The sequence below is a fragment of the Cydia amplana genome, chromosome Z (genome assembly GCF_948474715.1).
Source record: "Cydia amplana chromosome Z, ilCydAmpl1.1, whole genome shotgun sequence".
Taxonomy (NCBI): domain Eukaryota; kingdom Metazoa; phylum Arthropoda; class Insecta; order Lepidoptera; family Tortricidae; genus Cydia; species Cydia amplana.
The window spans coordinates 27,736,292-28,885,822 of NC_086096.1; the positions used below are offsets into that span (position 1 = coordinate 27,736,292).

General features: G+C 37.6%; 46 protein-coding genes, 3 long non-coding RNA genes and 1 other non-coding gene across 65 annotated transcripts; 26 read left to right on the forward strand and 24 right to left on the reverse strand.

Moving 5' to 3' along the window:
• Positions 1-5,691: 5,691 nt before the first annotated feature.
• LOC134661406 (filamin-C) lies at positions 5,692-108,210 on the forward strand. 3 transcript variants are annotated; one of them, XM_063517474.1, is made up of 54 exons: positions 5,692-5,873; positions 31,676-31,973; positions 32,065-32,245; positions 33,116-33,215; positions 34,542-34,684; positions 34,809-35,032; positions 35,142-35,283; positions 35,494-35,657; positions 38,076-38,251; positions 38,773-38,885; positions 39,972-40,153; positions 40,459-40,701; positions 40,845-40,965; positions 41,045-41,465; positions 42,055-42,227; positions 43,516-43,606; positions 44,057-44,222; positions 44,895-45,073; positions 47,070-47,161; positions 55,346-55,522; positions 75,023-75,162; positions 76,126-76,251; positions 76,812-76,932; positions 78,122-78,195; positions 79,831-79,987; positions 82,389-82,597; positions 83,271-83,450; positions 83,524-83,598; positions 84,408-84,567; positions 85,569-85,717; positions 86,202-86,274; positions 87,167-87,334; positions 87,991-88,160; positions 88,589-88,681; positions 88,941-89,085; positions 89,207-89,292; positions 90,690-90,882; positions 92,449-92,670; positions 93,260-93,423; positions 93,777-93,927; positions 94,041-94,289; positions 94,817-95,037; positions 95,574-95,781; positions 96,724-96,852; positions 97,411-97,575; positions 98,411-98,568; positions 101,383-101,565; positions 102,600-102,744; positions 103,462-103,677; positions 104,168-104,341; positions 104,928-105,103; positions 105,777-105,938; positions 106,775-106,954; positions 107,977-108,210. In XM_063517474.1, the coding sequence occupies exons 2-54, from the start codon at positions 31,758-31,760 to the stop codon at positions 108,112-108,114; spliced, it is 8,664 nt and encodes a 2,887-aa protein (XP_063373544.1). In that variant the 5' UTR covers positions 5,692-5,873; positions 31,676-31,757; the 3' UTR covers positions 108,115-108,210. The 3 variants fall into 3 exon arrangements, with proteins under 3 accessions (XP_063373544.1, XP_063373545.1, XP_063373546.1); XM_063517475.1 differs by having other exon boundaries at positions 44,898-45,073; XM_063517476.1 differs by lacking the exon at positions 55,346-55,522.
• Positions 108,211-109,464: 1,254 nt separating this feature from the next.
• Positions 109,465-111,633, reverse strand: LOC134661434 (uncharacterized). Its single transcript, XM_063517529.1, has 3 exons — positions 111,506-111,633; positions 110,042-110,236; positions 109,465-109,654 (listed from the first exon to the last, which is right to left on the reverse strand). The coding sequence occupies exons 1-3, from the start codon at positions 111,585-111,587 to the stop codon at positions 109,497-109,499; spliced, it is 435 nt and encodes a 144-aa protein (XP_063373599.1). The 5' UTR covers positions 111,588-111,633; the 3' UTR covers positions 109,465-109,496.
• Positions 111,634-114,791: 3,158 nt separating this feature from the next.
• LOC134660671 (uncharacterized) lies at positions 114,792-119,123 on the forward strand. Its single transcript, XM_063516448.1, has 6 exons — positions 114,792-114,855; positions 115,291-115,453; positions 115,766-115,902; positions 116,110-116,173; positions 116,823-116,931; positions 118,957-119,123. The coding sequence occupies exons 1-6, from the start codon at positions 114,792-114,794 to the stop codon at positions 119,104-119,106; spliced, it is 687 nt and encodes a 228-aa protein (XP_063372518.1). The 3' UTR covers positions 119,107-119,123.
• Positions 119,124-120,434: 1,311 nt separating this feature from the next.
• On the forward strand, positions 120,435-125,811 carry LOC134661439 (uncharacterized). Its single transcript, XM_063517533.1, has 6 exons — positions 120,435-120,516; positions 120,725-120,920; positions 122,390-122,520; positions 123,897-123,960; positions 124,424-124,541; positions 125,591-125,811. Exons 1-6 carry the CDS (start codon positions 120,435-120,437, stop codon positions 125,783-125,785), a joined length of 786 nt encoding a protein of 261 aa, XP_063373603.1. The 3' UTR covers positions 125,786-125,811.
• A 3,767-nt stretch (positions 125,812-129,578) lies between these two features.
• Positions 129,579-146,033, forward strand: LOC134660879 (ATP-dependent RNA helicase bel). Its single transcript, XM_063516723.1, has 14 exons — positions 129,579-129,817; positions 130,578-130,674; positions 132,382-132,561; positions 135,917-136,221; positions 136,930-137,073; positions 138,684-138,895; positions 139,395-139,520; positions 140,095-140,449; positions 140,899-141,025; positions 141,641-141,793; positions 142,276-142,471; positions 143,931-144,121; positions 145,292-145,813; positions 145,944-146,033. The coding sequence occupies exons 1-13, from the start codon at positions 129,773-129,775 to the stop codon at positions 145,399-145,401; spliced, it is 2,241 nt and encodes a 746-aa protein (XP_063372793.1). The 5' UTR covers positions 129,579-129,772; the 3' UTR covers positions 145,402-145,813; positions 145,944-146,033.
• A 4,096-nt stretch (positions 146,034-150,129) lies between these two features.
• Positions 150,130-289,161, reverse strand: LOC134660672 (protein PFC0760c-like). The gene is made up of 8 exons (XM_063516449.1): positions 289,150-289,161; positions 285,945-286,065; positions 284,546-285,471; positions 283,558-284,454; positions 277,043-277,414; positions 274,760-275,515; positions 273,909-274,528; positions 150,130-150,140 (listed from the first exon to the last, which is right to left on the reverse strand). The coding sequence occupies exons 1-7, from the start codon at positions 289,159-289,161 to the stop codon at positions 274,130-274,132; spliced, it is 3,483 nt and encodes a 1,160-aa protein (XP_063372519.1). The 3' UTR covers positions 150,130-150,140; positions 273,909-274,129.
• LOC134661428 (zinc finger protein ZIC 4) lies at positions 196,095-229,231 on the forward strand. The gene is made up of 3 exons (XM_063517516.1): positions 196,095-197,107; positions 205,111-205,938; positions 228,090-229,231. Exons 2-3 carry the CDS (start codon positions 205,236-205,238, stop codon positions 228,722-228,724), a joined length of 1,338 nt encoding a protein of 445 aa, XP_063373586.1. The 5' UTR covers positions 196,095-197,107; positions 205,111-205,235; the 3' UTR covers positions 228,725-229,231.
• LOC134661921 (uncharacterized) lies at positions 260,454-261,611 on the forward strand. The gene has a single exon (XM_063518169.1). It carries the CDS (start codon positions 260,454-260,456, stop codon positions 261,579-261,581), a length of 1,128 nt encoding a protein of 375 aa, XP_063374239.1. The 3' UTR covers positions 261,582-261,611.
• A 2,002-nt stretch (positions 289,162-291,163) lies between the features above and the next one.
• On the forward strand, positions 291,164-295,615 carry LOC134661426 (UDP-glucuronic acid decarboxylase 1). Its single transcript, XM_063517514.1, has 9 exons — positions 291,164-291,372; positions 291,536-291,855; positions 292,206-292,385; positions 292,482-292,587; positions 292,665-292,778; positions 293,377-293,564; positions 293,841-293,973; positions 294,753-294,889; positions 295,369-295,615. Exons 1-9 carry the CDS (start codon positions 291,312-291,314, stop codon positions 295,483-295,485), a joined length of 1,356 nt encoding a protein of 451 aa, XP_063373584.1. The 5' UTR covers positions 291,164-291,311; the 3' UTR covers positions 295,486-295,615.
• On the reverse strand, positions 294,074-674,549 carry LOC134661441 (uncharacterized). The gene is made up of 3 exons (XR_010097955.1): positions 674,537-674,549; positions 450,382-450,396; positions 294,074-294,198 (listed from the first exon to the last, which is right to left on the reverse strand). It is a non-coding gene; the product is annotated as an uncharacterized LOC134661441 (long non-coding RNA).
• LOC134661801 (beta-1,3-galactosyltransferase 6) lies at positions 300,734-302,917 on the reverse strand. Its single transcript, XM_063517993.1, has 3 exons — positions 302,144-302,917; positions 301,269-301,459; positions 300,734-301,138 (listed from the first exon to the last, which is right to left on the reverse strand). Exons 1-3 carry the CDS (start codon positions 302,777-302,779, stop codon positions 300,808-300,810), a joined length of 1,158 nt encoding a protein of 385 aa, XP_063374063.1. The 5' UTR covers positions 302,780-302,917; the 3' UTR covers positions 300,734-300,807.
• Positions 306,293-350,370, forward strand: LOC134661408 (ATP-binding cassette subfamily C member 4-like). The gene is made up of 27 exons (XM_063517480.1): positions 306,293-306,679; positions 306,846-306,932; positions 307,588-307,673; positions 308,532-308,688; positions 318,614-318,824; positions 320,763-320,985; positions 324,441-324,597; positions 328,436-328,638; positions 329,463-329,711; positions 331,991-332,150; positions 333,349-333,491; positions 334,431-334,583; positions 335,291-335,484; positions 336,127-336,321; positions 337,185-337,393; positions 338,928-339,064; positions 339,968-340,194; positions 340,843-340,993; positions 342,582-342,708; positions 343,932-344,035; positions 344,408-344,531; positions 344,946-345,185; positions 346,383-346,569; positions 347,811-347,983; positions 348,338-348,437; positions 349,034-349,174; positions 349,980-350,370. Exons 2-27 carry the CDS (start codon positions 306,856-306,858, stop codon positions 350,025-350,027), a joined length of 4,176 nt encoding a protein of 1,391 aa, XP_063373550.1. The 5' UTR covers positions 306,293-306,679; positions 306,846-306,855; the 3' UTR covers positions 350,028-350,370.
• On the reverse strand, positions 357,812-403,379 carry LOC134661422 (single Ig IL-1-related receptor-like). Its single transcript, XM_063517504.1, has 11 exons — positions 403,189-403,379; positions 396,280-396,485; positions 371,182-371,363; positions 368,812-368,907; positions 368,500-368,608; positions 364,152-364,285; positions 362,306-362,488; positions 359,490-359,630; positions 358,918-359,063; positions 358,146-358,322; positions 357,812-357,978 (listed from the first exon to the last, which is right to left on the reverse strand). Exons 2-11 carry the CDS (start codon positions 396,471-396,473, stop codon positions 357,898-357,900), a joined length of 1,443 nt encoding a protein of 480 aa, XP_063373574.1. The 5' UTR covers positions 396,474-396,485; positions 403,189-403,379; the 3' UTR covers positions 357,812-357,897.
• On the reverse strand, positions 404,762-412,472 carry LOC134661637 (uncharacterized). The gene is made up of 6 exons (XM_063517784.1): positions 412,440-412,472; positions 412,183-412,325; positions 411,689-411,794; positions 406,435-406,611; positions 405,802-405,933; positions 404,762-404,980 (listed from the first exon to the last, which is right to left on the reverse strand). Exons 1-6 carry the CDS (start codon positions 412,470-412,472, stop codon positions 404,777-404,779), a joined length of 795 nt encoding a protein of 264 aa, XP_063373854.1. The 3' UTR covers positions 404,762-404,776.
• LOC134661442 (uncharacterized) lies at positions 413,165-423,770 on the reverse strand. The gene is made up of 3 exons (XR_010097956.1): positions 423,659-423,770; positions 420,371-420,441; positions 413,165-413,249 (listed from the first exon to the last, which is right to left on the reverse strand). It is a non-coding gene; the product is annotated as an uncharacterized LOC134661442 (long non-coding RNA).
• LOC134661433 (diuretic hormone 45) lies at positions 427,315-493,369 on the reverse strand. Of its 2 annotated transcripts, none has more exons than XM_063517527.1 (6): positions 492,949-493,368; positions 447,940-447,987; positions 438,523-438,642; positions 436,878-436,967; positions 427,865-428,051; positions 427,315-427,544 (listed from the first exon to the last, which is right to left on the reverse strand). In XM_063517527.1, the coding sequence occupies exons 2-6, from the start codon at positions 447,940-447,942 to the stop codon at positions 427,504-427,506; spliced, it is 441 nt and encodes a 146-aa protein (XP_063373597.1). In that variant the 5' UTR covers positions 447,943-447,987; positions 492,949-493,368; the 3' UTR covers positions 427,315-427,503. The 2 variants fall into 2 exon arrangements, with proteins under 2 accessions (XP_063373597.1, XP_063373598.1); XM_063517528.1 differs by lacking the exons at positions 427,315-427,544; positions 427,865-428,051 and adding exons at positions 433,851-434,054; positions 434,164-434,302 and having other exon boundaries at positions 492,949-493,369.
• LOC134661639 (uncharacterized) lies at positions 512,991-513,966 on the reverse strand. The gene is made up of 2 exons (XM_063517786.1): positions 513,548-513,966; positions 512,991-513,459 (listed from the first exon to the last, which is right to left on the reverse strand). The coding sequence occupies exons 1-2, from the start codon at positions 513,946-513,948 to the stop codon at positions 512,991-512,993; spliced, it is 870 nt and encodes a 289-aa protein (XP_063373856.1). The 5' UTR covers positions 513,949-513,966.
• On the forward strand, positions 520,438-530,410 carry LOC134660754 (integrator complex subunit 14). The gene is made up of 10 exons (XM_063516538.1): positions 520,438-520,684; positions 520,757-520,911; positions 521,122-521,257; positions 521,625-521,734; positions 522,517-522,709; positions 523,165-523,262; positions 523,546-523,641; positions 524,428-524,614; positions 529,457-529,605; positions 530,105-530,410. The coding sequence occupies exons 1-10, from the start codon at positions 520,498-520,500 to the stop codon at positions 530,339-530,341; spliced, it is 1,548 nt and encodes a 515-aa protein (XP_063372608.1). The 5' UTR covers positions 520,438-520,497; the 3' UTR covers positions 530,342-530,410.
• LOC134661003 (protein O-mannosyl-transferase TMTC4) lies at positions 531,583-538,475 on the forward strand. Of its 2 annotated transcripts, XM_063516897.1 has the most exons (11): positions 531,583-531,982; positions 532,061-532,442; positions 532,521-532,769; positions 533,053-533,255; positions 533,451-533,628; positions 533,777-533,994; positions 534,346-534,453; positions 534,966-535,107; positions 536,576-536,690; positions 537,419-537,607; positions 538,306-538,475. In XM_063516897.1, exons 1-11 carry the CDS (start codon positions 531,711-531,713, stop codon positions 538,437-538,439), a joined length of 2,190 nt encoding a protein of 729 aa, XP_063372967.1. In that variant the 5' UTR covers positions 531,583-531,710; the 3' UTR covers positions 538,440-538,475. The 2 variants fall into 2 exon arrangements, with proteins under 2 accessions (XP_063372967.1, XP_063372969.1); XM_063516899.1 differs by lacking the exon at positions 537,419-537,607.
• LOC134661642 (zinc finger CCHC domain-containing protein 24-like) lies at positions 539,769-541,976 on the forward strand. Its single transcript, XM_063517790.1, has 3 exons — positions 539,769-540,025; positions 540,360-540,599; positions 541,848-541,976. The coding sequence occupies exons 1-3, from the start codon at positions 540,005-540,007 to the stop codon at positions 541,974-541,976; spliced, it is 390 nt and encodes a 129-aa protein (XP_063373860.1). The 5' UTR covers positions 539,769-540,004.
• LOC134661420 (uncharacterized) lies at positions 546,532-554,434 on the reverse strand. The gene is made up of 8 exons (XM_063517503.1): positions 554,186-554,434; positions 553,796-553,916; positions 552,380-553,109; positions 551,251-551,453; positions 550,596-550,705; positions 549,871-550,077; positions 549,327-549,553; positions 546,532-546,801 (listed from the first exon to the last, which is right to left on the reverse strand). The coding sequence occupies exons 1-8, from the start codon at positions 554,303-554,305 to the stop codon at positions 546,570-546,572; spliced, it is 1,950 nt and encodes a 649-aa protein (XP_063373573.1). The 5' UTR covers positions 554,306-554,434; the 3' UTR covers positions 546,532-546,569.
• LOC134660984 (decapping and exoribonuclease protein-like) lies at positions 568,133-570,559 on the forward strand. Its single transcript, XM_063516872.1, has 4 exons — positions 568,133-568,688; positions 568,907-569,171; positions 569,474-569,612; positions 570,260-570,559. The coding sequence occupies exons 1-4, from the start codon at positions 568,202-568,204 to the stop codon at positions 570,521-570,523; spliced, it is 1,155 nt and encodes a 384-aa protein (XP_063372942.1). The 5' UTR covers positions 568,133-568,201; the 3' UTR covers positions 570,524-570,559.
• LOC134661412 (uncharacterized) lies at positions 578,796-592,595 on the reverse strand. 3 transcript variants are annotated; one of them, XM_063517487.1, is made up of 9 exons: positions 592,190-592,595; positions 590,369-590,515; positions 589,891-589,986; positions 588,882-588,998; positions 585,770-585,845; positions 585,232-585,295; positions 583,552-583,662; positions 582,485-582,543; positions 578,796-582,328 (listed from the first exon to the last, which is right to left on the reverse strand). In XM_063517487.1, the coding sequence occupies exons 1-9, from the start codon at positions 592,471-592,473 to the stop codon at positions 579,167-579,169; spliced, it is 4,116 nt and encodes a 1,371-aa protein (XP_063373557.1). In that variant the 5' UTR covers positions 592,474-592,595; the 3' UTR covers positions 578,796-579,166. The 3 variants fall into 3 exon arrangements, with proteins under 3 accessions (XP_063373557.1, XP_063373554.1, XP_063373556.1); XM_063517484.1 differs by lacking the exons at positions 583,552-583,662; positions 585,232-585,295; positions 585,770-585,845; ... (2 more) ...; positions 590,369-590,515; positions 592,190-592,595 and adding an exon at positions 583,096-583,197 and having other exon boundaries at positions 582,485-582,549; XM_063517486.1 differs by lacking the exons at positions 583,552-583,662; positions 585,232-585,295; positions 585,770-585,845; ... (2 more) ...; positions 590,369-590,515; positions 592,190-592,595 and adding an exon at positions 582,944-583,045 and having other exon boundaries at positions 582,485-582,549.
• LOC134661645 (zinc finger protein Xfin-like) lies at positions 595,850-604,347 on the forward strand. Its single transcript, XM_063517792.1, has 4 exons — positions 595,850-595,938; positions 600,704-600,832; positions 600,937-602,855; positions 604,318-604,347. The coding sequence occupies exons 1-4, from the start codon at positions 595,923-595,925 to the stop codon at positions 604,345-604,347; spliced, it is 2,094 nt and encodes a 697-aa protein (XP_063373862.1). The 5' UTR covers positions 595,850-595,922.
• On the forward strand, positions 617,329-627,005 carry LOC134661413 (exostosin-3). The gene is made up of 10 exons (XM_063517488.1): positions 617,329-617,563; positions 618,821-618,946; positions 620,057-620,568; positions 620,655-620,960; positions 621,040-622,048; positions 622,601-622,803; positions 623,079-623,180; positions 623,928-624,102; positions 625,137-625,241; positions 626,875-627,005. Exons 1-10 carry the CDS (start codon positions 617,444-617,446, stop codon positions 626,977-626,979), a joined length of 2,763 nt encoding a protein of 920 aa, XP_063373558.1. The 5' UTR covers positions 617,329-617,443; the 3' UTR covers positions 626,980-627,005.
• LOC134661438 (aquaporin AQPcic) lies at positions 634,410-676,898 on the reverse strand. The gene is made up of 7 exons (XM_063517532.1): positions 676,755-676,898; positions 655,679-655,777; positions 650,812-650,933; positions 642,203-642,472; positions 638,186-638,350; positions 637,730-637,855; positions 634,410-634,527 (listed from the first exon to the last, which is right to left on the reverse strand). Exons 2-7 carry the CDS (start codon positions 655,764-655,766, stop codon positions 634,486-634,488), a joined length of 813 nt encoding a protein of 270 aa, XP_063373602.1. The 5' UTR covers positions 655,767-655,777; positions 676,755-676,898; the 3' UTR covers positions 634,410-634,485.
• LOC134661963 (U6 spliceosomal RNA) lies at positions 645,377-645,480 on the forward strand. Its single transcript, XR_010098008.1, has one exon. It is a non-coding gene; the product is annotated as a U6 spliceosomal RNA (small nuclear RNA).
• A 2,582-nt stretch (positions 676,899-679,480) lies between the features above and the next one.
• LOC134660673 (protein suppressor of hairy wing-like) lies at positions 679,481-697,406 on the reverse strand. The gene is made up of 28 exons (XM_063516450.1): positions 697,070-697,406; positions 695,602-695,772; positions 695,349-695,480; positions 695,032-695,110; positions 694,451-694,628; positions 693,738-693,861; positions 693,509-693,648; positions 693,085-693,167; positions 692,759-692,870; positions 692,176-692,390; positions 691,920-692,023; positions 691,583-691,661; positions 690,982-691,037; positions 690,818-690,866; positions 687,428-687,561; positions 686,424-686,487; positions 685,569-685,678; positions 685,367-685,456; positions 684,568-684,990; positions 684,017-684,117; positions 683,857-683,935; positions 683,086-683,219; positions 682,651-682,792; positions 682,245-682,319; positions 681,534-681,594; positions 681,173-681,285; positions 680,303-680,387; positions 679,481-679,806 (listed from the first exon to the last, which is right to left on the reverse strand). Exons 1-28 carry the CDS (start codon positions 697,217-697,219, stop codon positions 679,748-679,750), a joined length of 3,342 nt encoding a protein of 1,113 aa, XP_063372520.1. The 5' UTR covers positions 697,220-697,406; the 3' UTR covers positions 679,481-679,747.
• A 3,281-nt stretch (positions 697,407-700,687) lies between these two features.
• LOC134661060 (multiple C2 and transmembrane domain-containing protein-like) lies at positions 700,688-708,948 on the forward strand. Its single transcript, XM_063516959.1, has 14 exons — positions 700,688-700,920; positions 701,052-701,148; positions 701,274-701,410; positions 701,491-701,637; positions 702,094-702,265; positions 702,528-702,691; positions 703,043-703,262; positions 703,502-703,647; positions 705,383-705,528; positions 706,409-706,476; positions 707,157-707,260; positions 707,784-707,893; positions 708,135-708,232; positions 708,820-708,948. Exons 1-14 carry the CDS (start codon positions 700,802-700,804, stop codon positions 708,946-708,948), a joined length of 1,857 nt encoding a protein of 618 aa, XP_063373029.1. The 5' UTR covers positions 700,688-700,801.
• A 309-nt stretch (positions 708,949-709,257) lies between these two features.
• Positions 709,258-741,715, reverse strand: LOC134661418 (multiple C2 and transmembrane domain-containing protein-like). 4 transcript variants are annotated; one of them, XM_063517501.1, is made up of 14 exons: positions 741,509-741,715; positions 733,780-733,912; positions 731,027-731,160; positions 729,949-730,092; positions 728,580-728,763; positions 715,326-715,522; positions 714,516-714,735; positions 713,368-713,513; positions 712,648-712,793; positions 712,174-712,244; positions 710,998-711,101; positions 710,282-710,391; positions 709,849-709,946; positions 709,258-709,533 (listed from the first exon to the last, which is right to left on the reverse strand). In XM_063517501.1, exons 2-14 carry the CDS (start codon positions 733,882-733,884, stop codon positions 709,462-709,464), a joined length of 1,731 nt encoding a protein of 576 aa, XP_063373571.1. In that variant the 5' UTR covers positions 733,885-733,912; positions 741,509-741,715; the 3' UTR covers positions 709,258-709,461. The 4 variants fall into 4 exon arrangements, with proteins under 4 accessions (XP_063373571.1, XP_063373569.1, XP_063373567.1 ...); XM_063517499.1 differs by lacking the exon at positions 741,509-741,715 and adding an exon at positions 740,832-741,188 and having other exon boundaries at positions 709,258-709,530; XM_063517497.1 differs by lacking the exon at positions 741,509-741,715 and adding an exon at positions 740,832-741,188.
• Positions 741,716-749,362: 7,647 nt separating this feature from the next.
• Positions 749,363-750,366, reverse strand: LOC134661876 (neuronal membrane glycoprotein M6-b). The gene has a single exon (XM_063518101.1). The coding sequence runs from the start codon at positions 750,255-750,257 to the stop codon at positions 749,514-749,516; it is 744 nt and encodes a 247-aa protein (XP_063374171.1). The 5' UTR covers positions 750,258-750,366; the 3' UTR covers positions 749,363-749,513.
• Positions 750,367-750,873: 507 nt separating this feature from the next.
• Positions 750,874-756,353, forward strand: LOC134660609 (probable Golgi SNAP receptor complex member 2). Its single transcript, XM_063516377.1, has 4 exons — positions 750,874-751,079; positions 751,663-751,768; positions 753,604-753,787; positions 756,139-756,353. The coding sequence occupies exons 1-4, from the start codon at positions 750,946-750,948 to the stop codon at positions 756,345-756,347; spliced, it is 633 nt and encodes a 210-aa protein (XP_063372447.1). The 5' UTR covers positions 750,874-750,945; the 3' UTR covers positions 756,348-756,353.
• Positions 756,354-760,257: 3,904 nt separating this feature from the next.
• LOC134661414 (EF-hand domain-containing protein 1-like) lies at positions 760,258-809,780 on the reverse strand. Its single transcript, XM_063517489.1, has 16 exons — positions 809,707-809,780; positions 808,128-808,316; positions 805,051-805,267; positions 800,196-800,351; positions 780,224-780,387; positions 778,149-778,245; positions 776,831-776,918; positions 774,534-774,684; positions 769,649-769,718; positions 769,042-769,158; positions 767,181-767,403; positions 766,741-766,901; positions 765,772-765,980; positions 765,266-765,473; positions 763,332-763,484; positions 760,258-760,593 (listed from the first exon to the last, which is right to left on the reverse strand). Exons 2-16 carry the CDS (start codon positions 808,313-808,315, stop codon positions 760,318-760,320), a joined length of 2,478 nt encoding a protein of 825 aa, XP_063373559.1. The 5' UTR covers position 808,316; positions 809,707-809,780; the 3' UTR covers positions 760,258-760,317.
• LOC134661920 (microsomal glutathione S-transferase 1) lies at positions 789,109-789,732 on the forward strand. Its single transcript, XM_063518167.1, has one exon. It carries the CDS (start codon positions 789,283-789,285, stop codon positions 789,730-789,732), a length of 450 nt encoding a protein of 149 aa, XP_063374237.1. The 5' UTR covers positions 789,109-789,282.
• A 2,538-nt stretch (positions 809,781-812,318) lies between the features above and the next one.
• On the forward strand, positions 812,319-953,702 carry LOC134661417 (uncharacterized). The gene is made up of 10 exons (XM_063517496.1): positions 812,319-812,541; positions 812,668-812,890; positions 823,025-823,158; positions 825,713-825,914; positions 826,446-826,577; positions 826,945-827,219; positions 920,966-921,140; positions 922,021-922,136; positions 926,443-926,557; positions 953,181-953,702. Exons 1-10 carry the CDS (start codon positions 812,326-812,328, stop codon positions 953,684-953,686), a joined length of 2,094 nt encoding a protein of 697 aa, XP_063373566.1. The 5' UTR covers positions 812,319-812,325; the 3' UTR covers positions 953,687-953,702.
• LOC134661440 (uncharacterized) lies at positions 817,639-947,840 on the reverse strand. Its single transcript, XR_010097954.1, has 2 exons — positions 947,713-947,840; positions 817,639-817,790 (listed from the first exon to the last, which is right to left on the reverse strand). It is a non-coding gene; the product is annotated as an uncharacterized LOC134661440 (long non-coding RNA).
• Positions 841,558-912,822, reverse strand: LOC134661429 (CD82 antigen-like). Of its 6 annotated transcripts, XM_063517519.1 has the most exons (5): positions 912,345-912,820; positions 885,623-885,694; positions 867,231-867,271; positions 844,900-844,992; positions 841,558-843,150 (listed from the first exon to the last, which is right to left on the reverse strand). In XM_063517519.1, exon 5 carries the CDS (start codon positions 843,078-843,080, stop codon positions 841,968-841,970), a length of 1,113 nt encoding a protein of 370 aa, XP_063373589.1. In that variant the 5' UTR covers positions 843,081-843,150; positions 844,900-844,992; positions 867,231-867,271; positions 885,623-885,694; positions 912,345-912,820; the 3' UTR covers positions 841,558-841,967. The 6 variants fall into 6 exon arrangements, with proteins under 6 accessions (XP_063373589.1, XP_063373587.1, XP_063373590.1 ...); XM_063517517.1 differs by lacking the exon at positions 844,900-844,992 and having other exon boundaries at positions 912,345-912,822; XM_063517520.1 differs by lacking the exon at positions 885,623-885,694.
• Positions 930,060-934,009, reverse strand: LOC134661431 (uncharacterized). The gene is made up of 5 exons (XM_063517524.1): positions 933,809-934,009; positions 933,106-933,314; positions 932,416-932,611; positions 931,464-931,592; positions 930,060-930,236 (listed from the first exon to the last, which is right to left on the reverse strand). Exons 1-5 carry the CDS (start codon positions 933,840-933,842, stop codon positions 930,073-930,075), a joined length of 732 nt encoding a protein of 243 aa, XP_063373594.1. The 5' UTR covers positions 933,843-934,009; the 3' UTR covers positions 930,060-930,072.
• Positions 937,053-950,008, reverse strand: LOC134661432 (uncharacterized). Of its 2 annotated transcripts, none has more exons than XM_063517526.1 (6): positions 949,809-950,008; positions 939,471-939,623; positions 938,450-938,589; positions 937,800-937,955; positions 937,631-937,717; positions 937,053-937,229 (listed from the first exon to the last, which is right to left on the reverse strand). In XM_063517526.1, the coding sequence occupies exons 2-6, from the start codon at positions 939,602-939,604 to the stop codon at positions 937,078-937,080; spliced, it is 669 nt and encodes a 222-aa protein (XP_063373596.1). In that variant the 5' UTR covers positions 939,605-939,623; positions 949,809-950,008; the 3' UTR covers positions 937,053-937,077. The 2 variants fall into 2 exon arrangements, with proteins under 2 accessions (XP_063373596.1, XP_063373595.1); XM_063517525.1 differs by having other exon boundaries at positions 939,471-939,609; positions 949,805-950,008.
• Positions 953,703-954,850: 1,148 nt separating the features above from the next.
• LOC134661884 (uncharacterized) lies at positions 954,851-956,230 on the reverse strand. The gene is made up of 3 exons (XM_063518110.1): positions 955,994-956,230; positions 955,456-955,731; positions 954,851-955,188 (listed from the first exon to the last, which is right to left on the reverse strand). Exons 1-3 carry the CDS (start codon positions 956,133-956,135, stop codon positions 954,920-954,922), a joined length of 687 nt encoding a protein of 228 aa, XP_063374180.1. The 5' UTR covers positions 956,136-956,230; the 3' UTR covers positions 954,851-954,919.
• Positions 956,231-960,752: 4,522 nt separating this feature from the next.
• LOC134660969 (transcription termination factor 5, mitochondrial-like) lies at positions 960,753-962,377 on the forward strand. Its single transcript, XM_063516854.1, has one exon. It carries the CDS (start codon positions 960,790-960,792, stop codon positions 962,374-962,376), a length of 1,587 nt encoding a protein of 528 aa, XP_063372924.1. The 5' UTR covers positions 960,753-960,789; the 3' UTR covers position 962,377.
• A 4,888-nt stretch (positions 962,378-967,265) lies between these two features.
• On the forward strand, positions 967,266-999,706 carry LOC134661425 (succinate--CoA ligase [ADP-forming] subunit beta, mitochondrial). The gene is made up of 11 exons (XM_063517513.1): positions 967,266-967,284; positions 984,460-984,551; positions 989,362-989,550; positions 990,056-990,126; positions 992,500-992,662; positions 993,006-993,146; positions 993,814-993,940; positions 994,215-994,358; positions 996,545-996,672; positions 998,524-998,676; positions 999,269-999,706. Exons 2-11 carry the CDS (start codon positions 984,486-984,488, stop codon positions 999,446-999,448), a joined length of 1,362 nt encoding a protein of 453 aa, XP_063373583.1. The 5' UTR covers positions 967,266-967,284; positions 984,460-984,485; the 3' UTR covers positions 999,449-999,706.
• A 3,317-nt stretch (positions 999,707-1,003,023) lies between these two features.
• Positions 1,003,024-1,031,147, reverse strand: LOC134661435 (AP-3 complex subunit delta). The gene is made up of 18 exons (XM_063517530.1): positions 1,030,922-1,031,147; positions 1,030,744-1,030,839; positions 1,030,017-1,030,286; positions 1,029,495-1,029,624; positions 1,028,962-1,029,101; positions 1,027,977-1,028,050; positions 1,026,659-1,026,807; positions 1,026,437-1,026,582; positions 1,025,349-1,025,550; positions 1,024,599-1,024,770; positions 1,023,660-1,023,825; positions 1,022,080-1,022,249; positions 1,020,801-1,020,965; positions 1,013,229-1,013,370; positions 1,011,291-1,011,420; positions 1,008,613-1,008,865; positions 1,004,032-1,004,402; positions 1,003,024-1,003,317 (listed from the first exon to the last, which is right to left on the reverse strand). The coding sequence occupies exons 1-18, from the start codon at positions 1,031,015-1,031,017 to the stop codon at positions 1,003,247-1,003,249; spliced, it is 2,943 nt and encodes a 980-aa protein (XP_063373600.1). The 5' UTR covers positions 1,031,018-1,031,147; the 3' UTR covers positions 1,003,024-1,003,246.
• A 2,514-nt stretch (positions 1,031,148-1,033,661) lies between these two features.
• LOC134661797 (COMM domain-containing protein 2-like) lies at positions 1,033,662-1,040,240 on the forward strand. Its single transcript, XM_063517987.1, has 5 exons — positions 1,033,662-1,033,786; positions 1,034,147-1,034,224; positions 1,034,370-1,034,452; positions 1,039,650-1,039,823; positions 1,039,908-1,040,240. The coding sequence occupies exons 1-5, from the start codon at positions 1,033,720-1,033,722 to the stop codon at positions 1,040,217-1,040,219; spliced, it is 714 nt and encodes a 237-aa protein (XP_063374057.1). The 5' UTR covers positions 1,033,662-1,033,719; the 3' UTR covers positions 1,040,220-1,040,240.
• Positions 1,040,241-1,043,683: 3,443 nt separating this feature from the next.
• Positions 1,043,684-1,082,224, forward strand: LOC134661411 (ATP-binding cassette subfamily C member 4-like). The gene is made up of 25 exons (XM_063517483.1): positions 1,043,684-1,044,178; positions 1,053,424-1,053,669; positions 1,054,254-1,054,461; positions 1,055,061-1,055,286; positions 1,056,782-1,056,938; positions 1,058,364-1,058,613; positions 1,059,189-1,059,434; positions 1,059,874-1,060,041; positions 1,062,624-1,062,761; positions 1,067,483-1,067,650; positions 1,070,312-1,070,449; positions 1,070,852-1,070,939; positions 1,072,277-1,072,409; positions 1,073,023-1,073,235; positions 1,074,216-1,074,405; positions 1,076,013-1,076,149; positions 1,077,693-1,077,833; positions 1,078,235-1,078,335; positions 1,078,850-1,079,007; positions 1,079,686-1,079,823; positions 1,080,305-1,080,427; positions 1,080,589-1,080,711; positions 1,081,223-1,081,383; positions 1,081,495-1,081,600; positions 1,082,008-1,082,224. Exons 1-25 carry the CDS (start codon positions 1,044,105-1,044,107, stop codon positions 1,082,200-1,082,202), a joined length of 4,026 nt encoding a protein of 1,341 aa, XP_063373553.1. The 5' UTR covers positions 1,043,684-1,044,104; the 3' UTR covers positions 1,082,203-1,082,224.
• A 4,332-nt stretch (positions 1,082,225-1,086,556) lies between these two features.
• On the reverse strand, positions 1,086,557-1,088,011 carry LOC134661816 (DNA replication complex GINS protein SLD5). The gene is made up of 2 exons (XM_063518010.1): positions 1,087,361-1,088,011; positions 1,086,557-1,086,680 (listed from the first exon to the last, which is right to left on the reverse strand). Exons 1-2 carry the CDS (start codon positions 1,087,935-1,087,937, stop codon positions 1,086,607-1,086,609), a joined length of 651 nt encoding a protein of 216 aa, XP_063374080.1. The 5' UTR covers positions 1,087,938-1,088,011; the 3' UTR covers positions 1,086,557-1,086,606.
• Positions 1,088,012-1,094,578: 6,567 nt separating this feature from the next.
• LOC134661505 (opsin-1) lies at positions 1,094,579-1,098,481 on the forward strand. Its single transcript, XM_063517621.1, has 9 exons — positions 1,094,579-1,094,736; positions 1,095,636-1,095,784; positions 1,095,989-1,096,109; positions 1,096,214-1,096,331; positions 1,096,464-1,096,677; positions 1,096,762-1,096,909; positions 1,097,180-1,097,290; positions 1,097,538-1,097,704; positions 1,097,897-1,098,481. Exons 2-9 carry the CDS (start codon positions 1,095,657-1,095,659, stop codon positions 1,098,021-1,098,023), a joined length of 1,134 nt encoding a protein of 377 aa, XP_063373691.1. The 5' UTR covers positions 1,094,579-1,094,736; positions 1,095,636-1,095,656; the 3' UTR covers positions 1,098,024-1,098,481.
• A 1,936-nt stretch (positions 1,098,482-1,100,417) lies between these two features.
• On the forward strand, positions 1,100,418-1,107,574 carry LOC134660869 (cilium assembly protein DZIP1L). Its single transcript, XM_063516713.1, has 9 exons — positions 1,100,418-1,100,598; positions 1,101,286-1,101,353; positions 1,102,085-1,102,252; positions 1,102,563-1,103,306; positions 1,103,412-1,103,666; positions 1,103,787-1,104,253; positions 1,104,715-1,104,865; positions 1,105,153-1,106,090; positions 1,107,202-1,107,574. The coding sequence occupies exons 1-9, from the start codon at positions 1,100,484-1,100,486 to the stop codon at positions 1,107,569-1,107,571; spliced, it is 3,276 nt and encodes a 1,091-aa protein (XP_063372783.1). The 5' UTR covers positions 1,100,418-1,100,483; the 3' UTR covers positions 1,107,572-1,107,574.
• Positions 1,107,575-1,108,334: 760 nt separating this feature from the next.
• Positions 1,108,335-1,111,906, reverse strand: LOC134661519 (large ribosomal subunit protein uL2). The gene is made up of 6 exons (XM_063517636.1): positions 1,111,832-1,111,906; positions 1,111,529-1,111,678; positions 1,109,955-1,110,111; positions 1,109,482-1,109,685; positions 1,108,901-1,109,059; positions 1,108,335-1,108,493 (listed from the first exon to the last, which is right to left on the reverse strand). Exons 2-6 carry the CDS (start codon positions 1,111,664-1,111,666, stop codon positions 1,108,378-1,108,380), a joined length of 774 nt encoding a protein of 257 aa, XP_063373706.1. The 5' UTR covers positions 1,111,667-1,111,678; positions 1,111,832-1,111,906; the 3' UTR covers positions 1,108,335-1,108,377.
• A 2,592-nt stretch (positions 1,111,907-1,114,498) lies between these two features.
• On the forward strand, positions 1,114,499-1,141,153 carry LOC134661497 (cryptochrome-1-like). Its single transcript, XM_063517607.1, has 10 exons — positions 1,114,499-1,114,628; positions 1,128,037-1,128,280; positions 1,129,134-1,129,385; positions 1,131,172-1,131,356; positions 1,132,824-1,132,995; positions 1,133,855-1,134,080; positions 1,134,899-1,135,039; positions 1,137,950-1,138,101; positions 1,140,192-1,140,394; positions 1,140,779-1,141,153. Exons 2-10 carry the CDS (start codon positions 1,128,060-1,128,062, stop codon positions 1,141,090-1,141,092), a joined length of 1,866 nt encoding a protein of 621 aa, XP_063373677.1. The 5' UTR covers positions 1,114,499-1,114,628; positions 1,128,037-1,128,059; the 3' UTR covers positions 1,141,093-1,141,153.
• Positions 1,141,154-1,149,531: the final 8,378 nt, after the last annotated feature.

The window sequence follows — 1,149,531 nt, forward strand, 5'->3', positions numbered from 1 at the left end:
GTTATAAAACATTAAATTCACTGGTGAGACCTGCCCTTATGATCTTTACCTTATCCAATGTGAGACATGATAATTGTCATATGTAAAGAAAATATAGAAATATTATTACCCCCTCTTTTAGTACTAAATAGCATCTAAGTAATGTATGATATATAAATATAAAGCCTCCATAAAAGAAAGAAGACATGTGAATGGTTACTAAAATACCTTGTACTTTCTTGTTACTTGTCTAAGATACGTAAGACAAGGTTTTAAGACATTATGATGCCATATCTGAATTGGATGTGCTTGAATCCAGCAGGTAGATTACAAAATCTTGCATATCACCTACATAGTGGTATTTTATTCGAGATACCGAAGGTACTTTTACTCAATCCTGAAAAAAAATTACATATAAAAAAGTATACATAAAATGGCAAGTATCAAGACTATTTGTCAGTTATTTTAAAGATCATGAATGACCTGCGTATTTATGAAGACAAAGTTACTTAGGGGCAAGGGGGCTTATTAAATAGGTAATTATTTAATATTTAATACAACATGAAATACCCGTGAATAGCGGAAACACGTTCCACGAGTTTTTGTAAGTCGATAGTCGACTTTTAGCCGTTTTCTTTCCGCTGACAAAACCGAACAATGTAGAATATAATTTTCCTGTGGTTTTATGTACGGCTTTATCGTGTTTTGAAAATATTTTATACATAATTAAAACTTGCGATTTTTGTTAATAAAAATATACAATGACAGAAGCTTGTTTACTTTTTACAAGACAGGTGTCAAAGGTTTGATTGCCATATAAAATTGAAAATGTTAGTTCCCGTTTCTGCCACGATATTATACTACTCTTTGGCCACGACTCTTCTCTTTCCGCACAGGCACAGACTCTACCACGGATTTAGAGTTAATAAACTGGATCGAGTACATTGACCAAAAAGTGTGTCCACATGAGAAGTCAAACTAGAGCCCTGCATCTCGTTCTAATTAGGGTGACCATAAGACATCTGTATGTGGGATATTAGGATAACATGGAATATATCAGTAGGGTGTGTCATTTTCTAAATAAAGTGAAATTTTAAGTGGTCAGGTTTTTTTTTCATTTGTAGTCGGCCTCTTTCGCACTCACTCATGGTATGTTCATAAAGGTAGGCTTCCCTTTTGTCCACTTCAGTTTTTTTTAAGTATAAGCGTCATTGAAGATCTGTTTAGCAAATATGACGTTTTTTTAAAAGTTGGTGCCTTTTTTCTATTGACGGAAATGTGTCCTACCTATAAAGAATCGATGTCATATATAAACAGTTTAACACACCTAACAAAATATTATGTATAAATGAGAGTCTGTAATGTTTAAGGAGTTAAGCACTTTGGTTTTAAATTTTGGTAATTGAAGGGATGTTTACAAAAACAACATACCTGACTACACTGGTTGACACCTGAAACGATTAACAATGTTCTTAAAAAAGTGTTAACCGGTCTAAGCAGTTATGTTGTTTTTGTAAACATCCCTTCAATTATTCTACAACAAATCTTAAATTAAACATGCCGAAATAAAGACATAAGGTACCTATTATGTTAAACTTACTTTTACATTACCTACGTTAATAATAACTAATAAGAATTCTGTGAGACCGATTCAAAACGTGCCGACATCATAGTCACCCTAATGAGTTTGACAATGTTGTCTTGTATTTTTATAGTAAAATGTAATAATTGTGGCTTTCTTGTGAAACAATATTCCACAATTAGCAATTATTTCACTCCAACAACCTTTAACACAACATTTCTTCACAATTTTTAAGAAATTTCGCATTCACGTGTTTTGAAGAAATGTCATCAAGTTGGGGATACCAATTAATATTTAAAGTTACTACAACTTCTACCATACTAAAATTTATTTTTTTTTTTGCTGTGTATGCGCTTGGTTTAATCAGTTAATAATATTGGCATCATAATTATTTACAAATTACTTAAAAGATATCAGAACTGTAGTCTGAATATAGCACTAAAATTGTATAAGAAGGTAATTAAATTCAGTAGTTTATTGATATAATTTCTACCATAAAGGTATCTTTTTAACATTGGCAACATGTGCGAGTGAGACACAGGGCTCGGGTTTTTCTATCTCAAGTGGACCGTTTTCTCTAGTCTGGTACGAACAACTTTCTGTCTCGGTGATAAGGTTCAAATTAGTATGGCAAAAAAAGTGACAACTCGCTCCAGTTTAAAAAATATAACTTCATGGTAGGGCCAAAATAGTATTTTAGTATTCATAATAATTCGCGAACCTTTATATGTATGTAACAATTTCAAATTTATTCCGGTATTAAACAAGGCATTTATATTTAGTAAGTACCTAATTATAAAAGATTCTAACTACCTATTTAATCATCCGTTATCAGAAATAAAAAATGTGAATGCTATAGGTACTAAAAGTGCTCCTAATTCATATGCCTGTAAGTACGAGTAAGAACGTTGAGGTTTGATAAGTAAAATTTAAAGCACAGAATATACCTAGGTATGTGTAATAGTTTCATAGTAGTATGTACCTAGAAACATCGTGATATAGGAATAGTTTTCGTTAGTTATTGTAACAATAATTGAACCGCAGTAGAACGTTACTTTAACTGCTATTTTGAAATAGCCTCACGAGTTACGAAAGTTCAGAATGACCAAAATAAAATAAAACGTGTATGAAATATATGAAATCAATATTTGAATTATTTGCTAAAAAGTAGTAGAAATAGAAGATACTAAAAGTAGCGTTTTGAAAACCTCGTGCATACACAATATTTCGAGTGTCTGCGTTTGGATAGGCAAGCTTTGTATATTTCGCTTTACGTAACAATTGTTCGCAACAAAAGCAGCCAACGAACAAGAGAGGCCCTGATGAACTCAGAATTGAAACTAAAAACACTTTTTAAATCACACATATAATACAATAGGGACACATAATCCTTTATATATTTACATTATTATGTATATTCTAAAATAATCCTATTAACGTACTCACTTATTGAGAAAGGGAGATAAATTATTTTTATGGTAGGTAAGGAAAGTAATATTATTGCCCAGATGTAACACAGAAAAAATCAAATAATTCAGAGGAAGATTGTTTAAAGTTATTGCTATGTTGATCTCGAAACTCTAATAAAGTGTATACTTGGTCAACCAGATCTTGACTGTAGAAAAAGGCGGCAAATTTGAAAAATGTAGGCGCGAAAGGATTTCGTCCCATAGAAAATTTGAATTTCACGCCTTTTTTTACTGACAAGATTTGGTTGACCAGCTTTACCTACCTAGTTTTATTTTGATCCTTTAATTTTTTTTAGGGTTCCGTACCCAAAGGGTAAAAACGGGACCCTATTACTAAGACTCCGCTGTCCGTCCGTCCGTCCGTCCGTCCGTCTGTCACCAGGCTGTATCTCACGAACCGTGATAGCTAGACAGTTGAAATTTTCACAAATGATGTATTTCTGTTGCCGCTATAACAACAAATACTAAAAACAGAATAAAATAAAGATTTAAGTGGGGCTCCCATACAACAAACGTGATTTTTGACCGAAGTTAAGCAACGTCGGGCGGGGTCAGTACTTGGATGGGTGACCGTTTTTTTGCTTGTTTTGCTCTATTTTTTGTTGATGGTGCGGAACCCTCCGTGCGCGAGTCCGACTCGCACTTGGCCGGTTTTTTTCATATTTCAGTAAGTAGTTTTTTCTTATAGTTAAGTAGGTACATCTTTCTATGATTATTATTTAAAAAATCGAATTTTGAATCCAATGCGAAGAGAACTGGGTTAGATATGGAATGTCCAAGTAAATTTGTTTCTATTCAAACTATTTATGTAGATGTATATAGGTAGTGTAGGTAAGCTAATTGAATAAGTTAATAAAATTCCTTTCAAATAGTTTTTTCCACTTTTTCGGTATTTTTCTTTTTAGGTTAAAAGTTTGAATTTACTGTTACTTATTTCTTCTATAAAACAAATCAATACCTACACAAAATCCCTTTATTACTCATTTATTTAAAAAGGGCTACTTATCACTAATTTTATTCTTTAAAAAAGTACCCAGTCGATTGTACGATTACCTACAGTACACACAGACAATACATTTCCACATTTTCCGCCAACTCCATTACGCGTTTCAATTAATTAAATTTCTGACGTCTGTATTGAAATCCGCTACATCCAAACGAGGATTCAAAATGCTCGAGGTACACTGAAGTTGTCATAAGATGCACCATGGAGCACTCAACAGAAATTTTCTTGTCCTTCCTACCATAAAAGGGCTTTAAGTATAGATTAAAAACGTGGCTCATGAGCGAAGTGTTCTATGATTATGGCGAATACTTTAACCTAATCAATAATAATATAAGTAATTTACAAAACATAATGTACAGAATGTACCCAGTATCCCGACATGACTTGTAACTTTTTGTTATTAATAAAATATTTGTAATTGTATTTGTATTAAAATACCTTCAACTACTAGCCTACTTGCCTTCAACTTTTAAATATTTATCACTTTAGGAAAATTAAATGTTCTTATAAGGAGTAAGGATTCGTAGATTACAGTTGCAACAGTTCCCCAATTTATCATTAATTAGGTACAGTTACATGAGGTATATACCTATTTATGTATGTAGTAAAATGCGATTTATATTTCATTACTAGCAAAGTTATAGAAAACGATAATAACCGCAAAGTATGTTTAGATAAATTGGCCAAATAAACCTATTTGGTTCTCGAAGTAATAAAATATGGAAATGTAAACTTGGCAGCACCTGTGGCCCGTAGGCCAAATGACGTCGAGACGCAACTCATCCATTCAAATTTATTCACAGGGTGAAGCGCCGTGCCGAGGGCTTCCTGACCGTGGTAGTGCGTGCAGCACTGCTCGGGAATGCAACCATTAGAGACAAAACACGATACGATATAGGTATTATGAACTCATCCATTTACTTTTTACATTATACGACATGTCAAATACCTAAGTACGTATCTACTTCATCCAGCCTAGCAGGTAAGGGATTCTTATTAATCTTATTATTGACAAAAATAAAATTAGCGTACCTATAACTTTTGATGTGGTTACGCCGACACAACCCGCATGAAATTAAACCTTGTGTGACCCTGGAATCCAATTTAACTCTTCCGCAGATAGCAAACACGCGTTTGCTAAGGGTTGCATATTCGTAATTAATGCCCCCATAAATTACCAACTAATTTTCCTACCTCCTTACTTTCGGTTGGCACAAGTGGCACAACAAACATTAATAAGTTGTATTTTGAAAGAAGACTCAGATGTGTGATGTTCGTAAGCTATCTTTGGACGTGTCTACTATTTTTCTTTATTGGTCCTTCAAGTAAATATTCTAGCTGGTACATGGGTAGTATATCCAGTATACCTACATCTACCTGTTACATCATGCATCATCATGCATAGTTAATTAGATCTTAGCAGACGTGAGTATATTGAGTTAGTTTACTAACTCACACTTGGTAATTGTCATTTACCTACTCTGGTATTGCAAGAAATTCATGGGACCATATGGTCGCTGTGGCCATCAACCATGTCCAAAGACTTAAATGGACAGTTTGTCGTTACAGTTGGAATGGGTCGGCGTGGCGGCGCCGGGGCAGCCTTGCGCCGTGCGTGGTGGGGGGGCACTCCCGCGCAACTCGCGCAACCTGCTGCCTCCGCGGTCCGCGCCTCCAGTGCCTCGCTCGCGACCAAGGCGAATGATTATGTTCACTAACCATTCAACAACTGACAACTCTTTGAGCAAATACTAAATAAAACACACCAACAAATTGTGAAGTCTAGTGAAGTGTTAATGTTATACCAGTGACGCAACAATGGAAGTAAATAAACGAGGTAAACCGTGTAATAGTATGTAACGTATATATTTCATAATTAGTATAACCATCAAGGACGGCTATCGATTTGTTTCTAATAATTACCGAGATATACGCATTTAGAATTATAAAATATATGTACATAATATAAAATAAATAGAGCCGGTTTCGTAATAGTCATGTCACACTGTGAATTAAGTAAAAAAAGTTGCGTACGAGTAAACCAAAATAGTAGAGTAGGGACGACTGGGACGAGTGTATCACTCAATCCTTACTTGGTCAGACTCCGACCTTTTCCGAGAAATGGAGTTGACTAAGAGTATAAAGCGTGAAGTAATAATCTATGACATCATTCCATGACAAGTTCGCACTCCACCCACAACACACGTGCATTAAGGTTATGTTCCCCAAACAGGCTCTGTTATGCATCTGAAGCATGTTTCCATATCTATGTCATGTATGTGATATTAAAATGCCAGATTGATATGCCAAACGTAAAATAAATGTGGCCACCTTAAACTAAACAGCGTAGGTACTCAGTTTTGTTTCAGTTCATAAATTATGAGACATATTATGTACATGAAAATATACAATACGTTGTTAAAATATAAATTATGTATGTAGTAGGTGCTTTCATATTGGAAAGTCCCTTAATAATGTTTCGGCTCTAGGACGTCATAAAGAAAATGGAAAATATAGGTGACTATACATATTAATACACACACGGTTTAAAAAATATCCCTTCTTCGTCAATCGGGTAAAATACACTTAGATGCGTCGATCTTTTGATAAGTCTACTAATCAAATAAAAGGAAAAATGAATAAAGCAACGGAAATTAAAGAATGGCCTCACAGGACGTACATTTGGTTTGTTTATTATGTACCTAAGTACCTAAGTAGTATAATAAACATCCCATACCAATACATACCAATTATCAGTGCGTCGGTGTTGCACACGATTGATTTTACAATCGTGGAAGGGGGTGCGCGAGAATGACATCCAACCCAATGCCACAATGTCAAATTTCATTCGAGAATTGATCTCCTACAGTAGGGCTATGATGGTCGACTGTATAAATGATATAGTTGTATAAATGATGATAAAACTGACATTTTATCCAGTTCTTATTGATTTGTCGTCTTTTCCACTTTTGACAGCGATAGTCGTTAAACGATTAACTGCATAACATGCTCGTTGGATAATATGTCACTTGTCTACTTTTCCAACTTAAACTTAGTTGATAAGTGGATAAGTTAAATGATATAAAAGTCACTTGTCTAGATTTATACATTTTTATAACATTCATACCGTTTTGTCCACTTTGACAGCGATAGATGGTAAATGGCTACGTTTGTTGGATAGTTAGACATATAGTCGATTTTTGACGGCTAGCCTTTGATTAATTTATCGTGGTGCTCACTGTAGGGCTATGATGGCCAGCTCTTTATCATTTGTCACCATGGCTGTCACGTTCTAACAAATATGTAAGTGCGAAAGTGACGCATAGCATGACAGATGATAAAAATACGACCATGATAGCTGGTCTGGGCACGATAAGGACGATAAGGTGCTCTCATGGTATAGAAGTGGTGAAAAATACAATTTTTAGGGCTCACTCGTGCGTCTGTCTGTCCGTCTGTCACAGCCTATTTTCACGGAAACGACTAGACCAATTAAGTTGAAATTTAGTACACATATGTAAATTAGTGACCCCTCACCCAAAGACGGACATGGCTTCCTCGCGTTGTCCCGGAATTTTGCCACAGCTCATGGGAGCCTGGGCAGCTTGGCAGCTAATCCCAGGAACTGGCGTGGGCACTAGTTTTTACGAGAGCGACTGCCATCTGACCTTCCAACCCAGAGGGTAAACTAGGCCCGTATTGTGGGATTAGTCCGGTTTCCTCACGATGTTTTCCTTCTCCGAAAAGGGACTGGTAAATATCAAACGATATTTCGTACATAAGTTCCGAAAAACTCATTGGTACGAGCCGGGGTTTGTACCCGCGACCTCTGGATTACAAGTCGCACGCTCTTACCGCTAGGCTACCAGCGATTTTTTTAAGTACAATAAATAGGTTAGAAGTTATTTAAGAAAATAGCCAATAAATTACCCCCTCCCCCCACCTTTATCTCCGAAATTACTGGGTCTAAAATTTTGGACTCGCACTTGGCCGGTATAGTTTTTTTTTTCAAATATAATATATACTATTTGAACTCCATTTGTAATTCATATAAGAATATCATTACATTTATTATTTGTAGGGATGGCAAAGATATCATTTCTTCTTGGCAGCTGCTGCCATGTAAGAAAAGCATCAACAAAGAAAAATTCAACGACGTGCCATAAGGGATACATGGAACCCTTTTGATATGCCCAACGAGGAGTTCCGGCACATATATAGAGTGCTCAAAGACTTGGCACTCTATTTGTGTGCCGACCTAGACGCCGACCTCAAACTCAACATGGCGACGGATTGCCGGCACATCTTAAAGTACTTAATTAAAGATATAATGTAGCACTGAGGACGTCACTTTCTGAGAACGCCACTTTCTGAGGACGTCACATTTGGAGTTCGTCACTTTTTTAGCATAGGTACGATTTAACAGTATAAAATACCAGCACGAAAGATGTATGTAATGCCAGCAACCAGATTACCTGTTCGACATACGGTCGCTTTTGTATCCTACATACATACCAACACCAATCTCTGTTTGCCTTACGCCTGACTGGTAGAGAATTCCATTTGGCAAAACGTCCTATGTTTCGTGCAATAAAGTGAAAATAGAGAGATTAATAATAATAAAAAAACAATCTAATTATGTTTAAATCAGAGTATTTAATTCAGAATACTTAAAAACTACAAGCACCAAAACATTTAGCCACAGATTGGAGTTAGGCCGGAAACAGCTTCGATTCCATACACATAAGGGCGCGTGTACAGTTGTACACGGTGCTGCCTCCGCGCCGCCGCCGCTCCTTCGCGCTATGTACACGAGACGCGTAAAACCCGCGGCGGCGGCGCGGCAGCGGACTATACTTGTCTCGTGTACATAGCGCGAAGGTGCAGCGGCGGCGCAGCGGCGGCGCGGCGGCGGGCTTTACGCGTCTCGTGTACATAGCGCGAAGGTGCGGCGGCGGCGCGGCGGCGGCGCGGAGGCGGCACCGTGTACACGCGCCCTAAATGTTTCGCACAGTAGGAACCATGATTTTATCATACGCCGCTGTGATTAGCTCGTGAAGGGGTCAGACTGTACGAAAGGGGAGGCTGGGACTTAGAATTTTTTTTGACAAAGTGGTATCATTATGACACTATTTTTAAATGATTGTAATGTGTAGATCACGTCAAAATAAGCATCTTTTATTGGAAAAACTTTTCTCTAAAATAAAAAATGGCCGAGTTAGACGCGACCAAAGATTGATGTTTTTAAAGGGAGCTGGGACTTGTAAAATTGTATTATTATAAAAACGTCGGTTCTGGCGCTTCGCCGGCCGCTGCCGCGGCACGCTCGCTTCGCTCGCTCGGCTCGCGCGCTGTATGGTCGCATTTCTACCTAACACTCCTCCTCGCTTCGCTCGTCGTCGTACCTACTCCGACCTGCCTTAAAAGCCTGGCCTGCCTTAAGCTCTATCTCCGCCATTTTCAGTTTTAGTAAAAAGTTTTCCAAGTAAAAGTTGCTTATTTCGATGTGTTCTATACATTAAAATCATTTAAAATATATGTCATAATGACACCACTCTCAATGAAAAAGTCCCAGCTCCCTTTAAAAATATCAATCTTTGGAGGCGTCTAACTCAGCCATTTTTTATTTTAGAGAAAAGTTTTTCCAATAAAAGATGCTTATTTTGACGTGATATACACATTACAATCATTTAAAAATAGTGTCATAATGACACCACTTTGTCAAAAAAAATCTAAGTCCCAGCCCCCCCTTTGCTACAGTCCAACCCGTGAAGGTATCACGGCAAGCTCGCTGACACCAGTTGAAGGTCATTCCAACATATTTACATTTAATTAAACGGACTGTCGCCCCTTTTGTGACAACATATTCTTCAGCATACCGCGTCTTCTGTCATGTCTCCATAAACTCTGTTAGTCTTTTTTATCTGCGTATAAAATCAGCTCTTGCAGTTTTTTTTTTCAGACAATATTTCCTCTCGTGTCACCTGTGGAGAATAGGCGTCCAAGGACTTTTTCTTCATAGCGTTGCCGAATTTCAGAATATATGTTCAGCCATCAATCACTTCTGCGTATGGAGTGATCCATACTCTCATAGTTCTCATGTTCTGCATATATTTAATGCAATTTATTTGTTTGTTTTCTTCCTATAGGTATAGGTTACGCAATGAATTTTTAAATTAATATTACATTGTACTTTTAGCCTGACTGACAATGAAAATCTATTTGACATCGCTGATTTTTTTTCTATAGATGGTCAACCAAACCTTGTCAGTAGAAAAAGGCGCGAAATTCAAATTTTCTATGGGACGATATCCCTTCGCGCCTACATTTTTAAAATTTGCCGCCTTTTTCCTCTGACAAGATCTGGTTGACCAAGTATATTTAAAATGCGAAACTACAAATAGGTTATATCGTTTGTCAAAGCACTGTCTCATTTCAAACATAGACAGAGAGAGTCATACGTCATACTATCTTTGTCTTACACTAGTACTAGCACCCAAAAGAAAAGGATGAGTATAGTTTGTATTGTTCTTATTTAATGACAAATTGGTTTGACCAACTATACTTACAAGAATGCACTTCGTTTTTCTGGTAAAATCCGACGTAATCGCGTAATAGAAAATGACAGCGTCGTACTAATTTAGTTGCAATCCAACCACAGACTTGTCATTCTCGCGCTCGCGCTTGACAGACAGCTGAAGTGTGCGAAAGGGAAGCCATCACGTATATGAACATCGCATGAGTGCGAAAGAGTCAGACTACAAATGAGAAAACGTGACCATTTTTAGGGTTCCGTAGCCAAATGGCAAAAAACGGAACCCTTATAGATTCGTCATGTCTGTCTCTCTGTCTGTCCGTCTGTCCGTCTGTCTGTCCGTCCGTATGTCACAGCCACTTTTCTCCGAAACTATAAGAACTATACTGATGAAACTTGGTAAGTAGATGTATTCTGTAAACCGCATTAAGATTTTCACACAAAAATAGGAAAAAAAAACAATAAATTTTTGGGGTTCCCCATACTTCGAACTGAAACTCAAAAATATTTTTTTTATCAAACCCATACGTGTGGGGTATCTATGGATAGGTCTTCAAAAATGATATTGAGGTTTCTAATATCATTTTTTTCTAAACTGAATAGTTTGCGCGAGAGACACTTCCAAAGTGGTAAAATGTGTGTCCCCCCCCCCCCCCCCTAACTTCTAAAATAAGAGAATGATAAAACTAAAAAAAATATATGATGTACATTACCATGTAAACTTCCACCGAAAATTGGTTTGAACGAGATCTAGTAAGTAGTTTTTTTTATACGTCATAAATCGCCTAAATACGGAACCCTTCATGGGCGAGTCCGACTCGCAATTGGCCGCTTTTTTTGAGTTTGACGACGGCCGCGGACGGCCAAGAGCGTATCACCGTAATTTTCAATTTGAAAAATATACACAAATTCGGAAGAAAACTATTTGATAAAGTAATACAATGAAGATAGTGTCTTGTAGTGTACCGGATTTCAGTGTCACGGGGCCAAATAAACCTAGCAAATACTCATTTCAGAGGAATAATGATATTCCGAGCGAAATTTTCTTAACGATATTTTGTCAAATTAACAGCATAAAAAGTGTAAGAAGCCGGTTTATACAGTTGATTATAAGTTTTTCTTCCTTTGTGTGCTAATATTTTATCATATTACTCAATAATTTAAAATATTTTGTGTAAAAACATAATAAACTGTTACTTTACGAGGGCTTGACAAAATGTTCAGATGACAGTATCGATAACTTGTCGGTATATTAATAACTATGTAATCATTTCTTCACAAGACATAATTAAGATATTAACCTTTATAACCGACTTCAAATAATAACGATTGTTATACCCTTTTTGAAGGTGCAGATGATTAGCAGTAAATCTAAACTTCACTTTCTATTCTAACGATTTTCGATTCGAGGTTTGTACCACCCTGTATAGAGTAGTTAATAGAGTCAGACCGAGAAAAGTCTGCAGCGATTTTGATAGCCCACGCAGTGCAAGCGTCATTTTAAACGTCAAACTTCTATGAATTTATGACGGGTAAATATAGCTGGTCAACCAAATCTTGTCAGTAAAAAAAGGCGCGAAATTCAAATTTTCTGTGGAACGATATCCCTTCACGCCTACATTTTTCAAATTTGCCGCCTTTTTCTACTGTCAAGATCTGGTTGACCAAGTATAACACTTGCACTGCGTGGGCTATCAATATCGCTGCATACTTTACGAGTAGCAAGGACCTAGGACCGCCTTAGATTGCGATGGACAGTCTTTGCATCAGGAAAAATCCGGAGCGGGGGTCAAGGCCCCTTTCAAACAGGCGAGGTCCCAGCTCCCGGAGCATCCCGAAGTCTCGACACCGAGGGAGACGAATAAATACCCGCTCAGCGCCGAGTATTTATCTTTTTAGGGTTTCAGGAAAAACGGGACCCTATTACTAAGACTCCGCTGTCCGTTAGTCTGTCTGTCTATTTAGATGATATATTTCTGTTGCCAACAACAAATAATAAGTACTAACAACAAAATAAAATAAATATTTAAGTGGAGCTCCCATACAACAAACGTGATTTTGTTGCCGTTTTTTGCGTACCTAATGGTACGGAACCCTTCGTGCGCGAGTCCGACTCGCACTTGGCCGGTTTTTAAGAGACGCCGCATGCTCAGCAGCCGCTCCTGCCGACCGCATTGTACGACTAAGATGCGGGGCGGCAAAAGTACTGACGCACGTGGCGTCCCACAGGAAGCACTTACTTCTTTCCCACGGCACCAGGGTCTAGCCGTCAGGCCTTATGCCGTCCGATCGGCTAAAGCCTGGCGGCTGAAGCATACATGGGATATTAGGTAACTCTGACAATAAGGCTCTCCTAACGATGTCATTAAGAACATGGTGCCGTGGGAACCTCCCAGCGCAACGGCAGCAGCTCAAGACATGGTGGCCGTTGCTCCCCACAGTGGAACCGTAGATGCATTGGTGGGGTTGGCATAATTTAGTTGATTTTGACAGATGGTTTGACGTATAAAATTAACCGTATTTGAGGTTAATAAGGTCTACTGTCCTTAAAATTTTGTATGAATTTACAAGCAAATATGAGCCTTCGTTAATTAAGTATTGCAGCCGGTTCTACCTTAATTCGATAAGGTAGCTTATTTCAAAGACTATAAACTCTAAGTACTTAGAAATAAAGCTTCAAAAGCTTTAACCGTGGATAACTTTTAACTATCAACGTCACATGTGGATAAGTGGTGATAGGATGTCATTCATTAAAATACGCTTTAAGTAAACTTGTTTAGAATTGATTTTTCGAAAGCTCAAACCACGGATGATTTTTATCAGTCAATGGCAAAAGTAGATAAGTGGTGGAATGTGATTAAGTAATCTATTCTTTAAAATAGGCCTTAAGTCATCGAGATTAAAATTGATTTTTCAAAAGCTCAAATCATGTCACGCTATCATTAGTCACTTGTACTTTATCCTCGCGTCTTTTTACCCAATTTAATCACTTATCAGGTATTTCACATATCACGCAATAAATGATTAATGATTTGGTGACAAAGCATCATAGCCCTCCTGGTGCCTTGCTCAACAGATAGATATTTAATGATTCTGAATTGGCACTGGCAGCCAATGGGCTGTAAATATTTAATGTTTTCCTTGAATGCTTTTCAATTTATTTCTCTCCTATATCAGTCACGGCGCTCAGTGAGCTTCTGCAAATGCGGATAATTCATGTAGGTATGTACTTGTAGAACACATCGTTAAGTGGTTAAAATGCTGGAAGGCTTTAGAAATTACAATGTAATGTCCATGTACCATGTACCTACCATCACTACCATGCACCTCCGGTAATTATTGAACATTTTATACATTTCATCTTCAATGAGATCAAGTCACATCTTAATTAATTAAACCTATAGAGGCGTTTGAGCTTTTTCCTCAATCAAGATTCCACTGTTATACCTTTACGATATTTCGCAAACGTTTTACCAAAGTCAAACCTAAATTTGTTCAAATAAAAGTTCTTAATGTTGTCTAATGAAATTGAAAAAACAACGTGATTTGATATAGCTACACGGGCATGTGCACAGTGCACACACCGGCGCGGGCAGCTCCAGCTGGGTGCAAATGTTTCTACATGAGCGACTCCGCGCGTTATCGGAATCGCTGGAGCACAAAGCCAGTCGTTAGGTAACGACTTGTTAAAATTATATTAATTTGAAAAGACACGTAGACGTAAAAGCTATTATTTAGGTACAGTCAGCGTCAAATACTTTGTAGCCACCAAAGTAGCCAAATAGTTCGGTACACCATATATTTAGTATGGTGTACCGAACTATTTGGCCACTTTGACTGCTACAAAGTATTTGATGCTGACTGTACACGATAATTTTTGGCTGTGGGCTACCGTTTACGAGTTATTTACGAAAAACAAAAAAAACACCTTAGAACAAATTAGAAGTAAATTTCCCATTTTACTATATTTTGAAATATTGATCCTAGCGGAACAGTGTACTGAATCTTTTTTGTAGGAAATTTAATGTAGATTAATTATGTAATAGTTTTTTTGCTACGAGCCACCGTTTAAGAGTTATTTACGAAAAAGTATAAAAAAGCGGCCAAGTGCGAGTCGGACTCGCCCATGAAGGGTTCCGTATTTAGGCGATTTATGACGTATAAAAAATAACTACTTACTAGATCTCGTTCAAACCAATTTTCGGTGGAAGTTTACATGGTAATGTACATCATATTTTTTTTTTAGTTTTATCATTCTCTTATTTTAGAAGTTACGGGGGGGGGGGACACACATTTTACCACTTTGGAAGTGTCTCTCGCGCAAACTATTCAGTTTAAAAAAAAATGATATTAGAAACCTCAATATCATTATTGAAGACCTATCCATAGATACCCCACACGTATGGGTTTAATGAAAAAAAAAATTTTGAGTTTCAGTTCGAAGTATGGGGAACCCCAAAAATTTATTGTTTTTTTTCTATTTTTGTGTGAAAATCTTAATGCGGTTCACAGAATACATCTTCTTACCAAGTTTCAACAGTATAGTTCTTATAGTTTCGGAGAAAAGTGGCTGTGACATACGGACGGACAGACAGACGGACAGACAGACAAACATGACGAATCTATAAGGGTTCCGTTTTTTGCCATTTGGCTACGGAACCCTAAAAAGGGACTTTAAAACCTCCCCCTACCCGTTAGTTTCACCCCTATCCCCCGGTACTTTTGTTTAATACACCCATGCTAAAATTTGCTTATAAACGATTGGCAATGTTTGGTGTTCGTTTAGAGTGTACTTATTACGTTACTTATTAAGAGTAAGTTAAGGTAATTTAGCTAGTTAATTACAAAATTCCTATAGGCATGAGAAATACTTAGTGACAAGTCACAAACAACTTAACGTGTTCAACATAATTGAGTTGTTATTATGTAATTGGTATCCACAAATCACTACACCTTATAAAATAAAGTCCTCTGCCGCATCTGTCTGTATGTCTGTATGTTCGCGATAAGCTCAAAAACTGCTGAACGGATTTTCATGCGGTTTTCGCCTCTCAATAGAGTGATTCTTGAGGAAGGTTTATTGGGTGTATACTTAATTTGTTAAGGTTTTGTGTAAGCCGTGCGAAGACGGGGCAGGTCACTAGTTATTAAAGAAGGAACTGATGGATGGCCTAATTTTATCGTGTAGGTACACGCTTTAGATCACGGTCCAATTTTTCAATTTGAATCGCTCGATTGTGTCACACGAAAATCTGTAGAACACGATTAAATGCAATTTTTTGAAATACGAGTGATATAAACCACTCGTATTTCAAAAAATTTTATAAATATTTTTATCTCTCCATCCTCGATTCGCTTTGTATTTCTATCGCAAATCTCAAATATTATTCCCCACGTAACCACCAAGTAAAACAAACTGCTATACCTACCTACCATAAAAGTGGGTTTGATTAAACAAAATATTGAATAATAACAATTACAATCCATCTTTTGTGTGTAATCTTATTTTGGAGTAGTACTTAGTTGCGTACATTGTTTCTGAGCGCGCAGCGCCCACATATCTAGAGCATGCGGATATGATGGCTTTGTCACCTCCAGATGCTATTAGTGACGCCTGAAATAATACGACACCCAACCCAGGATTGTTTAGATTAGAAGTGTTCGTATATCCGATACAACTGTTCTCAGGTGTTGCTACAATGTTTAATGTTATCGTTAGTTTGTTAAGGGACTACGGCGGGTTAGCGGAGGTACCTACATATTTTAAAGGAGCGGTAACGCGCATGTGATAACCTACCCCGGGAGTTGCAAGCGTACACGTTAAGTTCTGAATATCAAGCAAGCTGAATAATTGTTTACCACCTATCATATAGATATTTAGAAATGGTTAGCTATTAATTCAAACATTAATTACGGAGTTAACGCCGAACGTCAATAAATATCACTTTATCACATAAATATTGCACCCGTAACTAGTAGCCATCAATAAGCAACGTAGTGCATGAATATAGAGCGGCTAGTACAAGCGCTGGATCCGAAGTATGATGGATGACCGGACCGGGCCGGCACCGGCAGGTTGTCCCTCCCGAGACTGGGGCGCGAGGGGACTTTGCGGCTGATAGCTCTAATCGATCACGAGCTCCAGGTGAACAACGATTCTATGTCACTTTAGATTGGTCTTCAATACATACACAATTGAATTTTAAATTAGTTTACTTGATGTCAGTTTGAAAGTTGCTAGTTGTTGTATTCAATGCAATAAGTTAAATACGAGTATTTTCTTTAGAGAGTTAATTTTAGTTACATGGTTGAAGTAACGTTAACACTTTGGTACCTACCTATTTACATTATGTGTGTAAATCCAATACGGGCAAATTTTTAACAGTGGTTAGCATAGGACCTAAGAAGTATATTGAGATAGATTTTGCTTAGAAATAAAATGAAAATTTTCACCATACAAAATAATTCGGCCCGCAATGTAATACACCACACAAGTTACGGGATACGAGCTTTTTAAAGTAGGTAACTGTCAACGCTTGCTGGCAAGTTGGCAGTTACTAAAAAGCTCGTATCTCGTAATGTCATGTCATCTTAAATGTTTCTAGTACATTGCTGCTCGGTAAATTAAAAACAATCACGGGGTCATAATTAAGTATAACTTATAAAATACTTCTTAATTAATGATTATATGGATACATTTTACTTCCGGTTTAATTTATTGCCCGTATTCGACATACACACTGAACTTACTCTTTACAAGCTTCAACTTTAATTTCCTTTTCATCTTTCCCGGTCCTAGCACACTCAAATCTTGCAAATTGACTCGCATCCCAGTTTCCTATTGAGCTGATATTTTGTATGACCTAGTAACATTGGTAACAATGCAATGTCATTGTTACTCAACATTAAGCTGGTCTGATGACGGAGAGGGTGCAAGGAACTCTGTAATTAATCAACACAACCTCATCGAATTTGGGCTCGGTTAAGGTCGTCAATAACAGCTTCAATCAATAATAAAAAAATTACCTACACTACCTACAGCCTTGTTTATACGCTTATAACACGCTTTTATTATCAATGTCATTACTTGTGATTAAGTTAATAACGAACTAACTAACAATGATACTAGCGCTGGCGGTTCGCCAAAAAACGCTGCAAATGGTGTTAGAGATATGAAAATCGGTACGTTTGATCTTTAGGACATTTAAAACAATTTGACCCGAAGCACCAACAAATAAAAAAAAACCAGAGGAGTTATGACGTCATCTTTTTTTTGTATGGAATAAAAAAATATATTTAGAAACCTATCGTGTGTCGTATTAAACGAAAGGGCTTTCTGATCCGATTCTAAAAATATATCATATCATAAAATTCCAGTAGTTTTTTTTTAATTATAATAAAAAATAAAAATGATTTTCAAAACATACTAAGTTTGGGCTTCTCCAGATACAATACCGTTCCATATTTTTTTGTAAAATATACCTCAAATTATACCTAGTATCCTCATATCTAATTCTAATAAAGCAATTTTGAAAATATTTTCATTTAGTATTTTTTTAATTTTACAAAGTGTAATAATACCCCTGCCGAATTACTCAATACGAGTATAATGTCATTCGGGTAAAATAAGAGTATTGAAACTTGGTTTACATGTTCCTTTGGTAATATCTAATCTTTAAGTAAGAAAAAGTTCTGATGAGTGGGGGGTGGAGAACTCGGGGAAAGGGGGGGCGGGTCGTTAAAGGTGAGTATTTTCAGTTAATTATTACATAGACAATTGTTACTACGACTTATAGATTCCGAGATATAAGCGACTTCCTGAAAAAAACCATTATATATTAGCCCTTAAATGCATATTGTTGCCAAATGTCTACAAAGCATTAGACGGCTCACAGATTAAGGGTTAAACAAATTCTATTTGTTCCTGTATATTATTTCAATAGTAAAAACTAATAAATTTTCCGAATTATTACATAAATTTACGCAGTATTTTAATTTATAAAAATTACATTTGTTTATAGACGAAATGTCGGAAAACTTGGAAAAACCTGGAAGTTGATGATTTTTAGTATGTGATTTTGGGCAGATTTTTCGGGGTTTGTAATTATTTTATATTTACAAACTTTATCATAGGAACATCATAAATAGTGTACCTTTCTGACGGAAGTTAAGATTTTTCCTATACTCTTTACTAATAGCTATATATTTCCAAAAATATGATTTAGCCTATGCAACTTTTAACACTGATTTCGCAGTGAAAATCGATGATGATCGATGATATAATTTTTTTTACTATTTGTCCTAGAAACGGCAAACAGTTATGTGATACATATATTAATTTCGGGCAAAAAGAAAAAATCATGCATTTAAGGGTTAATTATAATATTATGCTTTCTTTTTAAATATTTAATTGAGAGATTCATAGATCACACTTTGTTAAATTAAAAAATATAAAAAATACTAAATGTAAATATTTTCATAATTGCTTTATTAGGGTTAGATATGATGATATTAGCTGTAATTTGAGTTATATTTTACAAAAAAATATTGAACAATACCGTTCAATCTGGAGAAGCCCAAACTTGGTATGTATTGAAAATTATTTTTATTATAATAAAAAAAAAATGACTGATATATTTAGTAGGTATTGGTAGGTAGTTTTTGCGACTTTTTGACTCACTTATTAGAGTTATTAGGTAAATAAACGATTTGTATTTTGTATTTGTAATATGTAGTAATTGTATAGATTACTGTTATTTGTGTGGATAAGCATCACTTATTGTTGATCTTAGTGTAATTTATTAATTAGCTACTCACTGTTTTTCATTGTAAATTCAAATAAACTAACGAAACTTTAGGTCTAAACTTAAAAAAAAATGTATTCTCTTTTTTGTAAAAGACTGTTTGTTTCTGAAATAAATAAATAAAAAAAAAAATATTTTTAGAATCGCCTCAGAAAGCCCTTTCGTTTAATGCCACACACGATAGGTTTCTAAACAAAACTTTTCTAATTCCATGGAATTAAAAAATGTTCATACCCTTAACATCATTTGCAGCATTTTACTGATTTTCGCGGTGTACCGCCAGCGCTGTACTAATATTTCATAACATCGCTTAAATTGTCAGATTTTTAACACGCTTTTATTAGGTCGACCTGTATGTAACTATGTAATGGAATCTTGCAAGTTAAATTTGATCCACTTCCCGGTTTCCGATTGAGCTGAAACTTTGCATACTCATGTAAGTCGGGTGACAATGCAATATTATGGTACCATAGAGCTGATCTGATGATGGAGACAGGAGGTGGCCATAGGAACTCTGTGATGAAATAACGCAACCTAATTGTGTTAGGGGTTTTTAGAATTGTCTCGATGAGTATTAGTTGTCTGTCGTAAGAAAAGTACAGTTAGCGATAAAAGCTCTTCTAATCAGTGAAGATTAATCGAACTTGAAGTGTAAACAAGCGCTCTAAATGCTTTGTATTACAATCAGGTGTATGGCGGGATTACTAGATCACGTAACATTCCGCAGGCTTGCTATAAGTTTATTCAAATGAATACCGACGTGGGCGGCTAGCTCCTCATTATCACCATCGCTCAATAACACTGCCCACGGTCATTTCCCATCCGTCTCGCACTCCAATCAACTGTTGTACTTATACACTGACACCTAGATATAGGTACACGTGAACGATCGTCATTGCACTTTGGTAAACACTATGTAACATTGCACGATCATGTTATAATTTATTAAGCGGTGGATGTAATTACTTCACTTTAATGGCACAGCATTCATGTTGCGACTGCTTGAATGCGAATTCACATTTATACCTATCCTGTGGTGATTAGCTGGAAATAGTGGATTTCCACTAGTTCCTTAGATTTCTAAGAAAGGAAAATTGCGCCGAGTTTAGTTTATTTTCGTTCCCACCTTTGGAGTGGTTTTTAAATGAATGCTTACCTACTATACACCTCCTTAGTGACTAAGTACTTACTTAAAATTGAGTTATAAAGCTTCTTCGTCAAGGACGTCTCATACAATCACGGACTTTACTCTTAGGGTTCACTTTACTTCATACTGTTATATAGTACAGTAGAGTCCGGTTATAACGACGCCCAAGGGACCGCTGATATTACGTCGTACTAACCGGACGTCGTATTAAACGAACTGCCAATTTTAATTTATTTTTTAATCAAAATAAATAGGTACATCATTTTGTATTATACGACACTTCTACGACAATCAAAGAAAAAAAAACATTACAATTAAAATATTTATTTACGTTAGTATTACAACACTTTGTCTTAAATGCAGAGACTTGTGTGTTTAGAAGAAGCCACTTTTGTAGGTACGCGTACTCACTCATCATCCGCAAATTACTCAAATCCCGTAAAATAAAAAGTCGTAATTCTTAGATGACAATCGTACATCGACAATCAAAAAATAAATAAGTAATTTGTCAAACTGTTTTTATCGCGGACTGTTTACTTTTGTTTCAACAAGCAACTTATTTATACTCAATTGAGACAATTCTTACAAAAGTATAAAAGTATGATTTCTTACAAACCCAAACTCAATTAGGATGCGTTGTTTTATCATTATCACACAGTTCCGATGGCCATCTCCTGTGTCCATCAACAGATCAGCTCGAAGGTACCAAAATATTGCATTCTCACCCAACTTACATAATTATGTATGTGAAGTTTAAGCTCAATTGAATAATGGGAATTGGGTTTTATTTAGTTTGCAAGATTACGAAAAGTCACATGACTATTTCATCTTGCTGCGTATAGGCATAGAAAGGGGGGAGGGGAGTTGGGTGCGCGGGACGGAGTAAGCTTCTTACCAACAATTTATTTGTAAAAACTACGTCGCTCGTCGTTGTAACCGGACTTGACGGACGGATTTTGTGTCAATTTCCGTCGTTAAAAGCGGTCGGTCGTTATAAGCGGAGTCGTAATAAACGGTTGTACTTTCATGTTGTTATATGCGAAGTCGTACTAACCGGACTCTACTGTATTTACATTTTAGGTTATTGACAACCAAATTAACTTGAACCCTAAATGGATCAACAATTAAAGCCTGTGACCTACCTATACTAAAGGCTGGCAGTCGGCTCTTTGATATTATACCTTAAGTAATAAATTAATAATATATCTTACGTCCTCGATCGAACCCCATAATCCCTTCATAATCAGCATTATGCGAATAGCGATGTCTTTTAGCTTAACTTATATGCTTATATTTAACAGATACCTACTTAGATACAATTATATATACAAAAAACAAGATAAGTAGGTAACTATCTGCCAATATAACAGACAACGTAGTAAATAGGTAAACTTGTACTATAACGTAAACATGCCATTTTAACAATGCGTTATGTATTAATAACCAGTCTGCCTTCAAAGACTAGTTCGTTACAAGGCAAAGATGAAATCCTCCAGTGACATTACCTACATATTTACGAGTAGGTACGTAATATGATTCAACTTACTTAACAATCTTGATCATAGGGACTTTACGACGTAGGGCCGTTTTTAGGTTTCCGTATTTCGTGTTCATTTCGTAGGTAGGTATTAAAAATGTAAGCCCGATCTATTTAGAATTGTTAAGAAGCAAGTCTTTTACATTTTTATAATTTTTATTAGAAAAAACGCTAACCTATTACAAAAACCAGCCAAGTGCGAGTCGGACTCGCGTTCCAAGGGTTCCGTACATTACACAATTTTTAACAATATGGTTTTTTTTAATGAAAAGGGAGTAAAATATTTTTTGCTAAACTATTTATCTTAAAATTATAAAAAAAATATTTGAGATGAATGAAATGAAATGAGCTCTTTCATTTGATATGTAACACGATATAGTTGTATTGCTGTTTTACCCCAAAATACCACCTACCAGAGGGCTCCATATTTAAAATTCATTTTTTTACGTTACATGTATTTTTAACAATATGTTTTTTTAATGATAAGTGAGTAAATAGTAGATTGTTAACCAAGGGGTGAAATGTACTCATTTCTGCCGAGGCAGTAGCTCGAACGCAGTGAGAGCGCCAATAGTCCGAGGCTGAAATGATGCCTTTCACCTGAGTTAAACACTCTACTTTTCATTTCGAATACGAAGAAAGTAAAATGCATGTGTTTTTTAAAAACATGAGTAAATATAAATTTTCATAGTATTTCTTGAGGGTACTTTCAATTAACAATTTAGCCAAACGGATCGTTATTTATGGAATGCGGAGTTAAATATCAGAATGGAAATTGTATAACAAATCCCTTTATTAAACCCAAATTTCAATTGCCCATTGTAATTTTTTGTTAAATCGTACTTGGAACGTAAAATGCTCTAGTGCAGAAACGTATCATTTTCTGCACACCTTAGAACAACAATGACCCTCTTTCAGAGCACGAGAAATGAAAATGTCTTTAAAAAACCCGTAGGGGTCGGATTAAAAACTAAGTACTTAAGTCCGACTCACGCTTGACTGCACATTTCTAATAGGTTTTCCTGTCATCTATAGGTAAAGAACTATTTAGTGTATTTTTTTCAAAATTTTAGACCAAGTAGTTTCAGAGATAAAGGGGGGGAATGGTAATTTTTTGCCTATTTTCTTGAATAACTGCGAAACTATTTATCTTAACATTATAAATAAAATATACTTGAGATTCTCAAAATGAGATCTTTCATTTGATATGTAACACGATATAGTTTGAAAAACTTTATTTTTTAATTTGCTCTTTTACCCCCCAAAAGTGGCTCCCATATTTAAAATTCATTTGTTTACGTTACATGTCCGTCTTTGGGTCATAAACTTACATATGTGTACCAAATTTCAACTTAATTGGTCCAGTAGTTTCGGAGAAAATAGGCTGTGACAGACGGACGGACAGACGCACGAGTGATCCTATAAGGGTTCCGGTTTTTCCTTTTGAGGTACGAAACCCTAAAAATTAAGTAAGTACCTTTAAAAAAAGACTAACCGTCTTATGAGCTGATATGTTTGAAGTCGGTGCCAAGCCAACCCTTAAAAGTATCAACACACTGTTGAACTGAATGCCGACCGAAAAGCTTAATTTTTATTCCATTTTTAACCGACTTCCAAATCTAAAAGGAGGAGGTTATCAATTCGGTTGTTTTTTTTTATTTTTTATGTTTGTTACTTCATATCTCCGTTATTACTGGACCGATTTTGAAAATTCTTTTTTTCATTGTACGTATATGCATACAGATTGGTCCCGTTTTTGTCAAAACTCAGTTCTGATGATAGGATCCATGAGGAATCGAGGGAACTCCTCAAATCTTAAAGGCATACATATAGTAATTTTTGTGTTTTTATCAACAAATCAAGCATATACATTCAAAAAAGTGACCTTTGATGAAGTGGAACTGCTGATGATTATCTGAACGGAACTCTTCAACGACGCATAGTATACGTTTGACGATTTGTCCTCTTCGTTATGTTTGTTAAGCAAGTTAAGTTTTTAAGCCACATTTTTGTCAAGCTCGAGTTCTGATGATGGGATCCATGAGGAATCGAGGGAACTCCTCAAATCTTAAAGGCATGCGTATAGAGATTTTTGTATTTTCATCAAAAAATTAAGCAACTTCATTAAAAACTGTCGCATTTGATGCAGTGGAACTGCTGATGATGATCAGAATGGAACTCTTCAACGATGCATAGTTCACGTTTGGCGATTTGTCCTCTTCGTTATATTTGTTAAGCAGGTTAAGTAAGTAAGTAAATACACTTTATTCCACCACAAAGAAAAATACAATAACAGATTTACAGTGTAAATAAAGGTAGCAACAGGCGGTCTTATCGCTGTAAGCGATCTCTTCCAGACAACCTTGGGGTAGCAGGATATAAAGAAGCTGAAGTGCTGAAGTGGTGGAGTATGTACACCAGAAGACCGGCTATACGCTGAGGGTGTTCCAGCTTCGATCGCGCCACTACGTGCACTTCAACTCGTTTGTGGTGCGCGTGCCGCGACCGCTGCAGGGGACCATCGAGTGCGCCGACTTCTGGCCGAAGGGTGTCGTGTTTCGGAGGTTCCGGGGCAAACTGTCGAATCCGACACAAGACCAGGCGATTCAACGGAGCCACGCCGTTTTGTCGCCTAAATAGTGTTTAGTTTTTTAAGTTTATATAAAATGCATATATATGTTAGTCTGTAAGGTATTTGTAGTGGGCCTTGTTGCCTGATTTAAAATGTAAAATAAATAAATAAATAAAGAACAGAAAACTTTTAAAACAGGTAGAGCACGAAATAAATTACAGGAATAAGAAGATTACACATTCGATCATATACTATTATATAAATATGTACCAATAGGTACAACCAAATAGGTTAATAAATATCACATACATATATAAATACATACAAAAATACAAACACAATATATATATATAAATATATACACAGCGGCACATTAAGGAAGAGATAAGTAATGATTCTTTAGAAGGTTTTTAAAGCTTTGGAGAGTTTTAGCACACCTAATGTCTAACGGCAGACTGTTCCACAGACGAACAGCTCGAAACGTAAAGGAGTCATTATAAAATTTCGTAGAAGAAGGAGGGGGAACTAGTTGATATTTCCGTGAAGGCCTGACGGAGGAGAGATAACTAAAACGTTCTTTAAGGTATGAAGGAGTAGCGGGGTTGAAAAGAATGCTATAGAGAAGACCTAATATATGAGAATTACGTCGAAGACGTATAGGGAGCCACTTGAGCTGGGCACGAAAGTTGGAAACATGGTCAAATTTACGCAGGTCAAATATAAATCTGATACAAAGATTTTGAAGGCGTTCAAGTTTACTAAGCTGGTCTTCATTAAGATCCAGATAACAGGTGTCGGCATAATCTAATATAGGCATAAGAAGCGATTGTGATAGCGCAATTTTGGTGGCGAAAGGCAAGAAGTTACGTAGTCGGCGAAGTGCACCCATTGATGCAAACATCCTCCTGCTTACCTCGCTAATCTGAGGGATCCAAGATAAAGTGCAGTCTATTATGATCCCGAGATTTTTTACCTGTTTAGCAAATGGAATATGGACACCATCAAACGTAATGGAAGGTAGCACAGAAAAATCAATCCTAGGAATAAGTTTAGAGCTACCCACAATTATCGTTTGGGTTTTAGTTGGGTTGACTAAAAGTCCGTAACGCCTACTCCAATCCGAAATGTTACCCAAGTCACGATGTACGCAGTTGATAATCATAGGTAGATCGCTAATGGTGCCTTGAGAGTAAATTTGTAGGTCATCGGCATAAAGGTGGTATGAGGAAGAAAGATTACTAGTAATTGAGTTTATAAAAATAGAAAAAAGAAGAGGAGACAACACGCCACCCTGCGGAACGCCGGCCAGCGTGCTGCACCACGAAGAACAGAGAGAATCAACTTTTACGCGTTGCCGACGACCTTTTAAATAACTACTAAACCAATCAATCACTGCAGGAGATATATTAAAAGAACGCAGAATTCCGAGCAGAACGTCAAAATCAACCGTGTTGAAAGCGTTACTAAAATCCAACAGCGATAACACGGTGACCTTTCTGTTGTCCATTCCTGCTCGGATGTCGTCGGTAATTTTTACGAGTGCGGTAGCCGTACCATGGCCCGTTCGGAAGCCGGACTGGAAAGGATTCAAGAGCTCATGTCTATTTAAGAAAGATGTTAACTGATGATGTACAAGGCGCTCAAGGACTTTGGAAAGGAAAGGGAGGATAGAAATTGGGCGATAGTCAGAGAAAGAGGAAGGATTTGACTTTTTCGGAAGGGGAATGACGTCAGCGTCTTTCCAAAGTGAAGGAAAAATTTTACAGGAAATTGAGTGGTTCAGGATGTGGGTAATAACAGGTACAAGGACTTAAGTGGGTTAGGCTAGTAGTTAGAGAAGTCGGTTTTTTTCTATTAAAGATTATTAGTTTTATGTTTTTGTTATGCGTGTCCGAGACTCATTGCTCTCTGGCCAACCAGTCATGTCAATAAACAGTTTTGGGCTTCGGGTAGGTACGTTTTAAGTTTCAAGATCTGGATCTGGATCAATCATTATAGGAACTGGACCTTGACAAAAATATATAGTACCTAAGAATGTTCCTTTAAATCATACTTGCTGAACAAACCACCAAACGAGAAGTACGCGTTATTGAAGAGTACCGTTCTGGTCGTCATCAGCAGTTCTACTTCATAAAATGGCACTTTTTTTTAATGCAAATGCTTGGTTTGTTAATAATACAAGATTCGCTATCCTATTTCCCTATAAGATTGAGAAATTTCATCAATTCCTCATGGATCTCATTATCAGAACTGGGTTGGACAAAAATTAAATCAACTTGGAACTATATATACTGTCAAACAAAACCAAATCGATTTAGAAATGACGGATTTCTCAGGTATCATACATACTTACAAAAAATACGGCCACATTGGTGGAGCAGGTTACCAATTTTAATGCCGGTATAAAAACATAAAAAAAACGCAAAAACGTCGTACATACTTACAAAAGTTAACAATGACATAATTACTAGGTATGTATATTAAAATAGAGGTGACGTTACGTCAGCTGGGCAATGTTGAGCTAGCAAATAGGCAACCCACGACACGTTCAAATGTAACATTTACATTAACGCAGCACCGACTTATTTAACGTGGCTCAGCCCACACTGCTTGAAATGTACTGCAGGTTGCATGTTGCAGGTGCCAGCATGCACATATGTAAACGATTGATTTGCCATTGTAAAAAAATATTATAATTAAGTAGGTAATTCTAAAATAAATAGAGTACAACTTTGTGTGCCGAAAACTACTGTCCTACTACGAGTATCTACAGTACCTACGTTTACTCAATAAATTTGTTGCATTCATACTGTAGATTAGTTATCTAGGTTTTATTATTTCGGACTCACATCAGAAAATCTTGAGCCTATAGGTTTTAACATGTATTTTTCATATAAAGAGGTCGTTAATATTTACACAGACTCCTAGCCTAGTCAGCACTCTACCCTGACCGTGCCTACGAAGCAGGAGGTCCCGGGTTCGACTTCTGGTAAACGCATTTATTCGTGTGTTTTTAACAAATTTTTGTTCCTGAGTTATGGAGTTTTCTTTGTATATGTTTAAATATAAGTAATAGGTATATCTATTATCTATATCCTATTCTAGTACCTACAACACAAGCCTCATTGAGCTTACTGTGGGAGTAGGTCGATCTGCGTAAAATTGTTCTACAATATTTATGCCCTATAATATTTATTTTTAAGATTTATCCAAACCCCGGTACGGCGCCATTGTGGAAGTTTGGAAGTGTGGAAGTTAAATTGTTTAACTACTCAAAAAGCACACTTATCAAATTTAAATTGGTACATACATTCTAAAATGACCTTAGAATACGTTGAGAAGTTGAGAAGCAGGGGGTGAGCGGTACCCGCCGTCTCATTAGCGCGTCCCGCAATTGAAGAATATGACATTTTATACTGAAGTTAGTAATTGCAGCGGTGGCTTCTCTCGCGGCATTCTTGCAAAGAGTAGCCAACACACGCAGCTCATTAACACACCTCTGAGACAAACGAGACTTGCCACGTCCGCACCAACTAAATACACCAACTACATTCTTACCCTACTTACCTTTTCCATGGCATATTGCATGCTGAAACCTTTACAGCGACACAGATTTCGACTGATTAATTTAACTGTCGGTGTTGCAGATAATTGTTATGCAGGCGCCGAGAGTAATTTACCTGCTATTATTTATCGCAAATTGGCTCAGAGTTTCTCAGGCACGTACACATGTTTTATGCTCAAAAATAAAGTTAATCCCGCTAGTTATTATTTTATTGCCTCGAGGATACGAAAATGAACGAACAGGAGTGCTCGTGTGAAATTCTATTTCAATTTACCTTATAAGTATTGTCAATAAATAATAGTACATTACGATACAAGTGCGAAAAGTAGGATATTCGCAACGAGTGGCGATAAATTAAAACACGACCGAAGGGAGTGTTTTAAATCGACACATGACAATATATTTAATCAATTTATAGTTAAGTATTTATTTTTGCAATACAACACATTTACTAGCAACACATTTGAAGTTAGGTAAATCATATTTTTGCGGATATACTTTAAACAAATAGTTTTCATGCACTTATTGACTGCATTTAGGAATAAAGGAACTATTGGATTTGTACCGTTTTGGCAACACATTGTTGGATTAAATGAAACTTTAAACATTTGAAATTTATAGTGTTAACACAACATTTTGCATTTACAATAATACAAAGAGATTTCACTTACATAATGTACTTATTTAATAGGCGTATTACGTGTTATACCATTCTCAATACTAACCTATTTCCAGTGATGCCGTTTGATATATAGGGATCAAATTCCTTACCTTCTTTTATACCCGTATCTTCTAAAGTCGTTGTTAGAAATGATTGTGTACTGAAATGCCACAAGGGTTTCCATATCAAAGAGACTTTATACCTCGTTTTTTATCATTAGAAAAAGACTACACGATTTTAACGTGTATCTTTATTGAAAACCACTTTTGAATAATAAGCCACAGCAAATATGTAATAATTATAATTAAGTATGTATACATAACATAGGTATATGTTCATTTACATTCTTTTGGCATAAGTAATAGTTAAGTACAATTTTTTTAATTGTTTTTAATAAAAGGACATGTCAAGATCGTGTAGTCTTTTCTAATGCTATAAAACGGGGTATAGTACTATTTCGAGCGCCCACAAAGGGGTATAACAAAAACTGGATCCTAACATTTTGATTAGTTTTCTGTCGTATAGGTACATAAAATGGCGTTGAGTTTTTTTGGTGCAACCCTATGGTATGGGGTGGCGTTTGTAAAGTAGGTATGTATTTCAAAGAAAATGGGGGCCTTGAATACATATGATATACCTAGTCAATATTTACGAAAATGCTCGCTCCAGTAGGTAGTCAAAAGAAATGTAGGTATCAACGTGTTTTTATTATACTTAATTTTATTACCTACTTAGATATATTAAGAATACTTTTATTAATAATAAAACTACAGTAATTAAAGGAGAACTTTTGCGCCCATTTTAATAAACTCAGTGTAGATTACAAATATTTAATGTGGTTTAAGTAGTGTCCGACCGAAACATGTTTTTTTGCCGAAACCGAAACCGAACCCGAATGTTCGGCTTTGGCTCTAGTTTCGGCCGAAACCGAAACCGAAACCGAAACTTTTGTAGACTTGTTAAAATCGTTGAAAAAATGTCATAAAACCGCTTTTACACACATATTATGGGGCTGTCAACACCCAAAGTCCTTGAAATTGATGTTACTTAAGCAGTTTTTTATGAAAATTACTAGAGTTAGGCCAAGATAATTCTGCAACGATTTTGATAAGTTGATAACACACGCAGTGCAAGTGTTATTTTAAACGTCAAAACTTCTATGAAATTATGACGTATAAATAAAATTTGCACTAGTTGCACTGCGTATGCTATTAAAATCATTGCAGAATTTTCTTGGTCTAACTCTATTCATTCACCAGTCAAACTAACATGTAGACACAGGGTCAACCAAAAACGCGAGCGCAGCGAGCGCGAAATTTTTTGTTAACAATATCGCAAGGCCGGGTACCGATCTTCACCTGGGCCGAAAAGTCCGAAGTGCCCCATTGAGGCGAACTTTCAAGTCAAAGCCGTGCTTAAGGCTTCAGGATAAGTAGTTGAGCACAGACTCCAACCAATGTCCATTGTATTCAAAAGCGAGACCGCAGGCCGAGCATGGCGCAGCGAGGCCAAAGGCTAAGCTGAAGTAGAGGACATGTGGAACACAAACCAATGGTAAATTGAGGTAAAAAGTGAGGCTAGTTTTATTATTATTATCTTGCCCAGGGCCCAGTAACATGCGACAGTGCTATCTCATTCACTTATAGGTATTGACAGCCTTTAAGCCTGCGTCAACCGTCCAGTGGCGCCCTCATTAGTGAAATTGTGTTTTATAATAAACCAATTAATGTCTGTACCTAATATACATGAATCAGTATATGTAGGTATTAATATTGTTGTCCTACTTATTCCCCAACTTTTGGTCTTTGTCCGAAGTACCATTTCGTAAGTTTCGGCCCGGCCGAAAGGTTCGGCCGTTTTTTGGCCGAAACCGAAACTACAGCCGAAACATGATTTTTTGGCCGAAACTGGCCGAAACCGAAACCGAAACCGAACCTTCGGTCGGACACTAGGTTTAAGTTTCATTAGTGGTTCCACTTCCATTATGTTTTCCATATACCTACACAGAGTATTTTTCTTAGATTCCTTTCGAATCCAGTAACTTTGTCGAAATTTGTAACGGGGCTCTTTTGCGTCAAATCTGGTAGTTCTGATTTTTTGCAGACTTATTTATGATGTTGGCCCAATAAATAATCCAAGTTTGTGACTTCGAGCGCCGAACGCAACTTTGTCAAACATAAAAAAAAACACGAAAATTTAGATTTTTTCTTAATTTTGGTTATTATATTATAACCCTAAAGGACTAGTTTTTGATAGTAATTTTTCAGCGCGTATTTAAAGTAGACTAAATTTGCTACAACACGACACTATAATTGTCTCTGTAGATCTAATAGTTTCCGAGATAAAGCCTTTAATAATTTATATATTTTTGAAATTGATTAAGTCGTAGACTAAGTGAGTGCAATGAGTATGCACTTTTGTCTCAGGCGATGCCGCTTGGCACGATTGTTCCTAAAGTTAAACCAAGCTGATTTGGCCCTTTTATATAAAGGAAACGCACGGATCATGAGCCACGACACTGGCCACGACTGACATACATTTTATTGGAACATCTGAATTCAAAAAAATAGCTCTAATAGCGAACTACTATACAGACCATAGAGTATAAAATACATTGAAACCTATTTGGTATTCATTCAAGCACAACACGCCACAACACCCCCACTAATACTATAAATACCCTATCAACCAACAAATCTAAATAAACATTTAACACAAGACACAAACCTAACCTTTCCACGAAAATTAAGCGCTTTAATACTACTTTAATACTGAATCTGCAAATATGTATATCTAAACATATAATATTTTGTTTCAGTTGACAACGAAATATAGTCCCAAAGACCAAAATGTAACTTAAGTTATGATACATCGTATTTAGTAAGTTGGATTAAATCGAGATGGAAGGGGTGCGAGTGACGCACCAGGGTGTGCGTGCGCACTCGGCAGAGGGGTCGGCCGGCCGGATCACGCAGGCGGGCCTGGCGGCGCGGAGCCCTGAGGGCACCGCTGCCAAGGGAATGCCCATCAAGGGTCATGAGGATCTTTGGGTCGAAATTCAAGCAAACACGTTTAAAAACTGGGTCAACGAAACATTAAAACCGATGGATATAAAGGTAATTATGACAATTCGCGTGCATAAATCCTAGTAAGCACATAAAACGTATGAATGGTTTCACTTACCTAGTATTATGTTTGTGGTGCCAGGTAGCAGACTTAGTGGAAGACCTACGAGACGGTACAGTTTTGTGTGCGTTAGTGGAAGCGTTACAAGGCCGGCGGCTGAAAGGCTGGAGCCCGAACCCTTCCAACCAGCATCACAAATTGGATAACGTCACTACTGCTTTGCATGCCATCGAGGACGATGGTGTTAAGCTGGTTAATATAGGTTAGTATCAGTCATACACAAGTTATCTATGTGTAGTCTCAGGGGTTTGAAAAGCTGCTACACCCCGGCGTCATCCCGTGGATATGATAAACTCTACTACTCTTTAAGTCCATAAAACTTTAAAAAAAAAAGGCGCTCGTACTGATTTTATCTCCGTTTTATCTACATTTGAAAGAAAGAAAGAAAGAAAGAAAGAAAATACATTTATTTATGACACACAGATGATAAAAACTTGTTGACACATATACAATGTATATATTATATAAGATAAAGTGCAAATGCCATAAAAGGGTCACAACTCAGCATGTAGCTGGCAAAGCCAGCGCTGTTCTTCCGTTGTGACCCAGGTGTACGCCGTTCGACGACGAGGCGGCTATGCTTCAATTAACTAATTAATAACTAGATCTATAACTATACCTAAAACATAAAAATTAAACTAAACTATTACATAAAAATTAAACTAAACTATTAATACACTGCATTTGACTGTACAAAACTGCTTATTATACATATTAAATACTCGGTTATAATGTTGCCAACCAGAAAGGTAACTAACTGTCGTCCTATAACTTCCTCTATGTGCCTCTTAACACAGGTATTTGTTACTTAAAAAGAGGCGCAAACACTTACAACTGTATAAGTAATTCCTAAACCGAATAAACACTTTTTCATTTTTCATAACCTCTTTTGCTTAGGTATCCGATTGACGTCTTATAGCCAGCATTGAAGTTATCAGGAAATCTCCTACTAGCACTTTATTAAATATTAAATTGCAGTAATTATACAGCTCGATGGGACTCATTTGAACCACTGTATCATGTGAGACTGATTTTGTGCACTGGCTAATAAATGGCTGCTATTTTGTTTTAGGTAATGTGGACATCGTGAACGGAAATTTGAAGCTTATTTTAGGTTTGATTTGGTCTCTCATAGTGCGATACCAAATTGGACGCAGTAAATTCCCACCAAGGTGAGATCTATGATCTATATAACTTAATTATGTTTTGTGTCAAAAATTCATCTGGAAACGGTAGGCAGTGCCTTTTTGTCTCGCCTTGGCGGAGGCACAGCCATGGCCACAGAAATATCTTTGATAAAAAATTTTGCGTCTAACAGAAATGTTTAATCAGTCAGCAATAATTATAATATAGTATAATAATTATGTCAGCAAAACAGTACAACCTTATTTGTCATGCAGAAAGTATGCAACTCTATCAAGAATTAAGTACAGGGCCAACATATGTTTAAGTATGTTAATTCTACAGATATAATTTGTGTCAATTTGAGACAAAGTGTAATTACCATCATATTTTACATATATATTATCAATATTAGAGAGTCGTATATACTGTTTTAACCGATCTGACTCTAAGAAAGCTGCAGCCCGTCCATCACCCTTGTGTATGAAAGCGCATGCCGCGCAAATGGAGAGGCTGAGCCGAAGCCTACTAAAAGCTTAAGTTGCGGAGGTTATATGCATCCATACTGTGAGTCGGATCTAAACTCCCAAGCGCCTCCCGCTTTGCAAAAATTCTCAAACTCTAGGGATTCGACGTGGACGGACTAACATAGGGATTAATATAGACATTTCAAACAAGACAGAAAGAGCCATAAATTACCTACTTTAGCAATTCAACTACCACATTCAATACGGATTTTCCAAACAAAATGCTAACCAGTTTATTTTATCTGCTGAATTATTGTAAAATATTGCTGATCAAATTATTATTTTGTATATATATACTCGAACTTACAAGTAAATAATTGCATACAATCCATATTAAAGCAGACGGGCGTTTTTGTCAAATATGTAAATATTATTAAATAAAATGCGGCATGGCTTTTACTTATTGGTAGATTTTTTGGTTCCATCTTATAATTAACGTCTGACCTAAATTTTAGTTTATTCTGTACATAGTTGAATAAAATCTTATGACTCAAAGCTGACTAACAACACTGAGTGACAATGAGTCTTGTTTTTGTATTTATTTCTGCAACTGAATAATATTAAAATACTACGTCACTTCATGCAAGACCGACCTATATATTCGTATTTTTTTAGAAATACTCGGTCCGGTAACACCGCCTGATCCCATCTTAGATGGCAAGAGAACCTTTATAAAATCCTATTTTTATGCGGAATCTTAAAGGCATCCAATTGTCTCGAAAGGAATAATGTCTCACGGCTGCGTGAGTTTCCTTGTTTATTTTCATTTGTTGTTTTGCTCTTAATAGCGAACAACATAGTACTTGCTGTGCTCTGTCTTTATTTACGTTACCTGTTACTTTACCGTAGAAAATTGATGCTATCGTGGCTGCAAGCTGCTCTGCCCGAGTGCCGAGTCAACAACTTGACTACGGATTGGAACAGTGGTGTGCTGCTGTCGGCTCTTTTAGATAACTGCAAGCCTGGTATTTTCCCGCACTGGAGAGAGTTAAGTGAGTATCTAAATTTGAGGTAACTTTGAGTATAAGTAAGTTTATTTAGAGAATTAATTAGTACATAAAATAAATTATTTACAAGGTTAAATTGCTAATATTACTTTGTGTGCTCAACAACCAGACCGCCACGAAGCTGTAGAGAACTGTCGCCGCGCAATGAAATTAGCTCACCGGGAGTTCGAAGTTCCCATGGTGCTAGAGCCGGAATATTTAGCTTCACCGTGGTTGGACGAACTCTCTGGCATGACTTACTTATCTTACTTTATGAAACCAAATGGACCCGGATATCGATCTACTTTGGATTGGGTTAATTCGCGATTGGAAAGGGGCATTACCAATTTCACCGTAAGTATTCACTTTTTATTTAATAGGTATTTTCTATATTCAACTCAACAACTACTATATTGTAATACATTTTCGCATTTAAGTATAATAACTTCGTTTTTTTTTTCAGACGGATTGGAATGACGGGCGTGTAGCGAACGAATTAGTGCGGTCAATGGGGGGACCGGCCCCGCCACTGAGCCGGTTGAGGCGCGACCCGGCGAGGTGGGAGGAAAACAACCAACAAGCCATTGATGCAGCAGTAAAAATTGGTAATTTTATGAAATGCGCTACACACACATTAAAAATATACATACATTATACGTACCTACATAAGAATACTCGCTGTTCATTTAAATTACTACCTATTTATACTTCTTGCCCTGCATGAATAGCAGGATCCTTTTATAGAAATAAATGTAATCGGTGAAACACTCGACAGCAACAGGTCTGCACTAAGTCGATATGTATATGTTTTACAGGCGTTCAACCAGTTTTATCAGCCCGTGATATGAGCCAAAGCGACGTTGAGCACCTGGGGGTTATGGCGTGGGCGAACCAGTTCCGAAACGTGGCGCCGCGACCGCCGGTCCACGACATGCTGCGCGTGGCGCTCGACTCCACCTCGGGCCGCGTCGGTGAACCTGTCAGTACCCAATCTAACAACTCAAAGATGCCAGCCAGGAGCGGCACCTTTAATAATATGTCACTGATACGTCATTCATTCATGAAGTACCTACTTAGGGCGGCATGTATTGCAACCCTATGAGGTACAGAACGTTACGGCCCAAAGCATCTGTAATTTTCTGGATGCAACGGGCATTAGTAATGAACTTTAAAGGGCCGTCACAATAGATCAATACTTGGTCGACGTGACACTCAAAGGCCCGATACCACCCCAATAATAAATACGTCATTCATCATTATAGGCCAATCAAATTAGATCCAAAAAAAACCTTTTGAGTAATTATTTCCCAGCAAGATGGAAATCGTTTTAATAGTTTGATAATTCCGAGTTTGCCCAGGAGGTGTGCATAATTAGCGCAGGAGTGTGCGCAATATTACAACGACAAAGGCACAATTTTCTTGTTTTGCCCATACTTCAAGATGTGATCTCAGTGACCGTGACGTCACGTTCACTTATCGTTTTGTTAAGTGCGTTTCGCGAGTGAAGTACGACTGTCGGAATTTGACTATAATTTCTGACTTTTGTGTTGCTTTAATGCAATGTATGTATCCCGTATAGACATTTGATCCTAAAAACAACGATTGATACCATAAAAGATAATTAGTTATGTAGCCTATTGATTGTATTGTAACCCAGGGAGGAAAATGGGGACTTCGTTTTGTATGGAGATGCGGTCTTCCACTATCGTCTTCATTATCATTGTGTGCTCTCACATCGAACCATTCGAACCTGTTACAAGTTTATAAGTCATTTAACCTGGTTTATTTAGAAGGCAGTGGGCACGTTAAGCAGTGCAACAATATTATCCCTTAACAAACGAATACCTACTGTACATTTTCTAATCAAAGAAGATAACAATGATTTGGAATCTTGGATCTACCTAAACCAAACACTTTGATTTTTAAATAGGATGGGTCGGGGTAAGTTGAAAACAGGGGTAAGTTAAAAAGTGGTCCGTAATTCCTGTAATATTTTTATTGTAAATGTTGAGTTTTTAACTTACAGTATTTCAATATCTCGCAGTCTGTTTTGGTTGAAAACTTATTTTTAGAGGGTATTTTATTTTCTTTTTCTTTCTTAAACGAACTGGTATCGATGAAATAGGAATGTGTGCTGCACATTTTTTAAACACAAACCTTTGTATATTGTTGTACGGTGGTACCATTGCAACACTGCTCATCTGCTCACTCATCAAAACCACCTTACCCTATGCACCTTATAGTATAACGTTCCCTTTTCTTGGCAAATAAAAAAAAATTGTGAGGTCAAACCTCGTTTGCGCCTGATAGAGGAAAAAGCTCTTAGAAAAAAATACAAAAAAAACGATGTATAATTATGTATCTTGTAATGTAAGATAAATTGCCAAGAAAAGGATTAACGGCATATTCTACTAGCGTAGCAGGTGTACCTAATTGATTTTTTATTATCCTACCTCTACAAGTATTTACTTATATTAAAAGGTACTTAAATTAAAACAGCAGAAACAATTATATTTCATATCAAGAAAACCCAAAAATAAATACTCTTCACTCTGAGATCTGCCATGAATAGATTGTTGCCTGTATGTACAGTTTCATAAAATAATCCCGCCAAGTTTCGCATGCAGAGTGAATTGTGCGCTTTACAACTTTATTTACTTAGGTTGTTCACTATGCACTTAAATCATTTTATTTCTGTCATTGTAGACGAAATAAGTGCAGGGAGAAGTGTTTCGTTCCGCTTTTAATACTGTAATAACGGCATGATTATTCATAGTGTTATGATGTATCTAACTTAAAAGAATCGATGTATATAAAAAAATACAATTTTAAATAACGTCTAGATTCATGGTACTTATTAAATTGCACATAATTTTGTAATTGTTCTTTAAAATGTCCATTTAATGTAATGATGCCACATAACAATTTATGACTTAATTACGTAGGTGGATATTGTCCGTATTAAAGTAACTGATACTAGGTACCTATATTAATGTGAACTAAAGGCTGGCATCAACGCCTTCTCTATATTTTTTATAGAAATACCTAAAGTAATGAATAGCTAGAATTTAACTTCGGTAGATTAGGTACGTAAGTATATAGATACTATAGACGTACGACCCAGTACTTACGTGAGGACCTACCGCCAACATCAAAAACCGAAAAACGTTATCTGCGTCTCTTTCACTCGAATATGCAAGAGCGATAGAGATGCAAATTACGATTTATCAAATTTACGATTATAATTATAAGTAAAATCGGATGGAGATCAGAAGAAACAATCCAACGTTACTTACAGAGCTCGGGGTTCAAACCAGTATGCCATCAAGTGTTCAGTCAATCATGACTCATAAAATAATGAATAGGTACTATATCTTAAGTTTTTTTTTGGTTACAGACCTACATAAAAATAGAGAGTATTTCGAACGAGATTTCCACTTCGGATGTGAAGGTGACGATAGTGAACCCCCTGGAGCAGGAGTCACGCATGCAGATGGACTCGCGGGGAGCCGGCGAGTTCGTGCCCGAGCACGCGGGCATGCACGAAATTGTGCTCACCGTCGACGACATAAGGTTCCAAACTGTGATTAACTTGAATTAAAGTAAATAGAAAACTCGATAGGGGTCGGGATATCGGCTAGAATGCGATTTGATCCGCTTATTGGATTGCAACACCAGGGCACTACTTTTCGAAAGGCACATGCCTTGTATTTCAATATTTTCCACAAGTGTAGGTGTGTTTCATGTACCTACCCGACTGTATAACTATTGTTACAAAGAGCGGGGGCGGGGTGGAGTGTCCCACAAGCGTATAGTTTGCAAAAACAAGTATATATGTATAATGTAATGAGATAGTAATTTCGTTTTTCAAAGGCTGTGTAAGTACCTATCTGTTTTACACTTGTAGCTTGTTACTTGCCACTAAATAATTAAAGAGTCTATAAATACTTTTATAAACGTCAAGAATTTGAACAATCGCTAATTTAAATTGGGAGAAAAGGTATATCTTGAGTCACTAATTGCAGCAGCTACATATAATTTCTATATTTTAAATTATAAAATAATTTAGAAATAATATTTAGGCAAATTTTTAGGGTTGACGGACGGTACTTCTTCAGAGTACTGCCCAGGCTGGTGACCGTGCCTCCTCCAGGGATGGCGCCGTGCGCTGTTGGCAGCATCGTGGAGGTGCTCGTCAGCGCTACAGGTATACGAGTACACAATATAAGTGTTCCAACACATGTTCCATCAAAAGTTTTAAAGCCTAAAAGCTTTGCGACGACTAAAAAAAACATCGTAGACAGAGAAGTTGTCATGCGAGTGATGTTCATAATTATCTGTGCACAACTTTATTATTAAGGTGCAGTGGGTTCGGCCAGCACAGTTATAAAAAAAACTTTATCAAAATTATTTTTTTGACATGACGCACCATGATATTAAAATATGTTTTACAGTACATATGGGGCTACTTTTCCGCACTAGTGCGTAAAATAGAACTTTTCATGCGTATGTCGAAACTTTAAAGTGCCATATGTACTGTAAAACGTTGTTCGATACACGTGCGAATAGGTAATTCGCAACTCGTGTCGATTTAAAACACTCCCTTCGGTCGTGTTTTAATTTATCGCCACTCGTTTCGAATTTCCTCTTTTTCGCACTTATATCGAAAATAACTATTTTTAAATATATACGTAGTTGACAATTGTAGCTTGTCACGTAATTTTTTTGGAAGCTGTATCTCCGCGAGAAGTAGCAAAAAAAAATTAAGCGAAAAATAAAACTCCTTTTTTTCATGAAGGTCAGTACAAATATGCATTTTTAACCCCATTATATCCTCCTCAATTCTGAATTAATTAGATTTAACTCGCATGCATGGTTTAGCTAAAATAAAAGTTGAAAAATGACCTTGTTTTTTTTTACATTATTGCAAATAAATCTGAAAAAGATATTATAGGCATACATTATTCTTAGGTTCAGCCACTACTCCACCTAAAAGTATAACCAAATCCCTCGTGGGGGCCAGTCTTATTAGCTTAGCTTGCTAGACCCTTTGCGTGGTCACGGTTTAGCGTAAGCGGTAGCCTCCGTTTCACCTTGCTGACAGTTGTCATCTGACTATGACAATTCACCGTACACTGTTGGTCCAAAAAAATATAAACATTGACCGTTGTTAGTAGCATTTAAACAATTCCAGAAATGTACAAGAAATTATCAATGTTTGTTGCTGTACAAGCGATTTCTGGCCGCTGTGCTACTGGCAGTGCTGATCTACCTGTAATATATAACTTTATAGGAGCTCCACGGCGAGAGGATATAGACGTGACGGCGCATTCACCGAGCGGGCGCGCTTTGGCGCTGGAGCCGCGACACCCGCCGCCGTCGGCCCCCGGCACCACAGCCTCCAGTGCCACCTTTCAGCCAGACGAAGCTGGCATTTGGACCATTGCTATTACGTACAAAGGAGATCATATTCAAGTGAGGCGAAAATATTTCCTAATTATGTTAAAGTTACCTATAGTTCTTAATAATCATTCGACACTGCTACTCCTCAATCCATCCACAATCAGCCATCTGCACGCTTAGAAAGAAATCGGCTGCCCTAACCACCCCCAAGGTTATGATGTTGAATGTCTGAATTGAAATGTACAGTCAGCAGCAATAGTTGCTAAGCGGGCGAGGTGTTCAAAATGTACTTGACTCTATTTTATTGTTAAGAGAATAAGAGAGCTTCAAGGTAATTTCTGCTGCTGACTGTTTGATACCTTTTGTTTGATATTTAGGGAGGCCCTTTCACATGTGACGTGTTCGAGCCGGGCGGTGTGCGACTGAGCCCAGGCGCGCTGGAGGGCGCGGAGCCTCTCAAGCCGCACTCGTTCGAGCTCGACACCAGCGGCTGCGGCGCGCGCGGTGACCTGCAACTTGACATCGTCCACGATAAACGCAGCGTCATGTGCGCTCTCGAGAAGCTCTCTGCTACCAAGTATCGCGCTACGTTCATGCCAAAAGCTCCAGGAAAACATAGGGTAAGCAAATAACATAAGTAGGGTAAAATTATACTTGGGTTAGTTAGTTTAGTACTGTGAGAAATGATTATGGAAATAGCAATTAATGATATTATAAAAAATATTCAATGTTGGTTTAATTAATATTGATAAACCTGTTGCAGCTATATATTTACTTTAACGGCTACGACGTCCACGGCTCTCCGCACATGTTCCGAGTAGGTTCGCGTTCTAAGAAACCACGGGATAGCGCGAGTCCTTCCTACGCAAGGATCTCAAGCCCAGGTAATGAATTGTGTTTCAGTTCAAAGTAAGCGTTGATAATTAAATGCGATACTATCTATTACCCTTTTTCTTATTTTAGTTTCCAGAATAAGATCCGAAAGCCCTCTCAACAGTTATAACTTCTACGAAAAAAACGCAACAAAACACAACACCAGTTCATTTGACCGTCGCGAAGAAAGACGCGATTCGACAGACTACTACAAGGCTTCCTTTAGCCCGGACGTTAAAGAGAAGAGCTACGATGTAGTAGATTCTGCATACTCAACATCTAGAAATATGAGAAAAGACAGTAGGTATGAAACGGAAAGTCCGAAAAATAGAACAACAAGCCCAATAACAACGAAGCACCTTGGAAATGGGTCTCGACTTGATGTGAACAGGTCAGCTAGTCCGTATCGAGCCACGAGCCCATACCGCGCCGCGAGCCCCATCGGGCGCACGGCCAGTCCACTGGTGAGGAAGGACAGTCCGCTTGACCGCACTTCCAGTCCGATTAACAGGTGCGATGTTTTGTAATTAAAATTGGATACTGCGTTATGCAGATTCCCCTATACTATATGAATATTCATGTAGATTACTTTAAGACTAGTGTCTAAAGGATTATCCACGTGAAGCAGGACGAGGCTCCTCGTAGTTCTAGACCCAATTTGACACGAGAAACTGACGAAAGAACTGTTTTCTTCTTAGAGGATATAACCAAACGGAGTAGCCATTAAAAGGCGGCCAATGGTCACGTTTATCTGACATGGCTATTTTTACGTTACGTACATTTGAAGTGCCCCTCCCCCGCAAAAATCGGCAGACTGTTTTGTACAGAAAATTATAAACATCAAGGCGTCTCCGGTTGGTTATATCCTCTAAGGAGTCCTTAGATTGAGTCTTTGACTATGTAAACCTACTATGATGAACTATTTAAAAAGTACCTATAAGTAGCATGCATTGGTATAAATTGATTTATTTAAAAAAAAAATCTTTTCGCTAGTTGCATTCAAACAATTCGTAAACTATAGAGTATTATAAAATTTGTGGAATTTGAAAAATATTGTATAAAATATTGTGTAAATAACTTTATATTATTTTGTGCATTAGAGTGAATAGTCCAACGGAGCATTACAGCCCAGTGTCGACCACTAAACGTGTGGTGGAAAAGCGAAGCAACTACAAGATGTATAGCTCCTACAGTGGCTCACAAGACAACCTGGATCAAAGCAGCCCTTTTTCCTCGCTGGATGCTGACCGCCCGAGAAGATTAGGCAGCCCAAGTATGCATTGTATATAGTATATAATATATACACCTGTCTTTATAATATGTATGTGGTAGCACTTTATTTTAGCCATTTCGATATGCCCGCAGAGATGCTCATTCGACCCATTTATATCGGTTTTGGTATATAAAAATATACAAAAGAAATATTTGAGCTCGAATATGCAAGTGTGATAGAGAGGTAAATAGATAACCAAATTTCGTTTTCAGATTTTTTGGTACGCCCTCGGCTTTCCAAATAATTCAGTTTTGGAATTTTAAGGTGTTTTTTTCCGTATGAAGTAAAATTTATTTCTTAAGAATGTGTTTACATTTCTAAAGATATGGACATTCAGGCTCAAGGAAAAACATAAGGGGTTAATGTTTGATAATAATGATAATGTAACCTTCAAAGCCGTTAAAGCTACGCTGTACGGCGTAACAGGCATAACAGTACTGGTTACCAAACTTGGTTAAGTGACGTAAGGGTGTTGCGGTCAGCTCGCTAAATGAACTAACTGACCGCGGCCGCAACTGCGCTGCATTCGGAACGGCAGGAACGGCTCGTTGTCTACGTCCATTCATGTTCACAATCAAATTCAACTCGGTACACTGAACCTACTAACTATTCATGACTTTCATGAGCTCCGAGCCACATACCTATAATTTCCATAAATTCCATAAGTGATCTTTTGACCATTTATTTTAGAAACGTTGTTTATTCGTGCATGCTCATCTTATTGAAATATATATTAATATTAAAGTACGAATAAACCTAACTTTATTAATTTTCAATTTATATATTTATAATCATTTAGATAACATTTTTGTTTTTTGGTAAATCATTTTGGCGGATGAACATAGATGATTTTTTAGCAAATATGTAGGTTGTAGAATTTGTACATAATTAATTTTAGTGTCCAACAGTCTACACCTTTCCCGTGTTGGTCAGCATGAGACTAAAGTCTAACACCATTGATCCAAGGGAAGTATGTTCAGAAGTACATATTCTGGCAGAAGTACAAGGCTGGGCTGATTTTGGTTAAAAGCCGCCTTCTGTTTAAATAACCGTTTAGTTACCATTTCATTAGAGTTAGACCGAGGTTAATCTGCAACAGTTTTGACAGCATACATAGTGGAAGTGTTATTTATACGTCATAATATCACAGAAGTTTGACGTTTAAAATAACACTTGCACTGCGTGTTCTACCAAAATTGATATAGACTTATTTCGGCCTGACTCTACCTTCTTTTCGAGTTACATCGGATATATTTAAAAAATCTTAATATAACAAAAAATCCTTTAGGTTCAGGAGATCCTGGAGGGAGATCGTACCATACAAGAAGAGATTCATGGGATTCACTTGAGAAAACCAGACAAATGCTCAGTGATAACAGGTAAGGTTTCGGGGAGGAATTAAATGTAAAAATAAGAGTTTCAACTAGTTTATTTTTAAAAATGAACACTCCTGCATCGCATGGTGTGCCATCGATTACATCCAAACTCTTTTGTTGATGTTTTATATGAGGGAAATTCCCAGTCAAGTTATAATAATTATAACACCCACAGACAAGACATCCTCTAGACTGAGCATAACGCTACCCCCTCTGCCACTTATACGGTAGTTATACTCCATCTTCGAGTCAATCCCGTGCCGTGATTGGTCCGTGTCTTTGAACGGACCAATCACGGCACGGGATGCGCTCACCTCGTCCCCCCGCACCCCCGTATTTTTGGCAGCATCGGTTTCATGAAATAATTGCTCTAAACTCAGTCTAGAGGATTCCTAGTCTATGATAACACCATACCGCAGGCACCATGTATATTATAAACCGTTTTTTTTACAGCCTGGAGCCGGTTGGTCCATCGGAGCGGTACGCCAGACCGAGTACGCTGGAGCGCGAGACCAAGCGCAACACGCAACTGAACAAGTTCGGTGACATGTCGCGCAGCTCGTTCAACAGACAGCTCGACCGACTTGCCGACGACGAATCCGATTCGTACACGTCTCGAGTGAGTGACATTTATAAAGTACTATAAATCTTGAACATTACCTATTACTATACCAAGACAAACATTGCCTGCCGTAAAAAACACTAATTATCTAGACCAAAGCTGTCTGTAATGGATTGGATTTTTGAAACGGAATTTATGCGGCATTTTACTGGTCTGTTTTTTACTTTAGTTTTTTTTAGAAAAATAACTATAACAAATAAAATTCCTTCGAAATAGAATTTGAACGATACATAAGACACCGGTTTTAATTAAGTAAATTGTTTAGAAACAATAATAATGTATAAAAATAAATTGACGGCCATAGCAGGAAAATGCCGTTGGTATTGCTTTTTATTAGTTGGTTGGAGAATATATTTGTAATGGAAGTTTAATGGTATTAAAGGCATCAGCTAAAAGTCAATAATTTATTATCATTATTAATTAGAGTTTGAAAGTGTGTATGAGAAGATGTAGGAGAATAAGTAAGTTTATATTTTATTAAATTATCACACTTTTAATAGAATTATATTTCTTCGAGCAAAACTTGGAGCGATCCCTGGCACCTGCATGAGAAAAGCATCGATAATTATTTTTTTATATATTAAGAACTTTCTACCTATTGCTTAATTTTGCCCCCTAAAATCCGATGTCTGATGATGGCGCTAATAATGTGCAACAATCGTCTTGCAGCAGGAATTCAAGCGCGAAGTACGGGAGAGCACGTACGTCGCGCGCGACTCTTCCTACAGCAGTGTGGAAGACAAGCAACAACAACAACAACAACAGCAGTCTTTTTTATCCAATAGGCCCCCCCGCGACCCTACCGGGGGGGCCCGCTCTGAAACCGATGCGGCACACGCTCGTTTCAGGTGAGCGCTGATGATACTCATACTTAACGGTGCCTTCTCTACTAATGCTATAGCCTCCTAAGGCCCACACATCCAAATTAAAAATCCAAAATTTGCTACTGAAATTTGAGGTTTACTAATGAATGGGCCAAAAACGTATTCCAAAGTATCACATCCCAAACAATGTTTCCCAAATTATCATTTCCCAAAAAAATGTTTGGCAAAACAACTTATCGCAATTTTTCAGTTAGCAATAGTCTTTTTTGGCAAGTTATTGTTTAGCAAATAATTACTTGGTCAAGTTTCATTTTACCAAGTATTATTTAGTCAAATGTATCATTAAGGATAACTTACATGTCCCAAAATATTACATGGCATACAATTTACATACCAATAGAGGGCCTGCAGTATTTTTATTTTTGCTTTCATTTGAAATACTTTATCATTTTGGTTATATTTTACGCAAACGGATGTATTTTGTTGAACCATGAACATATCTGCAATAATATTTTAGAATTATATAAGGACCTAAAATAAAAATTAAGGAATTAAGATTCGGTAATCAATGGGATTGGCCGGTCAAAGTATTTAACAGATGGCGCCAGCATAGATTGCTTTGTCAATCCCTAGAATTGTGTCAAATTCTTGTTTTTTATATAGAATTTTATGCCCTAGATGCCAGCCCTTTAAGCCAAATCTCATAGAACTCAACTAGAGAAGGGGCAAGCCCTGGCAAGCTATGATGGTGCCATCTATGCAAACCATTGACAGTTGCCAATCCCATTCAGTGTAGTGTAACTGGTAAAGCGGTATCCAGACGGGATGATCAAATCCACGGAAGAAAGAAAGAGCGCGCCGTTCGATCGATTTGATCAGAAATGAAATTGACTTGATTTTGACATTTTGATGATTAAAAATTTAATAAACATAGTAATTTTTTTGGTACTGCATTGTACCTACTATAACTTCCAATCTGCATTACACAGAACTGTGATTTTTTGTATTATTTCCAGTCAGAATCACGAGCTCTTTCGACCCTAATACGAGTAAAAAGTGGCCCCAAAATTTCATACAAATGCACCAAAAACTTGTGGACATTTTTTCTCAGTAAGAATGGAGAAAGCTACTACTGATACTGAGTAGAAATATTATATACTTAAATTCAAAATTCTAACAGAACGAATTTAGGTTCAAATTTAAATAGAGATGCCTATTTGCCAAATTTGCGAAGTGACAATTTGAGCAAACATCTTTTTGGAATATAATATTAGCCAATAAAAAACGTTTGCTAAATAAGTTTTTGTCCTAATGACATTTGACAAAGTAAAATCATGCCAAATGATAATTTGACCAAACAAGGTATATGCGAAGTGTAACTTTGCTAAAGGTTCCTTTGGGAAATGAAACTATTGCGATAAGTTTGTTGGGAAGTGAAATTTGGCGAAATGTATTTGGGCCAAACGGAAGTACACCGAAATTTGAACCTATATTCTAGGAAATAGAGTTAATTTTGCGCTGTTGGAAAATTGAACGAAATAAAGCAAAAGCGACTCTCATATGAACATAGACATGCCCAAAATAGCAGTCTTAAATATAACTCGTCCAAACAAAATATTACCCTTTTTTAAGAAAACGTACTTCAAATAGTACTACATAAAATATATTATTATTCCTTATGTACTTATGCGCTAGCAACTTAGGTATATAATGTAACCTTGGCTGTCTGTCTAAAGTTAGGTACAGTTATTTATGTACTAATTCACGCTTAAGCCGCCAAACCGATTTCGAATTTACCTAGATGAAATTTGGTAGGTACATATGGAGATATCTTGAGGCCTGAGGAAAGACATAGGACAGTTTTTATCAAACATCATCATCTCACGAAGTCGCAGAAACTTGTGTACTATAAAATAACAACCATTTAACATTTGACTCTTAGTCGTCTTGTAATTTTAGTATAAATAAAAAGGTACTTAATGATTTTACTTATTTAGAACATAACGATATTTTGTTGCAGACCAATTGAAAGGGAAAACAATAGAGGAGCTCAAGAAATTCAAGTACAACCAACACTCAATGGAACAGTCGATAGATTAATAGAGTTTATCGGTAGGTAAATAAAAAAATGCGGTCAACGTTACAATTTACAATCATACTAATATGTGTTATTGTATTATCTCTTGTCCATTAATAATTAACATAAAAAGAGGTATATTGATTCACGTATACACGGTCGGTTTGGCGTCGAGAGTCGAGACCCTCGGTCAAGCGGCTAGTAGACGTCACCGGTGAGAAAAGAGCTGGCACCTTCCTCGCTTAACGCATAAGCATTGCATTTTAGCGGGGAAATGCTGCCAGCATCCTCGGCACCATGACTCATGAGCCAACTTTAGAAATCGATTTTTAGTTTCATATGATTCCTATTTAAGTTTTTTAATTTGTTTACATAATAATATTAGTTATTAATTTTACTTTATATGGTTTATTAAATAAATTTTGACGCAGGGTTATGTGATAATGATAATAGATACCTATACAGTACAGGGTGTTTCAGGAGACATGCTATCGCTACGACAACGAAATGCTTTGTGTCTCTCTATAACTCTTCCATATTAGTGCGACAGTGACAGTTACATTTCGATCGCTAAGGATCGTAAGCGATTATTGTCATGTTGGCTACGCGGCCAGCAATATAATTGTGCGCGTACGATAGAGATAGGAACAGATAGGACAATGTACAAAATTCGTGATAAGCGTCCTTTCTTTAAAGCGTCTTCGTGTAACCTCCCACTACCTACTTACTTACTTACCATAATATAAACACCCTCTTTAGATTTACCCTTAGAATATGGCCATGTGATTTAGTCGTGATCGTCTAGTCTAGCGTTAGGACCCCTCGAAGTGAACCGCGGTACCCTAAGTTCTTTAATGAGTATCAGCTAAATTTTGGACTCTGATTTTACTTACAATTACCTGGACTTTAGGAAAAATATATTACAATATTGAAAGCGCGTTTTGTTATGATGTTAACGAATAACTTACTAGAATAATTTATTAAAATACAGAAATAGTACCAAAAGTTACCAGAATTTATTATTGTAATGTAAATGGAGTTATATTTTACTTGAAGTGATATTATTTAGGTAAATGCAGCATATATGATAATATGAATATAAAAGAAATATATTTGTTATAATGAGTTTAAAAATGGGGTTGGTAAAAGCCTGCTACAATCTATTAAGCCTCCGGGATAACATATGAGTAGCACTCCTGGGGTAAGCCCATTTACACCCTAGCATTTAATATTATTATCTACCAGCTTCTATTCGAAATATGCTACCCATACGCTCGATGCAGGATTGGGGGCTCCTAGTCCAATCAGCAAGGTCAATTGGAACTCCTACCCTACCTCTTTAACCAGACGGGCTATGACCAACACTTCGGAACCTATGCGTGCCTAGATGACTATGAAGAGAAGTGTCAAAGTATCCATCAGTCATCAAAATTACTATTCTTTTTTATTTCAAAAGCTAGGGATGCGAATCCCATTTCCATTCCCCAGGACTAAAATATAAACTGTATTTCTAGTTTTTTAGAAGTATGAACGAAGTACTAAGTTTATTTGTTAAACTATATACTAAATTTTATGAGACTGAAATATCAAGATGAGCATTATTTCACTCAAAATATCCTTCGGATTACTCTTGCCTGCCAAAGGTTCCCTAAAACAGCTAGTCGTCGATTTTCTATCTCCGAATAGACTGTGTTCCTAATCCCAACTTGATATTTATGATTTTATTGTGTAAATACCTTAGAAACATGATTGTAATACTCAGTACCTCGTCTTTACACCAGAAAACCAGAATTTCATAAATAAAAATAGAGATAAGATTTTACGTTAATTATTTTCCCCAAATAATTTAAATATTGGAAGATCTAAGCAATTCAAACCCTATACCTATTTACGCACAATTTTAGTATAGCGAGACCGTAGTTGAAGTCCCTTAAAAAGAGAAATACATCAATTTTACAGACCAAGACTAGAACGAACCCTAAATTCCGAATAATTAGTGTGTGAATTTACCCTAAACCTACCCTTGTCCCTACTCTAGTATAACCAAAGCACAGTTCGTACTTACCATCGACCTGGCACTTTGGAATATACGCAAGTGTATCCCTACTAAGAAGCTGTAAGAGTTCGGCGAGCGATTCCGAGAATGCAACCTAACAGCTCGTGGACTTGTCTCCCCCCATGGCGGGTTGCACAGAGGCAGGGTGGCAACATGGGTAAGACAGGGCCCTATTATGTATATAAGTGGTATAAATAAATATATTTAATATACGAAGCCTCCAAATACTGTAGATTTCAAATGGGCCCAGATTACTCCGGATGATGCGCACGTGACATCCCCATTATTCATCTAACAGCTGGACATTGGAGAGCTAAGGAGGGAGACGTTTTTCACCTTCTATGTTGGTAAAGAGAAGGTGCCAAGATAACCCTCATCTTGGAGCAAAAATACTCCTAGACAGCTCACATTTAACACCGCAAGGGGTGAGCGGTCCAGTCGGACAAACAGTCAGTCCAAACAATGATCTGGTTTTAAACTATATAGCAAAAGACCCCATAGTAAAACACTAAAAATAACTAGGTTCAATTTTTACGAACCAAACTACTCACAAAATCAAACTAACTAAACACAGAAGTGAAATTCCCTTAAACACCGCTATCTAAGTTCAGTTTTATGACGATATTGTCCCCACAAAACCAAACACAGACACGCTTTCCAAGCCCCTGTTATGCAACGATATTGTCCCTGCATAACGTGACGGCACTTAGAAAACACAGTGTAGAAAACTTCACTATAACACCACACAGTAGCAAAGAATCCCCGCAATAGCCCAAGTTCAGTTTTACGACGATATTGTCCCCGTAAAACTAAACACAGACACGCTTTCCAAGTCCCTGCTATGCAACGATATTGTCCCTGCATAACGTGGCGGCACTTAGAAAAACACTGCGTAGGAAACTTCACTATATTTAAATCCCGTACACGGTAACAAAGAATCTCCACAAAAGTCTAAGATCAGCTTTACGACGATATTGTCCCCGTAAAACCAAACACAGACACCATTTCCACGTTTAAATTCACCAGGATAATTCCCGGCAAAAACAAACATAGTAACAGTAGTAGAGGAACTTTGCTCACCGAATATTTAAACGCCCGAGAACCAGAGTCACTGCTATCCGATGGTTGAAGAATGAATGAATACCGGCGGTCCGCTCCTGCCTTTTATACTCTTTTACTGGCGACATACTGGCGACATAATGGCGACATAATGGCGACATACTGGCGACATACTGGCGACATACTGGCGACATACTGGCGACATACTGGCGACATACTGGCGACATACTGGCGACATACTGGCGACATACTGGCGACATAACGGCGACATACTGGCGACATACTGGCGACATAACGGCGACATACTGGCGACATAACGGCGACATAACGGCGACATAATGGCGACATACTGGCGACATACTGGCGACATAATGGCGACATACTGGCGACTGGCGACATACTGGCGACTGGCGACATAATGGCGACATAATGGCGACATAATGGCGACATAATGGCGACATAATGGCGACATACTGGCGACATACTGGCGACATACTGGCGACATACTGGCGACATACTGGCGACTGGCGACATAACGGCGACACAATGGCGACATACTGGCGACATAACGGCGACATAATGGCGACATACTGGCGACACAATGGCGACATAACGGCGACACACTGGCGACACAATGGCGACATAATGGCGACATACTGGCGACTGGCGACATAATGGCGACATACTGGCGACTGGCGACATAATGGCGACATAACGGCGACATAACGGCGACATAATGGCGACATAACGGCGACATAATGGCGACATACTGGCGACACAACGGCGACATATTGGCGACATAATGGCGACACAATGGCGACACAATGGCGACATAACGGCGACATAACGGCGACATAACGGCGACATACTGGCGACATACTGGCGACCTAATGGCGACATACTGGCGACTGGCGACATACTGGCGACATACTGGCGACTGGCGACATAATGGCGACATACTGGCGACACAACGGCGACATAACGGCGACATAACGGCGACATAATGGCGACATACTGGCGACACAACGGCGACATAATGGCGACATAACGGCGACATAATGGCGACATAACGGCGACATAATGAGACAAACATTAATCAGAAAGTACCAGGATACCATGACTGAGGAAGAGGTCATTTGCCCCGTACCTATTAGCGATATGCAACCGACGACCAGTGATTTATTAAGACAAATGTTTACCAAAAGTACCAGGCTACCATAACCGAGGAAGAGGTCAAAAGTCGTAAAGTTCGATGCTACCAAGATCTATACCTTTCACGCTTGCGTCTTAGAGAAAGACGGAGATATTCTCAATGACGTCTACGCACACATTCACAGGCAATAATCGGGTAGTCAGTTTGAGTAGACTAAATTATAATAAAAGGGAACGCTTTATGGCCCCTCTACACGCACGAACCTGCAAGTATTATTTTACTTTGACATACTTTTAGTTTCTTTCCGAAAAACACTCCTGTGTGGAAGTATTTTACGTTTATTAGTAGCAAACATACTCAAAACATAGCGGGAAGTTTAAAATCTTAGGCGTTTTGGACTGTTTGTATTAACTCTGTACTAGGAGTTCAGACTTCAATACGACCGAACGTCACGCTGTCAATGTCACTGTCATTCTAATGCCAAAAGTTCACATATTTGGGTTAGTTTCAACTTGTAACGGTTATTTTACGCAAGTTATTAATCTAAATAGCAAAAAATTTATAGTGGGTTATATATTTAATGAAACCACAAGTGGTGAAATACGAAACGTGCACTTCAAGTTGTAATTGTGACATTATTCATTGGAATCATGCATGAAATACGCGACTGAAAGGGATTTTAGTATTCAAGGTATTTCTTTCTAGTTTGTGTGTTTTGTAATGAACAAATTAGGTTAATACTAGGTATGTAATAGGCATACGACCAGTCACATTCGTCAATTAGGTATTAAACCAAAAACAAAAAGTTAAAAAACGAGATAAATTGTTTTACTTATCTACGATCGTGAACGATCCATTAACATAATTTACTGAGTTTAGTTTAGTCCTGCTCATGTCTCGTAAGCAACCTGTATGCAGTGATCATCGTTACACAGACATAGGCGAAAAAATATCTTTTAAAAAAAAAGGGAACCGCCTTCAAAAAACCAACCCACTGAAAAGTACAAAATAATTTTTATATGGCACCCCTTTACGTGTCCAGTCCCTATCCCGTCGTAAAGCAACTTTTTGCCAAAAAGTAATTAATACCTAATAATAAGAAACTTAATAATCATCCGGGTAATTAATTACTTAGTTTTTGAAGTCGGTGCCAAACCAAAATTTTTGAGAACCGATATTTTAGACAACGAAGAACGCTGCACTTACTTGCATTATAAAGACATACTTAGTTTACTCATTAATTTAGTTCTTGTAGGTACTACGTACTCGTATTTTTGTTTCTGATTGGTAGTAAAGAATGTTTTTGTTGGTTTGGCACCGCCTTCAAAAACTAAGTAATTACGCCTTCAAAAATTAAGAAACACTTTTCTGAAAACCGCATCAAAATCGGTTCAGCCAAACGCGAGATAATCGCGAACAAATATACATACATACATACATACATACATACGGGTCAAACTGAGAACCTCCTTTTTTTTTTGAAGGCGGTTAAAAATAACTGGGACCGTATTTTCTTTTTCTTTTTTCATGTCCCAACTTACTTAATAAAATATCAGTGTCGCACTTGAGCAATCAAAACTTTATTGTTCCATATAAATACAAATATTTCAATAATTCAAAATAATAAAGCAGTGAATAGACGGTAACAATATATCTCCTGTTTGTTGTTCATATTTTCTTGGAAACGTTATCCTGAGTGCTCTATTATTCTGTCATCCTCGGAAAAGGGATCGCTTAAGCGTGCAATTGTATATTTAACAAAACAGTTTCTCAAATATTTGCTTAAATATTATCATTCATTATGATTTTTCTGTACCTATATACGTATCGTATACTTATGCTTTTAATAATTTTCGGTGTTTATAATCACCTGTAGTAATATAATCTTAGAAGTTCCTTGTGAAATAAGATAGATATATAGCTAAAATAATATTTTAAACTAGAGTTAAATAGAAATGAGAACAAAATAATTAAACTATATAATCCTGATATAATCATTAAAATTTAGAACTATAATACATTTTAAAATAAACTTATAAATAAAAATGTTCCCCAGGTCGCCGTCATACGTTATGGTGCCCAGAAAGCTGGCAGCGTTACCTTTTTGGATGGCCAGGGCTATAACCGCGAAAATCAAAGTTCGTCAATTGCGGGCATTTTTCTCTGTCACTCTAATTACGTCTTAATGAAAGTAAAAGAGAGAGCCCCGCAATTTGCGAAATTCGGTTTTCGCGGTAGACCCCAGGCTTATCCTCTGGCCGAGGTAGTTGCCAGCCCTCCGGTCACCTGAGGTATATGAATGTTCCTGTGTAATGTTTTGACGATAGTGACATTAAACCAATATATAGGTAGGATAGGTTCGTCAGGTTGCTTTAGATGCCCGAAGGGCAAACGGCCCAGAAATAGGAGCCCCGCGTAGCGGGGCTCCGTCGACTCAGGGAACGGGTCAAAGATTTTCACGTTTCACGATATGCCTAGGAATTTCACGATATGCCTGATCTTACGATCGGCCGCCGACATCTATAAGGCGTTTACAATTTTAATATTTTCCGTAATATACCTACCTACCTAATGTTTTGATAACACTTGCTAGAAAGTCAGTATAGTGTAAGCCAATATCAATATTACCTACTAGTAATCTAAATTGACTAATCTTACATAGTATTTATAAATATTGGTTCACCATTTCTTTTATATTTGGCATAAAATCACTACACTTTTATTGTAACGTAAAACTTTTTGTTGTTGCGTTAGACAGCAGAAGAGAATACTAAAGTCACTCGTTTAGTTTTCGCTTTTATTAAATGTACGCTGCTCCATAGAGTTTTCCTTCCATTTTAAACAATGTGGTTATTTTCTGCAGCGTCGCGAATGTCGCGATGTCTGTGAGGGTGGAACGCTGGTTCAATTTCCGCGCTATGCTAATGTTTGCATGCAAAATAGCCTTGCAGACTTCGTTACCTGTCGATATATTAATGCAAATAGGTAGGTATACTTATTTGAGCAAAACTATTTGCTTGTAGAATTAACGAATTGCTAACTAATTAATTGCTTGTGATATTACAGGATGTTTCGATCGAATCTGCCTAGCCGATGTGTTAATGTAAGGGGAAATTAGGCTCAGATTTATCTGCCGGAGATCAGCCCGCAGACACATCTGTGGCTCATTTCCGCCATACATTGGCAGATTTGTTCGCTAGACGCTTTGCCAAGCAGATTGTGATCTATACCTACTTACATTCGCAGCGTAGGGCAGATTCGAGCTAAAGGTTGAAAAGGTTCACAATTATAATTACATAAGCCTTTCATTCGTTCGGTTAAATCTACTCAAAATAGTAAATATACTAAATATTTCATTTAATACAAGTAATTTCATAAATATACCTATTATTAAATGATAGGCAATTTTTATCCAAGGAATTAAATATTCATTTACTTAGGTACTCACGCAGCTTACCAATACCAATACCAATACCAATAGAATGATTGTTTTGAGAATATAATTTAACTGCCTAATAATTTAAACCTTAATTATTAGTAAATTGTAATATCTAAGTATAATATTTCCACGTCTGTAGGCAATATCAGTAATTTAACATACCTACAGCATAAATAATGGAGTTGGTTGATATAATAACATACAATATCTCTGTAATAATTTTCTATCAGTTGTCAGTTATGCTCCGGTTAAGAATTGCGTTGCATATATAAGTACTTACGTGTATAATAAAATAACCATCTGTATGGGGTCTGTACATCATTCGCAAGGTTTTAAAAATATTTAAAGGTGTTGTTACAACTTTTGTGGACTAGGTATCTAGCAAGTACCTAGTTGATGATTTTTGGAAATAATCGATTATAAAGTCATAAACATGTACCTATCTTTAACTGAAAGCTGGTAACTATCAGCAAGAGTATCATGCATAGTAGAAGGTTTATCTTGAATTGAAGTGGACTGCGCGGAGGCCGGGCCGGGGCACCTGGAGCTAGAGGTCCGCGGCGCGGACGGCGCGTTGGTGGCCAGCTCGGTGCGCGCGCTGGGCACGCGCCGGTACGCGGCCGCGTTCACGCCGCGCAACCCCGCGCTGCACACTGTCGCTATCACCTTCAACGACCAACACGTGCCCGGTAAGTTGTATGCTAAGTCAAGTAGATCTTGTCAGTAGAAAAAGGCGGCAAATTTGAAAAATGTAGGCTCGAAAGGATATCGACTCATAGAAAATTTGAATTTCGCGCCTTTTTTTACTGACATGATTTGCTTGACCAGCTATATGTACCTTGCTACAAATTACATGCGATTTACGATCCATTGCGGCATTTGATAGATCGATTGAATTCGTTGCAAGGTCTGTGGAACCCAATATATATGTCAATTTGAGTTAACAGCAATAATACTGGTGCAATGGAAATCAAGTTTCGGTGTTTAGATACCACAGACAAGACATCCTCCAGACTGAGCATAGTAGCTCTACCCCCTCTGCCACAATATACGGTACTTTTACTCCATTTTCGAGTCGAAAGTATCTTTGTGTGACGTCCGTGTCTTTGAACGGACCAATCACGGCACGGGACCTCGCTCACCTCGTCCCCCGCACCCCAGTATTTTTGGCAGCATCGGTTTCACGAAATAATTGCTCTAAACTCCGTCTAGAGGATTCCTAGTCTATGTTAGATACCTACATCCTTTAGCTTGAAATGTTCTGTTTCAAAGCTGCTGACGGCTATAGTTTCTAATAGCCTCAAAGCAACAAAAAAAAATACAAAAAGTGCCTACTGACGGTTCTGTATAAAATAGAGACAGATACCTAGTACATATATAAACCGGTACCAACAACAACAACTTTTACGTGGTTGTGTATTAGGTATCTTGTTATATTAGAATGCGTTAAATAGTAGGATCGTCCTTTCGATAACATCATCTTTGTAGTACCTACTTTATGTTTCAAATATTTAAATATACCTATATAGTAAGCTAACACAAGCTTCTGTGTGACCCCGAAATATGCTCTGTTGTCAGCTCTATAAATATGATTTCCGTAATTTCGTTATAGTCTGCTGAGTCTCGAACGATTTCACGACGTTTGTCACCTGAAACGATTGTTTCGTATTGGCTGGGTACAGGATGCAGAAGTAGGTACTATATCGACATTCGAAGGTATTTTATCATCAACAGTAAATATTGCTGAACAATGCGAGTGATCGGTTCGAATATAAATATGTCAAAACTGCATGTAGGTAGATAATTTGGAATTTTATACCCACTCTACAGGATGTTGTATTTTAAATCCGTTAACTTCGGCGTACGGCTAAGTTGGTACATTTATGGAAACTAAATGGCATAGTTCGTTTTCTTTAATTCGGGTATTTTTTATTTTATTTCTTATACTAATTAATTAAATGCTCCATCTAACCGCTGTTGTGAAACATGCAATAAAAGAAACTCAACCAAACCATTAAAAGCTATGACATTTCAATGATTCTTTATTTCCGTTTTTTAAGTAAAGTATTTAAAAAAAATTGTCTACTGATTTCAAGAGACAACAATTATATATTGTACGAGTATGTAAATGTTTTCAGGACAAACAAAACTTGAATGTAAATATTGTGGGATGCAATTAAACAAACAGTTTTAAAAACCCAAACTTATAATTGTCACCGAAAATATGAATTACGAGCGCATATTATTCGGTTTTATCCTGCTCTTCTGTAATACCTATATTTGGAAATGTGTTACAATCCCATCCCAGTACAGTATGCATAAAAGCCCAACCCCAAAATGTATGCACCTTTTTTCATAACATCTTTTGCCTAGCTAACAGAAGATTAGGTATGTCATGAAAAATAGGATGGTCATTTGAAATGCATTGAATTGACTGATTGAATAGGTAAATACTAGGTAAATATAGGTAAATACTTTAATCTCATATCACCCCAATCTCAAGAGGGTAAATTTTATAATTGAGCTTATTTACTATCCAAACAATTCGTCATTAACTGAATTTCGAATCAGCCTGTATTATGATTATGCGATATTATCGCACGTTGGTGTTAAATGATGGCAGGATTCGGATAATTTCAAATTTGTTCAATGACGATATTAAATATTTTCAGGTACTCATTTTGAATTTTAACGTAAGTAATGCCTTATCATTCAGTTATTATAATAATATAAAGTCAGCAGTTTTTATTTAGAATCTAAATAAAAACTCTAAATTTTAGATCTTGTTTATTCATCGTTCTTAATTCGTTGTAATTTTGGTTCATATTAGACTAGCTCCTGTCCGGAACAAAAATCTAACAAAAATGCTCACCCATCTTATATATATACCTTTAATCGAGCATTTCTTGTATATTTATTTATATATATATTTCGGGGATCTCGGAAACGGTTCTAACGATTTCGATGAAATTTGCTATATGGGGGTTTTCGGCGGCGAAAAATCTATCTACTTACTAGGTCTTATATCTGGGAAAACGCGCATTTTTGAATTTTTATATTATGTTTTCCGAGCAAAGCTCGGTCTCCCAGATATTGTTTATTATTCAATACGTTGCATAAATATATTTTCACCTTAGCAGCTCGAACAAGGGTACTTTGCTACTTAAAAACAGTGTACCCTTAAAAACAGTTAAGTACCCTTGTTCGAGATGCTGAGGTGAAAATTTAATTGTTGGTATATCTTAAGAAAACATGAGTGAATAGAGGTAAGTGATGAAGAAGGAATACATTTTTTGGGTTACATGTTCTCACTGCTGAGGTGTAAAGTTTTGTGAACTACACGAGATCAAAGTTATTTACATCTCGTGCGCTTTTGAGTCCCTTACTACGCTCAAGATTCTAAATTAGATTATTATAGAATATTTCGCTTGCACGGGACTCAAAATAAGCACTCGAAGAAATATCAAACTTTGATCTCTTGTTGTACAAATAACTATTTCCAATATGTCAATATCCATGGAGGAAAATGAGGATTACTTTTGTATGGAGAAGCGTTCGTCCACTATCCTTTTAACTACTAATAGCATTAACCCATTAGTAATAAAAGTATGTAAGGTCAATGTGGCTTATTCCGTCATTAGGGCTTTTAGTTTCAGCAATCAAAAGCAAATAGGATTTTTTCCTACGATTGAAAATCAAAGAAATATACGCTCGTGGACGGAATAGTCCCTATGACGGAATTAGCCATATTGACCTTCCTCTTCAAGAAAAACATTTTATTTGAAGTCATACAAATAGTGACAATTTATGGAGACAAAAAATATTTTTAGCTGTACAACAAAATTTCCAGCTATATTTTTTGCATGTAGATTGTACCTACTATTGGAACAATTAATATTTAACGATTAGTTCAACGAATACCTACGAGAGAGTGAGGCCAAATCTTCGTTTAGTCTAAGTACGAAAGCGTATAGAAAGTGGACGATGTGTTTCCATGGAGCGTGTAATTCGGCATGATTACAGCCGTTCTCTAGAACACCATTAAGTGCCGCCGGGTCAACCGCGCCGGCGTGCATGAAAGTGTCAAGTGCGTTTAGCTACAACTTTCTTCGATTCTAAGTTTAGTCCCAGTATGTTCGTGTTCTTCTCTCACTCTCACTGAGCGTAAGCGTGAGCGAGATGGATGTGCGTGGTCAAATTTTTGAATTTTAATTTTATGTGTTTTTTTATATTAAAAAAAGTAATCACTGAGTTCCCTCAATCATAATATTGCTCATTTAAAAAATAATTTTCAAAATTACTTTTAACTTTTTATGCAAAATTGATCATATTTTTTTAAAGCGCATTTTAGACCTATGTTCCTTTTTTTTTAGAGTTAAAAACTCAGGATGCGAATCGCTGAAGTCCCTAGAGAAAGGCGTCAACAATATTGTGATAAAAAAAACTCCGACTTTTCAAAAACTCCGTTCTCTGAACCTACTGCACCACTGGATGACGGCTGCTAATCGATATACGTGCATGTAGGCAAATACATTATTCTTCATACATGCCGCTTGCAAGTTGTTTCCTGATTTTTTGTAACGAACGCAGTCTTGTCTTTATTATTAGAATACTAGCTTCTGCTAAGCAGTTTAAACGCGAAGAGGTAACAGACAGACAGAGTGACTTTATTTTCATTTATAATATTAATACCTACAAGTAGGGATTATAATTATTAGGTTTCGGTAGCACGGGAGAGACTTGCCCTCAGTCAGGCTTAACTTGTTTCATAATTTATCTTAAAATAAAAACTAATTAAAGCTCAAGGCCTCAGATGAATAAATGTATTTTAGTCATCTGAGGCCTTGAGCTTTACATGGCTTTACTTAGTTTTTATTTTTGTATAAAGGTACATTTGTTTGTCAATGTCTTGACTATATTTAATCTTTATGTTTTAGTAGGTAGATTAGAATCTAATTTGTAAGTTCTAACCTGAGTAGAATTAGGGTTTTCGAATTTGTTGACCTCTTACTCTACGAAATGTTGGTGTCATCGGTAACTATGCAGCCTAAGTATATCTACATTTGGCCACCCCTTACTTAGTGATATCTTCAACACGAAGATCTTCTCTTTTAACGGCGTTACCTGTGGAGTGGAGATACTCTGAGTTTTCATGGCTGCAAGTTCACCGATACTTACACTCGGGAAAATCAATTGACACCCATATCCAAAATGCTTTGCGATGTAGTGCAATCCTTCACTAATTGTTAGTATCCAAGCATCTGAGTAAAGAACACAAAGATACGGGGTTTAATTTACATTGAACACTTCATACCGTTAGTATTGATAACCAAATTAGCTTGAACCTTAGATGGATCAACAACAGTCTGTGACCGTAACCAACTTTATAGAAAACTGCAAATTAGGTACTTTAATCGGTTAACCGTTTTAGTGACTAATGAGAACATGTGTACCTCATCCGACATATTTATAAACATCTCGGTACGGTTACTAAGGGTTCATAAGCGTGAAGGTATATATATATAGTACCTACTAATGAGCCCAATATGCTAAATTATCTACTTCAAGAGTTTTACAACTAAGAATCGGTGACGAAGCAATATTGTGCAGATACTTCCAGTGTTTGAACACTTTGAACTGAATCGTGAACCGTAACTAACTCCGATGAAGGCTTGCGTTGCTGTATAATTATGAGGTCACCTCATTTCGACGTAGGCGTGCCTGCGTTCACGCGAAATCGCTTCATCTCATGCCTACAACTGAGAAAAACTCGCTACAAATGCGGCAACTCAATATTATTTATTATTTTAGACCTGCTGCTTAATATTTACGTTACTATCAAAACGAATATGTTAAATCTCTGTGCTAGATACACTATGTTTCATGTTAATCAACATTTCATACATAAAGCAGGTAACTAGGCACTGTACATCTGTCTTTTTCTTTCGTAGACCGGATGAATGAACATTAACATCTCGCCGTCTCATTTTATGTTAGTGAAAGGGGCATTGTAGGTACTAAGTGGGTAAAAATATTACCGAAAAAAAATGATGCACCTTATTCTTGTCGTGGCCCTTTTTTGCATGGATCTTATTTGTACCTGTTAGATATATTTTATTATAGAGTAGCTTAACGTTATCAGGGGAAAATTCCTGAGGAAGTTGATTAAATAAAGTATGTAGGTACCTACTCAAATGCTTAACTTGTCCTAGGTATAGAAATATTTAGCTAGGTACATGCCTACTGTAATAATATAGGTAAACTAGTAACCCAGTAACTAATAAGTAACTATATGTCCTAATTGCCAGTTATTTCTAAGTGAAAACATCCGCTCATATAATCTTTTTGTCTATTTACAAAACCAAATTCTTATAGAGCGGAAAACGTGTCAAATCATCGATTGTTTTACTGTCGGTACACCTAGGTTCTCGAATTCCATGCCGCCATTTTGAATACCATAGTGACGTCACGGCGCTGGGCGCGGGCGAGCCGTCGCCTGCCAGTGCGCACCGCACATCAGGTCGGGCTCGCGTTCAAACGAGGCGATGCCTTCTCGCCACCAAAATGCAATACCGTCGCATTATCTACCGCGTACGTGCTAATTCACATTAAACAAGACGTAACACTTAGTGCCTCTCTGCTCTTCACCTAAGAACAGTTGAGCTGTTATTTACGTCAAATTTCCACTGGATAAAAAAAAACGTTATAGTGTAGTGAGTGTTATTGTTGTGATTTCTTTTTTGACGGCAGTACAGTAGGGCACGGGCATTGGACTAGATTGTCGCTGGCAAGGGAGCCCGTATCCGTTTTTCCGGAGGTCCGAACGCCCTCGATAAGTGAGTGTTTTGCATGCATTACCTTGTTAGATTCGTTTAGTATTCATCATACCTGAGTGTGGGTGCGACACGTCATAACCTTTGCCTTGCCTTTTATAGTTGCTATCGCATTAAAGTTAAGCTTTTGTCGTCGTTGGGTGCCTGCGTATTACATCCATAAGTTTCTAAACTTAAGCCTAGGAACAGAAATACTGTTGGATTCAGTTGAAGTATACGATCCAATTTGAAATGAAATTTAAGTTTTCCCTTGGCTATCCTAGATGTAGGGTATAGTCGCGCACCAGTGCGCTCAAACAAAGCGCAGACGTGCGTTGAACTCTTTTGCACATAAGGGCAGCGCTCACGCACACCCAACCCACCCCAATAGAACCGTAGCGAACGAAAACCTCCTTTAATGCCAGTAGCTAATGACTAATGTCACGTGATTATCTGATAACGGATATAAAATCTTTTTTTTATTTAATCGTTCGATAGTTCTAATGTTGCGTGACTGGCGACTAAAATGGCCATAGAAAAGAACAGCTATAAAATGAGGTCGATCTAATTGTAAGTTAAATAATAAGTTAAATAACTATGCTAACGCTTTAGGCATGTACGAGTATGGCTAAGATACACGGTTCCCTAGCATTCACTGAAGCGTCCAAATCATTCAATCCTGTCTGTAGGTACTCTATGAAGTAGTATTGTCCAATACTGGTAATGAGAAAATGTTATTAGATATTGCAAAGTAGGTATTTTAAATTACGAAACTTGCTTAATTCGTTTCGAAGCTCGTGCAATTTTAACGTATACAGGGTGTCCCAAGAAGTAGTGATATACTGAAGCTGGGAGGTAGAGGACCTAGAGGGCTATCTGAATCACCCCCATGTATGTTCCGCGATTTTTCGTATTTTCGGAGTTATGATTTTTTTTAATTTTTCACCTATCGCCGAGTACGATGAGATTTTTATTTATGGTGACGTGAATTATTGCGGTAGATGCTTGATTTTTTTTGTATGCTACGCTGATAGATAGGCCAATTCAGTATGGTAACATTTACTATCGTTAGATCTTTGAATGGAATTAAAAAAAAAATCCCAAGAAAGATAAAATTACCCAGTATGTTCACAACTTCAAGGGCGCTTAGAAAAATAAAACATACTGGGTAATTTTATCTTTCTTGGCATTAAATTTTTTTTTAATTCTATTCAGAGATCTAACGATAGTAAATGTTACCATACTGAATTGGCCTATCTATCAGCTTAGCACACAAAAAAAATCAAGCATCTACCACAATAATTCACGTCACCATAAATAAAAATCTCATCGTACTCGGCGATAGGTGAAAAATTAAAAAAAATCATAACTCCGAAAATACGAAAAATCGCGGAACATACATGGGGGTGATTCAGATAGCCCTCTAGGTCCTCTACCTCCCAGCTTCAGTATATCACTACTTCTTGGGACACCCTGTATATTAATTTAGTTTGATTACCTATGTTACGAATACCTATCTATTGAGTAACGTAGTTAATAAATGGCATATTATAACAGCGGTAATAAATGTGTGAATTATTTATGTATCCGTCTTATCTTTTTTTTTAAATGAAGCAGTGAAAGCACCTAAGCGATTTCGTTGCGGACGGAAATAGCCAAAATGGTATTTACTTAGTTACAACACGAATACTTTCTCGTTATGCAATATGACTGAATACCATGAGATACTCGCGTGCACATCATATATATGTTACTGAGAAGTGGATGAGCTGCCATGGTACTCTCACCTGGCGCACCGGCGCGGAGTCAAGGGCTCTCTAGGGGACTAGCTAGGAGCTCACTGTGACTAGGGCTTGCAATTCGAATATTCGAATATTCGAATTTGTCGAATATTCGACCTGTTTTGATATTCGAATATTCGGCCGCTCAGGTTTCGAATATTCGAATATTTTTTATTACTATAAAAAAATCTATGTCATCCGCTGTAGTTACAGTTTCTGTGTGTTTTACGGGTATTTACAGGGAAATTAGGAACGGTAGGTACCCAAATACGAAGGAAATGATATTTTTACTGTATTCCTCTCGATAGACTTCGTGAATACAGTGAAACCTACCTCAATTTAAAAGAAAACGAAATCAAAAGGTATGTTATTTTTACGGTGCGTAAGTTTTAAGTTAAAGGGTCATTCTGTATATTCAGTACAAGCGTACGTTAAGCGAATTTTTGAAGTCTAAACCTTGCCACTTATCGCAATTCTCAAATTTAATCATACCAAACCTGCCCAACTTGGTAATCTAACCATGCACCTTTAGCTGACGAATAATCCACCCAGTACTCACTCAACTAACTTTTCCCCTTAAATATTCCAATATTATTATAATTAGCCGGCCATTAGGAATAATAACTTGCCAAAACAAATAAAGTCAATAAAGATTCAAAATACAATGAAATTAAAGGCCTTTTTACAGGCCTCTGAGTGACAAGTTAATTTAAATCGGAAAATAATTACCTACTAAAAAATATCTTACATACCTAGGTGTTTGGATGGTTAAAGTTATATTATTTCACGCAACGACGCATTTATAATAAGTTTTATCAAGAAATATTAAATACGTCTAATTTTGGCGTTTTACTTGTTTTTATAAATGTGGGCATCTTATAAATAGTAGGATGATAAAATCTAGTCAATTAAGTGGATTTCTGCCAAATATCCTTAGTTTTAGCAATATGTGAAAAAAGCTTTTGAACAAAACGATAATAAACCGATTTCTCGTTCCTTTTCTTATTTTTTATAATATTCGAATAAATATTCGAATACGTCGTCAGAAAAAGTCGAATATTCGAATATCTGAAAGTTTCGAATATTTACAAGCCCTAACTGTGACTCAAACACTGTTAAAATACCATGCACTTGAATTTCCGAATGCAAGAATTTCCCAAAACAGTAAATATATTATTAGGCATTTGGGTTTCGCCAAGTTTCGCTAATAAAATTGTATAGAATGTACTTTGCGCCATTTTCCGCCGAGGTAATAGGTGCCTTAAAAAGGGGTGATTAGGGGCAAAACTGACATTCAAACCTCGATAACATTTTATTTTTACATATGCAAACGGAATGGTGTATATAATAAGTGTTCCGGACGTTTGTATTTTAGTTTTTATTTTATTTTGGGTAGTTCCATTTCATATCTTTGGCGATAAACAGGAAACAATTTCATACAAAGGTGATTTTCGAAGATTGTTGGATCGATTTTTTTTATTATGAGTATTACTATAGCTCCATTTTAAATTAGAATACATTATTTTTGTAGCAGTAGCTTTAAAATCCCATCTCACTCCCCTTTCATCCCTTCTCTCCCCATTCATAACCCAACTCTCCCCGCGAACCCTACTCATCCCATTTTACGGTAGCTAAAAAATATATTAAATCACAATCAGATACTAATAACTAGGTATATAGGTACCTTAAACTGTTATAAAACTAATATGTTGTGTGCTCCTGGACACAACATATTAGTTTTAATAGCACGAGGTGGCGACAAAATTAAATTAAAATAAAAGTATGGTTGTACAATGTAGGTATATCAACGTGTAGGTAATTATTTTATTAACCAACTACAAGATTTCCCAGAAGGCGGTACCTACTCATATTTGTCGGTTTTTTTAAATGTAAGCTCATTAGTTTCCATAATACCGCTGTACCGATTTAGAAAATTATTTTATTCCTTGAAATAATTGGTCCCAGTTGGTCCCATTGTCAACAAGTCGAGATCTGATAATGGAATTTCGAAGAAGTCGAAATAACTCTTCCGATGTTAATGGCAATTCTATATTGATTTTTGTTACCAACTTGTTCATTTGCTCTTGGGAAGTGGCATTTAGTAGAAGGTACCTAAGTCCTCAGCAGGAAGACTATAATGATGACTGTGTTGTGATTTAAAAAAATTGTTAAGTACAGGTTATTAGTAACCACCGATGGTAACTTGCAAAAGATTAGTGCATATAATAAGGTGACATGACCTTACAAAGCAATTTAGAATGTACAGATAGGAGTGGGACAAAATCACTCTCAAGTACGAATACCTACATACTTTAAGACGACATGTATTGTGCAGTAACGAGCATATGCTATTAGTACTAGTAGTAGATGTTGGGTTAGTAAAGTAGAGGGGTAACTATGTGCAGTCAACCAATTGGAACTTAGGCCTTCTTGGTTGACTGTACAATACTGTACATACCGTAAACTCCTTTATTGTACAGGTACACCTAGGTATGTTTCCATTGTTTTTTTAATGGGATTAAAATCATTTTGATTTCAAATGTACCTATTACTTATGTACCTACATGTGTTTAGTACCTAAGTACTCGCAACAATCGATTTGTGTAAGATTACCTAACCCATAATGTTTATTTGTTTCATAACAATGTGACCCGTATTAATTACTCTTGAGTACCTACAATATGTGTCAAAAAATATTTTAAGTAACATCGTTCGGAACTAGTCGCATATCCCGAGTACCCGTGCATGGGTATAACTCTAATGAGTCCTCTCTAAACGACTAATGAAATGAAATGAAACGAAATGAAATCGTGTATTCACAAACTAACTCACTAATGAAGAAGTCACAGTTGACAAGGTGGGCTCAGTAACTGTCACTGCACTGGTTATTATTTTATCCTACCTATTTATATTTATTTTCGTTCTTAAAATAGGTTACCTATTTATAATATTGATATATATTATTTATATGTAACAAACGAAATATACAGATACATACACAGTATACACACCTACTGACATAAATACTGGCAAATAATAATAATAAATTACTATTCATCAACGTGATTAGCATATAGATTACGTATTACGTATTGTCTTATCAATCACTGATGTGTGTGCAGAAATGGACAGATCAGAATCAAAATTCTTCCTGCAGATTTTGAATTAGTTTAAAGTTCTGAAAATTAGTGTATCCAAGCAACATAGTACCTATAGGTATTGATGTTTTAGCCGAATTACAACATACAAACATATTTTTTAATTTCATAATGATATTTTCACCACACTAACTGGTAGGGGCTCTAATTGGTTATTACTAATCAAGTTTACTTTTATTGCTTATAATTATGTCAAATATTGTTTAACATATAATTAAGCAATAAAAATAAATTATAAACGTCAGTATTTTAAAAGTAAAACTCATGTATACCTACTCGGTTCGTATGAATTAGTGACACAATAAAACAAAAGCTATAACTCCCTTAGCTTTTTTTTTTCACAATCCATAACTCCTTAGGGAAAAATATAAGCCTTTGTACTTCAGTATACCTGCATGAAATAAGTTCTTTTTCTTCTTTCTCCCTCTTTCTCAAATGTTTATTTTGTGCAACTGTAACCATACTGCTTAGGGTCCACTAAAATATATATCTATGAGATCTATGACATCTGGGTCTAAATTAAATATTACCATATAGTTGTATGTAAAGTAAACACTGCATGGAGGCATATTATTCCATATAGGATCGCGGCAGCATGCACAACTTGCGAGAACGAGTTGAATGCTGCAGTGCGTCAGCTTTCGAAACACCGGAGAAAAAACGGGTTTTAATTTGCCAAGATTCTGCAATTCCGCGCTTGGTTGGTACTTTTATTTTATTTTTATACATATAGGTACTTTTAACTACTAGTTTTGCCTGAAATTTTGTACCCGTTCATAATTAAATGTTGCGTAAACAAGCAAATTGAACCCCGACAGCGTAATAAGTACATTATTTAAGTGAGATCTTTCAATCGAACCTCGATAGCACGAATCTGAAGGGAAACGCCAAAAAGTTCGTGTTAACGAGTTTTCGTCGGCTTAGGTCATCAAAGCGTTGTAAAATAATTGGAAGGTAAGTAGTGTAAGAGTACCTATGCCATTTGTTTTGGTAACACAATGTATGTAATGTAGACTAAATTCTGTAAAAAATATGTTTATGCAAGAGGTGTCAATCGATTCAATTGTATGAATCAGATGACAAAGGCTACAGGTTCAATCTTCATATTTTACAAACCATTTGCTGACCACCAACTTCTCTGACCTTCACCATTTAACAACTGTAAGTTGCCCGGATCTACTGACAAAAACAGTATGGCAAACTAACTAGAGTTTCATTACTTTATAATGTGTAGGTACCTATATTCTTTATTCGGCGCCAGCTCTCCGTCTACAATAGCTATGCCTACAGATCAAGTCCATAGTAAATTCAGATTGAACCAATCATGAAATGCAAAAACCGCCCGATGCAATTTGGTTCGGTCATGTGTTATATTTTGTTTCCTATATTTTTTAATTTTAATAAGAAATTATATTATTTTGTTGTTGTTGTTGTTATTTATATTTACAACATGTACTAAGTAAATACATACCACCAGCTATAAACCAACTCATTTAATTAAAAAAAGTAAGTTTTACGGTAAATAGTGCATTTCATTGAGATAACTAAGTTGATTACGCACTGAATACAAATGATCACCTTTAAATTGGCGGCGTTTCACAAAAATAAAACATAAGTTGCGTTTTAAATATAAAGCTCATTATGAATCACTGTTTGTCTCTGTTTTCATTAATTAATATGTCTGTTAGAAAAAAAGTCAAACAGCGAACATTTTGCTATGTGCATAAAACGTAAAACTGAAATACGAAAATACTAGTAGTTGAACGGAAATACTTTCTAGACCTTTTCCACGCCGTGTCAAACACAAAAGCTGTCACTCAGACGCCACATCATTGAAGTGTCAAAACTGAAGTTGAACTTTATGTATATGCATGTAGGTCGATGTTGCTCTGTGGTTTGTGACCGATTAATCGGTCTTTGGCGTTGAACCTACGGTGCGGTGCGGATATATCGGTCATTGGCGTCCAAAAGGTTAACCAACCTATTTCTCAGAATGGTTTGTAATTACCATACAATATCCTAAATCTTCTTTAAAACGATAGTGGGCGACCGCTTCTCCATACAAACATAGTCCCCATTTTCCTCCCTAAATATTGAGTTTTTTTTCACATTTATCTTCTTCGGTTTTTTGATTATTATAAGATTTAGGAGTTAAAAATAAATTCCAAACAATTTTTTGAAAGCTGATTGTTCAAGTAATATAATTTCCATGATTTTTATGTAAGTAGGGTTGTTTTCTGCAGCCTAAAATACTGACAGATTTGCAATTTACCGAATATCAAACAAATTCCTTAATCTAACGAATGTTACATATAGTACCAATCCAAATGTATCAACCATTTTGTCATTCCTAAGCTGTAAAGCCTCTGGCAACCGCACGGCCTAGTCGGACCCGGAATGAGCTCTGCTTTTAGCTTATGCTATCACTGTAGGTATTCACCTACAAGCCATTAAGATGAGTCACGCTACCTAGGCCTCAAAGTGTATTTATAGGGCAAATGTATGTAAATACTGAAATGACGCTAGAATAGTTTTGTTGAAGAGCTACACAAAACATTGCCGCTTGGTCCTAAAAACATACAATTGGAGAGAGTGGATTGGCCTATTTACTCTAGGTAGCGCTGAAGAGACGACGACGGAGTGGTCAAACAGTCGTGCCACTCGTGACATCCGCCCTCCACGTCGGCATTAGGCAATCGGAAACTACCGACTCTTGCGTTATAAAGCACCCATTGTCTGATATTTTACAATTAAATGAAGCTAAGCTATTGTAACTAAGCCAATTGATTGGTTACCTACTTACTTCATTAATTTGTTAATGGGCGGATCGCTTTTTTTGTCACTCGTTACCGTTGGTTCGTTCTCCGGGAATAGACCAGGGTCATTCATTGAGCCCAGATTTTATAGGATTCAAATAAACTTTTTACATTATAAACAATTTTACTCCCACTGAGGAGTTTAATAGACAGGAAATTTAAAACCAGTAGAGATTTTCATAATAACTCCGTCTCTACATATATGTACCTACTTGTTCCTCGCGTTATCCCGGCATTTTGCCACGGCTCAGGGGAACCTGGGCTCCGCTTGACAACTAATCCCCAGAATTGACGTAGGCACTAGTTTTTACGAAAGTGACAGCCCTCTGACCTTCCAACCCAGAGGGGAAACTAACCCTTAATATGGTACAGTTTCCTCACGATGTTTTTCTTCACCGAAAAGCAACTGGTAAATATCAAATAATATTTCGTGCATAAGTTCCGAAAAACTCATTAATTCGTACGAGCCGGGGTTTGAACCCGCGACCTCCGGATTGAAAGTCGCACGCGTTATATGCGTTCACTGCGCACGCTCTTACCGCTAGGCTACCAGCGCTTCTATATATGTACCTATATATTCTTATGTTTATAAAAACTTGTGCATAAACATAAAGGAACAGGGGGTCGTCTGAATGCTCGGCCAATTCAGAGTGGGTGTAAAGCCAGAGTTATTAGTAGAAGGAAGCAAAAGACATTTCAGTTGGATTTTTCTACGTAATAGGTATCTGTAGCACATAGATGCAAGCAAAGCATTATCACAGTTGCAGATAGGTATGGATTAAGTAATTACAAGTAATCATGTTAGTTCAAACAACGACAATTCCGCAGAATGTGGAATTTTTAGATTGAATACAAAGTTGAAAAACGATTCACCCTGACCAAATAGGGTACCTATATGCTACAAATAGTTTTCTATTTCAGCTTGGATTGGAAAACGTTGATAACTCTATGCTTGGGATTTGAGTTTTCATTTTCCTGTGTTATAGCAACCTGAAGTTCAAATTCATTCATTCATTATTTCTTACTTTTTTTGACAAAAAAAACTACCTGTAAGTGGATATATTTATGCATGTAGGTGCCTACCTTTTATCAAACATTTTTAAAATGGGTTAAGAAATGAATTAGTTAACAAATAATATATTTTATAAAAATTTAAAAAACTTATAACAACTTAATTAAGAACTTCCTTCATTTGAAATTTTGAAGACTATTAAAAAATTATGTTTAAAATGTCTGCACATGAGAAAGTTACACATGATTACATTACGATACCGATACCTCTAGGCATGTTGATAGGTATAGGTATTTATTATGGCATAACTGGTTTTTAGTTGGTGCGTTAGAAAAGAATGCGGTTAATACTCGTATTTATCAAGTTTAGGTAGCATAGGGAGGTGCAAATAATCGCGATAAAGCAACATTTCGTGGCCAATGGCCATGCATTGCGGTATTGCGATAACCTATACACAGATAAACACCTACCATTATAAAATTACTAGATACTTATATTTTCAGAAATCTATTTAGCTCAGAAATACACTATGAATAACTGATTGCGATATTTTGCGAGATGAACATAAATATCTATAGGTCAAACTGATCATGTTCTACTATGGAAACAACCCCGAAATAACGAATATTAATTGCCTGTTTCATACATTTTGGCAGGTCAGATGTCAATATTTTCTTTGGAGAGTCAATATTTTTTCGCAATTTGGGTTGGTCCCTGGTAAAACTTGCTCTGTGAGACCTCGTAAAATATTGCAGGTTATCAAAGAACATCATGTACCTACATATACAAGTCTTGTATAATTATCATTTTTTTACTTTTATTTCGTTAATCTTATAATATAAAATATCTAATACTTCCTCGTGCACTTACGCTCAGTTTAAGTAAGTATACTTTCTATGTAAAGTTACGGAATATAAAGTTCGATGTACCTTTACATAAGTGATGGTACCGATGATAATTTGTAAAACTTTTATGTAACTGTATCAAAACTATAATTGATTTGCAGAAATAATATTGCTCTATAATAAAACTGATAATTTAGTCTTCCGACACTATCAGGTTGCTTTTTACGTAGTATCCGTAATTATAGGTTATACTAGTAGGAGCTACTCTGGGTATACATACATCGTGTATGAGGCTTCTTCCTGTTAATAATTCCAATAGTCTAATTTCCGCTAAAAAAATATTACCTACGAAGTAGTTACCTATCTAGTTACAAACTCTCCCGTCTAATATTTTCGTTTGAAAGGAAGAATTTATGTAGGTACCTACTTTATTTTTATATTCTAATAAAATAAAAATTTAAACGTAAACAAACGTACACATTACAAGGGTGCGTCATAAAAACATGCTTCTATGATGATCGATCGATAAGGCCTCGGTCTCTCGTTATCCCAATTGGACCCAAACAAGCGCTCATTGTTTTCTCTGTGATCCATTTTAAATTAAATTACATGTATTAATGAAGGGTACAACTGTACGTTGTTGCGTTTTAATTTGTGCTCGTAATGAATGTTGAAATATTCCAGTGGCTATTCATATTAGGTGTGATTCCGTGGCTCGATATTTGGAAATTGTATGCGTCTGTAGCTATGTTGTAATTAGATGTCGAGCGGTGCCATACCTAAGTATTATGAACGTTTAGGTCGATCCGAACCATTAATTGGCTGGTATGGTACTTATGGTACCGTTTTCGAGTCCCCGAGTAGCGAGGCGGCGATGGTAACGGGCAGGGCACCGGACAGGTGCAGTCGCTCACGCCCAACCTGTTCGGCCCAGCGCATATCTAATCTACGCTATAACTGTGTTTTCCGACTGTAAATATCATCACGTTATTACGCCCCTTGATCTCTAACCTTATAGTAAATAACTATCCAAAAATTACAATTACAGCCAGTGTTTAAACTCTTCGGGTGTGAAATCGCTATTGCATTCTCTTAATATTTATGACCATTATATCGGGAGGAATACAACGAAGGACTTACGGGAATTGTTTAGGCTACGTACTTTATTTTTCACTAAACACCTTAATATTTCTAACCGTGTCTGAGATATACAGTTTGTTAAACATTCGTGCAAATATCTGAATGTTTCAACCCTAATAGCCAGTAGATCCTATTGAATGAACGATATATGACATAATAATATCAATTTAAAAATGTTAATAATTTTGTAGGGTTGTCACTGATATATATGGTTTTTGGAGAACTGTAAAAAAAATTGTCTGGCAGTAGATGTGTTAATTTAATACAATGGTTAATCTTCCACCTGTATCAAAATCTTCCGAGCTCGTCCTATTAGATACAGAAGTTAACATTTTAATCCAATACTTAACATTATACATGTAGCCCTTTAGCGTTTGCGTCCAATCCGGTACTATTGATTGTGGCAGACTTGTTTAACATGTTGACCCAATGAATTATCCAAATTTGTGACCTCGAGCGCCGAACGCAACTTTACCAAAAATCGAAAATTTTGTTTTTTTATTTTATTTGGGCGATTATAACCCTAAAGGACTAGTTTTTGATAATACTGTTTTTAAAGTAGACTAAATTTGGTACAATTCGAGATTATAAATTGTCTCTGTAGATCTAATAGTTTCCAAAATAAGGCCTTTCAAAATGTATAATTTTTTCGAACTTGAATTCGTTGGCTAGGTGCAGTGAGTAGGTAATTGAGTAGGCATATACACTTTTGTCTCAGGCGATGCCGCTTGGCACGTTTGTTCCTAAGGTCAAACAAAGCTGATTTGGCCCGGTAGCCACGAGATGAGCCCCCTAAAAAGGGGGGAAAGGGTAGGCTCCATAGGTCCAATCTATGCTATATTTCTTCCTGCTACTATTTATAAACCTCAGAAACATGCAATCCATCTTTATATTTTGTAATTCGTCCTTGTATTTAACAAGCTTTCCCTTTAATTGATTGACATTTAACAATTATAATTATCATAAAACAAAACGAGCACTCAGAAATTAATTGCTTTAAATAAGCGGCCTTCAAATGAATTCTATAACGCGCGAGCCAATCATTAAGGTGTTTACCTAATTAGCGATTATTTCTAAAATATGATGACTTTTGCAATGGGATCCACATTTTTGCTCAAGTCCTAAGTCCTAAGTTAATACCTACCTATTATGAAATGTAAGGTTGCCCCCTGAACAAAGAGGTTGAAAATTTAAGAGCAATTCACTTATTGCCTTTTCCTTTTTTTAGTACTTAAATATTGTAGGTAAGTACCTACGTAATTAAAACTGCTCACCTACACAAAGTATCTGTACAAGTCCCAACGTAACATGAAATGAATAACTCAGTACCTAACTGGTTCGTATTTAGATTCCACGCACTAAATATTCCTAAACCCGTTACACCTCATTCTTCTAATCTAACCTGTATCGCCGTTGTAACATAAGAAATATGTATGTACCTACATACTTAAATTTACCACACAAGTAGTAAACATTACCGTGCCCTATCAATAGATTATTTTATGTTGAACGCCCGAACGATATTATTATGATAATAACATCCATTGAACGGTATTGAACGTCGTATAAGTTCAAATAACCTAAAATAAATCTACTAGCTTAGAGATTACACTAAATAAATAGGTCCATACTTATGTAGATACACAGTGTAATAATTTTAGTACATAGTTCTATGAGGCGTAGTAGGTTTATTAGAGGTAGGTAGGTACTATTCCTTCGAGTAAAATTATTGCGGTAGTCAGTGACATAGACAAATGCTTCATTGGCCGCGCAAGGTAGCTCTGCTACATTGATTGTCAATTAATCGCACGCACATCTTGACTATGCTAATTAATCTTGGCTTAGATAGACTAGCTGCCGATATTTAAATTAATATGGATTAGTTGAACCAAAGCTTGTCTCTGGTTGAACCTACTTTGTGTATCCGTAATTTGAAAGCCAATAGCGTGAGTTGCACATACTTAGATCCAAATTTAATTTTCCTGTCCCCAATATTTTGTTGAAATTTGGAACGTAATGTATATTGTAAACAAACATTTTTCAAGAGGGTTATAGTTAAAAATTTATTTTATTATATTTTATATATATAATATATCATAAAACTTAAGAACTAAAACCCGTTATATCATCTGACTGATGAGAGTGATGAGGTTCAAAATAGATTGTCCACAAATATTACCTACAGCTTCTGTCTTTCCGTGCTCCATCTCGAACTCCCGAAAACCCATTATATACTTCCTCTATGTCCACCTAAGAGTCTTAGACGAACTGTTCTTGGCAGCAACTCCCCCATTCCTAGTACTATTATTTATTCTGTGCCGCGGTTATGTAAGAATTCTTAATGCATGTAGTGATCATATACTACACGGATATACACTTTAATTCGCTAAGTAAATTCAAAAAACGAGTAGTAGGTACATAATTGTCTATCCATCCACAACTAGTACATACCTATATTGAAACAATGGTACTTAGTAAATAGAAAGTAGTAACATTGCATTATATATCTAGTTATGTATTAAGTTTTAATTTTTCGGATCTTTTTTGTTTTTTCTTGGTATGAAATGCCATGCCATGAAATTAATTTAACATATTTATTTATAAAGGTAAATATTTTAATTCCAGGGTCCCCGTGGAAAGTAGAGGTTATGGCCGGCCCAGCGGGCGGCGGCGGGGGCGAGCCCACCAGACTCATCCCCGCAAGAGTTCCCGCTGTATTTGAAATATCCACCTCGCCTGGTGCCGCCGCTTTCAGCAAAACCGAGGTAAATACATTCACGTTTTGTGGATTGGTGGCGCATATGTGACTAGGCGTTAGTGTAAGGCCTGAGTGGACGCCCGAAGCGGAGCGTTCGGCGGGGCGTGCAGCATGGCGTCGGGCTCACAAGTGATTTGAGCAGCGTGCACTATGGCCGCTACTATACGCTTGCATTTGTTTAACATGCACGCCGCACGCCCCGCCCCGCTGCACGCTCGAGCGTCCACTCAGGCCTTACACTTTACGTCGTTCCACAAAGCATACTAGGACAGTCGTGTAATCGCAAATGTGACCGACTGTTTGAGGCGTGCGATAATAAGCATAATAAGCAGAAGATCGTGGGTTCACATCCCGGCGTGCACAAACGAGATACTCGTTAATTCAAGTGAGGTGAAAGTAGGTACCATTGCATTTTCGGCAAAGAAAAACAAGGTGTACATATGCATTTAAATCTCTAGATAAAAAAATTGTGGGCATCTGATAGGTTTGTTTCTAGTTCTAAACGTGGCATCTCGTTTTTGATAATGCTGGTTATATTAAAATCGTGATTTCAGTTACCTAATCAACACTAACTATGCATAATGCTCATATGGATTGAAATACATGAAGTCGCCGTTAAACTTAAGCTATCCGGTTAAACTGCAGGGATTGATTAAACAATTCCCTGGGTAGCGGCGCCGCTGGCTGAATGGTAGGTAGTGGATGAATCCCTTCGTGTAACTGATCACATCGATTACATGCTGTTGTTCGCAACGGCAACACCGACCGTTTAATAAACGGAACTAACTGTGCGTTCAGAGACAATCATTGTGGGCTCCTTTAAAATCCTATGCAATTATCGGATGGGATTTCCTATACGTCAAAGAGATATACATATTAAAGAGCAATGAAAACGGGTCATTTCATACCCAATTTTCCAAACAAAGTAACTCGTTTCTTTGACTGAAAATTAAAATGTGTTTTTATGTAGGTCGAGGTGTCGGTGACAGCCCCGTCGCGCCGGCCGGTGACCGCCCGAGTGCTGGACGTCTCGGAGCGCCCCGGCGTCTACAGAATAGAGTTCACGCCCGAAGAAGTCGGCACTCACCTTATTGATGTAAACATCTTTGAGTACTCACGGCGTTATTCATAAACGTCTTCTAAGTTAATCAGCTGATGATCGTCGTTTGTCCCTCTCTATGGCACAACGACAGATAGGGACAAACGATGATCATCAACTGATTAAGTTAGCAGCCGTTTATGAATAACGCCATTATAATATGATGCAAAGAAGAGATGTAGTGATTGTCGTTATTTGTCGTCTCTGATAACAGTCACTCAGTCACTTTCTTTATGACCCTATTAGTCATTAAAAACTGTGAACTTCATTTACAAATAACCTCTTTAGGGGTCGAATCTCTGAAAATTATATGTTAGAACACGTGTACAAAATGTGGAACTCATGGCCTCTTTCGGATTTTATACCCATTTGAACGGGTTCGATTCCCTTCCCGGCTAGGTGTGACATTCGGACGGTATTGTATTTTTATTGTTATTCTTTTAAATTTGCATAATAAACGATATCGTAGTTCTGTACAGCAGATTTACCTATCCCATATTGTTCCCAAAACTACCCGAAGACCCTATATCTAATATTATAAACTTTGTATTGTACAGGTAGCTATTGCAGGGGACAAATTGGCCGCGGGTCCTTTGGTGGCAAAGGTATACGATGCTAGTCTCATCAAGGTCACGGACATCGGGAATGCTGTAGTCGGCCAACAATCACAGTTCAGAGGTAGGTACATATAGTTTGGCCAGGGACTGTCTCATTTCAAACATAGATAAAGTGAATCATACTGTTGTCTTACGCTAGTACCAGCACCCAAAAAATGGAATGAGTAGGGGAAGTCCGGGCATAGTGAACACCTTTACCTTTAACTTGACATACCTAACAGAAAAATTTAACGAGGAAGAAATGAAAAATGTATCAATAATAAGTCTTTATTTAATAATCTTTTAATTTAAAACAACACTAGCCTCCTGTTTAATAGTTGCTTCAATTTTGAACAAAACTTAAAATAAGATATTTTATTCCCTTTGCCCAGGGTGCCGGGCAAAGTGAAACAGCCCCCCGGGCAAAGCAAATATTACTCATAAAATCTTAGTGAACTTAATAACTAAGTGAAAATTAATCAACATAAGATCATTTCAATAATATTAATTAGAAACAGCTGTCACAAGTAACTTTTGATATATTTTCACTGATTTCATAAGCATACACGGCATAAGCATGGGTCTTCACGGCATTTCTGAAGACATTTTAACACAGCGAATCCACGTTCTGATAGCCATTTCCAAGACGTCTGTTAGCCAGGAGCCATTATCGATCTTTTTTTGATATTTATATATCATCTGTAACAATTTATTATCATAAAAAAAATTACCTAATAAATTCAAAGTGAACACGCTATCCGCTTTGCCTGATCCACTTTGCCCATTCAATCAGTTAAAGAAATTAAGAATAATAAAAAAAATAACCGTTGGATTGTTTTAAAAGAAATGCGTTGTAAAAGGAAGATACTTTAATAAGCAATAGAAGCACCTTGAATTAAAATTCGAGATAATTACTGTGACAAAATAACATACAATGTACTTATCTTTCAAAATCTAATATTTTGCACTAAAAACACATTTTGATTCGTCACCGACGATGCTCACAGCGACCGCTCCCTGTGACGCTTGCCGCTCATAGAGCGAAGGATCCTGAACATCATATAGGAGCGTGGTGCGAGTGTAGTCGAATAGTTTAGGATTGGGAGCCCGAATTCGCTTTGCCTGGGGTGTTCGCTTTACCCGGACTTCCCCTACCTATAGTTTTTTTTTACTTACTGACAAATTGGGTGTGCGACTATAATTTTTATTTCGTCTTTACGGATCTTGATTTAAAGTTACAGAGATATGTATTAAATACGTTTTATTTTCAGTGGACGCTAGTGCTGCAGGCGAAGGCCAGTTAGAAATTTCAATAAATGAAGGGGAAGTGCCTAACCACGTACAGGTAAGCTATTGCTTAATTGCCTACCGTAATTCGGGGTGAGTAGGTTTCGCGGGGGGAGTTGGCTTGCGAATCCAGAATTTCTTTTTTGAATTTGATTATATTTTTAGACATATTTTTTCTTCTTTTCGCAACACTAAGCTCCCAAATCATACAATTTTGAAACACAAATTCACTCTCAAAGTTGTGAGCGTCAGGATGACAGGACCATGATGGCTATTTATAACGAGTGTTACTCCAAGATTTAGTACCTATTTAGTATTTAAGTGAGTATTTCCCTCAAGTTGTTGTGGTCAAAAATGTAGTGTGTCACTCGGTAGAAACATTGTTTAAACCTTGCATCCTCATGCCTTGAAATCCTCGCAATGCTCAAGATTCCACTTTCAAACCACTCACTACGCTCGTGGTTCATTTTGGATTGGCCAAACAACGTAAAGTAAATGTTGTAGTCAAAAATATTAACTTTTGAACAAACTTTTAGGCCCGGTTCACATTGACTGGCTGCACCACTGTGCACATAGAAAGTTTATTCTAGCTGTAACTTTTTTACGTTAAGTCGAAATTAAATAAGAAGAATAATTATGAAAAGTACTAAATAGGTACTAAATCTTTGTCAAAAGATGGATTCGATATAACGCCTACAAATAGGGGAACTGGACTTGGTCCTGTCAACCTGACGAGAATGGCTGGCCACTTTATTTTCAATATTTCTCGATTTCTATTGAGGTACTAAATATTTGATGTCAGGTACCAAATAGTACTAAATAAGTACTAAATCTTGGAGTAACACTCGTTATAAATAGCCATCATGGTCCTGTCATCCTGACGCTCACAAAGTTGATGCTCGAAATCGGCGGATTTTTAGTTGATTTTAACTTTGATTTTAAGTCATGTTTACCAAAGTAAGTGTTCATATACTATTCGGATATCGTTTATATACTTACATGGCTTATTGGAAACAGAAAAACATATGTTATATTTTCTTTATTTGTAATGGTTTTAACATAGAAAACAATCCAACCGCATTTGATGATTTTTATGGGGTGAGTAGGTTTGTACTGTGGGGTGAGTTGGCTCGACAACGGGGACAGTTGGCTCACGAATGGGGAGAGTTGGTGTTACGAACGGGGTGTACCGGCTTGGTAGAGGGGTGAGATGGCGTTCGTAGTTCAGGGTTGTCGATTTACATAAGTAGTCAAAAGTGTCTTACATTATAATGAAATGGTAAATATTATTAATAGTAGGCAAAACCAGCCTAGGTTTTGCCTACTATTATGCATTTTTCGTAGAAACTATGCAATGTAGCAACAAACTATCATTGACAAAATAAAATTCATACCTCCGGAACACTTTTTTTGTATATGTCACCGTAAAATTGTAAACACTCGTCATATTATAATCTCACTAGTTACATTATAAACTGACGGTAGGGAGATTATAATCTAACCTAACCTAACCTACGTTAGATTATAAACTAACGGGTTCACAATCTTACGGTGTCATATATAAATCAATGTGCCACATATAAAAATAAACTTTTATCTAGGTTTGAACTTCGATTTCGCGCCAACTCACCCCGAATTACGGTATTAAAATAATGTTAATGAAATAAAATCTGACCAACCTTACCTTTTTCAGGTGGTAGGTGGCGGACGTTGCCTCGTATTTTGGAGACCTGAAACACCAACGCCTCACAGAGTAGATATAAAATTCAATGGCGAACCGGTGCCATCATCGCCGTTCATTTTCAATGTAGCGCCAGCACAAAGAGTCACCATTGACACCTCACAAGTTGGTGAGTAGGAAATTCATTGAAAAATAAAAATATTAAGTATATCAGTGGCGGCGCATTGAAAACATTCGTAGGCAAACTAGAGCTAATTTGACATTTCTTCGATTTATTTTGTTCAGGAAAAGTGCTCTGCTTTTCAATTATCAGTCGGTCGGAATCAAGCTCTATGAAACTGCAACTTATGTAATTAATAGAATATAATTTCCGTAAAAACAAATAACAAAATGTGTCAGGGGTCTTCCGGTGTGGTTTCGTCTGTATCGCGGGTGTCAGTTAAACAGTTAAAATACCTACCTATTTATTAACTATTAAGGTAGGTACCTACAGTCAAGTGTAAAAATATGTGTGCGCACTATACACACGTTATACTCAAAAATATGTCCCATTATCCCATAGCTCTTATAAGTTCTTATGTATGTCAACGAGTTAAGAACTATGGGACATATTTTTGAGTAAGTTATATTGCACCCATATCTTTACACTTAGCTGTAGGTACATAAGTAGGAAGTTAAACCTTTTTTTTTACAAGCGGACACGTCTGCGAGCTTTAAGTTCGTTTTATTGCTGGAGGTATTAAAACTAAAGTACTATATCCAAACTATCTTCTGTTTCTTTTCTGCACAATACTGAATTTAAAATCTATTATCAGATTTAGAATGTCTTTTTGAGAAAGGAGTAAAATTTATATCTACATACTTAGGTTATATTCTCTCGTAAACAAGTTATAATAATCTTTATGATGTTGAAACGCTATTCTTACAAGGAAAGGAGTGAGCTGAGAAGTTATATAATCTTTTTATATGGAAGTATAGGTACTTACGTTATTATACCTATAGCGTAAAAGCTAGCATGACATACGATCAGCCAACTAGGTAAATGAGTCTAGTGAGTTAAATATTACTCATTTTGCACGTTATCTATAGGTAGATAATACATTGCGTAATTTAAATATTGATGTTTTATATTAAGCCTAATATTATAATATTAGATAAACAAGCTTACATTATTTCAATTCATAGAAAGTACCTAGATGTAGGTAATTACAACGGGTACGCAGCATAGCAGGCAAAATATTCAAAACAATTTGAAATGAAATGAACTCCATCTTAATTAGGTACGTTTCCCGCCATTGCTAACTTTTTCATTGATTAGTGTTACCAACTTGTACAATATCGATATAAGCGCGTTCAAGTTTAATTATTTCATAGCATTTTCATAGTAATTTGCTGTGAGTTTCAGGCAATGTGCTGAATGCTTGGGTTTTATCAGCCATTAAAGTCGTAACACACTACCACACAACACCAAGGTCGCGGTGCGGTGCTGTAGTGTGTTACGGCTTTAATGGCTGATACTAAACCCATGCAAATAGCAGATTGCCTGCAACTCACAGCAAATTACTATGGAAAATGCAATTACCTACTGCATTACAATTCATCATGCACTAATATTCTATAGCGCTTCAATTTGCATAGTGAATGGCGTGTAATAAGCGTAACTATACTTGGTCAACCAGATCTTGACAGTAGAAAAAGGCGGCAAATTTGAAAAATGTAGGCGCGAAGGGATATCGTCACATAGAAAATTTGAATTTCGCGACTTTTTTTACTGACAAAATTTGGTTGACCAGCTATATATAATATGTAGCACATTAGCGCATCGTGGACTAAAATGTGAGAAACGCATGTGAAACGTCATTGTCACACAGCTGTCATTTTTGTTGTCAATCAATTGTCAAACGACTCTAACAAAACATAGAAGGTAGCATCCTAGATCCTTATACTAGATTCATGTAAATAACAAAATCAATTTGCTCGTTTCCTAATTGATTCATGATTCCTTTCTTGTTCCTTTCCTTCACCGATATATTCATAATTTATTGGTGTCGATAGTCAAGTTTTGTTTTGTAAATAATTATGGTACACCGTGTTGTGCATGACCTCGGTAAATTTGCCAGGTAAGATGCTTGCTTTAGGACTACGAGGCGACAACTCATTTTATTTAGTTTTTCTTTAAGTCGCTAAGTTACTTATTACACTTATTAGGGATCCCTAAACCGGCAGCAATTTCGTGGTGGAATAGTAGTTTGATGAATGATGAATCAGTACCTACAATTAAATATAAGGAAGATAGACAATTATGGTACAAATCTAATACCTTTAAACGAGCAATTCTTGTTTATATATATATTTCGGGGATCTCGGAAACGGCTCTAACGATTTCGATGAAATTTGCTATATGGGGGTTTTCGGGGGCGAAAAATCGATCTAGCTAGGTCTTACCTCTGGGAAAACGCGCATTTTCGAGTTTTTATATGTTTTCCGAGCGAAGCTCGGTCACCCAGATATTAAACGTTATCGGAATCGGCTCAGCTAAATTCCATTTTCGTACTAATCTTATGTTGTAGAACTGATCCCTGTTGGCGAAGTGGCATCATGCTCTGTGCGCGTGGAAGGCTCAGCTGGGGGAGAGCTAATAGTGACGGTTCGCGGTCCGCGGGCCGAAGTGCCTGTGCGGCTCACTGGTGACGCAGTCTCTGGGCTACTAGCTAGCTTTACCCCGCGACATGTGGGCCCGCATACCTTGACTGCACATTATAATAACCAGCCAGTGCCTGTAAGTACCTACTTCCTAAAACATTAACCTGTCATATCCCAAGGGCTCAAATATGAGCCGTAAATAAATTTTCCAGATTTCCCACGATTTTCAAAACCTCCCACTTCAACTCCCAGTGGCTCAAATGGGAGCCATACTGGGAGACAACAACAAAATTAGTTTTCAGGTCGCAGGATCGGGCAGGTTAATTATTGTTGATGACATTATTCATAATTTGTTGTCAAATTTAACAAGCCATTGATACTGAGAATAAGAATAAATTTGTTTATAATAACAAAGGAATACAGTAGCATGCTCAAAAGGTGTCCGGTAAGCCCCAAACTAGGCCGAGCCTGTATCTTGGGACTTGGGAAAAAAGTAAGTTACAGATGACACATTGGATAAACTAAACCTAACTTAAAACTGTTTGAATACCTTTCTGTCTTTTAGATAGAGACAAAATTTACAGAGGTTTGCTAAGTTGTATGAATAAGGGGCAGAAGCATAACATGAACTTAATCTAGCCATGGGTGTAGTTGCATCTGTGAGGTCGATTTGAACCACAAACTTTTTGGTGAAGGATAACATCATGAGGAAACCTACATACATATACGCGATGAAATTCAAAGGTGTGTGTGAAGTTCCCAATACTGTTGTTTTTAAATATGGTTATAGAGGTAATGGTTGTTAACAGGGTACCCCATTCATCTGTAAAGCCTATGACGGCAAGTTAGTGAGTGTGAATGGAGGGTCATCAGCTCGCGTTGGTGTCCCAGTTCAGCTAGCTGTGGACGCAGCCCAAGCGGGAGAGGGCAACTTGGAGATCACTGTTGCCGCTCGAGGATTGAACATACCTACCCAAGTACACCCGCAGGTATGTTTCTGCACTCTCATTGTTTATGATGGCTTTGATGATTTGAAATAATAATGTTTTTTCTTTGTTTTAGGGCAATGCTAGATTTACAGTTTCGTTTACTCCAACTGAGGCTTGTGACCATGTAGTTAATGTCTCTTTTAATAAGGTATGTATGTGTGGGCATTCAATTACAGTATCAATTTATATAATCATAATCACACAAACAAAAATTAACTTCACAGGAACCTAACCTAAGTCAATTATATTTTGTATTTAAGTCTTTTCACTTCACCTTATAAAACAAAGTCCCCTGCCGCGTCTGTCTGTTTGTGTATGTTCGCGATTAACGCGAAAACTACTGAACGGATTTTCATGCGGTTTTCACCTATCAATAGAGTGATTCTTGAGGAAGGTTTAGGTCTATATTTTTTAAGGTTTCGTGTAACCCGTGCGTAGCCGAGGCGGTTCGCTAGTATATTATGAAGCCCAAAACTAAATTATGTCCAAAAACAAAAGAAACTTAAAACATTTTTAGTGAAGTAACGGTAATGATAGAATTATACATCTGATGTAATGCATGTTGTTTATTTATGTTTCATTAAAACAATGGCAAAGCAAGATGAAATTTAAGAATAATAAAATTAAAGTATCACAGATATAATAATTCAGCAGACATGCCACATGTATCTTTAGATTCTATACCAAATATATGAAAGCATAATACACGATTTTAACATAGCTTGTTGTTAAAAATTGCTAGCTAGCACGGAAGTAAGTTGTTTGTATTAAGTGCTTACAGTCAATTGGGCATTGCTGTGCGCGCGTCTAATTAAAACATGGACATTCTTCACATTCAAGAATACAATTCTGCTTACAATACACAATTACACATCTCTTGCATTACAACCTCTGTGTCTCAGCCTTTATAAACGCGTGTTTGGTTTAAATAATCGCCTGTATGGTCGGTCGGTGTAGATGCGAGTGCCGGGCTGCCCACTGATCGTGGAGGTGTCGGAGGGGAGCGGCGGCGGGGCCCGCGTGACCCTGCCCGGGCCCGCGCCGCTGCACCAGCCCGCCGCGCTCACGCTGCACCACCCCAGCGCCACGCTCGACCAGATAGAGGTCAATGTTGAGGGTCAGTACCTACTTCATCCCCACAGTGCACACTATACACGGTAGTCATCACGTAATCGGCTAGCTTTTCCGAATTCGTTGCCGAACACCAATGCTATAATGGCTAGTCTCGCTACTCTTTGTTTAGTGATATTTTAGTCAAATTCGATGCTAAAGTCTATTTTTTTATTCGGTAGACTAAAATGACATTTCATAGTATGAAATGACGTTTTATGTTCATACTATGAACTGTCATTTCAGTCTACCGAATAAAAAAATAGACTTTAAATAATGGTAATTTATTTTGGCACTAACATCTTGTTAAGGCGCAAACTTTTATTACATAAATTTATTCTGCTGACTTCTTGGAAGATCACCTTAAGTAATTAATTTAAATGGTAGAAAATAAATCAGAGGTGGTTAGAATGTATGGCTTATAATTAGATGATATGTCCGATATCTCGTGTCACACTATTAGTGTTTCTTTTTCCTTAACGATCATGTTACGCTTCAAACTGTTTGGTTATCTTTTTGCAGGCCTGTTTAAATATAAATGAAAGAATAAATAAGAAAACTTATCATTTGGATCATCTTCTGACTCAAACAAAACGGAATTTCGCTCCGAGGGGAAATATTCAGAATAAACTTAAGATGCTTTGCAGTACTAACAACCTAAGTCCAACCACCTCTTAACTCCGCATTATGTGTTTATTATTATCACTAATCAATTAACCCGCTTCATAATTCGATAAGCACATTCTATTTAAAGTATACATTAAGAATAAATAAAATATAAGTAGTCAAAGTTAAAAGTTAGGTCGTAGTAACCATAAAAGACCTATAAGAAGTATTGATTTACAGCATCTTTAAATAACCTGATGCCGTTATAAATACATTGTAACAATCATTGTCGAAAAAGCTCATCCGCTTCGCCCTAACTCTTAACACGGTAGGAGGGAAGATGAGAGGGGGGTAGAGAGGGAGTTAGGGCGAGGCGTTGAGCTGAGCGGTGCGGGGGCGCAGGTCCGAACGGCGCGTCGGTGCCGGCGGCGGTGGCGGCGGCGGGCGCCGGCGTGTTCCGCGCCGAGTTCGTGCCGCGCGCCGTCGGCGAGCACCGCCTCAACGTGCTCGTCGACTCCACGCCCATCCCGGCCAGCCCATTCCACTTAAAGGTAACTAAGCCCTTTAAATTATTCGAAGATAATCCAATGAAACACCAATAATCATTCGGAAATGATTAAGGCCCACTAGCACCATTGCACTAACCCGGGATTAACCAGTTAAACCTGGAGTTACCATGGTTACCAGTACAATTTGACACCAGGTTAACGGTTTAACGGGTTAATCCCGGATTTGTGTGGTGGTGCAAGTGGGCCTAATAGGATATAAATAAATGTTATTATGATCCACAAATGTAAACAATACAATCCACAATGCTTTTTACTGTGCAGTTACAGTCAGCAATACTATTTGCTTACAATTTTTTATGCACGGGTACCTTTTCTCTGCAGCTGTCTGATGTACATCCTGTTGGTGTTTTTTTTTATAATAATATTTTCATTAATTCCAATATTTATCCATAACATGTTTGGAAATGTTCACGATTGTTCCGTTACCTTTCTATTCTCGTATGCATTGCTAAACTACCCTTCACAGGTGTACGACGTAACAGCTATAAGAGTAAAAGACGTCGCGCATGGAACAGTCGGAAAACCTGTCACATTTTTAGGTAAGTTTTTTGTATTAGTAGTAATAATCAGACTATTACCGTAGAGCTACAAATTCTACCGTAAGTACCGTGACTGCTAACAATAGGGACGTTGACATGAATCGCGAATATATAATATGTTATGTTTTTACCATAGCAGGGAATATTAGAACGCGGAAAATCATATTTTGCAAGTGTAAATATCTGTAATAAATTAATTAAAAATAATCAAAAGTATTTAAAATAATGCCCAGTATCACGTGACTGCAAACGCCAATCGGAGCGCGTGACGTAATCACATTGGAATCACCAAAGACAAGTTATAAAACCTGCCCAAGTGTCTACAGATTATCGTACCGAAACGCGATCTTGGTGCGGTGCGGCGCACGAATCGATAGTGTGTAAGGTGGTGCGTTAAGGACGCAGCTATAAGTTAGAGCGAGAAAGAAGGTCGCTGTCCGATGCGGTAGTGTGTTAAGGCTTTAAAAAAAATTGTCAGTTGCCATATAAAGAATTTAAAAAAATTACTGACAGCAGTTTGTTTAAAACGCCGTTACGTCATCAAGGTCACGTGACAGTTTGGAGCGTTTAGGCGCGAAATTTAAACACGAAACTTATTATACATGTTTTCTTATTCAAAATTAATGAATATATTTTTTTAATATTTTTTTCTGTAATTATTACGTGTCTATCTACAAAATGAAACCAGTTCCAAAAAATTGTCAACATCCGTATTGTAGCCGCTTTCACGTAATTATAAAAACTGGAATTTTCAAAGTCCATATCGGCGACACCGGTCCAATGGCCTTCATGTCAAAAAACTTTTTTCTTTTAAATCCACTTGACAAAAAAAAAGAGTGGGTATCGTATTGTTTATATTTCATATTTGTATTCAATGAGACTATTCGTGCAGTGGAGACAATGGCAGCGGGCCCGGGCAATCTGGAGGTGACGGTGAACGGCGGCCGCGTGCCGACGGCGGCCGCCGCGCAGGGAGCCCACACGTACGCCATCAGCTTCACCCCGCGCGACCCGCGCCCGCACACCGTCGAGCTGCGTTTCAACGGTGACCATGTCCCTGGTTAGTCTTACTAAGTACCTATAACTTTCGATGCATTGGGTTATGTGTCACCCAGGGCCTGGAGGGCCGACCGCGGGCGCAGAATGCGCTCACTTAGGGTCGGTTGCACCAAACTGTTCGTATCGTTAAAGAGTTCCGTATATTTTTATGTATGGAAAGTTTCATAATAAAGCGCCGGGGCGCGCCGGCTGACGTGGATCAGTCTGTCAAATGTGGTTGGTGCAACTGGCCCTTATTCCATCAGCTTCCTCCACGCGAGCTTTTGCGCTTCAACAGTGACAACTTCCCGGGTCAGTAGATAAGAAGGTATATTATTGGGAGCAGAAGGAATCCGGAGGTCAGTTCGTGATTACGAATCGTAATCTTAACCTACAAGTAAAACAATTGATGATTTATAGTGTCTTACCTTATGTTTATTTTCTATATAATTTTAATCGTTTTTAGTTTCACTGATGCCGCAGTGTACTTGAGACTTCAGAATCGTTGTTAAGTATGCAATTCGTCACTAGACCAGAACGCGTCAATCACCTGCTGAGCTACTAAAAAAGCCATATTCCAATCAAACCTGTCAAACTGTGAAATGCTAATTCCTGACAGCCCTCAATGAATCGGCAACATTGTTGTCAAGTTATTGAGGCCGATTTTTACATCAACAGGCAGTCCGTTCGTGTGCCACGTGTCGGCGCCGGCGCGCGTGATCGGCGCGGGCTCGAGCGAGTCGCCCGACAAGGTGTCGGTGGGCGACGCGTACACGTTCAGCGTGGACTCGCCGGCCTCGCCGCAGGTGGACGTGCTGGGGCCGGCGCGCCGCCCCGTGCCCGTGCAGGTTAGTTAGTCGTCCGATAATCCTGATCGAAAGCGCGGAGCAAGTACCAGGGCCTCATGAGTTACGAGAAGGTGCGTTGACCAACCGGCCGGGGGCGCGGGGCGCGGGGTCGGGTCGCGTAAGAGTATGAATGTATCGCGGCTGCTCGCGCATCTTAGCTGTATACTTTTGGTTTTTTTACCTACATATATGATTCTTCTACTAGTTTTAAGTATTTTTTTTGTTGACTCGTAGAAAAAGTATTGTATACAATAGTGATATAATCAAGCTTTTCAATCTCGTACCTTACTTAGGCAACTCAGCAAGCTTCGTTGCCTAAACACGATACTCGACTGAAAAGCTCTCCATTATATCACGATTGTATAAAATACTATTTTCTACAGTTCTGCTACAAATCTGCTCTGCTATTACCGTTTTTGGTGTTTTAGGTGTCTGCTGAAGAAACTGTTGGTGAAAACGAACCTAGCAAAAGATACACCATCTCGTTTGTTCCGGTTGATGTCGGCGACCACAGTATCGAGGTGAGATTCTATCCTATCCTTTTTTGACCCAGGACTTTCGTTTTAGTATGTACTTTAATTTTAATAGATGTCCATAGATCGAAGAACGAAAACAGAATTTTCAATATTAGTGCAATATATCTATCATAATATTTACGATCTAGCTATACTCTAGTCAGGAAACATTAATACATAAGCATTTACTTAACATAATTAAGAAATCCTTCACATGGCGGCCCTACCAGAACATCCCGCATCACAGTGCTATTGGGTGTTGTAGGTCCGAGCCGGCGCAATGGGCGGGCACGTGGAGGGCAGCCCCTTCCTGGTGAAGGCGTACAGCGCGTCGCGGGTCGCCGTCACCGACATCGCGCCGGGCGTTGTCGGCCGCCCCGTCTCTTTCACCATCAACGCTTCTCATGCCGGTATGCAATCCGCTTTTACTAAATTAACAGTGTATATCCAAAACTGTGCTTGTTAGCAAACTCAGTAAAAATAAGAATGACGAATAATTTTGATATATTGAATATCATGTTTAATTTCTAGGTGCTGGCAACTTGGAAATAATCGTAGCCGTAAACGGCAGGAACGTTCCAAATTTTGTTCAGAGCGAAGGGAACGCTAGATTTAAGGTAAAATATGTTATTTTTAGTTGATACATTTTCCAACCATGAGCCACCTCGACAGAGAAACATTATTCAGTTTATTGTAATATTTATTTATCGCAAGGGAAAACTGCACTCTTCTTGTCTTCGACCAGCCTTAAGACCATCACTGTCAGCTACTCGATAGGCGTGTTCATTATTCATAAATACCTTTCACAACATTATAACTATTAAGCTACAAGAGTAGCGCTAGCAGCGAATGCGTTAAATATTGCTTAACTACGCAGATTGATGTGTCACTGAACTATTCTAGTTAGTAAGTGCCGGTTGCATTGTTTTCTATAATCGTAATCATATTCGCTAAACTTCAATGTAGAGGAAATGTCACAACCCTGCTTAGTAAAGCTTTGGATTCCTCCGAAAACGGTGCCGTCATATTACGGCCGCTATATAGCGTTGACTGACGTCACTAGAACGTTGTCTATGTAAACAAGATGGCGCGGTTTCCTAGACGGCGTTACGTTACGTTGATTGTCAACGTAACACAATAGGTGCCGTCATATGACGGCCGTCATATAGCGGCAGCAAAAGACGGCCGTCTTTACGGTGGCGACATGTGGAAAGTACCACGGCATCATAACACACCGTCATCCACCAAGGTCAAAGCGGCAAATTTGAAAAATGTAGGCGCGATGGGATAACGTCCCATAGAAAATTTGAATTTCGCGCCTTTTCCTACTGACAAGATTTGCTTGATAATCTATAATTTACTTGGAGGATGAAATATCATCAGAAGAGGAAAATAATCGTAGTACGGAATCATTTATTCAAATCTCGTGTCATTTATTCAAAATGGCGTCACCGCTATCTAATAAAACGTTCACGAAACTATCGACAAGGTCATGACGGCCGTCATCTTACGTTACGTTGACAATCAACGTAACGTAACGCCGTCTAGGAAACCGCGCCATCTTGTTTACATAGACAACGTTCTAGTGACGTCAGTCAACGCTATATAGCGGCCGTAATATGACGGCACCGTTTTCGGAGGAATCCAAAGCTTTAACGAGTGCTTTGATTGTGGTTAATGCAACCAAACCTTTACAATATCGACTACCGTAGGCTCAAAGGGCTTAACGGACAAAACGCGATTTTTCTGGAGAGCCAAAACACAGTTTTTTTTTTGAGAAAAAAATCATAACTTTTTTGTTTGTTTCAATAAACTGATGCCTCTATGTGGCTTATTCTTAACTTTTTGAGCTCTTTTAAACTGATTGCTTGAACTTATAATACAATGCTTAGTTACGAAAATAGCATGTCCGTTACGCCAAACAACACGAGCGTTTTTAAGAAGGGCGTCTCTTACGCCTCTTTTTTTTATGGATTATCTTATTATTATACTTATTTTACTTGGTGTCGTTCAGGTGAACTTCAAGCCGTCGGAGGCGGCGCCGCACACCCTGTCAGTCCGGTTCAACGGACACGCCGTGCCCGGCTCGCCGTTCACGTGCCCGGTGTCGGCGCCGGCCGCCGCCGCCGACGCGCGCGCCTCCGGCCCCGGCCTCGCCTCGACGCCGCGCGGCGAACCCGCCGAAATACACCTCACCGGCTTCCACAGTGAGTATATGAATCACGAAGAAATCGTTGAGACATTTGCCACGGTTCATAGAGCAGGACAAAATGCATAGAGGTTGGAAGAACCTCTTCTCTGGCGAAATTAGCCAGTTCACGCGGTACTCGAACTACGTAAGGCAAGTAGCTTAACATTTCTCCATTACGAATGTGTTTATTCATTTAGACTTCATGTTTTGAAATAGTTATTACGATGTTATACTTCCAACATATTGATTGATTGATGTGTTGTTGTGACTTGTATAGATAAAGCATTTACTTGAATATATATAATTAACGCTCAACACATCTTTCACTCCCAACATACTGATATGATCATATCACTATTGTTTATTAATATACGTTACGTTGTATGCATTTGCGAGAGTGACTATACGTGTGCTCACATACATTATTTAAAATGCCCTGCTATTTACTATTCATATTCTCACATTACATCTATAACTTTCTAGCCGTGTTTTCAAGCTATGCCTAAGCGAATTTTAAAATGCCTTTCTATATTTGTAACTATGTGTCACAGAATCCACCGTTTAGTTTTATACTAAGCTGCCATGCGTGCTCCTGTTCCTTTTGAGGCAAGATCAATATCATATACCAAGTCATCACTTCACTTTGAGAGGCAGTGTTTGACCGCATTAAAAATATGGTAAAATATTACAATGCAAGAGACGGAATTTCCAAGCCTGTGCCAGGTCTCAAAAGCGAAATAATTACTTATTTTTTGCGTTAACGTTATCGTTAGTCTTACCGAAATATAGTTTATTAGAATTTGTCATTTGCCAAATTGTCTGAACTCTGCATCAAAATTTGGCTGGTGCTCACGCGAAATTATTAGCAAATGAGGGATAATCAAGCGGCCAATATGAGCCGGTATAACCTCCTAACGTGAAAATGCCGCTAAAATTCAAATGGTATTCAATCAATCAACCATTGAAGCAGTGCATTCAATAAAGCAAATTCTGTAAACAGCGAATAAACGAGAAATTAAATAACGCAATCGGTATCTCCAAAATGTTCTGCCTAAATTCAGCGGCATACAGTCAGCAGCAGAACTTGCTAAGCGGGCGAGGTGTTCAAAATGAATTTGACGCGACTTTATTGTTAAGAGAATAAGAGTGTGTCCAGGTAATTTTGAACACCTCACCCGCTTAGCAACTTCTGCTGCTGACTGTACAGTGATACCGTATCTACCTTCGTGCTTCACATAGACAAGACATCCTCTAGGCTGAGCATAGTAACGCTACCGCCTCTGCCACTAAATACGGTAGTTTTACTCCATCTTCGAGTCAGTGTCAGAATCCCGTGCCGTGATTGGTTCGTGTCTTTGAACGGACCAATCACGGCACGGGATTCGCTCACCTCGTCCCCCCGCACCCCCGTATTTTTGGCAGCATCGGTTTCATGAAATAATTGCTCTAAACTCCGTCTAGAGGATTCCTAGTCTATGGTGCTTCATTTGTCTCCTCATACACGACAGTTTAAACAACAGACTTTTCATAGATCAAAGCATTCTTAATAACCGAATAATGCATGAGACGAGCTTGCTTATAGCCGGCGAGCCGACGGTCTACGTGTCGGGGCCGGGCGGCAGCGTGGTGCGCGCGCGGCTGTCGGCGCTGGGCGACGGGCGGTACGCGGCGGCCTACACGCCCGAGGCCGTGGGCCGCCACAGCGTGCAAGTGTCGTGCGCGGGCCGCCACGTGCCCGGCTCGCCCTTCACGTGCAACGTGTACGACGTGCGTCGCGTGCGCGTCACCGGCCTGGGGCCAGGAGGTATGTTGGCAAGTGAGTTTAGGTCGGTGAGTAGTTTACACACCCGAGTCTGTAGGCTGCCGCAGCGTGCAGATGTCGCGCGCGGCGTAATGTAATGTAAGGTCTAGTCAAGTGGCGAGAAGACTACTCTTCTTATTTCATTTAAAAGCCAACCATTATTTATGAACGGATTTTTGCAGGCAACCCTATACTAGTTTATTCGCTATAAAATTGCCATCGTTTTGATATATTTTTCAAGTGGTTAAATTAGCGCAATTATTAATATCGACTTACCTGTTTGTACACGGCTGCCAGATAATAGCGAGCAGAAAAAGATAAGCTACTTCACTGATGCATATTGTGTATTTTGTCATTCGGTTAACAAGTCAGAGCAATATTATTTATTAGTACTTAGAAATTGCCATGAACATATTAGTATACGATACCCTATTAGTAGAAGTTCAGAAACATATTTTATTTGATAAAATATAATTTACATCCGGTTAACAGGTCAGTGAACGTCGACATTACTTGGCATCCTCTACTACAACGGTCCTGACCAAATGAAAAAGCTAACTTGGAATTTTTAAAGCGTTGTTATACTTTACAGAACTAGAAGGCACCCTCGAAGGACTCAGCTTAGAAGAAGGGGCAGAAGAGGAGCGTGGAGTGGAAGTCGGCAAGGCGGTCACATTCAGCGTGGACGCGGCCGGCGCGGGCGAGGGCACGCTGGAGCTCGTCGTGTCCACGCCGTCCACGACTGTCAAGGCGGAGGTCAGTTACAGAGGAGCCCGGAGTGGGAGTCGGCAAGGCGGTCACATTCAGCGTGGACGCGGCCGGCGCGGGCGAGGGCACGCTGGAGCTCGTCGTGTCCACGCCGTCCACGACCGTCAAGGCTGAGGTCAGTTACAGAGGAGCCCGGAGTGGGAGTCGGCAAGGCGGTCACGCTCGAGCTCATCGTCTTTTGTTGTATCTTAAATGTAAGATGTACTAGCGAACATGGACGCAAAATTTGAACCCTTATTTGATACACTTATAAAAGTTAGAAATGTTAATAGTTGGCTTGCTTAATAGTTGTCTTTGGCGCAGGTTTATGTAAAATTCTAACTCTAATGCTATGTTTTTAGGTGGTGGCAGTAGCGCGTGGTCTATACGACGTGACATTCGTTCCGGTGTCCAGAGAGCCTCACCGCGTGTCCGTCACGTTCAACGAGCAGCCGGTGCCGGGCAGCCCGTTCGTGTGTCGCGTCAGCGAGCCGCACACCTACGTGCAGATCGGTACGATACCTGAAGCCAAGCTGAAATTTGTGAAGCATACAATATAAATGAAGTTCTTTGCTGCTAGGTACCTAAACAGATCCAACTGAATGAAAATACGCATCAACTTACAGGCGGCATCGCGACAGTGGAAGTGGACGAGAATCTGTCAGACGTGGAGGTGGTGTCGCCGACGGGCGCGCGCGTCGCCGAGGCGCAGATCGAAGACGCAGGGCTGGTCACCTTCCCCGCTAACCGGGTGGGAAGGTACTTGGTGCGGAGCTCGAGGGGCCCGGTGGCGGAGGTGGAAGCCCTGGACGCTAACGCCGTCAAGGTGCTGTCTATTGGGGACGCTGTTGCTCACAAACCTGCCATACTCACAGGTAAGGCGAGCGACTAGAATAGGGTATTTGACTTAGTCGAATCAGTTTCTTTTTTAGAACTGTCAAAACGACTTGCCAATTAATATAATATAAGATAATATTTATTCATTTAAAACTTATGCTAATTTGATTGATACAATGGTAATTATCCAATTTATGCTTATTATTATATAATTTTTTATGCAATTTATGCTTAATATTAATTGATATGGAATTTATATGAAACATACACAATGACGTCACGGTCAAGTTACCTACTCTTTACTTACTTACTATATTATTTAACAGTGTACTTCTCTGTTTATCTTGGGCAAAAATGGTTTCCTGTGTCCGGCTGTTCTTTTCTACAGGTCGCACATCTCAACTTATTCTCGTTAAGTTTTCTGAGCAGTTTCAATAATTGTATAGATTTTTCAAAATGGCAGAGCCATGGGGCCACTAGTAAATATATCTATTAAGTTACGACGATGGTCTATCGTCTATAATAAAACTATCAGCGTAGAGTTAACATAAGGCAAACGTTCCAGTGAGCACAACGAACGCGGGTGCGGGCCGTCTCTCGGGGCGCGTGACGTGCGGCGGGCAGACGGTGCCGCACTCGATGCGGCGGCGCGGCGGCGGCCGGCAGGAGCTGGTGTGGCACCCGGCGCGCGCCGCGCCGCACCGCCTGTCGCTGCTGTGGAGCGGCGCGCCCGTCTCCCGGGAGCCGCTCGTCATCGACGTGCTGCCTGCCAGCCATGGACAAGAGGTACCGTGTTCTTGGCATTGTGATAAAGCGTCCGCATCTAAGGGTTGCCACTAACATCCGTTTTAGTGTAAGGCCTGAGTGGACGCTCGAAGCGGAGCGTTCGGCGGGGCGTGCAGCGTGGCGTCGCCGTTATTAACGATGCTCCGATATAAATACAATGCCGCGCGACGCTGTGCGGCGTAAGCGCCATCTACAATAAGGTCCCTTTTCATAGATAATGCCCCATTTATAGGTATATATATTTTGCGGATCTCGGAAACGGCTCTAACGATTTCGATGAAATTTGCTATATATCGGGGGCGAAAAATCGATCTAGCTAGGTCTTATCTCTGGGAAAACGCGCATTATTGAGTTTTAATATTATGTAAGCAAAGCAGAAAAGCTCGGTTTGCCAATATTTGTCTTTAAATTCACTTTGTCTTGAAATAAAATATAAATCTCGCAAAATGAGGGGGCAAACTATGCTTGTACTCTCTACTAGACTCTCACGATCTGTTTTATCGCTCTAATGCACTGAGTAAATTTTATCTATGCAGGTATCAGCATCCGGGCTTGGGCTATACCAGGCGCAGGTTGGCCGCGTGGCGTCATTCAGCATAGACACGCTGGGGCGGCCGGCGCGCGAGTTCGACGTGGTCGTGTCCGGGCCCGGCTCGCGCGCGCTGCCCGTCCGCTGCTACCAGACCAAGTCGGGGCTGCTGCAAGCGGAGTACACCATCACCGAAGTCGGCCAGAGCACGATAGGTACATAACTAAGATCTCAGGCCGTGTGGTCACATCATACAGTATAGACACACTGGGTCAGCGCATGCTGCGAAATTACGTGATCCCGTGAATGGATGAGAAACTATTTATGTTCGTAGGTCGTAGGTCACATACCTATAGGGCGATTTATAGTCATATAAGCATTTATAGTCACGATCATGGTCTAATAAAACATGGTCTTCTCTTCCCAGAGTGTCACAGGCCTACGTCACAATAACATTGCCACTTTATTTCAACATAACATGTTACATGGGTACATTATATATATGGTTAATAAGTTAAAATATTTCTTTATAATTTTCATTTATATGTATTTTATCCTAAATTTTACAGTAACACGTCATTTTTAATTATTCGTTAGCAATACCTTCCGATTCACGATAGAAATTTCAGACGTTCGGGTAATTCTGTTTACACTACTGGCAACACAGGATAGCGCTGTCACATTTGACAATCCGCCATTTTGTCCCTGACCGTCATCCTTGTCGAACGCGTGTTAATTGTTATTTCCTTCTCGCTCAGTGTCAGCAGTCGCAGTGTTTTAAACTTTTCACGTCGTAAGCTTGGTAATTAATGTTTTGTTACGAAAATGGTTGGCTGTTCTATTCGGAACTGTAAGAGTAGGAGTGAAAAGGGCAGTATAGATTTGTTTTATTTTACTATGTTTCTACATGAATAACTTAAAATTAATGCCGTTAAAATAATTTTCACCGATGGTTAAAATTCTCCCACATTTTAAAGTTTGAGAACCTGAAAATAGCATGATGACGTAGGCCTGTGACAGTTAGGTCATTCGCGAATCTCGGAAGAGAGTACCAGGCGGAGTATATTATTATACCATGGTCACGATTATTGTTACAAAACAGGCAATGACGACAAAAGTTGATGAGTCTAATAATGACCCTTTTGTAACATTCACAGAGGTCCTCCACTTGTCGAAGCCCGTCACTGGCAGCCCGTACACGTGCGAGTCCTTCGACCCCAACAAGGTCATCATGTCGGGGCTGCCCACGGGGAACATCATCACGCAGACGCCCGTCAACTTCACAGGTCAGTTATGTTCATTTATACTCTACTTATTTATGACCGAGGCTCCTTTGTAGCAGGGATGTTGCGTATATCCGCAACCGCGGAACTTCCGCATTATTTTCAACATCCGCATCTGCATCCGCATCCGCATAAAATCGATGCGGAACTTATGCGGTTGCGGACGTCGAACAAGTCGGTACAGGAACGTCTTAGCGGCGGCGTAAGTGCTAGGTAATTTCGTTATTACCTATAACGAAATCGTTTAGATCCAGAAAAGTCGGCCAAGTAACTGTTTATTAAATATAACGCACCTATATTCTTGCTCAAATACTAAAAGTTTCGTTTTTTTTTTAATTAAAAAAAATACTGAAAATGTAATATTTGACGTTTTCTGAGCTAATCTTGACATCCGCATCCGCGGATGTGAGCCTCTAAATATCCGCATCCGCATCCGTATCCGCGGATGTCAAAAAATCTGCATCCGCAACATCCCTGCTTTGTAGTTAACCGATTAAATTATATGGTGGCTATACCAATTCCTGATGTAAATGCCTAATTTCTTGATAACTTTCCTGACAGTGGACACAAAGGAAGCCGGCGTAGGCGAGCTGGAAGTGGTCTGCGAAGCCATGGGCGAGAAACGGGTCCGCATCCCCGTAGACATCCGCGAGGACGGACACACGTACCGCGTGCGGCTGCGGGCCACCGTGCCCGCGCACTACCGCATCTACGTCCACTACGGAGGTAGGTTAGATACAGGAAGGCTACAGCCAGCTGGAGGTAGTCTGCGATGCTATGATCGAGCAGTGCGTCCGCATCTCCGTGGACATCCACACGCGTGGACACACGTACCGCGTGCGGCTGCGCACCACCGTGCCCGCGCACTACCGCATCTACGTCCACTACAGAGGTAGGTTAGAGACAGGAAGGCTACAGCCAGCTGGAGGTAGTCTGCGATGCTATGATCGAGCAGCGCGTCCGCATCTCCGTGGACATCAACACGCGTGGACACACGTACCGCGTGCGGCTGCGCACCACCGTGCCCGCGCACTACCGCATCTACGTCCACTACGGAGGTAGGTTAGAGACAGGAAGGCTACAGCCAGCTGGAGGTAGTCTGCGATGCTATGATCGAGCAGCGCGTCCGCATCTCCGTGGACATCCACACGCGTGGACACACGTACCGCGTGCGGCTGCGCGCGACCGTGCCCGCGCACTACCGCATCTACGTCCACTACGGAGGTAGGTTAGAGACAGGAAGGCTACAACCAGCTGGAGGTAGTCTGCGATGCTATGATCGAGCAGTGCGTCCGCATCTCCCACACGCATGGACACGTACCGCAAATCGCAATCGGATCGTGGATAAATCTTGCGGGTTAGGATTCCAGCCTCCAAGGAAAAGTTTTCTGTTATTTTTACCACTAATCCATCAAACCCCACCGCCTCATCGGGTCAGCAAAGAGCCGATAATTCAGTACTAAATTCTACGTTCGTTAAACTTCAAGTTTTTCGCTAGCCGATATCTCGCACCACTCGGTTCTCTGTTTAAAATCAAGCACTTATAAGTTTTATGTCGCAGGTGCGCCGGTCGCTGGCAGCCCTGTGTCGCTGGGCGTGCTGAGCGGGCGCAGCAGCGGCGCGGCGCGCTGCGCGGGCACCGGGCTCGCGCACGCGCACGTCGGCAAGGAGGCCGCCTTCACCATCCACTGCGCCGACCACGCCGCTCCCACCGTGCAGGTGAGTCGTGGCATAGAGAAATATAATAAGACAAGAGTGCTCACTGCATACATCAGTTCAGACTATTAATTTCAGTGTCTACATCTAGCATCGAGTAGCGGAACTATCAGTACTGCTACTTGACAATAGATGTAGCACCGACCGGAAAGTCTTATCACAACAGCATAAGACTTTCCGGCCGGTGCTACATCTATTGTCAAGTAGCAGTACTGATAGTTCCGCTACTCGATGCTAGATGCTAATAGTCTTTTTCGTACTAAAACTGATGTATGGAGTGAGCACTCTATGTATTTTTTTCTCTGTGGTCGTGGCAACGATCTTATTCTATGTGTATAGGCCATGCGAATTAGAATGCACTCCAGTCGGCTGGCCTGGCCGAGTTTCATGCTGGAGTATTGTCGGCTAAGCTAGGTTTAGCGAACCAGCCACAAATCTATTAGTCCGATTTCCACACGCACCTCAGATCAGGTTGAATCAGGCTGAGTTCAAGCCCGGTTGCGGCAACGGTCTTGGAATTTTCCCAAGCTATCTTCCCACTTTATACCCTGATCGGATAGAAATAGAACCTAAGTCATGATATAAAAGCAAATTAGAGACGCTAATGAAACGATTGATGACTAATTGACTTTGTAAAATTGCAAACACAAGGTTTGCAAATATGGAGTTTAATATTATGTATTTACAAAGACGCAAACAGGATCATTTTTTTTTATTGAGAAACAAACAGTCTTATAATAAACATAAAAGCAACTTAGCTAATAGCTACAAATTGATTTATTTATAGACCTATAGTTCCCTAATCTACAAATTGTATCGAGGTACAATTAAAAAAATAATAAAAAAGTGTAACCTTATAGTTGTACATAACAAATGAGTGAACAAGAGAAGATACTCAAATCATATCTGTCGTTGTGTACTATTTATAGCAGATATGGTAATCTCGTATCAAAACTAGAGATATCCTGGATATCATTATTTATCGGTGTCAATAACAGAACAAGTAACTGTAATTAAGTTTTGCTTATTGTATTTCAATCCCAATATTTTGACCTATCAAATAAGTCGGTGCAACGATGTTCGATAGGGTAGCACTTGACAAATCTTAGCAGAAAACGATCATTTACTCTACACCGACGTCGATTGTTAAAAGGAGACAAATTTTATGAAGTAAACCCACCACGAACCGCGACGCGTAAAGCGACCACGGCTAAACCTTAACAAGTCATACACTTAAATTTTCCTCAAGAATCACTCTATTGATAGGTGAAAACCGCATGAAAATCCGATCAGTTTAATGAGTTTATCGCGAAAAGACAGACAGTGTAGTGAGACGTATTAGTCCGATCAACATCGGAGTTAGGAGTTCAGAGTAAGTGAGCCTTTGTTATTGCTCCCCGCTATTGTTCGAATACTTTTCCTGTTAAGTTTGGTGGTTTCATTTTGCTAACGCGATTTATATTTAATCGATTTATATCAGACATAAGTCCATCGAGATTAGTAATATTGCATCGGGGGGAAACTAGAAGTCAACAAACTATGCGAATACAACCGAATTTTTACAAAATATTAGTACATATCTAGATATCGAGTCGCTAGATCACAGATGCTGCTTAAATCATCTGTAAAGATGTACACGGCTTGATGACGATGGCAATATTTACAAAAGGCTGTTACTGCAATGCGATTTTCTTTTGTTTTGGCACCACGAATTAACTGCAGTGTGTGCTGTAAACAAACAGGGGCGTATTAATTTCCGATATTATTTACATGAGTTTTTGCTATCGCGAGTTACTTTATTGTTTTTCTCAAAAATGGACGGCAAAGTCGACGTTGCCGGTTAAAAAATAGGTCGCGAAGTGCGTAGTTTATGGTCATTCAAAAAATTAAAAAGTTAAAAACATTGCAGTCTCGATTTCGGGACTGCAATGTCGCATACAAATTCCATTATTTAACGAGTTCCAAACTTTTTAAAACTTCAAATGGCCATATCAAATGAAGGCATAGGTCCCTTAAACAGCCAAACAGATGATCCGCACTTATTATTATAAAGCCTATAACAGACTATCGCACCGCACCGCGACCTTGGAGCGTCGCACCCATAAGTGAGAGCGAGAAACAGATATCTCTTTCTCGCTCTCACTTATGGGTGCGACGCTCCAAGGTCGCGGTGCGGTGCGATAGTCTGTTACAGGCTTAATGTTGGTACCGCGACTATTTAGGTGTCTCAAATATAGCTGGTCAACCAAATCTTGTCAGTAAAAAAAGGCGCGAAATTCAAATTTTCTATGGGACGATATCCCTTCGCGCCTACATTTTTCAAATTTGCCGCCTTTTTCTACTGTCAAGATCTGGTTGACCAAATATAGGTTGGCGTATTTTCAGCAGAAAAATACACTTCTTTTTTTTTAAAAGGCGGCAAGCTAATTTTTTTAATGGTTGTATTTATTTCTGTGAAAATTAATGGAAAATTAGAACGTTGCTTCTGTAAGTTCTGTAAAATATTTCTATTTCTTGCACCATTTTTGAGAAAAGCACTATATATGACTCGGCTGGAAGGCTACTTGCTGGCTTCGGATTCAATTAAACGGACTCCCAAGGTCGTCCGTTTAAAACGAATCCTCAGCCTGCAAGTAGCTACTTCCGAACCTCGACAATAATGTACTATTTCTTCTCATCATACATGTAGTCCCTCGGACGTGATATTGCACACGCGATTATTTACATTATAAATGAAGAGTCCCCCAGGGGCTTAGAGGCCTTTTACATTGTCAAGTGCTGGAAATCGAGGGATTAACTGTTTTTATTTGTACACAGGTTGAGAAGCTAACCGAAGGTAAGGACGAGGACGCTGAGTCGTCCGGCCTGCTCGAGTGTCGCGTGGTGGCGGGCGCGCCGCGCGAGTGGCTCTGCGCCTACATCCCGCTGGTCGTCGGCCTCTACGAAGTGCGGATATTCACCGCCACCGGACCCTTGCCCGGCAGCCCCTTCTCTGTCAAAGTATGTTTACTATAGCTGGTCAACCAAATCTTGTCAGTAAAAAAAGGCGCGAAATTCAAATTTTCTATGGGATGATATCCTTTCGCGCCTACATTTTTCAAATTTGCCGCCTTTTTCTACTGTCAAGATCTGGTTGACCAAGTATATATAATACATTCACGTTGTATTGAATAAGTTTTTCATTTATTCATGCAGATATACTTATCACAGTTATTTGTACTAAGAATCACTGGATTTATAGTCCGAACAATCATGAATTGATTGCAATAATAACAGATTCGTTAAAAAGGACACAAACTGGTAGCAAACACATATCAAACATTTAATTACTATGCGCGAAAATCATTGACATATATATATCTCAGGACTAGCCTTACGGGCAATAAGAATGGGGCCAGTACAGCGGCGTGAAAACGCTGCAACGCGATTGGTTGATGAGTTCGCATCGCACGCGCGCGGCCGCGCGATTGGTCGCAACTAGTTGCGTTAGACTACACGATAGGCTCGAATTCGTGAGTAACACCGCTGAACTAGTACCATTTTTAGTGCACGTAAGGCCAGTCTTGAGAAAATAGTTTGTTTCTTAGTGGGTGGTAAGGTCATAGAGAAAAAAATACATAGAGTGCTCACTCCATACATCAGTTTTAGTACCAAAAAGACTATTAGCATCTAGCATCGAGTAGCGGAACTATCAGTACTGCTACTTGACAATAGATGTAGCACCGACCGGAAAGTCTTATGCTGTTGAGATAAGACTTTCCGGTCGGTGCTACATCTATTGTCAAGTAGCAGTACTAATAGTTCCGCTACTCGATGCTACATGTAGACACTGAAATTAATAGTCTGAACAGATGTATGGAGTGAGCACTCTTGTCTTATTATATTTCTCTATGGTAAGATATAAAAATCGGTAAATAAACCCTGTTAACACGTTTCTAGCGTCTCGCTTTGAAATTAAAGTTGAGACCCCATGACTTCTGCAACTTGAAATACGAGTATAACAGCAATACTTAGCGTGGCGACTATTTGTACAGGTCATAGACACATCCGCGATCGTGCCAGTGGGTGGGTGGGGCGCGGACAGCTCGGGCCGCGTGCGCGCGCCGTCCAAGCTCGTGCTCGACACCAGCAACGCGGGCCCCGGCACGCTGGAGTGCTTGCTGGCTGGCCGACACCAACGTGAGTACCTACACAGGCTGTCGCGTTCAGTACGGATCAAAAAGCAAAGGATAGAGGACCTCGTGATGCCGATTTGACCCCTTATGTACAGTCACACCTCGGACACGATCAAATGTATGAAACAAACGCGTTCCTACGCACACAGCCTAAGCTCGTGTAGGTGAACGCGAACCATGCTTGTGTGAGTGAGATAAGACATTGTAGGGTAACTGTGAGGTAACCGAGACCGGGTCTCAGCGGGTGGGCGGCACTTTCAACGGGAGGCAGGGTGCGTCCATACTGTATGCTAGTACTCTTTATTATACTGTGGTACAGTCAGCAGCAGAAGTTGTGAGTGTAGCAGAACTTAAGAGAATAAGTGCGTGTCAAGGTAATTTTGAACACCTCGCCTGCTTAGTAACCTCTGCTGCTAACTGTATGTCGAGCAAAAATGTATAGTTTCGGAAGAATCAATATTTGGCTCCATGCACTGATAAACAATCAGCTGTTTTCAGTCAAGTCAGTAGATTATTTATCGCCTCCTGTCGATTAGTTTGTAAGGGCATATTCGACTTACAATCACACTTTTTGAAATAATCAAGTCGCTAAAATTTTGATTGTATGCTTCACAAAAACACAAATGATTCGTCTGAAATCATTAAAATTCCCTAAACTTTATTTTCATTACAACCTCTTCAGCTTTTGTTGCACGTGATTTTCACTAATGAAATATTTCAGGCGTGGAGACAGTGTCGGGTCGGGCCGTAGTGACTCTAACGGCAGCCGAAGGCGTGAGCGGCGAGCAGGAGCTAGAGCTGACGTACAACGGCGCGTTGGTGGGCGGAGCGCCGCGGCGCGCGCTGGTCGCCTCGGGGAACACGGCGGACCGCGTCACGCTCGCGGGCCGCGGGCTGGCGCACGCCGCGCCGCATACTCCCGCCGTCTTCACTGTTGGTGAGTATCTAATCCAAACCTATTAGCACTACTATTTTACAGCCACGGGATTTTAATACCGGGATAAAAGGAGTAAAAATGTAACTAAACCAACTATACTTCGTTTTTAATAGCATTAGAAAAAAGGTAAACAATCTTGATGTGTCTTTTAATTGAAAAACATGTTTTAAAAATAAGTCACGGCAAATATGTAACAATTATGAATCTAATACGATCATTTATATTCTTCTGCTTTCATAAGTATAAGTTACTGATTTAAAAAAAAGCGTTTTTCATTTAAAAGACTAGTCAAGATCGCTTACCTTCTTTCTAATGCTAAAAAAACGAACTATAGAGAGAATGGATGACGATGAACGTATAGATGAACGGCGTCGACCGGTTGCACGTATGCCCTTGCCCGTACTAAAGCTATCTCAGCAGTTTCAGTACATTATAGAACTCAACCTGCAGTCAACACTGATAGTGTTGCCTTAAAATGATTCTGTTTCAGATGGTAGCGCGGCCGGCCCAGGCGCCCCAGAGGCGTCACTAACGTCGGCCGAGGGCGAGAACGTGCCGGTGGCGCTGGTGGCGGCCGGGCCGGGGCTCTGGCGCGCCAGCTACACGCCGCGCCGCGCCGGCGACCACCAGCTGAGGGTCACCTGGGCGGGTCGGCTCGTCAAAGGTATAGTCAATGCAAAAACAAAGTTTAGCACACAGGGGCCGAAGATATCTTGAGAGGTTTCGAGCCGTAAGCGTACCGTTTAGGGTTTTCTAATATTTTTTAGACGAACAAGACTTAGTTTTATAACTTTGGCCCCATTTTTAAAGGACGAGTTCAGATTCACATTTATTTTAAGGTAGATGTTATTCTATTTATTTGTATAATTTAAATAGAACACATATCTTAAAGTGTAGACTAATACCATAGAGAAATATAGTAAGACGAGAGTGCTCACTCCATACATCAGTTCAGACTATTAATTTCAGTGTCTACATCTAGTATCGAGTAGCGGAACTATCAGTACTGCTACTTGACAATAGATGTAGCACCGACCGGAAACTCTTATCTCAACAGCATAAGACTTTCCGGTCGGTGCTACATCTATTGTCAAGTAGCTGTACTGATAGTTCCGCTACTCGATGCTAGATGCTAATAGTCTTTTTGATACTAAAACTGATGTATGGAGTGAGCACTCTATGTATTTTTTTCTCTATGCTAATACTGATGTATTTCTTGGATTGTGATGGATATAAATCTATTGATACAGGTTGTCCGTTGACGGTGAATGTGACAGCGGGGTCGGAGAGCGGCGACGCGTCCCGCGTGGTGTGCTCCGGCGCGGGGCTGGCGGGCGGCGTGGTGGGCCGCGAGATCCGCTCCTGGATCGACACCCGCCGCGCGGGTCCGGGGGAACTCACGGCGCACTGCACCGGCCCCAACAAGGTGGGTACTGAACGTCCACGGTGGACTTGAGGGCAGGCTCATCACATACAAAACTGTCATACTCCTTGTAAGGACTCGCCTTAATTTTCCCGTGCGTATTTTACTATGTGGCATCAATGTAACTAATACTAAAACCTTAATAGTAGTTTATGCAACAGTGATATAATAAGGGTTCTTAAAATTCAAGGGTCGAAGTTACAAAACGAGACGTAGTCGAGTTTTGTAAAAAAAGACCCGAGAATTTTAAGAACCAATTATGAGCTGTTGCATACATTACTTTTTCTATGACAGCTGCAGCAAAAAAAAAAAAAAAGAGTTATTATTAAAAAAAAAGAGTTATTATTTAAAAAAAAGAGTTATTATTTAAAAAAAATTGAGTTATTATTGTAAATGAAAACATACCTCTTTCAATCAAGATGATCGGAACTTGTATCTTTAAAAAAAATAAAGCAGTTGTATTATACTCATAAGATGACTGCTAGCAGTCATCTTATGAGCCTATAGACAAAGCATTCAAATGACATTGCTTTAGATATCACTGTCAGTCATTTAATTGACACATTTAAGTGCTGGAGTAGAAAAAGTACTTTACGTAAATTGTCTAATATACCTATCTCTTATTTGAATCAATAAATACAAATCACAGCATTGTTCACATTGTGTTCTCGTCCAGGTGGCGTACTGCGAGTTGTACGAGCACGGCGACGGCACGTTCACGCTGAACGTGAAGCCGGCTGAAGCGGGCCGGCACGTGCTCAGCGTGCAGTTCGCCGGCGACCACGTGCCCGGCTCGCCGTTCGTGCTCAAGGTCGCCGGAGCGCCCGACCCCTCCAAGGTACGCACTAGTAACCCCCTCAGCATACAAACTCCCAGGCAGTGGAGCTCACTTGAAACCACCGTAGAAATATTCCCTTATTCATTTATATTAGTCCTTCAACATCGGCATAGGAGTAAGTAGGTTGTCAAGATGAGTGATTCACTAGCTCACTAAAAGGTCATGGACGCTAGTATGGCGACGTGGGAGGACCATTTTAGTTAGGGCACTTGCTGTACCTAATAGACTTTTCATAATAGGGTACATGACTAATTTTCATTTATGGGATCAATCGATCGGGTTTGTTTTTAGGATCAAATGTCTATATGGGACCCATTGCATTAAAGTAACACAAGTCAGAAATTGTAGTCAAAGGCCGACAGTTGCACTTCACTCGCGAAACGCCCTATACAAAACGACAAGGGAACGTGACGTCAAGGTCTCTGGGAGCCCATCTTGTAGTATGGACAAAACAAGAAAATTGAGTTTTTGTCGGTGAAATATTGCGTTTATGTATATAGTTGCAATACAATATTTTTTTGGCTGAAATGTAAGAAATCGAATGGTATCCTTACTTTTATCGTTCTGGAAGTTAAAAAAAACTTAAATTTTGAAACTTTCAGGTCCTGTATTTTTGTAATTATTCAATATTTTATTTTAATATCCACATTATTGTGATAAATTGCTCGTTTGCTATCTAGTTTACTAGATTTCGTTATAAAATCCAACATGTGTCATCGTCCCTATACCTGGGATATTTCGTTACCTACTGATACAGAATATTGAAAGAAATTTATTGCATATTATGCTTCTTAAGTAGTTCTGAAGTAAGCAACAATACGTGTTGTGACTGTCAGGTCCGCGTGTACGGACCGGGCGTGGAGCCGGGCGTGCTGGCGACGTTCCAGTCGCGGTTCCTGTGCGACACGCGCGGCGCCGGCGCAGGCCAGCTCACGGTGCGCGTGCGCGGCCCCAAGGGCGCCTTCCGCGTCGAGATGCAGCGCGAGAGTCAGAAGGACCGCACTATTCTCTGCAAGGTGAGTCCATGAGCACGGTGGAGTAAACAATCTAAACTTATGGCCGCTTTACAGCTTTCCAAAATCAGGTGACTAAAGTAATTGAGATACAGGAATACATCAATTTATAATTCAAAAATATATTCGTCAAGGGCTCTTTCACAATACAACATTTACAGTGACATCATACATTGATATGAAAAATGACAACTATGTATGTGATGTACAAGTATGTACTTGATGACAGTGCATTTTGAGCAGATCAGATTTTTTTATTGCTCAATTGGAGGAAGATATCTTAAAAAACATTTGGATACCTTCCCAGAAATATCCAGCTATACATATAAACAATGTCGCTGGAAGTTTGTGCTCCAAACTTAAAAACCAACCCGAATAATGTCACACTTTACGTTGTCGAAGTCAAATATTCAGGATGATAACACCGATGGCGGCACTTTCAAAAAACACACGTGTTTATTAAGATCGGTTTTCCTAGGATAGCGGTGCCGTCATATAGCGGCCGTCTCCATTATTATAATACGGCTAAATATGGATGTCGTAGTATTTGTATGGAGACGGCCGCTATATGACGGCACCGCAATCGGAGGAAACCAAAGCTTTAACCAGTAGATTTACGAGTGGTGCCACGTGGCACGAGTGCAATTATTGATATTACGCCACCACTGTGACTTGTGAACTACAGCCAACTAAGTCAATTGAGTATCATTTTGTTTTATGTTGTTGAATGTTTTACTTGTAGTATAGATTAGTAGATGTAGGAAGTCGAAAATTTTCAAACCATAATGCAAACCGACCAGCAGCGATAAAGCGAAGAGCGATTGACTATTTTCGTACACATCAAAGAATGTTCAGATGTAGTTCTCATGTAAATTAAATTAATATATGAGAACTCTTGATCACTGATCGACAGGTGTTCACACACCAAGAAACAACACTTTCACTACTCACTGGTCACCGCCAGTCGGGCACATGAAGTGCAAAGTCGACCGGCCCTTTAATATAGTATCTTTTTCCTTGTTCAGTTCTCCCCCACGGAACCTGGCGACTACCGAGTGGAGGTGCGGTGGGCGGGCCGCCACGTGCCCGGCTCGCCCTTCCCCGTCATGATCTTCGATACGCAAGAGGAACTCCGTCGGTACATACAGGCCAACAGCGCTTGACACACCACCCAACCCACTAACTCAACCCATACGATTACGTAGCTTAAGCGTTCATATTATTATAATGTTTAAATAATATATAACGAATGAAATTTACTCGAGTTATTAATTTGCTATCGCGACATCGCGTTGAATGGCCGTTTAGTCTCGCTTGTTTATCTTGTAGCTTTTAGAAGATGCGGCTGAAACTGATATCGAGATCGACTACCTTTTGCTAGTCGTCTGGCTAGTATCACTAGTGTTATTGTAGTAAAATGACAAAATACTTACAATGATATTAATGAGTACTTTATATCCGTCCAATTCATTTTAATTCCAATTAGTATTTTAAGCCATAAAGACATTTATATTTCGATTTTATATTTTACCCATATGGTCCCCGGTGGATAAGAGTTTTAATCGTTTTTATATAGTTTTTACTTACAAGTGGCAAGCGACCAGTAAAAGGTCAGTTATATCAGTTATATGATCAAAAATATGAATTTTAATTAAATGACAATAAAATTTATTGTGCTATGACAGGTGTCAGAGGGGATAACTTTTCAACTGCGGGGGACCATAGTTTCTTAACTCTAACACTTAAATTCTAAATGATAGGTATAAAAAAAAAGATTGCATAATAGATTTGTTTATTGTTAATATTTAATTTATTAATGGTAGCTAGTAGTAATACAAACATTTAACTTGATGTAACTAACGAAAGTATTTGTTTATTGTTATAGCCAGGCCGCGCGCGTTGTACGCTCTTGCTCGGCCGGCTAATCTACTGATCAGTTCAGTTACTAATTTGTTAATAAATGAAACTTAATTACATTTTTTGTGTTTGGCTTTTCTTATTCCCTTAACTCTCTAGTATGTCATAAAAAACATATTTCAAATTAAAAAAAAAGACAAAAAGAAAATGTTAACTTTAACAGCTGTCAATAGAGTCGAATATTTTAACGGCCATATATGGCTTTGTATGCACGAGAGGCTGAATAAAATCAAAAATTCACTTGATTCGATTAATTCAAAGGCCCAAATTAGATAGAAAGGTACGTATAAAAGGGCTGTACCATGCTGGTGTCTTGAGTAACAAAATTAGCCTTACGTTGCTAAATGCTAACTAGGCGAGAAATACTTCATAATTACGGGATAATATAACATACTGGGCAAAGTAGGTCACTATAGTTCATTTTTGGAAGGGATATTTGCCTATTGATCATAACATAAATCAAAAGATATCGTTTTAATCTAATAAAACACTCAAAGCTAAGCTTTAAAATTAGGTACACTAGAAAGTTCACGATAGTAGTAATACAACTCTGGCAATATTAGGCAGTGACGTGCGTCACCAATGTGCCGCTATACCGGACACAGTATATCATTGCACCAATGGGGGCCTACCCTTCCGGCTTGAACCGGAACACGACGCTCCGGCGGTCCGGGAGCGGCTCGCGCGCGCCCAGCTGCGCGCGCAACGCGTCAAGGCTCTGCCACAGCTGTTGCATCTGCCCGTATATGATCACCTCTAGCCGCTGGATCGAGCTGTGCAGCTCTCCTGTGAAAAATATTTCTAGTTTAAAAAAAAGTAAAAGCAACTTTTTTTTAAAAAAGCGTAGAAAAGTTTTTTTACAGTTATCTTCAAATTGTAAAACTATTCTTAAATGTGTACCTAATAATAGAGTCGGACAAATGTAATTCTGCATGGCACTTGCAACGACAAAGGGAGGCAATCTCATCACTAATGTTAAATTTCTATGAAAATATGACGTTATTAATGACACTCACTTTGTTCTAATCAAATCGGTGCAAAGTTAGCTTTGCCGGACACATTTAGGTACGGTGTGTCTATCCTTATCAACGTCATCACCATCAGTTATAAAGTTATATAATATATAAAAGCTCGAGTAAACATGCGCCCATGTTACAAGTGAGCGCATCTTACTTGAAGTAACGACTCCATGCAGCCTCCTGGTGATAGTAGCGTTGGCGGTGGCGTTCACCTCCAGCGTCCTCACCGAGCACATGGCGCGCGCCTCCTCGCGCGGCCCGCTGCCGTGGTACGTCCCGTTCCACACCTCCACGTAGGGCTTCGCCATCTCGTGCCCATTACTGACCGTGTACCGCGGCCCACGCGCTGCTGAGAATAATAATTGTTACATGTAATATACAACTCAACATGGGCATTTCATTAACGACGCGGACGTGATATGTGTAGAATTACATAAGCCAGGATCATCTTTGATCAATACGCTACCTGCCAGCTGTATTGTGTAAGAACGTACTGTGTACCTATTGGCTAATGCAGCGGTCGGCAACCCGCGGCCCTGTCCTGTCACTTGCGGCCCGCGAGCCTCCCAGGCTATTTTGTATGTAATATTGACAAACGACAATGTCTGATAAAGTCATAAATATTAACAAAGTGCGGCCCGCGTCAACTTCGTTAATTACTATTTGGCCCTTGGCTGCTAAAAGGTTGCCGACCGCTGGGCTAATGGGTATGTGCGAAGTACGGTGTGGTGGGGGAAACACCAACGCTCGGGATGAAAAATATGTGAACTTTCATGGGACGACGTCTTCATAATATTTGACGACTGTGCAAATGCAATTTTCTCATTTCTTTAAAAAGTTATGCGGTGAAAATTATATTTATTACTTATGGTACTTAACGGCACCATGTCAGTTATGAAACATTTAAACGAAAAAATGTTTTTTTTTAAGTGGCGCTTTAAAAGTTGAATGTCCTATTCGTCTTTTATGTTTTCGACGTGATTTATGAAATATATCTACTGCGATTGGTTTGAACATACCTAATGTAAATACTTGTTAACTTTAGAAAAGTTTGAGAATGGCATAAAAACTTAAGTTAGGTACTTTAGTTATTAAGGACTCTAAGATATTTAGGTACAGGTGTATTCCTAATCGGAGCGGAGGCTTAAAAATTATCATCTTGCCCTATATCTTGATGACATTTCGGGCTATATACTGATATACCTACCTACATACCTATCTGATAGCGACTTTACCTTAAAAGTTAAAAACGGGTTTCCCATAGTGTGTAAACTACCCAAATAGTTGGCCCTGTAAATGTCAGTTATATGTAGTCCCCTATTGCTATTTAGTCCCCATATTAACTCATATATGTAGGTAGTAGGAAAATCACCAGCGAGATCTAGGGTACGTCAATGCACCAGCGCTGTTAGGGCCGAAAGGACCAATCATTGCCGGTGGCCAACATTAGAAAGTACCTATATAGCCCTATGTAAAAATAATTCTGTGTAGGTATGATGGTTACTTAAAACGGTTAATTTCAAAAGTTGCATAGCCAAAGTTAGCAATTAAGTAAGTCAAGTAATTATAGGTGTTCCCGAAGTAAACACATAAACCTAGATATGACGAAGATACTTACAGTGTGGGTAAACTGGAGCTGTGTCGAGATGACTCACCAAAATGACAATAATTGCACTAGAATACAGAACAGCCCGCCACATCTTAGTTTAATTTATTCATATATTATTTTCACTATGACCTTAAAACATTATTTTGTTTCTTGATCCCCTAATCTTCCATATTAGGTAGGTACTTAGATACATAAATCAATTCCGATAACTTATTATTGATTTATTTTATCACTAGTTTACGATCTCTATCTTCACTATTCAATTTATAAGATTTAGGTAATTATTTTATTTGTGAAAAGATTAGATATAGACGAGATTGTATCATACTGCGCGCGTCGCAAGCGGTCTGTATAGTGTGTATGGCAAAGGTTACAGCGGGACACAAACTGGATGTATTCAGATCGATGGAGAGACTAATATAAGTGGCACGTTGGTGCTGGCGATACACTGCCTAATGTTGTGCAAAATACTTGCCTAACCTTCCAAATGTAGGCCCGCGAACAACAACTACGGCCTGCTAATTATGACCAAACATTGACCAAAGTACCTACAGTATTCATTCATACCCTGCATTATTTGGTCAAACATAAGCATAAGATACAACTTCAACTGAAATGTTACTAATTCTTATTACCTTTAGATATTCAAACCAAAATAATTATGTATTAAGGTCTTTTAATTGCAATGGGATTCGATAATATGCAATTTTTGTAAATATATCTCGCAAAAACTTGAGCGTAGTATTTAGTTACAAGCCTAAGAAAACTAGGTAGTTAAAGTACAAGTACAATTTTCAAGTTCCAAGATGAGCTGGATCGGTTATAGAGTTAAGGAGTGATTATAGCGGGTTCTTGGAGCTCATGTACAAAATATCATTTGATATTTTCTTAATTTTTGAAGTGAAAACTTCTTTAGCGGCGCTGGGCACTTTTTGAGGTGGGGAAAAAATTATAAATTCGAGACAGCGTAAGGCGATCACGTGACCGTAAGGGGCGTAAGGTGGCCACTCATAATTTAGATGGCATTTAAATCAATAACTAAAGAAAAACTCAATGTTGTTTGACATTTATGTTGCGGACTCCTTTTCAAGACTTACCTATGTTCAAATAATTTGACGTTGTCATGGCAGTGTGTAAATAAACATGTCAATGAAAAAGTGTGATCTTATTTGAGAATGATAATAATATATAATAAATAAATAGAATACCTCCGGTAAACGTATGTATCGTGTTACCGGGCATCGGTAACATAGTGAGATGAGTTTTCACTTCTATCGGCACTCCCGGAGTTCAACCGTTGTTGCTTGTTTTTTATTCCTGGTTTGGAAGGTCTGATCGTTGATGGCAAATAACGCTCTCGCAAATAACAGCGCCTGTGCTAATTCTTGTGATTAGGTTGCCTAAACGGACCCCAGGCTCCTCTAGAATGCAACGGGGAAAGTGATAAGATATAGAGAAGGATAAAAAAAGGTACCTATTGATGGTGGCTAAACAATATTGTTATTATTTAATGCGAAGCATAACAGGCAAAAAAAATCATCCACCGTGACTACAGCCTCTTGATAATAGTTTAATAAAATATTTAAACCCTCTATGTTTGAAGTATGGTTACCGAACTTTTAATGTATACGGCTATAATGGTTATAATATGTTGCGTTTCGAAGATATGTTCAATAGACACATTTATCAGAAGAGACGCAATTATCCCGGTTGACCTAAATATTTTTGTAAGTATGTAATGTGCGAACTCCGTAGTTTACATGACTAATTGAAATGAGCAAAAAAGTTAGCAAGTGTGACGAAAATATTAAAACCCGACTAATTAGGTACCAACAGCAATTCCATAATCCTTTTGGTTTCTTCGTACACACTTCGAAACCTAACAGTATCTACTATAATAATTAATAACACTGTGGTTAGGTGTAAGTACCTTTTTGTAAGTATAGAGCAGTTACTCATCTGTTTGTACATGAGGTAATACCAGTAGTTGTAAACGATGAGGTTCATGGCCTTTACGAAAATAGTCTAACTGTCGGCAAGTACTAACGGCATGGTTTGGCATACATACATCAACGCGGATTCACCAGATGGTGTTCGTATTATTAGTTGTCGGCTTGCTTACAACTATGTAGTTTCAACAGCATATTTAGATGTCATCCTGGGGTGGCTTTCAATGGAATCGAGAAAAATATATAATTTTATACAGGCAGCCTCTAATTGTCAGCTTTTGTACTTACATACTGATTCATTTTGTTACGCTCCACTTAAGGAGCAGTCAGTGTGACCTGTTGAACCGTCTATGACCGCGGATTGTGATAATCGATTTTCGTAGTAATTAAACCATGCGTTTTCACTAAATTCTATGAACCTATACTTAGTTTGTGTTACAGAACTTGTCGTCGAAGCTCTACATCTAGTATCAACAAAAGGTTTACGTACTAAACGAATGTTTTATTCACAAGTTCCTTTTTAGAGTAAACAATAGCCCATCTAGCCATCCTGAAATGATAATACATATATGTATAGCTGAGACAAGTCGACCAACCTGGTGAATCCATGGTCTGAGGCGCGCCCGTGTCTACAAAAGGCATACCTCCACACAATGAAATTTTATCTTCGATCTATATAAATGTGTCAAGGTCCATCTGAATACCTTGTGATAGCTACAGCCGTTGTTGAATTCGTATTCATTTATATTGCATCTATTCAGAGGTATGGGAAAACGTTGACTGAAAAGATCGGTAAGTCCGACTGCAGCTAATTGATTAAGGGCCACTTGCACCATCCCACTAACCCGGGGTTAACCGCTTAAACCGTTAACCCATTGTCAAATTGTACTGGTAACCATGGTTACCCCAGGTTGAACCGGTTAACCCCGGGTTAGTCGAATGGTGCAAGTGGCCCTAAGTACCTATGTAGTTAACTTTACTAAATCTAAATAATTAGGTACATCAAAGTTTCAACTTTGGATTTTAAAAACTTATATTACCTACGTATTCAGATATGGTAGAGCTGCACTAAGAAAAAGTTGTTTTGTTGGTCTCATAGGTTTCTCATTTTTATTTGCAATTAATTGGGTAAAAATAGGTATTTACCTAGCGTGTATGTACCTAGATGTTGCTAATACGTTTACCTACACTAATGTGGATACAAACTGATAATGAAATCCTGGTTTCGTAACTTCACGATAACGCTAACCTTATTGTTGATCGTTAAACCATATATATTAAACCTTAGGTAAACCGAGTCATATCTTAATAACTGCTTCTAGTGAAATCAATAGTACCTATTAATAATGAACGCTGTGTTTTTGTTTTCATTTCTCGCCTTGGCGGTAAATATCGTCAACGGCAACAAAGGTTTGTAAAAAGTTCACTTCACACATTCTACATTGTATAACTATGTAGGTATTAATTTATGTAATTATTTGCAGCCTATTTCTGAGCTTATTAAAAGTTTGTGTTCAAGCTTGTCTGTCATTGATTTATTAGGTAGGTGGATTGGCCTTTGTGCCTAAGATCGTCGAACTCTTATAATTTATTTTAAGAGGTATGTCAGGATCGTAGCAAATGGAAATCCGTGGTATGTATGTATGTTATTTTACAATAACTAAGTAGGAGAGGTTACTGTTCTAATTTCCAGTGTCATTCAGATTCATATGGTTACACCTATCTATTATATTTACTTTACTCTTTGCACCTAACTATATACAAACGTTACGTTCTATATTTACTTACTGGTAAACTCTACTTTGGCCAACATTTGTATTTTGTAGTCTTACAAATTTATTTCAGAATTATCATCAGCGGTTAGTGATCGAGTGCTAGAAATTGCCGCGCACCCATTGTCCATCATTAAAAGTAGGAAAAACGCAAGAGATGGTTACCCAGTACCGCCGTCTATGGACGCAATCAATTTCGAAACCCAACATGTGGATTTGTGCGGACCAATTTTATGGTGAATATATTAAAATACAATTATTTACAAAAAAGTCGGTACTTACACTTAAACGGCGTAATTGAAAACAAATTTCGAATTTCAGGACAAAATGCAATTATGGGGTTATTGTATCTATTTCGTTGTTTCTCGAATACGATTAGTCGGAGCGCCTTCTATGTTACATTTTATTTCCAAGTAGCTTAGGTTTATATCACTTATATTTACGTTGTTTAAAAAAAGAACTCAAATAGATACAATAACCCATTACTTGCATGTATCCCGGTTGATCTTACCTATACAGTAGGTAGTAAACTTATCTATTTATTGCAGCATCAGCGCGAATCTTACTAATGGGTCCGTCACTGGTTTGTCTGAATACGAGATCATCAAGTCGGACCTGATCTCGGACGGAGTGACACTTCAAATTGATATAGATATCAAGTTCCCTAAACTGCAATTGGACGCAGGTGAAGTTAAACTACAATTACAATTGTATTTATTTTGTTAGCTTTCTAATATCGTATTCGCTTATTTAGAATAATAATATTTAGGTAAGTACCTACCTCAGGCAACCTCAGGTAATAAAAATGATATTATTGCACAATTAGTAACCTTTTTCTTGATATCGTCACATATATATTTCAAGACTAAAGTAGAACATTGTTTTTGGACAGATTACTATACCATGACGGGAAATATTATGGAAGTCTTACCATTATCTGGTGAAGGAAAGTTGCTGTAAGTTTTTTTTTTAATTCCTTTGACACGTAGGTATTTAATGAATATATATAAAAGAACCGATAAGGGACACTTTGTAGAGTCGAAGAAATAAACCGTTTTATGTACTATGACTGATTTTGCTATACTATGACTGTTACTTCACACGGTCGCCTGGCAGCTGTTTATCTGTGGAGTTCAAAGTAGCAGGCAAGTAAAGGGAAAGTAAAACCCTTCAGGGCTGAAATGCTATAATTAAAATAATCTGAACTGTAATAGATATCATATGCTAAAGAAAAAGTGACCAAGCCCTCTGGTTCGAACCGGCGTCTTCAGCTTACGCGGCTTCTTGACCACTAGACCAACCACTAACCAGCCATCCCACCCGGTCACTTTATTTTTAGATGGTATATGGCATCTATTTCAGTTAATGATTTATAAATGTACCTATTACTAAATGGTAGTGTGCATGACTACTTAAAACACAAATCCAAAAATATTTATTAAAATACTTAATTTGATTTGTTCCCTAGTTAGTTGTAATAAACTGTTTATTTAAACCGTTTGGATAAATAACTGTTTAAACTTGGATGTCAGGAATAACAATTTGTGAGTAGATATTGATCACTGACCATGAGCTGCATTTTAACTACCTAACTATGTGTTGCAGTTTCCAAACAACGGATTTAAGAATATGGAGTAAAATTGTACTGCATGTGGCAGACTATACGTCTATTGAAAGCTTCGAGAACTCTGGTTTCAGTATTAACAGTATTTTGGTAAGTATAGTGACTAGTTCTTATTATCACACGGTTCTTGTTTTATGTCTGAAAATCTACATTGTAGAGGCTTGTTCAGGAACAAGAAACTCAAGAAAGACGCGAAAATAATGTTTACATTTTCCCATCCTTACGAGTCACGAGAGACGTCATTACGAGTTCCTTTGGCTACCTTCCGAATGCATCATCAGACCAGCTCCATGATAGCATATTATTGCATTGTCATCGGAAATACGGAAGTAGGTAGGCCAAATTTCAGCTTAAGCAGACACCTGGATTGAACCAAATAAACCAAACTATATACAAATATACGCGGTGAAGCTTAATAAAAGTGTGTAAAGAATTGTTTTATTCTAGTTTGAAATTTTACACTGTAAATTCATAAACGTGTCTAAAATTTATTATCATGTGGATTTTAATCATCCACATGTGTCGTTGTTCTGCCGGTAGGTATTCTTATTTCAATGATCGTTTATGTTTGCCACAGCAGCTGTGATTTAATCGCTATACACGTCAAAAATAAGCTTCTTTGTCTTATCCGATTGATTAGTAGTAACCACTTACTACATACAATTTTATCACCTATTAAAATGCGAGTCAGAAATCAGTGATTTATTTGTAAGAATGATGTATACGTACAGTAACTGTTACATACTTACCTACAGTTATTACCTACTTATTTAGAATACTATAGGTGGGTACCGGGGACAATTGAAACACTTTATAGATGTAGTGCATAATTGTTGTCTGTCGTATTTTCTCGGGGTTTTCAATGTCAGTGTTTTTTGTACCGAGACTTACTGAAATAGCAAGACACGTTCGTACATTTCCGTGCAAATACGATGGAAAATAATTATGCACTACTGTATGTTACATGGCCTGTAGGTAATAACTATTATATTTTTAGTTAGAATGATATGCGCCTATGTAATCAAAGGTTATTTATATATGTAGTTCTTAAAAAATAAAATGAAATATCAAAGGCCCATTACCTAATGATAGGGAATTAATGAGAATGTGGGAGAGTGGTTTAATTGACCCCAGAATTGGAATTTTAACTGTTAAATATATAGCAGCTATCAAAATCGTCATTTTTAAAATAACAAAGACAGGAAGAAACCGAAACGGTCACAGATGGGAAGGATTAATTCCCATTTGTCCCCGCCGACCACAGATGGGAATATGGATCCTTCCCATTTGTGCCCGGCGGGGGCAGATGGGAATAGGTACCTAATACACCTGAAATTGACAACCGGCATCATGGGCGGGACAGCAATATATTTATGCGCGTGCAATAAAGATAGCAACAAGCGGGGGTCGATGTACGAAAATTTATCTGGAAAGCGTCTCTGCATTAAATATAAGTAACCTAGTCAAACCGACCGTTTTTACGTTTTTGATTGTACTTTAATTTAGTTGGTTTTACGTATATACTCGTATTATACCTACCTATGAGTTACTTACAATCACAAATCATCACAAACATAATATCTATTTAATACCTACTAATTCGTAATGACAAGTTTGTTCGGAGCTTGCTGTCTTGCTGATGTAGTTTTTACCATCAGCGTGTATCGTGGGATAGGTACGCGCCACAGACAAGACATCCTCTAGACTGAGCATAGTAACGCTACCCCCTCTGCCACTTATACGGAAGTTTTACTCCATCTTCGAGTCAATCCCGTGCCGTAATTGGTCCGTGTCTTTGAACGGACCAATCACGGCACGGGATTCGCTCACCTCGTCCCCCCGCACCCCCGTATTTTTGGCAGCATCGGTTTCATGAAATAATTGCTCTAAATTCAGTCTAGAGGATTCCTAGTCTATGGTACGCGCCATCTCCAATTTTGTTCTACATACCTAATAGCCAGTCCGATTTACTATAGGTACATATATTTCCTCTGAAGTGGCCCTTTAATTTGATCTATGGGTGGGTCTATGATCCGGTTTTTTGGAGCGAGGCCTATGGAGATGCTAAGATGTGTTTGCTCACACAATCCAACATTATTTACTGTTGTATTTCAGAGTGACACTGAATTCGATTGTAACATAGACGGAGTGTTCAACGCGATGGTAGGCGAGCTGCTGGCCGACCACCTCAATCGGTTCAACGGAGCTATCGCCGCGCAGTGCGCCGCTTTACTTAAAGAACTCATCAATTCAATGCTTAATTAAGTTGACTTGAATATGGTTCTTTTTACAAGCTTTTTTCAGTAAGTGTAGGTCAAATAACGAAAGCTAATGTAAAGTTAGCTTCTTGACGTTATGAAAGACCGGTGATAATGAAAAACAATGATTATCGACATTATCGTGTTCTTTGTTTTATTTTTGTATCACACTCTCGCATTTATATATACAGTATGTATCAGAACGAAAGGCCAAGAAAGAGACCCATTAATGTTTAAGTTATACTGAGCAACTTTTACTATGGGACCAACCCCGAAAACGCGGAAAAAAAATTGGATGTTTCATACATTTTGCTGATATGATGTTTGAAATTTCCTATGGGAGAGTTACTTTTTTTTTCGCGATTACGGGGTTGGTCCCATAGTAAAAGTTGCTCAGTATTACTTAAACATTAATGGGTCTCTTTCTTGGCCTTTCGTTCTGATACATACTGTATAATAACAGTATTTTAAGACAATAAATCGTTTACCTTAATGCTTTTTATTTCTATTGCCTAGGTACCTGTCCCTAAAAGTTATAGCACCCGCAGTAAATAAAGCGCGAATCTCTATAATCAAAGTTATAAGTTATAAAATACCATAATCTAAAGGGGTCCGCCGGACGGTATCAGCCTGTCAGTTGTTCGGAACTGTCAAATTTTTGTTCTAACTGACAGGCCGATACTGTCCGGCGGACTGTTAATCAGTGGGCCCCTTAAGAAAGGCCTTAGGAAAGGCGTACTTGCCGATAAATTAGGTAGGTACCTATAAAGATAACATAAGACCTATTCGCTAACAGACCCACAGTCTTGATTGATCGACGCATAATATGAATCGATTATCAACGATGATTATCGCATTACCTGATGCCTGTGTGAGGGCTCTTCCTAAATCCAACACGGCAGGAGATCAGTTCGCCAACTATCAGCGACAGGAACAGGTGTGTATAATAAAATGTACTTAATAATATTTTGACTACCTATCGTAAAACCACCTGTAATTCTGAAGAGCAAATATTCATTGATTGAACAAGAGTGATTCGAGTTTGGACTTGGCCCGTATAGTTGATTGACTTGGGCTATAAATGTGAGGTTTGCGTACCTTCTTACGATATTGAGATCCAAAAGAATACTATCAGCTAGGCAAGGATTACATAGGTAGTAATTTTTCTACCTACTGACTACGCCATCTTGGTTCTTTGTGGCTTGCCATTTAGTAACTGTTCTCTCCCCTTAAGTGGAGTTTGGTGATCTAAAATGATGAACTTCTTACACGACGCACTACCAAAATAAAACAGTAAACTGCATAACCAAGACACATCAACTTTACATTTCCAGAATGAAGTTGCTAGGAGTTTTGCTACTGTGTGCCGTCGTGGTAGCGGTGCCGACCGCCGTAGAAAAGATCGACCCCGGCTTCGGTAAATGGACCTTATATTTATATTTTAAGATATTGTTATACGCACGACAAATATCCCAGTGCTTCCCGATAATTGGCAACTTTAGATTAAAATTCATTGGAAGTGGACACTATCTAAGTTTTAATTATTGGCGAAGTGAAAAGCACTATTAAACACATCGTGTAAGTATACGTTAATTGTGTTGAATATATTTATTTCAACTTTACAGATATTTCCGACAATGGGCTTACGGACTCCGAGAGGCTCTCCGCAGGAGTTGAATTCCTTATCAACCAGTTGATCCGTCAGCTATTCAACTATATCCGTCTCATCATCAACAATGGATCCGCAATCTTTGGCATTCCACCTCTAGACCCCTTATTCTTGGAGGAATTCCACGTATACCTTCCATTGGGACTCATCAAGTAAGTCTGCTTGGAGAGCGTATTAACTCCACCGGTTGTACCTAACAGCACCGAAAAAGACTACTCACGGGACCGTTTTGTGTTGCTAAAATTGCGTTTTTAAAAAGAGGGAGCAAAATACGATTTTGTTGATAACGTAAAACAAAATGACCCAAAAGCGTTTTCACATTTCCCGATCCGATATCGGATGGAAGTAAAGTGAAAGACATACGTGTTTTTCTGTTCTGTATTTATTATTTATTCATTCAAAATGATATTGGTAAGTATAACGCAATAATGACTGACTTGATGACATATGGCACTCTCCTGCAGCTGTTTTTCTCATAGGCGCCTTCCGACATTCGATATCGGAAAGGCGCTTACAATAATTTCAGCCATATCGGAGCCCTCAGTCAGCTGTCGGACCGATAAAATATAGCCTCAAATGTTTGTGTGCATACGAGTATGTGCAGAGATAATGTCTGTTGTACCTAGTGTGCGTTACCGGTATAGACCGTTAATGACGGCGCCCCGCGGCCTGACTACGCGGATGTTAATAGGAACCTACATCCGATATAAACTGGACAATGTGGAAACGCTATAAAAGTGACATTTAAATTATAATTTCACTGAAACGTGCGCAAATTTCTAAATTAGAATAATTTGTTTGTGGTTCAAAATTAGCTCCCGAAAAATAACTTACTCGGGTCTCATGATGACCAAATACTTAAAAAACTATTTTTTGTTTTGAAGTTATAATGTAGATTATCAATTTGATTGATTGTTAATTGTAGTAGTTTACACGGCAAGTTTATCAGCATTCCTTGATTAATATACCTACCTACAGGTGGAAATTTTAATCGTGAATGAATTGTTTTTTCGTAGCTTCTTAATTTACGAGAATAACCTTAATTATAAGTATGACTTTTTAATAAATATCAAATTAAAGAAATGTGATTTTACCTAGTGCGTCATATAAAGCTTTACAGGAGTGTGGTTTTGGTTCACGATTTAATAATCACCTGTGCAATGTAGGTAGATAGGTACATATATGTATATCAATTGCATATCTACTAATTGCGTAGGTATCAGTATCATTAGCTCATTACTGATTTTATCATTATGGTATGCAAATCTGTAAAGCAATACTAATAGTAAGTATATAGGTACCTACGTGCCTAATATAAAACAATGAAACTAATAATAATAATGAAATAAGCCTACAGAGCGACTGACTTTACACATATACTTACAGAGTATTCTTTACTGCATGCAGTCTACTACAATAACATCTGCCGCATCTAATTAGTACCTACAGCTTTGTAAACTGTTATTAAGCCCTAATATATAGGTAATAATATTGTAGGTATACAATATATAGGTAATATTGTCCAGGTTCACCATGGACGGGAGAAGATACAGGTTGTTAAAAAAACGTATTATAACGGAGTAATTTTATGTAGGTATTGAATTATTTGTTTCAATTGTAGCCTTGACCTGGTGCTGAAGAACGCCTTGATGAGTGGTGTCGGCGGGTTCGTGGTGCACACCAGCACCTTCACGCCCTCGGAACTGTCCTTCGCGGTGGACATCTCTGTACCCAGCATTGTGGTCGAAGCCGGTGAGCATTTTTCTACTCTTAGGGCAGATTAGGGCTCATTTGGTGCGAGAACTCGCATGCGTTTCATTACATTGCGTCATTTGATCGGTCGGCTGAATTGTTGTAACATCAATGGTCCGCAATGTAACTAAAATCGTATGCGAGTTCGCGCGCCGTCTAAATCAGCCCTAGTCTATTTTGCTGAGCGAATTTAGTCATGGACCACTATTTTTTTTTTTTCATCTAGCTACTCGATTACATATTTAATTAAATGTACATTTTCTGAAATAACTTATTTCTAGTCATACAATTTAGCCTTTGCCTCGCAAAGCAAATAAATACTGAGTAATAGCCACTAGTTGTTAAGTTAGTCGGGTTAATTGTTACCCACCAAGCACTGTGGTGGGTAGCATCGATTACCTCTACCCCTCTACCGATTTGACGTGGCACTTAGGACTTCTTACAAGTAGGCAGAAATGAAAAATGGGACAGTGACAAGGACAAACAATAATAGCAGTTGTCTCTGCTACTCCTACTGAAAATTTCATAAGACCATCTAGTTCGCTATCTCCCCCCTCCTCCATTGTCGCCTTTATAATACCTACTGTTGCTCTGAGCTTTGCCTTTAATGCCTTGCGTCAAATACTGCAAAATGACGGACCATTTTTTCTACCCCACCACGCATAATCACCGAATGTTACCGTGAAAAACTTATTAAATCGTTTATCGTATTGCCATTCTCACGCAATAAAGTTAAGATAATACCTATACTCATTTTCCAATGTTTCATTCGGTTGCTATGTGTGCTGCTGACAGATTAGTATTTTAATTGTATTTAATGATTTGTTATTTAATTGTATACTGTATTTGATATGGGCTTATTTTTGTATTCATTGTTTTTTTTCGCGCAAGTTTATTGTATTAAAACATTGTATGTAATACGGGAGATAGATGGTACCCAAACTATTTAACCCGAGGGCCACGACTAGGCCTCCGTTTCCGGAAAAAGATACCTTTCTAATTTAAAGTGCGTTAACTAGGTATAACCATGTATACCTACTAATAGATCTTACCAAATTTTGTCATTTTTTTACCAAAACCCCGTAACTAGAACTACCAAACAATAAGTCTGATACATTTTCTGACATACGAGTATTAAGTATATTCTCGTACCATCACGCCCCATGTGATTTAACACCCACTTTTAGACATAAAACTGTCAGGACAGTTTTTTATCTCGACTCTGTTTATTCCTGTGTGTGATTCCATACATTAATTATCGTTCCTGTAGGTAGGTACCTTATGATTGTTTTATAATTATTTGAAATTATTTGACTTAAGTACCTATATAAATATATTTTCTTCAAATTTTAATATTTTTTCCTTTATATTCCCAGAGAATTACGATTTGGTTGGAGATCTGTTAACTGCTATTCCTTTGTACGGAAATGGCAAAGCAAGGTAAATACATAATACATTTTATACTATTTAAAGCATTTGTAACTTAACGTCTTTCCTGTAGACAGTGTAGACATTAGAAGCGCTTTAAAGCTTGGATTTTAGTTGACCTCATATTAAGCATAAATGATTTATCAACTTATACATATGAATATGAACGATAAAAATATAATATAATTAAGTATACATGCATGTATAACAAAAGCAAAACATTAATAAGTAGATTTTTCATAAATAACTGGACATTCACAGTAATTATTCGATTTATTAGTTTCCCTTGCAAAATAGGTAGTTACATCTCATTAGTCATTATAGCCAAGCGAAGACCCTTACAGCATAAGTACCTAAATATGCAAAACTTGCTTGTTCACATATACCTATGTTAGTGAAAATCGAGGAACGTTTGCCTTTTAATTTTGTGCTTTTTTTCCTTTCCTTCCTTTAAAGTTTTTTTTCTTTTTTTCAGATTCCAAATTGATGGTTTCCGCTTCCGTGGAACGTTGATTCTGAAGCAATCGGAGGACGGCCAGTCGGTGCTAGTCGACAAAGTCATCAACTCTGCTTACGAGATTCCTTATTTCAAGGTAACTGATTGAAATAAACACCATCGTTATAAGTACACTGGTATACATACGGTACGTAGAAGTTTCTTGATATTTACAATTACCTATGATTTTAAGTATCTATGATAAAATTAATATGTTACGGGTAATGTTATAAGGTTAATTTAAATCAAGTTTACCCTGGTATAACTAGTATTACCCGAGCCATTTGGGTAAAGTCCGAAAATTTAAACAACATTAATCTGTATTCGGCGTTTACCCGTACACATCTAGGTCTACCCAACACTGGCTGGGTGATGTTAGGTGTTGTATAATCACTCCCAGGTAAACTTAAGTATACACACATTTGTCCGTAATCTCAATTAACTTGTTAGGATATTTCAGGCGACGTCAATATTATAGACGTTGTTAGACCGAACGTAACATTTAAGTATACCTAACTATACCTATGGTTTTTGGTGAACCGCAAGTTCTCAGATCGAGGCGAACTACTATTCACTTGTCACTACACATATACATACCAACGCACACATATCCAACGCGATCACAATATGACCAAAAGTTGCACAATGAGCCACAGAACACCACATTGATGCGGAAAAGCATTTTTGGAATGGCAACCAGAATATATAATAAAATTCCTGATTGTTTAAAAACATTACCACTATCACAATTTAAAAAACAACTGACTGCACTATTAATCGAAAAATGTTATTATAAAATAAGCGATTTGAATGAAAATTAAATGCATGTATAAATTTTATTTCTTAAGTATAATTATATCTTAATTTTTGTCATATGTTCTAATGATTAATATTTAATTTACAAATTGTAAATTTTGAAATAATGCATGGTTTATGTTTATAAGTAGTATAGTATTTGTACGCCACTATTGGCAGAGCATGGTGAGGCTACCAAACTATAATGTAAGACCATTCATTGTACCTGTGTTTTCACAAATAAAGAATCTCTCTCTCTCTCTCTCTCTCTCTCTCTCACTTGAACTGTTTCGTCCGCGCATTTTTTAAGCTAATGCCTGGTAAAAAAACTGACTAATATTTCATTTTCAGTCCGAGCTGACCGGCGTGATCGGAGGCGGTAACATCGACCAGGTAGTGAACGCCATGCTCGAGGACGTGATCGTCGACTACGCCAACCGCTTCCAGGGCGCCATCGCCGCCGCCGTGTCGGTCGCGGTCCCGGCGGTCGCCAACCCCGTGCTCTCGACGCTCGACACCTGGAAATTCATCGATAGATTCGTCTAACCTTTCTGCTGCTCTTCAATAAGACAAGTTGTCATTGACGTATAATATCTAAGGACGGGCTAATGGGGCACTAAAAATCGTACTAGTTCAGCGGTGTTACTCACGAATTCCAGCCAATCGTGCAGTCTAACGCAACTAGTTGCGACCAATAGCGCGCGTAATGCGAACTCGTCAACCAATCGCGCGCGTGTTGAAAACTCATCAACCAATCGCGTTGTAGCGGTTTCACACCGCTGTACTGGCCCCTGTCATGCCTCATTTTTATTGCCCGTAAAGCCAGTCCCTAGATATCTATGTTAATGCAAGTTGTGCACATGCAATTCAGCTAGATTTACTGTTTTATGAGACTAATGTCGTGACAAAGCACGTTATGTTTTCACGTTATGTTTTTAAACGTTAAGTTGAAACGAACTGTACCTACAATAAACCACACAAATAAATCGTAGTTTTATTTCCCTACATAACGAGTAAATAAATCTGTCTAAATATATAAGGCCAATAAAATTAGATTTGTGTCAAACAAACAAATCATGTCATGAAAGGTCGAGAGCAACCTAGAGGGGAAACTAGGTCTTATTAGGATTACTCCATCCGGTTTTGTCTTTACGACTACATTGGTTTTGTTCGAATATGCAAGAGCCAAGAGAGGCAGATAAAAAATCGATTTTTCGATTAGTCCGGTTCGAACACTTCGAAACTGTGATCTCTGGTTGGGAAAATACACTGGAATATAAGCTTGTATAGACGATCAATAACTCGTTTTTAATGTAGGTTCAAGTACCTACTTGAACTGCTGACACAAATAATTAGGTAAAATCACTAAGTTCCGTCCGCGTAGGCGGCGGAAGCTTGCGCTTGGCCAAACTTGAAGCTACGCCGATAAACCACAATTTAGTATAAATCTAAACGAGACCCAAACAACCGTGTTTTGAAATGACGCGATTTGAATTTTTCGTTCTGTTTTTGTTCATGGCCGCAGTTTGCTGTCGGTCACATCCCATTGAAAGCCCCGAAAACTCTGGAGGTATCTTCAGCATGTGGTCGGAAGATTCGCCGAGGATAAGGTTTCAAGATTGTCCCGAAGGCCTTCTACGCGATTACAGCGGAGTCTGCCGCGAAGTCTGGCAGTGACGACGATATGGCAGTTCCAGCAGATGCTAACGCAAGCAACAGCGTCCCTTTGTAAACGACCCAAGTGTTTTAAATCTTTAAGGCTAAATTTGACAATTTATTGTAGGTAAATCAATAAAACAAAGATATGAATTGATCGGTTGTTTACATTATTTATAATATCTGGGTGACCGAGCTTCGCTCGGAAAACATATAATAACTCGGAAATGCGCGTTTTCCCAGAGATAAGACCTAGCTAGATCGATTTTTCGCCCCCGAAAACCCCTATATACCAAATTTCATCGAAATCGTTAGAGCCGTTTCCGAGATCCCCGAAATATATATATATATATATATATATATATATATATATATATATATATATATATATATATATATATATATATATATATATATATATATATATAAATAAATAAACAAGAATTGCTCGTTTAAAGGTATTAGATAGATAGATAGATTTAACCGAATAGGTAAGGTATGTAAATAGGTAGGTAACTGTTTTGATTAATATCGGATTATAAGATTTTTTTTACTTACCTTAATTAATAAAAAAAAATCACTTTGTTTTGATTGCCAAAAATATTCAATTTCTATTTTTACACTGAAACTAGGTACAAAATTTCAATTGTGTAACAAAGTTTTTATGTATAGTTCGTTTTTTTAGCATTAGAAAAAAGGTAAACAATCTTGATGTGTCTTTTATTAAAAAACATGTTTTAGGTACAAATAAGTCACGGCAAATATGGAACAATTATGAATCTAATACGATTATTTATATTCTTCTGCTTTCATAAGTATAAGTTACTGATTTTTAAAAAGCCTTTTTCAATTAAAAAATATGTCAAGATCGCTTACCTTTTTTCTAATGCTAAAAAAAACGAACTATAGGTAGGCCCACACTGTTAACTGACAGTTCGTAAACCTTATTACCGAAGACATAAGGTCCACCGATGGACAATTAAGAGTGTTGCTGTTTGTATCTGTGTCCTGTTAATTATGACGTGCGGCATCCAGTCATGGAACGGAAAACTGAAGGCTTACCGCGAACCACGTTCGACGTGTTGCCTCTCTGTCGTACTTCTAAATTCGTACGTAAGTGTGACAGGGAGGCAACACGTCGAACGTGGTTCGCGGTAGGCCCTCTGCTCGATTACCGTATTCTACCGTATTCGGCACGACGGTAAGTTTAGTACCGACTACAAAGAGTACAGGGGAAGAAATTGCTATCGGAGACCACATACTCGTAAATGTGGAAAACGAAAACCGTAACTTGAGATGACAACCTGTGGCCTATTTTATAAAGCTACAAGTTACAATTTACAAGCGGAAGTCTCGTTCTAACACATAGGGTTAAATTGTAACTTGTAGCTTTATAAAATAGGCCACTGATGGAAGCACCCTCTGTACAGGATGTTTCCTGTAACAGGAGCAATAAATTAAACAGTAGGCTATACTCCTCAAACTGACCAACATTTGTTCAGCAACTTTTAAAAATAACTTATGTAATGATTTTTATTACACTTTAAAGTTTATTCTAAGACGCAATGTACTGCGAATTTTGTTATGTTTAAAGCGTGACAAGCAACGTCAAAGTGTTTTTAATTACTTGCTCGTGTTACAGGCAACACCCTGTATATACCGTACCTAAAGTAACTTACGTATGATAACAATAACAATATTTTTATTCATATTTTATTATGTTTAGCACGAACGTTACAGTTCTACTAGGCAGTGATACTGATATAGATTTCTGATTATGTCAATGGGAGCCTGGGGTCCGCTTAGCGACTAATCCCAAGATTGGGCGTAGGCGCTAGTGTTTACGAAAGCGAATGCCATCTGACCTTCTAATCCAGAGGGGAAACTATAGGCCTTATATTGGGATTAGTCCGGTATCCTTACGAAATTTTCCTTCACCAAAATGCGACTGGTAAATGTCAAATGCTATATCATATCGTACAACATAAGTTCCGAAAACTCATTGGTACGAGCCGAGGTTTGAACCTGCAACCTCCGGATTGAAAGTTGCACGCTCTTACTTAGCGCAACTTAGCGCTAGCGCTAGGCAACTAGCGCACCTAGATAGGTATTCCACCTGTCCAATTTCTTAGTCCAATGTGCATTGCGTCTCGCTCTCTCACTAAGCAAAATGTGAGACGCAAATACACATTGGACAAAGAAATTGGATAGATGGAATACCAACCTTACGTACGCATTACAGTCGCTTTTCGCTGCTAAAGCGACATCTATTGTTGGATAACCTGTACGTTCTGATTTACCGCGTCATACGTTGCTAAAACGACATCTATTGTCTGATAGTAAAACTATAAACGGAAATGAACAACTCTTTCGGTAAAGCAGTTTTCGTAACGATAATGTTGCCACATTATAAAGATACCCTATTCGTGGTAAAAAAAATGATTCTCTATTTCCTGGTAAGTGGGGTATATTTTTAATAATTATATTTTTTTCTATTACACTTATGACAGCGAATAAAAAGTAAAGAAAAATATACAGGTTCATGTCTTATTTATTAACTTCTAAGCTTTATTTTGTATCTTTACAGAAATGATAGAATATTGCGATATAAAATAGCGTCTACTTAAACGGGCTATTAGGAAATTGGGGAAAACACAATTTTATATGGAAACATCGTTGAGAGTGAATGATCCTTTTATAATTCCGTCAATTTCGTGAAGAACAATAACTGCGAATAAAAAGTGATTTCGGGAAATAAATTAGTAGCCTTTTCATGTGATTTTGTGAACTTGTGTTGGTGCAAAATTAATTGTAGACTGTATTTGTATAGTATTTTTCGAGCAAAGTTCCCAAAAAAACGTACCGCTTGGTAGTAATATGAGTAATGTTACCAACCAAAATGGAACAGGTCTAGAGCAGCAGGTCGGTACCTCGTGTGTACTTTGTATTGATTTTTCTTTCTATTTGATTATGTACTTATTACTGACTTGAGCTTAAAATAATCTATACATAATTCTCATAAGGAGCCTCATTCATGGTGAGGTTTACATGTCTTGCTATGGGAATGAGTAACTCGATTCTACTTTACGTGTCCCGCTAGCGATAACCAACATGGCGACCTCCTAAGGGAGCGTTTGATTTAATTTGCAGACAGCGAATCGGTGATAGGTTTTGGTCATTTTCTCACGATACGCACTATAAGTTATAGCAACTGCCTTGTAAAACATATTTTACCCTGAGGTCATTGTTACGTATATTGCATGTCATGGTGGGAAAGTACAGCTATAATTTCGCTCGAGTTCATGAAGTATTTCGACACTATTTTTGATTATATCATGGTTTACGTGATAGCACACTATTGACTTTAAATCAATTTTGTTGTCAGAATAATTTACCTGACACCTCGGCGCGCGAGTTTGTCCCACTAGTGACTAGTCTCATTACTTCTTGAGTGGGCAGTTTGTATTGCTTGAGCGTCACATACCTATCTATCAGGATATCAACTAAATTGTTATTACAGAGTGCTAACATTACTAGTAGGAACTGTATTATGTGAATTGTATAGTTATACATTGGTAGTCACACTTGTCCAATGGGTCACACTTAAGGACTACTACTCAAGGAGTCTTTAATTTGAAAAGTATATATAAAGGAGCATTCATTTGATGGTTGTTATTTACAGCTTGCTGGTCTGGACTTGCAGGCTCAGGCTCCTAAGAGTGCTGGCCGCTATATTCCCCCGCATCTGCGCAGGCAGTTGCAGGCCACCCCTCCTCAAGGTAAGGAACATCCACTAAACTTGTGGAAGGTAGGTGCTTTTAGATTTGGTGGCTGGCTTAACACAAGCTAAGATAAGCAATGCTGCTCATTGCATAGTCACAGTGGTTCTCACTTAGCTACTTCTTATTAGTTCAAATGATTTTAAAACAAACTGACTCCATTGTGTGATCTTTCTATAACATACTTGTACTGTGCTGTGCATATAATTTTATTAGATTAAGCTTTTGATTACTTGGTTAGCCGTACCTATGTTCATTGCACTTACTGATGCTGACATGTGCTTGATTTGTCTATGAAAAAGCAATATGCATTAGAGTACCTATCTCATTTTTTATGAAAAGGATGTTTTAATGACTTCTTCAGCTCATTTATGTCTCTTGAGTTGATATAAGCTTAATGGTTACCTTATTGAGATATGTCTGTGTATCACATCCTGACACTACAATAGGTATTGGATTGGATTATTGGTATGGCAAGGGTTGGGCAGTATTTGAATTACTTGTATTTGAAACACATATTTTGTATTTGGAAAACTACTTTGACAAGCTTTTGTATTTGGTATTACAAATACTGCACTCACATGTATGTAGTATTTTGTATTTCAAATACTTCAAGCTTCGAAACACATATCCACAGAATACATTTTATTCAATTCTGTAATCCTAAAACTTTTTCTTAATATAGTGGACGAGGGCATATACAATGCAATGGCTACCAGAATTCTGCTACATCGGGGTCTGGAAAAAGTTACTATAGTAGTTTATAAACTACCTTACGATTATTAGTGTAGAATTTATAACAAGAATGATGACAATGTATCGTCTCTGCCGATTCTGATATATACAGACAACGTCTATGGTAGAATAAGAATTTCAGCTTTTTAATGATAAGGGAAAAGAAGTCCTTGAACACTATCAGGATTTGCACTTCATAACTTACCAGCTTGTGCTGCTCTGCTCCAGCCAAGATACAATTTTCATTGGCTGATTATATTATATAGTTCGACTTCTGGGGCGAACTTATCTGACAATAGCCAGGGATATAAGTGTTTAGGAAAGACGGGTTGTAAAAAAATTGAATGATTAAAAAAAAAATTTTTTAAACATATTTTGCATTTGAAATACATTATTTTGAACACTGTAATTTGTTTTTTAAATACACGTCACCAAAGTAGTTTGTATTTTGTATTTCAAATACTTTTAAAAATACTTGTAAAAATGTATTTTGTAATTTGTATTTGAAATACGGGGAAGCCAGCATTTTGCCCAACCCTAGGCACTATTAAAGCATTACTATTTTTATCCACAACCTCCTAGCTGTGTTATAATTTGCTTTTTTAATTTGACTCAAAAAATTACAAGTGATGTTAGAAATGGAATAGGAAATATATATGTATATATAATTTCATATATTACATTTTATATTGTGATAGGATCATTAAAAAATAGTTCAGTATGTTTATCATTGATAATACTATTGATGTTCCTATTACTCAAAATTGAATATTCTGGGATAGACTTTTCAAGATTAGTTGTTCAGCAAGTAGTTAGATTATATCTTACTTCCTGGATGTATCATCAATGATCATTACCAAATTTCATATTTGTGAAGTAAAATTTACTTGTGCTAAAGTACAATGTGATGATGACTCCAGTTGCTAAGGTAATTTTTAGACCTAGTATAACATGAGCTTAACTTGTGTTCAGGGGAAGAGTCTAAGCGTTCAAGCTTAGACAGCCACCAAAGCGAGTCGAGGGACACCCGTTCATCATTCGGAGGCAACTCTAGAGGCTACGACCGTGGTGGTCGGCGCGACGACCGCGAGCGTGACCGCGACCGTGACTACGATCGCGGCTACGATTCGCGATACCCGCGCAGGGACCGCGGTAATACTAGCTTATTCTCTTTGTCTACATAGACTCCTCTACCTCATACATGATATATCTAGTTCTCAGTCTCCTGTTAAAACCAGTCTTTATAGGTAATTTATAATTGAACTATATTTTTGTGGCATTTTAAATTGCTGAAAGGATAATATATTTTCAATGAAGTTAATGACTCTTTAAAAATAACATTATTTTACACAAGTATTTATTCAAGTTTTCTAGTACTATGGTGACGAAAGAATATTAGACCAAGGTTCTTTACTTTATATTTGTAATGCTTACAGCTATTTCATAGTTTCCTGTGGTCTCCACAACACGCTAGGTATTAATGTTAGGTTCCGATAGTTCAAAAGTTGTTATCTCACTTGACTTTTGACCCTCGCTCCAATAAGACAACATAACTGTCAAACAATAATTGAATCTTCCACTGATAGGAGGCAGGAGATCACTTCAGTTTACAGCATGATTAGATCTTTGTTACTTATTTAGCTAATATAATTTTAAAAAGTCATTACATAGTACAAAGTGACACAAATTACTTGTAATCAACCATTTTTTTGCAAGAAATGCATGAAATATTTTCTTTTTGTCTTAAAAAAGTATAATGTTTAATTTTGTCTAGGTACTTATTTTATTCGCAGATTAAGTAAGGTATACAATGAGAATTAAAAAACGTGTTTATTCAGTAATATATAACAATCCGATAATTTTCCATTTTACCAGCAGAATGAAAAAATTTCCTTGAATCGTAAAATGATCTTTGATTTTTTTTATGCGTCTATCTCTTACTAAGGGGTATAATTAAATCCTGCTTTCTTTTTTAAAGCAACAATTTTATTGTAATCACTTTTACCCCACCGATTTTTATATCAACAATTTTATCTCACTATGTCATTTGTTGATGTGATCGACGCCAAGACCAGCCAAGCGAAGCGTAAGGGCACACCTACCTTTACTCGAAGTGCAAGGGCACTACCTACCTTTACTCAAAGCGCAAGGGCACTACCTACCTTTACTCAAAGTGCAAGGGCACTACCTACCTTTACTCAAAGTGCAAGGGCACTACCTACCTTTACTCGAAGCGCTTTCCTCGTTTTTTGAACCCCCTCTTGTGGGTTTGGATTATACCAGATAAGTACACAAAATTATGTCAATGTGGATATGATGTCAATAGTGGACTTATTAAACAAAAAGTTTCAACTGAGATATTATTGATATCTAAAAAACAATTTTGTCACTGACTCATTCACTGATGATCATCAAAATTCTTAGGGTACTTCTTGAAGTCCTATAAAGCTGAAATTTGGTATATAAGCTAGTATTAGTACACAAATTATAACAAAAAATCCGAAAACATGGAACTTATACCACCCAACCCCTTAAACTATAGGATGGAAGTTTGTATGACACTTCGCCAAATTTAGATGCTAGAGGTCTGAAAATTGATATAGGGACTCCTTGTTATAAACCAATGTGTTCCATGAACTCTGCTATGGACAGATAAAAGATTTCACTATGATAATCTATAAGTGTGTTTTTTTCACTGTGGAACCGTTAGTGGGTTATACATGTGCTCTCTGGAATAAAATATAATATCTATATCTATTTATTTATTTAAAAACTGCTTATTTACACTGAATTTAGTATCTATCAGAAAATTTGACAGGCCTGACGTATCTAAGAGCCGAGCTGTACTATTGGTTACTGCCATATGGAGTGGGGTGTAATGGATTACATACTAATATATAAATAAATGGCTTGGGTTTGCACTGGATTTCGGTTTCATGCACACAAGACAACAGTGGCTCAGTCTCTAATTTTAAATTTGCTTTCTAGTCATTTAAGCTGCCTGTAGGCAAATAGATTAACGAACTTATTTTTATACACTAATTATGCTACACACAAAGGAAGCTTTGCGAAATAATTATGTAAATAATGTATGTGAAAATGATGATTTTTTTTCAAGTTATTTTGCTTATCACTAGCAATGTATTTGTTGGTGTGCCACGTCTGTCTGTGTGTCATACAGTCACTTCATATTCCCCTATTCTTAAAAGCAAGTAAAGTCTATTTTTTTATTCGGTAGACTGAAATGACAGTTAATTGTATGGACATGAAATGTCATTTCATACTATTAACTGTCATTTCAGTCTACCGAATAAAAAAATAGACTAGTAAGGCATTTTTTTTGTGTTTAATGAAAGAATTGCCATCCTGCTTGTTTTCTTATGTCAGACAATTATTTCTATAAATGTAAGCATTGCTTGTTTGTCATTTTTGTATACTGATTGTTCTATGGCTTGCAATACTGAACTATTTCATGAAAAAAGTGACATGGAAGAGTTTCATACAAATTTGGCGTGTTTGGGATATTTAAAAAAACCAGGCGTAAGTTTTACGCACTGACACAACTGAGATCCAATTATATTAAATTTGATATGATTCATTTTAATAATATATGACATACACTTTCGGAGATTGCGTGGAAATAATTCACAATACACTGGCTTATAAAAAAAATTAAAATGTTTACAAGTTTCTTAGCCTAATTGAATTTTACAAGGCAATTTGTGAAAAGTGATTTCGCACTGTTGTTGTTAAAAGTTCGTTATCACGAATTATAGAATGGACTACTGTCATGGTGTTACTCATTCCTCATGTTATTTCCATTAGAATTTAAGTATACAAAAAAGTATACAAATTCTGGCATGATCAACTTTTAACTCTGAAAATACGGCTACGTCATTTGGTAAAAAAACTTGCATTATGGGATTGATGGGTGAAAAATCATATGTCACTTAAAATGGATAACCGTGGATATCAAAGTCTATTTTTTTATTCGGTAGACTGAAATGACAGTTCATAGTATGAACATAAAATGTCATTTCATACTATGAAATGTCATTTTAGTCTACCGAATAAAAAAATAGACTTTAGGTAACTATTATTTATAGAACACTAATGATTCGACGGACGACAATGTGAAATATGTCGAGCATACGAAGTTTCCTAAACACGTTTTCTAAGTGAACTTGAAAACGTGCCAATATTTTAGAAAGGTGCCACAAAACTGCCGTTAAGCATCTCGCAATGGAGTAAACTTTAACTTGATTTAACATTGTTATATACATTATTAAAAACATGAATAACAAAAATAACAAAGTTACTAAACATAAGTTTTTATTTATTGTGTGAAGTTTTTATGTTTTCTTTGAGCCAACACAAATAATGGACCATTAAAATTGAACGCAAGTTCTTGAATGCAAGGCTTCACGTTAAAATATGTAGTGTATCTTGTAAACTTGTAAAGCATATGAATTGTTTTGAATTTGACTGAATCATCGTCGTTGTTTAGGTCGTGATCCGGGATATCAAAATGGCGAGTCAGATCGCTTCAGTGAGAACGACAGATGGGGCTCCGCGTCCGGCGGCGGCGGCGGGCGCGGCGGCAGCGCCGGCGGCGGGCGCGAGCGCGGCATGGAGCGCGACGTGCGCCGCGACGAGGACTTCAACGAGCCGCCGCAGCCGCGCAACGACCGCTGGAAGGAGCCGGAGCCGCGCGCGGAGGACCGCGGCAATTCGCGCTGGGCCTCCGACGATGTCCGCCGCACGAGCACTCGCAGGGGGGATGAGGTAAATCCTCATCATCATCTTCCTCGCGTTGTCCCGGCATTTTGCCACGGCTCATGGGAGCCTGGGGTCCGCTTGGCAACTAATCCCAGTAATTGGCGTGGGCACTCGTTTTACGAAAGCGACTGCCATCTGACCTTCCAACCCAGAGGGTAAACTAGGCCCGTATTGGGATTAGTCCGGTTTCCTCACGATGTTTTCCTTCACCGAAAAGCGACTGGTAAATATCAAATGATATTTCGTACATAAGTTCCGAAAAACTCATTGGTACGAGCCGGGGTTCGAACCCGCGACCTCCGGATTGCAAGTCGCACGCTCTTACCGCTAGGCCACCAGCGCTTAATGAGGGATGAGGTAAATCCTGCACCTGCGATATTTCCTTTTGTAACGTAACAATTGATTGTTGAGAAATAAATCGAACCTCGGATTTACCAGTTTCTAAGACTATTTTATGTGTAAATAATTCATTACCACTTCTAAAATGGCTGAATATATGTTACCATTGACAGTTCTAAATGTTTGCAAACATTAACCCGACTATGGATTTGTTTCGTACAGAATCCACCCAGGCCACGTGTATGAATGTTACAATTCATAAAACAATGTTAAAATCATACAAATGCTGCCTTCAAACTCCAGTCAAGCTGCTAGAGATATTTATTTGACTCCCTAGTCGTTATCGTCACGGTAGTTATGATCTTAATGTATGTATTATACATTACATGATGTGTTGTACAGAATGACTGGACGGTCCCGCTACCTCGCGACGAGCGGCAGGAGCTGGAGCTGTTTGGCACGGGCAATACCGGGATCAACTTCTCCAAGTACGAGGATATCCCGGTCGAGGCCAGCGGTGACCGCGTGCCGGAATTCATTACTAGCGTAAGTTATTCACAACACTTTCATCATGTATGGTATGATATATTCAAGAATTTGCTGTGCATATTTTCATTTAATTAGGTACCTTTAACCCATTGAACGCTTTATGTCATAAACACAAACATCACTCAAACGCCAAGATCTCAGGCGCAACCAATGTAAACCTTACTCGAAAAACAGCGTCTGCCATAACACCTGTAGTTGTCCGTGGCGCTGTGGGCACGACTAGTAACGACTAGATGTTCTTGGCGTTCAGGAGGTTAACGGCCAGTTAGCGGTTATCACAAAACTGACAGTCAATGTCATCAGCCATAAATTTCCATAAGTTACTATAAAGTATTACCGTATTGGGTGTAGCTAGTGAGTTGAGTGTAGTATTGGTATGTTCTAATATCCATTATTAATATTATGTAACCAACAAAGTGTCACCTCGTGTGGTCAATACATAGTTTTAAATAGTTCATAGTCATATCACCATCTGACGACCAGGATACCTCCTACTTATTGCATCCATTAATATAAATCTCTTGTTTATATAAATGAATTTTATAGAGATCAGTTCTTTAGTGAAACTTGATAGTCAAGTAATCACATTCCTTCTATGTAAAGTTGTAAACTGAGCAATATTAAAAACGATGTTAGCATTATTTGATGCCATTCTCTATGTAGGTTATGCTCTAAATAGAAAACATGATATACATATACACATGTATAATCTTATCTGGGTTGATGGCTCCATGTCTAGTACCTACTTAGTGATAGATAAGTCTGGGCTACTTTTATTGATTATGGCCTCTTCGTCTACGAGGAATAATGATGATTGATAAAAACTACCCTGTGTCCTTTCCCGGGCCTTAAACTATCTCCATCCCATATTTTATCTATTACTGGTCAGCGATTTAAGCGTGAAAAGGTAACAGACAGACAGAGGTTTTTGTAATCTGCCTCCAGTGCCCCACTTGAAAAAACAAATTAAAATATTTTCTGAAAATAATTTAATGTGTTCTAATACTTCTAATAGAGGTGTTTGTATTATTAATAGGGATTCCTGCAAAATATTACCATCAGGTGCAAACCACCAAGAATAAATTTCAAATACAAATTATTTCTTCTATAATTAGGCTTAATGTCAGCTCTTTTACAACATGTTAAGCTTATAATTAATGATTAAAATCAATCATAATACAATCAATCAAATCAATATACTTACGTTACATAATAAACATCATCTATCAGACAATTTTAGTACACAAAAAGGTAACTTATTGTAAATAACTGACACACAGTTGTCCTGGAATGGTTTATTTATTTTATTTTTTTGTATTAAAGCTATCGCCTATCAGTAATGGATATCAGTATATACTTTAAACAAGTGCATTTTTTTCCAAATTTACGATATATTTTCATAAATATACTGAGGTAACAGTGAGCATGTCTTTAAATATAAAGAAACACGTGACCCTAAACTGTAAAAGCTACGTCTGCGATTTTGTAAAATAGGTCACAGCAAGTCTTGAGTCTTACCTACAATATATAAAGTACAGACTCCTATCGTTATTACGTCTACTCTGTATCTTTCTAAAATAATGTATTAATAAATGTATATGTGACAGTTCGAGGATGTTAACCTGACGGAAATCATGCGGTCGAACATAAGCCTCGCCCGCTACGACAAGCCCACGCCGGTGCAGAAGTACGCGATCCCGATCGTGCTCGGGCACCGGGACGTGATGGCCTGCGCGCAGACCGGCTCCGGCAAGACGGCCGCCTTCCTCGTGCCCATACTCAACCAGATGTACGAGGCGGGACCGGTCAAGCATATGGGGTCAGTACAAACAACACTAGTATCCTGTACCATACACTTCTAATAACGAATGGAAATGCTTTCCCCACAACTGTAATAACTAATAACAAACAAATCCACATTTATGTTTCTAGATATGAGCATCTAAAATAATGCGTGTATAGAAGTGGACGTAACAAATAGAAATAATACAATGATTACATTTAAAATTTTGCTATAGGTATGCTCTTCAAATTTCGCTTCAAACATGAATTTCACTTTGCGCACAAGTGGCAATAAAAACTTTGTGCCAGTGAATAGGTACAAAATCAATTTCCTCTACGTTTTGGGACGGAAAGTCCAAAGATAGACAAGCCAAGTGGACTTTCCTCTAAGTGTACCAAGAGAACATAAACTAATTTAATGTAATTTTTGCTGCTGCTTAACTTTAATTCTCATCAAGTGTCATTTCAATGTTTTGTCCAAAATATTCATTCACTGCCTGCTGTTGCTGTTTGTTAATTAGCAGTGTGTGTTCCAGACCTTACAATCGACGCAAGCAGTACCCGCTGGGGCTGGTGCTGGCGCCCACTCGAGAGCTCGCTACCCAGATTTTCGATGAAGCACGGAAGTTCGCATACCGCTCCCGTGTGCGCCCTTGTGTGGTGTACGTATCATCTCTACGTTTTGACAAAATTTTCTATACAGGGTGGAAAGATAAGTCGGGCCCTGGAGGGAAACTACCTTAAATCCTTAAGCTGGCTCATTTTACTTAAAGGAGATATTCCTTTATTTTTAAAAAGAAACAAAACTGCATTCAAAGATTTTCTAAAACTCGCTTGCCTCGCCCGGGACTCGAACCGACTAAAAATTCCAAAAAATAAAAACTCGCAATTTTATTCTACTAGTCGATACAGTGATAACATTTCTCCAAGAAACATTAGGTCTTAAACTCGTCTGTCGTACAAAATATCCATAAAATCTAATATTTAGTACTCAAGATTTTTTTAGACAAGCCAAATTGAAGAAAAAAAGAAAAATACTTTGAATGCAGTTTTGTTTCTTTTTAAAAATAAATAATAAAAATAAAATGTCTCCTTTAAGTAAAATGAGCCAGCTTAAGGATTTAAGGTAGTTTCCCTCCAGGGACCGACTTATCTTTCCACCCTGTATATCGATAAGTTTTAATGCTTAGACTTGCATATTTCATATTGTAATTTAACGGTTCAATTGTAAATTAGGTATGGTGGGTCACCGATCCACGAACAGTTCCGCGAGCTGGAGCGCGGTTGCCACTTGCTGGTAGCGACGCCCGGGCGCCTGGTGGACATGTTGGCGCGCGGCCGCGTCGCGCTCGACCACTGCCGCCATCTTGTACTCGACGAGGCCGATCGCATGCTGGACATGGGCTTCGAGCCCCAGATCCGCAAGATCGTCGAGTGCCACACCATGCCGAAGACCGGCGAGCGCCAGACTCTCATGTTCTCAGCCACCTTCCCCAAGCAGATACAAGTGCTGGCGCAGGACTTCTTGAGCAACTACGTCTTCTTAGCGGTCGGACGAGTCGGTTCCACTTCTGAGAACATTACCCAGAAGGTCAGTAAACTTGTCTAGAAAAATGTATCAAGTGTTAATTAAATAAGCTATGAATGATATGTTTATATTCAAAATTTGAATAATATTGAATGTGGGTGTCATTCAATCGGTAATGTGTACGTGCCCTGATGCAGTGGAGTTCATGTAGTTATTTATACACACATATTTTGTTTATTCTAATATACATTTAACACATGTAAATGAAACGACTTTTTAATCTAATTTATTTGGATCGTATAATAAATTTGCATTAGAGTGTTATTGTTGAAAATATGAACTTTTAAAAAACGTTGTCCAAATCATCTCGAAGAAAAAATGTCAGTACATTGCCAGAGCCGTGTTGCTTTATGTGTTATTAATGTATAAAATTCACCGTACTACGAGTAGGTTAACAGCTCCAGCATTAGCTGTCTAAACACATTGTACAAGTACATTTCGTATTGTCACAGGTGGTCTGGGTGGAAGAGTCACAAAAGCGCTCGTTCTTACTGGACTTGCTGAACGCTTCTAACTTGCTGAAACGTTCCCGCCCCGAGGAGGATCAACTCACGCTGGTGTTTGTTGAAACTAAGAAAGGTACGGTTTTTTTTATTTTGTTTGAGTCATGTTTTACAATTTTATCTACATCTGTGAATGCTGGGGCGAATAGAATAAGTGGATGAAAGTATGTGTTGTTTTGGGAATTTAAATGGGTAACGTAATAGGCTACATGACTCATTTTTTTTTATGGTATGAATCGATCGGGTTTGTTTTAGGATCAAATGTCTATATGGGACCCATTGCATTAAAGTAACACAAAAGTCAGAAATTGTAGTCAAAGTCCGACAGTCGCCCTTCACTCGCGAAACGCCCTATACAAAACGGCCAGAGGCCGTGACGTCATCGCCCATCTTGTAATATGGACAAAACAAGAAAATTGCGTTTTTGTCGGTGAAATATTGCGTTTATGTATATAGTTGCTATACAATATTTTTTTGGATGAAATGTAAGGAATCGAATGGTACCCTTACTTTTATCGTTTTTGGAAGTTAAAAAAAACTTAAAGTTTTGAAACTTTCAGGTCCTGTAATTTTGTAATTTTTCAATATTTTATTTTAATATCCACATTATTGTGATAAATTGCTCGTTTGCTATCTATTTTACTAGATTTTGTTATAAAATTCAACATGTGTCATCATCCCTATTGTGCAGGAGCGGATCAACTGGAGGAATACTTGGACAGCGACGGGTACCCGGTGACGTCGATCCACGGCGACCGCACGCAGCGCGAGCGCGAGGAGGCGCTGCGCCGCTTCCGCACCGGCCAGACGCCCATCCTCGTCGCCACCGCCGTGGCCGCTAGAGGTCACCCACCGCACAATACTATTGCCCTTTACATTGCATTGCTCTAAGCTACACCATGGCTATTTCCTTTGATCTTTCTAGACTAGATAATCGTTTTTGTATATTGTTATTGGTCGTAACGATAATCCTACAAGATTTTTCAGAACAACCATTTCATTAGCATGCACAAAAATTGGCTTTAGACTAACATAAATATCAGTTTTACGTGTAATTAAAATATGCAATTTAAAACACCTAATTACTTGCATCTGCTAATTAGCCTTAAAACTTGGCATCCAATAGTATAAAGAGCAACTAGGATATTCATATACTATCCAAGTTAGTAATATAGAAAGAAAGCCCATGTTCACAGGCCGCTATTGACCTATGGTTTTGTCTCCTTCCACCTTATTATCAACTCTAAAGGAATAAGTCCTCAGGTATGTATGCATGCGTTATATAATATAAAAATGGACCGAGTTAAATGAACGTTTGGATGCCAGGTCTGGACATACCTCACGTGCGTCACGTGATCAACTTCGACTTGCCGTCCGACGTGGAAGAGTACGTGCACCGCATCGGGCGTACCGGCCGCATGGGAAACCTGGGCGTGGCGACTTCCTTCTTCAACGACTCCAACCGCGGCCTGGCGCGCGACCTCGTCGAACTGTTGGTGGAGGCCAAGCAGGATGTACCCAAGTAAATTTACTTCCAGTTATGTTTAACTAAGCTCAAGCGTAAGCACGGCATCTCTCATCATTTTCCTCGCGTTGTCCCGGCATTTTGCCACGGCTCATGGGAGCCTGGGGTCCGCTTGGCCACTAATCCCAGTTATTGGCGTGGGCACTAGTTTTTACGAAAGCGACTGCCATCTGACCTTCCAACCCAGAGAGTAAACTAGGCCCGTATTGGGATTAGTCCGGTTTCCTCATGATGTTTTCCTTCACCGAAAAGCGACTGGTAAATATCAAATGATATGATACCTACTTATAAACAATATAATACAATACAAATCTAAAAATTACTAATGTCTAAGCACGGCATCTCTAAATATACGTTTACAATTATTCTAACAAGACAAAAAATACATGGACTGTGCATCCGAAATTAGATACTAGTTTAATTCTGCTGTCGAACAAAATTACCATAGTTAATAGTAGCCAGAAAATACGATTCACACGCGGAAATTGTACTAGATTTTGCATTGCGCTATACGTTTATTATTATATAGAAGGTAAGCTCATGACGTGTCTTTTATATTGAAAAATAAGTCACAAAAAATATGTTACAATTATACATGTTTTTTTTATGACCTGCAAAATTTTACGATGTAAATAAATATGTAGATCATACTGAGCAACAATCACTATGGAATCAGTCTCAAGATCTCTAAAAAAAATTACTCCCATGGAAAATATTAACATCGGACCAGCCAAAATGTATAAAACAGCCAATTTTTTTTTCGTGATTTCGGGGTTCGTCCCATAGTAAAAGTTTCTCAATATAATCTATATATTCAAATCCTAAAATATTGCAGGTTGTTAATCACTACATAGTATACATATAACCTACTGCCCCTATGTATGCTTAGATCTTTAAAACTATGCAATGGATTTGATGCGGTTTTTTTTTAAATAGAGTGATTCAAGAGGAAGGTTTATGTATAATTTGTTAACTCGTGCGAAGCCGGGGTTGGTCGCTAGTAAATAATAAAACACTGTAGAGACTATGATTGTTTACATTATTTTGATTTCATAACTTCATTAGTAAATAGTTAATGTTGTTTAAAAAGTGTTTTTCAATATAAAATCACGTCAAGATTGCTTACCCTTGTTCTAATGCTTAAATACCTTTAAACGAGCAATTCTTGTTTATATATATATATATATTTCGGGGATCTCGGAAACGGCTCTAACGATTTCGATGAAATTTGCTATATGGGTGTTTTCGGGGGCGAAAAATCGATCTAGCTAGGTCCTTTCTCTGGGAAAACGCGCATTTTCGAGTTTTGTCACCCAGATATTGCTTAAATAAACGAAGTATAGTAAATATCTAGTCTACATTTTACTTTGTCAGATTGTATTTGTACTAATAAACAGTGGTGTTTTCTTTAACAAATATTGAATCTTCAATGGCTAAAGCGTTTAAACAATAACAGTTGGCTAACGAGCACCGCAGCCGACGGGCGCCTGGGCAGCAGCGGGCGGCGCGCCGGCAGCCGCTCGGGCGGCGGCGGCGGCGGCGGCGGCCGCTTCAGCAGCGCCGGCGGCAGCGGCTTCGGAGCCCGGGACTTCCGTACACAGTCGCGCCAGCCGCCGAGGAGTGCTGGAGCATCATCTATCGGCTCTGGTAAGTTCATCGCTCGTCCTTTCACTTCTATTCTTCAAATTGAAAAGTATTACTTACAGATGCACCAATGACCTTTGACCATAGACTAGGAATCCTCTAGACTGAGTTTAGAGCAATTATTTCATGAAACCGATGCTGCCAAAAATACGGGGGTGCGGGGGGACGAGGTGAGCGAATCCCGTGCCGTGATTGGTCCGTTCAAAGACACGGACCAATCACGGCACGGGATTGACTCGAAGATGGAGTAAAACTACCGTATAAGTGGCAGAGGGGGTAGCGTTACTATGCTCAGTCTAGAGGATGTCTGTGCCTTTGACAGACTGATCAATTATTGAACTATGTAATAGGGTACATAATCGTTTTGACAGTTCGAAAAAGAAACTGATTTGACTAGTAGTCGAATACCCTATTTCTCATATATTAAAATTTAGCGAACGTTTTAACGGTGACAGACAGTTTGGTGCAACCGACCCTCTGTCACCAGTGACCCGATTTTTAAACTTAAAAGCATGAAGGTTACTGACGTTGTGTGAGCGACGTCATTACCTTGTTTTACCCGATGATGGAACAGACGGGTGAGATTCAAAACGAGCGGTAACATATACTGTTATAATATGGCGTTTAAATTAGTTTGCCATTTATTGAATATGTGCATCATGTTAAATGTCAGCACAAAGGATAAATGTGTGTTTTGTCACAGAATAACTAATAGTACTACCGTACAGAAAATTCACTCCTTCACAAAAGTCAGATTAGGTATAAAATTACACCTATATCGCCGCCTGTGAGCAAAATTGAAACTTATAACCGCGCACGAACCGTGAATCTCCTTTGCGCGCCGCAGTTTTATGACCGAGTTGTGAGTGTCGGCACGGGGTTATCACTTGACAAGTTTTTATACCTATACCCACTGATTTATAATTTTAAGATAAATATGTAGGAATTACAAACGTTGATTATGTAAACATACATATTTTATCCGGAGATAGTATGCCTGAATCTCACGGAAGTAAGTTTCGAAGCCATTGTGTATTTTCAATTTTGCGCGAGCGCCGCGTGACAAGACTATCGTGCGCGCCGAGCGGCAGCCCACTGCCATACGCCTGTCCGATGGGCGCGCCGGCCAAATGTACCTAAACTGCGGAGTGACACCCCCCTGGTTTTGTGCAGGTTTTGGATATGGAGGCGGCGGCGGTTCGTACGGCGGCAACTACGGCGGGTCATACGGCGGCGGCGGCGCCGGCGCCGGCAGCGGCGGCCCCGACTGGTGGGACTCGTAAGCGCGCCCGTCGCCTCGCACCCACCCTGGACGCGTCCGCCATCGCTCATCACTAACCTTAAGGGTCACCACCATCTTACCTAACATTCGCGAACATTCAGATTCATGCGGATTTTGGATCTAGAACAGCGGATAATAACAACGCAATAATGAGATATATTATTTCCAACACCTTTTATTTAGTAAAGGTACTTGATTTCCCTAATATCAATCATGCCTGTCTCTTTCAAGTGCTCTGGCAGCACACATAAAAGATGTGCAAAACATATTGTAACATAATTATTTATTGTGTGTGTGACAGGGCAATGCAAGAAACTTATTCTGCCTTATGAAATAATATAGAATTATTTTACATGGGAAACAATCTACAACACACCCTATTAGTGGAAATCAAATATTTAATAATATAGCTGGTCAACCAAATCTTGTCAGTAAAAAAAGGCGCGAAATACAAATTTTCTATGGGACGCGATCTCTTCGCGCCTACTGTTTTCAATATTTGCCGGCTTTTTCTACTGTCAAGATCTGGTTGACCAAGTATAGCAATAAAATTTACAAATAAATACATATTTATGTCATCATGTTTATTACTTAAGTAGTTATCAAGCGATAAAACGTTTGCCGTTAGAAAAACAGATTTTACTTAAATCTGTTAGGTGGACGCGGAGGCGGCGGTAGGGATGCCTCTTAAAAGTCTTACAATTCAGTAGACTGAATTGACTACGTTTACGTGTGACATGACAGGATGGAGTGCGGTGCGAGTGTGAATTGGCGGTGTAAAAGCGAGCGGCCGCGAGCTCTGAATCTCAGGCGCGCTGCTCGCGGCCGCTGCCGCGGGCTGCAGTGTGGCCCGCCACTCCCGCTAGCAGCTTACTGACAAACAGCCCTGACAATCCCCACTATACATCATATTTACACTTCTCTTGCAATATCGTTATTATGCTGAAGCGGGCAGGTTATATAATAAATTGGCGGGTTACATTGCAACCTCCCTCGTAATTACTGTTCTTAATATTAACATTATTTTGCGTGGGCATACTGATACCTGTGAATCATTCGCGTATAGACCCTGCGTAACACTGGATGAAATCGGTGGACGTAATTAAGGATCACTTTTTGTTCCGTCATTTCATATTTTCTTATGCCACGTTATGATATCCATGGATACATGCATTTTTTTTTAAGATCATAAATTCAAATGGTGTAGTAATTCTCATTATTATATCATATGTTAACCTGTCAGAGATTGATGATTTTTATTTTAAATTGATGTATTTTATTGTATACCTATTTAACTTATTTGAAATCTGATCAATGGAACAGTTAAGATCAGAACAATTTATTTATTTGACTTTTGTTAATTATGTGTATTGTGGAAATCTTGAATGATGTAATAATGTATTTTCAATTATCTATTTTCTGACAGTCTCATTGCTGGCACGCTCCTAACACAACTTTTGAGGCATTTACGCACCCTAAAATCGATGTAGCTAATGTTTCAGTAGATTTAGAAATTGAGAAGTACCGATACAGTATAATAAGTAATATTAATTAAAATTTGTCTGTAGAACTCCCATATGTAATATCTGTCATCAAAGTGGTCTATAATTTGAATGTGAATTTATCAATAAAAAAATAAGAATCAAATTACATTGTTTTAATCTCTTTTACTTTATACACTCGGCGTCACGGAAATCGCACACCCACTGATTTTTGTTTCAAACGAATATAGCTCTTATCATATGTATTATACCCTATCAATATTAATATCATTTAAAAGCACAATTAATAAGCTTTAAAACATGAATAAAGCATTTTCGGAAAAAATAATAATAATCACGAAATTATGCCGTTCTGAAAGAACACCTAGAATACGCGTTGTAAGGGTCGCTAGTTGCGTTACCTTGGATAGGTTTAAAAGGGGGGGTAAAAGTGTGATATGGGTCATTCGGCATCCAGAGTTCACAGGGGTCATCCCGGAACAGCTGGAGAAAGAAGACACTCCAAGAAAATGGATACCACGGAAGCAGTAGCAGCTCAAGCAGTAGCCCTGGTGGATTTAGGAATGACGCAGTCTGCGGTTGCTCGGCAGCTCAACATAAGCCGTTTCCGAGTTCTACGAGCAGTTCAGCGATTCCAGAGGACTAGAAACTTCACCAGGAAGCCTGGACCCCGAGGACAACGCTGCACTTCCGAGAGATACGACCGCTTTATTGTGTCGACGTGTTTGCGGGACTGTTTCTCCGACGCTGTCCAGCTGCAGCAGGAGCGACCAGCAGTTCGGAGAACGGTGGTGAGCGTCTCTACAGTAAGGAGAAGGTTGCGGGAGAAGAAGATCATGCCCCATAGAGCGGCTACGGGTCCCAAATTGACGGCAGAGCTTCGGCGAATCAGACGTTAATTTGCTCGCGAACACAAGGATTGGACGGTCGACCAATGAAAGGATATCCTCTTCTCCGGTGAGACCAGGGTGTGTCTTTTCTGCAACGATAGGCGCAGAAGAGGGTACAGGAGGCAAGGGAAATGTTATTCACAGACCTGTCTTGAAGAAACCGTCGGATACGGAGGAGGATCCTGTATGTTTTGGGGTGGCATTTCCCTCGCCGGCAAAACCGAGCTCGTTTGTGTTTCCGGCACCGGTGGTGGTCGAGGCCAGAAATCCATGACTGCTCATCGGTACATCACAGAGATCCTGGAGGATCATGTGGTTCCATACGCCGAATTTGTCGGTCCTGGGTTCACATTCATGCAGGATAACGCCCGCTCCCACACAGCGTTGATTGTTCGGGACCACCTTGATCAGGTTGGGATCACCGTTATGCAGTGGCCAGCAAGGAGTCTGGACCTGGATCCCATAAAACACCTTTGGGATCAGCTAAAACGGAAGGCGCGGTCACGTGATCCTGCACCTGCGACCCCTGGAACACCTTCGAGATGCCGTCATTGAGGAGTGGGATGCTATTCCTCAAGAGCACATCGTGACTCTCGTGAGGTCCATGAAGGCTCACATGGAGGCAGTAATTAAGGCCACAAGGGGCAACACTAGGTTTTAAGTTTAGTTTTAAGCATTTGTATTGCAATATTTGTTGATTTTATTGTGTTTTAATTTGTTGATTTTTTTGCATGAATATACCATTTTTATTTCTTATTAAAAAATATGCCTTTTTTTTACTTTTTACGAACTTTTGCATTGTTTTTAAATGAAGGATTAAATTCTCTTTAAAATGAACCCACACGCTCATACTTTACCTTCAACAACATAAGGTTTATAACGGCTTGAAACAAAAATCCGTGGGTGTGCGATTTCCGTGACGCCGAGTGTACTTTGTTTTATAGGTGTGGGTACCCTAAATCGCGTTACAGACGCAGCGTTGTATGCATATATAAAGTCTATTTTTTTATTCGGTAGACTAAAATGACATTTCATAGTATGAAATGACATTTTATGTTCATACTATGAACTGTCATTTCAGTCTACCGAATAAGAAATGGACTTTTCAGTAAAAAAGGCGCGACTATCAACTTTTCTATGGGACGATATCCTTTAGCTCCTAAATTTTTAAAATTTGCCGCCTTTTTCTACTGACAAGATTGACCAAATATATTTGATAACATTAAAGCTTTGGTTTCCTCCGATAGCGGCCGTCTCCATACAAATACTACGACATCCATATTTAGCCGTATTATTTAGTAAGGAGACGGCCGCTATATGACGGCACCGCTATTCTAAGAAAACCGATCTTAACAGTTACGTCTCAGGCCTCCTACTAACAAGCGCTTTTTCAACGCGCGTTAAAAAAGCGTTTGAGTCCGTCCTCACGCTAAATTCGATTTAACGACCAACGCTTAAAGTTGAAATTCCAACAACGCTTGATAAAAAGCGCTACCGCCATCGTGTGAATAAATACACGTTTCCATTTGTGTCATTCAAACGCTTTATTAACGCGCGTTGAAAAAGCGCTCGTGAGAATGAGGCCTCACTCTCTCAATCGTGAGACGCAAAATAATACACATTGGACCGGCACCCTGGGACGTGAGCGCGGCAAACTCATTCCGTTGATCGCATGCGCCTACTGGTACGATCACAAAACCGAGGGCTATCTTATCTATGTTCGTTTTTTTTAGCATTAGAAAGAAGGTAAGCGAAACTATAACTAACTACCATATTTTGATATTTAATATGCGCAATTTTATACTATGTTACATATTTATTTTTTCAAAAATATTCATTTAGATCAACAATGTGAAAACAAGTTATTTGTTTATAGTATTTGATGCAACCGTTGTTTAAGAGAGGTCAAAAAAGGCGAGTGGCGTGAGTAACAATTTGAGGCGAAGCCGAAAATTGTTAATAAAGACGCCACGAGTATTTTTTGACTCAGTTAAACAACGTTGCATACAATACTTTTTTCACCTCAGCAGCTCGAACAAGGGATCTTTGCTACTTAAAAACAGTGAGCAAAATGCGATTTTAAAACTAAATTGTTGGTATATCTTAAGAAAACATGAGTGAATAGGTAAGTGATGAAGATGGAATACATTTTTTGGGTTCTCTAATATGTTCTCACTGCTGAGGTGAAAAGTTTTGTGAACTACACGAGATCAAAGTTATTTACATCTCGTGCGCTTTTGAGTCCCTTACTACGCTCAAGATTCTAAATTAGATTCACTCGCTACGCTCGTAGTATAGAATCTTTCGCTTGCACGGGACTCAAAATAAGCACTCGAAGAAATATCAAACTTTGATCTCTTGGTGTACAAATAACTATTCTACAACCAAACACTTTGAAATAAAATTGTAAAAACAAATATCAGGCGTGTCTCACTCCGCGATTTCGTCGCTTTGCTACAGGTAGCTTTTTAGCTACCTGTAGCAAAGCATCATACCTGTAGCATCCGTTCGGCCCCAATTTTGGGGAAAGCCATAAGCCGCGCGTGGCGCTGTCGCCACCTAGCGGCCATATCTGTGCTGATCGTAACAGACGCGTTTTGTTAGAGAGTGAGTCTTCTGTACTTAGTACTATTATTTATTCTGTGCAAATATTTTTAATTCAAGAAGTAGCAAAAATGGAGGGTACGGGCGGGAAAAGAATGAAAGAAATTAAAAAAAAAACATGTCTATGGTTTACTTATTTTTCAGAGATGACATTTTTAAAATAAGGTTGGCAACACTGTATTTCATTCAATATTTTTTAAGTGGTCATTACACGAAGTATCGTAAAATCGCCAAAAGGATACTGCGTGTATGCACAAATTAAGTCTTGTCTTAACAACTATAAGGTAGGGTTTTAAACACGAATCTAGTATTAAACTGGATTAGGAATGAGTGGTGGGGATAACTGAGAGAACGGGATAGTCTTATGTATCTTTCAGTAGGAGTAGCAGCGAAAGCGCTATTGCTGTTTGTCCTTGTCACAGTGTCACTTTTTTTTATTCCCCACCGTAAAATATATCCCTCGTCGTACTCTATATATGACACCGTAAGATTGTGTAAAACAAGCGGAAGTTGCTTTCTAATAAAAGGAATTGAAAAGAGACACTTGTAGGTATTCTATTCTGACTGAGCCTTGACTGAGCACAGTAGCAATCTAGGTAGTCCTGTATTACGTACCCACCTAGAGTCTGTTCGGAAAGAGAAGAGTCGTGGAATGTGTTGGGCTCCATACATTCTATGACTCTACACATTATCAAATACATTAAATATGTTAACGTTAATATTGATGAAAGGAAGGAAGGATTAGTTTGTGTTACAAGGGATCAAAATATCTCAGGACTGGCCTTCCGGGCAATAAGAATGAAGCATGAATGGAGCCAGTACAGCGGTGTGAAAACGCTGTAACTGTAACGCGATTGGTCGCAACTAGTTGCGTTATGGCTCCTCTACACGATGGGCCAGCGCCGGCCACTCCAAGGGACGCAGCCATGCGGTAGAATGAGATAGCAATATCACTTGCTCCCTCTAACGCATAAATGCGTCCCTTGGAGTGGCCGGCGCTGGCCCATCGTTAACATCGTTTAGAGGAGCCATTAGACTACACGATTGGCTCGAATTCGTGAGTGACACCACTGAACTAGTACCATTTTTAATGCACGTAGGCCCGTCCTGAGATATCAATCAGTCAATGATCAAAATGATATATTTCCGTCAAGGGCGTACATTGAATCCAGCCGATTCCCTGAATGACGCGATGGATTCTCAAGTAGAATCCTGAGCGTAATGAGGGATTCAAGTTTTAACGCCCAAGACGAAATAATTTTGATACCGTGTGACACATACTGCTTTTCACATCAACTATGAGGAAAATAAAAAAATCTTAGTGTTGACACAATCTGATGCTTAAACAGATTATTTAAGCTAAAAAAATAATGTGCAAAAAAATGTAAAAATAGTGTGCTAGAACAGAAAAGTGTTACTTGGATCCCTCCTAGCAGGGAGGAAAAGTGCCACTTTGATCCCTCCTAGCAGGGAAGAAAAAGCTCTTTTCTGAATAGGAGGTGTGAAAAAGCTCTTTACCGAATAGGTGGTGTGAAAAGTACATAGTACATACCTACCGATATATATTGTTGATACCTCCTAAACGAGGTAGGTTGTACAGTCACCTGCAATAATATGTTACCAGAGCGCCTACCGCGAACCACGTTCGACGTGTTGCCTCTCTGTCGCACTTGTAAATTCGTACGTAAGTCTGACAGGGAGGTAACACGTCGAACGTGGTTCGCGGTAGGCCCTCTGTGCCGGATTAACCAATAAGCAAAACAAGCACGTGCTTAGGGCACCACGTCTAGGGGGGCACCAAAAACGTAGGCAAAAAAACGCACCTCAGGCTGCATTAGCATTGCAGTCTTAGTGGAGTATGTAGTAACGGGTTGGCTTAAAGTAATGAGAATTTTTATTTTCAAACACATCAATAAAAACTCAATTGCTAGGTTTAAGGATTTTGATATGGTAAACTCAATCGTGTTTTATGTTTTAATTTAATATTATAATATTGCAAAAGGTCCCGCATCTTCGATTTTTCTTAGCTTACTTTTCACCGTTAGCATCATACTTTGGACGACATTCAAAAAGAGATTTCGAGGGCAGTGGTCAGAGACTCGTGGGGTCCAGCAATAAATGCCGACATGTATCAACGTGTTCTGCTTACCTATAAGTTCGCCAGTTCATTACTAAGTATCATTCTGATGGTAAATATATATTTTGGCCTGATTTAGCTAGCTCTCACTACGCCACGAGCACACAAAACTGGTTGAAAGGCCATGGCATACATTTCGTACCAAAGGACGCCAACCCTCCGAACGTCCCTAAAGCTAGACCGATCGAAGATTTCTGGGCAATCTTGAGTAGACACGTGTATAGTGATGGCTGGTAAATCATCGCAACAGTTGAAACGAAGGATACAAAGTCAATTTAAAAAAATTGACTTTAATGTCGTCCAAAGTATGATGCTAACGGTGAAAAGTAAGCTAAGAAAAATCGAAGATGCGGGACCTTTTGCAATATTATAGTATTAAATTAAAACATAAAACACGATTGAGTTTACCATATTAAAATCCTTAAACCTATTGAGTTTTTATTGATGTTTTTGAAAATAAAAATTCTCATTACTTTAACCCAACCCGTTATGTACCTACAATATGAAACTTTTTGTATGTGTAGAAGTACCCATCTAATAACGAAGGGTTGTTGGAGTAAGAGAGTGAGAGCACGTATAAGAACGTCTTCATCGTAGGCATTTGATTTGACCATACACGGAGGCCCTCAAGCTCATGGCCAAAAAATCTTGTCGTCAAAGTGTTATAAGGGGCCCCGCAAACCCGAAAACTAAAAGCATCCTATCAAGTCGCGCTTTCAAGTGATGCCAAAGAGCGAGCACTAGGAGAGTCGTGATTACATAGATTATAGATTCGTTTTCAAGCCACTCTTTTGCAGTTCGGCGTTATGTCTATGCGAGGCCTTCCACCTCACGCCAAAGTCGATTTTCTGCCTCAAATTACACTTGGGCTTGATCCAAATCCAAGCTTTCCTCTCTAGCAGCTGGGCTTTCTGGCTAGCTCACATTTCGCCATTGGTTGTAAGTATGATAACGTGCCGCGGTCGGACGCTACGCTCGGGACGTCCAGCTTTATGCGGATCTAGGTCTTCGGCCTCGTCCAGTAAAAATGTACAATAGTCTATCGAATTGCGTTTTTTCTATCGAAAAAATTTCGCGCTCGCTACGCTCGCGTCTTTAATATCATTTTAAAGGTACTAGCGACCCGCCCCGGATTCGCACGAGTTAACAAATATACATAAACCTTCCTTTTGTCTCCCTCCAACAAAATCCGTTGCGTAGTTTTAAAGATCTAAGCATACATAGGGACAGACAGACAGCGGGAAGCTATTTTGTTTTATACTATGTAGTGCAGCCAACTTTGAGGGGTGACATTCGGATGGCGACTGCAGCAGCATTCCTGTTGCAAAGTTACTGCTGCAGCACTGTCAATTTCCGTGATAAAATGATGTGACGGATTGAAAATGACCGTCACTCAATTTACCAAAAAAATTCAATGTAATCTTGATGACCCTAGGGAGAGGGGGCACCATGGTCTAGAAATGCTTAGGGCACCAAAATATCTTAATCCGGCACTGTATGTTACACAACTGAACGACCTCCCGGACGCCATTAGAACCGGTGAAACATACATGTACGCCGACGATGTGGCCGTCGTTGTGAGCGCCCCGACGTACGACGATCTCGAGAGGAAGCTAGGCTTGACCGCCGCAGCAGTATCTAATTGGTTCACAAATAATGGCCTGATCTTAAACACAAAAAAAACGCACCATATACATTTCGATCTCTCTGGGCGGCAGAATAGGAACTTGTCAGTGTCGATCAATGGCGACCTCATTGATCAAGTCTCAAACGTAGCATTTTTGGGGTTTGAGCTTGATAAGGGCCTGACTTGGAGTCACCAAATCGACAAAGTATGCAACAAAGTCGCAACGGCATGCTTCCTATTAAAACGGCTGGCGCGATTTCTCCCGAGGGAAATCGTTCGATCTTGCTACTTCGCGACGGTGCATGCGCACCTCCAATACGGAGTCGAGCTGTGGGCAACAGCTGCCGGTTGGGACAGGGTCTTTCGACTCCAAAAACGCGCAATAAGAGCCATAGCGCGCGTCCCCCAAACGGGCTCAGCGAGAGTAGCGAGACCCCATTTTAAATCGTTAGGCATTTTAACATTGCCTTCACTTTTAATCCTGCAAATGGCAGTAACTACGCGAGAAGAGGTAGATGCGACACCCGGGATCACTAATGCGGCTACGCGCAGGTACGCGACCCGCAGCACTCACGCTGGAAAGTTGCCCCTTGTGTCCCATAGACTCGCAAAATCCAAAAAACTTACGAACGTCATGGGTCGTAAGGTTCTCAACCACCTACCGGCTGACATTACTGCTGCACCAAGTGCACCTATATTCAAATCAAAGCTCAAAAAATGGCTTCTCGAACAGGCGTTCTACGACCATAGGGAGTTATTCTCTAGTACATAATTGTAAGACGCTCGAATAATAACTATGTAATTTGTATATCTTAATGTTGACATGTAATTGAATACTACCAATAAAATGAATATGAATAATATGAATATGAATATGTTACCCTCCTCAATAAGTACGTACCAATATTTTGTTATTTTTATTAATTCATGCTAAGGTATTAGTTATTGGTTTTACAAGGGGCAAAGTTGTTGTTTAACGGCTCGTGCTAATATTGATACTCGAGCCAGCGAAAGATTCCAAAATTGAACCACGAGCGCAGCGAGTGGTTCGTAAAATGGTATCTTAGGCGTTGCGAGGGTTAAACAAATTTTGCCACCGAGTGAAACACAAAATTTTTCACCACACCAACACGATGTAAATAATAACTGTTAAATAAAATCAAAGCAAATCAATTCAAAATGAATGGTTATATATTTAAACACCTTCCGAATTCTCTGAAAAACTTAGAAAATCCCAAATTATTCCAAAACAAGTTAAAAATATTCCTTATTAATAAGTGCTATTATAGTGTGAAAGACTACTTCAACGAAAAACATGATTAAAATGATCTCATAATATGTACCTACCTAATGAAAATTGTAAATATTTGTAATTGTTAAGCTAGTAGTTATTAAGTTAACTGTAGTATAGGTATAATATGTTGCTGTGTCCTTACAGGGCGTCACTTAAACTAACCCAATAATATGTACCACCTGTATAACTGGTTTGTGATATGCAATAAATGATTCTATTCTATTCTATTCTAAAATATTTATCATTAAAAATCATCATTTAAAAGTCAATTCTACCAGCCAATATAAGGAATCAACTCAAAATTTGCATTTGATTATTTGCCCCACATGTGGATAAAATGCAACTTTCTCAATCAGTTTTTGAACAATCAAAGAGAGCCTTTACCAGCCCGTGTGGTGAAAACAATCTATATTCAACCGCTTAAGAAACACAAGATTAATACCAAATGACACTCTTTATTGCATTATATTAACCTATAGTTAAACAGGATGAATACTACTAAGGCAAGTACTATATTTAATCATTAACTAATTCATTTATTAAATAAAACATGTAAGCAACCTCAGCACATTATAACATAATTTAAGTAGCTACTTTACTATTAATAATGGATACGCAAAGCAAAAGGCAACATTTAGCTAATTAATACATATACCTAATCAGGGTAAGCAATACTTATGTCTACAACTCGACGTCCGGTTGGCAAGAGAGAGCTCCGTTGCAGCGACAAGGTTTATATAAACGACGATGATGTGACGTCACCGGAACAGGCATTGACGCCGTTCGTGTTGCCAGCACTGGAACTGGCTGTGTTGCTGCTTGAAACAAACTCGGCGACTACACGCTTTTATGAAAGTACCTATGTAGGTATCTATTTACACAACACTATGTTGAAGTTATCGGAAATGTATCCATACTTACACTGAGATAGGTAAGGTACGGTATACCTATAACCCGTCTACAACTTTCAGTTAAATAGGCCTAAACCACAGACAGAGCTGAGATGTCTTTCAAATTTCGTTATTATTAATTTATCTCATCGATTACGTCGAGTAATGGCCAACGGCTTATTGAATGCGTCTTTTTGTGGCGCCTTTTTATTTGGAGATCGCGTCTAGAGCGAGCGGGTCCCCGCCGCGAAGGCATCCACGGAATGCCTAAAAGGTGACTCGTGGATAAATTACGGACATTTCTTCCATTTTAACGATTCCCTTTATTATTTAATTTATTTTTATTGTATGTTACACATTCGGCTTGTAACAATGTTTGTTTTTGGGTCTCATTAGCATAAGACTCATGCTGTGGCCGAAAAAAATGAAGACGCAGCCATTTTGATTTCTCGATAGGTTTTCTTATGACGGGTGTTTTTCGTTAAAGAACTTCACGTGTCTAATAATAAAGGAGATAGCAGGATGTCTCAATTCCGGAGTCATTTGTCGGGTTTTTATCGCGTCTCGCTTGTGACATTATAAAACAATTAATTTATTATCGCTCTGGGAGATGATTTCGATCAGTTTATCGGCGGCGCGCGCTGTTGGACGTTAATAGTTTTATGTAAGAGGTAATTTTTATTAATTGGCCATTGATAGAGTGTTCAGTCGCAAGTGCTCGTTTAAATACTGTCATGCGGGAACGGTCAATACATATAAAATACGAGATGCCCATCAGATACGAAGCACATCTGCAATTTCCGTGAGAATCTTAGCATTTCGTCGGCTTTTATTCCCTAAAATAGTTAAATGTTTTATCAGATAAAAGAGAATTACATACAATTTATTTTAAAAGTCATACTAATCGTTATTAGTTTACCTACTTAATTGTATTCTCGTTTTAAATTTAGATGTTATTATGATTTAATTCAATCATTCATAGGTAGGTAGTCAATCATTCATTGAAATTTAAACAAATGTAACTTTAGGTTTTTAATGGGTAATATTTATCTTGTAAATTTACTTTCAATATAAGTAATAAATAATCAGTTCCAGTTTATAAAACAAACGAAATAGAGCAAAGACATTTTTTGTATAAAACCCTTAATTTAACTGTATTTTTTTAACTAAGCTACATTCCTATTATAAAAGTACAAATTAAGTTTAAAATGAGCGTGACTACGTTTGTATGGAGAATCGAGCTTGATGTGGTCTCTTAATTATTGGGAATTGGTTAGTGTCCGACCGAAGGTTCGGTTTCGGTTTCGGCCAGTTTCGGCCAAAAAATCATGTTTCGGCCGTAGTTTCGGTTCGGCCAAAAAACGGAACCTTTCGGCCGGGCCGAAACATACGCAATGGTACTTCGTTCTATGAAACTAAACTATGTGACAAAGATCAAACGTTGTGGAACAAGTAGGACAACAATATTAATGCATATACTGATTTATGTATACAGAAATTAATCGGTTTATTATTAAACACAGTTCCACTAATGATGGGGCCACTGAACGGTCGACGCAGTCTTAAAAGGCTGTCAATACCTAAAACGCGCACATTGTCTAATCGTATCGTAGTAAATGAGATAGCACTGTCGCATGTTACTGGGCCTGGGCAAGGGAATAATAAGAAAACTCATCATCTTCCTCGCGTCATCCCAGCATTTTGGCCACGGCTCATGAGAGCATGGGGTCCACTTGACAACTAATCTCAAGAATTTGCGTCGGCAGTAGTTTTTACGAAAGCGACTGCCATCAGACTGACCTTCCAATCCAGAGGGTAAACTAGGCTTTATCGGGCTAGTCCGGCTTCCTTAATAGTAAATATCAAATGATATTTCGTACATAAGTTCCGTGAAACTCATTGGTACGAGCCGGTGTTTGTAGTAAACACTACAAACACCGGCAGGCGGCGGTTTAGGTACAAACGTAACCTTTGGATTGAAAGTCGCACGCTCTTACTCACCGCTAGGCTACCAGCGCTCAGGGAATAATAAGAAAACTATTGAAATAAAAATAAATGTTTAGGTATAAGTAAATGTTTTGACAAATTGATTTTAATTTCAGACACATAAGTCAAGAAATAAAGACATTAGAACCGTTTAATGGTGATTTTAAGACCAATCTTTACAATTATTTTCTATACGTATCGAGCCGATGTCGTTCAATCATGTATCGAGTGCGGCCACGGTCTTAAAATATAATAAATATTAACATAGGTATAAATATATTTTTTGCTTTACTAAATCAAATAGTTTTTCTTAAAAGGGGCTACCTGCGGTTTTCATCGATTTTTGACAAGTTTTGAATCGTATCTCCTACTTTTGCACTACAGATAGATTTTTATAAGACAAACGGTTATCGGTTCTTCAATCTTTATCTCCATTATTGTCTACGGGATTTTGAAAGAATTTTATACTATTTTATGTTTTTTTTAAACATTGTGTAAAATAACACTTTTTTCGTATCTAGATTGCTGTGAAGGATATTACTTATACGAAATCTACATATTTGGGTTCATCATTGACGTGTCGTAAAAAGTGTCTAGGGTTTTAATTTTAAACGAATTAACACAAAAGTTATGGCCAGAAAACCAGTTTTTTGGCCATAAATTGTTCAACTTTGATGCCAAATATCTCGAAGGCAATTAAATGAACTTTTAAGTAAATATGGAATACTATATTGCTTAAAGCCGTTGCTGTTAATATGATAAGCTACAAAAAACATAAGAAAACTAAGGGATTCAGATCGAAAATCATTGGCGTGGCGGAGCCCCTTAAGTAACATCAATATCAAGGACATTGGGTGTTGACAGCCCCTTAATATGAGTTTAAATTAAAAGCGGTTTCATGACATTTTTTCAACGATTTTAACAAGTCTTCCAAAGTTTCGGTTTCGGTTTCGGCTGAAACTAGAGCCAAAGCCGAACATTCGGTTTCGGCAAAAAAACATGTTTCGGTCGGACACTAAATTGGTATTCTAGCTTAATGCTTAAATATTTAAGACTACATATTTTGTATTTTATTTATTTAACAGGTAGGGTGATTCATAAAAATTAAACTTTTCTACGTAAAAGTGCTAAATAATCTCTGCTACAAAAAAATGTGTATTTTTTAGAATTTTATTACGTTTTAGGGGCTTCTATTGTATTAACATATTTACGTTTAGGTATCTTAAATTTTTCAATATCATTTTATTTAGGTAACAAAATTCGCGTGCTTAGAAATTACCTACTTGTAAATTACATGCAGGTACTTAGTTACTAATATGTAGTTGACATAAATTAGGCCTATGTTAAACCTAATCAAAAATAAACTGTTAACGAAACATATACCTAGTATGTACTTAACAGATTTATCTGTTGGACCACCATATGCCAGTAACTAAGTATAAACAATAGGTACACACAATAATATAATGCATAAAATACTGTTGTTATTTACAACATCAGTAATAATGACCCAGGCCATGCCCAGGCCTGCCTTTTGTTATAAAATAGAATAGACAATAAGTCCTTGTCCCTAAATTGCGTTACTTTGGGATTTGGATGAGTTTTAATTTATGACCGAAAATAAATTAATTAATGTTGTAGGGCTGTCAATTAAATGAATTACTTTTTATAGGTTCCCGGACGTAGGTAACGTTATACAGGGTTTGCTCTAAATTTTAGGGTTGGCAATTATAAATGGAAAATAATGTGTGCCAAATGGCCACCTTTAGCTGTATGGCAGATGTGAACTCTTTTCATCGCGTTTTTTTCATATCACATTTTCGCAATATAAAAAAACAAAAATTTTTATGGAAATGGGAGGCAGATGCAATTTTAAAGTCTTAATTTTTATTCAAACTAAGTAATTACAAATGGTTATTTATAAAGTGGCAAGTGTCAACTGTTTTGTAAGTGAAGATGTATAGATTCTGTTTTGTTTGTAATTTTTTTTTGTTAGGTACCTTAAAGAGGAGTTAGAAAGTAATTTATGGTCTCATTTGTTACAACTATGCAGCCTTACGGAGGTGGCACTTATGTCCCATAGCACTGGATCATTACGAAATCTATTCCAACAATGGCGTATGCGCACAGTGCATAAAGGACATTTTGCTTTAGTTAGACAGTGTCATTTTCAAAACAGTTATTGACAGTGCGGGCTTGTGGTATTCAAACGCCTATTATAACGCGTAAATTGTGTTTCGTAAACAAGACATCGGGTGCATTCATTGTTCTACATTGTCCTTATTTTGGTGACATTGTCCCTTTCAGTGATGCACCCAACAAAAGGTTCTGCTACATTTTTAGCCGAGCGTAGCCAATTTTGAGTGACAGTTCCTGTAAATTCCTATAAATGATTGAATGGGTGTTGTTCTTGTATTGTTTTTTAAGTCAAGAGGTATAAATCAAGTGTTCAAGCATAAAGCGAAAAATACCCGGGTATTTACCTAATTTAGGATTGGCGTAAATAATTAGGTACATTACTGGTAAAAGTTTATATTACAGTAAACGCTAACATTTATTAAAATAAAATGCAATGTGGATAAAGCAGCCAATCAGACAGCAACCTTCGCTCAAACACGACTAGGAATAATGGAACACAGTGGTGTTCCATTCCAAATCCAACGTTGCGTTTCCAGAACTTTTATGAGTTGCGTAACAAGAATTACAAAGAAAACGTACATATAGTGATATAGCTAACCGTGATTATAGGTAGATAGATAGGTATGCGGTCCTTAAAACAGTTCCAATGGTCTTCCATCAGTAAGGCCTACTTGCACCATTTCACTAACCCGGGGTTAACCGGTTAAACCTGGAGTTACCATGTTTACCAGTACAATTTGACACTCGGTTAACGGTTTAATCGCTTAACTCCGGGTTTGTGAGATGGTGCAAGTGGGCCTAAGTCATGGATCCCCTGATGTGGAAGGTAGAGAATGCCTGGCTTAACGAGTGGCAATCCAATAACCGCCAACCAACTTCTTCGAACTAAGCCCCCGTACAAGACCTCCAGGTTTCACTACCCAACGACGTGTCTGCTGCCTGCTGAACCGCTTCAGAACTGACGTGGGCAACTCCGCATACCACAGGAACAAATGGGGATGGTGTGAGTCGGCGGCATGCGTATGTGGAAAACCGGAACAAACAATCCGTCACATGGTGCTAGAATGCCCCAACACCAAATTCGGTGGCAACATTGAAGAGCTCAAGACCTTGACTGGGAAAGACGTGAATTATTTTAAGAGCTCTAGCTTTAAATTTTAATTTTATAACGCAGTGACATGTACTTATAAGTAGATAAATGCCATACGATAAATAAATAAAATAAATAAGTAGTTTCGCTTCACCAAATAGTGCTTTGCTCTTGGAAACTTAGACTTACAACACGAGTTAATATAAATAATAGCCATAATTATTAACTAGGTATGGGTTATCTGGGTTAGTTTACGTATCTGTAATTATACTAATTATCCATCTTAATTCACAATTTAATTAAATAATCCCGCTCGCTACTCGTAGTAGGTAGATATTAACGCTTTATCACGACACCAACTGTTAAATTAATTAAACTGGCTTAGTTTTAGATGAGCCTATTAAAGTATTTTTAAAAGGTTCATTACTTCGCTGAAATACCGCAATGTTATGTAGGTACATGAAATCTGACCCCTCTGCCTTACAGCTAATTTAGTGAGTAGCTATTATTTTTTTACGGGCTATCGTATGAAGTGCACCCGCTATTTTTAAGATTACTTGGAATAGATAATATGGCTTTGCTACCGCGCCCGACAAATACCACAGTTTATTATCTAGAGTAGGTTTTTATTTTTTACATAAAACATATTATTATGAGTGTCATAAATGCTATAAAAAATTAAAACCTTCCCAGTAGGTACCTCATCGTCGTTACGAGTTACATCCACTAATTGTAGGGTATATAGTACCCAATGTAACAATAGTTACTTTATACTTGTCGTAGTCGTAGGTAATTAGGCTTACTAACCACGTCCGTTAAAGGCCTGGGACGCTGCAGGAGCCCTATTATAAAGATGTGATAAAGATGACCTAGGTAACGCAATTTTTTGACTCTATTTGACAGAATGTATCCAATTCTTCCGTTCCTCGTAATAGAAGTAGGTATTTAGAGTAAAAATTAAACCAGTCTTAAAACACACACAACTCTAGATACCTACTTAGGTACTTCTTACCTACGGAAAATCTTTCGGATTTCGGTTCAGAGGGCCTACGCGAAAACCGAAGTGCGCAAATTGCGGGCATCTTTTCTGTAACTCTAATTAAAGCTTAATTGGAGTAAAGGAAAGAGACGCCAGCAATTTGCGAACTTCGGTTTTCGTGGTTATAGTCCTTTGCTTTGCAGGATAATTTCAAAGGTAAGTACTAGTTGGGTCTGAATTACAAATGGTAACCAACCACATTGGCAGAGCGACGAGCATTTTTTAAATAATTGATTTTAGGATTCTGTATTTATTGATCTTCATGGCTTTGTATGGAAAGTTTTTTAATTAGGCCCTATTTTTTAATTAACCTATGGTTGCCGAATCAATAAATTAAACCTTAAAATTACATATAATCATATCATCATAATATTTTTATTCATGATACCTAGATTATTCTTACAGAACACTTTCTAGTTCCATATAAATATCTAAATAATTACACATTATGTTAAAAAGGTTGACTTCGATACGCTCCCGTTAAGTAGATCGAACCAAAAACCCGTTCATCTGAATTGCGGCACTCGATCTACATTCCCGAACCCCCCATGGGCTCTTTTTGCTAAACAGCGTGCGGCGCGCGCGTGCGGCGGCGACGCGACGTGTGGTCGCCCACCGCCGCGACTCGTCAACGATCCTTCACCCATCACACGAGCCACGGCGACAACACGACGACCTCACCGCAGCCGCCCTAACGGATTCGTCGCCATTCACATCCTTTGCAACGCTAATCAAGAATGTCCACGGGTGTTATTCCGATGAACCTTAGTCGAGGCGAACAGGAGGGCCTCTCTCGAAAAACTCGCTCTTGCCTATTCGAGACACAGGCATCCGTCACAGACTCAGACCAAGTTAAGTTTGCTTTTACTTGGCAGCTGCTTGCCAGGGACAGTATACTAGCACAACAGCAGCGCTGTAATATTTAACATAACTAACGTCAGTCCTACAAGAAATTATAAAAATTAAACAAAATTGCACTAAAAGCGAATCATAATGGCATAAAGTAGTTGTCTTGTCATAACAATAAAAATGTTGTGAGTTTTTATAAACATGGTTTTTATTTTAAGATACCTATAAACAATACAATACAATACAAATCTAAAAATTACTAATGTCTTAACCTAAACTAGCAACTAACAGAACAAAAACTATTCACTGAAAACTGAAATAGATGTCATATATTAAAGAAAAAGTGACGAAGCCTTCCAGTGGTGAAGGCCGGATCCACCACCACTGACCACTGACGGACCACTGGAGGGAGTGGAGGGCTTCGTCACTTTTTCTTTAATATATGACATCTATTTCAGTTTATAGGTATCGTAAAATAAAACCATGTTTATAAAAACTCACACACTATTTCAGTTTATAATTTATATATTTATAGTAGGGTGACTACTTAAAAAACACAAATCAAAATATTCAAACAATAGTTTGATTTGTTCCCAAAGTTGTGTTTAAGATACCTACTTTTATGTGTAACTCTATAACTGTATATTGTGCCTAACTATAGGTACTAAGGTATATCAGCACAAGACATTATTTAAAAAGATTTTAGTTCAATAAATACTGGCCCATTATAATCTAATAATACCTATTTGTTATTAGCTATCCATTCATATGTTCGTATAAAGTTAATAATGGGTACCAAAATCAATTGAGAACCAGTTTGTAATATACATATAAGAGTGTAGCGGCAGTTATATGATCGTGTAGGTAGGAGGTGCCGGGCGCGGCCACGCCCAGCGTCGCCTCTACATGCTATGTACCTACAAATGTGGTACATAGTCTCATGTATATTATGTGATTAATGATTATACTTGTTAAAAGCTTTTAATTTCACATGAGTAGTTACTCTTTGTTTAACGTACAACTGTAGGTATTAGCTGCAGTACTACATGTGTTCAACTCGTAGGATACCTACGGATAAAACACAAGACGTTGTTATTGGTATAAATAAAATGTAATTAAGTATAGCATCTTATTCAATCTTACACGTACGGCTATTGAAACGGAATAGGAACGAAAAAGCCTACCTTACCTATATTAAACTTTCAAAGGAGACGTAGATTTACAGAGGAATTGAAACAAAAATATTTACGATCAAAAAACGGGTACCTATCTTAATTTGGGTAATAGTTACTTCGTATCATTTAAGATTTACTTGCTAGTTTACCGAGCACGGGCGAGTCAAATGCTAACAGCTAAACGGACTAAAGGACGTTAAACTTTAAAGATGTCCTTGTGGTCTGCAGGAAAACAAGAAGATTTGAGAACAGTGTGGGAATGCCGCCGGGACAGTAACCTGCAGCTCCAACTCCAGGGAATTGGGCTGAATAAACGCGACACGTGATTGACAGCCCGCCTGCTTCCAGCCGGGCGTCCCTACACTACATCTACATCGACATGACTAATAGCAAAAACAAAAACCAAGCCGACTATGACTACCTAAACATAATTATAGTTATTCCTATGATAAAATAAAGGCATCTAATTACTGTCTAGATACTCTAGATTGCCAAACTTTTGGCCAGATTGCAACCATGATAGACATAATGTACGAACCAGTAAAATAATGTGATATCTGTTAACCTGTACTTACTTATTTGCAGGAACTATGTGCAAAATAGAGCCATATGTGGATCTTATGTGCACGTAGGTAGGTACCTACTCTGCGTTTGTCGTTTGAATATATTTAGACGTGAATATAGATGAGAGGCGGGAAAGACAATAAAGACATGATATACACATACTTCAACTATAGATACCTACCAGGATGTAGCATCAATTCTCGGTTCTCACATGTTTACCTACTTACAATATTGTGATAGGTACATACAACTTTTAGTCATTGGCAAATAGGTGGTGTTAAGAAAATAGAAAAGCAAAATACATAAAGCTTACCTTTTTAATATCTATGTGAAAATAGGATACTGACAGCTCGGTCTAATAGATGGGCCGCTGTGGTTAATAAATTGCCGAGATGCAGTATTTATGATTGCAATTACTGGCCTTTGTGCTATAGCTGCTACCCCATAGACCTTTAGCTACACAAGAAAAGAAAATGTAGTAAATTATTAGGAGTTGTATTTATATCACGCTACAGAGATACGGTACATAATTGCAACATTTGATAGAAGTAAAATGTGGTACGTTAATATTTAGGCGAACACAAATTGAGATGCTTATCCTCCGAATCGTAGTGCTTTCCCGGTTACCTACATTTCTAAAAGGCCCTCTTTACAATGCTAATAATGCTCTAATGCTATGAATTAGCGTAGACGCTAGTTTTTGGGCATTTCTATATTTAAACTTGCATTTTAGATTTTGGAATTTATATATTATTTCTCATTCAGAATCACGAGCTCTTTCGAGCCTGGAGGCCGATTTTTGAAATTCGACCGCTCGATTTCGTGTATTTTGTTCAGTAATATCTCCACTACTAGGCATGTAAATTCTACTAATAGAATCAAAAACTAGTGGTCAATACCACTAAATTCACAATTTATATCGCTCGTATTTCAAAAATCAGCATCTCGCCGTTTTCCACCGATTTTCGAGTGACGAAATCGAGCGATCGAAATTCAAAAATCGGCCCCCTGATACGAGAAAAACCTGTTCCCTAAATTTCTTACATTTGTACTGAAAACGTACACCAAACAATTTAGGGACATTTTGTTTTCTTTGTTAAAATGGAAAGAGCTCTTGAGTAATTCGCATTCATATAAAAAAGTTTACAACTTTAAATAGAAATGCTGACTTTCCAACTCAGAGGGAAAACAAGGCCTTACTGAGGTTAGTTCGGTTTTATCAAGTTTACATTTACCAAAGAGCAACTGGTACAAATACAGTATTCCGAGGACCTTATGTGTACCCGTTTCCCGGCCGAGTCTAGCCTACCACCTATCCTATACCTATACATAAAATAAAATATAGGTATGTAGTAAAAAATTGGTTTAAGTACTACATTAGATTGAATGCTCCATAGTGAACAAATATTTACTAACCTCACAGCTCATTTACACGTAAATAAACTAGGTATACATATGTAGAGGCATGACAGAACGAGCTACACACCTATTAAAATAAAAGTACCTACTTAACCATCCGCTTGAAACAAATGACATCTCCTTTTCAACCCCACTATAGAATGATAGTTGCGATAATAAACTAGGATTAATTGACCATTTGGCCTCACAATGTCGCCGAACAACTGCGGAAACAGAACATTATTGCCTTCATAAATAACATGAATGAAACTTCGTTTATGAGCAGATAATGCTCCATTTATAGAAATTTACTTCTATATACTTACTAATATGGATGTTCTTTGGTCGGTCATAAAAACTAGGTAATCCTTTGGAAAAAATGTAAATAGATACATCTAGGAGTAAATGAAACGTATCAGGTAGGTAGGTATGAAAACGTAACATTTAGGTAACCAAGGAAATCAGAAATTTTATTTCTTTATGTTACACTTTGCAGTGCATACTTGCACAGTAAATATATTATGTACAAATTAAAGGCAATCTTAAGATATACAAATAAAATAAATATCGATAATATTAATGCAATAATTTAAAAAGATCATCTTAATATATATGATTTAGCTTCTTGTATAAATAAATAAATATTTGGGGACAATTTTACACAGATCCTCCTAGCCCCAAACTAAGCAAAGCTTGTACTATGGTTTCTAGGCGACAATATACCAACCTACGTCTATACATACTTAGGTATATACATAGAAAACACCCATGACTCAGGAACAAATATCTGTGTTCATCACACAAATTTACCGGGATTCGAACCCGGAACCATCGGCTTTATAGGCAGGGTCACTACCCACTAGGACAGACCGGTCATCGTCGCTGTAATAGGTACATACTATTGTACCCTGTGCTGTATATACCCAATAGTAGATTGTACAACAAGGGCATAAAGTGACCCATTTTTACCCGAGGCAATTTTGCCCTTGTTGTACACTCTGCTTTTTCACGGCAATTTACACCACGAAATTGTCGTAAAGCGAAAGAACATAATACATAACCAATTCCCGCCAACTTTTTTTTTTAATTTTCAACATATGATCAGAGTTTTAGACGCTAGGTTTTCTGCCAAGTCATACATTTCGGAGCATTTTTGAACGATAATCGACTCCTATTTTATGTGATTTACTAAATTTAGTGATAGAAAATACGGATTTCTAATAAATTGTAGCAAAAATAAAATAATATAACAAGTTTTGTCATCTAAACAATTTTATTGCTCAGTAAAATTGTGCAATATGTTTTAACTGTTTGGCTGTTGAGAGTTGAGACCGATTACCTTAGTCTTAGAAGAAAATTTTACTTTTATGCTCTAGAGCATAAAATGCGATTTTGTGTCGTCTACGCACGACATAAAGGTGCACTTTTTGAGCATGAAAAGTGAAAAAGTAAAAATCATTGATTGGAAAAAATAACGTACACAGATAATACAATGGAGGCTGATGGCGCCAGCATAGGTTTTCCTGTCAATTCCTAGAATTTGTAAACATCTTGTTTTTTTTTTGGGATTTTAAGCTAAATCTCATAGAACAAAACTTGAGACGGGAAACCTATTCTGGCGCCATCTATGAAAGTTTAGGATAGTTGCCAACACTATTATAAAAGTAGGTACGTTCATTCGAACAAGTAAAAAAAAAGTTTTACACTGTCCCAAAACTGCGTGGTTTCCAAAATACTTTATTGTGTATGTGCCAGGTGTATTTTAATTCAAATAAGAAGTTAATCACAAGTAGGTACCTACATGTATCAAGTACATACATATAACTATAACTGATCTGCTGAACTGAGCAGGCGCTAAGCAAAATGTATAGAATATTATCACGTAGAAGAAGGGTTCCCTCGCTTTTTTTTGGTTCTTGTAAAACTTAGCTTTACTATATATAATTAATTTAACACACAATATTATTATTTTAATAACATAAGGTTTGATATTTGTGATATTTATTTATGCATTGGGTCGGGCACCCCCCGCTGATGCCGCTGCGCTTGGCCATTTGTCGAAGCTGCTTTTTATTATATCCACCAAAACCTAAAATAATTTACTACCTGATGCTGATGTAACATAGTTAGAGACAATCGCAAGTAAATTGAAGAGCGACGTATTATTCAAGCATGTTTTAATGATTAACCTTGCCTGTTACTTGTTTTCTTCATGTTTTTAGGGTTCCGTACCCAAAGGGTAAAAAACGGGACCCTATTGCTAAGAATCCGCTGTCCAGTGTCTGTCTATCTGTCACCAGGCTGTATCTCATGAACCGTGATAACTAGGCAGTTGACATTTTCACAGATGATGTATTTCTGTTGCCGCTATAGGGTCGTTCTCGCATTTCGTGCAAATCGGTGTTTTCGGAAATTTACCAAAAATGTGGTGGCGTTTTCGAATATCTGTTAATGCAAGGTTGTAACATAGGGCCTAAAGTATATGTATCTCCAATGAACAATTCTAAAAAAGTTAGTATTTTCTTTATATGTACAATTAACACCCAATTTTTTCATTCATCTCTATATGTAACGCGTGAAGATATAACTTTGACCTACATTTTAACCTTAAGATACTACAAATAGAAAATTCGTTGTTTGTGCAATAAATGACTTATTTAGTTATGTTTTAAATCGTATAATATTAGAAGCTAGAAATAAATAATAAAAACTATACAGCCTTATAAGTGTATGGTTCAAGTAATTTCTTCATTACCGACGCGAGAAATAGATTAGCTATATTTTGCTACATAGCGAGGGTATATAGCGCCTACCGCCGATGCAACACATTGTTCGTCAGTCAGTTGGCCGCATGATCTCGTAGCGGATGCCCGTGTGCCACTGTTAGCGAAAATATATACGATCTCTCGGGTCGGGAAGGAGTGTGGTTCTCGATAGTCTTCATCGCCATCGCGTGATTTATACAGTAAGTAGCAAGTGTACATTATTATAATTATACGTAATGAAGTGTTTTAGTGTCGCCTTTCAGATGGTTTATTCTGCAAAATTAAGGTCTGATGCCAACTGATGTAGGCGACAAAAACTTCCAAAACTTCATTCATATCGGTTTCATTCACTTCTTTTCCTTCCAATTTTACTGGGGAAGGTAATGAATGACTTAAGAAGGTAATGATAATATATTCGAGGCAGTGCATTTAATGAAAAGAGGCTTAGTAATTATAAATACTACGCTGTTATAAACATTTAAAACTGTATATGATAATAGGGGAGCCTTTGTAGTCTAAGATGGTCGACCTTCACCGATATGTCTGACGGATGAAACTTACATATTATGAAAGAAAATATGTTCCTGAACATAAATAAATAGGGTTGCTTAAAGAAATATGGTCAAGACTATTTTTAATTATTTTTTGAAAAAAAATTTTTTTTTTCAAATTTCACCGATCTGTCTGACAAACAAAATAAGTTCCAATGGAAAGTATACAACTTGTACAATATAAATCAACTAGGTTGCCTATCTTTTCCCGGTCACTATTATGTGGTTATAGGGTTGCTTGCGAAAATCCGATCACAAATAAGGGTTGCCAGGCTTTTAAATAAAATAAGAAGGGAAGACTTTTAGCGATAACTCATAAACGGCTTAACTTATCAAGTTTGCTTTAATTTTGTTTGAATGAGTTTATTAAGCACTATTTTTATGATTTTTTTTTCATATTTTTGGATCGATTTTTCAAAAGTTAGAAGGAATAACCGTTTTTTGTTCTTTCTAAATTATTATTTCCGAAATGATTCACTTTATCAAAAAATGTTGTTTGCAAACTCCTATTTATTTTTAAAGACCTATCCAACGACACCCCACACTATAGGGTTAAAACGATAAAAATAAATTACATAGGTACAAAACGCGAATGATTTAAATATATTTTGTCTATGCTAATTTTTGAAAATTTGAAAACTACGTTTTATGTGATATGGTGCGCAGATGTTCAAACCGACTTAACAAACACTTGGGGTTGACAATCTCGACTTATAATGATGATAAGTAAATGGTAAATGTACCATCTAGCTTGAACATTATAAGTTGAGATTGTCAACCCCAAGTGTATGTTAAGTCGGTTTGATCATCTCCACAGTGCTTAAGACACATGTTTTTAATATTGTCGATTTTAATTGGTGTTAATTTTCTTGAAATACAGTTTTTTTATGTTCGATTTCATAAGTTTGTTTCATTACCGTCCACAGATAAAATTACCATCTCGGCCGATTTCATTACCAGCGCGTAGTTCATTACCAGTAGCCTTATTAAATGAAAAGTAATAAGGTTACAAAGGTGCCTTTAGCAGAAAAATGTTAATAAATGAATCCACAAATTGACGAAACCCAAAAGTTTACCATTTAAAAGAAAAATTACAAATCGAGAGAATCTCACCGATTTGCACGAAATGAGAGAATGATCCTATAACAACAAATACATGCTAAAAACTGAATATAATAAATATTTAAGTGCCCCACTCACACAAGTCCCATACAACAAACGTGATGTTTTTGCCATTTTTTGCGTAATGGTACGGGACCCTTCGTGCGCGAGTCCGACTCGCGCTTGGCCGGTTTTTTCTACCTATTAATTATTTTTATAAATACGAGAAGGTAAGTAATTTCTTAAATAAAACGAATTAAATTGAAAATAAATTAACAGATTTTTCTTCGAGAATAATCTTTAATACAGAAAAACTGTCATCATAAACCAACCATTAAATGATGAAAACTGACCCCTTTGCATCCAAATGTCTACGCATACCCATAACCAGTGCAAATTTTCAAAACTATATAAAAAGACTATTTAAAGTAAAATTATAAAGCTATTTGTTTTTTCTATTCGTACAAGCGCATGCTCAAAAGCGATTGTTTGCCGCTAACTACAAATGACAGCGCCCGTTCAAAGGGCGAGAGTCAGTGCGCCCGCGCCGCGCTGCGCGCTATAGATTTAACGGCACATTTGGCGACTGCAGAACATGGTGGGTCCTTAGCAGAACCCTGCGGGGAAAATGGCGGGGTTCCCTGGACACCCGCGAGCACCAAACAATGCGCCGCAGCGATTCAGCCGTAATACAGACGTAAGTACGGCCACCCATTTACGCTTTACAAATCAAACAAATTATATTTGTCGAAAGTCATGTTTTTTTATTCAGACGGTTTGTGTAATTATAGTTATTTCTTATTTAGTACTCGCAAACGCTGGACTGAGTAAATACTACTTAGGTACTGAATATGTACTTCCTTATCCCTAATATTCGGTAAATAACTCAAAAAATTTGCCCGAACACGAACAGTGTCTGATGAGTTATAAGCTGAATAAGCATGTTTTATACCTTGTTAGGGTACAATTGAAATAACAATAAGATGGACCATATTGAAGAGCACCGTGCAGGCGAGGAAACCTTCGTTGTCATCATTGAACCGTTGCTCAATGTTAATTAGCCATTTTCGCTACAACGCCTCTTTAAGCAGTCAATCACGGCCTCCCAAATGCAATATAAGTAGGTATGTAAGTCTGTATCATTAGTTTTTGATTTGAATTTTGAATGATACCGTAGAGTTTCCTATCTTCACCTGGGTTTTGACACTTTTCCTAAAAAATCTCTCAAATTTTAAAGCATTTTAATCCGTTAAGGCGAAAAAACGTTTTTTAGTGTTCCTAATTATCAGTATTCACAATTGAAACTTTGAATTTCATTGGTTAAGTTGGTAAAAAATGGCCTCAAAGGCAATAGGCGATGTTTGGGTATTTTTCCCAATCTTCGCCTACGGCATGCTTTACCGCTAATAATACACTTTTCTGTGACTAACACATGTTAAGTCGTATCTATTTGGAATGTGCTACTATACTATGAACCTTAATTACACCATACTAGCCATATTTTAAAAAAACGGTGTAGTAGGCGAAGTTTGGTAACAGTCTGAAGTTGGTTTCATACATTTTCTATAACGAAGCTAGGGCTGCCAAAAATTAACCAACATGCCAAATAAAGGGGAGTAATGGTTTATAAGTAAAAAAATTATAATTTTTAACAAAAATATTTAATATTTAAACCTGGCTCGCTGAGCAACTTCTGTTGCTGACTGTACAAAAATATTTAAATTTGGAAACAAGTAATGCCATCCACCACCAATAGGGTATTTGACTACTAGTCAAATCAGTTTCTTTTTTCGAACTGTCAAAACGATTTTGCTACTATGGGGTTTATTATGTAACATTAGCATGTGACGTCACAATCAAGTTACCTATTGTTTATAGTTTTATACCGGTTTTAAAATATAAATTGTGTCTAAAAAATAACTGCTGTCTAAAGTCTATTTTTTTATTCGGTAGACTGAAATGACAGTTAATAGTATGAACATGAAATGTCATTTCATACTATTAACTGTCATTTCAGTCTACCGAATAAAAAAATAGACTTTACGTTTCTCTATTAACCTTATGATGCTTTATTTCATGCATGGTGTAAAATAATTTATTTGAAATACTTACAGTCAAATACTTTATTAATGTGGTAAAACAAATTTGACAACCCTAGGGGTAGGCGAAATTTGGCAACAAGATGGACGCAAAGTACCTTCACCAATGTTTTATCCAATTGTGACTTCTAAACGTAAGCTAGCCATTAAATAATAGTTTCATATGAAAAAGAAATAGTTATAGTATATAATCATGTAAAGAGTTTAACATTACCTGGTCTGTATCACTGTTAAAAACCGAAGTTCAAACACTGGCTTAAAAAACGTGTGGTCGGCGTCGCGAAAAAACCTCACTGAACGTAAACTGTGTGAAGTTAGCCGCAGATTGTTCGAAGAATGTTGACACCCGTAAAAAATACTTTGTATTTAGTAGTTTTATGTAAGGCTTACATTAGAAACATTTTGTTAATGGCAACTTTTGTCAAAGTAGGCGAAAATAGGGAGCCCAGGCAAAGATACGAAACTCTACGGTATCTCATTCGACATTCCGACACCCCGAGTTGTTACTTTAATCCGGCCATACCGGGCTTAGTAACCTTGCTAATCACATGGAGTGTTACCTGCTCAGTCTGAAATAGGTACCTAAGGCAGCTACTGACAATGACTCCTACTACTACTACTATAAATAGACGTCCGTGTCCGTCCCCGTCCTAGTACAAGTCATGTTTAAACTTAACTAAAACTTATGTCAGTAGAGTTGCCATCAGTGTGTCAGCCTGTCAGCATCTATTGGGCATTAGCACGTACGTCAGCACTAAGGTAAACGACCTTATAGAATATTTTGATCGTAAGAGGTTGCAACACTTGCAACTGTTACTAATTGGGTACTTAAATAATGATAAATATGTCAGGCGTCCACGTGAGTCTAAGTAATAATGCTGTGATAAGAGCATATTTAAGCGACCGAAAGCGATCGAGTGCCCACTGAAAAGTAAATGAGCACGCTCAGGAGTCGTACAAAGCGCGGAATGATTCCCAAGCACATGGCAGCAAGCAGCTCTCGAGCACACGTGACTGCTGTTCTCGCCGACCATTGTATGAGGTTCTCGAGCGTCGACTCTAGCGGAACGAACATATGGAGTGCACTCTTGACTTGTCGGAGCCCTTAAATATTACTAGTCTATTGGCTCGTGCTAAGTATGTAACTCAACTAAGTAATTTAATACATCCTTAATATTGAATTACGGATATAAGTATTTTATAGGGTTCCGTTCCTAAAAAGGAAAAACGGAACCATTATAGGATTAGTATGTCTGTCAGTCATAGCCAATTTGCTCCGAAACTAGTATTGGACCGATTGAGGTGAAATTTGGTATAAAACATCCATATTTGGTCGGTGGTGCAAAAATGGTGGCTCGTGAAATAAGAATAAAAAAAAAACAAATTACGATTTTTACTATAAAACTCCCGTGAGACTCGAACATATTAAAAAATATTTTAAACACTACACGCACACGCCGCAGTACACGTCGCGTAAAGCCCCCTTGACCAGTAAAGGCGGTGCTCCATGAGGAAGATCCTCGAAAAGTGGATCGAAGCATGCAGAGCGTTTTCGACTTAATAATACATGAGTTACATCTTACATCTTAATTTTACATCTTGCGAAAACTATATCGTGGGCCATATGAAATGAGAAGTCTCATTGTGTCAATCTCATTTCTTTTTATACAAAGATAATTCTGAAGAAGAGTTTTATTTCAAATACCTACTAGAAAATAAGTTATTTCCAATTGATTACTACAGGATAACCTACCTATACAGGATAACATATGAAAGCCAAGCAGAGTAGAAACTTGGTTAATTTTTTTCGAAAGTCTAAACTTATGTGTAGTACCTACTTATCTACTAAGTATAATGAAAAGTTTAAATGTATTTTACATTATTGATATTATTAATTAAAAAGTACGTAAAACGACAATAAAAAATATTTATGAAACTAATTAAACTGAAGTTCCGAATGAAACGAGCTATGATTTTACGACCATTATATCTACACAGTTGAAGGCATGAGATATACTTAAAATGATTTTCGATGATGTAAATCCTTATGTTAATAACACTCGTCAACGCAGGGCCTCGTGAGAAGAATTAACCGTCCTCTATTGAGTTCGTTCAATACGCACCGAGTCAAAAGTCAGGGGTATATGAATATAACATATTGTTTGATTTTATGCGCAACAATAAAAGAATCGGTGGATAATTATACGCTTGAACAATACGCGTCGCCGAGTTGACTTCAATGCCTCGCGCCGATTACAAAAATTCCAATGCGCATTAGCCCTCTTTGCAGTTCTAGTTTTTAAAGGTTTTAAGTGTAGAGAGCGCGAGCGCAAGAAAATCGCCGCATCCCGGGGGTCCGTGCACTTCCGTTTGGTTTCGGGTTTCCGAGCAGTGGTATTGTTTTGCGCGCCAAGGGTGGTACGCGCGCCGCGGCTGCGTGTCGCGCGATGTTTCGCTGGGCTCTGCTGTCATCAACTCATCATACCTTTAGTAATGTTTTCATTTCATATCGGATATTGTTTCATTATCTGTGTATTGGAAAGGGTTTTAAGAAAATTTAAACTACCTAGTAACAAGTAATTACTAAATGGGTAGAAAGCATTTTTCGCGATAGCTATGAAATGTTATTATGATTATTGTGAAATAATTTGCCATTCTATTTATTTGTCTTATTTTAAATCGTCATCGTCGATCAAGTAGCTACTGCCGCTCGTACAATCCCCTCGTTCATCAGCGCCATTGTGGTTCCCTAATAACAGTCATTTGGGGAATAATCGTCATTCTTTTAGCGCTGGGGCAAAGCAGAGCGTTGAAAAGCACATTGTTCAACACGATACCTGTGGGAAAAGACGTTGACAACGTTGATCTTATTTTCTAAATCAATATGTTTTTTCTGAATTATCGAATAATTATAGTGAACTTCAACATGATAAGAGCAATCCACTTAGGCACGATCTGGAGACAAATGGGCTTTTTCTAAAATAAATATCGGAAACCCGATTCTTTAAAATCTGGACATTCTTGGGCTCATTCTACTCAGAATCGACAGCACTCTCCATCCTACCATTAAAAAAAGATGTCCCAAAATGTCCATTCCATTACGTCAAGTTTTTAGTATGAGAAATTTTGTATGTACAATTTTCATAAAAAATTTTGGGACATTTTTTTTTATCACCAGGATTGAATATGCTAGTGATTCTGAGTTGAAAGAACCCAAAAACACCAGGATCTGGGAGAATCAGGTTTTCAATATTTATTTTAGAAAACGCCCAAATATAAAAACCGGCTAAGAGCATGTCGAGCCATGCTCAGTGTACGGTTTGTTAGTTACTTTTCTGACCCAAGAGGCTAAACTTAAGTATGTCGGCGGCCGATCGTAAGATCAGGCAGGCAGATCGCAAAAATGTGTTGTTCCTGTGTAATGTTTTGACGGAAGTCACATTAAACCAATAGATAGGTAGGATAGGTTGGTTCAGATGCCCCGAAGGGCAAAGGGCCGAGACAAAGATTTTCACGTTTCACGATACGCCTAGGAATTTCACGAACTGCCTGATATTACGATCGACCGCCGACATATATAAGTGCATTTTACAAATGGCTGAAGGCTGTCCATCGCAATTCAACGCGGTAACGCAGCGAATGTGATGGGCACCTTTGCGCCAGGGGTAGCGCGAGGAGGCCTCTTTCAGTAGTCTTTATATTCCTTGTTTTATTTTAGATATATTTAGGGTTGTTAGTTTTAATTTAGTATTATTCATAGATGTATTTAGTTCATAAGTTATTTGTCTTTTTACTGTCTTTTTCAATAAATTATTTTTTTTTACCAATGTTATGGTAAATATAATAAATATAATGTTATTAGTAATTACCTAAATCAATCCCAATATAACGTATTAATCTATATATATAAATGCAAGAGTCCTGACTGACTGACTGACTGACTGACTGACTGATTCATCAACGCAGAACCGAAACTACAAAAGCTAGAAAGTTGAAATTTGCAAACTAGGTTGCATTTGTAAAGTGTACAAGAGATAAGAAGCGATTTTGAAAAATTCAACCCCTAAGGGGGTTAAAAAGGGGATGAAAGGTTGTATAGGGTTCAAGTTTTAGTTTAAGCTAGGAATTTGAAACTTTGTGAAAATGTATTATATTAAAAAACAAGAAAACTCATTTCAGCGTTTTCGAAAATTCATCCCCCAAGGTGGTGAAAAAGGGGTTGAAAGTTTGTATGGAGATCAAATATTTTTGAGAGTGTGTGACTTTAAACTTTGTATATGGGTATATTATTATAAGATAGGAAAAGTAATTTCAGCGTTTTTGAAAATTCATCCCCTAACAGGGTTAAAAAGGGGATGAAACTTTGTCTTGGGGTGCAAGTTTTATTTTAAGCTAGGACCTTGAAACTTTGCAAAAAAGTATTAAATTAAAAAACAAGAAAACAAATTTCAGCGTTTTTAAAAATTCATCCCCCGAGGTGGTGAAAGAGGGGTTGAAAGTTTGTACGGAGATCAAATATTATTGAGAGTGCGGGACTTGAGTCTTTGTATAAAGCCATATTATTAAAACTTAAGAAAAGTAATTTCAGCGTTTTGAAAAATTCATCCCTTAAAAGGGTTAAAAAGGGGATGAAAGGTTGTATGGGGTTCAAGATTTATTTTAAGCTAGGAATTTGAAACTTTGTAAAAATGTATTATATTAAAAAAATAAGAAAACTAATTTCAGCGTTTTCGAAAATGTCCCCCAAGGTGGTGAAAAAGGGGTTGAAAGTTTGTATGGAGATCAAATATTTTTGTGAGTGTGTGACTTTAAACTTTGTATATGGGTATATAATTATAAGAGAGGAAAAGTAATTTCAGCGTTTTTGAAAATTCATCCCCTAACAAGGTTAAAAAGGGGTTGAAAGTTTGAATCCACTACAAATGCTTTGAAACTTCTTAGAAAGGCATAATAGCCGATTGCAAAAAAAGGAATTGCGACGTTTTAGGAAATTCAACCCCTGAGGGGGTAAAAAAGGGAATGAAACTTTGTCTTGGGGTGTAAATTTTATTTTAAGATAGGACCTTGAAACTTCGCAAAAAGGTATTAAATTAAAAAAACAACAAAACAAATTTCAGTGTTTTTAAAAGTTCATCCCCCGAGGTGGTGAAAAAGGGGTTGAAAGTTTGTACGGAGATCAAATATTTTTAGAGTGCGGGACTTGAATCTTTATATAAAGCCATATTATTAATTCTCAAGAAAAGTAATTTCAGCGTTTTCAAAAATTCATCCCTTAAAAGGGTTAAAAAGGGATTGAAAGATTGTACAGGGTTTAAATTTTATTTTAAGCTACGAATTTGTAACTTCGTAAAAAGTTATTTCATTAAAAGAGAAGAAAACTAATGTTAGCGTTTTTCAAAATTCAACATTTAAGGTGGTGAAAAGGGGGTTGAAAATTTGTATGGAAGTCAATATTTTTTGTAAGTACGGGACTTGAATCTTTGTATAATGACATATTATTAGAATACGAGAAAAGTAATTTCAGCGTTTTTAAAAATTCATACCCTATAAGGGTCCAAAAGGGGTTGAAAGTTTGTATAGGGTTCAAATTTTATTTAAAGCTAGGAACTTGAAACTTCGTAAAAAGGTATTTTATTAAAAAAAAACCTATTCAGCGTTTTTAAAAATTCATCCCCCGAGGAGGTGAAAAAGGGGTTGAAAGTTTGTATGGAGATCAAATATTTTTGAGAGTGCGAGACTTCAATCTCTGTACAACGCCATAGTATTAGAACACAAGAAATCTTATTTCAGCGTTTTTAAAAATTCATCCCATAACAGGGTTAAAAAGGGGTTGAAAGATTGTATAGGTTTTAATTTTATTTAAAGCTAGGAACTTGAAGCTTCGTAAAAAGGTATTTTATTAAGAGAAAAGAAAACTAATTTCAGAGTCTTTGATAATTCATCCCCCGAGGTGGTGAAGGGGGTCGAAAATTTGTATGGAACACAAATATTTATTGGAGTGCGGGACTTGAATCGTTGTATAAAGGCATATTATTACAATACAAGAAAAGTAATTTCAGCGTTTTTAAGAATTCATCCCCTAAAAGTTTAAACAGCCAGCCTATTATGCATAGCTTTATCCATCTTTATCCACGTGATAAAATAACTGTCACTGTTTAACACCGTGGGAAAGAAAGTGACGGACACCGTTTTATCACGCTGTCACGTAGACAAGAACGACCATCATATCCGTACAGGGGTTGAGAGTTGGTAGAGGGTTCAAATTTTATTTAAAGCTAGGAACTTCAAACTTCGTAAATAGGTAGTTAGGTAGTAGGTTTTATTAAATAGTGGACTTGAAAATCTTCTGGGGGTTGAGAGAGATTATATCGAGATTATCGAGAACAATTTTATTCAGTTAGGGGCTCGAAACTTTGTAGCCAGGTTGTGAAAGACAAATCTCATGCGTTGTATAATAATTAACAAATGATTAACCGTCCCTACTGCTATCTTTTGCTGCATAATGTTCTAAGCTAATGTAGAATTTATAACCACCAATATACAAATCCACGCGTACGAAGTCGCGGGCAACAGCTAGTATTTACACGGATACAAATTGATATAACAATAGTAGTTTGTGTTACAAGGGATCAAAATGATATATTTCCGTCAAGGGCGTACATTGAATCCTGAATGAAGTCTAAAGTACGGATATGATGGTCGTTCTTGTCTACGTGACAGCGTGATAAAACGGTGTCCGTCAATTTCTTTCCCACGGTGTTAAACAGTGACAGTTATTTTATCACGTGGATAAAGATGGATAAAGCTATCCATAATAGGCTGGCTGAGCGTAATGAGGGATTCAAATGTTAACGCCCAAGACGAAATAATTTTGATACCGTGTGACACATACTGCTTTTCAGATCAACTATGAGGAAAATAAAAATAAAATCTTAGTGTTGACACAATCTGATGCTTAAACAGATTATTTAAGCTAAAAAAATAATGTGCAAAAATGTAAAAATAGTGTGCTTGAACAGAAAAGTGCCACTTTGATCCCTCCTAGCAGGGAAGAAATAGTTATTTGTACAACAAGAGATCAAAGTTTGATATTTCTTCGAGTGCTTATTTTGAGTCGCGTGCAAAATCACATTTTGCTCATTTTGTCCTACTCAGTGAGCAAAATGCGATTTTGCTCACTGTTTTAAGTAGCAAAGTACCCTTGTTCGAGCTGCTGAGGTGAAAAAGCTCTTTTCTGAATAGGTGAAAAGTTAATAGTTATAGGCCGCCCGTATTGAAAGCGAGGACCTACAACTATAACAATAGTAGAAAAAAAATATAATGTATTAAGTAGATGTTCATTTAATTACTGGATTATCCATGAAAATACAGCGGAAACTAGATAAGTGGGATCTCAAGGGTCAAGCAAATTTGTCTCACTTAAAGAGGTTTTCCACTTACCCAGGGTTTCAGTATTAGCCAGGTATAAATAAATTTCTGTCTCATTTACAGAGGGTTCCATTAATAGAGGTGATAATTTTTAGAGTCTCTTTAAATAAAATTGAATTTATTTTTGAATAATTTTACAAAGGATGGATTTTATCACCATTTTTTATAGTGTTAATTTTTTTTGTTTTCATATTACTTACTTATCAAGACAAGAGCATCAGTTTCAATAGTTTTAACTACTAAAACTAACATAATAAAACTTAATGACGTTAAGACACAATAAACCAAATGCGGAATTTGTGGGTGGACTAAGAATTAGTAAATAAACGAAAATTATCACACTACTACTAACTAGGTTACTAGTTTAACAGTTTCAAGTACCTAGACTTATTTAGATTAACGGCGTCGCAGTCAACGAGATTACAAGGCCTTTTGGCAAGGATTTTTGAACAATATTGTAGGTACCTATGTGAAAACAGAGTTATGATTATACTCAAGATTTCTATGCTCTCACTGCACGGGAAGATGGGAGAGTTTTATTAAATTACCGCTTTCACAAATTATGTGGAAATAATAATTTGGATGGCGGCGCGCGGAGGCGGCGCTGCGGGTGGCTGCACTTTTAATTAAACCCTAAATTATTGTTCACCTTCATTAATTCTTGTGCTCCTGGTCCCTTACTAATGAGTTTGTACTTTTTGTACTGGACTCTTGTGGTGGGACTCTCCCAAACAACGCCACACAGTTGTATCGGGTCGCAGTTATCCTGGACTCACCAGAAAAACTCATACTCCCGCGCCAACCGACTTTATCTACATTTTAGGTCTTTAGGCCCATATTTAAATCTGTTTCCATAAATTTGCAGTTGTTCATTCCTAATTTTCTTAACGCCGCTATAAGTACTATACCTATTACTGTTGCCAATAATTACTTAACTATTACTTTATTTATTCTAGGGTAATAGGTACCTACAGGTAGTTGTGGGCGAACCGGGAAAACAAATATTCCAGGAATTAAATATTATTTTAACTTGCAGAAGGTGACTCGGCACTTACTAGAGGTCTACACTAGTTACTCAAGTACGAATAGTACCAATTAATTAATTGCCAATATTACCTATTTCCAACTAAGTATTAGACCGTAAACACAATCCAAGCCGAATTCCTCAAAGATAGGCAGAATGGCGGTAAACTACTTATTTGCAGCACGCGACGCGGCTGTATTTCATCGAATTTTCTTTGGTTATTTATTTATTTAAGGGTCATGTAATAAATTGCGTTAAGTGGGGGCGGCCGGAGCCCCGCCGGGCTCGGCGGGGGCGCCCATAACGCCGGGAAAAACGCGCCCGGCCTGTAAGTGCCTTCTACAACAATGCTCCGCGGGCTAGTATGACACCCAGCCTTACATACACGCGTCTTCACCCGTCAGCGATTCCTTGAACAACCCACTACCCCTGTTTGCCTCGAGAAAGTAACTGAAGGCGATGTAGCTACCTTAGGCTCGTTTTGTCACACATGCACCGGTGGCCAAGTCATGGCCGAACTGTCAAACTTGGCGTTCAGCATAACTCCTTATATGACACTTTACCTTCATTCAGTTTCTAGGCCTCCTGTTTGTTGGCGATAACGATGTCGTTGAAAAGCTTGAACACACACCCAGCTTTGGCCAAATCGGTATAGGTACCTACTAAAAAGCTTTAACCCCTGTTAGATATTTGGACAAACGAATAGTTTGTATATTAGGTAAAAATTTCTTGTGTTAGTTCTACTAATAACTCCATGCCGGGGGCATGTGGGCGGGCGCGGGCGGGGCCTCCTTATTAACGCTTCCGCGTTTATCAATAACTGCCGTATTTTTCTTTATAATCACCATTACACGCACACATATTGTAGAGAAAGCGTTTATTAACTAAAACTTTGATTTCCAACCTCCTCAGGGTACGTAAGCGAGGATATATTTTCATGAGCTATGATTTAAGATATACTTGATATAAGATATACTTAAGGTATTTGATCCTTGAGGTGCTTCTTACTGTGAGTTACTAATCCTTTGTGAATTCTTAAGCAGTACAAAATGCGTAAATACACCCCGTGAACTACGAGTTATGACAATTATCAAAATGTATAGTTTCTAATCAATACTTCCGATATACATCTAATTCGTCAAGAGATGTGTGCGATATTGGGACCCCTCTAGAACAGCTCAATAGCACTGATTGACGAGATCTTGATAAGACGTGAGCCCCTTCAGGACTTCACCGTTGCGTAAGTAAGTAGGTATATGTGAGTACGTTTTACTGATCACCTTTGATTCTGATTGCGCCCTTTGTTGATACAAAATTATGATTATTTCGCAAAATTATTCACCACTCACATTAAAAGGTTCAATAACATTCTAACAAGAAGTGATTGCACGCCGCCGCCGTCGAACCACCGGCGTTACGCACACTCACACGAGCTTAAGCTATCTAATTATTATTTTACACTTCGTTAAATATGAGGTATGTCAGATATGCGAGTAGGTATGTTTTTTTAAGTAATTAGTACTTTTATGTGCACTGCGATTAAGGTAAACGTACTGGTGCTCGACGCGGTCCCAGTACATGTCATCTTGAAACTTAAGTCATTGTCAGTAGAGGTGACAGCAGGGTGTCATCTATTGGGCATTACCATGTCGAGCACTAGTACGTTTACCTTACTGTGAAACACTTAAAACTGAAACATAATAGGTTGCAACAATGCATTGCGTTGTTTTATTACAGAGGTCCCGTGGTTATCTTATCTTGCGTCTTCGTTTTCAGAGAGAAAAATTGAAATTACGTTATCTGTGACACGGCGTCGGAAATCAATTTAAAATTAAAATTGTATTGTCATCCATCAAAGTACGTACTTATTCCAAACTTTAGCTTAATCAGGTAACAGTGGAACCAGAGTTATAACATTATATAAATTTTCTACTAATATCGAAATTTACACCAGAGTCCTCGTCAAGAAAATCTACAAAACAGAGGACCTACCGTTAATATCGAAAAACGTTATCTGCCTCTCTGTCGATCAATTATGCAAGAGCGGTAGAGAGGCAGGGGGCCGATTTTTGAATTTCGACCACTCGATTTCGTGTATCTCGTTAATTAATATCTCCACTACTAGGCATTTAAATTCTACTAATAGAATTGAAATCGAGTAGTCAATACCAATAGATTCCAAATTTCGATCGCTCGTATTTAAAAAAATTAGCATTTCGCCGTTTTCCACCGATTTTCGAGTGACGAAATCGAGCGATCGAAATTCAAAAATCGGCCCCCTGATGACGGTTTTCAAATTTTCGATGTTGGCAGTAGGCTTGTGTCGAGGCGTTTAGATACGATACGAGTCGTCTTCTGTACTTTAATTGCAATTTTCCAAATAAAGGAAAAATTGGAATTGCTTAATTGCTTTCTGAACGTAACAACATCCACGTAACAGTTACGTAGTCGATGTAAGGTACGTTGCCTGTAGGTTGGTAGGTACCTACCGAAGCAGTCAATTTAGTCACAGTACGAGTTTTTTAAACCTGCAGTAAAGTACAAGATCGTTTTTCAAGCGATTGGTCTATTTTGAAAATAGAAGCAATTTGCCGCATTGGATTTGTGGCGGTGCGGCGACTTTGATCGGTTTTTGTAGGCGGTTACGCGGCGCGATTGGTCGTGGTCGTGGCCGCGGTCGCAGACTAGTTCAATTACTTGTTTTGTACTCGAGGCCCTTGGGCAAGAGATGTACCTATATACTCTTGTAGCCCAACAAGGACAAGGCGTAGAACTGTAAAGTTCACATCGCTTATCGAGCCTAGACGAGTGATGCTCTCAAGGCGATTAACCACTTCATAAAACTTAGCATAATTACCTCTTAGTTAAATTTTATCCATTTCCATCAACGAACACAAATGTCAAAATTACAGAAAGGGACAAACGATTAAGGGCGGTTTCAGACTGGCGTATTTTTCTGCGCGTAATATACGTCGGCGATATGAGCTTACACGCGCGTTCGCGTACGCTCGGATAACACGCTAGTCTGAAACCGCCCTAAGTAGATAGGCCCGGCTATATTATGGAAGTGTACCTAACCTGCGTTTAGAGTTGTTAATTTGAGCCTAAGTGTAGCTTTCTTTTCACAAAAACGCTTTTGTGTCTTTGATGTTTACTTACATGTTTACATTATGAATATGAACCTCCAGGTCTGTTTATAAATATGTATTTTTGTAGGTGATACGACTGTTACACGTGGTAGGGCAGTGTTTGAGATGGGCTGTGTAGTTAGGTACCTAACTATGCAAGATAAAAAAACACCAGACAAAACCTGAATCACGTACACTGTGCCGCGTTGCTAAGAAGTTCTAGCTTATTGTATTAAAACAGTTGCCAAGTTACAGTATGTCTTAACTTTTGTAATCATCCGTTTCGTAAAGTTTTCAGCAGTAAGTGTAAATATTAGTCCTTCCAGAACTTTTGTCCGGTTCAGTTTTCACAGTCACCATCACCAACAAAATCTACCACCACCCACCACCACCATTAGTCAAAATCACCCACACCTTTATTTTTATTAAAAGGTACACAATTGAAATACTTACTACTTATGTGAAAATTTACAGATGTAGACGATGTAGTGCATAATTGTTTACCGTCGCTATCAAAATGTTAGATGTTGTTAGGTATTCAAATCGTGCCGACCTTTGTTAGTTAGTAAAGGAACATTACCGTAATAACGGTTATTTACACGTTACTCATTGTCACTTGTTGTCAAAAATTAAACCAACTCCTACAAATTCGTTTTCAATTTCATTACAATCAAGTGGGAACACCTACCTACTGCAATTAATTAAAAATAGTTGGGATCTAAGCAAAAAGGACAGTACAATCGTCATCGTTTTACACCGGAACCCGTTTCGAATTGGTCTATTTCCATTTGGTTTTTGCTGCGGCATGTGGCACCACCGGCGTGCTCTCGATCTCTTATTATTAATAACCTTCTTTTATGCTAGACACACTTCTATCGATCGGTTTGATTAAAATATCTAAATAATAGAACAACATAATGATATCATTTATATAAAAGCCGAGCGCCGACTCCACAACTGTCTCTACTCTCCGCCACAAAATGGCGGTCAATTCATAGCCTGTAAGTTGAGCAACAAATAACGAGACAATAGTTATTTATAGGTACCTACTCACGTTTTATATATAGCTATAGCTATATGTAATTAATAGTGGATTAGGTAAAAAAACAATCTTAACATTAGGTACTTAATCGATCGCAAATGTAAGATTATCGTGAATTATTCAGAGACATTTATAAACCGTTCGTTAGCGTGGAAATCAATAGCGAGCTAAGTTTAATAATGTTAATTGCTTTGCGCACTACCTGGTATTGGAATAATAAGAGTTCATTAAAGCGCACGCACGGGCGCGCCCGGTCCGTGGATCATGCGCCGGCGGCGAGCGACGTGTATAAATTGCTCAATTGGGTCTGGAGCAAATGGCACATTAAATTATTATCGCTCACCATGTAGGTACAGTGGACGCTGGTAGTACTGAGCTGCTGTGTCTCTGTACCGTTACCCACGTGCACTCGTATAGTTTATGCACGGGCAACGTTCGTTGTACGTACGTACCGGGCTTCTTGAGTACGCGTTCCCAGAAACACCACGGGAGTTGACACACGTATTGGCGGCGGTTACATGATGAATTGTAAGGCAGAATTTATCCAAACAACATATTATATGGGTTTATTTTGAAACAAGCACAGTAATTGTAGATTTTTGATTATTTAATAAAATTGGATTAAGGAGATAACTAATAAAAAACCGGCCAAGTGCGAGTCGGACTCGCGTTCCAAGGGTTCCGTACATTACACAATTTTTAACAATATGTTTTTTTTTTTTAATGAAAAGGGAGTAAAATGTTTTTAAAAAAGCGGCCAAGTGCGAGTCGGACTCGCCCATGAAGGGTTCCGTATTTAGGCGATTTATGACGTATAAAAAAAAACTACTTACTAGATCTCGTTCAAACCAATTTTCGGTGGAAGTTTACATGGTAATGTACATCATATATTTTTTTTAGTTTTATCATTCTCTTATTTTAGAAGTTACAGGGGGGGGGACACACATTTTACCACTTTGGAAGTGTCTCTCGCGCAAACTATTCAGTTTAGAAAAAAATGATATTAGGAACCTCAATATCATTTTTGAAGACCTATCCATAGATACCCCACACGTATGGGTTTAATGAAAAAAAAATTTTTGAGTTTCAGTTCGAAGTATGGGGAACCCCAAAAATTTATTGTTTTTTTTCTATTTTTGTGTGAAAATCTTAATGCGGTTCACAGAATACATCCACTTACCAAGTTTCAACAGTATAGTTCTTATAGTTTCGGAGAAAAGTGGCTGTGACATACGGACGGACAGACAGACGGACAGACGGACAGACGGACAGACGGACAGACAGACAGACAGACAGACAGACATGACGAATCTATAAGGGTTCCGTTTTTTGCCATTTGGCTACGGAACCCTAAAAACCCATCAAAAACTGCACATTTCGAATAGGTTTTCCTGTCATCTTCAGGTAAACTTAGTAGTTTCAGAGATAAAGGGGGGGGGGGGGGATGGTCATTTTATGCTTATTTTCTTGAATAACTGCTAAACTATTTATCTTAAAATTATAAAAAAAATATTTGAGATGAATGAAATGAAATGATGAGATGAAATGAGCTCTTTCATTTGATATGTAACACGATATAGTTACATTGCTGTTTTACCCCCAAAAGTGGCCTCCATATTTAAAATTCATTTTTTTACGTTATATATGTATTTTTAACAATATGTTTTTTTAATGATATTGATAAGTGAGTAAATAGTAGATTGTTAACCAAGGGGTGAAAGGCACTCATTTCTGCCGAGGCAGTAGCTCGAACGCAGTGAGAGCGCCAATAGTCCGAGGCTGAAATGATGCCTTTCACCTGAGTTAAACACTCTACTTTTCATTTCGAATACGAGGAAAGTAAAATGCATGTGTTTTTTAAAAACATGAGTAGGTAAATATAAATTTTCATAGTATTTCTTGAGGGTACTTTCAATTAACAATTTAGCCAAACGGATCGTTATTTATGGAATGCGGAGTTAAATATCAGAATGGAAATTGTATAACAAATCCATTTAAACCCAAATTTCAATTGCCCATTGTAATTTTTTTTTAAATCGTACTTGGAACGTAAAATGCTCTAGTGCAGGAACGTATCATTTTCTGCACACCTTAGAACAACAATGATCCTCTTTCAGAGCACGAGAAATCAAAATGTCTTTAAAAAACCCGTAGGGGTCGGATCAAAAACTAAGTACTTAAGTCCGACTCACGCTTGACTGCACATTTCTAATAGGTTTTCCTGTCATGTATAGGTAAAGAACTATTTAGTGTATTTTTTCCAAAATTTTAGACCCAGTAGTTTCAGAGATAAAGGGGGGGAATGGTCATTTCTTGCCTATTTTCTTGAATAACTGCTAAACTATTTATCTTAAAATTATAAATAAAATATACTTGAGATTCTCAAAATTAGCTCTTTCATTTGATATGTAACACGATATAGTTTGTAAAACTTTATTTTTTAATTTGCTCTTTTACCCACCAAAAGTGGCTTCCATATTTAAAATTCATTTGTTTACGTTACATGTCCGTCTTTGTCTCACAAACTTACATATGTGTGCCAAATTTCAACTTAATTGGTCCAGTAGTTTAGAGAAAATAGGCTGCGACAGACGGACGGACAGACAGACGCACGAGTGATCCTATAAGGGTTCCGTTTTTTCCTTTTGAGGTACGGAACCCTAAAAAAGCGACTTGTATCGTAATTTCCTTGCAGATGTTTTAGTATGTTACTATGGAATGAGTAACGTTTCTACCGCACTCTACAATACAGTAGAAACGTTACCTACGATTCCGAATCTAATTTTAATCGCAACAAAAAATCGATCGCATTCGATTGTGTCGGCGAGCTCATAGGAATCGATATCAATAGTCATGGGATTGCTCTGATGGATTTCTTTCTAAGGATCGAATTAATTGTGCCTGTTAGAGAAAGGGGCAGAGGTGAACAGGTACCAAGGTTTTTTTCCGAAAGGTGCCGCATGTTGTTTTCAGTATGACGATTTGGAATTTTCAGTGACTGTTTATAATTTACTAGATTATCACTATTACAAAGGTCTCAGCTAAAATGTGCTTTATTGTGTAAATTGCTTTAATGAATCTGCCTCTGGTTGGCTCATAAGTTACTATGAACCCAAACCAAAAATGTCTGTAAATATTCTGATTTTAATAATAAGCCACGAATTAGATCTGGATCAGGATCGGATCTATAAGTGTCAAAAGCGACGTTTTTCGTTGAAGAAATGTCACTTTTGATAACGTAATATTTTTCAAATTTAAAAAGTAAAAAAAATAAAAAATTAATACTTTAAGAAGTGGATCTAATTCTAATTCCTAAAAACGTAGAATGCATCAACCAGGAATAATATATAACTTTATGATTATACTACATATAATATTGAACCTTTATACTGTAGAAAACTGTGCTACTATTACTACTAACTACTAAGTTGCTATTGCTATTAAAATATTCGTGACTTGTTTTTAAAATTAGAATACTACAGTTAGTTTTAATTTCGCTTGTGTTCTTGGTCACGTATTTAGATTTAGTAAATAGAAATAACAATTGCCAATAAAAAACAAAACCTCCAATATAGGTACCTACCTAAACAACATTTTCTTTGTTTTTAATTTTTAGGGCGGCATTCGAACTTTAAGAATTAAATGTTGTTACATGGTATTGATTTAACAATTCTCGCATCGTTTCACGAAAGACGAAGGTAGACTGGCGCTTGACTGGCGCTGTAAAATAATGGTATTCAAAACTGATTTATGGTTTCAGTTTAAGTTTCTCACTAGTTCAACGTACACAGTTTGCATACCTACATGGAAACCGACTTGGCAACACGTGTGGTCGCATTTGCCCAAACTAATTTGAGGATATGTAAATAATCACTAAACTGCTGAACTGAAAAAGGATAAAGGTGAGTTTGGTAACGAGTTTCCAGTTTTCCAAACAGTGACACTGAGTATAAAATTATTACTTAATAGACTACTAGATACTTAGAACTATTCTAATAGAATCAAATTTAGTATCGTGCGATTTAAATACTTTTCTAACTTTTACCAAGTCAATGAACCAAATAATTGTTTCGCACGATCCGATACACAATAGTCCGGGATGAAATCAGAGCGTGATGCTGTGATAGTACATGGTTGGCTGCGCCCAGCAGTCAACGCCTCTCGGCCACTTCACGATCTAACTGTTTACTAAGAAAAAAGAGGAAAACATTAAGAACCGCCTTTGCCGTGTCCTATGATAGTAATTTAGTAGTGAATAATTACCTACTGAGGACAAAAACATCTGCCGAAAAATGTTACTCACACGAAATCGCGGGTCGTTGCTATTTTAATTTGCTAGAAGTTTAACAGACTAAGCAATTGATGATAAATTAAGCATTATTTTATAATTTTCATAATGCATTTTCGACACTCGTAGTAGCAATCTACGAGTACCGTAAAACGGGGTGAGTAGGTTTCACGGTTATGAATGGGGAGAGAAGGTTTGAGACGGGGTGAGAAGGGATTTTAAGGCTACTGCTACAAAAATAATGTATTCCAATTTAAAATGGAGCTATAGTAATACGCATGATAAAAAAAATCGAACCAACAATCTTCCAAAATCACCTTTGTATGAAAACCCCTCTCACCCCAAATACGAGGCTCTACGGGGTGAGGTGGGTTTTCCTCTTTATCGTCAAAGTTATGAAATGGAACTACCCAAAATAAAATTAAAACTAAAATACAAACGTCCGGAACACTTATTACATTCAGTTTTTATATGTAAAAATAAAATGTTATCGAGGTTTGAATTTCAGTTTTGACCCTACTCACCCCATTTTACGGTACTACGCACCTAAGCTACTACTCGTAAGCTCGTAACCTTGTAAATTTCTGTAATCGACAATCACAACACTCTAGCTTTAATCTTTAAATTCTCTCCTTCAACACTTTTTCAATATGTATGTCTTATGAACTTTTACTTATTAAAATACCAAACGTCACACGTTTAAATATACTGGTCATTTAAATCGGGTGTTAATCTGCAGAAAACCTCATCAGCATGCAGAATCAGAGTGCTTAATCACAGCGTTGCAGGGACGATTATCCTCAACCGTCTCATTATGACAAGTTGATATGGATACAAGCTTGGAATACTGACATTACACGTAGTGTACTAGGGTGTTGCCATAGAGAAATATAGTAAGACAAGAGTGCTCACTCCATACATCAGTTCAGACTATTAATTTCAGTGTCTACATCTAGCATCGAGTAGCGGAACTATCAGTACTTGACAATAGATGTAGCACCGACCGGAAAGTCTTATCTCAACAGCATAAGACTTTCCGGTCGGTGCTACATCTATTGTCAAGTAGCAGTACTGATAGTTCCGCTACTCGATGCTAGATGCTAATAGTCTTTTTGGTACTAAAACTGATGTATGGAGTGAGCACTCTATGTATTTTTTCTCTATGGTGTTGCTTATTTCGTCGAACTTAAAATATTATGTCTCACCAGCTTAATTTATTCTATTTGACTAAAAAACAAATTTGGATTTTTTTCAGAATTTTCAATTACGTTTTAGGGGTTGCTACCGAATTTTTAAAATTTGGGCCCTCCATACAAGATTATTTATTTTTCTCGTTTTTTTTATGAGACAACAGGTCAGGGTGTATTAATGTGCAGTTTAACATAAAATAATACCACTATTTTTTTAAAGCTTATTATGCGTGTTGTAGGCGTTCTAAATATTGATTCAGCAGCACTGCGCACTCCTAAAACAGGAATAAAAATTATTTAAAAATATATATTAGTATTGAATTACATATAAATAGCTTCCATATACTTTGTTGACTCACTGTCTCACTAAAAAAAAACCAAAAAAAAAATCATCATGTATGAAGGATCCAAATTTTCTAAATTCGGCAGCGACCCCTATAACGAAATTAAAAATTCTGAAACAAATCCACATTTGTTTTTTAGTGAAAGAGAACAATTTAAGGGGGTGAGATATAGAAAATTTCAATTTCGACGAACCTTTCAGATGTGCAAGTTGCAGAAGGAAAAGTTTAAAAAAGTTTAAAAAAGTAAAAAGAAGGAAAAAAAGGGAAAGTTTTCAGAAATTTCTTGAATACATATTTCACAGAAATATAAAATAAAATTCATTCCATGATTCGGAAACTTTCAATCCCCATAAAAAAATTGAGAAGTTTCTAAAACTTTCCCATTTGGAAAATTTCCCAATTTTGGAAAGTTACCTTTGGCACATCAGTCCCCTATACCGTACCAGCCATACCGTATAGCTCCGATTCGACTGCCAAAGATAAGAAAGTGATTTACAGTCGGCATCAATCGTAGGAGACAAAACATAGTACATATCTGCTACCACCCTCTTTTTTACAAATAGGTATATGTTTCATAATAAGACAAATTTTCTCATATATATAACGTGTTGTTAGATTTACTTTGATTGTTGTTGTAATGCGACAAGTTATGAATTTGTATTTTAACTTAGCAGCTATAATAAACTTTGCTCCTTGAAAACAGTGAGTATAAAATTTTGCTGCGAGTGTGAAAGCAAACTGGGTCATACACATCTTATAGTATGCTTACCTAACTTGTTCGCATCTTTCCTGTAGACATCGCAAAGTTAACGGCAACTAAAGCAAATTTTTACGCTTTACCCTTACATGCGGAATATATTTCTTCAGTACTTGAGACTCAAATAAGAAAAACGGGATATATCGGGACCAGAGTCGTTAACTTTTTTTGTATTGTCCTAAGTGACCTTTTTCTAAAATGTGTTTGACCCAACTACCTTAAAATTAGATTGTTACGAATTGATATCTCTATGGGATTTATTATATTCCAGTTTCGAGTCTTTCGACTCCAACTCTGATCGGAATCCGACTGGGACTGCTACACTAGCACGGGACTTCGATTGAGTGAGTGTTGGTGGGAGTCAGACTGGTAATAGAAGTAAGTGAGTGAGGTAATGGGACCGGTGGTGGCAGTGTAACAGGTGGTGTCGTGGTGGGAACGGTACAGTGTAATTGGTGTTAAAAGATAGATTGGCGGTGGGTTATAAATGGTGGGATCGGGAGTGGAAAGGGGACTGTGTCTGTGACTCGAAATGTCAAATTTGTATTGATTTTCCGTACCTAATTAGAGGACTTAATTTCGTCCATATTTCCTTTTAATGTCTTTTCACTGCTGATCTGAAACTCGTATGAAAAAACGTTGGTCTCGTTTTTTGAACCTCTCTGTCGCGCCTTAGTGACATTCGCAACGCTCGAAATTAGATATTACACGAGCGAAACGCAGTTATAGTATCTTTCGTTAGCTATTATATTATTTACATTTTTTATTATTTATTTAATATCAATTAACATAACTATTACCTGTATGTCACTATTTAATCTATTCACCAAGAATTTTACAAGATTAAGTAGTAGATTGTGCACTACAGAAAAATTGTATCGAGGTATACTTAGTGTGCTGCCGTCTGCACTCATCCCAAGAGTTCCAATACATAGGTAAATATTTAAGTGTTTATGAAAATCTGTTCGAGCCAAATTAGACAAATAACGAAGTATATATCGGAAGTTTAGTTAATCAGGTTAATTTCTGACTTGATTGTTAATGTAAAAGCAACCATGCAAAGATTAAAATAAAGTTTACATTAGAATGCAACGTGTGTTTGGTTTGGAGGGTAAGTAGAGCATTTTTTAATTTAATATTATATTGCTTTGAACCAAAGCGCCATCTGGTGGGCCGCACGTAACACAGAGATGCCCCGTGGAGGCATTGTGTGCGATCATTTGTAGCATCACTCCCAAAACACACCCAAATAAATAATAACGTTATTTATTTTAATGAAATACCTACCCCAATTCATAAAACTGACGAGGGAGCTTTTGTATAAATGTTTAAAAATGGTTACCGTTATTTTATTTCAGGTATGTAGGTATATGCACTTATAGGTAGTCATTCGATTTTTTAATATGTCCGAATTGTAAGAGTAAAATTCACACTCATACATATAGGTACATTTATCTTTTTGTATACCCACAGTTCTCCTTAATGGCAAGGAGTTGGATAAAATTGTGATCTATAAGTTAACAATGTTAACATCCTACATATTTAGGTAGTAGTTTTTTTGGTTAGAAAAATTGCTTGCCATGGACTACAAATATAATATTCCACGCTCGCATTTGTAGAGCCATAAGAGCATGTCACATATTTTTGCGAGCTTCGAAGAGTAACATATTAGATACCTATTGCAGGTGACTGTACATAATAAACAATAAAAAATATCGGTACGTTTACCATTATTTTTTCTTAATTCATGAATAACTCAATCATTTAAATAAATCACGAGGTTTAATCGCAAAGAAATCCAATAAAATAATCTGCTACAAAAAATGGATTCATGGCCACCACTAATCAGAGGTTGTTAAAAAACTTATTGCGTGAGCGAAATAAAGGCTCGGTGAAAATATATTAAATTAATCACAAGCCTGTTCGTGCGGACGATAAAATAAAATAAAAATAAGGTTTGCGCGCGAGTGGGCCGCACCTCGCGCCGTGCGGAGCGGCGCGGGCGCCGCGTGGCCAATGGAGCCCGCGCGGGGGCGTGCCCTCGCGCACTACCACGTGGAATGCCTCTTTTTACTTAATAATTACAAACTAGGATCGGAATGTCAAATTATTTTAAGAGCGCCATATTCAGCCATAGTCCGCTCAGAATGTTAATTGGCCGTGGGATAATGTTTAAAACCAATTATAATGCAAATACCTAATATTCTTATGATTTCAGTCTTTCACTTACATATTATACTGAATATAACTGTGGATTCTAAACAGTTTACTTAATTTTTACTGTTCCGTTTACTAGGGTAGGACAGACGTCCTTAATGTCCAACGTAACAAAATATTGTTGTTTACAAGATGTCTATAGTTCGTTTTCTTTTGCATTAGAAAGAAGATAAGCGATCTTGACGTCTCTTTTAATTGAAAAACGCTTTTCAAAAATTAGTAGCTATTACTTATGAAACCAAAAGAATGTAAAATCGTATATTATTCATAATTGTTACATATTTGCCGTTACTTATTTTTCAAAAGTATTTTTCAATAAAAAGACACGTCAATATTGTTTACCTTTTTTCTAATGCTAAAAAAAAACGAACTATAGTCCGTTTCAGTGACACAATGGACCATATTACAAAGTAATAAGAAAGATACCTATTACGTAAATATCACTGAGCATAGAACCGGATTATTTCACCGGAATATTCACCGATGTCGTTTTCCTTCTATAATTGAAAAAAGTGTTATGTTTAATCTGGCTGTTCGGAAGAAGCACCCAGTTATCTCTGGTGCTCACACTGTTCCAGAGCATACAATGTTACGTTACCATGTGACCATGACTTCCAATTTTGTATTGCATTGCATAGGAAATCGAGTAATAGGTACCTACGGAGTAGAAATATTTTTATTTCCGCTCTATCATGTCAATAATTTTCAATTGCATTCAACTTTAAACTAAAAGGTTTACTTAATAGGTACATTAAAAAGTTTTTCATGTTATCGACGACGATTTGAACATTGATAAATTTTCAAATTGTCGTCTATAACAAAAAAAAAGTAGGTTTTATCATATTTAACAATTTATAACATTTTGAACCATGTCAAAATTACGCAGCTGTGTATCTTAAGGTGACAGTCCATTTCCAACCGCAGCTGCACTACTGTTCATTTTACTAGGTACCTAAGGAAATTGACAGTAACAGCGACGCGTTCAGTACCAGCCAGCCTATTATGGATAGCTTTATCCATCTTTATCCACGTGATAAAATAACTGTCACTGTTTAACACCGTGGGAAAGAAAGTGACGGACACCGTTTTATCACGCTGTCACGTAGACAAGAACGACCATCATATCCGTACAGTAGTGCTTTAATAAATACTTTCGCATGCCTAAATACCTACATATACTTCTTTGACTTTGTTTCTTATTCTCATTTCAATTTCGTTTGCATGTTCAGTGAAAATGCGAATTTATCTGCTTAGTGCTACAATTACCTCTGGCTGCCTTATTATAATATGTTACAGATTTACAAGTACCTACCTACTGTATTAGGTTTTTATTTTGTGGAACGTTGTGTGAAAGTGGAATTTGTGAATATGATAATTATTAATTAAGTATTAAAACAGTTTTAGGTAAATCTGATTCGTCTTGTTTAAACAGTTAGGTCGATAAAAATGGGTTAAGAGATACTAGGAGCAGCATCACATGCAAACTACCTGATGAATATCTTTAATTATTAATATTCGCTTGTTTTGCTTTAAAATCCAGTTTGTGGCTGTACTAAATCTCTAGGTTGACATGAAATTATCTCGGGTTTTATTTTAGATCCCATGGGTTCTCTTTTCCGATCTTTTACCTACTAAATCATCATAAGTAATAATAACCTCTCCATAGTTTCGGGTGTTATTTATGAAGCAAAATAATACCTATAATTTAGTAGGAAAATGGCGCACGGAGAAAAACTATCCACCTCTAAGCGCGACACGCGCTCGCAGCGTGACGCGATTAAATTAAAAGCGACTACATGTGTTTTCCTTCCCACAGGAAAATACATTAGCCAGAGCATTTCCCGGCGTCTTCTCTCTTTGTCCCACCAAAGCCTTCGACGCTCCGCTAGAAAGAACGCTCGACATGGCGCCCTCGAAAGCTAACGGGGAGCTTTCAACGTAAATCTGATAAAGCAAACACATTACGACACAAACACAAAGAAAATTTCTTCTCAATACTATCGTTATAAGCTCAACGTGGATCGTCTGGCTCTTTCGCGCACGCAGAATAACTATGAACAGAGGGAGGCGGATATAACTTACCGGTTACAACTGCGGAGCGGGCGTCATTGGATGAAAAAGTTTACGCTGTACCGCCCTCCTCACCGCGTGCAGGGTAGCTGGGCCCGTTTCGTTTACAAAATATTTTCTTAGAAACAGTAAGTCGCCTGGGCCGAGGGGCGGCGACGCGGGTGCCCGCAGTCATGCTGAGAGCCTCAGCGGAGTCGGTGGACACACGTCGCGAAGCTTTTCATCTTTACCAAAAAAAATTGCTCGGTTACAAACACTCTACCGAACTGATGCTACTGATTACACCTCATTTCATCACGGAATGCGGCTGTGAAATCAAAACAAAAATTTTATAACAACGCGTCAACCAACCACTGTGATCAATGTTCTAATTTCTTGGAGATACTGAAAAATATTTTCTATGTAGATATAGATTCAGTGAAGTGCTCTGAATATATTTTCGTGTGCTAACCGACAAACTACTATTTGTGATTTTACTTACGTGATTGTTGAAACGAAGACTGACTGAACATTATTCAAGTAAGATTTTACATATATATTTTATACATAAGTAGGTATACATTTTTAATTTGTTAAATGTTGACACAAAATTTCAAGAGGTCAAAGCGCTGTGCCTTTCTCGCGAATATTTTCGTTTTTACAGGGATATAGATATAGTTTTAATTGTGTATAAGATGCAATACGCAATGTACCATATTGCGTATTGCATCTTATACACAATTAAAACAATATCCAATAAGGGGCTAATACCTATTTATTTGGTTGTCGATGTAATGTTCGTCAGTTTTGTATAAATACTTATTGGTGGGTAGGTAGAGCTCCTCGTTCTGTGGTCTTTTGGTTAAAGAAATTTCACTTTTGACACTGACAGATCGGTATCGTATCGCCGTGATATTGCAAAAGCATTGTTCGAATCGGGCCGTCTGTAAATATTGTACTGTTTTAAGAAAAGACCTACCACATCAACATTTTTGTTACCTAGTAGAAGAAAATTGTAGAATATAGGTACCTAGGCATCTACTTGCTGTTCAGTTAAATATATAAATAAGTATCTGATAATAATCTCAGTGCTTCACTTTATACTTCCATATAAACTTCCATAAGTGGGAAAGGATGCACTGGGATTAATAAATATCAAAACAATATCATATTTGTACTTTTGTAGATATAATTGTCCCGTAGATGTAGGTGTTATCCGCATGCTAGAGTTAACTGATGTAACTGCTCCTCCTTTTTTGAAGTCGCAACAAAAATACTGTCTAATTTATAGACGTAGAGATTTTTCTAGCACGAATGTCATGTTGTTAGTGCTTGTCAAAATAATAAGTGTTTGGCAAAAATTTCATTTTTGGTACAAGCTTTTATCGCTGACTGTACTTTTCTTACGACAGACAACTAATACTCATCGAGACAATTGTAAAAACCCTTAACACAATTAGGTTGCATTGTTTCATCACAGAGTTCCTATGGCCACCTCCTGTCTCCATCATCAGATCAGCTCGATGGTACCATAATATTGCATTGTCATCCGACTTACATGTGTATGCAAAATTTCAGCTCAATCGGAAACCGGAAAGTGGATCAAATTTAACTTGCAAGATTCCATTACATAGTTCGTTACATACAGGTTGACCTAATAAAAGCTTGTTAAAAACATAGACAATCCTGTTATTGATAAGTACCCATTCAGCGGTCACTTATTTTTACGTAATTTTTGATCAAATGTTCTTCCATTTTATCAATCCCATTGTAAAAGATTGCTCTTTTTAGCATAAGCGGCAGGGTCAAACCGTATATATTTTCCTTTAAAACGTCCATCTTCAAATAATCAATATGAAATTGTTTTTAAAGTATGAAATGGGTACGTAAAGTATTAATAATGTGAGTTTTGTTATTCTTGTTCATTTATTTCTAAATGTGGTCTTTGTATATGACACTTAATTATAAGATAGGTATCGATAAACTAAATATCGGAAGGAATTAAGTCACTAGCGTTGCCTCGTTCGTGCTAGAAAAATCCTATGTCTGTAATTTACATTATATAGCTTAGACGAAAATCATACAGGAGTCCCTGATCTATGTCGTAAAATTAAAAGAGTAGTTTTGTGTTGTTTAGGTATAGTTACATAAATGATAGGCGTGGAATTCTATTCTATATCGTTAAAAGCAGTTCTTTTTCTAGCTTTTATTTATTATTCGTTTCTTAGAATCATTCTTAAATTAATTAGAATTACAATCAATTGCATTAACGTTTAATGGTTTTTTTTTTCATAAACTAATGCAATACATATTAATGTTACTATTGCTTCTTAAATTGGACATGAAAATTATGATTATGAATTATACTATACGGATATAGGTAGGTACCTATAGACCCAACATGCAATTATTATGCGTCAATTCGACCATATAGTCTGTGCGGAAAGAGAAGAGTTGTGGAATGTATTGGGCCCCATATATTCTACGACTCTTCTCTTTCCGCACAGACTCTACAAAGAAAGAGTAAAATCCAAAGTAGTCTACACAATTATGAAATTTAACTTAACATACATACATAAATATTACAATAAATCTTGTATGCCTAAGTTGTCAGTACATTTACACAAGCACATGGAAGTAAATAAGATTAAGTTAAAAGTAGGTAAAGAAAAAAGTTAGGAATTGAGTTTATTTAATTTTTATGTGTCAAATAATAGTCCAAGTATTTTAAAACATAGCCATCGTCAATAACGTCATATTTGTATTTTTTGAAAGATATATATATTGTCAAGCTGGTCAACGGTTTGATCTAGGTATATTTAAATAATAGGAGCGTCTGCCCGCGACTACGTCCGCTTAGGATGATGAAGATGATAAGTAAAAAATATCCTAAGTCCTTCCTCGGGTCACAAACTATATCCATACCAAATTTCATCTAAATCAGTTCAGCGGTTTAGGCGTAGGTACAGACAGACAAGAGTTACTTTCGCATTTATAATATTAATAGGTACTTACGGACTAAGTGGGGATATACTTCCAACAATTTTAATAATAGAAAAGGGGCTCATTAGAAACTAATATATAATGGAGACTATATCTAATTTCTTATTTATATTTTCTAATTTGTATTTTCACCGACAAATCAGCCAAGCATTAAGCAAACAGTAAGGTTCTTCAAATCATGATGATATCATGGGTGTTTTCTATGTATTTATCTATATAAGTATGTATATCGTCGCTTAGCACCCATAGTACATGCTTTGTTCAGTTTGGGGCTAGGTTTATCTGTGTAAGATGTCCCCTAATATTTATATTTACTTAATATTTATTTATACCTAACAGCTAATTCTTTCTTTAGCAGCTGCAACCGCGCCAGGGTTGGCAATTGGCATTCGGTTCGACAGTGTGTTGATGCTTTTAAGGTTTAGCTTGGCACCGACTTCAAACATATCAGTTGCTAGCGCGTATAAAAGGGGTTTTGAAGTCGCTTTAAGTTTTTAATTATATTTACTACATTTTGAGAGCCAGCGTGATCCTATTCTCTACTAATCTTACACCGTCCCATTATGGTCCCATATCCCAGTCCGTCTTTTTAGCATTAGCAAAAAAGTAAGCGATCTTGATGTGTATTTTGATAAAAAAAACAACCGTTTGCACTCCGGGAGTGCCGACAGAAGTGAAAACTCAATGACTAGTCCAAAATGTCTGCAACATTATGTATAATTGACCCATCCTCCTTCCCATTGAAAAACTTTAGTTCCGAAATTGCTGGTCAGTGAGCTTAAATTTGTAGAAATTGTAAAGTTACCTTGCATGGTCGTGATATTTTGAGTTTTATTCACCAGTACTAGAGTTCACTTTTGTTAGCAATTTCATCAAGATATAGCTTTATTGAATTATATTTGAGTGATATAAAGTTAGAATGTAACTATGAGATCCTCGTATTTCAGCCCGTACAAGATTAGAACATTGAGCTTTATTGCTTAAAAAAAAGTCCAGTTTTAAATAATTGACCTGATTATGATACGTTACCATGACTTCTTTGGTGAATAAAAACGAAACAGCAGGCTCAGGCATACATTTTCGCCGCGCGGTAGAAAGAGAAGGTTACGTCTTACGCCTTACGGTCACGTGACACCTGTTACGAGTTTAACATTTTTTCCCCATCACAAAAAGTGCACAGCGCCGCTAAAGAAGTTTTCATTCCAAAAACACTTTTATAAAATAAGTTACAGCAAATACTTGTGTAACAATTATAAATCATATACGATATTTACGTTATTTTGCTTTCATAAGTAATATAAATTAATTTTTAAAAAGCGTTTTTCAATCATTTTCAATAAAAAGACACGTCAATATTGCTTACCTTTTTTCTAATGCAAAAAAAACGAACTATAATAACTATAGGGGGTTATATTGGCAAAAAAACAAATAATTTTACGGCAGATGATATGCTCCTAAATAATATATGAAGTAGGTACCTTGAACCCTGTAGGTAATATACTTAAATATATACATATACCTATACCTACCTACATGCAAATAATACTACTGGCATAAAGTGAAAAAATAAAAATCAGTCAATTTAATGTGAAGAAATATCACACGAAAATGTGTGATAATAAGAGTCCTTTATGCTCGACTACAAATAAACATCATATATACTGCACGTAATATTATATTATTTTTAAATACCATAGAGTCTGTGCGGAAAGATAAGAGTCGTGAAATGTATTGGCCCCATACATTCCACGACTCTTCTCTTTCCGCACAGACTCTAGTAGGTAAAAGAAGTATGTCAAAGTGTCAAAGAACTCAGTAAAGCTGCAATGCAAAAGTATTAACAATAACATAAATCCAACTTATATGTATAGAGCAAACCTTTTAAACTGATAAATATTGCACCTCTATCTCAAAACGACTATCCTAATAAGATTAAAGGTAATTCTCAAAAACAGCCATAAAAAGCGTGTAGCAGATGCAGAGTAGGTACCTACTTACCTAATAGAAACTCGAAAGTTGTTCCAAATATCTTTTATGTAACGGACCATAAGGTATAAAATGCCATGGGAATTGATTTAACGTCAGCAAATGTCATATTTTTAGTAATCCTATTCCTGCATGTCTTTCTGTAAAGATCTGTCAACCCGTTGCTTTGTGATGAAGCGGCCACACGGCAGGGAGCCTCGCAGATAATGTACAGATTAGATGGAGATCTGAACGGAGTGACATTGTTTAAGCGAGCCAGGTATGGCCGCGCCGATGCCTGCGCCGCTGAGTGTTTCAAACAATGCATAAACAAGATTATTTCGGAATCAGCAGATTTAGAGTTTGCCGTTAGCAAAAAAATCCGGGTAAACAAAGAGATTAACTGTTGCGGTATTTAAAACTGGAGGTTAATTATATAACAAAGGTCTCAAACGGTACTGCGTCTAAGGCATTAATGGTATACTTATTTATGCCAAAAAAAAATAGTCTGAATTAGACCACTTTTAATATTGATGTTTTCCAATTGGCTGCCTTTTCAGTGCTTTTAAAAACTGGAATTGTATAGAACTTAATCACTGTTATTTCTAGGAAAATAACTAAAAACTAAACTAAACTAAACTAGAAAATATTTTTTATATTTTGGTAGCTATAGGTACTAAGGTGTAGGTACCAAGTGGAAAGCCCCACCTTTAAGATTTCTTGGCGTAGAAAACCCATCGATTGCTAATCTTTTACATTTTGATGGATTAAAATGAGACATGTCCCTATAACGGGGAGTACGGAGCGCAATCAAATATATACAATATTTATTATACAATAAATAACATGATGTTGAAATTGTGCAAAATACTAAGCTATCAAAGTAAAGTGACACGACTTAATTTAACTCGCGAAAATCTAAGCTAGTCGTGCAAATCTTGGCGTTAATATTATACTTAATTGAGCATATAGATAGATACGAATGATTATTACGAATATTCGTATTCATCACCACTAATTTTTGATTAGTAAATTACCTACATATGGACGATATTTAGAGTGCAGGCACATTTATTAAAATTGATTTATTTAATTAAGAGCCGCAGCATACTCGTATCTCTGCCTGTAGCGATAGCGGTTCGCGAAAAAACGCTGCAAATGGTGTTAAAGGTCTGAAAATCGGTACGATTGATCTTTAGGACATTTGAAACAATTTGACCCGAAGCACCAACAAATAAAAAAAAAACGGGAGGAGTTATGACGTCATCTCTTTTTTGTATGAATTAAAAAAAATGTTTAGAAACCTATCGTGTGTGGTATTAAACGAAAGGGCTTTCTGAGCCGATTCCAAAAATATATCTTCTCCAGATACAATACCGTACAATATTTTTTTGTAAAATATACCTCAAAAATCTGTCTAATATCCTCATATCTAATCATAATAAATCAATTTAGAAAATATTTACATTTAGTATTTTTTACATTTAGAATTTCTCGGTGTACCGCCAGCGCTACTGTAATTAGATTATGTAGCTTCACATGAATGAGTGAATGAATGAATAAAGCTTTATTAATTCCATACAGATTGATTACAGCGAAAAATATAACAATTTTTAACCTTACATGCTATAGTATTCATCAATTTCAGTATATTGGAATGAATATATAATTAATAAGATGTAAGTACAATTAAAAAATCATGTGGATAGAATAATAAAATAAAAAATTATATAATTTAAATATGTCAACAGCATGCAATAAATTCATTATTATTAATAATATTTGATATTCTGTGTGGACCCCCTTCGGAAAAAAGCTTTAGATACCAATGTTAAAAAAATACAGCGAATTAAAGTTTTTCATACAAAACTTGTTTTTGCTCTATTTTATTTGTTTTATAAGCTGAAGCTATATAAACTAATTACACGCATATATATATATATATATATATACCTCATGCCATTGTATGTGCAAAGTTTCATTAGTTGTATTACAATCCAACTCGTAGTTTTAAAATAAGAACGAAACTTATTTGTATGGGAAAGTCAAATTCGGCCGAGCATGCTGCGGACTCATAAGGTTTACCAACTAAGTATTATTTAATTAGCAAACTTGAGGTCTTTCTCTAGTAACTTCATCGATTAAAAATCAGTTTGCTTTACTTTCGCTCAATGAAATCACGAACATAGGTCTAAAACGCACCTTAAACAAACAAGTAAAACAAAATAAAATATAATTTGTAACAATTTTTGCACAAAAGCTAAAAATATGAAAATTGCATCTAAAAATGCGTAAAATTCCTATATATTGGCTTCTGCCAAAAATAAATCAAATCTTTAAAAACACACTTAAATTATTGCCGTTTTTAATTTTACCTATACATTAAAAGTTACAAGACGATACGGCGGCTAGTAAGAAATCGCCGACTTGCAAGATTTTATTACAATTGTTTGTTACATGACACAAGTTAAACAATACCTACATACATACTACATATTTGCTACTGTGTTATTAGCAACATGATAAAAAAATTAAACTGCTGCAGGAATATCTAATTAACTAGATTTACCAAAGATCAGACATTGAACTCCCTAGACTTTCTAGAGTTTCTACTCTATTTTATGTACTACCTATTCATAATGTTTTGTATCAGAATAGTAAACATACATAAAGTATTTTGGTATTAATGATGTGTTTGTGAATGTGAATGAACCTCGATAATTCACACTTTCTGGACACGGAGAAAATTATACAATTAGTTTAGATCGTGTACGAATTTCTCTGCTTACAAATCATCCGTAGATAGCCTGGTGTTTCGAGCGCGCGCACACATGCGCCACGCAGACAGGTACGCGTGTACAAATACATACGCCTTGCCAAGGAAGGCACTGCACTTTGGATGCCGTGCCACTCCACAAACAGGTTTAATCATTCGTCTATATAGGTATATTAATAAACTATCGATGCCAACGTGCCATAAAAGAGATTGGAGCCAGACCTAACAAATAAACTAAAATTAAATATACACGAACACAATCGAAATTTTTGTCTCAGACGTATAAAAATGTCGTATAAATTCACCCACAGTTTAATTTAATGTCCACGAGTACCTGCCCTGCCTCACATTTTTATTATAAGTTTTCGATGTTATAGGTGTCCAAAACATTATTATTTTTTGAATACGATTTGTGGTCGCCAGAGGGATACGGTCACGGACCATTTAGGCATCTCTCTACCTACCTGCCAGCCTATTATGGATAGCTTTATCCATCTTTATCCACGTGATAAAATAACTGTCACTGTTTAACACCGTGGGAAAGAAAGTGACGGACACCGTTTTATCACGCTGTCACGTAGACAAGAACGACCATCATATCCGTACTGTACGACATTAACAGAGTTCAAAGTGTCCAATGAGTATTAGCCGAACTATGTATTTTCATATTATTTTATTCATATTATCAATTTTATGTTAATAAAAACGTTATGAATAATTACAATTTAAATTATATTTTGACTAAATAGGCCATTGTAGACTGCAACAGAATTAACAGATCTAAATGTTTCTTCAACAGGAAAGCAAGATCACGAGAAAATTTGACGACGAAACAGAGGCACACCTAAATAAAGTGAAGTGGAGAAGCGTCGCTGTCGACGCTGTTAAAGACCGAGGCTCCAGCGGGGAATACCCGCCGCGTGGATGGTGGCGGGTGAATGGGGCTATGCGCCGGCGTCGGCCACCCCCGCCATGAACGCCTTCCTCGAAACGAACCACGCGCACCTGGCGTCCTACGGGCTGAAGATGTCACCGCAGCCGGCTTGCGGCGTGGGCCCGCAGCATCGGGCCGCCGCACCGCACCCGCCGCCGCACCACCCACCGCACTACCAGCCCTACCCGCTGCATTCCTACCAGCCTGGCTACCTGCGCGAGTACGGGGGCTGCGGAGAACTGTTTCCGCAGCAGCCACTCGAGCAAAGTTGGGATTGGCGTGGCGACATGCACTACCAGGGCGGCGCCCCGCCGCTTGTGCCTCACGCGCATGCCCATGCTCCACACGCCTTTTTGCGCTACGTGCGCGCTCCTCCGAGGCGCGACATGCGCTGCCAGTGGCTCGACCCCGAGCAACCGCCCCCGCGAAAGTTGTGCAACAAACTCTTCTCGAGCATGCACGAAATCGTGACGCATCTTACAGTTGAACATGTCGGTGGACCTGAGTGCACGACGCACGCCTGCTTCTGGCAAGGTTGCTCGAGGAACGGTCGCCCGTTCAAAGCGAAATATAAGTTGGTGAACCACATACGCGTGCACACTGGCGAGAAACCCTTCCCTTGCCCGTTTCCCGGCTGCGGAAAAGTGTTTGCCCGATCTGAAAATCTCAAGATACATAAACGAACACATACCGGTAAGTGTCAAATAGATTATATACTAGTATTTAACGTAAATAACTAAAATTATTTATCTATGTAATGAGAATAACAAAAATCATTTATTCATCTCTCGTCAAAACGAAGGTCAATTATACGTACCTATCATAACCAACTTCAGCATCATTCGTACCAGCAGAGTGTTTATAGATCTGCGGAAACATTTCGATTCTTATTAATGCATAATGATCCGCCTCCTGCGGCTGCCGATTGCCGCCCGTGGTCTAACAGACGCCCACTATTACGACTGTTACGAACACGAAGCGCATCATCACAATGCCTCTAGTCGACACAATGACACCAAACAACAACCTCGTATCAAAGAAGATCCTTGTAACTCGATCTAATCGCAAACACCATTTCTAACGGCGTCATGTAAGGCCTGAACCGTCGACTTGTGAAGTCCGTTTCTCGGTAAGGACAAAAACCGTTCAAGCCAGGCACCATTTTTCAATTCATTACAAAAGTCGAAAGATTCATCTGAACTGTGTAATGTAAGATACTTAAAAAAAACTATCATAAATTAAAATGTCCAGTTCCGTCGACTCCTTCTCTGGCGTTTGTCTCTCTCGCGCACTATAGTGTGGTATTGTTGTAAGGTATTGGTAGTTAACTTTAAAATATCGATTTTAAAGGAATAGGTCTAGGAATTTGAATGGCCAGATGGTTTTATTCTTTTTTTTTTTTGGTCATCGTTGTTCAGCGTTGCGTTGAGACTTTTGTCCCGTGCCCCCGTACGCTATTATCTCATACGGGTCTCTGAATAGAATAGACCTTTTTGTGGGGAGATTTTGAAGAATTGTTTTATGTTGTGCCATAAATTTGGCTCTAAGGCTGGTAAACTGGAAGTCTACTGTCATTATACTTTTAATTACTTCACAACAAATACCAGGGTTTTTAAATATAATATTATTATATATTATAATTATGACATTTTTAACTTCTTTGATTAAAATTATAAGTTAATAATTAGCGTTTCGCTTCAAACATATTTTAATCCGTAGCATCGAAACGTATCATAATGTCAAAGCAAATAAGAATGTTTCAAATATCGGTGTTATCGGATAATATCTGGAACCGTCGCCGGCGGCTGCCCCGGCCGCGACCGGTGTGCGTGCGCGTAAGTAACTGATACTTTTATTAGGAACGCATTTTAGCCGTAAAGTGATACCTTATGTTTAAAATCAGTAGCGAGTCATCCGGGAACCTTCTGAATTTCCTCTTTATTTCAAGTAGTAAATCCCTTAATTAACTTTTAAATATTCAAAGTGAGTCTTGTTTTGATCTCGGGTTATAAATAAGTAGCTATCCGGGTCCGGGAATAAATGGAATAACCTATAAAATATATTATCGTAGGTAAATTAGTTAGGAGATCTAATTTGATAACATTGTGAATGCTATGGCGAGTGATTAATTGATTATTTAAAACTGCAATGAAGCTGTGCGTGACCTACTTATTTTTGGTAGAATTACATACCTACATACATAATAGTCTTAATACGTGAAATATCATGTTTAAATTAATTAGTTGTTGGTATTACCTACCCAAAAGGGTTTCAAAACCGCTATGCGAGTTGTTTTGGATTTCAACTGTTTAATGCCTTTAAATGAAATACTAAATTTTGTCTTTTTTACCAGGCATTGGTCTTAAATTCTGCACTTCCATGCTTAAGGGGAAACTTAGTCGCCTTATAGTCGCAGGGTGAAAGTGTTGAAATACGGCGATTGCTGAAACGAAAGGCGCGCTGTGCGAGACCGCAATGCGCTTGAACTAGACTGTCCCAAACCCACGCCGCGATAAGAGCAGGTTGGAGGAAAGTAGATATAGAGCGAAGAGTTATCCATATTTCCGGAAGACTGTGACTTCGAAAAACATCTTCACGAAAAGGCGTGCTTCAGTCACAAGAGACAAGCGAGAGGCACATTGCTTGAAATGCAAAGGTACGTAGAGTATCTTTGACGTAACTTTTCATTGCTACTAGCGAACGTATATTATTTTGTGTTTAAACGTGGTTACAGAGTCTTTGGCATTAACTCTAAACAATATGCTCATTTTTATGACCAGAGATGAATAATTGATTAAGACATTTTAATAAGTACTTTGTTTATATTTAAGGTTTAGATGCATTATGTCTTAAACTAGCAGACTTATTTATCATTATGTTACGGATCATAACATTACCTCATTAATAGTCGAGTTTCTAAGAATGGCTCATGAAAATATACAATAATTAGGTAGTATACAAAGTATTAGACATGAATTAGAGTTTAGGAATGAAGAGGCCGCGAGCACTCGGCTCGCGTCAAACTGCCGCCGGCAAAGCTGCGAGCTGCGGCCCGGGCCCGCCCACCGGAGCCGATTACTTCATCTTACTAATAGCTTGTTACAAATCTATTAACACCTTTGCAATTAATAATTCCCACACGTTACACGGTAAAATTGATAAGTATCGTCAATCAGTTTTCTGTATATTTAGGTATCTAGCAAACTCGTTAAGAGAATTTGCCCTGAATTTCATTCGATGTCCGAAGTAAAAATATGTTAAATAATTTACTCTAAAATTACCTACATATTCAATCTGTTGTGAATAAAAAGTTGAAGAAACTACGCATTGTTATCACTCCAGACATCACCTAGAGACGCGTCAGCACGGCGGATAGGGTGAGCGTTCAACACCATAATGATGATATGATTTCGACGAAGACGTCCCCCGACTATCAAATGCAGTGCTGGCTAATATGCCGTATAAAATGACGCTTTCAAAATATTTTGCAAACAATGCGGAACCCTTCCCGGCCGCCCCTGTGGTTGCGTGCATTGTGCGCGCACGTCGAGTGCAGCTCTTAACATCCGTTTATTGCTAACTAAACACGCTTATGTTCATTCTACCAATACGACCATTGACAATACTAATCTGCAACTGGGTACTTAGCGACTTTGATTCAGATTTTAAACATGCATTCCTTGAATGAAAGAAAAGTCTTATTTTTAAGCTACTAGTGACCCGTAGATAAACCTTAAAACTGGCATTGATATTATAATAATAAAGCACAATTATAAAATTATAATTAAATTAGTATTTTTATTAAAAATAACATTAGGTACATTAGTTGTATTACAGCCTAACTTATCTATAAAATAAAACTAAATTAAAACTAAGAATTGATACTTAATAAAACTAACATATATCTAAAATAATTGGCCCCTTTGGCACAAATAAAATGTATAATTAAATATAGTACAGTACTCAAATTAAGACTACTTACCTACATACTTTTATCCCTTCATACTTTAGATTTTCCTGAAGAAAGTTATAGAATAATATTGAACACATACCTACTGAAGTTGTCTAAGCAACAATATAGCACATTATAATGACAATGCACTAACCCTATAAAGTTGGCTTGAATAAAAGGTGTTTATGTGCGTCCACCATCTGCGCCGGATTGTTAAAATGTATAAAAAATCTCCCGTACAATAAGGTCGCGTATGTGTGCGTAACGCTGTATGAGAGTCCCTTTTTGTCACTGGATAAGTCCTGGCCAATAATGTCATCACCATTTTTCAACACTTCATAATAATAAAACAGCGTATGTAAGAAATTAGGTATTTTCACTACGCTCGAACAATTTAAAATATTATAGGTAGGTATGGACTCATTCAATATTAAAATTTGATTATAAGTAGGTATACACAAATAATTTTTCATCACAATTGCGCAGTAAGCGTGCTATTTCACGCAAGTGCAGTTAAAGTCCATTTTACTCCCACGGGAGTTATAGCTTGTTTTTTAATTCTGTCACTAACTCATACGAACCAAGTAGGTTCTAAGTAAAATACTTGTTAAAAGAAAAGATATAAAACAAGTTTTACTTCCAAAATACTTACGTTTTTAATTTAATTGTTTTGTTTGTATTTAAAAATATTTAATTTGATTAAATTATATTTTAATAGCCGATAAAATATATATATATAATTTTCAATCGTGGCTGAATGCATGGATGAATGGGTCCGTGCCTTCAATGCCCAACCAGCCAAAAACTGACAATATGGCGGACGAATGTCTGAACACTCTGAATGTATTTAAGAATTATTTTGCTTCAAATTTAGTTTTTTCTTTGCAAGTGAGATGAAAAACACTGTGTAAACTCCGGGGGTAAATATTGCAAACTCGAGTCTTTAATGTGAATTCTGCTGGCGTGAATTTATAGACATCGTTTGCAAAATTTTACTTACCCCGTTGCACAATGTACCTACTATTTCAGTTCAAATTTATTTATTCATATAATCCTAGTCAGATGTACAAAGTAGAGTTATTTTATTGTATGCCTTGTTTTGACAGTTGAGCTAGCTGATGGTGTAGGTAACTGTAATTGTCAAATCAAACTTTTGCGCTTGACATCTTAGAGCGGGATTCAAACTTTAAAAATCAGAACATGATTTGATTTATTTTTATTACATACAGCGCACCTAGATGTATGAAGAGATTTTTAAAGTTAGATGTCGCTCCTAGGGACTGCAAATCGCTAGTTCAGTTACCAAACTAATAAGGCGTTTATTTAGGTACCTACAACTATTTACAAAACTAATCTTTGTGCGTCCTACTATTCATTTGTCGATGTTGTCATATAATAACAAAACATCGTTTTAAGGCTTAGGTATGTAGATTTTTAATCAAAGAATTTTCTTAAGCGTCAGTGAACTATTAACGTGTAATGTAAACGGTTGATCGCACCTAATTTGTAAGGAAGGTATATTAAACCTTATCTTACCAAAAAAATATTTTAAGTGCCCGTGAAAAAACAAGCGATTATCTCATGGGCGTGGTTGGCCGTCACCCGTCAGCAACAACATTTTAACCCTCAGCACACATGCTTACGACAATTGCCTCATACTCGCAGCACACATGCACATGAACCTTACACATGCACAATGCACACACTGATCACTTGCTACCCCAAAACACACTACTCACTTACCAGACAATAAATGCGTTAAGCGCTTTAATTTTTACCCGACTACGACAAAGCATTTAAAGATCGTTATGATTTAAATTATCCTTCGTACTCAGTGAGAATTGCAATAACGTCTGTTTTTGAAAATAGAGATGGGTACCTAATTATATAATACATTACTTACATTAGGTATAAAAATAAAACGAACAGTGTCCTGGATCCAGCTTTGATAGGTTAAATTTACACCTAATAAAAAAACGTGTTTAAGCAGACGAGCAAGTTTCAGAAATGTAACAACATTCCTGTTTCAGCAGACTTGAAAAACATTTTTATTTCTTTTAAGAAATTCGCTAAATGTCAAAGAGATGGTGCGAACAGCGCTGCGGAGCGCGCGTAAAAACGTCTCCGGCGTGATGCTAAAGGCGGCGCATTCGGAGCTCGCGATCGATCCAAAGCTGTCTCACATCGGCGAGCATCGCATACCATCGGATAGGATACGAATCTTGCATCACTAATGTGATTCGAGCAATTAGTAAATTACAAAGTCGTGTCGGTAAAAACTTACCTGCAATTTCATGAAAAACTCCACTGTCAGTCTACGTTATGAATTGCATAACTACGAGTACATGTAATTAATCTGGTCATACGAAGGGCCATTTTGATTAATAATTAAATCTACTTATATCCCTGTCTATATGTGGGCTTGACGAGTTGCTGTAACCATTTCTTGCTTGCCCATCTCAGGCTACCTAACTTGCTGGATTTTCTTGTGATTGCCACCCGCGTCGAACTAAGACTTATGAATCATAAATCAGTTAATCTCGAATACTTAATGAGAGGAATTAAAAACTGTTTTTAAATGCAATATCGCGAGGTCTCAAGAAGGAAAATTCGTGATAGTTGGTAATACTAGGTATACCTTCCTACCTATCTCAGAACCGCTTGTTTTAGTAGTTTATTTTATACGAGGGGCGTTCAAAATATTCTCGGTATTGATATCTTACGACCTCTTCTAAAATTTCTTTCGTTACTGGCCGCTAAGGTTTATTCATTGACATTAAAAAAAAAGTATAATTCGAACCGAGATGGTCTTTTGTTTTTCTGCAATTGCTGAACAAACATGAACATCATGTGCGAATTGACAATGTTAACTAAATTAGAACATCGATGCGTGATAAAATTCTTGACAAAACAGGGTAAAAATCAAAAAACCATAAAAGAGGAAATGGATTGTGTTTACCGTGAGTCTGCTCCTTCTTTATCTACCATTCAAAAGTGGTCAAGCGAGTTTAAACGCGGAAGGGAGAGTATTGAAGATGACCCTAGACCTGGCCGGCCTGTAGTAGCTACTTCACAAGAAAATATTGATAAAGTGGAAAAACTTATATTGGAAGATGGTCGAGTGAAGGTAAAATCTATAGCACAAGTAACCAATCTCTCTATTGGTACCGTACATGATATTATACATGACCATCTTAATATGTCAAAAGTAAGTGCAAGATGGGTTCCGCGAATGCTGACTCGGCTTCAAAAAGACATGCGTGTAGCTTGTTGTTCCGATTTTATTGACCTGTGCGGTGAAAATCCTGATGAGGTGCTGCAAAGAATAGTTACTGGAGATGAAACCTGGGTTCATCATTATGACCCAGAGAGTAAACAAGAGTCCATGCAGTGGCACATTAAGGGTTCAGCTCATCCCAAGAAGTTCAAGGTCATCCCTTCAGCTGGCAAGGTCATGGCCACGATATTTTGGGATTGTGAAGGAGTATTACTAATCGATTATAAAGAAAAAGGTGTAAATATCACAGGACAGTACTACGCTAACATTCTACGTCAATTAAAGGATGTAATTAAAGAAAAGAGGCGAGGAAAGTTAACCAAAGGTATTCTGCTTCTGCATGACAACGCCCCCGTCCATACTGCTCATATTGCCAAGGCAGCTATTGTTGAATGTGGGTTTAAAACTGTTACTCACCCACCGTATAGTCCGGACTTAGCCCTCAGCGACTTCTTTTTGCTCCCCAATCTTAAAAAGGATCTGCGTGGAAATAAATTTTCTGACGATGAAGCATTGAAGGCGGCAGTGGAGGAGCATTTTTACACGAAAGATAAAAAATATTTTTACGAGGGATTAAAAAAAATAATTGATCGATCTTTTAAGTGTATGAACATAGGGGGGGAGTATATTGAAAAATAAAAATATCAAACTTTTCGTACTTGTTTGTTTTCATTCTCATACCGAGAATATTTTGAACACCCCTCGTAGGTACGTTATTAACAGCCCGCCATATCTAATATTACGTATTTCTAAAAAAAAAGCGTTTGGCCAAAATTGTTAAGGGATCTTTGAGTGTGATACAGTATCTTTCAAATCTAGCGAGGAAACATGTACCTACATTCTTAAGTCCATATAAATGTTAATTCTAGTCGCAAAGCGCAAATGGTCCGGGCAGACCCATTCGTCATACAACCGCTATTGAAAATACGTAGTTAAAAATATTTCAATCTACATGTTATATAAAACTTAATTAACTATGAGCAAAAAATCATATTTTTATATGCATACTTAATTTGATTTACAAATAATTTTATTCTTGGCTTGTAACAAATTTAATTTTAAATATCCGTTAGGTACTGCTTAGGACGGAGTCAGCTATCACTCTCTTTACGCCTGCGTTTAATGACATCCTTTACGAACAAGTGTGATGAAAAATGTATTTGCTACAAAGATTGAGCCCCGCACGGCAAGCCTGTACGGGGACTGCATAAATTGTTCGAGGTTGCAATCTAACAATGCTTTCAAAACCGCGGGATGCACCGAACGGCCCATGCTTCCTACGCTGCCTCGCCCTTTCTATCTTATTACTTATTACTAACATTTCTTTAGACACTTTACTACCTATGTTCGTATTTGAAGATGACTGAGAAAGACCTTGCCTAGGCTAAATTTATTCTAATCTCATTTATTGGAAATACTATTTTCATTCCTTTAATTTAAAGCATACTAATTGCTGTTTGAGTGTGCGCTGAGCACGAAAATGCTTATGCTTATGTTCATCTTGTGTTACGGCGGTGTTGTAAGTTTCCTTGCCTACTGTTATTTAGTTTCATCATTAAATTAAATGAGCTATCAGCCGTTTTCAATGCATCAAGAAAAACTTTGCTCTTTGAGGTTCCTAACTGTGCGAAATTCTTTCGTCTTGTAGGGCAACGGCGGAGGGTCTCACTGCATCATTCATGCGTTTTTTAGCCAACACCTTGTCGCTATCAATATGTATGGAAGTGAGTGATGTTGCCGACAGGCAGCCTTACGTCCTCGCCTGACTAATCTGCGCGCCATATTTACTTTGCTATGCTCAGAGCACGCACTAGGAACATAGCTAGCGAGCACTCACCTTGTTGCGGTTTCTTTTCATTCATCAGAATAGTTGCAATATTCAACTAAATTTGCTAGTGCCGCAATCATTGTACCATCTTGGCCATTTTCAACTCGATGGGATAATAAATAGGTACCTAGGTAATATGTATAGCAGTTAATTCATGCGTTTTTTTAAACGCGCAACTGTGCAACGCGCAATCTTCGAAAACAATCACTGTTTACGCAATACATTCTTGTAGGCGATTTTTATGCAGGATAGTTAACATTTTCAATAAAATTATAAATTACTAGTACACTATTTTTAAGGATGCATTAATATAATTCATAATATAATATGCCATTCCTTAATTGTTACAAAGAGCACCAATCTCAATGTCTTAAACATTTAGGTTATGTTTAACCTGTTCTACTGTATCTTCCTCTTTAGGTTCTGGTAGGTATCTTTGAACCGCAGACATGTATACTTTGTAAACTATCTTATGTTACTGGGGTAGGTATGTGTGATAATACAACACATGCAGAGACCGCCAACCCATCGATCGACCACCATTGTGTTCAAAACACTCGGAATGAGAATTCTTCACATTTACACCACATCCCAAAAACTTCTGATCGTAGTGACAAGAAATGGATAAGAATCGAATCGAATGCTTAAACGGAGAGCAATAAGAAAACAAACATTTACATTCAACACAAAACAACTAGTACCTATTTTGTCAAACTCGTATAAATTTATCACAAAATCTATTTTTGGAACAATAGATACTTTTACTTTAAATCGTTATACACATTAAGAACCAACAACTCTATCTACCGGTCAATATACATACTATAATAATGATAAGTACAAATGATTGTGAAACGAATCCACACCTAATTAAATGGTAGTGTCGAAGTTGAACGCATAATGTCCGAAACATTTAAGTTATGTCGAGAATGCCGGGCGCGCCTCACGAAATGACAACCAAATAAAGCAAATAAAAAAAAACAAAACCTGCTATTAATATTCGTTAGAAATATTGGTTTGTCCCAAAAATGCGCCTGGGGGCTGAAACTCGAGCCCGCGTGGGAACAGAGAGGACACGCCGCCGGCTACGGCCAAATTGTTGTATCACTGGGACAATTTATTAGTCCAAATAAGTCAAACTTAAAACTTATTTCCTTTGTAATTTATGAATATTACGAGTAAATTATATTGTCCATAAATGAGTCATAATTTTTCGCATTAATCCCCCTTGAAACATCGCGATCGAGTAGTTGACCCATGACCGTTATTAAAACCGTGTCCACTTTATGGATAGCCGTTAATCCATCTCGCCCATAGTTCATATAGAGACATGGGTCCTGCTTGCCAGGAAACTTGATAGATACACACCAATTTACCATCAAGAAAACTTTGTGCCTATATATTAAAATATAGGTATTATAATCGTAGCATTCTGCATACTAATTCATGAAATTAACGCATTCTCAAATCAATTGGGTAATCAATTAATCTACCTAGGCTCACTTTATTTATCAAAAACTGATGAGATACCTAGTTACATTTTATCCACAAGAGTGGCAAAGTTATTCTATACAAATTTTGAGTTGTTTCCTTATGTTGGCTGGTGGAATTGATGTTTAAGTAGGTAATGATTTTGAATTTGATTTGTAATGTTTTACAGATATTATTTTCCTTGCGATGTGTCTGGTGATATATTTCGTGTTTAACTCGGTCGGTAGCAACCCTCTTACCTTGAAACTCTCGCAACGCTCAAGATTACACTTTTGGAATTTTGGAATCTTTCGCTTGCTCGGTTACCAAGCACGAGGAGTTAAACCACAAATTAAATAAATCAACAAATACAGATACGAGTAACTATTATGCTATCTATAATCAAGAAGCATTTATATTTTTATTGGTTATACAAAAAATCATATTTAAGTACATAGCTCATTTTTAGGTTGGGTGCAGGTAGAGACCTACCTTACATACATGTTACTGTTACACTAGGTACTATTAGGTACATATAGAAGAGAGATTTTTACGTCTTAAGAAGTGATAAAAGTCCCCTGGAAACTACATACACATAAAGGGAAACCGTTACATCGTAATAAATAAGCAGAATAACTAGGGAGTGTTGTTAGTCACATACTCGTATTATGTGTGTAGTTGGGTCGGGCCTCATCGGCGAACGTGCCCGTTCGTCTTCGACGCAGATGCCAACACCGAGATAAGCTATCGAAGATCTCGCGACACGCAGCCGCCGCTCTGGGCGCCTCTCTGACCCCTCCATCTACTCCGTACTCGGTACCACAAGCTTTGCTTTGCTTTTCTAACATGTTTAGCACTGCAAATTCACTGGAAATTCCTAGTGCCAGTTCAAATCTACTTAAGTAATAACAATTTTTTTTAAATGAGGTACTTTTAATTGTACAGTAAATTAGTAGTACTCACAATACTAATTTAATAATGTCAGCTGCAGGTATATGTTTCGACGAATAATTTGCGGTTGTTCTATGTCGTCAAAGAACCTGTCATTGGAGTGACGTATGGAAGGGGCCTTCCCACGAATTTACGTCGAGGGCGGGTGTCCGTAGGTAGGTAGACAAAAATACGTACCTACCTACGCAGAGACAGTAGGTAACCCAAAAATGTGATCTATTAGTAATACAATCAATTCAACAAGTTATTTGTTATTATAAATATACGAGTACGATACCTAATTGTATTATTACTTGTGATATTTTTTCCCCGTGAGAGCCTCGATGATGGCGGTTAGGCCTGTCAGAACGCTTGACGGCGGATTGACGAGCATGCCAGAATTTTAGAGATGTTTTGTACTTATTCTCGCAGGTGCCTCGTACAATATTGTTTATCTACCAAACAAAATTATATAGTCACAAAAGGCATTTAAGCAGTTAGTTTTCGATTCGTTGGGGATATAAATAAGTGAAAATAAATGAACGAGTTAAAATACAGTAGACTTACTAAAAGTAGTAGAATTATCAAAACCGCGACTAACCGGTTCCTACAACTTGAACCGCGGACACGTAGCAACTGCATAATCAACTGGACGGAGTTCTACTGGTGCGCCGTGGCGGAAGTGATCTGTAAGCGTTAGCGTTGTGATTTGCGATGTGAACAGCGCGGGTCACACGGCGCACTCTCCGTGAACCAGCCCGGGCCGCGCCGTGTGCTGTGACTGAAAAGGAAATCCACCTACCTATCCGGTCTCTAGCCAGCTTCTTCTGCCTCGTAATACGACTCTAAAATCAAAAAGAATGATAATACCTCAAAGTTTTAGTTGTACGGACTTTAATTGGTTTTTCATATAAGGAAGGAACGACCGCCGTCCTTCTTCGTACGTAGTACGTTTTAATTTTAATTTATCAGCCTGATATGACTGTGCAGTTTGCGGGCTGCGTTGTTGTTGGTACATTTACTATTATATTTTTATTGGGATGCTTTTGTATGAGTTGGCAGATATTTATCGGGTATCGGAACATTATTCGGTCTGCTCATAATCGTCCGCATAAAGCACCTTGTCACACGGTCGTTGGGCGCCGAATGCGCCGGCCCGACCCCGCGTATTCTTTTTGTATTCTCAGGACGAGGGCCCTTATTCTCTGAGAAGTGGAAAAAATGAAGATATTAATATATCTTTCTAATTCGAAATACGTTTCGGATAAAAGGAAGATCATAAATCATTAGGCAGTACGAAATATCTTTTAAATATGCAACGAGAACTCACTTTTCTGAGAAGCGTCCTCGTTCATGCACTTGACTTGACAAATCGTTGCGGAGTGGTGCACTTGGTGCAGGGTTGTAAATCGATAAACAATGAAACCTATTGCGAGTACAAAGTGGCCGTCCAGGCCACGCTGCGCCGCGCCGCCCGCGCCGCGGCGCGCCGTTGTCAGCGCGGCCATGTCTGCTCGAAGGGGTCCACTGTCCGCAAACGACCAGTCATTGTCTGCTCATTAGCCGCCTGTCTATTAGAGATTGAATTAACTCGGATATGCTCCATTATGTGCTATCAAATAACTGATAAAACAATACTTATTATATTCCAATTCAGATAAATTATTAAATTCGTCAGTGTAATCGTCGATGGCTTTAGCCTTTTTTCTTTCGGACGCTATCTTGTACACATATTGGAACTTTACATAAATCATGGTATGGAAATAGTGTCAACCTATCCGCAATTAAAATTATAAAGAAGAGACTTTTTGGAGGTAAATTTTTAGGGTTCCGTAGCCAAATGGCAAAAAACGGAACCCTTATAGATTCGTCATGTCTGTCTGTCTGTCTGTCTGTCCGTCTGTCCGTCTGTCTGTCCGTCCGTATGTCACAGCCACTTTTCTCCGAAACTATAAGAACTATACTGTTGAAACTTGGTAAGTAGATGTATTCTGTGAACCGCATTAAGATTTTCACACAAAAATAGAAAAAAAACAATAAATTTTTGGGGTTCCCCATACTTCGAACTGAAACTCAAAATTTTTTTTTTCATCAAACCCATACGTGTGGGGTAGGTATCTATGGATAGGTCTTCAAAAATGATATTGAGGTTTCTAATATCATTTTTTTCTAAACTGAATAGTTTGCGCGAGAGACACTTCCAAAGTGGTAAAATGTGTGTCCCCCCCCCCCCCCCCCTGCAACTTCTAAAATAAGAGAATGATAAAACTAAAAAAAATATATGATGTACATTACCATGTAAACTTCCACCGAAAATTGGTTTGAACGAGATCTAGTAAGTAGTTTTTTTTTATACGTCATAAATCGCCTAAATACGGAACCCTTCATGGGCGAGTCCGACTCGCACTTGGCCGCTTTTTTTTCACCACACCAACTAATATTAACTTTATTCTTCAAAAACTGGTGAGAAAGTTGTATTTTATCCACAAGTGTGGGTAAGTAATTTGATGCAAATTTTGAATTGTTTCCTTGTGTTTTGAATGATAAATATTTAGTAAAGTTTGGTTTGTAATGTTTTACAGTTAATATTTTCCCCGCTACGCTCGTGGTTTAATTTTGGAATTTTTCGCTATCTCGGGGTGGGGTATCAATATTAGCTCGAGGGGTTAAACAACAATTTGGCCCCATGTATAACTAATAACTACATATTAATATTTCAGTTAAAAGTTTAAAACATATTACGTCTTACTGGGTTATTTATCAAATGCTCTTTGGACTCACATATCTTAACTATATATTTTTTTCAGTTTCTATTCATTGCCACTGTAATATAGCCAATAAATTGTTGTGAATTATGTACTTTCTTTTATAAATGGTCATATGTACGAGGGGCGTTCAATAAAAAGTGAGAATGAGTATGTTATATACAACTTTTATTAAATGTTATTTTATTTTTCGACATAGTCAGCTTTTAGCATAATACGTACACTTAGTATATCTTTTTTCTAAACTTAATATTCCATTTCTAAAAAAGGTTTTATCTTGAGTACTTAAAAAATCTTGTACTGCAGCGACTACCGCGTCGTCGTCTTCAAATTTCTTGCCTCTTAGGTATTTCTTCAATCTCGGAAATAGGTAGAAATCACTAGGGGCGAGGTCTGGTGAATACGGAGGATGCTTAAGGATATCGAACCCAGCATCACGTATTGCAGCCATTGCAACGGCGGACTTGTGTGCCGGTGCATTGTCCTGATGGAACAACACAATTTTCGAGAGTTTACCTCGCCGTTTTTCACGGATCTCATTGCGCAATGTTGCTATTTGTTTGGCATATAAAGAGCCCGTAATAGTGGCTCCATGCTCGAGATACTCAATCACTACGACCCCTTTACCATCCCAAAAAACAGAGCCCATGACCTTATCGGCAGATGGGCCCACATTGAATTTCTTCGGAGTTGGAGATGATGGCCTTTTCCATGTCATAGACTGCAGTTTCGTTTCAGGGTCGTAATGATGGAGCCATGTTTCGTCCATTGTTATAAATCGCGCCAAAAAAAGTTCCCGGTCTTGCTGTATCAGGTCCAAAGCTTCTTGACAAATCTCGACTCTAGTTTGTTTTTGCGTGTCAGTAAGCATTCTGGGTACCCAACGCGCTGATACCTTTTTCATACCCAAGCGTTCATGTAAAATATTATGCACGCTCCCCGTTGAAATCTTTACATTTTCAGCAATAAAACGAACCGTGACACGACGATCCGCCAAAACTAAGTTTTCGACTTTTTTCACAATTTCTTCAGTTACTGCTGTAGTAGGGCGTCCGGAGCGGGGGTCATCCATGGTCGATGTTCTTCCACGTCTAAATTCGGCGCACCAACGTGTAACTGTCGAATACGGAGGAGCATTAGACCTTAAAGTGTCCCGTAAATCTAAATTGACTTGGTCCGTAGAAAAATTTTTCAAACACAAGTATTTTATAACGGCGCGCAGTTCAATTTTCTCCATTTTCGCTAACGTACTCAACAGCATCGCAAAGAAATCGCCGTATTTTTTTTTAAAACAAAAAACAGTTAGTTTTTTTTTCATGGCAATCAGCTAGGTAGATTAGCTTTACCGGCCAGTATTTACTTTCCTAATATTTAAAGAGTTTGCATCTCATTCTCATTATATATTGAACGCCCCTCGTAGGTACCTATGTTTCATTGTTCGTCGATACTCTGGTTTCTGTGTGTTAATGCAGAAAGCAGAATATCGACGAACATCGATCATAGGTGTGACGCAAATACTGAACAGCAGTTACCTAGTGGAACGAGTAGCAGCTACAGAACTTGACACCCAGTAACACGCGTTTGTTTTTGTTTACACTCACCTCAAACCATTTACCACAATTTGGGTGCAAAGGCCGAATGGCTCAGGTTTCCTTTGCCCGTGCTATTTCTAAAAAGCTTGTTTTCTCAGCAGAGCGCTCTTAAGTAGCGATTTGTAATCCAACACCACGGAGTAATTTTGGCTAGGCAATGTGCCAACTGTTATTTTATTACGTACTCCTGAATTTCGTAAACCATATAGATCCAAAACAGATTTATTATATCTACCTACATTTCTCAAAAAAACGTTTTTTTTATTATAAAAGTAATATGAATAATAATACTCCAAAATCGATAATAATGTTACAAAAAGTGTCTCCTGCGGGTGATACAGCCGTTTAAGATAAACATCTGACCTTAAAACCCGTGTCCCGACATGGCACGCAACGAATTCACGACGCGCATTCCCTTCGTGTGTCTTCTGTTTTTATTTTGCCACTTTATAGATGCACCATCTGATAGGTGTAAAATCTTAGTATTTGTAAGACTGATTTATACGGTACAATCGAACGGCAATATATTTTATAGCTCCAAAAAACCTATAAATAGTTATGGTAGGTAGTATAATGTAGGTACGTATAACATAACATACAATGATAAGTGTGTTGGTAAAAAACCATCTCGCACGGTCGGTGGCGCGTGCGCCGATAAGCCATCTCACTCTAATAGGATTTGTCGTGCATCCTTTTTCTTGTCATCCTCGAGATAAGACGCCCGATTAGTAATTAGATGGGTGACACATGTTTTGGCCTCTTTTATCGCGGTATTTAACTCATTAATTTAATGTTTTGTATTGAGCTTGTTTTGTTTTGAACCCAAATGAGATCATTATACCACTTTTTGGTTGACCTACAAAATTATCATACCTGTTGGTTGGAATGTAAAAAAATGAATTCCAAGTTTCAGCTTGGATTTAAGATTCGGTTTTACAATACAAAAATATTTTGAGACGATGTGCTGAATGAAAGAAAGGAAGTATCAATCCATTCACAAAAGTTGTCGAATGTGAGATCAATTCAATGAATACGTATACGAACTGTTACTAATATTGCGGTAAGGGCAGGTCTAAAAAGCCCTATTATCGGTGCGTTAACAGACACTTGAGATTAGCATCTGTGCCTCCTCAACGCGATCTTCGAGTTTCAAACACAATACCGAGGATTACAACCGAAGAGGCTTATTTGTAAACATGACAAAGAAAACTACGGGCATTGTTGCATAGTGCGGTCACACTAATCGAGCTGTGCGCATTGGTAACGTGTTTATAGAATGTAGCTCTCATACGATTCGGTGAGCTCATTTCACATTTTATTTATCAATGAGCATGCGCGGAAAGCTGTCATCCGTGCATTTCTAATAGCTCCAATAAGGCTATTATATTATTTTCAAAAGACGATTTCTGTTACACTTTATCGCTATCTTATCTATCTATATATATAAATGCAAGTGTCCTGACTGACTGACTGACTGACTGACTGACTGACTGATTCATCAACGCAGAGCCGAAACTACAAAAGCTAGAAAGTTGAAATTTGCACACTAGGTTGCATTTATAAAGTGTACAAGAGATAAGAAGCGATTTTGAAAAATTCAACCCCTAAGGGGGTTAAAAAGGGGATGAAAGGTTGTATGGGGTACAAGTTTTATTTTAAGCTAGGAATTTGAAACTTTGTAAAAATGTATTATATTAAAAAACAAGAAAACTAATTTCAGCGTTTTTGAAAATTCATCCCCCAAGGTGGTGAAAAAGAGGTTGAAAATTTGTATGGAGATCAAATATTTTTGTGAGTGTGGGACTTGAAACTTTGTATATGGGGATATTATTATAAGACAAGAAAAGTGATTGCAGCGTTTTTGAAAATTCATCCCCTAACAGGGTTAAAAAGGGGTTGAAAGATTGAATCCATTACAAATGCTTTGAAACTTCTTAGAAAGGCATAATAGCCGATTAAAAAATAAAGTAATTGCGACGTTTTTGGAAATTCAACCCCTAAGGGGGTTAAAAGGGGATGAAAGTTCGTCTTGGGGTGCAAATTTCATTTTAAGCTAGGAACTTGAAACTTTGCAAATAGATATTAAATTTAAATACAAGAAAACTAATTTCAGCGTTTTTGAAAATTCATCCCCTAAGGTGGTGAAAAAAGGGTTGAAAGTTTGTATGGATATCAAACATTTTTTCGAGCGCGGGACTTGAATCTTTGTATTTGGGGATATTATTAAAAGACAGGAAAAGTAATTTCAGCGTTTTGTAAAATTCATCCCCTAACAGGGTTAAAAAGAGGTTGAAAGTTTGTATGTGGTTCAAATTTTATTTTAAGCTAGGTACTTGAAAGTTCGTAAAAAGATATAATATTAAAATACAAGAAAACTAATTTCTGCGTTTTTGAAAATTCATCCCGTAAGGAGGTAAAAAAGGGGTTGAAAGTTTGTATGGATATCAAACATTTTTTCGAACGCGGGACTTGAATGTTTGTATTTGGGGATATTATTAAAAGACAGGAAAAGTAATTTCAGCGTTTTGTAAAATTCATCCCCTAACAGGGTTAAAAAGGGGTTGAAAGTTTGAATCCATAACAAATACGTTTTTGGAAATTCAACCCCTAAGGGGTTAAAAAGGGGATGAAAGTTCGTCTTGGGGTGCAAATTTCATTTTAAGCTAGGAACTTGAAACTTTTCAAATAGATATTAAATTTAAATACAAGAAAACTAATTTCAGCGTTTTTGAAAATTCATCCCCTAAGGTGGTGAAAAAAGGGTTGAAAGTTTGTATGGATATCAAACATATTTTCGAGCGCGGGACTTGAATCTTTGTATTTGGGGATATTATTAAAAGACAGGAAAAGTAATTTCAGCGTTTTGTAAAATTCATCCCCTAACAGGGTTAAAAAGAGGTTGAAAGTTTGTATGTGGTTCAAATTTTATTTTAAGCTAGGTACTTGAAAGTTCGTAAAAAGATATATTACTAAAATACAAGAAAACTAATTTCTGCGTTTTTAAAAATTCATCCCGTAAGGTGGTAAAAAAGGGGTTGAAAGTTTGTATGGATATCAAACTTTTTTTCGAACGCGGGACTTGAATGTTTGTATTTGGGGATATTATTAAAAGATAGGAAAAGTAATTTCAGCGTTTTGTAAAATTCATCCCCTAACAGGGTTAAAAAGGGGGTGAAAGTTTGCATCCATAACAAATGCTTTTGTTGCAAATACGTTTTTGGAAATTCAACCCCTAAGGGGGTTAAAAAGGGGATGAAAGTTCGTCTTGGGGTGCAAATTTCATTTTAAGCTAGGAACTTGAAACTTTGCAAATAGATATTAAATTTAAATACAAGAAAACTAATTTCAGCGTTTTTGAAAATTCATCCCCTAAGGTGGTGAAAAAAGGGTTGAAAGTTTGTATGGATATCAAACATTTTTTCGAGCGCGGGACTTGAATCTTTGTATTTGGGGATATTATTAAAAGACAGGAAGAGTAATTTCAGCGTTTTGTAAAATTCATCCCTTAACAGGGTTAAAAAGAGGTTGAAAGTTTGTATGTGGTTCAAATTTTATTTTAAGCTAGGTACTTGAAAGTTCGTAAAAAGATATAATATTAAAATACAAGAAAACAAATTTCTGCGTTTTTGAAAATTCATCCCGTAAGGTGGTAAAAAAGGGATTGAAAGTTTGTATGGATATCAAACATTTTTTCGAACGCAGGACTTGAATGTTTGTATTTGGGGATATTATTAAAAGACAGGAAAATTAATTTCAGCGTTTTGTAAAATTCATCCCCTAACAGGGTTAAAAAGGGGTTGAAAGTTTGAATCCATAACAAATGCTTTGAAACTTCTTAGAAAGGCATAATAGCCGATTACAAAATAAAGTAATTGCAACGTTTTTGGAAATTCAACCCCTAAGGGATTTAAAAAGGGGATGAAAGTTCGTCTTGGGGTGCAAATTTTATTTTAAGGTAGGAACTTGAAAATTTGCAAAAAGATATTAAATTTAAACACAAGAAAACTAATTTCAGCGTTTTTGAAAATTCTTCCCCTAAGGTGACGAGAAAGGGGTTGAAAGTTTGTATGGATATCAAAAATTTTTTTGAGCGCGGGACTTGAATCTTTGTATTTGGGGATATTATTAGAAGACAATACAAGTAATTTCAGCGTTTTGTTAAATTCGTCCCCTAACAGGTTTAAAAAGGGGTTGAAAGTTTGTACAGGGTACAAATTTTATTTTAAGCTAGGAACTTGAAACTTCATAAAAAGGTATTATTTTAAAACGGAAAAAATAATAATTTCCGCGTTCTTGAAAATTTATATCTCAAGGTGCTGAAAAAGGGGTTGAAAGTTTGTATGGAGTTCAAACATTTTTGTGAGAACGGGCTTGAATCTTTGTAAAGAGGCATATTATTACAATACAAGAAAAGTAATTTCAGCGTTTTTTAAAATTCATCCCCTAAAATGGTTTAAAAGGGGTTGAAAGTTTATATAGGGTTTAAATTTTATTTACTTCAAACTTAAGGTAGTTAGGTAAATAGAATACATGAAAATCTTCTAAGGGGTTTGAGAGGGATTATGTCGAGAACAATTTTATTTAGTTAGGGGCTAGAAACTTCGTAGGTTGTGAAAGACAAGTCTCATGCGTTGTATAATATTAATAATTAACAAATGATTAACCGTCCTACTGCAATATTTTGCTGCATAATGTTCTAAGCTAATGTAGAATATATAACCACCAATATACAAATCCACGCGTACGAAGTCGCGGGCAACAGCTACGAGTAGTCTATATATATAAATGCAAGTGTCCTGACTGACTGACTGATTCATCAACGCAGAGCCGAAACTACAAAAGCTAGAAAGTTGAAATTTGCACACCAGGTTGCATTTATAAAGTGTACAAGAGATAAGAAGCGATTTTGAAAAATTCAACATTCCTAAGGGGGTTAAAAAGGGGATGAAAGGTTGTATGGGGTACAAGTTTTATTTTGAGCTACGAATTTGAAAGTTCGTAAAAAGATATATTATTAAAATACAAGAATATTAATTTCAGCGTTTTGGAAAATTCATCCCCTAAGGTGGTGAAAAAGGGGTTGAAAGTTTGTATGGAAATTAAAAAAAATGTCGAGCGCGGGACTTGAAACTTTGTATATGGGGATATTATTATAAGACAGGAAAAGTAATTTCAGCGTTTTTGAAAATTCATCCCCTCACAGGGTTAAAAAGGGGTAGAAAGTTTGAATCCATTACAAATGCATTGAAACTTCTAAGAAAGGCATAATAGCCGATTACAAAAAAAAGTGATTGCGACGTTTTAGGAAATTCAACCCCTAAGGGGGTTAAAAACGGGATGAAAGTTTGTCTTGGGGTTCAAATTTTATTGTAAGCTAGGAACTTGAAACTTCGTAAAAAGGTATTATAATAAAAGGGAAGAAAACTAATTTCAGCGTTTTTGAAAATTCATCCCCCAAGGTGGTGAAAAAGGGGTTGAAATTTTGTATGCACATCAAATATTTTTTCGAGTGCGGGACTTGAATCTTTGTATAAGGGCATATTATAAGAATACAAGAAAAGTCATTTCAGCGTTTTTGAAAATTCATCCCCCAAGGTGAAAATAGGGGTTGAAAGTTTGTATGGAGATCAAACATTCTTTCGAGTGCGGGACTTGAATCTTTGCATAAAGACATATTATTAGAATACACGAAAAGTAATTTCAGCGTTTTTGAAAATTCATCCCCTAGGTGGTGAAAAAGGGGTTGTAAGTTTGTATGCACGTCAAATATTTTTTTGAGTGCGGGACTTGATTCTTTGTATAAGGGCATATTATAACAATACAATAAAACTGATTTCAGCGTTTTTAAAAATTCATCCCTTAAAAGGATTAAATAGGGGTTGAAAGTTTGTATGGAGATCAAACATTTTTTTGTGTGCGGGACTTGAATCTTTATATAAAGGCATATTATTAGAATACCAGAAAAGTAATTTCGGTATTTTTCAAAATTCATCCTTCAAGTTGGTAAAGAAGGGGTTGAAAATTTGTATGGAGGTCAAACATTTATTTGAGTGAAGGACTTGAATCGTTGTATAAAGGCATATTATTAGAATTCATGAAAAGTAATTTCAGCTTCTTTAAAAATTCATCCCCTAAAAGGTTTAAGAAGGGGTTGAAAGTTGGTAGAGAGTTCAAATTGTATTTAAAGCTAGGAACTTCAAACTTCGTAAATAGGTAGTTAGATAGTAGGTTTTACTAAATAGTGGACTTGAAAATATGCTGGGGGTTGAGCGGGATTATATCGAGAACAATTTTATTCAGTTAGGGGCTTGAAACTTCGTAGCCAGGTTGTGTATAATAATTAACAAATGATTAACAGTCCCTACTGCTATCTTTTGCTGCATAATGTTCTAAGCTTATGTAGAATATATAACCACCAATATACAAATCCACGCGTACGAAGTCGCGGGCAACAGCTAGTTCCATATAATAGGACATTTTAGGTTTTACGGTAATACTGAATGTATTGAAACTTACAGTTAAAATTGAGGCACTACCTGGACTTTTGTCTACTCACCTGTTGGATTAATTACGTATGAATAAGTGTATTAGAGATAATTAAACAGTTTTTCAGAGAAAAAACACCATTCTATCTAGGTGAAAAATTATAAATTTATACTGATACCCTTTCTTAGTCAGCGAGGTTCAACCCTGGCTTTTTTGGTCCATGCTTTTGTGTAGAAATTGATTTATAGCAACGTTAAGTATTTTCACGCAATTTTTGTCAAATGTTTATTTATTCTCATAAACTACAAATAACGCGCTAATCTGGTTATTGATGGCGTGATTAGACATCTGCACAGAGGGCTACTTTCTTAAGTTAAAAGATGCGAAACTGGCTCGATTAATAAATAAATATTAATATTTTTATGTTCGAATAAAGAAACATTTTACGCTGCGTAACGTTAATCTAAATGTAATACAAAATCAATTTCACATGAATCACGTAGGTCACTTCAAAATATAACACCATTTTTTTCTTTGTTAACAGGTGAAAAGCCGTTCAAATGTGAATACGCTGGTTGCGATCGTCGATTCGCAAACTCTTCCGACAGAAAAAAGCATTCGCACGTGCATACGTCTGACAAACCGTACAACTGTCGTGTGCACGGCTGCGACAAGTCCTACACACACCCGTCGTCGCTGCGCAAGCATATGAAGGTTCACGGCGCGGCCGGAGACGCGTCGCCGCGCTACGACAGCGACGGCGACGACTCCTCGTCCGCGGGGAGCGTCAGCGTCACGGCCGGCGCCAGCAGCCCCCCGGCGCCGCTGCCGCCTCCGCCCGCGACTGCGCCCGCGCCGATGCCGCCGCACCACCCGCCCCACCACGCTTCGATAGCAGACAAACTCGAGAGCCTCAACAATAAGTACCTCAATCCTCACGATCAGAAACCTTACGAACGACCACCCGCACCGCCTCACCACAATCAAGCCCCACATCTCACTAATATCGGAGGCAACGGCGTAATGGACAATAAACTCGGTTTTGGTGGGCACTGGAGCCAATTTCAGCAACCGGCTCCCGCAATGCCGCATGGAGTACCTGACTGGTGGTGTCCCACTCAGGAGACCTACCACCACCACCACTTAATGCATCACTCAGGTGCTGCCGCTGCCTACTGACAGCATCGCACTTAGGGAACTCTTCACTCGACGATCAACTCACGCACTCTTCTATGGCGAGAATCAAAATAAACATTTATTTATAGGAAATGTTACTTAAAAACACTTTCGTTTGCGCCACTACGATTATTTGATCCATTTATGCTATGTTGAGTCAATATGAAATAATTTATTTATTAACGTGGAATGAAAAGTTTCCTAAGGCGCCTTTAGATGTTTTAATTGTAGTGCACTCTACGCTTATATTAATTGTATTAGTCTGACCGGTGTAACACTTATTCTAAATAAACTTCTTATATTTGCACTATTACCTATCTTTGCTGGTTGCGCTACTTGCGCTACAATTTGCTATTGCCCGTAAAGCGCGTATGTAAATGATGGGGATTGAAGAGCTATTAGAAAATTTGAATAATCGGTTGTTTGTTTTAAAACAACGAATTAGAATGATTACGGTGAACACTGTAATTTAATGTGTTATATCACGTTTTGAAATGTTATTTTATGAGCACCATACGTCCATTCCTGACATTTTCTGCTCGCGTCCCTCTGGCAGTACAGGAAGCTTTACCTATATAAAAATACTAATTTCAATATCACAAACTGCAAATTACTCAATTGCCTCGTTGACCGTGATTTAAAACAGCCTTTTAGAGAAATAAGAAGCGATGTACAAACTGTTCTGTTATTAATTCTGTGAATAAATGACTTTATTGATTGTTAAAAAGTGTTCGCGGTAACGTCGTATCTACAGATTTTCAGGGAACTCGTAATAATTAAATAAACATGAAATAACATAAATTGAGCAGCGAGGCCAAAGCACCGAAGTCCATTAAGACTACGATTTGTAGTATTTAAATTTTGTGTACATTTTTTACTTTAGGATAATTAGCGTCATGTAAAATATATAGATTAAGATGAATGCCCAGTGATAATAGGTATAAGCAATTGATTTTAAAATAAGTTATCAGTGTCTTTGCTATTGAATTGTGCTATCCACTTCTGAACTTTACGATTATAGCTATACTTATATAAAAATATTGATGTATCTATTTTTTCACATACTGACATATTATAAAAAGGCAAAACCTATTTATATTGCATATAAATGACTGAAAGAGCACCATGTATTCTAAGTTATTTTAAGAGGATATTGTTGAATGCCTTTTCTACAGCCGTGTAAATAGCAGACTTTTAAAAGTAATAAAAAATCGTATTTGAATTCTAAAAGGATTTTTTTTTCTTTGTTACCAGCAACACGCGCGATAACGTCAGAGACAAACACCTCCTGCAGGCTAGCATGATGCACTGGGCCCAAGACAGAGCGGCCTGGAGGGCACTGGTGAAGAGTGTCCACATACATCACGTCCCCCTTGTACAGTACTATTTTAAAAACGAAAATATAAAACCAACAGAAAGACACGTAATATTCGATGCAAAGGTAAAAATCTTCTATTTTCCTGAGTCTGCAAATAAATAGTTACTTGCATATTTACATCGTGTCAGAACTATACATATAGGTAGGTAGGTACCTACCTTACCTGACTTTAAAGCACTATAAGATTGATCATTCGGGATACGAAATCTAAAATGGAAATCCAATTCTCGCGATGATTTCGATCGGATTCCGATCAAAAAACCTAACTCCGTGACGATACTCACAATAAAACACCACCGTTACAAAACGATGAACAATCATATTCCAAAAGAGAATTGAATTTATCATTGAGAAGGAATGAGAGAAGAAAATGATAAATGATGTGAAGCGTATAAGAGGGCGCGAGTGCGAGCGAGACGTCATATTCGAATCGACTTTACTGTCCGCGGAGATGATTTATAGTTTCTCAACAGGGATTGGCCGATTCAGTACTTAAAAGATTTATAGATCCTTATGGTGCAAGCGCGGTAGGAGCTTTTTCTTATTATAAATCTCACTCCCGCGCATGTACTTTGCAATTGCCTCTTTAAATGTCTGAGGTAGAAATTAAAAAATATGTTAATATATTGCCTGGAACCTGGAGCTTTCGTCGCGGAGCCGAGCTGCGTCCGCGCATAACTGCCATACAACTTACTAGTACATAGGTAGGCACTAGTAAATATTCAAGACGGACAACCTCCACACAACACGTACTTCTTTATTACTAGACTACCTATAATAATAACATAAGTAGGTATAGGTTAGTTTTGTTTCAGTTTGTATTAAATATTATTTTTCATGTTAATTCTTTAAACAGATGTCAAATATTAAACTTGACACACTTCCCGGTTGGGTCAAATACATTAAAAAAAAACACTTCTCTGGACGATACAATAAAGTTAACGAATATCTTTTTTATTAGTCAGTCTCAAAGTCTCAACTGGAAAAATGTGTCTCGTCTGTAAGAGTGCGATGCCAACAAAAAAGACCACTATAAAATGAGTATGACCTGGTTGCTAGCTGATATTTATTGGTAGCTAAATACGTCAATTAAGTGTAGGTAAATTCAAAGTTACTGTTAAGCCCCAGTAGGTTCGTGTTCTTCTCTCATTCTCACTTAGCGTAAGCGTGAGCGAGATCGAGACCGCGGATATCATTTTTTTGAATTTTAATTTGTCGTAAGTACATATTAATAAAAAATAAGTTATTAGCAAAATATCATTTTTGATACAAGCTTTTATCGCTGACTGTACTTTTCTTTTCTTTCCATAGGCAACTCGAACAATCGAGACAATTCTAACAACCCCAAACACAATTAGTGTACGTTGTTTTATAACTGAGGAAACAGAGTTCCCATGGCCACCTCCTGTCTCCATCATCAGATCAGCTCCATGTCATCATAATACATATTGTATTGTTTTTTTTATCCGTATTTAATTTACATACGTATGCCAAATTTCAGCTCAATCGGAAATAGGGAAGTGGGTCAAATTCAGTTTCCAAGATTTGACCCACACTAACTAACATGCATCTTTAGGTTTATAAAAATAGGGCAAGTTTAATAAAAGCTTGCAAAGAAGTAATGGATGAGTTCCCTCAAAAATAAAATTGCGCATTTTTAGAAGCAAGTTTCATATTTTTAGCTTAAGTGCATGAATTGTTAAAAATTTTTTTAGTGTATTTAAGAGGTAAGTATTATGTTATTTTTTTATTTCGAGCGATTCGAATCGCTGTAGTACCTAGCTAGAGAAAGGCCGCAAGATTGCTAATTAGACCGTATTGTGATCTAAACGCTACGACTTTTCAAAAACTTCTTTCTCTGAGCCTACTGACAATGAGACCGAAGGACTACATATCAAACTCATTAAGTTTCTGGACTTTCTGGTACTACACTGAAGGAAGCCGAAAACCGAACAAAGTAAAAGCTGCAAAGTAGATAAAAATTGCATACTTAGAAATCTTAAATATAAAGTAGTCGATAGTTGACGACAGATGGAGTCTATAACTATCATTGGCCTTAGCGTCTAATGCAGACGATTTATGGTGTCGGTTTTACACCTAGAGAAATACCCTATTACACCGCCTGGGACGAAATTAAGGAAACGCAGGGAGGCCCAGCACCTGCATTACCCTCTCGGCTTCACTGTCTTATCCCACAGTAAAGGCGAGCCAATACGTGTGGAAACAGGTCGGCTGCAGGAATCTGCCGCTTATTTCAGGTTGGACCTACTCGCGCCTTACGGAAACTCCATTCCGGGTTTTATTTTGGAGTATCCTTCTCCTAGATGGATTGCAAACCAATGCTAAGAGGACGACCATCTCCCCTGTAACGAAATACCTTCTACGCAATACGCAATCTACATTACAATAGTTAATCTATTGTTGCCCTACGTGTTTTCATCTACTTTGTTGTGTTTGCATTATGTGGAAAATCGGGTTTACGTATAAAAGCATGTTTGACAAAAACTTGCTTATAATTCATTGCATCTATTTAGGCATCAGTCAACGTTTAGTTTATTACTTTAGAGGATCATCTAAAGCGGCGGCAAAGTATGATCGCAGGTCGGCGTGCCTCCCCGGCAGATAAGATCTGCAGCCTGCCACTGACACCTGACTCCGCCCATTGCAACCCTCGACAGGGACCCTTTTTGTTTACACGTCGACGTCTCAAAATGTACAAGTAGTACCTACTTACTGTCTACTACATAATAAGCTTTTAATACACCTATAGAGAGCCAAAACAAAAGCGAGCAAAGCGTACCTAAGTAAACTACCTATATCTTGTATTTTCAGAATATTGACTGCCAAAATAAATGTTTAAAATAAACAAAATTCGACTTAACATATTCAATAACTACCTAAAATAATACAATAAAATAATATAACACACATATGTAATTAGTAGACATTAAAAAAAATCCAAATTCAACCTAGTTTGTAAAATAACTATACGTGATACTATATATGACATGTACTATTAGCTACTGGGACTGACTGTATTGTAAACAGGTAGGAAAAACAGAAACGTAATGAAATATGTTAAATTATCAAGCAATCAATCAAGCGCCTTCCGAATTAATGTAGACACAATCAACGCTACGTAAAAACTTAATCTATGCCATCGCCAGAATGAAAATTGCAAATGAACATTGACGAGGTGCAAAAAAGAATGTATGATAAAACACAATAGAGTTGGAAATTCTAATACACCCAACCCGGGCGGTCGTTTTTAGAGTGGGCCCGATCTGTAAGGTCTGAAATCTTTATTTATTAGAATGAGAAAATATAAAACTGGAGCGTTTTATGCCCGTCGTATTGTTATTGGCAGGCGACAAAAAATCGGACAACTAGAATGTTTATTACGCAGCTATAAAGCAGAAAATCGAATTATAACGGCTGGTTCATTTGCATAACTTCGTATTTGTGCCTTTCGAACACGATCAATTAAATATAGATATTCTTCCCTATTAAATTAAACATCAATATTACGGGTTTTCGGTTTTTTGCAAAGTAGGTAATTTGTGACAGAACGGTACCTATGCTATATCTTATCTTATCTTGTAGTTTTACTAATTTCCATTCCTAACACTGGCACCAAAAAGCATGTCGATCGTGTTCAGAATTTCAATGTTTAGGAGCGGAAGCACGATAATCAGTTAGGTACTTATTGTAAAAGAATGCCGCGTACTTACACGTGTCAGACCAATCAACGGGGTCTCGACAACCTTCTCGCCTAAAGTGGAGTTCAATTGGAAAAACAAATAATATAAACAAATTATGACAGATATTGTTAGCATTTCATAACCTTAACATTTTACGATGGTTATTTTCATTGAAATATTAATAATCAACATAATATTTTCATCATCGATCACGCGGCCGCGGTAGGCCTAAGAAGCGCTGGCTGGACGTCGTGACAGCGGACATGCAAGAGAACAATCTCACACCTAAGGATGCCGAAGACCGGGCAAAGTGGAGAAGACTGAGCAGCAAAGCGGACCCTGGCGCTAGGCCGGGGAAACGCTAGGTTGAAGAAGAAGTAGAAGATAATATTTTAAGTACCTATATAAACTGTCGATAAAATCATGGTTGTCCACAAAAAGTGCGAGATTACGCAGGCATGAAGGGGTTTGTCTACATTATTTGTCTTGTCTATTAAACAGTTGAAATCCACTTTAGGACGATTATTAAACAGTTGATAATTAAACCCTAAGGTTCATTAAGAAACTTGCATCATTGTCTTCTTGCCAGTAAAATAATTTAGTACCACTGAAAATCCACAATATAGCGAAGGCCAAATGTAATTTAAATAGTCACTATTAGTTAACAATGTATTTTTTTTTCTGGAATTTACTGTTCAAACGTTATCTCAAGTGAAAAGTCTGAAAAGTAAGGAATCCAGAAAAATTGCGATTAGGGTCTGAATATTAAGACGACCCCGAAACCGCCTTTCCATACAAACGTAGGCCCCATTTTCCTTACTAGATAGAGTTAGGAGTATTTAAAAAAAATTATGGAACTGTTTTTCGCTCCTAACTTTTATAATGATTAAAAAAACGAAAAGAAATCAAACGGCCCGACCGTTTTAAATGTATTTTAGTCATAGCTTCATAGCTATAAAAAAATAAAATATATTTATATATATATATATATATATATATATATATAAAATACATTAAATTATGTAAAAATATTTTCCATAATGTCAACATCCAGGGAGGAAAATAATGACTAAATAGGTACGTTTGTATGGAGAATAGATCGTCCCCTTTCCTCTTAAAGCATTCGTTGACATCGTTGATCGAACTAGCTAACACTGATAGTTTCGCGCATCACGCTATTGTTTTCCTGCCGCGACAACTATCTTGAGGACCTCTTTCTTTGTCTAAAATATAAAAATAAACGAACTGTGGTAGATAGATAAAAATTTGCCTGTTGTATGTACATAGTATGGTAGCAAAAGCAATTAAAATTATCAATAATTATGTAGCAATATTGTCAATATTGAAGACACAGGGGACAATTAATCAGGTGGGATATACTTTTTGCGAGTGAGCAAATAGGTACCTACTCATAGAGAGTTCGCGCATCCGTACTTCGTTTTTTAGATCTCACGATGTAGGGGGCACTTTTCGCTTGCGTAGGGGGTATAATTCACACAAATCTTTATTTTTCTTTGTGTTCTCGTGAGGGAGAGTGTTCTCGCCTCCCGCGGGGCCCTGATGATGAGTTACGACCGCGAGCAGCAGCCGGAACGAGGAAGTCACCCCTCCCGTCAGCCCGCCCCGCTTCCGATACCAATCGCCGGCCGACGACTATCACACTGCTCTACTATTTCATAATTTATTGACAAACTCAAACCTATTGGAAACCTCTCACGCGCGAGGGTGCCGTTGTGAGTCCTCCTGATTATTCAACACTTAACGTGCACGCCTTCTAAATGTTTCCATAACAAAACGTTATGTTTGGCACGTTGCTTACGAAGACAAAACAATATTGATTGGACATCTTTACCAAACAAAATCTAAATATCCCGCAGGTCCCTAATATACATCAGAGATGTAAAAGGTCATCCTACCAAGTCCTACTTTTTATGTCTCATTGCTCAAACTAAGAAATATTTAAGTTCAAAGGCGCAGAATTATCAGTCTAATTTAATTTATTTGACATTGTTAGATCAACCAGAGTTCTCATGAATCTTTCTGGTTCAACATTTTTAAACTGCTAATCCGTAGCTACTTTGAAATATCCTGGCAGCAATTACAAGGTAAGTAAATACCTAAAAACTAGATAGATGAGACCGGTACATTTTTTATTTATTTATTTATACAAAAGGTACATGATTACAAACAAACATAATCATATTATCGCCAAACTGTAACCAGTTTGTTGCCGAAAGAAACGTGTGAAGATAAGATATCAGGTCCTCCATATTCAAAACAACAGGGAATACCTATGTTCAGTTTGAACGCTGACTTCGATACCTCAATATGCGCCGCCGTCAGCTATCATCCTCACGTTACCACACTAAGTGTTCATAAGTGCATGTCGACACGATTCGGGGTTGGAAACGTACTTACTTCTGCAATGAACAATATTCATAAATAACCCCGGCAACAATGCGAGGAGTCGGCACGTGGCTCGGCGCCAGCACGTGCCTCCCAGCCCCGATGCCACATTTTAATTATTATTTGCCATAAGAACGATATCCGTTGAACCACTTATCATAAAGGACCTAGTGTCTAAAAATATTGAGCTACCGATGTGTAGATAGAACGATTAATGCCCAATTTACCACATTAAGAATTAGCAAGGCCTTCTAGCAAGTAAAAACATGCATCGTAATACATAAGAAGCATCGCTGATACAGAAAATTGTAAATAAGTATTAAAGGTAAATCAGTTTTGAATATTTAAATGGGAGCATTTGTGTGACCAAACAGAAGCAGACAACCTTTATTAGCCTTAAACGAATAAACTCCTCGTCTCGGATAAAGCAAAAAACTATATTGGACAACTTATACTTACCTAATAGAATGTAAAATTGTAACATTTTGACTTGCACAAATATACAGAGCAGTTTTACCTACAATTCTGAAGGAAACTAAGTCATGTTAAATCAATAACGCAAAGTTATGTAATTTAGTCCATTTCTATTCCATACCCAAGGAATGACATTAAAATTGCCCGATCGTAGGGAAAGAACTGTGTTTAAAAATTAAAATCCCAATTACCTACCTCAGTTTATACGTTACGACATACAAAGAGAAAATGTTAAATAGTATTAGGTATCTTATATCTTGTATCATTCCGTAAATTAGTACGTCACCTGCGAATGATAGTTATGATTCAGTGGGGAAGACGAAATTTAAATTGATTATTAATCAAATGATTATTAACTACGGAATACCGAGGATTAACGACCTAAAAATTTTTCATGTGAATAATAATTAGAGGCAAAATAATCGAATATGAAAATTGATTGTATCCTCGTATACATTATAAGAAAGTAATACATAAACATCTGTAAAGGAACGAGCTAACATCATTCTTCCTCCACCTTACAGAATAACACTGAGGTGACTGAGGTATTGTAGGCATTGACAAAAAAATCTCAAAATTTATGATAATTCATTAGGTTACAATTGTATCTGTAACAGCCAGAGCCACAGCAACACAAATTGGGTTTCGGCATAATAACTTTACAAGGCAAGTGCTTATTCTCTAGGAATGTATTAGCAACGTGTTCCTGGTGGTGAGCACTTTGGTTGCCAAAGCTGCACTGATGCACTGGGTTAAAGATTAGGGATCTTCGTTTGTCTTTCTTTGAATCTGCCAATATAATCATTCCTCTTATAAGGGTGTAGACAACGTGTCTAATCTAAGATTCGTTTATCAGGAGACTGTGGATATGTACTGTATGTAGAAATGTTTGCCACTGTCGTGGTATAAACATAATAGAATTAAGGGGCCCTTTGACTTGTGGTTACGTAAAACAATTTACCAAAGTTTTATTAAATAACAAAAAATCGTATTGTTTATTGTGGCCTCTGTTAATTACAACTCGGGCTCCCCTATTCATATCCGAAACATTATTTAACTCGTTTAGCTTGTTCATATTCGCGTACGATTTCAGATCTAAATAAATACATTTGGATCCCCCTACGCTGCGCTAACCCGCAGTCACAGTCACCATATGTAAACATTGGTTAAGCCAAGTGTAAGTAAAAACTTATTCGATGGAAAATGATTTAATGGTCGGCGCAATGAGACGGGAGCGTAATACGAGGGTGTTTTATTTCCTATTCGTATAAAGATAAAACTAGTTTATTGACCGTTGCCGTACTCAAGCCATTTTTTTAAAGATTTGTTTAAAGAAATCTTAGGTAATGTTAACGTTCCCAATTAGACAAATTGTATTTTTAATTAAGGCAATTTTGTAGGTGCACCACGATTATGCTTTTGCTTACCTATCGCATATAAACGTCCCTTCTAACATTGCGCGATAAACAAAGATGGCTCCTTTCAAAATAATGGTTGCAATATATTTTGACGTTTTTAAGAAATCAACAGCTCATATTCAAATAAAAACGGGAAACCAGTGCCCCCGTCAAGTCGAGCAAAACAAAGAGGCGCGGCTGTACCATCCTTTTCTCGAAGCCATTCAGGGTATTTTCAACCTCCTGTAATTTTGTGTTTGTGCTGGCCCTTACCCACACAAAAGGCTTACTCATCCTCTTATGTGTTTTGCTCAAACTGCATATAATTAGCTATGTTCAATCAAGATTCTTTTAAATAGTTGACGATTATTCTTATTATGTATCCAATACCATTCCATTTCATTCCATTTTATGTATTAAAAAGATAAAGATGTCTAATAGACTAATATTGACATGGTTTTAAAATAGGCAAGTTGGTGCAAATCGAGTTATGAGTACACCTCCCGACCCATCAGTAGGTATGTACTGACTAACCTCAAAACTTTATTGTCGTAGAACTGCGTTGCCAGACTTGCACCTTTTTACTTACTTACATGTAATCCGCATGTAATATTTTTTGAAGGCTTTATACCGTTTTTTTTTAACAAGGAGCAACTATAAAATATCAGACAATATTTTGTGCATTAGGGCGTTTTTTTTTTGTAGTCCCAAACACTTTTTTTTCAAATTTGGAATTTTTTATGTTATTTCTACTCAGAATCACGAGCTCTTTCTATCCTAATAGGAGAAAAAAACTGTCCTAAGGTTTTTATTTCCATTTCGTCACCATTTTTCATAGACTTTGTATGGTGGTCGCGTAATGGAAAAATCGAAAAATGTATGGAAATTTTGGGACACTTTTTTTCTCCTATTAGGATAGAAAGAGCTCGTGATTCTGAGTAGAAATAACATTAAAAATCCCAAATTTGAAAAAAAAGTGTTTGGGACAACAAAATAAAACGCCCATTAATATTCCTAAAAAGTCATTGGTACGAGCTGGAGGTTCATACCTACATTACCTACAACCTCCGACTTTTAAGCCGCACGCCTAACCTATCAGCTACCTGTAGATACTTACATGGACAAAAAGTTACATTAAATGTAGTTAACGCATTTCGCTACCACTGTACATAAACATCAGAACCTATTCTGACCTACCACGTATTATTACCGTAAGTCACACTGGAAAATCAGTTTAATCTTGGATTTATTCCGCAACAATACGGTAAACAATTGAATGAGTTTTCTAACGTCAGTTACGTTTACTGGGGTATGCTTTAGTGGGACAGAATTCGAGCGTCTTAGTTTCGACCCTTGACCCCGATACCGTTATCACACCGATGACCCGACGTAACTCGTGGCTGCGATATTAGGCACGTCGCGAAACCGTCAATAATATGTATGCATTCGATTTCTAGCGATTAAGCAATTGGATATTTTTTTAATACAGCAAACTTTCTAATATTATATAAAGTAATCGTTACTATTTGACAATGGAATATATATCTTTGCTACTGTAAAAAGTTCAACATTAATTCCTATACCTATACCTACCTAGCCAAGGACACTTTAACTGGAATTGTCGGCTTTACAATACCTAAGCTAAAGCTTAAATAGACACGTAATATGTGTGTATTTACGTTTTAGTGATGGAATTAGTAATACATATTATGCAAGTGTATCGAAATCAAAAGCCGTTTAAACCATAGAGAAAAAATACATAGAGTGCTCACTCCATACATCAGTTTTAGTACCAAAAAGACTATTAGCATCTAGCATCGAGTAGCGGAACTATCAGTACTGCTACTTGACAATAGATGTAGCACCGACCGGAAAGTCTTATGCTGTTGAGATAAGACTTTCCGGTCGGTGCTACATCTATTGTCAAGTAGCAGTACTGATAGTTCCGCTACTCGATGCTAGATGTAGACACTGAAATTAATAGTCTGAACTGATGTATGGAGTGAGCAATCTTGTCTTACTATATTTCTCTATGGTTTAAACTGACGGTAGGTACTAAACAAACATCACATTTCCCTATCCCAAGCCTCTTATTTAACCCCGGCGCCGCGATGGATGACTAATGATGTAGTATTATAATGATCTACATGCCTCATTTATCCGTCCCGCCATGCGCCTGCGTCTCCTAAATTTACAAGCCCATGCTTTTTTAAATCATGCCGAAGACGAGCTAAGACGTTTTAATGGATATTTCGACAATCGAGGTACGTTTCTTGTAGATGGTAGTACCTACCTTATATCTTGCTAACGAGGCATCTGTATTTACCTCTCTATCTATACCTACCTATTTTATATATATATATATATATTAGCAAGCTTTACACCCACCAACTTATAAATAGGTAGTAACGTTATTCCATCTGAAAATTACCTAAGGTCCCTCTAAATTAGATTATAGGTAGGTACCTAGTGTACCTACATGACAATCAAAAGTACACGGAAAGCTTTTCGTGCAATATTGAATCAACTTAATCTAAGGCCCGAATTACAGATTAATAATTGTTAAGTGTGAGTTCATACATATGCTACTAAACGCAAGTAGTAAATGTATGCACTCATACTTAACAAATCAACACTAATCAATGTGTAGATCGGGCCTAATACAAATATGCTAAAAAATTAGGCTATACTTAATAAGGCGCCAGTCATGAGTTGAAGGTTACCTACCTACATTCAAAGCGTCTCCAGTTCCACAATATGACAAATAACATTAAAAATAAAACTACACGAATACCAACATAAAATAAAAATGTCAAAAATTTAAATTAAGGATTAAAATATTTAAATTTAGTGCGAGCGAGTCCCGCTCGCGCCCGGCCGGCGTTCGCCGGGCTGGCCGGCCGGCCGTTGCGGCGCGGGGCGCGCTGCTGTGGAGACCGACTCTTCACTTGCGTCTGCAAATTCAGGGTGCTTCCTGTAACAGGAGCAATAAATTAAACTGTAGGTTGTACTCCTAAAACTGACCAACATTTGTTCAGCAACTTTTGAAAATAACTCATGTTTTGATTTTTATTACACTTTAAAGTTTATTCTAAGACGCAATGTATTGCAAATTTTGTTATGTTTAAAGCGTGACAAGCAACGTCAAACACACTGATGTCAGCGTACATTGAAGGCAATATTTATTTTGTATGAAAAAGAGGAAGTCTAAAGAATTCATAATTTTTAAAAGTTGCTGAACCAATGTTGGTCGGTTTGAGGAGTACAGCCTTCAGTTTAATTTATTGCTCCTGTTACAGGAAGCACCCTGTATACTTGACTTTACAAAAAATAAAAAATAAACCATCGTAAAACGTCGAAATGTTTGCAGTTACTATTCTTTACAGTCAAGGCTTTCTTTTTTATTCGAGGCCTAAATATATCATGAAATTAAATTGATAACAAAATACTTCTGCTAAAGAGTGCCATTTTTGTTGTAAATCATTAATAAAACTGTTTCCGTTTTAAAAAACCCATTATCTTAAAACGCCCACTTTTCACGTCGCGCTGACCATTTAGACCCAAACGCGTTCCATATTTAGCCAACACGGCCGAATACTATAAATTAATGGAGTGTACTGTATTTTAAATATTTGAAAGCATTATACTGTTTAGAAAAAAATCAAAATATCCACCCCAAATAATATATTACTTAAAATAAATAATACAATCATAAAGTAGTTATAAATGTAGTGTTTATAAAACGTGATCGTCGTTTTATGGTCCATATAATATCTGGGATGGACGGACCGTCAGCCGAGAGGCGCGACGGAGCCGGCCAGGCGAGGAGTTAGGCGATTTGTATTAATTAACAGGTTGGGATGCCAAAACTATTTGTTCCAATCCAATATTTCCTTTAGTCATCTTCACCAAACATGCACATATTTAAGTACCTACATTTTATATTCGTAGATGGGTAACAAGTTTCCAATGTTATATTGACGTTTCGATTCCAACGTACCTAAATAATGAGTGAGGTAAGTACTTTGTAATTAAAGTGCTTTCTCTTGCCACTTTTAAATCAAGTGTTATTGTACCTATTCCTATACATAATTGATGTCACGAATATTTACTTCTGTGACTGGACTTATTTATAAGCTAATTTTTATAAGTAATTCGGTTTAGCTGTAAGTAGTTACGGGTATTTAAAGACGACAATTCAATCCCATCAATAAGTTCAACACTAATCAAATGTAAAGATGAGCAGAACGTCTTATGAAATTCTTTCTAAAAGGAGGTGTGTTATGGTAGCATAGCATCGCCGTCAGGTAGCCGCCGAGGGCTGCGCCTGACAACTTATAATTCGCGCCCTCCGCCCTGCAGCCTGCAATCACCGCACGTGTGAACTCGACAGGCGACCTTTGTACCTTAAATGGTAAGTACAGACAAGTTAAAAGCTGTCTTCAACAGCCGTAATATAGGAATGGGAAGGAAATTACTTATAGTGGTCCCCATCTTAACAAGATTGCTACAGTTGAGAGCAATGAAAATGGGTCACAGTATATGAAAATGTCCACACCTATAATGTGACCTATTTTGATTTCTCTTGATTGAACGTCGAGTATTTTACGACACGACCATCTTACATTATACGTGTTCCTAGGAGCAACACAGGTAAAGGTCTTGCTTTCTAACTCACAAGAACCGAGTAAATAAATAAACTTTCTTCGTCTGTTCGAAAATGTGTAATTAGGTACATTATTCACTTGACTAGAAAACTAGTCCACTCAATGTGGGTACATGATAATTTGCTTATTCACCCTATCGGGTACTTAGGTAATGTAGACTCTTGGTTCCATAGTTTGAATAATAAATAATTTCATTTTACGAGTATAGTTAGTTATAATTAGATAGGTACTTTACTCAGTTTTTATTGAAAGCACACGTGATAAAACTGATAAACAACAACCATGACAGATGCTTTCATTCAATTCGATTCTTAATACCAGCCGCCTTAAAATTATTAAGTATTAAGCGAGTTTGAACTTATAAATAATATTTTTTTTGATACCTCCAATACAACTTATTATTTATTAAGTAAGGAATCTGATGTATGAAGTGAGCACTATAATCTAATCTTATATTTGTTTCGATAGGCTATACAGCGCTTAGGATATAACTAAATTCAACTGTCAAGTTCAATCTTGGAATTGCACTGTATCAATTGAGCTACACTTTGTTTTCTCGGTTAATAAATTGAACCTGCCGATCAAGTTCACTAAAGGTGTCACGTAGTAATATTATAATAATACTTAGTAAGTACCTACCTATACACTGCACAATTTGCAGAGCTATGTTGGTAAGCTAGTAACAACATTATAATATGATCTAAAATAATTTAAGCAAATTGTATGGTAACATGAAATTAAAAAGATAAAATATTTAATTCATTGAATTCTTTAAAAAAATCTAACATTAATTTTTTTTCGAGTAGTATGTATCATCAATAAACTCCTGCAGCTTCTACGCCATTTTTTTTTAATTACTTGAAGAAAATATTGGTACGTGGCATATAGATAAATTACTGCAACGGCTAATGATTCCACGTCCATCTTGGAAACCAGATAGATCACAACTGAACGTCGCCATCGTGTATTTGCGTTCCAACCATCGCATGGCCATATCGCTGGCTCAGCGCTGGGCCATCGTGTAAAGGAGCCATTAGGGACATTCAAGGTCCAAACGGCACCAGGGTTACGTGATCTAGTAACTAAGTTGGGATGAAAGCAAAAGGGCTGTCACGTGAGAAAAGTGAGAGAGGGTGGTATCGATTGCCACGCCCACCCGCTGGGCGGTTGCCTAGCAACCGGCACGCTACCTCCGCCCGCCCTTCCGACAAATGTCTTGCGCCCAGACCGATTTTCAGTGATACTGCCGCTCACAGCATATCCGTGTTGGACAACCTTAAATACTACTAATCAAGTAATGGAACTAAACCAAATGGACATAATCAAGTTATTGTTTTTGCGCAATATTTAAATATGTATAATTCCTGTACGTGAGGTTGCAAAGGTGAGGTTTGAAAATTAAGGAACGTAATACGCGACATCTCTACATTTATTCGTGGATTGGTGGTTTAATCTGATGGAGCGTCCAGGGCGGAAAAATCTATATATATAAACGTGAAAGACCTGACTGACTAACTTAAATCAACGCACAGCCCAAACCGCTGGGACTAGAAAGTCCAAACTTGGCAAGTAGGTTCCTTATAAGGTCTAGGGGTCCACTAAGAAAGGATTTTTCAAAATTCAAAATTCAAATTCAATTCATCCTCTAAAGGGGTGCAAAATTAAAAAAACTCTCCTGTGCGTGCGAAGCCGCGGGCAAAAGCTAGTATAACAATATATTTTCTAATTAAGTGCTTTTTTTAATAATGTAAATATAGGTAACTTTATGTTTATAGCTACGTCTATTTATTTGGCACGCTGTAGAGCCGAAACGTCTTGAAGTGTTAAAGCCAGAGCACACCGGCTGCATGTGCGTAAACGTGCACTTGCGCGTTGTAATATATAAATCTTTAAGAGATACGGTACACCACTTGCGTAACGTGTGCGTTCACGTCTCCAACATTCTAGCGAGCGTACTCGAGCACATCTACGCAGCCGCTGTGCTCTGTCCTTTATATAAGCATCGTGAAAATCGCCACGGGAATGACAAACGCTTGGGTAAGGAAACAGTATTTTTAGGTTTATTAGTCAAAAGGGAACCTTTATAGTATCTTTAAAGCAATTTTTAATTCTACAATTAAATATCGAATATTCTACTTTGAGTAGGTAATTAAATAAGGCCTACATAAATATCAAAGAAATATGTTAGATACCTATACACAAATGGTCAATGATTATCAATATCAATACATATGAAATAAACACTATTAAAAAAATATTTTATATATTTGTGTTAACCCTTAAATGCATAGTGTTGCCAAATGTCTACAAAGCATTAGACAGCTCACAGATTAAGGGTTAAACAAATTCTATTTGTTCCTGTATATTATTTCAATAGTAAAACCAGAGTAAAACTAATAAATTTTCCGAATTATTACATAAATTTACGCAGTATTTTAATTTATAAAAATTACATTTGTTTATAGATAGAAATGTCGGAAAACTTGGAAAAACCTGGAAGTTGATGATTTTATAGTATGTCATTTTGGGCAGATTTTTCGGGGTTTGTAATTATTTTATATTTACAAACGATATCATAGGAACATCATAAATAGTGTACCTTTCTGATGGCAGTTAAGATTTTTCCTATACCCCTTACTAATAGCTTTATATTTCCAGAAATATGATTTAGCCTATGCAACTTTTAACACTGATTTCGCAGTGAAAATCGATGATATATATTTTTTTACCATTTTTCCTAGGAACGGCAAACAATTATGTGATACATATATTAATTTCAGGCAAAAACAAAAAACCGGCCAAGTGCGAGTCGGACTCGCGCACGGAGGGTTCCGCACCATCAACAAAAAATAATAATAATAATCTTTATTCACTTAAAACCTAACACAGTACAGAAAGTCGATATTATGCTAGATACAGAAAGCTTATAATTAGGTTTGTGACAGTTTCACCAGAGTCGAGCCTTTGTCTCCCGAACTAGGTCAGAGCCTGTGACTCGGGAGTCAGCGATTCCTCCGCGCAAAATAGAGCAAAACAAGCAAAAAAACGGTCACCCAACCAAGTACTGACCCCACCCGACGTTGCTTAACTTCGGTCAAAAATCACGTTTGCTGTATGGGAGCCCCACTTAAATCTTTATTTTATTCTGTTTTTAGTATTTGTTGTTATAGCGGCAACAGAAATACATCATCTGTGAAAATTTCAACTGTCTAGCTATCACGGTTCGTGAGATACAGCCTGGTGACAGACGGACGGACGGACGGACGGACGGACGGACGGACGGACGGACGGACGGACGGACGGACGGACGGACGGACAGCGGAGTCTTAGTAATAGGGTCCCGTTTTTACCCTTTGGGTACGGAACCCTAAAAATCATGCATTTAAGGGTTAAAACATTTCATGTTAGTAATCGTAATTGCAGTTTAACTTTAATAAGAGCATTGGCAGAGCGTAATAAATGTAATTTTTAAATCGGTTTTGCGAGTTCGAATCGAGTGTATTGTATTTAAATTGTAGTTTAGTTTCTTACCTAATTAAAATATATAAAACAATACAGAAACTTAGAAAATTAACTCTGCAAGTGACATTGACACATGGACACTATTTAAAATTTGTGTTTAACTTATTATAGTTACAGAGCGAGGGACAAAATGGCAAGGGGCGGAACTTAATTTAAGGAAGGCAGCCTGTAATGAATTGTAAGCTGAAGTTAATAAAGGGCGCTCTGGCTGGGGCATACTGAGGCGGAGTAGGTACCTCTACCTCCGCTCTACGTCTAACATTCTCGTCTGGCCGGTCAGTTCCGTCACCTTCCAAGCACATTGTCTCGCGTGAACCAGTTTAATTTGAGATTCTAATCATATAAGGTTCTTACAGGCCTGTACATCATTCTATACTGGTTAGCCTGAGATTTAATTTGCAAAGCGATGTAGTACTATCTTTCAAAGGTTAAGTAAAGAATATAAGCGAAGGCTTTTTGATTAAGAAAATGACAACAAATTGTATTTTCTTTAAATTGTGGATGTAGACGTGGATTAATTAATTAGGTAAGTACCTATTGAATTACCTACTTGGTTCTTTTAGGACTTATAAGTAGGGATACCTATGAGTGTAGGTATAGAATTAAAGAAATAAGACTTATTCGTTTCTAGGACTACATTCATTTTATAGATTACTGATTTATATTGATTTTGGTTATTTTGTTTCAAATAAAATATTCTACACTTCATTTGTTTTTTGCCTCGGAAACCCACACGCAGTTATTTATGTTCGTTTTATATCTTTAGAGGCATCTCTGTGACGATCGCCTTTTGTCGCAGGAGCCGCTGTTTTTTAGCGCCAAAAAAACAATGTTGGTGGTTAAAGGGAGCCGTTGATTGCACTGTTCTGCTAGATCGTAATGCGCGCGGATTTCTTTGTAGATCCCATCTCTATAGCTCGCCTACTCTTTGATCTGCAAGCACTATTGGTTGCCGGTGAGTTATGGTAATCACTTCGTATTGGAAGTTGTTATTAGTTTTTCTGTAGTTTTATAGCTAGTCTTTAAAAATTAATAGTTAGAAGCATTTTTATTCTAGCATATGTAGTTATAAGTACCGGTTAGGTAGGTTTATGATAGATATACCTATCGTATAAACGTTTTACTTTTTTTTTCGTTAAGTTAAGTAAAGTCGGTGTCCGCTCCTGTACTTATAATATTTGTCTATTAAGTACTTAAAGTGAAAAAGTTTTAAAGTAATTACCTATTCATAAAAAAAATCTACATTAGTAAGTACTAAATATGAATAGCCCTATTTACGTTTCGTGTAGGTAAACGAAATAGGTACCTTAATTAGTACACATTATGCAGGCCTATAAATATAAATATTACAAAAGATAAAAATCTCTAAAACACATTCCTTAGATAGACATATATTACACACCTATCATATTAGAATTATACCCTATAATTTAATTTTCGAAATGGCGTACGCAAACAAAAACTCATGCCGGGTGTTGTCAGGTGAAAAAAACCGGTCGCACATTTCATTTTTTCCTTTTTTTTCCCGAGTTAACCCGAGCTAGTGGTCCGGATTATATTAAAAAGATGAGGTTTATTCTAAGAAGAACTATCATAATTCACAAGAGATCGGTCGTGGAAGTAATTATGATAAATAGATTCACCTATCGTTCGGACGTCGATATCAAGAACAGTAATAATGATGGTTGCATATTAATGAGTCGGTATACGATCATGCGTTATATGTATTGCCATGGCTTTGCCGACTTATCTACTACCAATTCTTCTATAAGGCGATGTCCTTTGAATTAACGGTTATGGATATTTACAAGTACGAAAACTATTTTCTGATAATTAATTTTTAGCAGGCAAATTCGGTTACTATATGTAGGCATTTGATTACTCATGTTAGTAATCAAGTTAGTAAATAAATTATGAAGTAATTACAAAATCAAGATATGTGTTACTGAATGTGTAATAAAAAATATAAATATGATTCCCACGACCCACAAGAGGCGCCTCGACACGGCGGTGGCGTGACGGATCGCTGTATGACCACCACCACCTTATCCGTCAATATCTGACACCATTATCTATTTTCGTCTTTTTTAGGACGTAAAGTGATTTTATTCCAATAAATATATAACAAACAAGAAAAAGGAAATTCTACTGGTTATTATCCTATTATATTTTACAAATATTCATACATGTAACCTAATCCAGAACCAGCATGTGTAAGCATTCTAAGATTAATAGATAGGTATATCAGTTTTTTGCCGAAGGGAGTTTAATGCTCTTTGGGATTATTAGAGAGCCGTAAACTGGACTTAGGTCTTAAACCAAAACATAGAAAATGTTTACCGAGACCGACTTAATATTTCAAGTCGAAAAGTAGGTAAGGACACCATTTGGAAGTTTTGCGCTGATCCATTGCGCTAACCAGTACCTATTTGTGGAAATCGTGAGCCTAAGCTTGTGCCCACAACCGCCCGTTAATGTAAGTACTGAATTCATTAGAACAGTCTAACCTAAAATGATGTTATAATCAAACCGTTATCTGAAGGCACAGCACAGGTGGCGCAACGGGTGTTTTGCATTTCACAAAAGCACAGGCATAAAGGTCCATCTCCAACAATAGCCTCACTCCACTTCTAAGCGCCGAAGCGACAGATGCAACAATGCACCCACGAATGATTAATTGTACACAACTATTAAATTTTACATATACGAATAAAAAACGACAAAAACTGAACTCAAGTTTTTGCCTTTTGTTTATTGCGACGACGCCAACATGTCTGCACTAAAAACGGCTCGAATTCGAAGAATGAATATTAATTATATTTTGTCTTACTCATGCATTCCATTTTCGAGACCGATATGATCTATAGATCTGATCTACGAGTCTATCGATCATGTGCATTGTAATCGGAAATTATCGAAGTTGTACCTTTTTGCGGATAATGTTTGACGTGGACGGACTGGTGATGAATAATTGAGAACATTTATTTTAAGAACATTATTATCATATTGAGTGATTATGAGAAAATCGTCTTTATAACGTATAATATCAATGTAGGCTACGGCTATCATTTGTTTATTGCTTAATATGCAGACGATATCTAAATATTAAATAAAGTTGAATAGAAAAAAAGGCTTTATTAGTAACTAATTAACTTTTGGTAATATTTCATCTGCCGGGATTGCATGACGCGAGACAAAAAACGAAAGGTCGGATTGACCGCGCCAAAACCAAAACGCTGTGTCCAAAACAAATAAAACTTAAACAAAAAATGAAGCCGGTTAATAAGCTGGATGACATTTGGGAATTCGAAAAATTCATTTAAACCATTATTAATAGCGTGCTTGAAGTAGGTTCCATGTGATTATTAAAATGAGAAGACAGCGATTCTATGTTTGAGAGATAGACAAAGCATTTTTAATTACAGCACCCGACAAGCCGAGTCGCGTTCGCACGTCCATGCACCGCGCGGGCCCTACTATATACGCCCTACCACGGCTCTACAAAATGCTCAACGTTAGCCCACTCGATTGTAATGTTTTGGTTACCCACCTCCTTGTTTTATTGCTCCGACAAGACTCTTCATAAATGTTGGCCATGCAATATGCTTATTTCATTTTTAAGTTCTGTTGCTTCTTCGTTACAAGCCTCGGATGGCGTGATAGCAAATAATTTTATAAGGACCTTTAACAATATGTCAAGCCGTTTCTTACCCCCTTTTTTCTTGTTTTCACTCATAAGTTTACATTGTTCGATTTCGAGCCAGACGTGGCTTTGAGACGATATTTTTAAAAATTTCTTATTATGTAAAAAAACACAAAGCGGGTTCTTTATGCATTTCGGGGCTACATTTGTTATTATGGGAGAATGATAATGTGATTATTGTTTTGCGAACTTCGGGATGATTGATAGTCGAATGTCACGGATAATGAAGTGTTTTAGGAGCCGGAGCCTTGCCTTTTGGGCTTTTGAAATGATTGTCGTTAGTTAGGTAAAGAGTTTTTTTAATATTTTACTGTGTTTGGTAACATAACGGATTCCTATTTATGTATAATCATTTTACTTTGAGGATGACTTGATTAGATTAACTTTTAGGTACTTACAGTCAAAGTACCTTGTCACCCATTGTGTACTTGTGTACCCATTTCGTACGTTGTCACTGTGGTAATCGCTAGAGACTTCATACAATTGTTACTGTGACAAAGAATCTTTTATAGGAAAAAACTATCGATTCCTATTGTATGTTTAAGGATATTTATTCAAAGAGAACCTATTATGTATTAAATACCTAATTAGAATGAGAGTGAGTGAAGTACTATCCCGTAACTTATGGATAAATTATAAGCCTAACTGATTGTATTTGAAAGCAATTGGGCTTGTTGTAGAAATAGGTAGAGCTAGGAACACCGCGATACAATCGCTCGTTTGCCGCCACAATGTGCCGCGCGGGACAATGCTGCACAAATTAATCTAATGCCATTAGGCGTGATTTTAATTTGAATCGATACGCTCTCGCTTGAGAACACGTTGTCTTTTTCTGTTTATGGTATTTCGTCAATTGCCGTTTGTTGTTGTTGGAGTGGCGTGATGATCGGATTGATTGTGAATCAATTCGGCCATTGTCCAAAATCAATTCTACAAGATTTTAAATATACCAGTTATGGCAGAGATAAGACATTTAGGGAGTAGGTAATATCCAGCATACATCTCAAACAGCCAACTAAAATTCGGCTTGACGACACTGCCATGCCACACCTATACCTACTTACCTCACTATTTTGAAAAGCCTTTATTCGCACGACCAAACAATTATAAAAAAAATATTTACCTTGCGTTGTTTGATTTTAAATGAAGTGGTCAGTCCCTGTCCCTTTTCAATTTTCGTAGAAAATAAAAAGGAATTCCATGTGAGTAGGCGGCGCTGCCCCGCCCCGGCGCTCCGACCCACTCATTATCCACTTAGTCCTATCACTTCTGTATGCAACTCCTAATATTAATTGGCACCATTGCAAATTAAAAAAAAAACACAAATATACTTATTATTATTAGTTTTAAAACTGCACGCAAATGATGACGATAACCAACGCCAGGCCCATCACCAAGGCGCAAAAACTAAAATCTAAGCCTACAACTATCGAGAGACAAATAAATATTGTTATTTGATGTAATTGAATAAAGTTTAAAAAGGGGTGGGAAACAAGATTGTTTGCAGGATTGTTTTCCTCGTTCTGTGTGAGAACATAAAATGTAACCACCCTAATCAAGTTACAGGCCCCTGCTCCGCGAATGTGATGTCTCTTGGGAGACATTTGTTCAATAAGTAAGTGACTACGATGATGGTAGTACGTAGGAAAAAATTTTGCTAATTAATCGAATACACACATAGGGAAAATATACGAGTGACTGGTACATAACAGTCAAACGGCCAGTGGTTTTTATTCGGCAAATACAACTTGTATGAATAGGAACTAAAATTCTAACAATGTTATCTCATCTCATATCGAAGGAGTATCTCTAGCTTTTTAATAACTGGGTTAACAAATATTTCACTAACACCACACCACAGTGCCACCTATTTAGTCAAAACTTATCTACGAGTAAGAAACAATCAAACCAAACAAATGCACTAAAAAACAAAGTCTATTTCTCTAAATTCATATACGTAAATTTGGGAATTTAAAAAAACCTATCAGAAGTCTGAATTTGATAAATTTTTTGTAACCAATATGTGTTGTTATATGTACATATAACAACATTGTATTTGCTAAATTTAAATAACCACAAGGTTAACTGGCCCGCGTTTGAAAAATAAAACGGTTAACTCTCTTATGTTTCAGTAATTTTAAATAAAGTCGTCTTGATTAAAAAATATAGAATTTATGTGACAGTAAATCTTTACTCCCAATAAAGTCGGCTTATCTGTTCACCCTTGCAGTAATCAATGTCTAATTCAGTATTCGCAGCTTACGATAATGATTAACGACAAGCTTTATTAATTCGATCTACTGGGATTAGAGGCTCACACAGTGGTGAAGGGTAGGCAGAAAAAACAAACGCATTTTGCAAGGGATACCTCGTCGGGGCGCTTGCCGACCTCACTCTCAGCTAGGGTTGCCTAGCTAGCATTTTATTTTACTTATCTGCCGTAAAAATATCTAGTTTATATTCCGTTTAATTTTTCAGTTCACAATGCAGTTTAATTCACAAAATCGAAATACATAGTTGCTGACGCGCCTGTGATTGAGTCACCGAAGAACCACGATGTTACTAATCATGATGATCAGTAATTAGCAGAAATACCTTTTCTACTTTTTTTAATAATATATTATAATCTATATATATAAATGCAAGTGTCCTGACTGACTGACTGATTCATCAACGCAGAGCCGAAACTACAAAAGCTAGAAAGTTGAAATTTGCACACTAGGTTGCATTTATAAAGTGTACAAGAGATAAGAAGCGATTTTGAAAAGTTCAACCCCTAAGTGGGTTAAAAAGGGGATGAAAGGTACAAGTTTTATTTTAAGCTACGAATTTGAAAGTTTGTAAAAAGATATATTATTAAAATACAAGAATACTAATTTCAGCGTTTTGGAAAATTCATCCCCTAAGGTGGTAAAAAAGGGGTTGAAAATTTGTATGGAGGTCAAACATTTATTTGAGTGCGGGACTTGAATCGTTGTATAAAGGCATATTATTAGAATTAATGAAAAGTAATTTCAGCTTCTTTAAAAATTCATCCCCTAAAAGGTTTAAGAAGGGGTTGAAAGTTGGTAGAGAGTTCAAATTGTATTTAAAGCTAGGAACTTCAAACTTCGTAAATAGGTAGTTAGGTAGTAGGTTTTACTAAATAGTGGACTTGAAAATATGCTGGGGGTTGAGAGGGATTATATCGAGAACAATTTTATTCAGTTAGGGGCTTGAAACTTCGTAGCCAGGTTGTGTATAATAATTAACAAATGATTAACAGTCCCTACTGCTATCTTTTGCTGCATAATGTTCTAAGCTTATGTAGAATATATAACCACCAATATACAAATCCACGCGTACGAAGTCGCGGGCAACAGCTAGTTTTACATATTTATATAATTTCTGTAGAACTTTAACGTCCTAATGTTTAATACGTAAGTATGAAAAAAGAATGGGTAATATTATATTACTATACAAAGTAGTCCTACCTAGCTATAAAAGAATACTTGCTACCCTTTATAGGGTGCCATGTGATTCTATATGTTTTTATTGTACCAACTATGTACCATGGCAAAGTTCGCAATAAACGATTTCTGATTTCTGAAACACTGGAACAATTAGAAGGTACCTACTCGTAATAGTCGGATTACTCATACTGGTTTAAGTATAAGGTACGTAATTTTGCTTTTGACCCACCTACTTTGTATAACACTAAGTTTAGGACCTAAGTGCTAGCAGCTTGTAAAGAAAATACTTAAAAGTATAAGTTGTTAATTGCTGTTCGGAACTTACGGTCACACTACGGTACGGTAAGAATACAACACAATTTGACATTATATGGAGTGCAACTTGCGGAAATCAACAAGAAAAGGTGAGCACGTGTGATATTAAATACAGTTCAATGATTAATTTATTGGTTGACTAGGAGTAGTATGTGTACTAATATCATTAAATTGCCTGTCACATTTACATGTGAATACAAATTGTCATGGAATTACATCATCTAAATGAAATTAGCCTTTGTTTGAATTAATTGATTTACATCTAGACGAATACAATATAGCATAAAATACCTGGTGTAGTGGTAAAATACAACAAGGTATGCTCAAGATAATTAGATACGAGATAATAGTTATTTGTACAACAAGTGATCAAAGTTTGATATTTCTTCGAGTGCTTATTTTGAGTCCCGTGCAAGCGAAAGATTCTATAATAGATTCACGAGCGTAGCGAGTGAATCTAATTTAGAATCTTGAGCGTAGTAAGGGACTCAAAAGCGCACGAGATGTAAATAACTTTGATCTCGTGTAGTACACAACATTTTTCACCTCAGCGCAGTGAGAACATACCTATTATACAACTTGAAAAATGTAATCCTTCTTCATCACTTAATACCTGCACTCATGTTTTCTTAAGATATACAAACAATTAAGTTTAATTACCGCAATGGAACACAAAAACAAAACGTAATAATAAATTCCAGTAAAATAATATAGAAATAACAAACATTAACTGACACTTCAATCGACCATTTTTTTTTTTGTAAAAAAAATCTTTGTAAGATACGGTCCGAATTGCGGATACGTACTATTTGTCAACTATGGTAGAAATTCTTAAAAGTAAAATAATTAATTTTGCGTGATGATCTGTGTATTTTTTGAGTTCGTTATTTTAATTGTACAATAAAATACCTAAAATATCGTATTTTATCAGTTTTTATCAAATCTTAAACTTTATTTTTATTTATTAATTATTAAGAATTCATACTCGTACGTGGTTTGGAACGATGCGGTCTGAAGTTTTTCGGGGGTCTATTATAAACCGTGAATATACTGTTGAATGTCGTTTTAACTTTTTTTGTCTGTTTCTTTTTGCTAACAGTGTGAAAGGGACAGAGATAATAGAACCCAAGTATTTCGATCTTTTATTAGACCCCGCATGTTGAAATGACATTTGACTATAAAGGTCACTTGAATGTCATTTTGTCTCACTCAGTGAGCAAAATCGCATTTTGCTCACTGTTTTTAAGAATCAAAGTACCCTTGTTCGAGCTGCTGAGGTGAAAACGTTATTTACTGTAAGTCTACGTAACTATGTATGTAAATGAAATGACAACCCGCTCATTTGTAGCAAATTTAATATGATAACAATATGATAAAATAAATATTTATTACTCTTTGCGATTATCCGCTTTATCTAAGGTAATCCACCACAACACACACTTATATTGATAAATGACAACATGACATAAAGTAATTGAATTAGAATTTTGCCATTAAACTTTAAAATAAAAAAATTGAGATCAATTTCTCATACTTGCGGTTTTCATGTAAGCTGCTTGCACCTAAGTAAAAAGAGCCCTGTATAATATAAATGATAGTTGACACCCCTGCGGGTAAAAGTCTTGTGTCAACAAACGGGGGTATCGCAGACTGCCTCGAGGGATGCGTTTGTTTTTAATAAACGCTTTTATTTAACAATAATGTGATCAGTGATCGTCACTCTCCGACCACGCACACACGCGACGTCACCACCAATGCCCCTATATTCATTACATGTTCTACAAAGTAATCAGTCTTAGTCTCAACCTTACAATAAATAAACATCATGCATCAGCTTACACAAATCGACCTGGTACAACTTTAAGCTCAATAAAGGCTTCTGTTGTGGGTCTTAGAGTAAGATATACATACCTATAGGTATGTATACTATGTCTACTTAACTGACAGTAACTGATAAACCTGGAATAGGTATTCATTTTGTACACACAATAAAAAAATAGAACAGTTTTTTTTTCGAAAATCGCGCTAGCCTTTATTATGTGCTTAATGATGTGCATACTCGTATAACCGTTTTCCGCCTGCAACCCGCTGCAAGCCATTTGGCTTATGCCCCCAAAGTTATAAAATGTTGATGGTAGACATTTAAATTAGACTCGCTTTTGCTCGTGCCAAATTACATAAATAATTCCACTAAATTATGTTTCAACTCGTACGGAGGAATCATAAAAAACAACAATATAGTAAGAAAGCAAATAAGAGGATAAAGACTTGCTACTATCAAACTGAGCTACTATTAACACAGCTGACAAGCTACTTGAAAATGTCAAAATTGATACGTATAATCAAGTATATAATATATGTCAATAGTTAGATTAGGTACTTAGTAAGTCATGAACGTTTATCGCATAGTACAGTTTGGCTCAAAATCTTAAAAACTCTACTTACAAATTTTACATTAGATTAAAATTGTATACTATTTTTAAAGGCTTCATTCATACCGTAGGCGTCATAATGTTTGGCCCAAACTAGTTTAAACTCTCATTGGTCAAAATTTTTTAACTTTTAGCTGATGCCATTTATACCATTGAACTTTTGTTTAAATTTTCTTTTCCGACTCGTGGTTATTTTCTCAAAGTGCCACTTGCACCATTCCACTAACCCTGGGTTAGCAGAGTTTACCCTGGAGTTACCATGGTTACCAGTACAATTTGACACTGAGTTAACGCTTTAACCGCTTAACCTTGGGTTAGTGGGATGGTGCAAGTGGCCCTAAGCAACTAGAAAAATAGCAATGACAGAGTCATTTTCCTGCTAATTGTAAGACCGTCACTTTCCTCATATATCTTTCTCTTTCACTCCATCATATTCTTGGTCCAAGTTATTTTAATTAATTATTTATCATCATCATTCAAATTTCGAAGGTGTTTCTTATGTCATAGTTTATTTTCTCAAAATTAAAGAAAAAGCCGACCAGAAAAATGACGCAAAAATTTCATTACAAAACTACACCCAGCGATATATGATTTAACTAAATACAATACATATTAGAAAATTATTCATACCTACATACATTCTGGAAACCGGTGTGAAAGATCTGTAACAATCGATTTTTTAAATTATCAAATAGTCGACCAAATGGGGTTTGTAAAAATTGTTGTTGGTTAAGGTACATTATATCATAAAGAACATTAAAACTAGCTACAGGTAGTATAGGATAAGCAAAGAAAATTTAATTACTCGTAATAGATTTAAAAAAATCATGAATGAGCTCATTTTTTTATAACTGGGACTGATTACGATTGTCATAACATTTTTTAAAGCAGTAGAATCTTTTATGTAGTAGGTACGTACATATTTAACTATTAATAATACCGGCAGTTATTTAAGTGGATTAAAATGTAATATACAGTTAAAGACTGAAATGATTGTAAATTTTATTAGTAAGTAAGTTAGTATTTTATAACTAATAGCAGCAACAGAGGGCATTTAAAGCTAGTATCTTTAAATTTAGTGACCGTATTCGCGTTTATTCATTAACGAGTAACGTTATCGAATGTATAAAATTATTAATAATAACTAGGAACATTAGTAGGTGTACTTTACTTAAATTTCTATAACAGTTGTGACATTGACTGTACGCTTGAAACTGTAGCACAGCCAAGCATAGTGATCAATCGCTATCTGCTCGTGTCCCACACAGTCGCGGCCGGTGAGGCACTTCAACTACATACGTGCAGTAAGTAATTGCGTAAATGCCTCTGTCATGTTCAATTAATTCGGAAACTAGTTTCCTAGGCATCTAACAATAATTACACACTCCTGCATAATTAGTACCATAGTAACTTGTCCATAAATAGCAGATAGATTTGTATATGTCTGAGTAAATTGAGTTTAGTCCGTGGTAATTGCGTGTAGTTTCTGTACGAAAAAGCGTGCGCCGGTGCGCCCTTGCAATTGACCTTGATTTAAAAACACGAAAAGAAGAATTAGAAACAAAAGATTAAACAAAAGATACTCATTAACTTGTTGACTGTGCCCAGAATTTGAAAATGGTGATATAAAATAAATAACTGAATAGGTATAGCCTGACCAGTAATATATGATAATTGTCAAGAGGGCGCTGTTATTCTCATGTATAGGGTGACAATTCAGTGTAGTATGAAAAAATTAGTTCCAGTGAAATTCCGCAACATGGCGCACCCTCAATAGATCCTGGTTCACCTATAGTTAAGTAGGTAGGTTTTATCAAGCTGAAATTAGATAAATATTTAAATTATGATTTATGATACTACTGTTGTAAAATAGATATCGCTATGATATTATATTAGATTTAATTTCCTACATTTTACCTTTAAATCTACAAATATCATCAAAAAATAAATAGGTAATAAAATAACGTAGGTTCCTACCTACTTAGGTAGGCACGTCTACAGATTTTCCATCATTGAAATGCCTTCTAAACGTAAACTAACTTATATACGAATTAGTAGAAAAAATTGGTCAAGAGCATGTCGGGCCATGCTCAGTGTGGGGTTCCGTAGTTACCATTCTGTCAGAATAAAGCTAAACGGGGGCTATTAGCAAGTATTATAATCATGTACATTACAAGCAAAAGGGAGTACTTTCGCAACACTTTGTACGTATTTTTACTAACAATAAGAAGAGAAGAGAAGACTTTTTGCAATAACTCAAAAAGGGTTAGACCGATTATGTTCGCTATAGTTTTCATTTAAAGTACCTATTTATTGAGTTTTTGTTTAACGATCTTTTTCATATCTCTTGGACCCATATTTCAAAAGTTAGAGGGGCCGGACACATCATATTTACTTTATCAAAAAGTGTTTGTTGAAGATCCTTGTTCATTTTGAAAGACCTATCCAACGATGCCCCACACTATTGGGTTTAAGCAAAAAATCAAAATCAAAAAAACCATTTTGTATGGGATTTTGTACCCAAAAAAATGTCGACTTATCCTCCTAAGGCCCAGCCATACAAATGAAAAATCCAAAATTTGACACTGAAATACCTATAGCTACCTATACCTATACCTATAGTGCGGGGAATACAGTTGATTTTATTTTGTTTGAAAATTGAACGAAACAAAACAAACGCAACTCTGTTGCAATTGAATATGATTAAAATTTAATTGTACTGAATAAGTCTAGGTAGGACCTTGGGCCTTACGAGGTTAAGTTGAAACGACACTGTGGCTAGTAATTTAACGAGATCTTTATTGCATTGAAATAAGGCCACCGAATTGCCTCTGACAAGTGTGAATAGTGTGATTACCTATTTAAACAAACACAGATGTGACGACAAGGATTATTGTTCGTACTACAGTACTAACAACAGAATAACTAGTAGTTCGCCCCGAACTGAGAACTCGCGTTTCGTATAGAACTGTATTTTAAAAATGGTAAATTAAAAATATATATAATATATATTCATATTCATATTCATATAAATGTGTAAGCCGGGCACTTTCATTTGATAAATAACAAACTCGACCATACTTTCTTGTAAAAAAATTGACCAGAATAGCAAGACCCCTCTCAAATTGCTTTTTAGCCTTCTAAGCTCTTCTAGCTCAATAACCCCGTGATCGAGCCTGCTCATAATTTAATGACTAAAATATAATGCCCACAACTACACGTTTACCGAATTTCATTTAAATTAGAACAAATTTACTTAAGTTATTGTGTATCAAACTATCCTGTGATAGTTCAGCTTAAAAACATCGAAATGCCGGGACGTGCCCCTAGCCAGCCGCGTGTCCCAAGTCGAATGTAAGAACTTCGCTTCGCTTCGCTCGCTCGTTTAATAAGAACTTCGCTTCGCTTCGCTCGCTCGTTCAATAAAATACGAAACAAATTAAAAAATTAAATTGTTCGCAGTACTCCATCTGCACAGCCATACTTGTAGTAGGTAGGTAATTCTGTAAACACTGTCTAAGAAGTGAATACCTACCTACATAAGTATGTATTTAGGCTTTAATTTACTATGAGTCTAAGTCAAGGCTTCGTGGTTAGGCCGCAATGCGCCCACATATGTACAGTACATTACCTATGTAATTAACCTAAGTAGGTATACTAGATATGTACCTATATAAGTTGTTCATTATGACCTACATATTTCACCTCTCATAAATGATCTTACTGCTATTTATTTAAAAAAAATGTGTCTTGGGTAGTTTAGATTCTAATTATAAAAATAATCTAGTTCAATCTACTTATTTGTACGGATTACGGAAATAATACCTAAACTTGTAATATTGTAGATTCATCACATAACATTGTTTATTTTTTTATTACTTGCTAATCATATACCTATATACTTATATAGGTAGGTACTTAAAATAAATAATAAACCGGTTAAATGAGTGCCGCGCACCGGGATCCTTTTTCTAACTAGTTCTAACTAGGTACCATACATTTTATCTTAATCATATCTTTTCACTTTTGGCTTCATTTGCATCGTTCTAAACTCTTGCTTACCTAAGCATGTACCTTCATAGACATAGCAGTATATCGACTTAGAATACTTTAGACCTGATCTTTTCGGAAGTTTTCTGTGATTATATCAAACGTTCTTGACGGATCTCGTAGTCAACTATTGCAATTAATAATTTGGTTTTACTAAATTATTTGATAGAGTTATTTAACGATAATCTTTATTACCAACCAATAACTACCTTTATTTTCCAACAGATCGGCCAGGATGAAAGCGACTGGTGGCAGAATATTGCTAGTGATAACCGTCCTGCTCGTCATCACGCTCTGCGTCACGGCTGCGGGATTAATGAAATCAGTATCTAACGCGAAGCGTAGCCCAGACTCATGCCACCCTCTGGTGATCGCCCACCGAGGAGCCAGCGGCTACGTGCCCGAACACACACTCGCCGCCTACGGCCTAGCCATCATGATGGGTGCTGACTACGTCGAACCCGACGTTGTCATGACAAAAGATGGACACCTAGTGGCTAGGCATGACAATGAATTGGGTCTCACTACAGATGTTAGTCAGCGCTCTGAGTTTGCCGACCGACATCGAACTCAAAATGTAGATGGAAGTGAATTGACAGGTTGGTTTACCGAAGACTTTACTCTCGATGAACTTAAGACTTTGCGAGCCATTGAACGTATACCTCAGAACCGACCTGGCAATGCACGAATGGATCGTTCATTTGACATTCCTACTGTCCAGGAAATTATTGACTTAGTGAAAAGCTTGGAAATAAGTCAACGCCGAACCATCGGTATTTATCCTGAAATCAAGCACAGCACTCACTTCCAGCGACTGGGACTAGCAATGGAAGCACCCCTTGTGCAACTTCTACACAACAATGGGTATGAAGGACGTGATGATCCTATATATATACAATCATTTGAAGTGAATAACTTGAAGGAGCTTAAAAAGATTACTGACCTCCGGCTTCTTCAGCTTTACAGCAGCGACAAATCTTCCCAACCTTTTGATCATGCTACAATAGGTACCAATCTCACTTATGGCACAATGGCTACAGCAGAAGGACTAAAAGATGTAGCGTCGTACGCATATGCCGTCGGTCCCGACAAGAGTTACATCATTCCACGCGACGAAAACGACAACCTTGGTACCACAACTACGTTCGTGACTGACGCCCATGCGGCAGGTTTGAAGGTGCATCCTTACACGTTTCGTGCTGAAAATCCTTTCCTGCCAGCTGAGTTTCGTAGCAGCGAACAATCTGATTCAGCTATTGGTAACTTTAAGGGAGAGATTAGCGCTTTTCTGGCGGCAGGTATAGACGGCCTCTTTGCTGACCAGCCTGACATACCCGCTCGGATGCGAGGACCATGTCTATAAAAGCTAATTCCTAAAGAGTAAGATATGGATAATAATTAATATAGATATGCACATTAGAATTTTATAATTGCTTATTTACTTTTCGGACCATTTGACTATGGAACTCTCTCCCTGCACCCTGTTGAGTTAAGACGTTCTCAATCTATTACCTCCTTCAAATCAAACCTTAAGGAATACTATCTTTCCCTACCTTAGTTTTATTTTTATAATAATTGACACTGTTGTTTCTTTATTTAATATAGTTTTGATGTATGTATGTATGTCTAGATGTAGGTATGTTTATGGTTATCCGTATTTAAGTATGTTTATCTTTATTAATGTTTTGTGTTGTTTAGTTATATTCAATTCGACTTTTCATATTTTTTCTTTGCGCCACCTACCGTATATTCTAATTCTTTTGTCTCCGATACCCAAAGGTTGTCTGGAAGAGATCGCTCTTAAGCGATAAGACCGCCTGTTGTTACCTCTATTGTCTTTGTTTATGTTATTGTACATTTATTGTAAACTACGTGTATGTGAGGTGTGCAATAAAGAGTATTGTATTGTATTGTATTAACTTGGTTTTTCACTGTAGGCAGGTACAAGATCAGGCGCTTACAGCCATCTCCTCTATCCTAAGCCTCTATCACTCCATTATTGCAAGGGCAAATTGACACAAGCGAAATTAAGTAATGATTTAAAGAAGATACTTTAATACTTTCATTTTGTGAAGATATGTACTCATCCCTATTTAATATTATAAATGCGAAAGTAACTTTGTCTGTCTCTGTGTTACCTCTTGACGCTTAAACCGCTGAACCAACTTAGATGAAATTTGGTATCAACTATCAAACTCCTCAAACTGACCAACATTTGTTCATCGACTTTTAAGTGTTTCGATTTTTAGTACACTTTAAAGTATATTCTAGACGTAATGTACCTATTGCGAATTTATGTTTAAAGCGTGACAAGCAACGTCAAACACACTGATGTCAGCATACATTGAAGGCAATATTTATTTTGTATGAAAAAGAGGAAGTCTAAAGGATTCATAATTTTTAAAGGTTGCTGAACAAATGTTGGTCAGTTTGAGGAGTACAGCCTTTAGTTTAATTTATTGCTCCTGTTACAGGAAGCACCCTGTATTCCTACCCGTAAAATAAAAAATACATTCTATACCTTCGGGTCAAACACCATTTTAGAAAAAGGTCACTTATTTGGACAATACGATTAAATTTAACAACTCTCCCGTTTCTCTTATTTGACTCTAAACTACCCACTGAAAAAATGTATTCCCCTTATAAAAGAGCAGCGTAAAAATTAGCTTCAGATTCCCTAAACTTTGCGATGTCTACAGGAAACACGCGAACGAATTAACCATAGGTATACAATATAAAAGGTGCATGACCATGACCCATACCTTACGTTACCCGAAAGTTACCTTAGGAATCTTTTTTTTTAATGTATTTAGAACACAAACATTCATAATAAACATATTACATATGTAGTACACAATGTACAGAAACTGAGAGGTGATACAAACAGACCTGGAGGTTCATTAACCTTTTGGACGCCGTGTCAAACACAAAAGCTGTCTCTCAGACGCCACGTCACCGAAGTGTCAAAACTGAAATTGAACTTTATGCATATGCACCTAGGTCTATGTTGCTCTGTGGTCTATGACCGATTAATACGTCTTTGGCGTTGGACCTGCGGTGCGTATATATCGGTCATTGGCGTCCAAAAGGTTAAACACAATATTAATAAAATAAAAAGGTAGATAAGAACAACGTAGTAATTAATTTAAGAATACATAACTAAGCACACAATCAAGGAACAATGAAAACGGGCCACGCTGTGTAGTAATTGCCACACAAACAGACCCATCCCCAATGCCCCTGAGTGTGCAGTAATAATATATGTCGAAATATATTAAATTGCTACAGTTAGGAATTAGGTACTAAAAGAGTTTACGTCTCACAAGCATTTTTAGACTAGACAAGGAATTATTAAAAGGATCAATATCGAACAAATGTTTATTATAGAAACTGGGGACTCGTCTGAAAAAGGTATGTCTAGCATAGTTCTTACGAGAAAAGCTCAGACTGCCGTATTCGAACTTCAAGATATTCACAAGAGACGACACGTACTAAATCCATTCTAGATACGTTATAGTTTAGATTTCAACTAGTTCTCTTTTGCAGCGCAATTCGGGCAACCAATGTCACTTTTACGATAGATCGTGTTAGATATCTATTAAGATATCTATTAGATGTGAATTAGATCTCTAAGTAATATCTTGTGGAAAACGTTCAAGAGTATCTCTAGAATCGCGGAAATGTCAAGTTTGACAGGTTAGATCTTAAACATATCGTTATCATATCTTGGCGATGTCTAAAAGATATCTAATAGATGTCTATTACAAAATCCGAATAGGGCCCCTAATCTTAATAATTTCGGTTTAACGTAAATTGTAAGTACCTAGGTAGTATTAATTAAGATACACATACATAGTTATAATTAGATGAGTGCCTTAAATTGTAGGTATACGAAAGTTAAGAAATTGAATGAAAGTGTTGAATTAAAAAGTATTATAAAACAATAAAATTAGTTATTATTTTAAGGTCGTTTATAATACATAATTAACCTTTTAACCGCCAGCAATTTTTGATAGAGCGTGCTTGTGTCGCCACCGACAGTAAAGGTGACAGTCACAGTCACATCTGTTCATTTTACTATGGAAATTGACAGTAACAGCGACGCGTTCAGTACCAATAGTGCAGCTGCGGTCAGAAATGGAATGTTACCCTAATTGTACCACGCAGAGTAAAGTTGGCATAGTTACGGGAGTTATAAATGTGCTGTAAAAACCAAATCAGATCTTTGTCTTATTTATCACTTATCAGACTGTGGCGAAATGAGCTGGATATGTAATGTGTTATATATCAGACTCTGGCGGTTAAAGGGTTAATAAATATTAGAAAATCAGAATACCTATAGTTCTTTTTTTAACCGACTTCCAAATCTGAAATCCTCTTCCGGTTATCAATTCGGTTGTAAGTAGGTATAGCTGGTCAAGCAAATCTTGTCAGTAAAAAGCGGCCAAGTGCGAGTCGAACTCGCCCATGAAGGGTTCCGTATTTAGGCGATTTATGACGTATAAAAAAAGCTACTTACTAGATCTCGTTCAAACCAATTTTCGGTGGAAGTTTACATGGTAATGTACATCATATATTTTTTTTAGTTTTATCATTCTCTTATTTTAGAAGTTACAGGGGGGGGACACACATTTTACCACTTTGGAAGTGTCTCTCGCGCAAACTATTCAGTTTAGAAAAAAATAATATTAGAAACCTCAATATCATTTTTGAAGACCTATGCATAGATACCCCACACGTATGGGTTTGATAAAAAAAAAATTTTGAGTTTCAGTTCGAAGTATGGGGAACCCCAAAAATTTTTTTTTTTTTCTATTTTTCTGTGAAAATCTTAATGCGGTTTACAGAATACATCTACTTACCAAGTTTCAACAGTATAGTTCTTATAGTTTCGGAGAAAAGTGGCTGTGACATACGGACGGACAGACAGACGGACAGACGGACAGACAGACAGACAGACATGACGAATCTATAAGGGTTCCGTTTTTTGCCATTTGGCTACGGAACCCTAAAAAGCCGCAAAATTCAAATTTTCTATGGGACGAAATCCTTTCGCGCCTACATTTTTCGAATTTGCCGCCTTTTTCTAATGACAAGGTCTGCTTGACCAAGTATATGGTTTATAGGTGTTTGTGTTTTTTTTGTTATAGGTGTTTTTTTCTTATCTTTTTATTAAAAATCACCATTGAAAAATAAGTCATACAGCAAATAAGGCCCACTTGCACCATTCCACTAACCCGGGGTTAAGCGATTAAACCGTTAACCCAGTGTGAAATTGTACTGGTAAGCATGGTAACTCCAGGTTTAACCGGTTAACCCCGGGTTACTAAATGGGTTTGTTCCTGGTTCGTCGTATTCCAGTTTCGTCGTATTCCTGTTTCGTCGGATTCCTGATTCGTCGAAATGTGCTAAAAATGCTAGAAAAAGTACGATCACTGGTGATTACATTAAATCTTCATATTTAGGTAGTAAATACTGGTTTACTGCACGACATATTTAATTATATGTATATAATTCCCACGAAACAAGAATACGACGAATCAGGAATCCGACGAAACAGGAATACGACGAAACAGGAATACGACGAACCAGGAACAAACCACTAAATGGTGCAAGTGGCCCTAAGTATGTTAGAATTATAAATCATAATTATACGATCTTTTACATTCATAATAAGTAATATAAACTATTTTTTAAAGCGTTTTTCAATATTTTTAAATAAAAAGACACGTCAAGATTGTCTTCTTTCTAATGCTAAAAAAATAACAATGTACCTTAAGTATATTCGTATTTAATTTTTTTTTATATGTATAATGGATAGTTTCACTCACTATGTGAAACCGCTTGATAATTTTTGTTCAACCATGATTCAATATACTTAATACCTATAATAAATTATTGTGTTGAATGTTGAATGCATGGGGCATTCAAAAGTGTTGGGTAGGTGACGCGTATGGCAGCTTCCTTACTCTTGAGTTGTGAACTTGTGAATGATTCACAAGTTGTAAATGCAATGTTATGAAAAACTTCTCATGATGATTCTGATAAGGAATAAAACCGGCCAAGTGCGAGTCGAACTCGCGCACGAAGGGTTCCGTACCATAACGAAAACGGCAAAAAAATCATGGGTGTTGTATGGGAGCCCCACTTAAAATATTAATTATTCTGTATTTGTTGTTATAGCGGCAACAGAAATACATATTACGGTTCATGAGATACAGCCTGAGGGGCTACCGCGAAAGCCGAAATTCGCAAATTGCGGGGATCTTTCTCATTTACTCCAATGAAGGCGTAATTAGAGTGACAGAGAAAAATGCCCGCAATTTGCGAATTTCGATTTTCGCGGTTATAGCCCTAGTGACAGACAGACGGACAGTGGAGTCTTAGTAATATGGTCCCGTTTTTACCCCTTTTTGGGTACGGAACCCTAAAAAGTAGAAGGAATTTTTTTTACGTTCGCACCATGTTCGCATCTTCGCTCGCATTTGATCAAACCAAAAGTTCGCAAATTACCGGCAACTTTCTCTGTCAATCTAATTACCCAACACCAGCGCCACCTTTCGAATAGTGTCTTCTATGCTTGCTTTTAGCTTGTACAACAGTTGCTAGACATAAAATAAAGATGACACCTTTATTTAACACCACTGTCACCACTGAAGCCATTCATTTTTTTAGTTTACAACACTAGCACAAACACAGAACCAGAACAGAGCCGTCAAGCTTTGGATTCCTCCGAAAACGGTGCCGTGTGCCGTCATATGACGGCCGTCATATAGCGGCCGCAAAAGACGGCCGTCTTTACGGTGGCGACATGTGGAAAGTACCACGGCGTCATAACACACCGTCATCCACCAAGGTCAAAGCGGCAAATTTGAAAAATGTAGGCGCGATGGGATAACGTCCCATAGAAAATTTTAATTTCGCGCCTTTTCCTACTGACAAGATTTGCTTGATCATCTATAATTTACTTGGAGGATGAAATATCATCAGAAGAGGAAAATAATCGTAGTACGGAATCATTTATTCAAATCTCGTGTCATTTATTCAAAATGGCGTCACCGCTATCTAATAAAACGTTCACGAAACTATCGACACCGTCATGACGGCCGTCATCTTACGTTACGTTGACAATCAACGTAACGTAACGCCGTCTAGGAAACCGCGCCATCTTGTTTACATAGACAACGTTCTAGTGACGTCAGTCAACGCTATATAGCGGCCGTAATATGACGGCACCGTTTTCGGAGGAATCCAAAGCTTCAGAGCCAGAGAGAATCACTTCGTTCGTTCTTTGGTCTATTTCGTCTACATATTTTGCTTTCTTTAGCACAGAGGGCCTCCCGCGAACTACGTTCGACGTGTTGCCTCTCTGTCGCACTTGTGAATTCGTACGTAAGTTTTACCTTTACTATACAAAATTGTCTGCAAATGGCAACATTGAATGAGCGAAAAAAGGAAATGTTTTTTTTTGTCTTGAGTTGTTCCGTTCCGTCATGAGGGCATGGCATGAGGAATTAGCGTATCGCCGGTCAGTTTCCTAATTCGTCAATTTTGCTGATTCAACAGTTTAATGATTAGACTGTTTCTTAATTCGCCAATTTCCTTTTTTGCCAGTTTCACTAAATTGTCAGAGCCCCTATTAAGCCAGTTTCTTGAGTCGCAAACTTCCTTATTCCTCAATTATCTTAAGTTGTCAGTTTTGCTATTTCGTCATTTTCCTAATCCGTTACTTTCCTTGTTCATCTGATACTTTAGTTTGTCAGTTTTCCCATCTCATCATGTTTATGATTTGCTACTTTTTTGGGGTTCCGTAGTAAACTAGGAACCCAGCTGTTTTTAAGGCGATCTTAAGGCGATACAAGACATATTTTTGTACTCAGCTAAAAGTCACGAAATGTAAGTTGAAACATCAATGAAGCATCAATAGGTTCATCTTTTGATTCTGCATCAAGCCTTGGTCTCTTGCTACTTGCCACACGACCCTGAAATCACCTTTAATTTTTAAATACCCGAAACACGACTATAAGACCCTGGCAACTAGTGAAACTGGCGAATATAGAAACCGATTATCTAGGGGAAATGACCATTTGACCAAACTGACGCAACTTTCCTTATGTGCTAATTAAATTAGCACATAAGGAAACTAGCAAATCTACGAAACTGAAGCCTAGCAAAACTGGCGAAAGAGTAAACTGAAGGTTTAGGAAAATGACCCACTAGCGAAATTGTCAACCTAGTGAAAATGACCAGAAGGTAAACTGTTGAATCAGCAAAATTGACGAATTAGGAAACTCAAACGTCAAATTGGTGTGAAACATATGAACAGTGCAAAGATTATCAGGAAAAATATTGAAATCAGTGCAGTGGCGTAGCTAGAGGATATGGCACCCGGGACAGGCACCAAATTTGCGCCCCCCCCCCCCCCCCCTCCCCAAACGAAATGAACTAACGAAAATACTTTTTACTTATTAAAGTTTACTTTTGATTTAGACAAATAAGTAAGTGTTTTTTTAGTCCATCGGTGGCTAACAAGCTTACGACTCACCTGATGGTAAGCGGTTACCGCATCCTATGGACGTCTACACTCCAGGGGCGTTACATGCGCGTTGCCGACCATTTTAAAACTTATACACTTCTTTTTTGGATATCTCCTTAGACTTGATGATTCAATATCGCTTGTAAGTTTGGGATCGTAGACTATTCATAGCGCGCCTTTGGACTGATTTGAAGGGACCAAGGTGGCATCTAGGTGCTCCTGCCCAAAGGTGACAGCAGTACTCATTATATGGGATCTGTCCATGGTCGTACGCAGCATTTTTTAAGGGGTGGGGCAGAAGTAGGGGAGGCTGGGGACGTTGTAACAGGGTACGGTTGAAAAAGAGATTCTTAGCTTATGGTCAGAGACCAGGGTGGGACAACTGCCCCACCTTGCCCCACCGTGGGTACGCCTATGGATCTGTCTGCCCCAGAGTAAAGTATCGCCTCCCTTTATTGAGCACACAGAGTCTTTTGGATACGAGCGCAGCCTACCCAGCAACGTTGCTACGAAATGATTGGACGTCACTGATGGAGATGTCAACACCGAGGCTCCCAATACTCCCTGACGTGGGAAGAATTGAGCCTTGAAAATGAGGTTTTATTAGCGGTAAGTAAACGCGCAAAATTGAGCCTTGGTGGGATTGAATTGGACTAAATTCTCCCGATCCCACACCGAAACTCTGGATAGAATGATTAGAATGCTCTCAATACCTGACACGCACGGCATGAGTTATACAGGTTGGTCCAAGCCTTGCCGTCCAAAATTTTTTTTTAGATTCCTCACGCTGTGGGCTATCAGAATATGTAGGTATGTTAGCCGACTTTTCGTAGTTTTCGAATTATGATTTTTATTTTTATTACTTTTAACTTTTGTTGAGAAATTCCGGGGTGAAGCAATTATTTATTAAAAAAAACTATTGAATTTTTTTGAATATTTCTTTCTGTAACATAATCCTTCACAAACGGCGCAGTTGCTAAAAAAAATCAGCATCCTCACTTGGCTGAGTTGGGAAAAAAAGACAAAGTTTTACGTTGAAGCACGTCAAGCTTAGATGTTGCCCTTACCTAAATAAATAAAAAATACAAGCGATTTCGAGGACTTTTCGTTATTTTAGAAACCGCTAGACCCTACGTTTTTATAAAAGGTCAAAAAGTGATACTTAATAGTCATAATTTGTCAGAGTCGCCGGTCAAAGGAACTGAGGTGGAAAGCTTCCAAATTAGTAATTCATTACAAAAATCCTCTTTTGTTATTTCTACTATTATTTAAATTATTTTATGGGGTCACTTCCCCATCGCTATTTTATGTTATCAGTGCAAATACCACGAACAATTATTAGAAGGCATAAAAGTAACGCAAAGCTTCACCCCGGAATTTCTTAACAAAAGTTAAAAGTTAAACTCGAAAACTACGAAAAATCGGCCCCATATATATATGGGGTATATTCTGATAACCAACGACGAGGATTCTAAAAAAAATTATGGACGTCAAGGTTTGGACCACCGTGTATACAGGGTGGCTAAAAAATAACTGCATTTCCGTTGCCAGGGAGGTTTTGCGATTATACTGAGCAATTTATACTATGAGATCAACCCCTAAGTCGCGAAAAAAAAATTTGACTGTTTCCTACATTTTGGCTGGTCCATTTTCTATGGGAGGTCTTTTGCCGATTTTGGCGCCCCCCCCTTAGACGGCGCCCGGGGCACGTGATGTCAATAATTATGATGTCAATATTATTAACTGATTAAACCAAACATGCGCACAACAAATAAAGCATTTAAATTTAACATGGTAGAAATTGTAGTAACATTGAATATGAATTGGTATCCCAAACTTTTCGTGTATTTTCAAAATACGTAAATGGCGCCGCTCAGAATTTATTCGTAAAATATTTAAAAAAAATGGTTAAAAAAATGTTGTGTGAGGGGTTGTAGAAGTGAAAGCTATGCTGATTGTTGAATATCTTTTCACAGGTAAGTCACAATTATTCAATTTTACGATAAAAATACAAAACGATATTGTCAAACTCATTAGGGTGACTATGATGGCGGCACGATGTGGATCGATCTTGCAGAATTATTATTACGTACTTAATGTAAAAAAAGTTTACATAAATAGGTATATCTTTATTTCGGCATGTTTAATTATTTGAGTGACGTAATGAGAGCTATATAATTGCCAAAATTTAAATCCAAAGTCCTTAAACATTACAGATTCATATTTATGTGATTTAAACATACTTAATATTTAATTACTGAAACGTTGGTTCAAACTATTTACATATATGTAATCGATTCTATATAGACTGAATACACATTTCCGTCTGTAGACAAGGCGGCAAATTTGAAAATTTTGTTGCAATAACAGATCTACGATGAGTACGATGGCGCTTACGCTTAATGAATAGCTGAAGTGTGCAAAAGGGAAGCCATCACGTATATGAACACACCATGAGTATGATATTGATAGTGATAGGTAGTTTGTAAAATTATTAAGAGCATAAATAGTGAACCAAAAGGGCCCTCCACACCCGTGCGCGATTCGCGGCGCGAAGCCGCGATTTACGCACATAGTCTAGAGGGGGCTAAAGAGAATTTAGAATTCTCTTTGATCTAACTCTAATATGCTTATCTTAGGCCCACTTGCACCATCCCACTAACCCGGGGTTACGTGGTTAAACCGTTAACCAAGTGTCAAATTGTACTGGTAACCATGGTAGCTCCAAGTTTAACCGGTTAAACCCGGGTTAGTGTAATGGTGCAAGTGGGCCTTAGTGACAAGCGCCTTAGTTAAAAACTGTAATAGACGGGCATACCGGTCCACGACCCTGGATATCTGTCTCGCTCTCACATATAGCTGTGTTTTTAATGGACGTACGGCGGACCACCTTCGTCACAATTATAGCTGGTCAACCAAATTTTGTCATTAAAAAAAGGCGCGAAATTCAAATTTTCTATGGGACGATATCCCTTCGCGCCTAAATTTTTCAAATTTGCCGCCCTTTTTCTACTGTCAAGATCTGGTTGACCAAGTATAACAATGATCGCGATCCAATACGCTCATCCCATCTGTAACAGCTTTTATAACTGACTTACTTAATTAAAGTGGTATCCAGACGGGACTGATCAAATCAGTCGATTTGATCAGGAAATTTGCATTCCATAGATAATCACTATGAAAATTGGCATTTATGTGTCTGCACCTGCTGATTCGATCGGAGAATTTCATCAGATTGGCGAAAAATTGTCTTGTCTGGATACCACTTTAGTAAGGTTGTGTGAAGCGTTTTACAGAAGAGAAAAAAATCTATATCCATCCCTTTTCTGGAGCATTTATACTAGCATAGGGAAAAGACAGTATGATTCTCTACGACTATGCACGAATGAGAATAAATTTTGGCCAAACTATACATTTAAACTTATCCTAATATCCCACATACATATGACTTATGGTCACCCTAATTAGAACGAGATGCAAGGCTCTGGTTTGACTTCTCATGTGGACACACTTTTTGGCCCGTGTACTCGATCCAGTTTATTCTCTAGGTCCGTGCATGAGTGACAATGATAAATAATAACAAACGTCAAATTTGGCATTTGCCAGTGTTACCAGCCTCTTTCGTTTTAAATCATCTCCAAACGTCACCGATAATCGCATGCCATTTGTAGTACATTGAGGTATTTGATCGAATCGTTGAAGGCACATCACATGCGTTAAGCGCTTTACAAACTTTACTTAATTCAGTAACGTTAGGGACGGTGCAATATGTAAATATCTCTACCGTGTCTAACGTATAGTTGTCTCCCTGTCGTCAGTTACTGAGACGTGTCCAGACGAGAACATTATTTCGCCAATCTGATTAAATTGTGTGATCAAATCAGGACGTGCGGACGCAAACGCCAAATTTGGCTCGCCGATTTCAATCCGATTATGACCAATATTAACCGATAAAATGGGGTGCGGACGCAAGAATACCAATTTGTGACGCTAGTATTTTCGTTTCGAAGCATTTTTTAACTTTGAGGGCTCAAATATCACCATAAGTCTTAAATTGGAGATTGACGCCAATTATTATCCTGATCAAATCGGTCGATTTGCCCAGCCCGTCTGGACACAGCTATAACCAGTTAAAAAAAACCGTTGCTGAAAAGGTAAAATTAATAAAAATACAAGTAGCGTACAAATCATTTTATTACAAACAAAAAATAAATAAATAGGGAGTTATCGTCGTAATCTAATTAAGTGAGGCTAATCAGAAAATAAATAAAATAGTAATTATTGCACTTATAAGAAAATAAATAAAATAACATGATTAGGGTTTGCAATCCGGATCCGAAATGTATGAAATTATCCGGATCTGGATCCGGATCCGCGGATATTCCCATACATTTCGGAACCGTCGTGCAAACCCTAAACATGATCCAAATAAATCTAAAAATGAAATACACTAAAATTGAAATCGTTAAAAATAAAACTTATCATAAAAAGTACATTTAAAATTGTCCCTGCCTAAAAATCTGCTATTTTTTAGTCTCGTGTGGCGTCTCTGAAACTTTAAAATGATGTGATTTTGAAAAATTGTATCGTCTCTCAAGAACCATAAATAAAATTATAAAAACATTGTGTGATATAAAACAAACTAAGTAGACTAAAACGATAAAATGAATTAGATTTAAGTAAAATAAACTTATAATATTTTTACGCAATAAACTTACAAAAACTATTTTACACATTTATAAAGTAGGTACTTGGAGATAGACAAAGAAATGTCTTCAGAGATTTTGACAGCACCCGCAGTGCAGGCGTAAACCTTTAAGGCCTGTGCACACCGGCTGCGTGTGCGTGACGTGCACTGTTGGATGTTGGAGCCGCACACGCACACGTCACGCAAGCGGTGTGCCGTCTCTCATAAGGATCTGTATACTACAACGCCGCACGCGCACGTGCACGTCACGCACACGCAGCCGGTGTGCACAGGACTTTATACGTCTATTTTAAACGTCAAATTTCTATGAAATTATGACGAATAACACCTGCACTGCGTGTGCCGTCAAAATCTCTGCACACTTTTCTTGGTCTAACTCTATACTGCTATGAAAAACATTTTCACCGCACCAACTCGAAGCAACTATTAAATGTAAAATATCAAACAAAATCAAACCAAATCAAATCCAAATGAATGTTATTAAATATTTATCATCCAAAATCATCATTTAAAAGTAAATTCAACCAGCAAACATAGGAAAACAACTCAAAATTTGCATTTGATTACTTTGCCTCACATGTGAATAAAATGCAACTTTGCTATCAGTTTTTGAAGTGCAAAGTAAGCCTTTCCGAGCTGGTGTGGTGAAAAAACATTTATCGTTGAACTATGCATATCTATGCCATATCAGATTACGATGCCTCCAACCCCTGACATGCTCTTCTCTGTTTTGGGCACAGTTCGGCACTTTGCAATCGCATACCATACACCGCAGCGTACCTGTCGCTGTAACTTCATATGGATGTTCAATTTTGGTACCAACGATTGTATCAATCTTTTTTATCGCACCTACAGCATTAGTTACATTTTTATCATTAGATACTCGATCGCCATCTTGAATCTCACTATCGGGTTTCTCAGTTGTGACTTCTTTTTTACTTATTTCAGTCTTGCTGGTGTAGAGATCTTTTTTTATAGTGTGAAGTAGGACCCGCTTGTGTTTATCCAGGTTTTCGTTTTTAATCTTCAAGTTGCATAGAATGCAATGGCGGTACGATTCGTCTATCTAAAAATATATAACAAATATTAGTGATGCACAGATTTAAAATATTTCATTTTACTATTGTGGAAGTACCTAACTAGATAATGGAATGGGTAAATAAATGGACGGAAACTACATTTGCTAATTTCTTTCGAGTTTTTTATAATCATAAATCTTTCTTTTTTCGATCAATTGTGTAGATTATATCAAACTGCTTAAAATACTACAAAATACATAAGAATTAAAATGCATTACCTTTCTTAGATAATGTTGATCATTTCCTAAGTCTACGACTCTACGCATATGTTTTGGATCGTATTTGTGTACCTCAGCCTCTTCGAAATTTAAAATGCAATCACAAACTATGCAGTTCAATCTTCCGCCGTAGTTCGTCCTATCAAAACTGTGAAAATGATCACTGTAAATACCTATTATTTCATCATTCATCATTATACGTATCACGTTTGACCTTTCGTTGAACTCGAAATGACATTTGCTATCTATAAATTTACGAAGTTCATTTCCATAATCTTTTGTATCATGTTCATGATGATCGTTAGTTTCAAATTTTTTTACTGTGTTGATTAGGTCATAGGGGCTGGTGCAATTTTCTATCACAACTTTAGCTTCGACAGTTTCTACATTGTTAGTAGCTAGAACGTTCTGATCTTTCGTTAATTGAATACTATTAGGTTCGTCAGCGCTTATAGTGCTTATGTTAACTTGGTTGATTTCAACATTATCAACATTTAACTCTTGATCCGCATCATGATTTTCGGAATGACAATCAGATTCATAATCCTTGATTGATTGATTGATTACTGAGGGGCTGTGTTGTATTTCGGTGCCGTCTCTTGCAATGACGTCTTCATCTTCAATAACTTTTGTAGTAGTGCTCCTAGTAAACAATCTTTTACCAAATTTATGAGAAAATAACTCCTTGTGTGTTGCCACGTTTATGTTTTCAATTTTCAAATTGCACAAAATACAGTGGCTGTGTGTTTCGTTGATCTGAAAATTAAATTTTACTATTATGTTTTTGATTTGTAACTTGTAAGGAGTTTAGTTTTTTACATTCTAAATTTACTCAATCTACTTATCTTAAATGTCTCAAGACCTGGGTGATATTTAAAATTTATATTGTTATTTAAAATATAATAATTTTGTTGCGAGTAGGTACACCTAGGTATAAAAAATTACATTTATCTTAAAAAACTAAAAACACTCGACGTATCAATAAAATCTATTACCGTAGAGTTTCCTATCTTCACCTGGGTTTTGACACTTTTCCTAAAAAATCTCTCAAATTTGAAAGCATTTTAATCCGTTAAGGCGAAAAAACGTTTTTTAGTGTTCCTAACTATCAGTATTCACAATTGAAACTTTGAATTTCATTGGTTAAGTTGGTAAAAAATGGCCTCAAAGGCAATAGGCGATGTTTGGGTATTTTTCCCAATCTTCGCCTACGGCATGCTTTACCGCTAATAATACACTTTTCTGTGACTAACACATGTTAAGTCGTATCTATTTGGAATGTGCTACTATACTATGAACCTTAATTACACCAGACTAGCCATATTTTAAAAAAACGGTGTAGTAGGCGAAGTTTGGTAACAGTCTGAAGTTGGTTTCATACATTTTCTATAACGAAGCTAGGGCTGCCAAAAATTAACCAACATGCCAAATAAAGGGGAGTAATGGTTTATAAGTAAAAAAATATAATTTTTAACAAAAATATTTAATATTTAAACCTGGCTCGCTAAGCAACTTCTGTTGCTGACTGTACAAAAATATTTAAATTTGGAAACAAGTAATGCCATCCACCACCAATAGGGTATTTGACTACTAGTCAAATCAGTTTCTTTTTTCGAACTGTCAAAACGATTTTGCTACTATGGGGTTTATTATGTAACATTAGCATGTGACGTCACAATCAAGTTACCTATTGTTTATAGTTTTATACCGGTTTTAAAATATAAATTGTGTCTAAAAAATAACTGCTGTCTACGTTTCTCTATTAACCTTATGATGCTTTATTTCATGCATGGTGTAAAATAATTTATTTGAAATACTTACAGTCAAATACCCTATTAATGTGGTAAAACAAATTTGACAACCCTAGGGGTAGGCGAAATTTGGCAACAAGATGGACGCAAAGTACCTTCACCAATGTTTTATCCAATTGTGACTTCTAAACGTAAGCTAGCCATTAAATAATAGTTTCATATGAAAAAGAAATAGTTATAGTATATAATCATGTAAAGAGTTTAACATTACCTGGTCTGTATCACTGTTAAAAACCGAAGTTCAAACACTGGCTTAAAAAAACGTGTGGTCGGCGTCGCGAAAAAACCTCACTGAACGTAAACTGTGTGAAGTTAGCCGCAGATTGTTCGAAGAATGTTAACACCCGTAAAAAATACTTTGTATTTAGTAGTTTTATGTAAGGCTTACATTAGAAACATTTTGTTAATGGCAACTTTTGTCAAAGTAGGCGAAAATAGGGAGCCCAGGCAAAGATACGAAACTCTACGGTACCTCTCTGATATAATGGCCATCTTCTCCTAAGTTCGCGATTTTCTGCATATGTTTCGAATCAAATTTATGATCATCACCATGTTCTTCATCGAAAACCGAATCGCAAACCATACATTTTATTGTGCCTTTGTCGCTCAGTCTGTTATAACCGTGAAAACGGTCACTATACGTTTTTAAAATACTGCCTTTTATTTTTATTTGAGCCATAATATAAGTTTCTTTGAATTCGAAAGAGTCTTTATCGTCTATATATTTGCGTAGTTCTTCTGCATATTGCTGTGAGTCATATTTTACTATATTTTTCTTTATTTCCTCTTGTTTGCTTTCTATGTTGTCTTCTTCCGGTTCTGTTGTTAGTTGTTCGATTTTTGCCTGTGCAATAATTAAAATGTATTGTATTAGAAACTTATTCCAATTATTGATAGTATGTTTGACACCTCTACTCGTATTACTAGTAATGCTTTTGGGACAGTGTTAAGCACTTTGATATATACGTTACTTTAAGTATTTATTAGGCAAAACTATGCCCTCCCATCCCGAAGGCCGTATAATTCTTTTCCAAGCGATATCATAGATGGCGCTATATGTCACAATGGACGATAACGAAATTTTTATCCTACAGATTAAGATGGATTAAGAGACATTTAAAGTGTCATAAATTAGAAACATTATAAATGAAATATAAACATTAATAACAACACGAATTCAATGCATTAATTTTCAAAATTTGAAATCACAATTATATCGCGACTGACTACGTTATGAGCAACAGCGCAGGACAGTTATGTGGCGCAGCGCAGGGCAGTTGTCACTAGTGACAATATTCAATATTACTTCGACAGCTAGATGGAGCCACCACGATACTAATATGTGAAGTTTGATTTAGAATAATTACATTTGAGTTATATATTACGAAATTTTGTACAAAATTTTAAAAAAATAGATCGGTCAATAAACATGCCTTATCTAAATGAGTACCTATTTTAAAGTAGGCCTGACGTTAAAATATAAATTATAAAACTCGTAGGGCGATGTCTTTCAAAACAAATGAATGCTTTGTTTTTAAACATAATGCAAGTTTTTATTTCGCTTGATGTCCAAATCAAACGCGCATTTTACTCCTTTATTGACCGAAGCGTTTGCGAAGGTCTCCGTTTTAACTCGGGCCAAATTACGTATGAGGAGAACGTACTCCTCGGTGTAATTCTCAACCGATTCTCATCAAATTTTGTTACCAGATTCTAGGATAAAATAGTTTTTTTTTCGATCCGATTATTTCTAAATTGCGGAAACAAATATGTAGTCGTATCAATATCATAAGAGCTTTTCTTTTCTTTTTGAGATATAGTTTACAGTGCTTGGCAAAAATCTAGAAATGTTGTAATGGTGTAGGCAGTATTTAGATATGTATTGTAGGTTTTTACTCGAGAATAAGTAGCCAAATTTCGTCAAATTAGCTTAAGTGCTATCATGGCGCAGTTTGCAAACAGTTGCTTTGATGCATGGAGGGGCGAAGTTCGATCCCCAGTAAAGTATGCGGCTAACTTTTTGTAAAATTTTACACTTAAATTTTGTATTATTATTTGTGACGTTATTTATGAAAAGGGACCTTATTGTCGATGGCGCTTACGCCATTATTAACGATCCTCCGATGTAAATACAATGCCGCGCGACGCTGTGCGGCGTAAGCGCCATCGACAATAAGGTCCCTTTTCATAGATAATGCCCCATTTGTGCAAAGTACGGGCTAAACGTATTCGTTTCATTTTTCCAATCTTTTATTTAACTTTTTGATAATTTGTGACGTTATCTATGAAAAGGGACCTTATTGTCGATGGCGCTTACGCCATTATTAACGATCCTCCGATGTAAATACAATGCCGCCGACGCTGTGCGGCGTAAGCGCCATCGACAATAAGGTATCTTTTCATAGATAATGACCAATTTGTGAAAAGTACGGGCTAAACGTATTCGTTTCATTTTTCCAATCTTTTATTTAACTTTTTGTTAATTTGTGACGTTATCTATGAAAAGGGACCTTATTGTCGATGCCGCTTACGCCATTATTAACGATGCTCCGATGTAAATACAATGCCGCGTGACGCTGTGCGGCGTAAGCGCCATCGACAATAAAGTCCCTTTTCATAGATAATGCCCCATTTACTTTTTCTAAATAATTCTAAACGGCGTACCCATATATTTTTAGGGTTCCGTAGCCAAATGGCAAAAAACGGAACCCTTATAGATTCGTCATGTCTGTCTGTCTGTCTGTCTGTCCGTCTGTCTGTCCGTCTGTCTGTCCGTCTGTCTGTCCGTCCGTATGTCACAGCCACTTTTCTCCGAAACTATAAGAACTATACTGTTGAAACTTGGTAAGTAGATGTATTCTGTGAACCGCATTAAGATTTTCACACAAAAATAGAAAAAAAAAACAATAAATTTTTGGGGTTCCCCATACTTCGAACTGAAACTCAAAATTTTTTTTTTCATCAAACCCATACGTGTGGGGTATCTATGGATAGGTCTTCAAAAATGATATTGAGGTTTCTAATATCATTTTTTTCTAAACTGAATAGTTTGCGCGAGAGACACTTCCAAAGTGGTAAAATGTGTGTCCCCCCCCCCCCTGTAACTTCTAAAATAAGAGAATGATAAAACTAAAAAAAATATATAATGTACATTACCATGTAAACTTCCACCGAAAATTGGTTTGAACGAGATCTAGCAAGTAGTTTTTTTTTAATACGTCATAAATCGCCTAAATACGGAACCCTTCATGGGCGAGTCCGACTCGCACTTGGCCGCTTTTATTTATTCAGTTTTAAGCTATGCTCGCGAGGTCTACAGCTCACAGCGCCACTAGTTTATTAATTTCCTTAAGTTGTCAATGAGGATCGGCTTAAACCGCGAAAATCAAAGTTTGTTAACTTCATGAGTTAGAACAAACTAAAATTGACAGCGATTTTGATAGCACAGACAGACTGTGCAAGTGTTTTTTTAATTTCACAATTTAATAGAAGTTTGAAGTTTAAAATAACATTAATATGTAGCTTGGTATGACTCATTCAACTATCTCTGTCACTCGAATTACGACTTTAGTAAAAGATAAAGATGCCCAAACTTCGTAATATGGGGCATTATCTATGAAAAGGGACCTTATTTTCGATGGCGCTTACGCTGCACAGCGTCGCGCGGCATTGTATTTACATCGGAGCATCGTTAATAATGGCGTAAGCGCCATCGACAATAAGGTCCCTTTTCATCATAGATAACGTCACATATTCGGTGTTCGCGGGTCACGGGGCCTGCCTAGTCAAATTTTTGTTGACGGACAGACTCCGAAAATACTGCACTCATGACTACGATGGGTACCTAGTATGGGGGTGGTCATGATTTGGGCATGGACTGGCCACGGTGTGACATGGGCGTTAGCCTTGAAAAAAATGCCACCTAGGTGCAGGGATCGGAACCGGTTTTTTGCAAAAACCTAGAAATAACCATATTTTTTGAATTATTTTATACTCGAAATGTAGGACTCAGTTGTGTTTTTAGGTTACGACTTCGTATTATTAGATTGCCCAATTAGAAATGAAGTAATTAGCAAAGAACGAAAAAATACCGTTTCCGTTCCCATACAAAAAATACCGGTATCCGATCCCTGCCTAGGTGTTTGTATTTCCAATGCAAGGTCATGACCGCCACGACCGGTCAAAAGTCGATGTTCCGCTTCTAAACTGAACACAGTACGCATTTGCAAACTTGAATTGACGACACGGCGTGTTATATCTATAGGTTTGTATTTATTTTTAATTTAATACGAGTATGTCCTCAATTGCTTATTCGATTTCAAATAGTTCGGAACTTCGTATGCGCAGCGTCTCAAGGCCGCACAGCGACGTGCACGCACACACACAGATTTCTAAGGTGCGTCGTACGTGTGCTTAGGAAAACTACCATACAACTAGGTACATAGGCGTGAACTCCACAGTCATTCGTGCCGTCCTCTTACAGCATGCACGGTTTGAAACTGCTCACCGTGAGTCGGTTAAGGTGGGATCAGACGGTTCACTCGGATGAATGTTCACTTGAGTGAATGTTTCATTTTCCTTTCATTCCACGTTCACACGGCTGCTGGAAAGATTATTAATTTTTTTCTTTTCTTTCACTATGGCGTCGAATGAAGTTGTGGGTCTTGGTATAAGTTTAATTTGTGATCATTTAATAAAGATTTTTTACACAGATTGAGTATAGTAGGTACTTTTCAAACTCGATGGGTAGGGTGACAGGCTTAGAGGATATAATCAAACGGAGACGCCTTGTCTGTAATTTTCTGTACAAAACAGTCTGCCGATTTTTGCGGGGGAGGGGAACGTCAAATGTATGCGTAACGTAAAAATAGCCATGTCAGATAAACGTCAGTCCATACATTGTGTATTTTTTTTTTAATACCACATAGGTGGCAAACAAGCATACGGGCCGCCTGATAGTAAGCAGTCACCGTAGCCTATGGACGCCTGCAACTCCAGAGGTGTTACATGCGCGTTGCCGACCTTTTTTTAAAAACCTGTACACTCCTTTTTTGAAGAACCCCATATCGCCGTATGACCGTTGGCCGCCTATTTTCGACAGAGGGGAAAGCTTGTTAATGGCTACTGCGTTTAGTTGTATCCTCCAAGGTGACAGGTATCATCTCCGTATGATTTAAAACCTAATAACCCCAAATCTCGTAATTTTTATTTCAAATATTTATAATATAACAAACGCATTAATGATTGGCTATAACCACCCTTTGTTACATAAGTAATACTGCCCTGCTAAGCCGAAAAGCGCTATCTCAAAAGAAAATTCATTGCTAACTTATACTCTAGTTTCTATAGCTGAGAATTCCATTTTCAAAATCATTTGTTTTTGAGATAGCGCTACTTGGCTTAGGAGGGCAGAATATAGGTATTTGTTTGATAAAATATATAGAAATGAGATACATGATACATACTTACAAGATTAGAAGAACTTTTCCGTGGGATGCACACACTGCTTAAAAATTCTGCATGTTTCAAAAAATGTTTTCTTAGGTACAGTCAGCAACAGAAGTTGCTAAGCGGGCGAGGCGTTCATAATTACCTTGACGCGCTCTTATTCCATTAACAATAAAGTCGCGTCAAGATTATTTTGAACACCTCGCTCGCTTAGCAACTATTGCTGCTGACTGTACATGATAGAAGTACGGCTACCATTGACTTTTACGCCACCGACTGCGTGAACTCGATCGCACCAATACATCAATGCGAGTGCGAGCGAGATAGACTGCGATCGACTTCATGCAGTCGCTAGCGTACCTAAACATCAAATGCCAACTCATGATAGCCGTAGCGAATATGCTACAAACCTTTTGGTAGCTAAACAAAAAAAATGAAATGATTCCTTACAAAATACCTACTCCTTCCTGTCCTACATACATGGTCTTTTTTATTTCATAAATCATAATAAATCTAAGACAATACCGCGTAGTATATCTCTAAAGTCTATTTTTTTATTCGGTAGACTAAAATGACATTTCAAAGTATGAAATGACATTTTATGTTCATACTATGAACTGTCATTTCAGTCTACCGAATAAAAAAATAGACTTTAGAGTGTAGGTACTAAAATAAATTTAGATTTTAATATGTGCATACTTTTTACTTTCGATTTTATTTAATGGACGTTTCAAATATATTGTTTCGGCGCGACCTTGGGCCTTGGGCCTCTCAAGGCCATGTGCTCGGCAATGCAACGCTTAGCGCCAAGAATTATTATTAAAACAGATCATACCGCAATCGTTCATTCTGCCCTAACGTAAAGCGTAGGTACCTACTAGATACCTTCAAACCAGCATAAGAGTCCTCTTTGATTATGCATTATTATTGTGTATCTCAAAGTCACACTTATACTGGTTTACTCGAACGCTCGTCGTGCTGAAGCAAGGTAAGCGATAAGAATACGACCTGTGATTTGTAAAGAAACTTTGACGCCTTCGCCTATACTATATAGTAGGTACCCATTAGAACTTCTATTTACAATACAAAAAATGTAACAAAAGAATTAAAAAGTCAAATTGATTTCATAATTGTAAATTATTATAATAATATGTAAATAAATTTTAATTTTGTCGCCGATGTCTGAAACGCCATCTAGTAATGATTGACCTTAAAAATGAATGTGATGTGTAGGTTTTGTTCGCGAAAGCTACAACAGATGTCGCAAGAGAGGTGTTTTGACGCCGTTTGAACACATGTTTGTCGTAAGAGTTTTATAAGCTCCGTGTGGCTCCATGCGCCATCTAGTTTGTTACTGTGAACTAAAAAATAGCGTACAAGTATTTGCTACTTAGGACGGTGCGTGTTTTTACTATGGGATTGGGTATCTGGCAAAACCAACATGTGGACAAAAAAAAATGTCTTCTCCCTTTAATATGCTGATCTATCACTTGTTGTTGTGAGAGCAGCATCATTGGCTTTAGTTTGAGAAGTACTTACCATAATATTGTTAGTGATGCCATCTGTTAATTTCACAATGTCAATGAGCTCATCCTCCCAGCTACCTTCGGAGTCTTCATTTTCATTGTATTCCTTCGAGTTATTATCAAATGCTTCATTTTCGTTGCATGTCTCTAGATTATAATTAAGCTCTTCATTTTCACTGTAGTCCTTTGAGTTATTATCAGATTCTTCTTTTATATTGTGTTCGTCCAAGTTATCACTGAGTTCATTGTTATCGTGGTTCTCTTGTTCTCTGTCTGATCCTAGTCTGTCATGGGGTTCATTTTCAGAGTATTGCTCCAGATTATGTATGGGTTCTTCATTGTCACTGTAATCCTCTTCATTATCACCAAGTTCCTCAGTTTCGCTATATTCCTTTGCATTATTATCAGGATCTTCATCTTCACTGTATTCCTCAACGAGTTCTTTCAGACAAGCATTACATTTTTCATGATTACAGTATTCCTGCAAGTTATCATTTGGTTCTTCATTTTCACTGTGTTCTTCCAGGTTATCTTCGAGTTCTTCATCTTCACTGTGTTCCTCGAATAACATTTTGAGTTCGTTATTTTCACAGTATTTCTCCATGCTATCATCGGCTTCTCCATTTTCACTATATTCCTCCGAGTTATCATGGCCACCGACTATAAAGTATTCATCAAGGCTATATTTTTTACTGTATTCCTCATAATAGTCGAGTTCCTCGTTTTCAATGAGTGCTTCCAGTTTTACATTGCACACTTCGGCTTCTCTGTGTTCGTTGATAATACCAGAACGAGTTTTCGTGTACAAATATTCTTTTACGTTGTGAGTAGCTGATTGACTGTGTGATTCCAAGTCTATGTTTTGTATTTTTAGATTACATAGAATACAATGACTGTAGAATTCGTTTATCTGAAAAATATTTATTTAACATATGTTACGACACAACAAAATGTTAATTCTGTTTGGATCATAATTAAATATTAAAATATAAATATGTTACCTGTCTTATGTAATGTCCATCGTTTCCCAAGTTAGCAACTCGACGCACATGTTCCAAATCATATTTATGATCTTCAGCGTCTTTATCATTGAGAACGCAATCGCACACTATGCAGTGTAAACTGCCATCGTCGCACGTTCTGTCATAGCTGTGATAATGATCACTATCAATGTTGTTTATTATATACTCGTTTAACTTTATACTAATTTTAACTAACTCCTTATACTCAAATGAATTTTTATCATTTATAAATTTGCGTAACTTTTCTCCATAATCATCTTTTTCGTGTCTCAAAATATGTTCCTTACTTGTTTTTTCTTCAATTTTGTTGTTTGTGTAGATATTTTCAGCGATGTTAACTGTAACATTATCTTCACTAGATTTCTCTGAATTATCATTGACTTCACAATTTTTGTCAATTACTTTTCCCTCTTGTTCTACTAACTCTTCTATTACTTCAATTGGTTGACTGTTGTTATCTAAATCGTCATTATTTTTATCGTTTCCCTCTATTTGATTAGTATTTACTTCATCCTGTTTATGATCGTTAATTTTGCTGTTATTACTTACATTTGTTTGTTTACAATGTATCTCAATAAATTTAGATTCATTATGATCTTGAACGTATGCTTTCATCAGATCCCATAGCAAGCTATCAAGCATTACAGCGACTCGATGTTCATTTGTCTTTTCGTGGTCCTCATCAGTCTCCTTCGAGCAGTTTACGCAGAAACGTGCACATGGTTTAGTAGTGTATGTTGGGGGGAGAGCGGAGATGAACGCACGCATTCGTTCCGCCGCTACGCTCGCTATGCGAATGTTCGCTTGATGTTTTTGGCTCGCGGCGTGCTCGCTCGCGAACGCTGCCGGTACCTCGATCGCACATATGTGGCACGTGTAGAGGATAGGGGGCTCTGGCACTGTAACTTAAGATATTAAATAATATATTATTTATTCGTAAAGCAAATCAGAGGTATTTAATTAGTAATGTACCAATGAAACAGAAGGCCCTTTTTGCCTGATTGACCTCTTGACAGATAATAATAACACTGGGCGGACACGCCATACATCAAAAATCATTTGCGTTTATATGTGTGCACGGCACGTCTGTACACGCGTCATTGTGTATGTGTGGGTAAGTCGCTTTACTGAGAGTACGCCAGAAGTCCGCCAGATTCACATCGCGGGGCGAGGTAATGCGAGTCGGGGCGCGGCGGTGCGTGGCCGTTCTGTATGATTATACTATTACTTATTCTGTGGTAATAATTAAATATAAATGATATTGTCCTATCCAGATCTTCACTTAATAGTATTTTAGGTCACAAAGGTGTTAAGTAACTTCCGTATCATTGAACCCATGAGTTTCAGTTTGTATGACTACTAGGTCCTCAATGCATACCTTCAGATGTTGCAGTCTTCATCACTTGGAACTGGTAGATTTCTTTCTTCAAAAAGTTGTTGTATGTGTGTGTGCGCCGCAGAGGCAGCAGCGACAGATCCACATCATCCAGGCTTGTCACCTGCAATAATATTTTTTTAGTTTTGTTAATTACCTATATTAAATTATAATATTAATAACATTTATATATGAGAAAGTTAATAGTCTTTTTTTTAGGTAGTACTAAACGGTGAAAGTGGACAAACGCTCCGAATCTGCATTTTCATAAAAAATTGTCCCCATTTTCCTCCCTAGATATTTATAAATTGTTTTCTCTCCTACATTTTATAGCAAGCATAAAATAAAATAAAAGTCAAACGAAAAGGCTTAACTATTTTTAAAATACAACAAATTGTGTAAATTGTTTTTTCACAATGTTAATATCCAGAGAGGAAAATGAGGACTATGTTTGTATGGAGGACCTGTTGTCCCCTTTCCCCTTAAGGTTGAGTGCATTGCATTTACATCTAAAGCAGGTATATATTGTTAAGTATGCACAATAAGTTGTAATACTTACCTACTTGTTTATATAACCCAGGCACTAAAATGATAGTAACAAAAAAATTCAAATTTAACTCTGTCTGCTACGGCATGGCTAAACAACTGAACCACTTTTGATAAAATTTGGTGATGAAAAATCAAAAATGATGGCCCAGAAATGTGCATAGGCTACCTATTTTCGATAGACAATGAACAGCTAGTTATGTATAAAACTGTCAAACATTCGAATGTTTAGGGTACTATTTATTACTTTTATTTTATTTTATGAACCTAGCAAATAAAGCATTAACCCTCTTTGTTACTACAACATTTTAGAGGAATCTTTGTTCATGTACAGGATTTTGACTCTTGGAGACCCTATACATAATAATGGATAATTTGATTAACTACTATATATTGTAATCTTTTAGTTATGACACTTAGAGACATTTACATCTCTAAATAATTTTAGATTATAGTTTTTGTATCTTTGTGATTTTTTTTTCAATACTATTGTTATTGCGTTTTTTGTAATTCGACATTTAGAGACTTTATACATCTCTATGTTAGTTTGATTTGATATTTACGGCTTAGTTGTATTTTATAATTGTTGATGTGTTTTTTTTTTGCTGTATGTAAATTCCATATTGACGTGTAAAAGTGCCCTTGTGGCCTATTTGCTGAATAAATGTTGATATTTGATGTAGCTCTCATGAAAAATCACGAAGTTGCATGGCTGTGCAGGGCATGCCTTACAAATACACATGTCCTATGTCCTATACCTTTAAACGAGCAATTCTTGTATATGTCTATACACCGTGTTTTTATTGAATTCCGTTAACTTCGGGGTATGGTTAAGTACGTTTAAGAGAACTAAACGGCATAGTTAATTTAAAAAAGAAAATTTTTTTTGATTTTTTTACAAAAAAAATAAGTTTAAAAACTAATTAAATGTAGCATATAGCGTTGTTGTAACACGGGCTTTACATTTAACTCAAGCAAACAATTGAAATCTGTGACATATCAATGTCATTTCGAACATCGACCGACCGAGATTGTACTTAAGTTTAGTAGCAAATGTATGAACTCATTCTAAACACTAATCAATATGTAAACCGGCCCTAAGGCAAGTGTACACGCTTGTAGAGGCCTTATAGGAAAAAAATAAATTATTGATTATCTCCGAAATGGAGTTAATTAGAATATCGGTGTCTTTGAGAAAGTTACTTGATTTAAGCTCAGGAATGCACCCTTGAAATTAACGGAAATAAAAAAAAACACGGTGTATATTTCGGGGATCTCGGAACCGGCTCCAACGATTTCGATAAAATGATCAAATTTGCTATAATGGGGGGTTTTCGCGGGCGAAAAATCGATCTAGCTAGGTCTTATCTCTGGGAAAACTAGCATATTTAAGTTTTTATTTGTTTTCCGAGCAAAGCTTGGTCTCTCAGATATTAATATTACAAACTGACGTATTCTAGAAAGAGTACCTATTTCGTAATTTTAGTAAAATATATTACGAAAATGTTTAAATTCAATCGAGTAACATCATATTATGTTTTATGCTCAAATTATTGTTAAATTCGTTTAGTATTAATTCAGTGGTACTCTGAAAATATCATCTAACTAAAGTATTTTATAAACGATTTCCAGAGAAATAAAAATAAAATACTACCTTACTCAACTAAAATTAAGCTATTAAATAAAACACACTGATGAGTGTGTTTATTCTACTTACTTTGTGCAGAAACATATGAAGATACCTTTTGGTTTATATTTTCTTGTTACACATAAATAATACAATTACTAAATAAAACAAAAGAAGATTGCACAGTGCTCGACCGGTAATCTAATTTGATTTTGAAGTTAGCTGAGATTTTGACCCTGATTACGAACATGACAGATAACGGTGACATTTGCTAATGTTGCCATACTTTGGTAGTAAATCTACCAAAGAGCTATATTTTCTACTAAGTATTAAATAATTAATTTTGCACTATTTTGCATTTGATAATATTGGGGTAATTTTTACCTATATGGTATCCCCGGGTTTGTGACGTCATCTATGTCTATCCCTAGCTTTGGATTCCTCCGAAAACGGTGCCGTCATATTACGGCCGCTATATAGCGTTGACTGACGTCACTAGAACGTTGTCTATGTAAACAAGATGGCGCGGTTACCTAGACGGCGTTACGTTACGTTGACTGTCAACGTAACGTAAGATGACGGCCGTCATGACCTTGTCGATAGTTTCGTGAACGTTTTATTAGATAGCGGTGACGCCATTTTGAATAAATGACACGAGATTTGAATAAATGATTCCGTACTACGATTATTTTCCTCTTCTGATGATATTTCATCCTCCAAGTAAATTATAGATGATCAAGCAAATCTTGTCAGTAGGAAAAGGCGCGAAATTCAAATTTTCTATGGGGCGTTATCCCATCGCGCCTACTGTTTTCAAATTTGCCGCTTTGACCTTGGTGGATGACGGTGTGTTATGACGCCGTGGTACTTTCCACATGTCGCCACCGTAAAGACGGCCGTCTTTTGCTGCCGCTATATGACGGCCGTCATATGACGGCACCGTTTTCGGAGGAATCCAAAGCTTTACGGGGGCACGCGGTAGGCCACATCTATAGAAATACTACCATCTATGTTCATATCAGTCAATTCTCTCACTCTCCCAGTCATCATTCATTTTCATCAGTCAGTCTGACAAATATACTGGGTAAACCAAATCTTGTCAGTAAATAGGAACAAAAAACCTATACTCATCCTTTTCTTTTGGGTGCTAGTACTAGTACCTCTCAGATCCCAGTGGCTCATATATGAGTCGGAATTTTATTATAAGGCGTTGAGAAGTCCTGGGAAACGAGGGATTAAGACAGATAATATGATTCTCTCTGTCTATGTTTGAAATCAAACAGACCTTTGACACACTATATGAGCGTTATCCAAAAAAAGTGTACATGTCAAAGCGATGGGCGAGTCGAGTTATCTGATTCGAATAATTCGAATCAGCCTACAGATGAGTTGATTCGAATCAAGACTATTGGCAATTCGAATCAACTCGACCACTAGCTAGGTAACTCGGCGAATGAATCGCCAACTCGCGGAGCCGAGTCAACGCTATCACACTGCTACTAAGGCCATTCAAAAATAAACCTTAATACCGTAGCCTGAAGGCTCTTTTTACAACAACTGCCGCTCGATTCGCCCTCTCAACTCGAGTTGGTACTATGACCATTCAAAAATAAACCTTAACTCCGTAACCCGTAGGTTCTTTTTACAACAACTGCCGCTTGATTCGCCATCCCAAGTATCCCAACTCGAGTTCACTGCTAGTATGGCCATTCAAAAATAAACCTTAATTCCGTGCCCTGAAGGTTCTTTTTACAACAACTGCCGAGTAACTCGCCGTCTCAACTCGCTCCGCGCCTGTGCCTGTGACCTTGTCGCGAACCACGCGAATCGTCGAGTCGAGTCAACTCGATTTTGAATTCGAATCAGCGGCCGAATCAATTCGAATGATTCGAATTGAAAAAAAGTGGACTCGTCACATCGCTATTCATGTCTTCAAAATATTGACTTCTTGAGCTCATTTTACTCAGAATCATTTGTACATTCACGCCTCATACATGAAAAAATGTGTCCCATTTGGTATGAAAAAAAAATTTCCAGTGCGTCACGTTCATACAAATAAAAAAAATTTCATACAAGAATGTGACGATCAGGAAAGGAAATTTTTGGACACATTTTTTTATGTATGAGGGGTGAATGTACAAATGATTCTGAGTAAAATGAGCCCAAGAAGTCAATATTTTGAAGACATGAATGAAATGTACACTTTTTTTGGAAAACGCTCATACAGGGTGGCCAAATTAGAGGTAAACAACTTTTTTTGCCGCCATTTTATTTTGGCGGTAAATATGACAGTTATTGCATGAAAATTAGTTTGTGTAGATACGGCAAATTTATTATGGAGCGTTTTACGACGGAACAACGTGTTTTAATCATTAAAAACAATAGAAACATTAAAAATAACGTTTCCTGGTCGATTAATTTCGAGAAACGGTGACATTGACTGGCCCCCAAGATCGCCTGATTTAACAGCTCCTGACTTTTTTCTGTGGGGCTATCTAAAGGGACGTGTCTATGCTAATAGGCCAACGAACCTTCAGCAATTAAAACAAAATATTTGAAACACTGTCGCTGAGATAACGCCAGTAATGTGTGAAAAAGTGATGAAAAACGCGATGAAAAGGGTTCGCATCTGCCATGCTGCTAGAGGTGGACATTTGTCTGACATTATTTTCCATGTGTAATTGCTGACCCTACATATTATATTTAACAAAGAATACTTAATATTTTTTATGTTTTATAGAATAAAATTTCAAAAATAAAGTGTATACCTCTTATTTGGCCACCCTGTATCATTATCGTATTATACTTGGTCAACCAGATCTTGACAGTAGAAAAAGGCGGCTAATTTGAAAAATGTAGGCGCGAAGGGATATCGTCCCATAGAAAATTTGAATTTCGCGCCTTTTTTACTGACAAGATTTGGTTAACCAGCTATATAATTCCGTTTCCCCGTTTTACTAGTCTGGCTGAATGCGCCAGGAGCGCGATGCCATATAAAGAAAAAAAAAACGTATTGTAATGTGTGTTATGTGTGTGACGTTTCTATTTCGGTCTACTACTCTACTCACTGTTTGCTGAACATTTGCTGATGTAAATTCAGTAGAACAGTGATTATAAGCTCTTTGGCATTCTGTATTTGTTTTTCAACATTCAGCCGAAATGTGAGCACCAAGAATTATAGAATATTCCTTTCAGATATGTTAAGGCAATCTTTAAAATTCAGAAAGACAATAACCATAATATGTATCTTGTCTTTACGTAAGTACACATGTTTTTTTAATGTTTCTATGATAAGGTGCGATGTTGCACTAAATAGCTGTGATACTAGAATATTCTACTCTACCGGTATTAGCCACCCGTTTTGTATCTTCTAATTAAATAATTATGCACAGTACCTATCACAGACCACGTCTTTTTTCAGTGTTTTTACTATTTCTAATTCTTACGAAAGATAAATATGAAGAAGGGACACGCAAAGATAACCAAAGACTAATTGTCAATTCACCAGAAATAACTTATGCCCAGATAAAAAAAATACCAGTTAGATTTGAGAATACAAACATGGAGAATCCAAAACCAATACAATCTAATGAGGCAGAGGACAGTACAAAGCGTCAACTGCAGGAAGCGCAGGCTAGAATAGAACAATTAGAGAAGAAAATTGCTATATTAGAGGGAAGGGTACCACAAAAATATCCTGAAGTAAAATACTTGGGTTACAAAGAGAGAAGGCGCATTTTGGTAAGTTCTGCCCACCTTAACTTGGATGCACCTTTTGACGATAGCTTCAGGGAGAAACAAACTTGCATTTAACACCTTTTTAACTGACTGTAGGACAGGCTGTCCGACAGGCAAACCATTTAGAGTCTGGCCGACCTAACTGCATAGCATTTGCAATGACAAAGTGTGGCAATGTCATCATTGATGTCAAATTTCTATGAAAAGATGATGATTATAATGACACTGTGCTATTCAAGTTGGTGCAAAGTCTTAGTCGGACTAACAAATTACTTGGTAGCTGAACAATGGATATTAAAATAATTTAAAATTAACTCACTACTACTTGACCTCTCACTGCATTTTCATTTCAGGTAACAGGTGGAGCTGGTTTTGTAGGGTCCCACCTAGTAGATATTCTTATGATGCAAGGCCATGAAGTAATAGTTGTTGACAATTTTTTTACTGGTCGCAAGCGCAATGTTGAGCATTGGTTTGGCCATCGCAACTTTGAAATGATTCACCATGACATAATCAACCCGCTGTATGTGGAGGTATTTATTCTAAACCATTAGGCCGTAGCAAATCAAATCAGTTAGATGTAATAATAATATTATAACTGTTGTTTTATAATTCTTCTTTTATTTTAGGCTGATGAAATATACCACTTAGCTAGTCCTGCCAGTCCACCTCACTATATGCAAAATCCTGTGAAGACAATTAAAACGAATACATTAGGGACTATTAATATGTTAGGTGGGTGTCAAGAAATATATTTATTTAGAGAACTTACCTATGGAGTACTTGTTAATATTTTTATTTTGTTATTACAGGGCTAGCACGCAGAGTTGGAGCAAAAATTTTAATAGCTAGTACTTCTGAAGTATATGGTGATCCAATGGTTCATCCTCAACCAGAGTCATATTGGGGCCATGTCAATCCAATAGGTAAATATATTAAAATCAAGCATTTTTCTATACCCTCTAATCGCACCAACTCAAGAATAAAATTATATATGTATAAGCCATTACTTATGTGTCGATTTCTAGTCAAAGGTCCCACTTTGGTCACAGGGCGGACATGCCATACATCAAAAATCATTTGCGTTTATATGTGTGCGCGGCACGTCTGTACACGCGTCATTGTGTATGTGTGGATAAGTTGCTATACTGTGAGGACGCCAGAAGTCCGCCAGATTCACGTCGCACGTCGCGGCCAGTCGCGGGGCGAGGTAATGCGAGTCGGGGCAGGGTGGTGCGTGGCCGTTCTGTATGGTAATACTATTACTTATTCTGTGCTTTGGTGCTTACCATAAGGACGAGATTTGCTGGTATCTTTATACGAATAACCAACAAGCAACAAAGTGGGACTTTTTGCTTACATATGTATACAGTTAAAGTTGGTAAATTGAGTAGGTATATTTTGTAACATTCTATACAAACAATCTATACCTATGTTTTCATTGGGGTTGACTATACTGAATGTGTTTTATTTATTATGATTGGTAATATAAGATAATAATTTCTAATAACACTTATGTTTTAGGGCCAAGAGCGTGTTACGATGAAGGCAAAAGGGTTGCAGAAACATTAGCTTATTCGTATGCAAAACAGGAAAATGTATCCGTCAGAGTTGCCAGAATCTTTAACACCTATGGACCAAGAATGCATGTGTCAGATGGGCGTGTGGTGTCTAATTTTATCATGCAAGCACTACAAAACTTAACTATCACAGTAAGTTTGTTAATGTACCCAATTATCCCAAGGCAGTAACACATTGCCATATTCGCCAAAATACATACATATATGTATATTTTATCTCTCTTTATCTATTTTATTTTTTGGTTGCACAATAATAGACCAGTCCAGGCTGTCCAGGTCACAATCACATTGAAACATCAGATTTAGAGTTAAAACTAATAAAAAGAATGGAACAGAATCTCATTACTCTGGTGAAAATAAAGCATTTTTTTAAATATTTCTTAGACTGATTTACTAAATATATTTCAGGTATATGGCAATGGAAAGCAAACCAGATCATTTTGCTATGTCTCAGATCTTGTAAATGGTCTACTGTCACTAATGGCATCGAGTTATACTCTGCCTGTTAATATAGGAAATCCAGTGGAGCATACAATAGAAGGTATTTCAATGTGGTTCTAACCAGCCAATGACTCACTTTTCCCAGTAGTTGCCACTGGTAACAACTTGGTGGTAACTAGTGGGAAAAACCCAACTCTTTTTTAGGGTTCCGTAGTCAACTAGGAACCCTTATAGTTTCGCCATGTCCGTCTGTCCGAGGCTTTGCTCCGTGATCCTTAGTGCTAGAAAGCAGCAATTTGGCATGGATATATAAATTAAATTAAAACTATAGCGAACAAGATCACTCTAGCCATTTTTGAGTTAATACAAAAAGTCTTCTCTTAGAAAAAAATCGTACAAAGCGCTGCGAAAGTACTCCCTTTTGCTTGCAATGTACATGATGCTAATAGGCCCCGTTTAGCCTATTCTGAAAAAATAGTAACTACGGAACCCTACACTGAGCATGTCCCGACATGCTCTTGGCCAATTTGTTTCCTATATGACGATGGTGGCACGCAGGCAAACGGGTAGTGCACATTGTTTTATAAGAACCTGCTTTGAATTGTACCGGGTCTTTCGCCACCAACATGATATATTTTTCTAGAGCTTTTATTTAATTACAAAGAAAATTAGAAAAAAATATATATGTGCAGAGAAGCGCCTCAACAATATCTCGCCCGTGAGTCGTGAGATAGGCTACCCATCCCCGTCCCTCTCTAATTAATACCGTTAGAAAGACGGATCCTGTCGCGGCGCTCCTGTCCTAAGCGTACTGTGTCCAGTAGAAACTCGTAACGTATCGTGTCGGGCCTCGGCAAGTGATTATTATTTATGTTCTAGAATTTGCTATGATCATAAAGAACATAGTGCCCGGGTGCCGTAGCACAGTGTCAACAGGCGCGGCTGTGGAGGACGACCCGCAGCGACGGCGACCTGACATTACCCTCGCTGAAATGCAGCTTCATTGGTCTCCTAAGGTTCGTAGCTTTAATTATGAATAAAAAAAACCACAAGGTTCCGCCGCTTGATGATGATATGTAACTACGTATGACCAACTCAACTTGATGCAGTGTATACGGAGTGATGTCGTGTCATATCCTCTTACAAACATCAGTTAAATATTGTCACGTAAGTCAAAAGCATGGATAGGGACAAACGATTATCAACGGTTTGTTTTTGGCAAACGTTTATGACCCATGGTCATTAGGCCGCGGAGTGGAAGCTAGCGGGCACCGGGGCCATGAACGGTCATCATCCACTTCTCCCCGTTAGCCTTATTTTGCAGCGTACCTAAAACTTCTCTATTTGATTATTTCATTTCTATAAGTTGTAAAGTACCTTCTCTGTTGGTCGTATAGGTCACAGGGGTAATAATATTGAAGTGTTTGTGTGGCAATATTAGGAAGGTAAACACTGATTTAGGGTGACACATTCTTAATTGTTCTTAATTTTACAGGTTTCCCTAGAGGAAGGATTACAGAGAACAATCGACTATTTTAGAGAAGAATTGTCGAGAACAACTTTTTATAACAATCAAACATATATGGACACTAAAATTAAAGGTTCTCATTAAGACATACATTAAGTATATGGAATGGATTTAGTTATGGATTTTTGTAAATGTGATATTAAACTATTGACTGTACAATGTTTCACATGTTGTGTTTTTTTAATTATTCAATAAAATAAAATATCATATGGTTTTACGATCGTTTTATTGTTTTCAATTTCTTCTTATAAATAAGTATAGTTGCAAGTTAATATTGACTAGAAGTTATGTTTGGGTGCGAACTCCGAGGAATTCTCGGGCTAAGGGAGTGGGGTAGGTATGCGCATGCGCAACATCCTTGTAAGTAAAATCCGGAAGCTGGGGCCAGATTATTTAACGGGGAGAATGTTCGCACACGAAATATTGATTATTAAAAGAAAATCTCTCCCAGGGGACACATCATTTTTTTTATTAAATTCGATTTAGAAAGAGAATAATTCAATAAAACAAAATTGTAAATAAATGATTTTGAATAAACGAAATTTAAGGATAATGCAAATAGAAATGACATATTTGCAATGAGTATTTCATATTATATGACAATGATTCAGTAAATAAATGAATACCAATAAAAAACATCTTTAGCCTCATAATTTCTGGTTGTGACGTTTATTTGGTTAAAGGCTGGCCCGATGATGCTTTGGGCTATATCAACATTGTGGGACATTGTTTCACCAATGTTCTTAATGCTTTAGGAACAGAAAAAAGACAAACTGGGTCCTGAATTACTAAGCCTCTATTATCGCATGTGTTATGCGCATTCAACAAGCTTTCCACATTGTGATTGCGCCATCACTCGTAGCATGCAAGAGTGCTAAGTGATAAGAATAATCTTAGGAGGGCAAACAGCTATAGCAAAAACTAACGTAAAAAAAAATCTAGTTAAGGACTTGTAATAAGTCTGAAGTTAATTGATTTCATTGTATTACGACAATTACCATGAAAGTGTGTTACGTATGCTATAAACTTCTGTGTGCATTTTTATTAAGTACAAAAAATACCATTTACAATAATTGAATCAATTTTATAATTACAGATTCTATATGTCAATTACAAAGAGATGTATCCACTTTTTCACCTTACTGCCTTGTAATAAGGTGAAAAAGTGGATACATCTCTTTGTAGTCGACCCTACAACCTTTTTGTAATTCATTGTTAATCCAACTGTCAATGTATAAAATGTAGAGCCGTGTGCTCGTTTGCCACCGATGGTATAAAAAAAGGTTTAAAGCAATTAACACATTGAGTGCCGGGAACCCACTCGGCGGGTTCTCTGTTTATAGTAGCTTTCCTCTATAAAGCGGGAACACGCTGGGATTGGCTACGAGCGTAGCGCCACGAAAATATTGGCATAATAGAATGCGAAAACTTTGGCAGTGAATGATGAATAAATGATGTTAAAATTATGATTCCCTATAGCATTAGCACAGTCAATCCTCAAAAAAATTAAAAATAAACAAAAATAAAACCAAAATAAAATAACTTAATATAATATCTTTTTTAAAAAAAGGGAACCGCCTTCAAAAAACCAACCCACTGAAAAGTACAAAATAATTTTTATATGGCACCCCTTTACGTGTCCAGTCCCTATCCCGTCGTAAAGCAAATTTTTGCCAAAAAGTAATTAATATCTAATAATAAGAAAATTAATAATCATCCGGGTAATTACTTAGTTTTTGAAGTCGGTGCCAAACCAAAATTTTTGAGAACCGATATTTTAGACAACGAAGAATGCTGCACTTACTTGCATTATAAAGACATACTTAGTTTACTCATTAATTTAGTTTTTGTAGGTACTACGTACTCGTATTTTTTTTCTGATTGGTAGTAAAGATTGTTTTTGTTGGTTTGGCACCGCCTTCAAAAACTAAGTAATTACCCGGATGATTATCATTTTTCTTATTATTAGGTATTAATTACTTTTTGGCAAAAATTTGCTTTACGACGGGATAGGGACTGGACACGTAAAGGGGTGCCATATAAAAATTATTTTGTACTTTTCAGTGGGTTGGTTTTTTGAAGGCGGTTCCCTTTTTTTAAAAAAGATATTATATTAAGTTATTTTATTTTGGTTTTATTTTTGTTTATTTTTAATTTTTTAATTCTTTTTTATTTATTTTATTTTATTTTTTACTTTTTAGTGATAGGTAGGTACTTCATTTATTTTAGGTTTTGGGCTAAAATATGTTTGTTAGGCTCTCCATTTAATATTGGGCTAGTAACTACCTACTAATGTTGGTGATGACCTAACTCGACGATAATCGCGACACAACATAATATGACGTTTTGGTGCTAAACGATTTGTATGTATATTCCTCCCACTCCCATTCCCAGTCCCAGTCCGAGTCTGCCTCCCACTCCCACTCCCACTATTTTATCTAAATCGGTTTCAGCAACTTAAATTTGTTGGTAGGTATACGGATAGCATGGCCACCTACGGGGTCCAATTGGTTTTTCAAACCATCCATGTACTGTACACTAAAACCTTCTGCAGAATGTAACACTTTTCTGAAAACCGCATCAAAATCGGTTCAACCAAACGCAAGATAATCACGAACAAACATACATACATACATACATACGGGTCAAACTGAGAACGTCCTTTTTTTAAAGGCAGTTAGAAAAAAGTTTATCGACCCACCTAGTGGAACTCTGCAACATAGGCACACGACGACAAGTCGGTTAACCAAAACAAAGTGTGCCTATGATGCACCAAACCTGAGTTCCACTAGGTACAGCAAGGGTTCAGCGTCAGCTTTATCTTGGGTACTGCTCTCCCAAGTGCTCATCAAGATGTGACGGATGACCAAAATAGCGTGGGCCTATGTTGCACCAAACCTGAGTTCCACTAGGTACAGCAAGGGTTTAGCATCAGCTCTATCTTGGGTACTGCTCTCCCAAGTGCTCATCAAGATGTGACGGATGACCAAAATAGCGTGGGCCTATGTTGCACCAAGCCTGAGTTCCACTAGGTACAGCCAGGGTTCAGCATCAGCTCTATTTCGGGTACTGCTCTCCCAAGTGCTCATCAAGATGTGACGGATGACCTAAATAGCGTGGGCCTATGTTGCACCAAACCTGAGTTCCACTGGGTACAGCCAGGGTTCAGCATCAGCTCTATCTTGGGTACTGCTCTCCCAAGTGCTCATCAAGATATGACGGATGACCAAAATCGCGTGGGCCTATGTTGCACCAAACCTGAGTTCCACTAGGTACAGCCAGGGTTCAGCATCAGCTCTATTTCGTGTACTGCTCTCCCAAGTGCTCATCAAGATGTGACGGATGACCTAAATAGCGTGGGCCTATGTTGTACCAAACCTGAGTTCCACTGGGTACAGCCAGGGTTCAGCATCAGCTCTATCTTGGGTACTGCTCTCCCAAGTGCTGATCAAGATGTGACGCAGGACCAAAATAGCGTGGGCCTATGTCCACCAAACCTGAGTTCCACTAGGTACAGCCAGGGTTCAGCATCAGCTCTATTTCGAGTACTGCTCTCCCAAGTGCTCATCAAGATGTGACGGATGGCCAAAATAGCGTGGGCCTATGGTGCACCAAACCTGAGTTCCACTGGGTACAGCAAGGGTTCAGCATCAGCTCTGTCTTGGATACTGCTCTCCCAAGTGCTCATCAAGATGTGACAAATGACCAAAATCGCGTGGGCCTATGTTGCACCAAACCTGAGTTCCACTAGGTACAGCCAGGGTTCAGCATCAGCTCTATCTTGGGTACTGCTCTCCCAAGTGCTCATCAAGATGTGACGTATGACCAAAATCGCGTGGGCCTATGTTGCACCAAACCTGAGTTCCACTAGGTACAGCCAGGGTTCAGCATCAGCTCTATCTTGGGTACTGCTCTCCCAAGTGCTCATCAAGGCGTGTCGGATGACCAAAACAGCGTGAGCCTATGTTGCATCAAACCTGAGTTCCACTGGGTACAGCCAGGGTTCAGCATCAGCTCAGATCTATGTATACTAAAACCTTCTCCAGAATGTAAGAAACACTTTTCCGAAAACCGCATCAAAATCGGTTCAGCCAAACGCGAGATAATCGCGAACAAATATACATACATACATACATACGGGTCAAACTGAGAACCTCCTTTTTTTTTGAAGGCGGTTAAAAACACAATAGGTTGAAGTGATAATAAATATGCTTTTGTTTATTCAAAGAAGTTTTTGTTTATACATAATATTTTATAATTAAACGGTCTGATATGTATACCCATAACCAAATTACAGCTTTATAATAGTATTTATTAGCCCAATACTCCTATACATTGGAGAAACAAATATAACAAAACTAAGGATTCCTTTAGTTAATTGTTGACTACAGAACTCTAAAATGGGAAGCTGGCAATAATTCTAAGGTTGAACATTTTTGCTTGCGAGTACATAACGTGTCTTACTTCTTATTGAATACTAGCTGAGGTACCCGGCTTCGCTCAGAGAGTAGACATGTGACTGTGTGGTAGTTGCAAAAATTAAATGGCGCCCAATATTCCAGAGTTCACAACATTCGAGAGTGTTCTGGAACATTCGACAACACTCCAGAATGTTCTTAAATGTTGTGGAATGCTCTCGAATACTGTCGAACGCTCTGGAGTGTTCTAGAAATGTCTAGAGGGCGAAATTATCTACCCTTATATCTTCAAAAGCACTACCCTCCAGGTAAAAACAGGAACCTTCTTCATGGAAATATATTCCAGAATATTCTGGGATGTTCTCGAACATTCGAACCTCACGACGGACCCTATAAAAAGCCTTCGAATGGTCCAGAATATTCCAGAACATTCGAAAGTGCTCTGGAATGTTCCACAATGATCTAGGCTGTTCTCAAACATTTGAAAACATTCCAGAATATTCTGAAATACTGTGGAATGCTCTCGAATTTCCCCGAATGTTCTGGACTGTTCTAGAAATGTCTAGCCTCCGAGACCCGAGACACCACCCCAAGTACAAATTTTTGAAGGTATACATATGTTTCACGATCGATTCTGAACTTTCGTCTATTAAGTTAAGGTTCAATATTCAATAACAATATGACTGCTTCTAAGTCTGGGTGTGGGCAAAACTTTCAGCCCTTATATCTTCAAAAGCACACGCTTCAGGTAAAAACGGGAAACTTCTTCATGGACGGGAGATAGAGGGCTACCACACCATATAACTTCATCGATCGTATCGGGGCTCATTTCTGAGTTTTAGCGGCACGCACATTGTACACTTTCTTTTATAATATATATTGATTATCAGTATCAATTGGAGTAGTAAAAAAATATACCTTTGTTCAGACTTTTTGAATCTTCAGAATCTGGAACTTAATGCTAAGAAATATTTGACTAGTTGATCCTTCACGTTTTCATGTTGCCAGGAATATTTTCTTTATTCCTGTTAAACAAATGATGAAGTGAATTACAACATTGACTAGGGCGTGAGTTCCACTTATATTCATAGGCGCCTCTTTCTACAGTTTCAGTTTTGCACAGGTTTTCTCCTTTTGAGTCCACCAAAGCTTTGTACATCTGAAACATATCTTGAGTAGTCTGTTTATGTCTTACTAACATATGATTTAGGCATCCTCGTGAAATCCATTCGGTGTCAAATCTAACATCATGAACTCTGTTGATTCCATCCAACGGCGCTGTCCAAACTCCCATTGATATATCTTCTGATCGATATGAACTGAAAAAGGCAATTTAATGAGATTAGTACCAATTATTTATCTGGATTTATACAAAAATAGCAACTATTTTAGTTAGGTATTACACTTAAGTAACTTGTTAATCAACTATTAAATTTATTATTTATTTACCTTAGAAAGTCTGTGTTTATGGCAATAAAGTCTATGATGTTGCGAGAAACAACATAACCGCCCCCAAGTGCATATGGCAGATAGTTGTCACACAAGAACCAGTCTTGTTCCTGCCATTTGCCTTTCACTTGGACACGAGCATGCCCATTGAAATATCCCCAATATAGGCCGCAATATTGGGTCATACTTGGCTGGAGAAAGAATATTTCATTAGTATCACATAGTTGGTTGGCAGGGGCCGCGGGCTACAGATAGACAATGTTAGTAAAACACACGGGGTTTTTCGCTCAGCCTTATTTACTTGAATTTGTATTTATTTCTAATCAATAGACATAACTGCTTAATGAACTTGGTTCTTTATCAATGACGGATACGTAAAAATGTTCTGGCTAAGGTAGATAATCAGTAATGTAATGACCCTCTGGAAATCTCCCTGTTGATAATAGGTACCTTGTACCCAGAAACCTTTTGTAGAAAACAAGCCCCTTCCCTTTAATTGGTTCTCATGATATTCACAGCTCTTCTTTGAAAGTCTATTTGCAATTTTGCTGCATTATGTCAAGCTAAAAGTGATGGAATTCTAGTTATTATTTTCAAATTAATTAATATTTATTTTAGGTACCTTGAATGTTAACTAATTTATAATTTTGCATTGTATTCTAATCAAGTGGTTAACAAATCTTCAAATGGAACAGCTACTTTTTTTTTCAGCTTCATATAATTATGTCGTTCATTTTTTTTGCACTACACCCAATGAGTTCCTGAAAAAGAAGAACCCCTAACTCAACCAGATATCATGACAAAATCTTTAAGTAATTTTAAGGGTGAACCTGAGCAGTGAAATCTTGTTAAATAACAGTGAATCTTCTTCTTACCTTGACTTGGCTGGAGACATATGTTTTGAGAGTATATGAATTCATCTGAGGAGCAAAAGCTTCCAAATCTTTTACAATTAGGTCCACTCTAACAAAGGAGTCATCATCACATTTAATAATATACTTTAGATTCTTTACATTCTCATGGAACCATAGAAAAGATAGTTTCATTTTCATAGCCAAATTTTCATATTTGTCAGTCAGGTTATCCAACAAAACCATATCATTACTTCTGGCACTTTCTGCTTTTAAAATGTTTAACTTTTCAGTGCTTAATCCTTTAATGCCAACTACAAAGTACACTTTGATGAAATCATGGTTGCTCCGCTTTTCAGTCCAACTGTGGTTCCACTTGTATAATCTCTCTCCATTTTCGACAAATATATTGGACACAAAGCTTGCCCAGGTGGTACGAATAACATTGCGCCGTTCCTCGTTCAAAGGGCTGGTTAAAACAAGCACCGCGTACTCTATACCACTAGTCGCACCTTGCCGTGCAGACACTGGCGTTACAGTATTCACAGCATTAGCACAGTCAATCCTCAAAAAACACAATGCTATTCCACAACCAATACAAAAGAAAAATATACTAACGCGTATCATACTCTTATGCCTTTTGATAAATATTGCCACCATTATAATACTTGTTCAATATAGTTGATGCTCAACCAAAAAATATATTTTCTCTATCAAGAACTGGCGTAATTCAAATGAATAATCCCAATTTCAACTCAAAATATCTCGTCGCTCTGTTGGTGTTGATACGACATGCCATTGTCATTGACTTGACTCATTGTCACGAATGTGGGAGCCACTAATACACAACCAAATAATGCTCAACCAAGAATGTACAGCCCAATAATTGGCGACCATGATGGACGCGGATTATTGGGCTGTACATTCCTGGGTTGAGCATTCTCGGTCCGCGCAAGTTTGGTCCGGGGCGATAATACGAAGCCACTATTTTCACAGGGCAATAATGTACGACCCCATAATTCGCGTCCACTAATTTGAGTCCCTTGGCTTTCAATTATTGGGCTGAACATTATTGGTGCAGGTTGAGAAAGCCCGACCCAATAATGTACGACCCAATAATTGGAAGCAAAAACCAGAGACATTCTTTTTTTTAAGGGAGCTGTCAAAATTAGTAGCGACCATGAAGTTATAGTAGCGACGTTCTGACATGAGCTCTTGACAGCTCAAAAATAATCGGTTTTTCCAGTGACATCTATCAGTGACATTGACAGTATTGAGTTGACACTTGTTGCTTAAGTTGCTTTACAATTTCTGTATATTTTTTTTTTATTCACTGAGAGTTTTGATTCACTGAGAGTTTTGATTCATTGAGAGTTTTGATTCATTGAGAGTTTTGATTTATTGATTTGAGTTTGAGATTTATTGATTTGAGTTTCGATTTATTGATTTGAGTTTCGATTTATTGATTTGAGTTTCGATTTATTGATTTGAGTTTCGATTTATTGATTTGAGTTTCGATTTATTGATTTGAGTTTCGATTTATTGATTTTATTTTCGATTTATTGATTTTATTTTCGATTTATTGATTTGAGTTTCGATTTATTGATTTGAGTTTCGGTTTATTGATTTGAGTTTCGGTTTATTGATTTGAGTTTCGATTTATTGATTTGAGTTTCGATTTATTGATTTGAGTTTCGATTTATTGATTTGAGTTTCGATTTATTGATTTTATTTTCGATTTATTGAATTTATTTTCGATTTATTGATTTTATTTTCGATTTATTTATTTGAGTTTCGATTTATTGATTTGAGTTACGGTTTATTGATTTGAGTTTCGGTTTATTGATTTGAGTTTCGATTTATTGATTTGAGTTTCGATTTATTGATTTTCGATTTATTGATTTGAGTTCCGATTTATTGATTTGAGTTTCGATTTGTTGATTTGAGTTCCGATTTATTGATTTGAGTTTCGATTTGTTGATTTGAGTTTCGATTTGTTGATTTGAGATTCGATTTGTTGATTTGAGATTCGATTTGTTGATTTGAGATTAGATTTATTGATTTGAGATTAGATTTGTTGATTTGAGATTAGATTTGTTGATTTGAGATTAGATTTGTTGATTTGAGATTAGATTTGTTGATTTGAGATTCGATTTGTTGATTTGAGATTCGATTTGTTGATTTGCGATTCGATTTGTTGATTTGAGATTCAATTTATTTGATTTGAGATTTGATTTATTTGATTTGAGATTTGATTTGTTGATTTGAGATTCGATTTATTTGATTTGAGATTCGATTTATTTGATTTGAGATTCGATTTATTTGATTTGAGATTCGATTTATTTGATTTGAGATTCGATTTATTTGATTTGAGATTCGATTTATTTGATTTGAGATTCGATTTATTTGATTTGTGATTTGATTGGAGATTCGATTTATTTGATTTGAGATTCGATTTATTTGATTGGAGATTTGATTTATTTGATTGGAGATTTGATTTATTTGATTCGAGATTTGATTTATTGGGTTCGAGATTTAATTTATTGGGAAATTATTTTACAAATAAGTACCTACTTAAGCTATAGAGTCTATAGAAGATACCTACCTACTTAGGTAGGTACAAATATAAGTTTTAATTGTCAAACTAGCATTAGAACTGGCCATATAAAAGCATAGCGTAAAATAACCACGAGCAAGATAAGTTGCAATAAGTAATTACAATATTCTGTTTATGCGTTTCATTCCGACGAGTGACTGCGAGACATTTTAAAAGGTCATATCTCCCTGCAGTAAACGCAGTGATTACGCCGTTTTATAAACCGTGCAATAATTCAATACCACCTACGTAGCTTGTAACCACCCTTGCAACTTGCAACTATCGTAAACATAAAAACAATTGGTATTAAAGTACTTGTATTGAGATTATTGAGAATGTCTACCTACTTTTCCTATATCTATCGGAAGAGCAAAAACGGTATGTTTTATTAGTTTTGTTGTTTCTGTATTCATCCATACTAAGTTGTGTTATTTGTTCGTGACGAAGACATTTCTTTCGGATACAATTTTAGCATATTCGAGCGCGCGGCGACGCGACGTGCGTGCGTGAGCGCGCGTGGCAACACTGGCAACCAACTGGCTTGGTGGAATCGATTTTCACAAACAGCGATTCGCGCACGAGTGTAGAGGGGGTTTAAGCAGGCCTATGGAACTCTCCGCGCGAGCTCGGTTTTATACCTACTAATCCGTTCCCGTTCACGGTAGAAAAGCAAGCTCCACAGTCGCGTTCGCGGCTTGGTGCCGCGATTCACGTACATAGTCTGGAGGGGGCTTTAGACTAGTATTATTTGAGGTTACTGACAAAAGTTGTTTGCCAGACTATATTATCTGTGTCCCTGCACTCTTTTCATCTTTCAATCTTTTCTAAGGCTAAAGCTTTGGATTCCTCCGAAAACGGTGCCGTCATATGACGGCCGCTATATAGCGTTGACTGACGTCACTAGAACGTTGTCTATGTAAACAAGATGGCGCGGTTTCCTAGACGGCGTTACGTTACGTTGATTGCCAACGTAACGTAAGATGACGGCACCGTTTTCGGAGGAATCCAAAGCTTTAACGTAAGATGACGGCCGTCATGACCTTGTCGATAGTTTCGTGAACGTTTTATTAGATAGCGGTGACGCCATTTTGAATAAATGACACGAGATTTGAATAAATGATTCCGTACTCCGTTAATTTTCTCTTCTGATGATATTTCATCCTCCAAGTAAATTATAGATGATCAAGCAAATCTTGTCAGTAGGAAAAGGCGCGAAATTCAAATTTTCTATGGGACGTTATCCCATCGCGCCTACATTTTTCAAATTTCCCGCTTTGACCTTGGTGGATGACGGTGTGTTATGACGCCGTGGTACTTTCCACATGTCGCCACCGTAAAGACGGCCGTCTTTTGCTGCCGCTATATGACGGCCGTCATATGACGGCACCGTTTTCGGAGGAATCCAAAGCTTTAGAGCTTTAGCCTGTCCAGATGGACGAAAAAAAAACAATCTTTTCTTTCATTCATTCATTCACTAATGCCGAATCGAATATTGCCGATTGCCGGTCTTTGCCTTGCCGGTCGGTCGCCGGTCGCCTACAGATCTACTCTCCTGTCTCTCCTTCATTCATTTCATTCGGGTCGTGTCGTGTGTAGTGGTTATTTTCTATCTGTTCAGCCGTCACGTCAAAAATTGTCGGTGATGATCTCTTGCGCTTAGTATTATTTATTTTATTACTGTTCTTTTATTTCATTATTTCCTGTGATTAATTTTCTGTTCCCACCTACAAAACCTTGTCTTTATAATAAACCAAGAGTACGGTTATATCTCATTTATATATCACAATATTTAACAGTTTATTTTTGGGGTGTCTTGTAGGTAGTTGTAATTCATAATTACTCCTGATTTGTGACTTATTATTTAATGCTAGTTATATAGTGGCATTTAATCGCAACTATGTCTGTTCTACAATCCTGAAGCTATACAGCTCATGTTTCTAGTATCAGCTGACGAAAGTCGTTCAGTAAGTATTTATAACTTTCAAACATGCATACTTACTACTAATATTTAAATAACACGATTAAACGAAACGGCAAACGTTAGTTAATGTAGTTTATGATTGCATTATATAATTGTTTATTCTGAAGTAATATTTCATAACACAGTAATATTTCGTGAATTATATTTAGGCAAGTAAACATGGAATCAACAAAGAAAAAGTCTCGTCCTGCACACCCCAGGGCACAAGCGAATCCACTATCAGCTCTCACATTTGGGTAAGTGTTCTGATTTTGTATTCATTTCCTATTTTTTTTGCAAAGAGAAAACTGTAGAGTAGACAACATTTGTAAAATTTCTAACAAGTAATGGCCGCTATATGTAAGTTCTCTTTAAACCTACTTCTTGCATTGGGTTTGTATTTCTTACAAACATCTTTTATTTATTTTAATTGCAAATGCAGCTTATTTATTCCAATCAAGCTAAATTTAACTTTTATTTTGCTTAGAGTCTGCCCTCGCAAATAATAGTTTCAGAGTGAATTTTTTCATGGCTTTTGCCTTTGAATAAAATGTGTAAAAAATTCAATATAAAAAATAAAATTTTGCATTAGCACCCTCTTAAACACAGTCCATCCCTTGTCATTGGTGAATACTTAAAACTACCTGTAAGCAAGTTCTACCATATTGATATTGCTATATTATTGTTGTATATCAGCGGTCGGCAACCTTTTAGCAGCCAAGGGCCACATAGTAGTTAACGAAGTTGACACGGGCCGCACTTTGTTAATATTTATGACTTTATCAGACATTGTCGTTTGTCAATATTACATACAAAATAGCCAGGGAGGCTCGCGGGCCGCAAGTGACAGGCTCACGGGCCGCGGGTTGCTGACCGCTGTAGTATATTATAATTATGTAATGACTGTTTTAGATGGACGTTACCTATTTTTTGGAGGGGCTTGAAACAGGAAATGGAAGAGGAACACCTATATGAACCCTTAAAAGAACACGCATCAGGTACCTTATGATGTCCATTATTTATCATGAATATTTTAAGCTTTTCAGACTGATATGTAAAGTTCCTGCCTATTGTATTTTGTGGACACATAGAGTATAACCCTATAACAATAAGGGTAACTGTTGCACAATATACTATCTTACCCTGAAATCAGTCCTCAGCAGACTTATTTGATGTTTGTCTATGGTAAATGAAGGTTCCTAAGCTTAAACCTGACATACTTTAAATAGGTTGTGAATTTCAATGTCCATAGCAAATTATATGAATGACTGTTCAGAGAAGTAAAATATGATAGAAACTTTATAATCAATACTCATATGTAGCTTTATGTTATGTTCAGCTCACATAAAATTGGTATTGAATTTCACATCTCTTGAGTATGTCCTAAGAAGAATAGAATAGAATAGTTTTTTATTCGTAAACACACAGACAATACACATAATTACACAAAAAGAACATAATGAAAAAAAAAAACATACAACCGAATTGATAACCTCCTTTGAGATTTGGAAGTCGGTTAATAAAGTGCCACGAAATGGCCCCATCTCAGCATCCTAAGATTCCTAACACTCCTAAGAGTATAGAAAACACTAAACACCTATATGTATGTACCTGTAGTCATATTATCACTAATTTGCTATACTTAGACCAAAAGCAGCAACAATAGTCATTACCATCGCTCATAGTGTTCACTCCCGTTGGCTTGCCCATTTTTTGAACAGTTTGGTACTCTATTAGGTATTTAAAATTAAAAAAAAAAAAGAGTAGGTTTGACTTATTTGTGTGATGCCAGTTAGTCCAATTTTATTTATTTAACTTAAATGTGTAACACATATTAATGATCGGACTGTTTCTAGGTCCCCTTGGCGACAAATTTGCTCGCCTTTGGGAGGAGGAGGTGGCTCGCGCCGGTACCAAGCGCACGCCGAGCCTCCTCCGAGTCATACTGAGAGCATACGCCGTGAGATGCATGCTGTACGGATTGGTGCTGCTTTTTATGGAATGTGGCATACGGTAAGATATTTGATATTTGATGAAAGAAGCGCCTGGCGTCTGTTGGCTCGTTGGGTGGATGACGTTCGAAGTATCGCGGGGCACTTTTGGATGTGACTAGCACAGGACCGGGACAAGTGGCGAACAAGAAGAGAGGCCTATGCTCAGCAGTGGGCGACCGAAGGCTAAAATGATGATGATATTAATGATGATTTGATATTTCAGTATGACGAATTTATTATTTCCTGTTTAAATAAGGTTTTCAGTCTAAATTTGTTAAGAGATTTTGTATGATACAATTTGTGTGCGTATTTTTTAAGAAATTGTCAGGTAAATCATATTTCAAGTTTTGTCCATATTCACCCCAGTTGACGGTACATCAACTAATAATGTTGAACAACAATCAAACATGATACGCTGGAATTGTTTCCACGACTTTTTGTGTAGCGGTCGCAATGGAGACCTTTAGATTCCTTACAGACTATCACCCACAGAATCCGCAGTTCGGCATTATGTAGCGATTGCAAAAACTCGCTTTCATCAGATAGAGACTTATTTACTTGTGAAATACCAAGCCGCACTCCGTTCTATTATGTTTTGAATATTTTAATTAACATTCGAAATTAGTCTTTTTATACCAATTTTTTTATTAGCGTGTTAGTGTGTGATAATCTGTGCAATACCCCATCCTTCTAACCGTGTATTCGAATTTTACAACTCTAGCCAGATATCGTGAAATCGATAAATCGCTCAAGTAGCTCTGTGCTTGGTACCTACCTGTAGATGACCTGAGCGTTTTGTTACGTAGAAACTGTCACCAACAGCTATTTGACGTCAATACAACAGACTGGAAACAAAAGGCTTTTTTTTTACATTTAAGAGTTTACCCGATTACGGCAAAGCAAAACGGGGGTTATGATTTTGACCGATATTTTATTACCTGGCGAGACCCTGTCGTAATCCATGTAATAAGGATACTTTACAGTACATAGATGGTGCTACTTCCTCGCACTAGTGCGGGAATAAGCACTTTCCTAGCCTATGTCGAAAATTTAAAGGGCCATATGTCAGTAAAACGTACGATAGTCGATACACGTGCGAATAGGAAATTCGCAACGAGTGGTGATAATATAAAACACGACCGAAGGGAGTTTTCATTTTGTGGAGTTTTGAGATTTAATACTTTCCGCACTTGTATCGTAAATAACTATTTTAGTACCTCTGGGCGAACTTGTAAAACATACGACAAACATACGTCTCCCATATTTTCGTGTTTTTCATACAGTTATTAATAGCTTCGGTTAGAAAAATCAGGACACTTGTAATTCCAGACAATTGAGCATCAGCTTAATCTACAGGTCTCAATGAAAAGACTTATTATAGGTATTATCACTTCCGACAATGATGCCAGATGATTGTATAATTTTACGGATTCTCTGTATGTCTCCATTTCCAAGCACTCATGTCGGTGCTCGTTGACAGCGAATCCGGTTCGAAATTCGATTATGTTCGACTTTTACGCGGACAAAGTCTCAGACAGAGGCTAAGATATTTTCAATAATTATTTTTAACCTGCCTTTGCCTGCACTTTTTTGAGGGATCGTGTTACTAATGTTCGATGTATCGATCTGGAACTCGAGAAGGTAATGGCTTTGTCTAAGCTAAGACCTTTGTCTTGCCTGTCACAATTTCTTTATTTCTTTGACAATATTTCTTAAATCGACGTACTCCCAAACTATATAAGCAAAGGTTGCGTTAGGGTACCGTCGCCACCAGATATATCTGAAGGTGATTGTACCAACTAAGGCGTAGGTACCTATCAAGCCACAAGTATATACCTACTCGATAAATATTGTATTGATTGTGATAGAGAACATCCCTCGAACTAATTTAAATTCTTGTTTCTCAATTGACCATGATTAGTTATCTCACAGATTGCCAATAAGCTTTATCAATGACGAATAGGAGCACAATCACTGATCTCTGGCTCGTCACTATTCATTATAGTCATCGAGCACGTGCACCGCCAATAGAGCTTTGCGTATTACGCGTATTATGGGCCTTATAATAGTTATTATAGTGCAAGCTAGCGTTAAGGTTATGGGATCTGTCACTTGAAGAAGTGATAGACTAAGAACAATAAACGGAGTTATTAGCAGCCCAACCGGAAGAGTGAAACTCCTATTACGCGCTGTTATACATCTCGAGGTCACATACTGGTGCACCCGAGTCGTACCGCACGTGCTACTCGAAATGTTCTACAGTAAACTGTCAGCAGACGGTTTTTACTACTTTTTACGACCATAGTAGACATACCCATGTAGGTACATATATATAGTACATACTATACACTACACTATACCCATTAATTGGATACTTAGGTATATGTGTCTAACTAGACATTGTAACTAATTTAAATGTGTCTTTTACTTTTTGTGACGTCTATATTGGTGCGGCCTGGAAGAGGGTTAAACCAAGATTTATGATGAATTCTTATTATCATGAATTCTTTCGTAAAAATATAGAAAAGGAAAATTTAAATCCACTAAAATATAAGTAGGTAACCTTAATCATAAAATATAGATTTATGGATATCAAAACCCGCTCATTTTAATAAACACACGCCCGCCAACGTTATTTTACTAACTAATAATTTTAAATTTCTGAATACCAGTTTACGAGATATCTTTTTGATATCGGCGACTGCTAGACTAGACAAGATGTTTTTATGTATACGAAAATATCAAGTTCATTGATTGATAATTGTTCATAATTAATCGTTGAACTGCTCATATTGCCTAAAGTAGCGAATAACAATGTTATTGATATTTTGTGTCAGTGTTATTGTCCCTTTAACGGACAGATGGCGAAGGTGAAACTGTTGCGAAACTTTAATCTGACGTAGGTTTACTTAGCACATACCAGATAGCTACTAGTATTGAGCAGTTTTAGGTAATGCTAATACGGTCATGTCGTTCTTTATGTCTTGTTTTTACCGAGAAACTGCACTCTCGATTAATTAAGACGAAATATAGTTTTCTAAAGTGGATTCTAAATGTAATCTAAATCTAAGTTTTCTATGTCCTAATTTGTCAAAAGGATATAAAAATCAAAGCGGCCAAGTGCGAGTCGGACTCGGCCATGAAGGGTTCCGTATTTAGGAGATTTTGACGTATTAAAAAAAACGACTACTTACTAGATCTCGTTCAAACCAATTTTCGGTGGAAGTTTACATGGTAATGTACATCATATATTTTTTTTAGTTTTATCATTCTCTTATTTTAGAAGTTACAGGGGGGGGGGGACACATTTTACCACTTTGGAAGTGTCTCTCGCGCAAACTATTCAGTTTAGAAAAAAATTATATTAGAAACCTCAATATCATTTTTGAAGACCTTATCCATAGATCTTGGAGGATACAACTAAACGGAGTAGCCATTAACAGGCTTTCCCCTCTGTCGAAAATAGGCGGCCAACGGTCATACACAATGTATGGACTGACGTTTATCTGACATGGCTATTTTTACGTTACGCATACATTTGACGTTCCCCTCCCCCGCAAAAATCGGCAGACTGTTTTGTACAGAAAATTACAGATATGGCGTCTCCGTTTGATTATATCCTCCAAGCCATAGATACCCCACACGTATGGGTTCGATGAAAAAATTTTTTTTGAGTTTCAGTTCTAAGTATGGGCAACCCCCAAAATTAATTGTTTTTTTTTTCTATTTTAGTGTGAAAATCTTAATGCGGTTCACAGAATACATCTACTTACCAAGTTTCAACATTATAGTTCTTATAGTTTCGGAAAAAAGTGGCTGTGACATACGGACGGACAGACAGACGGACAGACGGACGGACAGACAGACAGACAGACAGACATGACGAATCCATAAGGGTTCCGTTTTTTGCCATTTGGCTACGGAACTCAGACCGTGGTGCCCATCTTCCACCACCAATACTCCACAACGGCAACGATGGGCCTCACACACCCTTGCCCCCAACCTGAGAGCCGCTGAAATTCTCAAAGAATCGTTGTCTAAGAGCGTCCCAAGCTGCGGCGAAGGCAAGGCATGTAACCACGCTCCAGACTCTGGTCGCTCAAGGGCTCCCAAATATATGTCACGGTCATGACAATTGCAATTATACACTACACTGTTTCCATACTTTACAATTTATCTACTCACCTTATAGTTTCGGTAATGTTAAAATTGAGAGTTCGAATAGGTAGCTAGACTTTTTTTTCTGAGCAGGCTTAGTGGAAAATATAAAAAAATGTGAGTGAAGTTCCGAATTTATTTTCGGAATATTGATACAAGTGCTCCAAATCGGTATGCAATTGTAAGAATGTATAATGTTTCACGCAATGGGTTATCATAGAATCATTTCACTTTTATAAAGTTAGAATTTTAGTAATTTCAAATATAAACAGTTGAAAGGGGAGTGTTTCCTAGAAGTAAACTATTCTTTTAAGACAAAAGGGGACTAAGTCACGTGCTCACGTGACCGCTACTCCATAGAAAAAGTATTCCATATTGTCCTCTCTTACACAGGACATTCTTACACAGATCGACTAAGTCCCACAGTAAGCTCAAGAAGGCTCTCTGGATAGTAAAATTATAGAAAACATTTTTACGCCATATATGAACCAAAGCTATGCCCCTTCGTTTGATTTTTTAATTATTATAAGTGTTAGGAGCTTTAAATTATTTGTATGGATTTGTTTTTTGCTGGGATCCAGGGAGCAACCGGGGACAACGTTTACATGTGGAGAAGCGGTTGCCCACGAATCCCACGATCCTTTTAACATTAAAATTCTCACAATTGCACACAGCCGGAAGGACTATCGATTCCATACGATAAGTGAGATAAGATGGGTGTTTCTGAACTATGAAAACTTGTTTTACGAGTTTTTCGGGAAATGATGGATTTTCATTTGCCTTCCTTACTAGAGGTATCATCGGTGGAGCTTCGTTAGTAAGAAAAAAATATTACTCGTAACATTGATAAATTTGGTACTCTTTCTCCGCGATGACATTGCCACTGTGGTACGTCTTGTTAGTTGTATGTATTTTTTGTTATATTCACGTTGTTATCTAACCAATAACAATTGACAACCTGCACCGAGGTCGGTCATATATGTACTTGCTCTGCTTCGGTATGAAGCGGTCGTAATTAATAATAGGATCAGATGACTGATGTGTGATGACAGTGATGCTGATTACTGAATAAAACCGCATCGTTTTGTATCAACTATATTATTTATCTTGCACAACGCGACGCAATCAGAACAAAATTTCCCATCGGATGCTGTGTTTATTTAGTGATTACTCAGTTAGGGCTTGGCGTATTATATGTATAGGTACAGTAAGTGTGATACATACATAGACTGCATAATTGTGTCCGACCGAGATCGCGCACGTGCGCTTTCAGGCCGAAGGGCAAGCTGCACAAAGGCGCGATATACCTACCCTTTATATTCCTTCGATATAGCGACTCTTTATACCATTTGACGATTAGAAGTAGCTATCATTCATATTGTAAATAACTACTATGACTTTTGAGTAGGTATATAACAAATTATACAAGTTTTAATTTGTTTGTGTTATGTTAAAACTACGTATGTACTTTTTGTGTCATTGATATTACAAAGCAGCTTGATTAACATTGGATATTGGATCACACGTGCAGCTCAATAGATGAATCGAGAATAACTTATGTTATCTGTGTCAGCATCAGCTCAGACTTTGATCTCGTGTGAGTAAATATTTTTTCGTTCCGCTCTCTTTGTCATGTAAGTCATAATTATTATAATACTTCAATATCGTATAATGTATATCTAAAATACGAGTAGGTATATAACACTCTTACATACTAAGTCTGAAACGCCAAATCGATTTCGAACAAATGATATAATTATTTATGTTGAAGTTGTAAATCTCAGCACAAGCTCAAGGTTAGGCTAACCGTTGCAAACCAGGCCATTGTCAACTAGCTATGGGCAGACTACATGGTACACATCAGAGATGTTGCGGATGCAGATTTTTTGACATCCGGGGATGCGGATATTTAAAGGCTCACATCCGCGGATGCGGATGTCAAAATTAGGTACTTAGAAAACGTCAAATATTACATTTTTAGTATTTTTTTATTAAAAAAAAACGAAACGTCTAGTATTTGAGCAAGAATATAGGTGAGTTATATTTAATAAACAGTAACTTGGCCGACTTTTCTGGATCTAAACGATTTCGTTATAGGTAATGACGAAATTACCTAGCACTTACTCCGCCGCTAAGACGTTCCTGTACTGACTTGTTCGACATCCACATCCGCATAAGCTCCGCATCGATTTTATGCGGATGCAGATGCGGATGCGGATGTTCGCAACATCCCTGGTACACATATCTAGTAGCATTAGGTAATTCCGGGACAGTTACTTGTACGTATAGCTCTACCGCTTAAATCAGTTACGAGGTGATTATGTTTGAATTGTGGTTAAAATATTGACTGCGTGTGACTGAAGTATTATGCTTAGTAGGTACCTACTTACGTAAAAAGAAATCGTTAGAGCCGTTTCCTAGATCCCCGAAATATATGTATAAATATAAGTAGGTATAAACATACAAGAATTACTCGTTTATAGTATGAGATAATAAAAGTATCGAAAGGTATTTTACATGTTCGCTGCGACTTCACGTACGCCTCTCAAATGTCCAAAACATGTCGTTTCGTGTCCGGGAAATGTGAGATACTTACATCAAAATAAATGCGATTTCCGATGTAGATATAGAACTCTAATAACATTAGAGGTTCATGTTGGTGAAATAAAATAAAAACATTGGATAAAAAACCACGAGTATTAAAAACAGATCAATCAATGTCTACATTGCAGTGTTTGATAAGGTGATCTAATACGCTAATAAAACAATCATTTAAACCTACTTGAGTACCTAGTCGGTCACTGGTTATCACCGGTTACGGGGTTATCTATTATTATGTCATACTCAGATTACTCAGGTGACTTTTATCAGTCACGAAGCAGCGACCTTCAGGTGTAATACACAACTACAGACTTGATTGAATACGCGTCATGCTCGGCGACGTATTTTTTAAGTAACTGTAATTTACCAGAATTAATTGAAAGGTAACGAGCAAGTACATTTACGCTAATGTTGATGTTCGGAAAAGGGAACATCTTATCCAAGAAAATATTTTATAATGCAAGTATTTATAGTCTGTGCAAAAAGAGAAGAGTCGTGAAATGTATGGGATCTAATACATTCTACGACTCTTCTCTTTCCCCACAGACTCTATCTAACGAACACTGCGTTACCATGGTAATAAAAAAAACAACGGGTTGCACTCCGGGAGTGCCGACAGAAGTGAAAACTCAATGACTAGTCCAAAATGTCTGCAGCACTATGTATAAATGACCCATCCTCCTTTATATTGAAAAACTTCAGTTCCGAAATTGCTGGCCAGTGAGCGTAAATTTGTATAGCGTTTATTGTTTAAAATTCGAATAGAAATTGTAATAGTACATTATTGTCGAGGTTCGGAAGTAGTTACTTGCTGGCTGAGGATTCGTTTTAAACGGACGACCTTGGGAGTCCGTTTAATTGAATCCGAAGCCAGCAAGTAGCCTTCCAGCCGAGTCATATATATTGCTTTTCTCAAAAATGGTGCAAGAAATAGAAATATTTTACAGAAGCAACGTTCTAATTTTCACAGAAAAAAGTAAAACCATTAAAAAGATTTGCTTGCCGCCTTTAAAAAAAAAAAAGAAGTGTATTTTTCTGCTGAAAATACGCCAACGTATTTGAGACACCTAAATAGTCGCGGTACCAACATTATAATAATAAGTGCTGATCATCTGTTTGGCTGTTTAATGGACCTATGCCTTCATTTGATATGGCCATTTAAAGTTTTAAAAAGTTTGGAACTCGTTAAATAATGGAATTTGTATGCAACATTGCAGTCCCGAAATCGAGACTGCAATGTTTTTAACTTTTTAATTTTTTGAATGACCATTAACTATGCACTTCGCGACCTATTTTTTAATCGGCAACGTCGACTTTGCCGTCCATTTTGAGAAAAGTTACCTTGCAGACCTCGCATCTAAATATATTTGGTCATGATATTTTGAGTTTTATTCACCAGTACTAGAGTTCACTTTTATTAGCGATTTCATCAAGATGTAGCTTTATTGAATTAAATTTCAGTGATATAAAGTTAGAATTTAACTGTGAGATCCTCGTATTTCAGCCCGTACAAGATTAGAACCTTTTTCATGTAATGTCATTGAGTTTTTCTTTATTGATTTAAATGCCATCTAAATGAGTGGCCATCTAAACCTTAGATGCCTCAGATCGCCTCACGCTGTCTCGAGTTTATCATTTTTTCCCCACCTCAAAAAGTGCCCAGCACCGCTAAAGAAGTTTTCACTTCAAAAAATACGAGTAGGTATACATTATTTAGTTTTCTTAATAATCATGCATGTAAAATGTTTATTTGAATATCGCCAAGATAATTAAATCGCCATATTTGTAGGAGCGTACTAAAATGTGTATAACTAAGAAAGCGATGGTTGACTGGAATCCCAGAGTAGCAAGTTCGAGGATTGCCTGAGGCAAATAATTGTAATTTCCTTCTAGTATTTCACACATTGCGTATTTAGAATACATAATTATATAATTGGTCAGATACAATGCCTTTAATTTGATGGTAGGATGCAGCAGCCGTTGATGCTGAAGCGACTTCTCAGCGTCTATGAGCATGCGCCTCCTCGTACTATGTCAGACCGGTCCGAGAAGTGAGCACACATTAGGTACTTCGGTAGATCTATATATTAGACATAGATTTCAACTACGTTTAGTTTGGGGTATAAGGCTTATTTGCATTGTTAGATTTTGAAAAAGTATTTGATATTAGTTCTTGTCAAATCACATCTACATTAACATAACAGATAAAACATTTGACGTCTATTATTTATGAACGAGCCTAATTATTAGGCTTTAGTATTTCATTTCATGTATGATATTGATCATTTTGTATTAGAAACTACTTTATTAACTACGCACGAAAATGCATGCGGTTTACCTACGTTATAGAAGTAGATTTATTTGATGAATGTTTATTACAATTTCATTGTTGTAATCGCTCCTCACTATACATAGTATATAGTTTTACTATTTATAAACAAAATTCAGATGTTTATGCCTGATCTCCTGCTTTTCTCTTTTTGCACATTTTTTTGACGCTGCGGCGATGACTCGTTATTTTCTTAATATCAAGTTCTCGTCCGTGTACTATTAAATATAATTTATTCTTGAAAGTTTCCAACTGTAACCGAGCAGCCCAGCACCCGGTAGCATTTTGCATTGAATGAGTTAGCTTAGTCACTAAGCTACACTACTTACTTACACTAAGCCTTAGTGTAATGCCATGCAACTTACTATTTCTATAGGTACTATAAGATTGATTGGCCTAAAATAACAACAGTAACCACACAGTTGGCTCGACTACCTAATTTTTTTTACAGTCAATACGTCTTTGTAACGCGCGTCATTAGACATTTTTGTGATAAGTAACCCTTAATGTTACAGATTCTGTATACAACTGAAAATATACTGTAATGAATTTTCAATTTCAGAACCATCTACATTTTCACTTATCTTCAGATATTAGCAAAAATATGACCTAAGTCTTTGAAATTTTGAGTTTATAAACTCTCCTGTAAAATCCTATTTTGCTTAAAACCGCGAGCGCAAAATTGTATGGAAGTCCTTTTGTTATTGAAGGTGTGTTGTACAGTCACGCTCCGACATTCGCTTCGCTAAAGTATTATGGAAGAACCAATTTAGTTAGGACCCTAAATGGCGTAACAATCGCGGAGCGTGATAGTACAACGCGCGGCATGTTTTGTTGGAACCGTCGCTTTTGACAGGCTCGCGCAGCCAGTGTTCCTCGGCAAGCTGGTGGACTTCTACTCGGCGAGGACGGACGAGCCCGTGTCACTGAACGAGGCGTACTGGTACGCCGGGGCCGTGGTGATGTGCTCGGCGCTCAACGTACTCGTCGTGCACTCCTACATGATGGCCATATTGCACATGGGCATGAAGTTCCGGGTTGCCTGCTGCTCTCTCATATATCGAAAGGTAAGGTCATGCATTTGAGGTCGACGTTCTTTTATGTTAAATCACACTTGCATAATATTCAGCTAAAATTGCGAATACACGCGCGCTTAGTTCATTCCTTCCATTGAATATAGTTGTGACGTCAGGTATAGTTTAAAATCAATTTTAATTGTCTTTGTAACACTGAGATATTCATTGCAACGCTCGAATCACCTGTTTATGGTCAAAGGATGAATTATATAATTTTCACATGTTTTGTTTGTTATCAAATGTTATAAATAACTTTTAATGCAATAGTTTCTTATGACCTTCGAGTCAAATCTTGTATTTTCATAATCACAGACAATAACTACGAGGCCGAAAATGACACAGAAGCAGGTATCCTAACGTGACAGTGATTGTTCGAGATTATATTTTAACACTTTGTTTTTATTAAGCAGGTACGTCTGCAAGCGATACTACATCGATTTTAAATTAAATGAGTGATGGAAATAAATAACCGCTTCGGCCAAGATTCGAACTTGTGACCTTTGGAACACTGGTCCAATCGCTCCTAACTAACTGAGAGAAGTGTGCGAATTTATCCGTTCCTTCCTTTTGTTTACACGCTTCAGGGAGGCGCATAGCATACCAACTGACCGACACCGGATAGACCGGTGTTCCAAAAGGTTGCAAGTTCGAGTCTTGCCCGAAGCGGAAAATATATCCTTTATTTTTAAAATTTCGAGTGTTTATTTGTCTCGTTAAAACCAATCGACACGTTGGCAGTTTATAAACCTTTTGTGCACCGAAATAAAGTCTACCAATGATCAGTTAAGTGCTCCGTTTGTAAATTTACTTAAGTTATTAAATGCGGGTTTTCCTCAACGCCACGGTGTCAGCAGCCGTGTGTTACCTATTTAGCAAAGACATTCTTGCCTATGCGTCATACAATAGAAATAATAGATCGACGATTTTTAAATAGGTATCACTTAGGTTGTGTTAATGTGTTTAGTATGATATTTTAGAATGTTTAGCAAAAATAATTAATGATCAGGGGGCCGATTTTTGAATTTCGATCACTCGATTTCGTGTATTTCGTTCAGTAATATCTCCACTACTACGCATATAAATTCTACTAATCTAATACCTTTAAACGAGCAATTCTTGTTCATTTATTTATTTATATATATATATATATTTCGGGGATCTCGGAAACGGCTCTAACGATTTCGATGAAATTTGCTATATGGGGGTTTTTGGGGGCGAAAAATCGACCTAGCTAGGTCTTATCTCTGGGAAAACGCGCATTCTCGAGTATTTTTATGTCTTCCGAGCGAAGCTCGGTCACCCAGATATTAGAATTGAAAACGAGTGGTCAATACCACTCGATTCCAAATTTCTATCACTCTTATTTAAAAAATTTGCATTTCGCCGTTTTCCACCGATTTTCGAGTGACCAAATCGAGCGATCGAAATTCAAAAATCGGCCCCCAGAAGTACCTATAACAAAAGCATTACATTTTCTTGCCCAATTTTAATGGCCCGCTGTGAACTTATAGGTACATACATATTACGGGTTTCGTCAAAATTTCTAGCTAGTCGTGTTTTTTTTTCAATCGTCAATTAACTTAACATTAAACTATCATTGGCACGTTATAAAAAAAAAAACAAAAAAACAACAATAAGTTTGAAAAACTAACCTGACTACAGCTTTTTCTTCAGGTGTTTATTTAGTCACCTGCAATAATTTACTGCAGGTAAATTATTGCAGGTGACTAAATAAACACCCTGTATGGTATCCGGTAGAATTTGTTTAAAATGTATCCTATGGCACTTTATTCATCAAAAGTTCTCCTGACTCGAAATATTAAAAATTGAAATCTAATCAGTTTTGCTGCACCCCAGTAAAACAACACCATTTGAAATGTTCACAGTTTTAAATATAAGAAGTTTATTACTAGCTGTATGTTGTTTCAGTCGCTCAGACTGTCAAAGACGGCTCTCGGCGAAACGACGGTCGGCCAAGTGGTGAATCTGCTCTCGAACGACGTGAACCGCTTCGACGTGGCCGTGATATTCTTGCACTATCTGTGGATAGGGCCGCTGGCCACGGTCATCATCACCTACCTTATGTGGCAGGAGATCAGCTGGGCGGCGGTCGTCGGCGTCGGGTTCATGTTGGCGTTCATACCTCTGCAAGGTAACACATTTATTAGGTAGTACCTTCATTTGAACTCTGTGAAATGATACATACATCTTATCCTTGTTGAGTTAAGCGGTATCCAGACGAGCTGGGCAAATCGACCGATTTGATCAGGAAAATAATTGGCGCCAATCTCATCTATTAATCACCAATTTGCATTCCATAGATACCAGTTTCACCATAGATAAAAGGTTCATACTATAATGATCGGCAGATATGCTACAAACCTGAATGCAAATTAAACATACATACGCAATATTTATTTAACGAATATACTACTGAATCACGTTGACTTAAAAAGTTAAAATTGAAAAAGTATACCAAATATCTATATTTCTCATCAACGTTTTTCAGACATCATTTAACATTATTGGAAACATCAAACTAAATAGAACATGTTTATATAGGTGAATGGTGTGATATTTCAGCCTTGCATTCGTAAACGTAGTGTCGTAGTGATATTATGTTAACAGGTACGTTGGCATTATTGCTCGGCATCGATATTATGTCCGGGCATACTTGTTCATGTTCACACGCGTTTATATACGCCAGGCTGAGCTCCTTTACTTATACGGAAATATTAATTCATTTTTAAGTACATATATTCAAATACTTACTTTCTAATATACTTACTACAGTTTGGTTGCCCAATTTAACTGTAATTAGTATATGAGATGTAAAAAAACAGCTCAAGTTCTTGTAACGTACGCTAAGATGTTCCATGAAAGTTCTCGTGGTTATATAATATGTGCAAAAATTTTCAACTAATTAAATGTGTAAGCATAAGTCACGAAATGTTATATTACCACTTTTTACCTTTGATTTTTCATGATATCTTAAACAAGCTAAAATCTAAAACGTACTTATTCGAATCAAAATTGTTCTGCTACTGCAATCTTAAATTTTTTATGAACTTTTCAAAAGGACCAAAAGGAGAAGCCTGTTATATGTAGGGTAAATGTGGGATAGTTGCCATATTTTTTGAAAAAGGTAAATAAAATACAGAAGATAAGCATTTACAAATCTTATAACACAGTGTTAGTTTGTATACTCATTAATAAACAATATTTTCAAGGTAGTTTGATATTATTTGTTTAAATTTTATATTAAAGGAAAAAATGGAAAAATTACGCTTCCGGCAGGACTTGAACCCGCAACCTCCGCAATAACGCTCGCAGACGTAATCTGCATGTTTAAAAAATTGATTATTTGTTTAGTTATAAACAAAATAAAAAGGTCCTTCGGACGGGGATAGATGCCAACTGTAAGGGTTAGATGCCGCGATGATATTTTGACTCGTGGGATAGTATACAAATAAAACGAATAATATCAAGCTACTTTGAAAATATTGTTTATTAATGAGTATACAAACTAACACTGTGTTATAAGATTTTTAAATGCTTATCTTCTGTATTTTATTCACCTTTTTCAAAAAGTATGGCAACTATCCCACATTTACCCTAATTTGTCGCGACGTAAAATAGTTTTTCGCAATAAATCACAATACGTCCATTTTAGCGAAGTGTTCGTCATTAACCAGAAGGAGGAAAGGAGTAAGTTTACAAATAAAAAAAGAATTGCAAGCGTTGAATTCGCACAAGTCGCTATATGCAAAGGGTATAGCCGGGTAAGCATGGCCAAACTGCCCTTATCGAAAAAAACAATTTCCTTTTACTGGATTATTAACCTATATATAAGTAGTGCTTTCACCAAATATTAAGCCTCAAATGCTTCAGATTTAAATAAAAAATGCAAAAAAAGAAAATCATTTTTATTTTATTACAGCCAAATTACTAATCCGATTTCTTTGTAATTTGGGTATGTTGTAAATACAATTAAGGTCGCTTTCTGAAAAAATTAATATTGAATTATCTCTTAAAATAATAGTAAAAAATTTACATGAAAATCTTCAGAAAAATAAAAAAAATACATGCGAGATAGCGACAGTTATCAAATTTACATATTTCATGTAGAATTTAATAATGTTTAACATATATTTTTTTCAAAAATTAAAATCGGGATTAACAGTGTTAAAAACTCGAATTTGTAACATCCCATAATACCTTCTCTTCATACAAAATAACTTGTGCGTTATACTAGAAAGGAATATTCCCAACGCAATTTGAATTTAGAACGCGACTTATTTTGCTGAGCGCGGACCTTAAACTCCGTGGCTGTATGCGGCTAGGGCGAACGGCATTCAGAGATTTAAAAAAAAGCGCGGGAACAGGAAAATAGGCACGATACAGAGCGTTAACGATTGAAAAATGTCTGTTCCTTTGATGAATAAAATACGTCACATTCTAAATTCAAATTCGTAAAGACTGCGTTCACAATATACTTCATTCGTTTATGACTACTTAGCTTTGCTTGTATGAAGAGAGAGTATGATGGGATGTTACAAATTCGAGTTTTTCACACTGTTAATCCCGATTTTAATTTTTGAAAAAAATATGTGTTAAACATTATTAAATTCTACATAAAATATGTAAATTTGATAACTGTCGCTATCTCGCACGTATTTTTTTTATTTTTCTGAAAATTTTCATCTTAATTTTTTACTATTATTTTAAGAGATAATTCAATATTTTTTTTTTTCAGAAAGCGACCTTAATTATATATACAACATACACAAATTACAAAGAAATCGGATTAGTACTTTGGCTGTAATAAAATAAAAATGATTTTACTTTTTTTGCATTTTTTTTTTAAATCTGAAGCATTTGAGGCTTAATATTTGGTGAAAACACTACTTATATATAGGTTAATAATCCAGTAAAAGGAAATTGTTTTATTCGCTAAGGGCAGTTTGGCCATGCTTACCCGGCTATACCCTTTGGGCATCTATCCCTCTATGGCAGCGGTCGGCAACCTTTTAGCAGCCAAAGGGCCAACATAGTAGTTAACGAAGTTGACGCGGGCCGCACTTTGTTAATATTTATGACTAGACTAGACACTGTCGTTTCTCAGTATTACATACAAAATTGCCAGGGAGGCTCGCGGGCCGCAAGTGACAGGTTCACGGGCCGCATGCGGCCCGAAGGTCGCGGGTTGCCGACCGCTGCTCTATAGCATCTATCCCACATTTACCCTATATAGTGTTTGTCGGAATGCGACATCACTGGTAAAATATTCCATCCGTCCATCGGATTCGCACAGCAAAATTCAACATTATTTCGGTGAGATAGTCACTTTTCACCCAAGTATTCATGTCGTTTATAAAGCAGCGAACGTTTGATAATATGTAACTTGCAATATTCATGAATCATTACACCCTTTGACCGCCAAGGACGGCCACCGACGCGCACGTTTACAGTTTTATATTAACCTTTTCCAATTCTGATTAGGTTTACGACGGCGCGTTATAACAGACGTGGCGTTCAATGAATATGTCTGGTATGGAAGTGTCAAATAATTTAAATGTGATGATTAACAAGTCGCGTTTATTGTAGCATGGCTGGGCAAGAGGACGTCGGTGCTCCGGCTGAAAACGGCGCTGCGCACGGACGAGCGCGTGCGGCTGATGAACGAGATCCTCTCCGGCATCCAGGTCATCAAGATGTACACCTGGGAGAAGCCGTTCGCGGATCTCGTCGCTAAGGCCAGGAAGTACGTAAATTACACCACACTCTGATACAGATGATGTGCAGGTTGGGGAAAATGGCCAAAGAATAGAAATGTTCCTAGATTTTTTATGAAAACCAACGTAAGTTATACATATTTTGGGAATGGAACGTTAAAACTAAAGATGCCCCGAATAGTGGTTTTGGCCGAATACCGAATATTCGGCCACTCTCTCAGCCGAATACCGAATATTCGGCATGAGATGCGAACATTGTGAGTCACAATTATTATGAAAACTGTTCTCCAACAAAGCACAACGTTTGCTAAGATATATTTTTTGTAAAACAGAACTAATGAATGATGAATGTAGTTAGAGTCAATCAAATCAGACCCATGATAAAAATAAAATATTTCATAATCAACAAACGCTTAAAAAAGGGTCTTCCTATTTAACAACTTCAAATTTTTCTATTTAGTTAGGGGCAACAGATATTCGGTATTCGGCCGAATAGTAGGCAACATTCGGCCGAATACCGAATATTCGGCAAAATGGCCGAATAGGCCGAATACCAAATAGTTGCCGAATATTCGTGGCATCTCTAGTTAAAACTCTACGGAAGTTTCCGAAATTTTCCTTTGTTTAAATTTCTTAATTTTGGAAACTGCCACACCACATCACATACTCGGGCAACTGGATGGACGATGGGACGCACTATAATTTGGCACAAGCATTTTTGTACTGAATATGCTTGTGCCGCACACTAGTGGAATCCCTCCTCCAGGGGTTTGGTGGCGAACAAGCCACGATTTTAATCTTACAAAATCCACCGAATAAGTAAAAATACATTCATGTATTTAGTCTTTCAATTACCTATGGTATCAACAAAAATTCGCATTAATGATGTAGATTCATTGTAATGTCACATCACAGGTTGTATTTTTAGGGTTCCGTACCTCAAAAGGAAAAAACGGAACCCTAATAGGATCACTCGTCTGTCTATCTGTCCGTCTGTCACAGCCTATTTTCTCCGAAACTACTGGACCAATTAAGTTGAAATTTGGTACATATATGTAAGTTTGTGACCCAAAGATGGACGTGTAACGTAAATAAATTAATTTTAAATATGGAGGCCATTTTTGGGGGGTAAACGAGAAAATTAAAAAATAAAGTTTCTCTAACTATATCGTGTTACATATCAAATGAAAGAGCTCACTATAAGAATCTTAAATGTATTTTTTTATAATTTTAGGTAAATAGTTTAGCGGTTATTCAAGAAAATAGGCAAAAAATGACCATTCCCCCCCCCCTCCCCCTTATCTCCGAAACTACGGGGTCTAAAATTTTGAAAAAAATACACAACATAGTTCTTTACCTATAGATGACAGGAAAACCTATTAGAAATGTGCAGTCAAGCGTGAGTCGAACTTAATTACTTAGTCTTTGACCCTACCCCTACGGGGTTTTTTTTTATGTTTTCTCCGAAACTACTGGACCAATTAAGGTGCAAATTGGTACACATATGCAAGTTTGTGACTCAAAGACGGCCATGTAACGCAAACAAATGAATTTTAAACATGGGAGCCACTTTTGGGGTGCAAATGGGAAACTTAAAAAATAAAGTTTTTCAAACTATATCTTGTTACATATCAAATGAAAGAGCTCATTGTGAGTAACTCAAAAATTTTTTTCGGTTATTTTAGGATAAATAGTTTAGCAGTTATTCAAGAAAATAGTCAAAAAATTACCATTCCCCCCCTTATCTCCGAAACTACTGGGTCTAAAATTTTGAAAAATATACACAAAATAGTTCTATACCTATAGATGACAGGAAAACCTATTAGAAATGTGCAGTCAAGCGGGAGTCGGACTTAATGGACGGAACCCTTAGAACGCGAGTCCGACTCGCACTTGGCCGGTTTTTCTATTGATTTAAGTGGTTAAGAAAATAACCTATTGTGTGCGTAATCATATCTATGTACTCATGATTCACGATAACGAGGGAAAGTACGACATAAGACCAAGTTTATCTGGGTTCCCATGACCTGTAGCGAATATGTATATTTTGGGTGTGCTTACAAATCAAGTATATAATTTGGCTGGTACAATAGATATAATAAATAAATAATAATAAATAAATAAATAAATATTATGGGACAATCTTACACAAATCGACCTAGCCCCACGGTAAGCTCATAAGGCTTGTGTTGTGGGTACTAGACGACGATATATATAATAATATAGATACATATAAGTACTTATTATTATTATTATAGCCTTTTTTTATTCCTTAAAAATGTACATTTAGTTACACATAATATAATATAAGTACTTAAATACATAGAAAACATCCATAACTAAGGAACAAATATTTGTGATGAACACACAAATAAATGCCCTTACCGGGATTCGAACCCGGGACCTCCAGCTTCGTAGGCAGGGTCACTACCGACTAGGCTACGGAGGCCGTTTAATATGACAGCATATCAATAGGTGTGCGAGCCCGAGTCTATATTGCTACATAATTCTTTTTTTTTAATTTATGACATAATTTATGTAGAAAAATACAATCTGTAGGATTATTATAAGGTCACAGACAGGTACATTTATTTGTTCTATTATGTGCCGAACCTACCCAAACGCTTTTGTTGAGGACTATGCTCTTATCGCACAATGGGAGGAAGCTCGTGGTAATTTACATTTAATGCTCTCAAATATGGGGCATTATCTATGAAAAGGGACCTTATTGTCGATGGCGCTTACGCCGCACAGCGTCGCGTGGCATTGTATTTATATCGCAGCATCGTTAATAATGGCGTAAGCGCCATCGACAATAAGGTCCCTTTTCATAGATAACGTCACAAATGTTATTGAAATCTTTACTAAGTAAAAAGTTTTCGCTATCAGTACGACTTTCTAGGAATGTAATTTATAATATATTATTATAACGAACCTTTTATCGATTATAGTTCTGTACCTGCTAAGCGCAATAGAATGGACATAATAAAGTTATCTATCCAATATACGGCTTAAAAAAAAGAATTATTTTCTAATCTAAACGTTGAAACCGACTTCAGTTTAGTTTTCTCGTAAATAACTGCACTATTTTCATAATCTCTGTGTACGTGTTTTATATGGTTGTTCGTTAATGAATGCTGTTGGAAGCCGGGCAAGAGATAAAACAAATCCTCGCGACAACTTTTCGTTCTTATTAGGAATAAAAACTAGATTTGATGTTAGTGTTAGTGTATAAAATACTAGCGAGATTAATCATAAAATCAGGATCCTAATTGGAATAAGCGCATTCTAATTTTATACTAGGATCTTGTTTTATACACTGAAACTAACAAAAAATCTAGGTTTTCTGGTCGGTGCGCGTCTATCACTAACAACTTCTGAGATATTTTCACTTGCACGAGATTGTGAGCTGTGAATTCTGATCTATTATTATTTATGTACGCGTGTACAGGATAGGACATAATTTCCACATTGTCATTAATTTTTGTATTATGTAATTTGCTAAAATGCGCTTCCCATTAAATAGATGTCAAGTGTATAGGGCACACTGTTTGTTTTTAGGGTTCCGTACCCAAAGGGTAAAAAGCGGGACTTTATTACTAAGACTTCGCTGTCCGTCCATCCGTCCGTCTGTCACCAGGCTGTATCTCATGAACCGCGATAGCTAGACAGTTGAATTTTCACAAATGATGTATCTCTGTTGCCGCAATAACAACAAATACTAAAAATAAAATAAATATTTAAGGGGGGCTACCATACAACAAACAAGATTTTTTGCTCTATTTTTTGTTGATGGTGCGGAACCCTCCGTGCGCGAGTCCGACTCGCACTTGGCCGGTTTTTTTAAATATTAGTTGTTTTCCGCAGGCAGGAGATAAAACAGATCCGCGCCACGTCCTACATCCGCGGCGTGCTGACCTCGTTCACGATGTTCACCACCCGCATCTGCCTGTTCTGCTCGATCCTGGCCTTCGTGCTGGAGAACAACGTGATCTCCGCCAAGCAGGTGTTCGTCGTCAGCAGCTTCTACAACATCCTGCGGCAGACCATGACCGTGTTCTTCCCGCAAGGTAGGCAACACGAGACCAAACTATTTACGTTACCATTCATTTTTAGGGTTCCGTAGCCAAATGGCAAAAAACGGAACCCTTATAGATTCGTCATGTCTGTCTGTCTGTCTGTCCGTCTGTCCGTCTGTCTGTCCGTCCGTATGTCACAGCCACTTTTCTCCGAAACTAAGAACTATACTGTTGAAACTTGGTAAGTAGATGTATTCTGTGAACCGCATTAAGATTTTCAGACAAAAATAGAAAAAAAAACAATAAATTTTTGGGGTTCCCCATACTTCGAACTGAAACTCAAAATAATTTTTTCATCAAACCCATACGTGTGGGGTATCTATGGATAGGTCTTCAAAAATGATATTGAGGTTTCTAATATCATTTTTTTCTAAACTGAATAGTTTGCGCGAGAGACACTTCCAAAGTGGTAAAATGTGTCCCCCCCCCTGTAACTTCTAAAATAAGAGAATGATAAAACTAAAAAAAATATATGATGTACATTACCATGTAAACTTCCACCGAAAATTGGTTTGAACGAGATCTAGTAAGTAGTTTTTTTTAATACGTCATAAATCGCCTAAATACGGAACCCTTCATGGGCGAGTCCGACTCGCACTTGGCCGCTTTTTTTAAGGTGTCTAAATGTTACTTAAATTTTCTACAATTCGGGCATTAAAAAAAATTACTAGGTATGTACCAGTCTTGAAATAGAATTTACGAAAAACAAATACGAATAACCCAAAGTTAATTGTCTGACATTAATGTTAGTGACAATAGTGAACCACTTAATATTCGGTAAAAATTTGTATTAATGCTTATTTTTTATGTTGTAGGCATCGCTCAAGTAGCAGAAGCAACTGTGTCAATTAAAAGACTTCAAAACTTTATGCTCTATGAGGATACAAGCAAACCAGTCCCTACTCTGAGTGATATACAAACTTCAACAAAACCTAAAATCAAAGTGCTGGATGAGCCAATGGAAACACCAACCACTCCGACTAAATCTGGGTTAGATATGCCACGAGACAAACCCTCGGACGAGTCGAGCGAAACAAAAAAGTCAGATGAAGCCAAAGGCAACGGTAAGCTAAATAATATGTTATCGATATTTAATAATATTGATACGAGTGAGACTACCGTGGGTATCAGTTTAATTAAGTAAATGTAACTTTTGTTACCCAAGTACCCATAGTAGGGGAGCCCAAGAGGGGATTTTTGTGTTTACTCGAGCGCGTCAGATTAAGATATGACTGATATCTTGCTACCCCGTGTAGTCTACCTTTACCCCTTTTAGCCATCTATGTTGAGCCCTTGGTTGGTGGGGGGTTCAACAAATTGTTAAGCAGATTGTGGATTTGGTCATATTAACGCTATAATTGTGCTATTACTAAATCTGATAATTATTTGCACGCATTTCCTCAATCTGACGGTTACAATGTAACAATTAGGCGTCAAACTTGTGTTCGTCAGATTAAGAAAATGCCTACAAATAAGTGTTATAATAAGTTATAGAAAAAATATAGTATTGTCGTGGACAAAAACGACCAAACCCACAAACTGCTTAAAGATTTTTTAACCCTCCACCAACCTCCCGAAATTTAAAAAAAAAAATTGTAGACGCTTTCCGGCTCGTTAGAAAAAAAACTTTATATAACTTTTTTTCTTCTTATTACCTAATATTTCGATTCCAATAGGTCTACGACGCTCGAGTAAGTACACATTTAGCATCGTCGGCTCCCCAACTATAGATAACGCATCCTCAAAACATTGTGTTGCAATGCACCCGAAACTGATTACTACATCAAAACACTACCCAGCGGTCAAACTCGCCTACTTTCTTTATATGACGAATATAACCTCAATTCATTAAATTTTTCATCGACTTTCAAACACAATGTTGTGTAAAAGTAGTGTTTAATGTATTGTTCGTTCATTGAAAAATGCGCTTTGTTTTAAAATGTTGTGAGACTCAGTAAATTCTCAATACGTTGTTTTGTTCTGATATAAAATGACTGTGACAAGCTGTAATGGGCTGCTAAAGCTTTGGATTCCTCCGAAAACGGTGCCGTCATATGACGGCCGTCATATAGCGGCAGCAAAAGACGGCCGTCTTTACGGTGGCGACATGTGGAAAGTACCACGGCGTCATAACACACCGTCATTCACCAAGGTCAAAGCGGCAAATTTGAAAAATGTAGGCGCGATGGGATAACGTCCCATAGAAAATTTGAATTTCGCGCCTTTTCCTACTGACAAGATTTGCTTGATCATCTATAATTTACTTGGAGGATGAAATATCATCAGAAGAGGAAAATAATCGTAGTACGGAATCATTTATTCAAATCTCGTGTCATTTATTCAAAATGGCGTCACCGCTATCTAATAAAACGTTCACGAAACTATCGACAAGGTCATGACGGCCGTCATCTTACGTTACGTTGACAATCAACGTAACGTAACGCCGTCTAGGAAACCGCGCCATCTTGTTTACATAGACAACGTTCTAGTGACGTCAGTCAACGCTATATAGCGGCCGTAATATGACGGCACCGTTTTTGGAGGAATCCAAAGCTTTAGTGCTAAACGTCGAAGGGAAATGCAACCAATAGATGGTCTTAAGCTTTGGATTCCTCCGAAAACGGTGCCGTCATATTACGGCCGCTATATAGCGTTTACTGACGTCACTAGAACGTTGTCTATGTAAACAAGATGGCGCGGTTTCCTAGACGGCGTTCTACGACGCGGCGCGGCGGCGTTCGATGACGGCCGTCATGACGGTGTCGATAGTTTCGTGAACGTTTTATTAGATAGCGGTGACGCCATTTTGAATAAATGATTCTGTACTAAGATTATTTTCCTCTTCTGATGATATTTCATCCTCCAAGTAAATTATAGATGATCAAGCAAATCTTGTCAGTAGGAAAAGGCGCGAAATTCAAATTTTCTATGGGACGTTATCCCATCGCGCCTACATTTTTCAAATTTGCCGTTTTGACCTTGGTGAATGACGGTGTGTTATGACGCCGTGGTACTTTCCACATGTCGCCACCGTAAAGACTGCCGTCTTTTGCGGCCGCTATATGACGGCCGTCATATGACGGCACCGTTTTCGGAGGAATCCAAAGCTTTAGTGTATATGAAACGCACACACGACGTCACGTTCAAATTAAATTCTCCTTCTACATTTAGTTATAATTAAACATATATATATTTATACAGTCAACAACCCTATTGGACTTATGTGCTTATTGTGTCTTTTTTCTTTTTCCTTGTTTGTTTTATTTTATTACTGTGTTTTGCGACAATAAATGACTTTTATTTTATTTTATTTTTATTTTTAAATGTTTGTTTGTTCGGACAGGGCGGTCGGCGGCCCCGCTGGAGTCGGGCGAGGAGGAGGACGCGGAGCTGGAGCGCTCGGAGGGCGCGGGCGTGCGGCTGCAGCACGCCACGGCCAAGTGGGTCGCCGCGCACCACGAGAACACGCTCACCGACCTCAGCCTCACCATCAAGCCCGGCAAGTAAGTGCCATGCAGTTGGCCGGAGAGGGGGCCGATACAATAGGGATGTCGACACATGTTGAATTTTATAACAAAATCTAGTAAAATAGATAGCAAACGAGCAATTTATCACAATAATGTGGATATTAAAATAAAATATTGAAAAATTACAAAAATACAGGACCTGAAACTTTCAAAATTTAAGTTTTTTTTTAACTTCCAAAAACGATAAAAGTAAGGGTACCATTCGATTCCTTACATTTCACCAAAAAAAATATTGTATAGCAACTATATACATAAACGCAATATTTCACCGACAAAAACGCAATTTTCTTGTTTTGTCCATACTACAACGTGGGCGATGACGTCACGGCCTCTGGCCGTTTTGTATAGGGCGTTTCGCGAGTGAAGTGCGACTGTCGGACTTTGACTACAATTTCTGACTTTTGTGCTACTTTAATGCAATGGGTCCCATATAGATATTTGATCCTAAAAACAAACCCGATCGATTGATACCATAAAAAAAATTAGTCATGTAGCCTATTCTCTTCTAAACGCACTTTTATTGAGGAGCAAGGCTAACGGATTTTTATAACCGCGGACCTCAACCCTGCAATAAATGCTTGTATAGGTTGTAACCAAAAATAGTGGGGATCCGTATAAATAAGGGCACTGTTTTTGTTACAATCTGTATAATTCACTTTGTGCCTGAAATGACCTGTGAGATTGTAGAGTTGAAGGTTGCATATCAAATGTGATATACAATTTTTTTTTCGTCGATGTGGGAATGCTGTTACGCATCGTCCCCCTGGCCCCAAGGTGGGCCCATTATGGGGGGTATGTGGGACTCTCACCTCCCAGCTCTTTTCAATTGTGAAAAGAGGGGAGGAGCCTACCCATTAAACCCACACCGGCGTTTCCCACAATATGCCATTTGGGGAGGCGCCCTGGGATCGCGAACATGCTACCAGGAAAACGCCCCCCCGGTATCCCGGGCTGGCTTCCGCCGGGGCACCCGCATCTGAGGGGGCAGGGTCAGAAACGTGTGACACCATGCAGTGTGGGCCATCTACCCACTGGCCCTACGGGGGAAGTTGGCGCGCAGCAGCTGCCTACTGCGCTCATCTTCTTCCTCTACGTCTGCGCCTGCGCGTCTACGTCTTCCTCGCGCAGAACAATAATGGACCTTCTGTTGATATCGGGCGATGGTTTGTTTCAGACTGATCGCGGTGATCGGGCCGGTGGGCGCGGGCAAGTCCTCCCTGCTGCACGTGCTGCTGCGCGAGCTGCCGCTCGTGTCCGGCTCCGTGCACCTCGGCGGCTCCGTGTCCTACGCGGGACAGGAGCCGTGGCTGTTCGCTGGTAACTATTTCTAAATTGCACTACAACGTTTGGTTTACATTTTTAGGGTTCCGTTCCGTAGCCAAATGGCAAAAAACGGAACCCTTATAGATTCGTCATGTCTGTCTGTCTGTCTGTCCGTGTATGTCACAGTCACTTTTCTCCGAAACTATAAGAACTATACTGTTGAAACTTGGTAAGTAGATGTATTCTGTGAACCGCATTAAGATTTTCACACAAAAATAGAAAAAAAAACAATAAATTTTTGGGGTTCCCTATACTTAGAACTGAAACTCAAATTTTTTTTTTTCATCAAACCTATACGTGTGGGGTATCTATGGATAGGTCTTCAAAAATGATATTGAGGTTTCTAATATCATTTTTTTCTAAACTGAATAGTTTGCGCGAGAGACACTTCCAAAGTGGTAAAATGTGTGTCCCCCCCCCTGTAACTTCTAAAATAACAGAATGATAAAACTAAAAAAATATATGATGTACATTACCGTGTAAACTTCCACCGAAAATTGGTTTGAACGAGATCTAGTAAGTAGTTTTTTTTAATACGTCATAAATCGCCTAAATACGGAACCCTTCATGGGCGAGTCCGACTCGCACTTGGCCGCTTTTTTTATATTCATTTTCCTTTATTCATAAGAAGAAAACTTAGGTTAGGATTTTTACAATATACACATAAAATTAAAATATAAAAACACAAAACAATATAAAAAATATATAAACAATAATGTGGTGTTTTGATACTAATACGAAAAAAAGCTTCTTACTGTGATAAAAATGATATGCAAGAAAATTTGGAGGCACTTTTTTATTCGTTTAGTTTAATACGAGCAAAACGTAATTCTAAGTAAAGAACTTGGTGAGCGCAGACATTGTAAACATGAAGAATAAAAAATATCCAAAAAAGAGTGATAATTAATTTATTGTAATAATTGTTGTTGTTAGGCAGCGTGAGACAGAACATCCTGTTCGGGCAGCCGATGGACCGGCCGCGGTACAACACGGTGGTGCGGCGCTGCGCGCTCGACCGGGACTTCTCGCTGCTGCCGCACGGCGACAAGACCGTCGTGGGCGAGCGCGGCGTCAGCCTCAGCGGAGGTCGGTCTTACCCCTTTACAAACCAGAATAATTCTTAACCAACATATGTAACCCTATAAATAGGGATGTTGACATGAATCGCGAATATATAGCATGTTATGTTTTTACCATAGCAGGGAATATTAGAACGCGGAAAATCATATTTTGCAAGTGTAAATATGCGTAATAAATTAATTAAAAATAATCAAAAGTATTTAAAATAATGCCCAGTATCACGTGACTGCAAACGCCAATCGGAGCGCGTGACGTAATCACAGTGGAATCACCAAAGACAAGTTATAAAACCTGCCTAAGTGTCTACAGATTATCGTACCGAAACGCGATCTTGGTGCGGTGCGGCGCACGAATCGATAGTGTGTAAGGTGGTGCGTTAAGGACGCAGCTATAAGTTAGAGCGAGAAAGAAGGTCGCTGTCCAATGCGGTAGTGTGTTAAGGCTTTAAAAAAAATTGTCTATTGCCATATAAAGAATTTAAAAAATGACTGACAGCAGTTTGTTTAAAACGCCGTTACGTCATCAAGGTCACATGACAGTTTGGAGCGTTTAGGCGCGAAATTTAAACACGAAACTTATACATGTTTTTTTATTCAAAATTAATGAATATATTTTTTTAATATTTTTTTCTGTAATTATTACGTGTCTATCTACAAAATGAAACCAGTTCCAAAAAATTGTCAACATCCCTATTAATCCACGGTTCGTTACAGGCCAACGTGCCCGTATCTCCCTAGCGCGCGCCGTATACAAGCGCGCCGACATCTACTTGCTGGACGACCCGCTGTCGGCGGTGGACGCGCACGTGGGCCGACATCTGTTCGAGTCCTGCCTCGTCGGCTATCTGCGACACGCCACGCGAGTGCTTGTCACACACCAACTGATGTTTCTCAGAGACGTTGATCAGGTAATAGTGGGATAATTGACCATCGAAAGATCCTAGTTACGTCTGATCACTTAGTTCTTTTGATGACTGATTTATATTTGCTAGCGAGGATATTGGCGCGGGTTCCACTTCTTATGTTGTACCTAGACCTGGCTATCGTGCCGCGAATGTACATGTTTATGAAATTCTCTCAAACTGACCGTGTGGGTTACTTGGTCCTGTACCAATACGTTACGAAAGGATAATTATCAATGATAGTTATCTTGATTTTTATGCCTGATAATTATCGATTTGATAATAACCTAAAATTTTAACCCTAAAATATAAAAAACGACCCCCTTTTTATTTTTTTCTATCAAAGAATTCAAAGAAAATAAATATAGCCCATCCATACCTGGCATAATTATCCGATATTTATCGGGTAATTATCTTGATAATTTCGAACCCTGACTTGGTAAGAGGTGCAACTCTGCAACGTGCCTATGCGCTAGCTAAATCGCGTTTTAGCGGCGTATTCGCATCTAGACGCACGTTGTTAAATCACTCAATGCGTCCTAAAGATACAGCCTCAGCCTAGTTTAGTACTTATTGAAACTGCTGTGTGATGATAGCATTATTATTAATCTTATTTAGCTGTGAATAAACTTACATGAATATTTCCAGATTATAATATTGAAGAACGGCGCCATCGCCGCGGCGGGCAGCTTCGAGACGCTGAGCGCGTCGGGGCTGGACTTCGCGACGCTGCTGGCGCGCGGCGAGGAGGAGGAGCGGCCCGCGCCCGAGCACGCGCCCGCGCACGACATCGAGGACTCGCCGCGCGGCAGCTTCCGCAAGCGACAGATGAGCATACACTCCGTAAGTTTCATGTCCAACTACTTAAAAAAAAATCTTTATTTCGGAAAATTAAAAATTCCATACAATATTGTTAGTAATACATTACAGTTACATGTTTAGTAAGTACAATAAAATTAATCATTAACATAACACAACATTTTGACAATGAGATCAAGATTTATAATAAAATTAATTGGAATCATGAATATGTAATAAATAAGGAAAATAAAATTGACTAGAATTGAATTTAAGGATGTCACAACATTGTTATGCATATAAATAATGATTTCATGTCAAAAGTACAAATAGAAATAAACAAATGTCCTAAAATAAAAATAAAAATATTAAAATATGGCGATAACTTATCAATTAATAACTTTAAGTGGTCATGCCAAGTGCTACGTCAAGTAAGTAACGGACGTGAATCCATTGGTTACTGCCAAGTCTGTGCAAAGTTACCGCGGCTGAAGTCTGTTCTTTCGTACTATACTGGTTACCAAAGTTAAATTAGGAAACAGAAAAGGAAATTTAATAGGTACCTACTTAAAAAACAAACATTTTTTGTACAGGATATGCTCACTCACATGCTCCGACAAGTCCACAGGCCTAGTCGCTGTGAATCAAATACTGAATGTCAGATTGTTGGCAGTCCTCAACTATGCTTTTCTCCAGAAACTTCCTGCCTCGCAAAGCTAAACTGTGGAATGAACTGTCGCCTGCGGTATTTCCGGACCGATGCGACCTACAATAAAAGATCGTACTCCCATCTTAAACGCCGGCAACGCACTTACAACCCCTATGGTGTTCTCCATGAGCGGCTTACCATTAGGCGATCTGTCTGCTCGTTCGCCTCCTACATCATAAAAAAATCGTTTTTATTTTAGGTCAGCTCCGTGGATAATCTGACAGCGACAGCGCCGCCGGAAAGCGGGCGCGAGGAAGCCGAGATGCGGTCGGCGGGCGCGGTGTCGGCGAAGGTGTACGGCGCGTACCTGGGCGCGAGCGGCCACGCGCTGCTCGTCGCGCTGATGGTGCTCGTGGCGGTGCTGGCGCAGCTGTTCGGCTCCGGCTCCGATTGGTGGACCAGCTACTGGTAACTAGATAGATAGATAGATACAAACCAAGATACAAGATAGATAGATAGATGGAAAACCATCATCATCCTCCTCGCGTTGTCCCGGCATTTTGCCACGGCTCATGGGAGCCTGGGGTCCGCTTGGCAACTAATCCCAGTAATTGGCGTGGGCACTAGTTTTTACGAAAGCGACTGCCATCTGACCTTCCAACCCAGAGGGTAAACTAGGCCCGTATTGGGATCAGTCCGGTTTCCTCACGATGTTTTCCTTCACCGAAAAGCGACTGGTAAATATCAAATGATATTTCGTACATAAGTTCCGAAAAACTCATTGGTACGAGCCGGGGTTCGAACCCGCGACCTCCGGATTGCAAGTCGCACGCTCTTACCGCTAGGCCACCAACGCTTTTTCGATAGATGGAAAACCATATCGTGACAAAAAAAATTGAACTTATGATAAGAATAAAACTAAAACTTATGTCTAAGTACTATACTAAACTAATTACTAACTAACTACATACTAGGTTTGTTTTTTTTTTGTCACGACTGTGTAGTCGCGAAAAGGCGCCGACTCAGCATGTGCTGCAGCATTGCTGCCACAGCGCTGGTATTCTGCCGGGACCTAGCAGTGCGCGCGCAGACTCACGGTATCAACAACAACCACCAGTGACAAAAATTACTAAAAAGTTATAGAGAAGCGTTATACAAAGAAAAATGGAGAAAACACCTGCTTCTTCTTCTTCTGCCGTGCCTTATCCCTTTATTTGGGGTCGGCCCTCCTCGTTTTACGGCGCCGAGACAGTCGGTCTTGGGTTGTCTGCTTGTCCAGTTGAGCTCGTTCAAGATCATTAGCAACGGTTGTCCACCACGTGGCGGGCGGTCGCCCTCTACCTCTCTTTTTATCCGGGATAGCCAGGGCCTTCTTTACTGCGTTGTTTTCGTCCCGTCGCATTACATGACCGTACCATCGCATACGACTTTCCACCATCTTATCCACTATGGGAGCAACTTTAAAAGAACTTCGGATATATTCATTCCGCACTCTGTCCAATCTTGTTACTCCGGCTGCCGACCGTAGCATTCTCATTTCAGTCGTGTGCATCTTGTTCATGCTGCTTTTTGACGGCCCAGCACTCGCTACCATACATCATGGCTGGTCTTACTGCCGTTTTGTAGACTTTGACCTTCAGCCGAATCGGCATTTTGGCATACTGGTAACTAACCTGCTCCAAGTATATTATAAGGCCAAATGAATATTAACTGAAATGGGTTTGATTCTCTAAACCTGCGGCATAATTCTGTAAACCCACTCAACACTGAATCGCACTACAAAATATCCTTGTCTTAATCACTATAAAGCTTATAGTTTTAGTCTGCCATCTTGCGTAAAACACATCATCTTGTCTGAGGGCGTTCTAAATCTAAGTATGTTTACCGAACTGTGGTCTATCAGCTTTTTATTCAATACGATGATAGTAGTTCAGTTCAGTCAAACTAAATACAAAACATTATTTAAGTCGCATAGTTTTATAATAACTTGGCATGTGTTCAGGGTTAAAATGGAGGAACTGGAGGGAAACCCCGGCCTAAAACTTGCAGCAACCAACACGACTCTCGAGCGGATGATCGAAGATGTTCAGTTTGGGAACGGGCCGCTCAGTCGATACAACTGTATCTATATCTACACTGGTAAGTTTCCTAAGCTAACTGAAATAGATTTTCAAAAATAGTCATACTTGTGAATTTGTGTCAAGATGTTTTGATTACAAAACGAACGGCAATATCAGATAGTCGATACTCTTACATATTTATGATGATGATGATAGATAAATAAAAACTATAGCGGTTATCACACTGCTCCGCACTTCGGAGCGACGTCCGGAGCTGCGGTTTATTTGTACTGTAGAATCTTGATTTGTATCTGACACCGTAAGATTGTGTGATCTTATTGTACAATTTAACGTAGGTTACGTTAGTTTATAATCTCCCTACCGTCAGTTTATAATTTAACTAGCGAGATTATAATATGACAAGTGTTTACAATTTTACGGTGAAATATCCATAATCAGCGTGGCGTAACACACTGGCTCCACATCCCGTGCGAAGGTGCGAACCGCACGACGGTTCGCACTTTCGAACGGAGATGCGGTGCGGTCCGCAGGGTATGCCACACCGAGCTCCGTAGTACCGTACGGATTCTTAATAAACGCGATTCGTCGCGCACCGCAGCTCCGGACGAAGATACGGAGTAAATCACACCACCGTATCATCGTTGTCGCACGTGAGTTCGTCACTTTGCATTTCGAAACCAATTGCGGCGGCAGTGTGATAACCGCCTACGACTTAGAGGATATAACCAAACGGAGTAGCCATTAGCAGGCATTCCCCTCTGTCGAAAATAGGCGGCCAATGGTCATACACTATCTCTATCTGTCATGGCTATTTTTACGTTACGCATACATTTGACGTGCCTCTCTCGAGCAAAAATCGGCAGACTTTTTTGTATAGAAAATTACAGACAAGGCGTCTCCGTTTGGTTATATCCTCTAAGGCCTATGATGATGATATATAATATACCGGAGTTACTTTCAGGTATGGTGATCGCGTTGGTAGTGATATCGCTGCTCCGCTCGTTCATGTTCTTCTCGATGGCGATGCGCGCGTCGACCCGGCTGCACAACAAGATGTTCTCGGCGATCACGCGCGCGCCCATGCGCTTCTTCCACGTGAACCCCTCGGGCAGGATCCTCAACCGGTTCTCTAAGGACATGGGGGCCGTGGACGAGGTGCTGCCCGCTGCGCTGCTCGATGTACTTCAGGTGGGTTCGATTAATGACATTATTTTTTGTAGCAGCAGTTCTCCGTTATGGGGGCATTTTATTTAAAGTTGTCCCCTATTTTATTTTTAATTTGTGAATTTCTATGTTATTTCTACTCAGAATTACGAGCTCTTTCTATCCTAATAGGGGGGAAAAAAATCCCAAGGTTTTTATTTCCATTTGTCACCATTTTTCATAGACTTTGTATAGCGGTCACGGAATGGAAAGATCAAAAAATGTATGGAAATTTTTGGACACTTTTTTTCTCCTATTAAGATCGGTTTTCCTAGGATAGCGGTGCCGTCATATATCGGCCGTCTCCATACTAAATAATACGGCTAAATATGGATGTCGTAGTATTTGTATGGAGACGGCCGCTATATGACGGCACCGCTTTCGGAAGAAACCAAAGCTTTAGGATCAAAAGAGCTCGTGATTCTGAGTAGAAATAACATAAGAAATCCCAAATTTGAAAGAAAAATCTGTAGGGGACAAACTTTAAATAAAATGGCCCTATGCCGTTATATTTTACGAATTTACGGGTCACTTTGTGTCTATTTGACTTCAGCACTTATTTGTACTGCGCACACAAATATTAACTTGTCATTCTGTTTCTTTTAATTCTCAATTGTTATCTTATTCGTGTAGATTGGTCTGTCGTTGATTGGTATCGTGGTGGTGGTGGCCGTGGTGAACTACTGGCTGCTGCTGCCGACGCTGGTGATCGGGCTCGTGTTCTACGGGCTGCGCATCGTCTACATCGCCTCCTCGCGCAGCATCAAGCGCCTCGAGGGTGTGAGTGAGTCATCTCTGAGACGCCGCTCATTACTATACTGTGTCAATGTTGAACATCAAACTACAGGCACCAACTCGTATTACACTAACTTAACCATTATCACCTGACAATGACAATTTCCTGTCCAATTCTGGGCCTGTAACTAATGCTATAGTTCGTTTTTTTTTAGCATTAGAAAGAACTTGAAAGAAGGTAAGCAATTTTGATTTTTTTTTTCGTTTCGTATTCAATTTTTTTTTCGTGTCTTTTAAACACGTTTTAAAAATCAATAACTTATGAAAGCAGAAGACTATAAAAGATCGTATTAGATTCATAATTGTTACATATTTACCGTAACTTATTTTTAAAATGTGTTTTTCAATTAAAAGCACATCAAGATTGTTTACCATATTTCTAATGCTAAAAAAACGAACGTAACGAACATTGAAGACGGTACCTATCTTCAATGTTGACTTGTTGAACTAGCAAAGTAATTGAAGGGATGTTTACAAAAACGACATAACTGCTTAGAGCGGTTGACACTTTTTTAAGAACATTGTTAATCGTTTCAGGTGTAAACCATTGTAGTCAGTTATGTTGTTTTTGTAAACATCTCTTCAATTGGATTGTAATTGTCATTGTTAGCATGGTGAATAAGGGGCAAGCCAAGATATCGTGTAGCTGCTCTACACTATGTGATGTGTTGTGAACTTGATAACACGCAACTTAACGTTAACGCAGACTACTGCCACTAAGTTGACGATCCTCTAAAGTTCTCGTCTCGATATTCATTTCATGGTATTACGTCAATACGCTTCTGCCCTAACATAAGCACGGCTTCGATAGCCAAACTACTTATATTTTAAACCTGACGACTGCTATTTTATACATTAGTTTATAGATACTTCATCGGGTATCTATAAGCGTTTTTACAATCGCACAATAACATGCTACTTATATTTTCTCAAAAATGGACTGCAAAGTCGACGTTGCCGGTTAAAAAATTGGTCGCGAAGTGCGTAGTTTATGGTCAGTCAAAAAATTAAAAAGTTAAAAACATTGCAGTCTCGATTTCGGGACTGCAATGTTGCATACAAATTCCATTATTTAACGAGTTCCAAACTTTTTAAAAGTTGAAATGGCCATATCAAATGAAGGCATAGGTCCAATGAAACAGCCAAACAGATGATCAGCACTTATTATTATAATGTTGGTACCGTGACTATTTAGGTGTCTCAAATAGGTTGGCGTATTTTCAGCAGAAAAATACACTTCTTTTTTTTTAAAGGCGGTAAAGCAAATATAATGGTTTTACTTTTTTCTGTGATAATTAGACCGTTGCTCCGGTAAATAATTTCTATTTCTTGCACCATTTTTGAGAAAAGCACTATATATGACTCGGCTGGAAGGCTACTTGCTGGCTTCGGATTTAATTAAACGGACTCCCAAGGTCGTCCGTTTAAAACGAATCCTCAGCCAGCAAGTAGCTACTTCCGAACCTCGACAATAATGTACTATTCTATCCTCATATTATTAAGCAATGAGTCCGCAAAAGACGTATCGTACGTACTTTGGTTACGCGCGAACATTCTACAGTAGCGTTCCTCCCCAGCTCGAAGCCCGGTGTTCTCGCACCTCAACGCGTCGCTCCAGGGCATCACCACCATCCGCGCGTTCGGCGCGCAAGAAGCGCTCGTGCGCGAGTTCGACAACCACCAGGACCTGCACAGTTCCGCCTGGTGAGTACAATGGCGGGCCGCTCCTGCAACTCATCTCAACGCGTCGCTCCAGGGCATCACCACCATCCGCGTGTTCGGCGCGCAAGAAGCGCTCGTGCGCGAGTTCGACAACCACCAGGACCTGCACAGTTCCGCCTGGTGAGTACAATGGCGGGCCGCTCCTGCAACTCACCTCAACGCGTCGCTCCAGGGCATCACCACCATCCGCGTGTTCGGCGCGCAAGAAGCGCTCGTGCGCGAGTTCGACAACCACAAGGACCTGCACAGTTCCGCCTGGTGAGTACAATGGCGGGCCGCTCTTGCAACTGAGGAGTGTCTTTTCAAAAGGGTTTATTTTTTCTGGGAATCTATTTCTAAATTGGACCTTAAGTTTTCTTGAGCAAGGTTCTCTCTAGAAGTACCGCTAAGAAAAAAATAAACCCTTTTGAAAAGACACTCCTCAACTCTACTCAACGCGCCGCTTCACCCGTAGTATCGTCGTGGCTCATACAGGCATGTATGGGCCAGTTTATTAAAAATTGTACAGTCGTCGTATCAAAGACGTTGTACAAACCGTCATATCTGGTTTCTTAAACCGTATAAGAACCGGAATAGGTCATTGCGATTACCTGCGTAAAAAATGGGGCTGGACTGACGCTGAGAAATGCGATTGCGGAGACCCTAAACAAACTGTGCAGCACATGGTTTTCGAATGCCCCATAACCAAGTATGACGGGCCGCCCATGGATTTCAAAGACCTCACGAGCGACGCTATCGACTATGTACTTACGGAATGCTAAATTTAAGTTATGATTTGCATGTTAATACTTAAAAACACAGTGTATAATGCCATACTATAAATAAATAAATACTACACTTTTAGATTTGGGAATTGTTATGTTATTTCTACTCAGAATCATGAGCTCTTTCGATCTTAATAGAAGAAAAAAGTGTCCTATAATTTCCATAAATTTTACGTTCTTGCCATTCCGCTATCGTCATACAAATTCTATGAAAAACGGTGACGGTATGGAATAAAAAATCTTGGGATACTTATTTCTCAGGTCCAAAGAGCTTCGTGATTCCGAGTAGAAATAAAACAAAAATTCTCAAATCTGAAAAAGTGTAGTGTACAAATTCTAATAAAATGACCCGTATGTAGTCAGGCAAAAACAGCGAAACTGTCTACTGCATGCAGTTTTCCAGTATTTATACTTAGTGAATGCTATGTGTTTATTTCGCAGGTACTTATTCATCGCAACTTCCCGTGCGTTTGGATTCTGGCTGGACCTTGTGTGTGTCGTATACATCGCCATCGTTACTCTCAGCTTCCTCGTTCTTAATTCAGGTAGTATCTATACAATGTTAACATTATATTAGTGTTATTTAAAAACTTAATTCGGTGCCTTGTACAATGTAAGGTACAGTCACCTGTAATAATATGTAACTCTTCGAAGGCCGCAAAAATATGTGATACGCTTTTACGTCTGTACACATAACATCATGTCAGAATTTTTTGCGCCCTCGTTGTGTTACATATTACATCATATTATGCTATTCTAATGTATGAACTGCTCGAGACACTGTTTGCAAGTCTAGCGAACGCTTGAATGGACGCGTTTAAGGCACTGGCCGAATTTCAACACCTGGCGAAAGTTCGTAAAAAATATTAGCAATGTGTACCTAGTATCAACAATAATGTATTCTGTTTTGTACACAGTTGGCCAATTTAGCGGTGGTGACGTAGGTCTCGCTATAACGCAGGCTATAAGCTTGACTGGTATGTTCCAATGGGGCATGAGGCAATCTACTGAATTGGAAAATCAGATGACCAGTGTGGAAAGGTAAATATACATCTAACATCTGCTTAAATATATGAAGTGTCTTTAGTATTTATTTAGTATTTAAACATGTGTTACGTAACAAAAATATTATTACACGGTTTAAAACGCTTAAAACTAATTAAACTAAAACATAACTGAATGTAAAAAAACCTCCCCTAACTCACCCGCTTCCGGGAAACTCCCCAAAATGCTGGCCTGTCTGTAATTAAAAAAATACATTTGTTGTGTTGATATGTTACAACTGGGAACCAATTCGTCTGTTCGTTCATCTATTTGCCTCAATAAAATATGTAAGAGCAATAAACAGAAAGGCAAATAGACGACCAAAGTTAGGGCTTCTAATATTTTACTGAGACAGAGACATCGTCATGACAAGAAAAGAAGTGTTTGAGCAAAGCATTGTTATTTGCGTAGAGTGGACGAGTACTCAAAGATAGAGTCGGAGCCGCCGTTGGTGTCTGAAGGCAGCCGCAAGCCTCCGCCCTCGTGGCCCGAGGCGGGGCGCGTGGAGTTCCGGCACATGTTCCTGTACTACACGCCGGGCGAGCCGCCGGTGCTGCGCGACCTCACGCTCACCATCCAGCCGCGCGAGAAGGTCGGCATCGTCGGCCGCACCGGCGCCGGCAAGTCCTCGCTCATCAACGCCCTCTTCAGGTAACTTTAAAGAAATATAAATATTAAGAAATGTCAACTAAGCATTGGCAGACAATCCAATCTCAAGGCCAAAGAGTAAAGACCGAATTCTGAAAGATTTTTTTTTATTGAAAAAGACGGTAAAAAGACAAATATATATATAACTTATGAACCTAAATATATCTAATCTAATTAAAACTAACAACCCTAAATATATCTAAAATAAAACAAGGAATAAAAAAACTACTGAAAGAGGGCTCCATGCGCTACCTCCGGCGCAAAGGTGCCCATCACTAGCTGCGTTACCGCGTTGAATTGCGATGGATAGTTTAGCATACCTATGCAATACTGCTAGACTCTTTCCTAATTCTAAATATTGTAGATTATTGACTGAATTGTAAATTATATCTTTCTCGACATTATTTAATCCTAAAAATATTGTAATTGACTGAATTTGTAAGTTTTATCCTTCTTGACATTGTATCTGTTTGCATGTTTTTCTTTTGTTTTTCTGTAATGTATATATGTTTCTAGTGTGTAAGCGAATTGGTGTAGTACTGTAAGCTTTCACTGTATAAAATAAATAAATATAAAATATAAATATAGCCTAAAGAGTAAGAGTAAAGTACCTAAGTATAATAAGTTGTAAGTAAGGTACTCAATAGGCGTCCAAAGTGTTAAGAAACTTTCAACTTTTTTTGTTACACACGGTGTTCGTGGTATGTGTCCTTGCGCTCGTACATCACTACATCTTATAAAACAAAGTCCCCACTGCCTCTGTCTGCCTGTATGCTCGCGATAAACTCAAAAAGTACTGAACGGATTTTCATGCGGTTTTCTCCTATCAATAGTGATAGGTTTAGGTGTAAAATTTGTTAAGGTTTACCCGTGCGAAGCGTGTCTGCGAATTCAGTGTATGTTTATAGTTCGTTTTTTTAGCATTAGAAATAAGGTAAACAATCTTGATGTGTCTTTTAATTGAAAAACACATTTTAAAAATAAGTTACGGCAAATATGTAACAATTAAGAATCTAATACGATCATTTTTATTCTTCTGCTTTCATAAGTAATAGTTACCTACTGATTTTTAAAAAGCGTTTTTCTATTAAAAGACATGTCAAGATCGCTTACCTTCTTTCAAGTTCTTTCTAATGCTAAAAAAACGAACTATAGTGTATGTTAGATTGTTTAGTCTGTGAGCTTGTCAAATCGCTACAGGCTGGCGACGATAGAAGGCGAGATAATAATCGACGGGCGCGAGACCTCCGCCCTGGGTCTGCACGAGCTGCGCAGCCGCATCTCCATCATCCCGCAGGAGCCGGTGCTGTTCTCGGGCACCATGCGGCACAACCTGGACCCCTTCGACGAGTACCCCGACCACGTGCTGTGGCGGGCCCTAGAGGAGGTATGCGAGCGAGTGTTCAACGGCAAGGGCGTCCATTAATAGGCTACATGACAAATTTTCATTTATGGTATTAATCGATCGGGTTTGTTTTTAGGATCAAATGTCTATATGGGAATTGCATTAAAGTAACACAAAAGTCAGAAATTGTAGTCAAAGGCCGACAGTCGCACTTCACTCGCGAAACGCCCTAAACAAAACTATAAGGGAACGTGACGTCAAGGTCTCTGGGAGACCATTCTTGTAGTATGGACAAAACAAGAAAATTGCGTTTTTGTCGGTGAAATATTGCGTTTATGTATATAGTTGCTGTACAATATTTTTTTGGATGAAATGTAAGGAATCGAATGGTACCCTTAATTTTATCGTTTTTGGAAGTTAAAAAAAACCTAAATTTCAAAACTGTATTTTTGTAATTTTTTAATATTTTATTTTAATATCCACATTATTGTGATAAATTGCTCGTTTGCTATCTAATTTACTAGATTTTGTTATAAAATTCAACATGTGTCATCATCCCTATTACTTGAGGGGATTTTGAGGATTACTTCATGGTATTTCCACCACCTGAGATTTAATGAGATTCGGCTTGATCCCTCCCCCGAAGCCCTCACGTAATTAATGGACGCCCCCCAACACTCGCATATATTATGTATTCTTATTTCTTGCAATTCAGGTGACAGTCTCGCTGCGGTGACATACTCGTACGTGCCGTATGCACATTATAAAACTCATCACTTTTACTATGAACAGTCGCCATCAGATATAGCGGAGCGGCCAACGTGTTCACAAATATATGACAAAACCTCTATTATAAGAAGTATGTTTAATATTAATATTTCAGTAAAAACAACCCTTGTGGAGTCTGTGCGGAAAGAGAAGACTCGTAGAATGTATTGGATCCCATACATTTCACGACTCTTCTCTTTCCGCACAGACTTTAAAAATGTTATAAGTACGTATATATAAAAGGTTAACTATAATTATCAATACATATTATAAAACAAAGTCCCCTGCCGCGTCTGTCGTTCTATGTTCGCCATAAACTCAAAAACTACTGTACGGATTTTCATGCTCACCTATTAATAGAGTGATTCTTGAGGAAGGTTTTGGTGTATAATTTGTAAAAGTTTTGTGTAAATGAATTGTCAATATCAAGCGACAAATTGTCATTGTGGTGAAACGGGCCCGAGTTCATGTAGACGCGACAGCCTTTAAAGTGTTATTGCATGTCTACCGTCCAGGTGGAGTTGAAGGAAGCGGTGATGGAGCTCGCGGCGGGGCTCAGCTCGCACATGTCGGAGGGCGGCGGCAACTTCTCCGTGGGGCAGCGGCAGCTGGTGTGCCTGGCGCGCGCCGTGGTGCGCCGCAACCGCCTGCTAGTGCTCGACGAGGCTACAGCCAACGTCGACCCGCAGTAAACATCGGTTTTCCTAGGATAGCGGTGCCGTCATATAGTGGCCGTCTCCATACTAAATAATACGGCTAAATATGGATGTCGTAGTATTTGTATGGAGACGGCCGCTATATGACGGCACCGCTTTCGGAGGAAACCAAAGCTTAACTAATCTAACAGTAAAAAACATGTGCAAAGTTTTTTTACATGTTGATAAAAAAATATTAAGCGATTAATATAATAAGATAAAGATAATATATTATCTTATTTATTCATTTAAAACGTATGCTAATTTGATTGATACAATGGTAATTATCCAATTTATGCTTAAATGCTAGTACATTCGATTCTAACTTAAAATATGTCTATTTTCAGGACGGATGCGCTGATTCAAACAACAATAAGAAACAAATTTGCCGATTGCACTGTACTTACCATTGCCCATCGATTACATACAGTTATGGACTCTGATAAGGTAAGATCTTAATAGCAGCCACTTTGATCTTGCTAAGTGTGTAACTTGAGCATAAATCAGGGATCAGATACCGTTCTTCTTTTTATACAGATTGATTTGTGTTTTTTTTCGATATCTTGGTTGTTAATGTTAATTTTAGGATTATGTTTGGCTAATCTGATACTTCGTTCTGTCCCTTTTTGCTATTTAGTAATACCGGTAAAGATCGGTTTTCCTAGGATAGCGGTGCCGTCATATAGCGGCCGTCTCCATACTAAATAATACGGCTAAATATGGATATCGTAGTATTTGTATGGTGACAGCCGCTTTATAACGGCACCGCTATCGGAAGAAACCAAAGCTTAACGATTCCTCTAATTCGAATTACCCATTTTATACGTAACAAAAATACGTTTTCGTCTGGAAGATCGGACTAGTATTTTTGGATAAAATAGATTGATTGTTCTCTATCATTTCTGTTGCTCTAGGGAGCTCAAGAGTAAAATCGTGATATACCTAACTTGTATCAAACTTATGTTCTTTTTCACCAGACTTGCGCCGATTATCATCCGACATATTTCTTAAATTGTGTTGTAATGTAGTGTTAACGTGCGCAGGTTCTGGTGATGGACGCGGGTCAGATGGTGGAGTTCGATCATCCGCACGTGCTACTGGAGCGCCCGGGCGGCGTGCTGCGCGGGATGGTCGACCAGACGGGGCGCGCCATGGCCGACACGCTGGCCAGGATCGCTGAACAGGCAAGTTACCTGACGTACCCTACAACCATTAGATCACCACAACTACCAGATGGAGCTGTAAAGCTATGGTTTACTAGGATAGCGTTGCGGCCGTAATACAGTGGTGAAATGACGTCACTAGAACAATCTCTAAGTGCCAGTTGCACCATCCGCACTTGACAGACTGATCAATGTCACCCGGCGCGCCGCGGCGGTTTACTATGAAACTTTCCATACAATAAAATTTGGTGAGCTCTTTAACGATGACAAACAGTTTGATGCAACCGGCCCTATGTAAACAAAACGGCGCGGTTTCCTAGAGGGCGGCGATTGAAGGAAAATTAGTTTTTCATCCGTAATATTACGTGCCGCTATATGACGGCACCGTTATCCTAGGAAACCAGAGCTTAAGACAACTCGCAGACATTCATATTTAGGTGCTCCTGAGCTAATTTAGTTCACGCACAATCTGTATTCCTTTAAATTAAAATATCTACAGGTAATGGAGTTAAGCAGCTGAGGCGGTCGGCAAATATGTGAAATTTTTAACTAAAAGGTACTACATTGTCGGTTGTCGTTAAGGTTGGTTCCAAGTTAAAGCTTTATGGAAATAGCGTCTTATTGACAACTGACAATAAGTGCCCTTTTGGTTGAAAACGGCACATAACATACGTAACACAATTCTGTTAGCAATGAGTTAGACTGGTTGCCCACATACGCGTACATACTTATACATACTTTAGCGTCGTGTATATTACAATGAATCTGGTAATGACTGAACAAGTTTTGCTGATAACATGCTTATTATTTTATTTGTTTGTTACAGTCTTATAGTAAAAAGCAACGATCGTCTACTACGAGTGGCGCCGAGTGATCTAGACAAATATTATATTAGATTATTGAAATCAATGTACACAAACGTTCCTATGTTTGAATTAGTATCCATAAACTTAATATAGGTACTTAACAAGGATCTGATCTAGTATCAAGTATATTGCGACCAAGCACGCAACCTTGTCTAAGTAGCCAAGATAGGTACTTAATCTTAAATTATCACAGATTCTCTCAACTACGTCCATAATTTATGAAGCCAGTTATTTTTATATATTTCAAGAACTATGTTTAAGAGTAGTTTAATTGATTAGTGTGTATTTGTTAATTTTATAATCGACATGATTCATCCTATATTTAATACCAAATAATTAAGTAGGTGTCAATTCTGTGTTATATTGTTTAAACAGATTTACCATACGAATAAGTACTAGTGCGGTAGACCGCGCGCTGAAAGCGCGAACAGATTTTAACAAATACTAAGCAGAGGTTTGTAGGTACATAACAAAAAAAAACGATTTATTTTACCATCTCATTCATTAAATATGTTTTTTTAAGGTCAATACTTAATTGATCAAGCAAATGTGTGTAACATACTTTCATGGTAAAACTGTACAAGTTAATGAATTTACTATATTAAACGAAATCGAATATTGAAAGATCTGTCTAGAAGGAGAGTAGGGAATTATATTACTTATAAGGGTGTGTATGACATTTACCGCCGCTTGCACCATTCACTAACCCGGGGTTAACCGGCTAAATCATTAAAGGCTTATGGTACTGGTGGTTTAACCGGCCAGGCCAGGTTTAACCGGTTAACCCCGGGTTAGTGAATGGTGCAAGTGGCCCTTAGAATTATGAGCTAACTTACGAAACATTTTTTGTAGTGTATATAGTCGAGGTGCTATTATACTTTCTACGTACTTAATGTATAAGTAAAAGGTAATATAGCCGGGTAAGCATGGGCAAACTGCCCTTAGCGAAAAAAACAATTTCCTTTTACTGGATTATTAACCTATGTATATGTAGTGCTTTCACCAAATATTAAGCCTCAAATGCTACAGATTAAAAAAAATGCAAAAAAAGAAAAATCATTTTTATTTTATTACAGCCAAAGTACTAATCCGATTTCTTTGTAATTTGTGTATGTTGTATATATAATTAAGGTCGATTTCTGAAAAAATAAAAATTGAATTATCTCTTAAAATAATAGTAAAAAATTGAGATGAAAATTTTCAGAAAAATAAAAAAAAATACGTGCGAGATAGCGACAGTTTTCAAATGTACATATTTTATGTAGAATTTAATAATGTTTAACATATATTTTTTTCAAAAATTAAAATCGGGATTAACAGTGTGAAAAACTCGAATTTGTAACATCCCATAATACTCTCTCTTCATACAAGCAAAGCTAAGTAGTCATAAACGAATGAAGTATATTGTGAACGCAGTCTTTACGAATTTGAATTTAGAATGTGACGTATTTTATTTATTCATCAAAGGAACAGACATTTTTCAATCGTTAACGCTCTGTCACTGACAATCCAACCTCTAGATTGAGCTTAGGCCAATTATTTCATGACACCGATGCTGCCAAAAATAAGGGGGTGCGGGGTGACGAGGTGAGCGAATCCCGTGCCGTGATTGGACCGTTCAAAGACACGGACTAATCACGGCACGGGATTGACTCGAAGATGGAGTAACGCTACCGTATCCGTATGTGTGGCAGAGGGGGTAGCGCGACTATGCTATGTCTAGAGGTTGGATTGTATGTGCGCTCTGTATAAAATTCGTGCCTATTTTTCTGTTCCCCCGCTTTTTTTTTTAAATCTCTGAATGCCGTTGGCCCTAGCCGCATACAGCCACGGAGTTTAAGGTCCGCGCTCAGCAAAATAAGTCGCGTTCTAAATTCAAATTGCGTTAGGAATATAACTTTCTAGTATAACGTACAAGTTATTTTGTATGAAGAGAAGGTATTATGGGATGTTACAAATTCGAGTTTTTAACATTGTTAATCCCGATTTTAATTTTTGAAAAAAAATATATGTTTAACATTATTAAATTCTACATGAAATATGTAAATTTGATAACTGTCGCTATCTCGCATGTATTTTTTTTATTTTTCTGAAAATTTTCATCTCAATTTTTTACTATTTATTTTAAGAGATAATTCAATATTATTTTTTTCAGAAAGCGACCTTAATTGTATATACAACATACCCAAATTACAAAGAAATCGGATTAGTACTTAAATTATTTTTCTTTTTTTGCATTTTTTTTTTAAATCTGAAGCATTTGAGGCTTAATATTTGGTGAAAGCACTACATATACATAGGTTAATAATCCAGTAAAAGGAAATTGTTTTTTTCTCTAAGGGCAGTTTGGCCATGCTTACCCGGCTATACCCTTTGTATTGCGATGTTGGTAGGAATGGTGACGCGACGGATTATATGGTTGCTGTTGTGCGCCTCATTGCTCACAAGTGTACTTGATAACGATTTCTAAATAGAACATACAAAGTATGTCATTTGAAGTATTTGGTGTTAATGCCATAAATGGTGCCCATTTTATATTTTTACACTAATGCTAAAGTCGGTGATAATTTAAAAGGAACATTATTTTTTCCTGGTTCTTAAATGATAATGAAATTATATGAAATACTGTGCCTGTTATAATTATTATATTATATAATATTTATTAAATATGAATTAAATGCAGTTTTTATGTACCAATACATATTCTTTAATTTGATTCTGAAATAAATGCAAATTGTGAGATTCTTGTCCAATCACGAACATAAATCTTAACTCGCCCAAAAATCGGAATAATCCCAGTACACCTTACTAACTTTCCACTGCAATTTCGTTAGGCCTACCATACAAAATTTTGCTAAGTTCGTTTGAACTTTGTTGTCTAAGTAATTTGTTAGAAAAAGCAATAAAACAAAAGAAATGCTACTTGATATTACAAATTTATAATGTAAAATGAGGGTAGAAATGACTAATTGTATCTTAGACTGAACCTTCAAATCGATGGTTTTGTATTGGGAATATGCCCGATTAACTTTCTCTTAACGTTTATGCAATCACTTAATTAAACTTAAGAAAAAAGTGTGTTCTAAATGCGTCCGTAACAGCAAACATTTTGTATGGCCTCCCGTCTGGTAACTAAAAGAAAAGCGTACCTAATAGCAGTAGCGGCCAATCAGATCCTAAAATAGCATTTTCAAGAATTGATTTCCAGCAAGCTGGAAATAATTGTAATACTTTTATTTGGACCTAAATGCGATTCTGAGTTTGCTCCAACCCAGGAGGTGTGCATACATTTTGAGAGCCTTGGGAGATAGATTTTATTAATTATCAATTTTCATCATTTCTATCGGACGTACCATTTTCGATCGAATTTCATCTCGCATTGTTCATTCGCAGTTTTGTTGTAACTTCAACCGGTTTTCTAATACATAATAATATAAAACTACAAAATGGGACACAAATGTAGGACTGCCTGCCTACTTGACAAGTTACTTCCCCTTAAAAAATTTTTTACCTGCACTAGTGCGTGCCAAGTTGTATGCTTTCTTTCGGTTGGGACTGTTCTTTGAGCTCATGAGTCGGAATAAACTGTCTGTCTGTAACTTGTAAATTTTTTGGTGAAACAATTAAAATAAAACACCATTCATGAATATTTGGACATCTTTATTTGTGAAATACTGATGTTTAATACATTGATTCTGTGTAGTTCTATCAGTCCATAAGAGCATGAGGCGGAAACAAATTGGAAAAAATAAGCCCAAGCATTTTCGCCGGCTAGATATTATGATTATAATTTAATTGCTATTTTCCCGCCAGAAACCTACTCGGAACGAAGGAATTTATTTTTCCTTTGATTACCCAATACTCGATGTATATATTACTTTTTTAATTTACCCGCTCGAACCTAACAATTTATAACGAGTTCAAGCTGTGCCAGCTGTTTCGTACAGTCGCCATCAGATATATCGGAGCGGCCAAGGGGCTCACACATATCTGAACACGCCTCTATTGTCAGAGGTTAGAGAGCGTGTTCAGGTATTGTGAACACTTTGGCTGCTCCGATATATCTTCTTGGGGACACCTGGGATTTCTTTTTTCCGTTTTTACCCACCTCTTGCTCGTTAGAAGGGGACAAGCAACGATACACATTAAATTCATATTGATAGATTGGGATTGGTGTTTAGAATGTACTGTCTCTAAGGAGTTGTAGGTATGATTATTATTTTTCAAAAAGACCATTTACGAATTATCGTAGTAAACAATAGCTATTTGCTTCTTTCGTAGTCTAAAACCGCCAGCCACCTAAGTAGCTGGAAAATCCTTAAAGGGTCAGTTTCTAACATCAAGTATACATGTTATCTATTACCGAAATTACAATTAATAGGTAAAATAGCAATCCTAAATACTTAGATGTATATACTTACATTATATGTATAAAGTGGATAATGATTAGACATAAATCATTATACCCAATATATACATACATAAGCCACCCGTTAACAAATGTGACAAAATAATTGTTAAGCAAGGGATGAAAGGCACTCATTTCTGCCGAGGTAGTTTGGGGCTGGAACTGGAACGCAGTGAGAGCCAATATTCCGAGGCTGAAATGATGCCTTTCACCCGAGTTAAACACTCTTCTTTTCATTTCGAATACGAGGAAAGTAAAATGCATGTGTTTTTTAGGGTTCCATAGCCAAATGGCAAAAAACGGAACCCTTATGGATTCGTCATGTCTGTCTGTCTGTCTGTCTGTCTGTCTGTCCGTCCGTCCGTATGTCACAGCCACTTTTTTCCGAAACTATAAGACCTATACTGTTGAAACTTGGTAAGTACTTAGATGTATTCTGTGAACCGCATTAAGATTTTCACACAAAAATAGAAAAAAAAATTTTATCGGTGTTCCCCATACTTAGAACTGAAACTCAAATTTTTTATTCATCAAACCCATACGTGTGGGGTATCTATGGATAGGTCTTCAAAAATGATATTGAGGTTTTTAATATAATTTTTTTCTAAACTGAATAGTTTGCGCGAGAGACACTTCCAAAGTGGTAAAATGTGTCCCCCCCCCTGTAACTTCTAAAATAAGAGAATGATAAAACTAAAAAAAATATATGATGTACATTACCATGCAAACTTCCACCGAAAATTGGTTTGAACGAGATCTAGTAAGTCTTTTTTTTTAATACGTCATAATCCCCTAAATACGGAACCCTTCATGGGCGAGTCCGACTCGCACTTGGCCGCTTTTTTTAAACATGACTAAGTATAACATTTTATAATTAATCTTGGGGGTACTTTCAATTAACAATTTAGGCAAAAGTATTGTTATTTATGGAATGGGAAGTTAAATCACAGAATGGAAATTGTATAACAAAGCCATTTAAACCCAAATTTCAACTGCATATCGTATAAAAATTATAAAATCGTACTTGGAACCTAAAATGCTCTAGTGCAGAAACGTATCATTTTCTGCACACCTTTTAGAACTCTTTCAGAGCATGAGAAATGAAAACAATAAAACTTCGCTTCGGTTAGTATCGTTACATACGTATCTAATTTAAATAACTATAACAAAAATAACGTTTTACGACACAAATAACGTCTTAAGTACAATAAAATTGGCCTCGTTTTTTTTCAGGAGATATAAAATAGGTACTGATCTGATTGTGCAAAGGAATTTAACACAACTGAATAGTTTTGAGCAATTACATAGCATTTGTTTTATACCTCCTGTAACAAAACGAGTTCAATTGTACCTACTGTAAGACTTAATGTTTATAGTTATTAGTTATTTAGTACAAGTACCTATACACATGTTCCAGCGTAAATTAGTTTAAATTTAGGTATTATTATCACAGGCCCCAATCCGAGGGTTAATACATATACCGACTATAAATAAAATGAAGGCAAACGTTCTAAGATCGTTGCATTACAATTGTGTAAGTTGTGAACGGGCCACTGAATGTTACCCTGTGATAGCTCAAATTCAGTCTTTTATTAAGTTCTAAATCGCGTGGCACATTTCAGTTCTTAGAAATTATGAAAACAATGTAAAATTTCATACTTATCCGTTGTATATCATATAGATATTGTAATTAATAATGTAAATCTCCAAATATTTTGGCACATTATAACATTTCTATTATATCGCTAATATATTATACACAAGTGTTTAACCTTTTCGCCGCCACGTCAATGAAGTATAATAAAGTGTGATCAACGCCATTACAAAAGTTGCACGTAGACAACCCGTATAAGGGCGTTTTTTTTTGTTGTCCCCTACACTTTTTTTTCAAATTTGGGATATTTTATGTTATTTCTACTCAGAATCACGAGCTCTTTCTATCCTAATAGGAGAAAAAAAGTGTCCTAAGGTTTTTATTTCCATTACGTCACCATTTTTCATAGACTTTGTATGGCGGTCGCGGAATGGAAAGATGGAAAAATGTATGGAAATTTTGGGACACTTTTTTTCTCCTATTAGGATAAAAAGAGCTCGTGATTCTGAGTAGAAATAACTTAAAAAATCCCAAATTTGAAAAAAAAGTGTAGGGGACATCAAAAACAAAACGCCCATAACATATCAAGTAGTACAAAATGTAGGTAGGTAACTAGGTACTGACTTTATATCAAGTCATTGGCGGCGGAAACGTTAGGTACATCAACATTAAGATTACTTAGAGATCTTTGAAAACTACTTATACAATCAGAGCGACAAAGTGGAGCTCAGTCCAACTGTATTTAGGTACTGTAAGTATATTAGTTTGCAAACACTACAGAAAGATAAACTTAATTAAATGCAATTTTTCCATAGGTCACCACATTAATTTAGTATTTCACAACTTAGGTACCTACAATGAACATGACCGAAGGCTCTAGCCGCGCATGGCCTATCAGCAGCCATTATACTTTAGGATAAATTATAAAGACGGTTTGATTAATTAAACAATAAATTAATTACTTAAATACTTCTTACGATTTACCTTAAACGCAACACCAATAACTTTCAGAAAGCAGAGATGCGTTATCATCTTATACGTAAGACTAAAGGGCTTGAAATTAAAATTATTTTACATTTTAAATAGGTACATTCACGAGCAATGAACATTAGGTCAGGCCCCTATTTCACCACGCCGACATTTGTCAGTGACATATGTCGAGTGACAATTGTCAAGTGACAGGTGACAAGTGACAACTTCGTAAACTGTTTTTGTATAGAAGTGCTTATAAACATGACAGGCATTTAGTTACAATTGTCCATCTTTCATTTAATGACAATGATTTGGTGAAACAAGAGTAGTTTTTATAAGTCGACATATTTGTCAATTTGTCGGTAATTCTTCACAAGAGATCGTTAATTGCTTTCGATGTGCCGTGTTGTCATCACTAACATGATATTGATTGAGATCCCATCTGTGTCCCGACCCCATCTAATGCAGCGTACACCTACATTGTTTCACAAAATAATTGTCATTAAATTTAAGATGGACAATTGTACCAAACTACCTGTCATGTTTATATGAAGTTCTATACAAAACAATTTACGAAATTGTCATCTGTCACCTGTCACTTGACAATTGTCACTCGACATATGTCACTGACAAATGTCGGCGTGGTGAAACAAAGGTCTGTCATTTTTTTGACAATTGTCGTACCTGTCAGCTTGGTGAAATAGGGGCCAGCTCGTATTGGACATTTTGTAATTACCCGTTTTCTTTGCTCATTAATGTATTTGTGATTGTGACTATTTGATATGATTATTTCTATTTGATAATAAGCTTACAGTCTTAAATTGTGTTAATTGTAGCGATAGTTTCGAAGGTCGAAGCCACCCCAACTCGAAGCTTGCTGGGAATCCGTTTATGTCTCGTTAGTTTACACCACGAGAGCTGTGAGACTACCGGATCGGGAATTCGTATTGTCGTCAGTATCAGCCGGGATCAGATTCTGGCCAGTCTGTAGAATATTAATGAAAACATAAAAATCAAACCACAGTGGTCGTTTTAATTCGCATTGGCTTCGTTTATTAGTTTCCGCCCGCCAATGGTGTCGTGACAGGTTGGTGGGAAAATCGCAATGACAACAAGTACTAGGGTTTGTTATAGAGACGTGCAAATACTGACGTGTTGCGGGGAGGCGGGCGCCGGCGACGAGGGCGGCGGCAGGGGCAGCGCGAGCCGCAGCTGGGTCCAGAACTCGCGGTCCTGCAGACTGCGCCACGGGATCAGCCGCGTGCGTCGCAAGATATTCACCAAAGGTTCTCCTGAATCTTTGGCTTCGCGTTTCAGGTCCGGCAGGTCCTGTCAATGTAATGTTTGAGAATATAATGTTTATCTTTAATAATTTTTTATTATATTTAACTGAATTAAAAAAAAATACATGACATGACAGTAAACAGCATACGTACCTACTTTACTCTTTGGTAATCAGTAGGTATTAATCATCGTCATCTTTGATATAAAAGCGGAAAAGTTTTAAGGTAAAATATAAAAAATAGTATAAGTACCTACTTATAAATATTATATTTATTTATTTATTTTCCACACTTAGAATTATTTTTAGCATGCGAACCTAAGACTAGTGTAACTAACTATTAATAAAAAATACCTATCTAAAGTTTGTCGTTACGTCTTGACTTGGCCAATAAACCTGGGACCTGAGACCTAACAAGCGACCGCAGTTGGGCCGTAAACTTTTATACCTATTCCTGTCGATTTGAGTCTTTTATACCTATTCCTGTCGGTTTTAGCGAGCATTTCGCAAATGACGCTCTAGCAACGCAAACGCGCGTTATACATAATTTATACGAGGGATTTATTATAAATTGGACATTAATAAAACAATATGTAAAACGGATCCGTATCAATGTGGTAACCGGGCCACCAGTGATCATACCTGTAGCAGCACGACGACGGGGGGCATGGGCAGCGCGCGCAGCTGGCGCAGCGACGTGAGCAGCTGCGCGGGCGAGTACTGCGCAGGCGACAGCACGGCGACCAGCGCCCGGCAGCGCGCGCACCCGCTCTCCAGCTCATGGTACCCTTCATTTAACATGCTATTTTACTAGAAACCAACCAGGTTGTTTTATGTTATATCATGTAATAGCGGCTTTTCATGATATGACTAGGAATTTAATGATCTAGCGGTCGTTCGGCCGCCGACATATACAAAAAAAAACTCATCTTGGGATATTTCGAGAAAGACGAATATGTAGTACGAATTGAATGTACCTATAGTTTACATTGAATAAATAACGTATGAGATGCCAAAAAAACTGTTTATAAGGAAAATTTAACAAATAATAATGATTAAAACTGTTATATTAGCAACATGTATTGAGTCTTAACTTGATCTGTTTGTCTAATTACCTAATTAGAAATCTTATTAGTATTTGCTACGTACTGATCCAAGAAGTTATAAAAGTCAATATAATAATGCTGTTCCGTCGTACGGTGCGCGTAACTCACAATTGTCAGGCTCGGTGGGCACTTGCACGCCATGCACGCGGTACTTATACTTGTGTTGAAGCGTCGGCAGCAGCGCGCCGCGCACCAGCTCCCGGTCCACGGGCGTCCAGCACACCAGCACGTCGAACTCCTTGCCCAGCACTACACATTTTTTTTAAATATATAAACGTGAAATACCTAGGCAGTTCATTGCCGCTGTGCTCAAGTAAATCTATGTACCTACTTAGAATAGAGAAATAAGCAATAGAGTGCTCACTCGATACATAGATAATTCCATTTATATCAGAAAGGTTGAAGGCGTATTAAGTTTTAAGTGAGTTTAATACTAATTAATACTACCTATAAGTTTTACCAAACCACCCATACATATAGGTACAACTTTAGTAAGTATAGCCATGTAATGGAGTGAGCACCTAAGCGTACCGTCACCCCGGTTTACTGTATTTTTTTAATAACATTTATAACTAATAGTATGCAGGTACACAAAATAACACATCGGGCATATCACACACACAACATTACACAGAACGTTTAAAATGACTTTGATAACACACAAATTATGACACAGCAAAAGGTACCACTGTGTTGGTAGTCAATGTTGCGGAGCCTATTCGATTCAAAATTTTCGCGTTCGGTAATTTGCCTTGCCACTCAAAAGAGTGTCTAAATATCCCGGAGTGACAGTTTTCAACAAGTTTGTTAATGAGTAATAATTAAAAAAAAAACGATTAAGAATTAATGCCCTTGGAAGTAAAATTAGTTATTATTAGCACAGAGATATAAGCTAAGAATGCTCACGATGCTCACTCCATAGATGGATAAAAACCTATTTATAATAAGTTTTAAGTCAGCTTTTAAAAAATTAAAAAGTAAAGCCTGACCAGGATTTAGGATCACACGCCATGCGCCACCTACAAAGTATAGTACCTACTTTTTGCTTAAGTATTAACATTTAATTTAACTTTAATAAATAGTTTACCCATGCATAGAGTTGGTTACATATGTATTTTAGGGAAAATACATTGCCCGAAACCGAAGGATGATCAATTGATCAGTTAAATAAATAGTAAAGCATTTACTAGTAAACACAGTTGCGCAAGGTTCTCCAAGGTTGCATTTTTTATATAGGGATGCCGTTTACCTACGTCTGACTTGTTCTAAGAAACTCATTTGTATACCTATTTTCCGTGTATGGGGCTTCTCGTGAAGCAGTTTAACTGCTCGAATTTAACGCTTTTATCATACATTTACATATGTAATTTTATAAGGTACCTATACTCTGAACAAACCATAATTTAGAAAAACAGGTATAACCGACACAAAAAAGCCGTAGTTACCCCTGCATATTTTAGTCTAATCTAAATGACACTACGTTCGTTAAAATTTGTCTACAATTTTAGTTGTAAGGGTTCTAGGGTGCCTAACCAAGGTGACAATCGATTGCACTACTATAACGAAACGCTCTGTCTCTTTATCACTCTTCCATATTAGTGCGACAGTGACAGTTGCGTTTCTTTCGTTACGGACCGTAAACGAGTGGCATGTTGGCGAAGCACTCAGGACGTTAATTACCTTTGCACCTACTAAGAAAGTGTGTGTGTAAAATAGTGTACCTATATCGTCTAATCTTTACCACCCTCTCTTCTTCGGTTAAAACAGTATACTTATATATTTTTTTGCTCAACCTGTAATAAAGGCAGGTAGATAGTACCCCATTGTTACGAGAATATGGCAGTTAATTTTATAGCTCAATTGTTATTGAAGTGTTTGTAGTTTGTAGGTATGTTCCGTTCCGGACAGCGGCAGCCGGTGCGCTTTCGCGAACCTCCTACACCTTCGCCGTTGTTTCAAGACAGGGCCTTTTAATCATCATCTATTCTTTGAAATCCGGTTCACATTAAAGATTTTGCGTTTTATAAATATCTCCATTTTGATTGTTTAGGAATAAACAATTCAGAATATAGACGGTTTATAATTTCCTGAATTTCGCGCTCTATAGGTAGAGGTATAAGTTGGTTACATTCGGTTTGCAACTGCAGCATTAGTTACGTGGTCGGGGTCGCTGTCAATCTCGCATTTTGTAATCACGACAGTTAGCCGGAAACGACAGCAACGCAGTTTATCAATAACAGTAAGATTGTTTTAAGAAGTTTTTGAGGACGTCTTTAGAATTGAACTGTAAACCTGATATAGTCGTCGGGTACCGAGATAGTTACGTATTTATACTATAAAGATATAAAATGCCTTTCACTATGAAGCAGTCACAGCAGTAGACAATGAGCGGACAGTGCACTACGACCAAAAAACATGTCCTCGGATATGATGATCTCTTTCAGACTTTAAATAAATGATATTGTTCAATTTTGATTAGCAAAAAGTACCCAACTTAGTAGATACTACCTAGCTTTCCTTGCTTCCGCTTTAGGTGTACTTCTGTGGTCTCACCCGGAACTGAGCCATCAAGGAAGTGACAGTCATGTTTAAAGATAATGGATTTACATTTATTTTTCTGCGATAGAAAATTAGAAGGAGCTGGTTTCATACTATTTGGAAAGCTTTAGATAAATGAATAAGTAGATGAAGTACTCGGCCTTTTTGTAAGTCAACACTGGCCATGCCAATCTGACCCATGCTTACGTATTTGTTAAGGTGCAATAGGTAAAATCCTGGTTTTGCTGTAATCCTTTAAAAAGGAAGGCAGTACTGTAGATTTTCGTTGACATAATAGGAATGCCGTTTTAAGTGACTAGCAAACGAGGTACTCTTATCATGGTATAGGTAAACAATCACATGAAAAAAATTGGTATAAGAATGACCTCGCGCTCTCTGTGCCGGCGTGGTGGCTAGAGCGCGTGCGCGACGTGCTAGCAGCCGCAGGCGAGGCGTGCAGCGCCGGTGCAGCGCGGCCGCGGCCAGCGCCACGCACGCCAGCGCGCCGCCGCCCAGCGCCAGCGCGCGCCACGGCACCGACTCTACATGCCATAGCTCTTCCGGCGGCACTGCAACAATACTCATTGTAAGTATATCTACCTATATTATCTAGGCACATCTGAATGCATGGTATTATGATAGGTAACCAGTGTATGCAACGAACTTTAACGAATACGAATAGTAGCTCTCTATGATTAAGGTACAAACTTATCTAACTTTGCAGTAGTCCTATAACACCTATGGTATTAACCAACTGCATTGTCATCAAAGAAGTATATATATACTTACAGTTGTACAGTTTTCGGATTTTTTCTTTACTTGTGCTACTTAGCGCTACCCCACATCTAGCGTCTTTCGAGCGTCGGCGTCTCGTCGGCGTCTACAACTCTATGGCCCTGCTCGACGCAACGTCGACGCAACTGCGCAGCGACGTCATTTTCCATAGCGCTGACCGACGCCGACGCCCGAAAGACGCCAGATAGACCAAAGATTTCAAAAGTAAAGTCTTAGGGTCGTTCATATATCATTCCGACCGAATTCTGAATCGATTCGTGTACCTGGGTGGAATGCTACAATGCGATTGGTTGACGAGTTCGCATATTACATTTATTATTAATATAATACCACGCAATGAAATTGTGACTAGCTTTATTTTTTCATGAAAAAGAGCCTCTTTAGTTTTATTTTACCATTTCGACGTAAGTATAGGTAGGTATGTATAATTATCAAAAACGAAAACGCAATATCGGGATACTTAGTATGCTTCAGAGTAATAGTAAGCTTAAACATTTCGTTATGCCTTATACTTAGCTTAAATATTCGCACGGCCAATTTTCGAAATGTACAAGAAAATACATTCGCAATGCATTACAAATAACAATTAACGATTTTTTAACCCTCCATCAACCTCCCGAAATTAAAAAAAATTGTAGAGGCTTTCCGGTTCGCTGCAAAAAAAAAACTTTATATATTTAACTTTTTTTTTCTTATCAAGTTATCATCTAATATTTCGATTCCAATAGGTCTGTACGACGCTCGAGTAAGTACACATTTAGCATCGTCGGCTCCCCATCTAAAATGATTAATTCGCTGAATTGCTATACTTATAAACAAAATAATAAAATGAATATTATCGATCTAGCTTTCACTATACCTACCTACCCACTCCGCTTCCAGTATGTATATTCACTTCCATAATATAGGTACTAGGTACTTATTATTTAAGAGTTTAGACAGTACCTGCCTAGGTGTCCTAGGTAAATTTGTCTACACCGTGAGCCATTATAATAATACCTAACGTGCTTTTCTACTTAATAGTGGCAAACAAGAAAATATTATCTTACCTAGATTTTGGATGACAAAAACGAATAAATAATCACAAGTCACAACCATTTGATTCCTACTTCTAAATTTCTAATGTCGGAAAGAAGAAAACTGGCTTATGTCAGTTGGGAATATTATTTATGAGTTTTTTTAAACGTGTCAATCGATTCTACTTTCAGTGACATTCTAATGTTTGATTTCTACCCTTTGTCTGACGTACTAGTTAAACTTCGTTCGGTACCTAGTGCGTTCACCGCGATTAGATAAAAACGGCCCTTAAATTGCGCGTGACGCGTAAGTATAAAACGATATGTATTTGCTAAACGTACTTTTTTTTCTCAAGTGGGAAAACATCAAGATGAGATGCAACCGGTAAATGTGGATTATGCCTGAAGCAGTCGTGCTTACGGGGAGGGCTGACGACGACGAACGAGCGCACCGGCACGTTGTTGCTGTGCACGACGCACACGAACTTGCCGTAGTCGGCCGGCGACACGCGATCCACCATCAAGTACGATCCGTAGATGTTCGGCACGTCCTCCCTGATACAAACATACTTTATTTATATATGACAAAAATATACCTGCACGAGGAACCAGATAAAGTATTCTAAAAAATAAGTAATCATTAATTAAATCAATTAATTTTAATGTAGTACCTATTTTGTAAGTAGGTGCCTTATAACTCTTTATATCCTTACATGCTTGAAGAGCTCCTCATTCCGGGCGAAATAAATACGAAATCCTAATTCGTTCCAATAATACCTACTTGCATATTAATATTCCACTGAGTTACAACAATACCATACGTTTTCGTAACTCAGATGAAGTTGTTGTAGAACATACGATGAAATGGCGCGAATGTTGTACAGAATAGGGAACACTATCTAACCACCAAATTTTTATCAAAATCTAAGGAAAAATTAAATTAGACAACAAATAAAAAAAAGCCCTTAACTCAAATCAATCAAAATCTGGGGGCACGGCCGTGCCCCCGCCAAGACGACACAAAGGGCAAAAGGCAGTGCATAAGTATATTCATTATTCGTCGGCAAGGGTCGGAACCGGTTTTTGCTTCATACAAAAATATCGGTATTACTCGTATTACGTTCTTTTTCGTTCATTTATTTATTATTTCATTTTTAATGGGACAATCTAATAATACGAAGTTGTTACATAAATACAATCATGATTGAGTCATACGTAAGAAGCATACAATAATTAAAAATATTGGTCTATTTGGGGTTTTCATAAAAACCAAATCGTTGGATACAAAATCCGGTACTTCTCGCTTGCGCTGTTTATTAAAATGTATGTTTGCGCTATTGATTGCTTATTATGTCGCACGCACTCGCATAATTGTGATATACTTATATACCTATTATTGAAACGCGGCCGGGACTGACAAATGCAAATTGAGTCGATACTCGATACAAATTGTACTGTTTTCCTCACAGCATCGCATCCGCAGCGTTTATCTATATATATAAATGCACGTGTCCTGACTGATTGACTGACTGACTGACTGACTGACTGACTGACTCATCAACGCAGAGCCGAAACTACAAATGCGGGAAGGTTGAAATTTGCACACTAGGTTGAATTTATAAAGTGTACAAGAGCTAAGAAGCGATTTTGAAAAATTCAACCCCTAAGGGGGTTAAAAAGGGGATGAAAGGTTGTATGGGGTACAAGTTTTATTTTAAGCTAGGAATTTTAAACTTTGTAAAAATGTATTATATTAAAAAACAAGAAAACTAATTTCAGCGTTTTTGAAAATTCATCCCCCAAGGTGGTGAAAAAGGGGTTGAAAGTTTCTATGGAGATTAAATATTTTTGTGAGTGTGGGACTTGAAACTTTGTATATGGGGATATTATTATATGACAGGAAAAGTAATTTCAGCGTTTTTGAAAATTCATCCCCCAACAGGGTTAAAAAGGGGTTGAAAATTTGAATCCATTACAAATGCTTTGAAACTTCTTAGAAAGGCATAATAGCCGATTACAAAAAAAAGTAATTGCAACGTTTTTGGAAATTCAACCCCTAAGGGGGTTAAAAAGGGGATGAAAGTTCGTCATAGGGTGCAAAGTTTATTTTAATCTAGGAACTTGAAACTTTGCTAAACGCTATTAAATTAAAGTACAAGAAAACTAATTTCAGCGTTTTTGAAAATTCATCCCGTAAGGTGGTGGAAAAGGGGTTGAAAGTTTGTATGGATATCAAACATTTTTTCGAGCGCGGGACTTGAATCTTTTTATTTGGGGATATTATTAGAAGACAGGAAAAGTAATTTCAGCGTTTTGTAAAATTCATCCCCTAACAGGGTTAAAAAGGGGTTGAAAGTTCGTATAGGGTTCAGATTTTATTTTAATCTAGGAACTTGAAACTTTGCAAAACGCTATTAAATTAAAGTACAAGAAAACTAATTTCAGCGTTTTCGAAAATTCATCCCCCAAGGTGGTGAAAAAGGGGTTGAAAGTTTGTATGGAGCACTAATATTTTTGTGAGTGTGTGACTTTAAACTTTGTATATGGGTATATTATTATAAGACAGGAAAAGCAATTTCAGCGTTTTTGAAAATTCATCCCCTAACAGGGTTAAAAAGGGGTTGAAAGTTTGAATCCATTACAAATGCTTTGAAACTTCTTAGAAAGGCATAATAGCCGATTACAAAAAAAAGTAATTGCGACGTTTTAGGAAATTCAACCCCTAAGGGGTAAAAAAGGGGATGAAACTTTGTCTTGGGGTGCAAATTTTATTTTAAGCTAGGACTTTGAAACTTTGCAAAAAGGTGTTAAATTAAAAAACAAGAAAACTAATTTCAGTGTTTGTAAAAATTCATCCCCCCAGGTGGTGAAAAAGGGGTTGAAAGTTTGTATGGAGATCAAATATTATTGAGAGTGCGGGACTTGAGTCTTTGTATAAAGCCATATTATTAAAACTCAAGAAAAGTAATTTCAGCGTTTTTTAAAAATTCATCCCTTAAAAGGGTTAAAAAGGGGATGAAAGGTTGTATGGGGTTCAAGATTTATTTTAAGCTAGGAATTTGAAACTTTGTAAAAATGTATTATATTAAAAAATAAGAAAACTAATTTCAGCGTTTTCGAAAATTCATCCCCCAAGGTGGTGAAAAAGGGGTTGAAAGTTTGTATGGAGATCAAATATTTTTGTGAGTGTGTGACTTTAAACTTTGTATATGAGTATATTATTATAAGACAGGAAAAGTAATTTCAGCGTTTTTAAAAATTCATCCCCGAACAGGGTTAAAAAGGGGTTGAAATTTTGAATCCATTACAAATGCTTTAAAACTTTAGAAAGGCATAATAGCCGATTGCAAAAAAAAGGAATTGCGAATTTTAGGAACTTCAACCCCTAAGGGGGTAAAAAAGGGGATGAAACTTTGTCTTGGGGTGCAAATTTTATTTTAAGCTAGGACCTTGAAACTTCGCAAAAAGGTATTAAATTAAAAAACAACAAAACAAATTTCAGTGTTTTTAAAAATTCATCCCCCGAGGTGGTGAAAAAGGGATTGAAAATTTGTACGAAGATCAAATATTTTTTAGAGTGCGGGACTTGAATCTTTGTATAAAACCATATTATTAATTATCAAGAAAAGTAATATCAGCGTTTTCAAAAATTCATCCCTTAAAAGGGATATAAAGGGGTTGAAAGATTGTATAGGGTTTAAATTTTATTTTAAGCTACGAATTTGTAACTTCGTAAAAAGTTATTTCATTAAAAGAGAAGAAAACTAATGTTAGCGTTTTTCAAAATTCAACATTTAAGGTGGTGAAAAAGGGGTTGAAAATTTGTATGGAGGTCAATATTTTTTGTAAGTACGGGACTTGAATCTTTGTATAATGACATATTATTAGAATACGATAAAAGTAATTTCAGCGTTTTTAAAAATTCATCCCATAACAGGGTTAAAAAGGGGTTGAAAGATTGTATAGGTTATAATTTTATTTACAGCTAGGAACTTGAAGCTTCGTAAAAAGGTATTTTATTGAGAGAAAAGAAAACTAATTTCAGAGTCTTTGATAAGTCATCCCCCAAGGTGGTGAAGGGGGTCGAAAATTTGTATGGAACCCAAATATTTATTGGAGTGCGGGACTTGAATCGTTGTATAAAGGCATATTATTACAATACAAGAAAAGTAATCTCAGCGTTTTTAAAAATTCATCCCCTAAAAGTTTAAACAGGGGTTGAGAGTTGGTAGAGGGTTCAAATTTTATTTAAAGCTAGGAACTTCAAACTTCGTAAATAGGTAGTTAGGTAGTAGGTTTTATTAAAAAGTGGACTTGAAAATCTTCTGGGGGTTGAGAGAGATTATATCGAGATTATCGAGTACAATTTTATTCAGTTAGGGGCTTGAAACTTCGTAGCCAGGTTGTGAAAGACAAATCTTATGCGTTGTATAATAATTAACAAATGATTAACCGTCCCTACTGCTATCTTTTGCTGCATAATGTTCTAAGCTAATGTAGAATTTATAACCACCAATATACAAATCCACGCGTACGAAGTCGCGGGCAACAGCTAGTTGGGATATATTGGGATGTTTCCACTAATGAATGCTGTTATCTCTATTATTTAATAACTACACGTACTGTACATACTCCGTTTATGAGCATTTGATTGTGTTTTGTTGCTTTCATACTAAAAAAGTAACAACAGAGTAATTAAATTCGCTATGCTTAGTTTTTAATAATTGGCTATAACCTTATAGTTTAACAAAAATCGTTATCATACTTACCGAGATGTGTTTATTTCTTTTTGAGTGGGCAGCAAGTCCCCTTCGGTCCCATTCGGCCAAACTCTCTTCCATTTCAAATCGCTGACTGCATCGGCCAGATGAGTCCTTTCTGTGAGTGAAATTTTTTGTAAGTACATACCAATATTTCTATAAATAAGTAGGTACCTAATGGTAGTAGTTAATCGCAGACATTGTTTTCGTGGGCTTTTAACGATGTTTTTACTGAAATGGGCGATGAATTTCGTAAGTAAATTCTATACAAAATCTTGCATAGTACTTATCCAACCAAGTGCTGAAAACGGGGTGACTTACCAACCAGAGCTTCACAGAACAGGCGAAGAGGTGCGCCCTCTTCAACCGACTGATCTTGGCTCACATACATTGTTCTTGGAGCATTAGTAACTTTACCTATGGATGAAAACAAAACATTATATGTCTTAAATACGCAACGGATTACTCAGGCTTTACTAAGAAATAGCAATTTTTGTAAAAATATAATATGTAGATATGCATTTGTGAAGGCGAACATTTATTTCCATTGGATCTACTTCCAAGCAATTGTTTTCAATAAGTAATGAATGCAGGTTATTCAACGTATTGATAGGCGAACACTCACTCCAATAAACGTCAACGACATTATGACTATGATTTAAAGAAATCTAATGAGGTGACACCTACATAAGTAATTATAAACAGAAGAGATCTGAGTCATAAGAAATTCCTGTCATTTACGAAGTCAACGGATTGGATTCTTGTTAGAGGAAAGGGGACGGCCGCTTCTCCATACAAACGTAGTCCCCATTTTCCTCTTTGGATACTGACATTATGGAAAATATTTTTTCAATCATTTGATGTAGGTATATTAACCATAGCTATGCCGTTTAGACGACAACGGTTTCACTCACTTGAATTTTTAGTCGCTATCCATATCCATAGCGAGTTACCATACCATAGAGTTGTCGTCTAAACAGTTTAAAATATGTCTCACGAAAGTTTAATATCGATCATAGCTATGCCCCTACGTTTGACTTGTTTCGCTTCTTAGAAAGTTTAATATCGATCCTAGCTATGCCCCTACATTTGACTTTTTTCGCTTCTTTAACTGTATATCCAGAGAGAAAAATGAGGACTACGTTTGTATGAAAAGATGATTTCGCTCGGGTCCTCCACTTGTGTTGGATGGATGGATGGAGTTACCACTCTTTCTTTACTCACTTGTATATTTCTCTATGCCTATATGAACGTCTCTAAATGGAACCGACTTTTATTTTCCCCGTTTTCTTTTTACTAGTTTTAGCATAATACTTATAGGTGGGTATACTTACGGGTCGCTATGACAGTGATAAGGATAGCATGAAAAACAAAACAAAATACCTTTATAGGTAACTATCCATTTTACGAGCATTACTGGGACAAAATATTTATATCAAGTCATTGTTCATATCATATTATATTACACACGGAGTTTAGTTTGAGGCTTTCATATTTTTAGGGTTCCGTACCAAAAATGAACAAGAGGAAACTTTATGGTGCACTCTGTCCGTCTGTCCGTTCGTCTAATTAAATTAAAATTAACGTGGAATAGTCCTGAACAACGCTAACCCTAACATTTAAAGTATTATTTGTTTATTTTATTTTTATTAACTTTTATTATATCAATGTCTAGATACTAGATCAAAGGTGGGGTATATGTTTATGAAGGAAAATATGAAAAAAAGCGGCCAAGTGCGAGTCGGACTCGCCCATGAAGGGTTCCGTATTTAGGCGATTTATGACGTATAAAAAAACTACTTACTAGATCTCGTTCAAACCAATTTTCGGTGGAAGTTTACATGGTAATGTACATCATATATTTTTTTTAGTTTTATCATTCTCTTATTTTAGAAGTTACAGGGGGGGGGGGGGGACACACATTTTACCACTTTGGAAGTGTCTCTCGCGCAAACTATTCAGTTTAGAAAAAAATGATATTAGAAACCTCAATATCATTTTTGAAGACCTATCCATAGATACCCCACACGTATGGGTTTGTTGAAAAAATTTTTTTGAGTTTCAGTTCGAAGTATGGGGAACCCCAAAAATTTATTGTTTTTTTTCTATTTCTGTGTGAAAATATTAATGCGGTTTACAGAATACATCTACTTACCAAGTTTCAACAGTATAGTTCTTATAGTTTCGGAGAAAAGTGGCTGTGACATACGGACGGACAGACAGACGGACAGACGGACAGACAGACAGACAGACATGACGAATCTATAAGGGTTCCGTTTTTTGCATTTGGCTACGGAACCCTAAAAATACCATTCATACTACTGGTCAAAAACCTTTCCAGCTTATAGTTACATGAAATAATTGAACATTTGTACAGAACCCTCGGTACGCGAGTTAAACGAACTCGCACTTGACCGGTTTTTTTTTTAAACTGGATGCGGTTGGACCTCAACCTCACAAGTGTAACGTATGCTGCCTTTGCAATGCTGTAGGTACTTACTGAAGATCTGGGCGATGAGATGGTCCTGCGTGTGGGTCTGGTTGGAGACGCGACAGACGTACTCGCCGGAGTCGGAGCGCGACGCGCGCCGCACGTACAGCGTCTAGTTGCCCGCCTCGGGGTACAGTATGAGGTTGGACAATCCCGCTGGCCATGGGTACCGTATGCTGTCTTTGCAATGCTGTACTTACTGAAGATCTGCAGGGCGATGAGATGGTCCTGCGTGTGGGTCTGGTTGGAGACGCGGCAGACGTACTCGCCGGAGTCGGAGCGCGACGCGCGCCGCACGTACAGCGTCTGGTTGCCGGCCTCGGGGTACAGGATGAGGTTGGACAACCCCGCCGGCCATGGGTACGGTATGCCGTCTTTGAACCTAAACCATAACGTTATGTTACAATATTATTTTTGGCAAAAATATGCATTAATAAAAATGACTAAAAGACATAGACAGGAATATAAAACTAAAACTAACTACAATTAAAATAACTAAAACTAAAAATTAAAAATACCTATCAAAACCCTCGGGAGGGTGCCCAATACACAGGCAGCGTTCTCGCGTTATATTTTGGTTTTATCCGATTTCGTTACGTAAAATTTCATAGGTCGTTAAAATTATTTCATATCAACAAATTACATCAACTGACAGGTTTCATACGCTCGATTGACTGTCTCATATTATATAAATACATATACTCTTTGTCACATACTGGATGGTGATCCTAAGGTTGATGGTATACTATATGGTTGACGGCAATTACACAAATGTCAAAAATGTAGAGGTTTGATTAAACATGAGGGATGGAGCTTCGGCGGGATTTGACGACGCATATAAGGAGAATTTTTACAAGCTGGTGTGGAAATAGTACATTACGATACAAGTGCGAAAAGTAGGAAATACGCAACGAGTGGCGATAACTTAAAACACAACCAAAAGGGAGTGTTTTATATGGACACGAATTGTGAGTTAGGTACCTATTCGCACGTGTTATACCACGTTGTACAGTAGGTACATAAACATACATAGCACTTTAAATTTTCGACATAGGCAAGGCATATAAAGTGCTAATTACGGATTACCGCACTAGTCCGGTAAAGTAGCACCATATGTACCGTATTTAGTAACTATATAGTCCGTTAATAAAACAAGAAAGAGAGCTATGAAGTCATCCTGTGAGCAGTTCTATTTACATTGTGGTCCGCCAGCCGCCGCCGTCTGCTTGGATCCCCGAAATGACGCGAACCGGTCTTTGACCCACATAACGAGGGCGCAGCGGACTGCACTGCCGGTGCCGCCATTCTTGCTAAACGTAAGTCGACTGGCTGAAGGGAATTCAAAGCGCAAAAGCACATAGCGAATACGGAGTATCTGGTTGATGAATTCTATTAATTTATTTTTTACTCAACGCAAATTAATCAAATTAATGTCAGGTTTTTAACTTCCTTCCTTATTATAGTTAATATCTGGGAGACCGAGCTTTGCTCGGAAAACACATTAAAACTCAAAAATGTGCGTTTTCCAGAGATAAGACTTAGCTAGATCGATTTTTCGCTCCCGAAAACCCCTATGGAAATGGCTCTAACGATTTCGATTAAATTTGCTATAAATTTCATCGAAATCGTTAGAGCCATTTCCGAGATCCTCAGAATATGTGCACATATACATATAAATAAATAAATATACAAGAATTGCTCTTTTAAAGGTATAATATTAGACCGCGCTATTGCGAATAAGTATCGCAATATTTAACGAAACCATACCTAAATATAACAACAATTCGTAATGAATAATGATATTAAACCTGATTTTTGAACCCGTTAACCACTTAACCGTTAACTTTGAAACTGTAGTTGCTGAGCCCTCATGTGGTCTTAATCTTAATACCTACTAAGTATAGGTACTTAAGACGAAAGGGGACCGAAATTCTGAATCAACAACACAAACTAGGGATAAGTGAAAACAGAAAAGCAAGCGTGAGTGCACATTGTTATTATCAACTAAAGAGATGTGGCCACGGCGCAGGCCCGCGCGCCGCGTCCCGGAACACCCAGGTGCGCTTCGCTGTTATGGGCAAAGAATCCCGCGATGCGGCTCAGGAACCCGCCATCGCCCAGTTCGCAGCGCCAGCCGACATCTGTAAAACCTGATTCTACGTATAATAACGGTTTTCCAATCTACATTTTTTCTCAACGGATTTGAAAGGTTGAGGCAAGTTGAGGGTAAAAGAAAGTATAGATGATCTATTAGTTACAAATCCACGACCGTCCACGTACGACGAATATAACCACTAGAACTATGTTTGTAATTAAATCGCTTTCAGTACGGATCAAACGAAGGCCAATGACGAGGACCTTAAGGTTACCTTAGCTTTTAAAAGCTACCGATTTGATTTACATACTTTCAGAGAAAATTAATTTATAAGTTGGCACGATCGAGGGTCAAAGCGGCGCAGGACATCTCCATGTGCCGCTGCGTAACGTGTTTTGACATTTTGCTGGGACATCAGTTGGCCGCGACCATGACCAGTGAAACCTGTGTCGAAACGTCGGTATATAAAGGTAATTGAATAAATTTCGCGTTAGACCCGTCTATAAATGTGAGTTAATGTGTTCAAAATGCGAAGGTTTTAAATATTATACTTAGTTTTTACTAATTATTCAAAATTAATTTTAGATAAAACTAGTTTTCACGGTATTCTACCGCTTTGCGGGCCTATAGGCATTATATTGTTTATAAAATCCAATGCCACGTGCTCATCTTCGAGAAATATACTTTCTCGTTCAATAGTTAACAACAATCTCAATATTTATTAAAAATGTCCACTAAGTAGGTATATAACTGCTGTTGCTAGGTTGCTACAGACAGTGCGAATAACAATACTCAATTGACATTCGTTGCTCGATCGCCGCCAATTGTTGGCACTATGTGAAATGGCAAGTGCAGAAGAATGTATTATAGGTATGTATACAATGCCTTATATTATAACCATGCGTTGCGATGCATACTAAATGTGAGCGAGGGACGCTGAGCGTCGTGAACATATGTGCTTACAATTCGGTATCTAGCAAAAATAATATACCTAACCACTAGAAACGTTCCGTGTTTCCATTAGGACATTTTTGCTAAATTGTTTATTATAGGTACCAAAGAACTCATATTCTTTGTATAGATGGGTACAACTACATAGAATGTATTAGGTCTCGTGCATTATAGCGAAGACGGAGCGCGTGTGTGTGTCCGCTCCGCACACTGCGCGGAGCCGGTCCGCGGTCAGATCTGAGGCATGGATATCTTCCCGCTAATCGGTCCATATATCGACAGCAACTGCAATTAGGCTTCCCAGAGCTACTAATTGCTGCGTGAGTAGTGTAATCATATGATTTACCATGTTAGTTATAGCCAACGACTTAGGTGTGAATTTAAATTTTTATCATTTTAATGTATACCTACATTTAAATAGTTTCTGTGTTTCAACTATATATTCTGTATATAGTTGATGGACGTCTAATGTTGTTACATTTATTGATAATATTTTGAAAATCTCAATACCTGAATGATGATTTATTGACGGCTTTCAGGGTTAGTAAATCAATGAAGCTCATAATTTTGAAAACAATCGCTCCGCTTATTTTTTGTTGTAGGTAAGTATCCCGAAAAGTGACAAAAGCACTCTTAAGTCTAAACATTGCTATTAATAGGCTATCGGAATAACGAATCCTCGAATCGAGTTAAAAATAAGTAGGGACTAAAAATACCATTCATGTTAAAAGAGTACATGACGAGACATTTCAGTGCGATACCTTATAGGTCCCCATGAAATTTTTTGTACAATATGACTATACCAGCATCGTTTAGCGTGCGTGAAATATGAAAAACGAGTGATACTTACTCAATAATACGTTCAGAATACGTCATGAGCTAGATTTTCTGTACGGCGATCAGGCAAGAAACTTGCATGTCAACTTACCTGGCTAGGTGGTTTTCCAATCGCTTATTGAGCTCTCGATTCGCGTAAACCAGTTTAAAGCCGGGGACACACTTATCCCACCGGGGAAACATACTTGTCATACGCAACGCAACGCATGACAAGTATGTTTCTAAGCATACAACTTTCAGGGTTCAGATTAATGCATTGCATACGTTGCGTACGTGGGATAAGTGTGTCCTGCCTTAAGTGTGCCATCGGCATCCATAACAATTACAGGTATTCGAAGATCATACTTTACTGTTTTATCTTTTATTTTACTTTATCGCCGAGGCGTGTAGTAGTTTCTCGAAGCAGAGAAAACGTTTGCATGTAGCCTTGAATTAGGATAATTCCCCTGCACCGCCCGCTAGAGACGACCACTTATTATAATGAACAATGACAGCACCGACAAAAAGCTCATGTAAATAAAATTGCACACACGGCATTATCATTATTAAATAACTAAAGAATAAGTACTTAATTGTACGGTTTATGGCTTAGTCTTACGTTTCAACAGATTTACATGTCATGTTAATTGCAAGTTGAGTATTTTCTTAGTTATTATCCTAGTAGTTTAGAGCATAAAGGTGCTTGTACACTATTTGGCTACGGCATTATATTTACTTAGTAGGTAATTCATTTCGTTTCGTTTGTGTTAAACATTATTTTAGATTCCAATACTTATTTATAGTTCCACGTTACGCTACGTATTTAGTAAATTAGTTATAAAATAGTGGAACAGTTTGTGGACGTGTGCTGGCTACACGGCGAGAATGCGTCACTGTCGCGGAGGTCTCGGAAAGATGATTAAATATTGGTTTTAAGTTTAAGTCGTGGGCGAGCGCACGCGGACACGGGCCTGTGTTGATATTCACGATGAGGACCATTACGACGTGCCCAGACACTGCAACTCGACTCGACGGTTCTCAAAATCGATTCCATCCCCACTATGTAATGCGACGGCACGGCATGGAGATGCGCTTTGTGATAAGTTTCAAACAAATGGACATGTCGTTTTGATATGCTCCGCACATTGATATCGGCGGTCGATGGCTCTTAGGATGATTTTGACTTAGGTACTGTAAGGTTAAATAAACGTTTTATTATTCTTGGTATTAAAATGGGCCGTAGCTTTAGCAAAACATCGGAATAGTTTAAAAATATTGTTATACTGCGAAATCGTTTTTTTTAATCAAATCAAATATGTATTTTATCTACTTTTTTTTTTCTCTTTATAAAATACATTTAATTTACACTTCAAAAATATAGGTAGTTAACTGATTAAACCTACAAATTATAAACTAAAATAAACCTAAGAATGAGTAAAAGTAACTTAACAAATAAAATATCACCCCTCACTCTGATTGTCTCCCGGATCAAATGTGCCAAAAATACTGGCCGCATTACCCCGCTGAATGGCCAGTGATATATGTTGGACAAGGAAAGAACCAGAGCGAGGGTCACAGCCCCTATCCGTTAAACGTCGCCCTATATCCTTAATAAAGGCTTTGGCCTCGGCACACCAAGGCCCCGCCGTCTCGACGGCAACCGGGACGAAATCGTACACTTGTTCAAGGTTCGCGTACTTGCTGTGCTTCAACCTAGCAGCACTTTCAGCCGCTGCACCTGCCTTGTTCACCGTGCGCGCGAGATGAGTGGGTGCAAAAGTACTCACACACGTGGCATCCCAAAGCAAGCTGCGGCCCTTCGCCCAAGGAACAAGTGTAAGACCATCCGGTCTCTTACCGTCCAAACGACTTAGGCCCTGGGGCTCCATGATACATGGGACGTTCGCCGACACCAAAGCTCGCCTTATTAACTCATTGATGGCACAGTGCCTAGGTATCCTACCCACACACCGTAAGCAGCTTAGCCCGTGGTGTCCATACGTCTCCACCATTACCCCGCACTTACACTGATGTGGCTCGCACACCCATTTTATCTACTTGCATAATTGTATTAAGTAGGTATGATGTGCTAGCTTCGAATTGCGATAAGTGGCAAGGTTTAGACTTCAAATGGTACGCTTGTACTGAATAAACAGGATAACCCTTTGACTTAAAACTTACGCACCGTAAAAATAACATACTTTTTGATTTCATTTTCCTTCAAATTGAGTTACTTAGGTTTCACTGTATTCACGAAGTCTATCGAGAGAAATACAGTAAAAATATTATTTCCTTCGCATTTGGGTACCTACCGTTCGTCATTCACTGTAAATACCCGGAAAACACACAGAAACTGTAACTACATCGGATGAAATATTTTTTTATAGCAATAAAAAATATTCGAATATACGTAACCTGAGCGGCCGAGCCGAATATTCGAATATCAAAACAGGTCGAATATTCGACATATTCGAATTGCAAGCCCTATGTATCGGGTTGCGTTGTCAATGAGGTTGTGGATCATAAGTATCTAATTACTCTAATTAGCTACCAAACGCCCAAGTGGTTTAATATTGTTAATGACTTAATGGTACTCTTGGAGTCGAGTCTGGGTAAGTATCGAGTTGCATTCGCCAAAGTCTGATATAGCTCGGCTCGGTAGTCTTCGGCATACTGACTGAATCATTCGAAGTTAGTAGGTATCGTTGCTTAGCGCTACTGGAATTCCGAGTATCCTCAGAAGAAGTAAGTATTACCCCTTTTATTCCTTGTAGCATTTGTGTTCTTAAACATTTGTAAATGCACTTCTACATCTAGTTGAGGAATTACTACATTGACTTGATATTGATTGGTATTAAGACAGTAATTTACATATTTTATAGACAACAATAAATACAACCGTGTGTTGACGCTTTTAAGATTTAACTTATTGGCACCGACTATAGATACATATATCAGTTGCCGGCGTTGCCGCGCATAAATATAAAAGGATAATATTTTATTTTAGGTACAGAAATTTACAAACTTATAAATAGGTAAATATAAAAAATAAGGGAATATGCTATTAGGCCATAGGTACCCGGCTAAATGTGCCTAGAACGCTGGAGTCCACCTGGCGTTTCCTCTTTGGACGGCTAGCGAAATACGCTGCATTAAATATGCGCCGGACCTGGGAGCCGATTTTTGAAATTCGACTGCTCGATTTCGTGTATTTCGTTCAGTAATATCTCCAATAGTAGGCATGTAAATTCTTCTAATAGAATTGAAAACGAGTGTCAATAGCACTAGATTCCCAATTTATATCGCTCGTATTTCAAAAATCAGCATTTCGCCGTTTTCCACCGATTTTCGAGTGACGAAATCGAGCGATCGAAATTCAAAAATTGGCCCCCTGGGGTCGCCGCTTTTCTCTCGTAGGCGTTGACCTAACTTTCTTATAAATTTTATACTTTTTGATTTCTATTCTTTAAAAAAAGGTATTATCGCACCCTAGAAGCGCTGGTGGCCTAGCGGTAAGAGCGTGCGACTTGCAATCCGGAAGTCGCGGGTTCGAACCCCGGCTCGTACCAATGAGTTTTTCGGAACTTATGTACGAAATATCATTTGATATTTACCAGTCGCTTTTCGGTGAAGGAAAACATCGTGAGGAAACCGGACTAATCCCAATACGGGCCTAGTTTACCCTCTGGGTTGAAAGGTCAGATGGCAGTCGCTTTCGTAAAACTAGTGCCCACGCCAATTACTGCGATTAGTTGCCAAGCGGACCCCAGGCTCCCATGAGCCGTGGCAAAATGCCGGGACAACGCGAGGAAGAAGAAGAAGATCGCACCCTGGCTGCTGTCATATGCACAAAATTACAACTAAAGTATAATAAAAGCATTTCAAAAACTTATTCTTATTTAAGTAATAAAGCCATCTAGTTTAAGATTTTCAAACCTTTTTTAAGGACACAAAATGCTTCACTTAGGGCCGATACAGACGGACTGCAATCCGACTGCAATTTGTATATGGGAACTGCACGCCACGTCGTCTGCGACGTCGGCGTGCAGTTCCCATATAAGTTGCAGTCCGTCTGTACCAGCCCTTATGCTTTAAATCTTTTGTGGTTAAGATAAGTGCAGTCAGTCATGTCCAGTTTTAGGTTTTGAAATTATAAACAGCAGTAACCGTGCTTAGTTTTCATACGCAAATATTTAAAATGAAAGAATAATATCTATATAGAGGTACGAGTATAATGTCTTCTACAGCATTTGTAATGGAGGATATCAGTTATTTCTTTATTTACTAGACTGTGGTATCATTAATCCGTTCATGACTTTGACAACGGCATTTAACAAATAACAAGGTAGCCATAAATATACAAAACCATCCAGCCATCCAACCATCTAGAACTTAATAAAAAACGCCATGCATGTCCCAACACCGATTAATGTTGAGCTCCTTTAGCTATAGATGTTCGTGTTCAGGTAGGGCGATGACGGCATTCGACATTCTTTTATTGCTCTACCTATTTGTTTTAGAGTTAGAGATTCATATGTTCAAAAATGGTTCAAAATAATACCATTATGCTTAGTTGGACCTGTAGTTCCCGATTTTTATATACGGATATAAAAACAAGCTACGTACTTACCTAAGTACCTACCTATTATGGTGATGTATGCTAAATGAAAATACAAAGGTACATATACCTATGTAATATGATGTATGTATATATATCGAAAGTATCTAACAGTTTGCAATAATAACACTTTAAACTGGGTACATTTGAAATCGCACGCCTACAACGAAGGTCCATTAAGAAAGTAGGTAGGAGTAGGAGTCTTAAAATAGGTAAACAGTACTCTAACTGCCTTTGTTGTTGTGCACGAGATAACATTTATCAAGGGAAAGGACAAGGGGTATAACTTAATAGCCTAGCTAATGGACTGATACTAGGTACTGAAGCGTATGAGGTATGAGTTACCATCGATCGACCTGATACCTAGGTATACCTATCTACAAGTCTGATAGGCATGGAAATTTATGGAATCCCAAATAACATAGCTTAATTTGTATTTTATGCTGAAGGATGAGTTGCAAGTCTTTTTTCTGTCCGGATTTCAAGAAATCCCTCGGGCACAACACAACGCCTGAACGCATTCTGGGTCCGCCGCCGAATTCCATACAAATTAGTTATAATCGTGATCGCATCATCCAATCCACGTTTCCCACGTTTTAACCACGACCACATATTATGGGTTCGGTTAGGTTTTGCCATAATGGGAGTCTTAATTTATCGTGTCAAGTTGGATCTCACTTGGACTCTCGTGTTAGCCCCTTGTCTTACTTTCCGGAGTCAAATAGGGCCCCTGACATCCTATCTTGTTCCATTAGCTTAGCACCCGTTCTACCTCGGACAGCGGACACGTTTGACACATTGATCGTTGACAAGACAAACAAGTCTTAGGTATTTTTCTAATCTATAGACGATGTTGACAAGCCACAGATTATTTAAGTTTCTCTTACTTCCACTCTAACTAAGATGCGGGCTTCATGGCTAAAGAAATAACTTCTTTCCGAATCATTTTTGGTTTTGATTCTTTTATTGTGCAAGCTGTGGTGGCCGAGTGGATATGATGTCCGACTTTCAATCTGGAGGTCGCGGTTTCAAATCCTGGCTCGTACCAATGAGTTTTTCGGAACTTATGTACGAAATATCATTTGATATTTACCACTAGCTTTTCGGTGAAGGAAAACATCGTGAGGAAACCTGCATACATCTGCGAAGAAATTCAAAGGTGTATGTGAAGTCCCCAATCCGCATTGGGCTAGCGTGGGGACTATAGCCCAAGCCCTCTCGCGCATGAGAGGAGGCCTGTGCCCAGAAGTGGGACGCATATAGGCTCACATTATTATTTTCATTATTATTGTGCAACTTCAAGTAAATCTGACAGATAGCATAAAATTAAAGTTCGCTACATTACGCTACATGAATTTGTTTATTTAAATGTTCTGTCACACTCCGTGCTTTCACTCACTTATGGCCCCGACAGACGACCAGCGCAGCGGGAAGCACCATGCTGAGTTTATATTCTATGTTATTAGTTGGCTTTTTCTACTGTTTTTCATTTACTTTTTGCATGTTTGCCACGAATAAATAGTTTCTATTTCTATAATTAGGTGATAATAGCCGGTCAAACTACTTTGTCAGTAGAAAATAGCGCTTAATTCAAATTTTCTAAGGGGTTTACCCATAGAAATGATTATATTTTTTCATCAGATTCCCAGAATTATCAAACCAATACCGAACTTACATCCTGCACGAGTGCAAGTAGTTTCGTTTTTTCCCCCCCTCAAATTCGTACCAAACCAAGAATGGAAATTTTCGTAAATCACTTAAATCAGATTGATTGTCATTTTAATATTAGTAAATTAAGCCGAGTGTAAAATACGAAACACGATCTAGAAAATCAGGAGTTATGGTCAGATTTCCATGCATGGTTTCAGGCATACTTATTTAATTGCTATATATTACGATATAAACTGACACGGCTGTTCATCATCGTCGTGTAATAACTTTCATTGTTCTCACAGCAGCCGGTTCATTGTAGCGAGTTGGGGCGAATGGAACATGGAGGAAGGGCAGCGGCGACGAACAAAGCACCTTCCTGGAACCGGCACAATACAGGTTCGCGGCGACGTGCGATACCTTAGCAGATACCGGCGCGGCGCGGCCAGGTACTTACCGCGCGCACGATCACCTTTTGTCAACCGCTCGGCCCACCGACCACATCGTGCTATGACCTGTACCGTACCTCTATAATTATATATATAACAGTAGGGCTATGATGGTCGACTGTATAAATGATATAGTTGTATAAATGATGATAAAACTGACATTTTATCCAGTTCTTATTGATTTGTCGTCTTTTCCACTTTTGACAGCGATAGTCGTTAAACGATTAACTGCATAACATGCTCGTTGGATAATATGTCACTTGTCTACTTTTCCAACTTAAACTTAGTTGATAAGTGGATAAGTTAAATGATATAAAAGTCACTTGTCTAGATTTATACATTTTTATAACATTCATACCGTTTTGTCCACTTTGACAGCGATAGATGGTAAATGGCTACGTTTGTTGGATAGTTAGACATATATAGTCCGTCAACCAAATCTTGTCAGTAGCAATGTAAAGCAAACTGAAGTAGGGCAACACTCAAAGAGCAGTATTGCGCTAAGAAAAGCAGCAATGTACATCGAACCAAAAGATTTTTTTTTTCCGCTGAGCGCGCCCTGCGTACGTCAATTCAAATTGTCACTCGCGGTTTATTGAAAAAAATTAAAACATGGACGGACAATTTAAAAGCGATGTTAAAACAATGTTAATCAAAATGATGAACAAATTTGAAGATATCAAAAACAACTCTCTATCGTAGTGCTTATATTCTATTTGTTCCCTATCTATGTCTTCTAAGTTTACTAAAATAAAATCATATCAAAATGCAGATAATTAGATAGTGCATATATTTGTTATTTACAATATAATATGCCACTTGATAATGTAAATTAGTGTACTGTTCTGGATGAATATGACATACCTGTGTATTTTTTTTGATTGGTATATATTGTACAATATACATATTAAAAATAAAACAACTGATATTTGGGTGTTTATTTAATTTAAAGGTAAATAAGATAAGGGTCACTTTTCGACTTGGTTGCGTTGTACACGTACATAAACCGCCATAGGTAAGTATTGTCTGAAGAGATACTACCTACTACGAACGCCTTATATTGGGCAAGATTTAATCCTGCAACAAACATGTATGGATTAGGTAGATATTGCGAAAGAACGGCGATATAATCAAGGCTCTTAATACTGTTTAAAAGGTTTACCTTTGTAAATAGTCACAACCGATTGCTGAAAATATTAGACATGTGGGCCTATGGGCGGTTTCCAGGACACAATTTATGGTCTTGTTGGATAGATTTAGGCATACGTTTTAATTTTATTTATGCCTTTTAACCCTAAAACAAAAAAACTGAACACAATCTTAAAAGTTCGAAAGAGTTCTTCCAGTACTTGTTTGTTTGTTTCAGTAATGTTTACCATCAACGAGCATGATTGTACATTGTAGGCCCCTTAGCTTTGCTTATTCTTATTTAATGTATTGGTATTTAATGGTGACAGCAGAAATATCTCTTGAAACAGAAACGATTCAGAATGAAAACCAAATGAAAACAAATAAGGTGACGGCTGTCATTCACGATCCACATTCCACAGATAAAACACAGATGACACGCGTTTTGGAATTATTTGAACACAGTGTTGCTAACCCGCGATTTTTCAAATTTGCCGCCTTTTACTACTGACAAGATTTGGTTGACGGACTTTAGTCGATTTTTGACGGCTAGCCTTTGATTAATTTATCGTGGTGCTCACTGGGCACGATAAGGACGATAAGGTGCTCTCATGGTATAGAAGTGGTGAAAAATACAATTTTTAGGGCTCACTCGTGCGTCTGTCTGTCCGTCTGTCACAGCCTATTTTCACGGAAACGACTAGACCAATTAAGTTGAAATTTAGTACACATATGTAAATTAGTGACCCCTCACCCAAAGACGGACATGGCTTCCTCGCGTTGTCCCGGAATTTTGCCACAGCTCATGGGAGCCTGGGCAGCTTGGCAGCTAATCCCAGGAACTGGCGTGGGCACTAGTTTTTACGAGAGCGACTGCCATCTGACCTTCCAACCCAGAGGGTAAACTAGGCCCGTATTGTGGGATTAGTCCGGTTTCCTCACGATGTTTTCCTTCTCCGAAAAGGGACTGGTAAATATCAAATGATATTTCGTACATAAGTTCCGAAAAACTCATTGGTACGAGCCGGGGTTTGAACCCGCGACCTCTGGATTACAAGTCGCACGCTCTTACCGCTAGGCTACCAGCGATTTTTTTAAGTACAATAAATAGGTTAGAAGTTATTTAAGAAAATAGCCAATAAATTACCCCCTCCCCCCCACCTTTATCTCCGAAATTACTGGGTCTAAAATTTTGGACTCGCACTTGGCCGGTATAGTTTTTTTTTTCAAATATAATATATACTATTTGAACTCCATTTGTAATTCATATAAGAATATCATTACATTATTTGTAGGGATGGCAAAGATATCATTTCTTCTTGGCAGCTGCTGCCATGTAAGAAAAGCATCAACAAAGAAAAATTCAACGACGTGCCATAAGGGATACATGGAACCCTTTTGATATGCCCAACGAGGAGTTTCGGCACATATATAGAGTGCTCAAAGACTTGGCACTCTATTTGTGTGCCGACCTAGACGCCGACCTCAAACTCAACATGGCGACGGATTGCCGGCACATCTTAAAGTACTTAATTAAAGATATAATGTAGCACTGAGGACGTCACTTTCTGAGAACGCCACTTTCTGAGGACGTCACATTTGGAGTTCGTCACTTTTTTAGCATAGGTACGATTTAACAGTATAAAATACCAGCACGAAAGATGTATGTAATGCCAGCAACCAGATTACCTGTTCGACATACGGTCGCTTTTGTATCCTACATACATACCAACACCAATCTCTGTTTGCCTTACGCCTGACTGGTAGAGAATTCCATTTGGCAAAACGTCCTATGTTTCGTGCAATAAAGTGAAAATAGAGAGATTAATAATAATAAAAAAACAATCTAATTATGTTTAAATCAGAGTATTTAATTCAGAATACTTAAAAACTACAAGCACCAAAACATTTAGCCACAGATTGGAGTTAGGCCGGAAACAGCTTCGATTCCATACACATAAGGGCGCGTGTACACTAGGGTGGAGCGAAATCCAAAATTCTTGAATATATAGTCCGTCAACCAAATCTTGTCAGTAGCAATGTAAAGCAAACTAAAGTAGGGCAACACTCAAAGAGCAGTATTGCGCTAAGAAAAGCAGCAATGTACATCGAACCAAAAGATTTTTTTTTCGCTGAGCGCGCCCTGCGTACGTCAATTCAAATTGTCACTCGCGGTTTATTGAAAAAATTTGGAAAAAATTTGAAACATGTACGGACAATTTAAAAGCGATGTTAAAACAATGTTAATCAAAATGATGAACAAATTAGAAGATATCAAAAACAACTCCCTATCGTAGTGCTTATATTCTCTTTGTTCCCTATCTGTCTTCTAAGTTTACTAAAATAAAATCATATCAAAATGCAGATAGTTAGATAGTGCATATATTTGTTATTTACAATATAATATGCCACTTGTTAATGTAAATTAGTGTACTCTTCTGGATGAAAATGACATACCTGTGTAATTTTTTTGATTGGTATATATTGTACAATATACATATTAAAAATAAAACAACTGATATTTGGGTGTTTATTTAATTTAAAGGTAAATAAGATAAGGGTCACTTTAGCTTACACTATAATTCAGGTCATTAATTGAAAAAATATAATGAAGTTACCAATGTTACCGGGCGGGTCACTTCAACCAAGCATAATACTCTGTAGTAATCTATTTCATCTTAAGCATAAAACAGATTTGTTTCAAAATGTGTAATTTAAGTTTTCAAACATATGGAATTACTCTAAGTCTTCTCTATGAAATATATAACTTAAATTAACTTACAACAAAGATTTTGAGGTATTAACTGTTTTTAGTTTACCTAAAGTAAAGTAATTTGTCTAATTTAAAAATTAAGTACCTTGGTACCTATTTTATTTCATGACTTTTATTGAACAAACAGGTATGTACAGCGACTTAAAACTTCTTTTAAATAGATACATCCCTACTTCAGCAAGTATAAACTAGGATTTCCCATAGGCAGTCCCATAGGTACAAATGTGCAGTAACGGAGTGCGTGAATCAAATCAGCCTACATAATCTATTTTCTTGATTAACATAATGACAACTTTTACAAGAATAACCTGTTCCATTGCTCTCAATATTTTTGTTACATTTTTAAATAATAAGTTTATTTTTCGACTTGGTTGCGTTGTACACGTACATAAACCGCCATAGGTAAGTATTGTCTGAAGAGATACTACCTACTACGAACGCCTTATATTGGGCAAGATTTAATCCTGCAACAAACATGTATGGATTAGGTAGATATTGCGAAAGAACGGCGATATAATCAAGGCTCTTAATACTGTTTAAAAGGTTTACCTTTGTAAATAGTCACAACTGATTGCTGTAAATATTAGACAATTTATGGTCTTGTTGGATAGATTTAGGCATACGTTTTAATTTTATTTATGCCTTTTAACCCTAAAACAAAAAAACTGAACATAATCTTAAAAGTTCGAAAGAGTTCTTCCAGTACTTGTCATAACCTCAATTTTTAGTAATGTTTACCATCAACGAGCATGATTGTACATTGTAGGCCCCTTAGCTTTGCTTATTCTTATTTAATGTATTGGTATTTAATGGTGACAGCAGAAATATCTCTTGAAACAGAAACGATTCAGAATGAAAACCAAATGAAAACAAATAAGGTGACGGCTGTCATTCACGATCCACATTCCACAGATAAAACACAGATGACACGCGTTTTGGAATTATTCGAACACAGTGTTGCTAACCCGCGATTTTTCAAATTTGCCGCCTTTTACTACTGACAAGATTTGGTTGACGGACTTTAGCAATGGAACCCCTCTAAAAGGATGTCTAATTTTTTATTATTTAAGGGAAAAATAATAAATAAAATATTGGTATATACTTTTAGCCCTCTACTATTCGATTATATATAGCAATATATGTATATTTTTAATAAATTTAATTTATGCTTATTTTTTTATAACAAGTTTTATTCATTAAATAACATCTTTTTGTTACAGATATACTCGATTCCTATACTTATTTTTGTTTATAACGTATATTTTGATGACATGGTAAAACCACGTAAATAGAGGTTTTATGGAAAAGTCCCTTTAACCCAGATATTGTGCACAAATTGCAGTTTACAACTTATTACAGAAACGTGAAAACTATTTTGAACGTGATAAGATAATAAAAATACTACTAGTAAAAGTAAATATATGCCTAACATACGTGTGAACATGACCCAAAAAGGGCGTAAGCGACGCCGAAGGGCAAAATTTGACGCTCATTTAAACATATAAGTAACCCATTTTTTGCAGTAAAATGATACTTTTCGTAATCAATAACACCGTTACTTTGGCAAAAGAACGTCTAAAAAAATAACTCATATAATTTTTTTACACTGTAGCAATTTCCTTGTTTTGCATGAAATTGCTGTTTAATATGAAAGTTTGAAATTTTATTATTTCATAAATATTTAAAAAAGGCACAAAATTTTGGTAATAACTTATTAAACGCTTATAAAGTATTATATAATTTCAATAAAATGTACACATATTAGTGAAATAGTATATTTAAATAATTGATGAGAATTTACCTTTATTAATTTCTTTAGCGGCTGGGTAGAGGGCTAAAAGTAGTGTTTATTTTGAAACTTGATATAATCACTATAATCTACATGACAAACTGCAACTTTTTGTACCGGTTCCACATTGATAATCAAATTTTTATTTTTCCCATACAACGACGCTCCACCCTAGTGTACACGGTGCTGCCTCCGCGCCGCCGCCGCTCCTTCGCGCTATGTACACGAGACGCGTAAAACCCGCGGCGGCGGCGCGGCAGCGGACTATACTTGTCTCGTGTACATAGCGCGAAGGTGCAGCGGCGGCGCAGCGGCGGCGCGGCGGCGGGCTTTACGCGTCTCGTGTACATAGCGCGAAGGTGCGGCGGCGGCGCGGCGGCGGCGCGGCGGCGGCGCGGAGGCGGCACCGTGTACACGCGCCCTAAATGTTTCGCACAGTAGGAACCATGATTTTATCATACGCCGCTGTGAAGGTATCACGGCAAGCTCGCTGACACCAGTTGAAGGTCATTCCAACATATTTACATTTAATTAAACGGACTGTCGCCCCTTTTGTGACAACATATTCTTCAGCATACCGCGTCTTCTGTCATGTCTCCATAAACTCTAACGTCTTTTTTATCTGCGTATAAAATCAGCTCTTGCAGTTTTTTTTTCAGACAATATTTCCTCTCGTGTCACCTGTGGAGAATAGGCGTCCAAGGATTTTTTCTTCATAGCGTTGCCGAATTTCAGAATATATGTTCAGCCATCAATCACTTCTGCGTATGGAGTGATCCATACTCTCATAGTTCTCATGTTCTGCATATATTTAATGCAATTTATTTGTTTGTTTTCTTCCTATAGGTATAGGTTACGCAATGAATTTTTAAATTAATATTACATTGTACTTTTAGCCTGACTGACAATGAAAATCTATCATGTCGCCGATTTGACACATAGATATAATATATTTAAAGATGAAGCCTAAGCCATCTGTCACCGTAGCCTCACACACACAGCCAAATGTTATGTACGATTAACAATGAGTAACCAGAGGCATGTGGCCATGTCGATAAAGTCATATCGATAAACTATACGGCCTTTTTTACAATTAAAATTTTACTTGAAAGGATTTTAACTACCTAAAATGAACAGATAAGTAACCATTATAGCATAACTCTATATACAGTGTGTAAATCCAAAACGGGCGATAAGTTAAACCAGATATATAGCTCAACCAAATCTTGTCAGTAAAAAAAAGCGCGAAATTCAAATTTTCTATGGGACGATATCCCTTCGCGCCTACATTTTTCAAATTTGCCGCCTTTTTCTACTGTCAAGATCTGGTTGACCAAGTATAGAATTTATCCTTGTAAACATTAATTTAGAAGTATTTTTAAGTTATTTTTAATTATGACCCCGTTATAATTATTTGAATTGTATAAAGGAGGCATGGAAAGCCATGGAGGCATGTATATAAAAGTTACATTAAAACCAAATAAAATATGTTTTTCGCAATAATTGAGTTTATTATTATTTTATAAAATATTAATTATCCATTAGCATTTCCAGGGTGTTTATTTTTAGTGAAGATATCGAAGCTTCAATTAATCGCTATTCCGTTCCGCTGCGTAGAGAATATCGATATATAACATGATTAAAATCGACAAGTCCACATCCCTAAAAACGTGCAATAAACCCACACATACACATTTTAACGCACACTTACAAAGTTTGCCCACCACCAAAATGGCTACGGTTTGACGGATAAATTTTGTACTGAGAAATGAGAACGTTGGGGCCTTGATTTGACATCGCTGATTTTTTTTCTATAGATGGTCAACCAAACCTTGTCAGTAGAAAAAGGCGCGAAATTCAAATTTTCTATGGGACGATATCCCTTCGCGCCTACATTTTTCAAATTTGCCGCCTTTTTCCTCTGACAAGATCTGGTTGACCAAGTATATTTAAAATGCGAAACTACAAATAGGTTATATCGTTTGTCAAAGCACTGTCTCATTTCAAACATAGACAGAGAGAGTCATACTTCATACTATCTTTGTCTTACACTAGTACTAGCACCCAAAAGAAAAGGATGAGTATAGTTTGTATTGTTCTTATTTAATGACAAATTGGTTTGACCAACTATACTTACAAGAATGCACTTCGTTTTTCTGGTAAAATCCGACGTAATCGCGTAATAGAAAATGACAGCGTCGTACTAATTTAGTTGCAATCCAACCACAGACTTGTCATTCTCGCGCTCGCGCTTGACAGACAGCTGAAGTGTGCGAAAGGGAAGCCATCACGTATATGAACATCGCATGAGTGCGAAAAAGTCAGACTACAAATGAGAAAACGTGACCATTTTTAGGGTTCCGTAGCCAAATGGCAAAAAACGGAACCCTTATAGATTCGTCATGTCTGTCTCTCTGTCTGTCCGTCTGTCCGTCTGTCTGTCCGTCCGTATGTCACAGCCACTTTTCTCCGAAACTATAAGAACTATACTGATGAAACTTGGTAAGTAGATGTATTCTGTAAACCGCATTAAGATTTTCACACAAAAATAGAAAAAAAAACAATACATTTTTGGGGTTCCCCATACTTCGAACTGAAAATCAAAAATTTTTTTTTCATCAAACCCATACGTGTGGGGTATCTATGGATAGGTCTTCAAAAATTATGATATTGAGGTTTCTAATATAATTTTTTTCTAAACTGAATAGTTTGCGCGAGAGACACTTCCAAAGTGGTAAAATGTGTGTCTGTAACTTCTAAAATAAGAGAATGATAAAACTAAAAAAAATATATGAAGTACATTACCATGTAAACTTCCACCGAAAATTGGTTTGAACGAGATCTAGTAAGTAGTTTTTTTTATACGTCATAAATCGCCTAAATACGGAACCCTTCATGGGCGAGTCCGACTCTTGAGTCTTGTAGTGTACCGGATTTCAGTGTCACGGGGCCAAATAAACCTAGCAAATACTCATTTCAGAGGAATAATGATATTCCGAGCGAAATTTTCTTAACGATATTTTGTCAAATTAACAGCATAAAAAGTGTAAGAAGCCGGTTTATACAGTTGATTATAAGTTTTTCTTCCTTTGTGTGCTAATATTTTATCATATTACTCAATAATTTAAAATATTTTGTGTAAAAACATAATAAACTGTTACTTTACGCTAGGGCTTGACAAAATGTTCAGATGACAGTATCGATAACTTGTCGGTATATTAATAACTATGTAATCATTTCTTCACAAGACATAATTAAGATATTAACCTTTATAACCGACTTCAAATAATAACGATTGTTATACCCTTTTTGAAGGTGCAGATGATTAGCAGTAAATCTAAACTTCACTTTCTAACACAGTAAGAGTTAGACTAAGATAAGGCTGTAACGATTTTGATAGCACACGCAGTGCAGGTGTTATTTTATACATCATAATGTCGTAGAATTGTAACGTTTAAAATAACACATTTAAAAAAGTAGTCGATAAAGCAATCAAACACCGACAGATTATGAATATGTTGTAACATGACATCACTATTTTTGATCTCACATAGACAATTTACGCACACACTTGCATTTCATTTTTGGTCGCACTTTTGAAGATTGACAGTTGTTCTTGTCTATTCTAATTCTATGAATCCAACACTCAAATTATACAGGATGGTCTATACCACAACGTTCAAATTTTTTTTTTTTAGTTTCCTCATATATCGTGGGCAGGCGATTCTCAGAGATGACGTTCGGTGCCTGACTTCGGTGCCGAATTTTATTTTATACTTCTTTCATACACAACTTTATTTCCTAAAATCTAGCCTTAATATAAAAAAATATTGGTAGTAGCCCACGTAGTGATAAAATAAAAAAAAAATCTTGGACATCGAGGTTTGTACCACCCTGTATAGAGTAGTTAATAGAGTCAGACCGAGAAAAGTCTGCAGCGATTTTGATAGCCCACGCAGTGCAAGCGTCATTTTAAACGTCAAACTTCTATGAATTTATGACGGGTAAATATAGCTGGTCAACCAAATCTTGTCAGTAAAAAAAGGCGCGAAATTCAAATTTTCTATGGAACGATATCCCTTCACGCCTACATTTTTCAAATTTGCCGCCTTTTTCTACTGTCAAGATCTGGTTGACCAAGTATAACACTTGCACTGCGTGGGCTATCAATATCGCTGCATACTTTACGAGTAGCAAGGACCTAGGACCGCCTTAGATTGCGATGGACAGTCTTTGCATCAGGAAAAATCCGGAGCGGGGGTCAAGGCCCCTTCAAACAGGCGAGGTCCCAGCTCCCGGAGCATCCCGAAGTCTCGACACCGAGGGAGACGAATAAATACCCGCTCAGCGCCGAGTATTTATCTTTTTAGGGTTTCAGGAAAAACGGGACCCTATTACTAAGACTCCGCTGTCCGTTGGTCTGTCTGTCTATTTAGATGATATATTTCTGTTGCCAACAACAAATAATAAGTACTAACAACAAAATAAAATAAATATTTAAGTGGAGCTCCCATACAACAAACGTGATTTTGTTGCCGTTTTTTGCGTACCTAATGGTACGGAACCCTTCGTGCGCGAGTCCGACTCGCACTTGGCCGGTTTTTAAGAGACGCCGCATGCTCAGCAGCCGCTCCTGCCGACCGCATTGTACGAATAAGATGCGGGGCGGCAAAAGTACTGACGCACGTGGCGTCCCACAGGAAGCACTTACTTCTTTCCCACGGCACCAGGGTCTAGCCGTCAGGCCTTATGCCGTCCGATCGGCTAAAGCCTGGCGGCTGAAGCATACATGGGATATTAGGTAACTCTGACAATAAGGCTCTCCTAACGATGTCATTAAGAACATGGTGCCGTGGGAACCTCCCAGCGCAACGGCAGCAGCTCAAGACATGGTGGCCGTTACTCCCCACAGTGGAACCGTAGATGCATTGGTGGGGTTGGCATAATTTCGTTGATTTTGACAGATGGTTTAACGTATAAAATTCACCGTATTTGAGGTTAATAAGGTCTACTGTCCTTAAAATTTTGTATGAATTTACAAGCAAATATGAGCCTTCGTTAATTAAGTATTGCAGCCGGTTCTACCTTAATTCGATAAGGTAGCTTATTTCAAAGACTATAAACTCTAAGTACTTAGAAATAAAGCTTCAAAAGCTTTAACCGTGGATAACTTTTAACTATCAACGTCACATGTGGATAAGTGGTGATAGGATGTCATTCATTAAAATACGCTTTAAGTAAACTTGTTTAGAATTGATTTTTCAAAAGCTCAAACCACGGATGATTTTTATCAGTCAATGGCAAAAGTAGATAAGTGGTGGAATGTGATTAAGTAATCTATTCTTTAAAATAGGCCTTAAGTCATCGAGATTAAAATTGATTTTTCAAAAGCTCAAATCATGTCACGCTATCATTAGTCACTTGTACTTTATCCTCGCGTCTTTTTACCCAATTTAATCACTTATCAGGTATTTCACATATCACGCAATAAATGATTAATGATTTGGTGACAAAGCATCATAGCCCTCCGGGTCTAGTACCTATACATTTCATTCGATAACGTAACGTAGCGAACGTGTTTGCGGTCAGTCTCATATTAAAACAATGAGTGTTTATTTTGTGTCAGTAGGTAAACTAACAAATAAGTACCTACGTTTACATTTCGTATTATTTATCCTAGTTTGCGCGAGTAGGTATAAGTTACTAGTATTACGTAAGCATGATACTTAAGTCACTTACTACAGGTTTGACTGGTGCGTAACATGAAAAAAACGCTTCGAAAATATACATATCGCTATCACAAATTGAAACCAAGATGCTCACAAATGTTGACCACAACTATTGTCAAGGCGGAAGACTGCATATGTAAATATTTTTGAGCGCCTTGGCCGCTGGATACATCTGATGGCGTGATTGGCGATTGTTATCGAGTAGTTGGCGATTATTTTGCTTTACGGACATATTCTGGCCTGTTAAATATGAATACGGTGATGAACGACTGCAATCGCTCGGATAGCGACGAGGCTCGCATAAAATATTTTACCAGCATATGCCGTCATTGCTATTTCCGCCCTCAGGCTTCGCGTTGGGCGTGTCATGCTCGGTGTGTATTGTGCACCGAATATATTAATATGTATGCATTTGGTACATTTTACGGAATAATTTAACGACATGATAAAAAACCGCCCCGCCTATCCTATTCAGCTGCGTTGTTTGATTGACGTTCCAATTAATTCGTTACATTCCCTGAACTCGGTCTCTAACATGAAAATTCAAGTGAAATCCAACTATGACATCAAAAAAAGCCTAATAATTCTACGGTACCTACTCTATAAATTCTATAATATCTGTTGGACGCGGCGAGCTGGTATTGATGTTATATACATGCGCCCAGTGTCTAAATACTTGTCTTTTAGCATACATAACTACTTAAGGTGGAGAAATATAGGTATATGTTAGTGTTGTGTTCATATACCACTTGGATCTATATTTTTTTATCATTGTACCTATATTATTTATACCAGCCAGCCTATTATGGATAGCTTTATCCATCTTTATCCACGTGATAAAATAACTGTCACTGTTTAACACCGAGGGAAAGAAAGTGACGGACACCGTTTTATCACGCTGTCACGTAGACAAGAACGACCATCATATCCGTACAGGGCACGTTACAAAGTTAACGTCAAGCAGTATAAGTACCCTAGCAGTCCTAGCACCAGAATCTTCGAGCTGCCATGAATCAAACACACTTTCTAGAGAGTCAAACCATTGAAAATACACTTCATAGTTAGCGACAATTTATATTTCTTAAGCAGCATAAGTTACACAGAATGACGTAAGAAAAGCAGTTAAAAAGTTAGCCTGGGTCAATCGTGAGCGATCTTCTGTCCCATTAGGTGTTTAATTCTGATTGCCCGACAAGTGTCGGGTAAACACGAACACTAAGAGATTTCGTTTTTGTTATTAAAGTTAATTAAATACCTAAAGAGGAATATTTACTGTTGATTTTAGTACTTAGTTTAAAGTGTAAAGTACGATAATTTTCCTTTCCTAAGAAGCTATTATAGTTAACCTACAAATATTATCTTTTAATTTATTCCAAAACTCCCTTAGGTATTCGTAATTACCATTACCCCGCCTTCCCCTACGTATGTGTCTGTCTGTTACCTCTGCACTCTTAAACCGCTAAACCGATTTAGGTAGATGAAATTTAGTATGAAGATAGTTTAAGGCCCGGGGAAGGACAAAGGATAGTTTTTAGGGTTCCGTACCCAAAGGGTAAAAACGGGACCCTATTACTAAGACTCCGCTGTCCGTCCGTCCGCCCGTCCGTCCGTCCGTCCGTCTGTCACCAGGCTGTATCTCACGAACCGTGATAGCTAGACAATTGAAATTTTCACAGATGATGTATTTCTGTTGCCGCTATAACAACAAATACTAAAAACAGAATAAAATAAAGATTTAAGTGGGGCTCCCATACAACAAACGTGATTTTTGACCGAAGTTAAGCAACGTCGGGCGGGGTCAGTACTTGGATGGGTGACCGTTTTTTTGCTTGTTTTGCTCTATTTTTTGTTGATGGTGCGGAACCCTCCGTGCGCGAGTCCGACTCGCACTTGGCCGGTTTTTATCAATTATCATCATCACTCTACTCTACACAGACGAAGTCGCGGGCATTAGTTAGTGTACTATGTATATTTTTAGTTTCGTATGTAGGAAACAAAGCGTGGGTCAGCCCGGACACTACGTACGGGAATGTGCATAATAATACATCTGCAGATTATTATCGGTAGCTACCTACAAGTAGGTAATACCTATGTGGATATGACGGGCGCGGCGCTCGCAGCGGGCTCCTTCCGAGAATTGCTCGCACTTATTACCGCGCCTTACATCTGCCGAATACGTCATATCTAATCATCGGAATGATTCTCTGCAAGTCTAACATTGCAGATTATGAAAATAAAACAGGTTATACTATGTATGGCCATTTATAATAATAAACTGTTTACAAATACTTTAATATAACATCTCTACTAGTTAGAGGTTGGGTTGGAACAATACCTACCACTTAAAATGCTTAAATTGAGGTTAGTTATAGTAATCAACACCCGCGACTTTTTAATATATCCAACTTACACACAGTATTTAAGATAGGACGTACGAGTACCTACGCAGAACAACAACAAATGTTGTTTCTTCTGTTCACGTTTGTACAAATTTAGTTTTGGGCTCTACCTTTATTTTGGGAAACAATGATTTTGCGTTAGGTATTTTCATTTCGTTAAAATACCGTAAAACGGGGTGAGTAGGTTTCGCGGGGAGAGGTGGGTTATGAATGGGGAGAGAAGGTTTGAGAGGGGGGTGAGAAGGGATTTTAAGACTACTGCTACAAAAATAATGTATTCCAATTTAAAATAATAAAAAACCTAAAACTCATAATAAAAAAAATCGATCCAACAATCTTCCAAAATCACCTTTGTATGAAAACCCCTCTCACCCCAAATACGAGGCACTACGGGGTGAGGTGGGTTTTCCTAAAATACAAACGCCCGGAACACTTATTATATACACCATTCAGTTTTCATATATAAAAACAAAATGTTATCGAGGTTTTAATTTCAGTTTTGACCCTACTCACCCCATTTTACGGTATAAATATAGTTTGCGTTTACATACTTTGTTTACAAAATCGTGTTTGCATTGTTTACCTAAATGGATCCCATATCGTTCTTCTAAAATTTCTAAACAATCCGTACTTGGAAGGCCTACTTAACAGTCCATGGGTGAATTTGATGTTATATTATGGAAAATAATTATTTAGAGTCTATGCGTAAAGAGAAGAGTCGTGGAATGTATGGGGTCCAATGCCCAATACCTGCCAATACATTCCAAGACGCTTCTCTTTCCGAACAGACTCTAACTATGCTCCCAACATTGTTGCCATCAATATGTACATGCAACACTTAGGTATATGTATACATACTAGCTAATATAATTAATGTAAATTACAAGCAGCAACTGCTTACCATTCGATGCTTCGGTATCCTTTCACGCAGCAGTGGATGCTTTTAAACTGGCCCTGGAAGCCGTACTCGAGCGGGACCGGTTCCTTAGTGAACTGCATGTAGGTGGTGTTGGAGGGGATGAGGTGCAGGGAGCAGAGGTCCGCGGCGGCGGCGGCGCGCGCGCCTGCCACCACCACCAGCACCAGCAGCAGCATGCGACCAGACACCTGCGGAAAACAGCGACCGATTATTACTATTAGTCAGTATTTTTGAAATCAATTAACCTAAAAGTCGAAAGTGCATTTACTCTGTTTCTTCTAAAGTGAGTTGCACAAGTCAAATAGGTCATATAATATAAATAAAATGTCTAAAAACCACCGCCAGATATCCATCTTTATGCGTCGGCGGTTAAAAAGTATTAGTTAATACCTACTTAAGTAACAAAGGAAGTTAATAAGGCTTATTACTCTGATTTTCCCGCGTGATTCCCGTTCCCATGGAATCTCACAAAATACTATTTCACGTCACTCCTCTCCGTACAAGGTACGCTCCACTCCACATCACTTCGCGCGAATTGGATATTTATGATTGATAAGGATTACTGTTGACATCAGCGCAATAAAAACAAACCGTCCAGCGAGTCCGATAATCTACCAGTACAGTAGGTACCTACACTTGAATTTACGAGAACACGAAACAGCATATACAGGGTGACACTTAAGACGTGTTACAAAATATGTTTTTCGAACTCATTTTCCTTGTGTTATAAGCCCCTGCTAGGTCTCCTGTTGTTAAAGTAAGCATTAACATTAACATCATTGGTTTAATTTTTTATTTTATCTCTAATTTTTAGGTTCAGTATGGTAATGATAATGTACAAAAGAATGTCACTGCACTCAAGAGCAACAAAAACGGTCTCCTTCTATGAGAATCACCATAAAAAGTTACCCATTTTCATTGCTTTCGAGTGTACATCATATGAGTGTAGTTTTATGTTTTAAATGTTAGAATTAGTTAACATGACAAATAGGTGCCACACGACAGTGTGTCCACACTTCGAGATTTTAATTAATTATTTTGTTAGAAAATTACTAAAAATAATTTTGATTAACTTTAATAACTGAGTTAGTGCATCGTGTTCTCGATCTTCAATTAAGTCAGAATTACTTATTTTGTATTACGTCTTGGGTGTCACCCTGTAGGTAGGTATTTTGGTAGGTCTAGTACTTGTATCATTAACTCTAAATATCTTTAGATTTGAAATTTAAAATAAATCTATCGGTGGATAATATAGGTACGCGGCTGAATGCCATACCATATGAAACAATAAACAGCAATAGGTGTGTTGCAAGCAAATGAAAATAACGCAGTTTGGTAATAATTTGATTTATATCTTGATAATGAAATTTTGCGTCTTATTACCCTCACGACAACTGCCGCGATTGCGGTAGCTGCAGTGTTTTTAGTATATTTATTTTGCGAACTACATTTTAAAACATTTATTGGTAGCAAAGCTGTAGGTGGGTTAGTTGGGTAGGTACCTACATGAGACTAGGTTCAACAACATAAACAAGCATGACCTAAACGGGTTGTAAAACAAGAACTTAATCGTGTTCCGCGACAGCCTGCGCAATTTTTGCAATTACCGACCGACAGACGGCACACAGTAGGTATCTGACCACATTTTGCAGTTTCCCCGCGAGCGCTGATTGCCTTCTCGGAAGCGCCGTTGCAATTGCATCAACCGCGAGTGCGCCTCGCCGCACTCCTTCCACTAAAGATTGCAATGGGGGGGCAGAGAACTACTAGAGTTAAGTGGTCATATATATTACATATTGGAATATAGATAACTAATAGTTTCATATCCATATTACTTTCTCACTTTCCACAGACAGGTTAGCTTTTCTCACAGACTAACCTTTAGCTCCCTCCTGCTAGTCCTGCTCTTGAACGACTTCAAGCTGCTGTTTAAGGCCGCTGCTAGACATGCTGTGTTTGTCCATACACATCGTTGCACCAGAGAATCTAATTTACTTAGACTCTCTGGCTACAAATGCTACAATCCTACCTACACGTATTAAATATTGCACGTGCAGGCACGTAAGTACTTTAAAACGGCTTTTACCCAGGTTAAGGTTAGGGTACCTATGGTACAGACAGCATCAATACTCATAGAGTAGCGGATGAAACTACGCGTCAAAAGGTATCTCCTGTTATCTAATTGGCTTCACAGAAACAGATCAGATATCTCTATATGTTAATTAATTAGAATGCGGTAGATACATTGACATAGATATCTAGGGACTGGCTTTACGGGCAATAATAATGAGGTATGACAAGGGCCAGTACAGCGGTGTGAAATCGCTACAACGCGATTGGTTGATGAGTTCTCATCACGCGCGCGATTGGTTGATGAGTTCGCATTACGCGCGCTATTGGTCGCAACTAGTCGCGTTAGACTGCACGATTGGCTGGAATTCGTGGGTAGCACCGCTGAACTAGTACGATGTTTAGTGCCCCATTAGCCCTTCGTAGTCCATACGTCAATGGGTAGATAAATGTGACCGCACACCGTAGATATATCACTACACCACATAAAAAATAAAGACCCTCGCCGCGACCGTCTCGCCGACTCGAAAGCGACTGAACGGATTTTAAATTTTTAATGCAGTTTCACCTATACATGTATCAATAGGTGATTCTTAATCTTGAGTGTAGATATAAAATAAAATATTAAGGTTGTTAAATAGGTACTATATCTGCCTCTTGAACTTGTAAAACTATTTTTTTAAGGTTCACCGATAGTTATTACATTGAAACTTAGGTACGTCTATAACGTGCTGAATGTATAACTAGTTCATTACGTACTGGCGTACGTAAACACCAACAACAACATAGTCAATAACAATGTCGGCACATTTGAATTTGAACACCTGATTATTGTAGAATAAGGAGCAAAGCGCAACCATATCGACTGGTAAAAATATGGAATTAAAACTAAATAGTTAATATAGTAACTATCTAGTGCAAAAATGTCTAATTTTGGTCAGAGAGTCAAAGTGAATATGAAACCTGTTACTGGGTATATATTTATTGAGTAAATTGCTCGAGCGTGGTACCAGAGACCAGAGGGAGTTCGGCGCTGGGGGCGAGACATTGGTTTGATAGCAAAAAGAAAAATAGCAATTAGCTTTTGGCGTGTTGTTCTATTCGCTTTTATTACTAGTAACGTAAGTACGGCGTACGACCACAACTGAGATTCCGTTAACCTTGTTGCATAGACAAAGGCGCTCGGTGAGATTCAGTTACGAGTGTTGGTCACAGACGGAGAGATAATACCTATACCAAAAGATATCTTATAGCGAGTCTTATAGCGAGGCATCTTACGATATATTTTACGTAATACCATTTAACAGAGTCTACACCCGAAGCTATGTTTTGGTATATTACGATATTTTATAACTTACAGTAAGGCTATAGAAATGTCAACAGGCGGGTATTGACCATTGGGACGAAAATCTATATGGAACGCGCCTCTTCTTTAGTACTTACCGTAAAATAGGGTGAGTAGGGTTCGCGGGGAGGGTTGGGTTATGAATGGGGAGAGAAGGGATGATAGGGGGGTGAGATGGGATTTTATAAGGCTACTGCTACAAAAATAATGTATTCCAATTTAAAATGGAGCTATAGTAATATTCATAATAAAAAAAATCGATCCAACAATCTTCCAAAATCACCTTTGTATGAAATCCCATCTCACCCCAAATACGAGGGACTACGGGTTGAGGTGGGATTTCCTGTTTATCGTCAAAGTTATGAAAAGGAACTACCCAAAATAAAATAAAAACTAAAATACAAACGTCCGGAACACTTTATTATATACACCATTCAGTTTGCATATGTAAAAATAAAATGTTATCGAGGTTTGAATGTAAGTTTTGCGCCTACTCACCCCATTTTACGGTAAGTACATGGTTAGTACAAAGGTAGGTACATAACTGGCAAAAACGCAACTTCACGCGGGCACTGACCCGACTCCCCTGCCGTTGACGTCGGGCGCAGTAGGAACGAAGTTCGGAAAAAAATGCTGCAGAACTGCAGTTTTTAAAATTAGTTGCCTTATTGCATAAAATACTGAAAGCTTTGTATTTCACAAAACGGGTGCGCTAAAACAATACTAGATTATATACGTATTTTATTATAATAGTTCTTACAACACAGTACCTATAAGAACCTAAAATACAAAAAAAACTTGTATTAGGTAAATGCTAATATTTTAACACATCGCACTAGGCTAGACTTCCTTTTGGAAGTTAGAGGCAGTTTTTGTTTGCAAGTCGTGACAATCCGGTCTTCATACAATGGTTGCATTATCACCCGTTGTCGAAAAATATAAAATAAAATCAAACAGTTGAATCAATAAGGTTATCTTAATTGTTTGAGTTCCGTACCCAAAGGGTAAAGGGACTCTTTTTGCTATTACTAAGACTCCACTCATCCACTGTCCGTCTGTCTGTCACCAGGCTGTATGTCAAGAAACCGTGATAGCTACCGTGTTAGCGTAGTTGAAAATTTCACAGATTATGTATTTCTGTTGTCGCTATAACAACAAATACTAAAAAGTACGGATCCCTCGGTGGGCGAGTCCGACTCACACTTGTCCGGTTTTTTACAGCCCACAACAATTTGATTGAGTATACAGTAGATAGTTTAAAAATAGAATGGATTTTTCAATAACTGATGATTTGTGATGCGTGGTATTCGCCATCAGATATATCGGAGCCGGCAGGGTGCTCACAAATATCTGTACATGCCTCTATTTATTTATTCTGTTACTTATTTCTTTCCAATTTGTTTGTTTTATTGTCATTGTTAATTATTTAAATGTTGTGTACTTTCCGTGCTTCACTCGCCCTTGGCCCCGACGGAAGACCAGCGTTGGCCCATCCAGGCTAACACCATTCTGAGTCGGGACCATTTCGTGGTTATTTACATGTCATGTTGGAAATGATATGTGTTGTAATGTTAAGTGTAAGTTTTATTTTTGTTCCCCTGTTTTATCTGTTATATCTTTATTGCCACGAATAAACTATTTTTATTCTATTCTATTTATTGGCAATGCATTAAGAGTGCGTGTTTTGAGTACTTTTGAGCACCTCGGTCGGACGCTCCGATATAGGTATCTGATGGAACTGCAAGACAAAATTACACTAGGTAATGTTTTCATTAGGTAAAGTTGAGTTCATAAATAGGTATTATGTACCTAATACCTACCTATTTATTTTTCACTTTATTGCAATGGATTAGGTGAAGAAATGTATACATATTTTTGAACTCGACTGTACTGTACCAGAATATAGGTAAGTGTCTGGGACACGGTGGCACGCCCTCGCTAAGTAAAAAAAACCATTTACCAGTGCACATAACGTTAAAATCAGACTGCTTGAATTAGACAGATAATTAATGTGATCGGTGGAAAAATAAAGGCTAGGTATTAGAGTAACGCCTAACATGATCCAAAATTGACCAATTTACTACGGAAGAGACAGAATAAGATGTTTTTTAAAGTGATCGTTAGTCATTTTGTTCTGCTAGCGCTAGCGGTTCGCCACAAAACGCTGCAAATGGTGTTAAAGGTATGAAAATCGGTACGATTGATCTTTAGGACATTTGAAACAATTTGACCCGAAGCACCAAGTGATTAGACTGGTCAACGTGATTGCGAATCGTTATAATTTATTTGTTATGAAAATTAAAGTACATTATCCTTTTCATGGTTCTCATGTACATTTTGTCAAAAAAAATTAGGCACACTACATAGCTACATTTTATTGTTTTTGCAACGGCACGATGCGCTGAGCCAACTTTCCACCTCACGTTGCTTAACTTCCCTATGTAGGTCCTTGTAAGAAATAACAAGTACTAAATTACAATGAGAGAAGGGGCCCGGCCCGACTGGTTGTTGACATCGGCAAAAAATCCTATTAGGTGAGACAAGTTAGAACAAGTTCAATCTCCATACGGTCTCCTAACCTAAACGGTACGTCGGTAGTAGCCCTGTCTACTAAGCAGGAGGTCCCGAGACCGAATCCTTGTAGGGGCATTTATTTGTGTGTTTGTCTGAGTTAAGGATGTTCTCTATGTAAGTACTTACATAGGTACCTAATTCTAACTTATTTAGCAGACTACATACACATGCAACAGTAAGTTCTAACATATAATTCAACAAAAAAAAACGCTCACTTCGGTTACAATTTAAGTTTGTTAAGCTGTAACAATCTTAGAATACCTACTAGAACCCAATATTATACCCGGCTGCGCATAGTTAGACCGGGCTGTATTTTTGACGTATTATCTTGTGATTTATGATTACTGCATAGATTTTAATGACTGAGGAATGTATCAATTTATGTTAAAGATAGGCTAGGTTTTTTTCTATAAAAATGAAAATGGCTGCCGTAAAGTTTATAAGGATAGGTAGGTATAGTACGTAAAAAAACAACAACATGAGTAGGTAATTTTTTTTACATTCTCACAATCTTTTTTAAGGATTTTGAAATTTAACATATAGGTAAGTTACATTTGAAAATTAATGTTAAGTAGGTACCTAAAATGTTAAGAAGGTAGCTAAAAATTGAGTAGGTAATTACTCTTTTAATTATATTTTAATTTATTTATAAAATACGTTGTAATTTAGGTAGTTGATAATAATAAAAGAACTTGGTTTGGACCAAGGCATTGTTGTTATACACGTACATGTAAGAAAATATTAATAAGAAACATTTTGCTAGATATTAATCAAAACCACAAATTTGGGTAATACTTATTAAAGGAATCAGAACTAACATTGATTACCTATATTATCCAGTTAAGATTAAGAATCAGCAGTTAGTCTGCAAATAACCGTGCCAGTTAAAGTTTTCAACTTACCTCACTCAGACTTCTAAGAATGTTGATTTCTAAAGACGAACACGGGTTTAGTCCAAAATATTTGTACACAGTCAATGCAGATAACAAGATCTTGTGAATACACGGAACTAACCGTCTAATTTAATGTGCAACTTGGCCGGCGTCTTCCGTGCAACCGGCGCGTCATATTAGCACCGAGAGCGGAACTGGACTGACTCAGACTCCGTGTGAGTGACTCGACTCGACACTCGACACTCGACTCTGCGACTGTGACTCAAACTTAAGTATTCGCTGTTTGTCGTCATCAGCGCGCTTGCAGTTGCTTTTCACTTGCATGTTGCGGCTTGATTTTATATCCCTCAAACTAAGTGACAGTTCGAGTGCTCCTATTTCTCCGACCTAACTGTCATTTTCATACAAGGACAGTATTTTAGTATTTAACATGTAAAACACCGTCTACCCACACAACACCCGGCATGAACCAATGACCAAATCATGAAGCTAATCATAATCAACCTAATTCACAAAATTGTTTCTTGACAAATAAAGATTTGATGATTGATGAAAGATTTAAATTGTAAATTAATTGTAAATAGGTCTGATTTATTTAGATCATGATGTAACATTCAGACACAATTGTATTATTGTTAATGAATAAATGAAATGAAATTCCTAACTGCTAGTAGGTAAATAGTAGCTATCAAATTGTAGATTCAAACGCAGTTCAGTAAAAAGATGTCATACTTATATAAACAAAAGAAAAAGTGGCACATGCCTTCAGTGCTGGGGCTGGGATCGATCTTCTGCATTCGCGGCAAGTTCAGTAAGTTCAGTTCAATGATGTAATTTTGTTCTCATCCGCCCGTGGCTGCGTCTCGCTCGGGCTATAGGCTAGATGACTAATTTTCATTTATCGTATCAATCAATCAGGTTTGTTTTTAGGATCAAATGTCTATATGGGACCCATTGCATTAAAGCAATACAAAAGTCAAAAATGATAGTCAAACTCCGACAGTCGTACTTCACTCGCGAAACGCCTCTAACAAATCGCTATGTGAACGTGACGTCAGGTTCACTGAGAGCGCATATTGAAGTATGAACAAAACAAGAAAATTGCATTTTTGTCGGTAAAATATTGCGTTTATGTATATAATTGCAATACAATCTTTTTTTGAATAAAATGTGAGGAATCGAATGGTATCCTTACTTATTTCGTTTTTGTAAGTTAAAAAAAAAACTTAAATTTTGAAACTTTCAGGTGCTGTATTTTTGTATTATTTCCATATATTTTTTAAATATCGACAATATTGTGATAAATTGCTCATTTGATATCTATTTTACTAGATTTTGTTATAAAATTCAACATATGTCATCATCCTTATTACATGTAGCCTATGACAAGTACGAGGCTTCGAGATAAATGCACGCGCGAATGATAACTAAATTACATAATTAAGATATCATTTTTGATATCACGGTGTACGTTCGAATGGGCCTTATGCTTTATACCATACTACCTAAATCTAAAGTTCAAATAAGCCTCTCTACGTTACTAAAATGGATTATGTAGTAGGTATGATAATAGAAACATTACAATGTGAGCACAATTTTATTTCTTCTTGGTCTTCGGTTGCTGTTTCTTGGCGTTCTTCAAATGTTTGAAGGGTCCGAGCGCTCGGCGCACCATGACGCCGCGCCACCACGACTGCGCGCGAGTGGCGGCACAGCGCAGGCGTTCCTCGCGCGCCAGCCGGGCCGCGCGCTCGCGCTTGAAAGTCAGCCAGCCGCGCATCTCGCCCTCATGAAGGTCGTACTGGAAGCAGGTAGGTACCAGAGACTGGTAAGTAAAGCTAAGCTTAGACAAAGCCAGTAACTCTGGCGCTAGTCCTCAGACAAGCCAGCACTGGCGCGAATACACAAGTGCTCTAGTTTATTCCTGCCAGTACTAGTAGCCAGCGCTGGCTTATCTTGAAATACTGTTTCTCGAGACCAATAACAAGCCAGCACTGGCTTCGTGTAAACCTAGCTTAAGACACGTGTTTAGGTAGGTTCAGGCAAAGGTTAGTTTAGGAGTGTCTTTTAAAAGGACTTATGTCTCTATGAAAACCATACAAAAATAAGCCCTTTTGAAAAGACACTCTTCAGTTGATACAACATATCGCCACGGCTACTAATACTATTATACCAATTACGTTTGTTAGAGTCTTGTCCGTAGAGTGCGGAAAGAGAAGAGTCGTGAAATGAGTGGGATCCCAATCCCATACATTCTACGACTCTTCTCTTTCCGCACAGACTCTAAGCGGGTGCCAAACCACTTTGGCCACCTAGATTGTCTAAAGATTTAATTAATCTTCGATCTTTGATTTAAAAGTAAAACAGTCTGACAGATTGTTTAAATAGGATACATTAAAGATGAGGGAAAATGTTAAAAACATCTAGAAAGAAACACTATTAATGGAACAGACAACACGTACTTTTATGTACATGGTGCCATTTGTGCCTACACTGCCTACTTACTCCCGATATTACAAGTTTCCATAAGCTATAGAAACCGATCACGATTATTTAAAGAGGTATTTGAAATCGCCGTTATCGATAAGTACCTAACGACTACCTATCTACCTATTTACTTACTAAATTTTGTAGTTGTTCCCTGCACTTAATAGCCTCCATGTACACATCTCGTATGTTTGCTAACTTTTCATTTATCTTGGCTAAATCATCAGAATATCGGATTCGCCAATAATCAGAAACCTCTTCACGTTCCTGTAATAGAATAGAAATAAAAGAGTTAATTATTTAGCTATGGACTATATACTAGGAGCAAACCGAAAGTTTTTAGACTAGGGAAAACTGTCCCAATTATAACTTCACTCTTTATTTTAGTGCGTGCTTTAACTCTTTTTGATCACGTGTACAATTTTTTATTAGGATAGGATCACCGTGAAACACACACGGCTCATTCTCCCAAAGCCCTTTTTGTATGGCGATTTTAGGTCCTCACAGATTATGTATGATAGGGTGTCCAATACCCATCAGGATTTCATTAGGTGGTGGGTAGCGTAGACAATTCTGTATAGGTACTGGCTGTCGTTGGACTCGTTGGCGAGACGCAAACAGGCTGTCGCCAAAGCGAAAGCGTGTTGTCAGTGACAACTTGTCACCCAGGCGTAGCCGTGCCTACATCTCCGAGACACCTGGTTGACGGCGAGCCGAGGAGGTTGACCCGGTGCTGATATTTTAAGTGTGCTCCAACCCAATTCCAACCTTTATTTGCAAGAGAAACGCCTTGACCAGCTCGTTGTGCACGCGCTCCTCGTGGCCGGGACTCGGCGCCGGCGCCGGCGCGAGCGGTCGCTGCCACCGCGTCTCCGCCGCCTCGGCGCGCGCGTTTAGCCATTTTTCGGCGTAGCGCAGTCGTGTGCTCGCGTTGAGAAGATCATCCTGAAATTAGTACCTAATAAAATAAAGCTTTATACTAAAATTTATATTGAAAGCCTTCCCGGAAAGAGTTTATTAATTTAAGTACAAATACTAGTTTGCATTGTCTGCGTTTTCTAAAATAAATATTGAAAACCCGATTCTCACGGATCCTGGCGATAAAAAAAATGTCCCAAAAATTTGTATGAAAATTGTACCTACATTCCACTACGTCACGTCCATGCAAGTGAAAATTTTTCTCATAATAAAACGTGACGTAATGGAATGGACATTTTGGGACATCTTTTTTTTTAATGGAAGGGTGGAGAGTGCTGTCGATTCTGAGTAGAATGAGCCCAAGAATGTTCCGGTTTGGAAGAATCAGGTTTTCGATATTTATTTTAGAAAAAGCCCAACCACGTTATGTACGTTGTGTTATACGTACACTCTAAGTAGACTCCCAAGTTTTACGTCGAGTATGGCGGTGACATACATTTCCGCTGAAAAGAGTGCCAAGACTGCAAAAATTGCTTAGACAAACTAAGCAAATTATACAGGATGTATGAAAAATAGTGGGGATCCGTTTATGGGCATATGGGCATATTCTCAGTATCATGTTCTGATTTGGAAACAGTAGAAGAAAAATTGTATGGACCCGTAAAAACTTTTTTCTAGGGGGCAGGTCGTCCAAGTGGCCGACCCTTCATTCAATAGCCAAAAATTTTCGCGTCAAAACATTTTTTCTTCTACTTTTTCCTCATCGGATTACGATACCGAATATGCACCTTACTTACACGGATCTCCACTATTTTTGTTACATCCTCTATGTTTTGTTTTTCACACAGCTTGGAAACGATGACAGCTGTTATATTTATATAATTTTGCGTCTTAAAAGGAAAGTGTCCCGACCGATGTGATATATTGTTAGAATCGCCTCAAAAAGCCCTTTCGTATGATACCACACACGATAGGTTTTTAAACATTTTTTTAAAATTCAATATATGTACAATGCAAGCATCGCACATTTCTCGCGTCAGCATTAAATACAATGACTTTATAATAATTGCTGTATTTGCGATTACGCCATACATCGATTTATGAATTAGTTTACGTTTATACGTGCTCCTAGCTAGTACTTACTTATATACCTTGGTTATCAATAAATACATATACCGAAATCAGTGTTTCCATCAAGATTGCAATCAACCATCAAGAATCATATCAACTCAGATGTACGACCCGTACATCTTTTGGTCCTTCAAAGTTATCAGTGACTGTGACAGTGATTTCGTCCAAACGGCCTCCCACAAGCGGGTCTCACCGTGCGGATTGAACAGGCGCTGTGAGTCATCCAGAGCCTGATTATATTCATTGTCATCGGAGAACAGCATCAGTTCATCATCGAAGATATCAAGATTATCAAGAGACGTCTACTATCAAGCCAAGTAAGAGGAATCTCGAACTTGAAAGATCATCATTATCAGTGCTGCAGCAATTATCATCAATTTTAAATCAGGAAATCAGTATCATTATCAAACATCAAATATCAGTGGCCACAGTATTGTCAATTATTTGTTGATTAATACTTATTATTATTATCAATATCTACTCAACTACCTATCAATAAATCAAGATGAGTTCGGAAAAGGAAATGGAAGCGATTCGCAATGATCAAAATCAGCTCATGGCCAATATGAACAGGCTATTTGAGAACTACAAAAAAGATGGTCCAAGCCGACGAACTGAGTCTAACATCAATAACAAGTTGACCGGCCTCGACGGATTCTGGCAAGAGTTTCAAAGCAATCATGCAAGGCTGGTAGCATTCCAGAACGAGGATTGCACTTATTATGCCGAAAAGACTTATAACAAAACCAAAACCTTCTACGAATCAGCTAGGTCTGTATTGCTAGATCATTTGGAAACAGCTAAAAGCGCTCCTCTAACAACGAGACCTAGGCCAATCTCACAGAAACCGGCAGAACACCCTTCGTCAGCAATGCCCAATTGGGCCGAAGAAAAAACAAAAAGTGAAGAAGTGCACCCTGGGCCATCAAATCACCAGAGCCGTGCCGTCCCTCAAGACCAACAATCTGAGAATCAAGAAAAGACGGCCACCCGGGCTCCAGTCAATACAGGGTTCGCAATTCCACCTATTTTTAATTTCACCGAACAACCAAGCCTCGATGCTGCCAAGTTGTCAGAGAAGATGAGAAAACAACAGAGCAACTTCAAGGCCTTCGCGCATACTTTACAAAACTTTCAACCAACACATAAACAACATCGAGATAAGCCTTAACAAACAGGCCACCGAAATTCAAGAATCAACTCAAATTAATGAAATCACCGTGTCATCAATCATCGCTAATAACATACTCGTGAACCTGAAAAGCATACAAGACACTTTATTGGACACCATGGCTAACGTCATTTATGGCAAATTCAACGTTCACCTCTTGACACCACAACAGTTGAAAGATGAGCTGAATATCATAGCCGGGCAGATGCCAAATGATTTGACTCTACCCTGCGAAAACATCAACACCGATCTACCTAAACTATATCAATTAATGAAGGTGCGAACAAAAATGACCCGCCAGTACCTTATCTTCGAAATCAAGATTCCCTTAGTATTTCAAGATGTGTACGAACTCTTCAAATTAATATCAATTCCACGTCAAGTTGGAAAAAATATGATCAAAATACGACCTATAGCAGATCAAGTGGCTATAAATATCAAAAAAGAATCGTATATACCTATGTTGGATGAAACCGTAAATAAATGCTCGCACTACGATTCTAATACTCTTATTTGTACGCTACAAGGTCCAATTTATCAACTAAAGTCTGACTCACACCTTTGCATTGCCGATCAAGTTTCAAACGAGTGCTCAGCTGACTCTGACACTTGCCACAACATATGGACGGAACTAAGCACTATGAATACATACCTATTCTTTTGTTGTGACGAATGTACTGCGAGAATCATATGCGGACAGGAAGTCAAGGCCGAGCATCTAAATAAGTCAGGAATCATAACCCTTCAAACAGAGTGCGTGTTAAATGGAGACGCCTTTACCATATTTCCACAGAAGAAACTTTCGAACGACATCAAAACACAAGCAACCGTTGTTAAGTTCGACGTGCCCTCCATAAACAACGTTATAAACTTAACAGTACCAGTCTTACAAGGCGAATCAGATGCTCTTGAAAGAAATGACAAATATTTCAAGGTCATCAAAGACCAAATCGAACACATGAAGAACGAGGGAGCGCTATCAGACAGAATCAACTACCACGACGTGCATCACTACACAGTAATCTATGTGGTCATGGGCATCGTCATCGTGTTAGCAGCGCTGTACGTGCGCCGCTGCATTCGACGCCGCCAACTCGTCGCGCGCCTCACCCCTTCGTTCGCCGCCGCCGCCGCCCCCCGGGAGAGCGGTCGCAGACCAACCTCGATGTCATCCACATCGCGCAGCTCCATCCCATCAGCGACCGAGCACAACCACAGTGGACAACCCCCTGAGAGACAAGATCATCGCGTCGCGGCAACTGCACTCAACTCTACCTCTATGTTTAGGGGATTTACTTCTATCAAATAATTTAATTCAACTTAGATATCATTTGATTCAGTTTCAAATTATCTCACTATAACAATCAGTTTTATATAAAAATATCTTAGCATCTCTTATCAACTTCTCATCTCCTGGCCGGGAATATGTACAATGCAAGCATCGCACATTTCTCGCGTCAGCATTAAATACAATGACTTTATAATAATTGCTGTATTTGCGATTACGCCATACATCGATTTATGAATTAGTTTACGTTTATACGTGCTCCTAGCTAGTACTTACTTATATACCTTGGTTATCAATAAATACATATACCGAAATCAGTGTTTCCATCAAGATTGCAATCAACCATCAAGAATCATATCAACTCAGATGTACGACCCGTACAATATAAAAAAAGATGACGTCATAACTCCGCTCGTTTTTTACGGTTCCGTACCCAAAGGGTAAAAACGGGACCCTATTACTAAGACTCCGCTGTCCGTCCGTCCGTCCGTCCGTCCGTCCGTCCGTCTATCACCACGCTGTATCTCACGAACCGTGATAGCTAGACAGTTGAAATTGCTGTATAGAAATTTGTTTACAGGGGGTCAACTATCTCTGCAGCTGGCTGTACCTAGAGCAGTCGTATTTTATAACACTATTCGAAGAAAGCTGTCTTGGAAATAACAACCTTGTAATGTTTATTACTATGGATAAGCCCGTGTACGACGGATTTAGGTTCTTACATGATTTCTAGGGTCATAAATATGTGCACGTTATTTATACAAAGAAAAATTAAATCAATCATTTAAACTAATCACCGTCCGTTGAAATAGGCCAAGTTCTATACACATATGAGTAGTTTAACCAAGTAACGAAGAAGGGAGGGTACGCAATATTTTGAGTGTTGCAAATATGTGTATACGTATGTACATCTTTGACACAACTATTTTGAATATTTAATCGTCTCAGTTGTGTAAGTGAAATATGAAGGATCTGTAGAGAAATATTTAATATAGGATTCCCACCACTGCACCGAAGCGCTACCTATTCAAATTCAACCATTTTTAAGCTAGTACAAAAAGAGAAAGATCATAAGACCGTATGTTATATTTACCTGGGTCATATGCAGATTCTAAAACAAAAGTTGTCACTCCTGTAGGTAACAACTTGTATGGATAATAGTTAACTGCTTTAAATGTAGATAAGGGTTCTATAGCTTTTGGCTTTATAGCCCTTAACTTTGGGAATCTACAGGAAAAACGTGTGTGTGAAAACCGCATGAAAATTCGCTCAGTGGTTTTTGAGTTTATCGCGAATATACATACCTACATACAGACGTGGTGGGGGACTTTGTTTTATAAAGTGATATAGGTAAGCAGATATTTGATATGATAAAAAATAAACCTACAATAAAATAACTGTAATAAATAAGGCTATGATATGGCTGGTCCACTTAAAGATATCAAGGATCTGCTCGACGTAGACTGCAGAGTAAGCTTATATAACAGATTTTCTTGTTATAAATTTGATCTTACTTTCAGTTTGTCTCGGAGAAATGCAACTTTGCAAGCCGCGCTGCGAAGTTCTTGCACAAATTGAATTTCCATCGATTTCAGTTCCCCGGTAATGGCTTCTCTTTTTCTGGGAAGGAAAATGAACGCGTTACACTGAGCTGTTCATTAAAGACCTGCGCCATGAAACGGAAACGTTCGGCTTATTTGATTTTGACGTGAATGCGTCGCGCTCAGGGCATGATCTGTTTGCTAGTGTGAGTGCCGAGAGCCGAGAGCCCAATCCAACCGAATCAATTAGGAAAGTAAATACGATTTGTATTTGTATATGCCTATCCTTTTTACACTTTTTAGGAGGCCGGTATTTTTTTCACGGAATGTTAGAACGTTACCAAAGAAAAATCTAATACCGATTTTTTGTTAAATGTAGTACCTACCTACATATTTTACTCTACCAGACTATGTCACTTTCATTTCACTGTCTCTCAGCTCTCTTTATATGTAATACCAGGGCTTACTGTCGCAGGCTGTCGTGCGCTAGGGTCGCGGCGGCGGCCGCGTCCCCCCGCTGGCGCAGCGCCTGCACGGCGCGCCGGAGCGCCCGGCACCGCCCGCCCTCCACCAGCTCCACCAACCCCTTCGTTACCATTTCCCTCACCACCTCACTTTATTCAGAGAGAAGAAATTAAGCGATTAAACTAAGATTAAATGTTGACCTAATAGAATTAGAGGTAATAATTGCAAGTATTGTAACTGTGGCTTTGTAAATATTTACTCCTTCAAAATTACTTAATTTCCACATATGCATCTCAATTCTCAAATAACTATTCTCAAACGTACAAAAAAAGGTGGATAAAGATAGATTTATTTGTTTACCTAATACTGTTAATGTAATGGAGAGGTAAAACGTATTTTTTAAATCCCCATTATTATAATGTGTACCTACCTAATAATGTAATGTAATAATAATAAAGATTTAAGATAATAATAAACTAAGAAGATAAATAAATAAAGAGCATAAAGATTTATGGTAACTTGCTTTCCGAGAAAATGCAAGAGTTACCTACTACCGTTACTGTTAAATAAATATGTATTTCTTCTTCTTCTTCTTCTTCTACCTATAAAAAATTTTAATCGTTAAATCATTATATGTAGTTGTGCCCTGTAATCGTTTAAGAATTCCCTATTTTTTTCCAGAATCCCATCATTACATTTTAACCTGACGACAATGTAATGGAATCAACATCTAAAAAAAATCCGACGGTTCCATTAAAAATAAGAGCTACGCGATCAGTTTTGTGCAGAGCTCTAAAAAAATAGATTTTTCCGCATCGGCCCAGCCATCTAAGAGAAATCGGAGGACATACAAAAACCAAAGATATCGTCGAAGTGAGAACCTCCTCCTTAGAAATATTGTCGGTTAAATATATACCCTGTGAAACATGTAAGGAAGATTGTTATGTATTCAGAGACATCTACTAGCACATGCGGGTGACTGACCGATCTAAAACGAGCTTTTTGTGTTGCGCCTTCTCGCGTCCGTCGCAGTAGCTCCAGTACCGACTGCGAAGCTCGGAGCTGCCCTCTGAAAACAGACCGTCAGATGGCGCTAAGAGACTCTGGTCCGGAAATATCACGTAGATGTCGTTGTTGATCCGGAATAGCGTATCGGTTAAAAACAGTAAGTGAAAAGTTCTTAGATAATTAAATAACGAGTCTGCAAACCTTACGTCATATTACTTTTAATTAGAGATGGACCGAGTATGAAGTTTGCCGATTAGCCGAATGTTCGGTTAATAATCTTACCGAACCGAATATTCGGCCGAATTATTCGGTTCATGTCTATCATTCTAAAAAACCGTTTGAAAACGCTTCAATTAATGAATCGCTTTCTAGGGAATTCCCTATATAGAAACAAACGTGTCAAAATGCCAAGCGATTCTCCAAAAATAACCAAAATATCATATGGATTCACCATAATTCATCATGTGTTTTAATAACAACGGGAAAACGTAACCTGATGGATGAGAGTCCTTAAAAGTCCTGGAGGAGCTTACATTTTAGAGTGTTGCAACAAGACAAACATAATAAAATGAAATGACGAATATTCGGCACTTTAACCGAATAATTGAGAAATTCGTGTTTTTTCGAAAAAAGCGGACAAAGTTGGCTAGTTTTACTGTACATAAATTATATTGAAATTTGGTTAGGGTAGGGTATACTCTAGCACAACCATTTCTACACAAATAGGTATATTCAGAATTAGAAAACTAATTTGGTGTTTACAACTTTACAGGCGTGTATTTACTGAAATTAATTGCCGGGTTAAGGAATGGATTTAATTCATTTTATCAGTTAAATAAAATAGGTTTATTTTCATGTTTCTACATTTACTCATTTTCATAAAATCACTTATCGAAACAACAAAATTATCATCAATCAAGCTCATTTAACCACTTCATTCTTATTGTTTTTTTATTAGTACATATCAGTGACAAAGCGATGTTATGTAAACATCAAGCTTTCTTGACCATGCAGACCGAAGGTGGCCATAGGAACTCTGTAATATTATATTACTAAAAGTTTGGGCTCGTTATAAAGATCTTGGTTAAAAAGTAGGATGACGGAGAGAGAAGTAGGTACAGTCGGAAATAAATACTGAAATGGTTGTATCGAAAAACTGGAAGAGTGCGGATCGAACCAGCTAAATTGGACGATTCCAGACTTTCCAAAATTATTATTTTTATTATTTTTTTATTTGCGAAAAACTCTTGCGGGCTTACAGGTGACCCCAAGACGCTCACAATATAAAATTACCATACAAACAATGTCAAGTTATCTAATAAATACCTACATGCAATAACACATGAAATAAAACCGAAGAAAATACTCGATAAGAAAATTATATATAAAATTAAATTAAAGGAACCGTAAAATGCGCCTACTTTGCTCCTTGTTGAGTAACTATGCTCCAATTTAAAAAATGACTTATCCTTTATTATATCCAACCATGATATTTCTATATTATTATTTATATATCTATATAAATTGTATATATCTTTTGAATTGCTACTTTAGTCATAAAATTAATCTCTTTTCTTGGCGGGGTCTATTAATTTGGCGCACAATGGGGTGATTCGCACCTCTAAGTGAACTAATAGGTAGGATCAAAAATACCCCCAACAATGAGTATGTTATGCCCCGTATTCAAAGCTTCGTTTTATATAAAACAACATTTCATAAAGTTGATTTTCCGATGAAATATGTCACATGAGATGTTTTTCTTCATATTCAGTTTGTCTGAATATTTAAATGAGGAACAGTTTAATTAAATGACGCCAGTTTACAGGTGAATTAAATGTGAAATTACAATTAAATTAAATACAACAAATAACAGGGGAATAAATATGAAATTAAAATACTTAAAGAAATACAATAAAATTAAAATTAAAATGAATGTCAATTTAGCATCGCAAGAACATAATTATAATTTACAATGAACGGACTAAAAGGTTTGCAATGCAATCCGGAGATCGCGGGTTCGAACCCTGGCTCGTACCAATGAGTTTTTCGGAACTTATGTACGAAATGTTTTTTGATATTTACTTACCAGTCACTTTTCGGTGAAGGAAAACATCGTGAGGAAACCGGACTAATCCCAACACGGGCCTAGTTTATCCTCTGGGTTGGAAGGTCAGATGGCAGTCGCTTTCGTAAAAACTAGTGCCTACGCCAATTCCTGGGATTAGTTGCCAAGCGGACCCCAGGCTCTCATGAGCCGTGGCAAAATGCCGGGACAACGCGAGGAAGATGATGAACGGACTAAAAGGTTTGCAAATTGAAATATTATTATTATTATTTGTATCTCCTTGGATATCACGGGCCTGTAATCCCGGTTTTTTGATAGGCTTGCGTGGGGACACAGATCCAACACGTAGAGGCCCCTTGGAGAGCTTTTATGTCATGTAGAACGCCTGCTGGAACCCGTTCACAGGTGCAACAATAGACACCCATGAACCGGTCTCAGCAGGCATTGGGACTATTGTAGAAAAAGAGAACAGTATACCGGTCTATGGATTGAAGTTTGGGTGGACTATGAGACTGGGTTATTACAAAGACGTACGGACACCTGCCATAACAATGTTAGTACACGTTATCGAGGCAGGTGGTGACTTGCCGCGCACTAGATGGGCCCCTGAAACAGCCGTCGCGAAGACGACCAGGAGCAACATCGGTGTGAGCGGCTCAGGGGTGTCGAGAGGTGTGCGCCGCTTTCTACCCAGTGGCTGTTAACAGCCACTGTGCCAACTCGCGTCTTATGCATCTTTCACTTCCACCCCTGGAGCATATAGCTCTAACGACTCCTCTCTGGACGGCCAATTAAGGAAAGCCAGAGCTAAGAGTCGGGTCCCCTTGGGGCCACTCCGACCGACGAAGAAAGACACGCCGGAGACGGAGACCCTGACCGACTCTCGGGAGCACTCGGGTCCGTGGGGTCGTTACTCCCCAACAGCTCGCCACAAGCTGCCCTTTATTATTATTGTACGAATGAGAGGCTAATTTATTTGTCAGATTATTTTTATTGTTAGATTATTTTCTCGCCTGTTGAACAACTGTAGTCTAATATGATAGTCTGTTGTGTCTATGTTGGACAAATAAATAATTTTGTATTTTTTTCTATTTTCCGTACCTAGATCTGAATGATTGACTCTCTCTGATGATTGATTGGCTCTCTGAATGATTTAATCTTCGCGGCCTAGATTCAGACTGACATAACTTACATTCTGAATAAATTATTTATTATCAATGTTTATAATTCCAAAGTCAGGAGTGTGGCCCACGGAGACTTGAAAATGAATAAGAATTAAATGAGTGTCCAATTTTAATCAGTGGAATTTCGTAAACATATGAGACACAGCACTACGAAATGCCATTACTGTGCCATCACGACAAAATCAAATTAATTTCAACACCCATAAAAACTAGACCGCTTTTTATCTTTAGCGGATAAATTTTATTAATTACTGAACTAATTTTGGAAAATTTGGCACGTGGAAAGCGTAAGCCAAGAAATTAAACTTTATCTTTCGTGCTCTATTTGAATTCCGCGCAGGAACAGCAACTTTGTTACCATCTCATTATTATTCTTTTTAGGGTTTCGTATCCGTGGGTTTATCCGTTAAAAGCTCAAGATTTGTTAGGTACGGTCCGACACGCACTTGCATAGATTATAAAGCAAAAAAGCAAGCAAGGTGCAAACCAATACTTGGCAGGTATCCCGGATCTATGTATATCCATGTACCTTGTGTAAATACAGTTGCATTTTAAATTATAGTACCTACAAACACATAAGTGACATAAGAATGCAGATGCACACCTAGCGGGCATTGAAATTGCAACCTTCATTCCTCGTCGCATCATGTCGTCAATGAATTGGCCCTTGAGCGTTTTTTCATTGTCCGATCTGACATCGGATAATCCGATATGACTACAAAGAAGCAAGTGCCTTTTTTTGTACATTTAATTATCGTTTGTATTCTCTATAGCAGCTGATTTTCTTCAAAGGTCATCCGACATCCGAAGCTCTAAAAAAACATTAAATACTAGTTAGTATTCGTCAGAATACCTGTAACAAATATCTCGACAAAGACATTGAAAATGTTTTTTTGAGTAGGTATGCAATTAGGAGCCCGTTATCGATTTTAGAGCCAAAATGTAAAATTGATAGATTTAGTCGTTGAAATTGTACTCCTTTTGTTACGTAATATCTAAATAACAAGTATTGGTTTCTATTAGCACGTCTTCTCATCTTGCGTTTTAATAATGAGGTCTCGAGCGTGCGTTACCGGTAATATACATGTATAACGAGAAGGGGCAGTTTTTAAAAATTCATCAAACAATTGTGAAAATGGCAAAACGTACTGACCACAAATATCCCGCCAACTGTTAAATTGACAATCACTAGAAACAGTTATGCCAATTTAAAAACCAAACATCTAAAAAAAAAACACCCGTTACATCATTTTTTATAATTTACCACTATAATAATTTATTACGTTTTGCCATTTTCACAATGAATAGACTTACTCCAGAACAACGATTGCAAATTGTGCAAATTTATTTTGAAAATCAAAATCACCATCAATTTATTGCGGGAAACATTCGATGAGCACATAATTTCCCGTAATGGACCTGTGAACTGGCCTCCACGATCGTGTGATCTCACACCTATGGATTACTTTCTTTGGGGATATGTGAAATCACAGGTCTACGCAGATAACTTTGGACCACTTGGAAGCCAACATTCGCCGAGTTATTGCCAATATACGGCCCCAGTTGCTCGAAAAAGTGGCGCCCATATGCCCGAAATCATTTTTAAGAACTAATGGCATAAGAATATCTCTTAAATAAAACCAATACCATAATAATAAAATTTATTTTTACGTGTTTTATTTAATTTTGAATTTTTATACCTTTAAAAAACACCCTTTATAAGAACAGTTTCAGGAAATGTTGTAGATTGTTTAAGTATCAAAATTACGTTGAAATTAAGTCGATTTTCACGAAAAATGTTCACTTGTTTTGAAGTAATTTCTGGTGAAAATTGATTTCTTGTTTTGAAGTAATTTCTGGTGAAAATTGATTTCGTCTAACTTTCATTTACTCTTGTTCAATATCATATAACAAAAATGTAGTCTATGAAAGTTGGAGTACCTATAGGATACTTATGTGTAATACAATATTACCATTTTTAGCAGTCCAAACTTTACGATCAACTAAATCAGTGCTTTACGCGCGTTTACCTAAACGTCCCTCAGAAAAAAAAATCCTTACTAATTTAGTGAGGCAGTTTAAAAAAAAAATCTGTACAAATGCAAGATAAGAAGACGTGGTAATAGATACCAGTACTTGTTATTTCTATTACGTAATAAAAGGTGGACAATTTCATCGACTAAATCTATCAATTCTACATTTTTGCGACTAAAATCGATACCGCGGCCTCTTAATTGCTAAGCCAAAAGTAAGTACCTAAGTATCTACGGCGTGTGAAATGAAATGCCGTATTTGGCCTGGCCTAAAGTTATCCTGAAATTGAATTGAAAAAACACGATGAAGCCAGTAAGGAGGGCGGGGAGGGGAGGGTTAGTGTAATTAACTCGTCAAATTGAGATATCTGTTTTCCATCTCGACGTAATAATCAGACTACTCTGGGCTGTCAGAAACTGGTGCGGGGGTAGGATGGCCGAATACATCTATAGTGAAATATACTGGGTCAACCAAATCTTGTCAGTAAATAGGAACAAAAAACTTACTCATCCTTTTCTTTTGTGTGCTACTACTAGTGTAAGACAAAGATAGTATGATTCTCTCTGTCTATGTTTGAAATCAAACAGACCTTTTACACACTATATGAACTACCTTCCTGTTTATTTATCACTATCATCGTTGTCCTAGCGTTGTCCCGGCATTTTAGGCTCGTTTAGGGAGTATGGAGTCCGCATGGCAAACAAAAACCAAGAATTGGCACCGGCACTTGTTTACCCAGAAGGAAAAGTCTGCCTCATTGAGAATGGTCCGGTTCCCTCACGATAATTTCCTGTTTAATTATAACTGTGCCAAACATTAGGTACCTATGTGATCTGTATCAGTCGCTCGATATAGGTACGAGTACGTAGGTACCTAATGTCAATGATAAGTACCACTTGAATCAAAAACAGCAATTGCTCAAAGCACTTCGCTTAGACCTCTGTACCTACGTTTTTTTACTACGACTATTATGCTCAAGTTTTTACTAGTGTACCATAATAAACTGGAAACGTAACTTGTGTCATGTCATAGTTTTTCATTTTGTAATGCATGTTTGCAACTTTGATCTCGTTTCATTAGCTGCTAATAGTGACAAAAGTGATGTTAATTGTTAAAAACCTTTGCAGGGTCTCCGGTATTTACGGTCCTTTTGGGATTAAGTACACTTTCTGAGTCCAAAATATATATATATATTCTGATTCTTTCACAATTGCACTTGCACATTTTAATAGTGAGTCCCTGCTGTATGCTAATATCAAAAGGAAAAGAGCATAAGTACCTATGTATTATAGGTATTTGTTTTACAAGGACATCAGATCTTGATAAATTCAGAAATTGAAAGTGTAATACGATCTTTACAGTTTAATTTGTAAACTGTCACTTCTTCTTCTTCAACAAGAACAGTTTGGGATTAAGTATTCCTTATGTGGAAGCAACTTTAATATTATGTAGGCTTGTAGCAGATAATTAATAATGTAATTAACGAACGTCTATGTTCTAATAGTTCGGAACTGATTCAAACGCATGTCATACTAGGGATATTGATACAGCTTATATTAAGTGTCTCCACGGCCCAATTCGAACTATGCTTATAAGATGGCACACCGACACGATACCGAACTGTCTGAAATGTCACTTTTGACACTGACAGATCGAGATCACTGACTGTCACGGTTTACCATCAGACGAGCGAAAACCGATGTAGTACATATTAAAAAATGCCTCTCTGTCGCACTTGTAAATTCGTACGTAAGTGTGACAGGGAGGCAACACGTCGAACTCGTGGTTTCTCTCTCTCGTCATAGTCGTGGCGTTGGATATCCGACAATAATATCAGTGATTATCACTTAGGTAGGTAGGTATGCTTCATTTTAGTAAGTATGTAGGTACTATACTAACCTTGTATCCGAAGCTGCAATAGAGTCACTTCCAGCGCCAGAGCAAAAAGCAGTGCGTCCATATTACTAATCCTGGACAAAATACCATTTAAATGTATAACATGTAAGTATTGGTTTTTAGTATTACCACACGAATGAAGTCGTGCCACTCAATTACGAGTAATATAGCGACACATATACAATTTTACATATATTACACAACATGCTCTTTATCGTTTTTTAAATAATATATGCCGAATAATTGTATACCCAACATTGTATCCATAAAATGTACCGAAAGCCTAAACAAGTATTAGCTTCTATGTTTTGTGAGTATTCTCATAATCCCTTTATGTGGCCGACCCTTTCGTCTTTTGCTTTACCTTCTCCCACTCAAACCCTACTACCAACACAAATAATGCATTTATGAACACGAATGTCATCAACAACCTGAAATTCGAAACACTAAGCGGAAAAAAAAACATTTAATTTGTAGGGCAGTTACCAATTTTCAATGATCACGGAGCAAAGCCGCTGAAAGTCGGACATGGCGAATCTATGGTTATGTAGCATAATTTCTAAAATCAAATTTCCTAAGTACGAAATTCCTAAAGATACATGTCCTACGGTTAATCAACCTACTATTTAAATGTCTAAAGTACAATACTGCTAGTGCACGAAAATACTAACGATCTTTTTTCCTACGTTCAGTTGACCTAAGTTTAAAATGTATAAACTGCGAAATTTCTATTGACATTTGTCCTACGTTTAGCTGACCTTAGCTTAAAGAGTCAAACGTACGCAACTTTATTTTCAATAAACTTCCTTTACAACTTAACTAGACGGAGCCCCGCTTCGCAGGGCTCCTATTTCTGAGTAGTTTGCCCTTCGGGCATCTGAAGCTACCTAACGAACTTAACCTACCTACCTCCCTACGCTTTTTCCACCAAAGTGTACTGTTTTCACGGACGTCACACTAAACTAAATCAATAGGTAGGTAGGTTAGGTTCGTTAGGTAGCTTCAGATGCCCGAAGGGCAAACCGCCCAGAAATAGGAGCCCCGCGTAGCGGGGCTCCGTCAACTTAGGGTAAGAAGGAAATGTTCTCGGAAATATTGATTTTCAATATATTGTCATTAGGCTTTTTGAACGTAGCTATTTTGAGCACTAGACATATTGACTTTCAAAGTATTGTCCTTAGGTATTGTGTACAAAGGAATATTGATTTTCGAAAATGAGATCGTTCGATTAAAAGTGTATTAGGACATGCGTCTTTAGGAATTTCGTACATTAGACATTTTGATTTTCGATGTTCTGTTTTAGGAATTTCGTACTTAGGAAATGTGATTTTAGAAATTACCTATGCTATATAACCGAATCTATAAGGGTTCCTATCCTATCCTATAATTGAATAAGAAAATTAGTTAATACAATAATTTAATGATTTAGGTAATAATTCTCAGTTTTTTTTTAATGTTTTTTTTTTTAATTAATTACCGACAATCTACTCACAAAGTGACTGTGCCAGAGTGTAGATACCTATCGGAATCAGTGCATCAACTTTTGCATACTCCATGCATCATGTTTTAATTACTTTATTAATTATTTTATAAAATAATGATAAGTCCCATAATGGGAACAAAGTTGAATAAGAATTAAAATTATTAAAATTTTGAGGACTTAGAGAATTAGCTATATAATACAGTACATTACATATATTATAGCAACACAACCTAATGGTTCCGGGATCTTTCGCTTGGCAGCTGGGCATGCAGCACGGTACAAGGTTATATTTACAATGCACGGCAGGCGCAAGCAATACATACATGTTTGTATGTACATATTTAAAATCCATACTATACTATAGTTATGATGTTAATGATAATGTTAGCTTGAAATCATAAAATGCAATAGAGCGAGATAGGGAGATCAATAACCTTGTATATGTCTCATTCTATCATACACCTTGCAGGACCGCTGTGTAAAATCGTGCGAATACTGCTCATATAATCAGACTATGTATACAATTTTTTTAAAGGTTTACATGTGTAAAAAAGCATCGTAGATACTTACAGTTTTCGTTATAGGTTATTTTTTTGCTTTTATTATTTTTTGTTTTCAACATTAACCAAGGAGGGACGATGATTGTTTTTGATGTTAAATCCGAGTGATATTGTTGATGCTTAAATAATTGTTATTTCCTCGCATGTTTAGAGCAAAGCAGCAATTATTAGTGGATTTGTCGTATTATGTCGGAAAATCGCTCTATTAGGTACTATAATACGTGCATTGTATTTTTAGAGTATGTGCGGAAAGAGAAGAGTCGTGGAATGTATTGGGCCCCATACATTCCACGAATCTTCTCTTTCCTCCTAGATTTTTACCCACCCAGGAAAAGAAAATGTTTTCTGTTAATAGGTAAGTACCTAAATTTTCTCTTTAAATGTCCCATCATATCGAATATCGTGACCAACACTGTAGTTTTGCAGATCATCCCACACACCTGTCAGGCAGCGGACGATATGAAATGGCTAAGTCCGTGTAGGTATATCAGATTGATATTATCAAGAGCATGTGAGTAATTTGGTACTCCAGACATTTCGTATATATATTGATTTTGTATATAAAAAACAGGATACATTTTAACAAATCCAACTCTTGTAGCATTAAGAATTATACACCGCTTTTCCCCTTTATTATATTTTATTAAATATTATCTCAATTTTATTAAGCTAAAATATAAACAGTTATTTTATTATCTATTCAGTACATATTAATGTCTTATAAACAGTATATTACCTAAGGCTCATAAATTAATGCTTTGTAAGATAAGGAAACTAAGGTTACCAACTTCACTATTGCTACTATTGCTAGGTCAGCTGTCGAAATTTCCCTCGACCTTCGACCTTTTATTTAGCGTACATACAGCGTATATAGCAGACCGAGCGCGACCCGAGTTCCGACTACGAGTACTATCAATCAGTTAAATAAAAGCGACTTTTCGCTTTGCAGTGTCGTTTTACATCATTTAAGCCAATTTAGTCAGTTAGAAACTCTTGCCATAAGTTCGCTGCAATGTTACTTTTCCAAGTTATCGGTCATTTAGTCCGCAACATTTATCAGTTTTTATTTTAACTATTTATTACTGGGGATTCAGACACAATATACATAGAGTGTATTATTACTTTTTTTTTCGATTAGTTAACTCGCTCGATTACATACTAGTTGTTTTTTCGATAGGTACGTCAATGTTAACTCGCTCACTCAGCGCTATTAAAACTACAAAAACATCGTACATTCAAATTACTTACCGCTCGCTTTTATCCATTTTAGTCATATTTTGCGAATCACTTATTCCAAATATTCGGTTTAGTAATTGCAACACGGCTAAACTAAATCCCTTGTGGTTGCCCTCTACACTATACCTACGTTAGCAACGAGGTACTGTTTGTTCAATAATGCTTACATGGCTAGCTTTAGTAAAAATTACTAATAGGTCGCCTTGCTGGTCGCCTTTATATTATATTAGGTATATCGGGGATATCCACTGCTACGCCACCATGTTATACTGTCTCGATAAAAATAAAGAAGGACACTTAAATGTATGATATATCAGGTATTGTATGCTTTAATAGAATTTAAACTGACACTAGACTTGTTTCGGAGAGTCCTAGGGCTCCATTTCCAAGCTCAAGAGTGACCAAAAATACGCGAGTTAAGCCGTATAAATATTAGCTTAGAGGTATGATTTTAGAGGAAAGGGAACTACGTCGCGTGACCGTTTCTCCATACAAAGGTAGTCCCGATTGTCCTCTCTGTATACATATTAACATTATATAAAATATTTTTACGCAATTTGAAGTATATTAATTAACCACAGCTGTGCTCCTTCGTTTGAATTTAACGATTTTTTTATAAATTATAAGAGTTAGGACGGAGCCTTTAATAATTGTTTTCACTCCTAACTCTTATATAAAAATGAAGGGCCCTGACTAAGGTTTATATAATGTATATATATATATATATATACATAAAGTTTACCAACTAGACTAGTGGCTCTGTGAGCTGTAGACCTCGCGATTAGCTTAAAAATGTAAAATACTAAAAACTACCATTGTTTTAATCTATCTTATCTTATACCTTTAAACGAGCAATTCTTGCATATTTATTTATTTATATATGTATATATTTCGGGGATCTCGGAAACGGCTCTAACGATTTCGATGAAATTTGGTATATGGGGGTTTTCGGGGGCGAAAAATCGATCTAGCTAGGTCTTATCTCTGGGAAAACGCTAATTTTTGAGATTTTATATGTTTTCCGAGCGAAGCTCGGTCTCCCAGATATTAGAACACCTAAGTGCAATACAGCAGAAATACGTCGTATCTTGTATACTTAATGTTTCAAACTGTTAGACGTAGGTACTAATATTTTTCATTATTGTTTCAGGTCAACAATGAGTGTTTGAATTCTAATTGCAAGAAAATATACGAAAAGCCTTTTCCGCGACCGTGCTAAGACTAAGTAATCCCCCGTTTGCGGAAAACCGCTCACCTTGTTCAACTTTATTAGTAGACCACGGTTTCGAAGCTTTAATTTGGCCCTCGCAGAAAGCATGAAACTTGACACGCATGTACTCTCATGGGCAGAATAAATAGGGGAAAACGAAAAAGAGGGACGGGTTAACTTAAGTACCACTTGTGTTCATTGTATTGTACCTACCTATAGCTAATATTTACATACATAGGTACCTACTTACCTAAATCCATGCAATTTTTCTTAACCAAATATTGTTTTGATTGTAACGTAACCTAACCTTTCAATAATTTACTTAAAAATGTATCAGCATAAAACGTTCACAAGGTTAGCTAATTTTCTTTTAATTTAAGATTTAGCAATGTAGTGGACCAGGTTTACATAATTAAGTAGGAATTAATTATGTCGTAATCGAGGATGGGTGCGCCTGAGGCAAGTGACCCGATCTCGCCTGGCGATGGAAACGTGTAGGGGATAATGAAATCACGTGGCTCTCGAGGCGCCTCTTTAAATTAAATCACTCGTAATTATGCGGCGCAGACGCCCTCATCGCGCCGCCGCCGCGCTCCGCCGCTGCCAGCCAACGCAGTCCGCAACGAGCGCCGTAGAGGCTGTGGCCGCCTCTGCTCCTCCTTGCTACGTCATGATACCTGGGACCTACCGCCAATATTGAACATTTAAAAATTGTTTTATAGGTATATCTCCTTATCGCTGTTGTATATTCGAGTGACGGGGAGGCAGATAACAATTTTCGATTTTTCGTCGCGGTGGTAGGCTCTATATTTAGTGTATTTACTTTTACCAGGCGTGGCTCACTCCGCGATTTCGTCGCTTTGCTACAGGTAGCTAAAAGTACATCCGTTCCACACCAATTTTGGTGGCTAGCCATAAGCCGCGCGTGGCGCTGTCGCCACCTAGCGGCCATATCTGTGTTGATCGTAACAGACGCGTTTTCTTAGAGAGTGAGTCTTCTGTACCTACTACTATTATTTATTCTGTGTTTTTACCAAGCTTCTCTCTCTACTTCAAGCTATCCGACGCCGCGTAGTTGTGTAACTTGTGTAACGCATGATAAGCAGGTGGAATTAAAAACAAGAGTAAAGAAACAGTGTAATATCAATAATAAATAAATAAATTATTACTTGCTCTATGGACACATTTATGCTTTATTCTTTGGGCTACGGTTACATTATAACTTTAAATATGTAGAAGAGAAAACCTAATAAAGATTGGCTTAGTCACAGGGCCATCAGCTACTTAATAGAGTACCTATGCTAAACAAGCTTGAATTCAACCGTGCTATCTATTCTACATGCCTTGAATATTTATAATAATATGTTACTACTTAAAGGTCACATTATTGCGGCACTTGAGATCTTAACGTCTTTTTAACAGCGTAAAATTAACATACAACTTTCTACCAAGTTAGTTCAGCGTCCAGTTATCAGGCATCTTTGTACCGAATGTCCGCAGTGTAAGAAAATCTTGATTTCGCAAAAAAGTCTAATTAATGTCATCAAAAGGGAGGTCGCGGCAGTAGGAAAGTTGATTGGGTTCTTTATTTCTAGCATTTTAATTTAACGAGAAATCGCGCGACGCGGAGTACCGGGCACCGCGGCGGCGGCGCGGCCCTACGGCGCACTGCTGCTGCTGCTCCGCTCCACGTCGAGCGGGGATTTCATTATGGTCGCCTCCAGTGCCGCAATATCGATTACCTGCCAACATGGCGTCAAAGGCGTCTACTACATAAATACATCATTCACAAAAGGTTTCATAAATATAAGGCGTGTAGAGCCTTGTAAGTACATTTGGCGAATCAATAGGCGTTACGCGTTCACTGCCGCGGGTGAACTATCGCAAAAGAAGAAGTAAGACACAAATCAATAATTTAACGTTTTACTGAATTAGACACTATAAGAAGTGTTACAATTTACTACTTTTCATTAGCTAACAATATATAATATATTTTAATAAACTTAATATTAATGTAGGTAAATAAATTATTATTCACAAAATAGCAGCTGGACTGTACAGTTGTGATATTATTATTTATAAAGTAGGTATTATAATCATAACAAAAGGAACTAAACTAACAGGTCTCGTATCTAATATACCTATGTATGAATTTTATTCTAATTAAGTATGAACATATGTTTAATTTGATTCATAGGAATCTCGATCAACTATGAAACGCATACATTAAAGCAAAATGATAGTAAAATAATATGAGTATGATTTCAGGTAGGTATTGTGTTTATCCGTAGTAAATGAGTGAGGAACGGCCACGGGCGCGTGTGCCGAGCTGGGTGGCACGGGCCCGTGGTCACCATCGCGGTGTGTCACTTCACTAGTCACTACCTTGACAACGAACACAAGCTGAACCGAAAGCTAGAATAGCATCTCAGCTAAATATATTATGCTTGTTAATTTTATATATTACTTATTACACATCAGTAGGTGCAACAGCCACTTGGCGGTATATAGTACATTAATAAAATAAATATATAAATGAAATCAATCTGCCGGCGAAGAGTAGGTAACGTGGGTACTTATCATAGAGCTTGTATCGTAGACGGAGGGCTCCCGGCGACGGCGGGGTGGAGCGCGGGCGCCGGGTGCTCTAGTTGTCGTACGGAGCCGGACCAGAGTTCGCCCAAAATCCTGTTCAAAAATACGAGTGTGGGTTGAAAGGAAGTGAGCTTCATAAAAGGATTACACGAGTGGATTAATGCATATTTATGTACAGTTACAATATACACTATTTTAATCTACACACATATATATTATAATTAATAACTACAATATGTACGTACTGTAAAATAGTTTTCTACCACCAAACAAATTCAATGCCGGGGAGCATTCCCTGCTAGTCCTACTACTAACTGTCTGAAGCGGTCATTCGCTGTCTGCTCGATGGGTCTGGTTAGGCTAAGATGGGTACTGATCGAGATCTTAATATTAATGTAGCAAGCGGGACGTACCGCGTTTTCCGACATTCTGCAGGAAGAGTCGGTTGGCGACGGCCTGCCGCTGGCTGGCTTCGCGCATCTGCTTGCGGGCCACCTCCAGCATAAGCCGCTGCCGCAACACTTCCATCGGGTTGTTGATGGACAGTGACGGCATCTTGCGCTTTGGTCGCGAGCGCCGCTCACCACTGCCGATCGCCCTCTGTGACATGATAATCTTTTAATTGCGATTATCTACATAGTATGCGTAAGGTCAATGTGGCTAATTCCGTCATTGGGACTGTTCCTTGGCTATAGAAACTTCAAGGTAGTAGCTAAGGTTCCTAGTAGTTAAGTAGTGTGTCTTACCTTTAGCCAAATTTTCGGGGTCATACTGACTGAGCAACTTTTATAGGAGCAACCCCGAAATCGCGAAATAATATTTATCTGTTTCATACATTTTAACAGAGTATCAGATGTCGATGTTTTCTATGGGAGAGCCACATTTTTTTCGATTGATCTCATAGTAAAGGTTGCTCAGAATGTCCTATAGGTATATTCATATCACAAAATATGAATAAGGATTGATGAAACTGTATATATACTTCGTTTATTATATCATTAGAAAGAAGGTAAGCGATCGTGACGTGTCGTATTAATTGTATTTTATGCAACCGTTGTTTAAGAGAGGTCAAAAAAGGCGAGTGGCGTGAGTAACAATTTGAGGCGAAGCTTGTTTACATGTCGGTCTGGATACAAATTAAAAAATTTACTAAAAAATAAATAATCCTTACATCGTAAGTATAATATTTACTGATATAGCTATATATATATATATATATATATATATATATATATATATATATGAAGTTATAAGTACCTAGATCTGAAATTGATATGGCTAATTAAGTATGAATTGCAAAGTGGCCACCTATTGTTTATAAAAAATACAAATATACAAACTGAGGCGTATGCTTACTAAAAAAACTAGTAAGTAGGTACCTATTTATCTTATTATGTTCTTCGCATCAGAATAATAATGCTTTATTTTTCAAAAAGTTACCTATTTGACATTCTGATTAAAATTTTAACGTAAGTAGGTAGCTCCTGATTTCCAAGAAGTAATTAGTTCGTACAAAAGAGGCCGTCGTTTCAAGCAGTTCAGTATTATGAATAGCTACGTTTTCCTACCGTTTAATTGAAATTTCATTGTGCACATTTCAATAAGCTACAATTACATTGCCATGTTTCTTGTCAGGCAGCTAGGAGAGTTGGATGTTGATATGAGAATATATTCATACTCAATGTTTGCTCTTAAAAGCCAATTTGAAAAGCGTTGACGACGTACATATGATGGGCACCTACTTACAACAATAATACTTCTATTGGCTTGTTTCTTTCTGATTTGTTATTACGAGTGGCCAATTACTATGTAGTGGCCAATAACTATAGCATTTACCCTACTATTTAGGCACTTTGCAAATATAACTTTTTAAGCATTGACATATATATCTCAGGACGAGCCGTAAGGGCACAAAAATGGTACTAGTTCAGCGGTGTCACTCACGAATTCGAGCCAATCGTGCAGTCTAACGCAACTAATTGCGACCAATCGCGCGCGTGATGCGAACTTATCAACCAATCGCGTTGTAGCGTTGTCACACCGCTGTACTGGCCCCATTCATGCCCCTTCTTTGCTCGTAAGGCCAGTCATAAGATATAAGTCAATGTTTTTAAGTAACTTTTCACTCACTCATGGTCATCAGCTAAGCCATACAATCTGATAATTAATTTAATTTAATTTAATTTATATCACATAATACATACAACACGGGACTCTTTGATAATTTTAATTTGACATGGAAATGTGTCATGCCGGTGTGATTCAATAAAACAAAACATGGGTGTAATATTATTTATTGTTCCTAATTTCACATATATATATTTAGATTATTTAGGTTAGTTTAATACTTTGAAGAATGGAATGTCACTATAAAATAATATATAGATAAAATTATTTACAATACCTAAACAGTTTTTTTTAACTTACATGAATCAAATCGTTACGGGTATACTTTTTATACAGTATAACATGTTGTTTTACAGTGCAGGATAATTACCTATGAAGTTTAAATAGATTCGTTACTACACCTATCAGAACTTATAATCTTGTGATCAGAAGGAAGATCAAAGAAGTATTAATTATTAATTAAATTTACAAATAATGTTTTTGACATGCGTCGCTACATTATTGATGTTAGGTATACTTAGATAGGTAATATAATTTAGTTAGTTATACAATACAGTAATATTTCCGAATACTTCAAAATACCAGAATTGACATTACCTACAGAAACTATGACGACCAGAAAGTGAAACTGGAATTTCCGCTTTAATATATGATTCCCTTTTACAACCTAATAGTAATACTTCTGCGATTCCAGAGATGAGTCCCATTGAAAACCTGCAACAGAAATTAATTTACATTATTTTTGTTTATCACCTGTTTAAATACAAAAATCTCTCTTTGTAATTTTTTCCAAGATTATTTCGAAAATCTGCGTTATTTCTCCTAATGACTATTTGTTGTGCATTGGTACGACGAAACTATCTAACAGACTATTGGTAGTTCACTGTTAGCAAAATTGAAACCAGCCAACGAAAAACTTTTTTGTACGTTTTATTTCCATTGTGATTGAGCCGATGTACGGTAATGGAGGTTCTGTTGCTCACCTCGTTTGCCGATCTCGTTCAGAAAGCTCCTGTTCTCGGCGGCCCGCAGCGCCTGCGCCTTGCGCACCTGCTCCAGCCCCAACTTGTGGCGCAGCACCGCCATCGGCAGGTCGATGGACAGCGTGGGCGCGCGCCGCTTGCTTCGCCCGCTCCACTCCTTCATTGCACCGCATCATTAGTCAAACCATAATTATACGGGGTTGGGCAGATTAAGTCATTTCAATTTGTACTTTCGTTTTTCCTTTTACTTGTTCTGCCACTATAACAGTTTTCTTCATAAGTTATAAAACTAAGTATTCGTTGTTGTTAATGTTTAAAGTATAGTTAGGTAGCAGCTTTAAGTAAATAGTTATAAATGTAACCTTGTGTTAGTAATGTTTCAGTTATTGAACACGGGTTTATTTCGCGCACAACTTCTAATGAATATTGAATGTGCTGATAAACCTATATCTCATTCATCTCAATATCATGTCTCAATATCACTGAGCATATTTGAAAAAATTATGCTGCGTCAAGATCAATGTTCGCCACATCATGTAAAATTATCTCAGACCGAGACGACAAACTACTTATATAGCGGCACAAGGATTGTTTTTGTATTGTTTTACTCGTAGGTAGGTATCTTAAGAATATAATAACCTGCATCTTCCCTTGACTCTATTTGGTTTTTCTACAGGGGAAGCTTAATATAAAAATAAGTATAGGTATCCAGTTAATAATATATTGTACCTATACATAATTATATAATATTATGGATTATTACAATAACACTTCAACTGCCTAACAGTGTATTTTTGTAATAGGTATTGATAATGTCCGCAATTCCATTGTGTCAATACACTCTTATAAGAACTAAAAGTACATTACGCACATAAAACAAAACTGAGCAGTTCCGTTGCTGCAGTTATGTTGGCAAAAGGTACATAATGTGTTGGTAATAAATAAATTCTGCCAAATCGGGCCTTCGAAGGGAGGTCATGAGAATCGTTTTCTGCGAAACGAAACGGCTTAATTTTACTCTTTTATTTTATTAATAGGGCACGCAATCATGGTTTAGGTACATGGTCCATACTTTTAAAAAAATCAAAGAGAATATAGCAGTTAATTAAATATATTCTGCTAAATAACAATAATGTCAATAATATTAATAATTAATTATTTATTTAGCAGGTATAAGAAACCCAAACATACAATACAATAATAAACGGTGTAAAAATAATAATATTAAATACAGTAAAAAAAAACAATAATAATACTTACAACCTAATATAATGAAATAAAACATATTTTACAAACTTAAATATGCACTAAGTACTTAATGGCCGTCCTCAGACCGGTACAATGTTCGCCAATATTATTAAATTCCTCACTGTCGTCTTTAGCCAATGATTCAAGATTCTATGAGTAGGTATCTTCCATAAAACATTATATTAGACGCACTTTCAATTACAATAGGAAATCTACTTACAATTCGCTTCAATAAGTACAGCTTAACCAAAACAAATGACGACCCAATTGGAACAGTTTGGGTTATTCAATTTATAAACACTGAGAGTGATTAACATCCAACCCAAATTGAACAATATAACTATTATGGTATAGAATGCTTGGCAGGAACCCCAAGAAACTTGCTGAGATAAAGAGAAGCATTTCGCAAAAAAAACGGTTTATTAAATTACTATCTACTACTTCTACAGTTGGTCAAACCAATTTGTCAGTAAATATGAACAAAAACAACGATACTCATCCTTTTCTTTTAGATGCTAGTACTAGTGTAAGACAAATTTAAGATAGTCTCTATCTATGTTTGAAATGAGACACTCCTTTGACAAACTATATCTAGTACGGCGTTAAGTAGTAGTACCTACCTAAAGGCGGCTCCGGGCCTTTCCTCCCTCCCTTTTTGGGGGACAGTCAAGAGGTAATATCGTGGCTAGGGTATTAGATCAGCTTAGTACGATCCAAGGAGCAATCATGGCAAGGAGCATTGCATTGCCTGAGACAAAAGTGCATACCCTCTGCATGTACTTAACCTACTACCTATTAATGTTGCTATGCTATGTGTATTTAGTGCCGATGGCCATTGTGATAGGGCTCTTGACTGGCCACTACATATGGGAAATAAACTCGTGGGAATACTTCCAACATAGTGTACTGCTGATCTGGTCAAGATAGCAGAAAATAGTTTCGTCAGGACTTCCAACGAACAGTTTGAACCAGCAGGGAACATCCTTCAGTTACAATATGATAAAAAGCTCCACGCCAGGCGCAAAGCGATTCTTCTACAAATTTACCCAAACTTACAAAACTGCTGCTTTTGTTTAAATTTGAACTATAATACCTATCAATAGATTTTTATATTATAACTGCCATAAAGCTTCGTATGCACTAAAAGATTATAAGTAGGTAGTGAAGTACGCGATTATGAATTTGGCCGACTGGCTAGACAGCCAAAGCCGGGACGTCATTACTTATTTTAGAAGTTAATCAAACTAATAATTACTGGCAGCTTGGGCCTTGCCCCGCTGCTGGCGGCACCCTAGGTTAGGTTTTTTATTATGTTTTTGTAAGTGTTTTGTTATTGTACTTTTATACTCACATTGTAAAATCCTAACCTAAGACTCAAATGAAATAAAGAATAGGTAAGGGTAAAGAAACTATGTATCAGTGTGTCTATATTATGAAATAAAGTAATTATTTATTACAGTTTTGGCATAAATACATAGTATAATTTTTACTAAACTTATAATAGGTGATAAATATAGAGGCAATACATAATGAACAAAAGTTTTTTGCGATATCGGTCTTATATTTACAGTAAATATTTTAGCACAAGAATATTATAATTTTAGACACATCACAAATTAAGAGGGGGCGTAAAACCAGGGAATTGCGAGTATACCGAAGGTAACAAAAGATATAGCGCGCCGCGTGAAACGTGCGACGGAAAATATGGCTGTAACGCGGGTTTTAACGTTTTACCTTAATGACTCTGAAAATATATTTATGTTTTTAAAGAAAATCTCGTCACCTCCCGCAGCTGTGTACTATCTTATGCTTAAATTATACTGCTGTTAAATGGAAGGTAACGATATACAATTGAAGCAGACGAATGTCCTAATGGTAAGCGATTATCGTCTCCCATGGACACCCGTAACACCAAAGGGGTTGTAAGTGCAAGCCAACTTTAACCTAGTAAGGTGTTTGAATATGCCAATGCAAATATAATCTTATTTCCGTGTGATTATTTCCATGGCATTCGTAACAATTCAATATTAAAACTAAGTACAATTTTGCGTTAGCCCCCTCTTAAACAAATACATAACGTGCACACTATACATATATACACAGAATAAATAAACTACATCGCTGTGCATCTCGCAAGGCTGTTTATTTGACTAGAGACGTGTTTGGACGGCAGCTGAGCATGTTTGCGTTTAAGTTTACTTTCCGAACGTTTTCTTAAAGCAATCTTCAGGACCACTCCAGGGGTCTGTAAAATGAGAAAACAATTACTGGGTATTATGAAATGTGCTTAAACTATTCGATTAGATAGGTAATTTAGCATAGCAATTACAATAAAAAAAAATTAAAGATCTTACCTCGCTTGCCTATGCATTTAAGGAGTTCCCTGTTGGTGCGCGTGAGGTGTTGGCGCCGCGCCTTGTCGGAGTAGGCGTCGGTCAGGAGGTCCACGGCCGGGTTCACGGAGAAGTCGCGGCGCGCGCGCACACTTCTCACCTTGATTACATGTATACTTGGTTGTAGACCACATTCATATTGACACAACGGTAGATCAAACAAGCCAATGCTAACATCCGTTCATACAATTTAGTCAGAATTTGGTCGGCTGCAACCTAGACGCCTTATTTGCTATATATATATTTCTGATTTGTATACGCTACATACATCGTTGCCAGTACCCACCCAAAACACATGCCTTATTGAGCTATTACTGTGGCTACTTATTTAGAGTAAGAATGCCTATAATATTTATAGGCATTTATAGGAATGGTGGCCTAGCGGTAAGAGCGTGCGACTTGCAATCCGGAGGTCGTGGGTTCGAACCCCGGCTCGTACCAATGAGTTTTTCGGAACTTATGTTGGTACGAAATATCATTTGATATTTACCAGTCGCTTTTCGGTGAAGGAAAATTCGTGAGGAAACCGGACTAATCCCAATACGGGCCTAGTTTACCCTCTGGGTTGGAAGGTCAGATGGCAGTCGCTTTCGTAAAAACTAGTGCCCACGCCAATTACTGGGATTAGTTGCCAAGCGGACCCCAGGCTCCCATGAGCCGTGGCAAAAATGCCGGGATAACGCGAGGAAGATGACAATGCCTATAATATTTATGTATTGAAAGTGAAGCCCTAAAGCACTTGGCACACAGATGCAAGCCCTAGAATATATTTTCTTTATGTTTGGGACAGTCGGTAAACGTACCGTAAGGCTGGAGTACAGTAAGTTAACACAATTTAACCTGTTATTCAAAGTACCAGGTGTAGTAATGCATTTTCTTGAAATATAGTATGGTAGTATTATGTTGTATTGTAAAATGACGAGAGAAGTTTGTTTCAAACGAGAACAATAATATTATCAAAATAAATTTCAATAATGGAATGGGTTCTACTACTCGAAGTGGCAATTGAAATATATTTCAATAGGCTCTCACAGAATACAAAGTCTCAAGTTAACACTGTAATTTGTTCACTTAATTACTGTCTCCGAACTTTAACTCCAACAGAAAAGGGTTTGGCCAAAGTAAATACCGGTTTGTAATAAACAAAGTAAATTATAGAATTCGTCATTCATCAATTCCCGTCACTCCATTGTATGATGATTTGTGGCCGAAAGAATATTAACGTCACTCATTGTTTAACTTAATTTCTTTAAGTATCGTTATTTTATGATAGGAACTTTGTTTCGATACCCACATCATAGGACCGTTTCTAAAACTCCTAAATCAAAATTAGTATAGGCAATTTAAAAAATACCTTTTCAAATTCATGCTTTCTTATATTATATTTATTCGGGGTTGAAATGAATCCAGTTAACAACCTCATTCAAATATTTGGCAAACCTCGGTACGATCGATACGATACGATCACGGTAAATTTGGATTAAAAGGGTCCCTATCTAACCGATATGCACGATTTAATTGAATATGCGTACCTAATTTTGTTTCGTTTTTAACAAAGTTATATTAAAGGATTTCAATATTTCAGTAGACTTATTCATTCATTAAGGTTTAGTTAGTGCACGTACAGCGCTCTGCATACCTACACGCCGAGCGTGGCCTGCGACATTGATAAACATCATTCTTAGTGCCTATTTATACGTAGGCAAGTAGTACTGTTTTCCTAGGATAGATGTGGCAAATTATTAGGCATATTTCACTAAATGAGTAGGTACCTAATTCAACGCTCAATAATAACGAACAATAAAGATAAACATTATCGTGATGTTTGAATAATTACTTATATCATTGATTTAAAATTTTAAATAATAAGTTACTTATTTTTTATTCTAATCTGAATATGGAAAATTTCGAACCATGCTTCATTGTCATATATTACTCTAATCTAAACTTACCTATACATACAGTGTGTTAATTCAATACGAGCGATAAATTAAACCAGATATAGAAGTGAAAACTTCTTTAGCGGCGCTGGGCACTTTTTGAGGTGGAGAAAAAATGATAAACTCGAGACAGCGTAAGGCGATCACGTGACCGTAAGATTTAAATGGCCACTCATTTAGATGGCATTTAAATCAATAAAGAAAAACTCAATGACATTACATGAAAAAGGTTCTAATCTTGTACGGGCTGAAATACAAGGATCTCACAGTTACATTCTAACTTTATATCACTCAAATATAATTCAATAAAGCTACATCTTGATGAAATCGCTAATAAAAGTGAACTCTAGTACTGGTGAATAAAACTCAAAATATCATGACCAAATATATTTAGATGCGAGGTCTGCAAGGTAACTTTACAATTTCTATTCGAATTTTAAACAATTAACGCTACAAATTGGAATTTCGAATTTTAAACAAGCTCACTGTCCAGCAATTTGGGAACTAAAGTTTTTCAATAGTTACAGTTAAAATTAAAAGCTAGTATCTCGTAGCTTGTGTGTTGCTTTACATTGTGGGCAGAATTATTTTGTATGGTTAATAATTTTATTGTACATATTTCTAAATAAAATTTATTTCAATATACTTTCTTAGGTCCTATGCTAACCACCGTTTAAATATTCGCCCTTATTGACTTTACACACTGTATATACTCGTAATGAAGTGATGAAATACCTGCGCGTCGCGGGGCATGTCGGGCAGTAGGTAGACCAGCGGCGCGGACGCAGCGTAGCGACCTGCCGGCCCCGCGTAGCTCATGCTCTCCTGCCAATAACACAGAAAGCTGAATATATATTGTTATCATTAGCGTATATATGTTGTAGTTGAAAAATAACTGCGGATTTTTTTCGGCTCATACCTTAATCAATTAAAGAGAAAGCATAGTTTATTTCATGCAGTGCGGCTATACCCACTTCGTTTTTTTTAGCATTAGAAATAAGGTAAACAATCTTGATGTGTCTTTTAATTGAAAAACACATTTTAAAAATAAGTTACGGTAAATATTTAACAATTATGAATCTAATAAGATCTTCAATAGTCTTCTGCTTTCATAAATAATAGTTATTGATTTTTAAAAAGTGTTTTTCAATTAAAAGTTATGTCAAAATCGCTTACCTTCTTTCAAGTTCTTTCTAATGCTAAAAAAACGAACATTAGCTACCGAATCCCTCACGAGTGAAAAGGACGAACTTACCTATAAGTAACAATTTTACAGTTCTAGATCTACTTAAAATATGGTTCAAATTCATGCAATGCAACAGCTCATTCGGAGATAACAAGTTAAGATATAATAAGTTTAGGAAAATACATTAAGTATTGACCTACTAAAACAATTTAAAAAAAGAACCGCGATTTACATTAGTTTTCTACTCTCTCTCTCTCTCATCTCAAATTAAAACGACAATGATGCAACTATCATCGTCCCCTGTTAACCAAATACTTATTGAAGATACATACATTGGAACATGGCAAAAAAACTTTAAACAGCAACCGAGCGGCGGAACGGAAAGACGTGGCTCTATCTTCCACTTCATGAGCTCTGTACACAACAAAGCCCGTACGAATAGCCGGAAAATATTTCAACAAACTCCAGTTTAACCCGTGGCCCTTCTTGTAAATATGTACAGCTATTATATGCTATCTCAGCTACCTACTATACAAATATATTTTGAATAGGCAAGTCTAGCAATACAATAATCCAGATTTCCAAATGTTAACGATTAATAACTACTGCATGAATAAAGTATATCATATTTATTTGGTAATGCTAAGCTTTCTTACATTGCCTAACATGCCAAAAAATAACCGGCTTATAAAACAGTCTACTTAAATATATCTAATGCCTAATAAAATAATAGTCGTGTGTTTTCCCGTTATTAGGAATTCGAAATACAGTCTACGTCTGGACATTTTCATAACAAAGTGTACCATCTAGGTACTTTTTTTTTGGAAAAACTATCAACTTTTGGGTTATTTTTACTCAGAATCACGAGGACTATCGATTTAAAAAGAAAAAAAAGTGTAAAAAATTGACAGGTGCGTGACGTATTTTCACATATATTTTGTATGAAGCGTCACAAAACTGACTCTCAAAATTTGCATGAACAACTGAAGACACTTTTTTCAGTCATTTCTCTTCGTTTTTTGAATAAAAGTTGTTGTTTTTCTGAAGATCTACGAAATGACAATGTTTATCAAGCCAATCAGTGTTTGGTGTGGTAGGCAATGTTGCAGTTTACGGTAATAGGAAATATGAAATTAACGGTCTACAATTTAGCGTAACTGCCTATAATAGGTAATGCCTTCTCACTTTACTCACATCGTCAGGTGTGAGGGAATCGATCTGTTGCAGGTCGAGCGCGAGGGGCGCTAGCGCGTCGGCGGCTGGCGCGGCTGCGGCTCCGGCCACCACTGCAGCGCACCATATTGCCCACCACATCTGCAACAATACATCATTTATTTATTAACATGCAAACAATAGATGGCTACGTGATGCCATGCCAACCCGAGGACATAGAAAATATAGTTGTTGAAAGGATACAGAAACCGAAATGCATCAGTAAACGGTTATATCATATTTACAGTACTTTTTATACATTAATTATGAATCCCGACCGCGATTCGTTTCTGCGCTCGGCATAACTGTCTGTTCAGAGGACCCAGCCACAGAGAACACCCAAACCCAAAGTGTTGCTCCTCCGCTCTGCATGATGGGCTCCTGACACATACTTTCAGTTACCTCATTTCGTCTACATGCCAAAGTTAATCTACAGTAATGAGTTTCGCGTGTTATGTTGAAAGTAAACAACTCGAAACCACGGACTGAAATTAAGTTTAATTCTATGTAGGTAGGTACGAAGTTATGGAACCGCATGAAAGCCACGCTGCTATATCAGAGTAAGGAAATTATATTAATATTTCGTCAGCTGACAAGCAAAAGTCACTAATTACTACAAAATATTTAAACAAAAATCAACCTTCTTGTCGTACTAATAGGGTTCACTATGGCTATGAACTTGTGGTGGTGCTTAGTGACTTATGCTTGTCAGTTGTCACCTGACGATTAGCGATTGTAATGTTCACATTGCAGTTGTTGAAACAAACGCCTCGTAGAAATTCGTTCGAACAAATGTTTACCAGCTTGATACGCATGGAATTCCGTCATAGTTCATAGTTACGAGTATATTAAAACATACATTTTGCTTAAAACGTCGTATGTTCTTTTCTTAGTTGAGTATGAGCTGTCTAACGAAATAAGATCCTGACAAATAGTCAAACTGATAATTTGGGAATAAAATCTCGCACCATTATTGGCGATTCGAGATCTCGCACGAAAACTCAGAATCGAGAAATGTTGTTTCGAGATTTCGACCGCCAGACTTTCGAGATCGAGATTAATCTCGACGAGATCGAGATTTGACAAAGTAATTAAAAATGTGTGATTTTGATAAACAATCTCTAAGAATTCCGTATAATTTTTTTTAAGTAAGATAAAGTGGTACCTAATGATTATTTTTAATTGTCATTGTAAGCAAACTAACATGCTCAGTTGACATTTTTGACAAGCACTGAACTACTCACAAAAAAAACTTACCCTAAGCGAGCCAAACCCATATAAATATAATTTTGTGATGGGTATACTGGCAATACAATGTTCTAGAACAGTAACGTTCCACTTTGATCCCTCCTCGCAGGGAAGAAAAGCCCCTTTATCTGAACAGGTGATGTGAAAAATACATAATTTGTTGTATACATATTCACTATAGCAATATCCATTCGTTAGACTTTTTTCGAGTTTTTGATTAGGTATTATATAAGAGTTATAAATAAAAACAGAATCCTTTCTAACACTGACTTTTTTTTTATTCTCCACTAAACCCTTAAGTATTAAGGGCGCGCGCGAAATGTGCTTTGCATCTTGAGATTGATGTGCTTCGCTTGCAGCAATCGTTCTTCAGCCACCTGGAAAGAAATCGATTGCTGTCCGACTTTGATTATTATGGATCGGCCTCAAAGCACCGTGTGCATTTTTATAAGGTGACCCTATAAATATTCATAAGATCTCTTTTATTCTGATCGCGTTCCCGCTCGACGTTCTCGGTGAATTTTCGTATAACCACGGTGTTTGCTTTTATCTTCTGTTTGTATGCATCGGCGTGTCTGTCTAATAATGAATAGGTACGAACAAATTTCTTAGATATTTATTAGAAATAAACCTATTTATTTCGCGTTTGAAGGAAAATATTATTTTTAGCAATTAAAGTAGTATCACTTTGGATTTGTATGCGGATCCGCACGCCGCGCCGCTCCGGTATGAGAGCAGGACCTCGCTCTATAGCTCACGTTCATAGCCCTGTCTTGCTTACTCACTGGAGCAGTATGCGGATCCACGACAGTGTATAACTGCGTAAAATTCCGCATACGTCATCACGCAGTTGCACGATTTTTTCGTTATTTTATCATCAATTCATCAATTACGAGTAGGTATCACAATCACATATAAAATGCATGCGCCTAAATGCGTATGTCACTTTGTCATTTGTCCAAGCATCTTATAAATTACAAAATGCTGGTTAATTATTGAGTGACCATAAACTACGCACTTCGCGACCTATTTTTTTACCGGCGAAGTCGACTTTATTTTTGAGAAAAAGAATTTCAATATTTAATTATCTTGGGCATTAGGTACTAACAGAACCTACAAAGAGTAACCTTATTACGCAAAAAAATAAATATCGGCCATCGAGCAATATTTTGAGATGCGAACAGTAAACACCCTCGATATTAAGAACGATCACTGAAATCAAAATGGCATTAGAGTAATTGATTCCCAATATGACTACCAACCATCTATCGAGATCGGTTACATGTATTAATGTTACTGTCCGATTTCATTTTATGGGCTTGAGTTTAATTGAGATTAACTTAGACAGTAAGAGGATCCAAAGCTTAATATTTTCTCGTATGTATTTTCATTCTCGGGCCCTACGATACGATAGGTATTTATTTATAAGGTGGGCAAGAGAGGCTTGCCCGGCAGAGCCGACAGGACGACAGGCGCCGCGCCGCGCGTCGGATAATCGTCGCCTATGGGATTAGGTACTAGCGGCAATTCGCAGACCGCTCTTTTATGAAAATCCATTTGCAATTTACGAGTAGGTACCTATTTAGCCTCGAAGGTGTTAACAATAGTTATTAGTAAAAAATATTCAGAAAAGGATGGGTAGGTATAGAAAAGTCAGTGATATAAGTAAACCAGAAATTATTATTATCCGTTTATCTGATATTATTTAGCATAAATTTAATTTTCATCACACTTGCGCAGTAAGCGTGCTATTTCATGCAAGTGCAGAGCTAAAGTCCATTTTACTCCCACGGGAGTTATAGCTTCTGTTTTAAATTATGTTATGTTATCGTTAAATCATAGACGGGTATTACTCTGACCTATACCTACTTAAAATGCAATCCTATTTAACGCTCAATGTTTTGAAGCGTCCAATTCAAAATTAAATGTTCATTTAACTAATTAAGGTCAGAAGTATTAAAGCAGTTCTGGTATACATTTAAATCTAACAGCGACATAATAGGTAGCATTCCCTATTCCAAACATTTGCTACATGTAATAAGTAAATCGGCGTTTCGGTTAGGACGTGGGTTCAAAACAAATTGACGCAAGTGCGTTCGTAGTAAAATGTCTATTTGCCCAAGCCGAGGGCTATTAGGGTTCGTATGGTTTCTTTCGTGAGTGAACGATTCTAACGAGAGAGCTGTTTACTCAGGACCCTCTTTATGTTACTCGACAAACTTTCGTTGTTTATGTGTCGCCCGTCTGTTGCCGCTGCCGATGCCGGCGAGTGTCGAGCCGCGCTGGAGCGCGCGCCTCTCCCGAGACTACAATAACTACGACACGACACCTAGCTCCTGGATGCGGAGGAATGTCTCGTCTCACACTCGATTAATCATTCGCTCCCGCGTGACACTGAGCTTCGTTCAAATAACTTTAACATTACCGAATGCAGGTACATATATTTAGACCGCTGTCAATATGGACTTAAAGATTTCAACTAAATAGTAGCTTTACTAAGTAGGTATTTGAAATGTTTAAGTCAATATTGACAGCATATCAAAATTATGGCTTTAGTTTACAAACAACTAGATCAAAGGGTTAATTCAGCTTGCTAAAATGTCCACCAGAATAAGATTAATTTTAATAATTATAATATTTATGATCGAGAAGGCTTGGGGGGTTGGGGTATTCATATTTAAAGGTTTCGTCATTCACGTCGCCCACTACCTACTTACTTATTGTTTTATATATTAAATATTATGTAGTATTAAAAATAAACATAACGTTGTGATCACTTCGCTTATTTCTTAACCTCGTAAATGCTGAGGATAGATAGAGCGATTATTACCTTATAAATGCTGCTCTGCCTAATTTAAGGTCAAAGAATAGACCAAACAGCTTCACATACATACCTACTTACTTAGTCCCTAACTTCCTCTTTCAAAATGTAACCAGTGCGGTACGCTATTAAGATTTGTTTGGAGAATAAATTATAATAGTATTTACACTTGTTTCACGTGACGTGGGCAACATTTTCAACAAGAATCAAATACAAAATCCGAAGGCACAACCTCGCCCGCCGCGGGCAGGCGGGTTTTTCGAGTTTTGGACGAAAATTAAAATTAGACTAGCAGAGTCGGCGCGGCATCAGACATTAAATAGCAACCTGCTACAAGATTTCTTTGTGAAAGGTACAGCAATCAGCAAATCGTTATTGGTAAGCTAACTCGGTAACATAACTACCTACCACCTCTTTTTAAATTTTAATAAATTTATAATGTAATATACTTTTTAGAAACCTGATTTTCTCATTTCGCGCGTCTTTACCGGCGACGTCCCTTCATATAAAACCTAAATAGCTTTTAAAAATGTGAATTTTCCAATGTAGACGAGATCGTCCAATCTGAACTCATAGGCACGCGCAGATCCCGAATATTTGTCATTGCAACTTATGGACATTACCATAAGGCATCCCCATATTATTTAATCATTTATTTACCATTAATTAATAAAAAGTTTATGAAAATGTGGAAAAGCATTACATTCTTCTCAAAAGTGATTAGAAATTAAAAGTTCTGACCGTCACAACGCAATACGTATAAATAATAATAATGAGCATTACCTATAGACAATGTAGTATGTAGAAGAGAAATTCAATTGAAATGTAATTCATCCTGCCATGGTTGCAACACGAAAACATAAAGAAAATAAAGTTTCAGGAGCATAAATGTTTCAGAAACTTTGTTGCAATCATTTTAAAAGTTTCAAAAGGATTCTTAGAGCCGTAGAAACTTGCGTTTCGTTTTATGTAAATACTTCGTTATAACACTCCACGGTTTTTCCAATTTAAATTTTTGTGATAATTGTTTATGGATCCTAATTATAAAAATGACGTTACCTTCCCTTTTCCGTAATCGGGGATATAAAAATGTTTTGAATATAAAATTGGTGGAGCGGTATCGAGGGGTAGCTACTCTGTGCAAATTTAATTGGTTATCTACTTTTAAAGGGCTACATCAATCATTTAATGGATCCATCTATTTCTACCTTCGCATGGACGTCGAAACATCACGATAGGTGCGAAGCTGTCCGCCGTGCTGTGATGGATCACCTACTCGATAGCTTACAATAACTTTTATTCACTTTAAAGGCAAGGTTTTTTTGTATACCTCCTGGTTATATCAAAACAAGTGCAATTTTTTTTACAAATGTTTAAGATGAATTTTTACTTTCGCTCTATAGAAAAAAATCACAATCATAAGACTAAAATTCGTTTTAAACATTTGTAAAAAAATGCATAAAAGTTGTAAATATAAACATTTTTTCTAAAAATGAGCAATAGGTATTAAGTTGGATCGAACTCATTGATTACTTTTTTATTTATTTAAACTTACAAAAAATTAAAATTCTAAAACACCATAATTATCCGCGAAGTCGGGCACGCACAGCCATCTCGCTCACGCTTACGCCCAGCGAGGACCCGAAACTATTGGGCCTTAGAATCAAGCTCATGTTTTGACAACAAACTTCCATGTATAATAGGTAAATATGCTATATGTATGATTGTTACGTTTTTGCTGTGACTTATTTTTCAAAAGTGTTTTTCAATAAAAAGACACGCAAAGATTGTTTACCCTTTCTTTAATGCTTAGTAAAACAAGTTTAGTTAAAATCTGGTAGGTACTCTCCTAGTTTGGTACGGAACCAATTTTAAGTCTAAAGAAAATCCTTATACTACACGCAGACGAAGTGGCGAGCAGAAACTAAGTAGGTACTAATATTTAATTTTAAACCGGATATCTACGCACGTTGTGAAATAATCGCATTGGAGCTGACGTGACGCGCTGCAGTAGTAAGAAATTAGCAGAAGCACAAAAACATAAACCTATCGTAATTGCAATGCAACAGGTGCTCTCCCCGGCGCGTGTCGGAAGCGGGCAAATATTGGCTCCGCTGATCCCTCCGGATACACCCCGGCCCCGGCGCCGGGCTGCAGCTCATCGCGACACTGGGAATCTGTGATACGGCGGCGGCCGATACACAGAACACTAGCGTTATAAACATGCTACAAGAGTAGCAATAAAATATTCCCTTCACTTTTATGTGGCTCTGCGTCTCTCTTATTTTCACTACGTACTGATGAAGAGACGCATTACGGATAATACATAATTAAAAAGGCTAATTGCCAGCATTAGATTCATTTAAGTTATGGGTTTGGTATGGAAAACCTAAAGCCGGACGCGTTTATGATGACATGCAAAGTAGCCGTAATGTTTTTAAACAGCGTTTGAAGTGGTGTCAAAACCATAGCGAACAAATAAAAATGGACATCTTGGCAAGTCATCATAAAAATCATGACTTTCGTAGCTTTTGGAAATCAACTAAGAGGCTGAATGGCAAACCTAGTCTGCCGGCAAGTATTAATGGCATCAGCGACCATAACAGTATAGCCAGCATATTTAAATCTCATTTCACTATATCGTCACCTTTGGTGGCATCGCCATCAAAAAGTGAGGAATGGCCGCGTGGACAGGAAATTACAGCTAGATTTAATGCGAAAGACGTTCATGCAGTAATTCAATCGATGTCGCGGGGGAAATCTCCTGGACACGACGGCCTAAGCATAGAACACCTTAAGTATGCTGGCTCTCACCTGCCTAGACTACTGGCCTTATTATTTAACCTTTGCATGAGTCATTCTTACTTGCCGGATGCTCTCATGAAAACTGTGGTTGTGCCAATAGTTAAAAACAAAGGCGGTGATATAAGTGATAAAAACAACTATAGGCCGATTTCATTGGCAACTGTGACCGCTAAGGTACTTGACAGTCTGCTCAGCACCCAGCTTGATAAATACCTAAATCTACATCACAACCAATTCGGTTTCAGGCCGGGCCTATCAACAGAAACAGCTATCTTGTGCTTAAAGCAGACAGTCAAGTACTATACGGATCGAAACACGGCCGTGTATGCGTGTTTTCTTGACCTCTCTAAAGCGTTCGACCTGGTTAATTATGATATACTATGGCAGAAGCTAAAAACTATCAATATGCCTACTGAGCTTTATCACCTTTTCAAGTTCTGGTATGTTAACCAGGTCAACGTGGTGAGATGGTCAAACGCATATTCGGATCCATACAGGTTGGAGTGCGGGGTGAGGCAAGGGGGTGTCTCCTCACCCAAGCTCTTCAACCTGTATGTAAATGCATTAATAGAGGAGCTCAGCAGCACTCATGTCGGCTGCCACATCGATGACATATGTCTCAACAACTTAAGCTACGCTGACGACATGGTGCTGTTGAGTGCCTCTCCATGTGGCCTTGGGCAGCTGCTTGGCATCTGTGAGAAATATGCTACAAGTCACGGCCTACTGTACAATATAAAAAAGAGCGAATGCATGGTCTTTCAAGTCAGAGGTAAAGACCTGCCACCTGTGCCGCCTATTTGTTTATATGGTACTCCTTTGAATAGGGTAGAATCTTTTAAGTATCTTGGCCATGTGGTTACCTCTGACTTGAAAGACGATGCCGATATTGAGCGAGAGCGGAGGGCGTTGTCTGTTAGGGCAAACATGGTGGCCCGCAGGTTTGCTCGGTGCTCTGCTGAAGTTAAGGTAAGTCTCTTTAGAGCCTTTTGTACAACATTTTACACGAGCAGCCTGTGGATCTCATATACGCAGAAACAGTACAACGCCCTCCGTGTACAGTACAACAATGCCTTCAGGATGATGATGGGGCTGTCTCGCTACTGCAGCGCATCGGGGATGTTTGCTGACGCTAGGGTAGACTGTTTCTACACCACAATGCGGAAGCGGTGCACATCCCTGTCGCGTAGGGTGCGGAACAGCTCTAGCATTATCCTGAGGGCATTTGCGTCAAGGTTTGACTGTCAGTACATGAACCATTGCCATATGATACATGTACTGACAGGCAAGCCAATATACTGTATGTAAATTTAATTTAATCTAACTTAATTTAATCTAATGTAATTTAATTTAATCTAATTTAATCTAATTTAATCTAATTTAATCTAATTTAATCTAATTTAATCTAATTTAATCTCATTTAATTTAAATTTAATTTAAATGTATAATTATGGACCTGGTCTGAAATAAAGAATATTATTATTATTATTATTATTATTTCTACATACTATTGGATAAAAGAACCTGAATGAGCGCAATTTGCAATTAATAAAGACTTAGAATTATCTCATTAAGTCTCGTATCCATTCCGGTGCATGCGACACTAAACTGAAAATACACTATTTAATTATCAAATACTATTTAAAAAAAACTATTCTCATAACGAATGAAACCCAAATGAACTTGTTACCAAAATGCACCGGAACGTTCATATCTTATTTTTCAATTGATATTATGCTACTTGTTGTCAGCACATTGTTTGACGTAAAAGAGCGATACTGAAATGTATGGGTACTGTGTCAGAATGACACCAGTAAAATTAACTTCACTACGGTTGCTAGTATTCACCTTCTAGGTTTTTTTTATTCTAAGGATGTGACCTTATTATTTGGTATTTTCAGTATCAAATGTAGGTAAGTATCATTCATCAAATCACCCCCCTCATTTTCATACAATTTTTAACAAGTCAATAACCGCGATCAGTCTAGCTAAGTTTGCGCCGACATGAACCGACACTTTGCGAGCAGGGGGCCGATTTTTGAATTTCGATGACTCGATTTCGTCACTCGAAAATCGATGGAAAACGGCGAAATGCATATTTTTGAAATACCTACGAGCGATAGAAATTGGGAGGGGTATTGACCACTCTTTTTCAATTCTATTAGTAGAATTTACATGCCTAGTAGTGGAGATATTACTGAACGAAATACGCGAAATCGAGCGGTCAAAATTCAAAAATCGGCCCCCAGGCTTAACATTTTCATCTCTATGACCTTTTCTAATGAAGGGCAGTTGTTTAACTTTCAGAGTCAATAATTGAAAGAGTTTTTCGAATGACGGTGCATATATACAGAGGTCGGGCAGATTGGCCAGACGATGTGGACGACACGATACTGGTTCTGTTTTTGACTACAATTAAGGGCTGCTATTTACATGTTTTTGGGACAATAATGGTAAATAATAGTGGGAAGGGAAGACATACGAGTGATATTTACACGCAATTGTCTAGTTATCGTTATTCTTACCATTTTGTAGGAAGAGTGTCGGGGGATGCTTGAAGAATCCAAAATAATCTGAAAACAAGAATAAATTCGGTTATAATATGACGATTAAATGCCAATTTAACAACCTAATAATGCTTGATACATTTCGTTAGTCCGGGATTTTAGAAAATATCTCGGGTTAAAATTATAATAAAAAACCGGCCAAGTGCGAGTCGGAGGGTTCCGCACCATCAACAAAAAATAGAGCAAAAAAATCGTGTTTGTTGTATGGGAGCCCCCCTTAAATATTTATTTTATTTTATTTTTAGTATTTGTTGTTATAGCGGCAACAGAGATACATCATTTGTGAAAATTTCAACTGTCTAGCTATCGCGGTTCATGAGATACAGCCTGGTGACAGACGGACGGACGGACGGACGGACAGCGAAGTCTTAGTAATAGGGTCCCGTTTTTTACCCTTTGGGTACGGAACCCTAAAAACGATCAACAATATACAAAGAGAGAGGATTAGACGGATCACATCTTCACTCGATATAGAAAATAAAACGAATAAATCAGTATTTCCATACAAAGTGCCCATTTTCATATCTCTAGAGTGTTTATGATAACAATCCATTACACATTTAATTAACTTCGCTTTAGATATTTCCCAACAAGTTATGAAATTATTTGGGTCAACGTTTTCAATCATGGCCGCTAAGGGAGAACTAGCGCTTAATTGATCTCGGTTAGCCCATTGAAGGATCAAGTCCGTCCAACAAGAACACACTTCAACATGTGATTGACAAGACTAATTGTCCACCAGATTCGTGTCATAGGACTGGAGGTACCTGTCCCACTAACAGGGTTCTATCTAGGTACCTATTAATTTAGGTAATAACTTAATTAGGTATTTCTAGTATTTGCCATTTTGTGATCTATCCGGACATATATAAAAAGGCTTTCTAGTTACTCGTATTAATAAACTACCTTTATTTTATTAATAACTAGAAGGCCACATATATCTTAATCTGATTGGTCTGATTAATAAATTAGCGTATCTGTAAATATAAAATATTATGTGGGGAAAATTCCAGTAAAATATAGCGAAATATATGTACTAACTACGTACACGAAACTCTTTTTAAGCATTTAGAAGACCATCAAGCTCCAAGTTGTAATCATCAATAGGTAAAATCGGCCTACTTCATCTTAAAGTTAAATTGTATGTAAATGTTTTTGAAACACTGTTAGAAGTATGGTCTTACTTGCCTAACAGCCTTTCGAGAAGAAGGGAAACTTTCACGCCTGTTGCTCGTTTACTTGCTATCACCAGATGGCCTACTGCGAACCACGTTCGACGTGTTGCATCTCTGTCGCACTTGTAAATTCGTACGTAAGTGTGACAGAGAGGCAACACGTCGAACGTGGTTCGCAGTAGGCCCTCAGACTACGTCAGTCTTTTTATATGAGGAGATTTAACACAATAATGTTACGTTGATAAGAAAAGAAAACCCAATCTTATGGAAGTACATACTTCTATATATGTATTCAGGTACATACATCAGGTGTATACCTATGTAAGAGGTACCTAATAGTGATTAATTGGTTACGAGGAGTATGCTAGATTATTAAGCAAATATGTTAAATGGAGGTTTCATTGTGAAATTCCACAATTTAATAGCTCATGCCATAGCTTACATAGCTACCTAAATGATGATTGGATGCGTGATATAAATTACACAACATCGACTAAGCCGCTTGGTTTAGAAACTAATTTAATCACTCAATAATATGTAACAACAATGAAAATTACGTGCCGCCATTCAAGGCAATAAATACAGTCTTGATGATAGGAATGGTACGTGATCGAGCGCACCGGAACAGGGGGCCGATTTTTGAATTTCGATCGCTCGATTTCGACACTCGAAAATCGGTGGAAAACGGTGAAATGCTAATTTTGAAATACGAGTGATAGAAATTGTGAATCGAGTGGTATCGACCACTCGTTTTCAATTCTATTAGTAGAATTTATATGCCTAGTAGTGGAGATATTACTGAACGAAATACACGAAATCGAGTGGTCGAAATTCAAAAATCGGCCCCCTGAGCCGGTCTAAACTCATCACACTAATCCAATCTGCATCGACATTCTGTAGGTATATCTAACTGATTTACCAACCTACTGTTGTGAATAATTTGAATTATAGCCGACCATTTTGATTAATTTACATTAATGTACTGATTGGCAAGTAAACCGCATTATAATGTGAGCAGTTTACGTCACCGCTACAAGCAAGAAATTACGTGTAGCATGTACCTATTTAATATCCATGGTAGGTATCGGAACGCAATATAAAAATGGAGTTTCCTTGGGATCCGGTAAACTAAAAGGTTACATGTAAATGTAATCCTTATCCATGGTTATATAAGTAGTAAGTATCTGGATTATAACCAAACCTAATTTATCATAATACAGAACACAAAACGGTAAAATAACTGTAAATGTTGATTTATTTATTTATAATAGATGAATGTACGATATTTATTTGCCTGTTATGTTTAATTTATATTCCCTTTTCAAGCATTCATTTTATCGCGCTGTGCATTCTGTTTATGGGCAAGGGAGCGTAAAGATATGTGCCACGTTCTACAATAATGTACACTGTACAGGCGTTTATAGTGCGTAACAGTGCCACGCTAAGCTAAAAAACAGTATTTTAAATGAAAATTGAAAGCAAAAATAAACTTTAATATCTTAATCGGAAAGTTCAATTTTCAAGTTGATTTGTTTTTGAGATACTGTCTTTTAGCTTAGGACGGCAAATTTACAGTAGTCATCATATTTAATTATATCAAACCTGGCTTGTGTAGCTCTCCGCATAATATAAATAGGTATGAAGAGTTAAATTAACTTTTGCGATTCGGTTTGATGAATGTTACCTGTATTAAAAGGCTGAAACTTACCATTGAATCATAATTATTATCATTTAAAAGGTTTACAATATTAAACATGAAACTTTTACTACTCAAATAAATGAAATGTCTTAATATATTTTTTTATTCGTTATGGTTATAATCATAACTCATAATATTTCCAACTCATTCTTATAAAATGTATCCCAAGCATTGCACCGCGCTGTGCGCCCGTGAAAACGCTTATTATTTCAGACGAGTAGGTAATCTCAATAAAATGATACTGCAAATGTAGCCCGCTGTAAGTAGGAGGCCAATTCGAACTCACACATTTTTGCCTAATTTAAAAGAATGGCACATTACCATCTTCATAACCAGTTACAGTGATAGTAGACTTTGCACTCTGAGATCATGATAGGTATATGTCTCTTCACATCATATTGTATTCTGTCAATCTTGTAACTTGGAGGTCTTAGGAGCACTCAACTTAATCAAATTACCCGAATGATATAATTAACCTTAAGTTGGCCCGCATACCTTATGAGTTTAAGGTACAAAATCGAAATAGATTAAAGGATGAGTCACGCTACCTCATGTATAGTTAGGGCCTTGCTCGTGCCCTAACTGTAAATGATTTGTAACTTATTAATAATTAAAATTAAACATAATTGCATATAAAATAAACTTCATAACTATTTATTTATTTATTAAGTTTGCCTGATTAGTTATTAAGTTAAAAGAATACAGCATGTTTATTGATACATATGTATAATCAAGAGCGAAACTAACTGCCATCAAACTGCTTCGCAGTTTGGCAGTACTATTTCATTGTATTTCATGTGTCGTGTCTTATGAAAATAAATTACAGTGAAACTTGGTTAAGTGGGACCCGGATAAGTGAGAAAACTCTATAACTGAGACACATGCTGCGGTCCCGACACTTTACCACTGAATTACCTCTGTTAGTGAGAAAACAGAGACCTCTGTATCTGAGATTAGTCCTGTCGATTTTTTCGTCAAAATTACCTCTATAACTGAGACAGTGAGTGTTTTTGACCTCTTTTACTGAGACTATGTTTTAAAGACTTTTTGCTAACTTGTTTTTCTTGAATTTTATATTGTATTAACCTCTGTTACTGAGATGCTGTCAACTTCGAACCTCTTTAACTAAGACCTATGTAGGACGCAAATAAATTTTAGTTTCGTTCTTAGTCTACCCGCAAATTTCGGACTTCGGCTTATTGTGCATAATGAGATGAGTCTCGAGTTAGTTTAGTTGAGCTATCATACGGGTGTTTACATATTTGAGATATGCCGAAACGAAGGCTTAAGTCTTTATCCAATACGTGAAAAACAAAAATTCATATCCATTTTTGAAAGTGGAAAGACACGCGATGAAGTCTGTGTGGAATTTAATGTGCCAAAATCGACTGTATATCGAATAATTAAAAATAAAGACAAAATTCAGTCTCAATTTTCGGACGGACAAGGAAAACTAAAACGTATACGTATATCAGAATATCCTGAACATGAAAAGTGCCTGTTAACATGGATCAAGCAACTGTGACAAAAATATTTCGATAAGTGGGCCAATGATTAAAGAGAAGGCACAAGATTTTTCGCAAAGGATCGGCATTGATAATTTTTGTGGCAGTAATGGTTGGTTGGACGGGTTTAAAAAAGAAATTTTTTTGAGTGATTCACTGTTGTTGTTATTTAGTATTAGTTAAATGGTTTATTATTATTGTTATTTATAAATTGTATTTAATGTGATTTCTGACACAATGATTGTATTGTTTAAGAATAATAAATAAAGAATAAATAATAAAGAAAGAATTTGTGTGTACAAAATACGAACTTGATTATTTTTGTTGATTATTACCTATATATGTATCTAAAGATTACAACTGTATGTTTAATGTTTACAAACAAGGTTGTTTTATTTAATAATCTCACCTCTGTAACTGAACTAACCTGTATTCTGACCTCTATTACTGAAACCCTCTTTAAGTGAGACAAATATTTTTATCAGCCTCGATATCTGAGAAAACTGTGTAAGTGGGAAACCTGTTTAAGTGAGACTAATTCGCAGGTCCCTTGAGATCTCAGTTATCCAGGTTTCTGTATTAACAATAAAATAATCCCATGTTTCGAGCAAATCGAGCGCGTCATTTCGTTCGTGGTCCCGGTTAATGACTTGGAAATCTTGCCAAATTAACCCTTTTCCACGCCGCACCAATCTACAAGGTTTCCCAAAAAATCCAAATATATTCCAAATTAATCCAGCTTTGATGACTCATTTGAAGACAAGTCTCATTTACCAAAAGTGCAATCTAATTCAAACCTTAAATCGGAATGCTAAAGTTGAAATTCTATTGGCGGGACTGTATGTGGTCGATAAATCGTACTATGCCTGGAAAACGGTTAAGTCTCCTTTTGCCCCATACAGAACGAAGACAGCATAACTACCTATGTATTTGGGTTGCTTGTGTATTTGTGCATACAATAGCATTTTTTTTACAAAAAGACAAAGTGTTGTTAAACCTCTCGTGCTATTGATTCCTACACGAGCACGCGAAAGATGCCAAAATTTAAATAGTAAAATTTTGTGCGTTGCGAATGTTTCAGGGCACGAGGGTTACAAACTTTGCCACCGAGTAAAACAAAATTGTTCACCACATCAAGACTAGGAAAATACTAACTGTAAAACATTACAATTAAAATCCAAATGAATGTTATTAAGTAAAGTGGGGTTACAGGATATAGAGATTCTAAATTATAGTCTTTATTGCAAGAACGTTTTCCTGGTACCAACATTTTGTTATGTTGAAAGTCCCAATTAAATCCCGTAAAAATTGATGCCTACCTTTTAATTACCACCATGCCATATAATTCTTGTAAATAAATTAGTTACGAGCTTAGCCGAGAAGAGCAATGTTATTATTATTATTTAATAGAATTTTCATCGGTGGGACGAGAGCCGCGAAGGCATTTCAAGTTACAACCCCTAACTCTGTGGACACTCACGATTACGGTAACAGATTAGTTTGAGGCGAGACCTGACGTTTTGTGTGTTGGAACAAGCTTAAAACTCACACATGCGAGCTATTTTTTGTTATTACAATACGAGCATACCGAATTAATAATGAGCTTTACGTACGTTCTACATACGTTGAAACTTTAATTCATTTATAATGCCAAAAAACACATTTTCAACATAAACAACAACTTATTACGATTACCTACGTACTTAGCTATTTATGTTTAATAAACCTCGTAATCCGATCAACATTGGATGCTTCATAATTGCACACGATTCGAGTTGGTGCAAAATAATTACTTCACACATTTAATTATTTGGAATGAACGAAATGTGTGCTGAATTGATTAAGTAATAATGTAATAAAGTACCATAGAACCGCGTAATCCAGAAATGGGAATGCGATCGATTTCAATTTACGTAGTACTTACTCCAAAATGCACACAATTTTAAATAGATATTTACTCTACACCTCAAAACAAGCAAAGATTGATCTTATTTATGCATTGCAATTTAAATAGTTTTTTTATTTTCTAAAATAAACTCGTCAATAATGGTGAAGTAAGGACGCTAAGCACGAAGAATTTCGTATATGGACCCGCCTGTTCCTATCTCTATCTCATGCGCATAATTATATTCGGGGCCGGATCTAGGGTAGAGCGAGTGGAGCTGCCGCTCTAGGCGACGGATGGCAAGGGGGGCGTCAAAATGGCAAATGAAAAAAAAAGTTTTACGCGAGTGTGGCGAGGGGGCGGTGGAAATACGCTTGAAAACTTCAACGAAGCAAAACCCGATTTCGCTGTAGCCTGATCAAGGGCTCGGGCCGGCACATTATATTACTGTCCCGCTCACACAGTGTTATTTACCGCGGGCACAGAATAAATAATAGTACTAAGTACAGAAGACTCACTCTCTAACAAAACGCGTCTGTTACGATCAGCACAGATATGGCCGCTAGGTGGCGACAGCGCCACGCGCGGCTTATGGCTTTCCCCAAAATTGGGGCCGAACGTACTTTTAGCTACCTGTAGCAAAGCGACGAAATCTCGGAGTGAGACACGCCTGCCGCGGGCCATCATGGGCGGGAGAGCGATATATGTGCGCACATATATGCGCGTGTGATAGAAATAGGAACAGGCGGGGTAAATGTACTAAATTCTTCGCGCTTAGCGTCCTTACTAGGAACCATCCATTCCAGTCCATTATTTATTGAAGAGTTGATTTTTCCTGCTCCCATTCCTTGCTAATAGTTCCGATGTAACAAATGTTCAACCGGCCAATTACTCTCGTCCAAAAATGTATTTAAAAGCCCGCAGATCTCATGTTCAATATCAACATTATGTTGTATGCCAAATGTCGAGAATAAATACCTAATGTGACATATTAAAAGAAACATACAGTTTTATCGGCCTTTCTGAAAGATGTCTTCCGGAATGAGTTAACCAGTATAAGTACGTGAAGCATTTAAAACTTACTTAACCCAGTGTTAATGTCGGCGGCCGATCATAAGATCAGGCATATCGTGAAATTCCTAGGCATATCGTGAAACGTGAAAATCTTTGACCCGTTCCCTGAGTCGCGGAGCCCCGCTACGCGGGGCTCCTATTTCTGGGCAGTTTGCCCTTCGGGCATCTAAAGCAACCTAACGAACCTATCCTACCTATATATTGGTTTAATGTCACTATCGTCAAAACATTACACAGGAACATAACGATCTGCCTGATCTTACGATCGGCCGCCGACATTAACATGAATCACGACAGTTGCAATTTGTTTAAAGACACAAACAGTCACGTGTTTAATGTTTCACAATAATGATGATAAATAGTCGTGTAATATGGTTTTTACCAACATTTAGGGTAATGGGTTTCACTCATACTTAGTGGCGCGCCAAGGCGTGGAATGAGGACAGTTCAAATGCCAAATTATTTAGTTACTTATTCCCTGTTATGCTTATTTAAAACAATGCAGAACCTAGCATCGGCCTAACACGTAGGTTCTTACAGAATCTTTGAACAAATTGAAAAAAAAAATCACAAAATCTTTTTTTATTCAATTACCAGAACTATATCTTAAGAATTCGCCTCAGGAATGCGTAAATCGGGAATTTGTATTAGATGCGAATACTTAGGATACACAAATCATCAAAACACGTCCGTCCACCATATGCCAACATATTTTGCATTCTTACTTTGTCCATGGTACCTAATTGTTATGCGTAAAGGTGATGAAAATTTAGAAAAAGTGATCGTGCTCCTAAAAGTGGAAGGCGAAATGCCTCAGGGCCAACTAGATGGTCTGTCTGACCAAGTTAAAAAGACCACCTCAGGCAAACTCCATCAAGCGGTAAGGGATTACGGGAGATCAAGACCGCTGAAGACAAATCACAGGAGCTTCAAAACCAAGTGGTCACGATCCTCAGTAATGATGGAGCGACGAAGAAGAGAACTACATAAATCCACAACCGTGCGTTGAACACAAGAGTCCCACGTCCATAGTACACAAAGAGCTTCTGTAACAAACACCGCCCAATATTTCCCAAAAGTAATGTACCTACATCATCTTCCTCGCGTTGTCCCGGAATTTTGCCACGGCTCATGGGAGCCTGGGGTCCGCTTGGCAAACTAATCCCAGGAATTGGCGTGGGCACTAGTTTTTACGAAAGCGACTGACATCTGACTTTCCAACCCAGTGGGTAAATTAGGCCCTTATTGGGATTAGTCCGGTTTCCTCGCGATGTTTTCCTTCACCAAGCGACTGATAAATATCAAATGATATTTCGTACATAACTTCCGAAAAACTCATTGGTACGAGCCGGGGTTTGAACCCGCGACCTCCGGATTGCAAGTCGCACGCTCTTACCGCTAGGCCACCAGCGCTTCTCAACAACACGATAATAATCTGCTACGAGCTTTGTAAAAGTTACTATTGTACCGTATGTAATCTGTTTGTCTTAGATGTGTCTCGTCAATTTCTTGTAAGAACTTTCAACAAAATTATTCGTAGTCATAATTTATACATTTATGTAATGAGCTATCGTCATCATCATCTTTATACCTACGCGACACCTTATAGCATTCGGACACTGCCCAGTGGGCAATTTACTGATTTCCTAAACGATTCTACTTGTAATACATAGCTGTAATTATAGTTACGAGTAATTTGACTTAAATCAGCGGTCGGCAACCCGCGGCCCGTGAACCTGTCACGCGGCCCGCGAGCCTCCCTGGCTATTTTGTATGTAATATGTATTGACAAACTACAATGTCTGATAAAGTCATGAATATTAACAAAGTGCGGCCCGCGTCAACTTCGTTAGCTACTATGTGGCCTTTGGCTGCTAAAAGGTTGCCGACCGCTGACTTAAATCATTGGTAATATGTATAACTTTTTGCTTCTCAACCAACTTAGGTATAATATAACCTACCCAATGCTTAACATCAAGTTAAAACAATTTTGATACTCATACCTATATTGTTTTCTAAGAAACGAGGAAGCCCATAATATTACGGAATGGTACATTCCTTCTTTTCTTTGATGCCGAGAGAAACCTGTTCAATTAAAATAAAAGCTAAAAAACAGTTTACACTCGATATTTTTAACAATACGTATACGTAAGCGGGTATTTACCTGGGCGTTTATTTTTTGTTGTCCCCTACACTTTTTTTTTTCAAATTTGGGATTTTTTATGTTATTTGTACTCAGAATCACGAGCTCCTTTTATCCTAATAGGAGAAAAAAAGTATCCCAGATTTCCATACATTTTTCGATCTTTCCATTCCGCGACCGCCATTCAAGGTCTATGAAAAATGGTGACGTAATGGAAATAAAAACCTTAGGACACTTTTTTTCTCCTATTAGGATAGAAAGAGCTCGTGATTCTGAGTAGAAATAACATAAAAAATCCCAAATTTGACAAAAAAGTGTAGGGGACAAAAAAAAAACGCCCACCTATACGTAAAGGTACCTAGGTAGTGTAAGGTAGGTACTAAATAATTAGTAATAATATTTAGTATTACTTATGAGGTTAAAAGGGAATCAACATACGACCACTACAAATTATGTACTAACCATTAGTTAGATTTTGTTCGAATGTATGAAATTCACAATTAAATCAGGCACAGTCTGCAGCAAAAGTTGCTAAGCGGGCGAGGTGTTCAAAATGATCTTAACGCGACTTTATTGTTAAGAGAATAAGAGCGTGTCAAGGTAAATTTGAACACAGCTACTTCAGCTGACTGTAGGTGGAGTTACAGCTTGGCAAAAAAGAGGAGAAATTAAAAAGTGACAACACTGTATTGTCGTCCCGTTTTCTTATAGGTACATATAAATGGGTTTGAAAGGGACGACACTACAATGTTGCCACATTTTAATTTCTACTCTTTTTTGCCAAGCTGTACAGTTGAATTTAATGTTTATACATTGGAAATAAAGATGAAAAATAATTTTTAATATAAAATCTTATTATGGACGTCCCAGATACCGCTGGAGTGACGAAACCCAAAAAGACCTGTCCGCCCTTGGAATACCCAACTGGCACGAAGTGGCACAGAATAGGGTAGTGTGGCGCTCTCTTGTGTCAGAGGCCAAGATCCTCTTTGGGTCACTGAGCCAGTGATGTATGTATGTATAAAATTTTATTATATAAATGAATACCTAACGTTGGTAAATCTTGTTGTATAACCTACCTATTTACGAATTAATATCAGCCCGTATACTGTGCGATGTTTTGCTACGTTTTATGAGTCAATATCTCAGAACAATGTAATCGTTCAACGATATACTTAAACGTGATTACGTTTACGACGTGATTACGTCGTAGCTGATAAAGGTTCTAAAACAATTTTAATTAATCGCCCGTCAAAGCTCACATTGCGCCGCGCCCGTCTGTCTCATCTTATACCTCAGCGAAAGCAATATTTGGCGGTGCCGTAGCCCCTGACCCTGATAGGATGCTCATGCCGACCCTCTGCCATGCCGATATATAGGCAACTCGAAACAACAAATGAGCACAATAACAACACAAAATCCTTTGAAGTTTCATTTAATAACTTGCCTATTTATGAGCGTGCCGTTAGACAGTGTTATTAAATTTAAATTAAGGTGCGTTGGGAAAAGTTGATAAGAGGGTTAAGACAAAAAGTCGTCTGTAATGGGGTTGGCCGGTCGTAGTGTTTTACAGATCGCGCCAGCATAGGTTTCACCTACGACACGAATTGTGTCAAATTCTTGTTTTTTGTTTTGGAATTTTATGGCCTGGATGCCAGCCCTTTATGCCAAATCTCATAGAACAAAACTATAGACAGGTAAAACCTATGCTGGCGCCATCTATACAAACCTTTAACAGTTGCCGACCCCATTCCGAATCACATGTAATATTTTAAGTGCTGGCAACATATTATTCCAACTGCCATTTAATTGTGCACCTGAGTAATTGTGTATTGGCCCCCATCATCAATAAAGTACAACATTCATGTACACGGTTTAAGTAACTATAGGTACCTAATGACCTTATCCTGCCACGATTTTAACTTCCTCCAGTCTTTCCGATTGAGCTGAAAATTTGCGATATTGATAACTTTCACATATGCTTATAATAATTTACTAGTTTAAGTTCTGAATGAAACTCTCTTAGTGATCACTAAATTGCCTGACACCTTAATATTAGGTCCTTCGGTTTCTGCTTGTAACGCTCGGATTGGGATCGGGTATTAAACGGCGCCGCAATTAATACGCAATTAATCATATCGAAGAAATTTGTGAAATAACTGCTAACGAGTCCGGCCGGTTAATGAAGTGCCTTATGCAGCCCCAGCTCGTGATCGAGTGCGGCGGCACCGCCAGTCGCCACCTGCGTGCAGCCACAGAATAAGTAATAGTAATATCATAGTGCAGCGCCTCTTTGTTGCCCAGAAACCGAAGATAGACGCCTCAGTTACAATTGTTTTGGAACTGAAATATCTTATTTGGTAACCATGATCGTTTTTAGTTTCGCCGTGTATATCCGTGCTTTGCTCTATGATCGTTAGTGCTAGAAAACTGCAATTGGCATGGCTATATAGGTAAATCAATCATTCCGATATAGCGGAATTTTTATTTTAAAACATGAAAAAAATGGTTTTTTGGATACCTTACACGTAAAGTTGTTGTTGGATGTTTTTTTTTTCGCTTCAACCCTATTGTGTGGGGTGTCGTTGGATAAGTATTTATAGATCTAAAATTTACACGATGCCTGCTATGCTTTTGGCCGGTTTTTACCTATTCTGTGATTTGTCGAAATAATTAAAATAAAATGTACCTACCTATATAATGTATTTGTTTGTCTTTCTCCGGCACTGCTGCTTTGTCGACATCGAGTTTTATAATTGGACGTCGCACATAAAAACCATAGTGCCTACTTCGTATTTAAATTTAAACTTTGATAATGATTGTCAATGTTTCTCTTTCTAGTCCATTTCCTTTCTCCAAGTCTAATGAATAATGGAATCAGAAAAACCAAGTAGGATTGATTTAGTTTGAATGATCAGGCAGTTCCAAAGATTAATGATCGATATAGCGGTTCCGAAATCCGGAGAAACTTGCCTCCTAAACCATTCGACGCGACGGCTGCCTTTTGTTATGTACTTACTTAATTGCGCAACCAACTGCCTAGCTTAGATAATCCGTAATCGGCGCTCGCTTAACAATGAGCCGTGGTGAAAATCTTTCAAGATCGGTATAAATATTTTCAGGATTATACGGAAATTTTGCTATACCTATCCATACAGTGCCGGATTAACCAATAAGCAAAACAAGCACGTGCTTAGGGCACCACGTCTAGGGGGGCACCAAAAACGTAGGCAAAAAAACGCGCCTCAGGCTGCATTAGCATTGCAGTCTTAGTGGAGTATGTAGTAACGGGTTGGCTTAAAGTAATGAGAATTTTTATTTTCAAAAACATCAATAAAAACTCAATTGCTAGGTTTAAGGATTTTGATATGGTAAACTCAATCGTGTTTTATGTTTTAATTTAATATTATAATATTGCAAAAGGTCCCGCATCTTCGATTTTTCTTAGCTTACTTTTCACCGTTAGCATCATACTTTGGACGACATTCAAAAAGGCAAAAAAGGGATTTCGAGGGCAGTGGTCAGAGACTCGTGGGGTCCAGCAATAAATGCCGACATGTATCAACGTGTTCTGCTTACCTATAAGTTCGCCAGTTCATTACTAAATATCATTCTGATGGTAAATATATATTTTGGCCTGATTTAGCTAGCTCTCACTACGCCACGAGCACACAAAACTGGTTGAAAGGCCATGGCATACATTTCGTACCAAAGGACGCCAACCCTCCGAACGTCCCTAAATCTAGACCGATCGAAGATTTCTGGGCAATCTTGAGTAGACACGTGTATAGTTATGGCTGGTAAATCATCGCAACAGTTGAAACGAAGGATACAAAGTCAATTTAAAAAAATTGACTTTAATGTCGTCCAAAGTATGATGCTAACGGTGAAAAGTAAGCTAAGAAAAATCGAAGATGCGGGACCTTTTGCAATATTATAATATTAAATTAAAACATAAAACACGATTGAGTTTACCATATTAAAATCCTTAAACCTATAGCAATTGAGTTTTTATTGATGTTTTTGAAAATAAAAATTCTCATTACTTTAAGCCAACCCGTTATGTACCTACAATATGAAACTTTTTGTATGTGTAGAAGTACCCATCTAATAACGAAGGGTTGTTGGAGTAAGAGAGTGAGAGCACGTATAAGAACGTCTTCATCGTAGGCATTTGATTTGACCATACACGGAGGCCCTCAAGCTCATGGCCAAAAAATCTTGCCGTCAAAGTGTTATAAGGGGCCCCGCAAAAGCCGAAAACTAAAAGCATCCTATCAAGTCGCGCTTTCAAGTGATGCCAAAGAGCGAGCACTAGGAGAGTCGTGATTACATAGATTATAGATTCGTTTTCAAGCCACTCTTTTGCAGTTCGGCGTTATGTCTATGCGAGGCCTTCCACCTCACGCCAAAGTCGATTTTCTGCCTCAAATTACACTTGGGCTTGATCCAAATCCAAACTTTCCTCTCTAGCGGCTGGGCTTTCTGCCTAGCTCACATTTTGCCATTGGTTGTAAATATGATAACGTGCCGCGGTCGGACGCTCGGGACGTCCAGCTTTATGCGGAGCTAGGTCTTCGGCCTCGTCCAGTAAAAATGTACAATAGTCTATCGAATTGCGTTTTTTATATCGAAAAAATTTCGCGCTCGCTACGCTCCCGTCTTTAATATCATTTTAAAGGTACTAGCGACCCGCCCCGGATTCGCACGAGTTAACAAATATACATAAACCTTCCTTTTGTCTCCCTCCATCAAAATCCGTTGCGTAGTTTTAAAGATCTAAGCATACATAGGGACAGACAGACAGCGGGAAGCTATTTTGTTTTATACTATGTAGTGCAGCCAACTTTGAGGGGTGACATTCGGATGGCGACTGCAGCAGCATTCCTGTTGCAAAGTTACTGCTGCAGCACTGTCAATTTCCGTGATAAAATGATGTGACGGATTGAAAATGACCGTCACTCAATCTACCAAGAAAATTCAATGTAATCTTGATGACCCTAGGGAGAGGGGGCACCATGGTCTAGAAATGCTTAGGGCACCAAAATATCTTAATCCGGCACTGTATCCATATCACGTCTTCAGACTCCAATTTCTCTAAACGTCGCAGCATCATAACTATAAAACTACGTCTAGTATCGCTTGAAACGTCGATATTATACTTCTGTCAGCAAATCCACATATGTATGTAAATTTTATTGTTACCCTTACAAAAAGAGTGGTAAAAGTGCAAAGTATCGAGAACGGGCAACATGATGTTAACAGTGTAAATGTATAAATGTAAACGCGAGTAATGTCCCCGCAGAGCGAACATTTGTATAATTTTGTGATTTTACAAAGATTCTAAAAGCGCGCGCACTGAATAATTGAGCACGAACAAAACTACGAGTACCTCCCTACTTGTTGCATTAGTATAGTGACTCTCGGGCTCGTCGGCTATTGTTTACTTCGAAACAATTAAGCTTTATGTGAACAACAAAAACATCACATGTGAACCTAAATATACATTATTTATTCACCGCTTTACCTGTTCATTAAAATAAGTACCTACCTAATGTGATATCATTTTTTCCTGCCTTTCCACTTAGCTCAAACTTTCTTTCGTAGCTGTTGCAAAAAAAATATCTCTTATTTTTGACGTTAGAAGCGATTATTTCCGAAAGTTTTCACTAAAGTTAAAAAGTTCTTGGCTTAGCAACCTTAATGTTGTTTTTAAAGATCTATCGAACAATATATAAATATGCTACGTGTATATTTTCCTTGCTTATTATTTTTTTCATCACCTTCCTAAAAATATATTTTTCTATATCTTAACTTCTAAACTAGTAGCGGCTCACAACATTCACCTCATAATTTCATCTTATAATTTTCGAGTAAAATGGCTGTGACATACGAGACAGACGGACATGAGGAAACTATAAGGGTTCCGTTTTTGCCAATTTGACTACGGAACCTTAAAAACATGGGAGTATGTTATTTACTGTTTGACATGTTCGAGCACTGTTAATTATCAAAGGGTGACGAAGCCTGACGCCAGTACGACTATTAGTTATTATAGCGATGGACGCCGCTATTGAGCATACCTACCTACCTTACTACCTACCTATATATCACATATATATATCGTATATTCAGTCAACCAAGAGCCAAACATAACTTGAGTTACACTATTAAATTATATTAAAGTTTTTACTATCGAATGTATCGTAAAAAGTCTTAATTTTTAAACAGTTTCTGAAACCCTTATAAACTGTCGAAAATTTGCTTTTTTGGAACTCAGTTCAGTTACAATAACTACTTGTATTTTAACAATTTCAAGCAAGCTGTTTATATTTTGTGAAAGTTAAATGTTATGATGTTTGTTGCTCAATCACGTAAAATTAACATAACAGCTAAGTAGATGTAAGTATTAGATACCTACTCTACAGTAGGTACTGTACATATTTATCTCGGTAAGAATTTACAAAGACAAAGTGAGAGAAACAAGTTACCTATAAATAAAGAAGCTTTTTTTAAATACGCATTAGTGATTTATTTTTAAACTTGACTTTTTCCGTTGTTGCGGAAAACATTTATCTCCGATGCCTATTGTCGACTCTGTGAGAGCAATTTGTCCCAATCCGTGATTTTTTGTAAGTCGCATTCTTCAAAGAATAATCGTCTCTGACGGATGTTCGCAAATATCTCTGTCTGAATTGCGGCCTTTCTCAGATTCGTTAGGCTCAACAACGTTGTGTAAAAAAGACTATAAATCGTTTACCTCAAAATGCGCAAAAATATATTCATTATTATTGTGATTAATTGGTTGCGTACTTAAACATCATGTCACGGACAAATAAAAACCACATCGGCGGTTTTATAGCAGTGGACTTGAGCCACACAAAAGATGGAAAAGATAGAGTAAAAAACTACTCGTACAAAAAATACTAAAATAATGTTTAAAATGATGTATCTACTCGTATATAGAAATAACTATTTGTCAATATTTCTTTCAAGATAAGTAAGTACTTATCTTTCGAAGAGGGTAACATTTTTATGCAGCTGCACTAACTCAATATTTGTAAGTATTTAAAGATAATATTGATTACATCCATAAATGTTTTATAAATTCCCGGACATTCATCAAATGATCCAAAGCCGCTGATCCCTTTAGCCTAAGACCATTAAGGAGACGTTCTGAAGAATGATGTTTATGTCATTAAAGTTTGCGACTTTAAATAGGCTGTCGTCAGGAGAATTAATGGAGGATGTAAAACCTCATCTGGCTGCCATCCGGTCTACTACATCTGCGTACTCTCGGTACTCTCGTGGCAAACGGTAAGGAGTATAACCCGGCTGTAAATAATAAAGTAGAAATAACGGCAATTGCAAAATAATTAAAAACAACAGAGACTAAAAATCAATGTTGAATACCAAATATAGTACTTACTAAATCAAATAAATAACAATTAATAACTGAGAACTTAATTTAACGTATGTAGGTGTAGGGTGTTATAGTTTTCTCTGCAGATAGCCTAGGTAGATCTTAAATTGGAAATCAGAAATCGTTTATTGCGAACCATGGAACATCGGTGTTACAATAAAAACATAGAATCACATGGCACCATATAAAGGGTATAGCAAGTAGATATTCTTATATAGTATACCCGTTATATTACTATACAAATTACTCCATCGATACAGCCCGAAGCAGTTTTCTATAGCAAAGGTTATTTTCTTTCAAACTATCTAATGAATGAAGCCTTTATTACCTTTACTTGTATTACCTACTGTCTGGAATAACATACAAATTGTAATCATCAAACATGTAATAAACTTGAGTAACTTCCTCGTATCAGATGTGTCATATAATTATTATGAGCTATATAAGAAGAACGGCAAGAGGTAATTGAGTATTTACGTAAAAAAATAAATTGTACACTAGGTCAAAGAAACCTTGTCACCAAATGAAACTCTAATTTTAAATTATATCATGTTTTTTTGGTCTTTGAGTAAATTTAAGGTCAGCTAAATTAGAGGGCTCAGTTTCTTGAGAGACTTTTATTGTATGGTTGTAAAGGAGTCTTATACGTGACTCAGACTCGTGAATATATAAACACAAAACGAAATCTACACATACATACTTACACACATTCATTCTTGCCGGACAAGTCACAAATACAGATTTTTTCTTTAATTCCGTTAGACGTGTGGCTAAATATTTACAAGGAAACTAAATGGCATAATATTCGTAAATTCGGATTGTATTTACTACTTGCTACTTATATATAGTAGCAAATGCACGTACAGTCGCTATCAGATATATCGGAGCTGCCGAGGTGGTCAAAAATATCTGAACAGGCACTTTAACGCCTTGACAATTGATATTTGAGAGGGCCTTGCCTGCTCCGATATATCTGATGGCAAAAAGGATTTTATTGACACAGTTCTTTATAAAAGAGGGCAGTTTATACATGGTAACTTTAAGGTTTAGGGTATTTTACGTATACTGGTAATTCCGAAAAGAGCAGAGAGAATGGGGTACAGGAGTACTTGCTAATTAGGAGGGGGAGGGGATACAGCCTAACAACTTCTACGCGGACGAAGTCGCGGGCAGCGACTAGTCAAAACTAAAGGAAAAAAAATCAAAATCAAAAAGCATTTAGTTCATTATAAGGTACAATATAGCACTCTCATGGCTGGGACTTCCTAGTAACTATGTGTAATACCTGGGACAGGAAGCCCCGCTCTTCCACATTTGTCTAGTACATTTGTACACAGTTAACTACAATAAAATCTAACATTGTGCAAACGGCTATTATAAGGAAAAGTCCTTAATTACCAGGTTCGCCGTACAAGTAACTTATTGATACTTATTTTATTAGTACTTCATTGATCAATGATCAGTTTATCTAACGGTACCTACATGTAAACAAAACAACCCACCAAGGAGAAGTTTTGGCTGAAGGAAGTCAAGTTCCGACGATTATGGGGCCGGCTCGGCTATCTAACTGTGCAAGAGTTCGTCATAATGCATCGCAACTGCAATGTGTGTGTGTTATTAGATAAATTTGCGCCACTAGTTGCCTGAAAATATAGATTTTTCATGTTCGTTTCGTTTCATTTCAAACAGCTTAGCTGGCTAGCTTAAAACAGCAGGTTTCAACATCGTGACAACAATGGGTTGAGCTAGTCCCGTGACTCGGAGCTAAAAGTCACATCTACCTGGCTTCGAAATTAGTAACGAAGCCGGAATACCTACGATTCTCATCGACAACCGACGCTGTCTAACCGTACCAGCTACCAGTACTTTTTAAATCCCGGGGATTTTCAGACTAAATAAGTGATGGTACAATAATCTAAAATTAAAGTAAACTGACAGTAATTATAGTAAATGATTCAGGCATAGCCGACTATAGAGCCACGTAAAAAAATTAAATTGACTCAGAAAAAACACAATTTACTCTAATAATCTCAAAAAACACACGCCCGTAAACGTCAGTCTATTCTTTTTATTAACTAGTTAGACAATTAATAGAACACGAGCTTCTGCCCGCAACTTAACCTGCGTAATTACATACATATATGTGACGTTCCACGGCAAAAGGTACCTTATGGCAGTTGGCGCTTACGTCGCATAGCGCCGCAATAATAATAGCGCGCGGCGGCGGAGCGGCGTTAATAATAGCGTAAGCGCCAACGGCCATAAGGTACCTTTACCGTGGGACGTCACATATACCTACTTAAAAATAAATTCATACTATCTGCAACCCAAAATTCATCAAACTTGGTTCAGAAGTATTAAGAGACAGGCCTATATATACAGTGTGTGGCCTATAACGCGGGAGAATAATTAAAACGTAGATTCTACTACTCAAACAATAAAACTTTTGTTCGACAACTTTTTGAAATTATGTAGTCTTAAAATTGTCCCTTTTTCAAACAAACTAAATAATATTTTCAATGTACTTTAAATTCCGTCTAATTGACATCGCCCGTCAGTCTTGTCACCGTACAGGCATAATCAATTTCGTGATACATTGCGTGTTCGATTAAATTTTAAAGTGTTTTAAAATACAAACCACAAGTTATTTTTAAAAGTTGCTGAACAAACATTGTCTAGTTTGAGGAGTAGAATCTACGTTTTAATTATTCTCCCGCGTTATAGGCCACACACTGTATAATATGTACCGATACAACTTGCAGTTGATTGTCAACAAAAAGCTGATGCAATAGTCAACAAAACGCTTACAAGCGATAAAATGTGTTTTTTATTTATGTGGTTCTCTCTCTGAATTGATATTAAACTTTCCTTTAACCGCATGTTTTCCAGTTTTCTAGAGTAGGTACGATAAAAGTATATTGTTCCGCAAACAATGTACTTATACAATATGGTAGTTTCATATGTGAACCAAAACAACTGTTCTCAGTTACACACTCGTATAAGTATACAACGTTATACCAATTCAAATTTACATTTTACAGATTGGATTTTATATGTACACGTGTATACAATGTACATAATTATATATGTACATAATCGGTAACATCTGATTTCGGGTCAAAATGTTTTTTTACACTGACTACAGGAAGAGTTATGATTTTAGCAGAAATTATAATACAGAATTGGCCTCATGAACTAAGTTATGTTCTTTTAAGTCAATAATATCAAAGCAAGTTCAGATTTCTTCGCTACGACTTATTATATAGGTAGGCAAGCTACGCGCTACGGTTCGCTACGGCGTAGCTAAGTTGCGCATGGATTTCCTTGAGGCGTATTCTGATTCTAATAACGGATTATTAATTTGATACAGATTTGCTATGGATATCATTTTAAAGACAAATCCAGATCAAATTCATAACCTGTTACATATTTATGATATTACCTATTACCTCAATAATATTGGTACCGTTGGATATGTTAATCAACGCTTTATGAACGCACCGTTTAAAAAAAAACTGTGGGTTAGAAAATATTTGTGTTAAAAAAAGCACATAGGATTAAACCATCAAACAAGTATTTAAAGTCTAAAGTAAGATACATATAAGTTTATGTAAAACATTTCATTTTGGCAAGCTTTAATCGCTAGCTGTACTTTTATTTCCTCGGTCAACTAATACTTATCGAGACAATTCTAACAACCCCAAACAGGGTTAGTTTGCGTTGTTTTATCACAAAGTTCCCATGGCGACCTCCTGCCTCCATCATCAGATCAGCTCCGTGTCATCATAATATTGTATTGTCATCTGATTTACTTATACGTATGCAAAATATCAGCGCAATCGGGAATCGGGAAGCTGATCAAATATAGCTTCCAAGATTTGACCTATACTGACAAAATAACATGTAGGTAAATACTAACAGGGCAAATAAAATAAAAGCTTGTGAAATTAATGTTTATCAATAATTATCTCTTACTATTACTACTACTAACTTTAATAAAACCTGAAACGTTTACCATAGTGCAATTCAAATTTTCCCGGCACTCTCAGAAAACTCCAAAGAATTAAAATAATTAATTATGTCACTTTAGAAAAGTGTTGTAAAATACTAAGAAAGCTTCGGGCTAAGAACGGGTGCAATAAGAAAGGAATGGGTACAAAGCAAAGTGTTAAGCAAGTTCCGTGCTATTTACTAGCCCCTTATATATGTCGTCGGACGCAGATCGTAAAATCGGCCATATCGGCATACCATGAAACGCCGCCATTTCATGATCTGACTAGCGATTACCAGCCATATCGTTCAAACATCAACGTTTGACGATTTGCCTAGCGACGTTTAGGCATATCAAATAGTAGGGTGTGATATTCCTAGGCATATCATGAAACGCCGGCATTTCATGATCGGCCTAGCGCGACCATCAGCCATATCGTGCAAACTCAAGGGGTGATATTCCTAGGCAGATCATGAAACGCCGGCATTTCATGATCTGCCTAGCGACCACCAGCCATATCGTGCAAACCTCAATGGGTGATATTCCTAGGCAGATCATGAAACGCCGGCATTTCATGATCTGCCTAGGAATATCTCGATATGCCCGATTTTACGATCTGCCGCCGACATATAGATTAAACAAGTACCATAGCAGATACGGTACTCACAAAAATCACGTTCCTTTGTAATCAATTATAGTGTAATTATTTCTGCCGCGTAGTACAGCTCGGTTTGATTTTAAGGGTAAACTAAAACCCACCTCTTTTTTTACATTGGTTTGTGTAAGATTGTTCTGTATATATTTATTTTTAAATCGACACATAACACATTGAAGGTCAGTTAAAACCTTAGTACATATTATCTATTAACAATTCTAGAGAGTCAAAGTTTCTGTCTAATATTATGAACGATGTCGAAATAAGGGCTACGCGCCCTCCGTAGTTTTTACCCCAGTGCAGTGGGAGAATCTATGTAGAAATATCTACTTTTGGCATTAAATGTTACCTACAATATAACATTTAAAAAATTATGCATTCTAGTGGTAATGAATTATAATTAAATATGCTAAAGTAATGTCGCTAATAAATAAATAAATAAATATTGGGGGACATCTTACACAGATCAACCTAGCCCCAAACTAAGCAAAGCTTGTACTATGGGTACTAGGCGACGATATACATACTTATATAGATAAATACATACTTATATACATAGAAAACATCCATGACTCCGGAACAAATATTAGTGTCCATCACACAAATAAATGCCCTTACCGGGATTCGAACCCAGGACCATCGGCTTAGCAGGCAGGGTCCCTACCCACTAGGCCAGACCGGTCGTCGTAATGTGGTCGCTAAGCGGATTAAAAACAACAATTAATATAATTATGTTATAAATTGAATACTCTCTCGGTCAGAATTCAAAATAAGCTTGCTAACTACTAGTTGTCCATTAGTAGCTGGGTCTTTTCTATATACATAATTGAGGAAAATATATTTATTTTTATAATATTGTGTTGACCGATGATAAGACTTTTTGTGGAGGTCATTTTATAAAGAAAGCTATGTTCTGAATCTGAACTAAATCTGACTACTAAGTGACGGGCAACTGTAAAGAACAAACATGCCTTTTTGACTTTCCATACGATTAGTGTTCAAGCTCTAAATACCTACTTCATCAAAGCAAAGATCCGGGCAAAGGAACAAAATTATGTGAACACGTAGGTTCTTTATTTTCAAATATATTAATGTCGTGTAGATAATTTTGTTCTTTAGCAACGTATGTATGTTAATGATAATGACCTTGCATGTGAAAGGACACATTACACTAGTATAAATCAATATAAGTAACTTAATATTTTTATGACACTAAAAATATGCGAAGACGTATGGTTTGTCGAGTGCTTCCCCCCGCCCTCTTAACGAACTCTTGAATATAATAAAGGCGACAAAGGGCGAGATAAGCTAACAAGCCTACAAAGCGGGGGAATCTCAACCAGTTGAAGACTATTGTATGATTTCAAGAAATTTAATTCTTTGTGTTATCTACTCAGCCACAACTATCCTAACAAATTTGAAATTAAGGTAGGAATCTGCTCGCAGAACGTCTTTAAGGACATTCTTTGCGAAAAACTGAAATGACTGTCAAAATTCAACAATAAAATGAATACTATAAGTACTTGGTCAAGCAGATCTTGTCAGTAGAAAAAGGCGGCAAATTTGAAAAAAGTAGGCGCGAAGGGATATCGTTCCATATAAAATTTGAATTTCGCTCCTTTTTACTGACAAGATATGCTTGACCAGCTATATTGATTACTGACAGTCGCAAGCCGCAATAGATAGACTACTGCGACTCCTGTCGCAAAAATATAAAACCTCAAACAACTCTTTTACAGAAAAACTACCTATTCATATAGGTACTCGTAGTTTTGTTTTCCCTAAAACTGTCAACGCAGGTATATTTTTAGGGTTCGGTAGTCACCTAGGAATCCCTACAATTTCGCCATGTCCGTATTTTCGTTCGTCCGCAGCTTAACCCAGTGACTGCTGTTAGTACTAGCGGAAATGCATAGTGAAATAAGACTGAAAAAATCATTTATGAGACCACTACACGATATAAAAGGGGACCAATTTTATTTTTAGCTTCCGCCGCGGATGTATGATGTTGATGGATAGTTTTAAAAAAATGCATGAAACTATTGTCTGAATTGGAAACAACACATTAAGGTGGTTAATAGTAAAATTAGGAAATTCTGTTATGGAATGCAAATACTTGTAAATGTACCAACCACAAAAACTGCGATTTTAGCATACTATGGTTAATATCTATTCCATTCTAAACTATGGTATCATTTACTGGAGAAACTCTGTAAGTGCCCCATCAACTTTCATCCTACAAAAGAGATGTATTAGAATCATCTTTGGATTAAGTGACGACGAGTCATGTCGGACTATATTCATAACCCAAGGTTTACTGACCCTAACTAGTATTTACATTTTGCAATGCTGTATTTTTATCAAAAACAACCCGTCTGAATTTCATGTTAAACAAACAAATAGGCCTGTTAGAAATAAGTATTTGCTCAACTTACAAGTTCCGGACTCAAAATTAACAATGGTACGTAAAGGGATGTAGGTATTATAATAGTATTACAAGATATACAATCACTTGCCAAACTACATTAAACTGATGTCAGGAACAAAATTTAAAACTACTTTAAAGAACATACACTTAAAAACAAGTTTTTATAATTTAAATGAATATTTTGAATTTAAATTTTAATGATCTCATGTAATAATTAATGTTGTTCTATATGTTATAAAAATATTAGATATAATATTATTTAGTACTAAGAGATGAAGGAGACGAACCTATTGCATGCTCTGATGTGTTCTGATAAAAACATTGTAACATCTTTACTATTGTAAATGTACCATAATCATGCATTTATAAAGACATTTTTGATTGTTTAGTTGTTTTAGTGAATGCTTTCGGAATAAATCGCTCTGAAACCAGAAAATAGTGTGTCCTATTCATTTTAACTAAAGTTTAGCAACAGATATTTCTGCTTAATATAGAAAACAAGCCTAGTTTTTGAAGAGAAGTTCGATAGATACTCTTTGCCGAAGAAGTTGCTGAAAGTGCTTCCTGTGGTGGTAATATTTATAATGATATAAGGTAAGGTCCTACACATATATATATATATTTAATTTGCCTCTTGATAAAAGAAAATTATAGTATCGTAGCAGACATTTCGGTTTAAGAAAACATTAGTTTAGTTTAGTTTAGTTTATTTATTTCATAATGATAAATTACAGTATAAATTATTCTTACGCTAATCTATATGAATTTACATTATGGTCGTCAAAAATGTAGCATGCAAACGTATAATTATAAAATGTCAACAATGATAATCAAAAAACAATACAAACTATTAACACTAACAATTTATAAGATAAGTTCAGAAATTTCAGAATACGTAAATAAATAACGGAATACATGTCAAACAAAATATATATAGTAGGTATCTCATAATGATCGTCATACTTATACTAAGAGCGGTAAGAATAATAAATCAGAACGAATGTCAAATAAAATCAATTTTACATAAACAAAGTAGGTATACAATTTCAAGCAATTATTACAATTTTAATTCCATATATTCGTCCACTGAATACAATGGGTTATTCAATAAAAAGTTCCTCAGTCGACGTTCAAATGCTTCGTCAGATATTTCAGTTCTTAATTCGGCGGGTAGACGTTCGTAATAAGTTGGGCCTATTACTCGCGGATTCTTACATGAAAGTGCCATGCGACGCGGCACTGTTCGCAGTCTTCCCGTCGATCTGATTTGTTTGCCCATGACTTCGACACGTTTGAACAAGGACAAGTTCCTTCTCACGAACATCAGAACTTGAAACATGTATAAGGAATAATGTGTCATTATACCATTATTTTTAAAAAGTTCCTTACAGTGGTGCATTGGCTTAACTCCAGCTAGTAAACGGATAGCACGTTTTTGGAGAATTAAAACTCTCGTGGCATCTGTGGAATTTCCCCAAATCAGTGTACCGTATGACATCAAGGAGTGAAAGTGCGAAAAATATACAGCTTTGAGTGACTTCCTTGATATCAGAGGCTGTAGCTTTTTTAAAGCAAATATAGAACTGCTCAACCTATTACAAAGCTGATCGACATGGCACTTCCAGTTGAGATTCGAGTCAAGTATGAAACCCAGAAATTTTGTTTCATTGCATAATGGCATTGGACCGTTACTAATACATGGAGGCACTGTGATACTGCGACCCGAGAACATCATCACATTGGATTTCACTATATTTAACAGTAGGCCATTTGATGAAAACCATGTTTGTAGCTGGTCACACGCATCATGTATTCTCTCGGCTAACTGCGCGTGTGTTTTTGCACTCACGACAACAGTTGTGTCATCTGCAAATAACACAGATAGCCCATTTGTGATTGCAGAGGGTAAGTCGTTCACAAATAATAAAAACAGTGTATTACCGGCTGCTGACCCTTGAGGAATGCCCAAATTTACATTACCAGTGTCTGAAACATATTTTCTGCCATTGAGTGACATTTTCACCACTTGCTGACGGTCAGACAAGAACGATGCAAACAATTTGTGTGCAGAACCATTTATGCCATACAGATTTAATTTATTTAAGAGCAAATTATGGCTAATGATGTCAAAAGCCTTAGACAAATCGCACAGTATGGCTGCCATCTTGTACCTGTCGTCTAGACCAGTCAAAATGCAGTCGACGATTTTATGTGCTGCCATAGTAGTGGAGCGTTTTTGTCTGTAGGCGTACTGATTGTCGGTGAGTAAAGCATTCTGTTCTAAATAGGTCATTAGAGAAGATGATAAAATGGACTCCACAAGTTTTGAGACGGTAGGTACGATCGTTATGGGCCTATAATTGTTTACATCACTCTTGTCACCCTTTCCTTTATACACCGGACATACACGTGTATTTTTTAGCACATTCGGATATATTCCAGCTTGAAACATGTCATTAACTAAAACTACTAATATTTCAGATATAATAGGCCATATACTTATTATGATATTTAGAGACATGTCATATACATCTACAGTGGTACTAGTTTTTAACATTGACTTTATAGTTTTATCCAAAAGCTCACGAGTAACAACAGGAAGTGTAAATGACGGTATATCAGTGCCGCCTAAGTGCCTACTGACGTACTGTTTGGACAGTTGCTCATCACTGTTTACTGCATGTTTTTTAGCAATGTTCAAAAAGTGGGAGTTGAATGCATTCGGAACCTCTTCATGAGACATATACACATCATCATTTTGTTTTTTTATGCAAACCGTCTGAGAGTTTGATTTTTTACCTATCTCCTCATTTATAATCCTCCACAATTCTTTTGAAGGATTCATGGTTTCTGCCAGTCTGGTTTCGATGTGATTTTGACGGGCTCGGAGCGTCTCGGACTTGATGAGTTTCGAGTAATGATCTATGCAGTCCAATATGATCGGGTTGTTAGGATATTGACGTCGTATTTCGTGAAGATCGCGGTGATTTTGCATATGTCCAAACAGCTCGTCAGTTGCCCACGGCACAGGTGATTTCTTTTTGAACCTTAATTGTTTAACCGGAAAGTGTAAATTTATATAATATGCCAATACATTAAATAATTTGTCAAATTTAGAATTAATGTCAATATTATCATTGTGAACAAAATTAAAATTATAATAAGATATGTCAGTATAGAATGAATAAATAGATTCGGTATTAAATAATCGGCGTTCAAATGTCTTATTTGTTTTGGATTTTTGAGCCTCACTTTCTAAAGTAAACACATACCGCTGCGCGTTATGATCGCTTATGGCAGTGTCCACTGGCGATACAGTGAGGACGTCGCGCAAGTAGTTCACTAAGCCGCAGTCAATGGATGACGCACACTCAGCTGTCACGCGAGTAGGAAAGGTCACAGTGTTCAAACATCCGAAACAACCAAGTACATCGTCAACCTGCCTTCTTGAACTATTGTCAGATAAATAATCCACATTTTGATCGCCAACTATGAGGAACTTTTTATTTTCGTCAGTTAGCTTACTTAATAACAATTCAAGATTTTTCAAATAAATGTCAAAGTCGCCATTACATGTCCTATATAATACAATAATAATTAAACGGTAACATGGTATTTCGACGGCAGTAAATTCTATATGGTATGGAACACAAAGACTATGAAGATCGTTACGAGGTTTAAAGTGAACATCGTCGCGTAAGAAAAGAGCTACCCCACCGTGCGCGTCAGCGCGAGCGCGGCAGTAGCCGTTCGCGAGCGTGTACCCACTTAACCTAACGCATTCTAAATCACTTTTACGACACCAAATTTCACTTAATCCAAGAACGTCGGGGTTTTGATCGCAACATAATAGTTCTAATAATGAGGTTTTACCACAGATCGATCGAACATTTTGGTGAATAATTGTGAATTGTGTTGTTATAGTATCACAGTGTTGGCGCGTTGAACAATGGCGTTATTACATCTACATTTGGATTTTTGAGGGATATATGCTTTGCGTGTAACGTAAAATCGAAAATGTTGTCTTGTAAGCTAGTTTTGAACCCGATAATACAATATGTCACTAAGCTGGGCCTGACTAAAAATGGACTTAACTGTTGACATCAAAAGCTTACTTAAGTACATGTACAATCCAATTTCCTGTCCATAGTTTGTCCTCTGATTGGTGCCGTCGGCCGAACCACAATCAACAAGTAGCAAGCTTAATTGGCTTACAGCGGTAAGCACGGACCATGAAATGTCACCTTTTAACACTCTAAAAGACGACGGTTTCACAGGGTTGAAGTTTGAAAATTTAGATCAGCAGTTACTTACTTCTAAAAAACTGTTTCGTTTTTTTTTATATTGTTGGTGAAGGTGAGGAGCCTCTAGTGTCCCGACACACACTTGGCCGGTTATGTTTTATTCAGTAGCAGGCGGTGAAAATTAATTTCAAAATTACGAAATGGCTCATCCAGGTAAACGCAGCGACATAGCTGCCCGGCGCAGACCCACCCACTTGCCTATCTGACAGCGCACAGTCCGTTATTGTTACAAATAAAACATTTCAAGGTATCTTTACGGCTATATTATGTTTTAATATTCATAAAACTTTTCGAAATATACGTCCAAGTATTTACTTTATGATGAATAAATTCATCAAAATTTATAGATATTTAACCTTTTGGACGCCAATGACCGATATAGCCGCACCGTAGGTTCAACGCCAAAGACCGATTAATCGGTCACAGACCACAGAGCAACATAGACCTACGTGCATATGCATAAAGTTCAATTTCAGTTTTGACACTTCGGTGACGTGGCGTCAGCGTGACAGCTTTTGTGTTTGACACGGCGTCGAAAAGGTTAACCAGAATTATATTGTTAAGATGAAGATAGTCGAGAGAAGGTTTTGGTTATACTAAAGTGTCGGGGCCGCACCATGAGTCCCAGCTATAGAGGTTTCTCACTTATCCAGGTCCCACTTAACCAGGTTTCACTGTATATCAATAAAACTGTCTTATCGTTCTCTGTTAGATTTAGAAATAGTTGAAGGAGGCAATGTATTTATGTACACTAAAAGCATTTTTATAAATGTCCTCTGATCCAGCTATTTATAAAACTTATAACATGCCAGTCATAAAGATTGTTTAAACGTTGACCGCAAACAATAAGCGTGTGAAATGCCAGGATAGATATCACTACTTGAACAGACACCATAACGAGAGATATATGAACCAGCAAAGAGCAAACAATTTTTTATTGTAATCGCGTTTTTATTTATAAGTACCTAACTTTAAAATGTTACCTTTGTGGTTTTTATTGAATTATGAACATATTTAGCGGCTTTTTTCTAACCTAAAATGTGAAGTAAAGCTTTTTCATCTGCTTTGACTATTGTTAGAATACTTAAGTATATTTTACTTTACTAAATTCGAGTAATTTTAAACAAACTATTTAAACTACATTTTGTCAGATTCATAGATTCACCGGCATAAGTATTTAATGAATTATGTTATATCAAAATTTTGAATGATAAAATTCTTAGATAAGTACTTAGTAGGGAACGCTCCCGGTACTGAGTTTGTATGGCGAGAATCGGGAATTCCCGGTTCCGGTACTGTATTTGTATAAAAAACCAGTACTGGGTGCACTCCCTAGTACTTAGGAATACTTTAAAATGGCGAGGTAACAAGTTGTTATTATATTAGGTTAGGATTCTATTGGGGCTGCCCCGTACCCTGAGCAGGATACGGGGCAGCCCCAATAGAATCCTGGGCAGTATCAGAGGCGAGGGACAGCCCCCTAATGAGGCACTGGCTTTTTTTGCATGCCAATGCCAGTTCCTTACGTACCGGGTCATAGGTATGATAATACTATTACTTATTCTGTGTCATAGGTTAAGTTAATTTTGTTTTATTTTGTTATTTTATTTTTTAGTTTTATATAATATTAACCCTAACTTTAAGTTTAGTAATAATGATACTAACCCTGATGGACTTTACGTCTGAAATAAATGCTTTTTATTTACAATCGTGTATCGACAATAAAATCGTGTTGACGCCAAGGGCCGAAAAGTTACAGTTGCTGTAAGAAAAGTGTCCAAAGGTGACCGAGGCAGGATAAATAGTTAAAGAATGGTTCACCTTAACCGCAGCGCTAGTTAACGTCCTTCCAATTACCGTAACTACCGTAATATATACCGTTCAACTTAAATAGAAACTCACTATAGATTAGTGAGGTGCCCGGCGTATAATCTACTTATTAGGTATATTTCCCATAGGGATAGTCGCGGGAATATTCCGTTATCCAGGTATTATTCCCCAATACGTCGAATTTAAATTCGACATGATATCTGTTATGTATCAATATAACGGAAAATAAGTCTTCGCAAAATCGTCGTCTGTAGATAATGAAACATTATATTCGTTCCGGAAATATTCGAAATAATATTAATTATCGGTAACCTATAGAAAAAACCGGTCAAGTGCGAGTTCGTTTAACTCGCGCACCGAGGGTTCCGTACAAACATTAAATTATCCCATGTAACTATAAACAGAAAAGACTTGACCAGAAGTATACTAAGCATAATTGTGTATAGCGCCATATATCGGCAAATTGGCTAACTAATTTGTGCGATCTGTATGTATATTGGTTTTTCACCGATAATTCTTTATAATGTGAAGCGATATCAACAATTTTTATTTTATTTGAAAGAAGGTGCTTTTAGTGTAATCTCGTAGAAATTAAAAGTACCTAATAATAAACACTTGCAACAGGGGGTTAAATGGCAAATTAAATTAGAAAACGTTTTTTTTATAAATAAAAAAAAATAGTTTTCAAGATAGAGGTGTTATTATATTTTCCTGTAGGTAATATTTATGATAATTTTATTATTATTGGTAATCTTCGGAGATAAGGGGGGGGCGGGGGGTAATGGTAATTTTTTCACATTATCCTTTTTTTTTCACTACAAAAATAAAATAAAATTGGGTTGTAATGTTCAATTTGAGCTCTTTCAATTGATATCCCACTCAGCTTAGTAACTGGACTTTGAAATTTTGCCCCCTCTTATATTGGGCATTTTCCATAATTAATAGAAAAAAATAAAAATAAAATCACTTCCGATGTATTTTTTTGCGTTAGCGTTGATTATAACTATGTATTCCATAATTCAAATTGATAGCTTCAGCTAGTTCTCGAGATATTAACGATGTGACAGATGGACAGGGTCGCACCATAAGGGTTCCTTTTGTACCTTATTGGTACGGAACCCTAAAAATATAGTATTCCAGTCACAAAAATTTTGCTGTAGCAAAAACTTATTTCATAAGTCATAATTAAGATCATGACTTGGGTGTATTGTTATAAAATAAAATTCGCTATGCCCTTTTTAGGGTGTCATTTGTTTCTATAACTAAATTTGTAACAACTATGTACAATGAATGATTTCTGATTTCATTAAATTCTACCATAATAAACTGTTAAAATTGGCTTTCATAGTGAAACCTTTTAGATGACAATCTCGACAATCCAAACCCAATGTTTCCTTGATTGGGATAATATTAGCGAGCACGATAGGTACCTTATAATAAATATGTATTCTTGTGTGGGGAATATGAGCAGTAACGGCCCGTCACTACTGGGGACACGAGCGGGACACTAGAATAAATCAACAGACTTGATTTATTGTAGCTAAGCAAACAACGATAAATCAAACGGCGGCCAGCATACAATTCACTGACCAGTAACACCAAGATTAAAAAGTAACCCAGCTGTTGTCGAGCTTTCCAAAACAGCTGGCTTCGTTTTTACATAGATCCGTTAGGATTTCTGACTGCCTACCAATAATTACGCACATAGGGTATATTTGATAATGTTATTAATGTTACTAACTAAAAATAGGATGAAAGGTACTTGTTTATATATCCTTATTTAACAGTCTTCAAGCCACTAGTTTAATAAACGAACTGGTGTTCATCTCACCAAATAAATTTAAAAATTATGGTTGGGAATCGATATATCTTTCCTCCAAAGTTATATGCAATGCAAGCAATTTATACAGTGATAATGCAAGAGCTCTCTACTTCCTCGCGTTCCCGCTTCCCGGCATTTTGCCACGGCTCATGGGAGCCTGGGGTCCGCTTGACAACTTAATCCCAAGAATTGACGTAGGCTCTAGTTTTTACGAACGCGACTGCCATCTGGGGGCCGATTTTTGAATTTCGATCGCTCGATTTCGTCACTTGAAAATCGGTGGAAACGGCGAATCGCTGATTTTTGAAATACGAGCGATAGCAATTGGGAATCTAGTAGTATTGACTACTCGTTTTCAATTCTATTAGTAGAATTTACATGCCTAGTAGTGGAGATATTACTGAACGAAATACACGAAATCGAGCGGTCGAATTTCAAAAATGAGTCCCCTGACCTTCCAACCCAGAGGATAAACAAGGCCTTATTGAGAATAGTCCGGTTTCCTCACGATGTTTATCTTCACCGAAAAGCGACTGGTAAATATCAAATGGAAATATCACATAAGTTCCGAAAAACTCATTGGTACGAGCCGGGGTTCGAACCCGCGACCTCCGGATTGCAACTCGCACGCTCTTACCGCTAAGCCACCAGCGCTTTGATAATGCAAGAGCTTAAGTTAATATAGCCGAGCTGTTCACTGTAACTTCGTTTGTGTAATTTCATATTGTTCGTTTTCTGCCCGCCTGAGGCAAAAAGTAGACTGTGTAACATACTCACTCACTGGTAAACAGTTCATTGGGGAAAACACGGATAAACCAGATTACAGGTTCAATGCATGGTTATTTTTTCAGACGATAGTAAACGACCTCCACTGGCATTGGTACCTAATATAACAAGTTTAAGTAAACGTAAGATGCAAATGAAGAGACGCCCAATATCAAGATTTAATAATGTTTATGAATGTTGAGCTAAATGTGCAGTCGATGTGGTACACGATGTACAGTCAGGAATAGCTTAGCACCTTTGCATAAAAAATTCTATGCAGGGTTACTTTTCTCTGCTCCTGACTACGAGAATGCGAGTTTTTTGTTTTTTGTTTGTGCATATATGTATATTACTTATTAACGTACGCCCTACAGCTTCGTTGTGCGAAAACGATTTTTAAGGTTCCATAGCCAAATGGCAAAAAACGGAACCCTTATGGATTCGTCATGTCTGTCTGTCTGTCCGTCTGTCTGTCCGTCCGTATGTCACAGCCACTTTTTTCCGAAACTATAAGAACTATACTGTTGAAACTTGGTAAGTAGATGTATTCTGTGAACCGCATTAAGATTATCACACAAAAATATAAAAAAACAATAAATTTTGGGGGTTCCCCATACTTAGAACTGAAACTCAAAAAAATTTTTTTCGTCAAACCCATACGTGTGGGGTATCTATGGATAGGTCTTCAAAAATGATATTGAGGTTTCTAATATCATTTTTTTCTAAACTGAATAGTTTGCGCGAGAGACACTTCGAAAGTGGTAAAATGTGTGTCCCCCCCCCCCCCTGTAACTTCTAAAATAAGAGAATGATAAAACTAAAAAAAATATATGATGTACATTACCATGCAAACTTCCACCGAAAATTGGTTTGAACGAGATCTAGTAAGTAGTTTTTTTTAATACGTCATAAATCCCCTAAATACAGAACCCTTCATGGGCGAGTCCGACTCGCACTTGGCCGCTTTTCATATCATATTATGTATAAGGTTTAGGAAGGTAACAATATGACGGCAGGGATGCAATTCTTTGAACTGTTATTTCTTATCAACAATATAATAAACATTCATTGGAGGCCGAGGCTTCCTAAACGCCAAGGATCTCCACAACCGCGAGGTGTACTGTACAATCTCTAGAATTATTTCCTTAACAACGAGTGTGGGATGCATCGTGATGTGGTGGCAGTAGACAGGAACCTCACGCCGCTCTCCTTGGCAAACGAGAACTGGCGCAAACCTGTGGTACTAAGTACTGCGGATCGCAACTATCGCAAGGCGGCATGGGAGAGTAAGGTGCTACACGGGCGGTTCTACAAGGCCCTCACGGGTACCGATGTGGACCTGCTCGCGTCGGTGAACTGGTTACGATTCGGGGACCTCTTCGGAGAAACCGAGGGTTTTGCCTGTGCAATTGCGGACGAAGTAATGATGACGAACAATTATCGGAAATATATCCTGAAGGACGGTACGGTCGACATTTGTCGGGCATGCCGCCGTCCCGGAGAGTCACTCAGGCATATTATTTCCGGTTGCTCTCATCTTGCTAACGGTGAGTACTTGCACAGACATAATCTCGTAGCCAGGATTATTCACCAGCAGCTTGCTCTTCTATACGGCCTTGTGGACCGCGAAGTACCGTACTACAAGTATTCACCTGCGCCAGTTCTCCAGAATGGTCGTGCCACGCTCTATTAGGATCGATCTATCATCACTGACAGGACTATTGTAGCCAATAAGCCTGACATTGTGATAATAGATCGATCGCAACGCCGGGCCGTGCTCGTTGACATCACCATCCCCCATGATGAGAATCTCGTGAAAGCCGAGAAGGACAAGTCCAGTAAGTACCTAGACTTAGCTCACGAGATAACCGCCATGTGGGATGTTGATTCGACGATCATTGTCCCGATAGTTGTTTCAGTGAACGGTCTAATAGCGAAGAGTCTCGACCAACATCTTGAGAGACTCTCGCTAGGTGGTTGGATCAAGGGCCAGATGCAGAAGGCGGTGATCTTGGACACGGCGCGGATAGTCCGCCGGTTCCTCTCTCTGCGGCCCTGACCACCGGCAGCTTGGGCCTTGCCCCGCTGCTGGCGGCACCCTAGGTTAGGTTTTTTTATAATATGTTTATAATATTTTTATATTGTTTTTGTAAGTGTTTTTATATTTTAATTTTATATCCATATTGTAATAAAACCTAACTTAAGACGAAAAATGAATAAAGAGAATAAAATAAAACACAACCGAAATGAGGACCTCCTCCTTTTAGAATTTTGAAGTCGGTTCATAAAATATCATATATCATTTATTTGCTTGAAAAGGGTTTATTTACAGATGTTCACGTTTGTTGCTGTCCTTCTTATTCAGCTGTCCAACTGTATATGCATTAGGGTATTTAGAACCAGTATACAAAGTATTACAACAACCGGTATCGCGGTTACGAAGAAGTTTACAAATAACGATGTTTTACTTTGGAGCAGCCTGTAGTTAGTAGCTCCTGAGGTAATAAACATTGGAACAAATTGTCAAAATCACTGCCAATAATAAATAAAAAAAATGTATGTCAGAGCATTCCTGAGAAGTAACCCTACGTGGGATTTCAGGGTTTGTCCAAAGGCTAAGGACGCCCGGTATACTTTAATAAAAATCACCTTGGGTGAGATACCTATGCCCAATTTCTGAGGTTGTAACCTTTAAAATAACATAGAAATACATACAACCGACTTGAGAACCTCATCCTTTTGGAATTTTGAAGTCGGTTAAAAACGGTATCCAATTTTACTAACTATCAGCAGCTGTTGTTTTTGGGGCCTAAATAGGTAAGTATACACTAAGTATTAAGTATGTACTACAATTAATACAATTATATAGGAGTATCTAAGGGCTAACAGCATTTTTAATATATAAAACTTGATTCAACCAAATCTGAAAATAATACATTTGTCGCGTTATTTATTACAGATTTATAGTTTCAGTTTAGAACAAATGCACGCGTGTTCCAATCTAATTCCAATACGCGAATTACTCTTGCAGAACTGAGCCCCTGAGTTAATATTGTCAGATTGAGCTTTAACAAGCGTCATCTCCATTGCTTTTACGTCTCGGCCTTCATAATTACGTACTTAATAGAAACTCTGCTTTTATTAGGACAATTTCCTTTAACATGTTGTATTTCGTAATTGAAGCAAGTAATTAGTAAGTACACGAACATATACGAGTATGTAAAGCGTAGGCAGTTTCAACGACGCATGTAATAAACAATACGGGCTAAGGAAGTAAAGATGAAGCCTTGTTGAATAAGTGTACCGATTCATAAAATGTAATTTTATCACTGATCAAATTTGAGAGGACATTTTAACTCTTCTACGTATCTGGCGGCTCATTAGGGTACATTAATACTATAGAATACACAGCTCAAAAGTACTGATGTATCTACAACCAAAACAAAACAGAAACTACTACGATTCGACAAGTTTGCAGACACTTTTTTTGTCAATACATGTGCAGAGTTTGAGTTCTTAACTTAATTGTTGATATAAGAACCTACAATTGGCAAAATTACTGATGTGCCTAAGGAAACTTTCCAAAATTGCGAAATGTTTCGGAAATTTAACGTAGGAAAAATTCGGAAAATTTCTTACATTTTTGTATGAGAATTGGAACTTTCCAATTTTAAATTTTAATTTCCCATATTTCCTAGTGAAAGTTTCATGAAATTTCCGAGAATTCATAGAATTTTATGGAAACTTTCCGCAACTTGCACATCTGTATGCAAAATTATGACTCAGTTTTCAAATTATTTAGTCAATGCCACCCAGTTTTTCGTTTAATATCCTGCCGGCCTAGCCAAGGTGACAATCGCTATATGTATATCGCTTCGACAACGAAACGCTTTGTGTCTCTCTATCACTCTGCTAAATTGGTGCGACAGTGACAGTTGCGTTTCGATCGCTACGGAGCGTAAGCGATTGGCATGTTGGCTACGCGGTCTGAGGTTTGCCCACGTCCCACGGATATCTCGCCAGCTTAGGATCATGCGTTTTAATAAGGGTCGCTCGTGATATATTTGTAGCGACAATTCAGTCATGCCGTGAAATTGGATGATTTAAGTTTAGGGTGTTCTGTAAGTTAAAATATTGTTACTTGAATTTCAAAAGCAAATAATCAGACATTAAATGCATCAATATTATACCTACGAGTATAATAAGTATTAACAATATTCTTAGACTTCACAAAACAGCATGTCTGCATGCACTTCATCAGTTCATCACCAAATGGAACCACATTGCCTAATGTCGCTTTCGAGACAAATGCAAGAGTTACTATATAAAATATACAAACCAATACATACTTATATACGGTCGGGGCTGCACAGTTAAAGATGTATGAAAAATCCATATTGTCACACGTTCGAGATTTTATGAGATGTGATTACTTATGTTACGACAAAATATCTCATATTTGATTAATAAAACCATATTATAAAAAATATATATATTAAAACACAAATTCACGCATTCGAGACTTTAAAAAGTATGCTGTTCTTTTTATATTTCTCGCGGTGTGATGCCGAACCCTTATCACAATGTTTTTCTTTATTATCATATTTTTACGTACCTAACGATTACATAACCCTTTCTACATGAAATTTGTTATGTGGAAATTACTGTCCACTTTAAGTACTTAAATAAAAGATTTAAAAATGATATTTCTAAACCGGGGAAACTAATTTATAATTTTTCTAGTTAAATTGGAAACATTATGAAGAAAAAAATACATTCACGTAGTAGCGTTATCTATCTCGCAAGCTTTTATACTAATGAAACTTTGACTGTTGTTCGGCTTTGATGCACTGATCTACGCGTGTTTTTCTGCAATTTCTACGAGTATGTTTGTTAAGTATTTCTGTTTTATTCTTGCTCGCTCACATCTACCGCTCGCTTAATAGGTACATATGTAGTAATAGTTTTTTTTATTTTACAAGGGGGCAAAATTTGTTGTATAATTGCTCGTGCTAATATTGATACCCGAACAAGCGAGAGATTCCAAAATTGAACCACGAGCGTATCGTTGCGAGGGTTTCAAAGCACGAGGGTTAATCAAAATTTGCCCCCGAGGTAAACACAACATTTTTCACCACACTAACCCAAGAAAATGTTAACTGTAAGATATCAAACAAAATAAAATCCAAATGAATGTTATTAAATATTTATCATTCAATATCTTCATTTAAAAGTCAATTCTACCAGCAAACATAAGAAAACGACTCAAAATTTGCATTTGATTACTTTGTCTCACATGTGAATAAAATGCAACTTTGCTATCAGTTTTTGAACAATCAAGAGAGCCTTTACCAGTTGGTGTGGTGAAAAATAATATGCCTGCTCAAGGGAAAATTTTAAAACAATTAAAATACATTAAATAATCCGGACATGTTACATGCAATACGTGTAAGCAATAGTGTCGGCGCTAGTACCTTCAAGTCAAATATTTCCTACCTACACTATATTTAATTCATGTATATCCCTGACCTAAATAAAGATCAAAGTTCAGTTTGAAACATTATATTCCTCTCAGAATTATAGTTAATTAAATGGCTCGTCAAGTTTACAGTGTCCTACCTCCGTATGAAAACTCGTCAAGGGGCAGGATTACCAAGCTGCGTTCTAATCTAACCGTGTCCAGTCTCGCAGTTTGCTGGACAAAATCAGCGCGAACCTCTACTAACACAAATACCTAGGTGTATAGGTATAAGATGAAAAGTTACCACTATAAAAGATCCATTTTATTTAAAGTTGTCCCCTAAATTTTTTAGATTTGTGAATATAAAAAATGTTAATGTTATTTCTACTCAGAATCGAGGACTACTTTAAATAAAATGGCCAAAATACCAACGTACAAGATGAAATATTAAATATTAAATTTGTCGATACCTTTTTCCGTAACGTAACGTTTTCTGCTCGAAAACGTAGGTAATAAAAATCTAACGAAGGTAACAAGGGAAGTTTGCACATTATATTGTCATACTCCGACCCCAATTTAGGCACCCTGAGCTTCAAGTCAAAAAGTTGCTCGGTAAAATATATTCAATCATGTAATCTGAATGGCTGGAAATCTGAAGATAGAAAGCTACCAATTTCAGATTTGGCCAATAATAACCACGAATAGTTAATTAAATAGTTTAGCCTTCGTGTCACATTAACTACTTATTTATATTTAAGTACCTATTTTAAACAGGAATGATTAGACTTTCCAAATACAATCCAAAACATTTCAAATGTTATTTTTCATTAGGTAGGTTTAGTTAGTAAGTATATTCACTGAACTATTTATGTTACAACTGTACTTTTGATAGATACATTTCCTGAATACGCAAACATGTAGTGTTTTATAAAAAGTACCTAAGTTCTTAAATTTCTTTTACTAGTTTACTTGCTCTTTTTTTAGGAACATTTCAAAGCTAGCCCGTCACGTTCACGCACCACACGTAACTTCACGCTGCAAATTGAGAAAACTTGACATGTACGTATAGATAAACACGTAGGCGTAGCGTTGTATTTCTTTCGGCAGGTTACGTAGTGTTTTGATTCAAGAAAGAAGAAACATAATGGGGCAGTTTTATTATTAAGTTATATAATGTAGGTACGTATACATCCTTTATAGTGGCTAACAATTAGTTCTAATGAAAGATACACGGGCGCTTATGCCTTTAAACTGCACAACGTTCGCGGCGTTATATATGAAACTTTAAAAAAAATTACTCGATCACTTCTAAGAATTAATTGTTGTTATTATCTATCTAATACCTTTAAACGAGCAATTCTTGTATATATATTTATTTTACAGTACATATGGGGCTACTTTTCCGCACTAGTGCGTAAAATAGCACTTTTCGTGCGTATGTCGAAACTTTAAAGTGCCTTATGTACTGTAAATCGTTGTTCGATTCACGTGCGAATAGGTAATTCGCAACTCGTGTCGATTTAAAACACTCCCTTCGGTCGTGTTTTAATTTATCGCCACTCGTTTCGAATTTCCTCTTTTCGCACTTGTATCGAAAATAACTGTATTTAGGTATATATTTATTCCTTTTAGCACAATGTTCTTTTATATTTCTGTTCATCCTAATGAATTTTTGTTATTATATTTTGTTAATATTTATGCTAATAAAATATAACTTACTTACGTACTTACTTACTATATGTATATATTTCGGGAATGCGGCATAAGCTTAATATAATATATATTTATTACATTAAATAATACAAATATATGTATATATTTCGGGAATCTCGGGAACGGCTCTAACGATTTCGATGAAATTTGCTGTATGGGTGTTTTCGGGGGTGAAAAATCGATCTATCTAATCTAATACCTTTAAACGTACAATTCTTGTATATTTATTTATTTATACATCGTCGGTATACGTCCAAAACATGATAACTGACAAAATGGTCAAAAATGAGTTATATATACAGTTATGTTCAAATTTTGTTGTTTTAAATATATATGTGGCATTTTTTAGTTTATTGTTATTATTTAGAAAGTTATACAGTGTAAAAACGTAATAACATTGGGCGGGACATATCTGTCGGATGCACCCGGACAGATGGGCCAAAATAGCGACCGACTGGGCACCACAGATCACCCGAGGCAGAGGCAGACCAAAAATGAGATGGCGAAACGACCTGGGGCCCGATTTTTGAAATTCGACCGCTCGATTTCGTGTATTTCGTTCAGTAATATCTCCACTACTAGGCATGTAAATTCTACTAATAGAATTGAAAACTAGTGGTCAATACCACTGGATTCCCAATTTCTATCGCTCGTATTTCAAAAATCAGCATTTCGCCGTTTTCCACCGATTTTCGAGTGACGAAATCGAGCGATCGAAATTCAAAAATCGGCCCCCTGGACTCATTCTGTGGCGACTGGCGGGAACATGCACAAAGCCGTGACGAGTGACGAAAGACAGGGGAGGCCTTTGCCCAGCAGTGGGACATAATATAGGCTATTAAAAATAAGTAAAAAAAACATTAATGTTACTCCATTTTGTATACAGGCAAAACAAGATAAGTGATAACTAATACATCCCATTTTTTTATCGGCCAATATTTTACATTTATCAAATTGAAAATATCAATTTTATTAATTTAAGGCAATTTTAACATCTCAAAAATGTCATATCTAGAATTAAATGAGTAAAAACGTGTTTCTAAATTCACACATTTAAAGGGTCAAAGTTTCAACTCGCATTTTCTCGAAACTATGTTTCAGTTAGTTATCATGTTTTAGAAGTATACCGACGATATTTATATGTATATATATTTCGGGGATCTCGGGAACGGCTCTAACGATTTCGATGAAATTGGCTATATGGGGGTTTTCGGGGGTGAAAAATCGATCTAGCTAGGTTTTATCTCTGGGAAAACACGATTTTTTTCAGTTTTTATATGTTTTCCGAACAAAGCTCGGTCTCCCAGATATTGTGCATTTATAATGTGAACAACACAACTATTTGAGTATCTTGCGACGTAGGTGTTAAGAGATTTACGCAACATCTACTGAATTTTATTAGATTCCAGCAGCGCCTAATTACTTATCTCAGATCTAGATTTCAATTTATAACGCCGCGTTGAGTTTCCCGCAATACCTGCAGCCTTTAGCAAACAGGAGGCCTATTCGAATTTAAAAACTATTTTTCATTTCTCATGCTCTGACAGAGGGTCATTGTTGTTCTAAAAGGTGTGCAGAAAATGATACGTTTCTGCACTAGAGCATTTTACGTTCCAAGTACAATAAAATGATTTTTTTACGATAAGCAACTGAAATTTGGGTTTAAATGGATTTTTTGTACAATTTCCATACTGATATTTAACTCATCATTCCATAAATAACGATACTTTTGCCTCAATTAAGCTGCAATCAAAAACTTAGGTAGTAAATTTGCTAAAGGTAAATTAATGTATAAAATGTACCTGTAGTGATTTAGATTTTTATTAATCCTACTGATTTATATTATGAATAAACATACTTTACATATGTGCATGCTGTACGGATATGATGGTCGTTCTTGTCTACGTGACAGCGTGATAAAACGGTGTCCGTCACTTTCTTTCCCACGGTGTTAAACAGTGACAGTTATTTTATCACGTGGATAAAGATGGATAAAGCTATCCATAATAGGCTGGCTGGTGTAGTCATAATATGATAGAATATAATTCGGTAAAAATAACTTCTTATATTTCATTAATTTCGCGAATATTGTTATTTCTTGTAAAAGTACTCTACATCGGATTTTAGCGGGCAAAATTAAATAACAAGTAGAGAGTTAATAAATGTATAAATTTAGTTATCGATGCTTTTCCCATGTACTAATGATCGCTCTAAGTTCGTAAATAGTAGTATTAAATGTATGTTTAAACAAAATAAAAAATGGTATGATTTTTATATTTTCGCTCATAATTGCGATTATTTTTCACATTTGTCTCTCCGGATAACGATGCTATGTAATTACATACACAGATACCTATTTGTTCATAATGCAATGGGTACGCAAACCAAGGCGATAATTGGGAGCATATGAGCACTGAAAGCTTCGGGCGTTTTAGTTTTAAGTCACGTGTGTACTCGTACTTGCAATTTTATCACGATTATCCTTGCTTGTGAACGTAAAAAGTAATCATTGGGTAATTAACTTCAAGCAAAACTTTTGAGAGAAAAATGAATTAATGGTTAAAAAATGTGTTATTTGATACAAAGGTAATCATTTATTATATTTGAGGTTATATGTATCCTGTCTGTCACTGATACACATACAAGGGAGGACGAGATCAACATCCGAACTCAAAACACCTTACGCTCACAGTGCTGCGCTCGATAAAGTGTTGGTGTCCAAGCTTCTTAGTAGACGCACTAAGCTACGGAGGCTATGAGGCTAACCCTGGATGGCGCAAAATCCTTTGGAGTTATAATCACCCAAATCTTTCAAGAAATCGCGACATTTTCGATTTTTGACAAAGTTGCGTTCGGCGCTCGAGGTCACCAACTTGGATTATTCATTGGGCCAATATCATAAATAAGGCAGCAAAAAATCAGAACTACCGGATTTGACGTAAAGGAACTCCGTATTTACAGGCGACAAAGTTACTGGATTATAATCCAGACCTAAGAGTTTTTGCCAAATAAACCAAAATGAGAAACTCAAATATGTATTTAAACGAGTTTTGGTAATTTAATTTTGTACTCGTTTTAACTTTACAGCTAATTCTAATTTTACATTTCTGCGCTATGAGTTACTTGGGTCATTCGTGATAACATGGTAAACACTGAAGTACTTATATACAGGGTGCCATTTGAGTCGTGATCAGTAATATGTTTTTCTAACTCCATAAACAACGAGCAATTTAATGCCTCTACTCTTACTAAAATCAGACAAGATTTTTTTTTGTCATTTGTTTTACTTTTATAAGTGGATTTAGGATATTACAACGGCTTATTAAGATATTTAAATTAGTAAATTGAATCGCCTCTTTGAATCGGAACTGTCATTGACATCAATTTTGTCATTTGTCCCAGTTAGAAATAAACTTTACTAAATTTTTAATTTGAAATATCTTACAAAGCTGTTTAAATACCACATTGCCACTTGTGAAAGTAAAATAAATGACAAATAATAAACAAAAAAATTAAAAAAATCTTGTCTGATTTTAGTAAGAGTAGGGGCATTAAATTCGTTGTTTATGGAATTAGAAAAACATATTACTGATCACGATTCAAATGGCACCCTGTACCTATACTTTATAGGAGTTAAGGCAACACGAACTCATGGTGGACTTGGCACAACTCATAAATTATGTAGAAGCTTTTAGTAGTTGTTTACTTTTACTATTATAGTTTTTATAGACCTACACTTAGGTTAGCTATGAATGATGCGTTAGCGCGGAGCTATTACTATCCCACTAACGCCGATTGTAAATCGTAAGGAGATGTGTAGGTATGCTTATTATCATTAAAAAAAACAGTATATTTCATTTGAAGTTCATCTAATCTGCGACTCCCGACGGCGCGCGGCGTCAACCTTCAGGTCCCGTAGTAGACTATAACCCGACGGGCAGCAATGAATTACTTTCAAAGATTTATAAAAAGTAAAAATACTACAGATCTCTAAATTAAGTTAGCCACTGTGAAGGTATGTACCTATACATATTTGAGCCATCAAAGAACTTTTAATTTAATAAGAAACTTGTGAAAAAGCTACGAAATAATAGAAGAATTCCTATTTTATTACTATAATGAAAAAAACGGTACGTGTCTGAAGTCTGATTTAAATTGGTTAAGTAGGTAATCTTAGTTATGACTTTACCTAATGTTAAATCTAATCATACCTAAACGACTATAATATACAGGGTATCCCTAGTCATTGGACAAAGCTGAAATGTACATATGCATTCGGGTATTATATTTAGTGAATGAGTTTTTGTTAAACATAGGAAATCCACTTCAAACACACTTTTACACACACACACACACTTTTATCCACTTCAAAAGATTTGGTTCACAAATAAAGGATCACAAAAAATATATTCGCTTTGCGTTGAAATATGATAATTATGAGCTAGTCAACTGCCAACAAGACTATCTTCTCACGTTTCTTAACCGTTCCTCGTAGACTAATGGGCTCTATACTTATATTTTACCGCTTTGCATTACATAGGTACACGCCATAGACACATATGAGATACCTACAAATACGTTACAATAGGTGTTATTTGTACTTCCTTTTCCCTATAGTTAAAAACGCGGGAGCATTTTCACATATTAAACTGTTAACCGACGGCGGTCTACATCGGCGTAGATATGTACTTTACAGTTAAATCTTATTCTTGGTGTCTTTAACTTTTGGGAACAGGAGAGCAATTTCTGTTTTGTTTACTTATGTGTAAATTACTTCTTAGGGAGTACATCGATAACGTATCCGAAATAAAAGTTACATAAAATGCAGATAAATTAGTATCTAAGGTTAGTCGAAGTATATTTTGGATATCTATTTGTGATACAGTAAGTAGCTACTTAAAATGGTACCTTTATAATGTTTTGTAATATAGAGTGATTTTTGTAAATAATTCAACCAGTAAATACTGCCTCACAACCCAACATAATTACGATGATAAATAGTCGCGATGACACCTGACTTATGAGAAAATGGCACACAGCTTGCAAGACGACATATCCTCTATTATTTATTCATAATATACATAAATAACTTACCCTTTCCAGCCAACTGTTTAATGTTGCGCGCCGAAAAACTTGGAGAGAACTAATAAAAGTTTTTGCAAATAGTAATAAATAATATATGCACTGCGGAAAACCTAGTCACAACTCACGGCGTAAATATTTTATAGTACGAGTGTTAAAAACATCGGAAGTGGTGTAGTGATGATTAATGGGATGCGGGCTTCGCTGTTCTCTGCGAGATCGTTTGCGAAAGTTGTGCGGTGCTAGGATGATTTCGCTTGCTTATATCTCGCTGAAAACCGGCGCAAAGCGCATGCGTCGAACCATTCATTTCATATCCTCAATGACCACCCCCGTAACTGTCACCGTCTTTTAATTTTTATGACGGGAACACAATAATATCTACATTTTCAGAGCATGACGCACGAATATATGTATGCAAACCAACGCAACGTCAGATAATTTGGTTTCATATTTTTTTAGTGTTATTATTTTATGTCATAGAAAAGTATAATAATATGAGAAGAGAAGTAGCTAGGTAATAACACATGGCGTGGCGCGGCGACTTGCGCGGGCTTAGTACCTATATTTGACAATTGTGGCGACACAGTTAAACAACCGGAAACGGAACAGTTCGCGTTGTTACGGTAAATTTCATTCAATAGCGTGACAGGCGTAGTACGCGTTTACGTTAAATCTCATGTTTTATGGGACTAATTCATCATGGGATTTTGAACAGCGCGCCAAATGAGTGGTTCGAAAAATGGAATCTTGAGCATTGCGAGGGTTTCCAGACACGTGGGTTAAACAAATTTAGCCACCGAGTGAAACACAAAATTTTCCACCACGCCAACAAAGTAAGGAAAATACTAACTTTAAAATATCAAACAAAGTCAAAGCATATCAACACAAAATTAGTGTTTTTAAATGCTTATTATTCAAAATCATCATTTAAAAGTAAATTTTACCAGCCAACATAAGGAAACACTCAAAATTTTCATTTGATTACTTTGCCTCACATGTGGCAAAATGCAATATGCCTCAAAATGCAAATTTCTTATCAGTTTTTGAACAATCAAGAGAAGGCTCTCTTGATTGTTCAAAAACTCTTTACCAGTTGTGAAAATATATTTGTGGTGAAAATATATTTAACTACTTAATAAATACTTTCCATGAAAATTGTCTCGAACATGATCGGTTGAGTTTTTTCCAAAATAACATAATATAAAAAAAACTTTAATAGTATACGTCCGTGCATTATGCGTGTTAATTAACATCAGCGTTTTAGAAACGTGGTGGTATCTGTATCTGGATCGTACCTGTTTACGATCTCACATGTTATTCAAATGTGTATTATAGTAATTGACAGATAAGTATGGCGAAGGCGTTCAATCGGGGGCTCCTGTCGAAGTTGCCATCGTATGGACTGCTCGAGGGACTGTGCAAATGGAGCGCATTTTGTCCGACGGACGCATACGAGCCGTAGCTAGTAGACGGATGCTGCTCCGATAGCATATATGGCGTTTCAAAAGTTTTTGTGCTATTCCCCAAAGCTGTTTTTGCTGCACATCAGTGACATGTTGTCTATCGATGACATTCATTACTATACAGAAGACTGGGGGCCCTTATTACACAGGCCGTGCCAATATCCCTCGTTCTGTGGCGATGGAGACCGGTGAAAAGATTATGTCAAGTATTGAGAGCATTCTATCCAGAGTTTCGGTGTGGGGTCGGGACAATTTATTCAAGCCCACTAAAACCAAGTTTGCGCGTTTACCACTAAGAAAACCCCATTTACTTTGTTCCCATAGTTCCAATTCACAGCCCCACACAGCCCCATACAGCCCCTACCATGACAGGGAGTATTGTGATCCTTGGTGTCGACATCTATTATTATGAAGTTATTATTACAACATATGTTATTATTTATTAGTTTTCGCATTCGATTCATCTCTGTCATACTGGTTGTTAAACATGAGCTTGTCTCTTTCTCTTTCGATGAGCTCGTTAGCACGTGCACATTTCTCGCTTGCCCAGGCGCAACTAAAGGCAACTTGTACAATTTATCACAATGTAAGAGCTTCAAATTTGGAAAGCCTTCGTATAACATATCTTGAGTATATAATACATAAATCATTGCCTTCAACTCAGTCCAAAAGCGCGCTGTACGAATAGCCGACGATCCCATCTCACAAACGGCATATGTGGTCTACAGTTTGTACAATAGGCTGTGCTCTGAAGAATTGTTTGACATGATGCTAACGGTTGCTTTCTATGACGGCACCACTCGCCGTCAGAAGGGGGTTCATCCTCACACCTATATGATCGGGCATTGTGCTGTTTAAGAGGAATTTCCTCGCTTGCGATTCGCTTTCGAATCGCTTTGTGTCTCTCTATCACTCTTCCGACAGTGAGAGTTGCGTTTCGTTCACTACGTACGTAGCGTTAGCGATTGGCATGTTGTCTACGGGGCCGGGTTTTTAAAGTTGTTGTCTACGGGGCAGCAACACGCATGTAACACTTCGGAGTTGCAGAGGTCTATAAGCTACGGTAACTGCTTACCATCCGGTGAGCCGTACCTACTTATGCCTGTTTGCCACTAACGTGGAATAAAAAACATTGTACGTTAACGTGTAAATAAATAAGCAGTCGTTCATGCTGAAATCTGGTAGGATTAATTATGTGCCTGTTTTGTAAAAATCACGAATAAAATGCGTCGAACATGCTTTGTTTTTTGTAAAATATTTTCAATGAAAATGATAATGAATTATTCCAGGTCAGTGAGGGCAGCTACCGCCGTGGCTACCACAAAGCATGTTGTTTTATTTTATTACATCGAGTTCTTAAGGTGCATGTGACAGCTGTCACTCCGTTACAATTTGTGATTTCAAAACGTAAAAACGAACCGAATCTGTCACAGACACAATGAGAAATGAAAACACCTCTATAAGCAAAACGGGGTCTTATGTGACTTTCCTAACTTTTCAATTAAGGACAATTGGCGAATGCCTGGATAGGAATGGGAATGACTTGAATAGATACAGAATTTCAAAAAAATGAGTATCAGCGAGAAAATCGATTTATTTTAATTCCACCAGCCATTCAGGATCCATTTTTAAGACCAACGTAAGTTATGATACTATTAGAAAAAATACAAAGTATTTTTAACATGTGTTGGATAGGTTTTTCAAAACCAAATAAACCAATATGGGTCTTCACGAAACATTGTTTGAGAAACGTAATATTTTCGAAATAATCGCTCTGAAAGCAAAAAAAATGTGTACCCCCGACTACCCTCTTTACTTTTGAACCATGGCATTTTATATTAATGGTCATACTGACCATTTCTTTATCTCTATGTCTCTACATCAGAACTTTATCAATATAAATGGCGAAAATAGAAGTCAACTTTTATTCACGAGCAACGTGCCCCTTTTACACTCTCACTGAACACTTTGCGAATCTCCTCGTTTGTAATTCGATTTTGCAGGAATCAAAAAACATAGCTCGCTCCTTTGAGTAACTTTAGGCATTACGATGCCCATAACATTGTGAGTGTGTAATGTAAATTTCAGCACGGTGTGATTAAATTGATAACACATAGTTGAAAATCTTTAGACACTACGGTAATTTAGTTGAAAAAATATTATGTACTAGCTTCGGCCCGCGACTTCGTCTGCGCGAATTAATTATGACGGTTGATAAAAACTACCATATGACAACAGAGTTTTTGAAAAATCTCGGCGCTTTTTAACACGGTTTTATTAGGTCGACCTGTATGTAACTAACTTGTAATGGAATCTTGCAAGTTAAATTTGATCCACTTCCCGGTTTCCGATTGAGCTGAAATTTTGCATACATATAAGTCGGGTGACAATGCAATATTATGGTACCATCGAGTTGATCTGATGATGGAGACAGGAGGTGGCCATAGGAACTCTGTGATGAAACAACGCAACCTAATTGTGTTAGGGGTTATTTTTAGAATTGTCTCGATGAGTATTAGTTGTCTGTCGTAAGAAAAGCGTGTACCAAAAATGAAATTTTTGCCAAAAACTTATTTAGATCACAATACGGTTGTCAAAAAATGTATTAAGAAATCTTGAGGCCTTTTTCTAGTAGAAATAGAAAATTTAATAGAAATTACCTGTAACGAAATAAGCAACACCGTCTTACCTATTACAGTAGAGTCCGATTAGTACGACTTCGCATATAACAACCAACCGCTTATAGCGACGTAAGTACAGGGACTTGTTTGGTTTTAGTACGAGCTACTATGAAAGTACAACCGTTTATTACGACTCCGCTTATAACGACCGATCGCTTTTAACGACGGAAATTGACTCAAAATCCGTCCGTCAAGTCCGGTTACAACGACGAGCGACGTAGTTTTTACAAATAAATAGTTGGTAAGAAGCTTAATCCGTCCCGCGCACCTAACTCCCCTCCCCCTTTTGCCTATACGCAGCAAGATGAAATAGTCATGTGACTTTTCGTAATCTTGCAAGCTAAATAAAACCCAATTCCCATTTTTCAATTGAGCTTAAACTTCACATACATAATTATGTACATAAGTTAGGTACAATGCAATATTTTGGTAAGTACCTTCGAGCTGATCTATGGACACAGGATATGGACATAGGAACTGTGTGATAAAACAACGTCAGCTGGATTAGATCCCCAAGAATTATGACTTTTTATTTTACGGGATTCGAGTAATTTGCGGATGACGAGTGGGTTGACTACGCGTACCTTGAAAAGTGGCTTCTTCTAAACACACGGAGTGACTTCCATTTAAGACAAAGTGTTGTAATACATATTAACGTAAATAAATATTTTAAAGGAAACGTTTTTTTTTCTTTGATTGTCGCATAAGTATTAATAAATACAAAATGACGTAATTATTTTGGTTAAAAAAATATATTAAAATTGGCAGTTCGTTTTGTACGACGTCCGGTTAGTACGACGTAATATCAGCGGTCCCTTGGGCGTCGTTATAACCGGACTCTACTGTATTTTATTAATCTAGCTAGCTGTAGCGACTGGCTAGAAATCGATATAATATATATCGAGCACAAGTGACGAATATTCAAAAATTTTGAAATTTAAAAAAGCTAAAGCTAAAAGCATATCGTAACAAAATGTTTCAAATTACTTCTCAGGAGATTTCTGGGCCCATTTTTCCTTTTAAACTGGTTTCATACTTAAGAGTTTTTAAATATTTCAACGAGGATTAAAGTTCGCTCTCGTACAACGTGTCGGATTACGCGGGCATTGGGAAGTGTAGCGATTAAGGTGATTTATACAACGCGCCAACGAGATTTAAAAAGTTGAATAGCTAAGATGTGAAATAGACCTTTCATGATTTATCTGTTTTAGTACAAGGATGCTAGAATGGTCGTTTATTTTTATTATCTAGCTATAAAAACACAAGTCTAACTTGAGATTTGACGACAAATGGTGTATGAACTTTTCCGAATTATGTCTAAACACATTACATACCAATTTTTTCTCTTGTTACGGAAATGCACACTGTTCGATTATCCTACTCTAATTATATTTTATCCCATCTTCTAAACAATTTCTCATTAAAGTTCCCTGTAAGTATGTCGGATAACAATGAACGTCCTCCTTCAAACGCTGTAAACATTATATTTTTCCTATATATTAAAAAGCTTCAATGTAATTGAACTGCTGACGCGCGAGCACTTTAGCCTGAATTATATTTTGTATCCAAATTGCTCTGTTCTTAATGCGTAAGTATTTACGATACTTCAGCTTAATAATTTTGAAGACTAAAAAAGTGTTGTGTTTCTAACTTTGTGTTTGATTTCATTTTGTCGACGCTTAAATAGCTAACACTTCAGAAGAGGTATCAGTAACGGATTCGTTTTTGATGATGATGAGATATGATGAGTATTTAATAATTTAGTAAAAGTAGAAATATTAAACATCGAATACCACCATCATTTATCGCTCTTTTAGCCGACCGCCATAAACAATATTGAAAATAAAATATTTAAATGTTCGTTCTGTTTATGTCGTTTTAGCTAAGAACGTATTGATGGATGACGTCATATTACTCATATTAAATAACTGAGCACTGGCAAGAGCCTTATTTTATTTTATTCGAAGTAAAATACAAGCACAGCAGTACTGATGATATGACTCTCCTAATTATTCATCCTGCTATAGGCAGATCACGTAGGACTTAATGATTACAGAATCTCCTTAATACTACCATAATATAATTAATTATAAACTGGCATTCTGCATTTACTTAATTGAATAATTATGATTAATTAGCAAACCAAATTCGGGATAATTTAATTTAAGTCGACAGTCATTTAATTAAATCTGGAGGTACGCTAAAATTAGGCATATAAGGTATATTAGATACTTATACCTAATATGTACTAATAACATACTTATATCTTATGTACAGTCAAGTGTAAAAATATGGGTGCACTCATCATACACAAAAATATGTCCCATAGCTCTTTTGTCAGCGACTTAAGAACTATAGGAAAATTTTTTGAGTAAGTTGTTTGCACCCATATTTATACACTTGACTGTAGGTACCTAATATGTATTTAAATAAATAAATAAATTTAAATAAATAAATAAATTTTAAATAAATAAATAAATATTATAGGACAATATTACACAAATTGACTAAGCCCCACGGTAAGCTCAAGAAAGCTTGTGTTGTGGGTACTCAGACAACGATATATATAATATACAAATACTTAAATACATAGAAAACAACCATGACTCAGGAACAAATATCTGTGCTCATCGCACAAATAAATGCCCTTACTGGGATTCGAACCCAGGACCGCGGCTTCACAGGCAGGGTCACTATCCACTAGGCCAGAGCGGTCGTCAAAACGTATTTAACTATAAGATTTTGTATCTTAGAATATTTTATTACTGGGATATTACGTGTAAACAATTGTATAAAAGATAAAATATGCGCGAAAGAGTAAATAAAAATTAAAGTACTTATTGGGTAAGCGCTGATTCGATTTCCTACTGTACATATTTGTTACCTGGAAAGGACAGGATAATTTTTATCTCATAAAAGTCATAAATCATCATTCTACACAGACAAACTAGATGAAGTCGCAGGCAGACTATGCTAGTAATAAAATACTGCAATTTTCCTTCGCCTCTATTGGTTTTATTTTACATATTGTATTCTGTATTTATCGATATACATATGTATAATCGGAAGTCGATAAACGAGAAGTCCCTATGACAGTTCAAAAATGCTACGAGAATTCCGGACTCTGGTAATAAATAATGAATAAATATTTTTTTACACAAATTGACTAAGCCCCACGGTAAGCTTAAGAAGGCCTATGTTGTGGGTACTCAGATAACGATATATAATATATAAACACTTAAATACATAGAAAACAACTAAATGCCCTTACCTGGATTCGAACCAGGTAAAGTTGTTGTAGTCAATTATTTGATAGTGTCGGACCACGTTAAGTTTTCATGCCAAGTGCTACGACAAGTGCGTTCTTAATGCCAAGTTTGTGCAAAGTTATTAGTATGATCAGAATTTAAACATTGTACTTTAAAAATATGTAAATAAATTAAGACTGAATCGACCGTCCAACGGCGCTCTCGTTAGGGGAATTGTGTTTTCTAATAAAGCAATTAATTTCTGTATACGTCATCAGTATATGTATTACTATTGTAGTCCTACAGATTCTCCAACTTTTGGTCATTGTTGCATAGTTTATTTTACTTATTTTTTTACTTTAACAACTAAATGGCAAATGATGGCCACATTTTTCCATTAAGGTGTTAAAAGAGGTTTTCGTTATTACCTATACTAAATAATTTCAATAAAGCAAACTTTTTTTCGGCCGGACACATCTGCCGTATACCAAACGACTTGTGGGCCAAGGAAACTACTGAGTGGACACCGAACATAGTGCTGTGTAACGGCAGACCTCGAAGGAGATGGCGGCACGATCTTGACGTCTTTCGGGAAGATTGGCCTAATATTGCCATAGAACGAGGCGCGTGGAAGAAAGAGAGGGAGGCCTTTGCCCAGCAGTGGGAGACAACAGGCTAACAAATAAAATAAATAAAACTTTTTTTCATCATCGACCGTTGAAAAGAGTAAGTAAGTATCATCAGAAAGTTTGAGGTATTATTTAATAAAGACACAATTATATAAAAAAAATCCTGGTACTTACAAAATATGTTTATTAAAGTTATATATATACTGGCTAGAAATGTAAAATAAAGATGCCCCTAGTATCTGTACTAAATACATTAAAAAGAGACGTCGCATCACGTTTAGTCGAGTTAAAAACAAATAGGTTTTTTATGCTGTTTTCGTGCGGCTAGGCGAATAATCGATTACCTGTATTGGCAATGACCCCTCAAGGACTCATCATTTGCAGAATCTTGCCGCAATGACATAGAAAAAGAGATCAGCAAACACTGTTAGCCAAGGGATGAAGGGTACTCATTTCAGTCGAAGTTGTAAAAACGTGTAACAATTCAATACAAAAACTATAATTTTGCATTCTTCTTCTTCTTCCTCGATTCCTCATGTCTGAGGGTCGCGACCACATGAGGTCGTTATTTCGTGTAATTATGCATTAGCAGTGGCGTGCACTTCATAAAGGCAAAAAGGCACTGCCTCCCCTACTATAATTCCGATATCTATCCTTTTAGACTACTTTAATTTATACTTGATCGTATCTGTAATCTATAAAACATTCTAAAAAATTAATAAGCGCTCCATCTACCGGTGTCCGTTGTCGTCATCTATAATTCTACGCAACGAAGTTTACACCACGCGGGCCACGCGGCACTAGCGCCGCTGCGCGCCTGCCGCCTTGCACGGCAAAGACAGAAAACATTTCGGCCTAAACCTTTCTATGTGTGCATGTCCGTGAGTCGTAGTTACGCGGTAACAGTGTAGTGGGCCTTCCTATAAATACGAGCACACAATGATAAAAGTAATGCACACATTTAGACGCTGATAGGCAGCGCCTATCGTTCGAATCCTTAACGATGAAGGCCGAAGGTTTCCGAATAGTTCCGATGCGATGCATGATTATGTGACTATTTTAAAAAGTAGCATTTGTTATGGTAACTTAGTATAAAGACGAGACTACTTTTTTATTCGTTTAGTTTACTTATTTATTTACATTTTTTTTATTTTGTTTTGGTGAGATAACGATAACAGTTACCGGGAATTAGAATAATGTGTGTGTACCGACTATTAAAAATTATGCATACTCAAAGCTTTCTTTTAGCAAAAAAAAGTGATTGAAAAGGGCCGGTGAACATCGGAATTGCAGTTAACACAAACAAGTGGTAAAGTAAAATCAATCAGTTTTCGTATATTTGCCGTGGTTAATTACATACTTAATTACGTACGTCATTATTAACCGACTTGACAAGGATGTGAAACCATCACGGATTTTTGTTGGTAAGCTAGTAAGACTGTTAGTAGCTCTTATTTTAAGGGTTCCGTACCCAAAGGGTAAAAACGGGACCCTATTACTAAGACTCCGCTGTCCGTCCGTCCATCTGTCTGTCACCAGGCTTTATCTCATGAACCGTGATAGCTAGGCAGTTGAAATTTTCACAGATGATGAATTTCTGTTGCCGCTATAACAACAAATACTAAAAACAGAATATAATAAATATTTAAGTGGTGTTCACATACAACAAACGTGATTTTTTTGCAGTTTTTTGCGTAATGGTACGGAACGCTTCATGCGCGAGCCAACTCGCACTTGGCCGGTTTTTTTTTGCCTACCCAGTCTCAAATCTCTGTGCACGCCACTGTGCATTAGCCCCCTCTTATGTAGGTATTTTATATTGGAGTCAACTCAGTGACCTAGCGCCTATCTAGAGGCTTTACAAAACAATAAATTGGTTACCAAACACATCTCATTAATTATTTACTTCACACCGTTTTATAAAGTTAAATGTAAAGGTCATAAAGCAAGAAATAAAAAATGTCATCTTAACTGCGTCCTAAATATTTCATGTCCCCTTGAAACCTTTACGAGGCAAACAAGACAGCAATTAATATTTTTATTGAGGGCCGCCATCCAGCTCATCAATATAAAGCTCCCCTCTAGAATCGATATTTCTTTATGTTGCGATTATCCAATGATCGCCATTTAATTAATCCCGGGAATTTTCCTTTTCATTTACAATTCCTAACTCTCGACTAGGCTATAGATGAAATAGTTACAGCGCTCGAGCGCTCTCTAATGCGGGCCAGACACTATCAGTTGACATGAATAAGAATGTGATTCCCCCGAATAATTCCAATATTTAATTGTCAGTCGTTAATGTCGTTACATCACTAAACAATCTTAAATATTACTTTCCGTGATACATAATATCTTACAGATACAGCCCCATAATATCCAACAGTACAAAGTACAAACAATACTGCCATATACTTAATAGTCACTGTTATTTTTCGTCTTATTTGTATTTTATTGCAATAAATTAACAGTAAGTAAGTAGGGAAAGTAGGTACTTTAAGACAAAGGGGCGTCCGCTCTATGCCTTTATGATATCTGTTTACGTTTCGGCGGCGGCCGATCGTTAAGATCAGGCACATCGTAATGTTCGGCATATCGTGAAACATGAAAATCTTTGTCTCGTTCCCTGATTGGACTATTTCTGACCAGTTTGTCTTTCGGGCATGTGCAGCATCCCTACGTGCCTATCCTGTCCAACTTGTGACTACCGTCAAAACATTACACAGGAACATTAAGATCTGCCTGATCTTACGGACGGCCGCCGTTATACGCATTATGTTTAAATATCTGGGAGACCGAGCTTTGCTCGGAAAACATAATATATAAAAACTCAAAAATGCGCGTTTTCCCAGAGATAAGACCTAGCTAGATCGATTTTTCGCCCCCAAAAACACCTATATAGTAAATTTCATCGAAATCGTTAGAGCCGTTTTCGAGATCCCCGAAATATATATACATATAAATAAATAAACAAGAATTGCTCGTTTAAGGTATTAGATTAGATAGATAGATAGATATATTAGATAGATATTATAGAAATTAGATCTGAATTGGTAATACCATCTAAAAAGCCGTGCACGTTAACCATTATTTACATAGCATAAATTGTTTATTAAAAACTTTCTGCTACCATTCAACAGTTTTATCGGATCCGTACCTAACAAAATTCATGGATTTAAGTATGATTAAGTACACATTATAAGCTTGTGTTATCGTCTTTCGCGGAATGTTAATATACAAACTTGAGTACATGATGCAGTATCCCCTACCATTATAAGCCCAATTCATATCAGATAGTTAAGGTGACTAGTCTTATGGAATGTTCGTGTTTGGTTAGAGCCAACCAACAATTTGGGTTTTTAAAAGGTCTTTTATTTTATACTCATTGGTGCCGTATTTTCGGAGTATACCATCGAGGAAATAGGAATAGCTATTTGTTTTACAACGGAGCAAAGTTGTTGTTTAGATGGATAGATACCAAAATTGAACCACGAGCGTACCGAGTGGTTCGAATAGTGGAATCTTGACCGTTGCGAAGGTTTTAAGGCACGCAGTTTAAAGAAATTTTGCCACTGAGTCATACAAAAATTTTCACCACACCAATGCGAGGAAAATACTAACCGTAAAATATCAAAAAAAATTAAACCAAATCAAATCCAAATGAACTTTATTAAATAATTATCATCCAAACTCATCATTTAAAAGTCAATTCTACTAACAAACACAAAGAAACAACTCAAAATTTGCATCAGATTACTTTGCCTCACATGTGGATAAAACGCAACTTTCTCATCAGTTTTTGAACAATCAAGAGAGCCTTTACCAGCTGGTGTGGTGAAAAGTCTATTACATATTTGCTCTTACCCGTTGATGTTTTTTTTAAATACAAACCTTTGCATGTTGTTTTACCTAAAGTCAGCTCTTTCTAGAAAACATTGTCTATTGATTATTGTTATCTATTAGGATTAAAAAAAATAATGTAAATAAATGTTAAGTTTTGCGCGCGCGTGCTCTATATGAAACAACAAAGTAAGTTCGTCGTGGTTACTACATATATAGTCGCCTTAAACCGGGCGTATATAGTAGGATATGTAATAGAATAACGTGTATTGTAAGTATTTGAACAATGTGCCATTGCGAGTGGCGTTATTGTAAATTCAATAATATCCCAACAATGCGCGGTGGATACCTGCCTACATACCTACACGTACCCATTTAAGTACGAGTAGATGTCTACGTCAAACTTAGAAGTTTCCCGCACACCAATTAGGTCCCTACCTCTCATTAATTACCTGGTCGGAGTGACGTGGGTCTTATGATTAAAGCGGCGAAAGTGCCATGTAAGTAACCATATCAAAATATGTTTCGTGTAATAAGTCTGATACATCGCGTATGGTTTCGGTCGATATCAATCAGCCAAAAAAAAACCGGCCAAGTGCGAGTCGGACTCGCGCACGGAGGGTTCCGCAAATAGAGCAAAACAAGCAAAAAAACGGTCACCCATCCAAGTACTGACCCCGCCCGACGTTGCTTAACTTCGGTCATTAATCACGTTTGTTGTATGGGAGCCCCACTTAAATCTTTATTTTATTCTGTTTTTAGTATTTGTTGTTATAGCGGCAACAGAAATACATCATCTGTGAAAATTTCAACTGTCTAGCTATCACGGTTCGTGAGATACAGCCTGGTGACGGACGGACGAACGGACGGACGGACGGACGGACGGACGGACGGACGGACAGCGGAGTCTTAGTAATAGGGTCCCGTTTTTACCCTTTGGGTACGGAACCCTTAAAATAAGAGCTACTAACAGTCTTACTAGCTTACCAACAAAAATCCGTGATGGTTTCACATCCTTGTCAAGTCGGTTAATAATGACGTACGTAATGTACGGAACCCTAAAAATTACAGGATTTTTATCATAGAGGGATTTCATCAATAGGAGGAAACGAGCAGACGAATCGCCTGATGGTAAGCGATTACCGTCGCCCATAGACACCCGCAATACCAGAGGGGTTGTACGTGCGTTGCCGGCATAATATACACATATAATTTTACACTAAAATCTCCTAAGTAGGTTGTGAAGTCTGATGATCATCCCGAATTAGGTGTTATTATAATTCGGCCCTTTGTCCGGATTACGTTAATCCCGCCATTTATCTTACCTTCAAGTTAAGTAAAGGAGATTTACATTTTTCTGTCAACTATTCCCACCCACTTCAGTAAAATACCTACCTGCTAATCAATACGGAACACTTAACAGATTGCTTCAGGTTGGCTCCTTAAGTTATTGGTTTTCAGCTATCTTTTTCGACTAGGTATTTACGAAACGTCTATGGTTTTTTTTTTAAAGATATAAGGGCTTTAATTTTTTTATATTGAGCAGTTTGTACGTTTTCTGGTAAGTACAGAACTTATGTATGTCACTGTATCGAGGTGTATCATGTTCTACTTATGAAAAAGCAGCAAATCTCTTGCACGGTATTATAATATTTGTCTTTTCAAACTGCGCACCGTACAGTTCATTAGATGAGGTCATTTTCGAGCTTCTGTGTATATTCTAGTTCATTGATTTATACATACCTACAACGTTCTAAAATATGTATATATACTCTCCCGGCCGATTTCGACCACGGCGACTGTTTCAACTCCGCTGCTGAAGACGTTCGTGTGCTAAAAATATGTACATACTATCTTAATGGCTGACCAATAGGCAAATAGGCAATTTACAGTAAGTACCATTCATTAAAACCAAAAACATACTTTTGCCCACTTTTGCCAATAACAACAGTTAAAATTTGACTATGACTATAACCGCAGATATTTCAATTTAATCGTAACTAACGTTGACTTCAGGTTTGCTTCATTATTACCAGGGAGACTTGATTAATACTTACCGTATCATATTAATTGTAAATTAGTTAGCATACTAGAAAATGACAATGGCATTGGCAACGTGCTTACTCAAGTCCTGTAGAATGGTGGAGAGGGAGTCCGAATATTGTCCACAATCCACAACCATCCACAACACACATTAATATACTACGAGTATCAACACTGTAACCGAACCGTATTGGTTGCTTTTGACCAAAAACATTCATATGCACCTTAATAGTAATTTTAACCAAAACTTTGAAATTATTTATTGTTCAAAAAACAAGTTAAACATCAAAATAAACTACATATCCATTTTGGTTAATGGGGTTCCAAGAGTAGAGATGAAATATTAACACAAAAAATTGGATTACTTTTAAACCATACAAAGCACCCGTTCTGTATTACGTAGATATATAGGTTTACCTTTATTCTATTAATATTATTAGTGGATCTGATCCACTAATAGAGAAACGTTAGATATAATTATTGTCTTAACTTGGCAGCAAATCACTACATACTTGAAAGCTAGCGCAGGAATGAGTTCGGTTATTCTGTGGAATACAGGGTTCTTAGCTTTTTAACGTTCAAGTTTTTTAATATGTCAGAATATTGTACAACAAACACAACCACGCAATATAATATTAATAGAATAAAGGTAAACCTACATTATCAATAAATTAACATCACCAACATCACATGTACACTTTCACGTTTTCATGTGTCAACGTGTCAACTGCAAACCAAGTGACAAATCGCCCTCAACTTTATTGTTTAAAAGAAAGGTTTGTTTGATGTGTGATCTATTTTTGTCCGGCTTCAAAAAAGGAGGAGGTTATTAATTTGACCGTATCAATTTGAAACTCAATTTTGGAAAAATATTTTTTTGTTTGACAGTTCTGTTCTTGACTGGATCCACGAGGAATTGAGGGAACTCCGCCGCATATAAAAGGGGTTAATATTTTATACTGTTTACTACTCTGCATCAACGCCTTTTTTCATTCCTCTTCGGACCAACATAAACACGCACATTGGAATAAAAACCAGCAGTTCTTTATTCCACTAAGCGCTACTTGCGCCATCCCACTAACCCGGGGTTAAGCGGTTAAACCGTTAACCCAGTGTCAAATTGTACTGACACCATGGTAACTCTAAGTTTAACCGGTTAACCCCGGGTTAGTGAATGGTGCAAGTGGCACTAAACTAGTGATGACGCCGACTTGCCTAAATTAATTAAGGGTGGAAAATTATGATTGGAATGAAGAACTGCCTCTGGAAATATTTTGGTTCCCTCGACATTTCTACAAGACTATTATCCAAAGTCCTTTACCCGATTAGAGGTTGGAACGGTGGGAAATGTTTGAAAATTACACTTGGCGATATTTGAAAAAGGCGGCAAATTTGAAAAAATGTAGGCACGAAGGGATATCGTCCCATAGAAAATTTGAATTTCGCGCCTTTTTTTACTGACAAGATTTGGTTGACAAGCTATAGGTATCACTTTATGAATAGCAATTGATAGCCTTCATTTTACAAATAAATTCAGCTACTTATCTGATAAAAGAAAGTCCCTTATTTAATGAACAACAACTCCAGCAACTACAGTTCAGTAAATATAATAAATATGACATAAGACTGGTATACTTGCACTGCTGCTACTACCATAAGGTAAACATCAGCATAGAGAAATATAGTAAGACAAGAGTGCTCACTCCATACATCAGTTCAGACTATTAATTTCAGTGTCTACATCTAGCATCGAGTAGCGGAACTATCAGTACTGCTACTTGACAATAGATGTAGCAGTACTGATAGTTCCGCTACTCGATGCTAGATGCTAATAGTCTTTTTGGTACTAAAACTGATGTATGGAGTGAGCACTCTATGTATTTTTTTCTCTATGACATCAGGCAAATAAGTAGGTATATAAAAAATGTTTTCTATAATTAAGGCCCTAAGGCCTCATACCCACGAGCGTTTTTTCAAAGCGCGTTAAAAAAGAGTTTGAATTACACAAATGGACGATAGCGGTGGCGCTTTTTATCAAGCGTTGTTGGATTTTAAGCGTTGGCAGTTAAATCGAAATTAGTGTGCGGATTCATTCAAGCGCTTTTTTAACGCGCGTTGAAAAATCGCTCATGCGTATTAGGCCTAAGTTTCACAAGACTTGAAATGTGTGTAGCAAAGAGGTTTGTAGTATTTGTTTCAGTAGATAAAAAGGTAGGTACTCTGAAATTACAGACAATGAGATCAATGGGTCAATGACATACACGCTTGAGTTAAGTCAATATAAGTATAAAATCCAGGCTCGATCCAAGCTCTACATAGCTTGGATCGAGTAATTCCAGAAACACTCAACAAAATGTTAAAACAATTAAGTAATTGTGCTTGCTACCACAGTAACGCACAGAGTTAGCTACAATAACTATATAGGTACCTACAATGTTTTCTATATAACAAGTACGTTTTATAACTGTTATTTCCTTATTCATTTGTAAGACCAAGTACCTAGTGTTCGAGAGATGTTATACTTACCTATATTTGTAATGTACTCACAAAGGCCTTCATCTACATAATATATGCATTGGTACCAATTAAATATACCCATATCCGAGATGACTTGAGCGAAAATTGATTTCTCTAAGATCGGCTTTTAGGCAAAATACCTAGCGACTTACAAAAAAAAATATTTTTCTATAAATACCTAAAGATGTTACAGTATCAGTCAAAAATAGTGGTACCTAATTCAAATTATGTCTGTTTGTACCTAAGAGTCAGAAATAATAAGTTTAATGTCAATTAATGGAATTTGGGTCGGTAGAGGTTCATTAAGTAATATGGATTGGATATTGCATATTTGGAATGTAACCTAATATAACTGGTCCTGTTTAACGCAATAGATTGCTACTCGCTATGTGTTATGATATGATATAATTCGATGTGACACGTATCGAAGGGTGGCGCGCGGATCGGTATTAACATTTTAATTGTGACCACGCCAAAGCGTTTTGGGCCCGCTCACACACCGCTAGCGCTGACAGGCCTCCAGTCCAGCCCTCTGGAAAATCACCGACGCTGACAGTTAATCGCTTGTGTGACGGCCGTTTAATAGGTTATTATAATTTGGCATATACGGTAAATTGGATGAACGGTCAGCGACAGGTCATGAATACAACGGATGACGCGTATGCTGACCCGTGGTAAATTACCATCTCAGATATCAATGCCAATATCATGTTCCTATAAGTAGGTGCATACGACTGTATTAAACTTATATCCATCCTGACCTCAACTATACTTATTTTTATTCTCACGTCACATCATCCTCAAAATGTGAACCCAGATGTTTTAGGCCAAACTAAATAGTTTGTGCAAATATACGGTCATTGGGCTTGTAATGCGAAAAGAATATGATAATATTGATAATACTTTATCATATTCTTTTCGAAATGTAGCATATTTGATTTTAATGCTTATATTGTCCACTTAAGGTTACCTAATTATGTTAATATAATTTAAATAAGTACGTCACATATATGTAGGTAGGGAAGTTGTTTTTTTTTTGCAAAAGTGGTGTTGGAATTAGTCCGGGAATACGGAGGCGAGGGGTGGGGGTTTGGAAGTTAAGGGGTTAAGTGGTCAGGTTGAAGGTTCAGAGGTCAGGGATTGAGGCCAGAGGATGGTGGTTGAGGGGCTGAGGGATTAGGGGTGGGGTTGAGGGGCCTGAGACGATTATTTTTTAATTTGACGTATATAATGTATGATTCAATCTCTACACTGTGAATACCTAACTATATAAATTGTTGTTGTGTTATTAAACAAATTATTAACCTATGTTATTTTTCAGATAGCAGCAGCCATGTTTAGACATGGGCGAAATAATGACGGAAGATATGAAAAACCCCAATACTGATGTGAATACAGGTTGTTCTGACGAGTTCACTCTTCTGTGGTACACCTTAGGCACGTTCCTCGTTTTACTGGTCATATACGTGGCCTCCACGGGTTGGAAAAGCTGCACTGCCCCGGAAGAAGTGGATCTGGGAGCCTTCCATGTGTCTCAGCTACGTGACAACCGCACACGCCAATCGTTCTGATTGATTTTAATATAATTTTAGTTAAACGTACGTAAGTATTATTTCGAGTTTGTAGGTAGCAACGTTACATAAACGAAATGTAGTTTGAGCTGTTTTACTTTCACGAAACACAGCCAGCGTTACCTACTTTCACGGTTATAAAATAAAATTAGCACAGGTGTATTGTATTTTTGACATATATAAAAAGCTGATTAATATTCACCGGTATTGTAACTATACTTGGTCAACCAAATCTTGTCAGTAAAAAAGGCGCGAAACTCAAATTTTCTATAGGACGCCTTCGCGCCTACATTTTTCAAATTTGCCGCCTTTTTCTACTGACAAGATTTGTTTGACCATCAATATTTGGCGTGGCACCGACTTAAAACATTACAGTTGGTTATTCATATATATAAATAGGATAATATTTTAATTTATCCTTTTTGAAGTCAGCTTTCTTTTTTTAAGAGTTTTATTCCTTAGCGGGCTTTGCTTCACTCCGTATATTTATTGACGCAGCCGGAAAATTGCTCCTCGTCGGAGTTTAGGTTCATTAGATAAATCTCGAAAAATATTTGATTGCATATCAAATATTTTACATGCGTAATGGAGATTAAATAGAGCAGTAGGTAATTAATATTTAAAAGAAAAAAACCGACTCTTCTAACTACTATCTTCCGAACTCAAGCTTGACAAAATGTGGCTTAAAAACTTAACATGCTTAACTAACATAACGAAGAGGACAAATCGCCAAACGTGAACTATGCGTCGTTGAAGAGTTCCGTTCTGATCATCATCAGCAGTTCCACTTCCTCAAACGTCACTTTTTTGGATGTATATGCTTTATTTGATGATAAAAACACAAAAATCACTATACATGTATGCCTTCAAGATTTGAGGAGTTCCCTCGATTCCATCATCAGAACTGATTTTTGAAAAAAACGGTACCAATCTGTATGCATATACATACAAACAAAAAAAGAATCTTCAAAATCGGTCCAGTAATGACGGAGATATCGAGTAACAAACATTTAAAAAAAAACAATTAAAAAAACATAGAGTCTGTGCGGAAAGAGAAGAGTCATGGAATGTATGGGGCCCAATACATTCCACGAGTCTTCTCTTTCCGCACAGACTCTACAATCGAATTGATAATCTCCTCCTTTTGAGATTTGGAAGTCGGTTAAAAAGTGTACTTATTAAAAAAAATATTATCACATAGACATTTTAATTTAAGGTGGATGTGTAGGGATGTCCTGCCGACTAGCCACCAAAAGATGGCGTGGCGTGGTGAAAGAAGCGACATCTTTGTTTGGTATGATTAAACTTAACCTCGCCATTTTGTTTTACATGGATAATGTAAAGATCACTCACACAAACAAGAGTTAGAGCAAAATCTTTTCACTTTTCAAATGGAATTTTCAATTATGTATTATTGAATAACTGTGCATTATTTGTAATTTGCCGCAGACAAATTAATATGTTCTACCTAAACATCAAGGTTTAAAGAGCGTATCTACGTATTACGAGAAAATATGCCAATAAAGTTGTATGAAATTCACGCAAGGAGAACCACCTTAAGTCATTTTAACAATACTTACTGTTTAAATGAAAGGTAGGTATGCTCAGAGTATATTTCGGAGAAAAAAATAACTCTCAATGAAAAATCAGGATCGTTCATTATAAGTAATATACCGAGAGCTTCGCTAAGCAGGTACATATATTTTCTCAATGGGGCACTTACGTTATTAAAATACCACGTACGTGTGTATAGGTAAGTGCTTCGTATAGGTCTACCACACCACATAAATCAAGCAGTTGTTAAAGAAGTCATGCGATGGTTTTCTCGTAAATAGTAGCTTCTTATAAACCGCATCAATACATATTATCAATATAATGGTAGTTAGACCTAAAGCAATTTACTTATTACATAATATGAATTTTGTCTTACTGACAATGGCTTTACGGCAGTCGAAGGTATTATCCAGCGGTAAAAAAATACTTTTATCTATTAAGTTTAAGTATGTGGTTAAGCCATATAATGCTTAGGTACTTAATTAGTTTTTTTTAAATTACTATTCTACTTTGAATAATCGACGAATGGTGCTAATTTTCCCCTTACAGAGTTTAAATCTGCGAAGTAAGCTGCCGTGCTCCCCGAGCGATGCACCCCGGTGGACGCCAGCCCGAGCAGGCGCCCCCGCTGTGTGAGCAAATCCCCGGCGTGTACTTGACAACGGCCGAAATTTGTAACGCAAATTATCATATTTCTATCCAATTTTTGGCTTAACGTTCCCGGTATAGAACAGTTACCTCTTCCGAACACGGCCACTGGCTGCTTGGTGATAAGTGCTCGGCCACTGTGCGTCAACGGCCGCCCGATTATATGAGCGGGCGTCTTCCACTCTAGTTCCGATCCGATATGGATAGTGCTTCGACATTCGGCGAAATCACCTTTGCTCTTTAGTATAATTAATTTTTGGGATAACATGCCCTCATGATCGACCTCTATAATTTCATCAACAGCGTGACCTTTCTTGCAGCGTGGACTGAAATTAAATTAAAATTTATCAGTATTAGATTTTTAAATATACATACCTATATAGGTACACTACTCGTGTTCGTAATTAATCTTACTCTCTAGAATGTCCTACGACCAGTATAACTGGTCCGTCTCTAGCACAGATTTCGTCCGCCAGCACAGCATTATCACTCAACACAGCCCCGACGCACAGCAGTTCTTTCGACGATAACGAATACACCTTGGCAACAAAGTTATAATATCCTATATCGTTTAAACTAATTAAGGGGCAAGTGTTTTCAACTTTGTATGTCGGAAACGATCCAGTTGCATAGTGCATCATAAAGTTATGACAGACGCAAATAACTATCACAGCAAAAATTGCTACTAATAATGAAATGATTCCGATCTTGCTTTTTTTCGATCGATCGTCCCATGGTGTATCAATAAAACTATATGTGAACTGATAATTTCCATCGTCTCCTTCATAAGCTTGATTGTCGTCAACTGTTGCCATATTGTCGAGTGACAACTACCGGAGACCATCTAGAAATAATGTAAACAGTAAAGGTATTTTCACCACACCAACTGGTAAAGGCCATATCTTGATTGTTCAAAACGAATGACAAAGTTGCATTTTATCCACATGTGGGTAAAAGTAATCACTGTAATCAGATGCAAATTTCGAGTTGTTTCCTTATGTTAGGGGTGTGCACAAATCACGCGAGGTGTTTACGGCTACTTTTTGACCCCTTTGTGGAAAGTAATTTCGCCAAAGGCTTCTACAAAAATAGGTATAGCAACAAGCAACAAGAGAACAAAATACGTTTTTGCTTCGAGTGCTTAATTTTGAGTCTAGGGATAGCACGCGAAATAACCTAATTTTAGCGATGTTTATTATTATTACCTGGTTCTGCATGTTAAAGTTGTACCTACCTACTTGATCGTTCACGGAATCCTAAAACGATGACGTAAGGGATTGCCTTATTATTATCCCGCAGTGGGTGTCTCATAAGAGGCAATTGGGCTCTATAGAGTTCGCTGAGAAAGATTCCATTTGGCTGCAATCATCCAGTGATTTCATGCCTTATGCAAAATAGCAGCGCATTTCAACGCCCTTTGTCTCCGTCGTGCGCAAAGTGCCGGTTTCCGCCAATCTGACAATTCATTCATAGTCATACTGCGCTGATAAGGCCAAGATAAGGCAAAACTCTGCGTAGGGGGCGCCACTAATAGCATATACTGAGGGTCTACCGCGAAACTCGAAAATCTAAATTTCGTTATCTGCCTCTTTAAGTCATTATACTCATTATTGTCGCTCGAATATGCAAGAGTGATGAGCTGAGTGAAGGTGTAGGCCCAAGGAGCATATAATCACAAAGTTATGGGTAGGTATCTGTAAACAAAAAGCGGCCAAGTGCGAGTCGGACTCGCCCATGAAGGGTTCCGTATTTAGGCGATTTATGACGTATTAAAAAAAACTACTTATTAGATCTCGTTCAAACCAATTTTCGGTGGAAGTTTGCATTAATGTACATCATATATTTTTTTTAATTTTATCATTCTCTTATTTTAGAAGTTACAGGGGGGGGGGGACACACATTTTACCACTTTGGAAGTGTCTCTCACCCAAACTATTCAGTTTAGAAAAAAATGATATTAGAAACCTCAATATCATTTTTGAAGACCTATACATAGTAGTGTCCGACCGAAGGTTCGGTTTCGGTTTCGGTTTCGGCCAGTTTCGGCCAAAAAATCATGTTTCGGCCGTAGTTTCGGTTTCGGCCAAAAAACGGCCGAACCTTTCGGCCGGGCCGAAACATACGCAATGGTACTTCGTTCTATGAAACTAAACTATATGACAAAGACCAAAAGTTGTGGAACAAGTAAGACAACAATATTAATACATATACTGATTTATGTATACAGAAATTAATCGGTTTATTATTAAACACAATTCCACTAATGATGGCGCCACTGAACGGTTGACCCAGTCTTAAGAGGCTGTCAATACCTAAAACGCGCACACTGTCTACTTGTATCGTAGTAAATGAGATAGCACTGTCGCATGTTACTGGGCCTGGGCAAGGGAATAATAAGAAAACTCATCATCTTCCTCGCGTTATCACAGCATTTTGGCCACGGCTCATGGGAGCATGGGGTCCACTTGACAACTAATCCCAAGAATTGGCGTCGGCACTAGTTTTTACGAAGGCGACTGCCATCAGACTGACCTTCCAATCCAGAGGGTAAACTAGGCTTTATCGGGCTAGTCCGGCTTCCTCAATGGTAAATATCAAATGATATTTCGTACATAAGTTCCGAAAAACTCATTGGTACCCCCCGGCTGGTTTGTAGTGTTTGTACCTGCGACCTTTGGATTGAAAGTCGCACGCTCTTACTCACCGCTAGGCCACCAGCGCTCAAGGGAATAATAAGAAAACTATTGAAATAAAAATAAATGTGGATTATTTGTGTAATACTACTCGTTAGCGGTTTAGGTATAAGTAAATGTTTTGACAAATTGATTTTACTTTCAGACACATAAGTCAAGAAATAGAAGACATTAGAACCGTTTAATGGTGATTTTAAGACCAATCTTTGCAATTATTTTCTATCAAGCCGATGTCGTTCAATTATGTATCGAGTGCGGCCACGGTCTTAAAATATAATAAATATTAACATAGGTATATATAAATATATTTTTTGCTTTACTAAATCAAATAGTTTTTCTTAAAAGGGGCTACCTGCGGTTTTCATCGATTTTTGACAAGTTGACAAGTTTTGAATCGTATCTCCTACTTTTGCACTACAGACAGATTTTTATAAGACAAACTGCTATCGGTTCTTCAATCTTTATCTTCATTATTGTCTACCGGATTTTGAAAGAAATTGATACTCACTGATTTAAACTTTCACGATTTTTACACATTATTAAATTATACAACGGGACTTAATCGCGTATCTAAGTTTTAAGATTTACCTCCGACGTTTCGAGGACGGCGTTGTCCCCGTGGTCTCGGAGAAGACTGGCTTAAGCTTTTTGGCTTGGCTGGCTTAGTAATTTCAATCGGGACGAGGGTTTCAAGATCTCATCCACATGGAATCCAGTCATTAGTAAATGTAAGCGTAAACGAATATCGACAGTCGATAAATCGAATATCGTTAGTGTTGTGTGTCGACAGAGTGACATCCCTAGTGCGCAAAACGTTCAAGCGGATAAACAAGACCAAGTGCGGGTAGTTCGAAAAACTCGCGCGGTTAGACGATGCTGATGTCAACTTAAGCCAGTCTTCTCCGAGACCACGGGGACAACGCCGTCCTCGAAACGTCGGAGGTAAATCTTAAAACTTAGATACGCGATTAAGTCCCGTTGTATAATTTAATAATGAGAAATTGATACTATTTTATGAATTTTGTAAACATTGTCTAAAATAACACTTTTTTCCTATCTAGATTGCTGTGAAGAATATTACTTACCTATACGAAATCTACATATTTGGGTTCGTCTTTGACGTGTCGTAAAACGTGTCTAGGGTTTTAATTTTAAACGAATTAACACAAAAGTTATAGCCAGAAAATCAGTTTGTTGGCCTTAAATTGTTCAACTTTGATGCCAAATATCTCGAAGACAATGAACTTTGAAGTAAATATGGAATACTATATTTCTTAAAGCCGTTGCTGTTAATATGATAAGCTACAAAAAACATAAGAAAACTAAGGGATTCCGATCGAAGGTCATTGGCGTGGCGGAGCCCCTTAAGTAACATCAATTTCAAGGACATTGGGTGTTGACAGCCCCTTAATATGAGTTTAAAAGCTGTTTTATGACATTTTTTCAACGATTTTAACAAGTCTTCAAAAGTTTCGGTTTCGGTTTCGGTTTCGGCCGAAACTAGAGCCAATGCCGAACATTCGGTTTCGGTTTCGGTTTCGGCAAAAAAACATGTTTCGGTCGGACACTAATACATAGATACCCCACACGTATGGGTTGGATGAAAAAACATTTTTTGAGTTTCAGTTCTAAGTATGGGGAACCCCCAAAATGTATTGTTTTTTTTCTATTTTTGTGTGAAAATCTTAATGCGGTTCACAGAATACATCTACTTACCAAGTTTCAACAGTATAGTTCTTATAGTTTCGGAGAAAAGTGGCTGTGACATACGGACGGACGGACAGACAGACAGACAGACAGACAGACAGACAGACATGACGAATCTATAAGGGTTCCGTTTTTTGCCATTTGGCTACGGAACCCTAAAAAGCCTTGATGCATCAGTGTCATATTTAGTGACAACTTCTCAAAAAACTATTTAGTAGTATTAGTACCTAGTTATTAAAACACTTTATTGTACAAAAATAAACATATAGAGGTGTAGACATGTATAAGTTACTCTATGGTTTACAATATTTGCTAGTACTGCCCTCTGGCGGTAGAACATTGCAGTAATGTACCTGGGCTTTTTCTAAAATAAATATCGAAAACCCGATTCTTTCAAATCTGGACGTTCTTGGGCTCATTCTACTCAGAATCGACAGCACTCTCCATCCTACTATTAAAAAAAGATGTCCCAAAATATCCATTCCATTATGTCACGTTTTTAGTATGAGAAAAATTTTCACTTGTATGTAACGTGACGTAGTGGAATGTACAATTTTCATACAAAATTTTGGGACATCTTTTTTTAATAGTAGGATGAAGAGTGCTGTCGATTCTGAGTAGAATGAGCCTAAGAACGTCCAGATTTGAAAGAATCGGGTTTTCGATTTTTATTTTAGAAAAAGCCCACCTACCTAATACTTACCCCGTGTTGGTAGCGTCATAAAAATAATTGAATGGAAACATTTTTATAAATCATGTGACAGGCAGAGTACAAGTGAGTTGAATAAGAAGCTTGTCAACAGTAATACGTTCCACAAACATTCTTAGAAAAGGTAAAAGCATAAGGCGACAAATATGCGCGCTACCTATTTATAACTCTACTAGCTACCAGCCCCGGATTCGCACGGGTAAACCTTAACAAATTACACAACTAAACCTTCCTCAAGAATCACTGTTGATAGGTGAAAACCGTATGAAAATCCGTTCAGTAGTTTTTGAGTGTATCGCCAACATATGTTTATACATACCAACATACAGACGCAGTGGGGGACTTTGTTTTATAATTTTTATAAGGTGTAGTGATGTTTGATATTATACCTATAGGTAAAAGTACCTACGTTAAGGAGTTGAGAAATTGCTCTTCGGAATTTCGCCGAAATTGTTGTTATGTTATCGACAGCACCCTGATAGGACTTTATGCAAAGTTTTCTGTAGCCAAGAGAGGAATATTATGTAACATATTGGTGATTAAACTTTGAACGGCTTTCTCTTCCTACGCTATACTAGTATAGTAGTAGGTATTGGTAGGTACTTAAATCTTTTGTTGTTATTGCTTATTATTTTGCACACGCAATTATATAGCGGTTTGATTTGACAAAAGATAACAATGCCATTCATCGGCAGATAATCTCTCAAGTGGATTCCGACATTTTAAAACCGTACGACTATAATAAATGGTCGGGGTCTAAGGAATTCAATTAGATATTATTGTTTGGGAGTTCACACATTTGCTAGTCTTGGATCAGGGATGTTGCGAATATCCGCATCCGCAACCGCGGAACTTCCGCATTATTTTCAACATCCGCATCTGCATCCGCATCCGCATAAAATCGATGCGGATTTAATGCGGATGCGGATGTGGAACAGGTCGGTACAGGAACGTCTTAACATCGGCGTAAGTGCTAGACTGCTAGGTAATTTAGTCATTAGCCAAAAAACCTATTAGAAATTAGCAGTCAAGCGTGAGTGGGACTTAATGTACGGAACCCTTGGAACACGAGTCCGACTCGCACTTGGCCGGTTTTTTGAAATAAAAATTACTAAAATATAATATGTACCTATCTTCACATCCGCATCCGCGGATGTCAAAAAATCGGCATCCGCAACATCCCTGGACTTCAATCAATCTTTGGGTAATATGGCTCCATCGATACTGTCGATGATTTCGCCAACGTCAAAGTGGATCCCACGTGGGATCGAATTAAAATTATTTGTAAATAATAAAATTCAGTCAGTGTACGGTATAAAAGTATAAAACTATGGCCTCTAGGGCTCTAGCCAGCCACGGTTAGAGGTAGAAATACCAAAATAAATGCTCTAGAGCACGACGTTGTTCGGTAAGTAGTTGGGTTCTCAGTTCTTGTAAGGCGATAGCTGGACTTTACAAGAACCCGCGTGGGCTACCCGGCGTTGACGCCAGAATGGTGGTTAAACGCGTTTCATGATTAATTTTTCATTATCTGCACACTTCCACATTAGTTTACTGCATAATACGCTATCAATATTACACTTTAAACAATATTAATAAGCAAAAACAAAGAAATGAATCACGAGGCGATGTTACCAAAATGGCGGTCGACGAATAACCCCATCCCTGGACTTAGATCACTATCCCAAGAGAAATCATGTTAATGTCATCATCAAATGTCATGTCAATCTGATTTTTTGCGTCATAGAATAGCGCCATCTAGCGTTCATTTCGTATACTAAATAAAAGCAGCCATCTTTCATTTGATACCTACTGAACTTGCGACCAAACTCTGTATAGTATACTAATCTTTTATACTAATCATTATGCTAATCATGTGTTTTTCTACGGGCAAACGAAAGAGGCGAAAGAGACTTCAGCAGACTTCAGCCACTTAACAAATAACAAGCCAAAACTTGGAGGATACAACTACAGGATACAGCCAAAAAGTCATTTTATCAAAATAACAAAGTACCAACCGAGTAGAAATACTTTTTGACTGCGTATTTTCAAACCGTGGCGATTTTAAGTGTAGCTTAAACAGCGCGGTTTAACGTCAAAAGTGACATTTTGTTTGACAACTCATAAACAAAACTTGATTTCGTACACGATTTACGAGTTAGCGTTTTGTCAAACATGCGTTATTATTATTATAATACTTATTATATACACACCGGTTTCCTTATATAATTAGGGATATTAAATTTACAGCAAAAATGCCGACGGTAATTCTACTGGACGTGTCCTTGTCGATGTCCCGGACAGTGCCCACATTAGACCCTATCGAAAATCATACCCGGCTTACAGTTGCCACTGCAGCAATCAATTCATTTTTGGATTTTCTAAGTGTTCACTCAAGACTAGAGTACGTCGCTTTGGTTACTTTCTCTTCCATGTGCGAAGGTAATGAATTAACTCATAAATGGCGTTTATTAAGATTTTAAGATATGTAATAATTGTGCGGTTTTGTTTTAGTGGCCGTACCATTCACTCGAGAGTTTGAGAATATTCGCAACAAACTGCCACTCCTAGAAGAGGGCGATAAAACATGCCTGGACTCGGCTTTGGCTGGAGTTAGTCAGCTTATTCTTAGTGAGTGGGGATACCAGACGCCCATGCAAATCATATTGGTAAGTATGATTGTCAGGCAGGATGCTTACAGGACTTGGCAAATAAAATGACACAATTTAAAAATTAGCAAGTTGCAAATCACCCTTCTGTTGTTTCATTGATACTTTCATTATAGTTTTTATGCAGTTGTATAATTATAATGTTGAACAGTCCTTGCAGCTCTATTGTTACACACAATATACTATTGACGTGTTCCATTTTGTGCACAGATAACCGATGGCAGTATAGGTTCGGGTCCAATTGGTAGGAGTAGAGCCATACAAAACCTGCCCCTGCCAGCACCATATCCTGTCAGGATTCACATTTTGCCTGTAGTCTCGCCTGTTGATCCCTTTTTGCAGCATGGTAATGTTAAATTAAAACATGTTTTAATTATAATAATCAGACATTTTTGTCATCTTTATTAATACCTTTGCTGTGGCAATTAGTGTAACTCATAAATAAGCACACTTTCACAATCACAACACTAATTTTTTACATGTTTTGTCTGTGGTTGTTGGTTGAGTTTGGTTGGTGCGGTGTTGACTGACACTCAATTTATGGAGTTATATATATTTGTGTGTCACAAAGCCATTGGAATGACCGTGAGGTCTATGAGTTTTAGTTGTAGGTCAAGAGCTTAGTTCTCATTGCTGCTAGAAATAAGCCATTATACTTTTGTTTGCTTTATATTTCAAAATGTAAACACATAATTGTATTAATTTGTTTGCAGCAATGCCACTTTACCAGAAAATTGTGGATCTAGCTACTTCTGCCAATAATTCAAGTGGAAATGTCAGTCGAGGATCAGTTTATTGCCTAGACCAACTTTCAGCGGCCAGTGTAAGTTTTTACCTGTTACTATTGTGTATGATTCCCATTAACCTAGCCAGACTGAAGAGCACCTTACTTAATGCCAAAGGATCTTTTATACATAGAGTATAGAGTCTGTACAGACACCTGCAATAGCATGTTACTCTTTGAAGGCAGCAAAAATATGTGACATACTCATGGCTCTACAAATAAGATAGTGTCAGATATTTTTGCGGCCTTTGTTGTATAACATATTATTGCTGGTGACTGTACTGTGATGGCTTGCCAAGTTGCCACAAAGTATACCACAATTTATTTATTTTTATATATATCACCATCACCACACATGGTCATATGCACAACTGTCACTATGCTAACTTACAGTACTGGCAAATGCATAACAGGGCTTCAAGTTCCAATAACTCACATCATGTCTGCTCTGGCCTGATCCTGTCTGTGTTTACTAAGAGATCAACTAAAGTGTCATTCAATAGAACTTCATAATTATGTAAATAATCCAATATTATTATGGAATAATAACATCAATAAATTGCTCTGATAATTAGCTTAAGATAATTTATAAGTATGTTACGATTCATAAGTGCTTGTTGCTAGGCCTACATGAATAAAGTATATTTTGACTTGACTTGACTAAACAAAAGTTACTAGTAAATTGACATAAAGTGTCAATTTTAGTATGGCGGTTTGTTTACATAGTTAGCAAGTTCTATTGAATGACACTTTACCATTATCATTTGTTCCTTCCTCTTTGTTCAATACCTATAGTGTTCGAGAATTGCTATGTAACACAGGCGGTGAACGCGATGACGCGGCTGTGCGAGCAGCACTACCAGGAGTTCTCGTGCACGCTTAAGTGCGGGCAGCTCGCGGCGCGCGTCCAGCTGTTCCCCGAGCCGCACCCCGCCGTGCACGAGGGCTACGCCGCCACCTACACGCTCTCCAACGAGATCAACATTATGGGGTTCATGCACGTTAGTGAACTGGGTGAGTGTTTTACGTGTAAAGGCTCATTTAGACGACGCGCGAACTCGTATACGATTTTAGTTACATTGCGGACCATTGAGGTTACATCAATTCAGCCGACCGATCAAATAACGCAATGTAATGAAACTGGCACCCTCTAAATGAGCCCTAACGCAGGCGGGAAACACGGTGCGAGCAGCGAGCAGCACTACCAGATCAATATTATGGGATTGATGTAGGGAGTTTGAAACATGACAAAAGGTGAAAATTCAGTTACCACAAGTCATGTCATTGCTTACAGCACTATTTAATTCAGCAATTAAATTTAAACTTATAATATTATGCAATAATTTACGCGCCTTAATATTTTTCTTATCTTCTTTGTGTATACATGTTATAACTTAACAATTTCGTAAAAATATATGTACCTATATATTTTGAATCCACGTAATTCATTATAATATGCATTGTCACAGGTACTCCGATAGCAGTAAGCAAGCATCTAGTGGTGCCGCAAGCGCAAAACGGCAACTCTTCCAACAGAGAAAATTACGGCGCCAAAACCCCTATAAAGGTCTGTTTGATAGTAAAATATATAAGATAGTAAATAAGTAATCACAAATAATTCAAGACTAAGGTGAAAGAGGCTCAGGTGGATTTATTTCTAATTACGAAGCGTGACATGTCTCTGATAGACAGTTATATTGGAATTATAGAGTAGAATTTCGCTTAAATAATCGCGATCGCTTGGCGTCCAGGGTACGGCATATTCCTTCGCTGTCTGGCGTTTAAAGGGTTAAATATTAAGTAAATAATGTCATCGTAATGGAATTCATGAGAAGTTATATATTTGACAGGACGGGTCGAGCATGGACGGCAGTTCACCGGATGAAGAAGTGTTGGACCCCAGCAAGATGCCTAATTTCTGCGTTCTACTGCATGGAGCGCTCAAGGTACTTACCTATACAGTTATTACAGTTTATCCATCAACAACAAACTATATCCAACGTGTTCAGTACCTAACAGCAACTGTAAGTAAGTACTTCTACAAATTACAAGAATATGTTAAATGATTAGCCATGTCACCAGAAATAAATGTACAGCGCAGGAAACATTTTAGTCCTTTCTAAAACAAGCGTATGTATTGTGCTGCATATTTATAAGAGGTTTAACGCGATCTTTACAAGTGAACATCTCATACATGTTACATGTTAGTTCTATGAAATAGATAATTTTTTACGCCACAAGACAACAAGCCTTTCAAGATTGCATACAGACATTCTGGTTGTTTTTAGGGTTCCGTACCCAAAGGGTAAAAACGGGACCCTATTACTAAGGCTCCGCTGTCCGTCCGTCCGTCCGTCCGTCTGTCACCAGGCTGTATCTCACGAACCGTGATAGCTAGACAGTTGAAATTTTCACAGATGATGTATTTCTGTTGCCGCTATAACAACAAATACTAAAAACAGAATAAAATAAAGGTTTAAGTGGGGCTCCCATACAACAAACGTGATTTTTGACCGAAGTTAAGCAACGTCGGGCGGGGTCAGTACTTGGATGGGTGACCGCGTTTTTTTGCTTGTTTTTTTTTTTGCTTGTTTTGCTCTATTTTTTTGTTGATGGTGCGGAACTCTCCGTGCGCGAGTCCGACTCGCACTTGGCCGGTTTTTTGTAACTTTCCTGGCTGAAGTAGTGATTTCCAATTCAAGCCCAACCAATAAATATGAAAGTATCTGTAGGTGGAGAACATGGCGGCGATAGTAGAGCTGGGCGGCGACTGGTGGGGCGCGCTGGTGGCGTGGAACGAGGCGTCGCGCTCGCGGCGCTCGTGCCTGCTGCTGTGCGTGCTGCGGCCCGGCGCCTCCGCCGCGCCCTGGCTCGGCCCGCTCGACCAGCTGGGCACGTGCGACGAGAACACCCCGCCATGTAACTATAGCTGGTCAACCAAATCTTGACAGTAAAAAAAGGCGCGAAATTCAAATTTTCTATGGGACGATATCCCTTCGCGCCTACATTTTTCAAATTTGCCGCCTTTTTCTACTGTCAAGATCTGGTTGACCAAGTATATATATCACACAGGCTAGGTTCACACGCCGTTCATTTTTTATACGGGATTTTATCGAATACGAACTTCTTAACCCCCTATTATATTATACAGTATGGAATGGTTGCGTGCGACATTTTGTCCGAACTTCAACTTTTGCTCAACTCTAAACGCAGCTGTAACTTTTCTATAGGTACACATGTTCGCTTCTGTTTGAGACGGCTAGGTACACCCCGGAAACACACCAGTTGTTTTTTCTTATACATACGTGAGGAACTGTTAGCTTCTGTTCTTCGTCAAATCTAAGGTCTATATATCTATAGCCATAAAACCACCCAAATTTCGTTTCGTTAGGATTTTACGTGGTACTACATGAGCGTTTTTTTTTGCCGTTTTTACATATTGTGACTTTTTTTGCCACTTTTGTGTTATTTCTACTCAGAATCACGAGCTCTTTCGATCCTAATGGGATAAAAAAATGTCCCAGAGCTTTTTTCCTATTGTGTTACCATTTCCCCATAGGTATACTTTGTATGGCGGTAACAAAAGGAAAGTTTGTCAAATTTTAGGACACTTTATTTCTCCTATACCTAAGGATGAAAAGGGCTCACGAGCCTGACTAGAAATAATACAAAAGTGGCAAAAAAGGTCACAATACCTATATAAAAATGGCAAAATATAAAAGAAACGCTCACATCAGGACAATAAGACCAAAACTAGTGCAGCAAATGTTAAATATTAAGGCATTTACATACGCGACACAATTGGGGGTGCACCGAAACGGCGTGCTCGTTAAATGGCACTGCTAATTCAACGGTTTTGTTCCGACGTCGGCTCTGCCTTTGTTATGTCGTCGGTTGGAAGAAACAATGCACTCGCTAAGTGAATAACGTGTCATTGTGCCAGTGGTTATGAAAACAAAATTATGCCTTTTGACATTTTGAATTAGTAGTGAAATTATGCATAATGTTTGCAACGAAACGAAACACTGATATAAGAAAAATCACAAAGCTGCAGGATGCTCTACAACACTGCAAGAGGCAAAAATGGAAATGGGCAGGTCATGTGGCTCGCATGCAGGAGGACAGATGGACAAAACGAGTCACGACTTGGAAAGGATCGCCTGGCAAAAGACATCAAGGGAAACCTGTGGAAAGATGGATAGATGAAATAAAGAAAATAACAGGCAATAACTGGATGACCACGGCAAACAACAGAACTACATGGAGACAAATGGAGGAGGCCTTCACTCGCTGAGAGGTCCTTGATAATCCCTACACGTTTAATTTGCATGTACTTTTTATTTATGTAACTTATATTATTAAGGAATTAAAAGGCTAAAATGAAAATGGGCAGGTCATGTGGCTCGCATGCAGGAGGACAGATGGACAAAGCGAGTCACGACTTGAAAAGGATCGCCTGGCAAAAGACACCAAGGGAAACCTGTGGAAAGATGGATAGATGAAATAAAGAAAATAACAGGCAATAAATGGATGACCACGGCAAACAACAGAACTACATGGAGACAAATGGAGGAGGCCTTCACTCGCTGAGAGGTCCTTGATAATCCCTACACGTTTAATTTGCATGTACTTTTTATTTATGTAACTTATATTATTAAGGAATTAAAAGGCTTATAAAATATATAATGTTTGCAACGAAAAGTTTACACGAAGGTGCAAGGCTTTATATTAATGCGATATAGGTTGATACTGATAGATAAGATAACGCACTAGAGAGAACCTAAACCATCAAAAGTAGAACTTTGAATGTTGCAAAATATCATTTAAATTTAAAAAGGAAGTACGCCAAATTTCAATTCAAACAGACAACGAGACACAGTTCAAAATAAATTTACAAGATTTGAAGTACACACCGTACACACGTATATGTATTTATCTATCTAATACCTTAAAACGAGCAATTATTATTTATTTATAGTTTTAATTTTGGAGTTTTTATACGTTTTCCGAGCAAAGCTCGCGGTCACCCATATATTATGCAAATATACCGAGTGAAGATAAATAAAATATAAAATCTTATAGCGTACACATACAATTATCACTTCATAAGTAGATGTACTGTACACACAATAAGGCGCAAAATACATTAAGTGGATCATCCTATAGGTAACTTGATGCACTTGCAAACGTTAGTTAAACTACTGCTCACGTAGGCGTAGTGATATTAGCTGATTATTAATTGTGCATATTAATAACACGTGTTTGGGCACGCGGCAGGTATCTTGCTAAGTGGCTTGCTTTGTGCGCGCTCCGTTGTGTTGTATCGATCTGATGAGATTAATTATGCGGACGTGCATAATAGGGCGCCAGACGATGACGATGTCGTGACGTGGGTGCAAATTATTAGGTACATACTAGTGTTCACCCGCGGGTTTTCCGCGTAGAACTAATTAATCGCATTGGGATTAGATATAATTACAACAAAATATCAACTAATAAATACGTTCTGCCCATTATGATGTCCAAATGAGGCAAAGGAATTTTGATCTCGGGAAACCTTCGAGCTAAAAACAAATGTTAAAGTAACATATAAAGATACATATTATCTTTGTGTGTATAACTGACAACAAGTTAATATGCCGTGCATCAGATTTTTTAAATTGCTCTCAATAGTCTCAATACCGCCGGGGAATTGGCAATAGCCTTAATTGCATGATTCGATCACTCTTCAGTTCGCTTCAATCAGTGTCGTTTGAGGAAAATGGACGGCTGAAAATCGAGTGTCGGTTAGCCTATCTACATGTGTAATTTGGGGACGTGCCGAATAAAGTCCTCGTTTACAGGTTTTATGCTTACCGAGTTCAATAAACTACAATTTAACCAGTCATACCAATACTAGTAATACCTAAAATTCATTAGTAGAAGTGGGTTTAGTACTCTGCACTGACTGGGGAAGCGACCGAGTGAGAAACGCCACCATAAACATCTAATTAATATGAAAATAGGTATATGGAGTTTTTAGTAGCAGTAGCACTCTGACACTTTGTCGGTGCATAGTACTTAAGAACACATAGGACATAGTCACGAGTCACACGAACGTAGGTTCCGCATTGCATGAAATTTGACATTAACATTCAAGTAACATTTATCTATGTCCTAGTTTTCGTTGCAGGTTGCTTTTTAACCGACTTCCAAATCTAAAAGGAGGAGGTTATCAATTCGGTTGTGTTTTTTTTTTATTTTTATTTTTTTTTTATGTTTGTTACTCCATATCTCCGTCATTACTGGACCGATTTTGAAAATTATTTTTTTGATTGTATGTATATGCATACAGATTGGTCCCGTTTTTGTCAAAACCCAGTTCTGATGATGGAATCCATGAGGAATCGAGGGAACTCCTCAAATCTTAAAGGCACACATATAGTGATTTTTGTATTTTTATCAACAAATCAAGCATATACATTCAAAAAAGTGACATTTGATGAAGTGGAACTGCTGATGATGATCATAACGGAACTCTTCAACGACGCATAGCTCGCATTTGGCGATTTGTCCTTTTCGTTATGTTTGTTAAGCAAGTTAGGTTTTTAGGCACATTTATGTCAATCTCAAGTCCTGAACATGGTATCCATGAGGAATCGAGGGAACTTCTCAAATCTTAAAGGCATCCGTATAGAATTTTATATATTTTCATCAGAAAATCAAGCATTTACATTAAAAACTGTGGCATTTGATGAAGTGGAACTGCTGATGATGATCAGAACAGAACTCCTCAACGACGCATAGTACACGTTTTGTGATTTTCAATTTCGATTTTGACTTGGATTGGGCCCCGGACTCCGGACTCGGACCCGTATTCGGACTCGGACCCAGACCCGGACCTTGACCCGGAAAACCACTATGATACCTAAACTAAATCAACCACTATGATTACCATAAAATGTATACATATTACCAAATAAAGTATAAGCACCGTTAAGTGCGTTAGGCTAGTAGTTAGAGAAGTCGGTTTTTTTCTATTAAAGATTATATTAGGTCGACCTGTATGTAACTATGTAATGGAATCTATGGTAACTAATTTAACCATCTTCCAAGGATCGTAGTGTCATGAAAATTGGCAGCTGTATGTAGTTCTGATGACAATACAATAATATGGTACTGTCGAACTGATCTGATGATGGAGACAGGTGGCTATAGGAAGTCTCGACCTGTATGTAACTAACATGTAATGGAATTTAAGGTAACTAATTTAACCATCTTCCAAGGATCGTAGCGTCATGAAAATTGGCAGCTGTATGTAGTTCTGATGACAATACAATAATATGGTACTTACTGTCGAACTGATCTGATTATGGAGCCAGGAGGTGGCCATAGGAACTCTGTGATGAAACAACGCAACCTAATTGTGTTAGGGGGTTTTAGAATTGTCTCGATGAGGATTAGTTGTCTGTCGTAAGAAAAGTACAGTCAGCGATAAAATCTTGTACCAAAAATTAAATTTTAGCAAATAACTTAATTATTTATGTATCTAATTTAAACATGTCGTTTTAAAATGCGAGCGTAACTTGTATAGGGGCAGCTTTTTGGCGGCGGGTTCGTGTGTCTCTTAAACGGATTTAAACTAAAACTATAATATGAAAGTTAGTTCAGGTGTCAGATAATGAGAAGTACAATAGAACGAGTTACAAACTCAGGATTTGCTTAGCGCGGCCAATATAAGTTTGTGTTAACAGACTTAACAGCAAATTGTATGTTTATCAGCGGAGACGTACCCGGTGCGGTCGTGGCGGTCGTACAGCGGCGGCGGCGCGGGCTGCGCGTGGGCGCGGCCGCACGCGCTGCTCGCCGACGTGCAGAAGGTGCTGCGCCACGCGCGCAAGCTGCCCGACAAGACGCAGCACCTCTACAAGGTAACACTTGCCCAGCGCTCAGCTGACAGGCTGACGCCTCCAACTCTTTTTCTTATTAATAGCATTGATCTATAGCGATTACCTAATAGCAAAGAGTTCTTCGTTGTATAAGAAGGAAATTCTAAGAAAAAAACTGTCTTCTCTAGTTCGACTACTACGCCATATGTTTTCTTGGTTACTAGATTATCGACAACTTTTGACAACCAGATTTACTTAGTAACGTACGGAAGCGTACAGCGACGTACATCTACTTCAGCTGTCTGATTCGGGGATTGTTTTTTCCTTAGACCGTAAGTATAAGTTAATAAAGTTTTTCTAATAAGTTATCATCATTTCAGACTACGGAGACTAAGGGTCAGTTGCACCAAACCGCCTGTCCCCGTTAAAGCGTTCGCTAAATTTTATTGTATGGGAAGTTTCATAGATCTCTGCTGCGTGACGTTGATCAGTCTGTTAATTGTGGTTGGTGCAACTGTCCCTAAGGCGTATATTGTTGCAGGAACTGAACCGACTCCGCCGCGCCGCGATCTCGCTAGGCTTCTCGGAGCTGCTGGCGTGCGTGGGCGCCGCGCTGGAGCGCGAGTGCGCCGCGCTGCCCGCCGGCGCGCCGCCCGAGTGCGCGCTGCAGCTCGCGCACGCCGCCGCCGCGCTGCGCGACCCGCGCACGGCTCTCGACGTCAAGCACACCCTGCAGCCGCTGGCCAGCAGCTTCACTGTCACCTCTATGCCACATTAACAACTCGTACGGAATTCTTGGAGCAGTTGACCCATACGGCGGATGCTGCGCGAACGTTACACGGCTTTTGACGTCTATCATAACCTGCAACCAGTAGCCAACTAGAGTTTCAGCAAATCTGTAAAATGTAGACGTGAGGGTCTAGCTGTTTCCACATTATGCCACATCAACCACTTGTGCAAAATGTTTGGTACAACTCGCTTATGTGATGTGGCTGCCGCAGTCCGGGATGCCTAAGCATTGGAAGATTTGTAAGTGCAGTCACTGCTGCTTGCTATCCGCATCGGGCCGCGTAGCCAACGAGCCAATCGCTCACGCTCCATAGCGATCGAAACGCAACTGTTACTGTCGCAGTAATATGGCGTTTCGTTGTCCAAGCGATTGCGATTGTCAGCTTGGCTAGGACGGTTGTTAGAGTCAGACCAAAAAAAGTCTGCAGCGGATTTGATAGCCCACGCAGTGCAAGTGTTATTTACACGTCATAATTTCATAGTAGTTTGACGTTTAAAATAACACTGGCACTGCGAGGGCTGTCAAATCCGCTGCAGACTTTTCTTGGTCTGACTCTATCTTAACGAACCTATTGAACTTTTGTACAACATTGTAATAAAGTAATGTAAGTTTGCCAAGTCTTTTTATTATTCTTTCCTTTTGAGGTACGGAACCCTAAAAAAACGTAAAATCGTCTCGCTGCCGTGGACGACGATATAAAAAATAAATACATATTATAAAAGCGCCAAAATATGGACAGATTTAAATGGGTTTAACCGCTTCACACATCTTGCTTCATTCAGAATCCTAAATGAGTAACCCCCTTCACACAGGACTGAATTAGTAACATGTGTGAAGCGCGTTAAATAACGAGGGCCTACCGCGAACACCGAAGTTCGCAAATTTGCTTGCATTTTTTTCTTTTACTCCAATTAAGGCGTAATTAGAGTGATAGAGAACGATACCCGGTTGTTCGCGGTAAGCCCTTCGAACTCAATCAATAACTACGCCCCGTTCGGATATCGTCTCGGGTTGTTAGATTCGATAGACATTATTTAATCGTAAAGTAGAATATAATTAGGTGCATATCTTGATTGACCCTATGTAGAAAATATTGAAGACTGTGTATTATTTCTAATTATATATAAGATCACTGCAAAATATGCACGTTGATGAAATGTCTGACAATATCAAATCGGTCATATGGTTAATGAATGACATATGGTTGACAGTTGGGTTTGCATTGCATGGCGAACGGCTTTCTCGGTGATAAATACGTTTGTATGCCGGCTCGGTAGAACTTTAAAAATACCAAACTATCACTGAAAATTACACTGGATAATATTTTAATAGCATTGATCAGATTGTCACTATTATTATGTGTATATTAAGGAACCTTAACAGGAATTTAAAAGATCCAAACGCTAAAAAAATCTTAAAGTTTGTGAGCGTACTTTGCGCATCTAGTTTACCGTTTATCTTCACTTTAAATGGTGATTTCGTTTTCGACGATTCGGAAGCTATTATCAAAAATGAAGCCGTGATATCTGAATCCTGGCTGGAGTCGTTTTACACCGACTTTTGGGGAACAAACATCACAAGTAATCTAAGTCATAAATCATACCGACCTCTCACGGTGTGGTCTTTCAGGTAAGTTTAAAGTATAACACTTGGCTAACATCCTTTGTTAAATGTGGTTAATATTTTTATCCATGTATAATTTTCCAGGCTGAACTATCTATTGGGCCAGCACAAACTTTCTGCAGTGGAATTTAAGGCAACAAATCTTGTCTGCCACGTTATTAGCTGTCTACTTCTTTGGTTGACGTTAAGGAGTATTTTAGGAAGATTAAAACAACACAAATGCAAAAAATGCATAGATGTTGGTTGGTTAACAACACTGGTGTTTGCAGTGCACCCCGTGCATGTGGAGGCAGTCAGTGGCGCGGTGGGCCGCGCCGACGTGCTTGCCGCCGTAGCCTTCTTCCTAGCATTCCTATTTTACAACCAAGCTATTTACAAAACAAGACTGCATTATTTTTACTTGACAGCCACAATATTACTGGCCACAATGTCCATGCTTTTTAAAGAAAATGGCATCACAGTTCTGGTAAGTTTATTCACTAAAATTTGTCTTGTAGATACAATCTTTTGTTGGTATTCAATATTTTGTTCTTACTGTTCATAGGGTGTCTGCCTTTGTTATGATTTTATAATCATATGCAAAGAAGACAACAGTACAAGATTGAGGAAGAAAAAACAGTTTTATGATGATATTCAATTATTACCTAGTGCAGAGGTAATCATAAGAATCACAGTAATAGTATTATCTATAATGCTGCTATTGTATGGCAGATGGATTATAATGGGAGGAGCACCACCAAATTTTAAACCAACAGACAATCCTGCATCCTTCAGTGACAGCAAAATAACAAAGGTATTTTTTTTTTACTTGTGTTACATTTGACTTGTAGAGTTTTTTGACCTGCAGTACAGTTATAAAATTTCATTTCATTACCATTTTATAACTTTTCAAATGACAATCAACATGAAAGTCGCTAGGGATCTCATACTATTGTCACTGTGATAAGGTACAAAATTATATTGAAATTAAATTCCTTGACTACCTATTAAGAATTGGATGAAACTCACTATTTTTTATATATTGAATATTAAATATGCATGATTGTATTTATTAAAAATTACTAATCTCTTTCCAGATATTCACATTCAGTTATCTGTATGTGCTAAATATCCTTCTGCTGATTTGGCCACAGTGGCTCTGCTACGACTGGTCAATGGGATGTGTGCCTCTTGTAGAGGACATCTTAGATTTCAGACTTGTTTTTGTACTGGCAATGTATTTGTATGGGGCAGTTGTTGTGATAAAATTCTTCAAAGCAAAAAATAAGCGAGATTCATGGTTGGTTCTCTATTAGATATAAATGATATTGTCAAGCATAAGGTACCATATTACTAATGATCCATTTTACTAATTAACTTTAGGTTCATATTATCATAAGTGGTCTTTTTTGCCTGAATGACTTGTGCAATTCTTAAAAGATTGTACTAAATACATCCTTAATTATGAAATACTGAACCAACTTTGTTATTGTAGGATTAAAGTAATGGCTCTGCTATTACTGGGGCTGCCATTCTTGCCTGCCGCCAATGTATTCTACCCGGTTGGATTTGTCATAGCTGAACGAGTCCTGTACATACCTTCAGCTGGATATTGCTTCTATATGATGTTTGGATTGAATAAATTATGCCATACCAAACTAGTAGCCAAAAAGGTGAGTAAAAATGTAATCTTTATGAAAAAGTTTGAAAATCAACATAAGTTGCGTTAAAAGTTTGAAATACAATATAGCCTATCTATAACATATGTGTGATGCCTTGATGAGAAAAGAATTTATTTTTATATTTTGTTACTTCTTTCAGATGGCATCCATTCCTTATTACGCAGTGAGTTTTCTCATATGCATTTTTGCATTAAAAAGTTATGAAAGATCTTATGACTGGCAAAACGAGCATGCATTATTTCTGAGTGGTGCAGAAGTATGCCCTTTGAATGCTAAAGTCCATTATAATGTTGCTAAAGCAGCTGACGCTAAACACCAATATGACTTTGCTTTGATGGAGTATAAAGAGGCAATAAGGTATAATAAACTCATATTCCATTCCTTGCATTTATCTCCATAATAAAAGTAAAATATAAAAACACAAAAAAAACACATTGCAAAAAACCTAACTTTTTACATGTGTTTGTGTGTTTATACGTAATTGGGAATTTTTCCACATGGAATTACATATTTAATTTTGTACTCTTTGGAATGAAATTAGCCCTTTTTCATAGTTCAACTACATATTTGCACTCTTGTCATGCGGTACATAACAAGAATTTACAGTACCTACGATTACATGCAGTTATGCATTCAGTTGTTCTGCTTTGGAACTACACATTCTTGTTTACCATCTTGTTCCTTTCAAGTTTATCAATTTTTTTAAAGGTTGTATCCGGAGTATTACCAAGCCATGAACAATCTAGCCAATTTACTTAAAAACCAAAAGATGTACTCAGAAGCTGAGTACTATCTACGAAAAGCTATTGAACACAAGTAAGTACAATCTATATGTGATTTTATGAAACCCCACTACGACGTACATTATGCCCGAATGTAAAGTGAAGTGCGTTAGGCAGACACGACAGTAATAAAACCGATTTCGGAAAAGAAAATAATATACTATGCCTCTATTGTTAATCGTCTCAGAGGGCTCCCTAGATGGTGCGGTACTGTAAATTCGGTCTATGTTCAAGCGAACCGTAACGTTTCTAAGTTATTAGTAGCTATACTCTGGCAATCCCACTTGGTCGGTAGAAAAAGGCGCGAAATTAATGTACTCTATGGGAGGACAATCCTCCGCGCTTTCATGTTTGCATAGATGGCGCCGTCATAGCTTTACCCCTGTCTCTAGTTTTGTTCTATTAGATTTGTAGAGGGCTGGCATTCAGGCCATAAAGTAAAAAAAAAACAAGAATTTGACGCAATTCTAGGGATTGACGGGGCAAGCTATGCTGGCGCCATATGTAAAATACTTCGACCAGCCAACCGAATTGTGTGACATTCAGGCACAGTTTCCCGGCAGCATGGATGAACCTGGGCATAGTGCTGGCGAGCACCAGGAGGTACGATGAGGCGCACGAGGCCTACGCGAATGCCTTGAGGTACCGCATCAACTACCCGGATTGCTTCTACAACTTGGGGAATCTGGTAAGTGACGGGCTACATGCTTGATTCTTATTGTTTGCGTTAAAGAACTTTAAGACTAAGGGCCTATTTAGACGGGGCGAGAACTCGTATGCGAGTTTTATTACATTGCGTAGTTTGATCCGTCGGCTGAATTGATGTCACCTCATTGGTCCGCAATATATGTAGCTAAAATCGTATACGAGTTCGCGCGCCGTCTAAATGAGCCCTATTAGAGGAAAGTAGACGTCCGCTTCTCCATACATTCGTAGGCCCATTTTCCTCTGTGGATATTAACATAATAGAAAATAACTTTTACACAGTTTATAAATTTTGATTCCCTTGAGAGTGTCGAAATATACGTCATTGCAGCATAATTTTTATTACGTCATCTTAGAAGTTTATTTTTTCATAGCTTAAAAGGACTAAAGACCCGAGTACCTACATGGTTTTAATTTATACCTAAACTCGATACCTCCACGCGTTCCCGTGATAGCGGGTCTTGAGAGACAAACAGACAAACGGACAACATAATACACAACATACATACAACATAATATACAACATAGACAGCCTATAATGCTTCTGGTTTTTTTTTTGAGGTACGGAACCCTAAAAATGGATTTCCATAATATCAATAACTGGAAAAGGGGCCTATGTGGACTTAATTCAAACCACAGGTCTAATCTCGCAAATTAATTAGACCCACTCCCACATTAAAGTGTCATTCAATAGAACTTGCTAACTATGTAAACAAAAGTTACTAATAATTTGACATTTAGTGTCAATTTTAGTATGGCGGTTTGTTTACATAGTTAGCAAATTCTATTGAATGACACTTTACATACCTAACATATGTAAGTTAGGTTGGGTGACAATGGAATATTATGGGACAAAGGGGGTGGCCATACCTACTAACTCTGATAAACAATATAATACCCCTAGTGTTTGGGTTTGTTAGAATTGTCTCGATGAGTATTAGTTGCCTGTTGAAAGAAAAGTACGTAGGTACGGTTGAAAGTACGATAACCGTCATTTTTGTTTCATGTATAAATATTAAACTAAATCCGCCTACTGATTAATAATGCTTTACAATAATATTGATTTTCCTTTGAATTATTTTACTTTTCATATATTATTATATTGTTTAATACACTAGCAGCTGAAAGCTGATGCGTGTATATCACTGCACTTGTTTTTTTTAACGATTAATGTTCAATTTTTTTGTTGTTTTAAGTGTTTGTCAAGTCTGTTTTTAAAACTGTTCACTGAAGGAGCACATATCACTGTTTCTGGTAACTTATTCCACTCGCGTACGACGCGGTTCGATAGACAGAGATATATAAATAATATAATAATTCAGCCTTTATACGTCCCACTGCTGGGCACAGGCCTCCTCTCATGTGCGAGAGGGCTTGGGCTATAGTCCCCACGCTAGCCCAATGCGGATTGGATATATGTAAGTGTTTATAAATTATGTACTTTGTTTTAGTATCTCGACACAAACAAATCTGATCACGCACTAGAAAGTTGGCTGCATACAATAAAACTGAAACCTGGACATAGACTTGCATGGACTAACATACTTGCGCTCTTGGATAACACAGGTATTTACCAACATTATACCTACATACTGTGAAATGATTAAAAACTGTAAATTAAAAACATTCACCGTTCAGTGCCATATGTTTTGGACAGCCTAGGAAAACATCTTGCGCCCGAGTTTGACAGCTGAACTAGATGACGCTTTACGGTTCCATGTTTTGTGACGACTGTATTGTCAAACGTCAACCGGTTTGAGAACCAGAGTTATCTATATCGAATAAATAATAGACCATACAGTCACCTCAAATTTCAGGCACGAACTTTCTTAGACTACACTTTTTCTACTATTAAGAACTCTTTGGTTTTGTGGTAGCTGTTAGCTCTATGGTCTACCAGCCAGCTTGACAAGCTATTACCGCACAAGAGCCGTACAGCGCCATCTACTCGTATGACACTGATATTTCTGATTTGATTAGGTATAATATTTTGCACCTCTTCAGGCGTCTTAGACTATGACTATGCATTTTGCTTTACAAAATAAGAAGATAAATAAATTTACCTTTACATAATAAATAATATAATACACCCACTATAATTCCTAGACTTGCTACACATTTCCTTAGTATCTTAAAATAAAAGAAAAGCATGATATGTGTGATTTGCGATATGTGTTCTTTCTTCTATTATTTCCAGGCCATTATGGATTATTTTAAGAACTCTTGTTTTAAATTTTATAACGCAGTGACATGTAAAGACATGCCATACGATAAATAAATAAATAAATTTCCAGGCCAGTTCGACAGAGCGCTCCAAATAATACCCCTCGCTATCGCGTCGGTCCCTCAGGCGCCTTCGGTCCATTTTGCTGTCGCGAACATCTTCGGCAAGATGGGACGGTACGAAGTGGCCGAAAAACACTTTCTCAAAGCCATTGAACTATTTGGCCGAAGAGTACAGGCAATACATTATGCTAACCTAGGTAAATGGCTTTTTGCAAATACCAAATACCTTTTTATACAGACACTATATCACAGATTATTTGGTAATTTGGTAGGATCTGATTTCATCCCGCAAATTCACAAGAACGAAATGGTAATTTGTTTAAACAGGAAGTAAATTAGAATGATGCAATCCCTTTAAACATTATTTTATGAACTAGTGATTCTGTGAGCTATAGACCTCGCAAACCCCCATGGCTACGCCATTTTGAAAAAAAAGTGCAAAACTATGTCGAAAAAATCTATACAATTATAGATTCTGCCCATCATATTTCACGACAATCGGTTGAATTTCTCACTAAACTTGGCGACCTGTAGAGTAGAACATGCGGACAGACATAGGAAAGCATTTTCTTCCAAGCTGACACAAACTCGCTCTCACACGGTCAAAAATACTAAGAGCATTCCACCGTTACGTAATCGACATTTGCACTAATTTTTTTGACTTTCCAAGCCTGGTACTCTTTTGTATTGTCTTTTTATCGAGTATTAAAGCAAATGTTACGTGAGCGACTCGTACCCATAATTACGCCAATAGTGCCAATACTTTGAGCTACCTACAATAAAATTAGGCATTGCTTAAATAATGGATTTTGTTTAATAAGACTCGGATGAAAAAGTTACCGTTTGTGTTATCTTGGAATGCTCCACAATCGTAAAAATATTATACTTTTTACAGGCGTACTATATCATCGATGGAAAAAGTACAGTGATGCCGAACGAATGTACAAACGTGCATTGAAGATCCAATCTAATTTTAAAAGTGCTCAGAAAAATCTGCAAACCCTGAAACGATTGAATTTAATAACATAAACTTTTAATATTTTATCGCTTAGCTTAATTGATTCTACTGAGGTATCAGTATCATGATATGTACATTTTGAAAACAAGGTAATTTATTGAATAAATATTGTACTTACTTAAATTATGTTTTTTCATGTACAGTCTGCAGTAGAAGTTGCTATGCGGGCGAGGTGCTCAAAATTACCTTATTCTCTTAACAATAAAGTCGTGTCTAGATCATTTTGAACACCCCGCCCGCTTAGCAACTATTGCTGCTAACTGTACCTGCTCTTTGTTTTAATTCAGGGACTTTAGCATGCACATTACATAAATTACTAAAAGAATATGACGCATAATTAGTTTCAGAAACTTAACTGTGTATGTAGTAAACCTCTTTCGAAATGCTATTTAATACATAGCATTTTGAGTTAACGTTGGGTGAAGCAAATGAAGGCTGACGAGTAAGTAATTGAATAGCTACCGAATATTTTTGTTGAGGTACATGTAATGTTGGTACAGTCGCCATCAGAGATATTTTAGCGGCCAAGGTGCTCACAAATATCGGATCACAAATATAGGAAATATTGTAACGGCGTTAGAGTGCGCGTTCAGATATTGTGAACATCTTGGCCGCTCCTATATATCTGATGGTGACTACCGATCGCTTGAGGTTTCTCGTCCATCCATATATTAACATTTACTTTTTTAGATAGCCCATGCAACCCGCTGCTCGCAGGCCGCATCCGGCCTATATGTATAAGCGGCTCACCTAGCAAAGATACGTACTCGTATAGATAAATAGTTTACAGCAGATCCCATGATTAGTTATTATGACTATGTAGCCCTTGTAAAAAAAAACATTAAGACGAAAGTGGAGAACTCGCGCGAAATCGCCTTTTCATACAAACGTAGTCCTCATTTTCCTCTGTATTATTAACATGCATATAACATGCATATAGGACAACAACAACATGTTAAAATGATTGCAAATATTGTAACACAATTTGTTGTATATCAACCACATCTCCCTCCAACCCTCTACGTTAGTTTTTTTTTTCAATTTCTTATTTATTATTAAAAAAAATATTCGCTTCTAATTTTTACAATAATCAAAAACAATTAGGGGCATAGGTTAATGTGAACAAATTGTGTCAAAATATTTTCAATTATGTTAAAATATCCAGAGAGGTAAAAGAGGACTACGTTTGTATGGAGAAACGGCCGTCGTCCCCTTTCCTCGTACCTAACTTATGCCTGGATCACAAAACGCAATTTGTATTAGTATTTTGCAGTTCGGCGAATAGGCAACTATGTATCTTGAGATGATGATTGTTCGCTCACAAAAGTAAACATAGGTGGGTACCTCGACATTTTATTTATCAAACATGCTGACATTATATTAGTGTTACCTTCAAGGCGAAAGCTTGAGAATCGACGGAGTACCTACTTTGGTAATTTAATATGAATACATGATCCACAACTATCAATCAAGTCAGCAAATCGCCCAAGTTGTTTACACTTGCATCATATAAATTGGCCCGTGGTGGAGTGACTATGCCGACGGGTTTTTTGGGTGAATCGTGTGGTTGTTAACAATGGGCTCCTTGTTTTCTAAGGTAGTGTTTTGTTTTTTAGTTTTTCTCTTTATTTGTGTTTGAAGTGTTAAGCTGAAATGTGCTCCATGTTGAGTGGTGAAAGACTCGAGTACTCGCGCTGAATTGAGCGTTGTTGTGATGGGTCTGTATATTTAATCTTATTGATTCATGAGCCTACTGGTTAAATACATGAACGATAAGGAATGAGAAATTATAAGTAAATGAAAAGTCGTACATAAATATTTAAAAAAAGCTTTTTTGTGGTTTACATTAATGTAGAATTCAATTCCGGTGTCACCTTGCGGTACTTTTTTAAATGTATTACTCGTTTAATGGTTCTCTCTCCGTTACTCAGAACAGTACCTGGCGGCGTTGCCGTCACTGCGACCGTAATGTGAAGTTGTTCGAGCGGATGTGCTGCCTGTGCGCGGCGGCAGCCTTGAGGATGGAGCCGCCGGCGCGCGGCAGCGACAAGCCGCTGTTCGGCGAGTACCTCTGCATCACCTGCGAGATCGTGTGGACCAGCCGCCTGTGCTGGCCCAGCCACTACCAGGCCTGCAAGCGCTGCCACCAGCTCGTCTATCCGCACACCTGGGTATGTTTCTATACAACTCTTTTCACTATAATATTTAAAACCTTCGCGTTTTGAACACATATTAACTCACATTTATAGACGGGTCTAACGCGAAATTTATTCAATTACCTAAAATAAATAAAAATAAAGGTAATTGAATAAATTTCGCGTTAGACCCGTCTATAAATGTGAGTTAACTCTTTTCACATTTTGAACGCTCACTAGCCTTCGTAACTACCAATGGTGACACTATTAACAGTGGACATTTGTAAGCCTTATTAGTAGTCTACGTACAGTCAAGGTATTAAATATCGACACGGACCAAGTGCCAAAAATATGTACCTATACACGACCTTGCCAATACAACAAGATACCTAGTGTACATGCTATTGACCACAGAACAAGTTAGAATGGCGATGCGAGCAGGGTACGTGTCGCCGCCGGTTATGAGCAAACGCTCGCATGCTACTCGCCCGCGCTGACCGAAAACGAAGTAAACATGCCTTTTTGCGCCACATTAACCTTCAGATTAAGAAGCCAGACATCAAATCTGTGTAAAAGAGGCGTATCCATTCACCAGGCACACAAGTTTTTACTACCATTGCGCGAGTGTTAGTAAATGTGGAGAGGAACGAGCGGCGACACCGGTTCCGATACTAACTGCGCGCGATAGCCATTCTAACCTCTTTAATAATGTTCTGTGCTATTGACACATTGTCTGTGTCGTATTTTATTACCTTTACAGAGGGCCTACCGCGAACCACGTTCGACGTGTTGCCTCCCTGTCACACTTACGTACGAATTTACAAGTGCGACAGAGAGGCAACACGTCGAACGTGGTTCGCGGTAGGCCCTCTGTACCAGTGACGACTGTGACGAGTGATAGGTACTTGTGATGCGTGTTAAATAAGTAGGTATCTAATAAAAAGTTTGTTTTAACATACTCGTACCTTCTTTTTATTAACAACATTAAGATCTGCTCGTTTCTTGATATATATATAAAATTTATAAAACATTACAAAAGTTACTCAAGGACCTTTATATATTCAACCATTTTTTGAAAGTATACAATATTAATACAAGTAGGTACATGTATGTACCCAATTTAATGAAATAAAAGCTGAAAGACCCCGCTAGATGGAGCGCTTTCACTTATTGCACCAATTTGCAATTACAACTACACGTAGGTACCTAATGCATATGGCGAGGAACCTGGTCTCCAGAATGATGTCGCGACTAGGTAATAAGTATATGTATTTTTCTTTCTAGCGTGATCTTACAGCAGCGGAAATAAGACGAGAAGCCACGACTAAGGACCACCAGAGAGAATACTGCCAAAAGTGCCTAGAGGTGGGCTACTACTGTGGAGACTACGCTAGGCTCTATGGCAAACTCTGATTTGTACAGTCGCCATCAATATCTGATTAACAAGGTGCTCACAAATTCCAATACGTTTCAGATATTTTTGAGCACCTCGGCGGCTCCGATACATCTGATGTAGAACGGTCGACGCTGCAAGCGTCAGCGCCAAGCGAATTTTTCTGTCCTCGATCTAAGATCAATCCAAAAGCGAATTACTGATTACTTACTAAAATTGTTATCATCTTTTTTTTCGTCGTCTCTTTTGTATTTTTACTTTAAGTTAGGAGCACGACGAATGAATGTACGTTATTAAGACTATTAACTTAAGCTAATCATTACCATTAGATAAACCAATAAAGAAATACAGGTTGTCTTAAACTTAGTGGCTAGGTAAAGTGTAGTCCGGCAAACCAATTTTAAGAAGAAAAAGACGAGAAATCTACATTGTTCTATGGGTGACGGAGGCAAACTCATTGCGAGTACATTTTTCAAATTTGCCGCCCTTTTTCTACTGAAGGAAATGGCTTGCCGGACTTTACGTATCAAGGAAGCTGCAGTTTTTAAGCGGGTCTACGGCGGAAGTGCCCGGTTTGGGAGCTTTTCCTTATTTTTAAAGTATTTTTTCTTAGAATCAATTAAAATTATTACAAAGTTTGTAAGTGTATAAGTAGATAGGTATTAGGTACCTATGTTGAATTTAGCAAATTAAATGGTTTTGTTTGTCTTCATTTTGATATTAAACTTTTTTTGCTGAAAAACTTAAATTATTGTGTGTAAAGTGGTTTTTTAAAAGTGGTTGGTTATACAGGATGTTTTTGTTTGTTTTGGTCATAACGTTATAAAATATTTTCTTGTATTCGAGTGTAAGCAATCTTGTAAGGCCTTGGCACGAGTGTACGTATTTATAAATTATAAATACGAGAATAAATGCTCTCCGATCAATCATTGCACGAATTTAAATATTTTACATACATTTCACAGATCTTGAATGAATCTGCCGAAATGTACTGTATTACGAGTAAACCAGGTTTGCTCCTCGGTGCAACTTGTTCGCGATTGGCCGACCTGTCAAGCGTTAAACTTATTGTCTTTGTTGTACTTAAATGGTTTGGTTTAGTTACAGAGATGTTATTTATTATGTATATAAAAAAATATTTTATTTCCTTCTTTTCAATTAGCGACATCGTGCTAAATCAAATAAGTATTTATTTTTGTTAATTGCCAGACAAAGCCATAGAAGTGTTTTTTTTCTTGCCTTGTTAAGTACTAGGTATATAATTCCTAGATTACTATAGGTACCGCTAAACAGACGGACGACCAGGGTCCTAATGGTCCTATCTCTATCTCACGGCGCGATTCGGAAAATGAATAAGAGATGCAGTGTATATGAAATAGTAAAAGATATGTGACGTTCCACGGCAAAAGGTACCAAAATTGCCCCGGCTGAATATTGGAGCGGCGTTAATAATAGCATAAGCCCCAGGCGTCATAAGGTACCTTTTGCCGTGAAACGTCACATATCTTTACTATTTCATATCTAGTGAATCACTAAGGGGTCATCCATTAATTACGTCACACGTTTAGGGAGAGGGAGGAGGTCGAAAATGTGACATGTTGTGACATGGGGGAGGGGGGAGTCACAAACATTGTGATGTCACTTTAACTTCATCAGTAACCGAAGATTAATTTATATTTTTTTATTCGCTGTACAGTTAAATAATGAGATTTTGGATGTAACTTTCGTTGTGTTATAAAATTACTAATATTTATATATCAAAAATATTTTTTTATTAAAAAAATAATGCCGAGTTAATATTGTCGATTTCGTTGAAAACAAAATTGCCTAAAATGTGACTTCACACCAGGGGGGGGAGGGGTTTGCAAAATGTGACCAAGGTGACAAGGAGGGGGGGAGGGGTAAAAAAACCTAGAAATTCGTGTGACGTAATTAATGGATGATCCCTAATTCATTACCCGAATCGCGCCGTCACTTCGACCCCGATTGTCCGTATGGTTTGGATCTACTATAGTCTTTCAGTAGGTAGGTACCTATAGGATGTCATTCCAGATGTCCGTTATAAAGTAGATACCATAGTACCATAACATCAGCCTGGAAAAAGCCAGCATCAATAGGTAAAAAAACAAGTTCATAGGTAATATAAAGTAGTATTAAATAACTGCAATTTTCTGCCCCCAGAGTAGAGCACTAGCACAACCCGTAAACCGGTTAGCACAACTGGTAACCAACCTAATTAACAGAGTTATTAGTATATTAGATAGCAGTAGAAGAGGTATACATATATTTGAAAATTCGTGCCTAGATTTTGACTGCCTGAAGTAGATACTTATCGTTGGAAAAAAAAGATTATTTCAGAGGGGCTACCGCGAAAACCGAAAGCCGCAAATTGCGGGGGTCTTTCTCTTTTACTCCAATGAAGGCGTAATTAGAGACAGATGCCCGCAATTTGCGAACTTTGATTTCCGCGGTCATAGCCCAGATACCTAATTAATTCAATAGATTCGGTGCGGAAAGAGAAGAGTCGTGAAATGTATGGGACCCAATACATTCTACGACTCTTCTCTGTCCGCACCCACTCTAACAACAAACATATGTGACGTTCCACGGCAAAAGGTACCTTATGGCACTTGGCGCTTACGTCGCATAGCGCCGCAATAATAATAGCGCGCGGCGGCGGAGCGGCGTTAATAATAGCGTAAGCGCCAACGGCCATAAGGTACCTTTACCGTGGGACGTCACCATATTATGGTGCGGTATTGCGCTAGGGTCCATTGGGGTAAATCCAAAAGCGGGGTAATTTTGAAAACGGCAAATATCTACTAAATTAAAAACACTTTCTACTGTAGCAACGTATGCGTTGCAATGGCGTAGTGTTGCTAAATTATGAAGTTTCTAGTTTAGTAGATATTTGCCATTTTCCAAAATACCCCGCATTTACCCCAATGCACCCTATATAGTTTAGCTGTCGAACTCGGTGGGCCCATTTTTTTTCTTACTACGCCTCCTCCAAAATCAATACTAGTGAGAGTGAGTATTATACATATTCTTTGATCAATACTCTGCTTTAAATATACACCATAGAGTTACGACTTGTATAAGGTTTTTGATATGGACGTAAAGCATGTAGAGCATGTGTAGAGTAAAACCATAGTAAAACATTTGTCAAAATTGACGGTTATTCAGATATATTTTTATCATTAAAATGTTTTTCTCCATTTTAGGCTGTAGTTGTGGTGATAATCACGACTCCAAGGTAGATAATATACAATATGACGATGGTACTGTGGAGAGCATGGATGCGGCACAGCACTTCCCAAGCTCGGACCAGATCTGGGGAATGGTGGGCACTATTCTGGCCATGGGAGCAGTTTGGATGATATTCACAAGGGTACGATATACCTACTAAATAGGTCCTACTTAGACGAACCTAAAAATGGATTGTTTCGCTTAGATGGCAATCTAAAACAGATTGTCTTCGTTGACTTACATATTCGTTTCATTAGATTCCATTTGTACCAACTACAATCAATTCGATCTACCGCGTTTATGACGATGTCTTGTTCGATTGAGTCCGCCTATACTAACTCTGCACCTGCACTTCCTTTAAAAATATGACGTTAACAGAGAGGCCCTTTCACTGTCGCTGGTAAGTATTAGGTACGTGCAGAGTTCACTTAGACGGGTTATAGTTCATTGAAAAACACCAATGGTTTTACCAGGAATGCATAACACTATTATAGATCAAACGCGGCCACAAGGCTTCTCCGCATCCGCCACCACAAGTCGCCCACGGGAGCGACAAGCAGCCTCTCGCGCCGCTCAAAGAAAGCTCGCAGCGCGATACACAGACCCCGTCCGCATGCAACAAGCGTTGTAAATAACCTTTCAAATTAAACACGTTTTAACAATATTACATTTTATTTCATTTTTATTTAATATTTTTCATAATTAAGTATATAAGAATATAAATGTCCTCTCTTATGTCAAAGTAATAACCTCTAAATAAGTAAATATAAATGGAAAAAAATTATTTGTTATAAAGCTAAGATGGAAGCCCACAACGGGGTATGCTACTCGTAGTAGTCGTAGTACGCCGTGCGCGTATGATGTTGTATTGTATTATCATTTCTCTATTAATAGTGACAGCAGCAGCCAAATGAAAACCTAAATAGGGTAGGTGCGTTAGTTTTCGTCCAGCTCTAGTTTTTATCCACTTGACGAAATTTCAATATAAACCTACATTGCTGCACAAATTTGGACTTTTTGAAATCCTTAATATCAAAACAATATATTTATCTACATAAAAATTGTTTCGCAAGTAGCAAATTAAATATCAAAAATATTATTTGCTAATATGTCAAGTGGACGAAAACTAGCGCAATGACCCTACGCACAATAGAAACTATATGTGACGTTATCTATAAAAAGGGACCTTATTGTCGACGGCGCTTACGTCATTATTAACGATGTTCCGATATAAATACAATGCCGCGCGACGCTGTGCAGCGTAAGCGCCATCGACATTAAGGTCCCTTTTCATAGATAATGCCCCATATTGACTAACAAATAGTCTTCCGATTTTATACCTTTCGGTATGTCAACAAAAGAGCTTAGCAAGTATTATTGAATAAGTCGACCGTGTCCTCGGACTGGATCCTCTGGTACTCCTGCAGCAAGTACTTGTGCTCGTCGGCGACGTGGCCGCGACTCAACAAGTACACCAGGATGTACTGGTAGGGGAAGACGGGCACGCTGTGGCGCGCGAAGAAGCGCAACTTCACTCGCTGGATCACCTTCATGTCGACGAAGCAGTAGTCGGCGGTGCAACAGCTGCCTGGCGTTCTGCAAATTACCCATGTTTCTAAGCTACATGACAAATTTTCATTTATGGTATCAATCAATCAGGTTTGTTTTTAGGATCAAATGTCTCTATGGGACCCATTGCATTAAAGCAATACAAAAGTCAGAAATGATAGTCGTACTTTCACTCGCGAAACGCCCCGAACAAATTGACATGTGAACGTGACGTCAAGGTCACTGAGAGCGCATCTTGAATGTATGAACAAAACAAGTAAATTGCGTTTTTGTCGGTGAAATATTGCGTTTATGTATATTATTATAGTTGCTATACAATCTTATTTTGGATAAAATGTGAGGAATCGAAGGGTATCCTTACTTTAAAAATTATTAAATTTAGAGACTTTCAGGTGCTGTATTTTTGTATTATTTCCATATTTTTTTTTATATCCACAATATTGTGATTAATTGCACATTTGCTATCTATTTTATTAGATTTTGATATAAAATTCAACATGTGTCATCATCCCTATTTACGAAAGCGGGTCACAACAAACAGTTGTGAAAATGTATTTATTAACCCTTTAACCGCTAGAGTCTGATATATAAGACATTACATATCCAGCTCATTTCGCCACAGTCTGATAAATAAGACAAAGATCTGATTTGGTTTTTACAGCACATTTATAACTCCCGTAACTATGCCAACCTTACTCTGCGTAGTACAATTACTGTCGGTGGCGACACGAGCACGCTCGATCAAAAATTGCTGGCGGTTAAAAGGTTAATACGTTCGCGAATGCGTGGTTCGAGTCTTTAATGTGCGTCAGAAAAGTAAAACATTCGCAAGTTAGTTGTACAGAAACTTTGTTGCTAAATGCAGAGAATGTCGCGTTGCGGTACATATTATTATTTTATAAACAATATCTGGGTGACTCGAAAATGCGCGTTTTCCCAGAGATAAGACCTAGCTAGATCGATTTTTCGCCCCCGAAAACCCCCGTATAGCGTGTGGTACTATATAGCACGTCCACGGATGATTTTATTATTTCTTTTGCGGTACATAGTCATGAAAAGAAATGTACTTTTATGTACTTATGTTTTTAAAAAATGTACTCGCACGGTTTTGGCATAGCGACATACAGGTCGTGGTCGTGCTGAGTAGATACTCCCTGGCACGACCACACTATATTTATGGTTAATTTAATTGTCAAATGAATACAAAACAAATGTACTCAAATTGTACTACTATCTACAAGCACATCAAAATGTGACAGTGGTACTGCAAAAATCGCTGTCATGATTAAAAAAGGTGAACCTAAGGGCTGATTTAGACGGCGCGCGAACTCGCATGCGACTTTCATTACATTGCGGATTTTGATCGGCTGGTTGAAATGCACGTAACCTACAGTTCGTTGGTAACTAAAATCGCATGAGAGTTCGCGCGCGCATGATGTCTAAATGTGGGATCATCTATGTAAAACAAATTATTTTTAATCAATAATTTATTTGTAGGTATGGTACAAAAATTACAATAATTATATTATTGTGTGACAAGTAACTGATGCAGGTAGATCTGCGAACTACGATTTTAAATAGCTGCATACATAGTCAAAACAGCATTGACGTTTTGGACTTTCGTTTCTAAATCATCATAGATTTTCCGATTATGGGATTCTTTACTTGTCACACATTAATATAATTATTGTAATTTTTGTACCTTACCTACAAATAAATTATTGATTAAAAATAATTTGTCATACAACTTGTGTCTATTTATTTAATCTTGTTAGTTGTTATGCACAAAAATCGTAATGAACAATAAAAGTACGATTTCAAACGCCCAAATCTTTTGTAATTGTGACGTTATCTATGAAAAGGGACCTTATTGTCGATGGCGCTTCCGCCATTATAAACGATGCTCCGATACAAATACAAAATACAACGCTGCGCGTCGCAGTGCGGCGTAAACGCCATCGACAATAAGGTCCCTTTACATAGATGATCCCACATTTAGTTACATTGCGAACTGTTGGTTACGTGCATTTCAACCAGCGGATCAAAACCCGCAATGTAATGAAAGTCGCATGCGAGTTCGCGCGCCGTCTAAATCAGCCCTTAGGTTCACCTTTTTTAATCATGACAGCGATTTTTGCAGTACCACTGTCACATTTTGATGTGCTTGTAGATAGTACAATTTGAGTACATTTGTTTTGTATTCATTTGACCATTAAATTAACCATAAATATAGTGTGGTCGTGCCAGGGAGTATCTACTCAGCACGACCACGACCTGTATGTCGCTATGCCAAAACCGTGCGAGTACATTTTTTAAAAACATAAGTACATAAAAGTACATTTCTTTTCATGAATATGTACCGCAAAAGATATAATAAAATCATCCGTGGACAAATATCATCGAAATCGTTAGAGCCGTTTCCGAGATCCCCGAAATATATATATATAAATAAATAAATAAATAAACAAGAATTGCTCGTTTAAAGGTATTAGATGTTATACATATAAGTTATGAATGTTATGATACAACATAAATTGTTAAATCATACCAACCTTGGATCATAAGTAATTGGTTTTGCCTTCAACGTTTTGAATATCATCTGATAGTATTGTCTATACTTCTTCTTCATGATTAGTACAATTTGCTTGCCCTCGAACGGGTACTTAGCGCTTAGCGCCTGCAACTCCAAGTGCCAGTACACAGCTGCCTTAGCCACTTCGACGCTTGTGTTGTCGATCTCGAGAATTTTGGGATGTTTCATCCATTCATACATGTTTTCCTGAATAACACAATTAGCAATGAAGCTATATTGACAAATTTAATTTGACTTTAATCTTTTCGACGCCGTGTCAAACACAAAAGCTGTCTCTCAGACGCCACGTCACCGAAGTGTCAAAACTGAAATTTAACTTTATGCATATGCACCTAGGTCTATGTTGCTCTGTGGTCTATGACCGATTAATACGTCTTTGGCGTTGGACCTGCGGTGCGTATATATCGGTCATTGGCGTCCAAAAGGTTAAATAATTTTAGCTACGCATTTAGCATATTCGATCAAAATTTTAGGAAGACAGAGATTTGAGATTTTATACATACATTCAAAAACTTCTTGGACCGGAAACTATCGTATATGAAGTTGATGTGTAGCAGCCATTTCCCCGTGGACAGGGCGCACACCATCATGCCGGTGAACGTGTCGTTGGGCAGCACGGCTATGAAGTGCGTCGCCAGCATCTCCATCTTGGTGTTCTCAGCCACCACTCCACCGAGCTCGTTTATCATGGCGACGATCCGATCGCGGTCCTGCAACAATTTATACTTTTGGTTAGATTGACTTGTCCTGTAGTGTTTGTCGGTGTAACCAAATCATAGAAATTAAATTTGTAGCATTTTTGGTTTCAAATTGAGCTCATATCATACTCGTATTTAAGTAATTTTGATTGCAATGCAATGCCATGGGTATGTGTACCACCAAACTGATCTAATGCAGACCAAAGGTAGCCATAGGATGTCTGCACTGTTTGGGTCTGAAATAAAATTCATAAAGGCATAATCATAAACCCTATACAGGTTTAAAGTACACCACTGAACTGGCGAAGGATAGCTGTCTTATGAATTAGGGATTAGGGGTTTATGTTCATAGTTCAAAGTTCATCCAGTGATCCCCCTGCTAACAAGTTTCTATGCAGACCTCCTGCATCGTCAGTTATCTCTGCAGCTTACTGTACAGTCGACGTCAAAGATATGTTTACACTTTTGGTCCTTACTCCTTTGTAATAAAGCCGAAAAATGTAAACTGACTGGCTGTACGGTATACTTACATGTATAAATTCTGACAACATAAATACATTTTTATTACATGTACATATCAAATTCTGCTTCAATTTCCATGAATCCTCAGAAGTTCCGCTGGGTGAGTTATAATCAGTATCTGAAATAGATGAAATAAGTATGTATGAATAGGCTACATGACTAATTTTCATTTATGGTATCTATCGATTGGGTTTGTTTTTAATCGATTGGGTTTGTTTTTAGGATCAAATGTTTATATGGGACCCATTGCATTAAAGCAACAAAAAAGTCAGAAATTATAGTCAAAGTCCGACAGTCGCACTTCACTCGCGAAACGCCCCTCACAAAAGGATAAGTGAACGTGACGTCAAGGTCACTGAGTCATCTTGTAGTATGGACAAAACAAGAAAATTGCGTTTTTGTCCGTGAAATATTGCGTTTATGTATATAGTTGCTATACAATATTTTTTTGGGTAAAATGCAAGGAAATCGAATGGTACCCTTACTTTTATCGTTTATGGAAGTTAAAAAAACTTAAATTTTGAAACTTTCAGGTGCTGGTGGTGGTGGTGTGATAAATTGCTCATTTGCTATCTATTTTACTAGATTTTGTTATAAAATTCAACATGTGTAATCAATCATCCCTATTTGGCTACAAAATGTATGAATTAAGGCCATGCTTACCTGACACCTCATCATGCCAGCACTTAAGGCGGCTAGTAGCCTGCAGTTTGTCCTTGATTGGGCTGTAGCTATTCACTTTTTTCTTCAGTCTGTAACTCTGGATATATTTTCGGAAAGGCAGATAGTTTGAAGTTTTAGCTTTGCTTGTTTCGAAGAATTTACGAAAGCTGACTTTTTTCGGAGTGCTCTGATTGCTAAAAGTCCTGTATAAAACAAAAATTGCTTAGCTTTTGTTATCTTTGTCAGATCTAGTACAATTGTTACAGCATAGCTTTTTTGTGGACCACTTCAGAACTACTCTGAATGTTTTTTCGGGACTTAAATAGACAAATGGTGGCAGCTACCAGGTCCCGTGCTGCTACGAGAAAACGGTCTTAGAAGACCTTCCCTCGATTTCAAATTAATGAAGATTGGCTATTACAGATTTTGAAAAAAACATACAGGTTGCGAGAAAAAGGTCATTTTTGACGAACTTTTTTTTTATGCCAATGGATCCCATTCCTATTGAGGATCAAAAGCTTGTATGGAACCAAAAGATTTTTTCCGGCTAGAAAAGCCACAAATCGAGGAAAACTTTTCCCATACAATTTGTATGAAAATTAAAACTTTTATTTTTCACATGCTATTTTTGTATGCCAATCGATTCCATTCCTATCCAGTATCAATAGTTTCCTAGGGGTCAACTTTCGATAATGTACTAAAAAGCCACAAATTAATAAAAACTTTTGCATACATTTACTATGGAGAAAACGTGAAATTTTAAGCTTTTGATCCTCAATAGGAATGGGATCTATTGGCATCAAAAAAAAAGTTTGTCAAAAATGACCTTTTTCTCGCACCCTGTATGTTTTTTCAAAATCTGTAAAAGCAAATCTTCATTAATTTGAAATCGAGGGAAGGTCTTCTAAGACCGTTTTCTCGTAGCAGCACGGGACCTGGTAGCTGCCCTCATTGACCCAAAAAGAAAATCCACCCTTAATATTAAAAGTTAAGAGGAAGAACACCAAAAAATAGTAAAGTTCACCAAAAACATATTCTTTAAAAGCTCAATCTTACATGTTATCCAAATGTTAGTCAATAAGCCATGTAATGAACCCCACCATGCTAACATTTGAGAGTTTACACTCACGCATTTAAATTTAGTACTTTCATGGGACTTGAATTAGGTGTCTCATTTTCCTCAATCTTTTTGCAATCAATCTCTTGATATATGTCTTCAATAGACCAACCTATCTGGCGGCGCACAGCTTTTGGCTTGCTTGTCTTTTCAAACATTGGAGGGACTCTGTCCACACAATCTATGTCTGTGTCTATTATAAGGTCACATTTAAAGTGAGCAACCCGCAGGTGCTCTAAGTATGCCAACTTTTCTGTATGAATCTCATGACAGATGGGGCAAACTATGTGATGCAATTTGACATTGAGGGTGCACTTGTTGAAGTGTAAGACATAAGACTCATATTTGTCAAACTTGTCATCACAGAGGACACATGATATTAATAGAGGCAAGGGTTTTTCCGGAGTGGTGGTAATTAACCTTGCCGTGTCTGACGGAGTAATATCTGTTGCCACCAGAGTTTCACTGCTACTGGAGCGCTGCAGCTCATTGTTCTCAATGCTGCATATTACGCGGCATGAATGTGCTCCCAGATTGCTGTGAGACTGGTTACAATACACGCATATGATAGAGTCTACATCACTGTCTGTTTCATCACTAACATCCAAACTTGTACCCACATGTGTTTCTTCCTTAATGACATTCTGGACATTTTCACCCTCCATGGATTTAGCATGCATATGAAACTCTTTGTTCAAAAAGTCATTGTATTCAAAAACTTCTGGCTTGTCTAAGGTTTCTTCTGTAAATGAGCATTAACAGAATGTATGTTACAAACAATTGATATCACTACTTTGGTGCCTCTTTTAAATGTTATCACCAAATTAAAAGAAATCATGTAAGGCACAGGCACCAAAAAAAAACTTAATATGCAATACTACTAGGGAATGCAATAACTGGCCAAACTTCAAAAACGGTTTTGGTTATGGTTATGCCCAAAAAATAATGTTAAGGTTATTTTCGACAAAAGATTATAAATTTACAATCAAATAATTAAAAACAATGAGAAAACAAGGTACAGTATTAGGAAATGTGACTGTCTTCGTTTTTTATAAAACGCACAAAATACGTGAAAATATGACCTTGTACATGATATTGTAAATCATATTCAATCAAAATATTCCATAGAAAAAGACATAATATATTTGGTACATAACGAATTACCTATTAAAGTACACATATGACATAAATTATAGTCACAGCCAAAAAAGGCAGGATTTTGTTTGTAGTCATTATATCTCAATTCATAGAATTTAAGTCATAAATAACAGAAAATAACCATAACCAGTTATTCGAGTTTTCAATAATTGATTCAGAAATTATGTCATAATATTCGGTTATAACTGATAATTTTAGTTATGATAAACTGATTATTTAAGTTAACCGATTTGCATTCCCTAAATACTAACTCTTTTTCTAAATACATACCTGGTGGGTTTTGCAGCAATGCATTAATTTTTTCACACTGGAGTTTAAACAAGTATGCAGTGCTCAAGTTTTCTATGCAAGTTGTGCAGACACGATCAGAAAAGCCATCTCCTTCAAAAATCTGCAACAAGCATACTGTTTACCAAACTATACTGTTTTTCCTAGTACCTAAATACTTTGTGTTTTTCTATAATTTAATGATTAAATGTACATATTATTATTAAATCTAAGACCCGAGTTTCAGTGACATAGGTAATAGGCAATGGCATCAAAAATGTTTATCTTCTTGTACAGCATCAGTGCTAATTATTCCTGTGCGTGTGTGTGTGTGAAATTGATTAAATATGTGATTGAAATGTGGTTGCATTTAGTCTCATTTATGTTTCTTACCTGAATGTTTGCAAAAGACATAACCATTTCTGATAATTTTATGGATTCATCTTGCTCAAATATGGAGCAGAAATCTCCAAGTTTCAAGCAAAGCCTACACTTATGAAAAGGCTTTTCCATTTTTATTGTTTTGCTGTTTCCTTCTTGATCTCCCAACCCCACATCACAAAGTTAATTTATCATCACCTTACAACGTTGAGAACTTCACGTTATTTTACACATTATGTACACAAAACGACTGAATATAGCCGCTAGTAATATAATTCCATGTTCACAAATTAACTACTGTACACCACAGCACAGTAGTTTAATTCGCTTTCCATGTTTCCACCTCCGACACTCACACCCATGGCAGTTATTTCAAAATAACGTCAAAAATTTAATGGTCCGTACTTTCTGTTTGTGGAGAATGGTATTGTATTTTTTAGCCCCCTCCACAATCGTACGCGCATAGTCTAGAGGGGGCTTTTGGTGAAGACAATCACATTAGGCCTCATAGCACGCATAGAAGGTATACTGGGTCAACCAAATCTTGTCAGTAAATAGGAACAAAAAAAATATACTCATCCTTTTCTTTTGGGTGCTAGTATTAGTGTAAGACAAAGATAGTATGATTCTCTCTGCCTATGTTTGAAATCAAACAGACCTTTGACACACTATAGCATCCTATAATAGAAGTGGTCTACGCGTGCCTCCGTGAGGGACAAAACATACGCAATGCGACGCTATGATTGGTCGAATTTATTTGTTGCCCACTGAAATATACTCAATTTATATAATAATCATGCATGTATTTTGTATATACATTTGTTTGACATTCATAAGAATAATGACATTGAATTTAAATGTTATAAAACCAAAGAGCCAAAAGGAGGCCAGATCATCACATTCGTCCCTCCCCATCCCTGATCACATCTCTTCGATAAGTCGTCGAGGTGGTCTTGCTGCCCGTTGACTACGGCGCTGCGTAGGTGAATTTGCAGGTGTAGGGGTAGGATCTGGTTCAGGGGACAGGCTTTCGTTGTTTCCTGTTTGAGGTGGAGGGCTCATCAGGGTGGAGTTAGGAGTGGCAGATGAGATTCGCGACGGCCCAGGACTTGAAGTGGCATCGGGCGTACGAAACATATCTGTTGGGGGGGATGAAAGAGATTTGTATGACGAGGAGGTTTGAGGTGGTTCATGGTGATTTGGAGGGTTATTAGGCGATGGTAGTCGAGGTCGAATATGATCAGCGTGTCGCCTGATGACGTTTCCAGAAGGTGTTGAAATCGTATAAGAGTAACGATGTCTCCGCTCTGCTATAATTCCTGGTTGCCAGGACTTTTCAAGCCGGGTTCTATGGTATACTAGATTGCCGGGTGTATAATTTGGCTTATCCATTGAGGCCTCAATATTGGCCTTCACTTGCTTGTACTGTAATTCTCTCCTTTTGCTTGGTCGAATATTTGACAATAAAGTATTTATTTGACGTCCAAACATGACTTCTGCTGGTGATTTGCCCGTAGTATTATGGGGTGTAATTCTGTACGTGAAAAGAAACTCTCGTAAACGCTGATGTTGGGGTTCTGTGCCAGACGCAAATCTTGACTTAAAGGTCCTCACGAGGCGTTCCGCGAGACCATTGGTTCTTGGATGGTAAGGCGATGATCTAATATGCAAAATGCCTTGATTTTTACAGTATTGTTTGAATTCGGATGACGTGAACTGTGGGCCGTTATCAGATACAATTATTTCTGGGAGACCAAAAGTGCAGAATATGTCGTCTAACTCAGCACACAATTTCGACGTAGTAATATTCTTCATAGGTTTGATTTCTATCCATTTCGACAAAGCATCGCTCAAGACTAACCAGTAAGTACCTTCAAAAGGGCCTGCAAAATCGATATGGATCCTTTCCCATACTTTCTCTGGAATAGACCACGAGTAGACTGGAAGTTCAGGGCAATGAGGTCTATTTTGTTGGCATCTACAGCATCTCTTGACATATTGATCTACGTCTTCATCAATGGATGGCCACCAAACATAGAACCGTGCAAGTGCCTTCATTGCTGATATTCCAGGATGCCCCCTATGGAGATATGCGAGGACTTTAGGTTGTAGTTTTTCTGGAATTACCACTCTGCCTTGCCACAATATTATCTTATTTTCTATTGAAAGTTCGTTACGCTTTTTGAAGTAATGCTTAACGTCATTAGTAAAGTGTATCTCTCTCCAACCGGTTTTTATACGTTTTAAAACCTCTGATAGTATGACGTCTTGCTTGGTTGTCTCTTTCAAAAATTCCTCAGAGAGATGTAAATCTGCCATTCTGGTTCCTAGAAGACGTGACTCAATTCGATGTACTGCACACTCTATTTCTGATGGCTGTGTTTCAGCGTTTGGTAATCTAGAAAGGCAGTCGGCTAGTATGTTGTTTTCGCCTTTCTGGTAACATATGTCGTAGTTATAGCAGCCGATTATTAGTGCCCATCTAACGAGTCTGTTGTTTGCTACTTTAGGAAGATTACGCTGAGATCCCAGTATATGAATTAATGGCTCCATACTAATTTATGGTGGGGAATAAAAAAAATCTGAGACTGTGACAAGGACAAACAATAATAGCGCTTTCGCTGCTACTCCTACTGAAAGATGTTTTGTTTGTTTGTTTTGTTGTAAAACCGTAAATTATACCCGCTTTATATAATGTAATTAATATTTATCTTGCAACTGATGAGCCAAAATAGTGTGTAATGTGGAGTCTTGCTGGTTCGCGCTTCGCGCTTCCTTTGACGCGGGCCGAAAAACCGACAAAAAACGGGGAACAATGCGCGAAGGCGTGAACAGGGCTTTAAATACCGTTAAAAAGTTGGTATCGTTACCACAAGGTGACAGATTTAACGTTAAGTTGTAACTAACGTTAGACCAGGTACCGTTAGTTATACTACTCTTTACCGGTAACAAAATGGTAACGTTAGCAGCTGTCAATTTGAGCTAACGTTAAGTCAAAGGTATCGATACACCATTGTTAACGTTAGTAGGTAACGTTAACAGCTGCTTATTTACCGTTTGATTAACTGATAGGTGCCATCATCGTTGACAATCGAGCGAATGTTCATTCACTCTCAAGCAGAGATGGGCAATTTTAATAACAAAACTTCCGTGAGACAAAGACATATTAAATGGAGATGGGCATTTCGTAATTGATTCCTGGTTCCACGATTACTCGAAATTACTTTGTAATCTGATTACCGATTCCCAGATTACTTTGTAATCTAACAATACCGAATTACTAATAGTGGAGTCAATATAAAGTTAAAGTTACATTAATTGCACAGTAAAATGTTTCTACACGGGTGAATTATATATCATATTGAATACCCGTCTGCGAATTAACAACTTGATATCTGTTCCCGTTTTTTAGAAATAACATTTTTTTTATTTTATATTTTATACTACCTAAACAGTAATTTCTAACTAGATTTTTTTTGAAGAATGGGCTATGAAGCTTACACGGCTACACGGTCAGAATTTCTCCCGACAATAATATTAATTATAGATTTAATGAAAAAAACAATAATTTTGTAAGTTTTCCATGACCGAGAATATCCTACACTGAGAGAAAAGTTTACTATTGTGGTTAATTTAATAGTATTTGTTTCGATCATGTTTAATTTATCTGCCCGAGGAACTGCTATATTCGCAGAATAGCAGCATGATTTTGGAAACAAACAGCAAATAATGTTCTACACAATTAATGGACACTTCTAGTTTTTTGGCAGTACATAACTGTACAAGTTATTGAAGACTACATACTTATTTTTCTCGCAATAATTAAATCAATTTCCAGCATAAAAAGTCAATGAAGTATGCTGTATTTCCAGGCTTCCACAGAGGCCAAGTCAAACTTTGTTTAAGATGTCAAAAAGATATCATTTTGTTATAATTCGCCCAACCGTCTCGCTCGCACCAATACATATTTCATCTAGTACGAGTGAAATGCACGCGCGAATGATATAAAATGACATCTTTTATAACAAAGTTCGAATTAGCATCAAGGTATATTAGGAAAATATACCTTATGACTTATGGCATTGCGTTAAGGTTTAATAATTCAATGCATAAAGTGTCTGTGTTTATGTGAAAAATGATAGGTGTCAATTTTTATATCTATTCACAAAACGTTTAGAATACAGGATGCACAGTCAGATATAAATAGACCCTTAAAGTCTTACAACTATCTATGATACTGGATCTCAAGCTTATTTGGTTAGTAAGTACCGTCCACCAAGTTATACTTCGAATAGCCACCCGGACAAAATCCAAAGCTAATTTCGAATTTTAAAATTTGACAATTCACGAGAAGAGTAACGTAACGTCAAAGGATATGTTTGTCCCTTTTCAACGATCCTGTCATCCGATGCTTGAGTAGAGAAACTAAAAGAAGCAAATGTCAGCAATTCGTAACGCTTAGTTTTTGTTAGCGATAGCGCATCGCGACATGAGAACTAGTATGAGCCTGGCTCTCGATTACGTATAATTGCAAGGAAACTTGGGATCAAGTTATCTTAGTCAATTTAGAGCAGTTGGAAATCGACTCATTGTGAAATTTTTGAACGTTTTCAAATAATTTGTTGGATTAAGTAGTAAAAGTGTTACAGTATGTTATATATTTGTGATCTACTCACAAGGCCCTTTCATTTGGTACCCCACATGGTATGTTTAAAAGAAAAATGGTAAAAACTTTGCATCACAGTAACTACCCTCACCACTTTCGCGCTTGTCATCTCATATATTTGTGTTCAGGATATTATACTGAATGCACTGATACCAAATATACTCATATCCGAGACGACATGAGCGTAAATTTTTCTAGAAGACTTTTCGAGAAAAGGCCAGGCTACAATATCTTTACAGGTTGATTGATACTGAGTGTATTAACACCATGTTCACCCATATCCAAGACGATATGAACGAAAAGTAACCTAAAGCCACCCTACCAACATTTTCGTAACAATGAGAGATTACACTGATTTAAACTTTCACGATTTTTACACATTATTAAATTATACAACGATACGCGATTAAGTCCCGTTGTATAATTTAATAATGAGAGATTATTTCTTGGAAATAATGTTGTAATATAAACTCCTTGTAGAGCACCTATCTGCGAAGAGATCGTGCTGTCAAAGTTGTTAATGATTTAATATAATATTGTTAGTTAACTAAAGTTTTATTAATGCATCATTTCATCTTATACACCGCGGGATTTAATAACCCGAAAGATTTAAACCACGTATTTTTGACGACAGTACGAGTAAATAATGTTATATCAACATGGGTCCAATTATATATTTTAATTAAACTACTATTTCAGTACAAATTAAATCATATTAATTTACCGCTTCTTTGTGAACAAACCTTTATTCAGAGAGTGAGCGAGTTTAATTAATCTCAAGTAGAGAAACAGAGAGCGAGCATGACATTTCGCGAATCACTCCGATATCATACGATGCACGGCAAATGCAGTGACATGTGTTCCATGACAAGAAGTGTCAAGTTATGTCTAGGATCATGTTAACGTTGAAATTATTTCAATTGATTGGCACCTCAAAATACCACAAATTGTATCAAAACTTTATTAATTACTACAACAGTAGGTACAGTGCAGTTATTATTGTTGAAACTTTGCGATAAAATCTTTTCCTTTGAGTGAGATAACCAAAGCCATTAACCATGATTATATCCGAAAGAAATCATGTCTCTTATTGTTTTAACTCATACTACAGCTGGAAAGGGATGATTACTTTGTTAAAATCAATGAATGACCTTTTGTTAAAATATCGATCATGCTTATCAGTACGTATTTTAAATTCTCGATGTGTTGATTTATACTGAGTAAAGTAAAATAAACAACTATGTTAAACAATTACGCTTTTTTATTAATTTAATGAATTAGGTTTTCACACCTGAGGATGCCGAAGACCGGGCAAAGTGGAGAAGGCTGAGCAGGAAAGCGGACCCTGGCGCTAGACCGGGAAAACGCTAGGTTGAAGAAGAAGAATGAATTAGGTTTTCGAAGTGTGTACCACCGTTTTCAGCACAAAGATTTAATTTTAAACGGATTTCATTATTTAGGTTTACAAAAGTGTTCTTTATTTCTTCGGAAGCCGTTCGAATTTTTATTAATAATTCTTCTCCAGACTTCACTGGTGTTGAGTATTCCTTCCTTATCTTTCAGAGTTCCCCATAGAAAAAAAACCAATGGCGTTAAGTCGGGTGACCGGGCGGGCCAGGTTAGGACGTTGCTTCCACGGCCAATCCACCTCTCAGGGTATTGTTCGTCTAGCCAATTTACGAACTGGGAACGAGGCTGAAGTGGGTCCGTCGTGCCGGAAGCACATAGTTCTTCGGGTTTCCAAATCCGTACACAAAGTGAATATCCGCTAAATGAGCCGGAAGATAATGCGGCATGGCAAAACAATTAATCATAGCAGGTGACATTAACATAGACATCCTTGCTAACGCACACCGAGCCAATGTCTCGGAATACCTATCACTTCTTGCTGAACATGGACTTGCACCAGCAATCACCCTACCTACCCGGGAGGGGGCCTGTCTGGACCACATCTTTATTAGAACTAATCGCCTGGTGACGGGCTTGGTGTGCGACCTCAATGTGACGGATCACAAGGCCTCCGCCATTGAGATCGCTTACCACTCTCTGTTTTATCCAAAGCGTAATAGAACCAAAAATACCATTGATTTCGAGGGCGTCGCTTTACAATTGTCTTCAACCAACTGGTATGAAATCCTTGCCGAATCTGATGTAAACACTGCAACTGACGCCTTCATGACTATAATTAGGAGCTCGATAGCTACAAATTCGAAACAAACAAAGATCCCCCGGTCTAAATTCACACTAAAGCCATGGATGACACCCGGACTCCTGCGTTGTGCTCGACATCGGGACAAATTGCATTTAAGGTCGAAGCGGTTTCCAAATGACGCCGTATTGCAGTTAACTTACAATCGTTACAAAAACTTCTGTAATAATCTGTTAAAAAAACTCAAAGTACAATACGAGAAACAAGAACTCGCGGCCAATAACCATAACACAAAGAAATTGTGGAATACTATTAAAAATATATGTAATATAAGTAAGAGAAACTCTCAGCCCACAGAACTTATTTCCACGTCTAATCCTGTAGACTCCCTAAACAACTGCAATAGATTTTTTACATCCGTGGGCCAAACTCTGGCTGGTAACATTATCTCAAACTCTGGTGAGTCGGAGGAAATAATTGCCAGTAAATTTCAACTAAGTGGGGGTAATGTTCTTGGCTTCTTTATGCAGCCAACGGATCAAAAGGAAATTGAAAGTATAATATTACAACTAAAAGATGACAGTGCGCCTGGGCCGGACGGCATTAGCAATAAGCTCCTAAAGTACATTAGAAATGTTATAATTGAACCTTTGACCCACATCTATAATCTCAGTCTCGGCTTGGGATGCTTTCCGGATCTGTGGAAAATTGCTTCGGTTACTCCCATCCATAAAGAAGGGCCTAAAGATATCCCCGGCAACTATAGGCCCATATCTTTGCTTAGCACCTTCTCAAAAATTTTAGAAAAGCTTGTTAACAGACGATTGGTAAAATATTTAGATAAATTTGATCTCTTATCTGAGCGACAATTCGGGTTTAGAAGGAACCGTTCCACGGAAGATGCCACTTTAGTTCTTACAAACCTCATATCGTCGTATTTGGACAAAAATTTAAAATGTATTGGGGTCTTTTTAGACCTAGCTAAAGCCTTCGATACGGTGTCCTTTCCGATTCTGCTTCGGAAACTATATAATATAGGCATTCGGGGTGTGCCACTGGCCTGGTTCACAAGTTACCTGTCTGGGAGAAGGCAGTTCGTTAAGGTGGGTTCTTTTAATAGCGACTATGAGCGCATCGGGTTCGGGGTTCCTCAAGGTAGCATTCTCGGCCCGACACTATTTACAATCTATATTAACGATATTCTTAATCTTAATATCCCAAATTCTGAGATTATATGTTACGCGGACGACACCGTCATACTGTTTAACGATACTAACTGGGAGAAAGTAATTGCTGTCACTGAAAGAGGTATGCAAATGGCAGCGCGCTGGTTTCGCGACAATCTTCTGACCATTAACAGTGATAAAACGAAATTCTTATGTTTTCATAAAACTGCTTTGACAAAACCATCTTTCGATCCCACCATAAAAATCCACTCGTGTACTGATTTCCCAGATAATCTCTGTAACTGTAATTGTGATAGAATCCAGCGCGCTGACATTATAAAATACCTTGGCGTTTTTGTAGATGAAAACTTAAATTTTAAACATCACATTCACAAACTCTCTGGTAGAATCAGAAAGTCTATTTATATATTTAAGAAACTCCGTCTTGCTGCAGATGAATCTTTACTAAAACTGGTCTATGTCGCACTGTGCCAATCTGTAATCTGTTATTGCATTGGGGTGTGGGGCAGTGCAGCAAAGACTACCATGCTAGAAATTGAAAGAGCGCAACGTTCGGTGCTGAAAGTAATGTTCAAAAAACCTTTCCGTTTTCCAACTGCTGATCTCTTTGCTCAAGCTAAAGTTCTGTCCGTTCGTCAACTTTTTATTCACAAAATTTGCTTGCAAACACATAAATCGTCTAAATTATTAAAGGACTATAATAAGTTAACACAAAAACGCGTTTTCAATTTACCCATTCCAAGAGTAAATTCAGCATTTGGCAAACGTTTTGGTGATTGCATCAGAGCGTCTACATACAATGCAATAAACAAACTATGTAACCTCAGGGATTGTACTCAAATGGAAGCGAAAAAACTACTTTTCATACTGCTGCACTCGCAAAATTATGCCGAGACAGAAGACATATTTGACAGGATCTAGTTTCAATATTGTGTCTAGGGTTAGCTTTAGTTTTGTAGTTAAGATTACTAGTCGTAAGTAGTTTCTTACTAAATGTTAGACTAAATGTAACAGCTCCGATATTTAATTGTAATTTGGTTCCCCGCGATACAGGCATTGCCTAGTGCGGAGACCCCTGGTATATCTGTAACCTATTTGCTGAAATAAATTGATCTTTATTATTCTTATTCTTATGGCGAATTTTATTTATTACAGTCAATCAAATTTAAAGATTTTTATCTTGCGCATATCTTGACATCAATTTCGTCATTTTCGTCAAACTATCACCCAGTTATCGTGAAGGTAAATAGTTTGCACTCTCGTGATTGAGAACAGAACAAAATTTTGTTAGAAGTTCGAATTTGGCTAATAACCATGCAGTTAGTGCGTCTGCGTGTCAAATTAGTTGGTGGCTACGTCACGCATAAGGGTGTGTTAGAATTGAGATTTTTTAACTTGTGATTTGTTTTAAATAATTAATATCTCTTAAATTGAGGGTTTTTGGACTATGTGTTATATAACTTTATATTTGACGACCGGTCTGGCCTAGTGGGTAGTGACCCTGCCTGTGAAGCCGCGGTCCTGGGTTCGAATCCCAGTAAGGGCATTTATTTGTGCGATGAGCACAGATATTTGTTCCTGAGTCATGGTTGTTTTCTATGTATTTAAGTATTTGTATATTATATATATCGTTGTCTGAGTACCCACAACACAAGCTTTCTTGAGCTTACCGTGGGGCTTAGTCAATTTGTGTAATAATGTCCTTTAATATTTATTTATTTATTTATTTTATTTATTTATTTATTTTATATACTCTAATTAGGATCTAAAATCGTTGGTTTAAATCTTTCGGGTAATAACCCCCGCGGTGTATATAACCCTATTACCCTTTGAATGACCTTTTTCACGTTTTCTACAGCAATGCAGTCGACTGCAGCAATTTTGAAGCGCCACATTGCTACCGACTGCATTACTGTGGTAAATGTCAAAATCGAAGTTCCTGTCTGGATTTTGGCGTCCATTAAAAATAAATAATCAAAGGAGGTCATCGATCAAATGGCCCGGAGGACAAGCCATCGTTAACTGGTAGAGAATGCCTTATGGCATTAAGTCCGCCTCTTGTACTATAAGGTTTTTCTTTTGTGCAATAAAGATTAACCACTTTATTCATAAACTTTACGGGCCTGATTTAGTTCAATTATGTTTATCCCTTACTTACAAATACATAAGTTAAAGTGACAGATAAGGACAAACGATTATTACTATTATTAGCTAACTGAAGTTTGTAGCGCGTTTATGAATAAGGGGTTAAAGAAATAAAATAAATACAGATGATGACAGTAATTATATACGCATTTTATTACGGAAAAAGATTTAATATTGGGTGTAAATGAAACGGGAATTGGAAATGTAAAATAAAATGATATTAAAATCTCGAGTGTCGGATTCATGTTTTGATATATTTTTTGTATTTTAATAATAGTTTGGATTTATTAAAAGAATGTGACATATTTTGTGGAGATTTCTTTTTAAATATAGTATTTGCAACATAGGTTATCACATCTCAAAAAATCTCTGGTGTGAGAATTCATGTAGAGCTCTCATACATTATGAACTGTGCTGACCAGACTATTTTACAAGCAAGCAGTAACATCAATAAATAGGTGTCTCATTTAATATAATCCGACTAAATTACATTTCAGCAACACCTCCATATTTCACAAAAAAAATCAAGACATTATCCAACCTATATAATCTTGACGTATATTATATCAAAGACGCCTGTACCTAATATAAACCGACCAAGTAACGAATTAGCTATACCATCATATTTAACAAACTAATTTATGACGTTTTGCAACCTTCTTATTTTGGCAAATATATTCCGACACAGCCGGGTGGTATTTTATCTGTCCAATCTCGGTCCATTGTATATTTGCGTCTCACATTTTGCTTAATGAGAGAGTGAGACGCAATGCATATTGGACAAAGATCTTAAACAAGTAGAATACCACCTCTTTCATTTGATAAACATAAAGAATAATGACAAAAGACTATGAACTCTAACTACTAGAATTAAAGTTGAGTTTTACTAACGTACATAATTATCTTTAATGTATTTTGACTGATTCTATTTCAATTTGACAGAAGCCCTGCCGTATTTATGGTCAATAAGGTCTACTGGCCTTAAAATTGTGTATGAAATTACAAGCAAATATCAGCTTAAAGAATGATAGTGTTAACGTTAGTTTGGTAACGTTAGTTTATAATGTGAATTGGGTAACGTTAACAAGCCCTGCAATAAAAAGTAAAATTACCGGTAAAATTAACGTTAACTAGCTAACGTTATAATAATGTTAAGTTATCAAGTATCGTTACCATTTACTACCGGTAATAAGGTATTTTTATGATTTTAACGTTAAGTAACGTTACTTTATAATGTGAATTGGTAACGTTAACAAGCCCTGGGCGTGAACAATCTGCAAAATCGACGCCACACTCGCGTTCGTGGCTTCGCGCCGCGATTCGCGCATGAGTGCGGAGGGCCATCATGCTTCCGTCAGACCTTTAGACAAAGAGTAGTATAATATATATATAAAATGTTGGCTTAAAGGACTCGCATCCAGGCCATAACTATTTAAAAAAAAAGAACAAAATGTCAATGTCATTGTCATACTTGTACGCAGTGTTGCCAGATCGTACCTTTTAGTACGGTTTTCCGTACTATTTTGGACCCTTGCGTACCTTTTTTGTAAGCAGCGTACATCGTACTAAAACCGTACCTTTTGATGTACGATTGTTTATCAACTTTTTTTTTCGTTGTATTGGTTCAGGATGGTTTGTTCAGGGCAAAATATCTAATCTGACAACAATAGCCACCTTAAAAAAGTACCATGTACTATAGAAAATACACGTTTCTTTAGTCGCAGTCGGCAGTTGTGTCTTTCTTACCTGTGCTTTGCTAATAGTAATAGTAATATCGTTTATTGCAAACCATGTTAACCATGGTACAATAGAATAGATGTTACAATGGAAATAGATGACATGGCACCCTGGTAGGGTATTGGCAATTATCCATAAAACTACATTAAATAATTTATGTGTAATATTATTAATATTGCTTTGTGATTGCTTCTAAATTAGAAGCAATCACAAAGCAATATTAGAAGTTCTAATGCAGTGCAGTTGCTCGAAGAATAATAAAAACGCTAAAAGAAGTTAAAAAAATTATAAAGAATTTGTTCTCGGGCTGTCAGGTCTAAGTCATGTCATGTCCATAAATCCTACTTGTTTATCTTACCAATCTTATTCACATGCATTTCTTTTTAATTTATATATGTACATTTGCATATCCAGTAGAAAGTTACTTAGTCATCTGAGTGTATTTCGTTTTATTTGGCATTATTATCCAGATTACAAAACTCAGGTAGTCAAAATTCAGCCGGCCATTTATAGCCCGTCAAACAACTTAGTCAGTATAAAATGGCGCGAAATTTAAGTTTTCTATTGGACCATAACCCTTCGCACCATTTTTTTTTAATTTGCCGCTTTTTTCAACTGACGGAAATGGCTTGACAAATTTTATTTTTCATTTACCTATCTATATCAATCAAGGCCCCAACGTTCTCATTTCTCAGTACAAAATTTATCCGTCAAACCGTAGCCATTTTGGTGGTGGGCAAGCTTTGTATGTGTGCGTTAAAATGTGTATGTGTGGGTTTATTGCACGTTTTTAGGGATGTGGACTTGTCGATTTTAATCATGTTATATATCGATATTATCTACACAGCGGAACGGAATAGAGATTAATAGAAGCTTCGATATCTTCACTAAAAATAAACGCCCTGGAAATGCTAATGGATAATGAATACTTTATAATATAATAATAAACTCTATTATTGTGAAAAACATATTTTATTTGGTTTTTAAAGTAACTTTTATATATGTGGCGTTCCATGCCTCCTTTAGACAATAATTCAAATAATTATAACGGGGTCATAATTAAGAGTAACTTAAAATACTACTGAATTAATGATTACAAGGATAAATTCTATATCTGGTTTAATTTATCGTCGGTATTGGATTTACACACGGTATATAAAGTTGTGTTATAATGGTTATCTGCTCATTTTAGGTAGTTAAAATCCTTTCAAGTAAAATTTTAATTGTAAAAAAGTCCGTATAGTTTATCGATATGACTTTATCGTCGTGGCCACATGCCTCTGGTTCCTCATTGTTATTCGTACATAACATTTGGCTGTGTGTGTGAGGCTACGGTGACAGATGGCTTAGACTCTATCTTTAAAAATATTATATCTATGATATCAATGCAAACAAAATTGGTTAACTATAGCTGGTCAACCAAATCTTGTCAGTAAAAAAAGGCGCGAAAATCAAATTTTCTATGGGACGATATCCCTTTGCGCCTACATTTTTCAGATTTGCTGCCTTTTTCTACTGACAAGATCTGGTTGACCAAGTATATGACGTGTACACTACACTTATAGTTGGTCAAATCAATTTGTCAGTCAGTAACAATCAGGAAAACTATACTCATGTCTCATCCACCCACCATACCCCCCACCCACACACCCACATATAAATATTGTTTCTGTAAGAAAATTATACTAATAAAAAAACGTACTTTTTTTATCAAAATCGTACCTTTTTTGACGTACGACCGTACATAAGCTGGAAGCGCTCTGGCAACACTGCTTGTACGCAAAGAGTAAAGTAAGAACCAGGCCATAAAATCCAAAAAAAAAAAAAAAAAGAGTAAAGTAAGTATATAGGTCATGAATCTAGTATAATCTAGGATGCTACCTTCTATGATATAGGTGCTTGTACGCGTCAAGTCAACGTCACATACATTTTGTAAACAACAGAGAAACAACCTTAATTTTATTATGTGATGTATCAAATTTATGAAGTACTAAATAATATGTACAATTACTAATGCATTTACTAAAGAATTTAATTTAACGAAGAAAATAGTGAGGTAATTTCACTGATTAAGTTAATGAATTTTGTGGTATTTCATCACTTTCATTTTCATTGTTATAAAAATAAATCAGTAATTGAGAACTATGCAACCTGAACTACCTGTGACTGCAGAAATATTCTGTGGAAATTTCCCTAATTTTGGGCGACCAACTGTAATTGGTTACATTGGTTTAGAAAACCTGAAATATGCTCGAAAAATTCATAATACAAAAGTTAATTTCGATCTAAATGTTCAGTTAGAAAATGCCATTCACAAACCAGAAGGTGTAGATGTGAAATTGAATGATCTGTTGCGATTCCTCCTAGAACATGAAGCAAGATTAAATTTGCCCAGAGAAATCAAATTACAAAATGCAAGATTCTTCTGCTACCGCGGGCTTATGACTTGTGTAGCTTGCACACCCTATGAAAATAAAGAACCATGGAAAATTGTTGCTATGCTGTTTAAAGGCAATATATATTTATGTGCCAGGGATACGGAAGAAAAAATTAAGCGAGTAAGCAATATGACCCAGGAAGAAAAGAAATTTACATCATGGGGGTATAAGTTTGAGCAGTATATGTTATCAGGTTAGTCATATTAATTATTTCATGACACAACAGAAGCCTGTTGCGGCAGGCAGGCATCATGATCTATGGTGGAAGGCACGCGCCTTACGCCATAGAATATGATGCCACGCCTATCGTGTCATACGCCACACGAAAAAAACATTGATGACACACCTGTCGTGCCATCCGCACCGAATTGTATAACTAACACTTCTATGATGTTTTATAAATATTTTCAGATACTCCAAATACTGAACCTAATCCAAATATACCTGTTGATGAGACTGAAGAATTTTCATTAGTATTTAAAACACATTTAAATCAACATAGCATAGTATATGGAGCGGAAATGGATGGGATTTGTTGCAATAGTGGACAAATTGCACCACCACCGACAACAGAACTCGGAGCTGATGCAATTGTGCAGTATCTCTCTACCAAGGAATTTGTAGAGCTTAAAACAAGCAAGCAAATGGAGCATCCGCGCCAAGAAGCCAGCTTCAGGTTTGAATGTTTGGTAAACAAACAACCTCTTGCGGCCAATGATGCTCCCTATGACAGTCCCTTGAAGTCTATTTAATTTTGGTTCGGCTTAATTTTAAAAAATGTTGAAGAAATATGTTTTTACTGTATTTATATTACTTCAATATTCCTTTTCGCAATAAATTAATGTGCTAAACTTCCAAAACAAAGTGCAAACGTGACAGCTACTCCATATAAAAATAAATAGGGACCATCATTGGACGCGAAAAGTATAATTTGTTTGCTGTTGGCTTTCACTTAACAAGCTTGTTTTTATCTACCAGGCGATTTAAGACAAAGAAGTGGTGGTGCCAGTCATTCCTTGTTGGCATAGACACTGTGCTTTGTGGATTTCGGGATGATGCTGGCATTGTAAAGGAACTTAAAACATATAGAATGAGAGATTTAACAAGGATGTCACAGGTATAACTACTTTGCTAGATTTTATAACAAAATCCATCAAATCCTATGGGCGTGTCCACTAAGTGTATCTTGTCGATGTTTTTATATGTATGTTATGTTGTGTTATCACTTATAAATTTATTTTTCTACAAATTTTACATCCATAATTATTAATATATAAGTACTTAGTTTGTCCCTTGCAGTTATCAAGGTTCCACTGTAGGTACAGCAAAAACTTGAAATATTATAATAAACTGAAATATATATCATACACTAAAGAAAAATATTACATTATTATGTTATTTTATAAAATAGTGTAGTGTAGATACGCACATCTGCCTATCACAGTTCCTTAGTTGGACTTGAAATATTAGTATAATTTATATCCTTTTTAGGATAGGTATGCCAAAAAAAAATTCATGTTTGAAATGTCTTCATAAAACCAAATCAAACTAGAGCTTTATGTTGTGAGATAATACACTCCTTTTAACCATTTGACATTCCTTTCTATTCTAGTCATTCGATTTCGAACCTTAATTCTTATAGTAGAGATGCGTTTTTGTTTTAAGTATCATGGCAAGTATGTTGCCGCTACGGACTTCAGGGACATTTTGTGTATTGTACATTATGCGCCAGAGGGGATTTATAAGGGACATTACTATTTTCAGAGATACTGGAATCCAAATGTATGTTTTAACTTCTTGGATGAGTTTCTGTCATATGTAAAGAGATGTCTGGCGAGTGTAATCAGACAAAGACATGGTGACAATGCCTTAAACAATTTACAAGCATTGCCACTCATCAGTATTCTTCTGGAGTGGGGACCAGGTATGCCCGTGCAACTAGCTGGAGACTACTGCCATGAAGATGACCCCATTTTACATGAATGGTTCACCAGCAAATTTGGACAATTTGACAAGAGCAAATCCTAATTGTTGCTTAGAGTAGTTATTAAGCCGTAAGAAAATGTTTTTATTGTAAATGTTTTCATTGTTTTGTATTGGTAATTTTGAATAAATAATAAATAACAAGGATTTGTCATTATTACTCAGCAAGATTAAATACTTATACAAAACTTTGATAAAAAAAAAACTGATAATAAATACTATCATATCATTTATTATCACTGCATAGCAAATGGTGTAAGTCAACATCCATAAAGACTAATTAACAACATGGATATCTTCACTTATATTTAACATTCAATTATAATTGAATAATTACACTAACACTTGTTATCTTATAAATAAAAACAATAACTAACAGAACAACATAATAAGAGTACATAGAAATAAACAGTGCATTCTATCAATACATTACAAAATAATGTTAATTTCAGATTTACATAATTATCTCTTATTCTATAAACAAAATCTCCATCATACGACTGAAACTTGTAGATATACTGTAAGGTAGGTACTGGCAACCCGTCAACATCGCGGCGGGACGGCATTTAAATATGGAATCTGATTACATCTCACAAATTCATTGGAAAACAAAATAATCTATAAAATATGGGAATCCAGTGTTAGGGCTCTTAGGAGACGTGAGCAGGATCGACCCTACACATTCGGTAGATCTGTGATAAGCTATTGTTTCTAACAGTATTACTGAGATTAGAGTCTGTGCGGAAAGAGAAGAGTCGTGGGATTTGAGGGCGCACCAGTGCTATTTTATGGTTTTTGCTATGCTGACAACACTGGTCACGTGATTATAGTACGATACTAAAGGTCATGATACTTGAATCCCTTTGTTCAGGTTTTTTGCCACGGCTTACTAAAAGGAGCCTGGTGGAGGCGTCGGCTCGTCAACTCAATCCTCTGAATTAGCGCAGGCACTAGTTTTCTTCTACTTTCTTCTTTTTTTTAAACAAACTTGTTTTAATGTTTCAGATACTAAAGTGACAGTGCGATTGACAAAACTACTAAAAAACTAGTTAAGAATCTGCCCAATACAACTGTCATTTTAGTACCAAACAAGATAGAATCTCATTTAAGTACTGCCTAATCTGTGCAGTCCAACAGTTATTTTAATACAAAACCGGATAGATCGGGTAGAAATTGGGCAATACAACTGTAACTTTACTATCTGGGATATAAAATAGTGCATAAGTAGGTAGGCCTTATTGTGATATGTCCGGTTCTCTCATCTCACGATATTTTACTTCGCCGAAAAGTCACTGCTAAATATGAAATATAATTTCGTAACTAACAGAACCTAGTAAACGAACTTACAAATAAATAAATATTTTATTAGAAAAAGTTTTCTTCTTTGTAATCGAAGTCTGAATTATTCAATATCACTTATGTTTAAGCTAGCTTCATCAGAACAACCAGGGAGACTCATAGAACTATCTTCATCTGAATTGGATTGGATGTGCTTGAATCCCGCACGTAGATTACAAATTCTTGCATATCACCTAATTAGTGGTCTTTTATTCGAGATACCGTAAGTACTTTTATTCAATCCTGAAAATAAAATTACATATAAATATGCATAAAATGGCAAGTATCAAGAATATTTGTCAGTTATTTTAAAGATCATTAATGACCTGCGTATTTATGAAAATGAATATATTTTCAATGAATTTACTTACCGATTATGTACCGGAGACAAGTTACTTAGGGGGCCTATTAAATAGGTAATTATTTAATGTTAAATACAACTTCAATACCCGTCAATAGCGGAAACACGTTCCGTGACGTTTTGTAAGTCGATAGTCGGCTTTTAGCCGTTTTCTCCCCGCTGACAAAACCGAACAATGTTAAATATTATTTTCCTTGTGGTGTTATGTACGGTTTTATCGTGTTTTGAAAATATTTTATACATAAAACTTGCGGTTTTTGTTAATAAAAATATACAATGACAGAGGTTTGTTTACTTTTTACAAGACAGGTGTCAGGTTTGATTGCCATATAAAATTGAAAATGTTAGTTCCCGTTTCTGCCACGACTCTTCTCTTTCCGCACAGACTCTACCGTTATTTTTAAAATTCAATTGTTTACGACATGCATGGACACCCTAGTCATTTCAGTCTACCGAATAAAAAAATTGACTTTAGGTACAATTGGAATACTTCCGTCAAATACCGATACTCTTTGCTTTATAGGGAATATTACGCGAAACTCTGCGTAGGTGGCGCCACTCCCACAATAAGTCACAATCTAAGGGTCTACCGCAAACGAGATAGTCGAAATTGTGTTACCTAACCTCTCTATCACTTGCATATTCGAACGATAAAGAGGCACATAGCTGAGTTTCGCGTTTCCCGGTAGGCCCTTTGAAAACAAACCGCCTTGATGTACTAAATGCCATATTTGATTGTCTGGGAAAACTTGTCAAAAAACAGTTTATGGTACAATATGTATGAGTTACTCTATGGTATACTTAAGTAGATAGTGCTGCACTCTGGCGGAAAAACATTGCAGTAATACTCCCTATTGCTATATCCGTGACAAGTGTAAATAAAATTAAACGAACATAACGATTAAAGAGGCTTTTATCATTTACCTTTACTTTGTAAAATGTTAAAAAACAGCAATAGGTGTTGTTATTTCAATGATACATTAAATGTTCTATTTACCGAGTGTTTGATCCTGCTCACGTCTCGTGCATCACCATGTAGAATCAAAGAGAATTGATTGTAACAGAGAGATAGTTTAAGAAAAAAATGTGTCCCTTAGTTTGACATCCAAAACACATGGCGCTGTACTGCGCCATATGTTTATGTTTTGCGGTCACTGTCGTCACTGAAGTCAACAGTCAACTTTTGACAAAGGTTACCGCAAAATGGATGGCTGTACAGCGCAGTCTCCTTTACCTGTCAAATTCGAAGCACGAATTTTTTTTAGATTCTACACATCTTACTCAATCATTATTTCTTTGGTAGAACTGATGAATGTACACGAGCAACTCTCAAAAAGTTTGTACATTTCGATCACATCTTAGATTTCTATAAAAACTGTTATGCTGGTAAAGTACATGCAGCTGAACAACTTCCACCACATTTCCCAAAAAGTCCCTGAACTTTCTCTAGCATGAGGAAATATTCGCGCCAACGAACTAGAATACTATAGAAGACTGACTTGAGCTCAAAAATGACCCCACGGCTACTGTGTCGAAAACGAATCGACTGTGTCGGGCGGAATTTGACAGCTTTAATACGACAGCGGCCTTCTGAGGGATAACATGTCAGCCCATATAAAATAATTAATTCCGATAGCCAAATAAAATGCCTTCTTGTGCGGTGAAATGGTGCCGCAACCATTCAGTAAAACATAATAAAAAGGATGGAATTAATTGGTTTCTGTAAGTGTAATTCCTGATCATGATAAATAATTATTTAAATTAACAGACTGTTCTAGACTAATACGCTAACCCAAATGTCGTAACTCTATACTAGTTGCACAATGACTTATGCCTTTTTGATACCGGGTTGCAAAATGGGGATAGCGTTATGCAACATATGTTATTAGCAAGTTGGCTATTCATTTTAGTTTAAAGCAACAAGCAACTCCGAATATTTGTTTTTATGTAAAATAAAATTACTGAGCGCTGTTAACTAGAACCCTGGTCAATAATGTGATGAAGATGATCCTTCCGGCCGTTTTCGACCATGGCGACCACTACGACTCCTAGTTTGCTCGGCGCTGCACGCTGGTGCGCCCGAAGATGGCTGACGTAGTCGATTTTCGGGGTGAACCCCCGCGCACAATGAGGGCACGTGAGGACACCGGATGTAAATATATATTGACTAATATATCTAGTGTCAATACTATAATTGGCTACTTTTCTACTAGTCAAATCAGCTTCTTTTTTAGAACTGTCAAAACGATTTTCTAATATGGAATTTATATGAAAACGTGTGTAGTGACGTCACGGTCAACTCACCTACTTTTTATATTTCAATCAAATTTATTAAATAGAAATAGTATTTAAAAATAACTGCTGTCTATGTTTTTCTAATAATTATCTTGTGCTTCATTTGGCGCACGGTGTGAAACAATTTATTTTAAGTAGAGGAAAGTACCCAATTAATAAAGTGACGATGTTGTATATCATTTTCACGATACCTACCTACCTAAAAGTGTTTTAAAGAAAATTGGGAAACGACCACTGGCATTTTATAAAAGTCTGTATGTATGTACTGACGACACTGTTCCAAAATACATACTACGCATTAATAATATAGTTATTAAAACTTTTGGATGGACCGATATTAGTATTTTATGCAACCGTTGTTTAAGAGGGGTCAAAAAAGGCGAGTGGCGTGAGTAACAATTTGAGGCGAAGCCGAAAATTGTTAATAAAGACGCCACGAGTATTTTTTGACTCAGTTAAACAACGTTGCATACAATACTTTTTCTACGACCAAGCACTTACTTTGAAATAAAATTGTAAATTTAACAAATATTTTTAATTCAAGAAGTAGCAAAAATGGAGGTTACGGGCGGGAAAAGAATGAATGAATGACATTTAAAATAAGGTTGGCAACACTGTATTTCATTCAATATTTTTTAAGTGGTCATTACACGAAGTATTGTAAAATCGCCAAAAACATACTGCGTGTATGCACACATTCTTTTTTGGGGCATAGACTAAAGACTTGTCTTGACAACTATAAGGCAGGGTTTTAAAGGTGTGTGCACGACCCTTTAAATGACAAATAAAAGTACGGGAGTAGAAAAACATATATAAAGTATAGACATGCATAATCTTAACAATAAATACGCGTCAAAATAATAATTTTATGAATTGGTTCCCTCATGGTTCGTATCATCCTTATAAGGTTTGACAACGTCAAAATATTGTAACGCCGCGCAACTCGCGCAAGAGGTTTGACCATGGTTTGACGCATAGAATTTTGTTATAGCCAATCAAAGCTTATATTGACATGATACTGACCAATCATAACTTTTTTTTAAATAGCGGGAAATTGTTTATTGGATATAATTAAAAGCTGGTGGGACATATCCATAGAGAAGGAATAGCTGTCAGTGTCAGTGTGGCTGGGGTCATTTTTGGATGGCATTTTTGTATGGAGAGCGATGTCTACATATATTCAGTCACCGATTCGCGCATACTGATGTGCCGTTTGAATATTACCAAAATTGCGAAATTTTCAAAAACTTGTATGTATTATTGTATGTGGATCGTATTTTTTTTGTAAACGTTTCCTGAAATTTCCGAGAACTATTACAACTTTTTGGAAACTTTCCGCAACTTGCACATTTGTATTCGCGCATCACTTCTTGCCTCTCGTCTATTATCCTCCTCACCCGGTCGAACAGCGGCCCGGTCAATTATCAACCACACTGGCGTCGTAACAGGATGCGGTGACGGCGTGCGAGCGAGACAGCGCTATAGACATGCATAAGGCTATGTCGCTCGCACACTGTTGGCGCATCCGGTTGCCGCACCAGTGTGAAGATAGCCTTAATATGATACGGGAACGGAAACGGTATAAACCTTTTCGTTTCAAAGTTATGTTAGAAATTACTTATTACTTACTCAAAATATGTGAGAAACCAGGATCGTTTTAAAATGACACAGGGTCATCCAAACCAAGGGTGGGCCAAATTAACCATCGTCAATTAAAATAAATATTAACAAATCCACATGTATGGATACTAAAACAACAAACAGTGTGCACAATCCTAGGAAAAATATTGATAAACATTATGCTTTAAACTTATTAAACATGTTTAAATGTAAAACTATGGTGTACAACATATAGACAAATCACACTTAGGTATGCAATGCACTCCTAATTATTAACATCCATAATGAAGATGAATTGTGATCATTCAAATTTGTACTCAAAAATACGTACCTACATGGATTTTATATGTATTGTGAAATGGATTTGAATACTTTGTAACATGATTGCTTGTGATTTTCTGTGCGACGTACAAAAATATATAGTACACTATGTACTAGGTACAAGACTTATTTATAGTGTGGTCAAATAGGACGGTTTTGATTACAAACAAGCATGAAGGGGTTGTTTTCTACAGGACACCAACCGCTTACAATAGGATCATACTTAAAACACGAAACGGGATGGGCTCCAGAAACTGGCTATATTATTATAAAAGAATTAGGCGTATGATGGATATTCCTACCCTAACTTTGGATGTGTGTGAATTTCCCAGATTATAACAGTAATGTCGATGAACGTTTAAAGACTCATATTTACATGTAATTCTTATTTAGTATGTCTTATATAACAGTAATTACCTATATTCTAAGTAAAATCTCAAATATACATATTTTTAGTTTCGGCTGCGGTGTTAGTGTTACGTAACCATTGTCGCTAATTTTCCCTTTTCGACGTCGTGTCAAACACAAAAGCTCACTCAAGTCACTCGGACGCCACATCACCAAAGTGCAAAACTGAAATTGAACTTTATGCTTATGCACGTAGGTCTATGTTGCTCTGTGGTCTGTGATCGGTCTTTGGCGTTGGACCTGCGGCTCGGATATAAGTATCCGTCGTTGGCGTCGAAAAGTTGTTTAACAAATTGTTTCAAGTCTTGGAATATAGGTGACACTTTTACATACGACAAAATGTTCAACAATGTTGAGTGATAACATGATACTTAAATGTTACTTCATAAAATATACATCTTATCTTAAATATTAGGTACTAGCTGAATTTGGTAAGGGTTATACCAAATTGGAATAATAACACTGATCACTGAGCGGGTTCTCCGTCACGGGCCCCTCCTCGAGACAACGGTAGCCAAAGTTAATTACTTCGGGTTCAAAATATCTACAAGCTTTAAACAGTCTTCGGTTTCACTTACATTATACATCCCTGTCGAATCAGTGTGTCACATTTTGTACTAAGTTTTATTTAACAAACGACAAAGCTTTCAAAAAGTACATATTTTATACGGTTATATCAGGCACAGATGAGGGCATTTTTTTGTTTAAATGTTATTATGTATCTTGCATGTGCGCCAAATGCAAAGAAATTCGTAGCACCCACACAAAACATGTACTATGTATAAATAGGCCGCATAACATAAATTCATTGTTATAGACTACAAATTTCGCGCCGGCCAGAACATATATTTACTGTATGCTACTAAAACTTACATGTTACCAATAAGCATATATATGTCTCGCAAATCAATACATGTCATCAATGTCATATTCTATCTCTACCTACTCGTACTACGCGAGTTGCATTGCTGCATAGTTAGCATCCATAGTAGCGGATGCAACAACATGCCACCCTCGAATACTTTTCCACAGTGTGCGCTCAAAACTATCTGCCACAGTATAAATGGTTGATACTTTTGGCGCATACTCTGATACGCTACGTTTGATGCCGACTATAGAGTATTTTGTAATTCGTATTACCCTTTCTCGCAACTCATACCTACCACATATTGCACCAAAAATAAAACACAACAAAATGTAATTTCTGGCCGGCATTTATGTGCAACTAATGCATAACATTGGTCACTTTTTAAGCTCACTGCAGCCATTATGGCAGAATAATATTTTTTTTCTGCATTTCATGCAGTTAATTGTATGTAGGTATACGTATTTAGTATATCAAGTAAAATTCCTATGTGATAATAAAATATATTAAATCTTTGTGCTAACTTACAATAAATTCATTTTTTATAAACTATATACTATTCATAGTATCAATAAACCAATTGGTTATAATTTCCTAAGCGCGCTCAGCACGGATTGGTCTGTGTAGATACTTGCTAGTTAAACAAACGAAGGACAGCAAACGTGAATTCGGTCGTCGAACGCGTTTTGTTGCTCTACAACACCGTTTGTGTATATAATACATATTTCGTTGTTTCTATTACTAAAATCGAGCATTTGTGATGACGTGAAAATGTGGAAGGTAGGAAACTGTATACGTATGATAGTAAAGTAACCGTTTTTAAAAATCTTCAAGTCACTTACGAGGCCACTATCGAACCTAAACAACTGTGTTTTTTATTTAACGGGAGAGAGCAATTTTATTTCTATGTGTACCGGTACACATTCATATTGTGACACCCGCGGGGCACTAACCCTTAAACTGTTTATGTTGTCAACACAATATAAATAATATGTAATAAACAAGTGCCTCTTTAACATAATTATATGTTTAAGTAGCAGCTACGACTGCTGTAAGTAGTAGCTGTACTGTACAATAACCACAATAACTTGTTATAATACACGCGGCACAATGGGGATTGACTCTACATCTACTTGGTTCATAAAATCGACCACCACGAGTGTGAAATGTTACAAAATATTTTCACGCAACCAGAGGTGGGGCTGTGGATATCAATTAGATTAGCGTCAACACCGATAGCTCGGTTAACAACGAATGCTCGTTTATCACAATCTCACTGTAAATTTATTGACTCAACGTTTTGGGAGCGTACCGTGCGATCCATCGATAACAAAACTTATTAGCAGTTAACCTTCACCGAAGGCATACGAGGTCATTGTACACAGTAGAGATACGCAACTCTTCAATATCTGTCAAAGTGTACAAATATAAAGCGGGCCTCGATTGATATAGGTACATTCTGCGCGGCGGTGAAGGGTGACTAGAGGTCGACGTAGGGCGGGCCGTCGATCTTGTCGAGGTCGGCCAGCAGCTCGGCGGCGGGCGTGAGCGGCTCCAGCATGTCCATCTCGTGCAGCGGCGAGGCCAGCGCCTCGCCCTCCAGCGCGCCGCCGGCCGCGCGCGCGCCGCCCAGCGCGCCGCACGCCTCCACCGAGTTGCCGTTGATGAGGAAGTCGCGGTTGCTGTAGCTGAACACGCTGCGCTCCTCGCCCAGCTGCGGCGTCGACGGCACCGACTTGGACGAAATTCCGTTCGACGCGGAGGAGTACTCGCCCGGCCCGAACAATTCGCGAGGGCGACGTGAATCTATTTGCAAATTTGACGCCGCTCGTTTGAAAGGTAACGGAGTACTCGGAACTGAACGTGATGTGTAGTATTTATTTTTGTCCGTTACCAACTCTGACAGATCGAATTCGATGCTGTGCGCGCGTTTCAAGAAATCCTCGACGTTGTCAGGTGCAGCCGAGGTGTCTTCCGGGTAAGAATGATTAAAATGGTTAGCTAATTGTCCGGGAGACTGGTCGAGTAGTTCCTCGTCGCCGGGGATGAGCGAGTTCAACTGCTCGTCCGACAGAATCTGCGGCTCCGGCAACGGATCGCAACCGTTGCTCAAAGGATTGCCGGAGCTTAGAAGGCTTTGAGCGGCTGTCGAATTAAGTACATTGTTACTACTGTCTATGGCGTCATAAATTTTATCTAACGTCTCCGGGTTGAGGCCTGCTTTAGATATGTCACAAGTATCGGCTAGAGAGCCAAAATCGCAGAACTCGTTGGGCACGGGAGTGGGTGGCACGGAGCCGACGGGCGTGTGCATATAGGACGCGAGCGGCGCGCCCACGCCCGGCTTCAGCGGCACCGACTGCGAGCGGAAGCAGGCCTCGTGGTCCGCTCGGTAGCTCCCCAGGGACTCCTGGAAGAACTGGCTCACCTCACTCGACAGAGGGTCCGCCGACAGCGGCTGAGCCATGTCTCCGTTTATACCGTCTCGAAACTGTACATTCGGAAGAAAATTTAAATGAAGATTGCTGGAGCCATTCGACACGCCCGCGTTACACTGGAACATGTGGCTCTTATATTGTGATGTCAATATGTTGGGCGAAGGAGGCGCCGACATGGGTTGGCAATATTTGACGTTGGGCCCGCATAACGATGTTTTAGGAAAAAACTTCTGTTCGTTCGGAATTGCAAACGGCTTGGAGTTGGGGTCTCCGACGCCCAACGACAACGGGTTTCTTCTCTTCCTCCCGTTGAGCTTGGGTATGGGTCGGGGACAGAGTCGCGAGCGCGGCACCGGCGTGTTGCGCGGGCTCACGAAGGGGCTGGCGGCCGTGCTGTGCGAGATGGGCGATGTCTGCAGCGACCCGCCCATCATCGCGGGCTTGCTCATCTTTGACGGGCTGTGACCTCTCTGAACGAACCCGACCGGAGATTTGGTATGAAAATTTCCGGGAGAGTGGCAGCCGTCCGAGATAGGTACGAAGTCATACTGCTGCGTTCTTGTGGTTGGACTTTGAGGTACATTATGACTGTTTCCGTTGTAGAGATGAGTTGCTGCCGCCGTCGATATCTGACCTGGACCGCCCGGGTTTGTGTAGGGCATAGCGGTTCCGTTGCCGTTAGTGATCGTCGCACGATGTTTGTGACTGTTCGAGCCGGCTTGGCCGGTCGAAGTCGATCCGTTAATGGTCACAATACCGGTATTTGTGACTGGTTTGAAAGCTCCTTCCGTGACCACGGACTTAGCAATGTTAACGACAGAATCGCGTACGTTTTCTCGAGGCAGCTGAATTTCCTTATTCAATGGCAGGCTCTGAGAACTGGACCCGCTTTGATTCTTTAGATTTTTTGCAAGTAACTCCCGCAGCTGAGATATTTTTTCATTTTTACCTTGGCTATGATCGTCTTGGGGGTCCAGGCCTGTGTCTAAAAAAGCAGCAGCGTCAGCACAAGAGGGCGCGGGTGGCGGCGGCGGCGGGGGCGGGGGCGGCTCACCGCGCTGGTGGAAGTACTGCAGCAGCTCCTCCTCGTGCTCCTGGCTGTTGCCTTCGTTGAGGTAGTCGTCGAGCGCGTGCTTGTCGATGTTGCAAATGCTGATCACGCGTTCTCTGTTCAGTATTTCAGAGTGTTTCTCTTCGCATATCATGCCCGTCTTGATGTTGATCCCGTCCAAGCCGCAGCACGAATCGGGAGTGGCCGACCGCTCCGGTGAATCGGTCCCGTCCGTAGAGGTCCTTTTCGTTCTAGTGATCCGTTCCAGTGCAGCTTTCCGTATTTTGCTGCGCTCACACTTAGGCGTCGGAGCCTTCACCGACCGTGTCGGACTCGCCGCCTCCTGTTGCTCCCGGGCCAGCGCCGCGGCGGTGCTTTTGGACCGGCTCGATACGTTTTTTGGATCCTCTAAAAAAGCAACCTCTGAACGACTTGACGATTCCGCTCCGGTCCCGGAAGCGGAGGTGGAGGCGGCTAGCGCCTGCCGTGCGGCATTTAGTTTGCCGCCCAGAATCTCGGCGGCTCGCATTTTTTTCGGTAGGTATTCAGTCCTGGGAAAATCCTCCGGAACGTGCGTGGAGGGGCCCGCGGGCGGCGCTCGACTGTCGGCGGGCGAAGGCCGAGGCGAACCCGCCCGCGCCTCACTCTGGTACGTCTCCAGTATCAGCTTTTTGCCCGGCAGGTGAAGGCGCACGGGCGCCGGCGGCGGCTCGGGCGGCCGTCGGCGCTGCCACTCCGTGCGCTCGGTGGACAAGTCGAGAGACGCGTCGCTGCTGAGGTTGATCGGGAGGTTGTGAGTCGCGTCCGTGAGGTCGCGCGGGGCGTACGGAGGCTCGAACACGTAGGCGTCGGGGCGGTAGTCGTGTCCGGGGATGGCGGGGTGCGGCGCGGGCGGCGGGTGCGCCCGCGGCGGGGCGGCGTACGGCGGGAAGGATGGGGGGCGTGCCTCGTACACGTAGGTGGGCTGGTAGTGGTAGGGGGGCTCGGCGGCGGGCTCGCTCTCGTGCTTGACGGGCGCGTGCCCGGGCGGCACGTGCCCGGGCGGCGCGTGCCCTCCGCGCGCGCCGTGCGCCGCGTATGATGTGGACGGCGGCGACTCACTCAATAATTCCACACCTTTGTTCTTCTTCGGTCGACCTGGTGTACCTTGCGTCTACAAATGAAAATGCAACCGTTAACGTACCAAACTCTGTTAGTTATTAAATTATGTATCATTAATTATTTTCGGACACTTGCATCAATATGCTTGTGCTTTGCTACTTATCTATCTCGTAATGTAAATCTAAATAAAGTTATAAAGAATGTTAACCTGCAGTTTCCGTTTTAGCTGTTTCATCAATTGTCTGTTTGTGGGATCTTCCGAAGATCCTGGCACTGGAAAAATGTAAGAATATATAAAATTTCAATAATTATTAATTATATTTAAATTTGCAATAAGGTTAAATCAAAACGTTTATTTTGGATACGAACTTCTTTCATCTTCTGACGGCCACGGCGGCCTTTTGAAATAAAATAAAAGTACATAACTGTGTTCCATTTAATTATGATTTAAATTGTATTGTGAGTAATAGACAATAGTACTAGTATCAGGAAGGTGGGGCGCTAGAGGATATCTACTATCTACTACCACATAAAGACACACACACACACACACAACAGTAAATTAATCAAGACTATTATCCTCCATACGTGCCGTGACAGCTCCAACATGCTGGACAACTATACTGTCCGAGCAACATACACGGTGCTTGTTGTTGTGTGGACGTACCGTGCGACGAGGCGAGGGGCAGCGGGGTGTGGCTGGGCGGTGCTGGCGCACGCGACGGTCCCGCCGACGCCACATGCCGGGACAGCTCCAACATGCTGGACAACTATACTGTCCGAGCAACATACACGGTGCTTGTTGTTGTGTGGACGTACCGTGCGACGAGGCGAGGGGCGGCGGGGTGTGGCTGGGCGGTGCTGGCGCACGCGACGGTCCCGCCGACGCCACATGCCGGGACAGCTCCAACATGCTGGACAACTATACTGTCCGAGCAACATACACGGTGCTTGTTGTAGTGTGGACGTACCGTGCGACGAGGCGAGGGGCGGCGGGGTGTGGCTGGGCGGTGCTGGAGCACGCGACGGTCCCGCCAACGCCACATGCCGGGACAGCTCCAACATGCTGGACAACTTTACAGTCCGAGCAACATACACGGTGCTTGTTGTAGTGTGGACGTACCGTGCGACGAGGCGAGGGGCGGCGGGGTGTGGCTGGGCGGTGCTGGAGCACGCGACGGTCCCGCCAACGCCACATGCCGGGACAGCTCCAACATGCTGGACAACTTTACAGTCCGAGCAACATACACGGTGCTTGTTGTAGTGTGGACGTACCGTGCGACGAGGCGAGGGGCGGCGGGGTGTGGCTGGGCGGTGCTGGAGCACGCGACGGTCCCGCCGACGCCACATGCCGGGACAGCTCCAACATGCTCGAAAACTTTATGCCTGTTCGCGCAACATACACATCGTTATGTTATGTACACTCAGCCGCAGAACTTGTTAAGCGAGCGAGGTGTTCAAAATTAACACATCTTTATAGTAGATAGAATAAGAGCGCGCGAAGGTCATTCATTATGAAAACATCACTGATTTGATTGATTAGAAAAAAATCTTATCAATGGATGGTCCGTGAATTAGTGAATAATTCTTAGGCTGAGCATTCCTAGCTTCGATCAACACGGGCTTATATCTTGACATTCAAATCATTCTGCCATTTTTCGCGGGGGGGAACGTGCACACAGTCGCACTTCTCACACACTTACATACAAAATCCAATCTGTAATGACGACGCAAATACATAGAAAATGACACCCTACACAGACAAATCTTGCACACCTCGATCTGTTTTTGTGTACGAACGAATCACAAGTGTCACAACACGCACACTAACACATTTTCGTCAAAGAATTTTATTGTTTTCTGAGAGATGAGAAGTCGGATTTGTCGCTCGACCGATCCGCAATTTGTACTGGGCGAGCAAAATCGATAAATCCAGCAATTACATGAGACTAAAATATAAAGATTGTGTTTAAATGTAATTAAACGTATGACATGTAAAAAAAATATTACATGTGAAATTTAACACCTTATTTTTGTAAATTTGATGTCTCCGATCTCTTTTTACATCAAAAAACCGAGCAATTGGCATTTATTCTGCTGCTGTGCTCACTCGCGCGTCTGGACTCGGTCTAGTTTAAAATCCGAGCGCAACTAGTTTTATTACCCGCGCTAGATCAGTTGATCTTGTACCTAGGCAGAGGGGAAATAGTGCGAATGCCGCGTCCCTTCCGTGTTGGTCGAAGATTACTAGAGATCAACGACTTCTACAATCCCCCTCCCCTCTACGGGCCGATTCTGACGGACTGCAACCAGTGTTGTGAATAACGCTTATTTTTAGGCTTAAAGACTCGAGCCCTCAAGACTCCTAAGTCTTGAAGACTCGACTATATTTGAGAATTGTATTTATTTATTTTACAAGTATGGATGTAAGAAATCGTCTTTGCCGCCTTTGAGGCGTTAAGCCTCGAGAGTCTTAAGGGTTCGAGTCTTTAAGCCTCAAATAGAGCGTTATTCACAACACTAACTGCAACACATATTGTATGCAATTTGTATGGAAACTGTACGCCAACTACAACGTCGGCGTGCAGTTCCCATACAAGTTGCAGTCGGGTTACAGTCCGTCTGTACCGGCCCTACCTAGTCGCTAGCAAAGCTTCCGACCTCGCTAGTATCCAACGGTGAAGACGGTGGTTTTCCACCAATTTTCATTGCGCCCCTACAAACTATCAACGCCCCAACAGCATATTTATGCAATTGCGCGGCAAGGCGCTTATATAACTAGCGGGCAAACTTATACAGAAAATGTATGACACTTAGCGCCACTTGCACCATTCCACTAACCCGGCGTTAATCGGTTAAACCTGGAGTTGACATGGTTACCAGTACAATTTGACACTGGATTAACGGTTTAACCTCTTAACCCCGGGTTAGTGAGATGGTGCAAGTGGCCCTTACCTAATTTACTTTCCGCCCAGTCAAGCACAGTCCGCTCAGTGTCCCTCGATGTATCACGCAACCCCTGGAACAGATTATTTAGGTATATGTTTATTTAGAACACAAACATTCGTAATAAACATAATTATTACATATGATGTACACAGTACACATGTACAAACTCAAAGAGAAGTTACAAATAGACCCGGTTTCATTTTTAGGTATACACAATGTTAAAAAATAAGGTAGGTAATAGAAATAAACCACGTAGGTAGTTCAAGAATAATAACGTATAATCACGGGCAATGAAAACGGGCCACCTTGTATAGAAAATTTCCATACAAAGAGTACTTAAGACCATTTTCATTGTCTCTGATGTACATTAATGTGTCGATTTTTTAATGCAATAAGTACTTACTAAAAGAACATCGTATTATTAAAAGGATATTGGACCAATATCTATTATTTTTAAAGAAATTGGGAACTCGCCTGAAAAAATAATGACTAAAATAATGATTGCGAGAAAAACTCATTCACCATTAAAAGAACAATACCATACCTTGGACGATTCACCCAAATCTGGTAACTGTGGAACTTCCAATTTAATTTTTTTTCGAAGGCCAGCATAGCAATACCTGTAATTCATATTTTAAACATCACTCAAACAAATCATTATTGGCAGCTCCGTAACTTTTATTAAGAGCACACGTCAACGTGCACACTAGCGCCACTGCTAAATAATCGTGATTATTTAAATTTAACGAAAGATATTTTTAAAAAGGGGGCCGCTACGGTATCTTGTATTGAAGTACCTTTTGAATACATCAAACTAGTTTCTATTCTATGTTGCTGGATTCGTCAATCTGTGAACTCAAAACAAAAACGGCCGTTTTAACTTTGGACGCATAGATTGACGAATCCAGCAACATAGAAACTAGTTTGATGTAAGTAGTCAAAAGGTACTTTAATACAAGATACAGTACGTAGCGGCCCCCTTTTTTAAATCTATTTCGTTAAATTTAAATAATCACGATTATTTAGCAGTGGCGCTAGTGTGCACGTTGATGGACTCTTAACATGGTCTACCATGCACCGACTTTTAAACAAGCATTAGAAGTACATATTTCAATCGTAACAACGCTGTTTACATTTAATAGTAGGTACTGTATTATTTAATATAACAGCATAACAATTTCTGCGTGAATAAATTTGGATGTCGTTTTTGGGTAAATATTACGTATTTTTATGTCATGGCAGTGAATGAGCGCATATGTATATTCGCATAGCGTATTTGTATTAAACATAGGCATCTTATAACATAACACATGTATGGGTATAATATTCCGAGAGTGAAACCCGTAACTAACCATAAAGTATTTATGGCACCTACTTGTAACGCATTAGTCGTTTTTAGCATAACTTAGAGTAGAGTTACGAATCTGAGTCTATAAAACCATTATATTATATTATAAGCTTCCATGAGCAGAGAGTAAGAATTCTTACACAGAAAGCATAATGTTGTTCAACTGAAATAACTGTTACTTTCTAGTGACCATTCATAAAACTTTACATGCTCGCCTCTTTTAGTTAAAATAAGCCTTGTCTCTATCTAACAACCATAACTTTTAATGTAATGTGGCAGATAAAGACAAAAGATAGTTAATTTAACTATATTCGTTGAAAGTTGGGCGGAACTTTATAAATAACATAAAACAAACATCTCGCTCTTAAAATGCACCTAGATATTCTAGTGTAAATTGATCATGATTCATGACATAGCGTAAGCGTTGTATTGTAAGGTATTTACAATAGTTGACAATAATATGCAAAAATAATTAATGATTCATTTAGCTACCACTAAGAAATCGCTGAGCAAGTTGGTGAGATGATAAAATCTTATACGAGACATGAGAATGGGTCGCTCGCGGTGGTGTAAGTTTACGGATAATTTTACTACAATATATGTATTATTTTATTCGCTTTGCGGCATGCAGCATCAATCAGTTGATTCCAAAATATCTGTAGGTATGTATACGGGCTAAATATCAAAACCGTTGATTTAAAACACAATGATCAGTTCGCAAGTGCTTGAGTTAAATTTTTCGCCAATTTGATTAAATTGTCTGATCAAATCAGGTGGTGTGGACGCAAACGACAATTTGGCTCGCCGATTACGACCGATAAAATGGAGGTGCGGATGCAAGTATACTAATTTGTGACGCTAGTATTCGCGTGGAGGATTTATTAGAGCGCTCAAATATCACCGTAAATTTAAAATTGGTGATTAAATTGGAGATTGACGCCAATTTCTTTTCTTCCCGTCTGGACTGACCTTTAGTTTCTGATTTTTATCAGACCAGACCACGGCACATCCCAAAGGACTTCAATGACTTGATCGGCATTTCATGGTCGCGGTTTTTTAGATATTGTATATGATCTCTGTTTTTTTTGTATTGAAAAACCAAATTATATAAGACTTAAAACCAGGTGCCTGAATATATTCCGGTGCATATTAATTTCAGCCCGTGTGAGATGCGCTTTATTCTACACTACCACTCTTTGCCAGTAAGTAAACCAAATGTGCAATATAACATTTCTAATAAACTGTATATGCCTTTATCAAAGCGTTATTACTGGACTCTTCCAGTAATAACGCATTCCTCTGAATAAGATCTAAATAGATTGTTAAGTGTTTCAAGTACTTTTAATAGGTATTGGGTTTTTTTAAAGAAACTATCTAAGTTATTTTACTTAAAATATAAATATTTAACAAATTAATGTCAAATAGTATTTGCTGCTAAGAACAGGCAGGGGCATGTTAACATTGTTAACGGACGCGTGAGTTACGTACAACAACGTACACATACACTTGCATGCCTTTCATTACTAGTCATTTATTACATTTGTAAACTAAAACCATTTACCGATGTTGGACTAGCAGGAATTTCATTTTATTCCGCAATTTCAATGGCAATGCAAATAATAACTCCTCAACGAAACACGGTTCTTCTGCTCATTAGAAGGGTCTTGGAGGCGATGATAGGCGTGAAAAAGCAGACAGTCAGCAATAAAATTGTTTTTATATCATTTTTAGGGTTCCGTAGCCAAATGGCAAAGAACGGGACCCTTATGGATTCGTCATGTCACTCATGTATGTCTGTCTGTCCGTGTATGTCACAGACACTTTTTTCCTAAACTATAAGAACTATACTGTTGAAACTTGGTAATTGGTAAGTAGATGTATTCTGTGAACCGCATTAAGATTTTCACACAAAAATAGAAAAAAAAAACAATAAATTTTGGGGGTTCCCCATACTTAGAACTAAACCTCAAAAATATTTTTTTCATCAAACCCATACGTGTGGGGTATCTATGGATAGGTCTTAAAAAATGATATTGAGGTTTCTAATGTAATTTTTTTCTAAACTGAATAGTTTGCGCGAGAGACACTTCCAAAGTGGTAAAATGTGTGTCCCCCCCCCCCTGTAACTTCTAAAATAAGAGAATGATAAAACTAAAAAAAATATATGATGTACATTACCATGTAAACTTCCACCGAAAATTGGTTTGAACGAGATCTAGTAAGTAGTTTTTTTTTATACGTCATAAATCGCCTAAATACGGAACCCTTCATGGGCGAGTCCGACTCGCACTTGGCCGCTTTTTTTTACCTTGAATTTCCGCGCGTTCCTAGTCGTCTGGGACGCACGCTGGGATACACTTGCTTCATCACTTTACCAAAATCAGCTGTAGAAAGTGGCTTCATGTTGCTACTCATGCAATGTGCTCTGTAAAAATAAAATAAAAACAGGTTTATTGGCAATTCATTGGTGTTTGCAAAAGATAATTTATAATTATACAGTTTTAGTATTTTGTTTTTCTAAATACTTAAACGCCAACGAGGTCCCGCTTCGTAATGACATAACAAATATATTTGCAATTGATTGCGATAATAATGTTAAGGTTTGGTACCTATACGTACCTATTTTAATAAATGAATATTTGAAACATTTTTACTCATACCGACCTCATCCCACAGTATACTATGTAGGTATACAGGGTGATATACACCGTGTTTTTTTTTTATTTCCGTTAATTTCAAGGTTGCGTTCCTGAGCTTAAATCAAGTAACTTTCTCATAGACACCGATATTCTAATTAACTCCATTTCGGAGATAATCAATAATTTATTTTTTTGCTATAAGGCCTCTACAAGCGTGTACACTTCATACATTTGCTACTAAACTTAAGTACAATCCCGGTCGATCGATGTTCGAAATGACATTGATATGTCACAGAATTTCATTTGTTTGGTTGAGTTAAATGTAATGCCCGTGTTACAACAACGCTACATTTAATTACTTTTTAAACTTATTTTTTTTTGTAAAAACAAAGCAAAAAGATTTTTTTTTGAAAATTAACTACCTATGCTATTTAGTTCTCTTAAACGTACTTAACCATACCCCGAAGTTAACGGAATTCAATAAAAACACGGTGTATATAAGCTTTATATATATCAACCTGTATACCTACATAGAAACATCCATAACTCAGTGACAAATATTTGTGATAAACACACAAATAAATGTTGTTGTTTGTGTTGTAGAAATTTAGTACTATTAATAAAGGCAGCCCCTTTAGAAGTAGTGTTACAGTGTTAGTGGTTGAGGTCAACACTTACATGTATTCATCATACACATCCTGCTTGGGCAATGAGACATCAGGATCAACTTCCAAATGTGTTTGTATCCATGTTACAGTCTGCTGGAGTTCGGCCCTGTCAAATCATTCATTAAATTAATAATAAACAAAATAAATTATCAAATGGCACTACTGTGCTATAATGTAGGCACATTGAGCACAATGGAAATTGTTGTTTTAAAAATAACTTGTAAACAAATGCTTATACTTTTACTTCATACATTTTACGTCTATTTTATCATCATATTAGATGGATGGACCGGACATTGGGGGTCTTCTTTAGCTAAAATAAAGCCCCGCCATGCTTTCTTAAAACCACCCCAGTTCAAGGTGGTGTTAGGCTGAAGAGAATGAGACTACATTTTTGGATTGGCATTGACTAATAATATAAAAATTTTAAAGAACATTAAGAAATGCTTGAGAAATCACTCTATTTACAAATAAATGAGCAGAATCACCTGGAGCCTAGCGGGTTTATTGGCTGCTTGAGTGGATCATGTGGCGGAATGCCGGTGGGCAGCCGCAAGTACAAGAGGAGCCTCTCTGCACCACTCAGAGACTCCACTTCCTCTAACAGCTGGGCCACTCGCTGTCTTCCTTCATGGCTGCAAAACAAACAATAAATTTGTAATTGCTCGAACATCAAAAACATATTAAGTAATTAAAGTTATCAGATTAATCAAGCACAGTAAAAAGATTTCAGAAATTTTGTCATAATAAGGTTGTAAAAGTAAAACATGAGAATACAATAAAGATAATTTTTGTAACAAAAGAGTATGCAAATTTTTCATCCTTTCATATCATACATATACAAAATCTTCAAGGCATCTCAAGTCATCCAACTCATTATAAATACACATCTGTGCACATCATGCACACTGATATCAAAAAGGTAGAATAATCAGCAAAAATGAAATAGGGAGAAAATTTCATATTATATGAACTGATATTTTGATAACTAGTACACAACAAGTCCTAGAATTATAACTAATACATATCTATAGTTCGTTTTTTAGCATTAGAAAAAGACTAAGCGATCTTGACGTGTCTTTTTATTGAAAAACACTTTTGAAAAATAAGTCACAGCAAATATGCAACAATTATGAACCATATACGATTATTTACATTATTTTGCTTTCATAAGTAATAGTTATTGATTTTTAAAAAGCGTTGTTCAATTAAAAGTCACGTCGAGATCGCGTAGTCTTTTTCTAATGCTAAAAAAAACGAACTATAACATATATTAAGAAAAAATATAAACACAGTTATGCAGAGAGTCCAAAACTGTAGTGTTCTCGGAACATCTGCTCACTTTTCAAGTTGACAAGTTCTACATTCTGCAGCAACACAGTACGGCATTCTTCTTTTACAAGGGAATCACAAAAAATAGAACATCTAAAGGATGTGGCAACAACTAGTAACTGTGTATAAACAATAATATTTTGATGTTAAATGCAAAAGTAAAAAAAATTAGCAATAACTCAATAATTGAATATAATTACGTTTGACACTACTATATAAGTGGAGGAGATAGCTAAACCACTAAGCGCCACTTGCACCATCTCACTAACCCAGGGTTAACCGGTTAAACCTGGAGTTTCCATGGTTCCCAGTTAGGGTTACCAGATACAAATTTGGAATTTCCTGACAATTCCTGAAAAAAATTCGTGACGCTCGGCAGTATCGGCGGGCGACGGGGGGTCTAGCCGTATGCGATATCTATTTATGCTAGATAAGTAAATTTGAATAATGTACCTTTTTAGGTAGGTACATATTGTTTATTCACTAAAATTCCCGACATTTACGTATTCCGGCCGCATTCCTGACAAACAGCCAAAATTCCTGACATGTCAGGAAAGTTCCTGACGTCTGGAACCCTGTTCCCAGTACAATTTGACACAGGGTTAACCGCTTAACCTCGGGTTAGTGGAATGGTGCAAGTGGTGCTAAGTAACACAATAATTGAATAAAGAAACCAATTATCTCACAAATATATTGATACAAATACAAATTATTTATTTGCCAGAATACAGTGAACAAGTAATTTTACTGTGTCAGACAGTGTGTGGTTTTTATCACAAATTACTAACACCACAATTTATTTTATGAATATATCTGTCAGAACTTAAAAAAATAGTGTTTTTCCAGAACTGACAACTAGTTTATGTTGTTGTGTTAAAAATAATGGTTTGCATTATGAGATAATGAAACATTGGCCACTAGACAGTTGAGCCCAACGCCTAAGAAGAGAGAATGATGTTATGGTAAAGTTAGATCACCTGAGGGTGTTCTCGATAAATTGTTGCATGGAAGCTATTTTTTCAGAGTCCATTCTGGGCTCTTTGCTCCTGGAGGGCCCGGCAGTAGGATCCGTGGCAATCGATGGTCCCGGATCTTCGTTTGAAGCGGAAATACTATCTTTATCGTAAGACGCAGTTTGCGTATGTTTTGGATGATTGACATTTTCTTGATGAAGTTTCGCGTCATCCACTAATTCTCTTTCGGATTTAACATTTTTCACACCATCTTTAGCCCAAGGTTGAAATGGAGCTGTGCTATCCATTTTAACCCACGTAGGATATAAAAATAATATTACTAGTTTTCATATTGTACATTTTCTTATCTGATAAATGCGTAACAAAACTCCATCTTGACATTTGATCAGCTGTGCGGTGAGGTGGAGCGAAGGGGGACTAAGTTTTTTTTTAAATATTTGGTAACAAAGGCAACATGATTAAGGCAGGGCCGTATTATTGTTCCTGATACTCTAAGGAAAGCGACCCTAAAATATCTGCATCGTGGATACCCAGGCATTTCAGCAATGAGAGCACTGGCACGTTTTTACGTTTGGTGGCCAACTATAGAAGAAGATATAGACACGCATGTGAAAGCTTGCCACAAATGCCAAGAGAATAGACCTAATACTTCAGATCTACCAATTTTCTCATGGTCTATGCCAGATCAAGCCTGGGAAAGGATTCACGTTGACTTTGCCGGTCCATTCGAGGGCACATATTGGTTAGTTCTATCAGATGCTTTTTCCAAATGGATCGAGATCAAGCCGATGACCAAAATTACGACATCCAAACTCTGTGATGAACTGGACACCATTTTTTCTACCTTTGGCCTACCCCAATTTTTAGTGTCTGACAATGGCCCCCAATTTATATCTAAGGAATTCCAGGATTACTGCAAAGAAAAAGGAATAAAACATATCAAATCGTCACCTTATCATCCGCGGACGAATGGATTGGCCGAAAGGCTTGTGAGGACTTTCAAGACCAGAATGTCATCAAGCACAGAATGCCTCAAAAAACGTTTAGAACATTTCCTTTTCGCTTATCGCATCACACCCCATAGCACCACTGGCAAATCCCCGGGCCAGCTAATGTTTGGAAGACAACTACATTGTGTGCTTGACAATACCCGACCAAGTGCTAGACGTTCATTACAATACAAACAGATACAAGCAAATGTTGACTCCGACGGCCAGACTCCAAACTATAGACCAGGTGATGCTGTGTATGTGCGAAGCAGGAAGCAGCCGCGGTGGGAGCCTGCCACAGTGTCTCGACGCACGCATCGATACTCCTATGTCATTAACACTCCAGTCGGGGTGGAGAGGAGGTATCACGCAGACCATATACGATCTCGTCTGCCTGATCTAGAAGAAAGCCCTGCAGAGCAAACTTCTCAATCATCTATGGTCCCAGTTGCATCATCGACGCCAGTACTGGAAACCAATAGATCCGCAATGCCATGTCCAGGATCAGGAGCTGGAGTGGAACTTGACCCAGAAGTTACTCCAGCTGCCTCACCTCAGAATGAGGCTAGCAAGGCCACAGCAGCTACACCGATGGCACCGCGTCGAAGCAAGCGTGCCATTAAACCACCTCGTCGGTTAATTGATGAGATGGACGTGTAAATCTTTAAAGGCGGACGAGGCTCATTTCATATCGCATATCTTTTATCATAGAGAACATTATCGACGGCCTTCATATGTCATGTCATGTCTGTCAATTCACTTTTAATTGTCAACGTATATAAAATAAACATTAATAAATCTAATGAATGTGTATAGCCTGACCAGTAATATATGATAATTGTCAAGAGGGCGCTGTTATTCTCATGTATAGGGTGACAATTCAGTGCAGTATGAAAAAATTAGTTCCAGTGAAATTCCGCAACATGGCGCACCCTCAATAGATCCTGGTTCACCTATAATATATATAACTTCGTTAAATTGCCATTTTTTTGTCCGCACCTGCTGATTTGATCGAGGAATCAAATTGGCATTTGCGTCCGCACGGCCTGATTCGATCGGACAATTTCATCAGATTGGCGAAAAATTGTCTCGTCTGGACTCAACTTAAGAAGAAACCATATAAAGAAAAAAAAGGAAAATTATCAAAAACAGTTGCTAGAAGAAAAAAATAAAAAATGGTCAACTGCAAACATACTGCAAAAGTCGAAATTAGGTTAACCGCCTCTATCGCTCTTGCCTATTCGAGTAATTCGAGCGATAGAGACAAAGAGTATTAAATCACTACGTTTTAAGAGTCGGCACTCTCGAACAAGCCTTAAACCGAATTAAGAACGTACATTGTGCCAACACACCAAATACATGTCAATACTGCCAACACAAAAAAAACAACGCTAGGGCTCGACACTTCCGGTACCTACTGTTTATCGATATCGATAAATGTGCGATACGTGCTGTTGTACTATACTACTGTTAAAGTAAATTTTGAGAATCAGGTGGATTAATAAAATAAATGCAAAATATAAAAATAATTTTATTTTACATAATAAATATAAGATACAGATAGTTTTATATTTACGTAGGCATATTACAATACGCTTATGAACGTAAATAAAGCTACAATCTACTTTTAGAGCACTTCTGCAAACACTGAGTCTTGCCTGTGAAGGCTGTGAAGTGTGAACTCCAACTTCCCACAAAGGGAAAAAGCTGTGAGGCTTATTTACATTCACTTGTAGATATTCAGTGGTTGGAGTTTCATTCAGCCTTTGTATAGGTAAATATTCCAAATCCTCATTACCTCATTGTTACCTTTACCCATAATCGACATCTGAAATAAAAGGATTATCGATAAGTTGTTCGCACACTATTCGTGTCTTAGGTTACCTAGTTTTTTACAAGAAGAATCTATTCACAGAATGTTTTCGTTTTAATCAAGGATTGTAAACGATAAAAACTACTCCAAACTAATTAAATTAGTATCTGGTAACGACTCAAAATGAAAATATCGCACAAAAACATCAGTTTACCGACCTGTTCGGATCAAGTGGAAATCTGGTGAAAAATATATCAGAAGTCAGTTTCCTTACACGCCTGACCCCACAAACTTCACATTTTTTTGAAGATTTGCCCCCCATTTAAATAAAAGCTAAAGTTATTTAGTCTAAACACAAAAATAAACACGTAACATAACCGCTTTCACGACAATTTAAAAACACGGTAGACGTTTTACCGATCATACCAACCTAAAGAAAAGTAGGTATAATACGTCTATGTTTGAAAGCAAGTATGGTATGTAAATACAACAGCAGTCATTTTAATTTGATAAGATTATTTTCTATGCCTCAACGTTGGTAACAAGTACGTTCCTAAGTTATCATAGTATGGGGTGTCGATGGGCTGGATAGAGATAGACGTCAGACGAGCAATCGAACGAAGTGGTTCGTCGCGGTAGGCCTTCTGATTTTCTGTAATTTTTATATTCAACTAATTATTCGAGCAGATAAGTCACTCAATAAATATAATATATTAGTGATTAGTAAATGAATCTGTAGTAATAAGACATTTCTTTGAATATTTATACGCGAAAAGACAACGCTTCATAGAAAGTAAACTATAGGCGGGCACTTGGCACTCTCGATGTTTCTACTTAGGTAGTAAGTAAATAACACTAGTGAAATAGATCTTCATCAAGTTCATCACATCATAGACAGAAAGTGGCTGATGAGTGCATTATGTGTCATGAATAAATGCGGGAAAGAAGCGGTAAGTTCGTTCTATTTGTTTTAAATTCCAAATTTTTGTATTTTATATGATAATTGCATGTCTGTCATTTTTAGCACACAATTCAAAGGTTTTTACATTTGGTCAATTGGGTTGGTTGAAGCTTAGTAGACTGCTGACGATCAATTCCATCTTTGATATTAATTACTTACTAATTATGATTACTCTTTTTAGGGTTCCGTACCCAAAGGGTAAAAACGGGACCCTATTACTAAGACTCCGCTGTCCGTCCGTCCGTCCGTCTGTCACCAGGCTGTATCTCACGAACCGTGATAGCTAGACAGTTGAAATTTTCACAGATGATGTATTTCTGTTGCCGCTATAACAACAAATACTAAAAACAGAATAAAATAAAGATTTAAGTGGGGCTCCCATACAACAAACGTGGTTTTTGACCGAAGTTAAGCAACGTCGGGCGGGGTCAGTACTTGGATGGGTGACCGTTTTTTTGCTTGTTTTGCTCTATTTTTTGTTGATGGTGCGGAACCCTCCGTGCGCGAGTCCGACTCGCACTTGGCCGGTTTTTTTTGAAAATTATGTCAATTATGTGCTTGTAGCAACATTCTTTCATTAACCAAATTTAGGGAAAATAAATGTATACTGGGTCAACCAAATCTTGTCAGTAAATAGGAACAAAAAAAACTATACCTACTCATCCTTTTCTTTTGGGTGCTAGTACTAGTGTTAGACAAAGATAGTATGATTCTCTCTGTCTATGTTTGAAATCAAACAGACCTTTGACACACTATACCACACAATTGGACCATAAATAAGATAATGATTTATGAAATCTGATAACTTTTACCATCAGTCAAAAAAATACACAATTTAACTTTTTGTATAACCTCCTTTACCTCCTGTATTATTTGTTTACCATCATATCATTATCAATGACAAGAACCATACAAACAGAAATGTCATAATGTCCTTTAAAATGTAAATGGTTTTGCCAGATATGATTGGTTTTATTAAATTTCTTCAAGAGTTCTTGACTCTTTTTTTAAAAACAAATTGATTAACCCTTCTCCAAAAGAAAAAATCAAATAATGTGTGATTGGGTAATGGGGGGGGGGGGGGGGGCACAAGGTCTCTGTAAATTTGCTAGTCCACAGATTATCAAACATTTCACATAATTGATTTGCTCTTGAACAGCGATATGAGGCAATGCACCATCATGATGCTACCATGTCTGGACGTTGTGATCCAGAGGCCAATTCATTCACAGTAAAAAGTAGTGTAGATTACAAGTAAAACATTTCACAATACAAAGTTTTAATGCATGATGTATGGTAATAGGCCTTCACAATGCACTGGATGATAGCTGAAGCAGCAGAGTACAAAGCATAATGGTGGGAGAAGGTTCTCGACAACAGCACAACTATACACACACACCATAGATGTATATCTCAGGATGGGTCTTACGGGCACTAAAAATGGTAGGTACTAGTTCAGCAGTGTTACTCACGGATTCGAGCCAATTGTGCAGTCTAACGCAACTAGTTGCGACCAATCGTGCGCGTGCTGGGAACTCATCAACCAATCGCATTGTAGCGCTGTCACTAGCAGTACTGTACCCGTTCATGCCCCATTCTTATTGCCTGTAAGGCCAGTCCTGTGACTCCTGAGATATACGTCAATGCACACACCCATATTTCATTTTGGATAGTTTTTGGCTTGTTTCTCTTATTATCTGAGATTATCTCTGGTTACATTAAATGTAATCAATGGATTAATTACATCATCCCCAGTGAAACATTGTTTGTGTAGTGGTAGGACTAATTATGGTATATATCATCAGACTCAAATTAGTTATCCCGTATTACTAAGCAAAGAGATATAATTTTAGCTACATATGTATATCAATAGTAGGATGTGGTAAATAAAATAATACAATACAAAGTAATTTCTTAAAGCTTGTAATTTTTAACACAAGAATCATTCTATGAAATAGGGGTTGAAGAGGCATCTAAGATACACCATCCAACATGACCTTGACCAACATCCAACACATTTAGATTTGAGATTAATTCATAGAGGGGCATTCAGATTAAGTTGCAAGGTTTCATCAAACAATCTTCTGACTGTTGCTTACAATTATTTTATTTATATTTGAGTCCATAATTGGAGAGTGGTGGAGTAATGCTACACCACTACATTATACTTGATCTCAGTACAGGGGAGACATCATCACTGTGTGACGTAAACCCATAAAAAATAGAAAAAAATTAGAGAGGTTATATTTGAATTGTATTACATAAAATAACATTATACCTACTCTGTAGTCTGTACTATTGAGGTAATACTTATTATATCTATTTTTTCAATTATACATTGATTTATTTGCACATACATTTTTAACCTTATTTGTGTATACAAACATTAAATAAATAAAGTCCCAAATGCAATTTCAGAACTAAATTATTAAAAACAAGCTATTGTAAACAGATATAAGTAACATATTACTTGTTTGGAGTCAAATAAAGTAAAATCGTTATTATGATTATGACTAGTAAGTAAGTATTTTGGAACGAAATATAAAAAGGTAATTAAATTTATTCTTGTATATCAGTAGGGCTAAGATGGTCGGCTCTTTAGCATTTGTCACCATGCCTGTCACATTCTAACAAATATGTAAGTGCGAAAGTGACGCATACCATGACAGGTGATAAAAATGCGACTATGATACCGCTGCTGGACATTTAGTGATTTATCAAATTGTTATAAATATATCAAGGTTGTGTCAGCTATAATTTTATCAAGCGCATGTAATACATTTGAATTCACATACACTTGAATATAATAAGACTAGGGGTACCCTACCATACCATAGGAGTACCAACCATAATGAATTATGGTTGGTGCTCCTATTAACATTAACATAAGAACAATGATTTGTGAATATTCCAATGCATAATGATAATATAATAAACATTCATATTATAAAAGAATCTAACTTAAGATGAGAAATAAATAAAGCAATATAAAATAAATAAGCAAAGTACTTAATTTTGAATGTTTATGACAGACCATTGGTACCACCGGCCCTAATAATTGAACCTAAAGTGATCATAATGCACAACAAAGTCACAGCACATTGGTCATACCAATTTAAATTATTGTAAACATTTCCATACCTTCTGTGTATTTTATAACACAACCTAACTTAGTAGTTAGCGTAGCCAACATAACCTAACTTAATAATATTCATCAATTAAGTAATATTCATGCTAGAACTAGCATCTAAAAATTCATACATCATGTGTTGTAGGCACAATGTGGAGATCCTATGTACTTACATATTGTAAATAGTTTTAAGACCTCTTTGTGAACCCACTATTGACAAATAAACAGAGATGTGACTTATTTGAAATACTTGTATTTAAAATGCAAATACAAAATGCAAAATACCTATTTTGTATTTTGTATTTAAATACCTTTTGAAAAAAACTATTTTGTATTTTATTTGAAATAGTTTTTGGGACCTATTTTCTATTTTCAAAATACAAAATACTTTTATCACGACGACGTTTTTATCACACTAACGAGAGGCATTATTGGCAAGGTGCGAAGTCGGTGGAGGGGGAAGTGGCGCTGATCGTCACAAACACAGGTAATCTTATGGAATGGCCGCCATTAGTACTAGCGGCAGCCTCTTGAACTAATTTTACTCCATAAGATTTAACGTAGAAAGTCTGCCAAAATGAGGGCAGCACCAGTCGTGCACCTAGCGAATACTAGCTGTAAAACATTATAAATCTAAATTAATGCTTTTAAAATTTGTCCGTTATAAACCATCATCCTTCCGGTTAATATGAGCAAACAACTAGAAATTTTCACTTTAGATAGAGGACTGATTGACACACTGTTTTCAAAGAATAAAGAGTCTTCAATTCGGATATTCTGAGTAATACTTTTTAATTCAGACTAGGTATTCACTATTCAGAGTACCTTTTATCGCAAAGTATTTGTATTTTTAAAAAGTATTTTGAAAATACCTATTTCGTATTTTGTATTTTAAATACAAATTCAAAAACTATTTTGTATTTTGCATTTGAAATAGTATATCAAGGAAGTATTTGTATTTTGTATTTAAATACTTTTTATAAAGTATTTTTCACATCTCTGCAAATAAATGATCAATCAATCAATGCAATAAAAAATATGAAATTATATGAATTATGAAAATTGCAGTTTTAACCTAACCTAAAGTCTATTTTTTTATTCGGTAGACTGAAATTACAGTTCATAGTATGAACATAAAATGTCATTTCATACTTTGAAATTCATTTCAGTCTACCAAATAAAAAAATAGACTTTACTATTCTATACTTTGTGTTTGTTCGTTCGTTTCTTTAAACCACACTCGTATTTTAATGCCTTTCATTATGTAGCAGTCACATAAACTACTATTTTATCATAACAAATACAAATTTAATACTATTTGTGAGCGTTTCCGGCAAAACATCCCACTTTGTCGGTATTAGTCGCTAATCGGTCTGGAGTTATTAGCAGATCCTACAACTACATAAAATAGGCTATCTATTAGTGAAATAATGGAGTATCTATGTCTAATAGATTTTTTTAAATCTTTAAAGTTGCATGAGTGTAAAGGCAACAACGGAGAATACGATGGTTAAAGTTTAGAACTAAAAAAAATACATTTTGGATTGTATTGTAATTAACACTTACATTATATTTGATACCTACAGTGGTATTTATTGAAACTTTGTTTTTTTTTTTGTTGCAGTTTTTAAAATGGCAGATGATTTTGATAAAGAAGCTCCGGATGTAATGATGAATCAAATCATAACGGAAAACCCGCTTGAGTTTTCTGTAATAGTTATAAAAAAAGAAGTCCTCAATTTTTATGACAGTGGTAAATGTCCACCAAACTTACCGCCATACCGCCTTATTGAATTGCTGACATACTGACTAATCATATGAGACTAATTAAATTATTAATCACTATTTTCCTTCCAGAATTTGAATCTACAACAAGTTCAGTTCAAGATAGAAAACCATATTTGCAAGAGGATATTATACCAAATACCTTTGAAGCTCTAAGCTCAGAAATCCCTGACAACGAAATATATCGAGATAAACTTCTCAACTCCAACAAAATTATACTTGGGTCTAAGCCGAACTTAGTTTCCGATGATGAATACCATTGTGAAAATTCTGATAAACTTTATCCGGAAAATGATGTGTCCTTCGCAAATGATTCAAAACTGCATCCAGATTCAATAGATGAAAACTATTTTGAAGAGTTGGTAACATCTTACGAACCAAAGGTTGAGTTGCTTGATATACAGTCTTATTTACACAAATCGAGAAGATATTGTGCCACTTGTGGAATTTTATTCCCAGAACTTAAGGCTTTTGAGAAGCATGTACGAATATATCACAAAGCGAGTGACTTAAATAAACGACGTATATATAAATGCACAATTTGCGATAAAAAATTCGTTGCGCGTCAAGTCTTAAAAAAACATATAAGTAATATTCATAAATTGAATAATGTAAAAATATTACAAAGATCAAGATACAGACGTGTCTTGGATCAAACGATGCGCCAACATAGATGCACTATTTGTGCCAAAAAATTTGTTGCACCTCATGTATTAAGAACGCATCTTACAAATATTCATAAAATTAATTATGCGGGAGTTCCACATGAAAAAAAACAAAATACCATACACAATACTACGAAGGAGTTAGATAGTCAAAATGTGAACCATGATAAAACTTTGGGATCGAGTAATACATGTTTTCATTGCAAGAAAACATTTGATACACAGAAGTGTCTAATTGAACACTTGTACGACGTTCTACAGATGAAAAGAAAAAATACAGAAATTGTTCCAGTATTGAAGTCAATTTTGTTTAAATGCAATAAATGTGACATCAATTTTACTTCGTCGCAATTTGCAGCAAACCATGCTGAGCATATGGAAATGTTAATTAATTGGAAGTGTACTATCTGTAATCGAATATTCAAACAAGAAGATGCTTTAAGTCACGAAAGACAGCATTCGGTTTCGAACAACTTCTTAGTATACAACTTGGAAGATCTAGATGTCACTAGAATTTTATACAAGTGTTCTAAATGCGCAGTACACTTTACTGAAAGTAACTTTCTTTATCATTTCCGAGACTGTGGTCTAGAAGTTTCAGAATCTGTACACTGCAAAATTTGTAACATGTCACTGGATTACAACATAATAACCTCTCATGAATCTGAAAATCATACAGAACCTAACTATTATACAATTATCGAAAGTGATGTAATTTCGGATAGCCCGGTTAAGTTGACAGCAAATAAATATCAAGCAAAGGATAATTTACAAGAATTAAGTAAGCCGTTTCGGAATGTAAAAGTGGTTTTACAAAGAATCAATTCGAATAAAGTCAACAAATCTAATTCTGTAAAATGGTCATCCGATGAATCTCTCAGCGACTTGGAATCTAGTTCTTACGAACAAACAAGTAATTCGCCGCAAAAACTGCAGAAAGATAACAATACCTATGGATTATGTTCAACTACAGAAACTACAGCAAGAAACCAAAAGAAGATTGATTTGCGCCGAGAGCATAATCTAACATATTACTACTGCCAGACTTGTAAATGCTTCGTAAGCAGATTAAAGAAAAAAGTCCACTTAGAAGCACGTTGTAAAAAAATTACCAAAAAGACTTGCAAACAATGTGGTCTTACGTTCACTGCTGCGTCTTTGATGACACACATAAGTCTACACAAGGAAAGGAAAGACTTAACATTGAGGAGTTTTAAATTCTTTAACCTGCACAACGGGCAACCCATAAATCCTGCCATGCCTGAATTTGAAAATACAAAGCAACTGCAGAAAGATAACAATACCTATGGATTATGTTCAACTACAGTAAGAAACCAAAAGAAGATTGATTTGCGCCGAAAGCCTAATCTAACATATTACTACTGCCAGACTTGTAAATGCTTCATAAGCAGATTAAAGAAAAAAGCCGTATTCCATAAACGTAAGTTTTGTAAAAATATAGCCAAGGCCACTTGCAAGCATTGTGGCCTTATGTTTACAAGTGCATCTATAATGACACATAGACGTCTACACGAGGAAAGGAAAGACTTGACAGTGAAGAATTTTAAATTGTTCAACCTACATAATGGCCAACCCATGGATCCTCCTGTACTGGCACCTGAAATTATATGTTTACAACCACCTGTAAATAATGGAGCTGAAGTCGAACATTTAAAACAACCCGTGAATAATGGAGACAGGAGTACGAAGAAGGATGTTAAATATTACTTCTGTGAAACTTGTAAATGCTCCGTAACCAACTTTAAGAAAAATGTCCATTTAGAGGCACGGTGCAAGTACTTGAATAAGTCGACTTGCAAATACTGTGGTCTAACGTTTACAAAATTATCTATCATAACACATATGCGACTACACAAAGAAAGGAAAGGCTTGACATTGAAAAGTTTTAAGTTCTTTAATCTTTACAATGGCTTGCGCACGAGTCCTCCAATACGTGAAGTTGTAAATTTAAATCGACATGAAAACACACTCAGCGATTTGGAATCCAGTTCTTACGAACAAACTAGTAATACGCCGCAAGAACTGCCGAAAGATAACAATGCCTATGTTGGACTTTGTTCAACGACAGAAACTACAGTAAGACAGCAAAAGAAGATAGTTTTGCGTCGAAATCGTAATCTAACATATTACTACTGCGAAACATGTAAATGCTTCGTAAGCAAATCAAAGAGATATATCCACTTAGAAGCACGCTGTAAAAAATTTCCCAAAGAAACTTGCAAACTCTGTGGTCTTACGTTCACTACTAAGTCTTTAATGACCCATAAACGACTACATGAAGAAAAAAAGGACTTATCCTTAAATAATTTTAAATTATTCAACCTTAACAATGGCCTACCCATAAATCTTCCTGCATCTGGTAAGGCGATTATAAAGGGAACTGTGAATAATGCAACTGAAGCAAAAAAAAATAAACGATCTGCGAAAACTATCAAAAACTGGCAAACAAGGCGTAATTTTACATATTATTATTGTGAGACTTGTAAATGCTCCGTAACCAAATTTAGAAAAGATGTTCACTTAGAGGCACGATGTAGTAAATTGACTAAATCGACTTGTAAACTCTGTGGTCTAATGTTCACTACCCAATCTTTGATTACACATACGCGTCTACACGAGGAAAAAAGGGACTTTTCATTGAAGAATTTAAAATTCTTTAACCTGTACAATGGCCAACCAATGGATATTCCCGTAGTCGAAGTTGCAAAAACACCTATACAAATTGAAGCTGAAGTTGTAAATGTAAAGCGACCTATTAACGTTGAAGCTAAAGATGAATGCATATTACGACCTGTGAACGACAATGATGAATTTGATAATGTAAACCGACCTGTAAACATTGAAGGAGAATATATGTGTTCTAAACCACATTTAAACAATGAAGCTGATGTTGAAAGTATAAAAAGTATTTTAAACAATGAAGCTCAAAGTGAAAATGTAAAACTACCTATAAATATTGTACCTGATGTAGAGAGTATAATATCGCCTGTAAACAACGATGCTATGGTTTTAAATACAAAATGCCTCTCAAACATTCAAGCTGCAGTTGAAAATATAATTGGATCAGTATACAATAAAGCTGAGGTTGAAAGTGTAAAACAAAGTATAAACATTGAATCTGAGGTTTTAAATGTAAAACCACCTATAAATATTGTACCTGATGTAGAGAGTATAATATCGCTTGTGAACAACGATGCTATGGTTTTAAATACAAAATGCCCCTCAAACATTCAAACTGAAATTGAAAATATAAAACGACTTGTGAATAATGAGGCTGTAGTTGAAAATTTAAAGCTATCTATGAACATTGGGACTGAAGTTGAAAATTTAATCAGACCCATTAACAATAATACCGAAGTTGAAAAATTTGAACACCCTATAAACAGTGAAGCCGAAGATACAAACATTAATATCCCTGTAAACAGTAAACCCCTTTCGAACAATAAAGCTCTAGATGAAAGTCAACATGTAGACAATGAAGATGAAAACATTGCACGACCTGTGAACATTGGCACAAAATTTGCAGAAATAAAACGACCTGTAATATACGAAAACGATAATGATATGGGTACAAAGTTTAGTCAGAAATACTACTATTGTGAAACTTGCAAATGCTTCGTAACCCACTTTAGAAAAAATACCCACTTACGGGCTCGTTGCGAGAAATTAGCGAAAATGACTTGCAAACACTGTGGTCTAACGTTTACCAACGGTTCTATGCTCACACATAGACGTCTTCACGAGGAAAAGAAAGACATAACATTAAACAATTTTAAATTCTTCAACTTATACAATGGTCAACCAATGAATCCTCCTATACAAGAAATTGTGGGCATTGAACAAACTGACCTCGACCTCGACCTCGAAGTTGTGAATATGACACAACCTTCACACAGTAAAACTGAAGCTCTACGCTTAAAACTACCCGGAATCGCTAAAGATTGGCGCACAAAAATGAATATGACATTATATTATTGTGAAACATGTGAATGCTTCGTAACTAAATATAGAAAAGATTTGCACTTACAGGCACGTTGTAAGAACTTCGCCAAAGTGACTTGCGAACGTTGTGGTCTAACGATAACTAGCAAGTCTATGAAGACACATATACGCCTACATGATGAAAGGAAAGAATTCACACAAAATAATTTTAGATTTTTTAACCTTTACAATGGTCAACCTATGAATTCTCATACACTGGAAGTTCTAAATAAGAAACGAAATGTAAATGTTAAAGCGGAAGTGGCAAGTATAAAACCTGCAGGTAAAGAAGCTGAAATCATAAAAATAAAACGACCTTTAAACATTAAAAAAGCCAAACGTCCAAGGCGTAATCTGAGCTATTACTTTTGTGAAAATTGTAAATGCTTCGTGACCAAGTTTACAAAAGATGCACATCTACAGGCCCGTTGCAAGAGTTTTTCCAAAATAACTTGCAAACTCTGTGATCTAAGGTTCACCAAAGCGTCTATGATGACACATAAACGTTTACATATGGAAAACAAAGACTTATCGGTCAAACATTTTAAATTCTTTTACCTACATAATGGTGAAGCAATGAATGCTCCTGTAACTGAGGCGGTAAATAGAAATCGACTTGTGGACGAACGTAATCTGTCAAATTACTATTGTGAAAATTGTAAATGCTTCGAAACCGAGATGAGGAAAGGTGGTCACATACAAGAAAATTGCATAAACATGGCAAAATTACCTTGCAAATACTGTGGTCTAATATTTAGTAGCTCTTCTTTTGTACTACATAAAAGTCTACACGAGGAAAGAAAAAACTTGACTTTAAAGAATTTTGCATTCTATGACCTGCAAAATGGAAAACCCATGAATCCACCTTTACCTGAATATCCAAAATGTATCTCGTGTACTGTACATTTTCTAACTATAACAGCTATGAATAGCCACATATGCAGCGAAGTATCGTCTTTAACTTGCCATATTTGTGAAATCAAATTATCCGAAGCCGCTTTTAAATTGCATATGACGTTTCACCAATTTATAATAGATAATACTAAGGTGATAGAATCAAATAATGTGCAACCTGCTAGCAGTGCTATTACTATCAATTTAGATCAAATAGATATTGACCATCACGGAACTGTTGAAAACGTAACTAACACATCCAATCACGAAAGCCACGCAACAGAATTACATAACTCCGTTGGGGTCGCCGAAGCGTCATTACTAAGTTCTCCAGATACTATAGTATATACTTGTCGAAATTGTTCTGTTTCTGTTGATACATATGATAAAGCAGTAGAGCACAGTCAAAGACATTACGAGCCGGAAGAACATGTGACACAAACAATAGTTTGTGAGTTTTGTAACTTAAACATTGATGAAGCATGTTACACAGAACATCAAAATGTACATGAAAGTGGAAGCCACTTCAAATTGTTACATTTTGACAGTTATTATTTGCCTGCAGATAATAACTTGTGGACAAAACATATCTTTGAAACTTTGCCAAATGAAAAAATCGTAGATATTTTGAGACATTCTATCTACAGGTTCGAGTGTAGGATTAAGATGGATGTCATACAACAAGGAGATCCTAGTTTAACTGTTTATAAATGTGATCAATGTGGCTGTTTCATTGAACCAAGTTCTTTGTTTAAGCATTCAGATAATGCTTGTTTTAAGCTGAGAAATCATCCCTGTACTGTATGTGGTATACCTTTTAACTCGTCTGCATCGCGAATTGACCACGAAAAAATTCACAATCGTCCTAACCTTACAATGGAGTCGTACAGGATAGTTGTTTTCAATCGAGAACGGGACGTACAGATAAATCGTTCTTTTTGTTTGCGTAAAAATTACGTTTTATATAAATGCAGAAACTGTGATGTAATCATTGATAAACTCCGTGAAGATGTTCATAAATGTGACTTCACTAATGTGAAGAAGTGCCCAGATTGCTCATTGCTGCTGAATATGACGGACTATGAAAGTCATACGAATACGCACAAAGAATTTATCAGTTTTAATTATAGCAACATGAAAGTGATTCTTCTCGGCGAAGCGAAGTCTTTGGAAGTGACGAGTGAAATTATCTCAAAATTTAAATTTAAAGGAGCAATATATGATTATAAAATGTTTGTATGTAATAAATGTGAGATATGTATTAGGAATGAGGAGTTCATGCTTAAACACATCTGTCGTTTTGGAAAACAACGGTCAAAGTGTTTAAAATGTGGCTTGTATTTTTCTGTTGGAAGATTGAAGACGCATACAAGGTGTCATGAACAAGATCCTGATTTTCTTCGGTCAAATATGTACATAATCTCATTCGATCCGTGCACTTTTGATAGGAATAAAAATGACACTAAATTATATAGCAAAGATAAAGACTCTGAACTCTCAGATAGCAATACCGATTCTGATTCAGAAATCTTACGTCTTAATGATACAAGTATGGGCGATGATGCAAATACAGTAAGATTGACGACAGAACATATCGAAGAAGAAACTGCAAGGCTTTACAAGTGTACTTGTGAGTTGCATTTTTTAAATGAAGATAGTATATCGAGGCATTTTGGTGCGTGCAGATCAAATCCCAAAATACCTAAACTAAAATGCCAGAAATGTGACTTACTCTTTACTCCAAATGTCCTGTTTACTCATCTGTTAGCTCATCACAATAATAATGGACGCCGTTATAAGTATGATATAATTGAAATTGATTGCAATCAAAGGAATATGATTCAGTAAACCATTATTTTAATTTGCTTTAAGAATGGGCAAAATTTAAGTCTAAAAACAATCGATTCTAATACAGACTTTAATATGGCAAATCCATATCTGAAAGTGACTAATGTTTATTAGGGCCACTTGCATCATTCAGTAACCCGGGGTTAACCGGTTAAACAAGGAGTTACCATGGTTATCAGTACAATTAGACACTGGGTTAACGGTTCAACCGGTTAACCCTGGGTTAGTGGGATGGTGCAAGTGGCACTTAGTGTCATAAATATACATAGAATTAAGGATCTCTTGCTAACGCTTTTAACATGTAAAGTGTCATTCTATGGAACTTGCTAACTTTGTAAACAAACCGCCATATTGAAACTGTCAAAAAATATGAATTTACTAGTGACTTTTGTTTACATAGTTAGCAAGTTCTATAGAATGAAACTAAGGTCTAAGTAAAAATGTGTATTTTTTACTTTCCTATCTTAATTAGGTACTTTAGTTTAGGTAACTAAAAATGTTTTGCTAAGTAATCTTTGATAAATGTTCATTATTTGTTTAATGTTTATGTTCTAATATATAAGAAATGTTGATTAGTGCCCATACCATCGAGGGTAATTATTATTATTATAGCCTCATTTATTCCTTAATACATTAAAAATACGTAACAATTCGTAAATAATTTCACGACACAAATTCAACCGCTCGCTAAATGTGAAAAAAACATCAATTGTATTTTTTTTACACTCGTGTTAATGTTTTGGGTCTTTGATTTTTAAAATAATTGCATTTAAAGCAGATATATAAATCCATTCTTTTATAATAAGGCTATCAAAAAAAATGCTCCATATTTCAACGTTTTTCATGTTCCTCGTCGCCGTTGCCTTGTATACAAGACAGCTAGGGATGGGAACGTTAACTCGATATGAGAATATTCAATATAAATATCAAATCGCAAATCTGGTTTTATTTAAGCATTTGAACACCTGTTAAATGCCAATTGGTGGTAACTAGCAACTAGAATACGTTAAACGAGAGAGAGAGACAGGCATAACTATAGCTGAAATTCAGGGAGCTTCTTCAGCTGTCGATAGACAAGACGAGAGAGAGAGAGAGAGAGACAAGTAAATCTGTCCCTGTGGTATATTTGCAGAAGAAATGATTCATTTTGAAATGATAGTGTAATGGGGAGTGATACCCTGCAGTGACCGCTTCGCACAATAACACAGGCGGACGCTCGGACTAGTCAGTGTCGCCTAACTATGAGAATGTTATATATTTGAAATTGACGAAAAATTTACATGGTAGGGAGGATGTAATACGGGAACTGAGAAGCTCATCTAAGGAACATGTCGAATGTGACTAGGGCTTGCAATTCGAATATTCGAGTTTGTCGAATATTCGACCTGTTTTGATATTCGAATATTCGGCCGCTCAGGTTTCGAATATTTTTTATTACTAAAACAAATCGATTTTATCCGCTGTAATTACAGTTTCTGTGTGTTTTTCGGGTATTTACAGTGAATGAGGAACGGTAGGTACCCAAATACGAAGGAAATAATATTTTTACTGTATTCCTCTCTATAGACTTCGTGAATACAGTGAAACCTAACTCAATTTGAAAGAAAACGAAATCAAAAAGTATGTTATTTTTACGGTGCGTAAGTTTTAAGTTAAAGGGTAATTCTGTTTATTCAGTACAAGCGTACGTTAAGCGAATTTTTGAAGTCTAAACCTTGCCACTTATCGCAATTCTCAAATTTGATCATACCAAACCTGCCCGACTAGGTAATCTAACCATGCACCTTTAGCTGACGAATAATCCACCCAGTAGTCAACTAACTTTTTCCCTTAATTATTCTACCTTAATTAGCCGACCATTAGGAATAAAAACTTGCCATAACAAATAAAGTCAATAAAGATTCAAAATACAATAGAATTAAAGGCCATTTTACAGGCCTCTGAGTGACTACAAGTTGATTTAAATCGGAAAATAATTACCTAATAAAAAAAAATCTTACATACCCTACGTATGTTTGGATGGTTAAAGTTATATTATTTCTTATTTCACGTAACGATGCATTTATAATAAAAGTTTTATCTAGAAATATTGAATACGTCTAATTTTGGCGTTTTACTTGTTTTTATAAAATGTGGGCATCTCATAGTAGGATGATAAAATCTAGTCAATTAAGTAGATTTCTGCAAAATATCATTAGTTTTAGCAATATGTGAAAAAAGCTTTTGAATAAAACGATAATAAACCGATTTCTCGTTCCTTTTCGTATTTTTTATAATATTCGAATAATTATTCGAATATTCAAATAATTATTCGAATATGTCGTCAGAAAAAGTCGAATATTCGAATACCTGAAAGTTTCGAATATTTGCAATCCCTAAATGTGACACATGCATTCCCGAACATTTCCGATCCCCACCCTTTTCTAATATTATTGTTCTTCACTCATTGACAATTCAACCCACGTGTAATTTTCTCCAATAATAAAAAATAAAAAAAATAAAAAAATAAAAAAGCCTTTATTGCCATGTAACTACATAATTAAAACATACTTAAACACATGAAATAAATACAATTTAAACAGTTATATAACAATTAAATAGTTATAGTTTTTGTAATGTAAGTGAGTGTCACATGGCCCCAGTTAGGGTAAAGGCCTCCTCCATCAGTTTCCATTGTTTCCTGTCCTGCGCTTTCAAGATCCAGTCTCTACCAGCTTTCTTTTGAATTTCGTCTATCCAGCGTTCTTTTGGCTTCCCTCTGCTCCTCTTACCAGTGGGGCCCATCCACTCAGTTACCCGTTTCGTCCATCTTTGGTCTGTGATTCGCGCTACGTGTCCCGCCCATCGCCATTTTAATTGTAGTGCGTGTTGTCCAGCGTCTATCAGTTTGGTTTTTCTGCGGATATCTTCACTTCTATATCTGTCTGTAAGTTTAACACCAAGGATGCTTCGCTCCATAGCGCGCTGGCAAGAGCGTATTTTTGTTTTAATTCTCTTTTGGAAGATCCAAGTTTGTGCTCCATATGACAGACAAGGTAGCAAGCACGAATCTATTACCTTTTTTTTGAGCTTTAGGGGAAGTTTAGATTTTAAAATTTCTTTAAAGCTCCAGAACCTCTTCCAAGTCATGTTGATACGGCGTTCTATCTCGTCCTCATGTCTTGATTTCTCGAAGGAAATTTGTTTACCAAGATATATATAGCTGTCGGCGTATTCTATAGTTGTATTATTTATCGTTATAGGGTCTTTTACACTATTGGTAGCGACTTTAGTTTTGGACATATTAAGTTGTAATCCTATATTTCCGCTGACTTGGCTTAGTTCTAAGATCATTTTTTCGAGCTCTTTAGATGATTTTGCGAAAAGGACTATATCATCAGCAAATCTTAGATTACTCAGGAATTCTGAATCGATATTTATTCCTTTTTTATTCCAATTTAGCTCTTTCATGATATCCTGCAACACAGCTATAAATATCCTGGGGGACAGCGGGTCTCCTTGTTTTACTCCTTTTCTGATTAAGATTTTTGGCCCAAGTTTGTCCAGCTTCACCCTGCTTGTGCTCTTCTTATAAATATCCTTAATTATGTTAATATATATACTCGGGACATTTTGGTTTGAAAGTGCTTGCCATATGCTCTCGTGCGAAATTGAGTCAAACGCCTTAGCGTAATCGATGTATGCTAGGTAGAGTGGCTGTTTATACTCTTGATGTTTTTCTATTATAAGTTCCAATGTATGGATGTGATCTATAGTCGAGTAGCTCGAACGAAAACCAGCTTGCTCAACTGGTTGCTGTTTCTCGATCATCGGTGCTATTCTTTTTTCCAGACACATTGCAAATAGTTTGTATAATGTAGGGAGCAAGCTTATGGGTCGGTAGTTGTTAATGTCCGTGGGGTCTCCCTTTTTATATAAAAGGATTATCCTTGATTCTGCCCATATTTGAGGAATTACTTGAAATTCTACAATTTTATTAAAAAGTATTGTAATAGGTCCCAATAAAATGTTTTTTCCAATTTTCAGAGCTTCGTTGGGAATGCAGTCAAGTCCAGGGCTTTTTTCTTTCTTCAGTTTTTCTATTTTGGCTGATATTTCTTTGTTTTCAAAGGGTAATATATTTGTTGTAGAGCTGTGTTCTTGTTCTGTGTCAACTTTTATGTACTTAATATCGCTGTTATGTCCGTCGTTGTAGAGGTTCTGGTAGAACTCCGAGGCAATATTTACTAAATCCAATCTTGTTTGTGGCTTGCCTGACGGCGTGGGAGCTTTAAGCTTAGAAATCCATGTTTTTTCTGAATTTAGTTGTTTGTATGCCCTCTTTTGACTTCCAGTGGTATTTAAATGCTGTTCGATTATTTTCAACCTGTAGTTTTCATAGTCTTTTTTCAAAAGCTTGCTAGTAGTTTTATAGAGCAGGGAGAGTTCTTTTTTTTCTTCTTTAGTTTTATGTTTTTTTGATTGCAGGATAGAGCGTTTCTGGAGGTATTGTTCGGTTTCTTCGGATATTGCATATTTTTTCTCTCTCTCCGAGGTGGTTGCAGACAGGCTCTGTCTGATTGCTGACTCTATCTTGGAGTAGTAGGACTCTATGTTGTCGTTATTGTCCCATCGTATTTGCCTCATTTTGTTTTCTAAAACGGTAAGGTATTTCTGTTGGTTTTTTTCGCCAGATAGGTCGGCAGGGCTTTTTCCAAAAGCGGCTCTACATTTCCCCGGAGTTTTCAACAAGACTGTTCCTCTCAGTAGACGATGGTCACTTGGAAATGTACTATTATTAAGTATTTCTATGTTTGTAAAGAGTCTTGGAGTATCACTCATAGCATCTATCCGGGGTGATCCAAGTCCATAGGTTATTAATCTTTTTCTTGAATATTGAGTTAATTATTGTGAGTTTGTTTGCCATTGCGTATTTTATTAGTCTTTCACCTCTGCGGTTTCTTGATCCATAACAGTATGGCCCGATTATTGTATTTTCAGTTGACTTTTTTTGACCTATTTTTGCATTCAGGTCGCCCATTAAAATTATTTTTCCGTTAGCCAGCTTACGGGCATCCTCGAGCTGGTCGTAGAAACCATCGATCTCCTCTTCGGTTGCTTCGGAGGTTGGTGCATATACTTGTATGACTGATATTTTTATTTCTTCGAATTTCATATTCAATAGGCATACTCTATCAGAAATTCCTATGTAGTTTTCCATATTTTCTTTATACTTCTTTTTAATAAGAAAACCTACTCCATAGTGACCTTGGAGCTTGCCTGTATAACAAAATATGTGGTCGTCGTCTTCTATAATCTCATTTCCTTTTCTTCTGACTTCGGATAGGCCAATGATATCATAGTTAACTTTTGATACTGAATGTTTTAAAAGAATCATTCTTTGTGGCGATAGAAGGGATTTCACATTGTATGTACAGACGTAAAGTTTCTGTTGATTTGTTTGCTTGTTGTTGTAAGGATTATTTTTAGTGATTTTTCTCGGGTTCTTCCTGATTGTTGATGGAGGGTCGTGGTCTACATCTCCCGCGGGGACCAGCCGTGTTGGGAGTCGTTTATTGGATTGTTTTTCATTTAGTGCTTGATTCAGTGTTTGAGAAGGGGTTGCTGGTTGCAGTAATTGCTATTCGTTAGGCACGTCTTGTAACGATACAGGAGCTGTGTCTTTAGGTGAGAAAAAGTGTAATATCCCTGGCTTGACTACTCCCTCCGAGGGGCCCGTGGCTCGTTGTTTAGGTTTGTTCTTGAAGGGGTCAGCATTAGAAGAAGTTGGGAGAAACTTATTTTTCTTGCTCGCCTGTTCACTCGTTGCTGCGCTATTCGAGAAGGATCGGCTCTGTGGAGAGAGTGATAGGTTCCTCTTATTATTTGATGTTCTAGGCCCGTTCTTGTCCTTCAGTATGATTAGTTTGTCATATTTAATAATGACTTTATTGCCCTTATCTCTCTCAGCCTTTGCTTGTGCTTGTAGTTCTTTCCTAATTATTAGGATGTGTTCGGGATAGTCTTCTTTCTCCAATGCAGTACATTTATATTATCGACACACGATGCGCGGCTCTCACCTTACGCTTATAAAGTTTACGTACCGACAAGCGCTTACGCCGTTGACCTAGAGACTATTATTACTTAATCCGCGCGGAAACAGTCCTTGTCGGTCTGCACTGCGACCAGTCCATGCGCGCCGTTGTCTTGTATACAAGCCTTTTCGTACAGCCTAGTGCGGTGATATTACGTCATGAATCGATATTGTTTAGTGGTTGTTTTTAATGATAAAGACCTTTATTTTTAACATTGTCGTGTGTAAAAAATATGTAAATTTTTGGCATTTTCGAAATAAATTAAAGTTGGTTAAGAACAAAGCCAAATTGAGAAGATTTTTACCATGACTTGTAAATATCGATATCACTATTTGCAATCCCTAAACTTTTTATTAGTTGTTTACTTAAAATTTACTCTGGCGTGTGAGTGAGCGTCTTTGCAGACTAGGTCCGGCGGCCAAAAGGTTAAGTGATAGGTTGGCGTCTAAAATAATAAATTGGCAACTAATATTGTAAAGCGATCATAAAATTTAGTTATCTAGTTGTTCACACCTAAGTAATCAACTAATCATAACTGAGCATATCGTTTCAGCTAGGTAGTATTTTAATACGAAAGCAGTTAAATTTAATGAATATTGGATACTTTTTACACAAAACACCTCAAATGAATTTACCAATACGCAATGGTCAGTATACTTATAGTCGAAATTTCTAATCATGAAACGCCTAATCGCCATTATACCACTAGATGTTTAAATTTTTAATTACTAATTTCAATAGTTACCATTGTTCTGCTAGAGTCAACAGATAGGTGCGACGAGCGAAGCGAGAAGGAGCGTGTTAGGTTGACCGTGTAATGACCAAACAAAATATTTTAAAAGAACTTCTTTTTGAATTATAGATAGCCGTTTTCTTTTTAAAATGTGCTTCATAAATGGTCTCCAATTCTCCAATATAATAATTGAGATGCCAAATAAATACTTGGTACCTGCCTAAAAATATTCAAACGCTGTAACGGCTTTAAAATACAGCTCATATTGATATATTTTAAGACTCCGTTTTTGTTGCCATACTATTAATTTTAGTAGCCATTTCTATTTTTTTAAACTACCCAAAATCGATTAATTAGTTGACCGGTTAAATACGTGCCTTTTTAGGGTTCCGTCAAATAACATTGAGTTTTTCTTTATTGATTTAAATTATGAGTGGCCACCTTACGGGGCTTACGGTCACGTGATCGCCTTACGCTGTCTCGAGTTTGTCATTTTTTCCCCACCTCAAAAAGTGCCCAGCGCCGCTAGAGAAGTTTTCACTTCAAAAATCATGTCCTAATTTTACGGTAATTTAACCACCACAAAACAAAGAAGTAATAGAAGCGAAACGTATATACGTGTATAGCGTGTGGCAGCATTAAGTTTAGCTAAACTCACTTTCACTACAGGCTACTGTCAGTCGTGTGTCAGTTCAGTATGGCGCTTATGAGATGTCAGATGTGAAAACGATTCTAGTTAAAATTACAAATAATTACAAATATGCCGTGCTGCTCCATTTTGGAGTGTAAAAACACTAGCGGGACAAAAATATTAGACATGGAGGCATTTCATATCATCGGTAAGCTTCGATCAACACGGAAGGGATGCGGCATTCGCACTATTTCCCCTCTGCCTAAGTACAAGATCAACTGATCTAGCGCGGGTAATAAAACTAGTTGCGCTCGGATTTTTAACTAGACCGAGTTAGCGATGTGACGAGTCCACTTTTTTTCAATTCGAATCATTCGAATTGATTCGGCCGCTGATTCGAATTCAAAATCGAGTTGACTCGACTCGACGATTCGCGTGGTTCGCGACAAGGTCACAGGCACAGGCGCGGAGCGAGTTGAGACGGCGAGTTACGCGGCAGTTGTTGGAAAAAGAACCTTAAGGCACGGAATTAAGGTTTATTTTTGAATGGCCATACTAGCAGTGAACTCGAGTTGGGATACTTGAGATGGCGAATCAAGCGGCAGTTGTTGTGAAAAGAACCTTCGCGTCACGGAATTAAGGTTTATTTTTGAATGGTCATAGTACCAACTCGAGTTGAGACGGCGAATCGAGCGGCAGTTGTTGTAAAAAGAGCCTTCGGGCTACGGTATTAAGGTTTATTTTTGAATGGCCTTAATAGCAGTGCGGCTCGGCGAGTTGGCGAATTGGCGATTCACTCGCCGAGTTAGCTAGTGGTCGAGTTGATTCGAATTGCCAATAGTCTTGATTCGAATTAACTCATCTGTAGGCTGATTCGAATTATTCGAATCAGATAACTCGACTCGCCCATCGCTAGACCGAGTCCAGACGCGCGAGTGAACACAGCAGCAGAAAAAATGCCTAATTGCCCGGTTATTTGTTGTAAAAAGAGGTCGAGTACATCAAATTTACAAAAAGGAGGTGTTACATTTCACATGTAATATTTTTTTTACATGTCATACGTTTAATTAAAATATACATTTTTTTTTCTCTTTATTTGAGCTTGTCACAGAAGTGAGCATGTCGCTCCATAAAAAAAAAACAAATTTATATATGTTCTTAAAATTAACTTATTCTACGAACTATAGCCTTACGTACGAGCTGCAATAGCGCCATGGCGGCGTCCGACAAAGGAGCAGCCAGAACGCTATTGCAGCCCCCGACATCAAAATAAACTATACATACCAATAATATAATAAATAAATATTATATACATCCGCACCCATAAGTGAGAGAGAGAGAAAGATATCTCTTTTTCGCTCTCACTTATGGGTGTGACGCACTAAGGTCGCGTTGCGGTGCGATAGTGTGTTACCATTACCACTTCCCCGTTTTTTAGGCTGTATGGCTTAGTCCTTTTGCCTGTCCAGATTGACGAAAGAAATAAACCCCCTCCCGCCCACCTGACTGTCATATTTGTCATAATGACTTAGCCATGACATGACATGATGACATGGTATTGGTATACACAGCGGACTCATACTATTACAACGTACGAAATTAATGCATGCGACTTTCTTACGTCTGTGGAATGAAACAGATTCTTGTATTTAGAGATAATTATTAGCGTAATATGTTTTTATTTATACCTACTACCTTTGAGAAGTATGTGATACTCCTTAAATAGTGCAATATGTTACTCAATGACCGACTATGCCAATGGCTAGGGCATTTAAAGTTGTCTCGAGTCATTTTAATGGTCTCCGTAATATTATTTGTGGTGCCGCTTGTAACACACTACTATTTGTCCAAGGTAAGGGAAGATACACCTTTAAAATTTGTTTTATATATTAACTAGTGTTACAAAAACAGGAAAATAATTGCTAAAATAAATTTCCTGCTCTTAAATTTAAATACACAACCACAACAAAAGTTACATTGGAAGTTTTGCGGAACCATTGGGTTCCTTCATCATACATTTGTATATTTCTTTATAGTTTTAAGTTTTTTTTTGTCCTTTGATCTGATTTTATGGCCTTTTATATAGTTTATAGGTATAGAAATATTATCTGTATTTATTCCAAAATTTTGAGGGATTGACTATGTCCAATTGTCCACATTCTTTAACTGAATTCAAATCTTAACAGTTGAGATTTATTAGGAACTTCTCTAGCCTTGCCGTACAAGTGTGTATCTTTGTTATACTTACCTAGAACTTTTGACAAAATAAACTATTGACATAACTGTTATTGATAGGCAGGGCTATAGAAAATGCTAACATTGATAAATATTATAGCTACTGTGAAATACTGTACACATAATAGCCTATTCTATCTTCTTTAATAAGTACCTATATTAGCCATTTTATAGGGTTCTGTAGCCAAATGGCAAAAAACGGAACCCTTATGGATTGGTCATGTCTGTCTGTCTGTCCGTGTATGTCACATGTCCGTGTATGTCACAGCCACTTTTTTCCGAAACTATTAGAACTATACTGTTGAAATTTGGTAAGTAGATGTATTCTGTGAACCGCATTAAGATTTTCACACTCATTCATTTTTACTGGGAAAAGTTGTAGGTCTAATCAGGTTTCAAAGAAAATTTAGTTTGGTTTATATAAATGTTGTTATTAAAAGTATTTAAAAACTTGCAATTTTATGTACTATGGTTATGGTTAAGAAATATTTCTAGGTACAGACCATAGAGAAAAAAATACATAGAGTGCTCACTCCATACATCAGTTCAGACTATTAATTTCAGTGTCTACATCTAGCATTGAGTAGCGGAACTATCAGTACTGCTACTTGACAATAGATGTAGCACCGACCGGAAAGTCTTATCTGAACAGCATAAGACTTTCCGGTCAGTGGCTACATCTATTGTCAAGTAGCAGTACTGATAGTTCCGCTACTCGATGCTAGATGCTAATAGTCTTTTTGGTACTAAAACTGATGTACGGAGTGAGCACTCTATGTATTTTTTCTCTATGGTACAGACTATATTGTTCTAGTAAACAAGTACTCTAGGTACTCAGTAGATTCTAAACTAAATAGGTACATTTCTGTTTCAGTATGATTCATTGTCGTTTTCCTTTGATGGCAACCCCATGCGCCATACTCTGGATGCCTATGGAGACTTTTCATTGATGAACGCTGCAGATCTCAAGATTAGGATAGAAGAAATGCTTAGAATTAAGGTAAGACTAAAAAAGTGACTTATTTAAATATGTATACAAGCGGAAGACAGGCAAAAATGGAGAGAGTTGGAGGAGGCCTACACTCATAGAGGGGTCCAAATTAAATAAATAAATAGTAAATACATACATAAACTTAAAACTAACTACTAGCTATAAGAAACTTACTAACCAATACGCAGAAACTGTACGGTCCACATACCGCACATTGCCATCTCAGCGAAATTACTTACAATTGCGTAAAGCAATATAATACGAGTCAGTACACGTTCAGAATTAGAACCTATCACGCGTGTCCTCATTTGCACTATCATTCATAATGTCGCGCTTTTATAGTTAGTATTTTAGTATCAATAAAGTGTTTATTTTCGGCTATATAGTGAGTTATCATTATGTCAAGCAACCAACAGAATATAATTGGTGTATGTGACACTAGCAGCCCATACAGAAACTTTCAATGTAAAAATGGGAAATTTGGAAATTTACATTCTTCTTGTTTCCTCCTGACTGAGCGTTATGGCAAGATGAGGTTTTTTTCACCAAAGCTCTCCAATCAGCATGTGTCTCCGCTTTCCCTATAATACGTAGATGCTTGTGTAATGTGTATGTAGGTCCTACAAAATCTATACAACCCAACTTTAAACACTTCAGACACTAAAACATGTAGGTACTTACTGTTTGTAACTTGGAGGATATAATCAAACGGAGACGCCATGTCTGTAATTTTCTGTACAAAACAGTCTGCCGATTTTTGCGGGGGAGGGGAACGTCAAATGTATGCGTAACGTAAAAATAGCTATGTCAGATAAACGTCAGTCCATACATTGTGTATGACCGTTGGCCGCCTATTTTCGACAGAGGGGAAAGCCCGTTAATGGCTACTCCGTTTAGTTGTATCCTCCAAGGTTTGTAAGCTTAGTTTTTATAGGTACATATTTAAATTAAGGTAAGATCAACTTGGTGTTCAAATAGACTCCCTATATGTAGTGTTTTTGTAAGTATAGAAAAAGTAGGACTACACATTCTAATTTAACTTTAGAATTGTCGCTTAACATTCAACATTGGAACTTCTGTACTGTTTACCTCTTCCTTAATTATGTTTTTATTGTCCAGGCATCAGTATCGACAGAGCTCCGTGAGCTTGAAGCTCGGCGAGCGCGTTTGCAGCGGGAGGCGGCGGCGGCGGGCGCTCGCGCCGACAGCGCCAAAACCGAACACTCGCGCGCCGCCGCCGAGCTGCAGCGCCTGCGCGTCTCCGCCGACCAGGCGCGACTCGCGCAGCTCGAGGCCATCCGCCGAGACTCGCCGGAGCTCGCTCCACCTTCCCCTCTCCTCCCTTCACAACCTCCGCCCGTCCTCCCTCCCCTCCCCTCCGCTTCCCAACACCACTGCCGCATGCACTCCTGTTTTGATCACTCCCGTTGCTCTCTTACGTCCGGCTTTCCTGTATACTTTTATGACCCTGATACGTATGCGCCCATTGCTGGCGCGGAAGTGGATGGCTTCTTGAAAACGACAGTAAGACAGACACTGGGATATAATGCGCATATTACACAAGACGCCAAAGAGGCTTGTATCTATCTAGTCCTAGTAGGAGAGGCTTTCTCTTCAGAAAGGAATTCAATGTAAGAAATTCTCTCGCTTCTTATATTATCCTGTTTACTGAATTCATCTTTTATGCATATGATTGTATGTACCAAATTTATTTCAGATCAACAGGTGACAGCCTAAAATTGGCTTTAAATGAAACTGTAATCAAAAGTTTGCCGTACTGGGGTGGCGACGGTCGCAACCACGTCCTTATTAACTTGGCCCGAAGGGAGTTGTCTGTGGGCGCTGGCGACGCGTTTAAGAGCGCTATGACGGGCAGAGCTATGATAGCACAGTCTACGTTTACTCTGACCCAGTTCCGGCCTGGGTTCGACCTCGTAACGCCTCCAGCGCTCGGCCCACCCGGCGGAGACGTATGGCTGGACTGCGCTCCAATAGCTCCCGCTAGACGGAAATATTTACTGAGGTAAGTATCTATAATTCGAAATAAAAGAAATATATTGATTAATACGAATGCATGGTACGAATACATTAGCTGCGTTTAGTTTTCAGGGCTCGCAACCTCCTTTTAGTGGATTGAATAAAGATGAGGATAAATCGATGATCGAAGCGCTCCAAAAGACTGCAAAGTCGAGCTCTACATCAGATTTATTTTTTCTGCAATTCGAATGCGACCCACCCGTCGAAAAGCGTACAGTGTATCCTATTGGTGATTGGGCCTTATGCGGCACGGACCGCTCGAGACGCGCCTTGCTAAAAGATTCTACCTTTGTCGTGATTCTTGCTCCGAGCGATCCAAGTTATACCTCGACAGCATTGCTGCAAGCAAGGCTATATGAAGGTTTGAGATCCGGCGCAATTCCAGTCATCTTGGGTGGAGACAGAATTACATTGCCTTATGATGAAGTGCTCGATTGGCGACGTGCAGTACTATCGCTTCCCAAGGCTCGAGTTCCTGAGCTGCACTTCGTTTTACGAGCGTTTTCCGACGCCGACCTGCTCGCATTTCGGAGACAGGGGCGATTATTCTGGGAGCGATATCTTAGCTCAGTGCAAGTGATGGTGGATTCACTGTTAGCAGTGATCCGAACACGCCTGAACATACCGGCGCGGCCGGCGGTGCCGACGGTCGGGACCCCGGCCTTCAACGAATCGTATTACCCGCCCCGGTTGGAGCCGCCGGCGATAGACGCGGAGCCGGAGGAGACGCTCGGGCCGCTGGAGGCGCCGTACCCGAGCCCGACATACCGCCGTAACTATTCGATAGGGCTGGTGCACGGGTACGAACTGTGGAACGAGTGGGCGGACCCGTTCGCGCTGTACCCGCAGACGCCGTGGGACCCGCCGGTGACATCGGAGGCGCGCTTCACGGGGTCGGCGGCCGGGTTCCGGCCGGTGGGCGCGGGCGCGGGCGGCGCCGGCAAGGAGTTCAGCGAGGCCCTGGGCGGCGACCGCCCGCGGGAGCAGTTCACCGTCGTCATCCTCACGTACGAGCGGGAGGCGGTGCTGGCGGCGGCCGTCGCGCGCCTACGCGGTCTGCCCTACTTGAACAAGGTGAGCGGTGATTACAACAGATAAAAAACCGGCCAAGTGCGAGTCGGACTCGCGCACGGAGGGTTCCGCACCATCAACAAAAAATAGAGCAAAACAAGCAAAAAAAACAAGTGAAAAAAAAAACAAGCGAAAAAACGGTCACCCATCCATATACTGACCCCGCCCGACGTTGCTTAACTTCGGTCAAAAATCACGTTTGTTGTATGGAAATCTTTATTTTATTCTGTTTTTAGTATTTGTTGTTATAGCGGCAACAGAAATACATCATCTCTGAAAATTTCAACTGTCTAGCTATCACGGTTCGTGAGATACAGCCTGGTGACAGACGGACGGACGGACGGACGGACAGCGGAGTCTTAGTAATAGGGTCCCGTTTTTACCCTTTGGGTACGGAACCCTAAAAACGTGCATGGTCACATTGAACACTTGAATATCCAACAGCCATATTTATTATAGGTAGTTACAATTTGTAAAGTACTAGTAGTTTGTTTCGCATGTGGTGATGCGCTTGTGTCGCTTTAACTGTACGTTAATGTTTGGGCGGTTTTGTAGGTGGTAGTGGTATGGAACGGGCGCACTCCGCCGTCCGCCTCGCTGGCCTGGCCGGAGAGCGGCGCGCCCGTGGCGGTGGTGCGCGCGGCGCGCAACTCGCTCAACAACCGCTTCCTGCCATACGACCTCATCGACACCGAGGCCGTGCTCTGCGTCGACGACGACGCGCATCTCAGGCACGACGAGATCGTGTTCGCTTTCAGGTAACTATTAAACCAACACGGCACGGTCTATAACCGCTTCTTATCTTCATCACTATATAGGTCGTGCTCTGCGACGGGCAGCTCAGGAAAGACGAGGTCATGATGAACTTCAGGTACACTTTCTGATTTGACGAAAGTGGACTTGGAAATTAGTTGAACTAGAATGAGTACCATTTGACTTGTTTTAGTGGCATTAAGGCATTAGCCAATAGGAGTGTAGAAATAGGCTTCTATGATTTGATTAAAAATTTCTAATCATACCTAATGTTTTGCAGAGTGTGGCGCGAGCACCGAGACCGCATTGTGGGGTTCCCCGGACGATACCATGCCTGGGACCTCAACTACAACAACGGGTTTCTTTACAACTCGAATTACAGGTAACGCTTGTCTTTGGTTGTAGATGTAACGGTTAGAAGGCAACAAAAGTAATTTTACGACTCAAGCCGTAAGAGCCGCCCAAGGACCATAGCTCATTCCCACTTCTTATACACCACAATTCTTCTCAGAACGTGATGTATGTGGAATGATCCTTTGCGCTAAGGCATGGGGTTCTTCAAGAAGCGGGTATTCAGAGTTCTCAAGTGTCGGCAACGCATAAGTGGCTCCTCCGATGTTGCTTGTGTCCATGGGCGACGGTGACCGTTTCCCATCAGGCGACTCGTCTGCTGAGTACCACATTAAAAAACACAGAGAGTCTACTCATCGCTCGCACTCGGAACAATCATCACTCACTGATAGGTGATCTTATATGTAGTAACATCCAGGTGTATAATGTGACAGCTAATTTCAGGCATTGAAACGAAATGATACAAGAGACTGATAAACTGAAAACCAAATAGGAAGAAAGTAATGATCAATACGTGTGTATCAAGCATGATGTGCCAAATTGCAATACGACTAAATTGAAAGGTATATATCTGTCTTTACCCTATAAGAGATTGGTACAGCAGTAGTTTAGTCGTCGCTAGGAACGAACGGGAATTGAAGGAAATTTCTTTATAGTTTAGATACCACACATGTGACATTGCTTCCGTAAAAAATCATGGGGTCTTTTGGGAGTAGAATTAGCTGTTACTGCTCTCTACGCCTGCATGAAAGGACGGTAAGGAATATTACTGTTGCAGCTGTGAACTCAGCATGGTCCTGACGGGCGCGGCGTTCGTGCACCGCTACTACCTGTGGGCCTACTGGCGCGCGCTGCCCGCCGCCATACGCGACTACGTCGACGAGTTCATGAACTGCGAGGACATCGCCATGAACTTCCTCGTCGCGCACATCACTAGGAAACCGCCCGTGAAGGTGGGGCATTATTTTTAAAGCATGAGTTTAAAAAAAAACGGCCAAGTGCGAGTCGGACTCGCGCACGGAGGGTTCCGCACCATCAACAAAAAATAGAGCAAAACAAGCAAAAAAACGGTCACCCATCCAAGTACTGACCCCGCCCGACGTTGCTTAACTTCGGACAAAAATCACGTTTATTGTATGGGAGCCCCACTTAAATCTTTATTTTATTCTGTTTTTAGTATTTGTTGTTATAGCGGCAACAGAAATACATCATCTGTGAAAATTTCAACTGTCTAGCTGTCACGGTTCGTGAGATACAGCCTGGTGACAGACGGACGGACGGACGGACGGACAGCGGAGTCTTAGTAATAGGGTCCCGTTTTTACCCTTTGGGTACGGAACCCTAAAAAGGCCTTTTAGCGTAACCCCCTCGTGGGCAAATGAATCGGTAGAAAGGAAATCTAGGCTCTCCGAAACATGTCGCGCGAGTGACTTAAAACAAGTGAGTCTAAACTGTAAAATTATTCAAAGACTCGGTAGATATTGATAGTTCAAAATACCATCTCCCGGTTCTTCGAAAGCGCGCATAAGAATAGGGACGTTTCCTGTATTTAAAATAAATTATTTCACACCATTAACGAAATAAAGCACCAGATAATTATTAGAAAAACATAGCAGTTATTTTTATACAACTTAAAAAACTAAGTGACTTGACCGTGACGTCACTTGTGCAGTTTTCATATAAATTACATATTGGTGAATCGCTTTGACAGTTTTAGCTCTGATGGTGTTGATTCCAGACTTTTTACAAAGTTGCCGGTTGTTATTTTCTGTTATTAAGTCTCCCGTCTACATACTTATACTTGGTCAACCAGATCTTGACAGTAGAAAAAGGCGGCAAATTTGAAAAATGTAGGCGCGAAGGGATATCGTCCCGTAGAAAATTTGAATTTCGCGCCTTTTTTTACTGACAAGATTTGGTTGACCAGCTATATGTTCAATACCTATATAAACAAATAGCAGATTGAACAAAGTGTGCGTGTTCGCAGGTGACGTCGCGCTGGACGTTCAGGTGCCCTGGCTGCCCTGTCACGCTCTCCTCCGACGAGACGCACTTCCACGAGAGGCACAAGTGCATCCAGTTCTTTTCCCAGGTTCGTGTTTAGTTTAAGAGTATGAGCGACAGGTGACGTTTAGGTGGACATTCCGCTCTCCCGACTGCCCAATCACGATCTCCTCTGACGAGACTCACTTCCACGAGAGGCACAAGTGCATCCAGTTCTTTTCCCAGGTTCGTGTTTAGTTTAAGAGTATGAGCGACAGGTGACGTTTAGGTGGACATTCCGCTGTCCCGACTGCCCAATCACGATCTCCTCCGACGAGACGCACTTCCACGAGAGGCACAAGTGCATCCAGTTCTTTTCCCAGGTTCGTGTTTAGTTTAAGAGTACGAGCGACAGGTGACGTTTAGGTGGACATTCCGCTGTCCCGACTGCCCAATCACGATCTCCTCCGACGAGACGCACTTCCACGAGAGGCACAAGTGCATCCAGTTCTTTTCCCAGGTTCGTGTTTAGTTTAAGAGTACGAGCGACAGGTGATGTTTAGGTGGACATTCCGCTGTCCCGACTGCCCAATCACGATCTCCTCCGACGAGACTCACTTCCACGAGAGGCACAAGTGCATCCAGTTCTTTTCCCAGGTTCGTGTTTAGTTTAAGAGTACGAGCGACAGGTGACGTTTAGGTGGACATTCCGCTCTCCCGACTGCCCAATCACGATCTCTGACGAGACTCACTTCCACGAGAGGCACAAGTGCATCCAGTTCTTTTCCCAGGTTCGTGTTTAGTTTAAGAGTATGAGCGACAGGTGACGTTTAGGTGGACATTCCGCTGTCCCGACTGCCCAATCACGATCTCCTCCGCGAGACTCACTTCCACGAGAGGCACAAGTGCATCCAGTTCTTTTCCCAGGTTCGTGTTTAGTTTAAGAGTACGAGCGACAGGTGACGTTTAGGTGGACATTCCGCTGTCCCGACTGCCCAATCACGATCTCCTCCGACGAGACGCACTTCCAGGAGAGGCACAAGTGCATCCAGTTCCTTTCTCAGGTTTATGTTTTGTGCCAGGTAACGTCACGCTGGACGTTCCGCCGCCCCGAGTAGCCCGTGAGTGACGCTCTCTTTGACTAGACGCCCTTCCACGAGAGGCACAACTGAGGGCCTACCGCGAACCACGTTCGACGTATTGCCTCTCTGTCGCTCTTGTAAACTCGCACGTAAGTGTGACAGGGAGGCAACACGTCGAACGTGGTTCGCGGTAGGCCCTCTGCACCCAGTTGTTTTCTCATATTGTTGTATTGTTTAAGAATATGTAGAACGTTGAGCTCTACGCTCGTCACGCTCTCTATCGGCGAAGCGCACTTTATTTTTACTTACTTTTAACTCATTTGTTAATGATTGAAATCTGTTAATATTAGCTTCTTCAAGTGCTGCAGTGATTCAGTTCCTCAATGTCCTTTGGTACTTAATATATGAATATTTAGCATAAATACATACCTACTAGAGGCATGTTGGAAAGGGTGAAACAATATTTGGACGTAGTTTTGCAAGCGGGAATCAACCCTACGAAAAAAAGAATGGAAAATCGAAACGTAATGTTAAAACGTGAAGTAAAAAGTTAAGTGGATATTTAGTGTGGGATGGTTACCATTTTGCAGAACTCTGTCCATTTTACACGTTTAATCTGTAAACCTTTTCTGCAAATGAATTATTGTTTGTCTGTTACAGGTGATGGGCTACACTCCATTGCTGTCGACACAATACCGAGCCGACTCCGTTCTCTTCAAAACGCGCATTCCACACGACAAACAGAAATGTTTCAAGTTCATATAACACGTAGGTCAGTACCAAACCTGTACATTATAGACGAAGTTTATCGAGATGGAATGCTATAATGGAGCCAGAGGAACTACACGAACATCGAAAATCGAAATTTCGTTCTCTGTCTCTCCACCACTTGAATATTCAAGAGAAGAAGGCGACTAGACGTACGAACGAGCGAAGTAGTTTTAAGATTCTGGTAGACAGTTGTTAGATTTATTATGCAGTGCTCTTGGTTGCTGCCCTACAGTTACATGGTTCAAGTTCGTGTAATAGCTCATTCTGAAAAAAAAAAATTGATTGACAAAAAACTTATTTAAGTACCTGAATGGTCAATCGTCCTACATTACCCAAACGTGTTAGCTCTGAATGAGCTGTTACATGAATTTGAATCGTATGAGTAGAACTGTAAAATTGTTTTTTCATCGGGCGTTCTTTTCACTCATGGGATTCGGTGAATAGCTGCCATGCAAGGCAAAAGCATTTCGTAAACGACATTCTCGTGGAATGCCCCACCGCCGGAAACATATCGCATTAGGGTTATATTATATAGAATATGGACACAGACCATTTTGAATTCTTATTGTTCATTTTATACATATGTATTAAATTATACTATGGTAGATAATTTATGAATGACATATTAGAAAACTTAGTTTAAATATTGATGATGTGTAACTGTAATAATAATGAGGCTTTATATTAGAATGACGCACTATAATATGTTTTTTTAATATGCATTGTATTTATATTATTGGTGTATAGATTGATATAAGATAGGTACAATGTATAGCTAGTGTTAGTGGTTCATACCTATTTAATTTGATATTTTTATTACCGGTTGTGTCGCCTGTTGTAAGATATTTGATTTATAATGAAATGAACTATACTTATTTTGATTGCGTAGGTAGGTATATTGGTGTTTTATTGGACATATCAAAAATTTAAAATTATTAAAAAAAAACAGAATGAGCAACAACAAAAACATGGCGCTAGTGCAGGGTGGAGGTAGACGGGTTAGGTATGGCTGCACCGTCATTGAGACTGAAGAAATGTTGGATGGATTTGAATCTGTGCCGTGTCCCACGGATACACATGCTGGTGGCTCGGATTATCGAAATATACGAAGGATTACTGGTAATTACTGGTAAATGAGCGCTGGTGGCCTAGCGGTAAGAACGTGCGACTTGCAATCCCGAGGTCGCGGGCTCGAACCCCGGCTCATTGAGCAATGAGTTTTTCGGAACTTATGTACGAAATATCATTTGATATTTACCAGTCGCTTTTCGGTGAAGGAAAACATCGTGAGGAAACCGGACTAATCCCAATACGGGCCTAGTTTACCCTCCGGGTTGGAAGGCCAGATGGCAATTCGTAAAAACTAGTGCCCATGCCAATTACTGGGATTAGTTGCCAAGCGGACCACAGGCTCCCATGAGCCGTGGCAAAATGCCGGGACAACGCGAGGAAAATGATGACGAAGGATTACTGGTGTTATTTTAAAACCATGACCTTGGTATCCGTACGAATGCTATATGTGTTATCCGATATTTTGATATAGAGTTATCGAACGAGTGAAGAATTAATCTTATTATCTTTATTGTCAATAAATAGTATACCCCGACAAAATTTTATTTGGCCTTCGCTATGTTGCGGATTTTCAGGGTTATTAATTTACTACACCAACTGGTAAAGCCTCTCTTCATTGTTCAAAAACCGATACCAAAGTAGCATTTTATTCACATGTGAGGAAAAGTATCAAATGCATATTTCGAGTATGTTTTCGTATGTTTGCTGGTTGAATTGACTTTCAAATGATAATTTTGAATGATAAATATTTAATAATATCATTTGGATTTGATTTGGTTTGATTTTGTTTGATATCTTATAGTTAATATTTTCTTCGCGTTGGTGTGGTGAAAAAAATTGTGATTCATTTCTTTTGAAATATAAAGTATTTTTTTTTTTTTAATCAAATGTATAGCAAAAATGTAAATACCTACTCAGTAGCATTGCGAGTCAGAAAGGTAGAATATACTCGTAGAGTTAGACCAAGAGAAGTCTGCAACGATTTTGATAGTACACGCAGTGCAAGTGTCAATTATACGTCATAATTTGATAGAAGTTTGACGTTTAAAATAACACTTGCACTGCCTGTGCTATTAAAATCGTTGCAGCCTTTTCTTGGTTCAACTCTAGAACTGTTGGGAAGGTAAATACAGTGTATAAGTACGTAAATTATTACAAATAAAATAAACCAGGTTGGTTTTAGTTATATTGATCTAAACTAACACGATTCTCACTCATACTTTTATAACTACCACGGGACTTAATCGCGTAAGACTTACGTTTATTTATGACCTGACGTTTCGAACGTGACGTTACGTTCGTGGTCATATGCAGATTGGCGAGGAATTGTATCAACATCTTCTTGCTGCGCGGGTTTTGCGAACTACCCGCACTTGATCTTGATTATTCACTTGTACGCTAGGGTTGTCACTTTGCCTACACACAACACTCACGACATCCGATGGTATGAGATGGGATGTTTTTTCACCCTTACATTTGCTAATCACTGGATTCCACGAAGACGAAATCCCCTGTCCCTCATTCTGATTGAAATTTTTATGTTTTCTGATTTCAATTGCGTAAGTCTTACGCGATTAAGTCCCGTGGTAGTTATAAAAGTATGGTTTTAGTTATTCAAATTATTGTTTTAAGCTGCTTTAGGATAATTTAAAAAAAGGAGATTGTGCTATACGAGTACAGTCTTTACCAACAGTAGAAAATGATCTCGCAACAATATACGTGACATCCTGACCCATGTTTTTCTCCTCTAAGTTAATTAGCCATCCTGTATATACTTATCTCAATTATCACATCTCGATAAAGGTAACATTAGGATTGTATAATATATCATATGCACTAAGGGTTAAAGTTACAACTGCCGAAATGTACGAATCTGGGAAATGAGTAGATAATAACAACAATCAGCCAATCCTGGCAATTATATTTTGTGCCTTAACTTCTAATACTCTTAAAAGTTCGCCATCTTAGGCATTAAGAATTAAGTCACTAGTTTATAATTTATATACTCTTTTATAATGAAGAAATAGTTTAACCCTTTACGTAACAGGCTAAGGGATTTCCAATTGAGTAAGACTGACATTCGGTTGAGTTTGTCATTTTTGAACTGTCAGCCTGGTAAAGGGTTAGTACCTATATATGTAGATTGAACATCAATCCACGTAAATAATGTATGTGTGTATGTGTAGTAATGTATATGGTTAAAAAATCAGTTCACGCTTATTTGGGTCATACACGTTTTATAGCAAACTCGTTCGCGTCTTTCCTGTAGACGTCGCAAAGTTAAAGGAATCTAAAGCTAATTTTTACGTGGTACCTTTACAGGCGGTATACATTTTTTCAGTACTTGAGACTAAAGAAAAACGGGATATTTATGTACCAGGTCGTTAACTTTTATTGTATTGTCCACAGAAGAGACCGTTTTTTTTAATGTGTTGGACCCATTTGCTTTAGTGGACATCACATGTATGGTGGATAACTGAATTTAGTAATCAATCATTATCCAATTGAGAGTACTTAAGTATTAGGTACCAGGGATGTTGCGAACATCCGCATCCGCAACCGCGGAACTTCCGCATTATTTTCAACATCCGCATCCGCATCCGCATAAAATCGATGCGGAGCTTATGCGGATGCGGATGTCGAACAAGTGGGTACAGGAACGTCTTAGCGGCGGCGTAAGTGCTAGGTGATTTCGTCATTAACTATAACGAAATCGTCTAGATCCAGAAAAGTCGGCCAAGTTACTGTTTATTAAATATAACGCAACTAGGTATATTCTTTCTCAAATACTAAACGTTTCGTTTTTTTTAAATAAAAAAATACTAAAAATGTAATATTTGACATTTTCTAAGTACCTAACCTTGACATCCGCATCCGCATCCGCATCCGCGGATGTGAGCCTTTAAATATCCGCATCCGCATCCGCATCCGCGGATGTCAAAAAATCTGCATCCGCAACATCCCTGTTAGGTACTATTGGCTTTTCTAGGTTTATATTGTAATTATTAAGTAGGTATTATAGCTAGTTTGTTGATGTAAAATGTATCTCAAAGAACACTTATTTTAATGTTTGTTTATTCATTTATATTTTAGTTATGTGCCAACTCTATGTTTACTCAGAAAATATTTAGTAATTCGTTTAATTTTTGGGGACTATAACGGGGCGGCCATTAATTACGTTAGGGGTTTTTGTGGTATTATTTGACCCCTCTTCCCCGCTGGTGAGACGTCGTGAGATTTGTTTCGACCCCTTCCCTCCCACCCTAATCTCATCTGAGATCGTGAGATCTTTAAACTTTTTGACAAAACTCCTGAGATGTAGTGAGATTCGGCATGAAACCCCGAAGCCCTCACGTAATTAATGGACGCCCCTAAAACGTCAAGTACCTAAGTGATACAGGACCAAGGTCATAATTTATTTTATACTATTTTTAAGAGTGCGACATATTATAGGTATTTAAAATTAGTCCCTTACAATACAATACATTAGAACGAGAATTTATTAAGTATATTTTGTGTTACTCTGTTAGCGATTTACTATGAATCAGTTACAGTCACTTGAATTCTATATGATATTAATTGCTATCAGTACGAAATTGTTCACGGCAAGGTTTTAGCGGAATATGTTATTAAACTGTGTTTAGTAATTTTATAAACGCATGTTGATCCTATTTAATAAAATATGCATTTATACATAAATATTCCTATAATTTAGTCACCCTTTACATAACCATATTTTTTTTTCTCTAGCCTATTTTGGTGTCCCACTGCTGGGCAAAGGCCTCCCCTCGTTTTCTCCACTCGACCCTGTCATCGGCATTTTCCCACCATTTGGGGTAGAATGCGTCCAAGTCGTCCCGCCATCTCCTTTTCGGTCTGCCTGAACTCCGGCCTGCACCGTCTATTGTGTTCCGTGGGTCCCACTCAGTAACCATTTTGGCCCACCTTTCTGGGTGCATGCGGCAGACATGTCCAGCCCAGTCGCACTTAAGCTTAGCGGTCTTGACGCCTACATCTACAACTCCAGTTCTGGAGCGTAGTTCCTTGTTTCTGATCCGATCAGTTCTGCGAACACCTAATATACTACGCTCCATCGCACGCTGGCAAACCTTGAGTTTCCATTTTAGAGCCTCAGTTAATGACCAAGTTTGTGCACCGTAGGTTAGAATGGGCAGGATGCACATGTCAAGGAGTTTGCGCTTGAGACACAAGGGAAGGTCGCCCTTCATTAGCGCTTTCATGGACCAGAAGCTCTTCCAGGCGTTCTCGATACGTCTATCGATTTCGATAGACCGCCTGTTCTCGAAGGATGCTATCTGGCCCAAGTAAACGTACTTGTCAACATATTGTATATCCTGCCCATCAACCACAATGCTATGTTTAGCTTGATTGGTCATCAACTGAGTTTTTTTTTAACCATATAAATTATAAAAACTAAGAACACGCCTTCAAAATTTCACACTTATATGTGTGAATGGGTTAAAATTTTACTCTAGTACCATAGAATATACTACAAAAAAATAAAGAAGCTTCTTTGGTGCCTTATTAGGCATACCTACAATACAAACTTGCGGTGTATCCGTGAGTTTAATATTAATAAAAGATAAAATAAGGAAAACAGGTGCGTGCAATAGGAAATTTGCATATCAAATAATATTTTAATTTTTTAAATTCCCTCTTTGCAACCCAAGCAGTATCTTGTATTTTTTTTAAATTAGACTAATATAATTAAACTACAGGATCGGTAAAATATAGTTATTTTATTCAAAATATTTTCTACAGACATCACTGTTAAACTGATACACACGTATAAAATTGACGGATAAAACTTCACTAGGCGGGAAGGAATTTCACAGAAATTCTAGTGAGTTGAACCTACCCTTTGACCGCCGGCTATAACCGATAAAGGTTACAGAATAAAATTAACTTTAATACATTCTAATAAAGTTTACTATTGTGTGTTATATAAAATCGACGTGGCGGTCAAAAGACTCAAAAGGCTAAGAGATAAATATCCCGGAACCTGAACACATGCAGCGTTGGTACAATAAGTACAGACGACACTGAGTAATCTCGAATATTATAATGATAAGTATAGGTATTTAAAATATTTCACAATGCAAAAATCATCTGTTCAATACTTAGGTATATAGGTATATACATTTATCGTACTGTAATGTTATACAATTTAGACATACACGGAAGGAATATAATATTATAATATAAAAATAGATGATAACTTAATAACTACACGTGCATTTATTACTTTATATTAGAAGGAAACTTTTGATTCACTTCATACTGTATCAGAAGATTCCCATCCTCGGTACAAAGTTGATTACGTAAAATATATCAAATATATGGTTAATTTTATATTAACGTTCACCGCGACCTCTACTAGCAAGCACCATTATAATGTCCACTGGGAAATTGTTTTATATCTATTAGTAAGTGCTAATAGAGGTAGTAGCATTAAAATAGAACAATTTAATATTTCATTATCACTTTAGCATACAAATAGATAACTTTAGCTACGTAAATAGTGAGTACGTATTGTTAAATTTTTCATACTATTGAATAATGAGTACATTGAAAGGGAATCCGAATTTAACTAAATCAATTCGTGGAAGGTTGTACCTATGCTAATTACGTGTAGGTAGATATATGTGCAAGTTAGAGCTCCGCAGATATAGAGCTTAACGAGTTTTGAGGTGACTTGGAAGACAAACACACTTTGATTCAAATTATTTCTACTCTCTAGCCGCCCAAATAGGTCATCCCTTCTACCAATTTTGAATATTTCAAAATCGTGTCCTGATTGCTTTGTGGGCGATTAGAGATTACAAATTGTAAATATAAAAATTACTTACTTTAATAGTTTTTATATGTTAATGTGAACTTGGAAAAATGCTAAAGACAGTGTTGTAGCGGTGTAAATCAAAGTATTTTCGTTGTGTGCGAGTATCGCTTTATCTCATTGGGTTAATACACAGACATATAACTAAATAGACGTCGCACATATCCACTAACTAAACGTGTCAATTTTAGTGTAATATATGGACGTGAGCAACGATTTGCATTTTTATTATTTTGTGTTGAGATTATAATTCGAATCAAGAGACACTAACTAATTCGAGAACACGCCCAGAAAAAACTACCAGGATTGAGTAAAAATTCTTTATTAACTTCTGAAACGTTTAGAACCATAGTTCAATTTATTCCGAATCTGTGCAATGTTGACGTATAGAACATTATTTGGCACGCGTAGCACACTTGCGCGTGGTCTAGTCAGCTACATGTCTGCGGGTAGAGCAGTAGGCTTCAATATTGGTGTCGGTAGTAGGGTTGTGTCACGCTGGGGACGGTGACGCCGACGCCGAGCGCGGGGCGCGCGCGCGGCGGGCGGGGCCGCGCGAGCGACTCGCGGCTTCAGGCAAGCTCCTCCGTTTTGCCGCCGTCTAGCCGCTTCAGCTGCACATAACACAAACATTATTGAAACGCTTTGTTGAGGCCTAGGCTCCTTTCTAGATAGTGCATGCCTAAGTGGATCTTCAATGAAGACTTGTTATTTTAAACTTGTGTACAAATATTTGTTTCTAAATTAAAACGAATGCAGTACAACTAGAGTTTGTCGTTCAATATATTTTGAAAGATTGCCGTTGGCTGCTGGCGGCGGACGTTATACAGGATGGATTTTCTTTTTGGGTCAGTGAGGGCAGCTACCAGATCCCGTGCTGCTACGAGAAAAGGGTCTTAGAAGACCTTCCCTCGATTTCAAATTAATGAAGATTGGCTTTTACAGATTTTGGAAAAAACATTCAGGTTGCGAGAAAAAGGTCATTTTTGACAAACTTTTTTTTGATGCCAATCGATCCCATTCCTATTGAGGATCAACAGCTTGTATAGAACCAAAAAAAAAAATTCCTGCTAGAAAAGCCAATTTCATGAAAACTTGTAACTTGTAATACGAGCTGGGGCCCGTTTCTCAAAAGCTTGTAACTTGTAATACAAGTGGAAGTCCCTTTTTAACAAAAGCTGACAAAAAACTGTCGTCATTACGGTTGTAAAATTGTAAGTTGTCAAGTAGGTAGTTTTATAAAAGGGCCCACTGAAGTTCTTTCAGAAAGAGATATTAGCTTGTATTACAATATGTAGCTTTCATGAGATGTAAATAGACGAACCTTAACCACGCACAATTAACAAATTGGTTAACGTTAAATACCGCGACGGTAGCTGGAATGTCAAAGAGAACTATTTTTTTCATGCAAAGCATTTCAATGACGTTGACAGTCGGTTTGGTGCAATGTCTTAACCTTTTCGACGCCGTGTCAAACACAAAAGCTGTCACTCAGACGCCACATCATTGAAGTGTCAAAACTGAAGTTGAACTTTTATGTATATGCACGTAGGTCGATGTTGCTCTGTGGTCTGTGACTGATTAATCGGTCTTTGGCGTTGAACCTACGGTGCGGAAATATCGGTTATTGGCGTCCAAAAGGTTAAATAGTGCAAGTGCGGTCTTGCCTCTAAAGGCCTATAGACACGCGGACTTACGCTCTGCTCCACTGTCCAAGCAGTGGCAGCGGCTGTGGTGGCGGCGGGCAGGCGTCCAGCGCGCTTGCAATACAAGTCATTCCGTTATTCATACACAAAATATACAATGTGGAACAGGCTACATGACTAATTTTCGATCGATCGGGTTTGTTTTTAGGATCAAATGTCTATATCGGACCCATTGCATTAAAGTAACACAAAAGTCAGAAATTGTAGTCAAAGTCCGACAGTCGCACTTCACTCGCGAAACGCCCTATACAAAACGGCCAGAGGCCGTGACGTCATCGCCCATCTTAGTATGGACAAAACAAGAAAATTGCGTTTTTGTCGGTGAAATATTGCGTTTATGTATATAGTTGCTATACAATATTTTTTTGGATGAAATGTAAGGAATCGAATGGTACCCTTACTGTTATCGTTTTTGGAAGTTAAAAAAAACTTAAAATTTGAAACTTTCAGGTTCTGTAATTTTGTAATTTTTCAATATTTTATTTTAATATCCACATTATTGTGATAAATTGCTCGTTTGCTATCTATTTTACTAGATTTTGTTATAAAATTCAACATGTGTCATCATCCCTACTAAAACATTTAAAAAACTTGATACCTACTATTTATTTTTTACACGACTGCCCCAAAAAAAGAGTGTATTGTTTTTAATTGATGTGATTTGCCGTAATATGTTTTTGCGAGACAAATCTTGGAAGTTATATTACCCATAGATCCATTAGGTATCTGACTTTTGATTCAGCTTAATTTTATTGTAAGTAGTAGTTATTATAAAAACCAGCGACAAGTTTGAATTTGACAGAATCGTCTCAATGTATTCTTGGTGACTGTTTAAACGCTTCCAACAAAGCTGTAACTTTTGACAAATAAGAACTTATTTGAAGCCTTTATTTTCTAGTTAAGGTAAAAAAAATTGATAATTGTAATAAAAACCACCCAGCAACTCCCACATTAACAGATTAATGTTTAGAGATGAATCCAACTACCCTTTATACTTATGCCTTTAACGCCTTATGTACCCATAAAGCTGGGTTGGCTGCACTGTGTGCTAATTAAAGAACTAGTGTAGAGTTAAAAATACTACGATTGCCTGTACTTGTTAAGATGCTTAGTGGAAATTGCAATACAAAGTGCCACGTTTTCAATGCTCTTGAGTGAGCTAAAAATAGATTGAAATTGTATGGGGATACCTACGAGTAGAATAAACAATTGACTGTATTATTACTTATACCTACTGGCAAGTTTATGAGTGTTTATGTTGATTTGAAAAGCTACTACGGTGGTAATAAAGTATTGGAAAGCGAGGGTGTGCCCCGAGGAGCGCCGCGGCCCTGGCCTCGTAGCTCTGTAGTTCACGCCCGATGGTTATTTGATATTCACGCCAATGGCTTCTTCTAACGACTCCAATTTATGTTATTAGCCATTTATTACATTACATTTAACCTGGGTAGGTCGACCGATGTCACGCAGGTTATTCTAATTTACTTTCCCTAATTGCAATACTTGGAAATGTAGCCCCTTCAAAATAATGGGTAATACATTTATAATAATACTAGCTTTTGCCCGCAGCTTCGCACGCGCAGGAGAGTTTTTTTAATTTTGTTTTTTTTTTGTGAATTTTGAAAAATCCTTTCTTAGTGGACCCCTAGACCTTATAAGAAACCTACTTGCCAAATTTGGACTTTCTAGTCCCAGCGGTTTGGGCTGTGCGTTGATTTAAGTCAGTCAGTCAGGTCTTTCACGTTTATATATATATAGATTAAGTGTATGTATGTTCTTTGCACATAACATGTAAAATGAACTCTACTGGTATCTTTGTAGATATATCTATGTACCAAAGTTTTATATCTGCTGTTGGGCTCTCGAAATATTTATATTTATTAATTCTATATTATTACAAAATACAACTTGAAATTCTAACACATTATGGCTGGGATGCATTCCACAACCTTGCGGTGTGAGGGAGCCGGCCGCGGAACCGCTGGAACTTGACACCTTCGGTCAAAACTCTTCCTTGGCGAAGGTCGTTAGACGCTAGGCGTTCAGTTGGGAGTCTTCTAATAAAATAATTAAACTTCACACTGTGGCAAAATTAAAAGTTGATAGGTACCTCCTTTTCATCGGCAGCGACGGGGCGGTACCGCGGCGGCGCGGAGTCCACGGGCGGCGCGGAGAAGCCGTGCACGTACAGCAGCGCGGCCGCGACCCCGCCCGCCACAGGCCCGGCCCAGTACACCTGGAAGTCAAAAAAGTTATTGTCAATATCGTCGCTGGTTCTATACGTATATCACATATCAGGAAACGTAATCGCTCTTGTGGCTGTTCTGTAGTTAGTCACCGAGATTGGTGAGCCAGCATCACCGTGAGGCCGACCGTCACCGGGGTATTCTGTTGGTTTTGTGTTATCTTACCCAGTGGTTGGCCCAGTCGTTGGCGACGAGCGCGGAGCCGAAGGAGCGCGCGGGGTTCATGGCGGAGCCGTTGTAGTCGACGGCCAGCAGGTGGCCCAGCGTCACGGTGAGGCCGACCGTCACCGGGGTATTCTGTTGGTTTTGTGTTATCTTACCCAGTGGTTGGCCCAGTCGTTGGCGACGAGCGCGGAGCCGAAGGAGCGCGCGGGGTTCATGGCGGAGCCGGTGTAGTCGACGGCCAGCAGGTGGCCCAGCGTCACGGTGAGGCCGATCGCCAGCGGCGCCGTCGGCTTGCCGTCCGGTTTGTTCGGATCGCACACCTGAACACGAAGATTCACTTATAATCGTCTCATTTATGTCAAAGCGAATATACTGATTACTTGTGTATACATAATATGTATACATAAATATATCCATATACCTAAAGGCCGCGGTTCGCGCCAGTGTTGTTATCTTTATCTTTGATACTGTACTAATCATAGGTACAACTACTATTAACTGACGCCATTGATTAAGTAGGTAGTAGTAATCAACGCCGTATCATTGATATTCTTTGCGGTTTTTATATAATGACTCATTTATCTGCTAGATAGTTCTTTGTAATAATACATTTTATCGAATGATTCAGCTAGTGCGGCTTCCAAGTAAATTGGCAAGTTTAGTTCAGTAGATCAATTTCCGGAACAGGATTGTAATGTAACCTATTAGTACCTACCTAGAACTTGTATCAATCAATACACATACAGTAAATATTTATTTATTTAAACTTTATTGCACAAAACATAAAAATTATGTACAAATGTCGGACTTAATGCCTAATGGCATTCCCTACCAGTCAACTATCGGGCCAAACAGAGACATGTAAATATGTGTCCAAGAAACCCCGTTTAAATAATAAGGGGCAAATGCAATGGATTCGCTGAGGAGAAAGGCCATGGGGCCTAGATGATAATCGTACATCGACAAACGAAAAGAAAAAAAAATAAGTACCGGGATGACAGTGGCTACGAAAAGTCACGTGATAATTCCCATACATTATTTAAGTTTCGATTCGCGTTTTCTATCAACGATTGTCATCTTGGCTAGGGCCCAGGGGAGACGGAACGGGCTCTAATGAGTCGATAATCGGTATTAGCTATGTTGTTTATGTAGCTACGTCCAAGTGGATTAAAAAAAACTGTGATATTTATTGATTATGCAGATTCTGACTTACTTTTATGTATACCTATAGTCCGACAAGCGAAAAATATCGTAGTCAATCACGCGACGACGAGAACGCCAAGGAATGACTAATGAGGCTGCTGATATTTTCTTGACATCCTATAGAGTAGTGATCCTCTCTAAGGATTCTGTCGAATTTGTCGCCATTTATTCACTAGGCTATTAACCTTTTAACAGTTTTAACCGCCGTAGACTGATATATAAGACATACAAAATCGGGCTCATTTCGCCGCTGTCTGATAAGCATACCCCGCAACGGAGCTAGCAAAACCGTAGCAAATGACAGTTTTGTGTCAGGGTTGGCGATTATGATGAACCATTTTGCTTTAACTTTATTGTATGTAAGATTAATAAAATTGATCGAGAACCCTGTTGACCCTCTTCCGATATAACTCGGTTTAATTTACTGTCAAATAATATAAATTAACAAATCAATGTCAATATTAGATGCGTTTCAATGTAGGTATCTGTTATTTTGTTTATAAAATCACGTTTTTTTTCGCATTTCTTTCAAATATTAACATGGAATTTTCATTGCTTGAAAATATTGGTGTGTTTGAAAACAAAGAAAAAATATTTTTTGTAAGTACTTTAGTTTATGCGTAGTAGTGATAACCCTGACGTACAACTGCTACAGATTTGCTAGCTCGGTTGCGAGGTATGCTGATAAGACAAATCTTCGTGTAACTTCGTACCCCCCGGCGACAAGAGCACGCTCGATGACGTATTCTATGGCGGTTAAAAGGTTAAAATGGCCTACGTCTAACGTTCTCAAATTATACTATATCCACGTATGGTTTTGAATGTTTGATCCCCATATCCGACCGCTAATGTCATGTTTATAATTTTATTTTGAACTATAATAAAAAACTTAACAGTACATCTGGTGCTACATTACGACACCGGGGGCTATAATAGGCACATTACGTAACTATGTCAAAAATTTAAAAGGCCATATGTTAGGTATTGTAAAACGTTGTAGGATACACGTGCGAATATTAGGTAATTCGCAACTTGTGTCGATTTAAAACACTCCCTTCGGTTGTTTTAAAATTCGCCACTCGTTGCGAAATTCCTATTTTTCGCACTTGTATTGTAGGTAAATAGATCTACCTTACGTAGATTTAATATATACATATATTAACCACATTTGATATTCACTGACACAACCATTTCGGGATTATGAGGCATCGAAAGAACTTCCCAAATATAATAAGTAGGCACTACTGGCAAATACGCATAAAATATTATGACCCACTGGATCCTTGGTGTCTGAGGATCCCAAGTTCTTAATTAATAGGAATAAAAAAACAAATTCAAATTTGTACGTGACTCGACTGTTAAGGTTTTGAAGGTCAGCTGGGTATTTTTTCCCGAATCCCTTTAGTGCCTACCTATAACTACCTAATACAGTTGTAATAATTTATATGTTAGTGAATAACTCAAGCGTGCCCGCGGCCCACGTTGGTGTTTTTATAAAACATATTGAATAGGCAAAGCACTCATGGCATGGCATGACGTCGACGTTATTATATCATTATAATCATTAGGTGCCATTTTAAAAGGCACGTAGCCCGCAGGCGCGAGGATTCGACATTGAATAATTACCTGCTGGTAGATAACGTTTTGTCATTGAGCCGGTAATGTGGTTGTGGATTTTTAATATAAATTAATGTGACGGCATTTAACTCTACACAGTTGATGCTTTAAGTATGACTTATGCTAGACCGGGCCGGGGCCGGGCCGGAGCTTCCGTCGCTTCGTTTTCTATAGAAAGTACCACGTTATCACCGATCAGAAGCCAAAGAAAATGACGTGTCAGACGCCTCGGCCCGGGCCCGGCCCGGTCTAGCGTGAGTCATCCTTTAATCACTTTAGATACAGTCAGCATCAAAAACAGCGGATCAAACTACACGTCAAAAGTCATTCTCAGACTGTTATCTTAGAGTCTTAACAGCTTAACAAAAAAAAATGTCTATATATGTAGCACAATTAGACTGTAACAGATTCCTACTACTGAATTAGAACTATAGATATATAGGTAGGTACCTATTTCTATTTGGAACAGTATTCTAGGGTGGCAGATACTTTAGGCGCGTTGTTTCATCCGCTACTATTGATGCTGACTGTACCTACCTACATACCATATCGACGACATTTTACGTCCATTTACTATGTATGCTTTTACCTTCTTAATGTCCTTTGTTTTTAGTTTCCAAAGTTTTAGAATTTAGTAAACAGCAATAAAATACATGAGGTAATAAATAAATATGCTACAAGTTTGGAGGTCGTAATACCTACCTATTATGACTGCAGTAAGCATCTATATATAATCCGTGTTCGTGACTAATTGATGGTGACTAATGATAAATAAATTGAGTAGAAAAAACCATTATGTCGACGATTAAGTCTATTTAAAATGAATGAAAAGGTCATAACATTGCTAACGAAAATTTATAATTGTATCGATTATGAAAATCAATTAACAAAATAAAGCCAATGCCTATTCGCAATTCGCAGGCACAGTTGATGAAATGATGACATTTCAACACAGACAAGACATCCTCTAGAGTCTAGACTGAGCATAGTAACGCTACCCCCTCTGCCACTCATACGGTAGATTTACTCCATCTTCAAGTCAATCCCGTGGCGTGATTGGTCCGTGTCTTTGAACGGACCAATCACGGCACGGGATTCGCTCACCTCGTCTCCCCGCACTCCCGTATTTTTGGCAGCATCGGTTTCATGAAATAATTGGTCTAAACTCAGTCTAGAGGATTCCTAGTCTATGCATTTCAATTAACAGAGGTAAGTAGATTATTTTGACATTGGTTGTTAATCCTGGCATGACCTCTGTGAACCAAGTTGACTTTGGGTTGTCACAGATTGGTGATGTCTGGAACACTGCCTTAAATACAATTTATAAATAACATATAACTACGAGTACTTACTCCACATACAACGAAGACGAGTATGAAACCTAGGAAGAACTCGATGCCGAAGCCCTGAAGCGGAGTAACGTCGTTGCCGAGGGCGGTGACTCCGAGCTTGCCGGCGGCGCGCTCCGGCGTGAGCGCCTTCAGCAGGCCGGAGCCGGCGGCGGCGCCCGCGCACTGCGCGATCACATACAGCACCGCGCGCGCCGGTTTCACGCGGCCCACCGACGCTAGACCCGCCGTTACCGCGGGGTTCACGTGCCCTCCCGAGACGTGACCTATCGCCTGCACACAACCATCATATCATAATAAGTTTAAAATTGCTAATCTACAAGAGATAAAGTCATAGTCGACGCTGCTACTTATTTTAATGCGTCAAGTATTAGGTAGGTCTGGTATTATGGTCTCAAAAATAAAAAGAGGCAGTATGTATTAGGTTTGGTTTATACATATCAGTTTTTGTTTGGTTAGTTTAGGTTAAAAACAAACAATAGTCATAATTAAGGTGGTAGAGTAAAATGTCAATCTAAAGGTAATATTGCCTCCGATTTTTGCCTTACAAGGCGGGATGTACCTATCTACCAAAGTAGGTACCTACGGATCAAGATTCTATAATTCTTGATTATCTATTCCAAGCTTTGTTGTCGCTTGAATACTTTACCGTAGACGTAAACGGCAACGGCACACGGTTTTAGTTGACATGGATGTTGAAGGCAAATCGTGGACGTCAACTACCACCCACGGTAATTTAAAAGTGACGGCATCTACTTATTTAGGTGAACTCCCCTGCCTTGTCGTGAAGGTAGAACGTGCCGTGACCGTGGGCGATCACGGTAAAGTGTAAAAGCGACTAATGAAGTCCGAACAGAAGAAGAACTTCCAACAAAGCCAAAAGCAGCCTGCTAATAGGGGCATAAAACTGCTGTACACGCTAAGTCAATACAAATATCGCCTTACCTTAGCTCCCTGTGCAAAGATATACGGCTAAAGCAAGCAGAGTTAAATCAGATGCTTTAGAGAGAGTATACGTTATCTACATCTGTTTGCGATTACTGTTAAACATTAGCAAATGTCGCTGGCGACTGGCTTCGTTCAGTAAATTATTACAACATGAATTATCTTATCTATGATGCTGTAATATGTATGATGCTGTGTATGTAATTTCTTGATCGATATTGTTTTAACGAGAGGTTTTTTCGGACGGATTTATATCCATATATTATGAGCCAAATATTATGTACCTAGCTTGGTTAGTCAACCTCGATGGAATATACATACATACTTTCACTTTTTTATAGTCACACGTTGGCATTTCCAAAACTGAAATACCACTAAGACCAAACATTCTGATGAATACAGGTAACTTATTCAGAAAGACTCACCGGAATATACCACCACCGAACACTACATAAAAATATATATATAGCTTTCCGGTATTTAAGAATCCAAATTTCAATATAATCGAAGAGGAGAGAAGTACCTACGATGTAACATTGGTCTTTTCTGTACCCTACAATTTTAATATTTCCGATAACTACGTCGGCACCGGAATACAGTCGTACAGTCAGAAATTAGGCTCCACTATCTTTCGGGTTTGTGTATGAATTATCCCCTCGGGCGGCAAACCGAAATTTATAAACCTTTTATAACGGTTTCCCTTAGTAATTTTTACACTTAATAATCATCCGCACAGTATTATGACACTTACTAGTATCTCCTGTAATCTTCGATCACGAAACACTACAAAACTTGGACGTCCCGTCCTATTACTTTGACTAATAATGATTTTAGAAATGCAAATATTAAGAAAGAAAAATCATAGTCTTAGAAATCAAATTGTTTTTTATCAACAGAGTTACTAGATAAATAGCTAGGGCCCATTGCCAGATGGTACAAAGCGGTGTCGCATAGTGCACATACTCCAATGACGTTAGTTGACTCCGTTATTAGTACCGGTCGTCGAGGCCCAATGTTACGAACTATTTACTCTTTCCTTGGTAAATGAAACAAACTTGTTTTCTTTTAAATTCAAATATTACCAAGATTGGAGCATTTGTTTATAGACATCTTGCTTATAGGTTTTAACTTTTACCAGTGTTCGACATTTTGAATAATAAATCATAACATTGCCGCCATATCCCTTACTATGAAAATTAACAACAAAAAGGCCATCCCACACTCGCCTACATAAATATACACAGACCTACACACTAACTTTTAACCGTCGGCGTCTAGTCAGCGCTGTCAAATGTGGTGATGATATCATATTGTGCATTAAACAACTGTACCGATATTCGGAACCTAAAGTAATATATTGAGAGTGGCAACACTGTAGTTAGTCGTATTGTCCTTTTCTAGCATATACGTCCATCTCTCTCCCACACCCCCACCACTTCAGGCAGTTGCGTTTGACAATTTTGACAGTTACAAACAAACGCAAATTACGTAGTCATTGGCTTGCTGTTTTTCCATCTGGAAGGTCGTGAAGCTAAACTGCTGGTGAGTTTTTGAATTTGTACCCCAGTTTAGCTGACTATATTGAAAAACAGTTTCTAACGGCTTTTGCCGTTCGAAATAAATATTTAAATTTAGCTGTCCGTTAAACTATCTAGCAAATAAAAATGATCCGGAATAGTGATGTGCAAGTATTTTCAAAGGCTGCCTGCGCGCACCGTGGCTATGCCAATGAAAATACTAAAACACATGGTAGAAAACACATCGAGCTGGTAAAGCGTGCACGTGTCACCATTATAATTTAATTTTATTAAGTCTCTTCCGAGTCTTGTTAGTTTAAATCTTTGTGTGTGTATAATAACGGTTGAAATTATATAATACTTAAATGGTGATGTGTGGAGGTATACCCTTCAAGTGATTTGTGTTTTCGAATACGAATGGATCGGATAGTTAATACGTGTTACGTAGAACCTACGTATTAAGGTAGAAGCTTATAGACGTGTAGGTTTTTTATCTGTCCAAGTATCTATCAGCAATTTATCTTTTTATCCCGTTCCGGGTTAATATAATATTGCAAAATTAATTTTTTGGTAATAAACTTGCTGATAAATAACGTGTACCCGAATAGGAGTCGACGAAGCTCCGCTTCGCGGGGCTTCTATTTCCGCTCTAAGGGACACAAGGTAACGAACAAACCTACATCGCAAACATTGCATTTATTTTTGTGGAAAGTGAGTACTTCGGCAGTACATAAACTTAAATCTGACTAGACATAGAGAGAGATTAGCATGGCTCTGCGCAAGAATGACATGCGAATTCGTGAAGTATTTCACTCTGTATCTACCAACTTATATCTCTCCCACTAGATCTTTGATTTATGTAGGTAGGTACCTACTTAAATATATAACTTAGCAGGTACTTACAGCTTAAAAGGTTAAGGAAAAGAACTCTTGCATGTAGGTGCTATATGTGCTTGTGTTATTTTGAATTTGAATAACTTGATTATTAATTCTATACGTAACTACATACAAGAGGGTCAATTCTTAAGCCTACTTACCTACCTACATAAATAGTACACTTAAATTAAACGTTTCAAATAAAATCGGAAGCCTGTGACATGGAAGGGCATTAACGATACGGGAATCTTTAGATTGATTCATTGACGAAGACGCATGGTTTGGTTCATATTGTCAAATTATATTAGTTAACTGTAGAGTTAATTTGACGAAGCCTGAGGTGGATGAGCTTTCTGTATGATTTGCTTTGTTATGAATTTCATTTCGCTTCGCAATAAATTCTTTTTACTGTAGAGTTAAAGTTTAGTTTTGGCAAATCTGCGCGTCACCGTGAATGACACTTTCTAAAAGTGCCTGTTAAAGCCGGCGTAAAGCCTTTCACCTTGTCGAGCAAGAAACCCGCAACTTAGGGAATATTACCCATAAACTCAGGGTATTTGATTTGAATGATACTTATTCTTAAACTTACGTCTGTTATGGTTCCACCTGCTAAGGTGCGCCTAAGAGAATCTTTTATTCGTTCACAAACTAACGTCAAGTTATTTGTAATGAAACCAATATATTATGTACCTATGTAAGCCTGCGCAAGGCTGCCATGTTTCCACCTGCGTAAGGTGTGCCAAAAGAATCTTTGATTCGTTCACAAAGTGACGTCAAGTTATTGATGATGATATTATAACCTATGTAAGCCTGCGCAAGGCATGTCAGACATATTCACAGAAATATAAATGATATGGTCATAACACAGGCGTGCGAGTAGACCACAATCACAAAAATATTACAAAGATTAAGTTGTAAATATCTCTTTTTAGAGAAAGTAAAAATGGTTTAAAATAATGTTTTGGGTAAAAATCAGTCGAAATAGGCAAGGCTTCGTTATTAGAGTTTTCATTTTTGTTTACCAATCTATTTCAAGGGTCCCGAACACCCTATTGGCTTAACCCAAAATTGGGCTAATTAACTGTGGTAAAAGTGAAAACTGCTTTCCATTTACATAACATTTCTAAAATTATAATAGGTAAAATAAAAACCTAAGATTCCAGGCCTATCTCGACTCATTTTTATTTTAAAGATGAAAAAATCTTTGCACCCTAATATAAAATTGTGGTCTGGAGACGCTAAGCCTCATAACTTGGGTGGCATAGATAATACTAAGAGATTTAGTCACCTAATTTCGACTATAAGCCCAGGCAGAATATTGATAATTAGAATAAGGAGTGGTCAATTCTCCAAGGTCCATATAATCTGTGGACTCTAATTAAATCAGGCTCGGTAAGCTCACGACACGACAGAGCTTACGATTCCATTCTGAAATAAGCTATGTTTACAATATATATTACCCATGGTGTGAAACAAACAGCCTGCTCAAGGTGTACAAAGGGTCCGTTTAACGGCCCTATAAATATCTAAAAACCTTTGAAGTCTAGGCCTGCTACAATATGGCAGACTAGAAATAAATACATATGATCCCAATGTAAGAGCAGCTCACAGTTGCATAAATTATGTTTGGCTGGAGAGCACTTGTCTTTCAGTTAACATGTTTACGAGTACCTACCTATGTACACGACATGACCAAGGTTACCTACCTTTTTACATAATTATTATATCCCTGACTGCCATGGTATATTAGGAAAATTATCATGTGCTGGCGGTGCTGCACAAGCATGTTTGAAATAAAATATACAAAACTGGCCTAACGGGCGTTTATGAATTATGTATTTTACACCCTTGTGTCTGTATTGTGACCCTGGAAGTTTTAAACCACCTGTATCGTAAGTGCTCCTATGCACGGATTAAGTTTATAATAAACTACCCATGCCCTAACCTCAAGGGCAAGTGCTTCTATGCACGGACCAGATACTGTTATCACTTATTTCACTTATCATGACTAGTCATAGTTTGATACTATCTACACGTTTAATAAATTTAAGACCGTGGAATGTACCCACTACAAAAGGTTTTTAAAAATAGTGACTGAATGGTTTGCACGAACGGTTCTAGCACAGTTTCTGGGCGGTCACGTCTAGGGCATGACCCTCTAGTTCTCAATTTATACAAAATTATAGCATTGTGATACTGTTCGCTTTGCACAATAAAATAGGGGAACAGGAACACGCCTTGCGAAAAGGCGAAGCTATTTTGAAACGCAAACCTTTCAAAAATAGATCGAAATATATAAATAATTATGTTTTTGGTGTGGAACATGTAATTGTACAACCAAACAAATGCAATCATTTATTCTATGTTAGCAAAACTCTGCCAAAGTGTTAGTCTGTCTCTACAGTGTAACCTGAAGGCATCAATGCACATGAATCTCTTGAAACATGGTGGATTAACTAATTTACACCCCGTCTGTGTCTTGCTCCTACCAAATCCACAAGTTGAGGACCTCAACCTATCTAGGCACCCTTCTTGCTCGAGACCTGAAAAATAATCTCATGCAGTCAAGTGTCGGAAAACCAGGTCCACACTCTTAGCACTACCGTGAATATATCTAAGAAGTCTGTATACTGCCTTCCAGGGGGCGGGATGTTAATAGACTAGCCTATATAGTAGGCCAGAGATATAGTATACAAAAGCACACTGGCCCAAATCCAGTAATATTATATGCATTTCAGAATACAAAATAATTGACAATTCTGCGTATATTTGATATCAAAAAGTTACAATTACCTACCCTTAGGTTATAAGGAGGATAAATATACATAAATATCAAATAGATTCGACAAAGTGTTGACCCTAGCATTGGATAAAATAGGTTCCTCTTAAACGGCATCTGCGCTGTTGGCTTTGGGCCCACGGGTGCCCGGAAAAAGGTCGGGGACCCCATGGTTCCGCACAGTTATTGCAAATAATGTAAAATCACAAATTAAATACAAATTTTCATTTTGGTTAAAAACACATATGCGATGAGCTAAGGTTTCGAATTAAGTACCTTATTCTTAATCTGGAAAGAGAAGACTGAATATTCAGAATTAAGCTATGTCTATGAATGGTTTACATAAATTAAGCCACTTTAGCGTTCAGAAACAATAAAGTTTATGTCTACTAGTAGGCACCAGATGAGGTAAACTACTCATACTGCATATATAGACAATAATGAGTACAATTAAGGTCACTTGATGATAGCTAAACATGAATATAAGCAGAATGAGCTGCACCTATACAAATATCATTGATAAAGCTCTGTGGCAATTCTACATTAACCATTTGAACGCCAAGAGCACCAAAAAGCGTCGTAACTAGTGCCCACATGAGTATTATGATATGGCTTAAGCTCTCAAAGTAACCTTCACAATTTTAAGTAAGGTTTGTTTAGGTCCATTAGCTCGCGTTCGCGTTAGTAAAGCGTACAAACGATTAAATGCATTTTATAGCTATAACCAAGTATATAGCTCACACTGGCTCACAATCATTAAAAGAATTAAGTAAAATCATTAAAAGTATTCCCTATGACATTTTATTAAGTACCTACCCAATATTAACTTTGTGGGTAGTGATAGTGATATAACGAATATTTAAAATGTTCGTCTACTTGATCCTGAGGGATTCTGGAAATAAGAAAGGTCTTGTCCTTGTTATATCCTGCAACTGCTTACCTTACTAGATAATTATTATCAAATTTGTCAATAATTGGGAGTTATAAATAAAAACTACTCGAGTACTTTATGATTTTTATCTTTTCATATTTGAATTACATCACTCCATATCACAGATGTTGTATGCTCCCTGAAGAGTAGACTGACTTATCTTCTTTTACATAGTTTCACATACATATAATTAAGTACTATAGCACCCTTGTGGTGACTCACTTATTTTCGTTGAAAATTTATAAGTACCTACATTAAATACGTATATAAAATGTAAAGTTAGTATCATAATGTAATGGTATATAAAATTGTATGCTTTACTAAATACCTCTCTCCTCACAGGTGTTAAAAGTGGTTAAAATAAAGGGTGTACTAGATAATTAATTAAACACTCCTAATATAATAATATTACATATACATAATATAATCACATTGGCTTGGCGTCTTCCCACCACCAGGCGATAACAAACACGTCTCAATATATTACTTTAGGTTCCGAATATCGGTACAGTTGTTTAATGACAGCGTTTTACACAAAAATAAAACGCTAATTAAATAACTTACCATATTCGGAACCTAAAGTTTTAATCCTGCCTGGTGTAAATATGTATAATTTTGAGACAATGACTACGTAATTTGCGTTTGTTTGTAACTGTCAAAATTGTCAAACGCAACTGCCTGAAGTGGTGGGGGTGTGGGAGAGAGATGGACGTATATGCTAGAAAAGGACAATACGACTAACTACAGTGTTGCCACTCTCAATATATTACTTTAGGTTCCGAATATGGTAAGTTATTTAATTAGCGTTTTATTTTTGTGTAAAACGCTGTCATATTGTGCATGCACAATGCGTTGAAGTTGAAGTCAGTCAGTAAATATTTCCGTTATAACTGGATATCAAAAGCAAAAGTCGAATATGGCTCCAGGTTTCAAAGGTGTGACATTTCTCGTGCATTGCGTTGACAAAACGACGCGCTTATTAGAAATAACAATAGTAGTGGGCGTAACCATGTTTAAGTAAAACCGGTAGGTAAGTAGGCAGTTTCTAATGGGCAAAATAACGGTTATATTACACATGGTGTTTTAGAAACCCAATACATATATACCTACCTACCTTTAAGGGTCATAAGACTCATAAGTGGTAGTTAGGTATGAGATTTAGACTTGGAAAAGTGCCTGATTCTATTTTCAGACAAAGATTTCTTTAACCTCCTGCTGAGCTCCTGACGACTGACGTTCTACCCTTAGTACATAAGCACAAATTAAGTTTTGATTCTTTGTCAATTTGACAAAGTTAAATTTACGCTGGCAAACTTTAAACCCCAGTCGTCAGGAGGTTAAGATTGAAAGTTTATTTTGACTTCACCAGATCGGCAAGGCCAATCCGATATCGGGTCGAACGTTGTGAGAACACTCTTAAACTTTGGAGGTAGTCACGGACTTTAATTGTTGAACATTTAGGGTTCAAGCTGATTTGGTTGTCAATACTAACGGTATGAAAAGTCCAATGTAAGGTAAACCCTAAATCGCTCAACAATTAAAGTCCGCGGCTGTAAGTACTCACTGAAACGATGGCGAAGACCGCCAGACCGAAGGCGAGGGCGATGAGCACGATGTCTGTCGCAGAGTTCGACTGCGCGATGTTCACGCAGGCGCCGCACCCGAACAGGTTGAGGATCAGGTTTCCTGTACAAAATTAGTTTGTAGAGTTAGACCAGGCTAGTGACTGTGCAAGTGTTATTTAAACGTCATAATTTCATTTAGCATATACAGGGTGTTGCCTGTAACACGAGCAAATAATTAAAACTTATATTATACTCCTCAAACTATAAAACTTTTGTTAAACAACTTAAAAGTTATGAATCCTTTAGACTTCCTCTTCTTCATACAAAATAAATATTGCCTTCAATGTACGCGAACATTAGTGTGTTTGACGTTGCTTGTCACGCTTTAAACAAAACAAAATTTGCAATACTTGCGTCTTAGAATAAACGAGGGATGTTGCGGATGCAGATTTTTTTACATCCGCGGATGCGGATGCGGATATTTAAAGGCTCACATCCGCGGATGCGGATGTCAAGATTAGGTACTTAGAAAACGTCAAATATTACATTTTTAGTATTTTTTTATTTAAGAAAAACGAAACATTTAATATTTGAGCAAGAATATAGGTGCATTATATTTAATAAACAGTAACTTGGCCGACTTTTCTGGATCTAGACGATTTCGTTATAGGTAATGACGAAATTACCTAGCACTTACGCCGTCGCTAAGACTTTCCTGTACCGACTTGTTCGACATCCGCATCCGCATAAGCTCCACATCGATTTTATGCGGATGCGGATGTTGAAAATAATGCGGAAGTTCCGCGGTTGCGGATGCGGATGCGGATGTTCGCAACATCCCTGGAATAAACTTTAAAGTGTAATAAAAATCAAAACATAAGTTATTTTTAAAAGTTGCTGAATAAATGTTGGTCAGTATGTCCTCATACTATATACTCCTGTATTGCCTACTGTTTAATTTAATGCTCTTGTTACAGGAAACACCCTGTATATGACAGGTGTTAATGTCCCATCGCTCTTAATGTCAGCGAATTAAGAACTATGGGACTTATTTTTGAGTAAGTTATATACATAAAGCTTGAACACGCCAAAACGTAGGCACACATTTTTGCTTATAATTTTTGTAAATGGTGGTTAAATTTTATTTCTTTACTTAAATTAAAATCGTTATAGCATGAGGAACATGTGATACCACAATAGTTGTCAATTCTATAATTCGTTTGCACAATAACGAGCTTTAAACAATGACGGAGCGAAATCACTTTGCACCAATAGCTTTGAAAAATTCGATTAGGCTAAAGAAACTTGTGAAAATGTTAATATATCAAGAATCGATTAGTTTTTGTGTTTTAGAAATGTTGCGGAGACGTTATTGAATGGAAAGACAACCAAAAAGCAGAAAAACACGAGATTGAAATGAGAAAAAAAAGAAACTAGGAACATACAGCGTTCTTACATATTAAAGACCGAAACCTATCTTTTCTTATGTTGCAAAAAAGGTACAAATATCTCAAATTTATGCACAAGAAGTGAAGTCAAGTTAGATTAAGAGCTAGCAAGAGCTTATCTGCTCCCAAAATAGTGGTGCTAAATTAAATATATTTATTAATTTATAAAACGTTTGATCATTTTTAACATATTTGAGCGTGTTAAGTGTTAGACGATGGTTCTATAGAAATACAAACTTCAAGCAATAACACAAAATAAAAAGTTTGACTTGTATGAGTTGCTAATACATTCCCGAAGATTGCAAGATAAAAATAAAGCTAAGTATCCCCCATTATTTATTAGTTGAGCAAGCTACTTGTGATTGCATCAAGCGTCGCCGTTAATTGATTCACATAAGGGACATTGACTATAGAAATGCATGCAAGAAACATTTGCGAAAATCACTTAAACCTATTTGTTCTACGACCAAGCACTTTGAAAAAAAATTTGTAAATTTAACAAATATTTTCCATTCAACAAAAATAATACTTTAAACAAGTGGGATATAGGACATATATGTAGGTAAACAAACCAAAAGTATACAGCTAAGATACGTGACCCGGCCACCGCGCCCCGCGCCCCACGACCGGTTGGTCAGCGACACCTTGTAACTCATGAGGCCCTGGTACTTGCTCTTAGTTAAATTACAATTTTGGACAGTTTTTTTCTCGATTTTGGCCACAGTAGCCTATGGAGACTAACAAGCAACGCTAAGCGGTGTTCGTAGTCTATGGATCTTGCTATATTACGGGTGTCACATGCGCGTTTCTGACTTCTGAAGCAATTTTATTGTTTCTACTATAGAACCTAATGAATATTTTGTAAATTGGCAGCAATGCACTTAGTACTCATCTGTCAGAGATGACAATTAAAATTAATAAAATTATGTTGGCAACAGTGTATTTCATACAATATTTTTTAAGTGGTGATTACACGAAGTATCGTAGAAGTACCAAAAAGATACTGCGTGTATGCACAAATACTTTTTTGTGGAATAGACTAAAGACTTGTCTTGACAACTATAACATAGGGGTTTAAAGGTGTGTGTACGACCTTTTAAATGACAAATAAAGGTACGGGAGTAGAAAAAATACTATTAAAGAAGCCACAGGTCACAGTTACTATTTTGGTAGCATTCATCGTGTTGTCATTACATTATAACAGTGACGAAGGGGTATTAACATGATAGACATGCCGACAATGCCAAAAGGGTACTTTTGTCGGATGGTAATAAATGAAGGAGGATGGCAATGGACTGGGTTCATATCAATGAATATTTGAAAAAGACACCTGTTAAAGTTATATTAAGTATCAACTTATCAGCAAATAACTCTGGCTTGGACTACTGAAACATACGGTAATCATGTCGTGCAAAGTGCCTGTGCTGGTCATCACAAAGTCTGTGACATGTCAAATCCTGAGGCTGAAATGAAAGTCTAGTATATTCAATATATATTTCGCTCCATTAAACCTTTATTTTCTATTTATTTGTAATTTTATGTGCCTAAATTTTGGCGTGTTCAAGCTTTATATGCATCCATATTTTTACACTTGACTGTACCTAAAGTCTATTGTTTTATTCGGTAGACTGAAATGACAGTTAATAGTATGAACATGAAATGTCATTTCATACTATTAACTGTCTAGTCTACCGAAATAAATTGTCAGAAACTACTCAAAGTCGTTTAGGGAGGTACATTAGTCACAGGCAAGTTAGCTTTTTATAGATTGCCCATTATCATCGAGATACACGCATGGGAAATTTCACGCCATTCCGATAACTAGTAAGTAGGTCAATATCACCCTATCTACCTGACATGTAGATCAGTAACGTGCTAGGATGTGGTCATAAGTAAATAAATGGTCGCGCATTGTATTGTTTCACTGCTTTGACTTTGCGACTGTAAAGGGAATAAACGCCACCGCACCTGAGGAATCTAGCCCGTAAACCCGTTTCGGTACCTAGTACTTGTTTTCCATCACACTTGCTCGAAAATATGTTATTTCATGGAGGTGTACTAAGGTCTAAGGCCTATATTGTTCCCGCGGGAGTTATGGATTGTAAAAAAAAGCTATAACTCCCTAGGACGCTTATAAAAGTTATAAATTAATAATTTTGTTTATTTTTATAAATATTTAATTTTATTAATTTGATAGCCGTTTAAAATATTTATACACAATTTTCAATCGTGACAGAATGTCGCATGTCGCTGTCAAAAAATAACAATATGGCGGACGAAGGTCCAGTAATTCAGTAGGTAATTTATTGCGGTCTGAAATGTTACTGAATTTGGTACTTTCCTCTACTTAAAATAAATTATTTCTCACTGTGCACGAAATAAAACACCAGATAATTATTAGAAAAACATACATAGCAGTTATTTTTAAACACAATTTCTATTTAATAAATCGGATTTAAATATAAATAGTAGGCGAGTTGACCGTGACGTCGCTACACATGTTTTCATATAAATTCCATATTAGCAAATCGTTTTGACAGTTATAAAAAAGCGGCCAAGTGCGAGTCGGACTCGCCCATGAAGGGTTCCGTATTTAGGCGATTTATGACGTATAAAAAAAAACTACTTACTAGATCTCGTTCAAACCAATTTTCGGTGGAAGTTTACATGGTAATGTACATCATATATTTTTTTTAGTTTTATCATTCTCTTATTTTAGAAGTTACAGGGGGGGGGACACACATTTTACCACTTTGGAAGTGTCTCTCGCGCAAACTATTCAGTTTAGAAAAAAATGATATTAGAAACCTCAATATCATTTTTGAAGACCTATCCATAGATACCCCACACGTATGGGTTTGATGAAAAAAATTTTTTTGAGTTTCAGTTCGAAGTATGGGGAACCCCAAAAATTTATTGTTTTTTTTCTATTTTTGTGTGAAAATCTTAATGCGGTTCACAGAATACATCTACTTACCAAGTTTGAAGAGTATAGTTCTTATAGTTTCGGAGAAAAGTGGCTGTGACATACGGACGGACAGACAGACGGACAGACGGACAGACGGACAGACGGACAGACAGACAGACATGACGAATCTATAAGGGTTCCGTTTTTTGCCATTTGGCTACGGAACCCTAAAAAGAAGCTGATTTGACTAGTAGGAAAGTAGCCAATTATGTCGCCAAATATTTAGTTTTTTCTTCGCAAGTGCGATGAAAAACATTGACAACTTCGGGGGTAAGAATATTGCAAACTCGGGCCTTTAATTCACTCCAGTCTGCGGCTGTCGTGAATTAAATTAAACCCCTCGTTTTCAATATTTCACTTACCTCGCTCCCTCGTTGCACAATGTACTATTATTTTAAGTATGCAGCATTAATATGTAGGAATGTATTTGTATCTATATGTTTTGTTTACCAATGAACTCGGCTAATAGCGCCCTGCTGATGCCCGCTGCTCCTCCCGCCAACTCGTCAAAGCCGAGCTTCGTGCCCAACTCACCCATGACTGTTTATGCTGTAAAAAAAAATAAACATATTACAATCTTTTTTGTTAAATGGTCTTATAACCCATCCCGTGGATCGAGCGGAGCTTTCCAAAAAAATGTAGACGCTGTTAATGATATGCTATGTTTATGCAGGAAACGCGTAAATTAGTTTATGATCGAATACGCTGATAAGTATGAATCTCGACGCCCCTTCATTACTCGAAAGGTTTACGACATAGTCCGCTAGTTTAGTAAATCAGATAACATTCGTTTGTTCCGACGATTAACATTATTCAGTGAATTCGTCCGCGAGCTCGTTGTGTGGACAACAAAGAGCGTCGGTGACTCGGCGATAATTCACCCGTCTAGTGTAATGAGTGGCTAATGGCCGAATAGGTACGAGTAGTATTGTGGCGGGACGTGAATTATTCTAATTAGTACAGGGTTCACGCTCCGAATGCGCCCCATCATCCCACCGAGCGCCATCATGCGACATTGCTCGCGTGACAGTTTAGGCAATGGGAAATCTAATTTCCGCATTGTTAATTTTGACGTTTAATACATTTTTCATACGGGAGCCTAAATTTAATTGGTGGTGGCCATTTCATGTTCCTGTGTAAGCATAATTATAGAGCGCTGTGAAGGTATAATGATATACCTAGTTACATAATCTACATACTAATTGTAGGTACCTATGAAATAAAACTAATAAAGATGTACCTACAGTCAACCATTGGAAACTTGGCCACTGTAGAATCATTTCTAATTGATAGATACTTTTTAAACTATTATAAGCCGTTAGCGCGAGGTATTAATTTTAAGTGGGCATTTAAGATTACCTACGTAGCTATAAGTACCTATATACTTATAGTAGTTTAAATTTTATTGTGCGTATTATATTATATTATAACATTTATAACAAAGCACTAACATATGTATGTTAAAAATATAATACTCAGGCCACGTGTGCGTCCCCTGTTTACAGTATAGGGACCAACGGCGCGTACGGCTGCACATATATAGGAACTCGCCGATACTCCATGCCGTGCTTTGGCCCTACTGAATGCGCTCCTGGCACCAGAACCAGAGCAGAGTGTGACCTACTGGCGTGGCGATGGGCAGGCGCATTACTTATGTGTCATGTCATGAACTCATGAGTGCTCGAGTTTTTGCGAGTTGATAGATAATCTATCTAAATCTATCTAATATCTTTAACCCTTCGTATAAATTTAAACCTATTGTAATTAAACAATGGATTTAAATTCATACGCACTGGGGGCCGTTTTTTGAAATTCGACCGCTCGATTTCGTGTATTTCGATCAGTAATAACTCCACTACTAGGCATGTAAATTCTACTCATAGAATCAAAAACAAGTGGTCAATACCACTAAATTCCCAATTTATATCGCTCGTATTTCAAAAATCAGCATCTCGCTGTTTTCCACCGATTTTCGAGTGACGAAATCGAGCGATCGAAATCCAATAATCGGCCCCCTGAACAGTGCTTAGACATACGAAGGGTTAAACGAACAATTCTTCTAAGTACATGTACCTATATATATTTTGAGAATTTCGGAAACGCCTCTAACGATTTAGATGAAATTTGCTATATGTATGGGTGTTTTTGGGGGCGAAAAATCGATCTAGGGCGAAAAAACGGGCATTTTTGAGTTTTTATAGTTTTCCGAGCAAAGCTCAGTCTCCCAGATATTTTAAACTTATAGTAGGTACCTAATGTATTTTTACAAGTTTATCGGGTCTTCCTCAGAATTAATTTAAATAGGTATTGGCTTAACCTACCTATATTTATACCATTCGGCCTGCTGTCTAGGCGGTTAGCCCTGGCCGCGGCCCTACGTCTTGCCATAAAAGCAAGCTACACATTGTTGGTAGGAGTATCTTACGACAAGCATTAGTAACCAATATCCATATATGAAACTAATATGAATAGTATTTTTGCCATTGGCCGGGACCTGGACGACAAGACGTCGCCTTCGATACTTATTGAGCAGTACGAGTAACTAGTTACATTTACTCGTACGTTACCTTGTTTGCTCATGGCTCAAATATACGTAGTTGTTCGCTAATATTTTATGAAAACATTGATAATAAGAACATAGCGCCTTTTGCGTTTTCTAGTCTGCTATAAATTTCAAGAAATTCCATGCCTGTATTTGTGTTAATTATTTAAACTGTTATTAAATTCACCGAAATTTTAGATAACAAATGAAGTTTGAGTCTAAAAATGGTAGTTAAAATACGTCGTAGAATGATTATTGATTAAAACAATTACTTCGTTTCATAGTTCTAATGGAACTATTTTTTATATGATAAGCCAGTCAAGTCTCCGACACGACAAGTCATATGCTTCAAATTATGCAAATTTTGGTTGTGTCCATTTTACACTAAATAGAAAGGGTGTACCTAATGGAGCCACCTACTTACTACTTTTTAATGTAAAGGTGTCAACAATCCTCGAAGCTGTATCTAATGTCCATCATGGACATTCCATGAGACATATTACTTGTATGATAACTTCGACAACCTACCCCTTAATTCATATTTACGGAGGTGACAATTTAATGTAGTGAACATTCCAGACAATAATTGGCCCTGGATCGTGTCGACCTCCAATACGGCCATGTTTTTTTTTACCTAAATATATCGTTGTGGCTCAAATATTATGATTAGATATGTAGTTACAGATAAAATAAAGTTAACGATGTCGATATCGACATGTGGGAACATTAGCTAGGAGGTTCAAGGACTATTCATGAACAAATATTTGAGTGAAATAGAAAGTACCCAACTCTCTATTCAAAAACATGTCATATATTAAAATACTAGCTGTTGCCCGCGACTTCGTACGCGTGGATTTGTATATTGGTGGTTATATATTCTACATTAGCTTAGAACATTATGCAGCAAAAGATCGCAGTAGGACGGTTAATCATTTGTTTATTATTAATATTATACAACGCACGAGACTTGTCATTCACAACCTACGAAGTTTCAAGCCCCTAACTGAATAAAATTGTTCTCGATATAATACCTCTCAACCCCCTTAGAAGATTTTAATAAAACTTACTACCTAACTACCTATTTACGAAGTTTGAAGTTCCTAGCTTTAAATAAAAATTGAACCCTATACAAACTTTCAACCCCTTTTTAAACATTTTAGGGGATGAATTTCTAAAAACGCTGAAATTACTTTTCTTGTATTCTAATACTAATATGCCTTTATACAACGATTCAAGTCCCGCACTCAAATAAATGTTTGACTTCCATACAAATTGTCAACCCCTTTTTCACCACCATGGGGAAGAATTATAAAAAGTTCTGAAATTAGTTTTCTTCTCTTTTGATAAAATACCTTATTACGAAGTTTCAAGTTTGTAGCTTTAAATAAAATTTGAACCCTTTACAAACGTTCAACCCCCTTTCGACCCTTTAACAGATGAATTTTAAAAACGCTGAATTTACTTTTCTCGTATTTTAATAATATGCCATTTTACAAAGATTCAAACCCCGCACCCACAAAAATGTTTGATCTCCATACAAACTTTCAACCCCTTTTTCACCACCTTGAGATATGAATTTTCATGAACAAATATTTGAGTGAAATAGAAAGTACCCAACTCTCTATTCAAAAACATGTCATATATTAAAATACTAGCTGTTGCCCGCGACTTCGTACGCGTGGATTTGTATATTGGTGGTTATATATTCTACATTAGCTTAGAACATTATGCAGCAAAAGATCGCAGTAGGACGGTTAATCATTTGTTTATTATTAATATTATACAACGCACGAGACTTGTCATTCACAACCTACGAAGTTTCAAGCCCCTAACTGAATAAAATTGTTCTCGATATAATACCTCTCAACCCCCTTAGAAGATTTTAATAAAACTTACTACCTAACTACCTATTTACGAAGTTTGAAGTTCCTAGCTTTAAATAAAAATTGAACCCTATACAAACTTTCAACCCCTTTTTAAACATTTTAGGGGATGAATTTCTAAAAACGCTGAAATTACTTTTCTTGTATTCTAATACTAATATGCCTTTATACAACGATTCAAGTCCCGCACTCAAATAAATGTTTGACTTCCATACAAATTGTCAACCCCTTTTTCACCACCATGGGGAAGAATTATAAAAAGTTCTGAAATTAGTTTTCTTCTCTTTTGATAAAATACCTTATTACGAAGTTTCAAGTTTGTAGCTTTAAATAAAATTTGAACCCTTTACAAACGTTCAACCCCCTTTCGACCCTTTAACAGATGAATTTTAAAAACGCTGAATTTACTTTTCTCGTATTTTAATAATATGCCATTTTACAAAGATTCAAACCCCGCACCCACAAAAATGTTTGATCTCCATACAAACTTTCAACCCCTTTTTCACCACCTTGAGATATGAATTTTCAAAAACGCTGAAATTATTTTTTAAAGTAATGCCTTTTTGCGAAGTTTCAAGTTCCAATCTTAAAATAAAATTTGAACCCCATACAAACTTAACAACCCCTTTTTAACCCTGTTAGTGGATGAATATTACAAAACGCTGAAATTACTTTTCCTTTCTTCTAATAATATCCCAAAATACAAAGATTCAAGTCCCGCGCTCGAGAAAATGTTTGGTATCCATACAAACTTTCAACCTCTTTTTCACCACCTTAGGGGATGAATTTTCAAAAACGCTAAAATTAGTTATCTTGTATTTTAATTTAATACCTTTTTGCAAAGTTTCAAGTTCCTAGCTTAAAATAAAATTTGCACCCCAAGACGAACTGTCATCCCCTTTTTAACCCCCTTAGGGGTTGAATTTCCAAAAACGTTGCAATTACTTTCTTTTGTAATCGGCTATTATGCCTTTCTAAGAAGTTTCAAAGCATTTGTAATGGAGTCAAACTTTCAACCCCTTTTTAACCCTGTTAGGGGATGAATTTTTAAAAACGCTGAAATGAGTTTTCCTGTCTTTTAATAATATCCTCATATACAAGGTTTGAAGTCCCGCGCTCGAATTTTTTTTTTTACTTCCATACAAACTTTCAACCCCTTTTTCACCACCTTAGGGGATGAATTTTCAAAGGCGCTGAAATTAGTTTTCTTGTATTTTAATAATATATCTTTTTACGAAGTTTCAAATTGCTAGCATAAAATAAAACTTGAACCCCATACAAACTTTCATCCCCTTTTTAACCCCCTTAGGGGTTGAATTTCTCAAAATCGCTTCTTATCTCTTGTACACTTTATAAATGCAACCTAGTGTGCAAATTTCAACTTTCTAGCTTTTGTAGTTTCGGCTCTGCGTTGATGAATCAGTCAGTCAGTCAGGACACTTGCATTTATATATATGTATAGATAAACATTATACCTACCATATATATGTAAACTAATGTATGTTAGGTAAGTATACCTATGGTTAATTTCCTGAGGGCGTGGGACTAATTTAATATGTCGGCCCTAACACGTTCCATTCGGGAACGTAATTGTTTGTTTAAAATTTCATTTTAACTTCCTTGATTCCACAATTAAACGCGAGCGTGTGTTTATAATACATTTGCGTATCGCGTACCGTCTGCTGAATGTAATTTGTCCGTGAACATCAAAATGACACACACGTTACGAGGTTTGTAATATGAGAGAATTCGTACATATATTAATTGTACATCAGTGTAACCTGGATAGCACAAATTGCAAGGGAACTGCTAAAACCTGCCAGAAAAAAAGTGAGAGAGGATTTGTAAGTTCTGATTCGAAGTGAATGAAAATGAAGTTGCTCTGCGGAGTCTGTGATGAACACCAAAATAAAAACAGAGTGCTCAGAGGAAACCGGACTAACCGAATAAGGCCTAGCTTCTCCTCACCTCCTCAGAGATGTCAGCATTGTCAGCCACTGACGTAAACATCAGCGCAACAGTCAAAGGCAACACAGCTTCTTAAGGATGCAACGGGGAGAGTAGGTAGTGTCAAATTATTTATTCATAGCGTTTGTACGACTTATGAAACTGGGGTCAATGTTCTCTTGATAATTATACGTTACGCTCCTGTTTTTTTTTCTACGGGAGATACACATGATGTTATCAAAACTTGTTTGACTCAAGGGTATGCTCGCACTTCGAGTTTTTCTGTTGATTTTATTTTAGCTTAGCCGGCAATTAGCATAAGGTACAACAAAATAAATATTATCACATTGCATCAAGTAACTTATTGAACGCAGTTTAGGCCGTATTATATAAATTATTGTAAATTAAAATGTGGTATCCCAAACCCTACCCCTACCAGGGCCAGTACAGCGAGCTACAAAACTGCTTGGACTCATTATGAATACACGTTTGCAGCTAGCTGTACCTACTGTACGTACTCGTAGTTATTAAGATCTCTACTACACTATGGTTGCATTAAACGATTATGACTATGAGTAGGTATGAAAAGTTATATGAAGCACTTGCGTGGGATAAATCTAGGACGCTGGATAACAGCTTCGACCACGTGCCTGTAATTCTTGCAGTCATAACTGTAGTCTATAACAACGTTTATGATTTGTGTACGGAACGCGTCTGTTGACGCCACTGCAAGCCTTGGCCAGATCGTAATAGTGCACAGATATTCAGCAGTGACAACATTCCAACAAATATATGTGCTATAACTAGGTATATGAGCAGAGTTGGATAGTGATAAGGATGCTACAAACGCATGATGATATTAAATCCGGGACTAAAAAGTCCGCAGGTAAAATTGAGCAATGTGCTAATTTAAGTAATGTCCGTTAGGGATCTATCGACGGTCGAGAACTCGCATGCGAGTTTCATTACCAGTACATTGCGTCGTTTGGTCGGTCGGCTGAATTGATGTAACCTCAATGGTCCGCAATGTAACTAAAATCGTATACAAGTTCGCGCGCCGTCTAAATTAGCCCTTACTGACTCTTTTAAGCACTACTAAGGTAAGTGTTCTATTTTTCATGACGGGTAACCTTGATACAGATCATGTAATAAATAGTACTTATCAAAACTTATAGCACTTATCAATCTAAAAGGTGTAGCGCTTTATCTAACATGACGCAAGTAGTCTTTGGGGATACCTACGACGTAACGAATCCTTGATTTGCAACATCCCAAAGGGCAAAGTGTTGACTAAACGTGTTACTGTCAGCCTTCGTGACTCCATAATTGACAGATGCGCAGTGCCAGCGGCCTTTACCTGCATGCAATCATTACCCACTGCTGTAGCGAGAATTATTAATTAATTATTCATTACCGTGTAGACCTGGTGAAACCCGTGCATCCAGCGAGGCCTTATGACATGCACCGGACACATTGTGAGCGAATAGGAAATGATACAATCGTTAATGGTAAAGGCATGCAATAATTGCATATAAATGGAAAATACATGTAACGCGGGTTAATCTAAAGTTTCCACGAAGGTTACTTAGTCATAAAAATGACCATGCCCCGCAATAATATCACTAGAACAAATTGTAACAAGAATATTTTATTAAACCAGTTATCTGCATTGGTAATTTCGCGCAAGTTTTCTATTAAGATCAACATATTAACTAAGAAAATATTGTCACTGAATATTTGTAATGGGTTTTTATATTAAAGGCACTATTACAGACTGCGGGTCGATGGTTAATTTAAAGTAAAGCAAAGCGTTTCTTTCGGTGTATTATAAATTATGTAATATCGGTTACCGCGATAGATACTCATGAAATAAAACTATTCAATATAAGCGATATAATCCGATTTAATAGTTTTATTTCAATAGTTATTTGTTTTACAAGGGGACAAAGTGGTTGTTTAACCGCTGGTGCTAATATTGATACCCGAGCAAGCGATATATTCTAAAATCCGAAAAATGGAATCTTGAGCGTTGCGGGAGTCTCAAAGCACGGGGTTAAACAATTTATTGCCCCCGAGTGAAACAACATTTTTCACAACACCAACCCGAAGAAAATATTAACTTTAAGATATCAAACAAAAACAAACCAAATCAAATCCAAATGAATGTTATGAAATATTTATCATTCAAAATCATCATTAAAAAGTCAATTCAACCAGCAAACATAAGAAAACAGCTCAAAATTTGCATTTGATTAATTTGCTTCACATGTGAATAAATGCTATCGGTTTTTGAACAATCAAGAGAGCCTTTACCAGTTGGTGTGGTGAAAAAAAAAAGTTATTGTTTCTATTACAATTACTTAGACTGTGACAGATACTTTCGATCGTGAACTATAGAGATAGGTAGGTACCTATATCACTATATGGAAAATAATTCCAGGATAGCAGGTACTTTTGGAGCGTTGTTTCATCAGTTACCTACTATTGTGCAGACAGTACGACGAAACTTCAAGTCGCAGACCAACCACCTATTCCGTTTTCTGTGCTACAAGTGTTTCGTTTTGGCTACGGAACTGACGGTTTAGGGATCTAACCTGACGGTCTAACCTATCGAGTTTATTTTTCCTTTAAGAATTGTCATCATTGTTTTACATAGTAGCAATGTCCTATTTAAATAAAGTGTTAAGTGACTGATACTACAGACATAGGAAACTAGAAATGGCATGTGGAAATAAGGTAATAGGCGGCTTCCCTCGGAGGAGGCGCGGGCGGCGGACCGGACTCGTAAGATCATGCTCATAAATCTATAGGTATGCTTCCAAAAATAGAACCAAAGTACCTTGTTTAAAGAAAGGAGAATTTCATTTAAACATGAATACATACTTGCACAGTTAAGGATATTGACCGAAGCAGCGCTTAAGGAGATTGTGAATTGAATTTCAAGTAAGCTTCCATTGAGTGTTATGCCAAATGTTTCACCGTTGTTTCTCGTTTTTGCCAAAATAAAAGTACCCATACAATAATGGTAATAGTCGTTAAGAAATTAATTTTATTGAACGCTGGATGTTTTGTTTTCGCGTAGTGTCTCACGCAGGATCCTGCGGCAGGCACGCCGTGGCACAACAGAGCGATGCTCTCAGAGTCCTCGTCACGACATGCTCAAAGCTCGTCGCTACTACTAAATTACGATTCACTCGTATCGAAAGCATTATAATGTATAAATATGTACATATTTAGCATAGTAAAATTTTACTCATGATTTCGGATGTTTTCTTTCGTATAAGGGGCTGTTCATAAATTACGTCATCGATTTTTGTCAATTTATCCCCCCCTAAAAATCATCCAAAAATCATGCTTCGAATGACCCCGTTTCCTCCTACGTCATGTTACCATCATCCGATGTCCAAACCCCCCTCCCAATTTGAAATGACGTAATTTATGAATAGCCCCTAAGGATAGGGCTTATGATATAATGGGTGCAGTAGGTACGTAGCAATTAACAGCGCCTTACTCTCTTTCCTCACACGAAATTGACAACGCAAGTTAAATCACCATACAATCCATACATATATGTATGTATAAATAAGTACATATACATATATGTATATTTGAGTACATGACGCAATTCTAACAATCCAAACCTATTAACCTAAAGCATAGCTAGATTAATGAGTGATCATAGATTAATTTTCCGTTATTAACATCCCAGCGGAGCTATTATCTCGAACAATAAGTGACGCCCTGCGGCTACGCTCGCGTCGGAATAGTACAACAGCTAAAAAAGATAATTGAGAATATCGTAATTCCACGAAAAATATTATTAACGATGTAGGTACTTGCGTTACATTGTAATTGTGATGTAAGTACAAAGTTAAAAGGATTATGATTATTAGGATTATGATGTCCCTATAATATACCTACTACCTACCTATAATGTCTACAGATATTGAAGTCGAATAAGTATATTAATGTTTATATTATTGCTTTTCTAAAACAATTGTAAGACATTTCATTGGTAAAAGTGGTAGGTTTAGGTAGGTACATAATAACACATGACAGTTTTTTTTAATTAGGTTAGATCTACCTATGTACGTTTTTTTCTGCTACATAAATTAAAATACATACGCAGACGGTTGCCGGGGTAGTTATGAGGTGTATGCTTTAGTACTTTCTGACTTGGTAATACCTTGGACTCCAACGTAGACAAACTTGTCAACAATGATAAACTTAAATTAAATATTTTTATTTAACATTAAACGTAATTTAACAGAGGCACATTGCGGTGAACCGCGCATTAGGCATGGCCTGTATTGGCTGTATTGCGGGGGTCAAGGTCAGTGCCGGCCCGAGCGAAATCGGGTTTTGGCGCCCTTTGTTGAAGTTTTCAAACGTATTTTCACCCCGCCCCCCCCCCTCGCCACACTCGCGTCTTTTAAAACTTTTTTTTTCTCATTTGCCATTTTGGCGCCCCCTTGCCAACCGGCGCCTAGAGTGGCCGCTCCATTCGCTCTACCCTAGATCCGGCCCTGCTCAAGGTCAAAGAGGAGTGTGAACTTGTGTCTGTGTAAGCTTGTTGAGACTGAGAGGAGGGAAATGTGTGTGATAACATTCATATCTTCTCCCTAACCGCCTGAGACAAACGGCAAACCTGTAAAACGGCATATACCTACATACTTACTTTAACAACGCGAGAACGCTTATCATCAAGTGTTTCAGTTAGCTTAGCGAATTGAGATGGAAATCTGATTCTTTACGCACCGCTTACAACCTTGCTCATGACAAGTGGAGTCGGTTATTTCTTGTCGATTTACATAACACTACTCTGCATACTTCAACTAGGTATGTAATTACTCAATCCAATACACATTACTTGACAGTTTTTATAAATCAAATATATAATCAAATGTACCTGCAAGCGAATACTTTCTCAAAGGAATTTCGCCCTGACATAGGTAGGTTACTTAGGTACATAATACTACCTAGTTAAACACATTTTCTAAAAGAGTAACAGCGATAATTGGAAAAGAAACTTATTACATCCCAACGTAATAAGTTTCTTTTCCAATTATCGCTGTTACTCTACCCCTCTCTAACCAACTATCAAATAAATATGCCCAATATGCCATATTGATATTAAAACTACACAATGCAAAAATATAATTCAACTAGTGGCTTAGGTAGAGATGTATGAGTACGCCGACCGAACTTGAGGCCCGCAGTGTCAATTATCCGAAGCTGTTTTTGTTTCTTGAGCATAAATGATCACCCAGCCAACGTAAGTACCAACATAATTGTATCCCAGAACCGAGGAGGAAAACGACGGGGTTACGCTCTGGAGAGTCCGTGACTCAGTTTATTTTGGAAAAAAAAAACTTTGGTGTATCGCTTCGTTCAAATGGGCCGGATAAGAAAAGGACGGAGTACAAATTCGACTTCCATTAATTTTTTGTTGATCGTCAGACACGCTTTCTAAGCACAATGGTGGAGCCTGCTTGTAGGAATGCTACGCCCACCTTTCGACTTGAGTTTCCCACTTGAGATTTTGACATTAGATAGGTTAATGTGTGATTAAGTGATAAATTACAAGTTAGAAGTAGAAGAAGAGTCTTATGGGTACTGGTACCTATACAATACTCGTACTGAACCAAATGATTTTTAGAGTTCCGTAGTCAACTAATAGGAATCCTTATAGTTTCGCCATGTCCGTCTGTCTGTGCATCCGCGGTTTAGCTCACTGACCATTTGTGCTAGAAAGCTGCACGCGGACCAAATGGTAAAATCAAAAATATATTAGGGTACCTCCCCTACACTTAAAGTGGGGAATATTTTTTTCCCTTCAACCCTGTAGTGTTTCGTTGAATAGGTACCATTTAAAATAAGGGTCTCCAAGGACCATGTTTTGTTAAAGTGAATAATTTCGGAATCGCACATGTGACCCCTATAGTTGCAGGAGGTTCAAGAGGGCCGTTTGCCTCCATCAAGACATAAAAAATGAGAGAATCGGCATGATTCACAGAAGTGATTACTTAAATATCTACGCGCTCAGTAGCCAGTACTTTTTGCTGATCTCCAGTAACTGGTTTCGCTTCCAATGTCAAGGCTGTCTGTCACGATCTCATTCAATAATTGAATATGACGCTGCGGTATTAAGTACGTAATTTTGTAAAGCATTTTGGCTGGTTGGAGATATTTTTGTAAAGTATCTCCAACCAGCCACCACCATAACCAGAAGTTATGAGTATCTTTAGTAGGTAAATGATTGATTTGATAGTTGATTCCAATACAAAAGTAAGTATACGAATACGAGTAGGTTATATCTAAATATGTAATCTTTGAAATGCGCTTAACCTTATGCACGTGTGCGGTGGTCAACAATCGTGTCGTTCAAACCTCGGTCATGCCGTATATGCCATGGTAGAGCAGAAAAAACGTTCTCGAAAAAACGCTAAAAGTTGATTGATGATTTGGTCAGGATCCTTATCGTACACATTGCAGACGAGAGGTTAAACGATACCGATCCTATCTCCTCTTTATTAACCTATATATAGGATAAAAAGTAAAGACAGACTGTTCTTTCACGCAGCGTTTGAGTTTGTGCCTAAGTAAGGTAGGTAGGCACTGTGAGGTATTGCTCATAAGTTCTCTGAACAGGTAGGACTATGTTCATGCACCTTGCGTGACCTGCACTAATTATCACTTAGATGTCTTAGATCATTAGCTTTTTATGACTACGCTTGTTTTATGCACACTAATTCTCATTATTATCCAGGTACCAACACAAACAAAGCAACATGACTAAGTAAATCGTTGGTTGCTAATTATTCGTTTATTTAACATGAATTTGTAATAGGGTAGGTAAAACATACAAATAAAGTAAATAATTTATTCATAACAATGCGATCATGCATGAAAAATCAACGGCGGGATATTTCTGGCGATAAGCTATTACGAAAATAAGCAGGAAATGAGTGTACATAGGTACAATGGTGTATTTTTCTTATTGTTCGTGAGTGATAAATTATGGGGGTTCAAGGACAGTCTTATAAAATAGCTAAATGGAAAAGCGGCGCTAACATCGCCGGAAGTCCGGTCCGCATTTCCATATCGTATTTCACGGCTCGGACCGCCCGCCTTCGCTGCAGATTAAATATTAAGTACTATTACGTAATTTTTGCACCGTTATTTATAAAAATAACATTTTGCCCTAACGTCTGAAGTGAAACGATATGTACATATTTGCACGAAAACATCGTAAAACATAACTCACATGTAGAATGTGGTTACCTACGTAGCAGAACATTTTCAGTGTTATTATGCATATAATGATTTTTTATACATACTAAGAATTGTTTTTCTACTCCAGCATTTAAATGTGTCAATTAAATGACTGACAGTGATATCTAAAGCAATGTCATTTGAATGCTTTGTCTATAGGCTCATAAGATGACTGCTAGTAGTCATCTTATGAGTATAATACAACTGCTTTATTTTTTTTAAAGATACAAGTTCCGATCATCTTGATTGAAAGAGGTATGTTTTCATTTACAATAATAACTCTTTTTTTTTTAAATAATAACTCTTTTTTTTTTTAAATAATAACTCAATTTTTTTTAAATAATAACTCTTTTTTTTTAATAATAACTCTGCAGCTGTCATAGAAAAAGTAATGTATTCAACAGCTCATAATTGGTTCTTAAAATTCTCGGGTCTTTTTTTACAAAACTCGACTACGTCTCGTTTTGTAACTTCGACCCTTGAATTTTAAGAACCCTTATTATATCACTGTTGCATAAACTACTATTATCGGAGATGTGATATGGGTTTCTATAAATTACTCTTCAAGGTAGACGTCGGTAAACATGCGTAGCTACCTACCGAAAATACAGGTGATATGAGTGACTTTAAATAAATATTGCAAGCTGGCCAAAGAAAATATGCCTTATCTTGAACGGTACCTACGTAGCTACATCGTTCAAGTGGCGGTAATTACTATCTAGTGTAAACAGGCCTAATCTTTGTTTTATTGCAAAATATCATCACACCCGCTAATGGTTATTTTTATAACACGTAAAGATGACAACGTCAATCTCACGTCAGGGATCCTACGCTAATCAAGGGAAACGAAAATTACGCGTCTTTTGTTTGCTTTAGCAACCTTGGACTCTTATCAAAGTTTTAGATTATTCGTTAAGAACACAACTCATTTTATTTGAAAATACTTCATTCTTTCTAGCTCTTAGCGTGTTGCATTGAGACAGACATAAAGATAGCGATACTATAACAAGACATGTTAGCCGTCCGTGTGATGGGCGATTTGAATACGTCAGATTGGCTACGGCTGTAGTGTACTTGGGTTATTGGAGCGGTTTTGTTCGTCTCGGTGTAATTGTCATGTAAGATAAATCTACTCAGAAGCCGCCCGCCGTTGCGTGCCAGGGCCAATCGTCACTCCGACATGAATACTTGCCAGAAGCTACATGACATGTCGCATGGTTATCATTTTTGCATTGTTGTAATAGATATGAAGACGGATAAATTTTATGGTCTTAACAATATGAGACAGTTGCATTCCTAGCATCTACTAGCTACTTGATAAGTACCTAGGTAGGAAGTTAAATACTTATACAAATTAATTCAAAAGCGCCCGGTTGCAAACGCAACTGAAGGTTGCGTCTTTTCGTTGCTTACTAAGTTGAAATAAGATAATTATTAATTAAAAAAAACCGGACAAGTGCGAGTCGGACTTGCTTACCAAGGATTCCGTACCTACAAGTTTAACTTATTTTTTACAAATGTATACTCTTCAACATTTCCCTGTATTTGTAAGACGAAATTACTTGCCAAATTTCAAATATTTGAGTATGCGCCGACCGGTTCTTGCTCGGCCGGCCGGTGTGATAACAGATGCGCTAGTAGTTGCGCAGTTTGTGATTTTTGCAATAATTATGTTGTTTACGAACGATGTTTTTGAGGACTGTATAATTTATTATTTAAGTACTGCGGAATGGAGTATCGAGATAAACTTAAGTGTAATGTTTAGTAATTTTATAACTTGCATGCTAAGTATACCTACCTATCTGTCCTATCCCAATGGCTCAAATATGGGTCGTATATAATTATAAGGCGTTGAGAGGTCGTGGGAACGGAGAGGGTAACTATATCCAGATACTGTACAAATCTAACTGGTTCCCCGCGATACAGGTCTCACCTAGTGCGGGGGCCCTGGTAAATATGTAAAGCATAGTTTATTGGTAAATAAATGTTTTTTTTTAACCATTCTGGTTTAACGATGCTTTTCGATCTAATAGTATTCTCAAGTCAAAATAATGAGGAAGTAAACCAAAAACTCAATAGTATCCTAAACGTAATTGTTAAGTGGTTTGATGACCATAATTTACTATTAAATCTTAAAAAACTAACCTTATCCAGTTTAGACCCCACCAAAGACCCCCCATAGATATAAATTACACATACCTGAATAATACTTTCCAGCAAATTAGTAATTGCAGTCTTTATAAATATCGACGAAAATATCAATTGGAAATCTCATATTGACAAAATTAGTACAAAACTTTCTCGGTTTACCTATGTCTTAAGAAATATTAAAAAAAGCACAGATTTTAAAACAGCCGTTGCTGCATATTATGCATTTACTCAAACCTGCCTCCAATATGGAATCATTTTGTGGGGCAATAGCACAGACATACTACAACTACAACTATTCATACTGCAGGAAAGGTGCATAAGGATTCTTACAAATACTAAAAACCTTCAAACCTGTAGACCTCACTTTAAAAACTTAAAATTTTTAACTTTACCGTATTTATATATTCTAGAAGCCAGTAAATTTGTCCGCAAGAATCCAAGTTTATATACAAAAGCAACAGACCGCCACACATGTGCCATAAATATAAGAAATAAAGATAAATTAGCCATACCATCAAGTAACTTACAAATTAGTAATAAGAGCCATCACGTAATGACTATAAGAATTTATAATTACCTTCCAGAAGAAATAACTAAAGAGCAAACATACATACAATTCGTTACTAAGCTAAAAACCTACCTAATAGACCACAGTTTCTACTCTCTGCACGTGTTTTTCAATGCAAATAAGTATAATTCTAAGATAATAAAATAATATTTTTGTTATTTTGTTATATGCGTAGAAAAAGATGTTTAGAAATTTGTGTACCTTTCTTATTGTGTATATTTTATACATATTTTGTAATTGCAATACCCTTGTAGGGTAACTATTGTACCTTTAGAGTAAGACCTGTACACCAACATGTGCGCAATAAAGCTATTCTAAATTTGTATGTAATTGTGATTTATCTCTAATAAATAAATAAAATAAAAAATAGTTCTAGGTCAATGGGAAAGTATGTACTTACCTACTTACATATAGCGCTGGCGGTATACCGAGAAATTCAGTAAAATGCTGCAAATGATGTTAAAGGTATGAAAATCGGTACTTATACGATTGATCATTAGGACATTTGAAACAATTTGACCCGAAGCACCAACAAATAAAAAAAACCGAGATGAGTTATGACGTCATCTTTTTTTGTATGGAATTAAAAAAAAATTGTTTAGAAACCTATCGTGTGTGGTATTAAACGAAAGGGCTTTCTGAGCCGATTCCAAAAATATATCATACTCGTATCATTTCAGTATTTTTTTTTAAATTATAATATAAATAATTTTCAAAACATACCAAGTTTGGGCTTCTCAATATTTATTTGTAAAATATACCTCAAATTATACCTAATATCCTCATACCTAACCCTAATAAATCAATTTTGAAAATATTTACATTTAGTATATTTTTTTTAATTTTTCTATTTTACAAAGTGTGATCTATGAATCTCTCAATTAAATATTTAAATAGAAAGCATAATAGTTATTTTCGATACAAGTGCGAAAAAGAGGAAATTCGAAACGAGTGGCGATAAATTAAACACGACCGAAGGGAGTGTTTTAAATCGACACGAGTTGCGAATTACCTATTCGCACGTGTATCGAACAACGTTTTACAGTACATATGGCACTTTAAAGTTTCGACATACGCACGAAAAGTGCTATTTTACGCACTAGTGCCATATGTACTGTAAAATTAATTTATAACGGTTTTTCCAGAAAGCCGCTTATATCTCGGAATCTATAAGTCGTAGTAAAAATTATCTATGTAAGAATTAACTGAAAAAAAAACGCACCTTTAACGCCCCCTCCCCCCCTTTTCCCAGAGTTCTCCACCCCCCACTTATCAGAACTTTTTCTTGCTTAAAGCTTAGATATTACCAAAGGAACATGTACCTAAAGTCTATTTTTTTATTCGGTAGACTGAAATGACAGTTCATAGTATGGAATGACATTTCATGTTCATACTATTAACTGTCATTTCAGTCTACCGAATAAAAAAATAGACTTTAAACCAAGTTTCAATACTCTTATTTTACCCGAATGACATTATACTCGTATTGAGTAATTCGGCAGGGGTATTATGTATTACACTTTGTAAAATTTAAAAATAAAAAAAAAAACTAAATGTTTTCAAAATTGCTTTATTAGGATTAGATAATTATGAGGATATTAGGTATAATTTGAGGTATATTATACAATTTTTTTGAACGGTATTGTATCTGGTCTGGAGAAGCCCAAACTTGGTATGTTTTGAAAATTATTTTTATTATAATTTAAAAAAAATGACTCAATGTTATGATGTGATATATTTTTGGAATCGGCTCAGAAAGACCTTTCGTTTAATACTACACACGATAGGTTTCTAAACAAATACTTTTTTATTCCATACAAAAAAAGATGACGTCATAACTCCTCTCGTTTTTTTTATTTGTTGGTGCTTCGGGTAAAATTGTTTCAAATGTCATCAATCGTACTATAAGGGTTCCATTTTTTCCTTTTGAGGTACGGAACTCTTAAAATAATGCCAAGATCAGATTTACGTAATACTTATTTTATGTAAGTTTGTATTTAGTAAATTATGATATAACATGGATGAGTCGATGGGTAAGTAGGTATTGTGAGGGGCGGCGTGAAATATTGGAGTAGGTACAACACATTGTCTCTAACCGGGTCGCAGGCGCGGTTCCGGCAGCTCATGGCTAATCAATTATCACGCATTGGACACCAAAAATGTAACACCACTGCGATAATTGCAACAAGATTGCCGATATAACTTTTGATTTTCACGTCTCAATGCCAGCCCTAGTTAGGTACGCGGTGTAAAGTTTACTTTGCCAATATGTACCTATTTATTATACGTACAATATACATCCATGTAAGGATATGCCTCGATTGATATAACAATTATTAGAGTGCTGAGAATATCTGTAGAGTCAGACCGAGAAAAGCCTGCAGCGATTTTGATAGCCCACGCAGTGCAAGTGTCATTTTAAACGTCAAACTTCTATGAAATTATGACGTGTAAATAACACTTGCACTACGTGGGCTATCAAAATCGCTGCAGACTTTTCTTGGTCTAACTCTACTTCGGATGTTCAGGCTGGGGCGGATTTGGAAACAATGGCGTTACAAGTTCGCAAATTGTGGGCATCTTTCTCTGTCACTCTAATTCTTACGCATTAATTGTATTGGAGTAAAAGACAAAGATGCCCGCGCAATTTGCGAACTTCGGTGTTCGCGATAGGCTTTCTGAGGCTGTCCATAGCGATTCAACACGGCACGTTACGGGGCGATAGTGTTGGTCAAGTTTTATTATTCAGTAATTTCATTTGTGAATAATCGTTGTGAATAATATAATTTACGTGTATTGTTTTTTTCTAATGCTATCTGATTTTTGGTGTTTTAGTGTTAGTTAGTGTTACCAAACTTTAGAGTATATTATAGTTTTTAGGATATGTTTAAGAATACTTGTTTTTTGACATGTTTTCAAATTTCTACACACGCTACTTACACAAACTACTTATAATAGTGTGTCCATATGACACGATGGACACACTATTAAAGTACAATGGGATTGTCTGTTATCCAAATATTTTAGATAAATGATATACCTAAATATAAACGTTAAAATAATTTATGTACATACATTTATGGCAGCTGTATTGTGATCCAAAAAAGCTCTTCGACTTTTTAAATACTCGGTTTTCTGAACCTACTGCACCTTAATGGGTGACAATCCGACAGTTAAATTGGAAACTTAACCTACTTATTCATTACAACAGCAATTACAGCAAAGCATAAAGTTCCCTGGACTAATGAATAGCTTACAGTTTTCGAGTAAAATGGATGTGACATGGATGTTGCATGGATGTGACGTACGGACCGATGGACATGATGAAATAGGGTTCAGTTTTTGCCGGAACCTTAAAAAGTCTTAAAGTCCGCCTAGTGTGACAGACGCGCAACTACGGAACCCTACACTGAGCCCGAGATGGTCTTGGCCGAATTTTTAAATGCCATACATAATTGTACCTACACTACAAAAAGGTAGCTAACAAAAAATTTAGGTGTTCTGACTTGACTAACAATAGGAAAAAATGGAAACATATTACTATTTGCTATTTGTCCTCCCGAGGGACAAGTGGGAATTAATGTATTCCTATTTGTTCACGTCAGGGACAAATGGATTAATTCTTCCTATGGGTCGGGCCTCGTGTTCGTGACGCGTTTATAAATAATTATGAAAATTAATTATTGCACATTAACAACAGCACGTAACGTATATTTTTAGGTTCTGTCAGCGACGCAAAAAATTTTAGGCTAGGTAAATGTGGAAAACTTACGTAAGATTTTGGCGCTCTTAACAGTAGGTAGGTACGGTAAAAATAATGTCAAGTAAAAATCTATTTTTGAACTTCCGGTGATTTTTCATTGAATACCTACTAAACGCTTTATGTAAATTGTTAAGTATGACTCAAGTATAAGTAGATATTTTTTTATCGATCTTATCTGTGTATTAGAAATATTTTTGTTCGATAACGGCAATCATTATAAAAATAAACATTCGCATAAGAGCCAGTCAATCCTTTTAAACATGAAACACATTTTTTTACACCATCTTTATTATATGTAGGTTGTATGATTCGTACCCTGCCTACAATACCTAATTGATTCCCTTTTGTTACGTGTTGATGTATTTTGGAGATAAAAATATTAGTACATAGGTACATGCTGTGTAAATTATTGTTCGGTAGGTACTTATCAACTTGTGTCCCGTTCATTGTAGATAAACAATCATGCATTAAGAGTTAAATTAAAAATACGTTCGCGATATTGCAGAACGAGAATCTTAAGGGCGGTTTAAGACGAGCGTTTTTTCTGTGCGTGTACGGTCGTTTCGACGTTAAGTTATATTTTTAGGTCTATAGGTTGATAGATAGATAAACATTTATTTGACATAAGCGGTATAGGTTGAGGTAAGCCTACACGCGCTTCCAAAAACTAGCTTAAGGAGCGTAGGTATAAAACGCTAGTCTGAAACCGTCGTAATACACTTCGCGTTAAATGCATCTTAACGTCGTAAGGGCCACTCATGGCGACCCAAGGCATTTATGAAATGGATATATGTACTTACATAGATATATGTAAATTAAAAAAAAATTGGTACCGATTCGATGACAGCAATCAGAATAAAAACTGTCCTATTTTAGGACGCTGAGCTGTAAGCTATAAAAAATATTGGGCCTTACGAGGTTAATATTAAACGAAATTTATACTAAATTAAAGAAAAAAGGTGTAAGAAGCGTCGAGTACCTACGATACAAAGAAAGCGTTTATGATTATGACCTAGGTATCTTATTAAAAGTTATTAAAGACTGTAATGTACCTACTTAGATTTTACCACGATAAAAACCCAAAAACAATTTTAGTCTACTTCATAGCTACAACACAGTTTTTGCAAGTACTTGAATGTAAGACAATAGACATCGTACTATTTTATTTGGTACCTATATTCAAAAAACAGAAGTAGAAAAGATACTTGGCCTATCATTGCGTAGAGTTATCTTATCTAACCCAATTCACCAATAAAATTGCACACCGTCACGTTTCCAAATTAATACAAACATTACGAGAACTCTAGGAAGCAGTACTCGTAGTAAATATGAAAAAATAATCCTAAACCAAATTAATATAAACGGCTGCTTAAAAAGGCATAGTTTTGACGACTTACCTAAAACACGAACAATGAATCTTCAACTAGGAAGGAAAATATTGCCACTAAAATATTTTTTTACACGAAGCACGTTTTGAGTTAAAACTTTCTTGCGTGTATTTATTATAAAGTTGTATTAGTGTCCATGCACCCCAACCGTTTGTCGCGAGTTTTTGATGTCGTTTGAGCGGCACATTTGAAGAAGCCGCGTTCATGGGTGATAGCTTTATAATCGTCAACAGTAGCGCCACCCATCGCAAGTACTGGAAACATGGTTGTATCTTTGATGTTCACGCCATCTATTGAGAAATAGATGTAAATTCTACGGTACGGTCTTGTTGCGTACCATATAAACTAATCCATTTATACCCGTGGTTTCTAACTTTTCAGTCCGGTCACCCCTATGACTAACTAGGGAACCTGATTTTACCCCTCCTCCCAATGGTAATAAAAATTAAAACGTGTACGTTTGTTGTATTGTTATATTAGGTTAGCTTATTACCTCCGTAAAATACCAGTTTTACCCCCACGGGGGTAATTACCACTTAGGTTAGGAACCACTGGTTTATACCCTGCGGTTCGTAGGTAAGGTACCCCAAAAGACGCAATCAGTTTTACTTTTTTAGATAAATAACTTACCTACGTTTTAGAGTCGAAAATCTGTATATCAAAGGATATAGTTACGTGTGGCAGTGCCACCATAAACGTACTACATATTTTCATAGAGTTCCGACCCTAGCATTTTTAAATAGCGTCATCTATGTATTAGAAATGGGGTGTTGTATAGTTGTTTATAAATATTATGTTGTCTAGTTGGTGGTTAGTCTTTTCTGTTTGCCTATGTTACTAACTTTTGCTTGTTGTGTGAGCATAATAATATACCGTCAGGGTACGGAATAGACGAACCTTATCATAGTCTAATAAAACATGGTCTTCTCTTTCCAGAGTGACACAAGCCTACGTCACAATAACATTGCCACTTTATATAGCGGAGTATATTATTATACCATGAACCTTATATTATAGCCGATTTACGTTCGGGGCTCGTGGCTCGGCTCGCGGTTCGTCCGTGTCTCGCCTCGTGTGGCACGGCTCATGGCTCTGCCATCCGACCTTTCTACACAGAGGAAACTAAAAATTATTGGGATGACAGGTTTCCTCACGATGTTTTCCTTCATTAAAAGTGATTGGCAAAATATAATAGATAGATATGTAAATACATAGAAAACACCCATGACAGAAACAAATATCCATGCTCGTCACACAAATAAATAAATGACCGTACCGGGATTTGAATCCAGAACCATCGGCTTCATGTGTCACCATCACTACCGTATAGGCCAGACAGGTCGTCAAAACATTTATTTATTTTACAAACGCGTAAAATAAAAACATTTCTTTCATATTTCGAGATAAATATTTGAGCGCAGCCTTAGGAAAAACAAACAATACATATTGTTGCAGCATGCACCTTTATTTTATATTTTATCGTCATCCTTACTATCTAAACAAATGAATGTACACAATATAAAGTACAAAACAAAAGTATTCCATGTTTCACATAGTAATTGAAATAATTAGGTATTTTGCATTAATATGGATTCTTAGTTTACTCGATTACAGACAACAATTCATTAACATTACTTATTTTCTGTTGAGACCATTAAGGTATATGTATCTGTATGTATAGGTAACTTAGTCGACATCATTATGAAAGATATTCATTGAATAAAACGTTGTAAAATAAAATAATTAAAACTAGTGGCTCTGTGAGCTGTAGACCTCGCGAGCATAGCTTATTGGGACCGTGCACGATGACAGCGCCCCACAGCGGTTTGATCAATCAACAATACAAAGATTTTAATTTATTTAAAAAAAATACGAAGTTTAAGTGAAAAAAAAAAATACAAAAAGCTATGTCTTACTGGGGATCGAACCCAGACTTTCTGTGTGCAAACAAAAAAAGCGATTGTTTACAAAATGCGCCATGATAGTTCTTAGCTAAGCTGACGAAATTCGGCTACTCATTCTCGAGTACAAACTAAATATCTAAATACCACCTAAACCAGCAATACAATTTTTCTGCATTTTTCGCCATTTACTATGTAAATATGTCTCAAAAAGAAAAAACTCTTATGATACGGATACGACTATTTGTTTAGGCGGGAGCTATCACGACTCCGCCATTTTGGAGAATTTCCAAAAACCGGATCGACAAAAAAATTTTATTTAGTCATAGAATTCGGTCACAAAATTTCACGAAAATCGGTTAAGAATTGCGACCTGTAGAGGAGAACATCCGGACATACAAAAGCAAAATGCCCGAGTCAAAACGTAGACCTTCGCTACGCTGCGGTCAATTAAAAAATAGCCGATTATATCGACCTATATTATGATTGAAATCCTACTGCGAACAATGAAAATACGTTAGCTGCCGCTCTATTGCTCTTAGAGCGGTAGAGAGGCAGATACCGAAAATTGGATTTTCGCGGTAGACCCTCTGTTCACAAAAACTGCCGAAGTGTCAACATGAACATCTGCATTACTATCGAAAAACGAAAAGAACTAAATAATGCAATAAATACTGAACCATAATAGTCAAGTGTCATTAAAAGTAGCTGTGAAATTACTTGAAGATGTATAAAAAATCATGTTTGTAGTAGTAATAATGATCTTCCACAAGTATATAAGATCTCTAGGGTTTTTGATTATGTTATTTAACATTTAGCATACATAATTATATGTATGAAGCGTTCACTCGTTCAAATACCTTCTTCAAAATAAGATTCACACAGTCTAAAGGGTAATTGTAGTTTTAAACAAAAATACTTTCATACCATTAACTAATAATTATATAAAGTAACATTAATCTAAGCGCCTAACCTAATAAGATGCAAATTCATTATTTAGAATCACATCGAGAGTGGTACGTAGAGACACACGTAATTCTTTGCTATAGCTGATGATACGCTTAAGAAGACATTCATTATTTCGATCTTTTATAGAAGTTATTATCCTTCTTCGCCTTCAAAATTACACCGCGTTGGGGTGGCTGACACTTTTCGAATCGCTGAAACAAATAATACAATTATAATAACTGTATGAAATGGTAATAACAATCGACATAAACATATATAATAATAGTACTAACGTCCAAAGTCAACCCGAAGTATGTCAGAATAATAATCCGAATCGAGGCTTCCTTCAGTTGCATACCACGTATTCATGCGCCACAGCAACATTTAGTCTGATATGGGCTTCATAATAAATTAATAAAATTATGCTTCACCGAGAACAATGCATCTTCCAGCCTCGTTATATTGAATTGGCCGTACGGAGCATCCCGGCAGCCTAGCATACCCTAACAACGGGCACTAAACAAGCACAACGCAATAACAATATGTCCGTGGTTTTATAATGTCAAGGTGCACGAATATTTATGGTCTAATCTTTGTTATTAATATTATTGTCTACAATCCCGCGACACATTATAAAGACAAAGCTGTCGATCGTTATTTTCAAGTGAATACAGAACATGCCCCAAGTAAACTCACCGCGTCACTCACCTCCTTGGCTAACCAGCCCTGACTTGAGGACAGCAGGGTCGCCACCTGGCAGCTTGATGCCTTGCTTCAGCACCATGGTCCCGTCCTGCATGCATCAACATTAATAAACGCTTTATAGCACTATAGTTGTTTTTTTTTTGCATTAGAAATAAGGTAAACAATCTTGACGTGTCTTTTTATAGAAAAACACGTTTTAAAAATAAATAATGGCAATTATGTAACAATTATGAATCTAATACAGTGGTTCCTAACCTTTTCAGTCCGGTCACCCCTATGACTAAGGGAACCTGATTTTACCCCTCCTCCCAATGGTAATAAAAAATAAAACGTGTACGTTTGTTGTATTGTTATATTAGGTTAGCTTATTACCCCCAGGTTAGGAACCACTGATCTAATACGATCATTTATACTCTTCTGCTTTCATAAGTAATAGTTACAAATTTTTACTAAAAAGCGTTTTTCAATTAAAAGACATGTCAAGATCCACATGTGGCTTGGTAGGTATGAGTGCCGGTAGCTTAGCAGTAAAATGATCGACTCCGAATCCTCAGGTCGTGGTTTCGAGTCCCGGATAGTACTAGTTTCTTGTAATTCATGTATGAAATAATTATTTAATAGTTGTTCTTCGGTGAAGGAAAACATCGTATGGTATAACCCGAGGGGCGTTAGTTCGATTACCACACGGGGTTTTACTGTGCCTCCCTCTGGGTTGAAATTGGAAGATTAAGGGTCAGTAGCTATATTAGGTTGCCATTGCAAACCACGGCTCTTTTTAGACAAAATCGGCAGAGCGCTAAAATTAGGGGGAGGTCTATATCCACAGGTCATTAAAATACTATCGTTAGGTTAAAATAAACATGAATCTATTACCTTTAACTCCAAAAGCCCTTTCTTAGCCATCGCTTCGACTTCCGCTTTGGTCATAACGATCTTCTGCACCTTCACCATTTTCTTTCCAATTTGCATTTGACACAGGTCACCTGCTGAATATAAATATGCTTCAATATGTTACTTTAACAAAGTGATTACTATTTTAACCCTTTGAACGCCGCACGTGAAAGATAATATTAACCTGTACCTAACCGTGCGCGTCTGTAGCAATCTTTGGACGTCAAAAGATTAAATTATCACACAGTTTGTATAAGTTATAAGTGGGCTCCGGTGTATTCAATCTTTTTCGTATATAACTTACCTAATGACTTATTTTAATTATAATATTAATTTTACTTACGTCTAGCGTTAAGTGTCAGCGGCAAAGGCTTAACTCCCGGTGGTAAAGCTTTTACAGGCACCTGGAACACATACAGTGTTACAATACATACATGTCATACCAAGGCTTCCGACTTCTTATTACTTTTGCAGATATGTACTCTATTACAATATAACGCACGACAATAATGAATGTTATAAGGAATTGTAACATAATTATCAATAACTAGCTGTTCCACGTTGAGTACAGGGATGTTGCGGATGCCGATTTTTTGACATCCGCGGATGCGGATGCGGATTTTTAAAGGCTCACATCCGCGGATGCGGATTTTTAAAGGCTCACATCCGCGGATGCGGATGCGAATGTCAAGATAGTACCATAAAAAACGTTAAATATTACATTTTAGTAAATTTTATTTAAAAAAAACCGGCCAAGTGCGAGTCGGACTCGCGTTCCAAGGGTTCCGTACATTAAGTCCCACTCACGCTTGACTGCTCATTTCTAATAGGTTTTTTTGGTTAATGACTAAATTACCTAGCAGTCTAGCACTTACGCCAATGCTAAGACGTTCCTGTACCGAGCTGTTCCACATCCGCATCCGCATTAAATCCGCATCGATTTTATGCGGATGCGGATGTTGAAAATAATGCGGAAGTTCCGCGGTTGCGGATGCGGATATTCGCAACATCCCTGGTTGAGTACTAGGCTGAGCACGTTTATGAAGCGACTTACTTTTTTCAATGTTTGTCCCGTGGGTGACATGAGCGTGTTCACTTGCGGCTCAGTGCTCGTGGGCGGCGTTGTTGCCTACAATAGAAGGATGTTTTTAAAATAGACTCTAAGGCTTAGCACGCACTGCGGTTTTTAAAAAGCGGTTCCGCTACCGCAAAAAATGTAACGTACGGCATTCTTAAATCGCAAGTGCGTGCGCTTATAAAGAATGCCGTACGTTACATTTTTTGCGGTAGCGGAACCGCTTTTTAAAAACCGCAGTGCGTGCTAAGCCTAACATACACTAATTTAATTGTTAGACGGAAATTATTATACGCTCGATTTTTACACCTTGTTTTAAATCATTAAAATGCAGGCGTTGTATAAAAAAATATGTACTTTATTAAGCACACTAGCTTTGACATACCTGTACCGGAGTGGTTTGGGGTTCTGAAGGAATTTCTTTATTCGTAACTTCAGGTTCTTTGGTGGGTTCCTCTGGTTTTTCTTCAGGTTCCTTAACCGTTGGGGGGTCTACTTCTGCGTCCTCCCCGCTTTCCTTTGGAGTCCTGTAAAACGAAACTAGATAAGTAAATTGTGCCAAAAACATGAATTCAAAACGCCATGCAGTACAGACACCTGCAACAATATTTGGTGCAGCGAAGCGTGCAAAATTATACATACCTATACATTGTTTTACGTCTTTTAACAAGATAGTTTGATATTTTTCTGCGCGTGGAAAGTAATTAAAAATTGTAGTATTTCAAGACCTCCCAAGAATGGAGAGTATGAATTTCTTCTGTATTCTTGTCGTTTTTCCCATGGGGGCTTTCACTTGTAAAATATGTAGTTGTAAACTCACGCCTCCTTGCGCGGGCGCCCGCGACGCCGCGCGGCGGGGGTGGCGGTCGGCGTGGACGCGGCGGCGGCGGGAGTCGCCGCCTTTTGCCGCTTCGGCAGGCTCTTGCGCGCGGGCGGCTCTGGACTCTGTGTTACCTACATTACAATTTTTATTATTAAGGTAATATATAATATAATAATGTGAGCCTATATACGTCCCACTGCTGGGCACAGGCCTCCTCTCATGCGCGAGAGGGCTTGGGCTATAGTCCCCACGGCAGCCCAATGCGGATTGGGGACTTCACATACACCTTTAAATTTCTTCGCAGATGTATTGCAGGTTTCCTCACGATGTTTTCCTTCACCGAAAAGCTAGTGGTAAATATCAAATGATATTTCGAACATAAGTTCCGAAAAACTCATTGGTACGAGCCAGGATTTGAACCCGCGACCTCCAGATTGAAAGTCGGACGTCATATCCACTCGGCCACCACCGCTTCATTATTAATGTACCGAAAAAAAAATTAGAGGGTAATTAATCAACGTCCCCAGGACCTGGACTAGAGGAAGACTGTTTTCAACAAAAGGCTGATTGGAACTTTAAAATTCGTGTCATTTTTTATTTATTATTCAAACGAGTTTGATGATATTCTAGTAATAGCATATTTGTAGGATTCGGCACTTTGAATTTGGAAGCTTGTGTAAAACGGGCCACTGCAAAACGGCTTTGATGGGATCAATATGTAGGTCTAGTACTGTATATTTGCTAATTAAAGGTGAAAAAATATCATACATCAGGCTCCGGTCCAACGAATTCGTCTTCCATATCCGAAATTTCTTCATCATCATCCGCATCTCGAATCATTCGTGTTCTGTAATTTTAAAACACAATTGATTAATTTTATTTTAAGCTGAAAATGCTCATATAATGTTCCCTTATCTCCAATGTTTACCTGTCACGAATCATGCTGGCATAGTTCTTGATTTTCGATGGCCTAGTTGACCGACGTACCGAGCTGTCTTCAGAGCCGCTCGTGTCGCCGTTCTTGACGGTCTACAACATATTTACATATTACTTATCATTAACTCAATAAGTCATTCTGAGTCACGATGCAGTCATCTTCAACGTTCTGTCTACACATCACGCGTGTTAGGCCTATAGGCATAACCATAGAGAAATATAGTAAGACAAGAGTGCTCACTCCATACATCAGTTCAGACTATTAATTTCAGTGTCTACATCTAGCATCGAGTAGCGGAACTATCAGTACTGCTACTTGACAATAGATGTAGCACCGACCGGAAAGTCTTATCTCAACAACATAAGACTTTCCGGTCGGTGCTACATCTATTGTCAAGTAGCAGTACTGATAGTTCCGCTACTCGATGCTAGATGCTAATAGTCTTTTCGGTACTAAAACTGATGTATGGAGTGAGCACTCTATGTATTTTTTCTTTATGGCATAACCTATATATAGGCTAAAAGTAGGTATGCTAAACTAACCTTGTCTTCGTTCTTGGCGGGAGCGCTCTTTTCCGCGTTGGTGCTCGAGCTAGCTTCGATCTTGCTGGAGCTGGGTACGTCCTCCTTCGTAACTTTACCCTTGGCCTCTTTACTGGCGCCTTTGTCTTCCTTCTCGGGTATATTCTTGTCGGCCATTTTGCTTTTCTCGGGCGGCTTTTCGTCTTCCCTGCTGTTTTTCTTGTTATGGTTGTCCTTGGCGGCGTCGACGCGGTCCGCGGCGGGCTTGTCCTCCTTGGTGCTGGAGACGTTTTTGTCATCCTTCGAGCTGGTGACAGTGTTCCTGGCCACGGCGTCCTTGGGGTCCTTGTTGAGTATGCGGCGCTCCACGGGCTTCTTTTCCACTGCTGTAGTAAGCTTGGGCGTAGCTTGTGCTTTCTTGTCGTCGCCAGATCTAAAATCGAGTCATTATATTAACGATTTATTCAAATCTATTCTCTTAATATGATTTTACTCAATGATTTGTTATTGTAGTTCTACTTACTCAGTTATCCGTGTGGTTTCTCTGCTAAAAGATACTACTTGTATTATTTTGATTTGTCAAAAATATCGCAAGATAACATTGCTGCCCTGCTTATCGCGGGTGCAGTATTTGCATGAAAACCCATCATGCAAAGTACTGCGTTTGCGATAAGCAGGGCAGATTGATTGTTTCTCTGAATGTATCGTTTGCAAAATGCGTTGTTTACATGGTGTTGAAAACTGTAAGATGCAAACGATGATGCAAGTAGAGAACACAACTATCTTTGTTGGGGAACAAGTCTGCTCGCAGGTATACATACCTCAGTTTTGGCGTGGAGGTATGAACGGCCTGCCGTTTGCTCTTCGCTTCCCCTGCTTTTGCCGGCTTGCCTTCTACTCTTGTTGTAGTCTAAAACATGGTAATAGGCTGTAGTGACAACTTTAAAATGATTTACATTTTGGTGATATTGACAACTTTTCGCGTATATTAGTACACTTAAAGAAAATAGAGCAGTGCCTACCCTTTTAAGCTCTTGTAATTCCTTCTCCAGAATGCGGAGAGACTTGTCGCTGGACCCGGCGTTGCTGGTGGTGCTGTCAACCTTCGCACCCCTCTCTTTCTTCTGGGGGACTACATATGCACAAGTCTGAGTAAGTGGCTGAATTTATATATGTCACCGTAACATTGTAAACACTCGTCAGTTTATAATCTCGCTAGTTAAATTATAAACTGACAGTAGGGAGATTATAAACAAACCTAACCTACGTTAGATTGTAAACTAACGGGTTCACAATCTTACGGTGTCATAATATATATAACAATATAACCCTTTGACCGCCAAAGACGACCACAAATGTGCACGGTTACCGTTAAGGTTTACTATGAAGCGCTCTCTACAATAGTCGTGGTGTTCAGAGGGTTAAAGACACGTCACATATCAGGGTCAGGCTCTGAGAATATGTCTGCGGTTGCGTTTCATATCCACGACTTTTCATACTTTTGTGTGTCGCGGCAATTACACCGGAGATATTTTTTTGACAATGACCCATCAATAAAATTTAATGTGGAAATAAGTTTTTACCAAGTACAAGCTTTTATCGCTGACTTGTCTTTCGAAAGTCAACTAATGGTAACCCAAACACAATGAGGTTGCGTCGTTTTATCACATAGTTCCTGTGGCCTCCTTCGGTCTTAATTATCATTATAATATTTTGTCATCCAAATTACATAATACATAAGTATGTGAAGTTTCAGCATAATCGAATAATGGAAAGTAGGTCTAATTTATCCAGCAAGATTAATACTCACATACAAAGAACGGGACATGTAAAACTAAATAAAAGCTTGTAAATTAAACTTAACAGAAAGGACTTACCATCAGGTTCTTCTTTTACAACTGCCTTGCGTTTCATTGCCTCAGCCTTGCGCAAAATGCTTATCTGTAGGAATATTACACATATTTGAATCAATCACATTGACTATGAGCTAAGTCGGCTGCGATTTTTATAGCCCAGACTGTGCAAGTGTTATTTTAAAATTAACGTCAAACTTCTACGAAATTATGACGGTTAAAAAACACTTGAAAAGACTAGGCTATCGGAATCGCTGCTAACTTAGCTTGTTCTTACTTGGGCTTTTTCTAAAATAAATATCGAAAACCCGATTCTTTCAAATCTGGACGTTCTTGGGCTCATTCTACTCAGAATCGACAGCACTCTCCATCCTACCATTAGAAAAAGATGTCCCAAAATGTCCATTCCATTACGTCACGTTTTTAGTATGACAAAAAATGTCACTTGTATGTAACGTGACGTAGTGGAATGTACAATTTTCATACAAAATTTTGGGACATCTTTTTTTAATGGTAGGATGGAGAGTGCTGTCGATTCTGAGTAGAATGAGCCCAAGAACGTCCAGATTTGAAAGAATCGGGTTTTCGATATTTATTTTAGAAAAAGCCCACTTGAGGTTTCTTTGTGATACCTCGCAGAGTTTATTGCCGATAGTTGTTAGGTTATTCTAACTAATAGGATGGTTAGGTACCTACATTGAAGAATCAACAAGTAGTGCGTGTGTATAGTCATAGAGAAATAAAGACAAAAGTGCTCACTCCATACATCAGTTCAGACTATTAATTTCAGTGTCTACATCTAGCATCGTGTAGCGGAACTATCAGTACTGCTACTTGACAATAGATGTAGCACCGGCCGGAAAGTCTTATCTCAACAGCATAAGACTTTCCGGTCGGTGCTACATCTATTGTCAAGTAGCAGTACTGATAGTTCCGCTACTCGATGCTAATAGTCTTTTTGTTACTAAAACTGATGTATGGAGTGAGCACTCTATGTATTTTTTTCTCTATGGTATAGTGTGACGTACCCTCTCGTTGGCGGCGGGCAGGCGCGAGGAGGTGGCCTCGGACTTGGTGGCGGGCGGCGGGCGCCGGGCGGCCTCGCGCGGCGCCTCCGCGCCCCCGCCCGCGTCGCTGTCTGTGTACACACTCACACCTGAACCTGGTGGTGTACCGCCTTAGTCAATACGGATCATGACACATGTTCAATTTTATAACAAAATCTAGTAAAATAGATAGCAAACGAGCAATTTATCACAATAATGTGGATATTAAAATAAAATATTGAAAAATTACAAAAATACAGGACCTGTTTTTTTTTTAACTTCCAAAAACGATAAAAGTAAGGGTACCATTCGATTCCTTACATTTCATCCAAAAAAATATTGTATAGCAACTATATACATAAACGCAATATTTCACCGACAAAAACGCAATTTTCTTGTTTTGTCCATACTACAAGATGGGCGATGACGTCACGGCCTCTGGCCGTTTTGTATAGGGCGTTTCGCGAGTGAAGGGCGACTGTCGGACTTTGACTACAATTTCTGACTTTTGTGTTACTTTAACCCATTCAGGGCCAGCGACTCAGCGTATGGGTCATGCTCAAACAGTTCCGCAGGGCCAGTGACTCACATGTGAGTCCTGAATAAATTCTGATTTAAACTTAAACGAAACGTAATTTGATGTAATAATGTAAGTAACATATAAGCTAACAATCATTTCTATAAGGCATATTAGGATAAAAAATATAAACACGTTTTTTTTAATGAAAACAGGGTCTCGAATATTCAAGTTTGGTTTACTATCAGTGCAATATAGTAAATATACTGAAATTCTAGATACATAATGCGATGCAAGCAAACAGAAAAATCTATATTGAAAAAATACAAAAAATATATATATTTCAGAAGTTATTGACAGGGCTCAAGGTATGGGTCACCGTGGCCTGGCGCTACTTGTAAAAACTGTTAATGTTTCCGTAGCAGGCTAAAATAAACTTTATTGGCTGGTTTTAAAGCTTATTTCATGTTGAAGCTGTTTGATATTGTACCATTTTACAACTGATTACTGTTTGGATGATGGTAAGCAACAATTGGTAGGAACCAAGCCGTAGTATAATAATATTTTGTTTTGTATGAGGGGTAAGGCAACGAGGATTTTTTCCCACTGTACTTTTATGTCATAATATTTGGTGATCGTTGTATTGTATCTTAGGCAATTACCTACTAACAATGATGTTAAAGTTAATTTTTTTTACGTTTCAATATAGAACAAGGCGGTTGAAACAGTCACCACTAACTAATATGTATTGTATAACAAATAGTTTGTGACAAATATTTACAAGTTTTTTCAAACATCGTGGTTTCTACGGCAGATTAGAAAGTAAGTACTATAATACATTTTAAGTTCTCTATTGTTACTAATATAATGGCGTTTACCAAAACAAAGATAATGACCGACCAGGTGTAAGCTTATCGGACACACTTGGACAATAAACAAGGAATGCATCCGAACGGCGGCGGCGGTATTATCTTTCATGTGGTATTTGTCACAAGAGTTCAAAATGTGATTCATCCCATCCCCCCTATTAGAGATGTATTTTGGAGTAACATGGAAAATATTATTTAGTCACGATTTATTCGTTGGCGACTTTATACTCCTCCTGTGCTGTTTAGTGATTTCGTATTTTGTGACCATAGCTATGGATTACCGGAATTTGAACCCGCCTAACCTGACCGACTGTGCTATGAACTGGAGCCCGAACCTGCTTCATCCGAATGACCTGGCTACGAATTCTGGAACCCTGAACTCACCTTTGTTGAATGACACGGCAAGTTAAATAGAGTCAGACTAAGCTAAGTTTGCAGCGATTTTGATAGCACAGGCTGAGTACCTAAGTGTAATTTAAATGTCATACTTATATGAAATTATGACGTTTAAATTAACACTTGCACAGGCTGGGCTATAAAATTTGCTACCAACTTAGCTTGGTCAGACATTAAACGCTTGTAGAAAGTAAAAATATTCACTCCTACAAACTGCAATAATTAGTTTCTTTTTTGATAGGCACAGAAAATCGGTGGTTAGTAAAAATGTTGCATAATGCTGTCCAACTGGCCGGCTTCATAAGCGGCGATTTATTTACCGTTCGCGCCAGGCTCGAGACCCATAAGGTGAGTCATGCGTTTTAGCTAAAAACGATTTGTATGGTGGCCTGGCGTATTGTGTACGCTCGGCGGTTCGTGGTGAATGGGTTAATGCAATGGGTCCCATATAGACATTTGATCCTCAAAACAAACCCGATCGATTGATACCATAAAAAAAAATTAGTCATGTAGCCTATTTTCAACTATTAAGATTATATTCCGGCGAAGCTATTATGTCAGTAGATATGAGATTAAAACTCATATGAGAGATATTACTTTTTTTTTCTACTGGCAAAATTAGTTCACTGAGTAGCAAATTGCAATTTTAGATCAATCAACGGTTTCTTGTAGCTCTTTACTAGTCTTATTTTTATGATATAATCAGGAGGCGAAATTTTGTTCCCGATAACAGACATTAATCACAGAAAATTGGCCTTTTTATCCTGAAGATTGATGAACGGTTGAGGCCGACGTTATACAGGGTGGTCCAAACCTTGACGTCCAAAAATTTTTTTTTAGATTCCTCACGTCGTGGGCTATCAGAATATACCCCATGTATATTAGCCGATTTTTCGTAGTTTTCAAGTTATGATTTTTTAAACTTTTAACTTTTCTTATGAAATTCCGGTGTTCTCATACAGAGTGGCTAAAAAATAACTGCATTCCCGTTGCCAGGGAGGTGTTGGGATTATACTGAGCAACATTTACTATGGGACCAACCCCGAAATCGCGAAAATCTAAAAAAAATTTTTGGATGTCAAGGTTTGGACTACCCTGTATACCTAATTGTACCATCATCGGCGTAGTTGACTTAACCTTTTCGACGCCGTGTCAAACACAAAAGCTGTCACTCAGACGCCACGTCATTGTCAAGTGTCAAAACTGAAATTGAACTTTATGTATTGCATATGCACGTAGCTGTCTATGTTGCTCTGTGGTCTGTGACCGATTAATCGGTCTTTGGCGTTGAACCTACGGTGCGGATATATCGGTCATTGGCGTCCAAAAGGTTAACAATAGCAATGATTCAAGTGTACCAATCGCCAATGAGTATTTTGCAGTTAGTATAAAAGCAACTGGTACGTAAATTTGTTTTCGTCACAATGAGTTCATCTGTACCAAAATTTCCCATGAGATGAGACACAATATTGAGAAAAAGTCGATTGACTAACTGCGATCCCGTTTTCAGATTTATAACTAGGGGATTTTGCATAGCGCTTTACTTATAATATACATTTGATATAATAAATGCTATTTCATGTTACTTGCCTTCAGAGTTAGTAGTAATGATTTGTCCAACTTCAATTTCTTTCTTGAGCTGTAAAACAAATTACTTTAAATAAACGTTTTTGTTATTTCAATATCCTACAAATCACATAGGTACATGTGTAGTCTATGATTCTAGTGACTAATGAAATTGGACATAAACATACCATATAGCCATCCGCTTTCTTTATTTCTACCACCATGTGGTCGCCTTCCTCTTTAACTGTAAGAAAAAAATAATGGTTATACATGAATATTATTTTTACGAATCAAAAACTATTAACAAAGTCTACACGTGTAAAATCTTTTGACGTCTTCCTCGGGACTAGAGTTTGCAATCCGGATCCGAAATGTATGCAATTATCCGGATCCGGATCCGCGGATCTTCCCATACGTTTCGGATCCGTCGTGCAAACCCTACTCGAGACTCATGTTATCTGAAAAAAACCTGAATGGTCGGACAGACAGCCAGACGCACGAGTGATCCTATAAGGCAGTGGTTCCTAACCTGGGGGTAATTACCCCCGTAGGGGTAAAGCTGGTATTTTACGGGGGTAATAAGCTAACCTAATATAACAATACAACAAACGTGCACGTTTTATTTTTTTATTACCATTGGGAGGGGTAAAATCAGGTTCCCTAGTTAGTCATAGGGGTGACCGGACTGAAAAGGTTAGGAACCACTGCTATAAGGGTTCCTTTTTTTCCTTTTGAGGTACGGACGGAACCATAATAAACAGTCTAAATGGTAGACGTATATATATTTACCATTGAGTCCGTTGTCATCGTCGTCATCGTCCACGTCCGCGTCCATCGCGTCCGCCTCCAGCGACGACTCGTCCATCTCCTGCACGAGCAACTTTGTTTAAAGCGTGTCCGGGAAATACATTCACAACGAGACCTACTCTTAATGAATAACTAATGTATCAACAACCTACACAGATACAGTATTTCTAGAAGAATATATTCTTGATCTCGAACTAAGAAAGAGCTATCTCCAGAAATGACTAACAAGTTTTGCACTAAGTAACTTTGTTCAAGGGACAAAGGACTGAAGCAGTGAGAATACTATGGGTCATATTCATATGGTTAAAAAAAACAATACCTTGGCAGGCCAAGCTTCGTCGTCATGCGCCGCAATCATGTGCGCGTCCAGCTTGTCCTTAGACGTGAACACCAACTCACAGTAGTCGCACATGAACTCTATTCCTGTCCGAACAAACATGTACCGAGATAAAGATAGATCTAACAAAACTGGCACGAAGTGGAGGAATATCTTACAGAATGTGTGTACGTTAAAATGATATTATTAAGTAGTGAGGGGTACTGTTATACCGTCCACCATTTACTAGTGTAGTTACCGTTGACGTGGGTCCTGATGTGCGTGGTGACGGCGTCCACGTTCTCGAACTTCTCCTGGCAGAGCGGGCACGTGAGGTTCTGCGTGGCGTGGATGGCCGAGTGGTAGTACAGCTCGTCCTGGGTGCCGAAGGTCTCGGTGCACTGCTCGCAGCGGAACTCCGCGTCGCCGCCGCGCGCTTGCCGCACTTGCTCCTCGTGTTTCAAGCGGAGATGCCTGCGACACATTTCTCTTAGGGCGACTAGTATTGTGGTATTAATGTTGTTATTTTGTAGAATAAACAAAAACTTTCTTGCGGTCCGGATTGGTCCTTCGGATTCTGAGGAATACCGGATCTCACCGTAGGTTACTATAGGTATCTTACCAACAGTTGAGGCCATGCATATAGAACATAGATTGTTCGAATTGAAATTGTCGTGAGTCATACTGACGTGAAGCTAATTTGACGGTTTAACTCACGTAGGTACACAATACGTTATAATCATGAATTGTTTCCATTAGTACGCTTATTAACTGTATAAGTTCATTAGTCCCAACTTAATTACAATCCATACTTACAGAAAAGGTATGTCACAATCACGCACCTGGTATAATGATGCGACTTCAGGAAGCTCTTGTTGCAGTATTTGCACGGATACGCCCGGTCGCCGGCGTGTGCCCTCACGTGCCGTGATAATTTGGACACGGAGGTAAATCCTGGAAATGACATACACAATGTAATTTCAAAGTATGCGGAACAGATTCAAGGTCTGGAAGTCAGCAGGGATACCAATAAATTGTAATACCATGCCGACTTCCAGATAGTTTGGTAAATAAATTGCGCATGTTCATAGCTTTGATTTTGCTAAAAAAAAAGAGTGGGATGAGGTGAGGTGCCCTATGCAGTTACGCACTCTACTCTAAGACTCACGCTGGGGGCAATACTCGCAAGAGAATTGTTTGTTCCCGTGCACGACGTCCTGGTGCCGAACCAGAGTGTTTCTTTTGTGAAACCTAGAAACAAGCAACACGGGGATAATGCATTTGTAATTATACTTAAATTTAGTGGTTATAGGTATATCAATGACAACGACAATGCTCATGATTTATGTCCTTTCACATAGGTACTTAATTGTGTGCTGAAGCAATAGACTACAATATTTTTTATTAATGCAAGACTTTGTCAGCGCGTTAGCCACCTGGCGCTTTATTAAAACTTTGGTAAAACTCTTCCTTAAGAGAATAGTAACCAAATGCTGTATTGTTAACACCAGACAGGACATGCATTCGGTAGTTGTATAGGCATAGTTCCTGTACTGAATGGATAAAGGTAAACAATACGTTAATAATCTTACTTTCTGTCACATATTGTGCAGACATGTTGCCGATTTGCATAGCCCTCGTGCCTTTTTTTGTGGGCTTCCAGTTCCACGGTGGACAGGAATGTGGCGGGGCAGTTTTCGCACAAATGTAGAGGTAAATTAGAATGCATCATCTGAAAACGATCACGATATTTCATTTATTCTTTAAAATTGATGCCAAAATATTTTTATAGGTAATAAATCGGCGAACCAAGTAGTTTACCTTTTCGTGTCTTTTAAGCAAAATAAGCCGTTTGAATTTTTTATCGCAAGCAACACATTGGAACGGCATTTCGTTGGAATGACGTAATTTGTGTGTGAGTAAGTCATATTTGGAGAAAAATTTACTGAAACAAAATAAAAACTTTGAAAATGTTTGGTTTCTGCTGAGTATTTTCAAAGTAGTCAACATAAATACAACACAGTATAAAATAGATACCTAGATATTGCTGTCATAGCAACAAGACCAAGACCTTTTGAGGTCATCTTCTAAATTAGATAAAGAAACAAAGGTCATGGTCACAATTTAAATGGCTGCATGCCATACAAATCTTATCCAAAAAATCTGTTTGAGACTATCCATCGGAATTGTCATAAGATTAGGATGTTCATGAGTTCAACAAATAGTAGCTAGTTTTATTTGTTGCTTTTATAGTTTAACTGAGCCCAGCTGTTCGCGAATGTTGCATGCTGGTACGCAGTACAGGGAGTAATAAATTATATTACTATACCTACCACAGGTTTTTTTTTGTCACTGCGTCATGCATCTATTTTTTTTATGTTGCAATATCAGCTATAACAAAAGTTGTAAGTACTGTAAAAATATAAGTCTTGCAATCTAGTTAGAGGCACTCAGTCTTCAGCGTACCTGCTCGTACATTTCTGATCTGACAAAAGGAATGTTAATCGGTTTAGGTAGAGTATGAAAAGACTTACGCATCGCACTGTTCGCATTGTACATTTCTGGCGCGGTGCTTCCTGGCTTTGTGTATGTCGAGCAGTTGGTGCAGCGAGTAGCTGCTGTCGCACTGGTCGCACGGCCACGAGCCCAGCCCGCTCGACTGCCGGCGCACGCGCACCATCACACCCTTCCTTACCGCTGTCTCCCACCAACACGTTTATTTTACCCAATGTATAACACACTTTAAACATCATGTTTTACACAGCTTCACATTTCACATATTAATTAGATGATAAATAGAAAAAAAAAACAAATGTATAGAACTATAGATACTTACCATGTAAATTATATTTTGATTGTCAATGAGGAGCGATAAGGGTGAAAAAATATCTACGGCCAATCCAATTAAAAATCAATTTTATTTGCATTGAGCCACAACTCAAAATCAATGCTGGGTAAACATGCTGCAAATAAACAATGCTAGACACAAAATAATAACATGGTGAAAAATATTGAAAGCTATGAACACACGCAGATATAAATAAAAAAAAAAGTATGAAAATAATTACGAAACAACTAAAATATGTGGGATCAAGAGCTGAGGAGAATGACTTACCTGCTTTTTTAGATGCACTTTCTTTGTCTCCACTAGGTGTTACTTTGATACGCTTGGATCCATCACGAGAAGCATCAATCTGTCAAAATACATTATGTTAACATAGGTACAATACACAACTGATATGAGAGGATTAGTTTAAGCTATATTGAGAAAGTATAGCTTGAGATAAACCTCATGGCCATTTATTTATTCTACCCTTATGATGGTATGTACTATATACACTAAAGGTAAATTTGTGTTATTTTGGAAACCTACCTAGAACTTGAGGAAAAGTTTAACTGAATGTTAATTATATCTATGGAGAAAAAAGTAACCTTTATGTTGAATGTCTCTTCATCTTCATTATCATTCTCGGACATATCTTGAGATGTAACTGCAATTGTCGCTCCTCCTTCTACTACAGTGTTAATTGGCCTAGACGCAGTTCTTTTCGTCAGTTGAAATATCTGTAAGTCAAGAATTATATTACACAGTAGAAATTAAATCCAGTATAAAATTCAAGTGCAGTATTTTTGTTTAACACCTTTGCAACTATTCTCTATACAACAGATTTTAATTTTAGTTTACCTTTGTAAGTGAAGAAGGCCAATTGACAGCACTGATAGGGACCCCATTTTGGACAAACTGAAGGCAGGACTCATCAGCCCGCCGACAAATTTGTTTGAAGTCATAGCAAATGTCCATGAAGACCCTGCAGCGCTCGCAAATGTAGGAAGGCATCTTATCTGATGGAAATACCTGTGGAAAAAATACAAATTTATAGAAATTTCATTATATTCATATTATTTCAAGAAAAAGCAATAAGTTACTATAGTTTGGACAGGGAATGTCTCATTTCAAACATAGAGAGAGAATCATACTGTTTTTGTCTTATGCTAGTACTAGCACCCAAAGAAAGGGATGAGTATAGTTTTTTTTTATACTTATTTAATAATTAGGATTGCCAGACTATACATTTATTTACTCAGCACATATCATTACTTAAAAACCTATATGAAAAGAAGAAAATCTCAAATTGCCGCGTGGCCTTAAGAAGCAATATTAGGTTTATGGAGGTTTTGCTAGTGCATTGGTTTGTTGGATTATATTAAACTGTTTTTAGGTATAGGTATTTCATAGCATATATTTTTATCAGTGTAAAAAGTGGACACAGCTAAAATATTTGAAAAGGATATCAAAGTGAAGCCAGCAGTTTTGGATCTTGTAAACTAACTGGGAGACACCAGAGAAACCTAATAAACGGTAAAAATGGATGCCATTCATTAAAATAAATCACATAGCCATTGGATTTGAGCATAAAGCGTTTCTTTTCCTACCGAAATATTAAGAGTTCAGCTAGCATATATTTTAGCATATTATTTAACACTACCAAGCACTCTTTTCCTATATAAAATGAACCTACCTAGCAAGTTATTGGCTATGAATGTATCAAGTAACTGCAATCTAACTTTAATCGCTAGGTCCTAGTGATTTAGTTTGTAATTATAAGTAGGTACAGTTTACAAACTGATTAATTAGGTGGTGGGTCCTATGCTCTATTTATTATCAATTTGAATGCTCAAGAGTATATTTTCTTCATTAGTTTGTATCACTTATCAGGTTAAATTGAATAAAAATAAATCTAAGGATTTTTTAAAATGCTTAACTTAAATTAAGCAATGACAGAATTAAGATTTATATTCCGAAATTAGATAAACATAAAATATTTGTAAGAGTATACATTTCGCTAGATGGCGGTCAGGATGCACCAAGCACCTTACTTCATAAAAGCTTGCTCTAAGTTAATCAATACTTTGAACAATAGTAAAATATGAAGTAAAACTACGTTTATCATAGATATGTCTATATCTAATATTACATTAACTTTACTATACGTGTATGCAAGTTACTCAAATCAAATGCTTTTATAAAGCGTCCAACGCCATTTCATTGTCGATAAACTATCCCAGCAATTTAATAGCGGCGTCTAGTCAGCTAAGCTATACGCTGAATATTAGAATCTAGAGAACCATTTAATAAAAAATCCTGTATTTACCTCGATAGAAACGCATGCCATAATTTTCAAAGGAAGAGTCACTAATATGGGGTCCCGACTTCGATCATATAAACTGGTCAATGATGAATCCTGAGTTAAACAAAATCTACACAGTTTTATGTCACTTAAAGATTCCTTTCTTTTCTCCATTTTTGTTTAATTCTAATGCTTCAACACTACATAAAAATGCTTTAGCACTATTCCACTTCACCAAAATCAACGCAAAATGGGGAACTATTAACAAACCACAGACAAAAATCGAAACGCTTGCCATGCCGCTTAAGCGTTTAGCGCCACCTAGAGATTCGCCACTTGCATTCTTAGTTCTGCTACTCAACAAGAGATGGCACTATTATAAAAACTTCTCCATAAGCATAAGTTTACACTGAGTAAGTGGAAACCAGTGGATATTATAATAAAGCTAATAACAGACTATCGGACCGGACCGCGACCTTGGAGCGTCGCACCCATAAGTGAGAGCAAGAAACATATATCTCTTTCTCGCTCTCACTTATGGGTGCGACGCTCAAGGTCGCGGTCCGGTCCGATAGTCTGTTATCACTATTACTATTAAACTATAGTTTGACAAAGGACTGTCTCATTTCAAACATAGACAGAGAGAATCATACTATCTTTGTCTTACACTAGTACCAGCACCCGAAAGAAAAGGATGATTATAGTTTTTTTTGTTCTTATTTACTGACAAATTGGTTTGACCAACTATATAGATAGTATTTTTTTAACTGGTCAGGCATGAGGGGTGGGGGAAATGACCGAACGAGATAGTCTTATGTATCTTTCAGTAGGAGTAGGAGCGAAAGCGCTATTATTGTTTGTCCTTGTCACAGTCGCACATTTTTTTTTATTCCCCACCATAAACTAGGATGGATTATGGAGGGCAACAAATAAATTCGACTAATCATTAGTGTCGCATTGCCTATGTTTTGTCCCTCACGGAGGGACGCGTATACCACTTCTATTATATGATCCTAGTATTCTATGCTAGCCAAATATTGTTGACAGATATTTTCTTGTTGTACATTTGTTGTATCACCAATTGTCTATGATTAAAAAAAGCTAAAAGTCTGTTGTCAATTTATGTCACTCATTCAAATTGTTCGCGGTTTATTTTATTTTAAATCATATTAATAATGACTATTTACCAAATACTAAGTGAGGTCCGCAAGCCGCAAACTGTTATTTAAGCTCGTAAATAATTACTACAATGTTCGAAGTCGACGTGAAGCCATGTATAACGACTGCAATGTTTAGAAGTCGTAAGTAAACAATTTAGTAGGTTGGTGCTGTATTAATATTTTGATACTTTAGTTTGCCTATAACTTTGACGTGCTTTGACTAAGTACGTAAATTTACCTGAATCTCATAAACAGGACATATTTCCCGCCAAAAATATGTGTAATATTTCAGATGTTACGATTTATTTCGGATGTTACGATTATTGTTGTAATTTTTGTATTTCATTCACTGATCTCAGATTCTAGGTATTAGGTTCGGATTCGGATTATTTGAATTATACTGGGTCAACCAAATCTTGTCAGTAAATACAAACAAAGAAAACGATACTCATCCTTTTCTTTTGGGTGCTAGTACTAGTGTAAGACAAAGATAGTATGATTCTCTCTGTCTATGTTTGAAATCAAACAGACCTTTGACACACTATAGTTGTAAAAACGACAAAATTTAGTAAAAATTGCAAAAATTGTGATAATGTTTTAAGCGACTGCAAGACTGCACAATAGGTGGACCTAACCTACAGTGGGGAAAACATTAATGGGCCCTGGAAGGAAAGTGCCTGAAATTGAAACCTTAAGTTCATTTTACTTACAGGAACCTTCTTTTATTTTAAAAATAAACAAAACTGCATTCATAGATTTGTTTTTTTTTTGAAAAATAAAAGAATGTTTCCTTAAGCCGGCCACACACACTAGGTTATAACCGATGGTTATGCCTGCACAGTTTACTTGTGCAGGCATAACTGAACGTGTGTATGACATGACTCCTTGCCTGCGCAAGCAAACTCCTTGCCTGCGCAAGCAAAATTGAAAATATCAAAATTTATATTTTTTGCCTGTCGGTTGTGCTTGCGCACTTCGCTTGCGCAGGCATAACTGAACGTGTGTGGCTGGCAGGCTTGATAGGCTTCAGTTATCCAGTGATTGCCGAGGGGATAGGTCGCAAGTCACTGTGCAACAATGTCGTCTCGCAAACGAAATGCAATTGTAGAGGATTTTTAGTAGATTTTTAGGGTTCCGTAACCAAAGGGTAAAACGTGACCCTATTACTAAGACTCCACTGTCCGTCCGTCCGTCTGTCACTAGGCTGTATCTCATGAACTATGCTAGTTAGACCGTTGAAATGTTCTCAGATGATCTATTTCTGTTGCCTCTAGTACAACAAATACTAAAAAACCGGCCAAGTGCGAGTCGGAGTGGGGCTCCCATGATTTTTTTTTCCGTTTTTATAGATAATGGTACGGTACCCTTCGTGCGCGAGTCCCACTCGCACTTAGCCAGTTTTATTATTTTTTAAGTGTGGAGTGGATTCATGGTTTGTATGCGTGTATGGCTGACGAAATATAAACCTAATAGCGCTATTGCGTCTACGACAACCACCGCTACCGGTGCCATGTTTGAACTGAGAGTTTGTGCAGGTTTGTCGTTACGTGTGTGTGCCCTATGGAACTCGGTCGTGCCTGTTGGTTTTGCTTGCACAAGCAAAACCGACACGCAAAACCTAGTGTGTGTGGCCAGCTTTAAAGTAAAATGAGATACTTATACTTGGTCAACCAGATCTTGACAGTAGAAAAAGGCGGCAAATTTGATTCGCCTTTTTTTACTGACAAGATTTGGTTGACCAGCTATACTTAAATCATTTTCGTAAGAAATACAAAAAGATGGCCTAAAAATGTGGTCAGGGGTCTACCGCGAAAGCCGAATTTCGCAAATTGCGGGGATCTTTCTCTGTTACTCTCATTAAGACGTAATTAGAGTTTAGAGTTACAGAGAAAAATGCCCGCTCGCGCCATTGACGAACTTCGATTTTTATACATGATTTATATATATTTTTATGTTATAGCCCAGGATCCTACGGGCACAGACGAGAGGCGAAATAACACTGACGGAGGACGGTTTGATTTTGCCACAATATTATTAAGTAACCAACGCGTGCGCTCTATGAAAGCTCCTCGTTATGGAGCGCAACATGTCGAGCAATCATCAACTTTATTGACTTGAGATACCCGGTTTAATATATTTCAATAAGTAATCAGGTTATTTTTACCATTTATTAAATTATTAGGTAGGTACTTAGGTACTTGTACCAGCTACAAAGTGACGCTGTCATTTAGTCTACCTGTCCTGTAGTCCGCTGGTTTACTGCTGATATCATGATATGAGATAACTTTGCATGTCATCGTCTGCGTTCGTTGCATTGTATTTTTTATGTAGGTAAGTATAATTATCATTAATATGTTGTTTTGAATATCCCTATCAGTAATAAATTTTGACATACCTACTGATAAATCATGGATAGTTTGTTTAAACTTGGTATCAATTACTCGATTAGCGGCTATTCTTATCAGTCGTTGCTTGAATAGAAACTTATATTAACTCATTAAACACTCGATTGAGACGTATTACACAAGACGGACGTTTTATTTTAATGTGTCGCTCACTGATTATTAGATAGTGGAGTTAACACTAGACCCGGGACATGGACCAGGAAGTTTCCGCGATACCTAATGGAGGTGTAGGGCACCGGCTGTCGGATGTTACCAGTCAAGACAGCGACAGTGGCATAGTCTATCGAAATACACATAGACCATTCAGCATGTAATTACCAATAAACGAACTACCCCACTTCGTATCAATTTTTTTTTGTTTTGGGAACGGAATATTAACGTTGGTACTTACACATTTCATGTCCTTGTTATTGTCCATGTTGAGGTTTATTTTATCGGTAGGTGGCGTCCAAGAACTTATTTAAACGCGGTAGCCCCGAATAGGGCAATCAGGAATAGATCTGCGTCATCAGTGGGAAGTGCTTCTAACTATGGGAAGGTAAATGTTTTACTTTTTTAAATTCATTGCTCTAAACTGATGTTATTAAGGGGCACGTCAAATAAGACCACCGACCCAATTTCAGTAGGTACTCGTTTGTGCTCATACTTACTCAATTATTTCAGGACTCGTCATCGTCAGTTGATTATGGCAGAGAGTACGGTAAAAAGACAAGATGGAACACGCTGGTTACAGTTATGGTCGTGCAAGCTAAAGCTCTACCAAAAACTTCGGACAAAAGTTCGATGTACTGTAAAATCAGGTAGTAACAAAATACTATAGCCGTCATTGTGATAAGAATATGGCGTAATTGAACTAATTGATGACTGATTACATTGACAGATTGGGGACCGAAATACATAAAACAAAGTCCGTTGCTAGATCGCAGCAGCCTGAATGGAAGGAACGGTTTCAACTCCATATTTACAGGGACCACTTGTTAAAGGTCTCCTTATGGGATAAAGACAAACAGAAGAATTTTATGGGCAGGTACTTATATTAATATTATAAACTTGGTTCTTGTAGCATTTCTTGTACGTGCAATTTAGTAATTGAACGAATTTATACATGGTGTGGGTACTATATTGCCTATGCCCTATATAATCATCAGGAGTGTCAAAAGGAGGAGTCTGTTTTGTATTGGCTACTGTTACCGGCCTTACCGCGTATGATAGGTTCGACCTATACGCGGTAAGGTCGGCCACGGACACAACTTTTGATAAGAAGAGCCAAACGCAGTAGAAATCGTCAGTTTTCAGTCGTCGCAAATGTTGTTTTCAGTGTTCTAATAACTCTCAAGTATTAATGTTTTGGGAGGCTCGAAGAGCCGCAATCGTACCTTTAAAGAGCCGCATGCAGCTCGCGAGCCTTGCTTTGCTGACCTCTGTGATAGGTAACACTAGTTTAAAAAAATGCAGTGAAATCACCTAATTATGATGTCTGCAGTTGTGTGGTGGATTTGACGACGTTGGACAAGGAAAGGACACATGAGCTGCGCCTGGAGTTGGACGATGGCTTCGGTGAAATCCATTTATGTGTTACAATGTGCACTGTTCGTGACGACCCCTTCTCGACTACTGAAGCTATGGATTCAGGTGTTTCGTTGAAAAATAAAAGCGTGAGTTTGTAATGTTTCACATTTCTCGATAGTACAATCTAATTTAACCTTAAATGTGGTCGATAAATCGTACTAAATATGTCTAGAAAAGGGTTAATCTTTGTATGTTCCATGTTCGTTAGAAACCTTACCTAACATGATAAAAGCATGTAATATTCCTATACTTTTTACTAAAAGCTCTGTACAGAAGACACGTATAAGAATTTCTAAAAATATTTGACATTGAGACATATCACCGGCTTATAATAATGTTATATTCCAGAACGATCTGAAACTAGTCGGGCAACTGCACGTGACTGCCGTAGCAGCAAGGGGTTTGAGTTACAAACCAAATGCATATTGCACATTGGAATTACACAATCAGAGAGTGCAAACACACATTATACATTCTAGTAGCGAGCCTGTATGGAACAAAAGATATACATTGTGAGTAATACTACATACCTAAATAATATATTGATGTGTTGCCTCCAATTTGTCGATCAATTACTTAGCACTTTGGCGGGATTTTGTCATGACACTAATCAGAATCACTGTCTTAAAAATGTATCCCACCGCACACATCAGCCACAACAACCATTGGAAAAATCAATTATTAATTGTTTACCGTTTCCCCGCAAGAATTTCAAAATTTTAATTTCTTTGTTTAGTTCTGATTTTTCTTCCACGAACAGCCTATATGAATTTGGAAGTAATAGCGGGAGTGGTGATTGAGTTTTCCAATTGTTGTTACGCCTATTATGCGTAATGGGAGAAATAGCTGCTCATATTTTACAGTGACGTCTACGATATCACCTCAACACTGGATGTGAAAATAAAAGACAGCTCGCTCAGAAGCTCCTTTGGTATCGAGCACCTGGGCAAAGTATCCATACCGTTATATAGGATAACGAATGGCGAATTGCGATGGTTCGCGCTCAAAGATAAGAATAAAAGAAACAGTGCCAAAGGAAATCATCCGAGGGTCCTATTGCAGATGTCTATAGTTTGGAGCCCAGTGAGTTCTTTCAACATGAACATGAACTTGATTCGCTTTAGGCGCTCTACCAATTAATGTCGGGGTATTGCAAATTGGTTGCAAATTTCAATTGTCGACTGTACTGCGGAAGTGTATCAACAAATATAAAAAAAATAAACATAATAGTATAATTACAACAAATTGCCTACCTACTTATTTTTAAATTATTTAGGTTCTATGTACTTATGTACAATAACATTTTTTAATTTGTATCGCAGGTTAAAGCAGCGCTGAAGTTATTTTCACCTAAGGAAGTGAAATATATAGAAAAACCAAGTAAACTGGACATCGATGTTGTGTATAAGAATGTTATTTTCATACAAGATGTGTTTGATTTTCTGCACATAGCCGACGATGCATATAAGTAAGTGACTTTTACTTGTTTTATAACTACATACATATAATACTTATGTAGTATGCTTGCGATATCTATGCATAGCACACACAATTAAGCGAAATACTCCAAAATTGAACCACGAGCGTAGCGAGTGGTTCGATAAATGGAATCATGAGCGTTGCGAGGGTTTCAAAGCACGAGGGTTAAACAAACTTTGCCTCCGAGTGAAACACAAAAATTTTCAACTTGCTGTGGTGAGGAAAATACTATGAAATACCTAAAAAAATCAAACCTATTAAAAAAATATAATTGAAATCTTAAATAAATATATATATGTCAATTTTACCAGCTAACAGCTCAAAATTTGCATCTGATTATTTTGCCCCACCCACATATATGAAGTTTTATGCAACTTTCTCATTAGTTTTTGAACAATCAGGAGGTTTTTACCAGTCGGTGTGGTAAAAAGCTCATTATAATACTATTTCTTAACTAATAAAATCGTATACTGTCGAGTTTATTACATCTTTTATATATTAAATATTGTAGATAAAATCTACAAAAAAATTAAAACTAAGTAACAATATTATTTTATCGTGTCGTGAAATAAAGTAAAAATTTCTTAATCCCATTTTAATACGTTTTTGGAGTGTATCGTAGTGTTTAATGAGGTATTTCAAATGCACAGTTCGACCGACATATATACTTAAGTGGCTAGTTTAATAGATCGATTGGGTGTCTGATAATTATATCATGACCTTATTTACGTCAACCCTATTTAATTTGTTTATGTGTATTAGAATTGTAAACAATAAGATAAGGTTAGCTGAGAGTAGGTAATGAGCTACGCTGCTGTTTGCTTCTCCTTTTTTCTAGCTTTTATATGTTTATATATACTTAATGGGAAGGGGTTCTAAAGTTCCTTTGTGTTGTGTCATATTTAGTACTTACTTCAAATATCATAATATTAATAACATTATAAATGCAAAAGTAACTCTGTCGGTCTATTATCTCTTGATGCTTAAACCACTAAACCGGTGTTAACGAAATTTGGTATGGAGCATATTTCATTAAGTGGCTTTGATCCAAATTTCGAAATATTGATGATACCTTCAATAAACTCAATGTAATTGAGAACAGGATTTGTTTCAAAGTCCAAAGAGTAGGTACCTATTCTAACGATACAGTGTTATCATTGTACTGGGAAGGTCGAGCAGATAGTAAGCAATATATCATTATAAGTAGATTTAAATTAATATTATCTTCCTACTTATTACAATATTAATCCTCTTACACAAGAGTGTCGTAAACTTAGGACTTTACCACATGAAAATAAAATAAAACGGTGCAAATTGAAATATCAATAAATGTCATATACTAAAAAAAAAAACTAAACAACAAAAAAAAAAGCTCTTCAGTAAAAAGTGCATATACTTAAAAAAATCGACCTACGCCGCTGTGGCCGAATAGCAACAGGCACCTGTCGCGATAGTAGAGGACGCTGGTTCGATTCCAACCTGGGGCACTGGAGGCCTGGGTCACTCTTTCTTAGTATATGATATTTATTTCAGTTTATAATTTATATAGTATTGTTTCCTACTTGAAGTAAAAACATGTTAAAATATTTTCTGAAAATAATTTAATTTGTTCTAATACGTAAAACGGTACAATACTTATAAGATCTTAGTTTTCTTGAAATAGTTTTATACACATTTCCTTTCAGTTATAAATCGTGTCTGTGAAAATAATATTCCCTTTACAGGCGGTTTTTAGAATGGGACAATCAAGAGCTATCACTGCTGGTGCTGGTCGGGTGGCTGGTCTTCTGGTTCTACTTCAGACCCTGGACGATCCCGCTGCTTCTATTGGCCCCATTCGTGCTCCAATTAATCTTAGGCCGGACTTCAGGTATTCCTTTGCATTTGTGCTGCCCTGGTTGGATTCTAGGGTTAGACCAAGCTAAGTTGGCAACGATTTTGATAGACCAGACTGTGCAAGTGTTAAACGTCATAATTTTATAGAAGTTTGACTATCAAAATCACTGCCAACTTAAATCTATAACTCTAGCTAGTTTTAAGGACCTCAGTATTCCTAGTTGGTCTGAGTTGCCTTGTTTAGATTGTACAGCTAGCTTCGAAAGTATCGGATCGCGTAGTCTACGCGTCAAAAGTACCTATCTACCATTCTCTAATACACAAGTCCATGTATGTATGTAAAGATCTGGAGTAGAGATCTGGAGAATATAATATTTAAAACCTTCGCGTTTTGAACACATATTAACTCACATTTATAGACGGGTCTAAAGCGAAATTTATTCAATTACCTTTATTTACCGACGTTTCGACACAGGTTTCACTGGTCGTGGTCGCGGCTAACCGCGAGCGTTAGCCGCGACCACGACCAGTGAAAGTTAATCTGGAGAATAATTCCAGGATGCTGATGCTGACTATACCATAACATTTATTTATTAAATGTCTAATATAAACGAGCGCGGGTCGAAATGCACTACATTTGACAACCTGTTCCTAACAATTCGTGGTAGATATATTTTTTACCGTAAACGACAACTTGTGGAGACATATATATTTAAGCTTTTTTCTGATTTTGATCAGTTACTGATGTCCAAATACCTAAGCTGAAATTTGAAATGGCATGAAATTACCTACCTTTTTTAATGTTTATTTCATTCCCTTTGCCTAATTATTAGGCTGAAACGGAACATTTCAATCATACCGGGGAAAAAATACTTATCTGCCATAATTTGATCTTTCTTTTTTCGTTTTTTTAGATGACAAAGTATTAGTAACGTCGTATAGGGAGTATGGAGATGCAAGCTTGCTGAACACGAGTGAAAGGGTAAGTAGAATGGTGACAATACTCAAAACCTTTTCATAATTGTTAAGGTGTCGTAGGTTCAGAGAACTGAGTTTTTTAAAACTTGTACCTCTTTTTTAGATCAAATTACGGTTGCTAAAAAAACTTGTCGATTTTCTCTAGTGACTTCATCGATTCGATCCTGATTTTTTTTGACTTTCGCGCGATAGAAAAAAATCACGAACATATGTAGGTCCGAAACGTACTTAAGTTTTATGCACAAAAGCTAAAAATATGAATATTGCTTCTAAAAATGCGTAATTTTATTTTTGAGGGAATAAGTACTTTTAAATGATAAAAACTACAACAAATTAAAATTCAAAAACATTATATGCTTACGCTCAGTGAGAGTGAGAGAAGAACATGAATCTACAAGTAGACTCCAGAAATATATTTTTTGAGATTATTTTCAAACTCTTTCTGAAATTCTGTCCAGAATGAACAATTTTTCGTACAATTTGATTGGCAATTTAATTGTGTGGTCTGGACGCAAAAAATTAAATTCGAGGACAGTGTCGCAAACTCGATTCGCCTGAACTCGGAATAAGTGAGAATTTAGGACGTAGCAAGGAAACCGAACAGCAAACAAAGACAGTTGAATTAAAGGTTTTCATTTATAGAAATAGTCGACAACGATAATTTCATACTGTTTATTTTTTCAGCATGACAAAAGTTTACCAGGAAAAATTAAGACTTTACCGGAAGTGTCTATCAAAATTATTGACAACATAGAACTAGTGGTATCATTTGCGGAAAGAATTTACAAGTAAGTGTAGTGTATAGTTACAGTAATATAAATATTAGGGCGCGTGTACACGGTGCCGCCTCCGCGCCGCCGCCGCACCTTCGCGCTATGCCGCACCTTCGCGGCGGTGCGGCGGTGGGCTTTACGCGTCTCGTGTACATAGCGCGAAGGTGCGGCGGCGGCGCGGCGGCGGACTTTACGCGTCTCGTGTACATAGCGCGAAGGTGCGGCGGCGGCGCGAAGGCGGCACCGTGTACACGCGCCCTTAAACTCACCAACTGATTTTGATAATTTTAAATTTGGATCCCCAACGTAAACCATCTCACGTACCTAAGGAACAGAAAAAACAAATTCGAACCTAACCACAAATGGATGAAAAAAGTGTTGAGAATATTATAATTTGGCCACCCGTCTTTGACACTGGACTCTGGAGTACAGCTAGACGAGAGTTCCATGCTCACTCTTAGGCTGAATTATTTTTTCAATGTCTTAAAATAATTTGAGTTGCCTGAACCAGAACTAAGGATTCCCATTTTTTTTTCAGTTTAGCTACGTTTAAGGTGCCATTCCTGAGCTACGTCACAATGGTTTTACTTTGTGGGGCGTCATTTGCTGTATATTTTATTCCAATAAATTACATGATGATGGTCTTTGGTACGTATAATAATTGAAAAAATATTGAAGTCTAGTAATCAGGTCGTAAGGTAGGTAGGTCAGGTCATATAACTTTACCCAGTTTACGAGTTTGTAAACTTCTTTTTAGTACCTTTCCGAATTGATTTCTTGATTGGCACGTTTTATCCTGTTTTGAGACAAACATTGATCCTGTAAAAATTTGCTGCCAATAATCGTTCATTACGTACTTACCTATTATATTCCTTTTTATATTTTACAGGCACATACAAATTCTTCAGAAAACATTTGAATCCTAGTAGAAAGCCGAATAACGATTTTGTCGACTTCATTTCACGGATACCGGACAACGAGATATGGGTAAATAATTAAATATCTTTTATTCCGAGCAAATTAAGCTATGATCCTATAAATATTTAAAAAGTTGGCGCATAAGATTAATCACGATCACGGTCTTTTCATTGTCATTGCGATTGAAATATCACTTGTCGTTTCAAGACTTAATTTATTTAGCAACAACGAAACTCTTCGCTCAAGTATTCATCTTTTATATTATATTACGTTACTTTAAATTATAAAACAGACGATGCAGAACCGTATTTATTTACGCAGATAAGACAAAGTCAATAGGCGCCGATATAATTTTTTTTATTTAAAATCGTCGCAAAATTAGACTAATTAATAATATTTTATAAAAAGTAATTTGTTACCTACATGATGTGCAATTGCAGCATTAGGATTTAATGATAAGGAGGAATTTAAGGTACATATAGTCAAATGTAAAATTATGGGTACATACTTACAAGATACTCATGATATGTCCCATAACTCTTATTTAGATCCACCGGCGGTACCGATATTTTTATACTTGACTGTGCACTCACCTAGATAAAGCTACAGAAATCACCGAATATCTTGACTGAGTTTTCGTGTTGTATGGTTTGCAGAAAGACTGGAAAGAGTTAAGTGTCCCGGAGCCTATGCGGCGAAGCGGCGACCGAAGCAGCGGACAAAACAATAAGCTAGTGAGGAGTGTCAGCGGCCCGGGCCCGACCACCGAGCTAGACCCCCTATGACACTAACAAACATTTAGATCAATTATTTTTACGGCCATCTATACATTTAGTGAACAAACTACTTACCACTGTAAGTTATCTTTTTAGTTTTAAAGGTGTATGTGTTAAAGGGTTAAAACAGTTATTGTTAGTCACTAACTCCAGTTAAAATAACTAGTGGTTTTGATAGTTTCTAATAGTAATAAAACAAACTTTAGGTATCTCAGTAGTTTTGGCTAAATGTATTGGCGGGCTTAGGTCAATACACTGTAAATATTTTTAAAAGTATGTAGAAGGTACTTTAGCGTAGAAATGAAATAAATTACTAAATAACGTCATTAAAATTAATTTAATTAATCCATTAAACTAAAATCACAATTTGCATTACACCTGTATTCGGCTAAAGTAGACCTAGACAGCTTTGTGTAGTGGTGTCGCCAACGGGCAATCTTCAGCCTTTTACAATCTTGCACCTCTCCTAAGTCTATGGCACCATATACTCGTACTAGCAGAGCGGACGCCGCTCTCGAGCTATCACCGCCTCTTCATTATGGAACCTTGTCTGTTTAAATTTGGCTCGGGAACTTTCAGCTCTCGCCACTCCTTCTGTAAAAGATTTCAAATAATTTTTAAATCAAAACACCGCATTCAATAATACTATGGCAGATATATTATGGGAAAATTGACGGCTTTGGGTGACAATAGCGTAGGTATCTGATAAGTAGTTGTAGAGTAAATTATACTAATGTAGGGTTCTCTCTTACGATTGATGTAAAGTACTGATTGACAGCACTAGAGCCGTCAGGTAGGTACTAAAAATGCTAATCATTGGGTAGTTTACCATAGGGTAAATTGTAGAACAATATTACTCCGACTATAATAGTATAGTCGGAGTAATATTGTTCTACAATTTCTTATTACCAATTCTTTATCATCCGGAACCCGAGACAAGAAGTCCAGAAGATCATTGTTAGGAACTCTTTCTGGATTGAGCAGCTTCCGCGTGAACTTATACACACCTGTAACAGGAGAACAAATTAAAACCAAACCCACAACTTGTTGAATCATGTATGTACCATAATTCAAACATCTAATTAAGAGCAAATCGGGCTATGTAAACTTCAAATGCTTAGTTCAAATAATGGTAGTCAAATTACGATGTAGGTAGTAGGTATATTTATACACACGGCTGCAAAAGTGCATACCCGCTTTATGAACGAAATTCATTCACAGAGATGAAATTATGCCCTTTTGCAGCTCGCTGTACCTCAACACTGGCCTTTCCCTAAATCATAATTAATTGTTATGTTATAGGTATGTATTCAATGATTTTATAATGGTCAACTTTACTTACCTAAAACCATGAATATGTAATTGACTGGTACAAGGTACAGAGCTAACGACATCGAGATCAGCAATATCATCGCCAGGTAGCTCAAATACGGGACGCTAAAGAATATTAAGCTGTGAAAGAAAATATACTTATATAAGCATAAGCTTGGATAATCTGCGGGCTCAGCACGGTTACATTTTTATCGGCTATCACTATGCCCGTCATTTTCGCACTTACATACTTGTTAGAACGTGACAGGCATGGTGACAAACGATAAAAATGCGACCGTGCTATTAGGGCTGAATTCGTGACTTGATAGCGACAACGCATGACAGCGCCTCCATAAGCGATAGGTATGGTATTATTGGAATTTAAATTTTAAGTTTTAAAGTGCACTTCCATACTCTATCAATAAATCTAACATATTGCTAATTTCAAAGTACTTATCATATTGCTAATTTCTAAAATTAATTAATAAGCTCATTGCGGTGTGTTAATTAATGAGTTAAGCTAATTGCTGCAGCGAACGTGTTTAGTTAGATCCGGCTTAATGCAATATTCAATACTATTATAATATTTTTTTTATTTATAAACTAATGTAAACAACGAAAATAGGGAAATTATAATATTATAATATGTTCCATATTGGCTACAGAACCCCAAATTTATTTCCGGTGTTGGAAATAATGAAAGTGTTAACAAAATCGATATAATAACGAAAGTGATAGATGTCATACTTTTTCATTCTCTCGATAACTGACACGATGTAGTCGATGCTGTTCTTGGTAGTAAACGTGAGATCTTGCAGCTCGTACAATCGCGCCTTTATCGTCATCTCATCCTAGAACACGAGAATAATTTATCATATTATTATTGCCTAATTTAGTCAGCCGACTAGATAGATAGTTATCTATGCTTTAAGATTTCATTTTTTAAGGCAAAATTTGCCCAGGGGGCCGATTTTTGAATTTCTATCGCCCGATTTCGTCACTCGAAAGATGGGGGAAAACGGCGAAATGCTGATTTTTGAAATACGAGCGATAGAAATTTGGAATCTAGTGGTATTGACCACTCGATTTCAATTCTATTAGTAGAATTTAAATGCGTAGTAGTGGAGATATTATTGAATGAAATACACGAAATCGAGTGGTAGAAATTCAAAAATCGGCCCCCAGGCCGATTTATGTTTTTATGATTTATGATTAGAAATTATTACAACCCGCACCTGGACACACTTTGCCCTAAAATAACAGTTTAGTACAATGCGTTCACTCTACAAATAAGTGAAAGAGTTTGGTATTTCCACAGTAAGCGTAGGTACCTACTTTGCCCAATGTCGCGATAAATGGAAAGAGCGGCCATGGTCAAGGTGCCTCTAACATTTATTGTCTTCTTAGTGACATTTATGAAAACACAAGGTCAAATATATTTTCTTTTTTTCTATGAATATGAATAAATAAAAACTCATACCTACTTATAGCGAGGGTGAATTAACGGTAAATATATTCATCACAACATATTGAGAAGGCGAGCGTTACATCTCTCTAACTCAGTACAAAAAATAATTGTTGACTTTCGGTAACAATTATTTGATTTAACTTTTTAGTTAAATAAAAGAAACCTATTCCCGAATCATGAACACTTGCTATACATTACTCTCGTTAGCAAGTTTGGCCATTCGCACATATTGTACAGTGTTATTTATATGAAGGTCAGTCCGGTTTCGCAAATAAAGTTTGATTTGCACATATCGCCAGGAGATTTTTTCTGTAACTTGCGTGTTGTGGGGTTCGTTGGGTTAGTGAAAGTTGATCGTTAGTTAGTATGACTACACGTGCACTTTTACCTTGCAAGGGCTAAGGACAGAAAAAAAACATCTTTTATGCTACGAGTAATTAAATCCTTATGTTTACCTTTTGCGTATCTATTTCTTCATCTGATAAATCGTCGTCTGACGTATAAACCGGAACTAGGGCATTGTTATCTGTAATAAATAAATGCATACCTACGATAATATTGATAATAACGGGATTTAGATAACGTAGTTACGCTTGGACTGTCTAATGGATTGCGATGTATGGATATGGAGAAACTACGCGAGAGTCTGCAATGATAAAAAAGGTTGTCTCGTATTTATGTCTTTGGTAAAATAAAATAAAAATATTTTCGGTTGTAAAATACTTACAGTAGTGTGCCCAGCCAAGTAAGACGAACATTTCGTGTGAGACTTAAATTTGATCGTAAGAAAAATTCTATATGCTAATTTCGGTTTAGGTTTATTAGACTAAAAACTGTTTATTTAAAATGGGAAACTAAATGTATTTAAAGGTAGAGACGTTGACATTGCTGATGATTCTAGCGACTTAACAATGAGTAGAGAAACTTACTGCAACTTCGGTAGCCAGTCCACTGGTAGAGGAAGGCCGCCAGCAACAGCAGCGGCAGCATCCACGCCTGGAAGCAGTACCAGAAGCCCAGCCACACGGCCAGCGCCACCACCGACCGCTCGCGGTTCTCCCATTCGAACAAAACTCTGCAATCAACAATCATCAGTGGCGAATAAGTAAACTGATGAGGCTTGTGGTATCCAGGAAAATACGCCGGGATAGGTCTATAATTTTGTCACAAATTATAACAACATTTGGGTCTTACCAAGGCTTCCAGTCTTTTTAAGTTTCCAGTATATTATTATAAGAATTTTATTTACACATAACTATTATTTAGTTTCTTATCCGTTTATTTTATTTGATATAAGTATGCACAGCAGCGCGAATAAGGCACACTACCTTGACGCGTTTTTCTAACGCTATGGAAGGTCTACCCACGCTCACCTCACCTTCAATGCGAGTAGCTAAGTACGAAAAGTAGTCGTACTTACAATGTACGTACAATATCATGCATAATTGCATATCACGCTAAATCTGTCCAGTCTTTCTTTCCTCTTTTATAAGAATAAATGTGTGCATTTAATTTTAAACAGTTTTATTCGCTTAGCTACGTCTGCGGCAGACACATATTGTGCCACGTCTATTATAAAGTAATAATAGGAAATTCATGAATGAGCATGATGCTTATTTTAAAATGAATACTGCAGTAAATGAACTTACTTGTACTGTTCGTTTCCGAGGTAAATTACATGGAAGATATCTTTGATGAATACTAAATTACTGTATATCAATGGAATGTCAAATTTGGCCGGCTTCTGTATATATTTGGTTTCCTTTGGGCTTAATACTCGCAGAGATGCTTTGATCTGAAAGGAAAGAATAAAACATATTATTACCTACATATAACCAACAAAATCAGAAATTTTAATTGAAAACATATCCCAATACTTACCTACATTATTAATAAGATTATCCTATCCGATTCCTATTCGAATCCGATTAATTTTGAACAATGTGTAATACTTAATCATTTTGTACTTTGGAAGTTCAAACCAGTTGAAAAAAAGTGTGAGGCGGAGTCGCCCGCCGAGGGTCCGTACAAACTTAACTTTTTTTACGAATTTATAGTTTTCAGATTGTTCCCTGTGGCCCGTTTCTCAAACGCTGTAATACAAGTGGATGTCATTTTTTGACAGCTTTTGTTAGAAAGGGACTTCCACTTGTATTACAAGTTACAAGCTACTAGCTTTTGAGAATCGGGCCCCTGTACTAGTTTGCAGTGTAAGACGATATTACTTGCCAAATTTCATGGTTGTAGGTCAACGGGAAGTACCCTATCAATTTTCATTCCTTTGAGTATCGAAATACCTGTAAGTACTTAGGTTTTTTGCGACAAAACGGCCGTACTTATCTTTTTTATGTTAACTTCGAAGTTAGATTTTTTCACAGATTCAAGGGGTTATAGGTATGAATAGTATATGGTTTTAATTTCAACTCGATATTTACCCCCACGCGTTCCCGAGATGAAGGGTCTTGACAGACGGACGGACGGACGAACGGAGGCACGGATGGACAACAAAGTGATCCTATGAGGGTTCCGTTTTTTCCATTTGAGGTACGGAACCCTAAAAAGGAAAATACGGTCCGATATGTAATGTGTTAATTAAATAAATAAATCTCCCAAAGCCTAAACCGTAGCCTAATTATATGTATTTGTCAGTTTGTAATAGTTAGTTTAAAAAACTTGGGTTGGGGTGTACTTTCCCTACCGAGCACTAGCATGGTCAATTGGTCGATAGGTAGATAAAATAACAAGAATGTTCTTGATGAAATACCTATATTTTTAATAGATAATAGGGTTTGCTTACCGGATTCCACGCTATAGACATTTCTAGAAGGATCCTTGGACAGTTTCCTTTAGCGCTGGCCATTTTAGAGCGGTTTTTCAGTGCGTACCATCTCTTCTCGTCGTTGTTGATCCGTAAAAGGGGGATCGATATCTTTCCCAGCGTTTCACCCTTCTTGCTATTGATGAAAGATTCGTCATATACTGTGATGTCTAATGTAGAGGTTATGTCATTTACGCCACTGAAAATATAGATAGGCATCATGGAAAATAAAACAAATTAAATAATAACAGTGTTATGTGTGTGGTATCTAAAGGATATCGATTTAACGTCATACGCTGCGTACAGCGTCACATAAAGTAGTACCTAATCAGAAGAATTAGATCGTAAATAGTAGTTACACTCTTTGGTATTGATGGTTATTGTCCGGCGGCAACCGGCGACTAAGAGCAATGTTAAGTCCATCAAGCTGCATACTAAACGCCTAGACACAACTGCGTGAGTAACAATTATAAGATGCTTTATAAGTGTAACTCTTGTTCCACATGGGTTCGAAGGTGCCGGCCACGGCGTGCGTCTGGAAGCGGGTGTTGTCATGCTCCTGCAGCACCCAGCACACCAGCACGCAGTAGGCGGCGGCCTTCAGCTGATCCCGTCGTCGCCACGTGGCCCTTCATTGCAGGTGGCTCCAGACCTGCTAGCATGAGATGCGTTCTCGCGCGCGACTACATACATCTAGCGCGACTACAAGTATGGACTCGCGCGCGAGAACGCAACTCATGCTAGCCGGTCTGGTGTGGTTACTTCATATAAAAATCGTTAGAAACTTACAAAGTGTAACTCTTGTTCCACATGGGTTCTGAGGTGCCGGTCACGGTGTGCGTTTGGACACGGGCGTTGTCAAGCTCTAGAACACAGTAGGCGTCGGCCTTGCCGCTGATGCCCAGCGCGCTGAGCCCCCGCGCCCCGTACACCGTCACCGATATTTGGCCCACTTCGGCCCAGTCGTTGTCCAGGCGGTACCAGGTCTGGAAATACCATGGTTATCATTGTAGCGTTTCAAACAGATTTCAACAGTGTAGAAACTATATGTATATTTCTACCAGATATGTATTTAAAAATATTGCTGTGAGGTGGGTATTATGATCCAGGTTTCAAACTAAAACTTTCGGTTTGAAAGCCGTACCATTTACCGCTAAGCTATCAGTGTAATGTATAGCAATAAGTCTATTTAAATCCCTAGAGCCTTAGATTGTTGCAGCCGTTAATGACATAGTTACGACACAGTTATGATACTTACGAATAATGGCGCCCACATTACTTCAGTAGGCATAACGATAACGATAGGTACCTATAACGATGCGCAAGAGCAGTCAATGCACCATGGTAATGACTAATGTCGTTTAAATTGACCACAGTGCGACATATCATAAACTCGTTAAAAATAGGTAATTCACGTTGCGCTGTATTCTCGCATGGAAATTTTACATCCCAGTGTTCATGTAGGCTAATCTACGTCGCACATATGACGTGCCTCTTCTCTTTTTGGTTGATTTTATTTTTTACGAAAAAAAGCCAGTTAACGATTTTATAGCCAAAATGTAAAATTGATAGATTTAGTCGTTCAAATTGTACACCTTTTGTTACGTAATATCTAAATAACAAGTATTGGTTTCTTTCTATTAGCACGTCTTCTCATCTTGCCTTTTAATAATGAGGTCCCGAGCGTGCGTCACCGGCAATATATGACGAGTAGGGGCAGTTTTTAAAAATTCACCAAAAAATAATAGTGGTAAATTATACAAAATGATGTATAAGAACAGTTTCAGGAAATATTGTAAATTGTTTAAGTATCAAAATTACGTTGAAATTAAGTCGATTTTCACGAAAAAATTTCACTTGTTTTGAAGTAATTTCTGGTGATTGAAATTGATTTCGTCTAACTTTCATTTACTCTTGTTCAATATCATATAACAAAAATAAAGTCTATTAAAGGTGGAGTACAGGATATGTGTAATTACCATTTTGAGTAGTCCAAACATTACGAAATTTACAAATAAGATCGACAAAATCAGTGCTTTACGCGCGTTTACAAAAAAAAACATAATTTAGTGAGTCTGTTTTCAAAAAAATGATAAGTGCAAAAGTGTAAGATAAGAAGACGTGCTAATAGATACCAGTACTTGTTATTTCTATTACGTAACAAAAGGTGTACAATTTCATCGACTAAATCTATAAATTTTACATTTTTGAGACTAAAATCGATACCGGCCTCTTAAATGTAAAATGATTCTAATACAACACAATAAATCTAAACATCCTCATCACATATTTGTCTCAATCTAACACGATTATTTTCTAAATTAGCCTCATGTCGGTACAAAGTCCTAAGTCCTGAGTAGAAATCGTGATGCAAAAAAACAACTTTGGTCTGACGTCGGATAGTCCACAGGTTAATGATATCTTATTATTAATTTCAACACATTAACGCTTAAAAAGGTTGATTGGAGATAAAATGCGAACTCATGTGCGTATATTTTCCCTTGATTTACGTCAGAGCACAAAAAAGGCTCAGAGAACCAGATCTCAGTATGAGGCACATTTTTATTCTGAGTAACGCAAGGTTGTTGATTCTTGTTAATAAGGTAATTTCATGTGACGTCGCCGCTGCCGCTGCGAAGGGCAAGTATGTAAATAGGAAGCTACCTGTACAAGTACCTATAGGACTCAGGTTATATATCGCGAATGAATAGTTAGTCAACATTGCCACTCTGTGTTTTTCCTACATTGGATCCGCGATTGAGTCACGATGGAATATAAGAGACATTACGTTATTTTGTTCTCTTGCGTCAAGTTCTCATGTAAGTACTTGGTACAGCTTAGATAAAAATATACAATAAAAACACAGTCCGTTTAATTAATATTTTGCATGATTTACAGAGGTAAATACAAGAACTTCGACTACAGTACGACTTTTTTCACGTGACAAAAAAAGATGGAGAACTGGGAAAAATATAATAGACCAGCACGATATGAGAATGTGCTTTCATTTACATGTTTTTTTTAAGTCAGCGAATAAATGTCATGAAAAAAATTATTCATCGTATGCCTATTATATTTAACAATCAAATTAATTTTAACAGCAATTACCTAAACATTCTACTCAGTAGGTATATGTGTATCTAATTTAGAACGCTCACACTCCCTCTGCAAACCCTATCCGATCATATGTATATTTCTGGTATACCTACTCCAATTCTATTCATGTCACTAATAGTCACCAAAATAAGGTTCTGTAAGCAAAGGCTAGACAGCTTCTTGCATTTAGTACCTATGCTATCTAATTTCAACGAAAATTGCAGAACCGGTTGAGTACGGACCAAATGTCAATGTAATAAATTAATAATAGTTTAAAATTTGGAAGGCGACCGCAGCAGTTACTGTTAAGTACATCGTTACAGCTTCAGCATTGATTATAGAAGCGATGTCACTGTCAATATTCTTGATAAATTGCGTTGATATCCTCAATTAGAACGTTCAATTAGTCACTCATTACTGATTTTATTAAGGATATTGATAGTAATAGCGCCCGCGTCAACACTGCAGCAGTAACGTTGCAACAGTAACGCTGCTGCAATCGCCATCAGATAGTAACTAAACTAACGTCCGATTTCCTTTTACGAACTATATTGATACCTTGAGGCCCATTACATTTAATTTATAATAATATTTGTTAGCTAAGCTCGTGTCACCTTGAACTTGAAAAATAGGTATTGAACTGGACGCTTATTCACTATTATTTTTACTTTGGACGAACTTTAGGACGGACCCAAAACATGTTTTTGCTTATTGTTGTTTTTTTTGTACCTGTTTAACTTTATCACGGTCATAAGGTTAGTAGGAATGCGTATATAATATTATAAATATTTTTGATATTATTTATTTATGCGTAATTCAGTTCATAATTCTAGATACAGTCGTATTCCACACATCTCAAAATATATTATAAATATATTTATTAAGTTTAGAATTCGATTTTTACAATATGTTATTGCGCACATCTGTGTGTAAGTTATCCATCAAAATATAGATTTCCCCATTAAGTATGTACCATTGAACTGAGGCGGTTGGTGAGAAAGTGAAAAGGTATTACGTATATATTTAAGACATCCAATCCTGCGTCTGATAAAGTCTGATTTGTATTATGTAAGTACCTAAAAATGTAATATGTACCTACTTACTTAAACTGTCCAGAAGCTCAGCACCGTTCTAATATAAAATTACTGCCGAACTACTTTAGCAACCTCCAGAGTCCAGAGTAGACCTCAAACTAATACTTAGCCGTAATGTTATATTGTTTTTCACATTTTTTTCGCAAACCCCTTGCAATTCTCAAGTGTAACTAACACTTATTATATCTATACACGTTTTGGCATGAATGTTACTACATAAATAAAGTTTAATAAATCCGTTTTGCTTAGTATTTACTTGTCGCCAATGAATATGTCCGTTTGAATCCATTAAGGAATTTATTATTTAAACATATATACTACTGAAATAGTACATTTCAATGCAAGTGTGAAAAGTGTGTTATTATTTACGAGTCCCGAGATATTAACACTTTCACACGTACATATTGAACGACGTTTTTTAATACATTTGCGAAAAAATCACAATAAAACAAATATTAGTTACCCGAGTACCTACTAAAAGGCGGTATCGTAATTTAGCGGTCTTCACATCACTACAATAACCTCTGCGACAACACTATGACGTCTGTCATCTAGAGATCGGTTTTTGCGCCTAGGCGGCGTCGCGTATTACCTAAGTCCCTAACTCTCATATATTGTGATTCTCTAATAAATATTGTTATAAATGGTGCTCTGGTGTTTTTACCCTTACAGCTTCAGAAGTGCGATAGTGATTCCTCGCCTACTACGATATAATTTGTCGAAATTGACATTACGAAATTTACCGCGCGTAGTCCTTCCTTGTTTCATTGTTCTGATCGTTAATCTGATTGTAATGAGTAAATGCACCAACACCACTCATCAGTTAGGGACTTAAATATACAAAGTCCAAGATTGGTATCAAAATCATACCTACAAGAATAACCTACAAAACTAACCTATGCCGGCTATTGGCTGCTGGCGTACCTATCGTGCCTTTGCCCTTGTTTTGTGTTTGATTTCAGATACCTATTTCAGTTTATGTACATCAATGATCATGACTGTCAAAAATAATACATATTGACAGTGTAATAAGGCTGCTGGCATGTATGTATATTACAATATTCACAGCAGAAGATCACAAGACATAAGCTGACAGATACCATTAGGTACTCTTGAATTTTGATATTGGTATGAATGAAATAAATCCTTGGGATTACAGAGTAACTCGGGTAAAAGTTAACTCAGGTAAGAAGTCTGTGTTGATCCAACACCTAACAGTGCTCCGGGGCCAAAGTGGTAAATATTCACTGCCTCACTTATATGTTGTGTTATTTTGGTAATTCATGTGCTTTCAGATACATAACATAATGTAATTAAGTATGTCTATATGACATATTAACAAAATGATATGAACATTTTCTAAAGTTTGTGTCGTGGTGAAATTTATATTCAAGTAAAAAGCATATTATAAAACAAGTTTGGTAATGTAAATTTAGCCTTGATTCATGCTATATGTATGGTGGTATTATGCTTTCATGATTAACAATGAGTGCTATTTAATACTTTATCCTTTCAGTCAAATTAAAATAGATTACAAGTTTTCAAAAACACTGGAATATTGGTTACAACGACAATAAGGAGAAATTACTCGTTGTTTCATATGTGTGTGATATTACACATGCTTATTGCAACTGAATTAATGTTTTTTTTGGTGTGTTTTTGGTTTGTGTAATTTCCAGAAATTTAACAGCAATGATTCTTGAATTGAACGACCATACGTTGAAGGTACTAGAGTGGCTATCGGGTCAGGCCTCTGTAATGAACCCGGATGGACATGGCTAATATTTCAAAATTAGTTGGTTATGGATGCCAGGTATAATATGTCCTAGTGTTCAACTAATTCATTATATGGAGAAAATATGTTGATAAGTGACTAATCTCCGATGTCATGGAAAATGAGGTATTTATTTAGAAATAAAATGTTTGTTCATGTTGTATATGTATACTAACGGTCAGTACGTGTTACATTGACTGTGTGTGGTTAGTAAAATGCGCTTTGTGAATAAGCGAAAGGTGACATTTATTTCAAGCTGGTTAGTAGTGTCTGTGACAAATGTAGTCACTCCATGTATCCGGAGCCTCCTCGGACTGAATATTTTAAAAGCCAGTTCATTTCACATATAACCTCCTGCATCTTTGCAATTAACACTAAGCTGCAGACATACTGATAAATAAGGCAGTAAATCATTTGAGATGTTGAGAAAATTTCTGTCTGTACATATTATTGATTGGTTCTATGTATGAAAAATCTTATGAATGTTTATACAAATTAATTGCATACAGCTTATAGTATGTTGTGGTTGTTGTTTTGTTCATTGGGATGTTGGTTTAAGTTTGCATTGCAAATATTTTTCACAAAATGTCATGTTATAAAATGAACCAAAGACATATATTTAAACAGACTTACCAAACTAATGAAAGTTATTGGCATGACATTGTCAAGTGTTTGAGTTATTGACAATGATAATCATTTGTGTTCTAACAGTATGTTTCAGATGCATTTCCTTATAACAAAACTTTATTGCTGGTGAAGTTTTGACCATAATTTTATAATACTTGCACCGATGAAGTATGATTATAGGTGTTTCCAAGGTTTAATCTTGTCAAAGAGATGGACATATTGAACTAGATACTTACTGAGCTGAGTATGACACTGGTAAAGCAGGTTGTTGCTAATGGTAAGCGAGGTGAATACTTTCAGGAGTCAATATGAATATTGACGGTCTATATGATATACATGTCTTTACATACAAGTGCTACTGGACTCTAAACGTACCGGTCAGTTAAGTGTTAAATGGATGAATATTAAACGAAGGTAAATAGCTTGGTTAAAGCTTTCCAAATAATTATTTTAACCCATTCACTGCTAATGAACATTGACCGAAGATTATCATGTCATGAGCTACTGTTTGAAGTTATTGACGGTTTTCGTCTGAACTTGTAGTGTGTTATGGTACTGTTTGCATATAAAACAGTACACTTTTATTACTTCTGGGTTTCATAAATCAGAAGTTATAAATAATAATATGTTTCACAAATTTTGTGGGTTCACTAAGTATGTATTTCATTGTTTTGAAAAATGCATAAATTGTGGTTTATTATGTTATGAACTCATTTACCTTACAATGTGTGCTTGCATGGCATTTAACAAAATTATTTAGTTTTGTGCAGGTATAAGTTAACCTGGATGATGATGTGTTGAGTTATCTACACATAAAATGCACATGCACAGCTGGAGAAAATCAACCATGTGTGTCTTGGGATTGGAAGCTTTATGGTTTAAGCATATGTGCCATGATTTGACTGATTGGTCATTATCAATATACACTTCATGATGGTTGAAAAATACAATTTGTGAAACCTCGATAAGGCGAACCTGGGTAAGAGAGGAACCTCGATAACATGAACTTCTGTTCAGGCTCTACTGTAGTTCAATGTTGGTATAGTAAGAGTGTTGCCTTTATTTAGGGGCACGGAAGAGGCAAGCCAAGTTGCACATGATCATTTACAATTGGTTGCATAGTAGCAACTGCTTATTATTTTATATTTCCCATGTTAAGGGCAAATGCTGTTATTTGAGGTACCGTTTTCAGATTAAGAACTGACTACGAGTATATTCTCAGATTAGGAACTGAGATATAATTTTATGAGACACTCGGATTGTGAACTGAGTGATTATTTTACTTATATTACTTACTCTCGAGTTTGGAATCGAGTTGTGATTTTGTTTTATCCCAGATTTAGAACTGGGTTACTGTTGTCATACTTATGTGTTTTGTTAACAGGTTTGCCGACTAAAATAAACACATTGTGCTTGATTAATTTTATTAAACACTCGGATTGAGAACTGAGTGATTATTTTATTTATATTACTTACTCTCGAGTTTGGAATCGAGTTGTGATTTTGTTTTATCCCAGATTTAGAACTGGGTTACTGTTGTCATACTTATGTGTTTTGTTAACAGGTTTGCCGACTTAAATAAACACATTGTGCTTGATTAATTTTATTAGACACTCGGATTGAGAACTGAGTGATTATTTTACTTATATTACTTACTCTCGAGTTTGGAATCGAGTTGTGATTTTGTTTTATCCCAGATTTAGAACTGGGTTACTGTTGTCATACTTATGTGTTTTGTTAACAGGTTTGGCGACTAAAATAAACACATTGTGCTTGATTAATTTTATTAGACACTCGGATTGAGAACTGAGTGATTATTTTACTTATATTACTTACTCTCGAGTTTGGAATCGAGTTGTGATTTTGTTTTATCCCAGATTTAGAACTGGGTTACTGTTGTCATACTTATGTGTTTGTTAACAGGTTTGGCGACTAAAATAAACACATTGTGCTTGATTAATTTTATTAGACACTCGGATTGAGAACTGAGTGATTATTTTATTTATATTACTTACTCTCGAGTTTGGAATCGAGTTGTGATTTTGTTTTATTCCAGATTTAGAACTGGGTTACTGTTGTCATACTTATGTGTTTTGTTAACAGGTTTGGCGACTAAAATAAACACATTGTGCTTGATTAATTTTATTAGACACTCGGATTGAGAACTGAGTGATTATTTTATTTATATTACTTACTCTCGAGTTTGGAATCGAGTTGTGATTTTGTTTTATTCCAGATTTAGAACTGGGTTACTGTTGTCATACTTATGTGTTTTGTTAACGGGTTTGCCGACTAAAATAAACACATTGTGCTTGATTAATTTTATTAGACACTCGGATTGAGAACTGAGTGATTATTTTATTTATATTACTTACTCTCTTCAATGTCTGCTATAGAGCTTTAATTATTATGTGCTCTTTAAGAAGGGCTGTTACTTTAGTCTTGGCAAGGGATGCTATCCTTAATAGGCTACTTCCTGGCGCCGGTAATCGCAACAGAGGCTTTAAGGAGCGGCCTGTTGCTTGTCACTATCCTTGAGAGGGTGGTTGTTGCTGATATTTGCAGTGTAGGCTTTAAGAAGCGGACCATTGCATGTGATATAAGACTATCCTTAAGAGGATGGTTGTTTACTGGTGTTTGCAGTGTAGGCCTTAAGAGGCGGACCATTGCATGTGATATAAGACTATCCTTCAGAGGATGGTTGTTACTGGTATTTGCAGTGTAGGCCTTAAGAGGCGGACCATTGCATGTGATATAAGACTATCCTTAAGAGGATGGTTGTTACTGGTATTTGCTGCAGTGCAGGCCTTAAAAGGCGGACCATTGCATGTGATATAAGACTATCCTTAAGAGGATGGTTGTTTACTGGTATTTGCAGTGTAGGCTTTAAGAAGCGGACCATTGCATGTGATATAGACTATCCTTGGGAGGATGGTTGTTACTCGTATTTGCAGTGTAGGCTTTAAGAGGCGGACCATTGCATGTGATATAAGACTATCCTTAAGAGGATGGTTGTTTACTGGTATTTGCAGTGTAGGCTTTAAGAAGCGGACCATTGCATGTGATATAAGACTATCCTTAAGAGGATGGTTGTTTACTGGTGTTTGCAGTGTAGGCCTTAAGAGGCGGACCATTGCATGTGATATAAGACTTTCCTTAAGAGGATGGTTGTTACTGGTATTTGCAGTGTAGGCCTTAAGAGGTGGACCATTGCATGTGATATAAGACTATCCTTAAGAGGATGGTTGTTACTGGTATTTGCTGCAATGCAGGCCTTAAAAGGCGGACCGTTGCATGTGAGCTTAGATTATCCTTAATAGGCTAATTTTGTTACTGGTATATCTGCAGTGCAGGCCTTAAGAGGCGGACCATTGCATGTGATACAAGACTATCTTTAACAGGCTAGTTTGTTCCTGGTATCTGCAGTGCAGGCTTTAAGAGGCGGACCATTGCATGTGATATGATATTGTCCTTAAGAGGACCATTATTTCTACTACCGATGAATGTTTTATCTATATCGTATCGTACTATTTGTTGTTGACCTTGAGAGGTTGGCTTGAGACCTTGTTTACAAAAGGATATTTTAATGACCTTAAGACTGATGATCTCAAGGTTACCTTGAAAGGGTTGCTTGCACTTATACCTTCTAGGGATCGCTGGCGAAGTACCGGATCCAGTAGAGTTGGAGGGAGTGCCTGTTCGAAATACCCAGTTGGAGCGAGTGCGTGCACCGGGCTCCGTGACAACCTTATCGTGAAGGGCCGACTTCTACGGTCGTTGCGCCTACAAGGGCAGTGGTGTCCTAGCCTAGGCAGCTCCGCACATGCATGAGACGTGTCCCATGTTAGCCTCTCACGAGTTGTACGCATTTTTGTGCGTGCATGCGAGGGAGTCTTACATCCTACAACGGAGAAGCCAATTGTGAGTTTGTTCCAAGTCTTTGCTTTTAAAACGACACAAATAGTCATTGTTACGTTAAGCGGTCAGTATGAACGCACCGCTCAATGGAAGGTTTGGGCTAGCTGCATATACATGCTAGAAATTTATCAAAATCTAATAAATCCTTGAAAGTTATATGACGTTATTCACAAGAAAATAATTTATGTTAGATGGTGTTACAAAAAAGGGGGTGGTTTATCTACCTGCCGCTAGATGTCACGCTCATCGCAATATTTTATTATTTTGCATAATTAATTGGTATTTATATCCTCTTGGTGTCATATGCACGTGAATTAAGCCTTTTGTGTATTTCAAGCAAGTGCTGAGCAGACTTGCATATCCTAACACCTCTCATACCACGGATTATTTGGTACCTAGCCTGGTCATGCTTTCTTACATTTGGTTCAGTCGGCTTAAGCCCTTACTCCAATTCGACTGAAATAGAACTAAATATCTTGGTGTAAGTTGACAATAACGAAATAGACCGTTTCAACGGAACTCGAGTCGAATTACTCAAAAGGACCAAGGCTTGTATATCGGCTGAGCGTAAAAGGTGCTTGTTCAATTCGCAGAATATTGAACTGGTGGAGGCTACATCCACCTGGTGAAGACCCAGCTTGCTGCGACTGCGTTGGCTGTGGCAGACTTCAGTGGCTGCACTGATGACAGTGACCTGCGGGGCGCTGGTCGGGTCAGGCGATGGCCGAGCTAAAAGGCGGTATCGTAATTTAGCGGTCTTCACATCACTACAATAACCTCTGCGACAACACTATGACGTCTGTCATCTAGAGATCGGTTTTTGCGCCTAGGCGGCGTCGCGTATTACCTAAGTCCCTAACTCTCATATATTGTGATTCTCTAATAAATATTGTTATAAATGGTGCTCTGGTGTTTTTACCCTTACACTACTTACAGTTATAATATACAGTTACGAATTTTCGCTTGAACTGGAATGATACTGTATATTAGGGTGGCCCATTTAGATCGGTCAGTATGGGAAAATCTGAAACTAAAAGACATACGACGATCTCTTCTTAGGACCATGTCATCGATTTTAGTAACAAGAGAAACTGCATTCATACAATTTAAAAAAAATGTGTACTCAGCTCGGGAGTCGAACCCGGACATTAAAAAAAAACTAACACTATTTCTATTTAGATATCGATTGTATAGGTCTTAAGCAGTAAATGTTACTATGAAACATGATGTCTGAAATGAATAAACTGCATTGTTTTCATATCCTTTAATTTATTTTAGTAAGTTTTCGATATTACCACCATTCTCTTCAATACATTTTACATACATTTTTTTTAAATGTATGAATGCAGTTTTTCTTGTTACTAAAATCGATGACATGGTTCCTAAGCAGAGATCGTCGTATGTCTTACAGTTTCAGATTTTTCCATACTGACCGATCTAAATGGGCCACCCTGTATATTATTCAGCACTACTTATAAACTACGTTCAGCATTGATTTACATTGCAAAAATTAATCACATTAACTCATTTCGTACAAAAACACTCTTAAAGTTGCAATTTAAGTTCATTATTTTGATACAACTCAATTTTAAGTGAAAATAGCGGGCGCCAGTTTTACTTTTTAATTTTTTCTGTTAACGACAGCCAACTTGGCAATGATAATTTTCGATTCAGCCAAATAATAAAAAAGTATTTTAGTGAAATATCGTATTATAGATGGTCAAACCAATTTGTCAGTAAATAGGAACAAAAAAAATTATACTCATACACATAACTACTATACATACATACTACCTACTGTATAACTATAACTTACTAAATAATTTTATAATTAAATAATAAATAAAAATAACTGAACTGTAAAACCTATATCTAAAACTAAATAAAACGAATCTTCAAATAAATTACTAATAAGAACGATCCCCTTGCGGCATGGTGTGGTACCGTAGATAATTAGTTTGTTGACCAATAGGTACCTACTTATATGTTGATTACTTCAGACATAACGAGACAAAATATATTATTAATCTTCGTGAGGTCATAAGTATGTAACCAACATCAACATGTAAATTAACTTAATAATATGTCAGTGCGTGCGTCAATATATTCCTGTTATTATTAAATTTCCATTTCTGTGTACAGAATCGACAATATAGTTCAAGCTTGTAACGAAAATGTAATATTTGCTCTCTTAGTTAGGTAGTAGATATTTTTTTCTACAGGACTGATAATATCGAGAGTAAATTATTTATTTTGTTTTTGTATGTTGTAGTTTTGTTTTATTAACCGACTTCCAAATCTCAAAAGGAGGAGGTTATCAATTCGGTTGTATGTTTTTTTTTATGTTTGTTACTCCATATCTCCGTCATTACTGGACCGATTTTGAAAATTCTTTTTTGGTTGTATGTAAGTATTATGCATAAACATTGGTCCCATTTTTTTCAAAACCCAGTTCTGATGATGGGATCCAAGAGGAATCGAGGGAACTCCTCAAATCTTAAAGGCGAATCCTCAAATACAAAGGCTCTATACGTATGTATAGATTTTTTGTATTTTCATCAGAAAATCAAGCATTTAGATTAAAAATTGTCGCATTTGATGAAATGGGACTGCTGATGATGATCAGAACAGAAGTCTTCAACGACGCATAGTACACGTTTTGTGATTTTGAATTTCGATTTTGACTTGGACTGGGGCCCGGACTTCGGACTCAGACCCGAACCCGGACTCGGACCGGAACCGTTCGGACCCGGACCTGGACTAGAATCCGGAGCCGGACCTGGGCCCACACCTGGATCCGGGCTCTTATCTGGACCAGAACCCGGACCTGGATCTGGATTTGGATTTGGACCAGGACCTAGACCTGGAGCTCGACCTGGACCCGGACCCGGACCCGGACTCGGACCCGGACTCGCACTCGGACTCTGACCCGGACCCGGACTCGGATCCCAACCCGGACTTTGACCCGGAAAACCACTATGATACCTAATCTAAATAAACCACTATGATTACCATAAAATGTATACATATTACCAAATTTAATAAAGTATAAGCGCCGTTAAGTGAGTTAGGTTAGTAGTTAGAGAAGTAAGTTTTTTTCTATTAAAGATTATGTGCTATCAACTCTGATAGAGTCTGACTATCGTATCGTATCTATACTGTAAAAAAGGGAGGCAACACTCGCAGTAACACGCCGTACCTATATGTACTACAGTCATCCAACTTTCTGGCCATTTTAAATTTGGAATAATTTATATATACATACTACTTATGTATATTTTACCTATATTACCTGTCTGTCTGTATACCTAATTATGACCCTCTCTCTAAATAGCAAGACTCTTAGCGTTAATTTCTCCATCTCCCGGACCACAACGCACCACAGATATGCGACATCGACCGTTTTATTTTAAATTTTAAAATAATTAAATTATTTCCAAAAATAATTGCAAGGAATCTTACTGTTTTCTTTTGTTACCACACATTATATTAGGTTGTTCACCAAATGTTTAGTGTAAAAATGATCTCGCTTACATATTTGTTTTCGGGCGGCGTGACGTGGTGCACGCAGCGCGTGGTGGGCACGCTGTCGAGCGGGAGGCCCCTGGCGGGCCCGCCTAGCGTGACGAGCAGGTGCAGGGCGCCGTAGCCGCACTCCAGCTCCTGCCAGAGCTCATGGGTGCGCTCGCGCTCCAGCCGCGAGAGGTCGATGGTACATCTGTACGACAGACGCTACAGTTATTTGTGATACATGTTTGCCAATAACGCCATTTTAACGTACCTACATACAACGCTTGCGAAAGCGTGTGGTCTTCTTCTCTTATGGAAGTTGCTATGAAGTTTTATTAATAAATCAAAACATAACTACCTATAGCATTTGGTTATGTACGATATTTCGGTTCGTTAAGGACTATTAGCCAATTAAATTAAATATAAAAATATCTTACTTATAGGTAAATATAAATAACATCATCGTCAATTTTTCAAAATAATTTATTAGATTAGTGACCAAAGGTAGGAATTTGTTTATGTTATAAGTATATAGTTTATACTCGATTGATATATTATTTATGTATATATATATATATATATATATATATAGCGTAATATTAGATCTTCATAATAATATTCAGGCTAGGCACAGACAGTTTTGCAAGCGGATAACAGATATCCGATGAAAATTAATTGCAACAACTTCGCAGCTGCAAAGGCTACCTAGTACCTACCTACTACACTCAATTCCTGTGGTGTATATATCGATCTACTTTAAATCACAGTATGGTATTTGTTTACGCTCTGGTTCAGTATATTCTCAGTACCCACTAAATTTCAGTGGATAATTTATGTTCTATTTGCCTAACTGTATGAAAACTCATTTTCTTTCTATTGAGACTTGAAATACATACTATCCAAATCACTAATTATCAGTACCTACATTATTTTGATAGTATATATAAGAGAAAGGTTTTTAAATACATTAATCGTTTTTATTTTTGAAGAAATCGATACGATACGGAATCAAGTTTTTTTAATAGTAAGGATCCTACTATAGATAGGTACCTATATATTGGGACAAATGGGGCAATAGAACTGTAATATTTGTATCGGGGATATTAAAATAAGGTTTAATCAGATGTAAACATATGCATTTATAACATTCGCTTTAGCAATTAACAGTTTTTTTACATTTCGCATCAGTTACAAGTCCTAAATGCTTTTACCGCCAACAAAATATGGTTGTCTACGTCAGTGTTTATTAATTCTTAGAATTTATCAAGAAGCCGCGAGTTCCGTATTGAAATAAGGTGTATTAGGGTTATTCTGATAAGTTATTGCGTCGCGTAACCGCGTACTTATCCCTTAAATTAAATTGGGAGATTTTTTGGAAATGAAGGAAACTTACCGGCCCATAAAATTCTTTTGTTTTCCTTTGTGCCACACTGTTACCTCCAAGTGGTTGTCGTCGTACTGGTACAGGTTGAACCTCTCACACCAAGTTGGCTTAGATTTTGGAACTTGTTTCGATTTGTGAGTTTCATTACCTAATCTGTAAATAAATTAACGGTAAAGATTTTACTTTTGTTTGCACCATAATATCTAAATGCTAAAAATAGCATATAGAGTTAACATATCTAACTTAGCTCCTATGCTACTCCTACATTGATAATAACTTCATAATATGAGGCATTATCTATGAAAAGGGAGCTTATTGTCGATGGCGCTTACGCCGCACAGCGTCACGCGGCATTGTATTTATATCGGAGCATCGTTAATAATGGCGTAAGCGCCATCGACAATAATGTCCCTTTTCATAGATAGCGTCACATATACTAAATATATTCTAGTCGGTTAGGCTACTGAGCATTTTGAGCAGCAGAAAAACAATGTATCCTCATTTCTTTGTTACTTAGGTTGGAAATAGAAGCTAGGTAACAACATCAATGCTTTCAAAATTTACTTTCGCAACGTTGGTGGGTAACGAATCTGCGTGACCCCGGGGTTTGTAACAAACGGCGTGTCCATTCTGTTTTTATGCAATAACCCAGACGGAAAAACAACAGTTTTTTTTCAATGATACTTGAGCTGTTTTTTCCTACAATTTGTCCAATCTTTCCAAGGACAGTGTAGGTAGCGGCGCATGAAGTCTCGTATTGTTGCCCACCATTTTTAAATACATTTAACAGTATAAATGGTGCTACTTTACCGCCCTAGTACAGTAACTAGCACAATTACACAATAACAATACACGTGCCAAAAGGTAATTCGCAACTCGTGTCGATTTAAAACAGTCCCTTCGGTCGTGTTTCAATGTATTGCCACTCGTTGGGAATATCCTACTTTTCGCACTTGTATCGTAATGTACTATTGTGTCAGAAATTGACGTTTTGTCACTGCTAGTAACGCGTAATGCTCCGGTAATGCTACTTTTGATAGTATATCTCCTCCTCCATAACTTTCAATATTTAAAAGTGGGTACTTACTTAAACTTGCAATACAGTCCATTGGAGCCGCTAGAGGGCCCATAAGGTAAGTCTTTAGCGTCGACTAATGTTACATTCACAGTAGATTTCCACGATCTTCTGAGAATGTCAAACCTTCTGTTTTTCCATACATACTGAAACAAGATTTAAAAGTATGATATAAAAATAGGCAGCTTACGTGTCGAACCAACAGTGGCTACGCCTGAGTATATTGTTCGATTGATGAATTTTTCAAAAGTCGTAGCGCTGAAATGATAGGTAACCGTTGCTAATAAATATGAATGACAATCTTGAAGCCTTTCTCTAGTAACACTGCCGATTCGAAACCTGATTAAGCATCAACTTTCGCTCGATAAAAAAACATCACGAAATTGCTTCTACAAAATGCGTAATGTTATTTTTCATCGAACTCATCGATTAGGTAATTTTTTTTTGTTAAAAATAACAATGATACCTACCCGCCATCCCGGGCACGCACGGCAGTCCGCTCAGGGTGCGTAGCCAACGTGCAATCGTTAAGGCTCCGTTAACGATTTTAGAGCCAAAATGTAAAATTGATAGATTTAGTCGTTGAAATTGTACTTCTTTTGTTACTTAATATCTAAATAACAAGTATTGGTTTCTATTGACACGTCTTCTCATCTTGCCTTTTAATAATAAGGTCACGAGCGTGCGTCACCGGCAATATATGACGAGCAGGGGCAGTTTTTAAAAATTCATCAAAAAATTATAGTTATAAATTATAAAAAATTATGTATAAGAACAGTTTCAGGAAATGTTGTAGATTGTTTAAGTATCAAAATTACGTTGAAATTAAGTCGATTTTCACGAAAAATGTTCACTTGTTATGAAGTAATTTCTGGTGAAAATTGATTTCGTCTAACTTTCATTTACTCTTGTTCAATATCATATAACAAAAATGTAGTCTATGCAAGTTGGAGTATAGGATATGTGTGATACATAATTACCATTTTTAGCAGTTCAAACTTTACGGAATTTACAAATAAGATCGACTAAATCAGTGCTTTACGCGCGTTTACCTAAACGTCCATCAGAAAAAAAATCATTACTAATTTAGTGAGTCAGTTTAAAAAAATGATCTGTACAAATGCAAGATAAGAAGACGTGCTAATAGATACCAGTACTTGTTATTTCTATTACGTAACAGAAGGTGTACAATTTCATCTACTAAATCTATCAATTTTACATTTTTGCGCCTAAAATCGATACCGGCCTCTTAACGCTCCGTAGTGGTCGAATAACACACTAGTATAGATAGAGAAGTGATAGAGAGAGATGACTAGGATACGCTATGGAGCGTTAATGATTGCCACGTTGGCTACGCGAGCGGCGTGCGCGAGCCCCAATCTCAGCGAGCTACGTTCGGAGACCCTGAGCCTGAAGGCCTACCGCGAACCACGTTCGACGTGTTACCTCCCTGTCACACTTACGTACGAATTTACAAGTGCGACAGAGAGGCAACACGTCGAACGTGGTTCGCGGTAGGTGCTCTGAACTCACTGCACCTTAACCAATAGATTCATAATTTCGACCGAGAACAAAATTTATCCTGTCCTGACTTTTCGCATATTTTAAGAAGAAGCGTTTAAAATTTTTAAATTCATTTTTATTATATTTTATATTATGTGGAGTAAGAAAACACAATGAAACACTTGTAGGGAAAATAATCATTTAGAGATAGGTACTTAAAAATATTAAAACAATTAAATGTTTAATACTAAAAATAAACCGCGTGCATAAATAAAATCAACTTAAAAATAAAAATATTTTATTTTTATTCATGATAAAGTAAAATTACATTTTATAAATTACATAAAACTCGCCAAACTCTGAAGTTTGATGGCGAGGTAACATATTTACGTAGAAGGATTTTCTTCACACGCGGTTGCTCTTGCCCCGAGCAAAATATACTGTTTCACTTACCTACTTATATTGGTCATAAATAAATACCAAGTATTTATTCGTTTTGTTCTGTTTTGTTATAATATTGGTGTGTCTTTTAATTTTTCTTTTTTATAATGTGAGCTTTTTATAACTTCAGATCATGGCCCCGACGGAAGACCAGCGCTAACCTAGCCAGGCTAGCACTATGCTGAGTAGGGACCATTTCGTGACTTCTATGTTGTTAATGTTACCTGTTGTTTTCTTTTACTTATTTATTTTTGATCTAATAAACGCTCTCTCTCTCTCTCTAATTGAGACCTATATGAGATCCCCGAGACAGACCTATTTATTAACCTTTCAGTCCTTTCATATGCCGAAACGAGAACTTAAATAGGTGACCATCATGACCGGATCGTACCTACCTACTATTTTATTTATAATTATAACCGCCCGAAAAAAGCAGTAGGTTATTATCAATTCGACCGTAGTTTTTTTTGTATGTTTGTTACCTCAGAACTCCGTGTTTGTGCACTAATTTGGAAAATTATTTATTGTATTAAAGTATAGTTCCAGATTGCTCCCATTTTTGTCAAACTTCACTTCTGAGTTGAAGGAATTCCTCAAAATACATATATAGGCATACCTACCGCAATTTTTGTACATATTTCATCACATCATTAAGCCAAGTATTTGCAGTGTTTTAAGGAATATTTTTGTTTAAGTCAGGGAACTCCTCTGTTTAGATCTAGACTATACATACGTTTAAGTTACCCTCCATCTCGCTCTCATATTTACATATATTCAAAAGCATTCTGTATCTACAGGTACAAAAGATAATAGGTATTTACCTTATGCACTTTTTTCCCATGATCCCTGAGCAGGGAAAGTCCCGAGCCGATGCGCTCCATGAACTCCGTGGAGACTGCCAGCGGCGCCGGCGCCAGCGGGTCCATCGCCAAGCCTTCCGGGACTGCAAATGACCTGCATACAAAAATTACGACTCTGAGTTTCACCGCTCTAAAGTTTGTTCATTTGTACAGGGTCGCACGTTTTCTAATCACAACAAAACGTAAATACTAACAATGGCATACAGTCTCCGCCGGCCGGCTGAATTTAGTTAAGATTGAAAAAAAAAATGTGTTTGCCGTGCTCTTTCATGTGCTGACCGATGCTAGGTCCGCCTTACAACCACTCTGATATGATATATATATGTATAACTAGATACAATTAATGTTATTTTCACCTGGGGTCCGTCCAAACAATGTCAATCCATACCATAGCGCGAGCACAACACAAAATACAACAATGCACTACTTGTTAAAACACCATTAATTAAACTTTGAAATTATATTTAAATTCAATATTCTTTGAGCATGCAAACATACAGGCTGTTGTACAACTTCGAAATGAAGCGTGTCCGACTTATGGACGTTTCCATCTAAATGACGTACAATCATTTGATCATATCATTATATACATATACCTACTAACAGCCGCAGGCGTCGATCACTAGGTATTCAGGTTTTCCTATTTTTGTATACTTTGACTGCTCTTATAAAAATAAACTTATGAATAAAACTTTTAAAACATGCCTGTCTTTGTTAACCCGAAAAATATATGTAGCTGCTGGTAACTACATATACGTTATAGGCAGAGTAGAGCGGGGTCAATCGGACCTTGGGGCAAATATGCATCGTTAATTGGCTTACTCCATTCAACCCTACTTGAGCAAATATTGAGGCTTGGTGCAAGATACGAGGGGTATTCAAAATATTCTCGGTATGAGAATGAAAACAAACAAGTACGAAAAGTTTGATATTTTTATTTTTCAATATACTCCCCCCCTATGTTCATACACTTAAAAGATCGATCAATTATTTTTATTAATCCTGCATAAAAATATTTTTTATCTTTGGTGTAAAAATGCTCCTCCACTGCCGCCTTCAATGCTTCATCATCGGAAAATTTATTTCCACGCAGATCCTTTTTAAGATTGGGGAACAAAAAGAAGTCGCTGGGGGCTAAGTCCGGACTATACGGTGGGTGAGTAACAGTTTCAAACCCACATTCAACAATAGCTGCCTTGGCAATATGAGCAGTATGGACGGGGGCGTTGTCATGCAGAAGCATAACACCTTTGGTTAACTTTCCTCGCCTCTTTTCTTTGATTGCATCCTTTAATTGACGTAGAATGTTAGCGTAGTACTGTCCTGTGATATTTACACCTTTTTCTTTATAATCGATCTGTAATACTCCTTCACAATCCCAAAATATCGTGGCCATGACCTTGCCAGCTGAAGGGATGACCTTGAACTTCTTGGGATGAGCTGAACCCTTAATGTGCCACTGCATGGACTCTTGTTTACTCTCTGGGTCATAATGATGAACCCAGGTTTCATCTCCAGTAACTATTCTTTGCAGCACCTCATCAGGATTTTCACCGCACAGGTCAATAAAATCGGAACAACAAGCTACACGCATGCCTTTTTGAAGCCGAGTCAGCATTCGCGGAACCCATCTTGCACTTACTTTTGACATATTAAGATGGTCATGGATAATATCATGTATGGTACCAATAGAGAGATTGGTTACTTGTGCTATAGATTTTACCTTCACTCGACCATCTTCCAATATAAGTTTTTCCACTTTATCAATATTTTCTTGTGAAGTAGCTACTACAGGCCGGCCAGGTCTAGGGTCGTCTTCAACACTCTCCCTTCCACGTTTAAACTCGCTTGACCACTTTTGAATGGTAGATAAAGAAGGAGCAGACTCACGGTAAACACAATCCATTTCCTCTTTTATGGTTTTTTGATTTTTACCCTGTTTTGTCAAGAATTTTATCACGCATCGATGTTCTAATTTAGTTAACATTGTCAATTCCCACATGATGTTCATGTTTGTTCAGCAATTGCAGAAAAACAAAAGAACATCTCGCTTCGAATTATACTTTTTTTTAATGTCAATGAATAAACCTTAGCGGCCAGTAACGAAAGAAATTTTAGAAGAGGTTGTAAGATATCAATACCGAGAATATTTTGAACGCCCCTCGTAATTAAAATATATGGGATCGAATACATTCTACGTCTCTTCTCTTTCCGCACAGACACAGTCAGCGACAAATCGATTTTTTTTAAATAAACAGTCCCTGCCAATGGATTTATATTTTAATCATGATTAAAATTTTCATTGAGGCCATGGTTAGGGTGCTTACGGTGAAATAGTTAATTGTTTTACAAGGGGCGAATTTTTATAGAATTTTTAAAACGCTTAGTGCGAATATTGTTACCCGAGGAAAATAAAGATACCGAAATTGATTCTAAAAGTGGAATATTAGGGTTTCAACGATTAAACAAACGTGAAACAAACTTCGAAAGAAGGAAAATACTAAAACGGTAAAACATAACAACTCGAATCCAAATGAACGTTATTAAATATTTATCATGCTAAATCATGACATATTTTTATCCGTTTTTAAACAATGAAGAGAGCCTTTACGAGCTGGTGTGGTAATTTTTTTTAAGTACATACGTCTTCTCTATTTTTAAGCTAATAATCAGTAGGTACTGTTAGGGCTCCACCAAGCTAATAAATACGCACAAATAAAAAATGCTTCCCGTTGGCATCATAAAGGTTGGTTGTTAATTCTCGATATTAACTAGCCTCCGATGGAAAAGCATTCTATAATTATAAAGGCCTCTGATAAATTAAAACCTATAAAAAGTAATTACCGTGCTCAAATAAACACAAAATATGCTATCTTCTACTTGGTAGGTATGCTGCGTCCCTTGCGTTATACATATATGAAATTGCGTTGCATCTCTGTTGCTTTGCGTTTAGCAAAAATAGGTATGTAGAGTACCTACATAACTATGTTAACTATTTAATAATACGTATACAAATATGTACAGACCACTGCAGAGATAGTTGAACCCCCTGCAAATAAATTTCTATGCAGGGGAGTCAGTTATCTCTGCAGCTGATTGTATTTTCAGGCAGCTCTCTTTTACAAAAGGTTATAAAAACAGGATAGCCAAATTAGCTTCGTTTATTTATTCACATTTTTACGATCCACTATCCACGCCGTAAACACTAATACATTAGGTAAATAATGTACCTAAATACGTTTAAAAAACAATAACTAGGAACTACATGTCTTCTTAATACACATGTAATATCACTTATATCACTAATATCTAGCCGAGTCGAAGTTACTCGTAAGAAACACTTGGAGTAGTACCTATGAAAGTACAAAATAACAAGGTAAATCAATTTCTAGTCCTAAGTGTTACTTAATGTAAGTTAGAACGCAGATAAGTCAGAATTTTCCACCACAAAATAGCACTGCGAGTCATGTTTACTATTTATAAACAACCAGTTTTTAAATATGTAGTTATTTCGTATCAGTATCAGTATTCCGAATAACACTTCCTATAATGGATTAATTATTGTTATTAATTATAATTATTGTTATTATAAACATTGTTCACAGGGTTTTATACGGAAATACCGTAAAACGGGGTGAATAGGGTTCGCGGGGAGAGTCGGGTTATAAATGGGGAGAGAAGGGATGAAAGGGGGGTGAGATGGATTTTTAAGGCTACTGCTACAAAAATAATGTATTCCAATTTAAAATGGACCTATAGTAATACTCATAAAAAAAATCGATCCAACAATCTTCTAAAATCACCTTTGTATGAAAACCCAACTCACCACAAATACGAGGGACTACGGGGTGAGGTAGGTTTTCCTGTTTATCGTCAAAGTTATGAAATGGAACTATCCAAAATAAAATAAATACAAAAATACAAACGTCCGGAACACTTATTATCATTCAGTTTGCATATGTAAAAATAAAATTGTTATCGAGGTTTGAATGTCAGTTTTGCGCCTACCCACCCCATTTTACCGTAGTTCATTCCAGTAAATAGCACCGTCTCACTTGTATAGGTACAGTCGCCATCAGATATATCGTAGCGTGCGAGGTACTCTAATATTTCGGAGCAGCATAACTTTTCAATAAATTCGTTACGCTAGTTATGGTCAATAACATTCGAATCAGAAATATAAGATCAGCGACTTTTTAATAAATTCGGAACATACATACATATTATATAACGAGGTAAAAATATTGGAAAGCACAGAACGTCAAAAGTATCGACGCAGCCAGGCTGATTATAAAGATAGCAACATTTATGAAAAATGTATCTTAAGTCTTTTTCACACAGTTTAAATTACACTATATTAATGCATGTCGATCTTTGATTTTGAAATGACGTATTGGGTATATTTATGTTTTGTTTGGAATTCGAATCTACTCGTGTACTTGGAGGCGAGTCGCGAACACGTTTTAAGGGGCCCACTGATTTAACAGTCCGCCGGACGATATCGGCCTGTCAGTTAGAACAAAAAGTTGACAGTTCCGAACAACTGACAGGCCGATACCGATACCGTCCGGCGGACTGGTAATCAGTGGGCCAAGAGTGGGCCCCTTTACACGTGGTATTGTTTAGTCGTCTATCCGGCTCACGGCATTTTACCGGTTTCATAAAATTTTACAGGTTTTACATAAAACACGTGTAACATAAACAGTCAGGGGTCTCTTCGATTATGTTGTCTCATAACTCATATGATATCCTTATTCGGCGGTAGTGATACAGTTCATGACTATATACCAAGGTCTTGGTTCTTATACGAAACGTCGATTTCCTGTTGGGTTTAATATTTGCACTTGGGCCGTGACGCCATCTTTCAATGCCAAGAAACGTCCGAGCACAAGTCCGCTCTCTTGGACTAAGGGTCTACCGCGAACACCGACATTCGCAAATTGCGGGCATCTTTCTCTTTTACTCCAATTAAGGCGTGCGTAAGTGACAGAGGTAGATACCCGCAATTAGCTAACTTCGGTGTTCGCGGTAGGCCCTCTGTCCCCGCACCGATCAGACAGCAAGCTATCGTTAATGTTACTGGCAAAGTGCAGAATAAGGCAGTCATTGTAGAAAATATTCAACCTAGTCTTGCCTAATACAGGCAATGTGTATTTTTGTCTAACTTTCATCGCTTTCATTATACACTATTCCTAGGAAATGTGTGATATCGTCGGGGATAGTGCAATACCGCGTAACTAGCAAATGCAGTAAGGACCAATTTCTTTGTTACATTGTTTGAATTTAGAACTTTATCGACTTTGTTAGTTACGCGGTATTGCACTATCCCCGACGATATGGCGAATGAATTCTATGCATAAATAATAATAGAATTCCAAATATTGTCGATAACATGTAGAATTCCAACGTAGAATTCCGCGAACTAGGTACCGTAAAATGGGGTGAGTAGGGTCAAAACTGAAATTCAAACCTCGATAACATTTTATTTTTACACATGAAAACTGAATGGTGTATATAATAAGTGTTCCGGACGTTTGTATTTTAGTTTTTATTTTATTTTGGGTAGTTCCATTTCATAACTTTGACGATAAAGAGGAAAACCCACCTCACCCCGTACTCCCCGTAGTGCCTCGTATTTGGGGTGAGAGGGGTTTTCATACAAAGGTGATTTTGGAAGATTGTTTGATCGATTTTTTATTATTATGCGTATTACTATAGCTCCATTTTAAATTGGAATACATTATTTTTGTAGCAGTAGCCTTAAAATCCCTTCTCACCCCCCTCTCAAACCTTCTCTCCCCATTCATAACCCACCTCTCCCCGCGAAACCTACTCACCCCGTTTTACGGTACGGACCTCAACAAATGGAGGGTTCCGTACATTAAGTCCGACTCACGCTTGACTGCACATTTCTACTAGGTTTTCCTGTCATCTATGGGTACCTATAGAACTGTTTTTTGTGGATTTTTTGAAGCTGGAAAGCGGTTGAACATGGTGCTCAAATGGTTTTTTCAAATGTTAAGTTTCAAAAATAAAAAAGGCGGCAATTTACTTTTTTATTTTCTTACAATGTTTGAGAAAATCACTATACAATCCTTGGCCGGAACAGGGATTGTAAGACTCGCTTTATCTGGCCTCGTCCGACTCGTCGGACTCGGCCGTCTACCGCAATCTCGTCCTGCAATCCTTTACTTCGCGGCCTCCGCAGTAATGTACTATTATTTTAAATACAGTAAATACCCTATTGCGGTATCTTTTATTTAAACACTTCGAAAACATAATCTATTCTCATTATTTCTATGTCATCATCATCTTCCTCGCGTTGTCCCGGCATTTTGCCACGGCTCATGGGAGCCTGGGGTCCGCTTGGCAACTAATCCCAGTAATTGGCGTGGGCACTAGTTTTTACGAAAGCGACTGCCATCTGACCTTCCAACCGTCCGGTTTCCTCACCATGTTTTCCTTCACCGAAAAGCGACTGGTAAATATCAAATGATATTTCATACATAAGTTCCGAACTCATTGGTACGAGCCGGGGTTCGAACCCGCGACCTCCGGATTGCAAGTCGAAGTCGCACGCTCTTACCGCTAGGCCACCAGCGCTTCTATTTTTATTATTTCTATGTTTTTAATAAGTATGTATAATTGTATATTAAAAATATTCGTTTCGACTTGTTTTTCATTATAACTTCGCTTTGCTTTTTTGACTTATGGTTTTATATAAAAAGAAGACTTATGGTCATGCTTTCATGATTTAGCCTTGTGGACCGTACTGCTGTCGGGTCAGGAATCTTGGCCCCTCAACAACCAATGATGATAAATACAAAGAAATTTCAGGCGTGATTGTTCAACTTGGAATAACATTCATCTGGCATTGACGGAATTAAAATAGCAATATAAAAAATGTTCATTTATGTTTACTAACTTTACTACTGTAATATTAATACACATAGGTACCCTACTAATGGGGCTGTGGTCATCGGCGCCCCTGTATGAAAAGATAAAGTACTTACGTCCAAGTCTGCAGCATCGAGCGTTGTCGTACATTGCCGTTACTTTTCTCAAGCGCTCGTGTCTCACTTACGACAATATTGTGATTTGATTTAGAATGTAAATTATATTCATTATTCAAAGTTTTCGCTTCAGTTAACTGTTGCCCGTGAGAAGAGTCACTGTTGTCCACCGTCCGCGCCAATTCACTTCCGTTGCGTGGAGAGGATAGATCTCTCAACTGCGGATACGTTTGTTTACAATTTTCAATGGTAGCGTGAGACTCCTCATTCGCGCTACATTCTAAATGAGATTTCGTACTAAAATGACCGTTTCCTTTAAACGACATCGCGGTTTACATTTAAATTAATACGAATAAGTACCTAAACAATACACAGAAGAAAACAAAACTTGTTTGTATTCTCGAGACCGTTTGTGTTTACTACCATAACTAAACAGCCAAGAATTCTATCGAAAGTTCATAAAAACAAGCAAATAATTTGGTAAAACCGGAATGACACAATTTTTAGCTCACGACAACGTTCCGACTGAACGATTTGAGTATCCGCGGATGTACTTATCTCTCGACGTCGACTAGCCATACCTAATGGACTATTCTTTGATTAATACGATGACGCTTACTAATCAAACTGGGAGTCGTTAAAATTAAATTAAATGTCGTTCGTTGTACTGTGCTTACCTGTTGTCAGGCAGTCGAACTTGTTGGAGGTGCACAGACGACTGAATCACAGACTACGAGTCAATTGAGCCGATCGACGGAGGGATTTCCACTTTGCGGTTCTTAACATCTTTGTTTTTTTCCGAAGGTTAATCCGTGCTCACATGTTTGTGAGGAGAATAGTTTCAGTTCTCACATGAAGCGCATGCAGCGTAAGAGAGTGTGCCCGCGCCGGCTGCACCGAACAACAATAAGTGACCCCAGCGCACCCGTGCGCCGCGCCGTATACATACGTGGATTATCTATTCCAATTATTGAAATCGCGTCGAACGTGGCCATCGTAATTAATGCACTTTAAACTGCATTGCGTTAACTTGTTGAGTAATACCGATTATATGTTAATGTCTTTAACGATTTTAATGAATTAGATCGAATTCATTGTTCTCTTCTAAGTAAAACTTAGGAGACACAGACAGTTTGTGACAATAGGTACAAGACTTACTTAATATGTATCTAGCTTCTGGTTAACATAAGGGAGAGAGCGGTGAGATGGGATACGTAATCCATCCTATTGTAGATAATTTATTTAAGGCATCGTTTAATTTAATTTAATCATTATTTTAGGCTATTTTATGTCTTTTGTTTTCTTAAATTAAGTCACATGTATCATAGGCAGGTAGCAGTAAAATAATAAATAACCCGTGAATGGGTTCCAGCAGTCGTTCTACAATTTCTACATGACATCAAACTTGTCTTAAAGGGCTCTGTGATGTTGGCTTCGGCCCCACGCACGCCTCCCAAAGGTTCGAGACCCCATGGTCCCGAGATATGGTAAGACACGGAATTTTCTTTATTTATATTTATTACCTACTATAAGAAATTACATTATACTTTCTGAAATAATAAAAAAAGGATTTTATATGTTTAAATTGAAAAGTTTAGACGCTAAAAAAGCCGAAATAAGAACATACCTATTTCATTGCCATTCAGCGCGGCAACGCCACCAGCCTTCTGGGTACCCTACCATCCGGCGCCGAGCTAGCTCCCATTTTTTATTTGTAAATATGTGTATATAGCATATTTTTAGCTAATTTAGTTAGTTTAGTTATTATTTCTGTTGTTATATTTTTATGTTTATAAATAAAGAATTAATATTTTCTTTTTTCAAAAACTATTAAAATTTACGGAATATAAATAGAATATTAATTAAAGAGGAGGAAATTTCCAATAAAAAAGTCCTCACTTGCACAACTGTATCTTCTCCATTATTTATACTTTTTATTCAACGCTCCGCGCGTTTTGGGTATGGGTAGGATCACTTTGTTGTCCGTCCGTCCGTCTGTCCGTCAAGATACTTTATATCGGGAACGCGTGGATGGATATCGAGTTGAAAGCTGTGAACAAACTTTTAAGTTAACGTAAAAAATTATACGGCCGTTTATGCCGCAAAAACGTATATTTCGACAGTCTCAAATATAGGGTAGGTACTTCCCGTTGACCTAGAACTAAATTTGGGAAATAATATATTGTCTTACCTACTTTACAAGGACAGGAATAAATCTGAAAACTATTAATTTGTAAAAAAATAGTTAAATGTGTACGGAACCCTCGGTGCCAGAGTCCGACTCGCAGTTGTACGGTTTTTTTTAATAAGACCAAGCTCTAATTTTTGACCATAAAATATGAAAAAATCGTATTAAAAATAGAATTTAAGCAAGACAAGGGCTAGTTGAACCAACCACACTTGACAGACTGATCAACATCACTCTGGAGAGAACTATGCAAATGATAATCACTATAAATAATAACCCCCGTTCAATGCATCCTAATTTGATGGGCGGGTAACTTCGGAACCCTACATCGAGCATAGCCCGACATTCTCTTGGCCGGATTTTTTATTCGAGGCTTGCTCCTCGTGAATGGAGGGGTCAAATCATAACCTACTAACCCCAAAAAATATATATAGGTACCTACCTACAGTAAAGTTAAAATACAAAAGGATTCATCATTAAATTCACGCGAATCTAACTGGATGGCGAGTTCTGTTTCGTTTACCTGCATATGTAAATCTAAATTTTGCGAATGTATTAACTGTACTTACCATAACATTACGAGTATCTTATAATGTTGTCCATCCGAAACACAAGCACACGCGATTCTTTAATAACTTGCGGCGAATAACTACCTTTAACCTTAAGTCACATTCTTGAACGCAAATCGGCAACTGTACCTACTGTTTAAAAACTTGTTAACGTACGCCCGTATTGCACCCAGTGCGGGACTTGGCATTGAAAAGTTAACTTTCAATGAAGTTTTTAAATGCACCCAACCACTACCTAATAAATACCTATCTACAATCTGCTATTAGCTCAATAACATTAGAGTAGATATAGGCAACATTGATAGTGTTTTTAGTGCTAGGAATTTAAACATTTAGACATATCATATAAATGTATGCTAATTATTTTTACAGTACACCTTGATGCCACGGTTAGTCAGGGTCAAAGACACACCGATTACCCAACTGATTCAAAATCTGACTGGCCTTTCTCTACGCGAACATTAGGCTACACAGTTGCTAAATAAAAATATAGAACTGATATGCATTAGCCAATAAGAACTACCGCTTTCACCTCGCTTTCAGTGGGCTTGCCTATACTCACTCAAGTATACATAAATAGTCTCTCAACGCAAAGCGCTGTTTACTAGTTTAGATCACATAATACGAGGGTGGCAAAATTTTCTTCACCTCTCATGCTTCGAAATCCTCGCAACGCTTAGGATTGTGGAATACTTACGCCCTCACGTCCATGGTTCAATTTTAGAATTTTGCACCGAGGGTAACTAACTTACCTAAATACCTACCTACCTATATTGTACCTACCCAGTTTATTTGGATTATGCTATCGATAACACAAACGCTATTCTTCCTATTCGTGATTCCCATATAGGGATTGCAATCCGGTCTGGTTTTGAATCCGGCCGGATCCGGCCGTTTTTTGCCTCAATCCGACGGATCCGGCCGGATTGGTAGGTATTGCGGATGAAAGATTAATTAAGTCATGTACATATTTTATTGTTTTTTAGCGTTATATGCGAAGTTTTAAGTTTAAAAATCAACGTTTTTATTACGTAGCCATCCAGTTGCACCATCCGCACTTGACAGATTGATCGACGTCACCCGGCTCGTCACGGAGGTTTACTATGAAACTTTTCATACAATAAAATTTAGCGAACTCTTTACGATGACAAACAGGTTACCAGTCTCAGAAATTAAAATCTTTTTCTCTTAAAATATAGCCCCGCCCCACCCACAACTCCCACAAAAAGGTGCTTTCCATTCAACAATTTTAGCTTGAGCAAACAAAATCAATTAACGTGCATACCTATACAAGTATACCTAAATTAAAACATTGATTCATACAAAACATTTTCCCGCTTTATTTACTAGCATAATAGTAGCAAAATAACATATTCTTTTTACTTTAAATTCGACATATTAACTTAAATGAAGTCTTATAAATATTTCTTCATTTGTTTATTCACACACAAATATAAAAATAAAATCAACATAATAGCACTTACAAAACCTACTAATATATTATTTACTATATTTTATGTTGCTGTGTGCACTGCATCTATCGCGCGCGTCTAGCGACGCGACGTTCGAATATTGGCGAGAACTTTTAAATTTTAGCAGTGTTACTTTATATTTTAGTGCTTCGATTCTTTTTACCGGAACCGGTGAATTTTGCCGGATCCGGTAGCTTAAAAATGTGGCGGACCCTGCCGGATTACCGGATCCGCCGGACCGGATTGCAATCCCTATTCCCAAACAATATGGATTCCACACAACAGCAGTTTACTACATTCGTGATTCCACACAGTTGTTTTTTTTACGCAATCGAGATTCTTCCTATTCGTGATTCTACACAACATTTTTGCAACGCAACCGCAGTTTACTAAATTCGTGTTTCCATACAGCCGTTATTTTAACGCAATCGGGATTCTTCCTATTCATGATTCTACCCAATATGGGTTACAACGCGACTGCAGTTTACTATATTCGTAATTGCACTCAGTTGTTATTTTTACACAATAATATAGCGTTTCATCTTAATCAATAAATTCATATATTTTTAACTCTGCCGCAATCAAGAGGCGCTGGTAGGTGGGTAGTCTAGCGGTGGGAGCGGGCGACTTTCAACCCGGAGACGCGGGTTCAAACCCCGGCTCGTACCAAGGTAATAAATTTTAATTAAGTATTCTGTAATCCAACATGGTAAATATTTAGGGCTTTAGGCAGTTTAAGCGTCAGCAGCTGACGAGGTGAACCCACTACCGTAAAATGGGGTGAGTAGGGTCAAAACTGAAATTCAAACCTCGATATGTAACATTTTACTTTTACATACCTATGAAAACTGAATGGTGTATATAATAAGTGTTCCGGACGTTTGTATTTTAGTTTATATTTTATTTTGGGTATTTCATAACTTTGACGATAAAGAGGAAAATCCATCTCACCCCGTAGTGCCTCGTATTTGGGGTGAGAGGGGTTCTCATACAAAGGTGATTTTGGAAGATTGTTGGATCGATTTTTTTTTATTATACGTATTACTATAGCTCCATTTTAAATTGGAATACATTATATTTGTAGCAGTAGCCTTAAAATCCCTTCTCACGCCTTCTCAAACCTTCTCTCCCCATTCATAACCCACCTCTCCCCGCAAACCTATTCACCCCGTTTTACGGTACTTAAATATAGCCGGTCGACATCGAGATGCCAAATGATGTACTTATTGCCTCACAATTTCATAGCAGGCTAACCAAACCAAGTCACGTTGTGCAGACACGGTTATGAGGATTAATTGGTATTGACCCTTGTACTTAGCAGAGTCACAGGTTATAATCTGAACTATTTTCACAATCATCAGAGTCGCACATACGTAGGTGTGAAATAATATTATGCAGATTAGTATAGCATTTACCATGACTTCCTGGTTTCAATAGCTACCTACCTATACTACTTATAATAGGTGCCTTAGCGAGGCACTGTTGTTTCTACCCGTAGTTGACTGCGAACGGAATCCTCGCGATTTGTAAAAAGAAGGTGAAAAGCGTGCAATCGCAAAACCTAGTTATGATACATACAAACATGAACGCTATAAAGTAATTACTCTTTTTTTTGGGCTTTTTGTGTAATAAGGATGGATTACTTACTATGACACATACGTACATACGGAGCCGCACGGCGCCATCTACGTCAGCCGTCTTGCTAAAGTTCACTACAAGATGATGTAGCCCACGATTTAGACGGCGCGCTAACTCTCAAGCGATTTTAGTTACATTGCGGACTGTTGGTCACGTCCAATTCAAACGACCGATCAAAACCCGCAATGTAAGTTAAACTTACAAGTGTATCTCGGGCCTTGGGGTGCATTTCGACCAGAGGTGTGATGAGGATGCGTTGCGAGGGACGTGATTTTAAGAACCAATAAGCATGCTGAGCAAGGGAAACAAATGAAGTTATTCTAAAGGTTCATAACAAACACATCCTTGCGCATCTCTGCTCGAAACGCAGTCTTTTAGTCCAACATACCTACTTACTTGTATAAACACTTCTTACATAACCGTGACCATGTTCGTTGCCTACTTGCGGGTATATAATAGTATATTGGTCGCCGTCAATGTTTAGAAACAATTTTTTTTCTGTAAAGAAACTTTATTATTATAAAAATCATATTAATTACCTACTTATTACTATTGCTAACAACATAAGTCTAGGCAAAATGCATACAAAGATTTATTATTTACTTTAAGAGCCCATCAACGCGCACACTAGCGTCGCTGCTAAATAATCGTGATTATTTAAATTTAACGAAAGATATTTAAAAAAAAACCGGCCACGTGCGAGTCGGACTCGCGCACGGAGGGTTCCGTACCATCAACAAAAAATAGAGCAAAACAAGCAAAAAAACGGTCACCCATCCAAGTACTGACCCCGCCCGACGTTGCTTAACTTCGGTCAAAAATCACGTTTGTTGTATGGGAGCCCCACTTAAATCTTTATTTTATTGTTTTTAGTATTTGTTGTTATAGCTGCAACAAAAATTACATCATCTATGAAAATTTCAACTGTCTAGCTATGACGGTTCGTGAGATACAGCCTGGTGACAGACGGACGGACGGACGGACAGCGGAGTCTTAGTAATAGGGTCCCGTTTTTACCCTTTGGGTACGGAACCCTAAAAAAGGGTACCTCAAAAGGAAAAAACGGAATCCTAATAGGATAGGATCACTCGTCTGTCTGTCCGTCCGTCTGCCACAGCCTATTTTCTGCGAAACTACTGGACCAATTAAGCTGAAATTTAGCACACATATGTAAGTTTGTGACCCAAAGATGGACGTGTAACGTAAATAAATGAATTTTAAATATGGAGGCCGTTTTTGGGGGGTAAATGAGAAAATTAAAAAATAAAGATTTTCATACTATATCGTGTTATATCAAATGAAAGAGCTCATTGTAAGAATCTCAATTTTTTTTTTATAATTTTAGGATAAATAGTTTAGCAGTTATTCAAGAAAATAGACAAAAAATGACCGCCCCCCCCTCCCCTTATCTCCGAAACTGCTGGGTCTAAAATTTTGAAAAAATTACACAAAATAGTTCTTTACCTATAGATGATAGGAAAACCTATTAGAAATGTGCAGTCAAGCGTGAGTCGGACTTAATGAACGCGAGTCCGACTCGCACTTGGCCGGTTCTTTTTTTAAATATCTTTCGTTAAATTTAAATAATCACTATTATTTAGCAGTGGCGCTAGTGTGCATGTTGATGGGCTCTTAACCTAAGGAAAATACTGTCAAATTCCACAAGTAGAAATCCAGTGCATCGACCGACATGATTGTGATGTTAGTTGTGATGTTGACACAATTTTCATATAATTAGTGTTACTTAAATGTAATATTATTTTGTTACCTATACTTAAGCAAGGCTATGTGCAAAGTGCATAGTTGTTGAACTAAAATAAATTATAGTGCACATGTTGGCATAAATGTATACTTTAATGGGCCTAACTTTTACACTATTATACAGTAAACTTCAGAGATAACTGACCCCCTTCCCCTGTATAGAAACTTGTTTGCAGTTATCTCTGCAGCTTACTGTATACTTAACGTCAACCATATGGGCTAAAAATATGTTCAGAGGATAAAAACACCACATAAACTTAATAAAACAATGTTGGCTAAGACTTAAAATCTGTTAGCAGGTACACAGCTGATGTAAAGAGGCCCACAGCTATCAGGCGGATGCCAAAGTCATGTGCGCATTGCCAAAACGATAAAAAGAGAGTACTTAAATGCCAAAAGAAAAATTTCTAAAAGCACCTATTTGAATAAAATATATTATTCTAAATATATAAAAAGGTATCCACTAAGTGTTCCTTACAATTACTAATACACTTAAGTCAATGTAACATATCACTTAAAACTAGAGGAATGTAGGAAAATGGACCAAACTCAAATTGTAATCAGTCTACTTACAATACTTAAAATAAGCTTCCTAAATGGATAGCTGATGCAGATAGCAAGAGGAAATGATTGTTTACTTTGCAACAAGTACTGTAGGAAGTTGATTGCCAAACAATAGTTGCTCCAGCTGAAGGTTAGTTACAACACAATTAACAATATATCCAGAGAGAACAGTCATTCATCTGGAAAAACTTTGAGCGCAAGTCATTCAGAACATTAGGGTCAAACTTAGTTACACAAAATTGCTTTTAAGTACCATGAGTGCAAAACAGCAACACATAGTCATTTTAGATATGTAAAGATGTGAATGAATATTATCATTCAAGATGTTACAATACAATGTTTTAGGGCTAATTCACTGCTGGTCAGTCTTTCTCAATTACATAAATGTATAGGTGAACACAAAACTGTGGAGTTTAAATCTTTCTTTCTATTAATGTCACATTTTAGTAGTAGCCTCCAGGGAGCGCAGAAGGGGTGCGCGGGCTGTGTACTAGAAACGATCTTTAGATGCATGCAGATCGGGGTTTGTCAAGTACTGCAGCTCTTGTAGTTCTTGGAACTTCTCATGATCTCTAATGTGTGCATAATTAGCAGACAGGCACATAAGGTAGTGTACTAAACTTAGTATTACAAGAACACAGGAGACCATAGCCAAAATAAACATAAATTCTGCCTTCTCCACATAATCTTTGCAAAAAAATTTCATCATTTGTGAATCACAGATTTTCATGTCTGGTTGTTTCACATTGGAAGGGAACATGAAATCAAACTGCGTGAAGTCAATGCACGTATCATTCTTGATGTTCTCAGGTTTGGAACAGAGCTTCCAGAAGATGGTGAATAAGAATGTCGTTATGACTAGGAATCCCAGCAGAACGATCCAGGTGAAGGTTAGTATGTAGGTGATGACCATGAACACCGCGCAGGAGACGCGGCCGCTGACGCGCGCGCGCCACGCCCGGTACACCTTCTGCCGCGTCGCCCCCGTCGTCAAGCAGCCGAGGCACAGCAGCATTAGCCCCAGGGCTGCCATGCACGCGCTGCCGACGACGAATATCATCTTCAATGCTTCCATCCATATCAGTCGAAAGTGAAATACTTGATCGAACATCTGTATTGATAACTGCGACCCTTTGTACATAGTGCCACAAAACACTCCCACGCCCATGCAGCACATAATGGTTGCTATAAGGGTTGCATAAGGCACCCGGGTCAAACACGCCTGGCATCCCATTTTGGAGATACACTGTCAATTATAAGTAATAATAAAGATTCTTATTTCCGTTTTTTGTCCAAATTTTATTTAAGTGATTCATCAACACAAGTGTTTAAGTTAAGTCAAGAGAAGAGACATTCAGAGTACAGGTAAGAAAGAAAGACTACAAATTGTCTATGCGTCTGCTGTTTACACTGTCAATTCATAGAGTCGTAATTTACAGAACAAAACAAGTTTTAATTCTCTATTATTATTTTTGTAATGCTGTTTTGTATTATTCATGAAAGCTGCTATCGCAACACATTTAAAATAAATAGACTAGTTTAAAACAGTTAAGTTATTGAGAAGGAAACCGATGCAAACGAATTAATACAAGACACGTCAGTTGACTCGATATTATTTCCAAACCATTCAGTCATTCCATCAGTCCACTCATTCACTCAGTATCGACGACCGACCGGACCGGCGTCAAAATGACAGATCATTAACACGACTTGATGTTTTTGTGATGTTGTAAATTTCAAATCAAATCGACTTAAATTCTTAAATAATACCGTAAAAATTACGCTTTGAATTATATAAATTCAACTAATCAACACGTTACCTAAATATAAACCAAGAAAGAAGCACTCGCGTGCGCGAGTTGGCAAGTGTTTGGTTAATTTTACATGGTTACAACACTTTGGATTTTATACATTTTATTATAATGGAAACTCTCTATCATCAAACGACTCAGTTAATACAAGAAGCATCGGACTTATTTCAACAGTTAGAGAAGGATGTAAACAATGCAGAGTCAATCGAAAATGCAATTCAATTAAAAATTAACGCCATTAACGCGTAAGTATATGTATATTGTAACTGAGATTGTAACCATATGTTACTTTAGTTATTAATATTTTAACAAAACCCATAAGTATTATATATGTTCAAAAATACCTTTTTTATTAACTGGAAGAGTGATAGAGACCAGCCCATCTAATCATTGGACTAAATAGCAACATAGGTAGGTGCTTAAATCCAACATCAGTGGTTATAACTAATAAGAATTTACTTCTTTAAATTTGTTCAGGTAAAATACAAATAAGAAGTATATACTTCTAAGGCAGCATACACTATACATATAAAAAATGAAAACTTTTGTAGGTATCATGGTTAGCCTAAGACGGGTCGGCAAAGCATGGCATTATTTTGACTCTTCTATTTTCCTAAAAGTGTACCATAAGGACTACTTGTTGTGACTTTTTGATATCCCTGATACTGATAATTTCTACTGCAGCAGTCTCTTCTTCCAACAAGTATGCTGAACGTACAATGATACAATGCTGAAAAACTCTGAACAATGAGCTTTGATACAGGATACATTTAAGTGTACATATAACATGATATAGAAAAATCTTAATATCTTGTAAATATATTCCAGGCACTGCGAGAAATTAGATGTGTTTGTATTCAAAACTCCTGTAAACAGCAGACCAATGGCAAAGATGCGAGTGGACCAATTGAAATATGACAACAGACATATTCAGGTATCATTAATTGGGGCATTATCTATGAAAAGGGTCCTTATTGTCGATGGCGCTTACGCCACACAGCGTCACGCGGCATTGTATTTATATCGGAGCATCGTTAATAATGGCGTAAGCGCCATTGACAATAAGGACCCTTTTCATAGATAACGTCACAATTTAGTTCTAAAGATTAATATGGGGAGGACCGTCTACAGCTCTTTTGTTTCTTTTACTCTTGTGCTTGTACACATACTCCACTTAGGGCTAACCACAGTTGCACCAACACCATTTGACAGATTGATCAACATCACTCGGCAGACAACTATGAAAATTCCCATACAAAAAAATGTAGCAAACGCTTTAACGGTGACAGGCGGTTACAGAGGACCCTTACAGAAGGTCGGTAAAGCAGAAAGAGTGAAGCCGATCCTTTCTGACCGTGTCTGAGTGAAGTATGTATACAAATATGAGAACTCTTGCCCTATTATGTAAAATGTGTGTGTCCATAACATTGAGATCAAAATATTTATTTATCAAAAAACAGCAGAGTAAGCAAGACATTAATGGTTCTAAGTTGGGTAGAGCTGCTATGTCATTGAAACCAGGGAAGTGTTTTGTTGATCTGAATCTGAGCCATATCTCTGATGATGGAAGTTATGATTTTAGATCTTAACCAGCCCATTACAAGACTTAGCTTCTAGTTAGTAGATTAATGAGACTTGCTTCACTTTGTAAGTCAGAATTCATGTTAACGCTAACCCCCGTATTCATAAAACGACAGATAAGGACAAACGATTATTACCTAATTGAGGTTTGTAGCGCGTTTATGAATAAGGGGGTAAATGTATGTTTTTTTATGTAGTAGCTATCTATTTAAAAATGAGTGGTCATGACCCTCGTTCCGGGTCGTTCCTTATGCAAAGGTTGTCCATCGCGGTTCAACGTGGCATCGCGGCGAGCGTGATGGGCTCCTTTGCATCTGGAGGGGCGTGGGGCGAATTTAGTGATTTAGTAATAGTGTTTAGTTTTTCGAGTTATTTAAGTATACCTAGTTAATTTTAATGTAATTGATTATCTTAATAAACTGTTTTCATTGAAAAGAACAACGCTTATTTAAAAATATATATTATTAAGGTTTTTGGGGATAATGACTTACTTTTTGGGAAAAATACTTTGTAATTTAAAGCATATTACATGACCAGCATGACTACCCACATACTTAAAGAGATAATCCTATCTTATCATAGTCAGAAATGAAATGGAATATTTTACCCATTTCTACATTTAATTTTCCATAATATTATCAAATATTTTTATCTGTTAGATTAAGGCCAGGTATGTATTGCCGTGTTTGCGTATGATTTAACATTCCTTTTATTTTTCTATACTAAGGAAAGAGATCCTAAATTGGCCAAATTCTTATAATGTACAGCGTACATTTCACACTATATAAAGTTGCTCCTGTAGAATTATAAAAGCAATTTCGCTATAGGTAACAAACATGCTAATAACGTTTGCATTCAATATTATATTATTGTTTTAAAGTTATTTACTTACAAGTACCTACTTAAGGAACTCTATTGTATTGTGCAAAAAAATATTAATTTATTTCTGTGATTTTCAATGATTTCATAACGCGACAATATAATTTTTAACAAAAAATTATAATTAGAAACCCTATTGAAAGAAAAACAGTTTCCGCGATGCCCTAATTCTCCTTTGTATGAAACCTACCTGCATTGTTTTTTTCATTAAGGCTTTGTGAGCCCGCTCTCTCCGCCCGTCTATAGAGGATATAGAGCCGAGATACCAATAGAATTAGGGAGATATTGAACCAATTATTAAATTTGTAGGCGTCGCTGAACAACGCTCAGAACAAGCGGCGGCGGCGCGAGCAGGAGCTGGCGGAGCGGGAGCAGTTGCTGAGCCGGCGCTTCGGCCCCGGCCATGACCACACCATCACCGTCGACTACCTTGCGCAGGAGCAGAACTCGCTGCATAACTCGCACCGGAATGTTGACGAAATGTTACACACTGGTAATAATTCATTGCTGTTCATTTTATCCATGTTCTAAGCTATTCTCCATGTCATAAATGATGAGTGTCTCGGTACACCTCTTCTCTAGAAGGGCTGAAGTCGGTAATGGACGATTTTGGCTTTACACAATTCTTAAGATGCTTGCTCTAACTAAAATAGTATATATGAAACAGTACAATAACAGAGCTGCAGATTGCGATTTCAATTATGATCCTCCGTCTGATATTTTGCTGTGTAAGCTTATGCATATATATTATCCAAATAAATAACCAGTATAGAATACTGCATTGCGAGACTTATTTATATCAAATTAATTCGTCTTAGGTATATACTTTAAAATTGTAGAGAAATAGGTATGCAAGGTATGCTCCAATGTTGATGTTTAGCCCTGTTGGTAAATTATAAAATTATGTAGTATTTAAATTATGACGTTTATAATAACACTTGCACAGTCAGGGCTATCATAATCGTTGCCAACTTAGCTTGATCTAACTCTATCTACCTTGTACTATCTACGTAAATCCCAATATGATTATCCATATGTAGTGGTAGTAAAAGAACGAGATGTGGAAACGAGACAAGAATTCGTTCAAAGTGTCGTCACACAGGCGCGTTTTCCGGGCAGTGCGTGAACGGGGCGCGCCGCTTTTACATATAAAACGCTCACGCCCCGCACCGAAAACACGCCTGTGTGGCGGAACCTTTAGTGAGAATAGTAGTAGCTTTATAGTAAAAGTACCCTTTTACGAGTATACAGATAAAGGTTCAATAGGAAAATTTGGCTTTACATTCTGAAGCTAAGGCTTCATGTACATATGTCCATGGGAAAGACGTAAACCTAATCGCTGTATATCACTTACATTAAATATCTCGTAAGTGTGTTATGTTTGAAATGTCCTTTGTTTTACCTTTCGATATTGTTTTGTAGTGAACATTGAACTGTAGATGCGACGCTGTCTCATGTTGCCATTATTTATAATTACATTATTGTATTGTTATGTACGAAATATTTGATATTTACCACTAGCTTTTCGGTGAAGGAAAACATCGTGAGGAAACCTGCATACATCTGCGAAGAAATTCAAAGGTGTATGTGAAGTCCCCAATCCGCATTGGGCTAGCGTGGGGACTATAGCCCAAGCCCTCTCGCGCGTGAGAGGAGGCCTGTGCCCAGCAGTGGGACGTATAAAGGCTGAAATATTATTATTATTATTATATTATTGTTGTAACTAAATCAATATTCAAACAGCCTTAGATGCTCAGCTCTTTTGTGTTTTAGAACACTAGCTTCACTCAACACTAAGAATTTTGCAATATTCCTAATAGTTGTCCAGATTTTCGGATTTTCTTTGCCTTTTCTGGCTTATGAGCTCCAAAAACGAACAAGAATAACAGTGTAGTTCACGAACAAGTGACACATAGGTAGGTATGCGTGGGATAACGTAAACACGAGTCATCATCATTACAAGTAGGTAGGTGGAAATGGCCCGGCAGATAATTATACACTATGCACTGCAATCTCAACACACTATATAATCAATTGTAGTTACTTCTAAGTCTTCGAACAAACAATCGCTGTCTCGGCTAAGGAAAAATGCGACAAAAAGAGAAATATCACTTACCACATTTTATATGCCGTGCTCTTTCTTTTTCTCTGGATGCAACTTTTTTTATTCACTGCGTTACTATTATATGCTGCTAAGGTGTGCGTAAATCGCGCTGGGAATATAAGCACGAGGCGGATTTGCGTGACCGCAGAGCACCTGAAGACTAAGAGTCGAACAATGGTAATTTTTTACCAAAATCGCAAAGAGGTCTGCGAGTTAACTCGGCGCTATTAAATATTAACGACATCAGATCTGCACCGCTACTGAGCCGCGAGCTGTGCCGCTGATAATTACTATTTCTCTGCCGCCATCCGTTAAGGTCGTTTTATGTACAACTTAAGATAATATTACGGTTTTAATGTATTTGTCGGAATCTAATGCCTAATACATCGTATCTTTTTTTTTAATATTCAACCTTGAAGTTGCAAAGCGAGTTTTATGTGAGGTGCTATCGAGTCATATATGTACGTGTATTATTGTGGAACTTGTTATGCTAATTGATTACTTAGCTTAGCCTTTTCGACCTGACTAGCTGCAGATGCGACTATGTACTTGTAACGCTTCCTTATACTGTCTGAATGTATTACTGAATCGCGATTAGAAAGGGATTGAGATAGCTGTCAATCCATATTGATTTTGACGTAAGTGTATGGAAATCTGTTATTTCTAATCCCTTTCTGATCGCGGCATGATAATAATCATTGCATGCTGCGAAATCGTATTGACGTATGACTTATTTTCAGGTTCGAATATATTGCAGACGTTACGGTACAACAGGGATACTCTGAAAGGAGCCCACAAGAGGCTGATAGACTTGGCCAACACTCTAGGACTTTCCAATGCCACAATTTCACTCATCGAAAGGAGGGTGTCGCAAGATAAGTATATATTGTTTGGGGGAATGTTCGTCACCCTCGTTGTAATCGTTCTTGTAATTATATACTTGGCGTAAATGGAATGGTACAGTTTAGTGGCATGTTGAGGTCGTTTGAAATTTAAAAGAGAATTGTTACCGGAAGTTAATTATTCTGTGAGAGTACTGGATTGGATAAGTATTATAATTTATATTTTGCACAGGGAAATCCAAAATTGCCGGATTTATTATTTTCAATATTGTTAAATAAAATCAATACCTACCTGCCAACGTTATTTAGTAATTTTCTACTTCTTTGACTAACATTATATTAATTTTTTTGTACCAGCGTATAATTTAGTTACTAAAGACGCCTTCGATAAATTCATAGCGTCTAGGTGCAAAGTGTACCTATGTGTAGTACACTTTTTGCATACATTTTGTCTGACACAACGCTATGCGTTGAACGAATCGTCCTGTTTTGAGAATTATATTATGATTATGACATCACCTAATCTGGTATTCTCGGTATAAACGCTTGAAGTATGCTTTATACGGATTGGACATCTACTTGTTGTAGTTACTGTCATTTTTTTTTTTTTTTTTTTTGAGAGAGAGAGATTCTTTATTTGTGAAAACACAGGTACAATGAATGGTCTTACATTATAGTTTGGTAGTCTCACCATGCTCTGCCAATAGTGGCGTACAAATACTATACTACTTATAAACATAAACCATGCATTATTTCAAAATTTACAATTTGTAAATTAAATATTAATCATTAGAACATGTGACAAAAATTAGGATATAATTATACTTAAGAAATAAAATATATACATGCATTTAATTTTCATTCAAATAATCGCTTATTTTATAATAACATTTTTCGATTAATAGTGCAGTCAGTTGTTTTTTAAATTGTGATAGTGGTAATGTTTTTAAACAATCAGGAATTTTATTATATATTCTGGTTGCCATTCCAAAAATGCTTTTCCGCATCAATGTGGTGTTCTGTGGCTCATTGTGCAACTTTTGGTCATATTGTGATCGCGTTCTCATTTTCTTTACTGTACGATTCTCATTACTGTACGAGTACAATCAAGTTTAAGGGGCTGTCAACACCCAATGTTCCTGAAATTGATGTTACTTAAGCAGTCATTTAAAGAAAAACAATTTGTTTCAGTAAAGCAAAACAAATGTCTATGTTAATAATATCCATTATATCTCAAAGACAGTGGTCGTACCCGATACATGATTGAACGAAATTTGCTCCGTAGAAAGTAATGGGAAATACTGGTCTTAAAATCACCATTAAACGGTTCTTACTTTATTTTTTTGACTTATGGGTCTGCAATTAAAATCACAATTTCAAAACATTGATACCTAACCCGCTAACGAGTAATATTACACAAATAATTCACTTCTTTTTTATTTCAATAGTTTTATTACTTTTAACTGCCGCTGCTCAGCCATACAAAACTGATAGCCGTGGCGTTGGTCATAAATTAATCTTTGATTATGTCAAGGAAACAATATTTTCACGCGTTTTGAGGTACCTAGACGATGAATATGCAACTATCAAATTATTACTGTTGATTTTTTTTTCAATATTGCCCTTCGTTTCACATTAAATTGTATAAAAATATTTTCCATAATGTCAATATCCAGAGAGGAAAATGGAGACATTTGTATGGAGAAGTGGCCGTCCAATACCCTATTAAGCATCGAAATTGATTATTAAATTATGTGGAACAGCAAGATCCTAAGGGCTTAGCCAAGATGACAACCGTACATCGACAAACGCCGATCGAAAAGAGAAAATTTATCGGGATGAGAGGTGCCGTGAAATCTCACGTAATCATTTCCATAGGTACATTATTTCACTTTCGATTCGATTGATGGCGTTTTCTATCAACGATTGTCACTTGGCTAGCCCCCCGGTCATTCATAAAAATTCTAACTATATTTATTGCAAGTAATTAGCATTCCAAGAAAAGCAGTACAATGATCCCCACACTAGGCTCAGCCTGTAACGTGGGAATCTTAGAGAAATATCGAAATGTTGCGGCCTAAGGCCTGTAAGTTTATCAATCATTAATTTGTGGGATTTATTTTTATTTTATTACGCAGTTATTATGTACAAATGTACATGTCAGGGTGACATGTCAAATTAAATTGGGTAGGTTATAATACAGTAATTTTATAGGTACATTTAGCGTTTTGTCAAATCAAGGGATATTTTGCAGACTTGTTTATGATGTTGGCGCAATGACTTGTTTATGATGTTGGATCAAGTTTGTGACTATGAATGCTGAACGCAACATAAATCGAAAAAAGCGAGATAATACGTTTTATTTTTTAATTTCAGCGATTATAAACTGTCGAATTCCCAGGTCCAATCTATGTATTTCTTCCCGCTCTTAGCAACTAGGGCAGGTTATATGTATATCATTTTCATATATTTTAGGGATTCCTTATTCTATAAAGTATCACTTCAAAGTAAAACTATCAAAAACTAGTCTCTTAGGGCTATAATCGCTGAAATCTAAAACAAAAACCGAAATTATCGCGGTTTTTCCGATTTTTGACAAAGTTGCGTTTGGCGCTCGAAGTCTTGGATCATTCATTGAGCCAACATCATAAACAAGTCTGCAAAATATCAGAACTACCGGATTTGACGCAAACGAACCCCCTTACAAAAGGCGACAATATTACTGGATTATTACGAGAATTGGTAATACATATTTGATTAATTTAGGAAACTTATAGTCCATTGTCGATTTTCTAAGAAATTCCCAATTCTAATACTTCGCTGCTACATATGAGAAGAGCTTTACATACAGGGTGTCCCAAGAAGTAGTGATATACTGAAGCTGGGAGGTAGATAGTATGTTTTATTTTTCTAAGCGCCCTTGAAGTTGTGAACATACTGGGTAATTTTATCTTTCTTGGCATTATTTTTTTTTTAATTCCATTCAAAGACCTAACGATAGTAAATGTTACGTACCATACTGAATTGGCCTATCTATCAGCGTAGCACACAAAAAAAAATCAAGCATCTACCGCAATAATTCACGTCACCATAAATAAAAATCTCATCGTACTCGGCGATAGGTGAAAAATTAAAAAAAATCATAACTCCGAAAATACGAAAAATCGCGGAACATACATGGGGGTGATTCAGATAGCCCTCTAGGTCCTCTACCTCCCAGCTTCAGTATATCACTACTTCTTGGGACACCCTGTATATATTTTTTACATCATATAGGACTATATGTACGCACCTTAATTTTAAGTTTAAATTAATAATCGTTATTATCTATGTTATCTTGAAAATAAGTATGCAAATATATTTTATGATAATAAAAATCAGGTTTCATTTGGTGACCACACTTTAAATAAATATTTACGTCTGATAACTAGCTAACTCGGTACACGTATTTAGGACACAGTGACCACGCACAAAGGGAACTGCCGGCCTAGCCAAGCTGACAATCGCCATCGCTTCGACGACGAAACGCTTTGTGTCTCTCAATCACTTTTACATATTAGTGCGACAGTGCCAATTGCGTATCGATCGCTAAGGGCTCATTTAGATGGCGCGCGAACTCGTATACGATTTTAGTTACATTGCGGACCATGGAGGTTACATCAATTCAGCCGACCGATCAAATGACGCAATGTAATGAAACAGAGCGTAAGCGAATGACATCATTTTGATGTCAAACAAAATGTAAGCAAGAATTGGCCTCTTGGTTCTAGCATCGTGTTCACGTATGAACTTGACCCCGCACACAACATCGTTTACCACGAAAGTCGTCGTTCTATGCGATGCGTTCATGAACGCAGCGCAGATCATGTGGTCCGCGTGGCAGGTTCTGTGTCAGGAATGCATAAATCTAATAATTAAAGCAAATCGAATGTGTGCCGAGCTTAGTTATACTTATATGCGTAAACATTTGCCTATCCCTATAATATTCAATAAACGACGTGGATAAGAGTGTACTAGTGCATTTATTATGAAAACTTCCATGTCATTACATCAGACTAGATTCGCTGATAAGTGAAGTTACAGGTGAGTGACCACCGTTTTGTCCCTTTTGTCGGGATCGCAACAGGGCATTTTAGGTTCGACGTGCGGGCACGAGAAGGCTACGTCTTCTGGCTGTCGCGGCGCGCAGGAGTCCGCGGCGGCCGGCGGGGCCCGGCAAGTCTCCACCGGCGGCGTCGGCGCCCGCGGATGCTCCGCCACGCGGGCCGCTGCCGGCGATATCTCCGGGATCTCTCGACGCATCTTCTTCACTTGCTCGTAAGCATCAGGTGCTAACTTCATGTACTCAGGTATCTGAAAGGGACAAAACAAAACGCTTTGCTTTAGGGCGCATATACACTTTAATAAATACTGAACAAACACGGGTGTCTTGATTTGATCGAAACGAAGGATTCGTGTTAAAATTAAGATGATTTATGAGTATCACTACATAGTATAAAACAAAGTCGCTTCTCGCTGTCTGTCTGTCCCTGTGTATGCTTAGATCTTTAAAACTACACAACGGATTTTGATGCGGTTTTTTAAATAGATAGTGATTCAAGAGGAAGGTTTGTTAACCCGTGCGAAGTCGGGGCAGGTCGCTAGTGCTGTATAAATATAAAAAAACGTATTGTAATGTGACCTCGATTAAGTTAGGAAAATAATCACGACTAACAATTAATCTTAAATAATGCAGTATACCTATCTAAGATAAGATAAATAAAGTTATAGTAATAATGTAACAATAGATATATAGTTTCAATGCTGAAAATTCCATGTATCTCAATCCAGGTATAAACCTACGTACAACTTATCTTTATATTTAACTATAATATTATATTTTATGTTTTCGTTGACTTGCATGACATTTAAATGGGTTACATATCAGAATACCGAAAATCGATTTACCTAATGTTGAATCACCTATGCTTGTTTCACCTATTTTTTTAAATACCTAATGATCAATTAACCTAAGCTCATAACACCTAATGAACGAATTACCTATTGCACGTTTCACCTACAATTGGTTTACCTAAGCTCAGAATACCTATGGTCGATTTACCTAAACTTGAAACACCTAATACTCGAAATACCTAGAGCTAATATACCTAATACACGAAACACCTAATGTTGATATACCTAATGCACGAATTACCTAAAGTCGCATTTTGCTCATTTTGTCTCACTCAGTGAGCAAAATGCGATTTTGCTCACTGTTTTTAAGTAGCAAAGTACCCTTGTTCGAGCTGCTCAGGTGAAAAATTATTTGTAGGTACCTATCTACACAAACACGTCATGTCAAATGTTATTAGTTTCAAAGCCGAAAACAGACGTCACAAATGATTGTTTGGTACAACATAATATTTCTTAGGGTTCCGTGCCAAAAAGGTACAAAATGAACCCTTATGGTGCGACTCTGTCCGTCTGTCTGTCTGTCACATCGCTAAATATCTCGAGATCTACTTAAGCTATCGATTTGGAATTCGGAATAGTCTTGAACAACGCTAACCCAGATACATTGAAAGTGTTTTTACAGTACATATGGGGCTACTTTTCCGCACTAGTGCGTAAAATAGCACTTTTCGTGCGTATGTCGAAACTTTAAAGTGCCATATGTACTGTAAAACGTTGTTTGATACACGTGCGAATAGGTAATTCGCACTCGTGTCGGAAAGAGTTCGGATGATCAAAAACGTTATGTTTTTATTTTGCCATTATACATTATATTACGTACAAAAAGTATTGTTACTCGATATAAAGTAAATATTTATTTGTTATTATATATACTTGGTCAACCAGATCTTGACAGTAGAAAAAGGCGGCAAATTTGAAAAATGTAGGCGCGAAGGGATATCGTCCCATAGAAAATTTGAATTTCGCGCTTTTTTTTTACTGACAAGATTTGGTTGACCAGCTTATAATACGTTTTTTTGTCTAAAAAACTTTTTTATTATTTCGCTGAATGGAAAACTATCAGTGCCACGTTGGCTGTCGTTAACAGAAAAAATGAAAAATTAAAAAGTAAAACCGGCGCCATACCGGCGCCCGCCAGCGCCATTTTCACTCAAAATTTAGTTGTATCAAAATAGTTAACTTGAATTGCAACTGTAAGAGTTTTTTTGTACGAAATGAGTTGATGTGATTAATTTTTGCAATGTAAATCAATGCTGAAAGTAGTTTATTTTGCTGAATAATATATAATATGCAATATCATTCAAGTTCAAGCGAAAATTCGTAACTGTATGTGTAATACTCATGTAACCAATAATTGTTTTACTGTGATTTTTTCGCAAATGTATTAAAAAACGTCGTTCAATGTACGTGTGAAAGTGTTATTATTTACTTGTCCCGTGTCTTTTATCTCGGGACTCGTAAATAATAACACACTTTTCACACTTGCATTGAAATGTACTATTTTTTACACATGATAAAGAATTATCCCTAAAAACCAACATACATAGTACCGGTCGCGCAAATTCGATAGATGGCGGTGTACATAATTATGCTTAGTATTTAGCTTGCTATGTATTTTTACATCACCAATTAGAAAAAGAGTTTTTTCTTCCCTGCTAGGAGGGATCAAATGGCACTTTTCTTCCCTGCTTGGAGGGATCAAAGTAACAGGGGTACTGTTCTAGGACACTTTAATTTATTTGCACATTATTTTTTTAGCTTAAATAATATCTTTGAACATAATAATTACCTCATTGGTGATGTGAAAAGCAGTTTGTCTCACATGGTCAGAATTATTTCCATCTTAGGCGTAACACAACACACTTGAATCCTAAACGAAGCGAAGTAGAATTATGAGCGTAGTGAGCCCTAGCCGAGCCGTAAATATGCCATTTTGCTCGTTTGTGACACAAATTTACTGTCATGTTTATAAACGTGTTCCCATACCGTCTATATAAAGAGTTATTAATATTGTGTATTAAGTAGGAAACACCACCCACTCTGTACGTTGTGCCAATTCCCTGAATTCAGCCCTGAGTGATCAATCCGGACAATGCTAGGGAGATGATGGTACACTTTATTTGAAAATCGCCGCTTACCGCTTTGCAGTCAACTCCATAGGTGCCAAGGTAGCCGGGCAGGCGCGGCTTGTCGCCGGTGTCGTCGTCGGCCGCGCCGACCTGCGCCGCACTGGGCACCACTTCGTATGCGCACACGTCTGCGGCGCGCCGTGCGGCGCGCTCCGCGTGATCCTGGGGAACAGTTGGCCAAATTTAAGTAGGTACAACACAAATGCAGAATAAACAGAAAACGTATGAGGTTTTCGTAACTCAGCGGAACATTTTTGCTGTCACAAATTGGGATTTAGTGTTTATTCCGCCTAGAATGAGGAGCTCTGCAAACATTAAAATCAAAATCGACAACAAAATAAAAATCGGCCGAACTACAGAATAACTTTTGCATTCCTCCCAATCTAATGTTGCTGCTTTCTTGCCCAAGCTAAAAGATTATTTAAAATTTATTTTTATTATGAAAAATGATAAAACAAGTGTGTGAGTACATCGGCAAAGCATTGAAGGCAAATAAAGGTATTATGAACAATACTTAAGATCAAACTGTATTTTAATTTTTGTGTGTGTGTGTTGTGTATTTTAATGTTTTAGTTCGGTTTTTTAAATTGATGATCTTATTTTAGCTACGAGTATAAGAAACTCCTTTATTTAAATCTATATTGAGTGTTATGGTGGTTGGAGGGAAATGGAAGTTTCTTTCTAAACATTGGTCGGCTGATACGCCGTGAGAGGCATATTAACTTCCAGGTTGATGAGGAGCTAATTTTACAAGTTTGATAAAAGTTCGTGAAAGCCTTGGGACCGCGCGGGTGCGGGTGGATCGATGGCTGATAATTTGTAACGAGGTCGTTATTAACGACGTTCACAGCTTGTTGCTGTTGCCAAGGTCAGATAATGGCAAACCAGCATGCGCATGTCATTTTAAAAATACGATCTAGATTTAATTTTAGTCTATATATATATATATATATATATATATATATACACACAAGAATTGCTCGTTTAAAGGTACCTATCTACAAATTGAACAATATATGATTAGGATCATATTTTAAGTACCTATAGGGGTTCGCCTCCTACTTTGCTAAAATATCACTAAATCTATTTTAAAACTGCTTTTTAATTTAACTCCGCTAAAACTTCACAGGGGAACTTTACACATGTTAAAGAGACGGTCAAGGTTGTTGTGAGGTTGTGTTGTGACGTAAATGGGTTCACGACAAAGAAAACGATTAATAGCTAGGCCATGGTTATAGAAGTCGAAGTAGATTCATGATAACATATAATCACAGTAGGTACGCGTCTTCGATTGCTTATCATGGCATTGCAAGTGCAATGGGGTAAAACTGTCAATTGGTTTAAGAGGAAAGGGGACGAAGTCATCTAACCGCTTCTCCATATAAAGGTAGTCCTCATTTTCCGCTCTGAATATGAACATTATAGAAAATGTTTTTACGCAATGTGATGTATATTAAACAAAGCTATGCCCCTTGTTTTTTTTTCGATTTCTCATTTATTACGAGAGTACCTTAGTCACTTTTAAATAATTCTATGGTGGGTATTTGTTTTTCGCTCCTAAAACAAACGAAGAGGCATAGCTTTGCTTAAAATACAATAAATAGTGTTATATTTTCCATAATGTTAATATCCAGGGAGGGAAATGGGGACTAAGTATATACGTTTGTACGGAGAAGCGATCAGGCGTCCGTCCGGCAGTGATCAGCTTTAGGGCGTCCGCTAACTGGCACGGAGCGGGTGAGCGGGTTAACGAAAAATAGTATTGAGCAACGCTAACTGGCGCGTACGCGTGCGACGGATTTTACTTACAATGGCAGTGGCACCCGCGTGCGTGCTCCGCTCTGTGCACTCGCGCCAGCTAGCGAACGCCGTTAGTCTTTCTTGGCTGCCGATTAAGTCCTAGCAAAATGAGTTGCTTATGAAAATAATCGTAAGAGATTTACCGGCATCTTGTATCGTTCGCAATAGTTTGGGTCGTCATTGTAGTGCGGCTGTTCCCCGGGCGGGTACTGCGGGTAGGCCGGGCGCGCGGGCTCCCGGTGATCATCGGCCGCGGGCCCGCTGAAGCACACCACCTTCTGCTGGTCGTCGCGCGCGGCGCCCGACTTCAGTATACCCTTTAGGGGCATTATTTCGGCGCTTGTCGGTTTACTGAAAATAAACAGAATCGCGCGCTAATAAGCCACTCTCAATCACTGTTTAAACCTTTTTCTAGCTATTTAGTTAATTACATTATTTAAGGTTTATATAATATATATTAACACTATTAGATGAGTCATGGTATTTAAAATCGGAGCCTTCGACGGCGAGCCAAATGTCAAGTTCAAGCTTCCAATGTAGCATCTAGCCCCCAAGATGGCAGAACCTATACCTAATGCACAAGAAGAAGTAGGTACGAGAGCTGTAGCGAACAGCTATGCACCTACTAACGTATTATACTATAGTATACCTGAGGCGTGTAGATCTGAGACTCTCCTCGTAAGACAGGTGGTCGGTGTTCTGCGGAGGCGTGGGGGGCCTCGGCGGTGCCTCCGAGCCCTCCACCACGTCGAGCGCGGCCAGGCACCGCTCCATGGCGTTGGGTTCTGCCACCACCGACTGGCCTTGTTTTAAAAGCTCAGCGCGCTTAAATGCTGCTGCACCCTCACGTATGGCGTCCTGGAACACATGCCGAATAATTATCGACATTTGTAGTATCGTCATATACAATGTGATATATTATAGATATTATATATATATATGCTACATGTCATAGGTAGGTACTACATTTTTACACCATTTCGTAGCTAGCTTCAAAGTTTTTAGGTAAGTACGCGGGGAGGCTGACAAAAAAGAGAAAAATAAAAAAAAACTATGCTACTTTTTTCCCCGCTTCTTTGGCAGTTAATATATTGCCGCCATTACTACCGAGTATCAACGATTAATAATTAACATTTACTTTAACATTTTCTTTCATTTTGTTTCTAAGGCCGCGAACTTTTCAGTCGCCCCTCGTACTTAAGATAAAATAATGTCACGTGACATATTCTTATAAGCGTTGTTAAACTAGGTATACATCTCTTTGGGTATACACACTGTGTAGGTCGATGTATACCCATAGACTAGGAATCCTCTAGACGGAGTTTAGAGCAATTATTTCATGAAACCGATGCTGCTAAAAATACTGGGGGGGACGAGGTGAGCGAGTCCCGTGCCGTGATTGGTCCGTTCAAAGACACGGACGTCACACAAAGACACTGACTCGAACATGGAGTAAAACTACCGTATATTTGTGGCAGAGGGGGTAGCGCTACTATGCTCAGTCTGGAGGATGTCTTGTCTGTGTGTATACCTATAACCTTTCCTACAGGCCAGATGAAACTTAAAATTGAACCTTAAATTATATATATATATATATATATATATCGAAGACACTGACCTGTAGTTCGTCCTTTAGGTTACCCTCGCGCAAGTGGTAGTTGCGCACGTTGTCTATCACCTCAGGCGGGAACTTGTCGGGGTTGGCGCTCATGTACCGGTACACGAACAAGTCGCAGCCGACGATCTTGAACAGGTGCTTGAACACCGGTACAATCGCTCCTGTCACATACATGATAACCGCCTTCAAAATAATCTGTAGTAATTCTTTTAAAACACAGTATATAACTCTACCAACGACCTGCCCCGGCTTCGCACGGGTTACACAAAACCGTAACAAATTATACACCTAAACCTTTCTCAGGAATCACTCTATTAACGTAACACATATGTTATGGTTTTATAGTTAAACGATGATTTGTTAGATAACCTTATATTAATAAGTAGTTCAATTTTATTAAGTACCTATGTATATTAATATTTATTTTCGCCAAGACTTACCAATATAAAATCGTTCCGGCGTAAAATACGTAGGAAAACTGGGATCCGATTCAGGGGTCTGCAAGAGCATGGCCTTAAGGAACTTTCCCTCCTTTATGCCAGAGTTGCGGCGCGGGATCTCTCCGACCTGGATCTTGCCATCGGCCAGGCTGTAAGACAGCACAAACTGGCGCCCTTTATCCTCTGGGTGGATCCACTCCAGCTCGCACAGGTACCGTAGGTTCTGAAGTCAATTTTTACGACCCTCATTATTTTCTCTTAGGTATCAATCAATTATTCTTTAATGTCAAAAAGTATGTGTATAAGGTATTATTAAGCTTCCTAAACCTTGATGACAATATATTACCAAGGTAGTAATTTGCGAACAATGGACTGATCTGGTAGCCTAGCCAAGAAGCCAATCCTTTGCGCCGTAGTGAACGAAACGCTAATGTGTCTCTGTCGCACTTATATGGAAGAGTGATACTGATGGAAATTAAGTACCTGCTTAGTACTACGTAATATTTGTGGCGTTCCATTCTTAGAGGGTCATTAATCATTATACTCCATGTGCATAAGGACCCTTCTCTGCTGGAAAGCCACATGTATGCATGCTCTATAAAAAAACAATAACTACGAAGCTTTCGCTAGAAATCACCATATTTCATTTTAAATAGAATAAACGCAGTTCTTTTCACAGAAAATACATTATAAAATAAACATACCTACAAAAGAATTCGCGTGCAGCTATTTAAATGAGATGAGTGGAGAGATTGCGTAGGTATGAGACTTAATTCTCTTTGGTATGAGTAAGCTCTGTAGAAAATGTAGAAGATCAAGGACATTGGAAACCAGCTTATGAGTAGGTCAAGCAAACTTTTTGCAGTGTACTTGGAGGATCGCTGATAAGTTTTTAGCGTTTTCAAAGTTACTTTGACAATACTCAGAACTTGTGCTCGGGGATGAAGAAGCTGAGACTGTTTTCGCAACAAGCTGAATTATACAGGGTGGCATCCGCGACATGATCAGAACTTAACAGGTATGGGATAGTAGGACCGATTTTAACATGTTTATGGTCCTGTACTTAATATACCTACCTATCTTCCTGAGATCTTAGGACAAAAATCTTCCCTCCAGCGACAAGAAAATTGGGGCAGTCGACCTACATACAGTATTTTGCAAAGAGCATAATTTTGTAATATTACCTAATAAGTTCAATATATTTTTTATGTATTATATTTAACATGTATTCGCAATAAACACTAGTTTTGTTTTATTTTACTTTATTCCTATCAAAATTGGGTTAAAATAGTCAGTCGAAGTCGGAATTGGCAATTTCTGATTACGTGTATATAATAAATATGATATGATATGATGTGTGTGTGTGTGTGTGTGTGTGTGTTTGTGTGTGTGTGTGTGTGTGTGTGTGTGTGTGTGTGTGTGTGTGTGTGTGTACGTGTGTGTGTTTCTGATTATGTGTTGAGATATATTTCACCCGGTAGAATACTATTTCCGTGGCTGTTGCGACTTCAAATGAGTTGAGATGGCAAAGTATCTTTCCAACTTTCAGATAAAGTTATGTACCTACATATCTACAGTAGGTACCCTACCCATAAGTGCAGTTATCTCAAAACATTTTTCTACTACAGCAGTACAGTCAGCAGCAATATTTGCTGCTGACTGTACTGCTGCGAGCGAGGTGTTCAAAATGATCTTGACGCGACTTTATTGTTAAGAGAATAAGAGCGCCTCAAGATAATTTTGAACACCTCGCCTGCTTAGCAACTACTGTACACTTTTTTGTATCCCATAGATATTTCATTATTAACTGTTTAACAACACAATAGTTTGCAAAAAAATAATTTAGGTAGGCGCGACTTACCTTACCGGCGTTAAGGTTATATTTGATGATGTCCTTGTGAGGAGCCTTTGGAACCAGCCCGAAGCAGTTCTGCAGGGAGTCCTCCGGACTACCGAATCCAGTGTGCGGCGGGTACACCTACAAAGGAAAAAAAATCGACTAAATACAGTTAACATCAACTACCTAACTTTATTGTTTCGTATATTATAATTTCATCTCATTCGAATCGCATATACCTATAGAGTTCGAAAACGAGGTTCGAGGAAGCGAAACGGTACAACGCTTGGAAGTAATTGTGAATAGTAAGAACAAGCACATACATATATTTAAAAAAAATACCTTCCCCCAGGATATTTTTAAAGTTCCGCTCACACTTGTAGGCCATGCAGTTCTATGACAATGTACAAGTAGAAAACTCATGAAACATAGCCCCCATACCAGATTCTGATGCTATGCTTTCCACGTGTTAAAAAAATACAAGATTATAAATTATACGGCGTGCCTACCATTCTAGTAGACATTTTGTAAAAGAAGCAGTTATACTTACATATAATATTTGAAAAAAAAAGTTATTATCTATAGCGTAGAAATTGAAAAAAAGTGATAGTAAAATGACACGACTAGTTACCTTGACGAACTCCTTTGTTTTCTTCTCGAGAATCTCCACGCGCGGCGGCTGTTCTATGTTCAACATCGTTCTAATTATAGACATACATAGCAATTAGTAGTCTAAAAAAGGTTAATCAACAGCCTTAACAACCTCCCATTATTCCTAGAGGTAATTCTGCCGCATTCATCCATTTACTTACTTAAATAACACGCTTCTTGAAAACTTTTATTTTTCATATGCTATTTTTGTATGCCAATCGATTCCATTCCTATCCAGTATCGATAGTTTCCTAGGGATCAACTTACGGTAATGTAATGTACTAAAAAGCCACAGATTAAAGAAAACTTTTTCCATACATTTACTATGGAGAAAACGTGAAATTTAATTCACCGTTTTCTATCTGGTCAATCAGTCCTGTTACCTTTGAGTATATAGCCTAAGGAGATGTGATAACGTAAACTCTTCGAACAAATTTTTTCACCACTTTTAGCGGGGGGCAAGGTAAACACCTACAGCACACCACCAAAAGATAAGTAACTCAACAGACACAGATTTTGCTGTTGCGACAAACGCACACTATAATAAAATTCAACACATCAAAAATTACACGCACACAGAGTTTTCACATAACTATGCAGCATACATACGAACATAATAGTGATGGGTCACATCTGAAGAATGAGTCAAATCAGTTTGATGAATGAACTGAATTGTCTTATACTATTTATTATAAAATTGTAAAAGTGAAAATTCTGTACATTGAAGATATTAGGTAGCCAATAAAATGATTGTTTGTATGTATGGTTGTCTGTATTTATGTGTCTTTGTGTCTTAGCCCGCACGCACAGCTAAACTGTGGAATGAACTGTCGCCCGCGGGTTTTCCGGGTTTATAGAAAACTAGCTTTTGCCCGCGGCTTCGCACGCGCAGGAGAGTTTTTTTTAAATTTTGGACCCCCATTTCACCCCTTTAGGGGATGAATTTTGAAAAATCCTTTCTTAGATCTTATAAGGAACCTACTTGCCAAATTTGGACTTTCTAGTCCCAGCGGTTTGGGCTGGGCGTTCATTTAAGTCAGTCAGGTCTTTCACGTTTATATATATAGATTTGAATTTCGCGCCTTTTTTTTACTGACATTATTTGCTTGATCAGCTATATTAAACAAACTGCAGTGATTGAATGAATGAATGATTCATTCAATCATTCAAATGTTGAGTCGCTTTTTTGACTTTGTCACATCCCTTAAGACCGATTCGTCCCCGTACCACTGTATTCATGTTTACATTTTTCTGTCGTTTATGTATCGCAACGGTTTTTCTTTAAATGGAGATTGTACTTCAATATACATTTAATAGTTATACTTGGTCAACCAGATCTTGACAGTAGAAAAAGGCGGCAAATTTGAAAAATGTAGGCGCGAAGGGATATTGTCCCATAGAAAATTTGAATTTCGCGCCTTTTTTTACTGACAAGATTTGGTTGACCAGCTATAGTATAAATACTTATTTATGATAGGAAACGCAATCTTGTTGCAAATTTAAGCTATCAGATCACCTTTTACACGATAATACTGAACAAGTCACCATTTTTTAAGAGAAACGTCTCGCGACACGGAACGATGCAAAATGGCGGTGAAGCGACTTCAAGTAGTTTTATATAACGTGTTTGAACAGTTGACAAATGTACTTTGCCGGAGGGGGTCGCCCGTGTATCACATCTCCTTAGGCTATATACTCAAAGTCCTGTTACTGTTACATTTAAGAACCATAATACTGTATGAAGACATTGCTGTAGGACTGATGGGCGAGGTAGAAAATTGTGAATAAAATTTCACATTTTCTCCATATAGCTGGTCAACCAAATCTTGTCAGTAAAAAAAAAGACGCGAAATTCAAATTTTCTATGGGACGATATCCCTTCGCGCCTACATTATTAAAATTTGCCGCCTTTTTCTACTGTCAAGTAAATGTATGACGAAAGTTTTTATTAATTTGTGGCTTTTTAGTACATTAACGTAAGTTGACCCCTAGGAAACTATCGATACTGGATAGGAATGGAATCGATTGGCATACAAAAATAGCATATGAAAAATAAAAAAGTTTTCATTTTCATACAAATTGTATGGGAAAAGTTTTCCTCGATTTGTGGCTTTTCTAGCCCGAATTTTTTTTTGCTTCCATACAAGCTTTTGATCCTCAATAGGAATGGGATCGATTGGCATTAAAAAAAAGTTTGTCAAAAATGACCTTTTTCTCGCACCCTGTACCTATGTTTTTTCCAAAATCTGTAAAAGCCAATCTTCATTAATTTGAAATCGAGGGAAGGTCTTCTAAGACCGTTTTCTCGTAGCAGCACGGGATCTGGTAGCTGCCCTCACTGACCCAAAAAGAAAATCCACCCTGTATTTATGTCACTGTATAAATTAGTAATATTTCCTGGTAACTACGAGTACTGTAACATGGTTGTGATAATAGTAACAAAATGACGTAGATTCGCGGCCATCAGTATTGGTTCTCACGACCGTAGTGGGAACCTCCACCTGACTGCAATCACATTGGTCCCTTGGCAATGAAATTCTATTCTTGGAAATTATACTAACAATTGTATAAAGCAGTGATTTTAGCTCTAGTAACAGACTTCAGTAATATCAATTATAGTCGAAAATGTATTAAGGTGATTATTTAGGCACAAACCTTAACCTGTTAAATAAACAAACCAACAAATTGTTTCTTTTATGCAGTGCGGCTGGCTTCCGAATCCCTACCGAGTGAAAATAACAAGCCAATTTAAATAAAAAAATAATTTTACAGTTCTATATGGTTCAAATGTATTGATGATTATGCTAACCGCACTGCAAACAATGCCTTTTATTTGTAACAGCTAGGTACTAACACCAACAACATTTCAATTTTCAAACTATGTACATACATATATTTTTACAAACATATTATATATACCTACCTAATCAGAAGTTTGAAGTACCTATTTCAGGAGAGCTGGCACGAATGGATCGAGTGATAATAATATCTATGTGTGACAAAATGGTTATATATACAGGTTGATTCAATAACTAGGTAGTAGGTAATCGAGTATTTAAACTATTCGTTCTTATAACCGCCCATTTTCTATGAAAATGTTGATGGTTATTTTGTTTATAATAATTAAATACATTAAAAACATTGTTTCTCGAGACTGTCTCGATATCTAGACACGCGGCAGCGTGTCAAGCCATGTCCAAAAGAAGAGAGGTGGCGACGCAGCGACGGTGTGTTAGCTATATATTTATATAACACGAACATAATCTATTAAACGTGAACATGAAATTTGGTTAATTTCTTGTTTATAGCCAAATTTTGTCAGTGACTTATTTATTTTTGATTTGTGCTTTTCGTCTCATTATTGGTGCCACATCCATTAGGTATTGGGGTATTAATAATAGCTGATACTTGATTTTATGGCAATCAGATTTACTACCCAGGTGCGTGCATTAATAACTCACCACCTACCTAGCTATAAATTTAAAAAATGAGCCACGATATCATAAAAGCTGCACTGCACAGGTGAAGAGTGATCACAGAGATACATCAGTGTCATAAAGAACACAAACACTAAAAGAGTATAAAAGATAAAATGGATGGACTCGAATATTATGGCATTAACGCAAACGAGCTTACTCCGCTGAACGTCGGTTGACGTAGAGATTTCATTGTCGACCTTATAGCCGGCACCTACCGTCTACTTATTTAGGGTATTATCTGCACTGAATGTGTAGCTAACCATTGAGGTAACTATCATATGTTATACGCGCGGTCTTATTTTTGTTACATCCTGTATAGTTAATAACCATGACATTTACTTAACAGACTTGTATTTCATCCTGAGGAAAATCGATAAAATAACGTAACGCAATATTGAGCATAAATGCTACAGCTAAGTATTTAATTTAGCGGATAAGATTTACTTGCAAAGTTCGATGTTTCGGACGTCGACGCCAAATTTGGAAAACATGCCCAAGATGCTTCTCGAATATCGGTGAACTGACATTGGTTCCAAATAATTTAATAGACTACCTAACAACGTAGCGATTGAGTCTTTGGGGAGTGCGCAGCGCACACCCGAAACATGAACTGAATTCCGTGTCAGTGAAATGCCTTTCCCATAGGACCTACTCTACATTGAAAATCAAAGTTATTAAATGTATTGAGATAGTAATGTTTTATAACACTATGTTGTAATGTAAAGGTAATCATTTCGGGTTTACACGTCTATGGAAACAAATCTTCTTAGTATGATGTTGAGTTGAAAACTTTTATATCATAGAAAATAAACTTCACTAACTTCTTATACTTAGGAACATTAATATGTATATTAATGAACGCTTATACTTCCGTTTAATAACGATTGAAGACGGATTCTGTGGGAATGGACCGAGTTCCTTCGACAAGTCAATGTTAAAACACGGCCTGGGGATGTGTAGGTAATTGAATTAAGTTTGCACTTTTAACTTGAGGGATGGGTTTGTCCTCGCCGAACACACCATTCAGTTTTGTTCATGGTTCGAAAAGTTTTACTGACTGCCCCCGGCGGGGTTAGCATCTCTCTCTGACTTTAGGACTTCACCACGGTGAAGCTTATAAAATATCTACTTACGTTGACGCAGTGTTTTTGGATTTTTTAATCGCGGAAATGCAAAAAGTACTGCAGGGTGCTGTTATTGGTGTAGTCGGTCCTACAATTAATTACGTTATTATTATTCAACTCTACGTAGGTATAGGAAGTAACAAACCTCACTTTAAAATATCAGACTATGCACTTATTTACTATAAACTTCAGTAGGTTAATAGGTACCTACTGAAGTTCACTGTCTTTGTAAACATTGGGTAGAAATAAAAATATATGTTACCGATAATATTTCCTGGTAAATGCATCGCAGTCGCTGATGAGAAAACGACGACCGAGAACGAAAACCGTCTCTCCCACAATTAGGTCACTCGGGGAGTAATACTCGGTCACCTCTTGGTCGGTCACCTCCATCACAATGGACGGAAATGATACTGAAATCAAATTGCAATAATTTTGAACCATATTTAAACTGAAAAACATGTCATTACTATCAGACACTAAAAAAGTGACGAAGGCCTCTAGTGCCCGAGGCCGGATTCGAACCGGCACGGCATCTACAGCTTTCGCTGTTGAGACCCCGTCAAATGCCCCATCCATCTATCTTTCAGTGTTAAATAGGAGAAACTAATAAATCGGCTAGCACGATTACGTTTTAGGTACCATTAATACTCGTCTTAGGTAATTTAATTAAACTGTTTGATTACAACAACAATTTTAACAACGTTAAGTGCATCGACAATTCGACATTTAAAAGTAGGCACACAAACATGTTCACCCATTTTTAGGGTTCCGTACCCAAAGGGTAAAAACGGGACCCTATTACTAAGACTCCGCTGTCCGTCCGTCCGTCCGTCCGTCCGTCCGTCCGTCTGTCACCAGGCTGTATCTCACGAACCGTGATAGCTAGACAGTTGAAATTTTCACAGATGATGTATTTCTGTTGCCGCTATAACAACAAATACTAAAAACAGAATAAAATAAAGATTTAAGTGGGGCTCCCATACAACAAACGTGATTTTTGACCGAAGTTAAGCAACGTCGGGCGGGGTCAGTACTTGGATGGGTGACCGTTTTTTTGCTTGTTTTGCTCTATTTTTTGTTGATGGTGCGGAACCCTCCGTGCGCGAGTCCGACTCGCACTTGGCCGGTTTTTAGGATTCCGTAGCCAAAATGGGTAAAAAATGGAACCCCTTCGAGTTTCCTCATATCCGTCTGTCCGTCCGTCCATCCGTCCAGCCATCAGTCCGTCTGTCCGCTCGTGGCATCCATTAATATACCTATTATACCTACACGCCATAGACCTACATTAAATTAAAAGTGAAACTAATTTGTTTTTGTTAAAGTTAACGTCTAGGTCTTTTAAAATAATATTAAGGTTTCAATAGCGCTTTTTATTAGGGTTCCGTAGCCAAATGGCAAAAAACGGAACTCTTATGGATTCGTCATGTCTGTCTGTCTGTCTGTCTGTCTGTCTGTCCGTCTGTCTGTCCGTCCGTATGACACAGCCACTTTTTTCCGAAACTATAAGAACTAGACTGTTGAAACTTGGCAAGTAGATGTATTCTGTGAACCGCATCAAGATTTTCACACAAAAATAGAAAAGAAAAACAATAAATCTTGGGGGTTCCCCATACTTAGAACTGAAACTCAATTTTTTTTTTCATCAAACCTATACGTGTGGGGTATAGGTCCTACCTATAGGTCTTCAAAAATGATATTGAGGTTTCTAATATAATTTTTTTCTAAACTGAATAGTTTGCACGAGAGACACTTCCAAAATGGTAAAATGTGTCCCCCCCCCCCCCTGTAACTTCTAAAATAAGAGAATGATAAAACTAAAAATAAGTATATGATGTACATTACCATGCAAACTTCCACCGAAAATTGGTTTGAACGAGATCTAGTAAGTAGTTTTTTTTAATGCGTCATAAATCCCCTAAATACGCAACCCTTCAGGGGCGAGTCCGACTCGCCCTTGGCCGCTTTTTAACGAATAGTTTTGGAAATAATTGTTCCGAAAATCCAAAATAATGTGTCCTTTGACGGGGCGTTCAAATTAATATGAAAAAATGTCAAGCTGCATTTATTATTTTTTACAAAATTGTTTAAGTAAATGTATGGCTTTATTTATAATAACGGTTCACGTTACACCGCGTAGGTTGAGTTAAGAGATAAATCTGAATGTTTATTACTTAACTCTAAAACTGGTAAAATAATCTAGCCTAAAGTGTGTTGTCGTTTGCTTTGTGCACAAGTTTTTAATGAAGGCCGGTCTATTCATTCTTAAAGAGATTCAGGGAAGTTATGAAGACAATAAACTTCTGCAAGTTGTTCACTCATTTCTAGATTAAGAGGTTCTTGAGATAGGCGTTTGAAAACTTCACTTACAACCTTTTTAACATTATTATCACGACAGTATTGTGCTCATCTTTTACATTTCATGACCATTGTAGGCGTCTATGTCGTTAAATTAGTGGTATTGAAAATAATACTGGCAAAGAAGTTATACTTATATCCCGAAAATTAATAACACATCCCCAGACGAGCACCTTACCACCATATTATATTAAAACTCACCTGGCCTCTCCTTCCACTTCTTGGGCAACTTTCGTTTTTTCAGTAGCAGAGGGAAAGGCTCCTTTCCACCTCGGCCATCATGCAGTTCCTGTAATTACGGATTCTGTAAAAACTGCATTTTTAAGAAATGTAACTCAATACATAACATACGTAAAGTAATCTAGCCATGGGTTTTCATGGGTAATCACAAAATTTTCATTAATATAATGAAAAAAATATTAGTTAAATGATTAGTAAACCCATTTCGTTCAGCGACAATATTTAAAAGTAAGTAAGGTCAACGTGGCTGATTCCGTCATAGGGGCTATTCCGTGTCCACGAGCGTATATTTCTTTGATTTTCAATCTTAGGAAAAAATAACCATCTGCTTTTGATTGCTGAAACTAAAAGCAATCGCTACTTGGTCGATGGAATTATCAATTTTGTTCGTTGTTCGAGAAAAACGCTAGTAGACGGAATAGTCCCTACGACGGAATTGGCCACATTGACCTTAATTTATTTATCAGTGTGTCACGTTCAAACACATTTGACTGATGCTATCTAATGCTATTAATGTACATTTTGCATGCTAGTATTTAATTTTCCCTTTTACAACGAATGCTTTCATTATTCATGCGGGTTTAAGCTTCACTGCCGCTGGTGTACCTAATGTTCTCGAGATTGTGCACGGAACAATAAGTAAGTAGCGTGGTTAAGACAAATGGGTCTACGAGCTTCTTGTACCTACTTACTACTCAAGGCGTTGAATTTTGACGATGTTTACCGTGGTTTAATGCTAAGTAAAATAGTAAAGGGTTTCTTATTTCAGGCAAAAAGATGTCTTTTCTCACACGAAGTGGTCTATATTACCTTTACTTATTAATAGATATAATAGGCAGAACACCCGTCCCTCAATATAGTAATTAATCGAATCGAATATCATTGACATGCTATTACTTTATTAGTTATCAATTACCATTGTATGATTGCATTCGATTCATATCATTAGTAGTAATGGGCATATAATACCAGCCACCATTCCATCCCATTACCATTATTATCCAGTTAAAGCATAATTAATGTTTAATGCGCGCGCAAACAAATTTCAGTGACATAAATGAATTAAATTGATGTGATCGAACCTTTAAAAAGTTTAAAAGGTGGATACTTATTTAAAAAACAGCAAGGATATATTTTAAACAGTTTACGAGGTTTCTGGAGGTGGAGAAAGTATTAGTATACTCTCGCATTTCTCTTAAAGCTATATATATTTGTAATAAACTTCGTTGGATTGTTATTTCTTACATAACAGTTACCCATTGATGAGGCAATTACCTACCTTAATAGAAACCGTATCATCTTGAAGGAAGTACAACAGTTTATAGTGGGTTAGTTCTCCGTTTTCGGCATCTCTATTGTCCCAATACACGTCGAAACTGAAAAAGAAAAGGTCCTACTTATTTATTATCCCGCCATATCAGTAAAACTGGCGCTGGTGGCCTATCGGTAAGAGCGTGCGACTTGCAATCCGGAGGTCGCGGGTTCGAACCCCGGCTCGTACCAATGAGTTTTTCGGAACTTATGTACGAAATATCATTTGATATTTACCAGTCGCTTTTCGGTGAAGGAAAACATCGTGAGGAAACCGGACTAATCCCAACACGGGCCTAGTTTACCCTCTGGGTTGGAAGGTCAGATGGCAGTCGCTTTCGTAAAAACTAGTGCCCACGCCAATTACTGGGATTAGTTGCCAAGCGGACCCCAGGCTCCCATGAGCCGTGGCAAAATGCCGGGACAACGCGAGGAAGATGATGATCAGTAAAACTACGGACTGCTTATAACGCCACCGAGACTGGCGTGTGGTCAACGGTAGGCGGCTGAACGTATCATACAAAGTTTTTATACAAACATTAACTTTATTAAGGTGGACTGGAAGAGATCCCCGAAATGGATAAGTTCGCCTTTGTACAAATGATGTGTGTTTTTTCATGTTTTACGTTTCTTTTTGTACAATAACGTGTTTTACTAGTAAATACTACTACTACTACTACATTATTAACTAGAATGCACTAAACTCATAAGAAGCTCAGAGGGCCTACCGCGAACCACGTTCGACGTGTTACCTCCCTGTCACACTTACGTTCGTATTTACAAGTGCGACAAAGAGGCAACACGTCGAACGTGGTTCGCGGTAGGCCCTCAGGAAATTCAATTCTATTACGCCGCGCGGGTGGACGCCGTTATAGCTATGTATGAATGCCGGTCGCCGCGTCGCCCGCCTTCGTCCGCCACATAGTCTTATGCCTTATGGGAAACGGTCGAAGATATATCTTCACAGCCTCCAGATCTTCCAGATCTATAGATCACAGCCAGAAACCGCTACCAAGTTTTAGTATGTCTACCAATTTTTTTAATAATATCAAAAGTTTAGAGATACATATATGTACATACATAATGTGTATTAATTATTAGTCTTTCGAAAGAAATCTGTAATACCTATTAGTTTGTTTCAAATCACATTACTGATGAGACTGACCAATATTTTTTTTTATAAGAAATAGTGCCTGGAATGCTTTTTTTCGTTTTATAGACAGAATGAGCTTTGCAATGTGTCGAATGAGGCGCTTTCTTCCTTTCTTCCTTTACCTTTGCCAAAAATTGAACGATGAATTGAAACTTGTCTCAAAACGTAGGATAGGTACTTACCTCTGCAATCTGATAACTTTGAATTGTCGAGTGTTTGACGCCTGTGAGTTAAAATTAACGCGTGGTTTTGTTAAGTAGCGATGATATTTTTGTTCGAATTACCAAGTGTTTAAAAATGAATGTTCCTGGAACATCTCTTAATATCGAAATATAAAGAGATATTCTACAGGGAACTCGTGATATGTTCGAATTATAGAGAGATTCAAAGTATCGCTGGAATGATATGCACCTTTAAAAAAAATCCACTGCTAATAATGATTTAGAAACTTGACGAGTTGAGTAGTTACAGTTACAAAATAATCACGTAGAGATACTGACTAGGGCACTGGTCTTGGCCTTGACCAATGCTCGAGGAACTGTCTTCAAACGTGTGTTATATTAATCCGGTACACGTGGTGACATGCTGGCGCTAACCCTTTGGCCCCTTTGCCTATGTACCGGCGTAAACAGGTATATCATATTGCACAATACGCTTATGCTCGCTGTAATAGTTTCACTAATTGCTTCTGATATTCATTTAGATCAGCAATTAGCGCTGACAATAGTAGTATTCAGTCTTGCAAATCCTTTCAGGATCAATTTACTTACTGTGTAAATTTTACCCAGCTATCTAACTAGAATATCTACAGATGATTATTATTCAAGTTGTGATATTTTTCTACAACATCTACTCAATAATAGGATCTAAGGACAAGTCAGTCAACTCACGCGAGCACCTTCCCGTCGTACTCGAGGAAGCGTCGCAGCCGGTCTTCCTTCTTGGCCTCGCGGTGCGGCGGCGGCACGGACTTCCAGCGCTCCCTCTGAGTGTACTGGTCCACTGGGAGCTCTTCCTCTTTCGATAATTCTATCCCTTGGGATTCTAACCATTCCTGTTGAAAAAAGATTTTTTAATAAGTAGGTTAGAGCGGGACATGTTGGACCCCCAGGCTGGAAAATTAAATAACAAAAAGATAGGAATGTGAAGATGAACACATCGACCTATCGCAAGCTCCTATGTTGCGCACGAGATGGTTAGATGAATGCATGATTTTTATTTTTTCGCACTTATAACTTACAATTGAGGTAAGTACTTAATGCAAGTTCTCCTAGATCTGCGAGAGTTGCGAGACCAAATTCTACTGCAGGGACAATCCTTATCACTTGGCTAAGAGCAGTTTCCGCCTCGGACGATGTTTTCCTGATTTCCCCGTTCCACTCTGACCAGTCAGTCGCATGCAATCGACATTGCCGCACGACAGCGCTAGGCACTGGCTCCCTTACTAGTGATTACACTTTCTCCACAAACATTTCTATATTAGTAAGTCTAGGCTAGGACTACGGGAGTCGATCGATAACTAACTAACTATAATAGCTCACTACTTGTATTTTCAGTATCAGTTTCCTATAGTTACACAAATAAGTAATAATGTATTTAGTTAGATTCATAGCTATATCCTACAGTAAATTAAATAAATACCGCAATACGAGAAATAAATGTCTATTGCCTGGATTATTTTATTATTCTCGACTGCTTAAGATAATATTTTTTATTGATTCGTATAACTACTGTAAAAAATACCATTGTAATTTGTATAGCAACCTACATAGCAACCGTTGCATTAGGTGCATACCTATTTTAATCCTTCAAATTACTAATGACCGAAATTAACAAAACTGCTTGGTAGGCTTACACTTTAAATTTAGACTAAGTATTTAGCTCCGTATATATATATATATATACAGTGTGTAAGTCCAATACGGGCAATAAATTAAACCAGGTATAAGAATTTACCCGTCTAATCATTAATTAAGAAGTTTTTTAAAGTTACACTTAATATGACTCCGTAATGAATTTTTATCACATGTACCAAGCAGCAATGTACTGCAAACATTAAGAAACAGAAGATGACATGACATTACGAGATACGAGCTTTTTATTGTAACTGCTAACAAGCGTTGACAGTTACTTTAAAAAGCTCGTATCCCGTAACGTGTGGTGTAGTGATGGGTAGGACATAAATTTAAAATGAGTTTGTATGAGTACCTCATTTTCTAAAATGAGGTGTTACAATGTCTTACTTCAAATGAGGTGAGGTACTAGCATATTTTCAGCATCAACTATTCCATTAATTCCAACAGCGACAATTTTTTTAAGATGTATGAAAGCTTGCAGCGCTTACGCTTGTTGTCTTTCGTGTTTAATTGTTAACGTATTTTCGGTGGTGACGCGAAGCGATATTGAAGTACGTCGCGTGTCGGTCTCACTCCCTCTTTGGGTATTTCTAATTCATTGTTTCATTTTGAAAGGATTTTTGAGGGGTTCATGTCACAGAGAGGCGGTGAGTGGTACAAACTCAACGCATTTCTCGGTGGACCTTTTGTCGTTGCAATGAGGTTTGTAGTTCGGCAGTTGACAGTGTGGATCATTACTCGTTTCTTCATTTGAGACATTTGAGTTTTGAGTGTCGGCGAGCAGGCGAGCACCTAGCGCCTCGCGCGATCCAGGGACTCTGTTGCGAGTTGTGAGGAGTGGTCGCGAGACTCGCGAGTGAATTTGAACGGATAAGAGTTTTTTTGAAATTTGAAGTGAGTGAATGATTTGTGTGGCAAGAGGTGTTTGTGATGCGCGCGAGTAAATGAGTAAAATGAATAGAGGAGTGAAGTAAGACATTTTTGCGGTACGAAGTACTGCGACAAATTAACAAAATGAGTGGTACAAATGAGGTGCCTCACGAGTGAGCGACTCAACACTAGTGTGGTGTATTACATTGCGGGCCGAATTATTTTGTATGGTTAAAATTTTCATTGCATTTCTAAGTAAAATGTATCTGAATTAGATATGAGCGCCGATAGGCAGTTAGCCGGCGGCGGCGCGCCGGTCAAAATTGGTCGGCGGCGGCGGCGAATCGGCGGCGTGGCCTTGAAACACCTTCGATGAATGAAAAAAGAATTCAAACCAAAATTTTACCGAAAAAACATGTTTTTGCTGTAGGAAAGTTAGGAAATAAATGCATTTTTTATTTTCAATGATAATTTATTGAATAATGGTACGAAAAAAAAATGATATCGTATAAACTGTGGATAGGCGGTATCGCGCGGCATCAGAGGCGGTCTTAATCTTGGTGAGGCTCTGGCCGTAAGATCTTAGCGAGGCCCTTATCTTTTGAGCTAAGTTAAAAATTGCGAAATGACTGTATCAGGGAAACGTCTTGTCGACAGTCCAAAGAAAATCGAGCTCCGTCATTAACCAATATCGATTCATCAAAACCGATTTTGTCAAAAAGTGAGGCCCAACGCCGAGCTCCATGTAACACCGAAGACTTGATTTCGACGCCTCCCAATGCGAGGCCAGAGGATGAGCTGCAGGTAAGCATACAGCTAAGAATCGAACGCCAAGTGTAAGCTTGGCTGACGGCCGAACGCCTGGAGCGCCGATTGCGGCGCGCTTCTGTGCAAGGCCGAGCTGCAAGAGAGCAGAGCGAGGGCGCAGGCCGATAAAGACTGAAGCCATAGTGTTAAAGATCTGGAGCTTTCCTGCGGGCGCATTCGTGCGACGCCAAAGGCCGAGCTGCAATGGAGCTAAGATCGGAAAAGGACCAATGCTCAAGCGTTTTAAAACAGGCCGAAAGTTGAGCTCCAAACAGGGCCAAAAACTTGCAGGTTCAGATAGCGGCTTAATTCCATGCGAGCGATGCAAGGCCAAAGATTGAGCTGCGAGAGAGCAAAGCTTGAAATTTAAACAGTGGCCAAGTTTAATTGAGACCGGATTCCGACGCCCTTCCGTGCGAAGCCAACGGCCGGACATTTGGACGTGGAAACGCTTAATATCTCAAAATTAACCCCCTTTTATGCCTTTTAAAGACTTTTAACCATGCTTGCAATGGTTAAATTCGCGGTAAATGACGGATGGTTAGCTGGCAAAATTAGTTAAGCATTGGATCGGTTAATCGGTAATCCAAAGATGTGGGTTCGAGTCTCACGTTAGCCAGAGTTGATCACAGTTAATTTTTTAATTGTGATTGACATATGTGTAGTGTATATTATATACAATCTATAAATTGTAATGTGGAACGTTCCACAATAAAATGGAAGGAAATCAGTATGTTTATTGTAATGAATCAAAGTCCTTGGTACAATCATTTACTTTTAATTTACTCCGACTAGTTACTTCTACGTACACTCTTAAACAATCTTAAGTTCACAAGCAGTAACCTTCGTGCTAAATTTAGTGTTACTCGTTCCAGCGCCGAGCGAGAATGAATCTTCCACCCCATGGTACATTATATTTATACTCTTTTATCATTACAATCTGCGGGTAGGAGAGAAGGGTCATTTTCGCGACGACCGACAGATTAATTAACAAATATTCGGGTATACACAGATCATATTTTTAATCACTACCTACTGAATACCATTATTTTAACTCTAAATCTTAAGAAATATCACACTCGGCCATCCGACTGCGTGCTACCTCCGGTGCACGATCAACAATAATATCACACTCGGCCGTGTTGCCTAAATGCCTTTACAGTCCTATTTATCGCTTATTAATCGCTTTATTATTACTTACTTAATTTTACTACTTAATTTTAGGTGCATTGGTGTTAGCAGTAATGCTGTAAAATTTGTTTTCAATAAATATCAAATATCAAATTTATTTTAGTTGTAGTCAGTTTATAGAATACTAATACTCTTCATTGTATACCTCATTAGCATTTATACTAAAAAGCATGTAAAGGTTCACGAAATACATGTACTTTATGAATATAATGTTTTTTGGGGAAGCTAATACGTAATTACATTAACAACTTAATCAGGCTTGTAATTAACAGTTGCAATGGGTGTACGATTACAATACTAGGCTACAAACTTGATGACAACTTCCACTCGTAAGATCCCTCTTGACCGTCGCCTTGACTCCCGCGGTCCTTCGTACGGGTCATCTGAGAGAGGCCACCGTCGTCTGCGCCCGCTGTTGTGACGACATCTTTCTTCAGGCACCTCACGCTCGACTGTCGCAGTGTACCACGTCATCTGTCCACCGTCGCTGACCTCATTTTTTTCCTGTAATTAAATTTCAGTGCGCTGTATGATTGTTTGTTAAAATTTATTTTCACCCTACACAGCATGCTTTTTCCTGTTTAAATTCTACGAACTCTCTAAACTGTCCAAACTCTCTTTATTAAACTCTTTAAACTCATTGAACAGACGCATTGAACAGACTCGTTAGTCTCATTGGACAGACTCGTTAGTCTCATTGGACAGACTCGTTAGACTCATTGGACAGACTCGTTAGACTCATTGGACAGACTCGTTAGACTCATTGGACAGACTCGTTAGACTCATTGGACAGACTCGTTAGACTCATTGGACAGACTCGTTAGACTCATTGGACAGACTCGTTAGACTCATTGGACAGACTCGTTAGACTCATTGGACAGACTCGTTAGACTCATTGGACAGACTCGTTAGACTCATTGGACAGACTCGTTAGACTCATTGGACAGACTCGTTAGACTCATTGGACAGACTCGTTAGACTCATTGGACAGACTCGTTAGACTCATTGGACAGACTCGTTAGACTCATTGGACAGACTCGTTAGACTCATTGGACAGACTCGTTAGACTCATTGGACAGACTCGCTAGACTCATTGGACAGACTCGTTAGACTCATTGAACAGACCCGTTAGACTCATTGAACAGACTCGTTAGACTCATTGAACAGACTCATTAGACTACTCGGACTACTCCGACTACTCAGATCTATCAGACTACTCAGATCTATGGACTCTGGCAGCATACCTGCATATCTGCATTCATAACAGCACATCTACATGGCTGTAGACTATGAATGTAACAGCATATCTACATGGCTGTAGACTTTCTGGCAGCACACTACATGGCCGCACTCTTTAAAACCTTTAAACTCAACTCAAAACTCTTTAAACTTTAATACCTTTAAACTCAACTCAAAAAACTCTTTAAACTTTAAAATCATTAAATTAAACTAAACTTTAAAATCATTAAACTCAAATCTTTAAAACCATTAAACTAATCTTTAAACTCAATACTTTAAAATCATTGAACTAATCTTTAAACTCAACACTTTAAAATCATTAAACTAATCTTTAAACTCAACTCTTTAAACTTTAAATCTTTAGCTCAACTCTTTAAACTTTAAAATCTTTAACTCAACTCTGTAAACTTTAAAATCTTTAACTGAACTCTTTAAACTTTAAAATCTTTAACTGAACTCTTTAAACTTTAAAATCTTTAACTCAACTCTTTAAACTTTAAAATCTTTAACTCAACTCTGTAAACTTTAAAATCTTTAACTCAACTCTTTAAACTTTAAAATCTTTAACTCAACTCTTTAAACTTTAAAATCTTTAACTCAACTCTTTAAACTTTAAAATCTTTAACTCAACTCTTTAAACTTTAAAATCTTTAACTCAACTCTTTAAACTTTAAAATCTTTAACTCAACTCTTTAAACTTTAAAATCTTTAACTCAACTCTTTAAACTTTAAAATCTTTAACTCAACTCTTTAAACTTTAAAATCTTTAACTCAACTCTTTAAACTTTAAAATCTTTAACTCATCTCTTTAAACTTTAAAATCTTTAACTCAACTCTTAACTCAACTCTGCAGCACACCTACATGTCCGCACTCATAAGCAGCACACCTACATGTCCGCACTCATAAGCAGCACACCTACATGTCCGCACTCATAAGCAGCACACCTACATGTCTGCACTCATAAGCGGCACACCTACATGTCCGCACTCATAAGCGGCACACCTACATGTCCGCACTCATAAGCAGCACACCTACATGTCCGCACTCATAAGCAGCACACCTACATGGATAACTGGCCATAAGATTTGGTTAAGTACACCACCTACATGGTGACTAACTTCACTATTACCCACCTACATACATAGGGAACTAGACGTTAGATCTGGTTATAGTACACCACCTACATGGTGACTAACTTCACTATTACCCACCTACATACATAGGTAACTAGACATTAGATCTGGTTATAGTACACCACCTACATGGTGACTAACTTCACTATTACCCACCTACATACATAGGTAACTAGACATTGGATCTGGTTATAGTACACCACCTACATGGTGACTAACTTCACTATTACCCACCTACATACATAGGTAACTAGACATTGGATCTGGTTATAGTACACCACCTACATGGTGACTAACTTCACTATTACCCACCTACATACATAGGTAACTAGACATTAGATCTGGTTATAGTACACCACCTACATGGTGACTAAATTCATTATTACCCACCTACATACATAGGTAACTAGACATTAGATCTGGTTAAGTACATCACCTACATGGTGCACATACATAACAGCCAATTCAACATTGAAATTTTAAATTTTAATTGTTGCTATCCAACCACCTACATGCCACTCATACATACTAATGACAACGTGTGATTAAGCCCTTGGGAGCTGACAGGTTAATAGAGTCCTTTTATTCATTTCGGGAACTAAGCATGACTTTACTATTAGATCATTTAGCTCATACTATGAAATAGATTAAGTTCAGTATTCGAAACTCAAGTATAGGATGTAGGTACACGTGTTAGCAACACTAGCAATGTTTAAAAAAAACACAAATGAAATGTGGGTAAGGAATTATTTTGAATAAAAAAATATAACAGGCGGGTATTCTGGACAGGCAAGATGATCGAGGTGTAACGGCTGGTTCTTTGTTAAAATAATATACGTTTAATTAATTGGAAAAGCAAAATACATTGATTTACAAATCAAAGGCTGTATATATTTCTGGAAGCAGATGACCTTCTAATACACGTAAACACTTAATTTAACGACAGTACGTATTTTAACTAAATCTGCATAACAACCGAGCACGTTTATACTTAAAAACATACTACTACACTGTACAGCCTAATCGTAAGTATTCAAATTCTAAGATAACTTGTAACCACGGACTAAAAATAACATGACTCTTGTAAAAAAAATAAGGTTTTCAACTCGCTCAATGCCTGTATCGATTTTGATTAGTAGCAGATTTATAAATTACGTAACACGTCTGCATTTGTTACTTCAACTTAACCATGATCGCGTATCTACATATTCTCAATCAGGCTTTAAGATTATAAGCATTATTACAACTTAAAACTTACTACCACAACGTCCGAGTATATAAAACATGTATATGTATACTAGGTACTCACACGTTCTAGTCCTTTTATGGGCGCCGTTGATCACCACGTCTGACTTGTAATGAATCAAAGTCCTTGGTACAATCATTTACTTTTAATTTACTCCGACTAGTTACTTCTACGTACACTCTTAAACAATCTTAAGTTCACAAGCAGTAACCTTCGTGCTAAATTTAGTGTTACTCGTTCCAGCGCCGAGCGAGAATGAATCTTCCACCCCATGGTACATTATATTTATACTCTTTTATCATTACAATCTGCGGGTAGGAGAGAAGGGTCATTTTCGCGACGACCGACAGATTAATTAACAAATATTCGGGTATACACAGATCATATTTTTAATCACTACCTACTGAATACCATTATTTTAACTCTAAATCTTAAGAAATATCACATTATTACAAGCATATTGATGTTAAAATTGATATTAAATCATTTCGTTTCCCCAAGACTAGTAGCGCGGTTACTAGACAGATAAGTTTGCAATTGCCTTCGATATTTTTGAATTATATGGGCCTAAAATACCTTGTGAATGCCTATAAACTGTTTGAAGTGGCGCCGTTAATGATCTAAACTCGATTAAAAATATATTAACTAATTCCGAAAGTAGTAGTAACTACCAAGGTCACGCCGATGCCACGCCGATAGCGCAGCGTCGGCGGCGGCGGCGCGAAAATTTTGTCGGCGGCGGCGGCGCGCCGGCGCGGCGCTCATATCTAATCTGAATATACTTTTTAGGTCCTATGCTCCGTCCTATGGTCCGTTTAAATATTCGCCCGTATTGGATTTACACACTGTATATATATATATATATATATATATACAGGGTGACATTTGAGTCGTGATCAGTAATGTTTTTCTAACTCCATAAACAACGAGCAATTTAATGCCCCTACTCTTACTAAAATCAGACAAGATTTTTTTATTTTTTGTTTATGTTTTGTCATTTATTTTACTTTTATAAGTGGATTTAGGATATTACAACGGCTTATTAAGATATTTTAATTAGTAAATTGAATCGCCTCTTTGAATCGGAACTGTCATTGACATCATTTTTGTCATTTGTTCCAGTTAGAAATAAAATTTACTTAATTTTTCATTTGAAATATCTTACAAATCTGTTCAAATACCACATTGCCACTTGTAAAAGTAAACGAAATGACAAAAAATAAACAAAAAAAAAAAAAATCTTGTCTGATTTTAGTAAGAGTAGGGACAATAAATTGCTCGTTGTTTATGGAGTTAGAAAAACATAATTATTACTGATCACGACTCAAAATGTCACCCTGTATATATACCTTTAAACAGAAAACGTTATCGTTCGCGTGGACAATATTATTAAACCTGCGTTCCAGTTCCTGTTTTATGGAGACTGTTTAAAATCACTTTTAAGCCAGCAATGTAGACATTAGCTATGCTTCAATAGTCGCAGTACGGTGAATGCATAGCCGTATCTATTTTCCGGCCGTCGTCGTTTATTAATCATTCTAAGTGTTACTATCTGAGCGTACAGACCTCTTTTGTTGCCTGTAGACAGATCAAAACGGGGATAGAAATGCTTTTGTCACTGGAAGAGCCAGCCGTAAGGTCGTACATCATGTACTCGTCTGTCCTGGCGCTTAAGATGTTAGGAGTGGCGACACTGACATCACTGACCCGCGGGCGGCGCAAGGTGTTCGCGAACCCAGAAGATGCGAAGGTGTTCAAGGGGAAGGTAAAGATGGACGACCCGGAAGTGGAGCGCGTGAGAAGGGCACACTTGAACGACTTGGAGAATATTCCGGCGTTCTGGATCCTGGGCGCGTTGTACCTGACGACGGGTCCAGCGAGCGCGTGGGCCACGCTGCTATTCCGGCTGGCGGCGGCGGGCCGCGTGCTGCACACGCTGGTGTACGCCGTGGTGCCGCTGCCGCAGCCGACGCGCGCGCTCGCTTACCTTGTGCCATACGGCATCAACGTATACATGGGAGTGCAAGTCGTATTACACTATGCGAGTGCATTGTGATTACACATATTAAGCTTTTTTCTGGTTACACATATTAAGCTTTCTTACCGACACGTATGACATTAATATCCAGATTTATCAATTATTATAATTACCGAAGCTATCTATCTTTTAAGTAATATATAGATATGTTATAATATGGGCATTTTAACTTAAAAGTGTACTTGTTACTTTTTTCTAGAAACTGTCAACTTAAGGGTTATATTTCTACTGAATAACGAGGGCTATCGATTTACAAAGGAAATAAAGTGTGCCAAAAAATAATAGCTTTTGTCATTATTGTATGGACCATATTGAGCGGAAATTACCCATAAGTTCTTTTTCACACTGTTTTTTTAAAGTCCGTTAATTTCAAGGGCGCATTCGCTTTTTTTTAACTATACCATTCAGTTTCCTTAAATGTACTTAGCCATACCCCGAAGTCACGGAGTTTTAAATAAAACACCGTGTAGGTCTAGTAAAAAAAAGCAAAGGTAATCTAATTTTATCTAGATTATAAATCGTCGCCAAAAAGCACAATCATCTAACTCTCAAGGATGTGTGTGCAGTGTGCACAGTCGGCTAAGTACCAATCGTATTTTTACGACCCCCTCTTCGACCCGCAAACAGCGCTGCCGCTGCGCCTCCGCAACCCCTTCTTAATCACCTTCGAAATGGGGTTTCAAGGAGTAATTACTACTCCGCTTTCTTCTAATAGGACAGTTAATAACTTTTTTGTTCTTTATCCTGAGGATATCAGCTCGGAACCTAAAGAAATATTTTAATCACTTTCTAAATGGGGTTTCAAGGAGTAATTACTACTCCGCTGTCTTCTAATAGGTCAGTTAATACATTTTTTGATCCATATCCTGAGGACATCAGCTCGGAACTTAAAGAAATAATTTTCACCCATTGGTGTGGCTCTCCTGATTGTTCAAAAATTGATGAGAAAGTTGCATTTTATCCACACGTGTGGCAAAGTAATCTGATGCAAATTTTGAATTGTTTCCTTGTGTTGGCTGGTAGAATTGGCTTTTGAATGATAAATATTTAATAACGGGCATTTGGAATTGATTTTGTTTGATATTTTACAGCCAGTATTTTCCTCGCGGTTACCACCTTTGCGGTCGCCTTTGCACTCGCTACGCTCGTGGTTCAATTTTCACTTGCTCGGTGCTCGTGTGCAATATTAGCACGAACGGTTAAACAAAAACTTTGCCCCCCTGGTGAAACAAACAAACATAACGTGCCTAAAATTCACTGATACATAATACTTTCATCTGCTTCGGTGTTCTCAATCAAGATACGTCAGCTCAGCACCCTGGGTCTTACACATATAAATATTTTATGAGCAGCATCCCATTTGCACAGATCACAGGGTCCTTGATATCGGACTTGTACATATCAATGTATATTTATATGTATATTCAATGTATGTAAGTGATGTAACACGACCACAGATACGGTTGCAGCAGTCGCCAAGCCGCGAGTGCGAGCAATGGCACCAGGCCACCACCGCACGCGGGTCACGCCGACAATAAACACATCTCATAAGTCCGCGGCGCGGCCCGGCCTTGCCGACGGCTTTATTCTAAAAGCCATTCGAAGGTTTTGTTACGACAACCATTCGTTTCGCATTATTGCTCTGTTATTGCATAGGAACCACGCTTTGAATCTTAACTTGAATTGATTATCTCTTACGTACTTTTTATGATCATTTTTATTTTTGGGGATTTAAACTTTTACATATCCTTACTTTGCAAGACCTCTCAAATCTTAAACGTGCATTGTAAGTTTGGTGGATACAACTAAACGGAGTAGCCATTAACAGGCTTTCCCCTCTGTCGAAAATAGGCGGCCAACGGTCATACACAATGTATGGACTGACGTTTATCTGACATGGCTATTTTTACGTTACGCATACATTTGACGTTCCCCTCCCCCGCAAAAATCGGCAGACTGTTTTGTACAGAAAATTACAGACATGGCGTCTCCGTTTGATTATATCCTCCAAGATTGTAAGAGACCACTTGTGATTTACCTATGTATAGGTATCAAATTTCTGACGTTCGTAACAACTCTTAATACCTAAATGTGTAACGACACGTCTTATTAAAGTTTATGAGTTACTAGCGAACCGCCCCATCTTTGGACGGGTAAACCTTAAAACACCTTAATAATTGCTCTATTGATAGGTAAAAACCGCATGAAAATCGGTTCAGCAGTTTTCTAGTTTATTGCGAATATACAGACAGACAGACAGAACATATAGAAGATGACACTGTGCTTTCAAGCACATCAGTCTATTGAGTTGTAAACTCGTGAGTCGATAAAAAAACACAGTTACCGCAGCTACGGTTGCAGCACTTGCAGCAGACGATCCTGGGACTTTAAATAATCGAGTCTTCACTAGATAACAATTATGTACCTACTTTGGATTAGAATAATATAGGTATAATAGTTAACATGTCGTTAGTATTAATTTTCATAAGCAGAAAAGGTAGGTAGGTATATATATATATATAACATTATGTACAACATAAAAAAAACATTATGTACAACCTATACAATTTATATATAAGGATATTTAATTGTATAGGTTGTACATAATGTTTTTTTTACCTAAAACAATATAACATTTGAATATTATCATAGGTATGTACTGCTTATTGTGAGAATTATTAAACTTTTTTATAGGTATTATAAGAAGGTAAATTGCCATTGAAGTCATTGTTTCCATTTTCACCTGAATTAAAAAAATATATAATTAGGTCATGTAGGTATATAGGGTCATTGTGCTAGTTTCCGTCCATGCTCTAGTTTTCGTCCACATGACAGATTAGCAAATAACATATTTGATATTTAATTTACTACTTGCCAAATACATTTTTTATGTAGATAGATATATTGTCTCGACATTAAGGATTGTATTAAGTCCAAATTTGTGCAGCAATGTAGATTTATATTCAATTTCGTCAAGTGGACGAAAACTAGAGCTGGACGAAAACTAACGCACCTACCCTAAATAGGCAAACAATTCATTGTCGTGATTTCAAAGGGAGTTTTAATTTCGCCTGACTGCAATATTTACAAATTTCTTCGCCTATCGAAGTATCGAGTACGAAACGGACTAAATTCCCAACACGGACTAATTTATAACAATGTTAGGATTCATTAATTTGTTCACTGTCATATTATGTTGATGTTGACACCGGGAGCCCTTAAGACTAACGATGTTTAGTTCGGCTCTGAATGAACATTATTCATACTAATTACTAATTAGTGGTAAAGCGCCGTGGGCCACACATATTGTAGATATTATAAGTAGTATTTAGTAAGTATAGTAAGTATTACTTGTAGTAGCTTTTTGTTTACCTAAATAAATGAAAATAAAATATACTTACTAAAAATACCTACGTCTACCATAAGTACCAGTAAATGTTCTTGCTTTTACACCATTGTGAGAACCGATATCAATGCAAAACAATAATCTATACTTATTGGTTCTTGCTACCGTCGGCGCCCCAGCCCCTGCATTGAGAATTCAACCAGTAAACACCCATCCGAAAGGTCTTTGAACAATACAAACCATGCAGCACATACCCCGTTTTGTCACGAGTGCGCAGGTAGGTAATCACTAAGCGTCTCCGGCATCGCACAGCGTAATAATAATTCCACGCGGGGCTCTGGACAGTTCTAGTAAATCGACGAATTATCTTATTTTTACAGCTCGGAATCCAAATCAAACTAAACAACCAAGAATACTCCTCAAATCAAAGACAATCAGCCAAGAAGGTAAGCTTAATACATTCAATTATTTTGATCTAGAATCCGCCATGTTTATAGGTTATATTGTATCTACCTACTACATGTTTTTAGTTACATTTTATGTTATAAAATTAAGAAAAATCTCGTTTACTACTCTTAAATATGTCTGCAAATAGGGTAGTATTTGTCATGTGTATATTGGCAATGTCAATTTAGGATTTATAATAGACGTTTGTTAGATATTTCGGTAATGCGAACGAGCACGGACGGACAGGCGACAACGTTACGGGAGCGCGCGCGGCGCGGACAAGGTCAACCTAATGATATGATACTTGATACAACTTTCTGACTGATGTAGATGTAGATATGCTATACATTATATTTATTAGGTATATTATATTCGATGCACGATAATAAATATTAATAATCTTATTAAATCTTTGAAACAACTACAATTTTGCACTCTAGATCGTACAAGTTTTAACCAATAATGAACGGCAACCAACGTTTAGTACTGTTATAATATTTATTACCTACCCTGATTTTACCTTGAATTTCAGTTTTAAGAATTAATTACTAGCCCAAGCCTGCGACTTCTTCTGAGTATGTCTTTTTCTACTCCCGTACTTTATATGTCATTTAAAGGGTCGTGCACACACCTTTAAAGCCCTACCTTATAAGGTGAGTTCGACTAAGATCGGACACCGGGTAAGATCGTATGATTCAAATTTCTGCCTGTTGCGGGGCTTTTTTTTTAATGCTGGCAAGGTGATGCAATGCGCTGTTTTGTCCCGGGCATTGCATCACCTTGCCAGCATTAAAAAAAAGCCCCGCAACAGGCAGAAATTTGAATCATACGATCTTACCCGGTGTCCGATCTTAGTCGAACTCACCTTAGTTGTCAAGACAAGTCTTTAGTCTATTCCCCAAAAAAGAATTTGTGCATACACGCAGTATCTTTTTGGCGATTTTACGATACTTCGTGTAATGACCACTTACATTTTTTTTAATGAAATACAGTGTTGCCAACCTTATTTTAAATGTCATCTCTGACAAATAAGTGAACCATAGACATGTTTTTTTTATTCCATTCATTCATTCATTCTTTCTCCGCCTGTACCCTCCAATTTTGCTACTTCTTGAATTAAAAATATTTGTTAAATTTACAATTTTATTTCAAAGTAAGTGCTTGGTCATAGAAAAAGTACCTATTGTATGCAATGTTGTTTAACTGAATCAAAAAATACTCGTGGCGTCTTTATTAACAATTTTCGGCTTCGCCTCAAATTGTTACTCACGCCACTCGCCTTTTTTGACCTCTCTTAAACAACGATTGCATAAAATACTATTAAAGTGCCCCAAACGGTACCATGCGTTAAATATAAAATAAACCTACCTACACATTGTCTTGATTCAAAAGGCAAGAACACACATATTAGGTATCATAAAAAGTAAAAACCCTTTATGATGAACAAAGATAGACTGTTTTGTTAGAACAAATTTCTTATTGCATAATAACATCAATATCGATATTGTTATTACATTCAAATGTCTAACAACTGTTAGACCAACCCATTTGATTTGACCCCTACACAGTGTTTTATTTGGCCTCAAGTTTGACCACCGCTGTTTATGTTACAATACTATATTAATCTTATTACTAGTGTCCGACCGAAGGTTCGGTTTCGGTTTCGGTTTCGGCCAGTTTCGGCCAAAAAATCATGTTTCGGCTGTAGTTTCGGTTTCGGCCAAAAAACGGCCGAACCTTTCGGCCGGGCCGAAACATACGCAATGGTATTTTGTTCTATGAAACTAAACTATGTGACAAAGACCAAAAGTTGTGGAACAAGTAGGACAACAATATTAATACATATACTGATTTATGTATACAGAAATTAAGCGGTTTATTATTAAACACAATTCCACTAAATGGGGCCACTGAACGGTCGACGCAGTCTTAAGAGACTGTCAATACCTAAAACGCGCACACTGTCTAATTGTATCGTAGTAAATGAGATAGAACTATCGCATGTTACTGGGCCTGGGCAAGGGAATAATAAGAAAACTCATCATCTTCCTCGCGTTATCCCAGCATTTTGGCCACGGCTCATGGGAGCATGGGGTCCACTTGACAACTAATCCCAAGAATTGGCGTCGGCACTAGTTTTTACGAAAGCGACTGCCATCAGACTGATTTTCCAATCCAGAGGGTAAACTAGGCTTTATCGGACTAGTCCGGCTTCCTCAATGGTAAATATCAAATGATATTTCGTACATAAGTTCCGAAAAACTCATTGGTACGAGCCGGGGTTTGTAGTGTTTGTACCTGCGACCTTTGGATTGAAAGTCGCACGCTCTTACTCACCGCTAGGCCACCAGCGCTCAATGTGGATTATTTGTGTAATATTACTCGTTAGCGGTTTAGGTGTACCTAAGTAAATGTGTTGACAAATTGATTTTAATTTCAGACACATAAATCAAGTAATAAAGACATTAGAACCGTTTAATGGTGATTTTAAGACCAATCTTTGCAATTATTTTCTATCGAGCCGATGTCGTTCAATCATGTATCGAGTGCGGCCGGGGTATTAAAATATAATAAATATTAACATAGGTTTAAATATATTTTTTGCTTTACTAAATCAAATAGTTTTTCTTAAAAGGGGCTGCCTGCGGTTTTCATCGATTTTTGACAAGTTTTGAATCGTATCTCCTACTTTTGCACTACAGATAAGACAAACGGCTATCGGTTCTTCAATCTTTATCTCCATTATTGTCTACCGGATTTTGAAAGAAATTGATACTATTTTTTATGTTTTTTTTAAAACATTGTCTAAAAGAACACTTTTTTCGTATCTAGATTGCTGTGAAGGATATTACTTATACGAAATCTACATATTTGGGTTCGTCTTTGACGTGTCGTAAAACGTGTCTAGGGTTTTAATTTTAAACGAATTAACACAAAAGTTATGGCCAGAAAACCAGTTTATATTAATATATATTCGTGAGTCATATTTTAAACTGTTTATTTTATACGACAACGGTTTCACTCACTTGAATTTTTAGTCGCTATTGGCGACATGTTTCGGGTCCTTCGGGGGTCCTTCCTCAGGCTCGAGTGCTCGTTGTCGTATAAACAGTTTATATTGCTTAAAGCCGATGCTGTTATTATGGTAAGCTACAAAAAACATAAGAAAACTAAGGGATTCAGATCGAAGGTCATTGGCGTGGCGGAGCCCCTTAAGTAACATAAATTTCAAGGACATTGCGTGTTGACAGCCCCTTAATATGAGTTTAAAAGCGGTTTTTGACATTTTATCAACGATTTTAGCAAGTCTTCAAAAGTTTCGGTTTCGGTTTCGGTTTCGGCCGAAACTAGAGCCAAAGCCGAACATTCGGTTTCGGTTTCGGTTTCGGCAAAAAAACCTGTTTCGGTCGGACACTGCTTATTACATACCTATGAAATTCATTAATCGTTATAAAATTAAAAATATACTTATCAATAAACAAAAAAATCTTACACAAATCCTCTTACCTAATCTCACATTAAGTTCAATACTTAAGTTAAGGCTCGTGTTGTGGCATAACTCGGAACAAATATCTGTGATATCCATCTATATACAGGGTGGATTTTCTTTTTGGGTCAGTGAGGGCAGCTACCAGATCCCGTGCTGCTACGAGAAAATGGTCTTATAAGACCTTCCCTCAATTTGAAATTAATGAAGATTGGCTTTTACAGATTTTGGAAAAAACATACAGGGTGCGAGAAAAAGGTCATTTTTGACAAACTTTTTTTTTGATGCCAATCGATCCCATTCCTATTGAGGATCAAAAGCTTGTATGGAAGCAAAAAAAAATTACCGGCTAGAAAAGCCACAAATTGAGGAAAACTTTTCCCATACAATTTGTATGAAAATGAAAACTTTTATTTTTCAAATGCTATTTTTGTATGCCGATCGATTCCATTCCTATCCAGTATCAATAGTTTCTTTGGGGTCAACTTACGGTAATGTACTAAAAAGCCACAAATTAAAGAAAACTTTTTCCATACATTTACTATGGAGAAAACATGAAATTTAATTCACAGTTTTCTATCTGGCCAATCAGTCCTGTTACATTTAAGAACCATAATACTGTATGAGGACATTGCTGTAGGACTGATAGGCGAGGTAGAAAATTGTGAATCAATTTTCACATTATCTCCATAGTAAATGTATGGAGAAAGTTTTTATTAATTTGTGGCTTTTTAGTACATTAGCGTAAGTTGACCCCTAGGAAACTATTGATACTGGATAGGAATGGGATCGATTGGCATACAAAAATATCATGTAAAAAATAAAAGTTTTCATTTTCATACAAATTGTATGGGAAAAGTTTTCCTCGATTTGTGGCTTTTCTAGCCGGAAAATTTTTTTTGCTTCCATACAAGCTTTTGATCCGCAATAGAAATGGGATCGATTGGCATAAAAAAAAAGTTTGTCAAAAATGACCTTTTTCTCGCACCCTGTATGTTTTTTCCAAAATCTGTATAAGCCAATCTTCATTAATTTGAAATCGAGGGAAGGTCTTTTAAGACCATTTTCTCGTAGCAGCACAGGATCTGGTAGCTGCCCTCACTGACCCAAAAAGAAAATCCACCCTGTATATGTAATATAAATGTGTGTCCTAGCTGACTGATTCATAAACGCAGAGCCGAAACTGCAAAAGCTAGAAAGTTGTAATTTGCACACTAGGTTGCATTTATAAAGTGTACATCAGAGATGTACAAAATGGTTTTAAAAAAGCATTTAAATACAAAATGCAAAATACTTTTCAGATTTACTATTTCAAATGCAAAATACCAAATAGTTTTGCGTTTTGTATTTCAAATGCTAAATGCAAAATAGGTATTTTCAAAATACGTTTTCAAAATAAAATACCTTTTGAGCAAATCTCAGATATTTTTATTTATTTTAGGTATTTATCATGAGAAATAGAGACCCTGCGCTAAGCGGACCCTGGCGCTAGGCCGGGAAAACGCTAGGTTGCAGAAGAAGATCATGAGAAATAGAGACACAATGCCGAGCCGAACAAAAACGTCTAATATCATGGCATGGCACCTTATGCATGACATTTTGGTCATATTTATCAGTACGCGTATCAATAAATTCTGTTATGGTATTAATAATAGTCCGTCGGTTCCTCTCTCTGCGGCCCTGACCACCGGCAGCTTGGGCCCTGCCCCGCTGCTGGCGGCACCCTAGGTTAGGTTTTTTATAATGTGTTTATAATATTTTTTTATATTATTTTTGTAAGTGTTTTTATATTTTAATTTTATATACATATTGTAAAAAACCAACCTAAGAAGATAAATAAATAAAGGAAATAATACTCACTTAAAATAATGTAAAAAACTAGACTAACGAAAAGAGAGCCATGGCTCCATTTTGTGACTTGTGTGGCCATTTATTTCGGTTGATTGTGCATCTAGTTCTTATTTTATTATTATTACACTTTTCTTTTATTAATAACAACTGGACTGGTATTGTTAAAAAGTGAAAAAAACATCAGTTTTTATTTATTACGCTTTTTAACAATACCAGGGGGCCGATTTTTGAATTTCGATCGCTCGATTTCGTCACTCGAAAATCGGTGGAAAACGGCGAGATGCTGATTTTTGAAATACGAGCGATATAAATTGTGAATTTAGTGGTATTGACCACTAGTTTTTGATTCTATTAGTAGAATTTACATGCCTAGTAGTGGAGATATTACTGAACGAAATACACGAAATCGAGCGGTCGAATTTCAAAAATCGGCCTCCTGGCGCTGGCGCCAGGCGCTAGCAGGCGCCTCTATCGGTCAAATTCGGCAATACAAACGTCCTTCGTTCATTTCATTTTGTTTGACTGGTAATGTTGGCTAAACTAAATCACAAAGTATTTTTCATTTTGAAATGAATATTAAAAATGCAAAATACGTCTCGAAAAGTATTTCAAATAAAATACAAAATGGTTTTTACTAAAAGGCATTTAAATGCAAAATACAAAATAGGTATTTTGCATTTTGTATTTGCATTTTAAATAGAAGTATTTCAAATAAATCGCATCTCTGGTGTACATACAATAGATAAGAAGCGATACACGAAATCTGCAAGAATCCGTTTATTGCGGTGCTTATTTTGCAGGGATAAATGTAGCAATAGCAACGTTTTATAACCATAGGTACAATAATCGACTATTAATTACGTGAACACAAATCAAATATCAAATAAATAAGTCATTTGCCTATATTAACGCATATTAATACGCAAGTTATTTTCGATACAAGTGCGAAAAAGAGGAAATTCGAAACGAGTGGCGATAAATTAAAACACGACCGAAGGGAGTGTTTTAAATCGACACGAGTTGCGAATTACCTATTTCGCACGTGTATCGAACAACGTTTTACAGTACATATGGCACTTTAAAGTTTCGACGTACGCACGAAAAGTGCTATTTTACGCACTTGTGTACTGTAAATGTATGTATTTTAATTTATCGCCACACGTTTTCGAATTTCCTCTTTTTCGCACTTGTATCGAAAATAACTATTTTGTAAATGACCGGTACCTATGCAACGGAAATATTGCCAACTTGGGAACCTAACAAAAAAAAAACCAATAGCGCTGATTTTATTTTTGGCACGGTATTGGTACCTAAATATGTAGAATATAAAAGTCAGTTGTACAAACTTACCCTGGTGAATAAATCGCAGGAGACGGTGTGGAAAACCTTTCCGAACATGCAAATATCTTTGCCGACATCCAAATCCTTCCAATGCCAAAACTCGCCGAGATTATTTTTAGGTATTTTACCGCGTTTTATCATCCTTCCTTGCCATAAACCCGAATTCTGGAACAAGAAATCAGCATGCTTAATAAATTGGTATTATTAATGTTTAACTATGTTCTACGCAATTGTTTAGTTCATGCCTGCTGAGAGATGATCCTCGAAACGGATTGAAACATTACGTGAGCTAACTCATTTCACCATAATTTCTAGAATCAATGTGTATTATGTTTAATTAAGAAGATCTATTGAAAAGGCTTGTAGGTATTCGTAGTACTCGACGCTCCGGGCATTTATTTCTACCACTTGCCGGCCACTGACTGGCGTTAAACGAAGCACTAAAATTAAAGTTACGCATCCACCAGACCAGACCTGCGAGGTACCGAAGCTGTTTAAGGATTCGAAGCGAAGCATAGGTGTAAAACAATGTAAGCGTGTGCGCCAGATATGGGCGAGGTAGCTAAGCGAAGCACGAATACATAGCTAAGTTAACTGTGTGAAGATGAGTGGTAGAGGATAGAAAACTCCTAGATGGCCAGAGCTAGAGCAGTAGATCCGGCTTGGCATCGTTCATCGCTTGCTCGCGTCCCTCGCACGGATTTCTTAAATAAAATGGCCTCCGCTCCATTGTGACTTGTGACCTGACTTGCATTGATCGAGGCTAGGAAAATAAAAGAATTCGTACTGGATGAGTTTTCACTCTCAGGTGTTCAGATTGAGGCCACAATGACAGTATGTGTCCATTGCTCGGTTGCTGATGGTATACACCTAATACAGCGCACAAAGACTAGAAGTCGCATTCAGACGCAGACAAATGCGAGCTCATTTGTGAACGAAGCTTTTACTTACAAACCTGATGTTCTGGCTCCGTTATATCACATCATATATTTTAATTATGTATGTATGTCACATAGTAACTGAGAAAGCTACTAGGTATACAATATCACACGTGGGATGTGTGGTGCACACGTCTTCCTAAATATCGGATTAAAAGGACCTATATGTACACTTGTACAGTCGATGTCAAAGATATTTGGGCCATTTTATTTAAAGTTGTCCCCTACACTTTTATTTCAAATTTGGGATTTTTTGTTTTATATCTACTCAGAATCACGAGCTCTTTTGATTAGAGATGCCCCGAATAGTGGTTTTGGCCGAATACCGAATATTCGGCCCCTCTATCGGCCGAAGCGCCGAATATTCGGTATGACATGCGAACATTTGTTAAAATATATTTTTTGTTAAGATATATTTTTTGTTGAACAGAATGAATGAAGTTACCTAGAGTCAATCAAATCAGACCCATGATAAAAATTAAATATTTTGTAATCAACAAATGCTCAACAAAGGATGTCGTCGTATTTAACAACTTTCCAATTACACATTGTAAATATTAAATATACCTAGTTTTTGGTTATTTTTATTGTGTCATTTTTCTTTTTAGATAGATGCAACAGATATTCGGTATTCGGACGAATAGTAGGATTATTCGGCCGAATACCTACCGAATATTCGTGTCATCTCTACTTTTGATCCTAATAGGAGAAAAAAAGTGTCCCAAAATGTCCATACATTTTTCGATCTTTCCACCTTACTCCTTTTGTATTACGGCGAAACATGTAAACATATCTTTGACGTCGACTATACATATAGACCTATACCTATATGTACGAGTATTGCGCTTCTTTTGTATGTCATAATATTACTGTCTCCACCAATACCATCAATATTTAACAATTCATAGTTGGGCAGTTCATTTACGGAATCGATACTTATCATAATAAATAAACGAGCAATAATAATTTAATAATCATTTTGAATATATTTTTACATATTGCCGTCATTAGGTATACAGTTAGCGTCAAACAATTAGCGATATTGACCCTTACGTATGTTCAGTGAATATGCTAAATATGATGCTATGTACTTGCAAAGGCACAGATGCCCCTATTTAGTGGAATAAAAGGTCCTTGCTGCCAATATGTAGGAGAACAAAAACTATCCATATATATCAATCTATCTACCTATGATTAGTTCAGCGAAAGTGACCGAATCCATTATGCGTTCTATATTTAGTTAGGGTTGATTGCCCTATATTCCGCGGTCAGGTTGAGGACAGGATACGGTCAGGTTTATAAATATACCGTCAACTGGGGTGAATAGGGATGGCTGGGGTGAATAGGGACAAAACTTGAAAAATCGAGTGATTGAGTTAATTGTTCGTTCCTCTTTTTATTTATTAAAATCAGGCATGTCAATAAAATACAAAAAATAATAAAAACAAAATACTAATAAAAAAGTTAATTACTAATTCTTTTTAATTGTCAATTCTACTAATGCGAGAAGGATCAAGAAGAGCTCCGCACTAGAAGTAGCACGCCACAGCACGGACGGCGCGCGGCCCGCTTCGGAAGGATGCAGACGGTCGTCATAATGGGATTGTCGCTCATTTGCCGAGAATATTCCATTACCTACCGCTTAACTCGCCATTCATCATATTGTCATAAAGTGTCAGTTCGCATAACAATAACTCCTTATATCACACAAATTAATCATAATCCGTCTTTTTAACAAGCTTTTATTAGGTCGACCAGTATGTAACTAACTATGTAATGAAATCTAAGGTAAACTAATTTAACCATCTTCCAAGGATCGTAGCGTCATGAAAATAGGCAGCTGTATGTAGTTCTGATGACAATACAATAATATGGTACTGTCGAACTGATCTGATGATGGAGACAGGAGGTGGCCATAGGAACTCTGTGATGAAACAACGCAACCTAATTGTGTTAGGGGTTTTTAGAATTGTTTCGATGAGTATTAGTTGTCTGTCGTAAGAAAAGTACAGTCAGCGATAAAAGCTTGTACCAAAAATGAAATTTTTGCCAAAAACTTATTTCACACGCTTTTATTAGGTCGACCTGTATGTAACTATGTAATGGAATCTTGCAAGTTAAATTTGATCCACTTCCCGGTTTCCGATTGAGCTGAAATTTTGCATACACATGTAAGTCGGGTGACAATACAATATTATGGTACCATCGAGCTGATCTGATGATGGAGACAGGAGGTGGCCATAGGAACTCTGTGATGAAACAACGCAACCTAATTGTGTTAGGAGTTTTTAGAATTGTCTCGATGAGTATTAGTTGTCTGTCGTAAGAAAAGTACAGTCAGCGATAAAAACTTCTACCACAAATGAAATTTTTGCCAAAAACTTATTTATTCTTTGGGGTTTCTGCGAATTTTCTTATTGGCAGACAAATTTGTAATTGTCACACGAGATATGAGGTTTATGAAGCGTTAGGTACAAGCTAAAAGCTTATAACGAATGATGTACCTACTTACTCGTACGTAGGTACTTATAACTCTTATAAGTTCAGTTGAACCTCGGTAATAAAATAAGATTTACTTTTACAATTTCAAAAATAAGTTTTAGGACGTTTCGTATTTATTATTATGAAATTTGTTATATGGGGGTTTTCGGGGGCGAAAAATCGATCTAGCTATTCTAGCTAGGTCTTACGAGTATCTCTGGGAAAACGCGCATTTTTTAGTTTTTATATGTTTTCCGAGCAAAGCTCTGACGCCCAGATATTAACCATATAAAACACAAGTCGTCTGCAACACTGGCATGGAATGGTATTAGCATGTCGAAGTGAAGCATTGTCTTCAATTATTTCCTTCGCTACAGGCAGTATTTTACAGTTAGGGTCTGTTACACCGCAAAATTGGAACAAATCAGAGCGGGTTGGTGAAAATTTAATAAACGCTGGCACGGTTTACGTTTGATTATTTATTTACGCCGTCAATCACTTGGCGTCGGGCAGATAAACCCGCGGCGGAAATGGAGCGGTACTCGTCCGGCAAAGCTAACCATGGCCCGTGGCCAATTACCCGGGTCATTATATTATTATGTATGTGATTGGGCCATTAGCAGGATTAGGGGAAATCTCGTTTTAGGAAAATGCGCCACCCGAAAATATTCATTTAGAAGAGCAATTTGAAATATGTGTGAGATCTTACCTACCTTATTTTCCACTGACTTTCATAAGGAGGAGCTTCTTACTTAATATCGATCTAGTGAAAATATTTGTCTTCAAAAGCTTAATTAATACCTACGTTGATAGATTATTTGATGTTAGATATTTTAATATTACCTCTCCCATATTCTCTTCTTATATACCCATATTCTTTTTTTACCTTTACGTGAAAATTTCCTGACTCGAAGTTTCGAATTTATAGCACTCGACATCCACCTAATCATCATCATCTGATCTATGTTTAGAAAAACATTAGCCAGCCAGTAAAACAGAAGTATTGACACTGATTGATCCTATTTTTAAAGCTGTAAACCTCTTAAGAAAAAGACAAAGGGTCTAATCACACTTAAGTCTTTCACCTGTATGCGGTAGTCGAATTAAAATGTAAGTAATTACAAATGGTCGTTCGAACGAGTTCGAATCAAAGTATGGGGTTGCTAGGTAATTGATATTGTATGATTCGAAGGACTACCTAATGTAATTGAACCCAGATTTCTAGGCAACCATGCCAACATTGTTACACTTACACATTGTACAACTTAGAAAACCATAATTAATTAGCCTTGTTTAAAAAAGTTGTTTTCTGTACAGTCACGGAAATTGAAGGTTAGTCATTTTTCGAATCTATGTAATGGCATTAAGGTTCAAAAGTGACAAACCTTCAAATTCCGTGACTGTACATATACAAGATTGCAAATACAGAACTTCAAACAAGTTACCTTGACCCGCGGCTCCATGACTGTAATGGTATCGTCTTCGATGAAGTAAACGATGTTGACGACTCGCACTCGCAAGGCCTCGTTGGGGTTTTCATAGACGGGCTGCTTGAAGAAGGCGGTGAAGTTCAAGCAGCGCTTGTCGTAGTGCACCCAGTGCGGCACCACGGCCGGCAGCGCGGGCTGCTTCACTCGCCCGTACGTCAGCGACGGGTCGTAGCTGAGGGCAGGAACGACTGATCACTACATGCGCGTGAAGTCTTGGGATTTCTACTAGAGTTAAATGTAGTGGTTCGTGGTGGCATCTTCGTTCGTTGAAATAAAGTCTTCGCAATAGAACGGCATTATTGTTATAGGTAGTATTTATCACATAACTGTCATCCCCATGTAATTTAAAATTTAATATTGAGATCTGTGACCGTACCCTAGCTTTGTGAAAATATTATATTTAGTACCTTAGTAAAACGATTTAAGTCTGAATACATAGGAATTTCGAGTTGACGTGGGATTGGCCTTTGTTTCGTGAGGGTTGTACACACCAGCAACAGTCAAATGAAAACAAGCATTATACGTTCCGTTTACCTGTCTCTAAATTGCACCCAGTCACCCTCTCTTACTTTACCGGTACCGGTACGGGGCGGGGGGCCGAATTTTGAAATTCGACCGCTCGATTTCGTGTATTTCGTTCAGTAATATCTCCACTACTAGGCATGTAAATTCTACTAATAGAATTGAAAACGAGTGGTCAATACCACTAGATTCCCAATTTCTATCGCTCGTATTTCAAAAATCAGCATTTCGCCGTTTTCCACCGATTTTCGAGTGACGAAATCGAGTGATCGAAATTCAAAAATCGGCCTCCAGTATAGGCAAATATTAAGAATCGGTTTACAAAGCACTTGTGTCAATGTTTGTTTTGGTAGCACGGTACGACTCGAACTTGCAGTTAAATTTGATTTGAAATTGTATTTCAATTTCAACTTCCGAGACAAACATTCAGCCTCAGCCAGCCAGCGAGGCGCACGAATGACACGATCCAATTCCGGCCCAGAGGTTAATTCTTGTTCTTGGTCAAAGGCTTTCATTGTGTTCGCAGTTTGGACATATGATTCATGACTCCATTAAGAGTTGCAGATGTAATAATAAAACAAGTGGACAATTTAATTTAATAAAAATGCTTTGTTTTCATTGCACCTAAATATCATAACATTCATAACGCCATTGTCTTTATTTGTCCTAGATTAAAAACAACTTAGTCCCAAATTGCCTAAATGTCAAAATGATTCCTTCTTAAAATAGCCGAATATTAAAATGGCTTTTATTCATAAAATAATGTTCATCAAATGCCGAATTTCCGATGAGACTTAATTCTTTATAACCGACTTCTAAATCTCAAAAGGAGGAGGTTATCAATTCGGTTGTATGTTTTTTTTATGTACCTACCTATTCAGTTTAACCGTTTAGAGGCATATACATACGTCCAAGTTTCAAACGTCCAGAGTCACAAGTCCATATGTATTAAGTATTGTCATATTGCCAGAAAGTCTAAATGTCGTGATGTCCTTTTGCCATTTAGGCTAATTGTTATGTTATAATGCCCCACTAGTCGAGTGTGCTCACAGGCATCAATGGGCTACTACGGTTACCGCTTACCATCGGGCGGGCCGTATTCCTGTTTGCCACTATCATTATATTATTTAAAAAAACTTTATTATATCGGAAAAAACAGATATTTCTCTTGCGAAGTTTATGACAATTGTCATAATAAACACGACAATTTTCACGAAATTCCGACACAGAACTCATTTCCTGTCAAGAATTACCGAAAATTATTTTCAATATTGTGACAATTATTGGCAAATAGGTATTGTTACATCTGGACTTTCCGTCATCAGGACTTTATTAGGTACATTACATTCGGACTAATTGCCATGGATATTATGACACCAAGCCTTTCTGACACTTGGACATATGTATATCCCCCTAAACGAGTTTAACTATTACGTCTTAATTAAGCGCAATATTATAAACCTTTGTCGTATTTTAACAATTATTTTTAACAGTCCGTTGAAATTATAGACGATAATAAATACGATAATGGATAATTTAGCACTCATTAATGTAGGTTATTTGCTATTTGAGATTTAGGTATTATACCTAATAATAATGACGTCGAGGTTAGACCTTTTGGGAATGTGGTATTTTGAGAAAAGAAATAGGCATTAGGGCGTTGAGATGTACACTGTTCAGTTTTGAGATCTAGGAATTAGAATTGTGGTAATTGGAAAAAATAAAACGAAATTAAGATGCCAAAGCTAAATTTTCTTTCGCATTAGATAATCCTCAATATGTAGGCAGTATTTAAAAAATCCACCCACATAGGTACAGTACCATTATTTCCACTTTGACACTCGGAACGTCTCGGTTTTAATCGTAAAGGTTCTTGTTTTACTTGCAAAGACTATTTACTATAATTGAATTAAACATTTTACTCGAATGTGACTTAACCAGAAATGGTTTAAGTACTGATATTCAGTACACCCTGTAGCTTAGGATACTGGACGATTATATGAAGTCGTTTTCGATCTCACTGTACGTCATTTAATCTACAAATAAGAGCGCTGGAGTAGAAAAAAATATTTGTACTCGTGTAACTTTTTGACAGCTACTGAAGACAACCACTCGACCGTCGTTGCCAATGTTTACACGTTAGCCTGACGTTATAATTACGCATTTCAAATGTATTTCATAAATTCCTTACAAAGTTTTACCGTTCCACCTTACCCCTGGAACTTCTACCCACGGTCTCCCCTACCCAATAGGTATGTGGTCGTAATGTTCACTCGTGCCTATTTGTGTAGGTATTTGTACAAAAAATTAATACATTTTTTTTAGTTATCTCTTCGTGTGAAGTAGCGTGTTTGTGTTTTTCGTGTAATTACCAAACTCTCTATCCGAACATGAATAGGTAGGTACCTAAAAGGACTATTCACCTCATAAACCAAACGTGTTGGTGGTGGAATCTATTATATTGTATTATTTTTCGTCGCCTTTGGGTAACGGAATGCTTGACAACTCACTTGACGGAGTCGTCCGGCAGTGCGAAGGCGTTGCTGTCGACGTCGGTGGCCTCGCCGCCGGGCGCGCGCAAACACGTGTCTGGGAACCGATGACCCTGATAAAAGCGCAGCGAGCTGCGTATGTGGTGCTGGATCTTCGTGGGGTCCGAGAACGTTAGTCCCGGCAGCTTCGGCAGTCCCCATGCCATTCTATATTTATTGATGATAATTAATTAATTGACCGTATTAGTTATTGACCGCGAGTAAACATACAATACGCTTACGCTTCTTTTATTGGGCGTGAGCAGTCGCTCGCCATTGGTGACGCTTTCAGACTCCTAATTACAAGCTTTTATTTAAAAACTTGCTCTGTTAGTATGTAGGTATAATAGTTTGTTAGTGTGGGTCAAATCTTGGAAGCTAAATTTGACCTATTTCCCGATTTCCGATTGAACTGAAAATTTGCATAGGTATATACATATGTTAGTCGGGTGATAATGCAAATATTATGGTACCATCGAGCGGATCTGATTTTAATGGAGACAAGAGGTGGCCATAGGAATTCTGTGAAGAAACAACGCAACCTTAGCGTTTGGGGTTTTTAGAACTGTCTCGATGAGCAAGAGTATCAGTTGCCTGCGGTAAGAAAAGTAAAGTCAGCGATAAAAACTTGTACCAAACATGAAATTTTAGCCAAAAACTTATTACAGGATATGTCTACCACGTATAAAAAAAGACGCGCGGGGTGCGAGAATGGTATAATATTATGGTAGCAGTACAACGTAATACGCAGAGTGTGATGCCTCCTTGCACCTACCTACACTGGTTTTAAGTTTGGCAAGCGAAGAAAAAACAGTTAACTTTCAAAGTATGAACCAGTTTCATAGTAAACTGGAATAGATGTCATGTATGAATGAAACACTGACCAAGGCCCCCAGTGTCTGGCAGGCCTGGTCAGGTCAGTTTCATTGTCGTCAAAGTACGTCTTGAATATATTTAAATAAGTGCAAAATTGAGCCCCCTCCAAACATGACAACATAAAATACCAGACGTACTTAATTACCTCCCTTGTGTAATTTTAGCGTAGCCGGCAGTGCATAATTAAGGGGCACATGAGCGAGAAGTTCAAATATTTAAAGAATGGGAACTTAGCAGCTGCACCGAAGGCTGGCTCCGGCTTGTAGCCATGCTGCCACTACTGGCCAACTTGCCGCCATCTCTTTTATTCGCCAGACCTTGAGCTACACCTCTATTTTCCGCGAACGCTAAATATATCATCATATTCCGTTTATATTTAATGTGGAATGGTATAGAATACTCGTACAGGTTGGTATATATACCAACCTATAATGAAATTAATGAGATTTGTTTGGGCACAATATTAAAATGCATTTTTCAATATACATATATATATAGATCATTAACGTGAGGTTTTTGTAAAATTATAGATGAAATTTCTTCTTTGAAATCCACGACAGTTTTAACAACCCTGAACACAATTATTGCGTACAACAACATAAGTATAAACTAACTAATTAACTACATTGTAAGTACATCACGATTGTGTTAAACATTATAGGTATTATAAATAAACACTTACTTTATTTTAAAATCCTAGAATATGAATAATTTTAGCACAAGTAAAAACTTATAAATATTTAGAGAAAGCGTGGTATAAAACAATATAATACTTCAGAATGAATGCCAATCAACAACGTCGCTAGGTAACAGCATCAAAAGCCCGCGTCAATCGCGTCCCGTTACCATCGACCATGCATTCACCCCATCTACCTACGCGACATCTACGCGACTGATTGGTTTAAACCCTCGCAATGCGGCTAAATTGAAAATACCTTTTAAAATACTTGACCACCTACCATAAACAAATGTATATAATTTAGGTGGGTAAATAAATTGGAACTCAAACATTTTTAAAAATCATAATCAAAATCATTAATAAATAAATACCATAAATACCATCGTGAATAAATGGCATCTGATGGCATAATCAAAGTCTCTTCATAGTTGCTTCATAGAATGATCTGCATACTTACTTTACTCTTTGTCTGCACCTATTATATGTAAAGTGTCATTCTATGGAACTTGCTATGCTAACTATGTAAACAAACCACTGAAACAAACCGAGATATTGAAACTGTATAATGTAATTTTACTAGCTATTTTTGTTTACATAGTTAGGAACAGTGAACGCATATGCCAAAGAGTAGTATAATATATATATGGCATATGCTTTCACTGGTTAGGAAGTTCCATAGACTGACACTGTACCTACCTATATTTAGATTTCATCAAAAAGTTTTTATTTCTCTACTTAACTTACTGGGCTGGCACCTTAGAGGATATAATCAAACGGAGACGCCTTGTCTGTAATTTTCTGTACAAAACAGTCTGCCGATTTTTGCGGGGGAGGGGAACGTCAAATGTATGCGTAACGTAAAAATAGCCATGTCAGATAAACGTCAGTCCATACATTGTGTATGACCGTTGGCCGCCTATTTTCGACAGAGGGGAAAGCTTGACAATGGCTACTCCGTTTAGTTGTATCCTCCAAGGCTGGCACAGTAACCCAAAATGGGTCTTGGTCTTTAACATAAGAGCACGCCATCTCTCTCCACTATTTCGCCATTGTCTCTATTATTTATTATTTTTCTTTTTCTTTATTTCTCAAATCAGTAAGTATAGTTGGTCAAACCAAATTTGTCAGTAAATAAGAACAAAAAAACTATATTAAACTTTCGTGAGACATATAGATGGTCAACCAAATCTTGTCAGTAAAAAAGGCGCGAAATTCAAATTTTCTATGGGACGATATCCCTTCGCGCCTACATTATTCAAATTTGCCGCCTTTTTCTACTGACAAGATTTGGTTCACCCAGTATATTTTAAACTGCGACTAAAAATTCAAATGAGTGAAACCGTTGTCGTATAAACAGTTTAAAAAAACTATACTCATCCTTTTCTTTTGGGTGCTAGTACTAGCGTAAGACAAAGATAGTATGATTCTCTCTGTCTATGTTTGAAATGAGACAGTCCTTTGATAAACTATAAACTTGGAGGATATAATTAAACGGAGACGCCATGTCTGTAATTTTCTGTACAAAACAGTCTGCCGATTTTTGCGGGGGAGGGGAAAGTCAAATGTATGCGAAACGTAAAAATACCCATGTCAGATAAACGTCAGTCCATACATTGTGTATGACCGTTGGCCGCCTATTTTCGACAGAGGGGAAAGCCTGATAATGGCTACTCCGTTTAGTTGTATCCTCCAAGACTATAAATTACTGAGCTCCTTCGATATGTTCGTTTTTGTAGGTTTGATTAGAATAAAATAATCAAACCTTTCCGTTCACTTAAAATGGAAGAGTAATAATGTTATCAAAATAGATTTGTAAGATCTTGTCTGACAGGCAAAGTCAGTAGTTTATTGATAAAGCGATTTTCAATGTAAATATAAAAAAGTTAGTTAAATACGTGAATTTATTAGAAATCTACTTTAATATCGCCACTTGACTACTTATTTGTGAAATTTAATGACGGGTAAGTAGTTTGATAGTGAAATTAAGATTCATGCGTCGTAATCGCATGAAAACAAACGTATTTCCATTACCTCTTTCATTAAAGGATTATACCTCAGTGATCTTGCTAAGATCAAGTTACAAAGCCCTGATTATTCCGATCTAGCGACTTCGATTTAGGGTTTATCTCAAAAAGACAAGAATAAAGTAAGTAAACAATCAGGTAATTAGTACTTGTTCTTTCAAACTATGTTGGACTGCGTACATTACTGCTCGGACTGACTTTAAAAAATCATTAACCTCTAATTAATAACACAATTTAACAAAATTATTATCCCATATAATTTGTATGGTCGGAAACTATATCTGGATAAAATATACCCCCGTATTAAATATACATACTGTATACGTTCACGTGAACGAAGCAAAACATGACTTTTTGGCAGTCACAGAACTTGCACAGAACCTTTGGCACAACCCTATCGTTGACGGATTGTATAATTAGCTGGTTTGTGTAATCTCAATAAAACATAATAACTATAATAAAATACCTACAGATAACCGTTCATGTACAATATTCGCCTAAGTAGGTAGGATGAGGTAAATTTGTAAAAAAACACCCTTATGTCACTTGACATCTTATATAAATATTTAAATTGCAGTTAAGACTCACTCTCTTCGCAATGTATCTACGGAGCAACATAATGAGTGCCACCCGTGCTGGCCATGGCCTACGCCGGCTCTCATCGAACGCCCTGGTCTACTCGGAAGAGGTGCTCCACGCCAAGACTACCGGCAGCCCAATCGTAGCCCTGGAATCCACCATCATTACTCACGGCATGCCCTACCCACAGAATCTGGAAACAGCGGTGGCCGTAGAAACTATTATAAGAGAAAAGGTAAAATAATAAAATAAACGATTTTCATTAGACCATAAGTCAGAGTTCCTAAGTAAGGTTTAACATTTACAATTTCACACTTCACCTTCACGAAAATGCATTATTAAATATTTCCATAAATTACAGGGGGCTGTGCCAGCCACAGTGGCCATTTTGAAAGGCCAGCTGACCGTCGGTCTGTCTCGAGAGCAGCTGGAATATCTGGCCCACGCGAAGGGCGTGGTGAAGGCCTCGCGCCGGGACCTGGCGCCCGTGACGGCGGCGGGCCTCGACGGTGCCACCACCGTCGCCGGCACCCTCGTCGCGGCAGACCTGGCCGATATACCTGTATTTGTAACCGGTGGCATTGGTAAGGCTTTTTCAGCTTATCGTTATCACTCCATTACTTATAATAGAGAGGATCGCAGATATACGAGCAGGGGACAGATGGAAGTAACTGAGCGAGACGGGTATCCAAAAAGAATTTCAGCATTCAGAATTATTCTAGGTAGGTACAGTTCCAGGGGCGTATTTACCCTAGGGCCAAGGGGGCCATGGCCCGGGGCGGCAGGCCTCGGGGGGGCGGCGTCTCGCGGCTTTTTCTGGGCGCCTTTTATAATCAAACTTAGCTATATTTTTTATTATATTTTATTTTAATTGACATTTAAATTAATAAACAAACGAACAAGTACCTAAATTAAGCAACATTTTCGTTCAAGAGGTATTAGTATGGTAGAAATTTTTATAAGTAAAATAATTAATTTTGCGTGATGATCTGCCCTAGTAGCACGGTAGCATTTTTATCGTTTATCACCATGCCTGTCACGTTCTAACAAGTATGTAAGTGCGAAAGTGACGGGCATAGTGATAGTCAATAAAAATGGAACCGTGCTGAGCCCGCTGTGTATTTTTTGAGTTCATTATTTTAATTGTACAATAAATAAAATACCTAAAATATAGTATTTTATCAGTTTTTATCAAATCTTAAACTTTATTTTTATTAATTAGTTATTAAGAGTTCATAGTGTTCATACTCGTATACGTGGTTTGGATCGATGCGGTCTGAAGTTTTTCGGGGGTCTATTATAAACCGTGAATATATATATTTTTTTTGTCTGTTTCTTTTTGTTAACAGTGTGAAAGGGACAGAGATAATAGAACCCAAGTATTTCGAACTTGTATTAGACCCCGCATGTTGAAATGATATTTGACTATAAAGTCACTTGAATATCATTTTGTCTCACTCAGTGAGCAAAATCGCATTTTGCTCACTATTTTTAAGAAGCAAAGTACCCTTGTTCGAGATGCTGAGGCACAGAATAAGTAATAGTATTATCATACAGAACGGACACGCACCGCCCCGCCCCGACTCGGTTACCTCGCCCCTCGACAGCAGTTAGTCGAGTTTTAGCCGCGCGCTCAGTTCGGTTAGCGACGCGATGACGGACGGAACGTTCAAAATGCTGGTCTATTGTGCTATGTACGAGTACCGAGTGTGCCCTGTGTGTGTGTGTGTGTGTGTGTGTGTGTGTGTGTGTGTGTTATTTTAGAAATAAGTAATCAAGTTTTCAATTTAAAATACACGAAATGTGTATAAGGGTAAACTTTTGTATAATAATAGGTAATAATATCGTACGTCACATACATACACGCCTACCGATTTTTTGTTCGTTGAATTTAGGAATGTTAAGTTAACATTTTAATGTAAATACCTACACAGATATTACTTGTAAATGTTTTATTTTTAGTTTTACACTCTTTTCACAAAAAAAAATTATGCTGGGAATATTTGCGTTTTTATTGATTTATTTATTTATATTTTGGAGATCCAACAGCTATCTATACAGAGTATCCCAAACTAATAAGAGATTAAGGAGAGATGGTTTTTTTATTGTAATATAATTAATTAGGTATTTTGCCCAAAAACTCAGCCTCACTGTGCAGAGAGGGAACGCGGCCAGTATCCTGGGAACTGCCTCAGGCTAATTCAGGGTTAGATTTTTGAGTTATTTTGTTATTCAATCTCTGTTATTAATATATGCGATTTGGCGATTTTACGATACTTCGTGTAATGACCACTTAAAAAATATTGAATGAAATACAGTGTTGCCAACCTTATTTTAAATGTCATCTCTGACAAATAAGTGAACCATAGACCTGTTTTTTTAATTTCATTCATTCATTCATTCTTTCCCCGCCCGTACCCTCCATTTTTGCTACTTCTTGAATTAAAAATATTTGTTAAAGTTACAATTTTATTTCAAAGTAAGTGCTTGGTCGTAGAAAAAGTATTGTATGCAACGTTGTTTTTTAACTGAGTCAAAAAATACTCGTGGCGCCTTTATTAACAATTTTTACTCACGCCCAGGGCCGGATTAACCCTAAGGCAGAGTAGGCAACTGCCTATGGGCCCCGCCTCGGCTAGGGGGCCCCGGCGGCCCCGCGCTCGTAAAAAAAAATATTTGTTCCAAATAGCCAAAATTCATTAAAAAAAATATGGTACCTACTCATACCTAATGTCCAATATCAGTTTCTCAGACACAGAAACATTAGATGATTATGAACCTAAATTATGTTATTTTATAGCTTTTAAAGTCTGTAATGTCGAGCTCGAATTTCAGGCTCTCGAGGGCCTAAAACCTCATCAGTGGAAAGTGGAGATTGCTGAGCTCGACCTTCAGCCTCACTTTTTACCTCAATTTTTGGTTTGTCTTCCAAATTTCCTCTTCTTCAGCTTAGCCTTTGGCCTCGCTGCGCCAAGCTCGGACTGCGGCCTCGCTTTTTAATACAATGAACATTGGTTGGCGTCTGTGCTCTAGCTGAGCTTATCCTGAAACACGGCTTTGACCTCGCATGAAAGCACGCCTCACTGGGGAACTTCGGATTTTTAGGCCCGGCCCGGCCTTTTTAACACGCTTTCACAATTATTTCACAAAAAATTTCGCGCTCGCTGCGCTCGCGTTTTTTGCTGCTTTTCAAGTTGACTCTGTACCTACATGCTAGCTTGATTGGTGAATGAAGTGTCATTTATACATGGAAAGTCTATATTATTAGGTTAATTTTAATCATGTGGCTCGGCGTATGGTCTTATGGTCGGACAATCGCTGTTCAGCCTGGCAAAATATTTAACTTCCTATTGAGAAAAAAAGGGCTCTCCCCACACTTGACGCGATAAGGAATCGGCAAAAACTGATAGAAAAATGCTTTATTTCCACGCAATAAGAGCGAAAAAGACATCGCTCGGCATGTTCGGATCGACTCAACTGACACCTGAAGGTTGAAATTAAAATCGCAAACTTACATCCTTGTACTGAACAACTGAACATTATGTATGTAGAATTGGCTGTAAGGGGGCCCCGAGCATTGCACTGCCTAGGGGCCCCGACATGCTTAATCCGGCCCTGCTCACGCCACTCACCTTTTTTGACCTCTCTTAAACAACGGTTGCATAAAATACTATATCGTCACTGATGAAGGGGGGCGGCAAATCAAAATGGCCCGGGGCGCCAAATTTGTAAATACGCCTCTGTACAGTTCTGCCCACTTATACGTCTGCGTGGGGTGACGATGATGATTATGATGATTGATAAAATGTATAAAAACTACTAAGTCCTTTCTCGGGCATCTAACTATTTTCATACCAAAATTTGATCTAAATCGGTTCAGCGGTTTACCCGTGAAGAGGTACCAGACAAACAGAATTACTGTCGCAATTATAATATTAGTGGGGATTATTGAATTATTAGTATATTTTCCGGATATTTGGGAGACGTGCGCAGAGTCGTAGCCAACACGCAGTGGCCATTTTGACACTTTAATGAGATGTAAGGGGCGGATGCTGCCCTTGCCCGTGTCATGGGACGCACGCAGAGGCAGCACCCGCCAGGGTGTAAGGACTACAAGGAGTTGATGGAATCTGTAAATGAACTAGGCTATTGGGTGAAAGCGAAGGACTAAATGCTGGGTTATGGTATAGGATATAAAAACGGACGCCTGCGTAATAAAATGGTATACAATTTTATTTCCAGCAGGTGGTGTCTCGCTCCCCCAAGATGGGCCCCCACAAAAAGTGACATCCTGTATCTAAGATCGCTCAAGGGCAACAGCATTGTGAGGCCTGAGAGTTGAAAGGTGTCACTGGACTTTAAACATATAGCCATTATATTATAGTAGGGATACATCCGTCTTATGTGAAGAAGAAGACAATATATGGGACAAGATGTGCTGGTAATGTACTCGTAGGATTTTAAATCTTTATATGAATTTAATTTTGACATTATAATGTATAATTATAATTAGGTAAGTATTTTATAATTACTTATTTATTTCTATCGTATTTGTAATATTAAAAATGCGGAAGTTTCTCAGTCTGTCACCTCTTCACGGTTAAGCAGCTGAAGCTAAACCGATTTAGATAAAATTTGGTATGGAGATAGTTTGAAGCCCGAGGAAGGACATGGATAGTTTTAATTAATCATCATTATTCATTATCATTATCCCACGCAGAAGATGTCGCGGGCAGAAGCTAGTTTATAATAAGTAAGTTCAAAACATACATATTTATATTTATACACAACTATAACAAAGTATAAGCTGTCACCTATATTTCGACGAATTTTCACACATATCATTCGTATTTCAATGTATGCGTGAAATTCCTGAATATATTCCCGATAAATTGTAACTGGATATCGACGAAATTGGGCACGTGTGAATTGATCTGACGTTCACGTAGCAATTCAATTATCCGCGCAGTGGACGCGCGGCGCAGCGCGAGCGACGAATGGACGATGTACTTAATTAACAAATTCCTTGCCACGCCACCTGAATTCACACCGGCAGATGGCACTTTTGGGCTTAATATCACCGAATATTAAATCATACTTACCTCCATACTCATAATAGCGGACACAGAACAAGTAGAATACGGAGTTCTGAGGTAACAGAAATACAAAAAAATACGGTCGAATTGATAACCTTCTCCTTTTTGGAAGCCGGTTAAAAATCATAATCATAATCAAAGATCAAATCAAATTTAAAGGCACCCGACATCGCACTTTAAAAAAAGCGGCCAAGTGCGAGTCGGACTCGCCCATGAAGGGTTCCGTATTTAGGCGATTTATGACGTATTAAAAAAAAACTACTTACTAGATCTCATTCAAACCAATTTTCGGTGGAAGTTTGCATGATAATGTACATCATATATTTTTTTTAGTTTTATCATTCTCTTATTTTAGAAGTTACAGGGGGGGGGGGGACACATTTTACCACTTTGGAAGTGTCTCTCGCGCAAACTATTCAGTTTAGAAAAAAATGATATTAGAAACCTCAATATCAGTTTTGAAGACCTATCCATAGATACCCCACACGTATGGGTTTGATGAAAAACATTTTTTTGAGTTTCAGTTCTAAGTATGGGGAACCCCCAAAATTTATTGTTTTTTTTTTCTATTTTAGTGTGAAAATCTTAATGCGGTTCACAGAATCCATCTACTTACCAAGTTTCAATAGTATAGTTCTTATAGTTTCGGATAAAAGTGGCTGCGACATACGGACGGACAGACAGACAGACATGACGAATCTATAAGGATTCCGTTTTTTGCCATTTGGCTACGGAACCCTAAAAATACTGTCTTTTACAGAATCATAGAGGCAGATGCGCCCAACATAACTACTTCCATAAAACCACACATTTTCGATTCAGTACACGGGCGGCGATGTTTCACAGTGGTGATTGGAAAGGCTTTTAAATATAATTTTTAAGAAAAAAAAACCGACTTCTATGCGGCCCGGTGAAAGATTATTGTAGATGGTGCGCTATGTAGAAAAGGAGGTAAAACCACCCACTTTTCTAGTAGCATTTCGTTTCTGTAAGGCTCGCAGTTCTAACCTAACCTAACCCACGTACTTTTGTTCGGTTCTGTAACCTAACCCACTTAACAGCGCATATGCGGTGCGGTGTCCGGGGGTTTGAGCGGGAGGGGTTTGGCCTCATCATACTTTATACCTACATTTTATGGTAGGTAATCATAGTAGTTTATTTAGTTTAGGTATCATAGTGGTTTTCTGGGTCCAGGTCGGGTCTGTGTCCGGGTCCGGGTCCGAGTCCGGGTCCAGTCCAGGTCTGAGTCCAAGTCCGAGTCCAGGTCCGGGTCCAGGTCCGAACCGGATCCGGGTACGAGTCCGGATCTGGATCCGAGTCCGGGTCCCAGTCCAAGTCAAAGTCGAAATTCGAAATCACCAAACGTGTACTATGCGTCGTTGAAGAGTTCTGTTCAGATCATCATCAGCAGTTCCAGTTCATCAAATGCGACAGTTTTTAATGTTAATGCTTTATTTTATGATGAAAATACAGAAAATTCTATACGTGTGCCTTTAAGATTTGAGGAGTTCCCTCGATTCTTCATGGATCCCATGTTCAGAACTTCAGCTTGACATAAATATGGCTTAAAAACCCAACTTGCTTAACAAACATAACGAAGAGGAAAAATCGCCAAACGCGAGCTATGCGTCGTTAAAGAGTTTGGTTCTGGTCATCATCAGCAGTTACACTTCCTCAAATGTTACTTTTTTGAATGTATATGCTTGATTTGTTGATAAAAACACAACAATCACTATATGTATGCCTTTAAAATTTGAGGAGTTCCCTCGATTCCTTATGGATCCCATCATCAGAACTCGAGCTTGACAGAAATGTGGCTTAAAAACTAAACTTGCTTAACAAACATAACGAAGAGGACAATCGCCAAACGTGAACTATGGGTCGTTGAAGAGTTCTGTTCTGATCATCATCAGCAGTTCCACTTCATCAAATGCGACAGTTTTTAATAAAAATGCTTGATTTTCTGATGAAAATACAAAAATCTCTATACGCACGCCTTTAAGATTTGAAGAGTTCCCTCGATTCCTCATGGATCCCATCATCAGACTCGAGCTTGACAAAAATGTGGCTTAAAAACTTAACTTGCTTAACAAACATAACGAAGAGGACAAATCGCCAAACGTGAACTATGCGTCGTTGAAGAGTTCCATTCTGATCATTATCAGCAGTTCCACTTCATCAAATGTCACGTTTTTGAATGTATATGCTTGATTTGTTGATAAAAACACAAAAATCACTATATGTATGCCTTTAAGATTTGAGGAATTCCCTCGATTCCTCATGGATCCCATCATCAGAACTGGGTTTTGACAAAAACGGGACCAATCTGTATGCATATACATACAATCAAAAAAAGAATTTTCAAAATCGGTCCAGTAATGACGAAGATATGGAGTAACAAACATAAAAAAAATAAAAAAAAACATACAACCGAATTGATAACCTCCTTCTTTGAGATTTGGAAGTCGGTTAAAAATACCTATTTAAACATTCGCATTGCTTTACAGTAGCCAATAGGTAGGTTATCCTAGATAACCGAATTTAAATACATATTCTGTGGAACGATTAACCTTCGCGTCTACATTTTTTAAATTTGCATTTTTTTTCTACTGACACAAATGCTTTGACAGAGATACATATATATATATATACAGTGGAACCTCGATAGCACGAATCTCAAGGGAAACACCAAAGACTTCCTTTTAACGAGGTTTCGTCTTCTAGAGGGCATCGACTTAGAGAGGTTCTTGTAGGTTTTTGTTCGCCTTAAAGAGATTTCGAGTTACAGAGGTAAAACGCATGAAAAATTTGTATTAGAGAGGTAAAGAAACGAAGAAAGTACTCTTATTATCTTTTTCGGGTTACAGAGGAGGTTAGTTAGTAAACAACTTCGAGATATAGAGGTGGTAAAACAATAAGACTTTTTTCAAGTTGTAGAGTTGAAATTTCATTTTTCGACTTATAGAGGTAAAAATGTATCTACTGATAGTCGTGAATAGTATTTCGAGTTATGGAGGTTTTAGGCTTTGAAGGGAAGAGAATGGCGTTTTATTTCGTGTTAACGAGGATTTCGCCTTATCGAGGTTCCACTGTAATATATATTATGTAACTATATGTGATTTCCATACCTAAACGTTGCTGCACTGTCAGCATCTTAATGAATAGTTACGGCCAATATATCCAAAAACATACCTATTTATTTATTAGTAAAGATGTGTTACTACGATATATAGTCCGTCAACCAAATCTTGTCAGTAGCAATGTAAAGCAAACTAAAGTAGGGCAACACTCAAAGAGCAGTATTGCGCTAAGAAAAGCAGCAATGTACATCGAACCAAAAGATTTTTTTTTCCGCTGAGCGCGCCCTGCGTACGTCAATTCAAATTGTCACTCGCGGTTTATTGAAAAAATTTGAAACGGACGGACAATTTAAAAGCGATGTTAAAACAATGTTAATCAAAATGATGAACAAATTTGAAGATATCAAAAACAACTCCCTATCGTAGTGCTTATATTCTCTTTGTTCCCTATCTATGTCTTCTAAGTTTACTAAAATAAAATCATATCAAAATGCAGATAATTAGATAGTGCATATATTTGTTATTTACAATATAATATGCCACTTGTTAATGTAAATTAGTGTACTCTTCTGGATGAATATGACATACCTGTGTAATTTTTTTGATTGGTATATATTGTACAATAGGATTACATATTAAAAATAAAACAACTGATATTTGGGTGTTTATTTAATTTAAAGGTAAATAAGATAAGGGTCACTTTAGCTTACACTATAATTCAAGTCATTAATTGAAAAAATATAATGAAGTTACCAATGTTACCGGGTCACTTCAACCAAGCATAATACTCTGTAGTATTCTATTGCATCTTTGTAAATAGTCACAACTGATTGCTGAAAATATTAGACATGTGGGCCTATGGACGGTTTCCAGGACACAATTTATGGTCTTGTTGGATAGATTTAGGCATACGTTTTAATTTTATTTATGCCTTTTAACACTAAAACAAAAAAACTGAACATAATCTTAAAAGTTCGAAAGAGTTCTTCCAGTATGTACTTGTTATAACCTCAATTTTTAGTAATGTTTACCATCAACGAGCATGATTGTACAATGTAGGCCCCTTAGCTTTGCTTATTCTTATTTAATGTATTGGTATTTAATTGTGACAGCAGAAATATCTCTTGAAACAGAAACGATTCAGAATGAAAACCAAATGAAAACAAATAAGGTGACGGCTGTCGTTCACGATCCACATTCCACAGATAAAACACAGATGACACGCATTTTGGAATTATTCGAACACAGTGTTGCTAACCCGCGATTTTTCAAATTTGCCGCCTTTTACTACTGACAAGATTTGGTTGACGGACTTTATTTGGCCACTGGACGCATACTTCTCTGCGCAATTACTCATACATTTATTAACTCTCGCATACCTGTCGAAACGTAGCAAGAATATTCAGTACCTAAATAGCAGCTGTGTCTCCTCGTCTGAATGTTTCATATTCATAGCTCATAGCCCAAAGCGGATTTCAATGTAAATCTTTTTCAAGTTGGTTAAGATATTACCACGCTTTTACCTTTGCCCGCATACAGTTTATTGTTTATAAATTATTGGTATTTTTGGGAAAACGAGCGGGCTTATTAGCGAGTCAAAGTTTCTAAACGTGTTCTGCACTCCCTTTTGCCCGAGGGCCACACACTGAGGCGCACGTTTCGAGCGTATTGTACGCTCGATGCTGACGCCGACCGCCACGCCATCCTCTGGTAGTTAAGAATAATTAAAAAGAAATCAAAATATTTTCCTACAACTAATAACCTATGTCTCAATTTACCCATAGGATAGGGACTCGTATTTGTGGTTATTTATTTTGTCATGAACTATCCCAAAATGCCAACATCACTCACAGTTTATAAAGAACTGCTTTGGCAGAACTATTTTAATTTATTTGCGATGCTAGTATTAGTCGTACTAATAATTCCGGATGGTTTCTAGAGTAGTCTTAAACTGATCACCCTTGTGTGTAATCCATCTAAATGTATCGCTAAGAAGCGGGTAGTTTAAATATAATGGTCCAGTCGTGAAAGCCAACAATATAAATTTCAAAAATACATTTGCACGCCTCTAAGAAACTGACAATAAGGTCGTGTAAATATATTTTTGGATTGTTGGTTTGTATAGATGTATGTGAACTCAACGGTACGTATTTTTTCAAAAAAACATATTTACTTATTTCCGAAAGTACACAATACCGCTGATCGTTTTATAAGATAAATCGACAGCTTAAAATGAGTTATTTTATCAGTCCTTCGTGTATTATTGGTTGTGGGGAAGCCCCGTATAATTCACATTCGGGTCGCATTCTCCGCATTATACCCAGGGCCCAGGTGACACGAGATTTATTTTACGAGACAGCATAGCAAGATAATACAACAGTGTGCTCTCCTTCTACGCACGACTTGACACTAGCTATTATAGTATGTTACGTCGAAAACTTTTAATTTAACCAATATTAAACTCCAATGGTTTGCTAGAGAAACAGACCAATTGATAGGACATTTATGACACGATTACATAACTTAGTTGTATGGGTGACAGGAGGCGTGCACCGCGAGGGCGAGAACACGCTGGACGTGTCGGCGGACCTGACGGAGCTGGGCCGCAGCCGCGCCGCGGTCGTCTGCAGCGGCGTCAAGTCCATCCTCGACATCGGGAAGACGCTCGAATACCTGGTCAGTGGTACATCTGCTGCCTTCAGCGTAGCGTGCCTGTTCAATACTAAATTATACTGAATCATACCCAACTTGTCAGTAGAAAAAGGCACGAAATTCATTTTTTTTATGGGAAGACCACTATTCGCGACGCGAATTTGCTGCATTTTTCGCCTCAAATAAAATTTGGTATTTAATTTCGAGTAAGTAGGTATAAAATATTATAGGTTCTCTGTTCGTAGCTCTTCCCTGCGTAGGTAGCGGAAAATTGACGTTATCGGGTAGTGAATGCGTTAAAACGGTATTAGTAAGTACTTTTTATTAATCGTTTATTTTAATTTCGTACACGTATTAACGAGAGTCGCTTGCCGATGGAGTAATAGGCTGAGAGAATAATATAAATATTAATAATCATATTATCATAAATACAAGTAGGTACATACCCCTAAAAGAGGGACGAGTTGTGAGTTTTGTTATAAAGACTTATGAAAAAGACCAATTACGTTTCATAAAGTTTTACTCAAAAAGCCACAGAGTTGCGAGATTTAAAGTTTTATACCTAAATAAAAATTACGACATCGTCGCTAAGAAATTTCAATTTTATTTAATTATAGAATTTTATACGATTTCCCAAGAACAACTTTTTTGTGTATGATGTTACTTTAAGCTTTCCTCGAAGAGAACTGATGTACATATCCTTGGCTTTCCTGTACACTTATCTCGTAGCCTTTGGCTTTTATCAACATTTGTTGGGAAATTGTGTACCTAAATTTTTCCTTACAAACATGATTAATGATTATTAATTTAAATATGTACCTATATAAAACTTCTGAAACTGATACTCGTATTCGTAAAAGTACTATTTGTTGCATCACTACGTAGGTATGTAATGCACCAAGTCGACCCTTCTTCTTCTTCTTCTTCTTGTTAGGGGCTATATAAGGCTCCAAAGCCTATGTATCACTGCGACCATCGCTGATCTATTGTGATCGCCACCTACTACAACTCTCGATCCAAACATGCAACTTCAAATAGCTGCAGGATCTTTTTGAACTCGAGAGACTTTACCTCCTCCGGGCGCAATATGTGCCCGCCCAGGATTAAGTCACGAGTACGCATTAGGCAAGGGCACTCTGTGAGGATGTGCAAGTGCGTCTCCTCTGCCTCCATACAGAGTCTGCACCGCCCCATGTCACGTTTCCCCATGGTGTGCATGTGCTTATTTAGGCAACAGTGCCCAGTAAGCACCCTTACCAAGTTGCGCAGTTGGTTCCTAGACAGCGCTAAGGCGTTCGAGGACGCCTTTTTGCTGAAGGCCTTGATAAGCGCTTTGGAATGGTTCAAACCTGTTGTTTCCCTCCAGAGTTGAATTGTTGTGTATTGACAGTAGGTCTTTAGGGTGAGCCGCGTTAGGCTTTTGGGGATACCACAAAACGGCTCAGGACTGTAGTTTATCCCTCTAGCCCCTGCTCGCGCGAGCTCGTCAGCCTTTTCATTTCCTACGATACCCGCATGCCCTGGGACCCAACGTAGAACAACTTTGTTCCTGGCTTGTTATTGTTCAATAGTTGCCTGCAGTTCTCAACCAGCCTCGATGTGGTGACATCAGAGGTTAGGGCTAAGAGTGCCGCCTGGCTATCCGAATGGATATAGATTGTGTGATTACCGTAGTTGCTTTGCAGATTGATTGACGCACATTCTAGGATGGCGTATACCTCCGCCTGGAATATAGAGCAAAAACGTCCTAGGTTTAAGCTGATGCTTTTCCTAGGCGCTTCACCGTATACTCCGCAGCCTACTTCAGATCCGGATTTGGAGCCATCAGTGTACCACCTTAGGCTTCCTTCTTTCCACTTAATTTGACTGTTTGACCAGTCCTCCCTTTTGGGGAGTTCCACTGAGTAATGTTTGAGTGGACAAAATTTGGGTGCCATAGTGTCGGATGGCATCCCAAGAACAGGGATATCATACACTGATTCCTTAAACAGTCTCAGAGTTTTCGATAACCAATTACCTCTCCTCGCGCCCGCTATTCTAAGCATACTAGATTTCGCCTCCAACTCCAGATGCAGGTGAAGGGGCGGTAGATTTAGTATGGCCTCTAGGGCTGCCGTCGGGGAGGATGACATGGCTCCAGTGACGATGACACAGGCAGTTCTTTGCAGGCTGCCAAGCTTCGCCACTGTTACCTTCTGCGTCGTTTTCCTGTACCATGCTACAGAGGCGTAAGACACTATCGGCCTCACTATAGATGTGTACAGCCATAAGGCAATTTTGGGTTTTAGACCCCATCGGTTGCCTGCTAAACGACAGCATATTGCCAAGGCTGATCTAGCCTTTTGTATAATTCCGTCCACATGCTTGTTCCAGGTCAGTTTCTGGTCCAGTGTTACCCCCAGATATTTGACCTCTGTTGAGAACGGAATACTTTTACCATTCATGACAAGTCGACCCTTGAATATATATATTTATTTATTACATAAAATTAAATACATAATCCTAGAGAACTATAATTTAACAGGGCCACTACTAATAATAGTAGAGCGTGTTGAAACCAGGTTATTATGCGTATCAGGAAACTCAAGGCGTGTGTGTATGCGCGTTTGGAGAATCAGACGAGTTTCCGGCATTCTACACTCGGCGTTCGGGGCATCGAGCACCGCACCGCACGCCCACGGCCGCGCACGCCGCGCGCCTGCTGGCCGCGGCGCGGGCGCTGTGTCTCGAGTCCGGTACCGTCATCGCTGTACCTGTGCCGGAGGAACATGCTATGGATGGTGCGTACAGTCACAGATAAAATTAGGTCTGCATCTATGCATGCCAACCGTAATGACTAAAGCTGGAAACAAATTATCGGACGCGGCTGACGGACGCAGCTGACGCGCGCGACATAAAAGTGTGCACAGTCAGGAACATCCAGCGCGCCAGATTTCTGTCGGATGTTCGAAGGCTCAAGGTTACGTCCACGGCTTACCTCCGATAGTTTGCACCGTTCAGTGTATATTCATTATCTAGATACCTATAAGTCGCGGTTGAGAGCCGCGTCCGTCAGCCGCGTCCGATAATTTGTTTCCAGCTTTAAGTAACAGATGCCTTTGTAGGATGTTACATATGTACCTATGCCCAGTGCATTGGAGAAATATGTGGGACCAATAGGAAGGAACATTTATAAACTACGTTCACAAACGTATGGTTGGCCTGGCCTGATGTACTTTCTCTCAATTTGGCGCAGTTCATGCTACGAAAACTTTAGACCTGTAACCACTACCGTTTCCGTAAAATATGTTAATTGGTACTTCATTTCACAGAATCAGTTATAAATGAAGCAATTACCCTCGCTTTACAAGAAGCCAAAAGAAAAGGCATCCATGGGAAGGAAGTGACTCCTTACATTTTGGCTGCTGTCTCAGAAGCAACAGGGGGCAAGTCTCTCGATACCAGTATCCTTTACTTTCGTACATTTATGGGAAAATACCAAACAAGGAAATTCTCTTTTAACAATATACAAATATACAATCGTATGTAGGTAAGTTATGTTTCGAACCGTCGTCAACCCTCCCCTTGCCTAACCTACAGACATAAGACGGGATATTTTATTTCTGTACGTATACTTTGAATGTAGGTCATGAAAATGAAAGGAGATAGAACCGATGTGATAATGAAATAAGTATAAAACATTAAACACGTTTAATTATACTTTGGCTTGCTTATAGCCTCGTAAATTAAACGTTAAATTAGGACGCCAACGACCTGAAAATGATAGTAGTGAAGCTAATTGCCACAATCTCTTTCCTTAACGACTCACAGACATGGCCCTCATAAAGAACAACGCTAAAGTTGGCGCCGATATTGCCGTTGAGTTTAACAAACTCATGAATGTCGACAATGTATCGAACAATTTGAACATTGGATTCTCAAGGCGTGTAGATAATTCGGCCGACTCTCGATCGTTCCACACCTCGTGTAGGTCGCGCGGAAGCGCGCCGCTATCGCCGAGCGAACCCGCTGCGTCCGAGCCTGTGCTCGCCATCGGCGGGGCCAACGTAGACAGGACCTACAGAGTAGCAGAAGATTACATCAAGGTTAGTGACTGCAACAAACATTATTTAAGTAGTCAATTCTGTTCAAACCAATTGTATTCCTTGTAAATTATTATGCTCAATAAAAATTATTACTCAAATACTCATAAACGCCTTTTTAGCCGCTTTTGTTAATTAAGGCCTTAATATCTAACAAATGGGGTTAGTGATGTAGCTAAACTCAACTGGGGTGTACAAACACGTTCATAGCTGCGCTATTAGCATCTACAAAAAAATGTCAGTGCAAATCCATTTTATTAATATATTACGAGATCACTGGTTTATTACCTAGTTACCTACCCAAGATCTAAAGAAAGTTCTACTAAATAACTTTTAAATAACAATTTTTTAAAGTAGGTACTAATATCGTTATGCTAATATCAGCTATATACGTATAACCTATCAGACCCCGTAGACAACATTACCAATCGCTAACGCTCCGTGGCGAAGGACACGCAACTGTCACACTAATATGGAAGAATGACAGAGATACACAAAGCTATTCGATGGCGAAGCGCATGCCATCGTCACCTTGCCTATAGACCGCCATAACATCATTGGGCTCACCTATACATATAATAATATAGAGATCTTAAAACGCACGTAGGGTTACTTACTTGAATAATCAATCAACAACAAAATATAGGAAATAATGTACTCACAATATTTTCCCTTGGACTCTTGGACTTCAGTTCCAGGTTACTTAAAGACACAGCACAGGCGTATTCGGATTTTAATAATTAGATCAGATCCATAACTGATCCAGATCTAATTATTAAAGTCCGAATACGCCTGTTATTATATCAAAAGGGATCAAACTAATTATAAATTTGGCAGTTCACACAGCAAAAATTACTTCTGCAAGCTACCTATGAAAACAGGAAATTGCGCCATATTTTCTCTTCGGCTCTTATGCATAAACTCAAATTTAAATAACAAACTAGACGAGATTGCCTTTGGCTATGTTTACGTTCTCTCTTCAATGTCAAAGGCATCTCATAAAATAAAGGTTTCATATAACGTGCCAGTGCAGCACTACATTTCTGTTTTCGAAGCAAAAGCGGTTATGAGTAATACCACGAATCGGACAAACAAAAACCACGCGAAATTAATTTGTCTACACACACAGGTACAGTACAGTATGTATAGTCGGGTCGCCAACAGATATCTCGGAGCAGCCAGGATGCTCACAACTACCTCTATCTATTGTCAGATGCGCAAATGCATATGCTTTTGAGAACATTTGACGATAAAAAAATCAACCATTTTAAGGTTATATCATAATAACGAAAGGTCAGTTAACAGTGTATTACATTTTTTTATCAACTTATGTAAAATTGTGTAACAATCGGCCTAGGTACCTAATTAAACTACAACTTACCTACTTAAAGTACTTAACTTACTTAGTAATTAGGTACCACGAATTGTTTGAAGTGCAAGCCGTGTTGCAAAGTCTTACACGTTTTTGCACATTATCGTTTAATTTGGAAAGCACTGCACTGCAGCGAGGAGTAGACCATGCTTCATACCGTCTCCAAGCCCTACGTAAATCTCACCACTTAAAAAGTAACATCGAACCATTTCATAATATTCGCGGTTAGAAAGCATTTTACCGACAATATCAAATGACGCCACAAGCGCGGGCGCATATGTTACAGTATTATTATACCTAATAGTGCCTGTTTTTTTTGTCGAAGATACAAGGTCACCCTGTATAACAGCTTCGTCTAATATAATACCTTTAAACGAGCAATTCTTATACCTTTAAACGAGCAATTCCTGTTTATTTATTTATATGTATTATTTATATATACATATATTTCGGGGATCTCGGAAACGGCTCTAAGGATTACAATGAAATTGGCTATATGGGGGTTTTCGAGGGCGATAAATCGATCTAGCTAGGTCTTATCTCTGGGAAAACGCGCACTTTTTATTTTGTTTATGTGTTCCGAGCAAAGCTCGGTCTACCAGCTATGTATTACTAGCTGATGCCCGCGACTTCGTACGCGTGGATTTGTATATTGGTGGTTGTATATTCTACATTAGCTTAGAACATTATGCAGCAAGAGATTGCGGTAGGACGGTTAATCATTTGATAATTACTAATATTATACAACGCATGAGACTTTGTCTTTCACAACCTACGAAGTTTCAAGCCCCTAACTGAATAAAATTGTCCTCGATATAATCCCTCTAAACCCCCTTAGAAGATTTTCATGTCCTCTATTTAATAAAACCTACTACCTAACTACCTATTTACGAAGTTTCAAGTTCCTAGCTTTAAATAAAATTTGAACCCTATACAAACTTTCAACCCCTTTTTAACCATTTTAGGGGATGATTTTTTTAAAAGCTGAAATTATTTTTCTTGTATTCTAATAATATGCCTTTATACAACGATTCAAGTCCCGCACTCAAAAAAATGTTTGGCCTCCATACAAATTTTCAACCCCTTTTTCACCACCTCGTGGGACGAATTATCAAAATCTCTGACATTAGTTTTCTTCTCTTTTGATAAAATACATTTTTACGAAGTATCAAGTTTGTAGCTTTAAATAAAATTTGAACCCTATACCCTGAGTAGTGATCCCATACGCAATCAGACGCAAGCGTGTGGGATCACTACTCAGGCGAGTGCGTGGCAGCGGCAACGGCCTCCTCAAAGTATTGTCGGAGAGCCTTGACTGCCCTATAACTAAATACTGGGTCGAAGTGGCCATCGGCAGGGCCAAATAGGATAAGGCTAAGTTCTGTATATATTCTGTACCTACTAACTTAGTTATTAAGTCAAAATTGTTACTAACATTATATGGATCTTTGATCTGCAATAAATGATTTTTATTTTTTTTATTTTTATTTTATACAAACTTTCAACCCCCTTTTTAACCCTGTTAGGGGATGAATTTAACAAAACGCTAAAATAACTTTTCCTGTCTTCTAATAATATCCCCAAATAGAAAGATTCAAGTCGCGCGTTCGAAAAAATGTTTGATATCCATACAAACTTCCAACCCCTTTTTAACCCTGTTAGGGGATGAATTTTGAAAAACGCTGAAATTACTTTTCCTGTCTTATAATAATATCCCCATATACAAAGTTTCAAGTCCAACACTCACAAAAATATTTAATCTCCATACAAACTTTCAACCCCTTTTTCACCACCCTGGGGGATGAATTTTCGAAAACGCAGAAATTAGTTTTCTTGTTTTTTAATATAGTACATTTTTACAAAGTTTCAAATTCCTAGCTTAAAATAAAACTTGCACCCCATACAACCTTTCATCCCCTTTTCAACCCCCTTAGGGGTTGAATTTTTCAAAATCGCTTCTTATCTCTTGTACACTTTATAAATTCAACCTAGTGTGCAAATTTCGACTTTCTAGCTTTTGTAGTTTCGGCTCTGCGTTGATGAATCAGTCAGTCAGTCAGTCAGTCAGTCAGTCAGGACACTTGCATTTATATATATAGACTAGCTGTTGCCCGCGACTTCGTACGCGTGGATTTGTATATTGGTGGTTATACATTTTACATTAGTTTAGAACAGCGGTCGGCAACCTTTTAGCAGCCAAGGGCCACATAGTAGTTAACGAAGTTGACGCGGGCCGCACTTTGTTAATATTTATGACTTTAACAGACATTGTCGTTTGTCAATATTACATACAAAATAGCCAGGGAGGCTCGCGGGCCGCAAGTGACAGGCTCACGGGCCGCATGCGGCCCGTGGGCCACGGGTTGCCGACCGCTGGTTTAGAACATTATGCAGCAAAAGATAGCAGTAGGGACGGTTAATCATTTGTTAATTATTATACAACGCATGAGATTTGTCTTTCACAACCTGGCTACGAAGTTTCAAGCCCCTAACTGAATAAAATTGTTCTCGATATAATCTCTCTCAACCCCCAGAAGATTTTCAAGTCCACTATTTAATAAAACCTACTACCTAACTACCTATTTACGAAGTTTGAAGTTCCTAGCTTTAAATAAAATTTGAACCCTCTACCAACTCTCAACCCCTGTTTAAACTTTTAGGGGATGAATTTTTAAAAACGCTGAAATTACTTTTCTTGTATTGTAATAATATGCCTTTATACAACGATTCAAGTCCCGCACTCAAAAAAATATTTGGGTTCCATACAAATTTTTGACCCCCTTCACCACCTTGGGGGATGAATTATCAAAGACTCTGAAATTAGTTTTCTTTACCTTTACCTTTTTACAAAGCTTCAAGTTCCTAGCTTTAAATAAAATTATAACCTATACAATCTTTCTACCCCTTTTTAACCCTGTTATGGGATGAATTTTTAAAAACGCTGAAATTAGTTTTCTTGTGTTCTAATAATATGGCTTTATACAAAGATTTAAGTCCCGCACTCTCAAAAATATTTGATCTCCATACAAACTTTCAACCCCTTTTTCACCTCCTCGGGGGATGAATTTTTACAATCGCTGAATAGGGTTTTTTGTATTTTAATAAAATACCTTTTTACGAAGTTTCAAGTTCCTAGCTTTAAATAAAATTTGAACCCTATACAGACTTTCAACCCTCTTTGGATCCTTATAGGGGATGAAATTTTAAAAACTTCTCTTTTAATGAAATAACTTTTTACGAAGTTACAAGTAGCTTAAAAAAAATTTAAACCCTATACAATCTTTCAACCCCTTTTTAACCCTTATAAGGGATGAATTTTTGAAAAAGCTGAAATAACTTTTCTTGAGATCTAATAATATGGCTTTATACAAAGATTCAAGTCCCGCACTCTAAAAAATATTTGATCTCCGTACAAACTTTCAACCCCTTTTTCACCACCTCGGGGGATAAATTTTTAAAAACACTGAAATTAGTTTTGTTGTTTTTTAATTTCATACCTTTTCATTTCAAACTTTCAACCCCTTTTTAACCCTGTTAGGGGATGAATTTTCAAAAACGCTGAAATTACTTTTCCTGTCTTATCTGTCGAAAAAATGTTTGATATCCATACATATCAAACATTTTTTCAAACGCGGGACTTGAATCTTTGTATTTGGGGATATTATTAAAAGACAGGAAAAGTAATTTCAGCGTTTTGTAAAATTCATCCCCTAACAGGGTTAAAAAGGGGTTGAAAGTTTGAATCCATAACAAATGCTTTGAAACTTCTTAGAAAGGTATAATAGCCGATTACAAAATAAAGTAATTGCAACGTTTTTGGAAATTCAACCCCTAAGGGATTTAAAAAGGGGATGAAAGTTCGTCTTGGGGTGCAAATTTTATTTTAAGGTAGGAACTTGAAAATATGCAAAAAGATATTAAATTTAAACACAAGAAAACTAATTTCAGCGTTTTTGAAAATTCATCCCCTAAGGTGACGAGAAAGGGGTTGAAAGTTTGTATGGATATCAAAAAATTATTTTGAGCGCGGGACTTGAATCTTTGTATTTGGGGATATTATTAGAAGACAATACAAGTAATTTCAGCGTTTTGTAAAATTCATCCCCTAACAGGTTTAAAAAGGGGTTGAAAATTTGTACAGGGTACAAATTTTATTTTAAGCTAGGAACTTGAAACTTCATAAAAAGTTATTATTTTAAAACGGAAAAAAAATAATTTCTGCGTTTTTGAAAATTTATATCTCAAGGTGGTGAAAAAGGGGTTGAAAGTTTGTATGGAGTTCAAACATTTTTGTGAGAACGGGCTTGAATCTTTGTACAGAGGCATATTATTAGAATACAAGAAAAGTAATTTCAGCGTTTTTTAAAATTCATCCCCTAAAATGGTTTAAAAGGGGCTGAAAGTTTATATTCAGTTCACAATATCAACATTAAATATATTATGTTATAGACGTAATGGCTTACTTTAGATATGTATGGTTAATAGTTACACTATTGTCTTAGGTTTACCTGTAAAGATAGTTGTAAGTGTGGGAAAATAAAATAAAAAATAAAAATATAGGGTTCAAATTTTATTTACTTCAAACTTCGTAAATAGGTAGTTAGGTAAATAGAGGACATGAAAATCTTCTAAGGGGTTTGAGAGGGATTATGTCGAGAACAATTTTATTCAGTTAGGGGCTAGAAACTTCGTAGGTTGTGAAAGACAAGTCTCATGCGTTGTATAATATTAATAATTAACAAATGATTAACCGTCCTACTGCAATATTTTGCTGCATAATGTTCTAAGCTAATGTAGAATATATAACCACCAATATACAAATCCACGCGTACGAAGTCGCGGGCAACAGCTAGTATACCCATATACAAAGTTTCAAGTCCCACACTCACAAAAATATTTGATCTCCATACAAACTTTCAACCCCTTTTTCACCACCTTGGGGGATGAATTTTCGAAAACGCTGAAATTAGTTTTCTTGTTTTTTAATATAATACATTTTCACAAAGTTTAAAATTCCTAGCTTAAACTAAAACTTGCACCCCATACAATATTTAAACCCCCTTTTAACCCTTTTAAGGGATGAATTTTTGAAAACGCTGAAATTACTTTTCTTGAGATCTAATAATATGGCTTTATACAAAGATTGAAGTCCCGCACTCTAAAAAATATTTGATCTCCGTACAAACTTTCAACCCCTTTTTCACCACCTCGGGGGATGAATTTTTAAAAACACTGAAATAAGTCTTGTTGTTTTTTAATTTCATACCTTTTTGCGCAGTTTCAAGGTCCTAGCTTAAAATAAAATTTGCACCCAAGACAAAGTTTCATCCCCTTTTTTACCCCCTTAGGAGTTGAATTTCCTAAAACGTCGCAATTCCTTTTTTTTGCAATCGGCTATTATGCCTTTCTAAAAAGTTTCAAAGCGTTTGTACTGGATTCAAACTTTCAACCTCTTTTTAATCCTGTTAGGGAATGAATTTTTAAAAACGCTGAAATTACTTTTCTTGTCTTATAATAATATACCCATATACAAAGTTTCAAGTCCCACACTCACAAAAATATTTGATCTCCATACAAACTTTCAACCCTTTTTTCACCACCTTGGGGGATGAATTTTCGAAAACGCTGAATTTAGTTTCCTTATTTTTTAATTTAATACATTTTTACAAAGTTTCAAATTCCTAGCTTAAAATAAATCTTGAACCCCATACAACCTTTCATCCCCTTTTTAACCCTTTTAAGGGATGAATTTTTAAAAACGCTGAAATTACTTTTCTTGAGATCTAATAATATGGCTTTATACAAAGATTGAAGTCCCGCACTCTCAATAATATTTGATCTCCGTACAAACTTTCAACCCCTTTTTCACCACCTCGGGGGATGAATTTTTAAAAACGCAGAAATTAGTTTTCACGTTTTTTAATTTAGTACCTTTTTGCAAAGTTTCAAGGTCCTAGCTTAAAATAAAATTAGCACCCCAAGACAAAGTTTCATTCCCTTTTTTACCCCCTTAGGGGTTGAATTTCCTAAAACGTCGCAATTACTGTTTTTTGTAATCGGCTATTATGCCTTTCTAAGAAGTTTCGAAGCATTTGTAATGGATTCAAACTTTCAACCCCTTTTTAACCCTCTTAGGGGATGAATTTTCAAAAGTGCTGAAATTACTTTTACTGTCTTATAATATCATACCCATATACAAAGTTTCACGTTCCACACTCACAAAAATATTTGATCTCCATACAAACTTTCAACCCCTTTTTCACCACCTTGGGGGATGAATTTTCGAAAACGCTGAAATTAGTTTTCTTGTTTTTTAATATAATACATTTTCACAAAGTTTCAAATTCCTAGTTTAAACTAAAACTTGAACCCCATACAACCTTTCATCCCCTTTTTAACCCCCTTAGGGGTTGAATTTTTCAAAATCGCTTCTTATCTCTTGTACACTTTACAAATGCAACCTAGTGTGCAAATTTCAACTTTCTAGCTTTTGTAGTTTCGGCTCTGCGTTGATGAATCAGTCAGTCAGTCAGTCAGTCAGTCAGTCAGTCAGGACACTTGCATTTATATATATAGATAGATAGATTACTTATCACCGCAAAATAATGTAAAATATCGTATATGATTTATAATTCTAACATATTTGCTGTGACTTATTTTTCAATGGTGGTTACTGATTTTTAATAAACAGACATGTCAAGATTGCTTATTATCTTCATTCTGCTAAAAAACCGTACTTAGGTGGGAATGGTTATCGTCCCATAGAACATTTGAACATTTGAATGATCGGCTATACTTAATTTAGGTATTACTTATCAGATATTATAACAGGATTCAAATAACAGGATTTTACTTGTTATAAATATATCTGGTTTCGAGCAGGTGATGGGAGTAGAAGTCAAACACCTTATGTGTGATAGTATAAGAACATTCTGAACCTTTATTCTCTAAATGCCTATTGTTTTATACACGTTAGGTTGCGCTGACACAAGCAATATGCGTTTATGTCGCAGTAAACCAGAGCGTTACTACTAAACACTAAAAGTGGACATTTACCACATTACACCTCCCCCGAAAGTTCCTCTCACCGCCGGGGTGGCAGAAGAAAAAATTTAAACGCATGTTACTTGTTTACAATTTTTTCTGAAATTTAATAAAAAAATATGTTAATAAATTGTATAGGTAGGTATAATAAAACAGTCTTTATTCAGCTTGGTCCTTATGTGTCGTATTAATGTCGTAGTCCTTGTAAAAAAAAATATCGTTATCTTTTAATAAGAAAATATTATCTTCACTTAAAATGTTATCATCTTTCAAACGTTAAAATATTAATTTAGGTACCTACTTCCTTTTCTCATAAAATATAAATTTCCTCCTGTAAAAACATTTACCTACTCTTCATCTTTAAAACATTTACTATTCAACTTTGAAACATTTAAAAACATTTGGTATTCAACTTTAAAATATTCACTCTCGCTGTTTATAGTTACGGTATCTCCCATAATTCTGATAATAAAATAAACTAATGCCGTATTAAATGTTAAGCCTTTCACGGACACCTATAAGGTCGACTATGATCAAGGGCATAACTGGGTTGCGCCCCTGTGCGCACCCTTCACCTATCAATGCTATCCATAGCAATTCTTCAACAAACACCTAGGGCATGGTCACCCTTTATCAACTCTATAAAATGGCATATCAGGCCAGGCTGTACGGCTCTGCCTGTACCTAGAGACACAAATACATTAAGACAATAAGTCTCCTACAACTTTCACGGAGGATATTGTATATCACACTATGATCAAGTACGAAGGACTAGTGCTCTAGCTATAAGGTCACATTTTATAAATAAATGTGCCTAAACTCCTTAAATCTTTCAAACTTGTACCGTACTGTAAGCTTTCTATAAAATAAACATTAGTATTTAACTTCCAAAATTAAAAAAAATGATGTAATAAATCAAACTTTCGCTGTATATCAGGTGATCAGTCCGACACGTAGCTAAAGTATCAATCATTACTAAGAAACAATAAAATAATTTTATTGAATTGAGTTGTTAATTATTTAATCGTTATGCGATGTATCAAATTTCATTCATCGCTTATTAAAATATTCTAACTCGCGGCAAAGTCTCGCGGCCTAGTTAAATTTTCTGTCGACGTGCGCACAACGTGTGGCACGCGCTGCAAATTGCAACATATATGATTAAGAAACTATTCGACACTTTTAATTTATATATTATATTATGACTTATGAAAATTATTTATGCTCGAGACGAAATTGAGTTTAGCGACAACCTTTAATAATTATGAATGATTTAAATATGACTGCTACTGAAATAAAAAAAAATGCTGGCTTTTAGAGAAAATTAATTAAAATAATAAATTACATGTAGGATTTACACCCTATTGCTGCGTGGCTGGCCGTCCTCGGCTTCGTCTTCGTCCGGTCCGGTGCGAGTTCGCGACCGGCATTCTTGCTGCTGCTGGCGTGGCCTGGCGAGCTGGCACCTCCATGTGGCGCTCGCTTGACGCTTCGTATGGCTGGCTCTGCTTACGATGATGTTAGTGGGCCGGGATAACCCTGGACTCCTCTTGAAATGGGCCGGGATAACCCTGGACACCTCTTGATTTGCGAGCCGGGATACCCTGGACAGCGCTCTTCGCTCTTCTTAATTTCTTTTCTTAACGTGGTTTCCGATTTTTGATGTTGGTTGGTTCTTCTCAGGTTGTTTCTTGATTCTTGATAAGCTGGTTGGTTCTGACTGCGTGGATTGGTGTTGAAAAAGTGGTTCTTCTTTTTTTTCTTTTCTTGATTTTTCCTTCTTTCTTGAGTGTTAGTTCCTTGTTGGTTCACTGGTCTGGATCGCCATCAGATATTATAACAGGATTCAAATAACAGGATTTTACTTGTTATAAATATATCTGGTTTCGAGCAGGTGATGGGAGTAGAAGTCAAACACCTTATGTGTGATAGTATAAGAACATTCTGAACCTTTATTCTCTAAATGCCTATTGTTTTATACACGTTAGGTTGCGCTGACACAAGCAATATGCGTTTATGTCGCAGTAAACCAGAGCGTTACTACTAAACACTAAAAGTGGACATTTACCACATTACACTTATCGTTATCGATAATGTAAAGTTAAAATTACGATGCACCCACAGATATAGGTTTGTTAACAGAGGCCGACGAGGGCATTAGCTTATCGTTTCTGATTATATTATAGGGAGGTGATGATATTGATGTAGATAAATAGGTTAGTATTAGAGATGGCTCGAATAGTGGTTTTGGCCGAATACCGAATACCGAATATTCGGCCCCTCTCGGCCGAATACCGAATATTCGGCGACCGAATATTCGGCATGACATGCGAACATTTTGAGTCACAATTATTATGAAAAATGAAAGTTCAACGTTAGATGACGTTAGCCAAGATATATTTTTGTTGAACAGCATTAATGAATAGAGTCAAACAAAACATACTCATGATAAAGATAAAATGTTTTTTAATCAATAAATGCTCAAAAAAGGTTCTTCGTATTTGACAACTTTCCAAGAACACATTCTAAATATACCTACATAGTTTTTGGTTATTTTTATTATTGAGCAATTTTTCTTTTTAAGTAGGTGCAACAGATATTCGGTATTCGGCCGAATAGTAGACTTCAACATTCGGCCGAATACCGAATAATCGGCAAAATGGCCGAATAGGCCGAATACCGAATAGTTGCCGAATATTCGTGGCATCTCTAGTTAGTATGTTTAATAATAACCAGAATTTTGACTGGACACTGCAAGTTGAACAAACACATGTTCCAAATAGGAAAAAACAAGATGCGACATGCAGGTTCTGCCAGGAGTCAGAGGAGACTCTATGCACATTCTCTGTTCCTGCGGACCACTAATGTCCAAAAGAAGTACCTACCTAGGGCGACACATACTGGAACCCTATGCGGTACAGAGCATTACGGCCCAAAGAATCTGGAATTTCCTGTATTCAACGGGCATTAGTAGTGAACTTTAAAGGGCCGTCACAATAGATCACAGCTTGGTCGAAGTGGCATCCAAAGGCCCACAACACCCCCAATAATAAATAATAATAGTATGTTTAATAATAAAACGAAGCTGTTTGTAGATAAATTTTACATATAACATTCTCCACTGTAAAAGCATTTATTCCATTGGTACTCAAGTCGATAGGTGTTCAGAATCCAGTAGCGTAAATCAACACTTATTATTTAACTAAGTAAACAGGGTTTTCATAGCAAAAGCTAAGTACAAAATTGGTGTGATGATCATCGGTTAGGTGGATTTGCAAAAACAAGAAAGCACTAGAGCAAATGTCTAAAGAAATTGACAGGTAGGTATCGCGGCTGGCCTTCGCCACGTAGTGCAGGCAGCACTTCAGGGACGAGTCGTATGTTGTACTTATAACAGATTTTTTCAATGAAAATAACATCAATTATACGATTATATAAGCCAAGGCACATGTCATTATACCGTTTTTTGGAAGAGATGTAGGATTTAGATTGGATCCTAGCTACAAATTATTCAACTTTCCGAATATACATTTTGTTATAATAAGATTGGTTGGTACATTCATATGACACCAATATTAAAAAACTATTTTTCTGCTCAAATCACAAAATACTATACTCTAAGCAAACATAATACATAATTTCATAATCACTATTAGGTACAATATAATGTATATCTATAAAGTTATTTCATAATAGGTAGACAGACACAAACAATTGCGTTTGTTCGACGCGAAGTACCGGTCCGGTGCGCTAAGGCCGCCGAGACGCAGGCGCGTCTGCCGGCTTACGTACCTACACCTAGTTTCTCTTCTGGGTTGACGCTCCTTCATATTGCAACACTTTCATATAAGGTCCAGATTTTTAAACTACATTGTTAGACATTTAATTCTGACACAGCCTTATTTAACAAACTCACGTCGTTTCGCAAGATATTGTACTCTTTTCAAAAGCAATACTCAGAAATGTAGATATACTTTTATTTATGTACGTGGGGGATTCACCCCTTCAAAAAAGTGTAAGTTTGTAGATTTTTGTTTTGATGTACCTATGTACGTCCAAATTCCACTGCCAAAAAAAGTTTATGTTCTTTCACCACTTTAAAAGCATACTCGTAGGCACTACGTCTTTTAAGCTCATATCAGTACTATTTTTCAATCTGTCCATGCACATTTACTCGCATACTACGCATGTACAAATTATGATAAATGATAATTTATTTACACAAATACTTAGAGCCCGGGACGTACGGCGCGAGCGCAGGCCCGCTCTCCCGATCCTGCTGTGGTACGAGTAATAAGTAAGCTCTCATCATTACATCTAGGCTCGTCATACAAACGCACATGGCTACGAATACGAGGCTGTCAATGTCAATACCTAAAACGCGCACACTCTCTATTTAAAAAAAACTTTTCAAATTGTGATATTAATTGCAGACCCATAAGTAAAAAAATAAAGACAATAAATCGTTTAAGTAATGGTGATTTTAAGACCAATCTGCAATTATTTTCTATCGAGCCGAATTCGTTCAATCATGTATCGAGTACGGCCACGGTCTTTTAAATACAATGAATGTTAAAATTTTATTTTTTTTTTGCTTCACTAAAACAAATAAGTTTTTCTTAAAAAACTGCTTAAGTAACATCAATTTAAAGGACATTGGATGTTGACAGCCCCTTAAGTAGGTACGCATGGAGAGCGCCCGGACACATTTAGCCGTGCATTTTTTTACAAGTTTTAACAATGAGGTTGTATTGTAATACCTATATTTTATAAGTCTTTTGTGAATAGATCTTATAAACATGAAATGGTTACCCGACACTGGGCTTCCAATTATATATCTTTAAGGGCCACCCCACATCTAGCGTCTTTCGAGCGTCGGCGTCTGGTCAGCGCTATGGAAAATGACGTCGCTGCGCAGTTGCGTCGACGTTGCGTCGACGTTGCGTCGACGTTGCGTCGACGTTGCGTCGACGTTGCGTCGAGCAGCGGCCATAGAGTTGTAGACGCCGACGCTCGAAAGACGCTAGATGTGGGGTGGCCCTAAATAAAATTCGGTATTGATGAAAAAAACAAGGAGGGTGTCAGGTTTGTGTTGAATTAGCGTAGTATGTTTGTGTAGATTGGTCGGGGTAAGAAGCCGCGGTCTCTGGCCGGCTTGATGCGCCGAGCGCCGACCACTGCGAGGTGGTATTCTACGGTAAGCGGTGCGGTCCGGTCCGGCCGCTGCGTACTTACTGTCTAGAGTCTACGCGGCCGCGGACGCTGTACGGATATTCGTGCATCGTAATATTCATTTTGTAACATTCCACTAAGGACTATAGAAACATTATTATTTATTGTCTATTTAGTAGAAAATTTGCTAATTGTTTCGTATTTGGTTATTTTGTTCGTTGGAAATCTCCTTGTGAAAAGCTGAGATATCAAAGTATCGAATCTAATCCATGCAAATGTCTTACACCTTTATTATAATTATTTATAAAATAATGTGATATTCACTTAATTACAAGAAAGTAATGTGACAAAATTCTACATAATAGATACAAATACCCAAAAGTTAACCTATTGCTAAACACAATATTTTCTTCAGAACGTAAGTTAGACAAAGACAATATTTCTTCGCCCGAGAGAAATGGTTATGCGTTGCTGTTGACGCTTTACGCGCTCTTCTGATCGCCCTTATTTTGTCAGCGGTTCTATGATACAAACAATACCGTTTTACCATTATTATTGATAGATTAATTATTAATGACGTATTTATAACGTGACTTATAATTTACCTATGTTTTTCATAGTGAATCTTGAAACACAAATACCTACCAAGTATGTTAATCAACAAAATCGCAACTGCCAAGCATACATATAGGAACTAAACACAAGCTTTGCTCGTGGGTTTAAATTTACCAATATATATATATATATATATATATATATATATATATATATATACGATATACTACTGTCATTCCACATTTGTCCTTTTCGTTTGTTCACAACGCCCTTCTTCCGAAAACACTTTACTGGCGGAGTGTCATCATTTAGTCTGGATTTTATCTACCACTATAAACTTGCAAAAGTTACTGAAATTTTCGGCACTCGACATAAAAAGAACAACAGAGCGATTAGAAGTGGATTCGGGCGCGTCGGCAAGCGCATTATAGCAGTCACAGCTCGAACTCGGAGCGGGTGTGGCGGCGCGTGTCGAGACGAACGCGGGCGCCGGTGCGGCGCGCGCGCGAGCCCGCCGCCGCGTGCGCCGCCAGCAGCTCCGCCTCGCATCCGCTCGCCGGAAACGAGCGCCAGCGCCGCCCGAACAGCCGCTCCAGGTAACATCTTAGTCAGATCCGAGTTGCCGCACTGTCTGCCGCCAACGGTCTGTACTCTCCTCGTGCCAACTCACGCATCTCACAATTGTTGTTCCCGTTTATAGTTTTCGACGCCAAAGGATCGTCGTGCGTCCCGCGCCGCGAGCACGTGTCAGACAGGCGTCCGAGCAGCGCGTCGCGTTCACCTGCTCGCTCGGGACTACCACCATGCGCCCGCACGCCGCCATTCGCATTCACAGCGTTTACTATCACCGTCTGTGACAATGGCCCGCCATGGATCGGGCTACCATCTAGAAGTTCACCGGCTCCGAGCTCGCTTCGAATAAGTCTAATTTTTTGGATCATCTCTTTTATCTCATATCGTAAAATTCCGAGAAAACATAACTTCAAAAACGCGATCACACAGTAACCTAGCACAAATAACGCGTCCGCAGTTCGTCGAGTCCAATTCTGTAATCGGTCCGCGCACGCCGCAGTGTGTGGGACGCAGTGGGCGGGCGTGAAGGTGGCGAGCGACGTGCTGGACGTGGCGGCAAACAGTGCCGGCGTCGTGGCAGGCGTGTGCGCCGGCATGCGGCAACAGCTCGCGGGCAGAGACGTGCGGTTCAGGTGCGCGAAGTCGGCCGGTCCAGTCACCCCGCAGCAGCGCTGTTCTCTTTGAAGGCGATCCCAGGCTTCCGTAAATTCCGCATCTGTTTCGTAATCTCTAAGCAGACGTAACTTTAGTTGGGGACGCAGTTCTCGACAGACTCGCTCAAATCGGAAAGCCCAGTATACACCGATGGCGGCGTCACCGACAAGCAGCGCCAGAAGAGCAAACCAGTATGCGTTAAGCAATCGCTCGGAGAGACGAAGCGCCGCGACACATCCAAGCATCTGCAGCAGACCTGTTTGCACAGGTAACGCCGCGTAGCCATACAGGAAACCTGGTTGTGCGGCGTGAAGACCAGGGACAAGAGCGCGGCGGTAGTCTGCGAGAGCGCGCCCAGCAGCCGCACAGAAGGCCAACGAACCCAGGAGCAGCGCGCCGTTGCATGCATATATCCAGATGCGGTAATAGCGCATGGCGCGATCCGCAGAGGGGTGGGCGGGGTGCGCGGGGCGCGCGGGCGGCGGCAGCGTCATGGTGGCGGACGCCGCGTCATCATGCCGCCCGACGCGCCCGCGCCGCCGCCACGCGCCGCGCCCCACGCCTCTGAAACATAATGATTTGAATTACATACAGCCCTCATAGGTAGCTACCTGGACAATTTTACACAGATCGACCTAGTCCCACTTAGGCTTGTGTTGTGGGTAATAGACGACGATATATACACCGTAGGCTGGTATAAAACCCGACAAATTTTAACCACGGATTCCCGAGGACACATACATCTTGGCGAAAAAAGAAACAAGTATGTAATAGTAGATTGTGTAAAAAGGGAGCAAAATAATTATATACCTATTTACCACTTGGGAGTAGGTACTTTGAATGAACTGAATGAAGCGAAGGGTTCTATAATTGAATCCTGAGCGTAGCGAGGGATTCTAAGCTGTAATCCTGAGCGTAGTGAGGGTATCAAGTTTTAACGCCCAAGGTACTTTTCACATCACCTATCAGGAGATTACATAGGTACATATTATATTAGGTTTCAAAACATTATTTAAGCATTAGGTACTAAATAGTTATACCTACTAACAAATTAAAAGTAGGTAGGTACAGCTACTTTTGTGAAACATTGTACAAAACTTTTTAAATATGATTTAAATTGCATAGAGGTAGGTATGCCTGCGTTCAAGGAGACCTAAATGTCAAAATAATTTAAAAATAAAATTATTAAAATAATGCATGTTCTCTATAAAAATTGCGATTTCATACTTTAGTGTCTGTCAGTAGGTAGGTAAAACGGAGTGGTTATACCTATTCTCTTTGCGTAAACCAAGTCAGCCAAAAAGGCGTTTTTCACTAAGTTACTTACCTATTACAGCTACGAATTTTCACAAGAATTGTCATTGTCTCTAAAACAAGACCGATTAATTATGGTGCCTCTCGCCAGTATAAAAGGCTAAGTTTATTGAACCAGGTGTTCGCAGCCTCCGTTCTAAAATGACAGAACGACTCTCACTTGTCGGATTTTCAGAACTCGAACGTATGCAAATTCAATTTTATTCATAACAGGGTGTAATCCCTCTTGGCTCGGGGCCCGGCGCGAGGCGCCCCGTGTTCGAGACTCCGAATTCACCTTTGCGCACCTCGCATTCTGCTAATGTCGCTCAACCCTATTCGCTGATATTATTCTCTACCTACCCACTCACCCTACCTATAGCTACCTAGGTAGGCTGATACCTGCGCTACGTGTTGTTCCAAATTCTGTTGTATTGTGAATCTTTGGATAGTAACTTTTCAACTCAGCCCCGGTTCAGCCGGTTCAGAACAGTCACTATTGTTACAAAAAAATAATTCGGTAACGATAAAATCGAATTGAAATTGAATTGATTGAATCGTGTGTGAATTTCAAATTATTACTAATAAGTTTGTACGTTAATTTAAGTAGGTAATAGTATCGCTAACTAACTATTCTATTTTATTGCCCCTTTAAGGTCCCTTTTTATAGTTTTTCGTAAATAACTCTAGATTAATTACGTAAAAGGTTTTTTTTTTGCTGTGGGCTACCGTTTACGAGTTATTTACGAAAAACTAAAAAAAAACGACCTTAGAACAAATTATACGTGACTTTCCCACCTTAATATATTTTAAAATATTGATCCTAGCGAAAAAGTGTACTGAATCTTTTTGTAGAAAATTTTATGTAGATTACTTATGTAATAGAACATTTTTTGCTACGGGACACCGTTTAAGAGTTATCTTCGGAAAACTATAAAAAGGGACCTTGAACCTATTAGCATAAATCGTCTATCCCTCCGTCTGTGAAAAACATAGCTGGAAGTAGGTAAATATACTTACAATCCGCCACCCGTGCCTTGGGCGAGGATCCTCGTTAGTCACAGAACCGGTCGCACGAGCCTCTGCAGCGCCCCTAGCACGCCTGTCCGCGGCCTAGAACAATAACGGAATTACGGAACAATATCCACCGATTACTGACACTGACAAACTAGACTAACTAGACATTGTGGGCCCAGGCCTATTTGTTAAACCTTGGATTATTAATTTTCTGTCAAATTAGCTTTATGTATGTACTTAGTGTCAGTTGCACCATCCGCACTTCACAGACTGATCAACGTCACCCGGCGCGCCGCGGCGGTTTACTATGATAAGAAACTTTCCATACAATAAAATTTAGCGAACTCTTTAACGACGATGACAAGCAGTTTGGTGCAACTGACCCTTAATCATGTAACCAATTAGCAATTACACTAGTTAAAGTAACGAACTAATGATATGCATAGGATAGGGTACTCGTAAATTGCAGTTGATCGTTAATCGAATCGATATTCGTGATACTATTAGTGGACCCACCGCTTAAAGGTACTGATAGTGTTGGTAATATGTGCCTAAGACGAATGGCGTCAATATTAACAACATGACATATTTACAATATTATCAGTAACACACTCATCTTACGCACATAGCGATTAAATACCAACAACCACATACTAGGTAATGATACACTAGTGTACATAATATCATAATATATAGGTATAAAAAAGTGACAAGGCTTCCAGTGTTGGAGAGCAGTTACGAACCGTTGTAAGATTGTTGGAGGGTCACTGACAGCTGCTAACATATTGTAAACCTAGCAAATTAGAAAGGAAAAAAATATAATACGGCGCGCCGTGCGAAACTTGCGACGGAAAATTTGACGATCGCACTGGTTTTAACGTTTTTCCTCTCCTCCTACTCCTTTCCTCTACTCCTGATTTATTTCGCTGCACAAATTCCTCGGCTATGCTATATCACTAGCTATTTTATACTAAAATTATGCTGCTAAGAAATGCAGGGGAATGACAGACAATTGAAAATAAATTAAAATTAAACATTTGATTTGATTATTTTTTATCGAGCCAACTTTAACCTTTCAAGGTTTTGTTTTCAGTCTGCCCAAAGAGTCTGCCCTTGAAAATATTGTCTAGTTTCTACATATACGTATCATTTCTTTTTTCATTGCATTTTTTTTCATTGCATTTTTTTTTTCATTTCATTTATAGAGCATAATACTAACAATATTTTATAAGGCATAGTCGTAAGTACTAACAAAAAAAAATGATCCCTGACGGTCCTTAAATAAATGAATTTATTTCTTCATTAAAACGTGTAAAAATTAAAAAAAACCTGCAATTTTGCGGAAGCCCCCTCTTAATAGACCTTCTCGGTGTTGACGTTATCTGTCACTTCTTAGTTAGTGGTTATTTGCAAAAAAATCGATTGATCCCTTACCATGGAATACTTAAACACTGGTTTTGTGAACTGTTTTTTTAAACCCTAGGTTTAGTCATTCATGTTTTTTGGACAATATTTTATTAAGTACGTAAATACAAGTTGACAGTAGAGTAGGTATTGTGTATCTCCAGCAAAGCGAAGAGCTGGAGAGGGGTCTGGCATTTCACGGCGTTACGTCTAATAAACCACGCACCCACCGTGCCGTACGCTTTCAATAGACAATCGCAAACTTTAAAGGTCACACGAATACTTACTTACAAACTTCTCTAAGTAAACCTTTAAAGCTGCCGTCCTAAACAAAACAAATACCATGTTTTTTGCTTTTAATATTCTGCGAAGTAATTCTTTAAAATAAAAACATTGACTTTTTGAAACCTTATTACAACGTGGTAAATGTAGTATCTACTCGTATCTTAATAGGTACTTGTGCATAGATTTGTTCGTATTTTTACCTTATAAAAAAACAACAGGCAAAGATACCGTCAACAAAAAATCTCAAATCAACCACTACTAGAAAGGAGAAACCACTAAAGATGAAAAAGAAAAAGAACATAAAATTGTAAATAAGAAAAAGAAGCGTGTAAAAATAAAATGATCCTAACCATACTTATTGTTCGTGCCCTCCGCTTGCGGCGGGAACCGCACAGGTCGCCACTCACAGATAAAATTGAACTAAGAATTGGGACGCCCGCTGTTCGTATTTCCCCTATTTTCGTCATTTTCTTATTGATTGACAGCCTTAAGCTTGATGAGAAGGCCGAAATGACTCGATGCCTGTCGTTGGAAATATGTCTTTAAAAGGGTCTTTATAATGCGTAGGAAGCGTTTTATAATAAATGGGTTAGATCTACCTACTTTTTATACAATAAGTAATTTGTTGAGATGTGAGATCTGAGAGAAAAGTAACTATACATCATAATATTAAATAACAAAGTATCTGTAATTTTCAAACACAAAACGCAGCATAACAACACAAAAACATAAATAGTACCGATGAAACATTTGTAAATAAATTGGTCGTTTGTATTTTTATTTAAATCGCGGATTCAGTTAAAGGGGTTTCAAGTTGTGCAATGAATTACGAGTATTCATTTTGTCCAAACGTTGTTCGGAAATTGATCGTTTAAGTTAGCGGCGTGCCACAGCACGAATACACGGGGTCCCCAAGAGGTAAGGTATGTTGGGTTAATACCGGATGCAGGTGAAGAGCGTAGGAAATTCATTTACACCAAAGTGCCTCTTTATTTCTTAGTTTCGACAACAAGGTGCAAGACGCCATTTCATTGCGCCTCAGCCGCCAGTGTCCCTCCGCCGCTCAGTGATGTCGGACATTAAAGAGAGCAAGGTAATTTTGGTAATTTTACTGGCCATCCGGTCTTCTCCCTGTAATTTTTGTCGCATATTGTGATAAAACTGTGGTTGTTTTTTGTAAGTAATTCAGTTGATGTAGAATTTCGTTTTAAAGGTTTATCTTTAAATCAAAACAGGTCTAGGACAGCTGTAGACCGCGATTTCCAATCTTCGCCCTTTCAGAAAGCAACAATCCGAACATTACCCATTTAAAATACAGCAGTGATTGTCAAACTTTCACTTTTGATGACTGCAATAATTCTGTTTTTATTGTAATTATTTCATTCCATTATTTTTATTCGAGGACAGTAATTCAAAAGGAAGAGATTTTAGCAGTGTATGTAGGTATATATGTAAGAATGTATTACTTTGGAAATTGTTTCTGTTGACATATCAAACTTTAAAAGCCACAGATTTACCAGATTTTCGCATGTGGGTCAAGATGGGATGCAAAAATACAAAAAAATAAACATTACAAAAGAACTTTTAAGTTTTTAGTTATTCATGGCTGCAATTTATATACGTTGGAGGAGGTTAAACATCGGATATATCCTTTTGGATACCTTATTATCTGAGCATTAGAAGTGTTTTTATCGCCATCCGATCTTAACCTGTTATGACAAATTCATCGTTACCCTCGAAAAAAAGTATGTCTCATCTTAATAATGGTACAAAACTTGAATATTGAAAGTTGCCAATAATCAGGCCTAAACTATGGTTATTATTTAACGAATTGCACCACATTTCTAGAATCTATCACGTACTGAAATCGAAAAAAAAAAATTTTATTACAAGGTCTCTCAATTAGTCCCAAAATCGTCCGGTATTATCCCAACATACCATAACTTTTAATCGAAAGCATGATTCTTTCTGCGACGGTGGCCACACTTAGTGACATTAAGTATTAAGGACCTAAGTAAGGTAAAGGGCCCCTGTTTCGGCAGGTTAAGGCTCTTGAGAGTTTGTATATTACTAAGCATTTTTTTTTAATATTACTAAGCATATCAATACCTTGAAAGCTTTTGAGTAAGTTATATTAGTTCTTTGTTAATAATTTAATGTATAAACTATAGGGTTTTAGTTGAAACTTTTTTTTATATGAATTTTTTCGTGAACCTCTTATTTGGCTCCCATTTCGTGATACAAATTTAGCTCAGCTCCTAAGTTCGTGAATTCGTGTCCCCTGTTTCGGAATAAAGTTTTCTTAGAGTAATTGGTGATAATTTGCTGATAATCATTTAAATTATTTAACGGTCTTACCTACTTACGAGTAATTGTAAGGTCAAATTAATAATAATATTTAAAAAAAAAGTTAAATATTGAGAGCTAGCTTAAAATTTTTGTACTCGTCGTCTTTAATAGTTGAATTAAGACTTCGTAAACCATATGGGTACTTTATTACTTGATTAAAAGCCGAACTATATAAATAAAAAATAATAAAATAATAAAAATATAGAAAAAAAATGAACTATCTTATACGTTAAATATACTTGGTCAACCAGATCTTGACAGTAGAAAAAGGCGGCAAATTTGAAAAATGTAGGCGCGAAAGGATATCGTCCCATAGAAAATTTGAATTTCGCGCCTTTTTTTACTGACAAGATTTGGTTGACCAGCTATATAAATATACACAAAAATAAATAAAATAAATTGAATTATAAATAAAACTGTGCTAGTAGTTAATATGAGAATATACGTGGAATATACCTTAAAAATTTAAACTCGGGTCACATTCAAACTCGTTTTATGAGAATTCTAGTGAAAAAAACATATACCGAGTTTCGCTCATACGAAACTTCATGAAATACATTAATTGTTTTCTAATTTATTTTTTTAATTATCTTCGTTGTTCTATTTAAAAACAAGCACTCAAAATGTATCTAGAAAATCCTTGATTCGTTAGTGGCACGAAATAGGAGACACACGAAAAATAAAATGACCGCTATTTCGTGAGTCGATTTATTGCAATTTTAAGGTATTTCTATGCATATATTCAATATTTTTTCTTATCAAATCAATTACTAAGGAACCCACAGAAACACTCCCAAAAACTTTTATTCGAATGGGTTTAGCTTTTCCTTCCTATAAGCTTAACAAGTGAGAGCGCGCACCTTACGCCTAAAAAAAGTGCACGCATACAACACAGCTGTTCGCGGCCGTCTGACAGTTTCAACCGTCGTATTACTCTCAGTTTAATCACTAAAATATTGGTTATTATTTTATTGAAGAGATTAAATAATACCGATTTTTTTCATATGTATAATTTAAATAAACAATACTTGAATTCCTTATTATTTGCACCAGAAACAAAACTAACGAAATAACGTACTAACACGAACTTGGGGCCCTTTACCTTATTTATCCGAACGTTAAAAATCTCAACTTGATTTGTATTACTGTCAGTGCTTATTATTGGTGCGTGCGCAATGCACTACGGCTATGAACCCCCCAATTCCCTGAAAGATTCTTTAATGTACTTTGCAAAATTTATCGATCAACATGCATACAAGCGCATCTACGTCTACTACTAAGTAGGTAGATAGTAACGATCTGAAAGAAGATAAGTTTTGGAGTAACTTTCTTTAACCTATACCTACTTACTTAATCAAAACAATTTCGGAGCAGGGAAGATGGCAACCGCTTAAAGCAACAAAGAACCAAATTGAAATGTTTTGTTCAAGCAAGGAGAGCATGTAACAATGTGCGGGAGCTGGCGGCGACAGTGGTTGGCAACATGCCAGCTTTTACTACTATGCCTTACAAACACCAGGAAAGGAACCATGTAAAAGTGAGTTCGGAATTCGTAACAATTATGCATTATCTTAGATCACACTTCAGTGGTTTGCTTAGAGCGAGTGCTGAATAAGCGGAGTAGCAGCAACGAAACATGTTCCACGCCTGGCGAAGCACCTATTTATGAGCGGCCCTCGTAAATTGGGATGCGCCAGCGTCCGGTGAATTCAGCTTCATGATCGACAACGATTTTTCAATTACATACATGCAAATGACAATACGTAAACCTGATCATTGCAAATGCGTACAATCCACCAACGCCGAGCGCCGCACATTGGTTAAAACAAAAGTATGGCGGTCGGCCACTACATACTTTTACATACCTAAGCGCAGTACATTATATATAACCTTTAAGGCGGCGATAAACAAGTGAGTGAGTTAAAGCGATTACAACGCAGACCTTAGCAAAAATGGGAGTTCCAAGTTAAGGTTGAAGTCCTAACCGTGCTAGATTCCGTTTGATAAAGCTACAAGTTACAAGCGTAGAGGTGTACTTAAACCAGTAACATCGAAGAGATCAACAAGCCAGCTTCGCCAGCATGTCTCGCACACCTTGTAATGTCTCACGCGACTTCATATAACTTGAATCGTGTGAAACGTGTCGTGACGTGGAAGTCATGCGCAACAAGGCAAGATTTGCTTCACTTGCTGACCAGCTTAATCGCAGGCGTTTCATTTTACTTGAAGGTGTTTAATAAAATAAAATCATCAAAATCAAAGATTATGTCCATAATACATAAAGTATATCCTAAAATTGCCTTTACCTATAGAATAACAGGTATGTATATTTATCAACATTTTTGTTATTTATATACATTGCTGAGAAGCGTAAAGATATTGAACTCTTAGTAGATATAATAATTGCAAATGAAATTGGCGCGGGTCAATGTGTCAAGGTCTGCTGGCGTGCCGTGGGGAGAACGTCTTATACATAGGGGAATTCGGGAAAGCATATGATTCGTGAATATTTATCGTGACCACGTCTTACTGGACATTACTCTGTAAATTGCGAGTTCGAAAAACCTGTTGTATACCGATAATTTTCAACACTAAAATGTGTGAATCATTTGGTACAGTAGATGTTTAAAAAACTATATTTTACTGTACATCTGGTGCTTCATTATGACACCTGACACCAGATGGTGTAGTATACTACATCCAAAATTTAAAGGGCCATATGTACTGTAAACGTTGTACGATACACGCCCGAAATACCATCATTAATAACAGTAACGTGATAATAGACATACCTAAAATACATACTATATAGAAGTAACATAAATCTTGAATTAGAAACGCACTACCTACTTACTTAGTAGCGCTAGCCAACTCAAGAGTCTTTGGCCTTTGTCCAAGTGAATTAAAAATAGCATTTGACGCCTACGAGCGCTGCATACTATGCTTGTTATCGGGCGGATAGTGGATAAATGACACAGATTGGATGTCTGTAGTCTTATATCGACCTTGTATTGATTGCCGCATTAACTCGCAAAAAATGCATAATAGTTCGTATTTTACTTTTATACTTAATAAGTTACATACATACACCTACATAATATATGTCAAATAAATGTATTTTTTATTACATTCCGCCAATAAATGAAGTTAATAATTGTATGAAGAAAGCGTCATAAAACCCCGTAGGTACAGAGAATTTCTTTGGTTATTATTATTAATTTGTTAGTGATACACCTCACACCAATACAAAATAAAGTACGAGCAAGTAATGACAAAATTACATCAAATTGATATTGATTTGTTTGAATCGGTCTCTAATTTAGCAAATAAATGTACTTTGTTCAACCGGTTCGGGAACGTGGGGCTACGTCGTAGCGGCGTAGCAGCGTAGCGCGCGCCCGCCGCGAGAGCAGAGCGCCTACCGCGAACCACGTTCGACGTGTTGCCTCTCTGTCGCACTTGTAAATTCGTACGTAAGTGTGACAGGGAGGTAACACGTCGAACGTGGTTCGCGGTAGGCCCTCAGACCACATTGCAACAGTGGTTTACCGCCGACAAACCACTGCGAACAATTCTACACCCACATGTAAATCGTAATAAATTTGGTAATGAGCCATACACGGATTTAAAAATCCAAAGTTGTCACTCTTGGTATCATTAAGTATATTGAAAATTATCACCCTCTTATGTGGAATGGAGCTCTTAGGGTATGTTTACAGGAAATATCGTGAACCTGATTGATGTGTTTGTGGCATTATTTTAATGTACAAAATAAATACCATTGAAATTCGGATTCATTGATTCAAATTACGATCGGCATTGATTTACATTTTATACGGTTTGTGTTTGTTTACCTACATAAATTTGTAAACCTATTTGTAAAGTTATTCGAGTCACGTTTAAACGTGTCCTTCGATGCCAAAAATAGAAATAGTCGCAATTAATTAGACTTGTTCGGGCGCGCGGCACGGCGCCGGCACCCGTGAAACTTTCACTATAAATGGAATTTATTGTCTGCCTGATAACCGATAACGTTATTTTAAGGGCCTACTGCAGCCGCGTCTGGCGCTTCGTAAACCACGCCCGCTAGTTCTTCCCTCCCCGCTAACACGCACACATGGAAACGCTTCGCGCCGCACGTGAAGTTTGTGTGACCTTTTAGCACCATCTAACGTTACAGAAGTTAACTACCATTATACGCAGTCGCTGCGGTCGGCCAGAAACTTAAATTCGGAAAAAATTGAAACAGATGGCGTTGTTACTTGTTCATAATAGCAAACAATAAAATAATTAATAAACCTGAATATTTATTGTTGTTTTGGAAGATGTTAACAGCATAGAAGCAGCAGCATATAGCATATAAGTTAAGAGTATTGATAATAAGAAAATAGCACAAGAACAGAAAAGAAATTATTTTTGTATAAAATATGATGAAAACAGATTTACTTGATTACGCTCACCTGACTTTGCGGTCACTAAATGCAAATTTCAACCTTATTGTTATGGGGTTACAATACCCCTGGGGTTGCAGGCGTCCATAGTCGTTATTATTATAAATGCTTTGGTTGAAATGCTTTTTAACCCTCGAATTTTTCATAGGTACAGTCACCTGCAATAATATGTTACTCTTCGACGGCCGCAAAAATATGTGACACGCTCTTATGGCTCTACAAATAAGATCTAATATGATCTACCGCAAAACGGCCTTCGATGTGTAACATATTATTGCAGCTGACTGTACTCGTATTCATTGTTGTATAGGTAGGTATTAATATCTTTTATCCGATCGATTTGCATTTATTTGAAATAAATCACAGTGTTTAGTAATTATATGTTTTATTGAATAAGAGATTATTTAGGTATGTAATGAATACAGGGTGCCTTTTTGAAACACTCATTTTTAGGGTTCCGTAGCCAAATGGCAAAAAAAAAGCGGCCAAGTGCGAGTCGGACTCGCCCATGAAGGGTTCCGTATTTAGGCGATTTATGACGTATAAAAAAAACTACTTACTAGATCTCGTTCAAACCAATTTTCGGTGGAAGTTTACATGGTAATGTACATCATATATTTTTTTTAGTTTTATCATTCTCTTATTTTAGAAGTTACAGGGGGGGGGGACACACATTTTACCACTTTGGAAGTGTCTCTCGCGCAAACTATTCAGTTTAGAAAAAAATGATATTAGAAACCTCAATATCATTTTTGAAGACCTATCCATAGATACTCCACACGTATGGGTTTGATGAAAAAAAAATTTTTGAGTTTCAGTTCGAAGTATGGGGAACCCCAAAAATTTATTGTTTTTTTTTCTATTTTTGTGTGAAAATCTTAATGCGGTTCACAGAATACATCTACTTACCAAGTTTCAACAGTATAGTTCTTATAGTTTCGGAGAAAAGTGGCTGTGACATACGGACGGACAGATAGACGGACAGACGGACAGACGGACAGACGGACAGACAGACAGACAGACAGACAGACAGACATGACGAATCTATAAGGGTTCCGTTTTTTGCCATTTGGCTACGGAACCCTAAAAACGGAACCCTTATAGATTCGTCATGTCTGTCTGTCTGTCTGTCCGTCTGTCCGTCCGTATGTCACAGCCACTTTTTTTCCGAAACTATAAGAACTATACTGTTGAAACTTGGTAAGTAGATGTATTCTGTGAACCGCATTAAGATTTTCACACAAAAATAGAAAAAAAAAATTTTTTTTGGGGGTTCCCCATACTTAGAACTGAAACTCATTTTTTTCATCAAACCCATACGTGTGGGGTATCTATGGATAGGTCTTCAAAAATGATATTGAGGTTTCTAACATCATTTTTTTCTAAACTGAATAGTTTGCGCGAGAGACACTTCCAAAGTGGTAAAATGTGTGTCCCCCCCTGTAACTTCTAAAATAAGAGAATGATAAAACTAAAAAAAAATATATGATGTAAATTACCATGCAAACTTCCACCGAAAATTGGTTTGAACAAGATCTAGTAAGTAGTTTTTTTTTAAGACGAAACAGGAGCTGAGATTTAAATATTTTAGGTAAATATACCCGTCTCGCTAACGGAAGCGGCTCCTAAAACTAGTGCGATAAGGACAAGGCGAAAAATCCTGCGTAAAAATCTCAAAAATCGAGGTTTCGTACTCGACTGTTTCCTCCTCCAAAACTTAACCAATCGTAACCAAATTTGGAAATCTAAATGATTATGAAATTATCTGTGTCGGACCGTTTTTCTTTTTTGGCTAATTTATATCAATTTTGAATACCAAGCCTCTCATTGCGGCATAGTCAATTAGGCCATTATGGCCATTTTTGAAGAGCTCTAGCGCCTTAAAAAACAAAAATATCAAAAAAAGCAAAACGGTCCGACACAGATATTGACAATATTAATCTGTGTTGAAAATATCATTGCTCTAGCTTCAAAACCCACGGAGGAAACAGTCGAGTACGTTTGTATGGAGAAATGACCACTCCTGTTGGCTCTTACGTCATAAATCCCCTAAATACGGAACCCTTCATGGGCGAGTCCGACTCGCACTTGGCCGCTTTTTCTGGATAATTTTGAATTTCAATTGTCAGGGGTGCCTACATTATTTTTTAATACATTTTACAACGACAACAAAGAAAAGTTCAAATTCGCCGTATTTTTATTACCCGGGTCGATCGCAACAAAATAGAAAATCATGTTTTTCAAATCTAAGCGTTATTGTAATTTATCTCAAATAACCAAAAAGTCAATCTGACTAGAACTTAAAAACGAACTGAATTATTTTATTATGTCGATTTTTTTTGGTGACCCAGGAGAATTTTTTTTTGTATCCCATACAAAAAGAGCGTATCCCAATCGCGTATCGGTTTTGGTTTTTACTTATAAGTATGAAAAATATATTCTACCATATACGAAGGATGTGTGTTTTTTCATGTTTTATGTGTCTTTTTGTACAATAAAGTGTTTTACTGCTACTAATATATCATATTAACGATTAACTAAAAAGGTATTTACATCTAATTTAACTGGTAAATTATTAAAGTCCGCTAAAATTAATATATACCTATTAAAAAAAATATTTGTTAATATGTCCCAAAATCATGGCTCATTTTTTAAGTCTCCTGACTTACCAAACATATCGCAACGAAGGCAAGGGTACAACGCGGCATCGTGAACCTAATAACGTAAGGTTTCAGTTACTTTTTTAGTCGCCGACCATTTTATCCGGGGTACGAAAAGAGGTATTAGATCTATCCTGGGTCTAATATGTTATAAAAACATAGTTTTTTGAAAAATGTTCGTAGGTAGTACACAAAATTTACATTTTCTTTTAAATGTGATTTGGGTCATCGTTCTCCCTGGTGACTTTTCTGGTTACCCAAGAGACATCAATTTTATTATGACTCAGGAGACTTTTTTTCTATGCACTTTGATTTTTTTGATGCGCTAATTTTGTAATCTAAAATAACTTTAAACTGCTGATATACTTATATCACTTTGCTGATGAGTGGAAGTGGAATTGAAACTTTATTTATTGTTCTCTCCCTTGACATTTTGGCATACATTTGACATGCTGCAGTGCGCTCCTAACGTTAATAAAGACATAATTTTTAGAAAAAGCTTTAGGAAAACTCACTCTTGAGCTTAAAACGATTAAGTCCTTATCATATTATGTTAGATTTTTAGTACAGACCCCAAATCAGTGAAAATGTCTCTTAGCCAACTAAATTTGTCCCTGGGAAAAGTACGATATCCCTAAAAATTGTACGTACATTTCGCATTTTTCTGAAGGAACGGAATTCATAAATTGGGTTATTATTATTTTTTCAGATTATTTGATTGCATTGATATATCACCAAGATAGATAGAACATTTAAGTTACCAGAAGAAAAGCATTTGTGTTATTTTATACAGTGTGGAAAAAGTAGGTTCGATTCCCGGGCGCGACTAAGCGAATTAAAAAAAAAACAACGTGTTGCATTCCGGGAGTGCCGACAGAAGTGAAAACTCAATGACTAGTCCAAAATGTCTGCAGCACTATGTATAATTGACCCATCCTCCTTTCTATTGAAAACTTTTGGTTCCGAAATTGCTGGTCAGTGAGCTTGTTTAAAATTCGAAATTCAAATTTATAGCGTTAATTGTTTAAAATTCGAATAGAAATTGTAAAGTTACCTTGCAGACCTCGCATCTAAATATATTTGGTCATGATATTTTGAGTTTTATTCACCAGTACTAGAGTTCACTTTTATTAGCGATTTCATCAAGATGTAGCTTTATTGAATTATATTTGAGTGATATAAAGTTATAATACTGTGAGATCCTCGTATTTCAGCCCGTACAAGATTATAACCTTTTTCATGTAATGTAATTGAGTTTTTCTTTATTGATTTAAATGCCATCTAAATGATTGGCCATCTAAACCTTACGGTCACATGATCGCCTTACGCTGTCTGAGTTTATCATTTTTTCCCCACCTCAAAAAGTGCCTAGCGCCGCTAAAGAAGTTTTCACTTCAAAAATCTTTGAATGCAGTTGTTTCTTTAAAAAACAATAATGTTTCATTTAAGTAAAATGAGCAAACTTAAGGTTTTAAGGCACTTTCCCTCCAGGGCCCATAATTTTTTTCCACCCGGTAGTAGACAACTATTGTTTTCGACTAAATTAAGTTTTATTAGATAAATCGTTGATCACATGGTTCGTTTCACACATCACATCAAATCGTTTGTCATCACAATCAAAATTTGTCAAAAGTAATGAAATTTATGCCAAAAAACATAAATAAAACATATAAATTCAACACATTTTTTTAATAAAAATCTTTCTCGATGATATAAAAAAGAACATCGACAAATTATGTTCAAAGAATTAATATCAAAACAGATGTCATAATTAGGATTGGCTACTTTAAGAAAGGGACAGAGAGATTTAATCCTCTCGCTCTGCACGTTTTTCTCATTCCTCCTTGTCAAGCCAAAATAAACTATAAAATGATAGTAACACAGTACATTGTAATATTCACTTTTTCTACGGTATCATGTCATTGTAAATTACTTATGTGAAATTGTAGTGGCGTGCGACTTTTAAACCGGAGGTCACGGGTTCGAACCCCGGCCCGTGCAAGTGAGTTTTTGTAAGTAGGGACCTTTTTTTTTGTGGTACTTAAATATAATAACTTTTCGTATTATTGAAATAAAATATTTTATTCAAACAAACTTAATAATATAATAATAATTAAAACGAATAATATCAATTAGTTTTTAATATTTATTCAATTATTTTAAATTATTTGAGCATGAAACATACTAGATTTATTTTTATCATTACAATAGAAAAAAAGCAAAAAATATATTCTTATAGATATTTTATTTTCAAACAAAAATAAAGCAAAAAGTTACGGTTAGATTCTGATGGCTAAATACCAAACAGCTACCGATACATTTCAATATCTGTCGAAATTTCCTAACCCGTTGTAACTGACAAAGAGTATAGATTTCGGCGTAGCATGACGTAGTCTAGCAAACACGCACACATGCGTAACGTATAGGCCTGTAAGAAGGCACCATCATAGGTTTACCTCCGATTCCGTTACTACTCAATGGAGTTACGACTCAACGTTTATTGGATATTAAAATTTTACGTAATTCGGAGCGCTGCGCGAAGTGACATAGGTCTTACCTCTTTGAGGCACGACGGCCATCTAACATTACTGGCATAAAGGATGCATTTATGACTTTGACGCATGACAGAAAGAGAAACCGAACTGCGTAAAATGGGCGTTTGCTGTTGAATTCATAAAATCAAAAATCGATAATAAATCCATCGGTAAAGGATAATAAGTTAATATTTAGTTCTTTGAAAGTTAAGACGAGATGAAAACCTTTGCTGTAAGGTGGGTTGTGCTGGATATGGATGTGTTTTCTAGTTGCACGAAGCTAAAACCGAAAAATGAACACGTAAGTTTGGATTTATTTTCTATCGAGAAAATTTTAAGCATTCGTGTTTCGACTACTACGAAATCTCTTATCATATAGTCAAGAAACATATATCCGAAAATGACTACTGTTTGTTTCCGGGGCTAGCCACTGCCACCTTTCTAAGATCCTGTTATTTTTCGATGCACGGCCTTAATTGACCCTATTAATATCCCATTTAATGAATTATTTTATTACCTTCTGCGCAAATAGATAATCCAATTAATTTGTGTAGGAAGTTTATTTAATGAAGAACTAAAGACACTCGGTGAATCGTTTTAATTTTTGTGCACAGACCATTGAAACAGGATCGACTTGGCTCGCTACACTGCTCTATGCATTGCATGTGCAGCATACCTACCAGTAGGCGGTGCGTTAGAATAGACTACATATGTAAAGTTGAAAGGTCGGCTATTTAAAACAACGCTCGGAGCCGACCCCTCGCCAGGCACGCGGTGAAGGTTCCAAACAATAAATACTAGCGGGAGTGACTTTGCAATTATTTGACATTGACACAACACCGACATACTCTTCCACGTTTTTCGTGAGCATGCGTGACCCAAATTTTTCACTGTACCTACCTTCCTTTAAACATTTCCTATTAATTTCTACGATATTGAAATCACTTTGAGTGGATCTTAAAGATGTGACTGTTACTTATAATTAAATTAAAGGTTATATAGCGTAATTTCGAAGATCAAATTGTCTAATGTACGAAATTCCTAAAGATGCATATGTCCTACGGTTAATCAACCTATGTTTTAAATGTCTAAAGTACAATACTGCTTAATAGTGCACGAAAATACTAACGAACTTTTTTCCTACGTCTAGTTGACCTAAGTTCAAAATGTCTAACGACATTTGTCCTACGTTTAGCTGACCTAAGTTTAAAAAGTCTACGAAACAAGTTAATGTTAAACAATAGGTACGCAGGTTAGGTTCGTTAGGTAGCTTCAGATCAGATGCCCGAAGGACAAACCCCCCAGAAATAAGAGCCCCATAGCGGGGCTCCGTCGACTCAAAGTAAGAAGGAAATGTTCTCGGAAATATTGAGTTTCAAAGTATTGTCATTTTAGGCTTTGTAGGTATTTTGAACACTAGACATTTTGACTTTCAAAGTATTGTCATTAGGCATTTTGTACATAAAATTATTTATTTTCGAAAATGAGATCGCTCGATTAAAAGTGTATTAGGACATGCATCTTTAGGAATTTCATACATTAGACAATTTGATTTTCCATGTTCTGTCTTTAGGAATTTAGTACTTAGGATATTTAATTTTCTAAATGATGCTACATAACCAAATGAAATACCTAGATACCTAGGAAAAAAATGTTTTTATCTAATATTGTTTTTAATTATTAAGCCAAAGTACTTTAGCCTTCGATATTTATTTTATACAAATACATACGTTGAAAAAATACTGGCCATTACAGGATCATTCTTCAAACGGTAAATTTTCTGCATCCAGAGGAAAAAAGTACCCGAAACAGTATCTGACTTCAATAACTTTTTTCTTTAGGTACTTCAACACGTATTCTAACTAAGGCAAGTTTCCTTTTTAGGGTTCCGTAGCCAAATGGCAAAAAACGGAACCCTTATAGATTCGTCATGTCTGTCTGTCTGTCTGTCCGTCTGTCCGTCTGTCTGTCCGTCCGTATGTCACAGCCACTTTTCTCCGAAACTATAAGAACTATACTGTTGAAACTTGGTAAGTAGATGTATTCTGTGAACCGCATTAAGATTTTCACACAAAAATAGAAAAAAAACAATAAATTTTTGGGGTTCCCCATACTTCGAACTGAAACTCAAAATTTTTTTTTCATCAAACCCATACGTGTGGGGTATGATATTGAGGTTTCTAATATCATTTTTTTCTAAACTGAATAGTTTGCGCGAGAGACACTTCCAAAGTGGTATAATGTGTGTCCCCCCCCCCTGTAACTTCTAAAATAAGAGAATGATAAAACTAAAAAAAATATATGATGTACATTACCATGTAAACTTCCACCGAAAATTGGTTTGAACGAGATCTAGCAAGTAGTTTTTTTTTAATACGTCATAAATCGCCTAAATACGGAACCCTTCATGGGCGAGTCCGACTCGCACTTGGCCGCTTTTTAAATATGATTTTAATTGTATTTTAAATTGATCAGTTGGCAGGGACTTTATATTATGGATACTATTAAAAAAATTTGGGGCCATACCCAATATACTTTTGCCCAAGAAAGCTGTGTTGTGTTGACTATTATTGCAGATGTTGTTCTGACAGAATGGTAACTACGGAACCCTACACGGAGCATGGCCCGACATGCTCTTGATCAATTTTTTTGTTTAATGTTATTAAAATATTAATTAAAAAAATTAGTACGAGTCCCTAAAATACTGGGACGTCAGACGAAGCAATCATTTTTAACGATATCAGTCAACACGATACGTCGATCTCGACAATCGCTTTGAGCTACAGGAAATTAGTTTTCAACTCGCGCTCGCCCTCCCGCCGCCTCCCGCCCGCGCGGCCTGTAGCCTGGACCTTTACGACCTCGACTTAGACGAATATCTTACATTTAAGGCCCCATGAGTTCAGGTTCTTCTCTTACTCTCATTGAGCGTAAGCGTGAGCGAGACGACTCGGCTATGCGTTCCCAGGATCGCGGATATCATGATTTTGAATTATAACTAAGTATGTATTTGTAAGTTTTAACAAAAAAAAGTAATCGATGAGTTCGATCAAAAATAAAATGCGCATTTTTAGAAGTAACTTTCATATTTTTAGCTACTGTGCACATTTAAGGTGCGTTTAAGACATGTTTGTGTTTTTAGGGTTCCGTACCTCAAAAGGAAAAAAGGGAACCCTTATGGGATCACTCGTACGTCAGTCCGACCATTCCCGCCCCCATTTTGATCCGACCCCGGGCTACGTACGGGTTTTTTAAAGACATTTCATTCACGTTCCGGTTAAAATAATACATTATTAAAAATTGGGTTACGTACGGAACCCTTGGATTGCGAGTCTGACTAGCACTTGACCGGTTTTTTCTATAGAGCGAAAGTCAAGAAATCAGGTATCGATTCGATGAAGTTACAGTGAAGAAAAAGGCCCCAAGATTGCTAATTAATTTTTAAAAGCGCTACGAAAACTCTGCTGGCTCAAACTACTGCACCTTAAGAAGCACGCTCCAGCGGAAACATGTGTTTGTGTTATTTTAGCTAACTACATACACTCGGGTATAACGAAAACTTACAAATTTCTGCATAGGTATGTATACCCGTAAAACCCGTATTAAAACGGCGTTTTCCGTATCGAGTCAAAACTTGTTTCCGCATAGTCCCTTGGCAAATACTAGTTTATTACTAAAATAATTTTTGAACAATTAAGTAAAACTAGTTTTCACCCACTTCACCAGCCACTTTGCGAAAACTAGCACGCGAGCACGAATGCGTTCCGCAGGAATGCTATAGCCTTCAGCCTCTTTTACACTTGGCCGTTGGTTCAGTTGCAAACCCAGCTCTTTCGCAACTTGGCCTTTGGCCTTGCTCGGAACCGTCCTTCAACCCTATAAAGAGCTTGGCCTGCGGCTTCGGTTTTTTAAACCCTTGACCATGGGTTTTTAAGCACTTCTCTCCTGCAGCTCGGCCTCGTATGGATGCCCGCCACGGTCGGAACTGAGCCTCCTGCCTTACCGCTTACACTTGACCATTTTTTGTTCCAAGCTCTGTCTACTGTTCTATAATTATGATCGCAAAATGTATCTAAATGTAATATGTTCGAAATTTTCGGGTTACTCATGGGCACGTGTATAAGTCAGTGTTAATCTCGGGGTCACGTTACCTTTACTATACTGAGGATTCATTGTGAAGTGAACTGAAGCAGGTTTTATAATCGCATAAATATTTAAGCCGAAGCCACAGAATGATAGACAAAAATGATGATGAATTTCGTTCATTTTGATCACGCCAGCTTTGATACTCGTAAAGGTGACATTCGGATGGCACTAACACTGTCAATTTCCTTACTAAAAAGAGTGACGAATAAAGGTAACATTGCATTTCTGACCGCAGCTGCACTACTGGTACTGAACGCGTCGCTATTACTGTCAATTTCCATAGTAAAATGAACAGTAGTGCAGCTGCGGTTGGAAATGGACTGTCACCTTAAATGAAAATATTCGCAGCAGTAATGCGTAATGAACGTCACAAGTTGCACTTTATCCAGACGAGCGGCAAAGTAATTTATGCAATTTTCAATTGTTTCCTCATATTGGTGGGACTTACTTATAATGGATAATTATAAATGATAAATATTTGATAGAGTTCATTTGGATTTGATCTGTAATGTTTGGTGTGGTGAAAGATGTTGTGTTTTACTCGGTAGCAAACTTTCGTTGTTTTACCCCTCGCGTTATTATTTTACTATCATAGTTTTAACCAAGCTTTCCTCATGGACCAACTACGTATGCACAACTAGTTGTGCCATCAAAAATATGTATTCCTAATGGCACAACTAGTTGTGCATACGTAGTTGGTCCATGAGGAAAGCTCTCTAACCATTCTTTATAACACAAGTACAGTCAAAAGAAGAAATAGATAGCTTTCATATTAATAAATTATCATTCGTCATTATTACAAAGTGTTTTAATATTTTTGCATGTAAGGGGTTGTGCACAAATCACGCGAGGTTCGATTGAGGGAGGGGGGGTCACGAAAAAATCACGATAGATCACGTTGGGGGAGGGGGGGGGGGCTATAAGGAAACCTCACGTGTATTTTTCTACAGTGAACGAAACTATGAAAAAAAACACCTTCCACATAAGTAGATACTTTTTCTCGGTTTAGTTAAACATAAATCTTCACTTTGCACTTCAAAATAGCGTCAAAAAGTAGCCGAAAACACCTCGCGTGATTTGTGCACAATCCCTAAGATATGAAAGGTTTACTATAATTTGTTGAAGAAAAGTGAGAAATGAGTTCCTATTTTTACAACTCTACCGCTACGCTAGCTCTACCGCTGGGAATATTTATGGAAGTTATAATGTTCACATATTCCTACTGGCTTTTAATAAATTGGAAATATTCCACAAATGTGCACGAAAAAGACCTATACGTATATCTGATGGCGACTGTACAATTCTACAAAAACAGGCAAGACTCAAGAATAGTTGAGTATTTGGGAACTAAAATTAAATGACAGTAAACCAGTTGTGTCTATGGGAAGGATTTAGAAAAATATCCTTAAATCCTTATGAGACAACTAGTTGTGCATACGTAGTTGGTCCATGAGGGAAGCTTGGTTTTAACCATAGAGAAATATAATATTTTAACCTACCCTTTGTAAATTACTTCTATATTATGACGCCCTCAAGCGTGATAGTCGTAAGTTATTTGACAATGTTCTCGTTTGTACGCACGTGTAAGTAATTTGAACTTTGAGCCAGCGGCGGCTCTGGAGGACTCGTTATACGTTAGAGTACACTTGCCACTTTTATCTAATACAATATGTATTGTGTCATTCCTCTCCATATGCACTCAGTACAGCCACTGACTTGCTAATTTAGTTAAAGTGTTAACTGTTAGTTAATTTCGCAGGTATTTATTTAATTATCATTTTGCTTCGTGTAAAGGTACATATATTTAAACAAATATTTGTTGTAAACATATTGACAACTTGATCTAGAGCAGACCAGCTATCATGGTCGCATTTTTATCACCTGTCATGCCATGCGTCACTTTCGCACTTACATATTTGTTAGAACGTGACAGCCATGGTGACAAATAATAAAGAGCCGGCCATCTTAGCCCTACAGAATGCCATATGACCACGCTCCATGCTCTATAATAGTCAGTGGCCCGGAGTTTAGTGCCAAATCTAGTAATGTAATTAACGACATACTTGATTAAAATGTATGGTTGTTGTTGTATAATTGCAAATTATTTTTGGTGCAGTTAATTTTGGTCTAGACAAATACTAGAATTCAAATAAATCGAGTTAACTTTATATAAAAATTTGTATTGCGTTGGCACGTGTCAGAGCATTAATATTGCACTCATATTTTATTATGCTCCGCAATGTTTACGATAATACATTGTACTTTGCATTAAGTTAGGTATTGTAAATTAATAACGGTCTCTCAGAACAATTTTTAGACTACCAAGAGTAAGTTCTCCATATCTCCATATTCCTTCACATAATCAAGTATGCAACAAGTCCAAAAAAAATGTGATCAATCAGATATGTTATGTTAAATTTTCCTTCGTGGTCTCTACTTTAGCCTAATTTAATTTTTATCTCGAGGAACTATAGCGCTAATTTAATTCGCATCTCGAGGAAATGCTTTCCTCAAATACCTACCGATAAATAAACTTAATTCAACTCAAGGTAGGTATGTCAGACCGAAAGCGACGTGAAAGTTCAAGATAAAACAAAAAACTATTTGTTTCAGTGACTTGCCAATAAATCTTGTTAGATACTTTGCGCAGCCCAACCGATCCCTAAAGCACATTTTTTATTTAACCCCAACAGAAGGTCAGATGTGATAAAAATATAAGTTAATGACTATAGACACGAAACTATAAACTTTCCCAATGACTATTTGATTCTTTTTTAACTGTTGGAATAACATTAACTTGTTTAAAATTGGGTAGTCTTTTATGTGTTTTCTATAACTAGATCACCTGTTTTTTGACCCAATGCCATTTGACGCACGAGTGATCCTATAAGGGTTCCGTTTTATCCTTTTGAGGTACGGAACCCTAAAAATTTATAGATACGAACGTACCCTCGAACATGATATTACCGATTTTGAGAAGCACTTTTCCTATTTTTTAGCATTGATGCATCATTGGTTACTTAAAGTGCATTTTAGAACTTTGTTCGTGATTTTTTCTATCAACTCCAAATCAAAAACTCAGGATTCGAATCAATACAGTCCCTCGTGAAAGGCCTCAAGATTGCTAATTAAATTTATGGCAACCGTGTTGAGATCCATTAGAAGTACTACGACTTTTAAAAATTCAGATTTCTGAACCTCCTGCACCTTAAAATGTTTGTTTGTATGTGTATTTGTGACAAAACGACTCAGTTGATATTGGCTGCAGTTGGTTGCTGTTCTCGGGTACCTAGATATTTTCGCGTTGCAGACAAAATTTTCAGTCTGCAAATTTTCTATTCAAAAAACTAAACTATATGTTACTATAATACATTATATTCGCCGCAACTCTATTAGAAGGTATAACAATAATGACGTCACCACCGGTCGTAAATACCACTTCCTTTAGGAAGTTAAAAACTTGACGATACTTGAATGTATATTTTGATCTTTAAAATACACGTACCCGTACAATTAATTTGTTTGTCCTCTGTTAAAATGAAATATTATGAAATCCACTCAACAAAAATATTAAGACTGGGTCGACCGTCCAGTGGCGCCCTCATTCTGGCAATTGTCAATTGTGTTATCTAATAAACGAAAATATCCGGGTGATCGAGCTTTGCTCGGAAAACATATAAAAAGTCATAAATTAGCGTTTTTCCAGAAATAAAACCTAGCTAGATCGATTGATCGCCCCCGAAAACCCCCATATAGCAAATTTCATCGAAATCGTTAGAGCCGTTTCCGAGATCCCCGAAATATATATATAAACAAGAATTGCTCGTTAAAAGGTATAAGATAATTTCTGTATAAATCAGTATTTTAATATTGTTGTCCTTCTTATTCTAATACCTTTAAACGAGCAATTCTTGCATATTTATTTATTTATATATATATATATATTTCGGGGATCTCGGAAACGGCTCTAACGATTTCGATGAAATTTGGTATATGGGGGTTTTCGGAGGCGAAAAATCGATCTAGCTAGGTCTTATCTCTGGGAAAACGCTAATTTTTGAGATTTTATATCTTGAATATGATGATATGATGAAAAATGTGGCTACCATTTGCCGTTTAGTGATAAAGCAAAATAAAACTATGTAACAAAGGCCAAAAGTTGAGAAATCAGCAGGACAAAAATATTAATATACTGATTTATACATAAATTAATTGGTTTATGTATTAGAAAACACAATTCCCCTAGTGAGGGCGCCACTGGACGGTCGACCCAGTCTTAATCTTGTCTTAATACTTGAAAACTTGACACACACTACACATACTATAACAAATAAAAAGAAGTCGCAATCTTACCTAAAGAAAACAATTAGTAAGCGTATAAGCAATAAACACTTTTTAATGCGAATGCAACCTAGAACGATGACTGTGCGTGCATAGCGTAGCCGTACATTACAGGTGCAATCCCGCGCATCTCAGAACGGACACAGAGCTGCTGCAAAGCTTACTTAGGTGGCATGTTGAAGTTCTCCTATACCCTGGAAACAGCCTGGAAATAAAGAAAATCACGAATAAGTTTATATGAATAAACATCAAATAGGTACCTATCTTTGATACGATACAAAGACTTCAATTGCCCGATTCAATTTACCACCATACATCAAGTTATTAAAAACATACCATCATCAATATGAATTTGATTAGAAACTAAGAAAATTTATATTGAATATAATAATAAATTCGAGATAATTTTATTCTCCTAAAGGATGATTCACGCAGCTCACGATAGAACCGTCCGGGCCCGTTCCGAGGCGCCCGACCCTTCTTTTTCTATGGCAGGTGATGGTGATCAGTGATCACGTGACGCTTTCTATAGAAAACTGAATTCGGACGCCCCGGCCCGGGCCCGGTCCGTTGAAGCGTGAGGCATCCTTTATTCATATCGACAGTGAACAGTGTACGAGTATGTATATCCGTTTACTTAGCATAAACACTTATAATTCCACTTGTACTGTAATAAAAACTGACCAAGAGCATGTCGGGCCATGCTTACTGTAGGTTTCCGTAGTCAACTCTTGCAAATTGTTGCTGTTGTATTATTTAAAAATAATACTTTTTGGTCGGCCCTTACATAGTAATGTATAAAATACTATTGTGTTAAAAAAACGTTAAATTGGGCAACTTTCCAATTTCACATTTTTAAACACAAACAATATTGAAGTACCTAGTATTGTTTGACCATCTGCACCTGGCTGGACTGCAAAAGCTGATTAGTCTACTTAATGCCCTGTCTACGCGAATGACATGATTCGAAGTTACGAGTAGCCCATGACATGACGTAATTGAAACGGTCTCGTAGTTATTAATATACATTTGTATGTACATAACGATTTCCGCAGGGGCCACAAGTCTATTTGTCCGTTTAGGAATGTGTGTACGTATTGTGAGTCCTACTACACTGAATCTGTCACAAACAGTTTATAATTCTACTAATAGGAAAATTATTTGAAAGCTTTTCAGAATATAATTATACATTTTATTTCCTTTTAGCAATTGGCAAAAATAGATGGGGTTTTAACTTTCTAAATATAGGTGAGCATCGTTTAGTAATTGAATTTTCCAAATGTTAGGTAAGTAGGTACCTACGTAACATTTACTTATGGTCGCTTTTGCAAGTCTACGTGATAAAACTGATAAACATTTGCCTCTTTTAACCGCGTGGTATCGGTGGCGAGGTAGAAGTATAGTATTTTATGCAACTTAAAAAATATTGTATGAAATACATTGTTGCCAACCTTATTAACCGACTTCCAAATCTAAAAGGAGGAGGTTATCAATTCGGTTGTATGTTTTTTTTTTAAATGTCATCTCTGACAAATAAGTAAACATGTTTTTTATTTCATTCTTTTCCCGTACCCTCCATTCTTTGCTACTTCTTCAATTGTGGCTGTAGAATAAAAACTTAACTTTTGTGTTAAAAACAGTGTGTCTTTCAAGTTAAAATGGATGAAGACGAGAACTTAGTGTCTACGCCTGAAGAAATAGCCCAGTGATAGCCCAAGAAGTCTAAAAATAGGTAGATACCGTAGGTAGAACTCCGCTAGATGACATGAAAAATGTTTGTTAAATTTACAATTTTATTTCGTAGAAAAAGTATTGTATGCAACGTTGTTTAACTGAGTCAAAAAATACTGGTGGCGTCTTTATTAACAATTTTCGGCTTCGCCCAAATTGTTACTCACGTCACTCGCCTTTTTTGACCTCTCTTAAACAACGGTTGCATAAAACACTATTTTACCACATGTTTTTTTTTACAATAATTATGTCATTTCATAAAAATACTCCATATAAAAGATGATCAAGCTTTTCATTTAGTCTTTCTCGGTGTTGGTTTTTATTCTAATTTTCAACACATTTACTCATATAAGTAAATAAGTTTGCAAAAAAAAACAAGTTACTGTTATTCCAGAATATCTGTAAATAATAAATGCTTTTGGCACTGGGTCATTCATTAGGTCATCAACAACATGAACGTGGCTCTACACCACATTGTATAATATTAACAACCGATAAGATCAGTGATTGATGAGCTCGCTGTGCAGGCGATAATATTCATAACACCCCAGTTTCTCTTTTTCCCGTGTTAATTTCAAAATACGGGTCCCTAACCCCAATGATTTAAGAGAATAATTACCTAAAGTACACTACCCGATAATTACCCGATCTATCGGAATACCTAAACTATGGCCTAAACCCATTGAAATACTACAGAATGAGAGGTGAATATCGTTATCTCATTCTAACAAATAGCGTTGTCCCTACTTACGTAAGTAAAACTTACAAGTGTATCTCGGGCCTTAGGTATATTCTAAAACATACGAAACATTTGACAATAAGGCAAGCCAATGCCAAGTCTAATGTTTCTAACGCTAAAATGAATTTGAGAGAGAGATGAGAACATACATATTTCTGTCATAAGGGTCTTACCTAGGCATTTTCTCAGAACTCTTTACTTATGTGAATAACACCTCTGTGGGTGTTCCTACAGTTTTCCGTAGTCATGTTTACATAAAGCCTGATCATGACGAAGCCTCGTCTAGAGCGGCATAATGACTAGCCACTGTGAGGTCGACTACCGAGCAGATAACTTATTATTCAGTTTCGGACCATTTCCACACTCATTGTGCTCACTCAATCTCAATACATCTAGATAAGAAACGGAAAATTTTGAAAAACAATAGGTTAAAAAAAATAAAGGTTAGTAGCGAATATGTATATCAATGTATTACCTTCATCAATGTATGATACTTCATTACCTAAGTAATTACTTATAAAGTGTACGTACTACGAGCTGCAAAAGCACATGAATGAATTCCATAATTAGGATTTATCATAAAAACGCAAGAAATACTTGAAGGTAAGCTTGCAGTTATGAGTGTTATCACACCCTAATTCGCCTTCGAAAGATATGTAGATATTGAGGATATCACATGAGGGTCAACACATCCATTTGTAATTTTTGTAATATTCGTAAGTATAGGATAGTATGGGATGATCGAGCATTAGAAATAAGTGTACTTACCTAATTTTATTTATGGATAAATTATTAATAATTTTAGTAATTTTAGATTGTCCTTTGCCCAGCAGTGGGACACAATATAGGCTATTAAAAAAAAAAAGTAATTTTAGAAAGGATTGTTTATTGCTTTACTCTGAATAATATTCCAGATTTGCAGACACTGCAATAATTAATTTACGAGTAATTAATTAATTACAGCGACATTGAGTCGTAGTCTCAAACAACTATATAATATTGACACATGTTGAATTTTATAACTACTCGTAGATCTAGTTAAATAGATAAATTATGAGCAATTTATCACAAAACATTGGAAATTTTAAAAAAATATGCGAATAATAAAAATACAAGGCCTTAAAGTTTAAAATTTTTTTTTTTTACATCCAAATAGGAAAAAAATTATGATACCATTCGATTCATTATATTTTATTTAAAAAAAATATTGTAAATATATAGCAACCATATAGATAAACGCAATATTTTACCGAAAATTCGCAAAATTAATTTCCTTGTTTTCCATACATTGAAAACGGCTTCTAACGTTACATGGTGACGTCACGATGTATTGCCATTTTCTAATATGAAGCGTTTCGTCAGTAAAGTGCGGGTGCCAGACTTTGACCATCATTTGTGACTTTTGTATTGCTTTAAGACAATGGGTCCCATTCAGACATTTGATCCTCAAAACAAACCTGATCGACTTATACCATTGGTTCATGAAAAAATTACAAATACCCTATAATAACAAGAGCGAGTTCAAAGTCAGGTCCGAGAGTTCGTACACTAACCAACTTACTACGAAGCATAGACAATAGCGTTATTCATAAACGCTTGTCAAGACTAGAGTCTGGCTACTGAAATATTACACAATTTTTTGGCGGGAAATTCAAAAAATCTTGGGCTGGTCAAACTTTGTGTAGTATGAATTATAGTTTTGATATAGTAACGGCACCAGTCATGGGATATTTAAGAGGAAATTTGGAGTATTTGTGATATTTCCCTGATACATGTAAAAGTACTACCGCTTAGCTTGTTAAAAGATGAATATCATATCCTTCTTTCATGTTTAAGGCGTGTTGTATCAAAGATACTGAAATTAGTTTCCATGTAATTAATATTTTCACAGTATGTTTTTTATCTCCAGTCATGAACAGGAAAGCTCCAGTAATGGAACCCCGGTAATGGACGTGGATCCAGTAATGGGCCCCCATAATGGACATACCCTATCAGTATAAGACATTGAAATAGGGAATAAGTTTTTGGCAAAAAAACTAATTATTACTCATTTTTGGTATAAGCTTTTATGTAAGAATGTATTTTTCTTTCGACAGCCAACATTAGCCAACATGAGTCTTAAGAGACAATTCTAACAAACCCAAACACAATTAGGTTGCGTTTATCACAGAGTTCCTACGGCCACCTCCTGTCTGCATCATGAGTTCTGGTCCATGTTATCATAATATTGCATTGTCATCCGATTTGCACACGTATCCAAAATTTCAACTCAATCGGAAATCCGAAAGTGGCTCAAATGTCATTTCCAAGATTTGAACCACACTAACTAACATACGAGTACAAACTAACAGGGCAAGTTAAATAAAATTTTGTAAAAACGATATTTTATTCGAAGTCCGAGAAGACCTCCTGACATAGTTCGTAACTACATTATACTTCTGTATTGTTTAAACATGAAATTACGCCATGGCAAGCATCATTATGTAAATTGTCCCATTATAGGAGGTATGCAGTTTTACAGCTCCTATAATGGGATTGGGCAAAATACCACTATTTTTTATACATCTCTAAGAGTCACAACATAGTGTGTTGTATACCTTATCTACTGGTAAATGCAATTAACAAAACACATTCTAGTTTACACCAAGTAATAATTAATTACAATTTAATATATGAAGTCAACTCTCTTAGCGAAGTTGTTAAGAATTCTTACTAGTTATTTTTTCCAGTGACACGACAATCTTTGGGTTGGCGCCAATTTCTTAAAAAGTAACCGAAATTAATAAAAAGTCAAACTTAAACAGCTCTATAACTCTTATTTATAGTATAATATAGCCAGTGTTTATAAACTACTTTTACATAACTTATTTTAGAGGATTTGTGGTTTTATGTCCCATTACCGGTTCCACGTCCATTATAGGGTCTATTACTAATACTAGAGAAAATCCACCCTGTATACCATTATAACAAGGCGAAAAATTAAATGTAGTGTAATACCGTAATATTAATCCATCACCAAAAAATTTACATAAGTACTACGCCAAATATGCTAAATGCTAAGTATCAAAATATTTATAGAGCACCAACCTCCGAATTTGTTTACATTTGGTTACGACTTGTAAACATTGTAGTTTTTCGTTCTACAACGCTACACTTACGCTACACGTCGACGTCGCACATTGTCGTAATTATTTACGAGCTTAAATAAGCTTTGTAAATAAACTCAAGACTTACCTTTTAACCGAATGCCCATACACTCTGCAAGAGTTTATGGACAATTAAATAGATAAGTCATGTGTAATAAAATAGAACATAGCATATTGTGACATATTAATTAGTTTAATTACCCTTATATACCTATGTATAATATTATTATGTTGCCACGCCCTTGTAGGGTCCATGCTGTACCTAATTTAACTTAACACCTGTACAGTAATACCATGGATTGCGATTATTAATATTATTTAAAATAGACCCCTTTACCCCTTTGTCCTTATCTGTAATTTTGACATTTCTGTTTGTTAGAAAGGGACAACATTTAACAAACGTCTGCTAAGTTTTACGACTAAGGGTACCTAACTCGTCGTACCCTGCACTTATAATTAGTTGATACTAAATAACTAATCGATTGTCGAGGTATTCCTCGATAGTTGGAAAAGTAACTTTTTCAGTTTTTGTAAAGAGCGCCTTGAGTAGCGCTATATAATTATGTTATGGTAATAACATATAAGATATAAGAGTTGAATAGCTTTATAAATACATGCTATTGACAAAATACTACTAATTATGTGATTTCTAGAAGAAAAATCCTCTTCAATAAACTAAATGTCGGATACAAAATCAAGGTACACTAGGAACCATTGAAGCGGGATCGCCCGCCCACAGTTGCCCGCTCAGCGTTAATTACGAGTGTGGTACATATCTACAGTCAAATGTTTCGCTGCTATTTTACCACTAGAGATTTTAATGATGTCATTAGTCAAACAGTACCATTAAATTGTAATCGAATGGACGGATGCTACCGCAAACACTCAGCAATCAGTATGTTACGTAACTACTTTTATACCTAAGTCGCACAGTGAACTGGGAGTAGAGTTATGTCAAACCACAGTGTGGCCGGACCGCTGTACTTAGTTACATAAGACTGTACGAGATGATAGTCCAAGGAAAAATCATCCTCCGTTTTACAGCTGCAGTAGATGAGGCCGTACGGCGTGTTTTTTTTTGTGGTAGCTGAATTATTAAACGTCAACTTTGGCAATCAAGAGTTACAACATACTGTATGAAACCGTACAGCGCTATCTGCATTAGCTGACATGTTCTACGCACGAATAATAATTCTAATCAATTAATCTTTCGCTACTCGTATCGATATATTTTCAAATAAAAGTCCTTGAATACTAGATATATAATGACAAAGTACTTAGGTAATATCCACTATCCCTCGTTGTTGATTATGAAACTTTTACAAGCTATTATCGTGTTATAGATCCGTGAAGCCTGTAATGAATTTTTCGGTTGTTAACTCGCGATAAAGCTGTTGCTGTTTTATTAAATAGATAACTCCAGTGTTTGTATGCACGTACCTTTCAAACTACTTAAATATCTACTCAAAATAATATCCTGATATTTTTACGTAACATTAGGAAATGAAATCACTTCTCATGCGAACGTGTCATAAATCAATACTAGTCTATTCTGCGGATTCGAACGGTTTATGGAAACGAAATCATCGAACTTGCACAAATAGAGTATTTTAAATTCGCTGAAACGGCTAAATTCTTTGCAGAATATACTTTGCGTATATCGATCGGGAAAGTCGGGAGCGCCCGTGCTCGGTCTCATACTGCCGCTCTCGTTATAAAAGATGTCTCACGTCACCTTATACGGTACCATGCCCACAAATCTACATAGAATAACGCTTACGCTATCAAGTTTACCTGGGTATACATAGTACATACCCAAGCTGAGTATACCCAAGCTTTTTGTGCAAAGCCCGAAAATTAAGTCAACTTTAATTTGTATTCGGCGTTTACCCGTATACATCTAGGTCTACCCAACACTGGTGGGGTAATGTCAGAAGTGATGATGCAACACCTAACATTACCCAGCCAGTGTTGGGTAGACCTCGATGTGTACCTACGGGTAAAGGCCGAATACAGATTAACGTTGTTTAAATTTTCGCACTGTAGCCAAAAGACTCGGGTAATACTAGTTATACCAGGGTAAAGTTGAGTTTAATTAACCTTCTAACATTACCCGTAACATATACATTATGTATTCAACATAATTATCACCATCAAAGACATTATGGCAGCTTACTAAACGGAGCAGTTCGTTTCGATTCTCAGTATAAGTTGAATACAAAACCGGGTCGTTGACCCCGGTCCGTAAACTACGTTCATTCGTTATCGTGGTGCAAAGTCGTAGGATCCAAGATAACAAACCCTGTGACGTATGCAAAGCATGCCGGATGGTCTAAATCCTCAAACTACATAGTACGTACCTATACACAAAACATGCAACTTGGTTCCTTCATGAAAACTTTCCACTCTGTTTTAAATTGTAAGTGCGAGAAACTAATATTTACATTTGCTAGGGATCTAAGGCAGGAACAGTAAGATGGTTTAAAGAACAAGCCAAGTACCTGATTACTGACATAGAACAATAATAGTAAAAGTATAAAAATTAAAGGTATAAATAAAAGAGATCGCACGCCAGCCAGTCGCCAACAATTGGCGCTCTGTGTATTGGCAAGTCTATATTGTTAGTGGTAAGTCCTAAGAAAACTAAGGTACACGTCCCAGTGCTCGACATGCTAATAACGTAGGTTTAAAGATGACATGTACTGGGACAGTGACGAGCACTCGGACGTCTACCTTAGTTCAATTCGTAATACTTGAGAAAATAATCCAGTACAGATTTTTACGAAATTCATTGAAGCCGTGAATGCAGCTCTAAAGCAATAGCAGTTTGTTTGGTTTAATTACTCTAGTTTCACCTTAATTGCTCTCGAACCAGTGGTCGAGTTGCACTGCTTGCAATCGTGAAAATGGATTTAGCGTGGGGTGGCACGGCGCACGGCATGCACCGCGCTATCGCCCCAAGACACCGCGTCACCGGCCCGCCTAACCGCCGCTCGCCACGCGATCACACCCGTCTCATTAATATGGTTGTTAAACGTACGAAATTGTCGAAATTAAACTTGCGTGAGACATGTTTTAAAATATTTAGATCACAACTGTTACTCAAGTGAGTGTAAATAACCGTTGTGATCTAAATATTATATTTAGTGTGTACAAACTATTTGTTTATTCAGCCGCGTCAACTGGTTTAGCTCATTTAACCAATCGAGTTACTAATGGATATAAATACGGCGTGATAACCAATTTATTCAGCTTTAGCTTTGAATTGGAATGTTGAATCATGTCGTTTTGTAAGTAACTTTCGAATTTGAAGTCTGCACTAGCGAAAATGAAGATGCTTACACGTCAAATGGGCATTTCTCAGGAGGGCCATTTTTACGTGTCCGGGGCAAAACGTTATTGAATTTACTGTTTAATAAATCTGAATTAATTCAGGCATGATCTTCAGCATATATTCTGTCTGGAACACTATCAAACTAATTATTTGTTATTTATATAATACATGAATAAAATATCCAAATGCGAAAAATGATGTTCGGTGGGCGTGTCCCGCGCCCAGATTTTTTGAAACAAAAAATTATTACTCAAGATGGGGAATTATATCGAAGTTATTATCGGTATTCACGCATAAGGTATTAGTTAACTGATCATATTCTTTATATCAAAATAATGTGTTAGCTCAACACATTGAATAAAACCAAATTTACGATGTGTCCCGGGCTACTGACTGATTTCGGTGTAATTTACAAACCATGTCGGTACACTTACAAAGTTGTAGACCAGGAACTCAGTGGCTCAAACAAAGTATGCTTTAGTTGTGCCTTAACCGTTGAATAAAGTAGAGGTGCAGTCACAGTATACTAAGGTAGTTTTTTAAATGTTTCTCTGTCATTCGGTGGGTTTGGTTCTATGTTTTTTTGAGATCGGTGGTGCAATTTTCTCCCACAGTTTTAGTGTCTTTATCGTCACGCAAGTGATTAAGAAATCCTCGAAAGTACGTAAACCCATCATTATTACATCTCCTCTGTATCATTCATACTATTTCTGTAATTGCTAAAAAGCGATTAATTTTGACATCACTGGTGTTGATTTCCTTGGTTTCAGTGGATTTTTTGACCACCGATATCAAGAAAGTGATCACCGAATTCAAATCCTGCTTTGTAAACCAGTTTGTTGTACTTTATTTTCCAACTTATCACACCTAAAAAGTACAAGATACGTTTTATAAACGTAAAACTATGTACTTAAATTAAATCATAGTATAGGTAAACAAAATCACTAGTTTACAATGAATAGTTTTTTTTTTCACAAGACGTATGTTGAAAATCGTAGACCCAATGTCTCTTTCTCTCTGTCCGCTGTTGTCTTAATTTCTCTTCAAACCAATGGAGTATATTATGTGAATTTGTCCTCTGTATCACTTGAGGCCCTCCTACACCACGATACCTTGAACTTGAGCCAATTTAAATAAATGTAGTTATGTAATTAGATCCCACTTCGTTTAAAATAACTTGTGTAGTTACATACTATGCAAGGTGCACCCACAAAACAAGGGATTAAAAATAAAGTGGCCTTCGAATGTCGAGATCGCTTCAAAGGCACTGAACGTACCTACTGATCAATATTTCTAAAGCATAGCCATGAACACAAATTCAACATAGCCAATGTTTTAACAATCCTCAATGTCTGATGTATTTATGTCTAAATATCGGAGTTACAATTTAGCTCAAGTGTTTGACGGTGCAGGAGATCATAATGAATAGGTGATTAGATCTTTAAGCATTAGTCAACAACTTTAAATAGTTTTTATACACGCTTTAAAACTCTGTCATTCAAAAATACTACATATTTTTAAGTCTAGCAAAATACTTGTTTTCCGTATTGTTTACATTGTTTTATAAGTGCATTAAATATTTTTGAGCATTGAACACCACTCAAAAGTATCTTGTTTATCGGGTGTAGGTAACATAAGTTTCTTTTTGATGAGTGTGCCGTTGGATTGCGTGAAACAAACATTTTCTTTTTCATGGCACTTAAGTATGTGCGAATTTGTGGTCGACATGTCTAAAACTCGTTTCGGGACCATACTTACTTCGCCCTATTGTATGAGGATAGTCAATTAGTGTGGGATATCTTCTAGAGATGTTGTTTCATAAGCCGCAACTTGGTTATTTTAAAATCTCGTGTAAACAAAGGTACTATCTATTAAATTTATGTAAGCTATGCGATATCATTAGCCTCGCTACATCACTTATCATCAAATAATAATGAAAAATATGAATAGATTATAATATAATTTAGATATAATATTGAAGTGTGATTTCTGTGTAAGCATTTTTGAATTCGGTGAGGCAAATTGATTTCAGTGCCTGCACATGATTTCGGTGTTTTTTAAATCTCAAATATCAAAATAACTATAAGGTTCTAATGGAGGCCTCCACTACCAATATTTTTTTATATTAAGGCTAGATTTTAGGAAATGAAGTCGTGTATCAAATAAGTAAAAAATAAAATTCGGCACCGAAGTCAGGCACCGAACGTCATCTCTGAGAATCGCCCAAATATAGGTACATTGTAGAAATAACTATACTTTAGAGTTTATCAAACGCTAAACAATAACATAGTAAATAGGTGGGATTTAGTTTCAGAGAAGTTTTAATTTATCGTTATTTTTCTGATTGTTGTCATAAGTAGGTTACCTATACGGGCAAAGTGAATAAAATTATTTGAGAGGAGACGACTGTATTATTCTGCGATCACCGAGGGTGTGGAGATCGTTTTGAATACTTTTTTTTTATTTTAGCTTATGCGTTTGTTGCCGACTGTACTATAGTTTTCGTGTTACAGTTAGTTTGTTGAATTGCTAACGGTTGGAAAGTTCGTGCCGCTCTGGGCCGGTTGTGATGAGAGTTCGCGAACGTCGGCTATACATATGTATGTATACCCACACAGCAAGTATTCTACAATCCGGATTAGCTGCACTCTATCTACTGACGAGGACTTTATTTCAAAAATTCGTAAGACCCCGTGTACGTTTACAAGACAAGTACAATTTCAATTAGGTTTCGCAGCATATATACTGTAAAAAAAAAGCACAAAAATTGCCCTGAATCTTACGAATCTAAAATAGATAAGTATATGTAATAGAATCTGCATTTAAGGATTTTTTGCGTGTATACCTACACAAAATGGGGGTTATTTTAATTTTCGATTTAAAGCGACAAAGCCGTAGTCGTAGATATGTATATACGGTGACCACAAGTTACTGCACGGTTAATTGTCTCCTCAAACTTCTCAAACTAATACAAGTAGACCGGTAATCTAGGGTGATATTACAACTTCAAAATAATGCTAAAAAAATATGTTAATACATATAACATAACAATTCGTCGTATTAAAGTAATGCAATTACTACAGCAGTAGTGAAAGACTGGTTGTTTAACTCCTCGTGCTAATATTCATACCCGAGTAAGCGAAAGATTACAAAATTAAACCACGAGCGTAACGAGTGGTTGGAAATGTGGAATCTTGAGCATTGCGAGTGAAACAAGGCACTAGTGTTAATAAACAAACCTTGTCACCGAGTGAGTTAATTGCTTTCGCAAAAGACCTACTCAATCGTTCATTGGCTTTCTTAAAATGTTTTTCTGCTACCTATTTAAATTTAAGTACTTTTTTCCAAAAATAGCAGTTAAGGCTGAAAGGCAGATTTTTCGATAGATACTAAAAATTCGAATAACTTGAAAACCAATGAATTAAGACCCGGTTGCCTTAAAAATTAAATCATTGTAAATTAGCTCTAGAATAGTCCCTTTCGAGGAATAAGGTCGAGTATCCAGTCACCCTGTAAGTTATAACACCGTTGATACAATAATATTTTAGTGATTACAGATAACAGGCAAATAAAGAAATGCTATTTATATAAATGGAAAACAACTATAATAATTAAGTAGTAGGAAGCTATACTGCTTAAAATAATCTGTAGGTACCCGACCACAACAAAGCAAAAAGATGGGTTAAGCCGGATAGGGAAGGTTTACTTCACCGCGGATGAAGCCGGGCGCAAATTCAAGTATGACATTTACGAGGTCACCGGCTGAACCAGGGCGGGTCACGTGGATAAAAACCTATCTCCGATATCGCCAGTCCGTGCCTTATCTTCGCTGAACCTGCCTCGCAGCCCCGCTCACCTTTAGCTTTGGACTAAACGATCATGTTTATCTACGTGCGCTGATCTAAAAGTTTCTAGCTGCTCTAGATTGCAAATTAAAACAGCTTTTATATTTTGTTCCACAAAGTAAGTTTCATATGTATCGATTCAATTTGTATCGAGCGAAGTTACATTTTTTGGGCACCAAAGGAGGAATTAAATAACACGTAAATTATCACACATAGTTTTCGCTATACGAAAAGTGATTGTTATTAAACTGTTTCAATATCGGCTAGTCGTAGTCGTGATTTTCCAATGTATCCTTCACTTAGTGATGTCGAAGTACCACTTAATGTTGTACAAAAATGATTAACACGATGAATATAGTAAGTTCCTAATATTTGGAGACGCCTTGTCTGTCATTTTCTGTACAAAACAGTCTGCCGATTTTTGCGGCAGAGGGGTAAGCTCTCAAAGCGGACTCCGGTTATTAAATGCTCTAATACCTAATATAAACACATAGGTGCAGTGCACATGGTTTTTATGTTTTCGTTCCTGGGGGTTAAGGAAAAATATTTGGAAAACTATTAACGTGCAGTAGATACTTTTGTCCCGTAATCGCGGCTTACAATATCACTTATGGCGGCCTTCACGAACTAAAATGTTTTGAATATAACACCAAACCAGCTTGCCCCATTATGGACTAACCCTCATCAATTTGTGACCCACTTTGAACTCACCGACATCATTTCCACAGCGATGTTTCATCTGTTTAATATAATAATATTCGTATCGTACCTATATCTACTTATATTGGAAAGGGGACCAATAACAAATACCTATTCCAAATGTGGTCTATTTTATTAGTAGAGTCAAGGAGTAAGCAGTAGACATCACTGACTAGTCAAATATAGGTCTTACCTACCTACGGAGGTTAAAATGAATGTATCTATGGATAGACATACAATATATGAAAGAATACTCATAGGTTGAACTAGAATGGTTTGTAATCCTCAAGACTGGCACCTCGGTACTATCAGGAATATAAGCCGTGTACATACACTGAGTACACGAAGCGCACACGTAACAGGCTATCGGCTCAAATGGCTGAGGCTTAACCCTATTGAGATGTGCTAACGGAAGCAGTACACGCCGCCTCTTGGGTGCTGTTCGTCACCAACGTAAATATTTGTCCCAGAATTTCCAATTCATCTTAATACAATTATACGAGTATGTATGAGCACACAAGCCATCGTTGTATGTAAGAATATTCTTACATACAACAATGGCTTGTGTGCTCATTTGATGGATATTCTTTCTTAATTTTAGTCTGTTATTCGTAACTAAAATATTACCTCCATCTCAAATCGTCAATGCCTAGTTTTTGATAAATGCTTTAAAACTTTTTTTCTACTCCAGCACTTAAATGTGTCAATTAAATGACTGACAGTGATATCTAAAGCAATGTCATTTGAATGCTTTGTCTATAGGCTCATAAGATGACTGCTAGCAGTCATCTTATGAGTATAATACAACTGCTTTATTTTTTTTAAAGATACAAGTTCCGATCATCTTGATTGAAAGAGGTATGTTTTCATTTACAATAATAACTCTTTTTTTTTTAAATAATAACTCTTTTTTTTTTAAATAATAACTCTTTTTTTTTAAATAATAACTCTTTTTTTTTAATAATAACTCTTTTTTTTTAATAATAACTTTTTTTTTTTTTTTTTGCTGCAGCTGTCATAGAAAAAGTAATGTATGCAACAGCTCATAATTGGTTCTTAAAATTCTCGGGTCTTTTTTTTACAAAACTCGACTACGTCTCGTTTTGTAACTTCGACCCTTGAATTTTAAGAACCCTTATTATATCACTGTTGCATAAACTACTATAAGCTAACATGAATTATATCAGTTCGAAATGGATATTAGATACTATCTATACGAAGACACACCTAACACGTCAACGTCCGTCTCGTCCTTTTACATCGTTACTCAAAAATATTGGTATTGTATAAGTACACAAACATAATGTTGACAGTCTACTACAAAGCACATGTCACTAAAGCCCTTATAAAATCCTTAGCAAATGTTACTGCAGTTACGCAATAAATGCAATAGTACGGCGATTAAATAAGAGTAAACTGCCCGATTCGAAATTTAAGATACGTCAAATATTACATCTAGATACGATATGGATTAGATATGTCTGTGTCAAAAGTGTCGTTCTTCAAACAAAAACGTCACTTTTGACACTGACATATCTAATCCATATCGTAAATATCTACACGTAATATTTGACGTGGGTATTTATCTTAAAGTTCGAATCTGGCCGGCAATGTCCACATTTGGTCCACATGCACATTCACGCAATGCAACATGCTCAGCGACTCGGTAGCGCCTTGTACTTGTAATGCAATTTGCACAGTGTTGTGAAAAGCGCTTATTTTTAGGCTTAAAGACTCCCCTCTCCCCCTCGAGCCCTCGAGACTCGTGTCTTGAAGACTCGACTATATTTGAGAATTGTATTTATTTATTTTACGCGTATGGATGTAAGACGATTGTCTTTGCCGCCTTTGAGGCGTTAAGCCTCGAAAGTCTTAAGGGTTCGAGTCTTTAAGCCTCGAAATGAGCGTTATTCACAACACTAAATTAGCACCATGGCAATTGTCCATTTCGCGAGTTATTGATCCTTGCGAAGCACATGTCAATGTCACGCACCTTGAGGTCAATTGAGGTGTTTGATATCACGTACGTACCTACGCCACTGCGATAGCCACTGGCTAACTAGCTGCTAACGGCTAACGGCCTGTCAATACAACAATAAGAAAAGTTACCAGTTATGTTCGTGACATACTGAGTACCTATATCTATACTTATAGTACTTACTACTTAGTCGTAAAATTGATTTTATTTTATTGTAAAGTTTCGTATGATGTTTAATTTATTGGAGGGAAATATTTATTTTGATTTTCTAACCTCAAAGTTAGATTTTGTATTTTTAGTATTACTGACTGCTAATTTTGTGTCCAACTAACAACAACCCACTTTAGCCATGTCAATGTCGCCCTTGTTTAGGTATAGCCTCGTCTAGTAAACAAATTACGTCTCAAAAACTCTTGAATATCAACGGCCCTTTACAGGGTAAAATCCAAATGTTTTAAAATGGGGTGAGTAGGGTTCGCGGGGAGAGTTGGGTTATGAATGGGGAGAGAAGGGATGAAAGCGGGTGAGATGGATTTTTAAGGCTACTGCTACAAAAATAATGTATTCCAATTTAAAATGGGGCTATAGTAATACTCATAATAAAAAAAAATCGATCCAACAATCTTCCAAAATCACCTTTGTATGAAAACCCAACTCACCCCAAATACGAGGGACTACGGGTGGGTTTTCCTGTTTATCGTCAAAGTTATGAAATGGAACTACCCATAATAAAATAAAAACTAAAATGGAAACGTCCGGATAACACTTATTATATACACCATTCAGTTTGCATATGTAAAAATAAGATGTTATCGAGGTTTTAATATCAGTTTTGCGCCTACTCACTCCATTTTACGGTAACCTGTTAATTTGCCCTTTACCTGTCTATTAATACCGCGCGAATTGCGAAGGCGTGAATTAATATTCAACCACAGTCACATCATGAATGATATAAATCCGTTGAATACTCGTACCTATCCCCTTTAAGGTTAATACCTTATTATAGTTCGTTTTTTTTAGCATTAGAAAAAAGGTAAACAATCTTGATGTGTCGTTTAATTGAAAAATAAGTCACGGCAAATATATAACAATTCTGAATCTAATACGATCATTTATATTCTTCTGCTTTCATAAGTATAAGTTACTGATTTTTAAAAAGCGTTTTTCAATTAAAAGACATGTCAAGATCGCTTACCTTCTTTCTCATTAGAAAGAAATGCATTCTAAAAAAAACGAACTATAGTATTACGAGTATAAACTCCAATTCTTTCTATACCCATCTGTCGGCGGCAGATCGTAAAATCGGGCATATCGAGATATTCCTAGGCATATCATGAAACGCCGCCATTTCATGATCTGACTAAGTTTAACCCAGGCGTATCACGATCTGCCTTATAAAAGAGGCGGCAGATCGGTCAGGCCAATGTATTCGTTGATATTCCTAGCTTCATACCGGGCGCATCGTAAAATAATTGATGAGATATTCCTAGGCATATCATGAAACGCCGCCATTTCATGATCTGACTAAAATTAACTCAGGCATATCACGATCTGTCTTATAAAAGATTCGGCAGATCGATGCACGATGGGAGCAATGTATTCGTCGAATTCCTAGCTTCATTCATACCGATCGCATCGTAAAATAATTGCATTTTTTGCCACTGGTGGCGCTGCATTCTATATGGCGCTGCGTCCGAGTCCAGTGTTGCCAGATCGTACCTTTTAATACAAGTTTACGTTCCTTTTGAGCCTTGAGGTTTGCTCGATATGGCTGGTGGTCGCTAGGCAGATCATGAAATGCCGGCGTTTCATGATCTGCCTAGGAATATGACCCATTGAGGTTTGCACGATATGGCTAGTGGTCGCGCTAGGCAGATCATGAAATGCCGGCGTTTCATGATCTGCCTAGGAATATCACCCCTTGAGGTTTGGACGATATGGCTGGTCGTCGCTAGGCAGATCATGAAATGCCGGCGTTTCATGATCTGCCTAGGAATATCACCCATTGAGGTTTGCACGATATGGCTGATGGTCGCGCTAGGCAGATCATGAAATGCCGGCGTTTCATGATCTGCCTAGGAATATCACCCCTTGAGGTTTGCACGATATGGCTGGTGGTCGCTAGGCAGATCATGAAATGCCGGCGTTTCATGATCTGCCTAGGAATATCACCCCTTGAGGTTTGCACGATATGGCTGGTCGTCGCTAGGCAGATCATGAAATGCCGGCGTTTCATGATCTGCCTAGGAATATCACCCATTGAGGTTTGCACGATATGGCTGATGGTCGCGCTAGGCAGATCATGAAATGCCGGCGTTTCATGATCTGCCTAGGAATATCACCCCTTGAGGTTTGCACGATATGGCTGGTGGTCGCTAGGCAGATCATGAAATGCCGGCGTTTCATGATCTGCCTAGGAATATCACCCCTTGAGGTTTTCACGATATGGCTAGTCGTCGTTAGGCAGATCACGAAATGCCGGCGTTTCATGATCTGCCTAGGAATATCACCCCTTGAGGTTTGCACGATATGGCTAGTCGTCGCTAGGCAGATCATGAAATGCCGGCGTTTCATGATCTGCCTAGGAATATCACCCCTTGAGGTTTGCACGATATGGCTAGTCGTCGCTAGGCAGATCATGAAATGCCGGCGTTTCATGATCTGCCTAGGAATATCACCCCTTGAGGTTTGCACGATATGGCTGGTCGTCGCTAGGCAGATCATGAAATGCCGGCGTTTCATGATATGCCTAGGAATATCACACCCTACTATTTGATATGCCTAAACGTCGCTAGGCAAATCGTCAAACGTTGATGTTTGAACGATATGGCTGGTAGTCGCTAGTCAGATCATGAAATGGCGGCGTTTCATGGTATGCCTAGGAATATCTCGATATGGCCGATTTTACGATCTGCCTCCGACATCCATCCAAATCAGAGTTATTAATCTTAAAAACGTACCTATGTTTAAATGAACGTATTAATGATGCACGCGATTATTTAATTTGTGACCACTAAAATGATTTTAATGAATACTTAGCTCCTTAAGTACCTAGCTTAATAAAGAGTATCACACGGCGCTTACCGTTCAGCGAAGTGCACCGAGGTTTGACTAGCCACGCCATGGCTCAAAGTTCGTCCGAATAGGACAGCAACTCTGCAAAAATCACAAATCCCAATTAGTTCCCCTGTCACCACTTTAACACACGATATTCACTTCGCTTCGCAGAATCAATTTACAACCAAAGCATGCTCAGAAGGTGATAATTTGATCAACCAAACAAATCAAATTCATCAAGCATTCGGAAACCCATCAGGCAACGCTAGCCGTAGCTTGTACTCGTAATGGCTCCTCTACACGATGGGCCAGCGCCGGCCACTCCAAGGCACGCAGCCATGCGGTAGAATGAGATAGCAATATCACTTGCTCCCTCTAACGCATAAATGCGTCCCTTGGAGTGGCCGGCGCTGGCCCATCGTGTAGAGGAGCCATAACACATTTTTGTTCGTTGATAGTTATCTGTAGAGTCTGTAGACCGCTGACGTGCTAATGACTGCTTGTAACAAGCGGCAAACTTAAAAACCGGCCAAGTGCGAGTCGGACTCACGTTTCAAGGGTTCCGTACATTAAGTCCGACTCACGCTTGACTGCACTTTTCTAATAGGTTTTCCTGTCATCTATAAGTAAAGAACTTTTTTGTGTATTTTTTTTTTCAAAATTTTAGACAGTGGTTTCGGAGTTTAAGGGGGGGAATGGTCGGACAGACAGACAGACGCACGAGTGATCCTATAAGGGTTTCATTTTTTCCTTTTGAGGTATCGAACCCTAAACCTATATAATCTTAAAATCATTGACGACCGGACTATTGACTAGTGACCCTGCCTGCTAAGCCGATGGTCCTGGGTTCGAATCCCGGTAAGGGCATTTATTTGTGATGAACACTAATATTTGTTCCGGAGTCATGGAAGTTTTCTATGTACGATAAGTATGTATTTATCTATATACGTATGTATATCGTCGCCTAGTACCCATAGTACAAGCTTTGCTTAGTTTGGGGCTAGGTTGATCTGTGTAAGATGTCCCCCAATATTTATTTATTTTATATTAGTTTCATGTTATGCATAATTGATTTCTAATACCTATTTTCTACCAACGATTGTCATCATGACTATCCTCCCAGATACAGATAAAACGATCCGACTAATCAATATGCCAGCAACTCCGGTGTAGCTATGTATCATCATCCCCACGGTCAACTATCAATGGAATTATAAACCTTATTGCATTGGCATTGGGTCTGCCATTGGTCAGGTAAGGGTATTGCTGTTACAGGCTGGCACGCATATCAATGGACGGAAGTCGTCAGGACAGGTGACTTCCGGTGGGATGGAACTTCAGACGCACGCAATATACCTACCCACCCTTCCGGTCAACAAAAATTCCTTATATATATTTACCTAAGTTTTATGCATAGCGATCGATAAGCCACAAATTATCTCGAAACAAAGATGGACCTTTTAAAATCCTATCTAGGCTGTTATCGATTTGATGGCTCCTCTACACGATGGGCCAACGCCGCCCCCCCCCCCCCTCCGCCCCCAAGGGACGCATTTATGCGTTAGAGGGCGCAAGTGATATTGCTATCTCATTCTACCGCATGGCTGCGTCCCTTGAAGTGGCCGGCGTTGGCCCATCGTGTAGAGGAGCCATGACATTACTCGCAGTTAATCTCATTCACACCGATAAAAAACACATAACAAAATGTTTTACCAAACCTGCGCTATATAATGATTATAATGAATATAATGATCTACAAGTATAATACAAATCAGATGATTCAATTACGAGTATGTAATAATAATCACTACAGCTACATCTTATAAAAGAGTCCCCCGGCGAGTCTTGTCTGTTTGTGTGTATTTATTTGTAATATTTGTATGTTCGCGATAAACTCAAAAACTACTGAATACTGCGGTATCACATAAGTGAGTTCGGGTAAGTTTCGGACGTTTTTAGGTGGGTTGAGATGATGTTGGATTTTTTTTTTCTCAGCTTGTGGATAGGGTATGTACATGATTCAATTACAAAATTGATAATAAAATTCTATATAATAGAATTTTAGTATCTTTCTAGACGTCATAATGAGCGTGTAGTGTTTAAATATAGGAAACAAAATAAATTGACAGCATTCTTTTTTTACCTGGTGGTGTAAGAACGGACGGGCCTATAAGTTCGGTCCTATTGCCGGTATCATAGAGTTTACTATTGCAAAATAACCGGTATTACCCACTGATTAATATATAGAAGAATTGGTCTAGGAGTAATTCGGGCTATCATATCCGACCCGATTTTTATTTTTTTGCATTTTTTCTGTCCGATCTTACACACCATGCGCTCAATTTTCGAGAAATTATGGTTGCCAAACTTTAAATGTGGAGTCAATGAACCCGAGTAGGGTCAATAAACCACGTGGGTTCATTGACACCATAAGCGCGTTAGGTTGAAAAACGGTGATGAAATAATATGAAAGTGGAGGAATGAATACGACCATTTTTAATCAGTCTGCGTTTTTATTATTTATAATGATGGAAACATATTTGTTTAAGAATAGGAGTCAATCTATTAAGTATGTGGCGTTACTTAGTTAAGTGTAGCAATCAATACAAGATGATTGGGGAGCTTTATTGTAATTTAATATCTTCTATTAATGATATTTACCTAATACCTAATTTAATCAGATAATATAATGGTGACACGAATAAAGTTTGAGCATCCCTGAGAATTTAAGATCGGATGATTAAGCATCCGATCTTTTACCACTTTGGGTAAGACCGGATCTCGGCCTACAGGCATCGTATCAAAATTCCAAATATACAGATTGGTCACAAATTTAATAAAAATAACATGCAATCTGTAAAAGAAACAAATAACGCTTCAACTTGCCAGTTATTCAAGAAAAACTAGCGAAGGGTAATTCCGGACACAAAAAAAAACTCATTTTTTGGACGTTTGCACTTAACCGTATATATCTTGCGACTTGTTAATCAGAGCGACAAGTGCGTCCTGAAGGCCGGTGCGGGACAAAATAGCGCATTGCATCACCTTGCCAGCATTAAAAAAAGCCCCGCAACAGGCAGAAATTTGAATCATACGATCTTACCCGGTGTCCGATCTTAGTCGAACTCACTTACCAATAGAGTCGTTCTTGAGGAAGGCTTAGGTGTATAATTTGGTAAGGTGTTGCGTAACCCGTGCGAAGCCGGGCGGGTCGCTATTCATGTATAAATATTCAAATGTACACCTTCAGGCGGGCCATATAATTTTCTTTGGATTATAATATGAGTTATTTAATATAATTACTAAGCTGCGAAGCTTTCGAATAACATAATAACACAGCGGACAGTGGAGTTATTCACTGCTTATTTTAGTTCGTCTGTATGGGTGAGTGTAGTCTGCATATTAAGGTGAGTTCGACTAAGATCGGACACCGGGTAAGATCGTATGATTCAAATTTCTGCCTGTTGCGGGGCTTTTTTTTAATGCTGGCAAGGTGATGCAATGCCCGGGACAAAACAGCGCATTGCATCACCTTGCCAGCGTTAAAAAAAAAGCCCCGCAACAGGCAGAAATTTGAATCATACGATCTTACCCGGTGTCCGATCTTAGTCGAACTCACCTTACCTCGGCAATAGCCCTATTGGCCCGGTGCACGTAGGGGCCGGGCCGGCCGCGTCACTCGCACGGCAACGCTCCTCTAGACGGAGAGCTGGCGCCGGAAAGCGGTCAACGTTTTCAAGAACATCGAAACTAAAAGTATCCTTGTCACTGGATCTAGGCGTCTGACAGCATTTCATAGGAGGATATGGAGGTCGCATAACGACAGGGTGCCAATTCCAGTTACAATTTTAATTACAACAAAACGTCCTTATTTTTTGCTAGGTATCGAATTGGAGAGCAAAGTGCGAATTCAAGAATAGGCTCGCTAATAGTGGCTCGAATAAAACTAGTTGCTTATGCTCTTGTTATACAATTTACTATTTGGAATAGCATGTTATAAAATAATACGTTGTATATTGAATAAAGGTTAAGTAATTTGTTTGAGGGGAAGTAAGGTTTTCACGAGCCTTCCGGTAAAGTGGCACACGCAATACGCGGAATACGCCTACTTTTCGGTAATGAGTTTTGTTTGGACGGCGGCGTTCGAACCTCGCCTTAAAAACCTGAACGTATTAGTACGAGCGACATGCACGAGCGAGTGATGTCAAAATGGGATGAAAAAACTTAACTTATCTAGCTAAAAAAACTTAACCTTGTGTGGCACATGAAATCAAGATCGGTCCGTCTGAGCTAACTTTGCATGGATTTGAATAGAACAAAGTGAGGACGCGTTATTTAAGCGTTGACGACCTTGTCTGGCCTAGTGGGTAGTGAGCCTGTATATGAAGCCGATGATTCCGGGTAGGATTTGCACGACGAATCCGAAATGTAAGATCCGCGGATCCGGATCCAGATCCAGATAATTTCATACATTTCGGATCCGGATTGCAAACCCTAGTCCCGGGTTTAGTTCCTGATAATGGGTTTTAAGTCATGGTATGGGCGTTTTATATGTACATATTTAAGTATTTGTAAAATGTATACATATATTATACACCGTTGTCAAATTGAAAGTACCACAACACAAGCCTTATTGAGCTTACTGTGGGACTTAGTCAATTTGTGTAATAATGTCCTATAATATTTATTATATTTATATATTCATATTTTCATAGGAATTTGATATTAATGATGAAATTGACACACGTTGTGATTGCAAATGGCATGCACAGCAGTCCTTGGTCCGACTCTAACTTTTCCATAATTGTTGACCTCTTAAAGAGAGATAGATATAAAAAAAATTATAAGTATATGAATAAGCAATTAATTGTACCTATACCTATACTTATGCAGAAATTTTCTGGAAGGTACCTTTTGTTGCGTAAAACTCCTATTAAGCACGATTTAGCTTACTAGCTCCCAACTATATTTTATATTTCATTATCGGCTTACTTTAAGTTAACTAAGAATAATTTCCGATATTCTGAAATGGTTTGAGAACATCGGAAGACCGGATTTATATACGGCAATAAAATATAGAGTGCCTCGGGCACTTTATTGACAACACTGCAAATAGCAAACGGGCAACTATTTGCTGAGGGCGTTATCCACTGAGCGCAGAAATGAAAAACCGACGGTTGACAGTGCAGTTTGGCGATACGTTTTTGTTTTGTTTATTTTACATTTCGTTTTCCTAATTCTTTTTTATCCGCTGACAGTGCCTGCCCGCCGAGGCGATGTGCAATTGTCACATCACGGGCACAGACCGCACTAAAGTGGAGTCCAGGCGAGACAACTTTTCGCCAATCTGATGAAATTGTCCAATCTAATCAGACCGTGCAAACTCGAATTTGATTCCCCGATCAAATCAGCAGGTGAGGACACAAAAATGGCAATTTTCGAAGTTAGTATCTAATTCTATAATTGTGTACGTGTGGACGCTAGATGAGATTGGCGACAATTAATTTCCTGGTCAAATCGGTCGATTTGCCCAGCTCGTCTGGACTCTACTTCAGTTATGTTTTTTAAACAAATTGACATACGCGACGCTGGTTTTAAGGCTCTCACAGCATTCGAAAACAAACTCTAAATTTAAGAGTCCACAGCTAGCTGCAAGTGTAGTGAAATAAAATATCAGTACCGGTCATGACTTTGTCGTCCTGTCATGTCTCCTTTTATTGATGTAAATGTTTTATCGTATCCAGGGTGTACGCCAATCGTTGACAAGACAACAAGACAAGATGCCAATCGTTAACGCTCGGTAGTGAACGAAACGCAACTGTCTCTGTCGCACTAATATGATATGGAGGGAGAAGTGATAGAGAGAGATAACTACGCTATGCTACGGAAACATTTTATTTGGCCTTCGCCATAGTGAAATGAAATTGAAATTAGTCGGTTGGGACATCAGGCCGTATGTGATCAAAAACACAATTTTTTATAAAATAGCAGTAGAGAGTCGCCACCAAAGTACCTACCATATAATGATACATGATAATCACTGGAAGCATTTGTATTAAACGAAAACGACTATGAATTATTTCGTTGAAAGGACACTCGTTTTTCATAACACAAAAAGTAATTTTGAAAGTGTCATCTCCGTGCCAACACATCGAGGAAAAGAAATAAAAGTACTGAGGTTTGCGATTTGTCGTGAAACGGAAATCGTGGCCGAGTACTGGGAAAGTATCTTCGACTATAATCTCTTGTAATACTCTCTCCCCCTCTCTCTTTACCATACCATAATAAGCAGGGAAACAATATATAGTTTGTCAAAGGCCTGTCTCACTTTAAACATAGACAGAGAGAATTATATTATCTTTGTCTTACACTAATACTAGCACCTAAAAGAAAAGGATGAGTATAGTTTTCTTAGTTCTTATTTACTGACAATTTGGTTTGTCCAACTTTACCTACAACTGAAAATATTAATTAAACTAACGCACCACTTTAGTTTAAAATGAGCGATCAATCGTTCAAACGATCAAACGATATTTTTGAGACGCTAAAAGCTTACTAAGCTTACCGCCAACATCGAAAAATCAAAAAACGTTATCTGCCTCCCTTTCGCTCGAATAGGCAAGACTATATAACAATGCATTGTTTCAATAAATACCTAAAGTGAGTAAAAATGAATGCTTTCCGATTAATATTTTATAACATGACTTTTTGACAAATGAATGTTTTATCAAATAAGGTAGTGAAATATAGTTAGGTACCTACAATATATTTTATAAAGAGCAAAAGAGCCTGTTTTAGGATTAACAATTTTGAGAAACGTTTTTGTTTTTGAAACGTTTCAATTGTTGTTTGTGAAATGATGTAAGACGTTGACGTTGGTATGTTTGTGTCCTATGTTACACCGCAGTATCGAAACTACTGAGTCAAATTTAGTGACGAGTTAGGTGCAGTCATCACACGGGGTTGTTACGCCATTTAGGGTCCTAGTTAAATGGGTTGTTCCATACTTACGCTATGGATTGTCCAATTTAGCTAGAACCCTATATGGGGTGACAATCACGGAGCGTGACGTACAACACCCATTGATAAATTCTTTTTTGACGCCAGTGACATAAGTTGCATGTTTAACCAACTTTGAAGTAGGAGGCTTGTTTTTAGAATATCCGTAATTAGGTCAGGTACCTAGATGTTTAGGTCAGGGCAGAAAAGGGCGTTTTTCAAAAGTTATGCTTGTTTGCGTAAGTACACGTACCTGTCTATTTAATCAATAAATAATTATCCTTACATGGGCCGATTTGTGGTATTTTCAGTTATATTAGTCCTCGTAAAGTTGCTATTTCAGAATGTAACTGGCGTTATTAGTATAATATGTTACACGATTACACAAACTTAGCTCAATTTATGGTCAAATCGAATATACAACGGATTTACCTGGACGTACAGTGAGCTGCAAAATTGCATGGTGAAATTATAAATTAATTCATTGATAAAGTCACCATGCACTTTTGCGGCTGATGGCAAGTACCTCACGCTAACGATCACTTTCGCCTGGCTCGCATAAGTGTTAACAAAATTACACAAAATGTCCAAAGAACGTACCTAATAGTCAAAAGTGTCAAAACAAACTACGAGTAGCTCTGGGGCCTTACCATGATGTACAGTTTACCTGTGTTATGCGACTTATATAGCTCCGTCCTTTAGCGATTCAGTTTAGGTCCTAAGCAGAATCGCAATAAGGACATCATGGTAAGGCCCCTGCGCAGACTTGTCAATACCAGATCGTGGAAGTGCAACTTAAAATGTAATTTGGTCATTTCTAAGTCTGTGCAGAGTTCGCTTAGACGGAACTAATAAAAGTATCAGTATTCGCATAAGCTCCTTTTCAAAGATATAGCAGTGCGGAAAAAACTTAAATATAATTAGACACATACGAGGGCTGGCTGGTAAGTCTCCGAAATGAAAGATTTAAAAAAATATAATTAAAAAAGTAATAATGTCATTCTAACCTCTTGGCTTTTACGTTAATGCGGAAGCAATATCAAGTTTTTATAATATAAATAATAATATATTAAAGCGACCTAAAGAAAAACTGTATTCATTTTCGTGAAAATGGAAAAATCGGAAGTGCGTGCGGTAATTAAGTTTTATGTTTTGAAAGGCAAAACTGCAACACAAATTAAAACCAAACTGGATCGCGTTTTAGGATCTTCTTCGCCTTCTTTAAGCACAGTTCACACTTGGGTTGTCGACTTCAGACGTGGTCGGCAGAGCTGTACAGATGCTCCCCGCAGCGGACGGCCCAATGAGGTAACGACTCCGGAAATTATCAACAAAGTAAAAAAAATTGTATTGGATGATCGCCGTGTGAAGTTGGTGGAAATAGCAGAGATGGTAAACATTTCAAAAGAACGTGTTTTTAACATTTTGCACCAACACTTGGAAATGAACAAGCTCTGTGCTCGTTGGGTGCCGCGTCTCTTAACAGACGAGCAAAAACTAACCCGCAAGGATGTTTCGACGGAGTGTTTGAAGAAGTACAGGCATAATCCTAACGAGTTTTTACGTCGCTACATAACGGTTGACGAGACGTGGATCCACCACTACACGCCTGAGACAAAAGAACAGTCTAGGCAGTGGACAAATCGGGGTGAACCTGCCCCTAAGAAAGCAAAAGTGGTTTTGTCAGCCGGTAAAGTAATGGCAACCGTATTTTGGGATTCCAAAGGACTGGTTTTCGTGGATTACCTTCAAAAGGGAAGAACCATTAACGCCCAATATTATGCTGATCTGCTACAAAACCTCGATAACGCAATCAAAGAGAAAAGGCCTCATTTAAATAAGAAAAAAATTTTACTCCATCAGGATAACGCCCCTGTTCACACGGCTAAAATTGCAATGGCTAAAATCGAAGATTTGCACTACGAATTGTTACCTCATCCCCCGTATTCACCAGATTTGGCCCCTTGCGACTTCCATTTGTTCCCAAATCTCAAAAAGTGGCTAGGCGGACAAAAATTTTCGTCGAACTCTGAAGTCATAGAAGCTGTTAATAGGTATTTTGAGGGACTCGAAGAATCGTTTTTTAGAAATGGGATAATAGCCTTGGAGAAACGTTGGGCCAAGTGCGTGGACTCAGAAGGGACCTACGTTGAAAAATAAAATATAACATTTATATATATTGTCTTATTTCTGTGCCGTTTCGGAAACTTATCATCCCGCCCTCGTAAGGTACCTACTTATTTAGTTTAATTATAACAGAGTACCTGCTTATAAACAATTTCATCTAAATTAAGATCCGAATATAGGGTAGAACAGAGTGAGTGAGATTAGTTTCATCAGAGTGACGCAATTCAGACGTAGCCCTACATACCTAAGTATATATACCCACATTAAATAGAGTATTTGACTAGCAGTCAAATCAGTTTCTTTTTTCGAACTGTTAAAAAGGATTGGATTTATATGAAACACTAGCATGTGACGTCACGATCAAATTACCTCCTCTTTATAGTTTTATACGGGTTTTAAAATAGAAATTGGTCTAAAAATAACTGCTCTCTACATTTCTTCTGATGCTTTATTTCTTGCATAGTGCAAAATAATTTATTTTAAATATAGTCAAATACTCGTGTTTTAGTTGACTCGACAAAACGTAGGGCAGATTGTAAATCGTTAAACACACAGCGACTTGATACACGCAACATGAATTCAGGAGGAATACGAGTATGCCTACGCCGTGAATATGCTACGATACGACAGCGTGTCAACAATTTATAAAGCTTAAGGCGACATAGAAAACGCCGAGTCCCTAGTAAATGATGCTCCTAAGGCAACCAAGTGAACTACTAAGACTCTACAATGCTCTGCGAAGTTGAAGCGGGCATTAATTAAAAGCCATCTCGGGTTCCACGGCCTCGCACGCTGCTCGTCGCAGGCCTAAATTAACGAGGCCGAACCCCGCGCGCAAACAAGGCCGCCCCGCCTTTTAAGACAACTCCGATCCGCACACTAATAGTAGTTTATGCAACAGTGATATAATAAGGGTTCTTAAAATTCAAGGGTCGAAAAGGGTAAAAAAAGACCCGAAAATTTTAAGAACCAATATGAGCTGTTGCATACATTACTTTTTCTATGACAGCTGCACCCGACACAAAACAGTTGAGCCTAAGAAAATGGGTTACTTTGTGTGAATTATTATGCACACAGAAAAACATAGAGGCAAAAAAAAGAGTTATTATTGTAAATGAAAACATACCTCTACTATTCTTTCAATCAAGATGATCGGAAGTTGTATCTTTAAAAAAAAATAAAGCAGTTGTATTATACTGCTGCTAGCAGTCATCTTATGAGCCTATAGACAAATCATTCAAATGACATTGCTTGAGATATCACTATCAGTCATTTAATTGACACATTTAAGTGCTGGAATAGAAAAACTTTATTAGATATGTATATGTCAACTAACAAAGTGAAAAACCGCTCCAAAACACTGTAATATAAGCTGATTCAAGTAATCATTATATATAATTCTGTGATATACTAAAGTTGGTATGTATCTTATAGATAAAAGTACATAAACTGAAACAGGGAATACGTACTTAAAAACAAAAATAAGGAACATGACGTAGGAATACCTTCAAAGAATATTAACTCTACGAGAACAAAATACGAATCCGTGCCTCTAAAATTCTAAGTAAGTGTACCTGTGCTTAATATTATGCCAATTAATACTTGCACGAGTGCCAATGTCTAGGTTGGAACATGTAGTTGTTAAACGTGGACGATAGCTAAGCCTGCAAAATGAAACGTGCGCACACTAAAGGTATAGTTTCCTTTTACTGGCGCTTTACCATAAAAGACGACGAAGCCTTTGGCATAATTATCGGCAAGAGGAGATAAAACATGCCCGAGTTACTCACTGACCACGTCTTTTCGGGTAAATTCAATTAAAAAAAAAATCATTTTATTTCGGACATAAATCCATAGTTGTTAGTTACATTTAAAATTAACTTATAAAATAGTGTTAGTAGAATAATTACAATTATTTAACACTCACCAGGCGGTCTATAAACTCCAGTATCTAAGGGTATTTAGCATAGAATGTAGGATCCTATAGAAGTGGTATACGCGTGCCTCCGTGAGGGACAAATCATAGGCAATGCGACACTATGATTGGTCGAATTTATTTGTTGCCCACCATAATCCATACTAATTTATGGTAAGGAATAAAAAAAAGTGAGACTGTGACAAGGACAAACAATAATAGCGCTTTCGCTGCTAACTCCTACTGAAAGATTCATAAGACTATCCCGTTCGGTCATTTCCCCCCACCCCTCATGCCCGATCCAGTTAAAATGGTATATTTAGTTAGTTTTTAGGGTTCCGTAGCCAAATGGCAAAAAACGGAACCCTTATGGATTCGTCATGTCTATCTGTCTGTCTGTCCGTATGCTGTCCGTCCGTATGTCACAGCCACTTTTTTCCGAAACTATAAGAACTATACTATTGAAACTTGGTAAGTAGATGTATTCTGTGAACCGCAATAAGATTTTCACACAAAAATAGAAAAAAAAACAATAAATTTTGGGGGTTCCCCATACTTAGAACTGAAACTCAAAAATGGTTTTTCATCAAACCCATACGTGTGAGGTATCTATGGATAGGTCTTCAAAAATGATATTGAGGTTTCTGATATCATTTTTTTCTAAACTGAATAGTTTGCGCGAGAGACACTTCCAAAGTGGTAAAATGTGTGTGTGTGTGTGTGTGTGTGTGTCCCCACCCCTGTAACTTCTGAAATAAGAGAATGATAAAGCTAAAAAAAATATAATTATGTTGTACATTACCATGCAAACTTCCACCGAAAATTGGTTTGAACGAGATCTAGTAAGTAGTTTTTTTTAATACGTCATATATCCTCTAAATACGGAACCCTTCGTGGGCGAGTCCGACTCGCTCGTGGCCGCTTTTTTATTTTACAAAAGAGCTGGCAGCTTCTTCGCTCAACGAATAAAGCATTGGAATTCAGCGAGGAAATGCTGCCAGTATCTTTGACACTATGCCCCTCTTTAGATATATTTAGATTTTTAGTTTTTTTAGGTATTCGTTTTAGTTTTGTAGGTAGTTTTAATTTTAATTTTCTTTTTATTGTTAGTTTATACTTATGTTGTTGTTCAATAAATTGTTACTCGTAGTTATAGTTAGTTAGTTTTACTGGGTAATTCCAGGGTATTTATTTGTAAGTTTCTCACGAATACCTTTGTTGTGGATGTTTTCTATATGTATGTATTTAACCATTTCTACGACGTTGCAGTGCAGTGCATCGGCGTGCAGTCGGCGTGCAGTTCCCATACAAATTTCAGTTGGGTTACAGTCCATCTGTATCGGCCCTTACTAGTTTATTATGTATAATACCGACAAGTTCTAGTTGAATAGTTCTAAGTCATTACTTGATGGGATAACTCTCCTACCCAGAATTAGAAAGAGTACCTATGCCTACTGACAGTTGCGGGCGTGTATTTCATGAGATCACCGGGTTATAATCGTATACTTTATGACTTGAAAGTTACGTTTACATGACGCCATACCTTCTAAATTATTTTTTTACGTCTGAATAAAAATAGTACATTATTGTCGAAGCGCAGAAGAAAGACATTTGCTGGCCGGAGTATTAACTAATTTTAAACGGTCGACCTTGGGAGTTTAATTGTAAATTTTTATACAAAATGCCACCTTTTCGCATCATTTTTGAGAAAGTACTGTATAGTAAGTAAGTAAAGACCACATATATGGTATGTATATAGTATATACGAAACTAGCTATGTTTCGTTACTGCCTAAGGCCGCAATTAGACTATAGAATAGAATAGAATAGAAAAACGTTTATTGCAAAAACCATCTACATACAGCACCACACATATACATTTAAGAAAGAAGATCTTATACACTAAACAGTTAAAACTATTAGTAGCTTAAACTAACATGCAATAATAATCGTAGTATCATAGAGATATTCATATATAAGGGATATATCCTATTTGAAAGCAAACCTAATACAATAAAATTAGGATCATATCGTCAGGTGGCAAGCAAAAGTCACTAAAGTACCACCACAAGTTCATAGCCATAGTGAACCATATTAGTACGAAAAGAAGGTTGATTTTTGTTTAAATATTTTATAGTAATTACTTAGTGACTTTTGCTTGTCACCTGACGATATACGCCAAACTTGTTAAATTTGTTATACAATTATAGGTTCTTCATATTTAGATGGCTCTTATATGTATATCCTAGGTTCATATTTCTATGATAAATATAATCTAATTGCGGCCTAATTATCGTAAACCTATTTATTAATATGGCTCTTGTAGAATCTTACTGTCCACGTTACGTATGTACCAACACAGGCATTTAACCTTAACCTGATTCAGAAGATCTAGTTATGATCGTTTTCCATCACATACGTGTAGTACTACATATAATACTATAGTATAGAATAGCAATTTATAGAGATTGCAACAGCGACCGAGTTTATTGAATATGCCAGTTACCGGTCGTTCGCTTTTGAATGGATTGAAAACCGCTCGGTTTATACCTACTATTGGTTTAATTTTATTTTCTGTTTCTGTCACTAGTGTAATTGCCGATGACCACTTTCTCCCGCTAAATAATAATCAAATATACTACATTAATTAAATAACACGTCCTGCCCCAAAACAACAGCGTTATTTATAATTGCAGTTATTGGCCGCTTCTGGCTATTTGTTGTTTGTTTACGAGATTGAAACCAACACAAACTAAATACCTGCCTATTAAATAGCCATTCAAAAAATATGTTACCAGGTATTAATATAATTTATTTAATTCCTCTTAATTTAGAGTTCGAGCTCGAAGCGTCTCCGTTTCGGCTTTGGCAAAAATGCTTTCTTATGGCTGTTTTACTCTCAACAGGTCGCATTACCCGATTTCGTGAAATTGTGTGAAAATGTTCGATAACTGTATGGATTTTCTTGTCGCTCCAGTCTCCGGTTTTTTTAAATGGCAAGGTCTACAGCTCACAGATCTACTGTTTTATTCTCTAGTCTCTACTGTCGGGTTGAATCTTAAGACTGGCTTCGTGATAAGATACCGGACCTGGATATAATACATATTATCAGCACAGGCCGAAATCCTCGCCAGCGGTGGCACTCCCTCGCCCATTTCCGTGTTAATATCAGGCCCATTAACATTCATATTTTGCCGTAATTGCTACATTCCTGCAATAATTTGACCGCAGCAAAGAATATTTATTAAGTATTAGGTATCGTGCCTTATATTTTTCGTCTTCTTTTATTTTTTATTTCAGATTGTTTATTATTGATGCGATTTGTGGCTATGGTTATTTATAATTATTAATGAAGCTGACGGTCAGCTGCTGACCGCGATTCGTTTTTTCTTAGACCTTTGGTATGAAACGATATAATATTTTTTCTTATTTTGTTGACGTTGTTAGCGAAGCTCGGTCACTAGATAAAAATAGCAGTGAATGTGTTTGTTACAAACAGACTGTAATACATTACAGTTACAATATAGCTTAATGGCAATGCATTACCGAGCTGCGACAGCGGACGGCGGCGGCGGCGGCGGCGGCGGCGTGGCACCTCGCCAGACCACATCCCACTCACTCCGTTTCAGTAATTCGCCACAATGCATGCATGCACTGCACATTACTTATACCTAATTATGCTTCACTGGTTGGTCAGCGTCCTGTCATAAGCGGAACGCTATTAAGTAATTGTGCCAGATCCGTTAAAAATAAAATATCACCAGATTAGAACAGTCGAAAGTCAAGGAGTCGCAGTCGTTAGGTTAGGGAGCAACTAATACTAAAAAATATTAACCTAATTAGTCCACTTTTGACGTGATAACTAGGGTTTGCAATCCGGATCCGAAATGTATGAAATTATCCGGATCTGAATCCGGATCCGCGGATCTTCCCATACATTTCGGATCCGTCGTGCAAACCCTAGTGATAACGTCTTATACATCGATGAACACCGGTAGCATGCACAAAAAAGTGTCACGTCGTAGACAGATCTCCATGGTAACGGTGTGGACAGATCTCCATGATAACGTATAAAAGTATGTAATTTTTCGTCAAATTTTTCTCATGACGTTATCACGCAAAATTATCGTCCGTAAATAAACTTTACAGACAACCATATTTAAAAAAATGTAAATGTAAACAAGGTTGGCTTACTAATGAAATCATTTTTAGGGTTCCGTACGTCAAAAGTCGTCTGTCTGTCTGTCTGTCCGACCATTCCCCCCCCCCCCCCCCTTATCTCTGAAACTACTAAAATTGTAGACCCAATTTTGAAAAAACACTAAACCTCCTTTACCTATAGATGACAGGAAAACCTATGAGAATTGTGCAGTCAAGCGTGAGTCGGACTTACTGTACGGAACCCTTGGAACGCGAGTCCGACTCGCACTTGGCCTGTTTTTTATGTTACGAAATCAGTTTATGGATATTTCTAAGTAGGTCAAATTGTAAAAAAGAGGCTAAGTTGTGTGGAAGTGACTAACGGCAAGCGCTCGCTCCGTCACGCTTAGGTCAATTTGGCACGAACGCTTTAACTTGTCGGACTTTACTGTAAATGGAATTTGTATGTATTCATTTTTATTCCAACTTCTTGTTTGCTTTAAAACGGTTATTCGTGTCTTTAACTTTTCAGTATCTTGTTTAGTATACCTAGAGGGCCAAATTCTCCCCCTCTCTTGCCAGGAGAGGGGAAAGGAGCGGCGAGTCCCACACACCGTGCATAAACGCATTCCCACTCCGTCAAAAAAAAAGGTTCCACATGAGTCATGTGACATGACGGACAGATAATACATATACTATTTATCGCGATTTTCCTGAATTTTTCAGGGAGGGAAATTGTGTTGACTAATTGTAATTGCGGATTCGAATTTGTCATCCTGTTAAATTAATTCCCATGTTGTCGTATGTCAAAAAGGAAAACTAAAGGTATCTTAATAATACTAAGATTACAATTTGCACATTTAAATTAATTAAAAAAATTACGCATAGATTTGGGCTAATGGAAGCTGATACTGAGATTTATTAAAAACTTAGGTAATTATTAAATTTAACTTACTTATACCAACGGAATCACGTTATTTTTAATTTGCCTAGGAACAGTTACAATTTCATATTCGCTAGCTAGTTGTCATTCATTGCACCATATCCACGTGTGTAATTGAACTACGACTATTCTCAGCACTTGTAAATTACAGTTAAGATTAATAGCTCGTATTAGTAGCCGTAAAAATAAAAATTTAAATAGGTATTTCAGACATGAGCGGCTATACTTCCATTTAACTAGTTCACATTAAGTCTGTCTCTCTATAGGAACTAGTTCAGAAGTGTTATTATAATACAATGCAGCATCCAAGTATTCACTGAAGCCAAATGTGCATTTTTGAAAGTTGCGATGAAAAATAATATCTGAATAGATCGTAGAGCCATGGCAGGAGGCCAAAACCACCAGTCAGGACTTAATGTGGTGTGAACTTTTGACAGTGCCAAATGAACCCTAGAAAACCTATCAATAAAAACAACTGAAAGACTACGAGAAGACAGGCCGGTTTTGGGTAACTTGCACGACATACTTAACTTACTAGGTATTGTACGTACTCGTAGAGCTATTTGGAACATGAAAATCATAAAGTTCACTCCAATTGTTATTTTACTATTGTGGCAACTATTGGATTACAAATTTAAGAAATTAATAAAAATAACAACAATTCGATTATTAAACAAGGGTGTATGAGAGCCCTACGCCATACTACGTACATAATCTACATAATACTTAAATATCACTTCTCAAACATAATGAAGTGTATGCATGGAGTAAAGACATTTTATGATAATAATAAAGCCTAGAAATTTAATACAGGCATCTCTAGTGAGCTATAGTGCTCTTGCTCAACTAAATATATAAGCAAGTTGTAAGTTTTAAAAATCCTTTACCTTCACAGTTCGAGGCGAATTTTACATTAAAATAAAACTACAGGGCTATAAAGGTTAATGAAACTCCTTTTATTTATGATAAAATCATTACCTGCATGCCTACAAGCTGTTATGTCCACAGAAAAGAAAACTTCGTGTGGTCGTCATAACTGTCGGCCTAGCCCAGTGGTTCCTAACCTGGGGGTAATTACCCCCGTGGGGGTAAAACTGGTATTTTACGGGGGTAATAAGCTAACCTAATTTAACAATACAACAAACGTACACGTTTTATTTTTTATTACCACATTGGGAGGAGGGGTAAAATCAGGTTCCCTAGTTAGTCATAGGGGTAACCGGACTGAAAAGGTTAGGAACCACTGGCCTAGCCAAAGTGACAATCGCTATCGCTTCGACAACGAAACGCTTTGTGTCTTTCTATCACTCTTCTATATTAGTGCAACAGTGACAGTTGCGTTTCCATCGTTACGAAGCGGAAGCGATTGGCATGTTGGCTACGCGGCCTGTACTGGCGGCCTAGCCAAGGTGACGATCGCTTGCGCTTCGCCATCGAATCGCTTTCTGTCTCTCTATCACTCTTCCGCTCTGTCACCTTCGCGAGTCGATACTTGAAGACGCACTAGACGAATGGAGTCGCGCGAGAACTCAACTCATGCTAGCAGGTCTGTAACTTCATTAATAAATACACCTCTGTCACGAACAGGTAGGAATACAACTATTCCCAGTTATTATCAGAAAAGCACACTTAAACTATTCGTAATAAGACTAATAAGTATACTTACAATAACTACTTACATAGTTGTTAAAAGTTTTCACTTCTGTATCGTATCAGAAAGTACGATGCGACAGCGAAAACGTCTTATCTTGGCCTTTCATTTTCGTAAATGGTTGGAAAGCAAAGGGATTCATTGGTGGTTTCTAAGTAATAAACTTGCGTGTCACGTAAGCTCTTCAAACATACAAAATAATAGGCAAAATAATAAAGCTTGAATACTTTATTTCATTATATTATATGTACTTTAAAATTTGTATACTGGGTGAATGACCTAAGTAGCTAGATCGATTTTTCGCCCCCCAAAGCCCCCATATAGCAAGTTTCATCGAAATCGTTAGAGCCGTTTCCGAGATCGCCAATATATATATATAAATAAATATACAAGAATTGCTCGTTTAAAGGTATAAGATAAGAGAACTCTCAAAAATAATGTTCATTATTTATTTAAAGATAATTTGTATTAATTCGTAATGTAGCTTTTTATGCAATTAATGTCTTTTTATACTATTAAATATAAACTCTTGAAAATATGTAAGGATTGTAAGGTATTGTTGAATGTAGGTATCTTACAGTGGGTACCTACCTACACAATGATGGATTACTAGGTGGGTTGTTCCTATTTATGAAAATAATCTTATAGGACTTAGACTTCTTGGTTTATTGATTAATATAAATTATGCGATATATACATTTGATAACCTAGCTGGATTTGTGCTAGCTATCGCTATTGCATATTTGAGCGGATAAACCCTCTTGCAAGCGAGGCTACTTGTACTCTAACACTGCGCATGGAAATAGGTATGTATTTATTGGCAGCAACTTCTACACGTAGAGCCATGGACATATGTGCCTACCAATCATATTTACGTTGTGAAGGTGTCTGATTGCCTATAAGATCATTGGTTAAGTGATTTGAGTTTTATATTATTAAACGTTTACTTCATCGTACCTAATACTTAAATAAATGTTATCAGCAACATTAGTTATCAATAAAAAACAACGGGTTGCACTCCGGGAGTGCCGACAGAAGTGAAAACTCATTGACTAGTCCAAAATGTCTGCAGCACTATGTATAATTGACTCATCCTCCTTTCTATGGAAAAACTTCAGTTCTGAAATTGCTGGCTAGTGAGCTTAAATTGTTAATTGTTTAAAATTCGAATAGAAATTGTAAAGTTACCTTGCAGACCTCGCCTCTAAATATATTTGGTCATGATATTTTGAGTTTTATTCACCAGTATCACTGACTTAATATAAAAGAAATAGACACACAAAGCAGAACAAAAACGTCAAGAAATGTGGATCCCAATGACGTTTCGCACCATTTGCATTGATGATAAAAACGCTTACGTAAATTTTGAGTCAAGATAAATGTTTCGTACAGAAAAGAGCTTAATGTCGTAAGCATTAAGTGTCAAATTTGCAAACATAAGTACCAACACTGTTAAAAAATTTAGTCCGATGGCACTAAACGTAACGTATTTACGTCAAACAACGTCAAACGAGAATAATGAACGAATGGAGTCACTTTGGTACACTTTAATATGTATTACTGTACAGGAAAACCAATTGAAGTAATAAATAAAACAAATTTAATTTAATCGGGAGCTCAAATAAAATTAATTCGTGGTTCAAATTCAAACAAATTAAATTTTTAATTCGTAAGTATACGTCTTTAAAATACTAATTTCCTTGAAATAAATTCTACTTATTAAATAACTGTGTATTTAAGATCTACATTTACTCATAGCACGGGTGCACGAGGAAATTTAGATACTGATTGGATTTTTTTTATAAAGTCTACCTATACTTTATAAAAAAAATCCTGTGGTTGTCACTGTGTTCCGACAGGTTTAGCATTTACAGTTAGTCGATATAAGCCCTTATTGGTGGTGTATATGTTGGAAACAGGGAAATGGGCCGAACACACAAGTGCCGTTTTGCCTTGTTTAAAACTGCATCACCCCTATCTCTTGCTATAATTAAATAGCAGTCCACTTTGCACGTCGCATAGGTTTTCTTGGAAATCTTCAATTTAAACATAATATTATTTCTTATGAATTCCATATAAAAATAAAAATAAATATTGACCTCACATCGACTCATTAGAATTTTGTTCCTTGACATCCCTTCTTTGGTACTAACAAATTCATTTATTCAAAACCATAAAATTACCACCAGATTACATAAATTATGTAATGCTATCCAAAGAACTAACCGAAAGAAATACATTCCATCCTTTTTCCTTGCTTTATCATTGTTATTTTTACATATTTTAACGGCACATTTCGTAATTGTTAACAACTTCACATTTGAGCGTTTCAAACAAGACTAAACGAAAAAGTAATGCATGATCTGTTTTGACATCACTTTTGTGGGGCCATTTTTGGCGGCTGATTGGGTATCCAGTTCTTTATACTATATCAATGACCAGTATATACTAGAGTTCACTTTTATTAGCGATTTCATCAAGATGTATAGCTTTATTGAATTATATTGGAGTGATATAAAGTTAGAATGTAACTGTGAGATCCTCGTATTTCCAGCCCGTACAAGATTAGAACATTGGGCTTTATTGCTTAATATAAAAGTCCAGTTTTAAATAATTTACCTGATTATGATACGTTATGACTAAAGTTCTTTGGTGAATAAAAACGAAACAGCAGGCTCACGCATACTTTTTCGCCGCGCGGTAGAAAGAGAGGGTTACGCCTTACGCCTTACGCTGTCTCGAGTTTAACATTTTTTCCCCACCTCAAAAAGTGCACAGCGCCGCTAAAGAAGTTTTCACTTCAAAAATCGATTGTAACAGGCTGTTAAGCTTCAAAACGACATACTTACAATACAACCACTAGACGAATCGTCGACCAGCCATTAACACTGCAGCCTAGTATTTGAACTACATATGCTACAAGTATGTGTTGAAGTGTTCTTCACTCTCAACGGTTCTTAGAACGCGGCCTTGCCATTTAAAGTATCGACTTATTCTCTCAATAGTCGTCCTATTGGTCACAGTCGAACACAATTCAGGCGGTACAAACATTGATTTTATCCGTCACTGTCGTTTATCAATAACCTGCCTGAGAAAAACTTCTAGATTGGATTAATTTTGTACCATTTTGTACCATTTGGAGTTGAAACTCTAGGTCCATGGGGTCCCAGCGCGCATAAGTTGTTCGGAGAAATCGCGAAGCGTCTGATTGACGTAACTGGTGACCGAAGAGCTGGCGGCTACCTCGCACAACGTATCAGCATTGCGATACAGCGAGGAAATGTCGCCAGCATCCTTGGTACAATGCCTCAAGGGCCTATTTTAGATTTAAGCTAGTTTTTAATTTCTTTTAGTAAACTGTATATATCTTGTTTGTAAATAAATGATTATTCCTTAAACAAATAAGTATTTTGTTTTATTTGTAGAACAGTTAGGTATTTATACTATAAGTAGTATTGGCATCGGAATCCTCCAGCACCCCCAGCTCGTGCGAGAGGAAGCATGGATGCATGAATAAATAACACCCGGAAGCAGACTCACGCCCTCGCGCCAACTTTATCTATCTTTCACTAAATATGTACCTACGCACATATGTACGTGTAGACACAATTTGTTGAGTAATCATTTCGAGCTGCTCTAGTTCTATTATGTGAAATGTTAGATTGGGATCATAGCATTAAGCAAGTACTACCTTATAACAGTTATAACTTTTATAAGATTCAGAAGTTATTCCGAACTATACTCGCATTGTATTTATATATGTTATTCAAAGGTCCACAAGCTCTTTGTTCCGTTTGAAACGTCACATAACATAAAATAAGCAGACAGAAATTGAAACCGAGGATGACTATGTATGACTTCTAGTTCTAATTAAACTTCTAACTACTTCACTCAGCAAGCTTCGTAGCCTAAACGCGGTGCTCGACTTGCAAAGCTCGATAATATGTCACATGTGTATAAAATAGCACTTGCCATGAAAACTTAGCGTGGTGCGACTCCATAGACTAGGAATCCTCTAGACGGAGTTTAGAGCAATTATTTCATGAAACCGATGCTGCCAAAAATACTGGGGTGCGGGGGACGAGGTGAGCGAGTCCCGTGCCGTGATTGGTCCGTTCAAAGACACGGACGTCACACAGACACGAAGATGGAGTAAAACTACCGTATATTTGTGGCAGAGGGGGTAGCGCTACTATGCTCAGTCTAGAGGATGTCTTGTCTGTGTGCGACTCTATGAGCGTGATTTCAACTCTTTTGCCGGTCAAAAACTTTGTCAGTAGAAAAAGGCGCATTTCAAATTTTCTAAGGGACCATTACTTACCTCACCATTACCTACATTTTTACCGCGTTTTTTTCTAACGGAAATGGTTGACTTTAGTCAGCAGAGTCAAAATTACTGGCTGGTTTTACGATGTTGCCATTACCTGTCAATAGTCGTAACATATATTTAACAGGTCACATGAACGAGTAATGTCTTCATGGACGTCTATAGCAACAAAGTTTTTTTTTAATAAATATGTAAGCCAAATATATGGAACGAACCAGTTTGCAGTAGAGCATTTTATAAACGATTCAAGCAAAAATATTATTTGAAATTACTAAGATAAAGAATCTGCATTAGATACATCTTTATACTAGGTCGAGAAACCTCCAGGAATCGACCAAATACCTATGCTAAGCAAAGTATGTAGGCATAATCAATAGGCTTGCCTCATTACTGTTTTCAGGTCAAGCCTCTTTTATGTTGATTTAAACTTATCTGTACCGAACCCACGTAACATTACATATTGTTATGTTGCCATCTTTACCATGTAAGTATAGAAACTGCATGAAACTCAAAGAATTATTGAGTGGAGCATCTCCTAGCGCCAAGAGGCCAAGAGTGACCGCACATGTATATAACAACCTGCCTACACCTCTAGAAGGCACAATTAAATGTCAAAGCCGTTTGAACGATTCCTAGAAATAGTCGTTCTCAGTGTTCCCACTTACACTCTAAACTTGAAATACGTCACCAGCGATGATCAATAGGGATGTGATGGTTGCGGTTTTATCTTTTTTCGTGTCCTACGTCACTCTCAGGTACACCATACTACAATGATAGAAGGGCGACAATCATATGCTAACTTTAAAATCTATTTATATTTCTCAGTGCATACATAATATGTAGGTACAAGGTCTGCAACAACCTTTATAAACTTCTATCCTACTATCCCCAGGCTCATAATTAGTTAGAGCGTTTTTCTTTCCAAGGCCGGCTCTGGCGAGGGACTACGGTGAAATAAAACAAACAAAAACGGTTGCACTCCGGGAGTGCCGATAGAAGTGAAAACTCACCTCACTATGTTACCGACGCCCGGTAACACGATACATACGTTTAGCGGAGGTATTCTATTTATTTATTATATATTATTATCATTCTCAAATAAGATCACACTTTTTCATTGACATATTTATTTAATATAATATACTCTATTTACATACTGCCATGACAACCTCAAATTATTTGAACATAGGTAAAGAGTCTTGAAAAGGAGTCCGCAACATAAATGTCAAATAACATTGAGTTTTTCTTTATTGATTTAAATGCCATTTAAATTATGAGTGCCCACCTTACGGGGCTTACGGTCACGTGATCGCCTTACGCCCCTTACGGTCACGTGATCGCCTCACGCTGTCTCGAGTTTATCATTTTTTTTCCCACCTCAAAAAGTGCCCAGCGCCGCTAAAGAAGTTTTCACTTCAAAAATGAACTATACTGCAATATTTTCATAATGCAATCCGCGATACGCTTAGATACCTCAAAGGATAATGGCAAGGTTGCAGCGCACCGCTTGCACTTGACCCCGCTGTAAGAGCGCTTCCCGACCAATTCTCAGAACGGATAACACTATTGATTTATGTAGTTTCAATTTCAATACTCGTACTTACTATCTATATCTATACAGATAGATTTAATATTGCAGTTGAAACGCAAAGAGAACCGTTAACATTAAGAAAATATTAAATCAGTGAAAGAGCACGGCATGGATAAGAAAATTAATATGTGCGGTAAGTACGTACTTATATATGTTAAAATATTTTTTTACTAAAAAATACCTTGTCAACAAATAACGGTGCAAATATAAAAATAGCATAAAAGCAAAGTTATTTACGTTAAGTTAGTAAGAAGACGTATGTACTTACCTATTAGTTCAAAATCGGCATCCACGCATACCTACTATGCATCTAACTATGGCGACTAACTATGCATTAAAATTTATTTACAGAAAATGTAAGTACTTATTTAGTGGTGAAAATCAATTTCCGTATTTGTCTACCTTTTAGGTACTACACTGAGAGCTGGTATAGGATATGTGGAAATTTCTTGAGAACAAATTATGTCCTGGCGTTTCCCTGGACTACCCTTATGGGCCATAGTTATGTCATTCTCGCTGCCTTTTTTACGAATTGTGCATTTGAATATAATCATTTCAATCTCAATAATGTGACTTGAAATATTAGTATGCTGCCAGCTTATCCTTGAGAGTTATTAGAATGCAGTTACGATCACAGATAGTTTAGGGCAACCAGCCCTTAGTTAACCGGCTGGATTCGCAACTATCGATTGTCTCATTAGTCTCACAGAGAATATCGTCGTGCTTAGAGCTAACCCAAATGTAAATGTCTATTTTATTTCTTCAACATTGCCGAATGTCCCTTTACTTCGATCGTAATTCTCAGTCAACCCCCTGGGCGAAGTTAAGTTTCCAACAAGCACAAAACAGCCTCGCCAGGGCCGTTTGTTTTCCATTGTTGGCCCTATCATAAATATTTAATGAATTCGTTTCATACGCTTTCAAATAATAGCAGAAACTATTTTCTTATCGATGATCTAGATCAAGACAAAACGGCAACTAGGTACTCATTCATAGCCAAATAAGTACACATATTACAACAGTATCTAAGTATGCTACCTTCATTACAAAACGTTTTGGTGATTTTATTCGCTAAATAATAATTTATTTTATTATAACTGCTGACATACTCGTACAATTGTAATTAAATAATTTCAACCCATTTGAATGAGATATTGATTGTCACATGTTAGTGTAATTTTTTTATATTTATATCTAGTAAAAGAATTTACGGTTTATATGTAATTTTCTATTTCATATGTAACATTTCTAAATACCTAGTAAATTTTAATAATTAGCATAATACTTTAATGTCAAGTACTTATCTATACTTGTACTTAAGTATTCCTCTCATAGTAGGACAAGATAAAAAACCTTGAATGTAACTTAAAAGGTGAACCAAGATAGTAGTTTATGCAACAGTGATATAATAAGGGTTCTTAAAATTCAAGGGTCGAAGTTACAAAACGAGACGTAGTCGAGTTTTGTAAAAAAAGACCCGAGAATTTTAAGAACCAATTATGAGCTGTTGCATACATTACTTTTTCTATGACAGCTGCAGCAAAAAAAAAAAAAAAAAAAAGTTATTATTAAAAAAAAAGAGTTATTATTTAAAAAAAATTGAGTTATTATTTAAAAAAAAAAAAGTTATTGTAAATGAAAACATACCTCTTTCAATCAAGATGATCGGAACTTGTATCTTTAAAAAAAATAAAGCAGTTGTATTATACTCATAAGATGACTGCTAGCAGTCATCTTATGAGCCTATAGACAAAGCATTCAAATGACATTGCTTTAGATATCACTGTCAGTCATTTAATTGACACATTTAAGTGCTGGAGTAGAAAAAATTACTATTATAATCATAAGGAAAGCTTAAAGAAAATTTTTAACTGTATACCAACGGATGTATTTAACCTCCACTTAAATATTTTAAATTATAGTCAATTGAATTTATCTAATCTGTATTTTATGCACCGTAGATACGTTAAAGTTAATTATAACGAAGTTGGTGACAACGGTTAGGTATGAAACTAAAACTTAATAAGTGCAACGCTTATAATTTCTATACCCGCGTTTTAATCGAGTTTCAACCTCAACCTTATCTTTATTAAAATTACCATTTTCAGTAAAAAGCATAGCATTTTTATAATAAAGATTAAAGAACTAAATCAACAAAATTCTAAATGTGTTTCTTTTATTACAGTCAATGATTGTTGTAAATTACTATTACTTAATGTCATATGGTGTTTTTATAGTGTCACTTTTTGCATAAAAGGGACCACTCATTACCAGTCCGCCGGACGGTATCGGCCTGTCAGTTGTTCGGAATGGGAATTGTCAACTTTTTGTTCTATACTTCGTTTTTTTTTAGCATTAGAAATAAGGTAAACAATCTTGATGTGTCTTTTAATTGAAAAACACATTTTAAAAATAAGTTACGGCAAATATGTAACAATTATGAATCTAATACGATCATTTATATTCTTCTGCTTTCATAAGTATAATAGATACTGATTTTTTAAAAGCGTTTTTCAATTAAAAGACATGTCAAGATCGCTTACCTTCTTTCAAGTTCTTTCTAATGCAAAAAAAAACGAACTATAACTGACAGGCCGATACCGTCCGGAGGACTGATAATCAGTGGGCCCCGTAAGTATCAAAAGTACACCTATTTCAATTCAATGGCGTATTTAACGAATGAAATTCGCAGCTCTTATCCACGCCCTCACATGTCGAACTTTATATAACCTACACAGAGCGCTAGCACAAACATAGATAGGTACCTACTAAATGGTACTTAGTTAAACACTTATAAGCTGCAATCAAAACACTTAATGTTATGATTATTACTGCCGATGTAAATAGATAAATATGTATGTACATACCTGTTTTTGCACTTCGCTATTCATTAATTATTATTGCGTGTAAATAAACACCAAATTTATATGAAATGATATTATAACCACATGATTTCATAAAGATATTAAATAACCGATGATAAATATGCATTTCCGGCAATACTTAAGTATTTTCTCTTAACACCAAACTCTACAAATATTATTAAAAATACTTTACCCTGTAGCATGACGTAGACGTGGCACCGCCCAATTTATTCGTCAAACATGAATTTTGTGCCACAAAACATGTTAGTAAAGTCACACTTTGAATCAAATCGTTTAACTGTCCAATGTCTATGACGAAAAACCGAAATAACAAGAGCGTTTTTCAAAAGTTCAGCGTAACGATCGCGGTCACGTGCATCAGTGCACGTGCGTTGCCATTCGCGTGAATGAATAGAGTGTTATCTGTATGCAGTTTTCCGCGAGGCAATGTGGCAAGCGACTGCGAGTCGCTGCCGGCGAGTCGCCCTCCGCCTAGCTGTCAGGGGTTGGGAGGTGCGGTGGGGTGCAGGGCGCCGCGGGGGCGCAAGCTAGCGGAGCGACGAGCGCGAGCGGCAGCGGTGAACAGCGGTCGGCGACGGGCGTGCGCGTCTTGCCTCCCGGCGGACTGAACTGTAGGGCTTCAGTAGCGCTAAGGCGGCGCGCCCACGCTCGATACTGCCGCCTTCCTATCGCCCTCCCACGTTGCAACTACATTATTACAACAGATATAATTCTTATATGCATTCATTTTATTTCGTTCTGAACACGACTACGACAGTAAACAATCAAGTTTACTGGATTGTTAAGTACGAACGTGCTAATTCACGCTACGAAAATAAAACTTACTACTTAATCGTACATCCTGCATTGGATAATATCTAAAAATAGATATGCTGCTTTTTTATTACTTACTTTAAATGAAGTAGGTTGTTGGCCGGCATGTAAAATTTTCAATTCAACTTTCTATCAAGCGATAATTATGTAATAGGGTAACCACATAACAACTTCACTAGTTTTTGTCACGAGTAGTGACATTACTGAGATTGAGGAATTTAGAAAAATTGTAAAGAAAATGCCAATTCTCTAGACAGTTCATGAGCAATCTACCTTAAATATTTAAAAAAATATATCGTGTACGATAGTTATAGGTACCTATAGGTAGGTACATTGAAATTATTAAAATACAATATTTCAAAATTAAAATGATGAGTAGGTATATGTTAATGAATACGAGTAGAATAACCAATGGGTTTGATAGACAAAACAGCATTTTTTTTTACATTCAATATGGCTATTGACGATCTGACGTCAGCTGTTACCACCATTTAGGAACGATGCGTTTCCTGCGCGCTACCATAGAGAAAAAAATACATAGAGTGCTCACTCCATACATCAGTTTTAGTACCAAAAAGACTATTAGCATCTAACATCGAGTAGCGGAACTATCAGTACTGCTACATCTATTGTCAAGTAGCAGTACTGATAGTTCCGCTATTCGATGTTAGATGTAGACACTGAAATTAATAGTCTGAACTGATGTATGGAGTGAGCACTCTTGTCTTACTATATTTCTCTATGGCGCTACAGAAATGTCCGATTTGTTTGTACGAAAGCTCAAAAGTTTACATAATGGCCACGACCCCACGACCCCTTTGTCAAGAGTGTAACGATGAAGAAGAATAAGAAAGCGGCCAAGAACATGTCGAGCCATGCTCAGTGTCGATTTCTGCAGTTGCCCGTCCGAATTTAAAGGGGTTTGTTATAAATACAATGGTCATACATAACAAGCAAAAGGGAGTATCATCACTGCACTTGCATCCTTTAACCAATAATATTAGAAATATTTTTTATTGAACCACCTTGTTAGTTTCATGTTTTTTTTTCATATTATCATTTTCCGTCAAAAGTAAGAGGAGAAAGACATATTTTTTTTATAACTAAGGAATACTTTTTCAAAAAAGACAGGTCAAGTGCGAGTCGGACTCTCGCATAGAGGGTTCTGTACAAACTTACTATGTAAATATTTGATTGAATTTTGATCGCTCGATTTCGTCACTCAAAAATCGGTGGAAAAAGGCGAAATACTATTTTGAAATACGAGCGATAGAAATTGGGAATCTAGTGGTATTTACCACTCGTTTTCAATTCTATTACTAGAACTTACATGCATACGCGAAATCCAGCGGTCGAAATTAAAAAATCTGCCCCCATTGTAGAGGCTTGTCCACGTACTTAATTATTGTAATGAATCTGTCGACGATTAGTGCGAGATTGTCAACAACCTCGTTAATTTGTAATGCGACACGAGTATTTTTTTAATATTGGTTTAACTCTTTTGTCCACTTTAAATCACACGATCTCCTTTCAGTCGAATGTTTTTCGTTCTATTTTTTTGAATGTCTAAAGATTGGTCCCAGAGATTATCCCTCCACTCACCAAAAAGACATATCCTATAGGTATAGGATAGAGTCGGACCAAGAAAAGTCTGCAGCGGATTTGATAGCCCACACAGGGCAAGTGTTATTTTAAACGTCAAACTTCTATGAAATTATGAGGTATAAATAACACTTGCACTGCGGGGGCAAGGCGGGGGCTATCAAATCCGCTGCAGACTTTTCTTGGTCCGACTTTAGGAATTTTCTATTAATATCAATATCCAGGGAGGGAGGGTTTTTATGATGAAGCGATCATCAACTATTCTCTTAAATCCTGAAGGCCAATTCGAACTTTAAACATGTGCTCTCGTTCTTTTATCGTATCCTTTTTAGGGTTCCGTACCCAAAGGGTAAAAACGGGACCCTATTACTAAGACTCCGCTGTCCGTCCGTCCGTCCGTCCGTCTGTCACCAGGCTGTATCTCACGAACCGTGATAGCTAGACAGTTGAAATTTTCACAGATGATGTATTTCTGTTGCCGCTATAACAACAAATACTAAAAACAGAATAAAATAAAGATTTAAGTGGGGCTCCCATACAACAAATGTGATTTTTGACCGAAGTTAAGCAACGTCGGGCGGGGTCAGTACTTGGATGGGTGACCGCTTTTTTGCTTGTTTTGCTCTATTTTTTGTTGATGGTGCGGAACCCTCCGTGCGCGAGTCCGACTCGCACTTGGCCGATTTTTTTCACTTATATAAGTGCGTGCGAAATGTATTAATATCTGTTATCACATAAATATGCGCTGTTAACTATTAAGCGTTAAATATTTAATTTTATGATGTATAAACTTAATGTAATAACAACCTTTTCCTTGTTAATGCCTCCCGGAGCCTTAAGCTCCAGAGGTATAAGCTCCGAATAATCAAAGTACTTACCTAATTGTAATAAGTGGTGAACGGTGTTGGTCACACATACTGTATATAGTGTTAAAAATACTTTATATTTAAGCCTTTCTTGTAGTGACTGTTTGTTTACCTAAATAAATAAATAAAAAAAAAAAAAAAAATATCAGATTAAGAATCGAATAATAGGCTTATGTACTTTTATTTATTCTCATAAGGAGTCCTGCGAGGAAACCTTGGCGGAGCCGATGAAATCAATGTATCATATGGATCAATCCCGAACTTTAACTATCAGGATTGAACTTCAGTTCTGGTAAGTTCGTTTATCATTGTATATTGCCTATATTGGTGCAAGCGACATGCAAATAATAATTTCAAAAACTCTCGACAAGCTCGCGCGTTGCGCTACGCCGTAGCCCGTAGGGCCATTGTCGCCGTAGCAATAGTCCCTTCGTAGAGTTATGAACTTATTTCGCACTGAATATACCTAAAGTCCGATGTCTCCGTCTACTTTAAAATAGTAGAGCGGAGAACATTGCCGAACTTACTACTTACATAGAAAATACTTACCTACTTATAAATTATAAACCTACGTAGAAAATATCCATAACTCAGGAACAAATACACAAATAAATGCCCTACATATGTAATACATATGTGAATTTTAACGAATCTGCAATGAGCGAGCGTATAATCTAGATTAGGGTAGGCAGGCTAAAAACTAGTAAAAACTATAGATATATCGCTGTATAACAATATAAATTATAGTAGTGCAAAAACAAGTGGTTGGCAGACTACGGGAGCATATTGCAGGTCGCGTGAGACGCTCTGATACGATCGGCGCCGGCGATGGCTGCCGTCGGCTTCGTGCACTGCGTGATGGCGCGCACGCGGGTCACTCGTGATCTTTGCCCAACCAGTATAAGTTGGACAAGAGATCACTACGAATAATCTTGAACAGAAGATAACCGACTTCACAAAACATTATGAAATGGCATTCAAATTATTTACGACCATTGTGTTTCTCATAACAATTACTATTAACCCCAAGACGTAAAGTCGTGTCATTCTAGTCTTCACGAGCAGCCCAATTTCACCAAGCAACACTGTTTAATTTCTACAAATGCTTGGTTTTTAGATGATTTTCCTTAATGCTACAGGCATGCTTCCTTCGATTCCTCATGGATCCATCATCAGAAATAGATTTTGACAAAAATGGGACCAATCTGTAAATAGATACATTCAAACAAAATAAAAATATTTGATAAATGACGGAGTTCTGAGGTAATCAACATTAAAAAAATATATACATGTGTACATCATTTTACAATTTAAATAGAAGTCGGTTAAAAATCGCCCACTGTATTATGTACAAATAAGTGCTAATAAGGTTTAATCCCTTAAAAGTGTTAGGTTGGGAACGAGCAAGGGAGAGCCCTGGAGCTGCGAGCATTTGGTCTGCCACTAAAGTGGTTAAAAACCGTAGTCAAATTGCAGAACGCTAGGTGAATCAGCGATCTTAAAGTGTGGATACACTTATGATGATTATATAATGATTTAAGCGGCAGTTAGACAAGTCTAGTGTCTGTCCTCTGCCACACTTACACTTCGAGTGAATCAGCAGCGCTAAAAAAGCGGCCTTCAGAATGACTTTAGTTAGCTGCAAGAAAAATAATATGCATAAGGACATGTGGCATGACAGTTATAAATACATGCTTAAGTAAATGCTCAATAACCTTAACGTGTATTTTTTCAGGTTTTTTATTTGCATGGAAAATTAGCTATGTATCTAAAGATAGCTGTGTCTTAAGGTCGCTAATGAGTTGAGCACATTATTCATCTCGGTCTATGGCAAATTGGATAATGTAAATGGTCGCTGGAGTCTTTTAGATATTCACCCGTGTTCGGCGAGTGATCGGAATGACGCCTTTGCTACCTCAACACTTCGCTCACCACATGTCGCCATGCAATCCCGACACGAAACTGCCAACATTAATATGCAAACATTTATTTCCCTAGGCACGTTCTGTGCTAAAAATATATTACCACCACTGCTTATTAAAGAAGCTAAGGATGTGCGGTGCACGCCATCGTTATTAATTTCATTAGGTACCTTTATGTCTTTGTTTTTTGGTTTTAATATACCTGCTGGAACACACTACATATAGTAGGTACGCCATAGCTAAAAAATATGAAAATACGGTGCCATCCGGATCCGGAGGATAAAATATAATTTGGCATAAACGTATCTATTTTTGATTGGTTCGCAGAAGAGCAAGCTTAGTTATATAAATTTTAATTATTACTTTGGTGCCAGAGATTCGTACAGTAGATGAATAAAAAATTATACCTAATTAGTAGTAGTAAATAATTTGTAATTTAAATTTGTAGTATACTTATTTTAATTCTAATTGTACAGTTTTTAACGGAATGTTTTACCGTCCACAATGTCAGAACGATGTCCGTCCGTGTGTTGTCCGTTTAACTGGGGCGGTTGGTAAAAAGTTATTAAGGTCAGCTACAGACTGATTGAAGGCTTAGCTACATGAAGCTGATTTGTACCATGTAAAGTTAGTAAAATGTATATAAACTAGTTTTAGCCCCAAAACTCCGCTACATTCTACTAGAAAATCACCTCGCTACGTCTTAACCAACCGGCTGAAATACGTGGTAGATCTATAGTAGTTGCATCACAACATTAAATAAGTCTAAATATCTGGGTGACCGAGCGATAACATATAAAAACTCGAAAATGCGCGTTTTCCCAGAGATAAGACCTAGCTAGATCGATTTTTCGCCCCCGAAAACCCCCATATAGCAAATTTCATCGAAATCGTTAGAGCCGTTTCCGAGATCCCCGAAATATATATATATATATATATATATATATATATATATAAATAAACAAGAATTGCTCGTTTAAAGGTATTAGATTAGATTTATTGGGCGTTCAAGGTCAAAAATGTATATTACATAACATAAAAGAAAAGTACGTACTTCTTGTTTTATTTCAGTTAATGTATAAACGATACGATGTGCTACAGCTATGTGCTATTGTAGCACCGGGCCGCGAATGCTGGGTTTTAAATGTACATATTACCAATGAAATTATCGTAGCTGTTATACCCGTATGTACCTATCTAGACTCTTACGTGCCCGTTTTATAGGAGCGGACTAAAATGGACCATTAAGCTCAGTATTTTCCTGAGATTATCCGGATGATATACGTAGTTGCACTTACATTGCCATTTAATCCAACATATAGGTATTTGCTTTTTCATCACAGAAAAGTGTTAACATGGGCTTGGCCCGTATATCTGTTTGACTCGTGAAGATGAAAAAAGCTACATCGTGGCTAGTTATGATGTTGTTACTTTTGTTATTTTATTAGTGGGGATATGTCGGATCGTAATATTTGATAATTGATAGTTATCGTCAAAGTGACGATTTTATGCAGTCAAATAGAAGCCCAGAGGGGTTACCGCGAAAACCGTTTTTCGCAAATTGCGGGGATCTTTCTCTTTTACTCCAATGAAGGCGTAGGTAATTAGAGTGACAGAGAAAAATGCCCGCAATTTGCGAACTTCGATTTTCGCGGTTATAGCCCTGATTCGATAAAAACTACTAGCCTTTAATATGATTTCCCGTTGGCGGCCAATAACAAATAAATAACAGATTCGTTAATCTTAAAATATCTTAATCTTTCTTTCGAATTCAATACAAAAGTAGGTTGTCGGAGGATTAAGCCAATGTAAAATGATACTAACTACTTATTTAACCGAAGGGGAACTGGGGATCAGTTTAAGCTGGGTCTAAAAACGAGCTCAATTAATAGTCTATACATGGTAAGTAGGTACTTGCAGCCAGATGGCAACTTACAATTACAACTTACACGTGGAGTACGAGGACATTTGTATATTTAGGTACACGTGGAATAACTACTTCTATTTGTATTTTACATAAATGGTTGACTGAATAAGCTTACTGGTACAAAATGTTTGAAGTCTGCTAAGAAGCAGTTGTGGTTCCTTCCTTTTGCCTTTATTCCTTTCCCATTTTGAGATGTAATTCAATAGGGACTGCAGTCCATGTGCACATTCAGTGCCATCTAAAATTCGTCTATTTGTTGTTGTTTTTATTTATGTTAATTGGTTCTTACGCGCTAAAGAGTTCCTTCGGAGTATTTCTACATTTCCCAAAAGTAATTCGTTAATTTTACTCACATTTAATATTGTAAAGCCCTTAAAGTACCTACATGATTTCTTGGATAAGCCCATATGGTGCGACAAAAGCTCTAGCTTAATTCGTTTTACTTTCTTAGAGACACGTACTTGATCAGTACTCAACTTCGTCGAAGAAGGAATAATTATTTATTTTGTGCTTTTTGGTGTCGGTTATTTTTTAAGTGTAAAGGTTTTTGTTACGAGTGACGCAGCATTCAACAGAACTCGTTCCTGATATCTGGCCAAAAAGCTATATCACTAAATAAGAAGCGCTTCGTGTACGTTATGAATTTCAAGGTCTGGATCTGAAACCATCAAGATTTATTATTATTATTTATTTATTTATTAACATAAAAATATACAGCTTATACAAGTACAGTGTCCCACAAAACAGTTTACGCGGTTTGACTGTGGGATAGTGCAGTTTCTACTCTCTTATATTACAAAATAGTTTACATCTATCATTACTAATAATGCTCAACAATTACTATACGCGATTTACGAGGTAACTGGCTAACTACGCAGCTTTTTACCAAATTTTACTTTATTGGCTTCCTGTCTGATGTCAGAGGGCAGGCTGTTGAGTATGTAGGGAAGGCGTTTATGAAGACATCTATCGCCGTAGTAATTAATAACCCTCGGCACAACAAACTTACCCACAGACACCGACCTGGTTCCACAAACATCGTTACGGTGTAACTGGGTATGCTCTCGACTGCCATGATTGTTGTACAAAATTAAATATTTATGCTTAAGGCTCACCGGAAGAATATTACATATTTTAAACAAATTTCTATAGTCTTTTTTATTTTTATCTCTAGTTTTATTATTAACTAACTTTGAACTAAATTTGAAGAGCAATTCTTTACGCAAGTTCTTTAACAAACTTAACTCAGAAAACAATCGCCAAACGTGAAATACGCGTCGTTGCAGAGTTCTGTTCTGGTTTTCATCAGCAGTTCCACTTCATCGTATGGCAGTTTTTTTAATTCAAATGCTTGGTTTGGTGATAAAAATACAAAAATCGCTATATACAATCGCTCGCTATATATATGAGGAGTTCTCAACTCCTTATAGATCTTATTATGAGAAGTTCAGAACTGAATTTTGACTAAAACGGGACCAACTTGGAACTATACCTATACTTTCAAACAAAAAATAATTTCTTAATCGGTTCAGAATTTACCGAAGTAAGTTAAAACCAAGCAAAATTCCAAAAGATGTTTGATTGTATGAAACCCTCCGTGCGAGCTTCATACTTGCACTTGACCGGTTATTAACAATATTAAGTCCTATCATATTGTTAACAGTTGGATGGCAGTACGCACCCCTGCGCGATGGCACAGTGCGGCGGAGGGGTCGCGCGCAACATGGCAGAAGCGTTGTGGCGTCTGCGCGGCGGGCGGGCGCGGCTACTCACCGCCGTCGGCGACGATGCCGACGGCCACTACCTTACCGGGATCGCACCAGGACTGCTACTGGACGGTAAAGCCTCAAGAGCCGTTTTTGGTCCTTTCCCGGGCCGTCCTAAAGAACCCGGGGTTTACCTAACTATAAAATAAATAGCGAGATCGCATCAGGGCGGCTAATGGAAGATATAACTTCAAGAGCAAAATTTATCTTTTGTATATCTAATGGTTCTCCGTTTCGTGTCACCGTATTCCTGGTCATTCCAAGGTGATTATCAACAACAACAACGACGACATATAATGTGTAACTGCGTTCATAATTCATTTTCGCCATTTTGTCCCTTACGCCCTTTGAGCCTACGGTAGTCGAATATCTATCTATCTATCTAATCTAATACCTTTAAACGAGCAATTCTTGTTTATTCATTTATTTATTTATTTATATATATATATATATATATATTTCGGGGATCTCGGAAACGGCTCTAACGATTTCGATGAAATTTGCTATACGGGGGTTTTCGGGGGCGAAAAATCGATCCAGCTAGGTCTTATCTCTGGAAAAACGCGCATTTTCGAGTTTTTATATGTTTTCCGAGCGAAGCTCGGTCACCCAGATATTAATAGATAAATACCGGGATTCGAACCCAGGACTAACAGCTTTTTTTTAAATCAAGTGGCGAATAAAACCTTGTTTGTATTAGGTCGGTTTCCTACAGCGAATATCTTCATCGAAGGGTTGGTAATAAATATCGAATGGTATTACGTATCACGTTGGACACAAATATGTCGAATTTATTCTTATTTTATTTACCTATAACTCACGCGACCGACTGACGTTGCACGATTCGTTCTCAATATGGCGTGCATTCGTGCCGCACGAACACGGTTAAGTGCAGTTTAAATCACCGCCTAGTGATATATTACTTGACCACGCTATCCTTCCCGGCCCGCAGGATGCGTGGTGCGAGGTGCCCGCACGCCGACATACGCCGCCATCATGGACGCCCGAGGAGAGTGTCAACTTGGGCTTGGGGACATGGCTCTCCATAATCACATCTCTATCGAACTCGTAAGTCTTAAAACAATTACACTGGTAGAAGCGCAATCGATTCTGGCTCGTGCTTGACAAGAATAATAAGTAAGTATTTTAAGTACCTACGGTAATTCGGCGGAAAATGACGATGTCACTCCAGCATTAACCTTTTGGACGCCAATGACCGATATATACGCACCGCAGGTCCAACGCCAAAGACGTATTAATCGGTCATAGACCATAGAGCAACATAGGGGCGTTTTTTAGGGTTCCGTAGCCAAATGGCAAAAAACGGAACCCTTATAGATTCGTCATGTCTGTCTGTCCGTCTGTCTGTCCGTCTGTCTGTCCGTCTGTCTGTCCGTCCGTATGTCACAGCCACTTTTCTCCGAAACTATAAGAACTATACTGTTGAAACTTGGTAAGTAGATGTATTCTGTGAACCGCATTAAGATTTTCACACAAAAATAGAAAAAAAAACAATAAATTTTTGGGGTTCCCCATACTTCGAAATGAAACTCAAAAATTTTTTTTTTCCTCAAACCCATACGTGTGGGGTATCTATGGATAGGTCTTCAAAAATGATATTGAGGTTTCTAATATCATTTTTTTCTAAACTGAATAGTTTGCGCGAGAGACACTTCCAAAGTGGTAAAATGTGTGTCCCCCCCCCCCCCTAACTTCTAAAATAAGAGAATGATAAAACTAAAAAAAATATATGATGTACATTACCATGTAAACTTCCACCGAAAATTGGTTTGAACGAGATCTAGCAAGTAGTTTTTTTTTAATACGTCATAAATCGCCTAAATACGGAACCCTTCATGGGCGAGTCCGACTCGCACTTGGCCGCTTTTTTTTAAGTTGTCCCCTACACTTTTTTTTTCAAATTTGGGATTTTTTATGTTATTTCTACTCAGAATCACGAGCTCTTTCTAATATCCTAATAGGAGAAAAAAGTGTCCTAAGGTTTTTATTTCCATTCCGTCACCATTTTTCATAGACTTTGTATGGCGGTCGCGGAATGGAAAGATCGAAAAATGTATGGAAATTTTGGGACACTTTTTTCCTCCTATTAGGATAGAAAGAGCTCGTGATTCTGAGTAGAAATAAAATAAAAAATCCCAAATTAGGAAAAAAAATGTAGGGGACAACTTTAAAAAAAACGCCTATTATAGACCTAGTTATAGAAATAAAGTTCAATTTCAGTTTTGACACTTCGAAGACGTGGCGTCTGAGAGACAGCTTTTGTGTTTGACATGGCGTCGAAAAGGTTAAGCACACCTTATAAAACGAAGTCCAACGCCGCGTCTGTGTATGTTCGATAAACTCAAAAACTACTGAACGGATTTTCATGCCGTTCTCATCTATCAATAGAGTGATTCTTGAGGAAGGTTTAGGTGTATAATTTGTTAAGGTTTTGTGTAACCCATGCGAAGCCAGGGCGGGTCGCTAGTTTGAAATAATGGCAAGTTGAAGTGCCTGTGGTTTAACTTTGTGATATCACGGACATCACGGTCATGGCATAGGATTTACGATTTCACGTGTTGTCACAATATCAACTTAAACACCGCTTCTGTTTCCATGTAAATATGTAGATTATTAGTAACCTGTAAATAGGTACTATTTACTGTAAATAGATAGTAGGGATAATAATACCTTTAAATATATAAGACGGTAGATACCTATGTACTTTCAAACAGGAATGTCCGTTGTGTAGGTAGTTAACGTAGTTAACCGTAGTGTTGGTATTTAGGAACTCGAGTCCTTTGAGTCTGAATTTGATGAACTCGGCTTGTTTTTACGAGACTCTGCGCTTAAAAAACTTCTGAGTCTTAAGTCCCGAGTAGAGTTCTTCACAGAGTATTTTTTAAGAGCAACTCAAAAGGACTTGAGCCTCCGAATAAAGACTCCGTGAACAATTTTATAGGTTTTTTCAAAATAACAGTAAAGAAATTAGGCGTTATTATATGATTTATGTAGGTACCTAATCCACAAATTGTACATAAAGACAATGCATTTCAAAATTATGCATAAACATATCGTGATTTCTCTGAAAAGCACTAAGGTCTCTACAAGAGACTCGGGTCTCTATCAAGTTGAAAAGAACTAGAGTTTAGACTTAATTACAATAGTCTGAAAAACTGAGTCGAGTCTTTGAAGCAGAGGACGCAAAGGACTCGAGTCCTACCCAACCACTAGTTAACCGTGCCAGCTCGGGGTTGCCAGTAGTCTCTACAGTATTGCAGCATCAGTACAAACTGCGCGAACAATTTGTTTGTAAATTGTGTCTACAAATTGTACAATAGAATTATCGCAACACACAAACATTACTGTAGATACCGCGACGAAGTTTGCGGAGCTAGTAAAGTTGCTATCAATGCCGTGTTCAAGCTCAGAACTCTATGGGGCTGCTTGTAGTTCAGTAATTCAGTACAACGTAAAATAATAATATCTAGGTGACCGAGACAACTAGGGTGAACGAATTATCCCAGGAATGAAATCTAAATAGAATGATTTTAAATATTCTTAAGTAAGCGCCTTTGGATATAGTAATCGAAGTCGTCTTTTTAATTACCATAATTTAACTATCGTAACCGAGTTAAAGCTAAACGAAAAAGAGATTATTTTATAACCATTCCTACCTGGGTAACAAGTTGCCTATGAGGATGCTTTGAGGCATGCAGTAATAAGTAAGGGGTCATCCATTAATTACGTCACACGTTTAGGGGGAGGGAGGGGGTCAAGAAAATGTGACATGTTGTGACATGGGGGAGGGGGGAGACACAAACATTGTGATGTCACTTTAACTTCATCAGTAACCGAAAATTAATTTATATTTTTTTATTCGCTGTACAGTTAAATAATGAGATTTTGGATGTAACTTTCGTTGTGTTATAAAATTACTAATATTTATATATCAAAAATATTTTTTTATTAAAAAAATTATGCCGAGTTAATATTGTCGATTTCGTTGAAAACAAAATTGCCTAAAATGTGACGTCACACCAGGGGGGTAGGGATTTACAAATTGTGACCAAGTGTGACCGGGAGGGGGGGAGGGGTAAAAAAACCTAGAAATTCGTGTGACGTAATTAATGGATGATCCCTAAGGTCACATCTTTAAAGACATATACTTACTTAGTGGAGATCGCTCAACATAGGTATTGTGTAACAGGCCAATTCGAACGTACATTGACGTCATTTAGTTACCGTGAATTTCGCTCATACTTGTCCGTACATGCTTGTCCGCGCGATAAGCAAATGACATCATTTAGACATAATCTTGATATCAGTGTACCTACGTTCGAATTGGCCTGTAAAGGCAATGGTTCATAAATAGTTTTTTTTTGTACCCGTTACGGAAATTTGGAAGGCGTGCGCCGAGTCTAAGTCAACACGTAGAGGCACCTTTAACACTTTGAGATGTAAAAGGTACACCGAGCGGATGCTGCCCTTTGTCCGTATCAAATTTGGGACGGGACGCACGCAGAGGCAGCACCCGCCAGGGTGTCTTACTTTCATTGTTACAATTTATAACTAGATACCTTGGCAATATTATCAAACCCGCTTTGTTTCATTCCTACCCGTTCCTAGCGGACACAAATAGAAACGAGTACTTACCTAAATATTTATTCCATTCGGTCTCTAAAGCTGGCCTTACACACTAGGGTACCTATGCATGCGCAGTTTTGCCGGTTAAGTAACTGCAGAACCTTTCGAACGCCAGACAGCGAAGGAATTTGCCGTACCCCGGACGCCAGGCGATCGCGATTATTCAAGCGAAATTGAACTTTACGGAATCTCGCGTAAGTCCCTATTGCATTAGCGGAGCTGTCGGCTGTAGCCGTCGTTGGCGTCCTAGGCAAGACTTTCCGATGACGGCCACAGCCAACTGTGCCATATTATGCTCCTTTGTATCCTGTATGGCCAGCTTAAGCATAAGATTACAACTAGCAGGGTGACACAGCGGGTCGGCCCAACTATACATTCTATTCTACTAATAAACTAAACGTCGCATATACAGACCCCTGCCTTCTCGCCCTGATAATAGGAGTGTAGGTACGAGTACCTACTCTAGTCCTAATATTTCTCCATCTACCCACTTGCGTAGGTACCTAATTAGTGTAAGTAGTAGTTACCTTATAGATATATATATGTATTAGATATCTACATGTTTGTGCAGATTACAAGATCAAAAATTGTAAACATTTCCATTGTGTATGTACTATGTGTGAATATATGTATATATTAATATATATATTAATTGAATTAATTAAATATGTCTATTATTAGGTACCCCACATTATTAACATTATGTTGATCTGAATGATGTCCGTAGGTGAACAGGCACATGGATGTTTTGGAAAAGGCGCCAGTCGTAGTCCTAGACGGGAATGCACCACAAGCCACCATCAAGTACGTGATTCAACATTGCAGCAAAACAAACAAACCAGGTAAGTGCGTATTTAACACAAGTAACGGCTAGAATACCCGGGGGAAATAAACACATCTACTTAAATTATCTAACGCTAAGACCAGGTCGTACAAATCGTATAGGTGGGTATTGACGTAAACTGCATGCCTATAGTTCATTTAGTGCAAACTGCAAATGCCGTAGTGGAATAGCGGTGGAAGATTTAACGAAGTTGGTGGCTTTCGTTATTATATATTTATTACGATAATCCAACGAGTGAAAATGTGAATAAAAGTTTAAAACGCTACAAACTAGGTGTAGACACGATGTACCAATGTACATACCTAGTCTATGTACCAGCCGGCACGAATCTACAAGGTTTACCCAAAAAATCTAAATATATTCCAATCAACCTAGCTTTGATGATTAAGACAAGTCACATTTCCCGACAGTGCCATCTAATTTGAACCTTAAATCGGAATGCTAAAGTTAAATAAGTAAGTCGTAGAAGATTTCAACGACACCTTAAGTTAAGTTCAATCAGTTAACGCTGCAAGGTGCACCTAAGTAATAGACATACTCGTACAGACACTCACCAAAACAACTCCATTTTTCGTCGGATGATGTCGTAAATTACACCACAATTAAACATTATAAGAAATTAAAATTCACTTGTGCAGAAATATATTTTATTAATGTATTAATTAAGTTTACAATACATAAAAACACAAATAACGTTATACTTGGACGGATCTAGACTTAAATTGGATTTGATCCACGATAACAAAAAGAAATTAAATTCAAGAAACAATCAATCGATAATAATTAAACTCAGGTGGGCCCCGATTGATTTGTGAAGTTTTCTATTCGATTTTCTATCAAACAAACTATCTAACTAAACGCATGGCTTCTTAGCAACATCAATACTATCAATAGTTTAAATTCTAAATTAGTAAATAGTATTTTCCACAAATCCTGGGTACGGTGACAGCTGTCATCTACATACAATGTATAACCTTAAAAAGTAAGAGTTGTATTGAGACGATACGACAGCTGCTATGTGAAAAATACTGTGGTTGTTCGATCGCTATTAGACCCGGACCACGCTAAGTGTTCATGCCAAGTGGCTGCTACGTCAAGTATAGTGCTTACTCGTATTAGGGATATGTATAAATTCTTACTGCCAAGTTTGTGCAAACCTAGCGTGGTCAGAGCCTAAGATCTGTCAAAACAGCTTTTGTCTATTTCATCTTAATTTCCAACTTTTATTAAACGACTGCACTGATTGATGTTTGATTTTCCAACAACAAATTGTAAAATAAGTGACTGAACCCCTACTGTGAATCAAATCCAGCTAAACATAATTTAACTAACAAGGCACATCAATCTTGAATAAGGACCGGGCTGCACAATTACATTTTAGACAATTTAATTACGGTTACAGACGCATTAGTGCAAGAGGCCCTGAATGTTTCACACTTTATACAAGACAAATTATTCATTAATTAAATCCTTAAACTAAAACTTATTATTAGTCTTGAAATGCGAGTTGAGTAGATACGCTAAATACTTCTGGAGTATTTAATTCTGCACCATAGTAATCAAACATAATGTGACTTTATCTCTTCATTATTTTGGTGAAAGTCAAAATGTATAATGTAAAATGTCGTGTCACCACCGACTAGGGCTCATATCTGGGACGATATGAGGTGAAATTTGACAATCAAATTAAGTGACGTCAGACATCAACAAAGTGAATTGCGCGATCAACATCTGTCCTGTGTACTTTAGTGTTAACCTCCATCTGAAGCGGAAATAGAAACATTGTATCCTACGCCCTTACACGCCAGTAAACAAACATACAAAATAACCTAAAACCAGACTTAAACACATCTATCCTTTATCTTAATGAACATGCTTACTCTATACAAATGTTAGTCTTTAACGGACGGCATTGAGATTCAAAATAAGAATCGGAATCACGTAATGTTTCAGTCATACAATATATCTTATTAAGGGATGTGATTACATTCTTTAAAATTTAAGTAAACAAATGTTTTAAACAAACTTTGCTCGAAGTTCTTAATAATATTATTCTAATTTAAAACTTAATACAATACGAAATATGAATAAATGTATATAAAACGTCAATTTCTTCTTCTGAGATTTTAATTTTTCGAGATTGGAATTACAAATAAAGGAAATAGTATAGGTATATATAGTCAGTCAAACCAAATTTGTCAGTAAATAAGAACCAGAAAAACTATACTCGTCCTTTTTTTGGGTGCTAGATAGTATGATTCTCTGTGTCTATGTTTGAAATGAGACAGTCCTTTGACAAAGTATAGACATAAGATTTCTAAATTTAAAATGGCGCTTTCAGATTTGTCTCTCTACGGTTCAAAACCTAAAAATAATCTTGAATAAAGAATAATGCCATATATTTGCTTTCAAGCCAGAATTCATATTTCAAGGCACATCTAGTAAAAGAATTCAGTAATTTGACATTGGTACACATTGACATTTTTTTTTCTCTTCAACATGATTCTATACTGCTTATTTAATATTTGTAATTTAATTTTGTAATAAATATTTGAATGCTGAAATTCCAGCCAGACATGTAAAGAACTGAATTTGTATATATTGACATCTTATGTATAACTCGTGTTTTATCAAATAAACGATTATCTTATCTTATCTTATCTAGAGTTGACGACAGAAAACGTTCGGCATTACATAAAGAGACTAAGGGATGTTAAAAATAAGATTCTAATTATGAGAGACTTACAAATAATTATCAACCAAATCAACATATCATATAACATGGTAAAAACCGATTAAAAACTGTAATTTAGGTTATTTCTCGTGTTAGTAACCCCACGATAAGATGTGGGCAAAGATCTATAATCTAGTCATTATACCATAGTTTTATAACTTCATTAAATCCGAAATACTGTCAACAAAAGAAGCCCATAAGAAAACCTTATTTCCTAAGCAAATAGCAAAGCATGAATAAGCAATACCCAAATGTAATCAATAAGAACAATGGGGACCTCAAATAGCTATAATGCCGATTGGGATTTGAGTTTATATAAACGACTTTTAATAAATCATTAATCAACGAAAACGTTAACTGATAATACGAATAAGTTTCTTAGGCTCAATAAAATAATCTCAAACACTGTTTTCATATTGGTACTTTTGAATTTAAACATTACTTTATTACTTCTCCAGGGGTACTAAATATCCTAGATTGAACAAAATTGACAATAATACCTGGTAAGTCTTAACTAAATTTTCGAAATTTTGGACGTATTTTATGTTTTTTTTTTAAGTCTCATACATCAGTCATGCTCATGCTTATTGACTACATCTGTACATTCCCATGTAGGGAATAATGGGTGACAGAGGGGCTACCGCGAACCACGTACGACGTGTTGCATCTCTGTCGCACTTGTAACTTCGTACGTAAGTGTGACAGGGAGGCAACACGTCGAACGTGGTTCGCGGTAGGCCTTCAGGTTACGCGGCTCCTAATGCTGTTCACATGCAGAGCTAGTTATTCCAGCCGATCTGTCGCTGGTGCTGCAGCTGGTCGCGCAGCTGGTGCAGCGCGTGCTCGGGCTGGCTGTGCTGCATCTGCGCCACGAGGTTGCGCGCCTCCAGTCGCAGCTCGTACAGCTTTTTCGACTCCATGTACAGCAGAACCGCCGCCACGCCTGCAAAAATCACTTGCTTTCTTGAGATCGAGTCTAAATAACCAATTACCTCTTCATTTGTTCATTGGGACACAGATTCTTGGGGAGGGTTGCACCACGAATAGTCGACGAACTGATTAGTGTTAAAAGAAGTGCTAGAAGGTGTAACGTATGCGGAATAAAATTTGGACAACGTTTTGAATAGGCATGAAATTTTTTAAAAATCGATACAGAAATTAGCTACAGTCAATCTAATAAGTTTAGTTGTCATTAGATAATTTCTCTCGAAATCATGAACTTACTACTTGAGCTAAGAACAATGAAATTTGTCATGAGGCATCATCAGGTCATCACCATGTGGCGCTCGACCGGAAGTCCAATGATCCCGAAGATTGCAGGCGGTTTGGTGTGGTGCAACCGGCCGTTACTTCAATAATAATGTTGAGAGGACCAAACTACACGAATAATCGGACTGGGAATACTTATCGTAGGTTTGCTACTGTGTGACAAAACGAAGGTATTCTTTTTTAATGCTTCAAGCAGGCAGTGTTTCTGTGCTAATAAGTCAATTTCGGCTAGTTTAAATTTCGTTTGAGCAGTAGTTTAATTATAATTATTTAGAGTAGTTTGTCTTACAAAAAACAAACTCTTAAGGGGACTACATGCAAAAAGCAAGTAGAGATACATGCCAAAAGGGCAGAGCCAGTCTGACGATATAATCCTTTTAACCTTTTGGACGCCAATGACCGATATATACGCACCGCAGGTCCAACGCCAAAGACGTATTAATCGGTCATAGACCACAGAGCAACATAGACCTAGGTGCATATGCATAAAGTTCAATTTCAGTTTTGACACTTCGATGACGTGGCGTCTGAGAGGCAGCTTTTGTGTTTGACACGGCGTCGAAAAGGTTAAACGCAAAAAATTGGCCATAAAGTTAGTTCAAGTCTCCTCGATGTTCAATTGTCTTCATGATTACGGAAAAATAATAGGTTAACCAGCATTAAAATGGTTGCTTTTGGAAGCAGATGTGAACTCCTATTTATTCAGTGATTTTTTTCCCCAATTCTGACTCCTTTCAGTGCTTGAGTGCAGAGCTTTGCAGAGCACCAAGAATCAATAGTTACAAGAAACAAAATGTTGTATGATCTTTTGATATACATATGTGAGTTTCCTTAGCTTGTTTAATGTTAGACATAGCTATATTTTTAATCATCCTAAAAGAACAAAGTTTATGTGACTTACCGAAAAATACAAGTGCAACTACAGCAAAGGCATATGACCATGAGACAACATGGAATGAGGGGTACATCAGCCAGTCCCGGCGGTAACAGTTTCCTCCAAACACTGATACTGCCAAGAACAAGAACACACCTGCAAATAAAAACAATTCTTTTATTTCCTTACGTACATAAAAATGTTAAAATGACGACAGTTGTATCACAAATGAAGGGTTCACGGAAAGAACATGTCTAGTCACATTTTTCGGAAAATGAGATTTTTATCTCAAAATGAAGAGCTCTTAATGAACTATTAGTTATATCTTTTGCTACCACTGTATAATAAATGTAACACAACTTTATTTTTAGTTAAATAATACCTGGTCACGGAATTACCATACGTTTTGACATTGTTCCAAATTTTAAAACCGCGATTACTCAAAATGTCACTAGTGTGACTAGACATGTTCTTTCCGTGGACCCTTCAAATGCAAATAACACAAAAGATCTAATTACACTGTTACATCAATAGGTATGAACAAACATTATTTTTATTACCTACTCCTTACATTTTGTTGTTAGTACACAAATAATTCAACAATCGTAAATAACATACTTATCCATATAACATAGCGTAAACTACAACTAAACACTACTTTCAAATTAGGGGGGGTCTGGACATCGGATGATGGTAGCATGACGTATGAGGAAACGGGGTCATTCGGGTCATTCGAAGCATGATTTTTGGATGATTTTAGGAGGGGGATCAAAAATCGTCAAAAATAGATGACGTGATTTATGGTCAGCCCCTTTGTACATAACACCTATGTTAATTTACTCATGTTTGACAAATAAATTCAATGACAATCTTTATCTTTACACTTTTTAACACAATATTTCTTATTAAATTTTACCTACCTATTATAGAATATTAATATAAATTAATATAAAAAGTTATTCAAAACTAAAATACTTACTTGATGCAGCAATAAAGAGAAATGAGAGTGAGACAAAAATCCATTCATATTGTAGCACTGTGCGTAGAGGCCAGCGCACAATGACACAGGCCAGTAGGACTTGTGCGCTGAGTGAGAATATGAGTGCCAATGTGACAAATGCTTGCACGGCCATGAGCCAGCTGGGCAGCAGGTACTCACGGATCACATAGTACTCCTACAATAATAAAACAATTAACAATAACTACAATATCTAAAAATCTGTTTGTTGAGTAATGGTTCAGACAACTTTTCTAACATGTTTACTATGGCAATTAGCTTCTCATTAATTAACCATACATGTCAAATAGATGGCATGAATTTATTAAGTCATAGTTACATCTTATCACATTTTAGACTCAATATTTAATGTCCTGTTACAGTTTTATAAGCCCATTTTTCTGTAGGTCTATTTGTAGCTGTATGTATTGGCAAGGTGCGAAGTCGGTGGAGGGGGAAGTGGCGCTGATCGTCACAAACACAGGTAATCTTATGGAATGTCCGCCATTAGTACTAGCAGCAGCCGCTTGAACTAATTTTACTCCATAAGATTTAACGTAGAAAGTCCGCCAAAATGACGGCAGCACCAGTCGTGCACCTAGCGAATAATCAATATTTATCTAAAAAACACTTATGGTCACAATCTGCCTTCATATAATCAAAAACACCAACCTGGCTAAAAATGTAGTGACAGCCCATGAAGAGTTTGTCCAGTTGGTACTGTGGCAGACGGAAGCGATCAAAACAATACTCCCACAAGCCCATTCGCTTGAAGGAATCAAACATCTCCGGATATGACTCAATCCAATACGGGCTCGCAAACGAGAACAGCAGGAACAAGCCGGCAACATAACTGATTGTTGCCCCAATTAGGGTGGCATCTAAAACAATCAGACATAAAATAAAAGAAACTGAGACTTCCAGGTTATGTATTACTAAGCTTACTCATCATAACAGAAATATCACAGGTTAAAAGACGCAAAGTATGCTTTTTTAATGCATTTATGCTTTGTATAATTGAAATATTTACATAACACAGGCATGACAATCCTATTGGAAACTACAACATGCTGAATATCCCTTTAGGGGTCTTAAGTATGGATATTAAGCATAATTTGCGATATTCTTGGAGAATTATTACAGTACCCGCGGCTTATAAAGATTGTAATACTTAGTAGAAACAATAACGGGGTCAATTGCTGATATGAAAATTAAACAATTATCCACTAATATATAGAACTTAAGAGGTTCGTGTTTTTAAACTATATTTAATGTATTGTATTATACGTAATTAAGGATAAAAATCATTTCATAATTGATTAATTGAGTACATATAAACGTTGTACACATCGGTGGGCGTGCCCGGTATACTTACTCGACGCCTTTGGATATTCGTTGTCGACGGTCATATTGAAAGTTTTGTCTTCACAGTAACTCTTAAAATTATATTTATTAATACATTATATTGTACAGCGACTACAGCAGGCAGGAAAATCAATTTGTAGTACAAAGCATCTACTGTAAACGATATTTTGAACTTCCAAATTGTACCACAGACAAACTAAACAATGTGGAAGGAAACGAGTCATAAACGAGTGAAACGACAAACGTCAATCAATCAACCTGGGCCCCATTTTATAAAGCTACGGTTAAAAAGAAATGAAGCCGTGTATGAGAGTGACAGAGAAAGATGCCCGCAATTTGGGAACTTCGATGTTCGCGGTTATAGCCGTCTCGTTTTTATAGTCTGTCCAAGACATTTTCGTCAGTAGACAAAGACGGCAAATTTAAAAAATGTAGGTGCGGAGGAATGTTGAAGGCAAAGAGAATTAAATACATTATTAAATATCACTACGTTGGTGAAGGGTTATCGTCCCAGAAATATGACTTTCGCGCCTTTTTACACTGACAATGTTGTTTGACGGACTATTAGGGTTCTGTAAAAGTTCTGAGCGGCTACCGCGAAAAACGAAAATCGTTAAAGCTATACCATACACTCCGTAGACCACCGGTACTCAATTTTTGAAGTGTAAACTTCTTTAGCGGCGCTGTGCACTTTTTGTGGGGAAAAAAAGTTAAACTCGCGACAGACCACGTGACCGTACGACGGACACGTGACCTGATCGAAAAACTGTTACAATGTCATTGAGTTTTTCTTTATTGATTTAATTGCCATCTAGTGAGTTTACCTCTAACTGGTATAATATAACTCGAGTACTAACAGTGATGTGCTTAGGGGTTTCAAGTAATGCGACTAAATAACGCTAGATGGCGTTAACCTCAATTATACATAGTGCTGCAGACATTTTGCACTAGTCATTGAGTTTTCACTTCTGCCGGCACTCCCGGAGTGCAACCCGTTGTTTTTATCAGGGCCACAAAGACCGTTTTGCCTTGCCCCCGTACAATTTCAGACATTTTGCTCTTCGCTGTGTCGTAACGATAAATCCTGTCTAAAACGATAAATGAAGGATATGTCTATTTCACAAACCTGTTTAATAATTTGGGCCTATATTTGCTACGGTTATTCAGACCCATCCTGTGTTTTTTACGGATAACAGCCCAGCTATATATCTATGGGACCAGCGAATTGTTTTCCATTAGTGAAATATATCAAAGAAAACTTCTACAAACAAACAAAAAATATATTAGAGTTAGAGCAACAAAATTTCAAGCGACCTTAATTAGGACAGGTAGCACCGAATTAAGTCATACCTATTTAACCTCGACTACGTTATTTCTGAAATCTGAGGGCCTACCGCGAACAACGAAGTTCGCGAATTGCGACTGGTTGACTAAACTAAATAAGTACAAACAGTGTTACGTACAAATATTTTATTTCAATACTTATTGTAAAATGTATAATTGCTCCTCTACACCAGCGGTCGGCAACCCGCGGCCCGCGGGCCGCATGCGGCCCGTGAACCTGTCACTTGCGGCCCGCGAGCCTCCCTGGCTATTTTGTGTGTAATATTGACAACCGACAATGTCTAGTCTAGTCATAAATATTAACAAAGTGCGGCCCGCGTCAACTTCGTTACGTACTATGTGGCCCTTGGCTGCCAAAAGGTTGCCGACCGCTGCTCTACACGATGGGCCAACGCGGGCCACTCCAAGGGACGCATTTATGCGTTAGAGGGAGCAAGTGATATTGCTATCTCATTCTACCGCATGGCTGCGTCCCTTGGAGTGGCCGGCGTTGGCCCATCGTGTAGAGGAACCAAGTATAAGGCAGTACAGATGTAGTGCATAATTGTTTGCCATCGTATTTTCACGAAAACGCACGAACGTGTTATGCTATTTCAGTCAGGCTCAGTACAAAATGTATACTGAGGTTGACTGGAGTAGCATGACTGATGATTGAAACAATTATGCACTACATCTGTAAAAGAAATGAAAGAAAACCTTATTATGTAGGTAAATAAATCAAGTTTTAAACAAAAATATAAAGTTCGCATTTAAAATGGACGGAACGTCATTGGTTCATTATAATCATTAAATACACAGTGGATTTTACTTAAAGCCATACTCTTAGCTTGGGGGCATACAATGTGGAAACAGTGCTTGAACGCACTAACTGACCCTAATCAGCGAAATATTTGAATGAAAGTTGGCAAGAACCTGAGGGGCTAAAGATTCTATATCTCCATCTTTTTCACCCATGCAATTTTCGAGCGATAGAAACACAGATCGTCGATCTTCGAAATTCGATTTTCGTGGCGAGTTCAGCTGAACCTGCCCTGATGTATGCTACCAGGTTTTACCTTTAATCTAATGAGAATAATATAAAAAATAAGATCTAGGTATGTATAAAGTGTGTTAATCAACATATTCACATTTCATTGTTATCTACGTGTTAAGACTTATGTGATGCAAATAAAAGCTGCTCGTCGCTGCATATCTCTACTATATAATAATATTTGTTACCATGGACGGATACTTACATAGAAATGCGTCGGTATAATGGACGGGTGTACACATTATTCACTCGCCTCAACCTATTCTAAATGAATAGTTATACTTATAACAAACATTTAAAGGCACATCTGAAAGTTAAATTACTAATAATTTTAAAACATGGAAATGAGAATCAGTCTAAGATTACATGTCTTGAATAAAACTTATAGCCTAATAGATTTGCACTGGTAAATGTGTGCTTTAGTGAGATTACTAGTCCGTTTTAAGATTTTTAAGATGCCAAACTAAATGTTAGAATGTGTGAGATTCGTATTTATAACGACTAAAAGGACGGAGATTTAATGTACCTAATGTCGACCGGGTTAAATGCAACTATGGGTTTATTGTGTCTATTTAACTTATTTTTTATAACAACGTGAATTACAAAAGCTCCCGTCGTCTAGTAATAAAAAGCCTAAGCTACTTGGAAATGAAACGTTGCATAGTAGAGGGCGTTCCAACCAATCGTATTCGAGAAAGAACGGAGAGACGCAATAACCCCATAGTTATATGCACCCCTAGCACATGATTGGCGCGACAGTATCTCGCGGCGAGATAGACTACCCGTCTTTTTCTAACTATGTTAATTAAAGAGGGACGGGTAGTCTATCTCGCCGCGAGATACTGTCGAGCCAATCATGTGCTAGCCCGGTGTATACCTCGCTTGACCTTAATAGTAATTTGTTGTTATGCTTTGGAATCCTGTTCCAATTCGAACTGCGCTTGTGATTCCTTGAGCTTGTTTCGCTTTTTGTGCTGGATGTTGGCCTCCGTCAAGAAGAGCGCTGCCGCGATGAGGCAGCTGACGGCGCCGACCACTCCCAAACCGAAGGACCAACCTGTAACATTCATATTAACATATTCTTTAAAAAAAAACGAAATTCAACTGTTAAATACGTATTACATACTATACGCAATTATGCCAAAAATGCCTTACATTATTTTGGAAAAGGGCTGATACCCTTCAAACTGCTTGATCGATTTTTATCAATCATAACATGATCATAACTAAGAACCACCGCAAGGACACTCGCTTTCACGTAAAAAACGGTCCATCCGTTTGAGAGCTAGGATGTCACAGCCAGACACACAGACAGACACTGGCGTCAAATGGATGACACCCCTCTTTTTGCGTCGGGGGTTAAAAAAGACCATAATCAGTACACCGTTTATACGATACCGAAGTACAAAGTGTCCTCTTATTTACTTCGACGATCTTGCAAGATAATATTTTATTTACCTAAATAGTTATTTTCATGGTTCGGCATCCACCCATCCGCATTGCCCAGCGACGCAAATACAATCACTGCTATTACTCCGCAGATGCCTAAAAATAAATAAACAACATCTGTTATGAATGTATGTCAACTCAACTAGGTATATAAATAAGTATAGTCATGGTATCGTACCTGAGCCCAACATGATGTATCCTATAGTCTTGATTAAGGTCACAAATCGGTTTTGATCAGGTCCGCAACACAGGAAGAATATCAGCACCAGGATGGTCGATATCAGTACACCGAGGAGACATAGTGTGAAGAAAAACTGAGTGGCGATCATGAAACCTGCAAATTAGAATAGAATCAGCTGCATAGGAATCTAGGTCGAGGTTAAGGTGTGCCAAGTTGCGTACCGATGCAATGCGTGGCGGCTCTAATTATTCTAAGGGCACGGTTATACTAAGATAGAGTTAGACCGAGATAAGTCTGCACTGCGTGTGCTATCAAAATCGATACAGACTTATCTTGGTCTAACTCTATTGGAATTGGAACACATAATGTTGTAAAAAAAGTATTTTAATTGAACGTTGCTATCTCACTACAATCGGAATGACTCGCAGAAGAGGAAAATGTTAAACGCTCTATTAAACAGCGTTTAAATGTCCTCTTTTTCAATAAAACTTATACCTAAATATAATTTTATGGAGAAATTGCTGCCCACTATCTTCCTAGCCTAAGATCATAATTGACGACTTACAGTTAACACTTTCTATTACTATAGTAAGTACTTATTTACAGTTTCACACTACAACTAAGTAATAGTGAAGTTAAACACTCACCCGGTAATAAAAATCCTCGTATTCTATCGTAACCCGTAGTAAACGGATCGTACACCCAGCGGCATCCCACAAAGAATCGTCTCTGGTATTGGTCATACGGATCGGGGAGAGACCTAAAGCAATGACTCCATAAGCCTAATCTGAAAAAGAAGAACGAATAAGCATTAATGCAGCAAGCATGCTTTGGTAAATAATATCCCATCAAAAACATTACATGTAAAAAGGTGCAAGTCTCGCAACTCTTTTACTACAAAAAAGTTTTGAGATGTAATGTGAAACCAAGTCGGTTATTTTAATCAGTGCCAGGGGGTGTTAAAACCGTATCAATAAGATATCTTTAATTTGTAATACGTATAATGACTTGGCCATCGCACGGCTGCATAATGACAAAAGGATCATCGTCACCTATTAAAAATAATTCTAATTGAACATAACGCTAGCGCTAATTGCAGTTTAAGCATTATACATATTTACGAGTACGGTACGAGTAAAGCATTGTGTGCGATTGCCAAGTCATTATATGTACTACTAAATTTCAGCTCTCTGAGTTTATGGGAAGTACTAGTTCTACTCTGATGATCATGAGTGAGTGAATGAATGAGTGTCATAAATGCGAAACTTTGCTTTCGCTTAACTTCGGAACTAAATGACCTACAGACTTGAAATTTTGGATTTTAAGTATGTGATTATAGCTTACTGGATGACGAAAATTTCTGCGTTCTGGTCTTATCCAGAGGTTCTCAAATAGGGTCCTGAAAATGCGGCGAAATGGTTCCAGTAAAGGATGGTACGGCAGTGTTTGCTTCGCGCTCGACTTGGCGGGGGCACTGCCGTGCCCCCAGATATGCAATTCAATATGTTAAAGGGCCAAAACGACGCAGTCTCGAGCTAGATCTAGAGTTTAGTGGACTAACTAACAGAATAACGTTAGGCGTGTGGTACGTTAAGCCGCCGATGCGGTATTTAAAACAGATTTAGGTTTTTTATAGAAACTCTAAACGAATGATGAAAGCTAACATACTTGTCCAGCCTGGAGCCCCTTATCCTGTAGTCGCTGACCAGCCAATTGGGCGTGCCGAATGCCAATGCCACCGTCACAAGGGCAATGACAAACACTCCAATGCCACAATTGCCGGCCAAACTTCTGTTCTTCATTGTTTCTGTAACAAGTTACGTCGTTTAAAACACCTTGTAATTAAGTACGAAGACATAATGTTTCCTACCTATTGTTTCAATTGTCATCTCATTTATCAAATGTGCACAGCTCGTTAGATTTTTGTACGAGATGAGTCATTAGTCATTTTGTGCATACTGGATATAGGCACTTAAGTGTGCAATCCAAATCATATTAGTATCTAAAGCGACGTTGATAGAATTTAGAATCAAAATGAACCAACAACAACAATGGCATCATTTTGTAATGTTTTTTTTTTCAAGCTCATTTCATTTATTAGATTTGATTTGGAAATTTTTAGTTTCCCATTCTCAACCTCTTGAATGGTTGAGTCCTGCATATTACTGGTCAAATTGGGGTATCAAATGTAACTTAGGGTAATAGTATCGGTTCTGCCACATTCGTGTTGAAATACCTAGTCTTTTATTCGCAGAAGTTGTTTCGAAAACGTTGACTGTTTTGCTTTGCGGCACGGCATTCATGCTTTAGAGTTCAAAGAAATTCGATGCAAATTTTGCATTGTTGTAGCTGGTATTAAGTTGGACTTTTAGTGATTATTTTGATTGATACATATTCAATAGTATGAATATGGATTATGAATTAGATTTGTAGTGTTTTACCTCTGCTATTTGCACGTTGGTTTGGTGAAAAATGTTGTGTTTACTCAGCAGCAAAGATTGTTCACTTCTCGTGCCTTTAAACTCTCGCAACGCTCAAATACCACTCTATGAACCTCCCGGTTTTGTTAAGGCGTTTACTCTTAAATAATAATTTATATTAATATACGTACAAATAACCCTACTTCCAGTTTAATTTGCATTTTCCATCAGAGGTATCAAAATAATAAGTTCAATGAATGACTACGCTTCTAGACGTCTGACAAATTAGTAGGTACTCAGAATTAATTAGGTCAAATATATTAACCAAGAGACACTTAAGTGTTATCACTTTAACCCATAAACGACAGCTGCATTACGCGAGTAGAGACTGCATGGTATATTTCAGTAAGATGCACCCAATTTGAGAATTCCGGTGTTCGCGGTAGACCCCTTGATCATACAGTGTTAAAAGTAACACGTCTTTAACCAAAAAAGTCACACTGAGAGATCAGTTTCATATGGGAAACAGATCGAATAACTAAAACTCGAATTGGCCTGATATGCTCTACCAATGGTCAGTTAATTGTTGCTGTTAGTATGTAATGTACATACCTACCAGTCGTTGTCTAGGCAAGCTATATGATAGGACAAACATTATTTAACAAGGACGGCAAGCATAACTAGTTCGCGATGTCAATGTACACGCTGTGCGTGGGAACTGTTGAGAATACAAATCAGGCATTAACTTATGTATCGTCTACGGCCGCTATTTTCAAAGCGCCCACCATGGACCCATGTGGATTATGTCACAAAGGACAGAGCAAGAATATACGCAGCTACAGTACAATCAGCTGCAGAATTACCTAATAGAATGATGTGTTCAACATATCTAGTTCGTTGTAGTTACTTTTAGATTGTAATAAAATCTTTTTTTAATAGTTTCGTTATTTTAATACCGCTACGGAAAACAGATACTTATATCACTGATTTAAACTTTCACGATTTTTACACATTATTAAATTGTACAACGGGACTTCTCGTTCTCCGTGACCACAGGGACAACACCGTCCTCGAAACGTCGGAGGTAAATCTTAAAACTTATATACGCGATTAAGTCCTGTTGTACAATTTAATAACAGATACTTATAGCCTACAAGCTCCTTCCTTGAGAACAAACTACAGCTGAGCACCGTTTATTAACACAGTTGGTCTAGAGTAAATCCCGATTTATAATAATATAGATGTAATATATGTTGTAATCGATCCCTTGCCACACAGTTAAATATTTGTTGGAGCGAGCACTATCATCATACCTGCATTATGTAAATCAGCGTTTTTCAACCTTAATTTGCACCACGCATAATTTGAAAATACAGCAGTAGAAAATTAATGAAGAATAATAAAATTATATGGGTCATTTCAGTTTTGTTGTAACATCAACCATTTAAAAGCAACGAAAGGGTTAAAACAAATCGATATATAAGTAAGTGGGGGGAAACAGAGGAAACAGGCACTTGTCAAGTTCTTTCTACTTTTATTTTTTGTACTTACTTAAGGGCCTACTGCAGCCGCCGCGTCTGGCGCTTCGTAAACCACGCCCGCTAGTTCTTCCCTCCCCGCTAACACGCACACATGGAAACGCTTCGCGCCGCACGTGAAGTTTGTGTGACCTTTTAGCACCATCTAACGTTACAGAAGTTAACTACCATTATACGTGGTCACTGCGGTCGGCCAGAAACTTAAATTCGGAAAAAATTGAAACAGATGGCGTTGTTACTTGTTCATAATAGCAAACAATAAAATAATTAATTCATAAACCTGCATATTTATTGTTGTTTTGGAAGATGTTAACATCATAGAAGCAGCAGCGTATATAGCATATAAGTTAAGAGTATTGATAATAAGAAAATAGCACAAGAACAGAAAAGAGATTATTTTTGATAAAATATGATGAAAACAGATTTACTTGATTACGCTCACCTGACTTTGCGGTCACTAAATGCAAATTTCAACCTTATTGTTATGGGGTTACAATAACCCTGGGGTTTCAGGCGTCCATGGTCGTTATTATTATAAATGCTTTGGTTGAAATGCTTTTTAACCCTCGAATTTTTCATAGGTACAGTCACCTGCAATAATATGTTACTCTTCGACGGCCGCAAAAATATGTGACACGCTCTTATGGCTCTACAAATAAGATCTAACATGATCTACCGCAAAACGGCCTTCGGTGTGTAACATATTATTGCAGCTGACTGTACTCGTATTCATTGTTGTATAGGTAGGTATTAATATCTTTTATCCGATCGATTTGCATTTATTTGAAATAAATCACAGTGTTTAGTAATTATATGTTTTATTGAATAAGAGATTATTTAGGTATGTAAGGAATACAGGGTGCCTTTTTGAAACACTCATTTTTAGAGTTCCGTAGCCAAATGGCAAAAAACGGAACCCTTATAGATTCGTCATGTCTGTCCGTCTGTCCGTCCGTATGTCACAGTCACTTTTTTCCGAAACTATAAGAACTATACTGTTGAAACTTGGTAAGTAGATGTATTCTGTGAACCGCATTATATTTTCACACAAAAATAGAAAAAAAAAATTTTTTTTTGGGGGTTTCCCATACTTAGAACAACTGAAACTCAAGAGACACTTCCAAAGTGGTAAAATGTGTGTGGGGGACACACATTTTACCACTTTGGAAGTGTCTGTAACTTCTAAAATAAGAGAATGATAAAACTAAAAAAAATATATGATGTACATTACCATGCAAACTTCCACCGAAAATTGGTTTGAACAAGATCTAGTAAGTAAGTAGTTTTTTTTTAATACGTCATAAATCCCCTAAATACGGAACCCTTCATGGGCGAGTCCGACTCGCACTTGGCCGCTTTTTCTGGATAATTTTGAATTTCAATTGTCAGGGGTGCCTACATTATTTTTTAATACATTTTACAACGACAACAAACAAAAGTTCAAATTCGCCGTATTTTTATTACCCGGGTCGATCGCAACAAAATAGAAAATCATGTTTTTCAAATCTAAGCGTTATTGTAATTTATCTCAAATAACCAAAAAGTCAATCTGACTAGAACTTAAAAACGAACTGAATTATTTTAATATGTCGATTTTTCTTGGTGACCCAGGAGAATTTTTTTTTATCCCATACAAAAAGAGCGTATCCCAATCGCGTATCGGTTTTGGTTTTTACTTATAAGTGTGAAAAATATATTCTACCATATACGAAGGATGTGTGTTTTTTCATGTTTTATGTGTCTTTTTGTACAATAAAGTGTTTTACTGCTACTAATATATCATATTAACGATTAACTAAAAAGTTATTTACATCTAATTTAACTGGTAAATTATTAAAGTCCGCTAAAATTAATATATATTCAAAAAAATATTTGTTAATATGTCCCAAAATCATGGCTCATTTTTTAAGTCTCCTCACTTACCAAACATATCGCAACGAAGGCAAGGGTACAACGCGGCATCGTGAACCTAATAACGTAACGTTTCAGTTACTTTTTTAGTCGCCGACCATTTTATCCGGGGTACGAAAAGAGGTATTAGATCTATCCTGGGTCTAATATGTTATAAAAACATAGTTTTTTGAAAAATGTTCGTAGGTAGTACACAAAATTTACATTTTCTTTTAAATATGATTTGGGTCATCGTTCTCCCTGGTGACTTTTCTGGTGACCCAAGAGACATCAATTTTATTATGACTCAGGAGACTTTTTTTCTATGCACTTTGATTTTTTTGATGCGCTAATTTTGTAATCTAAAATAACTTTAAACTGCTGATATACTTATATCACTTTGCTGATGAGTGGAAGTGGAATTTAAACTTAATTTATTGTTCTCTCCCTTGACATTTTGGCATACATTTGACATGCTGCAGTGCACTCCTAACGTTAATAAAGACATAATTTTTAGAAAAAGCTTTTGGAAAACTCACTCTTGAGCTTAAAACGATTAAGTCCTTATCATATTATGTTAGATTTTTAGTACAGACCCCAAATCAGTGAAAATGTGTCTTAGCCAACTAAATTTGTCTCTGGGAAAAGTACGATATCCCTAAAAATTGTACGTACATTTCGCATTTTTCTGAAGGAACGGAATTCATAAATTGGGTTATTATTATTTTTTCAGATTATTTGATTGCATTGACATATCACCAAGATAGATAGAACATTTAAGTTACCAGAAGAAAAGCATTTGTGTTCTTTTATACAGTGTGGAAAAAGTAGGTTCGATTCCCGGGCGCGACTAAGCGAATTTAAAAAAAAACAACGTGTTGCATTCCGGGAGTGCCGACAGAAGTGAAAACTCAATGACTAGTCCAAAATGTCTGCAGCACTATGTATAATGTATAATTGACCCATTCTATTGAAAACTTTTGGTTCCGAAATTGCTGGTCAGTGAGCTTGTTTAAAATTCGAAATTCAAATTTATAGCGTTAATTGTTTAAAATTCGAATAGAAATTGTAAAGTTACCTTGCAGACCTCGCGTCTAAATATATTTGGTCATGATATTTTGAGTTTTATTCACCAGTACTAGAGTTCACTTTTATTAGAGATTTCATCAAGATGAAGCTTTATTGAATTATATTTGAGTGATATAAAGTTATAATACTGTGAGATCCTCGTATTTCAGCCCGTACAAGATTATAACTTTTTTCATGTAATGTCATTGAGTTTTTCTTTATTGATTTAAATGGCATCTAAACCTTACGGTCACATGATCGCCTTACGCTGTCTCGAGTTTATCATTTTTTCCCCACCTCATAAAGTGCCTAGCGCCGCTAAAGAAGTTTTCACTTCAAAAATCTTTGAATGCAGTTGTTTCTTTAAAAAACAATAATGTTTCATTTAAGTAAAATGAGCAAACTTAAGGTTTTAAGGCACTTTCCCTCCAGGGCCCATAATTTTTTTCCACCCGGTAGTAGACAACAATTTTTTTCGACTAAGTGAAGTTTTATTAGATAAATCGTTGATCACATGGTTCGTTTCACACATCACATCAAATCGTTTGTCATCACAATCAAAATTTGTCAAAAGTAATGAAATTTATGCCAAAAAAACATAAATAAAACATATAAATTCAACACATTTTTTTAATAAAAATCTTTCTCGATGATATAAAAAAGAACATCGACAAATTATGTTCAAAGAATTAATATCAAAACAGATGTCATAATTAGGATTGGCTACTTTAAGAAAGGGACAGAGAGATTTAATCCTCTCGCTCTGTACGTGTTTCTCATTCCTCCTTGTCAAGCCAAAATAAACTATAAAATGATAGTAACACAGTACATTGTAATATTCACTTTTTCCACGGTATCATGTCATTGTAAATTACTTGTGTGAAATTGTAGTGGCGTGCGACTTTCAAACCGGAGGTCACGGGTTCGAACCCCGGCCCGTGCAAGTGAGTTTTTGTAGTAGTGGTACTTAAATATAATAACTTTTCGTATTATTGAAATAAAATATTTTATTCAAACAAACTTAATAATATAATAATTAAAACGAATAATATCAATTAGTTTTTAATATTTATTCAATTATTTTAAATTATTTGAGCATGAAACATACTAGATTTATTTTTATCATTACAATAGAAAAAAAGCAAAAAATATATTCTTATAGATATTTTATTTTCAAACAAAAATAAAGCAAAAAGTTACGGTTAGATTCTGATGGCTAAATACCAAACAGCTACCGATACATTTCAATATCTGTCGAAATTTCCTAACCCGTTGTAACTGACAAAGAGTATAGATTTCGACGTAGCATGACGTAGCTAAGCAAACACGCACACATGCGTAACGTATAGGCCTGTAAGAAGGCACCATCATAGGTTTACCTCCGATTCCGTTACTACTCAATGGAGTTACGACTCAACGTTTATTGGATATTAAAATTTTACGTAATTCGGAGCGCTGCGCGAAGTGACATAGGTCTTACCTCTTTGAGGCACGACGGCCATCTAACATTACTGGCATAAAGGATGCATTTATGACTTTGACGCATGACAGAAAGAGAAACCGAACTGCGTAAAATGGGCGTTTGCTGTTGAATTCGTAAAATCAAAAATCGATAATAAATCCATCGGTAAAGGATAATAAGTTAATATTTAGTTCTTTGAAAGTTAAGACGAGATGAAAACCTTTGCTGTAAGGTGGGTTGTGCTGGATATGGATGTGTTTTCTAGTTGCACGAAGCTAAAACCGAAAAATGAACACGTAAGTTTGGATTTATTTTCTATCGAGAAAATTTTAAGCATTCGTGTTTCGACTACTACGAAATCACTTATCATATAGTCAAGAAACATATATCCGAAAATCACTACTGTTTGTTTCCGGGGCTAGCCACTGCCACCTTTCTAAGATCCTGTTATTTTTCGATGCACGGCCTTAAGTAAACTACGTGCATGCTAATATTGCTAATAAGTTTCATACTAGAGCTAAAGTCCCGGACTAATGAAATTTAATCTTATTTTAGTTCCACGGCGTACACACCCGCAACTTCAATTTAGATACCTCCACTCTTAACTATCTACTGTCTAGCTACATAGGTACCTAGATGTTTACATCATCGCTGACCTCAGTCAATGCTTTCTTTACACCACTTAGCACAATTTCCATTTAAAATTGTGTCAAAATGATGGCTAGCGCTGTATGAATAGCGATTCCATGTGAGGTTGAGTAACGTTACCCCAAACGGACAAGGCTGAGATGAATAACGAGTGAGTAAAATGTTTCGCAATCTGGCTAAATGAATGGCGGAGTTGTTACTGCTTAACGTGTATAGCGTGCATACAAACATACAGCCCATACAACATAACATTCACCTCCAAATACAATGCCAAAAAGTTCACACACGCCGACTGTGGGAACTTTGAGATTCATAATCCGGTAGTTGGGTAGGCAATATGACGGTTGTAACTCGTCACATGGGTAGGTGTTTACTGTTCAATGCCCTCTGGATGCATTTGTACAATTACGCCCATTAAACGTGTAGGTACAATAATCTCCACAGTAGGTATTACAATATTATGGAAAATCGGGGGACGTCATAATAATATACCTACCTAATTTAAGGAATCAGAAAATAAGTAAAAATGGCATCAGTCAGTTTCTCAGTTTTCTTATTGAGAAAATAGGTAAAAAATTGGCTAAGAGCATGTCGGGCAATGCTCAGTGTAGGGTTCCGTAGTTACCATTCTGTCAGAATAGGCTAAACGGACGGGGGCTATTAGTAAGTATCATACACATTACAAGCAAAAGGGAGTACTTTCGCGGCGCTTATTGTATACGTATTTTTACTAAGAGAAGACTTTTTGTAATAACTCAAAAACGGCTAAAGTGATCATGTTCGCTATAGTTTTCATTTCATTTCTTTCTTAAGCTCTATTTCTACGATTTTTTTCATATTTTTTGGACCCATGGTTCAAAAGTTAGAGGGGAGTGGGGGGACACCATTTTCAGAGCGATTATTTCCGAAAATATCCACTTTATCAAAAAATGTTTGTTGAAGACCCCTATTCGTTTTGCAAGACCTATCCAACGATATCCCACACTGTAGGGTTAAAGCGAAAAAAACCCTACATTTTGGTTTTCTAGATTTATTGTACGACTTTATCGGAGTTATTGATTTACATATCCATGCCAATTTGCAGCTTTCTAGCACTAGAAGCAAAGCCTCGGACAGACGGACAGACAGACAGACAGACTGACATGGCGAAACTATAAGGGTTCCTAGTTGACTACGGAACCCTAAAAAGGGAAAAGCTGGTAAAAAATCTGTAGGAATATTCAAATTAGACGTTAATAAATTTAATAATGATGGTCTTTGACCGGTAATACAAACAGCAACTCTTTTAACTGTCAATCGGTGGACCTTATGCCATTCGTAATAATAATAATGTTTATGAACCGTCAGTTAAAGTATGGGGTCCAATACATTTGACGACTCTTCTCTTTCCGAACAGTCTCTACCTACATTGATATGGTTTATGACTGTACCAATGACTCATCAGGCATACTTAGATTTTAATGGCAGCAAGTGATTACCATAGTTGTAATTTTATAATGATACCTGTGACTAATATGGATATTATGTAATTAAATAATATACAATGTTCAATCACAAAAACATAAACATTTGGATTATTAACCTTTTGGACGCCATTGACCGATATATCCGCACCGCAGGTTCAACGCCAAAGACCGATTAATCGGTCACAAACCACAGAGCAACATAGACCAACGTGGATATGCATAAAGTCCAATTTCAGTTTTGACACTTCGGTGACGTGGCGTGGCGTCAGCGTGACAGCTTTTATGTTTAACACGGCGTCAAAAAGGTTAATTTAGAATTCAAATTATTATTTTGATTGGGTTTGGCTATAGATCTTGTTTTATCATTAATGCATTGTTTTAAGAGATTTTGCATTAATTTCATAAATAAAGAAATACATAAATAACTGAAACTGAAACTGTAGGTCTATAAGTCTGATAACCCTTCATTGTAATAATGTATTACTATAAGAGACTGTTTGTTTCTAAATAAAGAAAATAAAAATAAAAAAATAAATCATCAAGTCCCAATAAGGTAAGCTCAATAAGCCTTTTGGGAATTTACCCAACAATAGTATATCTATATAACTACTTAAGACCTTCGCTGCAGCAATTAGTTTTTAACTTAAGAACTGCATTAACACTTTCGCAACCGGGCAAAAAATGGCGCACTACCCCAGAAACCGGTTGTCTATATCTGCGTACAAAACAACCCGCTGGGTGGGTTGTCTGGCATCTGAGCAAACATTACGAGTGCCTACCAGGCGGGTTCTCGGTAGTCAAAGTGTTAAGGATAAGGATTTGCAGTACTTATGATTGTGAGAGCAATAAAGAAAATGTGATATGTACCCGGGACACCTGGGTTCTTAACTTTTTTTTATTGTCCACACAGAAAATACCTTGAAATGTGTTTAACCCATGAAAAATAAAAAGCTTTTATTTAAATGTATTATTTAAACAACCAAGTACTTACAGTCTGTGAGCTCTTAGACATTTGGGTTATAGAAAGATACTTTGGATATTAACAGTGACATGAGAGTGTGATACTGCTATACTGCTTTCTTAATAACTCACAAAACTTATAAACTTACCAACTTGATCAATTGGAGTAAAGGATAACCTTAATTTATTCTGCCCTCCTAAGTTAAATGGTGGTATCTCAAAAACAAATGAAGTTATAATGGAACTTTCAGATCTAGATTTAAAGTAAGTTTTCATCCAATTTTCATTTAAAATGCTGCTTTTTAGCTTAGCGGGGCAGAATGTTTATTATGTTCGATATCTCAGAGACACTCTTTTTGCAATTTTCTTTTGTAAGTTTTAGGAAAAGAAAGTTATTTTGATGTTCGTCAAGGAAATGATTAGTTTATAATTGAAGATATAATTTAATAGCACAAGTTTCATTTATAAACAAATCTTAATGCGTCTGCAATAATACTTTTGTTATGTTTGTTTTACATTAGTCGTAAAATTTACGTTTGTTAGGACTTACCTAGCGTCGAGCTGCAAACTTTGAACAATATGCGATACTACTTTAATGTCACAACCACCTAACTAAAACAAAACTAAAGTATCAATATATCATTACAGTATGTTTTATACGAAATAGTAGATTAAGTTTTTGATTTCATCGCTAGATGCCTACGCCCTGCCCCGTTCATTTACCGACTTCTCACACTTCACAGATAGTGAATCTTGTAACCAGTGTTGCCAGGGCTCTGGAGTCATAAGTTACGTTTCGTTTCCCTAAAAGTCACGTTTTTGCTGCTTAAGTCACATTTTTAGGGTTCCGTAGCCAACCCTTATAGATTCGTCATGTCTGTCTGTCTGTCTGTCCGTCTGTGCGTCTGTCCGTCTGTCTGTCCGTCCGTATGTCACAGCCACTTTTCTCCGAAACTATAAGAACTATACTGTTGAAACTTGGTAAGTAGACGTATTCTGTAAACCGCATTAAGATTTTCACACAAAAATAGAAAAAAAACAATAAATTTTTGGGGTTCCCCATACTTCGAACTGAAACTCAAAAATTTTTTTTTCATCAAACCCATACGTGTGGGGTATCTATAGGATAGGTCTTCAAAAATGATATTGAGGTTTCTAATATTATTTTTTTCTAAACTGAATAGTTTGCGCGAGAGACACTTCCAAAGTGGTAAAATGTGTGTCCCCCCCCCCCTGTAACTTCTAAAATAAGAGAATGATAAAACTAAAAAAAATATGTGATGTACATTACCATGTAAACTTCCACCGAAAATTGGTTTGAACGAGATCTAGTAAGTAGTTTTTTTTATACGTCATAAATCGCCTAAATACGGAACCCTTCATGGGCGAGTCCGACTCGCACTTGGCCGCTTTTTTTATAGTATGGGTTGGTAAATCGATTTTAATAGAAGAAATTCCGAAAATAATATATTACCAGTGATCGGAATTGGTAGTGCCATTTCACGGGACTTCGGTGCGTAAGCTTAGTATGGATATACCTTTTCACCCCGGGATTTCATATTACCTACTTCAATTAAAGACATGCCAAGAAATATTTTTGTGAAAAAAACCGGCCAAGTGCGAGTCGGACTCGCGTTCCAAGGATTCCGTACATTAAGTCCGACTCACGCTGACTGCACATTTCTAGTAGGTTTTTTCTGTCATCTATAGGTAAAGAACTATTTTGTGTATTTTTTTCAAAATTTTAGAACCAGTACTTTCGGAGATAAGGGAGGGGGGGGGACTATTATCTTGAATAACGGCTAAACTATTAAGCCAAAAATTATTTAAAAAAATATTTTTAAATCCTTACAATGAGCTCTTTTATTTGATATGTAACACGACACGATATAGTTTGAAAAACTATAATTTTCTCATTTACCCCCCAAAAATGGCCTCCATATTTAAAATTCATTTATTTGCGTTTTACACGTCCATCTTTGGGTCACAAACTTACATATGTGTGCCAAATTTCAACTTAATTATCCAGTAGTTTCGGAGAAAATAGGCTGTGACAGACGGACGGACAGACAGACGCACGAGTGATCCTATTAGGGTTCCGTTTTTCCTTTTGAGGTACGGAACCCTACAAATAAGAGTCTTGGAATCCCGAGTCTTATCCATGTTAAGTACAATGTTTGAGGTCATTCACCCCAAATGGCACTACCTATTCCGATCATTGTATATTACACAAAAATTCTACTAACCTTATATGATTTTATGTGATCGATTTTATGAATTGTAAGTTCCTTTTTTTATTTCTTGATTTTTTTTTAGTCTTCAACACGAAAAAAAAATTACCATAATAAGTTATTATAATGTCAGTCAAATAACTTTGTCAGTGGAAGAGGGCGCGAAATTGAATTCTCTTTGGGATGATAGACCCTTCGCGCCTAAATTTTTTAAATTTGACGCTTTTTTCTACTTAATGAAATGGCTTGACAGACTATAGTTTAGGCCTGTCCAGACGAGGAAAATTTTTCGACGGTCTGATTGAATTGTCCGATTGGGTCGGGACGTGCGGACGCAAACGCCAATTTGGCTCGCCGATTATGACCGATAGTACCGATATAATGGAGTACGGACGCAAGAATACCAATTTGTGACGCTAGTTTTCGCGGTTAGGGGCATTTTTTAATTAACAGCGGTCAAATATCACCATAAAATTTAAATTGATAAAACTGGCCAAATTGGTGTTTGCGTCCGCGCGTCCTGGTTTGATCGGATAGTTTGGTCGGATTGGCGGGGGATGGTCTTCGTCTGGACACGCCTTAGTGCCATTTGCACCATCCCACTAACCCGGGGTTAACCGGTTAAACATGGAGTCGCCATGGTTACCAGTACAATTTGACACTGGGTTAACGGTTTAACGAGTTAACCCCGGGTTAGTGGGATGGTGCAAGTGGCCCTTAATCTACCAAACTTAACTCAGTCACATGAGTCCACAAACTACTAACAAGATACAATTCACAGTCAGTCAGTGCGAGAGAATTTTTTTAAAGTTTACACTGTTTAAGCCCCCTCCAGACTATGTGCGTGAATCGTGGTGTGAAAGCGCGAACGCGAGTGTGGTGTCGATTTCCCTGTCTGCGAATCTTTAATCAAAAGAAAATAAAAAAGTATATGCGTAAATAATTTACCCCCGGCTAAAATTAATGGTTTTAGAGCGCTCAAAAATCTCACAATAACTGATGTAGTACAATGAGTAGTATAGATACAGACTAAAAGAAATGAATCATTACTAATGATTCATTACACAAAAAAAAAACTCTTATCAAACTATATAACACCGTCACGTCAAGGTAACAAATCTCATTTTGCCATGACTATGATAAGACCTAGTGATAAACATGATTGTTGATGTATCGTCAAGGGTCAGTGCAAAGTGTCAAATTTAAAGGGCTTAGTAAGCTTGGTTGGGAGCATTCCTAAATAATACGAATTGCAAAACTAAACTTATCCAAAAATCGACTATCTTCAAAAGTCACAAAAATTGCCCCAAAATCATAAGTCACGCACATGTCACACGAGAAGGCGAAAAGTCACGAAAAATGTGACTTTTGTGACCATCTGGCAACACTGCTTGTAACGGCTTCAATACACACACATAACGTAGTAACGCACTCTATAGTCTATGATTTAAAATCAACAACGCAAGCCCCGCCAAGCGCAAAAACCCACCACGCGATGAATGAAGGGGCGTGGTGTAGTGCTAGCTAGCGCCTCTAGCGGGAGAGACGGAAATTTGAACAGGTTACGGCATTATCGGCGGTTTCTTTGAATTAGTATAAAAATAAAGTCGAGCGTCATATCGTAATAAATTAAAAAATCATATTAGTCATTCAACTGGAACTACTTATTTTAATAAAATTTTATTTCTGTTTCAGTGTTTTTTGAGCCGACGGATCGAAGAAAAGCAACCAAGGTTCTGCACAGTGGGCTACGCATTGCCTATGCTTCACCAAATTTAACCGAGCTACGTGCAATGGCACGCTTCGTCAAGCCTTACATGCTTCCTGATCATGTTAACGGCGTAGATGAAATTTTATACTTGTCTAAAATGTTATCAAGTTTTATTGAATGCCTAATTGTAACATTAGGAGCCAAAGGTGTTATCATCGTACGAAACAAGGATCTTCACGGAAATGGGTACGACACGACGGCAAAGCTCTATCCAGTTAACGTAATGGAAAGTATAGAGAATGTTTCAGGAGCTGGAGATTGTTTTGCTAGCGGCTTCCTTCATGGAGTTCTTTCAAATCTAAATGAACCATCTTGTGTTTCAATTGGATTTGAAGCTGCTAAGAATGCTTTGCTTTCTTCTAACACTGTTCCATCTAATTTTAAGATGTCAACAGACGTCAAAGAATCAAGTTATAAAACTCTACTATAACTTAACACATTCGCTGTCAGCGGGTTCTCTATTCGTAGGCGCTTTTCGCTACATAGGGTTTTTCCCCGTGTTATCGGCTATGCGTGTGGCTCGCGCTGGCACTGAATGTGTTGACTTACTATTTCATGATCAATATGATCATTATTAATAGGTATTACATGAAAAATAATAAACATAATAATTATGTAAAAATGTTTTATTATTTACTAAAACTACAAGTAAAAAATAAAAATGCGTTTAACAGTCCTGCATACGTCTATGCTAAGGCACTAAGTAATTATGGAAATAGATTTTATTTCTTTACTTATATAAACAGCTGCCATTACAGCATGCACAACACAAACATATTTTAATGAACGTTCACACACCTACCCAAGTTCAGCTACCCCACACACTCACAATGTAGTAGAGATAGGGTTGCCAACCGTACTATATTATATAGTATTGTACTATATTTTGGCTCTCTGTACTATATAATTTTGGAAAAATATATAGTACGCTAAAATACTATATTTCCGATTAAACGTATTTTACACTTATGTTTAGTATTTTATCTAAAAGTACTATGTTTTTCAAATTGCTATATTTTTGATGCCTTATTCTGGAAAATACTATATTCCACCAAAAAATAGTTGGCAACCCTAAGTAGAGATGCCACGAATATTCGCCAACTATTCGGTATTCGGCCTATTCGGCCACTTTGCCGAATATTCGGTATTCGGCAAAATGTTGCACCTACTTGAAAAGAAAAATTGCACAATAAAAATAACCAAAAACTATGTAGGTATATTTAGAATGTGTTCTTGGAAAGTTGTTAAATACAAAGATCATTTTTTGAGCATTTGTTGGTTAAAAAACATTTTATTTTTATCATGAGTCTGATTTGTTTGACTCTATTCATTAATTCTGTTCAACAAAAATATAATATCTTAGCTAACGTCAGCGTTAGCGTTAGCTTTGTTGGCGATCAGTTTTCATAATAATTGTGACTCAAAATGTTTGGTTGTCATGCCGAATATTCGGTATTCGGCCAAAACGGCCAATTTTTGTACATGAGATTCTTATAAAACATGGACGGAGTCAAATATAAGAAAAAATACATTAGTCTATTATTGTTATTAACTAATTACTCTATACTTATGATTATAATTGTCATCAACCCATCACGTATAATGAGTAATCTACTATCTAAATGAAATTCATATGCCTATAATAAAAAATTCTTACAGCCAATTAAATATCTGTGTGTCCTCCAGCATAAGCAAACTTCCTCTCATGCATTGTGTATGAGGATGGCTCACGGCTTTGCATTTCATGTAGTTTCTTATACTTGTGCACCCTGGCTTCAACCAAGAACAGAATGCCTGCTGGAAACAGCATCACAACTCCAATAACGCCCATGGCATACGCCCAGCCGAGATCATTGTGTTCCCAGTTCGGCATCCAGTCACGGCCATCACCCCTCGCTCCAAATGTCACCACGGATATAATACCAGAAAATCCTAGAACAAAAAAAAACATGTTACCATATTCAACATTCTTAAAAAACTTCGAAACACCAATACTTTATGAAATATATTAAAAATAAACTGAAATCAATAGTTAAATGTTGGAGCTTGTTTAGAAAAATAAAACCAATCTTAAGCCAATTAATATGACATTATTTAAACTTTTAATATTTTTATACCAGTTTCGGAATATGTATTTGTAAAACTTCAACACAAATCCTATTAATCATTTCTTATTAAATCATAAATTATATTCCATACCCCCAATAACAAGTATTGTTCCCAGTGTCACCAAAAGAGTCAAATAGTTTTCATCATCATTGTCTTTTTGCAAATAGAGATATGCCAGGAACAGAGACACGAGCACAGTGCACAGTGACACAGTGAAGAAGAACTGAGTAGCGATGAAGAATCCTGGGAGAAGTATGTCATGGATGATATAGTACTCTTCTTCAAACACCCACCAGCAGCCAGTGAACACTGTGTCATACCAGTGGTGCGGCTCTTCAAACCCATTGAAGCATACTAACCATAAACCTGAAATCGACCATTTTATAATTTCTTATCTCAATCTAAATCACAGTATAGTTAGCTGCAAAAAGCAGTATGCGAGGTGCAAACACTACTGTTTTTTGACTGGTTGCACAGTTCGAGTTTTATTTGTATTGCACTGTTATGCAGGACCATCACATAAGTTGCACTTGGTTTCCAAAGTGATGGTATTGCCAAATAAATTTTAAGTTGCTGTTTAACAATAATTTAAGTTAAGTTATGGTAACAAGTAATCGTGAAAGCTTACCAATTTGAATAAACTTTGGGTTTTTAAGTTTGCCGTCAGTGACCAACCAGTATGGACTTACAAAGGCCAATATAATAAAGAAGGACGCTAAAGCGTAAAAACCTAGCGCAAACAAGCCAGTTTTTGACTTGGAAACCATCATGAATTTTATAATAACACAAATACAATCAATGAATATCGAATGTCGTAAACTGCATTTAATAACGTCAAATAATTTTAATCTAACCTACGCCCTAAACTTGACATAACGTTTACCACAGACTACAAAGAAACGACTTAAAAATACATTAATGCAAAGAGCACGGATTTAGAGTTAATAAACTGGATCGAGTACATTGACCAAAAAGTGTGTCCACATGAGAAGTCAAACTAGAGCCCTGCATCTCGTTCTAATTAGGGTGACCATAAGACATCTGTATGTGGGATATTAGGATAACATGGAATATATCAGTAGGGTGTGTCATTTTCTAAATAAAGTGAAATTTTAAGTGGTCAGGTTTTTTTTTCATTTGTAGTCGGCCTCTTTCGCACTCACTCATGGTATGTTCATAAAGGTAGGCTTCCCTTTTGTCCACTTCAGCTTTTTTAAGTGTAAGCGTCATTGAAGATCTGTTTAGCAAATATGACGTTTTTTTAAAGTTGGTGCCTTTTTTCTATTGACGGAAATGTGTCCTACCTATAAAGAATCGATGTCATATATCAATTTGACACACCTAACAAAATATTATGTATAAATGAGAGTCTGTAATGTTTAAGGAGTTAAGCACTTTAGTTTTAAATTTTGGCAATTGAAGGGATGTTTACAAAAACAACATACCTGACTACACTGGTTGATACCTGAAACGATTAACAATGTTCTTAAAAAAGTGTCAACCGGTCTAAGCAGTTATGTTGTTTTTGTAAACATCCCTTCAATTATTCTACAACAAATCTTAAATTAAACATGCCGAAATAAAGACATAAGGTACCTATTATGTTAAACTTACTTTTACATTACCTACGTTAATAATAAGAATTCTGTGAGACCGATTCAAAACGTGCCGACATCATAGTCACCCTAATTAGTTTGACAATGTTGTCTTGTATTTTTATAGTAAAATGTAATAATTGTGGCTTTCTTGTGAAACAATATTCCACAATTAGCAATTATTTCACTCCAACAACCTTTAACACAACATTTCTTCACAATTTTTAAGAAATTTCGCATTCACGTGTTTTGAAGAAATGTCATCAAGTTGGGGATACCAATTAATATTTAAAGTTACTACAAATTCTACCATACTAACATTTAGTTTTTTTTTGCTGTGTATGCGCTTGGTTTAATCAGTTAATAATATTGGCATCATAATTATTTACAAATTACTTAAAAGATATCAGAACTGTAGTCTGAATATAGCACTAAAATTGTATAAGAAGGTAATTAAATTCAGTAGTTTATTGATATAATTTCTACCACAATGGTATCTTTTTAACATTGGCAACATGTGCGAGTGAGACACAGGGCTCGGGTTTTTCTATCTCAAGTGGACCATTTTCTCTAGTCTGGTACGAACAACTTTATGTCTCGGTGATAAGGTTCAAATTAGTATGGCAAAAAAAGTGACAACTCGCTCCAGTTTAAAAAATATTTTATAACTTCATGATGTATTCTGAAATAAGGTAAAGCCGCTGCTTGTATAATAGTCTCTCAAACAATTTTGTCAGTAGAAAAAGGCGCGAAATTCATATTTTTAGGGTTCCGTACCCACAGGGTAAAAACGGGACCCTATTACTAAGACTCCGCTGTCCGTCCGTCCGTCCGTCCGTCTGTCACCAGGCTGTATCTCACGAACCGTGATAGCTAGACAGTTGAAATTTTCACAGATGATTTATTTCTGTTGCCGCTATAACAACAAATACTAAAAACAGAATAAAATAAAGATTTATGTGGGGCTCCCATACAACAAACGTGATTTTTGACCGAAGTTAAGCAACGTCGGGCGGGGTCAGTACTTGGATGGGTGACCGTTTTTTTGTATGTTTTACTCTATTTTTTGTTGATGGTGCGGAACCCTCCGTGCGCGAGTCCGACTCGCACTTGGCCGGTTTTTTATGGGACCATAACCCTTCGCGCCTACATTTTTTTAAATTTGCCGCTTTTTTCTACTGACGGAAAAGGCTTATCGAACTATTTTATAGCCTGACCAGTAATCTATATAAAATATATAAAATTGAAAAACCAGAACGGGATAAAAAACGAGGGAAGAAGCGAGATGGCGCCTTACAAATTTCTAAAAAAGTTTTTGACACGTTTCTCGAATACCACGCACGTATGATAAGAAAAAACTGTTTAAATCTATTATCTAAATATGAGAATAGAACTAGAGCATAAAAACTATCGCTTTCGATGCGTATTTAATTTACAATAAGCAAAAGAAATTTTCATAACAATCTTCATTTTACGATGATCGGCCATTTTCGGCAACTCTCGGTTGGTTTCGTTTCGGTGGTGCTACAGACAACATTATTTGATGTGGTGCTACAGACATAGCAAATGATTTTGTTTGTCATGTTGGTATACAGTTATTGCGGCGTTTTATTACACGAAGTAAAATAAAAAGTGATGTCAACCTCAACCTTAGTCTATGCGGTCTATGCCCATACGAGTGACTTATGCCATATATGACTAATATGACTTATCAATAATATCAATCAAATTAGTATTACAGCAAAAGCCATTAAATTCAAAATTCTGGGCTAAATTATATTAGGTGCACTCCTCAGTTTGTCCTTATATTATAACATGATTATAACTAAACTTGACATTGGCAAAGTGCCCTGGCAGCAAAAGCCATTCTAACAAAAAAAAAAAAAAAAGCCATTCTAACAAAAAAAAAAAAAATTAGTATTATCGTATGATTATCGTGTTAATAATTTGTATTTAATTGTTATACATTTCTTTTTGAGTTATATTATTCAGATTGACTTTTCACGGCTTCGGCAAACATTGCCATTCGTCCGGGGAACGGGCTGCCGAGATGGGCCAAAAATATAAAGTTGATAGCAATTAAGTTATTTAATATGAAGCCCATCAGTTCAAGGGATGGTGCCCGTAATAATGTGTGTATGATAATTATACTTTAATGACTTTACAGATATAACCAATTCGGGAACTGTTTTCTCGCGTAATACGATACGACTAGACCAGGTAGGATTTTTTCTTCATGCTGAACAGTCACCATCAGATATATCGGAGCGGCCGAGGTATTCACAAATATCTGAACAATGTAAATTATAATGTAGTTGAAGTGCATGTTCAGATATTTTTGAGCGACCTTGGTGGCTCCGGTATATATCTAATGGAGACTACAAATTCATGAAGCAAATGTACAGTCAGCATCAAATAAATAGTGAAGGCTAAAGTAGCCAAATATATCGTAATATAACTTTGTTGCATAGAAAGAAGGATGTGTTCCGTTATATTGGTGATGTATTTGGGCATTGGAGAGACCAAAGCGGCTAAGCGCTCAGTGGCTCGGATACGAGAGAATGGGAGAGGATCGTGCCGTGAAGAGAGCGTACTTGGGACAACGAAATGGGAGACGCCCGATTGGACGTCCTACAGGTATCGCTGGAACGACGTAGTTGCTCAAGATCTGCTCAACCTCGGCCATGGCGACTGGCGAGAGCTATCGCAAGACCGGGAAACATGGCGTGATCTGGTGTCGGAGGCCAGGACTCACTTTGGGTCGTTGCGTCTTGCGTCACCGTAGCCGTCGTAAGTAATGTCAATATCCAGACAAGGAAATGGGGACTACTTACGTTTGTATGAAAATACGATTTATGGGCGGTGGTTTTTGCAATTGGGCTTATAAAAATAAATAATAATTTTGTTGAAACAAGTTTTAAATAAATACCTACGTAGATGAAAAAATACAATCTTGCCTTTTATCAAATCACATCATTTTTTGAGAAATTTGCGAATAAAGTTATCCAAATAACGGTTATAAATAAGAAGTCCCTATCACAGTTATAAACCCTGGCAGGGTTCAATACATCATAATATCGGTATCTAACTAAACATAAGACAAACTCTTTACTTCATTTACGCGAGCGGAGCTGCGGGCCCGTCTAGTATATGATAATTGTCAAGAGGGCGCTGTTATTCTCACGTATAGGGTGACAATTCAGTGAAGTATGAAAAAATTAGTTCCAGTGAAATTCCGCAACATGGCGCACCCTCAATAGATCCTGGTTCACCTATAAAGCCAATTAGGGCAATTAGCTTTCGTTCGGTATGCGTTAAAGTCATAACACACTACCGCACCGCGACCTTGGTGCGCCCGGTGCGCCCCACCCATAAGCGCGGCTTCGCCCGCGATTCACGCACATCATATATTCACGCACATAGTCTGGAGGGGGCTTATGATGGGAAACAAACAAAATCGACCAATCATTGCGTATGTTCTGAGCGCCTACCGCGAACCACGTTCGACGTGTGGCCTCTCTGTCGCACTTGTAAATTCGTACGTATGTGTGACAGGGAGGTAACACGTCGAACGTGGTTCGCGGTAGGCCCTCTGTCCCTCACGTACGCACGCGTACAGCCCATCTATAGGATCCTACCATCTATGATATTTTGATATTTCACATAAAGCTCAACCTACGCTCAACCTCTATGGACAATCGATGTCACTGTCAGGATTGACAAGTGAAGGTTTTTAACATAACCTAAAAAGTACTGTTTTGCTTTTGAATTTTTGTCTTGTGTTCCAAACATCATTATGAAGATGGATATTATGTAAGAATTAAATTTAATGATTATTCAGAAATTGTACAAATTGGGTCTCCTTTATTGGAGGCCCCACTCGAACCGATATTTTTCGGCCGTAAGTAATATCGGCTCTTCCAATCTATGTCGATACTTTGGTATCACCCAAGAACAAGCAGAATATATATGTTTAAAACAACCGTACGTAAACAAATTAGATGAATCTACCCTGAAGTGCCTAGTTGACACAGTACGTGATCTGGGATTTACAAGAAAAGTTTTAATTAAGGATCCACTGTTGTTCAGTTTATTGCCTATCACAATGAAATTTCGACATAAAGTTTTGGATGAATGTGGATTTGAAAACATAACACCAAAACACATATTGACATATTTGCAATTAATTAAACAGAAAACGATAGGACAACTAAGGAAATCTGGTGAGCTACCAACTATGTTGAATGTAGAAAATAGATTAGCAAGTTATATGACACAATGGCCTACATCGCTGACTACCTTAATATACGGAGACATTAATGAAACAACAATGTATACTTTAAGACTGAAAATATTACAAAGGTATCTAGAATTAATGCTAGATTTAACTGAAGATGAATTCCAAAGGGGTTTAAAAACTTACCCAACAATTAAGCATCGGCCATTAGAAATTATTAATGAGACACTCAATATACTGCAGTCAGTGGTCAAGATACCTGATAAGAAAATCAAAGCTAATTTGTATCTTGTCCATGTTGATACTGAAAACTTAAAGAAAATAATATACAAGTTTCAATCTATAGGTGGGATTGATATAAAAGAAATTTTGAGACTTCATCCTAAATTAGCTACCAAGAAATATGAGGTGATGGTAGAAACAAGGAACATTTTGCAGGAATATGGCATCACGGATGAGGCCCAGAGAAGGTGTTTCGATATATACACCCTGAGTCCAGATACCGTAAAAACAAGACTCGAAGAAGCTAAGTCAATTCCTGAGTTTCAAGCATTCTTGAACCATCCTAGATTTCTTAAAATGATACACTACAAAAATACAGCAATGCACAGATTGAGAAGCTTGTATAACAATAAAAAAAAATGCTTGAGTCTTAATATTCTTTCAGGGAGCTCAGTTCAATATGAGACCTTTGAAAGAGCCCCTGGAGATAGGCTGGGCAAGGGGAAGGATCTAGTATTCTGCATCTCACAATCTCTTGGAGATATGTACAGTTCTACTCAAATAAGGAATATGGTCAAGAGACATCCATTCTGGATCAATGTGCCTCTGGTGCAAGTTAAATTTGTGTATCAACAGCTTTCCAGGAAGTTTGATGTTCAAGATATTTATGAAAACTGTCCCATTTTGTTATATCCCTGGACTAAAATAAAGCAAGTGCTTGATATAATGGAGGCAAAACAAAAACCTGCAGAACCATTGTACAGCATTGAACTACTCGACTTGACAAAATTAGAGAAATCCCAAATGTTGAGTTTGGTTTTATATTATTTAGAAAAGAATCACTACTTTTCAGGTAATGGTGTCTGGACTGAAGAAAAATGTAAGAATATTGAAATGTCAAATTACCAAGATGTAAGAAATGATCATGATCAGATTGTAAATACAACGTTGAAGTAAATTGATTTTTATTATAAATGTCCTTTCCCCAATTTGCAGAATTATACATGATTGCAATAAAATATTATTTGTTGTATAAACAAAACTTATAAACTATAATTAAAATTAAGTATAAGCTAAATAAATTAAAACATTAAACTTACCCACATGTTTGTATGTATGTGTTTAATATTCTCTTTGAGCGAGTCTGTAATAGATCTGGGTTAAGCTCAGAGGAACAATACAATAGTCTGTACGGAAAGAGAAGAGTCAGGTTGTTCCCCGCCAAAGCTTGGTGGGGAACAATGAACCCATCTAAATTACGTACTTAGGTTATTTTTGGTAAATTGTCGGAATTGGTAAAACGTCTTTCTAATTTCGTCAGATTGCGTATGTCCTGGGGGCCTATTCGCAGGGATCCTTCTCTTTTACTCCAATGAAGGCATAATTAGAGTGACAGAAAAATGCCCGCAATTTGCGAACTTCGATTTTCGCTCTATAATATTTGCATTACTTGAAAGTTGAGCCATAGATATGGTACTAAGCTATTTGCATCTCATTCGTCGAACGAAAGTGACGCGCGACGCATTGAAAACTAACGAAACGAAATGATTTGGGCTTCAAATTTTAATTTGACTAGAAGTTAGACCAAGATAAGTTTGCAACGATTTTGAAAGCACACGTAGTGCAAGTGTTACTTATACCATCTTATACGTAATAATTTCATAGAAGATTGACGTTTAAAATACCTAACACTTGCACTGCGTGTGTTATCAAAATCGTTGCAGACTTATCTTGGTCTAACTTATTTTTCTATCGTAAAACACGATTTGATAAGATTTTTTTTATCGTAAACGTGTTTTTTTTTGTAATTAAATGGATCCAAAAAAATGCATAAAAAAAAATAAAAAAAAAACAGTTGAGTTTTGATACGGGATTTTCCCAAATATTTGTGGTGCATCATTTCTTTCCTTTAAGTAAGTACATGGCAACGAAAGTGACGCAACTGAACTAAAGTCTATTTTTTTATTCGGTAGACTGAAATGACATTTCATGTTCATACTATTAACTGTCATTTCAGTCTACCGAATAAAAAAAAACCGGCCAAGTGCGAGTCGGACTCGCGCTCCAAGGGTTCCGTACATTACACAATTTTTAACAATGTATTTCCATGTGAAACGTGAGTGAAATGTCTACAAAAAACTCAGCATCAAAAACTAAGTAATTAAGTCTGACTCACGCTTGACTGCACATTTCTAATAGGTTTTCCTGTCATCGATAGGTAAAGAACTATTTTGTGTTTTTTTTTCAATATTTTAGCACAGTAGTTTCGGAGATTAATTTTCCATGTGTCTAAATGACTATTCATTGACCAGTCAAGCTACCATGTATAGATTCAGGGTCAACAAGCAAAAAACGCGAGCGCAGCGAGCGCGAAATATTTTGTGAAAAAATTGTGAAAGCGTGTTAAAAAGGCCGGGCTGGGCCTAAAAATCCGAAGTTCCCTAGTGAGGCGAGCTTTCATGCGAGGTCGAAGCCGTGCTTCAGGATAAGCTCAGCTAGAGCATAGACGCCAACCAATGTCCATTGTATTAAAAAGCGAGAGCGCAGGCCGAGCTTGGCGCAGCGAGGTCAAAGGCTAAGCTGAAGAAGAGGAGATTTGGAAGACAAACCAAAAATTTAGGTAAAAAGTGGGCTGAAGGTCGAGTTCAGAAATCTCCACATTACTTAATAAGCCCGAAGCGTATTTATAACCAGCGCGGTGAGCTTTCATGCGAGGCAAATGCCAAGCTTCTGAAACAAATGTTTATATTTGTTAAAAATTAAGCGACGCCGAAGGTCGAGCTGTAAGAAAGCAGCGCTCTAACACGAACCAATCGTCAAATGTACTCAACAATAATATGTGTCATATGTACAAGAGTTACTCGGAGGCCCGAAGTTCCATTGATGAGGTTTTAGGTCCTCGGGAGCCTGAAATTCGAGCTCTACATTACAGACTTTAAAAGCTACAAAATAACATAATTTACATAACCATCTAATGATTGTGTGTCTGAGAAACTGATATTGGACATTAAATAGCTAAAAGTAGGTACCATAAAACATTTTTTTTAAATTTGGTCATATGAAACGTAGAAATGTTTTACCAAGTCCAGCCCCCTACTAAATAACTATGATTTTTAAACCGGGACAATTTTCTTATCGGCCGGGACGCCGGGACACCATGCTTCAACCGGGACATGTCCCGGCGTACCGGGACGTATGGCAACCCTACGTTAGGTTCATCTTCATACCATACACTACATACTCGTATCTGGGGGCACGGTAGTGCCCCCGCCAAGACAAGCAAAGCGAAGCGCAAGGGCACTACCTACCTTTTCTCGAAACGCTTCGTCATTTTTTGTCCTAACTATTTATCCTAAAATTACCAAAAAAAAAATTGAATTACTCACTCATAGCTCATAGTGAGAGCTCTTTCATTTGATATGTAACCAAATATGGTTTGAAAAACTTTATTTTTTAAGTTTCCCATTTACCCTCATAAGTGGCTCCCATGTTTAAAATTCATTTATTTGCGTTACATGTCTTTGAGTCACAAACTTGCATATGTGTACCAATTTTCACCTTAATTGGTCCAGTAGTTTCGTAGGAAACATTTAAAAAAAAACCCGTAGGGGTAGGGTCAAAGACTAAGTAATTAAGTTCGACTCACGCTTGACTGCACATTTCTAATAGGTTTTCCTGTCATCTATAGGTAAAGAACTATTTTGTGTATTTTTTTTCAAAATTTTAGACCCAGTAGTTTTTTGCCTATTTTCTTGAATAACCGCTAAACTATTTATCCTAAAATTATAAAAAAAATACATTTGAGATTCTTACAATGAGCTCTTTCATTTGACATGTAACACGATATAGTTAGAAAAACTTTATTTTTTAATTTTCTCATTTACCCCCCAAAAATGGCCTCCATATTTAAAATTCATTTATTTAAGTTACACGTTCATCTTTGGGTCACAAACCTACATATGTGTACCAAATTTCAACTTAATTGGTCCAGTAGTTTCGGAGAAAATAGGCTGTGACAGACGGACGGACGGACAGACAGACAGACGAGTGATCCTATTAGGGTTCCGTTTTTTCCTTTTGAGGTACGGAACCCTAAAATAGACTTTACGCATACCCGAAAACGAAATAAATAGTAGGTATAAAGTGATATCCAGACAAGACAATTTTTCGCCAATTTGATGAAATTCTCCAATCGAATCAGCAGGTGCGGACACATTAATGCCAATTTTCATAGTAATTATCTATGGAATACAAATTTCCTGATCGATTTGACTGGTTTGATCAGTCCCGTCTGGATACCACTTAATAAAAATGAAATGATATATAGCTGGTCAACCAAATCTTGTCAGTAAAAAAAGGCGCGAAATTCAAATTTTCTATGGGACGATATCCCTTCGCGCCTACATTTTTCAAATTTGCCGCCTTTTTCTACTGACAAGATCTGCCTGACCAAGTATATATACTTATATATTGTATTTCGCGCCTTTTTCTACTGACAAGATCTTCACTTCACTCTTTTGTCTATGGCTACTACTCTTTGAGTTAAGCACAATTCTGCCAAAATCGAGTAACGAGCTTCGCACGGCTGACAAGAGGGTAGGTTACAAGAGTACCGAAAGACAACATGAAACTGGGTAATACCTGGATCAAAATACGACATACACAATTTAACATTTACCACCACCAATTTAGAACCAATTTGTCGGAACGTTGAAATAAATAGATATGTTTCATATGTACATATATATCTCTAACTTGGACATTTATAGATTTATGTTGTTTTTAGCCATGAATTTGCTTACGACGCACATAAGTTTTTTATTATTAGTTAGATATAGAAGGGAAGCCATGTTAGTAGGCAACGGCACATTAAGTTTCGGTAGATTAGAATATAGATCGGGGGGTTTGTTGTTAAGCGGACAATTAAAGAAAATATGGTCGATATTACCAACCTCGTTACCACAATCGCACATGGGAGAATCTTTCTTTTTAAATTCATATAACTGCTCGGACGAACAGACGCGACCTAACCTGAGTCTAATGATAATACTAGTGTGTCTTTTGGAAAGAGATCTATTTTTGAAGAACCATGGACGGGATGGGATAGATGGTTGAATTTCTGAAAAGAAGCATTTCTTAGCCCGGGACCAGCGGAGGGACTGACAAGATCTGCTTGACCAGCTATAGTCTGTTAAGCCATTTCCGTCAGTAGAAAAAGAGGCAAATTTAAAAAATGTAGGTGCGATGCATACGCGTGCCTCCGTGAGGGACAAAACATACGCAATGCGACACTATGATTGGCCGAATTTATTTGTTGCCCACCATAATCCATACTATTACCAATCCATACTACTTGGTCAACCAGATCTTGACAGTAGAAAAAGGCGGCAAGTTTGAAAAATGTAAGCGAGAAGGGATATCGTCCCATAGAAAATTTGAATTTCGCGCCTTTTTTCACTGACAAGATTTGGTTGACCAGCTAATTTACGGTAAGGAATAAAAAAACGTGACGTGACAAGGACAAACAATAATAGCTCTTTCGCTGCTTTTCCTACTGAAAGATACATAAGACTATCCCGTTCGGTCATTTCCGCCCACCCCTCATGCCCGATCCATAGGGTTATCGTCCCATAGACAATTTTAATTCCGCGCCATTTTCTACTGACAAACTTGTTTGACCGGCTATAGTAAACAACCAAACAGAAGTTCAGATTTCAAAAGAATAATAGGATTGCGATTTCGGTCTTTAAGCAGATTTACAGATGTGTGAAACAGAACTCGGCACTTTTCATTTAAACGTCAAACGGTAGTCTTGTCATATGCTTGTCATGCATGTGTCACTGTCATTCCTATCACCTCACTCTGCTTCATCCGAGTCCGGTTAATGCTCAACCCAGGAATGTACAGCCCAATAATTGGCGTCCACTTTTATGGACGCGAATTATTGGGTTGTACATTATTGCCCTGTCCAAACAGTGGCTTCATATTATTGGCACGGACCAAGCTTGTACACCCTGATAACGCTCAACCCAATAATACACGACCCAATAATACGAATCCATTTAGTGAACGCCGAATATTGGTCGCATATTATTGGCCCGTACCGATAATGCTCGACCTGGGATTGCTCAACCCAGGAATGTACAGCCCAATAATTGGCGTCCACTTTTCGCTGCAAACCACAGACTATAAATATTTGACACATAGAGTGATATTCTAGGGCTGGGACGACGATTTTTAAGTTTACGATTCAATAATGTTTTCATGCGCAAAAAATAAAGCAAATACTGTACTGGTATTATGATGTATTATAGCTTGTTAACCAAATCTTGTCAGTAAAAAAAGGCGCGAAATTCAAATTTTCTATGGGACGTTATCCCTTCGCGCCTACATTTTTCAAATTTGCCGCCTTTTTCTACTGTCAAGATCTGGTTGACCAAGTATATAAATTATAGTTTGTCAAAGGACTGTCTCATTTCAAACATAGAGAGAATCATACTGTCTTTGTCTTACACTAGTACTAGCACCCAAAAGAAAAGGATGAGTATAGTTTATAGGATGAGTATTTTTTTGTGGTAACACACTATCGCACCGCCCCCGACCTTGGTGCGTGGCACCCATAAGTGAGAGCGAGAAAGAGATATCTGTCTCTCGCTCTTATTTATGGGTGCGACGCACCAACGTCGCGTTGCGGTGCGGTGCGATAGTGTGTTATCACTTTTATGTATAGCCTGACCAGTAATATATGATAATTGTCAAGAGGGCGCTGTTATTCTCATGTATAGGGTGACAATTCAGTGTAGTATGAAAAAATTAGTTCCAGTGAAATTCCGCAACATGGCGCACCCTCAATAGATCCTGGTTCACCTATACTTACAATTTGGTTTGACCAACTATATATTTCTTTGTCATAAGCCCCCTCCACACTCATGCGCGAATCGAGGCGCGAAGCCGCGAACGCGAGTGCGGAGTCGATTTCGCAGTGTGTAGGGGGCCTAAGGTGGAAGTTGGTGGAAGGATATTATGGTCTTGTTACGGAGCTCCTGGATGTGGTGGTGCAATTTAGGAGGATGTCGTCGGCGTATTGCATGATTGTGGTTGCCATTTTGGTTGTTTTAAGCCCCCTCCAGAATCGCGGCGAGAAAACGCGAACGGGAGTGTGGAGGGGGCTTTAGAGGCGGTCCAGATTTTAAGGCCCCAGTACACAATGGGCCATCGCCGGCCACTCCAAGGGACGCAGCCATGCGGTAGAATGAGATAGCAATATCACTTGCTCCCTCTAACGCATAAATGCGTCCCTTGGAGTGGCCGGCGATGGCCCATTGTGTACTGGGGCCATAGCAGGTAGCATCCTATAGAAGTGGTCTACGCGTGCCTCCGTGAGGGACAAAACATACGCAATGCGACGCTATGATTGGTCGAATTTATTCGTTGCTTACCATAATCCAAACTAAATTATGGTGGGGAATAAAAAAAATGTGAGACTGTGACAAGGACAAACAATAATAGCGCTTTCGCTGCTACTCCTACTGAAAGTTACATAAGACTATCCCGTTCTGTCAGTTATCCCTACCACTCTTGCCCAATCTTGTTTAATACTAGATTCATGACTGGGGCCTTTACATTATTGGTCCCAGCACTGAGCCCAAGTCGTAACACACTACCGCACCGCACCGATTTTTGCGCGCCCATAAGTGAGACCGAGAAACATATATCTCTTTCTCGCTCTCACATATTGTTGCGGCGCAACGTGGCCTTGGTGCGGTGCGGTAGTGTGTTATGGCTATTATGTTTTCCGGCAAAGATTTCAAGGATATGATAGCCTGGCCGCACAAGCACGGAATTTTCATTCGGTTTCCGTACGGAATATCAGGTGGGAACGGGACGTCCCTCTACAAATGCATAGCGCTGTCTCGCTTGCACATGTAAATTCCGTGGGTGTGCGGCCAAGCTATAGCCCCCTCCAGACTCCAGAGTATGGAGGTGGCTTAGCAAAAGAAGTAAGCCCCTATTCGCACGGCAGCTTTTTCAACGCGCGTTAAAAAAGCGTTTGAATGACACAAATGGATACATGTGTATTTATTGACATGACAGCGGTGGCGCTTTTTATCTAGCGTTATTGGATTTTAAACTTTATGCCTTGGTTGTTAAATCGAATTTAGAGTGCGGACAGATTCAAGCGCTTTTTTAACGCGCGTTGAAAAAGCTGCCGTGCGAATGGGGGCTAAGGCCCCATACTCATGAGCGCTTTTACAACGCGCGTTAAAAAAGCGTTTTAATGACACAAATGGATACATGTCTATGAAGGATATGGTCTTGTTTCGGAGCTCCTGGATGTGGTGGTGCAATTTAGGAGGATGTCGTCGGCGTATGCATGAATGTGGTTCCCATTTTGGTTGTTTTAAGCCCCATCTAGACTATGTGCGTGAATCGCGATGCGAAGCCACGAACGCGAGTGTCGAGGGGGCTTTAGAGGCGTGCAGCTAGGGTTGCCAGATCGAAAGGCGCTATTATCGGGAAAAAATATAAATTTTTCGGGATTTTGAGACTTAAGCCGGGAAAAAGAAAACATTCAAATTAAAGTACCTAATTGTATTAAAAACAACGATATTTTACATTATTGGCACTACGTAAACTGCTCTGCCCATAGACGTTTTTATAACGCTGACGCGCTCGACGACAGTTCGGAACTTGAAATTATTGTTTTATAACGTGCAGCTATTTTTCGGGACATTAATTTCCACTTTGTCGGGAATCGGGAACACATGCTAAAAATCGGGAGAATCCCGCCAAATCCCGACCATCGGGCAACCCTAGTGTGAAGAAACCTGCATACATCTGCGAAGAAATTCAAAGGTGTATGTGAAGTCCCCAATCCGCATGGGGCTAGCGTGGGGCCTACAGCCCAAGCCCTCTCGCGTATGAGAGGAGGCCTGTGCCCAGCAGTGGGACGTTTATAGGCTGAAATTATTATTATTATTATTTTAATATACACCGCCCGCTGATGTCTTATATGCTATTAAAAATTCAACATTAATAACAACTAAGTAGGCAAGCATAGCGGCCAATTTAGCGTATGGCACAGGCACTAGTTCTTACGATATTACCGTAATTTATTATTTGTGACGTTCCACGGCAAAAGGTACCTTATGGCACCTGGCGCTTACGTCGCATAGCGCCGCAATAATAATAGCGCGCGGCGGCGGAGCGGCGTTAATAATAGCGTAAGCGCCAACGGCCATAAGGTACCTTTACCCGTGGGACGTCACATTTTTATTAATCAAAGGACCTGAGCTGGTGAACAGAGTGCATGTGGCAGAAATGCTTGATAAAGTGCCTAATGTCTACATCTGCGGAAGCTATAAGATCAGGCCAATACAAGACAGTCACAGAATCGCGCCTGCGCTGGTACGGCATGTCATGAGAAGACCTATCGGGCCTCATATCGGGACCAAATCCACGTGGCAGACTCCTTACTAATACATGGATGTCATGCAGTTATTAAAAAGGATCTCTCCAATAACAATTTTGATCCAGTGACGACCCAGAAACGATATCTCTGGAGGATTAGGAGAGCCGACCCCAATTAGAAATGGGACAAGGCCGGAAGAAGAAGAAAATCAAAGGACCTGAGGTAAAAGTGAGAATAGGTTGAAAAGCAGATGCAACCTAGTCGCCTGCGCTCAGCTTCCCCCTGGATTAGCCCTTAAGCCTGCACCTAACAGATTTGCTCATAGGGGGCTATGAGCTTGCTGTTGCGTCAAATAAAAAAGTAGTCTATTAATAACTACTAACTATAAATGTTTATTTTGCCGCATTCTTCACTATCGCTCCCTGTTTCACTGGCATCTAACCCAGAGGAGAAAAAAATTGCTCATTGTGGCTACTCCGTCTTCCTCATGGCTGATATTTTACTTCACCGAAAAGCAATTGGTAGTATCAAATTATAATTTTGCACACAAGTTACAAGAAGTAAGTACGACCATTGGTTTAAAAATCAAACTTTATATATATAATTTCTTTGTATAATATTATAATAATCTGTTTTCTTTTTGACGTTTTGTAGTATAGCTGGTCAAGCAAATCTTGACAGTAAAAAAAAAGCGCGAAATTCAAATTTTCTATGGGACGATATCCCTTCGCGCCTACATTTTTCAAATTGTCGCCTTTTTCTACTGACAAGATCTGCTTGACCAGCTATATATGTATTGCTGTATGTTTATTTTCAAGTTTTTTTTTATTCTGGACAATTGCCATATACACTCGTACTGACGGTAAACGGCCTGATGGCCTGACTTTGGTACCATGGGAAAGGGGGCGGTGTTTGGTATGGGACGCTACGTGCGTCAGTACCTTCGCCGCCTCCCATGTCAGCCGTACCTCACGCGTGGCCGGAGCGGCAGCGGAAACACAAGCGCATGTGAAGCGTCGAAAATATGATCCTCTCTCCCCTGCCTACATAATCGTCCCTTTCGCAGTTGAAACGGCGGGTAGCTGGGGGAGCGCTTCACACGCGACTTCGGACATCGACTCAGACGGAAAGGGGAAGGCCCCGAGTCGTTCTCGTTCCTCGTGCAAAGGTCCGTGGTAGGGTTGCCAGATGGTCGGGATTTGGCGGGATTCTCCCGATTTTTAGCCTGTGTTCCCGATTCCCGACAAAGTGGAAATTAATGTCCCGAAAAACAGCTGCACGTTATAAAACAATAATTTCAAATTCCGAACTGTCGCCGAGCGAGCGAGTGACCCGTGTCGAGCGCATCAGCGTTATAAAAACGTCTATGGGCAGAGCAGTTTACGTAGTGCCAATAATGTAAAATATCGTTGTTTTTAATACAATTAGGTACTTTAATTTGAATGTTTTCTTTTTCCCGACTTAAGTCTCAAAATTCCGATTTTTTTTAATTTTTTCCCGATAATAGCGCCTTTCGATCTGGTAACCCTAGTCCGTGGTGATCCATCCAGCGTGGTAATGCTGCGAGCATCATGGGCACCTTTGCACCAGGAACGACTTGAAGCGTTTTGTCTTTTTTTTAATTTATAATTTTTATTTTTATTTGTAATTTTAGATCTTGTAACTAAAATTTGAACAACTTCCCAGTATCTGATTCAGTTGAAATTTGGAGTACTATTGTAATTCCGGTGCCAATGCAATAATATGCTAGCAGGGTGGTGATCTGATGATGCAGTCCGTAGCAGGGATGTTGCGAACATCCGCATCCGCATCCGCAACCGCGGAACTTCCGCATTATTTTCGACATCCGCATCTGCATCCGCATCCGCATAAAATCGATGCGGAGCTTATGCGGATGCGGATGTCGAACAAGTTGGTACAGGAACGTCTTAGCGGCGGCGTAAGTGCTGGGTAATTTCGTCATTACCTATAACGAAATCGTCTAGATCCAGAAAAGTCGGCCAAGTTACTGTTTATTAAATATAACGCACCTATATTCTTGCTCAAATACTAAACGTTTCGTTTTTTTTTAATTAAAAAAATACTAAAAATTTAATATTTGACTTTTTCTAAGTACCTAATCTTGACATCCGCATCCGCATCCGCATCCGCGGATGTGAGCCTTTAAATATCCGCATCCGCATCCGCGGATGTCAAAAAATCTACATCCGCAACATGCCTGGTCCGTAGGCAGCCAAAGGAACTCCTCGATGGAAAAACACAAACACAACGAGTTAGGCTCATTAGAAAGGTCTCAAGCAAGAATTAAGTACTCGCTAGATAGACATGCAAATAAGAATAAGTACAGTCAGAAATAAAAGTGTGTCACAATTTTTGAAGTGAAAACTTCTTTAGCGGCGCTGGGCACTTTTTGAGGTGGGGAAAAAATGATAAACTCGAGACAGCGTAAGGCGATCACGTGACCGTAAGATTTAGATGGCCACATTTAGATGGTATTTAAATCAATAAAGAAAAACTCAATGACATTACATGGAAAAGGTTCTAATCTTGTACGGGCTGAAATACGAGTATCTCACAGTTACATTCTAACTTTATATCACTCAAATATGTCGCAGAATGGCCTGGATCATCAGATTATTGTCTATTTGTGGACATCCTAATGACTAATTAGTCCTAGGGTTCCTCGAGATAGTAAAACAGTCTAGATTCAACTGAGACACACTATAAATTGCACGAAAGTCAATAAACAACATCCTTGTATTGCCAAATCTCTAATCAGAATCACTAATTAGGTAATCACAATTAATAATCGGAGATCAATGCGTCTACACGTGTCAAGGGTCGATAGGAACTGTCCCGTGGCACCGCCCGCGCGCCGGCGCTGGCGCAGCACTTGAGATTAGGTGACGTCATCAGGCTTGACCCGTGGTTTGTGCACTGGGTTCCCGACATCAATAAAGCTAGGTACATCTCGATGAAATCGCTAATAAAATGAACTCTAGTACTGGTGAATAAAACTTAAAATATCATGACCAAATATATTTAGATGCGAAGTCTGCAAGGTAACTTTACAATTTCTATTCGAATTTTAAACAATTAACGCTACAAATTTGTATTTCGAATTTTAAACAAGCTCACTGACCAGCAATTTCGGAACTAAAGTTTTTCAATAGAAAGGAGGATGCAGGATGGGTCAATTATACATAGTGCTGCAGACATTTTGGACTAGTCATTGAGTTTTCACTTCTGTCGGCACTCCCGGAGTGCAACCCGTTGTTGGTTTTTTTTTGGCATAATTGTGTTAAAATCCGAAATAATTTTTCGCCAGTATCTGATCCCAATTGATCGTTCCTTCTACATCGAGCGGTTTGGAAATCCAAGGAAAAATTGAACTTCCAAGGTTCACAAAATTTATGCACACCTCCTGGAATTGAGCAAACTCTGATTACACGCATTTATTTTAGGACCAAATGAAGGTATTAAAACGATTTCCAGCTTGTTGAGAATTAATTCCTCAAAATGCTGTTTTAGGTAGGAACACAAATAAACCGTATACCTACTCAGGTATAAATCTATTTGTATTAAATATTATTTTAGTTTTTTTTTTCACTTGCGGAAGCGCCCCCCTGGGCAGCATGAACGCCCCCCAATCGCTTCCGCGGCCCTTACCGCCCCCCTGAAACTCTTCAGCGTCCACTGGGGGGCGGTATTGACCACTTTGGGAAACTATGGACTAAGTCAATATTGAGGTAATCAATTTAACTTTCAGGCCTCCATTTTGATGATATATTATTTTGTGAACGAATACAATACAATTACCTACAAACAAACAAATCATCAAAAACATTACATGTAAAAAGGTGCAAGTCTCGCAACGCTTCTACTACAAAAAAGTTTAAGATGTAATGTGAAACCAAGTCGGTTATTTTAATCAGTGCCAGGGGGTGTTAAAACCGTATCAATAAGATATCTTTAATTTGTAATACGTATAATGACTTGGCCATCGCACGGCTGCATAATGACATAAGGATCATCGTCGCCTATTAAAAATAATTCTAATTGAACATAACGCTAGCGCTAATTGCAGTTTGAGCATTACACATATTTAGTGTACGGTACGGTGAGTATACGGTACGAGTAAAGCATTATGTGCGATTGCCAAGTCATTCTATGTATTACAAATTAAAGATATCTTATTGATACGGTTTTAACACCCCCTGGCACTGATTAAAATAACCGACTTGGTTTCACATTTTACATCTTAAACTTTTTTGTAGTATAGAAGCGTTGCGAGACTTGCACCTTTTTACATGTAATGTTTTTGATGAGATCTCATCTCTTTTTGTAGGCAGTCCTTCTTTTCGGGTACTCATACCCATACTATGTATACACATATCATAACTAAACACATCTTCATTCATACTCACATCGTACATCGTAGTGTACCTTTACTTTACCTACTATTTGTAGGAACTGCAACAGTAATTTTGTAATAGCATATATTTATATGGGATTACAAACTTACTTATGCAGCTCTTAGATCTTTAAAACGTGACTGATATGGCAATATTTTTAGGTTTTCTATGGCTTGATAAGCTGAAAACTACTTATGTTTAAAATGTGAAGCTTGTGGGTATGCTAGAAGTACCTTAGAATTATGATGATCGTGAGTGAGTGAATCAGTGTCGAAATTAAGGGACACATACAATAATTCTTAAACTACAAATTCAAATTGAATGTTTTTGAGAATATATCTTAAGCATGTTAAGCCCTATAGATTACTGAAAATTCAGGGTTCTAGCTTTAGCCATTCAGCCAGCACAAAATTACAGGACGTCGAAAATGGCCTGAAATCCTGAATCGCTTCGAGAAGGATGGTACGGCCGTGCCTCTTTGTTTTGCTCGACTTGGCGGGGGCACTGCCGTGCCCCCAGATAACATTTAATTTGGAGAAAATTATTTTTTGTTAATATAAAATATTTTTTCACCTTTTCCAACTGTTAAACAGTATGCAATAGTTATAGTAGAAACTTTTTATCGCTGGAATCCAATCTTGGATCTATATCTAAATCCCTAAAGTCTTTTCTCCTATCGATGCATTCCCTAATATTGTTTGTCATAATGATCAGTTGTCCTAACACTATAAACCCTAATTTTGGTTATCCTAATATTGATTACTTATCTTAATGTTATTATGCATATTTTCTTTTTTGCGAGGGTCGCAGTTGAACCCTAACCTAACCCACTTTTGTGGCAGCAAGTTCTAAAACCTAAGCATTTTTCAGAACCTTACATTATAGAAAATAATCGTTATGACAATTGATCGTTATGGCATGTGCCCATTAGGACAAACCAGTTAGGGCAAGTGACTTTAGGACAAACGTTGTTAGGGATTCAGAATGACACCCCCAATCTTTACAGTATTTAAAAAAAGGGTTAAATTATAATAGCACAACATAACAGAATAGGATTGTCTGCCTCCGGCTTGCCTTAGCCGGCTGTCCAGAGTGGAGTCGTGAAATCTACGTTCTCGAGGGTAGATGTGAAAACATAAGTGGCAAGTTGGCTACAGGTATGTTTAAAGTCCAGTGACACCTCTCTAGTTCTCTACCCTCAGCCCTCGCATCGGTGTTGCGCTTGAGTCAACTTAGATGTAGCTTAATGTGGGGGCTCACCTTGTACGTGGGGGCAAGTCACCATCTGCCCGAAATAAAATTGTATTACCTATACCATTTTATTAGGCAGGCGTCTGGTTTACAATGCCATAGCATAGCGGTAGCCCAGTAGGCCCAGTAAGTCCATGGCTTTGACCCAATAGCCTAGCCTAGTCCATTTTAGATTCCATCAACTCTCAATAGTCTTTATTAGAGATGCCCCGAATAATGGTTTTGGCCGAATACCGAATATTCGGCATGAGATGCGAACATTGTGAGTCACAATATTATGAAAACTGTTCGCCAACTAAGCACAACGTTTCGTTCGACTAATGAATGTAGGGTTAGAGTCAATGAAATCAGACCCATGATAAAAATAAAATATTTCATAATCAACAAATACTTAAATAAAGGGTCTTCCTATTTAACAACTTTCCAATAATACTTTTTAAATATTAAATACTTATACCTAAATTTGGTATTTTTTTGTGTAATTTTTCTTTTTAGTTAGAGGCAAGAGATATTCGGTATTCGGTCGAATAGTAGACAACATTTGGCCGAATACCGAATATTCGGCAAAAAGGCCGAATAGGCCGAATACCGAATAGTTGCCGAATATTCGTGGCATCTCAGTCTTTATACACCTTGGCGGGTGCTGCTTCCACGTGCGTCCCATGACGGGCAAGGGCAGCATCCACTCGGTGTAGCCCCTACAGGCATTAAAATGTCAAAAGGCAATATATTGTCTTCGGCTCGGCAAACGCCTCCCACAGGTCCGGAACATCATTGTTTCGTGATAGGAAAGACATATTAATATTAATACTAGAGATGCCCCGAATAGTGGTTTTGGCCGAATACCGAATATTCGGCATGACACAAATATTTTTTAATCAACAAATGCTCAAAAAAGGGTCTTCGTATTTAACAACTTTCCAAGAACACATTCTAAATATACCTTACCTACATAGTTTTTGATTATTTTTATTGTGCAATTTTTCTTTTTAAGTAGGTGCAACAGATATTCGGTATTCGGGCGAATAGTAGGCAACATTCGGTCGAATACCGAATATTCGGCAAAGTGGCCGAATAGGCCGAATGCCGAATAGTTGCCGAATATTCGTGGCATCAAACTTGCCACTTACCCATTTAACAACACAATGCAGTAAATAACTAAGCTAACATAAGCTTTAAAGTTTAAAGAATAGTGGCATACGACCACGGCTATCCTCTGAATATCTATAATTTAAAGATAATAAATATAAAATATTTTCTAAATGCGATTTCGAGATGAATTTTTTTCTTGTTTCATACTTTTAAGAGCGCAATTTTTCAGTAGTCGGGTTTTAGTTTTTGAACTTATTTTTGAAGTGAAAACTTCTTTAGCGGCGCTGGGCACTTTTTGAGGTGGGGAAAAAAATGATAAACTCGAGACAGCGTAAGGCGATTACGTGACCGTAAGGGGCGTAAGGCGATCACGTGACCGTAAGCCCCGTAATTTATGGTGGCCACTCATAATTTAAATGGCTTTTAAATCAATAAAGAAAAACTCAATGTTATTTGACATTGTAAGTCGGGTGACAATGCAATATTATGGTACCATCGAGCTGATCTGATGATGGAGACAGGAGGTGGCCATAGGAACTCTGTGATGAAACAACGCAACCTAATTGTGTTAGGGGTTAATAGAATTGTCTCGATGAGTATTAGTTGTCTGTCGTAAGAAAAGTACAGTCAGCTATAAAAGCTTGTACCAAAAATGAAATTTTTGCCAAAAACTTATTTATTTTAGTATGAGGGCACCTTCGGTGCCCGGCATTGCAGTGCGACACGTACGTCGGGCTATGCCCGACGCATTTAGTATGAGGTGCCTGGTATTGTCGTTCGCCACCTACGTCGAACTACGCCCGACGCATTTAGTATGAAGGGCACCCAGTGGCGGATTTGCAGTCTTTGCCGCCCTAGGCTCAGACCCTGTAGCCGCCCCTTCAGCATCAGCACCCATCATATTGACTACATTTAGGTCAGGCAAAGAAAAGGTACAGAGGGAAATGCTTGGGACACATTTTTAACTTAGTAACTTTGTTTGGACTCGTTACTCTCGTTAGGAGGTGAAAATATCAAAAGTCCCCGGCCGTAGCCCTTGAGCGGGGGTAGGGGGGTTTGATTTGAAGGTTCCATTTTTCGGTTTTTCGCTTATAATATCTTAGATACTATGCGTCGTTGTGACATGATCATTATACAAAATGAAAGCTGATTAAATTTGCTACAAGTTTTATACAGTCGAGTTTTTCGATAGGTATCTTGTTTAGTTTTTGAGATAGCCGCTCTTGAATGTCTATAATTTTGCATTAAATTTCCATCAATAATATAATAATAATAATAATGGCCGTGCTCGTTGACATCACCATCCCCCATGATGAGAATCTCGTGAAAGCCGAGAAGGACAAGTCCAGTAAGTACCTAGACTTGGCTCACGAGATAACCGCCATGTGGGATGTTGATTCGACGATCATTGTCCCGATAGTTGTATCAGCGCACGGTCTAATAGCGAAGAGTCTCGACCAACATCTTGAGAGACTCTCGCTAGGTGGTTGGATCAAGGGTCAGATGCAGAAGGCGGTGATCTTGGACACGGCGCGGATAGTCCGCCGGTTCCTCTCTCTGCAGCCCTGACCACCGGCAGCTTGGGCCTTGCCCCGCTGCTGGCGGCACCCTAGGTTAGGTTTTTTATAATATGTTTATAAGTATTTTGTATTGTTTTTGTAAGTGTTTTTGTATTTTATTTTTATATCCATATTATAAAATAACCTAACTTAAGACCAAAAATAAATAAAGAGAATAAATATTCTTTATTGTGCACCATACAATTAAAAATACACAGAAATTAAATACAGATTAAAAGCTAGGTAACAACAGGCGGTCTTATCGCTAAGAAGCGATCTCTTCCAGACAACCTTTCAGTAGCAGGAAACTAAGGACTAACAACATTGAACGGGTAGTGCCGATATACATTTAATAAAAAAATTGAATTAAAATAAAACAAGACGAAAACCATTACATACTTTAATATAATACATAAATACAAATATAATAAATACATATATACATACATACATAAAATATTATACAGGCATAAATAAAGGCAAAATTAAGGCAGCGAAAGGTAATGTGATTTTAAAAGAAATTTGAAAATGGGAAGGGATTTAGCACGTCTAATGTCTAATGGCAAAGCATTCCACAACCGAACAGCACGAAAAGTAAAAGAGTTTATATAAAATTTTGATGAAGAAGATGGTGGAGCAAGGAGAAGTTTCTCCGCACACCGGACAGAAGAAAGATAGCTGAAACGCTGTTTAAGATATAGGGGGTTAGTAGGGTTGAAGAGAATATTATAAAGAAGAACAAGAATATGAGAGTTGCGGCGATGGCGAATAGGGAGCCACTTGAGCTGGGTGCGAAATTCAGAGACGTGGTCATATTTGCGTAAGCCAAATATGAACCTTATACATGCGTTTTGAAGGCGCTCAAGTTTATTTAGCTGGTTCTCTGTAAGATCAAGATAGCAAATATCGGCGTAATCCAGTATAGGGAGAAGAAGAGACTGAGCAAGCGCAATTCTGGTAGCGAGCGGCAAGAAGTTACGAAGCCTGCGAAGTGACCCCAGAGACGCAAACATCTTCCTACTGATCTCACTTATTTGTGGTACCCAAGACAGTGTGCGATCTAAGATTACTCCAAGGTTTTTTACCTGGCTCGAGAATGGTACCGGGAGAGCATCAAAGCAGCAGCATAATATTCACGGTGCTCACGAGGAAAGGAACCCGAAAGATTTTAACAGTGTAGCAGATCTGCGGAATCGACTCCACACTCGCGTTCGCGGCTTCCCGCCGCGATTCGCGCACGAGTGTGGAGGGCCCTATACAAGCCCCCCTCCAGACCAGACTATTGTGCGTGAATCGCGGCGCGACTTCGCCGAGCGAACATATCGCAACGTTGACGTATGACTGCACACTCGCAAACTTCTCGGTGATTTCGCAGTTTAGTTCGGGCCAAGATGGCTGAAAAGCATCAGCTGATCGAGTTTAACTGTCATTTATCTAAGGCATCATACTTGCTGTAGCTATTTTTCCATTTTGTTTTGTTGTAAAACCGTAAAATATAGCCGCTATATATAATAGAATTAATATTTATCTTGCAACTGATGAGCCAAAATAGTGTGTATTATGGAGTCTTGCAAGTTCGCGCTTCGCGCCTCCTTTGACGCTGGCCGAAAAACCGACAAAAAACGGGGAACAAGGCGCGAAGGCGTGAACAATCTGTGAAATCGACGCCACACTCGCGTTCGCGGCTTCGCGCCGCGATTCGCGCACAACTGTGGAGGGCCCTCAAGATATCGAAAAACTGTACTAAATAAAACTTGTAGCAAATTTAATCAGCTTTCATTTTGTACAATGATCAGTCGTTAGAACGCATAGTTTCCGAGTTATAAGCGAAAAACCGAAAAATAGGACCTTCAAACCTCCCTCTTCCCCCGGCTCAAGGGCTACGGCCGGGGACTTTTGATAATAATAATTATGTTCACCTCCTAACTAGTTCAAACAAAGTTACGAAGTCAAAAATAGTGTTCCAAGCATTTCCCTCTATACCTTTTCTTGAGAATTCGTTGCCTGGCCTAATTTTAAGTTATTTCTTGTTATCATCAGCGATTTTTTTGTCACAATTTGCCGCCCCTAATATCTCGCCGCCCTAGGCTCGTGCCTACTGTGCCTTATGGGAAATCCGCCACTGAGGGCACCTTCGGTGCCCGGCATTGTAGTGCGCCACGGACGTCGGGCTGCGCCCGACGCATTTAGTATGAGAGCACCTTCGGTGCCCGGCATTGTAGTGCGCCACGAAAGTGGGGCGACGCCGACACATTTAGATAGTAGGCATTGTAGTGCGCCACGTACGTCGAGCTACGCCCGCAGCATTTATAGAATCCTGAGCGCTAGCGGATCCGAAATTCGTTTTACCATCGGGTAGGTAGCTCCGCTCTAGGCGCCGGATGGCAAGGGGGGCGCAAAAATGGCAAATGAGAAAAAAGTTTTAAAAGACGCGATATAATATGTACATATTTGAAATGTGCTAATTACGCTCTTTCAAATGATATATGACACGGCATCATAACCTTAAGGAATACTATCTTTCCCTACCTTAGTTTTTATTTTTATAATAATTGACACTGTTGTTTCTTTATTTAATAGGTATATATTGTAGTTTTTATGTATGTATGTATGTCTAGATGTATGTTTATGGTTGTATGTAGGTATTTAAGTATGTTTATCTTTATTAATGTTTTGTTTGTGTTGTTTGGTTATATTCAATTCGACTTTTCATATTTTTTATTTGCGCCACCTACCGTATATTCTAATTATTTTGTCTCCGATATCCAAAGGTTGTCTGGAAGAGATCGCTCTTAAGCGATAAGACCGCCTGTTGTTACCTCTATTGTCTTTGTTTATGTTATTGTACATTTATTGTAAACTACGTGTATGTGAGGTGTGCAATAAAGAGTATTGTATTGTACTTCATTTAATTTTTTTGTTCCTGACTTTATGACCTCTAGAGGGCGCCATGATCAATTTAATGTGACGTTATAAGCCTATAACCAGCGGACAATTCGAATGACACATCATTTGTCAAGTTATAATGCGTACTTTTGAAGTTATGAGGGAACAGATGAACATACATACATACATACCCACATACATAATGGTCAAAATCATAATCCTCCTTTTGCTTTGCCGTAGTCGGGTAATAACATCATGAAAAAAAAAAACATGTATTCATAGCATAATTTTTATTTATAAGTGATAATAATAAATAATAATTCAGCCTTTATACGTCCCACTGTTGGGCACAGGCCTCCTCTCATGCGCGAGAGGGCTCGGGCTATAGTCTCCACGCTAGCCCAAAGCGGATTGGGGACTTCACATACACCTTTGAATTTCTTCGCAGATGTATTGCATGTTTTCGTTCACCGAAAAGCTAGTGGTAAATTGATATTTCATACATAAGTTCCGAAAAACTCATTGGTACGAGCCAGGATTTGAACCCGCGACCTCCGGATTGAAATTCGGGCGTCATATCCACTCGGCCACCACCGTTTATAAGTGAATAACAAGTAAATTAATAAGTGCATAACCTAATGTGTAAAAAGTAAATTAATAAGTGCATAGCCTAAAAACAAATAAATTAATAAGTACATAGGCTAATAACAAGTAAATCCTAATAACAAGTATATTCTACAATATCGAGATACAATTCTATTGGCTATATTCTACAACATCATACGAATAAATTCTATTGGCTATAATATTCGATCTATGCCCATGTTTCCTGGGACGGCACATAGTTGAATATGGGGTAGCCATAGTGATAATTATAATACATTTCATTAATGCTAGTCTTACTAAAATCTACATACGTTTCTAAAAATGTATTACACTTATCGCCAATTGGCAAACACGACATTAAGTTTAGCTTATTAACTATCGGTGTATCCTTAATTTTTTCTAAATTTACTTCTAATCCTAATTTTGATTAGTTGTTAAGTGAGTAGTCGGTGATGTCAAGTCTGGTGAATAATCATGGACTATGGCTCTTAATTCTAATAACCACTGTTCTTTAGCATACTGTTCTAATAACTCACGATCATTGTCTTTGTTTTTCACTTCACTTTTTGTTATAATGTTTTTCAAGTGGTCTTCCCACATGTCATGATTGTTGTCTTTAGTAATGCAGAATCTCTGTGTGTAATGTTTTCTCATTGCTAACTCCACCCTGGCCAATTCTGCGACGTCATCTGCTGGTGCTGGTTGGGTGATCTGCATGTAGTGTAAGCGTTCTTCTATTTGTGCCTTCAAATCCTGCAGGTCTGCGATGTACTTGGGCTCTAATTGTGGCTCTTCTAACTTGCATGTGATTGATGCGTCTTGAAGTTTTCTGAGTCTTTCTTCGTAGACACGGCGTATCAAGACTGCTCGGTCGTAGAAGTGGTACTGCCGACACGACAACTTGAGCAACTTGTAATGTTCTTCACAATATTTGAATTTCATTGACACATAATTTTTACATGGTTTGTCCCAAGTATAGGCTGAACATATCAGTCCCACAAAATTCCCAAAGTTACCATCTTTTCAAATGCCAAAAACTACCTGCAAGTCGTATCAGGTAACAGTCGTATCAGGTAACAAGTCACTGTGGGATTGATTGATGTTATCGAGGATGCCGACACGTGGCCTAAGGCCTAAGCACACTTATGGATCAGAGACTCAGAACAGGGTTCTTGCATCTGTACTGATATGATTGAAGCTTGCCGTGGGTTATGTGATTCTTCCAGTCCAGACGCCATTGGTTATTCTGATTTCGCTCAGCAAGTAAATGGGCCACGTCTACACTTAGCCGTCTTCGTTCGAGTCACGTCCGTACTTCTGTATTCCTCGCAAAAATACATGAAACATAAAAATTGATACAGAAATTGTAAAGCAACTTAAGCAACAAGTGTCAATACTGTCAATGTCACTGATAGATGTCACTGGAAAAACCGATTATTTTTGAGCTGTCAAGAGCTCATGTCAGTACGTCACTACTAATTTTGACAGCTCCCTTAAAAAAAAGAATGTCTCTGGTTTTTGGCTTCCAATTATTGGGTCGTACATTATTGGGTCGGGCTTTCTCGACCTGTACCAATAATGTTCAGCCCAATAATTGAAAGCCAAGGGACTCAAATTAGTGGACGCGAATTATGGGGTCGTACATTATTGCCCTGTGAAAATAGTGGCTTCGTATTATCGCCCCGGACCAAACTTGCGCGGACCGAGAATGCTCAACCCAGGAATGTACAGCCCAATAATCCGCGTCCATCATGGACGCCAATTATTGGGCTGTACATTCTTGGGTTGAGCATTATTTGGTTGTGTATTAGTGGCTCCCCTTCATCCATCCTCATTCCCGTAAAAATGGCGACTTTCCTTCCTCGTTCTCTTGGTCTTGCTGAAACTGTAATTCGGAATAATGGAGCAAAGGTAATTAAACCTTCAATCCTTCTAATGTACACTAAGTGTTACTGGGTTCATCTAAATCTACCTGTATTCGTAGCACTTTTACGTGTCGGAGTACAAAAATCCATATTCTTCGGCCGACTGGATTGATTTTAATTTTATTCGTCGAAGCTGACCGTAAGTTTTTACAATATTAATTACATAGAATTACCTATTTAAGATGTAGGTTAGATTTATGTAATTACAATTTTATTTTTAAATTTGACCTTGTAGTTTCGTCTATACGGTTGTGAATCTTACGTCATCATTCGGTTTTTTGATGGTTTAGATTAGATTCATTTTCCGAGCTTATCGATCTTAAAGATTGTTATTTGTATATTGATTGATTACATAAAACTCAATTGATAACCGATTTGATCATCTGTTTCTATTCTCAATACTTGTGCATAAAGACATAAATCATCTTGCAGCAAACATTTATTTACAAGTCATTATATTTATCTTTAAAAAATAGTATAACAAACATATTTTTGCATGTTTAATGCTATTGTGCATTGTTCTGTGAACCTTATTGCTTGATTGTGTACAAGGCCAAATGCATAAATAGATTGTACAGTCGACGTCAAAGAGAAGTTTACAGCCAAAGTAACAAAAAAATGTTTACACGACCTAAATGCTATGACAATAAAGTCGTAAAGATCTCTTTGACGTCGACTGTACTCTTGACTAAATCAATTAATTATTTTAATGTGCAAATACATGCAATATAAGTTACATTGTTGGATTAATAGCCAAATTAAAAATTCTTATTAATAAGTAGTGCTGGTTGGTTTTATTTGGTCAAGTTATGAACTAAAGTCCAACAATATCTTTTAATTTGGCAGCTAAATCTAGCTCAAGGTAAAGTATGATACTCTTACATACTGTAATAAGAAATATATGTATGCTATTTTAAGATTAAAGTATTCTATATTCACTATGTAATATGACAGGGCCTAGGGCCCCTGGTGTTCACGAAAGAGATCACATTTAGTAAACCTGTCCTTTTCTGAATTGTGTGCAGCTTTTATGTCACTTTGAAGGCAACACAGCAGATTTTCTATATAACCATGGTTTTGCTCTGTTACTTACATATTGTAATTGTAATTAGCCTTGATTATTGAAGTTAGTAGTTACATAGCATATATTAATTTGGTTTAACAAATTTAACTTCAACTCGTCTTTTGATGTTGGCCTCCTCCATAACTTTCCATTTTTTTTTTCTGTTTGCATCCATTTACCTCTGACAATTCTTGTTTCAACCATCTAAACTTTTTTGGGCAACTCTTTCTTAAATTATATCTAGGACATTGTTCTAACTGTATTAAAGATTCATCTTTTCTATGTCTTCTCACTCTCACTTACATATACAACTATTAAATCAATAGAGCCAATAGGATTTATCCTGATGGATGCTTTTAAATATCATTAGTCATTACCTGATTTGATTGACTACTGATCATTAACTAGTTACTGAACTTATTTTAATGAAATTTGGCTTGTTAAAAGCTTTAGTCCTAGATATGGTCATAAGGGTATTTATTACTGTTTTTTTTTTACTCTTTGGGGTTTAAGACAAGGCAAAGTCGAGACTACTTACACCTATCTAATGAGGTAGAGCTTCATACATCTCTAAAAAAGGTCAAAGGCTAGTGCGGGGATGGTATTCATTTTTTTCATGCTATTGAACTAATTTGGAATTTGGGTTATCTAATGCAACAAAAACCGGCCAAGTGCGAGCAAAACAAGCAAAAAAACGGTCACCCATCCAAGTATTGACCCCGCCCGACGTTGCTTAACTTCGGTCAAAAATCACGTTTGTTGTATGGGAGCCCCACTTAAATCTTTATTTTATTCTGTTTTTAGTATTTGTTGTTATAGCGGCAACACAAATACATCATCTGTGAAAATTTCAACTGTCTAGCTATCACGGTTCGTAAGATACAGCCTGGTGACAGACGGACGGACGGACGGACGGACGGACAGCGGAGTCTTAGTAATAGGGTCCCGTTTTTACCCTTTGGGTACGGAACCCTAGAAAAGCATAAAATGAAGGAAGTACATTGTACCTACCTAAGGTATATGAAATAAAAAAATATTAATTACCAGCCATGAAGTTTGAATGATGAATACTATACTGTATAGAATTAATATTTATTGAAATTTGTTGGGCTATCTAATAAGCTCTAGCTACATACAAGAGGGGGCCAAAAGTAATTTACAAACATCATGCTAATACATTTATACAAAATTAACTGTAATTTAATGATAAGAAAAAACTAATTCATTTATTTAGATAAATTGAAATTCAGATTCAGTAAGTCAATATATGTATGTATATGTCAATTCCCATAGTTCATTTAATGCCATTTTACCTTATTTCTCTGGTTCGTTTTCTCTAAAAAGCCAATAGTCAACCATATAGGGTAGGTGCGTTAGTTTTCGTCCAGCTTTAGTTTTCGTCCACTTGACGAAATTTGAATATAAACCTACATTGCTACACAAATTTGTATGTATTGCAATCCTTAATGTAAAAACGATAAATCTATCTACATAAAAAACGATATTTTGCAAGAAGGAAATTAAAAATATTATTTGCTAATCTGTTTAGTGGACGAACAGCAATAATCATAATTAGGCAACGATCTTCAAAGTAGACGTTAATTACAGACAAGTATACTTATCATCATCTTCCTCGCGTTGTCCCGGCATTTTGCCACGGCTCATGGGAGCCTGGGGTCCGCTTGGCAACTAATCCCAGGAATTGGCGTGGGCACTAGTTTTTTCGAAAGCGACTGCCATCTGACCTTCCAACCCAGAGGGTAACCTAGGCCCTTATTGGGATTAGTCCGGTTTCCTCACGATGTTTTCCTTCACCGAAAAGCGACTGGTAAATATCAAATGATATTTCGTACATAAGTTCCGAAAAACTCATTGGTACGAGCCGGGGTTTAAACGCGCGACCTCCGGATTGCAAGTCGCACGCTCTTACCGCTAGGCCACCAGCGCGTCCGTTAATCGAAATCGAATAATCGATAAACGGCGCCATATAGAAGTACCTACTTAACAATATCTATAAGATCATGAAGTGAAGATTGTCGCAGCTTATGTAATCTCATACACTAATTTGTGTCATTCTCGGGTATATTTTTTATGTTACATCCTGCATGCTGTTCCATTCTTATGTTATATACCTTAAAGCCATCATTCGTATTACCTCTAGAATTTTCTTTATTAGATCGTGAACATTTCGGTGTCTACATATAATAAAGCTAATATCAAGTGAACTTTTCAACTTGGGGAGTGAACAAAGTCCACCAGATATGAGCATGTAGATGGTTGAAATATTATAGCAACAACTGTCAACAGGCAAGTCGTTATAAGTAGTTAAGCAATATATAAGTATAAACTGGTTAGGGATGTAAAAATCTGGTTAGGACAATGCCAACTACTCGTTCGCTTCAAGTTGGCCGTCGGTGACCGTGTCATGAAAACGTCACAGGTAGAATTGTAGTACTGTTGACGAAAAATAATTTCATACTTTATTTTTTGATGCTCACTTTATTTGATAATTGTTTTGATTATATTAAATGTAAGTAATAAAAGTAGTTTTAAAGCTGTAGTAACCGAGTTGATAAGGCGTCAGAGGTGATGTGGGGAAGCGAACCGGGAGGTAACGGCCAACTTGAAACGAACGGGTAGTACAGCGACCTTATGTTACAGCTCTTTGTCATTAGTATTAACAGCAACCCACATACTGACTAAAAAGATTCTCAAATGGATAACTTTATCAACGATGGTAATAAGTTAATAACATATTTTCAGAACAGATAATTCGCGAGTCTTAAATTGCGTCAGCCCTCGTGTAAGGCGAGATGTATATGCATTATATAGTTACATGTAGCGGTGGCTCGGCGGAGGGCTCGATGTTATTGATTGCATGTCCACTGCTATGTTAATAATGCCCATATCACAGACATACAGTAATTACTGCGCCAGTCTGACACGTCTTATGCGTTATTGGTTGCCTAGTATTGCCTAAGGCCTAAGCAAGGATACCTTGACAAGTGCAGTGACGGTGGACTATATACCCGCGCTTGATAATCTTAAAAAGGGGTCATCCATTAATTACATCACACGTTTAGGGGGTGGGAGGGGGTCTAGAAAATGTGACATGGGGGAGGGGGGAGACACAAACTTTGTGACGTCACTTTAACTTCATCAGTAACCGAAAATTTATTTAAATTATTTTATTCGCTGTACATTTAAATAACAAATTTTTAAAACGATAATCGTTTTTATTCGTTTAATTTTCTTTCCTAAGCAGTTTTGGGTTATAAAATTACTAATATTTATATCGTCAAAAATATTTATAATATTAATAAAACTTAGGTACTTAATTCGATTTGGCGATTTCGTAGAAAAAATGTGACGTCACACTAGGGAGGAGGGGTTTGCCAAATGTGACCAAGTGTGACAAGGAGGGGGGGAGGGGTCAAAAAACCTAGAAATTCGTGTGACGTAATTAATGGATGACCCCCAAAGTAAAATTTAGTTAATCACAATTTTAGTTAAATATAAGAACTCGGTCAACTTAACACGTTCAATGTCCTCATACAAAATGATACCTATGAGAAAGTCCAGGTGGGCTTCCATTTTGAAGTTGTGAACCCATAGTGGCAGCACGGACTCCTGAAGAAAGCTTCATGACCCCACATTAGGGGCATCCGGGCACGGAACGTGTCAACACGGTTTTGATAGAGTTTCTTCTGACTAATTCGCTGGAGGTCCACAGCTGCTGGCAGCGACGGCGCTGCCCCACAAGCAGCAGGTGCGCAACCTGAACGTGCACGAGTACGTGAGCTACACGCTGCTGCGCGACGCCGGCATCCCGGTGCCCAAGTTCAACGTCGCCAAATCCAAGGACGACGCCCTTAAGTTCGCTAAGGAGCTCAATACCAAAGACATCGTCCTTAAAGCACAGGTTAGTTTACGGTTTCAATTCCAGTTCAATGTTGGACTGGACTTAACGCTTTTCCAGGCCGCGTCAATAATACAAAGTTTTCGCAAAAAATCCTAATATATTCCAATTAATCAAGCTTTGATGAGTTATTTGAAGACAAGTCACATTTCCCGAAAGCGCAATCTTGAACCTTAAATCCGAATGCTAAAGCTGAAATCTATTGGCGCGTAATCTATTATTCATTGGCGCGTATAATATGGTCAATAAATCGTACTATGCCTGGAAAGGGTTTAACTGTCGTAGGCACACGATTTGCTTGCCGTACGGCAACCAGCGGTTAGTTTGTGCGATAACTCACTTGCGAGTTTCAGTTACATTGCCAAATACTGAGGTACATTTAATTTGATCAGATACTGTAAAGACACTCGCATGCGAGTTCTTGTACCGATTACATAGGAGCCTTTGAGTATTTCCGAAAAACATTTGTGTACAGAGAATAATTAAATAAAAATCATCATTTGCGCAGGTCCTAGCCGGAGGACGAGGAAAGGGAGCCTTCAAGAATGGTCTCAAAGGTGGTGTCCGTATGGTTTCCACGTAAGTTTTGTTGATGTAAAGACCGTATCGTTAAGTATAAAAAAGATAGTAGGCAGTTAACCTACAATAGGTGAAAACTAGATCATGGGTGCCCAGATTTTATCGCGTACACGCAATGACCTGAAAAACAAGGCCATACCATTCCTACTATTCATTGCGTAAGAAATGTGCTAATAATTTTGAAAAGGCATTTATGTATGCAACACTGTATATGTAATTATGTATACACAATTTAAGAACCGCCTCCCATTTAGTTTCTATTTCATACTGTTTACAATCACTACAATAAGTCGTATGAACTGATATATTACCGTGTCATCGATAATTACGCTCCAAGACAATAAGATAACCATCAGAAGTGTCCGAGTCGTAAGCATAACAAGATTGACCTGATCAGAGAGACAAATGCACACAGGCGCTGCGAAACTCTTTGTTCCAGTTAATGTAAACAACCGAACAGATATAATTGGGAGAATCAACTTTTTCTTGTCGCTCGTTTCCATGGTTACGGTGTGCTTGCTGGGTCACTCTTAAGACCATGGTTTTATTATGGTATTTAAAATAACTATTACATTTTTATGGCCGTAATGCAAGCCTTTCCATAATGGGTCATCTACTTACAGTATTTACTTACTGCAGTGGGGCAATGACCTGAAGTGGATCTTGTAGTCTGGATTTAGTAGGACGTAAACGTAGTATAACATTTCTTCTAACAAACTATTCTAGTATTGTCGCCTGAACGACAAGGAAAAGTTTATCCACCCAAATACATCTTGAAATATAATATTCCTCTTGTGTCTATTACATACGAATACCTACCTTCAACTTCAAATATGCAAGTTGCTGCGTTCAAGTGTTGCCTTTATTCAAAGTTCGTGTAAGGGAACAAAAAAAAACTATAATCGCGTTGTAATATTAAATGTGTATTTCCTTCTGACTTCTTTCGACTATCAAATAGGCATCTAATGTTTCCCATAGCCTCCAGGTGGGACGACAGGGTTGTGGACACAGCCAATACTATGATTCTAATAATATCTTAAGCGAAATACGTGACGAATATGATGTCTCGACAAACAGAACTAAACTCATTCGAAATACGTAAACTTTCTACTTAGATATCCTATTATGCGAATTAGTCACGTGAACGTGAAAAGTCACTTACTGGCTTGCAACGTGTCGGCACAATTACTTAATCCAACAAGACGCTCGGTGAATTTTAGCACCCATACATTTAGGTATAGTTACGTTATATAAGAAAATATATTAGAATAAGGCGTCTTGCCGTTCAGTTTAGTTACCTAATACCTGCGAAGCATTGGCTTATCTGGAGCGTCCCTGAATAGTTATTGTTTGTACGAGTATTACGTTTGATGGTCGACTTCCAGTGCTGATGGGCTCTAGTAGCTAAAATGCCCTATAGAAATAGGAACAGCGATCATTTTAGGCCCTTTTGACCTAGCATCTAGTCACTGCACTGGGAGCCTCGCCTGTGGCTAATCAACTGATTGGTCGTTGACTTTGGACCTTGGACTATTCATCATCTTTACAATAGCTACACGGGACGTTCGGCCGAGTATAATCGTATATGCTGATATTATAGAATAAAAAACAATAACATTGATGGTGACAATTTCTATCTAAAACTTGATACAAATAAATTGTAAATATAGGTACAGTAAAAACTTAACCTAATTTAAAACTATAAATCTAAGTCTAAACAGTCCCTGGGGCATACTTAGTGCCATAAATGCTTATCTCTTGTCATTGCCACCGTCAAAATGCCTGCGATAGCCCGAGGCGATGGCAAGAGTCCCGAATCCCGATGATATGTCGTTGATACCTTGGAGTGGAGGATGGGGCGAGTGTTGGTGTGGGACGCGACATGTGTGGACTTTTTTTTTACTTTCAGTTCTGCCTTGATGACAATGAATCAGGACTATCACGACGGGTTTATCATATTACAGCGAATTATCGCTAAATCAAAGTCCAGGGTTCTTTGCTTTTCTTTTCTGATTCATGCTATCAAGATTCCACTGTATGTTATCATAGCAACCTTTAAGTATTTAGAACATGAGTAACCGAGTACCTACTGCTTCAAATATGTATACAGTTAATAGGGTCTTTAGGCGAGTCGCGCCACATAAACCTCTGAGCGTCGCGATCCTCTGCTCGGATCTTGACTTGAGGAAACATCTCGCGAATATCATCACCAGTCAGGGCAATCTTTCCCTAAAACTGTTAATTTTGTATGCATACTTGGCTACTTGTACAAGCGACTAAGTTTACACAGAATTATCCGTTTCCTTTTTATGATTTGCGGTTATAAATAACAATCAGTAAATGCAAAAGAATGAAGCATATATTTGTACATAGACCGGAGCAAGCCGCTGAGCTCGCGAGCAAGATGCTCAACCAGTACCTGGTGACGAAACAGACCGGCGCCGGCGGGCGCATCTGCAACATGGTCATGGTCACCGAGCGCAAGTTCCCGCGCCGCGAGTTCTACGTCGCCATCATGATGGAGCGCAGCTTCAATGTAAGTTGGCCTGCGAATAAATAAATAAGATCAATATTTATATCAGACACATATCGTCGGGTGACAAGTAAAAGTCACTAACTAACACCATTGAAATTATTGGACAATAAACCGTGTTACAAGTGTAATAAAGTGCATTGTTACTTAAATTTTTTGATAGTACTTAGTGACTTTTGCTTGTCACCCGAGGATATTTTAGTTATTACATGCATAACATACTCAGATCATAGACATTCAGGCCAAAATTTCATAAGTATGTGATAGTCTTTACCCTTTTAAGTGACCCTTATACTTGAATTAGAACTTCTTAATCCTCACAATAACACGTACGTGATGAATGCAGGGTCCCGTGATAATCGCGTCGTCGCAAGGTGGCGTGAACATCGAGGACGTGGCGGCGGAGAACCCCGAGGCCATCACCTACGAGCCCATCGACATCATCAAGGGAATCACTGCTGACCAGATCAACCGCGTCATCGAGAAGGTACTGTAAACAGTCAGCACCACAGAACAAGTTAGAATGGCGATGCGAGCAGGGTACGTGTCGCCGCCGGTTTTGAGCAAACGCTCGCATGCTACTCGCCCGCGCTGAACGAAAAATGAAGTAAACATGCCTTTTTGCGCCACATTAACCTTCAGATTAAGAAGCCAGACATCAAATCTGTCTAAAGGAGGCGTATCCATTCACCACGCACACAAGGCGCTAGCTAATTTTTACTACCGTTGCGCGAGTGTTAGTAAATGTGGAGAGGAACGAGCGGCGACATCGGTTCCGATACTAACTGCGCCCGATAGCCATTCTAACCTCTTTAATATGTTCTGTGGTCAGCACCCAGTCGTAGATAAAACATTTATTTCTAAGTTGAATACACGACAATGATCAGATCGACGCAAACGTTGGCGCCAGCTCTCTTGACAGCTCCTTGCAATGATAGGAGCGCGGTCATCTGACAGCGCTCCTATCATCGAAGGGTACGTGCAGAAACCTGCCTAAAATTACCACCAAATAAACATCTTCTGAGACATATTCGACGTCATGAATATTTTAATAACTTTACCGTCCTATTAGTCTATCTTTGGTCTCATATATTCCAAACAAGTTGTAACTTCTTGTGTAAGATTAACACCCAAATAAAAAAAATCTATTACAGATTGGGCTTCAAGAAAGGCAACAAGAAGCTTCTGACATGATTGCCAAAATGTATGAGCTGTTCTTGAAAAAAGACGCTCTGCTTATCGAGGTGAACCCTTACGCCGAGGACGCTCTCTCTGGCAATTGTAAGTTTTGCTATATAGTTGTGTATTGTATATCATAAATGATAGAGTTCTGATTTCAACTATCAGCATTTTCACACACACTTTATTATTGACTGAAGCGTTAGTGATGTTCTCCTCCACAGGTCGTAATTCTCAACCGATTCTTAGATTAAATAGATTCATGACGATTCAGTTTGAACATTTTCAAAATGGCATGAGGGCTCGCGAGGTGTACAGCTCACAGAGCCACATTATTTTAACGGCACTTACAGACTACATTTTTATTTGTTCGCAGTCTTCTGTTTGGACGCCAAGTTCCGTTTCGACGACAACGCCGACTTCAGGCAAAAGGAACTGTTCGCACTGCGCGACACCACGCAGGAAGACCCCAAGGAAATCGAGGCCGCCAAGTTCAACCTGAACTACATTGCTCTCGACGGTAATATTGTTATTTCTATTTTTTCTCCTTAATTTGTGATAACAGTCAATCAAACAGACATAAAGGCATAATGGCCCCAATTCAGCAATCACCGTATCGTATTTAACTTGATACCGGATTCAAATTTTTATCGGTATGATAACAATAAATATTACTCGTATTAATAATAATATACAAGGTGCTCACGAATCCGAAAGATTTAAACCACACATTTCTGAGGCCAAGAGAAGGAAAAAATGTAATATAAATGTAGGTCAATTTCGCCAAATATTTTTTTGTGTTTTTGAATGTATTATTACATAAAAAGTAAATCTATCGTAAAATTGGAATCCTTTTTTTCTAATAATATGCTTTGTTTTGGTACTCAACAGACATGTTGTGTTTTGGTACTCAACAAACATGTTGTGTTTTGGTACTCAACAAACATGTTGTGTTTTGGTACTCGCCCGTCAATATAAATCGTACTTTTTGTGTATCTTTCTCTCGGACTGTACCTCTGAAGGGTTTAAAAACTGCTTACTACCCCTTCATACTTCAGTGGCATACCTCACTTTTCAGTTGCTGGAATGATAACTTTATGTCAAATAATTAAATCTCAAATAGACATTCCCGCTGCGGGATTTTGCCACGCGACGAGCTACAGGGGGTGCTAAAGATAATACGTTTGCAACAGGTTCACTTGGTTTATCTTATTCGCCGTCTGCCATTACGAAAACTCCAAAGCGAAGAAGCATTACACTAAGGCCTGAGTGGACGCTCGAAGCGGAGCGTTCGGCGGGGCGTGCAGCGTGGCGTCGGGCTCACGCGTGATGTGAGCAGCGTGCACTAAGGCCGCTACTATACGTTTGCATTTGTTTAACATGCACGCCGCACGCCCCGCCCCGCTGCACGCCCAACTCGAGCGTCCACTCAGGCCTTACACTTAAGAAATTGGGTACTTTCCACTACTTAAAATAAATTATTTCACACCGTGCACGAAATAAAGCACCAGATAATTATTAGAAAACCATAGATAGCAGTTATTTTTAAATACTATTTCTATTTAATAAATTGGAATGAAATATAAAAAACCGGCCTAGTGCGAGTCGGACTCGCGCACGGAGGATTCCGCACCATCAACAAAAAATAGAGCAAAACAAGCAAAAAAACGGTCACCCATCCAAGTACTGACCCCGCCCGACGTTGCTAACTTCGGTCAAAAATCACGTTTGTTGTATGGGAGCCCCACTTAAATCTTTATTTTATTCTATTTTTAGTATTTGTTGTTATAGCGGCAACAGAAATACATCATCTGTGAAAATTTCAACTGTCTAGCTATCACGGTTCGTGACATACAGCCTGGTGACAGACGGACGGACGGACAGCGGAGTCTTAGTAATAGGATCCCGTTTTTACCCTTTGGGTACGGAACCCTAAAAAGTAGGCGAGTTGACCGTGACGTCACTACACACGTTTTCATATAAATACCATATTAGAAAATCGTTTTGACAATTCTAAAAGCTGATTTGACTAGTAGGAAAGTAGTCAATAGGGATGTTGACATGAATCGCGAAAATATAACATGTTATGTTTTTACCATAGCAGGGAATATTAGAATGCGGAAAATCATATTTTGCAAGTGTAAATATGCGTAATAAATTAATTAAAAATAATCAAAAGTATTTAAAATAATGCCCAGTATCACGTGACTGCAAACGCCAATCGGAGCGCGTGACGTAATCACAGTGGAATCACCAAAGGCAAGTTATAAAACCTGCCTAAGTGTCTACAGATTATCGTACCGAAACGCGATCTTGGTGCGGTGCGGCGCACGAATCGATAGTGTGTAAGGTGGTGCGTTGAGGACGCAGCTATAAGTTAGAGCGAGAAAGAAGGTCGCTGTCCGATGCGGTAGTGTGTTATGGCTTTAAAAAAAATTGTCAGTTACCATATAAAGAAATTAAAAAATAGGCTGACAGCAGTTTGTTTAAAACGCCGTTACGTCATCAAGGTCACGTGACAGTTTGGAGCGTTTAGGCGCGAAATTTAAACACGAAACTTATTATACATGTTTTTTTTATTTAAAATTAATGAATATATTTTTTTAATATTTTTTTCTGTAATTATTACGTGTCTATCTACAAAATGAAACCAGTTCCAAAAAATTGTCAACATCCCTATTGTATGCTGGTTGTTTTGTTTGATAGGCACGATCGGTTGCATGGTGAACGGCGCCGGGCTGGCCATGGCCACCATGGACATCATCAAGCTGTACGGCGGCGACCCGGCCAACTTCCTCGACGTGGGCGGCGGCGCGACCGCGCAAGCCGTCTCGGTATGTACCACCCACTGACAATCCAACCTCTAGACTGAGCTTAGGCCAATTCTTTCATGAAACCGATGCTGCCAAAAATACGGGGGTGCGGGGGGACGAGGTGAGCGAATCCCGTGCCGTGATTGACTCGAAGATGGAGTAACGCTACCGTATGTGTGGCAGAGGGGGTAGCGCGACTATGCTATGTCTAGAGGTTGGATTGTCTGTGGTACCACCACTATACTGCCCTGCTAAGCCGAAAAGCGCTATCTCAAAAGAAAATTCATTGCTAACTTATACTCTAGTTTCTATAGCTGAGAATTCCATTTTCAAAATCATTTGTTTTTGAGATAGCGCTACTTGGCTTAGGTGGGCAATATACGAGTAGCTCACGCTAGTGCGCATGTTCCCTCAAACATTTTAAGAAGTTGAAGGTTTAATAAAGAATATCTGGGCGACCGAGCTTTGCTCGGAAAACATATAATAACTCAGAAACGCGCGTTTTCCCAGAGATAAGACCTAGCTAAATTGATTTTTTGCCCTCTAAAACCCCTACATAGCAAATTTCATCGAAATCGTTAGAGCCGTTTCCGAGATCCCCGAAATATATATTCATAAATAAATAAATATGCAAGAATTGCTCGTTTACAGGTAATAGATAAACTTTGAAGTTCGTTTATTTGATGATGTCCACAGGAAAGACTCAACTCATACTAAAAAAGTATTTCACGCAATTAAGTATAATATATCCACTTCAGAACTACTGCAACTAATAGTAATAGGTATGTTAAATTGGTGAAGACCAATATCTACATTCACGGCATTAATAGATGTATAACTTGCATAATAATTGTACTTGTTGAGAATGAAAGTGTGATACATACTTGTGATTGTTTCTGTATAGCTTTATTGACGTCGCTTCGTTATTTTTAGCTTTATTGATGCTCATTTGTCCAATTTTTGACACGCATAGCACGTGTAGCCTTGGAATACTTTTTACTGAATTAGGTCTTGTTGACTTGTCCACTCGTTGATTATGATTATATTGAAGTTCCGTCTTTGTTACATTGTTGGCAGTTTATAATTGATGGTCCAGTAGCTAGCTGCGACATATCGTTTATTATTTATAGTTCGACCGGCCGACCGTATCAGTGGCAAAAACATGTAAAGATTGGGATGTGTAATATATAGCATAAATTCAAACGCACAATAAACCTGCTAGACGTAGACTGAACGTTTTTCTAAAAACAACTAAGAAGTCCTCAATAGGGATGATGACACATGTTGAATTTTATAACAAAATCTAGTAAAATAGATAGCAAACGAGCAATTTATCACAATAATGTGGATATTAAAATAAAGTATTGAAAAATTACAAAAATACAGGACCTGAAAGTTTCAAAATTTTAGTTTTTTTATAACTTCCAAAAACTATAAAAGTAAGGGTACCATTCGATTCCTTACATTTCATCCATACATAAACGCAATATTTCACCGACAGAAACGCAATTTTCTTGTTTTGTCCATACTACAAGATGGGCTCCCAGAGACCTTGACGTCACGTTCCCATATCGTTTTATTTAGGGCGTTTCGCGAGTGAAGTGCGACTGTCGGCCTTTGACTACAATTTCTGACTTTTGTGTTGCAATGGGTCCCATAAAGACATTTGATCCTAAAAACAAACCCGATCGATTGATACCATAAATGAAAATTAGTCATGTAGCCTATTGTAATGATGATACTAAGGACATTCATCCGCTTGTTTTGTAAAACATACTTTTCAAATATATTGAGATATGCCATAAATAGCAGACCATAGAGTTATTATAATTATCATCATTGTTGATATTAAATAAGTACTCTTTTTTATAGGAAGCCTTCAAGATCATTCTGTCCGACCCGAAAGTGACAGCCATCCTGGTGAACATCTTCGGCGGCATCATGCGCTGTGACGTCATCGCCGAGGGCATCATCACCGCCGCCAAGAACCTCAACATTCAGATCCCCGTTATTGTCCGACTTCAGGTAACAGAGCGGCTACCGCGAAAACCGTTTTTCACAAATTGCGGGGATCTTTCTCTTTTACTCCAATGAAGGCGTAATTAGAGTGACAGAGCAAAATGCCCGCAATTTGCGAACTTCGATTTTCGCGGTTATAGCCCAGGCTACGCCGGCACACCATGGAACTTACAAAATGCTAATTTCACGTTACAGAATTATTATAATCTCATTATATGACGAAGCAGTATTAGGGTAACTCTTTGGTTGCCCATACGATGTACAGCACCAGAACAACTCGAAGATTAAAAATGAGTATTTTAAATGTACGCCAAGAAAAAAAAGCACTTAAATTTGTCAATTTAATGACTGCCAGTGATTTGTAAATGGCGGCGCGTGGGGCGTGTTTATAGGATCATAACAGAACTGCTTAGCAGTCATATAATGAATAATCATACAATATTGCACAACCGACCTTCAAACCAAATTGATTTACTCCTTCCTGTACATGTACTTACTTCGATTTTGTTCATCATTGTAGGTGTTTGCTGCTGTCTCGGAAACAACATTGTGTACAACGGTACATAACTAGGTGTTATAATAAAGTATGTGTGTTCAGGGCACGAAGGTGAACGAGGCGCGCAAGCTGATCGCGGAGTCGGGTCTGCGCATCGTGCCGCGCGACGACCTGGACGAGGCGGCCGCGCTGGTGGTGCAGCTCAGCGAGATCGTGTCGCTCGCCAAGAAGGCCGGAGTCGAGGTCAAATTCGACATCCCTAGATACATGCTCGAGAAGTAAAACAGTATTAGATCGCCCAACACTCGGCAAACGATCGATTTGTTTGCCGATGTTTGTACTCATCTATCATGTTTCACCAGTCGGTCAAAGGTCATTCGATCTGTTCCTCGTATTATCGTCGTGTGAAACGCGAGATAACCTTTACGGTATATAGTACCTTGCAGTTCGTTTGGTTTCCCTATATCCGGCAACATTTGCTCAAAGTGTCTGCACCTAATTATTATTTAATCATCAGAAAAAGCAAAAAATTTTGACCTCTAATTAACGTTTTGTTTTTATTAACTGTAAACGAGTAGGTACTTATTGCCGTAATCTTATGTGACTATCTATTCTACGTTAAAAAAGAATGTCACGCAAATTCCTATATTGTGTAATGTTAAAGTATTACGCATTTATTTAATGTTAACCATATTCCTTATTATATTATAAGCTCCAAGAATGACCTTTGAGCACTTCAATTAGTCATACGAAATCGTCTTTACCGTAAAAGTCTTGTTTGCTTCTTCGAATATTGTTGTTATACTGAACGCGATCAGTTGATTCATTGTTACTAGCGACGTTAATCATACTCTAGATATTGTTATAATTATTTTAAGAGTTACTGTAGAAGTAGTTACATAAATATTCATATTGATCCATAGTAGATAGGTACAAATGTTTTATTTATTTTTTGGTCCTTTTACATTTTGTTTATCTCATTTACTTGACATTTGATAGTTGATACATATACATAAGTTTATCGCATGTAAATTTTGTTCTTAATGTGCACACATATTTAGGGTTAGAGTCCAGTTCAGAACGATGTTTGCCTCTATATGCATGTAAACGCAATGACTGTAACCTGTTTTGTGAGCCTAAATAAATAAAATAAAAAAAATAAAAAAATTTGATACGATCGTGTCTAGCTTTTGAGACTTATTTATATGACGAAGTTAACCACACAAATGCTTGATTGCATGTATTTTACTACTTTTGATAAAATCTTTTCAAACTGTATCTGATGACATATGAGAAGAACATCGTGAGGCAAACGTAACAACGAAATTATTGAGATGCGCCTTTACACATCATTAAGTTATTTCAGGCGACGACACTGTTCAAAATTGATATTAAGCCTTCAAATAATCATCAATTTAGTCGACGAAGCATACGAACTTTACATATGTAGGTTGTTCACCAATCATTCATAATATTAAGGTTAAATTTACTAGTTACTTATTCTATTTATTGAATTAATATTTAGTAAAGTCGTGTAGTAATGTAAAGCTTCTGTATGTATCCGTACCGTACTTTGTCTCGCCACGTATACAGTTAGTGATGTCCGGCGGCGGGCCACCCGGCCGCTGCTGCCTCTCTGTAAGTATTGTTTAATCGGCGGGAGCCCTCTAACGGCATACCGTAAAATGTGTAACATGCAATAATCAAGTATTTTGTAAAACGTTTCTTTGTAAATAGATACAATTGTTAAGTTCATGTATTTATTGGGAATAAAGTGATTGAAGTACAATGTTGTATTAACACCGTTAAAACGCAAGTAATTATTATTTATTGGCTTGAAAGGTCACTTGTTGTAATACATTTGGTTTAGATCTGTATTGTAGTTTTTTTATCTTTTTACCTGTAGGAATACCTCATTTTAGCCGATTCTATCATCGCAATGCAACATTAAAGCGCCAGTAGATATTTATATATTTTTAACAAGAGGTACACTTGTGGTTTAAGTGTTTAGCGTATACAATGATGTCGGGTCATGACTGTAAGGAAAACTAAAGGTAAAATATGCAGTATACGAGTTTTTACTTGCTTTTACTTCACTCGGTAGATTTCATTGTCATCTTCCTGGCGTTCGTCCCGGATTTTTGACACAGTTCGCTAAGGTAGCCTGTGGGCACGGGGAATCATAAGATTTGGGTTTCATTGCGAAACTATGCATTATTGATTAGAATCCGGTTTCCTCACATGTTTTTCCTTTACCGAAAAGAGTTTAGAAAATATCAAACACCGAGAAACGAGTAGCTCAACTTATTTTTGTTGTTATTCTGTCCCGTCAGTCGTCACATAATTTGTTAGAAGAAATGTTATAGTACGGTTTACTAATATGCTAAGTAGTATATTGAGATTAATGAGTCGTTTATCTGTCACCAGGCTGTATCTCATGAACCGTAATAGCTAGACAGTAGAAATTTTCACAGGTGATGTATTTATATTGCCGCTATAACAAACAATACTAAAAACAGTAATATAAATATTTAAGTAGGGCTTCCATACAACAAACGTGATTTTTTTGCCGTTTTTTGTGTTATGGTACGGGGAATCCTTCATGCGCGAGTTCAACTCGCACTTTGCCAGTTTTTATTTGGTTTCCTGGCAGTTGCAACCATTCGTGGGTTTTTAAGACATTGATGTGTGTGACCCGTACATTTGGACGCAAATATTCATTGATTTAATCTTACAGGTGAATTTGTATTATAAGAAAAAAGAATCGGGTGGCGCTGGCGGCGGCTGCGCGTGACATAGCTTTGAGCTCCCTTGCCAGACTGTCGTTTTTTTTCTATTGCAGCAAGATTTTATAGTCAGTGTAGTGAATATTATCTATCTCAATTGTGTTATGATTGTACATAGATATTTATCTGGTATAGTCTGTGCGGAACGAGAAGTCGTGGAATGTATGGGGCCCAATACTCTTCTCTTTCCGAACAGACTCTAGGAACAAGGCAACGCTTGTGGCTTCTAAATTCGAATTTTATAGATATTTTATGACTGCAATGTCACATGAATGACACGGTTAACGTATTGGTATACACTCGGTATACATATAGAACGTGAACATTCATGTACAATTTTGCTAATTTATTAAGAATATCTGGGTGACCGAGCTTCGCTCGGAAAACATATAAAAACTCGAAAATGCGCGTTTTCTTAGAGATAAGACCTAGCTAGATCGATTTTTCGCCCCCAAAAACCCCCATATAGTAAATTTCATCGAAATCGTTAGAGCCGTTTCCGAGATCCCCGAAATATATAAATAAACAAGAATTGCTCGTTTAAATTTATTATATATAAGATTAAGATTAGGAATGACATGAAAGACGTATAACGATTCTGATTTTGCTGCTTTCTTATTACCTAATTCCATAAGTTACTAGTGTGCAAATAAGTTTTTCTTATATTTACATACATATACGTTCAGTACGGAACGAACTGTGTCCAATGCTATTAGGCCCATGTATGTTCAGCGAAAATTAAGAATGGGGGGAAAATCGGTAGCTCATGACGTCCCTAGTTTGATCCATACTGAACCAGATTCCTTTTTGGCGTTGAAATGATATAATTATCGATAACACGATTACCTATGTTCTTTTTAAATCCTGCCAGCGAAATATCTAGGTATAGTAATGATTCGTGATTGTATCAACAGTGTAAAGAAACGTCGATTGTGAGTAATTAATAATTACTAATTATGTATAAGCGTTTTTTTATTAAATCTTTTAAGTAGGAAGGGAAAAAACCTAATACGCATATAAATACTTTTAATAAATCTGTACATGATTATAAGTTTATTTTTATTTCCTTGCATTTGCAACTACATACTTATACAAATGTTACTTAAATAAATGGACATGTTTACCTCTAAATATTAATGAAAACAATGCCGTATATATATACTAACAATAATAAAATTATTACTTAATTGTTCAACTCAACATTGCACTGAAACATAGCATGAGTAATATGACAAGAATCAAAGACATATTTCCTACACGTGGCGTAGGTAAGTATGCCGTCCTAAACAGGTTTCTATAGAACTTCTTTGCTAGGTGTCGAAATTCCTAATGCTTCTTCATAGCCTATTTTCGTTTCATGGTTATCTGAAAAAATAAAAAGGTGATTATTATCCACGCAAATTCTGCTATTTTGTTTATATACCTAAACTGATACCTATTTAAGTTGACACGCACAAGATTTGATGCGTCTATCCTCCTAAGGCCCAACGAAAAATTGAGTATGTAGTCAGTACGGCCCGTAGTCCTACCAGTAGTACTATTGTTTTGTACTCATTCAGACCCAAGTACTAAAAACACTTTTTTTAATGTTATTGTACTTATACAGCACCTTGTACAGCACTTTTTTTTTACGAACTTGTTAAAGGGCTCACAGACAAAACAAAACAGTCCTTTAGAAGTTCGTACACGCCAATTTCGATAAGCGCAAAATTTGAAATGGGTTTTCTATTAAGTCCTACTGGTAGTCCGTGGTACGCTATGACTACACAATTGTTGTAGGAGCTGGGTCTGAATAAGAAAGTTAATAAGTACTATGGGTAGGACCTTGGGCCTTAGGAGGCTATAAGAAACCAAGCCTAAGAGTCTCCCCAAACTTATCGACGCGGAATCGGCAATGCCAATAGAAATGAAACTTTATGTCCACGCAATAAGAGCGAAAAAGACGCCGACGCGTCGGCCGTCGACGGCCGAACGGAGCCGAACCGAACCTTACCTGTTTATGCTGTTTACTATCGGCTTTCGCCGAATCCGCGTCGATAAGTATGGGGAGACCCTAATACAATATGATATGTTGTTTACCTTTTTTAGAGGATCTCTTTTTAGACTCCTTGTCTCTCGTCTCCTTCTTCGCCTTCTTGTGATTTTCAGTCTTGTTAGTTTTGTCCCGCTCGCCCGCGCCGCTATTTGTCTTCGATCGCTTTTTCTCTTTCCCCTTTATGTTGTCTATGAGTGCATCTTCTGGTGCTACGTATTTGTCCAGGTCAGCTATAATTAAGTCGCCTTCTTTGGTGTGTTTGTTCTTTTTCTCCTTCTTCTTTTGAGATTTCTCAGTGGCGTTCTTTTCGGATTTGGCTTTCTTAGTTACTTTTGTCTTTTTGTTGAGAAGGCCGGTCTCTGGTGAGGGGTACTGATGTATTCTAGAAGTAAGTAGCTCGTCATCGCGTAGTGGTCTGAAAGAAAGTATACATGATATCAAGACTGAAGTACCGATGCGGTAGGATCGCCATTGGCCACATTACAGTTCGATGTGTAAGTTGACGCTTCGATTAGATTTCACTAGTTTTATATTACGAATAGGTTAATGTTACAGGTTAAACAACGGCGGCTTTGTAAGTATACCTTAAGTGTAAAGGCTTGTGCCGTTGTATTTAACAACATAGGGCTTAATGGCGCAATGGCACGGGGTCGTTCGCCGCGTAAACAATGTCCATTGCCTGTAACGTGATAGGAGGAGTTTTGGTAAACACTAAACCTTAGCTTCATAATGCGGAGTCTTAGGGTTGGTTGCACCAAACCGTTCTAACTTTATTGTATGGGATGTTTCATAGTTCACTGTTGATCAGTCCGGGGTCAATCCATAATAAACGCTACCAAGGGTTCAAAAATGAAAATTGGTTTAAGAAGTCAACACTAACCTATTTCCATAGAAAACATGCTAAACCTTCATGTCAGAAAAAATCATTTTTTACATGTTTTCCATGTACTTGATCGCAACGTTTAAATGATACGCGTAAAACTAATTTTATACAGCGATATTGGCAAGACTAATTAAAAAGAAAGTAACTTTAAACTGTTACAAATATCCCGCAGTTATTTGAGGTAAAATATCGTAATTTTATAATTTGTCTTTAAAAATATTAAAAAGCATGGATTAATCGGTTTTTAGAAGAGTATTCTAGACTGTGGTCTCAAAGTAACACCCGAAACGAAAAAGAGATAAAAGTATGTGTAATTTTTCGCGTAATTAACTATAGCCAAACATGTTTTGCCAAAGTAAGGCTTGATGTGAACCTATTCAAATGTGTAATAATTATTGTTTTAGCGTCTGCTTTAGTCGTATGTTTTAACCCTTTGAGCGCCGTTGGCATGTATACAAGACAACGACAGAACGGTACACTGGCGCCGCTGTCTTGTATACAAGACACAAATTCAACCGCTCGGTAAATGTAAAAAAAATATCAATTGTAATTTGTTTACACTCTTTTTAATGTTTTAGGTCTTTGTTTAAAAAAATGCATTTAAAGCAGCTATATATGTAAATCCATTCTTTTATAATAAGACTATCAAAGAATTAGCTCCAGTTTTCAACGTTTTTCATGTTCCTCGTCGCCGTTGTCTGGTATAAAAGACAGCTAGGGATGGGAATGTCAACTCGATATGAGAATATTCAAAATAAATATCAAATCCGAAATCTCGTTTTATTTAAGCATTTGAACACTTGTTAAATGCCAATTGGTGGTAACTAGTAACTAGATTACGTAAAACGAGAGAGAGACAGGCATAACTATAGCTGAAGTTCAGGGAGCTTCTTCAGCTGTAGATAGTAGAGAGAGTCAGACAAGTAAATCTGTCCTTGTGGTCTATTTGCAGAACAAATGATTCATTTTGACATGATAGTGTAGTGGGGAGTGATACCCCTGCAGTGAGTCATTTTAAATTAAAGATGATTACAATTTTCACATGCATATTTTTAGTCACGCACACGTGTTCAAGTGTATAAAAATACCACACTGTTTTAAATCACACGTAGGAACAAAGGACGCGCCGCGCGCCGAGCGTTTATTATGTGACGGTTTATAACCCTTAAAATTTTCTTTGTTCACTCGAACCAAACCGAAAAAGGACAGCTGATTATTTTTTGATAAGAAGTTAGGATGGAAAGTAAAAAAACTCCTAATTGTTCGTTGATAAGGATTTAGGATATAAAGTAAAGCTACGTATGCTACTATTAAATTGTTTTTCAAACTATTACATTAATAACTGACTGAATAAATATTATTGTTCTTCACTCATTGACAATTCAACCCACGTGTAATTTTCCCCAATGCAGTTCCGGTACATTTATATTATCGACACACTATGCGCAGCTCTAACGTTACGCTTATAAAGTTTACGTACCGACGAGCGCTTACGCCGTTGACCTAGAGACTATTATTACTTAATCCGCGCGGAAACAGTCCTTGTCGGTCTGCACTGCGGCCAGTCCATGCGCGCCGTTGTCATGTATAAAAGACTTCTCGTACAGCCTAGTGCAGTGATATTACGTCATGAATCGATATTGTTTAGTGGTTGTTTTTAATGATAAAGACCTTTATTTTTAATATTGTCGTGTGTAAAAAATATGTAAATTTTTGGCATTTTCGAAATAAATTAAAGTTGGGTAAGAACAAAGCCAAATTGAGAAGATTTTTACCATAAATTGTAAATATCGATATCACTATTTGCAATCCCTAAACTTTTTATTAGTTGTTTACTTAAAATTTACTCTGGCGTGTGAGTGAGCGTCTTTGCGGACTAGGTTCGGCGGCCAAAAGGTTAAAGTTTGAAGTTGTGTAACACCCGAAACGTGTTGATCGTCTGTCTGCCTGTCCCCGGCTTTTCTCCGTGATGGTTTGTGCTAGAAAGCTGCAATTTGGCATGGACACATAAATCAATTATGTCGACAAAGTAGTAACACAAAAATTACAAAACAATTTTTTTTTTACAAAATATTTTTTCATAATATTGTTAAATTTTTTTCGCCTTTAATCCTGTGATGTGGGGTGTCGTTGGATAGATCTTTCAAAATGAATAGGTGTCACCATCAACCATTTTTTGATTAAGTGAATGTTTTCGGAAATATTAGCATCGAAAGAAAAATAACTATGATATCTTCGAGAAATAGTTTTTATTGTCAGATTAATGTATTTTATAATAATTCTCCGTTTATTACTTATGTTTTTAATCGAATTTATTAAAAAGACAATAATTTCAATAATATAAGCCATAATTTCGTATATATCTGCCTTAATTTCGTACTCGTAACACCCGAAACAGGTAAATTATTTTATTAAAATTAATTAAAAAGTGATACTAAGTGTTACTTCAGTGTTTCAGTAGACTATATTAACTATTATTACTTGACATAAATAAAACTGGAGGTTACTTGAGAAAATTCGCTAAATTATGCATTTTGGGACTGATGGTCAGAAGGTATAGGCCAATTCGCGTAACACCCGAAACAGCTACTTTTTAGTGATTCTCTCGTTATTGCTCTTATATTTTAATTATGTGAGTTCAGGAAAAGAAAATATTATCAAAGTAGTAGATGAATCAATAATTATAACCTCCCTAGTTCATTTACAATATCGAATAAAACCTTATTTTATGAGTTCAAGTGTAACACCCGAAACGGTGGAATGACCCTCCGCTAACGTGTTTGGTGCAACTGGCACTTGGTATAAGGGTCGGTTGCACCAAACTGTTTGTATCGTAAAGCTGGCCACACACACTAGGTTTTGCGTGTCGGTTTTGCTTGTGCAAGCAAAACCAACAGGCACGACCGAGTTCCATAGGGCACACACACGTAACGACAAACCTGCACAAACTCTCAGTTCAAACCATCATGGCACCGCCGGTAGCGGTGGTTGACGTCGACGCAATAGCGTTATTAGGTTTATATTTCGTCAGCCATACACGCATACAAACCATGAATCCACTCCACACTTAAAAAATAATAAAACTGGCCAAGTGCGAGTGGGACTCGCGCACGAAGGGTACCGTACCATTATCTATAAAAACGGAAAAAAAATCATGGGAGCCCCACTCCGACTCGCACTTGGCCGGTAGTATTTGTTGTACTAGAGGCAACAGAAATAGATCATCTGTGAACATTTCAACAGTCTAACTAGCATAGTTCATGAGATACAGCCTAGTGACAGACGGACAGTGGAGTCTTAGTAATAGGGTCCCGTTTTACCCTTTGGTTACGGAACCCTAAAAATCCTCTACAATTGCATTCCGTTTGCGAGACGACATTGTTGCACAGTGACGTGCGACCTATCCCGTCGGCAATCACTGGATAACTGAAGCCTATCAAGCCTGCCAGCCACACACGTTCAGTTATGCCTGCGCAAGCGAAGTGCGCAAGCACAACCGACAGGCAAAAAATATAAATTTTGATATTTTCAATTTTGCTTGCGCAGGCAAGGAGTTTGCTTGCGCAGGCAAGGAGTCATGTCATACACACGTTCAGTTATGCCTGCACAAGTAAACTGTGCAGGCATAACCATCGGTTATAACCTAGTGTGTGTGGCCGGCTTTAAAGAGTTCGCTAAGTTTCATAGTAAAGCGCTGGGGCGCGCGGGCTGACATTGATCATGCACGTGCGTGTCAACTTACAAGTCGAGGTCCAGGTCGAGCGCGCGGTGGGGGTCGTCGGCGGGCGGCGCGGGCTCCTCGTCGGACGGCGCCGCGCCCTCGGGCAGCTCCCCGCCCTCGGCCACCACGGGCCGCGCCGCGACCTCGCCCTCGCTCTCCGACTCGGAACACTGCTCCTTTTTGCTCTTCCGCTTGCCGCCCGCTCGCTTCGACTTCTTGGTTTTCTTTGAACTCTCCCGCATCGACACGGTCAGGTAAGCGTCGGATCGCTTGGCTGGAATATTAATAAGCTAAATTAGCATAACATTAACTATATCATTAAATGTTTCTATTATCAAAATAAAATATATAGCCACCCTACACTAGCGTCTTCCGTGCGTCGACGTCTAGTCAACTCCTCGGCAGCTGCTAGACGCAACTGCGCAGCGACGCCATTTTCCATAGCGCGGCAAATCGTCCTTCAGATAGCGCAGGTCGTCCGCCTACTGACTTACACGCTATCAGACCGTAGTAGTAGTAGTAATAATGTAGTAGGATACTGACCGCGCACCACGAGCGGCACCTCGAGCGCGATCTCCGCGACCGGCACGTCGTCCTGCTGGTAGGAGCGCGGCGAGTCGTCCTTCAGGTAGTGCGGGTCGTTCGCCTACTGACTCACACGCTATCAGACCGTAGTGTAATGTAGTAGGATACTGACCGCGCACCACGAGCGGCACCTCGAGCGCGATCTCCGCGACCGGCACGTCGTCCTGCTGGTAGGAGCGCGGCGAGTCGTCCTTCAGGTAGTGCGGGTCGTTCGCCTACTGACTCACACGCTATCAGACCGTAGTGTAATGTAGTAGGATACTGACCGCGCACCACGAGCGGCACCTCGAGCGCGATCTCCGCGACCGGCACGTCGTCCTGCTGGTAGGAGCGCGGCGAGTCGTCCTTCAGGTAGTGCGGGTCGTTCGCCTACTGACTCACACGCTATCAGACCGTAGTGTAATGTAGTAGGATACTGACCGCGCACCACGAGCGGCACCTCGAGCGCGATCTCCGCGACCGGCACGTCGTCCTGCTGGTAGGAGCGCGGCGAGTCGTCCTTCAGGTAGTGCGGGTTGTTCGCCTACTGACTCACACGCTATCAGACCGTAGTGTAATGTAGTAGGATACTGACCGCGCACCACGAGCGGCACCTCGAGCGCGATCTCCGCGACCGGCACGTCGTCCTGCTGGTAGGAGCGCGGCGAGTCGTCCTTCAGGTAGTGCGGGTTGTTCGCCTACTGACTCACACGCTATCAGACCGTAGTGTAATGTAGTAGGATACTGACCGCGCACCACGAGCGGCACCTCGAGCGCGATCTCCGCGACCGGCACGTCGTCCTGCTGGTAGGAGCGCGGCGAGTCGTCCTTCAGGTAGTGCGGGTTGTTCGCCTACTGACTCACACGCTATCAGACCGTAGTGTAATGTAGTAGGATACTGACCGCGCACCACGAGCGGCACCTCGAGCGCGATCTCCGCGACCGGCACGTCGTCCTGCTGGTAGGAGCGCGGCGAGTCGTCCTTCAGGTAGTGCGGGTTGTTCGCCTACTGACTCACACGCTATCAGACCGTAGTGTAATGTAGTAGGATACTGACCGCGCACCACGAGCGGCACCTCGAGCGCGATCTCCGCGACCGGCACGTCGTCCTGCTGGTAGGAGCGCGGCGAGTCGTCCTTCAGGTAGTGCGGGTTGTTCGCCTACTGACTCACACGCTATCAGACCGTAGTGTAATGTAGTAGGATACTGACCGCGCACCACGAGCGGCACCTCGAGCGCGATCTCCGCGACCGGCACGTCGTCCTGCTGGTAGGAGCGCGGCGAGTCGTCCTTCAGGTAGTGCGGGTTGTTCGCCTACTGACTCACACGCTATCAGACCGTAGTGTAATGTAGTAGGATACTGACCGCGCACCACGAGCGGCACCTCGAGCGCGATCTCCGCGACCGGCACGTCGTCCTGCTGGTAGGAGCGCGGCGAGTCGTCCTTCAGGTAGTGCGGGTTGTTCGCCTACTGACTCACACGCTATCAGACCGTAGTGTAATGTAGTAGGATACTGACCGCGCACCACGAGCGGCACCTCGAGCGCGATCTCCGCGACCGGCACGTCGTCCTGCTGGTAGGAGCGCGGCGAGTCGTCCTTCAGGTAGTGCGGGTTGTTCGCCTACTGACTCACACGCTATCAGACCGTAGTGTAATGTAGTAGGATACTGACCGCGCACCACGAGCGGCACCTCGAGCGCGATCTCCGCGACCGGCACGTCGTCCTGCTGGTAGGAGCGCGGCGAGTCGTCCTTCAGGTAGTGCGGGTTGTTCGCCTACTGACTCACACGCTATCAGACCGTAGTGTAATGTAGTAGGATACTGACCGCGCACCACGAGCGGCACCTCGAGCGCGATCTCCGCGACCGGCACGTCGTCCTGCTGGTAGGAGCGCGGCGAGTCGTCCTTCAGGTAGTGCGGGTTGTTCGCCTACTGACTCACACGCTATCAGACCGTAGTGTAATGTAGTAGGATACTGACCGCGCACCACGAGCGGCACCTCGAGCGCGATCTCCGCGACCGGCACGTCGTCCTGCTGGTAGGAGCGCGGCGAGTCGTCCTTCAGGTAGTGCGGGTTGTTCGCCTACTGACTCACACGCTATCAGACCGTAGTGTAATGTAGTAGGATACTGACCGCGCACCACGAGCGGCACCTCGAGCGCGATCTCCGCGACCGGCACGTCGTCCTGCTGGTAGGAGCGCGGCGAGTCGTCCTTCAGGTAGTGCGGGTTGTTCGCCTGCTCCTGCCGCCGCGCCTCGCGTAGCTATATAACAATGATAACCTTTTTAGGGTTCCGTAGCCAAATGGCAAAAAACAGAACCCTTATAGATTCGTTATGTCTGTCTGTCTGTCCGTCTGTCTGTCCGTCCGTATGTCACAGCCACTTTTCTCCGAAACTATAAGAACTATACTGTTGAAACTTGGTAAGTAGATGTATTCTGTGAACCGCATTAAGATTTTCACACAAAAATAGAAAAAAACAATAAATTTTTGGGGTTCCCCATACTTCGAACTGAAACTCGAAAATTTTTTTTTCATCAAACCCATACGTGTGGGGTATCTATTGATAGGTCTTCAAAAATGATATTGAGGTTTCTATCATTTTTTTCTAAACTGAATAGTTTGCGCGAGAGACACTTCCAAAGTGGTAAAATGTAAAACTAAAAAAAATATATGATGTACATGTACATTACCATGTAAACTTCCACCGAAAATTGGTTTGAACGAGATCTAGTTAGTAGTTTTTTTTTATACGTCATAAATCGCCTAAATACGGAACCCTTCATGGGCGAGTCCAACTCGCACTTGGCCGCTTTTTCTTTTATATATCTTGTTGGGATTATTTGTTCCTCGCACGCGGATCCTCGTACCGGCATTCGAGAGTATAAACATTATTTTGCAAAAATATATATATATTATGGTATAGTTTTGCACCTCTCTGACCTTTATGGTTTAGTACGGGTAGTTAGGACCTATGAGATGTATGTGTTATAGCTGCAATACGCAAATTAAACCCAAATTTTAATTTTTTACGCATTAAAGATGTGAAAAAAAAAGGTAAAAACTGCTCGGTAAACGTAATACGATCTATTTTATCTAATCATATTTTGTCATTTCCGTCGTAAGTATGTTGAAGTTTGAAGGGATGTAAAAAGCAGTATTGTGTCTGTAAACACTTAAATCCTCAGACACTACGCTCGGGACTATTATCATAGAATCCTTCGCTTCGTTCAGGATAAATATGTCATTTTACTTCCTTGTGACACAATCTACTATTGGGGGCGAATGTTATCTCGTACAAAGAGTACAGTCAGTAACAGAAGTTGCTAAGCGGGCGACGTGTTCAAAATGATCTTGACGCGACTTTATTGTTAAGAGAATAAGAGCGTGTCAAGATAATTTTGAACACCTCGCGCGTTTAGCAACTTCTGTTTAGCCGCCAACTACATTTATAAGCCCGTCGCATGCGTTACTCGCATTATAGCCTTGGTCCGGCCAACTAGCTGACTCGCGAGGCCTGGGGCCTTACCATGATGTCCTTATTGCGACTCTGTTCAGAACCTAAACTTTTTTTTATTTACACAAAAGGTACATGCTTACAAACATAATTTATACTATCGCCAAACTGTAACCAGTTTGTTGGCGAACTGAATCGCAATAAGGGCATGGTGGTAAGGCCCCTGGTGTAACCGGGAATCACAGACAATCCAACCTCTAGACATAGCATAGTCGCGCTACCCCCTCTGCCACACATACGGTAGCGTTACTCCATCTTCGAGTCAATCCCGTGCCGTAATTGGTCCGTGTCTTTGAACGGACCAATCACGGTACGGGATTCGCTCACCTCGTCCCCCCGCACCCGCGTATTTTTGGCAGCATCGGTTTCATGAAAGAATTGGCCTAAGCTCAGTCTAGAGGTTGGATTGTCAGTGCTCGCATTATAGCCGCGGTCCGTCCAACTAGCTGAATCGCGAGGCCTGGGGCCTTACCATGATAGATTCTGTTTAGGACTTTAAACTGAATCGCAATAAGGGCATGGTGGTAAGGCCCCTGGTGTAACCGGGAACGTACCATGTGCAGCTCCTCCTGCGTGAACTGCGCGGTGGGGCGCGCGTCGGGCGCCGGCGCGGCGAACACCGGCTCGCCCTCCTCCTCCGAGCTGGAGCTCTCCGAAGACCAGCGGTCGCGCGACAACCACTCCTCCAGGTTCAGACTGCAACCAGGGGGTTTAAGGTTCTCGCGTGCACGTGTACTATATGCCCAAGTTAACATATTAACAGTAACTATACGTTACTGCCTGCGACATAAATATGCGACGCACGTAATTGTATAAATAGCATGTAAGCAATAATAGTCTATAAATATGTGTTATGTTTAGATTTACTCTCTCTATACTTGGATACCGAGAATACAACTCAACTTCGGTAATGTTTGGTTTTACTTAAACTCCATTTCGACCCTCCGACTACCAAGTCATCTCACACGACTTATTGGTTTACGTCACCCGTAAGGCCCGTAAGTGGGATTTTCTCCCCGCTTCCTGCCCAAGGCAAGACGTAAAACTTTAGACATACCACGGGCGGTAATTCGTAGAGCCCCAGATCGCATATTTATGGTCTGGTCACAAACACCTGCGATTGGAGCATTCACGAATTCACCTCCCTAGGTATGTAATGTCCTATTCAGGACAAAGCCTATAATCGTTCCCGTGGGAGTTATGATGGAAAAAGCTTTTTATTTATTATGTCACTAATTTATGCGAACCAAGTAGGTATAAAAGAGTTTTACTTTTAAAATAATGACGTTAACGATTTAATATGTTAGTTCATGTTTAAAAATGTTTAATCAGATTAGTTTAATGGCCGATCAAAATATTTTTACATAATTTTCAATCGTGGCTGATTGCTATCAGGTCTGTGCCTTCGATGCCTAACCTATCAAAAATGACAATATGGCGGACGAAAGTTTGAAATTATTTCGCTTAAAATTTAGTTTTTTCTTCGTAAGTGTGATGAAAAACTTTTTGTGTAACTCGAGGGTAAGAATCTCTGACACATCATCCTCTGTGAAAACGCCGTCATTTTTAACAAGCTTTTTCTCAAACATGCAATGAAATGTCGTCGCTCCGGGCGTTATATCAGGCTTCGAAGTATCACGTTTAGGGCGGAGCAACTCCAGAGAACTGTAAAGGAATTTCATACGAAATTGAAGGCCTAGGCCGGGAAGTAATTTTTTTTTAAATTCTAATGTAAACATGGGGTGTGTCCATGAACAGGCTAAACAGCCGAATTATATTTTTTTTTTTAATGAATGAATGGTTATCGGACCAAAATATCCGTGTTAACGCCTGTTATACACGAACGTACTGATATTAAGAATACGAATCTGTATGATTCAATGTGTTGATGAATAAATTTAAAATTTTGTCTATACGTAAGTCACCAGAGACCATAGACAATATTTAAAATCCTCTGCATTTATTTTATTTATAGAAATTGAGATTCTTATTATCAGATTGTGTATAATGGCCCTAATAAGGTCTATTCGAACACTACACACGCGAAATACGGACGACTTCCGTAAAAAAAAAACAATTATGGCGGGATTGGAAGGAACATTAAAAAACTTTTGTTGTGAAGTTGGATTTTTATTATAAAGATTATAAATTTGTTTTTTTTTGTGGTCTATTTTTTTATTTCATTGCATGTTTGAGAAAAGCACTATACATGCCTAGCCGTGAAAAGGTCTTGCCGGCTTCGTATCACTATCCGGCCTCCCTACGGTCGGCCGGCTATACCTACTCACCCGGCAAGCCCTTCTTTCCCGGCGTCTGCAGTAATGTACTATTATTAGGTCGACCTGTATGTAACTAACTATGTAATGGAATCTTGCAAGTTAAATTTGATCCACTTCCCGGTTTCCGATTGAGCTGAAATTTTGCATACACATGTAAGTCGGGTGACAATGCAATATTATGGTACCATCGAGCTGATCTGATGATGGAGACAGGTGGCCATAGGAACTCTGTGATGAAACAACGCAACCTAATTGTGTTAGGGGTTATTAGAATTGTCTCCATGAGTATTTAGTTGTATGTCGTAAGAAAAGTACAGTCAGCGATAAAAGCTTGTACCAAAAATGAAATTTTTGCCAAAAACTTATTACATACGTCACCTGAACTTGAAGTTCGAGCCCTGAATGTGACAGACACAGGGTTTGTGTCCCAATTTACCATATTCCTAATCAGTTAGTAGTTGATATCTAAGCGTGTTTCCGGTGCATGTGACGCAAGCAGCATATATAACTAAACATGAGCACTGTTGAGCAATACGGCGGGTCCACACAGAGCGAGAAACGAAATTGCCTCGCGCGTATGCTCGCTCTGTGTGAACCCGGCTAATGAAGCATGGCGTGCACATTTGTAGGCATTATTACTTTGATATTTTTCAAAAGACATTAATGCCAGTCGAAGGTTTTGCTCGGCATCATGACAAAGTACCCGTCGTTGAATATCATATAAAATATAAATGATGACGGGACGTTGAAAGCATGCGTTCCGTAATCATGACTTAACGTTTTTAATTTTTTTTTATTGTGTTTAGACTTTAAAAAACCGCTGGTGGCCCAGCGGTAAGAGCATGCGACTTGCAATCCGGAGGTCGCGGGTTCAAATCCCGGCTCGTACCAATGAGTTTTTCGGAACTTATGTACGAAATATCATTTGATATTTACCAGTCGCTTTTCGGTGAAGGAAAACATCGTGAGGAAACCGGACTAATCCCAAAAAGGCCTAGTTTCCCGTTTGGGTTGGAAGGTCAGATGGCAGTCGCTTTCGTAAAAACTAGTGCCTACGTCAAATCATGGGATTAGTTGTCAAGCGGAACCCAGGCTCCCATGAGCCGTGGCAAAAATGCCGGGATAACGCGAGGAACAAGATTGTGTTTAGACTTTGCTCTGCTTTTCTCGTTGAAACTGTGTGTTACACAGGTACACTCTAGGCATTTTATAGGAAGTAGGTACTATAATAAGTATGAACTTATTATTACTGAATCGCGATTAGAAAGGGATTGAGATAGCTGTCAATCCATATTGATTTTGACGTAAGTGTATGGAAATCTGTTATTTCTAATCCCTTTCTGATCACCAGATAAGATAGGTCACCAGATAAGTTTTGCAATAGACAAATATGAAACAAAGAGGTGCTATTAATGAAATAACTATACAATAAGTTAGTTGCAAACATTAATAAAATGATTGCTTATTCGCTACGTGCACGACTGTCACGCAACCTAGCATCCGTAACTCTAGAGCAGCGGTCGGCAACCTTTTAGCAGCCAAGGGCCACATAGTTAATATTTATGACTTTATCAGACATTGTCGTTTGTCAATATTACATAAAAAATAGCCAGGGAGGCTCGCGGGCCGTAAGTGACAGGTTCACGGGCCGCATGCGGGTTGCCGACCGCTGCTCTAGAGGAAAATGTCTATTTACTACCTCTTATAAAACTACTCCAAAACTCAAAAATTACTGAACGGATTTTGACACGATTTTCATCTATCAATAGAGTGATTATTAAGGAAGGTTTAGGTATATAACTCATTAAGGTTTTGTTTAAAATAGTGAAAATATGACCATGTTGTCGAAAAAAAAAACACGCTGGCTAGGAGCTTTAATCGAAAACGCTGCCTAATCCGTTTGAGCTATAACGATACCATATATGGTGCGGTTGCCTCTCTTTCATGGGTCTACAAAAAAGTCGGCGATGGTGTATGTCTATCTTTTAAGGATAACTTATTATACCCATTCTTAACTTCTAGTGTATAATACGTGGCATTTGCAAAGCTTTTTACACGGATACAGCATCAATTATTATCAAAATAATTACGTTAGTTATATTAAGTATTTCATACAGATTACAACGGTCCATTACACCATACAATTTAAATGAATGTCTCAGGAGTAATCGTAACTGAAAGTTCCAGTTCGAGCCATATAACTTGTATGAAATGTTAAAGACACCTATCCTTTTTTAGTTCTAATTTTCACTACCGCATGCGCTGCGATCGCTTTGCTTACCCCCACCATGTACTTCGCACGTAGCCAATAAGTATAACCTATGTCATTCATAATGCTATGAATAAAAATATGACATTTACGGATAGAGCGTGACGTCTAAAATTATGATTTTATAAATCTTTGAATTGAATTAAAAGAAACAAACATATATACTTAAAAAATTCTTTCTTTTTAGCTTTTTTTCGTCAACCTTGCCGTTACTATAAGACAGTCGCACATTTATACAACTTATTATTATTTGTCAGTTTCATACTACACGTATAAACTTCACTATGAGCTGGTCGCAATGGCTTCACAATATTTAATTCGCCTCTGCACTGCCTGCAAAATAAAATTTCGCTTTTCTGCTGCACTAATAGAATTACAGTTACCATGAAAGAAACATGGATATCAGTGTTGTATAAGAAATGTCGCTTTGCATTCGATTACAGCCTTTTTGCAAACACAAGAAAGCTCAATAATTCGCGTGTATTGTATGGCATTCAAGGTTTATATTTATCAGGAATGCTGTGTGCGCTATTTTTTCGTACTGTACAAGAAAAATGGAAAACAGCATAGCAAATGACAATAACATCGTACCAAAATTTGATATCAAAAGAAAATTGGTGACAAAAAGAAAAGTTAAAATGCTTTATTAAGCCCGACTGACAGCATAAATTAATATAAGCCACGTATAACACAGGCAAATATTGGAATACACTTTTCGACAATAGCTGCAAGCAAACTGTTATGTGCAAACAAAGGTTTAAATCAATAAATTAATTATTGGATTATAAATAGTAAGACTTAAAAGGTGCGAGATTCAGGCGTGATCATTCTAGATCTAGAGTCTAGGGGCGTTGATCTGGATTTGATATGATCTGTCAGATGGCCAACCTGTTATTACAAACAGTATACGCTTCCTTGAGTTCGACATGCTAATGCTCAATAAGATGATAATCTGCCTGTGACCTCTTGACGGTGTCATAAGTTTAAAAATTACATGTACTGGGACTGTCACGAACACTTCGACTACCTTAAAGGTAAATTGTTTTTGTAACTTTATTTATAAATCCTATCGGTCCAGATTATACACACACTCGGATAATTACATTAATAATTAGCCCTACGAATCAAAATTATTTACTACAGTCTATTTTTGTATATATCGATAATGTAATAATAATAAATAAGTGTGGCGACTTTTGCATAGCACATTTTTTTTATTTCTAATTAAAATAACAATCTTTAAAATGACAAAGTAAACCGCTGTTGCATACAATAAGTAGGTAAAATTCTTCAAGTCACGTTTATCTACAATTTCACTATATATAAATAATTCGCATCTGTTATCTGTTATTTTTTGTATTTTGAACTCTCGCGAGGACTAGAGGATACATTTATTTGAAGTGATGCGAACCAGGGATGTAACGGATGTGGTTTTATCGGAACCGAAAGCGGAACCAGATGTTTTAAATTTAGTTTATCGGAACCAGAAACAGAATCGGAACCGAAAACGGAACCGGAACCAGAACCGGAGCCTGAGTCAGTACTATCAGTAGGTATACATTACACAACACATACGAATAGGTACTTTAAATTCCACAACACGGATATACCAGAACATCTTTAGTTACTGCAGCACGTGGCAAGCGGGGCTATGAGCGAATGACTGGTATAAACCTGTTTGTTTTTGATGTGCATCGCTCATGTCCCGCTGCCGCGCTAATCATTGACATCCGATATAACTTCCGTTTCAAAAGTAACGGAACCGGAACAGAAACGGATGTGTAATACCAAACGGAAGTTCCGACTTAACGGAAACGGAGCTCCGTAACATCCCTGATGCGAACATACTTGATAGTTGCACAATGATTTCACATTGTTACAAGTTTCAAGAAAATTTGATAACTATATCATAGGCACAATTACATAGGTCAGGGTCTATCTATTACATTTGTATTAATAAGCATTTATAAATCATTCTCAGCAAATTGGCATGTTAACGGCATATCCTAGAAACATATACTAGGGCAAGCCAGATTTGTCAGCAGATAAAAAGCAGGCGCGAAGGATCGATTTACCATACAAATTTTGAATTTCGCGCCTATTTCTAATGAATAACTTGCCAGATGTATATTATCGTATTTTATGGTCCGTAATTTGATAACCTCGTATTTCATGCACTTTTATTACGATTAACCTTGTTTGTAAATATGGCAGTGCAGACGATATGTATCAATAATATAATAAAAGTTAATAACACACTTAAACAGACCGTTGATTTGTGATTTTTCTAAATGTATAGGTTTGACCGTCCAACAATAAGGTTTGACAATGATATGGAAACTAAGAAATTTCGCAAAGCAGGTTCACAAAATTAGAAAAAATCGTAGTATTCATATTCAAACATAATAGCAGCTAGATTAGTTTAAAGCGGCTGATATGAATTTAATATAATTAACAAATAAACAATGGAAATATTTGTCAACTGGCAAAAGTAGCAAGGGCAAATGCAAGTAGGTAAACATACAAATAAATTCGCAAGGCAAAACATGTAATATAAAAAGGACATGGAAATTTAATTCGCAAGCTGTGAAAAATTTTGTCAATTTTTGAAGTACATTTAAGCTCATATTCTTTATCAGGTCTGCTTTCAACCAACCTATGTAACGACATATACTCGTATCCTTCCGATACATATCGCACGACATTCTCTTTCCAAATTTCATGTCTACTTTTGGAAACAGAGGGTAATGTGCCTTTCGCAGTGCTAACTTTACATATTATCAACACAGGTAAAAACGGATTTTTCACCTCAGAAGCTCAAACAAGGGTACTTTGCTACTTAAAAACAGTGAGCAAAATCGCATTTTGTTCATTGACTGAGACAAAATGAGCAAAATGCGATTTTGCTCACTCAGTGAGTAAATGCGATTTTGCTCACTGTTTTTAAGTAGCAAAGTACCCTTGTTCGAGCTGCTGAGGTGAAAACTTAATTGTTGGTATATCTTAAGAAAACATGAGTGAATAGGTAAGTGATGAAGAAGGAATACATTTTTCGGGTTCTCTAATATGTTCTCACTGCTGAGGTGAAAAGTTTTGTGAACTACACGAGATCAAAGTTATTTACATCTCGTGCGCTTTTGAGTCCCTTACTACGCTCAAGATTCTAAATTAGATTCACTCGCTACGCTAGTATAGAATCTTTCGTTTGCACGGGACTCAAAATAAGCACTCGAAGAAATATCAAACTTTGATCTCTTGTTGTACAAATAACTATTGTCTAAATGACGACGAGCAAAATAGAGATGTTGGTATACCATTGATTTATTATACCTCAAGATATTGGCATCCTAAAATTTAACCCTTGTGACAAATTGTACATTGTACAAGTTGCCTTTAGTTGCACCTGGGCAAGCGAGAAATGTGCACGTGACGAGTATGAAAAAGATGAATGGAATGCGAAAATTAATCAAACCAGATTTCTTAGTAGGTATAGAAATAAATATGGAAGTATTTTTTGTGCTACTTATGTATGAGTATAACCTATCTATAGATATACAATATGAATGGTTGGTACTCACTCTGCAGGCATGGGCACTTTTTTCTGTGCCTTAGGGGCGACGGGTTTGAGGTCGCCGTCGAAGAGGTCGGCCAGCTCGGCGATCAGGCCGCCGCTGAAACCGGCGCCCGCGCCCCCGTTCAAGTCCGAGCCGGGCTCCGCGCTCGTCTCCGCCTCCACTCCGTTGCTGCAGCCAAACAAAATGTTCAACATAACATCTAATATCTGGGTGACCGAGCTTCGCAAACATATAAAAACTCGAAAATGCGCGTTTTCCCAGAGATAAGACCTAGCTAGATCGATTTTTCGCCCCCGAAAACCCCCGTATAGGAAATTTCATCGAAATCGTTAGAGCCGTTTCCGAGATCCCCGAAATATATAGATAAATAAATAAATAAACAAGAATTGCTCGTTTAAAGGTATTAGATTAGATATGTATATCGACAATGAGCGTCCGAAACATCGGCTGACTTAGAGCGTTTTCACGTTGCCCGATCCGTTATCGCATGGAAGTAAAATGTAAGACATGTATGTTTCATTTATTCGTTTAATAAATTGTTATAGTATAAAATGGGGTCTCTATTGTTTCCCAAATAGTTTGCCCGCATTTTCGTTAGTCATAATTAGGTCATAATTGATTTGGTTCAGAAACGCGTCACTTTTCAGGATTGCCATAAAACAAACCTAACGAAAATCCTGAAATGTTAACGGTTTCAGTTTTATGACTAATGTAATGATACTCGTAATATGACAAACAATACATTATGACTTAAAACTTTATGGGAAATAACGGGACCCCTATAAAATGATGTGGAATACAACTCAGTGGTGGTGCTCGAATTGCATTCTATAAGTAAAATAGCGTCTATGGTGACCTCGCGTTCTTTTTAAACGCTTCATAATGGGGTAGGTATAGTTTGTAGCTTTCTAATAGACCCCGAAGGCTAATCCTATTGTCTATTGTTAAGAAAAACCGCTCGTGCCACGTGCCACAACCACCTGCATAAAAAATCGGTACTTCGGTTACTGAGTGCCGGCGAGTCGAACGCTACAGAACCAGTCTAAAATGTGTCATCGAGATGCGTAACAAAGGCGCGTTATCGGAGAGCACACCTACACTGGTTTTTTGAGCGTTGGACTAGCCCGCGCTCAGGTGCCAAATAGAATAACTAGGACCCTTTTTTGCAGGTAAGTAGCACGTGCGGTTTTACTGAACAATAGACAATAGGATTAGCCTTCGTGGTCTATTAGAAAGCTACAAACTATATCTGTGTAGTCTGTGTACTCTTGTCTCGCGTCACCTGTGCTCGTGGTCGAGCAGCTTCTCGACGGGCTGGTCCTGGCAGTCCTCGGGGGCGAGCCGGCGCAGCAGCAGCATCAGCATGGCGGACGCGTTGTGCGCGCGCTCCTGCACCTCCATGTCCTCGCTGCAGAGGAGCGGCCGCAGCCCCGCCACCGCCTCGCGGACCACCTGAGCATAATACACCCCGTTGATAAACACAACCAGAGGCCGATTGCATAACAACTTGTAACTAATAATACAGGATGGCCAACTTAGAGGTATACAGCTTTTTTTTGCCGCCATTTTATTTTGGCGGTAAATATGACAGTTATTGCATGACAATTAGTTTGTGTAGATACGGCAAATTTATTATGGAGCGTTTTACGACGGAACAACGTGTTTTAATCATTAAAAACAATAGAAACATTAAAAATAACGTTTCCCGGTCGATTAATTTCGAGAAACGGTGACATTGACTGGCCCCCAAGATATCCTGATTTAACAGCTCCTGACTTTTTTCTGTGGGGCTATCTAAAGGGACGTGTCTATGCTAATAAGCCAACGAACCTTCAGCAATTAAAACAAAATATTCGAAACACTGTCGCTGAGATAACGCCAGAAATGTGTGAAAAAGTGATGAAAAACGCATCTGCCATGCTGCTAGAGGTGGACATTTGTCTGACATTATTTTCCATGTGTAATTGCTGACCCTACATATTATATTTAACAAGGAATACTTAATATTTTTTATGTTTTATAGAATAAAATTTCAAAAATAAAGTGTATACCTCTTATTTGGCCACCCTGTATTAGCGAGTCTCTTTCTAATCAAAGGAATGGATTGTTATGCAATCGGCCCCAGGGATAACAAAAAATGACAGCCAGTATATTAAGAATAACATTTTATTCTTTGTTGACCCGATATCGCGTCTGAGGGACAACTGGAGCTAAGAGGGGGCGTGAAGCCAGGAAACAAAATATATTATTTTATTACCACAAAAACACTGAAAATATACTTTTGTTTAAAATTTTGCGCGTCACATCCCTCGGCTAAAGAAAATGTAACAATTCAATATCAAAACTACAATTTTGCGCCCTTTCTTAATCCTTTCGACACGGTTCTTTACGAGCCGAACCAAATCGCATTTGTTGCGCGATAAACTAGGTGATTTCCGTTCTGGATTATAAACGTAAATATAATTTGCAAGGCAATTACTACAATACATTATAAAAATTATAATAATTGATTATTGTTTAATCGAACAATAACTGTTGATCACGATAGGAACAGCAATTTCTGTTATTAGGTGTCATAACCTTGATGCCGCCGACGCATCAGTTAAGAGTCTAGTCAGAGCATTTTCCGAGGTACTGCCATTTGTACAAAAATATTGTATTAGGTAATAAAAAAGACAATAACAAATTAAGACTAATACCTTTTTATGTTTAAAATCCTAAGTGTTTACCACAAACATACTTTTATGATATCCCATTTTGGGGTTCAAAATAACTTTTGGCAATAGTAAAATTTGTCGTGTGGTTCCTTATCATTGAAAGGTTACCTAAGTAAGAACTGCAGATTAGATCGTATGGGGTTACCGAGAGCGCAGCGGCTTGGTCCCGACGCGCCTCGTAGCGCGCGAGCAGGCGCGCTGCCAGCTTGAAGGCCGCGTGCACGCACACGGCGCGCGCTCGCATCGCGCCGCCGCCCGCGCCCGCGCACAGCAGCAGCGGGGAGATAGCGTTGCGCATCACGTCTTCTTCCCTGTTAATACAAGCCACAATTTATTTCATCGTAATCGTTACATCGCACATGTGTCCTTCTAGTCATAAAACTGGGCAGTTTTGGGTCAACACAGACTTGTAATAAAAATACATCGTATGACGCAAGTAAAAATGTTCCTTTTTCTCAAAAATGGACGGCAAAGTCGACGTTGCCGGTTAAAAAATAGGTGGCGAAGTGCGTAGTTTATGGTGATTCAAAAAATTAAAAAGTTAAAAACATTGCAGTCTCGATTTCGGGACTGCAATGTTGCATACAAATTCCATTATTTAACGAGTTCCAAACTTTTTAAAACTTTAAATGGCCATATCAAATGAAGGCATAGGTCCATTAAACAGCCAAACAGATGATCAGCACTTATTATTATAATGTTGGTACCGCGACTATTTAGGTGTCTCAAATACGTTGGCGTATTTTCAGCAGAAAAATACACTTCTTTTTTTTTAAGGCGGCAAGCAAATCTTTTTAATGGTTTTACTTTTTTCTGTGAAAATTAAAACGTTACTTCTGTAAAATATTTCTATTTCTTGCACCATTTTTGAGAAAAGCACTATATATGACTCGGCTGGAAGGCTACTTGCTGGCTTCGGATTCAATTAAACGGACTCCCAAGGTCGTCCGTTTAAAACGAATCCTCAGCCTGCAAGTAGCTACTTCCGAACCTCGACAATAATGTACTATTGTGTTGTTGGAGTAATCAATCTTTTTATTTTTGTACAGCGTAACAGCACTTTCACACATCATTGGACACTCACTGGCAGTACTCGGCTAGCACGTAGGCGGCCGCATAGAGCACCTCTCGCGACGCGGGTCCCGGCGGCGAGGCGGCGGCGCGCGCGGCCAGCGCGGCGCATTCGCGCGCAGCGAACGCGCGAACATCCGCCACGCGAGCCCCTACTTCCAACAGCTGAGTGCCGAGGATGATGCCTGCATAGTAACAACTTGCATGTCATATCGTATCTCGCCGAAGAAAACTTACAAAGGAGGACGGAGAAAAATATAAAATTATGTTCAACAGAGTAAACTGGCGTTAGCGGGCGTGTTTTTTACGAGATTACCGCGTTATGGTATAAATTAACGTGGCTCCATGCATTTCAATAAAATGTCAGCAAACATGTTACTAATGGGATTTTTTTAATTTGAGTTAAGGTAGAAAATCAAATGGATTCAAACAGTAACTAACTTTGAAATACATGTAAGTACTATTATTTCCGGATAAAAGTGTAGATTTTTGCGTATAATTAAAGACCACAAGTCATGCCACAGCATTAGGGTGGTTACAGACTAGCGTTTTATACGCCCCTATAAGCTCTAGGGACATCATCATCATGTACATCTGGGCGCGTATTGACCAAATGTAGCGAAATATAGAGCGCATGTAAGCGCGTAACGCCCAAACGACCGTAAACACGCACCGCAAACGCTAGTCTGAAACCGCCCTTATTACATAGTCGAGGTGTTAAACCGAATAAAATAATGAATAATAAATAGTTGAGAATAATCACCATGTTTGGCGCTAGTTTCCATCTCGGTGAGCTCCGACAGCACGGCGACGTACCACTCGAAGTCGACCACGTGCTGGTAGTTGTTCTGCGAGCAGATCTCGATCATGCGCGTAAGCAGCTCGTCCCGGTACAACGTTCCTTCCGCGCGTTCCGTGTGTAGCATTAACTTCTTCACGATTTCCATTAGATTCTTCTTTGATACCTGTTAGAGCGTTATAAAGTAAAAGTATAACTTTAGACATAAATAAAAGATTGTTTACCGCTCGTGGCTTTGCGGCAATGGGGTCGTCAATCACATCTCTTGCGAATAACCTAGACCTAACTTACAGACGTAGCTGTCGGTCAATAAATTAGTGGCCGTATTGCTCTGTTAATCCGATGACTGATTGTTGATTATGACTACAGGTTAATTAAAGGCCGATATCCCAAGTTATAGTTCGTTTTTTTTAGCATTAGAAAGAACTTGAAAGAAGGTAAGCGATCTTGACATGTCTTTTAATTGAAAAACGCTTTTTAAAATTCAATAACTATTACTTATGAAAGCAGAAGAATTACAGAGTATTAGATTCATAATTGCTACATATTTGCCGTAACTTATTTTTAAAATGTGTTTTTCAATTAAAAGACACATCAAGATTGTTTACCTTATTTCTAATGCTAAAAAAACGAATTATAGCTATGAGCGTTGTTATCCTACAGTTGACATTCTTAACCGAACAAGCTCTAGTATGCTTTCTGAGTTAGAAGCGCGCTCGCAATCGTTCTGTGCTGCTCAAGAATTTGCGTACGCTATTGAAAATGTGTCGATCTTTTTTTTTGGGCGCTTCAACCAAATAGGATAGAATAGGTTGCTTGAACCATGGTTGTTAACCGAGCTCAGATTATGACAATATTAGACTCTCAGTCTAGTGCCGCGGGGTGAGGTAATGAATCCCATTCGGGGCGGGGCGTATAGCGTGCCCGTTCGGTATGATAATACCTACTATTAAGTATTATGTAAGAACCGAAGAATGTCTAAACCGTAAAATTATTCAATGTTAGCATGTCTCACAACAGTTTAAATTCGATTATTATGTAAGAGTACGAACCATTCCGTATAGCAGACCCAGAGCTCGAAGCCTGATGGACTCGTCCTTGTCGTCGAGACAGGCGAGCACCAGGTCCTTGTGCGCCTGCACCGACTTCGGGTGCGACTTGAGGATGCGCGACATCGCCAGCAGACCCAGGTATTTCACTGGCATCAAATAAGCATAAATAAGGATTATATTAAAACCAGTAGGTAATAAAGTAATGTTTGCGTAGAATCTTACAGTTTTGATCGCTATCTTCAATGAGTATCCTCAGTTTCTGCACGCAGAGCTGCACGGAGGCGGCGTGGCCGGGCATGCCGCTGCTGATGCTGATGATCACGGCGATCACCGTGTTGATGCACTCGTACAGTAGCGACATAGCTGACGTACTGCAACACGCACGAACATTAGCTTATCTTTTTCTGCCACCGCCTATAGTCATCCCTGTCTTCAAACACTACAACAGAGGCCTTGGACGGTAGGACAGGTAGCGCGGTAAATTCCGAGGAGGTTACGCAGCCAGGCGTTCAAATACAATTCCGCGTTCCGCTACTTTTCTACCGGCGTTAATTTGACGGCCCCTGAATTATATCTAAGTATGTAGTCTTGATCAGAAGATGGGAATGACCATCGTTATCGAAAGTTAAAATGAGTATCTTAAATTAAATAAGTAGCTATATAGGCATGTGATGTTTAAGTTGGCTGTGAAGGCGGATAAGAACTGGGACTCAGTTGCTACTTGCTTGTAAGTTTCTAGAAATAGGAAGCCTCATACTGATGCTGTTTGTATGCAGTGCATTATTGTCCAAATACAAAACAATGAATATTAGGATGGGTGAAAAAACTTAATCGATTATAGAGGTATGTAACTTAATACAGAATTTAGATATGTATTTGATTTCATGATTTATTATTTATAACAATAAATACTATAAGGTCGAATCACAAACTTTTTTAGACAACTTATTAACAGATTTCCAAAAAAATATTTACATACATGACCTTATTGTCAAGTATAATATTATTATTCTACCTTATTGTAGGTAAATATATTTTTGGAATGTCGAATTGTAAAGATGATTCTTCGGTCGCAATAGGGTTTCCATTCATATGTTAGTAGAAGGGCTGTCCTAAGGCATACCACAAATAATCCGACTTTATAGCAACATAGGGTAAACTGCCCTGAAGTCAACCCCCTAATCTAATACCGGCGTCCACAGAAATTAAGATATGGTCGATACATATAGAGGGTAATTATACTCCGCATGAAACCAATAAAGCATGATGTGATTGTACTCGTTGTACTTACGCCAGTGTGTGTGTTTACTGTTTACTACTTAGTAATATGTGGTGTATAAAATACTCAGCCAAAGTAAAATGAGGTGGGTGTTAGCAGAAGAAGCAATGAAAGCCTTTTAGATGAACCATATTACAAAATGTGTCATTTCTATAAGAAGTAAATCATTTCTATGGTCACGTTATACTACACCGAAAAGACTACCTTTCGACCATTAATTATAGGTAAGATTTAAATGAAAATGAAATGTGACCAACTCACCTATGAATTAAATTAGTTAATGGTTCTATCAGTTTCTTGCCAAGCCGGGGCTCTAATGGGGTTAAGGCACCAAACTGCAACAAACACAATGACACCGCATAAGACTAGCTTATGCAGGAGCGGCTGTCTACTATGATGACTATACTTGCGATCATTAGCAATAACGGACATCTTAACTGATATAATTATTGTTTCCTTTTTTTTTAATTAGTCGACAAATTTCATGTTTATTTTTTCACCCTACACGGCAACAAAATAAGACAAAAAGTGCCAAAAAGGTGATCATCCATAGTTAATATAGTGTATATCAGTGATATTTAGAACAAAATCGTATTCATTGTAGTGGGGTGTGATGAGTCTAGCGGCTGGTAAACATGTTTCATCTACTTGTACCTGCAAATAATATCTATGAGGCTTTGTGTTATTTTTCTTCCGATATCAGGTTCATAATGTGTCATTAAACCAAACTGTGAAGAATTACCAAAAATTGTAAGTTGAACATTAATTATCGGGGTTTTCCATGTCGTCTATGTCTATAATTTTATTCTCTAACTAATTCATTCAAATATATGCGCAAAATGTATAGTGTCTAAGATTATTGTCATGATATTGACCGTCTACTTGATAAAGAATATCATTAGTTTTATGAATTATCAAGTTATATCTAGTTGATTAACAAAATTGTCAAAATTGCCAATTGTTTAGGTTCCCTTAAGGCACGAACGGTTTTTCCTGATTATAATCTGATTGTCAACAAAACAATTGTCTGATAACATTAGTTTTTTTGTGGGAACCTATATCAGTCAAAATAATATTTTACTAGAGACTATGCAAACCAAACATTTACATATAAAATGTATATCATTATTCAGTAATTATGTCAGCATTTCACTTAATCATAATCTCTTGTTTTAGGGATACAGATACATAATTATTATATTTTTCATAAGACAACTTTCATACAGTACATTGAAAAAGTACTCACCAGTTTGATGATCTTGATCAGCATCCAGTTATTGGTGGAGGTTGTCATTAGCTTAAAGAACACAGGAGCCAATGAGAGGTAATTTTTTGGATTCTTTCTTGCCAATTCACAAACAACATTTACTGCAGCTGACTGGACTCCTGAAATAATCCCTTATATTATGTTGGGTTACGATAGACTAATATGGTTTTATTGTACTGTTAAGTTCCAAACAAAGTTACCCGCGCGAAATTGCCTTTTCATACAAACATAGTCCTAATTTTCCTCTCTGGATAGGTTTTGTGCAAAAATATTTTCCGTAATGTCAATATCCAGAGAGCAAAATGGGGACTATGGTTCTATTGAGAAGTGGCCATCCCTTTTCTTCTTTTAAAAGTCTAAGGAAAAAGTTGTACCTTTAATTTGGTTGCCGAAGTAGATTTAGCTACCCTGGGTCAGCTGCCCCCCCCCCCCCCCCCTCCATCGCCATCCCTCTACTAGAGAATTCAATTTTGTAAACACTCTTGCAACAGTTTACATATTGCTCCACTTACCTGGATCTGGATCTTCCAGCTTTTCCTTTAGTTTGGGAAATGCTGGCCTAAGTGCTTCTGGATACCTCAGGAATACTTTGTACATCATCAGCACTGCCTTCATCCTTAAATAAGGCTTTGTTGAACTCATCTAAAATGTTAAAACAGTTTCAATACAAAGTCTCTTTGGGTAGTAATCCATCTGGCCAATATCATTCTCCAATTTCTATATCCAATATTTGAACAAATATCTTGGTTCAAGTTTTTATACTATTTGCGTAGCAATTTTGAATCAACATGTTGGCTGCCATGAGCACCACCGGTGGGATCAAAAGCTCACTTAAATTTCTATTGGGCATGGGAGCAATACTGTAGTTGTAGTATGGTGGGTAGCCAACATGTTAAATGTCATTTGTAATATTTGATCAAATGTCGGTATTTTTCCAAGTTCTTGGATCAAATGCACATTGGACCTAGATATTGGGCAGATGGAATACCCCCCTAGTTGAAGAATATGAGATAAAAAATTTAATGAATACTAACCAAGGTCATGATGTCATTTGCTAGATCCCTCGCTAAATCATGAGAAATAAAACAGCTAAGGCCACTCAATGCAAGGCCCGCTTCATACTGGTTCTGAGCATTCAGGTCCTTGCGGATCATGTTTGTGGTAAGCATGAGCAGCTCAGAGTCTGCATGGAATGATTGACTAGCGGCTAAGTACCCAACTCTTTTATATGTAAACTTGTTTGAGCTCATCACTTCTATCACGTTGAATATTGCCCATGATATGTCATATCCTAACATTTGTAACTGAAACATTTAACAACAAGATTAAATAAATAAATCCTTTATTAGAGATATGTTTTATTAGATATAGGAATATCCTTGTGTGTTTGAGAATCAACCTGCTATTTTAAACTCCCCATTTTTGCACAATGTATATAACATTTTTAAAATAATTGAAAATACACAAATAATATATAACTGATAACTGTTGATGTTATACAATTGATACCAACCCCAAATTATAATAACAAAATATGTCAAACTAATGCAAATTACTTTCAACACAGTTATACGTGTTTACTTGTACCTGTTATGTATATTTGCTTTAAATAAACCTAACACCATTATCATTTAGGTACATATTATTTTCACGTGTGAATTCGTGTTTCCTGATGGACACTTTAAACATCCATTGTAAGTTGTATGATAATAGAAAAATAAAATTGTACACATGTATTTATAACTGATAACATGTACTTACGTATGTGAGCTTAGCGACGGCGTTAGCTTTCACTGCAATATTATCTTGTCGTAACTCTACTTTTATTTCCTCCATGCACTGAGCTATGTACTTTGCCTGAAAATATATTGATCCATCAGTAAATGTACATACACAGTACTTAATACTTCCAAAATAATTGAAATAAATAGATACTTACCTCATTATCTCTGTTATTTCTGATTCCGCGAACTAAGTCTGTTAGGTTTTTATCAAACATACGTTCGAAATTGCCTTTAACTTTTTTCAAAGCCATGGTGTTTTAAGTGTTTATTTCTATCTAGAGAAAGAATAATATTTTAGTGAAACTCCATATCTTGTAAAATAGAAATCGGGAGGAACTGTCCTAAACGTCACGAATTTGACGAGTCAATTCGAGTCTCCATACTTTTCTTGCGTGGCGTAAAAAATGTTACAAGAGCAAAAAAGTAATTAAACCAACATCTATAGTTGGTCAAACCAATTTGACAGTCGTTAAGAACCAGGAAAAGCCAGGAAAACTATAATACGCTTTGAGTATAAAGCCTATAGGCTATATACTCAAAGATAATACTGATTTATTTCTTTTGGGTGCTAGTCGAGGGCATGGCATGAGTGGTGGGGATAACTGACAGAACGGGATAGTCTTATGTATCTTTCACTAGGAGTAGCAGAGAAAGCGCTATTATTGTTTGTCTTTGTCACAGTCTCATATTTTTTTATTCCCCACCGTAGTTTATGGTGGGATACAAACAATGCGTAAACGTCAAATTGGTGTGAAACATATGAACAGTGCAAAGATTATCAGGAAAAATATTGAAATCAGTGTTTCGTGTGCATGTAGTAGTACTTAACAATTCAACAAATATGGTGAATTGCTCAGTTTTGCGCTGTACAAGTGACTGCCGGCAAAAACAGGACAACGTAACATTTCACAGGTAAATACAGTATTTTATACTTCGGTCACATTATCATGCTTAGTAACAGCATCCTACAATCTATATCAATTAAAATCTGAGTAGAAAAAGCATTTACAGTAAATAATAACTCGGGTAAAAAAAATAACGTATAAATATTTCCTGATAAATTAACCGACCAAATTACGTACGCATATTGACAGTAAGCCGTCACCCTTTTAATAACGTGTATTCAATTTAGTCGCATTGCTATTATTCGAGGGATACCACCCCGTGATGCATACAATTACCCCAAAATTCGGGTATTTTGTATTTTAATAACATTTTTATAAATAATTATGCTGTAGAACTGGACATATACGAACAATAAAATCTAACTGTGTTTAAATTAGAATTTAAATTATATTTATTTAAGCATTACGGATTCTTTCTAACGTTATAGGGGGTTTTGCCACGACTCAGAGAATCTAATTCTTAATTTTGCAATGAGAGTGACAGATTACATAATGAATATTTTGTTTATTACCTCCAGATTTCCACAAGATGCAGGCACGCGTGCTAAATGGATTTTAGCAACCGGAAGGAGAAACTGGGCACCGACGCAAAACTGCCGGATATGCTCAAAGCATATTACGAAAACCTACCTTTTCTATTTCTTCCTGTGGCACACAGTATGCTAAAAATTCTTTCTTTAGGCGTACTTGTAATATGTATAATGAATCGCTTAATGATATAGACATTTTTGTTCATAGTTTGACCGTTTTCAAGAACAAAGTTCGGCATATTTTGTTTACTAGTAATTGAGAAATTGTTTCAAGTAAATATTTTGCATTGTTTTCTTACTTTATTTGCGTGTTGTACTCACAACTATACCTACGGGTAATTTATAATTAAGTAACCTATTTACTTTTCATTGTAATAGTCAACTTAGTAACGTATGAAACTTTAGGCCTATTTTTAGTCATTTTTGTAAGACTTATTTGTAAAAGGCTGTTTGTTTTCTAAATAAATAAAAAAAGATATTTTATTTATCGCTGCGTCTTACGTAGGCGAACAACTCGCGAACGTGATTAAAATTACCCCAATATTTGATATATTGGGGTAATTTTTACCTATATGGTATCCCCGGGTTTGTGACGTCATCTATGTCTATCCCTTACGGGGGCACGCGGTAGGCCACATCTATAGAAATACTACCATCTATGGTGCTAGTACTAGTGTAAGACAAAGATAGTATGATTCTCTCTGTCTAAGTGTCTCTATGTTTGAAATGAGACATTTCTTTGAAAATTATAACTTATATACTTGGTCAACCAAATGCTGTCAGTAAAAAAAGACGCGAAATTCAAATTTTCTATAGGACGATATCCCTTCGCGCCTACATTTTTCAAATTTGCCGCCTTTCTCTACTGACAAGATTTGGTTGACCATCTATAGTATAAAAAGTCTCGTCACAGATCATATATATTATAGCTGGTCAAGCAAATGTTGTCAGTAAAAAAAGGCGCGAAATACAAATTATCTATGGGACGATATATTTTGCTTTCGCGCCCACATTTTTCAAATTTGCTGCTTTTTTCTACTGACAAGATCTGCTTGACCAACTATAGCATAGCAACAACATTTGACAACCAATACCTAATCGCAATCGAGTGGCTTATCTAATAGGAATATTCTTGGAGGATATAATCAAGTTGTTTATTTAGTTGTATCCTCCAAGGGAATATTATATCTACGGGCTCATTAGGTACTACGACGTCTACGACTACGTATTCTCATGGTCTCAAACAGCCCGGCCCCGGCCTGCCACTCCTGTCAGTGCAGTGCCGTGCCATTATTATTTTTTGTATATTGGTCTTTTCTATATTGTGTTGTATTGATTTCTAATAAATACATATAGCATATAAACTGAAACCAACTAAGCTCAGGCCGATTGCTGTGCTATGCTATGTTAATTCATAACATTAACGTACCCGTGCAAACTAAATTTAGTTTTTCTAAATGTAATGTTGCAGCAGTCCATAAAGGGTATCCATTAAATAATTGTTAATATTAAGTAAAGATGATTATATTTCTTAGTGAACTACAAAAGGACCATTTGCGGTTGTTGCATCAACACTCTACTCAAGGTAGATTTCAATGTGTTATATATTAACTTTTTATTTGGACTTGCTACTTTTCATTTTACAAAGCAACAGTTTTCCTAAATAACATTAGAATATCAACTAAAATGAATGTTGATTTATGTTTTATCAGTGTAACTCTTGAATTATTTTCTGTAGAATTTAGCAATACCCACCTATGTATACTTTTTTATTAATACAACACCCACTTTTAACCTTGAATATGTAAGTTTTAAGTATACAAATATGTTATTAAACCACATCCAGTTTGTACGAATGATAGAGTATATCTAGTTTTTATTTATTAGTATAGTTGTTATTTAGTTTGAATAATTTTATTGTTAGTTAATAACATTCTTTTTACAGTGTTGGTTGACTTCTGTAAACTTGCCATAGACTTTTTAAATAATGGAACTAATCAGAAGAAATACTGTATTGCTGCAGGTAAGAAGTTGCAATAGAAGAATACCAAATAGCAACTTGTAAACAAACTGTTATGTAATAGATGATATGTCAAATTAAATTTAAGCTTATACTTATATATATGTTGCATCAGAAGATTACCATACATAAGTATTTATTATTTCAGAGAAACTGAATGTTTCATCATCCGCCATACAAAATCTTGTCCATGCATTGACTTGTTTGATTGTAGAAGGATGCAAGCATAATGTAAGTATATTAGTATTACTTAAGATTTTTAAGACAATAGTTAGAAGCCTCAATCATATCCTCCTGACGACCATGTCTCGGAATCAATGATTTATAACTCAAGATAGGTTATAGGCATACCAAAATTGAAGCGCTTAACTTGTGACAAATTGGAGAAGTTGCCTTTAGACGCAGCTGGACAAGTGAGAAATGTGCACATGCTAACGAGCTGCCGCACACTGAAAGAGAAAGGGACGACCTTATATTTAACAAAGAGTGTGACAAAGATGGATGGAAGAGAAAATTAATCAAAAATAACAGATTTCTTCATAGGCACAGAAATAAATATGGAAGTATTTTTTGTGCTCCTCAAGTATGAGTATAACCTATCTATGGTTATATAATATCATTGCTCGGAATTTGCTAGTTTAAATTTAACTCTATCAAGTTGGCAAAAAGGTAAACTTAATTGAGGCCGGTTGTCATGACAATATTTCCTTCAATAGCCTTTCTGTACAAAGTTTCCCTCCGTAACACTGTCTCAATGTAGAGGTCCCATCTAAATTAATACGGTACACGGCGGGAAGAAGTTGATAACTCGAAATATTTTATTAAAGAAATTAGAACTTTAAATTAAATTACATAAGGTTCAAATTTCTTCCATTTTTTCTCGCGAGTTATCAACTTCTTCCCGCCGTGTACGATAGTACTTTTTTAACATATTTTTATAGAATCATTTGTTTGTTCTCATCCCTACTTCGGACCCAAAATTAACACTCAAAAGTAATATCGAACTTTGTTAAACAGCGTTCCCAAAATAAGGGATACAAAAGGATTGTTTTTTTTTTTTCAAATGAAAGACTAGAGACTTTGTAAAAAGGCATTAGGTATCGAAAATACAAGAAGAGTGATTTCAGCGTTGTTGTACATTTATCGCCTAAGGGGGTTAGAAAGGACATGAAAGTGCTTTTTAAAAGAGAGCCTTGCAGCCTTGTAGAAAATAATTACTAGAGATGCCCCGAATAGTGGTTTTGGCCGAATACCGAATATTAGGCCCCTTTCTCGGCCGAATATCGAATATTCGGCATGACATGCGAACATTTTGAGTCACAATTATTATGAAAACTGATCGCCAATAAAGCTCAACGTTAAATGACGTTAGCTAAGATATATTTTTGTTGAACAGAATTAATGAATAGAGTCAAACAAATCAGACTCATGATAAAAATAAAATGTTTTTTAACCAACAAATGCTCAAAAAATGGTCTTCGTGTTTAACAACTTTCCAAGAACACATTTTTAATATACCTACATAGTTTTTGGTTATTTTTATTGTGCAATTTTTCTTTTTAAGTAGGTATTCGGCCGAATACCGAATATTCGGCAAAGTGGCCGAATAGGCTGAATACCGAATAGTTGCTGAATATTCGTGGCATCTCTAATAAATAAAATACCTATACATATTGAAATAAAACCCGTTATGAAGTTGGTAAAACCTTTGTTTGGGAGATCTTAATGCAGCTTAGTAGGTGCAGTAGTCCTCAGTACTTCTCTCAAATGCAGCTTTATGCAAAGTAAGTGCTAGATTCTGTCCACGCTAAGTTTGCACCGCCTTGACAGTGACAATGTGCGGAAACGGGTTACTTGACTTCAATTATACGCGAACAAAGTCTCGGGAAAAGCTAGTAGAGAATTAATGGTTAAAACCATTCCAATAGGTATATCTAATAGTAAAAAAACAAGTGCCCATGTGCGACCCTTGAACCGCTTGACATCCAGGTATAGTAATATTATAGATAAATCAACGCAACGCAACGTTATGGGTGTATATATAATATCGCAAATAAAATACTTCTGTATAATCTGTAATAAAAAAGGAGGTATGTGGTTAAGAACTGCAATTAATATTAAGTTAATTGATTCCGTTCCATTATAATCCTTATAAATAATAATAACTAAGTATCATTACGCTAAACTACTATTTACGGGTTTGCTTCGTTGGTAGATAATGAGAGTGGCCTACTTACGTCTTACGTATAATTTCAACTGTTGATATTTTTCAATCACGTGACTGTAGGTACCTAGTTAGAAGTTAACAATTTTTGTAAATCACTTTACTACAACATAGTATCCCTTCCCAAGTCGCTTCCCGCTGTATGTCTGTCTGTATGTATGTATGCTTAGACCATTAAAAGTACGCAACGGATTTTGATGCGGTTTTTTTAATAGATAGAGATCGAGTGATTCAAGAGGAAGGTTTATGTATATTTTTTTAGACCGTGCGAAGCCGGGGTGGGTCGCCAGTACGAGTAAGCTATAAAAATGAAATAAGATAGCAATAAATGTGGGCAAGTCTTATCCCTTAAACACGCCTTGTTTTTAGACAAAACTTAGTCTGCTAACACTAAATAAATGTTTAATTATTATAGGACATTATTCCACCAATTGCCTAAGTCCCACAGTAAGCTCAATAAGGCTAAGTCACACTCTGGGTCATTCCATGTGATTTCAACAAATTTGAATTAAAAAGTGCGCCGCATGATTTTTGATTTGCATAAAAAAAATTGAGGATATATTTCATGGTGGCAGAAGTGCTGAACCACCACCAGTTTTTTTTTATCTTTTAATTTTCAAGTTTTGCCCATTCGAAGTTAGCAGTGGGGTCAAATTCTTGCTTGTACAAAATCAGACCTAACTTTTTTTCTATAAAAGGTAACGAAATAATTATTACTTTTTTTGATTAGGTAAGAAATGTGGATATTATACTGTATGACAAAATTTATCTGAATTAACTACAAAAAAAATGGTGACCACCCGAAGTTATACCTAATTGGTCAATTATTGCAATTTTAAATTGGTTCTTGTGCCAACCCTGGTGCATATCAAATATTACTTTTTTCTGAAATATAAAGTACTTGCCGTGTTCATCTTGCAAAATAAATATAATTGTGTTAGATCAATTACTTCTAATAGAAAAATATAAGTGAAAATTGAGAAATTCGAAAAATGCTCAAGTTTGACTCTAAAAAAATCCATGTGGAAGATAAAATAAAAATTTGATTTTAGTTAGCAAATATAGCTGATATCTTCGTTAATTAGATTTAGAAAAAAAAGTTTTGTTATTTTGCCTATTTTTTGAAATATGATTTTTTTAACATGCTACTTTTTACAACTATCGATACAAAATGTTTTATGTTATAAATTAATAAAAATGGGACGGTAATTGGTCATACGGATATTATTTACGTTTTTTATGTTCAAATAATTTTTTTGACATGGCAATAATTTCATTTGTAAATTTAATGAGGGTAGAAATTCGACAATGCACTGTTACCTGACAAGGATTGTGAATCACTTGCAAATGTTTCTTAATTTAGCCGTGTAGTGAATAACCGACGCCTCAACCACGTCGTGGTACTGACAAATGGTGTTTATAATTGTAATACCTGTACGTTTAATAAGAAGACTTCTGTCGGTTTCACTTATTTCATTTATTGTTTTGAGCCATGATGACCTCGAAAAAGTCGTTTGATGACAATCTTCCCCTCCAAATATTCCAATTGAACAAGGCTCCATTGTCGAAGTAATTGAATTGTCAAATAAATACTTCTTCTTGTCAGTGATATATAACGAACAGTCAACTATTAATAACACAAGCACTTACTACAAAGAGTTTGCACCACTTCATTATCTCCTAGATAAATACGATTTCCTATAGAACTTCGATAAGGATTATTGGGCCGTTTACTTATGTTCTTAATTTAGCCATTTAACATGCAAATAAAGCTTGTTAACAAGTCAGGAGGCGTCGGTTATTCACTACACGGCTAAATTAAGAAACATTCGCAAGTGATTCACAATCCTTGTCAGGTAACAGGCATTGTCGAATTTCTACCCTCATTAAATTTACAAATGAAATTATTGCCATGTCAAAAAAATTATTTGAACATAAAAAACGTAAATAATATCCGTATGACCAATTACCGTCCCATTTTTATTAATTTATAACATAAAACATTTTGTATCGATAGTTGTAAAAAGTAGCATGTTAAAAAAATCATATTTCAAAAAATAGGCAAAAAAACAAAACTTTTTTTTCTAAATCTAATTAACGAAGATATCAGCTATATTTGCTGACTAAAATCAAATTTTTATTTTATCTTCCACATGGATTTTTTTAGAGTCAAACATGAGCATTTTTCGAATTTCTCAATTTTTACTTATATTTTTCTATTAGAAGTAATTGATCTAACACAATTATATTTATTTTACAAGATGAACACGGCAAGTACTTTATATTTCAGAAAAAAGTAATATTTGATATGCACCAGGGTTGGCACAAGAACCAATTTAAAATTGCAATAATTGACCAATTAGGTATACACTTCGGGTGGTCACCATTTTTTTTGTAGTTAATTCAGATAAATTTTGTCATACAGTATAATATCCACATTTCTTACCTAATTAAAAAAAGTAATAATTATTTCGTTACCTTTTATAGAAAAAAAGTTAGGTCTGATTTTGTACAAGCAGGAATTTAACCCCACTGTTAACTTCGAATGGGCAAAACTTGGAAATTAAAAGATAAAAAAAAAACTGGTGGTGGTTCAGCACTTCTGCCACCATGAAGTATATCCTCAATTTTTTTTATTTAAATCAAAAATCATACGGCACACTCGATTTGTTGAAATCACCTGGAATGACCCCTCTGTGATTGTTACGCCATTTAGCGTTCTAGCTAAATTGGTAATTCCATAGCGTAAGTATGGAACAACCAATTTAGCTATTCATTAAATAGGTATTGTATTTTATCTACATTCAGCACTAGATGTTGCTAAGCGGCCGAGGTGTTCAAAATGAACGTAATACAACTTTATAAGGGGATAAGAGCACAGGTCATTTGAACAACTCACCTGCCACAATTTAGTTACTTTGTTATTAAAATACATATTTTCAGCATCTTGTTTGTATGGCATAAATCAGTGGTTCCTAACCTTTTCAGTCCGGTCACCCCTATGACTAACTAAGGAATCTGATTTTACCCCTCCTCCCAATGGTAATCAAAAATAAAACGTGTACGTTTGTTTTACCTATTGTTATATTAGGTTAGCTTTTATTACCCCCGTAAAATACCAGTTTTACCCCCACGGGGGTAATTACCCCCAGGTTAGGAACCACTGGCATAAAGGATATTCTGAATAAATTTATTTATTTACAGTTACTAGAGACGGACTTCAAGTCCTCATTGGCCATAGCAGGTTTCACGGAGGAACAGAGTGAGGTATTAATTACATTTTATAGCACAAAGAAAACTGAGTTATCAGAGGCTCTGAACGTGCTTCAAGTAAAGGATCCAAGCTATCAGGATTTAATATGGAGGTTCGAAATTCAGGTAATGAAACTTTTTGGTCTTATGGTAATATTTGTAATAAACAATAACATTATCTATACCTGCGTACTTGTGCAACAATTTTAGGTAGCGTCAAGGATTACCAATGAAGAAGTGAGGCCTACTATTTTAATGGATTTTGTGTTATCAATGCCTAAACCATTCGGTAAAAACCAAAACGATAAGAAGAATAACCAAGACACGTATAAAGTTTACCAGAAAACCACAAATATGACCATCCAGAGTGCCAAGACAGCCCGTCAGTGCCAACATACCATTCAACACATCTTACTGCAATGCAACTTGATTAACCTCATGCATTTAACAAATAAGTTGGACTTGGCCTTAAAAGAATCAAAAACGCAACATGTGCGGAAGGTTCAGAGAGCTTTACAATAAATTTTACACGAGTGTATACAAGGTTTTTTATTTATTTCCTTCAGTAAGTATATGTGAATTTTTTCGCTGTCTACGCTAGTTTTACACCGACTTGGAAATGAGAAAGTATACCTTAGCTATAATAGCTACAATATTTAATTTAACTAACTTGATTTGCATTAGGGCGGACTTAGCGTACTTAGGTAGACGGATTCTACGTAGTTATTTAGTAATTTTTGTTCGAAGGAATATCTAAAAAGTTTTTATCAATATCCAATATTAATAAGGGAAACCGTAATTTGAAAAGGTACTTCTGTTGCTCACTGCATCAAAGTCCTAGGCTCTGGGAGTTGGTAGGTAAGTATAATATTTTCAATAGGTAAGTAATGTTTAGACTCTAGAGAAAAAGGTGTGATTCACCAACAACCACGCTCTGATTAATCAAAGATCGTGCACTATACAGTACCTTTCTCAGACGAACGGCTATAACCACGAAAAACGAAGTTCGCAAATTGCGGGCAGTTTTCTCTGTCACCCTAATTACGCCTTCATTGGAGTAAAAGAGAAAGATCCCCGCAATTTGCGAAAAACGGTTTTCGCGGTAGCCCCTCAGAGTTTTGCGATTGCGGCACTCGAGCGCGGACATGTGCCCGCGATCAATCGATCTTCATCAACTTTGTTGTATTAATTAAGAGTTCTGCTCGCGGTAAGTTATATTATAAGTATATTTCAAAACATTATCATTTCTTATTACAAGCGTCTTTTATTTAACAATTTACAAGTTGAACAATTTCAGTTAAGTAGCTTGGGCCACATGACTCGCGTTTCGGCGATAACTTTTAACCTTCTCATGTAGTAATACCTATTTCAAGTCATCATGATACCAATGAGAATTGTAGTGATTTCCATCCGCGGAAAACTATGTAATCAGAGGCGAAACGTAGAGCTAGAAGCTATGTAAACATTGCTCAAAAATTATTTGCATTTATTAACATAGTATCTACTCGTACCTACTTACATACATAGGTATACTTTTGGTATAAAACTCGTACTCGTGTACATCTATATAATAAATATTAAAAGTAAAATTCATGTATACCTACTTGGTTTCTATGAATTAGTGACAGAATAAATAAGCTATAAATCCCTAGGGAAGTAAAATTTCCGTCAAGGTTCATTCACTCGTACACTTACTCTACCCTTACTATAACCTCCTGCCGCCCAAAGACCTATTAAAAGGTCTCCGACTGAGTAGTGGTTCCGGCCCAAGCATAATTACACTTTTAACTTATACGCGCTCAATGACCTTTTAAAAGGTCTACAACTTTAACCTGTCATAAACATTCAAATTTATCGCGTATTTAATTCAGATCAGTTCTGAATGAATACATCATATTTGACGTTTTCAATAGATGTCAATCTGTGTAACATGAATCATGATATGTAAGTTTTGAAGTAATATCCAAAACAATGACGAGGGGTCGAGGACGTGGTAATTTAATCGATGATCTTCTTGGCTATCTCGGGGATTATTTGTGTATTTTTGTTGTAAATGATGTCTAATATGATATATGTTCGTGTTTGTTTTACCACATTTATTTTTTACTTTTAATCAATATTCATGTAAATACAACAATTAACATTTGGAAGACCTATATCCGGCCACGTTACCAATCTTCTCCCAACAAGAGCAGTCGCTGGTCACAAGGTCGACCAAACTGCATACTAATTAAAAAAAAAAAAAAAAAAAAAAAAAAAAAAAAAAAAAAAAAAAAAAAAAGGAAGACCTATAGGAAGGCATGTGGGTCGTAATATATTTAAGGTTTTTTATAGGTCTACGGGCTTTAACCGCTATATTGGGTAGGTTTGCATTGGATATGCTGTTCGTTTAACGATTAAAATTTGAATTTAATAAAGTATTTAATTTTTAATGTCTTTTTGAAAAGCTTTATAGTTAGTTTTGGCAAAAATATTTATAAATTCATAAATTAAAATAAGATGGTAGTCATTAGTAGCTATAGGATTTTAATAGGTCTGCGGGCGGTTACCCTATTTTAATGAAAAAAATCGATATGCTCGAGTTTAGTGCCTATTAGTTAGGTAATTTTCCCAGTTTATTAGTTTCCCACTGCTTGAGTAGAATTGAATATTCACTGTATTTTTATAATCTAATAGTCAAAGTAAGATAATACTGGTGGCTCTGTGAGCTGTAGACCTCGCGGGCATAGCTTATTGGGACCGTGCACGATGACAGCGCCACACAGCGGTTTAATCAATCAACAATACAAAGATTTTAATTTATTTAAAAAAATACGAAGTTTAAGTGAAAAAAAAAAATACAAAAAGCTATGTCTTACTGGGGATCCCAGACTTTCTATGTGCAAACAAAAAAAGCTACTTCGGCTACTCATTCTCGAGTACAAACTAAATATCTAAATACCGCCTAAACCAGCAATACAATTTTTCTGCATTTTTTGCCATTTACTATGTAAATATGTCTCAAAAAGAAAATACTCTTATGATATCGATACGACTATTTGTTTAAGCGCGAGGTATCACAACTCCTCCATTTTTGAAAATTTCCAAAAACGGGATCGACAAAAAAATATTATTTACTCATAGAATCTGGTCACAAAGTTTCACAAGAATCGGTTGAGAATTGTGACCTGTAGAGGAGAACATCCGGACATACAAAAGCAAAATGCCCGAGTCAAAACGTAGACCTTCGCTACGCTTCGGTCAATTATGCTGCTTGTGGCTAATATTGTAATATTATTGTTAGTATGTGGCAAAGGTAGATACATTTTTTTTTGTAATAATATTTTACATGAAATGCGTTATTTTAATTCTGATATATTTAAAATATGTTACAGAAGCGGGGTAAATCAACGTAATGGTACATTAATTATTTGAATAAATTCAGAAATACACAATCTAAGTAGGTAAAACAACTTTGTTGAGGTAGCGGCCCAGAGTCCTATAAAAAAGACATCGAATTTCGGTGTTTCTTTGGTTTCTTAACCTTCTACTGATACCCCTTATGATGCTAAAAAAATCTCACACCCATACTTCCCTCCTAAGGTAAAAGACCGTATTTTCATATAGTGTTCTTTGAAAATACGGCCTTTTACCTTAGGAGGGCAGCATAATACATTGCTATGACAATGTAATTATACGTCGAAGTCTTGGGCCGGAACCATGTGAACCTAAAAAAGGCCCCTGGGCTTGTATCCCATCTTTGAGGAAAAAATCTAGGCGGCAGGAGGATCTAGGCGTTATGTTGTGAACTTGTGACGTCAAAACATTCGTACCGTGTGTTCATGTGCCGAGCCGCGTCGGCCCGCGCTATTCGTATATATTATACCCGATCCGATCTGTCAGTCCGTCACCCGGCGGCAGACGGCACTCGCTCGACTCTCCCGCCTCCCACTTCGGTACTCCGTTCCCCCATTCGATTCGCCAACGCCAATTCGCCACTCGCCAGTCAGTGTCAGTTCACCATCGGCGCGCCGCGGCGCCGGGTTGACTTTTGACGCGTGTCGCGTTATTTATAAGTGTACTTAATCGGAGTGGATACTTAACTAATATTGTTATTTCACCATTTATGCAATTTACATATATGTTACTTTAGTGAATAGAAGCCCCATCATCTTGATTCAGTAAAGTTTCATTGTATTCCGAGTAACAACCGTTTGTTTTTGCAAACTAACATGAGATGAGATGGAAGTATTTAGGCGTACATTATGCAACTAAACAAGAATTTTAATTTCGACATGATTACTGGGCAAAATTGACTGATATTATTTATAGTTATATAGTGAGAGCTTTAGACGTAATACACATATACAAAATATTATATACTATTATTCAAACTATACCAGTGATGTTGAAAAGTGCCTGAGAAACATGGAATCAAAAGTTGTAATTAATGAAAAGAATCCACATGACAAAGCTAACATTTTGTCGAAAATATTTTTAACGTAAGTACCTACTTGTTTATTGTCTTTATTCTTAAAACTAACCTAAAAATGTCAGTTTTGTTCCCTACGAATCTCTGCTAAGTATGTACTTTATTTGCTTTGCCGTAAAGTCTACATAGGTACCTACCTATAGGGTACACATACTCTACTATACCTAATAAGATTAATAAGGTAACATTTCACTGTGATTGGGTAATGGTAAAATGTTTTCGTAATAACACAAAAGATTTGTTAAGAGAGTTAACCGCTAATTTATATTGCCAGTGTTTAATACTCATTTTAAAGGATTTGTGGTTCCTTACGTTTCCTAATAAAATTGGTACCATGACCATTATAGGGGTGTGTACCTTAGGTTGTGGTAAGTACAGGGTCATAGAATAAAACAATAGTATTTTCACCTCAGCAGCTCGAACAAGGGTACTTTGCTACTTAAAAACAGTGAGCAAAATCGCATTTTACTCACTGAGTGAGACAAAATGAGCAAAATGCGATTTTGCTCACTCAGTGAGCAAAATGCGATTTTGCTCACTGTTATTAAGTAGCAAAGTACCCTTGTTCGAGCTGCTGAGGTGAAAATTTAATTGTTGGTATATCTTAAGAAAACATGAGTGAATAGAGGTAAGTGTTCTCTAATATGTTCTCACTGCTGAGGTGAAAAATGTTGTGTACTACACGAGATCAAAGTTATTTACATCTCGTGCGCTTTTGAGTCCCTTACTACGCTCAAGATTCTAAATTAGATTCACTCGCTACGCTCGTGAATCTATTATAGAATCTTTCGCTTGCACGGGACTCAAAATAAGCACTCGAAGAAATATCAAACTTTGATCTCTTGTTGTACAAATAACTATAGTAGGCCTAGCACATGATTGGCGCGACAGTATCTCGCGGCGAGATTGAGTAGCCGTCTTTTTCTAAGTATGTAATTAAAGAGGGACGGGTAGTCTATCTCGCCGCGAGATACTGTCGCGCCAATCATGTGCTAGCCCGGTAGGTAGTGACAGGGTGACAAATGTGACAATCGCTTGCGCTACAATACAACAAAGAAACACTTTGTCTCTCTATCTCTATCACTCTTCCTTATTAGTGCGACAGTGACATTTGCGTTGCGTTTCACTTACTACGGAGCGTAAACTATTGGTATGTTGTCTACGCACCCTGGGTGACTAACCAAGGTGACAACCGATCACTCGTATTAGTGCGACAGCGATATTTGCGTTTCGTTCGCTACGGCGTGTAAATCATGTTTGGGCCAAACCTTCGGTTTCGGCCAAAAACTACCGAACCTTTCGGCCGCGCCGAAACTGTACTTTCGGCATGTTTAGGCACAAAAATCATCTTTCGGCTGAAGATTCGAGCAAAACCGAACCTTCGGTAACGGCAAAAATCCGGTTTCGGTCTGACTCTATCTCGGAATCATTCTGTTTAGTGTGCATTTTCCTTAGAGCAGTGGTTCCTAACCTTTTCAGTCCGGTCACCCCTATGACTAACTAGGGAACCTGATTTTACCCCTCCTCCCAATGGTAATAAAAAATAAAACGTGTACGTTTGTTATATTAGGTTAGCTTATTACCCCCGTAAAATACCAGTTTTACCCCCACGGGGGTAATTACCCCCAGGTTAGGAACCACTGCCTTAGAGCTACTATACTTATTATTTTTGATTTCTCATGCTCGGAAATAGGGTCGTCGTTGTTCTAAAAGATGTGCAGAACATGATACGTTTCTGCACTAGAGCATTTTACGTTCAAAGTATGTTTTTTTTAAGATTGCAATTTGGGTTTAAACCGATTTGTTATACAATTTCCATTCTGATATTGAACTCGCTATACCATAAATAACGCCAATACATAATACGTTTTTGCCAAAATTGTTAATTGAAAGTACTTACTCTCAAGAATGAACCGTTCGCGAAATTAAACTATTTCGCTACGAAATATTTCCAAATTAACGTCATCGTTAGCAGAACCACAGAATAAATAAGTTGGCAAAAATTTCATTTTTGGTACAAGCTTTTATCGCTGACTGTACTTTTCTTACGACAGACAACTAATACTCATCGAGACAATTCTAAAAACCCCTAACACAATTAGCTTGCGTTGTTTCATCTCAGAGTTCCTATGGCCACCTGTTGTCTCCATCATCAGATCAGCTTGGTACCATAATATTGCATTGTCACCCGACTTACATGTGTATGCAAAATTTCAGCTCAATCGGAAACCGGGAAGTGGATCAAATTTAACTTGCAAGATTTGATTACAGACTGACAGACAACGGGACAGGTGAAAGTAAATAAAAGCTTGTAATAATTAGCAGAGCTGACACGTAAACAAATCAAAATGTCAATGTCATTAGACTTGGTTATCTATCTATCTATCTAATACCTTTAAACGAGCAATTCTTGTTTATTTATTATTTATTTATTTATATATATATATATATATATATTTCGGGGATCTCGAAAACGGCTCTAACGATTTCGATGAAATTTGCTATGCTACGGGGGTTTTTGGGAACGAAAAATCGATCTAGGTCTTATCTCTGGGAAAACGCGCATTTTCGTGTTTTTATATGTTTTCCGAGCGAAGCTCGGTAACCCAGATATTTGTATGTTATACGAGCCACTCAAGCGAGGAAATAGTTACACTTACAGCAACAAAGATGAGTTTAAGCAGGCGTGGCTCACTCCGCGGTTTCGTCGCTTTGCTACAGGTAGCTAAAAGTACATCCGTTCTACCCCAATTTTGGGGAAAGCCATAAGCCGCGTGTGGCGCTGTCGCTGATCGTAATGGCTCCTCTACACGATGGGGCAATGCCGGCCACTCCAAGGGACGCATTTATGCGTTAGAGGGAGCAAGTGATATTGCTATCTCATTTTACCGCATGGCTGCGTCCCTTGGAGTGGCCGGCGTTGGCCCATCGTGTAGAGGAGCCCTAACAGACGCGTTTTGTTAGAGAGTGAGTCTTCTGTACCTAGTATTATTATTTATTCTGTGGTTTAACTTTGAAAAATATTTATGGGTTAAGATACATAACATACATTTTCATTTTTAGTTTTAATCCTGTGTCGATAGATGGCAATAAATTTACAGTGACTACAAAATTTACTATGAGAATAACGCTCTATACACTCTATTCTCTTTGCTATGGACTTTGGAGATGATCAATTTTGTTCATTGACAATGTAGCAGACCCTATTTGACCAATGTGTGACGAACAACACCGAATATTTGGTTTATGATTACCTACGGTGAATAAAAGTATGCAAGTCAAAATAACGAGTTGCCAATTCACATTGTTCAGACTATACTGAACTAGCGCCCTCTTGACAAGGTTGGATCATATACTCCTGGTCAGGCTTTTAACACAGACGAATCTCCAAAACTGGGCCCAATGATATCCTGTCTCGCTACGAACTTTTTATTTTTGAAATGAAGAAGTATATTAGCTATTAGTCTACTTACATCTCAAGAAAAAAATCTTCTCGGCAGCAGACATCTTCACGGTAAATATTCACGGTGAAGCAATTTCCATTGTCATGTTTATTTTATTACGTTGAAGCAGGCGACATCGACCGTAAATAGGTACTACCTACTACCTACCTACAGATACAGGTGTAATTTTGATCATGATAGGTACCTAGATAACGACTCGGAGGAATTTTTACCAATATCACTCTTGATTATCTATAATTGCACTAACATCGCGTCGGGCATTCCGTGATTCTGGCCAAGGTCAGGTTATAGAAAATGTATGGAATTGTATTCAATATCCATTACGTTGTGCGGAGTCACGTCGCGTGGGGTTTCAAGTGTTTTCGCTATTTAACTATTGCGGAAACTGTATTATATGTGCATACTTTCATTTTGTAAAATACGTTCTATAAGTTACTTCTAATTAAAATAGTGTTGCTATGCTATGGATAACCAAAAACCTAGTATATAGGTTTGTAGAAAAGGCTTGCGCCGCCCGATGAGATCCGACACGAGATCGTAACCAAACCTACCCTTTAGGCATTTTGTCCAGAAAACGCTATAACAGCGTTTCATCGGGTCTTGTGGCTTTCCAATAGTGTGTTTCAGGCGTTTCAACACTTTCAACCATTACTCTCCCAACAAGAGTCATTTTATGTCGTTAAATTACGTCATTAGAAGTGACTTGCTATTTCTGTGTCCTACAATCATCATCATCATCATCATATTTATTCATCAACAATACAAAATTGTGTTTGAAATGCCTTTAGTTAAGTACAATATGATAATAACATTTTGAAAATAATATAACAATAATCACATTAATTTTTAAACTAAATATTATGTACTTACTAAGTGACACATTTTAGTTAGGACAATATTCACGTAATGTACTGTGTTACTTCGCCAAACATAAATGAGCACCGAAGTATTAGTATTGCATCTCTTACCCAAAAACAATTTTTTTAATAAAAAAAAAACATTTAAATTAAGCTAGCGGTACTTTTTAGGGTTCCGTACCCAAAGGGTAAAAACGGGACCCTATTACTAAGACTCCGCTGTCCGTCCGTCCGTCCGTCTGTCACCAGGCTGTATCTCACGAACCGTGATAGCTAGACAGTTGAAATTTTCACAGATGATGTATTTCTGTTGCCGCTATAACAACAAATACTAAAAACAGAATAAAATAAAGATTTAAGTGGGGCTCCCATACAACAAACGTGATTTTTGACCGAAGTTAAGCAACGTCGGGCGGGGTCAGTACTTGGATGGGTGACCGTTTTTTTTTGTTTTTTTGCTTGTTTTGCTCTATTTTTTGTTGATGGTGCGGAACCCTCCGTGCGCGAGTCCGACTCGCACTTGGCCGGTTTTCTTGAGCCGTTTGTCAATTTCAGAGAATGGCCATATGAATGCGTACTTATACATACGGCGTCGTCGTAAATGGCGACAATGACTTGTTCGTCAAATCAGTTTTTTCTTAGCAGCTACTCGGATGTCACCCAGGTCATCACACTAGTTACCAGTGGTAACAACTTGGTGGTAAAATGTGGGGAAATCTGATTAAATTTACAATTTAATGAAATTCAAGGGCGTCTCTATTGTTTCCCATAAAGTTTTATGTCATAAATCTTAAATGTCATAATGTATTGTAATTGTATGTCCGCATTTTCGTTAGTCATAATTTGTTTTATTTTTTTTTCAGAAACGCGTAACCTTACGAAAATCCTAAAAAGTATACGGTTACAGAATTAGGACTAATGATAATATGACAAAAAATACAATATGACTTGAAACTTTATGTCAAACAAAGGGACCCCGCCGATTCAAGGACATTGACTCGCCGATCTCACTAAAGTGTCATTTTATGGAACTTGCTAACTATGTAAACAAAAGTTACTAAGGTGCATTGGGGTAAATCCGAAGACGGGGTAATTTTGAAAATGGCAAATATCTACTAATAAACTAGAAACACCTCTTACTTTAGCAACACTTATGCCACTGCAACGCTTACATGGCATCTTGCGTACTGTTGCTACACAGTAGAAAGCTTTTCTAGTTTAGTAGATATTTGCCATTTTCAAAATTACCCCGTCTTCGGATTTATCCCAATGCACCCTAGTAAATTCATCATAATCATCATTCAGAGACATATTCAATATGGCGGTTTATTTACATAGTTAGCAAGTTCCATATAATGACACTATGAAATTTAAATCAAATTTAATTTCTGATCAGATTGCCAAGTTGATTGTGCCGTTTGAACGCCCAAAAAATCAAATCAAAATATATTTATTGTATGGTTATGGGTTTACACTGAGTTTAGCAACAAGAAATACAAGCCAATTCCCAAATTTCTCTTTAAATAAATTAGTACTTAACATTCATTTGGGAGGAGTCTTTTAATAGCTTTAAATATGAAGAATAAGGTCGCGCGTACTATGGTATTATGTGTACTCGTATGACTATCACCCGTAGACTCAGCCTTATAAATAAAATATGTAAGGCAATTGATAACTCGTGGCCACCACACATAAATAGGCACTCTGGCGGTAGTGCTGTGAGAATCGCTTACATACAGATGTAGTGCATAATTGTTTTCATTTCTCATGCTCTGAAAGAGGGTCATAGTTGTTCTAAAAGGTGTGCAGAAATTGATACGTTTCTGCACTAGAGCATTCTTTCCAAGTAGGATTTATTTGAAAATTTATTATACAATTTCCACAATTTACAATTTTGGACGATTTCTCCCTGCCAAGGTTTTATCGACCCGCTGTAGCGTTGCCAAATTATTTCACGACTCTATCCTTTACAAGTGCGATAGAGAGGCAACACGTCGAACTTGTTTCCCGGCAGGCACTCTGGCCTGGAAGCGTTGCGTTTTATAAGCTCCGAGCACCGTCTAGTAGTATTGTATCTGTGTGTCTACTTAACTATCAAGGTTATAGCTATTGATTAAGCCGCGTGCCTTCCCCACAGCGACCTAATTCATAAATGTGGTCTCGAGCTCGAGTTGTCAACTGTGAATTCCTATCTAGTATATAATGTCTTTGAGATCCGTACTAATAATCGAAATTACTCTTACACTGGTTCGATTAATGAAGCGCTTGCGATGCACTTTTAACGTGTAGTTACGTACACGATGCATGCGCCATAGGTAGGTAGGTATATTTAATTGAAATGCGACTGCATAACCGAGCAGCTATTTCTTATACTTCTTGTGGCATAAATAGACTCAAGTGTACTTGAGTATATGACTTCAATACCTATTGAAAAATCTTTTTGACCTACAGCAACATATACTAATCTTTACAAAAAGTAGGCCACACATACACCAAAGCTGACGTGAATGGAATGAACTAAAACAGTTGTATGCGTCGACGGCCGCTCGTAAAGTTGCTGTGTATAATGTTTTGACGGTAGCCCGTTTCTACACTTGTAAGTTTTACTTACGTAAGTAGGGACAAAGCTATTTGTTAGAATGAGATAACGATATTCATCTCTCATTCTCTAGTATAGCTGTGTCCCTACTTACGTAAGTAAAACTTACAAGTGTAGAAACGGGCGTAGTCACATTAAACCAATAGATAGGGAGGATAGGTTGCTTCGGATGCCCGAAGAGCCAACTGTCCAACGGGGCTACGTCGACTTAGGGAACGAGACAATTATTTTCACAACTCACGATATGCATAGGAATTTCATGATCAGTCTGATTTTACGAGGTATACCTACCTATATTAAGAATAAAAACAGGAAAAAAAAACAAACCCGGTGATTTGAGGACCTCCAAGCGATGCATTATTGATTTAATTGAAGTGTAAGAATCGAAAGTAGGTTATTAGGTAGTACAGTATACCTATTCCTACCTAGTAAGTACCTACCTACCTAATACGTCAATTCACAATGAGTTGATGTACCGTTTGTACCGCTCTTTCAAACGTATTATCATTAGGTATCGATTGTTGATAAGCTGGGCTATGTAATTGCATCCACTTGGCACACTCCTCATTCAGAACCGACATTCAATGTGTCTTTCTATAGAGAAGGCTCCTTATGCTTCATATGTGCAATAAGGACTTATCTATCAGAATTTCTGTTAGAATTTCAGATGATAAGGAACTTATTGCACTTCTGTAATGGAAAGCCACCAATTACCTTTTGCTTGAATGTAAATGGCACTATTATTATTAGACTTGTCTCCATGAGTAGTTGTCTGTTGAAAGAAAAGTACAGTCAGCGATACCAAAAACTATGATCTTCTGGAAAGACTACGCCATATCGTTAACAGAAGATCCTAAAGAAGGACTAGACCAAACAAAACTAAAAATATTCACAGATGGCTCAAAAACAAACACAGGAACAGGATGTGGTGTCTTCTCAGAGGACCTGAACATACACATCTCAAAACCCCTGGGCGAATACAACACAGTATTCCAAGCTGAATGCGTAGGTATAATAGAAGCTTGCAATGCTATAACAAGACGAAAAGTGAAACACGAGAATATACTAATACTGTCAGACAGTAAATCAGTACTACAAGCGCTAGGCAGTGACAAACTAACTTCAGAACTTATACTGGAATGTCATCGAAGACTTACTGAGGTGAGCAAGGAAGGCAACAAAGTAACAATCCAATGGATAAAGGGGCATAGTGGATCAAGAGGAAACGATGCAGCGGATGAACTGGCCAGGAAAGGCTCAGAGACACCGGCATACGGACCCGAGCCCATCATACCCCTTCCAATATCCTACATATACAACCAACTAGACCTACATCACAGACAACTGCACAATAAGTACTGGAATGAAATGGACACATGCAGGCAGACTAAAGATATTTTACCGGAACTGAACTACAAGCTCACCAAAATACTACTGAAAACACCTAGGCAACAACTACGTAAAATAATAGGACTTATCACAGGACATAACACACTAAACAAACACCTACACAATATGGGTAAAACGGACAGCCCCTTGTGCAGAGCATGCATGGAAGAAGAGGAAACAACAAAACACATACTCCTAGACTGCAAACAGGTAGAAACATACAGAAACAAATACCTAGGAACTCTGAGCACACTAAAAGAGGCAGTCAGCAACCTGAAAACACTGCTAGGTTTCATGGAGGAGCTGGGGTGGTTAGAGTAGCGCCACCTCGTTTCACGCAAAATAGGCACAATGGTTGTCGATTTGCGGAAAATGCCCAGAAACACTAACAGTCAGCGATAAAAGCTTATACCAAAAATATGTTTTACAGTATACATATGGCCCTATTTTCCCGCACTAGTGCGTAAAATAACATGTGTATGTCAAAAGTTTAAAGGGCCATATGTACTGTAAAACGTTGTACGATACACGTGCAAATAGGTAATTCGCAACTCGTGTCGATTTAAAACACTCCCTTCGGTCGCGTTTTAATTTATTGCTCATTTCGAATTTCCTCTTTTCCGCACTTGTATCGTAAATAACTATTTCCTCTGTCTGGTCCGAACATGCCTGAAAGAAAGGGACAAAAGATCTATTAAGGCTTCGTCACACATGCCCGTATTCCGGGCGCGGCGTGAGCGGGGTGCGCTGCTTTTACATACAAAACACTCACACCCCGCCCGGAAAATGCGCCTGTGCATTCCAGTGCATTCCACAAACGATACTTTATCAATATTAAATATTTTGGTTTCCAAAATTGTAAGTCTAAATGTTAAAATTGTTAAAGTTGCTGTTATATAGTTAAATTACTGATAGGTACATAATAACTGTTGTTATTTTTCCACAGATGGAGTTTTGATTTATTCCGCAAAGGCTACAAACAGGGTATCACCGTAGAACAGTTATGGCAAGCCCGCCACAAGGACAACTCGGGCCGGCTGGGGGACCAACTTGAACAAGCCTGGCAAAAGGAGCTTGAACACGCCGACCGAAATGGCTCCAAGCCCTCATTAACCAAAGCTATCGTACGAACCTTCTGGTTTGAGTATATGCTCTGTGGTTTAATAGCAGGGTTACTTTTTATAGTTTTATGGTAAGTTTTTGTGTTATGGACGTTATGGTAATTTCTTTACAGTACATATGGTGCTACTTTACCGCACTAGTGCGATAATTAGCAAATTACGTGACTATGTCGAAAATTTAATGGGCATAATGTACTGTAAAACGTCGTACATACATACGATACATATGTCATACATGTGCGAATAACTCCCATCGGTCGTATTTTAATTTATCGCCATTTCTAATTTCCTTTTTTCGCACATTATACCGTAGTGTACTGTTGCCGCACTATCTTAAGTAGGTACTCGATCGACTGGGAGTGTTCAATCGAAAAGGAACACATCAAACGCGAGTTAACGGTTCACACGCTAAAAATTAAGATATAGTTTGATAAAGTCTTATCATATACGTATTTACACTATTTAGGACCAACGCAAAAAACTTGAAACTTACGATAGATACGATACGCCCCAATCCATCTTGTGATTCTTGTGTTAAATGTTTAAATGCAACTTCCATTCGACTTTATTTTCTTTTGATATCCTTTAATTTTGTCTTCTGTCATTTATTATGTTGAACACAGACGCAAAATTACAAGATTGTTTCTTTTTTCAGGCCGTTGATACCATATACATTAGCGCTGTTTATAAATTATTTTTCTGGCGAAGCAACGCCGGAGGCATACAGGAATGCCCATATATACAACTTCTTGATGAATGTATGTAGCGTAATAACGGCATTGATGTTGAACCATCTGCAGTTGAGTCAAGGTGCTGTTGGTATGCGAATAAGAATAGCTTGCTGTTCGTTATTGTATCGAAAGGTAATATTTAGTTGTATATGAATTGATTACTTACAAGTATTCGATTGGCCGATGTTTTATCAATTGAAGTACGACGTAGACCGTAGCTAGACGGGCTCTGTATACCATTTAAAGGTGTAGGTATCTACCAGTGGCGGCGCGTCCATAAAAGCCGATTCCCACCGGCTTGCCTGTTTTGGACGTTTGAGCAGAGTTGTAAACGGCTTGCTATGGATATGTTTGACGCGCCGCCACTGGTACCTACCTTACTTTGATTGCTGGTACTAAAACCGAGATAACCCTAATTAAAAGCTATACTGACTACACGTTTGTACATACATACATTTTCACGATCTAGAGGCCCCTCACTGCTCACATTTTTTTCAATGATATTTGACCACATGACCGTGGTGAACAGTGTTTACTCGAATACTTTTTATTTTTACTACACATAATTAAGTACAGACTAAACATGTCAAAAATATTCGTAATAACCTGTTCAACACGGCAAGGCTCCAGAGTATGGCTGATAAGTATGAACGTCAGAGTAGGAAGCATGTTCATTTTGTATTATAATTATAAATGAATATATACTTGCTGACTTCCTTGTAACTTTTTAGATATTAAAACTAGATCGAAGCGGCCTTAGTAAGACCGAGCCTGGCCAAGTGATAAACCTGATGTCAAACGACGTGATGCGGTTCGACATGGTGACTCTGTTCCTGCACTACCTGTGGGTGATGCCGGTAGTGGTGCCGGTGGTGTCGTACCTGGTGTGGCAGCACCTGCGGTGGGCGACCTTCGCTGCCCTTTTGGTCATCTTCGTGCAGACAGTACTAGTTCAAAGTAAGGAACTACATTTATTACCTATCATATTTAGGTTAAAAATACTTACAAAAAGTCATTTTAGTGTAAACCTTTAATTACCTTTAATTAAAATACTCGTAGAATCTTTCATTTCTAACATTATTCTCGTATGCAGTTGGGCGTAATATAATATAAGTGTAATATTATTTAATATTGATAATAACACTTCCAAAGATTGCAAATATATCTCGAGCATCGCTCGTTCTTGTGTTTTGATGGAAATTGAACATAGATATTGATAACACACTCACGTAAAACGTCTACTGAGTCACAGATACGGATTTCTCGATTTTGATAAGAAAACTACATTTAATTTAAAAATTCTTTCCTTTATTACTGAAAGTAATTAATAATAAACACAGTTACAAAATAAAAGGTACAAATTTAGTCTCAATTTCGTAATACTGGAGTAAGGTTAACCCCAGTAGGGTTGGTTTTGTCTCTTGAGTCACATGGGTAGTTTGATGTGAATATTTTTTAACATAACTCAGTATGCACTCAATGTAACTAAACAAATATAGTGACAGTACTTAACATAGTTCTAAGACTTCTAAGCGAAGCGAGGTTTCTTATGAACTATTTAAAAGCCGGTAATCTGTTGCAATTTAGGGGGACATTGTAAGCGAAGAGACAAAACCTGTGACGAACAACGTTTTACAGTACATATAGCACTTTAAAGTACAACGTCGTACGATACACGTGTGAATAGGTAATTCGCAACGCGTGTCGATTTAAAACACTCCCTGCGGTCGTGTTTTAATTTATCGCCACTCGTTTCGAATTTCCTCTTTTCCGCACTTGTATCGTAAATAACTATTGTATACTAAATTATATAATATCGTGCGCGTTAATAAGAATTTAAATAAAAGTTACTAATTTGTTTATAAAAAGCTCGAATTATAGAAAGTCGTAATGGTATTCGTTTTCAGAATTTCCAATAATAGCAAGTCAGTACGCCTGGGGGACAGTGGGATTTTGTATGAAACAAAAATTTCGTCACCCGAGTCACGAGGAATTTCTATAAAAATGGAAAAAGTTTTCTTTATAAAACTAAGGCAAACACAAAACAATAGATCTGATTAAATAACATCTAATTACATCTTTTATGTAATAAAAAGTAGTGTTTAATATTTTAGAAGCAAAAAAAGTTGATCGGCCCAGTTGCTACCGTTTTAAAGAAGCTTGTCGGTCTCATGTCTCATTTAAGAAACTAAACACTTGACAAACTGTTTTCCTTTTACTGTGTTAACCAATACAAAAAACCACAACGAAACTATATAATGGGATTTCCTGTATCCCAGTGCCGTTGTTAACTAGTACATACTATTGTTAATTGCATCATTTATCTTTAGTGTCAGATAAAGAGGTACCCTTTTGTTGATAAGGCAATATTTATTACGACAAAATATAGGTATTCAAACTCAAGTGTGCCTGACCATTAAAACAGCGTAGCTAAACTGCACTTATTTTTTAGGCTATTTGAGTAACCGCCAGGGAGTGCTGCGAGGAAAGATAGCCAAGCGAACCGACGAGAGGGTTAAAGTGATGAGCGAACTGGTGAACGGAGTCCAGGTCATTAAGATGTATGCGTGGGAGAAACCATTTGAGAAGCTTGTAGAGAAATTGCGCAAGTAAGTACACACTTTATATAACTGGAGACATATTTTTACACATGTTAACTAGCTAACATGGAGCTGATCTGATGATGCAGTCTGAAAGTAGAAAACAGAAGTCTTCGCTAGAAAAACACAAACACATCGAGTTTAGGCCCAATTAGAATTAGAAAGGTCTCGAGAAGTACTCACTTTTGGGTTATCGTTTTTGGGTTGGCAATTTGGGGAAACTGTGTAGATACAAAGATTGTTCGTATTGCAAAAAAAGTGCGTGCGTATTTTGAGTGGAATTAGGTCAAATCGTGTGTCGTGTAGATAATTATTTAAGCAATTAAGTCTACCCACCCTGTCAGCACTGTATATAATGGAGCTCTGTAAACTTTTACGGCGATATCCTGGCATATATCCGCTTAAGACCAATTTTAATAGTGATAGTTGGGAAAACAGCAATGTGCTTGAGATGCCATAGATATGTTGCGGCTTGCGGCAAACATTTACAACGCCTTACCGACCGAAATTAAGTCTCTCTCGCCTACTAAATTCTTCCCTAGTCTAAAGAAATATCTTATTGAGCTGTGTCCGTATAGCCTTAATGAGTAGGTACTTTATAAAACTTAATGTAAGATAGAATGAATTCCATGCTAGCTAATATTGAAAATATAGTATTTTAAGTTATGCTACACCGATCTGGTGAAACTATTGAGACAATACGACATGTAAAATGGTACGTACCATCTTATGTAAACATACAATTTATGGCAAATAAATAAATGAAATGAAACTTAATATATGTACATGCAAATAAGCATACATTCCCCCCCGCACCTTATTCTCTTTTTCTCGGTCGTGCGTGTCCCTAACAGATGTTTTCCAAGTAGAATGTAAGACATTCGCTTCACTCGCTCGTTCGATTAGGTATAGGTCGGTTTCGAGTTAATTTTGCTTGCAGCTGAGATATCGCGTCACGCAATAATGTACATAATCATAATACACCCATAATAAATTTAATACTTCGTACATAATTAAACAGTAAATAAGAGAAGAGGTAATTGTATTGTTTGATCTTTTTGTAAATATGTATAGTTGATTTAAGTAACAGATGGTGCACAATAAAATGAAAATATTTGTTGTAGGTATTTCTAGTAGAACATAAAACAAATAATATGTGAAATGAAATTCTTCATTACTTATTGACTGAGCGTTAGCGAAGGTCGCATTTCTCAGCCGATTCTCGTAATTTTGTGAGCAGGTTCGGTAGTTAGATAGAAGTTTTCTGTCGTTTAGTCTTTTGGGAAATTACCAAAATGGCGGAAATTGGCATTAAGGACTTAAGCACCAGTACCAGTAGGTTCGATGGCGCTTAAGAGTTCATTGTTCATATGTCAGAGCCACTAATACACTAGTGTAGTAGTTGGTTCATTAATGTGTGTCGTCACGATGCAGGATGGAGGTGAACTTCATAATGAGGACGTCGATGATCAAGGGTTTCTCGACGGCGTTGTCCGTGTTCACGGAGCGGTTCATCCTGTTCGCGGCGGTGGTCACGTTCGTGCTCATGGGCGGCCAGATCCGGGCCGAGATCACCTTCTCCCTCGTGCAGTACTTCAACCTCCTGCAACTTGCCGCTAACATTTTCTTCCCTATGGCTATGGCCTTTCTCGCGGAAGCAAAGGTGTCTGTGAGACGACTTGAGGTAATAATTATTAGTCATTGTAGGCCATTTAATATCATCTGTTATTTTCTTGGAGGATATAATCAAACGGAGACGCCATGTCTGTAATTTTCTGTACAAAACAGTCTGCCGATTTTTGCGGGGGAGGGGAACGTCAAATGTATGCGTAACGTAAAAATAGCCATGTCAGATAAACGTCAGTCCATACATTGTGTATGACCGTTGGCCGCCTATTTTCGACAGAGGGGAAAGCCTGTTAATGGCTACTCCGTTTAGTTGTATCCTCCAAGGTTATTTTAGGTTACACGTACTTAATCAGTTAAATGCAACTTTATATCGAAATAGGGTTTTTCTTATTAATATGTCTTTCCCATCACGGAAAAATACACTCCCCAGACAACTCCCCAGGAGCTCTCCTCAACAGCTCGCCACAAGCAGCTCTGCGTTAATAAGCTACCCTGCGTTATTATTATTAATATTATTGTTTTTGCTAATTTAATTCACGCTACTTCGATACACTTTATAATTTGATCGGACCAGTTTATGTGTAACTTTTTCAAGTGTAATTGTTGATTAGTAACGGTTGATTTGTGCAGGAATTCTTAATGTTAGAAGAACTGGAGTCAGCGAAGGCTATCGAAGCTAAGATGAACGCGAAAGAAGCCACGGTGGTGATCAGTAATGGGACGGAAAAGGAGAAAGCGAAGCACACGGGGCTGGTGGTGGCGGGAGTGTGCGCCAGCTGGCAGCCGGACCCCATCGTCGACACGCTGCGCAACGTCTCCTTCACCGCGCAGCCCGGCGAGTTCGTGGGCATCGCGGGGCTGGTCGGAGCTGGGAAGGTAATACTTATGTAGACCAACATATGAGGTCAATGGCAGGAAGCATACGGGGCAGGGCAGGGCACCCACACGGCACAGCGGAAGGTCTCTTTCGGCGAAAACGATATTGCAAGTTGATTACCATCGAAGGCGAATTCAAACTCTTCAAGTAAGTAACACACTATACGGATTGTTGGTTAGCCCTTTTACTGTGGTTTTAACTTTTTTTCGTTTCAAAACCTTCTTACTTATTAGAAAATTCATAATTATATAGTATAGGTTAAAGAAAAACAATGTATTAGAGTCTGTGCGGAGAGAAGAGTCGTGGAATGTATGGGGCGCAATACATTCCACAACTCTTCTCTTTCCGAACAGACTCTACTTGTTATTGAAAACTACCTCAGTCGTTCTGATTTGAAAAATGTATATATGTTTTACATTTGTGATTATTTTCCTCCAGTCGTCTCTCCTGCAAGTGATCCTGGGCGAGCTGCTGCCGTCCAAGGGCACGGTGTCTCTGGGCGGCGCGCGCCTCTCCTACGCCAGTCAGGAGCCGTGGCTGTTTGTCGCCACCGTCCGGCAGAATATCCTCTTCGGCCTGCCGTACGACCGTATTCGCTATAAAAAAGTAAGCGCGTTCCTATTAAATAAGTACTTTGTACAATAAAACTACGTTTTCTCCAATCTGCTCGGAAATGTTCACCTTATTGTAGCAAAAATAGTACGGGAAGTTCTACGTTATTGTCAAACTCTAATTTAAAAAAATCAAACTATCGCTGTCCTGTTCTAGCGGACGGGAATGAAAAAAACAATACAGTAATAACTTATTACTGTAGTGTTTTTTACTTTTTAAAAATAAAAAACGCAAACAGCCAATTATTATAGCCGCGAGCCGCGTCTACACGACGCGATCAGCTATATTTTTTTAAGGATCTCATCCGTGTACATAAAGTTTATATAGTTTGTCAAAGGACTTTCTCATTTCAAACATAGACAGAGAGAATCATACTATCTTTGTCTTACACTAGTACTAGCACCCAAAAGAAAAGGATGGGTATAGTTTTCCTGGTTCTTACTGACTGACAAATTGGTTTGACCAACTATATTGCCCAATTAGTTATATTGAATGAACGAATATTGAATGGTACTGAATGGCAGAATAAGTTTGTGCCCTAAATTTTAAAAAAATAATTTTAGAGGGAAATTGTTTTTGACATTTTTGATGTGAAGGTTCGATTTGAGTGATGCTTGATGCTTAAATAATTATTATTTTACGATATTTCCTCGCATGTTTGGAGAAAAGCACTATATATGCCTCGGCAGGAATAGCAATTCGTGGATTCGTCTTCTTTGTCGGACTCCGCTTCGCGTCGTCCGACAAAATCGAAACTCATCCACGAATTGCCCTTTCCCGGCCTCTGCAATAATGTACTATTCTTGTATTAGGTCGAACTTGATGATCGATCTGCGAGTAATTTTCTGCAAAGTTGCAGGTGGGCGTTTTTTTTGTTGTCCCCTACAAAAAAAGTGTCCTAAGATTTTTATTTCATTTACGTCACCATTTTTCATAGACTTTGTATGGCGGTCGCGGAAAAAATATATGGAAATTTTGGGACTTTTTTTTTCTCCTATTAGGATAGAAAGAGCTCGTGATTCTGAGTAGAAATAACATAAAAAATCCCATATTTGAAAAAAAAAGTGTATGGGACAACAAAAAAAACGGCCAGGTGACATTTTACTCATAATTCTCAAAAATTAAAAATTGCTTCCCTTCTTTATATGTAGGAGAAATATACGGTTTAACATACCGTGAATTTATTTTCTATGCCACTACGAACTTTGTACGTACAGTGTATACAGTGACAATAATATGAGATCTACGGAACATAAATTGAAGCAAGCACCCTCAATAAGCAAAAACTATAATACCGACCGCCTCAGTTAAACGGTATACCAATGATCTGATGCAGAACCGGATCTAACTATCATCTGTTAATTCTGTTATGTTTAACTATGTACTACAACCCATATAAAATGGTATGTCGCTTATTTGTTTGTTGCATAGAAAATTTATGGTGCAGATACTACTACAAGCTACTTTTATAGTAAAAAAAAACTTATTATAGTATTTACACTACTTACCAACTACCCCAACATATGACGTCATACGTAGGTCATTCACTATGAACCTGCCACTCCTGCCAGTCCGGTTATTATGTAATGTATGTGACTATTATAGGTACTTATATATATTTAAGTGCTAGTTATATTTACTTCGCAGTAAAATAAGACATTTACAAATATATTAGCAAATGAAAAGGCAATAAATATAGTCGTTCTTGTTTATAAATGGTGCATTATTTGTATTTATACTTTTATGAGCAGAATATACCAGGCTATAACGTGCCTCGCATTTAAAGAATTTTAGTTACGTAATACCAAGTTTGTATAAATAAATAAATAAATTATCAGATAATCTTATACAAATCGATCTAGTCCCACAGTATGCTTAATGACGCTTGTTGTGAGTACCTACTAGACGATGATACATAATAATATATATATAATAAATAAATACTTTAACATATAGATAACTTAGGAACAGTTATCTGTGATAAACACACAAATAAACGACCTTACCGTGATTCAAACCCGGGATACCCGCATCTTATGCATGGTCACTGCCGAGTAGGCTAGATAATAGCCCTTTCAATACGTTTGTGGTTAGTTTAAACTAGACGTACCTAATCACAACTGGCGGCCTAGCCAAGGTGACAATCGCTATCGCTTCGCCATCGAATCGCTTTGTGTCTCTCTATCACTCTTCCATATTAGTGCGACAGTGACAGTTGTGTTTCGATCGCTACGGAGCGTAAGCGATTGGCACGTTGGCTACGTGGCCTGTTTGGATTGCGTGTAGCAATATAACAAACATTGTATTATACTTAAAGTCTCAAATTGTAGGTAATTATTAATAATAACACCTACCTTACCTACTTATTTGTATATATTTTTTTTTTCTCGGGGACATATCACAAATAAACACTTTTGCTTAGTTTTATATTGAGCACATTGTCAATCTCAAATATCTCAATACGGTACCCATATTAAGGAGCAGTAGGGACCTAGGGACGTAACAACCAGCGAAGCAGGAAATGAAGTAGGTACTTGTTCCGTGATGTTTCTTACTAAAGTGACTTCTGTATATAGGTGGTTACAGCTTGCGCTCTGGTCCGCGACTTCGAGCTGCTGCCGCTCGGCGACTCGACGCTGGTGGGGGAGCGCGGGATCAGCCTGAGCGGCGGGCAGCGCGCGCGCATCGGGCTCGCCCGCGCGTGCTACAGACAGGTCAGTCACCTCTACCATAGAGAAATAAGTAAGACAAGAGTGCTCACTCCATACATCAGCTCAGACTATTAATTTCAGTGTCTACATCTAGCATCGAGTAGCGGAACTATCAGTACTGCTACTTGACAATAGATGTAGCACCGACCGGAAAGTCTTATGCTGTTGAGATAAGACTTTCCGGTCGGTGCTACATCTATTGTCAAGTAGCAGTACTGATAGTTCCACTACTCGATGCTAGATGCTAATAGTCTTTTTGGTACTAAAACTGATGTATGGAGTGAGCACTCTATGTATTTTTTTCTCTATGCCTCTACACTGCCTCAGTGCCACCAACACCGAAACATCATCAATGATCTGCCACGCCAGCTCTGTCACTAGAAAAAGGCTCCAATTTTGAAAAATTTAGCGGCGACGGATTTGTCATCCATACACATATTATATGCTATATAAAAGGATTCATAGTCGTAAAGGATAAGCAAGCTAAGCAGGCACAATTCAAGTATTTCAGCACGAGCCTGTTTTCTATTATTTTTAAAGACCTGTCAGATGATGTGACACACGTTCAAGGTATTTAGGTACTGATTTTTGAAGTGAAAACTTCTTTAGCGGCGTTATGCACTTTTAGTGATGAGGAAAAAATGTTAAACTCGCGAGAGTCGCGAGAGCGTAAGACGTTCTTACGTAATCGCGTAACTCTCTCTTTGTACCGCGCGGCGAAAATGTATGCCTGATGAGCCTGCTGTTTCGTTTAAGCGGCGCAGGGCGCTTGCGCGAATGTGCGTGTGTGTTTGTGTTACAGCGTGCTACGCACATCCATGGATGGTGACTGTTGATGGCTCGACCGTCTGTGTACTCGTAAAATTCGTGTATATAAAGTGTTTAAAATATGGAAATTGTACAAAGTGCATCTATTAACTATTAATGAAAAAAGTGACGAAGAAATAGCGAAAGAAAATGAGTGAGTACTTTATAAATATACTAGATGAAAACCCGGCTTCGCTCGGGTGAGTAGGTACAAAATGTAGGTAGATATTTCTGTAGTTATCGGTTCTCAAGGAATATTAAAGGCAAAGCAAGGCATAGATTTGTATAGCATCGATTCAATGTGTTTAATAAATATAGGAAATTAAAACTGCAAAAGTCAAGATGACATCCGGGGAATCGGGTGTCAGCATAGAAAAAGGGTGTAGATGTAATATTTGTAGTTTTCACTTCTGCCGGCACTCCCGGAGTGCAACCCATTGTTTTTTTTCTCTTGTTACATGTAACATGGAGTGCCTCCATTAAAAATATATATTGTTTAGTAGGGGCTCACAAAATATACCTAAATATGTTCAACATTTTATTCGAATATACCTTATATTTTTTAGATAAATGGCTGTGGCATAGAAATCTTAAAAGGACGCTACTGTTAATTTGATCCTTTCTTAGTACTCGTAGTATTTAGACAACAAAACAATACAATCGAGAGTTCTTTGAATATATCATTATGACTGTTTGTGTCCCGAGAAGTTAAAACAAAGGAGGAAAGAGGTTATCAGTTCACAATGCATAATGTACATTTGCAACCGGTAAACACTCGATTCCATATCGTAACACATGCGAACCGAAGGTCTAGTTGCTAGGGATCGATGGCGGTAATTACTTAATATCTGACAGACCGAGCTTAGCTCGGAAAACATATAAAAACTTAAAAATGCGCGTTTTCCCAGAGATAAAACCAAGCTAGATCGATTTTTCTCCCCCGATAACCCATATAGCAAATTTCATCGAAATCGTTAGACCCGTTCCCGATATTGCCGAAATATATACTTATACATATAAATAAATATATATACAAGAATTCCTCGTTTAAAGTTATAAGATAGGATAAGATAAATGATGTAGGCACCGACTTGAAACGTATCAGTTGCTAGTGCTTATATGCAGTAGCATATTCGTGGTCATATTTTATTTTAACCTTTCAAAGTCGGTTACTTATTCTTCTTTATAATAATTTTTTCGACCTTATTTTTATTTAAAATTTCGCTCCAGCCTTGCCGTACATTACGCCCCGCTAAAGCATCGCGCCTCATTGCTTGTGTCACCTCTAGAAGTAAGTCTGCACTAGAAATTGATTTTCCTTTGGAAATAAATACGAGTAAACCAGTTTCGTTTTAAAGATACTGATATACAATAGACAACGCAAAGCCTAAAATCTTAGAGCAAAGATTTATGTACTCCGTATAAGATAAGTCTAAGGAAAAAAAGTGCCTTCAACAAAAAGTTATTCTCGAATAGATGGCGCCACACCATTGGCCTATATACTCGGGTAGATGGCGTTGGCGACACCGTTTGATATTTAATAAAATTATCACATAACGGTGAAAGTACATGCGTCAAACAAATCATATAGCGTTATAAAAAATAAAATAAATAAAAAATTATCCATATACATTTTTTGATATTTTTATACGTACATTTTCATGTTTATTTTTTATAGATGGCAGTAAATTTAATGTGACTACAAAATTTACTTTGATAAGAACCCTCTATAGGTAGTAGTTTGAAATTAAAATCATTATTCTTGAAATTTTGTAAAGCTCTACTAAAAAACCGGCCAAGTGCGAGTCGGACTCGCGCACGGAGGGTTCCGCACCATCAACAAAAAATAGAGCAAAACAAGCAAAAAAACGGTCACCCATCCAAGTACTGACCCCGCCCGACGTTGCTTAACTTCGGTCAAAAATCACGTTTGTTGTATCGGAGCCCCACTTAAATCTTTATTTTATTCTGGTTTTAGTATTTGTTGTTATAGCGGCAACAGAAATACATCATCTGTGAAAATTTCAACTGTCTAGCTATCACGGTTCGTGAGATACAGCCTGGTGACAGACGGACGGACGGACGGACGGACGGACAGCGGAGTCTTAGTAATAGGGTCCCGTTTTTACCCTTTGGGTACGGAACCCTAAAAAAGGATTTATTTAAAGGGGGGAATTTTGAATAGATTTTTGTTACGAATGGTACACAGACGAGGTTACTGGCGGAGGCTAGTTTATCTATGAAAAATCAAGTGTTTTTCATAATTATATCTTCTTAAATACACGTTTGGTTTCCAACCTGGCCCCCTTGGCCTCCTTATTTATCTCCACTTGAGTTAGCACTGCGAGATTTTCTCATGTGCATTTCTTACGTTTTCTTTGATCTTATCAGTGCGTCGTAATTACCTATGTGTCTATGTTATCATAAAATTATATTAGTTCTGATGCGTCTTACACGTGTAGGTAGGTAACAAGGAATTACGATAGCTTATAAAATCGTCCTCACAGTGATTATCGTTAGTATCAATACGACTAGCAATAAATATTTTAATTGTATTGCTTACCATTATCACTGTCACTAAAAGGTATAATAAACATATATTGCATTTTAATCTTATAAAGTCATACATGTTACATGGGTACATTATAAAACTAGTTTCTTAAAAAAATATGATCAACAAAAAAGGGGTACCTAGGTATATTTTTTAAGATACGATATAGGTACTCGTATCAATTTAATGTAAACTTTATTTTGCGATAACTCATAAACGGCTTAACTGAACTTTGAGATACCGCAAAAAATCTTTTCTTCATACTTAGTAAAAAGACGTACAAACTGTACAAAGCGCTGTGATAGTTACTCCCTTTTGCTTGGTATGTACATTATACTTACTAATTAGTACCCGTTCAAGGTCTATTGTGACAGACGGGTAACGATGGAACTCTACACTGAGCATGGCCCGACCCGACATGCTCAAGGCCGGTTTATTAAATACGAGTATACAACCTACATACGACGTCTCAGGACCGTTCTAGAGATTTCGACCTTTGTCCTAGGGGCTGTTTCATCCAAAAATCATGCTTCCAATGACCCCGTTTCCTCCTATACGTCATGCTACCATCATCCGATGTCCAGACCCTAATTTGAAATGACGTAATTTATGAATAGCCCCCCAGTACGATTGTGCTATATTACGTTGCTCCACAATTCACAACCGAAACGTAATAAATAAATAAGGACGTGAAAATCTTAGGAAACAATTTATTCCTATTTGCAGTAATTGCCACTTTTACTACTACGAGTAAATTAGCTTGTCACGAACGTGGGCGAAACTCTTAAATTATCGGCACTCGAACATAATTAGCATTTTTTATTTATGTTTAGAGAACTTTGTATTTGAAAATTCCAACGAAATCTTACCTGTTTCGAAGCGCTTGAAGTTATGCGATGGGCATGAAATTACATATAACGAAAAAAACGGATAAGTACGACTCGGACTCATGTTATAATACCTAAATAGGTTAGGAATTTATGATTAAAATACAAATGTATAGTTTTCAGATTGTTCTCCATACTAGTAGTAATAAGACGGTATTACTTGCCAAATTTCATAGTTCTAGGTCAACGGAAAGTACTCTATAAATTTTGATTCCCTTGAGTGTCGTATATGTTTTTGCGGCATAATACACGGCCGTAAATTTTTTTACGTTAACTTGGAAGTTTAATTATTAGACAGCTTCAAGGGACTGCAGACCTGAGTATATGATTTTAATTTCTACTCGATATCTTCACACGTTCCTGAGATAAAGGGTCTTGACAGACAGACGGATCACAAAAGACAAAGTGATCCTATAAGGGTTCCGATTTTTCCTTATGAGATGCGGAACCCTAAAAAACTAAATTTGTGTTTGACCCAGGCGGACATCTACTTGTTGGACGACCCGTTGTCGGCGGTAGACACGCACGTGGGGAAGCACCTTGTGTCGGAGTGCGTGAACGGGCTGCTGCGGCACACCACGCGCATCCTCGTCACGCACCAGCTACACCACCTCAAGACTGCCGACAAAATCATCATCCTGCGCAACGTAAGTCAGCTTACTCCCTCCCTCCATCATGTGCCTGGATTACTATGAAAATCGTGTCGACAAGATTATAAGCCCTCGCCCGTTACTTAAGGAAATAATGTCGAAATTACTCTATGTACTCGTAGATAACATTTGACAGAAGCAGAATTCTAACCCTTTTCACTATTATGTGTTATTTTGTATTACAATTGGTTTTTGTAGTTTTGAATTGCCTTTGTATCTAGTAATGCTGTAATGCTGTGTAACAAGTTTGATTAATAAGATAAAATAAAATCTTCCTGATCACGATAACGCCTATTTGTGCAATACTTGATGATGATGGCTTTAATTTTTTTGAGTGTCAGTACTTCATATCTTATCATATTACGCCATGATAAGTACACAGCTGTCTTTGCGTCTTTATGTTATCTGATTTATTAGACAAAACATTTGTCTGTTTACTGTCAATACAATTATCGCTTCGATTAGACAAACTTTACAACGTACGTAAGGGGAACTGTTTTGAATGATTCACGATTAGTTTCATAAGTCTAGTGATACGTAAGGGAAAGTCCCCCAGTGGCGGACATCTAAAGCTTTTTGGAGAAAATAAAAACAAGTATTTGAAAAAATATTAATTTATTGTGGAATCAAAATAAAATAACACACATGCCACTTCTACAACTGATTTGAAAACATAAAGTATACTTTTGTGACAAATACTTCATTTTTTGCAAGAGGCACCTAGTACCGGACAGACTTCATTTCAAACGATTTAAAAAGATTTGAAATCGATCACAAATAGGTATAAGCTTCTGAACATTCTGTAATGTCAAGCACAGGCTTTCTGCGCTTAGCCATGGCAACTGGAATACTGTATCCAGTCTTTGTCATAGTCTAACTAAATATAACATACATAATACTTCAACCAATGGATGCTGTTTTCCCTCGTTTTTTAACCTCTCTCTTTAATTGTTTATTTAGCTTCCCTCAGCTTCAACTGTTATCTTAAAAAAACATATTCACAGACCGGCGTCACCGGGATACTTCGTGTCCGGTACTGAATGATTGAAAATAATTTTCAATAGTATAAAAAATCTTTTATAGACTACGAAATTTTAGTGAATTGAGTCCGAGTGAGTTTATTAAAAATATTTAAATAAATATCATTCGTTGACATTTTAAAGTCATTAGATTCCAGAGCGACTTTTTTGATATTGGCTTTACATTACTATACATATATGTTTGCGAAGTACGTGTTTAAATAAACATAAACGCGTTTTTAAATGTACCTATGTACATATTCCTGTTATCGGCCTCAAGACCAGGTGACACATGTATTTGTATAAAGGTCTTGTTGTTAGGGACTCCCCTACTGTAATCGTCCTGGTAGTCGCTATGATAGCAACATCTTATTATAAATATTTTACAGGAGTAGTTCTGTATCTGTGTGGTTGTCGACTATATCTGTGTGTGGGTTATATTAGTATGTAATTTATTCTTTATTCTTTAAATAAACACATGTATAAGTTTACACTTACACTGTTAATACATAGTCATATACATAACTACTAATTTATATAGGTAGAGTTTAAAAAATAAAAAATCCTGATACTACGTATGTATTATGTATGTATGTAGGCTCTCACACAACGTCTTAGGCTGCAAGGTCACTACAGTTATAGAACTATGCAATTATTTGTATAATAAATACATACCTACAAATGCTTATGACGATATTATCTATACTTATTAATCCTCGTAACTGCGGCATTAGAGCGCCGAGTACTTATGTTATTTATACAGTGTGCTGTGAAGAATCTTCTAATTTTCTTTGACAGCACTGAACCAACTGAACTAACAGGCGCGTCAGTCTCTAATCAATTTGGTATCCTAATTACCAATCACTTTGTGTTTAATTAATCTTATTTTAGATCTTCACCAGACACAAGTAAGTAACAATAACTGTCGACGTTAACAAATTGTCAACCTCCCTTTTATACATCTAAACTACGACTAAAGTAACTTATCTATTGCATAAATAAATCTCATCCCCAATCTTCCCGTCAAGTCTTTGCAATAGGGATGATGACATTGATGACACATGTAGAATTTTATAACAAAATCTAGTAAAATAGGTAGCACAGGAGCAATAATGTGGATATTAAAATAAAATACAGAAATGTTACAAAAATACAGGACCTGAAAGTTTCAATATTTAAGTTTTTTTTAACTTCCAAAAACGATAAAAGTAAGGATACCTACCATTCGATTCCTTACATTTTATCCAAAACAATTTGTATTGCAACTACTATACACATTTTAAACGCAATATTTCACCGACAAAAACGCAATTTTAGACATAGACATAGAAAAAATTGATTTATGACCACATTGGAAAATGTTTACAGGCAATGCTACAAAACATTACAAGCCTTAGAATTTTCTTGTTTTGTCCATACTACAATGATGGGATCTCAGAGACCTTGACGTCACGTTCGCTTATCCTTTTGTGAGGGGCATTTCGCGAGTGAAGTGCGACTGTCGGACTTTGACTATAATTTCTGACTAATGTGTTGCTTTAATGCAATGGGTCCCATATAGACATTTATCCTAAAAACAAACCCGATCGATTGATACCATAAATGAAAATTAGTCATGTAGCCTATTATTGTTGATTAGGGCGAAGTGGAGATCGAGGGCAAATTCGAGGAAGTTTCCAAGTCGCCATTATTTGACGAGCTGATCGAGGAGGATGAAGTGGTAGAGGAAGCCCCGGTCCCGGGAGCTCCCGGACTGTACCAACGGACACGCACTATGGTATGTCACACCACTTTTGACACAGTTGATAGTCCATTCTGCCCTCCTAAGGTAAAAGGCCGTATTTTCAAAGAACACTATATGAAAATACGGCCTTTTACCTTAGGAGGGCAGCATTGGTGAACCTTATTGCATTGATATTATTAATTGTCGGTTAAATAAGTGTCACCTGTCGCGGGGTCTAGATGTAATTAAATCCAGACCAGCTATCATGGTCGCATTTTTATCACCTGTCATGCTATATGCGTCACTTTCGCACTTACATATTTGTTAGAACGTGACAGCCATGGTGACAAATGATAAAGAGCCGGCCATCTTAGTCCTACTGCAAGTTAAATTCCTGTTGTCAACTGGGTTAACACAAATTAGAAAAATAACTATGAAGCTCGTTTTATTTTACAGTCTCTAGTAAGCGCAGTTAGTTCAACGGTAGAAGCGAATCAGGAAGAAAACGAAGAACAGCCAGAAACCGCAGAGTTGATGGAAAAAGGTGGGTACATTGCGTTTGCGATGAGAACAATAACCAAATAATGTTTAATTTCTGGATGAAGCAACTGTCAATCTGCACATAACGGTTCTCGAGATAGCGACCACTGACAAACAGACGGACGGACAGGGCAAGCTTAGTAATTAGGTTCCGATTTTCGCCCTTGGGGAATTAAGCCCTAGAAAAAAAACCTAGTCATCTGTAAAAATGGCGTAATACCTATCTAAATTTCTCAGAGGGGATTAAGAGGAAACATTAGTGGTATTTTTCCATACAAACGTTCTGGACAACATTTTCCTCTCTGGATTTTGGCCCTAAATTAATATTTTTTATATGGGTACAAATAGTACAATATTACCAAATCTGTCTGTACATTTTGCTTTTTTTGATATTCTTGTTTATATAAGAACTGTGTTAGATTAAATGTGCCGTAAACGCGGTAAATCAAAGCGGTCAGACACAGATCAGAGACTTCTTTCTCATTCCGTTCCCAAAATACAATTGGTTATAATTGGTCAAGTTTTGGAGGAGGAAAACAATCTAGATATCTGAGATATTTACGAAGGATTTTTCGCCTAAGCTGCAGTTGTCCTTATCGCACTAATTTTACGAGCCGCCCCCGTCAGTGCGACGGAGATATTTTCCTAAAATTCTCAAATCTGAGAAGGGACAAGACTCAACTGGTATTTCCTCTTAAAATACCCTTATTTGACTGCTAATCCAGTTTGATTTCAACATTTTATCCCTTTCGGATTGTAAGACAAACAATTAACATGTGTCAATAAGGCAACATTTATTTATATTGCTTATGCAGATTGTTTCATGAAACAGATGGCCCTTATTAATACAATTGTACATGCTTACACGTGCTAATCAATTCGCTTCCAACATATTATGTTCAGACTTACTACAGTCTGGCCAACCTCACTCGTATGTTACCGCTGCTGCTGTTAGGGATGTTGACTTTATTTAAAGTAGAGTATTGTTAAGAATTGTAAACCATTTTCTTTCGGCGGTAAAATCGGTAGCATTTAAGGTCTTCTTAATCCGCTGCCTTACGACAAATGTTCTAAGAGATAGTTCAGATCCGGAAAGCGATAAGTATCAACTTTTAGTATGTTGTTTCGCATGTTGCTGCAGGGGCCCATAACCTGCCGGGAGACAATGACGCAGGCGCACGTCTCCGGTGTAACGGTTATCAAAACCGCTCTCTCTTCGTTGTAAAAATTGCGAAGGGTATCAGAAAGCTGATTAAATATACCTACTGAAAATTTAAATAATATACAAGTATACAATACTTAGCATTTGTTGAATGAATTTTCCTAACCATCTGTTGTCAGGGCGCGTGTCGGGGTCCGTGTACGCGCAGTACTTCCGAGCCGGCGGCGGCTGGGGGCTGCTGCTCTTGACCGTCCTTGGCATCGTGCTTGCGCAGGTGGTCACGTCCCTTAGCGACCTGTGGCTCACACACTGGTACGTATGTAGTTGTGCTTGTTGCCTTATCATTTTGCGTTGTGAGATACGCGATGTATTCGAACAGACTCCATACTGGAGCAATCCACAGGAAAGTAGCTCCGAGGTACCCACGGATGGATCCTTACAGATATATGTGGGATATGCTTATTGCTCGTTTCGATGCTTGTAGTTAGTAGTGTAGTAGTCTAACGGTATGGAAAGTTATTCGTTATTGTTATATTACAATAATTACATATTTCCATAATTTCAATCTAGTCAGTATCATTTCAGTAGGTATAGGTTTCATGTGAAAAGTTACTTGAATACTTCTACTTGGGGTCGGCTATCTTTACGGCCTATCTGTTCCACTATTTGACTTATGACTAACGGATTCCTGGGTGTCGTCCAACGATACTCCACCTACAACTTCATAACTTTCGCTCCTAAACATAGGTGCTACGCCCGAGATTACACATTGCGTAGGGACTAATTTAAACTACGACAGACGTCATAGTTGCTATCTCATCATTTAGCTGGACAGTTTATCTTTTACATTTACTCGCTTATAAGCGACTCTGGCACGAAGCTGGTGCACCACATTATTAAAATCTAATGTTAAATATCTTTTCAGGATGAACAACGTCGAGGCTAACATTGTAGAAATGAGTAACCAGAGCATTACCTCCAATTCTTCAACATTGGACCTTAACAGCACTTCATCCCCCGCCAACTTTAGCAATGCTTCTGACCCCCAACCACCGGCAATGACCATTGAAGAATCAACCTTTTATATCTACATATGGGCTATTGGTATTCTCGGCTGCATAATACTTACTACCGGCAGGTAAATATATTACGGCTACGCTAGATAACAAATCATTTTTTTAATTAATTTATATTTTGATTTGAGTAATCTGGGGGCACGGCCGTGCTTCGCCAAGACGAGACAAAGGGCAAAAGGCAGTGCATATCTTTTCTCGGCACGTTTCGTCGTATTTTCGAACCCTCGTAGTTTCGGCTAGGATAATGCTAGAGAGCTGAAATTTTTATTATACCAAGTTATATACTTACCGAAAAAGAAGTTGTACTGGCTTCATAAGCGAATCCTGGTTGGTTCTGTAATGAAAAGTCAAGGAGGTGACGGGTGTAGGTATTACCAATACACGAGAAACGTATTAGGTATAGTCTAGACAACGTGACTGTTTTGACTAAACACCGCAAATATTTATTTACTGCTTCAGTTATCTCCTGAATATACCTCGGTTCACAATTTGTAAACCATTTTAATTAAGTCTTCATCAGTTCCTACGAGGTGTTCCTATATCAATATTTGCATAACTACTGCATTTGATAACGAGACTATACATTTAGGTGCTCGATTGTAGTTGGGAGTAGGTACACTACCTACTCCCAACTACAATCGAGACTGAATCGAACTGAAAACATAATGGAATAGGTATTGTAATAAATACTACGTCCATGTTCGGGCGTTATCTTTGAAAGGCGCGATGATTGTTCCTGAGATAGGCTCCGTGACGTAATATTACATTACGATACAAGTGCGAAAATAAGGAATAAATCGACACGAATTGCGAATTACCTATTCGTACGTGCATCGTACAACGCTCTACAGTACATATGACCTTTTAAAGTTTCAAACAAGGGCACGTTATATGGTAATTAACCGCACTAGTGCGGTATAATGATGGTAAAAGTATCTAAAGCATATTGATCAAGAGATCTTACATTACATAGGTGCGCTCATTTGTGATATACAAAGAAGTATCTGAGAAGCTTAGATCACATTTATACGTTTTGTCGTAGATCGATATTGTTCCTGTGGGTGTGTATGAGGAGCTCGATCAGGCTGCACAACCAGATCTTCAGCAACATCCTGGCGGCCACCATGCGCTTCTTCGACACCAACCCCTCAGGGCGCATCCTCAACCGGTTCTCCAAGGACATGGGCGTCGTCGACGAGATCTTGCCGAGGATGTACCTGGACAGCATCCAGGTAACACCGGACTGACGTTTGCAATTATCATCACTAAACAGCTATAGTGAACAGATGTTAGAGATAGAAGAACATATCGCGTAACGCAATGCTATAATACATACCTATAATATGTAGTTGGTACCTGAGTTGTCAAACGTTAGCGCTCGGTTTAGAAACACCTACCTACCTACCTACCACCCGGTAAATCGTTTTTTAGTTAATAATTCCGAGATACGGAAGTAATTAAAAAATCTGGATGTACTCAGAAATAATAAGAATACTTCAGGTCGTCGTGTAATTTCGATTATGGGTGGCGGAAAACTACTTACATTCACATTTTAAATCTATGCAACAGTAAAATTAGTCGCAATAAAGTGATATGTGTTTTATTTAATCTGAATGCCTTTAACATTGTTAGCAAATTTACTTACCTTGCGGCTATTTGATGTTTGTACAAGCGATCGTAGAAGATAATCTTACGTGCTAGTATATATATGTATAACCCAATTTAGGGTTCCGTACCCGAAGGGTAACAACTGAGATTGTTTTTTCTTACCTTTTACCACTGGAAACAATGAAAAAAAGAAAACTATACCAACTCCAAATTCCCAGCTACCACTTCCCTCCAGTAGGACCCATAATTAGTAAAGACGTGTCTAAAGAGAGATAAAGAGTTAAACGCGGGCGTGTATTTTATGTCTTGAATAAAAAAATGATACCTACTGTAGGTATTCTTATATCTATTTGTAAACGTGACTGTATAAATGACAAAGGACAGATAAAAGCTAGGACCTAAAATACTACGTATTCACAGCCGACAGGGATTCTTTGAAATCTGAAATGTCAACTCTGATATCGGACGTGTCGAGATCAAAGTCGAGATTGTCAATTCAGCATGAGTGAGTTTGCATTGTTTGCAACATTTAAATTCGACGTGCAAGGCCAGACGAGATATCTTATGTAGATAAGAAGCAAATAAGAAAGCTCGAAAGGCTGAAAAACCTGAAGGTTGAACGCATGTGAATCGTTCGTGAAGATCTACCGATAAGATTTTAATAAATCGTCACTATCGATGTCAGATTTATATCCTTAAATCTCTGTTTTTAAGAATAAGAATACATTTATTTATAATAATTAGGAATACACTACATGCACAAGAGGTGTCCTTTTATATTATTAGATACTAAAATCGTTTTATCGGCCAATTTACTGCCAAATTATCATGTTTTTGTAACAATTTTGCGCTAAGGTCGGACACATTGCGGTAATATAACTGTCATTCTAGTACTTATTAGGAAAGTAAAATCAGATATTATACGTACTGCTTTCTTTTGACCAATCATGATTTGTCAAATCAAATGAAATAATTATACGCAGGTCTACCTAGGCGCCTACTTACACTAATACATTTATTTATCTTCTTATATCCAAACCGTTTAAGGCCACTTGCGCCATCCAGGGTTACCAACTCGGGGTTATCTGGTTAGACCCGGAGTTACCAGTAAATTTAACCCCTTGTCAATGGTTAACTCAGAGTTAGTGGCTAACCCTGTAACCATGGATGGTGCAAGTGACCCTGTAGGGTAGTAATAAGATTTCTAACACTGGTTCATGTCTCTTGCCAGGTAATGATGGTGATGAGTGGAATCCTGGTGATGGTGGCGATCGTGAACCCGCTCATGTTGTTGACGACGCTCGTGTGCGGCGTGCTCATGTGGATCTGGACCGCCATTTACCTCAGCACGGCACAAGCTATTAAAAGGTACGCTTTGCTCGAGCTAATGATATATGTGATCTTGTGTCGGGGCTTCCCTAATTGGATAGTTTGACCTCGTATGATAGCTCGCCTGGCTGAGTCGCTTCGGGCTGTTAGCCCTATAGATCGGAACCGGCCTCTTTTTAATTAACGTATGTACTTGGCCACTAGCTTTGCTTATAATTTCGCGTTCGCTATGCTCGCGTTTTCAGCTAGTTTTGTTATGATCCCTGTATCTATGTATAGCTTAACTGGTAGATGGATAATGGGTAGGTAATAATCATAATCATAATCATAATCTTTATTGTTTGTGATTATGATTATGATTATAATGGATGAAAGATCATTGTCTTTCAGTTGATTCTACTTCGATGTAACTCGGCGTTTAGTCTTATAGTCGGACGATCGATGTTCAGATTCGCAAAATATTTAAGGTTCAAATTTGCGGCACTCGTTGAACGGGAACTCATTTTTAGGGTTCCGTAGCCAAATGGCAAAAAACGGAACCCTTATAGATTCGTCATGTCTGTCTGTCTGTCCGTCTGTCTGTCCGTCCGTATGTCACAGCCACTTTTCTCCGAAACTATAAGAACTATACTGTTGAAACTTGGTACGTAGATGTATTCTGTGAACCGCATTAAGATTTTCACACAAAAATAGAAAAAAAACAATAAATTTTTGGGGTTCCCCATACTTCGAACTGAAACTCAAAAATTTTTTTTTCATCAAACCCATACGTGTGGGGTATCTATGGATAGGTCTTCAAAAATGATATTGAGGTTTCTAATATCATTCTTTTCTAAACTGAATAGTTTGCGGGAGAGACACTTCCAAAGTGGTAAAATGTGTGTCCCCCCCTGTAACTTCTAAAATAAGAGAATGATAAAACTAAAAAAAAATATATGATGTACATTACCATGTAAACTTCCACCGAAAATTGGTTTGAACGAGATCTAGTAAGTAGTTTTATTTTATACGTCATAAATCGCCTAAATACGGAACCCTTCATGGGCGAGTCCGACTCGCACTTGGCCGCTTTTTATTCGTATTGAACAATAACATATTTTTGGTGTAGGTAACTGCGGGAAAAAAACGAACTATATTACTATTTCTTTAGGAAACTACACTTCCTTGAGCTTTAGTCTTGGCGCTTTCAAGACATTTGAAGTTCTTTAATAGGCATAGCTACTCTAGACGGTTAAAACTTTTAATAAATAAAGCTAAAACATTTTAATAAACAAAGCCGATAAATTTAAAACATTATGCAGTGGTGATAATTACTTAACCTTTTAACCGCCAGCAATTTTTGATCGAGCGTGCTCGTGTCGCCACCGACAGCAATTGTACCACGCAGAGTATGGTTGGCATATGCCAACAGCACATTTATAACTCCCGTAACTATATAGTTACGGGAGTTATAAATGTGCTGTAAAAACCAAATCAGATCTTTGTCTTATTTATCAGACTGTGGCGAAATGAGCTAGATATGTAATGTCTTATTTATCAGACTCTGGCGGTTAAAGGGTTAATTAGTGTTAATATTTTTCAGAGTGGAAGGAGTGACGCGCAGCCCGGTGTTCTCTCACGTGTCGGCCAGCATGGCGGGGCTGACGACGGTGCGCGCGTGCGGCGCGCAGGTCATGCTGCAGCGCCACTTCGACGACAAGCAGGACGTGCACACCGCCGCCTGGTCAGTGTCTACACTAAATTACCATGTTAGAGTTAGACCAAGAAAAGTCTGCAGCGATTTTGATAGCCCACGCAGTGCAAGTGTTATTTACACGTCATAATTTCATAGAAGTTTGACGTTTAAAATGACACTTGCACTGCGTGGGCTATCAAAATCGCTGCAGACTTTTCTCGGTCTGACTCTAGCTCGTAGTTCAGTAAGAAAGCGCTTTGCTTTTATCGCAAGCGTTAAGCTATTCACGCAACTCACGTCACTATTTAATAGTTGACGTACGTCATTATTTAATAGTTGATTCTCTTTATACTTTATAGAATTAGCCTTATTACTTAGTTGAAAGTAAAAAATAATTGCTATATAAGTAATATAATAAAACCTACTCTGATTATTTCTATCTATTTCAGGTACTTGACGTTAGTCACAAACACGGCGTTTTCGATATGGCTGTCCCTAATATCTGCGAGCTACGTGGTGGTAGTCGCTTACACGTTCCTGTTTCTCAGTAGTAAGTATGACCTAAAATATCAGAGGTCCTTTTCATAGACTTTTTTTACCTCGTAACCACAGCGGTAATTAGTTAATTTACTTAGGTTAATACCTGAGCTGATATTTAGGTTTGTGCCACGATCAAGTTGGTTTGCTGATGGTGACCGATGGTGACGAGAGGTGAAAACAAGACAACCTCTTGAAGCTCGGGCTCTTTAGAACTATTTTGCTGAGTAGTATATGTAGAAGATATGTCGATATATGTGGAGACCTAACCTCACTTTAAACTAGAGGTTTTCAAAGTAGGGCGCGCGCCCCCCTAGAGGGGCGTGACTACATTTTAAGGGAGCGCGGGGCCTCGGGAAATTTGAACACGATTACCTAATAGTTCTCCGTTTCCTTGCATCGAAGCGAAAAGGGGGGCGTGGGAACTTCATTTTAGGCAGCAGGGGGGCGTGCCTAAAAAAAGTTTGGGAACCCCTGCTTTAAACCCTCTTAAATAAATTGTGATTAACAGTTGTATCATATTTAAGACTCGGTAAAGACGAAAGCTGGCGACGTCGGACTCGCAATCAGCCAGGGCCTCATCTTAGTGAACATGGTGCAGTACGGCGTGAAGCAGATCACCGAGGTGATATCGCAGATGACGAGCGTGGAGCGCGTCACACAGTACACCACTCTACCGCAGGAGGTAAATATTCGTCACGGCATGTTAATAAATAAAATAAATGTGAGCTCATAAATAAGTATGAGGCGTTTTGGTGTTTTCCCATTTGTCCCCGCCCCACGTGACCGCCGCGGACGAGGAGGAGGCGAAGGAGGATTTATATGAAGCCCCTATTCCCATTTGTACCCGATGGGGACAAATGTATACACCGGCGGTTTGGATGGTTTGTGACTATATTTGTCTTACAGTGCAGTTGGTCCCTTGAAATAGACATTTGATCCTCAAAGGAACCTGGCGGCCCAGCCAAGGTGACAATCGCTTGAGCTAGTGTCTCTCTATCACTCTTGCATATTAGTGTGACAGTGACAGTTGTGTTTCGTTCTTTACGGAGCGTTAGCGGCTGGCATGTTGTCTGCCAGGCTCGACTGAGACTTGAGAGCAGGAAAGAAAGGAAAAAAAGTACCTATTTATACATATAGGTATACAAGATACACTTAATATGTCCGTTAAAATACATTGTTACTTATCAATATGAATAATCATTGATTACCTATACAGACTATCTACATCATTTACGTTACAATAGCACAATCTTTCCACACCTAGCCCACTTATTTATCATATCGAAAAAATACAACTTAGAGTTTCCAGTTTTATGACAGTTGCAATAAATATAATTAATCATAATCATTGTTATTATAGGAAACAGCAGGGCCCTCGCCTCCGCCGGCCTGGCCGCAGCGCGCCAGGCTCGTCTTCAAGGACCTGTACCTGCGCTACGACAAAGAAGCAGAGCCCGTGCTTAAAAACCTCAACATAACTATTGAGAGCGGCTGGAAGGTACGTATCTAAACCCCTTGGCCCCTGACAATCAAAATTAAATTCTAAAAAAATTCGAGGTCGTTTTTTGGCTGGCAAATTTATGCCCTTGGAACTCCAAGGGTTAAAAAATACACACATTTTGCCATTTTAAGTCTTGGAGGATACAACTAAACGGAGTAGCCATTAACAGGCTTTCCCCTCTGTCGAAAATAGGCGGCCAACGGTCATACACAATGTATGGACTGACGTTTATCTGACATGGCTATTTTTACGTTACGCATACATTTGACGTTCCCCTCCCCCGCAAAAATCGGCAGACTGTTTTGTACAGAAAATTACAGACATGGCGTCTCCGTTTGATTATATCCTCCAAGTTTTAAGTAGTTAAAGTACTTATTGTTTTGCAGGAATTTACTTTGTAGGTATAAGATATTTTGTCGCAAAATTATCGTTTTGCGAATTCTCGATAAGTGTTTGTTCTAAAATGTGTTGTTCGTAGGTGGGCGTAGTGGGTCGCACGGGCGCGGGCAAGTCCTCGCTGATATCGGCGCTCTTCCGCCTGGCGCCCATCGACGGCCACGTTTACATCGACGACGTCGAAACTGGATCTATCGCTCTCAAGGTTACTATTTTAAATACCAGTTTAGTACGGTACGTCTATGTCAAACGTATGGTTACGGATACGCACCTTATTCTTTTATAATTAGGAAAAAACGTGAGGCACTTTTGTTTTTTTTACATGTACTGTACATGGGATAACATACGCTTTATTTTTATAAACAGGAGCTGAGAGCAAAGATTGCCATAATTCCGCAAGAGCCAGTGTTGTTCTCGGCTAGCCTGCGCTATAACATGGATCCGTTCGACAAATATACCGACGCAGACATTTGGAGAGCTTTGGAACAGGTAATTTTTTCTAAAACAATATGTCATTGTTGTCATCCATCACTTTCTAGAGTTGTCCCAGCTGCTTGCCAGGGCTTGCTAAGGAACCCTGGCCAGGGTTTTCTCAGCAACAAAGTCCCAAGGTTTGGCAACAACCTTTAATAAAACGACTGCCATTTGATACGCCAAACGAAAGGCAAACGTTTACGTTAGTTTCGTTTTTAATAGTTTCATTCCCAACTCACAAGTCTCACAACTGTCCCAGCCCAGCTGATACCAAAGCGGGGACATATGATAGTGAAACCCCTAAATGCAACTGATTGCACTGTTCAATAACAATATACCTAATATTGAAAAAGAGTAGACTTGCCCTGATTATCGAATATTACAGTTTGTCAAAGGACTGTCTTCAAACATAGACAGAGAGAATCATACTGTCTTTGTCTTACACTAGTACTAGTACCCGAAGGAAAAGGATGAGTTTTTTTTTGTTCTTATATACTGACAATTTGGTTTGACCAACTATACTTAGGTGGAGCTGAAGCAGAGCGTGACGTCACTATCGGCGGAGGTTGCTTCTGGTGGGTCCAACTTCAGCGCGGGACAGAGACAGCTGCTGTGCCTGGCGCGCGCCGCTCTCGCGCGCAACCGTCTACTCGTGCTCGACGAGGCCACCGCCAACGTTGACCCTAAGTGAGAGACCAACGTCTAACGTGCTCAAAATTGAACTTTAACATCTTAACAATAGAGTCCCTTTCAGATATTAGTGGACACTGAAGTCAATGATAATTGTTATCTTTACAGCACTGACGCGTTGATACAGAAGTCCATCCGCAAGTACTTCGCGGACTGTACGGTGCTGACCGTCGCTCACCGGCTACATACCGTCGCAGACTCTGACCGAGTCATTGTGAGTATAATTCTTCTCCACTCCAACAAATGTTTGACCCGTGATTCACAACTGACGGCTGATACAATGACCAAAAATGAATTGTTGGCCTTCGACACAGCAACACGCCCCACCACCTTCTGTCCCGTTCATGCGGCGTTCATGGCAAATTCGAGCTTCATAGGTCTTCCGTAAAATGTTTTAGCAATACTTATCCGTTTGGTGATAATAATATAAATAGATAAATAGTCCGCCAGCATTTCTCCCAAACGGCCTTAGTATGGTGACAACCCTCTGACTTTTCGATTATGTGTAATGAGTAATGAATGACATTAAGGTGCAAAAGTGACAAACCTTCAAATACCGTTACTATAGACCGCGGGCTTTAGCAATGCCGCTATTTTTAATGAAACTCTTTAAATGTTTAGGTAATGGAGGCGGGACAAATCGTGGAGATGGGTCACCCCCACGAGCTGCTGCAGAACCCGGACGGACCCTTCTCGGGCATGGTGAGGCAGCTAGGCCCCGGCTCCGAGCAGAGTCTGCGCGACCTCGCGAGCGCCGCGCACAAGCACCACATACGCTACGTCGACGCGGACGACGCCACTAAAACTACCATTTAAACCCTACTACAGACAACGGCGACACGTTATAGTGTGAATTTTATGAAATGTTTTTTTTTTTTTACTCGGACCCTAATCTGTTGAACAAACGGTATTGTTTCCTTTATGCAGTGAGTATGTACTTAAGTAAACGGGAACAAGCGGTATAAAAACAAATTTTACCTTCCTATTTATATGGAGCCCATTCGGAGATACATAACAAGTTTTGTTATCTCCGAATGGGCTGTTTCATGAATTCATGAATTCAATCAAAAATAATGCCCTGTTGTTTTTACCACCCGCGTGGCTGATTGTTCTTCGAATAAGCTGTTACATTAATTTGAACCTTAATACTATCACGATAGATGCGTTTTAAAGACTGCTTTAGCATGTGCCATGAAGACGGGAGCTGACCACCCTGCATAAAAGAAACAAAGGATTTTTCTCATAAATGAACGGCAAAGTCGACGTTGCCGGTTAAAAAATTGGTCGCGAAGTGCGTAGTTTATGGTCAGTCAAAAAATTAAAAAGTTAAAAACATTACAGTGTCGATTTCGGGACTGCAACTCTGCAATGTTGCATACAAATTCCATTATTTAACGAGTTCCAAACTTTTTAGAAGTTGAAATGGCCATATCAAATGAAGGCATAGGTCCAATTAAACAGCCAAACAGATGATCAGCACTTATTATTATAATGTTGGTACCGCGACTATTTAAATGTCTCAAATAGGTTGGCGTATTTTCAGCAGAAAAATACACTTCCTTTTTTTTTTTAAAGCGGCAAAGCAAATATTTTCAATGGTTTTACTTTTTTCTGTGATAATTAGACCGTTGCTCCGGTAAGTAATTTCTATTTCTTGCACCATTTTTGAGAAAAGCACTATATATGACTCGGCTGGAAGGCTACTTGCTGGTACAGCAAGTAGCTACTTCCGAACCTCGACAATAATGTATTATTGTTTAACAGATTAGGCCCCGGGCCAAAAAAATCATCTCATAAAATTCCTAATAAACCGCTCTACGCAAAACTAAAGACAAATAATGTATTATTAATCTTCATTCATGTTGCGTGCCTCATCAATGTTGTGTAGATGGCGCTACTTGTAGAGATAGTTCTCTTAGAGTGTGAAACCATTTCATTGGGGATCTCTGGTGAACCTTAACTTCGCAATATAATTTTTTTATAAAAGTGACAATCCTATAAAGCTAGGGACACATAACTTAAGGGGGAAGGGGATTTTGATATACTTAATTATAAACTAAAACAAGTGAACAAGCCAGATCCAAAAGCTAAAGATGCTGTTTTTTATCCTGCCACGGCAACTCGAAGGCTGGGTCACTTTTTATTTTGTATATGACATCTATTTAAGTTTATAATTATAATAATTAACCTTTTAACCGCCGTAGACTAATGTATAAGATTCAAATCCGGATCATTTCGCCGCGGTCTGATAAATAAGACAAAACTTCGTGTAACTTCGTACCGCCAGCGACACGAGCATGTTCGATGTAAAATTCTACGGCGGTTAAAATGTTCATAATCGCTATAAGGTTAATATTATCGACACGACAAAAAACTTACATACCTTACGGACCAGGACTTCCCTCCAGAAAAACTACTTATTGTACTTATAACGTACTTAACTGTCGGTGCTACTTGTAGAAATCAGGGATGTTGCGAATATCCGCATCCGCATCCGCAACCGCGGAACTTCCGCATTATTTTCAACATCCGCATCCGCATCCGCATAAAATCGATGCGGATTTAATGCGGATGCGGATGTGGAAACAGGTCGATACAGGAATGTCTTAGCATCGACATAAGTGCTAGGCTGCTAGGTAATTTAGTCATTAACCAAAAAAACCTATTAGAAATGAGCAGTCAAGCGTGAGTGGGACTTAATGTATGGAACCCTTGGAACGCGAGTCCGACTCGCACTTGGCCGGTTTTTTAACTAAAAATTACTAAAATGTAATATTTGACCGTTTTTTATGTACCTATCTTGACATCCGCATCCGCATCCGCATCCGCGGATGTGAGCCTTTAAAAATCCGCATCCGCATCCGCATCCGCGGATGTCAAAAAATCGGCATCCGCAACATCCCTGGTAGAAATGAAGAGAAAGATTTTGCTGAATACAAAATTTACATTATAACATGGTAATCATGATATATACTGTCACAAAAATGGAATTTGTCACAAAGGTTTATTAATACTGATGAGATTAATGGCACAACTGCTTTTCAGTATACCTACTTAATGTGTATTTTTTACACAGGCTTAAGAATAAATAATTTAAGAGAGAAACGGCTTTATAAAAGCCCTATATCGGTTAGATATAAGTAATGGACATTTGAATGTGATTAAATCCAAATATTATTGTGATTTGATGTAAAAAATTAATATTGAATACATTTTTTTATGTTATGAAAGACTAAGATGCTATTATTTAATATCCCGTTTTACTGTACATATTTACCTTTAAATTCACAAAGTAGTTATGATTAATTAGTTAACACATTCACTAGTGGGCACTCGTGTCAGACAACCCAGTACTGCGAATTGTCATACAAAGTTTAGACGAAATGAAATACATTGCTGTTACTATTTACCTGAACCCTATTAGTAAAATTCCTTCAATTAGTAAATATTAAGAACATAAGGGATAATAAGGAATGTTCTCAATGCGTTAGTTCCTAAATCCATCTAGTTCAGCAGTCAAACTCGGAGGCACGATTTTTCTTCTGAAATCAATGATTCTTCGACGAAACAAATTGATACGGATCCTGACCGAATTTTGAATCATCTCTTCGCATTATTTATTGGGAACTAGGTATTTTTTCTCATACAGTACAACCGATTTTAACACATTCAGTGCCGAAAACCCGAGTATCGGGAATTTTATGATTTCGTCCCCAGGCCGGACAACCCGATAGTCAAGATCGTGGTACTACAGCTTTATATGACGAAATTTTCGTGCCCTGGCGCGGATGACTTGTTTGGCTGGGTGGCAATTAATGTGTTAAACCAATACAAACATAATATGTTAGATTAACCCACTATTTTATTTATACTGGTTCTTAGTTTTGATCCTTCCTACCAAATGGATGATAACAACGGAGGGTACCGAGGGTATTATTATTAAGTTGATTTAAGGATAATGCTTTGCAGAGAAAATTATCAACATCATATTGTTTAATTCGTCACAGTATATTAACAAGTTGTATTTCATTTTCAAATTACATCAGACCCTAAAATGCAGTACATAGTATTAAAATGAACCTACTATTTCTTATATAACATAAATCAAGAAAATGTAACTTGCTTTGTAGATCAAGACTGATTGCATATCCTCATTTGACCCAGAGTAAAACAGGGTTGTCTGAGCTCAACATAAACGAAAATTATAAAAAAATATACAATATGTCATTAAACTCTGTTTTTACATTCAAGATACTAAAGTTTGATTGCCCTAATGCCTAATGAAATGGCTTTTTATTATAAAACTAAATAGACCAATAACAGTAGATTACACTGATTTAAACTTTCACGATTTTTACACATTATTAAATTGTACATACGCGATTAAGTCCCGTTGTACAATTTAATAATAGTAGATTAGATAATTAAATTATCATTTTAGTGTCTCAAATATAAATATAAACAGATTAAGAGTGCAATACTTTAGTTGGAGAGAGACATGGGGATGTAAAAGGCAATCTTTAGCTACAGGGTTTATTACAAATTATATTTTCTTTTATTACAGCATGGCATAGAGTTCTTTTTGGGAACTCTCAAAAACATTCACTATCAGCCAATACATACAGTTAGCGTCTAAAATATTGATACAGATAAGGGGCCATAAATATCTATGAACTATCTTAATGTCTAGGCCATAAGCTTGGTCCTTTGTCTGTGTCGATAATTTAGACCTTGACTGTAACTCCACATAGTCATAGAGAAATATAGTAAGACAAGAGTGCTCACTCCATACATCAGACTATTAATTTCAGTGTCTACATCTAGCATCGAGTAGCGGAACTATCAGTACTGCTACATCTATTGTCAAGTAGCAGTACTAATAGTTCCGCTACTCGATTTCTACTTCTACTCTTCTTCTTGGTGGTTCTTGTTCTTTTTGGTACTAAAACTGATGTATGGAGTGAGCAATCTATGTATTTTTTTCTGTATGACATAGTATAAGAGACACAATTCATTATATTGCATACAATTACATTTCACACACTTATCATTTATGTGTATACAATTTTTTTGTTTAATAGTTATATATATACAAAACCCATGTGAATAATTGCTATTCTTAAAAACACTGAATGTAGCATAGTATTGTGATGACATTATGGCTTATGTTATTTTACACAACCACTTATTACTGTTTTTGGTACAGTGTCACACTTCCTCTCACACTAACTGAACCTTTCCGTTTTTGACTAGTTCAGCTATTGGTTTGTACTGCAGGATGTGTTGAGATCCATCTGGAAAATATGAACATATTATAAAGTAAATAAGTAATGATACAGTGTTGTTCTGTAGTTTACTGACATTCTTAATAAACCAAATGTCATGCAATACAGCCAGGAAAAGGAAGCGGAGGCTGCTGCTCTAGAAAATGTAAGTTTACAGACTGCTATAAAGTAGACAAGTTTTAGGAATGTTGCAGAGCTTGTAAGTGCTTCTAGTTCTATAGGCAATTGTCCACATTACCTAAATAACCTTTTTATTTTATAATATTACTAGCGACCCGTCTGGCTTTGCACGGGTTAAAAAATTATACATAAACCTTCCTCTTGAATCACTCTATCTATTAAAAAAAACCGCATCCAAATCCGTTGTGTAGTTTTAAAGATCTAAGCATACACATACAGACATCAGGAAGCGACTTTGTTTTATACTATGTAGTGATAGGAGGCAAATGAGTATAAATCGCTTGATGATAAGAAATTACTGTTGCCCATGGACGGGTATCCATAGGCAACAGTAATTAACAGCAGGTGCAACACCAGACATTGTCAGTGCATTGCCAGGCTTTAAGATGGGATTACACTTTATTATTGACTAATTACTACATTCTATCCCTACACATAATGTAATGCATCACTTCAGTTATTTTTAAGGTATAATATGTATACTAATATCAAAGTCACACAATCCGTACCTTCCAAGTCAATTTCTTCATCCTGGTCTCCGGGCTGGTCCTCTAGAACTACTCCCGTGATGGTGTTGTTCGCCTTCAGGAACACATGACTGTGTAAGTTAGGGTATACGGCCAACTTGCCCAGTTCCAGGGCTTGCATGTTGCCTGGAACTTTATTCAAAACAACTTTTTTTAAATGATTCTCCATGCTCAATAAATACTCCTGGGCATATTTGAACTCGGCCGGTGTAAGGTAGTTGGTTCCTGATTCTATTCGTTGTCTTTCTTCATTAACTATGGGAATACAAAATTTCTCTATCTTATGTAGCCTAGTTTTTAAGTAATTACATATTACAAATTTTATTCTACTTAATTCCATTTTATGAATGGACGCTCGAAGATCTGTTTTAGGGAGTTTGTTGATGTTTCTTTCCATGTGCTGTATTTGTCCCAACATGCATTCTACCATATCGTTGCGGTGGGGTAGGATTTCTGGCGCTAATCGTTCATTTTGCCAGGCGCACTGTACTGTCTTTAACACTGTTTCTACTGTGATTTCTTCGTCTTCACTTAATTCTATATCATCATTCAAATCCATTTCACAATTAACTAACTACACAAGCTTTTATAGCAGTATAACGAATAAAACAGACATAAATTTCAGTTCGTTTCGTTTAGTAAAGTTTACAATTGATTGAAATGATAGATCTCAGTTACGTTCAGATACTGTGAAATACATAGTATTTTATAAAATTTAGGTTAGTTCTTCTAAACTTAAGAATAATAACTGTTAATTAATTAAGGTCTAGGTCACTCTAGCTTCAATTATAGTTAAATTTTAAACTAGACTAGAACATTAATCGATTTTAGTGCCATTCGTCAATAACCTAATTACAGTGGTATCTGAACGCACCACGCGTTTAGAGCTCCACATATCTTGCAACCCCTTGTAACAATCGTAGATATATAGCTGGTCAACCAAATCTTGTCAGTAGAAAAAGGCGCGAAATTCAAATTTTCTATGGGACGATATCCCTTCGCGCCGACATTTTTCAAATTTGCCGCCTTTTTCTACTGTCAAGATCTGGTTGACCAAATATATCCAATTAAAAAAAAAAACGAACAAAAAAAACTGCTCTATGGATATAGACCTATAGTTGGTCAAACCAAATTTGTCAGTAAATAAGAACAAAAAAAAACTATACTCATCCTTTTCTTTTGGGTGCTATTACTAGTGTAAGACAAAGATAGTATGATGCTCTATGTCTATGTTTTTAGGGGTTGGTCTGTGGTTTGAAATGAGATAGTCCTTTGACAAATTATTCTCTCTCTAGCAATTTCCGTCATTAGAAAAGAGCGGCAAATTCAAAAATGTACGCGCGAAGGGTTATATATAGGTCGTATAGGTCCATAGAAAATTTGAATTTCGCGCCTTATTCTACTGACAAACTGTACATTGAAAATCGTTATTTCGTTATCTGCCTCTCTATCACTCTGGGTCTGGGTATAGGCCCACTGTGGCTCTACCGCGAACATCGCAATTTCGATATCTGCCTACACACTTGATGTTTTCCTTCACCTAACCGCCTCGTACCTGTTATAACCAAGAATAAATAGAGAGTCAGTTATAGAAATTGCGATCAAATTCGTATTATCTTTGCTTTTACAAATAGAGATATTCTATTCTATACAGTTTTCATTCAGTTAGTTTTTAGGGTTCCGTACCTCAAAAGGAAAAAACGGAACCCTTATAGGATCACTTTGTTGTCCGTCCGTCCGTCTGTCTAGTTGTCAAGACCCTTTATCTCGGGAACTGGAGGTAAAGAGTTGAAAGTGAAACCATTTGGGTCTACGGTCCCCTGAAGCTGTAATAAAATCAAACTTCTAAGTTAACTTAAAAAAAGATACGGCCGTTTAAGTATGCCGCAAAAACGTATTACTTAAGGTACTAGTGCTCGACATGCTAATGCCCAATAAATGACACCCTGCTGTCACCTCTATTGACAACGACTTAAGTTTCAAGATGACATGTACTGGGACGACCTTATTTCGACACGCTCAATGAATCAAAATGTATACCGTAAAACGGGGTGAGTAGGTTTCGCGGGGACAGGTGGGTTATGAATGGGGAGAGAAGGGATTTTAAGGCTACTGCTATACAAAAATAATGTATTCCAATTTAAAATGGAGCTATAGTAATTACGCGTACTTAATAAAAAAAATCGATCCAACAATCTTCCAAAATCACCTTTGTATGAAAACCCCTCTCAAAACCCCCCCCCCCCCCACCCCAAATACGAGGCACTACGGGGTGAGGAGAGTTTTCCTCTTTATCGTCAAAGTTATGAAATGGAACTAGGTACCCAAAATAAAATAAAAACTAAAATACAAACGTCCGGAACACTTATTATATACACCATTCAGTTTTCATATGTAAAAATAAAATGTTAATTTCAGTTGCCCCCACCCCATCCTACTCACCCCATTTTACGGTAGGTAACTTCTTCCCGTTGATCTAGCTAGAACTATGAAAAGGAAGCCGTAAAAACGTCTTACTTGGTACTAATAATTATAAAGTAATAAACATTTTAACCTCTAGCTGACCAGGCTAATTCTGAATCTTTATTAATTTCATCCTTCCATTCCATTCTATTGCGAATCTTTATCTTGACAAAACTAAATTGCGTTTGTTGTGGCAAGTTTATATGCGTGGGCGGCTATAGGGAGAATACCAACATTTTGTACAAACCTACGTATCATGTCATAAAAAAATCTGGCGTGCTTCAAGACGCGATGCGATAAGCTTAGCTGGCAGATGCTATCCATGAATGCCGAACATTTTCGTATGATTTTCATCTTTGGGATCCCACGGTTGTCGTGATCGAGCATGTTTCAAATGGAGAAGTGGTCACGTGACGTTGTCCAGTTCGTCTCCTTTCCTCTTAAGCACACAGAAGTTGTGTTTTGAAAGGGTTAATACCTATTTCTTCAGCCAACCGTATGACAAAAACCTATGTAAATGAGGTTAGCGCAGAGGGCCGTTTGATAAAAGGACGCCTTGAGCACGAGCATCGTCCACACCGTAGGTACATATAAAGGTAATAGGTACCTACCTATAACAGAACTCTTATATAGATATGGATACTAACAAACAAGATACCTACTTATACATATGCACTCCAGAAACGTGGCCCTTTTTGCAACAATCCAGTTACTTAAATGCCTTTAATGCACCCTTCTTAGGTGGTGGGTAATCCTGTTAAAGCCCCCCTTGATGCGTCTTATAGCGTTCATAACTACATTAGCGAACTGGCTAAACTCAAGACAGGGAATGCACCGAAGCCACAATAATAATATTATGTCTCTATTTTGTTTATTTCCATAAAGATGCTCATTGCTTGTTACTTCACTGGAACCAATACTAATATCAGATTCGGGGTTTATTGCACAAAGTTCACAAAAATTCAATAAACTTCACTATTAAGTAAACTTATAAAAGGGTCTAGCCGCAATCCTATAGTGAAACTGCCCCTAGCTAAAGTGTATACCTTTCTTAGGTGCGTTTATTTGTCTTATTATAAGATATCGTTTTACCAAATTTCAAGGCTAGAATCCCCTTGGTTTGGCTAACAAAAAAATTTTTTTTTAATCGTTTTTATTTTTTTGTAGCTAAACTAGTGGTTTGATTGTTTTGAAATTTGGATGTTATACTTGGTCAACCAGATCCTGACAGTAGAAAAAGGCGGCAAATTTGAAAAATGTAGGCGCGAAGGGATATCGTCCCATAGAAAATTTGAATTTCGCGCCTTTTTTTACTGACAAGATTTGGTTGACCAGCTATAATTGCATCTAATATAGCTGGTCAACCAAATCTTGTCAGTAAAAAAAAGGCGCGAAATTCAAATTTTCTATGGGACGATATCCCGTCGCACCTACATTTTTCAAATTTGCCGCCTTTTTCTACTGTCAAGATATGGTTGACCAAGTATATTAGTATATTTCCAAAAATAAAATCAAGGTTGTAACTTGTTTATAAAGGCTTAAAAAAATATTTTTAATTTTTTAAACTTTTTTTTTAATACTTGTGAGATAGCGACAACCTCAATTTTTTGTTATTTAATGCAGAATATACTATTGCATAAAATATATTTTTTGTAAAAAAATCCATTTGGAGCAGCAAGGTAAAAATGTCTTACTAATGCATACAGGCCGTCCTTCTTACGTACTTTAGGGTGGTTCACGTTTGTATGGGAAAAATTCAAACCCTAGCTAGAAGAAGCGGCACCCCCTTATTTGGTTACACGTATTATGCTGATAATGTACACCAAGTTTTGTAACTTTATCTCAACTACAAGGGGGTGCTCAACCACTTTGAAAATTTTCAACGTTGTATGAAATCCAAAACTAACTAAATATTTTTATTTTTGATTTTTATATAAGTAGTTGTTTTCACATTATTTGTAAATGTGATATATAAGTTATTAAATAAAAAAATTTGGTTCCATGGCAGAAGGGTCGGTCCCTCTTTTGGGATGCAACGTGCGTCAGTACATTTGCGCCGTCCCACTTGAATCTCACGGTGAGGTCCGCTGGCTCAGCCGCGGAGTATGCGGCTAAAATCATAAAATGAAGCATGCTAAGTACTCTGCCCTGGAGCCAATGTACGATTTTGTGCCAGTTGCAGTCGAGACTGCGGGACCTTGGGCTTTGGAGGTCAAGGAATTCGTAGGGGGTTTGGACCGGCGGCTGTGGGACAGGGGGTGCGACCCTCGGTACGGATCTTACCTGGTTCAACAAATCTCATTGGCCATTCAACGTGGTAACGCTGCCAGTGTGATGGGGACTTTTGAGCCAGGTACGATTCGTGACAATTGTTTTGTTTAACTTTGCATTATTGTTTAAAAATGACGAAGCCTGTTGCGGATATCATCACTGGTGTGGTTGGGACGAAGCATGTTGCGGATTTGTATTTGTGGCCACCTGACGAAGCCTGCGTTGTGGATATCCTAACTAAAAATTTGATCATATTAATGTTAGAATAAAAAATATATTTATTTATAGTTTTCATAATATTTCAAGTTTTTTTTTAATTCACCTGAAAAATTCTTAAAAAAGTTATAAAACACATTTACAAATAATCTGAAAACAACTACTTATATATAAATGTAAAAAAATATATATTTATTTTTGGATTTCATACAACGTTGAAAATTTTCAAAGTGGTTGAGCACCCCCTTGTAGTTGAGATAAAGTTACAAAACTTGGTGTACATTATCAGCATAATAAGTGTAACCAAATAAGGGGGTGTCACTTCTTCTAGCTAGAGTTTGAATTTTTCCCATACAAACGTGAACCACCCTAAAGTACGTAAGAAGGACGGCCTGTATGCATTGGTAAGACATTTTTACCTTGCTGCTCCAAATGGATTTTTTTACAATAAATATATTTTATGCAATAGTATATTCTGCATTGAATAACAAAAAATTGAGGTTGTCGCTATCTCACAAGTATTAAAAAAAAAGTTAAAAAAATTAAAAATATTTTTCACCTCAGCAGCTCGAACAAGGGTACTTTGCTACTTAAAAGCAGTGAGCAAAATGCGATATTGCTCACTGTTTTTAAGTAACAAATAACTATTGTACAACAAGAGATCAAAGTTTGATATTTCTTCGAGTGCTTATTTTGAGTCTCGTGCAAGCGAAAGATTCTATAATAGATTCACGAGCGTAGCGAGTGAATCTAATTTAGAATCTTGAGCGTAGTAAGGGACTCAAAAGCGCACGAGATGTAAATAACTTTGATCTCGTGTAGTTCACAAAACTTTTCACCTCAGCAGTGAGAACATATTAGAGAACCCGAAAAATGTATTCCTTCTTCATCACTTACCTATTCACTCATGTTTTCTTAAGATATACCAACAATTAAGTTTTCACCTCAGCAGCTCGAACAAGGGTACTTTGCTACTTAAAAACAGTGAGCAAAATCGCATTTTGCTCATTTTGTCTCACTCAGTGAGCAAAATGCGATTTTGCTCACTGTTTTTAAGTAGCAAAGTACCCTTGTTCGAGGTGTTGAGGTGAAAATAACTATTGATATTTATCAGTTGCTTTTCGGTGAAGGAAAACATCGTGACTAATCCCAATAAGGCCTAGTTTCCCCTCCGGGTTGGAAGGTCAGATGGCAGTCGCTTTCGTAAAAACTAGAGCTCCGTCAATTCTTGGGATTAGTTGACAAGCGGACCCCAGGCTCCCATGAGCCGTGGCAAAATGCCGGGATAACGCGAGGAAGAAGATTAACTCACAATTATAGACGGGTCTATTGCGAATATATTTTATTACCTTTATTTAAATACGCTGTACCGATAGGGTCTATTATGGGTAGTCTATAAATATAAGTTAATATGTATTTTTCAGTATCGTGTTCTGATTAGGCAGGTTGCTCAAGTCGGCCAACCCTCCTTAAAAAGTCCAAATACTTTTCGCGTCGTATATTATATTTCTCCATTTTCGTAATAGAAAGATTCAATTTAGCATTAATAGGAAAGCCTTTTATTAGTCTCGGCAAAAATGGGGCTCTGAGTACCGTAAAATGGGGTGAGTAGGGTTCGCGGGGAGAGTTGGGTTATGAATGGGGAGAGAAGGGTTGAAAGGGGGGTGAGGTGGATTTTTAAGGCTACTGCTACAAAAATAATGTATTCCAATTTAAAATGGAGCTATAGTAATACTAATAATAAAAAACAATCGATCCAACATTCTTCCAAAATCACCTTTGTATGAAAACCCAACTCACCCCAAATACGAGGGACTACGGGGTGAGGTGGGTTTTCCTGTTTATCGTCAAAGTTATGAAATGGAACTACCCAAAATAAAATAAAAACTAAAATACAAACGTCCGGAACACTTATTATATACACCATTCAGTTTGCATATGTAAAAATAACATGTTATCGAGGTTTGAATGTCAGTTTTGCGCCTACTCACCCCATTTTACGGTACCTACCTATATTCGACCACCTCAAAAACGTTACTTAGGTATAACGTTTTGGAGGTGGTAGAATCTGTCTTTCTTGGCTATATCGAATATGCTGTACTGAAAGAAGCAAGCTGAAGTGTTACTTTTTCGCAGAACATGGTGTAGCGTCAACCCTGTTGAAACATTGAGTCGTATTAAAAAACTATATTGAATTATGGAAATCGATATTCATCCATGACGTATTTCCACAGGGCACTTATAAAGAGCTGGTGGCGCGGGCAGCAGCGAGTCACCTCCAACCTGCAGCCTCGACCACCCTCGACGTACGGGTTTGGTTATTCTACACTTAAGACTGGAGTAGTTCGTGCAGCGATTTTCTTCAGTATTATTGGGATAACCATCTCGTAGGACTTTCCTATTTGTAAGTAAGTATCTATTGTACTTAAGTACCTATCTATATTTAATTATTTTGTGTTTATGACAAACTTTAACGCTTTGGCATGTCTAATAAATTTAAGTTTATAGAAATACATAATGGAATGTAAAAAAAATGGAAAGAAAGTTCATATTGCTATTATTATATGTAATTAAAATAAATTTAATTTACAATTAAATACAGGGCTTTCGTATAAAGAACATAAAGGGAGGTATACAGATTTTTGGTTTTTGTTATACATATTTATTTTGCATGCGTCGATACCAATATGAATTTACTTATTAAGGCCCAGTAGGTTCGTGTTCTCTCACTCTCATTGAGCGTAAGCGTCATCGTCAGCGAGATGTACTTAATATGCGTGCACGGGACCGCGTATCTTAGGTATCATGTTTTTGAATTTTAAGTTGATGTGTGTTTTACTAATAGAAAAAAGTAAGCGCTGAGTTCCCCTGCTAATTTTTTTTGTGCTAATTTTATTTGATATTATTGTCCAGCATCATTGGCAGGGTAGCAATATAATTATGCGCGTGAGATCGAGATAGGAACAGAGGGCCACCGCGAACCAGTTCGTCCTGTTGCCTCTCTGTCGCACTTGTAAATTCGCACGTAAGTAAGTGTGACAGGGAGCCAACACGTCGAACGTGGCGGCCCTCATCGACCCGGGTCAATATACGAAATTCTTCATGCTTATTTAATAGTTACTCTATTACAACCGTCAGTGACAGAAAATTTGAACATGGCATAATAATAATTTCACAGGTTTAGATTGTTGAAGTGAAGCGCTAGTAATATAATAAACAATTGAATGAATTTTCTAATACCACACGGTTAGGTGGTGTTTAGTTAAGTGTTTTTATGAGTAATATACCTGCATGTTTTTGTCCATAGGTTTATCAGTACCATCGAACGATGGACCCGGGCCCTGGGATCGCCGCGCTCCAGGCGTGGGGCGGACAGGTGGCCGCCTACGGCGCCGCCAACCAGACGGTCGTCGACAAGGTGCTACCTGAAATGCTGCACATGGTCGACCCACACTGGTAACTTACCAACTCAGACAGACTCCCGATTACTTAACATATTGAGTTCCGGGAACCCGCCCGGCGAGTTCTCTGTTCGTAGTCGCTTTCCTCTACAAAGCGGGAAAACGCTGGGATCGTCTATGAGCGTAGCGCTACGAAAACGTGGACGGTGAATGTGTTTAAATGTATCTATTTCTCGATATCTCTTTTTTTTTCTCACAGGTACCAATTCCCTCCTATGAATCCGCTATGGCACGGTCTATTGGGCTTCACTATTGGTGTACTCGGCTTCGTTTCAATCGCGGGCAACGGAATGGTCATTTACATCTTCACGAGCACTAAAGTAATTCATTCATTTTTAGTCAGAATCTTTTACGAAATATACATATAGTTACCTAAATACCTAATTAGTTACCTACAATTAATTGCATTCTGTAATGTTTTCAGTCTCTCAAAACCCCATCAAACTTACTCGTAGTGAACTTGGCATTCTCGGATTTCCTCATGATGTGCTGCATGTCTCCGGCTATGGTAGTCAATTGCTATAACGAAACGTGGGTTTGGGGTAAGTCTCACTTTTAACGTTCTTTCGGATCATTATCACAAAGATAAGCACAACAAAAACTAGCACGTGAAACGAAATTTTTTACAATTACTAAAATACTGTGAATTAACTATTCGTTAATGCTTCGAACAGGACCTCTGGCATGTGAACTGTACGCTTGTGCGGGATCTCTATTCGGCTGCGCTTCTATTTGGACCATGACCATGATTGCTTTTGACCGATACAATGTCATCGTAAAGGGCATCGCAGCAAAGCCAATGACTAACAACGGAGCTCTGCTGCGAATTCTCGGCATCTGGGCTTTCTCTCTTGCGTGGACACTTGCGCCTTTCTTCGGCTGGAACAGGTACATTAAGAACGTCGAATACGCTGACCATTGCTCATATCATATCCATATCAGATATTAATGAGGTAAATCACAAATATTCAGGTACGTGCCTGAGGGCAACATGACCGCTTGCGGAACGGACTACTTGAACAAGGACTGGCTGAGCCGCAGCTACATCCTCATCTACTCGGTGTTCGTGTACTTCATGCCACTGCTGCTCATCATCTACTCTTACTTCTTCATCGTCCAGGTGATTAACTGATCTATAACTGCCTATTAAAAAATTGTTAAAATGATCACCATACCAAAATTTTATCTTATCGGTACAGCGGTTTCCGACGGGAACGGGGGTCTACTGTGAACTACGAAATCTGAAGCCTATTTCCAGATTTATCACTTCAATAATGCAAAGGTTTAGCCCCCCTGCATGGTACTATGCAATATCTTCCTCGCCGCCGGTATCGGTAAAAAATTCGGTATGCTACACACGGACTGTTAAACAGAAAAGCGTGTGTTTCAGGCCGTAGCTGCACACGAAAAATCCATGAGAGAGCAGGCCAAGAAGATGAACGTCGCTTCGCTCAGGTCATCTGAAAACGCCAACACCAGTGCCGAGTGCAAACTGGCAAAGGTAAATGAACTTACGCAGAAGTGTCTTTTCACGTTGTAATATGGTTAACGAGTGGTCTCATCGAATTAAGTACATCGAACTGTAATTGCGCCTTCAATTACATACTCGAGCCCGTTGGTCATCGTCGAGACGACGGCAAGAGGCCCGACGGCGTGACACAGTGCTTTGGAACCACATGCGTACGCTAAGCAAAATAAGTAGGTAGCTATACCTGGGTTAGTACCACTAAACATGATTTATTATTCAGGTCGCTCTGATGACCATCTCCCTGTGGTTCATGGCGTGGACCCCTTACCTGGTGATCAACTATGCCGGAGTGTTCGAGAACGCTAACATCAGCCCGCTGGCCACCATCTGGGGCTCTCTCTTCGCCAAGGCTAACGCTGTCTACAATCCTATTGTTTACGGTATCAGGTCAGTCTTCGGATCTGCTTATATTAAAGAAAACCTCGTCTGTACTTAATCTATATCTGCATAGGTATACTAATATAATGAATACTAATATCATTGGTTTCGTTTAGAGTATGTTATTAAGCGCTAAGTTAATGTTAGCCGTTAATTAAGGTAGCCGTTGATCCTGCAATAAATATAAGTGTTGGGTTCCAGCCACCCGAAGTACCGCGCCGAGCTGTACAAGAAGTTCCCGTCGCTGGCTTGCCAGGCCTCGCCCGTGGACAACGGCTCCGTCGCGTCGGGCGCCACCGCCGTCTCGGAGGAGAAGCCCTCGGCCTGAACGCCGAGCGCCCTCCAACACCGCACGCGCCCCATTGGACACACGATATGCCTAAGCGATGTTATTGTTTATTTTTATACGAAAATATTTACATTTGTACAAAGTTATAAACTTGAGCATAGAGCGTGTGCTGGTTGCAATATATTCAGGACAGTTCTGAATCCAATTGTATTTTTTGTACAATCGACTCCTGCATATTTTGAGTTCACGCTTTGTGTTTCTTGTTGAACGATGCACACTTTTCTTATAGGTACCATACATTTGTTTCAAATCGACCGACGACATACGAAAAAATACAAAAAAATGTGAAATGAACTGCATGTCGCTAGGCCGCCCTTTATCCATGAGACTGCTCCTTTTAGAACATAGGTAGAATGATGATAACCGACAACGACACGCTCTGTAACTTGGATCAATAAATAATTAACTATCAAGCAAAATGGTTTGTAACCACTCTACATTGACTTTTATTATCAAAACCCATAAAAAACCTAGACAGAGTGCGACTCGCGAAAACCTATTCGAAGCTAAGTTTGTCGGATCAATATAGTTTTTTTCGGCAACCTTTTAGGAGCCAAGGCAGGGCCACAGTTGACGAAGCTGACGCGGGCCGCACTTTGTTAATATTTGTGACTTTATCAGACAATATCTGGGAGACCGAGGTTTGCTCGGAAAACATATAAAATCTCAAAAATTAGCGTTTTTCCAGAGATAAGACTCGCTAGATCGATTTTTCGCCCCCGAAAACCCCCATATACCAAATTTCATCGAAATCGTTAGAGCCGTTTCCGAGATCCCCGAAATATATATATATATATATATATGACACCGTAAAATTGTGAACCCGTTCGTTTATAATCTAACGTAGGTTAGGTTAGATTATAATCTCCCTACCGTCAGTTTATAATGTAACTAGCGAGATTATAATATGACGAGTGTTTACAATTTTACGGTGACATATATATATTATATATATATATGTATATATAATATTGACGTACAGAAGTCACGTAGGAACGTTTTTAAAATGACGTAATATTATAATACCAGCATAATTAAAATTAATTCCAATCAGTAAAAATGAGTCTTCAAACTTTTTTAATTTTAAGCGGGATTTCATGGAGCAAATTACTTAAATGATATTGTAATCGTATTGTTTTAAGATAGTTTACTGCGTTTTTAACCATTATGCCCCGTAAATAACAACAAATCAAATTTAAAATGAGACTCGAGCTCCACGTGATAATAATTATTTACCCTATTTCTTTTAATACAAACTGTCTACTGGTATACTTTTTCGTATACGTACATGATTTAATTGTCAAGAGTAAGCTGTCTGACAGCTGTCATGTTATATAAAATCACGATGCGTCCGCCTTGGTTCGAGCCCAGCGGGCATCTGAATCAAGGAAGTTGCGTGCACGGGATCACTGATATCATATCATGTCTTTGAATATATTTATTTAATGTTCTATAAAAAAAAAAAGGAATCATGGAGTTCCATCAAGATTAAAATTGCGCGTTATTAGAAGCAAATTTCATATCTTTATCTTTTGTGCCAAAATTGTTACGAATATTTCAAGTCCGTTTTAGACCTATGTTCGTGATTGTTTTCTACAGGGATGTTGCGGATGCCGATTTTTTGACATCCGCGGATGCGGATTTTTAAAGACTCACATCCGCGGATGCGGATGCGGATGTCAAGATAGGTACATAAAAAACGTCAAATATTACATTTTAGTAATTTTTATTTCAAAAAACCGGCCAAGTGCGAGTCGAACTCGCGTTCCAAGGGTTCCGTACAATAAGTCCCACTCACGCTTGACTGCTAATTTCTAATAGGTTTTTTTGGCTAATTACTAAATTACCTAGCAGTCTAGCACTTCCGCCGATGCTAAGACGTTCCTGTACCGAACTGTTCCACATCCGCATCCGCATTAAATCCGCATCGATTTTATGCGGATGCGGATGTTGAAAATAATGCGGAAGTTCCGCGGTTGCGGATGTTCGCAACATCCCTGGTTTTCTATCGAACGAAAGTCAAAAACTTAGGATTCTAATCGTTGAGTTCCCTAGAAAAAGGCCTCAAGATTGCTTATACAATTCATGGCAGCCGTATGGTGATCCAAAAAAGCGCTACGAATATTTTAAAACTCCGTTTTCTGAACTCACTTCACCTTAAGTGCTAGTATTAGTGTAAGACAAAGATAGTATGATTCTCTCTGTCTATGTTTGAAATGAGACAGTCCTTTGACACACTATATTATCATTATCACTGTTCTGTCAGAAAGTTCCCGTTGTTTGCCGCTGCAGTTGCAAGCGTTGCTAGGCAACGTGGACGTCAACATTGCGTATAGTCAACAATCAGTATCTACGTCCTACCAAGGATACGAAATGTAATTATTATTTAAGTGCAACATTTATCAATGTAATTGTAAGTTAAGGAAAAATCTAACAAAAATGGCGTGTAAAACTTCTTACGAACTACATCATAACTTCCCTAGATTAGCGGAGGAGACAGGATTTGCCTTTAATACACATAGACCGCGGATTCACATAGACTGGAATAAGATTAGTAAGTACCATGGTTTTTAGGGTTCCGTATCTCAAAAGGAAAAAATGGGAACCCTTATAGGATCACTTTTTTGTCCGTCTGTCTGTCAAGACCAAAGAATATGATACTCACTGTCGAGACACTCAAGACCCTAGCTTTTACTCGGGAACGCGTGGAGGTATCGTGTTGAAATTAAACCCATAAACTCAGGTCGATATACAGTCCCTCGGAGCTGTGAAAAAATCAAACTTCTATGTTAAAATAAAGATACGGCTGTTATAATCGGCCGGCGTATAATCTGCTGTCCGCTCGCTGTAGATCAGTATTTTTTCTATTGCTTCAAAAATCCATCTAAAAGAACAACAAGGATTTGCACTCCTCACAGTTAACTGCAAAATAGCGAATGACTAACGCAGCCACGGGTGTTTTAAAGAAATAAATTTCTAACCGTGTGGCTTAGGGTGGTATACCTGTACAATTTCTTTGTCCAATGTGCGCATTGCTTCTCACTCTCTCACTAAACAAAATGTGAGACCCAAATACACATTGGACCAAGATATTGGACAGATGAAATAACATCCTTAGTTATTTAGAAAATATGGAATACGCCTCCGCAAACACAAAACAAAGTCTTGAAGGTTTTAACCTGCAAGAACAACAAGAAAAAAAAGAAAATAAATTGTATGTTAATGCCATTCTCCATTACAGGACTAATCGATATTGACAGTTTAACAAGAGACCGGAAATTCACCCTGTTAGAACAGCATGTGAACGACGTAAGCAACCATTTTATACATATGTATGTATTTATTTAAATGTACCCAGTTAATAATAATTAAGTAGGTAAGTAAGTCTAACTAAGTAATATCATGGTGAAATCTTGTGATGTGCCTCTGTGATAAAGACCTATCGACTTTCTGTGATAGTATGTTATTTATGTAATGTACCAATATTTTTCCTTTATACTGTACTAATTGTACTTTTTGTCTTATAAATTATAATACAATTCCCATACACATAAAATTTCGTAACGCGCAAGTTTTAAGGCCTGTGCACACCGGCTTGCGTGTGCGTGACGTGCACGTGCGCTAAAATGTTGGAGCCGCACACGCACACGTCACGCAAGCGGTGTGCCGTCTCTCATAAGAGTCATAAGGATCTGTATACTACAACGCCGCACGCGCACGTGCACGTCACGCACACGCAGCCGGTGTGCACAGGCCTATCCCCTTGGATTATGGACAGTTCGGCTGTATGTGGCCGATCGTCTACAGTAGACAATAAATCTGATCTGTAAAATATGCGTAGTGATTAGGTACGGTTCTGTGGTTACTACGGCGATTAGGTGCATTTGACGAAGTCAATGTCAGGTGGGGAGTCCTTTTTATTCACGGCGTTGGCAAATGCGATTGACCTGGTGCATTACCTATGCACCTGTTTCTGACTTTTAGGCGATTCACCTATAATCTGGCTGTGCGTTACAAAAGAAGTGTTTTGTTGATTGTAGATTTTGGACTGCGTGTTGGAGTCAGAATTTGACGTCCGAATACTTGACGAAGGTGTGGTGAAACTGTTCCGATTGGCTCAGCTCGCCGTGGAGTATCAGCAGTTCTGCCGGCACTATCTCGACCGCAGCGTGTTTGTGCTGCGACAGGAAATAGATACGCTTGCACAGGTTGTAAAACACTTAAGTTTAAACGAAGAATGAGCGCGGAAGTCAGTCCGGCTCACACGGTAATAGCTTTTAGCACTGTACACTCTGTACTCTAGCTTACGCCGTTACACAGATAGCCTTTGCAATCTCGGGACTGTTACTGCTACTCGTATATGGTCTAGTTTTATAACACATCTTATTTAACATAAAATTTAACCGACTCTATTGCGATTATTACAAATATCTTAGAGATGAGGGAGGGAGGGATGATATTCTTAGACTTGACAATGAATCTTTGGTAATACTAATAAGTCCCTTACTGTTTTTTTAGGAACTGGCTAACGCGAAAAAGGATTTACAAGAAAAAGAAGACGAACTTAGAAAATCACGAAGAAAAGGAAAACCTCACTACAAACCCCTTCTTCCTTATGGGAACGATAATATTGCGGCAATGATATTAAAAACTCTCACAAATAAAGCAGACATCTTCCCGACTGCGAGCGGCGAAGTCCCACAGTACAACAAATGCCACTTTTGTGATAAAGTTTTTTTGAACCCACTTTACCTTAAAAGTCATATTTCTAGGAGACATGCGAACCTTTTAGATGAAATTCCAGAAAGAGACATGAAGGAAACTAAACCCACGGAAGTAAATAAAGTTGGCAATGAAAATAATAAGCTCAATGAAGAGATAAATCAACTAAAAATGAAAATAAAAGAAATGGAAATTTTAATCACTAATAATAATAATAAAGTTTTGATAGACAGCGAAGTGATAAAAGACAATGAGCGCGTTGAGAGTGATAAATCTAAAGAAATGAGAGATGTCGGGGTTTACGCTAATAACGATGACGTGTTTAAAAAACTCGAAGAATGGAAAAAGACAGAACAAGCGAATCACACTAAAGAAATCGATATGTTACGTAATCAAATATTCGAAACATTAAATAGTTTTAAAGTGAAGGAAATTGAAAAACCTAATGAAAGTGACAAATCCATAATCGAACAACTACATAAGACAATAAAAGACCAGGGCGCAGAAATACTATCATTGCAGCAGGCACTTACTAAAACAGTAAATATAGCCAGCGATTAATTTTTTACCTACGCTTGAGTGAACTCGGAAGTGCTTCTTTACTGCCGAAAGGGAGGTTATTTATTCGTTTCTTTGTATTTACAGAAAATGAAAAGTGACAATGATGACATTGAACGTAAAAAAGATATTGAGGGACAAATGTTACACTGGGTGCGGCGGGACGAAGCTCAATCAAAGCAGTACGAAATGCTGGTTCAAAAACTAAACGAAGTAGCAAAGGAAGCACGGGAATCACGAGCAGCGGCCGAGGCGGAGCGCCAGCGAGCAGGACAACTGGAGGCTCTGCTGAAGGAACGCCTGCGTCACACGCACGCCAGCGGCTCCTCAGACGGCGGTTCGGTAACTATTCAATGTCTTATTCTGTTACGAACTTTGTGCTGTTTGAATTCCGGTGGTGTTAATGCTTCCATCGTACATTTTCTTAGTGATCTTACTGATACCATTAAATTCGGGCTACAGGTTTCCAATAGACAGGAGGAATGTGATGATACTGATCCAATAGACGAACCAAAAATTATTAAGACACCAAACCCGGCCGTGAAGCATAATACCTTAGAGCAGCTACATCGTAAAGCTCAGGAACTACTGAACATGGATTCGAGCAGTACATCTGATGCTTCTAGTTCAGAAAGGTTTTTCAATAATCAGACAATAAAGACAACTACAAAGACAGTAAGCGAAAAGTCTGCATCAAAAGGACGCGTGAAGAAGTACTTAAAGCAGCACGAGGATAACACGCAGTCAAAGAAAATTAATACAGAAACGAAAGGAATTGCTATTAACAAAACCAATGACAAGACAACAGTTGCCCAGAAACAAAAAAAGACAAAGAAAGATTCAGTACAATCCCATCAGAAGGAACAATTAAAACCATCCCCTCATTTGATTATGAAGCAACAAAACGGGCCTATACTTCCACCAGGAAGGTAAGGATCAGCAAAATTCGTTCGAAACATAACATAATTTTATTACGAGGCAAGTGGACGACCGCGTGAGCGTGAGGAAAATGGGGACTACGATTGGATGGTTAAGCGGTCGTCCACTATTTTAATAACTCCTAATTACCCAACTGCGTCAGGAGGGTAATGTTTTTGTAGTGTATGTAGGTATGTATGTACATTTCTTTGGCACGCCCTACAACCCAAACGGCTGGACGGTTTTTCGACATACGAGGTGTCGTTGAATGCACCAGAATTGTGGTAGTGATATCAGGCTATCTAAATTTGGAAAATGGCGCCCGCAAATGAAAAAAAAGGGTGGGGGCTTTTTTTCTTACCATAACAATCATAACATTATGGATATCAAATGAAATCTAGTGAAAAGACCATTACAAAAATATATGTAGCAGTCGGGTTTTTTGTTTTTATAATTAATTTACTTGTTATAGCCCTCTAAAAGTGGTTCGAGCAAAAATTACAGAAGAAGTTAACAGTAGACTTGTGCAAGCCGGCGTGGACCCACTCAAGAGTAGACTAAACCAGAATCTTTTTCATAAACAGAAAGCACAACTACAACAGCAATTAGAAATAAAAACGAAGGTAAATATGAATTCAGACTTAGGTGTAATTTTATTTACAATATTATATTTTTATTTTATATACGGTGTGAAATAATTTATTTTAAATATGTACAGTCAAATACCCTATTGCTTTTAATGTAAAAATGTTCTGAACGAATTATTCAATAAAAAGTTTAGGCATGTTATAATCCGGAAGTTAGTAGGTACTATTTTTTGTATTACCTATTGTATAATTATTATGTAGGATTTTGCTTTACTAAGTACCGTGCTTGTTAAGTTTTGGTATACCTTATCTACATTTTTCAGAAATATCCTGCTTACGAACAAGTAAGATACACCATTATGGCATATTTGGATTCAGATGCTTCTAGTAAAAAGGGAGATGTTATTTTAGAAAACAATATGACGGCTACTAATGCTCTGACTAAAGCATTTAGTCTTAGTTCTATGATATCAAATGTTAAAACCAAGGCTTTAGCTTTAGTTAAAAACAAAGAGGTAAAAACCAAGAGTAAACACAAAAGCTTTGCCAAAAAAGCCCTGAGGTTGCTAAAGACTCCGCCTGAATCCCCAGTAGTTTCAAACGTTCGTCACTCGAGCCCATCGGTTTCTGATGAAGACGAGATTTTCGACAGGAGACTCGACTACAAGACGACAACTGAAGATACAAATGTGAAGCCTCGTCTAATCAAAAGAAAAACGAAATTGCAAAGTCAAAGTCACTTAGAAAGTGATTCAGATGACACTCCACCTAATATTACTAATCCATCTATACCCCAGAGGCCAGCAAGGTCTATAGACAACTTGATAAGGTCTCCGGCACGAAGGCCCTCATCAGCGACTGCAGACTATAGTAATACTATTCTTAAATACAGTAGCCGTAGTAACGACGATCATCTGATTCGTACTCAATCAGCGACAGACATTTTGGAATTAAGAGCTGAAGATAGAGAAATCAATAAAAAAGAGCAGAAAACTTCAAGTAATTATGATATTCAAGAGCTTTTGGAGATTAACAGAGTACCTAAAACTGAAAGTAATCGTAGCCCTAAACAAACCAAGAGCGTTCTGAAAAATGCATCGTCGACATCGTCACTCAATAAGAAGAAAGTGATATTCGATATGGATGCTATACAAATGAAATCAGTTAGCGCGTCTCCTTCACAAAGCCTAACTGAAAAAAGCGACGATAAATACGAACTGGGGTTGATCAACATCGGAGATGATGAATGGGATATATCTAGGTAAGTTGTAAGTTTAATGGTAAAAAAAAAACAATGATTAACCTTTCTTATGTGTGTAATGTGTAGCTATGTATTGGTTCAAAATCGTGGGTTCAACCCTCGATTTTTCTGTACGAGTATAGAGCGGAAACAAACGTTCTCGAGAAAAATGCAAAAATATTACTAAAAATTAAATCAGGATCCTTATCATACACAGGCCAGAGGTTAATTAATTTATTGTGTACCTATTGTATAGGACGTTATTGTGACGTAGCGATGTCAATGACACGGTGATAAACACAATAATCGCTAAATAAAAAGCAAACTATGTGTCTGCTTTCACTTTCATAGTGGCCGAAAATCGAATTTTGTTTAACCCTTTGAACTCACGCCTGTCGGCCCTATCGTGCGCGGCGCGTTACCGTGAGTCTTGTCGGAAAGCACGAAGGTTGACGTCTTTATTGGTCAAAGGATTAAAAGTCACACGACCCTGCCGCCAAAAAGCCGCTCCCATACAATCGGAGTTATGCTCTCATTTTAACATGACATGATTAAATTACATGAAATACAAATTTTCTTTGCTAAAAAATGTTACATAAAGAAAATAGAGCGAGTAGAAGTTGTGTATAAAGGTAAAACTAGCTCTAATTTATTTGTATTACAATTTCTAGCAACGAAAACTAGTACCAAACATATATGTTACTGGAATGTTCATATCTAATTTTATTTCAGAATGTCGTTTTGAGATCGTAATTTCGATTTTATGGCGGCAGGTTCGTGTCTTAGGCGGTTATCACACTGCTCCGCAGTTAGAAGCGGCGTCTGGTGCTGCGGTTTTTAAATTTATATGCAAAAACCGCATGGTAGGTACCTATAACACATTGGCTCAGCCAGTTCAGTCATGGCTCAGCCTCTCCGTGCGTATCGCACGATGGTTCGCGCTTTCGGACAGAGATGCCGTCGTCGCCACACGCGAAATCGTCGCCCCGCGCTTCGACACTAAATGCGGCGGCAGTGTGATAACCGCCTTAATTACCAGAAATAATTTATTTTACCCTGATTTTTATGTTATTGTACATCACTTTGTACATACAACACAATTACATGTGTACTAATTATAATTACATTACAGCATCGAAAATGAACCCATAAAGAGTGATACCAAGATACGCGTGAATGTCGGACAAAGTCCAAAGATAGCTGAACTAAAGCAAACTATAGAAGCTCAGTTAGCACGTCGCAGTGAGACACCTTCCACCGCACTTTTTGGAGGAGTTGACGTGTTAAGAGGGCCTGTGACAAAGTCTTCCAACGTTGGCGGGAGCAACACGAGCCTCGGCAGCTCAATCTTGGACGAGTCGGACAGTGCCAAAGTATTGGGCCAAAAAAATATAAGCATAGTCAAACCAAAACACAACGCTGAAAAAGATGACAGTGAATTGGATATTTCTGATTTTAGCGTTGATGGAGTAACTAAAAAGAATGAAAAAGATTCTTTTTAGAATATTTTTAGGGTTTCGTAGTCACCTTATAGTTTCGCCATGGCCGTCTGTCCGTCCGCGGCTTTGCTCCGGGATCGCAAGTACCTATTATATTGTAACTATTAGGGTTGGTATAGACTTCAAACAAATAAAAGGGATATTATTGTATTATATCCTTTTTGAAGTCTGGGGTGACAGCATTCGTTCCTAGACAGACAGGAGCTAAATGTGACCGTAATCTACTATTTCTAATAAATAATTTGTTTTTTTTTAACATAAAACCATATTTTATTTCTCCTCAAGTCCTCACCCTAGTATTTGTGCTACGATCACAGCTCAGCACAGCATAATATATGTCATTGTTTGGTACAACTACTTAGGAATAAAAATATTAGGTACCTACACTAAGTTACTTTTTAGGATGCTTATGCTTATATGCTAAACGCGATGTACACATTACACACCTAGTAACTTAAATTTAAGAGCGCAAATTTTTCATCGATATTTTTGAATTGTGGACCTAAAGTACCTTTTTAATGTCCATAAACTAATCGGAGTGGCGCGGTTATGAATCTTAACAAAATATCTGTTTTCGGATTCACGCCGATAGCGCAGCGTCGGCACGAAAATTTTGGCGGCAGCGGCGGCGCGCCGCGCCGCTCATATCTAATTAGTAGTCGGCAATGTAAAGTAAATTGCATGTAAGTTCTTGCTAGCCTAAGCATCGCATTATAATATTTGAAGGTTGATACAACTGAGTTGGCTACAAAATAATAAGTCATAATGTGATTTTCTGTTTATTTTCAAAGTGTTCTTTGCCTGCCCGCTTACGTCTCCTTCTTTGTGTCTGTCTTGCCACCACGGATCCTGCCGGTTCTGCGGGCGGCGATGAGACCGACCTTGCGACCAGCCGATGTACCTCTCTTGACCGTCGATGCCTTACCTGGAAATTAAGTTATTGTAATGAAGCTTCCACAAGCTAATTTTTTTTTTACTAAATAATATAAATCATTCATTGAAGTAAATGGTCCTACTAGATATAAGTATCTATCACAATCACATAAATAGATTACAGCACACAGCATTTGATTTCATTCATACATATGATTAAAAAGATTGTGATGAGATAGATGACCACACTATTGACATAGCTGGTATGTATGCTAGCTGGTAGCATTAGTATGAAAAAACAATATTTAGGCCATGTGCATAACTTCAACTTTTTGTTAAATTAATAGTATGGATTATTATTATAAAAAAAATCTAAAGAAACAAAAGAAACGAAAGAAATGATTGAAAGATCAGTCTAAACTAAGCAGTAATAATTAATATTAGGATTAAGATACTCACCAATATGTTGATGGTTACCACCACCGTGAGGATGCTCCACAGGGTTCATGGCAACACCACGCACGTACGGCCAGCAGTTACGCTTCACCTTGTACTTGTGGTAGGCGCGACCAGCCTTCAGAATGGGCTTGTCAATACGACCGCCGCCGGCGACGATACCTTGAAAACAATTACATTATTTGGAACATATCTTTAAATACTAACATTGTTTTAACATGTTTAAAACTTCTTCAGAAAGAGCCTCTGTGTAATCATTAACATATTCAGAGTAGGTAAGTGAAAGTCATCATGTACAATAAAGTGAACTTACAGAAACCATATCCTTTTAATTTTCTTTTATCTTGTGTAGGAGGTTGCACTTCATCAAAATGATGTGATGTGATAACAATAAGCATTGGTAAACACCTTTATAAAATTCAATAACAAAGTTTTGGCTGTACTTAATTAAATTTTAAGAAAACCAAAGTTCATATTACATCCATTTAAGCAGACAAATATAAACTTTTTGTTCACAACCATGTCAATAAGCCTTAATCCTACAATGTATTTAAAAATACATTATTAACAGGAGTAGCACTCACCAACCATGCCTCTGTTGCTAGAGGGCAAAACTTTCTTGGCTCCAGAGGGCAGCTTGACCCTGGTCCGCTTGGCATCAGGATTGTGTCCGATGACTGTGGCAAAGTTGCCTGAGGCACGAGCCAGCCGGCCTCGGTCACCCATCTTCTCCTCCAAGTTGCAGACAATGGTACCCTCAGGCATAGCTCCAACGGGCATCACATTTCCTGAGGAATACAAATAAATTCATTAAAATTAAAATTTTAGTGCACATTCCTATGATTTGTATACTTTTAACTTCAGAAAGAGCCTCTTGTGTCGTCATAGACATATTCAGAGTAGGTAAGTTAAAGTCATCATATTGTTGTTGCTCCATGTAGTGTTATTGAACTAACTAGTCCAATTGCATTTCATTTGAAGATGCCAAATGCTAAACTGAATCAACCCTACTTTTTGGCATAGCTGTAGTCAGGAAAAGTAAGACAATGAAACTTACCAACTTCAAGGGTAGCCTTCTTTCCACAGTAAACAAACTGGCCAGTGTACAGGCCCTCGGGAGCGATGAACAGCTCCTTGCGGGTCTTGAACTTGTAGGGGTCACGGAAGTGAACCACGGCCAGGGGAGCACCACGACCAGGGTCATGGATGATGTCCTATTGAACAAATTCAAATGAATTGTTATTAAATTGATTTATTTTATTTATCTAACAGCAATAGTTTATGGTCACAAAGTTATAAATTGCGACGTGCTTGAATTGATTTTCTAAAACAGAAATTAAAGCCTGATAACAACACATAGTGGACTTTACAAGTGCAGAGACATTAAACTAACATACAACGGATTGAAATAGAAATCTATGTGGTCATCTACTAAATTAGCTTTGAAAGTCATTATGATGAAAGTGGATGACATGCTCGAAATAGTTTTCATACAAACATTCATTTACCTCTCTGGGTGTTTTAACATTATTGAAAATGTTTTGACACAATTTGTTGTATATCAACCACACCTACGTTTGGTTTTGTTCGAATTATTTATTATTAAGAGTTGGGAGCAATGAAACCAGTTTTTTGCACCAATTTTTAAAATAATCAATATATCGAGAAAAGTCCAACGTAGCCGGCATAGCTATGGTTAACGAAACATCAAATTATGTAAAAATTATTCAAATATCTATTTGAAAAGTAACAAAAAGGGTTAAACATGTGCTTCAGAGAGTAGCACTATTATTGGCATGTACTTCAAGTAAGTATGTAGTAAATTTGTCAGTTAGATCAACAACAGCAGTATAAAAATTAATTCGCATTTGCTGCACCAAAAATAAAATTAAGCTTATAACTAAAACAAATCTCTGGTGATTCAACCTTTATAAAGTTTGATTTGGCCCTATGCCTTAATGTCTATGAAGCCCTAGCAAAGGCCTGATTGAGCATTTTGCAAAGCCCTTGCATATCCACACCACACTTAGGGTCAGTTGCACCAAACCTACTCTCATTCATCAATCATCACACTCATATCAGATTGTAACAATATTTCATAGTTCACTGCTGATTGCATTGCACCGTTGATCAGTCCCATCTGTATAGATTAGTTGGTGCAGCTGGCCCTTTGGTAATAAAAGCTTCACATCTATAATACAACATTAAGCTCAAACGTTTAAATTCCATATTACTGAGCTGTCTAAAACAAGATCCCAATAATATACCATAATCTAGAAGAATATAGACCATAATTTGTAGTGATTAGGTTTAATATAATAGATACATCATTTAATTTATTTCGGTAATTATACAACAAGGACAATGTTCTATAAATGAATTGGTAAGTCAAATCTTCTAAACTTCTATACTACGGTTGATTTGAGAGGTTAGATGGCTATACATGAGGTTTGATCTATTTAGTGAGGTTATGTCCTGCAGTTATCATGAAATTTGTGCCAAATCGAAGCCATCGTACACGTAAATGTTACACGAGTTCAGCATGGTGTATCGGTAGAAGCCTCAGGTGGCTATAAAGATATTTTATATGCCGCTGACGTATGACAACAGTAAGTATAAAAACATTCTTACCTTTACTACTCCCTTAATGTAACCATGTCGTTCAGCGTAATCCAAGGAACGGAGTTTAGGCGCTCCTTTCCTCTTCTTGGTGTGAGAAACGAAGACCGAACCGGCACCTTTACGCTGAGCACGAATCACACGACCCATGATTAATGTCGCCTAAAATGTAAATTCAACTTTTAACAAACAAAATAAGGACACAAAGCAAAAGACACGATTTAAAACATTGATAATATGCTGTTTCCGAGAAAAAAAGAATTATATTCGATTTGATATTTAAAGATTATTTTACAAGAACTCCGGACAACATACCTCAGTTCGAGGGTCAGTTTTGAAAGAAAAAGAATGCTACAGACTAATAACAAAATGGCCGTGCACAGATAAGGTGTTGTTTCTTATGTTGGCTATTCTGATAGAATTTTTATACTTGGTCAACCAGATCTTGACAGTAGAAAAAGGCGGCAAATTTGAAAAATGTAGGCGCGAAAGGATATCGTCCCATAGAAAATTTGAATTTAGCGCCTTTTTTACTGTCAAGATTTGGTTGACCAAGTATACATACTGTAATATTTCGTATCATTTTATAAAAAAATTAAAAACCAGAAAATTTGCAGATTTATACTTGGTCAACCAAATCTTGTCAGTAAAAAAAGGCGCAAAATTCAAATTTTCTATAGGACGATATCCCTTCGCGCCTACATTTTTCAAATGTGCCGCCTTTTTCTACTGACAAGATTTGGTTGACCATCTATATGAAGCGGTGTCCAGAGGGGCTACCGCGAAAACCGAAAATCGCAAATTGCGGAGATCATTCTCTTTTACTCCAATGAAGGCGTAATTGGAGTGACATTTAGACTCTCGCGCGAGCCACGAGACGAGCCGCGAGCCGAGCCACGAGACGAGAGTGTAAGCGGTGGGCTCGCGGCTCGTCTCGTGGCTCGCAAGCTCGTCGAGCTAATATAATTTAAACACTAACGGCACGGCATAAGGTTTATAACCGAATGACAAGCCGAACGCGAGTGTAAGCGGTGGACTCGCGTCTCGTGGCGCGGCTCGCGGCTCGTCTCGTGGCTCGTGCGAGAGTCTAATCAGCCTAACAGAGAAAAATGCCCGCAATTAGCGAACTTCGATTTTCGCGGTTATAGCACTGACGGGATGATCAAATCGACCGATAGAACATAAGACACGCTCTTGAAAATGTTATCACCTTATGTACATAACATAATTCAACTATATTCTGTCAATAAAAAATATTGATCGATTGATTGATTTGATCAGAAATTAAATTGGCGTCAATCTCCAATTTAATCATCAATTTAAGATTTATGGCGATATTTGAGCCCTCTAAGTTAAAAAAAATGCTCCAAAAGCAAAATACTAGTGTCACAAATTGGTATTCTTGCGTCCGCACGTCCTGAATTCCTGATTTGATCGGTCAATTTAATCAGATTGGCGAAAAATTGTCTCGTCTGGACTCCACTTAAAAGATTTAAAAACAAGCAACACCATTGACAGCTCTGTCAAGTGTTGCAAGTATGTATTTATAATTGTAGCTTTTATGGAACGGGGCTCCGAAGTCACGTTGCAAGCGGCGTGGACGACTTGATTGAATTCAAAGTAGTCAAAGAGTTATAATTTATTTCTCGACGATTTTACTATTTACTAAAGTGAATAACATTTGATGTCAGTGTTTTAAGAAGTAATGATTAAAATGGCGGAAATTAGTCGTAAATAACTAAGGGTGGTATTCCACTTATCCAATATCTTTGTCCAATGTACATTGCATCTCACTCTCTCACTAAGCAAAAGATGATATGCAAGTACACATTGGACAAAGAAATTGGACCAGGTGGAATTACCACACTAACTAAATTATTTCCTTAATTCGTTTTTTCATTACCCTTCCCAGACTTTTCCGGAACGGTATTCTGCATTTCTAATATCCTTCTGAGTCTTCTGACGTTTATTATACCTATATAGAATGACGTTTATTTTATATTATTATTAATTTATTATTTTCATTAATAAATATCGGTCGTTCGTCTTTTAGTAAAACAAGCGACCCGCCCTTCGCGTTCCCTCGGCCAATTATGGGCTATTAGCATAATGGTAATTCCAATTAGTTCCATACCTTTGATACTATGTTTTTTCATACATTTCAATAGTCAGCAAACGAGCAGACGAGCCGCCTGATGGGAAGCGGTCATTGTCGCCTATGGACATAAGCAACATCATTTACCTAATGCATTGATTTCGTTTCGCTATCATTTTGACTAGGGCCTTTGTTTTGTTTTTACTTATTTATACATATAATCTACAAGTGCAATTTTACGTTTTGGTAATTAAGTAGGTATAGCTGGTCAACCAAATCTTGTCAGTAAAAAAAGGCGCGAAATTCAAATTTTCTATGGGACGATATCCCTTCGCGCCTACATTTTTCAAATTTGCCGCCTTTTTCTACTGTCAAGATCTGGTTGACCAAGTATATATTAAAATGAATTGTATAGCTGGTCAAGCAAATCTTGTCAGTAAAAAAGGCGCGAAATTCAAATTTTCTATGGGATGATATCCCTTCGCTCCTACATTTTTCAAATTTGCCGCCTTTTACTACTGACAAGATCTGCTCGACTAAGTATACTTTTGCAATTACTGCATAATGAAGCTTCAATAAAAATACTTTTTATACATGAATCTAGTATTTTTTATATTGAATATATTGATGTCAGCTCTTGGCCTATACATGTGACAGCCTAAACGAAATAATAGCCCTCGCCGCGGTCGACTCATTACGCGGTTGGATTACGCTGTGTTTACTCGGTTCCGCGCTTGACGTAATTTATTAATTTCTGGTGTTAGTCCTGTCGATATTTCTAGAAACGTTTAAAATAAATAAAAAATCGGTTTACCTTCCTAGGAAACAATACGATTCATAAGTTTATTTTTGTACGTTACTCGCGAATTCAATTTAAAAGTTTGTCTTTTGTGTATTTAGTTATCTGAATACCAAAACACCAATGCAGCCATGATAAAGCACCTAGTTTTATAGGAATTTGTGCACTGTTTTGCAGTTTTTTTCTATGACCAGGGATAATTTCCGATATTAAATAGGGTAAGTAACAGTTTTAAGATTTTATGTGTATTAGATTAGAATATGTGATAAACAAAAACATGAACGTGAATTTCTACCTATTATACCCATTATTATACATAGGTATAATAATGGGTATAATAGGTAGAAATTCACGTTCATGTTTTTGTTTATCAATTTGATTTGTTTCTCTTGTTTGTATGCAACTATGCAGTGTGTTGTATGACAGAGGCAAAAGTGTTTTTATTAACATTCTTTTATGCATTTAATTTACAAATCGTCCTTAATTCAATATAATAAAAGGACGCTTTTAAGACGTGCATGGTGTTTTGGTTTTTATTTTGTATCCAGGGGTCACCAATTAGTTTCTTCAAGGGTCCGGTTTTTAAAATAATTAATTGAGTATATAAATAAGCAAAAAAATAAAATAGGTCAGCGGTCCGGAGTATTGAACTTGGCTCTCATTTCATATTTATATTTTTGTTGGGACATCATTACTTTTTGTACAGAAATTTCTATTAATATCTGGGAGACTGATATTACTACTACTGCTTTGCTCGAAATACATATGAAAACTCAAAAATGCGCGTTTTCCCAGAGATAAGACTTAGCTAAATCGATTTTTCGCCCCTGAAAACCCCCATATAGCAAATTTCATCGAAATCGTTAAAGCTGATTTCGAGATCCCCGAAATATATAAATATACAAGAATTGCTTGTAAAGGTATAAGATAAGAATCATCATAACTTGCAAAATCACTTTATTTTCCCATGTTACAAAAAAAGAGAACTATATGATACACGTGCGAATAGGTAATTTGCAACTCGTGTCGATTTAAAACTAATGTTTTATAACTCAAGCGGTGGTGGCCGAGTGGATATGACGTCCGACTTTCAATCCGGAGGTCGCAGGTTCAAATCCTGGCTCGTACCAATGAGTTATTCGGAACTTATGTACGAAATATCATTTGATATTTACCACTAGCTTTTCGGTGAAGAAAAACATCGTGAGGAAACCTGCATACATCTGCGAAGAAATTCAAAGGTGTATGTGAAGTCCCCAATCTGCATTGGGCTAGCGTGGGGACTATAGCCCGAGCCCTCTCGCGCATGAGAGGAGGCCTGTGCCCAGCAGTGGGACGTATATAGGCTCAATTTATTATTATTATTATTTATAACTTAAGATAGGTTATAGGCGTTCCAAAATTGAAGCGCTTAACTTGTGACAAATTGGACAAGTTGCCTTTAGTCGCGGCTGGACAAACGAGAAATGTGCACGACCTAACGAGCTCCCGCACACCGAAAGAGCAAGAAACAATCTTATGTTTAACAACGAATGTGACAAAGATGGATGGAATGAGAAAATTAATCAAAAATAACAGATTTCTTCGTAGTCAGAGAAATAAATATGGAAGTATTTTATGTGCTCCTCAAGTATGAGTATAACCTATCTATGGTTATATAATATCATTGTTTAAAACACTCCCTTCGGTCGTGTTTTAATTTAATCGCCACTCGTTTCGAATTTCCTCTTTTCCGCACTTGTATCGTAAATAACTATTACGATCCCTAGTGGTCACCCTCCATCGAGCCAATATCACAGCGAACTCTCAACTATAGAGCCTACTGGCGTTATCCTTAATGTTATTTCGAACATCCTCCAAAAAACGAAACAATAAAAAATGATATCTATCAAACCTGCTCTCAATTTAGAGAATCGGCCGAGTAGAGAAATGAGGTCTCCAGATGAGAACATCCTGCATTCGGACATACGAAAGCAGTTTTGCTCAAGCTGAAAAGGGGCTGTCGCTAACGCTCGGTCAATCATCAAAAATTTTCAGTTTTCCGTTTTTTACTTTGTATACGCCTAATAGTCTTCCTTCATGCCTAGGGCTGCCATCTCTAAATTCGCCGAACACGGACACAGACTTAAAAAACCCGGACATTTGGCGTAAATCTCATTTTTTCCCCGGACGTGTCCGAAGATAATATTATTAAAAAAACAATCGTTTTAGGGTTCCGTACCCAAAGGGTAAAAAACGGGACCCTATTCTGTCTGTCCGTCCGTCCGTCCGTCCGTCTGTCACCAGGCTGTATCTTATGAACCGCGATAGCTAGACAGTTGAAATTTTCACAAATGATGTATCTCTGTTGCCGCTATAACAACAAATACTAAAAATAAAATAAAATAAATATTTAAGGGGGGCTCCCATACAACAAACATGATTTTATTGCTCTATTTTTTGTTAATGGTGCGGAACCCTCTGTGCGCGAGTCCGACTCGCACTTGTCCGCCGGACGGTATCGGCCTGTCAGTTAGAACAAAAAGTTGACAGTTCCGAATAACTGTCAGGCCGATACCATCCGGCGGACTGGTAATCAGTGGGCCCCATAAAAAGTGACCGGGTTTCCCCCGGATACTTTTTTAAAAACCTCCCCGGACGGCCTCCAAACTAGGACAAATATGGGGAAACCCGGACGGATGGCAGCCCTATCATGCCAAATATGATCTAGGTCATCTAGAAGTGGGTTAGGTTTTTTTATGGGTACTACGTCTGCAGTCTGCCCACTAAAAGAATCCACTGTATTTATTACATGTAAAAGATAAATAAATACTTAAACAGGAAAACAGGAAACATAATATACTTACACGTGATCCTCACCACACAAATAAATGCTTTAACAAGATTCGAACCCAGGTCCACCTACATTACCTACTTCTGAGACTCAATCCGGTCCCGGTCATCTACTCTACCATCTAGAGTTCTAGACTAATGCGGCAATAAAGTCCTATTTTATTAATAGGATTTCCGTGCTATTATTGTTCAATTAAAAATGAACCATGTCAAATTCATCCATCTGACGACTAGGTCAAATGTTTATGTTTTTCTTCTTCAATTGTAGAGTCTGTGCGGAAAGAGAAGAGTCGTGAAATGTATGGGACCCAATACATTCTACGATTCTTCTCTTTCCGCACAGACTCCGGTGTTTATTGTTGTATTTATTGTTACTACGCGTAGTTTGCCGTAACGTCGAAATTACTGTGGGTGACCGACCTCCAAAAATCACTTTTGCTTGTCTGTACTAAAATAGCCAGCCTGAAACCGTAGCTCGTAGGATCTTTAATAATCATTAATAAGAGTGGCGTTGATCCTCGGCTTGCGAAGTGAGCAGGGGTGGCAACCTTGGAGAGGAAACGCCTGCGGCGAGCCTGCGTGGTCACGAGGAGAATGAGCGTGAGCCGTGAGCCTCGCTGTAACGAGGGAAGCTATTCAAATGTTAACTAAATAAAAGTTTGCGGCGTTACCAGAGCCCGCGACTATTCTCGAGTTCTGTTCCGCGGAGAACTTGCACAAACAACTTTTTAGGGTTCCGTAACTACCAAAAAGACACAAAAGAAATCCTTTATGCTGACACTCTGTCCGTCCGTCCGTCTGTCTGTCACATCGCTAAATATCTCTAGAAATAGGTATTTAGTAAATACTTGGCTATCGATTTGAAATTTCGAATAGTTATTTATTTTTATCTTATCTATATCTATCTATCTAATACCTTTAAACGAGCAATTCTTGCATATTTATTTACTAGCTGTGCCCGCGGCTCCGCCCGCGTGGAATTCGGTCTGTGTCAGTAAGCTAATTCATCCCTAATTTCTCTTTCTCTCCCCTGGAGGCGGAACTTGAAGTAAAATGACAGATGGATACGATTAGCGGACTGAAGTCCAGATAAAATATTTTACAATTAGGTAGGTACCCTAAAACGGGGTCACCAGAAATCGCGGGGTGAATAGAGAAAATTTCGTAACTTTCCTTTACATTGTTATATTTTAAAAACTAGACTACTATTGCCAATTCTTTTGAGGTACAATTATAGAAGAATATTCAATCTTTAATCTGGTAACACGAATCAAGCATGAAGTTGATCACAAGTAATAAATATTTTAGTTTGAAGTGAGGCCTTGTGAAAGTAAAATATATTGCCTGTCTGAACTTTGATATAGCAGTGAAATACAGGTTAGTTATTGTGTTATTTATAGTATAGTGTATTAAGTAAACCAGTTCTTCTAGTATTTAAATAATGAAAGATAACGCCGATTTTCCTTATTAATTAAAGATAAATGTGCAAAAAACAAATCATAATTCATAACCGTTTTTACTTCCCAACGGGGTGAATAGACACGACAACAGGGTGAGGAGACACGCCATATGGGGTCAACAGACACGTCATATGGGGTGAAAAGACACGACTGAGGGGTGAAGAGTAACGAATGTGGGTGAATGGAAATATTTATGCTAGGGTTGTCAAAATGTATTTTCTTCATTTTTTTAAATTGTACAATACTATAAAGTATAAAATTGAGTAATGTTTCATATATTTTGGTATTTAATATGAGTTTTGAGTTTGAACACTTTTATGATATTTTATCATACCTATTCATTTTGATTTTATATATTATGATATGAATCTTTATCACTGCTCCTTAAATAATAGGTAGATACTTAAAGAATACGCTTCTAGTGTAAGCTAAGTTTATTTTTTTACATACAATTCTCTTAAGTGATTTACTGAAAGTCAGTTTATTTATTTACTTTTATCGTAATAAAAACCTATTTGAACTTTGTGACAGCCCTGACTGTTTTTTCTAATCACCCCATATGACGTGTCTATCGACCCCGTTTTACGATATGTCGAAATCGGGTAGTTTTTCTTGATTTTCTCTAAAATAAGCGGGTGGAAATTAAAAATAAGTATACTGAATTGAAGAACTAAGCAAGACTCAAATCATGATGTCAAAATTATTACTTTTATCATTTGGATTCTTGGTGAAAATCGTCCTTGAAGTTGAAAATCGTGTCTATTCACCCCGTTTTACGGTACCACTAAACAAAACTACACTCAAAAACCAATAGTTTTTTTCGCCCTTATTCCAATATTAGACGTGATTTAAACGACACAGAGTAGTAGGTGTATAACGGACAATACAGTACTACTTTTGTATTTTTACGGTCTTGACTGTACCTATCCAAATCATGTCCATGGCAAATATCATCCAATTCTGTCCTCCAGTCAAATCATTCTGAGCATGAAAAATTAAGAATTATACACATAGAAATCCATACTTCGTAACAAACTTTCGAATTTAGGTCTAATATTATATTAGTTAGAAGTAAGATTAGAGGAAAAGAGAATATTATAGATATCAAAAACTTTTGGCCGAGTATTTACACTTTAATTACTGTTATGTTTATGTATGCACAACTAAATATCTACATATATGTATGTACCAGGGATTACTTTTAACAGTGTAAAAAAATGTTTAATTATAAGTTTTTAATTTAAGTGATATTTATTAAATAACACTTAAATTAAAAAAAAATTGGCCTAAGTCGTAGTCGCTTGGTAGGGTGCCCAGAATGCCATCTTTATTAAAGTAGGGCTTAACCCTTAAAATCGTATTAAAAACGCGAGCGTAGCCAGCGCGAAATTTTTTTGATGGAAAAAAAATTGAGAGCTGCTATGTCAGGGACACAGCCGCAATGGTTTACGTGAAACGTTGGTGTGGATATCTAAATAATGCGAAAGCCGAAGGCCGAGCTCCATGTAGGGCCGAAGGCCGAGCTCCATGTAGGGCCGAAGGCCGAGCTCCATGTAGGGCCGAAGGCCCGAAGCGTCCAGGCTGTTAGTGCTTAAGCACAGAACAATAGTATAAATGTCTAAATACGAAGGCCGATGGCCGAGCTTCGTGTAGGGTCGAAGACCCGAAGCGTCCAGGATGTCAGTGCTTAATCACAGAACAATGGTATCAGTGTCTAAATGCGAAGGCCGAAGGCCGAGCTCCGCGTAGGGCCTAAGGCCCGAAGCGTCCAGGATGTCAGTGCTTAAGTCGTAGTAGTAGTCGCTCGGTAGGGTGCCCAGAATGTCACGTTATCAAATTAGGCTTAACCTTTAAAATCGTATTAAAAATGCGAGCGTAGCGAGCGCGTTTTTTTTTGATAGAAAAAATTAGAGAGGCTATGTCAGGGATATAGCCGCAGTGGTTTACGTGAAATTTTGTTCCGCGTAGGGCCGAAGGCCCGAAGCGTCCTGGATGTCAGTGCTTAATCACAGAACAATAGTATAAGTGTCTAATTTAAACAAGCAATTCTTGTTTATTTATATATATATATATATATATATATATATATATTTCGGGGATCTCGGAAACGGCTCTAACGATTTCGATGAAATTTGCTATATGGGGGTTTTCGGTGGCGAAAAATCGATCTAGCTAGGTCTTATCTCTGGGAAAACGCGCATATTCGAGTTTTTATATGTTTTCCGAGCGAAGCTCGGTCACCCAGATATTAAGTGTCTAAGTGCGAAGGCCGAAGGCCGAGCTCCGCGAAGGGCGGAAGGCCCGAAGGGTCCAGGCTGTCAGTGCTTAAACACAGAACAATAGTATTAATGTAGGTTAATGTGTGTGCTGGGAGTCCTGAAGCACTCAATGAGTTTAGGAACTCCAGAGGGTCTGTTGTGACGTTGCCTTCACCCAAGACAGTGTTAATGGATTTAGGTATATACTGCCTGTTCACTTTCGATTTCCGCCAATATCCGCGCATGTGTAGATAAGTATAGACGTACGACTCTTTCCAGCTGATGCACCACAGTACTTACTGTCGAGCGCGTCTGTCGTGCGAATCCGCTGAGCGGTCAACCGTTCTTCGCACTGCGTGAATGTCTCCGATTCTTCCTCAGATTCCTGAGACCGTGCTACCTTGTAACCTCAATACGTTGCGAGAATTTCGCGAAAAATTAGTTTTTTTTTCGGAAAGGTATGGTAACGCGTTTAAAATGCAATCCCAAATTGTTTGACATTTACAAAGACATACAATATTTAAAAACTTTCGCGTTTTGAACACATATTAACTCACATTTATAGACGGGCATATCTCGAAATTTATTTTATTACCTCTATTTACTGACGTTTCGACACAGGTTTCACTGGTCGTGGTCGTGGCTAACTGATGTCCCAACAAAATGTCAAAACAGAGATTTGTGCAACTACCCGACGAAAAGTGAATGAAAAAGTTTGGGGTAGACATCATATTTTCAAACCACGCACTTCACATAATGTTAATTATTGTCAATAGACTCGCGATAGAACCGTCTATAAATGTGATTTAATATGTATTTGCAAAGACGTTTGACATTGACTAAGAAAAATTTTGTTTTTTTTACAAAGTAAAACACAAAAAAAAAGTTTGCACCACTTTCTTAAGTTAGCGCCATAAGATTCAGGTGCAAACATAACTTAATTGAGTGTAGTGGCCACCCCCCCCTTTTAGGGGTTGAATTTTTCTAGCCTAAAATAGGGTCAGGGATTTTCTTGACAGATTAGTAAAGTTGCATCAAAATTCGTTCAGCCGTTTTCACGTGATGCGCGGTCAAATAAACAGATAAACAGACAAACAGACAAAAAATCTAAAAACTGTTGGAACGTGTTCTGTTATCGATTCTAAGTATCCCCAACCAACTTTTTTCGAATATCTTCCATGTACAGACTTTCGACCCTCTTCACCGTTATTATATGTATATAGATATATACATATATATTTCGGGAATCTCGGAGACGGCTCTAACGATTTCGATGAAATTTGGTATATGGGGGTTTTCGGGGGCGAAAAATCGATATACAGGGTGGTCCAAACCTTGACGTCCAAAAACTGCATTCCCGTTTCCAGGGAGGTTTTTACTATGGTACCAACCCCGAAATCGCGAAAAAAAAATCTGGCTTTCATACATTTTGGCTGTGCTCCATTTTCTATGCAAGGGTAAAATTTTTTTTCGCGATTTCGGGGTTGGTCCCATAGTAAAATTTGCTCAGTATAATCCCAAAACCTCCCCTGCCTCCTCCAAACCTCCTCTCCTGTATATAGCTAGGTCTTATCTCTGGGAAAACGCTAATTTTTGAGATTTTATATGTTTTCCGAGCAAAGCTCGGTCTCCCAGATATTCGCCTTTAAACGAGCAATTATTGTTTGTTTATTTATTTATTTATATATTTCGGCGATCTCAGAAACGGCTCTAATGATTTCGATGAAATCGCAAAAAATCGATCTAGCTAGGTCTTATCAAAGCAATTGCAATTAGCAAAGCTCGGTCTCCCAGATATTTTAATATGATAAATGCCCCATATGAAGGGGGGAGGAGGGATTTCAAAGTCTAGTTACTAGGGCAAGTGGGGTATCGTTTGAAAGAGCTCAAATTGTACATTTCAAAACAATAAGGAAAATGTAAAAAAAAAACCGGCCAAGTGCGAGTCGGACTCGCGCACGGAGGGTTCCGCACCATCAACAAAAAATAAAGCAAAAAAATCGTGTTTGTTGTATGGGAGCCTCACTTAAATATTTATTTTATTTTATTTTTAGTATTTGTCTTGGCAGAAATGCACACTCGCAGCCGTGGCGACTCCAGGATGAGAAAGAAAATGAATGTTAAACACGAATTTAGATGTTGCAAGATCAGTTGTTTTTTTATGTAATGGATACTTTGGATTATTTTTTTTTATTTTTTATTTTATTTATTTTATAATCAACTATACAATACCACTTTACAGAGTAATCCAATACGTGATATGTATTACATAAAGACAAAAAATTAACACACTTAAAAATATTACAGTGAAAAACAGACTATAACTAAATATTTGGCAGATAACATAATTGCCGGCTTGTTATCTTTGTGAATTCACTCAGAGTGCAGTTAAATATATCTATTTTGGCGGAGACTTCGTTCAATATTACTATTGCCCTGACAATGGGCGCTTTGGCAAGTAAATTAGTGCGCGCAGTCGGGCGCTCCAACAGGCGTGGCGCACGCCGTCGAGGCCCTCGAGGCACCAACAGTCCCAGCGAACCCAGTACTTCCGGGTTGTGTATTATCCCCCTTAATACTTTAAAAACATATGTGGCCAGTGCTAAATTTCTTCTCACCTCTAACTTGATGTACCCAACCATTCCAAGGACAAAAAATGTTGGGTACGTCAACGGGTAAAATGGATATACCCCATAGCTCTTGAGGTAAAGGTGCCTAAGAAATTTATTCTGTATTTTTTCAATTAGCGTAATATATTTACTTTCGTATGGATTCCATATAAGTGCGCCACTTTCCAATCTACTCCTAACTAGGGCGTTGTATAGAGCCTTTACTGCTGTGGTGTTATGGAAATTCTTGGTTTGACGCAATATGAACCCTAAGTTTCTGTAGGCTTTCTTACATATGCCTATAACATGAGTCCTGAAGGACAAGTCCGGTTCAACGAGTACTCCTAGGTCTCGGACGGATGATACTCGCGTAGCCAGTTGCCCCCCTACGTTATAATCATAATGCAGAGGAGTGATCGCCCTACTGCATGTCATCACGCTGCACTTGGACAAATTGAAATACAATTTATTTTTATTGCTCCAGTTAACTATTCTCTGTATGTCATTTTGTAAATTGTTACAATCAGCGGAATTACTTATTTTTAGGAACAGTTTAATGTCATCAGCAAATATATTATTATTATATCTAGAGCAATTATATCTAGAGAAACGATAAACGATGCTAACCGTCGGGTGTCCAGAATCAAAGAGAGCGGATAATATAGAGTCGGACCAATAAAAGTCTGCAGCGGATTTGATAACCCACGCAGTGCAAGTGTTATCTATACGTCATAATTTCATAGAAGTTTGACGTTTAAAATAACACTTGCACTGCGTGGGCTATCAAATCTGCTGCTGACTTTTTTTGGTCTGACTCTATCTGTCACATTGAAGATGACAGGTAAAGCTATTCGAGAAACAGTACATTATTTAAGAGACGGTTTACATCGCTTGCTAACTTGTGATCCTATATTATCAACAATTTGTTGTTATAGCGGCGACAGAGATACATCATTTGTGAAAATTTCAACTGTCTAGCTATCGCGGTTCATGAGATACAGCCTGGTGACGGACGGATGGACGGACAGCGAAGTCTTTTAGTAATAGGGTCCCGTTTTTTACCCTTTGGGTACGGAACCCTAAAAATACCATTCCCTCTTTATCTCCGAAGTTTACCAATGAAAAATCGTGAACATTTTAAATATTACAATTTGTTATAAATATTACAGGGAAAAATATAATCGCCTCTATAAGAAATAATAAGAAAACTAGCTGTTGCCCGCGACTTCGTACGCGTGGATTTGTATATTGGTTGTTATATATTCTACATTAGCTTAGAACATTATGCAGCAAGAGATTGCGGTAGGACGGTTAATCATTTCTTAATTATTAATATTATACAACGCATGAGACTTTTCTTTCACAACCTACGAAGTTTCAAGCCCCTAACTGAATAAAATTGTCCTCGATGTAATCCCTCTAAACCCCCTTAGATTTTCATGTCCTCTTTTTAATAAAACCTACTAAATAACTACCTATTTACGAAGTTTCAAGTTCCTAGCTTTAAATAAAATTTGCACCCTAAGACGCACTTTCATCCCCTTTTTAACCCCCTTAGGGGTTGAATTTCCAAAAACGTTGCAATTACTTTTTTTGTAATCGGCTATTATGCCTTTCTAAAAAGTTTCAAAGCATTTGTAATGGATTCAAACTTTCAACCCCTGTTTAACCCTGTTAGGGGATGAATTTTACAAAACGCTGAAATTACTTTTCCTGTATTTTAATAATATCCCGAAATACAAAGATTCAAGTCCCGCGTTCGAAAAAATGTTTGATATCCATACAAACTTTCAACCCCTTTTTCACCACTTTAGGGGATGAATATTCAAAAACGCTGAAATGAGTTTTCTTGTATTTTAATAACATATATTTTTACGAAGTTTCAAGTTCCTCGCTTAAAATAAAATTTGAGCTCCATACAAATTTTCAACCCCTTTTTAACCCTGTTAGGGGATGAATTTTACAAAACGCTGAAATAACTTTTCCTGTCTTCTAATAATATCCCCAAATACAAAGATTCAAGTCCCGCACTCTCAAAAATATTTGATATCCGTACAAATTTTCAATCCCATGTTTTACCACCTTGGGGGATGAATTTTTAAAAACGCTGAAATTTGTTTTCTTGTATCTTAATTTAATACCTTTTTGCAAAGTTTCAAGTTCCTAGCTTAAAATAAAATTTGCACCCTAAGACTAACTTTCATCCCCTTTTTAACCCCCTTAGGGGTTGAATTTCCAAAAACGTTGCAATTACTTTTTTTGTAATCGGCTATTATGCCTTTCTAAGAAGTTTCAAAGCATTTGTAATGGATTCAAACTTTCAACCCCTGTTTAACCCTGTTAGGGGATGAATTTTACAAAACGCTGAAATTACTTTTCCTGTATTTTAATAATATCCCCAAATACAAAGATTCAAGTCCTGCGTTCGAAAAAATGTTTGATATCCTTACAAACTTTCAACCCCTTTTTCACCACTTTAGGGGATGAATATTCAAAAACGCTGAAATTAGTTTTCTTGTATTTCAATAACATATATTTTTACGAAGTTTCAAGTTCCTAGCTTAAAATAAAATTTGAACTCCATACAAACTTTCAACCCCTTTTTAACCCTGTTAGGGGATTAATTTTACAAAACACTGAAATAACTTGTCCTGTCTTCTAATAATATCATCAAATACAAAGATTCTAGTCCCGTACTCTCAAAAATATTTGATATCCGTACAAATTTTCAACCCCATGTTTTACCACCTTGGGGGATGAATTTTTAAAAACGCTGAAATTTGTTTTCTTGTATCTTAATTTAATACCTTTTTGCAAAGTTTCAAGTTCCTAGCTTAAAATAAAATTTGCACCCTATGACGAACTTTCATCCCCTTTTTAACCCCCTTAGGGGTTGAATTTCTAAAAACGTTGCAATTACTTTTTTTTGTAATCGGCTATTATGCCTTTCTAAGAAGTTTCAAAGCATTTGTAATGGATTCAAACTTTCAACCCCTGTTTAACCCTGTTAGGGGATGAATTTTACAAAACGCTGAAATTACTTTTCCTGTATTTTAATAATATCCCCAAATACAAAGATTCAAGTCCCGCACTCTCAAAATTATTTGATCTCCGTACAAATTTTCAACCCCTTTTTTACCACCTTGGGGGATGAATTTTTAAAAACGCTGAAATTAGTTTTCTTGTTTTTTAATTTAATACCTTTTTACGAAGTTTCAATGTCCTAGCTTAAAATAAAATTTGCACCCCAGGACAAAGTTTCATCCCCTTTTTTACCCCCTTAGGGGTTGAATTACCTAAAACGTCGCAATTACTTTTTTTTGTTATCGGCTATTATGCCTTTCTAAGAAGTTTCAAAGCATTTGTAATGGATTCAAACTTTCAACCCCTTTTTAACCCTGTTAGGGGATGAATTTTTAAAAACGCTGAAATTACTTTTCCCGTCTTGTAATAATATCCCCATATACAAAGTTTCAAGTCCAACACTAACAAAAATATTTGATCTCCATACAAACTTTCAACCCCTTTTTCACCACCTTGGGGGATGAATTTTCGAAAACGCAGAAATTAGTTTTCTTGTTTTTTAATATAGTACATTTTTACAAAGTTTCAAATTCCTAGCTTAAAATAAAACTTGCACCCCATACAACCTTTCATCCCCTTTTTAACCCCCTTAGGGGTTGAATTTTTCAAAATCGCTTCTTATCTCTTGTACACTTTATAAATTCAACCTAGTGTGCAAATTTCAACTTTCTAGCTTTTGTAGTTTCGGCTCTGCGTTGATGAATCAGTCAGTCAGTCAGTCAGTCAGTCAGTCAGTCAGTCAGGACACTTGCATTTATATATATATATATATATAGATAGTACATGTTCTTTCCTAAAAATAACCCCTAACAAAGACGTTGACAAATTGTTTTGAAATATACAATAATAACCTTTTGCGTAACATTCGGGGAAGAGAGACGTTATTAATAGTATTTTATTTATACAATCGTGATTTATTGGAGAGCTTTTCAGTAAGGTACGAAATTGAAAACCTTGGTTATATCACTATTGTATACAATACTTTTTCTACGCGTCAACAAAAATAATACTTTTTTCTACTCCCGTACTTTTATTTGTCATTTAAAGGGTCGTGCACACACCTTTAAAACCCTACCTTATAGTTGTCAAGACAAGTCCTTAGTCTATGCCCCAAAAAAGAATTTGTGCGTACACGCAGTATCTTTTTGGCGATTTTACGATACTTCGTGTAATGACCACGAATGATTTAGATTTAAGTCGGTCTTCATAATGTATGCGGAATAACGGATCCACACGATCCGGTGTACGAGCGAGTCATTGCTATATTTGTAAATAGCGCTGTCTCGCTCATACACCGAAGCGGCATGTGTAGCTGCATTAGTGTGATAACCGCAGTTTGTTGGGCCCATAGACCTTTTCCAAGTTGTTATGAAATGAATGCAGGTTAACCGGAGTATGAGTCCCGGATGTCGTCGAGCGCGACAGTGAGGGGCGCGCCGCCCGCGCCCGCCCGCATGGCGGAGCAGCGCCCCGGCAAGCACACGGTGCACTGGTTCCGCAAGGGGCTGCGGCTGCACGACAACCCAGCGCTGCGCGAGGGCCTCAATGGCGCCGTCACGCTGCGATGCGTCTTCATCATAGACCCCTGGTTCGCTAGCTCGTTCAACGTTGGAATTAATAAATGGAGGTAATGATCATAAAATACAAAAATACCTAATTTATGTTATGAGCTAAGCAGCGCGAGCATGCTAATTGAAATATTGACCCGCAAATGTGATTATTCCGTGTTTACTCGTAGACCAGGTACGTATTCAGAATTAGAGCAAACCAATGAATTTAGAAACTTATTAACTGGGTCTGTAGGAAACTGACATTAGTGTATGTGCGTTTCATGAGATACCTATATCAGCGTTATGAATGTTAGTTATGATATAAATCTTATACGTTTTATAAAACAAAGTACTTTTATTTACGTGGCATGCCTTAACTTTAACATAAATATCATATATTATTGGGATTCGTCCGGTTTCCTCACGATGTTTTCCTTCACCGAAAAGCGACTGGTAAATATCAAATTATATTTCGTACATAAGCTCCGAAAAACTCATTGGTACGAGCCGGGGTTTGAACCCGCGACCTCCGGATTGCAAGTCGCACGTTCTTACCGCTAGCCCACCAGCGCTATGAGAAGTCAGTGGTTTTTTATGATATAGGAGGCAAACGAGCAGATGTATCGCCTGATGGCGAGTGATTACCTTACCGTCGCCCATGGACACCCTCAATACCAGAGGGGTTGTAAGTGCGGTGCCGGCCTTTAAGATGGGAGTAGGTACGCTCTTTTTTTGAAGATCGTATCGGCCCGGAGTCCGGGAAATACAGCAGGCGACAGTTCATTCCACAGTTTAATTGTGCGAGGCGAGAAGTTTCTGGAGAAACGCACAGTTGTGGACTGCCAACCATCTAAGTGTTGAAGATGGAAATGTTGTATGTATGCATTATTGAATTATGCGTTTTTATTCAGACCTGTTATTGTTTGTCAGGTTCCTCTTACAATGCCTGGGCGACTTGGACAGCAGCTTGAAGAAACTGAACTCGCGGCTGTTCGTGGTGCGCGGGCAGCCGGCGGACGCGCTGCCCAAGCTGTTCCGCGAGTGGGGCACCACCGTGCTGACCTTCGAGGAGGACCCGGAGCCCTACGGCCGCGTGCGCGACCACAACATCATGTCCAAGTGCCGCGAGGTCGGCATCACCGTCATGTCGCGTGTCTCGCACACCTTATTCAAATTGGACAAGTACGTTAACTAGTTTATACCTGTTTAATGCTAATCTAAGAAAATGACTATAACCTAACCATATATGGATACATTTTTCGTACAAGCTTCTAGGTACGAGGGGTGTTCAAAATATTCTCGGTATGAGAATGAAAACAAACAAGTACGAAAAGTTTGATATTTTTATTTTTCAATATACTCCCCCCTATGTTCATACACTTAAAAGATCGATCAATTATTTTTTTTAATCCCTCGTAAAAATATTTTTTATCTTTCGTGTAAAAATGCTCCTCCACTGCCGCCTTCAATGCTTCATCGTCAGAAAATTTATTTCCACGCAGATCCTTTTTAAGATTGGGGAGCAAAAAGAAGTCGCTGGGGGCTAAGTCCGGACTATACGGTGGGTGAGTAACAGTTTTAAACCCACATTCAACAATAGCTGCCTTGGCAATTGAGCAGTATGGACGGGGGCGTTGTCATGCAGAAGCAGAATACCTTTGGTTAACTTTCCTCGCCTCTTTTCTTTAATTACATCCTTTAATTGACGTAGAATGTTAGCGTAGTACTGTCCTGTGATATTTACACCTTTTTCTTTATAATCGATTAGTAATACTCCTTCACAATCCCAAAATATCGTGGCCATGACCTTGCCAGCTGAAGGGATGACCTTGAACTTCTTGGGATGAGCTGAACCCTTAATGTGCCACTGCATGGACTCTTGTTTACTCTCTGGGTCATAATGATGAACCCAGGTTTCATCTCCAGTAACTATTCTTTGCAGCACCTCATCAGGATTTTCACCGCACAGGTCAATAAAATCGGAACAACAAGCTACACGCATGTTTTTTTGAAGCCGAGTCAGCATTCGCGGAACCCATCTTGCACTTACTTTTGACATATTAAGATGGTCATGTATAATATCATGTACGGTACCAATAGAGAGATTGGTTACTTGTGCTATAGATTTTACCTTCACTCGACCATCTTCCAATATAAGTTTTTCCACTTTATCAATACTTTCTTGTGAAGTAGCTACTACAGGCCGGCCAGGTCTAGGGTCATCTTCAATACTCTCCCTTCCGCGTTTAAACTCGCTTGACCACTTTTGAATGGTAGATAAAGAAGGAGCAGACTCACGGTAAACACAATCCATTTCCTCTTTTATGGTTTTTTGATTTTTACCCTGTTTTGTCAAGAATTTTATCACGCATCGATGTTCTAATTTAGTTAACATTGTCAATTCGCACAGGATGTTCATGTTTGTTCAGCAATTGCAGAAAAACAAAAGACTATCTCGGTTCGAATTATACTTTTTTTTAATGTCAATGAATAAACCTTAGCGGCCAGTAACGAAAGAAATTTTAGAAGAGGTCGTAAGATATCAATACCGAGAATATTTTGAACGCCCCTCGTACATATATTGGCTAATTTATTATAGAATTTCTATTGCTACTTTTGGTCTCCATTAGATTATTCAGCCTGATTGATGGTACCATAGGTACATAATAATATGTGAAAGTAATTTTTAGTCCAATCGGAATCTAGAAAGTGGATTATTTCGACTCACAGATTATTAACTAAAACAAATCCCTAGACAGGTGAGTAAATAAATTAGGTGAAATGAAAAGAATAGGCCCCGCGTAAACAATCTTCCGATTGCCCTATGCTCTGGTTTTCTAGGATAGCGGTCGTCTCCATGCAAATACTAGGACATCCATATTTAGCCGTATTACTTAGTATGGTGACGGCCGCTATATGACGGCACCGCTATCGTAGGAAAACCGATCATATGATTATACGATTTCAGGATTATTGAAAGGAACGGTGGTAAGGCGCCGTTGACATACCACCAGTTTCAAGCGCTCATAGCGAGCATGCCGCCGCCGCCCGCCGCCGAGGCGACCATAACGCCTCAGCTCTTCAACGGGACCGTCACGCCCGTCGCGGACGACCACGACGAACGCTTCGGCGTGCCCACACTCGAGGAACTAGGTAGCCTATTGATAGGGACCGACTAGCAATTTGTGACGTTATCTATGGAAAGGGACCTTATTGTCGATTATTATTAACGATGCTCCGATATAAATACAATACCGCGCGACGCTGTGCGGCGTAAGCGCCATCGACAATAAGGTCCCTTTTCATAGATAATGCCCCATTTATTGTTTATTAGTTACGTTTGGAAGAACATAGACTACATTTTGTAGAAAGAAAGCTTACGCCGCTGACGCAACTTCTACTTAATTATATATTTATTTTATAATGGCCACTTTAGCTTAACATAGTCTTTAAACTGCAGTCCAAGGATATTTATTTTGTCTAATTGACATGTATATCTGTTTCCTGCCTTTTCTGTTTCCGGTTTCAGAATTATAAGTAGTATGTATTTATCTATGTACTGGTTCACGAGAGAAGGCGCCTAAATGTTTATGAAACTTATGAAAGTATTCACATATTTGTACAAATCTGCAGGTACTTAAGTACACAACAATAGGCGAGTTTCATCTATCAAAATTAAATTATGAAAGTATGTTATTTATACATATAAATTTTACCATAAGAAATAAAAAATGTAATAGTAGTTTTATTATCTGTATGGACAGAGACGAACAGAGTGACGTCCTATAGCAAACACAAGTGTTCAATTGGCGTTTAAAAAAATAAATAAAATAAAATATATTTTATTCAGTACTTAAACCAAACAGTTTTACAATGTTCTAGTTGGTGTCTCTTTAAACTTTAAACAAGATTTTTTTTCATATAGCGATATTATTTTCATGAAATAAAAATATCAGTTGGCTATCAAAGCTTAAAGCTACACGACCATTTAAAAATATAAACCGAAATAAATCTAGAGTGTCTCTACTTAAAATAACGCAAATTAAAATATTTTCACAAAAAGTAATTAAAAGCTTTTAAATAAAGTATTTAAAAATACATATTTGGAACGAATGTGGAATAGCATATTTTCTATTACACTACATATTAGTAAACTTCTTTGGCAACACATGAAGGTTCATTTTAAACTGTATAGGCACCCGCTCTCGTTTATAGCCGACAGTGGCAGCGACGAGGTAATTTCGAAAATAATCTCCTAGTAAAAGTTAATATGTATTAAAGATTTGTATAAATTGTCTTGTCCGACTTTCAACCCGGAGGTCGCGGGTTCAAATCCTGGCTCGTACCAATGAGTTTTTCGGAACTTATGTACGAAATATCATTTGATATTTACCACTAGCTTTTCGGTGAAGGAAAACATCGTGAGGAAACCTGCATACATCTGCGAAGAAATTCAAAGGTGTATGTGAAGTCCCCAATCCGCATTGGGCTAGCGTGGGGACTATAGCCCGAGCCCTCTCGCGCGTGAGAGGAGGCCTGTGCCCAGCAGTGGGACGTATAAAGGCTGAATTATTATTATAAATTGTCTTAAGATTTAACTAACGTACCTTAAACTTACAGGTTTTGAAACAGAGGGTCTAAAACCGCCGGTGTGGGTCGGCGGAGAGAGCGAGGCCTTAGCGAGACTAGAAAGACATTTAGAACGGAAAGCGTGGGTCGCTTCATTCGGGAGACCAAAGATGACGCCCCAGTCCTTGCTAGCAAGCCAGACCGGCTTGTCACCCTATTTGAGGTACATATTACTTTTCTGGTCGTACAGTCGACGTCAAACATATGTTTACTCTTTTGCACATTACTCCTTTAGTTTGTAATAAGGCGAAAAATATAAGTAGGTAAAAATGTATCGTCGACTTTGTACTATCACTACATAGAGTATAAAACAAAAAGTCGCTTCCCGCTGTCTGTCTGTATGTTTAGATCTTTAAAACTACGCAACGGATTTTGATGCGGTTTTTTTAATAGATAGAGTGATTCAAGAGGAAGGTTTATGTATAATTTGTTAACCCCTGCGAAGTCGGGGCGGGTCGCTAGTTAATTACTAAAGCAGAACTTGGCTGTCGATTGATATGAAATTTAAATGAATGATGATTAAATGCGAAGAGTTTTATATTTAATGTCTGGTAATAAACATTTAATGGGCCATTACGTACTGTAAAACGTTACCGATACACGTGCGAATAGGTGATTGGTAAATCGGCGTCGATTTGAAATGTATCGCCACTCGATCCGAATTTCCTACTTTTCGCACTTGTATCGTAATGTACTATTATTACCATATTTGCATCATAACCGTCATTAATTAACAATAGCTATTGTTGGGAAAATACATGATGTGTTAAAAGCTACGTACGTTAATATTCTAGATAATTTAAGTTTTTAATGGCCGTGTTTGAATGATGATTCTGTTGAAATCTCACCGAACGGTTTTACGCAACTTCGCAACACCATTAAGAAGGCCCTATCTTCTCCCAAAGGGCATTTGACTAGCATTTTAGGTAAAACGAACCATAACCATTTAATCAATTGTAACCAATCTAAATAGTAGCGAGTAGGTATTGCGTTAACTTACTTAAGTAACCATGTCGTTTCAGATTTGGATGTTTATCAACAAGGCTCTTTTATTACCAACTGACAGAATTATATAAAAGAATCAAACAAGTGCGGCCGCCATTGTCCCTCCACGGGCAAATTCTGTGGAGAGAATTCTTTTATTGTGCGGCGACACGAAACCCCAATTTTGATCGAATGGAAGGAAACCCTATATGTGTACAAATACCCTGGGAGAAAAACCAAGATGCCCTAGCGAAGTGGGCTAATGTAAATACATTTTATACCAATATTTTTTATATTGCCGTTTTCTTTTGTGGACTGTTTTAGACATCTGCTATTTTTAGAATTGTTATGTCGGCTGCTTTGGAGAAATTCCCAGATATTATTGTAGTTTGGACATATTTTTAATAACTATGTGTCGTATTTACTGTGAGATTATTTTTATTTGACAGTAAGTTGTACTTGTACCTACATTTATTATTCATCATGATGAATGTCATAACATAATGTCGCTTATGAGCAATAAACTCAGTGCATTATGATACGATATAATTAATAATGAAAGAAAAATTATATCGATATAAGATATGCATCAAGCAATACCTCCTAGACTAAATAATGTCCAAAATAAATTGTAAGGGATGTAGCCAACATCAATGATATTATATAACCATAGATAGGTTATACTCATACTTGAGGAGCACAAAAAATACTTCCATATTTATTTCTGTGCCTACGAAAAAATCTGTTATTTAGGATTCATTTTCTCATTCCATCCATCTTTGTCACACTCGTTGTTAAACATAAGGTCGTCTCTTTCTCTTTCGGTGTGTGGGAGCTCGTTAGCACGTGCACATTTCTCGCTTGTCCAGCCGTGACTAAAGGCAACTTGTCCAACTTGTCACAAGGTAAGCGCTTCAATTTTGGAACGCCTATAACCTATCTTGAGTTATAAATCATTGGCCAACATGAAGTGACAATCTTAAAAAGTTAATCGAATAGTAAACATGTGCTGGTATAGTGGAAGTGACATACACCTTAGATTCTAAGGCTTAGAAGTTTAATATAATCTGTGTATATTGCAGGGACAAACTGGATACCCTTGGATCGATGCGATCATGATACAGTTGCGCGACGAGGGCTGGATCCACCACCTGGCGCGGCACGCCGTCGCCTGCTTCCTCACGAGGGGGGACCTCTGGATCTCGTGGGAGGAGGGCATGAAGGCAAGACTATCCCATACATTAGTGTAGATGCCAATTGCTATCAAAACATTTAGCCACCTCCCTTGGCACGAACGTACATTCTCAATATCTTACCCTCCGCTCCTTAAATAAATAAATAATAATAAAAATGATTTATTCAGTAACATAGTAGCTTAACAATATGCAGGTTGGTGTCTCTTTTTAAGCATACAAGATACCTGTGTCAAGAGACACCGCTCTTCCTTACTGGTTCACTAAGTACAATAACAGAGCAACGGTTGAAAGAAACAAAAATAGAATTAGAACTTAAGATTAATGTAGGTAATGCCTTGTAATGTAGGTACCGACAAGTCATTTTTATTACGGTGATGTGTGTCTATTATAATGAGATATTCCAAGCTATATAGGTACAAAGATTATATGTATTTTTGTCCTATTGGGATATACAAGTAATTTTTCTTAAAAAAGGATTGGTCTGAAACGTCAATGCCCTGGAATGAAAAAAAAAACAAATGTCAACCTACCAATCGCGTTTAAAAAAGACTATAATGAGCTTATTATGGCACTAGCTCCTGTTCACTCGGAGCGGGGCGTTGGGCGGAGCGTGCAGCGTAGCGTCGGGCCACAAAACAAAAAAGTAATAGAAGCGAAACGTACGTGTATAGCGTGTGGCAGCATTAAGTTTAGCTAAACTCACTTTCACGTCAGTCGTGTGTCAGTTCAGTATGGCGCTTATGAGATGTCAGATGTGAAAACGATTCCAGTTAAAATTACAAATAATTACAAATATACCGTGCTGCTCCATTTTGGAGTGTAAAAACACTAGCGGGACAAAAAATATTAGACATGGAGGCATTTCATATCATCGGTAAGTATTATTTCATGTAATAATTCAATATTTTTTACATTTTCGGTTTCCGCAAGGATTTTTCGATTGTTTAGTACAAACATCAAATTTATGTAAATGAGATAAGGTTGATATCTACTTAGCATAAAAGTCATGTACGGGTGCGCTATTCGGCCACAGTGCGAGGACCATATCAAAAATGTTATCGATGTCGATGTTTGTATAAATACACAGTTCGTTTTGTTTATGTTCATACCAGTTCATACATGTTCTTAGTAATTTATTTTTGTTTTTCCTCTAGATGATCATATCAAAAAGTCGTCGCTTATGCACATTCTATATTATGTACAAAATATGTTCTTACTTATTTATTGCTATTCAATGGACCATTTGATTTAAAGTTTTTCTTATAGTATTGTAAGTACCCAACTAGTAACTACCCAGGATGCATATTTGTCAATATTATCTATCAAATACGAGTAGGTAAGGTGTCAGTTTTAAGCTGTCACATAATTTTACTGCCGGGTATTTGCCCTATTAAAGCCCGTTCCACACTCTTGCACAAATCTTAAAGCGGTCTTCACATTGGATGCGAGTACGCACCATGCTCCGGTAAAAACGTGCATAGCGCTATCTCGCTCGTACATCAGAGCAGCATTCGTATCCGCATTAGTGTGTTATCACACTCCGTCTAAGTGCAAAAAATATTGTTCATATAGCTGGTCAAGCAAATCTTGTCAGTAAAAAAAGGCGCGAAATTCAAATTTTCTATGGGGTGTGCTAAGGCACAGTATAAGTAATAGAATTATCATACAGAACGGCCACGCACCGCCCCGCCCCGACTCGCATTACCTCGCCCCGCGACTGGCCGCAACATGAATCTGGCGGACTTCTGGTGTCCTCTCAGTAAAGTGACTTACCCACACATGCACATTGACGCGTGTACAGACGTGCCGCGCACACATATAAACGCAAATCATTTTTGATGTATGGCGTGTCCGCCCTGTGGCTAAGGATTAAGTTTTTATTATATACTTGCTTACAGTTATATTCGTAGTTGGTGGCTTGATTACTTTCGATACGAGCATTTTTTTATTAAAAAGTAAGTAGGTACCTAGCCTAATCTTCGCCAGAAAATATAGTATACATATGTATAAAAACTGAGTAGTTTACGTGTACTTACACTAATTATTAATAAGTGTTTATCGATATCACACCAAATCATTCACATCCCTATCGCATGTGTCAACGTCATAGTCGTATATTTTATCCTATCGCATTCACTCTTGGAAAAGCCATGCAAGTGTAAAAGGGATAGAGCATAAATGACTATTTACAATAAATAAAAATCGTAGTGCAATTTCGACATAATTTTCTTTACTGTAAGGTTCAAATTATTGTGATGGGTGAGGGCTCATAATCCCTTTCGAAATAAGAAAATATGGCCAATTTTTGTGACAGCGTGTTGGCGACATAGGTTCCCATACTAATCCAGGCACACGCCGTTTCCCCTTAGAGCGCGGCGCGCTCATTCTTTCTTCCGTGCGTCGGGCTCACAAGTGATTTGAGCAGCGTGCACTAAGGCCGCTCCTATACGTTTGTATTTGTTTAACATGCACGCCGCACGCCCCGCCCCGCTGCACGCCAAACTCGAGCGTCCACTCAGGCCTCATGCCGGAACCACACTTCGCTATGCGTTATTTGTTATGCGCGTTATTCGGCCGCATACGACGAAGTGTGGAGGGTTCATTCGTCTATATTTGCTATATTTGCCCGCATAACGCATAAGCCCGAATAGCAAATACGCCTATCCGTCCACCTGTCGGTTTTCGACACACTTCAAAGAACTGCCCTCACTTCGTTCACTCATTCACTCGCTTACGCTGTTCAAAGTCAAAACGCACCACATATGTTTGGCACACCGGCACCAAGTTTGGCACACCGGCACGAAGTGTGGATGCCGTGTTTGTTGTTCGCTCACATAACAAATATTTGAGCGAATACAGCGTAGTCGCATAACAAATAACGCATAGCGAAGTGTGGTTCCGGCATTACACTAATAGAGCAGAGTCGCTTGCTTGCAGGTGTTCGACGAGCTGCTGCTGGACGCGGACTGGTCGGTGAACGCCGGCATGTGGATGTGGCTGTCCTGCTCCTCCTTCTTCCAGCAGTTCTTCCACTGCTACTGCCCCGTGCGCTTCGGCCGCAAGTCAGACCCCAACGGAGACTTTATCAGGTAACGCGGCCACTGACTCCAGTGATACTGATGTGCCGTTCTCCATAATGAGAAATCAGTCGGTATCTTTCGTTGGGCCGAGCATTCGAATAAAAAAGCGGCCAAGGGCGAGTCGGACTCGCCCATGAGGGGTTCCGTATTTAGGGGATTTATGACGTATTAAAACTACTTACTAGATCTCGTTCAAACCAATTTTCGGTGGAAGTTTGCATGGTAATGTGCATCATATATTTTTTTAGTTTTATCATTCTCTTATTTTAGAAGTTACAGGGGGGGGACACACACATTTTACCACTTTGGAAGTGTCTCTCGCGCAAACTATTCAGTTTAGAAAAAAATTATAAATATTAGAAACCTCAATATCATTTTTGAAAACCTATCCATAGATACCCCACACGTATGTATGGGTTTGATGAAAAAAAATGTTGAGTTTCAGATCTAAGTATGGCTGGGGAACCCCCAAAATTTATTGTTCTTTTTTTCTATTTTTGTGTGAAAATCTTAATGCGGTTCACAGTCTACTTACCAAGTTTCAACAGTATAGTTCTTATAGCTTCGGAAACAAATGGCTGTGACATACACGGACAGACAGACATGACGAATCCATAAGGGTTCCGTTTTTTGCCATTTGGCTACGGAACCCTAAAAACGACAGTGGAATGACAAATCTTTTTCTCTTTTTTGGGGTCCGTATTCAACTACCCCTTATAGTTTCGCCATGTCCGTCTCTTCGTCGAGACGCTTTCGAGATCGATTTTCGTACTTACAATCACCCGCCTGTTGCTATCTCTATTGCACGCGCATATTGCTGTCAAACTAACATAGTGACATTGACAACTGGTATCATGGGCAGGACAGCAATATAATTATGCTCGTGCAATAGAGATAGCAACAGGCGTGTACGAAACTCTATCTATTAAGCGTCTCTTCTTTAGCAATCATGATCGGTTAAGCCGTTTTTGAGTTTTATTCCTAAAAGTCTTCCCTTAGTACAGTAACGTACAACGCGCCGCGAAGGTACTCCCTTTTGCTGGCTGTAGTTTCTGACTTTCTGATTACTAATAGCCCCCGTGCAAGGCAGCATATTGTGACGGACGTGTAACTACGGAACCCTACACTGAGCATGGCCCGACATGCTTTTGGCCGGTTTATTATTGAGTTCTTACGAAATATGATAAAAAGATTTTGACACTGTTTAGGAATTTAGGAATACACTATTGCCTACTTGCTATTTCTAAATAGAATCATATCATTGCCCGAATGTTCGTATGAAGCGTTCAAACGTAACGTTATTAGATAATTGTATCAAGCATGCCCAATAAACGCGTACCTAATCCGATTTGTCCTTAAGAATAACCGGCTAATACCTTTACTCGATTCTACATATTAATAACGATACTTACAACAAATCACTTGTGTCAGCTTTTGTTAAGGATAAATTGTAGTCCATTTTTTTATTCGGTAGACTAAAATGACATTTCATAATATGAACATAAAATAACATATCATAATGTGAAATGTCATTTTAGTCTACCGAATAAAAAAAATAGACCATAGTTATTTATATTTTTATACAAGCTGTATAATCAGTAACCGTAGTCTATGGACGCGTGCGATTCCGCTAACACTCGACCAAATATAGACGAAGCGAAGCGAAACTATCAGTGAAGCCACTACTACCTAATACTTATGTTTAGATCATAAGTAAACATAGACTAAGAATCCTCTAGACGGAGTTTAGAGCAATTATTTCATGAAACCGATGCTGCCAAAAATACTGGGGTGCGGGGGACGAGGTGAGTGAGTCCCGTGCCGTGATTGGTCCGTTCAAAGACACGGACGTCACACAAAGACACTTTGACTCGAAAATGGAATAAAACTACCGTATATTTGTGGCAGAGGGGGTAGCGCTACTATGCTCAGTCTGAAGGATGTCTTGTCCGTGTAAGTAAATAAATCTAAATTTTTAGTATCTTAGATATCTATTCCAAACCGTGAATACATGCACAGTATTATACCTACTAAGATATGTACGTACGATAGAACCACACCGATGAACTCGACACTTATAGGTATTTTAACCGTTTCAGAAAATACATTCCAGCATTAAAGAAGATCCCTACGCAGTACATCCACGAGCCGTGGCTGGCGCCCGAGGCCGTGCAGATCGCCGCGAGCTGCGTCGTGGGCCGCGACTACCCGCTGCCCATGGTGGACCACACCAAAGCCTCCAAGATTAATATCGAGCGCATTAAGCAGGTCTACGCCCAGCTTGCCAAATACTCACCACATGGTAAGGGACCTGTAATGTGTACCTTTAAAACTGTTGTAAACCTGATGAAACGACGACCCCATGTGGACGCGACCATCGGCCATGAATGAGGAAACGAGGAAGTATAAAGATAAGCTAGCTTCGTGCTGATGGCTCGTGAAACTACTTCTTGTAGTATTTGAAAATTTCGAAGGATATCATTGGCAGATAACCCTCCTGGGGCTCTAATGACATATGTTTTGATTGTAAACCACGCGAAGCATCAAATGCTTTCTAAACTACTTCCGGTGTCAACGGCGTTCGACATAAGCGGCGAGCATCACTCAATCCGCTCGCAAAGGTCGGGGCGGGCCTTAATTTGACGTCTAAAATGCGAATAATTTATGGTGTTTCTTTTCCACATAGGTAATGTCCTGAATCCAAACAGTGTCCAGAGACCTAACGCGGTACTGTCGTCGCCGAGCCCGTCTTCTATAATCGCAAGCATCAACCAGTCGAACTACCTGTGCAGCAAGTCTCCTGACCCTTCGCTAAACTCACAAACTCAACAAGAAAAAACGTACAAGGAAATTCCGAACTATAATGACAGGAATAGGGCTCTGCGACCCCAAAAGGTTAAGTCGTCTAAACCGCCACCCTTCAAAGAAATCGTGATTGTGCCTATAGTACAAAATAATAATGTGAACCACGAGAGTGTAGCAGACGGCAGAACTCAATGAGCAGTCACAGCACGAACGTGCGATGGTGCCCGTTTCGCCTTCAAAAAGTTACGTGCCCAATATAAATTAAAATGCCGACTGATTCAGGGCTATAACCGCCAAAATCGAAGTTCGCAAATTGCGGGCAGCTTTGTCTGTCACTCTAATTACGCCTTCATTGGAGTAAAAGAGAAAGATTCCCGCAATTTGCGAATTTCGGTTTTCGCAGTAGGTCCCCAGGTATACCTCGTTGCAGGCCGCGTAGCTAACGTGCCAATCGCTTACGCTCCGTAGCGATCGAAACGCAACCGTCACTGTCGCACTAATATGGAAGAGTGATCTAGAGAGACACAAAGCGATTTAATGGCGAAGCGCAAGCGATCGTCTCCTTGGCTATGCCACCCGTTGCTGCAATCGGCAATTTGTAACATGAGGATAGATTGGCAGTCCGAATTCTGTTAGTCGCTCAGATTTGTTTTATGTGCGCTGGATTGGAATTATATGCGCCACGGCTTAGCCTCGATCTTGACGAAGCGGAGTATATTGAATGCCCAGTAGAAGTTGGGTTCTCGGCAATTGAAGGCAGTGCAGTGCATTTTGTATTATGTTCTAAACATGACTTTATTGTTTTGGCATTAGAATGTTTTAAGTAATAATTGCCATTGACTTACATTTGACCTTATTTGCGAGCTAAGATTTTTAATGTACGATTAAGGTAAGTACCTATATTATTCGATCCATAAAGTTCTGTCACAAAGGTTTCTACTGATAGAATGTAATACAAAGCTTTTAATAAAAAAATTGCAATGATTCGAAAGCTTGTTATATGTTTATCAAAACGTACCTAACATAATTGGTATAAAATTTAGTAACGATTTTATTTACTGTTTATATTGTTTACTTTGGGATTGTCGTTAGACGCGATATTTTATCGATAACGCTTAAACCTCAATTATGCACGAGCGCCACTCTAGTTCCTTGCGGAAAGAAGGGAACCGGTTAGCGGTCGTACCAAGAAACAATAATGCCGTTGTGGATATCGTTAGCGGCTTAATGCATTGCGCCGTTGCCTAGTTAGTTTTCCATGCTAAGCCGTCAATGTAGAATGCATATTCAAATTGCCACGCGTTTGTTTGGCAAAATGGTCCGACTCAGTAAAATCATGTCACTGGATTTATTTGTTAAAATGTGTTGTTTTATTGACTAAATACATAAAAGAATGTACTCACATGTGGTATGTAACTCCATGATCCCTATAGTTTTTGCTAGCACTCCTATTTCTACACGAAATAACGCTACAAACCGGCATTTTACGTAAATTGACGAGCACATTTTTCTACGACAGCTAAATTGCGACTGTCTTACCGGTCTTACGGCGGAAAGAAAAATGGTCAGCCTGACCATGTTGCGGCGACACGCGCCACGCCTCCGTCAGATATCTAGTACCTTCTATGATCTGAGATATGCACGTAGGTCGATGTTGCTCTGTGGTCTGTGACCGATTAATCGGTCTTTGGCGTTGAACCTACGGTGCGGATATATCGGTCATTGGTGTCCAAAAGGTTAACCTATTCGCAAAATATTGCCAAATTACACATTAAAAATAGGGTTAAATATAGTACTGTAATAAATAATATACTTATGTCAGTAAACTGCAAAAACTTTGTTACTTTATAATATGTACCTACTCGTAAATATATATATAATTAAAGTGATTGAACTAATGGATACATGTTCCTATTTCATTACTTCAATTATCAGGAATTCTAAATTTAAATGATTGTTATTGAATTTGTAGACTCATAGATTGTTGTGATAAATGTACATTTTAAATTTGTGATGTCATATTACAAATGATGTGTAAATAATAAATGATTTTTGCAACAAGCAAAATTATCTAAGGAATCAAAGTGACACCAACACATTGCTTTTTAGGGTTCCGTACCTCATAAGCATACCCCGCAACGGAGCTAGCAAAACCGTAGCATATGACAGTTTTGTGTCAGGGTTGGCGATTCTGATGAACCATTTTGCTTTAACTTTATTGTATGTAAGATTAATAAAATTGATCGAGAACCTTGTTGACCCTCTTCCCATATAACCCGGTTTAATTTACTGTCAAAATAATATAAATTAACAGGTCAATGTCAATATTAGATGCGTTTCAATGTATCTGTTATTTTGTTTATAAAATCACGTTTTTTACGCATTTCTTTCAAATATTAACATGGAATTTTCACTGCTTGAAAATATTGGTGTGTTTGAAAACAAAGAAAAAATATTTTTTGTACTTTAGTTTATGCGTAGTAGTGATAACCCTGACGTACAACTGCTACAGATTTGCTAGCTCGGTTGCGAGGTATGCTCATAAGGAAAAAACGGAACCCTTATAGGATCACTCGTGCGTCTGTTTGTCCGTCCGTCTGTCACAGCCTATTTTCTCCGAAACTACTGGACCAATTAAGTTGAAATTTGGCACACATGTAAGTTTGCGACCCAAAGACGGACATGTAACGTAAACAAATGAATTTTAAATATTGAGGCCACTTTTGGGGGGTAAAAGAGCAAATTAAAAAATAAAGTTTTTCAAACTATATCGTGTTACATATCAAATGAAAGAGCTCATTTTGAGAATCTCAAGTATATTTTATTTATAATTTTAAGATAAATAGTTTAGCAGGTATTCAAGAAAATAGGCAAAAATTGACCATCCCCCCCCCCCTTATCTCTGAAACTACTTGGTCTACAATTTTGAAAAAAATACACTAAATAGTTCTTTACCTATAGATGATAGGAAAACCTATTAGAAATGTGCAGTCAAGCGTGAGTCGGACTTAAGTACTTAGTTTTTAATCCGACCCCTACGGGTTTTTTAAAGACATTTTCATTTCTCGTGCTCTGAAAGAAGGTCATTGTTGGTGAGAGTCAGAATGGCGGGTGTATGTAAATAAAATTAAACAAAAAGCATACCATATTTTAGTACCTAATTTGTACTATTTGGTACCTCATATAAAAAAATTAGTACCTCACGGTATTTAAAGTTATCAGCAAAAAACGTTACACCCGCCAACCTGACAGTCAGAATGGCGGGTGTATTTTATTACGATATGATCCCGCGATTATTGATAAATTCTATAAAAGCCAAATTTTAGTACCTTTTTAGTACTTTCATATTCAATTATAAATTGAGCCATTTTATTTATGGTTTCCGAGTTATACTCATTTTACACTTTGCATTGCTATTAAAAAAATTCAGGCGCTTTAATTTTTCACCGTATTGATATCGTTTTTAAGAAAAAACGCTACGCTACAACTATTTTTATTACGCCAGGATTTAGTACCTTTCATGATTAATCTGTTACCCTTTCACGGTTAATCTGTTAGGTTCAATTAACTATGAAAATTACGTCTTACAAATGGCCAGGCGCCATGTCAAAGGATTCTTCCTAAGAAATTCCGCTCTTCATTGTGGCCTCATCTGTAGTGCGAACGATTTTAGTTTAGCTGACCGATTTTAGTCAACTAAAATACTCGCCACTCGACTAATATAGTCCGAACTAGGCTATAGTGTTTTTTTTTTCAAAAAACTGTTTAAGGCATAGTATGTAGGTACATGTACAGGCATAGGCTATCAGACTTTGGAACGTTCTCCCACTCTCTATCAGGTAAGCGCAGACCAAATTCACATTCAAGCGTACCTATGCTGCGCAAGCATTTCCTTGACAAACTTTCTTCTTCGTCAACTTAATGATTCACACTAGCTAGGTATACAGGTTGGCCAAAAAATAAGTGCATTTCCGTTGCCAGGGAGGTATATTAAGTATAGATATTAGATTAATAACCTATCGGTGTTTGACTGTTTTATATCGACTACTTTTTCAAATGTCGTTATTTTATCTAAATAAAAACGTGCAAGCCGTGTTTGTGCAAGATTTTCGTAATGTACCATTATAAATTTCATTACTGAACCCTATTAGCGCCTTTTGTGTCTTTAATTTTCCTTTAGAGCGGATGGAAATAAGTAAATATCTAAATAACGAAACATAAAACCGAAATCAGGATCAAAATGGATGGAAATATATTTCTTATGCTCTGATAGAATGTTGTTCTAAAAGGTGTTGATGATACGTTTCTGCACTACGTACTACGTAGAGCATGTTACGTTAAGTTGCAAATAAGACTATGTTAAAGTTTTAACGATAAGCAATTGAAATTTGAGTTTAAATGGATTTGTTATAAAATTTTCATTCTGATATTTAACTCCCCATTCCATAAATAACGATACTTGTGCCTAAATTGTGAGGTAATTGTAATAAGTACCCTCAAGATGTAATATATAATTTTATACTTAATAAAACACGTATTTTACTTTCCTCGTATTCGAAATGAAAAGTAGAGTGTTTAACTCGAGTGAAAGGCATCATATCAGCCTCGGACTATTGGCGCTCTCACTGCGTTCGAGCACCAAACTACCTCGGCAGAAATGAGTGCCTTTCATCCCTTGGTTAACAATCTACTAGTAACACAACTTTGTTTTTATCATGAAATGGTGTTAAAAAAATACCGCTAAACATGTGCATCCTTAAAAAAGTTCAACAATAATTATTATTTTAAGTCGAGTGTGAAAATTATAATTTCTTGTAAAGATTAATAGAGTCTGTGCGGAAAGAGAAGAGTCGTGAAATGTATGGGCTGCCTTGAAAATGAAAATGAAAAAAATATTTATACTCGTATAATTATATGCCTTACATTCCACGACTCTTCTGCACAGACTCTATCGACTGGTCATATGATCAATATGATTATCATAATCCTGACTTACCATAATCATAATTGCATATAAAAGTGCCAAAACGCCGAGCATGACGTGCATGCCTATTTCTGTAAATTTAATTAATGTATAATACTTAGTGAACAAAAGCCACTAATAATTACAGCATTCGTTTATTTAATTTGATTTCAAATTGTTTAAGTATTTTCCTCGCGTTGGTGTGGAAAGAAATTGTGTTTCATTTGGTAGCAAAGTTTTTTTAAGCCTCATGCGTTGTTGTTGAAACCCTCGCAACTTTCAAGATTCCTGTACTTTAGAACCACGCGCTACGCTCATGGTTCTATTTTTGAAACTTTCACTTACTCGTGTATCAATATTAGCACGAGGATATTAACCCTTTAATTCGCAATGCCAAGAATACTTTACACCAGGTTCAAAAAAATATTGTAACGTAATTTTCACTTAAACTCAATTCTTTTTTAAATATAATGATAGTTTGAAACCTAACTTATCTTCGACGAGTGAGGGCATTGCTCAGGGGCACGTATTTTGACAATTAGGGGCAAGATGGTGCCGCGACAGCAATCGACCGTAGGACGTAAGGTAATTATAAAATATTTAAAAATATTTATACCTATAATATTTATTGAAATACTATTACAATGTATTCTTGAAGGTGTGTGATTTGTGTTTTCATGTATTTCTAATAAAATGGAAGCCTAACTAACACAGGACTGGGCTACCATTATGTGTGTTAAGAATGCTTAGCTTCGCGAGATTCTTAGAAATATACTTAGTGTAACGCATGTTAAGCATTCTTAGCATTGCGCGACTCTGAATAAAGTACATTCTTGTTGGGCTGTTAAGTATTTTTAACATTGCGAAGATAAAGTATAATATGAGAAAAGATGCAACATACACGACTTGATGAATTCAAAGGTGGTAGACCACGAAGATGACCGTTTCGCAGCGAGCTCTTCCCAAACGTGCAGGATCGATAGCACACGCGTTTAGGTGACGCTTATGCACGTCCTTATATCGGAGGTATTGGCCGTCATGCTTACCCTCTGCTAATTCTGAGTAGAATATAGCTTTAGGCAAGCGGCGATTGTCCATTCGGAGAACATGCCCACACCACCTGAGCAGACGCTGCATCAATAGTGCCTCCATGCCGTACATCCCGGAACGACGCAGAACCGCGGAACGCGGAGTTTGGAATACGATCCTGCCATTTAATCCTAAGTATACATCTTAGGTGCTAGGTGTCTAGTCTTTTGATATCTGACTTGCACAGGCACCATATCTCTGCACCATACAGATGGACTGGGGATTATTAGGGCCTTATGGACGTTTATCCAAAGGGGCCCACAGATTACCAGTTCATCGGACGATATCAGCCTGTCCGTTGTTCGGGACTATCACCTTTTGCGTTTAACTGACAGGCTGATATCGTCCGGCGAACAGGTAATCTGTGCCCCTTTAGTCTCAAGATTGATATCATGGGACCTCCACACACGATCAGTGAGTCGCCCGAAACTGGCAGTAGCGTTGGAAATGCGAGATGGTATTTCTGAAGCCAGAGTATTGTCATGTCGTATAGTGCTCCCAAGATATTTAAAATGACAGACTTCATCTATTGGTTTCCCATGTAAATTCAGCGGTGTTGAATCAAATTCAATTCCCCGGAGTGGTTGTTTAAGGATTTGCGTATTGGAAGCACTTATATTGTTGGCATACTATCAAACATAAGGCATACGTCGTCAGCGCAGGTAGAGTATGTCTAATATGGAGACTCGTCACACTTTAGACTTCGCCTTGAACCTTGATATGTCAAAGACACCTTTCTCAGTCCTCACATTTAGTGGTTTTTTGATTTCCACAACACTTTAAAGCTTCTCTCATCACCACTGAGAACTATATGGCAAAGAGTGTGGGTGCCGTGACACATTCCTGCTTCACTCCGCTTGTAACCTGGTTCACCTCAGAGAGTTCATTTTCATGTTGAACCTATGCTTTCATACAATCGTGAAATTGACGAATGAGGTTTACGAACTTCTTTGGATATCCAGATTTTCGTAGAACAAGCTATAAGGCTTCGCGTGGGACTTCACAAGTTGAAAGAGCGCGGATCAACGTCGACTACCTTCAGACCGTAAAACATTATACAACGCTCATATTGGGAGGTGTTAATTTAGCTGATATGTTGGTGGCCAGAAAAGCAACAGTAGTTCCAAGACCTCCATCTGTAGTTCAGTATAATAACAGGACACTTGCCAGTGTACACCTCATACGAACGATGTAGGTATTTCAAAAAAAGGAAACATGAACATGGAGTGCTCATCAATGCAGATTGAGATGAATGCCTTGCCTAGGCAATAATAAAATGTTTCTACTCTTTTGACGTTGCTCAATAATAACTTTTTATATAAAAACTAAAAATTTGTTATTAATTTATTTTCTCTAAGCCATGCGCAATGTCAAGAATACTGGACATTGGTTGCCAATGGTCAAATGTTGAATGTTGGGCAATGTCAAGTATTCTTAGCATATGTTTTCTAGAATATGATATACAAAATAATTTTTTTATTATTTTTCTGTAGTTTATATTACCCCTTGGAATTCATTTAAGGGCTCGAAACCAGAAAAAAAATAAAAAAATTTTTGAGCATTAAAGGGTTAAACAACAACTTTGCCCCTTGTAAAACAATTGCACATTAATGTGCCCAATAATAGGGCAGACATTAACGAAATAGAAATTGCTCAGGACGGATAGTTAGTGTTATAAATATTATTATTTTTGTATCTCCTTGGATATCACGGGCCTATAATCCCGGTTTTTTGATAGGCTTGCGTGGGGACACAGATCCAACACGTAGAGGCCCCTTGGAGAGCTTTTATGTCATGTAGAACGCCTGCTGGAACCCGTTCACAGATGCAACAATAGACAGAGGCATTGGGACTATTGTAGAAAAAGAGAACAGTATACCGATCTATGGATTGAAGTTTGGGTGGACTATGAGACTGGGTTATTACAAAGACGTACGGACACCTGCCATAACAATGTGTTCACAAGTTATCGAGGCAGGTGGGGACTTGCCGCGAACTAGATGGGCCTATTATTTTTATTATTATAAGCCTATACAATTACAGTGTCCCACTGCTGGGCAAAGGGCTCCCCCCTCGATCTCCACTCTTCTTATTTGATTAATCACCATGTACCTATTTAAGAGTAGGTATTATGTACACAATTACATGCACAACGAAGAGCGGAATTTCTTCTTAGGAAGAATCCTTTGACATGGCGCCTGGCCATTTGTAAGACGTAATTTTCATAGTTAATTGAACCTAACAGATTAACCGTGAAAGGGTAACAGATTAATCATGAAAGGTACTAAATCCTGGCGTAATAAAAATAGTTGTAGCGTAGCGTTTTTTCTTAAAAACGATATCGATACGGTGAAAAATTAAAGCGCCTGAATTTTTTTAATAGCAACGCAAAGTGTAAAATGAGTATAACTCGGAAACCACAAATAAAATGGCTCAATTTATAACTGAATATGAAAGTACTAAAAAGGTACTAAAATTTGGCTTTTATAGAATTTATCAATAATCGCGGGATCATAGCGTAATAAAATACACCCGCCATTCTGACTGTCAGGTTGGCGGGTGTAACGTTTTTTGCTGATAAC

Coding starts and splice junctions, on each gene's coding strand:
- LOC134661428 (XM_063517516.1), top strand. CDS start 205,236: ATGGTGGCGGGTGAATGGGGCTATGCGCCGGCGTCGGCCACCCCCGCC. Junction 205,939..228,089: donor ACATAAACGAACACATACCG/GTAAGTGTCAAA, acceptor CTTTGTTAACAG/GTGAAAAGCCGTTCAAATGT.
- LOC134661921 (XM_063518169.1), top strand. CDS start 260,454: ATGAAAGCGACTGGTGGCAGAATATTGCTAGTGATAACCGTCCTGCTC.
- LOC134661519 (XM_063517636.1), bottom strand. CDS start 1,111,666: ATGGGTCGTGTGATTCGTGCTCAGCGTAAAGGTGCCGGTTCGGTCTTC. Junction 1,109,686..1,109,954: donor GAAGGCTACCCTTGAAGTTG/GTAAGTTTCATT, acceptor TGTATTCCTCAG/GAAATGTGATGCCCGTTGGA. Junction 1,108,494..1,108,900: donor TGGTAACCATCAACATATTG/GTGAGTATCTTA, acceptor CTTAATTTCCAG/GTAAGGCATCGACGGTCAAG.
- LOC134661406 (XM_063517474.1), top strand. CDS start 31,758: ATGGAAGGGGTGCGAGTGACGCACCAGGGTGTGCGTGCGCACTCGGCA. Junction 38,886..39,971: donor GGTGCTCGTCAGCGCTACAG/GTATACGAGTAC, acceptor ATAACTTTATAG/GAGCTCCACGGCGAGAGGAT. Junction 96,853..97,410: donor GACGCCCGTCAACTTCACAG/GTCAGTTATGTT, acceptor CTTTCCTGACAG/TGGACACAAAGGAAGCCGGC.
- LOC134661432 (XM_063517526.1), bottom strand. CDS start 939,604: ATGAAGAACAGAAGTTTGGCCGGCAATTGTGGCATTGGAGTGTTTGTC. Junction 938,590..939,470: donor AGGGGCTCCAGGCTGGACAA/GTATGTTAGCTT, acceptor CTTCTTTTTCAG/ATTAGGCTTATGGAGTCATT. Junction 937,718..937,799: donor ATACATCATGTTGGGCTCAG/GTACGATACCAT, acceptor ATTTATTTTTAG/GCATCTGCGGAGTAATAGCA.
- LOC134661431 (XM_063517524.1), bottom strand. CDS start 933,842: ATGACCGTCGACAACGAATATCCAAAGGCGTCGA. Junction 931,593..932,415: donor TCTCTTTATTGCTGCATCAA/GTAAGTATTTTA, acceptor TTTTATTTGCAG/GTGTGTTCTTGTTCTTGGCA. Junction 930,237..931,463: donor AGTTGCACTTGTATTTTTCG/GTAAGTCACATA, acceptor TGATTTTTGCAG/GCGTGGCGGCGGTTCTGCTG.
- LOC134660672 (XM_063516449.1), bottom strand. Junction 285,472..285,944: donor GAAGACTGCAACATCTGAAG/GTATGCATTGAG, acceptor TAATATCTTAAG/TTACAGTGCCAGAGCCCCCT. Junction 275,516..277,042: donor ATGGCCATTATATCAGAGAG/GTACCGTAGAGT, acceptor TTTAATTTTCAG/ATCAACGAAACACACAGCCA.
- LOC134661439 (XM_063517533.1), top strand. CDS start 120,435: ATGAAGTTGCTAGGAGTTTTGCTACTGTGTGCCGTCGTGGTAGCGGTG. Junction 123,961..124,423: donor TACGGAAATGGCAAAGCAAG/GTAAATACATAA, acceptor TCTTTTTTTCAG/ATTCCAAATTGATGGTTTCC. Junction 124,542..125,590: donor ACGAGATTCCTTATTTCAAG/GTAACTGATTGA, acceptor TTTCATTTTCAG/TCCGAGCTGACCGGCGTGAT.
- LOC134661434 (XM_063517529.1), bottom strand. CDS start 111,587: ATGTGGCGGGCTGTTCTGTATTCTAGTGCAATTATTGTCATTTTGGTG. Junction 110,237..111,505: donor AGCTCCAGTTTACCCACACT/GTAAGTATCTTC, acceptor TATTATTCTCAG/CAGCGCGTGGGCCGCGGTAC. Junction 109,655..110,041: donor GCATGGAGTCGTTACTTCAA/GTAAGATGCGCT, acceptor TATTTTTCACAG/GAGAGCTGCACAGCTCGATC.
- LOC134661003 (XM_063516897.1), top strand. CDS start 531,711: ATGTGTATATTAAGGAACCTTAACAGGAATTTAAAAGATCCAAACGCT. Junction 532,443..532,520: donor AAAATGGCATCACAGTTCTG/GTAAGTTTATTC, acceptor TACTGTTCATAG/GGTGTCTGCCTTTGTTATGA. Junction 533,629..533,776: donor CCAAACTAGTAGCCAAAAAG/GTGAGTAAAAAT, acceptor TACTTCTTTCAG/ATGGCATCCATTCCTTATTA.
- LOC134660673 (XM_063516450.1), bottom strand. CDS start 697,219: ATGGAGAAAAGAAAGGAATCTTTAAGTGACATAAAACTGTGTAGATTT. Junction 692,871..693,084: donor TTGCGAGTATTGCCCCCAGC/GTGAGTCTTAGA, acceptor TGTCATTTCCAG/GATTTACCTCCGTGTCCAAA. Junction 691,662..691,919: donor ACGAAGCTTGGCCTGCCAAG/GTATTGTTTTTT, acceptor TTGCTCGTGCAG/GAGATGGACGAGTCGTCGCT.
- LOC134660879 (XM_063516723.1), top strand. CDS start 129,773: ATGAGTAATGTTACCAACCAAAATGGAACAGGTCTAGAGCAGCAG. Junction 130,675..132,381: donor GCAGGCCACCCCTCCTCAAG/GTAAGGAACATC, acceptor ACTTGTGTTCAG/GGGAAGAGTCTAAGCGTTCA. Junction 136,222..136,929: donor CTCATCATCATCTTCCTCGC/GTTGTCCCGGCA, acceptor TGTGTTGTACAG/AATGACTGGACGGTCCCGCT.
- LOC134661438 (XM_063517532.1), bottom strand. CDS start 655,766: ATGGGTGAGTTGGGCACGAAGCTCGGCTTTGACGAGTTGGCGGGAGGA. Junction 637,856..638,185: donor ACGACTGGGCCAACCACTGG/GTAAGATAACAC, acceptor TTTGACTTCCAG/GTGTACTGGGCCGGGCCTGT. Junction 634,528..637,729: donor TCGCTGCCGATGAAAAGGAG/GTACCTATCAAC, acceptor TGTTATGTGCAG/CTGAAGCGGCTAGACGGCGG.
- LOC134660671 (XM_063516448.1), top strand. CDS start 114,792: ATGAACGCTGTGTTTTTGTTTTCATTTCTCGCCTTGGCGGTAAATATC. Junction 114,856..115,290: donor TATCGTCAACGGCAACAAAG/GTTTGTAAAAAG, acceptor AATTTATTTCAG/AATTATCATCAGCGGTTAGT. Junction 115,454..115,765: donor TTGTGCGGACCAATTTTATG/GTGAATATATTA, acceptor TATTTATTGCAG/CATCAGCGCGAATCTTACTA.
- LOC134661876 (XM_063518101.1), bottom strand. CDS start 750,257: ATGGGATGCCAGGCGTGTTTGACCCGGGTGCCTTATGCAACCCTTATA.
- LOC134661418 (XM_063517497.1), bottom strand. CDS start 741,157: ATGTCGTTTAAAGGAAACGGTCATTTTAGTACGAAATCTCATTTAGAA. Junction 733,913..740,831: donor TCGATGCTGCAGACTTGGAC/GTAAGTACTTTA, acceptor TTTTGTATGCAG/GTCATTTGCAGTCCCGGAAG. Junction 711,102..712,173: donor AAGAAATAGATACGCAAAAG/GTAAACATAAGG, acceptor CTCGTGTTCTAG/GATGAGATGACGATAAAGGC.
- LOC134660984 (XM_063516872.1), top strand. CDS start 568,202: ATGCAACCTGAACTACCTGTGACTGCAGAAATATTCTGTGGAAATTTC. Junction 568,689..568,906: donor TGAGCAGTATATGTTATCAG/GTTAGTCATATT, acceptor AAATATTTTCAG/ATACTCCAAATACTGAACCT. Junction 569,613..570,259: donor ATTTAACAAGGATGTCACAG/GTATAACTACTT, acceptor TACTATTTTCAG/AGATACTGGAATCCAAATGT.
- LOC134661801 (XM_063517993.1), bottom strand. CDS start 302,779: ATGGTGGCAATATTTATCAAAAGGCATAAGAGTATGATACGCGTTAGT. Junction 301,460..302,143: donor ATGTCTCCAGCCAAGTCAAG/GTAAGAAGAAGA, acceptor TTCTTTCTCCAG/CCAAGTATGACCCAATATTG. Junction 301,139..301,268: donor ATAAACACAGACTTTCTAAG/GTAAATAAATAA, acceptor TGCCTTTTTCAG/TTCATATCGATCAGAAGATA.
- LOC134661420 (XM_063517503.1), bottom strand. CDS start 554,305: ATGGAAAAGCCTTTTCATAAGTGTAGGCTTTGCTTGAAACTTGGAGAT. Junction 553,917..554,185: donor TGTCTTTTGCAAACATTCAG/GTAAGAAACATA, acceptor TGCTTGTTGCAG/ATTTTTGAAGGAGATGGCTT. Junction 550,078..550,595: donor TGTTGTCAGAATTTATACAT/GTAAGTATACCG, acceptor AAATTGTTGCAG/GACCGCGATCGGATCGTCGC.
- LOC134660754 (XM_063516538.1), top strand. CDS start 520,498: ATGCCGACGGTAATTCTACTGGACGTGTCCTTGTCGATGTCCCGGACA. Junction 521,258..521,624: donor TGATCCCTTTTTGCAGCATG/GTAATGTTAAAT, acceptor ATTTGTTTGCAG/CAATGCCACTTTACCAGAAA. Junction 522,710..523,164: donor CATGCACGTTAGTGAACTGG/GTGAGTGTTTTA, acceptor GCATTGTCACAG/GTACTCCGATAGCAGTAAGC.
- LOC134661426 (XM_063517514.1), top strand. CDS start 291,312: ATGTTAAGGCAATCTTTAAAATTCAGAAAGACAATAACCATAATATGT. Junction 292,779..293,376: donor GGGCCATGTCAATCCAATAG/GTAAATATATTA, acceptor CTTATGTTTTAG/GGCCAAGAGCGTGTTACGAT. Junction 293,565..293,840: donor TACAAAACTTAACTATCACA/GTAAGTTTGTTA, acceptor AATATATTTCAG/GTATATGGCAATGGAAAGCA.
- LOC134661433 (XM_063517527.1), bottom strand. Junction 436,968..438,522: donor ATTCCCTCACACCTGACGAT/GTGAGTAAAGTG, acceptor TGTTATTGGCAG/GAGAGCATGAGCTACGCGGG. Junction 428,052..436,877: donor ACATGCCCCGCGACGCGCAG/GTATTTCATCAC, acceptor ATCATGTCACAG/AGGGCGATCGGCAGTGGTGA.
- LOC134661637 (XM_063517784.1), bottom strand. CDS start 412,472: ATGCATATGTGGAAATTAAGTAATTTTGAAGGA. Junction 412,326..412,439: donor AATTAAGTAATTTTGAAGGA/GTAAATATTTAC, acceptor GAATAAAGTGAG/GTGGTGAGGGAAATGGTAAC. Junction 411,795..412,182: donor GCGCACGACAGCCTGCGACA/GTAAGCCCTGGT, acceptor TTTCCTTCCCAG/AAAAAGAGAAGCCATTACCG.
- LOC134661797 (XM_063517987.1), top strand. CDS start 1,033,720: ATGATTATATTTCTTAGTGAACTACAAAAGGACCATTTGCGGTTGTTG. Junction 1,033,787..1,034,146: donor GCATCAACACTCTACTCAAG/GTAGATTTCAAT, acceptor TTCTTTTTACAG/TGTTGGTTGACTTCTGTAAA. Junction 1,034,453..1,039,649: donor TAGAAGGATGCAAGCATAAT/GTAAGTATATTA, acceptor ATTTATTTACAG/TTACTAGAGACGGACTTCAA.
- LOC134661816 (XM_063518010.1), bottom strand. CDS start 1,087,937: ATGGATTTGAATGATGATATAGAATTAAGTGAAGACGAAGAAATCACA. Junction 1,086,681..1,087,360: donor TGAAGAAATTGACTTGGAAG/GTACGGATTGTG, acceptor CATATTTTCCAG/ATGGATCTCAACACATCCTG.
- LOC134661497 (XM_063517607.1), top strand. CDS start 1,128,060: ATGTCGTCGAGCGCGACAGTGAGGGGCGCGCCGCCCGCGCCCGCCCGC. Junction 1,128,281..1,129,133: donor GTTGGAATTAATAAATGGAG/GTAATGATCATA, acceptor ATTGTTTGTCAG/GTTCCTCTTACAATGCCTGG. Junction 1,134,081..1,134,898: donor CCCTAGCGAAGTGGGCTAAT/GTAAATACATTT, acceptor TGTATATTGCAG/GGACAAACTGGATACCCTTG.
- LOC134661425 (XM_063517513.1), top strand. CDS start 984,486: ATGGCGACTTTCCTTCCTCGTTCTCTTGGTCTTGCTGAAACTGTAATT. Junction 990,127..992,499: donor GGTGTCCGTATGGTTTCCAC/GTAAGTTTTGTT, acceptor ATTTGTACATAG/ACCGGAGCAAGCCGCTGAGC. Junction 994,359..996,544: donor GAACTACATTGCTCTCGACG/GTAATATTGTTA, acceptor TTTGTTTGATAG/GCACGATCGGTTGCATGGTG.
- LOC134661060 (XM_063516959.1), top strand. CDS start 700,802: ATGGACCAGGAAGTTTCCGCGATACCTAATGGAGGTGTAGGGCACCGG. Junction 701,411..701,490: donor TCGATGTACTGTAAAATCAG/GTAGTAACAAAA, acceptor TTACATTGACAG/ATTGGGGACCGAAATACATA. Junction 702,692..703,042: donor TGGAACAAAAGATATACATT/GTGAGTAATACT, acceptor CATATTTTACAG/TGACGTCTACGATATCACCT.
- LOC134661435 (XM_063517530.1), bottom strand. CDS start 1,031,017: ATGGCTTTGAAAAAAGTTAAAGGCAATTTCGAACGTATGTTTGATAAA. Junction 1,028,051..1,028,961: donor TGATCAAGATCATCAAACTG/GTGAGTACTTTT, acceptor TGTTTGTTGCAG/TTTGGTGCCTTAACCCCATT. Junction 1,008,866..1,011,290: donor GGTGCCGCTCGTGGTGCGCG/GTCAGTATCCTA, acceptor TTAATATTCCAG/CCAAGCGATCCGACGCTTAC.
- LOC134660869 (XM_063516713.1), top strand. CDS start 1,100,484: ATGGCGTGTAAAACTTCTTACGAACTACATCATAACTTCCCTAGATTA. Junction 1,103,667..1,103,786: donor GCTCCTCAGACGGCGGTTCG/GTAACTATTCAA, acceptor TTCGGGCTACAG/GTTTCCAATAGACAGGAGGA. Junction 1,104,866..1,105,152: donor AATTAGAAATAAAAACGAAG/GTAAATATGAAT, acceptor TACATTTTTCAG/AAATATCCTGCTTACGAACA.
- LOC134661505 (XM_063517621.1), top strand. CDS start 1,095,657: ATGGACCCGGGCCCTGGGATCGCCGCGCTCCAGGCGTGGGGCGGACAG. Junction 1,096,910..1,097,179: donor CTTACTTCTTCATCGTCCAG/GTGATTAACTGA, acceptor CGTGTGTTTCAG/GCCGTAGCTGCACACGAAAA. Junction 1,097,705..1,097,896: donor CCTATTGTTTACGGTATCAG/GTCAGTCTTCGG, acceptor GTTGGGTTCCAG/CCACCCGAAGTACCGCGCCG.
- LOC134661645 (XM_063517792.1), top strand. Junction 600,833..600,936: donor CCTCAATTTTTATGACAGTG/GTAAATGTCCAC, acceptor TTTTCCTTCCAG/AATTTGAATCTACAACAAGT. Junction 602,856..604,317: donor ATGGATTATGTTCAACTACA/GTAAGAAACCAA, acceptor TTAACGTTGAAG/CTAAAGATGAATGCATATTA.
- LOC134661920 (XM_063518167.1), top strand. CDS start 789,283: ATGCTTTTGTCACTGGAAGAGCCAGCCGTAAGGTCGTACATCATGTAC.
- LOC134661412 (XM_063517487.1), bottom strand. CDS start 592,473: ATGGATAGCACAGCTCCATTTCAACCTTGGGCTAAAGATGGTGTGAAA. Junction 590,516..592,189: donor TTTATCGAGAACACCCTCAG/GTGATCTAACTT, acceptor TTTGTTTTGCAG/CCATGAAGGAAGACAGCGAG. Junction 589,987..590,368: donor ATAAACCCGCTAGGCTCCAG/GTGATTCTGCTC, acceptor ATGATTTGACAG/GGCCGAACTCCAGCAGACTG.
- LOC134661411 (XM_063517483.1), top strand. CDS start 1,044,105: ATGGAATCAAAAGTTGTAATTAATGAAAAGAATCCACATGACAAAGCT. Junction 1,054,462..1,055,060: donor GTTCGTTATTGTATCGAAAG/GTAATATTTAGT, acceptor GTAACTTTTTAG/ATATTAAAACTAGATCGAAG. Junction 1,081,601..1,082,007: donor CAGACTCTGACCGAGTCATT/GTGAGTATAATT, acceptor TTAAATGTTTAG/GTAATGGAGGCGGGACAAAT.
- LOC134661408 (XM_063517480.1), top strand. CDS start 306,856: ATGGAATCAACAAAGAAAAAGTCTCGTCCTGCACACCCCAGGGCACAA. Junction 308,689..318,613: donor TTTATGGAATGTGGCATACG/GTAAGATATTTG, acceptor CGCTTTTGACAG/GCTCGCGCAGCCAGTGTTCC. Junction 332,151..333,348: donor CTCACCATCAAGCCCGGCAA/GTAAGTGCCATG, acceptor GGTTTGTTTCAG/ACTGATCGCGGTGATCGGGC.
- LOC134661417 (XM_063517496.1), top strand. CDS start 812,326: ATGTATCTACGGAGCAACATAATGAGTGCCACCCGTGCTGGCCATGGC. Junction 827,220..920,965: donor TAGCAGAAGATTACATCAAG/GTTAGTGACTGC, acceptor TATTGTTAACAG/TTGGATGGCAGTACGCACCC. Junction 926,558..953,180: donor CAGCAAAACAAACAAACCAG/GTAAGTGCGTAT, acceptor TTTCTGTTTCAG/TGTTTTTTGAGCCGACGGAT.
- LOC134661642 (XM_063517790.1), top strand. CDS start 540,005: ATGGGCTCCTTGTTTTCTAAG. Junction 540,026..540,359: donor TGGGCTCCTTGTTTTCTAAG/GTAGTGTTTTGT, acceptor TCCGTTACTCAG/AACAGTACCTGGCGGCGTTG. Junction 540,600..541,847: donor TCGTCTATCCGCACACCTGG/GTATGTTTCTAT, acceptor TTTTCTTTCTAG/CGTGATCTTACAGCAGCGGA.
- LOC134660609 (XM_063516377.1), top strand. CDS start 750,946: ATGGAAACTCTCTATCATCAAACGACTCAGTTAATACAAGAAGCATCG. Junction 751,080..751,662: donor AAAATTAACGCCATTAACGC/GTAAGTATATGT, acceptor AATATATTCCAG/GCACTGCGAGAAATTAGATG. Junction 753,788..756,138: donor TGACGAAATGTTACACACTG/GTAATAATTCAT, acceptor ACTTATTTTCAG/GTTCGAATATATTGCAGACG.
- LOC134661414 (XM_063517489.1), bottom strand. CDS start 808,315: ATGGCATGGGGACTGCCGAAGCTGCCGGGACTAACGTTCTCGGACCCC. Junction 769,159..769,648: donor AAACAAAGGAGTTCGTCAAG/GTAACTAGTCGT, acceptor TTTCCTTTGTAG/GTGTACCCGCCGCACACTGG. Junction 760,594..763,331: donor ATGGAGTTGACTGCAAAGCG/GTAAGCGGCGAT, acceptor TGTCCCTTTCAG/ATACCTGAGTACATGAAGTT.
- LOC134660969 (XM_063516854.1), top strand. CDS start 960,790: ATGATTATTCAGAAATTGTACAAATTGGGTCTCCTTTATTGGAGGCCC.
- LOC134661422 (XM_063517504.1), bottom strand. CDS start 396,473: ATGCTGCTGCTGGTGCTGGTGGTGGTGGCAGGCGCGCGCGCCGCCGCC. Junction 368,609..368,811: donor GTTCTGTGAAGCTCTGGTTG/GTAAGTCACCCC, acceptor TTTCACTCACAG/AAAGGACTCATCTGGCCGAT. Junction 359,631..362,305: donor GCCGGCACAGAGAGCGCGAG/GTCATTCTTATA, acceptor AAAAATGTGTAG/TGCTGGGCAAGGAGTTCGAC.
- LOC134661639 (XM_063517786.1), bottom strand. CDS start 513,948: ATGGCAACAGTTGACGACAATCAAGCTTATGAAGGAGACGATGGAAAT. Junction 513,460..513,547: donor GTCGTAGGACATTCTAGAGA/GTAAGATTAATT, acceptor ATTTAATTTCAG/TCCACGCTGCAAGAAAGGTC.
- LOC134661413 (XM_063517488.1), top strand. CDS start 617,444: ATGTTACTCAATGACCGACTATGCCAATGGCTAGGGCATTTAAAGTTG. Junction 617,564..618,820: donor CACACTACTATTTGTCCAAG/GTAAGGGAAGAT, acceptor TTTCTGTTTCAG/TATGATTCATTGTCGTTTTC. Junction 625,242..626,874: donor GCATCCAGTTCTTTTCCCAG/GTTCGTGTTTAG, acceptor TGTCTGTTACAG/GTGATGGGCTACACTCCATT.
- LOC134661884 (XM_063518110.1), bottom strand. CDS start 956,135: ATGATGGTTTCCAAGTCAAAAACTGGCTTGTTTGCGCTAGGTTTTTAC. Junction 955,732..955,993: donor CCCAAAGTTTATTCAAATTG/GTAAGCTTTCAC, acceptor GGTCGATTTCAG/GTTTATGGTTAGTATGCTTC. Junction 955,189..955,455: donor AACAATACTTGTTATTGGGG/GTATGGAATATA, acceptor TTTTTGTTCTAG/GATTTTCTGGTATTATATCC.